This window comes from Macrotis lagotis, chromosome 4 (assembly GCF_037893015.1).
Source record: "Macrotis lagotis isolate mMagLag1 chromosome 4, bilby.v1.9.chrom.fasta, whole genome shotgun sequence".
NCBI classification, from domain to species: Eukaryota; Metazoa; Chordata; class Mammalia; order Peramelemorphia; family Peramelidae; genus Macrotis; species Macrotis lagotis.
In genome coordinates, this window is record NC_133661.1 from 227,988,948 (window position 1) to 229,142,380 (window position 1,153,433).

General features: G+C 36.4%; 3 protein-coding genes, 2 long non-coding RNA genes and 2 pseudogenes across 33 annotated transcripts in view; 4 read left to right on the plus strand and 3 right to left on the minus strand.

Annotated features, from left to right (window-relative positions):
• Positions 1-218,813: 218,813 nt before the first annotated feature.
• On the plus strand, positions 218,814-706,220 carry FOXN3 (forkhead box N3). 10 transcript variants are annotated; one of them, XM_074235538.1, is made up of 9 exons: positions 218,815-218,990; positions 359,599-359,684; positions 401,925-401,966; positions 427,011-427,567; positions 487,968-488,104; positions 561,827-561,891; positions 669,121-669,186; positions 682,538-682,643; positions 698,530-706,220. In XM_074235538.1, the coding sequence occupies exons 4-9, from the start codon at positions 427,025-427,027 to the stop codon at positions 699,068-699,070; spliced, it is 1,458 nt and encodes a 485-aa protein (XP_074091639.1). In that variant the 5' UTR covers positions 218,815-218,990; positions 359,599-359,684; positions 401,925-401,966; positions 427,011-427,024; the 3' UTR covers positions 699,071-706,220. The 10 variants fall into 10 exon arrangements, with proteins under 10 accessions (XP_074091645.1, XP_074091639.1, XP_074091637.1 ...); XM_074235539.1 differs by lacking the exon at positions 218,815-218,990 and adding an exon at positions 345,697-347,384; XM_074235544.1 differs by lacking the exon at positions 359,599-359,684 and having other exon boundaries at positions 218,814-218,990; positions 669,121-669,183.
• Positions 402,579-488,531, minus strand: LOC141522260 (uncharacterized). Of its 2 annotated transcripts, XR_012478173.1 has the most exons (4): positions 488,272-488,531; positions 473,323-473,401; positions 425,055-425,132; positions 402,579-405,731 (listed from the first exon to the last, which is right to left on the minus strand). It is a non-coding gene; the product is annotated as an uncharacterized LOC141522260 (long non-coding RNA). The 2 variants fall into 2 exon arrangements; XR_012478172.1 differs by lacking the exon at positions 402,579-405,731 and having other exon boundaries at positions 423,632-425,132; positions 488,272-488,527.
• Positions 706,221-878,314: 172,094 nt separating the features above from the next.
• On the plus strand, positions 878,315-878,777 carry LOC141520327 (putative E3 SUMO-protein ligase RNF212; annotated as a pseudogene).
• A 19,293-nt stretch (positions 878,778-898,070) lies between these two features.
• LOC141520328 (solute carrier family 2, facilitated glucose transporter member 3 pseudogene) lies at positions 898,071-899,618 on the minus strand (annotated as a pseudogene).
• A 139,371-nt stretch (positions 899,619-1,038,989) lies between these two features.
• On the minus strand, positions 1,038,990-1,083,938 carry TTC8 (tetratricopeptide repeat domain 8). 5 transcript variants are annotated; one of them, XM_074235546.1, is made up of 15 exons: positions 1,083,766-1,083,938; positions 1,075,172-1,075,201; positions 1,070,771-1,070,891; positions 1,070,092-1,070,155; positions 1,069,841-1,070,000; positions 1,069,550-1,069,639; positions 1,064,139-1,064,183; positions 1,058,880-1,058,965; positions 1,056,254-1,056,341; positions 1,054,663-1,054,773; positions 1,051,728-1,051,867; positions 1,049,934-1,050,108; positions 1,048,960-1,049,082; positions 1,042,644-1,042,727; positions 1,039,008-1,040,746 (listed from the first exon to the last, which is right to left on the minus strand). In XM_074235546.1, the coding sequence occupies exons 1-15, from the start codon at positions 1,083,880-1,083,882 to the stop codon at positions 1,040,630-1,040,632; spliced, it is 1,551 nt and encodes a 516-aa protein (XP_074091647.1). In that variant the 5' UTR covers positions 1,083,883-1,083,938; the 3' UTR covers positions 1,039,008-1,040,629. The 5 variants fall into 5 exon arrangements, with proteins under 5 accessions (XP_074091652.1, XP_074091650.1, XP_074091647.1 ...); XM_074235549.1 differs by lacking the exon at positions 1,064,139-1,064,183 and having other exon boundaries at positions 1,038,998-1,040,746; positions 1,083,766-1,083,937; XM_074235550.1 differs by lacking the exon at positions 1,075,172-1,075,201 and having other exon boundaries at positions 1,070,771-1,070,887; positions 1,083,766-1,083,846.
• LOC141522262 (uncharacterized) lies at positions 1,044,358-1,081,208 on the plus strand. Its single transcript, XR_012478174.1, has 4 exons — positions 1,044,358-1,044,504; positions 1,047,957-1,048,063; positions 1,052,220-1,052,386; positions 1,081,068-1,081,208. It is a non-coding gene; the product is annotated as an uncharacterized LOC141522262 (long non-coding RNA).
• A 53,582-nt stretch (positions 1,083,939-1,137,520) lies between the features above and the next one.
• The window catches only part of EML5 (EMAP like 5), a 244,705-nt gene continuing 228,792 nt past the window's right edge, over positions 1,137,521-1,153,433 (plus strand). For 5 of the 15 annotated variants that reach the window (XM_074235560.1, XM_074235563.1, XM_074235559.1 and 2 more), the window contains exon 1: positions 1,137,524-1,137,750. In XM_074235560.1, coding sequence (XP_074091661.1) covers positions 1,137,554-1,137,750 — 197 coding nt within the window. In that variant the 5' untranslated portion in view covers positions 1,137,524-1,137,553. Of the gene's footprint in view, positions 1,137,751-1,146,172; positions 1,150,844-1,150,971; positions 1,151,117-1,153,433 lie in introns of those variants that run through there. The other 10 variants (XR_012478175.1, XM_074235566.1, XM_074235565.1 and 7 more) reach the window with 6 other exon arrangements.

The window sequence follows — 1,153,433 nt, forward strand, 5'->3', positions numbered from 1 at the left end:
TTAGGAATACTTGAGTTCAAATTCTGCCTCAGAAATTAGTTGTGTGATGTTAGGCAAAACACATTTCTTCATCTGTAAAATGAGGAGGTTGGACTTAATGCCCTCCAAGTTCCTTTCTAGCTCAAAATTTAGATAGAATTTGATCATGATAGGAGTTGATCGATGAAGTAGAACATCAAAAAAGAAAGAAGAGCAAAAAGAAGAAACATTTTCAAAGGATTTTTGATTGGAATAGCTGTGGAAAAGGAGGGTGTTGGAGGTGGTTATAACACCCATACTCTCAGTTCAGATTTAGTTCAATAATGGAATGAAATAAAGCATTCACAAGTCATTGAATAGTTAACAAAAGGAGGTTTACTTTGCCCTGACACAGCAAGAATATGCCACAAAGAAACAATGCCACAACTTCTCTCTTGTCTCTATATGAAAACATGTCTGGTTATCAGGGCAGTATATGGAGAAGGACATGGTACCCAGAATCCACCAAGTCAAAGACTGGGCCCTCCACATGCCTGAAAACTTTTTAATGCCCTTTGATGGCCAGTAACCTATATGAGCAAAATAGGGGCCAATCAAGTCCTAGGATAACTTTGTGTCCTTTCAGAGAAAATTAATTCCTATTGCAGAAGAGATGGAGTGGTAAATTCAATCCATGTCACAGGGAAACTCTGATAGATTCTAATCTTATCAGTGAGAATTAAATAAAATAATATTATGTCTACACAAGCCATAGCAGAACTCTCCTGCCATGCTTCTGACAATGATTGTCTGGTGGAACTTACTGAGTACCACCTTTCACTGTTAGTGTCATCACGTTGAATTATGGTGACTGGACAATCCAACTGAAAGTTATCATGATTTTTCTGGAAAGTTTTGATTTCTTTCACCATAGACAAAACTAAGGTTGTTAACTTTTGTGTTCCCAAGGGATTACTATATTAGGGCCTCTTCCTACCCTGGGCATCTGCCTGCTAATCTCACATATGGAAGACATCCCAATATGTAAAGTACTAAACAAAATGTCCTGAGTGCATATTAACCTATGGACTGCACCTATGGCAGACTCTAGAGGGTAGAATGGGTTAAAACTTAAATCTGAAATGAGGTCATGAGCAATATTTGACACCTTTTTCCTTTATACAAGCTTGTGAGCACCTATGTTCCATAGTCCAATTGAAGTCATGGGGGGGGGGAACCTATCTCATTTCTATGTGAAAATAAGAGTAACATAAGTGATGGGATGCATCACTTATTCTCTCCATATTTCTCATTCTCCTTTCTTTACTCCTTCAAACTATCTCCCATCTCAAAGATCCCAAAGTGTGACTCTAGAGGCAGAGACAAGATGAAACCATGATTATCTACCAGTCACTACCACACCTCCCAAAAAAAAGAAGCAACTCTAACACATGTAAAAAAGTAGAATTTTTTCTATACAAAAAGGAAAAACTAAGAAGCCATCTTAGATGCTACTAAATGATTACTCCAATATTGTGTAAAATTGGGAGATGACAGCACCCTTCCTATCTGTCTCCAACTTTACCATATGAGATTTCTTTTTTTTCCTCTCAATAGTACACTGATTTACCCCATATATAATCAGTGGGTTTGAAGAGGCTTTTGCCATGAATTGTAAGAACTGACACAGAGGACTGGGAATGAGAGTGGGGTGAGAAAGATTAATCAAGGCTCCTTCTCATCATAAAACTCCTAGAACTACAACCCTCATTCAAATTTCTACAGAGTGACCCTAATTCAAGTACCCATTATTAGTGATACTTGTCCATCAAATTAGGAGAAAAAAATGTCCTACATCATTTTGACAACTCTGACTGTTTTTTCCAATGTCAAAGCAATAACTCAGACTATTTTTATCCTAGTCCTATGAGATTATTTGCCTCAGTAATCCAAGAAGTTTTTCCTTCAAACTAGTTAACATGAATTTTATGCTTACTCATTGTGTCACATGCTCCACTTCAATTTATTTTAAAGCAGATTCTTAGGAGGGAAATTGTAAAACTAATTTGAATTGATTCTTTAGAGACTCAGCTTTAAATGAAGTGCTATAAAATTGGCAGGCAAAGTGAAAAGTGAGATTGAATGAATTGCATTCTTCAACTATCCATTGGATCCTGAAATCTTTTTTTACAATGACCAGGGTTTTGATATGACATGATTTATGCAATTTTCATAATGTTTGTCCTAAACATGGTTGCATTTAAGTCTTGGTTATTTGATCATTTCAGTATCTTTAAAAAAAACCAGTCAGTTCCATAACCAGGAAAAGTATTGTCTGAAAAAGTCAAGGAGAAGTAATCTGGCCTTTGATGCAAACCTACACCCAGTTCTACTCCCAACCTAAAATGACCTCCTCATTCAGAAGCAGATGTTTTCATTTTGGAGAGTGAACATTTGTGGGCAAACCCTGGGATGGGGAAAAAACCCACCTCCTCCTCCTTCCACCCACTTTATACAATTTATACACCTTTTTCATATTTGATAGATTTACAGCTTGGAGAAAGTACAGCAATAATAGTTGGGAAGCCTGGTGGCTCAATTTCCTGTCAGACTCGGCACCAGAGAGGTGTTCATTATTCCATCAGCCCAGGATGTTTCAACCTTAATCAGAAACAGCAGTTAATATATTGAGAAAGGTGCCTCATTCATTGAGAAAGGACTTCATTCTTATTGATTTAATTTTGATCAATTGCAATGTGACAAAATACATGGAAAACACATGTCTACTTCCAAGCTTGAACCCTCCTCCTTCCAACCCCCACCTCTCCCAACTAGATTCCTTTGATGTCTGATAAAAGGAGGCTTTATTTTGTGTTACCTTTGCCCCCTAGGGACTGCTAAATAGTGACATCTACCCCCTGCTGATTTAGTATATTAGTGATTACTGGAGATTAGAGTCTTTTCATAGCATCAGTCATAGAATCACAAATTTAGAGCTAGAAAGGTCCTTAGAGGTCAACCCCATCTTTTTTATATGAGGAACTAAAAATGAGATGATAAGAGGAGACTTACTCAAAGTCACACTTGTAAGTGGTTGTTGTTTAGTCATTTTTCAGTCATATCTGACTCTTCATGACCCTAGTTGAGATTTTCTTGGCAAAGATCCTAGTGTGGTTTGCCATTTTCTTCTCCACTCATTTTACAGTTGATGGTTAAGTGACTTACCCAAGGTTACACAGCTAGTAAGTGTCTGAGGTCAGATTTGAACTTGAGGTGATGAATCTTCCAGACTCCAGGCCTAGCAATCTAATCACTAAGCCACCTAACAGCAAAAAGGTCCTTAGAAGTCATCCAGTCATGGCCCAAGAAGAGACTCGTCCAAGGTCACACTGGTAAGAGGTAGATCTAGAAATAATGTTTATAGATCGCCTTTAAGGTTTGTAAGGTAATTTAGATATGTTATTTATTGTATGAATTAATTAATAATTTGAACACCTACTATGTGCAAAGTTCTCTGCACTGGAGATGGAAAGATAAAACCAAAGAGAGTATCTGCCCTTAGAGAGTAGAAAGTATCACTCTCAACCCTCTCACAGCATGGAATTTCTACACTTTCCTAACACTATCTGACATGGACCAAAATTGAGCATAACTGTCAATTCATATATTAAATATTAATAAAGATAAACTTTATTAATATTTTAAAGATATCTTTTTAAATATAAAAATGAATAGAAATAAGGATTCTAACATTTCCTTACCACACCCCTGTCGTATTGTCCAGGGCATCCTATAGAGCACACATGCCACACTTTGAGAACCACTGGACTGGACAATAGCAAAGTATGTGGAGTTGGAACTGACTGAATGATGAAATCCAAAGAGCCGTAATTAGTGGTTCCGTGCCAACTTGGAAGAAGTGTGGTGCCCCAGGGTTCTATAGTTGGCTGGATACAGTCTTACACTTTTTATCAATGATTTGAATAAAGACAAGCATTATTGTCAAATTTGCAAGATGACCCAAAGGTAGGAGGGTATAACTAACCTGTTAGATGATAGAATTAGGCTCCAAAAAGGATCTTGATATCTTGACAAGATCTTGACAAGACAGCTCTGTGACACAATGGAGAGAATGTTGAGTCTAGAGTTAGGAAAAACTGAGTTCAAATTCAACCTCAGACATTTACTAGTCATGTGACCCTGGGTAAGTCACTTTACTGCAAGTCAATTTCAGAAGTACAAGATGGGAAGATGAAATTTTATCTGAAAACTATCTGGGGGTTTCAGCAGACTAAAGCTCCAGTATGAGTTAAGGATGCTATATGGAAGCCAAAAGAGATAACGTAGTATTGCCAAGATCATAATTCTGCCAGACTTTGCTATTGTCAGTATACTTTATCAGATATTTAGAATATTTTCTTTGCTATCTATTATGTATATGTTCATTGTAGCAGCTAGAATAGATAGAGCACTGACAATGACATCAGAAAGACCTTTATGAGTCCAATAGTCTCCAACACTTACTAGATGTGTGACCCTGGGCAAGTCACTTAATCCTGTTTGCTTCAGGTTCCTCATTATAAATTGAGATGGAGAAAGAAATGGCATATCACTCTGGTCTCTTTCCCAAGAAAGAGTTTTGTGAAGAGTCTGACATAACTGAAATGATTGAATGCCCCACTGCCTTTCCCTCCTCCTCTCCAGCTCCCCATTAGATCACAAGCTCCTTGAGGGCAGGGATTATCTTTTTAAAAAAAAATTAATTGTATTCCCAACATTTAGCACATAAATGTTTATTGGATTGAATTGGGAAGGGAGTCAAACTTTGGACATAAAACTTGGAATCCTCCTTTCCCCTTTAAGAAACAATGATCAAGGGGTGGCTAGGTGGGGTAGTGGATAAAGCACCAGCCTTGGAGTCAGTAGTACCTGGGTTCAAATCCAGTCTCAGACACTTAATAATTACCTAGCTGTGTGGCCTTGGGCAAGCCACTTAACCTCATTGCCTTGCAAAAACCTAAAAAAACCCCAATGATCAGAGGTTTAGCTTCAATCTAAAAAGATACATCCTCCTAGACTAATAATAAACAAATGCAAAATAATCCTTAGTTTTATGTGGTCACCCTCTTCATCATGTCTGCCATCATGACAACATGATGATGGAATATCCCTATGATTCTGTGACTCTTTCCTCTCTTCAGTTAGTTTCTCTTGAAACCTCCATTTTGAAGAAATGTCCAGACTATCCTTATTTTACTCCTTTGCTAGCTCTGCTCCTGACTGTATTTTACTAAGAAGATTAAACTGCCTTCTCACACTAGAGGATCCATCTGCCACTATAGCTTTTCCTACCATTGATCAGTTTTCCTCTTGGAACTTCCATTTCGAGGAAGGCAAATCATTCTTCACTCCTCTCCCAATTCCACTCCTAACTCTCCAGGTTCTTTCTCCCCTTCCTTCCTCACCCCACACCCAGTCCTTTTTCACTTGTATTTGTATTTCCAGTGCTTTTTACAGTGCCTGTTATAATAAATGCTTTTTGACTCAAAAAAGGGGCAGAAAGTACTATGAATCACACAGTTTTTAAAATTATCTATAGGTATTTACCTATAGTCATGAGTCCAATACAGTCTCCCATACTTACTAGTTTTATGACCCTGGCAAGTCACCTAATCCTCTTTGCCTCAGGTTCCTCATTATAAATTGAGTTGAAGAAGGAAATGGCAAACCACTCTGGTCTCTTTCCCAAGAAAGAGCCTGTGAAGAGTCTGATGCAAGTGAAATAATCGAATGCCCCACTCCCTTTCCTTCCTCGTTTGGTGTGTTTTCTCTCCACCTCCCCATTAGATCACAAGCTCCTTCAGGGCAGGGATTATCTGTATTTTTTTTCTAAAATTGTTTTTTACCTATAGTTCTCTAAATATTTTAAGAAAGAAAGCCCTTTTTCGTGGAACCTTTCTTCACATCACAAGAAACAACACAGCTTCTTCAAATATAATTTTGGAAACACTGGCCTAAAATGTGAAGAGAGATTGAAAGAAAGCTCAGTAGAATCATGTTTAAATGACTATTTACAGGTTTCCTATCCTTTGTTCTTTGTCTCTTAAAGTATGCCAGTGTTAAATTGGAGTAAAACAGTCAAGAGAAATTTAAAATCTAGACAATGATCTTTGGAAAGGGACCAATATGGATATTTTGACATGTAATGCAAAAGCAAAGAAAATCTCTTGCAAACAATAAATATATGTATTGCAAACATATGTACATACATGTGTATGAATTTTATATAATGTTTGATGTGAAGAGAGACCAGAAAGTATAACTGGAATACCCTTTAAACAATTCTAAAAAGTACACAGCATAAATAAATGATTTAAATATCAAGAAACTTTGTTCAGGAAACATGAATTTCATCTTTATTCTATGTCATTCTAATGTATAGTTTCTGTGTCATTTCTAATGAATAGTTTGAGCTAAGTAAAAACTAATTTTAATGTATTATATGTATTTAATATATTATATATTAATATATAAGTGGGAAAACATATATTTGATGAATACATATAATTTGATGAATATATAATTAAATTAATATTATGATGAATATATTGTAATATGTAATATATAATTTACTATGTAATATGTACTTGGCTAATTCTCAAAATAACTCTTACCTTAAATAGCACTGCTGTCCATACATAACATGCAGCTCCTCTACAAAAAAAAAGTCACTGTGAACAACTGTAAAGCCATAGAGAGGTCTCCACAATAGAAATGACCCATTCATTTGAACTGACTGGCTGGTTGACTGAGCTGACCATTTTAGTCAAAAGAGCCAGATCAGTTGTGCATGTAGGCATAGATGAAGAACAAGATCAAACACAAATGATGAAAAGTAGCCGAAAAAAAAAGTAAGAATGAACCAAAGAGAAATCAGTCAGCAGAAAATTTTAGATTTTAATACAAATTGAAAGGGTCCTCTAGTGCAGATTGAGATGTATTCTGACTTGCTTGATTATGCTTGGTTTTTTACAAGTTTTTTTCTGTTTTATTTTAATATGGGAAGAAGTTGAAAGAAGTAAGAAGATAGTGATGATAATGATACCCCAAAAAAGAAAGATCATTGTAGCATTTTTTTAAAATGAACAAAGAGGAGGTTTAGAAGTCATAGACAAATAGGACAAATAACTTCAAAATTAATATGTTCAATTTATAATATATTTAGAAAAGAAATGAATGTTATGGGTGGAGATATGGGATTTCAAATGCAATATATTTCTGTTCTTTGTAGACTAGAAATACATGTTAATGAACATGTTCATGTTCATGTTCATTAACAGCAATGGCAACAAAATTAAAACTACACTTTTTAGAAGAGTGGTCATGTGGTTATATGTGGTTACTGAGAATTATCTAAAAGTGAACTGAAAGGTAAACAGATAGTAAATAATGGAGCCAGGAAGACCTGGGTTCAAGTCTTGCTTCTGGCATATGTTCCCTGTGTGATCATAGCTCTCAGTACCTCCCAGGCAGTTCCCTAATGAATTAAGTAATGGTGAGTTCCCAGAAATACATCTGTGGCAAAAACTTAGAGACCGGGGCATCATAGAATGATTTTCAGTAATGAGATCACAAGTGTAGAGTGGACAATCCAAGAGTAAAAATTGGTTGTCTTAAGAAGTAGTAGTTCCTTCCTGGAGCAGAAAGTTAGCTGGTCATTTGTTAGGGGTGTTATGGAAACATAGCTTATTCAGTAAAGGATGGGATTAGATTGGCCTCTGAGATTCCTTCCAATGGAGCTGTTATTATCCTGGGATCACTAGAATCAGATTTACCCTCACTATAACAAGAATTGTAGGTCAGATTGATGAGTATTTTGTAAACTGAATAAAGATTTCTGAATTGATAAGTTTAAAAAAAAAGAATTCAGTACCATTAGAGTGGACAAGAGACTGGACTTGAATAAGCACCTTAATGGAATAGCATATGATAAGTGTACAAAAAATATTTATTAACTGAGCAAAACCTCCTTTAGATGAAAGAGAACAAGGAATAAGAGATAGAAAGTCAGACTTAGAGTAAGACCTAGATTAAGTCTTGCTTCTGTGTGAATCACTTAACTTCTCAGTATCTCAGACAACTCTTTAGGAATGTAAATGTGGCCCAAGTTGAGTTTTCCACATGCCCTTTCTCCCACCTCCCACCTCTGAAAATGGTACATGGATTCTTTTTTTGAGGGGGAGGGTTTTTTTTTCTTTTGTTTGTTTGTTTGTTTGTTTGTTTTTTGCAAGGCAAATGGGGTTAAGTGGCTTGCCCAAGGCCACACAGCTAGGCAGTTATTAAGTGTCTGAGGCCAGATTTGAGCTCAGGTACTCCTGACTCCAGGGCCGGTGCTCTATCCACTTTGCCAACTAGCCGCCCCCATGGATTCTTAAAGACCTTTTAGTTCCATGATTTTATTCCACAGTAAAAAACCAAAAATATTCAAGAGTGCAAAGATCCTGAAGGGAAGTTAGGAATGAGACTGAAAAATTCCAAATCCTTGATTGAAACTCTATTATTCAGAATCCTAGCTTTACCTTTCAACTCATGCTCTGTAAAATGGAATTTATGCTATTAGTTGGACTTCTATGCCAAACAGTATGAAATATTGCTCTTCTGAATTAATAGGAGCTTAATAAAATCACTTTAAGCTAATGGCAACAAATGCTTTCACCAATTTGATTACACAGTAATATGCTGTAATTACTACTATTATTTCCGTTCAGGTAGGCAACAATTACTTAGGTCTCTAGGTAAATTTACAGTAGAAGGAAAAATTGAATTTAGAAACTTAGCACCATTTCTCAAAAGTAAATTCAAAATCAAACAATAATACTCATCACAATTAGCTATCCCTTCAGTTTACTACATGTTTTGTTTTGTGTCTGAAATTATAGGATCATGGGGATTGAAGTTTTAGACCTGGCAAGGACCTTGGAAATCATCTAATCCAATCCCTCTGTTTTACAAGTATGAAAATTGCAGTTCATTCAGTTTAAGTGACATAATCAAGCTCACCCTTGAACTAAGTACCAGACAGAGAATTTAACCCTAGATCCTTTCATTACAAATCAATCAATCAAAATACCAATCAACAAACACCTTCAAAGTTTCTGAGACTAGAGACACACAGACAAAAAACAAATCAATGTACTCAAGATGTTTGCTTTCTATCAGAGGAAACAACATGTAAACAAAGATCTAAATACCAAACCCGTAGAAATCAAATACTAAATAAGGGGATAGAGGCACTAGCACTTGGCCAAGGAAGGGAAATCAGAAAAAGATTCATGTAATGACTGAAGAGGAAGAAGTAGCACTATGCTCATTGTCCTAGAGCATTCTAGAAGAGGGTGGGGAGTGTGATACTCTGGTCAAAGGGGAAAATAAATTCAATGATTTGTATCATTCAACCCCAAGATTAGTAGTCTAGCTTAAATGCCTATTGAGATGAAAGTGAGGTTTTTTACCTGGGCAGCAGGTACCTAAAGGTCTGAGGATCTGGATTATGTTATGTTATGTTACATCACTATATGACCTTGAATATGTCTTATTTTAGGAAAAACATTAATAAGTTAAAGCAAGTCCCAAAAAATGGTGAAAAAAACTAGAGACTGTCCTACAAAGATAATTTGAAAGGACTAGGGATGTTTAGCCCAGAAAAGGGAAGATTATGGAAAACATAGCACAGCTGTCTTTCAGTGTCTAAAGAGGAGTTAGGCTTGTGTTCTGCTAAACCCTAGAAGACAGAACTAAGAACAGTAAGATATAAAGAAACAGGATGATGTAAAGAAAAACTTAACAGCTATAGCTGTCCAAAAGTGAAATGAGGGGTGGCTAGGTGGCACAGTGGATAAAGCACCGGCCCTGGAGTCAGGAGTACTTGGGTTCAAATTCGGTCTCAGACATTTAATAATTACCTAGCCGTGTGGCCTTGGGCAAGCCACTTAACCCCATTTGCCTTGCAAAAACCTAAAAAAAAAAAAAGTGAAATGGGCTACTTCAAGGGGGTAATGTATTGGAGCAGCTAGGTGGTACAGTGAATAGAGCCCTGAAGTCAGGAGGACCTGAGTTCATATTTGATCTCAGACATTTAATAATTACTTAGCTGTGTTACCTTGGGCAAGTCACTTAACCCCATTTCCTTGTATATAAAAAAAGAGGTAATGGATTTTTCTCTCATCTAGAAGTCATAGAGTTCAGATGACCATTTGCTAGGGACTTATAAAGAAAATTTTTCAACAAGTATTGATTAGCGATGGATGACCAACTGACATTCTTTGATTAATTTCCCTCCATTGGCTATATTTTTCCCATATCTAAAATTTTGAATTAATAATCCTTAAGATGCATTCAACTCAAAAATTCTTTGAAATTCAGGAGAAAATTTCCCTGCTAATGGAGATCTGATCAATGGCTGAGATTGGACTATTATTATAATTAAATTAGAAAGACTCAATTGAATAAATGGACCTTGTGTTAATGATGACCAGATTTTTTGCAACTTGGATAGAAACCATGTATGGTATTACAGATCCAACTTTTTCAATTTTGGGACTGCCCCCCAAGGTTCTTATCATGTTCAGTGAATGACTCATGTATGATCCACTATATCAGACTGACTACTCTACCCATGCTTCATTTTACTCTCCTTCTATCTTCTCAACAACCACCTTGTCATCCATATCCAACCCTTGCCCCCAGTACCTTTCTGCTTTCCAGCACTGGAACTGTAATCAGATCAATACTACCTCTCCCTAAATCTTCTCAAGCCAAAATATTCTTGACCATTACTCCCCTATTTGTGTTTTATGTCCTCCTATTAAAATGTAAGCTCTTTGAGAGTTGGAACTGTCTTCATTTCTGTTATTGTATCTCTAGTGCCTGGTATATAGAAATTGATTATTATTAAGTGTTTTTTATTCATTCATTCATTAGTTTTAATGAATGAATTAGTTTTAACTCAATTAGTCCTGATTTTCTCTTTAAAGATTTTTTGATATGGTACTTCTTTTCACCAAAGGAGATAAGCACTTAGTCTGCAACTTAGCTGTCTGAGACACTAAGGTCAAAAGGCTTGATCCTGGCCCCTTACTTAGTAGATACCTGAAACTTTGATCTTCTTGAATCCAAAGCCAATCCTACCCACACATTAATATGTGCTTTGCCTCATATATTAGTTAGATGTGGTGGAGTGTAAGCAGGGCTCAGAGTCAGGAAAAACCTGAATTTGAATCCTACCTCAGATATTTTTCAGTTGTGTGGTCTTGGGTAAGTTACTTAACCTCTCTGTTTCTCATCTGTAAAATGAAGAATTTGGACTCTACAGCCTCTAAGAACCCTTCCTGATCTAAATCTTTGATTCTATGAAGGACTAATTTGTGGGTCTTTCAAAATCCAAATCAAATGACAGACTTATACCTGGGATGAAGATCTGGGGGTAAGGTTCTCTCCTTTAGTCAGCTTCAAGATGTTCCACTGATTGGCCTCCTGGTCATTCAAGGACATGTAAGTGGTACTATTCCTATGAGTCTGAGGTCATTCATATGAAAACAAATTCTTCCCTCTTTTTGATTCTCTCTCCAAGTCAAATGCCACCCCCATGACTTGGCCCACTGTTGTTCTTCATTTTTATTTACTTTCTCTCTTGGCTCTTATTGATTCACACAGCTTTAATTATCACTTATACACAGATGATATTCAAATTTGCACTTCATTTCCAACCATTTCAGATGATGTCACCCTTTGCATCTCCCCAAATTTGGCTCATATCTCATCTTGGAAGAGCCACAATTTTCTCTGATTGAATATGGATGAGATTGAAGCTTTGCAGTTTAGTTGTAAATAAACCCTGAATGTATTGGAGTTAATTTATCTCATTGATATCCTGCCCCTCCAGTTAAGAGTATGGGTGTTCTTTGACTCCAAATTATCCCTTTCCATTCACTAGGAGTCTGTCACTGCCAAATGATTAATCTCTACAAAATATCCAAAGATATTTGACAGTTTCCATCATCCTCAATCTTGGCCTGGATCCTGGTTATCGCACAGCTGGAATTCTGCCACCATCCTTTGGAAAAGCCTTCTCTAAGCCTCTTGTTTACAGCCTGATCAGAGTATTTGCTGCACTTTGGACCAGGTCTGTACATCACAATGCCCAAGACACTCTTTCCTTTAGGCAGCCCAGCTAGTTCCATGTGTGCTGAATAAAATGTAAATTATTAGAACTGTAGTCAAATCCTACACATTCATGCAAAAACTTCTGATGATAGGCTCTAAACTAATTACCTGTGAGTGAGTCCTGTGTGCTTTCTTTTTTCACTCTCTTATTATTCTTTCAGAATTCCTTTCTCCTTTTTTCCTTTTCTCTCTCTCCTTTGTCCTTTTCTCTCACTGTTTTTTCAGCTCTCTATTTTCTTTTTTCTCCCTTTCTTCCTCCTTTCTTTTTCTCTTCCTCCTCCTCCTCCCCCTCTTCTTCCTCCTCCTCCTCCTTCTCTGTCTCTGTCTCTGTCTCTCTCTGTCTCTGTTTCTCTCTGTCTCTGTCTCTGTCTCTGTCTCTCTCTCTCTCTCTCTCTCTCTCTCTCTCTCTCTCTGTCTGTCTGTCTCTCTAGTTTTGGGCTATTGTTTCATTTTATTCTTTTTTTATTTTATTCTTAAGAAAGTTCCTTGCACCCAAATTAACTACAAATGACATATGGAGAAAGATATTCTCTACATTCAAAGAAAGAACAGATGAATAAAATTATGTATAGAATAATTTAACATTATATGTGAATATATATATATATATAAATAATCAACAAATCAGTCAATTTTCATGCCTATTTTTCTTTAATGGTGCCATCTCTAGGAATGAGGGAGGGGAAGAAAGAAAAAAAGAAATTTACATGATAATTTTGTTGCATATTTAAGAGGAAGAGCAAGTTGTATATATATAGTAGATTTGCAATTTCATGTACAATCATCTTTTTTATTATACTATATTCTGGAAATATTTTATTCCATAAATTAAAAATAAAATATTTTTTAAAAAGGAAAGAACCTTGTCCCAGGTACTTGCCCCAATACTCGCCTTTAAAATTAGAATTCATTTTTATATGAAAGTATCAAGAATATATAAGTACATAAATTTCAAATATTAGAACTTAGACTTTTCCTTTGTAATCTTCTGCTTTTTTTTTTTGATCTACACTGGATGTTTTACAGAACTCAGTGAAATTATTATTTCAACTGGACTAAACTGGAAATCTCTAATCACATACACCAATGAGTACAAAAGAGCATGTTTAGAGTTGTCAATTAGCTGATTTGTCTTCCTTACTTCAGTTGGAGCTAATGGTTCATTCAACACATTTTAATTAAAAGCAAATACTTGGAGGCCTGCTGAACATTCTGGTGTCTGGTAGTTTAGCTTAAAGAGGAATAGCAAATATTTCTATCAGTGACCATATTAGTTTTTCTGTTTCTCATAGCAATAACCACTAATCTTATTATTTTCAAGATGACAGCTACATTGGGTTAGTCTGCTTTTAAAGTGTATTTTGGTACCCTATGGATTCATAACAATTTTTTTTGCAGTGTCCCTTGAGCTTCTGAAAAGGAACTATTGCCAGTAATGCCAGTTCTTTGGATGAAATCCCATCATCATCAAGACTTACAGACCAGTTGTTTTCAGTGATGAAGGTTCATGTCAGTATAACAAGGAACTGATCTCCTGTGTGTTACTCTCTGTCTATAACTTAGTAGATCAGTCTTAGAAAGTTGCCTGAGGCACTGAGATGTTGAGTGACATGGTCAAAGAGTAAGAGGAAGGATTTGATTTTAGGTTTTCTTTTCTCTAAGACAAGTACTATATTATACCCCATTGGGTTTGGGGAGTACTAGTTATTCTTTCTAGCCTATATATCTTGTCACATATCCAATGGAATGCCAAGGAAGTCTATGTCCTGTTGACAAGGATTTTTCTCTGTAAAAAATATACATATATGTGTGCATGTGTATGTATGTACAAAATGTATTATATATGTATATCATTGTATACAAATACAATATGCAAATATTTACATCAAAAAATAAACCATTTGTAACCATTATATTGATGAGGTCCTTTATACTTGAACTCATATTGAATATATGACAGTAATCAAATAAATCCACAAGCACTTACTGATGACATATTATATGCAGTAGATTCTGTGAAATTCTAAGGCAACTACACAGGTTAATAAGAAATACTTCCAGCCCTCAAGGTTTTTAGAGTATATTGGGGGAGGTAAGAGATAAAGACATGGAATGTAAATGGTCATATTATTGTTCATCTTTCATTTTTTAAGAGGATTAATGATATCACTGAGTGATGTCTTGAGTTGCTTGTGAATCTGATTTAAGTGAGGCAGAGTTGCACAAAGCCATCAGTCTCACTTTCTCCCAGAGTCATAGAAGTTCAGTGGCAAGACAAAAGTCAAGATGACTGCTGATAGCCGGGGTAGAAGTGGATGACCTTGGCATCTTCAATGTCTAATAAAACTCCACAATCCCTGTTTCAGCTGTTTTCATGGCTGCTGGAATAAATTATTTTTGTTTGCCCATTCCACTGGTCAAGGAATCTTCAATACTTGGGATAGATACCTCCAACATGGTTTAGCCCATATGTTGAGATAATTTTACCAGGATGTGGCCACTGCCCATGCTTCAGATTCTTGGAGAGAGTTGGATGACAGGTGGACACCAAAGGAGGAAGGGCAGCCCTGAAAAGGGCTCAGGCAGCCCTCACACCAGAGCTTCTAGTCCTCTCTAAATAAAGTTTGAAAAGTATATGAGTAATTGTCATTGGTATAAAGAGCTAACTCTGCATGTTTAGAGAGGGAGAAATCACTAGAATTTTTCAAGGACAAAGTGCAAACTTTATCTGACATTCAAGGCTCACAGTCTTAAACCTACCTATCTCTCCAATCCTATATTTCTATTCCTTGGATTCATGTTCTATTCAAACCAAATTGGTCTATTCCTTGTCCCCCAAATAATTTATTAGTATTCTTACCCCTAAAACTTTTCTCATGCTATTCTCTTCACCTTTAATTCTCTGTCATCTCCATGTGTTAAAGTTCTACTCTCCCTTAAAAATCAAGTTCAAGTGTCACTATCTCAAAGAAGTCTTCCATGACTACCCCAATCCATAATAATAATTTTTTTCCTTCTGAAACCCATAGACTCTTGGAGTGTATTATATACTGCCCTATATTGTTAATTATCTTTTTTGTACATATGTGTAGATTGTGTCCCCTATAGGTGTTCATATAGTTTATGTATTCCCACATGAGTAATCTAAATGAGGATAGCAGAGAAGCATGAATATATGTTTCTGGAATTCCAACTACTCTCTCCATGAGAAACTTTGATTCACATCTAACAGGTAGCAGGAAATTAGGGTCATGATCTGGTTCCCCCCCCCCAAAAAAAGTACAAGACTAGAAGTATATCTATCTTCCCCCCCAAATATTATTAGTCTAGAAAAAGTCATTTCCTTCTTAGACTCAACTTGCTTTCCTGGTCACTATGTCTAAAAGGGACAAGTACCCTCAAGTTTATATTCAAAGTTTTCCAATAAAATGTTAGTTACACAAAAGACTATTACAAATAATGAAGAGCAGAAACAGAAATCAGAGAAGTTATACAGGTTAGAACATACCAGATAATATAAGAGTGAATGAGTTCTTTCTTCCATTGGAAGCAAGATATGGTAGAGAGAGACAGACAGAAAGACAGGGACAGACATAGAGAAGGCAAAAACAAAGAGAGGCAGACAGAAGACAGAAAATGAGACAGAAAGACAGACATTAAGACAGAGAAACTGAAACAGAAAGTGATAGAGAGGAGGAGAAAAAGACAAAGAGAGTTTCCAATCTCAGCCAAGGGGAAATTCCTCAAAGTTTTAGTAGAAGCAAGATGCAAATTAGAAATAAAGGGGCAAAGGGATTTCCCCTATATGTCAGTCACTTTCCAGGTCCTTTTCTTTTTTTCTTCAGTATTAGGTCTAGAATCACCTCTGTCTTCTCTCAAAGCAGAAAAAGTCACTCTTCATTGAGGATTTCAAGCTATTTCTGCCACTCATGTAAGCACACAGTATCAAATAACAATGCTCTCCTCTAATAGAGAGTCTTATGTAATTATACCAGACTCGAACATCCCTAGGTCCAATATTCTCAAGTTCTTGGAGAGAACAAATCCTATCTTATGCCTCTTTGTATCCCTCTTACTGCCTAACACAATTCCTTCCTATACAAAATAAGTGTTCAGTGTTTACTGACAATGATAGTAATGATGATGATGATGATAATGATAATGTTGATGAAGGGGAAGGTAGGTGTTACTTGGCAGGGGAAACAGAGTCACGAAAGATTCAGAATTTTCCACTAAAAATAGGAATATTTGTTATAGGAAGGAACATTGGGGTAAAATGTCAGGTAAACATATATCTTTTGCCTATTTTTGCCCTTTGGACACTTGGAGGTCCATTGCCTTTAATCTTTAGGAAAGGTTAAAAAATAAGAAAAGAATGAAGTGTTACAATCTGACAGAGTGCCATTTTAGGATAAAAGGAAATTTTATACAGAGGGATAACTCTTAATGTATTGCTTTTGATCTATGAATCTTGGAAGTTGTGAGTCTGTTTTTCAAAATTCAAAACTTAGATTTACAAGAATGAGAAAAATGCTTCATATGTTGCAATTTTGATTAGATTCCCTCTCAGGCAGATTAGTATGTGTGCACCAAGATTAAGTCAATATGTAGACCAATGGATAAGAATAATGATATGTGAATTGGGTATCTCTTCCTAGTTTGATATAGGTAAAATTTATCACTGTGCTTCAAAAGGAAGAAAAAAGTTAATCAATAACCATTATTTTCCCTTATGAGAGTCTAGATTCCAGTTAAAGCTACCATGATTCTTTTCCATCATTTCCTCTCAAAATGAGTCTGTCATTGGAAAGAACTTCAGCTGGAAGGTGACAGATAACAGTGGTGCCACAAGGTTCTTGATCCCTGCTGTCCCTACTTGGGGACTCACTGTCTACTCATCTGGAAGGTATTCTCTAGCAATTTCCACTTAGTCCAAGAAAGTTCCTTCTAAATCCAAATGTCAGACTTTGCTATGGATTTCTCTTTTTTTAATTGAATCAATAAATGAACTGATCAGCATAGTTCTGAGAATTAACTTCAGAGTGGGAAAATCATCTACTCCAGGAATTCTTAGACTTCTTTGAATCATAGAAACTTTTTGGCAGTCTGGTGAAGCCTATGAACCCCTTCTCAGAATAAAAAATGCATTAATAATCATTTCTATTATTATTATTATTAAAATAATAATAATCATAAAATAATAACAACTCATTTGATCCTCACAACAACCCTGGGAAGTAGGTACTCTTAGTAACCCTGTTTTACAGTTCAGAAAACTGATAAAAGTAGAGATGAATTTTCTTGCCCAGGGTCACATCACTAGGTTAAATGTAATTCTTCCTGACTCCAAGTTCAGTTCTCTGTCCATTGTACCATCATCTAGCTGTCTGCTATAAAATTAAATATGCACGATTACAAAGGAAAATAACATAGTAGAGTTGAAGTACATATGTTTTTTAAAAGTTTACAGATTCCAAGTGAAGAATGACTCATCTAGTCCAATCCTCTGGCCCAAGATAGGAATCCCTTTTATAACATTTTAGAGAAGTGATCATCCAACTTCCTTTCAAACATTGCCAATGACTGGGAATTTCCTCTCTCCAAATAATAAAAAGAGCTCATATTTCCATAGGTGGGGGTAGGAGTGGGGAAGCATTTATTAAATGTTTACTATGATTTTATCATCACAATATCCCTGTGAGGGAGATGTTATTATCACCATTTTATAGATAAGGAAACTTGGACAGACAGAGCCTAAACTCCTTGATCAGGTATAGGCTAGATTTAAACTGAGGTCTTCCTGAGATCAGATCCAGCTCCATCCACTATTCCATCTAACTGCTTCTAGGTAGGGTTTACAAAGCACTTTCCTTCATGATGCAGTATTGTTATTCCCAAGGTAGCTTCTTCCATTTTTGTGAAGTTCTAATATTATTAGGAAGTTCTAAATCATACTAACCTGAAATCTGACACACTGCAACTTTATGCATTGCTCCTGGTTTTCCTCTTTGGAGTCAAGAATAAGTTCTTCTTCCAAGTAATAGCTATTAAATTATTTGAAGGTAATGCTAGGCCCTGATTAGTGTGAATAATGAAACCCCAGGAAATGGTCATATTATTCATATTCATTCAGCATAGTTCCATTGGATTAGAACAAATTATCATATTTTACATAATTATAACTTCAAATAGTGCAAATGTGAATACATGTATGTGCTTCAGGGGATTCATTATTCATACTACTTAGGATCCAGCCAGAATCATCTTCTTTCCAGTCTTTGATTTTCCTTCAACTGATCCTTGGATGGCATGATTCCAAGGTTGCTCATCATCCTCACCATTACTGTTTGGGACCTCCAGCTCTTCACTGTCCTTCCACAAATGTAGCAACCAAAACTAAATGCAATACTCCAGATGTAAACTGAGCTTTCTTTCTTCCTCTTTCTTTCTTTCTTTCTTTCTTTCTTTCTTTCTTTCTTTCTTTCTTTCTTTCTTCCTACTTCCTTCCTTTCTTGTTCCTTCCTTCTTTCCTCCCTCCCTCCTTCCCTCCCTCCCTCCCTCCCTTCCTTCCTTCCTTCCTCTCTCTCTCTCTCTCTCTTTCTTTCTTTCTTTCCTTCTTTCTTTCTTCTCCTTCTTTCCTTTCTTTCTTGAATACCTGATATTTATTTTCTTAAGGATTTAAATAATGTTATTTTCCTCAATTACTTGTAAAAACAACTTTTGACATGGATTTCTATAAAGCTTTAATTCTTCCTAATTTTCTTCCTCCCTCTTCTTTCCCCATCTCTGAAACAATAAGCAATTTGATATAGCTTATATGTGTGAAATCATTCAGGCAGTGTTTCCTAAATAGAACACTAGAACAGGAAGAGATCTTAAAGACTGTCATAATTCAAATGCCATTTTACAGATCAAAAAACTGAGGTCCAGTGAGGCAGAGGGACTCGGACATTATCAATCAAATGGTTCATTAGCAGCATAGTTAGGATTGGAACACAGATCTTTTCCTTCTAAATCGACCATTCTCTCCCTTACACCCCTGGAGAGTGTTGGCAGGCTGCATTCTAAGTAGAGAACACTTCTTAGATTGATGACTAAGTTTGAAGCTGATGACAGCTTCTGTCTTTGCGTGGGTTGCTGCATAGTATCACTGGACTTTTTTGGGGGGGATACACATACTCTGAATTCATAAAACCCACCTAGACTAAACAAATTGTGCCAACATCATAATGGCTTCTTTTCTACACAATCTGCATTTCTGGAACACTACCATGTTTTGAATATTATTTTGCCATTTTGAACATATTATATTGTGCAGGCAGCATGTGTGAAACTTCTTTATAATAATATCATGTTTTCTTACAGTATCTTAACACAATGTCATTGCTAATTGTAAAATAAATAGCTGTTAGTTAATTGATTACAGGCAGTGAGGCAAGTGGAAAGTACTGAGATCAAGGCTCAAGTTCTAGTCTCTGCTCTATCTTTATTACTTACTGGGATCTTGGACACACCTCTTCACTTCTCTGACCTTCAATTTCCTTCCTCATCTTTTGTATTTATATTTGTTGTTGTTTAATTGTTTTCAATCATGTCCTAAGATAATGGAGTGGTTTACCATTTTCCTTCTCCAGATCATTTTTCAGATGAGGAAACTGAGGCAAACAAGGTTCAGTGACTTGCCCAGTGTCAAATACCAAGTCAGTGTCTGAGGTCAGATTAGGTTTCCAAGTTCAAGGTACAGCATCTTATTTTATATATACATACATATATATATATATACACTTTATCATCTACCTACCCTCATCCATACTTATAGTGTGAGATAAGTTGGAATATTGTATAAAGAGCAGGCCTCAGAATCAGGAAGCCCTGGTTTCAAGTCCAGTCCCTAACAAATACTGGCTTTATGATCATGGAAAATCCTCTCTGTGCCCCAGTCCCTATCTAAGTCTATACGTTGTAGAGCAGGTTCCTATCTTCACGGGCAGAGCAAGTTTCCTTACTGACTATTCTCTAAAACCATGAAATCACAGGTACTGTCAAAAAAAGAACCACTATCTTCCTTATGAAATAACAATGAGATGTTAAATGATAAAATTTATGAAGCAGGAGTCCTAATTTATCTAAACTTGTATTTCCTACAACAATGAAGACACCATTCTACCTATTAAATTAGAGATATCTACTTCCCCAAATGTTCATATGGATTATTTGTGCCTAACTGTGGTAAAAACCTTCCAAGCTTGCATTAGTCTGATCAGCCATAGTAGGACACACATTATCTTGACCCTAGTGCAATGATGTCAGTAAACACTTTTTTTGAATGAAAGAAAACTATTATTATAATGTCTCAGAATCCTAGCCAATCATAATTTTTTACTCTTTTATTGCTTCCAGAATTTTGATTCACTTAAATTCTTAAGCATTGCTCCATAAACAATATCATTGTCCCTTTCACATTTTGATTTTCCCCATCTCAGATTTGATATATAGAGATTCAACATAAGTAATTGAATTGGAATTTAGGGGAAGTTTTGCAGAAGTCATAGATAACACATTAAAAAGTTTAGAAACTCAGAAATGCATAAAATATATATGTATTGTATAATATTACATATTCTGTCTTTTCAGATCATAATAATTAAAATGTCTTCTGTGGTGTGGAGAGCCAAAAAATTTTGCTCAGATCACAGGGACCCCTAAATCCCTAAGATGTGGAAGTGATAACTAAATTAAAAGATTCTAGTATCAGTCAGTTAGTCAACTAGGGTTTTTTCTTTTTTTTTTCTTTTTTTTCAACTAGGATTTTTAAAGTTCCTATTATGTGGCACTATGCTAAGCCTGGGAAAGATGCAAAGAAAGTAAAAAAATAAACTTTCAAAGAACTCACAGTCTGGTGAGAGATTTAAATAATGCTGTTCCTTAAGAAAGGTGCCCAGTCTTTGGGGTAGAAATAGAAATCTTTACTTTAGGAATTCTACATCTTTGTTTCACTTCTTTTGTATGCTCTTGGATGATTTGCAAACACATAGGGTTGGTTGGTCCCCCACAATGGTCTTGCTTCACATTTCTCCCCTCCCATCCTTTCAACACTCTTGGTCTGGGCTTTACTCCAAACTCAAGACTTTCCTCTTTAATCTTCTTATTGGGTTAAATTATTTCTATTAAGGTGCCCAGAATATTTTAAGCATCCTTACCTTCTGAATATAATCTTCTTTGTTGTTCTTTTTTCCCCTGACTGTTCCAAATATATCATACTGATAATGAAACCAGAAAGGCATTTACGCTCAATATGATTTTACAAAAATAAATAGCTCAGAGCTGCCATTTAGGAGCTCTGTTATTAGGTTCATATTGATGTCAATTTCAACATGCCTGTTAGGATTCTAGTAATTTCTATGGAAGTGTCTGTGTCTGTGTTTATATGATGTTCAAAGTTCCTAATATAGTTATCATATTGCAATATTGTATTGCAAAGTTCCTAGCATGGTGAAAATATATGCAATAACTGCATATTTTATTTATAAGCTTCTGCAAAGAATTCAAAGTATTTAGTGGGCTATTTCTTCATGATCATGGGAGCCAGGAATATTCTTAAAGCTGATATAAAACAAAGTATAATGATTTTTCCATATTCACTACAAGGAATGCCCTGCCCAGGGTTTTTTGTTTGTGGTTCTGGTTTTCATTGATCTTGATCTTTTCTGCCCCCATTTAAAGAAAAGGAGTCTCTGTCAATCAAAGGATTCTTTTCAAGATGAGCCCTTTTTAAAATAAGCTTGACATTTTATGACTAAGGAAGAGATTGAGAACATCACTAAAAACGAACTAGATAATTTTGATTACATTAAATTAAAAAGCTTTTGCACAGACAAAACCACTGAAACTAAGATCAAAAGAAATGTAGTCATCTGGGAAACAATTTTTACAAATAATGTTTCTGACAGAGGACTCATTTCTAAAATATATAGAAAACTGAGTCAAATTTTTTTAAAAATTGGCCATTCCCCAATTGACAAATGGCCAAAGGATATGCAAAGGCAATTTACAGATGAGGAGATCAAAGCAATCCACAGTCATATGAAAAATTGCTCTAAATCATTACTTATTAGAGAAATGCAAATTAAAGCTTCTCTGAGATACAACTTCACACCTCTCAGACTGTCCAGTATGACCAGAAAGGATAACAATCATTGTTGGAAGGGTTGTGGGAAATCTGGGACACTATTACATTGTTGGTGGAGCTGTGAACTCATTCAATCTTTTTGTAGAGAAACTTGGAACTATGCCCAAAGGGCAACAAAAATGTGCATACCCTTTGATCCAGCAATAACACTACTGGGTCTATATCCAGAAAAGATAATGAAAAAGAGTAAAAACATCACTTGTACAAAAAATATTCATAGCAGCCCTGTTTGTGGTGGCAAAGTTGGAAATCAAGTAAATGTCCTTCAATTGGGGAATGGCTTAGCAAACTGTGGTATATGTATGTCATAGAACACTATTGTTCTATTAGAAACCAGGAGGGATGGAAATTCGGGGAATCCTGGAGGGATTTGCATGAGCTGATGCTGAGTGAGATAAGCAGAACCAGAAAAACACTGTACACCCTAACAGCAACATGGGGGTGATACTCAACCTTGATGGACTTGCTCATTCCATCAGTGCAACAATCAGGGACAATTCGGGGCTGTCTGCAATGGAGAATACCATCTGCATCCAGAGAAAGAAGTGTGGAGTTTGAACAAAGACCAAGGACTATTAACTTTAATTTAGAGGGGGGGAAAAACTCTGATATCTTATTGTCTGATCTTGCTATCTTTTATACTTTATGTTTCTTCCTTAAAGGATATGATTTCTCTTTCATCACATTCAATTTAGATCAATGTATACCATGGAAACAATGTAAAGACTGGCAGATTGCCTTCTCGGGGGGAGTAAGATTAGGGGAAAAATTGTAAAACTCAAAATAAATAAAATCTTCAAAAGTAAAATAAGCTTGAAGGGAAATTTACATTATTATATATTATTACATAATCCCTTATTACAATTTTACATATTATAAATGCAACATATAAATATCATTGTTGTTGTTCTCCATTTTCCAAAAGGACTAATAACGTCAAGAGGGTAAAGTTTTGATTTGCACATGAACTGGATATGAGTAGAATAAAGCTGTGCAAAGTCATCCTCATTCTCTCCTTCAGAGTTATCAAAGTTTCAAAGGACAGGGGTCAAGATGACAGCTGATGACCCAGAAAATTTCATTAAAATGAAATTCTAGGACTACAGGATGCAAAAGGGAATTTTGTTGTTCAGCTGTTGAACCCTTCATGAACTCTTTGGGGCTTTCTTCATAAAAATACTAGAGTTAGTTTGCCATTTACTTCTCTAGCTCATTTTTTTTGAATGAGGAAACTAAGGCAAACAGGTTAAGTGACTTAGCCAGGGTCACACAACTAATAAACCTCTGAGGCCAGATTTGAACTCAGGAAGTTGAGTTTTTCTGACTCCATGACCAATACTATATCCACTGCACCATCTACCTTCCTAGGGAAGGAAATACACTCTACTGTTTTTACAGGATCAAACATTGGAAGGATTTTTATTTTCTTTTATTTGCAAAAAAATTAGTTTTGAGAAAGGACGTATGGTATAAAAAGTGATTTTTCCTTTTCAAAATTAGTGTCTCCTAAAAGGTAAATATTCCTTTCAATTCAATTGAACATTTCTTATGTATCCACTAAATTTAAGGCAATAGGTTTGGTCCTGAGGATGCAAAAATAAAAAAACAAAAAGATGGTACCTGATCTCAAGAATCTTGCAATTTTACTGGGCTGACAGGAAGAGGAAGTGCATTATGTATGTGTGCCAATTTCTATGTCTGGAGGGAAGATGTGCTGAAATAACCATAATATATTTTTACATATTATAAACCATAATACATTACATTGTTGGTAGAGTATGTGATAAGGGCAAAAGTGAAGTCCAAAAAACTTGTTAAAAGAAGTTTGAGAAGTGAAATTTCACTTTCAAATGAAGCTATCAGGAAAAAATTCCTGAAGACAGTGGCATCTGATTTGGATTTTGAAAGACTTCCTACTTTAATGGTAATTGAACAAAAGGCTACAGAGTTTGTTAGGATGATATATTTGTCAAAATGTTTAGTTGGAATGAGAAATTCTGGCCAAAATGACAGAGAGAAGCCATGCATTGTCCTAAGATCTCTTAGCTTTCCTCACAAATAATATGAATCAAGGCTCTTAACAAAATTTTGAAAAAGAAAGCTAGGAAAAGGAAAGCTAGAAAAAGAAGCTAGGAAAAGAACATCTATCACCAAGGTCTGTCTCAAGGGAGTGTGGGTGATCCAGGGACAGAGAGTAGAGAGTCAGTGCAGGGGTGCTGGGGGGAGGCTTAGTTCCCCAGCCTCCCAAGGCTGGGGAACTAACCCAAGAACAGCAGTGCAAGCTTTAGCTGTGTGAATGGCCAATAGGAGAGCTCCAGTAGGGCTGGAGGGAGAGATCTAGCACAGAAGCTAGACATCAGTCTGCTCAGCTTGGCTGGTCTGTAACACCAGGGCCAGGAACCCCGTATTTTCAGTGGAGTCTCCTTGTTTCCAGTTTAGCTCCCCCCCCATCCCTGGGGCAGAAAATGACTCTTCCCAGAACAAACACTGTAACAGCTTCCCCACCACCTCCCCCCTCCCACCCCAGGCTCAGTTGTGGGCAACAGATCTCTTTTTAATAGAATAAGAAGATTAACTATATAGCCCAAGGGCACAGCCCACATTGTTCAAGGATAACCAGGATCCTACTGCCCCCCCCCCCAGTCCCACAGGCCTAGGGAGTGGTCCACAAAACAAGATCACAGACACTCCAGAGAAAGTGTCTAGCACCCCCTACAGGCAAGCCCACTTGGAGTTACTAAACCCAGTGAGAAAAGCCTCTGGGGATTTCAACACCAAATGTCTGTGAACCAGCCCCACCCCCATTACAAGATCCTAGGAAAATTAAAAAAAGGCAGTGGAAAGGGGGGTCCATAGAAAACTACTGCAAAGATAAAGACCCTAACTCAGTGAGAGCTAGAACTTCTGAGGAGAATATGAATTGGTCTCCAGCCCAGAAAGACTTCTTAGAGGATATCAGGAAGGAGTTTGAAAATCAATTGGGAAAACTGGGAAAAGAAGCTCAAGAGAAAATTAACACCTTGCATCAAGAAAACAAATCCATGGAAAATACAATTGAGCAAAACCACTATCTAGAGAACAGATCTGGGAGAGACAATTTAAGAATCACTAGGCTTCCTGAAAACATTGAAGATTAAAAAAAAAATGCCTGGACTCAATATTTCAGGATTTGGAGATGGAAAATTGCCCTGATATCATGGAACCAGAGGGCAAAATAATTATTGAAAGTATACATCAATTCCCTCCTGAAAGTTATACCAAATTGAGAACACCAAGGAATATTGTGGCCAAATTACAGAACTATCAGATAAAAGAGAAAATCCTGAAAGAAAGAAAGAATTTAGATACCAAGGAACCACGGTAAAGATTACACAAGACCCGGTTGCATCATCATTAAGAGATTGAAGGGGGGCGGCTAGGTGGCGTAGTGGATAAAGCACCAGCCTTGGAGTCAGGAGTACCTGGGTTCAAATCCTGTCTCAGACACTTAATAATTACCTAGCTGTGTGGCCTTGGGCAAGCCATTTAACCCCATTTGCCTTGCAAAAAAAGAAAAAGAGAGAAAGATTGAAGGGCCTGGAATGCAATATCCCAAAGAGCAAGGGAGCTTGGAATACATAAAAGAATTCACTTTCCACAGGCAGCTAGGTGGCGTGGTGGATAGAGCATGGGGCCTGGAGTCAGGAGTACCTGAGTTCAAATCCGACCTTATACACTTAATAATTACCTAGCTGTGTGGCCTTGGGCAAGCCACTTAACCCCCATTGCCTTGCAAAAAACTAAAAAAAACCCCTAAAAACAAACAAACAGAATTCACTTTCCAGAAAACCTAAGTCTTCTCTTCTGGGGGAAAAGATAGGCATTTAATGAAATAGGAGACTTCCAATGTTTCCTGATGAAAAGACCAGAGCTAAATACAAAATTTGAACTTTAAACAGAAGACTCAAGAGACACATGAAAAGGTAAAAAAGGGAAAAGAAAAGAAAAAAACTGCTATCCAATAAGATGAAACTGGCTATATCCCCACCTGGGAGAAAGATTCTAATAACTCTTGAGAATTGTAAATCTATTAGAGAGAATATACTTAGCCAGGGATGGATGCTCATGATTTGTCCGTGACTCCAATATAATCATTTAAAAATAATGCTGAGTGAGATGAGCAGAACAAGAAGAACACTGTACATCCTAACAACAACATGGGGGTGATGATCAAACTTAAGGGACTTGCTCATTCCATCAGTGCAATAATCTAGCACAATTTGGGGGTATCTGCAATAGAGAATACCATCTGTATCTACAGGAAGAATTGTGGAGTTTGAACAAAGATCAAAGACTATTACCTTTAATTTAAAAAAAAATAATGTTATCTTATATAATTTTGCTGTCTCTTATACTTTATTTTTCTTCCTTAAGGATATGATTTCTCTCTCATAATATTCAACTTAGATCAATGTATACCATGTAAACAATGTAAAGACTAACAGACTGCCTTCTGTGAGGGGTGGGGGGAGGGAAGTGAGATTGGGGGAAAATAGTAAAATTCAAAATAAATAAATAAATTTAAAAGTAAAAAAATCTTAAAAGGTGTGGAAGTGATGATGGAGGAGACTGAATGGGATAAATCCCATTACATGAAGAGGTACAAATGACCTATTGCAATAGAGGGGAAGAAGGGAGGAGATGAGAACAGCCTGAATCTTACTCTCACCAGATTTGGCTCAAAGAAGGACAAAGCAATTGCAAAAATAGATCTCATTAAAAGAGATAAGGAAGAGGCAGCAAGTTGGTGCAGTGGATAGAGCACCAGCCCTGGAATCAGGAGGACCTGAGTTCATATCTGGCCTCAGAGACTTAATAATTACTTAGCTATGTGACCTTGGGCAAGTCTCTTAACCCCACTGCCTTAAAAAAGCCAGAGAGAGAGAGAGAGAGAGAGAGATAAGGAAGGAAACTATATCTTCCTATAAGGTACCATAGACAATGAACCAATTTCAATACTAAATATGTATGCACCAAGTGGTCTGGCATCCAGATTCTTAGAGGAGAAGCTAAATGAGTTATAGGAAGAACATAGACAGCAAAACTTTACTGTCAGATTTAAATAAATCTAACAATAAAATAAACAAGAAGGAAATTAAGGAGGTGAATGGAATGTTAGAAAACCTAGAGATCATAATCCTTTGGAGAAAACTGAATGGGGATAGAAAGAAATATATGTTTTTTCTGTAGTACATGGCACTTACACAAAAATTGACTATATGCTAGGGCATAAAAACCTTATAATCAATACAGAAAGGTAGAAATAGTGAATACTTCTTTCTCAGATCAAAATGCAATAAAAATCATGTGCAATAATGAGCCATAACTTAAAATAATCTAAAATTAATTGGAAACTAAATAACCTCATTTTAAAGAATAAGTGGATCAAACACAATTTAAAGATAGAATTAATGATTTCATTCTAGATAATGACAATAATGAGACAACATACCAAAACTTGGGATACAGCCAAGGCAGTTATTAGGAGATATATTATATATTTATATTTATTATTATATATTTAAATGTTTATATGAATTATATTTAAATGTTTACATGAATAAACAGGAAATCAATGACCTAAGCATGCAACTAAAAAATTAGATAAAGAACAAATTAAAAAAAACCCCAATTAAATACCAAATTAGAAATTCTAAAAATTAAAGAAATAAATAAAATTGAAAGCAAGAAGACTATTGAACTAATAAATAAAGCCAAGAGTTGGTTTTATGAAAAAAAAGTAAAATTGATGATCCTTTGGTAAATTTGCTTTAAAAAAAGGAAGAAAACCAAATTTTTAGTATCATAAATGAAAAATAACTCACCACCAATAAGGAAGAAATTAAAGTAATAATTTGGAACTATTTTGCCTAACTGTATGTCAATAAATTTGATAATCTATGTAAAATGGATGAATATTTACAAAAATATGTTGCCCAGGTTAAATGAAGAGGAAATTGAATACCTAAATAACCCTGTCTAAGAAAAAAAAATCAGCAAGTTATTATTGAAATCCCTAAGAAAAAATTTCTAGGGCCAGATGAATTCACAAGTGAATTCTATCAAACATTTAAGGAACAATTGGTTCCAATTCTATATAAACTCTTTGGAAAAATAGGTGAAGATGGAACTCTGACTAATTCCTTCTATGATACCAATATAGTAGTGATACCTAAACCAGGAAGAGTCAAAACAGAGAAAGAAAATTATAGACCAATTTCCCTAATGAATATAGATGCAAAAATCTTAAATAAAATCTTAGCAAAGCAATTACTGTAACTTATCACTAGGATAATACACCATAACCAAGCAGGATTTATCCCAGGAATGCAGGGTTGGTTCAATATTAGAAAAACTTAATAAAAATTGACTATATCAATAACAAACCTAACAGAAATCATAAGATTATCTCGAGATGCTGAAAAATCCTTCGACAAAAATACAACACCCATTCCTACTAAAAACACTAGAGAGTATAGCAATAAATGGATTGTTTCTTAGAATCAACAAGCATTATATGCAAAGGGGATAAGCTAGAGGCATTCCCAGTAAGATCAGGGGTGAAACAAAGATGCCCATTCTCATCACTACTCCTCAATATTGTTTAAGAAATGTTAGCTTCAGTAAAAAGAGAAGATAAAGAAAATGAAGGGATTAGTATTGGGAAGGAAGAAATAGAACTCTCACTCTTTGCAGATGACCTGATGGTATACCTAGAGAATCCTAAAAAAATCATCTAAAAAAACTACTAGAAACAATTAACAACTTTAACAAAGTTGCAGGATATAAAATAAATCCTCATAAATCCTCAGCATATGGATATACCTATAGATAGGTAGATAGATAGGTAGATAGATGATAGATAGATAGATAGATAGATAGATAGATAGATAGACATATATATATATATATACATACATACATATATATATATATATATATATATATGTTACTAGCAAGATATAGCAGCAAGAACTAGGAAGAGAAATCCCATTTAAAGTAACTTCACACAATATAAAATACTTGGGAGTCTACCTACCAAGGCAGACCCAAAAAATCTATTAAACTCAAATTCCAACTTCTGGGATAAGAACTCTTTCTTCATAGGGAAAATTGGAAGTTTAGTATGGCAGAAACTTGCATTAGACCAGTATCTCACACTCTATACCAGCCTAAGATCAAAATGGGTACAGGATTTAGACATGAAAGACAATATTATGAACAAACTAGGAGATCAAGGAATAGTTTACTGTCAGATCTATGGAAAGGGAAGTAGTTAATGATGAAGAAAGAGATGGAGAACATCATTAAAAACAAACTAGATAATTTTGATTATATTAAATTAAAAAGATTTTGCACAAACAAAATAACTGTAACCAAGATCCAAATAAATGTAATAAATTGGGAAACAATTTTTACAAATAGTATTTCTGACAAAGGATTCATTTCTAAAATACATAGAGAACTGAGTCAAATTTATAAAAAAACAAGCCATTTCCCCAATTGATAAATGGTCAAAGAATATACAAAGGCAATTCTCAGATGAGGAAATCAAAGCTATCCATAGTCATATGAAAAAATTGCTCTAAATCATTATTGATTAGAGAAATGCAAATTAAAGCATTTCCCAGGTACTACTTTCACACATCTCAGATTGGCCAATATGAGCAGAAAGGACACTGATCAATGTTGGAAGGGATGTGGGAAATCTGGGATACTAATACATTACTGGTGGAGCTGTGAATTCATCCAGCCTTTCTGGAGAGAAATTACACCCAAAGGGCAATAAAAATGTGCATACCCTTTGATCCAGCTATACCATTACTGGGTCTTTACCCTGAAGAGATCATGAAAAAGGGTAAAAACATCACTTGTACAAAAATATTCATAGCATCTCTGTGGTAGCAAAGAATTGGAAATTAAGTGAATGTCCATCAATTGGGGAATGGCTGAACAAATTGTGGTATATTTACATTATGGAACACTATTGTTCTATTAGAAACCAGGAGAGGTGGGAATTCTGGAAAGACTTGAATGAACTGATGCTGAGTGAGATGAGCAGAACTAGAAGAACACTGTACACCCTAATAGCAACATGTGGCTGATGATCAATTTTAATGGATTTACTCATTTCATCAGTATAATAATCAGAGACTATTTGGGGATATCTATGATAGAGAATATTATCTGTACCCAAAGAAAGAACTGTGGAGTTTAAACAAGATCAAAGACTATTACTTTCAATTTAAAAAAAAAGTTGTCTTATGTACTACGTAATTTTGCTAACTTGTATTTTATTTTTTTCCCTCAAGAATATGATTTCTCTCTCAACACATTCAATTTTGATCAATGTATAGCATGGAAACAATATAAAGATTATCAGACTGCCTTCTATGGAGGGGGGAAAGGGAGGGAGGTTGGGGGGGGGAAATTGTAAAATTCAAAAATTACAAAAAAAGACAGGTAGAAACTGCTATTATATATAATTGAAAACAAAATATTTATATTAAAATGTTTAGTTGGCAGAATTTTCAGTTTTATTACTAAGTTATTAAATCTAGATTATCATTCTATTCCATCAAGGTCTGGCTAGATCATGACAGAAGTTAACTGATATATTGACTTCCCCTCACAATTCTGTCATCTGTCCTCTCAATAAAATATAAGTCCCTTGAGAAAAGATTTTTTTTGTCTTCAAATCCTCATCACATGGCAAAGTATCTTATGTATGGCAAGCATTTCATAAATGTTTATTGAAATGATGGAATCTACAGATTTCTACCTATGTCTTCCTCCTAATAATTGACAAAAATTTTGAAAATTTCCAGACTAAGGATAGCACACTGTGGCATTTGATCTCATTATGGATCTTACTCCAGGATGACATCATATAATTCATTTCCAGTTTTTTCTGGTACAGTCATTTAATTAAGTTCAAAGTCTTCTAACCCAGTCCACATCTCTACATCCTTTCCATAAAAATATCTTAAGACACTTTAACAAATACCTAGTTAAAACCTATGTATACCATGCCTATCACATGTTTCTGATCTGGTCATCCCAACAAAAAGGAAGTGAGATTAGTCCAGCATTTCTCTTTTTTAACAAAACCACGATGACTTATAGGAATCATTTTCTGCAAATGCTCACAAATTGTTCCTTTAACAAAAGCATTCTAGAATTTTGCCAGGAATTAAAGTCAAACTCATTGGTCATAGTCAGAAGATGTGCTGGATTGAGCTCATACCCACTTTCAAGAGTCCATTGTTAAATTTTAATTGTGAGCATTTATACCTCAGTATCATCAGTGGCTAAAAATCAAAGATTGATTTATTGTTTTTTATTTCCTAGCTTTGAGAAAGTTTGAAAATTCAGTTTAAACTTGAAAATGTATGTTTTTGCATTTTTCCAAACTCATTGATAAACTTTTACAAGTATACCACTATGCATTATTTCCAGAATCTGCCACCTTCTCGTTTATAAAAAATTAGGACAATATTTTGTCCATCTCTTGTTCTTCATCTTTTACTACTGTTCTCCATGACTTTTCAAGAACATCAGTATTAGAGCAATCATATTTAAAAATTTCCCTCATTATAATTCATCTGTTCCTACCTTGAACTCATTGGTAGTTGCTTTCTTAGCATGTCTGCAATTATCTTAGATTTCAAATTTCTATTAACTATTATTTGGTTCTCTTCTTCCTAGTCTAATAGTCATTCTCAGTAGAGAAATCAGAAACAAAATAGTTGAATAGTTTTGCTTTGTCATTATCATTCCATCTACCCCAAGCATCACCAGAATGGAGTAAGAATAAAGGACATCACATGAACCATATAAATGTTGTACTGCTACTCAGGAAATGTAAAGCAGAGTGCTTAATCTTTTTGTGCCATGGAGTCCTTTAACAATCAGGTGAAGTCCCACATTACGCTGTCAGCTCCTTGACCTTTCTTCCTATTCCCAGTGTTTAATCCAGTCCGTGGAATATTGTAGGAGCTTAATTAATGCTTGTTGTTACTTTTGAAGCCCATGTTCCACTATCTTGTATTGATTTTAAATCCATAAAATGAAACACACTGGAAATATAATTATTCAAAAAAGTAAATTCACAGACTCCAGGCTTAAAAGACTAAAGACTTTTAAGACAGACTCCCTCTGACTTAAAAGAAGGTCTCTAATACAATGGGAAGATTCTCTATGGACTGTCTATTACCTATTATAGATAGGAATCTTAAGGGAGAAATAGATGGATCTTAACCTGCCTTGGTAAAGAAAACCCATCTGTAACCTTCTGGCTGGACCTTAATAAAATACTGGTTAAATATTTCATAAATTTCAATGTGACTTTTTCCCAAAAAATTTCTCCATCTTCCAGTAACACAATATTAGATTTTAAATTCCATTTTTATGATTGGGGCAATGGTAAACTTACAAGAAAATAGGTGAGTCAGATAAATGATGTGTTGAAATTCATCTGGAGACATTGAAAAGAACATTAAATTATATAGTAACACTTTCTTCTTCTCTCCATCTGTCTCTCTTTGAATGGCTATCCAGGTGAAATGAATTGGCATTGTAGGAATGCAAAATCCACAATAGACTCCTTGGCAGAAAGCTCTAATATGAATGTAATGTTTCTATGGGTAAGGCATGTCATAGATATTTATCTAAAACTATATTTTCCTCAGTGGAATTGGCAAAGCAAAATGCCATTCCCCAAAACATTTTCAGTCACTTTGGTTGTCTGGTTGTACATGGCAGATATTTAATAAAATCTTTATTGAATTATGGGATCATAGATCTAGAACTGGAAGGAATTCTAAAAATTATCTAGTCCAGGTTCTTTTTTTGCCAACAAAGTCTGGAGGGTAAGTGAATTGTCCAAGGTCACATAAATATTGAGTGGAAGAACTGAAATCCAACTTAGCACTCAAACTGTAATATGCTGCCTTTCTGATTAATAATAATAACAATGATAACTGACATTTACATGTTGCTGCTCCCTTGGAATGTAATCTCCTAGAGAACAGGGATTGATTTTTGCATGGCACATGATAGCAAGTGCTTTGTAAATACTTGTTGACAAACTGATGTTAATATGGTACATTAAAGATTGAAATGCAATTTATATAGAGAATGTCATTTAGCTTTCACATCAATCCTCTACAATACATACTACAGGTATCATTATGCCCATTTCAAAATGGGAAACTGAGACTAGGAGAAATTAAGTGTCAGTAGCAACTCTGCACTTAGTTCATATTGATTGAAGGTCCAGTATTCTGTCCACTTTGCCTAACTGCTTCTCTAATGTTAGAAAGAAAGAAAGAGGCAGCAAGAGATGGGAGCAGGGACAAGGAAAGAAGGAAGGAAGGAAGAACAGAGGGAAAGAGAGAGGGAAGAAAAGAGGAAGGGAGGAAGGAGAAAGAAAGGAAAGTAAAAAGAGAACACTTAGTACTGAGACTATCTATGCAGCTGCTAGCTTCTCAGAGAAAAAACATTTCATCAATTCCTATGGGCTTAACCCCATGTCTTGAATTCACAACTTCATTTGTTGGGCTTCATAGTGAAGGGAAAAGGGGACAGAACCATTTCATCACCATTTCAGCCCCTGTAACCGAATGGCTGCATGAAATTTCAACTGTATCCCTAGCAAAGCATTCATCTGAAAACCAGAGATGACCTTCTCAGTAATGGCCCCAGGACACTGGGTATGATTTTCCTCTGGCTGCACAGCAACAAATCTCCATATGGCAATTCTCTAAGACTATAAGATCTTAAAGAATATTTGCCTGATCTGAACTGGTAGGGGAATTTTTCCCTCCTAGAAACTCAACACAGAAAATCCCAGATCCTACCCTTTGCACCCATCAAAATGTGCCAGGCACTATTCTAGTCTCTGGGAATATAACCAAAATTAAAATATCACTTACACTCAAATAGTTATGCAAGTGGAGGGGTGGAACAGAAAAATATATGAGTGTTAATTGACTTGGGCATCCAGAAAATCATTATATGGACAGTTATCCTTGAGGTGACTCTTGAATGAACCTAGAGGTTCAAGAGGAGGAAGTGCAAAGAAAAAGCATTCCATTCCTGGCAAAGGCAAGGGGATGGGAGATACAATATCAGGAATTGGATCAAATTGAATTAAAGTACTGGTGTTGTTGGGAAAGGCTGAAGGTAAAAAGGAAAAGGGAATGGCATAGAAGGAAATGATAGTGCCACAGAAACAAAGAACATGAACTTCCAAAGACAGTGAAGTATAGAAGAGCCTGGCATACAAAGGTTTATAGGATTACAAAGAGTTGGACACAACTGAATGGCTGAACAATACTAAAGACTTGGTTCTATGGATAAATGTAGAGTTTGGAATCATGAAAGATTATAAAGGATAAGAAATCATGAAAGACTTTTGACAAGACTTAACTAGGTACTAATAACTACATATATGCAGAATACTATTTTAGAGTTTACCAAGAGCCCACTACTCCATGGATTCATTTGCTATTCTTAATAATACTCTGAGTTAGTTAGACAAGAGTTCAGCCAGAAGCAAAATATCATACCAAACCAACATATCTGAGAAGTAACAATCTTGGTTACTACTTAAACATTCCCAGTGGAGTGCAATCCTCCAAAAGTGCCCATTGTAGTTTTTATTCACCCTAATTGTTAGGAAATTTTTCCTTATAATCAGTCTAAATATTCTACTTTACCACTTCCATTTTTTACTGATAGTTCTCTATGGTCAAACAAAACAAGTCTAATTCCTTCTCCTAAGAAGCAGACTTTCCAATAATTGAACTTCCAGGCAGCTAAATGGCTCAGTGGATAGAGTGCCAGACCTGGAATCAGGAAGACGAATTTCAAATCTGGCCTTGGACACTTACCAGCTGTGTGATCCTGGGCAAGTCATTTAATCTTTGCCTTAGTCCATTGCAAAAGGAAAAGACAAATCACTCCAGTATCTCTGCCAAGAAAACCCTATAAGGGATCACAAAGATTCAGACATGACTGCATGACTATGAATACTCATATCCCCCAAAGATTTTCTCTCCTTCAGGTAAAAATCTCTAGTTCCTTCAATTAACCTTCCTATTAAGGATGCCCAGGGCCCTTTGCTATTCTGATTCCCCTTCTCTAAATATTCAATAGCCTAACAATATCTTCCTGAAATTTAGTGTCCAGAACTAAATGCAATATAGTAGATGTGGTCTCACCAGAACAAAATACCAAGACACTATCACCTCCCTAGCCCTAGATACTGTGCATCTCCATATACAGAAGGAAATAAGCATTTCTTAAGAAGCAAGCCAGACACTGTGCTATGCCCTTTACAAATACTATCTCCTTTAATGCTCACAATAATGCTGGCAATTTGGTGCTAGAATTACCTACATTTTACAATTGAGGAAACTGAGGCAAAGATAGTTTTTTACTCAAGGCACACAGCTGGTGAGTGTTTGAGACTAGATTTGAACTCACATCTTCCTAATTGCAGGCCCAGCTCCCTATCTGCTACATAACCTTGCTACACCAAGATTTAAGTGACTTTTTGATTGCCATATCAACAACTCTGAATTATGGAGTTTGCAGTTCACTGAAACCCTAGATCTGCTTGTCTTGTACTTTTGAAGTACAAGTACACTTTAACCCAAGTGCAAGGCTTCATACTTCCAATGAATTAGCATATGTAAAGCACTGTAAAGCACTTAACAAGTGCTACAAATAAACATATATATCATAATATAAATATAATAAATATTTAAATTACCCCACCCTTATTGCATGTCACCTCTTTAGATATGGTCCTATAGTTTATCCTTTCAATATCATTTTTATTGGACTCTCATTCAGGGCTATCTCGCCCATATTTGTGCCACCTGCAGATTTAGTAAATATAATAGCTCCATTTTACAGATGAAATAATATAAATATCATGAATACATAAATTACCCACCCTTAGTGCAGTTTCCTGCTTTAGATATAGTCTTATAGCTTATTCTTTCAATATCATTTTATTGGACTATTATTCAGAGCTGCCTCTCCCATAATGTCCCTTGCAAATTTAAATATAACAGTTCCATTTCACAGATGAGGAAACTCAAAAAGGCTAAATAATATAATCAAGATCTATAAATACTAAGTGGCAAAGTCAGAATAGAATTCAGCCCTTTTGTCTGCTAGTTCAGTGCTGTTGTTGAGTTTTTCCATTATATTATAGAGTGGAGGGAGAAAATGATATGATGAAAGAACCAATAGACGAATGCCACAGAGATGAGAATGGACATGGTATGTTTTTGGGATGATAAGGAGACTAGCCCATCTAAAGAGGAAGCTATATGTTTGTGAATTAGAAGTAAAGGAAACAAGGTAAACTGAGTTCAGGGTCTCCAAATCTGTAATATCCCTAGTATCTTTTGCTTTAATCTCCTCTGGTCATTTGTCCCCTTTGATTCTCTGCCCAACTCGTGCTTTCCTTCCAGCTGCCTCTTATTTCTGGAACATTTTCCTAATTGATACATGCCAGGTCCCATGAGCTGACAAGCTTTCAATCCACAGAAATACATGATACAAGCTTGGATGAAAAGCCAAACCAAAATATAGTAAGGGGGATGTTTTAAGTGAGTAGCATTAGAAGCAGGCAAATTTCAGGGGTGTTTTTAGAAGAAGGAACCTGGCATATATCAGCTCCTGGGGTATCTCAGTAATAGGACAGTTTGGTGTTAGGTATTAAATGAAACAAAAGCGGGGAGTGAGGTGAGGAGGAAGAGGAAAGCTCCAGCTCGGTGGTAAATAGAGTGTATAGCAAATAGAGGAGAGAGTTCATCACTCTCTGTCATCTTTTGTATATCTATAGACTGTTCTGTCCTTAGGGCAGGAGACCTTGTCTTTTGTGTTTTGTAAAACATTATTGTATAAAGGGCCATGGGCACAAATAATAATACGGTCACTGCACTTAGGACTCAAGCCATCAGAAAATATGTGGTGCTTCAGAAGCCCCAGCCAGCCGTAGATTTTGGCTTAACAAGAGGCCAATCCATCCAGGGGAAATGTCAGCTGCTGCACAAGGCCAAAATATGGATGCACAAAGGAGAAACCCCACAGAAAGGAGGGAGAACACAGGAAATGTGTCTGCATGGAGCAAGCTGAAGGGAGGCAGACAGAAATGAAAAGCAAGGGAATGTGAATGTAAAAATGCATACTGCAAGTTATATGTGTGGGAGTGGGGGGGGTAGAGAAAGTGATAATATAAATTTTCCATCCCTGTCAATGGAAAATTCCCTGGGTGCTGGCAATGGATTGGGAGCAATAAGCAGGAAAACAGGGCCTCACCTGCCCCTTAGCTGCTTTGAATATTGTTCATAAGAAAGCTGTCTCTCTCCTCCTAACCTGTTCTTACTCAGGGGAAAGAGTAGCCTAAACATAGATTGAATGGGAGAAGGCAAAGTGTCGGTAGAAACAAGTCTAGATTCAGAATCAGGAGACTTGACTTCTTATCCTAGATCTGTCAATGTGTCAGTCAACAAACATTTATTTATTTATAAAGTACTTACTATGTGTGAGACTCATGGGACCTTGAACAAGTTATTTTCCCTTATTTTCTGGTACTCAGTGGCTTCACCTTTAAAATGAAGGAATTTGTGTAGATAGTTTAAGGTCCTTTTCAAGTAATTCAATTCTAAGGCTATGAAGGGGGAAAAATTAACTCCTAAAACTGACCCACAGATATGTGACAGATGGTGCAGTGGATGGAGTATCAGGTTTGTTGTCAAGAAAGAATATTCTCAAATGCTATATTAGTTCCTCACTAGCCATGTGATTGAGCAAGTCACTTTAATATCTTTGTGTCTACTCACCTATAAAATGAGAGTTGGGATGGGGAGGGGACCCAGTGACCTCTCCAACTTCTCATTCAGCTCTACATTTATGATTGTGAATATTGCCAACTCTTTTCTAGCTTGCTCTTCAATAGTGGATATCTCCAAAAAGGTTGGTATATGTCCTAAGATCACTGGATTTTTACATGGCTTTTACAAGGATTAAATGTGTCCAGTATTTTGCAAATAAAGCACAATAACAGTCAGTTATAATTATTATCATTATTTAGACCAATCTCCAACTGAATTATATATTGTCTTTTCACTAATACTATACATCTAATAACAAATAGATGATCAATCAATAAGCTTTTATTCAGCACCTACTATGTATAAGCAATATGATAAATTATTTAATCAATAAGGATGAACTTAGGAGGAAGATTCCTCCTCCATGAGAAGAATAACCTGACAAAGTTTGATTTAAGCAATTTAATTAATAAGGATGACCTTGGGAAAATTCTTCCTCCCTATATCACTTCCTTAGACTTCAGTATGACCATATAACTCTAATATTCCTTAAAATTCTAAAACCCTAGTTCCAAAGAGGATTGAGAGACCAGACCTACAGCTTCTATTGTTCTGGTGTTCTGTTATTAACTATTAGCTAAATATAAAAAGCAAAGCACCACCAATATTGGAAAAAAAGTACTAGACAAGGAATGGAGGCAGGCAGTGGAGTTATGAACCCAGTTCTTTGTGACCATGAAACTAAGGAATTATATGATCAGAGGTGATTCAATGATTATTAAGCACCTACTGTGTGCTGGTTTCAAGGATACAAAAATGAAAAAGCAACACATTTCCTGTCCTTCAGGTAATATGGCGTGTACATAAATAGAGGCAGCATAGTAGAGTAGATAAAGAACTGGCATTGAAGCTAGGAAATCTGAGTTCCAGTTTCCCTTCTTACACATTCAGGCTATTTAAGACTGAAAGTCACTTATTATCTCAGTACTATAGGCAACTCTTTTTCTGAGCCTATAATTTTCAGACAAGGAATCAACCTGGATTGGTAAAAGGATTCCTCATCTAAGAAGTCCCTATATCAATTAAATATTAGGTCCAAACTCTAATCCTATTTCATTAATAAATAGGACACCAGGTAGAAAAGTCCTGTAAGAAATTTAAGGAAGGATACATCACTTCCAGCAGAGGGGATCAAATCCATGTTTCCTAGAAGAGGTTAAACCTGAAATGAGCCATAAAGGATTTCAACATGCACCTAGCAAAAAAGAAAGTCCAAGGGAATATGCAGAGGCAGGGAAAAGGAAAAATAAGATCAGGCAATAGCTAACGTTATAGTTTTTTGGAATGTATATAAAATGTCTCTAAATGTAAATTAAAACTACATTGTGGAAGATCTCAAATGCCAATTAAGAAGTTTGTAATTTATTTATTGGGCAATGGCAAATAAGGTGATCCAGTTGATAGTGCTGAGCTTGAAGATAAGAATGCCTGAGTTCAAATCCAGTCTCACACACTTATTAGCTGGGTGACCTTAGATGAGTCACTTAACTTCTGTTTGCTTCAGTTATAATTCAATTTTGTTGTTGTTTTTCTTTTTTACAACTGAAGAATTGCCTCACAGAGTTGTGGTAAGACTCAAATGAGATAATATTTGTGCTTAGTACACATAGTAGGTACTATATAAATGTTTATTCCCTTCTTCCTGGGAGCAACTGAAAGTTTCTGAGCAAAAAAAAAAGTACTTAGGAAGAACAGTACATTGAGAAGATTATTTCTGGCAAATGTATGAAGGATGGATTGGACAGACAAGAAAATGGAATTTGGGGAAACCAATTAGAAAGCTATTCTGTACCAGGAAAAAGGGTAATAAGCAACACAGATGGAGGCCATTTGAATAAAGAAGATGGATGATATCACTAAGGTATCAACAATAAGATTTGACAGGTAATTGAAAGTGGTATATGAAAGAGAAGAATGTAAAAGATTCCAAAGAATCTTTACAAAGAATATAAAAATTCCAAAACCTAGGATTAGGACAATAGTGGTTCTATCTATAGAAATAGGAAAGTTAGCCCAGATATGGGGAAGATAATGATATTCAGTTGTAGACAAGAGGTACCAATGGAACAACTATTTGGAAATACCTAGAAGGTATTTGAGAAAGCAGTTGAGAGTGTAAGTCGTCATTCTTGTGGATGAGTTTATAGATTTTGTGTTCATCTTCATAGATGAAGTCATGGAATTGATGTTATGAAGAAAAGGAGTGCCATTAGAGAAGAGATGAAAACCAATTATAAAACCTTGGGGGTCAGTCACACTTAGGGAGGAGGAAGGAAAGAAAATCAATCAGTGAATAAGAAAGTTCAGAATGACAGAGATCTAGGAAAACAATGCCACCAATAATATAAAAAAGATGTCCAACAGTGTTGAGTGCTTAATAAAGGTCCAGAAATATGAGAACTAAGAGAAGACCAATGAATTTTACAATTAAGAGGTAAGCAGAAAAAGAAATTTCAGTAGAATATTTAGGTTGGAAACCAAATCTCAAGAGGTTAAGGAGTGAGTAGGTGGTGCAGAGGAGGAAAAATGGAGGATGACATTTTGAGTGAATAATATAGTCTAATGAAGATTTTCTCAATATAACAGAGACCTAGACATGTTTATAAGCAAAGAAGGAACCAGAAGAAAGGTAATAGTTTGAAGCAGAAAGGTTGGGAGGGAAGAATTGATGGAAAGGAGAAAACAGGGAGGAAGACTATCAATAAATGATAAGTTTAGTTTGGGAATGACTAAAGAAGTTGGCAAATCAGTTCATGCCTTAATAACTCAGATTTCTTATCTGTAAAGGGTTTAATTTATCTTGAAAACTGGATAATAATACTTATACTACCAATCTCATAGGGATAATATAAGGATCAAATGATCAAATATTAACATTTCTCTGTGGATCCTTCAAAACTTCTCCAAACTATATTGTACATAACTACCCTTCAGATTAATCTTTGCATAGATTGTCACCTATCTGCTCCCAATCCATGTCTTTTCCTGGTTTGTCCCATATACCTGGAACACCTTTTCGCCTTGCCTCTACCTCTTAGAATCCCTTGTTTCTTTCAAAACTCAGAAATAAGGGTCCTTTGCAAGGGTTATTCTAGTAAATCTTTAACAACCACCTGTTGGGGAGTTGTAGAGATATACTTTTAAATTTAATCACCAGCGTTAACATTATCTAGACAAATTTCTTTCTTTAAATTTATTTAATTAATATTTTATTTTTCCCTGGTTACTTATAAAAAAATTAACATTAATTTTTTGTTTTTGCAAGGCAATGGGGTTAAGTGACTTGCCCAAGGTCACACAGCTAGGTAATTATTAAGTGTGAGGTCTGATTTGAATTCAGGTCTTCTTGACTCCAGGGCCAGTGCTCTCTCCATCGCACCACCTAGCTGCCCCCAACATTTATTTTAAAGCGTTTGAATTTCAAATTCTCTCCCTTCCTCCTGCCTCACCCACCCTCATTGAGAAAGCAAGCAATTTGATATAGGTTATAAATGTGCAGTCATGCAAAACATTTCCATAATAGTCATGTTATAACAGAAAACCAAAACAAAATCTCAAGAAAAAAACATTTTTAAGTATTCTTCATTCTGTATTCAAACACCATAAACTCTTTCCCTGGGGATGGATAACCTTCTTTATCATAAGTTCAGAGTTGTCTTGGGTCACAATATTAATGATGATCATACTACAATATTGATGTTTACTTTGTATAAGGTAAATTTCACTTTGCATCAGATCATGTTAAGTCTTTCCAGGGTTTTTCTGAAATCTGCTTGCTCATAATTTCTTATAGGATAATAGTATTCCATTACATTCATATACCACAACTTGTTTAGTCATTTCTCACTTGATGGGCATTCCCTCAATTTCCAATTCCTTGCCACAAGAAAAGAACTTCTATAAATATTCTTGTATATATAGATCCTCTTTCTTTTAGTTTTTCATCTCTTTTGGAATGCAGACCTAGTAATGGTATTGATAGGTCAAAAGGTAGGCATGGTTTTACAGCCCTTTGGACATGTCCAAATTGTTCTACAGAATGATCGAATTACTTCACAACTCTGCCAACTGTCTGCAACACTTTCATAAATCTAGACAATGGGAGTAGCTAGGTGGTGCAGGGGATAGAGCACTGACTCTGTAGTCAGATAGACCTGAGTTCAAATCTGGCCTCAGACGTTTTGCCTAGCTGTGAGAACTTGGGCAAGTCACTTAACTCCATTGCCTTAAATAAATAAATCTTTAAAAAAAAATATTCAATGAATGAAACAATAAATCAAAAAGGGAAAAAGACCTCCATGTATAAAATTATTTATAGTCACTTTTTATCATGGCAAGGAATTGGAAATTGAGTGAATGCCCATCAAGTGAGAAATGACTGAACAAGCTGTGGTACATGAATGTAATGGAATACTATTGTGCTCTAAGAAATGATCAAGCAAATTTCAGAAAAACCTGCAAAGACTTACATGAATTGATGCTGAGTGAAGTAAATAGAACCAGGAGAACATTGTACTCAGTAATAGCAACTTTGTACAATAATAAACCATGATTGTTAGTTCTTCAATTGTCTTGATCCAAGACAATTCCAAAAATGCTAACCACATTTAGAGAATTAACTATGTAGCCTCATAGAGTCCCACTTCTGGACTCCCTCAATCTTTCTAGGGAAGCATTGGAGGGACAGCAGACAAGGATGACAACAGAGACAAGTACTCCATCAAGATCTCCAAGTACTCCCTTTATTCACCAGAATTCAAGTGCTTAAATATCCTTCCCATACCCTAATCCACTCCCACTCCTGTGGCACTTAGTAAAATAAGGCTCTGATGCTCAAGGACACCAGGTGATGATAGTTTACAATGCTCCCATACACAACAGTCCCTAACATAGCCTGAATGCAGATAAAAGCACACAATTTTCTCTTTTCTTGTTTTTCATAGATTTTCCATTTTATTCTGTTTCTTCTTTCACAACATGACTAATGTGGAAATATGTTTAACATGATTACACATATATAACCTATATCAGATTGCTTTCCATTTTAGGGAGGAGGGATGAAAGAAAGGAAGGGAGAAAAATTTGGAACTCAAAATTTTTTAAAATAAATATTGAAAACTATCTTTACATATAATCAGAAAAAATAAAATTCTACTTACTAAATTAAAAAAGAAAAAGAAAAACAATAAATCAATCTTTGGCTTGTGATGTTTGCCAATTTCTGAGGTATAAATGCTCACAGTGAAAAATTAAACAGTTTGTCCATCTGGTAGGAGCTGGTTACAGACCCCAGTGACTGTCCACATCCATCATCAATATTTACATTCTCCATCACTGCCATATGCTTCTCCCTCCCAATTTTAGATCCTGGAGATCAATTAAGCCTCTGGGTTAATGAACACCTTTCCAATTCTTTTGTTAGACCCATAGCCCCATCCTGAGAACAGACAAAGATACTGATTCATCAGTCTCAACTAAATATTACCTCCACCTGAGTTTGGATGAAAACCTTCATTTACTTTTTTCCTTGGCTCAAGCTACAAATTGTATGGACAGCTAGGTGATGAAGTGGTTAGAAAGCTGGTCTATAGTCAGGAAGACTCATTAATCTTCCTGAGTTCAAATCCAATCTCAGGCACTTACTAGCTATATTACCCGATCAATTCACTTACCTTTGCTTGCCTCAGTTTCTTCATCTGTAAAATTAACTGGAGAAAGAAATGGAAAGCCATTCCAGTATCTCTACCAAGAAATCCCAAAATAGGGTAACAAAGAGTTGACTAAGCAATAACAGATAGTGTTCATCCCAATGTGTCTACACCTCTCAAAAAGTCTCTCTGAGACTGAGGATAAACACTCACACTTCTCTCTACTTACCTTTCAAACTCCATTCTTTTAGGTTTTTTCAAGGCAAATGGGGTTAAGTAGCTTGCCCAAGGCCACACAGCTAGGAAATTATTAAGTGACTGAGACCCAATTTGAACCCAGGTACTACTGACTCCAGGGCCAGTGCTTTATCCACTGTGCCACCTAGCCACCCCTCAAACTCTAGTCCTACAGAATTCTTCTTGTCCTCTATTCAGACTCTGAGAAGTTTCTTGAAAGAAGTTAGAAATGTCTGCAAAGGCAAAATTGACCCCTGTCCACTCTGCTACAATGATGATGGTGATTATGATGATGATGATGATGATGATGATGATGATGATAGCTAGCATTTATAATGTATTTTAAGGTTTGTGAAGTATTGTGAAATATTAACTCATTTGGTCCTCACAACAACAGGTAAGATGAGTGTTATTATTATCCCTGCTTTACAGATGAGGAAAATGAAATATAAAGGGCTTAAATGACTTAACCAGGGACATTTATCTGACATCAAATTTGTACTCAGGTCTTTCTGACAATGCTGGTCTAATCCAAGTTTCTGCCACACTATCTTCCAGTTTTCCCTACAGGTTTTATTGAAGAATGGGTTCTTATCCCAGAACTACATTCTTTGGGTTTATCAAACAGGAGATTACTATGATCATTTCATGTTGTCTGTTTTTCACCTAGTCTATTCCACTGATCCACCAATACTAGACAATTTTGATGACTAATACTTTATAATATAATTTTAGAGCTGGTAAGGCTAAGCCACCTTCTTTTCCATTTTTTTCCCATTAAATTCCTTGATATTGGGGTAACTAGTTGGAGCCCCACTCTATACCAAAGATAAGATCAAAATCAAACTAAGAGAACAGGGAATAGTTTACTTGCCAGGTCTATGGAAAGGGGAGCAGTTTATGACCAAGGAAAAGATAGAGAACATCATCAAAAAAACTGAATAATTTTGTTTACATTAAAAAAGCTTTTGCACAAACAAAGCCACTCTAACCAAGATCAAAAGTAATGTAGTAAATTGGGAAACAATTTTTACAGCTAGTGGATAGAGCACTGGCCCTGGAGTCAGGAGGACCTGAGTTCAAATCTGGTCTCAGACACTTAATAATTACCTAGCTGTGTGGCCTTGGGCAAGCCACTTAACCCCATTGCCTTGCAAAAACCTAAAAAAAATTCCTTGATATTCTTGACTTTTTGTTTCTCCATATGAATTGAGTTACAATTTTCGCTAGCTCACTAAAGTAATATTTTGGAAGTTTCATTGGTATGGTATTAAAAAAGTACTTTAGATAGAATCATCATTTTTATTTTATTAGCTCAGCCTATCCATGAGTAGTTGATATTTGCTCAGTTATTTAGATCTGATTTTATTTGTATGAAAAGTGTTTTATAGTTGTTTTCATAGAGTTCCTGAGTCTGCCTTGGCAGGTAGACTTCCAAGTATTTTATATTGTCTGAAGTTATTTTAAATGGAATTTTTCTTTCTAATTCTTGATGCTGTATCTTGATAGTAATATATAGAAATGCTGAGGATTTATGTGGGTTTATTTTATATCCTGCAACTTTGCTAAAGTTGCTAATTGCTTCCAGTATTTTTAAGATGATTTTTAGAGTTCTCTAATTATACTATCATTTTATCTGCAAAGAGTGAGAGTTTTGTTTCATTCCAAGTCTAATTCCTTCAATTTCTATTTCTTCTCTTGTTGCTGAAGCTAACATTTCTAATACAATATAGAATAATGGTGATAATAAGCATCCCTGTTTCACCCCTGATCTTATTGGGAATGCCTCTAATTTATCCCATTGCGTATAATGTTTGTTGATGGTTCCAGGTAGATACTACTTATGATTCTATGGAACAATCCATTTATTCCCATGCTCTCTAGTGTTTTTAAGTGCTGTATTCTGTCAAAAGTTTTTTGAGCACCTATTGAGATAATCATATGACTTCTGTTAGGTTTGTTATTGATATAGTCAATTATACTGACAGTTTTCCTAATATTGAACCCAATCCTGCATTCCTGGGATAAATCCTGTTTGGTCATAGTGATTTATCCTAGTGATAACTTGCTGTAATCACTTTGCCAAGATTTTATTTAAGATTTTTGTATCCATAATCATTAGGGAAATTAGTCTAAAATTTTCTTTCTCTGTTTTGACTCTTTCTGGTTTGGGGGCAGCACCATATTGGTGTCATAGAATGAATTAGGCAGAGTTCCATCTTCACCTATTTTTCCATAGAATTGGAACCAATAGTTCCTTAAATGTTTGATAGAATTCATTTGTGAATTCATCTGGCACTGAAGATTTTTTCTTAGAGATTTTGATAATAGCTTGTTGAATTTCTTTTTTCTTAGATAGGGTTATTTAGGTATTTAATTTCCTCTTCAATTAACCTGGACAACTTATATTTTTGTAACTATTCCTCCATTTCACTTAGATTCTCAAATTTATTGGCAAACAGTTGGGCAAAATAATTCCAAATTATTACTTTAATTTCCTCCTCATTGGTGATGAGTTGACCTTTTTCACTTTTGATACTAGTGATTTGGTTTTCTTCTTTTTCTTTAATCAACTTAATCAAAATTTTATCTATTTAATTTTTTTATAAAACCAACTCTTGGTTTTATTTATTAGTTCAATAGTTTTCTTACTTTTAATTTTATTAATTTCTCCTTTAACTTTTAGAATTTCTAATTTGATATTTAATAGGGGGGTTTTAGTTTGTTCTTTCTCTAATTTTTTTAGTTGAATGCTTAGTTCATTGATTTCCTCTTTCTCTATTTTGTTCATGTAAGCATTTAGAGATATAATATATCCCCTAATAACTACTTTAGCTGTATCCCATAAGTTTTGATATGTTGTCTTGTTATTGTTGTTGTCTGGAATGAAATCATTAATTCTATCAATAATTTGTTGTTTGACCTATTCATTCTTTTTTTTTTAATTTTATTTATTTAAGACAATGGGGTTAAGTAATTTGCCCAAGGTTACACAGCTAGGCAATTATTAAGTGTCTGAGACCAGATTTGAACTCGGGTCCTCCTGACTCTGGGGACTAGTTCTCTTACCACTGCACCACCTAGCTGCCCTCATTCATTCTTTAAACTGAGATTATTTAGTTTCCAATTAGTTTTAGGTCTGTCTCTCCATAGCTCATCATTGCATGTGATTTTTATTGCATTTTATTGCATTATTGCATTTTATTGCATTATTGCATTATGATCCTATTTCTGTCTCTCTGCATTTGGTTATGAGGTTTTTATGCCCTAATACATGGTCAGTTTTTGTGTAGGTGCCATGTACTTCAGAGAAAATAAGCATATATTCCTTTCCATCCCCATTAAATTTTCTCCGAAGGTTTATCATGTCCAGGTTTTCTGTAATTCTATTTACCTCCTTAACTTCCTTCTTGTTTATTTTACAGTTAGATATATCTAATTCTGAGAGAGGAAGGTTGAGATCTCCCACCAATCAAGCTTTTTCTCTAAGAATTTGTAAGTTAGATCACTTGGTGCATACATATTTAGTCCTGAAATTGCTTCATTAACTATGGTACCCTTTAGGAGGATATATTTTCCTTCCTTATCTCTTTTTAATGAGATCTATTTTTGCAGCTGCTTTGTCTAAGATATGTATTCCTAGCCTTGCTTTTTTCACTTCAGCTGAAGCATAATATATTCTGCTCCAGCCTTTTACCATTATTCTGTATGTATCTCTCTGCTTCAAATGAGTTTGTTTATAAGCAGTATATTATAGAATTCTGTTTTTTAATCCACTCTGCTATCCACTTGCATTTTATGGGAGAGTTCATCCCATTCACATTCAAATTTATGACTAACGCTTTATTGCCCTCCATGCTATCTTCCCTCTGTTTGTATTTTTCCCCTTTTTCACCATATCCCTATTTTCCAGTATTTTGCTTCTGAATATCATTTCCTTCAGTGTGGATCCCTAGAGGCTTTCCTCCCTATGCTTCAGTGTGTTTGCCCCCTTATATCCAACTTCTCTCCCCTTTCTTTCCCCTTTTCCTTTGCTCTTTCTTCCTTCCTTCCCCTTGCTTCTTTCAGCTCCTCTTCTCCTCCCCCCCATCCCTCTTAATACTTGAAAGATAAGATAAGTTTCTAAACTCAACTGAGTGTGGGTATGTTAATCCTTCTTTGAGCCAAATTTGATGAGAGTAAGATTCGGGTCATTTTCATCTCCTCCCTTCTTCATTGCAATAGGTCCTTTGTACAACTTCTTGTGATGTAATTTACCCCCAATGAATCTCCTCTATCCTCCCATCTCTTTACTGTCCCCCTTTTCTAAAAAGATATTATTTTTAAATCATTCTATCAGAGTCACAGACAAGTCATGAGTGTCCATTACTTCTGGCAAAGTATATGTTCTCTAATGGAGTTACAATTCTCGAGAGTTATGAGAATCTTTCTCCTGGGAGGAATATAGCCAGTTTCATCTTATTGGATAACAGTTTTTTCTTTTCTTCTTTTTTTAATTTTTATTAAAGATATTATTTGAGTTTTACAGTTTTCCCCCAATCTTGCTTCCCTCCCCCCACCCCTACCCCACAGATAGCACTCCGTCAGTCTTTACTTTGTTTCCATGTTGTACCTCGATCTAAATTGGGTGTGATGAGAGAGAAATCACATCCTTAAAGAGAACAGAATTCTCAGAGGTAACCAGATCAAACCATAAGACATCTGTGTTTTTTTTGCCGAATTAAAGGAAATAGTCCTTGTACTTTGTTCATACTCCACAGTTCCTTATCTGGATACAGATGGTACTCTCCTTTGCAGACAGCCAAAAATTGTTCCCAATTGTTGCGCTGATGGAATGAGCAAGTCCTTCGAGGTTGAACATCACTCCCATGTTGCTGTTAGGGTGTACAGTGTTTTTCTGGTTCTGCTCATCTCACTCAGCATCAGTTCATGCAAATCCCTCCAGGTTTCCCTGAAATCCCATCCCTCCTGGTTTCTAATAGAACAATAGTGTTCCATGACATACATATACCACAGTTTGCTAAACCATTCCCCAATTGAAGGACATTTACTGGATTTCCAATTCTTTGCCACCACAAACAGGGCTGCTATAAATATTTTTGTACAAGTAATGTTTTTACCCTTTTTCCTGATCTCTTCAGGGTATAGACCCAGTAGTGGTATTGCTGGGTCAAACTTTTTACCCTTTTCATGCATCTCATAAATCTCCTATTTGAAGTCCAATTTTTCTATCTAGCTCTTGTCTTTTCATCAAGAAAAGTCGAAAGTTTCCTATTTTGTTAAATGTCCATCTTTTCCCCCGAAAGAGAAGGCTCGGTGTTTCTGGAGAATGAATTCTTGGCTGTATTCCAAGATCCTTTGCTCTTTGGAATATCATATTCCAGGCCCATCAATCCCTTAATGTTGATACAGGCAGGTCCCTTAACGTTGATACAGCCAGGTCTTACTGTGGCTCCTTGGTATTTAAATTGTTTCTTTTTTATTTATTTAAGGAAATGGGGTTATGTGACTTGCCTAAGATCACACAGTTAGGGAATTATTAAGTGTCTAAGGCCGCATTTGAACTCAGGTCCTCCTTACTCCAGGGCCTGTGCTCTATCCACTGTGCCACTTAACTGCCCTAAATTGCTTTTTCTGGCTGCTTGCAGGATTTTCTCTTTTGTCTAATAGTTCTGGAGTTTGGCCACAACATTCTTTGGTGTTTTCATCTTGGGATCCCTTTCAATAACTATTTTTCCCTGAGGCAATAATCCTTCACTATAACCTGAAGTATGGAGTCCAGGCTTTTTTCTCCTCAAAGTTTTCAGGAAGCACAATGAGTCTTATTTGTCTCTCTGGATCTATTCTCCAGGTCAGTTGTTTTGTCATTAAGGTATTTTACATTTTCTTCTATTTTTCCTATGTTTTTTGGTTTTGTTTAACAGATTTTTGTTGTCTCATGAAGTCATTAGTTTCCACAAATCCCAATCTTTCTTCATTTACCTTTTTCAACTTCTTTTCCAATTGGTCAATTCTATTTTTAAAGGAATTTTCTACTTGCCCAATTGTGGTTTTGAGAGAATGATTTCCTTTATACACTTGTCCAATTGTATTTTTGAAAAATTTGTTTTCTTGTTGCAAGATGTTAATGTTCTCTTACTAAGTGTTAATTTTTCCTCTTGTGTTTCTTTTCCCAATGGAAAGCCATTTGATTCTTCAACTCCTTCCTAAACTCTTCTAAGTATTCTTTCTGGCCTGGAGACCAATTCATATTTTCTGAAACTCTAGTCCTCTCTGTGTTAGGATCCTTGTCTTCAAGGTAACATTCAAAGGACGCTTTCTGCTGGCCTTTCTTCATTTTCCTAGGGTTTTGTGTTGGGATTGGGACTGGTTCACAAACCTTTGGTGTTGAGATCCCTAGAGGCTTTCCTCCCTTAGAAGCTTAGGAACTCTAAGTGGACCAGCTAGTAGGGGATACCAGACTCTTTCTCTGGAATATCTGTGACCTTGATTAGTGGCCCACTCCCTAGACCTTGGGGTGTGAGTGTGGGTCAGCAGGATCTGGGTTATCCTCAATGTGGACTGTGCCCTCAGTCTATATGGTTAATCTACTTAATCCCCAATAAGCACTGGGGGAGATCTGCCACCCACACCTGAGCCTGGGGGTTGGGTGGGGGAGCTGTTACTGTGTTTGTTTGGGGAAAGTCATTTTCTCCCACAGGAATGGTGGGGGGACTCAACTAGAAACATGGGGACATCATTGTAAACACAGGGCTCATGGACTTGGTTTTCCAGACCAGTCAAGTTGACTAGATAGATGTCTAGCCGCTGCACTGGAGGCACACAGCCAAAGCTTTCGCCACTGTTCTCAGGTTATTCACCCAGCTGCTTTTGTGCACTCTCTGCTCTCTGCTCCTGGCTCACCCACACACTCCTGAGACAGAATTTGTGCAATGTTCTCCTAGATTCTTCTCTGGGTTCTATGGATCCAAATTCGGTTAAGAGGCTTGGTTCATATTAGTTCTAGGGGAAAAGTCAGGAGAGCTTAAGACAGTGCCTGACTTCTCTCTGCCATCTTGGCCAGACATCTCTGTTTAGTCTTTGTCTTTAGTTCCTGTTTTTTCCTAGCATCTTCCTTAATCACACCTTTGATCATCTTCTCTCTGAGTTTCTGTGAAATTGCTCTCTCTTTTCTGGTTCTGCTGCCAATTTGACTGTTCCTTCTTAGTCTCATTACTAGGATATCCATATTCCTACTATGATATATTCCACAGTCCCTCTGAAACCTTCTTCTCTTATTTCTAAATATAAATCTCAGTGACTTCATCAGGTCCCATGAATTCAATAAGAAGATCTATGAAAATAATTCTCAGGACACTGCTTTCTCCTGAGAACAAGACTCATATTACTAACTGCCTACTGGTTATTTTGTCCAGCATGTCCTATCCCCATCTTAAATTCAGTGTGTCTACAAACCAGCTCTTTATCTTTGTCCCTGAACCTACCTTTCTTCCAAATTTCTCTATATCTGTCAAGGTTACCACAATTCTTTTAAACATCTGGGTTTTCAACATCAAAATCATTCTTAGCTTCTTACTTCCCTTTGCCCCTTTGATTTTGCCAAATCTTCTCCATTTAACCTCTATAGCCTCCTCACTTTCATGTGATTCTCTATACCTTTAACTCTTCTTGCCTCAAATTTCTATTTTCCCTGGTTTTTTTTTCAGAATTCAACTCAAATTTCATCATCTTCAAAGGACCCTTCCAATCCTTCCCCTCCCATGACACATCCAGTGCTTTCCCTCTGAGATTATCTTTCATTTATATATTTTATTATATATACAATTTTGTGCATGTAATCCCCCCCATTAAAAGATGAGTTCTGGGGGCAGCTAGGTAGTGCAGTGAATAGAGCAATGGCCTTGGAGTCAGGAGCACCTGGGTTCAAATCTGACCTCAGACACTTAATAATTACTTAGCTGTGTGGCCTTGGGCAAGCCACTTAACCCTATTGCCTTGAAAAACCTAAAAAAAAAAAGATGAGTTCTGTAAGAACAAGGTTACTGATTTTGTTGTTCTTTGTTTCTCCAATGCTTAGATTAGAATTTGGGATATAGTAAGGGCCTAATAAATTTTTGTTGATGAGTTGACTATAGCTATTTAAGTTTTCTGAGAACAGTAATATTAATGCTTCTTCCTCTTCCTTTCTCTTCTCCCTCTCAGGGAGAGTGAATTCCCATTCTAAAGCTTATCTTTATTCTTTAAAGTTGCATTTATGTTTCTGTTTTAATTAGTTTTGAATATTGATTTAGATAAAGGTTAGATCTGTCATAGCTACTTCTGCTACAGTGAATCTAGGGATTTGGAAGATAAAGGAGCAGGGAGAAAGAGAGAAAAAGGGACATTGAATAGAAAGACCTTCTTTCTCCCCATTATTCCACAGGATTTTCAAGTAGTCATACTGACTGGGAGCCCTAAAGGTATGTAATAGAGACTATGATTTCATATTATATATGAATATATGATTTCCTATTTAATAAAATATAACTTCCCAAAGTGAGTTTGGAACTGGTTCTTTTGCCCTTGGTTAAAACTTGAATTTAATATAGGAATGCCTGTCAAATAGGGCATGGGCTGCTGTTGTGCTCATAAAGTCTTTTTCTCCCATTGCTATACTCCACACAAGCTTTAAAAAAATCCCTCTCTGGGGATGAGTCAATGGTAATGATTTTAAAAGCAAGACATTTTAGGGAGAAAAAGAATGTCTATAGAAGAATGACAATGGGGTGGGTAGTTGGTGTAGTGGATAAAGCACAGGCCCTGGAGTCAGGAGCACCTGGGTTCAAATCCAGTCTCAGACGCTAAAATAATTACCTAGCTGTGTGGCCTTGGCCAAGCCACTTAACCCCGTTTGCCTTGCAAAAACCTAAAAAAAAAAACAAAACAAAGAATGACAATGTCCACATTTCATGGTGAGGACCACAGAAAAGGCAGTAAGATTTCTGTAGTGGGTCAGCTGGCAAACTTTTCCATTTCATAGAAACAACATCTCAATAGTTTGTTATATTACTAATATTATTGTGAAACAATTAATAAATCAGCACTTATTAATCCCTTACTATATACCAAACTGTAATAAGAGTTGATAATACAAAAAAAAAGGTCAAAAACATACCCTGCCCTCAAGGATTTTGCAATCCACTGGGGAGGTAACATGCAAATAAATATATCCAAAGCAAACTATATACAGAATTAATGGGAAATAACATAAAATATTAGAATTTACACTGTCAAAATAGCAAAGATCCCAATCTACTTCCTGGGAAGGATAGATGAGAAGGAAATATCATTCAGACATAGGTATAGGAATCACCCAAGAATGCCAAAATATGAGGAAGCTTTTTTCAGTTAAGCTCTTTAAATATTCATCATGTGCCTGGCTACTATTTTTTTTTCTGCCTTTCTGATTTGCTCATCTGAATCTCTATATGTCTGGTCATTAACATGCATTCAATAAGCATTTATTGACCACCTAACATGTAATTTCCTATCATTGGAAGAAATATAAAGATTATAAGATAATTGATTAGAGTTGCCAGTACTAGGAAATAAGGCCTGAATTACTTCACTTTCCTGAACAAGAAATCTATTGCATGTTTTTCTTGAGCAGAAATTAAACCTGTTATTCTAAAAGCAAATTGAATCCACTATCTTTAGGGATCCAAACTGATCAGGGCAAAATGCAAACAAACCAAAGTAAAATGTAAGCAAAGGCAGTAAATGGAAACATAAGAAAAGGGTAGAAAAATAAAGTTCAGCTTTAAGTGACTACTATAAAGGGACTGATTAGAAAGGTTGTAGTAGTATAGATATGAAACCATTACTTCAAGTTGCTCAAAGTATCATTTCCAAAGGTTATTCTTAGTATGTCTATCTTCTATATAGATCATTTATTATCAATTAATAAGTATTATTTGTCTATATTTTCTTATCTAGGTTGCTTCATGATATAATAAAAGAATAAAAGGTTCTGGGCTGAAATTTGGGGTAGGCCACTCAGCCCACATAGGATCTCAGACTGAACACCTCCAACCTTCAGTTTCCTCATCTGTCAAAAAGATCAAATAACAATGTATAGTAAACTATTCATGAAAACTGCAAGGCACTGTACAAATTGGACTAAAAAAATACAACACTAATTAGTTCATCTACTAGTAATTTGAACAGTAAGGTTTTCATTTACAAGATTCCAAGAGGTTATCATAAATAAATTTCATTTGGTTCAAATTACTATATTTTAAAAATAATTTCTTGACTTGTAGACTGTAGTATCATCCCTCAATCATGCCATCTAGTCATGTCACAGAATCACAGAATCTCTAAGTCAAAAGGGTCCCCAGAGGTCATCAAGTCCAAGTCCTCTGCAAAGATTCCTTCTTCAACTTGATAGGAATATTACACATTACTATCCAAAGATAGGAAATTACATGCTAGGTATTTAATAAAGGTTTTTGAATGCAAGTTGATGACAAGACATTTAGAGCTCCAGAAGAGCTACTTGGAAAGACAGGAAAAAATAATAGCCAGGCATATGATGGATATATAAAGGATTTAACTGAGAAAAACTTCCACATATTTTGGTATTCTTAGGTGGTTCCTGATCTGCATCTGCATTCTGTATCCTCCTCATCTATCCTTCTCAGACAGTAGACTGTGATATTTGCTATTTTGACAGTATTAATTCTAGAATCTTCTGTTAGTTCCCCATCTAGCTAGCTAGCTAGCTAGATTTGTTTATAGCTTGCTTTGTATATATATTTATTTGCATGTTGCCTCCCCATTAGACAGTAAAGTCCTTGAGAGCAGGTTTGTCTTTGATTTTTTTGTATCTTCAGTTCTTTGTATCTTTTGTATCTTCAGTTCTTTTTACACTATGGCATATAGATAGGTTTCTTGAAGATCTCTAGAAAAGAGATATAATAATAATAACCAACCTTTGGAGAGTGTCAAAAATTAGAGATTTTTTCTTTCTTTAAGCTGAAATTTGGCTTTCTATAATTTCTATCTCATTCTTCATATCCCTCCACTTCGTATTATACTTTCCAAGAAAAAGTAAAGAGGAAAAGTGTTGAAATAGGAGTCAATATAGTATTTATTCAAATCTAATGAGGGCAGAAAGTGATATTTCCACAATCTCACTTTCTGCCCTCATTACGAAAAGACAATTAAGAACTTGATTTTTAAAAAGGCATAAAAAAAAACACTGAAGAAGATAACATCTTAAAAAAATAGTTCAAATGGAAAAATGGGAACAAAAATTCACTGATGAAAACAATTCCTTAAAACGCAGAACTGACCAAATGGGGGAAAAAAGGTATTAGAGCTCACTGAAGAAAATAATTCCCAAGAATTTAGAATTAAGCAAGTGGGAGCTAATACCTCCATGAGACATCAAGAAACAATAAAACAGTCAACCAAAAAAATAGAAGAAAATGTGAAGTATCTCATTGGAAAAACAACTGACGTGGAAAATAGATCAAGGAGAAATGATTTAAGAATTATTGGGTTATTTCCGGAGAGCAATCTGGAACTATGCCCAAAAAACTGACAGACAGTTTGACCCAGCAATACCAATAGTAGGTCTATATCCAAAAGAAAACATAAAAAAATGGAAAAGTTCCATATGTTCAAAAATATTTATATCAGCTCCTTTTGTAGTGAAAAAGAATTTGAAATTGAGAGAATGTCTATCAGTTGGGGAATGGCTGAACAAGTTATAGTATGTGAATGTTATGGAGTACTATTGTTCTATAAGAAACCACAAGTGGTCAGACCTTAGATAAGCATGCAATGAATTACATGTACTGATTCTCAGTGAAGGGAACAGACCAAAAGAACATTGTGCACATTAGTAAGTATATGGTGAGTTGATCAACTATGATGGATACAGCCCCTCTCAATAGTTCAAGATCAGGGACAACCCTGGGAGACCTGTTATGGACAATGCTATCCTTATCCAAAGGGAAAAAACATAGAATCTGAATATATACTATGTACACTTTTAAAAAATTCTCCTATATTTTTCCTTCCTATATCATGGTTTTTTTTTTCTTTCCTCTTAGGCCTAATTCCTTTTACATAAAATTATTAATATGTAAATATGTTAAATACAAATGGACACATACAACTTTTATCAGACTGTTCATTGTCATGGGGAGGAGGAAGGGAAGGAAGGATGGCAGAAAAATGTGGAACTCATAAATTTGCAAATGGATAAATGTTGAAAAACTGCCATTACATATAATTCAAAAAATAAAATAAAATTTTAATTAAAAAAAGAATTATTGGGTTACCTGAAAACTATGATTGATGAAAGGATATAGACTTAATATTTAAAGAAATTACAAGGAAAACTGCCCCAATATCTAGAACCAGAGGGTAAAATGGAAATTGAAAAAATCCAGCAATCACTACCTAAAACTCATCCAAAAATGAAAACTTCCAGGAATATTATAATCAAATTCCAGAGCTCAAAAAGAAAATATTTCAAGCAGGGAAAAAAAAACTATTCAAAAGCCACAGTCAAAATCATAAAAGATTTAGCAACTACCACATTAAAGGAGCAGGGGGCTTGAAATATGATATTCTAGAAAGCAAAAGAGTTGAGATTACAATCAAGAATTACCTTCAGGCAGCTAGGTGGCACAGTGAATAGAGCACTGACCCTGGAGTCAGGAGTTCAAATTCGGCCTCAGACACTTCATAATTACCTAGCTGTGTGGCCTTGGACAAGCCACTTAACCCCATTGCCTTGCAAAAAAAAAAAAAAAGAATTATCTTCTCAGCAAAACCAAGTTTAATCCTTCAGAGAGAAAAATATATATTCAATGAAATAAAGAACTTTCAAATATTCCTGATGAAAAGACCAAAGCTGAATAGAAAATTTGACTTTTGAATAAATGACTCAAGAGAATTATAAAGAGATAAATATAAAAGAGAAATCACAAGAGACTCAAAAAAATTAAACTGAGGATACATGCAACTTCTAAGAACTTTATCATTATGAGGTCAATTGGATGGATACTACATAAAATGATTGAATAGGAATGAGTTGATTTTGCTGAGATGATATTTTAAAATAGCTGAGTGAAAGGAATGATCAAGGGAAAGGGGGAAAGGGAGGGGAAAATGGTAGAAATTACCTCACCTAAAAGAGACGCTCAAGAAAATACTTTTATAATAGATAAAGAAATGGGAGGGGACAATCACTGAAAATATTTCTCATCTAAATTGTTTCCAGAAAAAAAGAAACAGATATATACATATTCTTTTTTTTTTTTTTTTTTTTTTTAGTTTTTGCAAGGCAATAGGGTTAAGTGGTTTACCCAAGGCCCCACAGCTAGGTAATTATTAAGTGTCTGAGCCACTCCAATATATACATATTCAATGGGTAATAGAAATTTATCTTAGCCAACAGTGAAGTAAGAGAGGAAGGAGATTAGAGAAAAAGAGGTATATGATAAAAAGGGAGGGCAGATAAAAGAAGGCAGCGGTCAGAAACAAAACAGAGTTAAAGATAAACAGAAGAAAATAGAATTGATGCTGAGTAATCATAACTTGAATGTGATTGGGATAAACTCATTTATAAATTTAAAAAGATAGTAAAATGAATTAAAAATCACAATCAAGGGACAGCTAGGTGGCACAGTAGATGGAGCAGCTAGGTGATGCAGTGGATACAGCATGGCGCTGAAGTCAGGAGTACCTGAGACATCAGACACTTAATAATTGCTTAGCTGTGTGACCTTGGGCAAGCCACTTAACCCCATTGCCTTAAATAAATAAAATTTTTAAAAAATCAGAATCTAGCAATATGTTATTTACAAGAAAAAAATAGACTCACACTTGAAACAAAGAAATCTATGCAGAGTAAAAATAAGGGACTGGAGCAAAATCAATTATATTTCAGCTGAAGTAAAAAAGGGAGAAGTAGCAATCATGATTTTAGAGAAAGCAAAAGTGAGAGTTGACCCAACTGAAGGGGATAAACAAAAAAAAACTCTTTCTTTTATTTATTTATTTAGTTAGTTAGTTTTTGCAAGGCAATGGGGTTAAGTGACTTGCCCAAGGTCACAAAGCTAGATAATTATTAAGTGTCTGGGGCTGGATTTGAACTCAGGTCCTCCCTACTCTGGGGTCATTTGCTCTATCCACTGTTCCATCTAGTGGACCCCCCCAAAAAACTATTTCTTACTAAAAGGAAACATAAACAATGAAGTAAAATTAATACTAAACATATATACAGCAAATGGAATAGCATTCAAATTCTTTTTATATAAATAGTTTATTTTTTCCAATTATAATAATAGTAGTTTTTACCAATCATTTTTTAAAGGTTTTGAATTTTACAATTTCCCCCTCTCTCCCTTCTCTCTCTCCTCCCCAAAAAGAAGGCAATTTTTAGTCTTTACATTTGTTTCCCTGATTTGCATAGATCAAAATGAATGTGTTGAGAGGAAAAACCCATATCCTTACAGAAGAAAGAAAATATTAGAGATAGTAAGGGTTTTTCCTCTAAGATAACTTTCTGATATTTGAAGATAATAATCTTAGGTCTTTGTTTAAAGTCCACAATTCTTTCTCACAATACAGATGGTATTCTCTATCACAGATCCCCTAAAATTGTCCCTGATTATTGCACTGATGGAGTGAGCAAGTCCATCAAGGTTGATTAGCACTTCATGCTGTTGCTAAGGTGTGCATTGTTGTTCTGGTTCTGCTCATCTCATTCAGCATCATTCATGCAAGTTTTTCCAGTTTCTCTAAGATCCAAATTCTTTTTTTTTAAGATTTTATTTCTTTTGAGTTTTACAATTTTCCCCCTAATCTTACCTCCCCCCACCCTCAACAGAAGGCAATTTGCCAGTCTTTACATTGTTTCCATGGTATACATTGATCCAAATTGAATGTGATGAGAGAGAAATCATATCCTTAGGGAAGAAAAATAAAGTACAAGAGACATCAAGATCAAACAACATCAGTTTTTCCCCCTAAATTAAAGTTAATAACCCTTGGTCTTTGTTCAAACTCCACAATTGTTTCTCTGGATACAGATGGTATTCTCCATTACAGACAGCCCCAAGTTGTCCCTGATTGTTGCACTGATGGAATGAGCAAGTCCATCAAGGTTGATCATTGCCCCCATCTTGGCCTTAGGGTGTACAGTGTTTTTCTGGTTCTGCTCAGCTCACACAGCATCAGTTCATGCAAATCCCTCCAGGATTCCCTGAATTACCATCCCTCCTAGTTTCTAATAGAACAATAGTGTTCCATGACATCCATATACCAGTTTGCTAAGCCATTCCCCAATTGAAGGACATTTACTTGATTTTCAATTCTTTGCCACCACAAACAGGACTGCTATGAATATTTTTGTACAAGTGATGTTTTTACCCTTTTTCATTATCTTTTCTGGGTATAGACCCAGTAGTGTTATTGCTGGATCAAAGGGTATGCACATTTTTGTTGTCCTTTGGGCGTAATTCCAAATTTCTCTGCAGAAAGGTTGGATGAGTTTGCAGCTCCACCAACAGTGTAATAGTGTCCCAGATTTCCCACAATCCTTCCAACAATGATAAGATCCAAATTCTTTTTTTTTTTAGACTTTTGCAAGGCAAATGTGGTTAAGTGGCTTGCCCAAGGCCACACAGCTAGGTTATTATTAAGTGTCTGAGACTGGATTTGAACCCAGGTACTCCTGACTCCAGGGCCAGTGCTTTATCCAACTGTGCCACCTAGCTGCCTCAAGATCCAAATTCTTAAAGAAAAAAGTAAAATGAATTACAGGGGTGGGATAGAGCCAGAGTGAATTACAGGGAAAAAATAGTAAAACTATACTAGTGGGGTGCCTCAACTTTTCCTTCTCAGAGCTAGATAAATCTAACCATAAAATAAATATAGAAGTCAAAAAGATGAACAAGATCTTAGAAAAATTACATATGATAGACCTCTGTATAAAACTGACTGGCAAGAGAAAAGATTATACCTTTTTTCTCAGCTCAATTGACCTTGTATTAGAGTATAAAATTCTCACAATCAAATGAAGAAAACCAGAAATACTAAATGCTTCCTTTTCAAAACATGATGCAAAAAAATTACATTTAATAAAGGTCCATGGAAAGATAAATTTTAAATTAATTAGAAACTAAATAATCTAATCCTAAAGAATAAGTGGGTCACAGAATAAATCACAGAAACAGTAAATAATTTCATTAAAGAGAATGACCACAAAGAAATGATATTCCAAAATTTGTGGGATGCAGTCAAACCAGTACTTATGGAAATTTTTGCTTTTCTAAAGGCATATATCCATAAAAGAAAGAAAGAGAGATCAATGCATAGAGCATACAACTAAAAAAAAGTATTTATTTTGTTCTATTTAGTTTTTTAATAAAATATTTACAAAATGTTAACAGAAGAGGAAATAAAGTACACGAATAATTCCATCTTAGAAAAATAAGTTGAACAAGTCATCAATAAATTCCTTAAGGAAAAATCCCCAAGGCCAGATGGATTCAAAAGTGAATTCTACCCAATATTTAAGGAACAATTAATCCCAATACTATATAAACTAATTTTTTAATTGATAAAGGAGTCCTACCAAATTCCTTTTGTTACACAAATATGCTTTTGAAACATGAACTAAGGAGAACAAAAACAAAGGAGGAAATTTATAGACCAATTTCTTTAATGAATATTGCTGCAAAAAGCTTAAATACCAGGAAGGAGATCACAACAATATATCACAAAGATGATACACTATGTATGATAAGGGGGAATTTTTAATCAGGAATGCAGGACTGCTATCAGCAAAATTAACTATACACATTACAATAGCAAAAAAATCACATTATTTTGATTCACAGATGCAGACAAAACTTTTGACAAAAAATCAACATCCATTTCTGTTAAAAACAATGGAAAGCATGGGGATCAATGGATCCTTCTCAGAATAAGTAGTATCTATCTAAAACCAAGAATGAGCATTATATTTAATGGGGATAAACTTGAAGTCTTCCCAATAAGAGCAGGAGTGAAGCAAGGACCCTTATCATCACTTTTATTTGATATTGTACTAGAAATGCTAGCTATAGCAATAAGAAAATAAAAAAGAAATTGAAGGAATAAAAATGGAGAATGAGTAAATAAAGGTATTACTCCTTACAGGTAAAATGATAGTATATTTAAATAATTCTTAAAGAACTTATAGACAGGTCCACAATAGACAGTCTTGAAGGTTTTGTTTTTTATGACAATCATGTGAAGTAGATCGTCAAATACTATATTTGTTAATATGTTTCTATTTGTTATAATTTATATTTTTATATTTATTCATGTTATGCCCATTCTACAGATAATGATAATAATCAATTTGTTGTTTCCAGTCATGTCTGTTTCTTCATGACCCCATTTGGAGTTTTCTTGGCAAAGATAATGGAGTGATTCATCATTTCCTTCTCTAAGTCATTTTACAGATGAACTGAGACAAATAGGATTAAGTGAGTTGCTCGAGGTCACACAGCTAGTAAATATATGAGACCAGTTTTGAACTCATGAAGATAAGTCTTCCTGACTCATCTATTGTTTTCCTAACTGCTCTGCCACTTGAGCTCAAGTGATCCTAATAACAGTAATAATAGACATGCCTAGATTGCTCCACTGTCCTTATCTGTAGAATGGGCATAGTATTAAGAAATATAATAAATATAAACATACTAATAAACATATTTGTACTACTTACTTCACATGATTGTTATAAAAATGGAAACCTGCAATATTGTATAAAAATGTTAGCTATTTTTTACTTACATTAAATTAAGTTTTTGCTAACCTCAACTGATTCATTTATTCTTCATCCAACAATATTTATTGAAGTATACTCATTTTAGCTGACACTTACAAATAATAATTTAGAATTTCTTAAGAGTAAAAAAATTAAAATTAAAATAGGTAATAAAAGGATAAATAAACTTGCAGAGTAATGAAAAGTAGAAAAGCAGAAGAAAGACAGTTTGGGAGAAAAACAAAAATAGAAAGGAAAAGGTAGGAAAATAAAGTATACTAGAAGCCACTAGTCTCTCTAGGGACAGAACAGAATTGAAAGGCAAACTCTGTTCAGCTAGACATCCAGCCCTATACACAGATAAATATCATACTGTGTCAGTCTGTTACAAACTAAAATTGATTTTTATTTTGTGTATGGATTTGTAGCCTAAAAACAGTAAGTACTTTGGAGTGGATAGATGGAAGCTGAATGGTACCAGGGGTCAGAGAGAACACCCAATACTGTCTGAAGAATACTATCTCTTTTCCATTAAAGAAATGACTCTGAGGGAAACTTCTATCATTAATGGAAGTGTCCCTCACACATTTTGTCCAGTTAAGAAAACAAAGAAAATTAAACAGCAAACAACATTCAAAAACAAAACAAAACAAAGTCAAAAATAATTTAGATCCTGACTAGAAGTACCTAAAAACAATGAATTTAAGAGAGAAGACATCAAGTCCCTCCAGTAGATAATTAGTGACTAATGTCTGAGTTATTAAAAAGAAACTCTTTTTTAGTTCTTATACAGCTAACTTGGGGAGCTGCAGTTCCAACATTCCTAACAGAATTCCTTTAGTTCAATGTGGTTAGGCAACTTGTTATTTTAAGCAATTTATGCAGTTATTTACATATACTAGCAAGCTTATTTTTGAGTCAATCCATTCTGTAACCTCTCTTAGCCCTGCAGGTAGTAAACAATAAATACCAGCATTAAATATTACCCCAGGTTTTGTATATGTGTATACCAATAAAATCATGTACTTATTAGGGACAATAATTACCTTTCATCATGATTACTCTGTACAAATGATGTATGCACTCAACCCCCAATCAAGAAAATATCCTATTCCCTGCCTCAATTCCATTCACATGAGAATTTGAAAAGGTAATTCTCTATAGTTAAAAAAAAAACTGTAACATAGCAAGATGCATTTTACTACAGAATACAGTAAATGGAGATGGAACTGAAAATCAGGAGTTTTCTGTGAATCTTACCCTCACTCTTTCTCTCCCCCATCCCCCAATCTATTCTATCAATCTAAGAGTTGAAATTCTTCCTGAAGCACCTGAAAAGATTTATAAGGAACAGCTCTGTTTGTTGCATACTGATAGCTATCCCTAATCTATTCTGAGAAGGTCAAGTTTTCCATAGTTAAGGCCTGTTTGTTATTTAGGCTTGGAAGAAGTTAGAGATATTTTCTTTTAGAAAATAGAATTTAGATTGAGCATTTGATTTCAGAGTGTCATATACCTTACCTACACAGAATAGGTTAGATGTTGCAAGGATAACTTCTCAATAGAAGTTGACAGGTTATGTTTTCCCTTGTTAGTGACCTATGACATCTGCTATCTTCACTACTTCAGAAACCCGCCACACTTGAGATTTCATGGGACACACAAAAAGATTGGCTCTTCTGAATCAGAGCTAGAATCAGAGGAATAGGAAGGAGCTGAAATCGACTGAAGATGATTTAAGAAATACATATCCAGTGTGGTAGAGTAATAGCAGTGGGAAGAGTGAGGGAGATGAAGAAGAGAAAGGAAATCCTCTGAGAATCTGCCTCATTCAGAAAATCATTTAAAATCTTACCTTTTCCTGTTTCTCAAAGGTGTTCCCCAAGTCTGCACTCATCTGCTCTGGACCCTTTCTATCTTCTTAAGGTATGGCTCACCTTTTAGATTCTTCGTAATGTAATTTCTCTAATCTCTCCTTTCTCAATGCTACTTTTTCTGTACTATTATTAAAAGTATTAGTCTGTTATCATACCATTTAGAGCTTGATTAAAGACTGTACTTTGTTGTTCTTTGTTTCAGATATGTCAATTTTTCATCCCCCAAAGAAATCATAATGTCCTCGAGGGCCTGGACTTTCTTCCCCATGACCAGATACTGTGTTTCCATATTCTACAATCAATATTTGATGAATTTAATTTATATATGTTTATAGCCACTTGTCTTGTACTCTAGTGCCTAGGACAGAGATCAAAGCCTTCAATAAGTGTTTGGATGACTGATGAGTAAGGAATGAGTGAAGTTCACTTGATAGTATAAAATTTGCTCCTAATCCTAGGCGATTGAATCTGTTTGTTAAATTTTCAATGTGAATATTTACAACTCAGAAATCTACAGACATTACAAATCAGGACTAGATTTATTTTGTGATTGTCTAAACTTAGTAATGAAAAAATATTAATAATTCAGATTAAACAAATAAGTATTCCAAGCCTACTTCACTCCTTCCTCCAAAAAGTTAGTTGTTAAAATATTTCACAGAAGCCATTTCCTAAGAAAACTTCATTTGGTGGATTATACTATAGGTTTTCCAGAGAGGTATAGGAAGAAAAGAAAACAAGTTGTTGGTAAAGGCTAAATAAGAACAGAGACTCAGGATCATAGATTTTAGAACTTTTTCTTCTCTTTTTCCCTCTATCAAAAGCACTGGGCCCAAAAAGGTGTTTTACTCAAGGTCACAAAACTTTAAATGGCACAATTAGGATTTGAACACAAGACCTCTGACGTGAAATCCAGTTGCTTTTTCTTCTCATTACACCACACAATTTTAGAGGTTTTTTTCAGTTCTTGTATGTAATGAGTAGAAATAAGCTACTTAATTTTCTTGGGCCTCAGTTCCCTCATCTGCAAAGTTGAAGCAGTTGAAATAGATGACCTCTGAATTCCCTTCTATCTCTTGAGCTATGATATTATGAGAAAATTCTCATTGTACTCAACTCATCTGAGCAAGGAAGTTTAGGCATATAAATGTATCATTAAAATGTATTTAAATTTAAATTGTATACTTAAATTTATTCAAGTATACATTTAAAATGTATGCTTCAAAAAAAGGTGTAGAGTACAATGAATTTGGAGTCAGATTTGTAATTTGCTTTTGTTGCTTACTAACTATATGTATAACTTTAAGTCTGTTTTCTCAGTTGTAACAAAGTAGTGGATTGGAATAATTGAATTTACTCCCACTTTTACAAGCAAAATTATGATTCTGAGTCAAATGCTAAAGCTTCCCTGAGCAGAAAAAAAAATGATCTATTAAGAAAAACTGAGAACAATTCTTTCCTTCAAGAATGAAAGATCTTTGAGGACTGAGATTGCATTATACTTCATTTTTTCTTCTTTTTTTAATAAAATTTTTTCTCAATTACATGTAAACAATTTTTTTATTTTTGTTTTCACATTACTACAATAGTCATGCTGTAAAAGTAAACATAAACTCTCCCCTCCCCCCAAGAAGAAACTACAAGAAAAATAAAGTGGCGGGGGGAAGTGTGTGCTTCAGTCTGTATTCAGATACCATCAGCTCTGTCTTTTGGATGGATAGTATTTTTTATCATAAGTCCATCAGAGAAACTGCTTCTATATTTTTCCCCACAACTGCTGTTGCTAGCTTTATTTCCCTCCATCCTGTTCTTCCCCACTCCCATTTATTCTATTCCCTCCTCAGAAGTGTCTTGTATCTGATTACAATGCTCTTTCCTCTTTTCTATCCCTTACACCTCTCTTCCTATCCCTATCTTCTTTCTCCCATTTGTTTCCTCTCCTATTTTCCTCTAGAGGAAGATATATTTCTATACCCAATTGAGTGTGTGTTATTTCCTCTCTGAACCACTTAAGATGAGAATAAAGGCTCACTCACTTCCCCTCACCTTCCCTCCTTCTACTCCATTGCAAAAACTTTTTCTTGCTTCTTTTATGTGAAATAACTTAGCCCGTTCTATTTCTCTTTTCCTTTCTCCCAGTAAATTCCTTCCTTGCCCATTAATTCCATCTTCATAATATATTGGACCTTCATATTCAGCTCCCTCCTGTGCCTTGTACTATATATGCTCCTTCTAACTGCCCTAATAAATGAGAAGGTTCATATGAGTTATCAGTATCTTCTTCCCATGCAGGAATACAACATAATTAAATCCCTCCAAATTTGCCCTTCTCATAAACCTTTTTTTTTCCTGTTTTTTTTAGGTTTTTGCAAGGCAAACAGGGTTAAGTGGCTTGCCCAAGGCCACACAGCTAAGTAATTATTAAGTGTCTGAGACCGCATTTGAACCCAGGTACTCCTGACTCCAGGTTCAGTGCCTTATCCACTATGCCACCTAGTTGCCCCCTCATACACCTTCTTATGCTTCACCTGAGTCCTGTACTTGAAGATCAAACTTTTCTGTTCAGCTCTGATCATCTCAACAAGAAAGTCTGAAAGTTCCCTATTTCATTGAATGTCCATCTTTTTCCCAGAAAGAGGATGTTCAGTTTTGCTGGGAAGTTGATTCTTCATATTCCAAGTCCTTAATGTAGAAGCTGCTAAATCTTGTGCTATCCTGTGTATAGCTCCACAATATTTGAATTGTTTCTTTCTGGTTGCTTGTAATATTTTCTCCTTGACTTGGGAATTCTGTTATTTTGGCCATAATATTCCTGGGAGTTTTCATTTTGGGATCCCTTTCAGAAGGTGAGCAGTAGATTCCCTCAATTTCTATTTTACACTCTGCTTCTAGGATATCAGGGCAGTTTTGTTGAATTTTTTTTTTTTTTTGAAAAATGAAGTCTAGGCATTTTTCCTGGTCATGACTTCCAGGTAGCTCAATAATTTTAAAATCCTATCTTCTGGATCTGTTTTCCAGATCAGTTGTTTTTCCTATGAGATATTTCACATTTTCTTCTAGTTTTTCAATCTTTTGGGTTTTTTATTGTTTCTTGATTTCTCACAAATTACTTTAGCTCCTTTCTACATTTGAAGGAATTATTTTTATTATCTCCTTTTCCATCTGATCAATTCTGCTTTTTAAGGCATTCTTCTCCTCATTGGTCTTTTTGGACTGCTTTTTCCATTTGACCTAACTGGTTTAGAAGATGTTATTTTCTTCAGTAATTTTTGGTATCTCCTTTACCAAGCTGCTGACTCAGTTTTCATGATTTTTCTACATTGTTTTCTCTTTCTGATTTTTCCTCTTCCTCCCTTATTTAATATTCAAAAAAAAATTTTGAGTTCTTATATAGCCTTAGACAATTCATATTTTTCTTGGAGGCTTGGGATATAGAAGCTTTGACTTTGTTATCTTCTTCAAGGTCTTATGAGAGATTCTGACTGCTCTCGTGGCCTGTGCTCTGGTGTGTGGATGACCACAAGCATTCCTTTCTGCCCTGGAATTGTGAGGGGAGTCTCTGCTCCATCATGACAGCAAAGCTCCTTTTCCTGAGACTAGGGTCCCAGACTGCGATCTGGATCTGAGTATGGGGAAAGTGACAGAGTCTTGTCTCAGAGATAGTAAAGATTCCTTTGCAATCTCCACCCCCCCAACCCCCTTAGCATATGTGGGCTGAGCACTCTGGAAGCAGCTTCTGCGTGGTTCCCTGCCAGGTGTCTCCCAGACCTACTCCTGCTCCCCAGGGACTGAGTCTGTGCTAAGGTCTGCACTGGACTGGGCTCCCCTCTCACTCTGGTGCGGCAGAATTTCCCACTGAGCTTCCAAGTTGTCCATGGCAATCTCTTGGTTTAGAGGTCTGGAAACGATGCCAAGGACTCAGGCACCCCCAGAGACCTAGGTGGCCCATGGGCTGTTCCAGGATGACAGGAGCTCATTTGCTCCTAGTATGACTCAGATTGTGCTGCAGCCCTTTCTAACCCTAGTGTAATAGACCTTTTTTGTGGATCTTCCAAATTATCTTGGACTGGGAGTCATTCATTCTTTCTGTGAGTTCTGACACTCTAGAATTTGGTTACAGATATTATTTAAAGGTTTTTGGAGTGGTCTGGAGGGGCCCTTCTGGGATTTTCTGCCTTCACTCCACCATCTTGGCTCCACCCCTGTTTTATTTAATTTTTTGCTCCTCAGAGGAGCCTAGAACAATACCTTGCACATAGTGTGCACTTGATAATTGTATTGAATTAAAATGAATTTAATTCCAAGATATTAAAGATGAAGAGATAAGGGAAGAAAGTGCTTTCTTTAAGTGAAATAATTTATAAAGTGCTTTCCAAACTTTAAAGTGTGATATATATATATATATATATATATATATATATATGCGCTATTGTCATTATTATTTAAATTTGTAGGGTTCCATTGCATATATGGTCAGATTTTTTATGTGTTGATTAGTTTTACTTTAAAATATTTATTTTATTTTATTCTTACAAAAATTCTTGATTAAAAAGGTAGGAAAGGGGAATATCCATGTTCAATTCCTAAATTTTTTTGACAACTGTATTTCAATATATTGGTTTCCATTATAATCTCTGTATTTTAAGCATTTAAAAACTTTTTTTGAGAAGGGATCAATGGCTTAGGCAGACTGTCAAAGAGGTTCAGGACCATGAAAATAGATAAGAACTCTTGGTATATGGTGGTGCTATTTGTCCTTTGTTATCCAAGAAGACCATGACATCAGGGAGGTGTTGCAAGTGAACTGGATTTAAATGATGGGGCTGTTTAAAGTCTCCAGCCTCATTTTCTCCTCCAGAGTCATCTGAGTCCAGTGGTCGGATATAGATCAAGACAGCTAGAACTGGCTCCGGATGCAGTGGGAGACTTTAGCATTTTTAAGCTAAGGTCTTTAATACTTTGACTGAGGCAATACCCATTCAATGATTCAAACTAGGCAAGAAATAAGATAAAGAATAAAGAATGCCCTCTTTTATATTTAGTTATTTAAAAAAATCATCTTGGGAGGAAAAGAACCTCAGAATTACAGAAACAATTACTGCTTATATTCACTCAGTGTCCAACCAGGACCCAAACAATGACCAAGTGAGGCTTGGGTTAAGATCTAATGTAAATCAAAGAGAGGCAGAGTGATTTGAATTTAAGGTATGATCTTTTAAGAAAGCAGTCTAGACTGTAAACCCCAAGATAACTTTCATGCTTTTGGTGATCAAAATTTAAATTCCTTTGACCTGAAATATGGTTATATGGTATGGTTCTCTGGAAAGGGGAGAGAAAGGAATAAGAAAGAAATCTCCTATCTGACTGCTCCTTCTCAGTCTACTCTTCTGGATCTTCATCTAACTCACACTCAGACAGGTGTCCCTAGGTGTCTTTCAGGATCTCTTCTCCTTTGATACTATTTCACTATTGGTGGCCTTATCAATTCTTATGGATTTAAATGCTGACAATTCTCAGATCTATTTAATGCAGCTCTGACCGCTCTAACTTCCATGATTACATCTCAAATTGCCAAATGAACACCTAGAACCTGATATCCCATTGACGTTTTAAACTTCACTTGTATAACTTCACTAGTCATTATCTAATCAATTGTTACTGTGAGTCACACACTAAGCCATGTAAAAGCATTTCATAGAATCATAAAATTGTTGATCTAGATCTAGAAAACATTTCAATATTGATCAAGACCATATCTCCCATTTTTCAAAAGAGGAAACTGAGGACCAGGAAACTGGAATGATTTCCCTCAGGTCACTCAAGTAGTATACATCAAAAATGGAATCTGAACCTGATTCCTGACTATAAAGCCAGCGCTCTTTGATACTACCCCGGTCCTGTTAATCCACTAAGGTCAAGCAGCAGAATTCCACACTTGGAAACTTGACTAGCTCCACCTTAAACTCTATTTGCCCAGGTAAGGAAGTTGAGACCTAGAAAGGGGATCAAATTCGTGAATCCTGAATTCTTAGACAAAAGACTTTTGGGATTGCTTACAGATAGGAATCCCCTTCTAAGTTACTCTTCCATGGCAATACTCTCTTCCCATTACAATGTCACCTCTGAATTTTACTTATACATCAGCAATACTGAAAAGTTGAACTATCTAAAAATGTCAGCTTATTTTAATATGTGCCTTTTGAAAATGTAACCTTTTATCTGGGTATTTGTTTAGAAGTTTTTAAAAATGAAAATAAATGTATTCATGTGGTTTTTTGCTTAAATTCAGAAATAATCAGAATATCATCCTCTTCTCCTTAATTATCTCTTTTCTCCAGGTTTTTGTGACACAGATTTCTTAGTTCTGCAATCATTCCTTCTCAGTCTTCTTTACTAGATCTTCATCCATAAATTCCCTCAAATTATACAAGTACTACAAGGCTTTTTCTATCTATACTATTTGTATAGCGTTGTTATTAAGTCACTGTTTATGTCCAACTATTTGTGACCCCATCTGAAGTTTTGTTGGTGTGTCATTTCCTCCTCCAGTCCAGTACTTTATGCACAGGACCACCTAGCTATCCCCAATTTTATATAGTCTAGGGATTCAATTGCCTTCACTATGCTAATAATTTGCAGACCTATTTATCCAGTCCTAATCTCTCTTTTGACCTCCAGTCAATGAGACTCCAGATGCCTAATGAATATCTCAAACGGGATACCCAGTAGACAACTTAAACTCAACATGTTGAAAACTGAACTAATTATCTTCTCTCCCTTAACATTTTCCTATTACTGTCAGGATTCCATGATTCTAGTTAACCAGGTGTCATTCCACTCCTCACTTTCTCATACCACCTCTCCGTGTCTATCTGTTCTCAAAAACCTATCTTTCTATCTTTGCTTACAACATCTTTTCTGAACTTCCCTTCTTTCCTCTGACAGTGCCACCACCTTTGTGAAGGTCCTTATCACCTCAGGCCTGGACTGCTATAATTGTCTGCTGATGGGTCTCTCTGCCTCAAGGCATTCCAGTCACCTGTCAAAGTGATTTTCTTTTTTTTTTTTAATGTGTACAATCCTGTTATACATATTTCCATATTAGTCACAGTGAAAAAAGAATAAGAACAAAATGGGAAAAACCACAAGAAAAGAAAAACAAAAGATAAAATTGAAAAGGTGAAGATAGTATGCTTTGATCTGCATTCAGTTTCCATAATTCTTTCTCTGGATGTGGATGGCATTTTCCATTTCAGGTCTTTTAGAATTGCCTTTGATAACTATATTGCTGAGAAGAGCTAAGTCCATCACAGTTGATCATTGTACAATGTTTCTGTTAAGGTGTAACAATGCTCTCCTCTCTTCTCACAAAGTGATTTTCAGACCAATTCACCTCCCTACTCAATAAACTCCAGTGTCACCTTATCACCTCCAGCATCTAATTTAACTTCTTAAAATTTAAAATTTAAAATAAGAGCCTTTTATAACCCCAACCTTTCCACTCTTCTTACATCTCTTTTCCCAACTGCTCAATCCAGGGACATTGGCTTCCTTACTGTCCCTGGAAAGAGATGTTAAATCTCTGGCATTCTTTCTGGTCATCCCCCATACCTAGAATACTCTCCCTGCTCATCTCTACCTCCAGCCTTCCCTGACTCCTTTCAGGGCCCAGCTAGAATTCTACCTTTTTCTGTTCCTTTAATTCCAAGGCCTTCCCTCTGTGATTATCTCCAATTTGTGCTTCATAAATCTTGTCTTTGTTATGTTTGCACATTATTTCTCCTATTAGCCTGAGTACTCAAAAGAAGAATTTTCTTTTGTCTCCCAAATAGAGCACAGTGACTGGGACTAATAGATGATTAATAAAATGTTTATTGAATGGTTAAAAAAATAGATCAATAAATTTAAAAAATAGTAGGGGAAAATAAAACATTTTAAAAGAGAAAATTTTAGCACAGTGCCTGGGACTGATAGATGATTAATAAATCTTTATTGAATGACTTAAAAAACAAAAGAGATCAATTTAAAAAATATTAGGGAAAGTAACCTTTTAAAAGAGAAAAATGTAGCACAGTGCTTGAGACTGATAGTTGAATAATAAATGTTTATTGAATGAATTAAAAAGGACTTTAAAAACAAAAGAGATCAATAAATTAAAAAATACAAGGGGAAATAAAACTTCTTCAAAGAGAAAATTTCAGGGGCAGCTAGGCGGCACAGTGGATAGAGCACTGGCTCTGGAGTCAGGAGTACCTGAGTTCAAATCCGACCTCAGGCACTTAATAATTACCTAGCTGTGTGGTCTTGGGCAAGCCACTTAACCCTATTGCCTTGCAAAAACCTAAAAACAAATTTTAGCACAGTGCCTAGGACTGATAGATGATTAATAAATATTTATTGAATGACTAAAAATGTTTTAAAAACAAAAGAGATCAACTTAAAAATACTAGGGGAAATAAAACTTTTTAAAAGAGAAAAATTTCAGGGATGTTTTTTGTTCCCCAGACTGAGGACACAAAATAACTGTAGAGGTCCAGTGAAGTGGCAGGGGTCACTTTGATCCGTGAATGTGGGGAAGACAAAATGGGGATGAGGGACTGGGAGAGGGCAGGGACTGGAGACATCCTGGCCCCGATCCGCCTCCAGGGTCACCTCTTGAGAGAAATAGAAGGCATCTCCCCACGCGCGTGCGTCTGTGTTATGGCCAGGAAAAATCCTAGCCCGAGACCACAGAAACACCAAGAGGGAAAAACAGATGCCAAGATGCTGTTTCCTGGGCAACGAGACTCCGCCCCAAGCTGCTGTTTCCTAGGCGACGGCACTCCTCCTCCTCCTCCCTCTTCCTTCTGAAGCTGGGTCAGGATTGGGGAGAAGAGAGAGAATGAGGAGAAAGTAGGTGGGGTCATTGGTTGCCATGGTCCCGAGACCACTTTTGTCCAATCCCTGGTTAACCGGAGAGATGGAGAGTCTCCTTCTCTGGAAGGGTAAATGAGCTTGAGGACTGGATGCCTGCGATTGTGCCCACTTATGTCGACCCGCTAGGCCAGTTGTAGGCGCTTAATAATTGCTTGCTAACTGACTGAGCCAGATAAGCATCCTCACTTCACTTCTGGTCTCACATGTATGTGTTTACATATATACACATATTTGCATCCATATATAAACATTCCAAGGTTTTTTTTTATTAATAACCATCTAGATGAAAAACCTCCACTAAGGATAAGGAAAGATGAGTTGTCTTAGTTTCTAGGATATTTGCAATTTAGTTTATAAACTAAAGAGCTGCTTTAGTTTCCTAGTATGTTAGAAGGGAAGGACATCTAAACCCAAGCCTCTTATTGAAGAAAACACTGAATACCAGGGAGGAGATGTAAAAAAAATAGGAACAGGACTAAAAATAAAGAAGTATCTTTATATTTTTGCATATATATATATATATATATATATATATATTTAGAGGTTGGAAATGAATTTTGAAACCTTTGGCTTGTAGCTTCAAGTAGGAATTGAGTTTTCAAGGACTATCTTGAAATCACTAACCCAAACTCTGAAGAAAAAGCAAATGAAGCTTGGACATACTTTATTGACTGCAGTAAGAAATTCAACTGATGATTTTTTATGGAGATAATAAAATGTTTTATGTGCAAAAACCAAACAATCTGTCATGTTTTTATTTTGTAGAAGAAAACCGATCCTATAGGATTTCAATGGATAATTTCAGAGTCTGAATTTTAGAATACGAACCAAGCATCAGGAATAGCATCATTAGCTCCAAAAAAATTGCTTAATTTTTAATTTTCTCACAATCAAAATAGATTCTAGAAATCTTTCATATTCCACAAAAATGAATCAGATAATTCATCTTTTACAACCACAGAATAAGGTGTAAATTTGCTTGAAAGAGAGCATGAGCTCTTGTAACTACAGCAAAGTGTTAATAGAACTAACATATTTGTCCCAAAAAGATCTATTAGTATACTTCAAAAATGAATCCTGTGTCTCAAAAAAAAGGATTTCTGTAGAGGAGCCTCTTTCTCAATTATTGAGAATACTTTCTAAAAGTTATCATTTGCTTTTTAAGTATTTGGTAGAATTGCAAAAACATTTAGACCTTTTTTTCAACATTTCAGTTATTGGTCAATTTTTCTTTTAAAGATTAGATTCCTTAAGATCTCTTATTTTGGGGGGCTTTTTTATTTTTGTGAGTAATCATTCACTTCTTTTAAATTATCAATTTTTCTGGCATATTGATAATTGTTGTTCAGTCATTCAGTCCTGTGTGACTATTCCTAATACCATAAACCTCAGCACTTCACATCCTTCCAACATAAGGAGTTCATCTTCCAATGTCATATCTTTAAGCATTTTAATACTGTTCATGGGGTTTTCTTGAAAAAAGATATTGGAGTGATTTGCTATGTCCTTCTCCAGAGGATCATCTTTTGTTAGAGTTTTCCACTGTGATCTGTCCATGTTTGATGACCCTACTTGGCAAGGCTAACAATTTCATAGCATTACATAAGCCTACATCTTTTTAAATTTTCTGTCAATTACTTGTAAATTTGCCTGGTTCATTTTAATTCTGGCAATTAGATTTTTTTGTCAAATTGGCTAATGACATCAGTTTTGTTATTCTTTAAAAACAGTTGTTTTTTCTATCATTTTGATAGTGGGTTTGCTTTCCATTTTACCTATTCATTCTCTTATTTTAAAGATTATATCTTCTGTAATTATCTAGGTGTATTAATTTATTGAATTTTTGAAAATTATATGCACAATTTATTAAACTTTTATTATTTTGTTATACAGTTTTAGAGCTATAATTTTTCCTCTGAGGACTGTTTTAACTGCATCCCTAAATTTTTGGTAGATGGTCCTGGATGTCAGGCAGTCAGGGTTAAGTGACTTGCCCAAGGTCATAACAGCTAGTAAGTGGCAAGTGTCTGATTCAAACTCCCCTCCTTCTGATTCCAAGGCCAGTGCTCTATCCACTACACCATCCAGATACGAGTCACTTGCTCTTTTCCACCTGGTGGTATTTGTGTAAGGAGTGAATGATTAATAACCCTCTAATTAGGGAGAGAGAGAACACTTGACTGCCTGATAATGTGAAGTTATGAACATATACCTCAGTGTAACTTTTCTTCCCGTTGTATCTAATCTTCTTGCCTTAGATAAGCGAATATTAGAAATGAAATGGACTAACCTATGTCTTTCTAGGTTTTGGAAGATCAGAAGAGTGAACTATCAGGTTTCCAGTGATAACAATCCAGGTCAAAGTTTGTCAGACTGTAAACCCAATGGGAAAAAAGTTATAAGATACTGATTTGATCCAGACAGTAATGAGTCAAAGCAAACCAAGAGGGATTGATTGGCTTGTCCATTGGATATAATACATTCAGAAGTGAACAGGAGGTGGGGAGGGGTGGCTAAGTGGCACAGTGGATAGAGCACCAGCCCTGGAGTCAGGAGGACCTGAGTTCAAATCCGGCCTCAGACACTTAATAATGACCTAGCTGTGTGGCCTTGGGCAAACCACTTAACCCCATTGCCTTGAAAAATCTAAAAAAAAAAAAAAAAAGAAGTGAATGGGATTATTACTTTAACCTACTATCCTTAGGTATCAAGATTACATAGGAGAAAGTATTGGAGGAAATGCTTTATAGGTCTTCCTATATATATATATATATATATATATATATATATATACATATATATATATATATATATATGTTCTCAGCAAATATGCCTTTGCAAAAGCTAATAGATGTTAATTGTTTAAATGATACTGATAGTGCTAATTAATGTTTTGCTCAAAGAGTCAAAGGAAATACTGACTCAGCATATCAGAATCAGAGTTTGTTCTTATAGCGTTAAAGAAGAATCCCATAAGTCCTTAGCCTTATCCCTTAGAACCCTGAGGGGATTTTGAGACCTTGCTTTAAGGACCTGACAGTTAAATATACGATATAGGATGAGAAGCCCCCTGCACTAGCTGAGGGACTTGACTTGACATTGAATGAGAATAGGGATAATAATAACCATAGGAATATAGATAATCTAGCTCTGGGACCTAATTTTCCCTTGAGAGTGGAAGCTGGGTTAGGATCCCCAGATTAAACAGGTTATGTTCCATTTCATCAGTTTGTTTTCATTATCATTCTTTCTCTTTTAAGTAAGCACTCCATCACTATGATTAGTTTTGCTAACACCAATTTGATCCTAGTCTTTTCCCACAGGATCTCTCACCCCCTTCCAGTTCCATGCTCTCTCCAAGTTTCTTGATTTTATTTAAAATTTTATTCTTGGGTCGGCTAGGTGGCGTAGTGGATAAAGCACCGGCCTTGGAGTCAGGAGTACCTGGGTTCAAATCCGGTCTCAGACACTTAATAATTACCTAGCTGTGTGGCCTTGGGCAAGCCACTTAACCCCGTTTGCCTTGCAAAAACCTAAAAACCAAAACATATTATTCTTGCTTTATTCCTTTTTATTCATTTATGTATTTTTTTATTATTTGCCTCTTTCCTCTCCCAATCCAGATAAAAATATCTCAGAATTCTTCCTTTCTTCATCCCATTCATCTTAACTTTAGTACTATTATCTGTGGCACACTTTTCCAGAAAATGTCCATTTGCTTCTCTTTCCTTCTTTTTTTCCTTTCTCTTCAGAAATCTAGTCTCTCGAGGGACACTTGTACATTTTTTTCTTTCCATGTGGTTGTTCTTTGTTCCTTTATTGTTTTGTCCTTCATTCTCAGAAAAGGAGGATGTCATTAAGAAGGTGATATCATGACTTGCAAGTGAATTGGATTTAGGTGATGGAAGGTTGTGCAAAGTCATCAGCCTCACTGACTCCTCTGGAATCATCTGGATTCAGTATCAAGAAATAGATGAAGATGAATGGAGATGGCCCTGGATGTAGTGGGAAACCTAGGCCTTTTTAAGCTAAGGTGTTTCCCAGGTCTCTGATTAAGACAAGACCCTCAGGGTTTCTGGCCAAAACAGAAACAATTTACTATTTAACTTACTCTGACATATCAGAGTCCAAACAATAATCAAATGAGACTTGGGCCTATTATTAACCAATCAACAAAAGTCAGAGTGATTTGAGTTTAAGGCATAGTTCTTAAAAAAAGAAATCTGTAAACCCCAGGATATCTTGCCAAGTTTCAGTGATCAAAATTTATAATCCTTTGGGCAAAGCATCTGTAGGTAAGGGTATGATTTCCTATGTGGACAGGAAGAGAGGAGAGAGAGAGACAGAAGAGGGAAAAAAGGAAGGATGAAGGAAGAAGGGGGGAAGTTTGAAGGAAGGAGGAAAGGAGGAAAGAAGAAAGGAAAGGAAAGGAAAGGAAAGGAAAGGAAAGGAAAGGAAAGGAAAGGAAAAGGAAAGGAAAGAAAGGAAAGGAAAGGAAAGGAAAGGAAAGGAAAGGAAAGGAAAGGAAAGGAAAGGAAAGGAAAGGAAAGGAAAGGAAAGGAAAGGAAAGGAAAGGAAAGGAAAGGAAAGGAAAGGAAAGGAAAGGAAAGGAAAGGAAAGGAAAGGAAAGGAAAGGAAGGAAAGGAAAGGAAGGAAGGAAGGAAGGAAGGAAGGAAGGAAGGAAGGAAGGAAGGAAGGAAGGAAGGAAGGGAGGGAGGGGAGGGAGGAAGGGAGGAAGGGAGGGAGGGAGGAAGGAAAGAAAGAACTGGGTTGGCCAATTGGAATTGACCAGATCCCCAATGAGGCCACTATTACTATTCACAGATCTTTGTTTGTGCTTTGTTCTGGAAGAGGATCAAGAAAGACTTCAGGAAGGTAATTTCATGATTTGCAAGTGAATTGGATTTAAGAAAGGGAGACAACAACCCTCTTTCCATGTGCTTCACACAGGGTAGCTCTCTTGGGGGTCAAAAACTTTGTTATATCCTTTGTCATATTTATCTATTAGTTTGATCATTTATTCCATTATCTTCTTTTCCCTAAACTTTTGTTGTTTGATTAGTTTTATTTGCTTTTTGAAAGACTTTTTTTGATGAGTCACTCCTTGAAATACTAATTCATAAAGGGGATACTGTGTTATGATAAAATACAGTTTATGCCTGTTATATTTGTACATGTTGTGTGTGATCTTCCAGTAATGCTGTCCTTTAATTCTCTTTTGTCAAATTTTCCTATACATCTATATTTTTATGTTCCAGAGCTGTCATTCTGTTTCTCATTGAAGCTACTCTCTTTCAGATAGACTCTATCATGAGTTCTCAATTATCATTTGTTTCATTTATTCTTTTTTTGAGAGTTTTGATTTCCACTTTAATTTCAGTCCAATTTTTCATCCTTATTTCACTTAAAAATTTTTCTCTTTTGGACTTTTATAGGCTATCTTGATTTTATTCCATTATTTCTGGGAATCAACCTTATTTTCTTTTGCATTGGACTTAGTCTCATTGCTTCTGGAGAAGCATAATATTTTTCATTGTGTTGTGATTTTGCTTGATTCTGTACTCATTTTTTCTTCTTTCTTTGAGTTTTTTGGCTGAATTTTTCACATAGGTGTATAGCCTATCCCAATCTTTCTTGTCTTTCTTCTTGCTCTTGCCCCTTAAATTTTTGCTAATGGAGTTTTGAATTAGACCTCTGCACTATTGTACATCTTCCTAGTAACTGTTATGATATTTTTTTTTCTAATTATTAGCACAGGACAATTTCAGATCCTGACTTGAAAACTATGGATGGCTGACATGTAGAAACTCAAGGATGGAAGGAGGAAAGGCAAGAAGAGGATGACTGCACCCAAATTTATATGGAACTTCCCTTTTCTTTCACATCCATTACAGCCTTCACACACACACTCCACTGTTTTTCATTCTTTCTGGAAAGGGAGTGGACATTGGAGGGTCAGCCTGAGTCATTTACAAGAAGAGAGTGATAGAAATCATCCCAAACAAAGTCTGAAACAGGGATGGGAGCAGAGAGCAGATTCTTTACTCAACCTTCAGTGGTTATCTCAGCAGGCAAAAGAATTTTTAGGAGTTATAGATGCTAGGCAACTGAGACTGGTTTGGCTTTTTTTCCTTATCAGCTATAACTTCTCTGAAGGGATTAAAGTAATAAAATCAATCAGTTCAACTACTGCCTCACACAAATTAAGATAAACTACTGCCATGAAATTAGGTTAACTAAGTGGGACCCAACCTGCTGACTTCTTCAAAGTTTCTAGTAATATTATGAGGCTATAGTACCATCATTTTTTGCTTCTAGAAGATCTATTACAACTTCAGAAACTTCCCATTGTACAAGAACTAAACCCAAAATATCATCTCTCTTACATACCAGACACCCCAAAGGCAGAAAATGTAGGGCTATATCTTCCACTTATCTTCCCATCCCCCTACCCCCTTGGACCCTTATTCAAAAGTTGCCCTTGGACCCTTATTCAAAAGTTGCAAAGTGGGTAGCTAGGTGGCACATAGAGCACCAGTCCTGGAGTCAGGAGTACCTGAGTTCAAATCCAACCTCAGGCACTTAATAATTACCCAGCTGTGTGGTTTTGGGCAAGCCACTAAACCCCATTGCCTTGCAAAAAAAATAAAGTTTCCAAAATATTGTTTAGTCTTCTCACTTTATCCCTAATCATGTCATTAGTAAGGGATAAAAATAATTTTGGTAGAGATTAGGTAGGAAATTTAACCTTTTTTTTTAATTTAGGGACTATCTTCACATAGATTTGTACTTAGGTTTTTTTTAGGGAAAGGCTGAAGATTTTAATTTTCATATTAGTGGTTAAAATCATGACTATTTTAAAATAGTTAAGCATGAGAAAAACACACCGTTTAATTTTCTTCAGTGAAATTTGAATACTGCATGCACTGTTGACAAATAACTGAAAAGTGTTCATCAATGCATAGTCTGAAAAACTAACACAAATTAATAGTCCTTCACTAAATCCATTCAATAAAAATACTGCATGAAACCCAATATTTGTACACACTTTAATAAGATAAAAAATTCCATTTCTATAGTGAAGCGTTCTATTTTTGTTGCTGTTCAAAACTCCTCAAGATTTGGGGTTTTCTTGGCAGAAATACTAGATCGGTTTGCCATTTCCTTCTACGACTCATGTTACAAATGAGAAACTGGGGCAAACAAAATTAAGTGACTGGCCCAGGGTCTCACACACCTGGTAAGTGTCTAAAACTGGATTTGAACTCACTAAGATGAGGGTTTCTGACTTCAGGCCCAGAGTTCTATCCACTGATCACCTAACTGCTGCAATATTCTTATAACCCAAATATTCCCTTAACAGAATTTTTGAAAACTGAGTACAATATCCCTCTCAGAAAAAAAAAATGCCTTTGATCAGAGCTATAACTGCTCCTGGAACTAGGAGTTTGTCTTCAGTTCAGCTTGATAATTCATGATGTGTAAATGATACAGAAAGAAATCGAGAGAAATTCCTTTGAGCTGGGGGGGGGGGGGCGGAGAGATTTATTTATTATAATAGCCTACAGATGGGATTTATTTATAATGGTTAACTGGGTGTTAAATTCAGTTGTTCCCACAATGATGAATAAATTCATAAGTTACACTTTTTTTGCTCTCTAAATTTCAGCACACTAGGGATAAGTCCTGGTGATCTACTCTAATTACACTCTGACACTTGCCATACAATCAGTATCTAGAATCCTATTTCCATTTTAAGTAGGATTTCTTAATCTGGGGTCTATGAACATATTTCAAAAGATATTTTGATAATGGTATTTCATTATAATTGGTTTCCTTGTAATCCTATGTATTTTATTTTGTGCATTTAAAAACATTATTCTGAAAAAGGATCCTTAAGTTTCAGTGAATTGCCAAAGGGATCTATGACACAGAAAAACTAAGAACCCTTATTCTAAACCAAATGCATTAAGAATTAATCCCCTGGGGCAGCTAGGTGGTATAGTGGATAGAGCACTGGTCCTGGAGTCAGGAGTACCTGAGTTCAAATCCAGCCTCAGACACTTAATAATTACCTAGCTGTGTGGCCTTGGGCAAGCCACTTAACCCCACTGCCTTGCAAAAGAAAAAAAAACTAAAAAAAAAGAATTAACCCCCTCTTTATGCTATCACTGAGACTCACATTCTTCTTTTAAACATGACTAATATGGAAATATGTTAAACATGATGTACATGTATGACCTATATCAGATTACTACTCACTGTCATGGGGAGAGGGAAGGGAGAAAGGTAGGCAAATGTGGAACTCAAAATCTTACAAAAAGATGAATGTTGAAAATTTTTTTGCATGTAATTGAAAAAGTAAAGTAGCATTCAGGGGAAAAACAGGCTCAAAATTTGTCTTGCTATGTTATTTAGTGTCTTATAAAATCAGTTTTGAATGTTTTATTTGGAAAACTGATCCATAAGAGTATAAAATCTTATATAGACATTGCAGGTAAAGAGCTGGATACAATCAGGAAGAAGAAGGTACACTGAATTATATATGGAGATTCCTAAAAAAAATGAAATTACATTTTTAGAAATATTATTTTCTAAGTATATAATACAAATCATGAAATAGTCAAATCTATAAAATTGTGGGCACAAGGCAATGGCAAGACTCAAAATGGACATAAGTAGGATATAGCATATTACCAATGAAAAACTGAGTAAAACAAATTATGTAAAATATATTTTAATATAACTTTTTTGTTATTCTAAACTTGATAAACTTCAACAAAGATGAATATTTCCATATTTCATGTACATAGAATAGAAAAAAAGAGAATTGCTTATGAAAACACAAATCTCCTTCATGTTAACTTTCCAAAATCATATAACAATTTCAGCATATTGGTTTCAAAGTCACACAAAAGATATTATCAAAGAGATGTATAATAACAAAAGATATCGTGTCAGAGAAACTTAGGATGATTTGCATGACTTGACACAAAGCAAAGTGAGCAGAACAAGGAAAACAATTTCTACAATAACAACATTGTAAAAATAAACAACTCTGAAAAAACTTAAGAACTCTGATTAATACAATGACCTATTATGATTCCAGAGGTCTAATGGTGAAGAATGCTATTCACTTCTCGACCGAGAGATATAGAACTCAAGATACAGAATGAGACATGCATTTCTGGACATGACCAATATGGGGAATTTGTTTTGTTTGATCATGCATACTTATTAAAAGGGTTTTATTTTTCTTTTGTTTCTCATGGGGATGGAAGGGGAACTGTTGGAAGATAAATGCTTGCTAATTTTTAAAATTTTTCATTTAAAAATGAATCTTAAGGCAGAAATTCTGAAATTACAACTGCAGTAAAAGACATAGTTTGACAATGAAAGGCATAGTAGGAAAAAGCACTGTATTGCAGTCAGGTGACTGAACTGAATTCTGGCTCTGTCCTCTGGGGCAAATCATTTAATCTCACTGGGTCTCAGTTTCTTCATCTGTAAAATGAAGAGAGTAAGCTAGATGTTTACTACAGACCTGTTCAGGTCTACATTTATGGTGCTATGATCCAAAAATATATTATAATTGGAATTTAGTAAGAATAGATGTTAAATTAAGAAGTGTAAAAGGTGCACATGTACCTAATATTTTTGATGAATGAATCCTTCCCTCATTGCCCAATCTTCTTTGCTTTTTAAGATAAATTTTTATTGATGTTTTTTGTTACTCTGAGATAGTGATTTCTGGACAAACCAATGTTCTTTTGAAATAGCTTGAATAAAAAAAGTTTGAGATCAAATGAAAACTTAGAAGGAAAGACAGAAAACTGGGTAGCTTCAAAAAACAGCTGAAGTACTTATTATATAGTTTATTTAAAAAGGTAGTCTAAAAAAGAAATTTATGGTTTTATATTGAATCTTTTTTATATTCTGTTGTATACGTGGAAATGTTCTTTTTTCTAGTTTTATATTTAAATTTTAAAATGAATAAAAACATGTTTAAACAGAAAAATAAAATAGCTTTAATTAAACAAATGAATAAATGAATGCTAAAATGAAATTTTGAATATCAACATGCAATCAAACCCCTTTGGTAGAAGTCAATTTTTACTCTGTAAAATCAACTCTAATTGGAGCAAACTGATCATAGTGAATGTAGCTGATATCACTATATAATTGGTTTTTAGTCCTTTGTCAATTCAGGATTTGCTACACATCTGATTTAACACAACTTTCACTCCATATAATTTACTGGCCACTTTGAAGTCAGTGCAGAATAGTTAAAGAGGCTAGATAGAAAATGAATGAATTTATTGCCATGCCTTATTTTATTACTGACACTGGAATGCTTGCAACTATTTATAATAGCAATCATCCTAATTGTTAACATTTGTATATTGCTTACTTATATATTACCAGACTCTTTATGTATTATGTATTATCTATCATCTCTCTCTCTCTTTATATGTATATATATTTATATATATATATATATTATGCATTTATATATATAAAATATATTGCTAAACATTTCACAATTATTATCTCATTTGATTTTCACAGTAACCCCAGGAGGTAGGTGTGATTTTATTTCAATTTTACAGATGAAGAAACTAAGACAAACAGAAGTTAAGTGACTTATCCATGATCACACAGCTAGTGTGTGAGAAACTCTGAGAGTTTTCCTCACCCACATTGATAGTTTTCCAATACATTAAACTAAGCCATCTTTGTCTCAATTCATTCTTTGCCCTTAGTCATTATATAGTTTCTCAAAAAAAAAAAAGGTAAATAGTCTGAAAGGGCATTGGTGGGACAGCTAGGTGGTGCAGTAAATAGAGCACTAGCCCTGGAGTCAGGAGGACCTGAGTTCAAATCCAAACTCAGACACTTGATACTTACTAGTTGTGTGAATTTAGGCAAGTCACTTAACCCCATTGTCTTGCAAAAGGAAAGAGAGAGAGAGAGAGAGAGAGAGAGAGAGAGAGAGAGAGAGAGAGAGAGAGAGAGTCATTGCCTCAGACCTGGGAAAGACTTTATGTTAAAAAGGCCACTGCATCCTGGGCCAGTGATTTAATTTTTGTCTTGCCACTGGACTTCGATGACTCTAGAGGAAAGAGTACTATTGATGACTGGACCACTCTGTCTCATTTAAATCCAGTTCACTGACAAATCAATACATTACCCTTGTGATGTCATTAGTTCACTTTGACAACAAAGGATGAACAACAAACAAATGTGTGAAAATGGATTTGAACTCAGTTCTTCCTGATTCCAGGCCAGAACCCTGTTCACTGCAACACATGGTTACCAAATGGGGAAAGGAAATAATCAGTCTGCTTCAGTTCCAGTTAATCCTTAGGAATTGTAAGACTTTTCCACTTTATTATTCATGATTATATTTTCAGGTACTCTGTGTTTATCAAACATGAAATCCATTTTTGCAGACTTACCTTTTCCTATTTTCCAAATAATCACTGACCTTAAGCTTTAAGCATCTTATCGTTATTACAAACTACCAAGCTCTCACCTAATCTAGTATTAAACTCTTGATTTACTGACTTACCTATGCTACTTCAGCCTCTTAGAGATTTAATATAATATGTACTCTAATGAAACATTTTATCATAAGAATAAAAGTCTTTCTCTTACAGCTTTTTTTCCAAGCTCTTCATTTGCTGACACATTTTCATCTTCTCTATTCACATTATAGAAACATATTAAAAACCTCATTTTTTTGTAAAACTGAAAATATTAAGAAATAATATTTTCCTCTAAAGCCCTTTTCATAGTCCTAGGAAATGCCTCCTGGAAATGTATGTGATAAGTGAGAAGACAAAAAGGCTTTTCTTAGGGAAATGGATTAAGGATGATGGCTTAACTTTTGTCTAGTATAAATCTTAGCCTCTCAACCATCCAAAGATATTGGTGCTGGAACCCACTGTTCTCACTTGGGAAAGGACTGATGGAAGAAAAGAGGTCCTTCTGTTGTTCCAAGAGTGAGAAGGGAATGTTAAATTCAAATTTCATCTTAAGATATCATTTCCTTATTCACAATTTCTATAAATGCTACCTGAAATCTTCTTGAGGTAGCAAGTCATGTTGGAGGGTGTATATACTAGTTTAGACATCTCTCTCTTTAAGTTAGAAATGGTTTGAATATATATTGTTGTTGGTTAGTCATTTTTTCAGTTGTGTCTGATTTTCCATACCTTCATTTGGAATTTCCTTGACAAAGGAAATAGAGTGATTTGCCATTTATTTCTCCATTTCATTTGATGAATGATAAAACTGAGGCAGATAGAGTTAAGTGACTTGCCAGGGTCACACAGCTGGAGTCTGAAGCTAAATTTGAATTCAGGAAGAGGAATCTTCCTGGCTCCAGATCTGGTGCTCTGTAGACTCTGTCCATTCATTGTTCTACCTAACTGCCCCTTGAACATACACGCATGTATGTATGGATATGAATGCATATATTGGCTATATATGTGCATAAGTTTGCTATGTCTATAGGTATATTATTACATATATGTTTATATGTGTTAAATTAAATAAAAATAGTTTCTGGCACACTTGAGCCTAAATCACAGAGTACAATATTAGTAGCAATAATTTTTCAACACTTTTGTTTGCTTTTTTTCCACAATGAAGTAAAACAAAAGTCAGCTTATCTTGTATTACAAGAATGATTTCTTTGCTATAGAATGTGATAGTCTTACTTCTACAGCTGTAATTTTATCAGATGTAGCACTTTCTGAATTGATAAAGGACCAAACACCATTTATGCAAATAATAACAATAGCTAATACTGATATAAAACTTTAAGGTACATTGAGTGTTTTTCATTTGTTATCTTATTTGATATTCACAAAATCCTTATTAAATAAACTCTACAGGTATGAGCTTCCCTATTCAGATGAGTAAACTGAGATTCATAGAGGTTATAAACTTGATCATGGTCCCACAACTAGTAGGTGTCAGACAAATTTGAACCCCTACATTGTCTCTTTAATTGATCTCACTTAAAAACATTTCTCACCATTGTCTCTCTGTTTCAAAAGAATTCTCCCACTAATTGACCCAAATGCCCTAAAATACTACTTAGTTATTTCTTTGACTTAAGAAGTCAATGGCTTCTCATTGCCTCTAAGAAGAATTCTTCTTAAGCTGAGATCTAAGAAGTTGTGTATGTGTGTATGTTTTCTATATTTTGATATATTGGTTTCCTTTGTAATCAAACATATTTCCTTTTTTTGCATTTAAAGGCATGATTCTGAGAACTTCATCAGATTGCCAAAGAAGAGCTCCTTTATTAGAAAATATAAACTCTTCTGTATAGTTTTTAAGGCCCTACAAAAGCAACCCCAATCTAGTTTTCCAGCCTCTCTAGAAATTGTCTCTCTTCCACTCTAGGATCCAATCAGATTCTTTCTGCTTCACACAGGACATTCCACCTTTCATTTCCCTCCCTTTACACCTGAATTTCTCCATACCTGGAATGTTCCTGCCTTACTTCAACCCAAAGCATCACTTTCTATCCTCAAAACGTAACTTAGACACAATCTCCTGCATGAAAACTTTCCTGATCACCCAACTACTCATAATTTCCCACTCAACTACCTTGCATTCATATATATATATATATATATATATATATATATATATATATATATATATATATATATACACATATATATATATATATATATACATATATGGGTATGTATATGTATGACCATATATTGTTGTTTTGTTGTTTCTAACTCTTTGTGACCCTATTTGACATACATTTTCTTGGGCAAAGATACTGGAATGAATTGCCATTCTTTCTCCAGTTCTCTCTCTCTCTCTCTTTCTCTCTCTCTCTCTCTCTTTCTGGTTTTTGCAAAGCAATGGGGTTAAGTGGCTTACCCAAGGTCACACAGCTAGGCAATTATTAAGTGTCTGAGGTCAGATTTGAATTCAGGTCCTTCTGACTTCAGGGTCGGTGCTCTATCCACTAGGTCACCCAGCTACCCTCAGTTCCTCTTCTTGAAAAAGAAACTGAGATGAGAGAACAGACTTCAGGAAGTGACTTGCCCAGTGTCCCACAGCTAATAAGAGTCTGAAACTGGATTTTAACTCAGGTCTTCATAACTCAAGGCCTCAAATTTGATCTACTATACCACCTAGCTTTGAATTTTTATTTATTACCTTTCTTTTATGTTGAATATATTTTATATACATTTGTCTCTCATTATAATGTCAATTCACTGAAAGAAAAGAACAAGCCCTAATGAATTAATTAATTTTAATGAATCAGGCACTGTGTTGAGCACTTTTTAAATATATCTCATGTGATCAACACAACAACCTGGGTGCTAGGTAACTATTATAATTATTGTATTATTGGAGAAATTGAGACAGATGAAACTTGTTACTTGCCTGGAGTCACAAAAGTGGCCCATCTAAGTCTATATTTGAACTTCAGTCCACTAGTCTCCAGGTCCAGTGCTCCAGCCACTGAATTACTTTGCTGTACTTCCATCCCCATCACTTAGCTCATTGTAGATACTTAATATTTGTTGACTGTTGATTAATGCCTCCTCTTTATGAGGCCAGAGCCTTACAACATACCTTTCTAGATTATATTGTATTGATTTATATATGTATAATTTATTATGTTAGATATGCATGATATATCTATATTATAATATATATTAGAAAGGCATCATCCACTGTGGCTTAGATTAGCAGATTAGTTGGTGACAGAATAATGAAAATTAAGCGAAGGAAAAGAGTGGGCAAAAAGGACATGGGGCATGATCAAATGAGGACAGGCCTGTGAGGTATCATGAAGAAGTTTGAGTAGTCAAGGGAATAGCATTAGGAAATGGAGAGAAGGGATTATAGAAAGCATGGAAGGTGGGAGAATCACTGAAGATGAACTTTCTCACTTTATAATTTTTCTTGGGCCTTACTCTATCTAGCAGGACCATTATCATCTTCTGGTGTCACTATTCCAGTGAACTGGAATAAAATAGTAATTTATTAAAGTATTCTCTAGTGTCTTGAAAAGGCTAATGCTCTCTTAATGGGGTCTAAACTTACAGCTAACAGATACCCGACTCATGTGGCCATATTTCTAGGTGACAATTTTAATAACATAAGTCAGTCAACAATACATAATGACTGTCCATTTTGCAACATAGTCTACAAGATGCCTCCTATTACACAAAAGTAATAGGATGCTAGATCCTTTCTCACTCTAAATTTATGATCCAGTGACTGAACATAAACACATGAAAAGGACTTAACAGTTGCAAAAAAATTATGCCAATAAGGGGCAGTTTTTGATGGCACAGATAAATATTCAAGGTGAAAGAACAGAATGGGTAAACTCAGAGTTTGTTATTTTTGTTCAGTCAAGTCTAATTTTTCATTATCCTATTTGAGGTTTTCTTAGCAAAGATATTGGTGCTTACTGACTAGATGATAAATTGCAAATACAGTTAAATACCATAAGAATTTAGGTTGCTTAAAACTGCATTAAGCTTATTGAGTTTATATATATATATATATATATATATATATACATACAATTGCATACACATACACACATATAGATATGTATATAGTAATATATATGCACATATATAGGTATTGTACACACATATTTGTGTTGTTCAATCATTTCATCATCAGACTCTCCATAACCCACTTTAGTATCTGGTTCTTTGTAACCACTTACAGTTTTCTTGGTAAAGATATAGGAGTGATTTGCCATTTCCTTCTTTGGTTCATTTTACAGATGACAAAACTTGAAGCATAAAAGTTAAGTGATTTGCCTAGGGTAACACAGCTAGGAAGTTTCTGAGACCAATTTTAACTCAGAAAAATATATAAAGCATATGCACATACACAGAGAGTGAATTCCAAATGTCTTAATGCAATTATAACTAGCACATACATTTAAATAACTGTATTTATTCATTTTTGTGTGTACATATATGCATTCACAACTATATATAAATTCACAAATGTATATACAGGGTGACCTAAAAATAATAGGGCCATTTGGGACAATTCTGTATATCTCCTGTTCAATCTACTTGAACAGAATTAATAAATAGTACTGTCCTCTAGTTAATGAAGATATGTAATTTTGATCTACAAACACACAACATGTAGAAAAAATCATCATTATTTTCATTTATTTTTCTGAATTTTCACTCATTTATTCTAATTCTTCTTTTTTCCCAGTTTCCTAGCATATTTTGAACAAAAGAAAATCATAAACAAAGTATGACATTCTCTTTCTGTCTGTTTCCACAGTAGTTTTGCCCATTTGGTTTATGACTTTCTTTTATTCAGATTAATCATCTCTCTGTTAGAAACACCACTGGGAAAGATTGTCTAAGGTGCGTGTTGTCATGTTGGCATTGAAGAACATTAATGGAAGTTAAATGCAGAAATTCTAGCATGCTGAGATAAGAGCTTACAAAAGTAAAACCTTGTTAATTTACTCCTCAGTCTTTTCAAAACTGGAAGATTGAGGATGGCTCATTAATCTCTAATATTTATGTGGTTTTGATATTATCAGGCAATGGAACTTCCCCTCCCCACTCCCATTCTTTATTTTATCCTTGTCTTCTTTCAGCTTGCCTGATGATTCATTTAATTGGATTTTTCCTACATTAAGGAGGTGGATAGATCCACAAAGACATGCACTGATTTGACCAGCCTTATAGTCTCCCATCTAGTCTCTCAACCCAAACATCATTTTTGACCTTAAAGTATGTGTATAGTTCCCCAATGTGCTTAATTCAGAGGAAAAATTTAAGGCAGAGACAGGACCAGTCAGCACTTAAGGCCTGCCTCATGACCACGTTTAAAGCTCACCCTTGCAAGCAAAATATGCACACTGGGAAAGCTCTAATAGTGATTGTAAAAAACTAGTTGAAGAGAATGATGTCCAAAGGTAACTAGTTCCTTTTCCTTTTCACCAAATAATGGAGATTAGTCATCTCCATCCCCTTGTTTGCTTCCTCCCGTGTAATCAAACATTCCTAGAGCATGAAGGATAATCCCCTATCTCTGTCATTCAAGCATTTTCTTCAGTTTTGTCTGACCCTGGAGTCATTTGCCATTCTCTTCCTGACTCTAGACCTGGTTTTCTATCCATTTCACCATCTATGGGATACAAGACACCAGTAGTAAAGCTAGTGATAACTAAAGTAATTTTTCTTCCTTAGGGTTCAGTTTACATATAATTCCAAAGGAATCAATCCTTGTTTGATCAACCCAGGTTAATCAGGTAACTGCTGGGTGCCCCTAGTAGAAGCAGAAAAATATAGGCAGAGGCAAGTATTTTTCTGACAAGTAAGTCCTTAACAAAGAGGACAACCTAGCAGATCATTCTCAAGGTGAACAAAGTACAGAATGAAATAAAAAGGACCGAGTTAAGATTTTGGTCAATATTTGACTCTGGGCTAGAGTCAAGAAAATTCATCTTCCTCAGGTCAAATCTAACCTCAGATACTTACTAGCTACAGTGACCCTCGGTAAGTCATTTAATCCTGTTTGTCTCAGTTTTCTCATATGTAAAATGAACTAGAGAAGGAGATGGCAAATGATTCCAGGATCCAATCTCTGTAGACTTCCATGTATGGTATGGTCCTGCTTTACAATAACTGAAGTATGGACTTTACTTTGATTTATAGCTATTGTCTTTAATTTGAGCTCAACTATTTTTGGTATTGTTTTAACTTACATTTTTGTAGTCATAGTATATATTTTTCTGCTTTTTTCACTTTGTATAAGTACATACTAAGTCATTCTAATGGAAAGAGTTTTGGACCTGGAATCAGGAAGAAATAAGTATGAATTCAACCTCAACTTATTTAACCATGTGAACCTGGCCAAGTCACTTCCCCAAGTCTGTTTCCTCACCTGTTAAATGGCATTAAACACCACTTTACAGCATTGCTGTACAGCATCAAATGAAATAAAACTTGAAAAGCGTTTTGTAAACTCTAAAGCCCATATAAATGCTAGCTGTTTTTTTTTAATATCTTCGAAGGGATGGCTTTCCTACTTGACAGCTAAGAAAGTGAAGCTATTCAAAATAGAATAGAGGTCAACGAGAAGATTCAGAAGGGGGAAGGAGAGAGTACCCAACACAGACTTCACTGCCTCCTCCATTCTTCCTGACTGTGTAAACTTCTCTTACTGCATCCCAAAACTGTGTTCCTATTTCTCTAGTCTTCTCCTTACACACTAAGAGCCACATCAGACATTCTCACAGATTCAAGTACCATCTGAATTACAAACAACACAGGATTCTACCTCTCTATTAAGTTTTTGATTCAGTTGCACATCACAGTTAAATTGCAGGACATCTCAAACTATCACTAGTGGCAATAATAATTCATACAGAGCTCTTGGAATTATGAAATCTAGTTTTAAATCTATAACAACTTCTATCTGTGCAAATACAGTTTACTATTCAAAATTTCTTCCTTTGGAAAAAGAAAATATGTTGCGTTATTATTACAGGGTTATTCTGAGAAAGCTTTTCATGATATATGTGCTGTAATAGGCCTGCAATCAGAAGATCTGGGTTCAGATTCAGTCCCCTCTACTTACTATCTCTGACCTTGGACAAGTGTGTATTAGTCTCACTATAAATGAATGAATGAACAAAAAAGCTTTTATTAAGCACTTACTATGTGAAATTATAAAATGGAGAGAGGGGGTATTGGATTGGATGTTCCCTTAGTTACCTTTCAACTCTAAATCATTATAAATATGAACTATTTATATAGTGCTTTAAAATTTAAAAAGTAATTTCCTCACAATAACTCTGAGAGATAAGTAGTCCTAAGTATGAGTATAATACAATTATTTTTATCATTATTATTAAGCATGTTTTTTTGCAAAATAAAAAAAGAAAAATAGCTTCCTTCCCTGTGATCTTAACTTGAAAACAAAGAAATAAAGGGGAGGAGGAGGGAAGAAGAGGATGAAAGGCAAGATTTTCCAAAGATGGAAGGAATTTGAGGCAAAAATTGTGTGGTAATAGGGATGCCTGAAGACTTATTGCAAGTTGAGAAGTCTTTAGGAGAGGAAAAACAATCAATACAGTTTATGAATCTTTTAGTATGGTCTGATGGTAAAAAGTATCTTAATGTTGTTTTTTTTTTTTAGATTTAAAAATAATTGCCCATGTACATTAGCTTGTGTTTATTTTTTTTAAAGAAGTTTAGACAGGTAAGGAGAGCAGATGAAAGAAAAAGAAAACAAAATAATAAAAAAGCACTTTGAAAAAGATTTTAAAATATTAGACTTGCTGCACATGTTCAAAAAATGAATAATAAACCCCTAAGTGATGACTGGTATATGAGCTGCAAATGCAATGTTCTCATTGGAATCACTTCTGCTATGTGGTAGCAGTTATTGACAATGCCATCAAAATAACAATTATACTTTTTTTCTTCCAGACAATAATCTTTTCTCTATTCCATTCAAGGCTGAATTCCTAGAAGTAAATTCTAGAAATGTGATAATACTTGAGATCAGCCCTGGAAGGTTATAATCATCCTTCTTTTAGAGTTGCTTCCCTTTCTTCCCTTGCTTCTTTTATATCAGCTAGTCTACACTGTAAGCAAGCAGACACCATAATGAATTCTAGAAAGATGCAATCTCTGCCATTCAATTGTTTATAATGTGAGTCAGTCCACATAGCATATTTTTTGTTTTGGCTTGGGTTTTTTTGCATTTGGAAATTACATTCCATTATAAACATTCTTCTTTTGCTATTTTGATTTTTCCTTTTGGGAAATGATGGCAGGGAGAATGAAAAGGTTAAAAAAGATTGAAAAGAGCAAGAAGAATAAGGATTAGTTCATTCATTCAATATGTTGAAAGTATAGATCTATGAAGCACCATAATCAAAAATCCCATGGCTACCTCATCTCCATAACTTTCATCTTTATCTAAGTGAGTAAGTCATTTGTCTCTTCCTATTGAGTTTTTTATCTCCTAGTCATTCTCAGAATGTGGAAACTTTTTGCTTCTACAGTAAATATGGAAAAACCAAAGGAAAAAAGACAGGTGATGCTAAAAGTAAAAGTTAATTCATTAACTGTTAGTGTAATAACTGTAATTCTCAGCATTATATATCTTTTTCAAAAAGTCTAATAACTGTTAGTTTAATAACTGTTACTTCCAGCATCACCTGCCTTTTTTTTCCTTTGGCCCTATAATAAAGGACTGGAGATTGAGGTTAGTTGTACTATAATTAGTAAAAGGAAGTTCTAGTTGAGGAAATTCAATCTGCCAATGTAGACCTGTACCTTCTCTACAACTTTCAGAGTAGCCTAGAACAATGAGTCAACTGAGAAGATGGTTAAGTGACTTGCCCAGGGTCACGTAGTTGATATGTTAGAGATGGGACATGTACCCAGGTCTTCCCAATTACAAGATCAGTTTTCTATCAACTATTCCACATAATAAATTTAAAAATTGGTCCTCTAAATGTGAGATCTTTAATTGAAGGACCTAAGAGTTGACTTATCACAGAAGATACTGAATGACATCAGTATTGATATTTTAGTTATAAATGAAATCTAAGAATCCAAATTGTTGTAGCTAAATGGAAGCCTGGCATACAGGTTCTTCTAGAAGAGACAAAGGAATTGTGTCTACAAATAAGAAGAAATACAATTTCATGTAGAGCTTAGTCATGTCACTTATGCAGCCAAAAAACTACCTCAAATATAATTGCTGTTTATATGACAACATCTATTGCACAGGATTAAAATGTAGAAAAATTATTTAAAGAACACAATAAAATTACATTCACTTAAATCCTGTTGGTTGATAATATCATGTTGCTTGTTTTAAGTCCTATAACATTGCAAATCCTCCTACATGAGGCACATAACCACTTAAAAGAGTTCGATTTTGCTATCTGTATAGAAAAAAAATCCAAGTGAATGAAGAATGCTTATTGTCCAGATTACACCATATAGTTATAAGAACAACCTATATAACTATCCATATATATAATATATATTATATATAATTATATATATAATAATATATAATATATAATATATAATTATATATACATATAATCCAAGAATCTAAAAAGTTGTAGCTAAATAGAAGCCTGATTCACAGGTTCTCCACTAGCTACATATCTACATACATAATACACATCTTGGACAGAACAAATCATGCCTATAATAAAGAGAAGAAGGAGAGAAGTCCTAGCTTTCAGAAAACTGCAAAAGTCCTTGAATGACTCCCTAACTTGTCCAAGCTAAATGGCTATTGATGTTGTTGTTGCTGTGCATCCCTCATTCTTGAAGAGGACTAATGGTAACTTGACAGTGATCTCTTGACTTGCCAGGGAACTGAGTTTAAGTGAGCTAGAGGTGGGCAAAGTCATCAGTCTTACTCTGTCCTCCAGAGTCATCAAAACCAATGGCAAAACTAGGCTCAAGACCCCTGACAATGGCCCAGGATGCAATGGGTTTACCTGACCTTTTTTAAATGAAGATCTTTCACAGATCTCAGTTTGTTTAAGGCAACATCCATTCAATGACTAAGGGTTGAGTGAGAACTGAGACAAATGATGACTTAGTTTTGCAAAAAGTATCAAACTGGGAGGGGAAGACTATTCCAGAGTTTCTGGCTAGAACTGAAAACAATTGCTATCTGCACTCACTCTAAGTGGATAGATGCCTGAAGACATTCTTTCTGAGTTCAGATCTGGTTTCAGACACTTATTAGCTGTGTAATCCTGGGCAAGTCACTTAACCCTGTTTCCTCATCTGTAAAATGACCTGAAGAAGGACATGGCAAACCACGCCAGTATCTTTGCCAAGAAAAACTCCAATGGGGTCACAAAAAATATGACATGACTGAAACAATTGAATAACAATAAAACTTGTCCAAGAAACAAAGTTTAATACCAGTATTTTACCAGTCTTGTTGTATGGCTATGCATCATAGAACACTAAAGCATATCTCTCAGAGGGCAATGGAATGGTACATTGAGTCAAGCAGCCTGCAAAGATATGGCAAATATGGAAAACTGAAGAAGAATGGGAGGAAAGAATGTCATCAAGAAAATGCATAATTACAAAAAGAAGACAGGCTAGTCATGGGATGAGAGCCAGGGAGAACTGATGGAGATTGCTAATGCTCCACATCCAGATTCATTATTCTTACTATTTTTAATGTATAATTAATGAGAGTCTTTTCTTTATTGCATTTTGCTATTTGACCTGCCAGGGAACTCAGTTTAAGTGAGCTAGAGCTGGGCAAAGTCATCAGTCTTACTCTCTCCTCCAGAGTCATCAGAACGAGTAGCAAGTCTAGAGTCAAGAAGTTGGAATTAATACTCTTTTTTTGTGACTTTTCCAAGGTCATATAGTTATTAAGTTTCTGAGACTGAATTTGAACTCAGGACCTCTTGACTCCAGAGCTTGTGCTCTATCTAGGAAATGAGGAAGGCTACAATGTCTTTGATCAATAGGAGAATATGATAGAGAATTGTTCAGGAGCAGCAGATCTGGGATCTAGGTGTTTATTATCCACAAACCGGGAAGGGATATCAGCATTATTAAGATTGCAGATATATTTCATAATGCTTTAATAGTCATTGACTTTAATACATATAGGTAGCTATAGCAGATAAAAGATAGGAACTGGGGTCTAGAAAATTTTGTTGATATTAGAAACTCTCAGGTAAGAAGATTCTCTCTACCAATGCAAATTGGTACTTTCTCTGAAACTTATAATAGGAAATTAGTGCCACACTTAAAGCAGTGATATCAAGCTCAAAAATAAAAGTGATATTTTTTGGTAATTCAGAATTGGAAATTGAGATGATGCCTATCAACTGATGATTGGTTCAACAAGCAGTAATATAGAAGATGATGGCACAAAGCTAACTTGCTCCCAGAGCCTTTACCTTCCAAAGATAAATAAAGCCTCTACTTTGACATTCACACTATAGATCCCACCAAGAAAAAGAGAAGATTCAAAGAAGTTTTCAACTGCAGAATCCTGGAGGATCTTCAGTTAAGGGCTTTATCTTTGAGGGAAAAGTGGAAATAAAGTCCATGAGGTGGTAGAGAAGAGAAAGCCAGCAGGAGGCTTTTAGCCACAATGCAATCTAGATCCTGACAGCTTAATAATAACAGAGGTCCCAGTAGCTAGCTAGCAAGTCAGCAGGGATGATCCCAACCCCAAACAAAGTCTGAACCCTGAGAGCACCAGGATAAAAGACAAGACTGGGTTGGGAACAATCCTGTGTTAAATCAAAACCTGGACATAAAGGAAGAAACATACCTCTGCAAAGGCAAGGCCTGGATTGCATAGGCAACATCTTGGCCAACAACAAGCCAGTGATCATACCCCAGCCCCAGAAAAATAACAGCTTGGATCTATACTCCATATATCCCTGGAGCAGAATCACAACAACAAAAACAAGCAAAAAAGGTAAAAGAGCTCTCATTATAGAAAAATACTTCACAGACAAAGATGACAGCAATGCCATGTCTGAAGAAGAAAGCAGCAAGAAATTACTCACAGGAGAAGTATCAAAATAGTTTATAAATTGGACTCAAATACCAAAGCTCATTAAAGAATTTAAAAACCAAAGAGAGGAAGAATAAAAATGGAAAAAAATTAGTCATACAGGAAAATTGTGACATGTTGACCAAAGAAATCAACTCCATTAAAAATAAAAGTAACTATCTGGAAAAGGAAACACTGAAGATAATTGAATAAAACAAAATCCTAAAAATTAGAATTGAACAATTAGAAACTAATGAATCTATAAGACTAGAAAATTCCATCAAACAGAATAAAAGGGCTGAAAAAACTGAAGAAAATGTAAAGTACCTTCTAGGGAAAATGAATGACCTGGAAAACAGATCCAGAAGAAACAATCTACAAATCACTAGCCTACTAGAAAGCATGGACCAACAAAAGAATCTGGAAAGCAGCATGCAGGAGATTATAAGGGAAAACTGCCCTAATCTATTAGAATGGGATAACTATATAACAATTGAAAGAGTCCACAGAACCCCTCATGAAAGAGACCCCCAGGATAAAAACTCCAAGGGCTTTAACAGCCAAATTCCAGAACCCTCAAGTAAAAGAGCGAATATTGCAATCAGCAAAAAAGAAAACAATTCAAATACAAAGGAAACACAATCAGACTTAACACAGGACCTTATCAGCCTCAACACTGAAGGATCAGAAGACCTGGAATAAGATATTTTGGAGAGCTAAGGACCTGGGACAACCTAGAATGTACTACCCAGCAAAATTCAGCATATACTGTCAGGGGAAAAGATGGATGTTCAAGGAAATAAAGAACTTCCAGAACTTACTGACACAAAGACCAGAACTGAACAGAGAATTCAATTGCCAAATATATGACAGAAGAGTAACATAAAAAAGGTACATGAAAAAGGGGACTGAAAAAACAAAATTGTTTCAAACAAATTTTGGTCCCTAAAAGAGAATATATAACACTTCTAATTCTTTATAACTTTACTTCTCTAAAGAAAATTAGAAGTTAGAATATAATTGAAGAGAATGAACCTAAAGGATATGGGTATAATGGGATCTTGTCTCGAATTTGAAGAGGCCTAAGATCACACACATCACTTATGTTTAAGACAAAAAGCCCTGGAAAAAAAAAGCAGGAGTGTTAACTTCAATTTAAGTGTCTCATTATGCTATACTCACTATACTATACACATTATACTATGGCTCACTTTAATCACAAGGTGCTAAGTACTTTGTCTAATGAGGGCATTATAATCTGCCAGGACCTGAGGCAGTGTCTCTGTGATTTACAATCATTTGAAAGGTTCACAGGTGAGACCTCCAGAGCCCCCCAGTACTTAGAGTTCTTCAAGATACAGTTAATTAGATCAGTATCCTGTGCTTCACTTAACAAGGGGTAAAGTATCCTGGGTGGGGAGGGGTGGGTAAAGGGGGAGAGACAATAGGCCTGGGGGGAGGGGCACAAATAGTTCAAGAAATGACTTTGGATGCTACTTTGGCTCATGAAGAGTACTGGTGTACTTCAAAGATACTTGAAAAGGGGGCAAAGTATAAAATAATTATAATAATAGTTGGATGCAATTTGAGTCAATGCTGCTTATCAAGCAATCAAGTAAACGATCTGTAATGATATCTTGATAACAATAGGAGCTTATCAAGAAATAAAATAATCAAATTGTGATTGATGATACCTGATTAATAATATTAGACAACCAAGGGAAGAGGCACAAAGATTTATAATTTTAGAGGGGAAAGAAGGGAGAATGTGAATGCTGAGTAAATTCTATTCAATAGATTTAGCCCAGTAAGGAAATAAGATACGTTCCTACTTGTTTTTTTTTCTTTTGCAAGGTGATGCGGTTAAGTGGCTTGCCCAAGGCCACACAGCTAGGTAATTTTTAAGTGTCTAAGACTGGATCTGAACTCAGATACTCTTGACTACAGGGCCAGTGCTCTATCCACTGTGCCACCTAGCCACCCCCAACTTGGTTTTAAAAATATTACTTAATCTACAGAGAAGGGGGGGCAGGGAACAGGGAAAAAGGGGGAAGAAGGGACTGATAAAAGTGAAGGAAAGGTATAAGTGAAAATAAACTGAAAGTTAAATTCCCAAAAGAAAAGTCAAAGGGGAAAGGTGTAAAATTTTGGTGAGGAGGAATAAGAGAAAAGAAAAGAAAAGGGATAAATATAAATGGAGAAAGATAGCATGGAGGGAAATACAAAATTAGTAATCTTAACTGTAAATGTGAATGGGATGAACTGTTCCATAAAATGGAAGCAGATAGCAGAATGGATTAAAAACCAGAATCCTACAATATGTTGTTTACAAGAAACACATTTGAAGCAGAGACATACACACAGGGTAAAGGTAAAAGGTTGAAAGTGAAGTATAAAAATCTGGGGTAGTGATCCTAATCTCAGACAAAGTAAAAGCAAAAAAAAATCAATCTCATTAACAGGGATAAGGAAGGAAATTACATCTTCTTAAAAAGCACCATTGGTAATGAAGCTATATCAATACTAAACATGTATGCCCCTAGTGGTATAGCATCTGGATTCCTAGAGGAAAAGCTGAGTGAAATAATGGAGAAATAGAAAGCAAAACTTTAAAAATGGAAGACCTCAATCTCCCTCTCTCTGTAGGAAGTTAAGAAGGTAAATGAAATCTTAGAAAACTTAGATACGATAGACCTCTGGAGAAAACTTAATGGGGATAGAAAAGAATATACCTTTTTCTCAGGAGTGCATGGCATCTTCACCAAAAGTGACCAAGTACTAGGGCACAAAAACCTTAAAATCAAATGCAGAAAGGCAGAAATAATAAATACACACTTCTCAAACCACGATGCAATAAAAATTACATGTAATAAAGGGTCAGGGAAAGATAAACCAAGAACTAATTGGAAATTAAATAATTTTATCTTAATTAATGGGTGAATCAAATAGCAAATAATAGAAATAATCAATAATTATATCCAAGAAAATTATAATAATGAGACATTATACCAAAAATTTATGGGATGCAGTCAAGGCAATTTTGAGGGGAAACTTTATATCTCTAAATGCTTATATTAATAAAAGAGAGAAAGGGGAGATCAATGAATTGGGTATGGAAATAAAAAAACTAGGAAAAAAAGAACAAATTAAACAACCCCAATTAAATACCAAATTAGAAATTCTGAAAATCAAGGGAAAGATGAATAAAATGGAAAGCAAGAAAACCATTGATCCCATAAATAAAACTAAGAGTTTGTTTTATGTAAAAGTCAATAAAATAGGCAAATTTCTGGTTAACCTGATTTTAAAAAATAAGAAGATAACCAAATTAAGGATGAACCAACCACCAATGAGGAGGAAATTAAAGAGATAATTTGGAGCTATTTTTCCAAACTATGTGCCAATAAATTTGACAACTTGAGTGAAGTTGATGAATGTTTACAAAAATATAAACTGCCCAGATTAACAGAAGAGAAAATAAATTACTTAAATAACCCCATTTCAGAAAAAGAAATTGAAGAAACCATTAATAAACTCCCTAAGAAAAAGTCTCCAGGACTGGATGGATTTACAAGCGAATTCTACTAAACATTTAAGGAACAATTCATTCATATTCTGCATAAACCATTTTTAAAAATAGGAGAGGAAGGAGTTCTGCCAAACTCCTTTTATAACACCAACATGGTGCTAGTACCTAAACCAGGAAGAACCAAAACAGACAAAGAAAATTATAGATCAATCTCCCTAAGGAATATTGATGCAAAAATCTTAAATGAAATTTTAGCCATGAGACTACAGCAAGTTATTACCAGGATAATACACCATGATCAGGTTGGATTTATACCAGGCAGGCAGGGATGGTTCAACATTAGGCAAACACTCAACATAATTAAACATATCAATAGTAAAACCAACAGAAACCATATTATTCTCTCAATAGAGGCTGAAAAAGCCTTTGATAAAATATATATCCATTCCTACTAAAAACACTAGAAAGTTTAGAAATAAATGGAGTATTCCTTAAAATAATAAATAGCATCTATCTAAAACCATCAACAAATGTTATATTTAATGGGATTAAATAGAACATTTCCAATAAATTCAGGAGCCCATTACTATTCAATATATAATTGGAAAGGCTAGCAGTAGCAAAAAGAGAAGAAAAAGAAATTGAAGGAATCAGAATTGGCAAGAGGAAGCAAAAACTTTCACTCTTTGCAGATGTTATGATAGTATACCTAGAGAATCCAAGAAAATCATCTAAAAAAACTCTTTGGAACAATTATAAAATTCAGCAAAGTAGCAGGATATAAAATAAACCCACATAAATCATCAGCATTTCTATATATGAACAACAAAGCCCAAGAACAAGATATAGAAAGAGAGATTCTATTTAAAAGAACTGTAGACAACATTAAATACTTGGGAATCTACCTCCCAAGAAAAATCCAGGGCAGCTAAGTGGCATAGTGGATAAAGCACCAGCCTTGGAGTCAGGAGTACCTGGGCTCAAATCCAGTCTCAGACACTTAATAATTACCTAGCTGTGTGGCCTTGGGCAAGCCACTTGACCCCATTTGCCTTGCAAAAAAAAAAAGTGAAAAATCCAGAAACTGTTATGAACACAATTATAAAGCTCTCCTTAACCAAATAAAGTAAGATCTAAATAACTGGAAAAATATCAAATGTTCATGGTTAGGTCAAGCTAATATAATAAAAATGACAATTCTACCCAAATTAAATTACTTCAGTGCCATACCAATCAAACTACCAAATAACTACTCTACTGAGCTAGGAAAAAACTAACAAAATTCATCTGGAGCAACAAAAGGGCAAGAATAGCAAGAGAACTGATGAAACAAAATATAAAAGCTCTACCTAGCTCTACCAGATCTCAAACTATACTATAAAGCAGCAGTCATAAAAACTGCCTGGTACTGGTTAAGGAATAGAGTAATGGATCAGTGGATAAGGATAGGTTCAAAAGAAATTGCAGTATATGGCTATAGCAATCTACTATTTCACAAACCCAAAGACATCAGCCTCTGGGATAAGAACTCACTATTTGACAAAAATTGTTGGGAAAACTGGAAAATAGTATGGCAAAAATTAGGCATAGATCCACATCTCACACCCTATACCAAAATAAGGTCAAAATAAGTACAGGAATTAGACATAAAGAGCAATATCATAGATACATTAATAGACAAAAGAATACTCATCTGATCTATGGAAAAGGGATAAATTTATGACTAAACATGAATTAGAGCACATCATAAACTAAAAAATGAATGATTTTAACTATATTAAGTTAAAAGGTTTTGCAATAATAAAATCAATTCTGCCAAAATTAGAAGAAATGCAGAAATCTGAGAAACAATCTTCACAACCAGGAGTTCTGATAAAGATCTCATTTCTACACTATATAGAGAATTACATCAAATTTATAAGGTCACAGGTTATTCTTCAACTGATAAATGGTCAAAAGATATGAACAGACAATTTTCAAATGAAGCAATTAAAACTATATATATATATATAATCATATAAAAAATGCTCCAAATCACTATTGATTAAAGAAATGCAAATTAAAACAACAATGAAGTATCCTTTCATACCTATTAGATTAACCCAGATGAGAAAAAGGGAAGATGATCAATTTTTAGAGAAGTTATGGGAGGATTGGGACATTGATGGTGGAATTGTGAATGAATCCAGCCTTTCTGGAGATCAGTATGGAACTATGCCCAAAGAGCAATAAAACTGTTCGTACCCTTTGACTCAGAAATTCCAATTCTAGGACTATATCCAGAAGAAATTGTAAAAAATGGGAAAAGTCCTACATGTTCCAAAATATTCATAGCAACTCTTTTTGTAGTGGCAAAGAACTGGAAATTGAGGGGATGCCTATCAGTTGGGGAATGGCTAAACAAGTTATGATACATGAATACTATGGAATATTAGTGTTCTATAAGAAACTATTAATGGTTGAACTCTAAAGAAGCATGGAATGACCTACGGGATCTGATGCTGAGAAAAGGGAGTAGAGTCAAGGAAACAATGTACACATCAACAACATTATGAGATGAACAACCTTGATGGATGCAATTCCTCTTGACAGTCCAGAGAGCTAGGACAACTGTATTAGACTGTCTATGTACTATACTATCACCACAAAGGAAGAAAAACTAAACAAAACAAAACACACACACACACGAAGAAAAACACACCCCTACCAAATCTGATGAACATGTTATGAAAAGTGTCTCTGATGTCTCTCTTTCCCCTAATCCTAATTCCTCATGCCAAATATTACTAATTTTAAATGTGTTTAACAAAATATGGATGTAAAATGTGAACCTGAGTATGCCCTACTGAGGAAGGGAGGTGGATAGGAAGGATGGAGGGAAATTTTGTAACTTGGAAGCATGTATATACAAATGGATGAAAACAAAAAAATATAAATAAAAGTTATTAGCTTAAAAAAAAGACATAATCAAGGTAGGCTTTGGGGGTTGTTTCAATTCCCAAAGTTATACTCCTCCTCCAAGAGATGAATTGAAGCAATGTATATAAAAGTACTTTCTCAAAAAACTTATAATAAATATGACTTTCCACATATTTTGTGAGAAAAGCCCATTGGAAATCCCCAAAACAGGAAAGTCCCTATCTGGTATCCACAATCCTGGGAAATAAATTCAGCCTTGGGGAAAGAGGTCTACACACACACACACACACAAACACACACACACACACACACACGGGAAGGAAGAAGAAGAATGAGAGGGAGTGGGAGAGAATATGATCAAATCAAAGAAACTGATCATTCTGTAAAGTAAATTTTAGGATTATAGATGTTGAATGCATTTCTTGATTTTTAATTGTAAATTGCAGGTGGAAAACAATTAAAAATAAATTTAAAAAATTAAAAAAACACACAGTGATATAGGATTATAATGGAATATAATCATGACAAGCAGAATGATTTTAGAAAAACTGGAAAGACTTTTATGAATTGCTACAAAGTGAAGTGAGCAGAACCAGGAGACCATTGTACACAGTAACAGCAACGTTATACAATGAAGAACTATGCATGATTTGACTATTTTCAACTATCCAATGGACTAAGACAGCTCTGAAGGACAGATACTGAAAATTGTTATTCATCCTCAGAGAAAGTGATGGAATCTGAATACAAACTGAAGCATCCCATCTTTCATTTTCTTTATTTTTTATGAGAATCTTCTTATATAAAATGATTAATATGGAAATGTTTTACATGATGGAACATGTATAAACTAGATTGGTTTGCTCATGGAGAGGAGAAGAGAGGACAGGGAGGAAGGGAAGGATAGAATTTGGAACTTAAAACTTTTTTAAAATTGTTTTCAACATGTAATTGTAGGGGAAAAAATAAAATACCAAAAAATAGAAAGGTGATTACTAGATCATACATAGGGATCCCTGTGGATGCATAATGAATTAGAAATTTACATATTAACATTATTTTTGTCACATTGTATTTTTATTTTTTTAATATTTCCAAATTACAATTTAATCGGGTTCTTGGAGAATAATATGGGGAACATGAGGCAATACCTCTGATCTATAGTACTGAGAAGTTATATTATTTGTACAGGTTCACACAGGCAATATATATGAGAGGGGTAACTCTAATAAGGTCTTCCTCACTTTGAGACTCCCTCTATCCACTATGCCATGCTGCCTCTATGAACACAGAGGAGGACAGTAAAAAAAAAAACACATTTGGAAGATACAACAGGATCAAATAATGAAAAAGGACAAAATAAAAAAAAAACCTCACACCAATATTTCATAAATACCTTCTTGAGTATTTTTATTATTTTTTAATCATAATAATTTCCTTATATAATCTTTGTATTTTGTTTACCAATGGAAACAGTAATTAAGAAAAGGAAGCCAGGAAGAAAAGATAGCCCAGAACAATTATATACAGAAGCAATCTGTGGTAGAGATGACATGTATTTGAAAGTGTTGTGGGATCAATTCTCAAGATATTAGAAAAAATGAAAGATACTGGACAGTTGAAAAAAATGACAGATGACATTATACTGAAAATATGTGTTGAGCAGATTTTGTCAAGATATAGTCCACAAAATTGGAAGTTAGTACTGAAGAAACTTAGATTAGACCAACGCCTCACACCCTATTCCAAGATAAGATCCAAATGGATATAGGATTTAGACATAAAAAAACAATACTATAAGCAAATTAGAAGATCAAGGACTAGTTTACCTGTCAGATCTATGGAAAGGGGAGCAGTTTATGACTAAGGAAGAGTTGGAGAACATCACTAAAAACAAACTAGATGATTTTGATTACATTAAATTAAAAATCTTTTGCACGGATAAAACCACTGCAACCAAGATCAAAAGAAATGTAGTAAACTGGGAAACAATCTTTACAATTGATGTTTTTGACAAAGGACTCATTTCTAAAATATACAGAGAACTGAGTCAATTTAAAAAAAAAAAGCTATTCCCCAATTGACAAATGGTCAAAGGATATACAAAGGCAATTTACAGATAAGGAAACCAAAGCAATCTATAGTCATATGAAAAATTGCTCTAAATCATTACTTATTAGAGAAATGCAAATTAAACCTTCTCTGAGGTACCACCTCACACTTCTCAGACTGGCCAATATGACCAGAAAGGATAACGACCATTGTTGGAAGGGTTGTGGAAATCTAGGACACTATTGCATTGTTGGTGGAGCTGTGAACTCTTCCAAACTTTCTGGAGAGAAATTTGGAATTATGCCCAAAGGGCAACAAAAATGTGCATACTCTTTGATCCAGCAATACCACTACTGGGTCTATAGCCTGAAGAGATGATGAAAAAGGGTAAAAACATCACTTGTACAAATATATTCATAGCAGCCCTGTTTGTGGTGGCAAAGAATTGGAAATCAAGTAAATGTCCTTCAATTGGGAAATGGCTTAGCAAACTGTGGTATAGGTATGTCATGGAACACTATTGTTCTATTAGAAACCAGGAGGGATGGGATTTCAGGGAAGCCTGGAGGGATTTGTATGAACTGATGCTGAGTGAGATGAGCAGAACCAGAAAAACAATGTGCACTCTAACAGCAACATGGGAGTGATGATCTACCTTGAAGGACTTGCTCATTCCATCAGTGCAACAATCAGGGACAATGTGGGGCTGTCTGCAATGGAGAATACCATCTGTATCCAGATAAAGAACCGCGGAGTTTGAACAAAGTTCAAGGACTGTTCCCTTTCATTTAGAAGAAAAAAAAACTGTTATCTTATTTTCTGATCTGGTTATCTCTTATACTTTATGTTTCTTCTTTAAGGATATGATTTCTCTATCATCACACTCAGTTTGGATCAATGTACAACATGGAAACAATTGTAAAGACTGACAAATTGCTTTCTGTGGGGGTGGGGAGGGAAGGAGGTAAGATTGGGGGAAAAATTGTAAAACTTAAAATAAAATCTTCAATTAAAAAAAAAATATAGGGGCAGCTAGGTGGCTCAGTGGATAGAACACTGGCCCTGGAGTCAGGAGTACCTGAGTTCAAATATAGCCTCAGACACTTAATAATTACTGAGCTGTGTGGCCTTGGGCAAGCCACTTAACTCCATTTGCCTTGCAAAAAAAAAAAAGATATAGTCCACAAACCAGATCCAACAACCCACAAACTGTTTTTGTACAATCCACGAGCTAATAATGGTTGTTACATTTTTTGTTACATTTTTTTTTTTAGGTTTTTGCAAGGCAAATGGGATTAAGTGGCTTGCCCCAGGTCACACAGCTCAGTAATTATTAAATTTCTGAGGCAGGATTTGAACTCAGGTACTCCTGCCTCCAGGGCTGGTGCTCTATCCACTGTACCACCTAGCCGCCCCCTTTGTTACATTTTTTAAGAAAGATTTTATTTATTTTGAGTTTTACAATTTTTCTCTCATTCTTGCTTCCCTTCCCCCCACCCCCACAAAAGGCATTCTGCTAGTCTTTACATTGGTTCCCTGTTATCCATTGATCTCAGTTGAATGTGATAACAGAGAAATCATATCCTTAAGGAAGAAAAATAAAGTATGACATAGTAAAATTACATAATAATATAACGTGTTTTTTTTTTCCTAATTTGGCAGTAATGCCTGGTCTTTGTTCAAAGTCCATAATTCTTTCTCTGGATACAGATAGTATTCTCCATTGCAGACAGCCCCAAATTGTCCCTAGTTGTTGCACTGATGGAATGAGCAAGTCCATCAAGGTTGATCATCACCCCCATGTTGTCATTAGGGTGTACAATGTTTTTCTGGTTCTGCTCATCTCGCTCAGCATCAGTTCATGCGAATCCCTCCAGGCTTCCTTGAATTCCCATCCCTCCTGGTTTCTAATAGAACAATAATGTTCCATGACATACATAATTTGTTACATACATACATACAGACATACATACATACACAGTTTGTTAAGCCATTCCCCAATTGAAGGACATTCACTTAATTTCCAATTTTTTTGCCACCACTATCAGGGCTATTATAAATATTTTTGTACAAGTGATGTTTTTACCCTTTTTCATCATCTCTTCAGGGTATAGACCAGCTGGGTCAAAGGGTATACACATTTTTGTTGTCCAATAATTTTTAAATTATCTCTCCTGGATCTGTTTTTGAGGTTGATTGTCTTTCCAGTGAGTTATTTCATATTTTCTTCTATTTTTTTTGGAATAGTTTTATTTCTTCCTGAGTTCTCGCAAAGTCCCATTCTGCATTTGAAGGCGTTATTTTCTTCAGAGAGCCTTTATATCTCCTTTTCCAGCTGGCCAATTCTGCTTTTTAAGGCATTCTTTTCCTCATTTGCTTTTTTTGGGTTTTTTTTTTCATTTGGCCTAAACTGGTTTTTAACATATTATTTTCTTCGACATTTTTTGTATTTCTTTCACCAAGCTGCTGATTTGATTTTCATGATTTATCTGCATTGCTCTCATTTCTCCTTCCAATTTTTCCTCTGCCTCCCTTAATTGCTTTTCAAAGTCTTTTTTGAGCTCATCCACATCCTGAGTCCATTTTCTATTTTTCTTGGAGGTTTTGGATATAGAACCTTCAATTTTGTTGTCTTTAATTTTCTATGGTCAGATTCTTCCTTTTCTTTTGTTTGCTCATTTCCTCAGCCTATGACTGATTTACAGTACTTCCAGGGCTTTGGGGATTTTTTTTGGGTCAACCCACTGGGACTTTAATTCCTCCAAGTAGTCTTAAGAGAGGCTCTGACTGCTCTCTTGCCTGTGCTTTGATATGTGGATGACCACAGTTGCTCCCCTCTGCCCTGGAGCTATGAGGATAGTCCCTGCTCAGCTATGGTAATATGGAAGCTCAAACTGCAACCTGGATCTGAGTGTGTGCAAACAGTAGAGTCCTGCCCCAGGGAGAGCAAAGAGTCCTCTGCAGTCTCCCCTGACCCCCCTTACCATCTGTGGGCTGTTTTCTGGAGGTACAGGTTGGCTTCCTTGATTCCTGCGGCATATTCTCACCACCTGGCTGCTCTGAGGCCAGTGTTTGCTCCATACTTACTCTGGTACATCAGAGTTCTCTCACCACCCCTTCAAGCTGTTCCCAGTGATCCCTAGGCCAGGAAGTCTGGAAACTGCCCCTTCTGCCACAGACCTAAGTGCCCCTAGGGATCTAGGCACCCTGCCCAGTTGCACTGTTCTGCGATTACACCTTTTTTTCCAACCCCCAGTCCCAGTGAAACAGACCTTTCCTGTGGAACTTCTAAGTTGTGCTGGACTGGGAAATTGTATCACTCAGTCTTTCTGTGGTTCTACCCTGCTAAATTTTGTCTAGTCATAATTTGACGGCTTTTGGAGTTTTGGGGGGAATGAGTTTCAGAGAATTCCTGCTTCCACGCTGCCATTTTGGTTCTGCCCCAGCACTGATATCTTTTAAAATTGATGTTTAACACTGATGCATTTTGGTAGTTATCAAGAGACACCACAATCTTCAATGAATCAAAATTGTGGATCTCAAAGACAAGGGAACAAAGCACGATATATATATGTTATATAGTATACAACATAAAAATTTGCAGTCAAGAAGTGATGCTAATTTATCATCCAAGAAATGTAAAGAGGTGCAAATATATCATTGGAGAAAAGGAGTTGTCCTAGTAATATAGGAAGAGTGGTATAGTGGATGGAATCCTGGACTTGGAATAATAAAGACCTGAGTTCAAATTTTGCTTTGTTTTTGTTTGATTATCCTTCATTTTTGTTTGTTTTTGCAAGGCAATGTGGTAAGTGGCTTGTCTAAGGTCACACAACTAGTAAATATCAAGTGTCTGAGATCAGATTTGAATTCCTATCCTCATGACTCCAGGGCAGGTGTTCTATCCACTATGCTATCTAGCTGTCCCTGCTGCTATTCAATTTTGAAAAGAACCAATGACATCATGGCACAATGATTTGTATATGTATTGAATTAAAGTGAAGCAATGTTGCACAAAACTGTCTGTCTCACTCTTTCTTCCATGGTCATCAAAGTCCAGTAGCAGGACAAAAGTCAGAAAAACTGTTGATGGCCCAGGATGCAGTGAATGACTTTGGCATTTTTGATATCTGACCAAGCTCTAAGCACTCCACAGAGCCTGCTTCAGTCATCTTCAGGGCCATTGGAACAAACTGTTCCCATCTGCCCAGTCTGCTTGAACAAGTCTTCACATGCTTGGGGTCACTGAAGAATTTGAATCCTGTTGGTTACCCTTAACCTGGTTTAACTTGTCTATCAAGACACTTTCTAGATATTTGATAATTTAGCCTTAGTTTCCTTTTCTAATAAATAAAATAAAATGGGGATACTAGCACCAACTATTTTCCAAAGGTTGTGTGAATCAAATGAAAAGCACTTCATAAAATTTAAAGTGCTATATAAATGTTTGCTATCATTTTATTTTTTAAATAGACATTCTGGGTGCTATTAAAAGATCTAGAAATGGTAGCAAGCTTGATAGGCAGACAAACTGTGTAAGTTTTATGGGAAGATATGGACAATTACAAAAGATGAAATATCATGATTGAGTCTGTCCTGTTGGATATTGTAACTACAATGATGGTATAAATTGAACACAGTTCAATTGAAGGATTAAATTCAGCCATTTGTGTGCCTTTGGAATCCAATCTATAACATGAAAGAATTAGAGAAAAGGAGGAAATGTGTTAGAGAAGATACATTTTCTGGAAAAAGGAAGAAATGGAAGAGATCAAATGAACAAAGAGGCAAAAGACAGTCTCAACCTTCAAGGAGCTTACAATCCAATGGGTGAGACAACGCAAAAAGAAATTAAATAAATAAATAAATAAATATATATATATATATATATATATAATGTATGTGTATTATATATATAATATATATGCACACAAAGCAAGAAGCTATATACAGATTAAGTAGGAGATAATTAAAAGAGGACAGATATTAGAATTAAAAGAGATTGGGAAAGGCTTCCTATGGAAGGTGGGATTTAAAGTAAGTCAAGGTGGTCAGTAGTTGGTGCAGAGGACAGACAGGTGGAGAGAAAAGAACATGGAGGTAGAAATAGTATCCAAAGCTGAGATAGATTGTCTTGTTTATGGAACAAGCAGGGTGTCTATTACAAGACTGTATGACAGGAAGTTAGGTATAAGAAGTCTGAAAAGGTGGGAGGGAGTTAGATTACAAAAGGCTTTGAATGCCAAACACAGAATTTTGTGTTTGATCCTTGAGGCAATACGGAGCCTCTGGAGTTTATTGGGGGGGGGGGGGGTGATATGATCAGACCTACATTTTCAGAAAATCACTTTCATGGTTGAATAGATTAGAGTGGGAAGAAACTGTAGGCAGGCAGATCCACCAACAGGCTACTATTATAATCCAGGCCTGTACTAAAGTGTCAGAGGAGAGAAAGAGAAAATCTGAGAGATGTAATGGTGAATTTGACAAGCCTGAGCAACAGCTTGAATATGAGGAGTGAGAGATAATGAGGAATGGGAGAAGTTTGGTGACTCAGTGGATAAAGTGCCAGACCTAAATTTAGAGAGACACTCATCTTTTTTGTTCTGACATCAGACACTGACTAGTTATGTGACCCTGGACAAGTCCCTTAACTCTTATTTGCCTCAGGTTCCTCATCTGTCAAATCAGCTGGAGAAGGAAATGAAAAACCACCCCAGTATTTCTGTCAAAAAAAACCCGAAGTGGCGTCAAGAAAAGTCAGAAATGATTGAAACAACTGAATAGCAATCTTTATTAGAGTAATCCAGGCATTTGGTCTTAGCCCTATTACCAGCCTTGGTAACAGACTGGCTGGCTGGTAAAGAGTCAAGATGATCCTGTGATTATGATCCTGAGGGACTGGGAGAATGATGTTGCCCTTTACAGTAATAGGGAAAGTAAGGGAGGGAGGGTTCAGAAAGAAAAATAATGAGTTCTATTTTGGATATGTTGACTTTAAGATATCTACTGGCTCTGAATAGCATTTGGGGATACAAGATTGCAAGTCAGCAAAGATATTTGGGCAAGAAAAGTAGATTTGAGAATCATCAGAATAGAGATGTTAATTAAGTCCATGGATGCCAATGAGATAACCAAGTGAAGTAGTTGAGAGGGAGAAGAAAAAAAGGGCTCAGGACATGTAGCGGGCATGATCCGGAGGAGACAAAGCAAAGGAGACAAAGAAAGAAGAGTCAAACAGATAGGAAGGAAGAAACCAAGAGAGAGTGGTGTCCCAAAAACCTAGATAGAAGAGAGTATTAAGGAGGAGATAATGATCAACAGTATCAGAGATTGCAGAGAATTCAAGATTAAAGATTAATTAGAAGATATATATATATATATATATATATATATATATATATATATATATATATATATATATATATATATCTGTTCCAACCAAATTAAATTGTTGGTTGGGAATTGGGAATTCCTGGATGCTAGAACACTATATCTGATTAAGTAGTCAGATCCACCTGATCTAAATGCTGTGTTATCCAAAACTTTATCAACAGAAAAGCTATAAAAAAATTACATATCTGAAATCTCCTGATATGGAGATTGCTGGGGCTAACTAAACTAGAATAGCAGTAGCTAGGTATTGCAGTGGATGAATAGCTGGACCTGGAGTTAGAAAGAGGAGTTCAAATCCAATCTTAGATATTAGTTGTATGACCCCGGGCAGGTCATTTGAACCCTGCTTCAAGTTCCTCATCTTTAAAATGGAGATGAAACTAGTACCTACCTTCCAGAGTTGTTGTGAAGATAAAATATGATAATATTTGTAAAGCTCTCTGCATACCTTAAAATACTGTATGTCAGGAGGACCTGAGTTCAAATTGGACGTCAGACACTTAACAGTTGTGTGACCTTGGTTAAGTCACTTAACCCTGATTGTCTCACATCCAGGGCCATTTTCAGTCATTCTGATTCATATCTGGGCACTGGACCCAGATGGCTCCAGAGGAGAAAGTGAGGCTGATGACTTAGCACAACACTCCCTTCAGTCAGATTCAATTCACTTGCTTGTCGTGGCATCACCTCCCTGATGTCATGGTCCTCTTTAAGAATTAAGGGTAGGGGGCGGCTAGGTGGTGCAGTGGATAAAGCACCGGCCCTGGAGTCAGGAGTACCTGGGTTCAAATCTGGTCTCAGACACTTAATAATTACCTAGCTGTGGCCTTGGGCAACCCCACTTGCCTTACAAAAAAAAAAGAATTAAGGGTAGAGGGGCAACTAGGTGGCTCAGTGGATAGAGCACTGGCTCTGGAGTCGGGAGTACCTGAGCTGTGTGGCCTTGGGCAAGCCACTTAACCCCGTTTGCCTTGCAAAAACCTAAAAAAAAAAAAAGAATTAAGGATAGAACCATGGAAACAATGTAAAGATTAACAGACTGCCTTCTGGGGGGGGGGGGGGGAAGAGAAGCAAGAATAGGGAGAAAATTGTAAAACTCAAAATAAATAAAATCTTTTTTAAAAATGAAAAATAAGGGGAGGCTAGGTGGTGCAGTGGATAGAGCACTGGCCCTGGAGTCAGGAGTACCTGAATTCAAATCCAAGTTCAGACACTTCAAATCCAGTCTCAAACACATAATAATTACCTAGTTGTGTAATGTTGAGCAAGTCATTTAACCCCCTTGCCTTAAAATTAAAAAAAAGAATCAAGGATAGACAATTATAATTAACATAATCATCATATCCCCTCCAGAATAAGCTCATCACCTGAAATTTCATCATCATCTCAGCTTCCTCTGACCTCTTCCCTCTGAATAGCAGCGAACTCAGAATTTTCCAGTTAGACTCTTCATTCTCCATCAGCTGCTCTGTGTGATTTTGACCCTACAAACATAAACCCTACTCCCACTCTTTTCCGTTTCCTTTTGTATACTGCTTTCCCCCATTAGATTGAAAGCTTCTTGAGGGCAGAGACTAGCCTGCTTTTTTCTTATTTGCATCCACAGCATCACATCAGTCAGTCAAGAAACATTAATTAGGTTCTTACTATGTACCAGCATGCTTCCTTCTGTTTCTTGACTGACTGATGGACCACAAATCATCATCAATACAGATAGCTAGTAGTAGAGTGGGAACCAAAACCGAGTTCTAGTACTCTCTATGATCATAAACTCCTGTCCATTCTCTTCCTCTGCCTAACTTCCCTGAAATTTGTTCATCCTCCCCATGGTGCCTTCCAGTCTCGTCATTCCTCTCCCTTCTCCCAGTATGTTATCCCTGACCAGGTCTAACTTCTCTCTTCCCAGTCTTGCCCTTACAGATAAACAGTTCCACTCTGCACTGTCCTCTAGCTTTGATTTCCTTGTCCCTTGGTTCTTCTCCCAGTCACACATTCCTAATTTTCAATTATGAGTCACCACACCATCTGTCTTCTTTGTTCTTACCCCCATGCATATGAGTGAAGTGTTGGACCCCAGACTCAGGAAGACATGAGTCTAAGTCCTGCCTGAGACATATACTAACTTTGTGATCATGGGATGTTCAGTTTCTTCATCTCCAAAAATGTGATAATACCTATTTTTAAGTGTTGTCTTGAAGCTCAAATTAGAAAATATATGTAGAGTGCTTTATAAATTTCAAAGTATTATGCATTACTGATGATACTGATGACAGTATTATTGAATGGAACCATGCTGATTGGATCCACTACAAAATCAGGTCATTTAATATTACCTATGGATAATTAATAGCAATAGTTTATCATACTTTCTAAGGGTAATTTGTATCTATTCTGTTTTTATCTTATCCTTAAGTATGTGAAGTGGCCCTATTCTTTACCACCTCTATTGCCAAATAGAATTTTGGATCCTTGAAGGCAAATTTTGTTTTTTTTCTTTGAAGCCACAATATCTAGCATAGTGCCTAGCCTCTAGTCAGTGTTTAACAAATGCTTACTGATTGACTGCTTAGAAATACATTTATTCTTCTTAGATTAACTCTTTCATTGTCCATTCAATGTTATCCAAAACTTTTCTTCTCAAGGCCACTAAGTTACCTCATATTCCTCCTCTCCCAGTAAATGATCTTACCTTCCATTTGCCCAAGAATATCAGAATATTTATCTTGAGCTCCTTTACTTCCCATATTCCACACCTCAAAAATTCTTTACTCCTCTTAACTAGCCTTCATTCCTAGTTCTTGCTGAGACTAATCCCTCTACTTGTAACTATTTCCTTGTATCCCCCCTCTACTTACTAAGGGTAGATTTCCACCTCACAGGTCATTTGCAAAGAACATGTAAAAACTACTAAAATTGGTACCATTTCCTTTGTAGGTCTTGAAGGAGCAAAAAAAACCTCTTGGTTCAACTCTTTAACCGAATTTTTGACTAATTCAACATAACAACTCTATTGCTCTTATATGCTAAATGCTAAGCACTCACTGGATGAATGCAGTCATGTATTTTTTTTTTACTAGAGCTGAATATTTTCCAAGAGATAAATTTGTCTAGAATGTTGGCTGAGTTGTATTCAGTTTTATGTTTGCATGCATAGTATTGCTGTTTCAGTAGACACAGTTTACTCCCAATCTGCAATAAGTCTTTCACTTCTTCAGAAATACATATTCTATTTTTATAGCTCCCACTCTGTGGAGCTTGCTATGCTAAAGTCCCAGAGGAAGTCTGCTGTGTTTGAGGTCCCAGAGAAATCCTGAATACATTTCCCTACTAAACTACAACTTAGCTGTTTTCAGTATCCTTCCATCTTCATGGTTTTGCAGCAGAAAAGGTTTCCGAGAACTTAATTTATACCTGATATATGATTTCCACTTTGAAACTGTTTATATCACTAACCCAAAGAAATACTATGAAAGTAGGTCACAGAAAAACTTAAAAGCACTGAATTTCTACACAGTAGTAAGAAGGAATTTTTTTTAACAAATGTTGAAATCAAACACTAGTTTCCAATGTGCTGAAATTGTTGTTCTTTCTGTGAAGCAACAACTAACAAATCCAGTAAGCAATCCAGCCTCTGAAATATGAGCCAGAAAAATATAAAGTGATTTTAAGTTAACAAGTATTACTTGCTGCCCATATCTTTTATAATGGAGAAGAAAATGAAGACTGAGTTTCATGGAACTCTTAACTCTGTCACTGAATAACATGGAGGCTCAGACTTTAAACTAAGTCTGACATTTCTCCATTGGAAAATGAGGCAAATAAAAAATAAATGATTGGTCTGACAAATTTTCAAGTACATTAAATTTCTTCTCATAAGCATGTAAGTAGGAGCAGGGAGGTCAAATGCTACAAATCACACAGGATTGGGAGCTGGTCAGTGGAAGAACAAAGAGAAAAGGAACTCAAATGCCTCCCTCTGTTACATTTAAGTTCCTATATTCAGGATTCTTAAGTTTTTGGATGTCATATAGATTCTTTTGGCAGTCTGGTGAAATGTAATTGATTCCTTAAAATAAGGAATGATTGTAATGCATAAAATGCATAAGATTACAAAGAAACCAACTAATTTATTGAAATAGCTATTGAAATATCTTTTAAAATTCGAATTCATGAAATCCATGAGCTCCTTTTTCTAGGGATGGGGATGAGGGAAATACATGGACCCATAGGCCAAGAACTCCCACTCTATCCCATTTTCATTCACCATCAAATCCACTGTTATTGCTCAGTTGTTTTTAGTTTTGTCAGACTCTTCATGGCCTCTTATAGAGTTTTCTTGGCAATGATCTTGAAATTGCCATTTCCTTCTCCATCTTATTTTACAGATGAGGAAACTGAGGCAAACAGGTTGAGTGACTTGTCCTAGATGATATAACTAATAAATAAGTTCAAATCTGAGGTCAGGTTTGAACTTAGGAACATAGGTAGATGAGTCCTCCTGATTCCAAGTCTAGTACTCTATCCATTGCAACACAGAAGTGGCTATTTTTTGTCTGGAACTTCCCCTAACAACCAGAATTAGTCATTAAACACCAAAAGAAAGTTAAATGTTATTTACTTAAAAGAGAATCCAATGTAACTAGCAAGGAATTAAAACAAAAAAAAACAGATTCTTTACCAGCTACTTCCCCAAATTACTTCTTCCCATCTGTCTGGTCCTTCATGCATTCAATTGTACCCATTTTTGTTCCTGAGATGTCTTATTAGCCCAGGGTTGCCAAATAACAAAAAACAAGCAAAAATGAAAAAGTTACAATGACAGTCTAATAGATGAACAGGAGTCTCCAGATCTGATAGCATAGTGTCTTGGCACAAAGTAAGCACTTAATCAATATGTGTCGACTTGATAGGGCTTTAGACTCAATGTCCACAAACTTTAGATTGGCCCAAATGTAGGGCAGATCACCTGTTCATAATAATGGAGTTATTAAAAACAAATAGCAGAGTTAATAATCACAGAGTTAAATCCACTGCAGGACATGGCTCTGGGTCTCTTCCCTTTACTTTTCCTTCCTCTCCAATTCTCTTTTCTGTCTCTGTTGTTCAACTTTCTTTTGGGCAAGATTCCATGCCTAGCTAACATACTAAAAAAAAAAGAACAGATTATAGAGTACAGTGGGTGATTCCCGTCTCTTATTATGTCCGTTACAGGTAAAAAGGTCAGGTCAATCTTCACCTTCTCTCTTTTCTCTTGCCTCCCATTACACTTTCTTTTGAAGGTAGAAATGTGATATACATATACATATATATATATATATGCATATATATATATATATATATATATATATAATGGAATTTAGAATATAGACCCTTTATTTCTCTAAATTCTTTAAGGTCTCTCTACCCAGGCATAGTGATTCACAATTATAACCCCAGTCTCTTCACATTATGGTATTGTTGACCTTTAACAAGTCCCTCCAACCCCCTGCACCTCAGTTTCTTCATCTATAAACAGTTTTATAAACCAATGAAAACTTATCGGTTTTGTATCTTAAAACTTCCCCACTTCCCTTTAACCAAAATCAACTATCTGTTTCAGCTTCTGAGTGTTTAAAAAGTCCTTGAAGGCAAGTTTTTTACAGGGCATTTGGAATTTTGTTTGAGTTGTTTTTGGGGGGTTGGTTATATTTTATTTTCACTGGACCTCAGATTTCACGAGGCAGAATACTCCCCATCATGGAACTGGCTCTACCAAAAAAAAGAGTTTTAGAGATACTAAGGACCGAACATATGGGACTAAAAAGTTAAGTGATTCACCTGTTATCTTAAAGTCAGTATATATCAGAGGATTCCTCTCCTAGACAGATATCTTTGTGATGGCAAATTAGGCCATCTTTTGTCTCAATTCTTACCCACTCTTTAGTCATTTGAAGGGAAAATTCTCAGACAAACTGAGGGCTAGGAAAGACCTTAATTTAAGAAAGTCCAATGCCATCTACTGCATCCTGGGCCTTTGCAGGTCATCTTGACTTTTGTCTTGCCATTGAATTTTGATGATTCTGGATGACATCTGAGGCTGATGACTGCATAACTCTGACTCACTTAAATACAATTCACAAGCAAGTCAAGACATTACTCTTGTGTTGTCATTGGCCCTCATCAAGAATGAATAACAATAGCAACAACTATGTGCCAGAAATAGGACTTGAACCCAGGTCTTCCTTATTCCAGGAAGAGGTGTACTGGAGCTAGCTCACAATCAATTACTAAATTTTCTGATGAGAATTCAGCAAACTATATATCTTGAATGTGAGACCTTTAATGTTCTGTTGATTGTCCAGACTTAAGAAAGTGATAGATAAAAATGTTAACAATACAAATTAAACTTAAAAATATATCCTGAACATTATATTCTGCCTCCAGTAATTTTAAACATCTTAAACCTTTACCAGCTCATTTCTGCTCCAAGATGAGTTCTCTAATTATACCACAATACCTCTCAAAGGTTATCTTTTCAGAGGTAGGTAGTCACATGTTAACTTTTCCTCCCAAAGAATCTTAGAACTAATTTCCCTTAGCAACTAAATATTTTCTATTTTCCTTTTGAAATTATTTTTTCTTTTATTAATTAGTCACTCCCACTTATTTACCCCATTAAGCAAATTTTTTTAAATAAAAAAGGAAACCCTCAATACATAAATGCACAGTCTAGGAAAATAAATTCCTATATTGGACATTTCCAGAAATATATGTCTCTACATTGTAAGTTTTTTGCCTCTGGGGAGTGACATATTTCATCTTCATCCTCTTAAGCTTAGGATTTGGAATTTGTGGATACTGGATTTGAGTTGGTCAGAGTTATAAAGGCTTTCAAAGTTGTTTTACATCTAGCTCTACTCACTTCACTCTTCTAGTGTTCATAGAGTTCTTCCAAGTTCCCTCTGGATCTGTTTGTTCCATCACTTCTTATGATATAATGTTATTCTATCACATTCATATGCTATCATTTATTTAACCATTCCTCAATAGGCCACCCCAAGTTTCCAGCTTCTGACCACCACAAAAGATTTGCTGAAAGTATTTTCATATATATATATATATATATATATATATATATATATAGAGAGAGAGAGAGATACATATATATGTATATGTATATGTATATGTATATGTATATGTATATGTATATGTATATGTATATGTATATGTATATGTATATATGTATATGACCCTTACCTTTTTTACCAATTTCAGTGGGGTAATGGGGTGCCCTAGACCTAATAGCTGGATTAAATGGTATGGATCCTTTGTAATTTGGGGGGAATAGTTCCAAATTTCTTTTCAAAATAGCTGAACCAATTCATAGTTCCACCAATAGTTCAGTAATATACCACTTATTCTATGTACCCTATAACATTTGCCAATTTCTTCATCAGTCTTTGTCAAACTAAATGATATGTAGCAGAACTTCAAAGTTGCTCTAATTTGTATTTCTGTAATTATTACCAATTTAGGGGTTTTTTAAATATGACTGCTGATAGCTTGTATTGCTACCCTTGATAATTATGTTTATATTCATTGACCATTTATCTACTGGAGAGTGGCTCAGACATAAATTTGAATGAGTTCTTTATATATCTCGAATGTGAGACCTTTATCAAAGAATCTTGTTCTAAAATATTTTCCCCCAGTTATTTGTTTCCCTTCTAATTTTAATTACCTTAGATTTGTTTGTGCAAAAGTGTTAAATATGATCAAAATTGTTTTTCAAGCAATTTTTGACCAAAGGTAAGTACTTCCCCCAACAAAATCTTTGGACTTATCAAACACTATGCTAGTGATAGTTTGCTTCTGTATGTTGTATACCTAATTTGCTCTCTTAAGCAGTACCAAATCATTTTAATAATTGCTGTTTTGTTGTACAGTTAGACATCTGCTACTTGGTGGACCCCTTTCTCATTTTTTCATTATTTCTAGATCTTTTGTTCTTCCATATGAATTTTGTTATTATTTTTTCTAACTTTATAAAATATTCCATTTATAAAATATTCCATAGTTTGACAAAGGCATTGAATGAGTAAATTAATTTAGGTGATGTTGACATTTTTTTCATATTGGATCAACTTACCCATGAGTAATTAATGTTTCCCCACTTATTTAGGTTCGTCTTTATTTTAACAAGTAATTATTTTATAGTTGGATTCATATAGTTCACCCAGGATTCACCCAGTATATAAACTCCCAAAGATTTTATAGCTTCCACAGTTACTTTTTGAAATTTTCCTTTCTAGCTCACTTTAAAATTACATATATATATATATATATATATATATATATATATATATATATATACACACATACATATACATATATATAAAATGTATGTGTACATATGTATATATGATGTTATATATCATGTATATAAACATATGTGTGTATATATATACATATGTATATATAAATAGACCTATATGCATTAGTGGACAAGAATTCCAAAAGACTCCTCTACTGAGTCCATAGAAGAATTAACCTCTTCCATTTCTCCATGAGGAGGAAGAAGAAAAGCTACTAAAGAACAATGTGGATCCAAAGATGTGTAAAAGCATCCTGGGGTTGAAGAAAAGCCAGGGCCTCTCACCTCCATTGATGCCATGTTCTCCCAGGACTGGTGATCATGAGAATGAAAGATAAAAGCTGCACACTTTAGGAGCCCTCAGAACAAGTTGGAAAAGGTGAAAAACTCAGACTCCAAGAAAAAGGCAATCCCCAATCCATATGGAAACCATATGGAATGGATACAAAATGTTCATGCTACAGAGAATAGTATGGGACAATCTACCATTTTTTCATTTACTTCACTCCCATTCTTACTCTTTCGCAAGAAAGAAATGTTTTATTTTATTCTCAATACTTTATCTTATTATTTCTCTAAGATAAAATGCTTGACAATTGTATCACTAGAGATATATCACTGAGTAACTCAGAACATGAGTCAGTTTAAAGGACTGCTAATTTGGCACTTTAATTTACCCAGCACTATTGATTTCCCTTAAAGTTTACATTCTTTAATTCAAGTCAGGGGAGCTTGGGTTCCTTTTCATGTTGGTAGTTTTCTTTTCTGATAGAGGAACTGCTCTTGAGAACAATCAGTCCAACCACTGAACATGGGGCTTCCGAGCCTTTCCAATTTAAAAGATCAGCTCCCATCTTGGATATAATTTGTTCTCTGATTATCATCCCCATCCCCTCCTCAGTGAGAACTTGGATTCTGCTCCTGGAACCATTCTTGCCTTTCGATAAATGAGATCTCACCTTAATTTGTTCCTGGAACTATCCTAGACTCTGATAAAATAATATCTCTACATTATCCCCAACCCTTCTTCCTTACTTTTCACCTCTATTTTATATGTTATCTTCTCCTATTGTAATCTTATTGAATTCAAAGATTGTCTTGCATTCCTTTGAGCTCTGGAACTTGACACAGTGTCTAGTAAATAAAAAGCATTTTAATATTCTATCCAACTTCTTAACTTTTTATATATCTATCCATTCATCTATCTATTTGTCTATCTATCTATATACCTATCTAGAACAATGACCAATTACATACTCAAGAAAGAAAACATAGCTCCTTCTAAGGGCAGAGACCAGATGGCAGAGTAGAGAAAAACCTTAGCAGAGCTCTCCCACTATTCACCTCCAAACAACTTTAAAAGAATTCCTCAAATTGAGTTCTGGAGTAACAGTGCCAACAAAAGGTCAGAGTGAAACATTCTTCCAGACTTGGGCTGTACAATCTTAGTTTTAAAAGTTTTTATTGAAACAATAGACAATATATTTTGATTTGCCTTTTAGTGAGAACTCTGCAGTAGCTTGGTTTTGTTTACTAAAGCATTTAGTAAACCCACAGATAGGCCACATAAAATCACCCTGTTGGCTGGCCACATGTGACCTATGGGCTGCATTTTGGACAACCCTGTTCTAGACCAAGACAACACAAAAGATTAGAAATAGAGATCTGTATGATAGGAGTGGAGGTTAGGTCAGACATGAAAGTTCCAAATCCATGGGGTAGAAAAATAAGGAAACAACAATAATAAACTGACCAAAAAACCTAAAGTAAGAGGGAAGATCAAGATAAAAACTCAGAAGAAGGCAATGAGGATATAATAACTACAAGCAAAGGATCAAAGAAAAAAATGTGAATTGGACAGAAGTCCAACAAGAATTCATATAAGATTTTTAAATGATTTTTAAAATCAAATAAGAATGAGAGGAAAAAATAGATAAAGAAATGAAAACAAAGGAAGAAAATTATGAAAAGACAATTAAGAACTTAGTAAAAGAGGAAAAAGCCTGAAGAAAATAAGTAGAATGGGTCAAATAAAAAAGAGGTATAAAAATTCACTAATAAAAACATCTTCTTAAGAAGCAGAATTATCCAAAAAGAAAAAGAAATAAAAAGTTCACTGAATAAACTAATTCCTGAAAAATTAGGATGGGGTAAGTGGAAACTAATACTTCTCCATGAGACATCAAGAAAACACAAAGACAAAAGAATTTAAAAAGAGAAGAAAAGTGAAAACAACCAACTTGGGAAATAGATCAAAGAGAAGTAATTTAAAAATTATTAGATTACCTGAAAGCCATGATCAAAAAAAGAGCCTAGACACCACATTTCAAGAAATTATTAAGGAAAACTGTTTGATAGTCTAGAACCAGGAGTGAAATAAAAATGTAAAGAATTGACCAAATACCATCTAAAGGGGATGCCAAAATGAAAACTCCAGGAATATCATAGTCAAATTCCAGAGCTCCTGGTCAAAGAGAAAATATTTCAAGCAGCAAAAAAAAAGCAAACCAAAAACCAAAAACATTCAAATACCATGTAGCCACAATCAGTATCACATAAGATTTGGCAGCTACCAAATTAAGAATGAAGAGTTTGGAATGTGATAATATAGAATGCAAAGGAGCTGGGATTACACCAAGAATGACCTACTAAGTAAAAGTGAGTATAATCCTACAAAGGAAAAAATGGATAGTTAATGGAATAGAGGGCTTTGAAGCATTCCTAATGAAAAAGAGTTAAATAGAAAATTCTACTTTCAAATATAAGACTCAAGAGAAACATAAAAAGGCAAATATAAAAGAGGTAAATATAAAGGACTCAATAAGGTTTTTATGTAGGAAGAAAATACATGTTTTTTAAAGAACTTTATCATTAAAAGGATTCTGCACAGAAAGAGGGTGCAGTAGTGAGTTGAATATGTTGGCTTCCTATGAAAAATGGATAGGTGAGAAAAAGGAATGCTCAAGGGAAAGGGAGAAGGGATAAGAAGAATGGGGAAAGTCAGCTGAAATAAAAGAGGAATGCAAGGAAGAGTTTTATGGCGGAGAAAAAAATGAGGGTAATGGCAACATTTGAACCTCACACACATTTACTTGTTCCAGGAATCATCCCCAGACTCTGATAAATTGGTTCAAAGAGGGAAAATATACATATTTAATTAGTAATATAAATATATTATACCCAAATGGGAAATAGGAAAGGAAAGGGAAATAAGAAAGGGGATGGGGGTATGATAAAAGAGAGGGCAGATAAAAGAAGACAGTAGTCAAAAGCAAAATAGACTTCAGAGGAGGGATAGGACAAAGAGAGGGACAATGAAAAAGAGAAGAAAATAGGATGGAGAGAAATGCACACATAGTAATAATAATGTGAATGTGAATGGAAAACTCTCACCCATAAAAAAGAAGCAGATATCAGAATGGTTTTGAATCCTGAACCCAACAAGATATTTTTTATCTAGAATTGCACTTAAAACAGAGACACATAAAGTTAAAATAAGGGATAGGCAGGGGAATCATGATCTCAGACAAAGCAAAATCAAAAGTAGACCTAATTGAAGGAGATAAACAAAAAAAATCTTGCTAAAAGGAACTATGAGCAATGAAACAATATCACTATCAAACATATGGACCAAGTCGCATAGCAATCAAATTCTTGAAGAAAATATTAAATGAATTACAGCAGAAAATGGAAAGAAAAATACACTCATTGGGAACCTCAACTTAATTTCTCAGAGCTAGATAAATCTAATCATAAAATATATCAATAAAAGAGTGAACAAGCAAAATAATGAATTGGGGATGCAAAACATAACCAAGCAAACAAACAAATCTAGAAAAATAACAAACTAAAAATTCCCAAGTAAATACCTAAATGAATTTCCTGAAAAATCAAAGGATAGATATATAAAATTGAAATTTAAAAAATTGAACTGATAAAACTAGGAACTCATATTATTTTTAAAAAAATGAATAATTGGTTAATTTAATCTAATTTGATTTAAAAAAGACAAGAACAAAGTACTGGTATCAAAAACGAAAAGTATGAAGGCACACCAATGAAGATGAAATTAAAGCAATTATTAGGAGTTATTTTGCTCAATTATATGCCAATGTAATTGACAGTCTAAGTGAACTGAGTTAATATTTGTTGTTCAGTAGTTTCCATCATGTTTGAGTCTTCAGGATCTCATTTGGGGTTTTCCTGGAAAAGGTACTGAAGTGTTTTGTCATTTGCTTCTCTAGCTCATTTTACAGATGAGGCCAGATTTGAACTCAAGAAGCTGAGTTTTCCTGTCTTCAGTCCTGGCAGTTTATCCACTGTTTCTCCTAGCTGCCCAGGACAAATATCTACAAAAATAAATTGCCTAGGTTAACAGAAGAGGAAATATAATATTTAAATAAACTTATCTTTTTTGTTTGTTTTTAATTTAGAGTTTTACAATTTTTCCCCAATCTTCCTTTCCTCCCCCCCACAGAAGGCAGACTGTTAGTCTTTACAATGTTTCCATGTTATCCATTGATCTAAGTTGAATGTGATGAGAGAACTCATATTATTAAGGATGAAAAATAAAGTATAAGAGATAGCAGAATTACATAGTAGGATAACAGGGTTTTTCCCCTAAATTAAAGGTAATAGTCTTTGGTCAAACTTCACAATTCTTTCTCTGGATATAAATGGCATTCTCCATCACAAATACCCCAAAATTGTCCCCGATTGTTGCACTGATGGAATGAGCAAGTCCATCAAGATTGGTCATCACCCCCATGTTGCTGTTAGTGTGTGCAATGTTCTTCTAGTTCTACTCATCTCACTCAGCATCAGTTCATGAAATTCTTCCATGCTTCCCTGAATTCCCATCCCTCCTGGTTTCTAATAGAACAGTAGTGTTCCACCACATTCATATACCACAATTTGTTAACACATTCCCCAATTGAAAGACATTTACTTAATTTCCAATTCTTTGTCACCACAAACAGGGCCGCTATGAATATTTTTTGTACAAGTGATATTTTTACCCTTTTTCATCATCTCTTCAGAGTATAGACCCAGTAGTAGTATTGCTGGATCAAAGGGTATGCACATTTTTGTTGTCCTTTGAGTGTAATTCTAAATTTCTCTCCAGAAAGGTTGGAAGAGTTCACAACTCCACCAACAATGCATTAGTGTCCCAGATTTCCCATATCCCTTCCAACATTGATCATTGTCCTTTCTAGTCATATTGGCCAGTCTGAGAGGTGTGAGGTGGTATCTCAGCAATGCTTTAATTTGCATTTCTCTAATAAGTAATGATTTAGAGCAATTTTTCATATGACTATGGATTGCTTTGATTTTTTCATCTGTAAATTGCCTTTGCATATCCTTTGGCCATTTTCCAATTGGGGAATGGCTTTTTTTAAAATTTGACTCAGTTCTCTGTATATTGTAGAAATGAGTCCTTTGTCAGAAATACTAGTTGTGGGGGAGGCTAGGTGGCACAGTGGATAGAGCACCATCCCTGGAGTCAGGAGTACCTGAGTTCAAATCTGGCCTCAGACACTTAATAATTACCTAGCTGTGTGGCCTTGGGCAAGCCACTTAACCCCATTTGCTTTGCAAAAACCTAAAAAAAAAATACTAGTTGTAAAAATTGTAGTAAAAATTTACTGCATTTTTTTATCTTGGTTATAGTAGTTTTATCTGTGCAAAAGCTTTTTAATTTAATGTAATCAAAATTATCTAGTCTATTCTTAATGATGTACTCCATCTCTTCCTTGGTCATAAACTGCTTCCCTTTCCATAGATCTGACAGGTAAACTGCTCCTTGATCTTCAAGTTTGCTTATAATATTGTTTTTTATATCTAAAACCTATAACCATTTTGATCTTATCTTGGTATAGGGTGTGAGATGTTGGTCTAATCTAAGTTTCTTCCATACTAACTTCCAATTTTCCCAACAGTTTTTATCAAAGAGAGATTTTTTTATCCCAATAGCTGGACTCTTTGGGTTTATCAAATAGCAGATTACTATGATCATTTCCTGCTATTGCATCTAATCTATTCCAATGATCCACCACTCTATTTCTTAGCCAATACCAATATACTTTGATGATTGATGCTTTATAATATAATTTTAGATCTGGTAAGGCTAAGCCACCTTCATTTGCAATTTTTTTTCATTGAATCCCTGGAAATTCTTGATGTTTTATTTCTCCACATGAATTTACTTACAACCTTTTTCTACCTCATTAAAGTATGTTTTTGGAATTTTGATTGGGAGGGCACTAAACAGGTAATTTAGTTTTGATAGAATTGTCATTTTTATTATATTAATTTGGTCTATCCATGAGCAGTTGATGTTTGCCCAGTTTAAATAAACTCATTTTAGTAAAAGAAATTGAACAAGTCATCAATGAGCTCCCTAAAAATAAATCACCAGGACCAACTGGATTCACAAGTTAATTCTATCAAATATTTTAGGAATAATGAACCCAAAACTATATAATAAATTCTTTGGGGAAAATGGTAAAAAAAAGAGTCCTACCAATTCTTTTTATAACTCAAATATGATATTGTTTTCTAAATTGGGGAGAGGCAAAAACAAAAAAGAAAACAATAGAACAATTTACTTAATGAATATTGATGCAAAAACTTTAAATAAAATACTAGCAAGTATATCCCAATAAATCACAAATATTATACACTATGATCAGGTAGAATTTATACCAGGAATACAGGGTGGTTAAGTATTGGGGAAACTATCAACATAATTTCCCATGACAATAACAAGAAAAATAAAAATCATATTATTTTTATCTACAGATAAAAAGTTTTGACAAAATGCTGTACCTGTTCCTATTAAAAAATGCAAGAAAGGGAGGGCAGCTAGGTGATGCAGTGAATAGAACACTGGAGTCAAGAGGACCTGAGATCAAATCAGCCTCAGACAGCCTTAGCTGTATGATGTTGGACAAGTCACTTAACCCCATTCCTTGAAAATATAAAAAAAAATTAGAAATCATAGGAATCAATGGTGCCTTTCTTAAGATAATAAGTAGTATGTATATAAAACCAAGAGCATTATATTTAAAGGGAAAAATCTTGAAGCCTTCCCAATAAGGTCAGAAGTGAAGCAAGGATATCCATTATCATCACTATTTTTCAATATTATACTAGAAATGCTACCTATAACAATAAGACTATAAAAGGAAATTGGAGGGATAAAAATGGAAAAATGAGAAAACTATCACTCTTTGAAGAGGATATGATAGTACACTTAAAGAACCTTCAAAAATTAACTAAAGATGGGGCAGCTAGGTGGGGTAGTGGATAAAGCACTGGCCCTGGAGTCAGGATTACCTGGGTTCAAATCCTGTCTCAGACACTTAATAATTACCTAGCTGTGTGGCCTTGGGCAAGTCACTTAACCCCCTTTGCCTTGCAAAAAAAAACCCTAAAAAAATTAGCTAAAGAACTTGTTAAAACAATTAACAACTTCAGCAAAGTTACAGGATATGAAATAATGCTAAATATCCTCAGAGAGCAAGTCTGAAGATAGGATAAAGTCTACTTTTTCATTATCATATCACTGAAGTTCAAGTCTTGTCTCTGATGGTTATTTCTCCTGGGCAAGTCACTTACCCTCTTAATTCTGCATTTTTATTTGTAAGGTGAAAGGATTGGGTTATATTATATTTGAATTCCCTTCCAGTTCTAGATTTGATTCTATAATCCATGTTTTGATGAGGCAGCTAGATAAAGCAGTGGGTAGAGCACTGTTTGTGTGTGTGTGTGTGTGTGTGTGTGTGTGTGTGTGTGTGTGTGTGTGTAGAGTCAAGAGGACCTAAATTCAAATCTAGTTTCAGATTTATTTACTAGCTGTATGATCTTGGATAAATAAATTAATGAACTAAGATCATGTCAGTTTACTTGACTGTAAAATATAGGTAAGGAGTAGCTAGGTGGTTTAGTGCATAGAGTGCTGGTCTTGGAATAAGAAAGACTTATCTTCTTGAGTTCAAATCTGCCTCACACATTTACTAGGTATGTGACAATAAGAATGTTTGTCCTTACACTATTGTTCTATTAGAAACCAGGAGGGACGGGATTTCAGGGAAACCTGGAGGGATTTGCATGAATTGATGCTGAGCAGAACCAGAAAAACACTATACACCCTAACAGCAACATGGAGGTGATGTTCAACCTTGAAGGATTCACTCATTCCATCAGTGCAACAATCAGGAACAATTTTGGGCTGTCTGCAAAGGAGAGTACCATCTGTATCCAGATAAGGAGCTGTGGAGTTTGAACAAAGTGCAAGGACTATTCCCTTTAATTTGGAAAAAAAACAGATATCTTATTGTCTGATCTTGTTACCTCTTAGAATTCTCTTCTCTTTAAAGATATGATTTCTCTCTCATCACACCCAATTTGGATCAAGGTACAACATGGAAACAAAGTAAAGACTGACAGAGTGCTGTCTGTGGGGGGGGAAGCAAGATTGGGGGAAAATTGTAAAACTCAAATAATATCTTTAATAAAAATGAATTTTAAAAAAAAAGAATGTTTGTCCTTCCTTTTCAAAGAAGATCAAAACATCAGGGAGGTGATGCCATGGCAAACACATGAACTGGACTTGAGTGAGGTGGGGAGGGGCTGCGCTAAGTCACTAGCCTCACTCTCTCTCCTCCACAGCCATCTTGGTTCAGTGGCCAGATATGAATCCTGAATGAGTCGCTTCACCCTGTCTGCCTCAGTTTCCTCATCTGTAAAATGAGTTGGAAAAGGAAATGGCAAACCACTCCAATATCTTCGCCAAGAAAATCCCAAATGAGTCACAAAGAGTTGGACATAACTGAAAACAATTGACCAGCAACAAAATAGAGGCAATAGCACCTATCTTGCACGGTTGTGAGGATCAAATGAAATTCTGTTTGTTTAAAAAAAGCGCATAATTTGGAATTATGCCCAAAGGGCAATAAAAATGTGCATAAGCTTTGATCCATCAATAACATTGAAGGATCTATACCCTGAAGAGATCATGAAAAAGGGTAAAAACATCACTTGTACAAAAATATTCATAGCAGCCCTGTTTGTGGTGGCAAAGAATTGGAAATTGAGTTAATATCCATCAACTGGACAATGGCTGAACAAATTGTGGTATATGTATGTTATGGAACACTATTCTATATTCTATTAGAAACCAGGATGGGAGGAGCTAAGATGGCAACATGAAGGCAGGAATTCCCAGAAACTCATCTCCCCCAAAATTCCAAAACTAGTTAAATTATGACTCTAACCAAAATCTAGAGGGGCAGAAGAACCCACAGGGATACAATTTCCCAGTCCAAGACAATTTAGATCTCCAGGACAGGTCTGCTCCACCAGGACTGGGGGCTGGAAAAAGCCACAGCACAGCTACAGCCACAGCCCCAATGCTGCCAGGTCAGGTGCCTGGATTCGTGCCAGAGGTGGGGCAGTTTAATCATCAGGAATATCTGGAAGGGGTGATGAGAGAATTCTGCTGCACCAGAGTGAGTGTAGAGTGGAGCTCCAGCCTTAAAGCAGCTCTGTGGTGAGAACTTGCAGTGGGAGTCAGTAGAGCTACCCAGCACATCCGGAGATGATAAGGGCATAGGGGAGACTGCAGAAGTCCCTCTGCTCTCCCTGGGGCAGAACTCAGCTGTTTTTCCACACTCAGAACCAGGTTGTACTTTGGGTTTCCATACTACCATAGCACAGCAAGGACCATCCTCACAGCTCCAGGGCAGAGGGGGGGAGCCTGCAAACATCCACATATCAAAGCACAGGCAATAGAGCAATCAGAGCCTCTCATAAGACCTTGGAGGACTTAAAGTCCCAGTGGTTGTTCCCAAAAAAACCCAAAACCCTGGAAGTGCAGTAAATCAGTCATAGGTTGAGGAAATGAGCAAAAAATAGAAAAAGAAGAATTTGACCAAATTTGACCAAAATTACTTTGGTCCCATGGAGGACCAAAATACGTACTCAGATGATGACAAAATTGAAGCTTCTCTATCTAAAACCTCCAAGAGAAATAGAAAATGGGCTCCAGGCTATGGATGAGTTCAAAAAAGACTTTGAAAAGCAGTTAAGGGAGGTAGAGGAAAAATTGCAAGGAGAAATGAGTGAAATGGTGAAAGAAATACAAAAAAAATACTGAAGAAAATAAAGTTAAAAACCAGTTTAGGCCAAATGGGAAAAAGCAACACAAAAGGCAAATGAGGAGAAGAATGCCTTAAAAAGCAGAATTGGCCAGCTGGAGAATTGGAGCTGGTCAGCTCCTTCAAATGCAAAATGGAACTAAAGGAAGCTGATGACTTTGGGAGATCAGGAAGAAACAAAACTGTACCAAAAAAAAAATCAGGAGAAAATGTGAAATATGTCATTGGAAAAACAACTGACTTTGAAAACAGATCCAGAAGAGATAATTAAAAAATTATTAGGCTACCTGAAAATGACCAAGAAAAGACCTAGATTTCATTTTTCAAGAAAATAATACAGCAAAATTGCCCTGAGATACTAGGAGCAGAGTGTAAAATAGAAATTGATGGAATTTACAAGTCACTTCCTGAAAGAAAAAAAGAAAAACTTCCAGAAATATAGTCAAACTCTAAAACTCCCAAGTCAACGAGAAAATACTAAAAGCTGCCAGAAACAAACAATTCAACTACTGTAACTCTCTGGTCAGGATTACATAGCATCTGGCAGCATCTACATTAAGGGCTCTTGGGCTTGGAATATGATATTTCAGAAGACAAAAGGTCGTGTTTACAACCAAGATCAACTACCCACAAAGCTGAACATCCTCTTTCAGGGGAAAAGATGGACTTTCAATGAAACAGGGGACTTTCAGACTTTGCTATTGAAACAACCAGAGCTGAAAAGAAAGTTTGATCTCCAAGTACAGGACTTGGGTGAACCATAGAAGGATTGGAGGAGAAGGACTAATTATGAGGCATTTAATGATGTTGAACTGTTTGTATTCCTGCATAGGAAGAAGATACTGATAACTCATATGAAGTTTCTCTTATATAAGAGCAGTTAGAAGGAGCATATATATAGACAAGGCCCAGGAAGGAGTGGAATATAATGGTATGATATAGTAAAAAGATGGAGTCAATGGGTGATAAAAGAAAGTGCTGGGAGAAAGACAAAGGAGAGGAAGAAGGAGCTAATATATTTCACATAAGAGTTAAGAAAAGGTTTTTACAATGGAGTGGAATGGGAGAAGGTGAGGGGGAATGAGTGAGCCTTCATTCTCATCAGAAATGGCTCATAGAGGAAATACCATACACACTTAATAGGGTATAGAAATTTATCTTACCCTAGAGAAAAATGAGAGGAAAGGGATGGGATAAGGGGGAATGGGGGGGGGAGGGAAGGGGGGAAATAGATGATAGAAGAGAGGGAAGATTGTGGGAGTGGGTATTCAGATACAATATACTTCTGAACAGGGACAGGATGAAAAGAGAGAGAGAGAGAGAGAGAGAGAGAGAGAGAGTGGAATGGATGTGGATGAGAGGGGAAGGAATAGAGTGGAAAGAAATACAGCTAATGATAGGAACTGTGGGAAAAATATTGAAACAACTTCTGTGGTGGCTATGATGGGGAAGGCAACACATCCTAGAGACAGAGCCATTGGAATATGATCACAGAATCAAGTATACTTTTTTTCTCTCTTACTATTCTTGAGGTTTCTTATCTTTTTTGGGGGGGAGGGGGGTTTATGATTACTCTCACAACAAGATTATTGTAATAATATAAAATAAATAAACAAGTTTAAGAAAGAAACCAAGAGGGATGGGAATTCAGAGAATCCTGGAAGGATTCGCATGCACTGATGCTGAGTGAGATGAAAAAAACAGAAGAACATTGTACGCCCTAACAGCAACATGGGGGTGATGCTCAATCTTTATGGACTTGCTCATTTCATCAGTGCAACAATCAAGGACAATTTTAGGGTGTCTGAAATGGAGAATATCATCTGTTTACAAAGAAAGAGTTGTGGAGTTTAAACAAAGACCAAAGACTATTACCTTTAATTTTAAAAGAAAGTTATCTTATTTTATATTTTTTGTATATATTTTGTATTGTATATTTTTTGTAAATAATTTTGTATTTGTAATTTTCTATCTTTCATATTTTATTTTTCCTTAAGGATACGATTTCTCTCTCAACACATTCAATTTTGATCAATATATGAGATGGAAACAATGTAAAGACTGCCTTCTGATGGGGAGGGAAGCAAGATTGGGAGAAAAATTGTAAAATGCAAAAAAAATTGCTTAAAATGCCGGGCAGATGGTAGGCACCATATAAATGCTTCTATTCTCCTTCCCAAACGCCCCTAGTCAGTTTGTTCCTTCACATTTGAAACTCATTACAAATATAAAAATTATTTTGTATACCATGATTTAAAGTGATTAACTGATTAGGTTAGAAGCTTTTTCTCCATATTCCAATCCTCATCATTAAAAGTCTTTGCATTCCACCCCCACCCCGTCACCTTTCGCAAGAATAGAGTGTAACCCAACTCCTCATTTCTCTTACAGGAAAACAAGGGTATCCTGTATTCTCAATATATACTTGGTAGGTAATAGTTGGTTAAAAGGCATAATTTATATCTGCCTGAAGGGTTCCAAGAACTGTTGTAGCAAAAGGAAGATCAGGAAACTTTAAAATTTTTGATGGCTGCTTCTCCCACAAACACCCACATGCACAAAACATGGCTGTAACTAATATAACTGTTTAGATCCAGCTAAAATTGCTGTCAGTCTTCATTAGAATTCTCTTACTTTGGGTCAGATGCTATATAGCAACTGTCCAATCTGCCATATAGAGAATTCATCAAAAGGAAGGCAGCCTGGAATAAACCTCTAGCTTGAGAATTGGCTTGCATGCTTTATGCATACTAACTTCCAGAGAAGGCTCAAATCTAATTTAAACAGGGACTGCATGGTTTTTTGATGTAGAATGAATGGGCTGCAGCATGGCCAATCTGATATTGGGTTATTGTAATGCACTCTGATGATTCCATGATGTTTTAGGTGAAATGGTCATTAGTAATCATGAAAATGGCTGAAATGAGATCGGCTATGATGTGGTCCAGGCCTATCTAACAATAATGTGTGTTTATGCAAAAACCTAAGGTATTTGTATATCTATGTGTATTTGATATTTGTGTGTGAGAGGGGATAGAAACAAGCTAGCAACTGTGGTAATTGCTTTATAATTATTATTTCATTTAACCCTCATAACAACTCTGGGAGATAGCATCCTCATTCTATAGTTGAGGAAACTGAGGCAAGCAAGTAAAGTGACTTGTCCAGGATCACAGAGTGAGTAACTATCTGGGGCTAGATTTGAACTAGACCCAGTCTCTGTCCACTATGCCACCTTGCTTCATCTTGGGGAGCCTGGTCGATATACAGAGTGCTTCATTATACTCAACAAATTTCCCACAGAGCAGTTGTTGGACTGCCTACTTCCAGAAGAACTGGATGATGTGTAATGGAAGTGCCTTAAGAGACATTCTGCAACTGGCTCTGCTCTGCTGACTATGCTGTGAATAGCAGCATCTTTGATTGGATGCACAGTTTGACCTGGAGATACCTTCACAAAGACATTAGCTTCCTGAGATTTACCTATTTTGCTCTTTGCTTATGATCTAGAGGCTTGACTCCTTCACTGCCAGTGTCTGGTGGCCTAAGGAGTAGGTCTTGGTCAATCCTCATGCCTACCCTTCAAGACATAAGATAAGGCTTCTAGAAAATGAGCCTCATCCCCCCACCCCACCCCAGCCTCCATATCCTGAGAATCAGAGCCCTTTGCCCAGTTTTGTGGCCAACACAATATGAATACCCTGAAAAGGAATGAGTTACCTTTGAGAGTGACCTTTGCTCAGCTAGTGACAGGAAAGAAATATATGGAGAGATCCTGTCCTCAAGGAGCTTACATTCTAAATGATAAAGAAAACCCAAACAGAAACTGAAGGGGTGGACACCGAGAAGGGAATGGGGGTGGAAGATAGGGTTGAAAGAATTTGGATTTCAGCCTAGTGAGAAATGAAGAAATGATTGGCCTGGGTGCAACCCTTAAATGAAAATTCTGGAAGAAGTCATTCAGTCAAAGGTAGGGATTGAACAGACTGAGGATATTTCTGAGTGTGAAGTCCAGGAATAAAGTGATGGAGAAATCCAGAGTGCAACCTGGTGTGAAATGAAGAGGATCCCAATCCAACAGAAGCTGAGACAAAGATTCAATGGGAAAAAATCCTACCTTTGTATGTGGGAACAATAACTGTTAAGCCACCTGCTCAATCCTCCCAGAGACCAAAATAGGATTAAGGCAAGAGTATGTTCTAAGGTGTTGGGAAAGATATATTTGTACTTTCATTCTAATTTATACCTTTGAAATAAATATCCCTTTATAAAAGTTAATTGATGTTAAATGGTTAAGTAAAGGTTAATTGATGTTAAATGGTTGAAGAGTACTAAGACATCAATCACTGGTGTTTAAGAGAGGAGAAAAACACTACTAGGTCAGTGGGAGCTTGAGCTAATAATAGCTTTAGACAATCTCCCAATCCCTTAGGGGATCCCTAGAAACCTTTAAGGGGGCAGCTAAGCCTTAGAGTGGATAGGATGCTGGGCCTGGAGACAGGAAGACCTGAGTTCAAATTTGACCCTAGATACTTTACTTGCACCCTGTTTGCCTCAGTTTACTCATGTATCAAATGAGCTGGAGGAAGAAATGGAAAACCACACCAGGAACTTTGCCAAGAAATGGCATGGAATCATGTAGAGACAGACATGACTGAAAAATAACTGAACACAAAGGAAACCTGAGGGGCATTATATAACTAACCTTTGCAAGACTCATGCTAGGAGAGTGATGCCAGAGCATCATCACTACAGATATACACTACATATATATGTGAAATATATATATTTAAATGTATATAATATTTATATATTATATATGTAGAAAGAGAGTGGAATTCAGAATATATATATATATATATCACTATTTGTCATCAAAGTATGTTTAAGATATCATGGATTATAATTATAATTCCACTATTTAGTATAAGAAATTGCTCTATCATGCATGGCTATTGATAGATAATTATTCAATTGTCTATTTTAATCTATTATGAAAACTAAAGATTTATTTCCACAGGAGAAAGGGAAAACATTCTTTTGCTAAAATAAAAGCTGCCTTTTCTTGGATTAGAAGTCAGGGGATACTTGGGTAAATCTTTTGATTTCTTTTTCTACCAAAAAAAAAAAAGCAGATGGGCTAAGCTAACAACAGTAACACAAGCAAAAAAGGAAGAAGATTGGCAGAAAGAAGTCATATTTGGTAATTAACTCTATTGTTATATCTTATATTACTTAATGAGATATTCATAAACTTAGTTTGCAAGATAATGTGGCTCATGGTCTCTGATTTATCCCAATATAATTTTCAGCCCCTGATTCATTTTTTTTCCTCCCAGAGATAATTAAGTAACTAGACGATAATAAAGTCAGTCTTTTTTATTAGAAACTGAACATTCTATGCCCACAAAGAGCACTTTTAGTAAAATCTCATGTATTCATTTAAATATTTATACATTCAAATCTGATACTCCAATTTATATGCACTTCTGTAGAAGGATTTGCAATGTGAATCTAAGTAATTACTAAGAATGCACAACCTATATTTTTTCCAGAAAGATCTGAGTTTTAGAATAAGTATGAAGAATAAATATTCTGCATGTTTGCAAAATGGATATAAAGTATAGAGCAGGAATGATTATCCAAATCATTCAAAATTTTAAAAACCGCTTTTGAAGAAAAAAGAAGCTATTTTTATCTTGCCTATCCAGATGATTTATCCACATATCTCACATTCAATGGATAATTATTCAAACTCTCACCTAAAATCCAAGAATATTAGGAATTAAAGATAGCTTCATTTTATAGGCGATAAAACTGACAACTCATAATTCTTAAAATTTTAATAATATACAGCCACTGTGTCAACCTAGGAAGATGCAATTCAATATTGATCTTAAAAATATTGGCCAGTATGGATATAGGTTAAAAATTAATCTAGTTTGTGCTTTCAATATGCTTATATTTTACTGGACTGGAGGTTATACTTTTGAGACTAAACATTCTAAATAGATGATTCACAGTTTCTGTCTCAATGACTTCTAGTGTGAACCAGCTTGGACTTCCTTAGATCACCTGTATTGATCAGAGTAGCAAAGTCTATCACAATTGATCATCATTACAATATAGTTGTCACTATGCACAGTTATCTCCCAGTTCTTCTCACTCCACTTTGCATCAGTTAATATAGGTCTTGTTGTGATTTTCTGAAATCATACCCCCATCATTTTCTTATAACAGAACAGTATGTTATTGAAATCATATGCTGCAACTTGTTTAGCTATTCATCAACTGAATGCATGAAGCATTCTGTCTGGAGGAGGAAGCAATGAGTTCAAATCTGGCTTATGATACTTTTAAAAGTAGAGTGCTCCCCCAAAAGGAAAACAATAGTTCAACAGTTTAGTGCTACATTATAAAAGAATGATTAACAAATTGGAGCAAGTCAGGAAAAATGCAATCGGAAAAGGAAGTTTGAAATAATGACATGTGCAGACAAATGAAAGGATGTTTATCCCAGGAAGAAAAGACTTAAGGAAGAACTGATGGTCATATTCAGATATTTTAAAAAATTGTCATATGGAGTAGAGTTAAACTCATAGATGTTGTTAGGTTCAAATGAGATGGAATTTGTTGTTGAATCAGTTGCATCCAACTCTTTGTGACCCAAATTTGTTTTTGTTTTGTTTGGAGGGTTTTTTTTGCAAAATTATTGGAGTCTTTTTCCATTTCCATTTCCAGCTCATTTTATAGAAAAGGAAACTGAGTCAAGCAGGGTTAAGTGACTTGTCCAAGGTTGCACAGCTAATAAGTGTCAGGGGTCATATTTGAACTCTGTAAGGTAAGTCGAACTCCAGACCCAGGGCCCTATTCACTCTTCCTTCCAAGCCCTTTGCAAATCTTAAACATTATATAAATGCTAGTTCTTATATTATTATTATCCTAAAGTTACCAGACATGCAGTCTAGTGACGACTTCATTCCCTGAACCTTTTAGAGTACTCCTATGGAGTTCAAGAAATGTTTATTAAACAATACAGGGGTGTTCCAGTAAATGTTTAACAAACCAGGTAAATGGGGACAAGGAGACAGGCATGGAAATGTCTATATCTACCACAGACACTTTTATATTTAATATGCATTATTTATAATAATATATTAAATCAAAGCAATCAACAAAACAATAAATCAAACCCTGGCTTATAACCACTGCTGATTCCTGAGATGTAAATGCTCAAACTGAAATTTTAATAATGAGTTTTCAAAAGAAGGTAGGAACACTCCCCTGGTTAAACTTGTTCTGCTTAGCTCTTGAAGTAATGATGAAAGGCAGAACTAAGACCAAAAGATGTTGTTCTAATATAAGAAAGTTCTTTCTAATAATTAAAGCTCTTCAAACTCTGAACAGATTCCTTTGAGAAATAATGAGTTCTCTCACTGAAGGTGTTTAAGTAGAAGTTATGTTTCCTTTTTTGTAGATGTTTTACAATAGACAGGGTACTGAACTAGAATGGATTCTTTGACTTTTGAGATTCCTTGATTATATAATGGTACACATGCAAGGGGCTCAAAGTTCATGATTTCATCCTGTTTCTGACATTATGAAATGATCCATTTTGAAAAGGATGAAACTTGAAAGGCAAGATAACAGGAAAGTCCTCCAAGATATCAGCTGGGATTTTGAATGGTGCTTTGGGTCTGGATCTAGGTCAGTGATCAACAGAACTAATGGTAAAATGAAGTCCATAAAGAATCATAGGCAAAGGAACATGCCATTCAAGCTAGAACCTGAAGAACTGGAAAAATTTTCAACAGACAGTTATTGAAGGAGGAAAAAAGAAATTCCAGGTGTGGAAAATGCCATAAGGAAAAACTGAGAGGAACGTTTGGATATTCAGCATCCTCAACATATGTGTAAATTATTCTCTTTGTGGATTCTTTAAAGATGAGAAAGCAGATGTCAACACAAATTAATTATCACCATTTCCTACGGAAGTTTAACCAATGTAGATGAATTGCCACAGCAAGGAGTCCAAAATAGCCTGGAAACCTCAGCCAACAAATGCTTCCTCTCCTTCCCAGATAGAGAGAGATAACAGCTAAGGGCAGCATCCTTAGAATATAAAATATTTTTAATACCACTGAAAAGAATGGTACAAGGTTTTAAATGATATAGATTATAAAATAATAAGCAGTCAAAGGAGGAAAAAACAAGTTGACAGAAAACTTGTAAAGATACCTAATTAAATCAAATCTTATCAAGGGTATGAAAATGGAAGAAGGAAAATAGAAGGAAAATGAAAAATATTTATGAATATTTCTAAAATAATTTTTTCTCCTCCAGTGAAGATGGAGTGACCATAAACCAACTCTAACATCACTTTCATCAGTGTTGTACATTTGGAAGTAGATATGCCATTAAGGAAAAAATTAACAACAACAGTAATAATAATATTACATAGTATTTATATAGTACCTACTATGTTCTAGGCAGTATACTAAATGTTTTACAAATATTATCTCAGTGGATCATCACAACAATCCTGGAAGGTAGGTGTAGAGTCCCTTTTCAGATTCTTATGTTGAGTCCCACTTCTGGACTCCCTCGATCTCCCCAGGTGAGTGGAAGACAAGGATGACAAAGGAGACAAGTACTCCATCAAGAGCTCCAAGTGCTCTGTTTATTTACCAAAACACCAGTGCTTAAATACCTTTCCATTCTCTCATCCACTCCCACTCCCATGGCAGTTAGTAAAACAAGGTTCTGATGCTCAAAGGCACCAGGTGTTGATCAGGTGTATATTCCCACACACAACAGTCCCCAACAGGTAAGCACTATTATAATAGAAATTTTATATTTCAAGAAACTGAGATAAACTGAGGATCAGTTACTTGCCCTAGGTCGCAAAACTAATAAGAACAGTTATACTAGATCAAGTATACTTAGAAGATGTCCTTGCAGAGAGTCATGTAATTTTGAGGACTCTAAGGAATTGTTCCTCAAGCTATCTTAGAGAGATTTATAAGAGATACCAAAAGTTTGGTAATAACTACCTTATTATTACCCAAAAAGGGTGAATAGAAAAATATCAACTAGTAACCTATATATGCCTACTTTTCCATTTTTCCAAAAATCTTTTTGAGAATAATATATTCACATATCATAAGTGCTTTTGCTGAAGGAATGAGAAAGGAAGAGATAGACTTGTCCAAACAATAGTCTATAGTAGACTATATATTTACATTCATTCAGTTGGCTTTAAAGTGCTGATCTTATTGTTTACTGACTATATTTTTAAAACATTTTACTTGGTAGAACAAAATTCTACCTTACAGTCTCTCATCCAAAAAGGCATCTCCAATGGACATTTAAAAATCATACAAGACTCCCCTTGGCAAGCTCCAGGCTCATGGTTTTATGTCTCACTCGATATTAATAATCAGACAGTCCTCAAACAAAATTATTCCTGTTGTTACATCTTTCCCAAAGAGGAGGAGAGTGGGCAGGATTGCCTTTGGGAAATTTTATAATACATGTAATAATCCCAAGCTTTTCCCTGAAACAAAGGGGCTATCTTTTCACATCAATAGTACCACAGCAATGCTATAGGGTTTTGAGTGATAGAATAATGCTTATTTTGTTTAGTGTTTATTAAGTTCAAAGTTTAAAAAGAAAATAAAACAAATTAATAATCTCCAAAGAACTATTATGATTGGTCACACACAAGGCAATGGAGATGTATGTGGTAAGAGTAATTAGGCTATAATATTTAGCCAAAATAACTATGCAGGAGAAGCAGTTAAGAAAACAGCAAAGATATCAGCAAAGAAATGTATGACTGGGAAAGCGGGTGAATTAGTTATGTAGCAAAATTGAGGAATAACCAACAGAATGAATCCTTCACAGGCATGAAATGTCAGAAGAACAAAAGAAAGGCTCCAGAACTTTGGGTGGATCTCCTACTGAGAATTTATAGGAAGACATGAAAATAAGATGATGTAGGTAGGTTATGATCTGTACTGTTGAAGAGAATACCTACATCAATAATATCTGAAAAGAAATTTGAGGTCAGAAAGATGTCTTCCTGACTCCAGGTTTGTTCCTTTGTCCATTATGCCACCTAGATGTCCTCTGGCAATAGTAGCCACTTAATAAATGATAGTTGACTGACTGACTGGTAATTATTATTATTATCTTGTTGATTGGAGATAGCAATAACATCCATTTCCCAAATACTTGGTTATCTTCCCCTTTTTCCTGCTCTCTTGAGACTCAATCGCATATCATCCTCAAAATTATGTCAGCTCTAGCATATCCCACTTGTACATTCAGTGTAATCTAGTTATTCTTCCCCCTTGTCTTTTTAGTACATTTTAACCTTCTCATAAAAAGGATAGAATCTAAATATAGGGAATCCATTGTTCCTGATGGAAAAAATAATTTATCATAGAAATTTGAACAGATTTTCCCCATTTTTTGTGTTTGTTGTCCTCCTTCCAATTTCATCCTTAAATACTCTCAAAATGGTCTGATTTATTGGATCTCATGCCAAGCTTCCTACAAAGTGGTTTTTCTCTCCATCATTTTTCAGTCATATATGAGATGATACTGCCAATAATCTTCCACCATCCTCCTCTGTAAAATTTTATAAAGAGTTTATATTCTGAACAACTTTGACTGCCACATGTCTCCACTTGGCCAAAAGATGGAGTAACCCTATCAACTAAGGGGGTATTTTGAGTCTTTGAGACTTCTCATCATGACCATTGATTTACAATTTCTTTAGGAAATTATCTATGACAGATAGTCATAGTCCTGGAGCATAAAAAAAAACAAGTTCAAACCAGCCTCAATTACTCCCTAATTGTGTGATCTTTGTGGCAAACCATTTAATCTTTATCTTTCTCAGTTTCCTCATTTGAAAAATAATAGTACCTATCTCTAAAAGTTGTTATGAGAATTGAGAGAGATAAAAATTTGTAATGTACTTTGCAAATCTAAAAGTAGTGAATACAAATGTAATTTGTAAATATAAATATATATAAATATAAATGTGATCCATTGGTGTTATGAATAATAATAGCTCACATTTATATAGCATTTATAAGCACTTCACAATTACCTCATTTGATGCTCATAACAACCCTCTGAGATAGATGCTATTATTATCTCCATTTTAAAAGTGGAAAACTGAGGCAAAAGAGGTTAGGTGACTTGCCCAGTATCATATAGTTAGTAAATGTCTGAGAGATTTGAATTCAGATCTTCCTTATTCCAAACTCTGCACTCTATTGTCATGATGGATAGAGCACTGACCCTGGAGTTTGGGAGTTCTAATCCAGCCTCAGACACTTGATATTTACTAGCTGTGTGACCTTGAGCAAGTCACTTAACTCTGATTTCCTCACATCTAGGGCTATCTCCAGTCATCCTGATTAATGTCTGGTAACTAGACCCATATGATCCAGAGGAGAGAGTGGAGCTGGTGACTTAGCACAGTACCCCCTCACTCAAATCCAATTCATGTGTTTGTAATGGCATCACCTCCCTGATCTCATGATCTTCAAGATCAAAGGACAAACACCACCACCACCACCACCATCATCGTCATCATCATTGGAATTATCTAAATTACATAATCTGTAGATCTATGATTTCTTTAGGGAATCCCTAGGGAGCTGGGGTGGGGTGGGGCACCAAGCAGGGAACTCACTTACCAATACAAATAACTTAGTAGACAAGACCTAAGGTACATAGGATGCTAAGTGACTTGTCAAAGATTCCCCAGCTAAGACAATTCATAAATAATTGGAATTCAAGTCTTTCTGACTCCCCAGTTCTCCATTCATGTGTTCATAGGTTTAAAGCTAGAAGGCATCTCAGAAGCTATCTAGTTCAAACTCCTAATTTTATAAATCAGGAAGGTGAGATCCAAAGAATTAAGAATCTTGCCCACTGATAAACAAGTCATGAGCAACATAGGCTGACTTTGAACCCTAGACTTCTGCCTTTTTCCCTCTGTGCTACAGTGAATTTGTTGTCTATATAGTCATGTTGGAGCTGTTTTGATTGCAAACCATATCCTCTCATATTTATTCTTTTTTTTTAACTTAGTGTTGGTGTTAATTATTGCACTAACAAACCCATAGTCTGACTGTACACAGACTGCTGATACAGAAATGGCTCCCACTGCAGTAACTAGTCATTTTCTGTCTGCTAAGATAGAGCCAATTTCATTTTTTATGATGTTATTAAGGGAAGACACTACTGTGTAGTCTATAAGGCACAAATTTTTTTTTCTAAATTCATCATCATATCTTCGAACATATTTTCACCATCTACTCCATGTGTACTTTTCCATTAGAGTCACTGAACATCAACATATATGTTGCTAATTAAATCCCAGTTAAAGAGAGTATTAGTTCAGTTCTTTCTTAGAATTCTTCTCCCTTTCCAAACTCTGCAAAATATGTTGTACATGTCATTGAGTTGTTTCAGTTAAGTCCAACCTTTCATGATTCTATTTAGATGAGATACTGGAGTGGTTTGCTATTTTCTTCTGTAGTTCATTTTACAGATGAAGAACTGGGGTAAACAGGTTTAAGTGGCTTGCCCAGGATCATAGAGCTAGTTAAGTGTCTGATGACAGATATGAACTCATAAATATATCTTCTTTAGTCCAAGGCCAGTGTCTGCTGTGCCATCTACCTATCCCATGTTGGGACCTAATCTCCAGTTATTTATCTTCATGATGGCTCATTTATGCTCATCACAAGCACTAAAAATAAGAATAATCAAGTTTTCTATGAATGATGTTTCTTACTACCTTAAAATGAAACCAATTCTACCTTTTCCTTTATTGGCCTCTCCTGTAGATCTCGTGATAGCATTCTAATTAAGTTGCAACTTCTTAAGTCTTCAATTTTTATTTATAGTGATATAATAGTAGGAAAGACTGCATGTGAAATTTAGGGTATATTTCAATAGCAGTAGCCTTCTATAATAGCTCATACACTGCCTTCTATAGGCCTATAGGATTGTGGTATGTCATTGAATTAATTACCCAGAAAAGGAGTAAAATTCCTGATTTGTCCAAAAGGTGACTATCTACCTAAGTCAGAGTTTTTCTGATGAGCCTTTGTGAGTCTTTCTGATGTTCATGCATGAATTCATTTCTACGAAGATACCACTGGGTTGTAGATTCAGAAACCCACAAGTTTCTGAATCTAAATTAAGGCATGATAAATCAAAATGCTGGATGCTGTGCTAAACTATGTGTAAACAAAGAAACACAAAAATATGGAACTTACCTTTAAAGAGATCCAATTCTATTGGGAGAGACAACATGCAAAAAAATTATACATACAAAACATATGCAGTGCAAATGAAAAGTAATACCAGAGGAAGGCAGTGGGGTGTGAAGTGACTGGAAAGGTCCTATTTCAGAAGGTGAGTATTAAACGAATATTTGAAGGAATACCCAAAAGCCCGGAGACAAAGATGAGGAGACAAAACATTCCAGGTATGAGTTCAGACTTAGGGAATGGAGAAACAAGTGCTAGGAATAGCAAGATTATACTGAATTATACTGATTATTATACTGGATTATACTGAAATCTACTGGATAAACTAAGAATTATACTTCCTCATTAATATAACACCATTCTGTAGTTTCAGAAGGCAGTACAAGAACTGTGATGGGATAGTATTCCAAATACAGAGTACATTAAGGAAAGTAATGAGCAAGAAGACTAGAAAAATAGGAAGAACTAGGTTATAAAGGACTTAAAAAGGTAAGTAGAGGATTTTATATTTGACCCTAGAGCCTATCAAGCCACTAGAGTCTAGTGAATTAGGCAGTAACACAATCAGAACTTTGTAACAGCTTAGTAGAAGATCAATTAGTCAATATGGTTTGGAATTATTGGAAAATTATTTTAAAATGCCCTTAGCATACATCTCAAATTTTCCCTTTTAGAACAACACCCATAATCATATAGGCTCCAATAATTTGATTTACAATGTCTATGTGGTTTATTAAATATAGCAAAAAAAATGTTTAGAAGAGTGTGATTTAAAACAATGAGAACGTTTATAATCTCTGGATAGAAAAATATCATTATTCTTTTTTCTTTAGAGTTAAATGCTGCCAATTTCATTTTCTTAATTAACAGAATTCCCATATACACACACATATAAGCATGAATATATACACATATAAATTACATACTGTTTCTCATTTCATCTTATATATTAAAACACATAGACATTTCTATTTTATTCCCAAAGTTGCCTACTGTGAACATTTTTACAAATAAAGCTTTGCCTTCCTGAGACAAAAATTCAGATAGCAGGAGAATGTCAGTGTAGGAAAGTATCCATATGTTTTTCCCAAGAGTGTGTGAAACTGACTGATATCCTCTCTCTTTGGAAGACAAAGCAAGAATCCCCAATCTCAATTTTTAGTCAAATTTCTCATTTGGGTAACTTTACCCTTGTAATAAATAGGTATAATTGTGCAGTGAATCCACAGAGAAACCATATACAAAAATGTATATCTCTTTCTGAAAATGTTTCCATTATTCCTCTTTCAGAAACTGGAAGAATGAATAAATAAAAAGAACTTCCTGGATAAAAATTATTGTGGTTCTGGGGAGTCCCAAAACACAAACCCAGAAGCAAATAATTCCAAAAGTTAGCAAGCAAAAACTAAAAGAGGAATAGCTTGGTCACAAGATAAACTAGAATTCCTTGAAGATATAGAGCAAGAGTTTTGTTGTTTTCTTAAGAACCAAAAAAATAATATTATAAATGAAATGAGAACCTTAGAAGAAAGAATTAGGGGAAAAATGAACTCTTTAGAAGGAAAATTATCAAGTACCTTATCCAAGTGACAGACCAAAAAGAAATGTCTTCATGAGACAATAAAACATATTAAAGCAAATTCAAAGGACTAACAAAATAGAAAGTTATCTCATATAAAAACAACCTACCTGGAAAACAAATTTAGGAGAAATAATTTCACAATAATTGGACTACCAAAAATCCATGCTCAGGAAGAATTTAAGAGATCTGGGCATGTTTGTAGGCAGGATGGAAAAAGCCGGTGGTATCAAAGGTACAAATAGGATAGTTCATTTTTGCAAGAATGGTCACCTTTTTCTCAAACTAGAGTAATTCCATTACAACTAGCATATATATTAATAGGTTTGGGGGTGCAAAGATAAAAATGAAGATAACTCCTCAAGAAGTTGACTTTGGAAGTAAAGGGATACAATCTTTGAGAAATCAAAGACTAACATGGTCCTTCAGAGTCATGGGTTCACAAAGATATAAAGAAAATTGTGCTGCAATTTTTTTTATGAATGTGGCAGCTCCCTCTCCATCAGTCTAGCACTTTTCACAGTCTTAAGTTAATATGAAGGAAGAGAAAAGTCTTTTTCTAATAACCACCTGTATTATTCCAGGCTGTGGAGATTCCCTGCTGCTTAGAGTCCCTTTCAACTTATCTCCCTTGGAACATTTCCCAGGACAAGTTGTCTTTAAATAATAAAGTTCTTTTTCTTCCTGATGGGCAAATGCTTGTAATGACTTCCATGAAACATTTGGGTCATTCGTAGCCTTGTGGCATTTATGTGATTCTCATCATTACAAAATACGTCCCATTAAGATGATGCATAAGCCAAAGAGAAGTTAATGAACCTGCACCCTGGCTGGATAATTCAAACTTTAAGGGTGATATTAACTAAAATGAAATAAGAACAAGAAGAAAATTCAGGTTCATTGTACACCAGAGAGCATGGGCTTTATCCTCTTGGTTCATAAAGCCAAATCTACTACTCAAGAGCCTCTCACAGTGTTATTAGAGGAGCCGAAGAACACATCTATGTACATAATTAAGTACTCCCTTGGGGACCTTTAAAGGACTGGCCCTGGCTCCACAGGGAAACATGTGTGATGCTTGATTCACAAGCCAAAGAGAGAACAGCATTACCTTTAACCTCGGAGTAATACAGAAATGGAAGATGCTGCATATGCCTATATGCCACCAGAAAGAAAACATTTACTCAGCACCTGCTAGCAACACACACAATTGTAAAGGGAGCTGAGATTATATTGGATCTGACCAGTCTTTAACTTAGGATTTAATGTGTGTACTAAAATGGTTAAAGTATAAGACCTATATTTGACCAGCTTGATAAACATAAGGAAAAAAATCTAGGGTAGATTATTTTGAAGAAGCAGAAAGGAGGGAAGGTATTGTTTTAAAGGTAGCAGTGTCAAAAAAGAAAAAAAAATCACTGCATTCTGAGCCCAAGGACCCGGGTTTGGGTTTGGTTCTGCTGCTCAAATCCTACATGAACTTGAGAGAGCTGCTTCACCAATATGGGCCTCACTTTGCTCATCTGTAATTTATTTATTTACTTTTGTATTGGATAATCTCTCTAAGATCTTTTTTTCAGATCTAAAGCTATATGATCTACTAATTTCTTTTTTGGCTGTCAAGAATGGAATTTACAGAGCAAATAGCCACCAATAGATTTGCAAAACCTACTGAAACATAAGGCCTTGTATTCCCCTCAAGACTCTCTAGCAGCTGTGAACTATCAAATACTATTTCCAGGAGTGTGCTGATATCAGTTGATGATTGTACACCAAGCTGATTTGTCATGGCACACTGTGCACATTGAGGTTGTGAAAATGGAAGAGTTAAAAAGAGTTAGAGTTAAATCTATTTATGATATTGGAACAACATACATGTTTGCCAAAGCAACACTTTCCTTTTCCAGTCAGCAAGAACCATTTCCTAACCTCTAAAAAGGCTTTACAGACTGAGGAGATCAGAAAAAAAATTCTTTATAGTAAAACAAAGTGGTGAAATCCTTTAAAAAATATGAAATCAGGGTAGCTAGGTGGCGCAGTGGATGGAGCACTGGCCCTGGAGTCAGGAGTACCTGGGTTCAAATTCGGTCTCAGACACTTAATAATTACCTAGCTGTGTGGCCTTGGGCAAGCCACTTAACCCCTTTTGCCTTGCAAAAACAAAAAAACAAAAACAAAAACCCCCAAAAAAATATGAAATGTAATTCAAAACTGATTTTAAAGACTAATTTTTGTCTAGGTCCCTTCTTTTTTTAAAAAAAGCTTTATAATTATTGTTTGTTTTAATATAACAGTAATTCCCAGATTTACAACCTCTTTCCTGTTCCTACAATATGTCTCTTTGTGTTGTTGGAGGTTTTTTGGTTAATGTTGCCATTGTTTGTTTGTTTTTAAAATTGGATGTCTTTATCTCACCTAAACTGGAAATGCATCAGCCACTCACAAGTCCATTGTAGCAATAGATGGGAACCTTAACCTGATTCACCTATAAATAGGACCAATTTTCCTCTCCTAGGCAGCCTGGTTTCCACCCATGCTTCCTTCACCCCTCCCCCCGCTTCCAGGGGCTCACTATATTGGTGTCGCATTTTTTTGAGGACACCTGATTGGTTTCCCACATTGTAGCTTAGAACTCTCAAGCTTAAGTGATTTACTGATGTCAGCCTCCCCCAGGAGCATGAAATAAATGCAGACTCAAGAATGTGAGTTTCTACAACATAACTATCACATATTTATTAGGCTCATACAATAATTCTTTTTTTTTAAGTTTTTTGCAAGGTAAATGGGGTTAAAGTAGCTTGCCCAAGGCCACACAGCTAAGCAATCATTAAGTGTCTGAGGCCGGATTTGAACTCAGGGACTCCTGACTTCAGGACCAATTCTCTATCCTCTGCGCCACCTAGCTGCCCCAATAATTCTTGATAGATTTAATAATCAAAATACCTTTGCTCAATGATACTCTGTCATTGAGGCATGAAACACCAATAGATTTTTGCCAAAATATTTTGTCATTGTTAGCAAAGATCATCCCTAGACCAGAATCCAGATGGAAAGAGGAGATATAGATATCTTTCAGATACCTCTTTTTTGCAGATGGTATTATGCTGTTTGCATTAAATCCTGAAATAGTTGAAAATTTCCCTACTGAGTGCCATCACCATTCAAAAGAAAATTTACTCTAGCCATACACACAAGAAAAACCAGTAGAAGAAGAATGCCTATTTTCTGTATTATACTTTGCAGTTGGACTGATAGCCCATCCATTTAGTCCATTACTAGATATACTTTTGACAGACACTGTAAATGAACAGGCTGGGTTCAGGATTGAAGAGGAGGAAGACAGAAGGTGAGATTTTTAGGAAGTTGTGCAACACTTTCAACTGAACCAGGTGTCTGGGACTTAGAGTTTGGAGAAGGGAAAGACCTCTGAAGATTGAAGGGAAAGATTGTTTGCATTCATCTCTTGGTGACTGTAGACTTTCTTATACCTATAATGCAATCCCTTCTCACTCCACCTCTTAGGGTCATCAGTTTCCTTCAAGGCTCAACTTGCAATAATCTCTTCTAGAAAGCCTTTTCAGATCCAACTAGTTGCTAATTTTCTCTTCTTTCTCAAATTTTCATCTATTTGCCTATGTGGTTATATATATTGTATTCCTGAATAGACTGGAAGATCCTTGAGGGTAGGGATTATTTTTTATTTTGTATTTGTATCTCTAGCATCTGAAACCAAGTCTTATACATAATAGCTATTTAATAAATTCCTGTTGAAGTACATCATATTGAATGATCTCAAGCTATTCCCTGAAACAAAACTTTATTTTTACAAAAACAATATTTTCCTAGTAATGTCAAAAAACTATGAATCATAGCACACCACAGTCTCTGAAGAATCAAAATTGCAGGGTATCTCATAGGCCAGCTGATGAGCACATATGGGCTGTGGCACACTATAAATTATGGCTTGTGTACACAAGGAGTGGTTTAAGAGAAATTATTCAGAAGATATGTATCATGAAGAGGACATAGGACAGTTATGCTGCAAAAATGATGGATGACTGAAAGTCCAAATCCTGCACTGCTACCCAAAGAATGGTAAAAGATCTAGAGGAAGATTTTTAGAACACTGAATTTCTGGATCTCTTTTTCTTGTGAAAGATTTAAGGAAGAATATAATCAAGAATCATCCAGAAGGGGGTAGTATGGAGAAGTTACAATCTATACCATTTGAAGAGGTGATCACATCAATAAACTTACAGATAGATTAAAGTAATGAAGTAGTCTCTCTTTGAAACTCTAAGTACAAACTCATGAAGTAACACTCTGAACAATCAAAATTGCAGGAAATTAAAAGCACAATGAAGAAAGGTGTAGAGCCTTAAAAAGGCTACAACATAATCAGTCATAGATGGGGGAAAACAAAACGATATAGTGGAAAAACCATTGATTCTAGAGTCAGAGAAGCTGAGTTCCAGTTCTACATTTACTGTTTGCTACAACCACCTCTCAGGGAAGTGATTTAACCTCACTAGACATCAGTTTCCTTCCTCTTTGGTAAAATGAGATGATCTCTGAAGTCTCAGTTTTTGGTCCTTGATCTACATAACAATTCCTTATTGTGTATTTGTAACTGAATATATCTAACTTAGGTAGTCATCTAACATAGAAGATTGGTGTCGTAGTGGAACTGAGTAATGGAGTGGTGGTGGCAGGCAGTCAGACATGGAGGGCTGAAGTCCAACAACTTGAACCTGGGCCATAGGAACAAAATGGGATTTCTCTTGTAGAGATTTATTTAAATATATAAGATCTAGGAATTGGCAAACTGTCTCCAGGGAGACCTCTATTGCTACCTTTCTGGGAGTAGGAAGGTCTTGCATCAACATTCACTCCTTCACTCTTATAACTCCAAAAAGGTTGTTGTTGTAGAATTTGATTTATTACATATTAGATATTCTCAGTCTAAGAGTTCAATGCTCTTTTTTGATAAAAGATAAAAATAATTTTCCCTGGTCAATTCAAAGGGAAGGGAATAGTTAGCTTGAGTTTCCATCCACCAAATGCTAATTACACAAGAACTAATTAATCTAAAACAATCAGCATTATGGCCTACTAAACATCTCTAATTTGAAATTTAATAAACTCCCAAAAATATCCATAAAACTCAGCATATCCAAAGCAGAATTTTTATTTTTCTTTCCCCTCAAACTCACCATTCCTCCTTTTTCCTTGTTCTCTCAATGGCACCACAATTCTTCTAGTTAGGCAACACTAGAATCATCCTTAATTGTTCTCTCTCTCTCTCATCCCTCATTTCCAATCAGTTACCAATTCTTAGAGATTTTACCTGCATAGCAACTTCTTGCATATAAATCATTCTCTATACTAATACCACATCCACCTTAGTTCAGGTTCTCAACAGCTCTCATGCGCTCTATTGCAATTACCTACTAATTGCTTTTCCAATCTCTAATCTTTCTCCTCTTTATTCTATCCTATCCACAGCTGTCAGATCTTAAGATGTTAGCCAGAGATTGAATAAGTATGGATTGTCTTATATTTAGCACTGGCTTTAGAATTTATGGTTGATTGAGTAACACAATTCTACTTTCAAACTTCATGGATCTATTATTTCATTCTCATAGGCACTCCCTTCACCTATGTAGGTCTTGGTTAAAAGATTCATCACTTGATACTTCTCCTGGTGATGGATATCCTCAAACTTAGCTATGCTTGGATGATCTTGGAGGCCATTCATGGAAGCATCTTCCCCAGCTTGTATTCCACAAGCATACTTCAGAAACCCAGAAGTCACTGGGGTAAAACATCAAAGGAGGATTTCAATGGGAGAAAAAACTTGAACCAAACAATTTAATTAATAATCTTTTATCAAACCCCTATGTACAAACAATCAACTTTCATTCATCAAGCAAGCAAGGCACTATATTAAATGTTAAGTTAGTGCCTACCTTCAAGGAGCTTATAATCAAGGGGTTTTACATATGTGATATACAAAACCAAACCCACAGACTGCAAAACTGAGAATTGGAAGAATTTCTTGTATTAGCATGAGTTGATTCATTGGTTCTGCCATCTAGTGGCCAGATTTACATCCTCAGCAAGATGCTGAGAAGCACTAGCTAAGTATGTTCAGAGGGTCATAGATTTAGCATTTAAAATCAAGTCAACAAGATTATATTAAGCACTTATTATCTTCCATGGACAATGCTAAGAGTTGGGAATATAAAAAGGAAAAAAATAGTCCATACTCTCAAGGAGCTCACAATTTAATGTGGCATGTTAGATATCTAATCACCTCAAAGGATCATGGATGTAAAACTGTAAGAGATTTTAAGGGATAAGAGAAAACTAAGATCCAGAGAGAGTCGACAATTTACCCTTGGTCATACTGGTGCTAAGGACCAGAAAAGTCAGCATTCTAACTATAAATTCCAAGTCAAAGATTATTTCCATTATACTATACTTCTTCCACCAAATAGAAAACTAATACCTAATTAAAAATTCAGTTTTAATCAGAAGTGACTCACCATTTTTCCCCACCAAATCCCCCCAAAGCAAACTATATAAGACAGCACCATGAGAACACATGTATTTTTTAAAAATCATATTTATATCATTGCACTATAAGTCAGGATTATACCAGACTTATACATCTATATTAAGCATCTACATTAAGGGCTCATAGAGTTTGGAATATGACATTCTGGAAGGCAAAAGAGCTAAGATTATAACTGAGAATCAACAACCCAGCAAAACTGAACATCCTCTTTCAGGGGAAAAGATGAACATTCAATGAAATAGGGGAATTTCAAACTTTCCTGTTGAAATGACCAGAGCTGAACAGAAAGTTTGATCTTCAAGTACAGGATGCAGATGAACTTAGAGAGGGTGGAGAGAAAGAGCAAATTCTGAGAGATTTAATTATGTTGAACTGTTTGCATTCCTTCATGGGAAGATGATACTGAGAACCCTTATGAACCTTCTCATTTATTAGCGCAGATAAAAGGAGAATATAAAGACAAGGCACAGGAGGGAGCTGAATATGAAGGTATATGAAGGTATAATATAAAGATGGAGTTAATAAGCGAAAAAAGGAGAGGAAGAAGATGGGAGAAAGGAGACAGAAAGAGGGAAGGGGGCTGTAGGTGATAAAAGTGAGGGAAGATTGTGGGAGAGGGTGATCAGATATAGTACTTTTTTTTCAGGGTGGTGTGGTACGGTGGTTTGCCTGGGGTGACAGGACTGGGTGATTGTTGGGTGTCTAAGGCCAGATTTTGTCTTGGGTCCTTTGGGCTTAAGGGCTGGTGCTCTGTCTACTGCACCACCTGGTTACACCACAACACAATTTTGAGGAAGGGCAAAGTGAAAGAAGAGAGAGAATAGAATGAATGGGAGGGAGGAGGAATAGATGGAGGGGAAATACAGTTAGCAATAGCAACTGTGGGGGAAAAAAATATTAAGTCAACTTCTCTGTTGGACTTAGGATAAAGAATGCAATCTATCCCAAGGACAAAAGTGATGGTATCCGAACACAAACTGAAGTATATTTTTTCTTTTTTTTTTCTCACTTTATTTTTCATGATGTTTCTTTATCTTTGTGAGGGGAGGGAATTATGTTTACTTTTACAACAAGACTATTGTAGTAATGTGAAACTAAAAAAATATTTTTTAAAAAAGAACTAAAAGTCTCAGACACCTAGTAATTACCTAGCTGTGTGGCCTTGGGCAAGCCACTTAATCCCATTTGTCTTGCAAAAACCTAAAAAGAAAAAAAAAGAACTAAAAAGGGGTGGCTAGGTGGTGCAGTGGATAGAGCACTGTCCCTGGAGTCAGGAGTACCTGAGTTCAAATCCGGCCTCAGACACTTAATAATTACCTAGCTGTGTGGCCTTGGGCAAGCCACTTAACCCCATTGCCTTGCAAAAAGCTAAAAAAATGAACTAAAAAGGAAAAAAGTCATATTTGCAACCTAAATTCCTACTAAAATATTTTATAAGAAAGAATATTTGAAATTAGGTATCCTCTTCTACTATTCTGCTATCACAGTTTCTTTGGGGTAGCTCTTTTTAAAAATTTATTTTCTGTCCCAGATTCTGTCCTCACCATCTACCCCACCATTCCTACTGACAAAGCAAGGGAAACAAAATCCATTACAAATATATAGAGTATAACAAATTTCCACCATAGCCATGAAAAAAGAAAGGAAGTAAGAAGAGAAGGAAGGAAGGAAAAAAGGAAAGAAAAAGAGAAAGAAGGAAAGAAAGTGCAAGAGCAAGAGAGAAAGAAAGAAAAAGAGAGAATGAAGGGAAAAGAAAGGGAGGGAGGGAGGGAGGAAGGAAGGAAGGAAGGAAGGGAGGGAGGGAGGGAGGGAGGAAGGGAGGAAGAGAGGAAGGGAGGTAGGGAGAAAGAAAAAACTTTGATCTTTACTCCCAGTTCATCATTTCTCTATCTTGAGGTAGATATTATGTTTCAGTTTTAGTCCTTTGGATGTTATAGACCATTGTATTGATCAGCTACTAAGTTTTTCAAAGTTAATTAACTTTACTAGATTGCTTTTATTTTGTATATTGTTCTGGTTCTGATCACTTAGTATCAGTTTATATAAATTTTTCCAGGTTTTCTGAAACCATCTCCTTCATCCTCTCTATGGCATAGTAGTATTCTGTCACATTCACACAACTTATTTAGCTACTTCCCAATTGGTGGGCATACCCTGTTTGTAATTCCTTGCTAATATATACATACACACACACACACACACACACACACACACGCTCACACACACTAAATGTTGATATAAATACTTTTGTGTATTTTTACCCTTTGCCTCTTTTTTTCCATCTCTTTGGAGTGTAAAATATATATTACTGAGTCAAAGAGTATGACTAGTTTTACAGCTTTGGGGGCTTAGTGCCAAATTACTTTCGAAATGGTTAGGCTGCCTAACAATTCTACCAACAGTGCGTTAATATGCCCATTTTCTTTTTTTTAATTTATTTTTATTAAAGATATTATTTGAGTTTTACATTTTTCCCCCCAATCTTACTTCCCTCTCCCTCCCCCCACGGAAAGCAATCTGTCAGTCTTTACTTTGTTTCCATGTTATACCTTGATCCAAACTGGGTGTGATGAGAGAGAAATCATATCCTTAAAGAAGAGACAAGAAGTCTAAGAGGTAACAAGATCAGACAATATATCTGTTTTTTTCCTAAATTAAAGGGAATAGTCCTTGCACTTTGTTCAAACTCCACAGCTCCTTATCTGGATACAGATGGTATTCTCCATTGCAGACAGCCCAAAATTGTTCCCAATTGTTGTACTGATGGAATGAGTGAGTCCTTCAAGGTTGATCATCACCCCCATGTTGCTGTTAGGGTGTACAGTGTTTCTCTGGTTCTGCTCATCTCACTCAGCATCAGTTCATGCAAATCCCTCCAGGCTTCCCTGAATTCCCATCCCTCCTGGTTTCTAATAGAAAAATAGTGTTCCATGATATACATATACCACAGTTTGCTAAGCCATTCCCCAATTGAAGGACTTATACTTGATTTCCAATTCTTTGCCACCACAAACAGGGCTGCTATAAATATTTTCATACAAGTAATATTTTTACACTTTTTCTTCATCTCTTCAGGATATAGACCCAGTAGTGGTATTGCTGGGTCAAAGGGTATGCACATTTTTGTTGCCCTTTGGGCATAGTTCCAAATAGCTCTCCAGAAGTGTTGGATGAGTTCACAGCTCCACCAACAATGTAATAGTGTCCCAGATTTCCCACAACCCTTCCAACAATGATCATTATCCTTTCTGGTCATATTGTAATATGCCCATTTTCACACATTCTCTACAGTATTTGTCATTTTCCTTTTGTGACCATCTTAGTCAATTTGATGGGTATGAAGTTACATCTCAGAATTATTTTAATTTGTATTTCTCTAATTATTAGTGATTTAGAGCATTTTTTCCACATAACTATTGAGAGGCTGAATTTCTTCTTCTAAAAACTGTCTATATCCTTTCACCATTTATTAATTGGGTCCTGACTCTTGCTCTTATAAATTTGATTTAACTGACAGCATATATTTAGAAATGAGATCTTTACCAGAGAAACTTGCTGCAAAGATTTTCTGCTTTCCTACTTTTCTTCTCATTTTAGCTGCCTTGGTTTTGTTTGTGCAAAAACTTCTTAACTTTAATCTAACTATTCATTTTACCTCCTGTGAATCTTTCTATCTCTTGTTTGGTCATTATTTCTTACTGCATCCATAGATAACATAGATAATTTCTTCTATATTCTGTTAATTTACTTATGGTCTCATCCTTTATGACTAAATCATGAACCCACTTGGGATTCATTGTGGTAAAACTTTATTGCATTTGAACTCAGCCCTGCATGGATGGGAAGCCATACCTATAGCTTAGAAACCATATTTATTTAATGATGAACTCAGGACCCAGTTTTTGTGAGCCCAGAAACTTTCTAGGGGAGTTACATCCAAAGATTAACATAAAGAATTTTTTCCCTCTATACATCCCAAGCAATCCAAGTGCCTTATCTGGAAACTGCCTCTGAGTTAGCCAATCAGCAACTGCTTCCTTGTTTCTTTGTTTATATCCTATATTATATAAGCTACAGACACTTGAGAGGAAGGGATCACTTTTTTTTATTTTTTCCCTCTATCAGATGACTTAATTAAAAAACTTCTGTCTAAATTATTTTAGTTCTGGTTTTTTCTTGGCACATTACCACCCTGTTATGTGGTGTGAATTTGTTCTCTATGTCTCATTTCTGCCAGACTACTTTCCAGTTTTCCCAAATAGTTTTTGTTCTTTCCCAGCAGTTAGGATCTTTGGGTTTATCAAACACTAGGTTACTATGTTCATTTGCTTTTGTATATTATGTATATTCTCTATCTGTTCCATTGATGAAGTTTTTGATGATTGTAGTTTTGTAGTAGAGTTTGATATCTGGTCCTTTCTTCTCATTTTTCTTTTTATCAGTTCCCTTGATATTCTTTTGTTCTTCCAGATGAAGAGGGACAGTGAAACAGAGAGAGAGAAATGGGGAGGGGGGAGAGAGAGAGAGAGAGAGAGAGAGATACTTCCTCCTTTGAATAGGATGGAGCTATAGGCTTAGACAGAACAGATGAGTAAGGCCTCTATAGAAAAACTTTTATATATGGGATTGTGAGAATATAATCCCTAAGAATTTATAAATATCTTTAAGATAAATAGTTGCTTAATCAAGAATTTGTTTTGTTTCCACTTTTTAATAAAACTTCTTTCTGTAATAGTGTGAATTATACACCTACAAGTGGGTAATTATCCTCAGGATTATGGGACATTCCATAAATATGCTATCAATGGAGTTTGGGGCATTTGGGGGAGAAGAGTTGGAGGCAAAGGTACAAGGAGACCACAGGTATAACTAAAATAGAATGCCTGGGGTTTTATCCCAAAGCAAAAATTTAGAGGGTGCTAACAGACTTAGAGGGAAGTCACTCCTTCCTCTACCTGCCCCTACCCTTACTTCTATGAGGTACAATCCCTCTCCCCTTCAGCAGCTTCTAAACTTGGTGTCATGGGGTGGATTCTCTTTCTCTGATAGCTTCTTCCCTATACAAGGAATGCCTACCACTTTCATTCACCTTTACTAGGCTATTTAGCCCAAGGTGCAGAACCTGCTATTTATGACTCTACTATAAAAATAATGGTATCAACAACAATAATAATTTATATAGCTTTTTAAGATTTTTGAAATACTTTCTAAATTATATAATATGTTGTGTGTGTATAAATTCACTTGATGTTCACAAGAACTCTTTGAGGGAAATGCTATCATTATTCCTATTTTATGAACAAAGAAACTGAGAAAGAGATCAGAAGAAAACTTCCAAAGCATAACTGGGCCATTTCTGCCATAACAGGATGTCTGACAATGATTACTTATAGTATCAGTCATTTCTATCATGCAACCTCAAACCTATATTCTCCTCTATCACTGAGATTGTTCTGAAAGTTCCAAAGAATCAGAGAAGGAAGAAATGATAGATTGAAGATGACCCCTGTAGAGCCAAGTGTGTTAAAATCGATGGGATCACAAAGAGTGAATAACAATGAACCCTTTGGGATCCAGTAAGCCTATGGAACACAAAAAGGGTGTCACTGGGTGAGCATCCCAGAAAGTCTGGCATTAAATGGGTATTGGTATATGTTCTGCTAGTGTACAATATCCTGGGAAAGCAGCCCCGGGTTGGGTCTCACCCTCAAGTAGGTGACTAATTCCCTGGGGAGTGCAAGTCTGTGATGATTCAATAACTCAAACACAGCCCAAGGAACATATTTGCAAAGGTAATTAATTCAAGACTACCCCATTCCCCTAGGGACATGGTTGAGAGCCCCAGATGTTACACTGATAACTAACTGGCATGATCAGCCAGTTGCCAAGTCCTAAGACATCTTTCAGATCAATTTCCATTCATTCACTTTAAGCCATTCCCAGCACTGGAAGGCTCTCACAGCCTTACCTATGAGAATCCTGCCGCCCTTCAAGCTCAGGTAACTACATCTCCCATGAAACCTGCCCTCCTAGCCTAATCTACTCATACTGCCCCCAATTATAGAGCACATATTGAATTCTCCCAGAAGAATGGTAGGGAAGAAATTTGTCTTTGTGTTCATTTATTTAACCTCTCTGGTCCTTGGTTTCCTCATCTATAAATATATTTTGTTGTTCAGTTGTTTTTCATTTATGTCCAACTCTCTATGAGCCCATTTGGGGTTTTCTTGGCAAAGATACTGGAGTGATTTTCCATTCATTGTCTTCTCCAGCTGATGCAAACAGGGTTAAGTGACTTATCCAGGGTCACATGGGTAATAAGTGTCCAAAGTCAGACACTTTGACTTTGTGTCAAACACTTCGAGTTCCCTTCCAGTTTTAAAGCCTATTGAATGTAATCTTAGCCTTTGTTTTATTTTAGAGCAATTAAAGATTAGTACTGAATATCTATAAAAGACAGACCTAAAGGAAGAGTTTTCAGAACAATCACAGGGATAGAGCAGAATATAGTTTACAACATGGGTAATATAAATGAGTGTGTGATGATGAGGATGATCATTTAATTAGTAACTAGTCATGATAATTGCTAATTACTACATTAGCAATTATGATTAATACTACTAACGTTAGCTTGTATTTTTATAGCTCTTTAAGCTTGCAAGTTCTGTAAAGATTATCACATTTGATCTTCACAACAACCATGGAATAGGTACTATTAATATTCTACATTTTACAAATGAGGAAACTGAGATTGAGAAAATTATGTGATCTTCTAGGGTCACAGATCTAGGAAGCATCTGAGGAGGAATATGAACTCAGATCTCTCTAATTCCAAGTCCAAGACTCCATCTGATGAGTCATCTTGAATTAAATCATATAATATAGGGTCTAACATCATGAAAGGTTAGAAGAGAGACAATTAAGGATATCAGGTAACATTTATAGAACATGCAGCCAGATGATGTAATAGAACTTAGGATAGCCTAGAGTCAGGAAGACTCATTTCCCTGAATTCAAATCTGTCTAGATGCTACTAGCTGTGTGATCCTGGGCAAGTCATTTAACCCTCTTTGCCTCAGCTTCTTCTGTAAAATGAACTGGGAAAGGAAATCTTTGCCAAGAAAACCCCAAGTCAGGTCATAATGAGTCAACTGAAAACCTACTGAATAAATTATTATTTAATCAATCTCAATCAACAAGCTTTTGCTTATCATTGATTTGGGAATACAAAGATAAAAGCAAGGCAGTCCCTTTTATAGGCAATGACACTAAAAATGAGAATTGAAAGAAACTAGGGTTTCCAGGAGGAAGAGTTGTGGAAGGAGAGCATTCCAGACATAGTGGACTGTCATAGCAATGACATGGAGATGGGAGATAAAGACTGATGTGTGGAAAACACTCAATAAGCCAGTATGGCAGTATTGTAGAAGGCTCAAGATGGGAAAGATGTGCAAGAAGACTGCAAAGTAATCATGGGGTCAAGATGAGAAGAATTTTAAATATGAAATAGAGGAGTTTATATAGAAAGGAGAGATTTGATTCTATGCATACTAGGAAAGCTTCATGAAGGAGGTGACCCTTAACCTGGATCTTGAAAGACCAGTAAAATTTAAAGAAGCAAACAGTGGGGAAGGGGAGGAAGGAATTTTATTCTTTTTTTCTGATCTTGTACATATATACACATAAAATGTCTATATATGCATGCAGGCATTTATCTAAATATACATGTATATTTGTATATTATACATAGAGAGGGAAGAGGAGAGAAAGGCCTTAGTGGAACAGTAAATAGGCCTTGAGATCAAGAGAAAGACCTGAGTTTGAATCTTGCCTCAGATACTTACCAATTAAATAACCCTGGACAAGTCTTTCAATTTCAGCTTCTTCATCTCTCAAATGGGGATAACAACAGAACTTCCCTTAAAGGTTGTTATAAAGATCAAATGCGTAAATGTGTATAATACTTTAAAAATCATAAAACTCTATATAAATTATATTTTTATAAGTAATTAGTACCCACTAAAATTTATTGAATGGGAGGGAAAAGGGAGCAGGGCAACATGAGTTTTGGGAAAATAATTTTGGTGGTTATGTGGTGTATAGAATGAAATGGGGGGAGATTTACTAATTTATTAAAGGCAGGAAGACCAAATAGGAGGCTAATTCAATGTAGCCAAGAGAGAGGTGAATGAAGTGTCTGTATAAGTGGAGAGGAGGATGAATATCTGAGAGGTATTATAGGAAGGCTGCATATTGGATATGTGAAGTAGGTAAAAAATGAAATCTGGGATGCCATTGAGGTTGTGAGCCCTGGATGACTGGAAGGATGATGGTCCCCTCAATAAGTGTAGGGAAGTTGGGAAGATGGGTGGGTTTATGGGGAGAGTGAGTTTCTTCTTTGCCTGAGCTTAGCTTGGTTGCTTACATCCTGTTTAAAATGTCTAATAGTCAGTTATATGTAAAACACTTTACATAATTTCATTCAATGTTCACAACAGCCTAGGGAGGGAGGGAGGTCAAGTGTTTTTATTCCATTTTATAGCTGAGAAATGGAGTGTCAGAGGAATGAGAGCAACATGAGGCTAAGTAGTCTAGGAAGTTTTCATGAAGGATATGGCACTTAACCCGGGCCTCTAAATATGAAAAGGATTGAATAAGTCAGCAGTGGAAGGAGGAAGAGGAGGAGAGGGAGAGAAGGAGAAAGAAAGAAAGGAGAGAGGAGAAAAGGAGGAGAAGGAAGAGGGGAGAGGAAGAAGGGAGGGGAGAAAGGAGGGAGAAAGAGGAGAAAGATGAGGAAAGGGAGATGGGGGAACAGAACAAAGTAGAGGAGAACAAAGGAGGAGGAGGAAGGAGGAAGGAGGAAAAGAGAAAGGAAGAAGAGGAGGAGAGAGAGAGAGAGAGAGAGAGAGACAGAGACAGAGACAGAGACAGAGAGAGACAGAGAGACAGAGAGACAGAGAGACAGAGAGACAGAGAGAGGAGTTTTATTCCTTTTTCTGATATTAGCAAATCATTGCATTTAGGCTTGATGCCAGGAAAAACTTCTCAATAATTAAAGTTTTCTGAAAGGAAGAGGTGGTAGGGTCCCCTGCATATAAGTCTTGAAGCAGAATTTTTTTAAAACATACCTTTAGTGTATGTATTGGACTAGGTAGATGTTGAGCTCCCTTCCAACTCTAAAATTCTATCATTTTATTCCTTTGTGAAGGTTGTAGACACTTGGGATACCTAAATTTGGAAGCAGAGGATTCAAATTCAAACCCCAGCTCTTCCAATTTTTTTTTACCTTTGTGCCTTGGGTAAGTTACTCAGCCCCTCTAGCGCACATTTTCATCTTTCGTAAAATGAGGGGATTGGACTAGATAGCTACTAAGGTCCCTTTAGGGCAAAGACTGTTTTGGGGATTTTTATTCATATCTTTGGAATTTAACAAAGTGCCTAGAACATAATAAATGCTCATTGATTAATCTATGACCCAAAAGAGGCAGCATAAGATTTAGAGGTGCAAATAATCTTTTTTATTGCTATTAAATAAATGGGGTTGTTCTTAAAAGAAAGGGGGGGGAGGAAGAAAGAACTCCCTACAATTGCTAAAATGACCATATATCAAGGAATTCAAATTCTAACCTTATCTCAGTTTTGACTTGGGTAGTTGTTAGTTTGTTTTTAACTCCCTAGACCTCAGTTTTCTCATCGATGAAATGAGAATTTTTGGATTTCTCATCCCTAATGAATTTTGCAGTCGAATTGTTCTATGCTATTTAGCCATGAGGCAGGGGAAAGGTGGGGGGGAGGAAAGGAAATAAAATAATGAAATTAAGCTTTCATTTTAAAAATTAAAAGAAGAAAAAGGGAAAAGAAAAAGGGAAGAAGAAAACAGAATAAAGGTCATGATAGTTCACATATACAAGAATCTAAATATGCAAATACTTGGGATATTTTAAGATTTTTTTCTTTTCCATTCTGCAAGCTAAAAGTTTTATCTGCAGCTTACTTTTAGAAATTGCTTCCCTGCTAAGAAACTACATGACTTTCTATGTGCAATTATACCTATTCTACTTATTGGAGGTTCTCTTCTATTTCTCCTTTTCCATTAATGAGCCATTGATGACTCATGAATAAATTTTGAGAACTTCTTTAGAGACTCTTCTGTTCTCATGAAAATTCTTTCCTATTTGTACCCTTCCAGGTGTTCTATTTGTGGTTCCCTTGATTGGTTATATTGGTGGCATATTCAACTAATTACAAAAGATTCCTTTCAATGGTATCAGCTTCCTCATCAGTAAAATAGAGGGTGGAAGACTTCTGGCAAAGGGGATGATGATATTTAAGTTCCTTTGTAACCCACCTCTCCTGAGACATACTACAACAAGGAGCAAAGGATAAAACAATGTTTCAATAAAACTAAAGAGATTGGAGATCTCTTGCCTAAGGTCTAAGACTGCAAGATGATAATCTAAAACCTGCAAATGCTCCCAGAGAATGATGACCTACAAATGGGAGCAGAAGTAAATATAAGATCCGAACTTGCCTAAGCCAAATCAGAAAACGAAGCCTTGTGAGTAGGCAAAATATATAGAGGGACCATGCAAAGGTCAGCAAGAAACAAAACCAGCTCCCAACAGATAACCACGCAAGAAGACTGAGATGGGGCAGAAGCCAGAACAAAACCTTTGCACCAGCAGAAGATAGAGGGAGAGAGCAAGGATTATATAGAAGTCAAAGCCAAATCCAAGTTGCAGAAAATATAAAAGCTTTTGAAAAAATACAACATCCATTTCTGTTTTAAAAAATGGGAATAAATGGATCTTTCTTAAATATGGCAAACAGAATCTTTCTAAAAATAGCTAGCATTATTGATAATGAAGAAACATTAGAGGTCTTTCCATTAAGATCAAGGGTAAAGCAAAGATGTCCACGGTCATCATTTTTACTTGGTATAGTTTCAAAAATGATTGACTAGGGGGCGGCTAGGTGGCGGCTAGGTGGTGTAGTGGATAAAGCACCAGCCTTGGAGTCAGGAGTACCTGGGTTCAAATCTGGTCTCAGACACTTAATAATTACCTAGCTGTGTGGCCTTGGGCAAGCCACTTTAACCCCATTTGCCTTGCAAAAATCTAAAAAAAAAATAACTATTGCAATAAGACAAGATAAAGAAGTATTTTTTATAACAATTTATAGCAATTACAAAATCTGAAAGGAAATTATAGAAAAGGAAGTTCCACTTAAAATACCTAAAAAATGCATAAAATATCTGGGGCTTCATCCACCAAAGCACACATTAAATAGGGAGTTTTTCCCCAAGGTAGTTTACATTTTTCAGGGTTTTCTTTATCAAACTCTACATTATTAAGGACAATTATTTCTATTTTTTCTTTATCTAGTCTATTTTATCTACTTTTCTATTTTCTAACTAGAATCAAATAGTTTTGATGACCACTGCTTAATAATATAGCTTGTGTCAGGGAGCATCTGGCCCACTAGCCATATAATGTCCTGGGTCTGGTGCTGTCAAGACAACAGCAGATGGGACTCAAAATTCAATAAATCTAGTAGTTCTTTATAGATGAATTAATTAAAAGTTTGACCAGATATAGCAGGCTAATTTTTAAGTAGAGAAAATTCCATTTAGGTCTAAGTACTGGAAATGTGACTTCTTCATTACTATGTTTTTTTCATTATTTCCCTTGATTTTCAAATTCTTTTTCCTTCCCTGAAAATAAATTTTTTTTATCAGTTTAATTGATATAGCACTAAACCCATAAATTGATTTTTGATATCATCATATACCAAATGAACAATGAATATCTCTCTAATTATTTGTTTTTCTTTATTTCTTGAATGATCACAAGTTCAAGAATTAAAAGGGGAAGAGGAAAAACAAAATAGGAATGAAAGGGGCTTAGACCTACCATATCCCAAACTTTCCTATGATGGAATATAAATTTGTCTGTTTTTCTCTCTAAAAACAAATCCCTTCCTCCCCCCATAGTATCAACAGTCACAGTATGGCACCGATATTCTGGAAGAGGTGGAAGATTCCCATGCTTTATTGAAATAAGTAACATAGTTGATAAAGAATAGTTATCTGAGTCAGCAGGGGGCACTCCTCCTCCCCTATTGTAATTTCTAGGTTCTGACAATGAAGCAGATATCCTGAATCAGGGAAGGAAACTATAATGTATGCTGTGACAATTTATGATAGAATACTGTATCTCATTGGATCCTGCCTTTAATTTTATGGAAGCAAGCAGATGGTGCAGAGGATAGAGCACTGGCTTTGGAATCAGGACGGTGGGAGTTCGAATCCAACCTCAGACACCTGACACTTAATAGCTCTGTGACCTTGAGAAAATCACTTAATTCTAATTGCCTCACATCCGGGGCCATCTCCGGTTGTTCTGACTCATATCTAGCCACTGGACCCAGATGGCTCCAGAGGAGAAAGTGAGACTTAGCAATTTTATAGCAATTACAAAATCTGAAAGGAAATGATAGAAAAGGAAGTTCCACTTAAAATACCTTTAGAAAAGCATAAAATGTCTGGGCATTCATCTCAAATCCAATTCTTGTTCATGTTTTGGTATCACTTCCTGGATGTCACGGTGTTCTTCAAGAATGAAGGACCAACATCATCATCGTAAATTTTTGTCTAGTTCTTATAAATATGCGACCCAAAATCTCATTGTAGGGCCTGGTTCCTAGCTGGAACCCCATGCATGCATAATCTCAAGCTAAGAGATAAATGGACATATATGTTAATTTAACTGTTTTTTCTTTCTTAAGACCAAACTCTGGAGGCTAACAACTGATTCCATTTCTTCCTTATTAGGGCAAAGTCTGGAGGTTAGCACCTGTTAGTATAATCCTTTTTAAGATCCAAACTCTGAAAGGTTGTCATCCATAAGTCAGAAGACTCCAAAGTAAAGGTAATGTCATAATCTCAAAAAAACCCACATGACTCAAGAAGTATATGATCAGACAACATGTGAATAAATGCATCATATCCCACCCTAGCTATATGGGTAAATGCTTAATTATCAGTTCTCAGGGGGAAATGTATATGAAGTACATTTTAAAATTTAATCTGTATTAACATTTTTTATCACTTTCTTAAACTCTGACAATCAGCAAAACTATAAATCAAACCTTAATTTGTAGCGCTTACCAATTTCCAAGGTGCAAATGCTCTGACTAAAAATTTAATAACCCACCAGAAAGAGCCAGCTGCAGTTTGCTCTTGTATCCTAACTTCCCTACAATAGTCAACTGTGGACCTTATCTCCAACATCTACACCTACTCTTTATAGTATAACACACTTCCAGTGCACCCTGATCCCTTTTTATTTTTTTCCAAGCTTCCAATTTCCCCTTGTAAGCTGGGCATCCATCTTCAGAACAGGAAAGATATAATTCCTACTATTTCACTCACAGCAGCTATACATTGAGAAAAGGTCATTATCACAAGCAAATTGGAAGAAAAAGGAAATATCTTTCACACTATGATAAAGAGGAATTTTTAACTAAAACAAGATGTTTTACCATAAAAGATAAAAAGAATAATTTTGATTACATAAAATTGAAGAGTTTTCCAGGGGGGAAAAAAGCATGCTATTAAAATTAGGGGAGAAATAGGGGAGAAACTGGGGGAAATTTGCATAGCAATTTTTCTGATAAATATGTAATTTCCAAAACATATAGAAAATTGATATTAACATATAAAAGCAAATCATTTCCCAATAATTAAATTGACAAAGAATATAAGCAGCAGTTTTCAAAAGAAAAAATGCTATGACCAAACAAGAGATAGAAAGCATTATGAGATGTGAAATATGTAACTGAGTATATTAAATGTAAATGCTTTTTTCATAAATAAAACAAAAGTAATCAAGATTAGAAGCAAAGCAGAAGACTGGAGAAAATTTTTACATCAAATATCTCTGATAAAGGTGTCATTTCTCAAATATATAGAGAGAACTGAGTCAAATTTGTAAAGAGTCTTTTCCAGTTGATAAGTGGTCAAAGAATATGAATAGGCAGTTTTCAGACAAGAAATGCATATTAAAACAACTCTGAGATACCACCTCATACCTGTGAGATTAGCTAACATAATAGAAAAGAGAAATTATCAATTTGGAGGGGGTGTGGGAACATCAGACACTAATGCATTGCGTATAGAATTGTGAACCAATCTAACCCTTTGGAACAATATGGAACTATGCTAAAAGGACTACAAAATTGTACACACCTGTTGATTCAGCACTATCACTTAGTCTGTATCTTTTTTTCTTTTTCTTTTTTGTTTTTAGTTTTTTGAAAGGCAATGGGGTTAAGTGGCTTGCCCAAGGCCACATAGCTAGGTAATTACTAAATGTCTGAGGCCGGATTTGAACCCAGGTACTCCTGACTCCAGGGCCGGTGCTCTATCCACTGTGCCACCTAGCTGCCCCATTAGTCTGTATCTTAAGGAAATTTTTTAAGAGGTGGGAAGGACCTATGTACAAAAATATTTATAGCAGCTCCTTCTGTGGTGACAAAGAATTGAAAACTGAGGAGATAAATGAATAAGTTCTGGTATATCATTCCATATATGACTCCATTGCATATATATATTCCATATATTATTCCAGTTCTACTGTGCAATAAGAAATGATAAGTTGAATCATTTCAGAAAAACCTGGAAATATTTACCTGAACTGGTGCAAAGTGAAATAAGCAGAACCAGAACAGTAATAGCAATAATATATGATCATCAGTAGTATATAACTTAGTTGATCCACACAATTACAAAGGACTCAAGATGAAAAATTATATCTACCTTCAGAGAAAGAATTGATGGATTCTAAATTTAAATCAAAACCTACTATTTTTCACTTTCTTTAATTTTTGTATGTATTTTGTCTGTATTTTCTTTCATAAAATGACTAATATGGAAATATATTTTGTATGATTGCACATGCATAACCTATATCAGATTGTCTCCAGGAGAGGGGAAGGGAAGTAGGGAGGGAAAGATTTTGAACTAAAATATTTTTTAAAATGTATTTTAAGGGGCGGCTAGGTGGCACAGTGGATAGAGCACCGGCCCTGGAGTCAGGAGTACCTGGGTTCAAATCCGGTCTCAGACACTTAATAATTACCTAGCTGTTGTGGCCTTGGGCAGGCCACTTAACCCCATTTGCCTTGCAAAAAAAATTAAATAAATAATAATTAAAAAATAAAATGTATATTAAAAATTGTTTTTACATGTAATTGGAAAAACAAAATATTATTTAAAAAAAGTTCAATCTAACAATAACTAAATGAAAAATGCTACAAATCATTAATAAGAAATATGTAAGTTTTTTAAGAATGCCAACTTCTGGAGTTTTTAACTCATAGATTGGCTAAGAAATTGGACATATCCAGAGTCATACAGACTAGTGGACCCCAAAGACTGTATTCAATCTTTGTCTTCCTGCCTCTTAGCTCAGTCTTTTATTCACTTTAATTGGGCTGCAGTTGTTTTATTTACTAAATTGAAAAGTCAATAAGTAGGCTGTGACCTTGAGCTCAGCAGATCTAGGTCATGGGTCATAGATTTAGGCAATCTAGTATACCTTCACTTTAGTTTATTATTTAAAATCAATTTCTTCTTTTTTATGAACATAACATACATGATTGGTTCAATATACAAAAAGGACAGAAAATTATACATGAAACTATGACTTTCCTTTGTGTACAGTATCTTTAAAAATGGTGTATATTAAATTAAACATGGTAGCGACAAGTTTGCCCTGCATACTTATGTTCTAAACTTCCTTCTGTTCTCTTCTGTGTATATGTTAATGTTTCACTGACAATATTTTCTTTTGTTTCTTTTTTGTATATTATTGTTACTACCCATCAACTGTCCTCCTATGAAAAAGAAGCTCTTCCTTATTAAAAACAAGTTTAGTAAAGTAAGTCAGAACAAAACATTGGTAATAACTAAAAATGTTTAGCTCATTTTGTACCTCTAGGATTTTTTATCTACTATGCCAATTTAAATCAAAAAGAAATAGTCTTCTTTTAATAATATCTCACTAATAAAAAGTCATTTATCTCAATGCAGTTGTGAACATATAGGAAATAGATAAAAAAAAGACTTCCATAGAAGGTAAAATAGATATTGCTAAAATTTTATCCTTCCTCAATCAATTACTCAAAAAGCAGACACATTTAAAAATCACAAACAGAAATTCAAAAGCACAGTACTCTGGGGCTATTTAGTATGAAGGGGAAAAAAACGTATTTAAATTGTTCTTAAGGATATCACTATATTACAGTATAATACAATATTTTTTCTCTCTTAATAATGAACTTAAAACATGAAGGAAAAAAATTAAATTTTGACTAGTTTACTTATTCTTTATCCACTGTGCAACCTATGTTTTGGTGGTTGAAAGTTGAAATGGCAGAAGAAACAAAGGTTTGGGTTTCTGAGCATATCCATTTAATAAGCTAAGCAAGTCAATTTTCCAACCAATTGGGACCAGTTGCCTTCCTCAGCTTTGGTACTGGTCTCTGAATACAAGGAGAGATGGATATTTTTGGTATTTAAAAACAATCAAATAAAGTCAATTAATTGAATGAAAACAATTTACCAGGATACAAAATTAGGTAGTCTGCTATCTAACTGGAGGAAAGATTAGGGACTTGCCAAGTTGGAAGGAGAGTGAAAAGGTCTAGTTTCCTGAAATCAGAAAAGGAGGTGTTCCACTCCCCACCCAAGTATCTGTGAGCAATCAAAGGAATATGTAAACAATGACTGATTGATCATACAAGGTCACTTTTCAGATAAGACATATGAGTTGCTTGGGATGAACAATTGTACAAAAACTCCTTGCATCAATCTTTGGGTCTGACTAGATTTCTGGTTAGTATAACTTATAGGTCCTTAGTTAAGGATCTCTAAGCATCGGGTAGATGAGATTCCCAGTTTCCCAGTCTTGCAAAGCTAAATTCAAATGATACATTAATATTTTCCTTCAATTTCCACAACTGAATAAAGTTTTCTCACAGGACAGAAATTGGACAAGATCGGTAACTGAGTAAAAAGGAAACTGGGCTAGCTCCAGAACTGAGTCACAAGATGGAGTCAATATGATTCATTCAGTTCCCAGCACCAGTTACATCTCTAATTCTAATTTGCTCACTGCCCCCAGTTGATTGAGAACTGACTTAAAAAAAAAACTGAGAAGGCACAAGGTGTCTGAGCAAATCATTTAAATTCTCAGTTCTTTAAGACTAAATTTGCAGAGAAGGTATAGACCAACATTGAAAGAGGAAGCTTAGGGGTGGCTATGTGGTGCAGCGGATAGAGCACTGATCCTGGAGTCAGGAGTACCTGAGTTCAAATCTGACCTCAGACACTTAATAATTACCTAGCTGTATGGCCTTGGACAAACCACTTAACCCCATTGCCTTGCAAAAGAAAAAGAAAGAAAGAGGAAGCTTATTCACTAGGAGTTCCCTATATCAATGCAATTATTAGTCTAGCTTGTTGAAAACTCTAAGGATGGAGTTCTTCCTCATTTCAGGTCCAGTGAACAAGCACCACCCATTTGATAGTCCTATAAGCTTCCTCGGAGCTGGAACAATCTCATTTTTTCATTTGTACTTCAGTGTTTACAATGCAGCCTAGGACAAAAATATTTAATAATTTTTTTATTGATTCATATTTAGAAGTCAGGGACAGAAGTCAAGTTAGCATAGTAAAGGCTGGGTCTAACCTAAGGTCTCCCCAAAACCCTACAAATACCTTTAAATAATGACTCTAAACAAATTTTAGAGTGGTAGAACCCACAAAAAGATGGAGTAAAACAATTTTCCAGTCCAAGATAACTTGGAAGATCATCAGGAAAGGTCTGTTGAACCCAGGTGAGAGAGGAGTATAGTATAATACAAGTTAAACCTGCTCTGAAAACAGCTGCAAAAAACTCCAAAAGCTTTGGATGGTATACTTCAGCTTCAACTTGGAAGCAGAAGTCTACCTTAATAGAGTTCATGTCATAGGCTGGGAAAATGAGTAAACAACAAAAGAATAAATTTCCATAGAAAGTTACTTTGGTGATAAGAAAGACCAAAATACATACTCAGAGGAAGATAAAGTCAAAGCTCCTATATTCAAAGCGTCCCAAAAAATAATTTATAACTCTTTTTGAGATGGCAAAAAATTGGAATCTGAGAAGGTGTCCATATATTGGGGAAGATCTAGAAAAGTTATAGCATATAAATATGATATGATATTGTTTTTTTAATATGACTTTTTCTTTATTTTTTTAAGATTTTGAGTTTCACATTTTTTCCTTCCTCCTCCCTCTGCTTGATAGCAATTAATTGAGCATAGATGATGCATATTCAATTATGTTAAATATATTTCCATGTTAGTCATATTGTGAAAGAAGAATCAGAACATGATTTTATACCATGAAAGGTATAAAAACATAAAACAAATTTTAAAAATTGAAAATAGTATGCTTTGATCTGCATTCAAACTCCAAAGTTCATTTTCTGGATATGGATGGTATTTCCCATTTCAATTCTTCTATAATTGTTTTTGCAGTGTACTGCTAAAAAGAACTAGTTGTTCATCATGCTCTTAAAGGGTGCAATGTACTGGTTGTGCTCAGTTCACTCAGCATCAGTTCACACAAGTCTTTTACTCCTGCTCATGATTTCTTTTAGAACAACAGTTCTCCATTACTTTCATATACCACAATTTGTTCAGTCATTCCAATGAAATATTATTCAACAAAAATTATGAAGAATATGGTTTCAGAGAAATCTAGGAAGATGAACTGATGCAATGTGAAATGTACAGAACCAGGAGAACAATTTTTTCCATAATAAAATATGTCAATAACAAATGATTCTGAAAGAATTAGGGACTTTGATCAGTGTAATGATCAACCATGATTCCAGGAAAATGATGATGAAGCAAGCTACCTATTTCCTGATAGAGCTGTGATGAACTTAGTCTGCCCAATGAGTCATTTTTTTTTGGACATGGCCAATAAGGAATTTTCTTTTTTTGCCTGATGATACATATTTGTAATAATTATTTCATTTTTCTTTCATTCTCAATTGGAGAGAGAGAGAGAGAGAGAGAGAGAGAGCATTTCCATAGATAGAGAGGCAGACAGACAGACAGACATATAGATATAATTTTAAAATGCAATAAATATTTATTAAATTTTTTAAATATAGTTTTTGTCATCTTAATTACAAAGTCTCTAACATACAGGAAATAGAATCAAGATCTGAGTTCAGAATTTTTCAGGATACAAAAGTTTACATCTAAAAATGATTCCCCAAAAAAAGTTGCCTAAAGAAAATTTCAGTTAGGAAGAAAATTCATTGATTGAAATTTTTTCTTCCACAAGGCTAGATAAATGAGATAATACTAAAACAGCACATGTATCAATACTTTAAAAGGTATATAATTTTGTCTTTGTAGGCTCTCCCTCCACTGAAGAGGGTCATGTTTCCTTCAATCTGAGATTTCCTGAGACTGAAAAATCCTTCACCCTCTGGTCTTCCTGGTGATGACCTCTCCAAACATAGCAGGACTGATTCTTAGACAGTTGATGTCCAGATCACGACCAGTGCCAGTCCCAGTTTGGCAGGACTTATTATATTTATAGAGCCTTCAAGAACCTAAGATTCTTTCCTTTCCTTGCTGCTATTATATCCTCTCAAGACACGAATAGACCATTTAAACAAAAATATCAAAGCAGTGCTTCCAACTGTGTAAAATCCCACAGAAAATGCTGTGGCACAGCTGCCATTCCACAAGGACCCTGGGAGATGTGGCAGCTGGCCTGTTGTAATGAGCATTTGCCAAGTTTGGGTTGACATCAGCTTGGGTCAACATCACAGCAACTGCAGAGGGAATCATTGTTGGCAGAAGTTGGGTCAGCTTTGCAAAGCAGGACTTCAGACAAACAGAGCAAGTCAGACATGGAATGGTTAATCAGTATTCATCCTCAGCTCTCCCTCAGGTTCCCTAGAACTTGTAGGTTTTTTTCTTATTTTTATGAATACATTTCTTCTTTTTTATATTTGTTCAGTCATTTCAGATATCTTCCACTCTTCGTGACTGCATTTAGAATTTTCTTGACAGATACTGAAGTGATTTGTTGTTTCCTTCTACTGTCAAGAAACAGGGTTAAGTTACTTGCCTAGGGTCACACAGAAAATAAGTTGAGACTTTCTGACTCCTGATCTGGAACTCTATCCCAATATATCTTTCCTTTCCCTACAATCATCCCTTGCAACAAAGATATCCGCCATAAATAAATAAATAGACAAATACATAGATAGATAGATGGATAGCTAGATAAATAAATAAATAAACAAACGAATGAATGAATGAATGAATGAACGAATGAATGAATGGATAAATAAATAAATAAATAAATGAGCAAATAAATAAATAAAGGCAGTTCAACAAAAACAACCAACTACCCAACCACCTGCTAACAAAAGCAAAACTGTCTACCTATTGTCTCTCCACTTCCGCAAAGAAGGAAAAGACATACATACATTCTATGTCTCTTTGGGGGGGGGGGTCAAGATTTCATTCAATATTTAGGGATTAAAATGCAATCTACATATTTTTTCCTAAATGGATTTCTTTTTAAATCTTTGTTATAAAGGATGGGAGCAATGGAAGGAGAAAAGGGAATTATATATACGTATATATATATATATATATATATATATATATATATATATATATATATATATATATATAGTCACTGAGGTGCTAGCTATTATTGTTATACATATAACAATAATAGTATGCATATAATATGTATATAATAGTATTAATAATATGTATATAAAACAATAATAGCTAGCACCTCAATAATAAAATGGATAGAGTGTTGGGTCTAGAATCAGTAAACCCTAAATTCAAATCTGCCACCAGGAGGGGCCTAGAAGCACCTCCAGGGTACGGTCTGGATGGCAGACCAAAAGAACAATGACCATATCTCTCCCAGGATCACAGCACCTTGCAAACACTAAAAACTTGCTGATTCCAGAACTAGATTTGAAAACAGCAGCACCAAAAAAAAAAAAAAAACCATGAAGCTTCAGATAGTGCCTGCCCACTCCAAATTGAACAGAATTCAACTTTAACATAAAGTTTAAAGTCAAAAAATAGGCTAGAAAAATGAGCAAACAACTATAAAAAGTTATGATGGTGGCATGTAAACCCAGAAGAAGACAATTATGTGGAAACACCTACCCAAAAAAGTCTTAAGGAAAGATGTTAAATTGAACACAAACCCAAAAAGAATTTCTGGAAGAATTAAAGAAAAAATAAGAATGACAGAGGAAAAATTGGGGAAAAAAATGAGAGTAATACAAGAAAATTATGAAATGCACATTAAGAGCTTGGTAAAAAGAGGCACAAAAAATACTGAAGAAAATTACATCTTAAAAAACAGAATTGGCCTAGTAGTAAAAGAGTAGCAAAAATTTACTAAAGAAAATAATTCTTAAAAATCAAAATAGGTCAAAAGGAAAAGGAAATACAAAAATTCACTCAAGAAAATAACTCCTTAAAACTAGATTTTAGAAAAATAGAAAATAGAAGTAGAAAATATTTCAAATAGAAATAGAAAAATAGGATATAAAATTTCACTAAAGAAAATAATTCTAGAAACAGTAAAACAAAGTCAAAGGAATGGAAATATAATCTCACTGGAAAAACAATTGACCGAGAAAATAGATCAAAGAGAGATAATTTTAAAATTATTGGACTACCTGAAAGTCATGATCAACGAAATAGCCTGGACATCCTATTCAAGAAATATGATTTCAAGGAAAACTTCCCTATTATCTTATAGCCATATGGTTAAATAGAAATTGAAAGAAGCTACTGATAATCTCCTGAAATAGATCCCAAAATGAAAACTTCCTGGAATATTATAGCCAAATTTCAGACTTCTCAGGTAAAAGGAAAAATAATTCAAATAGCCAGAAAGAAACAATTCAAATATTGTAGAGCTACAGGATGGCTTTCATATTAAAAGAGCAGAAGGACTTGAAATACCATATTCAACATGTCAAAGGAACTAGGATCACAACCAAGTATAACCTACCCAGCAAAACAGAGTATAATCCTTCAGTTGGAAAAACAGAAATTTAATGAAGTATGAGACTTTCAAACATTTCTGATAAAATAAGCAGAGCTAAATAGAAAATTTCACAATCAAGACTCAAGATAAGCATTAAAAGGTAAACATGAATGAGTAACCGTAAGGATCTCAATGAAGTTGTTTACATTCCTATATGTAAAGATGATACATATAACTCCTAAGAATTTTATCATCATTATTAAAAGAAGTTTACATAGAGAGAACGCAGAGATGTGAGTCAATTATGTTGGAATGATCTCCATAAAAATGAATGAGTGAAAAAGAAGAAGAGAGAAGGGGTAAGGGGGAAGAAGTACATTGTGGAAGTTTTTCTCACATAAAAGAGGCATGTAAGGAAGAGCTTTTGCTGTGGAGAAAAAGTGGGGTGGTAGTGGAAAATGCTTGAACCTCATTCTTATTGGGATTGGTTCAAAGAGGCAAGAATATATGTGTGTGTATATGTATATACATACACACACACACACACACACACACACACACACAACTATATGATCATGATGATGATTTTTGTCCTTCATTCTCAAAGAAGACCACAACATCAGGGAGATGATGTCATGATATGCATATATGAATTTGAGGAAGAGGGTGCTATGCCAAATCACTAGCCTCACTTTCTCCTCTGAAGCCATTAGGCCAAATGGCCAGATATGAATTAGAATTACTGAAGACAGCCCTGAATGCAAGGCAGTCAGTGTAAAGTGATTTGCCCAATGTTACCCAGCAAGTAAGTGTATCTGAGACCAGTTTTGGACTCAGATTCTCCTGTTTCTAGGACTGGTTCTCTACCCACTGCTCCAACTAGTACTCTTATAAATGAATACATATGTGAAAATATATACATGTGCATACATATACATATATACATATAATAAACACTCAGTTGTGCATAGAAATATAACTTAATAAGGAAATAAAACAGGAAGGGGATAAGAAAAAGGAGGGAAACAACTTCTAGGGCAGAGATAAAATGAAGATATGAAACTAGCATGCTCCCAAAACTTTTCCCTACACAACATTAAATGAAGCCTCTACACAGACATTAAAGCTATAGATTTCACCAAAAAAAAAACCAGATCAAAACAAACTTTCAACCCTAGATATAGTGGAGGATCTTCAGTGAAGGTCTGACTTCAGAGGAAAGGTGGGAGAACAGGAAAGTCAGAGGGAGGCTCCCAGCCACCATGAATCCCAGGTTCCTGCAACTAGATAGGAGGCCAGCAAGGAAGGTCTCTCCCCCCAAAAGGTCTGAATTCTAGGAACAGTGGAGCAGCAAACAGGACTTGATTGGGAACAAACCATTATATAAGCAGAGCTTGGACATAAAGGTTTCAGAAACAAACCTCTGCATAGGCAGCACCTGGGTTCTATAGGCAACATCTTAGCAAATGATAAGTCAAGGATCAGACCCCTTGCCAGCACAAATAGCTGAGGACTATTATACTCCATATATCCTAGGAGCAGAGATCAACAATCAAAATGAGTCCCCAAAAGCAAAAAGAGTGCTAACGACAGTAATGATAAAAATATCATCTCAGAAGAAAAAAGCAATGACAAAGTACCTACATGGGAAGTCTCAAAGGAGTTTGTGAATTGGACTCAAATCCAGAACTTTGTAGAAGAGCTTTAAAAAGATTTTAAAAACAAAAGAAGAGAGGACGAAGAAAAATGGGAAAAAAAGAGAACATGTAGGAAAATTATGAAAAATTGACCAAAGATATCAATTTCTGGGGCAACTAGGTGGCACAGTGGATAAAGCACCAGCCATGGAGTCAGGTGGACCTGAGTTCAAATCCAACCTCAGAAACTTAATAATTCTCTAGCTGTGTGACCTTGGGCAAGTCATAATCCCATTATCTTAAATAAATAAATTTTTTTTAAAAAAAGTTAAAGAAAGGTGACAAGAATCGATCGTGTCTTAGGCGCTCTCTCATAAAACTTATAAGCTAAGGACTCTAACTAAATTTTCAAGACGCAGAACCCACAGAGGGACCCAATGAGGCAGTTCTCCTACTCAAGGTAACCTGGAAAAGAGCAGAAAGGCTCTGCTCCACGGGGTTGGAGGGACAGCCACCGGAGGGGTGACCAGCCAGAGCGAAAGAACTTCAGCCTCCCAGAGGCAGCCCCAGGGCACTGGGAGCTGCAGCTCACAGCAGTGGGGGAGTTTCCTGAGTTACACCCCAGGGAGCACCAAGCACAAATTGGGGGAACAGGAGGGGGGTGCTCTGCCAGAGCGAGCATATGGAGCCCAGCCCTCAGGGCACACAGCTAGCAGGAGGCCAGCACAGCCCAACCACAGCCTAGTTCCAGGAAACAGAAGCAGGAGGGAACCAGTAAGCAGGAGCCCCCAGGGCATGAGCCCATTAAACCTAGGGAGGGGAGTGAAGAGAGAGAAAGAGACTGCTGAGCTCTGTCCCTGGAACAGGTCTCTCAGGCTCTGAACACATTCAGATCCTGATCGCAGTCTAGGTCCCCCCATAGAACAGCAGGGCCTCCCTCCACCTCAGCCCCGTGGCAGAAGGGGGTACTTATGGTCATTCACAGACCAGGAGAGAGGACAGAGCCTCACACACTGAGACCCTTGTGGGAGTGTCCCAAAAGCTCAAGAAGCACCCCAAAACCAGGCTCAGGCTGGGAAAATGAGCAAGCAGAGAAACAAGAGGAAGACCATTGAGAAATATTTTGCATATGAGCCCAAGAAGGATCAAAATACTCAGTCTAAACATGAGGAAGCACAAGCTCCTGCATCTAAAGACTCCAAGAAAAACAAATTGGGCTCAGGCTATGACAGAGATAAAAAAAAAGACTTTGAAAATCAAATGAGGAAGTTAGAAGAAAAACTGGGAAAAGAAATGAGACAGATGCAGGAAAAACATGAAAATGAAATCAGCAGCCTAGTCAAGGAAATCCAAAAACAATGTTGAAGAAAATAGCATGCTACAAACCAGCTTAGGTCAAATGGATAAAACAGTTCAAAAAGTTATTGAGGAGAAGAATGCTTTAAAAAGCAAAATTGGCCAGATGGAAAAAGAGATAAGAAAACTCTCTGAGGAGAACAAATCCTTCAGACAAAGAATAGAACTTGATGAATTTACTAGAAATCAGGACTCAATACTTCAAAACCAAAATAATGAAAAATTAGAAGAAAATGTGAAACATCAAAGCTTAGCAAACTGTGGTATATGTATGCCATGGAACACTATTGTTCTATTAGAAACCAGGAGGGACAGGATTTCAGGGAAGCTTGGAGGGATTTGCATGAACTGATGCTGAGTGAGATGAGCAGAACTAGAAAAACACTGTACACCCTAACAGCAACATGGGAGTGATGTTCAACCTTGAAGGACTTGCTCATTCCATCAGTGCAACAATCAGGAACAATTTTGGGCTGTCTGCAAAGGAGAGTGCCATCTGTATCCAGATAAGGAGCTGTGGAGTTTGAACAAAGTTCAAGGACTATTCCCTTTAATTTAGAAAAAAACACATATCTTATTGTCTGATCTTGTCACCTCTTAGACTTCTCTTCTTTAAGGATATGATTTCTCTCTCATCACACCCAATTTGGATCAAGGCACAACATGGAAACAAAGTAAAGACTGACAGAGTGCTTTCTGTGGGGGGGGAGCAAGATAGGGCGGAAATTGTAAAACTCAAATAATATCTTTAATAAAAATTAATTTAAAAAAAAGAAAATGTGAAACATCTCATTGAAAAAAACAACTGATATGGAAAACAGACTTAGGAAAGATAAGTTAAAAATTATTGGAATACCTGAAATTCATAATCATGAAAAGAGCCTTGACATCATTTTCAAAGAATTACTACAGGAAAATTGCCCTGATATCCTAGAAGCAGAGGGCAAAATAGAAATGGAGAGAATCCACCAATCCCCCAGAGAAAGAGATCCCAAAAAACCAACCCCTAGGAATATTATAGCCAAATTCTAGAACTCCCAAGTCAAAGAGAAAATATTACATACAAGCAGCCAGAAGGACACAGTTCAAATATCGTGGAGCTGCAGTCAGGATCACACAAGACTTAGCAGCAACTACATTGGAAGATCGTGGGGCTTGGAATATAATATACCAGAAGGCAAAAGAGCTCAGAATGCAGTCAAGAATGAACTACCCAGCAAGGCTGAATGTCCTCTTCCAGGGAAAAAGATGAACTTTCAGTGAACCAGGGGAATTTCAAATGTTCCTGTTGGAATGGCCAGAGCTGAACAGAAGGTTTGATCTTCAGATACAGGACTCAGGTGAAGTATAAAGAGTAGAGGAGAGGGGGAAAATATGAGGGACTTGATGATGAACTGCATGTATTCCTGCATAGAAAAATGACACTGATAATACTCATATGAACCTTCTCAGTTAATAGAGCAGGTAGAGGGAGCTTTTATAGTTGAAGCACAGGAAAAAGCTGAATTTGAAGATAAAATATGGTGTAAAAATGGAGTCAATAGTAAAAAGGGAAATGTAATGGGAGAAAGAAAAAAAGGAGAGGGGGAATAGGCCAAGATATTTCATATAATAAGATTTTTCTTTATTACAATGAGCTATTGCAATGATATGGAAGGGGGAAGGCAAAGGGGAATGAAGGAATCTTCACTCTCATTAGAGGTGGCTAGGAGAGGAAACAGCATATAATTTGGTGCTATTTTGTCCAAATGTGTGTCAATAAATTTATTAACCTGAATGAAATATTTGGATGCATATTTACAAAAATACAAACTATCCAGATTAACAGAAAAAGGAAAGAAAATACTTAACTCCATTTCAGAAAAATAAATTAAAGAAATCATCAATAAACTCCCAAAGAAAAGTCTTCAGGTCTAGACAGAGTTACAAGTGAATTCTACCAAACATTTAAGGAAAAATTAATTTCAATTCTGCATAAAAGAGTTCTACCAAATTCCTTTTATGACACAAATATGTTGCTGATACCTAAACCAGGAAAAGTCAAAATAGACAAAGAAAATTATAGATCAATCTTCCTAATGAACACTGATTAAAAAAAATCTTAAATAAAATTTTATCAAAGAGTTTATGGAAAGTTATTACTAGGATAATACACCATGATCAGGTATGATTTATACCAGGTAGGCAGGAATGGTTCAATATTAGGGAAAAAAAACACTCAACATAATCAAACATATCAATAACAAAACCAAGAGAAATCATATGATTATCTCAATAGATGCTGAAAAAGCCTTTGACAAAATATATCTATTCCTATTAAAAACACTAAAGAGAATAGGAAAAATGGGATTTTCCTTAAAATAATAAGTAGTATCTTTCTAAAATCATCAACAAATATGATATGTAATGGGAAGAAATTTATGACCAGAAAAGAAATAGAATATATTATAACTTGCAAAATGGACGATTTTGACTATATTAAATTAAAAAGGTTTTGCACTAATAAAAATCAATGCTGCATAGATTAGAAGGAAAACAGAAATCTGGGAAACAATTTTCACACCTAGGGGTTCTGAAAGAGGTCTCATTTCTAAAATATATAGAGAACTGAATCAAATTTATAAGGTTACAAACCACTCCCCAATTGATAAAGAAATTAATGCTATATATAATCATATAAAGAAGAAATTAAAGCTATATATAAAATCATATAAAATGCTCCAAATCATTACTGATTAGAGAAATGCAAAGTAAAACCACTATGAGGTATCACCTCACACCTATCAAATTGGCTAAGTTGAAAAAAATAGAACAAGATCAATACTGGAGAGATTGTGGGAGAATTGGGACATTAATGTACTGTTTGTAGAGTTGTGAACTAATCCAACTATTCAGTATGGCTCTATGCCTAAAGAGCAATAAAACTGATCATACCCTTTGACCCAGCATTATCAATACTAGGCCTACATCCAGAAAAAATCATTAAAAATAGGTAAAATCCCATATGTTCCAATATATTTGTAATAGCTCTTTTTTGTAGTGTCAAAGAACTTGAAATTGAGGGGATGCCCATCAATTGGAGAATGGCTGAACAAGTTATGATATATAAATGAAATACTATTATCCTATAAGAAATCACAAATGGTTGGACTTTAGAGAAGCTTGGAAACAATTATGTGAACTGATGCTGAGCAAAGGGAGCAGAACCAAGAGAACAATGTACATATTAACAAGAACTTTGTGAGTTGATCATTCTTGATGGATGTAGCGACTCTTAGCAGTTCAGAGACCCAGGACAACCCTGGGAGACCTGTAATGGACAATGACATTCACATCCAGAAGGAAAAAACAAAGCACAGAATCTGAATAAACATTATGTTCACCTTTAAAAAAAATTTTCTCTTAAGTTTTTCCTCCCTATTCCATGATTTTCTTTCTTTTCACTTAGTCCTAATTCCTCATGCACAAAATGACTAATATGTAAACATGTTAAACACAAATGTACATGTACAATATTCACTAGGCTGTTTGCTGCTGAGGGGAAGGGAGTGGGATGAGAAGGTGATAGAAAATTGTGTAATTTATAAATACTCAAGTAAATGAATGTTGAAAAACTTTCACAATATAGAATTGGAAAATTTTTTTAAAATATCAATCAAAAAAGAGGGGAAGGGAAAAATAAAAGGTAGGACATATTAAGGGAGGCAATGGTTAGAAGTAAAATAAACTTTTGAGGAGGGAAAGGATTAAAAGGGACAAAGAAGAAGAAACAGAAGAAAATGGGATAGAGGGTAAAACAGTAATTATAAATGTGAATGTGAATAGAATAAGCTTACTCATAAAACAGAAGCAGATAGTGGAATGGATTGAAAACCAGAATCCAACAATATACTGAAACAGAAAGATATACATGCAAAGTTAAAATAAAGGACTGGATTAGAATTTAATATGCTTCAGCTGAACTAAAAAAAAGGCAGAGCTATATTCATTATCACAGACAACTCAAAAGCAAAACTATACCCATTTAAAAGAGATAATCAGGGAAGCTACATTTTTGCTAAAAGTTACAATACACAATGTAGTAACATCAAAATTTTTACACCAAGTTTCTCTGATAAAGTTCTTATTTCTATATATAGAGAACTGATAAGAGCTATTTCTCACTTGATAAAGTCAAAGAACATAAGCAGTTTCAAGAGAAGAAATCAAAATTATCTATAGTCATATAAAATGCTCTAAATTATTGTTGATTAGATAAGTATATATTAAAATAACTCTTGAGTATCACCTCATGCCTATCAGAAATGACAAGTGTGGGAGAGAAAGAAGGAAAAATAGGTATACTCATGAACTGTTTGCTGGTGGACCTATGAACTAGTCCAACCTTTCTAGAGAACAATTTGGAACTAGCCCAGTGAATAATAAAACTGTGTACTCTTTGACCTAACAAAATCACTATTGGATCTGTATCCTAAAGAGATCAAAGAAAAAGGAAAAAGAATCATATGCACAAAAAACATTTTTAACTTATCTTTTTGAAGTGTCAAAGAATTAGAAATGGAGAAGTTCCTCATAAATTTGGGAATAGCTGAACAAGTATGTTATAACATCATTGTGATAGAATACTTATTGGCTGTGATAAATGATGAAGGGGATGATTTCAGAAAAACGTTACAAGATTTAAATGAACTGATGCAAAATGAAATGAGAAGACCATTGTACACAGTGACATCATGTTGTTACGATGTTCAACTGTGAAAGACTTGTCTAATCTGATCAATACAATAATCCAAGACAATTCCAAAAGTACAAATTAAAATATAATTTTCTCATTTTTTAGTTTTCTTGCTTTTTAAAAAGTTAATATTGTTAATATTGAAATATATTTTGCATTATTTTACACATATAATCAATTTCAAGGTGCTTATCTTCTCAGTGACTAGAGAAGAAAAAAAAAGTAGGTCAGCAAATCAAACCAACTACCTGAACTTTCTGATGATATGTATGACAATCTATACCTATAGCTTCTTCTTAGTTCTGAAAATTCTAGGGTTTAGGATTTTCTTTTTCTTGATTTGCCTTTATATCACTCTCTTCGGGGGGTGGTTAGGTGGAGCAGTGGACAGAGCACCAGCCCTGGAGTCAGGAGTACCTGAGTTCAAATCTGGCCTTAGACACATGATAATTACCTAGCTGTGTGGCCTTGGGCAAGCCACTTAACCCCAATGCAAAAGAAACTAATATATATATCACTCTCTTCATCATTTCTCATAGCATAATAGTATTGCTTTAATTCTTGTCAAAAGGGTGGACCACTGAGAAGGTGTGAAAGTATGGGAGAGGTGGGATATATCTAGAAAAGAATGTAATATAAGGACAAAAGAACATTTTTTTAAAAAAATCTTTTTTAAGTTGTTGCAAAAAGATAGTAGGTAATTTGAGAAAGCTCTTTACTGTCATTTTGTCTATTCCTGTTGTATTTTTACTGGGTCTGTTGATTGTTTCAAAAGATCCCCTTAAGGGTGGCTAGGTGGCGCAGCGGATTGAGCACTGGCCCTGGAGTCAGGAGTACCTGAGTTCAAATCCGGCCTCATACACTTAATAAATACCCAACTATGTGACCTTGGGCAAACCACTTAACCCCATCACATTGCAAAAAAAGAACCCCTTAGAGAATTTGAGGAAAATAGGAGGAGATGCAGTCTCAGACATCAGTTTGACCTTTCCTTCCTCCATATGATTCAGTGTGACTCCATTAAATGCATGGATATTGTCACACCTGAATCTTACAGGTTACTTTTTTGTACCACTTTACTTTCACAACACGTTAAGTACTGATTACTTGTTTAATAAAAATATGCCTCTGTGTGTATGTGTGTGTGCATTTTTGTGTATCAACGAGCCCAGTGGTCTGCAACATTTTACTGCATAGTTTAATGGCTCACTAAACAAGGTTTTACATTAAAAGTTTTTTCCCTCCCCATATAATGAAGGAATTAACCATCAGTTTTGAATATAAGGGCTTTTCAAGGGACATGTATCTGCTGCACACTTGTGCAGCTCAAATAAATTCTGGAAGGAAATTTTTTTTGCTAATTCCTTTTTCAATGAACCAAGTGTTTTGCCCACTGAGCTGCTTCTTTAGTTTAATGCAAAATTCTGATCAAATTAACTAAAGTGATGATTTTTCCCATGATAAATCTTTATTCTTTTTGACCCCTTCAAATCTAATTTGACTATAGTAAGGTCTAGTCTATAAACTAATCTTGGCTGCAAGACTAGGTTTCTTTCCAATCTATTTATTGTCTGCCATGTGCACATTTGAGGCACCCCTTCCCGCACACATACATATACTCTTAGTCATTGGGAATACAAAGACAAGAAAAATGAGACAGGAGTTAGCATTTTTCCCCCAGATATTTATCATACTTTACACCTATAACTCAAATTGTAGAAGGTGTGACACAGTAGCAACCAATGAGTTTAATTGCTTAATCATTTTTCAGTTGTGTCTGGATCTTTGTGACCCAGTTTGGGGTTTGTTTTTAATTGGCAAAGATATTGAAGTGGTTTGCCCTTTCCTTCTCATTTGATAATTAAGGAAACTGAGATAAACAGTTAAGTGATTTGTCCAGGGTCACATAGCTAGTAAGTGTCAGGAGTCAGGTTTGAACTCAGAGGAGGAGTCTTCCTGATTCCAATCCAGTGATCTATCTACTGCCCCATCCAACTGATCCCCTCCTCATCTCATCTAGGCTAAAAATACAGTTTAATGACCAGTACTGATTAGCAAGAAAGCTTTAACTTGCTGTTTTTTTTCACTCTGTTCTCCTCTCTTTAGGGAGCTTGGTGGCCCCACCAACTCTAGCGGGGGGGGGGGGGGGGGGGCGGGGGGCAAGTTGCCATATTGGTATTGGATTTAATTCAGATACCCTAAATCTTCCTGAAGGACAAGACCGTGTCTTGTTTGACCATATCCCTACTTGCCAGGGTCACATAATCAATAAGTATGTGAGACTGTATATTAATCCAGGTCTTCCTGATTCCAGGTCCGGTACTCTATGAACTGCATCACCTAGTAGCACCCCTGAAAGGGATCAGTGTTAGAGTTGAGACTACCCCCATTTCTTTTATAGGTAAGAAAACTGAGACCCAGGAATATTCAATGCTTGCACTACATCAGAAGTGGGAAGTTGTTTTTTTTTTTTAATTATATTGAGTCAGGGTGGCTAGGTGACGCAGTGGATAAAGCGCCAGCCCTGGAGTCAGGAGTACCTGGGTTCAAATCCGGTCTCAAACACCTAATAATTACCTAGCTGTGTGGCCTTGGGCAAGCCACTTAACCCCATTTGCCTTGCAAAAACCTAAAAACAAAAAACAAATTATATTGAGTCAAAAATCCTATAGCTTCTATTGACTTGAATTATTTCTTTCTTCTGGTGCCCAGCAGAAGATTAATCTTTCCTTCACTTGATAGCCTTTCAAATACTACAAAGCAGTATGACTTTCCCTTCCCCCACTTTGTGAGTCATCTCTTTTCCAAAATAAACATCCCTATTTCCTTCAGACTGTCCTAGATTGGCATAGTTTCCAGTTCTCTCATCATCCTGGTCCCTTCATTCAGATGTGTTACAGTTTCTTATTGTCTTTTCTAAAATACATTTACATTCATTCATTTGTTCAATACACATTTATTAAGCTTCCACTATGGTTAATTCATTGTGTTCTATGTGCTAGAAGTGACATAGAAAGGGAGAATTTTGGAACTAGATATAATTCAGTGTTAGTATAATCCAATTTCTTCATTCTACATTTAAGGACATTTTGGCTTATTGGAGTGAAATGACTTTTTTTTAAAAACCTCATAGCTAGGAAACATAAAGGTAAAATGTGACTTCAGTCTCTTCCCTCTCATTGTTTGACTTCTACAACTTGGCCTAGCAATGGCCCTTTAATAGGTCCCTGTACCTCTGCCCTATCCCTCAATAATACATTAGCACCATTTGTAAATCTAAAGATCTTTGGTAAATATGAATTATAGCTTTATTTTTCCATTTGTTCAGATTTATATACTTGAATGCATATTCCTATAGACAGTTGTTAAAATAACATGTTGAAAAATACATGTTTGATTAAAACATTCATAATAATAATAAACATTTACATGAGAGATGAAGGGAATGAGCATTTATGCAGTATTTACTTTGTACCAGACAATATCATCTCATTTGATCCTTACAACAAGACTGAAAGGTAAGATGAACGTCTTCACTGAGATAGAAGTTGAGTGATTTTCCCAAAGTCACACAGCTAAGTCTAAATTGAAACTCAATTCTTCCTCATTCCAGACCCAGAACTCTACCATCTAGCTATATTTATATGGTACTTTAAGGATTGCAAAGAGCTTTACAAATACCTTATCCTTACAATAACCCTATGAGGTAGGTGTTATTATTATTCTCATTGTACAGATGAGGAAACTGAGACTTCAGAAGGTTAATTACCCCTGCCCAGCATTACAGCTATTGAGTCTAAGAAGATGCATTTGATCTCAGGTCTTCCTGATTTCAGATCTAAGCCTGTAACTACTGCACCACTTAGGTGCCACTGGACAAACGATCCATTTGTCTATTCAATAAATAATCAGCTTGCAAATGATAATGGAATTACATAATATGACTAAAATGGAGAACAAAAATAAATGTGGAAAGAGGTATATATAAAACAGCACGAAAGAGTCTTCTTCCCTCTCTATTCCAATCAAACATATATTGTCAAAATGTTGTATCTCCTGGTTTAAATTCAAGCCCTAGAGGGCAATGATCACCTTTTGTCTTATCTTTTCATTTCAGTACCTGATATAATGCCTCCCACTTAGGAGACACTTAATACTTGTTCTGGATTTTTGAAAAGCAGAACCAAAAGTTCTGTACCAAATGGCTGTGTAAAAAAAGGAAAATAACTCCATGGAGAGATGAATGGAGTGGGGTGGGGGGGGGGAGATTAAAAAGGATAATAGAGGAAGAAGAGATTGACAAGTTACCATGGACATTCCAACTTTATATTACTTTTTAGGTTTTTTCCAAGCAAATGGGGTTAAGTGGCTTGCCCAAGGCCACACAGCTGGGTCAATATTAAATGTCTGAGACCAGATTTGAATCCAGGTACTCCTGACTCCAGGGCTGGTGCTTTATCCACTGCGCCACCTAGCTGCCCCTACCACGGACATTCCAAAAGCTGAAAATTCTGTAATCAAAAGTAGGTGGTTGTAAACATGCTTAATTGGTTTTTGTTGCCATTTGAAGTTGTTAATAAATCATGAATGAAGAAGAAAAAATAAGCATCATCTATTATTGTTCTTAATGGTTGATAGTAATCATTATTTAAGTCAATAGTGGACAGCCTGGCCTCCTCACTTGGTATTGGCAGTTTTAGTTTTGAAAATTCAGCACAGTGCTTTGCATATATTTTTTGGTTCAATAATATGTAGTTGAATGGAGTTAAAAAACCACCTACAACCTGCCAATCAGAAGACATTCTGCAGCTCAGATTTCTCCTTAAAGCCTAATTTTTCTGAGACCTAAAAGAAAACTCAGTCCCAAGGGCCTGAGTATTCTCTCTTCTAGAGGTCCTCTCAGCACCATTGCTATCAGTTCAAGGTTTAGACTTGGGGGAATCTTGCAAGATCATAAGCTTAAGGATCTTTAAAATCCTCAAGTCCAGTTTTCTTACTTTACATACAAGAAAGCTGAAAGCCAGAAAGGTTAAATGATTTTTTCCAAGGAAACATAGTGTATGCATTTGTCACTCCTGTCCATGTCCCATTATGGGTTTTTTGGTAGACTATTCCTTCTCCTTCTTAAATTGATCTTCTAAAAGCATAGGTCTGACTATGTCAATCCCATAATCAATAAACTCCAATTCCTATTCTCTACAAAATCAAATATAAAATCTTCTATTTGGCTTTTAAATCCTTCATTATCTGACCCCTTCCTACCATTTCAGTCTAATTTGCTCTTCTCCATATACATTATGATACAGTGTCATTGGTCTTCTTGCTGTTCCTAGACTGTCACGCTCCATCTCTACCAACTGGGATGCAGGGAATTTCCACCAGGGCCCCTTCCCAGTGGGGAATTCTCTTCCTCCTGTCCAGGTCTCCTATCTTCTGATGTCTTAGCTAACTACATATCCCCTTTCCAACAAAGCTTTTCCATAGTTCCCTTAAGTTTAGTTACTTCTTTTAGAGATTAAGTTCAATTTTTCTTTTTTTATATTGTTCGCACCTAGTTGTTTGCCTGTTATCTCCCCTTTTAGACTGTTTTTGAGAACAGGGACTATTTTTTGCCTTTCTTCATATACACAGCACTTAAGACCATATTTAGCACATTCAGTTGTTCAATCATTTTTCAGTCAAGTCCAACTCTTCATGACTCCATTTTCTATGGAAAAGATATTGAAGTGATTTGCCATTTCCTTCTCCAGCTCATTTTACAGATGAGGAAACTGAGACAAACAAGGTTGCCAAGGGTCACACAGCTAGCAAGAGTCTATGGTCATATTTGGACTCAGGAAGATGTCTCCTTATGGGCCCAGGTACATAGTAATAATGTTTGTTGACTTGTTGATTTGATATAGTGACCAACATCTGAGCACTGGATCTGAATGAAGAGTAATGGATAAAAAGAGAGAGAGAGAGAGAGAGAGAGAGAGAAAATGGATTTAGCATCCTGGTTATGCTAGTTATTTCATTTGCTGTCCTGAGCAAGTCATTCCAAAGCCTAAATTGTTGTTTGTCCTTTGTTTTCAAAAAGTACCAATGACATCACAAGTGATGACTAGACTTGCTCCTGAATTGGATTTAAGTAAGGCAGAGTTGTTCAAAATCATCACCCTCACTCTCTCCCTGAGTCATTGAAGTTCAGTGGCAAGACAAGTCAAGATGACCTCATTAATAAAGTGAGAGGTTGTCCCAGAATCAATCAATAAATCATTATTTATTAAGTACCTACTATGTACCAGATACAATAAGTGTTGGAAATACAAAAGGAGGCAAAGGATAGTCCCTTTCCTCAAGGTGCTCAATGGGAAAATGGGAAAACCTCTAAAATCCCCAGCAGATACTCCAATGCCTTCCTGAAGAAGATTCACTTGTAGAAGGGACAAATTCAAAATCATTCTATCTTGTCTTTAGCCACAGGATCACAGAGATAAAAGAGATCATCTAATCCAACCCCTCCATTTGACAAGTGAGGAACCTGAGATCTCCAAGATCATACAGGTAACAAGAAGAAGAACTGGTATACAAACCCAGGTCATCTGTCTCCAAACCCAGCACTCTTTCCATTGCACAATGCTGAATCAATTCATATTACCTATCCACCCCAGGTCTACTATGCTGTTGGATCATACTAAACTATGAAGGCATAGTCTAGGGAGTTTTTGCTATTGTTCAGTTGTGTCCAACTCTTCATGATCCCCATTTGGGGTTTTCTTGGTAAAGAGATGGGAGTAGTTTATCATTTCCTTTTCCAACTGGTTATATAGATAAGGAAACTGAGGCAAACAGTTTGCCCAAACTTGCCCAAGATCATATGGATAGTAAATGTCTGAGATCACATTTGAACTCAGATCTTCCTTGACTCCAGGTATAGCACTGAGATACCTAGTTGCCCGCTCCACTTTGCTATCCTAAACAGGTATCAGGACATCAATGCTTATTCCAACTTTTTCATTAACTAATTGTAAAGTCTTGGGCAAGTCAACTTCATGGAGATCTTACAGGTCATCTCATCCAAGACGAGTCAGAAGAAGAAATTGAAACTCAAGGAAGTTCAGTGACTGAACCAAGATCACACAAGTAGTTTAAGGCAGAGATGGGACTTGAATCTGGTCCCTCTGATGCCAAATGTAATGCTCCCTTCCCCTATCCCCAATATATCAACTTGCCTCTCTGGACTTGATTTTTCCTACATAGAAAATGAGAAAGTTGGATCAGATCATTTCTAGGACTCCTACCCTTAATGTTTTTTGCATCGGATGTCTTTGCATCCTCTCACATCTCATGAAAGCCCATATGGAAAGCACTGGCTTGAGTGATAAGCTTTAACAAAATGTTTACTGGAGAGAGAGATTTGATCTTGTTTTTAAGGGCACTACCCTCCCAGGACCATTTGCACCAACTAATTCCTTTTCAAAACATTGTTTTAACATCATGTTGACACAGTCTTTGTGTTTCCTGTGGAGGCATAGTTTGAGTCCTGCTCATCCCAAGGACATAGTGCTCTCCTTTCTTTTCTGGCCTCGGGATTCTCTGCAACCTTCTCCTTGTCTCTTCTATCCCTTAGCTTCAATATCAGGCCAGTCTCCTTGGATAGTCAAATTACATTTACTAACATTGTTGAAGTTTTAGAGGATACATACCTTACAGAATCAACATAATTAATATTGAGCACCTTCTTGTGGGTAAACCTTGTAAAACAACATTGCTTCATCTACAAAATGAAGGAGCTTGAATAAGGGATGAGTGAGCTCCCCAATAACCCTCATTTTATTTCTTTTACTGTCTAGCCTTTCTAGAACTAAAACTCCCTCTTTTTTGTTCCCAGCTGTCCTCTGGCTGCTCTTTGAATATTTGGGCTTTCATGTTATCCCTTGTTCTTTCAGAGCTAGTTATTAGCAGCACCAGATGGCGGCTATGAGGCTCAAGGGATAGTGCTGGACCTGGAGTCAGGAAGACCTGAATTCAAATCCTACTTCAGTCACTTACTAGCTATATGATCTTGGGCAAGTCACTTAACTTCTGTTTGCCTCTATTTCCTGAACTGTAAAATGAGGGAAAATAGCAACACCTACCTCACAGGAACATTATAAGGACCAAATGAGATAATATTTGTAAAGAGCTTAGCAGAGTGCTTGGCATCTAATAACCCCATATAAATGCTAACTATTAATATTGTTGTTGTTATTATTACTATTATTATCCTGAAGGAGCTAAAGAAATAGTTTGTCTATTGATCAGACATATTTGTGCTCAACATATTTCAGCCTAATTATACCAAAAAAGATGCTTATACTCAAGAGGGCAGCAGGGGAAGTGATTTCCCATTTGTCTCCATTTTATTAGTCTACCATAAGAACTAAATGGAAAAAGATCTAATGTATCTGATGTCTTTTTTTAATCCCACTATGTTTTTTTCATGAGCTCTCCCATAATTTTATTTAGGCCTATATTTAATTTCACGGCTACTTAAAGTCAATGTCATCAAAATTCTTGGTTGCATTTTCTTAAGAATTTTAGGGATATGGGAAGCTAGGTGGCACAATGGATAAAGCACTGGCCCTGGAGTCAGGAGTACCTGAGTTCAAATCTGACCTCAGACACTTAATAATTACCTAGCTGTGTGACCTCGGGCAAGCCACTTACCCTATTGCCTTGCAAAAAAAATCTAAAAAAAAAAAGAATTATAGGGATAACTTTTGTTTTTATGTAAGTCATTTGTGAATATGTGAATATAATTTTACCTTAGATAATTCTAAACCCATGATATGGACTGTGCCCCCTCAATGATAGTCTGAAGTATGTACCAAAGGATATTCCAGTCTAGTATGGATACAATTACATAACACTCCTAAAAGAAACAAGAATTGCTGAAATAACTGGAGGGATATTCAGTGATCATGGGTAGGACAGGTCAATATGATTTTTTAAAAAGCTGATATTACTTAAATTCTTAAATTCTTTTATAGGCTCTGTGCTATAACAATCTTGTGATCAAAATATACTTTATAGAGCTAGACAAAATAATAACAAGATTCATTTGGAGGAATAAGAGGTCTAGAAATAATGATAAAAATAGAAATGTAGGGGGAATAGCACTCTTAAACCTTAAATTATACCATAAAGTAGCAATCATCAAAACTCTTTGATAATAACTTTAAAAAAAATAGAAAGTAGATTAGCAGAACAGATGAGGTGAAGAATCAGAAACAATTGACCTCAGTAATACAGCATTGACAAACCTTAAAAAATATATTACTTGAAGAACTCCTTATTTGACAATAACTGCTGGGAAAACTGGAAAGCAGTCTGGCAGAAACCAGAGGTAGATCAATACTTTATACCATATGCCGCAATAAGCTCAAAATGAATTTGTGACTTGAATAGTTGAGGTCATAGCATAAAAAAATTAGGAGATATATTAGTAGTTCAGGTACCTTTCAAAGAAAGCACAGACCGGTCAAGAATTAGTTTTGTTTTTTAAAAAGACCAAGTCTCCTCTTGCCTAGACTGGAAGTATAGGGCTATTCATGGGCAGATCCCCTCTGATTAAAACAGGAGCTTTGACCAGATCCATTTTTTTTCCAGTATGGAAACATTCACCCTTCTTTAGACAAACTAAGACTCACTATATTCATGATGAACTTAAGTGTGAGATATATAATTTTCTTAGGCCTCTGCAGCTAAAGAGATCTGCCAGTCTTAAACTCTTTGGTATAAAAGATTACAGGTATTCACCACCATATTCAGTGAACAAAAATCCTTAACTAAAAAAGAAATAAAAATCATCACAAATATAAAATAGACAACTTTGAGTTCATGATACTGAAAAACTTTTGCAAGAATAAAATCAATACAGTTCCAATAGCTATATTGATAACATATAGATAGATAGATAGATAGATAGATAGATAGATAGATAGATAGATAGATGATAGATAGATAGATATAGATATATAAAACTGTATTTTCTTCAATGGAGGAAAAAGTTATATGAACTATCTCTAAAAAGGGTCTGGCAGTCAAGATATATAAGGAACTAATAAATAGATGAAACCAAGAGACATTCCCTGATGGATAAATGATTAAAGAATGTAAACAGCATTTCTCAAAAGGAGAATTACAAACATGAAAATCACACATATGGAGGATTGCTACAAATTATTAACAAATAACTTTTCATTCCCCTATCTTTGTACTTTTGCCCTGGTTGACCCTAATAGTTAGAAGGCTCTCTCTCCTCACTTCTTGCTCTTAGAATTCTTGATTTTCTTCAAGATTCAGCTCAAGTACTTTTGTAGGAAGCCTTTCTGAGTCCCTCCAGTTTCTAGTACCTGGCCCAATAAGGCTACCTTCTAGATGCATGGAACACAATTTGTTGTTATTCAATTATTTAGTCCCATTCAACTCTTTGAGACTCTATATAGGGTTTTCTTGGCAACGAAACTGGAATGCTTTGCCATTTCCTTCTCCAGCTCATTTTACAGATGAAGAAACCGAGGCCAACAGGCAAACAGAGGTTAAGTGACTTGCCCAGGATCCCACAGCTAGGAAGAACATGAAGCTATAGTTGAACTTCTGAGTCTGGGTCCAACATGGATCCATTGCACTGTCTAGTCATCTATATGGGTATACATGTATAGAGGTGCTTATGGGACATTGAAAGACTTAAATGAGCACTTTTAGATCATTGGGTAGATGTTCTAAGGAAGATATGAATAAAAAGTATATAGATAAGAAAGTTTGAATAAAAATATACACACAATCCATTGAAACAACTATTGTTACCTTTCAAGATTGTACTTTGATTGTTATATCATTGTTGTTCAATCATTTCTGTTATGTCCAAACCCATTTGGGGTTTTCTTGGTAGAGATCCTGGAGAAGTTTGCCATTTTCTTCTCCAGCTCATTTTACAGATGAAGCAACTGAGGCCCATAGGCTTAAGTTACTTGCCCAGGGTCACACAATTACTAAGTGACATATTTTGAACTCATGAAGATAAGTTTTCTTGATTCCAAGCTCAATGCACTGAATCACCTAATGGTGGATTATTTTTCTATAATAGTTACATTTTTTTAACAGAGATGCCATGTTACCCTTTCAGGGACATATTTGAAAACTCAAGATCTAGCAAAGGCTAGGGGTCTTCTCTGAGGTCAACAACTGTTTTATTTCATCTTTGAATCCCCATAGAAACCTTCACATAGTGGGTTCAAAATATATGTTTGCTGAATCTAATCAGAGCCCTTTCTATTTCCACTCTTTCTCTAGTTCCATATTCAAAAATTTGTGTAAATAAACCATAACAATATGAACATATTTGTGCTGTAAATATGAAAAATATGAAATAATGTGATGTTATTGTTTAAGGTTTGATATTCTCAAGCATACTAAGTCAATAGTCAGGAGATCTGAGTTCCAGCAGATATAATTCTGTCATTTACTATTAACCATTTGGTCTTGGTCAAGTGATTTATCATCTCTGTTCTTTTGTTTCCTCAACTTGAGAATGGAAAGAATAAACCCTGACCTCTCTATCTCATAGATTGTTTGGGAAGATTATAGGATTATAATTTAAAAACTGGAAGAGACTTTAGACATCAAGTGTAAATGCTCCCTTTATAGATGAAGAAACTGAGGCACAAAGAGATTAATGACTTCCCAGGGTCATGAATAGTAAAGTACCTTTAGCAGGATTTATACTCAGGACCTCCTGACCCAAGTTTAACAATAACCTTTACACAACCTGCAGCCATAATGGGATGATAGGAATTTTTTTGAGAACTCTTTGGATCATACAATCTAGATTCCTCTGGGGTCCTTAAGCTGGAGTCTGTGAACTTTTTCATTTGCATTTTGATAAGTCTATTCCAATAAAATTGATCTCCTTTGGAACCATATGTATTTAATTTTATGCATTTTAAAACATTTTTCAGGAAAGGGGTCTGTAGCCTTCATCAGAATGCTAATGAGGTGCACACATTAAAAAAAAAAGCCAAGAATATTTGATAGTGTCATTTTACAGTTGAGAATGCTGAGGTCCAAACCTCACAAGTGATTTGCCTTGCCAACCTAGGCCCTGGCAAAGATATGTATTTTACAAATGTCTGTTGATTGATTGCCCAATGTGACTTTGGAAATGACAGAGATGGGTTTCAAACCCAGATCCTCTGACTCCATCACCAGTGCTCTGTCTCTGATTCTTTTTCTTCTGGATGATCATACTTCTTTTTTTTCCTGCAAGAGAAATTATCTCTACAAAATGGATATGACACTTTTAGACTAAAATCAGAGGTTTGATTCGTAGGCTACTGGACCTATCTAAAAACTGAATTAAACCTAGGGTGGTCTCTATCTCAGAAATAGCTATACTGTAATGAAACTTAGTAGGGAAAAACAAAACAAACAAAAAACAAAACAGAGTGTGCACTTTGCCTCTTTTCCGGGAGTATTTCAAGGCTTAATTAACATGTGTAAAGTGATCTGAAAGGCTGGGATGGGAAGAGCCAGAGAATTGCAAAGTGTCATTATTACCACCTGAGGCTAGAGAGCTGGGGAAAAAAGGGAGAAGAGGAGGGAAAGGAAGCAAAGCCTGAAGAGGAAGTCGGCCTCCCTTGGCTTGTGCAGCCAGCTCTTTGGCGCATAGCCAAATTGGACTCCTCTCCTGGCAGCAGGCTTTGGCTAAAGCTGTTTTCTCAAGGCCTACATCCCAACTCTGCTCCTGATTCAGCCCTCTGGATCGAGAGTTCTTAAATGGAAGGAGGCAGCTAGAGGATGAGGGATGGGGCAAATCTTGGCTTTCAGCCTGAACTGGGTTAACTCATAGTGGTGAAAGGGCATCTTTAGAAAGCAGAGTCAAAAGGAGAGCAGAGATAATGGGACAGCATAGAAGGTAAGAGATGAAAAGGATTCTAGAAGTCAGCAGATTGACTTCTTTTGTTTTACAGATAAGCAAGCTGAGATTAAGTGACTTGTCCAAGGCTATACATAGTCATAAAATTTAAGAATTGGGGGGGCCACAGTGACCCATATACCAAAGGAATCTTCCCTAAAAGTACCCAACAGGAATGCAGTGGATATTCCCTATAGTCAGGAGGGCTTGAGTTCAAATGTGACCTTAAATAATTAATAGCTGTGTGACCCTGGGTGAGTCACTTTACCCAATTTCTAAAATAAATAAATAAATACATACATAAGGTTCATCCATCCACTGAAGACATCCAAGGAGGGGGGAACCTACCATCTCTCAAGGGAGTCCATTCCACTTTGGATGGTTCTATTAGACATTTTTTCCCTGATAATACTCTTAAATTGTCCCCTTTGAGAATGTCCACCCACTATATTTGGTTCTGTCCATTGAAACCCAAGAAAACTATCTAATCCTCCATGACAGCCCTTCAAACACTTAAAGTTATAATAAATATCCAGGATAGGATTCAAACTCTGGTCTCCTGGCTTTGTCAGTCTCTGTTATTTACATCCTCAAATCTGGAACCTCAGAAATCTCCAATAATGCCAGGGTAATCCTCATTCCCCCAAGTCCCCAGAAAATTCCTGGATTTTTCTCAATTAGAGGATAATTTTTACAAAAATACAATATAGTGAATAAGCCACAGAGAGTGTTTTATTCATTCATTCTGACAAGCCCAGTTTTGTTGTAATAATTTAGGGCTGTCACCCACAGTAGGCTAATAAATGCCCTGCAATATGAAGGGTGAAAGTAATGGAGTCCAAAACACAAGCTTTAAATCTTCATTAGTAACACTGAAGCTGGTGGGTTCACAGATAATTTTGAGGCTTGCAAAGATGAGCAATATGAGGATGAAATAGGGCTCGAGTAAATCAGAGAATCCCAAACTGTAGTGGGGAAAGGGACATCAAAACTCATCTAGTCCAACCCTTCTCCAAAGTCCAGTCCTCTTTGTGACATTTCTTATAAGTGGTCAAATATATCCAAATGTGAAAAAGTCCTTACCTCACAGGAGGTAGTTAATTCCATTATTAAAAACTCTTAAAATTGTTAGGAAGAATTCCCTTTTTTTTTTTATTGAAATATACCTCCACCTAAATAGAGAAGTATGGGTATGGGGGAAGGATACCGAAGTTAGATTCAGGAAATTTATTGACATTTGTTGGTGTGTCTGACCCCTTTTTAGCAAGGATACTGCAGTGGTTTGCCTTTCTTTTTTCCAGATTATTTCCAGATCATTCCAGGCAAACAGGGTTGAGTGACTTGACCAGGGTCACATAGCTACTAAATATGTGAAGTCATATTTGAAGTGGAGTTCTTCCTGATTCCAGGTCCTGCACTCTATTACTCTACCTAGCTATCCCTAGAGTCAGGAAATACATGAGTTTAAAGCCTGCCTCTGGTATTTTCTAGCTATGTGACCACAGGAAAGTCGTTTGACCTCTCTGGAACTCAGGGTATTCATCTACAAACTAAAGATAGTAATTTCTAGAGTACATACCTCACAGGATTATTGACAAGATGCTAACAGGTTAAATGATTTGCCTAAAATCATACTATCAGGATGTGTCAGAGACACAATTAGAACCCAGGTGTGGTTATAATATATAGATCAAATAGTATATTTATATATAAGTGTACATACACTCAGATGCTAATCCCACTTACTGCCAAGGCAAACTTTCAGAAGTTTCAGGACACATCAATGTTACTTTAAGGGCCAAGACCAAGAGGGAATATTTAAACTTCTAATGAAACTTTGTTGTTTCCCAATAGTGTTTCTTCCAGCTACTGATATTCTGAAGGGACAAATCCCAAATGGTTAACAAACTCCTTTTGCTTCTTAATCTCTCCATCCCACTAATATGTAACCCTCACCTGTAAAGAATCCTCCCTAACTTTTCCTGTTTGCTTCCTCATTCCCCTCCTTTTCAACTACTCCAATTTTACATTCCAGTTCTCCCTTACCCTTTATTGTGTCTCAATTAAGAAACTTCCTTTCATAGTAGACTTGTTTCTCTGTTGTTCCTTCTAGTTTTAGGCACTTATTAATCTAGTTTTAGGCACTACATCCTTGGCCATACTTTCTTGTATTTGTTTCATTTTCTTTTATATGGTGCCCCCCCCACCCCACTCATTGTTTCTGGTAGGGGAGGAGAAATACTCCTTGCTCCCCAGTGCTTCTTCCAGACTCTACCGCTACCACTCTTCTTCTTGGAAGTTCATGCTTATCTAAATGTATCACCTGTTCCAAATCCTTGTGCCTGTTCTCTACTGACTTCCAGACATTTTCTTTTCTTTTTTAACCAGCTGTTGTTTTCTTGTTTCATTGTTTCAGTCTGAATCTTCTTCACGCCATTTGGAGTTTTCTTCGCAAAGATATTGGAATAGTATGCCATTTTCTTCATCAGTTTATTTTACAGATGGGTTGGGTGATTTGCCTAGGGTCACATCTGTATCTGAGGTCAGATTTATACTCAGATCTTGCTGAATCCAAATCCAATACTACACTATTTGAGCTAGTATTCATTGAAAGCTAGTGCTTCTCCTATGAGCTAGAAGCTTATAGTCTCTCTCTATACACCATCTCCTGTCCTACTAGGCCACTTCAACTTAAATGTTGATGTCACCTTAGATGTCCTAATTTCCATGTTCTTCAATCTACTCAACTCCCATGACCTATTCATTCAACTATAGATATATTCAACTATAGCCATATCCTTTGTGTTGCCCTCATTCACAAGAGTTCTACTTTCATTATTTCCATCTTGAAAATGACATAATTTTCAAGAACTCCACAATTCTATTATCTAATCGCAAATGTTATTCCAACTCTCCTTACTTTTTATCTTCACTGTGACCCCCAATCTCTCCATCTCTCAATACTTCCTCAGGTCATCTTGCCTACTTTGGTTTCACTCTTCTTCCTTCCTAAATGCCATCCCTTAATGAAACAATTCAACATTACACTATGATCCTTCACTCCTTTATTTTATTAATGCTTATGCTGGATTATTTACATCATCCATCTCCTTTGCTCTTATTCATGAGCTTCTAAGTAGAGTTGGAGAGAAGTCATGTGAGTCCTCTACAAATTTGTTACCTAATTCTCAACTGGGCCCTCACTGCAGCAAAGCAACTATCCTACTCATTCCTGATGAATTTTCTCCACTTGTCACAGCAGTTTTTGAAATACTCCCATACTCAAATCCTAATATTTGTTGCCTCATTCCCAGCTCTGCCTCCCCAAGGACTAAAATCAACAATGCATCTTATAATTTCCAATAAAAGGAAAGTTTCAGGTAGAGGTTACCTCTACCACAAACACTCAGGAAAAAATAGTGAAGGGTTCAGAAAGTATTGTAAAGAATGTCATTGTCAACTATGGCCAATCTTATGAAAAAGAGCCATTACTACCTAGTCTTTATGTTTTCTGTATCCTGGGTCTCAAAAAGGTCATAGAAGAATAAAGCATGGTTTAATCAAGTTCACTTAGATGCTGTGACTAAATTGGATCCTCTGGATTGCTTATCTTGTTTTAAGAAATTCTCTGTCATATAGAAATCTGAAATTAAAGAGCATGTTATTTGATACCTGCATTTTTAAAGATGTTTCCTCATTTTACAGAATAATTAGTAAGTTGGAAGATCTAATATTTATAATAATAGTATAGTAACAGTTTAAGAGATGTTATTGAATTATATGAGAGACTAGAGGAACTTAGAAATAACAGTTGAAAATCCATCAGAAAAGAAAATAAAGGACAAACTTCAATGCTCAGCGCATGGGGGAAAGGGAATAGGCATTTATCATGCATCTACTATGTCACAGTCTATGTTGAGCTCTTTACAAATATGATTTCATTTGATCCTCACAACTGTCATGGGAATTAGGTGCTACATTATCCCCATTTTATAACTGAGGAAAGTGAGACAGAGATTAAGTGACTTACCCAGGGTCACACAATCATTAATTGTCTGAGATGGTATTTGAACTGTGGTCTTCCTGACTCTAGAACCATTGCATGGTGCAAAGTAGTTAGATAGTTTGTATAGAGCCTAATGGGGCCATAACAATTTCACATATAAGGTACACTAAGCTCTTTTGGAGTATGTCATATTAACTTTCTATTAGCCACATTACTAAGAATAGTTCCTTATACAAAGTAAATGCCAAAAAGAACCTATTTTTCTTAAACTGAGTTGAATTGGATTTTTTTTTAGATTTTTCAAGGCAATGGTGTTAAGAGGCTTGCCCAAGGCCACACAGCTAGGTAATTATTAAGTGTATGAGGCCAGATTTGAACTCAGGTACTCCTGACTCCAGGGCCGGTACTCTATCCACTGCATCACCTAGCTGCTCCTGAATTGGATTTTTGAAGGTATATACTTTCCCCTCCTATCCCAAAAGCTTCTTCAACCTATTGAATAAAATATTAACATTTTTAGTTTTATTCCATTGGCCTAAGACTTTGATCCCTTCTAGGGGCTGCTAGGTGGTGCAGAGGATAAAGCAACAGGTCTGAAGTCAGGAAAATACATCTTCCTAATTTCAAATCTGATCTCATACACTTACTTGCAGTGTGGCCCTGGGTAAGTCATCTGGAAAATGAGCAAGAGAAGAAAATGGCAAGCCATTCCATCTTTGCAAGAAAACCTCAAATGGGGTCACTAAGAGTCAGACATGACTGAACAAACTGATCCCTACAAAAATACCATTGCAGGAAGTGATATTTTAAGCCAGTGTTCTCTAGATTTTTTGAGAGTGCATAGCGATCAGAAAAAAGAAAAAAAAATGAGCATTCATCCTCAATATATATTTATTTACTTAGTTTTAGGCAATGTGTATATAGAGAACTGTTCTTGGGATGGAGAAGACCTGGGTTCAAGTTCCACCTTTGTCCATGGTTGGCTATGTGACCAAAGGTCGAAGAACTGTTAAATTCTCTAGTCTTTAGGTAATTCTTTCTAAGACTATAAGTTAGAGAAAATCCTGACTTTTAATAGCAGGAATTTCCTCCTCAGAGAGTTCCCTATATTAATAAAATCATAGGTTCAGTCCTTATCCTCTATAAATAATTGATACATTCTACTGTACTTGTAATTGTGTACAATATAAGACTTAAACAAAACCAGAAATTTTAAAAGGTGAGGGAAAGGGTTAAATAATACGAAATCCTGAATGTCAATAGTAAACTATAGGAGTTTGCTGTGTAGGGGAGTAACACAGACTTACATTTTAAGAATATCATTTTGGCAACAACATAGAGGATGGATTGGAGAGGGCAAAGACTTAAGGTAGAGAAACCAATTTGGTTTCTAATTACCAATTTAATGGTAATAGTCCAAGTGAAAGGTTATAAGAACTTGAATTAGTGTGGTGGATGTGTGAGTAGAAAGAAGGCAGATAGGTGAGAGAAATATTATAGGAGAAAAGATGAGAATTGGCAACTGATTAGATATGTATGATAAGGCAGAATTAGGTACTGAAAAATGATATTGAGCTTGTGAATCTGGATGACTAGAAGGACAATGGTGTCCTAGATAGTGATAGAAAAGTTTGAAAGAGGGGTGGGTTTTGGGGGAAAAAGATAATGAAATGAGATCTATGATGCAGGTCACAACCCACACATTCCTGCTCATCCTGTATGACTCACTCTGAGGTACCAAAATAGAAAGGAAAGAGATGGAACTCTTACTCATAGGTCACTGCCCTGAACTTCAGAGCTCAACCTCTGAGAAGCACCTGCCACAGTCACAAGGTGATATTGGGGGTCTGGGGTGGGGAAGGGCAGTGGTGGGATGTGCTGGGGACCTCTTGAAAGGAATGTAGCTACAAGGATTTTCCCAATGACAACCAAATCAGTGGTTGCTGTCAATGTCTGGTAGGCTATAACTGCCCTTAGAAGATTTTTGACCTCAGAAAGAGGGATCTAGGAGCCTGTATATTGGAGAAAGAAGTTAGTTTGAAGGAGCATTAAGGACTAAAGACAGGTATGTTTGTGTTGAAGATAGATCTCAGGATTGGGGGGGGTAGAATGGGATAAGACTCATCTTCCCATCTTCTGATTGGTTGGTCACAGTCAAGTGATGACCAGACTTGGTGTTTTTTTTCTGCTGTTTTATTCATTTTTAAAAAAATTCTACACTTAATAAAAGAAGACCATTTTCGTATAGAAATACAAAAAAGATGATTGCAAATGAAACTGTGATTCTATACTATATGTAGCTTGTCTTTTTAAAAGAGTGAATAATAAATTCAACCTGCTACCTTCAAAGTTTTATTTGTTTATTTGTGCCTTCATTTCACCTTCCTTCAGTTTCCTTTTATACACTTCAAAGATTAAGGCTTAAATCCAATTCACTTGCAAGTCATGACATCTTCCCCCATATCATGGTCCTCTTCAAGAATGAAGGATAAACAACAATATACTTCAATGACATTTTCTTTCTTTTCTCTCCCTTTTACTTGGCAAATCTATGACTGCCTCTACTCCCATTCATTCTCTCAATTAAAAAGAAACAAAAAAGGGGCAGCTAGGTGGTACAGTGGATAGAGTACCAGCCCTGGAGTCAAGAGTACTAGGCTCAGACACTTAATAATTACCTAGCTGTGTAGCCTTGGGCAAGCCACTTAACCCCATTGCCTTGCAAAAAAAAATAATTAAAAAAAAGAAACAAAAATAAATTCTTGTTCACAAATAGGAAAAATCAAGCAAAAAACTCCACAAAAAAACAAGTACAAAAATATATCTCTAACTCAAAATCTTGAATCCATCAGATCTCTTGGTTCCCTCATGGTATTGTTGGTTATGGCATTAATTAGAATTCTTGTCTTTCAAAAAATATTTTATTTCACAATATTGATATTGCATAGATTATTCTCATTGTGCTCAATTAATCTGTATCTGTGCATACAACTCTTCTCAAGTTTCTCTGAATTTCATTTCTTATGATGCAATATTATTCTATTACAAATACATAACATGATGCCCAAATGATATGCATTTCTGTTGTTTCTAGTTCTTTACTACAATAAAAAGAACATTTATAAATATTTTCCTTTACTTTTTTCTTTGCTCTCTTTAGAGTATAAGTCTATATTATGGTAGGGTCAAAACGGAATGATCAGCTGAGGGACTTTTGAGGCATAGTTTCAAATAGCTTTCTATAAATGACCAAATTCATAACTCCACCAACCATGTATAAGTGTACTTGTTTTTCCCAGTCCTTCCAACAATTAATTTTCTTTTTTTGTCATCTTTGCTGATCTGATGGGTTCAAGATAGGGGATCAGAATTGTTTTATTTTGTAGTTCTCTAATTTTTAGGCTTTGAGGGGCATTTTAGGGCTCTTGGTAGCCTTGATTTTTTTTTTCTTTCGAGAGTCACCTATTGGGGAATGACTTTTCATTTTTATATATTTGAATCAGTTATTTATATATTTGAATGTAAAATCTTTATCAGAAATAACTTGCTTTAGTGGCTGCCTTTGGTCCCTAGGATAAACTCTAACAGCTTTAGTGGCTGCTTTTGGTCCCTAAGATAAACTATAAACTTCTCTCTTTGTTTTTTCAAGCCCTTCACACTTTGACTTCAACTTCTTTTTCTTTCCTTTTCCTCTTTCCTTCATTTCACGATCCATGGCAAACTACTCTTCTCTGTTCTTTCTATTTGCTATCTCATCTCTGTGTTTTTGAACTGGCCTCTTTCCTGCATAGCCTAAAATGCATTCCCTCATCATCTCCATTTCTAAGAATCCTTCTCTTCCTTTAATATGCAGAACAAGCACCACCTTCTATATTGTTATTGTTGTTCCAGTCATATCTGACTCTCTATGACCTCATTGGGGCATCCATAGCAAATATACTGGAGTAAGTTTACCATTCTCCCCCCCCCCCCACCCCAGTTCATTTTACAGATGAGGAAAGTTTCCCCCCAAAGTAATGAATTACTAATATTAGCTCCTTAATTTTGTTTGTGCAAAAATGTTTTTAATTTATGTAATAAAATTTATCCATGTTATCTTCTGTGATCTTCTCCCTTGTTATATAGTGAGCTTTCTCTGTCTTCATAATGATGAAAGCTGTCACCTTCCTTGTTCTTGCTTATGATCTGACCTCTTCTATCTAGTCCCTGTTTCCTTTTAGAGCTTATCTTGGTATATGTTGTGAGATGCTAGTCTAAAACTAATCTCTTCCAAAATGCTTTCTATTGTTTCCAGAAGTTTTTGTTAAATAATTAATCCTAACCAGTAATTAGGATTATTGAGTAAATCAGATTCTCAGTTACTATGTTCATTTTGTTTTTGCTTAGAAGGCTTCTATGAATTAGGTCTTCTGGCTGGAATATTTCTCTAGTGTCCATATGTTTCTGGCTCTCTCTTTGTAAGGATCTAGGCTAGAAAAATGTACTTGCTGTAGTTTCTCCTTAAATTTATTGATCACTTGGGGCTGAGTGGCCTGCCTGGGGCCACCATAGCAGGGTGATCTTTGGGTGTCTGAGGCCGGATTTGGACCCAGGTGCTCCTGGCTGAAGGGCCAATGCTCTGTCCGCCACCCAGCCACCCCTACTATTATTACTATTTTATTTTATTTTGGGTCTTTTTTTTTCCCTTCTTTTTGGTTTTTGCAGAGCAGTGGGGATCAGGTGGCTTGCATGTCACATGACTAGGTAATTGTTGGGTCTACGGGGCTGGATGTGGGCTCCGGTGCTCGTGGCTCCCGGAATGGTGCTTCGTCCATTGGGGCACCTGGCCATACCTACAATTATTACTATTTTTTTTATTTTTTAATTTTTTGAGCACTTTATTGCTCAAGCAGGTCTATATTCATGGGGGGAGGGGGTAATTTGTTTACTCTTAAACAAGAATATTTTATTAATGTAAAAAAACATTTGTACAAAATGAGAATAAAAAAATAAAATTAAAAAAATAAAATAAATTTATTGATCACTGCTCAGGTTAGTGTTCTTTTATTCATCTTGTTGGGGGGGGGGTTATAGGATAATTGTTCTGCTCCCCATCACTCCCACCTCAGTTAGAAGTATATCATTCCCGGGGCAGCTAGGTGGTGCAGTGAATAGAGCACTGGCACTGGAGTCAGGAGGTCCTGAGTTCAACTCCTGCCTCAGAAACTGAGTGATTGTCTAGATGTGTGACCTTGGATGAGTCACTTAACCCCATTGCCCCTTAAAAAAAGAAGTAGGTGGCTAGGTGGTGCAATGGATAGAGCACTGGCCCTGGAGTCAGGAGGACCTGAGTTCAAATCCGGCCTTGACACTTAATAATTACCTAGCTGTGTGGCGGCCTTGGGCAAGCCACTTAACCCCATTGCCTTGCAAAAAAAAAAAAAAAGAAGAAGTAAATTCCCATCTTGGAGACCATAGCTTAAATTATTATTGGTGAATAACATCATGATATTGTAACAAGAAAACTAGATTAGAAGTCAGGGCACCCAGATCATATTTATAAGTTATGTGGCCCTAAGACCGACAATAGGCCTGGTAGAATGACAACTATTCTCATGGGTTCTTCTAAGTACCTGATCACTGTTCCAGCAGATGACTATAAGTGCCAGATAGGTGGAGATTCCTGCAGGAAAGTATTGAGGGGGGAAGATGGATGAGGTCAACCCTACTTCAGGATGCTGAAGGCAAAGACTCTGGGAAGAAGCTGACATGAGAAGAAGAGGCAGTCTCCCTCATGTCCCTATCCCCAATTACATAAGAGGTCTCAGGGAACTTCCCCTTGTGTGAGATCTGGGACTAATCTTCTTTGAATTGAGTTGCCTCTCTTGCTTTAGGAGAGCTGTTTCATTCTGTATTGACTAGTTTATATTCTCCTATGTATACTTTCTCTGATTTCTGTTTTGCTACAGATTTAGATAAATGGGTTTTGGTGAGGTGTTTTTCTTTTTTTGTAATTGCTGTGCATATTCATTGTAGAAATGGTATTTGGTGGGAAATATAGAATATATTTGAAAATACAGGAGCCTCATGCTTACTCCAATAATGAACAACAATCACAAGTTAGCTTGAACCTAACAACCTCATCCCCTAAACTAATAATATTTAGATATGATTTCAGTTTCTCTCTGAAGAGAAGAGAATGGTCTCTGATCCCAACTCCTGCTTCTCCTTCTGCCAGGAATGAAAGTCTCACTTGGAGAAGGGTTGGAGAAGATGAAGCTAGAGATTTCTATTCTGACTCCTTTTTCATCACACAATACCCACATGCCACATATGGGATGGGATAGCCCTTGCTCCATTGGCATGATGTTACAATTCAGCACGAGATTTAAGGAAATGGTATAAATATCCAACTCCCAGCATGGGTTTGGGACTCTTCTACTACTTTAGTCTTTCTATTGACCAACAATTCTATCTGCCTGTCTTCCAAGTGATCATCCAAATGCACAGTCATAGAAATTAATTCAATTCACACCAGGAATTGTACAAGGTATTGGAGATATGGAAATGAAAAAAGAAAAAGGCCTTGCTTACAACAAACTTACATCCTAAAGATAGAAACATCATGTATTAGAAAAATTAAATACTTTCTCCTTTCTCTCTCCTTCCTTCTCTGTCTCTCTCTCTATATATATATATAAACATATATGCATACACATATATGTATGTATACAGGTGAATGTAAAATCTTTAACAGAAAAACTTGCTTGTGTTTCTGTGTAGCTGTGTTTGTATAACTGCACATACCACAAAGTAAATATGCAAAATACTTTTACTGAGTAAAAGTACTAACAACTGGGAGATCAGGAAAGATCTTAAATGGGCAATGGTATTGAACTGAAAATTGAAGAAAGTTGAAGGTGAGAAAGGTAGAAAATTCCAGTTATAAGGACAGTTTATATAAAGGCACAGAGCTGGGGGATGGAATGTTCCATACAGGAAGCATCAAGTTAGAATATAGAGAACTTCAAAGTGTATAATATGAAATCACTCTAGAAAAATAAGTTGAGGACAGCTAATTGACATAGTGGCTAGAGCACTCATCTTTCTGAGTTCAAATCCAACCTCAGATACTTACTAGCTATGTGACCCTAGGCAAGTCACTTAACCCTGCTTGTTTTACTTTCCTCATCTATAAAATGAACTGGGGTGGCGGGGGGAGAATGGTAAACTTACTCCAGTATATTTGCTATGGATGCCCCAATGAGGTCATAGAGAGTCAGATATGACTGGAACAACAATAACAATATAGAAGGTGGTGCTTGTTCTGCATATTAAAGGAAGAGAAGGATTCTTAGAAATGGAGATGATGAGGGAATGCATTTTAGGCTATGCAGGAAAGAGGCCAGTTCAAAAACACAGAGATGAGATAGCAAATAGAAAGAACAGAGAAGACTAGTTTGCCATGGATCGTGAAATGAAGGAAGGAGGAAAAGGAAAGAAAAAGAAGTTGAAGTCAAAGTGTGAAGGGCTTGAAAAAACAAAGAGAGAAGTTTATAGTTTATCCTAGGGACCAAAGGAAGCCAGTAAAGCTTCTTGAGCAGGTGAATAATATCAAACCTGTCAAACCTGTGTTTTGGGAATATCAGTTTGGCAGTTGTGGAGAGAATGGATGGGAGTGGGGAGAGACTGGAGATAGGGAAATTATTTAGGAGACTATTGCATTAATCCAGACAAAAAAGTGACGAGCTTAAATTTACAAGAAATTCTAGGAAGGGTAAATCAACATTTTTTTTTTTTTGGAAACTGATCAGATATTAAGGCCTGCAGATTCCAGTTTATGAGATGCCCTATCAATCTTTCCTTCATATTCTTATTTAAATGTATTTCAAAAACATACATCAGCCTTTTTCTGAGCCACAGATAAAAAAATATAAATTAAATATGTTATCAAAGACAATTCTCCCTTTCAAAGGAAGTGGAAAAGTAGAGATTATCTGAAGACAGAGGAAATAGGTTCAAGTTTCAGCTCTTAGACACATCACTTAACCTCTCTGGGTTGTAAAATCTCGTCTTTAAAATTAGAAAGTTGGATCATATGGCTTCTAAGGTCCTTTTCTACTCTAAATTTAATTCATCAAGAATCTATTAAGCACGGGCAGCTGGGTGATGAAGTGGATACAGCACCAGCCCTGGAGTCGGGAGCACCTGAGTTCAAATCCAGCCTCAGACACTTAATAATTACCTAGCTGTGTGACTTTGGGCAAGTCACTTAATCCTATTGCCTTGCAAAAACCTTAAAAAAAAAAGAATCTATTAAATATCAGCTATGGAGTGGGCTATGGGTTAAGTATAGGAATACAAAGTTGAGAATGAAACAGTTCCTGTCCCCAAAGGAATTTATCTTCTACCAGGGGAAAACAACATTTACTCAGATAAATAAATGCAAACTCTACATAAAATTAATACAAGGTAATTTTGATGTGTGTGAGGGGGACACTAACTATTGGGGGAAATAAGGAGGCTTCTTGTAGAACATATGACTTGAGGGGTGGCTAGGTGGCGCAGTGGATAGAGCACTGGCCTTGGAATCAGGAGTACCTGAGTTCAAATCCGACCTCAGACACTTAATAATTACCTCGCCGTGTGGCCTTGGGCAAGCCACTTAACCCCATTGCCTTGCCAAAAAAAAAAAAAAACCCTAAAAAAAAAAGAATATATCACTTGAGGTGAGCCTTGAAAGGAGCCAGGGAGATTATAGGAGAGTGAGATGAGAAAGAAGAGTTCAAATGACAGGGAGAACAGCCTATACCAAAGGTATAGAGGTGGCAGATAAAATGTCACATATGAGGGGCACCCAGTGGGATAAATTCAGTTAGAATGTGGAATGCATAATTGTTCCTGCTCTGCCATACACTAGCTAAGTGACCTTGGGTAAATCATTTCCTTTTTCGGACCTCAGTTTCTTCCATTGCCAAATGAGAGAATTGGATTAGATAAACTCTAAAGTCTCTTCCAGCTCTGATAGTCCATGATTCTAACTTTTTGACATCTGGGATTACCCATTTGATGTTTTCCCACATGCCACCATTTAGGGATCTTCTTGGTAGAAAAGAAAGACTGGAAATTTTCATAGTGCTGAAGCCACAAAAGGCAATCTATATGAACTATATATTTTTTTGTCATAAAGATACCAAGCAATTTAAGGAATGTAAACTTCTTTCCTTAGTGACTCATTTCCATACTTTTGTGTCTTCTCATTTGAAATATCTTGTGGTCTGAAAAATATGGTAAAACAAATAAACAAATTTAAAAACCGCATATTCCTCAGGCTCCAAAGTCAACAAAGCTGTTCTAGACATTTCATCATTTGTCAGAAGAAACTTTTATTTTGATTTTTTTTTTGCCTGAAATCCTACTCAAAATTTTGGGTCCAAGGAAAGAAGTTTCTCCATATCTCTTTGAAATCATCTATTTCCTCATTTCTTATAGCATAATAGTATGTATAATGGGGGGCAATGAGCAACCTTGATGGACTCTCTCATTCCATCAATGCAACAATCAGGGTCAATTTGGGACTCTCTGCAGTGGAGAATACCATCTGTATCCAGAGAAACAACTGTGGAGTTTGAACAAAGACCAAGGACTATTACCTTAAATTTAGAAAAAAAACCTGATACCTTATTGTCTGATCTTGCTATCTCTTATACTTTATGTTTCTTCCTTAACGATATGGTTTCTCTCTCATCACACTCAATTTGAATCAATGTATACCATGGAAACAACATAAAGACTGGCAAATTGCCTTCTGTGGGAGGTGGGGGAGGGAAGTAAAATTAGGGGGAAAATTGTAAAACTCAAAATAAGTAAAATCTATAATAAACTGGGCAAAAAAAAATATGTATAGGTAACTTCAAAGAGACATGGAAAGTCTTGTGTGATCTGATGAAGAGTGAAAGAGTAGTCAAAAGAGCAATTTATACTATAACATCAACTTTATAAAAGCCAAAAATTTTAGAGTTGTAGAAACTGAAGAATGAAATGAGCAGAGTCAAGACAATCGTTTAAAAAAAATACACACTATAAAGACAAACAACTTTGAAAGCTGTTGGGATTCTGATCAACCATGGTTCCATAGGACTGATGAGGGCTGGGACATTACAGATTCAGGATACAGAATGAAACTTCTTAAAAATATGGCTAATGAGGGAACTGATTTCCTGGATTTTATATATTTGTTATAGGAAATTTGTTTCTATGTTATTTTTTCATTGGGGTAGAGAAGAGGAAGGATAAATAGAGTTCTGTTCACTAAAAATATAAAATTTAATTTAAAAAAGATTCTACCATCAAACTCCTAGTTTACTCTCCTCTACCACCAGATACTACCACGGAATAGAACATACAATTCCAGTTTCTAGCTAAAATTAGTGTCAAGTGATCCTAATGCTAAAGTGATAAAAGGTTCCAGCATAGCAACAATCTCATCCAGATTGTGAGGAGAGTACTCCTCAAATATCTTTACAAAAGATACTGTCCGACTCAGGTCAGCTACCCCCATTCTCATCATGAAAAGAGTTGACTGGATCATAAAATCATAACTCTCTGGCTAGAAGGTACCTTAGAGGCAATTTAGTTTAACAGATATTTTACACATGAAAAAAAAATTGAGACATAGGGAGATTAAATGCCAAAGATAGAGTCTGAAACCAGGTTTTATTACTTTTTTTATAACTCAATTCCTACTAACCTAGGTAAGCTATTCCAATACAACGTTGATCCCAATAAGAATGTTAGCAACAGGTTTGGTGACTATGACCAAAGGAACACTTTTGTGAAGCAATTCTATTCTGCTACTAACTGAACAATCATTCCCCTTTTGATCAATCATTCATCTAAATTGGAGGTGTATTATATTGTTTTTGTAGCTCAGTTGTTTTCAGTTGTGTCCAACTTTGTGACTCCATTAGGGGGTTTTCTTAGCAAATATACTAGAATGATTTGCCATTTCCTTCTCTAGTTCACTTTACAGATGAGGAAATTGAAGCAAAGAGGGGCAAATGACTTGCCCAAGGTCATACAGCTAAGTGAGACAGATTTGAACTCAGGATGATGGGTCTTCTTAACTCAGGTCTGGCACTTTAATCCATTGAGTCACCTAGTTGTCCCTATACATTATCTTTATTGGAAACTCTAGGTCATAGTAGTTGGGAAGGGAGTAATCTCTTTGCTATGCTAGTGTTAATGAATGCCAGAATTTTTTGTAAATTTCCTATAGTCTTTTTACAAAGGCATACTCAAGGTATAAGGGAGGACTTTGAAATTATTGCCAAGGATGTAGCTGTTATTAGCTTGGTGAGTAATTATTCTTAGCTCATAAGGCTGTGTCTATGACTTCTGGTAACCAAGAATTTAGTCTGGTTTATATGACTTCCTTAGGGAAATACACAACTCTTGAGAAATGCAGATAGATATACAAAAGGAAAGCCATTCTGGAACACTGCAATTCCAGATCTCTACTACTCTTTCATAAAGATATCTCACCTTGTTTTCTTTTTATCTGCTCATCCTTCCTGCCTCAGGGATCAATTGCTCTGCCTCCCCAATTATGATATTAATATTATTTAAGATTAATAAATGGAAGAGAGCAATGCTTTATGAACAATTTAGAATCCCCAAGTGTGAATATTATTAATATTTTCTTCCAGAAAAGAGTTGGAAGACACTGAACAAGACAAGTATTGAATAACATTATGAAAAACAAAATTGACTGTATCTTAACAGACAGGAAAAACTAGTTATGGATAGTCCTTTCAGAATCAGCTGTCTGTGCACAGAGTGCTTAGAGCAAAGGTCAAACTAAATTCTTGCTAAAGAGGAAATGTCAAAATACTAGAAAGGATAAAGATGAGATGACATTGCATATAATTACAATTACTGCTGCAACACAACCTGTGTACAAAAATTATTGACTGAAAAAATGTTGTAACCAGGCTTTGCCTATGTCCAGATCACCTAAGATGAAGGCACTCATGTGGGAAACAGCAGTCACTTGCTTCTGGAAGAAGACATTCTGTTGGAGAAGGTGAAACCCAATTTCCCTACCACATAGATAAGAATAACCTCTTTCTATTGGTTTTGTGGATGGAACAGGCTTCATTTATAATCAGTCTAACTGAAGCTGTCTATCTCTGTCTCACTCTTCTTTTTCTTTTTCTGTCTCCTCAATTTCTTCCAAAAGTGAAAGTATTGCTCACTCATACCTTGGGCACCAAATACTAAACTGGGTGAAGTAGAAGGTCCACCTTTCCCTTTCCCTTTAGGGTCTTTACAGTCCCCGCCCCCAATGACTTTGAGTTTTAATCTCTTTTGTTTATTCCTTACAGATCAACCTCAGACAAGGAAATTCAAGTCCTGGTAACTAGGATTTCAATTTAGGTGTTGTTACCAGCCTATTTAGGGAATCCTGAAAAACCAAAGTCTATGGATATAAATCCAAAATAGGTTTTGGACTTGGAACTTGGCCAAATGGAAGGAGTTGCAGAATTTCACATATAATTTTCCTTCATGTCATCATGATCCTCTAGAATTTAACGCCTTAATTTCTTCCACATGGAGATTCTGTTGGGGACTTCACATGCATTAAACTTCCATTACTTGTAGATATAGGTTTTGGGCAGGCATTATGGGTGAACAACAGTCTGGGTCTAGAATTCAATTGAAAGATAATAGAGAATGAATGATGAATGAAAGAAAACAAGCATTTTTTTTGTTTGTCATGAGCCAAGCATGGGAATACAAATAGAAAAGTAAAATAGTTCCTTCTATCAAGGAGATTTTACTCTTTTGGAGGAAATGGCACTAGTTTGGGTGGGGTCAGTGAGGCACAGGAATCCTTAGTGCCAGAAGGGTGGATGGCAATTCCCAGGAGGGAGGCAGCAATAAGGTAGGGATCGGGGGTGGGGGTGGGGGGGGGGGTGGGGGGGGGAGTCCTCTCTCTTACTGTAAGGATTATACTTGGTTGTCAACTTTCTACTCATTGAAGTTGTCATTGGTTCTCAAAAAAAAAATCATATCCACTTAAGAAGGTGTAAGTTTTGTCACTATTGGGGGTTAGATTCTAAAAAAAGTCAATCAGTCAACCAACATTTATTAAGGACTTACCATGTGCAAAGCAATGGGATATAAAGAAAGGCAAAAAATGGTCCCACTTTCAAGAAGCTTACAGTATAATGAGAGCAGTAATATACAAATGAGAGATAGACAGAAGATGGATGGGTAGGCAGTTTTATATATATACATGTATATATATATGTATGTATATATATATACTTATATATTTGTACACATATGAGTACATATACATACATATAAATATATGTAATAAATTACATACAATAATCTTAGAGGGAGAGTACAAAGATTAAGAAGGACTGGGAAAGTCTTCTTGGAGAAGGTGAAACCCAAGAAATGGTCATCCAGGCTCTACTTGAATACTTCCAAGAAGGAAGACTCCTTTTCAAGCATTTTTGACCAGCTATTAATTGCTAAGAATTTCTTCCTGATATCAAGTCTAAATTGCTCTCTTTATTCCTGATATTTATTCAGTTCTCTCATACCAAACAGAACAAATTTAATCCTTCTTTCACCTGGAATTCTTTCAAAGACATGAGGACTGATATCATGCTCCCTCAGAGTCTTCTCTAGGTCAGACACATCCAATTCCTTTGAACTATCCTCATGTATCATTGGACACAACAGTCTGAAGCCCATAGTCTGAAGTCAAAACCAAAGGAGTACCAGGAATATTCTGAATAATATCCACTTCATCATTTTAATTCATAGAAAGGAAGAAGACTTTTAATAGTAGCCTACCTCTGAGACTTGTTGTGAGAATCAAATGAGATAATTGTAAATATTTAGCACAGTGATTGACATATAAGAGGTTCTATATAAATGTGAGCTATAATAATTATTATGGTTGCTAATGTTATATTAATAGCAATAAATATAGTGTTTGAGAATTTAATAATATTAATAAATGGATAGCAGTAAATTTATTATATTCAACAAGGCAAAATGCCACTGTTTAAAAGCAGAATGAATAGTTGACACTATGATGTTGCTTGGTTCATACTTGCCTGTCAACCTTCTGAAATTTCGACTATGTCATTCACTCATCTCACAATTTTTATTTAATCTACCCAATAGCATATTTATTTATAAATATTTGTTACTGAGTAAGTATTCAATAAATGCTACCTAATAGGAGGATATACGATGGCCTTTTAACACCATATCACTAGTTAACTTATCAGTTCTCAAGGCTCAGCTATTTATTACCTTTATGCATTCAATATCTTAGATGCATGTAACCAATTCCAGTCTCTCAACTCTAGTGCCAAATCATCTGGCTATTGGACATCACCAAATGAATCTTGGGCATTTCAAGTATCCAAAATAGAATTCATTATCTTTCCCCATAAATCCTTCCCTTTCCTAAAATTCTCTGTTTCTGTAGGGGGCACCAATATCCTTCCAGTCACAAAGGTTTGCAACTTTGGAGTCTTCCTCAACTTCCTTACCCCTGACATCCAATCAAGCTGCTGTTTTATTTTTTTCCTCCTCTGTATCTCACAACTTTCTTTCCTTTCTATCCATTCATCTAAACAGTCTAATTCAAACCATTATATTATCTCTTAACTGGATAATTACAATAGTCTCCTAATTGGTCTTCTCTCCTTTATCTTCTACATGGCTGCCAAATGAGAATTCCTAAAACCTGAAATATACTACTTCCTTGCCTCCACTTAACTTCCTTTTAGCTCAGCTTAAAGTACTACCCCCTGCAGAAAGTCCATCTAGATCTCTTCAGTGGCTAGTATTTTCAGAATTACTTGTAAACTATTCAATTTTCTATTGATATTTTTGCTCAATGAAATATAAGTGCCTTGAAGTCAGACTTTTATTTTTACTTAGTACAGTGCCTGGCTATTCTGTGCAGATGTTTGCCAAATTATCAAACTTTTTTTGTTTGTTTCTTTGGAAGTCACCATAGAAACTATCTAGTTCAGTCATTCATTTTAAAGGTGGGGAAAACTGAGGGCTAGAGGGATGAAGAGACTTGCCCAATTCTCTATCAATTAACAACAGAATTCCTACCTTTTGGTCACCATACCACATTTCAGATCAGAGAGAATGCCACAGAAAAAGTTAGTGTAGTGTCAAGCTATCAGGAGACACATGTTTGCTTGTAAGTTGTTTGCCTCCCTTTGAAATTAAACTTCTGATTCCTCATATTCCTGTCTTTAGTCTGCACTGGCCATTCACAAACTAGAGGTCAGCTCCACCCCAATGACAGGCGATGCCACCAGAAGAAGGGATAAGAGAAAAAAAATAAAGATCACAGGCAGATTTGTGAAAACTACAGACATTTATGATACTTAATGTTTAAATAGGACTGACTGGTGAAGCTAGGAGTGGCAGTTGGGTGGGATACGGAAGGGAGAGTCGATAGTTAGAAGTCCTCTCACTGTTATTTACATTTTTATATGCCTCATAATTAATTCTGGGATACCAAATTCCTTCACACAGCCCTAGAGCAGTAGTCAGCTTGCAAAGACTTAAATGAAGAAGATTTAGGGAGAATTCTCCCTTGGGCACAAACCTTAATTATTTCCTGAGGTTAGGAGTTGAATAGTGAGAACCTGCATAGTAAAGGAAAAAGTATTGTTCTTGCAGTCAGAGATACCCGAGTTCAATAATTGTGAAGAAAAAAGGAGCATAGTTGAAGGAATACTGACCAGTTATAAAGGAACCTGAATTTGAACTTGGCAGCCCCTGTGGATCCTGGGTGAGGCATTGCCTTCCTGGGCTCCTCTTCTCATCCAAATGTGAGGACTGATCTAAATGACTTTCTAAGGTGTCTCTATACCTATGATTCTATGATCCAAAGTCCTACCTCTGACATACACTAGTTATGAGAACCCTTAACTGCTTTGTGTCACAATCAACAATCTTTGTTATTGAGGTGTCTCTGATCTACATCAGTGGAGGCAGTTTCGACACTGAGATTTCCACCCAAGTCAAATTCACAAGTTCAAACCTAAAAAAAAAAATTACAGTATTTTTCATAGTGTAAGAACTTAATAAATTCTTCATTGATTCAAAAAGAAAAAAGAATTTTAAAAACTATCAATATTCTCTTTTTTTCTTCTCCCTTACCAATTAAAACCATCACTGATGTTGATTGACAGTTCATCTATCCAGTGACACTAGGGAATAGGGAAAAGGATGTGTTTCCTCCCACTCTACTTTGATGTGCCCTACAGCTATGTCTGGGGCCCCTTTGGTCCTACATTCCTTTATGTGGCTCAGGTGTCACAGTTCTAACTTTTCAAGAAAATGCAAGGCTAACTCTGTGGCTTTTCCATTAGCTGCAGTTAAGTTAATTCATCTGAATACTTTTTTTTGCAGAGGAGGGAGAAAGCAGTTGGGTGGGGGGGATGACTGTTGGGACTCTATCAGTCTCTCAGCATTTCCTTTATGGTGCAGGGGAGGAGGAAGTGGACTACCACAAACAGAATTCATTGGTGATTTTCCCATGGGGTCTACCCAGTATGAGATGTGCAGTCTAACTTGCATTCCCTCGAGGCATTCAGAAATGTGATCTCTAGAAGCCCTTGTTACACACCAAGCTTGGGTAGTGAAGCACTGTACTATCCATGTCAGGAGCTGCCTAGTTGGTCAACTTGTGTCAGGAAGCCTTGTGGTTTCATTATTTGTCAAACCTTAGGAGAGTCTGTAGCCGCCTTGTAGCCAACATCATCTTCCTGTAGAAAAGGTCACCCCTGGGGTTTGTAAAGTAAAGGCCAGTTCTTGGCCTTTGATAAAGAGGAAAAAGCCAAATGCTGACAGGGAAAGCCTCTCTCCTCCAGCAGAGATTTCCTGATTTCTATTACTAGGCTGGGGGGTAAATTTGGACATCTTCCCTGTGTAGGTCTCACAAACTCAAGGCATCTTTCTCATTAAGCAATTTGAGAAAAAAGGCAAGAGGGGATATTGATTTAAAACAACAATAATAACAACCAACAACTGTTACATATATATCCATTCTGGCAAAAGACTTCAAAAATCTGTAGGCAATGATTATCATAGTTGTGGAAACGTACTCTGAGATTTAGTATCTGAGATTCATATTTTCACTTTGTAAAGTAGGACCATAGATTTTTAGAAATTCCTAGAAAGGATCTTAGCTAAACCCTTTACATAGGAAAAACTGAGGCCCATAGAAGTTAAATGATTTACTCCAGGTCACACAGGAAATACACATGAAAGTCAGGATAATCTCTCAGAAGACAGAATTATCTCTTTACTGCACACAAGGCAATGGTGTCTTTTTTTTTGATAGTCAATAACACCTAATTTGTCAAACAGTTAACAGTTTACAAAGTTTTGTCACATATATTTTCTTAGAATAACATAATCAAGTAGGTAGGTCAACATTCTCTCCTTTTTACAGATGAGTAAATAGGCTCAGAGCAGTGGGAGTGACTTATTCAAACTAGGATTATTTAGGAAAAGATAAAGCTAGCAACAGGGAAGGACTTGGTGGGTTAGTAATAAGTTGGAAAGATCTGAGTTCAAATTTTGATTCATATACTTACTACCATAGCTAAGCCACTTGGGCAAGTCATTTAACCTCTCTTGGCCTTAATTCTCTAGAGAAGAAATGGCAAACCACTATGGTATCTTTGCCAAGAAAGGCCCAAATAAGGTTCTGAAGAGTTGGATATGACTGAACAGCAACTTAAGGGCCAGCATTACAATTCAGTTCTTCAGATTTTTTTTTTGGTGCCTAATAGATAGTATACTCTTAATTACATTTATTTAGATGTAGTTATGAGAGAGTATATTATTTTTCAAATATATTTGACTACAGAAGTATAGCAATATGCTATGATCTGGCACAGTTCCTTTTTACAATAATGATTTTTAGGCTCTCTTTAGAACATGAAGAAAGGACTTGATGTTTACTATGCATATGACTGTGGCCAATTTCTAAAGTATAATTTTCCTCATAGGTTTAAAAAAAAAGAGTTGGGAATAGATGAGATGCCCTGTGAAATCTCTGTCAGATTTTAAGTTCTTATGTTCTTTTAAACTAATAACACTGAACTTGATTTTAAAGTCCAGTAGAATTATTCAAGGGTTCTTAACTTCTTTCTTTGGCAGTAAGATAAAGCCAAATTCTACTATAGTTTGTTGCCTATATTCATAATTCAAGGAGATACTAAATTTCAGTTCAAAATATCTCAGAGATATATAACATGTGTGAACTGACATAACATATATGTATATATACATATGCAGGAATACATTTTTTCTTACCCAAATCCAAATTCATATACCCCTAGAAACCAATTAACGGACACCATCAGGTTAAGAACTTCTTGTTTATAGAGTCACTATCAGCTGTGGTATCACGTGGGAATGGAAAGTTTACATTTCTTATGGCCTGCAATGACTAAATATGTTGACCCAAGGGTCATAAGATATAGATTTAGGGTTATCTTAGTACCACAGACTAAGAATTGTAAGGATAGATTCATCACTGCATTTCATAGTTGAGGAAACTAGACCACAAGTTTAAGTTACTTGCCCAAGATCACAAGGGTGATAAAGTATATCTTAATTATGGTTCTCCTCTTCTGACCCTTTTCCATACCTCGAAGACATTCCCCCCAACTTTATAATTCTCCCCGTGGAAATTAGCAAATCTGCCTCAGGTGTTATCTCTTTAATCAAGTTTTGCCTCAGCTGAAAATGATTTTACTTTCATTTTTTTTCTTTAGACAAAAGTCTGGATCTCTCTTTTGCCCTTATCACATTCTATATCATAGTATATTTATTTTGATAGATGTCATTTCTCCTAATAAACTGAAAGTTCCTTTAAGAGTGCCAAAAATAATCAGCTAGCTCTGGCTAGCTAATAGTTATATTTTCAGTTGTGAGCAAATACAGAAATCTGAAAACGCTACAAATTGGGGCTGGCAAGACTTTTTTTTGTTGTTGATTGTGATCCTAGACTTAAGTGCTAATAAAGTTGAGTAAACTTAAAAGTGTGTCTTGCCTTCCCCACCCCCCCACTATTGTTAAACATTTACCAGCACACTCTTGATAATAGTTTACACTTATGGAATGCTTCAAGATTTGCAAAGTGTTTTACATGCATTATCTCATGTGGGGAGTCTTTTAAAAAAATATGTTCCCAGGGCTTTGCACAAAGCAGGTGCTTTATAAGTCTCTGCTGAATTAAATGAACCCAAATTGAATAGAATATTTGAACTTCCAGGTTAATTTGAAGATCTAGATCAACTCCTTCATTGCACATTTGAGGAAACTGAGGCAGCTAGGGGAGGTGACTTGCTCAAGGATGAGTAATTCCAATTTGTTGAACTAATAAGTTCTCACAAATGTTTTAAATATTAATTAGATCTTATTTCTGAGGTAATTTATAACACTAATCTCATTTTTATTTTTTCCTGATATTTATATATGTGAATGGTTTGATGTGATTTTTGAGGTTTTATGAAAATAAAAAAAATACATGTTTGAATATGCAGCTTTTCTAACTTTGCAGCCCAAATGAGTTCTCCCTCTTTTGAACCTCCCACCTTTTAAACTACTTCTACCACACTCATTCCAATGTGTATTGTAATTATTTAAGTGCATGTCTTATTCCTCCCATTTATTTATAAACACCTGTAGAATAGGATGGTCATGATGTCCTCCGCAGAACATTACATGAGTACTCAGGAAATGGAGCTTGTTTTTAAAATAAAATATTTAGAGCTAGTATATCTTCTCGTCCAAATGCTTCGTTTTTAACAGTTAAAGAAACTGAGTCCCAAAGAAATCAAATGATTTGTCCAAGATCACACAGTGATGAAATTTGAACACATTCTCCATTTCCAAAAGGCATTGCTGATTTTTTTCCTGTGATTTTTAAGTGCAGGGCAGTCTCTAATAAAACTCTTTCCACCAGGGCAGATTAGCAACTCATTTGTAATTTATAATGTCAGAGAGCTGCACAGGGCTCTGAGACGTGAAGCAGCTTGGTAATGGTCCAAGGCTGAAGTTAAATCCAAGTTTTTCGGTATTTCATTCCCTGCTAATCCTTATCATATCTTAGATGCTGGAAAGAGATGCAAAAGAGATCGAGGGGGATGGTGGGAGGAATTAGTTGGAGAACTTGAAAAGGTTGGTTTAAAAAAAAAAGAACCTCGCCATTCTGGTATACTTTAAAAAAAACCCCACATTTTCCTTATGTCTTCTATGATTTACTGTACTTTATGCACGCGAATGCATAATATGCATCTTGGGGACCACAAACCTTGTTTATTCCCGTTATTGCCGGGCCCTGGAGGTTCCTGAGAATTGAAGATATTAAACGTCTACTTTCTCAAATGTGCAGTTGCATTTCACCTTTTTTTTTTTTTCCCCCCGTCTTTGCCCCGGACCCCTCTCCCCGCCCCCTCCCACTATTCACGGGTCGGAGACTCGGAGTCCCCAGTCGTGGACACAAGGCCGTTTTCCACTGGAAAACAACAACAGAACAAACCAGACCAGGGCCGGCTGGTCCAGCTGCGCGTCCACCAGCGCCCAGTGTGGAGCTGGGCAGCGGCCACCTCCTCGGCTGGGGAGAGGGCGTGATGAGCACTAGGACCCAGCAGGAGTTTGGGTAGTTCTCGGGGTTTCAGCAGTCCCTCTGACACCACCATAGCCCCGGGAGCATGGAGCCTGGGCTCCGGCCGCGGTCCGCTCGCCGCCAGCCTTCCCAAGCCTGAGCCGAACCAGAATGAGAGCACTGAGCGGGAGACTCTAGCCCAAGGGGAACGCCAGCCCGGGCCGAGGGGCGCCCCGGCGGGGGGGGACCGAAGAGAAAAGGTAACTAAAATGGTTTCCATTTCCTGCCTCTTAATCTCCAGCTCGGGGTTTAGCATTGTCATTAGGAGCCTATAAAATGCGGAGGCAACCGCATTAAAAAAAAATAGTAATAATAATAACAATATTGCAAAACAAAATATCCCACAAACTTTAATTTTTTTTTTTTAAAAAGGGAGTTTTTTCCCCCCCTTTAAAAAAATTTCCACCTGGTTTTCGCATTGATTTACAACATGCAGTGAAAATAGGAAAGACCCAGACAGGATCAAGGTAACTTTAAAAAAAATAGTTTTATTTTAAAACTTAAGTTCACTTGTTTTTTTTTCTTTTTTTAAAAAAAAAGCCCCCCCCCCCAGCTTTTGTAAAGGGTCAGCGGCGTAATTTTGATTTTGTTCATCCCGTTTCCGTGGCGTCCGCCGGGAGAGACGAATGTTCAAGTGACTCAGTGAAATCCTCGAGGTGGGGATGCCCGATGCCTCGGTGGACGCGGGGATGTTCTCCAGATGTTACTTTTATGGCCGTGGAACTCACATGTGAAATGTGCAGTTCGGCGGAGTTGACGGGGCTGCGCTGCCAGCTGCTTTATTGTTGTGATGCACGGTGTCAGATCGGGGGCCGGGGCTCGGCTAGACCTGGATAGGACGTGCCCGGAGGAGACTTTAGACGAGAAAGGGGAATAAAAACAATTTTTTTTTTCCCCTGCGACGCACATTGTATCGAGGCGAAAACCATTAGGGTTATTGGAAGCTGAGAAACATGTTTTGCTTCATGCTTCGAAATGACATTCTAAGAAGGGAAGCCTGGTTCTTAGCAGATTTAAATGGTGGGTTTCTTTTCTTTTCTTTTCTTTTTTCCTCCCATCTTAGCCGTTTCAATAGAGGTTGTGCTTTGGAAACACTCAAAAGGGCAGGTTGAGGGGGTTTGGAGGGGGGGCGTAAGGAGCATTGGAAAGCAGTGGGGTTGGGAGATTATAATAATGTAAAAATGTATCTAATCTGAAAGGGCTGGTTTGTTGGAAGCCCCCATGTGGAGCCTGTCATATCCAGTGTGCTTCCAATTGGTGGACGAGGAAAAATAATCATTTTCCTAAGCTTGGGCAGACATCCTGTTGTATTCCTTTTGTTCCCATCTTCTTCATTGATCGGCAGCTTTGCCTCACTGCGGACCCCAGCCCAGAGAATGCATATGGGGAAAGTCTGACCCAAGGGCTGAAACCTACTTTTTTCCTTAGAAACTGACTGGTCAGGTGCATGAAGTCGGACCCTTGTGAAACCTGTCAGAGTATTTATACTTAAAAAAACAAAAACAAAACCTTTCTCTAATTTCAGTTACTTTTTGCATTTGATTTTTGAAATTAGGTGTAAATTGTCTGAGACTTTAAAAAATTTTTTTTTAATCTACATTTTTTTCCAGGCCGTTCTAGAGGCAAATACTATTCCAATATTATCCTATTGGCTGATCCTTATAAACACTCTAAACTAAGTAATTCGCACTTTTTTCTTCCTTACTGTAAGTTGTAAATTGTAGAAGATTTTAGCCCATCTTTTCTATCCCTCTCCCTATCTTTAAAAACAAAAAGCTAAGCATGTATTGACATCAGCAGATGTATGTTGATTTGATAGTTCCTGGTGGTTTGAGCACCACAATGTTTCATGCACCAAATTTAAGATTGTTAGTTAAAAAAAAAAAGTAAAAGCAAACAATGACAATTAGATTGCTCTCCATTAAAGGAATTGTAGCATCTGGCATGATAATGGACAGAATAGATTTCAGAGTTAAAAAAAAAAGGTTTCCTTCACAGTGACTCATGTAGACTAGTAAATATTGTGAAACATTCTCCTTCACTTTTTAAACGACAAGTTATAAGACCCTTGGAAATTTGCATCCAAGTCTCCGGTGCCTTTAAAAGCACCTCGGTTATTAAAGAGGCACTATCCTGTAAGTTGTGTTAAATGTATAAACACTTTTCTGATTGGCTTAAAAATTTAGAGACAGGAAGTGGATGGTATCTAATAACCGAAGAGTGGAGACGGGGTTGCCATGGAAACTGAGAAGACTAACCATCTCGTCTTCTCCACACCACCTCCCCCCACCCCCCCACCAATTAAAAAAAAAAACCCTGCATGTCATCACAAATGCCTGCAGAACATGTTGGCTTCTGTGAGATTCCCACAGCATCTGTTGAAACCTGAGAACGTGCCTGTCAAATCAAGGTCATTTTTCAACAAAACTCTTAGTCTCCTGTATTTCATAACCATATTTTTTTTTTAATTGGGAGAATATGCAAAAAGAAAAGACTTAAGAAAACTAATGTGCTTACTTTGCATTTTCTAGCTCAAAAAAGAAAGGCTCAAAAGAAAAGGCTATGGAGACTTAGTGTAATTGAGATGCTTCTTGTACTTAGCTCCAAAGACCAGTACTTCTCTTAGAAAAGCTTTTCAAGCAGTCAAGGTTGGGCCTTTTACCTGTGGGGAGAATATATCTTAATGAACTTTTACTATTATATCAGCATGTGTTCAAAGTTAAGCTAAAGCATTTGAAGTGGGGAAAAAATGAGCTGTGGGTATTTAGGAATTTTGCTTGAAAGCAGCCTGGGAAGAAGGACTTGCTGTGCCTAGAGCTCTCTAAGAGAAGTTTCAGAGGTAGCAGTGTTTAGCAGCAACTTGCTGTAGAGTCAAAGAACTGAGGAAAATTATATTTCAGCAAACCCTGCCCAGATCATTTGTCTCAGTGTGCATATCTATCTATTTATTGGGTTCACTTTGGAAAAGTTCCTCCCTCTTCCCAGCCTTTGTGAGTAAGGAAGGGTGATTTATCCTTTGGGAGAAATGCAGTGTTCCCACAGATTTCAGAATAAAAATGACAGCCAAGCTATACTAGCTGGAAAGGACCCCTCTTAACTGGACAGCTGTTGACTTGGTATTTGGCAGAGGGTAAAGGGTTCTTTTAAAAAAATGACTTTGGTTTCTCAAGTTTTAAACTTCTGAATTTGATCAGACCAGATTGCTTCATCCCTTATGGCTCTAGTTAACGTTTTAAGTATATGTTTTCTTTGGAAGTCTTTAATTTCTTTATATTCCCTTAGAAGTATTTCCCATCCAAACAATGTATTATATGGGCTTTTAATGTTCTCTCTTAATCATACATACTCAGTTTGACATCTCTCTCAAATCACCACTTGTCTTCACTGGCAAATGCCCTTTGTTTTAATCACTTAATTATATTTGTAGTTAAAAAAAAAAACCAAAATAAATGTTTACTAGGTTTGCCTAATATTCTGTAGCTATTTAACATATAAGAGAACTTTTAAATACTTGGCAGTTCTGGTAAGTCACATTTTAACTGATTTGGAATTTAGTGAAGAACTCAGACTTTAAAATGGCCCAAGTGTTCTCCTCTAGTAAAGGATTTCCTGTTGGGAGACTTCTTATCTGAAAGTGTGTTCATTGGCAGGAAATATGTCAGTTGCTTGTTTTTACAAACTGAAGGAAATGAACTGGATTCATTGGTTTCTAGAGTCTACCTAAATTCTCCCTTGTTCCTATTCCTTTTTTTTTTCCTCTACAGTTCTTTCTAAAGTTGTTATTGCAGTAGTCACTTTGGGGGAAATGGCCTACCCACAAAAGAAAAATTAAATTATATCACCATTTGTTCTTTTGAATTTAGCACTTATTATTATTGACTTGGTAGTAAAAAATAAATTCTGATGTTACCTTGTTCAATTTGTTTCCCATATATCTCCTGCCTTCATGCCTTTGAACACTACTAGGCCCCTGCTCTCCTATTGGTAGGTTCTCCTTTCTCAACTCTGCCTCTTGGGACACCTGGTTTCCTTTAAGTCTCAGTTCATGTGCTTCCTCTTACAAAAGACTCTTTCTGATTCCTTCCCCGCCTCTTTGATTTCATTCTCCCATTATTTTGTTTTTATTATGCATATCTTTTATCTTTACTTATAAGTATACCTTTTAATCTTCTTCCCCCTTTCCTCTCCCCCTCCCCCCCCAGGAAGTAAGCTTCTTGAGGGCTGAGACTAATTTTTTTGTCTGTATCCTCTTGTTCTTGCACTTTATTGATTTAGCAGGTGTTTACAAATGCTTGTTGAATCGAGCTTAATTTATTTTTTGAATACAAGTAAACTAATAATAAGATGTCGAGAAAAATACAAATTAGTCTTATTTGTCAATTAACTGTATTTACCCATTAAGGCTTAATTGCATTTTCTTTTTTAGAAAAGAAATATGCCTCAGTTTGAATAAAAAGGATGCTGTTGAAATTCTGCATTACATAGGCTTGGTCATTAGATTATTCTGAAGTAGAGAAGTCAATTACTCAGTTTAGAAATGTAGCCAAAGAAGGATATATTGTGAATAAAGATGAGATAAATTCCCAACTTTACTGTTGTCAGGAAGCAAAGATGAATTTATGCTTTTGGCCTCCATCTTGGCCCTGCTTGCCTGTATAGCTCCTCTGACCCCTTTTCACCCCTGTTTTTGAAAATAAGCTCCCTGAGGGCAAAGACTTTCTTTCTTGGCTGTGTATGTATCTCTGTTTCACAGCAGAAGCCTGTTAGTTAGCACCCCAATAAATGCTCTATCTGTCTTTGTGATGCATGAATAATAACTCATATATAGGTTGTTTGGGGTATGGTTGTTTGTATGTAGTCTTAAATTCAATTGTGAGTCTCTTGAGATTAGGGACTATCTTTTGCTTTTCTTTGAATAGTCAGTGTTTAGCAAAGTGTCTGAAACATCTTAGGTGCTTACTAAATGTTTATTGATTGATTATTGACTGATAGAAATGAATTTTGCCAGGAAGAGAAGAAAGAATCTTTTTTGGGGTGTGTGATACTTGTTTAAGCTAACATTTTGTTTTGTTCCTTTACAAAATCAGGTTAAAGGAGCATTCTTGAGTAAGGCAATTATGAACAGCTAGAGAAGACATCCCTTTACAAGGGAGTATGCTTAACAAAGGAAACTAACAGTTTATGTTTGGAAAGACCTAATGTTTCCTATTGTTAAGTAATTTTTCAGTTGTGTCTGACTCTTTGTGACCCGGTTTGGGGTTTTCTTGACACAGATCCTGGAGTGGTTTGCCGGTTCCTTCTCCAGCTCATTTTACAGATGAAGAAACTAAGTGACTTGCCCAGGGTCACAAGCTAGTTGGTCTTGAGGTCTGACTTGAACTGGGGTCTCCCTGACTCCAAGTCCTGCATTCTAAGCATCATCTAGCTTCCCACAAGCAAATGTTTACAATTAGAGCATAAAGGGAATACTTGTACTTGGCCTTTTATTTTTAAATATTTGCCCCTCGTGGTGTGATCCATGCTTTACAAGTAAGTTCATAAATTCTCTTCAAGTTTGCTATTTTACAAGAAATTCTGAGACTCGGTGAAATAATTAACACACAGGGACTTAGCTGATCTGGAACAAGAATCTGTCTCCTGATTTCTAGTTCATTCTAGTCCTACTATATCATTCTTTTAAAAAAAAAAGAGGAAATTTATGGAATTTGAGGGAATGACCATCAGTTGGGGAATGGCTTGAATAAGCTATGGAATATACGAATGTTATGGAATTCTGTGAGAAATCAAGAGTGACCTGACTTCAGAAGAGCATAGAAGGACGTTCATGAACTAATGCTGAGTGAGCAGACCAGGAGAATATTGTAACCTCAACTTGTGAGATGGTCAACTATGATGGATACAAACTCCTCTCAGCAGTTTAGTGATCAAGGACAATCGTGAGAGAACGGTTAAGGAAAATATTATCCACATCCAGAGAAAAATCTATGGATTCTGAATGCAGAGTAAAGCATACCTTGTTCACTTTTTCAAACTTCTTTTATGTTTTACTTTTTTTAGGTTTTTGCAAGGCAAATGGGATTAAGTGGCTTGCCTAAGACCACACAGCTAGGTAATTATTGTCTGAGGCCGGATTTGAACTCGGGTACTCCTGACTCCAGGGCTGGTGCCACCTAGCTGCCCCTTTGTTTTCTTTCTTAAGGGTTTTTTTCCCTTAGTTCTATTTCTTCTTTCATGGCAGGACTAATATGGAAACCTGCTAAAGGCTATACATGTACAACCTATATCAAATTGCTTGCTATTTGGGGGAGAGTTGAGAGAAGGGAAGGTGGTAGAAAAATGTGGAACTTAAAAACTTATAAGAGAATGAAGGTTGAAAACTATCTTCGTATGTAATTGGAAAATAAAAAAGGAGGGGAAAAGCAGGGAATTTAAAACATCCATACCAAATGATGCATATCATTGCTTAAATAAGTATTTATAGTTTTTATTTTATAAAAAAAAAATTAGAAGTGGCATTTGAAACTGAGATACTTGCTTGATGATTGGCAGAAATGAGTCCAACCACTGTGACTAGAAATAGCATGATGTACACCAGTGGTGTCAAATTCAAATAGAAAGGTAATCCATAGAAGGATCACTGTGGGCCACATAGTCTTAGAAAATCATGTATTAATACTATCAATTTTGCATTGTATTTTTATTTATTTTGTTAAATATTTCCCAATTTCATTTTAAGCGGATTCCTTTAGCACTGGTAGGAGTGTTGTGGACAGAGGTCTTCATCCTAGTGTATGTTTCACACTTCTAGTGTGGATAGACTTGGTATAATGTGTGAAACATTGAACTTGGAGTAACCCTTACTAGCTCTGTGATCTTGTAAAGCAAGTTGTTAATCTCTAGCCTCAGTTATACACAAATGTGAAATAGGTATAATAATACTTTCTCCGTTTTCTAAATTCAGTTTTTGTTTTCAATTCCAAATGTTTTTCCTCCCCTTTCCTCACCCATTGAGAAGGCAAGAAAAATAACTCATTATAAATATGAATTTTTAAGCAAAACAAATTCGTGTATTAGTCACATTGTCAATCTGCCCTCTTGACTCCATCAACTTTCTGGAGGAGGAAAGCATATTCCATCATTCCTTTGGAATTGTGATTATTTATCATATTGATCAGAGTTCTTGAATCCCGCTGTTTATCTTTATAACATTCAAAGTTGCTTATCTTTATAGCATTCTTATTATCGATTAAATTATTCTCTTGGTTCTACTTACTTTACAAAGTTTCCAGAGTCATTATAATACTTATATACTTGCTGACTTGTTGTGAGGGTCAAATAAAAATCATTTTAAGTGTAAAGTGCCACCAAAATGTGAGCTATTACTGTTATTAGAATTGGAATGAGAAGTCCAGTCTCCGTTATCTAACTTGGCTATATAACAACAGGTAGCTCATTTAATCTCTCTGAGGTTTCAATTCTTCATTTGTAAAATAGGAATAATGCATACTACTGGTTCTAGATACCTAAATAGGATTCAACAACCAATTATTAAGAACCTTTTCCATGGAAGGAGTTGTGTGTTAAATGCTGAGGATCTGGAGACAAAACACAAAAATGCCGTTTGATTTTAACAGCTTCCATTTTATTTGGTGGATCCACGTGCATAGTATATACAAATATATAATATTTATTTTATTATATATTCCCAATCTTAGCTATTAGTGTTCTCTCTTGAAATTATAATATATTATGTACACTATTATTTAGAAATAAAATATTATATAGATTATAGAATTCATTTCATAACATCTATTACACATAAGTTATAAATACCGTGCATATGTTATAAATAACATGTAATCTACATTTTATATACACATATAAAAACAGCATGATTTAAAGAGAAAAACAAGTCACTAACAGCTGGGAGCAGGAAAGATTTTTCATCAAGAGTCTTAATTGTGCTTTGACAGAAGCTGTGGAGTCTGAAGCAGGAAGAATGAGGAAGAAATATGCTTTGGATAAGGGAGATGACCCTGGGCAAAGACAAGAGGGAATGAAGGATTTTGTGAGGAAGTATTTTATAAAACCTAGTGTTAGAGGAATTTAAGTCTGTGTATCATGATGACCATCTGGTGTCAGGTGCTGGAGGCTTAAAAATATCAAGGAGAAATGAAAAAAGATTTCTTTTACCCTTGCCCGGAAACCCTCAATTGACCAATGGAATCCAAAGGACCTGAACATTTTCTCCTGGTGTTGATTCTTTAATGCTGAAATTAGAGGAGTATAACAATGATATTCACTTTTATCCAACACTGCAAAATGATTTCCCCATAGTAACCTTTTGTGGTAAGTAGAAAAGCCATATTAAAGAGAGAGAGGCCCTGTGATTGCCCACTGATTAACCAGGAAGTGATGAAATCATTTATACTTGAACTCAGATCTATATATGACTTACTCCATCCCTCCCAATCTATTGTTGGATGAAAACAGGAATACAACTCTCATTTTATGATTTGTAAAATGAGAGTTTATATTCCTGTCTAGAAAACCTTAGTAACAATTAAGATACTTATTGATGGCATGTAAATATCATCAATTTCTTTTTTTTTTTTTACGTTTTTTGCAAGGCAAATGGGGTTAAGTGGCTTGCCCAAGGCCACTTAGCTAGGTAGGTAATTATTAAGTGTCTGAGGCCAGATTTGAACTCCTGACTCCAGGGCTGGTGCTCTATCCACTGCGGCACCTAGCTGCCCCAATATGATCAATTTCTATACATGCCTGATATGATTATGGGACCCTGTACAAATGGTAGTATCATGGGTCTCAGTCTTTTACCCAGTGTGGTATGTTAGAAAGATCACAAGATTTTATCCCAGAAACCCTGGATTAGAATCCTTACCCCCCTGGCTCTCCAACTAACTAGATCTGTGAACCTGGGTAAGTTATTTCATCTATCTGAAACTGTTTCCAGTTTAAAGAGTCAATATGCTAATTTTTAGTGTAACCTTGGACAAATCACAATTTCCTCAATCTCAGTTTCCTCATCACTAAAATGATGAGATTTGGACTAGATGAGCTCTGAGATCAGTTCTAGTTTTAAATTGAAAATCCCATGACCTTAAATTGCTAAATAAATTTCAGTTTTTATTATTATTATTATTATTCATGTTTGGAAGAAAGGGAGAAGATAGGAAGAAAGAACCTCACCTTCTTCCTTTACATCCTTTGAGGTAGTTGCCTTGCTCTTATCCACCCTGGAAAAGAGAATGGTAGCTTCTCAATAAGGGTAAACTGAAAAAAAATTTTTTTTAAATAAATGTTTTATTTATTTTTCAATTATATACAATAGTAGTTTCTACCTATCATTTTTCTGTATGGTTTTGAATTTTACCATTTTTACCTCCCCCTCCCTCCCCTCCCCCCATAGAAGGCAGTCTGATAATGTTTACATTGTTTCCATGCTATACATTGATCAAAATTGAATGTATTGAGAGAAAAATCATATCCTTAAGGAAAAACTAAATTAGAGATAGCAAAATTATGTAGTACATAAGTAAACTTTTTTAAAATTGAAAGTAATAGTCTTTGGTCTTTGTTTAAACTCCACAGCTCTTTCTCTGGATACAGATGGTATTCTCCAAAGCAGATTCCCTAAAATTGTATGGGAAAATCTTTTGAAGTATTTTTCCCTAAGCATAGAAAGCCTGGCTCAGGGAAATGGCAGATTCCTAGAACGTTTTTATTTTGTAATTTATTATTTTGAAATTTTGTGTTTATACCAAAAGAAAAAAAATGACCATTTTCATGAATACAGAGGAACCCCCAAAATGGGATTGTATCTAAGTCCATGGATCTATTAATGTAGTTTTAAAGGTATGTAATAAATCCAATCTTTTATTTTCATCTTCCTCCTTCTTGTCTGTTTCCTTTGGAATTCCATCTGTTCTTTCTCTTCATTTTTCTCCTATATACTTTAGTGATCCTCTTTTCTTTCTTTTTTGGGGGATAGTGGGAACATCATTTGTAGCCCCTTCCTTTCCTCCAACTTTCCTTCCTCCCCCAAACATTTCAAAAAGAAAACCTGTGTAAAAGAAAAGCATATTTAGGCAAAAAATAATTCACACCATTGGCCACATCTCTCTGGCAGGGGATAGGTATAATTTTGGGGGTGGGTCAAGACAGTGGGGTTAAAGTGACTTGGCCAAGGTCACACAGCTAAGTAAGTATTAAATATCTGAGGTCACATTTGAATTCAGGTCCATCTGACTCCAGGGCTGGTGCTCTAACCACTGTGCCACCAAGCAGCCCCTATATAATTCTTTATCATCAATCTTTGAAGTTAATGTCATTCTCTAACTTTATCAATGGCATACTTACTTTTTGAACTGTTTGCAAATGGCAGAACCTTCACTATGAGGTAAGAGGTGATTCCCCATTCTCTACCATCCCCTGAGGTATATCTTGGAAGTAACTTTCTTACTTCAAGATACTTGGTAATTAAGGTAATGAATGTTCTGTGAAACCATAGACCCCCTAACAACTAATCTTAGAAATATTTTTCAGATAATCCCTCTAAAAAAGATATCAGTGAAGAGTTTATGGTTGACATTGAGAGTGGTTATAAAAGTTGCCAACTCTTATTTTATGTGAAGCATGTTTCACAGACACAGAACATTAGAGCTAGGCAGAAACTTAGACACACTTAGAGGCTTAGGGCCTTCTAAAAGATAAGGGCAAGAAAGGGCTTTAAAGTCAGTTTGAGAGCTGCAGGGGAGAGTAGGCATCTATAATTTCTTACAAGTTCTGCCTAGGAATAAAAAGCAGGCCAAATAACAAACATGGTGTCTTATTTTCCTTGACTGTACTAGATGATGCTTGAACTAAAAGTTCCTTTTAATGCTAAACCTATGAATCCATGACTAGATAAGTGCTGAGATGCTCTCATCATGAGTTGGGTACAGGATGAATTGGGTTCTATCTAGGTAGAAGGGCTCATCATAGACCCAGTAATAGTGTAGTGATGGGTCTTACTCTAGAGCTAAACCTAGGAGCCAATGACCAACCTAACTAAATTGTGTGAAGCTCAACACAATAAATGGGATACCAGTTTTGTGGAGTTATTCTAGCTTATTGCTAAGGCATAAATGGGATGTAGCTTATATTTGTGGAGGGAAGAAGTGCTTGGATTCACAGATCTTTCAATTAGTGAAATGAGTTATTTGTCGCATATGAACTATATTGAATCAAAGTTGTAGCCCCTACATGTTCATCATAGGAGGTAGGCTATAGACTAGCAATCAGTATAGGTGCTCTCTATGCAAATTTCATTATGTACATTGGTATTGGTCTTTGAGAATTGTAACTACATATGTAATATATATCCATCTATCATCTGTCTGTCTATCTCCTTTTAATGACCCTCCAGGAATTTAGAATCACTGGGTTTAGCCTTAAAACCTTTCTAACTTGGTAACCTCTTCCAGGATTAGTCCTCCATTAGCATAGATGTTGAGAATCTTGAATCCTTTCCACTTCGTAGTAGAAATCAGAAGATGACTTTTTATAGAGGAATTATGGAATGCTATCAAAATTAAGGTATTGTGAAAATTTTTGGTACTGTTTCAGCATTTAGATTAAAAAATAAACTTAAATAGTGGCGAAAAAGACTATGGAGATGAGGAGACAAATTTTCAGAAATGGTTTTAGGTGGGGGAGGGTTTGGAAAACTTGAACTGATCTGTTAATTTCAGTAAGTCTTGTTTGTAATATTTTAATTGGCCAAATTCTACTTTGGAGTAAATTACTAGGAGTTAGATAATCTGATTTTAGTCCCAGTTCTGCCAAAAAACAACTATCATTCACCTTGGTCAACTCTCTTCAATTTTCTGGGAGTCAGGTGCTCTTTTCTATTAAAAAGAGGGTTGTATTTGATGATTTCTTATACCCCCCTCTCAGACATTATAAATTTTGGAGCTTACTTCCTCTCCTTCCTTCAAATTCAGCACATCCTGCCTTCTTGGGACTCAGATTCCTAGGGTTCCATGCATTTCCAGAGGACTGGTTAGTAAAGGTTGTACTAACAAGCTAATATGTCCTACAGAGACCTTAGCCAGTCTAACTTTCACCCTATGAAAAGAAGTATTCTCTTGAAGGTGAGTGGGAGCTTGCCCACTGTAAGCTGCTAGGGGGTACAAAAGAGACATCTTCTGCAAAATGAGGCTATTGGACTAAATATAATGTCCTTTTCAACTCTAAAAATTCTATACTTTTCTTTGTGTGTCTGAGATATGTAAGATAGGGAAGGTTTAACTTTCTGGCTGTATACAGCTCTATCCCATCCAGACCTAGTTGCCAGCATCAGCACCACCTAGCTTTACTTAGGGAAGTGTCATACTCAAAGGGACCAACTGTTAGTCTTTTACTCAGTCACGGAACTGGAAGGCTTATCCAATTGCCTCCTTTTTTCAGATACGGAAACAGATCCAGGGAGGAGACATGACTTATTCAGGGTCATGAAACCATTTAACAAAAAGCCTAGAATTAAAATCCAGAATTCCCAAGCCTAAATTTATATTCAAGTCTTATATTTATTCCTGTTTCTTTCATTCATTCAGTGGATAGTTATTGCTCCAGTATTCTGCTTATCATTTCTGGTCTGACTTCTTCCTCTGCTTCATTGGAAACTAGATTTTCCTTCTTCCTTCAGTCCTGGGGAAAACACTACCATCCTGGCATAGAAGACAGGAAAGAGGTCTTATCCCTTGGCATGACCATGAAGCTATGTCTAGACATGAAGGCTGATGATAGGAGGTACTTATAGTTAATAGGATGCATCAGTGTTTTCTCACAGGCATTCTCTGCCTTGTTGACATGCTTTTTACCATGTAGGTTTCCTCTTCATTATAGAAAAGCATTACATTATAATGAAAAGGCAGGATTATAGTAGATAGACTGGGTGTGGGAAACTTGGGTTCTAGTGCAAACTTTGGCTGGTCACTAGGATCTTAGACCTTTTTAAGTCATTTCCAGTTCTTTTTGTGTGATCTTCCTCCTTGAAGAGGAGATCATCTTGATTATTTGATGATACTCTGAACCTGATTTACATTTAAATAAATGCTCTCTCTACCCATTTGGTCTCTCAGGTCTTAGATTCCCCATGTATAAAAACAAATAGAGTAAAACCAGGTGATCTTGAGATGCAACCTTGATCCTAGCATTTAATTGTATCCTAGTTAAGTTGCTTTCCCTTCTCAGAGCTTTAGTAATTTCCTTATCTGTAAATGGTGATGAGGAGAATTCTTGATGTAGGAAATTTATAATTAGAAACAAATTCTGTAATCTTTTATGCTACTAAATTTTGTTAACTGTGGAAGGCTGTTTGCTCTTGAGATATAAACTGACCCCTAGTGTTTATACACTGTCTCCCCATTCCCCCATTCCCAGTTACCTATTGACACTGACAGGAAATGACATGTTGAACTTAGAGGTCCTGCACCTAGGTACAGAAGAACCAAACTTGCCATTGGAAGATGCCTGGCCCCAAGCGCCAAACCACTACAGAAGTGTATTTAAGAAGAGCTGCGGCCTTTTGCTCTTGCTTGACTCTTCCACCCTGCAGGATGACTTTCTCTCATTCTCTCTCTCTTTTTTCCTAGGTTTTGGCTGGGCATTGGGATTAAGTGGCTTGCCCAAGGCCACACAGCTAGGTAATTATTAAGTGTCTGAGACAGGATTTGAACCCAGGCACTCCTGACTCCAGGGCTGGTGCTTTATCCACTGCGCCACCTAGCCACCCCCCTACCCTGAGTCTCTTAGGGCATGTACTCCCAAACTCTTAGGCCTTCTGGAGCACCATGCCATGTGGCCGGACTAAGCCAGCCCTCAAGGCTGCTTGGCACCTGCCACTCCCCCTCTCTCCCACTTTACCTAGCCTGTCTTCAAAGTGCTTACTGCTTTTCAAGGATTTTTAACCTGTATACTCTGCAATAATTTATAATAAATACTGAGCAGTTTTAAAATCCCAAGGAGCATGCAGTTCCTTCATTTTTCAGTAACCCTCAATCTCCATCTTTATTCCGTTACCCTAAATCTCATCGGTGACAATGGAACATAATAATACTACTATATCACAGGGTTATTGTGAGGTCATTTAAGAAAGATATGATATTATTATTTTCTCTTAGACTCTTCAGTACACGATTTAGTGAGCCTGTTAGAAGTTATACAAGCACAATGATAGAACAACTGGCTCAAAAAAAAATTCTATGTTGGTTCTTTGGCATAACTGGCAAAAATTTAGACCTTTTGATTTATTTCCTTAATCATAAAATTGCTACTATTTTGCAAAGAGAAATACCACCTGAGGATCATTTTTATGACTCTGCCCTAAGGAAATGACTTTGGTTATAAAGTCCCTTTTAAAATGGACTTCTCTGAGATAGCTAGAAGTCACATCCCTTAGGGCAGGTGGCTTCAACCTAAGATGGAGGGTCTGCCCTTGGCTTCTGCACTGGCCCTCTGAGGCCCATTCTTGCTGCCCTGGGGTTACATTTGTTGTTGAGCTCAGTTGGCTCTGTGAGTTGCATTGTATTCATGAATAGGTATTGAGTTTTCTGTGCAGCCCTTGGGGGTTTTTGTTGGCTATTGCTGCCCAAAAGAGCTAAAAGGTTGGTCACCCCTTCCCTAAAGGATAAGTTGCAATGCTTCCCTTCCTATGGGAGAGATTGTGTGTTGGCTACCCCAAGATTGAGCTTTTTATTGCTAAAACTGAGGGTTGGAGTGTTTCCTTTATGGTGTCTGACCCCAGCGGTAACCACATTTTCGAACTTGGAGTAAAAGACATAAATATATCCTTAGATTTGCTCCTGGACTAGGGAGGAGCTCACCTGCAGTACAGCAGCCAGGATAAGGAAACAGACCATCTGGTAGATTCCTCTAATATCTAATTATTCTTGCCAACTAGGTACTAAGCTCAGTTGTTGCTATGCTACTGAAAGATGGCAAATGCTGTCAACTCCCTCCAAATTTCATCACTCTGGAGGAAATCCCAGTTGTGTTACCCTAGTTATGGCACTGTGTTGGGTAAAAAAGGGATTAGAGTAGAGTGGGGAATAGCAGGAGTAGATTTTGTTTATCTGCCTAGATTTCTGTATTTTGTGTAGAAGAGATGGAATTGCAGCGGCCCTGTTCTGGTGCCGTTAGCTGATCAGTACAAAAACTTTAACTTTGTCCAATTTTCCCAACCTGGGCAGCCTGGAAGTCTTTGATATGGAGCTTGGAATGGGAGCCAATTATATAAATGCTAGTCTTAGTATGCAAAGCCAATTGCCTTTAGCTTTACTCAGCACTGCTGAATTTAAGTTTCACTTTTCTCCATGTAGTAAAAATTAAATGCTTGCTTCTTTCTACTTAGTGACTAGGAAGATATGGGTAAAGCTAGGCTTTACCAGATCCACATCCAGCCTTTACATTATACTTCACCACTTCCCAATAAAATGGCAGGTCAATTAGGCAACAATGAGTTTACACTTAGATTTATGTGCAATCACTTCCCCATGTATTCAGTAAAAGATTGTCCTCAGAATCCCAGATATTAGACCTAGGCTGACTGCTACTTCAAACATTAATCTCCTCTAAAGTGCCACTGACAACTGGTCATTCACCCTTTACTTAAATACTTTTACTGACCAGGAGCTGTGCTGTCTCTAAAAATGGCTTATTCCATTTTTGGATAGCTATAATTACAAGGAAATTATTTCCTATTTTGAAGTGAAATCTGCCTCTCTGTAGCTTTTACCCAATAGTCATAGGTTTTTATGGCAGCTAGGTAGTACTAGTAGATAAAGCATTAGATTTTGAATCTGGAAGATTCATCTTCATGATTTCAAATCTGGCCTCAGTTTCTTACTAGATGTGTGACCTTAGGCAAGTCATTTAACCCTGTGTGCCTTAGTTTACTCATCTATAAAAAAAGAGCTAAGGAGAAAAAATAGAAACCTGCTCTTATTATCTTTGCCAAGAAAACCCAAATAGGATCATGAAGAGTTGAATACAACTGAAATGACTCAACAACAACAAAAGTAATAATTTTACAATAGTCTTTTATCCAGAAACCCTTTAGGACCAAGAAGGATTAAACTTAATAAGGATTAAACTGAATCCTTCTTTCACAGAATAATCTTTTAAATATTTAGGTACAATGCAACTGCCCTTCTTAAATAATTTCTTCTCTAGGACGGTTATCCCCACATATGATTGTTTTGAGCTCCCTCCTTTATCAAGCCCACCCCAACTACTCCAGTCCTCATCAGTCTCTCCTTTATTGGCATAGTGAATAGAATACTCTGACCTTGGAATCAGGAGGGCATGAGTTCAAAACCAGCCTCAGACACTTGCCACTTAGTTGTTCTGTGACTTTGGGCTTGTCACTTAACCTTGATTGTCTCACATCAGGATCATCTCCAGTTGTCCCGATATGGGCCACTAGACCCAGATGGTTCTGGAGGAGAAAGTGAGGCTGGTGACTTCACCCAGCTCCCCCCACTCAAATCCAATTCATGTGCTACTCATGGCATAACCTCCCTGATATAGTGGGTCTTCTTTGAAAATGAAGGACAGACATTATTATTATTATGATTAGTATTACATGAATTTCCTTTTTTAAAGCACTTGTCTTGCATTTGTTTTATTGGTGCACATAGGATTTAGAACTGGAAGAAACCTAAATTTCATCCTTCAGATGTTTCTTTTTTCTGAAGAAGTTGTAGAAGAAGCTGAGGTATTGAGAATAATTTATTTATTACTCATGGAAAGAAGAAGCAAATCTTGTATTGGAATCTCCCTCTAAATGTCTCCTTTCTTTAAGGTCCTTTTGTTCTGTGGGTAGAAGTTATTTCTTGATCTTGATACATGATTGATCCACTTCTCCAAGTTTCTGTGGTATAGCTCGTGGTCTTCAAGTCCTTTCAAAAATTCTAACACTGCATTAGTCAAAGGTTTTTTTTTTAGATTTTTTTGCAAGGCATATGGAGTTAAGTGGCTTGCCCAAGGCCACACAGCTAGGAAATTGTTAAGTGTTTGAGACTGGATTTGAGCCCAGGTACTCCTGACTCCAGGGCCAGGGCTTTATCCACTGTGCCACCTAGTCACCCCTAGTCAAGGATTTTAATACACTACAATGCAGATCATCTGGATATGATAACTTGAAATAACAGTTCAGATACAGGCTGATTTTCCATCTCATCTCCCTTTGGATTTTGCTTTTTCGTTAGGAAAAAATAGAATAATAAGAATTGAGTAGTTCATCCTTCTCATTGTTGTCTGGTTTTATCATTTCACCCACACATTGAAGTAAGTCTTATTCCTTCTTTGATCCTCTTCTTTCCTCCACTGTGGAATAAAAATAAAACAATAAAAGGTCCTCTTGCCAACCTTAATCCATTCTGGGCGGTTTGCTTCCTATGATTCTTTTAGAGAGCTAATGCTTTTTTATTCATCCTCAGTTACATGCCTTGCTGCTGTTGAATGTTTTTTTAAAAATGTGAGTTGCCGATGAATTCCCTATACTTTAATATTTTTTTTTAGGTTTTTGCAAGGCATATAGAGTTAAGTGGCTTTCCTAAAGCCACACAGCTAGGTAATTATTAAGTGTCTGAGACCTGATTTGAACCCAGGTACTCCTGACTCCACGGCAGGTGCTTTATCCACTATGCCACCTAGCCGCCCCTTTAATATTTTTAAAAATCAATTCCTCCTCTTCATCATTATCAAAATAATCTCTCCCTAGATCTTGAGAATTTCACTTTAGATAAGCTTTTATCCCATTTGGGCCAACTTCCCTTGAAGAATATTAGGACAGTGGATCCCATCTATTCTTTTTCTAAACCTTTTGACAACTGCTCTCCCATTCTGGATTGTATATCAATCTATGATGAGCTTTCTTTTCCTTCTCTACTTTTGAAAGACCTCAGAAAGTCCTTCTGGTTCTAACCTATCCTTCAGTCTCATTATTTATTATTTTCTTTTCCAAATTCAGCTTCCCTTCCTATGCTCTGTGCTTCAGCCAAATGGTCTTCTCTTCATTCCTTACATGTAACTTTTTATCTCCAGTATCTATGCCTTTGCCAGTCCTCCTACCTTGAATGCCATCCTCACCTTTGACTGCCAGAATTTTTCTCCTCTTTAAGATGTACCTTAAGCCCTTCTACCAGAAGCCTTTTCCTGATCTCCTTTCTCTTTCTCCCTAATTATCTTGTATTTTTTATTTTGTATATATTTAAATATTTGTAGTCTCCTTGAGACAAAGGATTTCATTTAATTTTTTGTAATTAAGTCCCTAGCACCTGACTCAATCCCTAGCATATTGTTTGTACTAATAAATGCTTGTTAATTGGTCAGTCATGAACTCTGATAAAGGAATCACTTGCTCCCAAAGTTCTCTTCATTTTTATTACAGCTTCCAATTCCTTTTTATTGTTTAGAATTGTCTAAAATACCAGCTTTTCTTTGACACTGCTTTCACCTTCTAAAGGCTGAAACTATCATTAAACCGAATCACAACTGTTGTTGTTGGGGTTGGGGGGCCATAGAGAGAGTTTTTTAATCAGATGTCTGATTAATTGAAGCTCCCCATGAATACAGTATCTCACTTCTGACAGAAGTCTTAGTCAAGACATGATAGCTGTCACTAAATATCTGAAGACCTGTGATTAAAAAAGAAGAAAAAAGATAGAGGCTCATTCTGCTTTACCCTAGAAGAGAGGATGAGAACCAACTGTTAGAAATTGCAAGTAGATTCATTGCCAATTTGGAAATCTGTTTCCTGAGCTCTTCATACAATTCCTCCCTTCTGTCCTGGATGGTCTGTTGTAAACCCTTATGACTGAATAACTTGTGTTTCTTCCTCTATTGATCGTTACCCAAATGTTCTTCATTCTCAGGTTCCTGGATTTCCTTACATGAGTTAATTTTCTCAATATGCAATCCTATTCCATGGTTCCTTTTGGAGCTATTCTACCTCCTTTTGAATAAGGGATTCCCTTCCTGAGCTGTATTCCAGGCTTGGGTCTCATGCCACCAAGTCTCAGTGATAATGTGGAAAGATCTGACTTCCAGTCCTGGCTCTGACACTTGTTACCTCTGAGCTTCAGGATCCTTCTCTGTAAAACTAAGGGATTAGGGACAAGATGACTTCTAAAGTCCCTCTTCCAATTCTCTATCTAGGATCTTTATGCATTCATATTTTCTTTTTTTTTCTTTGGGATCTTTCCTTCACCCTTTCACTTCTATTTTGGGGTATGGATTTTTAATAAAGCTGTGGGGTTTATTGTTGACTCTTTAGATATTTTCTTTCCTGTGAGTTACTAATTTTTCTCCCCATGTTGCATCTCTTCTCCGTATATTAGATCCCAATTCCTCCATTTTTTTAGTTTAAAATTCCTTTGATCAGAGGTTCATCATCACTGAAATGAATTAGTTAGTAGTATGTGGGGGTTCTTAACTTTTTTGTCATGGATCCTTTTCAGAATATTTTTAAATGTATGAAATAAAATACATGGGACTATAGAGAAAATCAATTGTATTGAAATACAATTATCAAAACATTTTGTACCTGGGATAGCATAGTATACTGGCACATGTTGATGTACAGTCATTTCAGCCATGTCCAACTTTTTGTTTGGAGTTCTTTTGGTAAAGACACACTGAATTGGTTTGCCATTTCCTTCTCCAAATCATTTTACAGATGAGGAAAGTGAGGCAAATTGGGGGTATGAGATGAGATTTGAACTCAGGAAAATGAATCTTCCTAACTGCAGGTCCCATGCTCAATCCATTACCCTGGTACATAGCAGAAGCTTAATAAATGCTTATTGATTGATATTCACCCTTCACATGATTGCTACCCTAATTAAGACCTTCGTTATTTCTCACCTGAACAATTGCAGTACTCTCTTAATTGAATTCAAATGCTTTTACTCTTTGCCCTCTCTAATCAGTTTTTCCATTTAACTGCTAAATTGATATTTCTAAAGCACAAATCTGACCCATGGCATCCCCTGTTAAAGAAGTAGTAGTAGAGGACAGTGGAGTCATGATGGCAGAGTGACAATATTTATACTAGCTCTCTCAACTTATCTTTTCCATAGCAATCTAGAAAATGTGCCAGACTGAATTTTGATTGAGAAATGTCAAGGAAAAAGTCACAGTGAGTCATTTTCCCTGTCTACAGCAGCTTAATAAGACAAGTCTGTGGACACAAGTCATGGACTGATCAGGAATATAAGTAGGATGGTAGCAGCAGCAGGACTGGGAGCATTCTAGTGTCTGGGAACAGAAAGGGAATTGAGAGATCATCAGAGCAGGAAACATTGGGACAGAAAGAAATCCTAGTGACTCTTGAACTAGTGCTAGGTGAATGGGTGCCATCTGGAATTTCTGTCACCAGCTACCCAATTCTAGGTCAGAGAAAATAAATGGGCCTTGGTTCTAGGCTGCCTTATTGAGTACCTAGCACAAAACTAATTGTAGAGTGTTAATTATCCATGGGTCTCCCAGCACAGGAGTACAATGGTCACACTGCTATCATTCTGAATATTCTGCTATCATTCCATCACAAAAACCTTCAGTGAAAAAATCAGGACTGGAGACCAAGACCAAAAAGGAGGTAGCAGTTCATTCTCTATGAACCAAAAGAACCTCCTAGAGAGTGAGCAGTGACTGAGTCTATTCAACTATGTACAAGTCAAAGTATATTGTTGAGGAACTTGCAGGCCTAAGACCAGGAGGACATTATACATGCTTCTCTGAATCTCATCACTTTTGGAAGCAGCAAAAAGTTATAGGCCCCCAGATTGAGTTGTGAAAGCAGTAGAAGGAAGCTCAAACCAGATACCCATTTCCCCATGTGAGTAGAGCCCAACAGTAACATAAAGTCATCAAGAAGACTGAAAGAATAAGTAGACAAAAAAGAATGTAACCATAAAATCTATTATGATGACAGGGAAGTTCAAGACACAAGCATAGAAGATAATGACTTGGAAACATCTACAAGCAAAGCCTCGAGGAAAAATGCAAATTGGAAAAAAGCTCAGAAAACTCCCTGAAGAATTAAAACAAGAGCTAAAGAGATGAAGAAAAAAAAGAGCAGAAAAAAAGATTTTAAAATCCAATAAGAATTAATGAAGAAAGTTATGAAAGGAGAATTAATAATTTAGACCCAGAGGTATAAAACCTCATAGAAGCTCATTAAAATTAAAATTAGTCAAATAGAAACTTGAGGCAACATGAAATAATAAAATAAAATAAAAATACTGACAAAATAGAAGAAATTATGAATTGTTTTGACAGGAAAAACAATTGACCTGGAAAATAGATCTGAGAGAAGATAATTTAAGAACATTGGTCTAAAAAAAGAAGAATCATTGGTCTGAATGCTATGAACAAAAAAGAGCATAAACCTCATATTTCAGGAGATTATAAAGGAAAACTGCCAAAATATCTTAGAACCAGGGGGCAAAGTAGAAATTGAAAGCATCCACTGTTCAACTCCTGAAAAAAAATCTTAAAATGAAAACTCCCAGGAATATTGTAGCCAAAATCCACAAATCCCAGGTCAAGGAGGAAAAAAACTGTAAACAATTAGGATCACACAAGAGCAGCCACCATAATATAGAATTGGAGAGTTTGGAATATGATATTCTGAATAGCAAAGGAACTAGGATTACAATCAATGATATTACAACCCAGCAAAACTGAATATCCAGCTACAGGGAAGAAAATGGACATTTAGTGAAATATCTTCCTAATAAGAAGACCAAGAGCTCAGTAGAAAATGTGACAGTAAAACACAGGACTCAAGCATAAAGAGGAGGGAAAGAGAGTAAGAGTATGGGAGTAGAGAAGAAAAATAGATTAATGAAAGGAGTTGTCAGGTACAAAACAGACTTAGGAGGTGATAAGGTTAAAAAAAAAAGAGAAGAATAATTAGAATAGAATAGGAGTAAAACAGAACGCTGTAACCATTGAACTAATGAAACTTGGAACTTTAAAAAAACCCAATAAAAACCACTGACTTATTTGATTTACAAAAGAAATTACCAGTATTTGATTTACAAAACAAGTTACCAATATAAATTAAAAATATGAATTCAGAATTAATGAAGATGAAATAAAAACACTTATTCTTTGCTCAACTATATGCCAATAAAACTTAACAATCAAAATTAAATAGATCAATATTACCAAAAATATAAATTGCTCAGATTATAGAACAGGAAGCAAAAATACTAAAATAAAAAGCCATAAAGGAACTCCCTAAGGAAAAAATAAAACCAGGACCAGATGGATGTATACACGAATTCTTTCAAATATTTAAAGAACAATTCCAATATTATATAAATTACTGAGTCAGAATGAGACAAAAGAGAACCCCCTATCCTCAAGGAGCTTACAATCTAAAGAGGGAGTCAACATGCAAATGTATTTGTATACACATAAACACTCATGCTATACATATAGGATAAATGATAGAGGAAAAACACTAGAATTATGAGGGGTTGGAAAGCTATCCTGGAGAAGTGAAATTTTATATGGAACTTAAAGGAAGCCAGTAGGCAGAGTTGAAGAAAAAACAGTCATGAAAGACAGAGAAAAAATGCCTGGAAGTGAGAGATGGATTATTTATTCATGGAACAGGAAGGAGGTCAATGTTTCTAGATTGAAGAGTATATGTGGGGATATAAGGTATAAGGTAACTGGCAAGGTGGGAAGGGGGCAGGTTATAGAGAGCTTTGAAGATGAAAGTGTTTTGTATTTTATCCTGGAGGTGAGAAGTGACCACTGGAGTTTACTGAATAGGGAAATGACATGGTCAGGCTTTTATGAAAATCACTTTAATGACTGAATGAAGGATGGATTGAAGCGGGAGAGACTTGAGGAAGGCAAAGCATCAACAGACTTTTGGAATTATCCAGTCATGAAGTGAAGAGGACCTGCCCATGAGTGTTGGCAGTGTCAGTGGGAGTTCTTGTAGAGGTAAAATGAACAGATGTTGGAAGCATATTTGATATAGGGGACAAGAGAGTTAGAAATCTAGGGTGATTTCCTAGTTGTGAACCTGAAGAACTGGGAGGGGGGGTAGTGTTACCTTCTCCAGTAATAGGCAAAGTAGGAGGCAAGGAGGGTTTAGAGAGAAAGATTCTGGTTTGGACAAGTTTAATTTTGAAAAAGGGCGGCTAGGTGGATAACACCTGATCTGGAGTCAGGAAGACCTGAGTTCAAATTTGGCCTCAGAAACTTTTTAGCTATTTGACTTTGGGTAAGTCACCTTAAATGCTTGCCCCTTTTTTCTTCTGTAAAATAGAATCGTTGTGAAGATCAAATGAGATGATAATTTTAAAAGATTTGGCACAGTTCCACAGCTAAATAAATGTTGTTGTTATTGTTATTATTATTACTATGTTCTTATCAATTTTAGTGACCTATCTGATTAAATTTAAATATTACACATGGCAAGTTATTTGATACCCTAATTGAGGCTTGTGTTTCAAAAAAATGCTAAGATATTTGTATCCAAAACACTTAAATCCTGCTAACCAAAACAAGCCCATTGAGAATAGGAAGTGGTATCCTGAATAGCATCATCAAAATTCCAGGAAGGGTCAGGCTGTAAGCTACAGGATGAGGGAAGGCTATAATTAAGGGTCAGCTTCAGTTAATTTTGATTAAGTCCCTCGTTGTGCTTGGCTCAGACAGGATGCTGAAACACATCACTGAAGACAGATCTCTAACCTGAATTCAGTGTATGGGAAAGGCAGGAGACAAAAGTAGGAAGACAGTGGAGATGAGGGAGGAGACAACAGAAAGATGATAAACCAAGGAAAGACCTGAGTGAAGATAGCACTTTTGAAAGCTGCCAGTCAGTTCAGAAGAAAACTTTAATTTGTTTTACTTAAGGGCTGTCTCTGTGTCCCCACCCCCCAAAATTCACCTCCAAACTGGGGTCAGGCTGTGGTCAAACAGTAGTTTAATGGGTCTTGGGAACTGCCTCCTCCTGGTTCTTACCTCACTTCCTTTCTCTTACTAAGAAACTCAGGGGGTCCCTAAGTCCAAGGAAACTGGAGAGAAGAGAAGAATCAGAGTCCATCAGTAGGAGAAGGACTGTATAAAAGATTGAATGGATTTAGCTCTCTGTTAAGACCTATTTTTAAGCTTTTATTGTCTAAATTTTGAATGACCAGGAATATAGCTCCCTTTTATCACATTGTTCCATAGGAGCTGATTCTCCCGCCTAGAGCCAATTAATGAGGTTTGTCAGGATAGTTCAAGGCAAAGAGAGACGAGATGTCACAAGACAGTATATGATTAATTACTAAATGAATGGTATGGACAGTAATTGCTGTAAGAGCAATGAAACTTTAGGGCAGGAAAAGACCTTGGAGATTATCTAGTTCAGTCCACATTTTCCAAATAAGGAAACTGAGGCATAGACAAATGATATAGAGGATCATAGACTTAGAGCTGCAAGGAACCCTAGGGGCCAATGAATCCAATTTTTTGATGTGACAGATGATAAAACCCAGAGAGGTGCCCAAGGTGGAATTTCCTGGGCCACTTCCTGATCTCAGTCACCTGCCAAGATCATACATCTAGTTAGTCATAGGACAGGACTGTGTGGTATTTCCCCAACCAACCAAAGTCTAGCTTAAATGGCATTCATTGTCTCCTTATAGCCTCCTTTGAACCCCTGCTTGAAAGCAAGTTCTCTTTCATATGATCTCATACTACTTAATGTTCTTCAAATGCACTTGAAACATCTGTGTATTTATCTTATTCCCCCCAACTCCTCTAGAGTATAAGCTTATTAAGGACAGTCTTACATTTCTGTTGTACTCCCCAAGCAAGTGCAATTTATTGCATGTTGGTGAATGAATGAATGAATGAATGAATGAATCATTTGAAGACAGGGAAAATGACATATTTTTGTTTGTCTCCCACAATTTCCCTTAGTCTAGACCTATGATTTTTGTTAGTGTAGGGGATTCCCTACCCTACCCACTCCCGCCTGAGCAGATCAGTACCATTTCTATAAAATTCAATCATTTGCCCAAAGTCCCACAGTATATCAGGAAGTGGCACTTGAATCCCAGTCTTTCCGACCTCTTAGAATAAATCTCTATCCACTACATCAGACTTGGGATGTATTAAGTTTATTAATACAAAATTGTAACCCTCTCTTCCTTGGCCTTGAACTACTCTGCGCATTCCTCCTTCCTATTGTCTCAGCTCTCTGCGCTCAACACTGTTTCCTTTGCAGATGGACAGCCTCATGGGCAGTGCTCACATGGTGGGGTGGGATGGAAGTGGGGGTGGGGGTGACTAGGAAACTTTGTCCTAGCTCTCGGCAGGCCCCTCCTCCCTTCTCCTGCTTGGGTGTACAGGCAAACCTTTCCCTGATCCTGCCAGCCATCAACCCACCACCTGTCCCTGGAGCTTTTGCCTCCCTTGGCCAAGTTGTCTGCTTTCCAAGTCTTTAAGGGCGCCAGTTCTCCCGGTTGCTTGGTGGTTCAGAGTTTCTCTTCCTCCTGGAAGCAGAAGGACTCTCTTAAAATAGCCCATGGAGTTTGGTGATGTAAATACAGCCACAGAGACCTTCTCAGAGTTGGTCAATTGTTGAAAATAAAAATCACTAGGTAGACATAAACCTTCAATTCGTTCTTATGACCAGGTTTTGAAATGTAGCATCATCTTCTACTGTTGCTAAGTAGTTTCAGGTTAGAGTGCAGCCGACTTCAATGTCTAGGGGATGGCTTTAACAGCATCTCTAATTTATGCTGCTTGGTGCTACTGTGATGATTCCGATGTAGATCTCAGTTGGATGTTTTTTCCTCTCCCTCCTCCCCTCTTGAAATGGAAGCTCTGAATGCTGACTGTTCATAAGACCTATGTGAACCTTAGAATTTTCAAAGTGAGGGATGCAGATTATGCTAAATAATTTTTAATAACATTCTCCCTTCTCCCCCCCACCTCCCCCTCAACCTTTCTCTGTCCTTCTCTCCATGACTGGAAAATTGCTTTCAGCATAGACTCCTCTCATGAGATTTTAAATGGGCATCATTTGGCTTTTATTTAGTCATTTGTTTCTGTGGAAATGATGGATGGGATCTGATGACCCAACTCTGTTCTGAAATGTCCTGGGCTACAGGCAAACTCATAGTATTGGCTTTGTTCAATTCAGAATATTTAGTGAGTACTTTTTTTTTTTTTTGATCAGGCCCTGAGCTAGGTGCAGAGGCTGCAAAAATGAAATAATGTTTTCCTTCCCTGTTTCCCTCTAGGAGGTTATAATCCAGGGGCTGAGAGAAAATATATACAAATAGCTTTAATTAAAAAAGATATGGTTAAGTGTCCATGTATATTTATGTATATATCATATATGATTTGTGCATGCATTTTATGTATATATATATATTTGTATGTATAAAAGTATATGTATGTATGGAGAGAAATTATAAATAGTGAAGAGATTTAGAGAATTCTGAGATATTTGACATAACCTGACATAATAGAAATAACACTGAATATCAAATCTGAAAGTCTGAAGATCTGAGTTCAAGTCCCAGCTCTTGCTTAATCAGCAGCATGATCTTAGACTGGCCACTTCACTTCTTAGGACTGGGGAAAGGAAGGTCAGGGAACTTAACTTCCTTCATCTAAATTAGAAGATTGACTCAAATGCTCCCTGAAGTATATACTTCCAGCTTTCATATCCTATGATTGGGTATATGTGAGTAGTTATGTATATTTGTGTGGAAGGGAGGGAGGGAGGGGGAGAGAGAGAGAGAGAGAGAGAGAGAGAGAGAGAGAGAGAGAGAGAGATTGAGATTTCTATTTTAGAGGACCAGAGATGGTTTCCTGGAGGAGGTAGCCTTTGAGCCTTTAAAGAAGAGGAAGGATTTCAGTAAGTCAGTTGAATGGTGGTTCTGAGACTATAACTTGTCTTTTCACTTATTATCAGGCCTTTACATGCTTTTTGCACCCTTACATGGGACAGTGGTGAATAAGTAGGTGGAGAAGGGAGTAAGAATTTATATTATGCCCATTACTTGTCAGACACTACACTAAATACTCTACAAATCTGATTTCCTTTGAGTCGTAGGAACCCTGATGGGATGCTATAGCCTCATTTTAAGTTAAGGGAAACTGAGGCATATAGACATTAAGTGATTTTATTATAGTCCCACAGCTAGTAAGTTTCTGAGGCTGGATTTGAACTTGGGTCTTCCTGATTCCAGGGTCAATGTTGTTGAGACTGAGGTGCCTAGAACATAGGTTCATGAATCAAAAGCATTTCTTCAGTTCCTCTTTCAGGTTCTCAAGCATGTTGTAAGAGACTCATAGGAATGAACACATTTTTAGGGTAGGATGGTTAACACTCCCTTAGTTAACAATGTCATCAAATCCTAGAATTTAAAGAACTGATACTGGATGGAGATGATTTAAACCAGATGCCTCATTTGACAGAAAAAGAAACTGAGACTTGGAGAAGTATATTAAATTAGTGCTAGAAGTGGAACTCGAACTCAGGCCTCCTAAGTGCTTGGTACCTTATGCCTCTCAATTGACCCATGATCTCTTTCATAGACCTTGGAACACAGTCATCTGTGTTACTTCTAACTGATAATATTGATGTGAGGAATCACTATCCTTGTTCTCCTGAGGTATACATATAATTGGGAAGTAAGAATTTCTCAAGGTCAGGAACCTACAGACTCCTTTTGTGTTCATTGGATGACTGCCCTATAGAAAACACTTTAATTGACTAATATTCTTCTTTTTTCCCACCATTGCTTGACTCCCGACAACTTGCTTCTTTTGAACTGTAATTATTATCTCTGTAGTGCCCATGTGTGCTCACAGTTTTCTTCTCCTTCTACTTTGCTGCTTTTTTTTTTATCATCCCTAAACCTCTTTTACAGCATTTTTCCCCTCTACCAACCTTGAAGCTTTCCTTTTCTATCTTCTGGGAAGTTTAATGATTGGAATTTACTCTCTCCATTCTCTGTAATCTCTGCCTTGCTTTTCCTCTTCTCAAGTGTGTCCTTTATTCAATAGAGCCTCCTTCTGAGGAGTTCTGTTTTATACAGCTCATGTTGTTGCATCTGGTCATTGCCTTTTTGGGGGGACAGTTGGGGTTAAATGACTTGCCCAAGGTCACATGGCTAGTAAGTGTCTGAGACTGGATTTGAACTCAAGTTCTCCTGACTCCAGGACCAGTACTCTATCTTTGTGCTATTTATCCACCCCCATTGCCTTCTTTTAGATGGGAGACAAGACTGGAAGAATTGTGAAGTGGGGATAGAAGATAAATGATGGAGAAATGTTTGTGGGTGTATTAGAATATTCAAGCAAATCCAAAGTATTTAGAATTTCTGAATTTTAGAACTGAAAGAAACAGAACTATTTCCCTTAAAATAACCCATAAAGTAGCTATTATTAGTATTATTCTCTCCATTTTTTGGAGAAAGAAACAGTTAAGGAGGTCATATAATGTGCTCCAGCTCCTAAACATTGTCAGAGCAAGAATTCAAACTTGAATTTTCTGACTGTTAAGTCTACATTCTAATAGGGTCTTTCAGCTACTGTTTGCTGCCATGCTGTTTCTGTTTCTAGTGATTCATATTATTCCATATAGACCTTCTCGACCCTTACTTGGGTTGTCTCTGTGTCCTTTGGAGAATTATCTCCCTTTGAGCCTCATGGTGGGTGGGACTGAGAGTGATTACACCCTGTTGGGGAGGGGTCATTAAAAGTCATAGAATTATAGATTTAGAATCCAAAGGGAACTGATTATTATTTTTCAGTTGCATACAGATCTCTGTAACCCTATTTGGGGTTTTTCTTGGCAAAGCTACTGGAACGGTTTGTCATTGCCTTCTTCAACTCATTTTATAGATGAGGAAACTAAGGTAAACAAGGTTAAGTGACTTACCCAGGGTGACACAGCTAAGACATGGCTGAGGCTGGAACTGGAATTGGAATCTTAGAGACCATCTAATCCATCCCTCTATGTATACCATTCCAGGAAACCCAAATTCAATTTTTTTTATTTTTTCAGGAAGACAGTTCTACGTGTGGTGCCATTACATGGCCCATAAGTCTTTACTGTATTCTTATGATCTTCCAGTTTAAGTGAAAACCCTAAGCTGTTGTTTTCCTCACACCGCTAATGAATTTTCAGTTAAAGCTTCTCAGGGTTTCATGCTCTGCAAATCAAGCCCCCTGACAGAGTGCAGAGTTTTTCTGCAACCCAAAGGGGGCTAATTCTTCACAAGGTCCTTGTGACATAAGTTGGTTTTTGGAAGAGAAAAATCAGAGCTTAGTGAGAAATGAGTGCTATTCTCTCAAAACCCCAGGAATTGAGTTCCTCATCCTGGGCTTCATTCCCAGCTGTAACTTTTCTGTGGCTACTTTCTGATTCATGTAGGAGAGAAGACAAAAGGAGTTCAGGGTGAAGGTCAGTCTGTAATACTGCTGTCTCCTTCCCAGTAGATGTGAAATTTACTTACTCAAGAATTGGAGAAAAATCTTACTGCTAGAAGGGATTGAAGAGATCATCTAATCGAGGGGTTCTTAAACTGTTACTGTGTATAGGATCTCTAAGGAACCTCCCCCACCCTAAAAAAATTGAAGGAAAAGAAATGCTAAATTTCAGATAGAGGTTAGTAAAATAAAGATCTAATTCTTCACCACCACTACCCCCATCCAGGTTTACCTATCCTCTGAAATCTTGATCTAAATCTGCACCCTGCTCCTATTTTATAAAAAGGAAAACTGAGATCTAGAGAAAAGAAGTATTTTGTCCATGATCCTCAGGGTATGAGATAAAGAGGCCTTAGTCTTATTTAGCTCTCCCCTCCCTTCTCTTTTACCATAAGGTGGATTCATGAATAGGGAGGGGGGATTTATCCAATGTCATAATTTTCAGATAAAGAATCTTTGTTCTAATTCAATGCTTTTTCCCATTTTTACAGAGAGAGAAACTGAGGTCTAGAGAGAAGTGACTTGTCCAAGTTCACACAGTTGGAGCCACAACTGGAACTATCTCTTGTGATTCCCAGTTCATTTTTCTTTCTTTTACACTAAAGTGGCTGATTTTAGTGTGAACTTTTACATAGACTCATGTCTCAAATCCTAAGGAATATTTCCTATCATTTTAAATAGGAGAACACTGACACCCATTGAAATGAAATGACTTTTCCCAGATTACTCAAGATGTCCCTTTGATTCCTGTGCTGATTGTCAAAATGGAACTGAAAATATATCTGTCAGAGAGGTCATCTTAAAGAATACAACTCTGTACTTGCAACTTTTGTTGTTATTCATTTCTTTCAGTTGTGACCAACTCTTCATGACCCTATTTCTGGTGTTCTTGGCAAAGAGACTGTTTTCTTCTCTATTTTACAGATGCAGAAACTGTGGCAAACAGGGTCAAACAACTTGCCAGGGTCACACAACTAGTAAGTGTCTGAGACTGAATTTGAACTCTGGTCTTCTTGATTGTTTAGGAAGACCAAAGTTTGAATCCCTCTTTTGACACAAGCTGTAGGACTCAGAGCAAATTACTTAGAACTTCTCTTGAATTTGTATCTTCATCTACAAAATGAAGATAATTAATCTCATCTCTTGGCAGCTTCACCCATTTCTACTAGTTTTGTCCTTTGGGGTCAAGCAGAATGAGTGTTACTTGTCTCCTACTTAGTAGCTAATGGAGAATTTAGAATTTGGGTTCTTGCCTTCTGCAGGTATCTCCAGCTTCTTTCAGCTATCTTGGTATGGTAGACCTCTCACCACTACCTCCCTGTATCATTCCATCCTTATGCTGTCCTTTTCTCTGAATCTGTTACAGTTTATTCTTGTCTGATCTTGTCATATCCCCATTTAAGCAAAACATTCCAGATGTGATCTGACCACAGGACCAGTCTACTGTGGAATTGACTCCTTAGTTATGGACGCTCGAGTTGTTTTAGGTCACCCAAAGGACTGCCCTGGGGTTTACTAGCTAGATTTCCTTAAAAAAAGGACCATGCCTTATACTCACATCAGTCTGGTTCTCATTGATCATTTGATCATTATTTGGACTTGGTTGCTTCAGAGTAAGTGTGAATAGCAATTGTTTTTGTTTGGGCCAGTAACCCTGATTTCTTCCTCTCCCAGATTGATTTTTTTTTTTGGATTAGAGAAGAGAGGGAAGGAACGGCCTCTTTTCCTTTTCCTTCCCTCTTTTCTTACCTAGACTTAATCACTAATTGGCATTGCTTCAGACAAATCAAGACCTGGGAAAGATCATAACTTAGGTCAAAATCTCCCCACTGCTTCCAGGACCATCTCCAGTCATCCTGACTTATAGCTAGCCACTGGTCCTAGATAGTTTCAGAGGAGAAAGTGAGGTTCCTGATATTGCACATACCTACCTCACTTAAATCCAATTCACTTGTAAGTCATGACATCACCTTCCTGGTGTCACTTCATGGTCCCTCTTTGAGAATGAAAATCAAACAATAACAGCAAAGTCACCCAAAGGGCATATTATTTCTGCTGACACCATAACTACAATTAGAAATGGCATTTCCCACCCCCACTCCCCTTCTACAGTTGCTTCACTACTCAATGGTGCTTGAAAGATTGTTATAATCTTCCAAGGGTGATGGGTTGACCATCTCTGATTTATACATTCTACTCTCTTTGGATTAAGGAGCTGATCTGACTTAAGGATTAGTCTTGCCTTGTGTCTTCTCTTTCCTTAAATTCTTAGAGTTCATTTGATTCAATTTGCCTAAGTTTGCATATTGTTCTGACATTTAATGGGGTAATTAGTGCTTTAGGTTTTGAGGAACTGTTTTGGGGTTTTTATTAATCACCCTTGTGGTTGCATTGAGGAATTATGATGTGGTTATTTTGATAGTTTGATTCCATCTCCCTTCCCAACACTCCCCTACCCCCAATAATTTCCATATTTGTTGATTCTAACTTTCTAATAGCCTGAAGAAGACAAAAACAGAAGGTTTCATCTGTCCCCCAGCAGGCATTTCCAATTACCCAGACTCAGAGATTAACTCACAGCAAATAGGACAGAGTTTGAGCTGTTTGAAGTTATTGGTAGTAAGACATTTTCTCTTCCCCTTACTGTAAACTAATTTGAGATGCTTTGTGACTGGTCCAACAGCCTTCGCTTTGTGAACTGATCAGACTCCTCCCTGAGAACATGAGAGGGCTTGGGGTGAGGGGAGGGATTTGCTTGGTTGGCTGAAGTAGTCACTGCTGAGGCAGGGGCCTGTTCAGCATGTTGAGCTTATGGGTTTTCTCCAGGAGGGCTGGTTATCAAGGTACATGGGAAAGGGGAAAAAAAAAAAAGATGCTTATCTATATAATCCACTTCCTTAGGACAAGCACGGCATAATTTGTGCCTGGATTTTTTAATTAAGTGTTTTAAGAATGACTTGTGAAAAGAAATGTGAATGTTCCTGATGTCTATTGATGCTCAGGATTAAACACACAGTGATGAGCAATGAGGGGTTGATGGCTTGGCTCTCCTAAGATCTCCTCACTGCTCCCTCCTAGGTGCACCCAGAGACTGATGTGGGGTTCCCACCTATTCCCTGCTTTCTTCCTGTTGTGAGATAAGTTGTGATCACTTCGTGTTTACTGTCAATGGTGCCCTCTGCTTTGACTCTGACAGGAATAGAGAAACTTCTTGGTGCTGAGCAGGTTTCTCTTCGATGATTAGAGTGATTTTCCCTGATTCTACCATCCTTGGAACAGATTTCTGAGGCTACAAATAAAAAAGAAAGCAGCGATATCATTCTACCACTTTACTGGCATCCTGTGCTCTGACAATATAGTGAGTGAAAATACCTGTTATTGCTGTAACTGCCATTTTTGCTTTTCCTAGGGTTGTGACTGTTTTGTGGTTGAAGGTGGAGACGGGCTGTGGATGCTGAGGTATGGGTGGGGGTGGGGGTGTGATGAGAGTAGTAGAGGGGAGAAGAAGAAGAAGAATCCATTTGGAAGGTTAATAGCAGAAGGATTCAGGTGGAATGGTAGACATCTGATCCGAATTTCTTAGAGATAAGGAAGAGATCCAATACCCAGCAGGTGAGCTACCTTTCTAATTCCATACTAGCTTGCTGTGACAGGCATTATTCACCTTTACTTTGATGGTATTTTAATCTTTATTTGCTTAAAAACTCACTTTGTGGAGGTAGTTGGAGATGACACAGTTTGTTAAGGAAGAAAAAGAAAGGAAACAAGCATTAATGGAACTTTTATTAAGGTCTAAGCTCTTTGCAATTATTATCTCATTTTGATCCTCACAACAACCCTGGAAAGGTAGGTTCTATTACTGTCTCTATTTTACAGTTGAGGAAATTGAGGTAAATAGAGGTTAAGTGACTTGCCCAGGGTCAGTCAGTTTTTAAGTGTCTGAGGCTGCATTTGAGCTTAGGTTTTAACTTCAGGCTCAGCATTCTATCAATTCTACCATTGAGCTACCTTTAAAAATCTTAACTTTTAAAAAAGCATTATCCTTTTAATACATGTAGGATGGGGAAGGCAGTTATGTGATGCAGTGGATAGAGCACCAGGCTTGCAGTTAGGAGGACCTGAGTCTGCCATCATATACTTAATAGCTGTGAGACTCTAGACAAGTCACTTAATCTTGTTTCCTCATCTGTAAAATGAGCTGGTGAAGAAAATGGCAAACTTTTCTAATATCTTTGTCAAGAAGACCTCAAATGGGGTTACCAGGAAGCAGACATGACTGAAACAACTGAACAACAACTATAAAAATATATAGTATGGATAAAAGTATATACATATATACATAAACCGTATAAATAGACTCAGAAAAGATATTTAAGGTTATTTATGCCAACCCTCTCATTTTGCACATAGGGTTAACTGGAAAAGGTAAGCCTGGAAAGGTTAAGGGACCTGTCCAAGGGAAAAATATATAACTGTATAAAGGAATCTCAGAATCAAAAATGTAGATTTTTTTTTTGGGGGGGGAAGAAGCTCCTTAAAGGTCCTGTACAAATGTAACAACTTAAAGATGAGGAAACTGAAGACAAACAGGTTAATAACAGACCTTCCTACCCAGTTTTATTATATGCTTTACATGAATACATCCATATATACATACATGATACATATATGCATATACATCATTTACTATATAGAATACCTATATTTTCCCCTAGTGATCCATATAACTCTCATGATTGAAACATTAGGAATAAATTGGAACTCTTCCTGAGGTTCTAAGATGTTTGTACAAAAGCAGAAATTTTTGAAATTTATACCAATATTATATTTTTATCCAAAGAAGAAAGAAATTATATGAACATATATTTAAAACTTAAAGATCTTTACTTTAGCAATCAAAAACATCTAGTTAAGGCTAATTAAAGCCAAAGTTCCTGAACTAATAGTAAGTGGAAACTGTGAAGTTTCCATGAACTCCCAATGCTCCAGTTTGTGGCTGTTTTAATATTTATATAATTTTCCCCCCTAGGGTTCCCACTACTTACTAAAATGGGTGTCACTTAGGGGCCATTAAGGACTGAGGGAAAAAATGGTTGAAAAATAAGTAGACTATAGTGTCAGACTGAATTTTTTTTCTAGGTGATTATCTTGTGCCAGTAGTCAAAGATAGAGTTCTCTCCTCTCCTACCTTAAGAGAATGGGCTTATCACTAAAGCACTTAAGCCTCTAGGTCCCTATGAATGAAGTTTCCTAGCTTCTTTGTAGAGATGGGAGGATATGTACAAATGCTATGCCAAGTCTTATGAGAGAACACGTCTCTGACACACGTGTTCACCAGAAGAGGGGAAACCCCAACGGCACAACGTGAGTTTACTAACCTTAAAACTCTAAATAACCCTTTTCATGAAAACATAAAGACCCAGAAGTTCTCTAATTTAGGGGTAAATTTATTTACTGTTGGTTGATGTGGTAAGGAGTAAAATAAGATGTTCAAAGCACCATTATAGCAGATTGGGAGGTTTTGAAGAGAGAAGTTATGTATTATCTAGGACACTTTAGTGGGTAAGAGATTAGAATCTGGAGACAGAGAAGATTCCATGTGCAAATTTTTCTTCAGATTTAGACTCTTAAAAGCTTCAATTTCCTCATCTGTAAAGTGGAAATAATACCTACTAGTCATTATTGCTGTAAAGATTAAATGAAGTGATGTATGTAAAATTACTTTTCAAGTCTTATATAAAATGTTATGTAAATACTAATTATTATTATTATCATCATCATCATCATCATTAGGGCAACTAAGTGGTATAGTAGATAGAACACTAGGCTTGGAATCAAGAAGACTCATCTTTCATGAGTTCAAATCTGACTTCAGATACTTATTGGTTGTATGACCCCGGGCAAGTCACTTTACCCAATTTGTCTCAGTTTCCTAAAATGAACTGGAGAAGGAAATGGCACATCATTATCTTTGCCAAGAAAACCCCCAATGGGGTCAGACACAATTGAATTGAAACTATTATTATCTTTGTAATGGGTGAATGAATATAGTAATATCCAACAGTTAAAAAATCTTCAATTTCTGATGGTTTTAAAAGAGGGAAGGAAAGAAATACTATATAGTTCCTACTATGTACTGGACACCACATTAAGTGCTTTTTACAAATATTATTTCATTTGATCCTCACAACCCTATGAGGTAGGTCCTATAATTACCCCCTTTCACAGTTGAGGAAACTGGGGCAAATGGAGATTAAGTAACTTTCTCAAGGTTGCACAGTTACCAGAGGGTGGATTTTAACTTAGGTCTTCCTGATCTCAGATCCAGCATTCTGTTGGCCTAAATATATATCTTAGAGAGTTGTCCAAGGGCATCAAGAAGTTAAATGACTTCCCTTTGGGATCAAATAGTCAATTGAGCCTCAAATGGAACTCAGTTCTTCATGACCCTTAAGCAAACCCTCTGTCTTCTACTCCATCTGCTGCTTATGTAAGAAAGCTCATGTAAGAGAAATTAGCTTGTTTTACAAATTCCTAAGCTAGTGGGAAGTATTCTTTAAATGTGGAGTTCCCTTCTGGGGGAATCACAGAACCACAAAATGACTGAATCTTAGAGCAGATCTAAATCAACCATACTTTGTAATATCCTTGTAAAGTGGTCATCTAGAGTGGGAGGTGTTAGATTATAACCCATAGCACTCCTAAGTGTACCTGAGCCAGATTAAAATGTAATGAGGAATTTTTTAATAAGATAAATGAAAATGCATTAAAACATAGATAATATTAATGTGTCAACATGTGGTTTTCTATGTCAATATGTGGCCTGCAGTTTTTATTTCAGTTTGGCACATCTGATCTAATTTGGTCTTGATGACTTCCAGTGATGGAGACTCCTACCTCTTTAGATGGGCAGTAGGGAAAGAGGATATCAGAATTTATTGTTAATTCTTTCTAAACCTGGAGTCTTCGTCAAGGACTCTTGAAATTGAGAGGGCTGTTCTTGGTAAAGTTTTTGGAAGCTAGACGTCAGCAGTTGGAAAGAGGGAACTAAAAAGAGATTCATCCCAGTTTGGCAAAGCATAGGCTATCATGCTCAAAGACCTGGGTCTTCTATGACATAAGGAAAATCTTGGTGGCCTTCCTTTGGTGAAAACTGCACTTAGGGAGATTTGCTTGACAAAAAGAGACCTGGAGTCTCTATGAACTCTGGGGATAATATTGTTCAATAAAAGTTTGTTTTTCTAAGGATTCTATTTTGGATTGTATCTTTTCAAGATACTTAAGCAAAAAATGGCCATTAATTTTGTAAGCTATCTGGTTGCTTGGGCAAGGGGATCAGACAGTGATTCTCTAAGCTTTTGTAGGGCAAGAGCTATAACCAGAGAAGTAGAAATTTCCCAAGTGAAATAAAGACCTTTGTGATTAACACAAGGGTTACTGGAAAATAGGGAGTTTTGGTTAAAGTTTTATGAACCAATAAGGGGAAGTAGTTATAAGTCCTAGACTTACCCTTATTTGCATAAAACTGTGGCTCTTCAGTCAAAAATTTGACATGTGACTCCTTTGGAAAATTGAACTGTCTCTACTGATATTAGCCCTCTGATTCTTCTGTACTATCCTCTTCTTCTGAAGAGTTACACAGTTATCTGCTTTGTTATTGAATTCATGGAGGTCCAGGACACCTTGTAGTCCCACATTTAGACCATAAGCCCTTTGAGAGCAGAGACTTAAATTTTTTATTTTTTAATCCCTAGATCCTAATATTTGCTTGTGAGATTAAACAGGTCATATTGGAGATAGTTGGTGGCCTATTTACTCACTGGCATGGTTAAAAACAAACAACAAAAAAGCCAAGTGGCTCAGTGAATGGAGCCTGGAGTCAGGAAGACTTATTTTGGTGAATTCGAATCCAGTTCTGAAACTTCCTAGCTGTGTGACTGTGAACAAGTCACTTAAGCTGGTTTGCCTCAGTTCCTCATGTGTAAAATGATTTGGAGAAGAAAAAGAAAAGCAAACCACTCCAGTATCTTTGTCAAGAAAATCCTCAAAGGGGTTGTATAGAGTTGGGTATAACTGAAACGGGACTAAATAACAACAAAAATACTGACTAGGTTTCTGAATTCCCCCCCCTCCCCCCCGCATTTTCCAGGACACCAAGAAGACTAAATGTGTTTATTGTTCCTGGAACATTTTGGTCAAAAAGGAGAAAAGGGTGAGGCAAATATGTTTAGGGCATATTTGACCAGACCTGTGATTTCATTCATGGAGGAAGTTCCCTTTACCCTTCAGAGACTCTGCAACTTTATAACCTTAGAAAGTTTCCAGAAGTTCAGGGAAGTATAACAATTTGCTCAAGATCACAGTCAAAGTGTATCAAAGGTGCCACTCGAACCCAGATCTTTTTACCTTGAGGCTAGCTTTCTGTCCACTAACCCAGACTTCCTTTCTCTTTAGATTATATGCGCATATATATATATATATATATATTTATCATATATTATCACATTTATTTAATGTATTTATATGCTGTACTTATATTTTATATATTTATAAATATTAAATAAATATATTTAATGTGCTCTATTTATGTATATTTTATTAAGCTATATATTCCTCATTTGCACAAATCAGTAAGTATGTTTTAAAACTAAATATTTGCCAAGTGTAAGTTTTCTTCATGTTAAATTATGGATGACAAACTTGACAGCATTCTATTGGATTTGAGGATATTTCATTTTTGAGTGACCTGCCATTTATTAGACTTTATTTGCTCGTGAAATCCATTTCCAATTCAGACTGTATCTACTTTGGGATCGCTCACCAGAAATCTATTCCCAAGTTTCTTCTTATTTTAGCTAAATATCTGTAGCTCAGCACCTTTCCCATGGTAGCTGATCTAATCATTACCCTATCACTTATCATTCTTCATTTCCTTTGCTGTCGCTGTCGAACTGAATGACTGGCACATGGGTTGACATTCAGAAGTATTGGGTAAATCCCCTCACCCCAATCACCTTTTCTTTTCACCCTGGAAAAAAGAGTATTTCATAAATTCTATGGTTTTTGCTGATCACAGCTAGGGTTTAGAGCCATCCTAGTGGTCATTCTGCCTTCTCTCATGTGCCAGGCTGGCAGCACAGGTCTACTCAATAGTAATAATTGTAAACATCTTATAAAGTCACAGTCCAGAGCAATTACACTTATTGCATGGTTATAGATGGCCTGCCAAACCCAGTATGCTTTTGTCCCCTCACTGGGGTGCCTTCCTGATATTAGAAGCTTGATTTTTGGTTTTGCCTGGGGCCAGCTGGCAAGAAGACTCCAACTTGTCATCACAGAAATAAAATTTGTCACCTCTGTGTTCCTAACCCCTGTTCTCTCATGTTTAACCAGCACTTTGAATTGATATAAACATGTCAGGTTTCTATTTTTATTTCCTAATTAATTCTAAAAAAAGAACAGAAGATGAGCCTAATGATATAAAAGGGATAGGGCTAGGTAGAGCCAAAAGACACATTTTTATCTTTGCTTTAAAAAGCATTTAATTGAATGAAGCTTGAAAGTGTGTTAACCAATTTCAAAAATACCTTAGAGTGTTGGTAATTTTCATTCTTAGAACTTCCCTTAAGAATGACCTGGATTTTTGGCCATGTCTGCTCTTAACAAATATGAAGACATCAGCAGTTTAACCCTTTATTAAAATAAGGGATTGAGTAATTCAATACATGGTTTTGGTGAAAAGCAAGTACTGGAGTAGAAAGAGTCCTGGATGTGGGGATCCTAGATTCAAAGATGACATTGCTATTTAATAATGTTTGTGACTTTGGTCAGTCACTTCATTTTTCTGAATCTCTTCCCTCATCTGTCAAGTGAAGGGTCAAGCCATCTAAATGTCTTAGTCTTGGAGGATGGGCCAAGGAGACAATCCTGCCTCATACTCTTTATTGGCTGTGTAACCTTGGTTTGTGTAAACCACTTAACCTCCCTAAGCATTGGTTTCTTCATCTGTAAAATGGGAATGTCAATGGCCCCCAAATTCATAGAGAATAATAAAAGCACAATCTAAATAAATGTAAAATGTAAGTCTGTAAAATGAGGATAATAATATCTCTCTAAAATGGTTGTTGGGAGGATCAAATGAAATAATGTATAGCAAGCATTTTGAAAACTTTAAGATGCTGTATAGATATTATTATTAATTATGAGGTGATTCCTAAAGTCCTTTCTGGGTCTACGTTGTATACTTTTATGCATTTTTTCCAAATTAATAAAATTTCCCTTTTTCAGCACTAAAACTATTTTTATATGAACTATTTTGGGTGAAAAATCTTCCTAAAATAGATAACACAGAAATGGTACAAAAACAACTTGGAATTATGCAAGAAAGTAACTAGGATTTATTTAATACTTTAAAGTTCTAAAAGTGCTTAAAATATTACTTCATTTAATCATCATAACAGCCATTTAAAATAGGTACTATTTGTTTAGTTGTATCAATTGTGTCTCACTCTGTGACCTTGTTTCAGGTTTTCTTAGCAAAGATATTGGAGTGGGTTTCCATTTCCTTATCCAGTTCATTTTACAGATGAGAAAAATGAGAAAAACAAAGATAAAGTGACCTATAGGGTCACACAGCTAGAAAGTGACTGAGGCTAGATTTGAACTTGGGAAAATGAATTTTCTTAACTCTAGGTCCAGTACTCAATCCACAATGCCAACTAGCTACCCTGAAGCTATGTTGTATACCTTTTATATATACCTATCTTGTTTGCTAATTACTTGCTTTCTGTTGTCTTTCATTCTCTAAGAAGACTAAAATGATATCACTGTGTTGGAGTCGGTGTGCAGTGGGTCCAGCTGTGATTGATCCAACCATTATGAGCTTGGAAGACTCTGCCACAGTCTAACACAGTCTTTCTGTATATTGTCTCTCTTGTTAGAATGTAAGCTTCTTGAAGATAAAGACTTGTACTTTGGCCTTCAAGTCCCTGGTCCCTAAGCATAGTATCTGGTATTCAGTAGGCACTTAGGAAATGCTTGTAGGTTGGTTGATCATAAGAATTCTGAGAAGCTCACAGACACTTGTATGATGCAAGATGAAGAAAGGAGAACTAGAAAATCAAATAACACTACAACATCAGTCATCAGATTAAAGAAAATGACTAATCTTAGAGAATCAAAAGGAGATTGTGGGCTTGGATGAGGGATCAGAATATTGAATAAATTGTTATGTACATTTTTTTGACTCTACCTATTTGATCAGTAAGCATTTATTAAATGTCTACCATATTCATATAGCTAGTAGGTGGTGCAGTGGATAGAGCATAGGGCCTTGATGTCAGGAAGACCTGAATTAAAACCCAACCTCAGAGGCTTATTAGCTAGCTGTGTGATTCTGATAGACCATTTAACACTGCCTCAGTTTCCTCATCTGTAAAATGAATTGGAAACAGAAATGGCAAACCACTCTAGCATCTTTAATAAGACCCTATACTGAAACAACTTTACAATAATGTTCTAGACACTATGCTACTAGTAAGCACTTGGGATACAAAAAAGCCAGTCCCTACCTTTAAATTTTCAGTGTGAGCATTGCCCTCTCTGAAATTAAGCAGCTACAAATTAAGATTGTCAAATCAAGATTTGATTTGATTGTCTAAAAACTTAAAAGTGATAAAAAATATTAATGATGCAATTAGATTAAAAGTATGTGTAATTGGGGCAGCTAGGTGGCGAAGTAGATAGAGCACCAGCCCTGGAATCAGGAGTACCTGAGTTCAAATCTGGTCTGGGTCATTTAATAATTACTTAGCTGTGTGGCCTTGGGCGAACCACTTAACCCCATTGCCTTGCAAAAAAACTAAAAAAAAAAGTGTGCGATTGCACACATACAACTTCTATGAGATTGTTGGTTGGTGAGGAGGGGCATGGGAAGGAAGGGTGGTAGAAAAATATGAAGCTCAAAAGCTTGTAAAAAGATGAATGTTGAAAAGTATTTTTGCATGTAATCAGAAAAAATAAATAAAAGAGATAAACATTTTAAAGTGTGTTGTGGACATATTCCTCAGGATATATTTGGTTATTATAAGAATGTGAATTCTTTGGGGAATTAGAGGGAAGGGGAAATTATTGAGAAATAAATGTAGAAAAAAAGCAAGCATAAAACATTATAAAAACCCCAAATAATTAGATGCTTCCCTGACCCCTTAAACTGACTAATATATCATGTATGCTGAACACAGGGTAACATTTTTTTTGATGACTTAATTATGTATCTGGTCAAAAAAGCAGTGATGTCCTCAGGCAATTGAAGTCTCATCATTCAACAAGACAGTTCCCCTCTGTGACTCAGTTTCCCTCATTTGTAAAAACAAGGTAATAAAATCTGTACCACCTACCTCATAAGGTTATTGCACAGGAAACAAATTGTAAATTTTTAAAACACTTTAGCAGTGTGGTATTTTATTGAAATAGTGTAGTTTTATGATGACAATTCACTTTTTGTTATCAATGAGTTATCAACCATGTGCCCCAAGTGTTCCTGGATGGTCCTGCTTGCTAATAATCTGTATGGTCCCTATAAACTGTTGAAGTTGACAAAATTCTCACAAATAGTGACTGAGTAAAGAGAGATCAGTAAACAGCAGCATGCAAATACAGTGTGAAGGATTGAAAGTCACAAAAGACAAAGAATCACTGACTAAAAGAAATATTGTGAAGTACTCATGAAAATGTGCACATATCCCTATTTTGCATACATAGTACCAGATATGGCTCTAGATGCTGATGGTAGATGAAGTACTGCCATCAGCTGCAAAAGTTTCTAGTTGTCAAACTAAGGCAGCATAAGATATAAATCATAAGAAAGGGTGACAGGGGAGAAGGATTTTGTTTTGGAAATTCAGGACACCATAACAGAGTTGGAAGAGACATCAGGGTTTGCTATGTACAACCTATTGCAGAATCCCTTCTAGTTGTATTCTAAGAAGAGGGAACCTACTACCTTATACCCAGACTACATTTGTCTTTTTTGCATATAGGATCATTGATGCCAAACTAGAAGGGCCCTCAATGATCATCTCATCCAACCCCTTATTTTTTATAGATGAGGAAAAAAGCCAGAGAGGTTGTGACTTGACCAAGATCACATGAGTAGCAAATCTAATTTGAGTCCAAGTCCTTGGACTTTGGATTCATTTCTCTTGCCATTGTATCATGTTGTCCCCCTAGAGTTACCAGGTGGTGAGAGGAGTAGCTATGTCTATGAATAAACTCTGTTAATGGTTCTTGACTATATTCTTCTATCTCTGAGATCATAAGATTTGTTGTTCTTATTTAAGTCATTTCAGTTGTGTACAACTCCTTGTGATCCCATTTGGATTATTCTTGGCAGAGATATGGAAGTGGTTTGCTATTTCATCTTCCAGGTCATTTTACAGATGAGGAAACTGAAACAGGTTAAGTGACTTGCCCAGGGTCCCACAGTTAGTAAGTGTCTGAGACTGGATTTGAACTCAGGAAGATGACTTCTTGATTCCAAGCTCAATGCCTTATTGAAGGATCACCTCACTACCTGATCACCAAATAAGTTAGTCTTTAACTGTAGTTTGAAATCACATGCTTTGATTTTAATGGACAAGAGGGTGAATTTGGATCCAATTTCCAACTCTTTCTCATGAGTCTTTTGGGTGGCATAGCTGTCTTGATCAGTCTAGTATAATAATTGGGGGAGGGGGTGCCTTTCAAACTGTAGACACAGAATGTAAGTCCTTAAACTAGACCTCTGAAGTGGATTAGATGTGTTAACTGTGTCTAGGCCCTAGTCTAGACCTCTCTGGGAGTCATAAATTTAAACCTATTTGTTGCATAATGTTCAATCTGAAAGTGCAGCTGCAGAAATGAGGAAGCAGTCCTATTGGTTGCCAGGAGTAGAAAAGCAGACAACAGCTGCGGCAGCGAGGCAGACGGGAAATCTTTGTGGAAAGACATAAGCTAGTTAGTTGACTGTTCTCTGTGGGTTTTTGGTAACTCTAGTTCTATGCTCCTTTCTCCCCAGGCTAAGTCTTCTTCCCCTTACACCTCCCCCACCCCCACCCTCTGGCTCTCTTCATTACTCTCTGCTCTAAATGTCTGCTATTAGGAAACTAGGTCACTTTTCTTGGGAGCATGAGAAAATTTAGAGAAGAGAGAAATCAAGAAATGGCAACCTTTAGGGACGATATGCATCTTTCCTTGTTGGTTACCTAAGAGTAGCCTACAGCCATCTATGAGGCCAAACCCTTTTTTGTAAATACAACTGTGGATTCCCTACCTGTTTCATCCACTTGATCATGACCTTTGGGAAGAATGTAGTGAAAACCAGTGATGAGTTATAACTGTCACATCCACTTCTGATCTCTTCATGGCTAAAGATATGACCCCTGGGGCCCCTGTACACAGATAATTTGCTGTATAAAGGAGTCATGTTCTGCTCCTATAGTTATGCAGGGAGGATGCTGCCTCTCCAGAAGCAACAGTTATAAAATCTGTCCCAGAATACCTTGTGCATCCTGGCTATTTTTTAGCTGAGATGGTTACTCCAAGAGAGTGACCCTCGGGCAAGGACTTATAAGGTCTGTGAACTTACATAAATAAAACCAATTCTATAACCAATTTGGGTTATCAATTGGTTTTTAAAATCAATACAATTGGTTTCCTTTGTAATTGCCATGTGTTTAATTTTTTATTTAAAAACATTAATTTTAGGGGCGGCTAGGTAGCACAGTGGATAAAGCACCGGCCCTGGAGTCAGGAGTACCTGGGTTCAAATCCAGCCTCAGACACTTAATAATGACCTAGCTGTGTGGCCTTGGGCAAGCCACTTAACCCCATTGCCTTGCAAAAAAAATAAAAAAATAAAAAAAATAAAAACATTAATTTTTGAAGTGTGCTAGGTATATCAACAGATTTTCAAAGATTTGGGCTCAGAGGACGTTTTCATAGAATAAAAGTTTTTAAGATGTCTTAAGAATTCCTGGCCCAAGGAAAACTGTTAGGCTACATTCTGTCATGGAACTCAGTACTTAGAGCATCTGGTGGCCAGGCCTTCTTTTCCCTGTGTGAGAGTCTTTGTGTTTCTTTTGGGGTTGTACTGGGTAGCAATTTAAAAGAAATCGGTATTGTATTTGATATTAACAGGGGGCCATATTTTCTTACAGGTCCATATTCATTGGAACCAGGAATATCTGAATGTTGGTCTTGAGCTAAGATGGAAGTCATAGAGTGAGTGGGGGAAGGATTGACCAATGATGAAAATTGACCTAAGATTAATCATATTTTAGATGCTTGAGAATCTTTAAAAAAGATGTATCTGGTGCAGGGGTGGGGATGGGTGGGCAAAGGATGAACTGATGACATCCATGAAGGATACAGTATTTCTGACTGCTGTTTTAGCATTGATTAGATGAATGTAACTAGTATACTAGAGCCAGGGCCTAGAGTTGGAAAACCTGAATTCAGATATGACCTCACTTACTTACTGAATGTGAGACCCTGGGCAAATTGTTTAACTTGCCTTTCTCGGTTCCCTCCTCTGTAAAATAGAGATAATAGGAGCACTTACTTTGCTAAGGTTTTTGTGAGAATCAAATGAGATAATAAAAGCACATTAGTACAGCGGATGCATACAGTAGGTGCTTAAAATACACTTGTTCTTTCCTCCTTCTTCCTAAGTTGGTATATACTAAGTGTACAATATAGCAGCTGCCATGTTGGTTGTTGGGGATACAAGTCCAAATGAGAACCTATTATATATTACTGTGTATGACTAGATGTCTTTTTATGCCTATTTCCTGTGGCAAATACCTTGCTTGGTTCATTTTTCTATCCCTGGCATCTAGCCCATAATGCTCAATAAGTATTTGCTAGTGTGAATGTATGCACAATTGACAAACTCAAGGAATTTGAGTCTAAAGAGAAGTAATGTTAGTTTCAGATGAACTAGAATTTTGATTTTAATTTGGTTTTGGGTTGTGTTAGGGTTTGAGTTTTGCATTTGGTTTTGTGTTTTGAGACTAGCTAGATTTGTGCTAGAGTTGTATGGGGTTGATGAGGGAAAAGGTAGAAGAGAAAAATGAAAACTGATCTCAATTCAACATTCAGAAGGATTCCCTTCTTCCCGCCTTCCTTTCTTCCTTTGGCATTTATGTATTATCATTTGGCAGTGTTTTGCTGTAAAGACCTGCTCTATCTCTTTTGCTTCCCTTGTCAAATATTCTGTCCCTGGGCTTTCATTCCAGGTGATGAAGGATTGGGAATAACTCAGCTGCTTCGGTTTAGAGAGGCAAGCCCTCTGTTGGATACATCCTTTCATCATCCCTTAATGTCTAACATTTTGGGGCATTCCAATATATGTGGTTCTGGAGCAGTGTGAGTTATGACCTCAGGCACAGACTCCTATGAGTACTCCCCATTTCAACTGATCCCTTTCTCAGCCCTTACCCCACTGTCTTTCATGATTAAATTCAAGATACACCAGCACCTTCTAAGTCACCTCTGGTCCACTTACACAAGTCCTGGGGCAGTTAGCTGTTAGATTCAGGTATTTGGATCCTATAGCTTTGGTGCTAGGTAATGTGGCAGGAGACTGATATGTGCCCCACAAGATGATAGATGCTTTCTTTTATAAATCCCCTTCTTTTTTTTTACTATACAGACATCTCTAGTCTTCCTTTCCCTCCAAAAAAAATGGGAAAAACAAATGTGGGGAGAACAAAACAATTTTCTCCCTCTCCCATTATATTTAGTGGACTTTTGATTCCTTTGGAATGTAGGTACTCTGAGGCCAGGTACTCTCTGGGGTCATTGCTAAACATAAACATGAATGAAGGATTCAATGAAGTAAGAATTAAGATAATAAACAATCCTGTAACAGTCTATAGTTTGAAGATTCTAATGATGGATGCCATTGATACTGCTACCTCTTATTAACTTAGAAGAGCATTTTCATGACACAAACGGTGTCCTGAACTGGTAATTTTTGACAAAGCAAAATAATGAGGGCAGTGTCTTGTGATTTTAAAAGCTAAGCAGTCAGTACATTTTTAAAAAAAATTTAGCTATTTCTTCCCTGTAGGAAAGTAAAGAAATCTGCGATAAAATAATAATTAAATGCTGACAGTGCTAAATTTCCACCCAGTGTGAGCTGGCAGCAGTTTCATACCAAAACATTAGGTCACTTGAAGAAAAAAAAAGTCTGATTAAATCCCTCTGTAGGCCCTTCTGATTAGCTTTTCTGAAAAGAGCTGGGGACAGTAATGAGAGGGTACATCTGACAGTTGCAATTTGCCTTTAGAAAAAAGGTAAAAGAATAAAGTGTGAATGTGTGTGGAGTTTTTGAAGGAATTACTTGTTGGTCTTTGCTGATGGGATTTGTTTTTACTAATCATCAGTTTCTAGCAGCCTTGAAGATTTCCATCAGTAAGGAATCTGTGAACTCACAATTACCTTGTGTTACCAGGGTACAAAAATAAAAAGTTAACAGTTTAAATGCCTAATGTTTCTCAGTTCCTTGCCAGTCACCCTACTTCCTTGTCTTCCACACCAGACAGCTGTTCTCATATTTCCAGGTTTGATGACCTGGGCCTATGGTGCTCCAATGAGTGTCTTCATCTATTTACTCCCAGACCAAGGAATTTAAGTCAGACTTGAGGGATTACTGGGGGGGGGGGGGGGGGGGGGGGGGGAATAGAATGATCCAGTAGATCTAAGTATGGGGTACTTGAGTCAACCAGTAATTTCCACTGGCTTTCATCAAACCACCTTCTGTCCATCATATTTTCCTCATGAGACAATGCACCAATCAATTTCTCCTTACATTGAGATGGAGCCTTCTGGAATGTTCAAGTAAGGAATCACCTTTGAAATGATATTTTGCAGAGAAGAAAGTTGCAGTGCAGAGAAGGGAGGTTTACCCAAGGAAACACTGTCAGCAGCAGAACCAGGACAAGATTCCTGATCACAATCCATTGCAAAACCCTTTACTGTTCTACTTTGTTTCTATATGGTGGTGAACCTGATTTTGTTAGTAGTAGGATGACAAAGAATCATGGAAAGAGTCAGCTGTATTCTTAGTGCTTATTTTTCCCCAAATGTAGTAATCGGTTTACTTATTATTAGTGATATCATAGATTTCTTTTTTTTTTTTTTTTGACTTGGATAAAGCAGATGAGTCAATAGAAGTAATGAGCATGGAAAGGGCCGGGTTGGGTGGTAGGATCTGAGTTAAGGCAATTATTTGCAGAGTATCTTGTAGTTACAAAACTGTAGCCTAAGTTGCTGTGTACTCAGGCCCTTTTTTTTTTAAGGTTTTTGCAAGGCAAATGGTGTTAAGTGGCTTGCCCAAGGCCACACAGCTAGGTAATTATTAAGTGTCTGAAACCGGATTTGAACCCAGGTACTCCTGACTCCAGGGCCAGTGCTTTATCCTATGGCCACCTAGCTGCCCCTACTCAGGCCCTTTTGAATAATTTTATGAAGGCATTCTTCTTGTTTGGAGACTTGCTTCTGTGTGGGAAATCACCTTTATATCCCTAATTTTCCTCTGGTTTCTATCCTGGCTTCCTGTCCCGACTATCTAGCTGGTGTTTCTAAAGTCAGATTTCTGGTGGTTTGTGTAACCATGAGGCTTGACAATGAAACCCTTCCTCTAGAAAGAGAATGCCTTAAGTTGTGATCCATAAGGATTAGCTTTTTGATATTACTAATTTTTGTATGAACTTAGAATAAGATTAATTCTCTCAGTTTTTTAGGAAGGTTTCTTGTTCTTTGTATCTTTTTTCTTACCTGATAATATAAATCTAATAATAATAATGATGATTTATATAATGCTTTAAGATTTGCAAAGCAAATTATCTCATTTTTATATGCTCACAATAATCCTCAGAAATGGATGCCATTATTATCCCCATTTTACAGATGAGGAAACCAAGGTAGCCAGAGGTTAACCGCCTTGTTCAAGGTCACATAGCTAAGTAAATGTCTAAAGTTGGATTTGAATTCATGTCTTTCTGATTGTACATAGGCACTCCACCCACTGTACCATCTAGCTGCCTAGGTTAAATGACTTATTCATTATTATGCATCTAGTGTCAAAGAAATAATTTGAATCTAGATCCTTCTGATTGTACCTCTGATTGTATCTCCTTTGCTTGCACATTAAATTTGACAAATATTTATTGGTTGTATAGTTGATTTTCAGTTATTTTACTGAGTATAGTATTTCACTAGTCTTCTAGGATAAATTACTGGTATCTAGATGTCCTTAAGAAAGTCATGTAGCCTTGCCTAGAATAGGAAGGTCAGTGGCCACAGAAGGAACAGGTAGGTGTGAATACTGACATACTGTTAGCAATATTTAAAAGATCATGGAGAAAGAGGGAAGAGTCATATAATTGATAAAGAGCAAATGTTATCCTCATGTCAAAAAAGAGAAGGGAAAAGAGTCTGTTCACTAAATGCTACTGTGCTTGACTTAACATTCTGTGAAAATTCCATATCCAATACTCTTCCAAAAATAATATCTAATACAATGCTACCTTTTTCTGGTATAAAGGACCTGAATCATAGTAATAGATAAATAATATGATACAGATTAAAAATCTAAGAAATGGAATCTCTGTGTAAGTAGTATATTTCTGGGCTAACAATAAACTCCATAATCTCCTTATATGCTCCAATGATATGCAAATCTTATGCAAGTATATCTACTTGTGATATTTCTCTGCATATGCTTGGATATAGTTTTTTGCCTACAGATTAGCCCCAGGATATCAGTCCTAAGCAGAAACTCCATTAGTACGGTGAACAAGTCTATACTCTCCTCAATTTTTGTCCAGGGATAAAGTTAGAATAGCCTCAGAAATTAGTATTGCTGTCTTATCTCTAATATCATCCTCCTCTCCCCTCCTATGTGGGTGTGGCCCCCCTCCCTCTAACTAGTATAGGATCATATAAACAGTAGGTACTAGATAAATGTTTTCCTATAATAAGTATCTTTGAGATGTGCCTTCTTAATGCATCCTACCAGTTTTTCTACATCTGTCATTCTTGATGGACTTCTCTATAATTACAAAGGAAAAGTATATTGTCATTTAGTTCCTCATCTGTAAAATGAGATGAAGAAGGAAATGACAAACCACTTCAGTTTCTTTGCCAAGAAAACCTCAAAAAGGGTTCATGAAGAGTCGGACATGAGTGAAATGACTGAACATACTATAACAATATGCCCTGTAAACCTTATATGCCTATTTCTTACTGGACAAATCTAGATGTTCACAAGGAGCTGGCGATTAGAAATGAAGTATTGGAGTGGTTAAACCTCTCTAAAGGGACATTTTAAAATAGTGGATTGGGCAATACAACTTCTTTGGAGTTGAACTATTACCTTACTATTGAAAGAGTTAGTCCAGTTAGGAATCTCACTCACTGATGAATGGAACTAAATCAATGTTTAAGCCATGAATGAAAAATGTCAAAAATTTGATGAGTTATCTTTAGTTTTGAGGAGAGACAGCAACAAAACCAGAATGAAGAGGGCTTCAGAAATGATTCCTTAAGCTGGCAATTGTATGTTTTTATGACACACAGGCAAAATGAACTTAGCTATTGATTCAAAATGAACAAATGCATATAAACATAAATTGACCATTTAAAAGGGACCAGTAATTTCCTTTGTAGCCTTTTCTGTATTTGTATAGGCATTTATGGGATAGTGTAAGATAATTTCAGCTAGAAGTCTTGGAGTTCTTAACTCTTGTTTTCTAGCTATGTGTGTTTGGATTAATCATTTGCTCTCTCCAGAATGTTTCTTCGTTTTTATTTGTTTATTTAGATAAATAACTGACACAGTGGATATAGTAGAGGGCTGGAAGTCAGGAAGACCTGAATTCAAATATGGATTTAGAAACTTGCTAGTCATGTGACTTTGAGCAAATCATTTAACCATGGTTTTGCCTCAGTTTTTTCAATTGTAAAATAGAGATGATAATAGCCTGGACATCCTATGGTTGTTATGATGATTAAATGATAATTAAATGATGCTATTTTAAAAGAGCTTAATATAATGCCTGCAACATATTTGGTTTTGTGTCAATGCTAGCTATTATTATTGCTATCATCATCATGACGTTTTAATTTTGGTATGGATTTACATTGTGTTGTTTTATGCTATGATAGATTTTTATTGTTATTTTGCTGAAAGATAACACAATTTTCTCAGATTTGGAAGATATTTGAGATGTCACTCAATCAACCTCCTTCTGTAATATCTCTGCTTCAGTTTCTCTGTCTCAAAAATGAAGGTAGGGGCAGCTAGGTGGTGCAGTGGATAGAGCATCTGCCCTGGAGTCAGGAGTACCTGAGTTCAAATTCGGCCTCAGACACCTAATAATTACATAGCTGTGTGGCCTTGGGCAAGCCACTTAACCCCATTGCCTTGCAAAAAAAAAAAAAAAATGAAGGGAGTTGAACTAGGTGGTAAAGATTTCACTCCCTCAGAAATTGGCCCATTTTATTCTGGGGGATAGCTCCAATGATTAGGAAGTTATTTCTTATAAATGAACCAAAATCTGGTTTTATATCTTCTATTCCTGCTCCTGAACTTACTATGTAGGACCAATTACTTCAATATTTTAATGAAGAAAAATAAATAGCATTCTAAATCTTACAGGCTCACTATGCTATATCTTTTATCTTCTGGTTCATTGTCTTGCTTTACTCAAACATAAAAAAGGTTTAAAGATTTTTTTGTTCTTTTTTTAAAAAGCAAAGTTAGAATAAAGTATTTTCTTTTTGCTGAATGGGCTGGGAATCTAGTTTGGTTGGATCTTGTAAGGATGAAAGGGGAGAACTAACTTGAGTTGACTTCTTACAAGTGCAAAAAATGATGTTATTTTCCCAGTTCTAATGAACTGAGTGACTGTGTCTGTACTTCTTCCTTGATGTGTCAATCTTTATTTCTGGGATCTGAGTCGTAAACCTTGAAAAAGTTGTGAGTATCAAAACCTAACCCAGTTATTCACCGCTTCTGAATCTGACCAAATTAACAGAGGCGTTAGCCCTATAGGTCTCTTGGTGCCTTCTGCAGGTGGAATTAATCTCTAGGGTCATTAGTCTCAGGTTGGTAACTGTTCAGGTTGCCTTGGGACCTAATTGGTGTATTGAGTCTTTGGAGAAATGACTATTAGCACTACCCTCCTGCTGTATTTGAAACTAAAAGTTTTACTTTCCAGGGTTGACTGCTTGCAGAATTTTGTTCAACCTTTTATTGCTTCTTTTTCTTTCATATTCAATTAAATTCAACAGGCATTTTGAAAGCACCTGAATGCCAGCCATTGTGCATGCAAAGATAAAAAATGACAAGTCCTTACCCTCAAGGAATTTACAATCCAACATAATATCATAATAAAATTAGCACATATTTATATATAACACTTTACAGTTTACAGAGCCTATTTCTTATTACATCAGAATGTGATCTCCTTGATGGGTAGGAGCATGTTTTTGCTTTTCTTTGTATTCTAAGTACTTAGCACAGTGCCTCCTAGCTCTTAGTAAGTTCTTGATAAATGTTTATTCATTTATTAGTGGTAAGCTAATTAAAGTAGGTATTTTTATCTTCACTTAATTCTTGTGGCTCTTAGTTTTCTCATCTGTTACGTGGTAGAGCCAGGATTAAATTGAAGTTTTCTGTTTTGAAGTCTACTGTTTTTTCCATTCTACAAAACTGCCTCTCTCTTACTAAGATTCTAAGAGTTAGTGCTGGAAAGGATCTTAGATAACCATCTCATTGCCCACACCATAGATGATTACCAGAGGAATTAATGTTTTGGTACCCCACTTTTCTGACCAATGACTACTTTCCAAATTGTTTTTCATACTTCATTTTCTAAGAGGGCTAGTGGCATCACAGTCTTGACTTGCAAATAAATTGGAGTGAGGCATTTAACAAATTGATAGCCTCTATCTTCCCGAGTCATCAGAATTCAGTGACAAGACCAAAAAGTTCAATGACTGGGATACTGTAGATGAACATTTTTAATGTCTGACCAAACTCTAAGCTTTCCACAGCTGCCTTCATGGCAGTTGGAACAAATTTCTCTCATCCATTCATTCTACTTACTTTACATGTTTAGGGTAGATATCATCCTAATTTATCAACCTATATATTATCCTATATATTATCAACCTGATTTAACCTGTCTTCCAAGATGGTTTTACCAGGTTGTGGTCATATTACACCCTTGGAGTCACTGGTAAGAGTTGGGTGAGAGGTGGACATCATAGACAATGAGCAGCTCAGAAAAGGACTTGGCAAGCCCTCTCACCAAAGATGCTATTTCTATCTGAACCCCTCCCTCCTCCACCAAATACTGTTTCAGGAAAGCCCAATCATAGTTCATGAATGGCCACCTTTCCTTTCCTCCCTTTCCTCCCTTCATCTCTGGAGCCATAAACCAAGATCAAAATCAGTCCTGCCATTTTTCATGGTTGTGGCATGCCGAGCTCCCTTTTAGTTCTTCTCACCATCTTAGTGATCTTCTAACCCAAAGTGCCCTTTCATGGCCACTTTGCTTCTCCCATTAGATTTCAAGTTCCTTCATATCAGGGATTGTTATTTTTTGCTTCAGTATTTGTATCCTCATCACTTAACATAATGCTTGGAGCATAGTAAGCTCTTAATAAATGCTTTTTTATTTACTCCTCTTGTACAAATAGGCCACTTAGGTGGTACGGTGAGGTCAATGAGTTCAAATAAGACTTCTGACATATCCTAGGTGTGTATCCCTGGGCATGTCTCTTAACCGCTACCTGCCTTAGTTTTCTCATCAGAAAAATTGGGATGATTTTAGCACCTACCTCCCAGGAGGTAAGGATTAAATATTATATCATTAAAGCACTTTGCAAACCATAAAAAATTACATCCTTGGTCTTATTTTATTACAATTCAGTTTATAGAAGAGGAAACTGGAGTCCAGAGAGATAAAAAATTGTATGCCCTATGTAGGAACTAAGTAGTAAAGCTGTGTTTTCAGATCATTGCATCTCTGAATCCCATTATGTGAATAATCCTAAGCCAAGAGTTTATTATTTCCATCTATGAAGGTAAACTGCTTTTACCTAATTAGTCCACTTAAAGTACTTATAAAAATTTCATTTTAGAATTTTCCCTCTGACTTAATAAAGAATAGAATCATAAAATTCTTTTTATTTTTTTTATTTTTTATTGTTTTGGTTTTTGCAAGGCAATGGGGTTGACATGTCTAAGGTCATACAGCTAGGTAACTATTAAGTGTCTGAAGCAGGATTTAAACTCAGATCCTCCTGACTCTAGGGCCTGTGTTCTATCCACTGTGCCACCTAATTGCCCCAGAATCACAAAATTATAAAGGCAGAAGAAATTTTTGAGAGCATTTATCTGACTCCTTTATAAGTCCAGAAAAGTTAATGAGAGTCAGCATGGTGAATTGGATAGAGAGTTGAAATGGGGACAGGATGACATGGATTCAAATTCTATCTCAGAAACTGAAAAACTCTGCAATTCTGGGCTTGTCACTTATTATTTCTTAGCCTAAGTTTTTTTTAATCTGTAAAATGAGGGGACTAGGCATGATGGACCAATAAAGTTCCTTCAAGTTCTAAATCTGTGATGCTATGATTTTGTGGCCATGATTTCTCTTCTTTCCCTTCTCATAAAAGTGGAAAGTATCATTTAGGTTGACTTTACTCATTGTAGATCTTCAGAACCATTCTAAAATGGTAGTAGGCACATCTCTTGGGTTAACTTACACCACAAATTTCCAGAGTACAAGGAATGTCTACTTTAATCTTTCTTTCTCTCCTAGTTCCCAGAAGTATTTATATATATATATATATATATATATATATATATATATATATATACACAGAGAGAGAGAGAGAGAGAGAGAGAGAGAGAGATTAACTAATTATTTGTTGGATGGGTTAACTTCCAGGGAGAAAGATGATTCCATCTATGAGCAAATAAAATACATTTAGAATCTAACCTCTGTAGGGTTGTCTGATAAGACTGCTTTATGTTTACTTGTCACGATTATAAATTTGAAGACTCCATCTTGTAGAAAAGATGAAGCATTCACAAGGCTATTATATTATACCTATGTACAGACTAAAGGCTGAATTTGGTCTTTAAATTCCAAAGATTAACAAATTCATTCATGAAAAGCTATGTTTAGACTGCTGTTGTCAAGTCTAATCACTTGTTTGTTTGAAAGGAGGCCCTCTTAGTTTGTTAATTCATTAAGATTAGTCAGTCAAAGAGATACCTGAATTTCACAAATATATTTGAATTGCACACTTGCTTTTGTTTGCTGGGACGACAGCCAATTTGCTCTGTGACAGTTCTCAATAAGGCACGAGTTCTTTCTTAAGCTAATAAATGATTATCCTTTCATACACCAAGAACAAACAGACATGGTTTTAATGAGCTCTCCAGGAAAAGTGACCCAGGTTCTCTCCTGACATAACAAGCACTGCAGGAACCTACAGGAAGTTCCCAATTGAAGGAGAAAGATGCATTTTAGGCTTACAGATTTTCCCCATTGTCTTCTCAGAATGAAGAATGAATGACATCTGTAACTAGATACCTTTTTATTTTTTTTTGAATGCCATTAAAATATTGTAAAGAAGTCAGCTAGTACAATCAGATTTACTTAAGTGATTGTCACTTTGAAAATAACCATTTTATTTTTTTTTTACCTTGGGTTTAAGTTGTCATATCTCTAAAACTCTTGGTAGGAATGGAGACTTCAAATTTAAACCTCTGCTATAGCCTATAAACCAGAGGATGTTATTGTATCCTACTTCAAAGGCCGGTGGGATTTTTAAAGATCCCTGAACCCTGGAAAGATCTGCTTTCTTTTTAAGCATAGTCAGGCACATTTATGGACAAGTTCCACTATTAGGCAGAGAGACCTTTGAAATGATGAAGATCTGGCCTTGAGTTTCCAGTATTGTGTGATGTCGCTTTGTGTTTTGCTAGCCTAAAAATCATTCCATCTCCCCTACCATGATTGCTTTGTGTCCTGATGATAGATGTCCACCACAGGCATGTATTAAAAACTTTACCTTTTCTGTCAGAATTTGAGTAAGAAAAGCTGGTATGTTACATGGTAGTTTCACTCCCTGGTTGCCTTTAGATGAAGCGCTCACCCAAGGATTCTTGGTTGCCTTAGTGTATGAGGATTATAGCCGTCTCGATGAGGACTGTTGCTGTAACTTCCTTGCTAGCTCTGATCAAGGATTGTCTGAAGCCTGTTGGTGACAAGTTACCCAGGTGTAGCCTGGAGTCTGCTGCTTGTCAAGGACACTCTGCTCTTTTTATCCCCTTCTTCTTCTTTACCCTTGGGCTACACCAAATGTTCTGGGTTTTTCTTTGCTGTCACCAGCAGACAGATTGGTGGAGCAGACACCCTTAACATGTGCAAGGATGGATGGAAGATTTTCATTTAATTGTCTGGGAATGAGGGAATTCTTGCTGGTGCTGCTGTAAATGTTTGCCGCTAATGGCTCATTGCTTTATACAGGGCGTTCTCCAACTGGATGAGGTCACTGGAAGTTCTGGTTTTTAAAATGGAGGCACAGCTGTAGAGGAACCCTAGAGCTATCTAGTCCAACCCTCTCACATTACAGAAGAGCAAAAATCAGAAACAGCATGTTACAATGCATAGAACTGTATTTTTAAGCAGAGGTTAAATCCTGCCTTGTATATTTATTAACTAGAATGACCCTAGATAGTTCCTTTGTCTTTCTCAGCCTCATTTTCCTTATCTGCAAAATGAAAGGGGTTTGTTTCAGTGACATCAAAGGGTCCTTCAGACTTTATATATCTTTGAATATATGAGACCTAGGAAGAAGTGACTAATCTAAGACCACAGAGATAGCGGTAAATTCTGAACCATAATCTAGTTCTTCTGCAAATGGACAGTGGATTCTCCTTTTCATTATTGATACCTTTACAATTTTATTTTATCTTAAATTAACAAGCATTTAATTTCTCTTCCTCCCACTTCTGATGATACAGTGGATGGATATAGACCTGAAGTTAGGAAGACCCAAGTTCAAATCAATCCTCAGACTTTTCCATCTGTGTGACCCTGGGCAAATCACTTAACCTTTGGTTTGTCCATTTTCCTCAGTGTTAAAATAAAGATGATGATAATAGCACCTACCTCCAGGATTGGTGTGAAACTCAAATGAAATAATATTTATAAAAAGGACTTATTATTATTCATAGTACAAAGTAGTCTCTATGGAAATACTTAATCACTTTTCCTTTCTCCAATTTAAGAAAAAAAATAAAGGAAGAAAGGACAGACAGACTTAACCCTTAACAAATATGTGTAGACAATTTGAATAAATTCCTTTGTTAGTCAAGACAAAAAAAAAAAGTCTGCCTCTTTTTGTTTCTTGTGTCCATCACCTTTTTATAAGGAGGTGAATGGCATTCATCCTCCCCTTTTAGAATCGTGGTTGATCAGAATTCTTAAGTCTTTCAGAATTGTCTTTATGAAGCTGTTGTAGTTTATAGAATTTGTTGTTCGGCTCAGTTGTTTGTATCAGTTAATAAAGGTCTTCCTAATTTCCTCTGAAAATTACCATTTCAAATTTTCTTATAGCACAATAATATTTTATTATATTTGTATACCATAGCATGTATAACAGTTCCTCAGAGGGTTACTACCTTATTTGTCTTTCCTTCTCTAGCTCTTTTTACAGATGAGGAAACTGAGGCAAAAAGGCTTAAGTTACTTGTCCAGAGTTACATAGCTAGTAAGTACCTGAGGCCAGATTTGAACTTGCTAATTCCAGACCTGGCACTCTAGCTTCCCCAGAAACAGATTTACAAAGCCTTTTCCTCACAGTGATTCTGTGAGGTAGGTGTTATAGTTATTTTTTGTGTCTGTTCTACACAAGAAATTTCTGCACACCATGGTTACACTGCTATTAAGCATCAGATCAGGAATTTAGACCCAAGTCCAAACTCTTTCTACTCTGTATGTCTAATACTTAATGACTCTTTTAATGTGATCTATGACGTTTACATCTGCCTCCAATTCTTTTTGTGCTTTGGTCTCATTCCTGGTCCTTAAATGTGAAATAATGAAGCCTCAGATCATAGAGCCCTTCTGAACAGGCAGGTAGGCATCAGCTTTCTCCTGTGAAGGTCCCATTAGCCAGATGGCAATGAAATGAAAGTTGGAAGGAAATGAAGATGCAGACCCCTTCCAGTCAGAAACTTCCATCCTCCAGTACCAGACTGATACCCTCAGGCAACATGGAGACAGCTAAATGAAGCATTTTTTGTTACAGTGTGCTTCTACAGAGATTAAACTGCAGAGTCTGCATACCTGCTTGTGCCACAGTGAAAGGTTTTTAACTTGAAAGTCTGAGTCTGCCTGGCTTGAACCTGCCAAGTGGGAGGAAAGTGCCCATAAATCAGAGAAGGGAATTCCATTTAAGTCATGGATATTTGGATTCTCAGATGGGTACTTTGAAATTTCTCTGACCATATTAAATTTGATTCTGTGTTTCCCTTTTGGAAGAGACTAAAATTTATTTTTTTCTTCAGTGGTGGGGTTTATTGTTTTTGTTTCTTGTTTGTTGTTTTGTCAGAAAGTTGTCTAGACACACAAAAATCTTAAGTAGAGGGGCAGCTAGGTGGTGCCATTAATGGATAGAGCACTGGCCTTGGAGTTAGGAGTACCTGGGTTCAAATCCGACCTCAGACACTTAGTAATTACCTAGCCATGTGGCCTTGGGCAAGCCGCTTAACCCCATTGCTTTGAAAAATCTAAAAAAAAAAATCTTAAGTAGAATCCCACTGTCTGGAATTAAAGAATTAAATTTAACTTTTTCTGTCTTTTTATAAAGTTTTTAGATTTCAATGTTGGTATATGAGGGAGACAGGATGTTACAATGAAAAATGTATTGACTCCAGTCAGTGACTGCATTCTAATCCTGTTTCTCTGACACAATCTGTGATTTTGGGGCAAGTCGATTATCCTCCCTGTGCTTCAATTTGGGTTAATTGACTTATGAGTTCTCTGCTAGCTCTATGAATCTATGAGACTGGAGAGTCTTAGTGGGAAACGATGTTAGAATGATCATTGCTGAACTGGGATTCTTCTTTTTCCAGGAGAAGAACAATGGAGAAAGACTGTGAGTTGTTGAGAGGACAAGAAAGTATATCATACAAGTAGTGTTTGAAGGAATTGAATGTGATTAGCCTGGAAAAGAAAAGTCAGAAGGAATATAATCACTGTCTTCAGGTGTCTAGAGGTATTGTCATGTGGAAGAGGGATCAGACTTGTCCTTTCTGGTTTTAGAGGACAAAACTGGTAACAAATGGTAGAAATTATAGAAAGGCAGATTTTAAACCACTTCCAGGATCAGTGAGGGTCTTTGGGAGAGAAGTTTTAGATAAGAGTCATGGTAGGCATCAGAGATGAGGCTAAAATGAACTCTAAATTCCCTCCTAAAGGTCTATGGTTCATGTTCTCAATAGAGTTAAAAGACATCTAGTAGTGCAGGACAAGTGGGACTTTTCCCCAAAGCACTAAATTTAGAGGGTGCTTGCAGTCCTTCAGCTGCATAGTAACAAAATTTGACAAGAAGAATTAGTTAAAATGGGAACCAATAAACCAGATAGATGACATATTCCCTCTCCTTCTCAGTCCTAGTATCCCATCCTACCAGGAGTGGTGTTTTAATGGTATATTCTTTCCATAGGGACCAGTGTCCCAGATTAAAAAGTTAATTTTGGGTCATGTTTTGCTGGGCTTTTGGCAGATGTGATTTGTCCTAGGTTGCCTGAGGTATCAAAATTGCTAGTTACGGCTCTGGAGAAATCTATAAAGTTATGATAGATTTTTATACCCCATGGGTAGGACCTGAGGGTTTATTCCTAAATTCTGTTTTTTTACTTTCTTTCCCCAGGCAGTGTTGGAAAAAGGAAATTTTGTTGCCTAGAATCATCACTTAGGCAGATATCAGTTTGATTTCTCATATAGAAATTTGATAGACTGTGAAAGAATGTTTTCTCTACTGAGTCCTTCCCCTTGTCATAAAGGTTTTGTGTGTTATAAATAGTTAATCTACTGGAACTTATTAGGTACCTACTATGTGAAGAAATATATGTGTGCGGAAGTCAGGAGGTCTGGATTTTGGTCCCAGGTTTACAGGCGACTCATGATTTTAAAATTTTCCCTTTCCATATAAAGACAGGAAAGGGTGATATTAACATCTGACATAAAGTACTGAATGTCTGCTGCCTGTTCGTTAGTTGATAGATAATCACTCAGATCCATTCCAGTTTCTAGCTTTCTGTTATTCTGTTCTAATAGGTTTCCAAATAGCCCCCTTCCACCATTAGATACTATGTGTTCACAAAAATGTAAAATTAGCATAGCATTAGCCCAAGTTAAACAAAATCAGGAAGGCAAGCTGACAGTTAACACCTAAGTCATATTCCAAAGCCAAATAAATGACTTTTGGATCATCTATTCATTTTTTCTATCTGTTTTTTGGTATCCTCATAGGTAGTCAAGAAAAGAATGTGATTATGGTACCATGATCTTTATATAAACTTAATTGAATTCTTAGATCAGTCGTTTTTCAGTTGTCTGATTCTTCATGCCCCATTTTGGGTTTTCGTGGCAGAGATGCTTAAGTGTTTTGCCTTTTCCTTTTCCAATTCATTTTACAGTTGAGAAACTGAGGTAAACGGGGTTAAGTGACTCGGCCAGTGTCACACAGCTAGTAATTATCAGAGATCAGATTTGAACTTAGGAAGAGTTCTGGATTCTTTCTGATTCCAAGTCCAGTCCTTTCTCCATTGTGCCTCCTAGCTGCCCTACTTTTAGTCAGAGTGATAACTAAAGTGATAGAAATGAAGTGGCAGAGATACGAGAAGTAAACTTTTAAATGAGAAAAAAATTTTTTAAACCCCCACAAGCTCTTTTGATGCAAACATTTTTAATAAATTTGAATACTCTAGCCCCCTTGACTTTCTCGATTTATTTATTTATTTGTTTGTTTGTTTATTTATTTATTTGGGTTTTTCCAAGGCAAATGGGGTTATGTGACTTGCCCAAGGCCACACAGCTAGGTAATTATTAAGTGCCTGAGACCATTTTGAACCTAGGTACTCCTGACTGACTCCAGGGCTGGTGCTTTATCCACTACACCACCTAGCCACCCCCTTTCTTGATTTATTTCAAGTCTCAGCTAAAATTCCACTTTATTCAAGAAGCCTTTCTAGTACCTCTTTGTTGATTATTTTCTATTCATTCTGTGTATGATTTTAATATTGTCTTCTCTTAAAAGCAAGGATTGTCTTTTATAATCCTTGCATCCCCAGCACTTTCTGCATTGTATTTAGGACTTAGTGCTTTAATAGATATATGTTTATTGACTAACTGTGATAGAGGAGTATAGGCTTTAGCAGTTCCTACCAAGTTGGAAAAATTTGGCTTACAGACCTGACAATGAACTTGTTGAGTTGATTCTCATGCCATCAGACACAAGGTTAGGAGTTGATTGTATCACAAAAAAGGTAGGATACTAAATTATGATTTTTTTTTTTTTGCTACAGCAGATCAGAGAGCCCATCTACCAGACATAGGGAATGTTTTTGGGAGAGGACCCAAACCAGTAAGATCTCCAGTCTTTTGAAATATGAATATTTTGAGGTTTTGAATTTCTCCTTCGTTGGCTTTTTTTTTTTTTTTTAGGTTTTTGCAAGGCAAACAGGGTTAAGTGGCTTGCCTAAGGCCACACAGCTAGGTAATTATTAAGTGTCTGAGACCAGATTTGAACCCAGGTACTCCTGACTCCAGGGTCGGTGCTTTATCCACTATGCCACCTAGCTGCCACCTAGCTACCCCCTTTGTTGTCTTCTAATGAGGGGTCCTGGATCAAGTTTACAAGGATTTATTAAAATTATTATATGTACCTAGCACCATGCTAAGTGCTAGTAAAAAAAAAAAGCCAGTAACAGTCTGTCCTCAAGAAGGTCAAAGCAAGGGGATGGCCCCTGTTTAGAACAATTTGGAATACTTTAACCCAAAAATAACAAAGCATTTACATGAATGTTTGTGTGTGTGTGTGTGTGTGTGTGTGTGTAGAGAGAATACTATATGGTGAGAGATCCTTATATATGAATTATGTAATGTAATAATAATCGCTAACTTTTTATAGCCTTCAAGATTTACAAAACACTTTACTTGTGTCATCTCATTTTATCCTACAGCAACCCTGTGAAGTAGATGTGATTTTTTTTATCCCCTTTTTACAGATGAGGGAACTGAGGTTGAGAATTGAAGAGACAATTAAAACTAAAATGACTCAGCAACAGTAATTTTAAAAAAAAGGATCATAGAGGTAATAGTAGGTTTCTGAGGGAGGATTTGAACTCTGGTCTTCCTGATGCCAAACCTAAACTCTCTTGTTTATACTATGTAGCTAACTCTAGTGTCAAAAATCAGGTTTGTTTGCTTTTTCTTTTCAGTAATAAGGGAGAATAGAATTTTGGCTAATCCAACTCTTGAAAATTTGAAAATAATTTCTGTTTAGCTTGAGAATATGTTTTTGTACTTTAACATCTGATTATGGGTGTGTCTGATGTTCTGAGTATTTATTAAAAACAAGATAATGATCTTACCCTCTTGCTCAAGTCCTGTTAATATCTTATCTGTGCCAGAAATCATTAGATGATCTTCTCAACAGTCCAGCTAGTTTTGGTTCTTCTAAACCTGCCTAGGAAAGAAGAGAGGTGCATTAAATGTAGGAATTTCAAAGGCTTCTCTGTTACAAAATCACTGGAGGCAATTGAGAAGTCCTAAACGTAATTAAACAAATTGAATGCCAAATTTGCAGCAGCAAGCCTGCAGTGCCAGAGACATCAACTAGTCAAGGGTTTGCCTAGAATGGGTTGGTCAATTTTTAAAAATATTTTATTTGTTTTCCAATTACCTATCTACCTATCATTTTTGTAACCTTTTGAATTTTACGATTTTTCCCCTACCTTCCCCCCCCACACAGAAGGCAATCTGATAATCTCTACATTGTTTCATGCTACGCATTGATCAAAATTAAATGTGTTGAGAAAAAAAATTATCATTGAGGAAGAAGTAAAATATTCGAGGTACATAAGATGACTTTTAAAAAAATTGAAGGTAATAATCTTTTGGTCCACAGTTCTTTCTTTGGATATCAAATTTGCCCCTGATTATTGCACTGATGGAATGAGCAAATCCATTAAGATTGAGCATTGTCCCCATGTTGCTGTTAGGGTGTACAATGTTCTTCTGGTTCTGCTCATCTCACTCAGCGTCTATTCATGCAGGTCTTTCCATGCTTCTTTGAAATCCCATCCCTCCTGATTTCTACTAGAACAATAGTGTTCTATAACATACATATAATGCAATTTGTTTAGCAATTCCCCAATTGATGAACATCCCATCAGTTTCCAATTCTTTGCCGCTGGTTGGTCAATTCGAAAAAAAATATTTGCAGCAGGCATTTGGATAATTTAGTAAGTTGGTGGTCATGAGGTGACTTCAGATTTTCCTTCTGTGAATTTGCAGAAAATATGCTTGCTTATTAAATCAATTTTAAAAAGCGAGGGCATTCATAGATAGGATGACTATGAGAGATTGAGAATTGGCCATTTATTGCCAATTTTTTCTCTCTCCTCCCTATTATAACTTTTCTTACTGTCTGGCAGCCTGGAAATTGAGAAGAGAGTAGGATTCAATGCAAAAGCTTCAGTCTTGAAATCGGAAAAACTGGATTAAGACATTGACTCTGCTTTTTGCTATCTGTATGATATTTGGCAAATCTCATCCCCTCTGTAAGCCTCAATTCTTATTTAAAATAGGAAAACTTGAGACTTGCACAATTTAGCTTGGGGCAATAATAATAGCTAATATTTTATAAAGCATTGACTGTTTCAGGAACAATTAATACAATTATTATCTCAGCTGATCCTCATGACAACCCTGTAGGTGCTTTAACAGTCTCCATTTTAAAGATAAGGAAACTGAAGCAGCCAGGTTAAGTGACTTGTCCAGGGTCACACAGCTAGGAAGTATCTGAAGCTTAATTTGAACTCAGGAAGATGAGTTTTCCTGATTCCATGCCCAGAGCTCTATTCACTATACCACTTAGGTGTGTTCCACAGGTTATTATGAGGGAGGCATTTTGAAAATCCTAAATCACTTTATACTCATGAATTATTATCAGAGTAGAAGCTTGCTGTTAAACTAATGATAAATTTTGTTATTTTATATTATCCATGGAATTTGACTTTTCTTCATTTTCCTTAAGATCAGATTAAAATGTTACTTTAAAAAAATCTTTTCTAGAGGACAGCTAGGTAGTTTAGTGGATAAGAGTACTGCCCTAGAGTTCAAATCTGATCTCAGTGTGTAAGCCTGGGTGAGTCATTTAACTATCTGACCTTGAGGAAGTTATTTAACCCCATTGCCTTGCAAAAATCAAAACAAATAAACAAAAAAATCTCTTGCAATCAAGAGACTAAAATACTTAGGGTCAAAGGATGTAGAACTGGAGGGGGATTTTAAAGTTCACCAATTTCCACATTTACAAATACAAAAAATGAAGCCCAGAGAGATAAACTGACTTGTTTAGGTCATATAAGTAATAAAGAATGAAATTCAGACTTGAACACAGGTCCCCTGACTCTAAATGCAAAGCTCTTCATACTTACTGGGCCACCATTTGCTAGCTGGAAGATATGCCGCTTATAGCTCCTTTGAACATTGAAGTCTTACTTACTCCTTGTGTCTTGAGGGCATATGGCTTGTTAGGGAGTAATCATGATGTATAAATTTCCATCAAACTGCTTTTTATCATCATTCTGGTTACAGAGTACTCTGTTTTTAGCTACTGCTATGCATTTTAATGTGTTGTGAGAAACAGGGAAATGCTTCTCAAGTCATAATGGATCCATAATGGATCTGTGGAACTGGCCGAGTCCTGGGAGCAAGTATGAGGGTCCTGGAGCACTGAAGTGATTTGTATAAAATCCTCTACATTAGACTACATTAGGAAGAGACAATGGGCAGGATTTGGCATCATCTGCTCCTTCTAGATGTGGAAGCAAAATTGCCCATTCAAATTGGCTTTGTAGACTGTTGGTCCTCAATCATTTTCATGGAAATTCTGTACCAGATCATAATAATGGGTCATGGATTATACAGTCAGAGAAGGAAGAGCATTCTATGAGATGAGTGGAAGCAGATTTTGCTTCTGGTTAAGTCATTGCTGCAAACTATTGGCACTAAAGAAATGAATTCGAACATTTACATGGAAATGATATAATGGTTTTTTCAAACCAAGGAAAAAAGGAAAGAGAGAGGGACCAGAAATTAAGTTTGAGTGTATAATTTTATTGTTCTTTGGAATAAGGCTACCTCTGAGCCCAACTCAACAAATTAAAGACAGAAATTGGATTTGAACCACCCTGAATCCTTTTGGGAGTCTGGTCAGGCCAGGAAAGACATGTGATGGTGAGAGTGGTGTCATGGATGAACCAAATAAATGCCAAATTAAGTATCACTCATTATAGTGGTTGAAAAATAGGAAGTATCAGGGGCGGCCAGGTAGCACAATGGATAGAGCACCAGCCCTGAAGTCAGGAGTACCTGGGTTCAAATCCGACCTCAGACACTTAATAATTACCTAGTTGTGTGGCCTTGGGCACACTTAACCCCATTGCCTTGCAAAAAAAAAAAAGAAACCTTAAAAAAAAGAAGAAAATAGGAAGCATCCTTACCAGCTTCCCAGTAGCAGATGTAGGCCTACTGGGAGAGTTTTAGAATCATTGAATATCAAAGCTGGAAGGGACCCAACACTTAGCTGTTCCATTCCTTTCATTTTACAAAGAAGGATACAGAAACCCAGGATGTCAGGACCTTACTCATACAGGTAGCTGGTGGCAGAGTCTGTACTCCTTCAGGAAATGACAGAATGAGGACAAACTATATCATAGTTCTTTATCTCCTCCCTTCTGCCTCTCTGCCTCTCTGCCTCTCTCCTCTCTGCCCTCCCAACTGCCTACTTCAGGGTCAGCCACATAATTAGTGCTTATTTGTCCACATGCTGCATTTGGGAATACTTATTCACCCTAAATGCTGGCATAAGAAATTTGTAAAGCAGTCTTTTACTGAAATACTTTAGCTAAGAACTGCAAATAAAATAGAACCAGTCATAAAGATGATGACAAAAACAACACTAATATAATACAGTTAATAACTTGACATTACTAAAATGCTTAAAGGTTTACAGAGCACTTATTTCAAACATCCTGTAAGGTATTTAGTTCAAGTATTTATTAATTTGGGATGGGAGGGGGGATCATATGTTTTTGAATTAAAAAATTATTTATCAACCTAATATTGTATATCAGCAAAACTAACGTGCTTTGAAGCTATTTTATATTTAAACTAGATTCAATACATAAAGAATCATAACTTTTCATTCATTCCTTCCAAAATCTCTAGCTATGAGGATGCTTTGGTCTATTCATTCTTATTAACTTTTTCTCTCATCATTATAGTTGGAATGCTCTTTGTACTTGTAGTTCTGTTTATTATACTTCGCAATATTTTATAAAATGCCTCTCTAGATTTCTTCTATTCCTTTTACTTATCAGCTTTAACCTTATAGTGTTCCAGTACATCAATGTATTCTTTAATTATAATTTTTTCTTGGTTGGTTGATTTGTCGTGTCTGATTCTTCATGAACCCAACTGGGGTTTTCTTGGCAGAGATACTGGAGAGGTTTGCCATTTTACAGATGAGGAAACTGAAGCTAACAGGATTAAGTGACCTGTCCCAGGGTCACACAGTTAATAAGTGTCTGAGACTGGCTTTGAACTTAGGTTCTCGGGATGGCTAGGTGTCATAGTGGATAAAGCACCGGCCTTGGAGTCAGGAGTACCTGGGTTCAAATCTGGTCTTAGACACTTAATAATTACCTAGCTGTGTGGCCTTGGGCAAGTCATTTAATCCCATTTGCCTTGCAAAAAAAAAAGAACTTAGGTTCTCCTCACTCCAACGCCCTACCCATCATACCACCTAACTGCCCAGTTAATATATATTAATAATAATAATAATAATAATAATAATAATAATAATAATAACAACTAATTTTATTTAACATGATGTGTCAGGCTTTTGTTGCTGTTTGTCCTTTGTTCTTGAAGAAGACCTTGACATCAAGAAGGTGATGTTATGACTTGCATGTGAATTGGATTTAAGTGTGGAAAGGCTTTTCAAAGTCCTCTGGAGCCATCTGGGTTCAGTGGCAAGATATAGCTGAGAATGACTGGAGATGGCTTCAGATGTAGCAATAAGCACTTTAAAATTATCTCATTTGATCTTCATGACTATCTGTGTGTGTGTGTGTGTGTGTGTGTGTGTGTAGTGTAATTATTATCCCCACTTTACATATGAGGAAACTGAGGAAAATAAAGACTGTTACATGCCTTGGGATCACACAGCTAGTGTCTGAGGTCAGATTTGAACTTGGACTTTCCTGACTTCAAGCCTTGAGCTCTTTTCACTGTACCCACCAAGCTATTTTCCTGTTGTTGGACATTTAGATTGCCTACTTTTTCCCCCAGTCATATATAAAAATAATCTTTGAACTGATAGTTGTTATTTTTTATAATCCTTTTTTATGGAATATCCCCAACAATGCAATTTTTGGATCAAAAGATCTGATTATGTTTGTGCTACTTCAAACTTTATTATCACCCTGTTAGGAAAAAAATAAAGGGAGATTAAATGAATGAAGTATCAAAGCTGGCATTTGAAGCTGCTCTGTTGAGTTCACGTTGACCCTTCTTTCCAGTATAATATATTGACTCTCTGATTTACTGTGATCTTTGAAACCTGTGGAGGGCCTGGGTTCAAAATGGTGGGAACACCAAAACAGTGATAACCACAACAAGGTAGCAGAACTTTTATTGAAGATCATCAATTCACATTTCCAGTAGCATGAAGATGTTTTCCTACTCTGCTAGCTGACCTATCTATATGGGGTGCCTCCCAGAATCACTGCTCCATCCATTTGGTACAGGTGTGCTTCATCTTTTTTATGTCCTGTGAACTCCTTTGGCAGTATACCCCTTCGGGGATTAATATTTTAAATATTAAAAAATGGAATAGTTTTCAATATTGTAGATTTTTAAAAGATTGTTAAATCTTGACTCCTGGCCGAAAACCTTGAATTCTGGAGATTTCAAGGAGCCATTTTAGGATAGACCTTTTTATTCAGATTATGCCCCCTCCCCTTCATATGAGACAGTCAAGTAAGTCTCTAGACAGATATATATAAGGGTGTTCACCCGACCAGTTTCAGAATGCTCCCTGACTGTAAAGTTTGCTGGTGATTCCTCTAGGCTTGCTCAGGTAGTGGTCTTTCATCCAGTCTTTCTATATAAAGTCTTCTTGTAAATTCTCTGCCAACTACAAACACCAAACTTAGTGTGTTGTTCTTATTAAAGTTCTGTCTTTATATAACATTTGATCTTTAAAAAATTTAAAAAGCAAACAAAACCTCCATGCTCCCCAGAATCAGTTCTGTGTATGAGCTGAATTATCTCAGTGCCCTAGAAAGGATTTGAGATAGGAAATAGGAGAAAGAGAGAACTTCCTAAAGATTTTCTGAACTATAAGGTAAAAGGGATAATCTATCCATGAGTATTAATTGGGCCTTCCTAATGACTCCCATAATATAGTTCTTAACTGCCCTTGATGTTCTTTTCCATTCTCTCTCTCTCTCTCAGAACTTTGAATTTGGAAATAAGGGAAAATGGCATATTTTGATTCTGTTTCAATCTATCAAAATCAAGTTTAGTTCTAAGTGATGGAAGACTTTACTGTGTATAGTTGTTGCTGCCTGGAGACATCATCCAAACGCCAAAAGCTTGCTTGTTGCCTAGTAACCTTTGCTGAAGGAAGATAGATTTTTCTGCCATTGGCTCTTTTTTTTTTTTTGGCTGAGGTGGAATCTATTAAAATCGCTGTTCCGACACACGGAATCAGAGCAGTAGCTTTTTAGTTTAGCTTCCGAGAATGGTTGGGTTTTGTTCTTGGTAGCTCAGCCCTGTGCTAGGATTGGTGGAGGATTTTTTTTTTTTTTGGCTTCTGGTCTCTGCTACTAATTTCATTGACTTCTTTATAAAGACTTCAAGCCCATTCATTGTTACTCAACTTTGCCAGAGCTAAAGAGTTTCCCCTAGTTCCAGCCTCACCTTTAACCTGAAAGCTCATTGGTTAATTTTCCATGAAACGGGCTTCTTAAATCATTTCCTAGGGAATCTGAATTGTAGGATTCTATAAAATGGCAAAGACTGTAACCATTTAAATTAGGATTTCTTACATGGGGTTCTAAGGAGTTTTAAACTGGAGTTCATGGGGTCCATGAATTTTAATAGGTAACCACCCTCCCCCTTGACTACCTCCTTATTCATTAGCCTCTAATGGAAAATTAATATTTCCTTCAGTTGTGAATTTTAAAAACAAACCAAAAAGCCCTTTGTTAGTATGAGTAGCCCAGGGGCTTCACCAGACTGCCAAAAGGATCTCTCTCTCTCTCTCTCTCTCTCTCTCTCTCTCTCTCTCTCTCTCTCTATATATATATATATATATATATATATATATGTACATGTACACATATATCTGTCTGTCTCTCTTCTCTCTTCTCTCACTCATTAAGAATACCTGATCTAAACATAGGAAGACTGTGAGCATTGAAGTTGAATGTGAAATAAAGCAAATAATAATTGTATCAGTTAACATTTATTTAATTAACACAATCATAAAGCAGTTTTCTCCCAACCATTGTGTGATGGAGATACTTTCTTATTATATAGATGGAGAAACTGAGATCTACAATAGAGAAGGCTTACCTGGAGTCATGTGACTTTTACTGCAGTACTACCTGGTCTCAAGCTTAGGTCTTCTATCTGTTAGTCCAAGCTGCTCTATCATGCTTTCATCTACCCTTCAGGTCAGAAAAAGGATGATTTTTCTACTTTTTTTTTTTTAGTTAAATGATTCAACTGCAGGATTGATTGCTTCCATCAGACAGAGAGCAGCGTATGCTCTGCTGCCTGGGCTCCTGTTTTACTCGTACTATTTATGTAATAAGTGTGTGTGTGTGTGTGTGTGTATGTGGAAAGAGACATTTGTTTTCCAAGTCCAAAGTCAAGTGGCTGGTGTTATCAGCCTTCTGAAGAATCAAGGAAGATCTCTATGCATTAACCCCTCGGTAGTAAAAGGAATGAAAATCCCCAAGAATGCCATCTAATTAAACTACACTTGCATCTCAAATTAGAATCCTGTTAACAGATCTCAGAGAATCCCTCGGGAGGAGGGGGGGAGTGGTGGACTTTTTTTATGAATAAACATTGGCACCTCATCCTTCTCATTCACTCTGTAAGATTCAGACACCACCAGTGAGCATCGTTTTTTTTTTTTTTGTGAATTGGCACAAATGTGAACTTGATAAAACCACAAGCTGTTGCATTATGGGATGAATGCGCTCTGCTTGTTTGTTCTGACCAATCTGCAGTGTTGTTGTGGTGATGGGACAGGCTCTCATCTCTATTTGATAAAGCTTTAAATGCTGTTTGAGCTGAAGGAAACTGTCAGATTATCTAATCCAACACCTTGTTTTATGGATGAGGAAAAAAAGAGACCAAATAGGTTAGCTGACATTGCCAAGGTCACACAAAGTCAATGATACAACTGAAACTAGGTGTTTTATTTTTCACTTTGGGGCAGCTAGGTGGCACAGTGGACAGAGTTGAGTTAGGAATATTCATCTTTCTGAGTTCAGCTCAGGTCTCAAATACTTCCTAGCTGAGTGACCCTGGACAAGTCACTTGACCTAGTTTGCTTCAGTTTCCTCATCTGTCAAATGAACTGGAGAAGAAAATGGCAAACCACTCTGGTACCTCTGCTAAGAAAACCTCAAATAGGGTCACAAAAGGTCCACCTTGACTGAGCAGCATTTTCCCCTTTAAACATTTTAAAATTTATTCCTTTTAAAAAAAAATGAGGATTTACCTCTAGTGCCACTTCTACTTCCACTGAGATCTCTTTTGTAATTAGGAAAAACAGTTAGACAAAACAATAGATTGCATCAAGAACTATAACCTTCAGGAATAAGGAGATGGCATTTCTATATTGTATTCTAATCAGATCCCGACTTGAGTATTATATGTCCTGAGTTACTGGTAGAAAGGGTATAAAGCCATCATGTAGAGGACAATAGGATTGTTGAATGGTCTTGAATCTTTCTTATGAGAAGATGGATTAAAGGAATCAGAGATGTTTAATGTGGGGAAGAGAAGACTCGATGCACATATGGCTATGTTCAAATATTTGAAGGGAGGGATTAAACTAGCTTTATTTAACCCCAGAGGACAAAATCAGGAATGATGAGTGGGAGTTTCAAAGAAGCAACCGTAGGCTAATTGTCAACCAACATGGAAGGCAAAATTGGAGAGTCTCAGGCAGAGATTGGATAATTTCTTGTCAAGTATGTTATGTTAAGGATTCCTTTTCAGCTATGAAATCTATCCATAATTTTCAGGCTTCATTTCTCTTGGTTTTAATAATAATTAATTTCATTTCCATGTCAGAATTTGTCCATCATTCCTCCCCTGATGGATGCCCACTTTGTTTCTGTTTTTGTTTTTAGATTTTTTTTGCTTACTTTCTAGTATTACTTTCAGAAATGAAATGACTCTTCCTATTCCCCACCCCTTAAAAATAAAGCCCAGTAGGAAAAAAAAAAAAACATAACTTGCTATTAATTCCTAGCTAGGACATAAAATAAATAAGAGTTTTGAGTGAGAAGGATTGGGATTTAGATTTGACAGGGTGATAACTATTGACCACATACTATGTTTTTGTAATTAACTTTGTAGGAACAGGTGCATTTCTTCTTTTTTCCTATCCTCACCTCTTACGGAAATCTCATTTTAGTAATAAACAAGTTTTGTGAAGGCCTCAGGTAGACATTCTCAATTAGACATCAAACTCTATTTCAACAGTTATTACAATGGTCAATGACAGAATATTTCTAAGCCTCAGCCCATGATTCTCTTATTTCAAGTAATATTTCATTCTAGCAAATTCCTGTACAGCAAAGCAATTTGGACAGTCTCTTGGAGTTTGTTGGAATAAGATTTGACCTCGAGGTCATCGCTTATACGTATTTTATTAAGTTTTCTCTCAGACTGGTTACTTTGGGACTCCAGACAACTTTAAGTGAAAGTTTATTTCATGTGCTCTAAGAACTTCCAATTCCTTGAGATCTGGAATCACCAGAGCCTATTATCGAGGCCAAGGTGAAGGGACTTTTTCTCTGCCAGGAAAATAAGAATATGTTTGCAATTTAACCAAACACCAAGTTTTTTCTATCCAGTATGAAGTCTGCTTTTCAACTCTCTCTCTCAAGGTACAGAGAGAAATATCCACAGGTTAAGTGGGGTGAGTAACTAGTTGATTTGAAGGGAAAGAATAAGGAAACATTGAAAATGTTTATTCTGATGTTTTCTGCCATTTTAAAAAATTCCAGATATAATAAGATAATTAGCTATCAAACCAAAATTAATTTTTAAAAAAGTTAAACTAAAAGCACGATCTTCACATTTAGTACAATGAATATATATGTATATATGTGTGTGTGTATTTGTGTGTGTATGTACACATATATGTGTGTATATGTGTATATGCATGTATCACAGACACATAACACAAATATACACATAGAGGATCCCAAAAAGTCTTAGAGCAATTTCAGGCTATTAAAGTTTAATACAAACATATGTCTTTTTTTATATAGTTGTGTTAAATGTGTATATAGTTCTTTCAATTATGCTTTTCAAGAAACCTAATAAAGCTTAAAACTGTGCTAAAACTTTGGTAGATAAAAAAATTTTGTAGTTAATACACATGTAAATGGAAAAATAAAGCAATCAGAAGATTTAGGGTAGGCATAAGCTCGAATGAGGAAAAAAATTGTGTCTGATTTTTATTTCTAACTAAACTTTGACATTTCCTTCAGTTATGAATGTAGGCACCAAAGAGTATTCTGAGTGGAGTTCTATTGGTCTTTCCAAACTGCCAGAAGGAAGAAAAAAGTTAAGAAGCCATGATTTAGGAGTTATTGATACCTATTGCTACTTATTTTTTTAAATATGTAAAAAAAATACACACACACACATATGTAATTTAAATAGTCTTGAAAGTCACTTTCTCCCATATATACCCTGTGAGTAGGTAATACTAGTAGGATTATCTTTAATTTTACAAATGAGAATATTGAGTCTAATGAACTGTTGGACTTAGCCAGTCTTCCAAGTATTTCATAACCTTCTATTAATTTTCATCTTCATGCCTTATAAACATGGAGAGGGCAGGGTGGAATAGCAGTAGAATACTGAACTTGGAGTTAGGTACTAATGTGGGCAACATGGCACACTGGATTGAGAGTCAAATTTGAAGTCAGGAAATCAGGAAAATCTGGGTTCAAGTCTAGCCCCTTTACAAACACTATATGTTTGATTTGGGGGAAAATCACCTTACTTTTGATTAGTTGTATTCAACTCTTTGTGACCCCTTTTGAGATTTCCTTGGAGAAGATACTGAAGTGGTTTGTCATTTCCTTCTCCAGCTTGTTTGATGAATGAGGAAACTGAGTAAAACAGGATTAAGTGACTTGCCCACAGTCACCCAGATAATAAGTGTATGAGGCAGGATTTGAACTTCCTAAATCCAAGCCTGGTGCTCTGTCCATTGTGTTACCTCACTGCCTAAGTACCTACTGAATGAATGTATGACTTAGTAGAGGTCATCTAGTAAACCTCTACCCCCATCCCACTTTATGGAGGAGGAAACCCAGAGAGGTGAACTGATTGTGTGAGGCCATGTAACTGATGGAAAGCACAGCCAGAATTCTAACTCAGACCCTCTGACTCCAAATCTATTTTTTTTTATCTCATCAGGCTACATTTTCTCAATTTCCACAATTATCTTTATCTCCTTTTGTAGGTGAGAAAACTAAGTCTCTAGAATATTCAGTTGCTAAAGATTGCATAAGTTTCAAATGTCTGGGTCAAGACTTTAGATTCAGGGGCCAGGGCTGGGTCCATGACTCCACATTTATGAAATTAGAGAATATTATATCATAGGTTACAAGCTGAAGGGGACCCTAGAGACCATCAAATTCAAACCTCCCATTTTATACCCGAGGAAATTGAGGCACAGGGAAGTTAATGACTTTCTGAGGATCACACAGCTAGTACAGATGTGAGACAAACCCAACTGTTCCTGACTGCCAATCCAGTGCTCCAAATATTGTACCACACTGCCTTCTCCCTCTGTGTCTTCATTACTACTTACTTTTTCTTATGCAAGGCCTACAGTGAAATATAACACGATTTGTGAATCATTTCTAGGAGGAAAATCAGGAGTGGATTGGTTTATTTCAGATTTGATGTGACGGGGGAAAGAATGGAATAATTTTAGGGCTCTAACAATTTGAGTTTTCTAAAAGTGAAATGGTAGGCATAATGAGTTCCAATGGGGAGTAGATAGAATGCTAGACCTGGAGTTAGGAAACGTCTTCTTGAGTTAAAATCTAGCCTTAGGGGAGGCTAGGTGGCGCAGTGGATAAAGCACTGGCCTTGGAGTCAGGAGTACCTGGGTTCAAATCTGGTCTCAGACACTTAATAATTACCTAGCTGTGTGGCCTTGGGCAAGCCACTTAACTCCATTTGCCTTGCAAAAAACCTAAAAAAAATAAATATAGCCTTACACATTAGCTATGTAACTCTGGGGAGTCATTTAACCCTGTTTGCCTCAGTTTCCATATCTGTCCAATGAACTAGAAGAGGAAATGGCAAACCATTGCAATAGCTCTATCAAGAAAACTCCAAATGCAATCACATTATTGGACAGAACTGAAAAATGACAACAAAAAATGGGAAGTCTTTAAGCAAAAGCTAGATAACGGGCTGCTGTAGAGAGTGATTCATATTGTGGATAGCAATTGGACTAGATGAGTCATGTCCTTTACAATTCTTTGATCCTATCATGACATCCTACTTTATCCTGTAACTCTCCAAGGAAATCTTTTTTGTTCATTTTAGCTTTTTTCCCTCCTCAAAGTACTGGAGTTAAGTGATTTGCCCAAGGTCAAACAGTTAGTAAGTATCAAGTGTCTGAGGCTGAATGTGGACTCAAGCCCTCCTGACTCCAGGGTCAGTAATCTACCCACTAGGCCACCTAGCTGCTCCCTTTTTGTTCATCTTAAATATGGTTGCATTTATTTTCATTGACTATAGTCAAATGAGTAAAACTGTTTTTCTGAGTAAGATATTCTTGGCTATCCCAGAGGATTGTGAAGCACTGTATTAATTTGTGGGTCTTTCTGTTTTCTTCTTAGCTTTTGCCTCACACCAAGAGATGGATCTTTCCTTTCCAAGGCAAACCCTCTCTGCACACATAGGATTCCATTCCATCCATCTCCAGTAGATTACTCCCTCAGTCATCCCTGCTCTTTTACTTATCTTCATTCTTTCCCTGTTCCTTCTCTATTGCCTGCACACTTGCCCATATCCTTAAAAAAAACTCATCTGATCTGTCCATCTTTTGCCAGTTATCATCTAAACTCCTTTAGAAGACAATTGGTTCCTCCACTTTCTTTCATTTTGATCTCTTTTTTAACTCTACTCATTTTGTTTTCTGACCTCATCCTCTAATTAAAACATTTGTTCAAAGCTACCAATAATTTAATTACCAAATCTAATGGCCTTTTCAATCTTCCTTTTTCTTGAATTCTAGCCTTTGACACTATTGGTCATTCTCTTTATTATTCTCTTCTCTTCTCTCCAGGTTTTCATGACTCTTGAGCTCTCCTTATTCTTTTCCTACTTGTCTTACTATGTCTTTTCTGTTTCCTTTGCTGAATCTTCATCCAGGTCATTCCTACTAACCATGAGTGCTCCACCCCCCCCCCAAGACTGGGCCCTCTTCTTTTCTTCCTTTAAACTATTTCTCTTATTGATTTCATCAGGTCCCATGGATTCAATCATTATCTTTATATAAATGATTCTTAGATCTGTTTGTCCTTACCTCTTTCCTAATCTCCATTCTTGTACCTCTAATTACCTATTAGATATATCTGGAACCAGTATCCTATAGACATCTTAAATTTAGTATGTCCAAAATTGAAGTTGTCTACTCTACCCCTCCCAACCCCACTCCAAATCCTCACCTCTTCCTAATTTCACTTTTGAGGATGAGGATGCTACCATCCTTCCATTTACTCAAACTCACAACCTAGATATCACCTCTCTCATCTCCCCATTCAGGCCATCATCCTGGTGTAGGCCTTCATCAACTCATGCCTGTATTATTGCAGTAGCCTGCTGGTGGGCCTCTCTGCCTTGAGTTTCTCTACATTCCAATCCATCAATTATCAAAGTGATCTTCGAAAGTAGAGGTCTGTCTGCCCATTATTCAATCAACTCTAATAGCTCCCCTTTACCTCTGATAGCAAATATAAATCCTTTGTCTGATTTTTAAAGTTCTTTATAACCTGGTTCCTTCTTATTTTTCAGACTACTTAAACTTTACACTGTTCCACACTCTGAGATCAAATGATTCTGGCCTCCCCGCTGTTTCTTGTATAAAACATTTCACCTTATTATTATGGCATTTTAAATTTAAAGAACAACCTGATAATGTTATGCTCTTTAAAATTTCCAGAGTGTTCTACATATATTATTGTATTTGTTCCTCACAATATCCCTGGGAGGGAAGTTAAATTATTATATTCATTTTGAAAAATTATAGAAGTTTCAGAGAGGTTAAATACATTAACCAGTATCACACAGTAAGCAAATATCTGAGGCAGGATTCAAACCCAGTTCTTCCTTACTGAAAATCTTGGATTATGTACATGTTTTTGTAGCACTTGGAAGCATACCATTTTCTTTCTAAGAAGCCTGAGGGATGGGTAGTGCCAGAATGATTGGTCCCCCTTTACAGATGAGAAAACTGAGGCTAATGCTCTGTTATATTTACCCTTCTGTCCAAATATTTTGCACATTTTTAATAACTTATTATTTGTCTTTACAAATATAGAGAGGACACAGTGTATAGTGGTAGAATGATAGACTTGAAGTTAAGTATGAACCGAGTGCTCTGACCCTGGATATGTCACCTAATCTTTTTTTAGTTGGTTTCCTCATCTTCAAAATGGGGATAATCTGCATTACTATAGAGGGGTGAGGTGAGACTTAAATAAGATGATGTAAGTAAAGAGATGTGCAGATCTTAAAATGCTATATAAATGTCAGTTGTCGTTACAGTATTAGAAAAATTGATGAAGACTGATGTGCCTTTCCCGGGATTCTGCAGTGACTCAGCCCCAAGGACCTTGAGTGGGAGAATCACAAGTCGTACCTTCTGGTTGAAGTACTGCCCCAAACAGAGAGGGTTTTATTTGCCAGCTCTACTCCCTATTATTTGAATATTGACTCAAGAGCTGTGTGTGTGTGTGTGTGTGTGTGTGTGTGTGTGTGTGTGTGTGTGTGTGTGTTAAAGCCAATTCTCTTTTGGGGCTAGGTTCTCCGGTATGTGTTTTGGAAAAAGTGATGTGCATGCTCAAAGCTTATTTTGGGGAGATTTCCTAAATATACTGATGTGGTTCAAATGATTCTTCTCCTGGGAAAAGGCTTCTGGAGATGGCTTCTGATTAGGCAAAATAATGGTGAAGTCTGCACTGCTTTAGGGGTTGAGATACTCGGAATTTCTCTCTCTCTTGCTGCCATGTCCCTCCTCTGCTGAAGAGAGGGCAACTTCTTTCTTTGACTTTCTCTTTCTGTCTGTTTTTCTCTTCCTCTATTTCTGTCTTTTTGCTTTCTCTACCTCTGCCTCCTTTCTGTTTCTCTTTTCCTTTTTTTTCTTTTTGACTTTCTGAATCTTCGGTAGCCTGAAAAGCATTCTGTGTGTGTCTCTCTCTGTTTCCCTCTTCCCTTTTCTCTGTATATATGCATATGCATATGTATAAATAATTTGTATATTTATGTATCTGTCTATATGTATGTATACCTAGATATGTATATATCTATATACAGATGCATATTTTCCTCTTTGCTTCTTTTTTCTTTTTCCTTCCTCCTCTTTCTTTTCTTTTTCCTTCCTCCCTCTTCCCTCCTCTTCCTTCCTTCTTACCTTTCTTGCTTCTTTTTTCTCCTTCCCTTCATCCTTCATTCTTTCCCTTCTTTCTCTTCTTGTAGTAAGTGAGAGGCTACTTAAAAGAGGCTATCACCAATTTTTTAATGTGGCAATTTTGTAGTGAAAAAATTAAACTTGCATTTCAAAAGTAAGTGAATATAGTATTTTAAAATATGGTAGGTTTATGTTTGTGTGTGTGTGTGTGTGTGTGTTTTCAGAATCACAGAATTTTTCAGAATTGTTGCAATGTTTTCCATTTATATTTTGGAAGTGGTAGTAAACTTACCTAGGCACCAGGTAATATGTTTGATCAATTGCATAATGAAATGAATAATCTGATGGAGATGGGAGTGGACAGGGAGAACAAATGACTTGAGGTACCTCTTGAAGAAAAGATATTTTTTTCAGTATCAAAGGAAAAGAGCATTGTTGGAAATGTTGGTTTTTACTAAAAGTATTATTGATTAAGCTTAATTGGAAGATTTCAAGTAGAAGGTAGATAGGATAAGTTCCAGTTTAGATTCCTGCTCAGGCATGGCTTAATCTAAATGATCATTTCTGTGATTCAAATATGGTTCAAAATTCTACATTTCAGGTTAGAAACTTGATCGTGGTAATGATCAATGGATAGGATTATGCTGATAAATATTTAAGGACTGATTCTGGAAGAAAAATGGGAGCAGGACCCACTTTAAAATTTAATCTGTATTTATCAACATTTTCTCCATTACTTTTTTAAGTATAGATAATCAACAAAACAAAAATCAATTCTTGATTTGCAGAGTTTGCTGATTTCCAAAGTATAAATTCTCAAATTGACAATTTAACAGGAGGGGAAGCCCATAAAATCTTGTTGGAACATACCATTGGGTCTGTAACTTCTAGATTAATAATTGTAATAATAATAACTACTAATAGCTATCATTTATAATAGGATTTCCTATAGTCCAGACACTGTGCTAAGCTCTTTATAAGTATTATCTCATTTGATCCTTACAACAACCCTGAGAAGTAGACGCTATTATAAATTCCATTTTTGACACATTTGAAGAAACTGAGGCAAATAAGGGCCAAGTGACTTGCCAAGGACCATAGCATAAAGTGTCTAAGCCTGGATTTGAACTTGTGTTCTTTACTCTAGGCCCAGCCATTTATCTGTCTCCTGAGCTGCCAGCTGCCCTGAGTCTAAGCCACTGAGAGGTTAAGCCACTTGTTCACAGAAATAGTATCAGTGGCTGTGCTTGATTCCAGGTCTTCTCATCTCTTGGACTTTCCAGCCATCAGATCATATTGTTCTATAAATTTACAGTTTAGTGCAACAGGTTTTATTAAATGTAATAAATTCATGGCCCTGTGCTAGAAGTGGATAAAGGAAGATGGTTAGTGCTAGACAGTAGGTGAATTTGTTGGTTTATACAATTATGTATCCAATATTTCTGCTAAACATAGAAATTTTTGTAAACAAAAAATCAAAGCAAAACATTATTTTATTCCTTAGGCTTAAAAAATTATAAACAGTTACTCTTTCCAATTAGTATTGGGTCTAAGTTAATTGTTAGGACATATATAGTTGGAAGGGACCCTAGAGTTCATTTACTATCTCTAGATACTAAATTAAAATTTGTCTCATTTTATAGATGAGAATACTGAGACTTAGAGAGATGGAGTATCTTGCTTGAAGATCTCTTAGGTAGTATGCAACAGAACAGTCATTCAAATTCAGGTTCTCCTTTAGAGTCGAAACTGATTTTCAGAAAAGGAACTGCCCCCTCACTCATTTCTACTTCATTTTTAATTATTCAGACTTACCATTCAGCAATTTATCATGGGAGAGACAAATTAATTTTTACTATACATCTCATCAAAATATAGTTTGCACAGAGACCTTGGAATTACATCGACTTTGACATTTTCAAACACTAGCAAGGCACCAAATTAAATTTTTTTCTGTAATTAATCCATTTTGAATTTGCTTTTAAACTGTGATCCATTGGTTTTACTTCAGTTACTAAGTTAGAGGATAAAATCTGCTTCTATCATACAATAGACTTGGACTCCAAGAGGTTAAATTTTCCTTCTAGCACTAATGTGAAATCAATCTACAGCTTCTAATCCATCTCTTTTGGTACTTCCTTTGAAGATTCTTATTAAGAAGGCATTGTGAAAAATAAGTAAAAGCACAGTTGAAAAGAAAAATCAGTTAAGGAAGAAAGTCCCCTGATGTGTTGTAAAGAGCATTAGAACTGGACTTTGAGGACCTGAGTTCCAGTCTAGACTCTGACCTGCATTTCCTCTGTGACCCTCCACAAATCTCTTTCACTCCTTACACCTCCAAGGAGCACTTAAAGGAATTTCCTTTTTTCATTTATGAAATAAGATTTTGGGAGCTCATATAGTAGAAAGATATCTGGATTTAGAATCAGTGTTTCAGATTCAAATTCTGCCTCTGTCATGTCCTTATTCCTCTCCTTGATCAGTTTGTTTCCTCATCCAAAAATTATGATTTAGCATGGAAAGATATACATGAACTGATACAAAGTGAGGTGAGCAGAACCAGGAGAATATTATATACAGTAACAATAATTTTATACTGTGAACAAATGTGAATGATGTTGTTCTTCTCAGTAATGCAGTGATTCAAGAGAAAAGGACTCATAATGAAAAACACCTCTGGAGAAAGAACTGATGTTGTCTGAAAACAAATTGAAACATACTATTTCCTTCTTTCCTTCCTTTCCCTCCTTCCCTCTCTTCCTTCCATTTACTCTTTCCCTCCCTTCTTTCCTCCCTTCCTCCCTCCTTCCCTTTCTCTCTTTCTGCCTTCTATAAAATGATGAATATATTAATGTTTTGCATAATTGCACATGTATAACCTTCATGAAATTGCTTACTGTTGGGGGGGGCAGGGCTGAAGAGAAGAAGAGACAGAATTTAGAATTTAAGACTTAAATGAAAATATAAATCCAACAAATGTTAATAATTATTTTTACATGTAATTGAAGGAAAAATAAAATATTAATTTTAGAAAAACATGACTTAGGCTAGATGGTTTCTGAGGTCCCTTCTAGTTCTGTCTATAATTTTTTGATTTCTGATGATCTTTCTAGTTTTAACAGGTTGAAATTCTGAAGAAGCAGATGTGAGGAAGAAAAGTTGCCCAAATGCTGAATGAGCAGGCTAGACCAATGTAGGGAAGTAGATATAGTTGTTGAAAAGATAGCCTGGAAAATACCATAGATGCTTTACCCACAGACAGTCACAATCCAAGGATAAGTTCACATTGCCTTATTGGTGAAATAGTTTATACACTATATTCTCTCCCCACTAGGTCACTGGGGCTGTGGGGGGAGAGTGAGGATGGCTTTATCTGTAGAACCATGAATGAATGTCTTTAACTAAAGAGACTTGATGATAACTGCTTGATGATTCAGGGGGGTGCATGAAAAATAATTAAAGCCACTATTCTATGCCTAGACCTGTGTTTTATCTCAGAAAAGCACTTGGAAAAATGCTCAGGTTGCACATTTTGTGGCATGAGAGGGAGGTTTTGATCAGCCTACGAATGCTCATGAAAAATAAATACTGGCTTGTTCTTATATGGACTGTTCCTTCAAGATCTCTCAGAGTAGGTTTCCAGCTGAAATTTCACCTCAACTAAAAGAAAACAGCTAGATCTTGTTTAAGACATTAGACATGAGTTTCCAGAGAAAAATGAATGTGGAATCATAAAAGGGAAATGCTCTGTTGAGACAAAACAGCTGTCCTTTGCATTCAATGCTCAAGTAATTCATCTACTTTTTTTATAGCTTCTTCTTTAGCTGGTAAAAGATACTAAGGAGAGGGGGTATGGAGTGTTTATTGAATCTTGAGGGGAAGTTACTGTAGCCCCTCCCTGTTCCATGGCAGATGAAACCTGACAGGGTCTGGAACTTCGGGCAGAATCCTTGAAAATCCTGACTTCTGGCAAGGATGAAAGAGAGGATGAAATGGATAAGAAAATTGGTATGCCTTTAACCTGGTCACTTTTCTTGCTTCAAATCCAATTTTCATAGCTAAGTGCTGTTGGGAAATCATTCCACAGAAGATGGACTTATTTCTCCCTCTTTGTAGGGTTTCAGCACTTAGACAAACTTAAAAAGGTCATTGTCCCAGCCTGTCAACTCCAAATTGTTCTGCTATCTTAAGACCTTCAGACATCCCCCCTCAAGGAAGTGGGACCAGCTTTGGTATATCACTGGCATGACCTTTTCAATCAAAGAAGTCTTTTGATATACATAGTATACATATTGCATACATAATATATATGTAGCATATTATGTGCATTATATAGGATATTAAGTATATATGTTGTTGTTGTTAAGTTGTTTCAGTCATGCCTGACTCTTCATGACACCATTTAGGTTTTCTTATTGGAGTTATTTGCTATTTCCTTCTCCGCTAAATTTTACAAATAAGAAAACTGAGGTAAACAGGGTTGAGTGAATTGCCCAGGGTCAAACAGCTAGTAGGTGTCTGAGACCAGATTTGAACTCTAATCCTCTAGGGCTCCAGACTAGCCATTCTATCCACTGTGCCACCTAGCTGCCCCCTTATATAATTTTTTCTTTTAGGTTTTTACAAGGCAAATGGGGTTAAGTGGCTTGCCCAAGGCCACATAGCTCGGTAATTATTAAGTGTCTGAGACTGGATTTGAACCCAGGTACTCCTGACTCCAGGGCCAGTGCTTTATCCACTGCGCCACCTAGCTGCCCCCCCCTTATATAATTTTTAAAAAAGAAAGTGATACCTTGAAGTGAGTTAGAAAGGTTTACAAATGGGACAATTATATTTTTATTGAATCCTTGGTAAAATAATCACATGTCTTAGTTGCTTGGTAAGGAAATACAAAACAAGGAACTCTTTGCTTAGGCAAATTTTGAGAAGTTTATATTTGTCATAAAATAGTACCCTATTTCTTAGATTCTGGATCAGAACTGCTCTATAATGTAACTTCAGAGGAAGGTTTTTTTTGCTTCTTTGTTTTTTAAAATTACTGACTTTAGATTACCAAAATTACAGACTTTAGATTACCAGAGGATTCAAGGCAATAGTAAGAAGGGAAGAAGGCTGATCTAAGAATCAGAGGACCCTGGGCTCAGTACTCAGTTGATGAAATCTTTTGACCTGCACAGATCCCTTCAACTTCATAAACTTCCCTCTCCTTCCTATATAACATGGGGAAGGTGGTCCTTTCTTTGCCTTCCTCACTGAGACATAGGGAAAACAAATCAAATGAGATGAAGCTTGTGAAGCTACTCAAATGCTTTCTCCATCATGAAGCCTTCCCTGATTTTCCTTGTTAGTCAATAACCTTTCCCACCTTAAGGTTTGCCTAACCCTTTAAAGCAAGCCTGATAATTAGGTCTTGGAGTGAACTGAGAGTATTTGGACCTGGAATCAGGAAATTTGTTGTTGTTGTTCAGACATATTTTCAGTCATATCTGAACCTTTGTGACTCCATTAGGGGGTTTTCTTAGCAGAAATACTGAAGTGGTTTGACATTTCCTTCTCCTGGTCGTTTTAGAGAATAGAAAATTGAAGAAAACAGAGTTAAGTGACTTGTTCAGGGCCATACAGCTAATAAGTGTCTGAGGCTGGATTTGAACTCTTCCTGATTCCAGGCTTAGCATTGTACTTCTCAGCTGTCCCAGAATCAGGAATACCTGACTTTAGATTTGACCTCTGACATTTACTAGCTGTGACTCCTGGCAAATCACCTATTCTTTCTTAACTGCAGTTTATTTAACTATAAAATGAGGATTATAATCACACCTTCCAGTCAGGATTGTTGTGAGGATAAAATGAAATCATATGTGAAGCTATTTGCAAATCTTAAAGCACTACATAAATGTTGACCAATACTATTTTATTATTATTATTATTAATGCACTTTTTTTTGGTAACTCAACCTCTAATTTTTTAAAAAATGCATGTGGATGAAACAATGTAAAGACTAACAGACTGCCTTCTGTGGGGGGGGGGGGGGGGGAAGCAAGAGTAGGGGAAAAATTGTAAAACTGTAAATAAAATCTTTTATTTAAAAAATGCATGTAGAAGAACTTTCGGATCTGCAACATAGACTTACATAATTGCCCAGGTTTTTCAGAAGTAGAGTGACCTGTCTAATATCACATAATCTTTTTTATGTCAGACTGAGTTTGATCCTTGGTGGTCTTGGTTCTAAGATACTTTCTATCCATGAACTCTTGTGTCTTTTTCCTTTTTTAAAAAATATTTTATTTATTTGTTTTTCCAACCACTAGCAATAGTAGTTTTTACCAATCATTTTTTTTGCAAGGTTTTGAATTTTACATTTTTCTCCTTCCTTCCCTCCCTGTCTCCTAACAGAAAGTACTCTACATTTATAACCATGCTAAACAATAGATCTATATTGATCATATTATGGGAAAAGAATCAAATCCAGATGGAAGAAAGAAAACATAAGAAAGGAAAAAATGGTATAATACATAAGACATCTTTTTAAAAATTGAAAATAATAAGCTTTAGTCTTCATTTAAACTCCACACTTCCTTCTCTAGATATGGTCATATTTTCCATCATAAAGCTTTTAAAATTGTCTTGGATTATTGTGCTGCTGAAACAAACAGGTTCATCATAATTGATTATCACCCCATGTTGTAGTTAGTAGTATAATGTTCTTCTGGTTCTGCTCATTTCACTCAGGTTAAATTAATGCAGGTCTTTCCAGGCTTTTCTGAAATGCCGTCCCTCATGATTTCTTATAGAATAGTAGTGTTTCATCACATACATATGCTACAATTTGTTCAGTCATTCCTCAATTAATGGGCATCCTCTCAATTTCCAATTCTTTGCCACTATAAAAAAAGAGTTATGAATATTTTTGCACATGTACATATTTGCAAGTCTTAAAGCATTATATAAATGTTGGCCAGTATGGTATTGCTGGATCAAAGCATATGCATATTTTTATTTCCTTCCATTAAGTTGAATCAGTTCACAACTCCACCAACAATGCATTAGTTTTCCCACATCTCCACCCCTTTATGTCCTTTTCAAGTCTAACTCAAATATTTGATTCCTAAAAATGTGCTATACTACTAACCCTTTTCTTATGTTACAGGAGTAGGAATATGGGGGGGGGGGAGAAAGAAATCTTTTTTTGGATATTGATTCATCTGGTCTCTTGCCACATGGAATAATCTGCGTTTTTCATATTCACAACTACTTCTTTAATAGGTACTAATTATATATAATTCTTCATTGATTATTTAAACTTCAGAAAAGTTTGACAATATATCTTTCCTTAGCCATATTTTCCATTTTGTTTCAGCTTGAGACTTTTCATTAAACCCGGGAAGGAGTCACCCCATTTCCCCTAACATATACACATTTCCTCTTATAATTTGTCAAATGCTCATCTAAACAGATTTACTTCTTTATTCTTTGTTTTTATTCTGCTGTCATACTACCATAGGTAGAACAAATAAAACATGGGATGTTGGAGCTGGAAGAGATCTTAGGAGTTATTTTGTTTTTTTGTTTTTTAGCAAGGCAAATGGGGTTAAGTGGCTTGCCCAAGGCCACACAGCTAGGCAATTACTAAGTGTCTGAGGCCGGATTTGAACTCAGGTACTCCTGACTCCAGGGCTGGTGCTCTATTCACTGTGCCACCTAGCCACCCCTGATCTTAGGAGTTATTAAGTTCAGCCTTCAGTTTAAAAAGTGAAGAAATTGAAGCCCGGGGGGGGGGGGGGGGATGAGTTGTATAAGGTCACACAGTATGGTAGTGTTCTCCTGACCCTTGGTTTAGTGCCTTCCTTCACTTTAAATCAGCTGCCTCCAATGATGAGTTTTTATAATTATTTCATCTTTCATAGGCTATTTAAATCCTAGGATTTATAGCTGAAATAGATGTTAGATATCATTTAGTAACATACCTGCATTTTACTGATGAGTAAACTGAGTCTCAAGGGTCACAAAGAGGTAGGTAGATAGTAGATACTGTGCTTAGAATCAGGAAAACCCAAGTTCAAATTTGACCTCAGACTGTAACTGTATGACTCTGGACAAGTCATTTAATCCTATTTGCCTCAGTTTCCTCATCTGTAAAATTAGAAGACTGGGGAAGGAAATGGCAAAACCACTTCCATGTCTTTGCCAGGAAACCCTCAAACAGAGTCACAAAGAGTCACACATGACTGAAACAAGTGAAGAATATATCAGAGCTCTATCTTTAACAATACTACTCTGCTGATAGTGGCAGAATTGTTTTAAATAATTACCTGTTTGTCCCAGTCTTACCAGGGACAGCTTTGCAGATGTTGATTAAAAAATGGGATAAAATCCTGCTTGCTGACATCCTTGTAAACTGGAGCCTGCAATTATGCTATTTACCCAACTACAGAATTGTTTTATTCCTGAGAAATGAGCTGAGGGTGGGGGCTACATTGTGTTGGTCCTGATCACTTGTAACTTTTTTTTGTATATTACTTGAGGTTTGAAAAGTTTAAGAATAGATGCAGTTTTATATGTACTAATTTAAACATAGGGTTAGAAGAGAGAAGTGGGTTTTAAAAACATCGTTGTGACATATTTATTGTAAACACAGTAAAAAATGGAGCCTAAAATTATGCTGCTGAAATATATGCTACCTTGTCAACAGGAAAGCATTTACATTGGGTATTTTGTCATGGAGTTTTCTCAGTATATTTAAAATTAAAATTAAAAAAACAAAACATAAATAAACCTAGACTAGTGATCCTGCCTATAATATTTCATCAGATTTTGACTAGGACAGAGCTGGACTTCCTCTTGTTTCATACATTTCTTTCTTTTTCAAATCCAAATAATTTGTAGGTGATACAGAGCTTTGGGCTTTTATTGGCCCCAGCTCTTCCTCCCTACTCTAAATCATAATCATCTTACTTTCAGCATTGCAAATTTTCTGATTCTAACATTCTGATGTCACAAGTTTGGGCTTATGTGCAGGGATATGAAGGTCTCCAGGCAAACTGAACTCCTAAATCCAGATTTAGCCTTTCTTAGCATGAAAACATCTTTAGAAACAAGCTTGGGACCTTCTTATTATGTTTGAATTTCATCAAATAAGTTCAGTTAAATAATACCCCAAAAAATCGATTAAAGAGTTGTAATTTTTATTTTTGAAATGAAAGAAAATGTTTGTTTAGGTAAAATGTTTTATTATTTAAAAAAAAAGAAACTAAATGTACATTAGGTCCATTTAATCATAAATCATCCAGAAGCAGCCTTCTTGCTGTTTTCTAAATCAGTATTTTCCATTTTCTATCCCTGTACAGTCTATATAGTCAGTTGCTGGAATACATTGTCTCCCTGTCTCTACTCCTTAGAATCCTCCCTTTGTTGTTGTTGATGTTCTTCAATCATTTTTTTCGGTTATGTTTGACTCTTCATGACCTCATTTAAGGTCTTCTTGACAAAAACACTGCAGTGATTTGCTATTTCCTTCTCCAGCTCCTTTGACAGATAAGGAAACTGAGGTACATGGGGTCACATGGGTAGTGGTTGAGATCGAATTTGAACTCAGGAAGATAAGTCTTTCTGACTCCAGGGATGGCACTCTCTATCTATTCTGCCACCTAGCTGCTCTTTAGAATCCTTACCTTCCGAGCTTCCTTCAAGATTCTTGGAGCATTACTTTCAGGAAGATTTTCCTCATAGATCCCCAGGCCATCCCATCTTGATATTATCTTGTATTTATTCTTCTATTCTACACACCCCTCCTCCTCCAGAGGAATGTAATGTCTCAGGATCCCAGATTTAGAAGGGGAAGGGAACTAAGAAATCATCTAGTCCAACCCTCCTCATTTACAGATGAGGAAACTGAGTTTAGGGAAGTAGTAATCTTTTTGAGGACTGAGATGGTTTGGTATTTTATCTTTGAATTCTCTGTACCTTATACAGTCCTTGAATATAGGAGGCACGTAACCCATAAACCCCAGAATTAAAAGAAACACAATGTATCCCCAAACTGGAATTCACGAATAATCAGATTTTTCTTGCATATTTTGCCTCCTCCCTTTTATAACAAAAACCAGTTAGCACTAGAGGTTTATTTTTAAAAACAAAATGAAGCAGAACAAGAATTATGATCTAGGGAAAATCATAAATATTTGCTAAATATTTAGTAGGGTGAAATTAAAATGGCTACAATTTTAAGTGTGCCAGAATATTTTATTAAAGTATGCATTCATGGAATTTAATTTTATTTTTTAAAAAAGCAAACTGATTACTCAGTTATAAACAATATTATTTTTATTTCTCAAATTTTAACTAAAACTTAATTTTAAAATTTGAACAGTCATTAAAAATGCATTTATTAAGTGCTATTACATTGTTTGTCCTTTGTTCTTTTTTTTTCATGGGTGGATCTCATTCTTTATGATAAGTCCATCACAAAAGTTATTTCCATATTTTTCCACCGTTGCCATTGCTGATCGCAACTCCCTCCTTTCTTATTTCTCCACTACCATGTACTCTATTTTCTCTCTCCTCTCACTATGACTCTGCTGTAGAGTCGCTGAGTGGCACAGCAGACAGATCACTGGTCCTGGGGCCAAGAAGCCCTGAGCCCCCATACCACCCCTTAGGCCCAGAATCCACCTGACCCTGTGGTCCTGGGCAGGCCTTCCATTCCCAGCCCCTTGCAAGAAGTAAGAAAGAAAATGTGTTATATTTGGCCACTCTCCCCCCATGGTCCATCCTCTCCTCCTTTATTCACATCCCCATCCCTTCCCCCTGCTCCCCCCTCCTTCTTACTCCAGATGTCTATACCCCATTGAGTATATTTGCTGTTTCCTCTTCTAGCCATCTCTGATGAGAGCAAAGTTTCCCTCATTCCCCCTTGCCTCCCCCTCTTCCATATCTTATGTGAAATATCTTGGACTGTTCCCCCTCTCCTTTTTCTTTCTCCCATTCCATTTCCCTTTTTTTCTATTGACTCCATTTTTACACCATATTTTATCTTCGAATTCAGCTTTCTCCTGTGCTTCAACTATAAAAGCTCTCTCTACCTGCTCTATTAACTGAGAAGGTTGATATGAGTATTATCAGTGTCATTTTTCTATGCAGGAATACATGCAGTTCATCCTCATTAAGTCCCTCATATTTCCCCCCTGTCCTCCAATCTCCATGCTTCACCTGAGTCCTGTATCTGAAGATCAAACCTTCTGTTCAGCTCTGGCCATTCCAGAAGGAACATTTGAAATTCCCCTGCTTCATTGAAAGTCCATATTTTTCCCTGGAAGAGGACATTTCAGCCTTGCTGGGTAGTTCATTCTTGGCTGCATTCTAAGCTCTCTTGCCTTCCAGTATATTGTATTCCAAGCCCTACGAGCTTCCAATGTAGCTGCTGCTAAGTCCTGTGTGATCCTGACTGCACCTCCACAATATTTGAACTGTGTCCTCCTGGCTGCTTGTAATATTTTATCTTTGACTTGGGAGTTCTGGAACTTGGCTGTAATATTCCTAGGGGTTGGTTTTTTGGGATCTCTTTCTCTGGGGGATTGGTGGATTCTCTCCATTTCTATTTTGCCCTCTGCTTCTAGAATATCAGGGCAATTTTCCTGTAGTAATTCTTTGAAAATGATGTCAAGGCTCTTTTCCTGATCATGACTTTCAGGTATTCCAATAATTTTTAAATTATCTTTCCTAAGTCTGTTTTCCATATCAGTTGTTTTTTCAATGAGATATTTCACATTTTCTTCTAATTTTTCATTTTTTTGGTTTTGAAGTATTGATTCCTGATTTCTGGTAAATTCATCAATCTCCCTGAATTCTATTCTTTGTCTGAAGGATTTGTTCTCCTCAGAGGGTTTTCTTATCTCTTTTTCCATCTGCCCAATTTTGCTTTTTAAAGCATTCTTCTCCTCAATAACTTTTTGAACTGTTTTATCCCTTTGACCTAAGCTGGTTTTTAGCATGCTATTTTCTTCAGCATTTTTTTGGATTTCCTTGACTAAGCTGCTGACTTCATTTTCATGTTTTACCTGCATCTCTATCCTTTCTTTTCCCAGTTTTTCTTCCAATTCCCTCATTTGATTTTCAAAGTCTTTTTTGAGCTCTATCATAACCTGAGCCCAATTTCTGTTTTTCTTGGAGTCTTTAGATGCAGGAGCTTGTGCTTCCTCATCTTCAGACTGAGTATTTTGGTCCTTCTTGGGCTCATTTGCAAAATATTTCTCAATAGTCTTCTTTTTGTTTCTCTGCTTGCTCATTTTCCCAGCCTGGGCCTGGTTTGGGGTGTCTCTTGAGCTTTTGGGACACTCCCACAAGGGTCTCAGTGTGTGCGGCTGTGTCCTCCCTCCTGGTCTGTGAATGACCATAAGCACCCCCCCTCTGCCAAGGGGCGGGGGGGGGGGGGCTGCTGTTCTATGGGGGGGCCTAGACTGGGATCAGGATCTGAATGTGGTCAGAGCCCCAGAGTCCTGTTCCAGGGGCAGAGGACAGAGCTCACAGTCTCTCTCTTCACTCCCCTCCCTCAACTCAATGGGCTCATGCCCTGGGGGCTCCTGCTTACCAGCTCTGCCTGTTTCTGTTTCCTGGATCAGGACTGGGGAAAGAAGATGCTGCTTGCTGTGTGCCCTGAGGGCTGGGCTCCACGTGCTCGCTCTGGCAGAGGTCCCCCGCTGTTCCCCCACTTTGTGCCCGGTGCTCCTCGGGGTACAGCTCAGGAGACTCCCTCGCTGCTGTGAGCTGAGACTCCCAGCGCCCTGGGGCTGCCTCCGGGAGGCTGAGGTTCTTTGGCTCTGGCGGGCCACCTCTCCAATCCCGGGGAGCAGAGCCTTTCTGCTATTTTCCCGGTTACCTTGAGTAGGAGATCTGCCTCACTGGGTCCCTTTGTGGGTTCTTTCTCTTGAAAGTTTAGTTAGAGTCCTTAGCTGATGAATTTTATCAGAGAGCTCCTAAGACTCTATCCCTTCATGTCGCCATCTTGGCTCCACCCCTCTCTCTCTGTCCTTTGTTCTTGAAGAGGATCATGACCTCAGGTTTACCTTGCCAAGACAAACAAGAGAGAGAGAGAGAGAGAGAGAGAGAGAGAAAGGTAGTTGTAACTGCAGAGAAAGACCTGGTTTAACTTGGGATATGGAGAAATTGTCTTGAATTGAGTTATTTGCCAGAAATGATGTCAAATTAAAATTCTGTGCTGGTTTTGATATACTTACTGAACATATTTTTGTATAAATATCATTTGCTTAAATTTTTGCATAAACTTGTGGAAAAAACTGGGTGTTCAGTGGGTGAAGAGTAGTAGTAGCTTATTGTGGCAGAGTAGATGGAGAGTTTGTCATTTATAGAGATACCTGGGTACAAATCTTGCCTCTCACATACACTCGATTCTGGTTAGTCCCTTGACCTCTCAGTGACCCAGACTGGGAAACCCTCAGCAACTATAGATTAAAGAAGAGGGAATTTCCTATTCCAAGGAAATCTATAAATTCAACCCCTGTCCTCATCTCCTATGTTCTCTTTCAGTTAAACAACAAACTTTTATTCTGTGGCAGGCTCCTCTATGCTAAGCATTGAGGTTCCTAGTATGAAGAATGAAATAATTCTTACTTTCCAGGAATTTACATTTAATGATATGGATTATTTTAAGATGGACAATGCATGGAATTAATTCATCCATATCTCTGCATTAGACATATCTCTGCAAATAGGCAGTGAGTTAGGCTTTGTCATTAAACAGGAAGGGAAGAACAACCTGGATTGTTTTTTTCTCAAATGATAAGAGTCTTTTACTCATGTCTAATTTTTTCCTGAAATTTAAGACCCTTTTAAAATTCTAGTTTGCTTACCAAGTTGTCCACTTGCCTTCTAAGGTGACCTTCCATCTATTCTGTTATGTATCTTTTACATATCCATGTTTTTGCATATTGTCTCTCCCATTAGACTGGGAGCTCCTTGGGGACAGAGCCTTTGTTTGTTTATTTTTGCTCTTTTAATTTCCCTTATATTTAACATAGTATCTAGCAAATAGTAGATTCTTAATAAATGCTTGTTGATCAGTTGGTTAAACTGGAACCCATTATTCCAGAAGGCATTGGATGGGATACTAATTAAAGGATGGGAATTGGATTAGTGGAGTTGGAGTTGTTGGTAAGACACCAAGGTGAAGACATTTAGTAGGTGGTCGACTGCCTCCAAGCCTTTGCTATAAACATTGAAGATTCTTCAGAAAAAATAGTTGAATGAGAGGCAGTTAGGTGGCACAGCGGATAGAGTGCCGGCCCTGGAGTCAGGAGTACCTGAGTTCAAATCCAGCCTCAGACACTCAATAATTACGTAGCTGTGTGGCCTTGGGCAAGCCACTTAACCCCATTTGCCTTGCAAAAAAAAAAAGAATAGTTGAATGAACAGTGGAATGCCTTCCCTCTTCATTTCTGATAATTAGAACTCTTAGATCTATTCAAGGCTCAGTTCAGGTGCCTTTTCTTTGAAGAGGTCTTCTTCACTTTGTGCCCTGCCCACAAGTCTCTTGGCATTTATTTGCATATATTTTTTTTAATTTCATGAATATACAACAATTCCTAGGATTTATACAGTGTTTGAAGGCTTGAAAGGTGCTTTACAAATTTTTTTTATAACCACCACAACTCTGGGAAGTAAGTGCTATTATTATCACGTGCATTTTTAGAGGTTACTTGACTTTCCCAGAGTCATCTAGCTAAGAAGGGTCTGAGGTCTGGTCAAAACTAGGGTCTTCCTGAAGTCAGATCTAGAACTTTATCTGCATAATTAAAGCTTCCAATACAATGTTAAGTTCCTTGAGGGCAGAGATTCTTCCCATACTTCTATATTTGTATTTCCATTGCCAGAAACACCATCTGGTATACAGTAGAATCTTGAATGATTCTTGGTTGGATGAATAAGTCATTCAGCTGCTTTACCTGGTCTACAGATGTTCCCATGTCATAAGTACATCATGACTGCCATGGTTCTTTATGCAGTGGAATAGCAAGTTGCTACTCTGGTATCTCTGTATCAATAACTGGTCTCTTTGCATACTATTCCTTATTATCTTATAACCAGAATGGAAAATGTCCATTTTGAAATGACAGCAGATTGAGTTATGTTTAGATTCAAGAATATCACTGTCAACCACTGTAACCAAGATCAAAAGAAATGCAGTAAACTGGGAAACAATCTTTACAACTAATGTTTCTGACAAAGGACTCATTTCTAAGATATATATAGAGAACTGAGTCAAATTTAAAAAAAAAAGCCATTCCCCAATTGACAAATGATCAAAGAATATACAAAGGCAATTCACAGATGAGGAGATTAAAGTAATCCATAGTCATATGAAAAATTGCTCTAAATCATTACTTATTAGAGAAATGCAGGTTAAAGCTTCTCTGAGGTACCACCTCACACCTCTCAGACTGGCCAACATGACCACAAAGTATAATGATCATTGTTGGAAGGTTGTGGGAAATCTGGGACACTATTACATAATTGGTGGAGCTGCGAACTCATCCAACTTTTCTGTAGAGAGATTTGGAACTATGCCCAAAGGGTAACAAAAATGTGCATACCCTTTGATCCAGCAATGCCACTACTGGTCTATACCCTGAAGAGATGATGGAAAAGGGTAAAAGTATCACTTGTACAAAAATATTCATAGCAGCCCTATTTGTGGTGGCAAAGAACTGGAAATCAAATAAATGTCCTTCAATTGGGGAATGGCTTAACAAACTGTGGTATATGTATGTCATAGAACACTGTTGTTCTATTAGAAACCAGGAGGGATGGGATTTCAGGGAAGCCTGGAGGGATTTGCATAAACTGATGCTGAGTGAGATGAGCAGAACCAGAAAAACACTGTATACCCTAACAGCAACATGGGAGCAATGATCAACCTTGATGGACTTGCTCATTCCATCAGTGCAACAATCAGGGACTATTTGAGCCTCTCTGCAATGGAGAATACCATCTGTATCCAGAGAAAGAACTGTGGAGTTTGAACAAAGTCCAATGACTATTACCTTTAATTTAGAAAAAAAACCTGATATCTTATTGTCTGATATTGCTATCTCTTTTACTTTATGTTCCTTCCTTAAGGATATGATTTTTCTCTCATCATACACAATTTGGATCAGTGTATACCATGGAAACAATGTAAAGACTGACAAATTGCCTTCTGTGGGGGGTGGGGGGGAGGGAGGTAAGATTGGGGGAAAATTGTAAAAATCAAAATAAATAAAATCTTTAAAAAAAAAGAATATCACTGTCAGTTATCAATCTAGTAAACCTTTCCTTTCAAAGAAGAGTAACTGAGGCCAAGAGAAGAAAAGAGACTTTCAGTTGGGTGAGAATCCAGCCACTTTGTTATTGTTGGGGTTAAGTCATTTCAGTTATGTCCAACTTTTTGTGACCCTATTTGGAATTTTCTTGGCAAAATACTAGGTTTTGGCATTTGACAGATGAGGAAACTGAGGCAAATAGGGTTAAAGTGACTTGCCACATTTTTTATAGGTGTCTGAGACCAGATTTGAACTCAGAAAGATGAGTCTTCCTGAATCCAAGTCTGGTACTCTGTTGGCTGCGCCACCTAGCTGCTAACCATTTTACCTGCATTATGTGATGAAAGATCAAACAGATAAGACAAAAGAAAAGAAACTGATCTTAGTGCATTTGGGAAAGGTCCAGATTCCCTAAAGTACAAATCGCCTGTCTACTTAGTATCAGTGCAGGATGGGCCTCACAAAGAACTCCAGGTCCCCATAGTCCTTTCCATTGCATGTGGGTGAAAATGTACTATTTTTCTTTTGCAATTTGGAGCATTTAATTGCTCATTTTAAAAAATCCCCTTGGCATTTTGAAAATGCTAGAGCCTTTTTTGAGTTGATTTGCTTTGACTTAGATGATGAGCACACCTGCTCCAGAGTCCCAATGGCAATTGGGTTGTAACAATTATGGTCCTTTAAACATACTTAAGGTACAAAAAGCAGTTGGAACAGACCACACAATAGCCGGGGACCCTCCACATTTATGATTTAGAAATCCCAAAGCTGAATATTTCCCCCCCTTTTAATTATTTGTGTTATTTTAACAAATTTGAATGTTTGAATGTATTCTGACTTATTTGGTGTTTCATTAAATGGCTTTACCTGTAATGAAAGCATTTGGGGCAGTAAAATTACCCATTTTGTGTAATTGTCCCCTGGGTTAGAGTAAGACTGGCAAGATGTCACTGCTGCAGGGAACCCCAAGATTATCTAGTTTACTCTGCTTTTTACAAATGAGGAAACTGAGGTACAGAGAAGGAAAGGGAATTCATGATAATGCCTGGCATTTAAAAGACACTTAGTAAATGTTGACTGACATGACCAGTTAGTTGCTGAACTTGGACTTGAACTCAGTTCTCTTCTTTGCAGGTCTGTGTTATTTGTCATCATAGTGCTTAGCATATATAATAAGCTTTTTTTTTTAGATTTTGCAAGGCAATGGGGTTAAGTGGCTTTCTCAAGGCCACATGGCTAGGTAATTATTAAGTGTCTGAGGTCGGATTTTAACCCAGGTACTCCTGACTCTAGGGCCGGTGCTCTGTCCACTGTGCCGCCTAGCCACCCCTAAAATAATCTTTTCATGATTGTGGGTTTGCTTGACAGAATGTGATTGGTATAACCTGCAATGAAACAGAAAATTTGGAAAAACTTATTTTTTCTCTTATTGCCTTTGCCCAGAGTTAGGTCTTCTCAAGTTCAAATCTGGCCTCAAACACTTCCTTGCCTAGTAACCCTAGACAAGTCACTTAACTCTGTGTGCCTCAGTTTCCTCATCAGTAAAATGAGAAAGCTGGAGAAGGAAATGGCAAATCACTGTATTATCTGTGTAAGAAACCCTGGATGGGGTCACACAGAGTTGGACACAACTGAAAAACGACTAAACTAAGAGCTAGTTGTCTTGGAATTGGCCTCTTAAATTAAAAATGGTTTTTTTGCTGGCTCAGATGTTACCTTCATCCTTACGTTGTCAAAAATGACAAATAGAAGAAGATGAATTTAGGCTCTTGGATTTTCTCTGTGTTTCTTAACAAGGTTGATACAGATACATGTGTAGTGCAGTAGGGAATGGAGATAGAATGGTGAGATGCACAGATGGAATGGAGACTATAAAATTCCTTGAAAGCACAGGCTGAATGTGTGATGAACTAAAATTAAACTTTCATGTGAGAGGCAGTGGGATGTTGTGGGGAAAGACAGGATTGAACAAGGAACCGGGAAGCCTGGGTTCCAGCCTGGGCTTAGACCACCACCTAACTGTAAGATTCTGGACAAGTGGTCTCCCCTTTTTGAGAGTTCAGTTCCCTCATCTGTCAGATGGAGGGGTGCAGACAAGATGATCTCTGAAGTCTCTTGTGTTCTACGAAGTGAATCATTTCTTGGTAGTTTTAAGTGAATGTTAATGAGGTACTGCTGTTGTTTAAGAAATAGAATTGAAGAAAGCTGCATCATGTCTGCTACAGATTAATTGTAATGACCAATCGTGGGAGTACAGCTATGATATGCATCTTCTTCTCCAAATAAAGAATTAGGGCACTTGGGGTCAGGATCATTGGGCAGCTGGGTGGAGCGGTGGATAGAGTCAGGGGATTCATTTTCCTCACTACTTCCTTGCTCAGACACTTCCTAGCTGCTTGACTCTGGACAAGTCACTTAAACATATTGGTCTCAGTTTCCTCAGCTGTAAAATGAGAAGACTGGAGGAGGATATGCCAAAGCACTCCAGTTTCTCTGGCAAGAAAATTGCAAATGGGGTCACAAAGAGTTAAAAATAACTGAAAAATGTCTGACCTGAACTGAGGTTAGCATCATTGCCTACATTACAACTTGATGGTTTAGTAAATAGAGTTCTGGACCAGGAAGAATCAGGAAATCTTGAATATAAATTTACCTTTAGACATTTATTAGCTGTGTGATCTGGGGCAAATGAACTGCTGACTTGATTTCCTAAACCATAAGATGGCTATCATAAGATACAGGGTTGTTGGGAGTATCTAATGAGGGTATTTTCAAAGCACTCTAGAAGATTGTGCAGATAGATACTTAATACATCTTTATTTCCCTACATTGTTAGACATGGTCATAGTATCCATGGTTGTTTTGCTTTATTGTTTTCCTTTGCTGCAAGTAATAACCTAGGGTTACATTGCTGAGCACTGGCAAGATCTTGAAGGGGTATTCTCAAGGGGAATGATTGGGAATATGCAGAAATCACTCTGATACAGAAAAGGATAGTCATCAGGGTGGTGGTGAGATCATGAACTTTTGGCCCCAGACAAATCAAACCAATCCTGGAACCAATGGTGGTGAGTCAGTTTATTGTAGTCAAAAGACTGAACTTAGTGGGGAAAATGGACCCAGGGCACTGTGAGTGGCAGAGGCTGAAGGGCTGTTTTGACTACTCCTATGCTGTGTCTCTTTCTAATTCTTATAGACCCCCTCCTTCCCCTTTTCTCCCCAGACATTTTCTCTGCTTCCTCATCCATTGTGTCCCTTTTTCCATTTTTGTCTCTCATTTTCAGTTGGTTCTTCCCTAGTCCTTTCTCATAGTAGCTGCCTCCTCTCTCCTGAAAGAAATAAAGGGAAAAAGTTCCAGAATCTTCCAATTCTCCTTAACACTGTAGAGACTGTCAACTTTATGCTCCCCAAACTTTAAATGAGGCTAATAACAGCACCTACCTCACAGGAGTATCTGTGAGTATCAAAACGAGATAATAGTTATAAAAACACTTAGCATAATTCCCTGGCAAATAGTAGGATCTATATAAATGCTTATCTCTCGCCTTCCTTTGTATGCTTGTGAGTCTTCATGGGTGTGTATGTATATGAGTGGAAAGTAAGGGGGGGGAATCTCAGGAAGAAAACCTTTTTTATTTCACTTTATTTTGAGCATGTATCTTCTGACTTCCAGATATTAGATTATATTTTATAACATATTAAAATATATTTATATTTTGGTTTTGGTCTGAACCTGTGATTTCCTCAGTGTATATCTCAGAGGGTGGGTTTGGATGTAATTTTTGCTATTTACAGTGCTAATTCCTTTTTCAACTTGCCTCTCCTTCTAAATATACTTTAGTTCATTTGTTCCTCTCAATAATCTTGTGAGGTAAGGAGAGCAGAAAATGTGATTCCCATTTGATGGATAAGGAAACAGAGACTTAGTGACGTGAAGTGGTTTCTTTGCTCAAAGACACACAATTTGAACCTCGACTGAGGCTTAGTCATCTTTTCTTTCTACCCTTTACCATTTATTATTATATAATAAATAAAATAATATTATTGTTATCCCCTGTCTTAGCTTTGTAACTAGGCCTTGTCAGAACTGCATTGGGGATGCATATTTTAGGAAAACTGTCTTTTAGAAGGGACTTCTAAAAGTTGATGCTTGGCATTATTAAGCATTATTAAGTGCTCACATTATGAAGTACTGGAAATAGATACAAAGAAAGCCAAAGATAGCCCCTTCTCTCAAGATCCTACATTCTAATGGAGGAGTTAACACATGAAAACCCACTTATGCACAGAGTTCATACAGAGTAGCTTGAAGTTGATCTCAAAGGGTAGGACTTTAGCAGCTGTGGGCTAATGAGAGGCCTTTCTGAAGGTATGATTTGAGACTTGAAAGAAGGAAAGGAAACTGAGAAGCAGAGAGAAGTGATGGGGCAGAGTGTACCAGGTGTGGGGAACAACCAGTATAAAAACACAGAGACAAGAGAGACTCTTATGTGTAGGGAGCTACTCATTAAACTGAATATGCTCTCTAAACTGCATTAACTACTGAACCCACCCCCAGCTTCCATTACTTTCCAATTGGAGAGGTAATACAATAGAGCAGAATGAACCATGGCCTAGAAGTCAGAGAAGCTGGGTTTCAGTTGTGGCTGTATCATTTATTTAACTGAGGGATTTGGGGCAAGTCACTTAAATTTCTGACTGTCAGTTTCCTCAGTTGTAAAAGGAGGAGGTGACTTCCACGGTGCTATTTGGATCTAAATCTGAGGATTCTGGTACTGTGGAGAGAGATAGAAGCAGATCAGTTTATAAAATACTGTGACTATCAATTCTCTTGCAGGCAGAGTGGTTTCATCCATTGAAGAAATCCCTAGATTAAAAAAAAAATCCCTTGAGAATTTGAGCTGGCCACTCTCAACCTTAGGCTTCAGGATAGCTTAAGGATCTGTTCAGAGGTCCAGTTAGATTATTATTTTGTGTGTGTGTGTGTGTGTGTGTGTGTGTGTGTGTGTGTGTAAGCAATCAGGATTAGTGACTTACCCAGGGTCAAGCAGGTAGTAAGTGATTTGAGGCTGGGGTCCAATTCTATCTTCACTGCCAATATTATGAGGTCAGTGCTACAGTATATAGACCAAGAAACAATGTCTTTGAGAGGGTTTAACTAATCATAATAATACCAACAGAGTGGCTAGGTGGCCTAGTGGATAAAGCATTGGTCCTGGAGTCAGGAGTACCTAAGTTCAAATCTGGCCTCAGACACTTAATAATTACCTAGCTGTGTGGCCTTGGGCAAGTCACTTAACCCCATTGCTTTGCAAAAACTCCCCCCAAAACCTAAAATGAAATAATAGCAACAACGATATTTAGCATTTACTATGTACTATTTACTATAATTATTATCTCATTTGATCCTCATAACAACCCTGGGAGGTAAGTGTTATTAACTCCATTTTACAGATGACGAATATGAGGAAATCAAGGTTTGTCGGTTGTTCAGTCTTACACAGTTAGTGTCTGTGGTTGGATTTGAACTTAAGCCTTTATGACTCCATACCCAACACTATCCACTGCTCCAGCTAGCTTGCTGCCTGTCCTTGATCCTACATATATTGTCAAAGATGGTATATGGACTCAGATATGTCTGAGTTTAACCAAGGCAGGCATTCTTTCCCTTGTATCACATTACCTCTTTCTGGATTTGTGATTCTTAATCCTCTCTGCTCTCCACTTATACTATACCATAAATCCCCAGGCTTGCCTTTCCTTCAGTCTGCTCTCCTGAGATCCTCTGAGCAGGGAAGAGTGCAAGTTAAGGTGACCTCCTTTGGGTATGCTTCAGGGCAAAATGAACCCCGCAGGCCTGCCATAGCCTGCATTTGTATCACTGGTGAGGAAGAAGAAGTGGTGATGCCTTTGGGAATGAGGTGAAGCAAAGTGAGCTTAGTGAGTCACCTTCCAGTGAAAGAGTAGTCCTGAGTCCCTGGGCTATAATAATACCTCTCATTCATATAGTTGTTTAAGGTTTACAAATGTGTTCCTCAGGACAACTCAGTATGGCAGGTAGAGGAGGGATCATGGTCTTTATCTTAGAGATGAGTTTGAGGCTAAGAGAAACTCAAAGACTTGCAGCTGACAGTCATTGTAAAGAGGGTAGAGTGTAAAGAACACTAGTTCAAATCCATCTTTGATGCTTGACATCTTTTTGTTGCAAGGGACTTTATAAACCATGAGTGCTGCACAAATCACTTCAACTTCCTTATTCTCAGTTTCCATGACTGTAAAATATTGGGGTTTGGACTAGAGGGCTTTCTAAACCTATGATCCTATGTTGGTCATTTAGTGAGCCTTTATTTACCATTTAAGATTGTCCAGAGGGCAGTTAGGTGGTGCAGTGGATAGAGCACTGGCCTTGAGTCAGGAGGATGTGAATTCAAATGTGACCTCAGACTCTTGACTCTTTTTAGCTTTGTGATGTTGGACAAGTCACTTAATCATGATTGCCTCTAATGCAAGGCCATTTCTAGTTGTCTCTATTCATATCTAGCCACTGGACCCAGATAACTCTGAAGGAGAAAGTGAGGCTGGTGTCACAACCCCCCTCACTCAAATCCAATTCACATGCTTGTTATGGTATCAATTCCCTGATGTTGTAGTCTTCTTCAAAAATGAAGGACAAATGATTTTCCAGGTACTGATCAGACTAGACTAGAACCATGTTTCTCTTAGTTCCAAAAGTTATACTCCCGACTCTTCAAGCACCAAGTATTGATTATGTTCTTACTGTGTGCTGGGGACCTGAGTTAGGTGCTAAGGCAGAAACGAAACAGTCCCTCACCTCAGTAAATTTTCATTCTTAGTAACATGGATTTACATAGATTTATGCAAGAGAGATCCATGGAATCTCAGGAAACCAGGAAAAAGCCCAGTTAAGTGTGTAGGAGGGGAGGGAGGAAGAGAGAGAGGATATTCCTGTGAGGTTCCCTTTTCCCCCAGTTTAGGTAAGTAGAGAACTGAATCATCTGTGCCTTCCAACCTCTCACCTGGTCTCCCTTGTAATCTTTTTTAATATGTGAATGTTCAGGAATGGACGGCCACAATTCAGACTCTGGAACAGAACAGAATGAAATGTGCTAATCTTTTGTGAAGATAGAAGCATGCTCTCTAAAGAGCTAGCATTTTCAGAGTGTGGGGGTAGACCAACAGGAAACTTGTAGCTTTTTATTCTATCAAAGTGAGTTTGTAGCATTCTTGATCTGGGAATTGAGAAAGTTGGGTTCAAATGGAGATCTTGTCATTAACTCATTCTGGGTCCTTGGACCACCAGTCTTTTACTCTATCTGGGTCAAAATTTTCTTATATAAACAATGAAGGAAAATTTTTCTGGAGATAGTCTAGTGTAGCAGATAGGATCCTAGGTTTTAAGAATCAAGAAGATTTCACTTTAAATTCTGCCCCCCAAATACCAGAGTTTATGTCTTAAATCATAGATGAGTCGCAGTCTACAATGGTGGAAAAGGAAAAGGGAAATCCCACACAGAAACCATGGATCCTTTATGTACTTGTACATTGAGTATTAAATGATCTCTGAGATTCATTAAAAAATTATTAAGGGTCTCCCTTTCCAGCTAGAGGTAATTAGGTGACACAGTGGATAGAGGACTAGACCTAAAGACAGGAAAACTTGAGTTTAAGTCCTGCTTCCAAGACTTACTAATTTTGTGACCTGTTGTAAATTATATGAGACCTTTGTGCCTCCATTTCTTCATCTGTAAAGTGGAGATAATAAAAGTACCTGCCTCCTAAGGCATTGAAAAGATACAATGAAGTAATATTTGTAAAGTGCTTTGCAAACCTTTTTTCAGTCATATTATTGTTGAGTTTAGTCAATTCACTTGTGTGTCTAACTCTTCATAACCCCATTTGGGTTTTGTTTTTTTTGTTTTGTTTTGTTTTTTGACAAAGATACTGGAGTGGTTTGTCATTTCCTTTTCTAAACGCCACATAGCTATTAGTATTATTAGCTCTCTGATCCTAAGACTCATACCACCATAAAGCCCACCTCCAAGATTATTTTTTTCAAACAGGAATTCCCCCTTTTTTGCTTTCAAGCTTGTCCCCAAGGCATGCACATTTGTATGCAGGAATAAGAGGGAGCTCTCCTCTGGGAGGTCTGACTGCCAGGTCTGATCTACTTCATGAGCTCTGGGCTCAGAAGGAGGATGGAGCCTGTCAAATTGAACTGGTGAGTGAATAAGACCTACTACACAGGGGGAATTCCTTTCTCCACAAGAACACACGCTCAAGTTTCCGGATGGAGATGTGTCTCACCATACTAAGTAACTAATGCTTTTGAAGCAAGGAAGAAATTATTTTGTCATTTTAAAAATAAGGGTCATTATCAACAGAGCTAAGCTGTGATCCCTTTGGGCCATTCAGGTAATAGCTAAATTACTGATTAGCCTTCACAAATGAACTCTTATTAATAAGAGATTATAATTAATTGCATACAGTAGTAGATAGAACACCTGTTTAGAAGTCAGAAGGAATGAGTTTGAATCTCATTTCTCAGTTTTATTAGTTATTGTGAATGTAGGCAAATTACTCTCATACCCATCTATAAAACACAGGTTATAATACTTACTCTTACCTATACTTTAAACCCATTTCTCTCACTTAATCAACTGTAAAATGAAGGTTACAATAGTTTCCCTATATACCTCAAAGAGTTTATGTGGTCAAAGATTTAATACTGAAAGGGATCACAGAACATATTTAGTCCAATCCCCCTCTCATTTTATAGATGAGGAAACTGATGCCCAAGCATGGTTAAGTGACTTCCCCAAAGTTTCACAAGGTAGTAAATATCAGGGATGGGATTTGAACCCAGAACTGACTCCAGAACAAGGTGATTTGTGAGACAAGTGTTTTGTAAGTCTCAAGCAATATAGAAATGTGAGCTGGTATATCATTAATTAAAAAAAGTAAAGAAGCAGAAAAATTTTCTTCTCTTTGATTGTAGAGTTAACGACACATTGTTGAAGAACATAATTATATAAACGTGATATTGCAGAGTAATATAGAAGAATGAGTGCTGACTTTAGAATACATAGAGCATCCAGACAAAATTTCTAGTCCTAGATCTGCCAGTTTTTTGAACCTCAGTTTTCTCATCTCTAAAATGGAATTATATGAGATAATTCTAAGATCTCTTTCAGGTCTACTATTTTATTTTCTAAAGTCCTTGTCAGTTCTGAATTCCTGTATTCCAATACTACGCTCAAAATAACTGAAATTCTATATTTCAGCCACCATCATGGTATGAGGCATGATAGAGTTCTGTAGAATATGAAAGGATATCAAAGAGAACTTGCAACCCAAGTTATAAAATGTACAGGACTGTATTTTCTTATTGATTATTGGAAGATGGAGTTTTTCTCTTGTGATGGTGCTCACAGATTGAATTTGGGTGGTTGGGAGGAAGCTGATAACATTTATCTATGAACCATTCTGGTGGCAAAAAGGAGGTAAGCCAACCTGTCTGTTTTATAGATCTTACCCTTTACCTTCATCTCACTAATACAGTGTGTGAGCCATCTAAATTCCATTCAACAGACATTTATTAAACATCTAGTGTGTGTGTGTGTGTGTGTGTGTGTGTGTATATGTGTAAAGTTCTGGGCTAGCCAAGAGGGATTCAGAGACCAAAATGAACTAGTCCCTGATTTAGAGATACATGGTCTATACATACTATCTGCCACATATAAAAAAAGTCTTCATAGGCTTGATGGAATGAGCAGATGAGAACAGTTTGTTCCAATGACCATGAAGCACCTGAAGCAGGCACTTGTGGAGTTCTTAGAGAGCTTGGTCAGTCACTGAAGACACCCAGGTTATCATTGCATCCCAGACCATTGCTCCTTGGCTTGCCAGTTGAATCGAGTGACTCTAGAAAAGAGAATGGGACTAAAGATTTAGTGCAACTCAGTCTCATTTAAATCCAATTCATGTGTAAGTCAAAACTTCACCCTGCTTTGTCATTTGTTCTCTTTGAAAATTTAAGATGGACCACAGTGACATACAAAGAACAGGGGCAATATGGTCTATGTGTAGGAATGGAGATCTCTTCAACTTTATAAACAATGTCCGTGTTATTTTGCCTGTTGAAGTATGGGGAGGGCAACATTTTTAATTCTCAAATATGGATATTGACTATTAATTGATAAAATTTTAGAACTATTATTAAATGCTTGATTTTCATCCAAGTCACTCCACGCTGGCCTAGGTAATATAGGAGTAAAAAACATTGGAATTGGATTCAGATGACCTGAATTCAATATTAACCCTTTCAAAGTTTGATTTGTGCTTCAGCAAATCGCTTGACTTTACTGTGTCTTGGATGATTCATATCTGTTGAATGAAGCAGGGGAGGGATTAATTAAATGTCTCCTATGCATAGTATCTTACCCTTATTACTTAGGATATAAATCTGAAAAATGGCACTCTTTTTACCCTCAAGATCAAGAATTTTATAATATAATTGGAAGGAAATGTCGTAGAAACATGGGATGCTAGCTCTAGACTTAGAAGGAACTTCAGATACTATCCAGTTCAACTTCATTTTTTCCAATGAGGAATCTGAGACTCCTCCCCCTCTTCCTTTCCCTTCCCCTCTCCCCCCTTTCTCTCCCCCCCCTTTGCCTTCCTCTTCTCTCTTATTTTGCTTAGAAACATATTAATTGCATATATGCTGCATTTGCATTAGATACATGCATCTAAGAACACATATTTATTCAAAGTTAAATGCCTTTCCCAGCAAGGTACTTCTGAGAGTTGTTTCCTGTTTTTAACTCTCATCTATGGTATTATTAAATGTTAACTGCTATATGCAATCAAGTTCTCAAATTTCTTAAGTGTTTTGTGGCTACCCAAGCTTTTTTGCTAAAAGCAACCTTTATTTTAAAAAAATATCGGGGGGTTTTTAATCCCTCCTTTCCCTTGCAACCTTAGTAACACCTCTGGCAAAAAAAAAAAAGTCTGTACAGAGAGGGAAAAATGCAGGTCAGCAAAACTAACCAACATGTCAACAGAGTCTGGATGTGCAATGTTATATGCCAAAGTCATTCACCTCTGGAAAGATGGGAAGGCCAGGTATTTTCTCATCTCTTCTTGGGGATTTATCTTGGTCATTTTAATTTAAAAGTTCTCAGTTTTATTGTTGCTCTTTCTATTTACAATGTTGTCATCTCAGTGTATGTGTTCCTGGTTTTGTTTACTTCACTTTTTTTCGAAGACTGGGTTTCTTTTATCTCACCTTGGCTGGAAATGCATAGATTTTTCTTGGGCCCAGTCTCACTATTGATCATCACAGAAGCTTTGATCTGTTCAGTTTCCAGTATGGTCTCATTCATCCATCCTTAGGCATCCTAATCACTCCCCCCAAGTCACAGCTTCCATTCCTTCCCAGAAGTTCACCATATTGCCTCCAGACTTAGTAAAGAGACCACCTCATTGACTTTAATCCTACTTTATTTTAGAACTTGAACTCAAAAGGTCCACTAGCCACAACTTCCTCAATAGCAGAGATTTTCAGGTATGTATGTGCTGCCAACATTTGGCTTTAATTCACTTTGCATCAACTCATATGAGTCTCTGCTTCTCTACATTATTTATATTTATTGTTTCTTATTATTATTGTATTACATTCTTGTACTACAGTTTGTTGATCCAGTTTCCAATTAATAGACTTCTATTTTGCTTCTTCTATTTGCTGCTGCAAAAGTCTTCATTTTTATGGTTCTCTTCATTGTGGGTACAGCTAGGCCGTACAGGGCATGAATTCAGGTATTATTTTGATCGTGTTTGTCACCTTGAAGTCCTTTCTTGAAACTAAACTACCAAGCATTCAACTCTACTGCAGAAAACGTAACTCAATGGACTGGGCATGTTGTTTGAATGCCAAATATATGCTTGCCAAAAAAGACCATTTTATGAAGAACTCACACAGGGCAAGCACTCACATGGTGAGGAGAGAAAAAGAGACATGGACACACTTATTATGGCTTCTCTTAAGAATTTTGGAGTTGTGTGACATGGGAAACAGTGCCATAGGATCGTCCATCGGTCAGACCTTCTCTTATCAGAGAAAGTGCTGTACTCCATGAGCAAAGCAGAAATGTGGTAGCTAAAAAGAAACATGAGATGGACAAGTTCAGAGAATTCATCCCAGTATTCACGTAGCCTATTTGTGTCCAACTTCTGGTAGAGCATTCCTCTCTCATACTGGTCTGATCAGCCAGAGCTGGGTACACTGTAACTTAGGTCTAAGGTAGTGAAGTCTCCTTAGTCCTCTTAGAGAACAAAAGAGGACAACCAACTAGTAGATTGTTTGGCCAAGTAGTAGTAGGCCCTGGGCAAGTTGCTCAACTCTGCTTCAGTTTCTTTATCTATAAAATGAACTGGAGAAGGAAATGGCAAAAACACTTCAGTAATTTTACCATGAAAACCTCAAATGAAGTCATAAATAATTGAACATGATGACAACTACACGGACAGGTCATCATCCTGATGGATTTTTATGCTATGGAGATAGAGATTCTCCTTCAAGAATTTAGCCTGGAGATCATCACTTAGAGTCACAGACTTAATCTACATACTTTTTTTTCCTTAGCCTAGTACTATTCAGCCTTGTATTACTAGTTTTCCACTTAGCAAGTCATGTCATTTCCCTTGGCCTCAGTTTCCTCAAATATAAAATGAGGGGTTTGGATTTGGGGTTGTAAAGTTCCTTATATACCTCTAAGTCTATGATTCTGTGAAAGCATCATTTATAGCTTAGGAGGTTGATTACAGGAGTTCTCTGATCAATTTAGCATATAGTTTAATACATCTGACTTTGAAGGTTGTGGACACCTCCTAGAAGATTGGTATCCCATGTCTATGGAGATCTGGAGATGTTTCTCAGAGTAAATTCGAGGTGGGAGCACAAAGGGGAGGGAGAGAGAGAAAGGAAGTGAGAAGAAGAGAGGGGACTAGAGTAGAATAAAGGAATTTTAATACATTTCTACAAATTTGGAGAGCCAACTAGTTCTTAGTCTTAAGGGAAAGGAGTTTTGTGGGAGAAACCACTCTGTTTTGGGCTTCTAAAATAGTAAGTTATTTTCAGAGTACTATAGAATTACAAGCATACAACTGGGATTCAGTCTGAAGGGGCCTACCTATTTAACGAGTCCAAAGTGTAGAGAATTATATTAATTCTTTGTGAGCCATCATGACTTCTTACATTTTCTCTATTGTTTATTGGCTCCTGTGAGTCCTTTGTAATTTTTCGGTGGATGAAATGAAAGTATATTTATTTATATAGCATATGCATAGTTACCTTGAGTGCTTGTATGGGATCTAGAATATTTTATCTCTTGGAGATGTTTCTTAGAGTAAACTCAAGGTGGGAGCATAAAGGAGAGGGAGTATGGAGAAAGGACATGAGAAGAAAAGAGGGGTTGAGAAGAGAATGAGAATTTTTGATACAGTTCCCAAAATTGTTTCCAGTCTATATAAGATCAGGGTTTATACTGGACTTTGGGTTTTTCCTATGTGTGTTAATACACACACACACACACACACACACACATATATATGCATATAGATAAAGGTTTATACATATGAGTTTGTGTATATATGTTGTTGTTTAGATGCTTTCAGTTGTATCCAATTCTTTTTTTTTTTTTAGTTTTTTTGCAAGGCAAATGGGATTAAGTGGCTTGCCCAAGGCCACACAGCTAGGTCTGAGACCAGATTTGAACCCAGGTACTCCTGACTCCAGGGCTGGTGCTTTATCCACTGTGCCACCTAGCCGCCCCGAGTTGTATCCAATTCTTAAGGATCCTCTTTGGGGTTTTCTTGGCAAAGATACTGGAGTGGTTTGCTATTTCCTTCTCCAGCTCATTTGACAGATAAAGAAACAAGGTCACTTGACTTTTCATAGCTAGTCTGATGACAATTTCAATCTGGGGTCTTCTTGACTCCAAGCCTGGCACTCTATCCATTGTGCCACCTAACTACATTTTTGTTTATATATCTACATGTTTAAATATGGGGAGAGAGAGTTTTGTGAATGTGAGAGATTTGTGAGTTTGGGGGGCAGGAGAGGTAATCACACACTTGAACACATAAACAACCTTAACCCTTATGGGTGATGAATGAGCTAACCTCCTAGATTGGCTAATGGGAATCCAAGACTTAGTAGCTACCAGATAATATGATCAAGCCATAATTTTCTGAAGAAGTTTTGCCTAATGAATAGTGGATATATGGTGTTGGGTGGCCAATACTGAAGACCTTTCATAGATGAAGGCTTTCCTGTACAAGAAAAGATGTTTCATTCCCAGGAAAACTGGCTTTGTTTATGGATATGAGATGGATTGGGTAATAGGGTTTTTTGGAACTAGTCTTAGTTGTTCACAAGAACCCTCCTCACTTGTTAAGTGGTGACCATTTTCTGTTATTATTAATAGTAACTCTAAATCACAACCCTCTGGAGCAGCTAATGTATGTATTTTTATTAAAAGACCTACTTTCGGGGTGACTAGGTGGCACAGTGAATAGAGTACCTGAGTTCAAATCCTGCCTCAGACACATAATAATTAATTACCTAGCTGTGTGGCCTTGGGCAAGCCACTTAACCCCATTGCCTTGCAAAGAACTAAAAAAAAAAAAAAAAAAGACCTACTTTGAATTTAGACCCTTCTATTTAATTTACCTAAGTGACCTTGGCCAGGTCCTCTGGCTTCTTGGCTTATCTTTCCTCATCTTTAAAGAGAGGGTAGAATTAAATACCCTCTGAGGTTCCTCCTCATTTTACAAAGGTGAAAGTGATATGGTCACATTTACAAATAGCAACTCCTGATTTTCATCCTATATCTCTTGGTGTTGGGTTGACAGCACTTTCAGGTATTCTGTGCTTTCTGTGTGATCTGAAAGTTAAAAGTCTATCCTATATGAATTTAATTCTGTTAAATTATCTTAAAAATAGAAGCAGGAAAAAATATTATCACATCCATATTGTACTCTCAGAATGTCTTCTTTTCCTTAGTTGAGACCTTCAACCTCTCTTGCCTAGACTCTTATAGCCTTGAACTAGTTTCTCTTTGTTTGTAGTCTCTTCCTTTTCCTCATCAATCTTTGCAAAACTGCCTAATAAAGTCTTTACCCTGGCATTTTAGGCTGCAATCTGGCTTCATCCTACTGTTTTGATCCATTTTACAATGTAAAATTTTATACTTTAGGGCAGTTAGGTGGCACAGTAGATAACTTTGGAGTCAGGTGGACCTGAGTTCAAATTTGTTTCAGAAACTTACTAGTTGTGTGACTCTGGACTGGTCATTTAACCTCTCTGTGGAGGTTTGTACTTGATGGTCTTTGAGGGTCCTCCCAAGCTATAATTTTACTGTCCTTGCATTGTATATGAGACTACTGTTTCACAAAACTCAACCTATTGTCTTTTACCTTTGGGGGCAGACCATTGTCCCCATTCTTGAAAAACATTCCATCTTCAACTTCCTTGGTTAAAATTTTTCTCTGCCTTCAAGATTCAGGTTCAGTTGATACTTCTTCTAAGAGATTTTTTTCAACATCTTCTTGAAAGTGCTTTCATCTTCAAATTTTCTTAGGTTTTTGTTTGAATCATTGCCTTGGAGTTAGAAAGAGCCAAGTTCAAATTCTATTTCAATAATTTTCTAGCTGTGTGATCCTGGACAAGGTAATTGCCCTATCTCAGCCTCAGTTTCCTTGTAGGTAAAATGAGTTTAATAATTACAGTAACTTCAGAGGTTTATTGTGAGATAAAAGAAGACAAATAAGTAAGGTAATTTGCACACCTTAAAAATTGCTTTACAAATGCTAGCTATTATGTTATTTTTATGCTTTATGTATAGGCTATATTGCTTCATGGGGCTATAAGTCCATTGGAGGGCAGGAATTGTGGTGTTTTTCATCCTTGTATCCCTAGCACTTAGTGCAAAGGTTCTAACATAATTCATGTTTGATAAATATTGTTGAATTATTAAAATATTCAAGAGATTGCCAATTAATTTTTCTTCAACTTCAACTTCCCCAAAATCCCAGATTCCTGAAGAACAAAAAATCTAAGCATGGGTTCCCATAAAAGCATTTCAATTTTCTTCTATGTATTGTAGTTTTGAGTCTGCATTTTTGAACTGTGACTTGGAGACTGAGCTTTCCTAAACCCACAGCTGGTAGTCCTTAGTCAGTTTATGGAAGGATGGGGACATGGTCTCCCCTCACCTCACATGAGTGCCCTGGCATTATACACAGGGTGGTTGTTAAGACTAGATCAGCTAATGTATGTGAAAGTGCTTTTTAAATTGGAGAGCCTGGTATGAACTGATGCAGAACGAAGTAATCAGAACCAAGAGAACAATTTACACAATGATCATAGCAATGAAAGAGAAAGACAGAAAAAGATGACAAGTATGATTGATGCAATCAATTCTGTGGGACTGATGAGAATTTTTCTCCTCTTGGTAGCAAGCAAGGTGGGAGACAGGGGGCGACAGCAGTAGAGGAAGAGGTGGTTATAGGTAAGGAATGGGACTTTTGTTGTCAGGTGTGACCAATGTCTTCATTACTTGATTTTGCTTAATTGTACTTTTTTTTATTACAAATGAGGGATCTATTTGGGACTATTGTAATTGGGAAGTAACAGTAATTTTTTAATTGAAAGTTTCAAAATTTTCTTTCAGGAATTTAAAAACAAATAAATTAATGAATTGGGAAGTGCTGCACATGTGTCAGGAAAAGGAGAGTGGTTTTGAAATTTTTCTGTGATACTATTGTTCATACTTTTGTATTTGTGTGTACATGCAAACATTCATGTACACACAAGTACAAGAATTATCTATCTTTGTTCCCTAGATCAACGCAGTCCTGTAAGCAGGGCATCTGAATTTAAATCCCATCTCTGATATTACCTATGCCTCCATTTCCAAATCTGTAGAATGAGGGAGTTGCATTAGATGGACTCTCACGTTTTCTCTGAGTTCTAGAGCTTTGAGAGCCAAATGGAGAGCCTGGCTTAGAATTGCATGAAAGAAAGGTCAGTGTGCACATGGACAGAAGTTGAGTCTCCAAAGGGTGCCCTTGCATCTCTGCTTCCATACTTTTTAGGAGATGCAAACAAGCGTTAGAGTCAGAGAAGAGACTCCTTGCTGTATTATTTGGCTCCAGGCATTTCCTTGCTTGCTGTGTAGATAAATGAAAAAGAACAGGGAAAAATGTAATGGGCCTCATACTTCCTGGTGGTAAGAAAATGCTCTCTTTTGGAAATAAAAATAACTCATATTTATATAGTGCTTTGCTTTAAGGTGTGTAAAGCACATTGTTCACAATAACCTTGTGAGGTAGGTTGTACAAATATCATTATTCCCAGGGATATTTAAATTAAATTTTATTTTTTGAGCAGGCAGGAGAGTTGAACCAATGATTAAATGATCTAAGGAACTCCTTGAATGGAAACTCTTCACTAACACATAACAGAAACTCCTCTGTACCTTAGTTTTAGATACAAGAGTTTCCTGAAACACCTGAGAGATGAGTATTTTGCCCACACTTATATTGCCAGAATGTCAAAGGTAGGACTTGAAATCAGTCCATTTTCCAGATTGCAGGGATAATTCTTTTCTTGCTTCTTTATCAAGGTATCTTTCATCTTTAGTTTATAGATGAGAACACTAAGAGTCTCAGAGGTTGTGACTAGTCCATGATTATAGCTCCATTTATTATTTCAGACAGGATTGAACCCAAAGTCTCTGACACTAAGCCAAGGATTTTATGACCTAATGCCTTGCAATCTCTTATGCATAAATGGGCCCAGGAGTCTTCCAGTGGTGTTCATTGTAAATGGAGTTCTGTCTCTCTCCAATTTCTAACCACATTTCAAGATCTCAGTATCAATAGGTTGTATTTGTTTAACGTTCACAAAGGTCTTTTCATACATTTTGGCTTTTGATCCTTACAATGACTCTGTGACATAAATGAGGGTTATTATTATGTCAGTATTGCAGATAGACAAATTATAACCCAGAGATATTGTTCAGTTGTTTCAGTCGTGTCCAACTTTTCTTGGCAAAGATACTAGAGTGGTTTACCACTTCTTCACAGTTGAGCAAACTGAGGCAAATAGGGTGAAGTAACTTTTCCAGTATCACACTGTTAGGAAGTCTATGAAACCAGATTTGAAATTGGAAAGATGAGTCTTCCTGACTCCAGACCTGGAGTTCCATCCCCTGCACCAACTTGTTGCTATGACTTACTTGGTATTGCCCCTAGTGAGTAGGGTAGCTGGCAACAGAACTCTAGTCTTTTCTAAGCCACTTGGAATCTTAAATAGATGATCTAATACGTGACTGCTTGAAGTCACTGCTGAAAAAAAGGTCAGAAAAAGTCATTATGTCATAACTTTTCCAATATTCAGATACAACTATTATTAGTATATGATTAGAATTTTGTTTTTCTCCCAGATGTGAATCTCAGTGAATTTTAAATTCACATCAAGTTTAAAGAATGCGAACAACAACTTTATGTTAATCAAACATAAAAAAGGAAAGTAAAATTTATAGTCCTACCAACCAACTCCTATCAGAAATTACATTGCAGTTTTTAAATAACCCTCCAATATCATTGAAGACTTTATATTATAGTTATATGTGTTTAGGTCTAATTTGCCTAATAAACTGTAAGCTCCCTAAGTAAGCACTCTTTCTTGTCTGAGCACTATGCTATGCTTATTGGAGTTCCTTAATAGGTTGCTTTTGAATGAATGAAGGAATGAACCTATTTGTTATGTCTTTGCTGCATTTAAGCCTATTGACCATCTACTTTTTTTTCTAATCTCTTCTGAGTTTGACTTTCATGATTGTGTTCTCATTCTCCTCCTCTGACTACACCTTAATCTCCTTTTTTGGGTCATTATCCAGGATACACACCATTTTTCTGTCCAAAGACTCTATAACTGTTATCTGCCAGTGATTTCAGTTTCTCTGGATTAGTCTATCATCTCAGTATAAGATACCACCCAGATCTTCATATCCTGTTTTACTACTTGAATTCTAGTCCCGTTCCATTGATATCTCAAACTCAGTTGTCTGAAATAGAACTTAAATTCTTTCCTTCCCAGTTGCTCCGCTCTTTCTAATTTTTTCTAATTCTATTAAGTGTATTGCTATTCTAGTCAGCTGGATTTGCAACCTGTCTCCCTCATTTCTCATAGACAATGAGATGCTAACTCTTTTTTGATTCTTTTTTCCATACTATCATTTATATGATTAAACCATCCTAGTTTAGGCCTTAATCATCTTGTGTACCTAGATGGTAACGATAGTCTCCTAATTGGTTTTTCTCTTTTAAGTCTTGCCACCTCTGGATAACTTATCAAGATGATATTGGTAAAATATATGCTTCACCATATCATTCTCTGATCAAGAAAATCCACATGGCTCCCTGTTGTCTACAAGGTAAAATACAAATTCTTCTGGTTTTTAAAACCTCTTCACTCTGTTTCAACCTATCTTCTCAGGTTTAAACATATGTAATGCTCCTTCATAAGTTCTATGTTTTGTTCAAACTGGTCTTCCATGTCCCTTCTCTATCTAAGATGTTCATGGAATGCTTTCCTTCCTCACCACTACTTTGTAGAATCCCTCGCTTCCTTCAAAGCTTAACTCAAAAGCCAAATCTTTTAGGGAGTCCATCTCAGTCCTTTAAATTTATGTTTCTCTGACTCCTCCCTCAAATTATTTTTCTATTTTGTACATATTTTATATTCAATTTTCTGTGTACTTATTGATTCCTCAGATAGAATACAAAATCTTTGAGGGCATTGTTGTTTGGATTTTTGTCTTTTTATTCCCAAAATGTAACATACAGATATTTTAATGCATTGTGGGCACTTTATAAATACTTTTGGGGCAGGTAGGTGGTGAAGTGGATAGAGCACTGGCCCTGGAGTCAGGAAGACCTGAGTTTGAATCCCACCTCAAAAACTTAATAATTACCTAGCTGTGTGGCCTTGGGCAAGTCACTTAACTCCATTGCCTTAAATAAATGAAAAATACTTTTGAAGGAAATCATTGATTACAGACTGGTAGATAATTTGTGTTTTCTTAAGCCATTTGTGGCTTCATAGATTATTATATTTTAAAAAACCATTTATGAAAAAAAGAATAAAAATTTAAAAAATAAAAAACATTTCTGTCTTTAGAAAAAAATGCAACCAACATGTCCCTGGATAATTTTTACAAAATCTTTTGTGCTTTAAGATCCAAGTCAAATATACATATGCTAAAAGTGTCAGACTTGCAATCCATAATACTCTGGAGTGTGTTCCAAACCAGATTGAAATATATCTCCTATTGGATTTTAATGTGTTGATTATTAATAAAAATACATAAACATGTATAGTTTTCCAAGTCATATGATTTGCACGGATCCTTGTGAATAATTTCATGACCCCCACTTCTGTTGCATTTTGACAACACTGGCATATTCCCATTTCCCAGGAGGAATGACTGACATGTATATACGAGCTAGTCTACCTCCCTATTGCAGTATTGATCCATTCTTGTTTAATTCATTGCTGATTGAGCAGATTGTTGTCAGACAAGGTCTGCTGTTCTGCAGTGTGCTTCATTTGTTTATTCACAAACTTTCCATTCTTAACTAATCTTTTTTTCCTTTGCTTTTTGACTGATCTTTTTTTGGTTTATTAGGTGCATTTAGTGGTCTCATCTTAGAACAGGTAACCCCTGGGCATTGTAAAAATTAACGTGCTCTAGTGGGTAAGTATCAGTAAATATCACCGGGAAGCCAGGCCAAACTTACTTTTTCCATCTTTTTTCCTAATTTTATTTTCATTATTAACTTGAAATACATTTACAAACATAAAATTTCCATATACAGAGAGAAAAGAAAAAGGATTGTTTATGAAATTACAAATCTCTATTACCTAAAGTTTTCTTTTTAAAATTGTATATTAAATTTAACACTGCAGTTCTTGCATGTGTCCCCTTTTGTGAAGTTCTGATCTTTTCCATTTATATTAAAATTGTTTCATTGGCACACATTTCTTCCTTTTCACTTTTTTTCACATTGCTGTTACTCCTCTAGTTATTCCTCCCCCCTTGCCCTCCCTTATAACAGGTATAGTCAAGCAAAACATATTCACATATTAACCATGTCTAAAGCCATGTATTTTGTTCTACAGATAAAAGCCTTCTTTTTTTCCTGGAGTTATGATTGGCCATTGCATTGATCTCTTAAGTCTTTTCAAAGTTGTTTTCCTTTATAATGTTTCTTGTGATGTTGCTCGTTGCACTCTGAATCAGTTCATAGAAACCTTCTCAGGTTTCTTTGAGTAATCCATCCCTTTCATCATAATTGATGGCTCATTCCATCATATTCATGTACCATAATTTGTTCAGTTGTTCCCTCATTTGTTGAGTTCCCTCTTTATTTGGTATTTGACAAAAAAAAAAAAGAGGTATTATAAATATTTCTGTAGGAGTCCTTTTTCTCTTTCTTTAATAGTAGTGGTCTGAATTCATTTTCTCTGATTTGTGATAGATGTAGTTTAGGATAAAGTCATTGAAATAATGATGGAAGAGACCCTTAGAGACCATTGAATCTAGTCTCATTGTATAGATGAGAAAACTGAGACATAAGGAATTTAAGTCACCTCCCCAGGGTCACATAACTCAAGCTTTTGATGGTCAAATTTGAACTCAGAGCTTTCTGACTAAAAATCCAGTGATCTATCATTTCAACATGCTATCTCTCAAGTATGATGGAAGTGGGGTTTGTTTTGGAATCAGGAAGCCAAGGTTCTGTTCTTAATCTTGACACCATTTTGTGATTTGGGGAGCATTATCTCACTTGCTTGTGTACGGATTTCTTCATTGTTAAGTTTAGCAAGATGACAAGTCCCTTGTCTGAAAAAATGTTAGGGCCACAAAGATATGATACAACACAGATCTTGTCCCCATAAAACTTACTTTCTAATGGGAAAGGACAGAATGTCTAGATGTAATTACAATACTGTATAAGGGAAGATAAGATAAATGGAAGTGGAGAAAAATATGGCTTTATGTGAAGAACTTGGACCTGGGCTTGAGTCCTACCTTTTAAATTCTCAGTTTATCTACTTCAAAATGAGAGTATTTGACTAGATGATTTCTAACATCTACAGTTCTATGGCACTCTGTAGGCAATGTTCCCTGGATCTTGCTTAGGAAATAGGACAACTCACCACCCACCAATGAGTGGGGGGAAGAACTGCATGATATTATAGTCATATAAAGTCTGGTCTGCCATACACAGAATCATGGAACCTTAGAGTTTGAGTAGAAGATCTCTCAGAGATCATTTTTTCCCAATCTTTACCTGAACCAGGAGCCTCTTCTACAATACTTATGACAGGTAGGCATCCGGTGTCCACTTGAAGACTTTCATTGATAGGAATTCAGTTCGTTGTAAGTAGTAGATATTTAGCAAGATTTTTTGGAATTGAATCTTGAATTTTCAGCTTAGTGTGGCATTTCTATGGATTTTCAATCAGGAAGGCTTAATTATCTCCTAAGTGTAAGCAATTATACTTAACATGCAAAACCCTTAAAACATCAATAGGTTAGGTATGCAGAGCAAAGAATTGTTTGCTGAATGCTAGCTTCTTGTTTGAGTTCTAAGATGAAAAAAAAAACATACAGAGACTGAGTGATGCAATGTCTAAACAAAACAGATAACCTGTGAGTATCTGAGTGCTTTCAAGTTAGCATGACAAGGTGTGAGTTCTTTAGGCAGACATGTTTCTTTGGTCGTCTGCAGATCCTCCATACCTCAAGGGCACACTCATAGACCTGATGAACTACTTGGTCTCAGCTGTAGACGATCTCTGAGGTTCTTTCCAGCTTGAAAATTCTGTGATTTAAAAAAAAAATTTAGCAACTCCACCCGGAGCTATAAATAACAGTTCTGATGCCTGGGGCAAGCACTACAAGATGTACCCTGGGAAAATCCTCAAATGAATGTGTCCTCAAATCCACTTTTTAAACAGATTTGACTGGGTTAGGAAAAAGAAAGACCTCAAAACTAGGCTATAAGGGTCCACAGGACAATATTGGCAGCTCACTTGAAGGCATGTGAGAGTGGGATTAAAGGAATAGTCCAGGAATGAGTTCACTGGAGTGGGGGTGTAATCTTCTGCCTGATAACTTCCTCTTTGACCCTAGGTGTTAAGCTTATTAGTTTCTAACAGCTGATATAAAATGTTATTTTCCCTCCTCATTTTAGTATTCCTAGGACAAAGGTCATATCATACCAGTTATAGCTCTGATTTTGCCTCCATCACCATCTTTTAAATGACCTCAGGAATAACCTTAGAATCTTAGCATGGCATGTTAAGATTTTAAAATACAATATTAAAAATCCTTTTAAACATATAGTATAAATGAAAGACAGACTAGATGATCTCCAAAGTCCCTTCCAGCTCTAAAAGATTTTATATAATAATTCTATGAAATTACCTCCATCCAGTGTCTCTTATAATTGCTCTTATACCTCTCTCAGCTTTTAACTTTTATTTTTATATATAAATAAAATATTTGTATACACCTTCATTGAGAAGTTTTCATATTTCTACTTCATTCGACTGGTTTAACACCTCAGACACTGTGATAATCACTGGGGATATAAAGAAAGGGGGAGACAAAAAGTAGTCCATGTTCTCAAAGAGATCATAATTTAATGATGGATTATATTGAAAGAGAGATGGAAAATGAGAAGAAAAAAATTAAATCAGAGGCAAGTTCGTTGGAGAGGAGGAGTGACTCCATCACATCTTGGGCAGGATGCATGACTGAGAGTGAACCATCTGAACTAAGTAACTGTCTTCTTATCTGTGAGTAGGAAAATAAATGATTGTGCCATACATTTCATTGAGTTGTGAGGAGTGGGCTATACATCTATGAATTGCCATTATTACATCTTTGCTATTACAGCCTGGTGGAGTCTTCTCATGGGCAAAAATCTCTTATAAAAATAAAAGGCTTATGTTTTTTGAAGAAGGAGAATTTATTAAGGACTCACTATACGCAAAGTACTGTGCTGTATTAGAGATAGAAAAAGAAAAGTAAGACTTTGTTCATAAGAAGCTCATATTTTAATCATACATGAAAGGTTTAGCTGCAAGTTAAGTGGAAAAGCCCCATGGTCCTTAGAGTATGATGACAAAGGAGATGCTAATACCTCTCTTTTGATGTCATTTCTGCTGATAAAATCATGAGTTTTTGATTACTGAAAGTTACTAAAAATTTAGCATCTACTAAATATCTAGAAAGATATGATCAAGTCATCATAATTAGATACCTCAAGTTCTCTGTACTTTTTATCTGCATCTCAATATATCAGTCCCTTAATTGGGGAATGGCTGATCAAGTTGTAGTATAGGATCCTGGTGGAATACTATTATGCTATAAGAACTGATGAGCAGATAATTTTTTTTTTTTTTGGTTTTTGAAGGCAAATGGGGTTAAATGGCTTGTCCAAGGCCACATAGCTAGGTAATTATTAAATATATGAAACCAGATTTGAACTCAGGTACTCCCGACTCCAGGGCTGGTGCTTTATCCACTGTGCCACCTAGCTGCCCCAGCATGATGATTTTAGAATCCAGTAACAATAATATATTTTTGAGAATAACCTTGAATAAGTTATTTTCACTATAATAAATACCCAAATTAACCTCAAAATACGAATGAAGGTAGACAGAATCTGCATGCAGAGAAAGAATTGATAAAAAAAAAGCATAGAATTATTTTATATGTTTACATATTTGTGTGTAATAGTAGTAGCCCCCTCCAGTGATGAGGGGAAGGGACAAAAATTACATGAAAACTTTATTATCTATTTAAAAGGAATCACAAGTTGTACCTAATAGCTTTACAGTTTCATGTACAATCATTCCTTTTCTTTTAGAAATTCTATTATGTTATGGAAATGCTTGATTCATTTCAAAAATTTAAAAAATGAAATTTCTAAAAATATCACGTGGATATAACATTGACCTACAAAACCTTGAGAATGGCATTTTTTTTTTTTGCAAGGCAATGGGGTTAAGTAGCTTGCCCAAGACCATATGGCTGGGTAATTATTAAGTGTCTGAGGTCGGATTTGAACTCAAATACCGCTGACTGCAAGGCCAGTGCTCTGGCCAGTGCTCTATCCATTGCGCCACCTAGCTGCCCCGAGAGTGATATTTTTAAGTAGATTTCCATTCTGAATACTCATGACACCTAAACTACATGGAGAAAAACTTTAAAAATATAAAGACAGAAGAAAAGAAGTCAAAACTATTAGCAAACAGGAGGGAATCATGTATCTTTCCTGCTACTGAGTAGTCTTTTGTGGGCCTAGAGAAGGTGAAGTTGCACCATTTGGTAACTCAGATCAATTGTTTTATCCACTGGAGCAATAGTCTGAATGAACATTAAACAAAAAAGAATTTAAGAAAGTCATATTTGTCCAAGGAGCCCTAATATCTGAGCTCCATCATACATAAAGAGCAAAATATTAATAATTAACATCATAAAGCACCTTAAAAAGTTCTCACACTGCAGCTTTCCATACATTTTCTTCCTAAGAATTACAGAAGTTATCCCCATTTTGCAGATGAGGAAGCCAACTCAGGGAGAAGGGACTTGTTTTACATTACATGACTAGCAAAGGAATGATTTAAGAGCTAGAGAGAACACAGTATCTTGCCTCCTAGACCTGTACTTTTAAAGGCAGGTGAATTATCCTCCCTGGAAGAATCATTTTAAAGCTGACTTCCCATCTTCATGATGCTAATCTGAGAACAAAGGCGATGTGGTCGGAAATGGAAAAAAGAGAAATGAATTCCTTCCTTAACTGCGTCTGTGCAGTAGAGCAGGAAGGGCATGACAGACACTTCCCTTGATGCTTCCCTTTTTCTAGCAGCTGGCAGGGGCCTGGGGCTCAGACCCATAACTCTTTGCACCTGCAAACTGGTAGCAAAGATGCTGCTCTGGCAGGGTAGGGAGGAGCATTTCTAGAAATCTTGGGGTAATTCCTGAATTTGATTTTAATACTTGCTCTAAAGTGGGGTTAAACATGAAGCTCTAGAATCAAGGTTAAATGAGAAGATCTATAGAGATCCTTCTGAAAACTTTAAACACAGAGATCGCAGAAAAAGCTCAGACTTGGAACTTGAATCCTGATTCAGTTATCTGCATGCGTTGTAATTTATTATATTTTTATGCTATTTAACCCTGAAACTCTAGTAAATATAAATGACAGGGATGGAGTTCATGAACACTAAGGTCCCTTCTAGCTGTCAGACCTAAGATTTAGTTTCTCTTATAGTATCCATATGGTTGTGGGGGCTACCACCAACCAATAGATGGTCTGGGCAGCCAATGTTTTTTCTCTCAGTCCATTATCGTCTCGCTAGAATACCCTCCAGCTGGCCCAGCTTCTCTGTGACTCAGCTTAGATTTTGGCCTCGGTAGAAAAATGGGAAAGCAAAGACAGAGCTGGTCTTTTGTTTCTTTGTTGATATTGAGGAAAACATGCTTTCTCTTTAAAGGACTTGCTGCAACAACAATACTTTGGTTGTGTCTTGACAAAACTCAGCTCATTCGGTTATCAATCTTGTTTGACATCCTTAGATCTTGAACATTTTCTTTATCTGGCAGTAGATTTTTGATTAGGGATTTTAAGAAAGGATTTCATTGCATGGTTGATTTAACTGTGACCAAACCTAGGTTCAGAGCTCTGTATTAGACAGTCACTGTAATAGACAGGGGTTACAAAAATGGAAAAATGACATTTTCTTTACCCTCCAGGAGCTTACGATCTAGAAGGAGATGAGGCATTTCACAGCTAATTGTATAAAGTAAGTTGGAAAATGTTAAAAACAAAGAAGTCAGAGAAAGATGAGATTTTCATAAAGGAAAAAGGCACTTCTGACAGGGAGTTTGCAATGACTTTCTGGAGGAAGCAACTGAGTTGGATTTTGAACTCTTTACCCAGTTTCTATGAAGTTAAAAATAAATAACACCCACAACCCAACATTGAATCCATATGGAATAAGTTGAAGGGCTGATTCTGTTTTGTATGAGAATCCAGGAAAGCAGCATCAGGTGATTTGTACCAATAAATTAAATTCATTCCAGTAACAATACATTGACACCTGTCTTTCATTATTCCCAAATAATCCATTATACCACAGAGGAGCTAGGATAGAAGAAAAAAAATTCACTGAATAATCAGAACAAGAAAATTCAATCTACGCCTTCCTTCTTCAATCTATTCATGACTGGTGCCCAATGTATATATCTTTGTTTTTAAAAATAAATTTATTGGTGCTTTTTTATACATCACTGTCACTTCAAATATTCTCCCTATTAGAAACCCTTCTATCAGAGAAGAAATCAAACAAATGGTACCAAGTCTGACAAGATATGCCTTATTCCAAATCCACAGGGGTTCTGTCCTCTTTATACTGTGAGGGGGGGGAGAGGTCCATTTTATCATCACTTCTCTGAAATTCACTTCTCGTTGCATTGATCTGAATCTTGATGTCTTTACTTGTTGTTTTCTATTGTGACCTTTATGTAAGTGGTTCCCTTGCTTTCTTGTAGCAATTTTAAAAGCCTCTGAATTCCCTTGCCTTTTTTGGCTCAATAATATTCTGTTATATCCATATACTACAATTTGTTTTGTCTTTCCCCAGTCAATGTGCTCCCACATTGTTTCCAGTGTTTTACTGTCACAAAAATAGCTTCTCCCTAAGTGTTTTGGTGTGTATAGGATCTTCTTATGTCTTAGATGCCATTGGGATATATGCCTAGTAATGATATTTCATTGAGATATATGCCTAGTAATGATATTTCTGGATCATAGGATATAAAGAATTTAGACACTTTTCTAGTATTTTTCAAATTGTTGTCAGTTCTACTGACAATGTATTTGTGCCTATCTCTCCACAACCTTTCTAATAGTTTCCATAATTAAAAAAAATTGACCTGTTTGTACAGCAAATAGCAAAACCTTAGAACTATTTTATCTACATTTCTCTTATTAATGATTTGAAGCATTTTCTAAAAAAAATTCTAAGTTATAGTTTACACTTCTTTTGAAAACTATTCCTTTCCTTTAGCCATTCATTGGGAAATGACTCTTGATTTCATTTATTTATTTATTTTTAGAAAGAAAATAGAAATTTATTAAAGGAAGTTACAGCATATTAAGAAAGGGATAGGGGAGGCTAGGTGGCACAGTGGATAGAGCTCCGGCCCGGCCCTGGAGTCAGGAGTCCCTGCATTCAAATCCAGCCTCAGATATTTAATAATTACCTAGCTATGTGGCCTTCTGTAAGCCATTTAACCCCATTTGCCTTGCAAAAAACTTAAAAAAAAAAAGGGATAGAAAAGTTAGAAAGAGTTTAAAGAGAAGACCATGTAGATTGCTAACTGGCCAGCATTCAACAGGAGAGACGCCTTTTGATTTTAAATATTATATTAATTCCTTTTTTATTTTAGTTATTTTTGTCAAAGATATTTGATATGAATATTTTTACTATTTGTCCATTCCTATCCTAGCTAAATTGATTTTGTTGATTAAAAAGCTTTTATATAATAAAAATGATATAATCTGTCTCCTTTTTTTGTTCATTAATTTTTTCAAAACCATAGTTATGAAACAGCTACTCCTTCCATTTTTACCAGATTTTCTTTTGATCTTTTGATCTTTTTCGTTTATGTCCTCATTTACCATTTTCCTCTGCTTGATGACCTTTGGTAGTTCTCCTTTGTCTATAGGGATAAAATCCAAACTTCTTGATCTGACATTCATCCTCTTGGTACCGCATACCTTTTCAGTCTGATTTCATAGTATTTCTTTAAGATTCTCTACATCCCAGATAATCTAGACTTAAGAACTCTTTCCTGTTCTTCTCTTGTGTATTTGTGTGTACTACCTCCTCTGCCTGAATAGGCATTTTTCTGATTTCAGATTTCTATTCCTTCAAGACCTTTCTCAGGACATCATTTCAATCTTCCAACTATATGAGAATTTACCCTTCTCAGTTTGACTTTTTCTGTGCAAATCACACATTGTTTCTTGCATCATACAGTTATTTTTTGGGCATATGTCTTGATACTCCTCTACCCTCATTTGATCACAAGTTCCTTGAGGATAGCAACAATGGGGTTTTACATCTTTGTAATTCCAGCACTTCTCACTGCATCCTGTACATCAAAGAAGTTTACTACATGTTTGACTTTGTATTATTAAAGTGATTATATGTACAATTAAACAACAAGTGTGAGGGGAAAAAATAGAATACAGTTTCTGCCTTCAAGGAGTCTCACTCTAGTTGTGGAAAGGTAGTTCATTCAAAATGCTATAAGAATTATTAGGCAGAAGAGAGCCCTCTTAGCTGAGTAGAACAAAATTTAAAATTCATACGGACCTTAGAGATTATTTTTTTTCTTTCTGATTTTGTAGGGGAGGAAACTGAGACCTTGAGAGTTTAAGTGACTCTTTCCCACGGTCACAAACAATAAAAAGTGTCACATAGTGAAATTCAAGTATCTACTCATAGAAAATCTTCTCAGGGTCCTTGCTCAGAGCCTAGTTACTTTTATTTTACACATAATTTTAACCATGATATATTACTGAGAAAATTATAGATCCTTGAAGTACTGGAATATCTAACCAGTTGTAGAATCCCATAGTATATTAGAATGGGGAAGGAACTGCTAGATTCAGGCAAATCCATAGCAATAAAAAGTGATCCATAAGGAAAGATAAAATAAATTATAAAGATAATTATGAAGATATAGAACTTAAAAAATCAAACACAAGAATTTTTAAAAGCCCTACCAGACAATATTCATTTAGTGTGGGGGGAAAGTAGACTCCAGGGTCGTCAAATTTTATAATATATTTGGTTGACGTTTGATCAAGACAAGACTAACAAAGAGGACAAAGGATTGAGTGTATTTCAAAAAGATTTCTATGCCAAAAGGAATCTAAAAAAAAAAGAAAAAGGGTATATTGGGAAATGAACTTCACATATCTAGACAATTCACTTCTGGAAAAGATATCTTAATTTTAAAATTTTTATTTTTTAACATTCATTTTAAAATTTTGATTTCCATGTTCCCACATCTCTCCCTCATCCATTGAAAAGATAAGCAGTGTAATATCTGTTACACATATCATCATGCAAGACATATTTACATATTAGCTATGTTTAAAAAAACAAGAAAAATAAAGTGCAAAAAAAATATGCTTCGGTCATCACTTAAGAGTTCATCAGTTTTCTTTCTAAAGGTAGATAACATTTTTCCATCATGACTTTTTTGGATTTTTCATGTACTGTTATATTGATCAGAGACTTTCACAGTTGATCATCATTATAATATTGCCATTATAGTGAACTTCATTCTCCTGTTTCTGCTCATTTCACTTTTAATCAGTTCATATGTTTCCTCAAATTTTTCTTTCTTTTTCCCTTTTGTCATTTTTATAGCACAATAGTAGAATCTTGTTTTGTTGATATTGAGTAAATGAGACATTGATAAAAAAAAAAGAGCTTATACTTTTCTAATAGAGACTATATTCTTAGAATTATTATTAATGTAGGAAACTACCCCCCTCCCCAATCTGGAGGCATTTCCTCATTTTGGAACTTTTTGACTACCTTGGCTTCTTTTAAATCTTAACTGAAATGCCTCCCTTCCCCTTTCCCTCTCCCTTCTTCCCCGAAATGAAGCTTTTCCTGGTTCTGCTAAATCTTCCCTCTGAGATTATTTCCATTTTATCCTCTATTATTTATGGTTGTTGGTATTTTATCTTTCCCATAAGCATCTTGAGGACCAGGACTGTTTTCGCCTTTCTTTGTAGATAAACACATTTCCTGGTATAGAGTAGGAACTTAATAAAGTGGTTGTTTACTTGACTTTCTTTTAGACTGGTTGATAGTGTAATTTTCTGGTTATTCTGGGAACACCAAAGACTTGATTTAGGTAGCTGATAGCACAGTGTGTTTTTTTTAAAGAGTGTGATACCACTCATCTCCATTGAGATGCAATTTTTAGCTTTGCTAACCCTGGTTGAGGAAGGCTATAATAGAAACAATCTGTTTAGGGAAATACTTTCAATGCTTTGATAGAACTGTGAGCTTATCAGTGAGATATGACTAACTTCAAACTTTCAGATCTTCCAGTGACTTTGTAAAGATCTTTCTAGGATGCTAGTTTTTTAAAGGAATCTCATTATGTCCATTCTTTTCCATATGAGCCTCCCCAGCTTTACACTGGTCCTTAGGAGACAGACACCATCTATTTGCCAGCATTGTATTTGAAATTTGCAATTCATTGGGACCATAGTTTCTGCTGTTGTTGTTTATTCTGTTCTCCAAGAGAACCATGAGATCAGGGAGGTGATGCCATGATATGTGAGTTGGATTTAAGTGAGGGAGGACTATACAAAGTCACCAGTCTCACTTTCTTCTCCAGAGCCATCTGGTCCACTGATCAGATATGGATTAGAATCGCTGGAAATGGCCTTTGGCTTGGATATAGTGCAAGATCTTGACCTTTTTAAGCTAATGTTTTTAACAGGTTTCAGTTTGACTGAGATAATGTCAATTCAAGTTTGCTGGTATAACCTCCAAGAACCTTACCACTGAAGTGAGGCATCAGAATGAGACTTCAATGGGAGTTAAGGAAGAAGACATTCTCTGGCATTGCTCTCTCTACATAGACTTCTAGGTTTGGGGTAACAGAAGAGAGAACCCTATCAGACTTTCATTTGAATACTTTATTGAGCCTGTAGGCTAAATGTTAGGCTATAATATAATATTATAATTATAATATCATAAGGGATAGAGCTTTGTTGAATATGCATGGATTGAGTTCTACTCACTCTCCAGATATAGAACCTTTATTGTCCTTTTAGTCTCATCCTTCATCTCTGTCCCATGGAAACAGCAGGCCCCCATGTTTCCCTTTCTCTGGAGGCACTGGAGGGTTGATTTTTTTTTCATTAGCCATAGAAAAGTGCTAAATTTGAAATTTCCTTATATTTTGTGTGGACCAAAATAAGTCTTTCCTATCTTCCCCAGCAGCATGGAGGTTCCTTCTAGTAAATAAAGGTCATATAATTCTTGGTCTTGTACCTTATAAATACTTAATAAGTGTTTAATAGACTCAGATCTAGGTTCAAATTTTGCCTCTGACCTGTATTATTTTTATGAACCTAAACAAGTCACTTAATTTCTCCCAGATTATTTCCTCATCTGCAAAATGGTGATACCTTCACGGAATTATCAGTTAGTGAGTAATCCTTTATTAAATGTTTACTTAACAAAAATTAAATCAAGAAAAAAACTGCTTAAGGAGCTCCCAAAATGAGGGAGGAAATCTGAAAACAACTCTGTAGAAACAAGACATAAATTGGGTCTAATCTCAGAGGGAAGGCAAAAAGGATTGGAAAGGGCTTGTTGAAAGAACTGGAACTTGAAGTCTGGTAAGTGAGGAGGTGAAGAGGGGTAAGTGTTCTGGGCATGGGGGGGGTGGGGGTGGGGGGGAAACTAGTGAAAAGAAAGCTGAAAATGTGTGAGGAACAGCAGGCTCAAACTAGTAAAAATTATGAAAAGCACTTTGCTTACTTTACAAAGCTGTATAAATGTAGTAATTGCCGGCATCCTCAGTCATTGCCATTGTCCTCAGCAGCAGCAGCAGTATTACCATTATCACCACCCTCCTCTACTTATTCCAGCTTCTTTTCTCACCATCTACCTACATATCTTCTATGACCATTATTGCCTCTTGTTCCACTAGCATCCTCAAAGAGACCTCAGAGGCCTTATTCACTTCTACTTAATATTTGATTTTGATAACTAGTTTTTTCAAGCATGGGAGTGTTAATTTTCAAGAATCTACATTTATAAAATGAAAAGCTGATTGTTTTGACAGGAGAATGTGTTTAATTCAAGTTGTGCATTAGGCTGCATCTTAAATGTAACCATTTTCACCTAGATTGAATATTATTAACTAGCTCAAGGGGCTAGGAAGTAATTAAACATTTGAACAGGTTGCTTTAATCAATGGCAATAAATAACTTCAAATACTTAAAATGACTTTTTGAGTCTTAAAATGCACAACTATTTTGGCAGACAATAGCTAATGAGTTGGATTGTTTGTTTTTTGTTTTGGTTCTCTGCATTTGGTTTACAATTTTTAAGGAGAGTTTACTGTCTCTCCCTAAATCTAAATGAAAGCTGTTTTGCAAAGGCCAAGATTTGGACTCAGAGGAAATAAAGGAATTTCATAGCTTGGGGAAAATTATATTAATTCTGTTGGATTTCCTTCTCATTTCTCAATTATTCATTATTTCTGATTCTTGATGTGGACAAAGGCAAGGACGAGGGTTGATGTACCCTCCTTCTTGATTAAAATACAAGCTCCCTTGGAATGCAGTAAGGAAACTCTTTTCAAGGATTCACTTCGGAAAGTTTGCAGGGCCTGTCAGTCTGCCTTTCATTGAACAGAACTGATTTAAAAAGAAAAAAACAACTGTCTGGAGATAACTTCTCTCCCCTGAAGGCAGTTTCTCCAAAAAGGTTTTGTTAAAACAGGAAATGATGGTTACTTCTCTGACCTTCCCAAAACCATTAGAGAAGGAAAGTTGGTCTCCCCAATTTCACCATGGGAATTGGAGAGAAATCTCAGTCTAGCTGTACCATCTTGCGCAGGCACCCAGCAGGTTAGGTTGGTGCCACAAGTTTCCGCCATCAGAATTTTTCAGGTGTGTCATATGTATTTAGTACATCATTTGATAATGTGGGGAAAAAGAAATATTAAAGCAGCAAGGGACTAAAGGAGAATGAAGATGAATGTTAGCGTTCCCCTGGGGTTCATGGGTGAAGGAATTAACACAGCTTGGCACTCTACCCTAGCTGTGTTTGTTTCCATGGCAACAGCTACGTACATGTTTCAGACTATCTACAGTGACACAGTTGCAGAAATAGTAGCTTGCAGGTTTCTGATATCGCATCAGTGGACAGGCAGCACGCACTATATTAAGTAAGTGTAAAAGAATTTAAAATATAGCTCTGGATTCAGATGTATGCCAGTTGGGTTGAGCAATGTACCAAGTGTTGCTGCATCCCTCCTCCCAGCTGTAGAATCATCTGGGCAAAGTTGGAAGTTGCAGGATACGGTGCAAACAATTGTCCTTGTTTGGGGAAATAGCATCAAATGTAGCCCATGTGTGTGAGTTGCAAAGGTAAGAAAATGGTCTTTCCGGATAAGATCCTTGAAGAAGAATTTTGTTCCTGGGGTTTGCAGGGGCAGCGAAGGGGAGGAGGGAGGTGACGGCGCGCCGTGGGGAGAGTTGGCTGCCACTGGTGGGGTGGGGGAGTCAGGTCTGGTAGGCTTGGTAGAAAATAGCTGTGCCTTTACAGCAAATCTCATTTGCGGCTGAATCTTTTAACTGCCGCAGAGTTTAGGGAAACTAATGGCTTTTTTTTTTTAAGGAATTATTTTCAATCTTTAAAAAAAAGGCAGAAACAAAACACTAGGATGAGGTGGAGAGTGGTGAGTCTGGAGATTTGTTTGTGATGCAATTAATGCCAAATTGGGATTCCATTGTCTTTTCTGAAGGCTTATGTAAATCTCTCTCCAGTCTCCTAGATGACCCTGGTTTGTCTTTGACATTAAGTACTTTTTAGTAGCATCTCTGTTTATATTGTTCTGCCTTAGCACAGACTGATTTTTCCCTTAGTGTTGCTTAGAGGGCACCCGAGTAGATAAGACTTTGCAAGCCTGTGACTTTGCAGTCCTAACGCACAATAATTTGGGGTAAGAAATGTACAAATGAGTATTTATTTAAGAGCTTGCCAGCCCTCTGCATTTGAATGGCAGTCTAGGTATTAGGTTAATGGGTTTCAACTTCTACATTGTGATTGTGAGGGCTTTCAAGGCTATAGTAGTTCAATTTATATTGAGTTTCTATGTCACAATATTTCTGTTTATGTCCATTATCCCATTTAAGAAATGCATTTACCTTATAGTTTTATTATTCATGTATCAGCCGAAGCAAATGGGATGGTAATTTAAGCTAATCTATTCATTTGAGGAGGATTATCTGCCCAGAAGTGGACTTCTGTGGAAAGTAGCATACCACATGTACCTCTTTTCATGTCTAGGAGACTTTTATGTCTGAGAGACTTTTATGAGAAGGTGCTATCCCTAGCACCTGCAAACCAGCATGGTCCTCTTTCTGACAATGGTTAGGCTAGAAAGGGAAGGATTCGGTTCCTTTCCTTGTAAAATGACAGGTATGGATGAGATAGAGAATCATATCTCTATGATTTGATACTATGACTTCTGGGGAGATGGGATTCAGGGACAATTTGAATGTCACCTGGGAAGGGTTGGGAGGATTGATCCAGTTAGAGGGTCATTTGACCAATTGAATCATGGGTTTCCCAGCTTTGCCAATGGGTGTAGCTCACCTTGTCTCAAGAAGGTGAAACCAAAATTAGATTCTTCTGGAGCCTCCCATTTATGCTGATCTGCATTCTGGGCAATCCAGGAAGAAATGACAAAGCTTATGTCTTCTTCAAGGGGGGAAATAGAAAGGCAATTCAAGTTCTCTAGCAAGCTTCTTTCTTCTTAAATAAAAATACCTCCCCCCAACTCCACCACCCTCAACTCCGCCAACCCTGCACTGGCTCTCAGAAAAAGGTGACCATACTTTAAAAAAACCAATCTTCAGAGATCCTGGTCCTGTCTGCGCCCCCCCCCCCATGCCTTCTCTTTGCCTGTTGTGTAGTTTACACATCCCTGTGAGCTCCTTGGTCCTGTAACAGCTGCTCCACAGTAATACTTGCTTTGCCCTGGAGGCAGTTTATTGGTGGGTAGGAAGCACTCTACATATGTACTGCACATCATTGGTTAGTTGGAGTTTGCATAATGTTGGTTCTTGCATCTGAAGCGCCATGGGCAGGCAAAGTCATTAACCTTGAGTTCTGAAACAGGAAATCAGCAATGATAAAATTAACCATTGTGACTGACAAATTCTGCTCCTGTCAGGGCAAGAGGGATAGTTTAAATAGATATAGAAAATGTGAAAATAATATAACTTTTTCATGATCTAGAGTTCTGGAAACATTAGTGTATTGTGTGTGTGTATATATATACATATATATATATATATATGTATATATACACACATACATAAACATATAATATATGTATATACATGTATGTGTCTTTTGATGGTCTGTCTTCACATACACAGGGGTCTATCTTACATTCAAGGAAAGAGTTAAATATATATAGTTTCCCCCTTATTTTTTTAACTCTTTCTTTGAACAGAATTAAAGCTCTTTCATATGGATATGAGTACATACAGGCATATGTAGTCTGTTTTTAACTCTAGTTGCATGTATGTTCATACAGATAAAGTGTCTATATACATAATAGCCTTTAAAACATATGTGTATATGTATGTATCTGGATACACACATGTAACCTATTATTGTTATTTTATTTTTTAGCTCTTTAGTAGCTCAGAAGCCCTACTCATGGGTACCAAAAAATCAATTCAGATACCTGAGGTTATTTGATGTTTTTTAGACTTCTAATATCTAATGTAATTGTAAAAACAAAAACAAAAAACCCCTTAGATTGACTAGATATGTAGTCAGAAAAGAAAAACAAGCTTGAGGAATTTCTCAGCAGCAACAGCATGGGACAAATGAGAGCTAAATGGTATTTGACTGATCCTTTTACTAAATCTGAAATTGTAACAAAGCAGCCTTCTTAGAATCTATTATGGTCTAGTGAGAGTAACAGCAGCAGTAGAAGAATTGACTTTTAGCTACCCCTGTTGCATGTAATTCATATTTATGGAATGCTCTCATTTGATCCTCCAAATAACCCTAGGCTACTGGCATTATTACCCCCCATTTAACAGATCTGGACACTGAGGCTCAGAGGGGACTTACTCATCTAGCCTAAAGGCAACCTCCTCTCCTCTCATTGAATCCTCTCAATAATCCTGGTAGACTGGGTAGAATAACCATTATTACCTCCAATTTATAGATCAAGAGACTAAATGACTAGCCCAGTGTCACCTAGCTTCAGGTCTTCTGACTCTGAAATCCATCAATCCTCCTCTCTTTTCTGCCCACCACTCTGCCAGGGTCTAATCAATAGTCTAGTCAGACATTTATGTTCTTTGTCTGCATCAAAACAAATGCTCTTGGATACTGAGATGCTTAAGATCGTGTCTACAATGTTAGGTATCCGTATGAATTCAGTTAATCATTGGTTGTTTCCAGGTTTCCCAGCATTTGGCACCATGTACTTCACTGGAAGGTACCTAAGAGGTCATCTAGTTAAGAATCTATCCCATTATCTCCTGCTTTCTCATTATTTTATAGATGAGGGAGCTTGTATAATACAGGAGAAAGACTATTGAATACAGATTTAGATGCTAGCTTTCCCACGTTCCTATCCTTGTGACCTTGGGCAAGTCACCTTAACTTTCTTGCCTTGGGGTTTGACTAGTACTATGAGGTCCTTTCTTAAACTCAGATTGTGATCTTAAGAACCTTTCCCAAGGTTACATAAATCAAGTGTGACTGAGCCAGAACTCACAACCAGTCAAATTGTTTATATACTTCCTAGTCATGCTGGAGTTGCATAACTGTTCGCCAAAGGTAACTTTGCACAGATCCTCTTTGTCTATATTCTATTTATTACATCTTTGAGAGACTTATGCTTATTCATTTATCCAGATAGACTGGAAAGTGAGCATTTCGTGTAAATCATTATGCTCATCCCTAGTATGGTAGCACATAATTAAAACCCAAAGTGGACCTACCCTGGGAAGGACCAGGAGCAATGCCGACAATTTGTTAATAAGCCTATCACCAGAAACACTGAAGCTGCTCACCATTGTCAAGTTCAAACCCTTAAATTCCTGTTGAGGGAGAAGGGGCATGAGGGGTGGGGAAGGGAGGAAAGAACACCGTCCTTTGCTGAGGAATGCTCAGGCAAGCTGCAGATTGGCTGCTGTATCAAGATGTCAATAAGATCTCTTCGGTTTCAGAAACCCTAGACCCCCAACCTTGAAGTACAAAGTGAGAGGAATGTGACATTCAGCCTTGATATGACTCAAATACTGAGAAAAATTTGCCCTCACTTCTGCTTAGTAAACTTACTCACATATCCTGGGACTGTGATCAGCTCTGGGGATGCAAAGAAAGGCAAAAGACAGTCCCTTCCCTAGACAAGGTCACAGTCTAAAAGTCCTGAGCTTTTCATGTAATCTAAGAGAGCCTGGCCTCAATCTCACCTTGACCGCCTAGTGTCTCTAGGACCATGGTTAATGGCAAGGTCACTTAACTCATTCAATAATACCCTCACCTACAAAAGTGGAAGGTGGGGATTGGACTATCTTTATTGATTTTTAGTTGTGTCTGACTCTGTGACCTCATGTCCACAGCACACCGCAATCTCCCAAATTCTGGCCAAGCTAACATTCATTATTTCCATGACACCAACCATCCATCTCATCTTCTGCCATCTCCTTTTCCTTTTGCTTTCATTCTTTTCTAATATCAGGGTATTTTTCCAGAGTCCTGCCTTCTCATTTTATGTGGACAAAATATTTAAGCTTCAGCTTCTGTATGTGACCTTCCAGTAAATAAGCCTAAATTAATTTCTTTTAAGTATTGACTGATTTGATCCTTGCTGTCTGAGGGACTCTCAGAAAATTCCACCATCACAATTTAAAAACCACTAAGTTGGCTTCTAGTTTTAAATCTATTATCTTAAGCTGAAATGAGTAGAGAGCTAACTAATGAAAGATAATAAGACTAACTGGCATTTATATAATATTTTGTACTGTGAAGATGACTATATAAATATTATCTCATTTGATCCTGATCACAACCTTTCGTGGTTTGTGATGAGAATGGAGTTATCCCCATTTAAGGATGGGGAATTTGAGGGGAAATGGCTTGCATAAAGTCACAAAGCTTAGGTAAAGAGGCTGAATTCCAAATATAATCTTCCTCATTTTACAGATGAGGAACTTGAGGTTTCAAGACATGAAATAATCTAGGGTCACAAAACTCCCAAGTGGTTTGCAGAGTACTTGGAGTTGGTTGAATCCTGACTGCTATTTACTACCTCTGTAACTGTGAACAAATTCTTTTCCTTTCTTGGCCTGTTTTCTCATATGTAAAATGACAAGATTGGATTAGCCATTTGTAAAGATCTACATCCTATGTTTCTCAGTCTCTGAGGTTGACAGAGGGCTTTTGGTTATTGTGTTTGTTTCTTAAAAACCAAACACATGTATTTCTCTGAAAATGTATGCTTTCTCTTACCCAGGGTTAGCTTATTAGGGAAATAAAACACAATTCAGGTTTTAGAGTTGGAAATCTGATTAATCTGTCTGCCAGGTCCATATGGAAATAAATTGGTAAATGGTCCACTTGGGACTAAACAACTGCTGAGATGATGAATTGATCCCCTCTTATGGATCTGCATTGTTAGAAACTGAGTTGTGTTCACTCCTCTTTACTGAGAGGGTATCTGGGTGCACTGAGTCAAGGTCAGAAAAAATGCATTATGTGTAAAATTTAAGCTACGATTTTCTTGGGAAATTTAACAATAGCAATTATAATAACTCGCATTTCTTTAACACTTTAAAACTTACAAAAATACTTTAGAAGTTATTTTAAAAAACACTTAAAAATATGATCTGCTTTTTTTTTCCCCCTTGGAGGCAGTCAGTATTAAGGGATTTGGTCAGGGTCTCATAGCTTGTAAATATCTGAGGCTGATTTTCATCTGATCCTCTTAATAATTCTGGGAAGGAAGGTGCTATTATTAATCCCATGTTATGGATGAAGAAAACTGAGACTTAAGTGGTTAAGTGACTTAAGAGGTTAAAGTGACTTGCTCAGGGTCACACAATAAGGATGTGAAACTGAATTTGAACCTTGGTCTTCTTGGACTTCCAGCTCTAGTGATCCAGCCACTGTACCACATAAGCTTTTATTTTAAATTCAAATTTACATCTCACACTATAAATTTTTTTAGAGGATTGATTTTAGGATCATATATTTAGAGATAGAAAGGACCTTCATGGTTATCTAATCCAACCCTTCATTTTCCAGAGGAGCAAAGTTGCAGGTAGAGGAAGGGGTTTAGTATTAAAGAAATTGAGCCATGTAATCTAGCCTAATGTATTCATTTTATAAATGGGGAAACTGAGACCTAAGGAGGTGGAGGGACTTTGCTGAGATTAGATAGGTAGCAGGTTGCAGAGGCAAGATTTCACCTATGTCCTCTGACTCCAAATTCAACATTGTTCCCACGGTGCCATCTTGAAAACATTGTGGAAAGACAGTGGAACAAACGTTGGACTTTAACAAAAAAAAAATGAGGTTCGAGTTTCAGCTCTGCCACTTATCAACTTGACACAGGGAAATGATGCAGAAAATTATGAATGTGGCCTTAATGCTGTTAAAATCTTGTAGAGAGCTGTTTGCCCCTGAGATGTAAACTGACCTTGATTGTTGACTGACTCCTGTCATCCCTTGACCCTGTTGTTTTGCACCTTTTCTCCCCAATTTCCCCTTCACTTAACCTTGGCCTAGATGCTGGCACAACAGGAAATGACATGTTGAACTTGGGGGCTTTAGCACCTTGGGACAGGAAGGACCAGTATGTAGTTTGCCATTGGAAGATACCTGGCCCCGAGGTGTAAGACCATTCCCTAAGCACCACCCTCTGTCCAACCTATAGAAGGGTATTTAACAGGAAGCACCTCCTTAGAGTTCTCTTGCTTCTTCTGGTCTACCATACAGAAGGATGGGACTTTGTCAGGCTATTCCTTAACACCCCCTCCCACCGTGGGCTTCACCATGTGACCTGGTTAAGATGGACCTCATGGTTGCCTGCCCTTCTCTCTGTCTTCTCACTAATTTTGACCAATATACTTTGTACCAATATTTTGCCTTAATAAAATACTGAACAGTTTTAGCATCCCAGAGAGCTATGAGTTCCTTCACTTTTTCAATGACCTTAAGTCTTCTATCTTCAATCTCTAATTATTAAAATTGTGTGATCTTGAGTAAGTCACTCTTAGTCTTTCAGAAAAATTCTAGAAAAGTGTTAATTATGCTGACATTTCAGATGGAGGAAGTTTCCATACTCATGAAATCCTAAGTCTGGACAAAAAAAAGAGAGAACAGGCTAATTTAAGGCTTTAAAACTACTTTTCTCATATTAGCGCCTTGTACTATAAAGGGAATATATATTTTCATCCTTTTGAGGATAAGGAAACAGGTTCAAAATATTTAATTAACTCACAAAGGGCCACTAACTCATAAGGGATAGAGTTAAGAACTTAAACTCAGATTTTCTAATTCCAGGTTCAGTTTTCTTTATATACCATAGTATGGACTCTTAATAATTTAATTTTTTAAATGATTATTCAGGGTCATTAGTACACATATCAATAATACAATTGGGGCTATTGAGATGTAAGTTAATTATTTGTCCCAGTTTGGAATGGCCTGAGATTTCTATGAATTTCTAGTTCTTCTGTCTGTTTCATACTCTTTTCATATCTTCTTTTATTGGTCTTAACAACTTTTTCTCATTACAATAGCTGTATCTAGGAGTCCACTCTCTTTTTAATTTCTGGAATTTAACCTCCTTTGTGCTGAGAAACCAGAGATCCAAGCTTGTTAGAATTATGTGCAAAAGAAAAGTCAGAAGTCTCTAGGTATGATCCTTGATATCTCTTCATTGGACTGTATGATACCTTTTTTCTGCTGCTCAAAAGCTTTTTAAAAATCACTTTGAATATTGTGGCTTTGTTCCAAGAGGGCTGAGGTTGTCAGAATAAATGGTTGTTGAATGAACAAATGAATGAATATTAGATAAGTGGCTTCCTTTTCTGTGTTAAACACATAATTATGCAAGGTACTATACAAAAAGTGCAAGGCCTATTATTATTGATTTAAAACATAAGGAAAGGGAGGGCTGAATCATTGAAAATTGGGATTAGAGACTTGATACCTTTGAACCCCAAACTGTTAAAAAAATGCAGATGGTAAATTAGGAATAAATTCCTAACTTGAGTAGAATGTACATAGAGAATATTTCTATAAAAGGATGTGACAGCTTCTGTATTTTGTATCTGTGTTTCTGGAAAGTATAAATCATTAAATATTTGAAGCATCCACGGGAGCACTTAGGAAAATGATTCCCCCCCCCAACTTTTCATTAAAGACTTTTCATTTTCCTTTGAGGCTCAGAAATCTTCCACTGAAAATCATAATGCAATCTGATATACCAGTTTTTCTGTTTTGCAGAATTCCTTGAGATGACCCTGGTCAAGTGACTTGTAGTTCTGTTTCTGAATTGATTTACCAAGGTTGACCTTGAGCTTGGGGTCATCTTCTTCCCCAAGGGTAGTACAGATATCATTTTCTTTTTTACACTTCTTCAATATTTCAGAAAAACTGTGTTTTCATTATGGGGGAGAGAGGGAGTGTAGTTATGTAGATTTTAGCTCTTTATTGTCCCAGTATGTGGTTTCATTAGATTCTGTGCCCCAGCCCCCAAATCTATTATGTTTCAGATGAACCCTTCAGTATTTAACTAGTTGACTTCAGAGGATAAGATGTTTAACCTACCCTCTACCTTGACCAGTGCTTTTTCCAGTGGAGAGCCCCTCCCTCAACATTGGTTAATTGTTGGTTTGGTGGTCAGCTTCTTAGATCATATCCCTGCCAATGCTCATCCACATGGTTGAGCTTTGCAGATTTTTGTAAGTTGAATTGGCACACCCATTTTTCTCTGAGAAAGATAATAAATATATCAATGAAGATAGTCCAGGACTATCCTTTGAAAGTTATAGGTTTTCAAGGAAAATTTATCTCTGAGGATACCCAAAGAAGACAAGATAAGTACCAACTGAGACAAAGGGGACCAGAGCAGCTGGGGAGAACAACTCTGAGCTGAAGGACCCCCCAAAGTAGGACATTTCCATGAGAGTGGGGATGAGATAGGTTAATGGACTAGTGTGATTCTATAGCTCCAGATTATATTACCTGAAGAAGGGTGGGCCCTGAACAAGGGCTATGGGCTGCTTGTGGACAGGGTTCTAGGGTATAGGTCACTGTGGGGAATCAGCCAAGCTAAGCCTGTTTCAGGGTACATGGTATTCAAATTACTGTGTCTCTCTAGGGACCCTGACTACGGGAAGAAGCAGAGACCAAACTTGGGAAATTCGGTGGTGAGGGAGAAGTTGTCTCAGTGACTTGTCATTCACCACTACATGTATTTTCCATAACAGTGAAATACAGTTTTCACCACTCTGAAAGGATTACAGAAAATCAGCCAATGAAAAGCAAAGAGGACAAATAATGAAGTATGGTTTGTTTTAGTCTGCTTATAGGTTACAACGGGGCCTATTTATTTTAAGGGTTTGGTCCTAAAATGAAACAGTTGTTAACAAAAATAATAATAACACTTTATAGTTGCTTTCAAGATTTACAAGGAACTTTATAAGTATTATTTCATTGGATACTACTAATAACCCTGAGGGGTAGGTATGAGTATATATATTCTCCCTTCTTCCCCCCCACCTTTACAGTGGAGAAAGCTGAAGGTAAGAGGAGTTGACTTGCTCCTTAATTAGTTAGTAGTCCATAAATATAAACACCTACTATGTGTCCTAAGAGATAAAGTTTTTTGGAGTCAGGAGTACCTGGGTTCAAATTCAGTCTCAGACACTTAATAATTATCTAGCTGTGTGGCCTTGGGCAAACTGCTTAACCCCATTTGCCTTGCAAAAAACCTTAAAAAAAAAAAAGAAAGAGATAAAGTTTTCCTAAAAACCTGTAGCTTGCCCAAGTGACAATGACGTAGCACTGTAAGGGGCAGCTAGGTGGCCCTGTGGATAATCAGAAGGAACAGAGTTCAAATTTGACCTCAGATGCTTACTGTGTGACCTTGGGCAAGTCATTTGATCCCAGTTGCCCCCCCCCAAAAAAAAAACAGAGAGAGAGAGAGAGAGAGAGATACAGTCTCTACCTTTTAGGAGTTCATAGTTGAATGAGACAGGCAACAATTATGAAATCAATAAATTGTAGATAGGATAAATTATTTGAGCCAGGATTCAAATTCTAGTTTAGTTATAGTCTGTATGTTAGAAAGGGGAATCAGATGACTTGTTAGTTTTATAATTTTAGAGCTTCCAGCAGTCCCCTGTTTCCCTCCTCAATCTGGAATAATGACATATTTGTAGGATGCTTTACAGTTACAAAGTGCTTTGCTGTTTTTCCTTGCTCAAACCCTCTGATTGTAGTGGAACGAGTATCATTCTCTTCATTTTATAAATTTTTAAAGAGCCTAAGGGAGGTGAAGGGACCGGCCCAAGGTTGCAAAAGTGAGTTGAAACTTGAGCCTAAGTCATCTTCAAGCAAGCCCAGAGCTACTTTCTGTTATTGCATGCTGTCTTTGGTGACCTTTTCATCCTTCAGCATCAGCTCGGTGAAAGTCTCTCATCTTTTCTGAAGTCTTCCCTGAAACCTGTTCACTTAAGGAACTTCTCTGTCCTTTGAATCATTTCACATCAGTAGCATTCCTGAGACACTTAACCATAGCCTGTAGGGTTAGTTAAATTTCCATGGGTTGTTGTTTTTGTACAGTCATACTTGTTACTTCATGATCCCATTTGGGGGTGTTTTTGACAAAGATCAACTATTCCTTTTCCAGTTCATTTTATAGATGAGGAAACTGAGGCAAACATGGTTTAGTGACTTGCCCAGGGTCACACAATTACTGTGTCTGAGGCCTGATTTGATCTTGGGAAAAGAAGTCTTCCTGACTCCAGGTCCAGGATGCACCACTTAGCTTCTCTCCCTTGGCAGTGGAGTGTAATGGATAGAGAGATAGCCTCCTAGTCTGGCAGATTTGGGGTGTCTTTGTTACCCTGAGCATGTCTATCCCCTCAGGCACTACTTTCAGACTGTAATTGCAGAACAGGTGCTTGTCTGCATTGGTAATAGGGATTTTCCTCTCTGGGTGTTCCCTGTACCAGTATTGTCAAAATTCAAATAGAAACAGATCTTTGAAACCACAATTTGATAGTATTTATGTTGTATTATATTTTTATTTGTTTTGCCAATTTCGCAATAATATTTTAATTTATTTTGTTAAAAGATTACAAAAACAAAAGCCAAGACTGCTCCTACCCTTGAGGTCCTTCCTTATCTAGTAAACTGAAGAAAAGTCTGATATTAGGGAATGGTGGCTTGATAAAGGGGCATTTTGAAAGGAAAATGGTTCCATAATGGTTGACATAGCCCATCCAGGAACAAAGACTCACTTGATTTAGTTATGGTCTTTCAATTCAATTCAGTAAACATTTATTATGTACCTTTTCTGAGCCAGTTATTGTCTAAAGTATTTTTAAGCTCTAGAACTGGAGAGTTAGAGGGGAAGAAAGGTAAGAATCCTGAAAAGAAAAGATTATAGAAAGGAGGTTATAGAACAACTAGCCAGAGAAGGAGGGAGAGGAGTGAAAACGTGGTTAGAGGTTTCTGATGGAGAGGTAAATCAAGTCCCTTTCCTTCTCCAAGACTCAAATTGTTCAATTGTAAAATGAAGGTTTTGAACTAAACGACCCTTTTGGCTGCATACCTATGATCCTAAGGCATTTAAAGTCTTTGAATTTTGCATTGGAGGACAAAATTGTGGTTGGGAGGAAAGCCTTGTAGAAAAACCACATGAGCTTGTCACTTCTCTGCTGCCACAATTCTAGGAGGCTAGAATCCCAAACTGGAAACACATAACTACAAATAACTAATAGAGAGAGAAGCTTAATAGAAATCAAGTTTACTTGCAAATGTTGTTCAACACACGGTTGGTTTGGCAAAAAACGATAATGTCAGGCAGAAGAGTCAGGCAGCCCAGTGGATTGTATTGTCATTTCCCCATGTCCCTGGCCTCTTCTAATCAGTGTTCTAAACAGAACGTACAGAGAGTGTGGAGCGGAATCTGAGCTGATGAATGAACAGAATGTGGCATAGTAATCTATTCTGTGACTTGCTTCAAGGAAACCCCTTGAAAATTATCCATGTCTTTTTTTTAATGTACAAAGAAAACTAAAGAAATTACATTATGAATGAAAAATGAGATGGAAATTTCTAATCCCGTCTCAAACAGTATAGGGCTAACTTTAAAATATTCTGCTTTAAGCAAGCATTTAATTTGTGCTCTGGGAACTAAATAATGTTGCTAAGATAAAACATTCTAATAATGATTTATGTAAATTTATTTGTACAAAGTAATGGTGTCTTTGCCTATAGCAAATTGCCTAGAATATGAAATGACACTTATGAGCTGACTTTCTCTCTCTTTCCCTTCTTCCTCTTGTATGAATACAATGGAAGAAATGAAAGATTTCTGGGAAGAAAAAATTCCACATTCAAAATGGAGTCTGAGGCAATGTTCTGTGAGGTTAAAGCCAATGTATGCGGTATGTATATTAAAGAAAACTGAAAATGCTCAGTGTATTTTGATCCAAGATTTCCATTGTTTAAACTGATTTCAAAGAGAAATATTCTTATCTCAGATGGCAAGAGACACATCTTTTGTAGGTTCTGGATGGTATTTTTAGGTCAGTGATCACAGGAACATAGATCTAGAAGTGGGAGGGATCTCAGAGGCTATTTAGTCCTATCGGGTCATTTTACCAATAAGGAAACTGAAGCTTAAGGATGCTTGACCAACACCATCTGGAATAATATCACAGAATGCTGTAGCTCGAAAGAACTTTAGAACATAGATTGTCAGAGCTGTAAAAGACCTTTAGACAAAGATTGTAGATCTGAGGAATTTGAAAACATAAACTGCTAAAGGTAGGAAAGAATTGGGAAAATGGATGGATAAGAACTTTATGACATTGAAGGTTTAGAGCTGGGAGGGCTACCAAAGGATAGGTTGTTAGAACTCAGAGGGACCCCCAAGAGCATTGGATGTTAGAGCTCAGAGGGACCCCTGAACATAGAATATTAGCTTCTTTTCAATTATAAGCCTTTTTTTTTAAAAAATCCAAACTCCTCTCTATTTACAGAGGAAATTGAAGCCCAAAGATAAATGACTTGTCCAAAATCACACAATCAAAATCCTTCTAGTCTTTCTCCTGCTGCCTGTAATAGGTAAAAATATGACTTTCCACATATCCTTAGCAAAGTGATTTCACTTAAAATCATAGAATCACATAGCATTAAAACTGGAAGAGCCCTTAGTGACTGAGTCTAAAACAGAGAGAGACCTGAAATTTTGTCAGTTTTAAACTATTTTGGAGTTACTGTATTAGTTGAGAGGAAAAGATTTCCTGTCCTCATTGGGGAGAGCAGCAGAGGCTAGAATGTGTCCAGGGGCCATGGGTTTTAGCTAGAATTCCTGAGGGAAAGGAAAGAATGAGCAGGACTTTTTAAACAAAATACAAAATAAAATTGACCAAGTTTTCAGCAGCACCAGCGGAAAGGCAGAAGAAACAAAACCAACCTATAGAGCTGTTGGCTATTGCTGAGGTTGTCCTTAAAAGTTCTAATAACAAATCTTCAGATGTGATCTTACAAGATCCACTGAATGTCCCTGGGAGATAAGATTGTAAACCTGATTAAAACTGACTCTCCATTTAGATGTGAATTCACGCAGCAGGCTTCTAGATAATTTATTTTCACATGTCTAATGTGTATGGCAAGATATATGTGAACATTCATTCAGCAAATAAAGTACATCCACTTTAATGCATTATCTCTGCTCTCATGAAGCAAAGGGACAATTGTAATCGTACAGCATATTTTATGCCCCCTGACCCCAAACCAAACCTCCCAATTTGTAACTCCTACATCAAGACTGACATTTCAAGAAAGGTCAATGCCATTCTTCACCTCACTCAGACCTTAACTCAATTTCTAGATTTCTCCTTTTCTTTAGCTTCATTGTTTTTGTCTCCCCTTCTACCTTGCAAGTTTCTTCACTTGTGGTGTTTTCTTCTATTAGAATGGAAGCTCCTTGAGGGTAAGGATTATCTTGTTTGCTTGTATCTGTTATATCCTCAGACCTTAGCATAGTAGCTAATATATAGCAAGTTAGACTTGCTCTCATTCTTCCTATACTCTCTCTATTCTTTCTCTCTCTTCTTCTTTCTTATCCCTTCTCTTTCCTCTCTCATGAAATGTGAGTAGAAAAATAAGAGAATGGGACAGTCTCTACTCTCTTCCTTTTTCTTTATTCTTTCTCTTCTCTTTTCCCTTCCATTTCTCTCCTCTCTTCTCTTTTCTTATCTTTCTTTCTGTCTTGAATCTTTAATCTCCAGCACCATTATCAGAAAGAATTGACCAAATGCATATTTATCCCTTACACCATGAAAGCACTGGATTGTAACAGACACAATCCCTGTCCACTAGGAGTTTAGTCAAAAAATAACTCTCATTATTATTTGCTACTGAAAATCCCAGTCAAGAAAATCTAACTAAAAGTTGGAAAAGCAGTTCATTTTTTAGACTTGTGTTGCTAGTGCTTAAGTTTCTATTTGAGCCATGACAAATGATTAAGAACCCTATACTCGTTCTTTCCCTCTTTTTCTTCTGTGTGGGAAAGAAAAGTAACTATTCTTTAAAACTTTAATACAGGTCATTTTAGGTGAGTCTTTGGAGGGCAAAAACAAATCCATTTTCTTTTGTTAAATTAATGTAACATAAGAAGCATATGTAGAGGAATCTTCCATGAAGAGGGGTTTGAAATGAATCTTCTGTAGAGAGAGGTGTTGAATGTTCTTTTAAAGTAATTTAATATTGTTATTTTATGAGAAAAATTCCTGTACCCTCAATCCCTTCTTCACTGGTTACCATAGTCCAGGATAGACTTTCTTTGTTCAAATTATTAGCAAGTGCTAAAGCTATCTTTGGATTTAATTGAAGCATTCTCACTGATTTATACTCTGAAGAGTTGAAAGAGCACTGAAAAGGGGAGAACTTTGGAGAGAAAGTGGACAGCAGTGAAGCATTTTTGTTGGAAAAAAAATACTATGGATTTGTCTTTTTTTGTAGAAATCTCTTGAATTTGTTCTCTACAGTCAGAAAAGGGTATTTTGAATTAGAGAAACATTGGACTTTGAACTTGAAGGGACCAGAAGAGAAAATCTAGAACAACTCTTTCACTTTACAATAAAAAGAACAGCTCCCATATATAGAAACTGCATGGTATAGTTGAAAGAGAATTGATCTCAAAACCAGGGAGATCTGGGTTCAAATCCTGCCTCTGATACATGCTGTCTTTATCACCCTGGAGAAGTCACTTAACCTTTTAGTGTGCCTAGCAGCCCCTTTCAACTGTTCAATTGCAGAGAAGATGTTGATCTAATTTGATAGAGGGAATTTGCATATTCAGGGTTAGTTATATAATTGAAATAAGTCCAGTCACTGTCCTTTGTTTATAAAGCATTTTGTAAGGTGCTTACCCTGTAAGGTAAGTAGTGTAATTATTCCTTTTATACTGTTGAAAAAAATGAGAGAGTAAGTAATTTGCCTCAAGTCCCAGAGTCAAGGGATAGCAGAAAGGGAAGGTCCTCAATTCCAAATTCAGGACTCAAACCAAGGAATATCATGCTTCTTGTTCTGTTACCTTTCCTGTGGAAGATGTTATATTTCACTCGATTATATATGAATTTTGAATTTTCTTCCTGTATGTTTCTGTAATAGAACTATCCCTTCTGCGTCTTGAGGATTAGGGATACAGTGATATCCCTCTATCCCCCAGCAATCTGGAAAATATATGTAAAAATTTTTGGCCCTCCTTTCATATTAGAGAAGTCTGAATTTTTTTTTCTTTTTCTTTTATGGAGTGTACCTCATTGTAAAATTTGGGTTAAATATTTGGTCATAGGCTCTATCATCTGCTCAAATTTGCATACCTTTTCTGACTTCCACAAAACTCCCCCCAAATTCTTTTAATTTCTTTTGCCAGCCTGAGAGATATCAAAATTGTGATGTGGAAAGTTGTAATGTGGAAGGGATAACAATATTTTATTTATTTTGTTCTTATTTTGGGGTGAGTATTAAGTGAAAAATGGAATCCAGAATTCGGATTCATCCTCTTGGCTATCTCATGACAGTGTTAGTTCAGGGTCTAATCAGGGGTGGGACTTAAGGGTCCTGGCATAAGTTTCCCAGTTTTAATAGGACATCATTTTGCTCAGAAGAATAATAGATACTCAGAGCAGAGCCTTCTAAAAGTTGGAAATCTCAGGAAGGGCAGAACATTTTATAACTGATACATCTTCATGAATGCATTCCATACACATTCCAAACTAGTTGAGGGAATAGAGTTTTCATTAGTAATGAAGAGGAAGAGAGAGCCTTTGTCAAAGACCTTCAGTCTCTCACCCCTAAGTCTTAGTCGGGGGCATGTGATTCTGCTTGGTATTTAACACTTGGTAGAAGAGACACTTGCTTTTGAGATAAATACATCTGGCAGCCCCCACCTTCTTTGTCCCAAATGTTACATCTGCTGAGAGCTGAGGAGATTGAACTGCCTTTGATTTTTACTGATACCAAAAGATACTGATGACCAGACAGTGATGCATATTTTCCAGGTGAAAAAAAAAAAAAAGCTAGGAAATTGGTTTTCGGCAGCCACCAGGAGGACTGAATTACTTGCCAATTAGAGCCTAATAGACTCTCCTTGTGATTAGTTTGATGTGGTAAACGTGCACCCTGACTCTTCAATCACAATCTTTTGTGGGCCAGCAAAAAGACAGGAAACGCTAAATTCCATTGGCGGACCAAATGATTTTTCAAGTACCCCATCAAGAGCCTCCAAATGTAAATGAAGAAATGGTTGAGTAACCACTCTTGTGCTCATCAATGTCTGTGATGACATTGCAGGGCACTGGTGGATGCTTGAGCAATGTCCCCTCCCCCTCCTTTGGTGTTTTTTTGTTTGGGGGGTTTTTTTGGTGGGAGAAGGGGTAGAATGCTGTGGGAGGTCTGCAATCTCATCACTTGGATTCTCCCTCTGCCAGCTCAAATAGCAATTCAGTCTCTAGGAGATGGGATACATAAATTATGGAACCTTTCTGATTCTGAATGTCTTGGACATGCATTCGATCTGCTGACCTGTTTTCAAAGCCTGCTAGAACTTCAACTCTTCTGACACCAGCCCTTCCCCCTTTTGGGGGCTTAGTTTTCTCTTCTGTCAAGTGGGTTGGAACAGGGGAAAACTCTGGAGGTCTCTTCCAGTTCTTTGATTAACTATATCGCTAATCTGATTATTCTTTAATCTGAAAGTGTTGTAACTGGTGAAAATTCCAATGTCTAGTCCAGGTCTTTGATTCCCTGTGGCTCTAATCTGATTATTCTAATGACCAAAGGATCTAGATCTTGAGAATTCTGAGCCACCTCCTTTGCTGAAGAATTGGCTAGTCAGATAAATATAATTTTTTATGAAATGTGAATAGAAAAATGAGAGAAAACAATCTATTCTCAAGGAGTTTACATCCTAATATGGGAAGATAAGCAGCTGATGGGGAGGGGGATATAGAGCACAGGTGAAACTGAGGTCAGAGTGAAGTGGGCAGTAGTGTGACAGGGGCTTCTCAAAATAGGGTGACCCAAGGGAGGGATTCGCCATTCATCAAGCTAACCTTAGGGTGCAGTCATGGTTTTGTGGACAAGGCAGTGGCTAGTAAAGAAGCTGAAGACCAGAAAATGATTTGGAAGTGAAGTGGTATGGAGGACTTTGAGAGTATTTGGTGATAATCTTTATTTATATAACCGTTAATAGTAGATCCATTTAAATTTTGTTTTTGTTTTTCTGTTTCAATTGGGTATAGCATGTAGTATAACAGTAGTGTTGTTGATGAATGTATATCTATGTGAATATACAAATAGGCTTTGATTTCTTCAGTTCTTGGCGTGGAAATGGCCCCAACCAATATTTATGACCAGTAGATTCAGTTTGATTTAACATTTAATAAGTGCCTACTAAGTCTCTGTCTCACTCTGTTTCTCTCCCTCTGATTGGAAAGGGTGGAGAGTAGATACTGGAGAGTTCTTCCTAAATCCTCCATTTAGTTTTCATAGTAATATCATCATCATCATCATCATTATCATCATCATCACTGACCCAGACTCAGTCAGGACTTTATCATGGTCTCCTTGCTTCCACCTTTAAATTTTATGTATTATCTTCCCTCCTTAGATGACGTGGCTGGCACTTAGGAGGGTAGTTAATAAATATTGTTATTTGTTCTTCCTTCTTAAAGAGGACCTTGACTTCAGAAAGGTAATGTCATGACTTGCAAGTAAATTGGATTTAAGTGAGGGAAGTCACTAGACTCCAAATATTTGTTACTTGAATGAATGTCTATGGGGTTAACCTGGAAGCTTGCCCACAGTCTCATAGCTTTAGAGATGGGATTTTTTTTATTTTATTCTTTTTATATGTTGTGTTCCAAAAGTCTTAGTGCATTTTGAAGTTTTTAACAGCTTAAAGGTATGTTGCACCTGAGTACACACCCATACGTATGTGTGAATGTAAATGGAAATATACGTATGTTATATATGTATGTGCATATGCACCTTTGTGCATATGTGCACACATATAGACATTGGAGTTTTCCCCTGATTTGTTTCCCCCATTAGAAGGTAAGTTCCTTATTTGTAGGAATTGTTTCATTTTTGTCCTGTGTCCCTACTCCCCCAGCAAATACTTAATATTTGAATTATTTAGAGTCCAATCTCCCCAGCTCCATACCTCTATATACTATGTAATGCTGCCTTTTATGTGTGTGTGTGTGACTATACATATCATGTGTATGTATGTGTGTGTATAGATATAGATATATATTTGTGTAGGTATGTGTATGTATATCTATAGCTATATCTGTTTAATTTAGCACACAGGTATTAATCACTTGTGTGTAGAACACTAAATGCTCTTGATTTTGTTAACAGATTACCAAAAGTCTTAGCTTCTGAATAATTATTCTTGCATAATTAACCCCCCTCTCAGTTCCTTAAGATGTATAAACACTCTGGTTGCCATGATAACTAGCTTTACCCTTAAATCTTCATGTTCATTTTCCTTCCTCTCCTAGAACCACAAGCAAATCATTTCCTTGTGTCTCAATAATTTTGCCAATGAAGCATAATGCTGCATTAAGATGTTCCTATGGACAGTTGGTCTGTTAATCTGTACATGTCTCATAGTTCTGTCCCAGTTATTCTTATCTTTTCATTTTTGTTACTTAGTATCATCATTATTTGCAAAAGTCGTTCATGATTCAAAGCACTTGCTCTTTCATTCCTAGCAAGCAAGCAACAAAAACATGAATTTTTGTTGAATCTCTTGAACTGAAGAAGTAGTAAATACTATGGGGAAAAAAAGTCCTAGAGATTGGCATCTGGGTCAATCCCTTGAGATCCAGAGTTGGAAGCATCAACTCTCCAACAACCTGCTTCAGTATTGGTTGAGTATACTGTTTGCCAGGTCACCTTTGTGATGATCGCTTATGGAAACCATCAAGAAACCTAGTTTCTGATCGTATCTTTGCTACTGGTTCTCTGGGTGATCAAGACCAAATTCCTTCCCCTTTCTGGACCTCTGTTTCTCTGTAAAATGAGAGTGGAATTAGACCCATAAGGTCTTTTCCATTGTTAATGTTCTTTGATTACCTATGGCTCCAATCTGATTATTCTAATGGCTTAAGGAACTGGACCATAGAACTAATATTATAGTCTTTTACATTGCCAGAATTGGCAGGGCTCCATTGATTGGGATAGTGATGACAATTTCAACAACCAATTTGGTCAGAAAATGTTTGAATCAATGGCCTCATGGAGACACAGCTTGTGTCTATTGATCCTGGTTTGCAGATGTGAATGTTTAGTAAATACTTGGATGATGATGAAGAAGATGATGATATCATCAGCCCCAGATTCCAACTCCTTGGGTCTATCAATCTATTGCAACTATAGAAAACATAGATGTGTTTGTCCTTGACAGAAATAACCTGCCAGCAGTCTAGCTTGGAAATTTTAAAGTGTGTCACAGATAACAAGATTTACCTAAAATTCATTTAGGGAATAAAAAAATGACTGATGCTTTTTTAAAAAGAGTATTAATATTATTTCCCAATGATAACACCTCTTTCTCCATAAAAGAACATTTCCTTAGGACAATGAGATACAATTAAGCAAAACAAAATGAATATTATGATAGAAGCAATACTTTATTTCTACTCCTATTGTCCCCCATCTTGATGCCAAAAAAAGAGACTTCTGAAGGAATATTCTAGGCAGTGTTCTGAAGGTCAAGCTTGGTCTCTGCCTCCTCCATGTTTCATATCATGTGAAGGGACATTTAGAAACTTACTTCAAAAGAGATGAGAAAATGGCTTGTGCTTTGAATTACACATCAGCCCAGAGCACAGCTTCAAGATCCATGTTTGTAAACTTTGGATTTAAAATGGAAAGTCAGGCAAGAGTAATCATTTCTATTTGGCAGGTTCTTTATGACCCTAGAATACTTTTATGAGAACTAATGTAGTTTATTGGTCAAGAGTCTCATTCATTGTAGAGAAACATTCCAGTGCACAGAGTAAATCTTTATTGTCAGAAATTATAGTGTTTCCTGAAATGATTGCTTTTTTCCTCGATTCCTAGTGCATTAAGGGCAACTTCTAAATGCTTGGCTTTAGCACTTGAGAATCTGTGTGCTAGTGCTTGGTGAATTGATGGGAGGTAAATTAACTTCCTGGAGTGGCTGTGGGAACTGTTGGTTGGTTGGAGTTTGAGAATTTACATGGTATGTGGCACTTTGGTCTCCAGTCTATAAAAATGGTGTGTGAAGACATAAATAAACAATGGCACCATAAATAAACAATAGATTGAATTGAATAATTGAAAGTAAATCCCAAATCTGGGAGCAGTGGGCATGGTTGTTAAACTGTACATAGTTCTTGAGAATTCCGGAAGAAACTACAGTAACCTAATTCACTTGGAAACAAATCAATGAGTTTCCCTAGTTTCTTTGCTAGATAGATCATGAAGTTGTAGATTTAAAGTTAGAAGAGAACATCTAACAACAGAGAGGAGCTTTTACTGAAGGTAATATGTGGCAAATCTTGAATCTGAATCCTGGTCTTGAGTCCACACTGGGAGGAGGCAACTAGAATTATTAGAACTGGAGACCTGGGTTCTAGTGTTGCTTCTGATAATCAGGTAAGCTAAATTATGTGACCTTGGCCAAGTCATCTCTCTGGGGCTTCTGTTTGCTAAGTCTCTAAAATTAGGGTCTCGATGTTCCCCAAAGGTGCAAATCTGTTCAGAGATCTATTGTATGTTACATAGCATTCTGCCCCATAATTGGTGCTTGATAAATATTTATTGAATTGAATTCAGGAAAGAAAATATAGACAATAATCCCAGGAGATACAATCTGGAAAGACTACCTTAGTGAACAAAGTAAGTTGGACTGATAGAAATAAGAGGAGAGAGACGAGGGCACATAGCTGATTGTTTAAAGCTCTTAGAGATCCCAGATGTAGATCTGGAGAGGACCTGGCCAAATTGTCCAGTCTTTGTTTTTACAGATGAAGAGGGTGAGGCTCAGAGAAGTTAGAAGGTTTACCCCAGATTACAAAGGTAATAGGTAGCAGATTTCAAATCTGAATCATATCTCAGAGTCTAGATCCAGTGACTCTCTAATGAAGGAGATTTAGATTGTTCTGCTTACCTTAGAGCATGTTTTTTGTGTGTATCTTCTGTTAATCTAAGCTCTTTGAGGGCTGGGACCATAGTTGGGTTTTTTTTATTTTTTTTTTAGGTTTTTTTTTTGCAAGGCAGATGGGGTTAAGTTTTTTTTTAATTTTTGCCCCCCCACCCAGTGCTGAGAGCCACACCTTGCTATGTCCTCTATAAATGGAACTTAAATAAGTACTTAATAAATGGAAAAAAGACACAAGGGTATAATGATTGTTGTCCCTTTGTAGCAACTAGGTGGCACAGTGAATACAACACTGGGCTTAGAGTCAGGAAGACCTGAGTTCAAATTTGACTTCAGACACTAGATACTTACTAGCTGTGTAATCTTGGGCAAGTCATTTAACCCTTGCAAAAAACAAAACGAAAACCAATCATTTTCCTCAAGAAGGAAGATCCTAGTTGGGAATGGGATGAAGAATGGGAGGTGGGAATAAGATTAAAACTGCTGAAGCAATTACAGAATAGTGAACAATAAAATGGTAAATACTCCATTCCAGAATTCTCTCCATGCTTGTAGCTATGATTCTCTCTCCTTTAGCTATGATTGTTTTGGATTTCATTGACCACCCAGAGAGTAAAGTATCATTTAATAATATTAATACAAATAACAAAATTGCTAACATTTACATAGCAGGGTGCTAAGTGTTTAACAAATATTAACTCATGTGAACCTCAAAACAACCCTGGGTGGTACCTGCTATTATTATTCCCATTTTCCAGGTAAGGAAGTTGAGGTAAATAGAGGTTAAGGTAATACAGCCAGTGTTGTCTGAATTTGAACTCTGGTCCTCCTAATTTCAGGCCCACTGTTCTAGCCACTGTATCACCTAGTTGCCATCTGCAAAAGGAAGGAAGGATAGCTGGATGATATGAATCTCTGTAGAGTACTAAAAAATGCCATGCCAGTTGTTTTGTTTTGTTTTTTTGCAAGGCAATGGGGTTAAGTGGCTTGCCCAAGGCCGCACAGCTAGGTAATTATTAAGTGTCTGAAGCCGGATTTGAACTCAGGTACTCCTGACTCCAGGGCTGGTGCTCTATGCACTGCGCCACCTAGCCACCCCTCACTGCACCACCTAGCCGCCCCTGCCATGCCAGTTTTGATGATGTTTTTGTCCTTCTTTCTCAAAGAAGATCATGATATCAGGCAGGTGATGCCATGATGATCACGTGAGCTGGATTTGAGTGAGTGGGGAGGAGGAGCTGTGCCAAATCTGGAGGTGGTCTGGATAAGAGGTAGACTTTCCCAAGGTCATACAGTTAAGTAAGTATCAAGTGTCTAAGAGACTGAATTTGAACTCCTGTCCAGGAGTCCAAGCTGCCCTCCATTGCCAGGTTAAAGTTTAGGAGGAAAGGAACATTAAGTGAAAGAATGGTTCAGGAGTATCTGAAGGTCTCCTGCTTCCAAAAAAAAAAAATCTCTCTATCTGCCAGATCGAGATTAATTTCAGCTAACAAGTTTTTCTTGGAGGGTACACATATTTATTACCTGGGAAGGATTTCTATTAATCATTCACCCCTTATTGAAGATTCCATGTAATGTTATTCTCTTAAAGGAAGAGAGGCAATGGGAAAAGGGGGAGGATGAGTCAATAAGCAAGAATTTATTACTCCCTGCTTTGTCCCAAGCTCTGTGTTAGGTGTTGGAACTGCAAAGAGAAAAGAGAAAATAGTCCTTGCCTTCAGGGAGTTTCAGTTTTAAGTGGGGAGACAGCATGCAAACATGTTGTTTAGTCATTTTTCATTTGTGTTTGATTCCATTCCAATCTCTATGATTTCATTTTATGGTTTGCTTGGCAAAGATGCTGAAGTGGTTTATCATTTCCTTCTCTTGCTCATTTTATAGATGAGAAAACTGGGACAAACAGGGTTAAATGACTTACCCAGGGTCACATAACTAGTAAGTGTCTGAAGCCAGATTTGAACTCAGCGAGATGAACTTTCCTGACTCTAGGTCTAGCACTGTATCCACCAGGACAACTAGCTGCCTGTGCAAATCTGCCTATGCAGATATATAAAAATACATATAAAAAAAGATAAGGGTAACTTTGGAAGGTGACCAACAATTAGGAGGACCAGAAAAGGTTTCATGCATAAATTTGTTGGGGTGCGTGCATGCTGATGAGTCTTGGTGGAAGTTATGAGGGAAGTGAGCCCTGAGTGACCCAGGTGATAGAGCATTTTGTATGTGAGGAATAGTAAGAGTGGTTAAACTGTACTTTAATGGGGTAAGGAAGTGAGCTATAAATAATAAGGTTAAAAATGTAACATGGGTCCATTTTGTGAAAAATTTTAAATGTCCAGTAGAAGAGTTAATGCTTGATCTAGGTTGGCTAGGGAGTCACTGGAGTTTTTGAATAGAGTAATGACCCAACTAGGACTATGTTTTTTTGGGAAATGGCTTTGATGACTGGGTCAATCAGTCAATAAGTATTTATTCAGCATTTTGCTAGTCACTGGAAATATAAATACAGTCAAGATGCAAGATAGTTCCTGCCCTCATGGACCTTAAGTTCTCATTGGAGAAAATAGCATATACAATGGAAATGAAAATGTGGGACATGGAGAAAAGTATCCACAGTGGAGATGGTGGTAAAGTCTGGAGAGTAAGAAGTAGAGCTATGGGAAGAGTGAATAGATGACCTAGACTTTTCCTCAAAATGGAAGTTCCCAATGAAAGGAGGGGGCTTTTGGGGTAGACAGATTTTCAGGTAAAAAAGGCAGCAAGGTCATGCTGTAGAAGTCCAGAGAAGCTTGTGTGGAAGATGGATTGCAGTAGGGAGGAATTTGAGACAGGGAGACATTTAGGAGATGATGACAGTGGTCTAGGGGAAAGGTAGTGAGCTCTGGATCCAAAATGGTAGCTATGAGAGTGGAGATAAGGGAATCCATGTGAGAGAAGACATTGAGGTTAAGAACAACAAAGACAAAAGAGGACTGACCCAGTTAATCATTGATGAAATTGGCTAAACTGTTAACCTAACAATTATTGGTGAACATTTTTCTCCAGGGAGACTAAGACCCAGAGAGTTGAAATCAGTTGCCCACAGGCATACAAATATTACATTAAAGAGCCTAGATTTAAATTCAGATCTTCTAGCTTCAACACTAGTACTTCATACCCTTTGCCATATTGGATCTGATGACCTCTGAGTTCTTTGTCAACTCTGAAGATCTGTGATTTTATGAATGAGGCACTAATAGAATGAAATCTTTCTTTTATAATGCTCTATTTCCTCATAGATCTCCTTCTCCTTCCACTAAACAAAAGCAAAGAATCAAACAAAAAATCCTCTTCCTTTTCCATCTCTACTATTAGTATTTGGGGATTGCCATTATAAGAATCTTCATGAAACTACCTTTCAGGTATCTTGAACATTCCCTCCTTAAGACTAAATGCTAAAAAAGTGTTTTCTTAAAGCACATCTGTGAAAATTAGAATAATCTGAGAAAACTTCCTGGAGGAAGCAGGAAGCTAGATTATTCCTTCTCTGCCCATGTTTTTTTTTTTTTTTCCTATGACTCATTTGGGTTCAGGATGGCTGAGGCTTTTGAGTTTGGTGCATAATTTATAAATGTAAATAAAACTAATAGGATGGAATTGTGGGAGGAGCAGAAAAATCTAATGACTAATCCCCTGATAACAAAAACACACTCTGCAACAACTAAAGGGCTGTAGTAAGCATTTAAAATTTGTTTCAAAAACATGATCCAGAGAAATGATCAGCGCAACCAACATTACGAATAGGACTTGGGTCCAAATGGATTTTTTACTTCGATACAAGGATTACAATGGTGACAATAGCAAAATCCTACTGTGTGGAGGGTAACATGGTCTCATCATGGTAAATATTAAACCCTTGGCTTATAAGATAGTAAAGCCTAGAAGGAACATTACCATCTAGTTCAACCCTTTCATTTTACAGATAAAGAAACGAGGTCCTGGGAGATTAAAGGACTTGCCCAAAATCACACAATAGTATTCGTATGCCCAAAGTTACATAAATAGTTTGAGATGAAATCTAAATCTAGTTCCTGTGATTCCAGAGAGGAATTAAGATGGAGGAGATAGTCTATCTCATTTGTCAAAATTTCAAGTACAAAAAAAGGGACAGAAGAAAATCCTGTCCCTTCACCATTATCCAGACCAGAAAGCCTTAGAAAAGCTGCTCCCAGACATATCTAATGGCCCAAGAGAGGGGAAAGCATCTTCCAGTGTGGGTCACTCCTCAATGAAAGAGCCTAAGAATGTCAGTTGCTATGGGTGGCCTAACCTGTGAAGGGATGGTTTCTTAATGGAAACTGGCTTGGCGAGGACATATGGAAAAGAAGTTTGATACTATGGCCAAGTGTACATGACACCAGGATTGCCTTTCATCAAGCATCAGGTCATCTTTGACCATCAAGTACCTAAGGGAAGTAAGTTCTTTTTAGCCACTGGCCAGCTGAACATTCAGCAGCCACAGAAGACCATTCAACTCCAGACCTATTCAGGAGCAGACCCTACTTTACATAGCTAGGAGTTTTCAAATAGAGGGTTAGATGACCACTTATGAGGAATCTTCTAGGTCAGTTGTGTCAAACTCAAATAGCAGTGGGACCACAAAACCACGGTAGAATCCCTGAAAGTATATATTGACTTAGAGAGTCATAAATAAATACTATTTATGTTTTTTATATTTTTATATAATTTTCAACTGTTTTCCAATTACATTTTAATCTGATCGGGCCTCACCCAGAATGTTGTGAATCAGCTGTTAATGGATTTGGGGTCAAAGACACCTAGGTTCATACCTCACAAACTTAATAACTGTGTGACCCTGGACAAGTCATTTAATCTGTCACAGTTTCCATCTGTGAAATGGGGGGTAATAAAAGATACTAACTCAAGGTAGTTGCCAAGATAAATGGAGATGCAAGCCCTATATAAATGTGAAAAACTATCAATCAATCAATCAGAACTACTATATAATGTACTATATTAAGCCCTGGAGATACAAAAAGAGGTAAAAAAACCATCCCTGTCCTTAAGGAGTTTATAGTCTAATGGCAAATATACGAAACAGTCTACATACAGGATAAGTAGAAAATAATCAATAGAGGGAAAGCACTAGAATTAAGAGAAATGGGAAAGAGCTTCGTGTAAAATATGGAATTTTAGTTGAGATTTAAAGCAAATCAGGGAAATAAGGGTATAAAGTCTTCCAGAGAAGGGAAATAGTCAGGAAAAAAATGTCAGTTTTAGAACAATAATTGGTGGGGTCAGGAGAGCAGTGTCAGTTATAACACTAAATAAATATAAACCTTATATAGCCCCATAAAAAAGACCCACATAAATACTAGCAGACTTTCTATCCCAGTTTTATAAGTGAGGAAAACTGACATTCTGAGAAACGAAATCCATTGGTCATGATTGTATTGTTAGCCAGGGAAGGAAAATAGACTTCATCTAGCATTTTTCCCTGTAGTGCAGCTAGGTGGTGCAATGAATACAAGGCCAGGCTCGGAGTGAGGAAAACTCATCTTTTTGAGTTCAAATGCAACCTCAGATATTTACAACTGTGTGACCCCGGACAAATCACTTAACCCTATTTCCCTCAATTTCTTCATCAGAAAAATGAGTTGGAGAATGAAATGTGAAACCAAATCCCAAAAGGGGTCATGAAGAGTCAGAGGGGACTAAATAACAAAAAAATTTTTCCCATGGCACCAATAATGTTTCCTTGTTGGTTAAAAAAGTCTGTTTGGCTTTTCTCTTTGTATCCCCTGAATTTAACTTAGTTCTTGATATAGCCTAAGGGTTTAATAAATACTTGTTGAGTGAATATTGAGTATACATGATTTGAGAGAGAGAGATAGCAGCTCCAAACAAGGCTATCAATATTATATCTCAGATTGGGGTTGAGAGTTTATTGTGAAGATGACAGACAGAGGGAGGGAAGCAAATCTTCTTTTCCTTACATCTCTCTACTCTGATAAGATAAAATGCTTCATTGCTGAATGTGCTGTACGCAAATATCACTGACATTTATTAAACACGGAGAAACCTTGTACCTGCTGCTATTTAGATATTTCCTCCAAGTCCCCCTTATTAGGGAGAACAATCCCTGTCTACTCCGTAGCATATGCTGATTAAAAAGGAACACATTACCAGAAGAATCCAAGTTCGAACTGGGGGCTTCCCTGTTCTCTCATTTTCATGGCAGCAACTGCAGAATCAGGTTTTGGTCATGACCTTTTAAGACTGTTGCTTCCCAAGAGCAAACCTGTTATACACAGCTGATGACCCTCTTGCTAGAATTATAAAAAGGAAGAACCACTAATGTTGCTGTTTTCTCAGTCTAAGGCGGAAGAAAAAGGAGGTCATTTTTTTTTTCCATTGAAACAGACTGGATTTCTAGAGGAAAGGGAAGTGATTTGATTCTGGATAAGTATAACATTTTATACACCTTCACATCTCTCGGAGGGACTTCTGAAAGAGACTTGGCATGACGTTGGTGCATTATCTCGGTGTTCTCGTGCAGCTGTCCAGGAGAGTTTCCACTATCCTTCTCTCTCCCCTCTTATATTTTTTGACAGTTTTGAGCCAGATGTCAGCTCCTACAGATGTGCTACTCATTCACTCTTCATCAGACATTCTTCCTCGGTGTTGGACCTCATACGCCAAGAGCTAGAAAACCCTCTCTTTATTCTCTGTGACTGAAAGAAGAGTCACCAGCCAGAGGAACTATTTTATTAGTCAAAGTTTCTGGGTTTCATGATTCATAAGGGAGGTACTACTTTTCCTAAGTCTATGCAACTCTTGGGAAGTGGAGAGAGGGAGAATTTATAGTGTTATATAGTATTAATAGTATCAAAATGTGACATCGTTCACTCACATGTCTGAACTGATAGTTTGCCTCTCAGTCAGTAAAGATTGATAGACGGCCAAGTCAGTAAGAGGCATAATTGAGAAGTGTTATACTTTTTGATGCCAAAACAGCCTTGTACTAGTTACCTGGGACATGTTTGGATAAGAAGTTAGTCTCTACTGCTCCAGTATAAATGGGAGGGCTGTTACTTATGGGGAACAAAAACATATTCTCTCTTCTTTGCAAATTGAGGAACTCCTGGAAGACAGCCAGCATTGGAGAGTGTAGTACAGTAGAACTATCAGGGAGCTTGGAATAAGGAGAACTAATTTAGATCTTGGTTTCTATTCTATCACAGTAAAGTCTTTTAAATACTCTGAGCCTCAGTTTCCCCATATGTCAAATGGGAGTTATTTAAAAAAAAGATGTGCAAGTAAAGAATGTACTTTGTGAATATTGTGAAACAGTTCATCCATAAAGGACTGGACCTAGAGTCATGCAAGGCTTGAACCATGGCTACCTATGTGATACCTGTTCAGGTATCCTCATATCTTAAGTCACTAAGTTGGGAGGAAGTTATAGAAATATAAGGACAAAAAAAAACTCCAAAATAACCTCTGCCCTTTTGGAGCTTTTATTGTTCACTCAGCAGTAGGAATAGTGGTGGGGGATAAGGAAATGGAGGTCACATGAACCAGGGTCAGTAAATTCAAAGTTGTAGAAGTTGTAGAAGCACAAGACCTTTCAGTTTGCTGTAAAATGATTATCAAGGTCCTTTTTCAGTTCTGATATTTGGATTCAGAAATGAAAGGCCAAGTGGGGAGAAGGCAGTGGCATATGACTCCAGACTGGATAAAGAAAAACAAATACATAGTTTTCCCAACTTCTTAATCTTCAATTCATCCTATAGTATAGAGAATAACCTTTTATCTTTTCCCTCTCAATTTAAATAAGTTTTCAAAACATTAATTAGCCCCAAAGAGCAGTACCATCAAGAAGAGAACTATTCCTAGGATCTAGAATATGTTATTATTACTTCTCAACTCTTCCCTCTCCAATACATCCTCCACATAGCTGCTGATTCATTTTACTAAGATCATAGATCTGCCCAAGAAACTTTAATGCCCTCCTGTTGACTTTATGATAGAATAGGATTTCAAGCTAGAAAGGGCATTATAGATCATCTCGTTCAAGCCTTTCATTTAACAAATGAGAAAACTGAGTTCCTGAGAAAAAAATCCAAACTACTACATTTATGACTCAAAGCCTATTTTGCAAGCTGGGTCCAATTTTAGTTTTCCAGATTGACTTCATGTGATTTTTGCATATACTCTTGAACCAGACATTCTTCCCTGTGTATGAAATTCTACCTTTTACTTTGCTGCCTGTCTGTTTCCCATCTCTAGGAGCTTTAGCTTTTACCCCTGCCTCTTGAAAGTACCATTAGCTCCTTTTCAATCTCAGTTTTAGAACCATTTCCCATAAAAGAGCTTTCCCAGGGGTCAGTTAAGTGGTACAGTAGATAAAGCATCAACCCTAGAGTCAGGAGGACTGAGTTCAAATCCAGCCTCAGATACTTAATAATTACTAGCTCTGTGACCTTGGGCAAGTCACTTAACCCCATTGCCTTACCAAAAACAAAAAAGAGAGAGAGATCTTTCCTGATTATCCATTTATTAGTACTCACAACTTCACTGAAAGCACTCTATTAATTTTGAATTTACCGACCCTGGTTCACATGACTTGCACTTCCTCACCTCCCCCTCCACCCCTATCCCACTGCCTAGTGGACAGTGATAATAACTGTGTGACATGTGGGCAGACTATTTTTTTTTTGATCCTTGTGTCTCTAAAACTTCCTGGCACATAGTAGGGGCTTACCCTGGATTTTTTTTTTGTGAATTATACTAGATTTAAAAAAAAAAGGATTTTTTACCCTCCTTTTTGTGGCAAAGGCAGCAGTCCAATGGGAGTGCTTTGTAAGGCAGGGATTCCCTTAAAGCCTGACCATTAGTTAAGTCTGTTTCCTAGATGAGGCAGGACCATGTAAGGGAAAAGGGAATTGGGGATTCCTTGCTACTCTCCTCTCCTTACTCCTACCCCCTTCTGTTTGGAGAGCTTACAAACAAAATTTGTTTCCTTTTGTCCTTTTCCACTCTGCAAATATCGACTTTGCCCCCCTTGGCCCTGAATGGAACTGAAATGAGCTTGGCTAATCTTTGTTTAAAGGCTTTATCGCCAATCAGTCAAAACAACTCAGGGGGAGTGGGGGGGGCGGGGAGTGGTGGACTGGGACCCATCCAGAATCGTGGCCAGTCTGACTGCTCCCTGCACCTGAGCCAGTGGAGAGGGGCTCCCTGCCACTGTGTGGGTCTTAAGTGCCAGGCTACATTGATCCGGCAGCTAAGTCACTTTTTTTATTATTATTTATTTTAAGATACGTCTAGGCTACTCTTGAAAACCAAGTGATCCTGAGCGATAATAACACAGCTGACAGTTAACACTGAACCACCCTGCTGAGGCCAGAGGAACAGGGTAATTTTCCTGAGAGCTGCATTAGAAAGCATTTGGTAAAATGGTGTAATCGAGGCAGTTGGCATCCACGGCTAATTCTGCCTGCTGGGTTTTCCATGGAAATGATACTGAGTAATCCTATCAAGTGTAGATTTGCTGTCTGTCCCTCAGCATCCAGCTTCTGGGCCATATTACACAGGAAAAGAAGGCTGACTGTTGAAAGCTCCCTGCCTTTTGTATACTTCTCTCATACCTGTGGTAAAAGCAAGCCTGTCAGCCCCAGAGAGCCCCTGTCATTGCAGAGGGAAATCAGATGGGGAGGGAGGTGAAGAAAGTAAATGATGGATTAAAAGTGAATACTGAACCTGGATTTTGAAAGGGATAGAAACATGGCAACTACAGCCATCTTCCTCATCTGCCACTTTGACCATACCTCCTTCCTTCCACCACAGCTTCCTAATATCCTCTCTATCAGAGTTAAGCTCCTGACTCTTGGCTTCCTGTACCTCTATCAGCCCATCCAAATCGACCTAATCTCTGTTATTCTGTCTTCCTACTTGCTGACTCTATTTCGAGTTCCCCTCCACTTCTAAATTTGACCTCTTTGTATAGTTCTTGTCTTATAAGCCTATCTTCTCTTGCATTCTTCTTTCTAGACCACCTTCTTCTCATGGAAATCATTAATTCTTAGCTGAAGTTTCTTCAAAAGTCCTTACTGTGCATTTTGTCCAAGAGTTTTTACTCTGAACGACCTTTAATTGGAACCCTTAATTGAAGTATAACAATACTTTTAGTTATGATTTTTTAAAATTTTTTAAATTTTTTAAATTCTAAAATTTTTAAATTCTAAATTCTAAATCTTTAGGATTTTTTTTTTAAATCTAAGAAGGGTTCCATAGACATCACCATCCTGCCAAAGGGATCAGCTATCAGGAAAAAAAAAAGATTAAGAATCCCTTATCTGCCACAGGCCCTAGAGTCAGGAGGATCTGAATTCAACCTGAATTGAAATTTGACCTCAAGACACATTTATTAGCTGTGTGACCCTAGGCAATTCATTTAACGGGATTGCCTCTCCTCCCCCCCACCCACCCTTGAAACAACAACAAAGACAAACCCTGATTTAATCCAATAGTTTTATTTTACTGGCAGAAACAAAATTTAGAGAGCCTGAAGGATTAACTAAGCCAACCAGAGAGGTAAGACTAAAATTTAGGTCATAAGATCACCAGTTTTTAGTAGCTTCAGAGTTTCACCAAGTGGATGGATAAGTGTTAGATGTGTGATCCTGGACAAGTCACTTCAGTCCTCTCAGGCTCAGTTTTCTCTTCTGTGAAAGGGAGGTAATAAAAGGGAATCTTCTTTACACAGTGATATATTGTTTAGTTTTATAGGACTTTTTTTTTCCTCAGTTGATATATTGCTTAGTTTTATGGAATTACTCTTTTCTTTTTTTTATGTTATAAGAGATGAGTCTCTAGATAGGGATATATTTGAAAATTAAGATGATATGAAAGCAAAAGCTATCATCAGAAATTTAAAAAGTGAATGCCAGAATCAAAAGTTAAAATCTTAGGGTTTTTGTTAGGATAAAATGAGACAATATCAAAAGGACTTTGCAAACCTTGTGTAGTGTGTCTGACTCCATGACCCCATTTGGGTTGATTTTTTTTTTATTTGCAAATACTGGGGTGGTTTTCCACTTCCTTCTCCAGCTCAACTTACAGAAGAGTAAACTAAGGCAAACAAAGTTAAGCCACTTGCCCAAAGACTCACAGCTTGTGTCTGAGTCTGGATTTGAACTCATGAAGAAGAGTTCACCTAATGTCAGTCCTGGGTTCTGGGGCAGCCACCTAGTTCCCTGTTCCAAACTTATATAAATATTATTACCTCTGAAGAACCTGAGCTCGAGACTGGTGCTATATATATATAAGCACTGTATAAATGTTGACTTATTATTAGAAACTTTGGAGATCCTGAGGTCCTCCATTCCCATTTCTTTCTCTAGAGGAGAATCCTGAAGCCTGAACAATGACTTATCAAGGGTCACACAGTTAAATCAGAGAATCATAGTACCTTAGAGATGAAAGGGTCCGCACTATACATATTCCTCTATTTACAAATAAGGAAACCATTTCAGAGAAATTAAAAGTTCCTTTGCTGTACCATTCTAGAAGGGAAGCATTTGGAAATTATTCTAAGAATGTAGCTAAATTGTCCTTAACTCTTTAATCCAGAAATGCCAGTGTACTTTCTCTCTCTCTCTCTCTCTCTCATATATGTGTGTGTGTGTGTGTGTGTGTGTGTGTGTGTGTGTAATATATATACATATATGTGTAAAAAAGTGAGATAAGGGATTTTATAGACATCCAAATATAAACAGCAAAACATTCTGTAGGAGCTGAGAACCTGGAAATGAAGTAGCTGCCCATCCACTGGAGAATGTCTAAACATGTGAATATAATGAAATATTATCGCACCATAAGAAACTGCAAATAAGAATACAGAGACTCGGGAAGACTTATGGGAACTGATACGTAGTGAAACCAGCAGAGCTAGGAAAATAACATAAAGAATGACGACAACATCATAAATGGAAATAGCACAAGGAGGATCTGAATGAATGAATCGATTTCTAATTAAAATAGCTTGTTGAAGACATAAGACCCTGAAGAAGTAAGAAAATATTAACTCCCTCTCTTCATTGTAGAGGTGAGGGATTATGGGTATGGAATATTCTTTTTTAAAAAATAAATTTATTTTTCCAACTGCATGCAAAGTGAAATATTCTTTTCTGTGATATATTGCTTGATTTGTATGGGAATCTTTTGTCAATTGATACATTGCTTTAGTTTTGTTGAACCATCTTTTTCTCTTTATTTGTTATAAGATATGACTCTGAATTGTATATTTGGAAATTAAAATGACATATAAGAAAAAGAGATCAACAAAAATTTTAAATGAATTAAAAGCCTTAGGAATTTTCTTTCAGGAATGACCTTGTAACCGATAAGCCATTTACCCTTGAAAGGATAGATTAAGTTTAAAAGCAAACCTATTCATAATTTACTAGTTGGTAAGCTCCCTGAGGGTGATGATTGTGTCATTTTCCATTTTTTTTGCTTCACTTCCAGCCTTAGTCAATATTCATTGAATTACAACAAGGTGGCAAAACACAGAAATTTATATGCCTGGAATGTCTTCTCTTGTGTGGGTGTCCAGGTCTCTTCAGGTGGGTGGGCCAGTCCATTTTTGTAATTACCCACGAGGCTGCTGTAAATATTGGCCTCTCCGAGAAGTGTCTGCCATGTGAACAGCAGGCTGGCGTCTCCAGAGAATACCACACAGCTGACTGCACAGCTGAGAACTATTGCTCCTTTAAGTGAATTTGCCCGACTTCTTAAAGTGTAGTCGAACAGTCACCAGGCTTTCTCTCTAGCAGGCTAGGAGACCTCCTCTGGCAATCAACGTTTTTCACATGATTTAATTGTTTGATTTTCCCAATTGAGCATGATCAGGTCTCATTAACCTGATCCAGAACCTGATCCAGGATGGAACCGATTTAGCTGGAGCCTGACCGTGATGGGCACAACCAAAGGCTGTCTGCCCTAACTGATGGATGGGTCATTATGAAAGGATGGGAGATTTGGAATTGGGGAATCTGGGTTGGAATCCCAGTTTTTCCACTTACTCCCTGGGTGAATCAGGACCAGTAGAGTTACCTCACTGAGGCTCAGTTTTCTCTCTAAAATGAACCTTTTGGAATTAATAAACTATGAAGTCCCTTCCAAATCTTGAGGTGTGCTTTGTAGTCCTCATCCCCAGGAACTGTTCTCAAGGATCTCTAAAGTGTGGTACTATGAAAAACATATTTGCCCTTCAGTGAGAGGATTGCAATGCAGTCTTGGACAAGCTTAGTTTTATCTGTAAAATAGAAATGGGTTGGACTAGAATGACTCCAGAGTTCCCTGAAATAATGTCTATGATCTTATAATTGTACTCAAAATGATGTTGATTATTATGTGTATCATCTCCTAAAAACTGTCCTGAAGGTTTGACACTTGAGAGAACAAAGAGGCAATTTAATGGTGTGACAGATGGAGCACCAGATTTGGAGATAGGAAAATCTGAGTTCTAATCCTACCTCTGACATTTATTAGCTGCGTGACCAGGGCAAGTCACTTAACCTCTCTCTCGGCCTCAGTTTTCTCATCTCTTTAAAGGATATAATAATAATAATAATAATAATAATAATAATAATAACTACTTCACAAGGTTTTTGTAAGGATAAAAGAAGTTAGTAAGTACATGTATCTTATAGTGCTATATCAAATCTTAGTTATTATCACTCACCACTATTGCTAATGTTCAAAGAAGAGGCTATTCATATGTTTGGTTTTTGAACAGTGGTTTTCAAAAGACTTGTTGTGAAGTTTGTGACCACTGAGAGGTCAAGCTGAGTGAATCTTTGATTAAAGGACTGATCTTGAAGTCAGGAAAGACTTGGGTTTAAATCCTGGCCTTGTCAATCACTCTGTGATGGTTACTGGCTAAGTCACTTTCCTGCTCATCCTGTTTACTAATCTGTAAAATAATAGGGAATAATAATATCATTTGTTTAATAATAATAATAAAAGCACTTTTGTAAAGAATGATTGTATTTTTCAAACTTTTTTTTTAAGTTGGGCTAGAAAATGAAGGATCTAGGAATGTGATATCATAGGGAAATTTGGGTGAGGATAAGCCCTCCACCAATGCAGATGAAGTGACTTGTGCCATTTACATTCCTAGAAAGTTTCACTTAGCTCTTATTATGTCAGAAGTGGACCTTTGACCCAGGTCTTTCTGACTCTGAGGTCAGCTTTCCTATCTATTATGACTTGCTCTAAGCAAGTCTTATTGTCAGTCAAGAAATGTAGGATCTACACATTGATAGAATCTTGAGAGTAGAATAAATCCCTACTAAAACACTTTCTGGCATTGGAACCACTTCAAGGACCTCAGATATTTATGACCTATATGACCTTGGGCAAAGCACATAACCTCCTTTTCTGTGAGTTTCCATTGTCTTTTAAATGAAGGGTTTGTACTTGATGACCTCTCCCTCATCATCTGTGATCCAATAAATCTCTGCTTGGAGAGATTCCTCATTTACCCACCCCCTCAAACCATCCTCCCATCCATGATTCTGAGGTTACCCATTTCATTTTCAAAATTCCCATTACTGGGAAGTTTTTTCCTTAGGGAGGGCCAAAATCTACCTCTCTCTGTTTCATTCAGTACAACAAATGGTTATCAGTTGCCTACTCTGTATTGTGCTAACCATTTGTCCTTGCCCTCAGAGAACTTAAAATCTTGTAGGGGCCTGAAAACACCAATCCAGATAATTGCAAGAAAAACTCAAGATGTAAAAGTGCATTAAAGATCAAAGTATTTATGAAATCTGAGAGAGAAGGTTGCTAAAAGCTATGTAATGAATTATCTTCACAGCACTGTGACTCGAAGTGTGGACTAGTTAATAATAGGTTAGAACCATAATTTTACTAATAGTGCTCTAGAAATAATTATAGAAACATGAAAATATAACTGGGTGGAGAAAAATAAGCATTCATCTGGAGAAGGGAAGAAAATAAGGATTAATATATAGTTCCTATTATGTCCCAACCATTGTGCTTTTTACAGGTACTGTCTCAGTTGAGCCTTGGACTGGCCTTGTGAGGCAAGTATTATTATTATTATTATTATTATTATTATTATTATTATTATTATTATCTCTAGTTTGCAGTTCACAAAACTTAGGGAACAGGTTAAATGATTGGCTCAGAGGTATAGTTTAAAATGCCCTGTCTATATATGATTTCATATCAGATATTTTTGTAGGGCCTGAAACAAAGACACAGCCATAATGTGATTAAGACCTAACCCTAAAACTTTTATCAGTAAGCTTTGAAACTACTTTCAGGCAAGTAAGAGATTTTATTATTTATCCGTTGGTTCTTTAAAGCATTTGTCATAGTGAAAGTTCTGAAATCTACAGTCCTTGGGCTGTATAATTTAAAAACTTTTGAGTTTTGTAGATTTGGGATTAAAGGTTACAGATTGGGATCTGAACATAGGGGTTTTCATGTATCTTTCTCACCAATGTTATTCCCCCCCCCCCATTCCTCCCCCTTCTCAGTGGCTGTCATTGCTTTATAAAGGGCTTTCATATATTTTATTTCATTAGAATGCTGTCAAATGGTAGGTGTTCCCTACAGAAGATAATGAAAACCAGACAAAGAGTTTAAACAACTTGTCTAATTAATCAATCAGTTATTTTATTAAGCATTCATTTGAGGAAGATGAATATAAAGAATGAAACAAATTCCTTTACAATGCTTATAAATCTTACTGGAGGTTATCCTAAATACATATGAAATATAGACATCATAAATATGAACAAAAATATAAATACATACAAAGTAGTTAAGTAGGTCACTCTTTCTCCTTGATACCCTCATCTCTAGATTTATAAAACCCTGTTCTCTCTTGTTCTCATACCTGACTGATCATTCCTTCTTAGTTACCATTTGTTGTCTTTGGCCCTCTTTTAGGTAATTATTTATATCTATGCAGATGATTCTCAAATTTATATGTCCAGCCCTAGTCTCTCTCCTGACCACTAGTTTGTAATTCTAACTGCCTATTGGATATCTCAAACTGGATGTCCTATTGACATCTTAAATTCCACGTGTCCCAAATTGAACTAATTTTTCTAACTGCCAAAAATTCTTCTTTCTCTCTCTTATTACTTATTACTTTGGAGAATATCATGATCCTTCCAGTCAGTCATTTGGGCTTGAAATGGAGATGTCATCCTCACCCATTCACCCTCCCCTTTGCCCCCATCCAAATTGATTACAAGTCTTGTTGATTCTATTTATTAAAATAATTTTTGTAAAACAAACAAAGCCCTTAACATAATGCCCCACATGGAGTAGGTACTTTATAAATGCTTATTCTCTTTCTGCATCCCTATAACACACAGAAAACCCACAGTTGTGGAGGCAGTGATATGGTATTCAGCAAAGAATGCTAGAGACTATACAACCAGGATTCAAATCCCAGCTCTTCTGCTATTTGAGAATCTGTGTAACCTTGGGTCCATTTCTTAGCCAACCTCCTGGCCTCCTGTTTCCTCTTTTGTTAAATAAGAGAGAGAGAGACAGAGATTGGAATGAGTTATTTTTTAAGTTCCCTTCTGCTCTCTAGGCTATGATCTTTCTGCCAGTCCTAGATCTCAATGTTCTTGGGGTGTCAGGTGTCAGGACTTTGGGGAGCAGGATGGAGAACCAGAGTGTGGTGATTAGAGAAGTAACAAGGACCATGGATCCCGTGGTGCAAGATGAATGTGTTGACTTCTTTTTCCTTTTGTATGGAATAATGTACTTTCCTTATACTAAAGGGTTAAAAGCAAAGCCAGTGCATTTTAGATAAGTATTTCTTAATAGGTTTTTATCTCAGCTTTTGGAAACCTGAAACTCAAGTCTGGGCCTTTCCCAATAATTTTTTTCTCCAGCATTACATGTTCATGCTGATTGGTTTACTGGAGAGTTGCCCATAAGCTCTGGACTGCTGATTCATTTGATCTTTACAGGCCAAATGAATCGAAAGACATTTTTGAAGCCCCCAGATGCTCATGGGTTGGTAGGAGGGGATGGGGTAGTGGAAGGGCTGAGGTAGCATATTCTAAGTCCCTTTCTACTGTAGCTTAAATGTAAGTTTCTAGTTTGGCAAAGTTTCTTTAGCAGTATTTAGACTTTGCTTCCATACCCAGATAGCTACCTGACCAAAGAGAATGAAGGCATCGTCTTCACTGGCTTCTTACTGCTGCCCCCACCCCCACCCCGTTCCTTCTGACAGTTCTCACTGTGACAGTTCTTATAATCTTGACCTTGGAAGTTGAACTCTTAAGATAAAATAATTCTTTATTCATTTATTTTGCAAGGCACTGGGGTTAAGTGACTTGTCCCAACTAGGTTAATGATTAAGTGTCTGAGGTCAATTTTGAACCCAGGTCCTCCTGACTCCATGGTTGGTACTCTATCCATTGCACCAGGTGGCTGCCCCTAAAATAGTTCTTGGTAGGGTGAGGAGAGTTTCCTCAAAGGGCACTAGGCCACAGTGAATGAAGATGTGATTTTAAAAATGAAAGGCAGTGAACATATCTGGATCTCCATCTTCATTTGACAGGAAAGGAAACTGAGACCCTTAAAGTGGTTATTTGCTGAATTAAGGAGGAACCATAGCTGGGGATTAACTTTCCAGTTTTCAGGTCTTTCTTGTGAAAAATGAAGTCAATATGCCTTTTTTCCCCTAGCTACAACTTGCCCTTTTGGGAACTTTTGTACAAGAACCAAATTTTCCAACTGCCTTTTCTTTGAATATCATTATTGCTTAATCTTCAGGCTGTTTCTTTGAAAATGACATTCAGAATGATACTTGGGGTGGCTAGTTGGCAGAGTGGATAGAGTACAGGCCCTGGAGTCAGGAGTACCTGAGTTCAAATCTGGCCTCAGACACTTAATAATTACCTAGCTGTGTGGCCTTGGGCAAGGCACTTAACCCCATTTGCCTTGCAAAATACCTAAAAAAAAAAAAAAAGCAGACTGATACTTGGAAACCTTTGCATTCAGCTTATGAAGAAGGAAGAAAGGAAATAGATATTTATTAAATAATTATAATATTCTAGACATTATCCAGTTATTATCTTGTTTCATCTTGTCAACAATCTGAAGAAACTGAGACAGAGATTAAGTGATTTGCCCAGGTGTCTTATTCAGTTGTTTCAGTCCTGTCTGACTGTGACCCCATTGGGGTTTTCTTGGCAAAGTCCTAGGAGTAGTTTGTCATTTACTCATTTTACAAATGAAGAAACTGAGGCAAATAGCGTTAAGTAATTTGGCTAGAGTCACACAGTTAATAAGTGTCTGATGTCAGATTTGAACTTGAGTCTTCCTGATTCCAGGCTTATCCCTTTACATTCTATACCACTTAAGTTTCCTTTTGAGAATATATTCAGAGAAGAAAACATAGAATTACAGATTGAGAACTTTGAATGCTTTAGATGTCAGAAAATCCATCTCTCTTTGAGAAATGGAGAAATCTGAAGACCATGTAGTAGTAGTTGGCAGAACAAAGATCCAAATTTGGTGTCCTCCATCTCCAAATTCTGTATTCTTTTTTATATATATAGATATTTTATTTATTTTCCAATTATATACAATAATAGTTTCTACTTATTTTTTGGTAAGGTATTGAATTTTACAAGTCCCCCCTTCCTTTCCCCCACCTTCCCACGGAAGGCAGTCTAATAATGTTTACATTGTTTCCATGCTGTACATTGATCAAAATTGAATGTGTTGAGAGAAAAATCATATCCTTGAGGAAAAAATAAAATATTAGAGATAGCAAAATTATGTAATACATAAGAGAACTTTTTTTTTAATTGAAAGTAATAGTCTTTGGTCTTTGTTTTAACTCCCCTGTTCTTTCTCTGGATACAGATGGTATTCTCCGTCAAACATACCCTAAAATTGTCCCTAATTGTTGCACTGATAGAATGAGCAAGTCCATTAAGATTGATTATCACCCCTTTGTTACTGTTAGGGTGTATAATGTTCTTCTGGTTCTGCTCATCTAGTTCAGCATCAGTTGCTGGTGTCTAATAGAACAATAGTTCCATAATGTACATATACCATTATTTGTTCAGCCATTCTCCAATTGATGGTCATTCACTGGCTTTGCATTTCTTTTCCACAATAAACAAAAAATACTATGAATATTTTCAAAGGAGTGATATTTTTAACCTTTTTCATAATCTCTTCAGGGTATAGACCCAGTAGAGGTATTGTTGGATCAAAGGGTATGCACGTTTTTATTGCCCTTTTGGAGTGCAAATCATATATATACACACACACACACACACACACACACATATATGTATATATATATATTTTTTTGCAAGGCAGTGGGGTTAAGTGACTTGCCCAAGGTCACACAGCTAAGTAATCATTAAGTGTCTGAGGCTGGCTTTGAACTCAGGTCCTCCTGACTCCAGGGCCAGTACTCTATCTACTGTGCCCCTTGCTGTCCCAATCCTATATTCTTTATATTACTCTGGATTACACTTTGTTTTCCTGTGTCTCAGTTTCCTCCTCTGTAATTTGTATAACAGCTAGCTAACATTTATAAGTGCTAATCACTTTACAAATAGCATCTCTACACAATAGTGATCATCACAACAACTCTGGGAAGTAGGTACTGAAGTTATATTTATTTCATAATTGATAAAATTGAAGCACACAGAGATTAAATGACTTGCTCAGGGTCATACAACTAGTGAGTGTCTGAAGCTGGATTTGATCTTAGGTCTTTTTTGAGTACAGACCCTAGGCTAGCATCTAATCACAGTGCCACTTAGCTGCCATAATGAAGGAACTGAACTTGATTTCCAAAGGACTTTGTAATTTAACATTGTGACTCAGAGCAAGTCAGTTCCTTTCCCTAGACGTCACTTTTCTCCTTTGTAAAATGGCGATAATTGTGTTTATATTTCCTTCTTTATAGTGAATATATATGTATATATGTGTGGGAGAGACAAAGAGAAAGAGAAGTGTAAACTCTAAAATAGGAGTTTGTTATACTTCCCCATGAACCTTACTTGCTTTCTAATTATAGTCCGTCCTCCATAATTCTGAACATAGGAGATATCTGCTGTAGCTACCAATTTGGTTGGCTTGATTATGAGAGTTTAGTGTGGTGGATATGACAACTCTTCCATTGCTTCAATTTAAGCTGTAGAGCATCCCTTAAAAGATGCCCTTCTCTCTCCCCCACCTCTAGTTGGATGGATTCCAAATGTCAGCTTTGCATTTTGGCATTTCAGGTTTAACTGAATTCTGTTTTGTTCAAATTGTAGTAAAACCAGGACATGGTTTTTTTGAACACCTATATTCTCTTCAGCTTTCAACTGCTGTGGAAAATGTTTAGTGACAGGTTACACAGTGAAATTACTTGATGGTAGACAGTGAGGCTTGATTAATATTTTCTCAATTTGTGGTCCACAAAATGCTGGGGGTTTTTTTAATGTGACTGTTAGTCTAAGAAAAAGTTTGGATGTTAACATGAATTTTTCCTTTAAAAACTATTAAATATGAAATTATATGTATATCAAAAAGACATAGAATGATTTTCTTCTTCCTCCATTTTTTTGCCCAAAAGGTTCATAGAAGAGTCCTTAGTGATCATTTCTTCCAGTCTTTTCACTTTTAAGCTGAGCAACCTGAGACGCAGAATGGTTACATGACTTGGTCCTTGTTGTACTGGTAGTGAAGTGAAGAACCAGAATGTGAACCAAAGTTTTGTGATGTTAAATCTGATATTCCTTCCACTACACCAAAACATGAAAATTATTAGTTAGAGTTCTGCACTAGGAAGAAGAGGAAAGACTTCCATTTAAGAGAAAGTAGAAGGGAGTTATATAGCATGAGTTAATCTATAGGAAATAGAGAATTTGATCCCAGTTTTCTGAACTCATTGTTGGAGAAGGGAGAAATCTCTTTGTTCCCCCAACTTCTGTTCTCTTTCTCTTTTCTTTCTCCCTGTTTCCTCAAAGAAACTGAAGAATTCTCTCTTAAGTCAATTTTTTTTTGGTCAAAGGCAGATGATGGAGAGAGCAAGGGAAAGGGAAGAGAGAAGTAATGGTCTCTAGAATGGTCAGGAGAGAATGAAAGAGTAAGGGTGATTAAATATGGGTTTCAATACCAGGAATTTCTCTGTAGGTGGCACCTTCCATCAGCGTACTGCCTCAGAGAGATTAAAGAAAAGAGAAGGCATAGACTTGAAAATTTCTGACTATGGAAAAGATTCTGATTTCATAATGAAGGCTAGCAGTTCAGGGTCTAGGCCAGAGTATGGAAAGAGCTTAAGAGCTATTTGAACAAATGACTTCCTAAAGCCTTCCAAGAAGACCAAGATGTGGTGATGGTGGGCTATTGATTGGAAAGCTTTGGGATATACAGATTCATTTAGATTTTATTTTAGTCATTTTAAGTGGGTAGAAAAGGGATAAAATAATTGGGGGTGGTACATTTTTAATTATTTAGGTTTTATTATTTATCTTTTTTTTTATTTAAGGTAATAGGGTTGAGTAACTTGCACAAGGTCACACAGCTAGGCAATTATTAAGTGTCTGAGGCTGGATTTGAACTCAGGTACTTTTGACTCCTGGGCTGGTGCTCTATCCACTGTGCCACCTAACTGCTCTATTATTTATCTTAAAGATGTTATATTTAATTATATTAAGTTTTGTTAATAATTTTACTTTAATTTTTCTTCTCTTCTTCCTCCTTTTCCTCTATTTCCTCAACTTTTTTTCTACCTTGAAATAATTTGTCAGTTATAAATTTAATAGCCATCAACAAAAATTAGCAGCCAGATAAATAGTGAGTGAAATCCATAAAGATAAACAATTTTGAAAAACTTAGGAACTCTAATCAATACAACGACCACATGTGATACCAGAGAATTCCTGATAACTGGCTATTTCTGTCCTACTCAGAATAAAGATTGAGATTCATTTCTTTATTTTGTTATAGCTAATTTCAGGAATTTGTTTTGCTTGACTGTACATATTTGTAAAAGAGGTTTTGCTTTTCTTTCTTTCTCAATAAAGAGTAGATGGGAGGAAGGTAGGAGAGAGAGCCAGGGAATTTTTCTTGATTAAAAAAAATTTTTAAATTTAAGAAATGTATAAACTTTAAAAAACCTCCATAAATCCTCAGGTGAATTATAAACAATAACTAGTAAACAAAAAATGAATAAATCCCCCCCCATGTTCCCTTCTAGGAGTGTCTGAAGTTCTTTGCCTCCTGGTTTTGTTGTCTTCTTTCCTTCTTTCCAGCTGTGACGTACACTGTTCTTGTTCTGCTGATTTGGCCATTCAGTTTTAATTGCAGATATTTATAGAAAAGGTGAATAAGGCATAGATGATGCCAGCATGCTCCATACAGATCTCTGTGGGGATGCTATTTATCCAGAAGGGTTTGGCATTCTGAGGGAATATCCAGAAGAATCTACTGGGTTTGCGAGTGTGCAAATTTCTTTGGCATGCTACTTAGCTTATAGGAATCAGATGTTTTTCCAATCACATAGGGTGAGGTTTTACTTCATACTTTTATTGACTGGCAAAGAGAATTAAAGCAGAAATAGTGTTGGAGAGTCTGCGAGAAGATAGGTATTACACTTTTGGTGAAACTGAATTATTTTGATTAATCTGGAAAGCCATTTGGCATGATATAAGAGAAATTGCTAGATAATTTGTAACCTTTGACCCAGCAATCCAAAAAAAATGTTAATGACCAAAATTTTTAAAGTATTTAATATATAAGTTAAATAATTTTTTGTTTATTAAAATTAAAAATAAATTTTTAAATGAATAAAAAATTAAATAAAATGTTTAATATTTAAAGCCATTCTTGTAGAAGTTAAAAACTGGAAGTAAAATATGATCTCATTGATTGGAAGAACAGCCAAAAAATGTTGCATATGAATGCAATGGAATATTATTGGCTATGAATATGAGGATTTCAGAGAAACATGAAAAAATTTGCAGAGGTGATTCTTGCTAAAGAAAGAAGAAATAAGGTAACAGCATACAATATTAGAATTCTGCTTGAATGCAATCTTGGTTCCAAAAGATCAATGATGAGAAAAAGAAAAAACAACTATAGAGGGACTTAGTGGTTCCATATTTCAGAAATCATTTCAGCAGACATCAGAGAAGAGAATTGAGGAGCAGGAAGAATTTGAGAAACTGATGTTTGAGATTGAGGGCCAGAAAGCCCCAAAACTCAAGGAAGCCAGACAGTAAAGGGAATAGATAGGGTGGTAGCACAATGGTTCTATGGGGAAAGGATGAAGAATTGATTAATGAGAGCTGATGAAAGAGGAGAATCCCATTTGCAAATATCAGTTCAAAGAATGTTGATTTGGACTTGAGCTAATTTTTTTCACTTTATTGTTATCCAATTTGTTTCCCCTACTGAGCTGGGAGAGGTGTCTCTAGCCTTATTATGTCATGTTTCATCTTCTACACAAAACTCACTTATTCCTTTAGATGCTAGTCCAGACTCCTTCCTCACCAAATTATCTTGTTTACTAAGATGTTCATATGTTGTATACTCACAGTAGAATGTAAATTTCTTGAGGGTAAGACCCATTTTTCATTTTTTTCCTCATGAACTAAAGTGGTTTGTTGTTTCTTTTCCTACTCTTTTACAGATGAGTAGCTGAGACATACAGGGTTAAGTGACTTGCCCAGGGTCACACAGTTGTACTTCATTGTTATGAAGGGGAAATAAATTCCAAATTTTAAAGTGTTGTAGAAGTTTGTGCTATCATTTATGACAATATTTACCTTATTGTTACATGTTTCAGAATGTTATTATCTTATACAGAGTATTTACTAGAATCACATAGGATTGTAGCTCTAGAATTGGAATAGAGTTTAGAGGTCATCCAGTAGAATGCTCTTCTCATTTTACAAAATAAACCAAGAGGCTTACAATAATAGATTCCCTAGCTCTTCTGTTTAATACATCTGAATGAAAACCTGAAGAAAATTTTACTAGAGATATTTCAGTATTATGGAAGTTACCTCATCTGGCTTCTGATACTTACTAGCTATGTGACCCTGGGTGAGACACTTATTTCTGTTTGCCTCAGTTTCCTCATCTATAATATGATCAGGAGAAGGAAATGGCACATCACTCTAGTATGTTTGCCAAAAGAAATCTCAAGTGGGGTCCTGAAAAATTGTCTACAATTGGAACAAGTGAATTACAAAATTCCCTATATATCTGTTCTCCTTTGCAATAATCTGTTATTGGAAAAGCTCACCAATGATGAGAAGCTCACCTCCATTAACACTGAGGTAACTTTCATATTGTTGAAAGTGGTGCTAGGGATGGCATGTATCCTTCCCCTGAAAGGAAAAGGTAGGTTTAAAAATAAAATGTTTTAAAAAGCTAATTGCCAATGTGTTTAGTGTATCCTACCTGACACCTATCCAGGAATGAATATTTTTACAAGGACAACTTCCAAGGCACTATTGACTGAACCATTCATTATGAGATGTTTGTCATTTACTTTAAGAAAATGTATTCCTTAAAAAAAACAAAAAAACAAAACCCTACTATTTAGATCTTTTAAGTTTCCATTCTAAACTTACAAAACACCAACACAAACATCAAATGAATCCATATGTTAAACCCTAAAAGTTGAAAAAATAGTTTAAGATAGAGGAGGCTAGATGGCGCAGTGGGTAGAGTACTGGCCCTGGAGTCAGGAGGTACCTGATTTCAAATCTGGCCTCAGACACTTAATAATTACCTAGCTGTGTGGCCTTGGGCAAGCCATTTAACCCCATTGCCTTGCAAAACAAAACAAAACTAAATAAAAAACAAAAAAAAATAGTTTAAGATAAAAATGAGAACAATGTATGAACAATATCATCAACAAAAATAGTGACAACTGGCATTTGTTTTGCTTTTCATAAAACATAATACAAACTGCCTAATTGGAGTCTCTCATAAATAAAATAATAATAAAAATCAGTCAAAAAAAGCCAACAATAATCTTACTTTCTTCTGTGCTGCCTTCTGATCTTTTTAAAAAAATGTCATTCAAAATTCTGTGGTTCTAAACCAAGTTTTTATCATTTAAAAAAGCAAACCAAACCAAATCAAACAAACCAAAAAATCCTAACCAGTAACAGAACGGGGAATAGAATTTTTTTTTTATTTTGTCCATACTTTGGTAGCACGGGTAGTAAATGGAGTTTTTCACATTAGAATGACAACAGCTGCCAGGGAAGACTTAGGGGAAGAATGACTTGGAGGGAGAGAATAAGAATTATTTATGCAGTGGGTCCTGAGAGGTAGAGCTTGTAATTATCTCCATTTTACAGTTGAGAAAACAGGCAAACAGGTTAAATGACTTATCTAGGGTAACACAAATCAGAAGGTATCTGAGACTTGAATTGAGCTCAGAGCTTCCTATTTCCAGGTGCTCTATCCATTGTACACTTGACTTCCATTCCCAGACAAAATATCTTTCAGGGATCCTGAGAAAATTATGGAAAATATAGGTATTTATTAGAGGAGAATTTTCTTTGATTTTTTTTTTTTACAAAGTTAAAATGTAAAGGAATGAAGGAACAGCTCTAGGGGAATAAGAACTAGGAAAGTTGAATGAGGGGTTTGGGAGGGAAAGCTTTAAAAATGAGACCTCTAATTTTGCTCTATTGTTCTTTTTTATAGTGTAGGTATTTCAGCTGGTTTGGGGGGGAATTAAATTATTTTAATATGTTAGTTATTAGGAAGTTTAGACCATAAAATGTCTATTTAATTTGGATAGGAGCTAGACTGTGTTAAAGACAGTGTTAAGTACTCCAGGGTGCTAAATAAATGTTACTGATTAGGAGTAAGATTTAGAAGATAGAGGACCAAAGTATTCACAATAGTTTCAGTGATATATATATATATATATATATATATATATATATATATATATATATATATATCTTAGTGCTTTGTGGTTTAGACTTATTTCTGTTCTATCTTTTGAACTTTATAATAATTCTTTAGGCAATGCAATTATTATTTTATTTTATTTCACATATGAGGCAGTTAAAGCCAGGTAAGGTTACATGTTAGAGGTTAGGTAACATTGTTAGTAAAACTTGGTTAGTAAGAGTATTTGAACAAAGATCTTTTGTCTCTTGAGTGCCATTATTTTTTATCCCCCTCTATGATGCCTTTTCAGAGTACTATGTCTTCCTAGTTTCTTGGCATGCCAAGATGTATTTCCCGACCCCTAAGTGTTCTTGGAGAGAATGCAAGGCAACTGTGATTTCCGTGGCAAGGGGAAGTCCTGGTGTGGTGGTGTAGAAACTCCCTTCTCTTCCTGTGGGAATTCCCTCCACCAGATAGGCTCTGGGATACTTAGAGATTAAACAACTTGGTCCCACACTTGTCAAAGGTGGTGATTTTGAAGCAAGATCTTCCTGATTACAAGCCTAGCATCTCTTCTAATAAGTTGGCCATGCCTTAGTGTAAATTTTTCAGTGAATATTTACTAATGAACATTTAGCATGTTCAAAGCCCTGTGCTGTATAGTGTTGCAAAAACAAGAAGGGGAAAATTCTCTCCTTATTTAAAAAGTATTACTAGAACAATTTAAACCAATACAATAATCATTAAAGGAATAATTTTTTTTAATAAAAAAACTTTTAAAAGAAATAAAAGGAGGAATAATTTGGTACCTTTCCACTATTCCATTCATTAATTTGTTCTTACTCTTTAAGAACTGAACTTTGGTTTTTGTATAGATCTTAATAAATTATCTTAATTAAATGAACTTTAAATCTAATAAAATAAAAACTTAAGGGTAGTGAGTTTTATTTTTACCTTTGTATCTCCATGTATTATTATTGTTGTTGTTGTTGTTATTACACAAGGTTTTAAACTTTAATAGTTTAAGCTCTAAATCACCTTAAACTGCACCAAGACTTTTTGGGACAGTGTGTGACTATGTGCATTGTATATAGAGTTAGATATACACAAAAATATTATATATATATATATATATATATATATATATATACACACACACATATATATATACATACATACATACACACACATATATATACACACACACATATCTGTATGTGTGTGTGTGTGTGTGTGTGTGTGTGTGTGTGTGTGTGTGTTAAGCTGCTCAGACTATAAAATTTCCTTTGTTTTCACCAAAATCTCTCTCTTGGCTTTGTATTTAAAGGTCACTTGGTTTTTTTTTCCTTTCCATCTAATATTTGACTTCTTTAGTTGGAGACAGAGGTCATGAAATCAACACACAGTACTTACTTATTTGAAATCTTGTTGATTCTCTTAGTAATTTGAGGGAATAAATTAGGCCCTGGAATTAGCCATTTTTTGTTTCATGGATCTGTTTTTTGGTAGTTGGATACAATTCATGAACCCCTTCTAAGAATAGTTTTAAAATTGTACTTTTTTAAAGAAACAAATATTTTTGTTCTATTTTAGAAAGAAAATCAAAATCTTTGTAATAAATAGTCATAGTCTAGCAAAACAAATTACAATGTAGTCTGTGTCCCAAAATTATGCCTTTGTCTATACCCTGATTCCATTACCTCTCTTTTAAGAGTTGAAGAACTTATTTCATTATCCTGACTGGTCATTGAATTGAGCAGAATTCTCAAGTCTTTCAAAGTTGTCTGTCTTTACAATGTTGTTAATGTAAAATTGTCCTTTGGTTCTCCTCATCTCATTCTGAATCATAATTCTCAGGTTTCTCTGAAAGCATTTAAAATTTTTGATGTGGCACAATAGTTAGGATGTTTTTACGTGATTGAAGGAATTGCTGAAATTCAGTTACAAATGAGTGAAAATAAAAATGTAATTTTTTCCTAAGTTTATAGACCCCTCCACTGAAATCTATCCCTCCCCAGACTACTTCGGTGAGCCCCATATTAAATCTCCTGCTTTTAAAGATTTTTTTTGTGTTGTTTTTAAAGCACCTTCTTTTCTTACATTGAGCCAAGTCAGAACTAGCCCTCTGCCCAGAATCTGAAACTGGTTTTATCTAGTATATATTGTATTGGGTTCTGTCCAGTGCTCATGTGTGACCCTTCTTGACCTTATTTGGGATTTTGTTGGAAAAGTTACTGTAGTAGGTTGCCATTTCCTTCTCTAGCTCATTTTACAGATGAGGAAACTGAGGCAGACAGGTTCACTGACTTGCCTGGAATCACACAGATAGTGAGTGTCTGAAGCTAGAATTCAAACCAGGTCTTCCTGACTCCAGGCCCAACATTCTATCACTGTTCCCCCCTAGCTAACTTAAACAGCATTATGGCAGCAGTAACTCTTTTTTTGGTTCCCCCCCCCCCCCAATAATTTGTATCATCAGTATTTTTCTGTGCTTGCCACACAGGACTGTTGTCTTGATGATTGATGGTAGCCAGGTGGCAAAGTGGAATGTGCCAGAAAGACCAGAGTTCAAATCTGGACTAGTCACTTGCTAGTTCTGTGATGCTGGACAAGTCCCTTAACCTCTGTTTGCCTCAATTTCTTCCTCTGAAAAATAATGAGATATTAGTACTTGACTTCCTGGAATTCTTATGAAGATTAAAGTGGTTACTATTTGTAAGGTACTTAGCACAATACCTAGAACACAGCAAATTCTACATAAATGTTAGCTATTACAGCTATTAAAAGGGAAACTAGGAGGTACGGTGTAGAGAGTGCAGGCCCTGGAGTCAGGAATCCCTGATCTGGCCTCAGACACTTTCTAGCTGTATGACCCTGGTCAAATCACTTAATCATTGTTTGCCTCAATTTCCTCCTCTGTAAAATGAATAGGAGAAGGAAATGGCAAACCACTCTCTGTGTGACCCTGAATAGGAATCATTTAATCCAGATTATTTCATTTTCCTCCTCTGTAAAATCAGCTGAAGATGGAAATGGCTAAACTACTCCCCAAATGGAGTTACTATTGAATAATTATCCTAGGATATAGGTGCTGGTATTATTTATTCCCATTTTATAGTTGAGGAAACCTAGGCAGCCAGAGGTTAAACGACTTACCTCAGGGTTTGTATGTGTCTTACTGAAGCTAGAAGTATCTTAAGGCTGAATTTGAACTCATGTCTTCTTTATTTTAACCCCAGTCCTCTGGTCACTCTGCTACTGAGCTGCTCCCAAAAGAAATTCAAAAAACAGGAAGGTGTAAGAAAAAAAAATCTTATTGCAGTTTTAAGCCACTAAAATGGAAGACTCCGCTTTAGTAGCTTAAAACTGGGATAAGACCTTTGTGATACCCTATGTTGATCTGAGGTTAGGTAACTAGGTTTCTGGTACTAATCCTGCATCTAATTATGTAGCTTTGAGTAAATTCCTTAATCTCTTTGGGCCTCTATTTTCTTGCCTGTAAATGAAATCTGAACCAGATGACTTTTAAGTTCCTTTCCAGGGCTTAAATTCATGATTGTGTGAGTAGTTTCATGGAAGGGGTGGGAAATGAGTTAGGCTGTGAATAATACCTACTGTTTATATAAATGGAAAGTGGAACTGTAACAGAAGGAGTAAAATGACAATATGACTCATAGGATCATAGATTTTGAACTGGAGGGGTCACTGAGTTTATGTATTCTAGTCTTCAAATTTGAAAAAATCAGAAACTGAGGCTAAATTAAGTGATTTGCCCAGGGTCACATGTACAGTAAGAATGTGTAAGAAGTTGGATTTGAATTTACATTATCTAACTGCCAACCAGCTATTGCTGTGTATCCAGGGTCATCTCCAGTCCACCTGATTCATATCTGGCCATTGGACCCAGATGGCACTGGAAGAGAAAGTGAGGTTGGTGACTTAGCACAGCCCCTTCCTCTCACTCAAATCCAATTCATGTGCTTGTCATGGCATCACCTCCCTGATGTCATGGTCTTTTTTCAAGAAGAAAAGACAAACATCAACTAACTTTGGCATACTTCTCCACTATTACAGCCCAATTTTATTAAGAAGTAATGTGAGGGGGTGGCTAGGTGGCGCAGTGGATAAAGCACCAGCCCTGGAGTCAAGAGTACCTGCTTTCAAATTCAGTCTCAGATACTTAACAATTACCCAGCTGTGTGGTCTTGGGCAAGCCACTTAACCCCATTTGCCTTGCAAAAACCTAAAAAAAAAAAAAAAAAAAAGTAATGTGAGGGTAGGGTGGTTGGATGGTACAGTGAACAGAGCACTGGCCCTGGAGTCAGGAGGGCCTGAGTTCAAATTCAGCCTCAGAAACTTAAAAATCACCTAGCTGTGTGACTTTGGGCAAGCCACTTAACTCCATTGCCTTGCAAAAAAAAAACCCACACAACAAAAAAGAAGTAATGGGAGATGTAGTTGGCCTGTCCTAAATTTAGACTAACAACCAGGATGAAGATCTATGTTGGAAATTTGGGAAACTCTTCATGTGAGCTCTTGCTAGATTAATTTAGTCTTGTATAAGGAGGAAAGAAGGACAGTGTGGGAAGAGAAGCTATCAAGTGAATGGCAGCAGCCTGGATGCATGCCAGAGTATTAATATAATCCCAGAGCTGCCATAGGAATCCTTTGCCAATCACTTTGCTTTTTTTCTCAGACTCATCTTCTCATTTTGCATATTTGATTTTACATATTTTTTGGGGGGGGGTTAGTTGAGTTGGTTAGTGTAACCAAGGAGCTGTCCCTGGTAGGTATTAAACATTGAACTGTAGTTAGTCCTTCCTATTCAGATTAAATTGTGAACCAATGTTGACCCTTTTTCATAAGTCATTTATTCAATACTCATTTATTTATTAAGTTCCTGTTATTTTCCAGATTCTGTTCTGGTCCCTGGGAATCCAAAAACAATAATTAAATAGTCCCTGCTCTCAAGCAGTTTACTGAGAGATGGCATAATAGTTAACATTTATAAAGCAGAGAGAAATGGAATATTATGTACTGGAAATGGCAAGTAGTCCCATTGGGTTTGAAAGGGAAGTGAGTGAAAGGGAAGGATTTGGGGGGGGGGGAGTTTTATAGTAAAATTCTTGAGATGAGCCCTAGAAAATAAATGGAATTATCATTTTTTTTAAAGCAATGGACCGTTTTCCAGTCTAAATAAGAGGTAGCTAGGTGGTGCAGAGAGTGTTTAGCCTGGATTTAGGAGAACCTGGGTTCAAATAAGATTTCAGATATTTTCTTGCTTTGTGACCTGGACCAGTTGCTTACTCTCTGTCTCAGCTTCCTCAACTGTAATATAAGATGTATCATATACTTTATGAATCAAATAACATATCATTTGCAATGTTTAGCACAGTTTTGGACACATATTAGTGATTAATTATTGCCTAGTCCTTTCTCTCCTCCCCCCAAAGCCCATCTTTATTTTTCATCCATAGTGGGAAGGCTTGTTTTTCCTAGGGTACCAGAACAAGATGAAATTCTGCCCTGATGCAACTGTCATTTGGAGGGAGAAAATGGTTTAATATGACTGGATGCTACTGGTCTTAACACAGACTAAAGATTTACTCCATAATGGGTATAGAATAAGGTCCTTGTGAATGGCTGAGGGTTTTCTCAACAACAGCCAAAAAAACCCAAACCAAACCAAACTAAAAATATAGACCTGAACTTTTTTTTAATCTACTTCCTTTATAATTCACGGTGTGAATTAGGATGCCAAAATCAGTGCCATTCCTGATTCAGAAAATTTTTTCCTATGATTGTGGATGGGTTGGATTTCTTCCCTGAGTTCATATCCTTTAATCACTTGTTAGGAAAATGACTACTGTTTTTTATAATTGTAATAGTTCCTATGTATATTGGATATCAGACTTTTAACAAAGAAATTTGCTACAAATATTTTTTCCCAGATTTTGACCTCCTTTTATTTATGTCACAACTTTTCAATTTTTTTGTAAGGAAAATTGTCGATTTTTTTTCTTCTCTTGTCAGTATTCTTTTCTATAGTCTATCTTGATTAGTCAAGAATTCTCTCATCCATAGTATTAAGAGGTATCTTTGTTTCCTCTAGTTCATTTATAAAATGACCTTTTATATCTTGATCCTGTATCCATTTGGAGCTTTTTGTGATCTGTGATCTGTGATGTGAGAATTAGTTTATACTTAATTTCTAACAGACTGTTTTCCAATTTTCCCTGATGTATTTGTCAAATAGTAAGGTATTCCTATAGGATGTCTTTATTTGTGTGTGTGTGTGTGTGTGTGTGTGTGTGTGTGTGTGTGAGAGAGAGAGAGAGAGACAGAGACAGAGACAGAGACAGAGACAGAGAGATTGCTCCTGGGTCTTAAGTATCTAATTTGTTCTATTGATCAACTTTTATTTTTTCAACAAGTAGCAAATAATTTGTATGATTATTGCTTTGTTATATAGATTGGTACATTTAGGCTTTCTTCCTTCCTACATTTTTTTCATTTTTGCTTTGAGATTCTTGAGCTTTTATTTCTCCAAATGAATTTTGTTATTTTTCTAATTCTTTAAAGTAATGCTCAGGGGCGGCTAGGTGGCACAGCGGATAGAGCACCAGCCCTGGAGTCAGGAATACCTGAGTTCAAATCCGGCCTCAGACACTTAATATTTACCTAGCTATGTGGCCTTGGACAAACCACTTAACCCCATTGCCTTGCAAAAAAAAAAATTAAAAAAACAAACAAACTAAAGTAATGTTCAGGTAGTTTTAGTTGGTATAGAAGTGAATCTGTAAATTAATTTAGGTAGTACTGACTTTATAATATTGGCATGACATAGCAATGAGCAATTCATGTAACTCCAATTATTTGTCTTAATTCTGAGAAGTGTTTTTTATTTTTATTTATAGATTCCTTATTTATGTCTTGATAGATGGGTTCCCATGTATTTTTTTTTTTTTTACATTTGCTGGTTATTTTGTAGGTAACTTCTTTTTCTGTCTCTCCCTACTAGGTTTGGTTGCTGTTACACAAAAAAGGCTGATGAGTTTCATGGGTATGTTATATAATTTTATTCCTTTATTGAAATTATTAGTTAAATTTGTAATGGAAATTTTAGAATTCTTTAAATGAGGAATATTAAGCTAAAATAGATATTTAAATCATATAAAAGGATCCCTACCTGTGTGTATTGGCTGTATAAACCTCATGAATTAACATTATCAATATTCTATTGAATATTTTATTTATTTTGTAAATATTTTCCAATATTTTAGACTTGTTAACAAAGTTGGCAAAGGTTGATTTTTAGGTGGAATAGTGCTATTTGAGCATGGTTCTCAAATAATATCTCAGATATTTGCACCATGACTCTGGGTAGGTCACTTCTTAATTGATCTTCCTCGGTTTTCTGAGGAAAACACTGAACATCAAAGCTCCATTAAATACTATTTTTCTTTTGCAAGGCAATGGAGTTAAGTAGCTTGCCCAAGGCCATACTGCTATGTAACTATTAAGTGTCTGAATCCAGATTTGAACTCAGGTACTCCTGACTCCAGGGCTGGTGCTGTATTCACTGTGACACCTAGCCACCCCTCTAATGGACTTTTGAACAAGTTAATTTAACAAAAACTTTTTTTTAGAAAAATTTTATTTATTTTGAGTTTCATAATTTCTCCCCTCATTCTTGGCTTCCCTCCGCCCAACCCCCCATAGAAGGCATTCTGTTAGTTTTTACATTGTTTCCATGGTATACATTGATCTCAGTTGAATGTGATGAGAGAGAAATCATATCCTTGAGGAAGAAACATAAAATATAAGAGATAGGAAGATCAGACAATAAGATATCAGTTTTTTTTCCCTAAATTAAAGGTAATAGTCCTTGGTCTTTGTTCAAACTCCACAGTTCTTTCTCTGGATAGCCCAAAATTGTCCCTCGGTTGTTGCACTGATGGAATGAGCAAATCCATCAAGGTTGATCATCACCCTCATGTTGCTGTTAGGGTGTACAGTGTTTTTCTGGTTGTTCTTATCTCACTCAGTATCAGTATCGTGCAAAATCCTTTCAGGCCTGAATTCCCATCCCTCCTGGTTTCTAATAGAACAATAATGTTCTATGACATACATATACCACAGTTTGTTAAGCCATTCCCCAATTGAATGACATTCACTTAATTTCCAATTCTTTGCCACCACAAACAGAGCTGCTATGAATATTTTTGTCCAAGTGATGTTAACAAAAACTTATTAAACATGTACTTTGTGCTTGGTTTTGGATGTAGGAGGATTGATTTGACCCCAGACCCTCTCTTAAAGGGCATATATTCTACTTAGAGAAAAGATTTAGACCTGGGAGTGGCACTGTGAGAAGTTAAGAGGACCAAGAGACACTTCTCACTGTGAATTTGGGAGGGAGGAATTAGGGACAGTTTCTTGGGAAAGCCAGAGAATTGAGTTAGAATTTGAGAAAGGGAGTTATTGCAGTAGGGGAACATGAAGAGGGAACCTATTCCCAGAATGAATCATAAGCTATGGCATTGACTATAATACATTTTCACCCTGTTTCCTTCAAAACAGTCTTCAAGATAGAACACCTTCAATATGTGCCTTTTCCTCTCCTATTGTTAGTTACCCTCCCACCCATTTATCTTGTTTTAAGTTTTGTCTTTAATTATTTATGCACATGTTTTCACTCCCAGTTAATGTAAGTTTCTTAAGGGATGAGAGATCTATCAAATCTATGGACCTGTGATCTGATGCAGATTACCACCCAACCTTAATTGCCCACAATGGCCTTCTAAAACTTATTCATCTTAGCTGTAGTCCATGTCTTTCTACTACTTTGCTACTCAAAGTGCTGATACTTGAGGCATCTCAGTGGTACAGTGGATAGAGTATTGAACCTGAAGTCTGGGCAGAATTACATTCAAAACTGGCCTTAGTGACTTGGGCAAGTTGCTTATCCTTTGCCTTGGTTTCTTTGTTAATAAAATGAGGACAAATTAAAAAAAAACACTACCTTCCAGAGTTGCCATGAAGATGAAATGAGGTGTCTGTGAGATGTGCAATGTTTTAAGTGCTATATGAAGGTTAGATATCATTGTTATTATTATTATTATTATTATTAGTAGTAGTAGTAGTAGTAGTAGTAGTAGTAATAGTAGCTTATTATTATTGCTTTCTTCTGACATTGAACAAGTATCAGTGATGTTCTTGCTATTCATCTTGTTTTGACAAATCAAATGAGATAATATTTGATTATATGTTGTGGCTTCTCACATTCATCACATCTATCCATTGCCCTATGTTATGATAATCATTTTTTTAGTCCTTTGGAGGCAGTGATATTTAGTCTTGTTGCTGTATAGCAATGTGAATAGAATGTTAGTATTAAAAAAAGATAGGCCTTTGCTTTCATAGGAAACTTAGGTCATTAGAGTAGCTTTGCAATTTCCCAGAGGCAATTCAGTCTGTTCTTCCCCTTCTTTTCCATTTTGGGCCTAACTCATCATCCATCCCAGATCTACAAAGGAATATAATGTGGGGTATTTGCCTTGTGGAATTTAAAGTTTCTCATACATATACACACAACTACACAAGCACATCTATGTATACATATATGTATAGGCATGTATATGTATATAGGTATTTATATGTGTAAATATGGGGAGGCTTGTAGGACCTACAAATATTTATAATGTTAAATTGAATATAAGTGTATAAATGTATATTTGAATCCTGAGGAAAGGAAAAGATCAGTTTCATCTGGTGAGGAGTATTGGTGGGGAGATAACAGAAGACTTCCTAGAGGATATAGCTTAAGTTTCATAGGACTTAAAGCTGGGTAAAACCTTAAAGATTATCTCATCCAACTTTGTTATGTTACAAATGAGGAAACTGAGACCTAGGGAGATTAAGTAACTTGTCCAAGGTCCCTGTAACAAGAAACAGGAAAAAACAGAATTTAAACCCAGCCTCTCCAAATCCATATCTAGTGTTCTTTTCCCTGGACCATAATCCTTTCCCCCTCCCTTTTTAAATTTAAGGCAGTGGGTTAAGTGACTTCCCCAGGGTCACACAGCTAGGCAGTTATTAAGTGTCTGAGGCTGGATTTTAACTCAGGTCCTCCTGACTCCAGGGCTGGTGCTCTATCCACTGCACCACCTAGCTACCCCCCACCTTTTTCTTGATAATCCATCATAGATCTGTTGCCCAGAATCTTTCGTCAAACTGTTTGTATTTCCAGTTTTATTTCCCTCTGTTCCAGGAAAGCGCATCATATGGTCATTTCCTTTCTTATTTTTATTTTTATAATTTTTATTTATTATTTTAACTTTTGCACAGTGCCTTTTGTAGAGTGTGTTTAATATATGCTAGTTTACTGCTTTTTTATAAGGTATGATGTTTTATCTTCAGAATCACACCCTGTCACTACTAGAAAGGACCTCAACTCACAGATTGTTACAAGATCATTGTTGGATCTCATAAGACCTCAGAACCTAGAATGTTAGAGCTAGTTGGGACATTTAGAGCATAAAGTATAAGTCATCAAATTCAGAAAGGGTGTTGAAACTTGAGATGTAATATATCTGAACTGGAAGAGTCCTTTTAGTTCATTTGGTTCTATTCCACCATTTTACAGAAGGGGAAATTGAGACCCAAAGAGCTACATTTAAGTTGGATCTTTAAAGAGAGGGACACACTTTCAAAAAGACAGAGGTAGAGAGGAGGAGAAGCATGATGGAATATCTTTTCTTTGTGACTCAACAGCATTTTGTTCCAACTGAAAGAAGAATGCTGGTGTCATTCAGCACCCCAGGCCCTGGAAATGAAGATTGGAATGCAATTTAGAGATAAAACAAATATATATCGACCCTGGAATTTTTCTCTACTGTCACCAACCCTTAAAAACACTGTGCCATTTGACTCAGGAGGATCCCCCTGGTGTGCAACTAAGATAATTGCTTCACTGCCACTTATGTGTGTGTATGTTTGCACTTTGAATGTTTATGGATTTAACTAATGGCTATGGATTTCCACATTTGCATAAGGAGTTAATCTAGTGAATAGATAAGCAACTCTTAGCTTTTTCTGAAGATATGCTGCTGATGTACAAGCTAGACACATTTTGTAATAGTATGAGCAACAGGTCTGTTTCATAAACCTTGACTGTACAACAGAACACTGGATTGAAAATTTGGCCAAGGATTAATTGCATGACATAAGCATCTATATATCAAGCACCAATATATCAGGTATGTAAGTGGAAAGATGAAAAACACAGTCCCTACTCTTGAGGAACTTACAACCTTCTAGGGGAGATTTAATTTCTATGGTAATAATTTTAGCAACAAGAACTCAAGTTTGTACAAGGTATTTGAAAAGTCTTAGAGCATTTTAAAACTTTAATGGCTAAAAACTAATAAATAGTAAGACTTTTGGGACACTCTACAAACCACACATTGGAGCACTCAGTATAAATTGACAGTGAGCATTACATACATTACCTAATATGTATTGTACAAGGTAGAAGGTAATAGGAAGAAAACATATTGCTTAATAGATAAGAGTGTTGGGGTGGGTTAGGTGGCAGGAATACAAATCTGGCCTCAGACACTTAATAATTACCTAGCTGTGTGGCCTTGGACAAGCCACTTAACCCCATTGCCTTGCAAAAAAAACTAAAAAAAAATAGATGAGTGCTGAACTGGGTTTAATAAGGCTTCTCTTGCCATCTCTGTGAACCCCAATTTCTTCTTCTGTAAAGTGATATTACTAATATCTGTAGCATTTTTCTTAAAGGGTTATTGTAAAGAAGGCTCAAATGAAATAATATATGTGGGACCTTTTTGCTTTGTTTTGTTTTTGCAAGGCTATGGGGTTAAGTGACTTGTTTAAGGTCTCACAGCTAGGTAATTAATGTGTCTGAGGCTGGATATGAACTCAGATCCTCCTGATTCCGGGGCTGGTGCTCTATCCACTTTGCCACCTAGCCACCCTATTTTTAAAAAATTTATTTAAGGCAATAGGGTTAAGTGACTTGCCCAAGGTCATACAGCTAGGCAATTAAGTGTCTGAAATCCAGGGCCAGTGCCCTATCCACCAAGCCACCTAGCTGTGCCTTGTGTGGGACCTTTTTAAACCACTATTTTATATGTCTTCCTCTTCTCCCTCCTCCAAAGGAAAAGACAGAAAATCCCAAGAAAATCTGAGGTCAGATCACTTACCTCTCTGGTCTTTACATTTCTCATCTGTAATTTGAGGATGTTGGACTGTGAAATGAGCAATAATGGTTCTTCTAGTTCAGAATCAAAACTATACAAGTCTCTAGATTTTGAATCTTAAGTCATTTCTCTGTTTTGCCTCTAAAGGTTCAGATGCCATCAGTTTCCCCTGTGGCAAATCTGACATCACTTTGGGTCCTCCTAGGGAAAATCAGGAGCTGGGTGTGGAGCTGGGCCAGCAGGAAGCTCTGTGGTTTCCCACCAATGAACTGTGAGGTGAACTCACTCGTTAGACAGGTTATTGGGGCAGGACATGTGACTGCCTTTTCAAAGCCATATTTTGCCAACACCCCTTAGCTATGAGAGTACAGGAATCTAGTCTGGTGGAGAGATTCTGAGAAGTTGAGACTTGTATGTGAGGTGGTTTCAGACTTTTCCATTACTTTGGGTTTTTAAAAAAAAAAGTTACTTGCCAACTAGCCAAAAGGGTCCTGAAACTACACAAACGACGGAAAGAAAAAAGTGACTTCCTACTAGATTGAGGAACTTGGAAGGAAAAAAATAGTCTAAGAACATGAAGGCAAACCAGATTGCTGTCGGTAGGTGGCAAAGTACTTTACTATAAATATTGCAAGAGGCTTCTTTCCTGTTTTTTTTTTTAATCACTTTGCATTTCAGATGACTGAAATGACTAGAGAAGCTTCCACTTCATGTGCTACAAATTTGAAAACAAAGTGGAAGGGGTATCCTTACATGAAGAAAAAAAATTGGCTCTATATCAGATTTAAAGTGAAAGTCTCAATTTTTGGCTTGATTCATTTGTTTAGTATTATTTCTTACATGTTATATAAGGTCTTGGAGACCATTCAATTTGCCTGATACAGTGCAGAGGGTGTTGGATTTGACATCAGAGAATTTACCTTCAGATCCCAGCTGGGTCACTCATGACCCATGTGACCCTGGGGCAAGTCATTTCACTTCTGGGGTCTTAGTTTCCTTATCAGAAAAATTAGGGGATTTAGAAATTAAATCATTATTGTGATGGGGGGTTTCTAAAACCTACCTAAGTATCCCCCCACCTCTCATATTGACAACCTTAAAATGTAATATTTTAATTTATTTTTTTACTTATTCCCAAATTACATTTTAATCTGGTTTGGGCCCACACTTTGGAGTTTTGTAGACTCCATATGGGTCAGTGCATGTTTGACATCTCTGAACTAGATGACCAGTAGTGAATTTGTGATAATGGTATCGTGTTTACTGTAGTTTGAAGAGGTATGTATGAAGCAAATTTATTTTCATTCCTTTACTTTTTTTTTTGATTATTCAAATGTTATCCTTTATATTACTCTGTGATTGCATTATGTGATTTTGGGGATTGTTCTTTGCAATATATCCCTTTAATTCTCCTGACCTCAATGTTGTCACTTGTAAAATGAGAAGGATAGTAGAGATGATTTCTAATGTCCTTTCTAACTTCAAATCTATGAACTTGTAGCTTTAAGAGGGAAGAGGCAGGGTTTTACAACTCCTGAATTTTACTGAGACCTTGATAGGTTAAGTGATTTGCTGAGGTCACATAGCTAGCATGTTTGGTGGACACAGCATTTAAAAAAAAAACCCTAAAAAAAAGAAGCAACAATTTATGCAATGAATAGACCAAACATGTTACAATCACATGTGACCTGACCATGTGGTTGATGCTGGATAGGGTGGTTGGTGGTGGTGATGGTGATGATGATATTTCTTTTACCTGTGTTCTAACTTTTTTCTAGCCTGGAAGTAAATAACAAGATTTAAAAATTATCTTAGGATTTTAAAAACATGGACTGCTTACACAAACAATTATTCTGCTTTTAGTAACAACACATCAGTAGCAACCATTATGGTTTATAGAAACAGAAGAGTTTAAAGTATCTATTTAATATCAAACAGGAAATGGAAAGTTATCTCCAGCCATGTGTCCGGGCTACTTTTTTTTCCCCCTCTCAACAAACCTGAGGTACTGTTTATCAGTGCCCTTCAAGTCTAAGAAAAGCATTCCTTTTTGATTTGGTTTGCAGATTGTAAGTTTTCTTGGCAGTCTTAACTGCAGTATGACCCATGTCGGCAGGTTAGAAAGGGGTGTTTTGCAGCAAACAGTTAATTGCTGGAGCTTAATCTACTTCATAAATGGTTGAGAATGATTTGCTGTGTTTCACACCCTCCCCCCGCCCTTTTGTGTCAATGGTGCCAGTCACCCACCACATGCACATGAATATTCTTTCTGAAGACCTAGGATTCATTTTAAGGTCAGCCTTCAATTTTCAAAGAATATAATTTACTGCTATATATAGAGCTTCATGATTGCTTCTAATAACTAATGGGAGGGGTAAAGGGGGGACTCAACAGAGAAATAAATGCCCAACAGCTGTGTCTGTTTAAACTTGATTAAAGGCGGTTTAAAAAAAGTAAACAAGTACAGAGGAAACAATGGGAATAGAGAAAGACAAGTATCTCTTATTGTGAAAAGTTTTACAGACAGAACTTGCTCTACTTAGGAGGCCTGAGATGTCTGTGTTTAAAGTTTACTTTGCTGTTTGTCTTGAGTGGGATCAGTGTTGTAGTGAATAATTTATAGCCAGCATGAATGAGCTCATTAGTCACCTTTTCAGACTTTAACTGAGTTTCGTCGTTGTCATTACACCAGCCTTCTGTTCAGCCACTGAGCAAAATGACAGTTTGGCAGTTGGCTGCCTGTCCTAGGGCAGGCTGCCTCCTTTCAGGTCTGCCTTGTCTTTTGTGTGCTATTGAAACCTTCCTCTCGTGACCCTGGGTTGGTCCAATAAGTCTCAGTAACTTGAAGCTACTTCAAGTTCAGATAACATTTTTGATGAAAATCTTTAAAATACTCTCTCCTTGTTAGGCAAGATGAAGTGGAATGAGATGAGCAGCAACTCCATTCTTCCCTAGAATATGGAATATAGGTTCCCTTTGGACTGGGTTGGCTATTATGACCTTAGGTCACTTGAAAACACCAAAACTACGTAGCAGTTCTACCTCATAGGTGATGTATCTTTTTGGCAGGTAAAAGAACATGACAGTCATGAATATGTTTGATTCAAACCAGGTTAAAATTCTGAAAATTGGTACAATTTTGGATTAGCACTTTACAGCAAATTAATCAATTTGGACCATCCCAATTCAGAACAAAATCGGAAATATGGGGTGGACCAAGGACCTGCTTGATCCTAGCTAGCATTTAGAAATTATTTTCAACCCTCCATTTTATCTCTGGACCCTGCTCCCCCAAGTTAGCAAGAAAAAGCTAGTAGTACAATAAATTCCCCAGCTTTTTGAATTTAGAGTCTAGTGTAAGAGACTGGCAATCCTAGAATCTAGAACTGGGCATGTTGGAGGCAGATGGCAGTTGTATGGAGGGAATTGCCAATATGGTAAATGCCTCATACCTTTTGAACCTGGTCATGGAGGCCTTTAGATAGGTATGATAAAAAACTAGCCTAGAACAACAATAGAAGACTAAAATGCCCTTAGTAAACCTAATGTCATGTGGTATATCCACCATTGGCCAGGAACCAGACCCCAGGGGACCAACAGTGTTCAACCTGGAAGGAGTTGTGCCCCCAATTTTGATCCAACCTGGATAATGATATCTTTTTTTTTTTAGGTTTTTTGCAAGGCAAATGGGGTTAAGTGGCTTGCCCAAGGCCACACAGCTAGGTAGTAGTTATTAAGTGTCTGAGACCGGATTTGAACCCAGGTACTCCTGACTCCAGGGCCGGTGCTTTATCCACTATGCCACCTAGCCGCCCAGACCGTTTGGTTTTTTTAAACTTTTGCATCCCCAGAGTTAGCACAGTGCTTGGCCCGTAGTCCTTCATAAATGTTTATTGAATGAATGTCTGACAGAGAATTTGCAATTCTATTAGATACTTCCTCTAGAAATATGTTAGTTAACATTTCTGTGCTGCTTAAGGACCAACAAGCCTCTCTCTTGGAGGTAGATAATGAAAGTATTATTAGCCTCCTTTGACAGAGGAGGAAACTTTGGCACACAGGAGCAAATTGCCCTGTGCTGCTTTGTAATACAGTAATACAGCTAGATAGTGTTGGAGGCAGAACTGTAACCCAGAAGCTTGGGCCTTCCTCAGTAACTTGAATCTTACACCACAATCAAGTGACCAGTCATCTGCAACCACACTCTGATGCTTATGGGTCTATAGGATTTGCACCTGAGCTTCAGTATTCTTTATGAAGTGGGGGTGGGGAGAGAAATCTTGGGGCGGGGTTTCCCCTGAAATGTTTATCATGTAAGAGAATTTCAGTCTGAAGAAAAGTCTTGGTGAACTTTCACCAGTCTGGAAGAGGACAGTTAGTTTTCCTTTAATTTTTCTGCGTTAGGGCCTATCACTTCTCTTGTAATTCATCACAAGTTACTGATGGAATGATTTAGGTGGATATTCGTTATGCCTTTCAGCCCAGCAGGGAATAATACAGACCAAATGAACTCAAAATTTGTTACTGTTTTCCAAAAAGTTCATCAGAGTTAGAGCTTTTACTTTGCTCCAGAGGGAAGTTTTTGCTTGTAAGGTTTGACTATTTTCTCTTACTCCCCTAAAAAGAAAATAAAGTGAGAGAAGTTTGTTTTTTGGCATTGTTAACACTTTGGCAGGCTCGCTTACAGAGGAGACCCAGGAGACTCGGGGACTTGGTGTACTTACTGAAAAAGGCAATAAAACCTCTTGAAAACTTGGAAAAGGGAAAAAAGATGTTTGATTTCTTTCCCTATGACAGGCTATGAATTTACATAGATTAAAAAGGTTTTGAAGGAAGACTTTCCAAAAGGGTTATAATTTTTGTTGGATGAAGCAGTCAGTCAACAAATATTTCTTGATGGGCCTCTTTGCATAAGGCAAAGATTGAGAACAAGAGAAGTATATATGTCAAAGTCTCTGCCCTCAAGGAAATAAAGATTGGCACTTGGAATCTAATTTTCCCCCTTTTTATTTTTGTTGTTCTTATAAGAATTATTTATTGTTTATTTTATTTTTAACATCACTTAACTTTTGTATGTATCCTTCTGCTCTTTCCATTGTTTTGATTACAGTGAAGACAACCTACCTTATTAAACAGAAGATGAACTAAAAATACTGAATTGGAAGAAAAAAAATTCTGATATTTCTTTTCAAGTAACTAATTTACTTTAGGTTCACAGATTTAAATCTGTCCTGGGCCCTTCTCCATTCCTTCTTTACTTTGCTTGGAGAAGCAAGCCCTGATTATGGACTCCAGAAATTGATTTACAGTTCTGTAGCTGTGGGCTGCAGGGCAAGGAAGGTATTTAACCATTCTGCCTCTCAGTTTCTTTACCTGTAAATCAGTAGTTCAACTAGATGACTACTAAGTACTCTTCAAGTTCTAGAGATCTGATTATCTGATGCCTCTTTCTTTCTCTTAGTGATCTTATCAACTCCTGTGGGTTCAAAGGTTCTTTCTGTGTAGATGACTCTCAGATTTTCATATCAAGCCCTCATTTTTTTTTAGAGCTTCAGTTCTGCATTTCCAATCACCTACTAGATGTATTCACCAGAATAACCCATGTCATTGCTGTTCAGTATTTGTTTGTTTCTGGCTCATTTTGACCCCATTTAGGTTTTTCTTGGCAAAAATACCGGAATGGTATTTTTTCTCCAGGTCATTTTACAGATCAGGAAACTGAGGCAAAGGTCACACAATTAGTAAATGAACTTTACCACAACCTCAAACTCTGCATGGGTCAAATTGAAGTACTGCCTTTTCTTAGATACCCTCTCACTTCTGGTTACCCAGTTCTCAAACAGTCACTTTTGACTCTTCACTCTCATTCATCCTATATATTCAGTCCCTTCACAAGTCTCATCAGTGTTTTCCTCCTCAGAATCTTCCAAGTTCATGGCATTTGCCCTGGTTAATTCCATCATCACCTTTTCTGCCCCACCCCCAGTTTACTCAGCCCCTCCTCAATCCATTTTCTATATAGCTCCTAAGTTGATATTTTTAAAACATAGGTCTGACCATGTTATTTCATTGCCTACAAAACCTCAGTAACTTTCCAATACCTCTGAGATAACAAGTTTCCATTTTTGATATTTAAAACGCTTTATAATCTGACCATAGTTTTTCTACTATTTCAGCCTTTTACTCCCCTGCATGTGCCCTTTAAGGTCCATCTATATTATCAGTGACTTAACTGAGACTTAGTGTCCTTTTTTGGGAAATGGAGATGTTTCTACCACCTATTGAGATTAGGTAGCTAGGTGGATCAGTGAGTGAGTAGAGTGCTAGTCTTGCCAGGAAGACCTGAGCCAAATCTGAACTCAATTACTTATTTAAGTAACTTAAATGGGCAAATCACTTTAGCTTTGTTTTCATCAGTTTCCTCAGTTCTAAAATGGGGATAACAGTTCGTATTTCCTAAATTGTTATGAGGATCAAATGAGATGTTTGTAAAGTGATTAGCATGTTATAATAGCTGACATGGGGTTATCACCATCTAAATATTATCATATATGACTTAATACATAAGGATGTTGCAAAGAAGGCTTTTGTAAACCATAAGCCTTTATAGAAATAGGAGGAGCTCTCAGTTATTGAAATGTCTGCTGTTATTCTAGTAGGTTCTTCCTGTTTTCAACTTGCAGGTCAGTATAACCAGGAGGGTAGGCAGGTATAGAGAACAACATTATACACATAGAATCTTAGCCTGACAGAATTGGTTGGTTGTAGTCCTTCTTTCCTGAAGAGGACCAAAATGACATCACTACGTTAGAGACAAAATACACTGGATCCAACCCTGTCTGATCAGACAATACAACCTCAGAATACTCTCCCACAAATCAGGTACAAAGAGTCCATGTGATCATTTGGGATGAATTCTCTGAAAATGAGTATCAAATTTGCATGACAGAATAATTCCATTATGTTTGGGTGTGAGGGAAACCAGATATGTATAGACTAGCATGGAGATAGAAGGCTCACATTTAAAAAAAAAACACCACAAAATAGTTAAAATAATTTAATTCAAGGAGGATTCACCTTATATTTGGACTCATGGGAATTTATGGAAAATTTGGTATTAATATCATAAATACTGTAAGCCTGTTCATATCAGTACAATAGAATCCCTAATGGGAAATACAGTGTTTATTATACTAAACAGCTCTCCAGTTTACTCAAAACACCAACACTTTGAGAAAGGTGTAATTTTGTCCCCACTGATTGATAAGGATTTTTTTAAGCCTTTTGTAAAAAGCTCTGCAAGAATACTTATTTTCCCATAAGCTGTCTGCACTGATTCTGTGGAATTTTTGCAAATTGTTTCATGAGTACAGTACCTGAGAATATGAGGAATGCTTAAAATGAACCAGTAAGCTTCCCTTAAGAAGACCTGAAATTCAAGTGTAAGTCTGCCATTTTTAAGATGGAATAGAACTGTAATGTAGCCTGAACTGATTCATTCATTTAATTCAACAAACTTTAATGAAGTACTTACTGTACTAAGTACTCAGGAAAATAAAGATAAAAGTAAAAACAGTTCTTGCTCACAGTGATCATTCTTGCTCACAGTGATCAGACAGTTCTATTGCATAATATTCACCAATATTTCTGGCAATTCTCTTCCTTTCCATTTAGCCAGGGAAGCCATATCTGACTTCTCTGAATCCATCATGATTTTCTACCATCTTTATAACAGCACTTAGACTCTGTGAGTCCACAGTAGATATTCATTAATTACTTATTGATAAAATGGTATTCCTGCATCTGGAATCTGGATTTAATCTACCAATCAACAGAGAATTAAGGCTCACTGTGTACTCCAGATCAAGGGATACAAAAACAAGATGATCTGTGTTCTTGAGGAGCTCACTTTTTAATGAAGGAGATAACCTGCCAATAAATGAATTGGCACACTCATAGTGCAAAAGAAAAAGAAAAATTTAATAAATTGGAGATAATCTAATAGGGAAAGGAAGGAGGAGGGAAATAACTAGAATAGAAAGACATTTTGCCTAAGTTTTGAAGGAAGTTATGAGAACCTGGAGACACTTGTCAAGAGGAGAGCGTTCTAGACAAGTTATATAGTTGGTAAAAAGATATGGAGTTTTGTGTTTGAAGAGTAGCAAGTAGGCCAAGGGGCAGCTAGGTGACACAATGGATAGAGCACTGGGGTTTGGTGGCAAGAAGATTCATCTTCATGAGTTCTGGCTCTCAGACACTTACTAGCTGTGTGATACTGGGTAAGTCACTTAATATAAATTGCCTCAATTCTACATCTATAAAACAGAGAAGGAAATGTTATACTACTACAGTAACTTTGCCAAGAAAACCCCAAATGGGGTCACATAGAGTCAGACATGACTGAAACAAGTGAACAACAATAGAACAAAGGTAGGTCTATGTCACTGGATCATTGAGTATAAGGAAAAGAAGTCAAAAATCTACACTCTTCTCTTTATGTTTTAAAAAAAAGAGTTTGTAAGTTCAGTGTTTTCATTTTGCCTCCAGCAAGAATTCTTGATACAGTTTGGTCTTAGTTATTTCATTTTACCTAATGAAGGAAAATGTATCATCTCTTTTTCACACTTCACTAGTCACGACCCTATTTTTCTCATATATAATTTGTATGTGGCTTCTGTTCCATCTAGGGAACTTGTCATTTCACAAGGACTTCCCATTGCCTACCCTCTTGATTATGCAAATTATGCACCAGAATGAAAAATCTGGAGAACTAAGAAAGTACCAAAATTTCTCTAGTATATCTAGAATGATTATTGTTTAAATATAATTATTATAACAGATGTCCAGTGAGATTAAATTTTACTAATTATACAGTATTACACTGTTTTCTTTACTCTTTCCATACTACACACAACAAAGAAAGCAAACTTTGGTTTCCTAACTCCAGCAGGCATTGATAATCTCTCAATCTTGACTTTTTGATGTGATCCTTAAATTGGTTTCTTTCATTAACACTCCCAGTGCTCCCATCTAATTCAAGCTTTCATTATGTCCAAATGGGTCTTTCTACCTCTAATGTCTTCAGATCTTTCAGTTCATCCCTTGATAGATTAATCTTCCTAATGAAAAAGCCCTGAGTATGCCACTTACCTGCTCAAAAACACTCAATAGCTCCCTGTTGTTTATGGAAGATATTTCTGGTTCTTCTAGCAGTTATGTTTACACTTTACTCCTAGATTTTTCTGTATTTATTTATCTGTGTCCATAATACTTTTCCCCAGTAGAATGTAAATTCTTTGAGAGGAGGGATACTCTCATTTTTGATTTTATATCCTCCATCATCTATGATTGTAGATAAACCCTTGTTAAACAGGTATTATTCATCTCTGTTTCCCCAACAGAATCTGCAATGTCTTCTTCAGATAGGGACAAGGAAAAGGAATAAGCATTTTTCTAGTGCCCACTGTAAACTTGGCACTATGGTAAATATTTTGTAAATTTATCTCAATCTTAACCCTGAGATAAGTGCTATTATTACACAGTTAAGGAAACTGAGGCAAAGTTTAAGTGACTTGCCCAGGGTCACACACAGCTAGTTAATACTTTTGGCCTAGTGTTCTTTCTACTGTGCTATATAACTGCTGTGGAGCTAGACCTGTGATATTATTGATCATCATGAACTATATGAGGAAATTTCTTTTGCTTAAGCAAGTCAGCATCTTCTCTGCGACTTACAGTCTAGGAGAATTATCCAGCAGGCCTTCAATAAATGATGAATGAGCAAATAAAAAGAGAAGTAAGATAGGGAATGGAGAATTAAAATATCACAAAGCAAAATTATGATGTGAGAAATGGCAATTTGAGTTAGAAGTGACTATCCTCCATGCCTAGAATGTCCTTTCTCCTCATTTCTGTCAGTATTAATTCTCTCTGAAGTTCTATTTGAGGGCTACCTCCTCTAAGAAGTGTTTGCTGATTTCATTCCTCTCCATCCCACCAATCTGTTAGTGTTCTTTTTCTTCCTTAAATTACCTTACTTATGAACACACATTTCATCTTAGTAGAAGGGTTCTTGTGGTCAGGGACTGTCAGTTTTTGTTCTCTACTTTTTCCAGCCTGGCACAATGTCTTACAATTAATGGATTTTGATCTATCAACAAGGATTTATTAAGAGTGTACTGTGTGCTAGACCCTAGCTAGGTGTTAGAAACGTAAATGAAAAAGTGACAAGTTCTCAGCTAAGAGATTGCAGTATGGCAAAAGGAGAAATCAATGGAGGTAACATGTACATACATGTATATGAAAGAGCTTCAATGAAGAATGGTACTAAGAATGATACTGATAATAGAAAAATCAGGAAAGACTCTTTATAGAAGAAGTGGAGTCCAGGCATGGGGGATTGCTAGTGCTTAGACCTCGAGTGTTATGCTGAAACAGAGAAGTGAGAAGATAATTAACGTGTCATAAGATTTGAAAAGTCAGTTGGAACAAAGTTTTTGAAGTTCTTTAAATATCAAACAGGAGTTTAATTCTCAAGGTAAAAGGGAAGCACTAGAGTTTACTGAGTTAGAAGGGTAACATGGGTGGACATGCTTAAGGAAAATAACTAATAAATATATTCATTGAGTCAGAGAAATTCCATGGGGCTATTTCAGGCTCTAATAAACTCTTTAAAAAATATATTTATGGTTTTTGCAAGGCAGTAGGGCTAAGTGATTTGCAAAAAGGTCACACAGGTAGATAATTATTAAGTGTCGGAGCTCTGATTTGAACTCAGGTCCTCCTGATTCCAGGGCTGGTGCTCTATTCACTGAAGCACCTAGCTTCCCCTCTAATAAACTCTGTACCCAAGAAATTATTTTTAAACTTTTCAAGTAACAAGCATTTATTTTGTGTGTGTGTATATACACACATAAACACATTCTTTATTGATCATGTCTAAATTCTCATTCTGTATATAGAGTCTTTTATTGGTCAACAGGTAGGTAGCCAACTTTATCATTATTGGCCTTCTGGAACTGTGCTTGGTCATTGTACTTATCTGAGTTCTTAAGTCTAAAAATTGTTGTCTTTAAGGTGTGGTCCCTGTATAACGTGTTCGTCTGATTCTACTCACTTTACTCTGCATCAGTACATACAAACCTTTCTAGATTTCTTTGTATGTGCTCTTATCACCATTTCTTAAAATAAGATTCTCTTGAGTTTATTAAATCATAATTTGTTCAAACATTTCAAGTGTCTCCCCCCAGTTTCTAGTTCATTGCTATCACTCAAAAAATAGAGCCCTGGTTTTTTTTGTGTGTGTATATACACACACACAAATACACATTTTATATATATATATATATATATTAGTCCTTTTGTATATATTGGTCCTTTCCTTTTCTCTTTGAATTCATTGGAGTTTAGGACTAATTATTACTAGGTCAAAGGGAATGAACCAGTTAGAGACTTTTGGGACATAATATAACATTGCTTTCCAGGACTAGACTGATTCCCAACTCCAACATGCTTTAATAAATTTGTTTTCTCTCAACCTCTAACATTTGTTATTTTCCTTTTTTAAAATCATTTTTACTAGCATAATGGTGATGGTTAGAATCTCAAGAGCTGCTTTAAATGTACCTTTCTCTGATTATTAGTGATTTGGAGAACTTTTTATTCCAGGTTTGATAGCTTGGATTTCATTTGAAAACTCATACCCTTTGTTCAGTTATCAGTCAGACAGTGACTCTTAGAAATTTAAATCAGTTCCTTATAATGCTTTAGAAGGGAGACCATTATCAGAGAAACTTGATGAAGAAAAGTTCCCGCCCAAGGTAACTTTCCTTTCTTATTTTAGCTCTGGAAACTCTTAATGTCTAGACAGATCTAGAAAGGGCAGTGGAAGCAACCAGAAGTCAGCCAAAGGAAATCTTATGTGATGTGTTTCTACCTTAAAGGTAAATAAATGAAGAAGGGGCAGTGGGATTTTAACTAAGGGCAGAAGATAGTTGATATAAGGTGCTTAAAGATTCATAAATATTTTGCTTGTTATTTCATTTGTGAAGTACGTAATACAGATATTTTTATCTCTATGGATGATGGAACAGAGGTTGTTCCTAACTTGTCCATATTCAGTTTTCCTGCAGTATCTTATATTTCTTTGTACATCTCTTTTAAATTTACAATCGATAACAGTTTAAAGGATAATTAACATTTTTATAATGCTTTACAATCAGTCAACAAACATATACTGACTCTGTACTTTTGGCCCTGCTCTGTGTTAAGAGCTGAGAAAAAGCTTCCAGGTGGTATTATCATTCCCATTTTAAAGTTAAGTAAACTGAGGTTTAAAAAAGCAAACTTTCCCAAAGCCTTACAGTTAGTGTTAGAAGCATGGTTTCAAAGTAAAGTCTTTCTTGACTGTCTGCCCAAAGCTTATTCTGCTCCATTATTCTTCCTCTTATATTCCTAAGAATATAGGAAGAAGTAGGTATAAAGTAATGTATTGTATTTCAATGGTGACTTAAAGAGATGTTCTATTCCCATCCTAGTCTGAGGCGTCACTGTAGATGATGGTGATCTGTGGTTCTCTATGGCTACTGTCCTTTAGAATGCACTATCTTTGAGTGAAGAGATTGTCTTTTTTACTTGGAATCCTCAGACATGGTAGGTGCTTAATGTTTGTTGAATGGAATTTAACCGAATGCCAGTAGAACATAAGCTCTGGCAGGCCCTCCCAAGTTGGTGAGTTCTAAAGTGTGGGCCAGTGATTACCCTAACCAACTACTGAGAGGCTTATCATGAAAAGAATAACCACACACATCAATTCATAAAGACTTTCATGGGGTTATGATCTGTCTCTGTGGAGGGAATACCCACATTGATGAAATCACTGATCTTTTGAATTATTAAAAAGGATGTGAAACTCTGGTTTGAGTGAGCCAGTCAATAGCTTGGGGGGGGGTGTTCAGGAGTATGGAAAGGAAGGGTTGCTGATATACTCCTGGTCTATAACAGTAGCAGCACTTAAGGAACTCCTGAAGAGACTTGTAAGGCAATGACAAAGGAATAGGATACATTTGTTTTCTTTCTTTGGTAGTCTTATTGTTCTCTAGGTCCCAGGAAAACCCAGATTTTTATATTGCACTTGAGATCCATATCAAAATCTCCTCCCTTTCCCCCTCCCTAGCCGGTGGTGGTGTTTTTGTCTTCTCTGAACAAAACCTGAGTTGTTTGGATGTACCTCACCTTCCTTTTGGTATCTGTTCCCCTTGGGTTTCCATTGAGGGTGAGGACTTCTTATTGAAGTTACCCCTCGTGAGACTGATGGATGGGAGAGGATTCTGTTTTCCCTAGTGAGTCGTAGCTGGCCTTGTACAGAATGATTTCCAAGGCTGGTTTTCTTCTTTTCAGGAATGAGAAAAATTTAAAAGCAAAGAAGGTCATATCCCTTCTACTTCATCCAACTTGGCAAAATGTTGCTCCGAAACAGAACACATAGAAACAGGCTCAACATTCTCTTAGGGTCCACGAGAGTCGGGAGTTTTAAAAATGGTTCAATTGAATCTTCCATTTCACAGAGGAGGAAACTGAGACCTAGAAAGGTCTTGCCCTGGGTCACAAGGCGAAGGTCTCAGGATCCCCCTGGGCTCTTTCTACCACACTCTTCTAATTTCTTGTCCCCTTTAGTCATAGATTTTCCTCCCCAGTCTGCCCTTTGGTGGACTGGCCAGTCTATGAGCAGTTAGTAAGAGCTTTCCTCGATTCCAGTACTGCGCATTGTTTTGTCTGGTCCTTCAAAAACTTGTGCGGGTTCACCGGGGCGGGGAGCAGAACCGAAGCCTTGCGATCCACCGCCGGTCAGTGAAATGGCCGGGCTGCCCCCTCCCTGCACTAGGGGTCCTGTGGACCGGAGCTAGCACCCTGTGAAGAGATGGGGCGGCCGTGGTCCCCCGCAGCCGTGTGGGCGGGACGGCGCCGGGAGATAAGGCTTGTTTTCGCGCCTGGCCTAGAAGTCTGCGGGAGCGAGCGGCCGGCTAGCGGCTCCCCAGACCCCCGAGTCCCGTCCCGGGCCGGGCCGGGCCGGGCTGCCTCCCTGCCGTCTGCTCGAGCGGCGGCACCAAGCGGTGTAATTTTAGCCCAGGCTCTTCCTCCTGGGTGGGGGGCCGGGAGTTAGGAGAGGAATCTGAGGTTGGGGCGGAGCGGGATACTTGTCCCTGCACCCCAGCCTGGACCGCATCGCCACTCCGCTTTTCATTCCTTCTTTGCACCATGTATGGAAGCAGGACTGGGTAGGACCCGCCTGACCCGCCGGAGCCCGAGCCCGAGCCCGGCGGTGCCGTCCCGATCCGAGGGGCACTGCCTGCCCCCCGCGGCTCTGCGCTGAGGGGCCGGCGGGCAAACTTGTGCCGCGCCTGAGACCCCCGGCCCGGCGGCGGAGGCTCGTTTCTCCGTGGCTCTCCCAGGCCTCCCCCCCGAAGCAGAAAGTGTGCTCCGGCCCCCGCCCCGGCCCCCAGCCCCGCCGGCCCGGGCCAGCGAGGCCGGAGCCCGCTGCGGAGGGCCGGCGTGCGCGGTCCCAGAGCGGAGCGGGGCTGGGATCCGGAGCCGAGGCGGCCCCGGCCCCCTCCTCCGCCCAGGCGGCCCCGGCCCCCTCCTCCGCCCAGGCGGCCCCGGCCCCGGCCCCGGCCCCGGCCCCGGGCCGGACGCTGCGCCGGTGCCCGCTCGGCCTCACTGCGGCTCTGGCCGCTGCCTGCCCGCTGCCGCCGGCGGCCCAGCCCACGTTTTCCCTCTCTCCGGCTCCCTCCCCCTCCCGCTTTCCCCTCCCCTCCCCTCTTCCCCCTCCTCTTTCCTGGTCATGTGTCGCCTTTTTTTGTTTGCAGTGGAAACAATTTATCGCTCTCGGGCGAGCCCCGGCCCCCAAGCGCCGCTGCTCTCGAGTGGGGAGGTCGGCCGGGCCGGGGAGGGGGCGGGGGGCAGGGAAGAAAGGAGGCCGACTGCAGCAGGTCCCATGCCGCGCTCTCCCCCTGCTCTCCCCTTCCTCCTCCTCCTCCTCCTCCTCTTCCCGCTTCTGCTCCCCACGACCACCCCCTCCGCCGCCGCCGCCTGCTGCACATTGTTAGCCCGGGGAGGCAGCGATGTTCACTTCCATCAGATGAAAGTTTGTAACCTCACGCCCAAGGGCAGTTGTGGAATCTAATCCCACCCTCCACCCCCTTCCCCTTCCCCACCCCGCCCTTACCCCACCCCCAGCCGGATCCAGGTAAGTTTATTTCGAGCCTTGGAGGGCGTCCAGGGTGGGAGGTAGATCTGGGGAGGTGTGTGGTGGTGGGGGGGAGGCTGGGGCCCAGCGGGATGGGCTGGAGATAGTGGTTCTCGCCCCTCCGCAACTGGGCATCGAGGCGGGGTGGGAAAGGATGTTTGCTCTGGGGTTCCGATTGGGGCCGGCTCGGCCCGAGTAGGTAAAGGAAGAGAACCCCAGCCGAGCCAAGTTGGTTGGTCTAGAGAGTTTCCTGACCCGACGTACAGGATGTTTTCCTATTGCTTCGATTTCCGAAAGAAAAAAAAAAAGAAAGAAAGAAAGAAAGAGAAAGAAAAGAAAAAGAACGAAATCCCTTCAAAAAGAGACGAGAGTTGGCATTGTGTGAAGAGGACCGGGGTCTCGGTCATTCACACTCGAATCTTGGAGGGGGCAGGGGGCACAGGAGACGGACCCTAAGATAACGAGATGTGCCTAACAAAGATTTTTGCTTTCTTTCTTTTCTTTTTAAAAACTGTCCAGCCTTGGCATGGGGTAGGGGGAGTGAGTCTCCTGAAACGTTCCCTAGCCACCCAGACCCACGGACCCTCTTGACTATCAGGGTTCCTCGGGTGCATGATAAGTTGGGGGCTGTATTAATTTTTATGACATGCAACCCATAAGGCCAATAAAACGTTTATGACATCTGACCAGCAGTGAAGGTATGTGAGCTCGCAACTGCCCTGTGTGTGGGGAATAAGAGCAGTTTTTCGGTCTCCTAGCAACACGCCTGATTGACTCTAAGTTCAGCCAATCACTGCCTTCACTGTTCCCCTTCAAATGTTTTTGACAAGTACAGTAGAAGGCAGCCAGAGTGCGCGCGCAGGAGCTGGGGGGGGGGGTGGAATTGCTCCTGGCCCCACAAACTCTGGGACTTTTTTAGCTTTGCTATTGAAATATATATCATTATTCCCAACTCATCTTTTTAAAACCCACAGTGAACACCTGTTGAGGATTTCCAATTTGTATTGTATCTGCCGGTTATTGTGAAAAATTTTTAGAAGTGGCCAAGAAACAAGCTCTTCTAAAGCAGTTTGTCTCTTTTTTTTTTTTAAAAAGAAAGGTATAAAAAACAAAGGGAGGTATAATATAATTCCAAAAAGAAAAGTTTTAAGGGTCACCACTGAATAACTATTGACTTATCTTGTAGAACAGCCTAATTGGCAGCGGATTAAAAAATATTTGCTTAACTGCATACTCTTCTCCCTCTCCCCACCCACCCCCACCCCCCAATAGGGAGAGGAAAAAGATTTGGCTAGTGTTGCAGTTAGAATAGAATAATGGAAAAATCCTCAGCTGTGGTTTTTGGAAAATGTGTTTTAAACCAAACTTAGAGGTCAAGAGCTCTGCACACTGTTGCTATAAAATGCATGATTTGTAGGTATGTAGTTGGGGTGGGTGGTTGGGAGAAGCTAAAAGGAAAGCTGTCGGAATATAGACAAAGCAAAGAAATACAAGGTTATTGGAGTCTGTCCCCTTTTTATTTTTCTAAACTTATTTTTGAAGTATCGTTTAAAGAAAGAAACTATTATTGCTGGCCTCTGAAAATGTTTGTTTAAAACAAAAGAAAACATGGAGAATAGCTTGTTCATTCCTTTGGGAAGCTACTGACAAATAAGCAAATTAAACAGAAAGAGAGCAGCATGTTGTCATAGCAACAGTGCAATTAAATTACTTTACTGTCAGCCATGATATAATTTTCCTGTTTAGAAGCTCATGAGATATAAAACTTTCATTTGAAACTCAAGTTGACTTGAACTTGAATAGTTGGTCTAGCTTGTTCCCCTTTGAAGAGTGGGAAGTTAAAGTAGAAATTCAGATATTTGATAGGAACTTAGGACCTTTGAGAAAGAAGCCCAGATTTGATCCAATTATAAAAAAAAATTCAGGTTATAGTACAGCTCCTCTCCCTTGGCCACTGTAGTTGCTTCTGTTTGGCAGGAATAAAATATACCTTTGTATATCTCATGTTTTCTGTTTTGGAGAGGAAAGTCACAGCTTTTGAAGTTGCAAAAGGGACACAGGTCATTTCAGTTTCCACCTTCTAATTTTTAATTTTACAGATGAGGAAACTGAGAGCCAAAGAAGTGAAGGAACTTGCCCAAAATCACAGATTGCTCTATTTTTTTTGGAGTAGAAAAAGTACTCTTCAAGCTACCTTTTTTTTTCATTCATTCAAAATAGTGGCTACTAAACCCCCTACTCTTTATGGAATCATCTAGATTGAGCAGTGGATGGAATAGAGCTGTGTATCCTCAGACAGTAACTAGCCTTGTGATCCTGTGTGCCTCAGTTTTTTCAACTGTAAAAAGTTCTAATCATGACACTTACCCCTCAGAGGTGTGTGTGTGTGTGTGTGTGTGTGTGTGTGTGTGCGTGCGCACATGTGCGCGTGTGTGCATGCACATGCACGCATGTGTATATTTATGTGTGTACTCATGCATGTTTGGTGGAGGCAGCAGGTTGGCGGGCAATGAGAGCAGGACTTGAAGGTAGAAAGAGGTCTGTCAGTCAGTAAACATTTATTTAGCATTTACTGTGTGCTTCACTTTGGGGTCGAGTACAGCCTTTGAGTTGTGACTGAAATGCTTACTGCTTTAGGCAGCTCTGGGACTAGTAGTAGAAAAAGCTGTGAACCTACTTTGGTGGAAGGAGTTTCCTCATTCAGGGTGTTCCCCTCCAGTGTAGCCAGTAGTACAGGCCCAGGGTATGTAATGTGCTGGAAGAGAAACAAATATAAATAAGACAAGGCCCTTATCCTCTTTTCTACAGATAAGTTCTAATACAACTTAAACTCTAATAAGCCCATAGGAGGGAATCCAAGGGTTAAGAGATGAGGAGGAGATCCCTTCTGGCTTTGGAAAAAATCAGCAAGGACTTGATAGATACATATTGCCACAGTGGAGGAATCCTTAGGTCAAGATTGAGTCAGAAGAACTAGATTTGTATCCTAACTCTGCTATTTACTTGCTTGTGAGTATGTACTCAAATAAGTCACTTCCCCCTCTCAGGTTTCTTCATTTATAAATGAGGAGGCTGAGTTCTGTGACTGCTAAGGTCTCTCCAGATTCAAATTCTATTGTCCTTTGAGTGGCAAGACTCTTAGAGACAATTTTACTGTTCTTTTGATGGACCTTGGCATTTTGTGGGTCTTAGCTCCTTGCAAAAATGTATGGTTTGAGTCTCCCCCCGCTTTCCCCCTTGTAAGGAACCACATCCACAGAGCATCCAACTGCTCTTTTGCATAATTTCTGCTGTGTTTCAAAACTCATGTAGGTTTTTGAAAGTTAACTAAACTTTCTATGGGTATAGGTCATTCCATTGGCTACTGTTTGCCACTCCCTCATGTATTTTTTTAGTTGCCATTTTATCATATGCTTCTTGTTCTAGGTCACTGATAAAAGTAGGGAAATATAATTGTGTAGCAATACATGTATTGGTATTCCTTCTATCTTCAACCTATGGGTTCTGATTGCCTTTCATACATTCCTGAAGTTACTTGCCTCCCCCCCCCCCCAATTTCTTGCTCCTATACAGCTATTGTTAAAATTACAGATTTTGTTACTTATGAATAGGAGATGTGCTGGGGAAAGAGGGAGAGAAACTCTAGAAAGCACTTAAATTGATGTGCCTTTCTGGCAATGTAGTTTAATCACAAATTAGTCCTGATGCATTCAAAATGGGAACAGCTGAACTTAATCTGAAACAACTGACCTTAAGTTTTATTCCACATGTACATACCCATAAATATGGATAGGAATATATGTATTTTTACATATATGTACATGTAAATATAGGAACACATATTTGAAAGCAGAGTGATGTATGTATACAATATGATGCATATAACTGTTAAATAATAATTTGCTTTCCCCCAAAAGTATTTGTTGTGGGATTTGGGGGATGATAGTCACAAAGAAATATTGATATCAAAGACACATAGGAGATCATCATTATTGAATTGTCTTTGACTTAGTTTCAGGACTTGTAGATTTCTGCCCCAGTCACTTATTATCGTGGATGTCTGGCAAATCGTTTTCAATTCAGTTTTTTCATTCGGAAAAAAATACTTTACTTCCTACTTCATAGGATCATGAGAAAATACATTGTAAATTCTATGGCTCCAGAGAAATATTAGTTGTTCTTTCTATCTCCTGGAGATGGTAAAAACTTGGCAGTAAAAATAATAATTTCAAGGTGGAGGGCAGGGGAGGTCACTTTTGGTTTCATTAGAGAACTAGGAACAGTGTTAGAATTCTTCTTTGATTTGAGCAAAATTTAAAATTTTTAATTGTGTTTGTACCTCATCATTAATAGTTCATTTGTGTGACTGTAATAACACAAGTATTCTACTATTTCCCATGTCATTGTCATTGTTACTATCCTATTTAAGATCTGTGCCTTCTCTGAATTGCTAAGGATTCCATTTGTAGCTTTCCTAAGTGTAGATTAGTGAGAGCAAAGAAGGAAAGAGATAGCCATTTAGGGGAGAATTGGGTGGAGGTCCGGGGAAAAGGGAGGGAAGGAAGGAAGCTTGTTTTGTACATTTTCTTAAGTTTACCAGCTAATCTTTTCTTTCTCAAATTTACTTTGCTAGGAGCCTCCACCTAAATGGGTCCAGTCATGCCTCCCAGTAAGAAGCCAGAGGGCTCAGGAATTAGTGTTTCCAGTGGCCTGAGTCAGTGTTACAGAAATAGCGATTTGTCCAAATCCCTTCACGATGAAGATGACCTCGACTTTGCCTTGCCTGCCATCCGATTAGAAAAAGGGGCAATGGAAGATGAAGAGCTCACTAACTTGAACTGGTTGCATGAGAGTAAGAACTTGCTGAAAAGCTTTGGGGATTCAGTCCTGAGGAGTGTCAGCCCTGTTCAGGACATCGACGATGATACACCCCCATCTCCTGCTCACTCTGACATGCCCTATGATGCCAGGCAGAACCCCAACTGTAAACCTCCTTATTCTTTTAGCTGCCTCATATTTATGGCCATTGAAGACTCTCCAACTAAGCGACTACCAGTAAAGGATATATACAACTGGATCTTAGAACACTTTCCATATTTTGCAAATGCACCCACAGGGTGGAAAAACTCAGTGAGACATAATTTGTCATTGAATAAGTGTTTTAAGAAAGTGGATAAAGACCGAAGCCAGGTAAGTCTTTCAGGGTCTGGAAATGATGCCTATAATTCTATTGCTGCCTTTGCTAATTTTCTTTTAACCTTCTCTGCTAAAGGGGGGAAAAAAAGAACATCCTTTTGAAGATTTCCTTTTAAGGGAGTGCAAGTTCATCATGCCAAAAAAAAAAAGTAGTCTTTAGGATGGCCGATTATGACTTTAACACATTGTGTAGACATCCAGAAGAATTCTTCCTCCCTTGCCCTCTAAAATTGGAATCCTTATGCATATTTAGTCTAACATGGATTTTAGATATCATTACTGAGACTACTGGTTGTGGTTGTACTTCTACACCACCATTATATGAATGACATGCATGCTATTATTTTCAGTCTTGACCTTTCCCCTAAAGTTTTGGTATAGGTTAGAGATGCTTGGGTTTTAGAGAGATGAGGGAAGATTTCATGTGTACTCACTAAGCATATGAAGTTTGCTTTGCAAGCTAGTTAATCAATGAAGAGTGCATACAGAGAGCTTTGTAGATTCTCTGCATTGTTAAACTAGAGAAAGGGGGAGCCACTTTAATATTGTAGTAAAAATGGGTATTGAACTTTGGTTGGATATTTTGGAGTGCCCCTCTAATATAAAACCAAAAATTGTACATAGATTACTTTCTGTAACTACTTGTGTAATAAGTGGTTGGCAACTTGTGGCTACTTTGTGTGAAACTACTGGTGGAATTGTATTCTGGGATTACTCATGAGGGTTTTTTTTTAAGTTATATAAAGAAGAGTTACTTGTTTTTTCATCATTTATGTGATCTCTCAAGGATAATAGGTATAATACTTGCAATATCAATATTGACATGAAAAACTGAATGGGGATCTGACATTGATGTCATTGCTGTTTACAGTCAATTGCTCCTCCCTCCCTCCCTGCCTCAACCCCAATCCCCTTTTGAAATTTCAGTTTAGTTTCAATGATAGCTATTGTATGGGGGTCAGCTGCTATGTAGAATTTGGGCCTTAGCTTCTATCTGGGAGAGTGTTCTTCTATTTAAAATAGAATCAGGAAGCTGAGGAAACTACTCATGCCCTGAGTGGAATAAAACTTCATGGGGAAATGGAAGGAGCAATGGTTTTCCATCTGTTTCTTAGATTTATAAAACCCAGCTCACTTGGAGTTCATGTTCAAGATTTTTTTTTTTTAGTTTTTGCTAGACAATGGGGTTAAGTGGCTTGCCCAAGGCCACACATAGCTAGGTAATTATTAAGTGTCTGAGGTCGGATTTGAACTTAGGTACTCCTGACTCCAGGGCCAGTGCTCTAGCCACTGGGCCACCTAGACGCCCCTGATGTTCAAGATTTTAAAAAGCTGAACAGAGGAGAGACAGAGCAGGATTTGGGCATTGAGGGACTAAACCTTTGATCTCTGTGGCAGAAGAAATTTGTCTAAAGTGTGACCCCCATTTGCAGATTTCTTGGCAAAGGAGCAGTTTGCGATTTCTTTCTCCAGGTCATTTAACAGATGAGGAAACTGAGGCAAATACAGTTAAGTGACTTGCCTAGGGTCACAAAGCTGGTGTAAATGTCTGAAATCAGATTCACCTCAGTTCTTCCTGACTCCAGGCCTCCACTACCTCCCACCCCTCTTTTAATTAATTCTCTGCTTCAATGTAGACCTAAGGACTAGATTTGCACAAAGTGATAGAGAATCAGGACCCTTATTCCAGTTGCCCTCAGGTTTTGAGGACTGTACTTTGGCTTGGTTGGCTTGCTATACTAGGTCAGTCTCATACTGGCCTGAGACATTGTGGCATTTGAAAGTCTGGAGACTTGGGCAGTTGTTGACTTTAGCAAGTGCACTGTGATTGAAGTATGGACTTCATTAGTAAAAAAAAAAACAAAAAAAAACTTACCCATTATAAGCCCCAGCACTCCAATCTTGGGATTGTTTAAAGCAGGCAGAAAGTGAAAAAGGTCATGTAATATCCTTCTAAAAGCAGAACCACTAAGAAGAATGTTCTCCTCACCCCTACCCTCCCACCCCTACCTCATTCAAAAACAGTGCATCTCATCATTAATTAAGTAACTTTCAGCAAGCTTTTCAGCCTGTTGGGAAATGTCTTGCAAGTTGCCACATGTATGTGTCTGTATGTTTGACATCTTGTACATGAACATAAAAGTAACCCAGCAAGTGGCCTGTTCTGAAACTTAAATTTCTAAAGCATGAGAGAGAAGGTTTTGGAGAATTATTTATTATCTTTGCAAATTGAAGGCAACTGTTTATTGGTGTTATGTCCATATATACAAATAACACTGAGAGAAGCTAAACTCTGCCTCCCCCCTCCCCAGTTTCTCAGTCAGGTTTACCTTGGTGCCCTTTTCAGAACAAGTTCAGATACCAACCGGTGAATAAGTGTTTATTTTAAAGACTTGAAAACATTAATCCTTCACTGTCTTGGTTTTTACCTTTTTATCTATTTTGTCCTTGTATTGACATGTTTTTTGATAGGCTTCCAGGTAGCTTTGTAGTTTAGGTGTCTATGGCCAACATGTGTGATGCCATGAGAAGAAAGCAAAGACTTTTGGAGACTTTAACCCTTTTTATTTACTTTTTTTCTCTCTTGATTATCCTGGGATTTACTAGGGGCCACTTTCGGATGCATAGGATTTCAACCAGAAATTAGTACAGAAAAAGCAGAATGTTGACCCATAGTTCTTTCGTTACAATTTTTGTTTGTTTTTTTTTTCAGGGCAGTGGGGTTAAGTGACTTGCCCAAGGTCACACAGCTAGGCAATTATTAAATGTTTGAGATCAGATTTGAACTCAGGTACTTCTGACTCCAGGGCCAGTGCTCTATCCACTGCGACACCTAGCCACGCAGACCATAGTTCTTTTTCTTGTTAAAAGATTCGTGCTCTTCACATAAACTCATTTTTTATATCCAAAGAATTTTACTTCACACATAGAACTAAAATTGCACATTGGAATGGTATCTTTATATTTGCCTTGTACTTTGAATGAAGCCTTGAATGCTGCTTCAAACACTGCCTAGCTATTTCTGTCCCCCTTTTTTTAATTTGTCTAAAGGAAAATTTGCAGCTAGGTTTAAAGTGAAATTTAGGACTTTGTAGCCTGGGTACATAAGAATCTCTCCTGATTTCCTTTTCTTCCTTGTTGCCAATGCCTTCTCATCAAAATTACCTTGTATATATTTTGAAAATAGTTAGCTACATAAGCTCCTTGAGAGCCAAAACACTTATTTGCTGTTTTCTCTCTCTGTCTCTCTCTCTCTCTCATTTTGCTGGGTCTAGAGTCAAGAAGATCTTAGTTCAAATCCAGAACTAACTTCATGCTGGCTGGGTGACCCTGGAAAAGTCACTTAATCTATTTTTACTTTAGTTTCCGTCTCTGTAAAATGGAGGTAATAATAATAATGCTTACTCTCCCAGTGTTGTGAGAATTGAATAAAATAATATTTGAAAAACATGTAACCCAGTTCCTAGCTTATTTCCTTTTTCTGTAAGTGTAATTGCTTGTTGATTGAGGGATCTATCTCATTCTATATAAATTTAGTTCCATGCATTTATTAGTCTGAGAGGTATGGAAACTTTTTTAAAAAGTTATTTTTGAGACAAAACAATTAAAATTTTGGCATTGCATCATAAGAATGGCCCCATAGCTTCACTGGAATGATGCTGTACTGGGAGCTAGGAGATATGGATTCTAACCTCATCCCTATTACTAGCTGTGTACTCTTAGCAAAGGGGGTTATTTGGACTAAATGATCTTTCTAAGCCATCTTTCTAGCTCACACATCTTATGAATCTGTTAGCACCTTGAAAAGAGAAAGAAAAGTCAGTTTTGCCTTTAGAGCCCATGTCATAAAGAATTGAGCATACACATTCATTCTCCTCTTCATCATCTAACCCTGATACTTTGAAACAGAATGCTATTCAAAATGCATGTTGTTTATAAACAGTAAGTCTGTCTAATGGACTATTGAGACCCTGATCAAAAAACTGTATCTTTTGAGAGTTTGAAAGGCATTTATTTCTTTAGGGCTACCATAGAATTATCCTTAAAAGGCTCTGTGGATAGATTTAAGGGGATTTTTGAACTTGTATGGGGGGGGATCCTTTATTTCAATATATATTTGATTTCCTTTGTAATGTGTTTTATTTTATGCATTTAAAATATTACTTTTAGAAGATGTCCACAGAATGCGTATGAGGACCATGACACAAAAAAATTTAAGGACTTATGCATTTTGGGGTGTGAAGGAAATGTTGAAGTCAGCAGTCTGAGAGTTAATAGATATGAGATTTAGTCTTCCCATTGCCACTGATTATCTGTTGACCCTATGCAAGTTATTTCAATGTCTTCTTGTTTGTTGAAATAAAAGTGATTAGATAGAATGATCTCTTCTTCTAGTCCTGAAAAACTTATGAAAACTTTTTGTGGCAGAAATGCATCCTTTAGAGAGAGTGGTATATCCAGGTGTTTGGAGCTCTTTAGATGTGGCAAAATCCTGTTGTTTATATATAGTAAAGTCATTCTGTTTGCATTAATTTGGCCCAGATGGTTTACCGTTGCTATGCTTTGCACTTAACCTGGTTCCCAAGTCTTTCCCCTCATGTTTCTCCTGATTTAATGGGGCAAAAGTTCTCCCCAAACTCTACCCCCCTGAAAGTTACTTTCAGAGTCTCATTTCCCTACTTCTGTGGGCAGTTACCTTTTTTTCCCCCTTTCAGAATGGTTTGGCAAATGAGTTTGTCTCTTATGTGATAGCACCCCCATATGCTCAAAAAATATGATATGATAATAGCTTTTAATCTCTGCCACTTGATAAAATGAAACATCATGGCCTCTGAAGCTTCTTTTTCCCACTCAATTAGCCCCAGATTCATTGGTGTGATTTTTTTGGGGGAGTGGAGGAGAGAAAGATTAATTTTAGTGGGAAAATACTCTATGAATCAGTGTCCTCTGGATCTAGAAACTAAAAATCCCTCTAAGACTAAATGATTGCAAATTGGATGAAGTTTTGACAAAGTCCATAGAGTTTCTCTGTGGCCTGACAAGAAGGGTTTCAGGTCTTAGTGTCAACCTTGCCTTGGAATTTCTGCCAAACCCCTTAGCAGCTATGATTTGATTGAGTCTAAACCTCTCTTGAGGTTTTATTTCCTCTTCTATAAAATGGGAATAATTTTACAGATGTCACTTGAAGGTGAAACATTAAGTTAGTAGAATGTTATTTCCCCACCTTCCTTGTCATGTTTACTTTGCTGATCTCACAGGATTTTTTGAGTATCAAGGGAGATAATATTTTGTTATATCCCAATAAATGTGAGCTCTTTGTGAGGATCTTAATTAGGTAGAGTTCATTTAATGTGGTGTCAGAAAACTGCCCCTGTCAGAAAATAGTTTGTGTCTCACTTGCATTTTTTTTATTCAGAGAGGTATTTTTAAGTTATCTCCTGTAAGACTTCCTTCAGGGATAGGACCACTTGGGATTTGTTTTGACCAAGATATGGAGAAATAAGGCAGGGGAGACTGAGGCATTAGGCAGCTCTCTATCAGGGCTTTCTCCTTGCTGTGGATGGTTCTTAAGGCTCTCCTGTTTGCTGGTTGTTTGCCAGGCCCTTTAATCAGCTCCCTTGTTACATTTCTTCAGCTCCTTTAGATCTGGTTTTTTGTTCGTTTGAGTGGACTTTGGTTGTCCCGCCTACTCTACCTTCTGGTATCTATGCCCTCTGATTTGTTTGCTTACCTAGTTTCTAACCTGATGGTTGTTCTGATTTCTGCTCTGGTAGCTTCTCACACCTTTATGTTTCATTTGTTGTCCTTTTCCTGTTCTTACTCTTCACCCCATTTCCTCAACCCAACAAGATATATATACAACTATTGAGAGATGATGATCCCAGAGGATGGGGGAGGGGGAAGTTACAGAGAGACAGGTTTCAAACAATAAGTACAGTCCATAAATGAAAGGGGTCAATTCATGAGTTAGTGAGCTCCTCATTACAGGGTCTTTCCAGGCAGAGATATATCTTGGATAGTATTCAACTAGATACTTTCTTTCCTTTTATACCATATAAGATTGGTCAGGATATTTAGCTTCAGTTTTTTGAGAAGCCTTCTTTAGAAGGTTCAGCTAAATATGGCTCTGCATCCAGAGGTGGTGTTATGATCCTAGGATATTTTCCTAGTTTCATCTGGTATCTTTTTAGGAAGGTGATCTTTTCTCTCTTTGGCTGATATTAGTGATGTCTGACAGTGTCCAGGAGTATCTTCAAGTAAATTCTGTGTTTGTCAGATTAGAATTTAGGCATAGCAGGATAGTTTAGTGACCTTCTTTCTCACTTTTAGAAGGGTACAGTCAATCTGACATTAGTGAATTATGCCCTTCATGCTTAGTTTTTTCCCCCCAGTGGTAATGAGATGAGTTGGTCAGTCAGTCAACTTTCCCAGCACACTCCTTGTCTTTCATAAATGAGTTATTCCATGGATTCAGCTATGGTGTAATGGTATACTCTGGAGAGAATCAGAAAAGTTTTTAATCCTAAGTATTAGGGGCTAGGGGATAGACCATTTTAGGTGATATATCTTATTTAATGTAATCTTGTAGCCCAGATAGTCAAAAAGCTTAATAGTATCAGCCTTAATGACCTTGATTTTCAAGTTTTCTTGGATAAATTACCAAGTCCTCACTTCTAAAGCCTTTCTGTTGCCTGATTCGAAAGTCTTTCATTGTTTTCAGGTGGCGGGAATTCAAGAGTGTTCTGCAATCTATGTAAAGTGGGGCAGCTAGGTGAAGAAGGGGATAGAATGCCAGACCTAGAGTCAGGAAGACTCATGTTTGTGAGTTAAAATCAGGCCTCAGACACTAAAGGTGAGGGGAGCAACCACAGCAGAAATAGCTGTGTGATCCTGGGCAAGTCACTCAATCCTGTTTGCCTCAGTTTCCTCATCAGTAAAATGACTGGAGGAGGAAATGGCAAACCACTCAAGTATTCTTGCCAAGAAAACCTCAAATGGATAAAACATAATTTATAACATCAAAAAATATATGTAAAACAACAGGATGGCTCAGTGAATAGAATGTCAGGCTTGGAGTCAGGAAGATCTAAGTTTAATCTGGACTCAGAGGCTTATTAGGTATATGACCTTGGGCAGGTTACTTTGCCAAATCTTTGCCTCAGTTTCCTCTTATGTAAAATGAGGGTAATAATAGTACCTCTTAGGATCAAATAAGTCAATACTTGTAAAGTGCTTACCTGGCAAATGATAAGTGTTTTATATATATGTTAACTTTAGCTATTAATATTAAAGCATATTTTTTTGTATTTTTATTTTTTAAGTAAGTTTTTTGTTGAATATTTTTAAAAAATTGTCATTTCTGCTACTATCTCTGCTTTTCCCTTGTTCCTAGAGAGTTATTCTATATGGTAAACAATATTCTTTAAAGCCATAGAGAAAAAAGAATAGTCAATATAACTGATTTAAAAAAAAAAGACTGAAAAGCTGTAGTATTCAACACTTGTATACTTGTCACTCCTGCAAAGGAGTGAGGAATGGTAGTGTTTCATATATTTTCTTCTGAGGCAGACTTATTTTTTATAATTTTGCAACATTCATTTTTTATTTTTTTAACTGTGTGTTGTATGTATAGGGGTTGTTTTTATATTGTTATCATCATTGTATGTATTGTTTTCTTGGCTCTGCTTACTTCACTCTGAAACAATTGATAAGATTATTTCATGCTTGTTTGTATCCATTCTCTGTATCACAATCATTTTTTTGCATCATAATAATATTCCATTAGATTCATGTATCACAGTTTGTTTAGTCATTTCCTATTTGCTGGGCATCTACATTGTTTTCAGTTTTTGTTTTTTTTTTTTTGCTGTCTCAAAAAGTGCTGCTATAAATATGTTGCTATATATGGGGACTTTCCTCATCAATGACCTCCTTAGGGTATAAACCTACTACTAATGGAATCTCTAGGTTAAAGAGTTTTAGTTATTTTATTTGCATGATTCCAAATTACTTTCCAAAATGGTTGTACTGTTTCATAGCTCCACTGAAAAGCATCTTTTTTTTATGAATATTCCCCAGGTTCTATATTTATAGGGTTCTTGATCATTTAATGAGCAAGTATTAAAAATGAACAGGTAGTCTAGGAGGTAGAACACCAAACTTGATGTCAGGACATTTGAGTTCAAATCTTGGTTTTAAAACTATAATCCTTTTTGCAGTTTTAGAGCATACAAAAGAATTAGAATTTGGTTCTTTAGGGACCAAAACTCTGGTTGGAAAGATAACATAGTTAAACAACAAACAAATGAAAGACTGGCAATTTTTAAAATATAATTTGACTTTTTATAAATACTGACATAATATAAAATGAGGAAGTGACCTGTTTGTATGAATTAAGTTTAATAATAATCTATTTTTTCCTATATTTTCATCTATATGTTTGCATGTATCAATAATATCTGTTATTTCATTCATGTGGTAAAATCTCAGTAAGAAACTTTTTTCTTTTTTAGATTTTTTCAAGGCAGTGGGGTTAAGTGGCTTGCCCAAGGCCACATGGCTAGGTAATTATTAAGTGTCTAAGGTCGGATTTGAACCCAGGTACTCCTGACTCCAAGGCCGGTGCTCTATCCACTGCGCCACCTAGCCACCCCAAGAAACTCCTTTTAACAATGGAAATTGGCACCATTTGGTATGAATTTTTAATCTTAAAGAATTTCCTGTTGGTGAGAAGTTAAGTGATTTGCTCAGGGACACACAGTTAATATGAGAGACAGAACTTGGACCCATTTCTTTTTTAAGGACTCTGAAGTGTTCTGAGTTTGTCTTAATTCTATCCACCATACTATGCTGCCTCCCAAATATGTAATCTTTTTATAGTTTTGCAAAGCCCTTTACTCACAAATAACCATGTGAGGGTAGAGATCACAAATATTAACTCTTTCCCTACCCTAGATGTAGATCTGAAGTGAAGCTATTTGCCCAAGCTCATAATGACCAATAAATCTCAGAGCCTGTTCTTGAACTCTGTCTTTTGACTCAAAGTCTAGCCTTCATACTATACTCTTCTGAACTAGAATCTTGGAAGAGATTTTCTTTTTTTTAAAAATATATTTAAATATATATACTTTAAAAATATATTTATTTTTTCCAATTACATATAAAGACCAATTTCAACATTCATTAATAAAATTTTTGAGTTCCAGATTTTTTCTATTCTTATCCCCTATCCCCTCCCTCAAATGGTAAGCTATCTGATATAGGTTATGTATATACAATTATGGAAACTATATTAGAAAATATAGTTCCTATGAAAGAAAAAACAGGTCAAAAGAAAAGAATCATATTAAAAATAAAGAGAAAACAGTATGTTTCAATCTGTATTCAAACTCCATCAGTTTTTTTTCTGGACATGGATAGCATTTTTCATCATGAGTCCTTAGAAACTGTTTTTGATCATTGTATGACTGAGAAGAATTAAGTCAGTTATAGTTCATCTTCAAACAATGTTTTCCTGTTTCTGCTCACCTTACTTTTTACATCAGTTCATGTAAGTTTTTTCAGGTTTTCTGAAATCTGCTTGCTCATTATTTCTTATAGAACAATAGTATTTCATTACATTCATATACCGCAGTTGTTTAGTCATTCCTCAGTTGATAGACATCCCCTGGGTTTCCAATTCTTTATCACTACAAAAAGAACTAATGTTTTTGTACATGTAGGTTGTTTTTCCCTTTTTTTTTTATGATCTCTTTGAGATGCAGACCTAGTAGTCTATATTGTTGGATCAAAGGATATACACAGTTTGATTGTTCCTTAGAATAGTTCCAAATTACTGTGAATTATTATTATTATTTTTTAGTTTTTGCAAGTCAGTGGGGTTAAGTGTCTTGTCCAAGGCCACACAGCTAGGTAATTATTAAGTGTCTGAGGCCGGATTTGAACTCAGGTACTCCTGACTCCGAGGCCAGTGCTCTATCCACTGCGCCACCTAGCCGCCCCTGTGAATTATTTCTTAAGGAACCTGAATTTAATGGAAAGATCCATGTGTCCAATTATCAGTTCTGCGACCTCTTCACTATATTTATCTCACTTCATTGAACTCTGGTATGCCCTTATATAAAATGAAGGATTTGGATTAAGTGACTTTTGAGATCCTTTCAGCTCTAAAAACCATATAATAAAACCAAAACTAGGTTTGCTGACATACATAGGCATGGGAAATGAGAAAAAGGTGAGTCTTAGGAGATAGTAAAGGGGAATTCCCTTGGCTAGAATGGTAATGATGCAATGTGATACAGGTACAATGAGAGACAAGGCTGAAAGAGAATGTAAGAGTGCAGGTATTCCCAAGAATAGTAAAAGCTTTTGCATTTTTCTTATTACACGCACCTGTTATTCTGTGATAGCTCCATGAATACACACTCTACTTCATTCACAAATGTGGATAAAACTCCCTGACTATGTTCTCATTTTCCTCCTTTTGTACACTGGAAGAGTATGCCCTAATAACTCTAGGGTTTCACAGACCCCTCTGAGTCAAGTCTTGCATGTTCTTCCATTTAACTGAAGTCTATGGGATGCTCTAACAATTACTTTGATTGTCCTGCCCTCAAGTGGGAACCATAAAAAGGGAAAAAAAATATAATTTAATAATGTTACTCTTTAGGAACTTGAGCAATCAGATTTTTTCTGTAATTTCTAGTTAGAGTAGAAATTTGAAAATCAAAAAAATCCCCCAAACTTAGTCACATCAGAGATTCAGTAAAATAGAACAGAATCAGACTTCTGGCCCTACTGCTTTTTATACTAGTCATAGAGTTCCTCCATTTTTTTCTGTCCACATTGCTATTGTTCTTGAGATTTAGTATTCTGGAGAACCTAGATCTGAAGACATTGTTTAATTTGGTGATGCAATGCAAGGAGCATTAGATTTGGTGTTAGAATACTAGATTTTTAAGCCCTATTTCTGCCCCTTATTGCTTGATCTGGGGCAAGTGAAACCTAGGCTGTTACAAGGCTGTTATCAGCTTTCTTTCTGAGCTGTAAACTTCAACTGAAGTGTTCCCTGATGTGGGAATGTAGCCCAATTTGCTTTAGCATAGGTTAATATAAAAAGGTTTTATAGGTTTGACTTCAGTTAACCAAAAACCTTTGTTTTGGTTAATCGAGAGTTTGCTGGAATTTATGTTTCTGACAATGTAAGAAAAAGTGAACGATGTAACTGGTGCTGAGTGTTAGAATAAAGAAGAGTGATGAGGAGTGTGCAGTAAGAGATTTTGACTGAATTGTTGTTTCAAGGATAACTGAATATTTGGCAGTATAGGATTTCAGAGAATCCCACAACGAAGTGGGAACTTTTGCTTCTTGTTAGGGAAGTTAAACCTGTAAGTGTGGTCAAGGGCTCAGTCTCCTTGCTGATGGGGAAATAGAAATGTACTACAGTGAACATCTCATTTAGTAGAACCTCCTCCTCCCTCCTCCCTCCCTGCCCCCCCCCCCCCCCCCCCCCCCCCCCCCTTAGCCCATGACTTTCCCGAGTTAGCTGCCATCTGGTCCCTGGCTGGAGAGAAGAATTTTTCTTGTATATGTGTCTCCATGGAAACCAGTTTGCGGTTGATATGGAAAGTAAGCAGTTGCCGTAGCAACAGAGTTACTGATGTGGCGGCTTTCCTGCTTGCAGGGAAAGGGATAAACTGACCAAACTAGTTTAAATGCATTATGTAGGATTCTTGTAATGATAGTCAGAGCTGCTAGTTTTGCTTGTGTTAAAATCAGTCCTTTCCCCTTTCGAAGGGAGTATTAGAGGATTTCATAAATCAGACAGAAGTAGTTGCTCTCAGGAAAAGCAGATCATGAGACTCTGTGGAATTGCTTTTTTTCCTCCCCTTACATTAAAGAAACCTTTCTAGGAAACTTATTAAAATCCCAGTGGTTCCTCAGCAATAATACTTATTGTTTATAATGTAGACTTTATGCTAAGCATTGTTTTCTTCTCTACAGCTGTCATTATATTGTATTCCCTCAGGATGGAATCATAGGATCAGAAATTTAAGAGCTAGAAGAGATCTTAGAAGTCATTGAACTCAATCCCCTTATTTTACACAAAAGGATGTTGTAGCCTGGAGGTTTAAGTGACTTGTTCTGGATCACAGGGCTAGTAAGTGTCTGAGTCAGGATTTCAACTTGAATCTTCCTTACTTTCCATCCAGTGCTCAGATCATTATGCCACATTGTCCTTGTTGCCCTTTCCCTGAAGGGCATAGGCATTGAACAAATAAATCCAACAGATATTCATTGCAGCCAGTATTTTATCATGGTGGGGTAGGAACTTTGAAATGATAACTTATCTATTATATTACTCTGACCCTTAATTTGGTTACGCCCTTGTTTCTAAGTTGTAATCTTTGTGTGCACACCCTCTCCCCTCAATTTGTTGCCATATTGTGTTACTTGGAAGAAAGTTCCTTCCCGCTCCACCTCCCTTCAGGGTTTCATACTATTTCATTGCCTTTCTGTTGTCTTTATCTCCATGGAGTTTGTTGATTGTTGCCAAGCTAGTGAAGCTGTTCATCAGTGATAACCTATTCTGCCAGTGAACATCAAACTGTGTGCAGTCCCAGGACTGGAATGACCTTTCAAGGTCATTAGGTCCAGTTTCTACTCTTCATAAAGAACTAAATACAAGATGATACAATGTATATTATATATATATATATATATATATATTATATATATGTCTGCTCCAATTTTAAAAATTTCTAGGTATGTTAATTTTGCAGCCCACATTGTTATAGATACTGATCTTGTAATTATTATCAAAACATTTACATGGAACATCATCTTCTATAAGGGACCATGCTAGATACCAGGTATATAGTTCTTATTCTCAAGGTGCTCCTTCTATCAGTTAGAGAGTCAGAAAATATACTTTTTAAAATAGGTTATAACCCAAGGTAGCATTTACTGAATAACACAGGACGAATAAATTCAGCAAGAGTTTAGGAGAAGGTATTTATTAGGATTATAGAGATTAGGGAGAATCCATATAGGAGGTAAATATATTTTGAAGAAAGAATAAGACCTTTTGAGGCTTGGAAGGAGAAAGGAATTTTAGATGGATTGATTTAATGGAAGATGGGAATGAGCGTGATGTGTCTTGGGGCCCGTTTTGACAGTAGCAAAAAAAATTCATGTAGGATAGCAATGAGAAATGAGGTTGGCAAAATTAATGCCAGATAGTGGAGGACCTTGAACATCAGTCTAAGGTTTTTGTCTTATAAATTGGTAATTCTGGAAAGGTTTTTTTTAAGTAGGAGCTAAATGTGTACAGAAGGATATTAAGAGATCCTTTCCTAAATTTATCTTAGACTTTTTTGGTAGTTTTATTGCATTTTTAGGTAGGTTGGACCAATATTCTCTTTCATTTATAAGAGAAATCAAAAATTATGCTCTAGTTCATTTTAATTGTACTTTCCCTTCCTTCTGAATAAAGTCAAAGGACTTGGAGTTGGAAAGGATTTTAGACATCATCTAGGCCAAACCTTTTCTTTAACAGAAGCTCAGAGAGAAATGATATTGTACTAAATAATACTCAAAGTTACTGGTAGAGTTGGAATTCCAGAACCTTGGTCTCCTGGGTCCCAGTCTGGTGGTTATTCCATTTCACTTTCTTTCTGATTTAAACTTTTGTTTTTATATCATTGGATTTTTTCAGTGTAGCTCTCAATTCATCTCTCAGAGAACAGTCCCTTATAACAAAGATTAAAAAGAAAGAGGGGGGCGTGGCTAGGTGTTGCAGTGGATAGAGTACCCGGCCCTCAAGTCAGGAGTAACTGACTTCAAATCCAGACTCAGACAATTAAACCCTTTGATTAACAATACCACTTCTAGATCTGTATCCCAAAGAGATCATATAAGTAGGAAAAGAACCCACATCTACAAAAATATTCATAGCAACTCTTTTTTGTGGTGGCAAAGAATTGGAAACTGAGTGGATGCCATCATTGGGCAGTGACTGAATAAGTTCTGATGATGGAATACTATTGTTCTGTTAAAAACTCTTGTGCAGGTGGATTTGGAAAGACTTACATGAACTGATGCTAAGAAAAGTAAGCAGAGTCAGGAGAACATGGTAAATGTTTAGCAACATTATCAGATGATCAGCGTATGATTCTTTTGGTTCTTCTCAGCAATATAGTAATCAAAGACAATTCTAAGTCTTGTGATAGAAAAAGCAATCCACAACCAGAGAAAGAATTAAGGAGTTTGAATGCAGAGCGAAGCATACTATTTTCACCTTTTTAAATGGTTTCTCATTTTGCTTTTTTCTTTCTCATGATTTTCTCTTTATGTTCTGATTGTACTTTCACAGCATGGATAACATGAAGATTTATTTGATTTGATTGTACTCATAATATCAGGTTAGGGAAGGAGTAGAAAGGGAAGGAGAGAGGAAAATTTGGAATTCAAAAATCTTATTAAAAATGTATGTTGGGGGGCAGCTAGGTGGCGCAGTGGATAAAGCCCCGGCCCTGTAGTCAGGAGTACCTGGGTTCAAATCCGGTCTCAGACACTTAATAATTACCTAGCTGTGTGGCCTTGGGCAAGCCACTTAACCCCATTTGCCTTGCAAAAAAAACCTAAAAAAAATGAATGTTGGGGGGCCTCTAGGTGGTGCAGTGGATAGAGCACTGGCTCTGGAGTTAGGAGCACCTGAGTTCAAATCCGGCCTCAGACAATTAATAATTACCTAGCTGTGTGGCCTTGGGCAAGCCACTTTAACCCCATTTGCCTTGCAAAAACTTAAAAATGAATGTTGGTTCAGTGGTTCAGTGCATAGAACATTGGCCCTGGAGTCAGAAGGAGCTGAGTTTAAATCCAGATTAGACACTTGATACTAATTGTGTGACCTTAACCTCATTGCCTAACAAAAAAATAAACAAAAAACCAAAATAAAACAAAGGAATAATGAATGTTGAAATCTTTTTTTTGTAATTGGAAAAAATGCAAATGTGACAGTTCCAATAACTATGCATAAAAGTGCCTGTCTTTCCAAACCCTTTCACTTCTCCCAACTTTTGTCACTTTTATTTTGTTTTCTGAGTGGAAATGATTGGTTGTTCTCTTATTATTAACGATTTGGAGCATTTTTTTCCCATGGCTGTTAATAGTTTCCTTTTTTCTTAAGAAGTGTTTTTTTTTTCAGATACTACTGGGGCATATTAAGGTGCAGAAGATATCTTGCTGACCTTTAAAGTTGGGAGAGCCTAGGCACAAGTCTTCTTTTTCTTATGTAATAGCTGTGTCATCATACACAAGTCACTTAACATCTCATTCATCTATAAATGATCTAAGATGCTTTAAGTTAAGTTACTGATTGGTGGAGGAAGTTCATAGGATGGTTGATAGAGAGATGGAAAACCCTATAAAGGTCACTTTATAGAGGGGGAAACTGAGATCCAGCAATTAAGATTAAGGTTGCATAGGTAAGTGTCTGAGGTACATCTGTCCATTGACTCTGGTCATTGGATTTTCCTCCTCATTTCATTCTATCAAAAGTTCCCAGGGTGGCTAGGTGGCACAGTGGATAGAGCACCTGCTTTGGAGTCAGGAGTACCTGAGTTCAACTCCGGCCTCAGACACTTAATAATTACCTAGCTGTGTGGCCTTGGGTAAGCCACTTAATCCCATTTGCCTTGCAAAATCCTTTAAAAAAAAGTTCCCCTCATTATTCAAATCATTGATCTAGATAAAAAATACAAGTCTATTTAGTGTTAATTCAGTTATTTTGTAATTAGTAAAGTAGTCTTCTCCTATAGTATAGATGTTATAGTGGTTAATATTGGTTTTAAATGATGATTAGAGTTTTTATCTAATTATCATTCCTTGTTATTTCTTGTTCATATCTTTTCCATAATTTCTCCATAGAAAGTCTTGCTAAAAGCCTATGGTCCTTTTTCTGGATCTTTTTATATTTTGTGATTAGTTTGGACTATATTAGTCTTTTAAAGTAACTGATAAGTCCTAAGAGTACCTGATGCTGGTTTTTCTGTTGACAAGCCACATGCTTAACTTTTTTTTACCTCTGACAAGGATCTTGTCCTTTGGATTACCCTTGATTTGAACTAATCTGAACTTGCAGTGTTCTATGATTTTCAGGGATGCTGTATTGCCAGGAGAATATTGGAATTAAAAGAATGGGCTTTGTGTTTACTGGACTCAGGTTGCAGAATGAAACAGTTTTAGACTGATCAGTTAGACAGCTTGTTTTATTTAACCATGTATATTTGTTTCAATAATTTTATTTTTGCTTCTTTTTTTTTAATTGGGGAGTAGAATGGAGAGAAAATAGATTTTTGTTCACAAAAATATTTAAATTCAAAAACACAGAATAGGAAAAAAGATGGGCTTTTGAGATAGCATGTAACTTTAGGTCATTTAAAGCTGTAGTTTAATTCATTTCAGTTCAGTTTATTTTGCTGATTCATTTCTGGATCCATCAGCAGCTTCTGTCATAGACATGAATTTTGGTGGATTAAATCATTGCACAATAATTATTGTAATGACCTTGGCAATATAGATCAATAAATGAGCAATAAGAGTTGTTTGTTTGTTTTTGAATATTTATTGTTAGGATCCAGACTTGGGAAGTCCTAGATGAGGAAATCCCCTCTCTGATTTCAGGTAGACACCATTTTTGCAAAACTTTGTCTTAGAATTGCCTAGAACACTGAACTATTAGGGGCCTTCCCCAAGATCTCTGCAACTATTTCAGAAGTGGGACTTATAGCCGGATGGGGCCAGCATTCCATTCCTATGTAACACTGTCAGGTATTTTCTTTTGAATGACTGCATTTCATTGAGGAGGTTTCATGATGTTTTGGAAATTTAATATAGCTAGTAAAATGAATATAAATATGTGAACACAAACATACCAACCCCCTTGACAAAAACAATCGCTGATTTTTCTCCCTATAATTTCTATGGTGTTTAACACTTCTAAACTACTTGTCAAAAGTCAGCCAAGGATGGGATAAAAAAAAATCTGGCTATTGTAGTACAACAAAGGCATTTTCATGACATGCTGAACAAACTGTCTTGACCTTTTAGATGGTGATGTTTTTAAAATAAATAATAATAAAAATTCAGGAGTTTGTGCTTTCATAGATTTTATCATTTATTAATGAGCAATAATTTATTAAGCATTTGCTATGGACCAGACACTTTTTTTACCTAGGGGTAAAAAGTAAAAAAATGAAAACCCTTGCCCTCCAAGAACTCACATTCTCTTGGGAGAGACAACATGTTAAGATAAAAATTAGTAAGGAAGTTGTACAAAGTGAATCCAAGTTATTTTGGGGATGACATGCAGAAGCAGGTGAGAAAGGAAGGAAACAAATATTTATCAGATTCCTACTATGGTTCAGATACAGCTTAAGTACTTTGTCTCATGTGATCCTCACAACAACCCTGTTAGGTAGGTGTTATTATTATCTACATTTTACAATGTGGGAAACTGAGGCAGATAGAGGTTAAATGATTTACCTGGACTACATAACTAGAAAACATCTGAGGACAGATTTGAATTTTCTGTCTCTAATTCCAGTCTTGTTTCCAATGTGCCATTGGGGAAAGTCAGGTAATATTTCCTCAAGGAGAAAGTACTTGAACTGAGCTTAGAAAGAAGTTAGGGATCCTAAGAGATGCTAGGAGAGAAAAGGGGGTATTTCAGGGAAGAGAGAAAACCTCTTTTCTATGCTTTATCACAGGCTTGGAATGTTGTGTATGAGAAAAGGCAAGTATGATAAGATGTCTGGAAGGTAGAATTATGTGAAGGGAATTAATGTACAAGAAATCTGTAAAGAGAAACTGCAGCCAGATTGTAAAGTGTTTTTAATGCCAAACAGAGGAATTTGTATTTCAGTCTTATGGGATGAGTCAATACAACTTTTTAAGCAAGGGGGTGACATGGTTAGACTTTTGTTTCAAGAATTTTCACTTTGGAAGCTATCAGGAGGCAGATTGGAAAGACCTGAGGTAGAAGACCAATTAGAAGACAGAGGTTATGAAGGTCTGAAAAAGAGTGCTGACCATGTGAATAGAGAGGAAAAAAAAAAAACTTGAGTGACTGGAAGGTTAGTGATGCCCTTGACAGAAATAGGAAACATAGGAAGAAGAGTGGGTTTGGGGGGAGAAAGATAATGAGCTCTGTTTTGGATGTGTTGAGTCTGAGATATCTGTAGGATATATAAGTAGAAATGCTAAGCAGGAAATTTGAGATAGAGGATCAGACACTAGGGCAGATCATAGAAAAAGTAAAACGGTCTTAGAACAGTCTTGAGAGTATACAACTACAGTTAGAAGGCAGACTATGGATGAGGTCCAGATCCCATTTTTCAAATTGGTCTATGTTCTTTGCTTAGTGAATATTATTATGGTATGTCATTCTAATTACAGAATTGATTTAACCACTTAGAAATAATTATTTTTTCAGTACCTTACTATTGGTATCTTTTGTCTTTTGCCATAAGGAAATATTTTCACAGAATCAAGGACAGTTAGATATGGAATCAGTTGCCTGAAATTTAGTCCTTCCTTCCCCCACATCCCCAGCATTTTACAAAAGAGGAAACAGATCATTATGAAGTAAAATCTTTGCTCAACTATTTGATGGTGATCTGTAAGTGGGGTTAGAAATGTAACCCCTCTCTAACTCCTGGTCAGTTGTTCATTGTAGCATCACACTGTCCCCTTCATTCAGCCTTTGGCTCTCTCATGGGCCTAGGTTAGTTTTGAGTAGTTTATGAAGACTTTTCTGTTAGTATTTTTATTCCTCTTCTTTAAATCATTGATTGTTATTGACTTTTTGTTAATGAATCATGCAGTGTGTGAAAAACCTTTAACAATTTGTTATTTTTGAAAACATGACAGATCCATCAAATTTATTTGTTAGGTTATTCACCTTTTAAGATGCCTGTACTGTTACTTAGTTTTCTAAGTTGGTAGGTACTATTATGTATCAACAAATTGGGAGTTCAGTCCTTTCATGACCCTAAAAGAGGAGCTGAGCTGATTCTGCTTCTTGGTAGAGATGGGATATGGAGAAAGCATAATGTCTCCCAGAAGCAGAAATAAGTGTATCTTGAGGACACTTATAGGATTTTTTACTTAACTAAGTGCCTACCCTGATTAACTCTAGATTAATTATCATTGGTTAGTAAGCTTGTTTTGAAGGTGTTTTTTTCTGCCTTCCAAATTGTGGGTTCAATCTGGGAAGTTTTTGTTTTCTTGAATAATGATATTATTCTATAGCATTATTTACTTTCTCAGAGTACTTTTCCATCAGTTGGTTTTATTTTTAAGTGGTCATATCTCTTTTGGAATGTTGAATAAAGATCCTGAAGAAGTTCATTCTAAAACAGTGAGGGTGTTCTAGGAAGGCCATTGAAGTAGCTCACAAGAGTGTAGAATTCTAGTTTTGTCTCTCAAACTTGACCTGGGAGCTTGACTTCTTGACCTTAAAGTAACCCTAGGGAAGAGCAACAGAAATAGAGCATTTAGGTCTTGTGGGCCTAGGGAAAGGAAGGGAGCCTTACCATTCCATGTGTGAAGGAAAGGAGCCAGAGAGGCTCAAGGATCAAAGAGCTTCATTTAGGCATAACTTTCTAATCTAGAGGAAACATGGTAGAGCTGTCTTGAGAGAGGATGTAAGTGCTTTGGTTTTGCTAAGAGAGGAAAAAAGAATCAGGCTCTCAGATAGGTTCCTATCTTAACTAATTATCATCAACTATGTACTAAACTGTCTGTAATTTCTAAATTTTAGTTCAAACTCCAGAGATCAATTGCTCCCCGAGTATCCCCTCCTGCACGGGTAAAAATGAGAGGCTAAGACTAGGTCAACTCTAGAGTTCCTCAGTGATTCAGAGGGCTTTGCTGGAAGGCTAGAGGCCCTCTGGAGTTTCCATCATATCATGCAGCCTCTGAATCAATAGGTCAAGATAAATAAGATTTAGAGCTGGAGGCGTAAGTGAAAAAAAATCTCTCTTCCTTTCCCACAGATATATACATGGAGGAAAAATAATTTGGAGGAGGATAGAGAAACAAACGGGAATATTTGGTTATTTTTGTTTATGCAAATTGACTTTTTAACATTGTAAATAACTTGGAGTTATGGTTTCATATAGTTAAAATATTCTTTATGTTGATAACTATTAAACATGAGATTTAAAAAAAACTCTTAAGTTTCTTGCTTAATTAGTGGATTTTTAGGAATACATATAACAGATTTTATTTTCTGCATGATAACAACTATCCAGGATAGTTGAGGGTACGAGTCATCATTCTGGAATTGTCTCCTTTGAAATTTTCAGGGTACAAGTCTTTTTTTTTTTTTTAATAGGTTTTTGCAAAGTAAATGGGGTTAAGTGGCTGTGCCCAAGGCTACACAGCTAGGCAATTATTAATTGTCTGAGGCCAGATTTGAATTCAGGTACTCCTGACAACAGGGCCTGTATTCTGTCCACTGCGCCACCTAGCCACCTGTTATAGCAGTCTTAATGATGTATTTACCATAGGTCTATGTACTGTACATTTTACTTAAACTGTCTTCTTTATTAGAATATAAGCAATAAACAACCAGCTATGTTTCAAGAGTATGCTTGTTTGTTGTTGTTGAGTCATTTTAGTCACATCTGACTCTCTGTGATCCCAATTAGGGATTTTCTTGGCAAAGATACTGGAGTGGCTTGCTATTTCCTTCTGCAACTCATTTTACAGATGAAGAAACTGAGGTAAACGGGTTTAAGTGATTTGCTCACTTACATACTAATGACTATCTAAGGTCAAATTCAAACTCGGGTCTTATTCCAGTGCTGTGGGACTCTACCCTCTGTGCTCACAGCATCTTTGTGTCACTCACCTGTGCTAACTCTTCATTTCTCTTCTTTCCTGCTCAGTTGTCCACATTTATTTAAAATAGCCCTCTATCCCAATATTTTCTCTCTCTTTTTTCAATTTTGCCTAGATATTGCCTGTTTATTCTCATATGATGTTAATGTTTCCTACAGTGTTCAGTTCACTAGACTATTGCTTTTTTACCTGTGTTCGAAAGAGTAGAATCCTTCTTGTGCTGTCTCACCCAAGAAATCAGATGATTGAAGTAAGAAAAGGAGCTTGTTGAAAGGCAGTTTTCCTTAAAAATGATTTGTGTTCTATGCCTTTAAAGAATGGGCTTGTATGGCCAGATCCTTATTGGTAGCAACAATGACAACCGTGTTATTAGCAGAAATTTGTCTATCACTTTATGCTTTATAAGCATTGTATAAGTGAACTCCTTTGAACTTCACAATAACCTTTTGAGGCAGTTAGATATAGTGATGCTGTAGAAGACCCAGATTTAATTCCCAGTTCTTTTACTTGCTGCCTTCTTGAACTTATTAAAATCACTTGATTTTGGGTCTTAGTTCTTCCTCTTTAAAATGTGGAGTTGAACAAGAGCAGGGGTTCTTTTTAGAATGTTGTTTATTTATTTTTAGTGCAGGGTTCTTAATCTGGGGTCCATGCCTTCTAGGAAGTCTATAAACCTAATTGAGAGTCTATAAACCTCATTTATATCAGTATAATTAGTTTCCTTTGTAATTTTAATCTGTTTTACTTTAGACATTAAAAAGTTTTATTCCAGTATGTTCATAGCCTTCACCAGATTCTAATGAGGGGTCCATGATACACAACAGATTAAAAACCCTTGAACTGGACAATTTTTAAAAATCTCCCTTTCAGATCTAAATACCAAAGTCTCCATTTTAGAAACAAGGAAATTTGTTCTCACAGTACTGAAATGACTTGCCCGAGATCACACATTTTTAAAATAACTCAAGAACTCAAACCCAGATCATCCAACTGCCAAGTCTTTGCCACAGCCTGTGCTTTGCCTATTAAATGTTTTGTTGAAATGGAATCATATAATCACAGAATGTTGGAGATAGAAGTTACTATATGCCTGATATCATGTAAAGAAGATAATAGTTATTCTTTGTTAGATTTAACCTCTTGACTTCTTTTTTAGTTTTTAAAAAAAGGATTTAAATGTTTTGATGAACAGCTTTAGAGTATAGTTTTGCTCTTTTGGGAAATGATTGCTCTGAAATTACTGTATTAATGGTGGACAAGGATAATGTCATGTAATTCCAGAAAATGTGTTTCTCAATTTATGACAAGTTTTTCTTGCAGCTCTTGGGATAGGCCATAGATATTATGATTAGATACTTTTGTTCTTTGAACTTCTAGCTGCTGTTTTGTATAGAAGAGGAAAGAATTTTAGCACAGAGAAGTCCAATTATATATTCAGACCAATAGAGGGTGGTTTTGAATCCTCTTTTCAAAAGGTTAGTTTTACTTATTTTTTAAAAATTAATTTTTGCTGATGCCTTTTTAAAAATATCACCATAATTTTCCCCAGTATCCTTCTACTTTCCAGAGAATCATCCTATAAAACAAATACTGTATTTTTAAAAAGATAAAGAAGGAAGCATAACTGATCAATGCATTGAAAAAGTCTGAAAATATGAATAATGTACAAAACTTATGAACCTCCTATCTCTCTCATGGGACAGGGTTAGTAGAGTCGAGGTTAGGGGTGGGTGGTCTTCTCATTTCCATTCTTTTGTATCATGATTTTTCTTTATAGTTTTGCAGGATTCATTTTTAAAATTTTTTTAACTGATTCTTTCTATGTTGTTGTAGTCATGTATGTTATCTTAAAAATAAGTTTTTGTTAACTACCGAGTAGTATTTTAACATCAAAGAAATACACTTCATTCTATTTCCTGGCCATAGCAGCTTTTTAATATAGAGATATTCTGTGGAAAAATATAACAGTTCAGAAGCAGAAACTTGTATGTTCTTAATGTGCACAGATTGTGATTTCATGTTGTACACATGCTGTACGTTTTGCTTTCCAAACAGAAAGGAATGGGAATGAATTTTGTCCGTCTTGAAAATTTAGTCATTGAAGTGATTTTTAGTTTCTTTAAATCATAGTTTAGTTTCTTTAAATCATCATTCATATCTCAGAAAGTCTTAGAGAAGGCACCTAAGAAGTCATTCATCTCTTTATTCTGCAAAAATGAGTGAAACCTGAGCCCCATAAAGGAGTGAGTTAAGATGCTTAATGACTCTATTGGGAAGGAAGCCCAGGTTTCTTGATTTCAAGAATTCTTGCCACCATATTGAATTAACTTGACTTTTATGAAGTCAAAGCTGAACTCAGTCAAATTGGTAAGGATGCCTAATTTCCTAGCACTAATCCTTTTACTATACATGCAAAGTAAATTGTACTACTTTACAAATATTACTTGTGGCTTATAAATACTATTGTGGCTTCAGAATGGTAAACCTGAAATAGACTGAACCTCTTCTCTACTCCTACCCTCATATCCCTAACATGTCTAACCTAACCCTAACAGTTAATTGAACCACATGTGCATATAATATCAATGCCTCAATTTAGGAATATAAAGTATGTATTTTTAGTTTTTTTTTACTCTTTATGATCTGATCAATGAATTTGCATTTACTGAGCACAGTACTAAGTGCTAGGAAGAAAGGTGGTATCTTCTACCTTCTAGGGATCTACATTCTAATAGAGAAGACAGCCTGCAACTATGTATATACATTATATAAAAATTGTAAATGAGAGGTAATCCACAAGTGAAGAAAATAGAAGAGGAAAAGGATGCAGGAAAAGCCCCCCTAAAGAAGGTAGCATATTATTTGAGTCTTGGGGGGGGAAGGGGATCTAGGAGGCCAAGGTAAAGAGGGAGAGTCTTCCAGGCATAATGGTCCCTGAGGCCTGTAAATGTAAATGATTTTGCCAAAATTATACAAAGTCATCATCAAAGGTTCCCTGTAATGTAATTCTAAAATGGACTAGAATCCGCAGAATTGGAAGATTGCATGTTGGTGTCCAGTGTCACTAGGTGATTGAACATGAGTAAAGGAGCAAAATGTAAGAAGCCTAGAAAGGTAGGAAGGACCCAGATTATGAAAGACTTTAAGAGATGGAGGAAGTTATATTTGATTCTAGAGATAATAGGGAGCCACTGGAGCTTATTGAATAGGGAAGTGACACGCTCAGACCTGTGCTTGAGGAAGGTGATCTTGGCAATTGCATGCGATCTTTGCTACACTAGTAGCAATCTGACTGCAGTGGCATGAATCAACTGGTCTAAATTCTGGGACTGTTGATGTTTGGAATGGATTTAAACTTTTCCCTTTATTAGAAATCAGTTGTTCTAAGAGCTAGGATTGATGTTTTCTTCATATTTTTCTTCCATTCTTTGTCTCCCCTAAATTCACAAGTAAAACCCTTGTGATATGTTTAAAAGAAAAATAGAGAATTTTATTTTGGACTTAATAGGGAGTCTCTAGAATTTATTGAGGAGGGTTGTAACATGGTTAGACTTTCATTTTAGGAGGTTGTTTAGAATGTTCTTATTGTCTCTATTGTTTATCTTCTTTTTCCATAGTTAATAAAAATAAATTAATCCAAAACCATTTTTCCCATTATTTAATTGAAAAATTAGAATAGTCATCCCAACTAGCTTGCTGGTTATTTAAATGTTTTACTTAGGAAATGTAGTCTGTGAATTAAATGAATGAGGTTGTGCTTGCAACATGGAAGTTATTATTTTTATTTTAAAAATATTTTTAGATTAAATCTTATTTTTTCTCTGTCATATTTATAATTTATTACTTTTCTCTGGTTGACGATGTGCTTCCAATTTTTATGTACCACTTGCTTAGATTTTGAACTTATGAAGGAGTAATTGGCATAGGAGTAAAACATAGGTTTTATGAATTGGAATGTTATCTCAGCATTTAGGTATAGGTGATGACCTTGAATTTCTGGAAAGTGTTTGCAATATGGTGACCTACCTGCAGCAGCTTTGAGGAGCAAGGAGGGAAAATAATATTGTTGCCATGTAAGTCATGAACCATAAAGGGAGAAAGATGGGTATTCAGACATGGCTCCAGCTTGATACAGGTGCCACCTCTTATGAGAAACTTTTCTTTATAGCTATGTAAAGTAAAAAAAAAGAGCTGTTTCAAAGGTTCTAGGGAACCTTTGATGTTGATTTTGTAGAATTTTGGTAAATTTGTAGAAATTTGGTAAATTTGGTAAATTTTGGTAAAATCATTTACCCTGGTTGGATTTTTTAAGTGAAGGAGTTTTACCAAAAGGCTGCTAAGATCTTTGATTCTGTATGGATATAACTGTAATTACTCTCATGAGATTATACATATATTCCTACACATGTACATACATAAATACATGTATGTGTATGTATATAAATCTATAGATATATACATAATATGCAATTTTTCATTTTGTTCTACTCCCAGTGTCTTTGTGTGTGTGTGTTTTGTGCATAGTAGGTACTTACTAAATGCATTTGCAATGAAATTAAAAACCAAACAACAAAAGGAGCAAGAAGATTTAAGTACCTTTGTAGAACCAACCCCTAATTATTCTCTTCTCTCTTCTCAACCCCATCCCTAGTCATCAAAATAGGTATTATTCTTTTCTGCCACCTATGCTAGGAGCACTATCTTGACTGCACCCCCCTCCCCATCCCCCAACACACTCCATTTTGCAAGTTAAGCTAGTTTTCCTTAAAAGGTATTGATTTTGTTTTTGAGGTTTGATTAACTCAAGGACCTAAGACTTGGGCCATTGTTCTAGCTTCCTGATCATTTGAGTACAAAATAAATAGGACAGGACAAGACAGGACAAAAAAACCTCCTTCATGAGGTTTCATTTTGTAGACTAGCAGCATGAACTCTGGAAAGCTGTGTTCAACTGAATTATGGTTTATCCTAGTTGGACCCTGAACATTCTTACCCTATTCTGGCTAGTTAAGCTTCTTTTTTGTTAACTAATAGTTGGGTTACAGGTGTCTCATTTTATTCCAATATTGTACCTAAATTGTTGAGGTCTCACCTGAGTCAGGTTCAGCATATTTGAATTCCCCAAATGACTTTCCCCTTCTCACTTATAATGATTACTTATGATGTTCATTTTAACTTGTGTAAGTTTTATAAAAAATTAATGAGGGCTATCTTCTACAACATATGTAATTTTGCCTCAATTCTAGACAACTTCCCCTTCTTTTATTCTTCCATTCTCTACACCCCCCATCTGTGACATTAATTGTATCATGTCATAAATTGGACAAAGATTACTCCCCACATTTGACTGGTTGAACAAAGTGATTGTGGCTAACATACACTTCATAGGAAAAATACTTGATTAAAAGGTTCAGTAATGAGATGTAGCTGTCCTTGGTGCTGACCCTTGAGGCACTTTTATTAAGATTATTCCTTCAACTTGCACATTTGGAGGCAGCTCTGGTGTAATAGAAATATCATTGGATTTGGTGTCATAAGATAGGAGTTCAAATCTTGGCTCTGCTATTTACTAATCTGGGCAGACCATTTAGCAGCTCTGTGAAATCAGTATATTACTTAACAGTGTGATTGTGAGGAAACATCTTTGTAAACCCTAGAAATGTGAATTGTTTTTAGGGTAAGGCTTGTCATAAATGGCCATGGAGCCCTTTTGAGAACTGGCTATTAGGCTGTAAAATCTCACATTTATTATTCTGAAAAAGAAATGCAACTTTCAATCTAGATTGATTTTTTTTTTTTGGCAAGGCAATGGGATTAAGCAACTTCCCCAAGACCACACAGCTAGGTAATTAGGAAACTAGGTAAGTGTCTGAGGCCGGATTTGAATTCAGATACTCCTGACTCCAGCGCTGGTGCTCTATCCACTGCACCACCTAGCTGCCCCTAGATTGACTTGAAGAATGATTTGGATAATGGGCATCCAGAGTATGCAGGGATATTGTTAAGTTAGTGGAAAGGTCTCAGGAGACTCTGCCTCCTCTCCCTCCCCACACCCTCCCTAAAAAGAAAGTTCCTTCCTATAACCTTTTCTAAAATATAAGGTAGCTAATATTAGCTTCAAAACTGCCTTCATTCATGAACATGCCTATCCTTTTAAAATGTACTGGAAAGACAATGACCTTCTTTTTCTAAATGTGGTGGGAGGGAACTTGGAAAAGAAACAATTGACTAATTGACTAATATTTATGCTTTCTGTGAGAAAGACAGTGGAAGGGGCAAAAGTACATGAACAGGTTCTTAATGGTCCCCTGTCTTGTATGTCATGAGAGGCCTTTCCTATGTTAGAAGTGGAATTGAGAGTCACTTGGAAGATTTTTCTGATGGTTTAATTGTAAAACTGGTTTGAATTGTTTACTGTGAAATTTCTTAATAGATTATATGATAGTATTCACAATTCAGCAAGTTACACTGCTAATTTTCTCCCCCCCTCCCTTCTTTCCAAACTAAAGGCATACTCAATAAATACAATTCTCTAGTATCCAATGTAAACTGATACTGCTTGTCGGTTTGGGGAGAAAACAAATTGCTTGCTCTGTGAATTGGGATTTCCTCTCTTTAAAATCAGCTTAGAGCAAATCCCTAGACATAACATCCTGATTGAAAAATGCATTAGAGGATCCCATTGCTATGTTATTTTCTTAAAGGTACAGCTTTTCTTTTCATAAGAGTTGATTATAGCTAGAATGTATGTTATATTAAATATTACACTTGTGATTTTTTTGAAACATTGCCACTCTGCATAACTCAAAATGATTTTTACAGTGTATCAGTTATCACAGATTCCTAGAGTTAGAAAGTACCTTAGAGATTATATTTCCAGCCTTCCACCCAAATTGGGAATCTTCTTATAATATCCGTGACAGTTGGTCATTCAGCATCTACTGAATATTTCCAGTAATGGACACTACCATATAAGGCAGTCCATTACCAACCTTAATTCAAATCTATTTTTATTGAGAAAAGTCCTGCTTCTCTATACATTCTTCATATTGGTCCTGGTTCTTTTCTTTGATGTTTCATTAATTCCCACAGTCAACTATTATAAATTTCTCTCTTTATAATGTGTTGTATTTAAGTGCTTCAAACCACTGGTCCTTTACTAGTAAAAGGATATAAGATAGTATTCAAATAACTCATTTACCCCAAAATATCAAGTACCTGAAGATTCCTAGGAGAGAGAGAGATCTGATTGGGAGAATGAGAGGAGACTTATTTTGTGCTGGGACCCAAAGGATGTTTAGACTGTGAGAAATAAAGATGACGTATGGGAGTAGGATGTTTGAAGTGAAAAGGACCATATTAATATTGTTAGGGAAATTCTAGTAGTAATTGTTACTTTCCCTTGACATCCTTTTACCCTCAACAAAACACTGCCTCATCACAAGAAATTCTTAAGAGTTTAAGCAAAACCATCTAAAATATTGACTCTGCTTGGGGTCTATGGAATCCATCATTTTTTCCCAAAGGGGAATAATATCTGTAGTACTTGTATCAAGTTAGTCACCAAGTTCCGTGTTGACTTGTATCTTTTAATTTCCATGTAAGTCTAAGGTAGAAAAATCTCTTCCATCAGGGTGATAGTTAAGTTTTCCTGCCCTCCATTCCTACTTTCCCAGTTTGGATCCCCATAGCAGTTATCTCAGTTGTAGTTTTCTTATTTTCAGATAAAGTAAACCTTTGGTTTTGCTTAGGCAGTGGTTTTATGTTTGCTGGATATTAAAACCATCTCTCCAAAGCAATAAAGTTGGTTTCAGCTCTTTGTTTGGCATCCTTAAGTGGGAGAGGCATTTCTTGTGATACACTGATATGTGCATGGGTTATGTAAGTAGCATTTACCTTATTCCTTGCTCGTTTTCTGGGAGCAGATTTTAAGAGACCAGTTTATTAGCATTGACCAGCCCTTCTTCATAGCTGCCTCAGGCATTCACTGTGAAATGGTTTTCACCCTCTTCAGATCTCAAGCTTCCATGATAGTGATTAATTAACCCCTTTCCTCTTGAAAATTTCTGTGTGTCCTTTTGAGTTTGAGCTGTTTCAAAGAGATTAGCTATCTTGATTCTAATTTTATTTTATTTTATTTATTTATTTTAGTTTTTGCAGAGCATTGGGGTTAAGTGATTTGCCCAAGATCACTTAAAGTCAAAAGACCTGGATTCCAGTTATTACCCCTCTTACTAACTGATATGGTTTTTTTTTAGTTTTTGGTTTTTAGGGTTTTTTTGCAAGGCAAATGGGGTTAAGTGGCTTGCCCAAGGCCACACAGCTAGGTAATTATTAATTGTCTGAGACTGGATTTGAACCCAGGTGCTCCTGACTCCAGGGCCGGTGCTTTATCCACTGGGCCACCTAGCCACACCTAACTGATATTTGTTAACTAGGTTCCTGATTGAAAGCAGTTTGCTTCCCTTCTCTTCATTTCATTTTCTTCATTTGTGAAATGAGGAAATTCAACTAGATCATCTCTTGAATCTTATATCGATAATAAACTTATTGATCTAGAGTAAGGAGGGAGCTCTAGGAGCTCTAGGAGTATCTATTCATTTTATAGTCAAGAAAACTAAGGGCTAAGAGAATTAAGGGGGTTGTCTAGGGTCAGACACATAGTAATCATCAGAGGTAGGATCAGAGCCTTGGTCCTCTTGACTGTTGATCCAACTCTTTCCACTGATATTCATGCCCATTAGTATCTGAAATCATATGAAGACTTCCTATTCACTCTTTTTAAGCCCACTTTTTTCTTGATCTACCATTTCCCTCCTCCCATTATGCCCCTATGTCTAGCCAGACATCTGACATGTCTGATGACTTCATTTTAGTATATTGTGTAAGAAGCATATGAATTTCAGAGCTGAGAGGTTCTTTAGAGGTTGTCTCCTTTAAGTGTCTCATTTTATAGATAAGGAAATTCAGACTCCAACAGAGGAGAAAGTTATTTGACCAAGGTCAGATGGCTAGTAAGTGGGAGAATCAGGAATAGAATCCGATTTCCTGGCTCCCAATGCAATCTGCTCTCTGAGCATTGTCATTTAATCAGCTATAAACCTACTTACCTAGCTTCCATTGATTTCTCCTATCTGAAGGTAGATCATGAGAAGGTTTGTCAGATGCTTTGCAATGTAATATTTCTCTGATTTATTACTCTAATAACCTGATGAAAATTATATATGAAATGAGTATAGGAGGCCACCCAGTTTAAGTTTCAGCTTTGTGACTTAATAATCTTTTGACCTTTGAAAAAATCCCTTTAACTCCTTGATCCTCAGTTTCTTCATTTGAAAAGGAGAGATTTCAGCTAGATGATTTTTTCAGGTCCTTTCACACTCTAAAACTTGTTTTTTTAGTTTGTTTGTTTGTTTTTTTGCAAGGCAATGGGGTTAAGTGGCTTGCCCAAGGCCACACAGCTAGGTAATTATTAAGTGTCTGAGGCTGGATTAGAATTCAGGTACTCCTGACTCCAGAACTGGTGCTCTATCCACTGTGCCACCTAGCTGCCCCCACACATTCTAAAAGTCTTACAAAAATTTCTATTTATGTATGTTCATAAAAATTTTTTTTGTATCTCCCATCAGTGCTTAGCACTCTCTGCCTCTTGGAACTGTTTATTAAGAATGTTGAAATTGATAATTTTTTTTTTAGTTTAATCTGTGTTAACTCCTAGGGTTTCAATCTGTACAATAATTTGTTTGAGAATTTTGTGGGAGATGAACATCAAGCTCATTGGTCTTGGTTTTCCAGAACCTACTTCTAGTTTTCTGAGTGGTTAGAGTACTCTGATTTAATTCAAGAAGACTCAAGTTTAGATCTGATCCGTGTGATCTTAGACAAGTCACTTAATATCTTGTCTTTTAGTTTCCTCCCATGTAAAATGGGGATTATAATAGTTCTTGCATCCCAGGGTTATTATGATGATCAAATAAAATAACATTTGTAAAGTATCTTATAAATCTCAAAGAATTTTATAAATGCTTGCTTACTGTTATTATTATCATCATTATCATTTTTCCATGATATCTCACAGATTATGGATAATGGCTTATAAAACATGTGCAAACTATTTCCATATTTTGATTTAAAATGCATTTGAGCCAGGCGATCTGAACTCATTTAAAGCAGTTGAATACATTCTTATTATCTCATTACTTGTCTTCTTCATCATTTGTTTCCTCTTTGACCACATTTGTTCTTCCATTTCCAGTTTAAAGATCATTTTCTCTGTTTGAGGAAAGAGACAGAAGCAATGTAGGAGTTGAACAGTACAACTTTCTCTTTAATGCTACTCCAATTGCAGGCATTTAGTTTATTTGATTTTATTTCTATTTTCCTTTTATTGGACAATAGAGGGCAAAATTCAGGGGACATGATGCCGTCTGTGTGGATATTTCAACCACTGATGAAGGTTACAACCCCTATGTTTTAGTAGACTGCCTTCATGAATAGCTGACTAAGTAATTTATTGCACTAAGACCATTCCAGTGATGAACTTGTCTGGACTTATGTAGACTGGGCCTCCCTCAGATGGCACACATCATGTCTATTAGTCAGGCACATATTTGAAGCCTTTCCATATTGGTGCAGGACCTTTCCTGGCATAAAACTTAGGAACCAAGATTAACTCCATGCCACAAAAGGCAAAAGATCTGCTTCCTTACTTCCCTGCTTTTTTTTTTTGTTTATGCTTAGCATTTTTTTTTTACAAACTTAAACATATTTTAGAATTTAACTTTCTTAGAGATCTTTCTTACTTCTTTTATATTCATGCCAGCTATAAGCTATTCTGTCTTTTGGATTTTTATTTTTTAAATCCAAATTTGTATTAAAAACTAACTGAGTAGCAAACTCATTTAGATAACTTCTCCTTTTCTTGGTCATCAGAATTATTCAGGGACTTTTACTGTTAGTATATTATTTTTTTGAGACTTTCCTATATCTCTTCACTTTCTTCAGTTTTAGACTTTTCAGTCACATGATTGTACCTGGTTTTTTTTTTTCCTGAACTTTTTGAAAGCTTCTTTCCTACAAGTCTCAAGTGGATCAGACTATTCCTACTTGGCTATCATGAATTGTAAGATGGCAGTCACTTTATCCCTGGTTACTTGCTTTCTTCACACTTTTCTAATTGTTTAGGCAGCTGTAAATGTATTTTTTTGAACTACCTCAACTTGCATCTATATACCTGAGATGGCAGAAGAGAGCGTATCATAATCTTTTTCCAATTTATAGACATAAGCCCATAAATTAATGGTGTTTGTGTGTAAACATTTGCTTAGGTATTAATAAATACATGTTGAGGATTGATAGATTTTCCTTTTCTACTTAACTTGTTGTACAGGCTGCTATTAAAATGTGTTTATGATTCCTCAGGAATCACTTTTCATGATACTTTACAGATTATGGATATTTGTTTGCTAGAAGTTTCAGTACTCTGTTCTACAATTCCCTAATCTGACTGACCTGTTATTTATAAGGTACAGTGTAAGATGGGTAGAGAGATTCAAAGAAATGGGCAGAGAAATTCCTGTCCCAGCATATTATAGTCCCATGGGTGAGACAAGACACATGCATGTCAGAATAACTCACAATACAAGGCAGTCATTTCAGATGAAGAGAGTGTTCATCAAGGAGAGATGAACTCAGGAGTATTCTGGACATTGGAAGTAAGTTAGCCTTCAAATAAATACTAGTCTTTGATCATCCACATCCAAGATAATAGAGTATAATAAAGTATCCTATCTGAGAAATCAGAAGATCAATGATCTCTTTGGGTTTTTCAATTCTGGTCTTTGGGTGAGTGATTTTCCATCTCACGGTCTCAGTTGCCTCTGAAGTAAGCCAGGAGGATATAATAAAATCTATATCTTGTGTAAAATTCCCAGAATTGTATCAAGTGCTGTTATTCCCTTCCCTTCCTTTTCTTTATTCTTTTCTTTTTGAATTTTTTTTTTTTGCAAGGAATGGGTTTAAGTGACTTGCCCAGTGTCACACAGCTAAGTAAGTTTTTAGTGTCTGAGGCAAGATTTGAACTCAGTTCTTCCTTACTCCAGGACTGGTACCTATCCACTTAGCTGCCCTTATTCCTTTCCCTTTCACACTGATCTACAGAGACAGTCTGAGAGTTGGGAACACTCAAGGTTCAAGTACTCCCTCTAACACAAAATGGTGATCTGACCTTGGGCAAGTCACCTACTCTCTCATCTTCACAGGTAACTCTGGAATCTTGAATTGCAAAAGAATTGTTGATTGGCAGTGGCTGGATGAAGAAGTCAACTTCATGAAGGCAGTTGTAGTCTGAGAGCAGTTGTCATAGTAATGTCATCCAATGTTGGGGGCGGGAGAACAGCAAAACGACCTCAACATCCTAAATCTGTGTTGTGTTTTTAGGACTATTCAGGTAGAGTACAAACTAGTTGGGATTTGTTTTGGTAACACTCATGATCATAGTCTCAGGTATGGAAAATAATTAATCCCCTTTGAGTTTGGGTTTGTTTTTACATCTTAAAAAAGTTTTGGGTATTTCAAAGGTTATACTTATCAAGTATAATGGTTGACATGGGCCAGTGGATACATTTGAAGTTGAGAAGGTGAATCTTCTTGACACAACCTAGCTCTCTACTGATCTGAGGATCATATATCATTTGATTTTAATTACATCTTTGTAAAATTTCTCATTTTGTTTTACAATGTAGATAATTATTGGTATAGTATCTGGCTAGCCAGATGTTATTGTTGACAGATTGGTGGACTTGGAATTGGGAAATTAGTTCAATTCCAACCTCAAAATTTACTTGCTATGTGACCCTTTTCAAGATACCTAATCTTGAAACTCTCAACCTCAATTTTCACATCTGTAAAATGGAAAATAACGACACTTCCATAGGATTTTTGAGGATCAAAGTGTATGTGTCTGTATAAAGCACTTTCCAAACCATAAAAATTATTGTTTCTAAATATTTTAAAGTAACCATTGGTGGTGAATGCTCAGTGTTTTTGTGTGGTTTTGTTGGATTTTTTTTATTGCTAGGAATATGTTATTGAAAAAGTATCGTGGAGCCTATTATTCAAGACTATATAATCTCACCTTCCTTTTCAAGAGACAAGTGATACAACATGACTTTATGGAAATATGGATTAATATGGAAATATTGTACAGAAATAACTTCTGTTAGAATACTTGCTATTTTGGGTTGGGAGGGAAAAAGACGGGGGAGGGGTGTGGAATTCAAAAACTTAGAAAATTGAATGTTGAAAATTATCTTCCCATGTAATTGGAAAAACATAAACTATTATTACCTGACAAAAAAGAGGTAAGTGATAATGCCCCATATTAATTTCTCATAGAGGTGTTACACTTCTTTTAGAAGGTCAAGTTGACCAGTCTTTCAGGCATAATCTTGCAGAGGAAGTAGTGGTTTGCCATTTTTTCCCTTTTAGGAAACTGAAGCAAGCAGGGTCAGGTGACTTGTCACAATTATTGTCTTGAGGCTGTCTTTGAACTCTGAATCTAGACCTGGCACTCTTTCAGACATTGTGCCACTTACCTGCTCCTCCTAGCCTCTGGCACATATTAGACACTTAATAAATCTTCATTGATTTGTTGCATGTTATTTTTTCTCTGTCATGTCAAACCTCTAACACAAAGAAATTGAGCTTTTAAAGCCTCTGGTATGAATTAAAAGTCTTTAGGAGTTATCGAGAAAAAGATTGTCAGAAAGAAAGGGAGAAAATATATAATGGTCTTCAACTAGCAGTAAAATAATATGGATGGTTAGTTTTCTTAAGTTAAATTTGGAGTTCAGCTCAACAAATTATTAAGCCCCTCTTGTGTATTGTGTACTCTGCCATAGAAAAAAATACAGCATTTGTGTAAGTTAAGGTTCCTACCTTCTTGGAGTTTACATTCTAGTTGGGGAATGCCACAAGCTCAAAAATACATAATGAGTCTTAGAGAAGTCAGTGTTTTAGTCTGAGTTTAGTTTATTCTTTGACTTTGGGAAAGCCGGTTAACCTCTTCTGGGCTTAGAAATTAAGGGGATAGATCTATAAGTTTTCTTTTAAATAACATTAATTAAATTGTATCTATTTTTACCTCTCATTCTAGGAATGACAATTTCAAACCATCTCAAATAAATGGGAAAGCATTTTATTGTTTTTTTATACTAGCAGGTCCCTGGAAAACTGCCTCACTCTGGTTCTAAAAAATCCCAGAAATTTGAACAGCGTTTGATAAATATGGAAGCATTTAAAAAAAAAAAAGAATTGAACTGTATAATTGTTAATAAGTACACTGATTTGTTTTAAGAATTGAAATACTTAAAAAAATACTTAATGTGTTCCTATGGGTGAAGAAAATGTGTCTTGCCCTATCTGTATTCACTTGCAACTGATAAACATTTGAGTTTTTAATGCTATTTTCCAAGATGCCACCATTATTGTGAATTACCTATACATTTCTGCCCAGAGATGAGGAATTCTGATTGGATTGGCAGCTTCGATTCCAAGCTGTCTGGGTATTCCCCAGCGGATACTTTAACCATTAAGTCACTGCTGTTATCTCAGTTCCACACCCACCCCCATCCCCCCACCCCCCAAAAAAGCCTTTCAATTTAATCTAAAAGTTGGAAATGATCGGACCAACTGCAGGGATCTCTCCTTAGAATTAAGAATTTAATATGTAGGAAATTCCTAATCTACCTTGCCCAGCAAAAAGGTTCTTAGACATAGATAACCAAAGACTCTTCACCTTATTGGTTGAGGAACAAAGCTCTTGCCTTCCTTAAGGGAGAACCTGTTATAAGAAAATGTTGGGGAGTGGGGAGGAATTAGTACCCTTCCCCCACTCTCAATCTACTTGCTTGAAAGAGAACACTAACATAATCTCCTTTCCCTTTTAAATCTGAGTCTTGGATTTGGCTTCAGTGAAAGTATGCTAACCCTTCTGGCTCATGTCCATTTTCAAATTTCCTATTAAGGATGTGGTTTAGGTAAATTGGTACACAAAATAATGACTCACAATTATTTGATCTGTATTTATTAATAGCTTCCCAAAGGGAAAAAAAGGCCTTCTTCATACTTTGTTTTTGCCCTAACACTTGATGCACACCTTTCAGAAGGGTTTATACCCTTTAAAAACAACCCCAAACCTCCCCTTACTTCCCAACCATCTATTTCTCCTGTTAAACTTCCCTTGAATCTGCAGTAAATATTTTTTTTTGTTTTGTTTTTGCAAGGCAATGGGATTAAGTGACTTGCCCAAGGTCAGCTAGGTAATTATTAAGTGTCTGAGGCCGTATTTGAACTCAGGTCCTCCTGACTCTAGGACCAGTGCTCTATCCACTGTGCCACCTAGTTGTCCCAGTTAAATCTTTATTAAATCTGCACTCTGACTTTAGGTTTAAGATTAAGGTTTGTTGAGATATTTCTTAAGGAATTTGATTGAAGGTTACTTGGGGTGCTGGACTTGGAGTCAAGAAGACCCGATTTTGAATCTTACCTCACTGCTCTGTGGACCTGGGTAATTCACTTAAACTTCTTTCAACTTCAGTTTCCTTTTCTGTAAAATCTGGGATATTGTTAGCACCTACTTCAGTGGGTTGAATATCGAATGAGATATCATAGATGCTCTTTGTAAAGCTTAAAAGCTCTTTGTAATGTTGCCTGTTATTATTTGACGAATAAAGACTTGGTAATCCAAGGTTCTCATTTAACCTGTTAGAATAAAATTCCACAAATGCCTCACTTATGTTATAGGTAAAGCGAAGAGCTACCTATAATCATAGCTTTAGAGCCGAAAGTAACCTCAGAGACTATTTAGTCCTATCACCTTTTTACACATAAAGAAACAGAGGCATAGAGAGACATCAAATCATAAGCCCAGGGTCACTAAGTGGCAGAGCAGGTATTGGAGTCCTGGTTCTCTACTGTAAATACACCACTCTCTCCAACTTTATACTCTTTCACTTTTAGAATTTTCTGAACCCCAAACATGATTGTTGACCCTGAAGAAGAGAAATAAAAAATCAACAATATGAATTCTTTCCCACTCTCCCCCTTGGGTTTATCTTAAAATATCAATTATTTTTTTTTGATCCAGACCTATGATTAAATAATATGAATAACCCCTGGTATGGATATTCCATGTAACAATGCACATACAGTAGTTCTATAACTAAGACTGGTCAAGGTCATTGAGATGAAGAGCCTTGCCCATAATTACCACAATAGATGCATAACTTGAATCCAAGTCTTCCTAATTCAGGACCCAGCTCTTTGTTCTTTCTTTCATACTGCCTCTTTTTTTAAAAGTCTTTGCATTTGAGTTTTTAAAAAATTCTCATTTTAATTTTTGGATTTAGTTGTTGAAGAGAACTTTTTCCTTGTGGAACATTGAAAAGTTTTTAGACTTTTAACTTTCTGTTCTAGTTTCCTTTAGATTTCTCTGACTTGGAACAAAATGCCATAGCAAATAATGTTTCTCAGGATGGGAGTGGCTTGAATTCATGAAATTTTATTTATGATGTTAAGGACATTATAGCTGAATTTTTAATCCATCATTATCATTTAACTATATGTGGAAGTGTTTTCAATAAGGCATAAAGTTTCATTTCATGATGTTGAAAACTTTTTAGAAATTTGGAAGCCCTTCATTGAAATTACTGAATGCTACTTGCAATCTTCATAAGTTGGTTCATTGGTTTTAAGAAAGGGGTCTTAAAATCATAATTATTGGCATTGTATTCACAGAGTTGTACACAAGAGAAGTAACAAGTCTCCTCATTATTATACAGGGGGTCCAGATGCCCTAGGTCCTAGTCATGGCTCTGTCACTAGTTCATAGTGTGATCTTGAGCAAGTTATTTCCTCCCTCTGGGCATTCCCCATTTGTAAAATTTCAGGGTTGGACTGAGTGATTTTTGAGGGGTTCTTTCAAGACCCCAATAGTCAGGCTTTTTCTAATTCAGTATTCTGAATTTCACAAGCATTTTAGGTGCTTCCTTCAAGCCTACTCCGTTATATTTTATAAGACATCTTCCTTTTCACATAAATTTTTCTTTTTCAAGGCATGTAGCCATACTATTGTGACATTGTTTTTCTTTCCAACCCAAGCATCTCTCCTTAACCCCCTGCCCCACATCTATCCCTTTTTTTGTTGTACTGTAATTGTAGAGACATTGGTTTGCCTAAGTTCTCTGGCTACTATGGACCAAACCAATGAAATTCTCAGGATAATCAACTCAGTTTCTTTGCACAGTTCAGAATGCAAAAACTTTTGCAATGGTTGCCACATACTTTGAAGATTTAGTTGGAGGAACTTTTATATTTTGGCCTATGCCCATAACTGGAGCATTACTGAGTAGTAAACCTGAGAAGTTGGGAGTCTTCCTCCCTCCTTTTTAAAAAGAGGAGTATTTTAAGTCAAGAAAAAAAAGAAAAAAAATCCAACCAAACTCAATAATCATGCAAAGCTTTCTTCATTACCAAGCTTTTTACAACTGCTTTCCCATTAGTGGTGGATGGTGGATGGTGCATAGGCAGAGAGAAAGAGAAAGTGCTTTCCAAAGGGAAAGTGAGTCTTTCTTTGCTGTGCTATCTTTGAGAATGAATAGAACAGAGCTTGCCTTTCAGAGCAGTGTTCATCATAGTACAAGTCTTCTTTGTATCTCTAAAAAGCTCCCTGCCCTTGGTGACCCCTGGGTGCTGCACTGCTGAGTCAACAAGACTCCAATGGTCACTGTGCACTTGGGTTTCTTTTCTTCTTTCTTGCTTTTTTTTTTTTTTCCTTTTGGTTTTGGACACTATGACTGAGCCACTTGCCTCCACTATCATCCAGGATGGAGTATGTAAGCTACCAAAAAGGGCTAACACTCAGGGAAGAAAATGGAACTTTTATTATAGAGGCATTGTTTGTGAAACAGTTGTAAAGTTGGCCTTCTGGACCTACTGGAGGGAGACTCTGGTGTCATATGGGACTGAAAATAGGGTCTGTTACTGGTTAGAAAGGAGAACACTACAAGCTACAAGACCTTTCCCCCAATAATTATTATCGTGATCCCAGGGGAGACCTCAGTCCAAAGAGTAGGACTGTGTACGTTTCTTAAGTTACCATAGAATCAGTTGAAACTACTTCACCTTTTTTAGAGGATGTATTAACTCCTGTTGGAAAAACAACTTTTCTAACGCAGAAACTTCTATTTCCTTACTCCTTTTCAAAATTATTTTGGTTTTGTTTCTAAATCGGAAGAAGGAATAAAATTTTATTATTCACCTGTCATGTGTCAGGCATTGGGATAAGCAGTTTACAAATGTCTTCTTAGATTCTTTCTGTAACTCTGGGAAGTATGTGTTGTTATTTCCCTTATTTTTACAAATGCAGAAACTCAAGCAGATGGTTTGGTTTTTTTTTTTTTAAGTGACTTGTCTAGGGTCACAGAGCTAGAAAATGCCTGAGGCCATATTTGAATTCTGGTCTTTCTAACTCCAGGCTCTGTGTGCTATGCAGTGTTCCACTTCACTTAAATGGGGGGGGGGGGTAGATATTTATTGACTGATTGGATAAAGAAGCACTGGAGGAGGAATTCTCTGGAAAGGACATACACAGGTTGTCTCTAGACTCTAGCTATTTTTGTTCATCACTTTTGACAGATGTCTGAGCCATCTAGATGTGGATATCTTTTATGGATAGGGTTGAAGTCTGAGCAATCCAAATATACATACCATTGTTGCCAATATGATATAAATAAGTTTTTTTTAAGTGAAAGGTTTCTACCTGGTCAAGATTTTCTCCAGAAAAAATATTTAACTCAGATTTTATATTTGAAAAATTAAGGGTTTTGTTTTTTTTAATGGTCAACTCTCTGTCCTTCACCTAGGAGAGCCAATATCAGAGTCCATCTGATAATAATTTAAATTTGGCTGGGGAATCTATTATTTTTTTTCTAAAAGCTTTAGCTTTCCAATTATGTTTAGATTAGATTTATTCATAGAGTTAGGTAAACTGAACATCTGAAGGTGGAGTTGGAGAGGCACTAGATTATAGGAGTTGATGACTGAGGAATATATTGAACAATGGGAAAAAGCCAATCAAAGAACAAAAATTTGCTGTGGGTAAATCTGTCCACGGATAATCAAGAATTTAGAGTGTTTGGGAAACAAAAGAGAGAAATGCCCCTGAATCACTGGGTGATCTTGGGCAACTCATTTAATTCTCTTTGCCATGTTTCCTCTGGTAGAGAAATGGGGATACTATTGGCTGCCTGTTTCCTTTCTGGGGATGTAGTTGAGGATTAATGAGATGGTATTTATAAAGTGCTTTCAGACTGTCAAATGAAATGGGCTGTGTAAAGTGTTAGTTAATCCAGGGATTTCTTTTCTATGCATTATAATAAGATAACTCTTAACCCTTGGCAGAGTGCTTCCTGGGCAGCTCTCTTTCATTCATTAGTATAGGCTCTATCTGCCTGCTAGTTATTAATCAAGTTTGAGTAAACTTGATTGATCCTCTTTGAATTGTGAAAGACAAGCCTTTTTTTTTTGCCTTTTGCTTCCTCTTAGTTATCACCTAAATGCAGATAAACTGAGAAGCATCCAGGATCCCTAAGTGGGCTTTCAGTGTGTGGTTTCTTATTCATTTAAAAATAAAAAAAAAAAGCAAAGCAAACAACAAACTTTAGATCTCTTTATATGATCTTGTGTTATCCAGGCCCAGTGACTAATTTTCCCCCTTTCATATTTCCATCCTGAAATCATGAGTATTTTGATGGTAGAAAGTCTGGAGAGAAAGGTGCTTTCTCCTAACTCCTAACTCTAGAAATACCAGGCTTCATCTTTGGAACATTTTTCTGAAATTCTTCCTCCTAGTGAAATGATCTGCACAACAACCATTCAGAACTTGAAAGCTAATAAATTTTCTTCCCTTCCCTCCCTCCTACACCCCCCCCCCCCCCATACATGTGGCTTCTGATGGGAAAAAAATGTAGAAAGGGGATAATTTATCTTGATTTCTTATTCAGAAGAGAAGCTGTATCTAAACTTGGAAAGAGTCTTCTGATACTGGCCAAGAGAGTGTATGGAGAGTTGGTATTGGAGTCAGGAAGACCTGATTTTAAATCTCCTTTCTGATAAACCTTGAATTTCTCCCTTCCTGCAATCTCATCCTTCAATGGTTCAGGAATAGGTCTGGTAGTGGACTGAGGTAATAGGTACATATCTGATCATGAGGAACTGATCCCTCCTTCTAAGGAGAATGCACACTTTGTGTTAGTAACATCATCTTTATACAAGAAGGAACATGAAGTGTTAAGCTTTCAAACTTAGAGCATAGGTCACAGATTAAATTTGTTTAAAGACTCAGATATCTGTTTCTGTATGCCTTTATGAATTTGTGACATAGTTTTATCACATCAAAATCAAATTTATCAAATTTATCAAAGGTGTAGGATTAGGATCATTTCAGACCATTTGAAAATAATTTATAACTTGTAGAATAGAAAATTTTATCAGTTATAATAAGCCAGTCAAGTGATGAAGTGGTTGTATTTTCATCTATCATATATATATATATATATATATATATATATATATATACACATTCAATGAATATATATATGTAATATTCATTGAATGTGTATATGTATGTTCCTATAGAGATATTTCTATATATATAGTATATGCTTGGTTGATTAGTTGTGTCTAAATCTGTGTGATCCCATTTGGAGATTCATTTCTTCAAAAGCCATGTTATAAAGTGCCTACTGTGCACTGTTCCTGATCTCATCCTTTTAATGATTTGAACTCAGTCAGGTCTAATGATTTCAGGTTTTTACTATCTTTCTGTTGCGTGATTTTTGCTCTGAAAACCTTTTTGTAATTCAGAATTTTTTAACCAGAAGTCACTTGTGTTGTCAGCATAATAGAAACAATCTAACATTTTCCTGGAGATGAGCAGTGCATTTCCCCCTTAAATTGTTTGCCATTAAATGGTAAGGATTGTAGAATATATAGTTTACCTTCTTAATGGGAGAAGAAAAGTTAATATGAAATAAGGCAGAGAGACTGGACCTGTTATCTCACAGGCTTCGGGAGCTTTAATAAGGAAACCCTTGCAACCCTGCAAACCAGTGCAGATCTGACCCTTCTGCAATTTGATTTGCCCAAGGTCAGTTATAGTATATGATGAGCTTCTATGAATCTAGAACTTCTGTCTCTAAGACCAGTTCTCTATTTACTGGGCTTTGCAGTTGTAGTATGCTATAATATTCCTATATAAGATCTTCTTGGAGTTCTTATGCATGGGGGAATGGCAGAAAAAATTGTACAGATGACATTTTAAAACAGATTTTATCCAAGTTTAGCAGAACTGAATTACACCATTGCTTTGAGTGTTATTTCAGATTTTGTGACTAGAAAAACTTTAAAACTATTCAAGTTGGTTAAAAGTATAAAATCATACAAGGGCTATTGGAAGATACATAATGATTAGATAGCACAATTACTTGCCTTTTTTTTTTTTTGGACTCAAAATAGTCCATGACTTTGTAGAAGTCTAGCACAACTTTTATTTAGTTTTTATAGTGTTATTGCTACTATGTGAATTGTTTTCCAGGTTGGACTCACTTCATTCTATATCATTTCATAGAAATCTTTCCACATCATTTTCTTATATCGTAGTAGTATTTTCCTGCATTCATATACCATCCTTTACTTATTGTTTGACTGTTCTCCAGTTAACAGAAATCTCAGTTATGAATTCTTTACCACCATAAAAAAGATCTGGTATGCACTTTATTGAATATCTAAAACTTTTTTCCCCCTCTTTGATTTCTTTGGAATATAGGCCTAGTAGTGGTATCACTTGTGTCAAAGGGTAAGTACAGTTCATTGATTTTGGGGACATAGTTCTAATCGCTTTTGACAATGACTGGACCAATTCATGTACCTCCACCAACAGGGCATTATTGGGTCAGTTTTCTTTTTTCTTTGTTTTTTGCAAGGCAAAAGGGTTGAGTGACTTGCCCAAGGTCACATAGCTAAGTAAGCATTAAATGTCTGAGGTTGTATTTGAACTCGGGTTCTTTTGATTCCAAGGCTAGTACTCTGTCTACCTAGTTGCCCCTGTGTGCTAGTTTTTTTTGTGCCCAACATTCTTCATTTTACTTTTTGTCAACTTTGTCAATTGAAATGAATGAAGTTGAATTACTTTAATTTTCATTTCTCTATTGTTAGTAATTTGGAGCAGTTTTATATGGTTCTTGATAGTTTGGATTTCTTCTGTTGAGACCTGCCTGTTCATAGTCTTAGATTATTTACCAGTTGAGAAACGGCTTTTATACTTATAAAATGGCTTTTATGCTTATGCTTTGCATGACTTTTGCCATATATATATATATATATCTTGACAGTGACCCCTTTGTCAGAGAAAAGATTCCTTACTCCCTAATTAATTGTTTCCTTTGTGATCTCAGCTGCATTGGTTTTGTTTGTTCAAATCATTCTAAATGTTTTTGTAATCAGAAGTGTTTATCTTGTCTTCTATAATCCTCTCTTTCCAATCTATATATTTGAAAGGTAGTTGACTTATTTGCCTCTCTTATTTATAATTGAGCTTTTTTATAGTGAAGTCATGTATCCATTTGTTAGTAGATGGTATGGAGGAGGTGATCTAAATCTGGTTTCTGCTAGATTGTTTTTCAATTTTCTTAGAATTTTTAACAATCAAATAGTACATCCTTGTCCAAGTAGTTGAGGCATTTGATGCTCTTGCAATTTGAACATTTGAGAATTCATCTTTATTTTTTTTTGGTGAGGCAATGGGATTAAGTGACTTGCCCAAGGTCACACAGCTAGGTAATTACTAAGTGTCTGAGGTTGGATTTGAACTCAAGTCCTCCTGATTCCAGGGCTGGTGCTCTATCCACTGTACCACCTAGCCACCCCAATTCATCCTTTAAAGTATATAAAGTGATTATCCTTTTTTTGCTTCTAACAAGACTCTTTGATAGGTCTTTTTCATAGCTTTGATATATCCATACAATTCGTCATTCTTCTCAGATTGCCACTGGCCCTTGATGAGGTTTTTGATGAATATAGAACTAGTTACATTTCTATATACTTTACTGGGAAGAAGTTAGAATATGGAGGCCTAATAAAAGCAGAGTCTTAAAACAAACTGTGGACTGACTCAGGAACCCAGTGAGTAAAAGTTGTGTTTAAAAAGTCCTTCTGAATTTCACCTTAAAACATTCTGTGTGTGTGTGTGTGTGTGTGTGTGTGTGTGTGCACATCTAAGTCAGTATAAGTGTAATTTTACTGTTATTAAATTATGATTTTTCTTCCAAAGTTTGGAAAAGTTAATACAGGTAGTTCAATCAATAAGTGCTAGGAATACAAAAAGAGTTAAAAGACAGTCCCTGCCCTTAGGGAGGTTACTATCTAATGAATAACTCACCCAAAGTTCCAGCTTCTGCAAACTGTTTCCTGGATATACTAGCCTTCAACAAAATTGACAAGTTTAAGATTCACCAGCCTTTTCCTTTTTTTTCCTTTCTTGTTTCTTCCTCTTTTGGAGGTGCCAGAAAAGAAGTAAGACCTCTAAGGGGGTAGACAACTAAAGAAAAGGAAGAGACTAAGGAGTCAGGATTATTTACAGCCTATTCACCAGGAAATTGAGTAATAGAAAGGGGATTCCTTCTTAAGGGACAGTTTAGGATGGTAGGAATAGCACTGTTAAGAGAATTAAAAGACCTGGGTTTCTGCCTCAAGTTTGAGGCCTGGGTCAAATGCTTACTAGCTCAGTGTTGCTGAATATGCTCGTTAACTTCTCTAAGAGTCAGTTTTCTTGGGTTGTTTTTTTTTTTTTTGCACTAAGGATAAGAGTTAGTCTGCTCCTGAAGATGTTCTGTAAAATTTAAAAACAGTATCATGGGACCAGCAAGATGGTGGAATAATTGCTTTCCACAAACCATTCCCACTCCCAAACCTCAAAAGAAGGGAATTATATACCAGATATATATTAATTTCAATGATAAGGTCTCCAGTAGATTGTAAGCTCCTTGACAGGAGGTATTGTTGCTTGTCTTTGTATCCCTAGCACTTAAAACAGTCCCTGGTGCTTAGAAGGATCTCGGCAGAATTTTATTGATCAATTGAAAATAAGACAATCCCCTCATAAGGTAAAATCTCATGAATTAAAATTGGAGAACTTGAACTGTCACTCATTATCCTCTGCCCACCTAGCTCTCTGCACATACCACAATAAGTACAAGACAACCTGGAGGTCCATGTCTTAGGATCTCCTATAAACCTGAACCATACTGACCCCCCCCCATAAGAGGGGGCAGGCACTTCTTTTCCCCAGTCTTTGGAAGGAAAAGAGGAATTGTTAGAAATGTGGAGGAGGAGTTGAAGACACAGACAGGATGGAAAATGCACAGGTGGCTTTCTTACTAACTCCCCAGAAAGGAATGAGCATTTGGGTCCTGAGAAAAGGGTTCTAGAAACCCAGATCGGGTCAGTCTTCTGTCTCTGGAGATAACTTTTCCTTCCAAAGTCTGCCAAATCAGAAGGCAGAAGTTGTCCAGTACTCCAATCTCAGATATTTTTGTAGCAGTGGAATGGAAAAGAGATCCAAGAATGTAAAGGATTGATATCTAGACCTTGAATAAAAACCTACCTCACAAGAAGATAAATCAACAGAGATGATCATAAAAGCAGAATGAAGAATGAACAAACACTTTAAAAAGAAAACATTTTGAATAAATATAATATTAAGGAAACAAAATTTATATTACCATGTGAGAGGAAATCTGATGAAGTCTCCAGGTATCATGGAATGTCAGCAGGAACTTGAAGAATAATTAAAAAGAAAAACTGGAAAAAAAATAGGAATGAATATAGGTTAGAACTAGAGCTCTAAATGCAGTATTAAAAAGAACTTAATAAAGAGTAAAAAAAAAAAACCTGAATGACAACAAAGAGTACAAGCTCTCATGAAATAATGGATTTAGATACTAAAAATATAGTGGTGAAGAAACTTTTGTCAGAAAAAAAGAAAAATTCAATAATGAGTGACTTAACCATGAAGAAACAGTGTTCAGAGATAATCTCTCAGAAGAATATGACAAATTCAAAGACTCTAAATTCTTACTTTAGTGATCTAGGACTTTTGAGTTAGACAACACAAATTGAGAAAATCTAAAGATAAGTGTTCCATGCTTCAAATTCAAGGGAGAAGAGCAAAGTGATTAAATTACATAGGCAGCTGGGAAACATAATAAAGTGCTGGATCTGGAGTCAGGAAGATCTGAATTCAAAACCAGACCTCAGGTATTTACTAGTTGTTTAACCATGGTCTGGTTTCTTAACCTTTATTTCAGTTTCTTTATAAAATGAGGATAATAAGCACACTAGGGTTGTTATGAGGCTAAAATGAGATAATATTTGTAAAGTACTTGGTAAACCTCAAATAATTTTAAAACTAGTATTATTGTATCTATGAGAGAGAGAATATGATTAAAAACAATGTAGGGGAAAGTCTGAAATGGAACGATTAGAAAGTTGAAAGATGTTTTGCTTTATAAGGAAAGGAGAAAAGACAGGATACCATTAAGGAACCATTCCTTTATGATAAAAAATATCATACAGAGTATGCTGTATTAGATAGAGACTTTATAATGGACTTCATCTGAGTAGAATTTTCACACTCTTTGATGATGATGTTGATGTTTGTCCTTGGTCCTCAAAGAAGATCATGACATCAGGGAGGTGATGCCATGACAAACACATGAACTGGATTTGGGTGAGGGGGTGCTGTGCCTCACTTTCTCTTCTAGAACTATCAGGATCCAGTGAGCAGACATGATTTAGAATGAAACAAGATAGCTCTGAATGTGAGGCAGTCAGGCTTAAGTGACTTACCCAAGATCACGCATCTAGTTAGATTCAAGGGTCTAAGGCAGGACTCAGACTTCTGTCTTTCTGACTCTAAGACCAGTGATCTAACCTACACTACCTAGCTACCCCTGACTTTTACCTCCCTAAATAGCATCCTACAGTAAAGAAAGGATATGCATCAATACTCAAGGGCAGTGAGCACCTTTAATATTGTAGAGTGGCATAATAACAAAGGTAGAATAACATGACTTTAGAATTGAAAATTGAGCATGTTAAGAGCAGAGGGTTGGTATTATATGGTAGGACTAATACACTTACTCCTACCCTATTATAGGACTTTCTGAATGGCTTCTCTTACAAATGGATTTTTCCAAGATTAAGGCTCAGCAGCCCCTTACATTGCTCCCTCCACTTCCAAAAGGAGATTGTATCTAGTGACTGAAGAAAAAACTCAAACTCCCTCCTTTAGAAGATTGTCCCCATGAAAGATGCAGAGAAAATTCAGGAAAAGTAAGTCTAGGTGGTATTCTGTGAATCAGGAACTAAAATTTGAATTAGACTGAGAGGGAAGATTGATAATTAGAAAGCAAAGAAAAATTTCTTGGAGATAGAGTAGAGCAAAAGAAAAATTGCTTAAAGCAAGAGGTTGGAGATATTTTTGGATCACATCTTTTAACCTGGATAGAGAAATAGAAGAGAGAAAGAACATGAAAACATTGATTTAAATAAATTTTAAGAAATTAGTATAGAGCAGGCAAATGAGTGTGGGAGGGAAGGAAAGCCTGTGGTTAAGAGGTATTAGGCAAGAGCTGCTATCCTAAGAAAGAAAAAAGGAAGACAATGATAAAAAATTAAGATTCCATAAAACAAAAATGTGTTTGTTTATGCGCATGCTTCTGCTTCTCAAAAATAGTTTAGAAATGTGAGTTGTTTTTGGTGCTTGTTATCAGAGGCCTTTTGATTTTAGTTTGTATTTTAAGACTATAGCCCCAAGGTAGAATGGTTTGTATGGACAAATAATATGATTCTCTCTTAAGTGGAGATTGGAGGGGATTTCTGTTTAAGTATGGATCTTAAGGGATGATTTCAGAAGGCCCTTTCCATTGCTAAGATTCTGTGATTTTTTGTTGTTGATAAGAAAAAAATGATGATTGCCCCACAAAGGTTGTAATATGAATTATCATGATATTAGATATAAGTGTTTCAGGAAACTACCAAAAGGTCCAAAAGCTTTTGGTAGTAGCTGGAAAACTATGCCCTCTCTTCTTAATGAGTTCCTTAGAAACTTGGAAAATGTTAGGAAAAAGTATATGAAAGTGTCATAAATACCAATTGTTGCACAGTGTACATTCAGAGTCTTATTAATGATTTCTGCCTTTAAGGATCATGATAGATATTAGATCTATGATTTTACTGATATGCGGAAGTCCCCAGTGAGAAAATGCCTGTACCTTGTAGAATCTTCTGTGTAATTTATAGCTCTTGTGAGATGATTAGAAAAGATGTGTTAAAACCATTTGACTGGAACCAGATTAAAATTTAATTAGGAAATGTTAATTAAAATAAATAAAATACAATACAACACAGATAATGTTAATTTGTGGTTTTTCCTAAATCAACATGTGGTCATTAAGAGTCTTCATATGTTGAATTATATATCACTATTTAGAACATTGAGAGATGAAGTCATTTGTCTTCATAGCCCATATGGCCAGAGGTAGCATGTCTGTCTTTATAGCTATTTAAACAATAATTACTTTCTTTAAAATGCTTCTATAAAATAATGTGTATTATGAAAGTTGAGATTTCTAAATCTGACATTTGGAGGATACCTTATTAATGAGTAAGGAATACTCCTTAACTTATTGGAGCTTTTTTCCCCTTTTGGTCCAGAGCATCTTGGGACAGATACCTTGAAAAGAAACTATTAAAGCTTAAAACTGCACTAAGAATTTAGAGACACCCTATATAAGTTCTTACCACTCCAATACAGCTCCTGTTGCCTAGGAGACCAGTCCCACAGGACACCCAATGAAATCCAAGTAGAGCATTTCCCCTCCTCCATTTTAAAATTTTTATTGATTATTTACTTTTTACATTACAGTTAGTGATTATGCTCCTGCTATGAGAGATCTTTTGTAACAAAGAAAAACAATTAAATAAATCTATCAATAAAACTCTTTATCTGAAGGCAGTGGAATGCAGTGCAGTGGTCCAGATGTATACACTCCCCAATCTTTTGGGGTTTTTAAAAATTTTAATTAATTTATTTTGGAATTGTACAATTTTCCCTCAATCTCTCTTCCCTCACCTCCACCCATAGAAGGAAGTCTCTTGGTTTTTACATTGTTTCCATGCTATACATTGATTGAAATTGAATGTGTTGAGAGAGAAATCATGTCCTTAAGGAAAAAAATTAAAATGTAAAAGATAGCAAAATTACATATTAAGATAACATTTTTTTTTAAATTAGAGGCAATAGTCTTTGATCTTTATTCAAACTCCCCAATTCTTTCTCTGGATACAGATAGTATTCTCCAATGCAGATACCCCAAAATTGTCCATGATGGTTACACTGATGGAATGAGCAAGTCAGTTAAGATTGATCTGATCATCAACCCCATGCTGCTATTATGGTGTACAATTTTCTTCTAGTTCCCTAATCTCTTATTTAAAAAATATTATAGAAATCTAAATTTTTCCTCTCTCCTATCCTCTCATTAAAAAAATTAAATTCCTTATAACAAATATGCATAGCCAAGCAAAATAAATTCCCTCCTAGACTGTACACAAAAAATATTTGTTTTCATTTTATTGCCAAAAGTCCATCACCTTACTCATAGATAGCATATTCCATCCTTGATAATGTAGATTCATGAATGCTTACTATATTGATCATAATTTTTTGCTCTTGCTGTATTCTTAAGGGTCTCCTGGTTCTGCTCATTTCATTCTTCCTCAGGTTAAAAAAAAACCTTTAAAATTGCTCATTTTTATAATATTGATCTTATTGTATTTGATTGGTGATGATGTCAACCAGTGTATGGAAAGAATATATGGAGACTTTAATACATCACCATAGGAAATAAAAATTCCTAACTAAGCAGGGAAGCAATTCTTTTTTTAAAAAAAAATTCTCCCTACCTTGGGGAGTCTGCACTTAGCATAAACTAGAACATTTTGAATACTGGGAATAGTCAGGAAGAACAATTTTAGATGTTTTTATTGGATGCTCACAAATCCTTTCCTTCACACTCTCTTCTTTTGTTTTGGAGTAATTGTCAGTTATCTTATGGAAAGTGAAAAAAGGGAATTTTGGAAAACAAAATTCTTTTATAATCACTCATTGAGCCTTTGTTTTACAAGTCCTTTTTTTTCTCTTTACCCCTCTCATCCCTTCTTCCTTCGTAAACCTGGGAATTCCTAAAATAAATCTTCTTTCTTCCACGCTTCTGTGATTTTCTTTGATTTCATCAGCAGAGTACAATTTAATGACACAGTGGGTTTGAAGTGAAAAGCTCTTCATTCAAATCTAGACTAGATAGGTATTGAAACTCTCAGCATCAGTTTCCTCATCTGTAAAAATCTATGATCTTTTAAGTAATGAAGTGCAAGTTGTCCCAACAGTTTGAAACTGTACTGAACTTTGAAACAATTTCTAATTGTATTAAGATTTTTTGGAACACTATTCTTTTATTTTTATTATTTTTTAAAGATTTATTTATTTTTATGAAAGATTTATTTTGAATTTTACAATTTCCCCCTTAATCTTGCTCCCCCCCCCCCCCCCATAGAAGGCAATCTGTTAGTCTTTACATTGTTTCCATGGTATGCATTGATCTAAGTTGAATGTGATGAGAGAGAAATCATATCCTTTAGGAAGAAACATAAAGTATAAGAGATAGCAAAATTATATAATAAGGTAACAGGGTTGTTTTTTTTAAATTAAAGGTAGTAGCCCTTGGTCTTTGTTCAAACTCCACAGTTCTTTCTCTGGATACAGATGGTATTCTCCATTGCAGATACCCCCAAATTGTCCCTGATTGTTGCACTGATGCAATGAGCGAGCCCATCAAGGTTGATCATTGCCCACATGTTGCTGGTAGGGTATACAGTGTTTTTCTGGTTCTGCTCATCTCACTCAGTATCAGTTCATGCAAATCCCTCCAGGTTTCCCTGAATTCCCATCCCTCCTGGTTTCTAATAGAACAATAGTGTTCCATCACATACATATACTGCAGTTTGTTAAGCCATTCCCCAATTGAAGGACATTCACTTAATTTCTAATTCTTTGCTACCACAAACAGGGCTACTATGAATATTTTTGTGCAAGTGATATTTTTACTCTTTTTCATAATGTCTTCAGAGTATAGACCCTGGATCAAAGGGGTATGCTCATTTTTTTTTTGCCCTCTGGGGGGTGTAGTTCCAAATTGTTCTCCAGAAAGATTGGATGAGTTCACAGCTCCACCAACAATATATTAGTGTCCCAGATTAACCACATCCTTTCCAACATTGATCACTGTCCTTTCTAATCATAATAGCCAGTCTGAGAGGTTCGAAGTGATACCTCAGAGATGCTTTAATTTGTATTTCTCTAATAAGTAGTGGTTTAGAGCAATTTTTCATATAACTATGTATCACTTTGATTTCCTCATCTGTGAATTGCCTTTGCATATTCTTTGACCATTTGTCAGTTGGGGAATGGCTTGGCTTGTCTTTTTAAAAATTTGACTCAGGTGTGGCTAGGTGGTGCAGTGGATAAAGCACTGGTCCTGGAGTCAGGAGTCCCTGAGCTCAAATCTGGCCTCAGACACTTAATAATTACCTAGCTGTGTGGCCTTGGGCAAGCCACTTAACCCCATTTGCCTTGCAAAAATCCTAAAAAAAAAAAATTGACTCAGTTCTCTATATATTTTAGAAATGAGTCCTCTGTCAGAAATACTAGTTGTAAAGATTGTTTTCCAGTTTACTAAATTTCTTTTGATCTTGGTTACAGTGGTTTTTCCTATACAAAAGCTTTTAAATTTAATGTAGTCAGAATTGTTTAGATTATTTTTAATGATGTTCTCCATCTCTTCCTTGGTCATAAACTGCTTTCCTTTCCATAGATTTGACAGGTAAACTATTCCTTGATCTCCTAGTTTGCTTATAATGTGTTTTTTTTAATGTTAAATCCTGTAACCATTGTGATCTTGGTCACTATTTCTTTATTAAAAGAATCAAGGAAGACCTTTGGTTCATTGGATGGTTGCTCCATGAATATATAAACACATTAACAAGAATCATATATGATGGAAAGATGTAGGATCATAGATTGAGAGCTAGAAGGGACCTTAGAGTCCAATTAATCCAACCCCTTCTTGTTACAGATGAAATGAAATAACTCGTCCCAGATCACACATATAGCAAGTAAGGAGAGCTGAAGAATTCAATCATGCATGGTTCACCTATTTTCATTGGTTCATTCATGAATGTAGACCAATAGAGATATGTAGTAATGTTCCGGTGTTCATAACTATAATGTGTCCTTAGCTCAACTCCCTAATTATTAGTCCCAGTGGAACCAATTTGTCTCTGCTCTGACTTTTCAACCCCAAATTCCTTCTTATTCATTGCTTTCTAAGCTGTGATAACATTCAGATCAGTTCCCAGTATTACTTCAGAACCTCAGACCAATTAATGGTTCCCACAGCCGCTCAGTCTTGGAGCCTGGCTCTAAGTCTTTAGATGCATTAAGAATACAGTTCTAGCTCTTGGGAACTAGAACCCCAGACCATGGTTTGGGTTCCCTGAATCATTTTTTCTAATCTTGTTCAACTTTTGAGGTTGTAGTTAATGAGCTCATGTCGTGCAGAAAGTTTATGTCCATTGGGTTTTTTGAGGTACCTCTGTCACTTCTTTCTCTGAGACTCTGTGTGTGTGTGTGTGTGTGTGTGTGTGTGTGTGTGTGTCTGTGTCTAAAAAGCCTTCCTCATTTTATAAGGTTTTCTTTTTTGTTTGTTTTTTTCCTTCCCTTTAGTGTTTTGATACTTTCCTAGTTAAGGAACTGTATTTTGGCTTCATGTCTATCTTGACCATGATGTGTGACTTGGGCAAATCACTTCCTCTTTCTGTGTCACACTTTGTTCATCTGGAAAATAAGATTATAAGATTATTGGATTAAATGTTCTTGGAAGACTTTGTTAACTCTAGCATTTTATGAGTCGTGAAAAAATGTCCCTGTTTTTTATATATACGTGTATATATAGTGTGTGTATATGTAAAATATATAGATGTGTGTTATAGATGGTGTATATATAAAGAGATTTGCATTGATATCTTTTTACATATATGCACATGCACATTTTAATGTGTATATGTATGTATGTCCTTATTCATGTCTTACTTCCCAAAGAGTTTTTAAAATTTCTCCTTTTAGAATCCTGCCAACTTTTGATATCTAGTTTCATGTATAATAGTCTGTCTCCCTATGATTTTGTAGCTCTTTAAAATTTGATGTTGCTTGGTTGAAATCCAAGTATCCACATTATAATCTTTGGGGGAGGTGCTTATATTACTGTAAAAGCTCTGATCCCCCAACTCATGGCAAAATTAAAATCAGATTAGGCTTCCCCTGATGTTCATTTTAGGTGCATTAAATGTAATTTTTCCTGACCTAAGATACTTGAGCTTTCCATCCTCCTGTATATTTCTGTGTTAAAAGTTTCCAAAGTCAGCTTTGCTGCTCTGAACTGATACATGAAACCAAATATAATATTGTAGATGGGATTGCAAATATCAGCAATTTCTATATTCCTTTCAATCACCTCATAGAATTCCCCCTTACACACTCGTTGGAATAATGGATAACGTCAGTATTTTCCCTTTTGGAATCCCAGTAATTTGAAGTGTGAAATGTTTTGAGGGTAGTGTCTGTTTGCTAAACCACTTAGCTATTATAGACAGCTCTCATTGTAAGTTAAAATAACATGCAGTTTCAAGCAAGCTGAATTGATAAACTGAAGATTTAGGGTTTTGTTTTGTTGTTTTTTTTTCTTGAAGCCTTCAAATTAAGAAATTTTTAGACTGGAGTACATTATCAAGCACTTACTAGTGAAGTGTGATTATAATAAATCACATTTCTATGACACTTTAAGATTTCCAAAGTAGTTTCCTTATGACAACCTTGCCATTTGTAATTCAAGTATCCTCATTTTACAGGTGGGGAAACTGAGATACAAAAGTTGCACAATTTGCTTTCATTAAGTCTTTTTTTTTTAAGGTTTTTGCAAGGCAATGGGGTTAAGTGGCTTGCCCAAGGCTACATGGCTAGGTAATTATTAAGTGTCTGAGACTGGATTTGAACCCAGGTACTCCTGACTCCAGGGGCCAGTGCTTTATCCACTATGCCACCTAGTCCCCTCTCATTAAGTCTTAAGTGGCTTCCCTTCCCCCACCTGAAAATATTCTTCCCTCTTGTACTTCTAATTATCCCAGACCACATTCCATTCCTTCTATTATTCCTTTGCTCCATCACTCACCACATTACACTGTTCTTATCTGTTCATATTATAAAATTCATTCCCCTCCTCCCTTTTGCCCCTGCAAGAAAGTAATATTTTTAAATGTAAGAATAACATTTTTCTTTTTCTTACTTTATCCCCAGTGCTTCATACAAAATAGGCACTTTATACAGACACAGACACACACACACACACACACACACACACACACACACACATATTTAATAAGCATTTATTACACATAAGAAAATTTTTCTAGGACCTAGGAAACATGAAGAGTTTAATTAAAATGTGGTCCTTTGCCTCATGGGTCATGTGGACTAGAATTAAGATTGAGAGGTCCATATTTTCTCTTTTTTTTAGCTTTTTTTGGTTTTTTTGTAAGGCAATAAATAGGGTTAAGTGACTTGCCCAAGGTCACACAGCTAGTTAGAATCAGGTATTTGAGGTTAGATTTGAACTCCTTTCCTTCTGATTCTAGGACTGGTGCTGTATCCCCTGCACGACCTAACTGCCCTTCCATATTCAATAATGACTGTTTGAATGACAGGATTTGAATGACTAAAAGCCATTTTATAGTTTACTTTTTATCATTGCCTCTACCCTGTTAAGAGTTCTTCACTTGTTTAAGATTGAGAGGCAATTTACTTAGTAATGGGAACATGTCATATTTGTAGGATTCTTTTTTTCAACATTTTAATATTTTATTTCTTTTCCAATTATATACAATAGTAATATGTATCCATCATTTTTTTTGCAAGGCTCTGAATTCTACAATTTTCCCCCCATGTTGCATTCTTTAAGTGGTTTTTTTTTTTTACTTATTGTTTGGACTAGACTTAAGTTTCACCTATTACAAATAGAAACCTCTCTTTTTGGTTTTTGCATCTCTTAGTAATTTTCAGCCTTTGTATTCCCAGGGGCAATGAGACAATGAAAGTGACTTGCCTTATCTGAATCACTCCAAAGCTAAACTTCTCTCCACTGCTTCTCTGTATAATTTACATTGTCATATACCCTAATATCTCTGTCATATAATTGAAGTGCATTTCATACCATATTGATCAGGCCATGTTCTCTTTCTTTTACTTGTTTTTGAGTCATTTTAGTCATTTCTGACTCTTTGTGACCCCATTTGGGATTTTCTTGGTAAAAATACTGGACAGGGTTAAATTAAGACTTGCCCAGGAACACAGAATTAGTAAGCTGGATTTGAATTTAGTGCTTTCTGACTCCAGGCTTGTTCCCTCTATCTTCTATACCACCTAGCTCACCTCTTCACCTATTTATTGGATGTCATTCTTTACTCTGATTGCTCTTCAGAGTTTCTTTTTGTGATAGTCCCATCATGTGATACACCCATGTTGTTCCTCACTTTTGCTCGACAGATGATATTTGTCCATTCTCAAAGAAGACCATTTCATCAGGAAGGTGATTCCATGACAAGCACCTGAATTGTATTTGAGTGAAGGGGATGATGCTGTGCTAAGTCATCAGCCTCACTTTCTCCTCCAGAGCCACCTGAGTCCAGTGATCCAGATAGGAATCAGCATTACTGGAGATGGCCCTGGATGTGAGACAATCAGGTTTAAGTGATTTGTCCAAAGTCACACAGCTAGTAAGGGTAAAGTGTCTGAGGCTTGATTAGAATTCTCCAGGTGATAGCTATTGTCATCACCACCACTTAATTATTTGGGATTCTAATGTATAGTAATACATAATTGTTAAAGATACTTGTTGATTGAATGATTAAGCTGCTTTAATTCCACTTAGCTTTGTTTTCTGTGTAGTGGGCTCTATCCTTGCTAGATAATGTGACTTTGACCAAGCTTAAGTTATGGTAATTTGCATGTTCTCTACCTTCATGTGATACTACAGTTCATTGTTGCTTGTGTTCCATTGCATTTACTTCTCTCCTTTGGTGGCCTCATGGATTTAATTATCATCTCCTGGATCTATATATCTAACCCCATCCTTTCTCCAGAAACCCAGTCCTTAATACTTTGAATTGTGTATTTCTTAAACAGCTCATTCAATATATTAAAAACCTCATTCTCCTTAACCCTAAACCTCACCCCCTTTTGAACTTCCCTGTATATATCAAGGACATTTCTATCATAACCATCCAGGCTTTGAACTTCAGATCATCTTTGACTCCTCATTTTTTGTATATAAGCACCTGCTGTCTACTAGAGATTATGCTAAATTCTGGAGGATACAAATAAAGTCAATTCAGTCCTTGCCCTCAAGGAGCTTACAGTCTAATTGGGGCAAGGCTATGTTCAAAAGTTGAGATAAGAGGAGAGAGAAGCTTTGTACCTCCTTCCACAGTGTCTTTCCCTTTGCCTTTACTACTCATACAACCACTAGCTTTACTTCAGGTCAGTATTCCTCTGGCCTGGACAATTGCAAAAGTCTCCTTAGTAGTCTCTCTTCCCTCCAGTTGCTAGTTATTTTTGTAAAGCACAAGTTTGATCTTAGCATCCCCTTTATCTAATAAACTAGAGTAGCTCCTTATTATCTTTAGGGTTATATAAAAACCTTTCTGCTTGACATTTAGGACTAAATAAAAACTTAGCCCCAACCCACCCTTCTATCTTTATCAGTCTTTATACTCTTCCCTCCCCCCATGCTTGTCTTTTTACTCTTCCTGCATTCCTAGATTCTTTTATCTCCCACCTTTCTCTTTCTATTGTTTGTCTCCAGTCTGGAATTTCCTTTCTTCCTATCTCTTGATTTCCCACTAAGTCCAGTTAGATTTACTGTTTTCCACCTGAGTGTTCTGCATCCTCTTTCCACTGTCCCACCCCATCCTCAGCTGCTAGTATCTTAATCTTACCAGGTTATTGCCTATCTATTTTATTTGTGTTTTCTGTTTATCTGTCTATAAGTGCCCTTGTCTATTAGAATGGAAGCTCCTTTGGGGGAAGGACTGAAGTGACTGAAATCTAGGGAGTTAATGCTTGCAGAATCTTTCATCCATTGATATGCGTATGTCAGAGAATTGAGGTGTTGGCCTGGTGGCTAGACTCTTAGAATACAGTTCTCAGAAAGGCAAATTATGCCTCAGTAGACATGAATTAGTGGGATCAAAAAACCAACATGTTAGTTTCTGACTAATATTCTTATGATGCAGTTACCCAAACTTAACTAGGATGGTCCTTGAATAACAGGTAATCTGTCTCTTAACAGGTGTTTATTTAAAAGCTTTTCAACTTAGTGGGACCAAAAAAAAACCCTGGGTTCTATTAAAGAGAAAACGCAGTATCACCTTCATGTCTCAGGCATTAGAAGAGGACTTTAACATTAATTTTATAAATATATATGATCTAATGCCAGAAAAATTCCCTTCCCTGTTGAGTAGGATTTACTTTGTTGTGCAGTGGTTAGTGTTGGACATAGAATCAAAAAGATCTGAATTCAAATGGAATTTCTGGTACTTGCTAGGCATATAACTGAACAAGTCACTTAACCTCTGCCTGCCTCAGTTCCTTCATCTGTAAGATAAGTATAATAGCATCTGCCTCTCAGGTTTGTTTTGGATACAAATGAAATAATATTTGTAAAATGTTTTGAAAATCGTAAAATGCTACATTATTATAAATCAAATTGTGCTTGAATGTTCAAATCCTGTGGTGAACAAAAATGCATGATGTGAAGGGAGAAATGGGTAATCAGATGAAATTTTCAAACTTTCCTCATTTGCATAAATGTTGCCTTTTCGTATTTTGGGTGATAATTCTATCGCCTTTGGTAATTGGTACTTTTTTGGGTTTAATTTGTTAAAATGTCTTTTTGTTTAAGAAGATCTTTAATACTCACTCTGACTTTTTTATGAGAGAAGGCTGGTAATTTTAGTATGTTATTTGCCTGTGGTTCATCCTAGTAGTTGGAAAGTGTGATCATATTTCCCTCAACTATTTGGATTTTGAAAATTAAAGCATGAATTGAAATTTTTGAAACAGATAAGGCCCAAACATGTGAAACTGAAGTCTGTTGTGTTTTTAAACAAAATAAATAAAAAAGAACTCAGTCAATTAAGGTGCGAAATTTGATGTCTAAAGTAGAAACAACAACCTTTATTGTTGCTTGTTTTGGGGTAACAAATGTCTCCCATAATCACTAATTTGACCCTCTGAGGCCATACTGAATGGGTTAAACAGTTCTAGGGATAGTGATGAGAATGATGATGTGACAATGAGAATGATATTGTGACAAATTACATTTCTAGTTCTCTACTGTTTTGTTTACAACTCAGTGAAATGGGTAATTGTTGTTTTTGAGGCATCTAGGTGGTGCAGTAGCTAGTCCTGGGTATGTCTTGGTGAAAGCCTAAGTTCAGTTCTAGTGCCAGACACTTAACCTTTGTCTGACTCAGTCTCCTCAACTGTAGAATGGAGTGTTGTGAGGATTAAGTAAGTCAATATTTATAAAGCTCTTTGCAAACCTTGAAGCTCTTCATAAATATTAACTATGATCATTATTTTCATCATTATTATTCTCATCTTAGAGAAGAGGAAACTATAGACTCAGAAAGGTAGGGATTATTCTAGATCATGGGTAGATAAGTAACTGGATGTCCAGCTCAGATTTGCTGCTTCCTAAGTCCATTTTTCTTTCCATTAACCCTATTACTTTGATCATCCCATATTCAATATCACTAATGTCTTAGTGCAGTTATTAAACTATAGAAGATTAAATACTGTACTAAGACTTTGGGGACACCCTTTATTTAATCAAAAAGGTTCATCAAAAAAAATTTAATCCTACTCTTGTAAAGTAGTTCATGCTACTCATTAAGAAACAATTTTTATATCTTTTTTGTGTATGTCTGAAGTTCTGTGATATCATGTGACAAGCACAAATTTTAAGGATCAAAATGATAAAAGTTAGAGATAAACATGATGATAAAGTTTTAAAAACATCATGATACATTAAAGCTTCCCTAGGTTTGGTTTCTTCCCATCCCTATCCAACCTACTTAATTTTCTTTGTAACAGCTTTTGTTTTCTTTACAAGTATTCTAAGACCAATGTTAATCTTACTGCAATAGTTTTTAAAATGGAGTGAATTCTCTGGCTTAAAGTACTTGGGGAAGAGCAAAGGTTATGTAATTTAACTTTTTTTTCTTCACTAAATCAGTAAATATTTACAAATGACCTTTTCTGAATACCATGGGTACATTGGGTCACTTGGAAGCATGCAGTTAATGCAGTGACCACCCGGCTGAGCTGCTGCCAGGTTTCCTGTGTGTCTAAGAACTGGGGGGTGGGGGGGGGAATACTTTTTCAAATTGCTCACACAAATTTCTCAGTCAGTAATTGATGTTGAACTTGAAAGCAAATCGCTGAACTCTGATAGAACAGTTGAGAAAAATCTACATTTTTAGATTTGCCTCTGAAGATGCAGTTCATAGGGGCACATTACTGTGCACTAAAGATTAAATATTGAATTTTGACTTGGTTTTAGACAGACTGCCTCTGTTCTTGTATTTGTTAGGAAAGGGTAGTTCTAGAAATAGTTGGTTAAGGAATCAGAATTGTACTCTAAGCTGAAACTTTTGTTCTATTATGAAAAACTGAAGAAAACAGACTGATTAATTTTCTTTTGTACTGAAATGGTACCAATGTCATGTGGTTGAAAGACTAAATCTTTTATTTTAAAAGGAAAAAAGCAGTTGCTACGATGTTCACTTCTATTTCTTTTTCTTGTTTTCTTTTCCTTTTTGTGGATCTACATCACATTTAACTTATTTTCAGAGAGGTTGATTGGTCTTCAGAATTGACAGTGAAATATAGAGAAGGCCCTTGATATTTTCTTTTGGTGGATGAGGTATAAGGATTACAATAATATTATTCTAACAATATAATGGGGTAACAATAGCTATTCAGTTTCCAGTCAATTTTAAATAACAAGATTGAACTGAATTCCAATAGAGTAATGCTGTCAAATAGTCAACAAATAAAAAGCTAATGCCTTTTAAAAATAAATGGTGCTCTTCAGCCAATTTACCTTTTCTCTTTCAATTCTATTTGCAGAGTATTGGAAAAGGGTCCTTGTGGTGTATAGACCCAGAATATAGACAAAATCTCATACAGGCCTTGAAGAAAACACCCTATCACCCATATTCACATGTGTTTAATACACCTCCCACATCTCCTCAGGCATATCAAAGGTAAGAAAAACAAACCTTTTTTTTTTATTTTGCAGTTTGCTTTCTATTGTTTTTTGCTTTTTCTTTTTTATTTAAAAGCTATTATAATCATTTAAATATTGTGAAGCTTTAAAGCATTATTATAGATGAGGAAAACAGTTAATAGAAGTTCATTAAATAAATCTTACCCCTTCCATCTCTTCTGGGGTGGAGGCAGGTATTCACATAGCAGCCATATAATTATTGAAGAAATTCTTTCCCTATAGTAAAAGTTACTTGAAAAGAAATATCTTACAAGACTGATTTGTCAGATTTTGTTAGGTTGAAAGAGCAGGACTGAGAGAAGGTGAATCCAGCTTAATTTTACCCAGCTGTAGTTTTCTCAGTTATGAACTGCAAGACTTCATGTTATTGTCCTTAAAACCCGTCTCCATGTTAACTGTAGTCTTGAGAGATAATTTTGTTGTGGTTACTCAGTATATGTGTTTGTCTCTTCAAGATGAAAGGTGGAGAACAGTAAATACTTTTATTTTCTTTCTCACATACCTATTTGTTATGAGATCAAGGAAGTCATTTTTTAAAAAGATACAGTTTGACGGGAGAAGCACTCTGACTTTTTAAAGTACTGAATTAACAGGTTTGAAAAAGAATGCAATAAAAAATTGTAAAAATGGTCTTTGAATTTGAAATGCCTTTTTGTCTCTTGTGCCTACTGAAATGTTTGTAACAAAGCTATACTTTAAAGAAATGATCTTTTTGATGGCTACTTTTTGTCAGTCATGGACTGTGCAGATTAATGGCAGTTTCAGTAGTTGATTTTTTATTTTTACAGTGTACTGATTTGCTAAAATCCTTTCACTAGTGTAATATTCTGTAAGAAGGGAGCACAAAGTGAGCTTTTCAAAAAAGCATTAATGAAGTTCTTGGGCATTTCAGTTGAGAAGCATTCCATCACATGCCTAGACAATCAATCTTTAGCAAGAGACTGGGAAGAACAGCTGGGCTTTCGGGGAAGACTGCTGTACGTCTGCCCTTGCTAGACGATTAGCGTGATGGTAACCATAGTAACTAGAGCATCTCCATAGCAACACATAGCTGAGACAGGTGCAGTTGCATCACAAGACTGTTTGTTGCCTGGCAAAAGGACAGGCCATTAGTACTCAGATATACGCTGTTGCCTTGGTAACAAATAACCCTACATAGCAACTACAGTTGGCTTAAAGGGTAAAAAAAATGTTGTACCTGCTTTTGTCTGTTTTCATAAAATCAGTCAAAGCACACCTTATAGGAAATGACAAGTTAAGGTTATTGGAATCTTTTGGTTGACTCTGGATTATCAGTGTGTATCTTTCCTCTGCTTACCACTCTAGGTATCCCCCCAAACCCCAGTTTCTTTCCCCAGTTTACCCCTGAGAGGTGGTTACCATTCTATCTGCTCCTAGAAAGTTATTAGGAACATAAGAATTGCCACACAGGGTTAGATCCATGGTCCATTTAGCCCAGAATTCTGTTGCCAACAGCGGCCCCAAGGGGAACTCAGTAATTATTCAATAAATTGAAAGATTATGGTGCAGCTCTGGGATTGCAGAAGCAGAGCAGATATTTAGATGAGTCTCTCTCTAAGCTGGTTTAAGCCTAATGGCTTTATTTGATCATTAATGTACTTGTAAACTATGGAAATAGCACATAATGGGCTAAATTTTTTTTAGGGAGTCATTGTTATACTGGGCATAATATGAGCATAAATATTTGGATAAAGGAAGTTTGTGTAATAAAAAAAATAAATTTTGAGAGATAATTTCTTAGTTACTTCTAACTTGGGCTAGTTGATGGGATTCTTTCTCTTTCTTTTCTACCCCATTCCATCTTGGGAAAAAAAAAAAGAACAAGAAGCATCCAGATGTGACCGCTTAAGAGGATGCCTGTGTAAGGATCATGTGATAGAAGAAAGAGTAGTAGAGTTAGAATCAAAAGAACTGCATTCAAGTTTCAACTTTGGGAGTTACCAACTTTATAATAGTGGTGGGTGATATAGCTTCTCTGTTCTTTAGTTTGTTCTGCTCTAAAATGGGGGTTATAAGAGATTGCTTGCCTCCCAGAACTATTAAGAAAGCACTTTGTGAAGTGTGAAATGCTGTAAATTATTTTATAAAACTGTATTGTATCATTGGTGGAAAGTGTGTTAGATTTGGTGACAGAATCTTGGCCCAAATGCTGCTTCTGATACCTTCTGTCCATGTGATGTCCTTGAACAAGTTTTATTGTCTTTGACCCTCATTTTCTCATATTTTAAAAGGAAGTGTTAGGATTAATTGACTTCTAAGGTCCCTTCATTACTAAAATTATGACAGTTATTTTTGCAAACCATAAAGCACTATATAATGTCAATAATAATAATTTTTATCTTTATTATTGTCAGGCTTTCATGGTGTATATAGCAAATAGAGAGTTGTCCATGAGCTGGGAAGATGCTGGTTCATATCTTGCCTATGAAATATTCTGTCTGAGTCACTTAACCTTTTAGTTTCCTACTCTGGAGAATTCTTTTAGTCTATAAATTACAACAAAAGTATTAACCTGCATTATAGTTCGTTTTCTCATTCTATCCTTAATATCATTGAGATCAAAGGTCCAATCCCTATCCACCATCACCATCAAGCTCCACTACCATCCATTACCACTTATACTAACATGAACCTTTAGATTCTAGGCTTAATTCTCCAATTCCCTTTTTTTGGAGAGGCAGAAAAATGGTCTCTTTTCCTTTAATCTCAACTTTGAAAACCAGGAATCCTCTCCTCTTCCTTCACTTCAGTATTTTAGTTTCTGCCCATTGTGGTATATAGAATGTAGAGGATTTGAGAAAGACAAAAATAATGGCTTAAAATTTTATAAACTTGAGTTGTAAGGTTTAGAGCTCGTTTCTAAACTTCTGGTTTGTGTTGAGAGAGAGAGAGAGAGGGGGGGGGGTGCTATGTGCATCAAATGGGTTATTCATTAAGCAGGGATGGAAAAGATCCTGCCAGGTGATAATTATTTGATGGAACACTAGAATGATTTCCTTAACTAACTTTACTCATACCTCTCCTGCTATTGTGAGGATCTAGGCAAATAATTTGTGTTGCTTGAGGAAGCATTATTAAAAACTTTCCTAGAATCTGGTCTGGTCTGCCATCTCCTGTTATCTCTTTTAATTCTCATTGACACGAGATACATTCCTTTTCATGTCTACCTCCTGAAAACCCAGACTTCAAAATTAAACCAAGCCTGAGTTTTCAAGAGATTCATATAGTACCATCTCCTCCAAAAAGCCGTCCATGAGTCCCTTAGTTGTTAATGTTGTGTCCAACCTCCGTTTTCTTTATAATGCACCAAGGGTTCTTAAATTTTTCTTGTGTCCTAGACTTCTTCAACAATCTGTTGAAGTCTACTGAGCCTTTGTCAGAATGATGTTTTCAAGTGCACAAAATAAAACACCTACAATCACCAAGGGAAATGATCATATTGAAAAAGTTATTAGAATATTAAAGGTAAGCTCACAAAAACCAGGTTAAGAACATCTTTATTTGAACATATATTACCATCCACCCCGTGGAATGTAAGTTACTTGAGGACAGGGACTGCTAAATTTATGTTTTATATGTACTTAATAAATTTTTTTTTAATTTTTAGGTCAGAGGATGTTGCTAAAAATATGACCACATTTTTCTTCATTTCTGTTCTGTTCTTGCTAATTTTGATAAAATACATGCTAATTTTTAAAAATGAAAATGTCATCCTAAATGACATTAAAACCTTTTCTCAAATGAGGCATTTTACTGTTAAAAATATGAGTAATTATTCTTAGAAAGTCAAGCAGACAGATTTTTTGAAAATCTTACACACTAAAATAATTAATGGTTAATTGAAGACAAAATTACTATATCTTGTTGCCAGAGCTTGTCTTGTCTTAATATCTGTCTCTGTAGTTGTGAAATACATTTTGAGAAAATGATTACCTCAGTGGGACTTACTCAGTTACTTTCTAATCACTGCTAAAAATAAATTTAGGAGGGGGTAGGGTAGAGGTTATTAGCTACATCTTGTTTTAATTTCAAAACCATTAGTCTTGAGATTGCCTTTATTTAATTTTTTAAATAATGTTGAAGATCATGTTGCAGGCTCCCAGTGACCTGATCTCCCAATTCCAGCAGGTTAAGCCTAGTCATGTTGCCTAAAGGAGCATGAACCTCTGCCAGGAAGAGAATTGGGACTATGAAGTGATAGAATCAATCTGAAAAAGATCTAGAGAAACAAATGGTGTGCTGTAGTATCTGATCTATCCAGAGTCCAAAGTTCTCCTTCCTTGAAAAGATCTTATTTCCATTATTTTGTAGGCAATTTCATTGTCAGTTGTTTTAAAATTAGCAGTTGTTTTTTTCCATCTCTAAGCATTTAGTGATAGCTTTAGGTCTCTTTAAAGTTATATTTTTGCCTTTGCCTTTTTTGATTTTCTATGTACATGGCATCATTGCACTAGTTTGTAATTTTCCCCACAATAGAAGCGTGTGTGTGTGTGTGTGTGTGTGTGTGTGTGTGTGTGTGTGTGTGTGTTTATCGATGCTAGTCCTTTGGATTTCCAGTCTTATGAGCTGAGTAAATCCAGATGGTTAGAGAAGTTTAAGAATTGAGCATTATAACACTGGTAAAGTTGTTCTGTCTTAAACTTATAGTTGAACTCCTGCATGATCATTTACATCTGGAAGGAATATCATGTTTGCAGACCTTCTGTGACCTGTTTTATGGGAGGGGATGAAAGTCGAGAGTGGAATGTGCTCTTACCCGAGGCCTCCAAATGAATTTCACAGAGTGGGTTTGCCAGTCTTGAGTTATTTCAAGGATCATTCTTTATCACCAAATTCCTTGCAATATTCTCAATTTTATTTCATGTTATAGTCAGTGTAGTATGATGAAAAAAGACTTGAAAGACTTGATAGTCAGAAAACCTAGTTCCAGCTCACTTAATCATTTTCCTTGTTGCATGATTTAGCCTCAATTTTCTCCTCTGTAAAATGAGACTAATAAAGTTGTACTACCTGACTTACATGGGTGTGGTAATTAAGGATTAAATGTGATCATGTATGCAAGTGTCTAAAAATAAGGCATTTTCAGACATTGTTGTTTTTAAGTTTCAGTAACAATAGAGAATCATTGTTTGGAGCAGAAAGATGTGGAATCCTGTTGCCTTTGATGAATTTTGTCTGTGTGAACTTGGTCCAATCACTCAACCTTTCTTTGATCTAAGCCAACAGTTTTCAAATTTTTAATCTCAGAATCCCTTTACATTCTTAAAAATTATTGACTACTACAAACAATTTTTGCTAGGAATATCTATTAAGTCATTTAAAATAATAATAAATCCATTATTTTAACATAACACTTTAATGAAAATTAACTATATTTTCCAAAACAAAAACTGACCATTTTTATGTTTTTATAAATCTCTCTCTCTCTTTTTTTTTTAAGGTTTTTGCAAGGCAAATGGGGTTAAGTGGCTTGCCCAAGGCCACACAGCTACGTAATTATTAAGTGTCTGAGACCAGATTTGAACCCAGGTACTCCTGACTCCAGGGCCGGTGCTTTATCCACTGTGCCACCTAGCCACCCCTATAAATCTCTTTAATGTATGGTTTAATAGAAGACATCTGGATTTTCTTATCTGCTTCTGCATTTGACCCATTGCACTAGGCTATTTTGCAGTATATGAAGAAAGTCTGGGCTCACATAGTTTCACTGTTGGAAGAGGGAAGAATATTTTGATAGGAAAATCATATCTTAATATTATTATGAAAATCATATCTTAACATTATTATGAAAATAATTTTGATCCCTTGAAAGGGATTTGGGTGCCCATAGGGGTTATCAGACCCCAGTCTTTGAGAATTCTTGCTCTAAGTTTGTACATTATAGACAAGATATCAGTTTGCATTGGCAGGGGGAGTTTCCTCTTCTGGAAGTAATATGCCAAGAATCTGGTCTATTTCCTACCCATACCCTCTCCTAATGCCAAGGAAGTACATAATAACATTATAGATTCATAGCTGTGAAGTTGAAAGCATCCTCAAAGGTCATACAATTGAACTCCCTTATTTTTAAAATGGAGAAACTAAGACCCATTGAAGAATAAGAGACCACAATTGCACAGGTTCATAGGTAGCAGAATTAGACTATAAATTCTAGTCCTCTGATTCCAATTTAGTGCTCCTTCAGCTATACAACACCTCGTCCTTTTGGATGATTTGAAGAGCAAGTTATTTGTTAGAATAGGGAAGAAAAATTGATCTTAGAGCATTTTGAGCATTCAGAACCCTAAAAATCTGTAAACAAATCATAAAACAAACCTCATTTTTTTTTGGTAGGTGACTTTAGAAAGAATAAGTAAGCTTAATTCAACTGAGATCAATGTATAGCATGGAACCAATGTAAAGACTAACAATGCCTTCTGTGGGGGGTGGGGGGAGGGAAGCAAAAATGGGGGAAAAATTGTAAAACCCAAAATAAATAAAATCTTTCTTAAAAAAAAAGGAATAAGTAAGCCTAGATGGTTTGGGGAGTTAAAAGGTTCAATAGACTCATACCAGGAACCAGTGTATCATGGAGACTCCTTCACTTCAAAAGAGGATCATGTGGATTTCTAGTGAAATGAATGGATTTAATACTATAGAACATTGATGTTTAGAGTCAGCTAAGCAAGGGGTTGTAGAACTGGCATTGGGAAAAACTGATTTCAAGTCCTATCTTACTAACAGTAATAGCCCTGGGAAATTCAGATAACTTCTTCCTTAGTTTCTCTTCTGTAAAGCTGAAAAGTAATAGCACCTGTCTTCCGGGGTTGTCATGAGGATCAAATGAGATGTTTCTAAAATGCTCTGCAAATCTTAAAGTAATGTATAATTATGTTTTTATTAATTGGAGTAGAAGTGGTAATGGTGTTGGTAGTGGGGCTAATGGTCTAGTGGTAGTTGTGGTGGTGGTAGGAGTTGCAATGATACTGGTAGTTGTACTAGTAGGAATTAGTAGACTAGGGTAATTGACCTAGAAACATGAAGACCTGAAGATGGAATGGTTATTCATAATACACGGGCTAATCTCAGAATTTTTACAGCAGTTGCAAATTGGATGCACATTGGAGAATGTAGCCCTTTTTTCCTCACTTTGAATTTTTAATTACTAAAGTATCACGTTAGACCTACAATATGCATTAATAGTACACAAATAGTACATGAATGAAATTATGATAAGAAAAATGGAAACCTGTTTATGAGAGAAGATTGATGTTCTTTTTTTTTTCCCCCTGAGTCTAGGCAGTGTAACATTTTTAGAAATAATCATTTCCTGATTCCTCATATAGCTCAATATTCTGAAGCAGGCTCTATTTAAAGTGCTTTCTGTAGGATCCCCAGGACTAAGAAAAGACTTGGTACTGAGTCTTTTTTTACTTGTGGCTGTATCTATTAACTAAAGGGATGCATTGGCTTATTTAACTTAGACTTGGAGTTTTCATGATTCAGTGAAAAGAGCACTGGGTTTGGAGTTGGGGACCTGAATTTGAATCTCTTCTCTGCCACTTATTATTTGAATGATGTTAGATCAAATCATTTACTTTACCTCTCTTGGGTCTCGCTTTCCTCATCTGTAAAAATGAAGGGATTGGACTGGATAATGTCTTGCAAATTGTGCTCCTATGATTCTCATAACACATCAGATATGACTGAATAACAACAAATTGCAATTTGGGGGAGTTACTATTATTTAGACTTTAAGATCTGTTTCACAAAGGTTGCTCTGTGGATCATTTTTTTAAAAGTTAAAAGTTCTTTTTAACTGTACTTTTTAAAAAGTTGTGGTTGCCTGTGCAGTAATATTGTTGTAAATAATTTTTTATGACTCATAGAACCCTCAGAGGATGAAAATTATTTAATAAGAAATTATTAAGTATGGTCCAGGCACAGTACTGAAGAACTGGAGATACAAATATGAAACCAAAGATAGTTATAAATATTTATATACATGTAAATATTTGTATGTATCTATGTATATAGATACATGTCTACATATGTAGATGTGAGTGTGGATATGTACATTATGAGCATATACAAATCCAATAATGATGTCTTTGCAGTAAAATGCTTATACCTACTGTATCTTTCCATTGCCATTTTAACAAATAGTGGTACATGAATTTGAATTTTTGTTTTTTATAAAAAACAACATGGTAAATACTATGGGAAGAATTAAATGAACTGATACAAAGTAAAGGAAACAGAAGCAGAAAAAATATGTACACAGTAAATGGAAAGAGCATCAGTAATACAACAATGAAAACAGAATACTGTGAAATTATAATGACCAAGCTTTTCTGCATAGAAGAGATGTGAGATAAGACTTCCTTCCCCATTTCTTTGCAGGTGTTGGTGACAAATGGTGTGGAATATTGCAAATATTGTCAGATTTTAATTAAATAGGATAGTTATGTTAATCATTTCTTCTTTTTATTCTTTGGCTAGTGGGTTTGCTCTGAAAAATGTTTGTGTTGTAAAAATAAAAAAAGTACTAATATAATGTTATTTAAAAAGAAAATCAGTGATATCCCTGTCATTAGATGTATTTTAATAGATTCTGAATGACTACTTACCAGCTGTATTTGTAGAAAAAAATAGATTGGGTGGGGCAGCTAGGTGGCACGTTGGATAGAGCACTGGCCCTGGAATCAGGAAGACCTGAGTTCAAATGTGACCTCAGACATTTAATAATTACCTAGCTGTGTGATCTTGGGCAAGTCACACAACTCCATTGCCTTGTTAAAAAAAAACAAAAATAAAAAAAATAAAAGATAGATTGATGTGTTTAGGAATGGGATGCAGAAGCAGATACTTTCCAAGTTCTTTTTTAACTTTAAAAGTCTGTGATTTCAATTTGAATTACTACTTTACTTTTTTATTTTGATACTAAATTGTGCAGATTCAGCAGCATTATGATATAATTGGTAAACTTTTCATTTCAACCTTTTGTCTCACTCTCAGGAGAGTAATTTGTTGTTCTTGTTCAGTAATTTCAGTTTCTTTCAAGTCTTCTTAACCTCATTTGGCATTTTCTTGGCAAAGATACTGGAGTGATTTGTCATTTCCTTCTCATCTCCTTTTCAGTTGAGGAGACTGAGACAAAAAGAATTAAATCTTTTACCCAGGGTCATACTGCTAATAAATGTCTCTGGCAAGATTTGAACTCAGGAAACTGTCTTCCTGACTCCAGGTCCTGAACTGTAGTCACTGCTCCACCTGATTTTCTGAAGGGTAATAGGGAATGATAATTAGAACTATTATGTAGGGGAAAAAAGGACCAATGGATAGAATTTATAAGGAAGCCAATTTTGACTCAACCTTGACAAGAAGTTACCAAGACTCCTAGGCTGCCCTTTAAGGGCATAATAGACTGCCTCCATAGTTATTGAAGGCTTCATTACTGATCATCTTCAAGCAGAGTCTGGATTACTATTCCACAGGCACTTTGTAGAGATTAGTATTTCATGTAGAGATTGGTTGGGATGACCACTAAAATCTTTTACAAGCCTGGAATTTTGCTCAAGTTAATGCCGGTTTTGGTTCTGTCCACTTAATGGGTGCCCAACAAATGAAGTTACTGCTACCATGTTTGCCTGCAAATCAGCTGGATGAATTAACCTGCAAATAACAATAGTAATGATCCTTTGTTGGGGAGTTGGGGTTTCTATGGTGATGGAAACAGTATCATGTTGAAAGGGAAAGTTTATCCAGAATACATTTTCATTTTCTGTACAACAGTACTTGGCACCTAATAGATATTTAATAAATTCTCTTTGATTATGTGCTCTGTGATAAGGTTAAGAATTTGTGTGGAATGATATTTGTCATTTTGCCGAGTAGATTCTTTCTCTGTCTCTCTCCCTCCCTCCCTCCCTCTTCTCTGTCTCTGTGTCTCTGTCTCAGTCTCTGTCTGTCTGTCTCTCTCTCATACACATACACATATACATTCTTTCATGTGTGCAATGAAATATCCATAGATGAACATCTGAAGAGAAATATGGAAATTTAAAAAATGTACATGCACACAAAACTTAATGCTATATACTATTATGATATTTATGCAGCAAAGAGGGAACCATATGGAAAATTTTAGCTGATGTGAATCATACCTACAAAATAACCTTCATGAAATGCATGAATTCATTCATTAAACACTAATTAAGCACCTACTATAAGCCAGGCAAGCAATGTGCTAAAAAGAGTACATTACTCTTTTCTTCTATCATGTGAGTTAATCAGTAAGCATTTATCAATTGCATATGATTGCCATACACTGAACTAGGCATCAGGGATATAGAATTAAAACATAAAGCTGTTTTGTGCTTAGTTAGACAACAGGTTATTATTATTATTGTCTTTCATACTGGAAGAGAACCAAAATGAAAGACATCCCTGTGTTGGGGTCAATGTACAGTGTGTCTAGCTGTGGTGGAACAGACCAGTGTGAACTCAGAACACTCTGCCCTAAGTCGGGTACAAGTAGTCTGTATGAACATTTGCAGTGGAGATCTTTCTAAATTTTTACATCTCACATTTTGAGCTATTATAGTTCTACCTTGCTTGTAGAGCACAGTGCCTTCTTTGATGCAGGCATATCATGCTGAGTGATCCTGTCCCAATGGCTCCCATTTCTCACAGTCCATTCCAAAATTCTTCTTAACTCCATGTGAACACTTGCCTTGTGTAAGTTCTCCATAAAATATTCTTAGGCAAATGTACATTTGGGATTTAAACAGCATGGCCATCCCATTGGATTTGTGCTCTTTGCAGTTGAGTTTGAGTACTTAGCAGTACTGTAGAAAAAAATAGATTGGGTGGGGCAGCTAGGTGGCATGTTGGATAGAGCACTGGCCCTGGAATCAGGAAGACCTGAGTTCAAATGTGACCTCAGACATTTAATAATTACCTAGCTTGAGAAGGGACCTCAAAGTCTGGTACTTTATCTTGCTAGGTGATCTTCAGAACATACACAAAACAAATACAAGATTGTTGGAGAGAGAAAAGCATCATGTTGGAGGGTGATTGGTGCTTGAACTGATGTCTTGAAGGGAGCAAGGGATACTGTGAAAAGGAGAATATGGGAAATGAAGTCTCCCGTGTTAGAGACTGAAAAGTCTTAATTTGGTTGGACTGTAGAATGTGTGAAAGATCATCTTGTATGCTGGAAAGATAGGTGGCAACCATGTTTTAAAAGCTATATTAAGGATCTATCTTGTCTCTCCTCCCCTCCCCTCCCCTCCTCTTTTCTTTTCAGAATTCCACAACCTAGTCTTTGGTCTCTGTTCAAACTCCACATTTCTTCATATATTGCTAAAATACTCTTGTTTAAGAGCAAACATAATACCCCCTCCCCCACAAAAATATAGAACTTCATGAGAAATAAAGTAAAAGAAAGAGAAAAAATGTGTTTCAGTTTGTGTTCTGATAACATTACCTCTGTCTCAGGTGTATTGCATTCTTCATTATAAGTCCACCACAGAAGCCACCTCCATACTTTTCCACAGTTACCACCTCTGACTGTAGCTCCCTCCATCCATTCCTCTCTACTACCATATACTATTTTCTCTCTTTCCCTTCACCCTGTCCCTCTTCCAAGATGTGCTGTAGGGCAGCTGAGTGGTGCAGCAGACAAAGCACCAGCCCTTGGGCCACGAGGCTCCCAAGCCCACATACTACACCAGAGACCCAGCAAGCACCTGACCCCATGGTCCAGGACAGGTCACCCAATCCCAGCACCTTGCAGAAAGTAAGAAAGATAATGTGTTATATCTGACTATTCTCTCCCATGATTTACCCTCTCCTCTATCATCCACATCCCCCTCTTCCTTCTGTCCCCCTTCTCTCCTTACTCCAAATGTCTATACCCTATTGAGGGTGTATGTTTTTTCCTCTTTGAGCTATTTCTGATAAGAGTGAAGGTTCCTTCATTCCCTTTCACCTTTCCCCCCTTCCATATCATTGCAAAAGCTCGTGGCAAAAAAAAAAAATGTCTTTTATATCAAGTATCTTAGCCTATTCCACCTCTCCTTTCTCTTACTCTCAGTACATTTCCCTTTTAGCCATTGAGTCCATTTTTACAATATATCTTCAAATTCAGCTCTCTCCTCTGTTTCATCTATAAAAACTTCTACCTGTTCTACCAAATGAGGAGGCTCATATGAGCATTATCAGCATCATTTTTCTATGCAGGAATACACATAGTTCATCATCATTAAGTCCCTCATAATTTACCCTTCTCTTCTGCTCTCTATGCTCCACCAGAGTCCTGTATTTGAAGATAAAACTTTCTGTTCAGCTCTGGTCATTTCAACAGGAACATTGGAAATTCTCCTTTTTTGTTGAAAGTCCATCTTTTCCCCTGGAAGATAATTGCTAGGTAGTTGATTCTCAGTTACATTCCATGTTCTTTTTGCCTTCTGGAATATTATATTCAAGCCCTATGTGCCCTTAATGTAGTTGCTGCTAAAATCCTTTGTGATCCTGACTGCAGCTCCATGATATTTGAATTGTGTCCTTCTGGCTGCTTATAATATTTTCTGTTTGACTTGGGAGTTCTGGAATTTGGTTATAATACTCTTGGGAGGGTTTTTTGTTTTGTTTTGTTTTTGTTTTTTTTTGGGGGGGGTTTGGATCTCATTCCTGGCAAGATCAGGGGATTTTGCTATCTGCTTCTAAGATATCAGGGTAATTTTCCTGTAGGAATTCTTTCTTTCTTTCTTTCTTTCTTTCTTTATTTTTTTTAGGTTTTCGCAAGGCAAATGGGGTTAAGTGGCTTGCCGAAGGCCACATAGCTAGGTAATTATTAAGTGTCTGAGACTGGGTTTGAACCCAGGTACTCCTGACTCCAAGGCTGGTGCTTTATCCACTACATCACCTAGCTGCCCCAGGAATTCTTTAAAAATGAGGTCAATGTTCTTTTCCAGATCAATTGTTTTTTTTTCAATGAGATGTTTTACATTTTCTTCTAATTTTTCATTCTTTTGGTGTTGAAATATTGTGTCTTGATTTCTTGTAAAGTCATCAGCTTCCTTTAGCTCCATTCTACATCTGAAGGATTTGTTTTCCTCAAAGAAATTTCTTATCTCCTTTTCTGTCTGGCCAATTCTGATTTTAAAGCATTCTTCTCGGTAAGTTTTCAACTTTTATTTATTTGACCTAAACTGGTTTTTAACATGTTATTTTCTTCAGCATTTTTTTGGATGACTGGTTGACTAAGCTGCTGACTTTGTTTTCATGTTTTTCCTGTATCTCTTTCATTTCTTTCCCCCTTTTTCTTCTGTCTCCCTTACTTGATTTTATTTTTAGGTTTTTTTGTAAGGCAGATGGGGTTAAGTGACTTGCCCAAGGCTACACAGTTAGGTAATTATTAAGTGTTTGAGACCAGATTTGAACCCAGGTACTCCTGACTCCAGGACCGGTGTTTTATCCACTGCGCCACCTAGCCGTCCCTATCTTACTTGATTTTCAAAATCTTTTTTTGAGCTCTGTCATAACCTGAGCCCAACTTCTATATTTCTTGGAGTCTTTAGATGCAGAAGCTTGTACTTCCTCTTCTTCAGATTGAGTATTTTGATCCTCCTTGGGATCATAGACAAAGTATTTGTCAGTGGTCTGGTTCTTCTTTTTTTCTCTGATTATTCATTTCCCCAGCCTGTGCCTGGTTTGGAGGATGTTTTCTGAGCTTTTGAGTATTACTGGGACATCCCCCCGCCCACCATAAGGACCTCAGTGTGTGAGATTCTGACTGCTCCCCTGGTCTGTGAATGACCATAAGCACACCCCTCTGCCATGGGGCTGAGGTGGGGGGGGGTCCCTGTTCTATGGGGGGCCCTAGACTGCAACCAGGATCTGAATGTGGTCAGAGCCCCAGATTCCTGTTCCAGGGACAGAACATAGACCTCATTAATCTCCCTCCCCTACCTTCAGTGGGTTGAGCACTCAGGGTATAGTTGCCTGAAGACTCCTGCTTCTGTTTCCTGGATCTGGGCATGCTGACTGCTACAACTGCCCTGAAGGCCTGGGCTTCGGGCTCACTCTGGCAGAGGTTTCCCCGCTGATCCTCCAAGTTGTGCTTGGTGCTCCCCCGGGGTGCAGGTCAGGAAGCTGTTTCTGCTGCCAAAAACAGCAGCTTCCAGTCGCTCTGGGGCTGTTCCCAGGAGGCTGAAGTTTCTTTACTCTGGCGGACCACCCCTCTAACCCCATGGAATGGAGTTTTTCCACTATTTCCTAGGTTACCTTGGGCTGGAGAATTGCCTCACTGGATCTTTCTGTGGGTTCTGTCTCTCAAAAATTTAGTTAGTCATAGTTTTAAAATTTTTGAAATATTTTGGAGAGAGCACCTAGGAGAGGCTCTTCTCTTGCCGCCATTTTGGCTCTGACCCCCATATGAATGATTTTATATTTTATCTTAGAGGTACAGAAAAGCCATTGCATTTGGAACAGGGAACTGAAGTGGTCTAATCTGAAGGAGAGCCATGTGAACCTAAAGTACCAATTTTGAAGGAAATAGTATATGATCAAAATATATGCTTAACATTATACTTTTGTTTATAGGAAATCCTTCATAAATGTTTGTTTAATTGAAGAATTCCAAATCTATTCCATCATTTTATGGAGGAAAGTATATAGTAGGGCTTTCAGGGGACAGCTAGATGGCACAGTGGATGGAGCATTTGGCCTGAGACTGAGGCAGTTTGAATTTCTTGAGATCAAATCTGCCCTCACACGCTTCCTAGCTGTTTGACCCTAGGTGAATCACTTAACCCCATTTGTCCTCGTTTTTCTCATCTGTAAAATGAGCTGGACTAGCAGAAAATGGCAAAACACTAAAGCATTTTTACCATAACAAACAAAAATCCAAATAGTCACAGAAGAATTTCATGACTTAAAACCATTGAGCACCAGTAGTTAGTGCCAGGTACTATTTGCCTTGCAGTAGTTGTGTGGCTGCAGCCACTTCCCTGTCCCAGTGTCAGTTTCCACATTTGTAAAAGGTGGGTGTAATTGGTTCTTTATGATCCTTTAGCTCTAAAATTATAAGTAAACTTGAACATGACATAATATGGAAAAAAATAGGACTTCTATTCAGAGGCTCTGGTTTTGAGTCTTAGTTCTGTAAAGTCATGGTAAAATTTATACTACCTTCCCCGTGGAGTTGGGAAAACATGTCTCTTGGACTCTACCTTATGTGACTCTCAGATTACTCATCTGTTAAAATGGGGATTGTGGTGTTTATCCTATTGACTTCATAGGACTTTCTCAAGAAAATCATTGTAAAGTATAAAGTTTTGTATAAATGTGAACTAGTGATTTGTAGCTATACCCAAAGGCCTATCAAACTATGCATACCCTTTGATCCAGCAATACCACTATTAGGTCTATATCCCAAATATGTCATAAGAAAGAGAAAAGAGAGGGGCAGCTAGGTGGCGCAGTGAATAGAGCACTAGCCCTGAGTTCAAATTTGGCCTCAGACACTTAATATTTACTTAGCTGTGTGGCCTTGGGCAAGCCACTTAACCCCATTGCCTTGCAAAAACCTTAAAAAAAATGAGAGAAAAGAACCCATTTTTACAAAACTATTTATAGCCACTCTTTTTGAGGTGTCAAAGAATTGGAAATTGAGGGAATGCCCATCATTTGGGGAATGTCTGAGTAAGTTTTGGTATATGAATTTAATGGAATGTTATTATGCTATAATAAAAACAGGGAAATTTCAGAAACTTGAAAAGACTTACATGAACTGATGCTGAATGAAGTAGCAGAACCAGTAGAACATTGTACACATTAATACCAATATTGTATGATGATCCATTATGATATACTTAGTTCTTCTCAGCAATACAGTAATCTAAGACACTTTAAAAAGACTTAAGATGAAAAATACTATCCATATCCAAAGACAGAATTATGGAATCTGATTGTATATCAATGCAGGCTATATTCACTTTTTCTTTTTTTAAAAACCTTTTTCATGGTTTTCCTTTTTTGTTCTGATTCTTCTATCATAACATGACTTTTGTGGAAATATGTTTAACAGGATTGCACATGTATAACATATTAGTTTGCTTGTTGTCTTGGGAAGGGAAGCATGGAGGAAAGGAGGGAGAACAATTTGGAACTCAAAACTTTATAAAATGTTTATGTAAATGTTTTTTAAAAAAGTAAATGTTTAACGCTACCTTTACATGAAATTAGAAAAAATACATAATGTATTTATAATGAATATTTCTGAACAATATCTTTTAAGACTCTGACTTAACAGGGGAAAAACAGAACTGTTTTGCTTGTGAATTGAATTGGCTCAGTCAGTCAAAGAACAACTGGAATGGTAGGTAGCCAAAGGTCTTGAATGCTTTAATTGTATTTTGTCTTGAATATACTTTTTGCTTTCTGTAAAGTGCTGTTTGCATCTGCAGTTCTAGGAAGAAAACATGAGACTTTATTGCTGATGTTTTTCCAAGGAGTAGTACTTAAGATTTTTTTTCCTCTTCAACAAATGAATTTGGTCAAAGCTTGTACATTCAGAAAATTTAATGGGAAAAATCAAATTTCTTGCTCTTCCTGAAAAAAAAAAGGAAACCTCATCACTTTAGCTTATCATTTATCACTCTTTGGTTTTTATTTGATTCTCTTGAGCAATTTAATGAGCCGCTAAAAATATATAATAGTTCCTCCAGTTATTTGGGGCTTTCAGATATTGATGATCTTTTTGAAAATGGCTTATTTTTATGCAAATTCAGCAAATACTTTTATTTCAGCCTGTCAGCTGTCATGCACATGTGCACTAAACTCTCTAATTTTTTCCAATGTCTATGTGGAGGGAAGGTCATCCTTCTAAAGAACTTGGAAATCTGAGGAAGTCCAAGTTCCAGTCCATGGTAGAGTCTAGAAAGCATATGTTGACATTTGATTTTGTCTTTGAGTCATCACTTTGCCAAATGCCTAGCTTTCTTGGGGACCAAGAGATTTAATTTATGCTGCTCTGTCAGCCTTAAGATTTGTTTAATTTTTGTTATCATTACTTTTGTAATCTCATTCTTTCTCTCCCTCTCCTCCCCTTCCTTTATCATTATCTTTCTCCCTTTCTCCCTCCTCTAGCTTACGGATTAGTTATAGTATGTTAATGTTCCAGAAAATTAGCTCTTCTTCCCCCTCCACATACAGATAAGGGAACCTAGACCCCACAAAGATCAAAGAGGCTTGCCCTAAGGTTTCATAGCTTGTAAGAGACAGACTAGAACTTAAACAAGTCTATTGATTTTTCATAGATTTTTTCTTTTGTTATGTGTCAACAATATCTAGGTTCACTATGTGCCCATTCTCTCATAATTTTGCAGTAATAGTCTGCAACAATAACATATCAAAAACAAATCCTCCAATAATGTTTTGAAATTCTGCTCTGTTTTTTTTTTTTTGCGCCACTTGCCCAAGACGTGTGTTAATCAATTGAAACTAGTGGAAAACTTCCTTTTATAAAGTTATCTGTTTTCCCTAGCCTTGAATCATACCTTGGTATTGTCAAGTGGATCCCTGTCACAAATCTGTCATGTACCTGCCCTGTCCTGCCCTGGATTTTAGCATCCTGGCTAACTTCCCCTTTTGCAGAGTACCTTGTAATAACTCCTTCTCTGGCCTCTTTTCTTTAAAGCAATACAGAGCTGATAGGCTTAGCTGTTCCTTCTTGTTTGACTCCAGGCACAGGTATCACTTTCTTGAAAAGTCCAAAGCAAAGGGAAGAGACCTTTTCCCCACAAATCAGCCACCTCATTACTTTCCCTTTTTCTCATCACATTGGTCTTTTGTTGCTCTTTTAAGGGTAAATACAGCAACCCCATGGCTCTTCTCCTTACCCTCTTTTGTTCCATCTTTCCCTGATCTCAACTTAGTATTTTGATTATTTATTATAGTCAAATATCTCTGTAAAGTTCATTTAAAGCTTTTATAGAGTGATCTTTGGTTGTCTGAGAATTCATCTACCATTTATAACATGGTTTCTGTGGAACTAACAGCCCTCTGGAATATTGTTTTACTTAAGGGGATGGGTTCATTTAACCAAAATGGAGATAACAGTAGAAAAAAAGCCTTAGATAACTTGATTTCTGAAACCCGTTTTACTAGTATCTAAGATTTTGGGGTCATAGATCTAGAGTTATCAGGGATCTTGGCAACATCCAATGTCCTCATGTTATAGTTGAGAACTGAGACACAAGAGGGTAGGTCACTAACTAGTAAGAATCTGAAGTAGGATTTAACTGATGCCCCATCCACTTTACCTTGTTGCTTCCATAAGATGTGTCACTTTGAGCAAATCACTTAACTTCTTGTTTCTTGAACTTGGATCAGTTAAGCATTTAGCTATACATTCTGATCCTACGCATTAGTGCACATTGCAAGTATTGAGCACCACCAGTGGGTACTCAGGTACTCAACACTTCAGAAACTCAACAGGTCACTCATTTACTTAGTCTAATTTGAGTATTAGGTATTCAACTTGTTCTGACCTTATACCATGTGAAATTTAGACAAGTGAGTGTCTCCCCCTCTACAGACCTCAGTTTCTTCTTCTGCAAAATGGGATTAGTGGTTATTAAGACATTTTGTTTCTGAGAAAAGCCTTAGACATTGCTTGTAGACCCATTTTTCTTTAAAAAAAAAAAAAGGTGAATAACACAGCCCTACCAAAGAAAAAAGCACAATTAATGTACTTAAATCTTCATGATGTTTACCAAACAATGCTATTTAGCTGATGTTAATTGAGCAACCTTTCTGTAGGAGAACTGCACCACTTACCACTGCCCTCTATTCCCCATCCAAAAACTTATGGCCCAGTGTACTAATATAGATGGTTGTTCTGCATCAGTGTGAATGTATTCTCTTCATTTCCAATCACCAGGTGTAGTGCTAGGCTTAGAGAATATATAGACAGAAAAGAAAACAATTCCTATTCTTTTCCCCAAATGGTGAAGATCACACTTTCTGTTGTAAAACTATCCCTAGACCTACTTTGGATTTCTTCAGTACTAACAAAACTTCATTCCTCCATAGTGACTTAAGAATCTTTCATTGCCATAGCCCTCTGAGATCCATAACCAGTTATTCTCCCCATTTTACAGATGAAAAAACTGAGGCCAAGATAATACTACATTGAAATTGAACCCCTACTATTAGGTAGGAGCTCAAATTAGGCCCCTTGGGAGGTCACTCATTTAGTTAGTCTAATTAGGGTATTTAGGTAGTCCATTGGAGCAGTAATTCACCAAATGTTGAGCCAATTAACACCGAATGACTTCATACATTTGTAAAAGTGCTGAATTGACATCAGCAAATAATTGACTCTCTACTAGGATGGGCCCTGATAATTTAAATGTATAAAACATATTTCATTCTAGTTACTCAAGTACTCTGCATTTTACAGCAGTCCAAGTACTGTGGAGCCACAATAAAATCAGTTTGCCTTGAAGTGGTTTAATTGTTTGATTTTGCACATCATTGCAGGAGCTTCATTGCAGTCAGGCAAGGAGAGTGAGCCAGGATCCAGGCTCAATGAATCATTATCATATTTCCTGGTACCTGCTTGTTAGTAAAGATTTTAATGGAAAGCATAAGTAGTTTTCAGTAAATGCTCCCTCTCATTTAAACATAGATATTAGTTATACTTTTTAATAGGGCAAGGTACAGCCGTGGTTTGTGTGTGTGTGTGTGTGTGTGTGTGATTAGGCACAAAATATGCATTTTTGCCAGGCATGATTTTACAAGGGGCATTAAAATAGCTTCATCAAATATGAAGCTTTCCCTGTAGGAGACTGTGCTAAATGCATGCAAATGAAATGGATTTATGGTTAAATTACTAGGGTGTTTTTTTTTTACATAGAATTACCTCAAATATGAATTTTATTTTGATAAAATATTTGGACTTTAAAAATCTATACATTCTCTCAGGGAAAAATATTATCTTCATTTTGCAGATTAAGAAATTTAAGCACTGCTCTGTTGAGCTAAGGATTTAGGGAATTACTGAATTTAAATAATATCTTTCCTCTGGAGGTGGTCTGATGAAGTAGGAGTATTAGATTTTATGCTAGGGGACCTGCATTCAAATCTTGACTCTTTCCTACTTGTATGATCTGTCTCTGGAACTCATTTTTTTCCTTTATAAAATGGAGTTAGATTTGGTAACCTCTTAGATCACATCCAATTTTAGTCTATGAATTACTTATTTACACACACACACACACACACACACACACACACACACACACACTTTCCTATTTTCTAGGTAAATTGATTTTTTTTTGTATCTACTAGAGAAGAAAGTGAAAGCCATCAGACTATTTAGATTTGACCTAAATAACATTCCTTTTAAATATGAAGTGGAAGTAATAAATAGATTTTAGTGATTAGATCTGGTAGATAGAGTGCCTGAAGAACTTTGGACAGACGTTCACATTATTGTTCAGGAGGTAGCAACAGAGAAACATACCAAGGAAAAAATAGAGCAGAAAAGCAAAATGACTATCCGATGAGGCTTTACAAATAGCTGAGAACAGAACAAGAACCAAAAGTAAAAGAGAAAGGGAAAGATATACCCAAATGACCACAGAAGTTTTCTTAAATGATGCATATGCAAAGAAATAGAAGAAAACAATAGAATAGGAAAGACAATAGATCTCTTCAAGAAAATCAGAGATATAAAGGGAATATTTTATATAATAATGGGCATCATAAAAGACACAAATAGTATAAACAAGAAAAATAGAAGAGATTAAGAGGAGGTGGCAGGAATATACAAAATAACTATTCAAGAAAGATCTTAATATCACTGAAAACCACAATGGTGTCATGACTATTCTAGAGCTAGACATCCTGGAGAATGAGTTCAAGGAAGCATTGCTAAGTATAAAGCTAGTAGGAGATAGTGGAATTACAACTAAACTATTTGAAATCCTAAAAGATGGTGTTGTTCAGGTGCTCAGTATGCCAGCAAATTTGGAAAACTCAGAAGTGACCATTGGATTGGAAAAATCAGTTAACATCTGAATTCTAAGGAAGGGCAGTGCCAAAGAATATTCAAATTACCACATAATTGTGCTCATTTCACACACCAGTCTGGTTAATCTTTCAATTCCATAAACTAGTCTTTAGCAGTATGTGAACCAAGACTTAGTAGAAGAGCTGTCTGTTTTTGAAGAAGCAGAGAACTAAAGACCATATTGCCAACCTTTGATGCATTTATGGAGGTAGCAAGGGAGTTCCAGAAAAAAGCATCTACTTCTGCTTCATTGACTAAAACCATTGACTGTGTGGATCACCAAAAATGTGGCAAGTCTTCAAAGAGATGGTAATATCAGGTCATCTTGTCTCCTGAGGAACCTGTCTTTGAGCCAAGAAGCAGCAGTTAAAACTGAACATAGAACAACTGATTAGCTTAAGATTGGAAAAGGAGTACAACTAGACTATATATTGTCACATTATTTAGTTTACATATAGAGTATATCATGTGAGATGCCAGGCCAGACAAATCAAAAGCTGGAATTAAGATTCCTGGGAGAAATACCAACAGTCGTGATTATGCAAACAACACTATTCTTATGACAGAAAATGAAGAAGAATTAAGAAACTTCTTGATGAAGACTGACTTTAAGCTTAACATTAAAAGAAGCCTATTATCTTGGCAGCTGGTTCCTTGGAAGCAGTGTCAAATTTTAGACAGCAATTGCACCCATGAAATGAAGAGATGCTTGCTCCTTAGAAGGAAAGTCATGGCAAATCTGGATGGCATGCTTAAAAGCAGAGATATTACCTTGCTGATAAAGGTCCATATAGTCAAGTTATGGTTTTTGCAGTAGTAATGTATGTCTGTGAGAATTGAACTATAAGGAAAGCTTAGCATTGTAGAATCAACATTTTCAAATTGTGGTACTGGAGAAGAATTTTGAGAGTTCCTTGGCCAGCATTTGGTCACATTGGTTAATACTTAGGGAAATTAATTCAGTGGAAGGTCAAATACTGGAACTAAAGCTTAAATACATTGATCACCTAATGAGATGGTGCTTATTGATGAAGACCCTGATATTGGGAAAGATTGAAGGCAAGAGGAAATGGGGATGTTAGAAGGTGAAATGGATAGAGTTATTGAAACAATGAACAGTAACATTAACACAATGAGTTCTTAAACAGGTTGACTTTGAAATCTTTTTAAAATATCTTGAAATGACCAGTAGGCAGTTCATGTTAGTTAAAGTTCAAGGATGAGATATATTGATTTGTGAATCCTTAGCTTAGAGGTGAGAATTAAATTCACATGAACTAATAAAGTCACTGAGAGAGAGAAGAGAGAAAAAGAAAAGTCAAGGTCTTAGGAATAAATACTTTGAGAGATAGTAGAGAGTAGATCTGGCCCATGGGGTCTTGAAGATTTGGACACAACTGAATGACAACAGAAGGTCAGGATACAGTCTTGATCTCAATTAGTCCTTGTTTTTCTTATAAATTAAGCAGGGCAGCTTGGCAAATTCAGGAGTATTTAAGATATCTTCCAATGATCCTGTAAGTGCCAAGAAAGGATGTCATAGAATGGAGTGATCCACCCAGAAAATCCATATTAATTAACAAATTTGACAGTGAATCATCTGGAGGTGTTTTCCAAGAGTCCCTTTTAGGTTTCTTTTTGCCCTAATCTATTGAGATATCTAAATCAACATAGGCAAGTTCTGTCTTGACTATTGTGTAATGGAAAGTTTTTATCTTTTGTCAAGTGGTGATTTGCTATCTATATAAGCTCTCCTACTCCCTTTGACTTAAAAAAATTGTTTTGGTCACCTCTTCTCATTTAGGTGGACATGTTATATCCAGTAATCTTCTTCAAGTAGAGATGGGGAAGGAGAGAGGAACCCAAGATTTTAGTTCCTTGGTATTACTAATAGGTAGACTTTTCTCATTCAAAAGATACCTAGCATTTCATACAGTTATTACTTAATGAATGATGATACTCACTATCATTATAATCAAAGGTTTTTAATTTTAGAAAGAAGATACTAAATAGACTATATAGTCATGTTTTATGTAGTTAGATGGTAGCACATTTTTTGGGTCAATATGAAATGCTTTTGATGTCTGAAACTAAACTCATTATTTCCCTGACTCCCATCTTCCTTTGACTTTCAGGAGACTCTAATCTCATATTTCATTTTCCCTTCTGACTCCACTTTTCTGTTTGCTGTATATGTCCTTTATTCTCCTCCTGCCTTCCTACATATATGTATTAGCCCCTTTCTTTCACTCTTTTTACACTTTCTCATTTGGTTAAAAAAAAAGCATCCATTTTCATTGCTTCCCTCATCACATTTTTGCAGATAGCTTCCAGATATCTCTTACATTCCTAATTTCCTTCCAGAGCTTCCAGATATCTATATTTATATATTTATCTATGTCTGTCTATGTCTATATCTGTATCTATCTATCTATATCTATATCTATATCTATCTATCTATCTATCTATCTATCTATCTTCCTTGTACTCAACAAAGTATCTTGCTCATAGTATAAACTTAATAAATATCGCTTGAATCTATGAATGAATCATCTGCTTGCTTTTCTTTCTCTCTAAATGCTACTCATTCATGGCCTGGTACCCTGGTTCTTACTTCCTTCTCTGATATTATGTAGTCTTCAGTAAAACAGTTGGTCCCTTTATCATCTGTAGAAATGAGTGACTTGGTCTCTTTCAGGTATGAAACTCTTTGATTTCTATGAACTCTTTTAGGATTCATTATTTATAAACTCACATATTTTCAGCTTGCTATGTAGTACCTGTCAAAACTTGCTTTCCTTGGCATGACCTTCAGGAACCCAGACTTTTACTTCCATGGAATGATGATTCATTGGAGTGGAACTTTGGTAGGGAAGATTTTATTTCATAGAAGTGTGTGTGTGTGTGTGTGTGTGTGTGTGTGTGTGTGTGTGTGTATGTGTGTGTGCTTGTATGCATTCTATGCATGTATGTATGTTATGATGTGTAGGTTGTCCATTCTCAAAGTCAAAGATACCATAACAAGTGAGTGAATTGGATTTGAGTGAGGGACTGCTTTGCTAGGTGACCAACCTTACTTTCTCTTCCAAAGCCATCTGAGTCCAGTGACCAGATATGATTTTTATATCTCCGTGTGTGTGTGTGTGTGTGTGTGTGTGTGTGTGTGTGTGTACATCCACACTGGGGGTGGCTGGGTAGTGTACTATGCCTCCAGACAGGAAGACTCCTCTTTCCTGAGTTCAGTTCCAGCCCTAAACATTTATTAGTTGTTTGACACTGGGTTTCCTCAGTATCCTAATCTGTAAAATGAACTGGAGAAAGAAATGGCAAATCATTCCACTATCTTTGCGAAGAAAACCCCAAATTGGGTCATGAAGAGTCTGACATGACTGAAACAACTGAATACTAACAATAGAAGTATACATTCTGTGTGTGTGTCTTTTTGCCTATGTGTCCTTTTACCATCATAATTAGATTGTAAGCTTCTTGAGGGTAACAATTTTGTTTTTTATGCCTTTTGCTAATTCCCATAGCATCTATCATAGTACTTTGGGAGCACTCAAAACATTTTAATGATTTTTAAAAAAGAAAGTTTTCACTTATTAAAGGTCTTCTATTACCAGCTGCTATATCCTAGATAATGGGAAGTTCAACAAATGAAATGATTCCTACTGACAAGGAGCTTCCCTGCAAATCAGGGAACATTAGTTAGAATAAAATAATAAATTTAATGTAGGCAAAAACAACACAGTTTGATGGGGAAGGTGGTGACCAGTGAGGAGATTGGGAAAGACTTCATAAGCCTTGAGCTTGAGCTGGGTCTTTGAGGAAGAGAAGCATTTTGTAAGGCTGTACATTCAAGGTATTGAGCACTACCAGTACAAAAGCATAAGATGAGAAATGGAATATCTTCTTTGAAGAGTAAACAAGTTTGACTGAATGGAAAGTGCTAGGAAAGAGGTATTGTCCATTAAGACTAGAAAGATATCTTTGAGCCAAATTGCATAGGACTTTAAAAAGCTAAATAGAGTTATATTTTATCTCAGAAGGTGCTCATGGGGTTTGAATAGAGTGACATAGTTCAGATTTGTGCTTAAAGGAAAATCATTTGAGTAGCTGCGTGTGGGATGTGACTGGAATGGGGAAGAGAGGAGCCAAGGAGATCAATTAGGAGGTCATTATAGTAATGTTAGGTGAGAGGTGTTAGGGGCCCTGAACTAATGTGGCAACCGTTTTGAGTGGATATAAAGGATGGGGGTGGAAGTGATGTAGAGATAGAAATTCCAGGGACTGACAACTAATTGACGATGTGGAATAAAGAAGGATGAAGAGAGACACCAAGTTTCAAACCTGGGACACTGGAAAATGATGTTGCCTTCAACTGAAATAAAGACATTTGGAAGGTGGTGAGTTGAAAGCGAAAGATAATGTGTTCTTAGACATGTTGACTTTGAGATCTTTTTAAAATATCTTTGAAATGACCTAGGCAGTTCAGGATACTAGTTAAATTTCAAGGATGAGATAAATAGATTTGTGAATCATTAGCATAGAGGTGAGAATTAAACACATGTGAACTGATAAAGTCACTGAGTGAGAAGAGAAAGAAAGAAAAGTCAAGGTCCTAGGAATGAGCCTTGGGGAACACTCATAGCTAGAAAAAGTCACATATGATGAACCAGACAAATAAGGTAGAAAGTATCTAGGAGGGAGAAGGGTGGCCACTACTCTGAAATAACATCAGAGACATAAAGAAAAGAACTGAGGAAAGAGCATATTATTTGGTAGTTAAGAAATCAATAATAACTTTTGAGAGCACAGTTTCGATCTGAAATAAGGACTAAGAAGTGAGTGAAAGAAGAGAATGTAGGCAGGTAATGTACACAACTTTTTCTTAGGGTTTGGGAAAGGGAACAGTGATGAATAGGCTATAGTGAAGGTTTTTTAAAGAATGAAGAAGACTTGAGTAAGGTTGAAAGCAGTAGGGACAGCACAGGTATATAAAAGAATTTGAAGATTAGAAAGAGAAAGGATGATTGAAATTGCAGTCTTTTGGAGGAATATAGGAAGGATAGGATTAAGCACATATGCAAAAGGATTGGCTTTGGTAGTCCTTGAAAGCATTTATTGTGAAAAAAGAAAATAGTTCAAGTTAACCTTCCTAGTTAAGAGTGACTTGGGTGATAGACTTTTTTTCTGCTTGCAATCACCAGGAAGGAATGTTTAATAGGTGAGAGGAGTAAATATCGTTTCACTTGGACAAGGTAATTTAAAAGTAATGCTTTATCATTATCATGGCCCCATTCCTTCTTTACTATCTGTCTTCTATAGTATAGATATACTTCTGAGTATTCCTGTGGTCTGACATTTTAGACTTAATCTATCCTGTGAGCTTTGGAGTCCCATCAAGCTATTCCATGATGGAAAGGTGATAAATTCCAGGCAATTGACTATGATACAAAATAATTTCAGTGTACTAAGCATTGTAGAACTACCATAGAAATTACAAGTTCTTTGTAAGTTGGTATAGGTCAGTAATTACTCCAGCATTGTTTCTTTGAAAAGGAGCCTTTCCTTTTTCTCTTCTGTGTACTCAAGTGTAGAATACAGAACTTGAAAGGTAGGTAGGTAAGGTGGGGGGCACAGCTTTTCTAATCATAATGGGAAAAGATTGACCAAAGCATTCTATTATGTTTTTCCTCAAGCAGATACATAATCCCCTGGCAATAACTCATTAGTTTTTCCTACCATCTTTTTTTGATGAGAACAAAGCCAGTCTCCCCTCCCTGCTCCAGATCTTCTTTCTCAAAGGAAATCTGTTCCTCTTTCAACCCTGAAAAAGAAAGTCACCCAGGTTTTTACCCTTTCTTACCTTTGAATAAATAGGGGACTTTTAGAGTAGCTACATTTTGAAATTTGTATTGAGAATTTGCAAGTAAATGCCTTGTAGTGGGTTCATAATGTTGCTCTAAGAATATTACTTCATCAGCCCTCCCCCTACTTCTCCATTACTTCCATTACCTCTTTAATAAACTTCCTTTTATCCTAGAAGAGTTTATCATAAGATTATTCCATGAAATTTTCTTCATTTTTCTTTAAGGGGATCATTTTATTTTTCAATTCAATTTCAACATTTCCTTGACATGAGGGATGTTGGAGTCCAAACTTTACTAAAAAACCAAGCCAAACTCTCTGTAATATGACACTTTAATCAAGGTTAGAAACAAAACAAAACAATTCTTTGTTTGCATATCTAGTATACTAAACTTGTTGAGGATAGGGATAGGAACTTGACCTGTGATGATATTATCATTATTACAGAGAAATTTCAGATAAGGAAACTACATCTTCTAATGTCGATTAGCCCCTTCACTGTATCTTAGTCTTATGGAGCTGTTTAGAACACTGAGAAATTAAGCATATTCTCCAGGGTCACATGATTAGTTTGTATCACAGACAGAACTTGAATCCAGATCTCGTGGCTTTAAAGATAGCTTTCTATCTTTTATACATTCTGCCTCACTTTTACAAGTGAACTATTAAACTGTTAACATCATCTAAGTGCAAAGGGTTTTGAGAGTTTAAGTAACCCTAACCCTAACCTTGTTTACTCTTGGTTTGGAATACTCACTCTTCCAAGGGCATATAGGCACTAAGAAACCTCCATGTACCTTTTTTTTTTTGGTTCTTTAGAGTTAGCTAAATGACCAGTTATTTTATTAATTATTCACCAACCATAATTAATAAATTAATTGCCCCGTAATTATGTCTCTTGAACTTTTTATAAGTCATATAACTAGTAAGTGACAGGGCTAATTAGGATTTGAATAGAACTCTTCAAATTTTGTTGCCAGTTTGTTGTTCCAGTGCAAGTTTGTTGCTGTAGGAACCATATGAGTATTGTTGTTGTTTAGCATTAAAGGGCATTTTCAAGAGGTTTCAAGTAATCTCTAAATGATTTTCTCTGAAAGGAGATAACCTAACATTTGAGTTGACCTTGCATCAGAGAATCAAATCTTGTCTGGCCTTGATCATATAATTTTTAGTAAATGAAAGTTTGTTTGCTTAAGAGAAATATAAGCATTTCTCAGCAGGAAGCCTTTGCTTAGCAAATATACTTTCATATGCTAAATAGCTTTGATTAAAATGGGGCCTTTTCTTAAACTAACAAATAATTAGCCTTCTGAAGGCTAAACAGAAACATATCTTATTGCTCCTTTAGTTTCTTAAATTTCTACTATGACATAATATGATTCAGTCCTATCTTCTGCTGCCCTTTATCTATTAAGAAGAGCTGGGAGTTCCATCTGCCCATTCTAGAAAGGTGAATGTGCCAGTATAAGCAAGTTTCTCATATTGAAATCACACTTCTGTTTCCTCTGCATATCATGAGCTCAGAATTCCCAGCTGGGGATAAAAGGAGTTGGCTGAAGTAGCATTAGAAGAGTAGAGGAATTGATATTATGGAAGCATGGGTTTCCTATATAGAGTCCCAAGTGTTGGTTCCTCAGAGCTGATAACTCATAGAGAAATCTCTGCCTGGAAAAAGTAGAGGCAGATAACATACTAGTAGGCACTGATCAAGGTTGACCTTGGTGACACCTCATTGCCAAATGATTACCCTTTTCTTCCGTCTCATCCCTTCATATTGACAGACTGTACTGTTGCTGCTTGGGGCCATTACTTGCCAGACTATTCATAGCCAGCTATTGGCATTGGTGACAGAGTGAATTGTTTCCTTGATATTGTCTGTTTTAAGTGGTTTTGGACTTGGTGGGTGCTTATTAAGGAGTAGGGAAGCTACTTTTAAGAGACTTTTTTTTAGGGTTGGTTTTTTTTTTTGCTAGGCAAATGGGGTTAAGTGGTTTGCCCAAGGCCACACAGCTAGGTAATTATTTAGTGTCTAAGGTCAAATTTGAACTCAGGTACTCCTGATTCCAGGGCTGGTGGTCTATTCACTACATCACCTAGCCGCCAAAGAATTAATTTTTTAAACTAATTACAAAGAGGAGAATGACAATAATCCATTAAATGACTTATAAGTTGTTCTTTGAATCCTATTAATGAATCATAATAGAATGGTTACCGTCAAAGGAGAACTGGATTTGGAGTCAGGGGACTTGGTTTTCAATATTGCTCATATTTTCATATTGCTCCTTACTATGTAAACAATTAGTCCACAGTTATTTGTTTGTTTTGTACCAAGCACCATGCCAGGCATTGGATATAGAAACAAAGAATAAAATATAAATGTTGATAGTATTTTAGACATTTGAGAAGTCACTTTCTTTAGACCTCAGTTTATTTGTAAAACAAGGGGATTCAACTAAATTTTGACAGTTCCTTCCATCTTGCCTTTCTTTTTAGGAAGAGAATTTTAAGACTAAACTTTTTTTTTTTTAGTCCAGGTCATGGAAATGGTACACTTCAATAAAGATGACAATTAGTATGATAGAGAGGAGACCAATTTTGAATCAACAGGTCTAGGCTGAAGTTCTGGTGCTTGATTAACCATGTGCCCATTTTAGGCATGTTGTTTAACCTTTCTAAATTTGATTTTCCTTTTCTGCAGAAAAAGGAGGAAAAAAAGGAAACCCTTCTTAGAATAGTGCCTAGCATGTAATAGTCACTTATTAATGCTTGATGGACTCATACTTGTCCTGGCTGTTTAAACAGAGGCATTATGAGTAAAGAGTTGGGGTTTTTTTTTTAATCAAAAGCTGCCTACATTTATCTCAAATCTTTTTTGCTAGATTTATACTCCTAGGAGGTCAATGATAAAAGGAAAACAAGTATCAAAGCATTTGTAGCAATCTTTTTTTTTTTTTGCAGCAACAAAGAATTTGAGACAAAGTAAATGCTTGGAAGTTGAGGAATGGCTAAACAAGTTGTGGCATATGAATGTAATAGAAAATTTCTCCCTTATAGTAAATAACAATAACAACAATTAATACGATGAATACAAAGAAATTTGGGAAAATGTTTGTGAATTGATTTAAAATTAAATGAATAGAACCAGCAGAATAATATAAAGAACAATATAAAACAGAAAGAAGCACCACAGAAACACAATTGAAACCAATTTTTGTGAAATTATAATGACCAATTTTGGCTCCAAAGAATTAATTTGAGAAAGTACCTCCATTTTATCTTTGTTGTAGAAGTGAAGGACTATGGATATGAAGCACTGCATATTAGGCTTATGTTTATTGATTAATTTTCCTGAATTGTTTTTCCTTCTTTTATCCTTTGTTAGAAACGATGTCTCTGGGATGTATTAGAAGATGGCATAGGAAATGTAGGTGATTAAAGAACCAAGATTTCCATAAAAAATGTTTGTTAAAAACATTTTATATATGTGAGTTGCTTCCTATGTTTCTTCTAGATGCTGTGGGAAATTGAACAATTATTGTCATGCTCCAACCCTATGTTAGCTTTGACTAGTGGTTTTTGCCCAAATCAGTCATTTTGACTAGGAATGATCTGATGCTTTTTAGAAGAACAGTGTCAGAGGCTGGGATCTGCATTCATGTTATAATACAACTAAGAATATGGAGGTTCCAGAATGGAAGTGAAAAGTATGAGTTTTAAATGTAAACTTCTTTTAAAAGGGAAAATTTCCCATCTCTGCTTGTTTTAAAGCATTTCCTTGTATTTAAGCTTCAGAGATATTGAGTTGTGACTTTGTCTGATTCTTTATTTTAAAAAAAAATGTATGCCATGTTATAATGAGTTTCTTGCCTGAGATGAATTATATCCAATTGTAGAATAATATTTCATCCTTCATGGTAAAAGTACAGAGTTGACATTAACAGGATAGATTTAGATGTGTGAAAACTATTAATTCATAATAGCATAGTTTGTAGAATTTTCTTCTTGACTTCAACAGTTATTTGATTGACTGGCATTGATGAGTTTAATTCAAGCCCTTTCTTCGAGTGTGTTTCCTAATCTACTAAAAGGAAGACTCTTACCCTCTCATCTCATTAAATTATGAAGGTCAGCTGTTGTAGTTTATGTAGGTAAAATACCGACTCATCACCTCACCATGTACAGAAGATTCAACTATTTTAGATCATGGGATTCTTTGTTAAAACTCTTCCGTAACTACCTGGGGGGGAGAATTCCAGCATGCAAAATGACCCATTTACCAGTTTCTAATTAGCATGACCAGAACTAGTATTTGCCTGCTCATTTTAGTTCTTAAGAAGGCAACTCCACAAATACAGCAGCATAGTGACGCTCTTTTTCAATATGATTGAAGGCCACATGGTAATATTTTTCAAAGAATGGTGCCAAAGATTCCTAGGTATCTCTGAGATCCTTGAAGTGGATTCATGAGATCAAAACTATTTTCAAAACAATGATGACATTTTAATTTCTAATTCTTATTATACATAAAGGATATAAACCACATAAATAAAGACTCTTTGGGGGGTTCACAATAATTTTTAAGAGTAATAAGGGAATTTTGAGATCAAATATAAAATATGCATTTTAATAATGTTAACTAATATATATATTTCACAGAAAATTTCATATACTGTGAAATTATATTTAACTTTGAATGATATTATTATATATTATTGTAATATCAATAGATTTTACCCACATAAAGTAAAACTCTTTGGGGGAACCCTCAGTAATTTTTAAGAGTTTAAGAGGGTCCTGAAATCTAATATAAAATATATATCATTATATTACATTTAATATTACAATCTCAATAGATATAATCCACAAAAGAGTAAAAATGTCTTTCCCCAATTGTTTTTAAGAGTATAAAGGGGCTGAGATCAAAACATTTGATCTCAGTTGAATGGGAGTTATGGGTGTACATGTTCTTAATTAGTCTGAAATCTTAGAGCATAGGGACCATCTTTCCCTGGAGGCATTTTTTGTTCTCAGTGACAGAGGCTGGTACAATAGACTTGTAGGGAAGTTGCCTGCACAAATACTTATTGAAATCAAAAGGATCAAATTAAATAATATTGCCTCATCTTTTGGAAAGATTTTCCCACTTTGTGATGGTTTACTAGAGGTTCTTAAGACTTGTCTGTACACTAGAGCCTTCTAAGTCATATTACATTGCTTATCTAGATAGCCACAAAGCTTTTATGTGCTCTGTAGCCTAGTGTCTCTCCCTCTCTTACAGCAATGTTTACTATTTCTGGCCATTATGTGATCTAATATAAAAATTTAATTAGACTCTCCCTTATTCAGTTACTGATTACAGCTCTCTGTTTGCTCTATCAACATAACCTACATAATGAGAATAAGAAAGATCAATTTTGTCATATAATTCATTACTTTTGACTAAAAACTGGTGGTGACCTAGAGAGAGCACAGACCTTAGTGTCTGAAGTCCTGGGTTCTAGTTCTGACCTTTCTGCTTCCTTGGAGTGTTATGTCAAGTTACATTATTTTCCTGAGTCTATTTTTCTTTCTTTATGAAAGGAAAGCTTTGGACTAGATTAAAAACTCCTTTCCACTCTGATTTAAATATGCAGGGATTCATTATTTCAAGTTTCTTTTTCAATGGTTGGGTTATTTTGGAATGAACCTTTGATAGATATTCTGTCAGTCTCAAGGGATGGTTCATGCTTTGTTTTTTAAAAGCATTCATTGAAATTTGGGTGCCCTGGGAACTTGATCTGACAGTAGGGGAAACTTTGAAGAATTAAGTTGTATGTTTGTGTTGGTTCAAAGATTGGCTGAAAAGTATGCATGTAATCTTTATTCATCATTATTCAGAATCTTTAAGCCTCCAGAGAATTCAGAAACTGCACACAACATGTTTGTTCCTCTATGGAGGTTACTTTTCTTTAAAAGCAACTAATTTTAGATGAGTAGATCATTAGGAGGTAAATATGATAGAAACAACTTCTTTCTGAGAAGATATGATTTTTGGTGTATATGAATTTGTGTAATGAAATATCTTGTTATTATGGCATTCCATCAGAAGATGAAATAATTTATAGTTTTTAAAAGTCATCATTAAAGGATAATTTTGCATAAAGAATCTAAAAGAGAACTGAGTCAAATTTGTAAGAATACAAATCATTCCCCAATTGATAAAAGGTCAAAGGATATGAACAGGCACTTTTCAAATGAAGAAATTAAAGCTATCTCTGGTCATATTAAAAAGATACTCTAAATCATTATTGATTAGAGAAATGCAAATTAAAACTGAGGTGCTACCTCACATCTATCAGATTGGGTAATATGACAAAAAAGGAAAATGATCAAGGTTGGAGGGGATGTTGGAAAACTGGTACATTAAATGCATTGTTGGTAGAGTTTTGAATTGATCCAACCTTTTTTGGAGAGTAATTTGGAACTATGCTCTAAAAGGTTTTAAGACTGCAGTTTGATCCTGCAATACCACCACTAGGTTTGTATCCTAAAGAGGTCATAAAAAATGGGAGCCACATATGCAATAATATTTGTAGCAGTTCTTTTTTGTAATGACCAAGACTTGGAAATTGAGGCAATGCCCATTAATTGGCGAGTAGTTGAACAAATTCTGGTAAATATTATAGAATACTATTGTTTTGTAAGAAATCATGAGGAAGTGGATTTCAGAATAACCTGGAAAGACTTCATGGACTGATTTTGAGTAAAATGAGAAGAACCAGGAGAACATTTTATACATTAACAGCAAGATTGTGTTGAACAACTGTGATAGACTTAGTTCTTCTCAGTAGTACGTACAACAAGCAAAGACAATTCTGAAAGACTTGTGATGCAAATGCCATCCATATTCAAAGAAAAAAAAACTATGGAATCTGAATGCAGACCAAAGCATGCTATTTTCAATTTTTAGAATTTATTTAATTTTTTTATTCTATAGGATCTTTTCCCTATTGCTTTGATTCTTCTTTTACAACATGACTATATGGAAATGTGTTAAACATGATTGTTACACATCTGACCTATATCAGATTACTCTCTATCATGGGGAGGGGAGAGGGAATGGAGAGAAGCAGAAAAATGTGGAACTCCAAACCTTACCAAAAATAAATGTTGTAAACTATCTTTACATGTAATTGGAACATACATTTATACAAAAATCCAAAAGAAAATGTTTTGTGTAACCAGATCTTTGAGGGTTCATGCTCTAGGTATGGTTAGCTGTTGTTTGGAAGAAATATTGGTTTCATGATCATCATCAGATATGTCAGAATCTTTAGTCTGGGAGTACAGAGTTGAAGAGGAAAAGAGTTAGCCCTAGGAGTCCTTTACTGAATGGATCCTGCTATGTAATTTTCATTCAGCTTTCTAGAGATAGAAATGAAGAGCAATATGAGAATGCCCAGTGATGACCAGGAGCCCTTTGTGCATTTTACATAACCTTTTTGATTTCCAGAAAAGTCATCAAGCCTTAGATTACCATGGGTTCTTCCAATGACATGCTTTGAGCTTTCCCCGTTCAAGTTCCATTTACAATCTCACCTTCTACAAGAAGCTTTTCATAATTTCACTCAAAGCTAGTGTCTTCCCTTTCTGTTCTTATCTCCAGTTTATCCTATCTGTATCTTACTTGTATATAGTTGCTTTCATGCTTCATTAGATTGTGAGCTTCATGAAAGTAGAAACTGTCAGTCGCCAGCATTTAACATCATTTCTGGCCCATAATAGGCACTTGTTGTTTGTCTTTCATTTTATTTCTTTTCTTATTTTTTTGCTTTTGCAAGGCAATTATTTGCCCAGGTCACACTGCTAAGTAAGTATGTAGTATCTGAGGCTTAATGTGTCTGCCCTCTCTGGGTGTGGCCAGTGTGCATATTACAGCTTTTTGGAATGATAGGATAGGTGACAATTGGTGGACACCAAAGACAGATGAGCAGCCCTGAAAAGAGCTCCAGAAGCCTTCACATCAGAGTTGTAGTCCTCTGAACCCCCCCCCCCCCCAAGGAGAGATATAAAATGATTGTTTAAGAGTTTGAAAGGGCCTACTAAGGGTGGTCTTATTGACATATCCTTCATCTTAAAGGTATTAACTTTCCCACTTTAGATATGCTTGCAGTAAACATACAGAGCTGTTTATGTACTCTTTTAGTGATCATTTTACCAGCATAGAAAGATAAGCTTCCCGTTAAACCTTTCCAAGAAACAGAGTTTTATATAAAGATAATATTTCTCCACATTGTAAATTTTATCAGTTGTTGGTCCTTAATGATTTTAAATTTAGTTATAGCCATGTATCTGTTAATACATATTTTCTCCCAAGATTATGAACATTTTTAGTCAAATTATTCTGAACAATGTGAATATTAGCTTGTATGATGTTGACATTAGACAAAGTATGGATTTTAGTATTTCAGTGTAGACTTCTTGTTCTCCTTATTTCTGTCTAGACTTTCTTCAGGCCAAAAATGAATAGTGAGGGGTAGATGGGTGGCACTGGTCCTGAAGTCAGGAGGACCTGAGTTCAAATGTGACTTCTGACACTTAATACTTACTTAACTATGTGACCTTGTGCAATTCGCTTAACCCCATTGCCATGGTTTTGAAAAAAAAATCAGAAAAAAAAGTGAATAGTGGGGCTTACTGTAACTGAAATAAAACATGATGTTTCTATATGATATCATATAAAACTTAAACAGTTTCTTTCAGAATTGCAAGGATTTCTGAAAGGCAGCTTAGTTCTGTGAATTGTACATGGAGACCAAAATTGGGAGGGGGGAAAATGTTTTTTGAAAATCTCCCTACTTTGGACTTAAAGTGTTTCTCTGGCTGTACAAAAATCTTAACTGTTCACGCTGTGAGACTTAAAGACAAAATGCTTCCTGCTAATTATTAACAGTTACCCTGTAAGAACAGAGCCATTATAGGGGCAGTGAACTTTGGCATGCTGCCCCCTTTCACCACCCAAACAATGCAAAATGTGTGTGTTGGGGGGGTGTGACTGATGGTGGCAAGGGATACCAGAGTGTTGGCACCAATTAGTCCTGAGATTACTAAAAGAGGATTGCAATTTCAAGGCCAAAAAAAGAGTAGGGAGTGAGTAAAAGGATTTGAAATGAGATTATGAGACCTAAATGCTCCTTGCTTTTGTTCAGGAAATAATTCCACAATTTTGCTCAAGCCAGTGAGACAATCCAGTTTAGGATCTGAAGTGGTGGATCGATGTCCTGGGGCTTCTTAAATGCTTAAAAATAAGTTGATCTCTTGTCCTACTTGTCAAGCTACTCACTCTGACAGAAACAAAAACCCAAAGTACTCTAAACAAACAAACAGGGAGAAAAGCTGCCAGAGCATCAGAAGTGTTGAGTTCTTTTCAGAGGAAATTTTGCATGTAGACTGTCTTCAAGAAGGCTTTACAACAGTTGGTAGATGTTTCCTAGCCTAGCATTCATTTTCATTTTGAAACAGAAGTGGAAGATCAACTTTTTCTTCACTCCAACTCAGTTCATACAAATGTGTTCATCAAAGCTCACCTTTAGATAACCCTTAAAGCTTTACAAAATGTGTTTACTTAGGAGGAAGCTGGGGTGCTCAATCTAAGTCAATAGAGCACCAGGATTGGAAACAGGAAAGTGCCAATTCAGATCTAGAATTCTGATTACACAGTAGGTGTATCCTTGGGCCTCAGTTTGCTCAAAAACAAAAAAAAAAAAGGTTAATGATGGCATTGTCAGTCAACCTGTAAATATTTATTAAACATCTGTTGTATGCCAGACACTATCTGTAGTGCTTGGGGATGCAAAGAAACTACTCTCCAGTGCTTATAATCAAACAGGGAAGAAAAGGTGCAAGCAAGTACAGGCCAGTCCCCAAATTTGTGTATTTGAATTTCTCAAAGGTTCTTGTGATTTTGTTAATAACCTCCTTTTCACTTTCACGTTGACTACCAAGCACATTCATGACTATTCCTTTCACAATAGGGGAAAAAAATCAGAGTGGGGCTAGAAGTAGCAGGACTGACTCAAGATGGGTATTTCAGGCTTAGAATGGGTACTCAGACCCAGACATCTGCTTTTCATCAGGCAGCTATTCAGGGGAATCCAGAGCTTGTTTCCCATTTTCACCTTGGAGTTTTTCTGACATAGCTGTTGCCTCTTGTCCCTCCCTATCCCATCCTGCATGGCCTCTCCTCTTCCTTGCATTTTATGGGTTATTTCATGGTTACTGTGTTAGGAAAAGTGCATATTATCAGAATTAATATTTTACTATAGAGATTTGTATGCAAAAAAGTGTATTCTTAGCAATCTCTAGAGAAAGATTACAATCTTTGGTGATTGTGGAAACCTAACCCTCTCATAGGTTCAATGTATCAACATTATCATTTTTAACTTTTGCCCCATTTTCTAGCAACACTACGCTTGTGAAAGTTGAGGATTGATTATATGTATTAAAAAGCTACATCCATTATAATAATCAACACAGGAAACCCCACTAGAATTAAGGGGATTGCTTGTGGTCCAAGCCTCTTTCATAAATGTACTTGTATTTTCTACCTAGGTAGAGAGTATACTTAATGACTTTCTGTCTTTAGTGATAAGGGTCTTTCTGAGACATGCTGATCCTTCTGTGTGTGCAACAAGAGTAAAAGTTCCCATTTATTGGGATAATTGTGATATCTCCAACTTCTATAGGGCATATAAATTATTTTCCTTATAATAACTCTCTCAAGTAGTGTATTATTAATTCCATTTTATAGATTTCTGTACTAAGTGCCCTAGGTGAATATCATTACTCTTTCAATCTCCCCTATTTTTTTGGTCCTGCTTGTTTTTGTATTCTCAGTTTCCTGACCTGACTCAACTTGATAGCTGCGGCTCAGAAAGTTTGCCTGTGGCCATAGTGCTAGTTAGCAGCAGATTCAGGAATTTGAACCCAAGTATCTATTCTAAGTCTAACCTTATTTCCACTATAAAATACATTGCCTCTCTAATGCCTTACATGATATTCTAATTTCAGCCCCCTTTGTGAGCTAAAAGTTGCAAGTATTTATTCATCCTCATTTGATAGATAAGGAAACTGAGGCTGGGAAGAGTAAAATGACTTCTTCAAAGTTATATTGCCTGTAAATGGCAGTTATAATCAAAACTCAGGCCTAGAATTCGTATCTCTTGCATTGTAGCATGAAGCATTCCTCCTTATACAGCATCACAGGTAAAGAAGGAATATATTTCTCAAGACATCATTTGAAAATTATTTTGTGCAAATCCTTCACTTGTATGTGTTTTCTTATAATTAACAATTTCTCTTAAATGCTGTAAACAAAAGCAAAAGCATTTCATCCAAGACAGAGGTTGCTTGGGCTCCAGTTAATTGAAGCTTTAATTGCATTTGACTCCATAATACACAACATGGCTCTCTTTGCAGCAGACTTACCTTCCTAATTATGTTTACTTATGTTAATAATAAAATGAGTTTGTATTCCCTGTGCATACTCTGGCTTGGCAGCCTGAGGAGGTAGCCTAGAAACATTCTGGACACTGGAATAAAAAGACAGCCTGAACTAAATTACTCTTTAGATTTTTATTCAGATTTTATCATTAATGTTATAAAATTGGTAAGAAAATGTTTGCTTTACAAGTTCTATAATCCAAATATATAGTGAATGGTCCCATAAATCTATTTGATAATTTATTAGGTATGGTATTATTCTAAATACAGGTAGCTCTTTCCCTTCTGAAATTTGATTTGTTTAAAATAACTTCTTTAAAATATTCTCTAGGAACTAGCCTTCTTGCCTCCCAAGTTCTTTACAAATAGGCATTTTGCTCCAAAGTCTATTGACCCTTTCTCTCAGGTGGGGGAAACTAGGGCTGAGTAGCAGAAGAATCTTATTCCCCAAAAGTTTCCTTAGTTTATTTCCACATAAATGACCCAAGGCTGCTGTTCATAGAAGCTTACAGGGAGCCCAAGGTCATAGAGCAGACATGTAGCTAAGAAGGGAAAGCCCCGGTGGTGGTATATCCCTTGGAGGGCTCAAGTTTCTCAGCATTGCAACTTCTAGGGTCTCCCAAATGTCAGATAGTGAGAAGAAGTAATTACTTTCCAGTGTATCTTTAAGGACAAGATAGTATGTTAACTAATACAGTGTGAAAAGTTGATGACTCTCTACAAAGGAGCTGGGGGTATATAGGAGAGATAATAAAGGAGTGTAAGATTCAATACCAGCCTTAGTTGGGAGACAGGACATTTGAAAAATAGTACAAGATAATATGTGCTTTGTACCTATGTGACTGGTCATGGACAAGGGGAAGGATCAGTGGAGTAGAATAAGGAAACAGAATTCTAACAAGACATTTGACAAAATCACAATATGCTTTTACAAGATAGTGTGATGTGGCCTAACTGGGTGGTTAGGTGAATTTGGAACTAGAAAGATCAAATATAAAGAGGAAGGGAGCTAAGTGTATGACCTCATTCTGTTTGATATTTTCATCCATAACTTGAATGAAGATAATGTCACTGACCAATTTGATAAGCAAATTGCAAGAAAGAATATGGATTCAAAAAGATTGCCCTGATGGGCTTTATTTATTTATTATGTAAAAAAAATACTAAATCTAAGATGCAAGATTCTGACTGGAAAATCCCAGCTATGAAAATTCAGAATGGGGGGAATGTAAACTTTTAGTGGACTGTGATTTCAGGATGAATAAACAGTATAATGTGAAAGACCAAGAAACTAATGCAATCTTAAGCTGCATTAATAAGAATGTGGTGTTCAGAGCAAAGCCCTATTTAGATGGTATTTGGAACATTGTTCTCAGTTTTCTGGGGCACGTTTTGGGAGAAACTTTGGCGAGCCAGAGATTTTCCAAAGGAAGTAAAGGGGAATGATGTAAGGACTCCAAAGGCAGATCATTTGAAGGAACTAGAGAAGGCAGGGTTGGGTTTAGTGTGATATTACTTTTATCTGTCTTCAAAGATTTAAAAGGGTTAGGTAGACAAGAGATTAGGTTTACTCTGATTGACTCAAGAGCACACGACTGAGAGAGGGTTCATGGGAGCAGTTTTCCTCTAAATCTAAGAGCCCCTGCAATGAGACTGATCACAAGGTGATAGATATTTCAGTCACAGCAAGTTTTTTAATTTTTTGTATTGTTTTCAGTTCTAAATTTTCTTTTGTCCTTCCTCTCCCTTTCTCACTCATTGAGAAGACAAGAAAAGGGCATTAGATAAAGTACATTACAATTTGTAGTTATGCATAATAAATTTCTGCATTACCATGCTTCTCTCCCCAGAGAGAAAAAAAAAGAAAAAAATGCTGCATCTATCACTTCTCTTTTCTGAAGATGGATAGATTGTTTTATCATGAGTTCTTTGCAGTTGTGGTTGGTTGTTGTGTTGATCAAAGTTGCTAATTCTTTAGAATTGATTTTCCTTATAATATTGCTGTAATGTTTAACTTATCCTGGTTCTGCATCAGTTCATGCTCAGGTTTTTTCGAAACCATCCCCTTCATCATTTCTTTTGAGCACAGTAAATATTCCATCACATTCATATGCCGTAACTTGTTTGGCCATTCCCCAGTTGAATGGCATACTTTTAATTTCCCATTCTTTACTATTACAATTTGAGCTTCCATAAATTTTTTGTGCATATGAGTTCTTTTCCTCATTCTTTGATCTTTCCGAAGATACCTAGTAGAGATATCATTGAATTAAAGGGTATAAACAATTTTTTAAAAGGGTTGGACCAATTCCTAGCGCTACCAGCAGTTGATTAGTGTATGTATTTTACCACTGCCCCTTCAGCATATGTCTTTTTTTATTTAGCTAATTTCATTGGCTATAAAGGTGGTACCTTCAAGTTGTTTCAAAGTGCATTTCTCTAATTATTTGTTAGTAGAGCATTCTTTCAAATGAAATTTCAGAGCTTGGATTTCTTCCCCTGAAAACTACCTTTTCAAAAACTTTTGACTGTTTATCAATTGGGGAATTGTTCTTATACTTAGAAATTTGACTAAGTTTTCTTTATATTTTAGAAATAAGTCTTTTATCAGAGATATATATTGCAAATTTTTTTTCTGTTTCCTACTTTTCTAATTTTAGCTGTATTGGTTTTGTTTATGCAAAACCTTTTAATTTTTATGTTGCCAAAATTATCCATTTTGTCTCCTGTGAAACTTTCTCTTGTCTGTAAGATGGTATAATGGATAGAGCTAGACTTAAAGTTAGGCAACCTAAGTTCAAATCCTACCTCTAATAAAAGCAGACTTAGTTTACTTATTTGTCAAATAAAAATGTTGAGCTAGCTATCCTCTAAGATTAGATGGCTTCTACCTCTAAATATATGTTTCCAAGATTATTCATTCAAATCACTATTATACCTTTGGAACCTCTGAAGCACACTTAAAGACTTGGATAGTTAGTGAGATTTTGAAATTTCATTTCATAGTATCTCTGTCTGCATACTTGTCTTAAGTCTCCTATTATATCAATTTCCCTGAGTTTGAGACTTTATATTCATTTCCATCCTAGCTCTTTCTACCTAGGAGGTCTCTGGGTCTTACAAGAAAATATAAATGGGTTATACCTGCCATAATTTCTCCCCCCCCCCCCACCATGTTTCTATTGAAGTCCTGCTCTGCAAGTCTTAACCCAGATATTTTTTTTTTTTCCCATGAAGCCAGTGGTTTCTTTCTACCTACGTTTCATAGTTCTTTATCTGGACCTATCTTTTGCAATTATTTCATTCTCTCTAGTATTAAAATTATATCCGTCTTTTCCTTTATCATTCAACACAATGCACAGTGCTTAATACTTAGGCACTTAGCTTGAATCTAGGAAAAACTCATTGTGACATGTAGGCCTATTGTAAACTCCAATTTGTTTCCTAAATATCCCACTGTGCTATGACTTTTCTCTGGACTTGAATGTTTCTGCCAGTATTCTTGCAAAATAAGAGATGATTAAATTTCGTGGCTCTAATTTTGTGATAGACACAAGGCAAGCCCATGTTAGAGTGGTTGTCATGTTAGGCAATGTGATTTAGCAAAGAGGGTACTTTATTTAAAATTAGGACTTGATGATTCTAGACCTGATCCTTCCCATCTTGGGCCAGTCACACTAACTCTCTGACCCCCAGTTTACTGTTATAGAGGTTAGCCTAGGTGATCTCAGATCTGTTCTTTAGTATTCCATGATTTTTTTTTGGCACAGTGGCTCATTGATGATGGACTGCATCTTACAGTGTAATGGATGTGCTGCTAACCTATGGAAGACTGTCTTCATCAGAGAAGTCACATAGAGATTTAACAGAGTCATAGATTTAGTACTGGAAGGAGTCTTGGAGACCAACTAATTCAATCCCCTCTTTTTGCTTATGAGAAACAGAGATCCCCAAAAATGCAAGTGTTTTGGCCTGAATCAAAATACAGACTATTTTTTTTAAAAGTAACATTAAAACCCAGACCCTCTGAAGGTAAATCCCAGTCATTTTTCACTAACTGCTGACCCCACACAAGTAGAAATCTCTAGTGACTCTTCTAGGATTGCCATTGCCAATTAATTTCATTATTATAACTTTGCATTAATTTGGATGAGGTATAAGAAAAGTGTTTTGAGATCAGATAGATTTTAGGATGCCCACGGGCAGAAGGGAATGCTAAAGAAGGGGAGAGATAGACTGCCATCCTCTCATTTTAACCAGCATTGATCACAAAAAGTAAATTCTCCAAATAGAGAAGGGATGATTTAGAGTTGTTAGAAATCACATCCAGCATCTGGATTACTTGCAGCAGTAACAGGTAGGAGCCATACTTAACATCAAATAGCTAGACAACCAGTATAGGGGGTCCTGCAGTGCAGTTGAGCCTTAGGCATCATAGGCAGACTCATTACAAGTGAAGCTGTCTTACTCAGACAGGTGAGGATGATGGATGAGGACAGGATAGCTGAGCAGCTGCTTTAGCCTGGCGAGACAAGTTGGGTGGAGGGGAATGTGTTTGAAGAATAGCGCCAAAGTTAATGACATGGAACCACACTGCATAAATCTTCTTTGTTACTAGATTGTAAGTTCTTTGAGGACGAGGAGAATGTCTTCTAAACTTTATATTTTTCCTTTAAATTGGCTTATATTTTTAGCCAGCATATGATTGATAAATAGAGGGGATTCAATTTGAGTCATTTGGACTGTGTGGCACTATCTTCAGGAACTTAGGGAGACACAAGTTATGATCCTTATGGAGAAAATCATAGACTCCTTTTTCCTATATGTCAGTAACAGGGTAGATAGTAGCAGAATCTTTGCAAATGAAGGGATATCTCTGAAATGTATATGCATCCTCAATAAATTTCACATTGTCTGCCATACTAAGCACTTAGTGAATCCTTGCTGACTTGATTTTATACAACTGTGGAACAAGACTTGAGTGGTGTAGGAATATAAAAAATTGAAAAATTAATACCCTATATGTATCAAAACTTGAAAAAGAAGAAACCATCATGACTACACGAGTACTAGAGGTTTGATCAGGAAAGTTGGCAAGAAAATCAAAGGCCCTGGAGCATATAAAGGGAAGGACAAGAAATATGAACCTAAAATGAAGCTGTAGAAGCTATATTATTACTTGTCTAAAGTTCCTCAGTCCCAGATGGCTGAAGCTACTGCTTTTTTTTCAGGATAGAATAATAAAAGTGTTGTGGTGTCTAACATAGGAAATCTTAAACCCAGGGTCTATGAACTTAGGAAAAAATGCTTTAGATAATTTTATTTCAGTGTTACTTTTCCTTTGTCATCTTGGTTGCTTTTAAATTTTATGTACTTAAAGGCATTGCTTTGAGAAAGGTCCAGCGCCTTACCCCAAAATACTAAAAGGGGCCCTTGACCCAGAAAAGGTTAAGAATTTGTGGCTTGGAGTCAGGAGTACCTGAGTTCAAATATGACCTCAGACACTTAATGATTACCTAGCTATGTGGCCTTGGGCAAGCCACTCAACCCCATTTGCCTTGCAAAAAACCTAAAAAAAAAAATTTTGTGGCCTGGTCATTTAATAAATTCATTAATAAGAGTGAGTTTATTAATATAAATCCCAATTGGAATTGATTGTGGAAGATGTAAGTCAAAGAATGGACAAATTCTGAGTTGTAACACATTTAAAAGTTACAAATTTTATTAAATTTATAGTAAGTAAGGGGCAGCTAGGTGGCGCAGTGGATAGAGCACTAGAGTCAGGAGTACCTGAGTTCAAATCCGGTTTCAGACACTTAATAATTACCTAGCTGTGTGGCCTTGGGCAAGCCACTTAACTTCTTTGCCTTGCAAAAACCTAAAAAAAAAATAATTATAGTATGTATGGTTTTTTCCTTCCCTCCTTCCTTCCTTTTTCCAAACTGGTAGCTTAGGTTTTATTGTAGATAGAATCCTAATAAGGCCTTTCATAAACTATCAGGTGAGATAATACTTATGAAGCATTTATAGTAGTTGCTTAGATCTTCTTCCATTCCATATATCAAACTCTTCTAATGTTGGAAAAGTTGTGGTCTAGACACCCAATGCTACAATTAATTAAATGGATTCAGACCTGGTTGGATGGCCAAGCTTAACAAAAAAATGGTCATCATGGAAAATAGTCTCCAGTAGAGTACTCCGGGGATCTCCATTTGGTCTTGCTCAGTTTAATGTTTTTAATCAATGACTTGTTAAGGGCACAGATGGCATGCTTACCAGATTTGCAGATGACATTAAGCTAGGAAGGATAGCTACACATTGGAGGGTAGTCAGAATCCAAAAAGATCTTGGCAGACTCGAGCACTAGACTAAATCTAATAAGATGAAATTCAGTGGGTATACATGTAATGTCTTACACGAAATAAAAAAATCTATTTCAGAAGTATGTGGTGGAGAAGTAAGGCTTCACTTTGGAAAAGATTCAGCGATTTTTAGTAGACTGCAAGTATAATATGTGTCAAGAATGTGATATAACAGAGAAAAACAGATAATACTTTCATGAGCAGCATTGAGCAGTATGGCTTCCAGGACTAAGGAGGTGATAGTTCTCCTGGAGTCAGCCCTTGTTAAACCTAATGTGAGGTATTGTATTCAATCCTGAACATCACATTTTAAGAAGGAAATGGATAAATAAGAGAGTGAGGAGAGGAGGTAATGTGGATGGTGAAGAACCTTGGGTTTATATCATAAGATTAGTTGATGGTTCTAGGACTGTTTACTTTGTGAGGAGAAGACTGGAGAAACATAATACCTGTAAGGACACTTATATGGAGGGATTAGTCTTTTTCTTCAAAGTGTCAATTTAGACTTGATGTTGGGTGAGACTTCCCAATACAGGGGTTCAAAAGTGGAATGGGCTGCCTAAAGTGATACTGGTTTCCTCCCCTTGGATATATATATGTTGACCTATATGGACTATCAAGCCTCCTTCCAAACTGATGAATTTTTTTTTTTAGGGTGTGATTTGAACTGAATGGTCACTAAGACTCTTTGCTATTTGAAAAATTATGTGATTCTGTGTACTTTTCATATTGATTCTTAGTTTTTTAACTTGTGAAATGAGGGAAGTACATTAAATGATTTCTTAGAATCTTTCCAACTCCAAAGTTCTATGATTCATGCTGACAAATTTTCCCAAGATCTCCTAGCTAAGTGTTAGTTGAAACAGCTGCTGCTGAAACCAAGGTATATTTGCTAGAAGCATCATTTTGAAATTTGTATGAAAAGAATTAAGCTTTTTGTTGTAGTAGGGGAGAGGGAGATAAAAGTAGATGAAGGATATAAGGTTTCCTTCCAGTGTATTATACTACCTTCCATAAGTCTACTATTCTTTTGATTTTATGATTCACTTTATAGTAACTCACATTTATATGGTACCTTAAGAGTTTAGGTCTTCAGGTGACATGATTTTTCTTTCTCTGAGATTTTTTGCTTTTCTCTGAATGTGGCTATGTAGAAGGACATTTCCATTATGCTTATAAATCTTACTTGAGCAAGTATGTTTAGGTAAACTATTTTTTTTTTTGCAAGGCAATGGGGTTAAGTGGCTTGCCCAAGGCCACACAGCTAGGTAATTATTAAGTGTCTGAGACCGGATTTGAACCCAGGTACTCCTGACTCCAGGGCCAGTACTCTATCCACTGCGCCATCTAGCCACCCCCAAAACCCTTACTTCTAAAAACATCAAGTAAAGATGATAGAAAGAGTACTCTAAGGGGAGCAAGCCCAGAAAATGATCCGGGAACCTGAAATTATCTTATGGACTTAGGCAGATTTTTGCATATTTGGGAAAACAAATACCACTCTCCTCCCCCACCCATAATTAATAGTGAATTTGCTCTCATGAGTTAATATTTATGTACCTAGCACAGTTCCTGGAACTATGTTTATTTTTTCCTCCTTTCATCTCTCTGGAAGAATTACAGGGTCTGAAATGAAGCACAAAGATTTTCCTTTTAATACTTCAATCCAGTGAAGTTTTTGCCTAATGGAAATAGAACTGAGTGTTTTGACAGTTGTCAATGAGTGAGAATGAAAGGCTTAACAAGTGGCCATCTTTTTTGCCTGGTTAAGGGATAGATTGGGAAATAAAGGATTGGCTGCCCTTAGATCTTAACTTACTGGTTCTATGGTTATGCAATACCCCAACTGTAACCTGATACAAAACATGTGTCTTCCAAAGTGTCAACAGAGGTTCTCTGCCAATGGGCTTCAAAGAAGTCCAGTGGAAATGATAAACTGAGAACCCCTAGGATATTATCATAGAAGCAAAAAGTTCTTTTTTGGACCACGTTCAGAATTGAAACTTAGGCAAAATCTTTCCTATATTCTCATGAGACTTTGTAGTTTTCCTATGAAGTTCACCAGTCATAGGAGAGTTACATTCATGTAAACCCTGCCTTGTTGCTGGTTTAAACATGAAAAGCAGTTGGTGCCACATACTTTGGTCCTGACAGCTAGTCCTGTTAATTCCAATAATAATTTTCATCACTTTCCTTGAAACATAAATACAGTTAAGCAAAACAGATCAACTTGTATTGGTAACATTTGAAATTGGATGCCTCATTACACCTCTGAGTCCACTACCTTTCTGCCAACTATGAGTCCTCTCAAATCATTGCTGCATTCATTAGTACTGAAGCCTTCAGTGTTTTTTTGGTTATGTTTTTATAGTTATTATGTAATTTTTCTCTGTTCTATTTACTTTCCATCCTTTCATGCAAGGTTTTCAAGTTTTTTAATTCTTATTTATCCTTTCTTTGTGTAATGATATTGTTTCTTTTCATAGCTTTCCTTTATATAAAGCTTTATGTTTTCCAAATAACTTTATAGATTTTATATCATTTAAAATAGTAATAATGATAAGTAATATTTATAGAGTGCTTACTACACATCAGACTTACCCTAAGCACTTTATTATTTCACTTCATCCTCCCAACAGCTCTGTGAAATGATGCTATTATCCCCACTTTACAGAGAGAAAAAACATATTCAGAGGTTCAGATTCTTGCCTAGGGTCACTCAGCTAGTAGGTGTCTAAGGTAGGAATTTAATACATGGTTTTCCCAACCTCAGGTCCACCACTCTCTATACTGCTGCAGCACCTTACCTGCCTCTTATTACTGTCTTTAACCTTTCGCAGTCCATTGTGTAGTCATTTTATTTCCAGTTATTTGATACTGCAAAAATTAAGCAGAACTGGTATACTGCTAAAATGAGGGAAGGAGATATTTCTCCATACATATCTTTATGTGTATATCTATAAATATATGTTTGTATATCTATAACCAGCTTTGTTTCTTCTTTTCTTCTCTCCCTGCTTTCCTTAGGAGGTTTTATGTCTAAAACAGGTATTGCTGGTTTGAAGGTTCTGTACAATTGAGTAACTTTTTAGCATTGTTCTTTCAGAAGAGTTGAACTAATCAGGGCTCTGCCAACAGTGCATTTTTAGTGAGTCTGTCTTTCCACAGGCCCTCCAGCATTTATCATATTGTTTCTTGACAACTCTTATTTCATGCCAGGGAAACACTGTTCTTTCACCCCCTCTTCATTCCATCAGCAAGGGTCTATTGAAACAATCCCTACCTATAAGGTACTTACATTCTATGAGACAGCAAGGATATATAAAAATATATACAACATAAATTTGAAATGAATAAATATACATGCAGAGTAGTTTGGAAAAGAGAGTATAAGCAAATGAAGATCAAGGAGGGCTTCATGAAGAAAGATGATGCTTAAGGTTTGTCTTAAGAAAGAGACTCTGAGAAGGATTTAAGCAGGGAGAGCATTCCAAGGAAGGGGGGGGAAGGGGTCTCTGAGAAGGAAGTAAATAAGATAAATACATTCCAGGAACAAGTGATGTCCTGTGTAAAAGCAAGGGGTAGGAAATAGGGTATCTTATGTGAAGGACAGAAAAAAGACCCATTTGACTGTGGAGTCTTAGAGGAGAGTAGTGTCTGATAAAGCTCAGTTTTTTTGTATCTGAGAAATGAGGACAACGATGTATGCACCATTGTGTCCTAGATTGTTTTGTATGAAGCTCTTTACGAGTCTGAATTATTCATATGTTAAAATTTTGTCTTTTCTTTGAAGGAAGAGGAAGAATATTGTTCTTAGAAAGTGAAATCAACCTAGTTTTCTTTCTTAGGAATAAGAACTGGATCTGTGATTTCACAGGTACAGTGACTCCTGGGTAACGAAATGTCATCTATCAATGCAGTATGGCACCTTCTCTTCAACTTTTCTTTTCTGTTTTCCTTCCTTCCTTCCTTCCTTCCTTCCTTCCTTCCTTCCTTCCTTCCTTCCTTCCTTCCTTCCTTCCATCCATCCATCCATCCATCCATCCATCCAAGTTCAGTGATTTGCCCAGGATCTCATAGTTAGTAAATGTCTGAGACTGAATTTGAACCTGGGTCCTCCTGATTTCCAGAGCAGGTTCTCTGTCTGTTGTGCCACCTAGCTGCCCCTGTCTGCAGACTTTCATCTTAAATAAATTTCTGGGTCATAAAAGTTAAGTGACTTGCTCAGGATTACCCACCAGTGTGTTTCATAGAGAACCTGTTTCTTTGATTTCTCATCTAGCTCTCTGTCCCTCAAATTGTATTCTCTATCTAGATCTGCTTTATTTTGTTTTCAGCTGAAACAGAGACTTTTACAGTTAAAGACATGGCAGGCACCCTGACTACAGACTTTTTGTTTCCTTTGCAGCAGTAACCTGTTTAAGGAAGGGGTTCATGTGGCCTCTGTAGAAACTGGGGAATAGCTCTCAGTGGAGAAGACCATGAAGGGAAATTCTGAGAATTAAACAATCCCCTCAGTAAAGTGGAAGGGAAGAGGCAGGGGAAGTGAAGCTTTAGGTCTAGTACTTTGGATGGGTTGCATGGGTTTCCATTGATGGTATTTTCCTTCCAACTATGTATGGGGTTTGTTTGAGTTCAGCCTAACTCTCTGTGGAAGGTAAAAGACACCATCCTATTCATAGTACTAAACAGAACCAAAGAGTTTACATCATTCAGGAAGTTCATGTCACAGCCTGAAATTAGAGTGATTGTTAAAGCCTCTCATTTCCCCAAAGTAATTGATCTTTTGCATCGCAATAAAAGCAAAGATAAAAATATGTGATTTGCATTTAATTTGAAATCTATTTAGAACATTACTATTTAGTCAGAATGGAGAGGCTTAATACACACATACATGTATATGTGCATGTATACATGTATGTATACATGCATGCATATACATACAAATCTTCCAAATATTTGTTCCATTTTTATAATTAGTACTGATTTAGCAATGGCTTTTCCTGATTTGGGAGGAAGCATGCTTGACTGTTACTAGGCAACACTCAATTGTGATATTAACTGCCAGCAAGCTGTTGGCAGTAACTGTAAATTCTTTTGTCATGTTAACAAAAATGTGTGTTAAAGGTATAACAGTATATAAAGTCTGAAATGTTCAAAAAAATATAACTTGGGTGATAAATTCTCCTATTAATATAACCTTGATGTACTGCTGAATTTATAGAATATTTAGATAATCTGTTTGAATTTAGTTTTTTTTTTGTTCTTAGTTCAGGGTTTAATAATGGCAGTGACAAAAATCCTCAGAAGGAAGTGGTATTGTAACAGAGAGGTTATTTTCCCAAGATTCTTCCAAAAACAATCTGAAACTTTTTTTAGTTAAATTATGAATTGAGAAGTTAGGAGAGTGGGGTAGGATGTGCATTTCTATATATGTGTATCTTGAAGACCTGAAATAAAAGACAAATATCCCCAAAGATGAATGGTTCAGAAACACATATTCTCAGTCACAAATGTCATTTTCTGTCCCTCAGTGTCAAATCATTAATAAAAATCCAAATATGCATAGCCCTCTTGTTAGACTCCTGCTAGAGTGAAAATAGCTGCCATTTACCCAGTGCTTCAAGGTTGACACAACCTTTTACTGTCCTCCACCCCGTGAGATAGTCGACCAGGGTCTGCCTCACTTTGGTTGTCTCAGTGAAACTATTTCGTTTTCTAGACATGAAAGCAATTCTCATTTCACAAGGGGACTTACTGTGACTCATGCTGTGGAAACATGAAATTAGGAAAGAGGAAAAAAACCCAGTTTGTTTGGTCAGTGAGATTTTTACTTGATTGAACCAGGTCCCTGACTTGCCCCTAAATCGTTTCAATATGGAACTAGCAAGAATTTGTTGGTCTGAGAACTTTGTGTCTTTCAAATAATATATTTCTCAAAGAAGAAACCACAGCAGCCTTCATTGGGCACAGTTTTCACAAGCCATCTAACTAAACCAAACTACATACCCAAAGGGGGACATACCCGAGGTATTAGATAAAAACAAAAAGATTGTTAAATGCCTTTACTCCTCACTTCCCTCCTTTTTTAAAAATGGTAAATATAATTTTAGATTTTCCCTTTGTAAATAATCATTTGTAGCTAGCTCTCTCCTCTTCTCCCTTACTCTTGCTCTGCAGAAAATCATGAGCTCACAGATTTACAAATGAAAGAGCCCCTCATATTGATGGGAAGCCTTTGGAGGGTAACCCACACATGAAGGGTGGTGATGAATGTTAGGAGAACTTGATCTTCAGTAAAATTTGTTAGCTGTTTTTGTGCTTGGTCCCCTTTAACAGCCCAGTCTTGCCTTCTAAAAATAATGTTTTTAAATGTTTAAGATAAAATTCATTTTGAAAGAGACCACGTGCATGTACATATGAATACATATATACATACATATTATATATATACACACATATACATATCTCTGTGTGTATATATATATGCATTCACATGCACATAATACATACATTCATTCATTTATTCATAAAAAATCACAGGTTAAAAACTGATTTACAGGTGAATTATTTGCCTTGGAATCCTTGCTCTGATCCTTTTCACCTCTGACCTTAGATATCACTTTCCCCTCATGGACTTCTTTTGGTTGATCCAGATGATCTCAATACCAAGAATCCCTCAGAATTTCTTCTAAGTGTAGTGATTGTGTTTGTGCTCTGCCTGCAAAGGCTGCTGGGTATTAGCATGAATGGAGCAATCAGGAGGAATTGAGTTTAAATATGTTCTTAAACATTGAGTAGCCATGTGAATCCTGACAAGTCATTTAAGCTCTGTCTGCCTCAGTTTCCTCAGTTGTAAAAATGGAAAATAATAATAGCATCTAGTTTATAGAGTATTGTTGTGAGGAACCAATGAAAAAGATTTGTAAAGCACATTTCCTTTCTTCCAAACTGTTGAAAATTAGTTCTGGATTACTAATTTTTTAAAAATAAATACTAGTAATCCATCTTATTCCTTCCCAATTCAGCAGAAAGATATTCTTTTGTTATATGCTGCCAAATGAAAACACAATTGGTCATAGCATGTCATCAGTAAGAGTGCTCCCAGGATTGACCACACCAGTCATATATGGGATATTTGGTTAGTCCTGCTACAAACCAGTTTCTGACCCTTTTGGGGTGGAATTTCCACAACTGGAGAGACTTTAACAAGATATAAACATAGTCTAGTATGGGAGCAGCTGCCTGTCTTTTAAGGTTGAACTAGCCTGGACTCGAGTGGAACTGCTTTCAGGTTCAGCCCGGGTTTGGATCTGACAGCATCGGCTATTTTTAGCTGGGGAGGGATCACCAGGAAAGGCTCAGAAGTATGCTTTCAGCAGCAAAGCCGAGGGAAGAAAGGATCGTTTATGCACCGCTGCTACTCCTAAGTCCATTTTTATGAGAGACAAAAGGCCTGTGTAAATCTCCCCTTCAAAGTTATGCAGGCAACTTGTCCCTTTTCAGAGCCCCATCACCTCTTTGGAGTCAAAGTGATGTTAATTTAGCGCTTGGATGCCCCTGGGACCCCAGGCTCTGAGATGCCAGGATGGAATGGAATTTAGAATTGATCTCTCTTCTCCAGGATCCTCATTCTAAAATGGAGACTATGTAGAGACCCCAACCAATTTATTCATCTTTAAAATGATTTATTTCCTGGGATTTTATTTTCAGCTCTTCTAGGCCAGGGATGCAGAACAAGGAAGGGAAGGAAGAATAATAGTATGTAAGGGATTCCTAAGGATAAGTTAAGTCTATCAAAACATCCTTCTGATGAACCTGTTAGGGTGGTTGAAGTTGAGGTAGTTCTAGACTAAATACCTCTTCAGAGAGGACAAATATGTCTTATTTGGGGGGAGGGGACTGGATTTGAAAGTTAAAAACTTGGTTCCATCTAGGATTATAAATCCTATGCTGGCAGGAACTAGGATTACATCATCCAAATTCTTCATTTTATAGCTAAACATTGTTAAGTGACTTATTCAAGGTCACTTACAAGATAGGATCGGAAACGGGTTGTAAAACTATAGTACAGGGGTGGCTAGAGCACCGGCCCTGGAGTCAGGAGTACCTGAGTTCAAATCCGACCTCAGACACTTAATAATTACCTAGCTGTGTGGCCTAGGGCAAGCCACATACCCCCACTGCCTTGCAAAAACCTAAAAAAAAAACCCAACTATGGTACTCTTTCTTATTGTGCTGTATTGACTCCTTATTCCGAATTATCTTTGTGAGCTTGAGAAAGTCTCTCCCCCTTCTTGGACCTCAGTTTCAGAGTCCTTGTCCCCTCTATTACTGAACAGGTTAGTGGCAGAAATGGGGCTGTTGAAATTAGCCTGTAGGATTGATGGTTGCAGTGAGCACAGATTAGGATAAAGAACTGGGACAAGGGCTAAAAGCAGAGGTCAATAGAATGACGTGGCTTTGATGAAGATTGACTCAGGCCTGAAAAAACTGATGAAGGTTCTGTGGAGAGACAGACACACAGAGTCATCAATGATAGAATGATAAATTGATTCAACCATTTTGAAAAACAATTTGTAAAATATTCAATAAAGGTTGCTAAATTGCTCATGATCTTTGAGCCACTTAGAGATTCCACTACTGACTGATATTTTACCAAGATTATAACAGGGAAAATAAATGTATAATAATGCACATAGCAACATTACTTAGGATAATAAAAAATTGAAAACAAAACATGTCCCCCTCAATTGGAGAAGAGGAATGGTTGAACAAATTATGATCTCTGAATGTAATGAGATATTGTGGTGATATAAGGCTATGACAAACATGAATAATTCATAGAAAAAAATGGGAAACCTTGTATAAAATAATACATCCTGAAAGTTAGAACATAGTGACGGAAGCAATGTGAGTTCAAGGTGCAGAGGTAGCTAAACTGGTCAACTGCAATGAGCAATGTCAATATACAGTACTCTAAATGGAATGAGGAAGGATCCATTGCAGAATATTAATTTAAGGACTTGTATTAGTTGAAATTTAATTTTTGGAGGATCACTTGGAGCCAACCAACTTGAGGATTATTGTAAACTAGAAAAAGACACTAGTTTAAAACAGAAATCTTATTTAATACTGAACAGTAGCTTGAAAGCTTGGGTCCAGGGCTTTTAAGTCATCATTTAGAGAATAATACAGCTGTACAGCATCATGTATTTTACAAAGTTAGTCATAATTCTTTGATATGCTGATAGTGGCTACAACTACATAACTGGACTTTTGCCCTAACAATATATAATTGTGTATTTCATTGTGATTCCTGCTGTTTCCTTAGTTCAAGGAGATGAAATTCTCTTTAAGGCAATAAAATTATCCTTTGTCTGACAAGTTCTCTCAACTATATAGACACTTTCTTCCCTTGATGCCTTTGCTCCTGCTAATATCATCTTCTCCACTTGCCTCTCTACCTTTTAAAGGTCCTTTTTCAATCTTCAAGCCAGTTCCAGTGCTTTGCTGTTGTTATGTAGTCATTTTTCAATTGTGGCCTGACTCTGTGACCACATTTGGGGTTTTCTTGGCAAAGATACTAAAGTGATTTGCCATTTCTTTCTTCAACTCATTTTACAGATAAGGAAGCTAAGACAGAGTAAAGTGACTTGTCCAGGATCACACAGCTCATAAGGTCAGATTTGAACTCAGGAAGAGGAATTTTCCTAGCTCCAAGCCTGGCACTCTTATCTATTTTTGTCATCTAGCTACCTCTGTTTCAAAACTACTTCCTCCAAATAGTCCCTCTTATTTATCCTAGACCCTTTCCAGATCTCTTAAGTTAAGTCAAAAATCATCTTTACTTTCCACTATTTCACAGAAATCATCATTTTTATACCGAATCTACTTCACATACTACCAAAGACTTTTAATTCAGTTCTAGTCTTATTTTATTCTCTGTTATTATATATATAGCATATTTGACTATCTGTCATGGGCCTTTGCTCATTGTAAATAATTAAGACCAGTACAATATCTTAATTATTTTTATATCTCCTTTGTGACCTAATGCTTTATTTCCAGTAGGCACTTAATATACTTTGTTGAGTGAATCAATGAATAAATACAAGACACATAGTGAAAAGTGCAGGATTGGCTCAGACTAGATACATCAGTAAAAAGCTAAAATGAAATTATTCTAAAGACATGTCTGTGCTAATGAGATCTTAAAGGAGCTAGTATGTCAGTGCATAATGTTAATTATTGCCAAATTAGGGTAGTTTGCAGATGTCCTTCATAGCTCAACATTGTACGCTTGATGAGCCTTTCTTTCCTTATGTGTGGATAGGAGTCTTAAATCCCTTCCAAGTCTAATAATCTGTGGGTCGCTGAGCTGATGTGTAGCTACCCGCCCTTTCCAAACTGTGAATGAAGGCGGCCTCGCGATTCACAGAACCTGTCGTTTAGCTCAGCATGATGCTTTTTTTTTTCACCAAGAGTTCTTTTCTTGTAGAGTAATGTCTGTTTTTAAAACTAGACTGTCATTTGCTTCAAAGCTTCCCAACATGTCAGGTGGCTCTTGGAAGAATCTGATCCTCTCATGCCTCCCCGTCAAATAGAGGAGCTGATACCACCCCCACCAGTACTTCTGCCCTATCATGACAAGTTCTGAAGGAAGAGGAGGACAGGGAAAATTTTCCACATCAAAGATTCCTAATCTACAGATAAGGAATCACCTGCTAGATATAGAAACCCTATATAGTAGACATCTGCAGCTTTTACCTTCTTATTTCCCTAACTACCTTGGATATGTACCTAGGATAGATATGTATTTATTTGAATTTTTTTCCCCCATTCATCCTATCTCCCTTATCAAAACTTGTGTTCATCAAATTACAAACTTTTTTTTTCAAACTCTTGAAAAGCAGGACTTATTTAAGTCTTTGAATTTCTATTCCCAAATCTTGGCATAGATATCAGGCCATAGTTTGTTAATTGACTGTTAATTGATTAATCACTACCTCACTCCCATTCTCTGTAATAGACTCGGCTTTCAGGTAGAGAGCAGGACCTTTTGGCATAACCAACACTCCTAAGTGGTTTTCAGGAAAATAAGAAATAGCATTACTCCAAACTTTGAGGAATCTTAGTTTTACAGGAATTTGGACCAAACTATAGCTGCCAATGATCCTTCATTATCTGTGCCTATATGAGTAGTGTTGGTGAGATTGTTCATAGGTCCTAATGAGTCCACTTGCCCCAAGTATTCTTAATTAAACATACATAGCTCTTTTGAACCTCCTATGTATATCATTAAACATACCCCAAACTGATGTATTATCTATGAAGCACTTGGCACATCATACATTATTTCCATGCCACCTTTGATTATCATTTTTGTTGCTACTACAGTGACAAAAGAGTTGAATTGTATTGGGTGAAGTGTTTTTTGACCTAGCTTTAGAGCCATCTGGACCTGGGTTCAAGTCCCAACTCTGATACACACCTTATTTAGACAGTAGTCTAATTAGTCAATCAACCTACACTGAGGGAGAAGACGAGGGAGCAGTTCTTCAAAATTGAGTCCATTTCTAACTTTCCATTCTTCTTTTACCTTACACTCCTTCAAATGCTCTGCTGATTGATCCAGCTCTGTGGATATTGACTCTTTGCCATTTGTTCCTCATCAGGACATCCCAATTCAATTTCACTCATTTTCACTGGCTGTCCCCCTAATGCTTAAACTCCTTTCCTCTTCATCTCTACCTCCTGGCTTCCTTATTAGTCTCAGCTAATGTCCCACCATTTGTAAGAAGTCTTTCCAGACTATCCTGCCTTGAAAAACCAAAACCAAAACTTAATAGCTTTCTTCTGAGATGATTTCTAGTTTATTATAACTATTATCTTGCTTGTATGTAGTCTTCCCATCTGATTGTGATCTCCTGGAGATCAAGGACTCTTTGTTTTGTCCTTTTTTTTTTATATTTCTGGCTTATAGTGTAGTGTTTGGTACATATAGTAAGCACTTAATTAAGTTCTTTTTGACTTACCTTGTCATCAGAGTTCGTGTATTAATGAAATTTTGGTCCCTGTCCCTATATGGCTTTATATACTTGTTGGAGAAGATATGATTAATTCACATGAAGCAGTTATGAAATATATAAGCTAATAGGCTGTGTGGCTTGTTTTCCTCTTTTTTTTAAATTAGTGGGTTGGACAAGATTATCTCTAATATCTCTTTTTGATTTGGAATCAGATGACATTGAGAGTGTAGTAGAGAAAAAAAGAAAACCAGATTTGGATTCAGAAGACTTGGATTTGAGTTCCTCTCTGAAAATGACTCTGTGACTATATGTGAATCATTTAATTTTTCTCAGCCTCAGTTTCCTCATCAGAAAAATGAAGTTAGTACTTTGCATGACTGACTTTGCTGAGTTGATGTGAATAAAGTGCTTTGTAAAGTGGCATATAAATTTGAGTAGTAATTAAACTGATTAGAACAGATACATTTGAGCAGCCTCTGGTGGTATCAAGATATCGACTTGTCAGTACTAGTTTAGATAAGATTGATGTTCAGATATGCACTGGATTAAATAACCTCTGGGGACCCTTTCAACTATTTTAGATGCTATAAGAAGCATAGCTAACTAAATATGTATGACTCAGGTCAGTCAGGTAAAGCTTCAGGAAGCAGTTTCTAACTAGAAGATCGGATAGTCTTTGGATCAGCTCCTAATAGGCCTTTAGTTTCTAACCTGAAGGTTGCATAGATTTTGGTCAGTTCATAATAGGCATTGGATTATGAAAAACTGGAAGGTAGCCAAGGGCTTAGAGGTTCATAGATTGAGAGCTAACAAGCATCTTGGAGAGGCCATCTTACAGATGAGGAACCTGAAGACCAGAAAATTGACTAACTAGAGGTGACATAAGTAATAAAGCCAGGTTTTAAAACATACCTTTTGAAACCACATTCCAGTAGTGCATTTTTTTACTTTATATAGTCTTGCCCACTTTTTTTTTTTTTTACACTTTATATGAACCATCCTAATTTTATGGATGAAGAAAATTTGAGTCCTGGTAAAATTAAGTAGCTTCCTCTTACCAAATAAGTGATGTAACTTAGCAGAAATCATTTAAGGCCTGAATCAATCCATGACTCTCAGGGTACCTCTGATTTTATAATTGAATGTCCAGAACACCAGGGACAAAAACACTTAAAATAATACTTCCCACCACTCTCCACACCCCAAAGTCTTCACCATATTAACACCTCCCTCTCTGCTATGTTGGCTTCAGGCCTGGATGCTAGAAGCATGGACCAGGTCGGGTTGACATAAATAAATGGTCCCTACTCTCTGTTTCTGTTGGTACTCTCCATCCCTCCCTCCCTGAGAAGTTCTCTTCTTCCCACAGGCGGCTGGACAGATTCCCTCTGGGAGTAGTTACAGGCTGCTCTAAAGTTCAGCTGGATATGAACTGGCCCCAGAAGGGCAGCTCTTGGAACATCTGTTCTGCCTTCTTAGGCCCTGCCATTTTAATTGTGATTAGTAAATTCATTTACATTTGAAAAGGGTAGTTTTCTTATCAGCGCCATTGAGTTTGGTGCCAGGGTGCTCAATTTATATAGAGTGGCCCATTTAAAATAGGTCCTATTAAAGGGGGAGGAGAGGAGGGGGGGGAAGTGGATGTGGGTGTTTTACAAATGCAAATATATCATGCAAATAATGTATTTTATGCTGAATGATGCCATGGTTTTCATATGTAAAGTTAGAAACTGCTGCACAAAGATGATGATAAACACCTTTGCATCTGTTCATGAGATACATCACCAAGAAGCAGTAGGCATCTAAATTGTAGCAGTGATTTTTAAGTGGAGTTGCTTCAGTATACCCAAACCCACATCTTAAAGTGTGTGTATGGGGGAGGTACATATGTACTTATCTAGTTATTTATATATTCTCAAGTAATCAGGAAATCACTGAAAAGAGGAGTCCAAATTGCCTTAGCCTATTTCTTGCCATCAGTGATGCAATTTAGACTTTTTTTTTCCTTTTCATTTTAAAATTTTTGGATTTGCATGAAATTGTCAAAGAAAGATAGAAGAAATAATGTGATTGGGGGGATGAATTTGTGATATTCTTTCCCTGTAGGATTAGATCAATTCTGGCCTATTTATATTCTTCCTCCTTTTTTTGGCATTTTGATCTAATCTGGTATTATTTGGAGCATTAAGGATAGCAACCCTACAATAACAGGTAGTTCTTTATTTTTCAGTTATAAACTTTTTGAACAGTATTCAGAGTACTGCATTACTATTGCTGGCTTATATTTTATGACATTTTGTAATGCAAAGTATTTAATTGGGTTGTTTCATTTGGTCCTCAAAGTTCCAAAGATATTAGGATCCAAAGATTTCCAAAAAAGTTCCTTCCTTCTAAGTGTTTGTAGTTTGGTTGGGAAGGTAACTATAACATTGAGTTGCATTGGGAAACAACAGTATGGGAAATAAATATCTCTAGAAAGTCATGTGTGTTACAATCCTAAATGAATAACTATGAAGAGAAAGAAGGAGAACTCCACATGGTGGGGCAGGAATTTTCATTGGGGGAAGGGGAAGACCTAGACTTCATTTCAACACTAGAAAATGGCCAGCATGGAAATGCCTTATATACAGATTAGCGATTTATCTATAATTTGTAACATTAGAGATTTGCTTTGGGAGCAATGGGAGATTAAGCAATTTGCCCATGATTATATGACAACACCTATCAGAAGCAAGACTTGAACCCAACACCTTTATAGTTCCTAGATTGGCTCTATCCACTATTCCCATACTTCCTTAAGTCTGGGAATAGCAGATGGATCCATTTTGCAAGATAGATACTTTTTGAACAGGTAGGAAGAAAGGTAGATGACCTGAAAGTATTAAGTATTGCCTCTATTTTTTTTAAATAATAGTATTTTAATTTTTCCAACTACATGTAACAATAATTTTTAATATTAATTTTTCTTTAAAATTTTGAGTTCCAAATTTTCTCCCTCCTTTTACTCCCCCCTTCCTAATATAAAGGTTTTGTTAAATATGTGCTGTCACATACATTTCCATATTAAGCTTGTTGTGAAAGAAGAAACATAACAAAAGGAAAGACATATGAGCTAATTCTTTGGGCAATCTAAGAAGCAGAGGACAGGATGTATATGTTCCTAGTATTTGGTACTGTGGGAAGCCTGTGTAAAGATATAGAGTTGGGAGGTAGAATATTGAATATTAAAATTTTTCTAGAAATTAGAGTGTATAGAGGGAAGTAATAAGCAATAAACTTAGAAAGATAGCCTAAAGCAGGTTGTGAAGAACCTTAAATTTAGCTGAGGAGTTTGCATTTTATCCTGGAGCCAATAAGGATTCAATGGAGTTTCTACTTGTGCTTTAGAAAGATGATTTTGACATCTGTATGTAGGATAGGTTGGAGTGGAGAGAGACTAGAATTTAGGAATCCAAATTGAAGACTTTTGTAATACAAGGAGCAAGATGTAAGGAAGACTTGGACAAGGGTGGTGACTGTGTCATGATAAGGGTTGTTGTTAGAGAAGTAAAATCAACAAAACTTTTAAACTTGCTGGACAAAACAGGTGAGGAAAAAAACCAAATATCTGGAATAATAGTGGGTCTTAATTTCCTGACCTCTTAAATAAAGTGGTTAGAATTGAACTCTTAAGAACTTTTGTGACTCTGACATTCTGTAATTCTTACAAGTTTTGTTAGTTGTAAGAATGCTCCAGGTTGAAATATGAGCTAACCTCTTGTCTTGAAATGAAGCAAACTATCTGCTAGATGTAAAGTTAACCGCAGAAGCCTGCTCTATCTACTGGACTATACTTGTGGCCATAAAAATTTATTTTCCAAGAAATTAGATGTTTTTTTAATACAAGAGGTCCATGTTGACGTGAAGCACAGAGAATGTTTGCCTTCCAATTATTTTCTGATGTTTCAGTAGTGGTTAAGAAAAAAAAATACAAGGTAATTGCATGTAATGGGGTTTTTTTTAAGCATCCTGCTTTGACTCTGTTTTATCGCCATGAAACGCAAGTTAGCCATTGAGGAAGTACCCCCCCAGATTTCACTTCCCAGTTCTAAGCAGATTACAAGAATTTACTTCTGCATTGACTTCAGGGCAGAGAGGACACACAGTCCTTTTCTCGGATCCCTGAGATTAGATCAGGATGGTGTTATACTCCACCCTCCACCCCTCTACCCCTCTACCCCAGTTCATAGTAACCTTTTTTCTTTCAAAAAAAAATTTTTTTAAGGTGCAGCTAGGTGGCATAGTGGATAAAGCACCGGCCCTGGAGTCAGGAGTACCTGAGTTCAAATCCGGTTTCAGACACTTAATAATTACCTAGCTGTGTGGCCTTGGGCAAGCCACTTAACCCCATTTGCCTTGCAAAAACCTAAAAAAAAATTGATTGTTCCATACTTTCACTTCCAAAATAACATATATTTTTTTTGATTGTTATATATTTTCATTTCCAAAATCTCTCTACCCTACTGCCTTCCCAAAAGAGCTGTCTCTTTTAATAAAAGTATTTAAAGAAAGGGGTGTAGTGAGAAGTGGTTCACAACCAACATAGTCTGATGGTAATAATGGTAGTCTAATAACTAGTATTCATTAAAGTACTTTTTAAGTTTTCAGAAGCAAACATTTGTTATTTCAATACCCCCATCTCCCCAACCCCCTCATGCTCTTTACTATTCATTTAAGTCTTTTTAATACAGTGGTTAGAACAAGGACCTAGACCAGGAAGCTCTGAGTTCAAGCCCCATTCATGTGACTCTGGGTAAGTCACTTAACTCAGTTTGCCTCAGTTTCCCCGTTTATAAAATTAGAGTAGTAGCACCTACCTTTCAGGGTTGTCATGAGGATCAAATGAATCAGTAATAAAAGTGCTTTACATAGTAACTGGTCTCATGTAAGCTCTATATAAATGTTAGTTGCTGTTGTTGACAGAATTGGGCTCTTATCTTCACAAATAATGTTGCAAAGTGCAAAGGAAATCCAGAGGTATAAGCAGAGGTACGCTGATAAATGTTTACTAATCAGCTTTCTGAAAAAAAAAAAACATCACTGATACTCTTTTGAATTCAGCCTGCATTATTAATATTTTTCCATTGGTTTCTTAAATCTACTCAATTAACAAAACAATAAATCAAGCTCTTATTTGTAGCATTTTCCTATTCCTGAGGTATAAATGGTCACTCTGAAAATTTAACATTTGACTTCATTTGAGCTCACTCTGGCATAACAGATTATGTAAGAGATGTAATTGTTGATCCTAGTTAATAACAAACACCTTAGTCATTCCAGTCACTTTTTCTTTATTCCTATTCCACTAATTAGATGCCACCTGTACATCTATTACTGATAAGATGATATCATGGTTCCAAGGGAGGCAAAAGGTCTCAGATCATTTTGGTTTAGTAGGCCAGAAGACACCCAGGTATCCCCAGCTCTTAGCACAATGGGTCTTATACTTAGTAGAGCCAGAATAAATGGCAGTTGATTACCTAGGTGATTTTTTCTTTTATTTTTAAAATTTTTTTAAATTTAAGGCAGTGGGCTTAAGTGATTTGCCCAAGGTCACACAGCTAGGCAATTATTAAGTGTCTGAGGCTGGATTTGAACTCAGGTCTCCCTAGGTGATTTTAAGATTCCTTCTGATGCTAAATTGATGATCCTATTCATATAGAAAATGCATTAGAAATAATGTGTCCGGTGCTGGTCCATGGGGTTCTCTTGTATATTTGACATGATGCTCATTTGAAAGGAAAGGTATGATGGAATCATTTAAGACACAAAATCTGTCTTGGAAATAGAGCTTGTTGTTCAAGTTTGTGTCCCAGGTCCCCTTGGGTCTTGCTGGCTTACACTGACTCTTAATGATCAACCAAATCAATATACTGAAATACCAGTTCTCATTGCCCTTCTGGTAGTTAAGGACTTCTTAACCTATGAGTTTCCTTTTTTAAAAAAGAGCAAAGGGGTATCATCCTGCTAAAGGGCACATCATCTTGTTAGAATATCAAAAAAATAAAGTATTTGATATATTTGCTCCACCAATATGGTATTGTTTCTACTAATATGTGCTTTCTAATCTGTCTCTTGCATATGGCAAGTTTGATAGCTTTTTCTATCCTGGGACTTTGCCTTTCTTGGATAGTTTCCTAGCCAGATATATCATCTCCAGCTTTCATAAGTATGTAGATAGTTCAGGATCCAGAGACTTGGAAGAGTATAAAAGGCAAATCTGAAAGATTAGAAATTAAATTGGGAGTTATTAATTTATTCAGGTAGGGTGATTTTATTCCAATTCAGATGTTTTTGCCTACAGTTTCAAACTAGTACACATCACATGGCTTGCTACCCCTCTGCTTCATCCAGTTGCACTGCTTTGTGTGATGAGTATGCAATTTTGCTTTGGTGGGACTTTAGTTTCTCATTTACAGAATGAATAGGGTGGATTAGGTAACTTGCACTCCAACATCCTTTCCTCTTCGAAACAGTGCTTCTGTGACAAAGCCTCTTGTCTTGTTGAACTACTTTACTTGAAATATTATTGAAGCATAAGAAATTTTCACTCATTTCTTTTCATGAATTATCAGTGTATTAATTTTTTTTTGTAGATTGTCAGTTTATTCATCACTCTTCCTCCCCCACCTCCCTCACCACCCTTTGAGTGACAAAGATTAAGATAAAAGTTAGGTCTATACATAAAAAAAGTGATAGCAACATCCCCTTAATTTTTGTGAATAGTGATTTTTAGTAGCATTTACAGGAATAATATTAGGATGGGTAATGGCCACCCTTTTCACATCTCACATGGAACAGACCTTTGAAATAGTCTAGTTCATATGCCCAAAGGGCAACAAAAATGTGCATACCCTTTGATCCAGCAATACCACTACTGGGTCTATATCCTGAAGAGATGATGAAAAAGGGTAAAAACATTACTTGTACAAAAATATTTATAGCAGCCCTATTTGTGGTGGCAAAGAATTGGAAATCAAGTAAATGTCCTTCAATTGGGGAATGGCTTAGCAAACTGTGGTATATGTTTGTCATGGAACACTATTGTTCTATTAGAAACCAGGAGGGATGGGATTTCAGGGAAGCCTGGAGGGATTTGCATGAACTGATGCTGAGTGAGATGAGCAGAAGCAGAAAAACACTGTATACTCTAACAGCAACATGGGGGTGATGTTCAACCTTGAAGGACTTGCTCATTCCATCAGTGCAACAATTGGGAGCAATTTTGGGCTGTCTGCAAAGGAGAGTGCCAGCTGTATCCAGATAAGGAGATGTGGAGTTTGAACAAAGTTCAAGGACTATTCCCTTTAATTTAGAAAAAAAAAAACAAAACAGATATCTTATTGTCTGATCTTGTTACCTCTTAGATTTCTTGTCTCTTCCTTAAGGATATGATTTCTCTCTCATCACACCCAATTTGGATCAAGGTACAACATGGAAACAAAGTAAAGACTGACAGATTGCTTTCCGTGGCGGGGTGGGGGAGGGAAGTAAGATGGGGGAAAAATTGTAAAACTCAAATAATATCTTTAATAAAAATTAATTTAAAGAAAAGAAATAGTCTAGTTCATCTCTCTCATTTTTCTGATGAAGAAACTGAGACCTCCCTGAGGTCACAAAGATATAGTTGTTAAACAAACAGGATTTAAGTCGGTCCTTTGCTGCTAACTCCAGTGATTTTTCTATCATGTTTTCTAGATTGGTTTCTTATTTTATATCTTTCATGTGCATTTATTTTATAATATTACACATGAAAATTAGAATCATCTATGTTGATGTCTCCCTGCTAGATTGTAAGGGCCCCATCAGGGTCAGGGTTGTGATTTATGAAGGCCTAATATTAGATCCTGTTACCAAGTACAGTGTTCTTCACACAGTGGACAGTTAAGAAATACTTTTTCTTGGTATTTTCTTAATGTATTGAAATCAGTCTTACAATAAATCCTTTTATGTTTGCATTGATTTACTCTGACATAATCATGGTAGATTTCTATGTAGTAGTTACTTTGGAAGACTATTTTAAATATAAAAGGACGTTTCCTCTTTCCTCTTGTGAGGTTTCAGTAAAACCAAGTGAAAGTATGTATTTTAACTTAGGAGCACTCTCTTAAATTATATTCCTTTAGGAATGTCAGTTTCTACAGATTATTTCTGAGTGTTTTTTGGATTTTTTTTTCAGTTCTGCTGTACTTGAAAATCACTATAACTGTCTAAATCCCCATCTCCATATTCACTTTTTTAGGGAAGTTTTACCTTGTTATTCAGACAAATTCTTATCACTTTACTTTGAGTGTAAGTTTTAATAGCATAAAATTGCAATAAGACATTTGGGATACTTTATATTTGAGGGAAATCAGGATATTAGAAACACTTAATCAAAGGATGTGAGTCGAGAATAATACAGTACCTGGTAGTAGGAAGGGATAAGGAAACAAAACTGGGGACAGGGATTTGAAATCTCCCCCTGTGTTTGAAGAGGTGATCATAATCCATTGCTTCAGTTCTGGTTTTCTGTTCCAGAATGCCCCAAAGGCCCACCTTGATCCTTCTACAGCTTAGATCTCTTCATTTTCTCCTGTTGTCCCAAGGATTTTTTTTTTTTGCTTAAGTTCTGGGTGGGGCCGAGAATCTGTGGCACCTTAAAATTTGCAAAATACTTAGATAATTCTTGTGTTTTATACATGTGTACATAGTCACATAAAAGAGTGTGGGTGTGTGTGGGGACATAGGATGGAGTAAAGAGGGAGAGATCCTTGAGAGCGGGGACTGTCTTTTGCCTCTTTTCGCATATACCCATGCTAAGCACAGTGACTGGCACATATAATCAAGGTTTATTGACTGGGGTGTGTGTATGTATTTGTGTGCATGCACGTATGTGTGTGTATGCATGTATATGCATGTATTCATGTGTGGACTCTTTCTGTCTCTGTCTCTCTCAAAACTTCACAAAAGTCTTTCTTACAGCTCAAAGATTGTGACAGACCAAGATCACTTTGAAGCCTGAGAGGATGATTATCTCTCTAAACTACAAATCTCATGATGCCAGTGAAGTCCTGTATGATATGATAACCAGAAGTGCTTGTGCCATCTTCTTCTTGTTATGGCAAAGATGCTAAGTAGTTTGCCATTTCCTTCTCCAACTCAATTTACTTGTGAAGAAACTGAGGCAAGCTGTATCACACAGACCATTTCTAGAATATTAAGTTCAGTTTTTTAAGTGCTGAATTGTAGGAAAGGCATTGATTAGTTGGATAAAGTCCAAAAGAAAATTATCAGGAAAAGTTCAAGGACCTTAAGGTCATCAAAGAAACTGGGAATTGAAAGAGAGAAAATTGAGGTATTCAGGTATTTTGTGGAAGAAGGGATTAGAACTATTCTGTTTGGCTTTAGAGAGTCAATAAACATTTTTCAAGTACTTCTTGTGTTGCAGGCTCTGTATTAAGCATTGGGGGGATAAAAAGAAAGGTAAAAAACAGCTCTTAAACCTGCTCTTAAACAGCTCAAAGCCTAATGAGTGACAGTATGCAAACAACTATGTGGAGACAAGATCTATACAGGATAAATTGGAAATAGTAAATAGAAGGAAGCCGCTGGGATTAAGAAGAATAAGGAGCTTCAGAGCAAAGGGTTATTAGCAAAGGGGAGAGTGGCAGATTGATTAATGGTAAAACATGGAACAGAGGCATGCTAATGGTGGAATGACCACATCATAAGATCATAAACTTACAGCTGGAAGAAACTTTTAGAGTCCTTTAATTCCAAACCCTTCATTTTCCCCTATATGGGAAAATGACTCACCCAGCTAGTATTATCTAAGGTAGGATTTGAACCCAGGTCTTGATTTCACCCCCTGCTGCTACTCACCACCCCCTACAGCATGATAACTATTGACTGTAGGTTCTTGTTAACAAATGTAGAAGGATTCTCATTTAAAGAATAGTTACAGAGCCTCCACTGTTCCTTCTGCGGACAGATCTAGCATCCCCTTGTTCTCTGTCTATTCTGTTTGTGCTCTGTGATCCTACACTTAACTGATAAGTTTCTTTTCAGGGATGGCTGTCTTTTCATGTGTGATGTGTGTTTTGTCTCCCAAACTAGGTGCAACTTTGGTTCCTCCCTGCCAGTGATATGGTGGGAGTGAATTTCCTTCTCTACTTTTTCAGTGCCAACAGCCATCTGAAATTTGGGAGAGAAGAGTAACAGGAGCTTCTTCCCTCTCCCTCTCCCTTCTCATAGGTTTTTATTCCTCTCCCTTCTCATAGGTTTTTATAATCTCCTCTTTTGAGTGTGTTTGGTGAGAAGCATTAGCCACAAATAGCTATGAACCCTGGAAATTCTGGTGTTTTGGATACATGTAGTTCATCTCATACTCAGAATATTAAAAAAAAAAGATCAAAATCTGACTCTAGGTCTTTTCACTCTTCTCGGAGGAAGGAAGAAGAGTGAGGTAGAAAAAAGGCACTCGATACTCCATCTGAATTCTGAATTGTATATTTCTGGAATGTTAGATATTATCTTGTCATAAATTAATCATCTAATTTTATAGAAAAGTAAACTGAGGTCCAGAGAAGGAAAGCAACTTGCCCAAGTTCACACAACTAGTTTGTAACGGAACCAATCCTTTGATTCCATGCTATCTCTTTTCCAAGTTGGCTACTTTTGCCTGGGTATAGTCATCCAGTTTTGACATTTCTGAGTTATTATTTTCAGGGTCTCTTGTCAAAGAAAAGTATAATATTGTGGGTAATGATCTCATTTGTCAGAGCAGGCTTGAAAGCCAAGTGAGCTTTGTTCTTTTCTTAGATTATATAAGCTGTAGACCCTTCACCCCAAACACTTCTCATGGGAATGCTTACCATTGTTTATAAAGATATATTCAAAGAATGTGGATGGCTCCTTACTCAGGCTTATTGTTCTCTATCTCTTCCTTTCCACTCCTACAGAGGGCTGTACACCATGTTAAGTGTATGCTTCAGATAAACCCCTCAAGTGAAACTACTCTTGACTGCTAAATTTACATTATATATGAAAAATGCTTTGTAAACCTGAAAGCTCACTTCAGATGTTGACTGCTATTATTGTTGAAATTCTGTGACCTCTTTTTAGTCCTTACTCTGACTTTTCTTGTCCTTTTGGCATGGTAATCATTCATTTCTCTTAGAGAGAAAGCCTCCTCCCTTGGCCTCTGTGATATTATCCTCTCTTAGTTCTTCTGTCTAATAATTTTCCATCTCTTTTGCTCAGTCATTTCTTTATTCCCACTTAGTAAATGTGGGCATCCCCCAAGACTCTTATCCTAGACTTCTTTCTATTCTTTTAATGATCTTTTCATTTGCTTTCAGTTTAATTGTCATCTCATTTCAGATGATACCCACATCTATAGTTATCCCTTCCACATGTTTGTGGGGGGGGGGGCGGGGGGAGATTGTTAGAGGTAGTGCATGGGATATTCACATAAAATTTTTTGGCCTTCCTCTCGTACCAGAAAAGAAGTATGAACTATTAAGGTATTAAAATATAAAATGTTGCTAATATATAATACTGTACATATTTTTAATGCATTTCTGAGTTTCTAAACTTTTTTCCTGGGTTATCTGCTGGTCTTTGACTTCTGAAAAACTTACCCAGAATTTCCATTTAATTTCTTATGCCAACCTGTGATATATTGAAACTGCAGTTGGGAAAGCTGTGATGTGAAGGGCATAAATGTAGAGATTTAAAGCCCTAATTTCTCTCCTAATTTCCAGTCTGATATAACCATTTGCATGTTAGACATCTCTGGATATTCCATAGACTCCATAAACTTAACTTGTCCAATATTAACTCAAAAATTTCCCAACAAAACATTCATCCTCTAAACTTCCCTATTTCTGCTGAGAGATCCATCATACATTTAATTACTCAGGTTATACCTTTAGAATACCTTGATCTTGCCTTCCACTCTTTTGTTAAATCAGTGGCCAAATCTTGTCATTTTTACCTCCACAATGTTTCATCCATTTATCTCCTTATCTCCATTCATACAACCTTCATTATATATCAGGCTATTACCACCTATTTCCTAGAATACTGCAATAGGCTCCCAATAGATGTACTGACCTCCAGTCCTTTCCATTTCTAATCCATTTTCAATTCATATCAGACCATTTTACCCCAGTTCAAATCTCCAATAATTCCCTGTTTTCTTTATAATATAAGATGAAATCCTCTACTTGGAGGTGAAGTAGTGCAGTTTGAGTTTATCCACCTGTGGATTTTCCAAGAGTCCCATACTCACTTCATTTCTATGCTTTTCATATAGTCTTCATTCCATTCAAACTGACGTTAGTTTCCTTTAGTGCTCAGTTTATATATCTCCTTTGTGAACCCTGTTCTGAATCCTGAAACCCCAGTTTTTAGCTCCCTCTCCTTAAAGTTCCTTTGAAAAGACAATATTATTTGTTTACATCCTTGTTTGTTTACTTAGTTGAATGTAAGTTATTTGAGGTCAGAGACTAGTTTTGTTGTTATTTTGATTTTCCCTTAGTACCTTCTGCCATCTGGTTAAAAAAAAAACATAAATGCTTATGATTGAATTGAATTGACATTTCTGGACAAATTAATCTCCTTGAGGTAAAATAGACTGAGATATTTCTCATAAGAGAGTCAAGAAAAAGCTTTTGTAACAGAGTGGAAGCAGGGAAGGTGAAGGGGGAATAATTGAGCCTCTGATGACTCAGAGAGGAAACAACATGCATATATACATACATACATACATACACACATACACATACACATACATATACATATATAGTGAGGGGAGGAGGGGTATAGGCAATAGAGGAGAGGGAAAGTGGAGGGGTAGTCACAACACTTTTTTTTTTTTTTGCAAGATAGTGGGGTTGGATGACCTACCCAGGACCACAAGACTGGGTAGTTATTGGGTGTTTGCAGTGGGACATGGGCTTGGGTCCTCCTGGTCCTGGTGCCAGTGCTCTATCCTCTGAGCCACTTGGCTGCCCCATAACACACTTTTGAGGAGGGAGGAATAAAGTAAAAAGAAAGAGAGAATAGTATAAATGGGAGTGAGGAGGAATGGATGGAGGGAAATACGATTAGCAGTAACAATGCTGGGGAAAAAATATGGAAGCAGCTTCTTTGATGGAGTTATGATAAAAAAAAATGCAATCCCTCCCAGAGATAACTGATGGAATTATTGAATTTCTTTTTCTCTCGCTTTAAAAAAAGAGAGAAAAAATTATCTCTCTAATTGGTGAAGTAGCTTAAATAAATTGTGTACCTGATAGGTTATCTATCCATCTATCTATCTAAAGAGGTAGAGGCCTCAAAATATCAGAATTGTTGGAATTACCAGAAATTACTAGAATTATTTTTTTAAAAATTACAGAAAAATGACTTAAAAAAAAGACTTGGCCTCTATCTTAAGCTTAGAAGTTTAGTGGCCAATTCCAGTACCGACATGTACTGAAGCTTCAACCTGCTCTGCTTTTCTAATATGAGCTGCTTCACCTTGCTCCTTCATTTGTAGCCTTTGCTCCCCTGGGTTTACATACTGTACCAGACTTTGTATTGATATCCAGTTGATATTAGCCTGTCTCAGAACTCAGAAATTCAACTATCATTCTCCACTTCAGCCTCTACTAAGTATATATATGCTGCAGTGTTTGGCATCTTTGCAGCTATATCTGTCTCAGCAGTTACTTCTAAATGAATGTTGGCATCCTTAAGTAATTTCTACTGCATTTGGTCTTAAATATTTGAATTATTCAGGAATCATATTGGTGTTTACAAATTGAGAAAAATCTAAAACAAAAATTTATTGATTACATAGACTAGGTTTTAGTTGTCATTTTTTCTTCTCCAAAACTTCGGCAAAATTCTGCATACAGTAGGGACTTCCTACCTCATCTCTGCTTACTTAGTAATGTCTTGAACAAAGGAATGAACAAAATTTTTTCTACCTTCTGTCTACTCCACCTTTTCTATCCCTCTGGTGTCACTTCCTCTTTGGAAAAGTCAGAATAGGCAACATTCTGAATGGTCCCTATTTATTCTGAGATAATGTAAGATGACTTCAATTAATAAATCCTTGGGGATAGCAATATTTAAAGAAACACGTGCAATCCAAATGATAAACAACTTCATAAGTCAAGGGAAACAATATTGGTAGTAGTTTACTATTTTCTAATAAGAAATAGATTATAAGGGGCGGCTAGGTGGCACAGTGTATAAAGCACCGGCCCTGGAGTCAGGAGTACCTGGGTTCAAATCCGCTCTCAGACACTTAATAATTACCTAGCTGTGTGGCCTTGGGCAAGCCACTTAACCCCATTGCCTTGCAAAATCTTTAAAAAAAAAAGAATTCACTAAGCTCCTGCCTAGTGCCAGGAATACAAAGAAATGCCAAAACCAGTCCCTTGCTCTCTAGGACTTCACAGTCCAAAGGGGGAGACAACATGCAAACAATGCTATATATACAAGATTTAGACAGCATATATTGGGGATAGTCTCCATGGGGAAGGCACTTAATTTAAGAATGAACTGGTAAAAACTTCTTTGCAGAAGGATAAGTCTTTGGCTGAGATAATTTAAATAATCTAAAGCAGTTTTACATCTTTTATTTATTTATTTATTTATTTATTTTGGTTTGAGAATGCTTGGAGACCTGGAGTTAGGTAGAAGAGAAATATGTTTACTGATTCCCAGCCCATAGCTATAAGAACCACAGTAGGTCCATCTGTTGTCAGTGCAAACATTGGCCCCCTTCTTTGGCTTGCAGGCCTATTTATGGAGAGAAGGAAGCAGTAAAGGCAGAGCACAGTATATCCATGTGTTTTTATCTGCACTGCAGTGTACTGGTAATGGAAACAATGCTTCATTGAAAGTCAGATCACCTGGTTCCAGCACTTACTACTTTTGTGTGGTTGGGCAAGTTACTTTGCCCACTCTTTCCCCATCCTCTATAGGAATCTTTTCAGAATCCCTGTTAATTGAAGTGCCTTCCCGCTCATTTCCTTCCTATTTATCCTCTTTCTCTCTTGTTTGTACATATTTGTAGCTTATTGTCTCCTCAGGTAGATTGTGACCTCATTGAGGACAGGCACTGTCTTTTTGCCTTTCTTTGTACCTTGACTCTGTTTTCATTTCATATATTTTTTAAATAATATGTTCACTTTTTAGGACACATTTTGTTTCTTAGAATGTTTTATATAATTTTAACACTTGAGGATCTTTTTTTGCATATGAAGTACTGCTTTAACTCTAAGGAAAAGCTACATGGCCTTGAAGGCCTTATTATAGGAAAGTTAAATGGAAGCATCCTGTGAGATGATATCAGCCAAAACACATAAGGAAAACTAGGACCATGTCCAAAGTCTGTCACATAGTAAGTAGCAAGGGCTGCTAGATGGCGCAGTGGGTAGAGCACCTGCCCTCGAGTCAGGAAGACTCAAATCCAGCCTCAGATACTTAATAATTACTTAGCTGTGTGAACTTCAGCAAGTCACTTAACCCCATTGCCTGCAAAAACAAAAACCAAACACATAGTAAGTAGAGATTTGAATTCAGGTCTTCTGATTTCCAGACCAACATTCTATATAACATTCCATGTTACCCTATCAGTTCACCATCTGCCCACTCTTTTTGGTGTTCAAAAATAGAGGAAATGTACTATAAATTGATTTACTACAAATCTGTTTATTTTTTAGATGTCTTCTTATTCCTGATATTGCTAATCTCTTATTCCATACAATATATGTTTGTAAACACACTCACAGACATATACATACACATATATTTTAGATTCTTATATTTGTATAGAAAGATATGTCCAGAAAGATTGACAGCCTTCTATCACTTAACATATTACTCTAATTTTCATGGTATTTTAGATTTAGGAAAGCACTGTTTTTAGTTTAGTGCTTTCTGATACTGACCTAAATCATTCCTTTATTCTAAAGATTTTTCATTCCCAATTTAAGTCTTAGTATTTATCAAGACCATCTTGGTATAATTTTAGTTTTTTTTTCTTATTTGAACTTGTGAATTCATTAAGTTAGGAAGTTCTCTGTGAGGAAATTTCTTTTATCAGTATAGATCACGTACTGTCCTGTGCCTTATAAGTGATTTAAGCCAAGATTATTTATGGAGTACAGATGGGACTCAGATACCCCCAATTCACTCTAGTGCACTGCATCTCATTATTTATTTAAAAACAGTAACTTTACAACTATTAAAAGCAACTGGAGTTTCTGTGAAATCTCTTTATTTTTCTCTCTTCCCCCCCATCTCCTTCTGAAACTATGGTTGTGTGCACATCTTTTAAATCTTGTAGAGGAGATAGCTGCAGCACTTTAATGTAAGAAATGCATAAGACAGGTTGGTAATAAAAAGTCTTGGATATATTACTAATAATATTGTTAAATAGTATAAAACTGCTATTAAAGATTGGGGATGCACTAAGATTTATGGGACAGTCCATAAAAGTGGCTGGGAACTAAATCCATGCAACCAAAAAAAATTCAATAATTGACATAAATAGAAAATTAGGTTTAAAGAAAATAATATAAGTCCCCATGAGCATAAACTATTGTTATTCAGAGAAAGAGACACAAGCATAAATCTGAAATAAGTATAAAAAAAAGGCAAAATGAGAGTTTTTTGAGTTTTAATGAGAGATGGGTATACTGACCTAGGGTAATAAGAAATGCAGAATTCAGAAAGATTTCTTGTGGCTTTTTTAGGATTTTTGTGAGCAAGTAATAGTGCTGCTAAGTAACTGAATGCAAATAGAATGAACCTGACCCTCATTTCTTATTCTATTTTAGCACATCAGGTCCACCCATCTGGCCGGGAAGTACCTTTTTCAAGAGAAATGGAGCCCTTCTACAAGGTAGGTCCCCAGCTATCATTTGTTTTTTTCCCACCACCGTTCGGTAATTGTAGCAAAGATGAGTTGTTCTCACAGTTCACAGTGAATGTCCTCATTCTGGAAAATGAGGAATTCTGTGGGTTGAATTGGTTTATTTCCTTCTATTTGTTTTTTCCTCCAGGCTCTTGGAAATGGTGAATTACTAGTTTGAGATGATAGAAATATATGTCTCCATTTTGTCGTTTCTTGGGATGTTGCCTTGCTGGCTATAAGTACCAGCTGTGTTTGGCTCTCTTGGTGTAATTGGGATTGTGTGGTTTTCATGGTATGATAGCAGCAGAAATGAGATCAATAAAGTCAACTGCTTTTTGAAACTTCATTATTTTGTATGTCTGTACCACATAGAAAGCTTTAATGACATTCAGGGACCTCTTTGTATATCATAAGTTTTTTAATTGTCAGATTTGGCAAAGTTAGTTTTTCCAAAGGTGAATTATTTGCTTTGTTTGTTTCTTCCTCCTCCTCCCCTCCCCCATTCTTTCCCAGAATTTGTAACCTCATTCTTCAGCTTCATCCAGAGTCTTGCTCACATCCTCAGAGAACATAAAATGCCCTTTACTATCTGCTTAAGGAAAACTAAGTTGTATGGGCAAATATTCACCTAATTTCCAAATGAAAAAAGTTTTTGGAAATGACTCAATATTTAGGGCCATTTGTTCATATGTGGATGGTTGGAAGTTGGCAGTGTACTAAGAATCAGTTTAGTCTTCTCTCTAATATCCCTTCATTAGCTGAAGAATTGTGGTATCCATCAAGAATGGGTGCCTTTTCTTCCACAAAATTTTTTATAGATAACTCTTTTAGGTCAAAGGTGAAGAGTTTGAGCTGGTCATCATGCTTTAAATCATTTTCCCCTAAAGTGTGCTAGCCTAATACTAGCCTTCTATGTAGGAGGTTTAATAAAACTTCCTGAAATACATTTTACCTTAAGATTGTAGAAACAATAAGCATGGTGTATGCAATTGAATGACCTGGTTGTTGTGCTATATGCTGAATAATTTGGTGTCTGCATTATCAGGAGGCTATGAAATCAGTGAATTTTGGAGTTCCTTTGCTTTTCTTCTCTATACCAGCTGGCTTTTGGCAGGTAGGTTCCATTAACACTAATCTTAATTACCATATTATGTCTCCAAAATGTTGGCAGGAGAATGAAAGCCTCTGTTTATAGCTTATGGGTAGAAATCTATCTGTAATCAGTGAACACAGTTTTTTAAGGTTCCATTTTTTTTTTTTTTATGTAGCCAATCTAAAAAGAAAGCAGTTAGGAATTAAGCTTTGGTCTCTTGCTAATTTCAAGTGATTATTAAATATTTTCCTCCAATATTTGAATCTTCTGATGAAAGTAATTTTCACAGAATTTGTAGAGTGGTCAATCCTCAGATCATTTTGTCTGTATCTAGAGGATGAATTAGTTCTTATTAATTCTAATTAATTCACTAACAGGCTAGACTAGCAGAATAGATAGGAGCCTGAGTTTGGAAGTTCTGAGTTCAAATGACACCTGATAGCTACCATGTGTGGGCAAATGACTTAACCTCTCAATACCAATATTGAGATATGCAGTGGTATCTACAGTTCCATACGTGAAAAAAAATCATAAATATACTTAGCATTTTTTTGTTAGATGTGAATGCTCTAAACATCCTGAAATTTTCTTTTGATTCTTATCCAGGCTGTTGACTTTCACTTGAAGGTCTGTTCTGTGAAATCTTGTCATCATGATAATATAGTTTTCTCCCTAAATCCCCTCTTCCCTGTTTTTCTCCTGTTCCACACTCTTAACCATAAATCCTGAGAACTAAACCTCTTTAGCTACTCATTGAATTCAAAGTCATTAAATAAAAGCAGTGTGGTATAAACCTTAGTTTGGCAGCAGAAGACCTGAGTTCAAATACTTTCTGTGCCACTTCCAACCATAATGGTTTCCTTATCTATAAAATGAGGAAGATAAGATAGATGACTAAAAGATCAGAGAGGTAGAGTTGGAAGGAACCTCAGAAGCCTTTTTATCCAATACCCTCATTTAACCAAGAAGGAAGGAGAATCCCAGGTAGGTTAATTGAAATAATGATTATGCAGGGAGTAAGCATCAGAATCCCTGGATATGAACCAAGTTCTCTGACTCTAGGCCAGTTTCCTTTCAGCCCTAAAGCATCTATTTTTTTTTTTTTGGTAACATTAAAATTGAACAGATTTGAGTGAAAGGGATGGGGTTGGTAGATACAAAGCAAGGGAATACTTGTTGACTTTCATTTTTCATTATAGATTTCCTTTACTTTCTTTAAAAAATTTTTTTCCCATAGTGGATATTTTTAGTTGAGTAATCTTTTTTGTTGAGTTCTTTAATAATTTTATTGTGGTGGCAGCTAGGTGGCCGAGTGGATAGAGCACTGACCTTGGAGTCAGGAGGACCTGAGTTCAAATATGACCTCAAACATTTAATACATACTTAGCTGTGTGGCCTTGGGCAAGTTACATAACCTCATTGCCTTGCAAAACTCCAAAAGGGAAAAAACCCAACTCAAACAAATAATTCTATTTTGACTAGGTTTTAGGGTATGTGATACATTCCAATTTATAGTTTCAAATATTTTTCTCTTTAGAAAATTCCAAAACACATTTATGGTGTTAAAGTTGATAATAGTGTATTATTTATAATTTATGTCATGCTCATTATGCACATTGTTTTCACCTCACAGTAATCTTATGATCTCTGCCCTTATAGTACAAATGAAGACCTGGAGATATGGAAATGCAGATGAATATTTGAATTATGCCAGTAGCAAATTGAGGAAATGGGAAAATTTAGAATCTTCCCACAAAGAAGTTTCCTGACATATTCAGTGCAATATTTACAGTATTTTTTTAATCAAGTGAACTCAAGTTGAATTCAAGTGTTAGAATCTAATAAGAGATTGAACCAAAGTGTAGTAGTTATTTTATTTTAAAATAATAAAGATCTCTGGTAGTAGCAAAATTATGACTAGAGTTCAGATATTTTCCATCTGTCCTGTGAAGACAAGTGAAGGGAAGGATGTTTTAGATCTGTATGTAGCCTGAGAGATTTAAGTTAGACATAAGGAAGAAATATATGATTGCTATTATACATCTGGAATTGTTTCTTGAATGACATGAAGAATCTTCTTATTGAAGGAATAAATGTCTTAAGAACAAGATAGATTCTTATTTATTCATGAATTAATGAATGAAAAAAACTAAAGGCTTTCTTTTTGCACAGAAAGCACTGTGTGAAGTTTTTGAGGATACAAATAGAAAAACAAGGCAGGCATAGCTCTCAAGGAAATCACATTCCAATAGAGGGAGCCAACTTGTGAGTCAAAGAGGGTTCAGGTCCAGGGCATATGGAAAGGTCCAATTGTACATAGGATGCTATAGAAGGGCAAATGGTAAAGCCCAGTGGTTCAGGCAACAAATTTGACTGGAATGTAGTAAGGAAAAAAGCCTAGTGTTCAGTCATGATTTATTCTTTGTCATGAGCCATAAAACCGTGTCCAGTTTTTAGGTTAAGCCATTTGGCAGTACCCTGGGGCCTCCTGGAGAGAGTTTTCTTTTCTGATTCTGCTACATATAGCTGACTAGGAGATGGCCGAAAGATTTTGAAGTGGTGCACTGTCAGCTGTGTCTCCATTGGGTTTGCTCCTCTGAGCAATAAGAGATGGAATTGAGGGAGAAATAAAGAGACAGATAGGGTGGAGGCAGGACTAATGGCCTTGGGGGCCTGCTGTTGTATGGGGCTCTTGTGCACCGATTCTCCACTGGTGATGGCCTCTATTCGAGCTACTGAAGGAGGGAGGCTAGTAATGGTCTTTTCCTCCACGTTCATGCTACTTCTATCCTTACTTATGGTTCATTGATAGTGCATTTGCTAAATGAATGTTATACCTTGCTAGGTGCTGTGGGTAAAAAGATTGGATATCTTGGGCTTTATTTATTCAAGCCCACCTCCTTTATTTTGTGTAGACATTTTGTGTAGACATTTTTTCCCCCCACAGTGGGGTAAGTGTGAAAGGTTAAGGGTAAAAGGAAAGACAGGCAGACAGTAAGGGAGGGAAAGAGAGAAAAGGTGGGAGAGGTTCATTTAGCATCTTCATTTCATGAAGTAGGTGATGAACCAGTTTCCAGTGAAAATTGATGCTAGGACAATGCCCCTAATGTACTTGGGATGAAGAGTCATCAAAGAAAGTTTGAAGATATGTTCCACATGTGGTACCTACCAAAGCAGCAAATGGTATTATGATTTAAGTATTAACTCTCAGTGAACCAGAGTACCACTTGCCCCAAATATTTTGGTCAATCTAGGTTTTATTGTAATCCAAAAGAGAGCATATTGAGGAGAATAACAGACCCTTTTATTTTTATTTATTTATTTGTTTGTTTTTAGGTTTTTGCAAGGCAAACAGGGTTAAGTGGCTTGCCCAAGGCCACACAGCTAGGTAATTATTAAGTTTCTGAGACCGGATTTGAACCCAGGTACTCCTGACTCCAAGGCCGGTGCTTTATCCACTACGCCACCTAGCCACCCCAACAGACCTTTTTAACAAAAATAAAGTAAAGGGTATGTTTTGTAGATTCTTGCTTTTTTTGTCTAATTTTATTTTGGTAAATAAAGCATTAAATTTTCCTTATGCAAAAGTGATTACATATTTTTATTAACTCTACAGAGTAATGAAAACAGGGGAAACAGTTTATACTTTATACAATATAAACAACTTTAGAAGACTTAATAATAATGATCAATACAGTGACCAATTACAATTCCATAGAATGATAAGAAATCATCTTAGCTCATATTTTGAGAAAGATGATAGGTACATGATATAAAATAAGGCATTCATTTTTGAGCATAGCTTATGTTCAAATTTGTTTTACTTGACTATACATATTGTAACAATTTTTTTTCCAGTATAGCAGGTGTGAGGGAATAGGGATGAGAGAGAGAGAGAGACGGACAGGCGGACAGACAGACAGATGGACAGTCCATTGAGAATCTTTAAAAAAAATTCATAGAAAAGAACAGAAGGTAGGCCAGAAAGAATCACAGACAAGCAGAATAATTTTCAATGTTTGCATGTTAGACTTTAAAAGAAAATGAAATAGGGGCGGCTAGGTGGCGTAGTGGATAAAGCACCGGCCTTGGAGTCAGGAGTACCTGGGTTCAAATCCGGTCTCAGACACTTAATAATTACCTAGCTGTGGGGCCTTGGGCAAGCTACTTAACCCCATTTGCCTTGTAAAAAAAACCAACCTAAAAAAAGAAAATGAAATTATTCATCCTAGAGATCTGCAGTTTCATGTACATCTTTTCCTTCTGTTAAAAAGTATACATGACAATGCCTATTTTAGGTTGGGGGGAGAAGGAAATTAGCATTTATATGGTACGTAATATGTGCCATTCATTGTCCTAGTTTTATAGATATTTTTTCATTTAATTCTCACAACAATCCAGTGAGGTAGTTACTAGTTTTGTCCTCATTTTACAAAAGAAGAAGCTGAGGCAAAAAAAAAAAAGTCAAACCAACCAAGATTAATTGACTTGCCCAGCGTCACATAGCTAGTGACTGAGGAGGGTATAATTTGAACTTATTTCTTCATAATTCCACAGCCAGTGGTCTATTTTCTGAGCCTTCTAAGCTGCTTTTACTTAATTATTTAATCTAAAAATTACAAAAAATCTTCAGTAATAGAAGATAGTAAGAAGATACTTGGTTCAGATTAAACAGAAATGGAATGTTATCATTATTGGGAATTCCCAGAGTGAAGAATTTCACTGATGTTGAAAAGTTGCCTATGACTGAACCAAAGTCACACTGCTACTGTGTAGTTCTTTTCTGTCTACTTTGTTCCTCTCTTATATAAACACATTTATTTATGTATTGTCTCTACCACTAGGGCAGCTTAGGTGACAGCAGATAAACTCAGAACCAGGAGGACCTGAGTTCAAATTCATTCTCAAACACTTACTTTCGTTTGCCTAAGTTTCAGCCTCTGTAAAATGAGCGGGAGAAGGAAATCTGCCTAGAAAATCCCAAACAAGCTCATAAAGAATTGTTCACTGCTAATTAACCAAATAATACCAACTCTACCATTGGAATACAAGGTCTTAGAGAACAGGAACTGGTTCTGCTCTTTTTTTTTGTACTTTCAGAGCTTAGCACAAGACTGGGCACATGGTAAGTGTTTAATAAATACTTGTTGCTTAGTTCCAGACTCTAAGACCAACCCTCTGGCTACTGCACTGACTTTCAAGGCATAGATGATTGACAGAATTAGCAAATTAGCCAATTAAAGTATTTATAATTCCACTTAAGCTTCTTATTAAAGTCAGCCAACAATACATTTACTACAAAAATACTTGCAAGCCAACAAAATAAAGTGAGCTGAAGGAATAAGCCTTTGTATATAGTAACTACTACATACAGCCAGTTGGCAAGCCTGGAGTCAAGAAGATTCATTTTTCTGAGTTCAAATCTAGCTTCAGGCACTTATTCACTGTGTGTGATCCTGACAAGTCACTTAACCCTGTTTGCCTCAGTTTCCTCATCTGAAAAATGAACTGGAGAAGAAAAAGGCAAACCACTTCAGTATCTTTCCCAAGGAAACCCCAACTGGATCATGAAGAGTCAGTTGAAAAACAACTGAGCAACAGTTGGAAGAAGGGACTGCTCCCTTTCTTCCAGTAGAAAGGAAGCTTCTTGAGGGCAGGATCTGTTTTTATCTCTTTTTTCCTCTTTATCTACAGTTCCTAGCATGTTCTTTGTTTTAGGGATCTGGTAAATTTCTGTGAGCAATACTTTTTTTTCTTTTTTTTTTTTTTAAGGTTTTTGCAAGGTAAATGGAGTTTAAATGGCTTGCCCAAGGCCACAATTATTAAGTGTCTGAGGCCGGATTTCAAATACTCCTGACTCCAGGACAGGTGCTCTATCCACTGTGACACCTAGCCACCCCAGCAATACATTTTTAGATGTATTGGAACAGTGTGAATTGGTTCTCTTCCTGTTTGGGGATGTTAATATGGCATCTTCACTGAATAGTGAGAAGATCAAAACTGACTTTTAATATTTTCTCTGTTCAATAATGGTATGTTTGGTCTTCAGCATATCAGTTGACCTTTCAGTTTCCATCCTGGACTTGGACTCTTCCTTCTCTGAAAAGTTAGATTCTCTACTTTTAAAATTGCTTTATGTAACAAAGTTGTATTCTATTCTTTTTGCTCAAGTAGGAGCTACACTTCCATGTCAGAAATTATTTCTTTAACACATTCACTAATCTACATATGCCAGTGCCTCTTACAATGAACATAATAGTGACCCAGTAAATGTGACGTAATGATTTAAATACCACCTGAATAAACAGGAGTTGGCTGTACCAACTCTACCAAAATTGCTAAGTTGGGTCTCATGATTGAACCAATAGACAACAGAGTCAGGATTTAAACTGATGTCTACAGGTTAAAATGATGGACTTAATCTCACATAGCAGGAATTAATGTAAAGTCCTGTGCTTAGGCTCAAAAAATTAATGGTGCTAATACAGAATGAGAAAGGCCTGGTTTAGCAGTAAGCAGTCTGGAGTTTTAAGTGAGTCAGTTTACCAAAGTGACTAAAAATGTCATTTTTAATTTTTAGGTGATAATAGAAATATGATGATCATAGAAATCATTTCAAGTTCGGTAGTCATCCCTGGTCAGAAAGTTTAATGAAAAGAATATTAATTGGTGATGAGTCTAAAAACATTGAGGATCTGGGCTGACATCCCAGAAGATCAGAGAAAGGGTGACATGATCAGATTTCCATTTTAGTAAGATCACTTTGACAACTGGATAAAAGATAGAGAGGAGAGCAACTTGTGGCAGAACAACCAACAGGCTATTGGAAGTGTTCAGGTGTCTTTTTTCCTAGTCCTAAGGATCTGGGGGTGCCAGGCTATTTTACTTTTGAACATATCTGCCAAAAACAGAATTCTCAGACACTCTACCCTGTCTTTGAACCCAACAATTCCAAAATACATTTATTTACACAGGGCCTATTTGCATACACCACACCCTATTTGGTCACAAGTTTAGGTAGGCCTTTAAGAATCCTTCCTGTTAGGAACAAGTCTCCCTCTTTGTCTCCTTAGTCATTTGTAAGGAAGAGACATTTGTAAGGAAGTATAAGTAATTCCAACAAAAATAACAACTCATTCATCTTGTTGAACTTGAAATAAATTGAAAGGGGGTATTCTCCCTACAGCTTGATCCATTAAAGTTTCATGCAATCATTGAATGACTTTTGTGAATTCATTTAATAGCAAGCAAATAAATGCAATAAAGAAATGTATTTACTTTTGAACAGAAAGCTAGAAAGGTATGGAAGGAGGGAACTTTCAGTTCTATTCCTTGCTCTTTAACTAGTTGGGAGTCTGACATTTGCCAGATCACTGTGTACTTCTGCTTCCTGCCTCCAAAGGAATAGGACAAGTTCATCAGAAGACAAGTTCAGCACAAACCTGTTCTTGTGAACATAGACTCTTGATCATTGACTTAACTCAGATACACAGTTATGGTTCTTCATCTTGTTTTCCAACTACTCAGGAGACCAATAAGGTAGATCTTTGGCAAGAAGGTTGAGGTGGTGTTAACTCTTGATCAATTTAAAGTCAATTAAACCTTTCATTAATTAGTTAATACATTTTTATTGATTATCTGCTGTCTTAAAGATATTATGAAGGATATAAAGGTGTAAGGATCCCCAGATCCTTGCCATCCTCCTTGCTGCTACTTAGTCAGGACTACTAGAGATTTTCCTGGATCTTAGATGAATTTCTTTTATGTCTTGTCTACCTCACTTACAGTGTGAACTCCTTGAAAGCAGGTATTAACTTAATTTTTTATATTGAATCCCTACTTCTTGGCACATAGTGTTTATTAAATACACCTACCTTCCTTCCTTCCTTCCTTCCTTCCTTCCTTCCTTCCTTCATAATCTCAGGAATCCAAAGTCTAATTGGGAAAATATGTAAGTACAAGGTAATATTTAATCATGCTATTTTAATTTTAAAGTTAGTATGTAGGAATTCAGCAAAGAGCTCTTGCATAGCTCTGGGGAAGACCACATGTTATTGAAAGAGTATCCTGTGTGCTCTTGGGGAAGTCACTTAATTTAGCCTAAGTTTCTACATCTGAAATATAAAGGGAGTAGACTAAATAATCTTTAAAACACTTCCCATTCATGAGATTGATAGACCATGACCTTGAAGGTAAAACTTATTTTGGAGGGGATGATTGTGATTTTGACTTGTCTTTTGTTTCATATGCTATTAGTTGAAAAATGTTATATTTCAGTTGACAGTTTGATTCAGATTGTGGCCTATCCATGCAAAACTTCTTGTCCTATGGGAGTCTTGTCCATGTCTTTCTGTAGTACAGTGATTCCCATAAAGCACTTAGTAGATGTCAATTGAATTTTGGCTATAACTCAACCAGTCTTCTTAAAATGAGCAATTAGTTTCAAATATCTTAATTCAGGGCAGGATGGGGAGAAATGGTGTTGTAAAGGACTGTAGATATGAAAATTCCCTTCTCCAATGTAAATTGGCAACTTATAATATAGAATCTTAGAAAATTGCTTGTGAAGTTGGATGACTTTTGCCCACTGTCTTTTAACTATCAGAGAGGAGACTTGAGCACAGATTTTCCTGATTCTAATGCTGACTTTCTGTACACTAGAGCTGAAAATTATAGAAAGCCTTGAAATTTGTAACGTACTTTACATGTGTTATCTCATTGAATTATATATACCTCATTTTTTGTAATAAAAAAACAGCATTTAGAATCTTCCTTTTTTTTTAAAATCTTCCTTCTTTTGATAATTAAGGATACTTTCCCCTCCTTTTTTCTCTTATGTTTTTGATGGAAATGAAATTAAAAGACTTTTTAATAGATAAGTTTAAGATCTTTAAAAGGCTGTAAAGATATCAGGGAGGAAATTCTAAGATTCTCATAAAAAATTAGTAAAATCATGGATTCCCACTTCTCAACAAAGTATAATACCTAACATCCTAAGCAATTCTTTTAAAACTATCATAACACAGTATGATTAAATAACAAACAGGCAGGCTGGTTTAGGCTTATGATGTTAAATTCAAGTAGAAAATGGGTCACTGTACCCATGCACAAGGATTGACTTTGAAAACCATGTCTTAATATTATCAATGTTCTAGTGCATTTTTATTTATTTTGTTAAATATTTCTCAGTTGCATTTTAATCTGTCTCATGCAATTCTAGGGCAGGCTACCTTTTTTGATGCCTTTGGTGTGAATGTATAGAGAGCTTACCTTGGAGCCAGGAAGACCTAGTACCTGACTATACAGGTTGTGTTTTAAACTGATCTCTACTGGTACCCTAGCACTCTCTTTAAGATGATAAGTTGCAAAGAAAAGTGCTGACCTGTGTGGTAGAGGGAGTTTCTTTGCCTACTTTATCTTTATTCTTTATATTGATTTTTAAAAATCCAATTTAAATTACCCAGAAGAATGTATATTTATAATTTAACTCTTATTTCAGGTTTTCCTTGTTTATGAAACAAGAATCCTGGTTTTGCAAAGTATATATAATTTTTCAAATGCAAGAGGAATAATTTGAATTTTGAGGGGGATGAAAGGGTGTCTGTCAGTGAGTAAAGTGATATTTTTATGTAATTTTAAAGAAAGCTATGAGACTTAATAGGAAGAGAAAGCATTTTAGAAGACTTTTTAAGTGAGTTGTTCACACTGAAGTGTTATAGGCAGGCATTTCAGTAGCTACCTGTAAAAGACTCTGGGTAAAGTTTACTGTGATTGTTTAGTTACCTAGACAACTGAAAGGTGTGGCTGAGTACTTCATGATAGGTCATGTTATAATACAAATGGAGGGGCGTGTGCTATGATTTTGCTTGCTCTTTATTTGACTCTTATTTCTTTGGAGTTAGAAAATTTGGATTTTGAGATCAAATTTCTATCTTTTACTTTGGGCAAGTCACTTAATATTTCTTTTTAATGTTTCTTATAGAAACTTCTCTGTTTCTTTATCTATAGCAAGGGAGATGCTGCCAGGTGTGGTAGAATATATTTATAATCCCATCTTCCAGGAAGGTTGAGGCTGATAGATCTCTTGAGCTTAGAGTTGTTAGTTGCAATGGGTAATATCAATTTCTTGTAAATTCAGCATTAATATAGTAAACTCCTGAGAGGGAATGAGAAAAGGGGGGTGCTACCAGGTTACCTAACAAGGGAGAAATTTGACGCAGCCTCAAAATGAAGCAGATCCAAGTTCTTATGTGATTTCAATAGGATCTATCAGTCCGTGTCCCTGCATATCCAGTCTGGGCAAGCTAAGAAGACCCAGCCTAGAAAAAAGGAGGTGAGACATAATAACAGCAACTTTCTCAAAGGCTTATTATGAGAGTTGAAAGGAAAATTGCATGTAAAGTTTGTTCGTAACCTTCAGATGATTTGTTATTGCTGGTGCTGGTGCTGGTGCTCATGCTGGGTGTATACACACTTCAAGGATTGACTTTCACTCAAGTGGTAACTGCTTCCATCCTTCAGAGTTCAGCTCCTTTGTCTTAAATAGGTTGTCTTGAATTATGACTGGAAAATCAGCTCATCACTTAGTAGCCATGCAGCATGTGGTAGTGAGTCTGGTCTTCCAGGGACTGACTGATCCTTCTCACTCAACCAGAGCATCAAATGAGGGACATATTTCTGTGGGAAGTATGTACAGCTTGACCAGGACCTGCCAGAACTTCAAATAGCTATCTGTACCTCTCTCCGTGCTACCAAGAGGCATTGTATTTACAACTTAGCAGAAATAAAAGTACTCTTATCACCACAATTACTGTTAGCACTACTTGGACTTCTATAACAACTACTGGCATTTACATAGGACTTTAAGGCTTGAAAAACTCTTTTTATATATATTATCTCCTTTCAGTCTCACAATAACCTTGTGAAGTGTATTATTTTTCTTATTTTATAGATCTGGAAACTGAGGTAGACAGAGATTAGATGACCTGCCCAAGGTCATAAAACTAGTAAGAATTTGAGGTAGAATTTAGACTGAGATCCGACTAACTCTTAATTCTAGCCCTTTATGTACTGCACCACCTAGCTGACTTAAAACAATTGGAAGGTTTAATTACAAGTCCCTGCTCCCTGTGGGATTGGGATTACCTTCCATCAACAGGGTGTATTCTACACTTACCTAGTTATTTAGATATTTGTTTCATTAAAATTTGATCTCTCTGGGGGCAGAGATGGTGTCTTTTGCCTTTCCTGGTTATCACCAGTACTTGGTGCAGTGCCGAGTGAGCTCTTAATAAATGTTTGATGTCTGACTACACAAATAAGATGCAGTCAGTCTTTCTCTGGGAACTGATTTTATTATAGGGTGTTAACATGATAATCTTGTTCTATTTACTTGATACAAATTGTGACTGAAAGCTAGAGGCATGCATTGTTTTGCAGTCCTATCTGATGGTAAAGGTAGACCACTCTAGGAGTTTGGTAGAATAGCTCATTTCATAAGGTCATAGATCTAGAACTAGAAAGGACCTCAGAATTCATCCAGTCCAGTCAGTTACAGCAAGCATTTATTAAATACTAATATGTAGGGAGCAACTTGATTGTGCAAAAAGATAGAGCACTGGCCCTGGAGTCAGGAGGATCTGAGTTCAAATGTGGCCTCAGACACTTAATAATTAGCTAGCTGTGTGACCTTGGGCAAGTCACTTAACCCCATTACCTTGCCAAAAAACATACAAACAAAATATTACTAAGGACCAGATACTGTGTTAAGTACTAAATATTCCAAAGAAAGGACAAAGAATTTTTTCACTGAAGAAACTCACTGGCTAATGAGGGAAACAATATGCAAACAACCAAATACAAATAAGATATATAGGGACAGCCAGGTGTCACAGTGAATAGAGTGAGGGACCTGCTGTGTGGAAGATTCTTCTTTCTGAGTTCAAATCTGGCTTAGGAACTTAGTAATTGGATGACCCCAGCAAGCTACTTAACCCTGTTTGCATCAGTTTCCTCATCTGTAAAATGAGGTAGCAAAGGAAATTGTAAACCACTCCAGTATCTTTTGCCAAGCAAACCTCAAATGGGGTCATTAAGAGTTAGACATGCCTAAACTGACTGAACAAAAAACAAGACACACATTCATGTATATATGCACACACAGCACAAACAAGAAAACTAGAGATAATCAAAGATGGAAGGCATTAGACTTTTTTAAAATTTATTTAAGGCAGTGAGTGGGGTTAAATGACTTGTCCAAGGTCACACAGCTAGGCAAATATTAAGTATCTGAGGCCGGATTTGAACTCAGGTGCTCCTTACTCTGGGGCCGGTGCTCTATCCACTGCACCACCTAGCTGCCCCAAGACATTAGAATCAAGAAGAATAGGAAAAGACTTCTTACAGAATGTGAAATTTTAGCTGTGACTTGATGGGAAGCTAGGTTGGCAGAGAAGAAAAGGGGAAGATTCCAGGCATGAGGGGACAGTAACTGGAAATGCCAGAGCTGCAAGATAGAGTGCTTTGTATTAGAAACTTCATGTTAAGAAGACTTGGAAAATTTGGAGGCCTGATTATGGAGAGCTTTGAACAGCAATTAGAGGATTTTTGATTCTGGTAGGTTATAAGGAACCAGTGGATTTTAGGGAATGGGAAGGAGTGAAGATAATAGCCTTATGATTTAGGAAGATCCCTTTGACAGCTGAATTGAGAGAATGGACTAGAATTGAGAGGAACTTGAAGTTGGTTCCACCTAGTTAATACACTTTCAGAAATCGAATTTGTACCTAATTCCTTCATTCTTTGTAGATTGTTTCTCTGATTTCAGGCGCAGAAAGCATTTTTCTGACAAGGTCAAAGAATTGTTTAATCTGATTCAAAGTGCTAGGAGTTTGAGGTTTGTTTGCCAAATTTCTCAGATTACTAAATACATCAAACTATAACACACATCAAAATTTGGAGATGAAACGTTGAGAAAAGAAATATTTATTTCCAGAAACAATTCCTATCTTTTTAATCTTAAAAAAATTGCAGTTCAGGTCCATAGAAGTAACAAGATTTGCAACCTTGGTAGGTAGCTATTATTATTATTATTATTATTATTATTATTATTATTATTATTATTATTATCCCTAAATGAGGAAACTGTGGCAAACAAAAATTAAATGACTTGCCTCAGGTAACCTAGCTTATTAAGTATCTGAGGTCATACTTGTATTTAGGTCCTTCTAACTCCAGATCCAGCACCTTATCCATGGGGCTACCTGATTGCCTAGGTGAATTGTCTTCTGTTTGCTCAGTGTTGTCAAAGTTCCAATTTCTCTGTTATGCCAAGATCTTTCAGTAATTTGACAGGGATGTGGGAAAGCATAAGGGTGGGGCCCCAGGGATAGAGTTGAAATCATAGGCAGTCAAAGCTAGAAGTAACATTAGAGCTCATCTTGTTCAACCTTCTCATTTTTACATTGGAGAAAACTAAGATTCAGAAACTGGAGTGATTTGTCAAGGATCAGACAATTGCAGAGCTGGGACTGGAACTCAGACCCCCTATCTTATTAGTTCTTTGTGTACAATTTTCCAAATTTCACTCCAACTCATCTTTTTTTTATCAGATTAACCAGCATTGTGGGTCTCCTCTCATAGGTGACTTGATTTCCCTTTAAACATGCAAAACTTAAAAGGTATCAGTCAAAATTGTAAGAGAGATGACTATACTATTTATAAGTCATAGTTTAATATAGTTAATGTTTAATATGTCTTAATATTAATAGCTCTGATAGCTTAATACATGTATATGTTTATGCATATATATTCATGCGTGTATATGGTAAATGTGTTCTGAATTCGCTTGTTTCAGTTTGTCACTCTAAATATGAAAATTTCTAAGATTTTTTATATTTTGTATTCAATGTGAATATTTTAAGATTTTTGTAGATAGTTGTTTTTTAGTCTCATTAGTCATGTTAATTTTAAAAATTAAGTTGTGATCCTAGGAGTGAGATTAAATCTGAAATTGATGCATCTTTGGTTCTGAATTGGATTTCCATTACTCAATTACTCTGCAATTTACATCAATTTAAGATTTGATTATTTTTCCCCTACATAGATTAGGTAATGAGAAAAATAAAAAAGCAACACAGTCTAATGATAATTTGTGGGCCAAGTGACCTATAATATTTCTCTTTTATTTGCTCCTTTTCTTCTTCCCTAACAATAGGACCAGTTATACTCCTTCCCCACCCCCAATCATTATAATCTATTTGCTCTTTCCTCTGCATCTTCAAAGGCATACATATCCCATCATTATTTGAGATAGGTGCAACACTAGTTTCTTACCAATTTTTTTTTGCTTTGACCATATCACATAACTCCCAAACAGCCTGTAGCATGACTTTCTATATTCTTATAGAGCAGGTGTAGGATTCCTGCTCTCTGCTCTAAGCCCCTTTCAACATACTGATCTCATTCCGTCATTCAACAGAGATTTTTTAAAGCAGCTGCTCTGTCCAGAGTGCTGTACTAGGTGATGAGGGGAAGATTATAACTTATACACAAACTATTTTCACATTTCATTTGGTCCCCCTAACAGGGGTGGCATGATCTCCAGATGTAGAAAAGGAGTCCTGGGTTAGTTGTGGCTTCAAATCATAGGATTTAAAACTATGAGGGATGTTAACATACATCTTATGCAAGGATTTTAAACTTTTTTTTTTTTGCGTGATATGAACCCCTCTGACCATCTAAGGAAGCCTAAAGATCTCTTCTCAGAACTGTTTATTGTCTAAAATTATAATTGAAAAAAGTGATACTAAATCTTAAAAATTAGTGTAAATAAAGTTGTCACTTTTTTCTCTTCCAAATTCCTGAACCTTTTGAATTCTATCCAGGGTTAAGTACCCTTGATCTTGTCCAAACTTCTTAGTTTTACTCTTTGGAGAATCATACAAAGTCATCCAAAGCCACATAATTTGTGAGGAAAAGTACTAGCATGAAAATCTCAAGTAGAACCCAGTAACTCCAAATGCCGTGCATGCCCTTTCAGCTTCACCAGACTGACTTGCCCAGGGTCATAAAATGAGTAGTAAAGCCAAAGACAGAGTCATATAGTGATTAACCTTTGGCTTTGAGGATTGGGTAAAAATCATGCTTCTGCCATTTTGTGACTTCAGTGGCCTTAGGTCAGTCACAGCCTCCTTGGGCTTCAGTTCCTTTTGCTACTAAAATGAAGGGATGGCTACAAGTAGCCTCTGAAGTCCCAGTTCTGTATCCACTCCCCTATGATTCAAACCATCTTCTGCCTTTAGAATCAAACCTTTTTTTTTTTGACAGATTATTTACTATATTATCCCCAACCAGAGGAAGGAAAACAAAACACACAGAAAAAAAAACTACCAAATCCAATGAACACTTTATAAAAAATATCTCCTATGTATCTCTTTCCCTTATCCTAATTCCTCATGCCAAAAATTACTATTTTGTAAATATGTTTAACAAAATATGTATTTAAAATGCTAACCTGACTGTTCCCAACTGAGGGGAGGATGGAGGGAAACTTTGTAACTTGGAAATATATATGTACTAATGGATGAAAATAAAGAATAAATTTAAAAAAAAAGAATCAAACACCCCCCCCCCCATCTTAGTTTCTCTGACTACCTTTGAGCTTGAATCCCACCTTTCCAGGAATCTTCTCCCATCGCTCTTAAGTGCTAATGTTTTCCTGCTGTCGATTCTCAACAGTTTATATTGTATATGACTTGTTTATCCGTGGTTGTTTACAGATGGTCTTCCACATTTGACTGTGAACTCCTTGAGAACAGGAAATTTTTATCTTGTTTGTGTTTGTCAGCCTATCTCTGTATTCTCAGTGTTTAACATAGTGCATGCCACGTATTTAGACCTTAAATGTTTATTGATTGACTCTAGTTCTGACTTGCTCAATTTAGTAGTGTCTTATCTTCCCCAAAATGAAAACTACTCATTTGTAATTTTTGTCATTATGAGCAGGGCAATGGCAGAAAGCCCTGGGCTAGAATATTAACTGTCACTTATTAAAGAATCTGGGCAAGTCATTTGACCTCCACTTGCCTCAATTTTTTCTTATATTAATTAGTGAGAATAACAATAGCCCATATTTCTCAGGATAAAACAAGGTAGTATTTATTTGTTAAACATTTGCCAGAACCTTAAATCTTTATATAAATAGCTATGATCTGCCCAAACCACAGTCTCATGACACTTATTAAAAAAATATACCTGCCTCAATTTCTTCTATTAGATGAGGACAACAATATTCTCATATTCTCCCAGTTGTTATTAGGATAAAATGAGGCAGTATTTGTTAAGCCTTAAATCTGTAGATAAACATTAGCTATGATTTGCTAAAACCATAGTTCCCAGCTTTTTCCACTTTTAGTGCCCTTTACTCCTCTCTTGGTTTGCCCCCTTCCTTGGATTCAAGGAGGTCAGACATTCCAACCTCCTCTAGAGCTCCTAGGTGGACTGGAAGAGCGATAACAATTTTTCTCCTTCTAAATCCTAAACAAGTAGATCTCACATGTCTGACTTTGCTTTCTATTTGTGGTCCCACTTACCTGTTAAACATTTTGTTTATATATCTATTCAGTGTTTGTATAGTCTCATGTGCACCTGCTTTTCAGTCTAGATATTTTAGCTAGATAGAGTTGCAGAGAACCTGGTAATTACCAGTTTTGTTTTGAGGACTGAAACCATAGCGTGGTTTGGGGAGTTCATGTCTGACTGGTGGAATCTGTACCACGCGCAATCTCAAGGCATAGGTAGAAGTGGCAAAAAGTCAAGGCCTGGGTTCAAATCTCACTTCTGGGGCTACTTACCTGTGTAATGCTAGGCAAGTCACAAAGACTCCTTGAGCCTCAGTTTCCCAATCTGTAATAATGAAGAGATCATTCCATGAGGTCTTTTCCAGGTCTATATTTCAATGAAGTACTCAGTCCACCTTCTCCCAGACTTCTTGACCAACATTATTCTGACTTGATAGATACCAGACAACCAACTGATCCTGAGTAGATGGTTTAGGAATATCTGTTTGATAATACATATAATACATATAGGAAAAAGCATACCAGGGAGCCTTTTATTGTTTTTCCCTAACACAATAATGGTATACCTGAAAAGAGTCTTGAGATTATGGATTTACTTCTGAAGAAATCCTAATAATCTCCTTGGGTGAAGTCCATCAATAAACATTTGTTAAGTGCTTATGATATACCAGACATTTTGTTAAATGCTGGAGAGTCAAAAGAAAGAACCCCCACCCCACCAAAGTTTTGCAGCCAGGTCCAAATAGCTTCTGTAAATTTTTATTGTGAGCATTTAATTGAGCACCCATTTATTATACAACTATTTGCAAAGTATAGTGGTATGGCAGGCAAGGAGGATAGGAAATGTAGGTAAGAGAAGACTCCTGCCCTCATTCCAGGAGGATAAGATACAATAACAGACAAATAATCATAGGCAGTATTACAGAAGTACATTTAGTAAGATTTAAAGCTAAGTATGATGTAAGATCTGAGTAGAAGGAATGGTCTCCAGCCAGTTGTCATGCCTCCACCAAGTTTCAAATATAATTGTATAAACATCGTATGTTGTAGCCTTTAATGACTGATTTCAGGAACATTAAAAAGCAAATGAATCACTAACCCCATTTGGAAGAGGACTCAGTCGAATACAAATATTGAGATACTCCTGGCCCAAGCTAAACAAATCAAATCAAACCAAACACAAACCTATTACAAAGTATTTGTGACATTGGGAAGCTCCATGAACCTTGATTAACTAATTAAAGAACTTGGGAGTATATATATTGCTTAGAATAGAGTTAATATCCTTGATAGTTTTGAATGACCTTGAGGGGTTCTCCCAATTTATTTTTCCAATGAATATTTTTTTCTTAATCCTCATGTTCCTCGACTATAATAGCATTTGACATTGTTGACTGTCTTCTGTTAAAGTTTTCTCCTCTTGGTTTCTTTTGCCTCACATTTGACTGTTCCTCTTCTCTTTTAACAGTATGTTTTCTAATGGCTTCATTTGACTTCTCATTTTGCAATACTTATCCCACATTGTCACCTAAAGTCTCGCTCTTGACCCTCATCTTTTCTTTCTCTAGGAAATTCATTTTCCCTTGGAAGGAAAGCTAGGCCAAGATGGAACCAAACACAAGATAGAAAAGTCAGATTCAGCTTCCAAATATAATAGTTTTAAGAGAAATGGTAACATTAATCATCTTCCTCTTCCCTAGTCCCCCACCCTGAGAATTTCAGTGCATTGTCCTGATAGAGTAGGACTGCTCTTGATGTTACTGTGGTTCTAAATCAAATGAAGAATATGGAAAAAATGTGTTCAGTGCATAGGATTTAATGTGGCTGTTTTTTGTGCTTTTAAATCATTGTGTTATTAAGATGCATATTCTGTGCAATAATATAAGGAAATTCATTTGCATTTTAAGTTGTCATCCCCAAATGGATCATTACCAGGTCTGTCTGTTGAGCTCTAACCCTGAACCATCTTTATAAGATTCATACTCACATTTTCATTTTGGTGACCTACTGGAAAGAGCATAAGGGACACCTGGGTTTAAATCCTAATTCTGAAGCTCAATAGCTGTTTTATTATCTGGGGAAGATAGTGCCTTAGGCACCTAGGTATTTTGTGAATAAAGCTCTGACTTGTATTCAGGAAGACCTGAATTCAAATCTCTCTCTTAATTGTTATGAAGATCAAATGATTTAACATATGTAAAGCACTTTGCAAACCTCAGCAACTACACTGTATAAGTACTATCCATTGTCACATCCAATATTGGTTCTATGTATAAACTTATTCAAATTCCAAAGGAATGACTTAACATGGGAACTTTTGAAATACAACCCCCTTGACTCTGTATATATATTTAGACAGTAAGCTCTCAACAGATTAAATTATTCTATTTCACATTGTACTATGCTCTGAGAGTTATTGAAAAATGCTTTTTAAAAAAATACTGAACAGGTGGCAATCATTCAAACCAGGAGGTAGTGCAAATTAGCATAGCCTTGGTTGATCTTTGCAAAGCAATACTTGTCCTTAGCATTAGGCTATGGAGATTTACATACCTACAACAGTAGAAGCAGTAATTTAAGGAAAGAAAGGAACAAAGTTATATGTCAATACAGATAGTTGATGAGAAATGTATGTTGTCTTTATGTTATAGAATACAACATACATTTCTCATCAACTATCTGTATCATTATGTAAGGAAAGAATATTGTTATAAATCTTGTGAAATTAGTGTTGCTATTTCTAGGTCAATTAAAGAAATACCATAATAACAATTTCAATCATGAGTTAAATATATTTTACTGAGACTCTTAAACCTGATTACTATATAGTATTGATGGTATTAAGGGTTATAGACTATTTGAACAAAAGGGAAATTGGAGATCATCTAATATTACCCTCTGTTTTACAAATGAAGAAACTAAGGTACAGAAAAAAAGTTAAAATGACTTGCTTAATGTCACATGACAAGTAAACAACAGAGTCCAGATTGAAACTGGTATTCTGACTCCCAAGTCTACAACTTTCTTCACTAAATCAGAACTTTTTTATTTTGTATCATTATTGGGATGTCACTCACTGCGAGTATCTGTATTTTAATAAAATTCCTTCTTAACCAAGTTTTACTTATAAATGTAGGTGAAAGTGAAACTATATGGCTAGTAAAAATCACAAGATCTATGTATAATATATTTTGAAGAAGTAGACACTGGTTTGAATTTTGTGTTCATACCAATATAACTTCTTATTTCTTAAGTTTCCATTCACAGATGTGGTTTAAGTTATGCATTGATCTGCATCATTAAAACCCTGAAAGTTTAATTTTGGACTGATATTTTTGTTCACTTAACATTTAGCAGATATTAATTTACCATCAATTGATGCAGCTTCTTTTTCTAGGTATTCTTAATTTACTGTCTTTCTAGTATTAAGTGTGTCGTATGAAGTCCTGTGCTGAGTGCACTGGGAAGTAGTGTACTCTTCTTCCTGTCCTCATGTACCTCCTCTTCCCTCACCCTGGACCCAGGATGCTATGGGAATTAGTCATATTCATAGATATGACATATTGATGCATGTTACAGTTTAAATTCATTAGAGGAGTTCACAAAAAAGTTCTGTGGGAGGTACAGTAAAAAAATATGGTAAGGAATGCTTATAAGTATGGTAAGGAATCATTTTAACAACCCCTAAGATTTAGTAACATGTCTGTCATTCTTTTTATGTGTTATCACTTCTGTATTTTTAGTTTGGTTATTATTTTAAATAACTAGCCTCTTTTTTTTCCAACTGAAAGCACTTTCCATTTTAATTTAGCCATGCTTTAAATAGTATTAGGAAAATACTTTGTTCCCCTGCAGACTTTTGTGAGATGATTAAAATGTTCAATAAAATTTGTCAGATCACACTGAGTCTGTCATTATACTTAAATGAACCATAGGTCTTCACATTCACCCTTTTTCCTAAAATGCTAAGACTGGAATAAATTAGCGGTCATAGAAAATAACTTTTTGCCTCATTTAAGTCTATGTCATCTTTAGATTAGTAGTAGAACTTCAAAATAGCTTAATATATAAACATTGTGCTTCTGTATAGCATGACTTTTTATGACTCTCAAACAGGGAGCGCTTCAATTTTTGGGGTCCATTTCAATTTATTTTCTTTAAAATATTGAGAACTAAAGGAGCTACATGAATAAGAAATGATTCCTGTCCTCAAGAAGCTTATAAACTTAAAAAAGAAAATAGATGGAAAGGAAGACAACTATCACATAAAATAGAATGTTCTAAGGATATATAATAAGAAGGGTGTAAAGTCCCACATATACTTAGTGAATAGAAAAAAAAAACTATGGTGATTTCTAGGCAGATTGATAGAAGATGGAGCATATTCCTGAAAGTAGGCTCAATGACTGGAAACAAAAAGAGGAGATGGTCCAGGGAGAATTAGTTCACATTGATGAGAATTAGTACACATTGATGAGAAAGGGGCCAGTAGTTTAGTTTGACTGGGATGTAGGGTGTATGTGATGGTAAGAAATACAAAGTAAGGCTTTAGAGTACTCCCTGGAAGTCTTCCACCACTTGCTGGAGATGTGCTAAATTGAACTAGAGAACCCTGAAGTTCCATTAGTTTCTATGATTCTTTGTTTGTAGATAGGCCTTGAACTTTTTTTGAATGTAAAAATGACATGATCTGACCTCTGCATTATAAAGATAAATAAATGTTCCTTGTTCTCGAGTTTTAAACATACTGAGAACTGTATTCTGGTTTTAGAGACTGTTTGACTCAAAGTAGCTGACTGCCATACTGGAGTTAACAATCATCTGGTACCTGAATTAAAAATCTAAACTTAAACACTGGCTTTGTGAACCTGGGCAAGTCACTTAACCCTGTTTACTTCGTTTTCCTCATTTGTGTCATAAGCTAAAGAAGGAAATGGTAAACCGCTTCAGGATCTTTCCCAAGAAAACCCCAAATGGGTCATGGAAATTGAACACTACTAAAATAGCCGATCAGTAGTGACTTTACATTTCCATGACAACTCATGGGTTGCCCAACCTTTAATAACTTAGTAGTGATTTGGCAAAGTTGCTTTGGCAGAAAAACCTAAAACCATGTGACCAATCTTGTATTAAGAATGCATAGGGCGGGCGGTTAGGTGGCATAGTGGATAAAGCACTGGCCCTGGAGTCAGGAGTTACCTGGGTTTGAGTTCGGTCTTGGACACTTAATAATTACCTAGCTGTGTGGCCTTCTGGCAAGCCACTTAACCCCGTTTGCCTTACAAAAAAAAAAACCTAAAAAAAAAAAGAAAGCATAAGGGCGGCTAGGTGGGGTAGTGGATAAAGCACCGGCCCTGGAGTCAGGAGTAGAGTACCTGGGTTCAAATCCGGTCTCAGACACTTAATAATTACCTAGCTGTGTGGCCTTGGGCAAGCCACTTAACCCCATTGCTTTGCAAAAACCAAAAAAGAAAAAAAAAGTGAAAGGAACAAAAAAAGAATGCGTAGTTCTTAGCCAACTGATATACAGCCCTGGACTTGAAACAAGAAAGCCTACTTGCCAAGACCCTCAATAATCTGCAAGCTGCAAGTAATGGCTTCAGTGATCCACAGTCACTCCTATACCATGATGAGACATGAGAGTGAGGCTTTACAAGAAGGGTGATGTTAAGTGTTAATGAATTGAAGATTTAAAACCTCTCTCTTCAAGCAAATAAGCTTTATAGATATCAAATATCAAAAAACTTTAAATAAGCTATTTAAATACTTAGGGGTCAACATTTTAAAATTTCATGGAATCTAGTGTATCTCCAAGAATATTTACCTTTTATATAATCCTATCAAGTTGTTAGATGCAAGATTCTAAAATAAGTGAAAAATGATGTAATTCCATATGTAATTCCATAAGTCTTGGTAGAATCTTGCCAATTTACTTAGTATGAGAAAAACATGTTATTTTATTTTGACTTTTTTTAATGAGCATATATGACACATAAACTTTTATAGTATTAGTAGGCATTTGCCAAGTATCTCTTTTTTCTCCCTGTACTATGATCTGGGGACACAAATACAAAGAATGAGAACTTCTCTACTCCCAAGAGACTTGCATCTTATTGAAGGGGATGAGTACATGCAGAAATTTATAGAAAATAAATTTCTGTCTTTATGGATATATGAAGTACAGATTTGGATTTTAAGGATATGATACTTGATGATATGTGATAGATTCACTTTATGCCTCTACACATCATATTTCAGTGGACCCATAATGCCCCATGAATGTCTCTCCTCTATTGGCATAATCATACAGTGTCATCTTATGCAGGTTTTGTCCTCGTCTCTTTTGTGAAGCTGTCCCTGGCAAATACAATTAGTGTGCTACTGGACATTTTCCTGTTCTCTGCATATTTTGTAGGTTGCACATTTTAGCACTTGGGCTATACTGTCCTTCTGTTTTCCCTTTCTCTTGCCTGCAGGAAACGTCTGTCTTTTTCAGTCATTCATACATTTCATAATACCTTCTAATATGCATATTATTAGTGTTTCATATATATATATATATATATATATGTATACACAGTGACTACATCTAATAAGTACTTGATTCCTTCTTTTTATATAAATAAATATTATATTTGCTTATTTTAAAACTTATAATTAATAATATCACCCATTTCACAGAGATCTTATGAAATTAAAATGAGATAATATTTATAAAGACTTTACAGGTCTTAAAGCACTTTATATACTGTAATTATTGTTATTATGATTGTTATATTGTTATTGTTAATACTGTTGTTATTATTATTATTATTTTATTTTATTATAGCTATGTATACATAGATGCATACATATACGGCTTTGGAGGATCTCCCTAGAGTCAGAAGTAAAGCAAGAACCAGATACATCAGATATTAGCAACAGATATGAGGAGCATTTTGATTAAAGATAAAGATCACTTTGATCATATTTGGGAACAGGTAGTGAATTAAGAAATTTCTGTTTCTAAAGATAAATGGGTGTTATGAAAGAGTTTAAATTACTCAGTCTTGTGAGATTTTGTGGTTTATTTGTTTGTTTTAAATAATCTGTGGAATGGTATCCAAGACGATCTTTTTGCACTTTAACAAGGAAATTTGCTATTTTATATAATGTTGTTGCTGTGTCATGTGGAAATCTTCATGATCTTGTGAGATCATACTGTCCTAGGGGATTTTCTTGGCACAGATAGTAAGAATGGTTTGCTCTTTCCTTCTCTAGTGGATTAAAGCAAATAAAAGATGTCAATTCCCCAGAGTCTTATAGACTAAATGTCTAAGCCAAATTTGAACTCAGGTCTCTTGTTATATATTACATAAATGTAATTCCATATATCATAATACTGAATTTTCTCAAAGTCAAGTCAAGGAATCTGTGTGTGTGTGTGTGTGTGTGTGTGTGTGAGAGAGAGAGAGAGAGACAGACAGACAGACAGACAGACAGACAGAGACAGAGATCAGGTCATCAATTTTATCAGACATCCTGAATTTAACTATGTTTATGACCCTCTATTCAGAATAAAATTTTATAATCTTAAAATTTCTTTTTTTTAAATTTTGTTTACACATGTTTATAAAGAACTGAATCCTTGAAAAGGGAATTAAATCTGATGATGAATTAATAGTTTCTATCATCCTTTTCTATCAATTTTGCTTTTGTTCTGTTATGCTAGGCTATGCCTCAATGTCTTTGAAATGCTACTTGTACTGTTCTTCAACACTTTCCTATAGTCTCTTCCTGGCCTATGGTCAGAGAGAAAATTTCAGAGACTGCAGTCAAACTGAGACATCTGAACCCACATTCAGTCTTTTAGAGGTACATGATATTATTCTTTCTGAGAGATTATGATACCACTAGTATTGTTTCCAACAATTGAACACATCATTATGTGATTTCTCTAATCTTCTGTTTTCTCCCTTGATTGTGAGTGGAATAGTTCTTTATAATCTGTCAGATGGTATTAGTAGCTAACTTTTCACTTCTAATGTGTAGTCAGTTGGTTTGACACTGTTTCTATGTTTGATATTCTGTTGTCCCCATTATATCAACATGATTACATCTGTGTCTTTTCACCATAAAGCCAGGTAAAGGTAACTTTTTTGAGTCTCTTTTCTAGGAACCCACTCAATATTTTTTCATGGACTCCACTCCTCTCTACATATTAAGGAAAATGATTTAGTAGTGGCTACAGGTTGGAGTGAAGCTGTGGTTGGACTTGTAAGGAGATAGTGACACAAGTCTGTACAGGAGATTATCATGACTTGGATAACATTATAGTTATGAGGATGAAAATGAAGAAAGACTTGGCAAGTCTCGGTGACAGATTAGATAAAGAGGGCAAAGAAGGCAAAAGTTTTTCAGCCTGGAGGTTTAGGAGAAATATGATGTTTCCAATGGCCTTTCTAGGTCAGAGAGAGGAACTTAGAGGGTCTTCATGCTGGAAACCATGGCTTTCAGGTTTTGATTGGCCATCCAAGGACATTTGTCCTCAATGCAATGAGAAACTCAAAACTAGAGATGATAAGAACTAGAAATTGAGAATTGTCTGCTTACAGATGGCAATAAATACCATGGGAATCAATAAAATTCCCAAAAGAGTAAAATAAATGCCAATTTAGAAATGCATAGGTCCTAAAGTGATAAATACCTGAGGTGTATGGGGAGGGATTATGACAAATAATCATATTTGCCTGTGGTTAGAGATAAGGAAATGCACACGCTGATTATCAGATAATTCTGTTTAATAGAAAGAACCTAATATATTAGAAAGAACCATTTAGAGTCATATAGTTCTCAGCACAAGTCTTTTCCTCTTGAGTTGTCTCATCCATAAAGTTAATCACTTACCTCTCTGAACCTCAATCTCTTTATCTGTAAAGTGAGAGTAATAATACCTGAATCACAATGACCAACATCACCACTAACATTTATATAATGCTTTAAAGTTTGCAATACCCTTTGCCAGAGAGAGAGAGAGAGAGAGAGAGAGAGAGAGAGAGATGAAGAATCAGAAATAGATACAAGATTGGGCAGATGTAATGCCTGAACTCATTGAAGTAATCCTAGAAAAGACTTTATAGGTCATCTGGTCCAACTCCTTCATTTCAGGTCCAGAGTGGTTAATTGATAGAATTCTGCATTTGTTTGTTTGTTTTTTTAACCTCATCTTCCATCTTCTCTCATATACTGTTAAGAAAGGACAGTGGCATTTTGGGGAACATGGGAGAACATGTAGAGATTGTTTTATAAATGTATTGCAGTGGGGCGGCTAGGTGGTGCAGTGGATAGAGCACCTGCCCTGGAGTCAGGAGTACTTGAGTTCAAATCTGGCCTCAGACACTTAAAATTCAGTTCAATTCAGTTCAATTCAATTGAATTCAAATACTTGCAAAAAAGAAAAAAAAATGTATTGCAGATAAAATATTGTATGTATCACCTGAATTAACTTAGCTCAAAATATTAGCTTGGGTTATTTATGGAACACAGCAGCTTTTTAAATTAGGAAAATATGTTTAGACAGAAATTGAGAGCTTAAACTTAAAACAACACTCCAGTGGCATTGCCCACGGCATCACATGTCAGCAGACCATTACAGTTCAGATGGAGTCATTTCGTGGAATTAAATAGTACAATACCTCTGAGTAACATTAGCCCTGGCACTCATCTGGAGGGTGTGTGTGTGTGTGTGTGTGTGTGTGTGTGTGTGTGTTATAAAAACCATCAATAAAGAAGAGTTCTAGAAATGCTACAATCTTAGCAAAGACTTGGTTCAAAGTCACGGCTGCTTTTTTGACCATACTATAAGTTTGATAATGATAGAGAGTGCTCAAGTAGGGAAACCAATTCCTGTGCTCTCCTTAAATCATCAGTGACAATTTTAATAATGGTGATGGTGATAACAACAATAAAACAACTAGCATTATTATCTTATTTAATCCTCTGACAACCCTAAGAGATAGGTTGCTAGCATTATCTCCATTTTAGAGAAGAAGAAAATGAGGTTGAAAAAAAGAGATTAAGTGATTTATTTAGATTCATTCAACTGGGTTGTAAAAAAAAAAAGGTAGGATTCAAGCTCAAGTCTTTCTTACTTCCAGTTCTGGCACTTGATTCACAATGCCATCCTGTGCTTAAATCTAGGGACCCTCTTGTTCCCAGGACCACACATGGAATATGGAGCATATCTCCTTTAATCAACGTTGGGGTTTTTTTTTTTTTTTTTTGGCTGTTCTCAAAGCCCTATGACATTAATATCAGCCTCTGCTGTTCTGATAAAAGATGATACTCTTGACCTATCTAAGGTGTGTGTGTGTGTGTGTGTGTTTTCTGGGTTGTTCCTACAGTTTAAAAAATTACTTTGACCTATCCTATGTACAATCCTTTTCTGGAGTGTACGTTTGTAAGATTACTACCCAAAGTCAAGGATTCAGTTTTTCTCTGGACAAACCTGTGACCCTGAATTCATCAGTACTTTGTTTCAACTAACTGAACATACTAGAATCCATTCACACACATACACATTCTTGTTAAGTATGACTGTAGAATGCGCTTCATTATTATTGATTGAGCTGTCCTGGGTTCTGGTTGTCATAATGCTGTACTGTGGTCAAATGAACATTTTTGTTGCTTTTGTTGTTGTTGTTGCTTTTATCAAATAAATCCGTTTTCAAATATGGAAAAAGAGAAATTAGGAAACTTGAATTTCACTTGAACTTAGGGAGAAGGAACTTTGTATGCTAAATCATTGCCAAATCCTGTGGGTTCTATCTCCAAAATATCTCATATATCCATGTAACTCTTTACATTGCCTGTTCCTAGGCTCTCATCACTTGAACTCTAGAATAATGTAGCAGCTCCAAGTTACTCTTCCTGATATTAAACTCTTAACTGTCTAGTCCACCCTTCACACTTCTTCCCTCCTGTTGTCTCTCATTTGTACCACAGGGTCTCTAAAAGCCCTTTCTTCTACCAAGTTTTACAAAATTTGGATCTAAATTTGGTGTGGTATGACTTTTGGGACTCAGGATTTTGGTGGCATGGGTCTCTTTTTTACTCTTATCTCTGCTCATTCATATTACAACCTTTATATTAGATGGTCTTGGTCAGTTGTTGTGGCCAAAAAAATGTCCCTTAGTGATCAACATTTTGATTGTTGAACCTCTCTACACTTAGCCATACTAGGTTTTGGACAATAGATAGCTTGGCAGTAGATCTTTTTAGGTTGGTGTAAAGAGTACCAACATTTCTGTGCAAGGTTGAAGCAAAGGATGTAAAATTAGTAGAGGCACTTGTGGCACAGGGAGAACAACAAATCTCTTTCCTTAGGGAACTTAGAGAAAAAAGCTAAAGTAGATTTGCTTATGCTCCTACCAAGTGATGAAAGTGTGGTGCCATTATACAAATGAATAGCAAAGCATATGCAGCTTATATAAATCATATATGAGTTCATTTAGATGCATTTGAGGACTGAGGAGGCAAGGTGAAGTTCATGTATTCTTGGTTAGGAACTCTTGAGAGAATAGTTGTGGGAATTCTTATATTTGAAGGAAAGAAAGAAATTGCTCAAAACCTTCAGATGCTGCTTAAAGGGTCTTATGGAAGCAAGTCAGATAAAATCCAAGCAATTGAAATTTAACTTTTTTAATTAAAAAGACTTTTGAGGTGAATAAGATGAGCCCATTGAATGGAGCATAAAATCTCTGTACTAAGATAAAGGCAGAAAGAGCTTGGTATATGAAAAAAGGAAGAAGGGAAAGTCTTATACTCAATCAAAAAGATAAGGAAAAACATTCCAGAACTTTGTGGATGGGTAGGAGGAATATCATCATGGTCAAAACAAATTGCTGACTGGCAAAAATGATCAACATTGGTCAAGGTCAAGGAGTGTAACATTGGTCACTGCATATGTTTATTTTTGAAACATGTTTATATTTTGTGATAATTTGTCTTTGATTTGCCCTTGTTTCTTTTTTGGGTTTTTTTAGGGTTTTTTTTTTTTTTTTGCAAGGCAAATGGGGTTAAGTGACTTGCCCAAGGCCATGCAGCTAAGCAATTATTAAGTGTCTGAGACCGGATTTGAACCCAGGTACTCTTGACTCCAGAGCCGGTGCTTTATCCACTATGCCACCTAGCCGCCCTGTGCCACCTAGCCGCCCCTGCCCTTGTTCTTAAATAAAATTATTTAGTGATTCTGACTTATGGTTAGTTGTCCAAGAGGATCACGCCAACCAAGTGATTGGTGGCATGACTTGTATAATTATATTTATTATTAAGAGGGTTATACTGTGCTATTCTTCTCACTTGCCTTTTTCCATTCTACCTGACAACCTGATTTGATGAGAAACAGAACTATTGGTAATGCTCTGGAGACTGGGCAATCACCAGCATGTGATTTCTGGTGACAGAATGCAGCAACCTATAGCCAAATCTATCTCTGGATGGACTAATTAATCATCAATATAGCCTTCCCTCTTAAACCTTCCACAAGAAACTTAAAATTACTGAATTACTAGTTGACATTGTTTATGGTTGGAACTACAATATCTAATCGTCTTCGAACCTACAACTTCCGTTCTTGATTAATGAAAACATATTTGGTAAATGCTTTTGCTCTGATCCATCTGAGAAATACCTACCCCATTCAAGGAAGGCAGCAGGCATGCAAATTACCCACTCCTGACCTAGGTAGGTAGTGATGAAAAATAACAATACAGGACTCTTTAGAATACCTGTAATTAGAATGAGTACACTTTAAATCCTTTAATAAGGATCCATTGGAGGGCAAGTCTGGTGTCAGCAAAGTGAAGTACTTCCAGCTCCAATAGCATATATTAAAGTTTCTGCAGTAAAAAACTTGAAGTTGGATCTTGGTAATCAAGATGGTGGTCCAGCAGGAGGCAAGCCACTGCCTATCCCAGCTCCTGCTTCTCAGGATATTTTTAGTTGGATGCCTATAACTGAGGGGTACATGGGGCCAGAGTCATTTGTTTTGAGAAAAAAAAAGATAGAGCATTCAAAGCCTGTATGCTCCATCTAGGAAAAATGAAATAGGACTCCAGTTCTATTTGTTGGTTTTCAGAACTGTGGCCATGATTAAGAGGGACTGCTGGGCGCATTCATATTGTGCCACTAGAGGTGAAAATCTTGGACCGACACAAACAGACCAGAGTAAGAGCGTTTGCCAAGATTCTGAAAAATTCTAGAAATCATTTGTCATTCAACACACACACACATACAAATATATGTGTATAAGAGTATGTATATATGTATGTATGTATGTGTATATATATATATATATATATATATACATACACATATATGTGATATTGTATGTGTCTGTGTATGTTCCATTTCTGACCAAGTTCTCAACATTCCACAGCTGCCTTTTAGGGCTGTTGGAATGAATTATTCTCATCCACTCATTTCACCAAGGAAAATCTTCACATTCTTGGGCTAGACATTCCTAACTCATGGACAGGTTGGACTCCTGTTGTTAACCTTCACTCTTGTGCCTTCAGCGTAGATGGTTTGCCAGGGTGTGACCATTGCATATGCTACAGCTTCTTTGAGTGATAGTTGGGTAATATGTGGTCACTGATAAAGGACAAGCAGCCCTGAAAATTGGTAAGCCTTCAGGCCAGAGATGTTATGTCCTCCCTTCTCACCCCCATACATAAGATCATAATAGGAACACAAAGCACTACCAAATCATGTGAGAGAGACAGAGAGGGCCTCAAGGGTGTATAAATAATAGCATATCTGGGAATTGAGCAGTATGGATTTTTGTACAGGTTCATAGACATATATCCTGCTAGAATTATAAGAAGATAAACGGACTTGATGGTACTTACAAACAATCATTTTCTATTTGTCTCTTCTCTACTCAGTTTCTTGCCACACCAGCCTGTTTTATAGGGATGTGTTCCATGATTTTCCCTTTGTTGAACTTGTAGAGTATATGTTCAGAGAGGGAGAGGAGTTGAAAAATAACATCTTGGGGGGGGTAAGGACTTAATAAAAATCTCAAATTCGTTGTCATGTTACCCTCTATGCCTTCTATTATGCCCTCTTAGTAGAGTTCATATTTAGGGCTCTAGATCTTTAGGACCGTGGTACCCAAGCCTATGCCATGGACAAGGGTCCCAACATTACTACAAGGAGTCTCTGAATGTATATACATGCTGCATATTGCTGTTTTTATTTAGCTCCCAACAAAATAAGTGACATAAATGACCAGTTTTAAGCTTGCTGTCACTACTTTATTTGTGCTGATAAAAAGTATTTTTCCTGGATGTTTAGAATGACTTACATTGATGAGATAGCTTTTCCTGAACAGACCATCTGCCTTTTTTAATCTAAAGTATCAAATGTGCTTTCTCATAGATAGCATTATTTGGTTTTGACTTGATATTTGGAGTTTCCAATACTGTGTGATAAAATTTCAAAGTACCTGAAAAAGAATCTGATGACTTTCCTATAAGATGTTTCTGTGACCAAGAGGCTGTATAGGAAAGAAGCTTGTCTAAGAGCCAGAAAGACCTATGTTCAAGTATTGCTTCTGATTGTTATTTGTCCTTTGTACTTGAAGAGGACCATGACACTGATGCCATGACATGCGAATAAATTGGATTAAGTAAGAGAGGGCTGTGCAAAGTCACCAACCTAAATTTCTCCAGAGCTATCTGGGTCTAGTGGCAAGATAATGATCAGGATGACTAGAGATAGCCCTGGATGCAGTGACCTTTTTCAGTTAAAATTTTTCCCATATGTTTGACTGAGCTGATACCCATTCAGTGATTAAAGAGAGGTAAGAAATGTGGCACAGAATGTCCCCTTTTGCCTAGTCAAAAAAACCCAAAACAATCCAGGGAGGGGTGGGGGGGGCACATAGGAGCAAGACCAGCAGGGCTGCTTCTGATGCCTACAAGTTGAACTTTAGATTTAAATATGTTTGTGTGTGTGTGTGTGTGTGTGTATCTATATATAGAAATATATATATATCCTCCCACTCTCATATTCACTCTCTCCACTCAAATGATCTGTGTTCTCTTTGATTTTTGATCAGTGATATAGCTTACTAACAATCCCTGCCTCCTCAGCTCCATGCAACTCATATCCATTTTCTCTGTTGTTTGCCACCCAATGGAAGCCTCCCTTTCCTTTGACATTGTGAAGATACTGGTAGAGGAGTGGGATTGTCCACACAAATTTGTCTTTTGTCATATGACTAAATTATCTTTTCTTTTCTACATTTCCCTGATGATTTCCTTTACTTCTTTTGCTCTGAAGGTTCTTCTTTGTAGCTTTCCATTGCTCTCTGGTTGACTCATTTTCATTTCTTCAGTGACTTTAGTGACAATGTTTTGTGGTACACATGATATGACAAGATTTATAGAATATTGCTATAAAAAAAGATGAGTCTTTGTTTTAGAGAGAAGTTTGGGAATGTTAAGAAGAGCCTTGCAATTTACTAAAGTAAATCCAATTCTCCTCTTCTTGTTTTACTCTGGTACCTGTATGTTTATATGTGTGTTGTGGGGGGCGGGGGGGGGGGGAAGGGAGATAGATAGACAGAAATAGCTAGATAGGTCTTTCTACCTATCCTACCTACCTGACTGTATTAATATACACACCCAAACAATCTATATAGATTGCTCATCCAACTTCATGTTTTTTGTTTGTTTACAAAGTGCAGTGGAGTTTAGTGACTTGCCTAATATCACACAGCTAGGTAATTATGAAGTTCTAAGGTCAGATTTGAACTCAGGTCCTCCTGTCTCCAGGGCTGGTGCTCTATCCATTTTGTCCCCTAGCTGCCCCCATCCAACTTCATCTTAACCTAGGAAATAAATAATTTTTATATATTTAATTTTTCTTGTGTGAATGATTAGGCCAAACTTTTTTGAGGATGTGCACCCCTGCTATAAAGATTTTCAATTGTTCCACAGCTCAAGTCAACCACAATGTCTCCCATAAATAAGTGTGTAAGGGGACTCCACAGTTCTCAAACAATCCTTCTTCAATTTGAACTCTGCACTGGATTCCCATGACATTGGCAAGCCCATTCTCTATTTTATTTCTGATGTTTATGGTCAGAGGGACCTTGAACAAAGCAATTTCTGTTTTTTTAAAGAATCTTTAAGTCTTTTTCTTGTGTGTATGGTTTCTATTCTCAGAATAGAGTCTTCAAGGCAACTTTTTTACTTTTATTAAATCAAATGTCTTTTTAGTAATTAAATTAAAAATCTCATAGGATCTGGTATTTTCTATATCTTTTAGTCAGTTGTATAATAATAAATATGTGATCCATTATAGAAGACTAGTTTTGAAAATCTGTCTCTTCCTTATTAATACCTTCATCAAGGATATCCATGATGTGTGTGTAGAAGTACTTTTCACAAAAGTTTTATATAATTGGGAAAGTAGACATAAGTTCTTTTTGATGTTTTTCCTGATTACCCTTTTGGAGATTTGTTAAGGTTCAAGGTTTTTCCCATATCCTTGACATCTTCCCCCCCTTCAAATGTCCTGTGAATTTTATCATAGAATATATTCAAAGTGATGTTGCCTCCATCATAGACCTTTTCTGTGAATACTTGATCTAATCCCTTTTCCTGCCAATATTCTCTTGAATGTCATTGCTGTCTCCTAAATAAGCTAATCTTAAATTATGATATTAGACTTCCGAGTGTGGTGACTCTGTTGTCCTTGATAAAACTGAAGATGAAAAATATTTGTTATCTACTTCTTTGCCTATCTTTCCCATTTTTCTTCTGTTGCCTTCCTTCATTTTCATCCTGAAATGCTCTTTTGATAATTTGGCTAATATAGATTCTCTTGCCAAGTATAAAAATTGATTTTGCCCTCTGTGCTTTTCCAGTGATATATTATTGCTCATTCTCTTTAGTTGTTCTCTGTAGGATTTTACACGTTTGTTTTGTAAGCTAAGATGCTTTTTTTAAGCTTTTTGTTTTCTTCCTGTTATGGAAATTATTGAGTTCAAGTGTAGCCTCAGTAGACATGTGACCCTGAGCAAGTCTCTTAACCCTTTTTGCCTCACTTTCCTTATCTACAAAATGAACTGGAGAATGAAATGGCTAACCATTCCAGTGTTTCTACCAAGAAAATCTGACATGGAGGTAATAAAGATTTGGTTACAAATGAAAACAATTCAACATTATGGAAATTGCTATGTCAGTATCTTCTATTTTCTAATAATCACTTTTCATTACCAGTAATTTGATAGAAAAGATTAGGATTGAGCTACTTAAATTGCATATTATGTTTTTATTTCATTAGCCTTCTTTTTTCTTGCATTAATTTTGAACTTTGCTTTAGCAAGTCATTGATTTCACTAGACACAGATAGCTATTTCAGGAAATGCTGCCACATCAGGAATAAATATTTTCCTATCCCTTACAATATAATCATTTTCCTTTGGAATGAAGGAGTTTTATTTTCCCCATGATTAGCACCTAAAAATTATTTTCTTGAAGAAAGTATTTACAGAGGAGAAGTGCTTGGTCATAGGAGTGAACTTAAGCCTCTCTCTCTCCCCTCTCATTTCCTTGTTCTTACCCATGATTTCCAATGTTTATCACTATCCTAACCAATTCTCATCTTTGCAGTGAAGTCTCCAAATATCATAGTATGGTTTTTTTTTTAATCTGAAGTTTTTTTCAGGTTCTTAGAACATCTCTAACTCTTCATCCTCTGTAACTGATGTTGGAACATAAATTGTATATATTTTAGTGGAGATCTTTTGCAAAAAGTTAACGTAAGCACTGTAATTCCAGATGATCAGACTAGGAAGTAATGATAACTTATTCCCTTTGGGCACACAATAAAGCTATTCAACAGTTCTTCCTCTTAATTCCCCCCCTCCTCTTTCACAGAAAGGCCATCCTTCCATTTTACTATCCCCTTTTTTCTTCTTAATTTATCTCAAGAAGGTTAAGATTGCTGTGATTCATTTCCTTCAGTGATATGTCCATTCATTGGTTATTGTTTGACGGATTGCACATTTAGCCTGCCAACAACAGACGGTCTAATAATTGAGTGATTCAGATCACCTCTATCTTCTTTTCTACTATTCTCCTGTCATCATTGCAAAAATTGGAAAAGGGCTTTACAGGACTGAGGGTCATTTTGGTTTTTTCCCTGTTGTATGACTAAAGAAATTCATCACCAAGTGACCAGTCTAATGAAGGTGAGATTCTACTCAGCTATGCTGGTTCTAAGAAAATAAACTCATTCTCTTATCATTACCATATCCTAAACCTTTCCAGCATGGTCCAGCTTATCAGAGTGATCCTTGACATAGCCTCTAAGAACCAGGATCACTTCCAAGTCACAGTAGGATCGTGTGTGAAAGCAACTCTCTATGATTATAAATTGCAGATGTAATTGCAGCTCTACACCGGGACTTCTCCACACCAATAATGACATGGACCCAGATCACAATCAAACCAAATCAAACCAAACAAAAAACAAAGCTACATCATCTGGACTTGTTGCATTGAACACTAAATACTGAAGCAAACTGTGTATAACAGAAGATCTAATTTTGAAACTGTCATCACTTCAACCAGACATCATCTCTAAAAACTGCAAAACACCAGCAACCACTCTCTCATTAAAAAAGTTCATATAAATAAATGAGCAAACATATCATCTGTAGGTTGAATAAAATTTTAATCAGCCCTACCCATATGTGTTACTATGTGATAAAAATATATAAATTTTGTCATAATTAATATAAATACACATTTATTTCATAGCATTACTGAATTCAAGGTAGTTTTTTGTCATTATGTACAACACCTAGTGTTTGTGAATTTTTTTATGTTAGACATAATACTTCCTACCAGGAAATAAAGGAACCCCTTGTCTTAGATAAATCAATCCACCGGTCAATCAACAATTAATAGGTCAGCTAGATGACTCAGTGGATAGAGCACTGGCCTTGGAGTTTGGAGAATGGGGAGTTCAAATCCAGCCTCAGATACTTGTCACTTCACCCTGATTGCCATCTCTAGTCGACCTGATTCATTTCTGGCCACTGGATCCAGATTACTCTGGAGGAGAAAATGAGGCTGATGACTTAGCACAGCATCTCTCACTCAAATCCAGATCATGGTCTTCTTTGACTATGAAGGGCAAACAATGAATGAAATAATTATTAAGCACCTACAATCCAGGCACTGTGTGAGAGAAAATGCTAACTTCTAGGCTTAATGGACTCCCAGAATCTCAGTGAGTCTTCACTATCCTGGGAATATGAGATGGCATCTTGACATATATCAGTACAACATTGCCTAATGTGCCCCAGACCCACATCAATTCAACATTAAATTTGACTTGAGCTCACACCCTAGGAACATATATGACTCATAACTCAACTAGAGAATCAGAAGACTGATTCAGTAGTTTCAATTCAGTGAACATTTATTAAGCACCTACACGGTGTGGAAGAAACCAGAGACCCTTGGCCCATACATGTGTCATTCTTATATTTCACAACATCAAAGTTAACTAAGACCAGTATGGTTCTTTTTTGACAGGCTTGTATGGAAAAATACAGCCAGCATTGAACAGACTGGCCCTCAGCTACCTCTAAAAGCTTACCTCCTACCACCCACTAGCTTTGAACCAGTTTTCTCTATCTTCCCCTCCTCTTCTCTGTTCACATCCTTCACAGTCTTCAAGTCTACCCTGAGTCCTACCATTTCATCTCACTTTCTGTTTGTCCCCCTAGTACTTCCTGGGTAATGTGGCTTATTTAACTCTTGATTTAACTTTTCATCTGAGTATGTTTCATCTTCCCAGTAATAGATGCCCTTCTGTGGGCAGTGGCCAGAGTTGTAGGTGCCACAGCACTTCTCACTTACTAGATCCTAATAAAGTTCTACTAAATTTTAATTTAAATCAATTGTACCACCATATTCTTGGCTCCTTCAAATGGCACCACTCATTGTTTCTTCAAACATTTCCCAGATAAAAATATTTATTTTAATAATTGAATCAAAGCAGATGTTTTGGGCCTGGAATGACAGAGAAGTACTTTGGCAGATTCTTTCTTTCTTTATCTTTGCCAGTCAAAATCTTCGAGCAGAATGTCAGGGACAAACTTAAAACAAGAAGAAAAACCAGTATATAGTAAACATAATAGTAGTGCTTTCTAAAATTTCCATGAGTAATTTTGAAATGGTTTCCTAACCCCCATGATGCAGCATCTGCTTATATAGTTATATCATCAAAGGCACCTATTAGCATCTTGATTTCTCAATGACTGATTTACCCCATGGCTCCATCTGAAAGCAGAAGCTTTTAAAATTTCTCTTCCTGCCAGCCACTATTCTTTAGAGTTACCTAGTTGAAGAGGCACCAACCTGAGTGTTGATAGTTGAAGAATATGCCAGAGCAAAAGGGAATAGGCTTTGAAAAATCAAATGAGGAAGGGACAGGTAAGACAGCAAGAGAGCCCTTTTCATCATAAAGGTGTTATATAACTAGATGAAGATACATAAGAGATCTGAGTAATTTTGTATTCATTACTAACAAGTTTTTCTAACTGCATAATACCTGCTGTGTTGTTTCTAAAGGGATTTGTTTAACAAACTCAGAACATGCCTTGTCTTCTCTTGCTTTCCCCCTCCCCACAATTGATTTTAATTTCAATTAGTATAATTTCAAGTGGGAATAATGTTCAGAATTCAAATAATGTGTGCCTGTATCTCACCCCCTCCTGCCATGATAGAAATAGAAACCCTAAGTAGCTCTAACTAGAGAGGGTAGTCAAAGATGGTAAATATTAATACCTCTTTGTGCATAGAAGAAATCATAAGCATTTACTTGTGTATTCTTCTCTCAATTTTGAGCGTTTGAATTACAGAGCTCTCAAATTAAGCCGTTGAATTCCTGGCATTTTTAAAGTGTGGCACTTGAATAAGCTCTTTAAACTATTAGAATGATTTTTAAAAATTTTACCCATTTCTTCAATAGCTTGCTCTTGGGAATTATTTAATTGAAGATTTTTATAAACTCCCCACTCTTCTTTTTAACTTCAAATCAAAAATTATTTTTATAGCTAAGGAAGTTTTCATTTTCATTCCTAGGAATGAATTTGATTTCCTGTCTTTTTTGTTTATTCTTATACCATATATGAGAAGTGTGCAGCCTTTCCCTTTACATTTCCTCTTGTCTTCTTCCTACCTTCTTTTCTTACGCTGGGTATCCATTATCTCATCTCCTCTCTCTTTATATTATATTCCCCATCCCCTCTCCTTTTCTCTCACCTCCCCAACTTTATATTCTTTATCTTTTTAAGTGCGTTTGGTTTTTTAAACCACTATCACCATGAATATAGAATGCCCTCAAGTCTTTGTCTTTTTCTCATATCACTACCTCCCCCCACCCCAGTATCTTGGAGGTCACACCTGGAGACAGCTAAAGGCTATAGTGAATAGAGCACTGAGTTTAGAGTCAGGAGGTCCTGAGTTCAAATGTGATCTCAGACATTAACTAGCTGTATGACCCTAGGCCAGTCATTTAACCTGTTCCCCCCCCCTCAATTTGCTCATCTGTAAAATGGGGGTAATAACAACACCTACCTCAAAGAATTGTTATGAGGATCAAATGAGATAATATTAGTAAAGCGCTTAATACAGTGCCTACCAAATTATAGATTGTATATAAAATTTATCTCCATCCCCTTTCCATTAGATAGTTATTATTCAAAGGGATCTAGATTAGAAGGTACCTTAGATCTGAGCCCTCTCATTTTACAGTGGATGTAACTGCAGCCCCAGAAAAGTTAATGATTTGTCCATGATCACCCAACAAGTATATATGGCAAGATTTGAACCTAGACCCTTCCGACTCCAAGTCTACTTCCTCATTCATCCCATTGTGCTTTTTCTCTTCAGTAATTAAAAACTGACTAATGGGAATGAGGTCAGGCATCTAGTTGACCTTCAGTAACTAAAATTCACCAAGTCCAATAGAACAGAATTGTTGAGTCAAGACACGATTTTGGTGTCACTGTTGTGTTCCCAGCAGATGGTTGGCAGCCCAATATAAAATAATGAACTTGACTGAATCTTTGTAGCCTGAATGTCCAGGCAGATTTAAACTATAAAAGTCAGTGACTTAACAATAATGTATGCTTTGCCTATGATACTAATTAAAGTCTTGATGTTTGCTCTACTGAACCCCTTGCATTTTTGAATTTTGGACCTTGGAGGGAAGAGCAATGCTAGTAGAGTGATACTGTGATAAAGACCCTATAAATTAATGTAATGTAATCCTGGAGCTGGAAGAAACTTCATAGAAAAGTTAACATAAGTAAGTTAGTTTACAGATGAGAAAATTGCCTTTGCTCAAGCTATTGTGAAAATATGGAAAACTCTAAAATCCTAGGGTAGAGAGAGATTCTGAGGATTATGTTACATATAAAAGATTTCATTTAGAAGAACCCAGACCATGGGTTCCTTTGTTTCAAGATAATGATAGTTTTATTACTTTGTTTCCCCCATCCTATATTCGAGTGATAATTCTTTTAAATATATATGAGACTTTATATTTATCCCATTAAATTATATTTTATTAGATTTATCTTATTATCTTTGGTTTGTTTAAAAGATCCTAACTAAATGTTACTCACTATTTTAACTCTATTCCATTTTGTTGTTGTTTTTGAGTAATTTTTCAGTCATATTTGACTCTTTATGACCCCATTTTAGGTTTTCTTGGCAAAGATAGTAGAGTGGTTTGCCACTTCCTTTTTCAATTCATTTTACAGATGAAGAGAGAGTGCAAACAAGTTAAGTGACTTAATCAGGTTCACACAACTAGTAAGTGTCTGAGGTCAGATTTGAACTCAAGTTTTGCTTTCTCCAGATCTACTACTCTGTCCATTGTATCACCTATTTGCCCTTATTCCAACTCGTGCCATTTATGAATTTGATGATTGTGTTTTCTGTTTATCCAAATCTTTGATAGATGAATAGAACATGACCCAGGATTCTATCAGAGACATCCATCTAGAGAATGCTCCAAGTCTTTTCTTTTTCTCTGGACTAAGTTTCTCTGGTTCCTTGTAAAGTTTATCTGATCTCTAGGTCTTTTACCAACTGGGAAACTAAGTTGAAGGTAATAATTCAAAACTGAGCAATATCTCCTACTTTGGTCTAAGCCTTGCTATATTGTATTGATAATTGCAATGGATCTAATCCATTTTAATTCTTACTTGTGTTTTCTACCTAGGTGTACTAACTTTGTATTAACATTTCCAAATCTTGGCTGAATTTGAAACATAATCCTTTTTGACTTGGTTCTTTTGTGAAGTTGTATAACTAGACACTAAATGGGGAGGAAAACATAACACCTACTTAATGGGAAAGCTTCATTCAGAGAAATAGAAACTAGAGAAAGCAAACCCTCCTGTTACTTTTTTTCCTCTAGCTCTTTTGAAGTGCTAAAAGGCCAAGAAAATTCAAGATGAGAAACCTACAGAGAAATGTAGTCTCTCACTTTCGACCAAAGAAAACATTTCTTGCCCTTTTAAATTGCATGTCTTTTGTGCTCAGAAACACTTTCTTGACATGTTTCAGACTTCAGAGTGAGCATTTCCAGCCGTTGGTCAATGGATCAATGAAATGTGGGAAGTTAAAAGAAAAATAGAGCCAATTTCACACTACGTGTTTCTTTGTACTTAAATAAGTTTGGCTGATTACATGATATTTTCCTTAGCATAAAATGTTTGTGTTGACTACAGAATTTTATTCTTTGATAAGCTACAATTTCTTTGATTGGTTATAAATTTCTATGATATGAATTATAATAGTGAATGATGGTTTGGGATTAAGAATATTTGATTTTTTTAATTTAAAATTTTTTTATAGTGCTCTTACTTTTTTTTTTGCAAAGGGCAATTAAGTAGAGTTCTGGGTTTGCAATCAGGGAGATTCATCTTCCTCAGTTCAAATCTGACACTTATTAACTCCGTGATCCTGGACAAGTCATTTGGCAAACTGTTCAAGGATCTTTGCCAAGAAAACCTCCAATGGCATCATGGAGAGTTAGACAAGACTGAAATTTCTAAACAGAAGCAACAACATGCTTTCTTTATGCCTATGCCATCCTGTAAATATGAGATGAATGTTTCCCTTTTTTAAATAAAAAGTACTTTGCCTAGATAAAGTTCAGATCTATGTCAGGAACTTAAACTGCAAATTTCTGTGTTGGGGGAAAAAAAAGTTTTTCTTAAATTGTATGAGATTTAGTGAGAACAATACCAAAAATACAATAATATCTAAATAAGCACCCTTTGTGACCTGAAAACAAACTGAGGAAGTAGATGAACAAATTGGTAAATAAATATAATGAAATATAATAAATAAATAAATATAATAATAAATAAATAAATATAATGAAATACTGCTTTGGCACAAAAACCAACACTATAAATGGAAATTAAAGAAACATGGAAAGCTTTTTAGAGTCGTTGCAGACAGAAGTAAGCAGGGTCAGGAGATCAGAATGCACAGTGACTACAGTAAAAGCTATGAAATCCACATTGGAAGCCATTTAGTTACAGATTAATTCACAGACCTGTCCTCCTTTCTTCTTGGTAAAAAAAGGGTGTAAAGTGTGGGGTCAGACACTGTGAGCATAATGTTGCAGAGATGCTCTGATGAGGTGGTTTGGTTGGATTTGCTTAACTTTTTTTCTTTGTTGCTGAACTGAGGCCTGAGGCAGAATAATCAAAATTGAGATCTACTTTGGGGGGCTTCATGGAAAGGGGAGAAGAAGAATCCAAGTTAAATCACAAAACCAGGAAAGAAGTGTGGTATGGTTAGTGGATCAAGCATTAGAAGAACATGGCAAGAAATCCCAGCAATGGAAGTCACTTAGCTTTATTAGATCTCAGTTTCAGTGTGATTTATTATTTTAAGAAATATTTGAGTGCCTACTACTGTTTATGGCATTGTGCAAAATAAAGGGCTCAAACTACAAAATTTCTAAGGTCCCTCCCATCTTTAAAATCCACTGATTTTCATGACAGGAATTCTTTGGAAATTTGTATTTTAATGATCACTTCTCTGAAGTATTTTGACATTCCTTGATTTTTAACAGTTCCCTTTTTTTAATGTTAGAGAAAAACAAAATCTAAGGTATCCTCACTATTGTGTGTATATGTATCAGACTCCTGGTACACCTTCTGCCTATTCCCCTGCTTTTTAAAGCATATAGTTCTAACTGCAAGAAGGTTCCCAGGTACACCAATCCTTCTTTAATCCTTTTTTTATGACCTGCAGGAGCATGTTGTAGGGGAGACTTATGGAGATGATCAGGCAAATTACTCCAAGTGAGTGGAGTACTTGACAGATTTCCTTGCAGTTTTGCTATGTTTAATAAACCGTGTGGCCACAGGAAAGTTGATTGTCTGTGTAATATCAACATAGAGAGTTGAAAGAGCTCAGAAATTTCTCACATGGCAGGGATGGTGACTTTAGTTTAGAATTTTTTTAAATGGTCTTTTTTTTTTAAAAATAATCCCAAAGCAAAAATTTGTTTTTATGCCCTAGATTCCTGAAGAGCCTAAATCAGTAAAGTCTTTGCTTTCAGATCCTTTTTCAAGTCAAGACTTTTCAGGATTGGTTGCACAGGCTAGTTGATTCTCTTTGGCACTATTAGATTGTAAACTTCTCAAGATCAGAGTTTTTATCTTTGACTTTTTTGGGAACATAGGAGGCAATCAATAAAGGCTGGGTTTTGATCAGTCCATCTGACTGTGAACTGGAGCAGAACAACATCTGATTGGTTGGGCAAAATTGCAGATGGAACTTCCTCAATGTTAAGTGACACCCTTCTATAAGCCTTCAAAGAGAAAAGAAGGACATGAGTACTATACTTAAACCAGTACACTTATCTCAGGAGTGATCTGAAACACTCTACAAGTTCATATGTAGCCCACAACACAAAGGAGATAAAAACAATTTTGTTTTATAGCATTATAACCTATAGTCAATAAAAACTTTCTCAGATACCTCATCAAGATGACCATGGGTTCTGGGGCCAACTTCTCTGTGACCCTGTGTAAGTCGTTTCACCTCTCCTGTCTTTTATATCAGATACATGTTAACTGTGTGACCTTGGACAAGTCATGATACTCTTTGCCTCAGTTTCCTCATCTGTAGTATGAGCTTAAAAAGCCTTTGCCAGAAAAACTCCAGATGGGGTCACAAAGAATTTGGCTCCACTGAATGACAGCAACATCAAATCCTTAGCATAATCATCTCTAAAATGAGGGGATTGGGCTAGAGGACCCTGAGGTGCCTTTTAGTTCTGGATCTGTCATCTTGCTAGAAGTCACTTAATCGTGGTTAACCCAATTGTTGGATTTATGATTTCAACCCAATTGTTGGATTTATGATTTCAACCCAAAGTGTCTTCTTAGTCTAAGCCTAGAACTCATTCCATTGCCAGTAATTATGTGCCTGGATCAGTGGACTTGCCACAAAAAGTTCAGAGGGTTTTATTGTTACCAGATTGTTTGCAAAGTGATGAAGTTGTAATTATGATAGTTGTCAGACATTGTTTACTTAGGTGTAAAAGACATGTGATCTATATCACGTGAACCCCTATCTATTATGGAATTATAGATATTGGATGAATTTGAAGATCAGCTCATATTATCAGGCAAGCTGACTTGATGGAGTGCTGGGCCTGGAGTCTGGAAGACCTGGGTTCAAATCCTACCTCAGACACTCAGCTATCTAAAGGTGCAAAACCCTTCTAACTTGACCTTACCTTAAAATTTTCAAGGCTTTTCATGGAATATCTGGGCAGATTACCCAATGCAAGATGTTTTAGCTATCCTTATTGAAGTTAGGCATTAACAGCATAGTTGAGATTAAGGGTGACCTTCATCAGTGAATTGAACTGGTGCAAATATTGGTGGATCTTTAGAAGCAGTATGTTTAAGGGGAGAAGGCAGGAAATCTATGCATCCACTATGCACAATGTCAAGGCCATACATATGTGAGTATATGTCCAAAATAAATATAAAGAGAATAAATAAATAAAAATTAATACCAAGTTATTCATTTTTTTTGCCACCAGCCTGCTGTATTGGACTTAGCCATTCTCTCCAGAGAATCATCTTTCTGAAAGATCAAATGGACTCTAAAGCTCCCAGCTCCTCTGTAATTCCAGTCCCTTGGGCCCTTCCCTCCTTCTTATTAGAGAGGAGAGAGGTTTTATATCAAGAGAGCTACTCCCACATTCTCTTTTTAAGGAATTGGACCCAGAATTTCCCTCCTGACTTCAGAACTTAACTTCTCTCCTTTTCCATATATATTGTGTTGCTATCTTTTTCCATTAGATTGTAAGTACCTTGAGGTGACTTGTCTAGAGTCATACAGCTACTAAGTCTCTAAATAGAATTTGGATTTGAATCTTTCTGGCTCCAAGCCCAGCAATCTATCCACTATGCTCTTAGCAGTTGGGAGGGAATCAAGGAAAACTTGTTATACCTTGAAGAAGTGGATTTTGTAAAGTGTAAATGAAGAATATAGTCCAGATAAAGGGGGGAACAATTAATGACCAAAATAAAAAAAAAATGTTTTTTGTAAAATTCACTGATTAAGTGGGGGAGAGAGCCATTGCTTAAAATCCTGCATTTAAAAACACTGTTCAGGATAGAAAGAAGACATCTTTTTGATGGTGTAGCTATCACATGTTGAGAAAAAAAGTAGAAAGCAGAAAGGGCCACAGCTGTAGCTATTTCCATCAAACACAAACCACGTTTCTATAACCTTCAACCAATAAGAAAATCCACTTTATAACACATGCATAGTGACCTTGCAATACCTTACAATTAGTGGGTCACTAAAGTCTATTTTAAAGGGAAGGTCTCTTGAATTCCCCATTCTCTGTGTTTTTAGCATTAAGGACTGTCTGCAAAAGCATGTCCCAAGATGCAAAGGTCAGAGACAGGAGATTAGTGTTCCCTTTGTGAGGAACAGAGAGAACAGTTTGGTTGTATCACAGAGGATAGATGTCTGGTACAATGAGGCTGGAATGCAAGGGAATTTTCTACATGATTTCATATTCTCATAGAATTAAAATTTTGCTATTGTTTGTGTGCATATGTGAGTCTATGTAATATAGGAACTTATGTGGGGGCAGGTAAGTTAACTCAAGTCATTTATATCTTAGAGAATGTGAAACTTTGTGTCTTTTGAAGTCTCATTTGTTTCAATATGTCACTGAGACATTGTTAAAAAAAAGATTCTTGGACATTTTTTATAGTTAGATTCACTGAATATTGTAACCTGTTGACAAAAGAATTTAAAAGGGGAAGAAAAAAGCATCAGAACAATTTCCTTGAGCATCTCTACCAGGAAATAGTGTCTCTCTCATGTTGGAAGAGCTGAATATAGCTTCTAATTGTTTTCATTCGCCTGCATAATGTAGCTTAGGGGAGTCCTTATATGAACTCATGCATCACAATGAAAATGGTCATGTGATAAGATTCCATTTAGCATGCAAGCAAGTCCTCGTTGCTATGTTTAGATTCTTCTATCAGATTTGTTCCGTGGCAAAGGCACCATTGGTAGCTCTTTCACTTTACCTCCATAGGTCATGGAAAGCATTAATAATAGAAGTTTTTAGATAAAATTTAGAGAGCCCTGTGGGTGACATCACTCATTTAGGGCTGCAGTGGTTTTTTTTGTGTGTGTGATGTCACATTTGCAATATTTACCTGCTTAGTCTATGCCCAAGTGTAAGGATTAAAAGGGGAAATAAATGTACTCTAGGGGTGGTGAAATGGGGCCAGCATTGGGTTATGAAATCAGAAGAAAACCTCATTGCCTATCATTTCAGCCATTTAGGATAATGTGTCCTTTACAATATAAGGCAGATGCTTTAAATATTACAAAAGGACACTTGTCAAAGCCAAGTCCAGGTTTTGAAAATCACGCCACATTCTTTTTCCAATTTGTAACAGGTCATTGATAATCCACTGCACATATCTGTTTAACTTGTATTTCTTTGTGGCTTGCCACTGAGGAATTGGGTATTTGTAAACTATGGTGAAAAATAAACCCATGATGTTTAAAAAACAAAAATAATAGCCTATCTGAACTAGATTTAGCCTTCAAAGGGAGGATATTTATATGTTTTTAGATAGAGACTTCTCTTCTGACAAACACTCTTTGGGGTCTGGGTTAGTTTGACCAGGCATTTGTGATGTATATTTAAAAAACAAGCCCCCAAATGCCCTTATTCTCATGGAATGGGGAGGGTAGGGGAGGATGGTTCCTATTGTATAGGCAAACTGCCTTGACGATTCTTTTTTAAGTTTTTGCTACCCCTGTCCCTTTGAGGTTTTAAAAGCACCCACATTCCAAATTTCTGTATTCTTAAGGGGAATCCAGGCTTGGAAAAGAAGTTATGCCTTAGTCATTGAGACTCTTCCCCCCATAGTACTACAGTAATGGGAAATGTGGTTGGGTGAGGAGACTCCCTAGTAAAGCAACCTGGTTATTAACTATATCCCTATAATAGTTTTAGTAGGTTTTTTAAAATAGCCCTCTTTTCCTGAAGTGTTTTTTTGGGGGGGGTGGTATGTTTACTTGATTTCTATTTATTTTTAAGTATTGTGGGATTAAAAGGGAAAATGTAGTATCACAATAGTGTAAGGAATTTAATGTCAGATAGAATTTTCTCTCTATCTCTTTAGATTGATTCCACCACTCAAACCCCCAATTACTTTAACATTAAGTCATTAGAGTTTTCATAGTGTTCCTGTTGATTAAGTGGTGCATATATCGTTATGATTATGTGAAAATTACTGTATTCAGCTTTAATCTTGCAAGTATCAAACCTCAAATATTTTACCTTTAGGCGATATTTTTCCTCCATAGGAGCATTTACCAGTTTGATTAATGTAATCAGGTAGAATATAATGGAATAATAATCCAAATTCAGCATTTTTTATGGCATTCCTTTGTCTCAGTGTGAAAAATGCAGTCTTCACATGTGATTCCCTCAGCATGCTATTCTCTCATCTGCCCAGGGTGACTTACAAAGATAGGATTGGGAACTACTTAGATACACCATGGCAAAAGAGCTGATGCCTGCCTCTATCCTATAGCTTGACTTTTATTGATCTCTTCACATTTTCTTCCAGAAGTCAAAAATAGAACATGCCAAGACAAAGGAAAATTTTAATGTTTTCAAATTGACAAAGGAGATTTCAAAAAAACACCCACAGTCCTCTTATTCATCTAATGAAAGAGAAGAGTAACATAGATAACTACAGATCATTTTGTTTTGCAGTTACGATTTCCTTTGCAGGAGATTTACCTTCCTCATGCTTTTTTTTTTCACTGATATTAAAGTTGATTTGCATTTTAAGGAGCACCTATTCTTCAACTCCCTGTGAGGAATAAGAGTTGGGGGTTGGGGGAGAGAAATTCATCCTGCAGGGAAAATTGTCATGGATTAAATCTACAAACTTAGAAGACTGTTGTTCAGTTGTATCCAATTTATTGTGACCCCATTTAAGGTTTTTTCAGCAAAGGTACAAGAGGGATTTACAATTTCCTTCTTCAACTCATTTTATAGATAAAGAAATTTAGGAAAACTGTCTCACAGAGCTAGTAAATGTCTAAGACTGGATTTGAACTCAGGAAAAGGTATCTTCTTGATTTCAAGCCCAGTGCTCTATCCTCTGTGTCACCTAGCTGCCCACAAGTTTTTAATTAGGGTATAATTATAAGTAAACTACCTAATCTCCTTTAACATGAACTTTGTACATGGAAAGAGTACTTAATCATTTTGTTGTTTAGTTATTTCAGTTGTATTTGATCCAAATGGAGTTTCTGTGGCAAAGATATTAGAGTGATTTACGATTTGCTTCTATTGCTTGTTTCACCTGGGAGGAAACTTAGATGAGTAGGGTAAGGTGACTTTCCCAGAGTCACACAGTTAATGAGTGTTCAAGGCCAAATTTGAATTCAGAAAGTTGAATCTTCCTGATTATAGAGTCAGTGGTCTACTTTACCACCTAGCTGGTTACAGTCCAAAGACTTGGCTTCAAAACTCCACCCTTTACCAGCTATGGCAGTATGTCATGGTCATTTATTTTCAGCTTCCTTACCTGTAAAATGTTTTTTGTAGGTTTTTGCAAGGCAAATGGAGTTAAGTGGCTTGCCCAAGGCCACACAGCTAGGTAATTATTAAGTGTCTGAGACTGGATTTGAACCTAGGTACTCCTGACTCCAGGACCGGTGCTTTATCCACTGCACCACCTAGCCATCCCCCTTACCTGTAAAATGTTGATAATAATGCTAGCATGTCTTGTTTCAGTGAGTAGTTGCAAAAGTAACCTTATAAATCTAAAGTGCTTGAAGAGTGAATTTTCCATGTGATACCCCAAAAAATTGGAGATGATAAAGCTCACTCAAGTTGGGGCATTGAATGCTTCCCTGCTCAATATACTTCACAAAGAGAAGAAAGAATGTCTTTGAACTAGAAATTTTGCCAGATTTCCTTGACGGCACTTTCAGGGAATACGAAGGCACTGAGATAGTAATGTGGTGTTAACTTTAAAGTTGTTAGTTACCAAGTCAGGAAGAATTATCAGAATTACAGAGTGTAAGAAATAATTCTTTTTTCTCCTAAAGTATGTTGGTTGTGGACCACAAAACATTGACTAATGGAGAAAAGCCTAGGAAGTAATAGTCAAGTTATATTAAGGAAAATCAGCCTTCTTTGTAGTAAGAAACTTCATTAAATTCTAAAATAATTGTGGGACCAAATTTAACTGTCCTGAAATAGTTAAAGAACACTGTCCTTGGACCCCAAAAAAAGACCCAGGTTCAAATTCTATCTCAAATATTTATTAGCTATATTACTCTTCAGTTATTTGACCCCTCTGAGCCTCAGTTTCCTTGTCTATAAAACGGAGATGAAGATGATGAAACCTGTTATCTTTCTCAGAGGGTGAAGCAGTGTGGTGGCTTAATGGATATAGTGCTAGGTCTGAAGTCAGAAAGACGCATCTTCCTGAATTTAAATCTAGCCTCAGTCATAATCTGTGTGATCCTGGGCTAGTCGTTTAACCCTGTTTTCCTCAGTTTCCTTATTTCTAAAATGAGCTGAAGAAGGAAACAGCAAACCATTCCAGTATCTTTGCTAAACAAATTCCAAATGGAGTATTGGAGAGTTGGATAGAACTGAAATGACTGCACTAGAACCTCAACCATCTCAAAGATTTGTTCTTGAATTTCAAACGTGATAAGTATTTAAAGCAAATTGCAAACTGCTATAGAAACATAGATGTCAACTTTCCACAACCTTGCTTTCCCTGCACCCAGATAGTATCCTTAACAACTAGAGAATTGCATGCATGGGGAGCTTTAAGAAATACACTGCTAGTGCCCTATGTTAGCTATTTGATAGTTATTTAAATAATATGCCTTTTCCACAATGGTGTAGGGGGATTACTGATATTTCCATTGCAACCTAACCATGCTATAGCAGACAGTTATTACATTGGGTTTGTAAATTTTCAGGTGCTGTGATTTGACCCATGTTTTATCTGAAGTTGTGAATAATAAATTGTTTTTAATGGGACTCTGCTATACTGTATTTATTGGCCTGGAGGTTTTTTTTCCTTTTCTAAAGATACAGTTGCATTTTCTTTAAGATTTGTGCCCCTATCGCCAAATATAGTACATAATTCTTACCCCACTTTCTCTTCTTGAAAAGGGAGAGTGACTTGGAAGTACTCTCCTTGAATTCTAAGTGAAAGAATCTGAAATTTACCAATAAGTACTGAAGAAGGGAAAAATAGATCCTTCTCTCCAGATTCTTTGGCTTAGCCCTTGAAGTCAATGAAAGAAGATGGATGTACCGGAATAAGACTTCTGGAGAAAAGAAAGGGGAACCTAATTGATTCCCACAAAGCCGCTGGTTATTTACAACTAGAAAGATTGCTTGCTTGGAGATACCAATTCTGTCCTCTGGTTCCGCTTGTTTGACAAGATACATTCCATTGCCCTTTGCTGGGAAAGCTCTTAGTGAGGCTGAAAGAGGACAGAATTATATCTGACTAACAACAATTCTCATTCATGGATTTGTGCTTCTCTTTCCCCATCCCCTATCCTGCTTGATTATTCCATAACTCATATAGTATCTAATTGTTCATATTAAATTTTCAGGTTTGCTACAATGAATGTCTGTTAACTGCAGAATGTAATTAAGGTGTCTTTGGTTTATATATAGGTGAATGTGGACTGGATTGTGTGTGGGTAATACTGGATGACCTCTTCTTACCCCATCCCTTATCCTCTTCCCAAATTGTAAATAGATCTATTTCATTCACAGTTGACTATGGACTTACAGTAGAACTAGCAAGGAGAGAGGGTTTTTTTTTTTTTTGAGAATATTAGATTGGGAGTATGTTTTCAGGCCAAACACATGAAGCTGTGGAGGAAAGGCTGAGATATTTTGAAAGAAGCTAATCAGTATAACGGTGTCTGAGTCATGTCCCTGATTCTCCCAAAATCAAATCTGCCCTAAAAATATATTCACTACCTATGATTCTCAAAAAATCTTTCTCCTTGGCTAGTAGAGTTCATCAAAACACATAGCAGACTGGATGTTCAATCTTGTTTCAATTGTATCTGTCTCTTCATGACACTATTTAGAGTTTTCTTAGCAAAAATGCTGGAGTGGTTTGCTATTTTCCTCTTCCAGCCCTTTTTTCAGATGAGGAAACTGAGGCAAATAGGGTAAAGTAATGTCCAGGGTCACAAAGCTAGTAAATGTTTGGGGCCAGAATTTGAACTCAGGAGGATAAGTTTTCAGGCGCAGAATTCATATCCACTGTGACACCTAGCTGCCCTGATCATTTGGTCTTTAATTCAAAGAATATGAAAATGTGGTCTGGGGATCACTGGGTGTCCTCCACACCCTTTCAAGGGACAGAGTCCTCATGAGGTCTAAACTATTTTCTTAATACTAAGATATTTTAGTTTCTAGTATAATAATATCCCAGGTTTTCCCAGCATAGTTTTGTGTGTGTGTGTGTGTGTGTGTGTGTGTGTGTGTGTGTTGCGACATGCAAAAAGATCATGAAGATCCTTCACATTTGGTTTGTAGTACATGCCAGAAATGGTTAGAACTTGAGAGAGTCAATATGAACTAGGTTTCCCAATATATCACTTTATAATTCTAATTGTTTTTTTGTTAGAATTTTTTTGTTGTTGTTTTTGTTTTTGTTTTATCATGGTAAGTTTGGGTTTCTGTCATGTAAGAAATAGGATAACTGCCAGAGTATGGCAGTCTCTGTCTTGAAGTGCCTTTTGGGAGTAATATGGACATCAGTTCAGTTCTTATATTTTCCTTAAGAGACAGGAATCAAGATCTATTCAGCACTATAAGAGTCCTTTTTAGAGCCTTTCATGATAAAGATGAAATATAGAATCAAAGATCTAGGGACCCCACAGACCTTCTAGTTCAACCCATACAAACAAAATTAGAGTTACATTCTTATAAAAACCTTACAAGTCCTATGATATTGAGACCTGTTTTTTCCTTATCTGGATTTAGATATATCGAAATGGATTAAAAAATTGCAATAGATCATAATCTCTTCTTAAATGTTAGGCAGTAATTTATGAGAAAAATGAGACCTAGGAAAATTAAGTGACTTGCCAAATGAAGGTCACCTAAATGTTACCCCAAGACTGTAAAAGCCAATTCTTTGAAGGACAAATAAGACCCAAAATATTTTAGTGGTTAAGAAAAAAATTAAAAGGTTATGAACTGCCAGTGCTAATGCAACCACCTGATCCCCAGGGGAAATTCAGGAACTTAATTGATATTTGATTTCTTAGATATCACATAAAGATGTGATTTTGCCTGTAGCTGGTGGGATACTTCCAGAAGTTTGCTGAGTAGCTTCAGGCCACAGATTTCTCAGAAGGAGAGGAGATAAACAGCAATCTGTCAAGGCAAAAAATCCACCTGTACCCTGACTCTTAATAACTAGAGTGCAGATACAGACTCCGTTGCTGTTGACTCCTCACTAATCTGAATTTGAGTACTTGATTCATTTCATAATAATTTCATTAAATATTTAGTAAATATAAGCATCTATGGTATCCTAGGCACTATAGTCTATAAATACACAAAAAAGGAAACAACTCCTAACATCATGGAGTCTCACATTCTGCTTCTGTTCCCTGTGCCTTGGTTACCCCTTCTTAAAGATGGGGAGACTGAGCTTGATGCTATTTAATAACCCTTCTAACAACTGCTTATGATTCTATGAATGCCTCTGCTTCCTTTGGCAACTTTTCCTTCAGAACTTGGCTATTTAACTTACTGACACTAGATTTTCACTGCACAGAAAGAAGACCAGGTAGATTTAAACATTATTTTGACTTTCAGGAAAAGGATTTTAACGAATGATTAAGTGTAAGTGGCAAGTTAAAAAAATACTATGAAAGTACAGTAATACAGTGTGTCATTGCTAAAAATACTAAAAGCCTATAAATTTTAGGCTCATTGCAGACATCGGTTTGACTATGGTACCTTGATATTGTAAGTTTTTAGAAACCTTAAAATCAAAAGTTGCTCTGATTCCTCTGGGCACAACAGAACAGTGTTTTGTAGCCTGCCTTGCTTTGACTCGCCTGTCCTTCTGCAGGTTGAAGTGGAGGAACTAATGTCATTTCAATAGATTTCAGCTTTTTGGACCTGTTTTAAATCATGAATGTGGAATGCTGGGTAGGCTGGGTTGTGGCAAAAGTGATGCACATAGGACAGCCTTGCAGCCTTAAATCAATATCTCTCTCAAATGTTTCTATGGAATGTCATATAAAAGGCACATTGCCTGCCAAGAGCATCTTTTGTGCTAGATGCCCCTCTAATGTAATATCCATCAGCAAGTGAAAAAAAGAAAACATGGACTTGGGATTGTTTTTTTATTTGTTTTTTTTATTTTTGGGGGGGTTGGTTTGTTTGTTTGACAGTACACAGTGAAAGGAAAAGGATTTTTATTGTTGTTGTTAGCCTTTTAAAAAATCATCATCATCTTTATTATTATTTCTTAGCTCCCTCAACACAAAGAAATGCTGTATGGCTTTCAAAAATCTCTTAGTGAAAATGCCTCCTGTCACAAGTGATCAGTGTTCTGCCATCTTGAAATGACAGAAGTGGCTACAGCAGCATTTTAAAATTATCATCCCATGCTTGAAGCTAGAGACCAGGCTCTCAGAGAAATTGTAGCTGTTGTTTTCAATCTCCACATATGTCTTGTAATTGCTGACGTACTGTCACTTTAACAAACAGTCTCCCTGAGTTGGAACTGTTTCTTGGGATAAAGTGAAAAATGAGGTTAGACGAACAGAAGACTTCTATAGATTGGCAAGCAATTGGGATTTGTTTGCTTGGGTTTTTTTTTTTTTTTTACAGTTTTGAAAAAAATGATTTAAATGATTCTTTCATAGTTTGTATCTCATATATAAAGGCCATGCCAAAGAAGCCTTTCTAGTGTATCTTTCACTGGCAGTGAAACAGTTAAAGTTCAGAACCAGTTATAGTTTATAAAAAAGCCTTACAGGTTCTATGATGTAAAGTCCTGTTTCCCTTTTCTGGATTTAAGTCTGTTGAAATTTGATGAAAGATAGCAGTAGATCATAATCTTTCAAATGTCAGGCAGTAATTATTGATTGAATCAAATAGGGCAAATTGATAATATGCCTTGTATTAGTTAAATTTATTGAAAATGTATATTTTGAGGATGAAAGAGGAAAGGAAGAGTTTCAGAAACACAAACTGTTATGACATTTGAAAGAATTGAACTTCACATTGTCATGTAAGAGTATCTTCTGATTTTTGCCCCGTATTTCCTTAAGTCAAGGGCTCTTAGCCTAGGGTCAATGGACTTTTTTATTTTTAATATGGTATTTCAAAATTGGTTTCCTTTGTAATCCTAAATACAGTTATCCCTTCCACATCAACATTCCCCCACCATCTCAGTTTTGATTTATTGCTATTTAGCACAAGACATTAAATGGGAATTTGGGAGGAGTTATGTGGAAGCCACAGACAACCCAGAAAAAGGTTAGAAACTCAGAAATGCATAAAATATATGTATAATACTTATAATGATACTGTATAATAATAATAATATTGATGTGTAACATCAGTGTATTTTGCCTTCCAATAACATAATAATTCAGATTTTTTTTCTGTTTTAAAAGGAAGGATCAAAAAATTTATGCAGATGTTCTAGATTGCTGGGGGGGGCACTCCTAACCCCCAAGATATGGAAGAGATAACTATTTTATTTTAGGCATTTGATAGCATGATTCAGAAAAGGGGTTCCTAGACTTTACCCAGATTGTATCTACTGTGTATTGATGTGATTTAAAACAAAAACAATATTAATTAAGCTTCTGACACAATGACTGTAGCACTCAGTGTTCTCAAGTCAGGAAGAGCTGACTTCAAGTTCAGTTACTGGCATCTAATGACTATACAGTCTTGAGAAATTTACTTCTTAGCACCCTTAGTTTTCTAAGGCTCTAAATTTATTTTTTTTAACTTTTAAATGTATTTGTTTATTTGTTTATTTATTTTGAATTTTACAATTTTTCTCCTAATCTTGCTTCCCTCCCCATCCCCCACAGAAGGCATCTATTTAAGGCTCTAAACTTCAAAGAAAGTGCTGATCTGAACTGATAGAGAACTTTCAGTGAGAAACTCCCTGCATATATAAAATAACAGATCTGGTAAAAAACAAACGACTATGCACCATTCAGTAGGCATTTCTGGGGATACAAAGACAGCCACAGTCCAGGTCCTCATATCAAGGGGATTACAAACCTAATTTATATCCATAAATGACTTGAATAAAAGGGAGATTAGGATAAATGGTAGGAGAAGTATAAAAGACAGAATTCTAGGCCAACGTAGTGACAAATTTGAGGGAAAAAAGGAAGATCAGAAACAGAATTATTCAGAGAAGTGTACCAAAGTTGAGATTTATAGAAAAAGATAGATGGATGGGAAAATTGGGGTGGGGATCAGGAAGAATGTGGGAAAATCAAAGAGGAAGAAATCTTTTCAGACATGGGAGATGTTAAGAGCAAAGTTACAACGATGGTAGCTCATGAAAAGGTTGAAGTGGAATGATAGCAAGAGAAAGCTGGAGAGTATTGTAACTTGTCTAGAAGGTAGCCATTGAATAATAAATGACAGGAATATAGTGTTTTGAAGTTTGCAAGTATACACAACAATCTGGAGGGTTATATAATTTCCATTTTTATAGATGAAGAAACTGAGGCTGAGTACTTAAATGAGATGCACGTGCAAAAGGCAGGGTTTGAACTTCTATCTTGCTGACTCCAAGTCCATTGATTTATCCACCCTGTTACCTATCTGCTCAAAGAGAAAAAAGCATAAGAAGACTAGAAAGCCAAGTTGGAGACAGACAACAAAAGCTTTGAATTCTGGATCAAGAATTTTATCATATCTGTGGTAGAATGCTGCTATAAGTTTTTGAATAGAATGGTGATGTGAAGAGAGTTATATATTTGGAAGATTTGGTAGAGGTATAAAGGATAAATTAGTAAAAGACAAGCAGTAGTTGAGACCATTTAACAGTTTTTCAGTAGTCTTTTCAGAGGGAAATGAGGACCTATGCTTAAAGAAGTAAAGATATGAATGGGGAGAAAGGAATTGGATGCAAATTATGTGGAAGTAGAAATCTAAAAGACTTGTGAACTAATTTGATACAAGAGATAAGCAGAGGAAATCATCACAGGTGACTCTGAGGTTAGCAACTGGGATACCTCTGAAGGTGGTGGTACTAGTAGTAGAAGTGAGGAAGTTGGGAAGAATTGGTTATAAGATCTTTTTTACACATGTTGGTTGAAGATATTGAGCAGCTATCTCCATAGAGATATTCAGCAGATAATTGTAAAACAAAGGGACCAAGATAAGAGAAAGTTGAGGGATGAATTGTTTGGGATTCATTTGCACGGAGATGAGCCTTGAAGTTGTGGGGGTAGATGTTATTTCCATTGGAAAGAATATTTTCAGAGAGAAGAGAAGGGAAGAGAAGAGAGCCATTATAGAACTTCGGAAGGATAATCATATCTTGGATGAGAAGGCCAATAGAAAATGAGATAAAACTGGAACTATCATAGAACATTTCTATAGAACTTCCATGGGCATGACACTACGCTTTATAGCTATTATCCCATAATATCCCTACAAGATAGGGAGGTATTATTATCCTCATTTAGAGTTGAGGAGACTGAGGCAAGCAAAGGTTAAGTGAATTGGCCAGATCACACAGATATTAAGTGTTTGAAACTGAATTTGCTCTCCTGTCGTTCTGACTCCAGGACTTGTGCTCTATTCATTGTGTGCTTCATGAGTATATAGTAATATCATTGCCCAGTAAGAAAACAGTGTGGAGGAGGAAGGGATAGTCAGTAGTATGAATGCTGTAGGGAGGCTCTAGGAGGTAAAAGACCAGAAACATGGGGTATGAGAGTGGAGTGGATGGGTTTTGATGATAATGAAATCATTAACAACTTAGAAGAGAATTTTTCAATAATAACAATAACCAGCTATTTATAAAGCACTTCGCAAATATCATCTCATTTAATCCTTATGACCACTCTGGAAAGTAGTTGCTTTTCTTATTCCCATTTTATAGATGAGGAAACTGGAAAACTGGGGTTATATAATGAGATCAAAGTCACATAACTAAGCTGAATTTGAACTCTGGTCTTCCTAACCCTCAACCTCAGCACTTTATCCACTGTACCACCTAGCCAGGGAAGGAAACAACAGTTATAACAATATAATAAGGTAGATTAGTTTTCTTTGTTAGTATCCTTATCAAAGCCAGTCCTTATCCAAACTCTGAAAAAACCCAAACTCTGAAATCTAGAGGCAAAGGGATCATAAGAGGTGATTTAAAAGTTGTTGTAACTTATTGAAATACTAAGCATATCACTTAGTTTCTTTCAATTTAATATTAAAAAATGTATATTTTGTAAAAACTTAGTTAATGCAGTAAGCTTTTATGAATGCCAGCTATTACACAGGGTGATATGCTAGTACATTGGCTTGCAAAGACAAAAACAAAACAGACCCTGCCTTTGGGTTATTGAAAGGATAAAATATTTCCCAAAGTAAGCTATTGCCAAATAAAACAAAAACAATATTTTAAAAATCTAAACAGGCTCATCCTCATTGTCAAAAGCTGAATGGATTTTCACAAGGGGACAGTGCATGTGAGAGTATTTTAATTTCTTTTTTTTTTAATTCAACAAATATTTATTAAGTGTTTACTATGTGCTAGATGCATTGAGTTAGAGACTGAGGGACCAAGAAGGAAGAATAAGACATTGTTACCTGTCCTCATGGAATTTCTAGTCCTGTTTAGAACCAATCAGTCAGGAATATAAATAACAATAATTTGCATAGTATAATTACTATCAAAACGCTCTGAATTCACTATGCAATAATCTACAAAAGGTAATTGTCATTAGAACACTCTGAATTCACATAAGGGAGAAATCAGAACCATTTGTATGTAAGTGAGTGCAAATCCAAGAAGGTTACCTTGAGGCAGTAATATTTGAAATGGAGCTTGAAGGATGACTAGGGTTTCAATAAGGAGACATTTGACCAAAAGAAATCATGGTACATATTTTGGGGAAGTAGGTATAAATATGTTTGGCTGGGATAATGAACACCAACTTGGATGATGAGTAATTTGTTCACACATACCCATTCATAGATGATGATGGTGATGATGATGGTGATGGTGATGGTGATGATGATGGTGATGACAATGACAATGACGACTATGTCAAATAGCCAGCATTTATATAGCTCTTTAAAGTTGTTTACAAAGTACCTTACAAATTTTATTTTATTTGGTTCTAACAACAATCCTAGGAATTAGCTACTCTTATCCCCATTTTTACAGATAAGCAAACTGGGACAGAGAAAGGTTAACTGGCTTGCCCAGGTTCACACTTCTAAGAAATCTCTAAAGCCAAGCTTGAACTAAGAGCTTCCTAACTCCAAGTCTAATGCTTTATCAACTGCACCACCTCTCAGATCCTCGATAATAATTTACATTTGTCATACTTTCTACACAACATATGATATAAATATACAAATAAAATAATCCCAGTTTGAAGTCTAAGCACATTGAAAATTAGGGAGTTTATGCATACATTTAAATTGTTGTTGTTTAAGTTACTTATTGATGTCCAATTCTTCATGACCCAATGGACAGCATTTCTAACCTCCAATATCTCTTGAAGTCTGTCCAAGTTCATGTTCATTGTTTCCATGATAGTATTAATCCATCTCATCTTCTGCTGTCCCTTTTCCTTGTCTTTCCCAACATCAAGGTCTTTTCCAATGAATACTCTTTTCATTATGTTACCAAAGTATTTAAGCTTCATTTTCATTATTTGACATTCCTGTGAATTAATTTATTTTAGTATTGACTGATTTGATCTCCTTATTGTTCAGGGACTCTCATACACTTAAATACTTTCATAAATCTGCTAACCCACTCATGTAAGAGGCAACATGGTCAGTGGAAGGAGCCCTCATGTACACATTCCAGTTTATCCACTTATAGCCATGTCTTCTTAGAACCATTTAACCCTACTGAACTTCAGTTTCTTTAACTGTATAATGAGTGAATTGGACAAGGTGACCCAACTGTAGATCTAAAATCTTTTTGCTACTCGTAACCAAGGTTATGAGGGTGAAATGAGAAAAGAGATGTGAAGTTAGAAGTTGTTGTTGCCAATAAGAGTGGAGTCTTTACAGTCTAGGAATGGCATGTTGAAAACCTGTTCAATTAAGTCATTTTTTCCAGGCATGTTTGAGTCTTTGTCATCTCATATGGGATCTCATTTTCTTGGTGAAAATGCTAGAGTGATATGCCATTTCCTCTCCAACTCCTCTTACAAATTTTTCAATTGAGAAAACTGAGGCAAATGGGCCTGAATGAATTGTCTGAGATCTGATTGAACTCAGTTCTTCCTGACTCTAAGTCCAGTGCTCTATCCACTGACTACTTAACTGCTCCTGAAAAACTGTAAATATGAATGAAAGAATATAAAAGTGACATTCCTAAAATAAGAGGCAGTGTGGTAGAACATCTAGAGAACTGGCAACCAGATTTAAAGAAACTTGATGCAGATCCTACCACTCTTAAATACCAGACTTGCCGCTCTAATATACATTGCCCAAAGGGGACTGAAGGAATGGTGATATTCTGCTTTGTTAAAGGAAACTCTTGCCCAAGAATTCTATATATCTATGAAGTTTAAAGTTGACATGGGGGAGGAATTTTATTATGGCATAGGTCCTACCTGGTCATTCCCTGTGAATAAACATTTAGTGGCTCTCTATTGCCTCCAAGAGAAATATATGCAAGTGAATTAGAGAAGGAAATAGCAAGCTGCCTCAATTATCTTTGCCAAGAAAATCCCAAATGGGACCATGAAGAATCAGACACAACTGAAAAATGATTGAAAACACCCCCCCACACACACACAAAGCTGTCTTTAGTATTTAAATCCCTTATAATCTGGCTCCTATCTATGCAGTACCCATTCTAAGGTGCAGCCAGATGGATTTATTTACTATACCTCTTATACAACAATCTATCTCTTTTCACCTTGTCTATTCCCAGGTGTAGAATGTTCTCTTTCTGTTCACCTGTATCTTTTAGTATTCCCTAAGTTCTTTCAAAGCTCTTCTGGGGTACCATAACCTGCAGTAGTCATCATATGCACATCCTTTTTTTCTACCCATTCTCTTATATTTAATTGGTTATTTTTACTCAAGTTCTTACAGTTGCTTAAGAACTTCAATATAATTGCCTTAAGGAGTTGGTCTTTTTCCCCCCTACCCCCACCCTCTATCATTGATCCTCAGTACTTAACATATAGTAAACTTAAATAAATACTTGATTGATCAAGTTGACTTGGAATTCTTTGGTCTATTCAATAGAATGACTAACTTTATGTTTATCTAATTTTTTTTTTTACCATTTGTTTCCTTTCTCTTTTAAATGTCTTGCTTTGGGGGACTTTCCAAGGATTGATGACCTCTGTCCCTAAGGATTTTGATATAATATCAATCACCTTCTCAAGAGATTGCTTCTAGAATAAAGAGGTCCATTTCATCATTAGTTCATTTGTTTAAAGCATAGGTTTAATGAAACTAAGGTCATAATCTTTAGTTCTGTATGACGCAGTTAACTTCATATGGTAAAGAACTCTATTCTTGGTCCAAACCTTACAAATTTGTATAAATTTTATAAATGTGGATCTCACAAAGAGAGGGTGAAGAAAAAGAGTGGAGCTGGATCAGTTCAAACACATGACTTTGGTAGGGGAAAGAACTTAAAATCTCTTTCCTATTAATGATGAGTCAATAACATTTACCTCCTGTCTTAAAGAAAGAAGCAGATTTATTCCTTCAATTCATTTTCCTTATAAAATTTAATATGCCATTGGTGATATTCATGTAGCTAATAGTGAATCCAGAAACTCTTATAGAGTAGGCCTATGAACATGTTTGTTTTTAAAATTTTTGATAGCAACATTTCAGTCGAGTCAGTTTCCTTTGTAATCTTACATATATTTTTAATAAATTTAATCAATATTTATTCTTAATAGGAATCCACAGATTTCACTAGCTTCCCTAAGGAGTGCATGACATAAGAATGCTATAATTTTTTCTTCTTCATGATTAACTAAGTTGCTATTAGAATTGAATGGCATTTTTTCTTGTAAGTTAGGCTGATTATATCCAGGTGTTAGAACTTGGAGGCTTCAAGTCTCATGATAAATAGCCATGTAGTTCCTAGGGCATTGCTGTTTATTTTTATTTGGTTCTAAGATTTTTGTTTCCTTACTTATCCATTCCAGCACCAAGTAACTCTGAATTATCTTCCATGCCATTTAGGTTTAAACTGAATAATACAATCTCAAGATAAATCAGACACCTGTTTTATTTCCTTCTTGAATTGTGAGTGAACAGATTCTTGTTGTCTGTGTTTTCTTAACAAAAGTGAAAATAGGTGCAATAGTATTATTTTTTAACGTTTTATCATATTCTTTATCATCCCCTCTTTTGGAATTGGGATGGGGGGATGGAAAATTTTTTTCATATTTGAAAAAGAGCTAGTCTTTTATCCCACATCTAATTTTTTTACTTTGTGCCTGTCATCCTGGTTAAAGAAACAAATAAGTCATTTTTTCCTTGTGAATTTAGATATTTATTTCCTACATTTACTTTATATTTTTCTATCTATTCTACACTGGTAGGTAAGAATACTCTTAAAATAGAAAGTTTTGTTGTTTTTGAGCTCTAGAGTAAATCAGCTGGAATTATCTTAATTAGGAGTTGTTGAGTTGTTTTAGTGGTGTACAACTCTACATTACCCCATTTGGAATTTTCTCGTCATAAATGCATAAATGGTTTTCCATTTCCTTCTTTTAGCTCATTGTATAGATGAATAACTGAGGCAAACAAGATTAAGTGAGTTGTCCAGTGTTACACAGCTAGTTAGTGCTTGAAGCCAGATTTGAACTCATGAAGATAAGTGTTCTTGATGTCAGACCTGGCATAATATCCACTGTGCCACCTAGCTGGCTTTTTATTTTTTAAGATGATTAAATAGCCATTAAAATGTTGTACTCATCCTATTTATTACATCCTATAATCTTTTCAATTTTCTAAAATATAACAATTTAAGCTGTGAATGTCATCTTTAAAAACTTTTTAAATGGCTTGTTGGCATGTGTAAAACATTTTAATTTATTCATTCTTCATACATTTATTGTCTGCAAAGAACTTGTCAGATGCTGCTGGGCAGAGACTATCATAAGGCAGGCAAAGTTTAGAAGGGACACAGGTCTTGCTCCTTCTGTAGATGACAGCCTAATAAGTAAATAGATTGTGGACACTTTATATCAGAATCAATGCATCAGAGAGAGTGTAAAACCAAAGTGCTAGATAAAGGGATGCAGAGGGAGTCCTGTCAGGGGCTTCAGAATGGATTCAGTGAGAAGGTAACATTCCACAGGTGGAGGGATAACATTCCTGGCACAGGGAATAGCTTAATTGAAAGGCATGGGTATAGGAAGATAAATAGAAGTTAGAAAATAATCCTACTATGCTTGTTCAAGGAAGGAATAAAATAATAAATAATAATAATAATTAATAATAATAATTCCTAGGAACTATTTGCTTTGATTTGGTTTAAGATTCTTCTTTTCTTATCCACTAGCATCACTGAGTAAGTTTTGAATTATTTTCAATATCACCTAAATTTAACAGAAGGCAAGAAAACTGGGATGACAAGATTTTATAGATGTTAGGGTATGAGGTAGAAGGAATTAAACTTTCTACAAGATGCAGTAGGAGGCCGCTGGAAACATTTTTAGCAGAGGAATAACCAAATTGTGGACAAGACCCTTAAACCTCAGTTTGCCTTGGTTTCCTCATCTGTAACATGATTGTTAGTGGAACAAATAAGATAATTATATAACAGAGCTTAGGACAATGTTTGGGACTTGACTGCCATTTGGACAATTCTGTAGCACAGTGGCTAAAGTTCAAACTTGGAGTCAGGAGGATTTGAGTTCAAATCCAACCTCAGATTCTTTCTAGCTGTGTGAACCTGGCCAAGTCATTTAACCCTATTTGCTGCAGGTTCCTCAGCTGTCAAGTGGACTGAAGGGTTAACTGGCAAACCACTCTGATATCTTTTCAAGAAAATCTCAAATGCAGAAATGCAAATTAAAACAACAATGAGGATCCTCTCACACTTATTAGATTGGCCAAGAAGAGAAAAGGGAAATGATCGATGTTGGAGAGGTTGTGGGAGGATTGGGACATTGATGCATTGCTGGTGGAGTCGTGAATGTATCCAATCTTTCCGGAGAGCAATATGGAGCTATGCCCAAAGAACAAGAAAACTGTTCATATCCTTTGATTCAGAAATTCCAATTCTAGGTCTATATCCAGAAGAAATCATAAAAAAGGGGAAAATCCTACATATTCCAAAATATTCATAGCATTTCTTTTTGTAGTGGCAAAGAATTAGAAATTGAGGGGATGCCCATCATTTGGGGAATGGCTAAAATAGTTATGGTACATGAATATTATGGAATACTATAAGAAATTCTATAAGAAACCGTAAGTGGTTGAACTCTAGAGAAGCATGGAATGACTTATGGGATCTGATGCTGAGCAAAGGGAGCAGAACCAAGAGAACAATGTTCACATCAACAACAACATTGTGAGATGAACAACCTTGATAGAAGCAGCTCCTCTCAGCAGTCCAGAAAGCTAGGACAACTATATTTGACTAGCTGTGGACTATATTATCCCCATCCATAGGAAGAAAAACAAAACAAAACCCCAAAAACCCAACCCTTCTGAATCTGATGAACACTTTATAAAAATTATCTCTTATGTATCTCTTTTCCTTAATCCTAATTCCTCATACCAAAAAAATGCGTCTGTAAGCATATTCATCAAAAATATGTATGTATGGGGCAACTAGGTGGTGCAGTGGATAGAGCACCAGCCCTGGAGTCAGGAGTACCTGAGTTCAAATATGGCCTCAGACATTTAATAATTACCTAGCTGTGTGGTGTGGCCTTGGGCAAGCTACTTAACCCCATTAGCCTTGCAAAAACTTTAAAAATATATATATGTATACTACCAACCTGACTGCTCACTGCTGAGGGGAGGGCAGTGGGAAGGGAGGGTAGAAGGAAATTTTGTAACTTAAAAATATACATGTGTTGGAGCAGCTAGGTAGCACAGTGGGTAGAGTACCAGCCCTGGAGTCAGGAGTACTTGAGTTCAAATCCGGCCTCAGACACTTAATAATTACCTAGCTGTGTGGCCTTGGGCAAGCTGCCAATTTCATTGTCATCATCATCATCATCAACATCATTATTGTTACTATATAAATGTGAAACTAGTGTTATTTTTCTTGAGTAGAAAAGTTCTATCACAACTTAAAGGTAGGAAATTTCATTTCAAATCCCAAGTCTTATACAGACTTAATTTTGCCAAGCTTCAGTTTGTTCATCTATAAATTAGAAATACCTATCCTATATAACCCTCAGAATTGTTGTGAGAAGGTTTTATAAGATTTAAATCACTTTATGCGAGCAGGTTATCTTTTTTCCTTTTCTCCAACACTAAATATCTCCTAACAGTGTCTGCTTATATTATGTGCTTAATAAGCATTTGTTGAATGAGAAAACAACAAAGTGTGTGTGTAAGTGTAATTTTTTTTCCTCCAAAATTACCCCTGGTTTTCTTTTTTTTTTTTTTAAAGAAACAAAATCAAGAAAAAACATTAAAAATCCTGAAAGGTCTTCTAACTGATCAGGTCTGTAGCTGTCTGTTAGAGATTGATTGTACCTGACTTTAATTCAAAATCCAACTTTTCTAGTTGATGGATGTTGATGTAGTTGATGTATGATGAACTTCACTTAGCGAGATCCTGTAATTGCTAGGCTACTCATGAGAATACGATGCTATATCAGGGGAGAACCTGAACAGAGCAAGGATTGTATCACTGAAAAATCATTGCCTATGAAAGTTTCTTCCATGGGAATCAACTCAAAAATTTTTGCTCCCTTGAGACTACACCAGCCTTTACTCTCTATTGCTTTAAAAAAAATCATCCCTGCTTTCCTTCAATGGTATGTAACATGATGTTATTTAAAACATTTTATATGAAAATATTAATAACCCTTTTTGATCTCTAAACATAAAAACTTAAGTGATTTTTCCATAGGCAATCAGGTGTCACAATAGCTAGATCTCTGCCTGGAGTCAGGAAGATTTGAGTTGAACTCTCCTCTTTAGGCAGGAACTAGGTGATCCTGGGCATGTCACTCAACTTCAATTTGCTTCCCTTTCTGAAGCTGTAGAATTAGGGATAATAATAGAATACACCTTCCAGGATTGTTATGAAGAACAAATGAGATAACATTAGATCCTGGAACTTAGTAGGCACCATATAAATGCTAAATATTTTTGTTATGAGGTACATTGCTACTTGGGAGTGAATTTTTGCAGATGCAGATAAGAAATAGAGTTAAGGACCCCTTTCTCCTGTCAGACAGTTGATAAAAAAAGATTTTATTCTTGTTTTGAAAACCAGTCTTGTCTTATTTTGTTTGATATAGATTTTTTGAAAGGGTGAAGACTTTTGCTACCCTTTGATTTCTACATCATAAAGCTTTCTGTACCCAAAGGTTAGAATATGATATTCTGAATAATGCACTGAGTGGTAAAAGATTATAAAAAAAAAAGGTGGCTTTTAAGTATAGTATGGCATTTCCTTTTCTGCCATAGTGATACATGATATACTACTCTGTGGTATGCGAAATGTTACTGGTTGCCTTGGCAACCGAAAGGGAGCACAAGACTAAGGAAGGAAATGTGCATCAAGATGCCTTTGCTAGAATAGAGCCACAGTTATAAGAAAACGATGATCATTAGGACTTGATTTGTGGTAGGAAATTCAAGCTGCATTTTTATTGATGAAAACATTGAAGTGCATGGATTTTTTTTTGTTCCACCATAGGTATGATCCTTTTAAATTTCAAAATTTTGTGCATCTTGCCTTGGCTTCAGTGACTTCTCAGAATACAAATAGCTTTCTTTAGGAGAAAACAAAATGTACCTCTTAACTAACTTTTCAGTTACCTTGTCCAACTCTATAAGTTTAAAGATTTGGACCGAAATGGCACATAATTCCATAATAGATCTTGCTGCTGCTTTTTTTTTAACTGTCAAGTTAAGCCTCTACTCACTTTTGAGAGGTGTTAATAAAATGTTTAGACTTTTAAAGCATAGTACTTCTAATAGAATAGCCTATATCGTACCTTGTCTTTTGTTCCTAATCGTTCCCATGATATTTCTTGTCATCCAATAAAATCCCCCAACTCACTCTATCTTTTCATAATGTATGTTCTGATCTGATAGCAAATGATGGTTTCTATTGACTAATTTATTTCCTTATATATTGACTGTTACTGAGGCCTTTTTGTGAATTCAGAATCTTTTCAAGGACACTCTTTATATTGTGTATTTCACTCTAAATTTTGACACCCCCCTTTAAAAATTTCATTTATTTATTTTTGAATTTTACAATTTTCCCCCTAATCTTGCCTACCTCACTTCACCTCCCACAGAAAACAGTCTGTTAGTCTTTACATTGTATCTATGCTTTACATTGATCAAAATTGAATGTGTTGTGAGAGAAATCATATCCTTAAGGAAAAAAAGATAAGCAAAATTACATAATAAGATAATGTTGTTTTTTTTTTAATTAAAGGAAATAGTCTTTAGTCTTTGTTCAAACTCCACAATTCTTTCTCTGGATGCAGATGGTATTCTCCATCGCATATACCCCCCAAATTGTCCCTGATTGTTGCACTGATGGAATGAACACATTCATTAAGATTGATCATCACCCACATGTTGCTGTTAGGGTGTACAGTGTTTTTCTGGTTCTGCTCATCTCACTCAGCATCAGTTCATGAAAATTCTTTCAGGCTTCTCTGAATTCCCATCCCTCCTGGTTTCTAATAGAACAAGAGTGTCCCATAATGTACATATACCACAATTTGTTTAGCCATTCCCCAATTGATGGACATTCACTCAATCTCCAATTCTTTGTCACCATAAACAAAGCTGCTATGAATATTTTTGTACAAGTGATGTTTTTACCCTTTTTCATCATCTCTTCAGGGTATAAACCCAGTAATGGTATTGCTGGATCAAAGGGTATGCACATTTTTGTTGCTCTTTGGGTGTAATTCCAATTCTCCAGAAAGGCAGGATGAGTTCACAACTCCACCAATAATGTATCAGTGTCCCAGATTTCCCACATCCTTTCCAACATTGGTCATTGCCCTTTCTGATCATATTAGCCATTGATCTACCTTTTGACTGTTCCAGATTTTTATCATAAGGGGGACCAGGTTAAGGTCTTTGAATGGTTGATGCATGATCCTATACACAGACAGTCTTGGGAACCAAATTTAGAGGATACTTTTAAGTATTTGGGGGTTCTTGAACAATCTAGCAACACTAGAGCTTAGCACCTAGTGAGCAAGAATAATTAACCATTACAAGAAACCTATCCAATGGCCTACTGGAGCGAATCCAATGCAACTCAAATCTTCATTTAACCAGGCACTGTTTGTAACCTTTCCTTGCAGGGAAAAAAAATTAGACATGCTCCTGCATCCTTGATATGTCATCTTATGTTATTCTTTCTTATTATCATGAATATGTCTAGTCAGCTAAAATTTATTAAGTATCTACTATGTGTCATACACTTTTTAAAATTATTTTTTTAATTGATTTTTATTAAAGATATTATTTGAGTTTTACAATTTTCCCCCAATCTTGCTTCCCTCCCCCCACCCCACCGAAAGCACTCTGTCAGTCTTTACTTTGTTTCCATGTTGTACCTTGATCCAAATTGGGTGTGATGAGAGAGAAATCATATCCTTAAAGAAGAGAAGAGAAATCTAAGAGGTAACAAGTTCAGACAATAAGATATCTGTTTTTTTCTAAATTAAAGGGAATAGTCCTTGCACTTTGTTCAAACTCCACAGCTCTTTATCTGGATACAGATGGCACTCTCCTTTGCAGACAGCCCAAAATTGTTCCCAATTGTTGCACTGATGGAATGAGCAAGTCCTTCAAAGTTGAACATCACCCCCCATGTTGCTGTTAGGATGTACAGTGTTTTTCTGGTTCTTCTCATCTCACTCAGCATCAGTTCATGCAGATCCCTCCAGGCTTCCCTGAAATCCTGTCCCTCCTGGTTTCTAATAGAACAATAGTGTTCCATGACAAACATATACCACAGTTTGCTAAGCCATTCCCCAATTGAAGGGCATTTACTTGATTTCCAATTCTTTGCCACCACAAACAGGGATGCTATAAATATTTTTGTTCAAGTAATGTTTTTACCCTTTTTCATCATCTCTTCAGGGTATAGACCCAGTAGTGGTATTGCTGGGTCAAAGGGTATGCATATTTTTGTTGCCCTTTGGGCATAGTTCCAGATAGCTCTCCAGAAGGGTTGGATGAGTTCACAGCTCCACCAACAGTGTAATAGTGTCCCAGATTTCCCACAACCCTTCCAACAATGATCATTATCCTTCCTGGTCATATTGGCCAATCTGAGAGGTGAGGTGGTACCTCAGAGAAGCTTTAATTTGCATTTCTCTAATAATTAATGATTTAGAGTATTTTTTCATGGCTATGGATTACTTTGATGTCCTCATCTGTAAATTGCCTTTGCATATCCTTTGACCATTTGTCAATTGGGGAATAGCTTTTTGTTTTAAACATATGACTCAGTTCTCTGTATATTTTAGAAATGAGTCCTTTGTCAGAATCATTAGTTGTAAAGATTGTTTCCCAATTTACTACATTTCTTTTGATCTTGGTTACATTGGTTTTATCTGTGCAAAAGCTTTTTAATTTAATGTAATCATAATCATCTAATTGGTTTTTGGTGATGTTCTCCAACTCTTCCTTAGTCATAAACTGCTCCCCTTTCCATAGATCTGACAGGTAGACTAGTCCTTGATCTTCTAATTTGCTTATAGTATTGTTTTTTTATGTCTATGTCCTGTAACCATTTGGATCTTATCTTGGTAAAGTGTGTGAGATGTTGGTCTAATCTAAGTTTCTTCCAACTAACTTCCAATTTTCCCAGCAATTTTTATCCAAGAGGGAGTTTTTATCCCAATGGCCGGACTCTTTGGGTTTATCAAACAGCAGATTATTATAATCCTCTTCTGCTTTTACACCTAGTCTATTCCACTGGTCCACCACTCTATTTCTTAGCCAATACCAAACAGTTTTCATGACTGATGCTTTATAATATAATTTTAGATCAGGTAGGGCTAAGCCACCTTCTTTTGCACTTTTTTCAATTAAGCTCCTGGCAATTCTTGACTTTTTATTTCTCCATATGAATTTACTTACAATTTTTTTCTAACTTGTTAAAGTAATTTTTTTGGAATTTTGATTGGTAGGGCACTAAACAGATAGTTTAGTTTTGGTAGAATTGTCATTTTTATTATATTAGCTCTACCTATCCATGAGCAGTTGATATTTGCCCAGTTATTTAAATCTAATTTAATTTGTGTGAGAAGTTTTTTATAATTGGTTTCAAAAAGATTCTGAGTCTGTCTTGGCAAATAGACTCCCAAATATTTTATATTGTCTGTGGTTACTTTGAATGGGATTTAACTTTCTAGCTCTTCCTGCTGTTTCTTGCTAGACATATATAGAAAAGTTGAGGATTTATAAGGGTTCGTTTTGTAACCTGCAAGTTTGCTAAAATTGCTAATAGTTTCCAGTAGTTTTTTAGATGATTTCTTCAGATTCTCTAGGTAGACCAACATGTCGTCTGCAAAGAGTGATAGTTTTGTCTCTTCCTTCCCAATTCTAATTCCTTCAATTTCTTTTTCTTCTCTATTTGCTGATGCTAACATTTCTAATACAATATTGAATAGTAGTGGTGATAATGGGCACCCTTGTTTCATCCCTGATCTTATTGGGTATGCCTCTAGCCTCTCCCCATTGAATATAATGCTTGTTGATGGTTTCAGATAGATACTGCTAATTATTTTAAAGAACAGTCCATTTATTCCTACATTCTCTATTGTTTTTAATAAGAATGGATGCTGTATTTTGTCAAAAGCTTTTTCAGCATCTATTGATATGATCATATGATTTCTGATAGGTTTGTTGTTGATATAATTGAGTATACTAACAGTTTTCCTAATATTGAACCAACCCTGCATTCCTGGAATAAATCCTACATGATCATAATGTATTATCCTAGTGATGACTTGTTATAATCATTTTGCTAACATTTTATTTAGGATTTTTGCATCTATATTCATCAGGGAGATAGGTCTATAATTTTCTTTCTCTGTTTTAACTCTTCCTGGTTTAGGTAACAGTACCATATTGGTTTCATAGAAAGAGTTAGGCAGAGTTCCATCTTTCCCTATTTTTCCAAAGAATTTATATAGGATTGGAACCAATTGTTCCTTAAATGTTTGGTAGAATTCATTTGTGAATCCATGAGGCCCTGGAGATTTTTTTTTAGGGAGTTCAATAATGGCTTGTTGAATTTCTTTTTCTGAGATAGGGTTGTCATACACTGTTTTAAATACAGAGGATATGAAGAAAGGAGAATAAAACAGTCCCTGTTGTCAAGGAACTAATGAAGTCTTATGGGAAAGAAAGCATGCAAATAGCTATGTACAAACAAGATGAAGAAGATAAATTGGGGATGATGACAGAGGGAGATTGTATGCTATAGAGAAGATCATTCCAGAGTCCTGGAAGCTTTCCTCTGACTGTTTTAATGTTTTATGAGTACAGCATTTGAGCTCTCCTATTTTTTCTCCCTTTCAATACATGACCAGTCTGCCTTCTTATTCAGTGACATTTGCATTGTATAAGTTATCATTGATAATACCCAATGGTCATTTTTTTCCTTACTGTTTGTATCATTTAGCACCAATGGTGGCACTAGTATTGATGATAGAAATGACTTAAAACAACAAATTCTTCAAAACAGAGTTAACGGGAGGCTAGGTGGCGTAGTGGATAAAGCAACAGCCTTGGAGTCAGAAGTACCTGGGTTCAAATCCAGTCTCAGACACTTAATAATTACCTAGCTGTGTAGCCTTGGGCAAGCCACTTAACCCTGTTTGCCCTGCAAAAAAAAAAAAACAACCTAAAAAAAAAACCCAGAGGTATCAAGCAGCTACAATTCTTCTAAGTATGGCGAGAACCAGATGAAAATGTAATTGGAAAATACTTAATAAAATACTTAAAAGCACAATAGAACTTGTATAGTATTCATAAATGGTTTTCCAAGCCAACATGTGACCTATAGAGATCCTAATGTTTGATTCAGTGTTCCTTCCTTTTCTATTTGAATTTGACACAACTGCTCTAAAGATGGTTACATAACAGAATTTTCCCCAAAGGGCCAACATGTTAATTTTCATCATTTATCAATGACTTTCTTCTTAAGAATCTGAAAATTGCCAAATTAGAGGTACCTAAAACTGTCTTTTTATGAGAATGTGATTTTTCAAAAGAAATAGTATATATGTATGTATGTATATATGTATGTATGTATATACTGAGTCCCTACTGTAGATTACTAAAAAATGTGAAAGCCTACAATGATCAAAAAGAAAAAAAATAGAGTAGGAACAGAAGAGTATTTTTCTTAGTGGAGAGCAAGGGGACAGTTTTTGAAGATATCTTAGTTAAATAAGAAGTAGAAGCAATCTTTTCCATGAATAAAATCAATGAACGCAAAACTAGAAGAGAAATTGTAGACATCAAATGTCACCAGTAAAATCTGATATCCACAATAACATAGGAATTGACACTAATATGTAACATCAACGATCATTCCCCGGTACATAAATTGCCAAAGTGCATGAATTTTTCAAAAGCACATCTGAAACTGTAAATGACTATATTAAATTATTCACCAAATCACTAATAGTAAAAGCATTGCAAAGTCATTAAATATTTCATTTATTTATTTATTTTTCCCGCTACATGTAATGGTAGTTTTCAGGGTTTTTTTTGCAAGGTTTTAAGTTTTACATTTTTTTCTCCCTTCCCTCCTCCCTCTTTCTGACAGAAAGTAATAATATAAGCTATACATTTATAACCATGCTAAACACAGAACCATATTAATTATTTGTGAAATAAAAATCAAATACAAATTAAAAATAGGAAAAAAAAGACAATACATAAAATTGAAGATAGCAAGCTTTGGTCTCCCTTTAAAGTTCACCCGTCTCTCTATATGGTATTTTCTGTCACAAGCCTTTTAGAATTGTCTGATTATTATACTTCTGAAATGTACAAGTATATCGTAGTTGATCATCACCTAAAGTTACTCTTAGTGTGTGTAATGTACTTCTGGTTCTACTTACTTCACTCTGCATCAATTTATGCAAGTCTCTCCAGGCTCATAATTTTTTATATAGTAAATTTTTATAGTGTATGTCCATCACATTCATATACCCCAATTAACCACTGCAAATTTACAAAACTCAAAAGATTTCATGTCAAATCATGAGAATTAGCAAAATACCAAAAAAAGGGGAATTATGAGAGGAACTGTTGGAAAATAGACCCAATAATATGCTGTTGATAGAAAGGATATGTCCTGTCTCGAACATAAATTTTTACTTATGTGAGAAAAGTGACTAAACTGCTCTTATCATTTTATCCAGTAGTCTCTATACTCTAAAAAACAAAACAAAACAAACAAGGGTCTACTATATACCAATATTTTCATAGTAGCAAAGAATTGAAAATGTAGATGCTTAAAAGACTTAAAAGTCATGTAAGTACTGAATTTTATCTGGCACTATGGTGCTAGTGATACAAATAATAAAAGAGACAGATAGAAACAGACCTTGTTCTGAGGGAGCTTATATTCTAATATAGAACAAAATCATGTATAGGAATGAAGCTTTATTTTGGGCAAATGGGAGCTCAGGAGTAGTTATGAGCTCCAGGCCAAGCAGATGGAGAGAGGCCAGGACTGGATGACTGGATGAGTTGTAAAGTTTCTAAGACAGGTTAATTTCCTCTTTTTCCTAGATTCAAGAAATCCTAAGAAGGGAAGTCCAATTAGGTATTAACTGGGTTAAAAAGAAATATTTTGTGATCAAATATTATTTTCTAGTAAGAAATGAGAATTTGAAAGAAACATGGGAAGATCTAATTGAATCAATCTGGGAAAATAAATACAACTAAGAGAACAATACACAATCACTGCAACAATATATAAATGAAAAAAGATCACTAAAAGAGTTAAAATCTAAATACAATATTTTTAAATCCTTCAATTACAAAATGTTATTTTTTAGTTTATTCTCAAGCTTCATATTGACTAGTGATATTCAGTGTGAGATTTGCAGTTTACTTATTGGTTCATGAAACAAGATTAGACTAACACAGATGAAACAGTTAGGAAACAATTAGCATAATGAGCACTAGACTAGATGATCTCCAAGGTCCTTTCCAGCTCTGACAATCTGGAACCTTATAGTCCTAATATGATTTAGTTCAATAGACTTTTATTAAGTGACTTATTATATGGAAGGCTTTATGCTTGGACTGGTGGTAATAGTTACTTTGAACTACTCTCCACAAGCTTACATCTAAGGTGGGAGTGGAGGGAAGCAACACCATAACCAGTAACAAGAAAGGATGCCCTAAAAGCAAAGAAGAGGTGGAGACAAAATAAAAATTGAGGAGGAATATTCAAATTACTTTAACAGGCAAACAACACAGAGAAGATCCTGGATTATACACTACTTGAATTTGAAATATGAAAAAGGGGGTTTCAGTGGCCAGAACTATCAGAATGGGAATGAAGATGAGCTGACTGCCATTCCAGATATGGATGATAACTTGAGAAGCTTGCATTTTAATGGAAGAGAACAAAGAATTTTCTAGTGTAACTGTACCCCCCCCAAAAAAGATTAAGGAAATAAATAGGCGTTTTTTTATATATGCATTATGTGTAATGGGGCAACTGGGCAGCACAGTGGTTAGATTGTCAATTAGAAGTTCACATCCTTACCTTTCCATCATAAGATTTCCCTTCACCATAAAGAAATTAATGGGGAAAAACTGGAATGGAGGATCGTAAAATTAGTATAGGTAGAATAGCTATTTTAAAAAGATAAGAAAACTCATATATGAGGAGACTTTTGTCTCTCATTTTATAGATAAAAGGATCTAAGGTCTAGAGATGTGATGTTTAGTCTGTTTAGAGCAAAACCAGGACATGAACCTAGGATTTCTTAATTCCTCTTCCATTAACATTTCTATAACACTGCATTGCCTCTCAAATATTATGCACAAATTTAAAGTTCTAGGAAATAAAACGATTTCTTATCTTACTTATGGTACCCAGATATTTCAGTAAAAAGAGAAATGTTCACCAGCTAAATAGGGTCTTAGAAAGTATGTGTGAGCTTAGAGAAGCCAAGAACCAACTGAAAAACTAATTGAGACAATTAACAACTTCATCAAAGTTGTGAGATATAAAATAAACTCATATAATCATCAACATTTCTGTATATTGCCAACAAAATATACCTAGAAGAGCTAGGACAAAATTCCATTTAAAATAATTACAGAAAGTATAACATCTTTGGACATCTTCTGCCAAGTTACACATAGAAACTATGTGGACATAAAAAAAAAAACCACATTTTACACAAGGCAGCTTTAAATAATTAAAGAAACATTACTTATTTATGTTAGGTTTATATAATAAAAATGACAGTTACTACCAAAATTAATTTATTCAGTGCCATACCAATCAAGTTATGAAAGATTATTTTTAGAGATAAAATTATAACAGAATTCATATAGAGAAACAACTATCTCAAGAGAAATAATGTAAAAATTGGAAGGAAACTACTACTATAGAATTTGAGAGGAATCATCAAAGCAGGAATCATAAAACAATATGGAACTAGATAAGCAATATACTGAATCAGGACAGATCAGGTACACAGTGCCATAGAAGCAAAAAGCTTGATAACCTGGTATTTAATAAAACTCAAGATTTCACATATTATAGCAAGAGCTTGCTATTGGCAGAAATTGTTGGGAAAACTAAAAAGCAGTCTGGTAGAAGCTAGGGGAAGACCGACATTACATACCATATACCAAGATTATCTCCATATGGTCTCATGACTCAGATATAAAAGGTTGAATAAAAATTTGAGAAGCAAAGAAAAAATTAACTGTCAAACCTATAGATAAGGAAAGAAAACATGGGAAAACAGGAAGGAGAATAACAAGGGGGATAAAATGGACAATTTTAGTTACATAAACTAGGAAAAGTTTTTCACACGCAAAACCACAGCAGGTAAATGGGGGAAAAAATCTTTGAATCAAGTTTGTCTGGTAAGTCTCATTTCTAAGATATATAAAGAACTGAGTCAGATTTATAAGAATAAAAGATATTCTCTAATTGATAAACGGTTAAAGGATATGAATAGGTTATTTTAGGAGGAAGAAATCTAAGTTCTCAATAGCCTTATGAGAAAATGCTCTAAATTACTAATAATTAGAGAAATGCAAACTAAAAAAAACTAAGATTCCATCTTACAGTCATCATATTGGCAAAGTTGACAGAAAGGCAAGATGATAAATGATAAATAAAAACAGGTGCATCAGTGTACTGTTACTGGATCTGTAAATTACTCCAGTCATTCTGGAGAGCAATTAGAACTAAATCCTGAAAGATATATTTTTGAACCTGTGATATCACTACTGGGTCAATTCCCCAAAGAGATCAAAGGAAAAGGAACTCTAGATTAAAATAAAATAGTTTATGGAAACACTTTTTATGATGGCAAAGAAGCAGGGAGTCCATGTAATAGTTTTTCTGAAGGAAAGATAATCAGACTCATTATTACATATATATTGTGAAGGGGAACTCCTATGATGGAAAGGTAAGAATGAGACCTTCTAATCAATAGTCTAGCCACTGTGCCACTCATTTGCTCCATTATACATAATGGCCTGCCAATTTGTAAATAACTAAATAAAATATGGTATACAATTATGATATAATATTGTGCTTTTGATTTTATATACTCGTGTTTTGAGAAATAATGAAGGTGGGTGTCTAGGTGGCATAGTGGATAAAGCACTGGCCCTGGAGTCAGGAATACCTGGATTTAAATCTGGTCTCAAACATTTAATAATTACCTAGCTGTGTGGCCTTGGGCAAGCCACTTAACCCCGTTTGCCTTGCAAAAAAAACCTAAAAAAAAAAATAATGAAGGTAATGATTTCAGAGAGACCCAGGAAGATTCTTATGAACTGATGCAAAGTGAAGTCATCCGGTAACAGCAATATTAGAAAGATAAACAACTTTGAAAGACTTGATAACAGTGATCAAACAATAGTGACCAAGCATAATTCTAGAAGTCTTATTATGAAAAATGTTGCCCATTTTCTGATACTGCACATTGAGACTTTTTTTTTTGACAGAGCATATGTGGGAATTTGCCTTGTTTGACTATATATATAATTAGGGGTTTTATTTTTCTTACTCGATGGAGAGGTGAGAAAGTGAGAAGGCAAACTTTGCTTATAAGAATAAAATTTAATTTGAAAAGAAAAAATATGAAGGAGATTTTTTTTTTTAGTAAAGAAAAAAAGCCCTAAAACTTTTAATGACATTAGTATTCCAAGCAGCTAAATCCCAGGCAGGAGAATTGTAGAAATGATGATTGCTCATTAGCAATTAGAATACAGATGTTATGTTCATTTTGCCTGAGTGCTTCACATAAACACCTTGGGGAGTAACTGGCACCAAGTACTGAACTCAATAGCATTTCACTTTGGGGTTGGCAGCATAAGTTCAGTGCAGTTTTGGAAATGGATAAAATAGACATGCATTTCCAGGTTCTCAGGTGGTTGGGTAATAAGAAATTTGTTCGCCAATTTTTTTTTTTATTTGGTCTGAAGGAAGGTAGGAAGAGGAATTATCATGGCAAGAATTTTGATATTATGTGGTGATAATTAGCATTTATTTTCCTAACATCAGATTTTGGTTGGTTGAGGAAATTTGGAGGAAAGAGAATCAAATATAAGATTCCAGCATAGTAGATGGCAGATGCTAGGCTTTTAATAAATAAATGTTTGCTGAATCAGCTCAGGGACAGGTGCTTTATCTTATTTGATCATTAAGAATATCCTGAACTAAGAACCAGAAGGTCTGCTTTATTCTTGACTTTGCCCCTAACCAGCTATATGAACTTGTACAAGTTAATTTCTCCATCTTTAAAATGAAGGGAAGAATCAAGAAAAGTACAATTTAGTCAGCACCTGTTGTATGCCTGACTTTATGCACAGTGCTTATAAATATTAACTCTTTTAGTGAGATAAGCTTAGTTGAATTCTAATGTCACTTTCAGCCCTAATGATCAGGTTTCTGAAACAACACTTTGCACCTAGTAGGCTCTTAATAAATGTTGGAATCTATGGAATCTGTGTGTGTTATGTATAATTAGTACAATTATGTTATCCCCATCTAACAAATAAAGAAAACTTAAGAAATGTTCAGTTTGCCCTGAATCAGCAAACTGTTACCAAGTCCTATCAATTTTACCTTAGTAACTTCTCTTAGATAGATGTCCCTTTCTCTGCTTGACACTACCATCACCCTAGTACAGCTTCTCACCTCACCACCTGGACTATTAATAACCTTCTGATTTGTCTTTCTACTTGAAGAGTCTTCCTATTTCAGTTTATCCTCAATCAATAAATATACTTTTATTAAGTATTTACTACATGCCAGCACTTACTATTATGGATACAAAAAGGGGCAAGGCATCTCCAGTCAAAAGTCAACTCGATCTTCCTGAAGTGCAGGTATGACCATGTCAACCTGCTTCCCCATTCAATAAATTCCAGTGGCTCCCTAGTTCAGGTACGTATTTATCGGGGGTGGAGGGAGGCAATGAAAGCTATTTGTAATTTATGTTCTTACTCTAGCTACCAACAAGTGGAACTTAATGTAGGTGATAAAGGCATAAGTGACATAGGTCACACACACCCCTCAACTCCAGTGACTCCCCATTGTCTCAAGGATCAAATATGAAGTCAATTTTTTTATAAAGTCTTTTATGTTTTTAAGGTCATTAGTAATCTGACCCTTTACTACCTTTTCATTCTTCACATTCCTTACTTGTCCTACCACACCTCAGTAATTCTTAATCCAGAGACACTGGCCTCCTCACTTTTACTCTGTATCCCAAGACACTCCATAACCACAGTCTGAACATGTGGATGTGTAGTCTACTTTGCCTGCAATTCTCCTATCTTCTGGGCTCTACTCTTGATTTCTTTCTATAAATCTTTCCCGGTCTCCATAATTTCTAGTGCCTTCTGAGATTACTTATAATTTATCTCATGTATATTTTTTTATGTAGGCATGTTTCATACTCCATTAGATATTGATCTCCTGGAGAGCCAGGACTATCTTTTGCCTTTCTTTGTATTCCCAGAGCCTAGCAATGTGCCTGGATATAGTAGGCACTTAATAAATACCTGTTGACTTGAAAACAGGAACTCAAACCTGGGTTTTCTGACTCCAAACCCAATGTTCTTTCTGTTGTATTTTCTGCAAAACTTTCCTTGGCTTAAGATACTATTCTTGACCTCCAGAAGTTGAAGTTAAGTAACAGTTCAAAATTGCATATAGTAAAAGAAATGTCAAGTATTTTGCTATTATAGCAGTAAATTCCGAAGAAGAAGAGAACAATAGCTTGGCAAGGTTTTATAAACCATATGAGATCTATGACTTAGGTGGTGAAGGATGACGGCAATGCCAACAGATAGAATGGAATTGGAAACCCAAGGCACACTGAACAGAACCTCTGAAAGAAAGTTTAGGAGGATGATTAAAAAAGAAGTTGGATATCTGTGTTCCCTGGGGAAAATAAACCCATTCCCTACTTTTTTCCCTTGAGTTATCCTGACCTTCCTACTAAATAAAACCCCTTGTTTTTCACCTCTCTAATAGAATTGTCCTGTGTTAATCTCATCTCTTTTCCAGATAGGCAAATTCTAGGAAGGTGAGAACACTAGGTTTTCTCTAAACTGTGTATCTCATCCAGCAAACTCCCACCTCCTTTTAATTCTCATGCCTTCCCTCTGTTAATTATTTCCCTTTCATTCTGTATGTAGCAAAGAGATTGAGTGACTTGCTCAAAGAGTGGGATTCCAAACTTTAAGCTCTATCAAATAAAGTGTTTGTAAAATATTTAGCACAGTGCCAGAACACAGAATATTGAGTTTTTTTCAGTCATGTCCATGGGGTTTTCTTGGAAAAGATAACTGCAGTGGTTTACCATTGCTTTCTGGAGCTCATTTTACAGATGAGGAAACTAAGGCGAGTAAAGTGAAGTAACTCATCCAGGGTCACATCGTTAGTAAGTGTCTGAGGTCAGATTTGAACACAGGAAGAGAAGTCTTCCTGACTCCAGGCCCAGTGTTCTATCTTTTGAGCCAGGAGGTGACATGTAAATGTTTATAACCTTCCCTTCAAATTCTCAAGTCCAATTCTATATCTACTATGCCACATAATTTTTCTCTACACATAGCATGCCTTTAGACAATGTATGTAAAGTGCTTTGTTCCATATACATGCCAACCACTGGTGGTGTGGTGCTGTTAATAAATACTATTTAGATCAGACTATAGAAGGCATCAAAAGCTGATTTAAGACATCTTGACTGAAGCTTTTGGAGTAAAGAGCAGGTCTTTCATCAGTATATGGAATGGATTAGAGCAACCCAGGCCAGTTGAAGCCATTGGGATGACCAAGAATGATTTCTGAACCATGTTGGTAACCATGCCTAAAAAAATAAAACAAACCCAAAAATTTCAACAAGCAACAGCAACAGAAACTAGTAGTAAAGAATTTATTTGCAAACTGCTTTTCAAGAACATCTTTCCTGGGTGAAGCACAATCCACTTGTCTATCAGTCATGCTGCAAATAGGTTTGCATGCTATTCTCATGGCAATTTATGTGTTCTCATTGTATCTCTCCTACCAGATTGTGAGCTCACTCCTTGAGGGCAGTGGTCACAGCCTTTTATTTTATATGTCTGTCTCCCTTCTTCCTCCTAAAGTGTCATATGGTGCTCTATACAGTCAGCACTTGCTATCTAACTAGATGTTGCATGAACAAAATGAATTGGCCACTAAGCCATCCTTGGACTTTTTTCTAATGGATTTTTTCAAGCCTGTGCCTGGTGGTTGGCCAACTTTCAGATCCTCAGGAGAAATGTCGTGCTTTTGAAATTGTCCAGAGAGAACTGGTGGATGGATGGACCTCAGGAGAGACTGTGCAGTACCACGTAAACTATGCTATGCTGCAGACTACATGAATTTGGGGAGATTTGTTCTCCCCTCTTCCCCCAAGACTCTGGCCAAGTAATTTGCCTTATTTTTTAAGTGATGCACTATATTCTGTCAGCAACTACTTCCTTCCTTACCTCTTCCCCTCCTAGGATACCCCCAAGTACCTTGACCACCACATCTGCAATTGGCTTTTTAAAATCTGAACAGATTCCCTGATGGCTGCACTCCCACTGCAGAAGGAGGAGCAATGTAGAGAAGCCATACGTGCATGCCTTAAAACATCTCCAAGCTTTCTTCCTCATTCAGGTTGTGGAGTTAAATAATCATGGGACACTGAGTAAAAATAAAAACACTGCTGATAGAAATTAGCTGACATAGGACCCATAAGTTTTGCCTACTCTTTTTACTAAGTAATCCAAGAGTTGTCTCCAATCCCCAAATCCTCTTTCACTCCCCTCTCCCTCCTTTTTTAATAGCATCACTGAATGTGGTGCTCTGGAGAGGTTGTAAAATTAATTTATGAACAACATTTTAAAATAGTGGAAGTATTTTCTTTTATGATGCAAAATTGTTCTGGTTTTGAAAATCAAAATCAAACTTGTAGCAGTGTGTGTTTTTGTCAAGAAGTCAGATGTCTTGCTGGGTTATTACTTTGGCCTTTTGCCAAAGGGGAAAAAAATCTGGATTTTTTTTTCCTCCTGGGTGGTAAGAAATAAAAATAAAGGCATGTTTGGGGAGAGAAGAGTTGATTTTTCTGGTTTTTAAAAGTCAGATTTACAAACATATTGTATATATTGTCATGCATATATGTTGCATGTTATATACTGTATGTGCACACATATACATATTGTGGATATATTATATATATGGCATATTACATGTTATATATGAAATACATAAGAATATATTGTAGGGGTTTGTGTGAATGAATGAATGAATGAATGAATGAATGAATGAAAAGACACTGTTGAAGATTTGTGTGACAACCTCAAATGGAATCTTCAGATTGTGCCTATTCAAACTGGAATTGCTGGTTTTGATTTTTCAAAGAATAGACCCCAGTCAGGTGCTGACTGCAGTTTAATTGCAATATAAACATAGCAATTGTGATTCTTATCTGGTACATATACACCTTGCAAAATTATTTTCCATATAATACTAACTACATTCAGGATACATTAAGCATTCTCCTTCTTTGTTTTTTGTTAATTGTTTGACAGGGATATTTGTGGATTGGGTTGTTTGTTAATTTTTTTTTTAATCTGCCCCCCTTTGAAGAAGGCTGACTTTGTCTCACCTTGCCAGACAACACTTTGCAAGTCAGCAGCAGGCACCAGCCCCTTGATCTGAATCAGATAATGGAGATGAACTCTCTGGGAACTGGTTTTACAGTCTATGTTTTTCTTTCTTTTTTTTAAGTAAATACTTTGCTTAGGCAGAAGGAGTTAACATTACTTTGTCCCTGCTGAGTTGAAAACTATCTCTGCAATTGCAGAAAAACATGGCTTAACTTACATCAAAGTGAAACCATTTCTAGGGGCAGAATTAAATTAAAGTCAAGTGAAACAAGTTGGATCCAAATGAAGTGACTGATCTATAAAGAGTATTTTGCATCACTATATCTTTTCACAACCACAGTTGAGAGAAGAATATTACTAACTTCACTAACTAACCAAAGCTGCCGATGGCCACCTCCTTTTTGCCCTAAAGCAAATAAAATAGGCAGGTTCCCAATTTGGAGACTGTTGAATGAAACCACAGCTCTTGTTTGTAGTTTAGTTGTCTTGGTAGCAAGGCAAATAGATGTAGAAAGATTAGCTTGACAAAAAATCTTCACCCACTCCCTGTTGTCCAGCCTTGGAAACAGGCAATTCAGTTCAGCTGGTATTTCCCACATGCCTACTATGTGTAAGGGAAGAGACCAGCTTTTTGTTTGAGGTTTATTTTTTTTTCCTTCAGAAGGGAGAAGGGACCCAATCCCTGCCCAGTCTTTTTTTATTTTTTTAAGTTTTTTTTTTTTCAAGGTAATGGGGTTAAGTGTCTTGCCAAGGTCACACAGCTAGGTAATTATTAAGTGTCTGAGGCAAGATTTGAATTTAGGTACTCCTGACTCCAGGGCCGGTGCTCTATTTACTTCACCACCTAGCCACCCCCTACCCATAGTCTTAAAGGAGGTTTGCCATCTGTATAGATAAGTATATTAAAAAGTAAAAAAGGAGGTGTGCAAAAAGTCCAGAGAACCAAGAATTCTGCAGGAAAAGAAATTTTGAGACCATAAATCCTTAGTAGTTCACCAGGCAGATGTCACCTGTGTTTCAAAAATTTGACCAAAGAAATTAATCCCATAATCCATAGGATTTGGAGGGTTCAGGAAATGTTAAAAAATAGTTGAATAAACTCTTTGAAAATAGAGCTTTTTTGTTCTTTGTTTTTGCATCTCAATCAATCAGTAAATATTTATTAAAGCCCTGCTGTATTCCAGGCATTATCCTAAGCCCTAGGGATACAAAAAGAAGCAAAAGATAACCCCTGCCCTCAAGAAGCTTAAAGTCTAATTTGGGAGACACCATACAAAAAATATATATACAAAGCAAGCTAGGTACAGAATAAACAGGAAATAATTTAAAAAAGGGAAAGCAACTATCACTCAGCTTAGTGCCCTTCATAAATAATTTTGTTGATTGACCTTGTAATATATGAAGATCTAATAAGAGTTTATGGGAGGTCTTAGACAAAACCCAACAAGATCTAGGAGGGCATGAGTGAATTGAAATTTCTACTGATAAGATGTGCCTATTACATTTCTGTCAGATCAAGCAACAACAATAAGAAAATTTATGGGACTTAATTTTAAGCTATAATGGATGCAGATTAAGCAAATTCGAGAAATAAATGGAAAGAATCTCAAAGGAGTTAAGAAATTTAGGCTTTAATCCTGGCTCTGTCATTTACTGGCTATTTGACCTTGGTGGGAGCAGTTACACCTAACTGAGTTCAAAGACCTGAGTTCAAATGTGACCTCAGATACTTGGCACTAGCTATGTGACCTAAAGTAAGTCACTTAACCTTGATTGCTGCCTCTTATCCAGGACCATCTCCAGTTGCCCTGATTCATATCTGGCCACTGGACCCAGATGGCTCTGGAGGAGAAAGAGCAACTGGTTTGTTATGGCATCATGTCGCTCTTTACATGATCTTCAAAAATAAAGGACAAACATCACCATGAACTTGATGAAATCACTTAGTCTGCTAGTTCCACATTTGTAAAATGAAGGAGTACTCAGTGATTTCCAATTCCAACCTTCTAGAATTTTCTGATTCCTTCAGATATGAGCATCAGCTCACCTCAAGTGCCTCTTCCTATATGAAGCAGAAGCAGTGGACTATAGTTGAAGGAGTACTAGAATCAGGATAAATCAGAGTTTGAATGCAGCCTTTTATACTCATGTGTGTGTCCATGTAAAAGTTATTTAACCTCTTTAATTTTGAAGTTTTTTTATCTGTAAACTAAATAAAGTGGTGATAAAAATAGCACCATGGTTGTGATGATGAAATGAGATAATATTTGTAAATCACTCTGAAAACTTTAAAAATGCTATTTAAATTCTAGTTATTTATTTTCACAGATGAGGAAACTGAGTTTGAGGGATGTCATATGATTTATCCGTAGCTACATAGTGTCAAATCAGTCCTCAAATTTAGGGTTACAAAAATCAAAACAAAAATAATTGGCCATAATCTGGCACAATAGAGTAAAAGTAAGCATCATTAGTTCCCTGTGGAACAGATAGGGAAAACTTTTTGCCGTTCAGTTGTTTCAGTTGTGTCTAACTCTCCATGACATTATTTCGTGTTTTATTGGCAAAGATACTGGAGGAGTTCGCCGTTTCCTTCTCCAACTCATTTTACAGATGAGGAAATTTAGGCAAACAGTAAAGTGACTTGTCCAAGGTCACATAACAAGTTAAGTGTACCAGGCCAGATTCAAACTCAAGAATAGGAAGCTTCCTGACTCCAGGACCAAGTGCTCTAAAGACTGTTTAGATCCTCCTCCCACCCTTCCCCCAAAGGTGGTATGAACAAATTGGGTGACTAAAATTCTGGACAGACTGTTTAAACACTGACTGTTTTAGCAATGCTTACTTGAATCCAACTCAGTTGTCTTTCCTCATTCAAAGACAGCTGCTGACTCACTTATCATCACATATCTCTGGTGCTTTTGTGTAACATTGTTTATTATGATCATTTGTAAAAATTAATTCATCTCATGCAACTTCTGAGGGGAAAAAGGTCTAAATATTGTAAATATAAAGCGATGGCTTATGTTCTCCATAATTACCAAGAGCTTAAAAACTGATGAAGTCCGAGTGAAATCCGTGATCATCATTTATTTTTAGTTCAGATCTATAGTTTCACTAGTGCAGCAAACTCCTGATGAGTAAACAACTTCTTCTCATGGAGAACTTTTTTTTTCTGTTAGCTTTATTGTCTTGGAGTCACCTGGGAAATTGAGACAATAAGGGACTAGCCCAGGTCACAGGACCAGTTTGTATATAGGGTAGGGACCAAACCCAGGCTCTGACCTGGCCTCTTTATCCCATGCTGTCTCTCTCATTTTTACCATTTCTATTGTTTTTCTTCAGTACTTTAGAAAGTATAAGTTAATCATTATTTCTCTTGAGGATGACACAGAATAGAGAACAGGCTTTTTGAATTCAATATGATCTTGTCTTTTTTGAAATGCAGTTGTTAAATCTACTTTAGACTTTAGATCTACTCCTTTGTATCATTTCTGATCACAGAGAAAAGGTTCCATGTATATAGTGATGTGAACAGTTCACGCTTTGTTAAAGAAAAGTGACTGATAGAGAAATGCAACATCCAAATATTTAAGACCATATTAGTAATTAATTCCCTTGAAAATTTTTTAACAGAATTGATTTGCAGGGTAGATACTAGGAAATTGATTTTGTTTCTCTTAGCAACATGGTTGTCAAAATCTTAAAAGAAAATTTTCTATGAAGTGTTATATTATTTTAATTTAGAGGCTATTCACACAGTGACTGGACTTTGAGTCAGTAATTATCTGCATTCAAATCCAGTCTTCAGCACTAATTAGCTGTATGACTACAGGAAAATAAATAGGTAGTACAGTGGATAAAATGTCTAGCTTGGAGACATGAAAACAAGCTCAAATTCGGCCTCAATTGTGTGACCCTGGGTAAGTCACTTAACCCTGTTTGTCTCACTTTTCCCATCTTTAAAATGAAATGGGAAACCTCTGTAGTTTGTGTGAACCTGAGTAAGTCACTTAACCCTGTTTATCTCACTTTTCTCATCTTTAAAATGAAATGGGAAATCTCTCTACTTTCTTTGCCAAGAAAATGCCAAGTGAGGTCACAAGAGTTGGACACAACTAAAACATCTGAAAAACAATGATCATGGGGTTATTGTTAGGGTCACATGAAATAATGCCCATATTTTTTAAGTCTTTACATTTGCTTTTATTATCCTAAAAAATCATTTTGTTAATTTCAAAGAATTAAAATTTCTTTCATTTTGCTTACTATTAATTTTTATTTGTTTGATTCAAATATACTATTTTATTAAAATTCTTAAAGTTGTATTTTTACTCAAGAGACAAAAAAGTGTAACTCTCTGCTCTAAGTCAAGAAGACCTGAGTTCAATTATTAATTTATACACTTAGACACTGATTCTAGGCATGTTTCTTAGCTTTTCTATGCCAGTTTTATGAAAGTCAAGAGAGCTGGCCTCTAAAATTCCTTCCAATTCTAAATCCATGGTTTCTGTGAATTAATGTCTTGAAGCTACTCTTACCTCAGATGTCCTTTGGATCAAGATCCACCCCTCTTTGTGATCTCTTCCCTACTTTGTTGCCATAAACTGTATGTTAATCTGCCCTAACGAGAAATGTACAAGTATAATGGGGGTTCATCAAAATTGTCTCTCTCTCTCTCCTTATTGTCCATAAATCTTGAAAATCATAACTTTCTAATCAGGCTCTCAGCCTCTTCAGAATGTGTTTGTAGTCGTGCAGTTTTGGCATCTGTAACAGTACCTTAATACATTTAGTAATTGTTGAGGGATCTCCCCCTATCCATGCATTTCAAAAACTGTGCAAGTTAGAGTCCTAGCTAAAAGGGGCTTGCCTAGGATCACATAGAGATTTGTATTCGAGAAGGAACCAAACTTTAAGACTAGTTGTGTATGTACTCTACCATTCTGGTGCCTCTGTGTCTTGCACATAGTAGACTCTTATGAAATGTTTCCTTGAATTAAGTATTCAAATAATCTTATTTTTTCTAGCTTGCCACCTTTCCTCCTCACCCTCAAAATTTTCTGCTCTAACACATGCTGATAAGCTTTTGAGAGCCAGGAAGGGAATGTGTATAACTTGGTACAAAAAAGCCATTGTTTCTGAACCAGGAAAGGACCTAAGTGTCTCTAGACTCCTAGTAAAGTGAAGAACAGGTGATTCACAGAAAAAATATCTTCATTTTAGCACTATGATGGGATAAAATAAAGCCAATCTTTTAATTATGTGACCTGTGGAGCATATCTAGGTCCTCAGCCATTGCACTGAAGAGAGAATCAGGCAGAATATCTTGGAAGTATTTTATTTAGAACTGTGAATATAGTGTATTTGAATTTGCTTGTTTTAAAAGAAAGGAAAAGAAGGAGGTGGGGGGGAAGCACACAGAGAGGAAGGAAAGGAGGGGAAAAAAAGGAAGAGCGGGTGGGAGAAAGATGGAGAGACAGGCAGAGGAATCAGAGAGAGTGAAGGAGACAGAGATGGACCCCCAACCCCAAAGTCTTGTAGCTCAGCAGACAGATTGAGGTCTTTGGAAAGAATAGAATGTGCAGTTCCTGTCTCATTAGAATACAGTGATTAGTTGAAAGTTTATAAAGCATTGAAAGATGAATATCCTGGAGCTAAAGACAAAGCTCATATTAATTGATTTCAGGGAGGAACTGATGACCCAGGAAACTGATACTAATCTTATTCTTCTCAGGCATCATGTTCTAATCAGTAAAGCCAACTAGACCCAGTTCAGCTATAGCCAAGAGGTTCTCTTTCAGTTTCCTCAGTGACCATTTTGGCAGCACTGAGTTCTGATTTTTGATAATACAAAGCCTTGATCATATAACATATCTTTCATAGCAATGGAGACTTTCTGGTAGAAGATCCTTAATTTTTCCTATCAGCAAGGAAAGAAGCAGCTCTTAAAGTAAGAATCCAGCTCTTGGCACTTTTTTTGGTAGAACTCTGATTTCCTTTTCAATCAATTATTTACCTCTAAAAACTCCTCTTTGTATGGGTGGTTGTCTAGGAAGCAATTGTACAGCAAGTCTGGTCTTATACCATTAATCTGGGCCTACCCATGCTAGGTAGATTCTAGAATGGCTAGAGACCTGCCTTGCCCCACTATTCCCCAGAGATAACTGAGAATTGGAATTGATCTGTGCTGCTGCATACATTGGTGGCTATGATCAGAATCTTTCTTTATTGCCTTTAGTTTTTGGTCATGACTAATGTAGATTAATCATTTTTTTGTAGCATAGGGCATGGTGATAAAATGAGTTACATGGATAGTTTAATCTCCATAATGACTTTGCATTTGGACTAGCATACCACTAACTCAGCCACTTGGGATCTGGGAAGATAGAGAGTCTGATCTAATGGCATGTACTAGCTTAGTACAGTGCTGAGTGTTTGGGATAAGAGGTATTAAAATGAAAAGAACTGGATAAAATAACATTTCCAGTGCAAATGGGAATTATACTAATATTAAATTTACTTTGAAGCTAATGGTGATTCTGCTTCTTCCTTCTATCCCTCCCCAGTGATGAAGCAGGGAAACCAGGTAGCTAAAGGACATCAAGCCAAGGAAAAGGAATTGTGCAGACAAAAGTATAGTTTCTTCAGGGAATAAACTAAAGCAACAGTGAGTGAGCTTGATTTGCTGTACAGCAGATGCCAGGATTATATGATGTGGAAGGAATTTTTTATGTTTCAATCCTTTCAAGTCAATGAAATGCAAAAAAAAAAAAAATCGGCTGACCTAACAATGCCCTTGTTTTTAACCCCTCTCAGTCCCATGTCAGGAGAATGGCTAGTTCATGCAGACACAACTCATTTGTCTAGCTATGCTTTGGTGAACACATAATTAAATGAAGTGTGCAGTTCAGAATCCAAATTTAATTGAAATAGAAAATGATGGTGTTTAATTTGTGGCTTGTTTGTGTAAATTAATGCACCACACAGGAGTGATGGGCCAATGTGTGCAAGGCAGATTCAGGATTCACGGTGCCATAGGACAAAGCTCTGAGAATCTAGTTTTTATTTTAATAGTAGACTTGACTGCCAATCGTAGTTGAGGTGCCCTACTGAACACATAGACCACAGTACTACTGAACCTGGGAAGTTTTGAGCAACCTTTCTCAAAATAACTAGATGGATGGCTGAATTTACAGCACATATATTCCCATGCAAGCCAAAATACAAACTACAAACTAACAAATTATCCCTAGGATGACAGATCTAATACTGTAATAGCATGAACTTTTATCAATTCATTTACATTGGTATATCATGCACCAGTTACATTGAGATGCAAATGAACTGGTCCCTATTGAATACCTTTGTTGTGATCTATTGAGGCGGGTTTCTTTGACTTGTATGACTGAACCAAAAAGAAAATAGTATAAAATAGCCTACTTTCTTAATAGTAAAGTAAAGGGCCTATAAGAACAATGGAGCAGTGGTTCTTTTATTGAAATTGTTGTTTTGAATACCTCGTAATAATAAAGTTTTTGTTTCTGAGTAAGGAGGCTTTTCTATTTTCAGAGACCACATCATTCATTCTATGAGTGTTCTCTTCCAGAAAACTTAGTGCATATTGATAAAACTGTATTTCCCAGGGCTATTTAATCTAAGCCTTTGCTTTGTAGCTGAAATCAACATGCAGCTCTGTGAATGTTTTGAATTCATATCGGCCATTGTCCATTTGAAACTATTTTTGTCCGTCTTTGGTGTTTTCAGACCTCTTTACAAGTGGGAGGAGATTGCCTGATGCTGAAATTTCTCTGTCTTGTTCTTTAGCTCTGTTTTTTCAAGTGTTGGGGGAAGATTTAGGATACTTAACTTGAGGAGAAGTTGACTTTTTGTTCAGATTATTTAATGACTGTGTAGGGAAAGATAGCAGGAGTAGGTCCTACCATAGAATAAACTGAGAGAAATAGAGAAGCAAAAAAGAGTTAGAAATAAGTACTCAGATGGAATGAGTTGATCACTAAATAAAGTCATAGCCACAGTGTGTTTATAAAGTACCCCCTCCTTTTTTTTAGCTTGTCATTATATTTGCCCTTTCTCTAAAACAGTTCTGATTCTACTTGTTCCAGTCTTTGACCCTTGACTTTACTCATATAGTTTTACTAATACCTAACATGTAACACTTTGTAATATACAGGTTCCTTAAGTGATGCTTTTTTCCTAAAAATATTTTATAGCACATTAGAGAGTAGACTTAGTTGGTTTTGGTTTTGTTTTTGTTTTTTATAACCTCTTGGTACAGAAGTCATTATATTTTATAGTAACTGTAACCATAATGATCCAATCAGATTATTGGAAGTATTGGAATCAGGGAAATCTGGGTTCAAATTCTATCCCTGGAATTTAATAGCTGTGTGACCTCAGGCAAATTTTTTAACTCTCTGAACCTCACTTTCTTTTTCTACAAAATCAGATCATAGCATTTATTATCTCAGAAGGTCACTTTGGGAGTCAAATGACATATACGTAAAGCATTTTGCAAATTGAAGAAATACCTAAATGTCAGCTATTATTGGTATTCTTACTATGTGTAGAGAAACCATATACTTTATATTTCTGTAAATGAATTGTTTCCTCCCTTGAAATGAGAGACTTTAGGTTTAGTCCTTATTTCCTCAGGACCTAACATAATTCATAGCAGGCTCTTAATGAATGTTTGTTGAATTTAATTGTGTACACTGTTAAAATATAAATGGTTACCTTTTAAAAATTCCTGTCCCTTTGGTCTTCTATGTATTGTCTGTAAACTCTCAAATGATTGTACAATTTAATCCCTTCTGATTCATGAGTTTCCCTTTTTGTGATTTTCATACATCCTGGATTGGCAAAAGAATTCAAATGGGAATTTTTGGAGAGTTTTGCAGAAGTAACAGGTGACATGCAAAGGCTAACAGAACAGAAAAAGTTTAGAAAGTCATGAATTATATGTATTATATAGAATAAACATTTTATTGTAATGTTGTAGTTATTTCAGTAATTCAGACTTCTTTCTGGTACAAAGGGAGTGCCAAAAACTTTTACGTAGATTTTTTCGGATTGTGGGAGTTCTACAAAATTTCCCATCTTCCATTCTTTACCTTTGAAAAAATAGCCCAAAATGATCCACATGAGTTAATAAAGTGAAAGTCAGGGGTTTGGATTACTAGAAGTTACTGGATCAATAAGAAAATGTTCACATTTTAAAAGAATTAAGCCAATATATGTTATATCTTTATACTTTGTCAAGTAGTAAATAATTTATAAATTATGATTATTTATGGTTGTGGATTTCTCTTTTATAATTTCCCCCCCTGCTTTAAAGTATTAACAACTTAAAGTCACTCCTAGGAGAATTAAGTAGCTACTCAAGATAAAAATGGTCTCACAGAGGCTCAGAACAGCTAGCAGGACACTCAAGAGGGAAGAGATCTAGAAATTGTATGTCTTTCATCATCACCACTATTAAACTGATGTATAGGACCTGAATTGTCTCCTTTATGCTGTTTCACAGCATGGAGGCAACATTGCCACGGGAGGTCAGTTTGGATACTATGGCTGCATTTTTAAAAAGAGGACTATAATTATGACTTCTAATTATGTACAGTAATGCCTGCTGAGATAAAGATAATGACACCTCCTGCTTGGGAGTATAAGTTAATTGCTTTCAAGGGTCAGAAATGTACTCCATCCCACCCCCAGCCATGCAGAACCCCATCAGATTGACTAAACTGGGCTTGCAGTGACTCGTCTTGCTGGGAAGCACCAGGTATTGACCACTGCTTAACACTTATTACTGCCGAAAGGTCAGATGTTCATGGGGAAAAGCTTTAGTGACTTGCTAAACTCCTACTGTCTTTCCTGTTGGCCTTAAAACCACAAGGAGCAGCTGGGCCCTTTTGGTGGTGAAGTAGGTCTTAACTCTAGAAGAAAATTTGTCTGCTCTTCCTAGACTACTTCTTTTTCTGAAGACACTGGTGTCCAGAGCCACAAGGCGATTTTATTTTACAGAGACTCGAGAGAATGAAGACTAGGGACTGGAAAAATTAAGCACAACCTAGTCTCCCAAATGCCTCTGCTTGTTCTGGGTAGCCTCTTGTGGTTGGATTGTCTTTGAAGTGACCAGGAGGATCTCAGAATTAGAACAAAAAGAAGTCCTACAATAAACCTATTTTCTTGCCTATATAAAACTTCAACATATTCATGGTTTCCATCTTTACAGGGTGGCCCCTCTAAATATCACTTCAAGTACAAGGAGATCCTTGCCTTTTTGATCCCCTTTTATTTGTGATAATCTACCCTCACCCATAGTTTCTACATTCACTTCTATTATATCTTGAATAAGACTATGGATAGGTTTCTCATAATCAAAACTGCTCCCAATCAAGTTCTTCTCATTTTGTTGGCTAAATATTACCTATACCCAATAAATATTTTGAAAATGATGTATAAGGCTGTGTGGCATAAGTAGCAAATAGATTTTCTCAGATTCTGAAGGAAAGATTTTTGGTAAGGAAAAAAGGATTGAATTTATTCATTCAGCAGATGTTTATTAAACTACTTTACTTTCAGACACTGTGATAGGAAGTAGGGGATATAAAATTTAGACAAGACCGGTCCCTACCCTCCTGGAGCTTAAAAGTCTCCATGCTTAACCATACAGTTTTCATCATTCCAACAATAGAATCTCTAGCATCTGTATTGTGATTAGATCTGGAAGTTGGAAAATTCATGAAGTTCTTCAATTTATTCTTTTTTAAAAATTTTATTTATTTAAGACAATGGGGTTAAGAATAACTTGCCCAAGGTCACACAGCTAGGCAACTATTAAGTGTCTGAGACTGGATTTGAACTCAGGACCTCCTGACTCCAGGGCCAGTGCTCTATCCAGCTTATTCTTTTGACCTCTTCTTTATTCCCACCCTGGCCCCATGGCAGAAATGATTTAGTTGCTAAATTAGACACACAGATAAACTGTAACATTGCAATAATTACAAGACATGTACATCAGGGAGGTGTAGAGCAGGTGTTGGGTGAGGTCCTTAGGGAAGAGAATGAGAATTGGAGAGATTCATACAGGAAAAGTAGGAGGTGTCATTTCAGTCCTTTGCAAGATGAATGGAAATTCGTGAGGTGAAAGGAGTACAACTGGGTCAGGACAGGAATTGGTAACAACTCTCAGAACTGTTTGTCTCAGTACTCCAGAGTGACACAACATCCCTGAGGCAGGCAGCACCTGGAGAGGGTTTTCTTCACCATGATGGCACCTGATGATCCCTATAGCTTCCCTCAGAGAACTATTCTTGGCTCCATGAGAAGAATGAGATCACCCTGGGGCACTTTTTGGGACAAGTCTGTTTGCTTTCCTGTATGTCCAATATTTTGCAAAGTGATTTCTAGAGAACATTATTTTGAAATGTGGGAATCAGGATTAACGCATTTTATTTTGTTGTTGGTTTTGTCAGTTTTGAGAGTTCAAAAAAAGTTATTTTAGTTGGTGAAATTAATTTTTATATACTTAAAAAATACAACCTGTGATTTCATTCCACTAGGGAACTCCTGAGAAGGACCTTCCTCTACCCACACTGATCTATACATTTTCTGAAAATTATCATTTTAGAGCTTGATGTGGAACAGTGAGGGGTTAAGGTAGCATGGCCAGGATTAAAGAGCCACTGCGAGTCAGTGGTAGACCTGGAATCTAGACCATTCTAACCATCTATCCATAACCATATGCAGTTATAGTAATTTTGATTTATCTTTCTAAAACAATTGTGCCAGGAGCATTTTAAAGAATAAAGTATTATTTCCTTTATGAATCCTTATCTGATTATCTCAGTGATATCATAGTAATAGGAATAGGAGGTTCATCAGATGATATGTAAAGTATGGGGATATAGGAGATTTGTAAGGGGTATAGTACGTAGTCCAAGATGAATATATCACTATACTGTACCAAGGAGGGTCCTCAGGAAATTAAAGAACATGAATTTTTTGAAGGACCTGTTCAGTACAGTTTCATGTTTTTCTGTCATAGGTCTTGGGAGTAGGAATGGAGAAAGGGAATGATCAAGGCCTTATCTAGAATTGTTGATTACATCAGAGAACTTCCACTGGGTTAATGAAATGAAAGAAAATTGAAGGATCAAGGGTTTGAAAATGTTTGGTGAGAATCATGAATAGGTTTTAGAGAGGCATGAAATAGAGAAAACTAAAACTAAAAGTTGTGATCAAAAGAGTAGGGTTAGTGTTTTAATAAGGCACTTTTTTTTTTTAGGTTTTTGCAAGGCAAATGGGGTTAAGTGGCTTGCCCAAGACCACACAGCTAGGTAATTATTAAGTGTATGAGACCGGATTTGAACCCAGGTACTCCTGACTCCAAGGCCGGTGCTTTATCCACTACACCACCTAGCTGCCCCCCCCCCTTTTTTTTAATAAGGCACTTTAAAGAGTTGTGTGGCCAGTCATTTAATGAAACTATTTCCTTACCTGTAAAATTGGGATAATAGCCCTAATATTATCTGACTCACAAGCTTTTATGAGAAAAGAACCTTGTAAATGTATAAGTATACTATAACTGTTATTGATATTACTATAGGATTGATACTATTATTAATAACCAGGGAAAGACAAAACATTGTTTTTCATGGATTTTAAATTCTGCTTTCCCAGTTCTTCCCCAAGGCCCTTACCATAGAAGAAAGAAGAATCCCTTTGCTAGCCTTTACCTGAAACATTATTCTGTGTTTTTTGACTCAGGCTGTTATAGATTTCATTGATTTAAAAAATAGACAAAGAGCCTTTAATAATCTATTTTGGTAGAAGGCAAGTCACAGGTGCTGAGCTGTCAAACCTTACTTTCCTGTTCTCCCCTTTCTCTTCTGATCCCATGTGTGACTCATTTTCTTCTACTTTAAAAAAATGAAATATGGCTTTCCTGTTAAGACTGAACACAGTTACTCTTGTAACATAACCTGATTTTCCACTTTGAATGCTATCTCCAGCTGTTGCCACTATTGTGGTAACAGATGGAAACTAGGTCTTTCTCCACCTTAGTCCTCTTATGCAGATTAGCGGGTTTTTTGGGGATTAGTTAAATGTGAATATCATCTGGAAATTGGGTAGTTTTTTCACATTTTTCTTGAAAAACCCTCACACAAATTTCTGTTTATGATTATATAAGCACCAGGGACAGTAGATGGAAAGCAATGTCAAAATATTAGAGCCAAAGGGGACCTTAGGAATGGGATCAGGTAGGCCATCCTATGGTTTATTAATGTAATTTTTTAATAAGATATTTTAAGTATAGCTAGTTTCTGTTGTAATCCTATATATTTTTAAATTTTATACAACTAAGTCAAAGTGGAAAGAACACCAAAATTGGAGTTAATAAGACCTCAGTTAAAAAAGGAAATACTAGTTATGTGACTAGGCAATTCACTTAAACTCTCTTTGACTCAGTTTCCTTATCTACATTCAGTCATTTTAGGTCTGTCTGACTCTTCATGAACCCATTTGGGGTTTTCTTGACAAAAGTACTGGAGTAGTTTGCCATTTCCTTCTCCAGCTCATTTTGCATATGAGGAAACTGAGGTAGACAGGGTTAAGTGACCTGCCCTGGGTCACACAGCTAGTGTCTGAGACTGGATTTAAATTTAGGTTTACCTGACTCCAAGACTGGCACTCTGCCTTCTGTGCCACCTAGCTAATAAATGTTTAATTGAACTGACTTGGATTATTCACCAGACTGGTCTTAGACTGACTTTTACCTGTTTCTATACATCAGAGCATACTCAGTGAATAAAGATATAGATCATTTTGAATAAATCATGAATCACCACCATTTTCTCAGAATTGCAGGCAATTGTTATCTATAGGTTATGGCTAAAGTTCACTTTCTTTTACCGATGATGACAGGTATTATCTCACTTATCATCAAGGATGTTATGACTTATCAAAACAAAACAAAATAGCTTGGCCAATGAGAATACTGATTATGATCTGGGCTCTAAGTGATCATCTTATATAGAAGAAAAAGAAATTCAACTTGGACTCAGAAGGTAAAACCAAGAGCAGATGTGGGAAGTTGCAGATAGGTGCATTCTTGTTCAATTTAAAGAAAACTTACCTCACAGAGCTACCCAGAATTGGAATGGGCTTTCTCCAGCGATTCTCTGTCATTAGAAATCTTCCAAGACTAGATGGCCACTTGTTCATAGAATCATAGATTCAGAACCTCAGGTATGGATTTGTCTAGATGGCTTCTGTGATTCTGTGAAATGCTTTATTGGAGTCTTGTTTTCTTTTTTGTTCCAAACCCACCAACTGACAAAGTGCCAGAAGTGTTTTTGAATAAACATGATGCTGCAGTGTGATTCTACTAGCTAAAAAAGAAATACCGGTCTTTCTTTTATCTTCTTCTTTTTCCATATCAAAGATTTGGGAGAAAGGATTAGCCCAGAAAGAGGAAAAAAGGTTAAGCATTAAAACCTGGTCCCAGACAGAGTTCTGTTAGACAGCGATACTGTTGCTAGGAATGGCAGCCCTGGGCCTTGAAGCTGCTTCAGAAGAATAGAAAGGAATCTCCTCCCAGCAGCATTCAACATTACTCCCTGTGGAGAGTATTCAACAGTTGTCCCGAGAGCAATGTAAGGGCTTTAATTCTACTCTCTGTGTGTCTGTGTGTGTGTGTGTGTGTGTTTTCAAATGTTCTAGCGGGAAATGAGCTGTAATTTCTTTTGGTTCCTTTTCTGAGAACTCAGTATCTGATCCTCTGGGCTCTAAGGGAAATGGGAATAATGTACTTTTTCTAAGTATATCCTAGAGAAGGAAGAGCTTTAATGTCTTGGGAGGGGGGGCACCTATTGTTACCTTTTCTCCTCAACCCTTCATTTAGATGGTTGGTTTTTTTCTAAGAGACCCCAAGTAATATTTAAATCATTGAGGAGCACTAAATTCTTGCAGTCTTTTGTATTTTTTTAAATCTTCTTAACCAGGAACTAGGGCAGGGGAGGAGCATGCACATTTGATTCTGTTTGAGTACTGGACAATGATTTTTCTTTAGAGTGTGTGGTATGTTTGCCCTAAAGACAGGTATTTTAAATATGTTTTCCTTTTGTGGAGACCAAGGTTCATGAAGCTGAGATCTGTGAAATAGTTTGAAAAATTCTTTTTTGATAATTAAATTTCAATAGAACTGGTTTCTTTGTAATCTTATGTCTTTTATTTTCTGCATTTAAAAACATTACATTGAAAAGATATCGATAGGCTTCACCAGAGGGGTCCATGAAATAGCAAGTGTGTATATATACTCATTCTGGAAAAAGAATGCCAGGCAGTATTTCAACTAGAAAAAGATGTCTGACCTTAGAATAAAAGTATAAGCCCTTTCCTAGAACAAAGTGACCAAAATTCTTAAGAGCCATATCTCCTCTCCATCTTTCCACAATCCTCTTCATTCTCCAAAGGCCCATTTCAAAGCTTTCAAAGCCTTTGTTGACTCTCTATCCATTGTTCCCTTCCCTGACTCCATTTTCACTTATTATCTATACTGCACATTTAACATCTTATTATACATTGTCTTGTTCGTGATTTATAGTCCTGTATTCTTGTCTTCTCTGCCAACTATGTTGTAAGCCCTGGGGGTTCTGCCACTGTCCTATCTGTTTTTCTGCTTCATAGAAGCTCATAGTCCAGAGCTGGGCAGGGAGGAGGTACCCTACAAATGCTTGCTTGTATAATACAGTCCTGTCTCCTTTGCATAGAAAGTATAAAGAAAGTATAAAGTCAGGCAATATATAGATGGGGGGGGCAAAGGTAGGTGGTGTGCTCTAACAAGATGGGGGGAGGGGGAGCTATTAAAACCTGTTTTTCAGTTACTGGAGAAGTTTTCTTGCACTGTCATGGACTCCCTTCTGAACCCAGACCAAGACCAATAGGACATTGCCACTATTTCCCACACTTCCTCCCCTAAAGAGTTGTTTTTCACCTTAAAATTCAGCCTTACTGTTCTTTGTTTTTTCTGTTGTGTCTCAAAGTCTACTTGATTCCAACACTAGGGTTGAGCATCATTGTGATGTAAAGTAAATTTTCTGTTTATATTTATTCTTTTTCAACTTCTAGTTTTAAAAACTAGGTTAAGAAATGAGAAAAGCATTGAGATTCAATTGGCGGGGGGCCGGTATGTCAAGAAACCTTTTTTGTGTCATGGATCCACTGGCAGTTCAGATTCCTCAACCAATTAATTAATCAAGAAACATTTATTAGGCTGCTACTACTATGGGCCAGGTAATCTGTTAAGCACTGAGGACACAAAAAAAGGTCAAAGAGCTCCCTCAAGAAGCTCAGTCTAATGGAGGAAGCATCATATAAACAAGTATATATATATATGAAGCAAGTGATATACATGTTTTAATTCTCAAAATATATGTAGGATTCAAAGGAAATTAATTTTTATTAAAATACTATCAAAAACTTAAAATATGTTCACAGAAAAGTTAATAATTAATAAGCCCTGTGTTTAATGACATCTTAGCATTTGAAGTTGGAAGTTGTCTTAAACATCTCTTCTTTCCCTTTCTCCCATTCTTTGAGCATTGAATAAGCCAAGCAGTGATGCTCTTAGCTGATTTTTGAATTAAGAATTAGATCAATAATATTAGTAACTTCAGCAGTGTGCATAATATAAAATTCAGAACCCAATTTTCAAACTCAATTTTAGAATCACAGCACTTTATTGTTAAAAAAAAAGTTGTTGCAATCCCCCCCCCCCAATTCGTTGGCAGATTTTCTAGCAAACTTAAAAAAAAGCCATCCCATTAATTTTTTTGTTGTTGTTTTTTCCCCATTCTATCAGTTTTGACATAGGAAAAGGTTTTTTGGGGTTTTTTTTTTTTTGGACAACCAAGGTAATTTTGAGTAGGGACAATCTGATTTTTTTCTACGTGTATTCTTTGCACCTAGCTTAAGTGCCTCCCACATAGACACTTAATAAGAACTTGTTGGTTGATTAATTAATAATTGTGGATGCCTTTTGTTCTTACATAATGACTAGAATGATTCCTTAGCACATCTGCATCATAAGTTTTTTGATGTTTGCAAAGGCTTTCTGTTAGAAGAGCAACTATATGATGGAGAAAGAAGGCTGAACTTTTAGGAAACAAGATGAAAGTTCAAATTTGCTCTCTACCATTTATTAGCATCATCAACTCAGTCTGTCTTTCTGAGGCAGTATCCTCATCTGTTAACTAGAGATAACAATATTTGCTGAACCTACCTTACAGAGTTATTGTGTGATGATCAGTCAGTGAGTCAACAAGTATTTATCAGGGGCCTCCCATATGCCAGGCACTGTAAGATGGGTTCAGAAAATGAAAGAAAAAATGAAACAATCCCTGTTATCAAGAAGCTTCAAATTCTGACATGCATATATGTTTATTTATATAAATATGCAATATACATCTAAAATTAATTCAGGTTAGTTTTGAGAAGGGAAAGCATTATCAGGAAAAACTTCATAGAGAAGGCGGTATTTGAGGCAAATTATGAAGGAAACTGGAATTCCATGAGTACTAGGTAGGGTCCAGTCAGCCCAGATCAAATGAGAACCATGTAAGTTCAACTGAAGAACCATTGAAGTACCTACCTTGAAGAAGACACTGTACTAGAGATGCCTCTTGCACAAACCCTGCCCTTGAATTGCACAGATAAACTTTTTATTGCACTGGCCTTTAAGGAGTTAATGATCTCGTGGAGAGGGAAGGGATATGTGCAAAAAGTTAAATCATAACACAAGTGTTCAATGTATTAAGATGAAAATAAGGTCAATCAAGTTATCTTTTTTTTTAGGTCAATCAAGTTATCTTGAAAGATTTGAGGAGAAAGTTATATTTCTCCTGGGTATAATCAGAAACAAGAAAGAGATGAGGATGGTGAACCACTGGAAATCCAGTTTAGCTAAAAGGACCATGCAAGATGCTTAGCAAGATGAAATCTGGAGAGGATGTTTAGGGACCTGTGAAGAGACTTGATTGCCAATGTAAGGAGTTGATGAGAAACACCTGAAAGTTTTTGAGCAGTGACTGGTGCATTAGAAAGATCATTTTGATGGGATTTCTGTAGGGTTGTCTAAAGTAAAGGTGAGAGGAATACTGAGATGCCATTTAGCTGAGAGAGGATGAGTGTGTCTTTGAACTAGGTTGATCATAATAAAAAATGAAAAGGAAGATACGGATACAAGAGATTTTGCAGAAGTAGAATCAACAGGATTTGACAACAAATAATGTCAATTGATAAAGAATGGAAGTTTGAACCATCAACAGAAATAGTAAAGGCAGAATTGTCAGAATTACTTTTTAATAAGTGTTTTATTGTTTCCACATTGATCTTTACGCTGTTAGTATGGTGAAACATGAAATACCTAGACCTTAGAAGTTCTCAGTGTTATTTGTGTAAGAAAACAATTTTTTAAAGAGTCATGAAGTAGATTTATTGAAGTCTCAAAAGTTGAACCTGAATCCACATGTTTGGGGGCTAGAGTTATTTTGGAAAATGGGTTACAATTAAATGCATATGAAACAAATTTGTGAGCAAGGCAGCATGGCATAGTAGAAAGAATGCTAAATTTATGGAGTCAGAAGAACTAGATTAAAATCCCAGTTCTTCCACTTACTAATTATGAAACTTTGAGCAAGCAATTTTAACTCTTCTAGACCTCAGTTTCTATTTCTGGTAAATTAAGGATAGAATTACTTTGAAACCATAAAATAAACAGTCACCCTGAATCAGTTTGACAAGACCTTGGGAATCATGTATTTCATCCGCTTTACAGGTGAGGAAACAGAAGTCAAAAAAAGGGGAAATGACTTGCCCAGGATCATAGAATTAAGTGGCAGAGGTGAGAAAAATCTTTTGACTCCCAAATTCAGTGTTCCTTACATTTTTGTCATGCTTACCATATCAAAGTAAGCTATTATTATCATACATTGTTTTTATCATGTAGTAGCACAATAGAATCTTGGGGGGTTTAAAAAATAGTGTTATGGTTCCTTGGGAATAAGTACAATTAAGAGTAAAAAAACTTTTTGGGACAAAGTAAAATGAGGTCTCTGAGCTATATCCTTCAAGATATTCATCCCTCAAATGGGGCAAGGGGAGGGGGTGGAAATTGTCCCTAGCAAATGATTGATTCAGGTCCTAGGACATTTAACTTGGTATTCCATTCTGGCTAGCACTCAGATAGTTGTCTTTTTCAATTTGATTGGGAGCATGCAGCTGTTTAATGGACTTTGTGTGTGTGTGTGTGTACATATACATACATATAAATATATATGGATGATGTTTTGTAAATGTTATTAGTATGATAATGTATGCTATATGTTATATATTACATTATTATCACATTAAAAATAATGATAATAAGTTTACATTTCTATTTATTTTAAATATAAGGTAATGGAGTTAAGTGACTTATCAAAGGTCACACAGCTAGGTAATTATTAAGTGTTTGAGGTCACATTTGAACTCAGGTCCTTCTGACTCCAGGGCCAATGCTGTATCCATTGTATCACCTAGTTACCTCCACATTTCTTCATGACTATAGTTATATATTGCCCCAAATACATTCATTCATTTCATCCCCTCCACTTTGGAGGAAAGCAGTTTACATATTATTCTCATTCTGCATAGGAGTTAGTTGAGACCTAGAGAACTTTAAAAATGACTTGTCCATATCTTATGATTAGCCTTCCACTCAAGCTCTACCCTGAATTTTTCCTGATGCTTGTGAGATATCTTTTACTAGGGTCTATCTCATATACCACTTCCATTGGTACCCACAATTGAAGAGACATCTAAAATTTACTTTGTTCCCCAAATATTTTATTAAGTGTTTTGTCAACTTTAAGACTTGTTCTTTTTACAATTTCATTTTATATTTCAATTATAATAGGCATTTATTCTCTCTTCCTCTCTCCTATACATCCTTCCCTGATAGTTTAAAAAACAAAGATGGCATAGACAAGCAAAACAGATTTCTACATGTCCAAATTTATGTCACATTCTGTATTCTTGAATCTGTCATTGTGCAGCTCTACCTGTCATCTAGTCCAACCTCTATATTTACAGATGCAGGGGGGAAATGGCCTAGGAAGATAAAGCATAACAACAATAGTAGTTAGCATTTAAAGTTTGCATATTCCTTTATATATGTTGTCTCATTTGATCTTCCTAATAACCCTGTAAAGACTGTTATGGACCCCATTTTTACACATGCAGAAACTTAAGCCAGGAGAAGCTAATTCGTCCAGATATCTACAAAAATAGTAGATATCTGAAGCAGGATTTAAACATAGGTCGTTATCACTCCAAATCCAGAATTCAGTTCTCTTATACCAACTTCCTGAGATGTGAAACTTCTTAATGGAGGAGCTGAGTCTAGAAACCAGATCCACTGACACCTACTTCCCAAGTGTTTGCTACTATTCCACATTATCTTCAATCTTGGAGGTGTCCCTTCCCCCATGAAGTAGAAAGAATTAGACTTTTCAGACATAAAGGAAAACAGAATTCATAGGAAATTGCTTTCCCATGAAACTTCTTAGCTGATAGGAATACTTGCTACTTGCCAAGGTGATGATGTAAATATGTCCCAGACTTTGGAAATTAACACTGCAATGAAGAACTGTTTTGCTTTTTTTGAAACTTCATTTAGAGTCTTCCATCACCACCTTACACTGAGAGAGAATCTCTGGTTATGTATAAAAGACATAATATTACATAAAAGAAAAGTCCAAGTTAGCTTATTATCTCATTTTGCTGGACAAAATATTTGTTTCAGTTTGCTCACTTTCATCAGAGCAGATAGCTTTTTAGATTGGGGAAGGAAGCTGTGTATTTTTTAAAGATTAAAGGTCACTTTGTTAAAGCACCTCCACTGTCTTAGATCTCCCTATATCCATATAACCTTTATAATAGATCTTTTTATTTCACAAATTAGAGTCCAATTTATGATTTCCTTTCACTTCTTTAATAACATCATTTATGATCATAGCATAGTACTTGACCACTAACCTCAACAGGGTCACTTTCTCTCTAGTCTCCAGGGATGGGAACATCTCCAGTTTTTACCATATAAAGGATAACATCATCTCCTGTGGTGAATCCCATCTCCCATTTCCTACCTCATTCCCTCTGCTAATCCTCTCTGCTATCTCTCTTTTCTCTTTTAATGAACTGTCAACTAACAATGAAAGGGAGAAAATAGAACTCAAGGAAAGTGGTTTGTCATTTGAGCTTAACCTATCCCTTTGTCTTTCTTGTCAATTTAAGGATCCATCTCTGACTGTTTCAGACTTGCTGGTTTGGACTAATGTCAAAAGTAATGTCACCTGAAGTCAGAACCTTTACTCTGATACCTACCAATTGTGTGACCAGTGGCAAATCATTAAACTTTGAGCCTCACAATTTTTCATCTGTTATATGGGAGTAGTTACCATAGAGGAGTGTTAAATCTTTCGTAAAATCCAAATATCCAATAGATGTGAGTCAAGTTGTTATATACTAATAACTAAATGATGACAAAGGACAAGTGACCTGAGTGGTACAGCTGAGAAGGTGCAGCTGAGTTCAGAAAATGCAAAGAATTTTGTGGGCTACCAAGCCAAGGCAGGTTTCATTCAGAAGGTGGTTCCCACAATGCACCTTGAAGGATGCAAAGATGCACCTTGAAGAGATCCAGATAGGGAGAGAAAAGTGAGAAGGATACTTATTCAGTTGCTTATACATATACTATGTTCTGTGGTAGGGACTGTGATAGAAGACTTATTTGGACAAAGAAAAATTGGAAAGTATAAGGGAAAAAAATTTGTTTCTGCCTTCTAGGAACTGAAACAAGGAAGGAACAATAGCAAATATGCAAGGATTGTTTTAGTGAACTGCAGGTAGATGTTTTGCTAACCAGGGCCAAAGCTAGCTAACACAATTTGTTTCTTTTAAAGCTTTGTAAGAAATAAAAGGAATTTGAAGAGATAGGATTTAAGCAAGGTGGGCAGAATATCAAAAAGTAACTAATAAGGTAAGTATGTTAGAAAGTCTAAGTGATACAATATAGGTGTCTGGTGCTAAAATGTGTTTGTCATTATGGTGGTGGTGACAAGTGGTGATGGCTACCATTAATATACACTAAAGGTTTACAAAGTGCTTTACAACTATCTCATTTTATTCTCACACAACCAACCCTGAGACAAGCTGTTACTATTCCCATTTTATAGACCATGACTTCAGAAAGTAAGTAAATATGTTACTGCATAGCAACTTTTAACATTAGATTTAGAAAATTCTTTGGTTCATGACTTTAAATTTCTCTTTCCTGTCTTTTCTTAAGTCTAGGAAAGGTCTCATTATAATCATTGTACTAATCAATTAGAAAAAAAGTTAAGACACCACTGCCCTCACCTCAGAAAAACATTGTCACTTATATTTACTTCTCTGTGTGAATTGACTTAATATGGTAATATGTATATGTGTGTGTGTGTGTCTGTGTATATACACAGTTCAGTTCTCTGATTTCAAGACTCAAGTGCATCACCTCCAAAGCCAAACAGAGCAAAATCCTGCATCATTTCCACCATTGTTGTTAAGACTCCTGAATTTCTTCACCTCATAAAACTTTAAAGGGATTGATCCTCTAGGTTTGTGCTGCCCCAGCTTTCATTTCATAGAGGGTAGAGAAATGGGACTTACTGGAAATCATGTGAATGGAATAATGGTTATCTATACTCAGACTAGAAATTGAAGGGATTGTGTTTCATTTGTTGTGAGTTCTTTTAGTGTGGATGATTATTCTTTTTTCATATTAAAATATCTACCTTTCCCAGTGCTCTCCAATGTGAAAATATAATTTTTCTTCTGAAGGAAAAGAGAAATCTTTCACCCATTTTCCTGGAAACTGCATTAAAAAAAAGTCTCTAGTCACTTTCTTGGATTCCATTTATTCTGCTTTCTGCAATTCTTCTTGTAATGACTCTCAAAGTTAGGCAACTAATTTGAAACCACCTGGCTGGGCAACCATGAATTTACTTTATCCTTTAACCATTCTCTAGTGATAACACAGGAACTTAATGAGAAGAGAAAAGAACTCTTTTTAGTAGCTACTACTACAAAAAGGGATAAGCAGGGAAAAGCAATCTTAGGCTATTTTTTATGTGAGAAGAAGAAAAATTAAAAAAAAAACCTTCTTGCTAATGCCATCCGTAACCTATGGATCATTCTTTACCTCTCCCAAAACTGCCAGTTTGCACTTGAGTTTACAAAATCCTACATCTTTAGAAGTGCTCTAGCAAATCTTGACACCAAGACTATGGGAAAATCTGCAGCTCAGCACCTGTGGTTCTCTATTATGTACACCTGTGTGTGCAAGTAGGAGCCATGTTAGTAATAGCAAGGGTCCTGGGATGGGTATGAAAGATCAATTTTTAGTTAATCAGTCAAGTATTATTCATTGAGGATCTACCAGATTCTTAGCACCAGGAGATGACTGTTTCAGGAATTCAATATTATAGGTTGTAGAACAAGTTGTTTTACCTTTTTCTTGTAGGATGTATTCATTAAAGTAAGCCCTCACTCCATTAGGGATTGTGTGCAGTTGGCCTCCCATTGGCAAGAAGTACTTCAAAGTACAGTTAGTTTACCTTGGGGGGAAGGGAACTAGTATGAGGACAATGTCCTTTATAGCCAGTGTTATACACATTATTAATAGCTTGTGGGGTTTTCTACTGGATCACATTATTACCCTGGAAATTAAGCGGCACATCTAAAGCATAAAAAAATGTACTTTTTTTTTAACACAGTAAAAAAGTAATTTTCCAACATAATACCCCGAATAAAGTTCCATAGTGCTATTCACAGTAAATTGAATTTTTTGGTATGTAATCTAGTACAAAAACTGACAAATAACAACCCCCCCACCCCCCAAATCATTAGTCATTCAGTTTGGAGGCACAGAGGCGGTAATCTGCAAGGGCAGGCATTTTGATGTCGGCTTCAATTGCACACTTCATTTATTTGGACAGGGTACAGGCGGCAGCTCCTGTCACGGGGCATCACTGCACTATTAGCAAGTTTCGCCCCAGGGCAGCTGGGACACTGTGCTGGGGCAGATGTTCTTTTCAGTGTATTCAGTGGCCATTCTTGAGGGTTGTTTACTGTTGCCATGGTGACCTTTATTTCCATAGCAGCGGCCTCTGCTGCTTCTCAGAGGAAAGTGAATTTAGTTATAAAAGGATAATATTTTTCTCTGTCTCTATAACCTGCCATCTGTCAACTGGCGGATCAGTATGGATTCAGAAACCTATTAAGAATAACGGCAGTGATGTGATGATTTCTTTTTTCCCCCTCTCTCTCTTATTAAAGAACAGCAATAGATTTTGAAGCAAGCGATGGTGCCCTCAAGAAGGGTACTTTATATTTCCCCAAAATATTTAGAAGCTCTGCTACCACAATGCACACACAGTTTCAGAAATGACCATTTAAATTCTGCTGATGAATATAAATGACCAAATGTCACGTTCGAATCTCCCCAGATGGAGGTGTGTTTAATTTTTTTTTCCTTGAGCTACAAAAAGGTGGCTAGACCTTTTCTGGCTTTTGTTTTTGTGTTGTTGTTATTATTATTATTATTATTGTTTTTCCAGGGGAGAAGGGGGTGCCAGGCAAGTGGCACAGATTACTTCTCAGGAAAATACAATGCAAGCTATGAAATGAATGCAGTCAAAAAAGGAGACCTCTGCCAAAGCAGAGGTCTCATTTTTTTAATGACTTTTTAATTGAAGCCTAGGGACATGTCCTTTGAAATCACACTCAAGAATAGTCTTTTTCTATCCCCAGATGCAAAAAAAAAAAAGGGGGGGGAAGAGGACACCCTTGGGACATCTCCTCTATTTCCTAGTTCTTTTCACTGTTGCATTCAGTAAACAATAACTTACTGGGGGAAAAACACACACACAAATTGGCCCCGTTGTAAATAATGTATTTATTGGTTGATTTTTCCAGATCCTGACATTGATGCTGCCACTGCCATGATGCTTTTGAATACTCCCCCTGAGATACAAGCAGGTTGTGAGTAGATATTTCTATAGCATACAGCACCATAGACTTGTCAACTTAACCTTCTCATTTATATGCCAGTCCCTAGGAGAAACTAATGATTAAAAAACAAAACAAAAACTTCCCGTGAAGACTTCTTGCTTTCTAAAATGCCTAGGCATATGTACTTGCTCTCATGTACATGTATGTGTGCATACATCTGTATGTGTTAAGGCTTAAGGAAGAATGCGATATTTACCGGTCAGTGTGGGGGAAAGTAAGCTAGACCATCCTATGAACTACTTACTATAAGCACTTCTTTCTGCTGCTGAAGGGAAAAACCCAATGAATATGGGGGTTCTAATCAGAGAGACTACTTGGGGTTAGATGAGCAATAATAGACATGAGCTTTAGGCAATGCTTGTTCTCGGAAGTCTCTCTCTCACCAGGTCCTACATGGCCTTCACTCTCTTCCAGCAGCAGATTTTTGAGGCTGAACTAAAGAGCATTCCAGGGAAGAATGCAACCACAGGTGTTGATAAGGAATCTCAAAATAGACACCCTAAAATACCCTTCCTACGCTTAGGGGTTGTTGAGTGCATCTCCTCTTCATCCCTTCTCAATTATGAGAAATTGGGACATTGGAGACATCTGCCAGAAACACTACTTTGTTCAGCTCCTGTTCACTCTAGAAGTACCAGGTCTTGGGGGAAGCTCCTTTCTTTCTAATGAAAATTTCTTCCTATTACCCTTTCCCAGTTTCTCTGGCTCTATCCAATGGGGCTAGAATAGATCTTGCTCATCAGACATCAGGAAATTTGTGGTCCTCAGGAAAATCTTCTGGCCTCTGAGTGAAGAATTGTGCTAATTTAAACAAAGGTTCATTGGATCCTGGAAAAGTCATCCTTCATGAGGCTGGTTCCTCTCTGCCTGCTCTCCAAACTAAGAACTTGGGATAGGTGACTAGCCACTTTCTTCTTAACCCAGGCTCAGCAGGAACAATACAATACAATAAAATATAAAACCTCATTAAAAAAAATTAAAAACTTGAAGCCCCATTTAAAGAAAAAAGATCACAGATTCAAAACTAGGAGCTCTGTGGATCTTCAGCAAAGTACCTTTGGTACAACTGGCTAACCAGGAGCTCTTCTTCTGGAATTACTGGCTTTTGTCAGACTACAATGACCAACCTGTCCTCCTGTACAACTCACTAGGAGAAAGAAGGTCTTGAAAGTTTCCATGACCCATAAGCCTGAAGAATGTGGACACTTATGGTTGCAAACAAATCTTCATCTTTTCAAACACCCATATGGAGGTGTGCTTTGTTTACAACTTTCCCCTTCTCGGTAGTCTCTCTTAGAAGTCATCCCCTTTGCAAACTTAGGAAACTTGACCCAATCATTTTTCTCCATTGCTTTTGAAATGAATGTAGGAATTCCAGAGTTTACCCAGGAAGTGTTCTCATGTCTTAGAGTTAAAATTGTTCTTATTTTGTTAACTTCTCTTAAAGATACTCCCAGTTTTTCTTCTCCATTTGAATTGTAGTGGCATTAAAAATGTATCCAATTGTCCACAATATATAAACACATCCAGTAAACAGACTAGTTAGCAAATAGACATTTCAACCTGTCCTTGAAATTATAGAGATGTGGAAATTCTCCATCCATCCAAAGATTATGGTTCAAGAAAAGTAAATCTTAGGGTTGCAATTCCAAGTTTTAGATACCATAGTGGCTTATAAATCTAGTTGCTTAACTTTTCACATGGTAACCAGAAGGACTTGATCACTGTAACATAAAAAAAAGACCTTCTCCATGACTTGTCTTTGCTTCCTTGTGATCACAACAGGCTAAATTTCTTTTGAGAATCAAACTGTTAAGGAATAGTTTAAAGAAAGAAAAGGTTGACCCTAGAGGTGTGAGTGGGTTATTGATCTATAACCATGAACCCTAGTGACGTGCATCAGCAAAAACTAGAGAGAGGGGTCTTGATTTGTGGAGGATGACAACCATGTGACTTGTCAGTTGTTTCAAACATCTACATCCTAATAATAAGATTCAATTCTCCTGACTATTGGCTCTTCTGTTATAATACTATTTCCCAGAAAGCTATGGACTGTGGGAAAAATGCTTTTACATTGTCTCCTTGGCCATGTTTGTTGCAAAAGTGCAAGTATTTAAAACAACAAAACCTTATGTTTCTTTTTGAAACTACAGTGACACTAACTACTTGCTGTTCAGCTCCTCGTTACTGCTGTTCATTTAGTCTTCAGCTCCTTTTAAGACCCATGCTTCCTGTATGATGGAAGGCTGGAGAAAGAACTGAGCCATTATCTGGAAGGATGGAAATAGAGATATCTTAGTAGCGAATTAGATCTTCCTAGGGTGAGTCCTAGGAGAGGACCTTGGGCAAGAAAAGACTGATAAGCAGAGAGACAATATAGTTTAGTGAATTATATTGATGATGATAACCAGTATTTATACAGTGCCTACTACCTGCCCAACTTTACAAATTTTTTTTATTTGATCCTCAAAACAACCCTAGTAAGTAAGTACTATTCTTATTCCCATTTAACAATTGATGAAACTGAGACAGAGTTTAGATGACTTAACAAGGGTCACACAGCTAATAGATAGCTTCTAGATTTGAATTCATATCTTTCTGACTCCAGAACATCTCTCTATCCATTGCTACACTGACCTGCTTAGAGGAAAGAATGCTAGACCAAGGGTTAATTAGGAAGACTGCTAATTCATTACAGAGGTATCTCCATTTCCATCGTTCCAGATGAGTTAGTTCTCTCCCCCTTCTTGCCATCATACAGGAACAAGAGTTAGGAGAGTCTTGCTTCTATGTGACCATGACAAGTCACCTAATCTCTCTAGATCTCAACTTTCCTTATCAATAGAATGGTGATAATAGTAAGACCTACCTCACATGATTATCGTAAGAATCAAATAGAAATGTTCTTTGAAAAAAAGTTTAGGGTTAGGGTTAGCACCTATTATAGGCTACAGCAAAGGTTAGTTAGTCAACCTTTATCAATTGTATTTCCTTCCTCCCTTCCCAAGTAATATTCCTAAGGCTGAAAATAGGAATAGCCCAAACTTCAGATTGTAAGCAACCCAACACTTCAGGAGCAATTCAGCCATTAGATCATTTGTCACTAATCTTTAGCCAAACAGGAGGGGGCCCCAACAGAGGTTAGGGGTGAAAATTGGCCTTAATTAGTTGTTGATTACTCCTCCCTTTGCTTTCACACTGCCTTCCCTGCCATTTTAAATATCATAGCATTCATTGTTGTAAGACCCTGAATCAGTTTGCAGAAGCATTAGAGCAATGTGGTTGGTAAATAATAACAACACAGACTGACTAATCTGGCATTGACATATATCAGCCAGTCCACAAGTATTTATGTATGCAGGGTGTTACAGCCGGAAGATAGAAGTAGAAATAGTGCATACTTACTGTTCTCAAGGAGCAAGTCTAGTAGGCAAAATGGCAACTAGATAAATTACAAAAGAGAATAAGATTAATAGAAGTAGTACAAGCAAGGTGTTAGAAGAGTTCCAAGGAGAAAAGATCATTTTCCTTTGAAGGACAGAGTTTCATGTAGGAAATGGCATTTGAAGTAGACCTTGAGAGATAGATAGGATTTCAAGTAGAAGACCAATTAAGGGGAAGGAGAGTAGATTTCAGATGAAGAAACTTGATGTGAGCAAACGTAGAGAGGCAGGAAACCTTCAGGTGCTTTCTTTGAACAGCGAATCTCTTGGAAGAAGATGGGAGAGGCTAAGGTGAGAATTTTTTTTAATGTGCTTCTCCTCGGAAGCCACTATAGAAGCATAGAGGTGTTATTTTCAGTTCTCACAAAATTTAATTATATAAAATCATTCCATTCTCTTTAGAGATGTGATCTGTGAAACAAAATTGTAATGTCCCAAGTAATAGCTCACTACTTTTCAACCTTTGATTTTTCCCAACCAGGTGTTTTGTGTGTGTGTGTGTGTGTGTGTGTTTACACAGTAGTTTTCCCTCCATTTTCCCCCTGCAGAACCAATTGGAAGATAATGCCTTGTAACTGATTGATCCACGTAACAGCTACATAGTGGGAAAAGCAATCTGTGACCATAGATATGGGTGTGTGTATTAAGCAGGTGTGTGGGAATGTTTCTCCAAAGACAGATGCACTTTATTGTTGGAAGACCTTGCTTCTCACGGATGGTGCTATTCTTGTGAGTTGTGTGAGGCTAAAAAAAAAAAAAACACAAACCAAAACAAAATAAAAAACCAAAGCCAGAAGCTCTTGACATGTGGAGGAAGCCTAGCCCTGCATCCTCTCCGCCAGTTCACAGCTGTGGCCAGACTACTGTTTACAAGGCCTCTTTTGGTGTAGTGTGCAACTGCTTTCTTGAACTTGCCTTTCTCAAATCACTGCCCCCTAACCTGATCTGCCTCCCACCTCTGCCTCTGTTTCCTAGCAATTAATGACTGCCTGAAAGGCCTCCCTTTTGTGGGCCATTCTTGCCAGTCACCCCACTTGAGCTCTCCCATCCTGCAGCTCCTTAGATCTCTTCCCATCATCCACACCTGCCATGTAACTCGGCTCCATTGAGCTGGCTGTCACAAGCAAAGCTTCAGTGGCATTGAACTTGGCAGAGCTCCAGGCTCTGTCAGGGAACTAGTCTTAAACATTTGAAGTTGTGTAGACCCCAAGAAGGGGCTATTAACCCAGCTCCTCGAAGCTAGGTAGGAAGTCTGTATGTTACCCAGGCAAGGGGCAAGGCGCAAGGCTATTTTGGAGGTTAGAGGTTGCTGCTGTTTTATGGGATAACATTAATCTGGAAATCTTCCTATATGGTTAGATGATGGTTTTTGTTAGGTTCCCCCCCCCCCAAGTGGTATTCTTGTTTCTTTGCCAGCTGGTGCTTTGTTAGTGGGCTGCTGCTTGAGTAACTGAAGAGTTACTGACCATTTTTCATCAAAGTACCTTTGTGATTATCCCAATCCTTCCAGGGAGGCAGGTTGTGACCCATCCTCTGCATCTCTTGACCCTCTTCTCCCATTAAACTCACCATAAGGGGTCTATCTCACATGCCAGCATTGTATATATAATGGAAATCCAAACCTGTGCAGCAAACAGTTCTCCAGGTGCATAGTTAGTTTATTAGTGACCTCGGGGGTTTGTTGGTTTAAAGACGACAGTTCAATCTCTAATGTTTTGAGGATCTCTTTGAGTACAAATGTACTTTTAAAGAGAGTACCAGCCTGACTAAATTCTAGAACTTGTGGTTAAGGTTGTAGAGTTCCCCAGACCCTGTTCAACTAGAACCTAGTACAATACCATGAGTTGTATAAATGAAGATTCTTTGAGAGAACTTTAAGTTTATTGATGTTTCCCATTCCATCATATTAAATTTATGTGCATAAGAAAAATGCATAGATATCTGCATCTGTCTTTCAGCATGAAATTATATTCAATATCCCACCTTTTGCTCCCCAATGTTCCTGATCTGAACGTTAATAGAATCATAAGACTTTAGAATTGTGAGGAATTTCAGCTGTCATCTGGTCTCACTCTGTCCTGTTAGAAATGAGGAAACTGATGCCCATTTGCAAGGAAAGTAATTTGCCTAGAATTAGTAAGAACTTGAGCTCTGGACTAACTCTTCCTAGGACAATCACTTAGTTTTGATTTTTTTTCACCTCCACATTGTATTTCCCTATTCTATCCAGGAGGAGATATTACAAGTTTCCAGACTGCTCCAGTCCTTCAATTAAGGGTTCTGCTATTATATTTCAAGCCCTGTGCTATCCTATGGCCAAATTAGTTTGAGAAATGCTGAGGCAGAATAATTTTTCAAAAGATTAGAGGTGCCATCTTCAAGGTTTGATCTCTGCTGTGCTTTTTTGGCAGGCTGTGAATTATCCTTAACCCCAACTGAAATATAGGGAGTCAGGAGAGACCAAATCACCATTACTCATTTATATCACCTGTAAAGTCTTATCATGTATTAATTATAGTTCACATCTCTGTGGCATTTTAAGGCTGATAAAGTGCTTACTGAGCCTCACAACAACACCCTAGGGGAAGGTTTTGTAGATCCATCATCCCCCACTTTTACAAGTGAGGAAACTGAGCCTTAAAAAGGAGAAATAATATTCCCCCAAGTCACAAAATTTCCTTGTTTTAGAGTAAGGTTTTTGAATTCAGCTCTTTTAAACTCCAGGTTCAATGCTCCTTTTCATCTACCAAAAATCCTCTGTTTACCCTTGCACATTGGAAGTGGCTAAATACAAGCCCAACTGAGAGAAAGAAGCAAGTTACCCAGAGTCACCTAAATGGGGTCATTGTGCCTGCAAATGAAATCAGAAACCCCAAGCAGAAAGGAAGATGACAAGGTCAGAAATAGCAGACCTCCCCAGCAACACGGAGGCTTTTCTGCCTGGAACTCAGGATCTCCATCGTCTGTGCCAGCAGGAGAAGAAGGAAAGGCCTCCTGGAAACAGTGTGTTCTCTCTCCCTTTCCCCACTACTTCCAAAGAAGCAGGTGGGAGAACCAACTTCAGGAAAAGGAAGGATTAGCAGAGTCACCTGCTGCTCAGCTTATGGCTTCTATTAGTGTTAGCCAGGGCTCCCCTCCAAAGGCCCCACTGGGAGCTCTGAACTGTATTTAGTAGCTGTGGTAATCAAGGCCGTTCAGCACTAGAGGTAGGTAGTGGCAGGTCTTACAATTCTAAAATCTCTTCTTTCTTTTAAAATGTATTCCAGCATGCTAATCCTTTGGGTTTGTTTTTTTTTTTAAACTAATCACAGGTTTTGTTTTTGAATAGTGACCTTAAATTACTGAGTTTGTGTTTCTCTTGAGTTTTTACCCTAGTGAAATAAAGATATCTTATATAGCTCTATCTTTAGGATATGGTGGACAGGCAGGGGGAGGAGGAGAAGAATATGTTGATGCCCTTGGCATTTTTTCATCCTGATATGAAACTCAGGAGCCTTAATATCATGACCTTCTCAACCATAGACATCAACGTTTCCTAAGACATAAAAAGAAAATGTGTGAATTTGGGCTACTTGCTATGTGGTTCAATAGATAAAGTAATGGACCTCGATTCTGGAAGACCTGAGTTCAAATTCTTCATAACTTTGTGACCCTGAGCAAGTCACTTAAACTCTACTGCATCAGTGTCTTCAACTGTAAAATGGAAATAATAAAATCACCTACCTCTCTACCCCTGGGTTGATATTTGTAAAACACTTAATCCAATGTTTAGTACAGAGCAAACTCTTAATAAATACTAGTTTCCTTCCATCCTAGTTTCCAATGAATAAGACCTGCTAATCCATAATGAAAAATTCTCAGCTTTGAACCAGTAGTTTCTCTGCTGTAACAACTCACATGTTTCTGTACCTATAAGCTCACCAAAACATTTCCTCACTACAACTTCCATGAAGTAGGTAGTGCCAGCAATATATCCATTTTATGGATGAGAAAAATAAGACTCAGAGGTTGTTGTCAGCATCTTAACACATTCACCTTCCCTGGCTCCCTGTCCAGGGCATGTCTACTCAACCATAATATTGTCTTGTAACTGACTCAAACCTGGAATCTTATCTCTATTCTCTTTATCATCTTCCCTTCAACAAAATAGGAAGATTGCTTTGGGAAAATGTTAGATTTCTGTGGCACAAGGGGCAAATGAAAACAAGGTAGAGCTTATGGTAGGAAAAATACCAGTGACATGATACCAGAAATTTACCTAAACAGACCTGAAAAGAAAAGCTTGTTATCAAAAGAAGTAATGGAACCCAAGTCCACTTTGGGACAATGTGTATTTCAGAAGCTTAGTTCATAGCAATGAAAAAAAGAAAAGGGGGGGGGAATAGAAAGAAAAAGAAGCAATTAAGTATCACATTATTGACTGGGAGCAAGCAGCGAATGACCCTAGACATACTTATTTTCTAACTGCATATGAATGACTTTAAAATTGAAAAATCTTGGTAAATACCAAAGTTGTAAGAAATTAGGGGCTGTAGTTGCATTTCATCTGTTGTTGTTTCTTCATTTTTCATTTGAATCTGATTTTCTATGACCTCACTTTGAGGTTTTCTTGGGGAAAATACTGGTTCATTATTTTCTTTTCCAGTTCATTTTACAGATGAGGAAACTGAGGCAAACTGGGTTAAGCGACTTATTCAAGGTCATACAGCTAGTAAATGTTTGAGATTGGATTTAACCTCCTGTAAAGTGAGCTGCAATTCATTTAAGAATGTTCTAAAGGATTTGATGGGATGAGCCCAGGTCAGAGAGTCAAAAGGACTAGGAAATGTAAAGAATTACTTAGGAAAAAACCTAATTTAGGGACATAGCTTTAGCTGTTGATGATTCCTTTGAAGTGAATACATTTCATCTATCAAGATGATGTTTTCATGGGTTAATTTTATGTTGCAGATGATGACCATTACTCTCCCCCCTCAAAGAAAAAAGAATAAAAAACAAAAAACAACCTGATAAAGGAATGTTTCCCCAAAACCTTCCACCCTACCCTTACCTGGCCTAATTGCTATCTGACTTAAAGTAAAATAAATAAAGTCATTATTCTTTTCTCCTACTTTGTCACTGTGGATGCAGAAACATGTAATTTTCTGAAAAACTGTCACACTATGTAAAATCACTTTTCTTGGAAATGAGATGGAGTTGGATTGATTATGAGTGATTTATTAGGCTGTGTAAAATAAAGGCTTTAGGAGCTTAGAAAACTATATAAAATTTGTTGCTATACATTTCCTTCTCGTGGCCCATGGTGCAGTGCATTGAATGATGAGCCTGGAATCAGGAAGACCTAAGTTCAAATCCAACCTCAAACACTTTCTAACTGAATTTCCTTGGGCAAATTATTTCTCACTGCATGGTTCCTCAATTGTAAAATGAGGATAACAGCAGCACCTACCTCCCGTGGTTTTGTGAGGATCAAATGAGATAATATTAGTAAAGTGCCCAACTATATAAGTACTTATTACTTTTTTTCCCCTTCCTTCATAAAGGAAGGATATTCAGGTAGTCTCACTTTGATGAGATTTGAGGGATGTACATGGAATTGATGACTATTAGAGATGAACTGTTCAATTTAATTTTATTGAGCAGCTGCCAATATGCCTCTCCCTCCACGGAAATAAGCATAGGATATAGTCCTTGCCCTCATGGAACTCCCAATTTTGTTCAGGAGATTGCTATCTCGTGAAAAGATTCTATTGCTATTACAAAATAAAATCAGATATGATCAGGGCCCATCTCCATGGCACCAAAAGTGTTGGAGAAGAAGATAACCCAATGAGAATCTGACCTGCCTTTGGACCATCTTGTCACTGACTTTCCCTTCTTTTGATGGCTTTGATTCAGGTGAACTATGTGAGATGCTTTTACTGGATCCTAATGATAATTCTTTGATTAGTTTTTCAGGTATTTTCGAGTGTTTCAAATTAACAAGACTAGTATAAAAACCCTCCAGAGATGAATACTTTGACCATCACCATTGGAGTGATGGTGTGTTCTAGCATGACTTTTGTAATCAGGGTACCATGTGTCCCACAGAATTGCTGAATCTTTCTAGAATTTTCCATTTGGTTCTATTTTAACTGCTGATGTTTTTCTGTGCTGACAGGCAGAAGTTGAAATGTTCTTCAACACTGTGTTTTTCCAGCTTCTAGGATGATTCATATGTCTGTATCTATGACTTCTGGTCTGTCTACATATTTGTTTGTTGCTGATCAAAGGGATTTTGTGTCTTCCTAACTTTTCTGCTGCAGGAGACCTGCTTGCTTTGTGGTAGGACTGTGCAACTGAGTTCAGTTGTCTTTTTTTGTGTTGTTTTCTGCAAGGCAGTGAGGCTAAGTGATTTTCCCAAGGTCTCACAGCTAAGAAAGTATTAAGTGTCTGAGGCTGGATTTTAACTCCGGTCCTTCTGACTCCAGGGCTGGTGCTCTAACTACTGAGTCACCTAGTTGCCTCTCCAATTGTCGTCTTACCAAATGTTCTCCTTCTACCCCAGCTTACCCCTTGTCTGTCACACAAATTATGATATTGGGGCAGTTGCAAGATTCTTCTGAGCTAAGAATCATGACCTCTGGAGAGTTGTTAAATATATAGTTTATTAGGTCAGATTCATTTGCTGCTTGGTCTGAGAAAGACCATTGGTAGGACAAAGAAGTCTTTTCCATGACTGCATTAAGAGTAACTTAGAATTAACTTAGAACTAGATGCCAATTAGAACGCTTTGAGCATTGTTATATGACTTGTTTAAATTTAATTCAATTCAGCACACTTAATCAAATTCCTTATATGTTCAAGGCAGTGTTCTAGGTCCTTAGAGATGCCAAAAGAAAATGAAAGATAGCTTCTTCCTCCAAAGCTTACATATCCTACTGAGTAGATACAACAAATAACTGTTCAATTCGAGTTAATCGAGCAGCTGCCAATATGCCTCTCCCTCCACGGAAAGAAGCATAGGATATAGTCCTTACCCTCATAGAACTCCTAGTTTTGTTCAACAGATTTCTATCTCATATGAAAAGATGCCTTCCATTAGCTATATATATAAGGGCAAAAAAAAAAAAAAAAAAAAGACAAAGCAAGAGATAGTACAAGCACATTGTAATAACTGACCAGGATAAGAAAAGGCCCTCTGTAGGAGGAGATGCCAGGACAAGGCTTTCAAGGAAGCTAGGGTTTCTACAAGACAGAGACAGATAAGAACTACATTTCTTACTGGGGAAACTCAATGAACAACAGTGAGAAGTGCAGAGGTGAGACATTGTACATTGGAAACGGATAGCTGGTCAGTTTGACAAGACCAGAAAGCATAAAAAGAGGGAGTCAGATTATGGAGGGCTTTGAGTACCAGGATAAGAATTGAAAATTTTATCCTCAAGAAAGTAGGGCAGAAGTTTGGGGGAGGGGGTTGGTGTGACATAATCAGACCTCTCCTCTTTTGAAATATTTCAGTTTTATGATTCTCTAGAGTTAAATTAGATGAAACCTAGAGTAAGGAAAATTAATTCCAAGGCTTTAAATGTAGAAAAAATAATTGACCAAGAGCTATCTTTTTTTTACACAGTATTCAAACTTTAAATACACTCTTACATGTGTCTAATATATTGCATGTGTCACTTTTGTTCTTAGAAAATTTCTATCTAATGATTAATTATAGACTGCCTACCTCAGAAGTTAACAGGGAATTTGTATTTTTAAAATAAATAAATATATATGTGACCTGTGTCATTTAAGTGAGATGTCTCATAGTATGCCAGAATACGTTGTTATTAAATCAGTTTCTTGATCTTGATACCTTGGCTGTCTGTTGTCCTGAGTCAAGCTGATGGAAGAGACTTTAAAGGGACTTCTGAAATCATGCAGCCATCTCTCAATTGTAATAGAAAATAGGTACAGTCTGATTCACTGAAATCCACAGATAGTCATAAATCCATGTTTTAGCCAGCAGCTTCAATCTCATCTAAGCCATTTGTCTGAGTTGGTGAGAAGGAACCAGATTCATTTTTTTTTTCTTTATCACCTAGCAAGGAGTGAAGTGGCTATAAGGCAGGCATCACAGAGGACTAAAAAAGGAATGATTATGCCATTCATTTATAAAGCACTTTACTCCAACAACCCTGTAAAGTAGGGAGTACAAATATTCTTTCTTCTTCTTCTTCATGATGAAGATGAAGAAATCAAGGTCCAAAATGGTTAAGCTACCTGGCCTGATCCCTCCCCAACTAGCAAACTATTGGGTCAGCACTCAAACTGGGTCTTATAACTACTCCCCCTAGCTCATGCTGTTCCAGAGAGCCGTGTAGAAATAATGAAACTAGATCATTTTCTAAATAATTGAGATTTGACCTTCACAGAATTCCCTTCAGTTTTGTTTGACTTGGAATATTTATTATAGAAGAGTGTTTCACACAGAAGTGTGTTATAGGTATTTCTTGACCTTTTCACTCTGAGAATTTTATGTAGAGACCATACTGTTTGAGGCTGGATTAGAAGTACTTATTCATCCTTTTTAAATGATGGTGACAGCTATCTTCCAAACTTTAATACCTCTAGTAGTTTCCAATTTTGACCTGAAATTCCTTAAATTCTTCTATCTACATATGGACCATGCTCTCAGGGTTAATCTTCCTTCCACTAGCTATATAAGTCATTTACTCTTCTTCAGTTTTCTTTTTTGTAAAATGAGGGGAGTTGGACTCAGTGATGGCTTAAGTTCCCTATTTGTATTTCAGTGCTGTGCCAGAAACTTGAATGGTAACTAGGTAACTAACTATCCTTGCTCTCTTAAATCGTTGAACCTGAATGTGAGACATTAGAGACCATCTCTTTGAACCCCTTTGATTAAGTAGAACAGGAAACAGTCCCAGGAAGGGAAATGATTTGGCTATCGTACAGCAGATAGCATAGTTGGACTAGAACTTAGCTCTTCCAACACAAAGATGAGTTTACTGTCTTAGATGGGCAGTATGTTGTCTTGAAAAGAGCATACTAATTAATTGTTTTTTATTTTTTTAATTGTTGACTGTGCTCGGGGAAAGGTATGTCATGGTGTTTTTCTCCTTGAAGATGGTGTCATCCTAAGGAAATAAAAATATCTCTTCCATATTGTTTTTGGAAGATTGGGTGGATCATGTTACTTAGGGAAAAGTTGACAAGTTGAGCATTCCAGGTCTAATGTATCTTTTGGGAGAGGCATGTTGAAGAAATTTGAGGGCAAGGCAGTTAGCTGTCCAAAGCAGCCCCCTGAGTGGTTTGAAAGCAGTCTTAAAAACTTCTTGGTCTTAATCCTTAATCTTTTAAAGTTTTTGAAGAGGAAAAGAATTTGTTGTGGGTAAGTCTCAAACAATATCATTTTAGTCATTAAGGTGCCATAACACTCATAGAACCAGGTTTGGGTGTTTCTTCTATTGGCTGTTTTAGTTTAAAATGGGAAAAATGACGCCTGTTACTGACCAAGGCCAGAGGACTCTATTTTAGAATAAGGAAATGTTCACTTTTCACTAATAGTGGTTTCTGAGTGTATCAAACATAAAGATAGTAAGTTTTGTTTCTTGACTGATGTTTACCCAAAGATGAACATCTGTTCAGCAAATTCCAATCACTAAAAGAAAAGCAAAATCTCTTGTCTCTCACCTTTATACATACTTTTTGACCTAGGCTTTTTTACTTTGGCTCAAGTTATCAGTCTGACCTGGGTCAGAGCTATCAACATTTTATTAATGCCTTTGAACTAAAATCTTTGCGCTTAATTTCCTGCATTGTTTTAAAAAATAATGGTACCATTATACAAATATGTATATATATACATATATATTTTTTTTCTTTTTCAGTCCCTCCAGGAGTAATACAGAATGGAGCCCGGGTTCTGAGTCGAGGTATGTTCCCTGGAGTTAGACCACTGCCAATCCACCCCATCGGAATGGCGGCTGCTGTGAGGTAAGTGATGGTGATGTTGGTAATGATAACCTGTAAAGTAAGCCTGCAACACAGACTTGATTGTGTATTTTCCTCAGTAGAAATCCAGTTGCATAGGAATAGAACAACCACCAAGTGAGTTTAACAAATCTAGCTATGTTTTCCTAAGGGGTTAAAATAATTCTCAATATTTAGAATGAAAATATATTTTATATGGGGAAGGTTTATCCAGTGCATTTTTTAGGCAATCAGATACTTAAACATCTAATCTTTTCAATTGAAGAAACTAAAATATGGGGAGGTTAAACAAATCATACATGCTTACTCTGAGAATATTTCAAAGTAGAGATTAATGAAGAGTATGGGAAGTCCTCTGGTAAGAACTCTTCTATTCTAGTACTTATACAGGTTAAATAATATCTTATTCCAACTATTCTTGTCACAGCTATATTCCCTTCCGCATTAGTAGTATGTGTTTATTCTCATAGAGATTCTTTGGACCCACTGGGAAAAAACCCTTCTTGAAACTGAAGAGCACAGTTACTTTTGTGTGTATCCTGATATTTAAGATTTCCATGCAACTCAGAATACTTTTGAAGTCTTCTGAAACCCATTGTTATACCAGGTCTTGCCATGATGTATAGAATCACAGAGAGAAAACTTGGTGTAATGGGTGGAGAGAGGTTTTTTAAAGTTCTTGAGTTCGGGAAGTATGCCAGTCTGCATTAGTAAAAGGAGTCTGTTCACCTAAGAGGTTCCCATGCCAGTGAAATCACAAGACTATCCCTGCAAATAATAACATGATTTTTGAGGAGAAGGAAAAGAGTGGAATGGGAAAAAGAAAGAGGGTAATGGAGAAGAGGGAGAAGGAAGATTGGAAAGAAGCCTGTGTTATGTCTACTAATAATGCTGAATTGTTTTAAAAATAAATATGGTTCAGACAGACCTTTTCTTCTCATTGTCTTATTAATAGGTCACATTTACCCTTAGATTAATGATCTTAATCCTACTTTATTAAGTAGGGTTACTGATGTTCATGCCTCAGGTTATGAATGACCTTTGATTTCTTGTTCATTTGTTATAAATACTTTTTCAAGCCGCCCCCCCCCCCCCATTTTCTTTTCTCTTTCCTACTTTGGGCTATTTTAATAACATCTATCCATTTTCATTAACAAAACCTAAACACAGATTTCTGCTACAATATTGGAATCCAGGATAGCATTCTTATTACTAAGAAGATTGAAAAGAACATGAAGGAAATACATAGACAAGAAATTGCCTTCCCCAAAATGTAGAAAAGAAGGTGACCTCTAGCAGGAGCTGAATTAGACCCTGCTGGTTTTAATTGTTACCTTCACAACCTGTCTCCTTGAAAATTTTAATAATCAGTGTCTGTAGTCCCATTTGCTTTGGCATAGTGAGAATATTCAGGTTGAAAGGTGGCAGAGTTCGAAAGTGTTGACACAAATTATTACGAAGCTCCTCATTGTTAATAAATGCCAGGAAATCTTAAATGAAACAAAAGAAATAGTGTTTCCAATTTGCGCTGAACATGACTTGACTATTTGGAAGCATGTTGATCAAAGAAGATTTAACCTGACTTGTGGCAGACCTTATTTATTAGGAATTAAATTGTTCAAGATAACCTGTACCTTGAGTTTCAGAATCCGAGTCCGATCTACCATGTCTTGGAGTAGAGTTTTTAATGGTTGAAACTCTGCCTTGGTAAAAGTGCATTTGGAATTGCTTGTCAGGTATCCTAATTTACCTCTTTTATACTAAATATAATTGAATGTCCATTATTTTATTTTATTTCTCTTTTTTAAAATTTTGTTTATTTTTACAGTGTGTCAGATATGCCTCAAGTCTAGCTAAAACTAAAAGAAAATTAAAATATAGGGTGGAAGATGAGGGTTGAGGGGATAAAGAATAGGAAAAGGAGATGGAGTCAATAAATGGTCAGAATATACCTCCAATAAAGCCACCTGGAAGCAACCAGGGGCTCTTGAGGTTGTAAACAATTTGTTCAGCAAGTAGAGGGGGAAAGGGTTTATGAAGACTCATTAATGAGCTATTTCCTGCTCTGTTTTTCATGATGAAATGTGTCTCTGTATGTATGTGTATTTGTGTAGATGGCCTTTTCTTAGGTGAAAGAATTTTCTTTGTGGAAGGGCTTTTCTCCCTCTGCTTAATGTCATGGGCCATATTTGTTTACCTTAACTCTGAAGCTGCTATTGATATAGATGAAGTGTTATTTTATTAGCTGATCATTACCCAGCTTGTGTTTGCTGGATTCTTCTGCATATGATTATGATGTGAAATCTCCTTATTAAGAGTATCTGTCAATAGCTAATTGACTTCATTATGTTTACTTTTTATACAATAATTCTGGATAGTGGCCCATCATAATACAAGTGAAACCTGTCTATTTTTAATTTGCCTGGAAGTATATTCCCCCATAACACATTATGCTCAAAATAACAACTCACATCTTTCAGTCTTAAATTTTCTGAGTCCTCTGCAGCTTTCTCAATTGACTGTGCAGTAGCAGTTATATTGGACAAAGCTGAGACTACTGCACAACTGGAGAGGAAGTGTATGTCATTTTGAGAGATGACGATGTTCTAAATCTTTTAAAATTATCACTGGAGAGTTGTGTTTTCAGGAGTTTCATTGATACCTCCAGGTCAGAAGTAGTTGATTTCTAGTCTTCATCCAACTTATTTTTAACCCAGGAGACTCTGGAGTCACGTTACTTGAGACCTAGAGGTGGACAGTCACTTTGTGGAGATTAACTGGTGGGATAATGGGTGATTCAAGAGCTGGTCCTTCGTTTGGAAAAAGCAAGCTGGAGTTTTTTTTTATTGGTTTTTTTTTTTTGCAAGGCAAATGGGGTTAAGTGGCTTGCCCAAGGCCACACAGCTAGGTAATTATTAAGTGTCTGAGACCAGATTTGAACCCAGGTACTCCTGACTACAGGGCGGTGCTTTATCTACTGCGCCACCTAGCCGCCCCCAAGCTGGAGTTTTAAAGATATTTTAGAGGGTCTAGGCAGTTGAATAGAAAACAATTATAACTTCATGGTAATTATTAAATCATTATAGACTTCATTAGACTGAAAAGGAGATCTGTGATACAAAAAAGGTTAATGCCCCTTAGTATAAGACTAACTTATTAGTTGGTATTGCTCCCCATCTACAAAGCTAGCCTCAGTAGAGTACTTAAGTTCTAGCAAATTTTAAGAAAATGAAGTCTTAAATTATTGTCCCCCTTGGTTGCTACCCAGAACTTAAGTGGAAAATACTCTACATCTCTTTATGCTCTTGGCAGTGGGAAGGGCATTAGTTTAGGATTGAGTTACTTTAGACTGGTCTAGTTACATTCCATACTACACTATAAAATTAAAACAAAATAACTCTTTACAGTCAGTCTCTTTTGAGGCTGCATATAGTTTGAATGAGTGATATACAATATTTTTCTCCATTGGGTTCAAAGAAAATATTTTGACTATATAAACTCCAGGTATATCAGCCACGATCCCAAGCCAGACCCTCCTTGTAATCGCTAAAACTAGTTTATAAAGTCATTGTCAAAAGGGTTCAGCCAGAAAAGTTGGTCTCCCATTCTAAGACCTGTCTCATTAATTTTTTTTTGGTTTTCCATTCATAAATATCTCCTATTTGTTTCTAGAATAAGGTGTTAGTTCAATTTCCTTATCCCGCTAGGTCTTTGATTCAGTAGTGGAATGATTTTTTGTGTGTGTGTGTGTGTGTGTGTGTGATGGATGGATCCTTTGGGTAGTCTGATGAAATCTGTGAATTCCTTCAAGCCATGTGAACCCTATAATATATAGAATTGCCAAGGAAACCAATTGTGTTTGAATATAGTTATCAAATTAAAAAAAAAATTCCTGACAAGAATAACTGAAGGGAAAGTCCTAGATTAGTAAAGAAGGCCCATTTTTTAAACTGTAATCTCCTTGGTCTCCTTGATTCTTTCTTCAAGAAGACAAATGACAAATCAGGGCATAATTGGACTTTTCAATGGGGTAGGAAGAGAAATTAAACATAACAAAAAATGAACAGAGGACATTAGACAATTTTTTAAATCAAATAATGGTGTCCTTTTAATAGTGATATAAGAACTCCTCTTTGCTTCTAGTAGACCAGAGACGAAGTGAATAGAGCTTTTGGATTTGGAGTCAAGAAGACCAGAGTTCAAATTTTGTTGCAAATGCTAAACCTGGTCCATTCACTTATCTGCTGTAGTTTTCCTTATCTGCAAAATAGTGATAGTAGCACTTCTTGCAGAGCTCTGAGAACTTATGGGCAGGTCTTTGTAAACCTTAAAATGCCATATCAATGTTAGCAATTATTATAATCACAAGAAATAGTAATTTTTACAAGGCCTGGGGTGAGATAGAAGAAGCAGTAAGCAGAGGTAGAAGAAAAGTTTGTGGGGTTAGGTTCCCACTACTTCTACTCAGCATAATTAATGTTTAATATAACCAGCATTCATTATGTTTGGTGTTTCTCATCATTCTGAATTGTAAGCCATTACCAAAATTTTTCATATGTAAAATATGATCTATTATAATGTTATGTCTCATTTTCCAAATATGTGCCCACAACCAGTCCTTGTGTAATCCCTCTATATTCTCATTTTGTTTTGCTTTGTTTTGTTTTAAGTTTAGCCAGAATGCTTCTTCTCAAGATAACAACTGATGAAGAACAAAAATATTATTTCTCCTTTTTTGTCTATGATTTTTTGATCCAATTTTTTTTGTTTTGTTTTGTTGTTATTTTAGATATCATTGTAGAATTTTGGAGGAGGGACATGTCTCCAAGAAAGAACAGTAGAGTTGGCGCATTTTGAAAGTACCTTGGCAAATCCTTCATGCTTTTGAAAGTCCATTAAAGGTTCAGCTTCTGTCTTAGCCTAGCCTGTCTTCTTGAATGTGATTTACCACCTATAGCTTTATTTCTGTGCATTCAGAGAACCCATATTTAGAAGGGGCCTTTAAGGATCACTTAAAACAACCTCCTCATTTTCTAGACATGGAAGCTTTATAAATCTAAACTAAGATTGTACAATTTGAAGTTGCTCAAAAGGACCACAGACCAACCAATTGAAAAGAACCTATTCCCTCTAATACTTTTTAGAATTCTAAAACTGCTATGGGGTAGGTCATTGGCAAAGGCAAGCCCTGGAGTTTGGGGGGCCTGAGATCAATTTTGAACTCGGACATCGAATAACTGTAGGCAAGTCACTTAACTCTTTGGCCTCAGTTTCTCAGCACTAAAATGAGCTGGAGAAGGAAATGGCAAATCACTCCAGAATCTGTGCTAAGAAAAAAATTGGACAAGACTGAAATGACTCATCAAGAACTGAACCTTTTTTTTTTTTGCAAGGCAATGGGTTTAAGTGACTTGCCCAGGGCCACGCAGCTAGGTAATTATTAAGTGTCTGAGGTCAGATTTGAACTCAGGTCCTCCTGACTCCAGGGCCAGTGCTTTATCAACTGCACCACCTAAGCTGCTCCCTAGTACTAATTCTTAATAGACACTTATTCATTGAGAGGCAAACCTTCCTTCAGACTGTTGCTTTAATAATCCTTTGATTTTCATCCATTTGCTTAAGGCTTGCTATTGGACCCTCAAAAGTAAAATTCTTTCAGAAGGTGACTTTGCTCTAAACAGTGAAAGGAAAGTTCAAAGATAGTAACTCCTGTATGCTTACTTTATAGAAGTAATAACTTACCTGCTTCTAGACCCATGTAGGTTACAAACCACCAAGTCAGCCAGCATTTATTTTGTACCAGGAGTTACTGTCCTAATTGCCAGAGATACACAGACCCTTAGATTAAAGGGGTCCATAATCTAATGAGGAAGATACACGGAAACAGCTACCTATAAATAAGATACACACAAAATTACAACTCTTTTCTCGTATCCATCATCAGCTCATCATAAATAATTCTGCTATATCTCATAATATATGTTTCTTCCTTAAGGGTATGATTTTTCTCTCATCACATTCAACTTAGATCAATCCATACTATGGGAATGATGTAAAGACTAGCAAACTGCCTTCTGTGGGAGGTGGGGGGAGGGAAGTGAGATTGGGGGGGGAAATGTAAAACTCAAAATTAATAAAACCTTTCTAAAATTTAAAAAAATGATACATAGGATTTAGAGATTTACTTATAAATCAATCTTGCAGATAATTAACTAGTGGAGAAGATTCATTTATTCATGAGCATTCAACATATAATTCTATCTATTTCTTATTTACTTTTCTATGTCCTTACTGATACTTCCCCTTCCCCACTAGGTTGTAGACTTCTTGATGGCAAGACCTGTTTGTTTTTGTCTTATTGTCAGCTTTCCTGGCAAAATGTCTGGCATATGATAGGTGTATAGTAAAGGCTTATTGTATTGAACTTTAATGTCAGTGCTGTGACAAGACACTTGTGAGAATATACACACACACAAGACACAGTGCCTGCCCCTGAGCATATAGTCTAAGGATCTATTACTTATAAAAATATGGTAACAACCTAACTTCCCTCCCATACACATAAAACCTCCTACTTAAAATTATTAAAAATATTGATTTTTCTTGGACTGAATATTTTACTATGTATTTTAGTTATACCTGACAAGAGAATTAATACCAGATTTTTTTGAAGATTAGTAGCATATGGTTTTGTTGAACCATATTGCTTAAAACTATTAGAAGCTTAGTAAAATCAAGCAACTTTAATTCATGCTAATGTATGATAATTTTGAGCATCTTTACATGTAAATTTAGCTAAAACAAAAAAAAATGCAGCCTTTTAAAATGCATCCCTTGTTTCACTTTAATGAATGATTTTGAGGCCATAGTTATAAATTCAGCTTACAACTAGTTTGGGATGGCTGATTTCTCCTTTTGAGCATTTGGTATCCTGTAATGACAACCCCTGCAGTGGTGAGCCATCTCCAAGTAAATGCAGCTGGCTTGCACAATCATGAATGACTTTGCACTGAGTTATTAATAATTGAAGGAGCTTGTCTCTTCCTGCTGTGTTCCATATGTAATTTATGGCTTATAAACCCATGCTAAAATCTAGAGAAAAGTCAGTACTATTAAGTAGGAGAAAGTAGACTTTTATATCTTATTTCCTTTTGCTGAAGTTGTATCATTGCAAGCACATTTTTTTTTGAAGCTTGAAATATTGTTACTAGAAACGATGAGTTCCTACTTTGGTAATAGCAATAATCCTCCTTCCCAAGCAGGTGATATCTAAAGGCCTTGGCCTCAACTTGAGTTTCCTCTTGACCTGTCCTTGAACAGCAGAAACCAGTTATTTCTCCGCCTTTTGCCTTCAGTTTCTTCATCTATAAATTGAGAAAATTAGATCCAATAAATGACTTCCTAGGTCTCTTTCAGAAACAACATTCTCCAGTACTGTTCTGTACTTTTTTAAATTTAAAACAAACAAAACCCCCAAACCACTTTAATGCATTCACATGCAAAGTAGATACTTGTTCCTGGCTGCTCAGTCTAGGGAGGATCTGGTCTTACTACTCTGCAGAAATAGACCCTTGGAAGTCATCTACTTGAACCTTGACCCCAAAACATGAATGAAAATTCTGAGGGACATATGAAGCTTCTTAAAAAACCATGTCTAGCTTAACTCTCTCAAGTAGTGAGAGTATTTTTGTGTTGTTTTGAAGGGAACTGTTTTGCAGAAGCTGCAGACTACAAGCAAGGACCAGCAGATGACACAGAAAAAATGTAGGAATTCAGCAGTGTGAGAGTGTGTGTGTGTGTGTATATACATACATAAAATAGCAACATACTTTATCTTTTAATGTCATAAATGTCCCCAGATTTTACAACAAGTTATTGTAAAAACCCTATAAAAAAATAAAAATTTCTTCTCTTTACAAAGAAAGGGCAAACATTTTTACATGGATTTTCCAGAGCACAGGGCCACTATTCCCTTTACCACCAGAATGTGGAAGGGATGACTGTACCTATCTATTATGGATCAGGCACAATACTAAAGATGCAGATATCAAAAAGGAAACTTCCTATTCTCAAGAACCTTCACTTCTAACAGAGGAGAAGATGACTATGAGAACCTTCCATTTTCATTCACCATCAGTAAACCTACTATAGTTATGTAATTACCAGAGCTTGTCGATCTCACAGTCTCTTTGCAGGTCACTCACCCGATTTAGGCTACCCTGATACACAGCCAGGAACCATGAAGAAACCCCCCTTTACTACCCCCGTAAAAAAGAAAGGGGGGGCAGAGGGAAGGAAGGGATGAGGCTCCAAAGAACTCTCTCAAAGTCTGTGTACTAAAGCCCACGTATGTGACTCATTAGGGTGAGCCCTAGAGGCCCTCACAAAATATGAACCTATTTATTCTTTACACCCAGTTCTAACAAGCCTGATTATCAGGTTTCTCAGCCCTCAGCAGATTAGAAATAGGGTGGGAGCTGCTGGAGGCGCCCTCAGGGGAGAACAGCAAGAAGTGACTTCAGAAGAGATTTCATATGCAATCATCTTTTTTATTGTACTATGTTATGGAAATTCTTGTTTTATTACATAAATAATTTTTTTTTAATTTAAGGCTGCCCTTTTAGGGAAGAGAGAAAAAGTTGTCAGTAGATGCAAGAACTTTTTTATTTAAATCACATTCTGGAACCACTTAATACACCATCAAAAGACTTAACAGTTCCGTGAGATCACCACCATGACATTTCTGTGATAGCATGATCCAGGCCTGTTATTTCATTGGCATTAATATTTAGCAGTGAAGGATCTCCCTTTAATCATATCAGCAGCTGTGTTCAAAGTTACAGTCTCAGACAGTGACCAGAGCCACCAAAAGGTTTGGTGAATTGTCCAGGCTCAAAATATTGTCTCAGAGGCAGTATCTGAAGTCAGGAGCTTCCTGATTCTGTGGCTAGCATTCCATCTGCTCTCTCATTCTGGTTCTTGGTGAAAACATATTGTGATAATTTGTACTTATAATGATGACCTGGAGATAAAGTATATTTGTTTATTTGTGGTAGCTCAGTGTCTTTTTAATTGGCCTGGATTTTAGCACAAGTTTATATATGTATGTGTGTGTGTGTGTGTGTGTGTGTATATATATATATATACACACACACACACACACACACACATACATATATACACATAAAAAATTGTAGGAAGAGGGAAAGAGATTCCTTAAGGGAAGAGTATTGATTTTTGAATCAGGTCGACCTGGGTTCAGCTTGAACTCAAATGTTTTTATGAGCTCTTTGTGGGCAGATAACACCTTTTGCTTCTTTTTGTATCCCCCAGGTCTTATCAGAGTGGCTCGCACATAGTAGGCTTTTGTGTTTTTTTTTTAATTTTTAAAAAAAATTTTAAATTTTGGAATGAAATAAAAAAGATGATTACAGATGAAACTGCAAATCCACTCTGTATAACTTGCTATTCCTTTAAATACTCCTCAAAGTTATGTAACTTTCCCTTTTTTCCTCTCCTCCTCCATTAGATGGTTACCATTAGACATATATCAGGATATGTATGTGTGTGTTTGTTTCTATACGCGCACACACACACACACACACACACACACACACACACACACACATATATATATATACATACATATACCTAACTTTTCCATTGCGTGTATATAGATATGTGTGTATTTTGTGTGTGTGTATATATATATGTGTATGTGTGTGTGTGTGTGTGTGTGTGTGTGTGTGTATATATATATATATACAAAACATTATATATTTATTTAACTTTTATTTAACTAAGTCAATATGCAATCCTTAGGGATTCTTATATAAAATTATTCTGTACATACTGATACTTATCAGTTACTTCTCTGGAGGCGGATAGTATCTTTCTTATATTCATTATAGTTAATATGGGTATTTATCATAGTCATAATTATTGTTCTAAGTCATTCTTAAAACAGTATTACTTTTTACAATGTTCTCTTGGTTATTCTCTTGGTCACTTGGACAAGTAACTTTAAAATCCTTAGTCCCTGGTTTTCTTAACTTTTAAAAAATAGGGCTACTAACTAAAAAAAAAAATAATAAAATAAAATAGGGCTACTGACTAGATGTCCTTTGAGGTCCTATCTGGTTTGAAATCTCTGCTTCTGTAAGCTCTGTACTTCAATCTCCTCATCAAGAACATAAGACTTGATGACTTTTAATGCCCTTCTAGCTCTAAATCTGTGATCCTTTCTCTTGCTGTTCCTCCTAGGTTATGTTACTTCCTTTCCCTATTCATTTCTATCTTTCTTAAACTTGACCAATAGGCCTAGCAGGAGAGAGGGATGGGGAGGTAGCCCACCTTTGGAGTTAAAGAGAATCAAACTCCCTATCTCCAAGGTCAGAAATATACTAGTAGAAAATACAGAGGTGCCTCTCTGTTCATGACGAAAATCAAGAATCTAATAAATTCTGATCAGATACTTAGATTAGAAATGACCTTTAAGGTCAGCTAGTTCAATGATATCAAACACAAATAGAACTAAGGCCTTCCCATCCATCTCAACATAAGGATTCCTAAGGGCTGTATATTGACTTCGTTTCAAAATGTATTGTTGTCTGTATTTTTATTATATTTTTATTTTGTTAAAAAGTTCCCAGCTATGTTTTAATCTTGTTTGACCATGCTCCCACAGTGTTTGACATCCCTCATCTAGGTTAGCCCCTTCATTTTAAAGTTGAGAAAATTGAAGTTTTTTATATTCATTAGTAAAAGCACTGGGACTTCAACTCAGTTTCTTTAGCACTAGATGTAATACTTTTTTCCTTCTTCCACATAGAAGCTGCCATTGCTCAGTAGAAAGTATCTGTGATTTGTCTCAAGATCCAGAATTAGAATTATTTTTAAGCTTCTTTGCCAGCCAAAATGCAGCCTTAAAGTACTGAACCAAGTAATAATTGAGAACTATTATGAACAGCCAAGGACTACACATTCAATGTGCAGAATGGAAAAAAAAGGCAAATTCCTGTAGAAACCTTAGAGCAACTTAGGTGGTACAGTGAGTAGGTTGAATAATTGGTATAGGAAGACTTATCCTGAGCTCAAATCTGGCTTCAGACACTAGCTATATGACCTCGGGCAAATCATTAACACTGTTTGTCTCAGTTTCCTCATCTATAAAATGAGCTGGAGAAGAAAATGGCGAATTATTCCAATATGTTTGCCAAGAAAAACCCAAATGGGGTCAGAAAAAGTCAGACATGCCTTAAATACTCAACATCAACAACCAATATAAGCACTGATATGTAGGAAAACTGGAAAAGGACAGAAAAATAGATCACTAGGAGTTATCAATGAAAATTTGATGTCAAAACAAAATGTATGATGCATGTTAGACTTTTAGTTAAAGCAGCTTTAAAATTTGTTTTAATGTTGTAGTACCTAAATGATTAATCTCAGCTTTCCAAAAACTGTGACCCTCTATACCATAATGATAATAATTTCTCTTTTAAGTATTCTCTTAAAACAAGGTGGCTAGGTGGCGCAGTGGATAAAGCACCGGCCTTGGAGTCAGGAGTACCTGGGTTCAAATCCGGTCTCAGACACTTAATAATTACCTAGCTGTGTGGCCTTGGGCAAGTCACTTAACCCCATTTGCCTTGCAAAAAACCTTTAAAAAAAAGTATTCTCTTAAAACAACTGAAGAATTTATCTATCTTCATTGTATATATAAGAAAATTGAGACTCAGATTATTTTTATGCCTCTTCATGGAAAGCATCCCACTACCTCCGAGTTTCTCATTCCAAATTAGTCATTCAATTTAGTATGTTTTCTTAAATGTAAAATGGGAGTAACTGTTGTATGTACTGTCCAGGGTAATTGTGAGGATTAAATCTTTTTATAAATCACTATATGAATGCTAACTACTGCTGCTATTAGTACTACTACTGCTCCTATCATTATCATTATTGTTATTATTATTATTCCTCAAGGTTACATAATTATTAAGTATTAGAAGTCCTGATGCTCTGTCTCCCTTTCCTGTTTCTCTGTCTCTTTTGCCCTCTGTCTTCCCCTTCTTCCTCTCTTCCCTTTGTCTGTCTCTCCCTTATCTCTCTGCTTATCTCTTCCTCATCTCTGTCTGTCACTCTCTGTCTCTCTGTTGTCCCCCCATGTCTTTCTCTGACCCTGCCTTCCCTTCTCTTTTTCTGTCTCCCTGGTTTGTATTTCCCCATTCATCTCTCTGTCTTTTCCTCCCTCCTCTCTCCATTTTTCTCTACCACCTCTTTTCTTCCTCCCTCCTTTCCCTCAGTTCTCATCCCTCAATGAATCTACATGACTGAGATTTTGCCATTTAGTTTTAGAAGATGGGAGAAGGGATTATATATTATAGCAGACTTTCCATCCTCAAACTTTTAGAAGTTCTGGAATTTTAAGCAAGGAGTTCTCAACTCCATTTATCTCAGAAATTTAGTTCCAAAGAGCATATCTCTTCAATGATTTAAGGTTAAAAATCCACACGTTTGCAGCTTCTTTCTTATACTCAAAAGTCTTTGGGATCATCACAAGTTTGGGAAGGGAAGTACATTCTCTTATCTAAGCCACTTATGAAGTCAATATTGACTAGGGTCAATGAACCAGGAGCATGCAGGATACATCTGCTTTTTGCTCAAGTTTATACAGTATGTTCCTTTTTATCCAGCATCCAAATATCCCCAAAGCTCAAGTAGCTAGAATTTTTCCCATAGGACTATGGAGTGATAATTAACATTCATCATGATGACCCTGAGGCAAGATCCTGACGTCCCTTCTGAATATTTGAAGATTAAATTACATTTGTTAGAATTTCATGTTAATTATACTCTAATTTGTTGGAAGTTGGTTATATGGGTACAGTAATGCCCACTTAACCAAAAATAGTTACTTAACTAGGATGCCTTTTTTCTCAGCCATTCTGACTAAAATAATTTTATCCTATGATCATACCACAAGGGTTGACTAATGGAAGTGTCTACTGTTGAAAGATGATGATGGAGCAATCCCCTTTTTCATAGTACTTCATGAAAGAATTACTTACTACCAGGATTCCCTCCAGAGTCAATCATTCAGTAAAGTGTCAAGAGTCTCCTGGGTTCTAGGCCCTCTGCTTAAACTGGCCATAAGAAGAAGGAAATGAAATGGCCTATAGTCTCTCTGGGGAAAACAACATATATATTGCAAAATGGGGAAGGAAAAAGAACAAGCATTTATTTAGTACCAACTATTAATGTGTCAGACACTATACTAATCATTTAAAAAATATCAACTTATTTGATCCTTACAACAGTCCTGTAGGTAGATACTTGAGGGTATGTTAAAGGGAAATAATGTGTAATCATCCTGGAAAAGTGGAGGAGCAGCTAGATGGTGCAGTTGAAAGAATGCTCTGCCCTGTGTGACTCTGGGCGAGTCACTGATGGTGGTGGGGGGGGGGTATTTGAAGCTATCTTTCAAAACCTTTTAGCACAAAACAGAGAAACCTATATTTTATCCCAGATAAGGAACCACTTTTTTAAATCACATCAGTCATGTGATCATAGTTTCAGAATTTCACTTTAGTAACTTAGTAGAGGATGGGTTATAGAGAGGAGAGAATTGAGTTTTATTCATCAATTCAATTGTTAAATCTACTTCTATAACATCTCTAGCATCTATCCCTTCTTTCTAATTACACAGTTAACTTCCTGATTCAGATTCTCATCCCTTTTCTATTAAGATAATGACTTCCTAATTGGTCTCCTTTCTCCAAGTCTTTACCCCCTTTCCAATCTGTCCTTCACAAAGTTGCCAAAGTAATTTCCTTAACATGCAATCAAACAGTGCCACTTTTCATTGCACTTTCCACTCATTCCATTTCAGTGGTTCCATATAACCCCCAGGACCAATGATAAACTTTGCTATTTAAAGCTCTTCACAACCTTGTCCCAAACTACCTTTCCATTTGCCTTATATATTATTCCCATACACACACACACCACAGTGCAACCAGACTGTTCTTCCTGTTTCTCACGGAGAACATTCTCCCACCTCTTTGCTTTTGTTTTGGCTATCTCCTCAAGCACTCACTTCTCATGTTTAACCCTCAGGATGCCTTGTACCACATGAAAGCTGCCATTGCTTAGTAGAAATTTCTGATGTTCTTTCCTGATTCCCAGCAATTGTTTTGTATATGTGTTTTTTCTATATCTCAGTATATAAATATGTTGTCTTTCCTGGTTTGGCTCAAGATGCTTGAAGACAGATAATGTTTTGATTTTAGTCTTTTTGTTTTATTTTGTTTTGCTTTTTGCAAGGCAATGGGGTTAAGTGACTTGCCCCAGGTCACACAGCTAGGTATCATGTGACTGAAGCCAAATTTGAACTCAGGTCCTCCTAACTCCAGGGCCTGTGCTCTATCCACTAGCCACCTACCTGCCTCTACTTTAGTCTTTTCAATCTCATGGTAATCCTTTTGAAAATGCATTCTTGTTATTTGATTGATTAATAAAAACTATAGCAGAGATAGATGGTGAAAAGCCTGACCTGTGGATGTTGTCATGTTAGTTGAGAGAAAGGAAATAGATATCAGAATGCTTTGGAGTCTTAACTGATAAAGCTTGGCAGTCTGTTGGAAATAGAGAAAGACGGCTAGTCAGGAACAGTGAAAAATTAAAGATGACTCTAAAAGTTGTGGAATCAGCAGAAGTAGGGATACTAGGAAGAAAGTGATATGTTTTAGGGGAAAAGATAAACATGGTTGAGTTTGAGATGAATTTGGGATATTCACTGAGAAATGTCCATTAGGCAATTGGGGAATTTAGGATTGGAACTCTTGAGAAAGAATAGGGCTGGTTATATGGAGTGCCATAGAGATAGATTATTAGAATTAGGAAGTTTCCTTAATTATGAATTGTATAGGGTCAGTAAACTACAGTCTAGAAGAAGCATTGAGCCTGCCACTTGTTTTTATATAGTCCATGAGTTAAGAATGGTTTCTAAGATCCTGAACTATTTTAACTACTGCCCCTTTTTATAGATGAGGAAAATGTTCCCTAAATCATTGAGAACTCCTAAGTATCAGGTAAGTGAGAAGTCCACCACCCTCCACTAATGAGCATCCTACCAATTCAACTATCCATTCCTGACCTTATGTTAACTCTCCTAGAGCAGAAAGCAAAGCAAACAAACAAACAAAAAACAACAAAACTATTATTCTTTTATCTGTGGGTAATTGCCCTGAGAAAAGGGTTTGCTTCCTCATTCACCCTCAAGTATCTATCCATGTCAACATGAGATGCTTTCTGATTCCATACTCTGCTGATTCAAGGAATGGAACAACCACAGGCTGATTTTTCAAAACTTATTTAAGATAATAAATTAAGTTTCTTTATATTTTTTTTTTTAGGTTTTTTGCAAGGCAAATGGGGTTAAGTGGCTTGCCCAAGGCCACACAGCTAGGTCATTATTAAGAGTCTGAGACCGGATTTGAACCCAGGTACTCCTGACTCCAGGGCTGGTGCTTTATCCACAGCGCCACCTACCTGCCCCATAAATTAAGTTTCTACCACTGTCAGAGAAAAATTGTTTTGACTCCTTGGTTATCCACACCAAATAAAAATATCATTGATGGAAGATGAATATGGGTTATTGAGGCATTGATATTGGTGTCCATTTCTTTACAGCAGCTCTACTTCTCTTATAGGAGGTCTCATGTTCTTTCAGATATAGCACTGCTAAATTACCAGGCTCAATCCTGAATGTCTTGATCACAATTTAATGTTTCTGAGGTGAAATAGTTTTTCTGTGGTTAGAAGCAAAATATTTGATTTTTTTCCCCTGCCTGTTTTGATGCCATACCTTCTCTCTTTTTTTTTTCAGGAATGGCATGACCAGTTGTCGGATGCGGACAGAAAGCGAGCAGTCTTGTGGTTCTCCAGTAGTTAGCGGCGACCCAAAGGAAGATCATAATTATAGTAGTGCCAAATCTTCCAACCCAAGGAGCACCTCCCCAGCCAGTGACTCCATTTCTTCTTCCTCTGCCGATGACCATTACGAGTTTGCCACAAAGGGCAGCCGCGAGGGCAGTGAGATTAGCTTCCAGAGCCACGAGAGCCATAGTGAAACCGAAGAGGAAGACAGGAAGCATAACAGAAAGGAGACCAAGGATTCTTTAGCTGACAGTGGGTATGCATCCCAGCACAAGAAAAGGCAGCATTTATCCAAGGTGAGGAAGGTCCCTAGTGATACGCTGCCCCTTAAAAAGCGTCGCACGGAGAAGCCCCCTGAGAGTGATGATGAGGAGATGAAGGAAGCAGCTGGGTCTCTCTTACACTTAGCAGGAATCCGATCCTGCTTGAACAACATCACCAATCGGACGGCAAAGGGGCAGAAAGAGCAAAAGGAAACCACAAAAAATTAAAACAAATCAATGATTTGTTTTGAACTTAACTAAAAAAAATTGTTTCAGCACGTCAGGAGAATTCTAATGATTTGTGGCAATATCAGCAATTTTTTTTCCCTTTTGGTTTGGTTTAATTTTTTTTGAACCCTTAAGATTTTTTATTTTTAAAGGAGATTGAAGCCATAGAACTCATACTGACACTCAGCTGTTTTACAAAAGCTTTTCATTATCTGAAGACAAAACCATTAAAGCCAAAATTTACATTGCTTTCTCCAGCTTGTCAGAAATATATGGTTGAATATGCTGTGACACCAGCTTTAATACAATGGGAATAGAATTTGGCAACTAGAGGAGATGTGCACAAAATAGTCATTGGTCAGGCCCAGCCCCAGTCCCTAGGATTAAGAAATTAAAATGATCACATGATTGGATTAATGAGTTGAATGTGAATTAAGGAGATTTGGGGAAAGCAGAAAGCCCTTCCATCTTGACAGAACCAGGAACCAGCCAGTGGTGCCATTGAAAGTCTGGAGTCCTTTCCTGCTTTTACAATACCCCATGGCTTGGAAATGTAAAGACTGATGCCTTTATAAGTGGTGGAAACTGAACTGTGTATGTGATGGGTTTCAGTGAATGATGAGAAGAAATAGGGCAAATTGTTAGAGATCTCACTAATCATTGAATTATATCTTCTATAGTAGATTCTGAAGCCATAAACCCGAAGATTGGCACTCCGTATAAAAAATAACAGTAATACAGAGAACAAGCTATGTCTTCTTAACTGCCTGAGTGAAAAGCAATCACATCTAAGAAATTACAGTAGATATTAAGGAAAGAAATAATGATACAAATTTTTTTCTGTGGATCAAAAATATTTGATCTAGTTTTTAAAAAAAATTTAGAAGCTACAAAACCTGCCATTAGTATTATGATGTGTTTAAAAAAATTTTTTCAAGGCATATTGGTGGACAAGAAAATAAAATCTACCAAAAAGAGCTCCTAAGCTGCCCTCAAAATGGAGTTTGCAGTTAATGTCAGTCAGGATTCATCTGTGCAAAAATCATTGATTTCCAGATTCACCCAGTGTAGCCAGCAAGAATATATGATCCACAGTGCATGGATTCCTTTGAGGAAAATAAAGTAAGAAATCACAAAAAAAACAAAAACAAAAAAACAACAAAAAAACTTTTTTTATTCAAAGATAACAAAGTTCTTGTAAGGTAAATAATGTATTTAGCATGAAGCATGAATTATTTTCATATAAATAGAGAAAAATAGAGAAAAGGCTATGCCTCTAATTTTTAAGCCTTTAGGCTTAGAAGTTTTTTTGTTTTTTGTTCCGGTTGGGTTTTATTTTTTTGTTTGTTTTGTTTTGTTTTATTTTTGGTTTTTTGAAGCAGGTGTTTAAGGTTTAACCTTCTTCAGGGACAAACACTGACTGTTGGGGAATTTACTCTGCAATATATATAAATATATAAATATATATAAATAAACTCCACGCTCTGGTAGGGCTTGGATGGTTGAACTATACTGCCTTGTCTGAACATTCAGCCCCCTTTTCCCCCCACCCTGACTTCTCTGTTTAAAAAAGTGTGTCCTTTGTCTGTACATGTCTAACATGACGCAATAATTTGAGGGCAAATTTAGTAGTGAGTGTGTGTGTTAGAATCAAGAGAATAATGGGAAGCTGAAACTGAGAAAATCATGATGATTTGGTTCTAGGATAGATGGCAGTGAATAATTATGCAAATTTGCCCCTAAGGAGGAAGAAGAAATTGCTAACAGGCCTTATCTGATGATGGTGTGAAATACGGTACAATGTTCAGGAGACAGTGACACAGGTGGTCAAAATGTAACTCCCAGGACATTATATGGGAACAATAGAATTTAAAAGGAGACGAGAGTAAGCCTCTGAATTATGAGGATACAGTATAACAGGACAACCTAGTGGAAAGTAGAAACTCCTCTTATTTTTTCATTTATTTAAAAAAAATGCAAATGCCCATAAGAGCTTGGATTTTTTTCCTTTTCAAAAATCTGAAAAGCTAACAACAGAAAAACCTTACATCTTTTCCCCACCTCTCTAGTGAATTGAAATTAAAACAACTGGTCACCACTTAATATAGAATTATGTCATGGGTAATTTTGATTAAGAAATGGAAGTCTCGTGCAGGGGGTTCAAATCTATTGTGCCTATTGGTTAGGGAAAATAGACCTTTAACTCAAGGAAAGAAGACTGATTAGCCCATACCCACAAAAGAGTTGTTTTCTTCTTTTTCATAAAGAGGGGAACTCTTTGTTTTATAAATATATCACAAGTAAAACAGTTAATTGAGCCTGAATTACTCTTTTGCTGATTCAGCAGCATCACTCCAGCAAAATTATGTCATTGAAGCAAGAGTACTGTTTTGTCTAGATTGAATGGAGACAGAAGTGCAGGAAGCAATCTAAGATCCCTTGTACCGTGAAGGAGGTTACTCAAAGATAGAATGAATCTGAATTCTCTTAACAACTATCTTGTCATTGTTTCCTACCCTACAATCCCTGTAGATTAATAGAAAAACTTCCTCATCCTCATCTTTCTCCCTGTAAATCATTTAATCCATATTCTACATATTACATTCAGGCCTTATTCTGGCAAGGTGTTTTCCTTTCAGTAAGTACCTGTAAACAGTTCTGATCATTTCACTTTTAAAGGAGCAAAGAAATCATTAAATGTATCCTGTAATTTCTTGGTTTCATCCCTTTGAGAAACAGTTCTTATTAAGGGTTGTTCTTTACTCTTGAACCACTCTTTTGCTTAAATACCTCAATCAGCAATTTTCCAAGTATCATTTTTCCCAAGTCTCACTTTGTTGGGGCAGCTTTAGTAGGGGCTCTTACTTTTTTGTTTTTATTTTTGAAACTTACACATTGTGCATAACTAAAACAATGTGTCTATACAGAATCACTGGATCTGACTTGGAAGGGGCCTCTGAGACCATCCTATCCAGTCTATGCCAGGCCATGAATCTCCTCTTAACATATCTGAAACTAGATCATGCAGCTTTTCCATGAAGACCACTATGGTGGAACTCACTGTCTTGAAGAAGTCCTTTCAGCAGTAGCTGTAATTATAAGGAAAGATTTTCCTTCCAACATACCCAAAATATGTCTCTCCTAGTTCCCTTTGCCCCCGTTCTACTTTCTGTGACCAAGTTAAATCTCTTCTCCACCTGTCTCCCTCTGGTTCTCTTTTCCTAGTTCTATCCCAATAATCCTTGTCCTATATAAACATGACCCTTCTAAATGTAGCATATGATGTCAGATTTTTTTTTCTTTTGGTTTGTAATATCCTTCTCATTCATGGAGCTTACCATCTCTTTGAAACCATAAATATCTTTTCAGTTTTACTGTTGTCTGTCTCATTTTGAACTTGGGAAGTTTATTTTTTGAAGCCATCATAAGATTTTTTTTTTATATTCCCCTAATAAATTTCATCTCATTAATTTTTACTTCTATGCCCTAGCCTTTTAGGTTCTCTTGGGCTCTTGATTTTGCCATCTGATGTCTGGTGGCCAGCCCTTTGAACTCCATGTGATCTGCAAGTTGGTCAGTATTGTTTCTAAACCTCTTATCTTAGGCATTGGGGTGAACTGATTCCTAAGGCTCTCTAATAGACACCTCCTCCTTACAAATTGGCATCCAGTCATTGGACTTAACCTGTTTCAGTATGCCTGACTTTACCGTGGTTTAGACAGCAAATGTCCATCTTTTCCACATTATTAGAATGAGAGACATTGTTGAAAATCTCATTGACATCAATCTCATCTACCATTTTCCCATTTTCTCCCAACAAGTATTTAAAAGATAAGCATGAAACACTTTGCTGATAGATCACTGTAAAATTCACTTTGCATCCAGGCTTTCTCATTCTTATTAGTAACTCTTAGGGCCAACTCCCCTGAAAAGCAAATACATTAACATTTTAAAAGACATTTTTCATCAATGAATCTGGGGGGAGGAAAATACAAGAGGTAGGGACTGCTATTTATAATGTACCTAGTAGAAGGACAGGATGGCCCTTTGAAGGCAAAAGGGCAAGAGACATTCAGTTCAGTAAAAATTTAAGCAAAATCCTATCTGTCAAAGAATATTTTGTATAAACTTAATCCACTTTAAACCTAAAATTCCCTTCCAAACTTTTGATCATTCAACTTCCAATACCCATTTATTTATTAGTTTGTCTTAATAAACTTAACTATTTACCATTAGGGAGTGTTTTTCATTCTGTTATCATAATTGAACTTTTGGGCTGTGGTGGCTCCAGTGGTTAAGTTATATTTCAGCAGCATTTAAAGCTACCTTAAGTGACCTAGAACATATTTATACTCTGTAACCTAGAATTACATATTATTGGCTCTGACACATTTAGGAGAATCTCTTTAGATTTTTTCTTAAATGATGTACATGTAGACAATTTTTTTATTCTATTAAATGTCATTTAATCTTATCTCAATGCTCAGAAAGGGGATTATATTCTTGATTCCCCTTCCTACCCTATCCATAGTGTTCCATAACCTCTCCCTCCCCACCCCAACAAATCTTTAACTTTCTGGGAGTTTCTTGGGATACAGTTACTTATGCAGAAAGTTATCAAATTTTTGTTGCAGTGGTGCCCTCCCCCCCACCCCCAAGAAACCTATGAAAAATTTTTGACCTGATTGAATTATGGCAATTGTTTTAAGGTATTTGGAAAGCTACATAACTTTACATGAAAGAGATCTGTAACAGGCCTGGACTGAAAATCCTTTACCTTTTTTTACACAAAGTATTTGGGGCTTAGTTGTTACTGATTTTCTGGTGAAAAGTCAGGAATGCTTGGAATGGGATTTGGAAACAGAACTATAAATGACTGGAGCTTCTAGAGAGGAAATCCTTTTTGATGATCCTCCTACTCCATGCCCTCTTCTCCTTTCCCCGTCCCCCAAGTTCTGCTATACACAAGGACTAACCATTGTCCCAGTCAGATGTCAAATATATACCTGAGAAATGAAGCATATGTTATTCCCGCACTGTGTTCATGGGCCTTCAGCCACTCACTGAATGGACTGAATGCAAGGGTAACCAGAAGTTACTCACAAAATGACCTGATAAGAATTTAGGATAAGGGATTGGATTAAAAATGTGTTATTTTGGTTTGTTTATGTTTGGGTGTTTTTTTTTTTAATCCACCTCACCTCATTCATAATGGGAATGGTTTCTTTGTGGTGGATCACAGCTGCCCGGATATTTTTGGTAGATAAGCAACTTGTTTAATTTTCTAGATTTTGTCACCAAAAGACCCTTTGGACCATGTGCATCCTCCTCTTGACCATACCCGCATTATCAGTGTTGACTGTTAAATCCCCAGTTTCATAGTTCACAGCCCTCCAGTTATCTATCAAACACTGTTATGCACATAATCCAGCACTGTGATCTAATTTAAATAATACTTTTTTATTATTTATACTACTATAGATGATAGACATCAACACTTTTTTGCTATATAACCTAAGTGATAACCCTCTCTTAGTTACCTGCCAAACTTTGAAATTGTTTGGTTTCTATCGCAGTTAGCACAGCTACAACAATGTCGTAACAATGTCTTTCTTTCCTTCGTAACATGTAAATCAAAAGTATATACATTATGTGTGTGGTTTCTGTTTCAAGCTGGAGTTTTGCAAGGATTTACACATAACATTTGGTGTTCTGTATACTTTGGTGAATCCATCTGTTAATCCCCTCTTCCTTGGAGCAAGCACCCACCAAGGCTGGTGGTGGTTTTCCTTTTTTTCTTTCTATTCTTCCCTCATACTGGGTTTAATTCTTGAATTAAGCACAGCCTTGTCAACTGGGTTGCTTTATCATCAATAGAATACTCAACTTTGCAATTCTTCGATATTTTGACAAATAAGTGCTAATTTCACTGACCAAAAATTAAGGGAAGGATAAGGAAAACAAAATAAAGAAAAACAAAACTCTTAAAAGTCCAAACCTATTGTGTCTATGGTGCTGCATCATTATTGTTGCACATTTGAAAATCAGAGATGCTACGATCACTTCTGACTTACTGTGCTAACAAGTAGCTTTCCTCTTTGTTGTTGTTGTTGTCTTTGTGATCATTGAAACCAAGAATATTTATTTGAAAAGATATGAACAGTGTTGTATTTTTCCCCACTGTATTGCATTTGCAACAGGTGCAGAATGGTCTTCTTTACCTTTTGCAAAGTAATTGATATTCCATATTGGATTCACAAAGACTTCGATATGGTTGAGCTATCAAACCTAGCAATCATATTTCATCCTTTTTTATTACTGTGGCCTGAAATCCCCAATCCTTTCTTATGGATTGAAACTGAACTCACTTTCAGTTATTTAAACCTAGAACACTTCTCGAGTATATATGTGAAAGCCATTCATTTAAGGTCATGTTGTCTGGTATTCAGTAACCAATTTCACATCTGTGTCATTCACACTCACTACTTTAACTGCCATGTTAAAAATATCGAAGGGAAAAAGTATTTGTGGTTACTTTTTTCTACTTTGATTCTGTAACACTTCTGAGTTTAGTTTTTTGTTTTGTTTAACAAAGAGGAAAAAAAGTGATAAAGCAATCAAAAGACTGAGAGGTTAAGGATTGATGCTTAGGGTCAGTGAATCTTCACTGGCCAAATAACTGTACCTGGCCAAATTAATTTTAGTTGAGAACTAACTTTTCAAAAGCCAATTTTTTTCCTTGTATTTGCTGTTTGAAACTGCCAATATCATGAATAGAAAATGAGAATGACAATGAAGGAAGAAAAAGTAATGTTAAATTGTATTTTTGTGTTACCTAAGTGAGCAGTCCGAAGACAAGAGCAAGCAGCTGATCTTTAGGGAATGAGATGATGTTGATTTAGAGGCATACATACCTGCATTTACATTTTCTTGATGTGTAATCATATTGCCAAAGACAAACTATTTCATCAATTATTGTAAATAACACTTTTCCCCAAACCTACCATAAAGTTTCTGTGATGTATTGTCTTCCAGTTGCAATAAAAATTACTGAGTTGCATCAATTGAAGAAAAAAAATAGTAGTATTGTGTGTACTGATTCTCAATATGTAAATGTTGAGCAGTAAAATAATTTATATTTCTTACCTGCTCTAGGGCGTCTGCTTGTTTTTGTAGTTCAGCTTTAGCGCCTAAATCATACATAAGATACCCAATCCACAGCATGCCTATCCTGATCTGATCTGATGGAACTTTGCTCTCAAAAAGCCTTCTATTTACTCTTCAGAAAAACTAACCCCCAGCCCAAGGACCAAAAGAGTGTAAGAATAAAGGGAGTGCATTGGAAAGAATGGTTGCTTCTCTTCCCCTCCAGTTTTCTTTAAATACCCCATGTATATCAGTATCTTCAAATTCAAGATATTATAAAGCAATACAATTGATTTCATCCCAGATGCCAGAATTTATATATCTACCTTATAATATCATTCCTCACCCCAGATTTGTCATCTGGGAAAATCATCTATATCTTCCTGCCACACTATGTTTCAGGATACATAAAGTTGTTGGAGATACCCTTTTGGGTATTTGCCTGCAGTATATTCTTTCAGATGTCTTCATGATGGCCAATTTTGACTTTTTGGTGATAGGATTGGATTTGGGGGGAACAATCCAAGATCATTCAAAGGTAACTGATGAATAAGTAATTGAATACACACACACACACACACACACATATAGTATATGTAAATCCTCACTCAATCCTTGCCTTTTCATTTTATTTATAAAGTAACATCAAACAAATGCACTCACTGAACTCTTTAGAATGAGTGGAGTATAGAGGATATAGGGGGACATCCCCCTAGATCAGGGCTTCTTAATCTAGGGTCTGTAAATTTGTTTATAATTTTGATAATTATATGTTGTTATGATTGGCTTTCTTTGCCATCTTATAAATTTAAAACATTCTGATAACGCATCAAGAGGCTTCACCTGACTTTTAAAGGAATCCATGACACAAAAAGGACTAAAGAACTCCTTGCCCTGGCTTTAAGGCCTTTATTCACAGGACAAACAATCTATGAAAACATGAAGTTAAATAACAGTGAAAGATTTTTTTTAACATTCCAAAACAATGGGATAAGAGTTCCTGATGAATTGCCAGATTAATCATGCAGAGTAGTAATGAGGCCATTTTCTTGTGAGACTCATGAGGGGCTCTGATAATGGTTCCAAAGAGATCTTCAGAAAATGCTCTGAACAACTATTGGAATAAATATGTCACCATCCAAGGCAGTTACTTTGGAGGATGACATGCATTTGAATGGTAAAATTGTAGTGTATTTAAAAATCCAATTTTGGATGGATGCCCAGTTTGAGTATTTGAAGCAATTTACAAATTTTCTTCCTTTTGGATAATCTAGACATGAGGTTTCCCCATTCCTAGCTTCATGGTCATTGTGTTTTTGTGTGTGTGTGTGTGTGTGTGTGTGTGTGTCTCACCTGCTTTCTGAGGTCTTCTGGCCCTCTATAAATTGCTTCTCTCCAAGAAGTAACATCTGTATCCCCACCACCCCTAGCCCAGAAGGGGAAAAAAGGAAACAAACTATGGGAAATCAAATACTAAATTGGTGATTTCTTCAATGTGTTCTCTCTAATAATGCACATCACATGCAATGCCAGCACATCCTTGCCACTGTGCCAGAGGGAACCCACTTAGTGGATACCAGTGAATCTCAAAGGCTTTTTTTCTTTTTTGGATGGAGGGTTGAGTGACTTGCCCAGAAACAACACATCTGGGTCTGAAGCTGCATTTGAACTCAAGTCTTCCTGACACCGGGGCTGGTGCTCTATCCACTGTGCCACCTAGCTGTCCCCTACATAGGCTTTTAATAAAAAGGAAAGAAAGTTTTCATATTGACCAGTTTTATATTTAACCCCTCTTGTTCAATAGGATGACGTTGTAAGAGAGAAAATTGTTACAGGGAAAATTAGGTGATGTCAAAAAAGATGTCAATAAAAATTTATTTTAAAAAATGACAAGAAATGAATATAGTAATACTAAAAAAGGAATTCATTTTCATAAAGGGAGAGGCTGACTTTTTAATTGGTACAATTTGGAAGGGGGGTTTTGAATGCAGTAAAATTTCTGTAACAGAAAATGACATGGATGCTTGCTTCTGGGTGTCCTCTGAACTAATTATGGGGTATCAACCCTAAGTGTCTGAGGCCGGATTTGAACTCAGGAACTCCTGACTCCAGGGCCACTGGGACACCTAACTGCCCCGGGATTGAACCCTTTTTGCATGTCATGGGCCTACTTGACAGTCTGGTGAAGTCTATGGACTTCTCAGAATTAATGAAACAATTGAAGGATTTATTAAATTTCAGTGAAGTTGTAAAAGTAAAGATGTAATTAGTTTTATCCCCCCCTTGACTCCATGGACCCCCTAAATCTATTCATGACCCCTTGATGGTCCATAGACCCCAGGTTAAGAAGCTTGTTTTACAGGATTCTGATCTCCGACTTGAAACATTGAAATGAAATTATTTCTTGGATGAATACCCAGTTTATGTTTTAAACCAATTTATGAAGTTTCTTCTAGTTTTTTTGGATAATCCAAAGCAGCACTGACCCTATTTCCCTCTCCCTATGAATGAATAAGAATAAGCACTATTCTGAAAAGCTTCAATGGGATTTTCTTAAAAACTCTTATCCTGAAGTAATAATATTATCCATTGTCTCCCTGGATGCCAGAGCTTAGGAATAATTCCTTTTCTTGCATCTTTTTTTGAAACAGTGGAGAGGTCAAAAGAGAAAAGTGTATGTGGGTGGAATTACTGCCTCTCCTACCATAGAAGAGGAAATCATTCTAATACATTGAAAAGTATCACTGAATAATATACTCCTGAATATGCTATATTTGGATCATTTTAAAGGGCCAAAAGAATGAATTCCAGTATCCATAGAAATAGTGTCCAGAATGAGGGAGATTTATCCATACATTTACTCTAAAGACTGTACTGTGTAAGGAGCCTGCTATTCACTGCATTGATTGTGTCTGGAATCCATCTGGAGTACTGGGTTCAATTCAGTTCTATCAGTAGATAGAATATTCCAGAGGGTGTCATATAAAGAACAAAAAAGGAACAAGGATTATCGATCCCAAAGAAGAGATGTCTTATGGAGAACAGGAGAACCATCTCTAAGGAGAAGAAATAAGACCAAATGAATAGAGATTATAGGAATTATTTTAATTAATTGTTTGCAAAAAAAAGATTAAAAAAACGATGAATTGGAGATCCATGCACTTCATTTCCTAGCTCTCCAATAAATTAATATGGATTAACATATACCTTCACTTCCACAAGCATTTATTAAGTGCCTATTATTATTATCCTAGACCCTGTGCCAAACACTGAGGAAAACTAAGACCCCCCCCAAAAAAAGAAACAATTGTTGCTCTCAAGAATCTTATGGTCTTCTAAGCAATTAATAGATTAATAAACAAAATAAATACAAAGTCATTCTGGAGTTAAATAGCACTAACTGGGGGTAGATGGTTAAGGAATGGCTCAGAGATGTATCCTAAAAAGTAAGAAATGAAGAAGGGGTACATGCTAGGAATAGGAGCCAGTCTGGCATAAGAAGTAGAGTTGGGAGGGAAAAGGAATGAGTTCTAGAAACAGCAGCTTGAAGTTAAATTTGGATGCAATGCAATGCAATGCATGCAGGGGAATAATATGGAAAGATAAGTTGCAGTCAGATTCTGCTTGGCTTTAATTTATAGTTGAAAAGTTTATACTTTATCCTATTGACAATTAGGATTCCCTAAAGATTTTTTGAATTTTTTGAATGACCTGTTCTTTAAAGAGGTTATTGTGGCAGCTTTGGGTGTAGTATGGACTCGAAGAAAGACAAAGCAGAGAGACCAATTAAAAGGCTATTATAATGTTTTTGTTATAAGGGATGGCCCTCTGAAGTGGGAAAAGGTATAGATATTGGAGAAATTTCAAGTGAAATGATAAAAGACAAAATTTTTTAAGTCTATTAGCAATAGCCCAGATAAAAGGTGATGAATATGAGAACTAAGCCATGTGAATAGAGAGAAAGGAATACCTTCAAGAGGTACAGTGATGGGGCAGCTAGGTGGTGTAGTGGATAAAGGACCGGCCCTGGAGTCAGGAGGACCTGGGTTCAAATCCAGTCTCAGACACTTAATAATTACCTAGCTGTGTGGCCTTGGGCAAGCCACTTAACCCCATTTGCCTTGCAAAAACCTAAAAAAAAAGGTAGTTGGTAGATGAAATGAGAACACTGATTGAATATGAGGGCTGAGTCAAGATAATAAGACTGTAAAATCTGGTTTTTAGGAGAATAACAGTACCTTCATCAGAAATAGAGATAGGGAAAGAAGAGGTTTAGGAGTGGGAGATGATGAGCTCCATTTTGAGCGTGTATTTGAAATGCCAAGGAATATTCAGTTAAAGATATCTGGCAGGTAATTAATACAGAATTAACATTCTAAGGCTAACTGACTGTGATTTTCATCATTTACAGACTCTAGTTCTCTCTATATCATAAAGTAGACTAGATAGAGCAGTGGATAGAGCCTTGGCCCTGGAGTTGAGGACCTGAGATCAAACGCAGCCTCAGACGCTTATTGGCTGTATGATCCTGGGCAAGTCATTTTATCCTCTTTACCTCAATTTTTCATCTGTAAAATGAACTGGAGAAGGAAATGGCAAACAACTCCAGTATCTTTGCCAAGAATCCCCCAAGTGGGCTCATGGAGAGTCAGACTTGACTGAAATGACTCACCAATAATTCTATGATGTAGTTTTAGTTGGCAACAAAGTGAATTATGAGTACTTTAAAGACCCTCCCTACTAAAGAAGCCAATGTGAGAAGATCTTGAACCATTATTTATTCTCTATTCTTTAATAATATACTTTATAGTTTTTCTCATTTTAATAACATACTTTTTACTTTTATTACTTTTATAATATGCTTCTCCTGCCCCAGAAGTCTCCACAGAATTTCCACAACTTGGTCTTTAGATGAAGAATGGAAAAAAGATCTTAGAGAGCTACCTCTTCCTTTTTTATAAATGAAGATAATGAGGACTTATAGGGGATAAACAGCTTGTTCAAGGTCACACAGGGACCATTGCTCCAAAGTTTTGCTCCATGAGGTCAAACAGATCAAGTCTAATAATAATAGTTAGCATTTATGTGGTATTTGAAGGTTAACAAAGTACTTTACAAATATTATCTCAATTTATCTTCACAACAACCCAGGGAGAAAGTTATTATTATCCCCATTTTTCAGATGAGAAAAATGAGGCAGACAGTGGTTGAATGACTTGCCCAGGGTCACACAGCTGGCAAGAGTCTGACATCAAATTTGAACTTGGATTTTCCTGACTCCCAGGCCCATGCTCTATCCACAACACCATCTAGCAACACCATCTAGCAACTAATTCAGCTTTCATATGTCAACTTTTAAATTTTGGAAGACAGTTATGATTTATTTGGTCATGTCTTCTTTTTTTTTTTAGATTTTTTTTTTCAAGGCAATGGGGTTAAGTGGCTTGCCCAAGGCCACACAGCTAGGTAATTATTAAGTGTCTGAGACCAGATTTGAACCCAGGTACTCCTGACTCCAAGGCCAGTGCTCCATCCACTGCGCCACCTAGCCGCCCTGGTCATGTCTTCTTGACTTTAAACTAAAATACTCTATTTCCTTCCATCAATCCCCCAATTTCTTTTTTTTAAATAATAATTTTATTTTCTTCAATTATATGTTAAAACAATTTTTATCACTTTTTAAAAACTTGAGTATCCATTTTTTCCTTCCTTCCCTACCCCACCCAGAGAAAGTAAGCATATATAGATTATACATGTGCAATCATGTAAAACATTTCCATATTATTTATTTCTTAATTTCTTACTTTCCAGTATCCTCACATCCAGTATCATGAGGCAGCCGGTGACTCAGTGGGTTGCAGACTAGGACTGCAGTCAGAACAATTAATCTTACTGAGTTCAAGTGTAGCCTCAGATGCTTCCTATCCAGGGACTCTGAACATGTCACTTAAGCCTGTTTGCCTTGGTTTTATGTGTAAAATGAGCTGAAGAAGGAAATGATGAACCACTCCAGTATTTTTGCCAAGTAAACCCCATGAACAGCTATAGTCCATGGGGTCATGAAGAGTTGGACCCAACTGAACAACACAATCCTTTCTGTCATGATCACCTTTCTCTGGACACCTTCTGACTTTTATAATCCTTCTTGAGACCTGATACCTTATATTGAACACACTACCTGACACGTGGACAAGATCAGGGCAAACCATAATGGACCTACCACTTCCCTCCTTTTAAGTCCTTCAGTGCAGCCAGCTTCAGATTGCCTTAGCTATGAGCTTTTTTAAAGCTGTCAGCTCATTTGTTGTCTCCTAAGATTTACAATTAACTAAACACTTTCCTTTTATGTAAACTGTCATTTAGCCATATCTTTTTCATCCTATACTCACAAAGCTGATTCCTTCAGCTTAAAGGTAAGACTTGAGACAGACAGGCAAGCATAGGAATTGTGTTAAAGTTCAGTGAGTCCTACCTCTAAGTTACAGAACCTGGCTTCAAATTCAACCTCGGTTACTTCCTAACTGTGTGACCTTGGCCATGACAGTCTCCACCTTGGGTCTCATTTCCCTCATTTGTAAAAAGAAGACATTGGACTAACTGGCCTCTAAGGTCGTTTTGAGCTCTCAATTTATACTCTTCTGACTTTATACTTATTAACTTCAATCATATTGAATTCAGTGTTTCTAGCCAGAGTGGTAGAACTATATTATATTAATAATAAGGGTTAGCATTTATGTAGGGTTTTCAAACTGGCAAAGTGTTTTGCATAGTATGACATATAAAAAGTCTGAAAGACATAATTTATGGGTAATTAATCATTCTATTAATTATGGCTAGCAAATTATTAATAAAAGAATGATCATTTGACTTTCTCCTATAAATCAAAGAACTCTCATGAAGGTTTCAATGCTTATATCCCTTGGAAAAGTAGGTGTTCTCCATAGGTGGCAATCAAGTCTTATTGGTTAACAATTAATGAGAGAATGAATATAATAATAATTACAATATATTGTAATGAAGAATTGAGTTTGTGACTGATCACATTATTCATGGACAAAGACTCATCTCAAGCTAGACTACTCTTGCCTCAGCAATGTATACAAAATCTTTAAAAATCTTTACAATCAACATAAATGTACACACAAATCTATCCCCCACTCAGCAAGCAATGAACAATCTTGGGGTAAGAATTTTAGCTAAATTAGAATCTCCTTGTATGGTCTTCTAGTCCTTTCTAAATGGAAAAGCATGTACCCCAAGAATTTTGGATCCCATCTATCATCAATGATGCTGACTGAATAACCTACAAGGGGCTGATTTCTGAATGAGGATATTGGAAGGAAAATCTTAATCTCAATGGATAACTGATTATTAATATGAGGGAGAAATAATCATTTTTTCCAATATATTCTTTAATTGAACCTCACAACAACCCTGTGAGGGAGGTACTATTGTCTCATCTTATAGATAAAGAAACTGAGGCAGAGAGTGGTTAAAGTGGTCACACAGCTCAGCTAGTAAGCATCAGAGGCAGAATCAAATTTCAGGTTTCTCTGATTCCAAATTTAATACTGCCTTTGTAATAGAGAGTATTGGATTTGGAATCAGAGACTGAGTTTGAATCCTGCCTCTCTCCCTCATGAGGTAAGTAACTGCTTCCCCATCAGTAGAGTGAAAGTGTTAGATTTGATTTCCAAAGTTCTTTTGAGCTCTAAATCTATAATTATCCATCCCAATTCATATCACTCACAGTTCTGGAAATAAAGAAAAGAATAAGGGTTTTCTTTACTAAAGAAACAAGACCATCTCTGTCTACTGATGTAACCATCTGCTGCACCAATAAATCTAAGGATTTCTAGGCCTTTCAATCTACTCTCATTTGTGTGTTGGCAGTAGATCTGTAGTCTAGGAGAATAATGGAAAAGATGGCACCAGTATGTAGAATGGGGCCTTGGTTCATAAGGACATGAAAGTGGAGTATTGAATGAGCTCTAGAAGAATATTTGAGAAGATAAATATAGATTAAATAATTAGTAAGGAAGGAAGGAAGGAGGAATAGGAAAAGAAAGGAGGAAGGAAGGGAATGAAGAAAAAATGGGAAGAAAGAAAGGAGAGAGGGAAGGAAGGACAAGAAAGAAGGAGAAAAAGAAGGAGAGAAGGAAGAAGGGAGAGAGGGAAAGAAAGAAGCAAGAGGAAAAAGGAAGGAAAGGTAGAAAGAAGGGAAGGGGAGGGAGTAGAAAGGAAGAAAGGAAAAGAAGAGAAAGGAGGGAGTGTGGGAATAAAGAAGGAAGGAGGAAAAAGGGAAAAGGGCAGAAAGATGGCAGGAAAGGAGGGGAAATAAGAAAGGAAGGAGGAAAAGAGATGAAGAAAGGAGGAGAGAAGGAAAGGGAAGAAAAGAATGAAGGATGAAAGAAGAAGGAAAGAAGGAAGAAAAAAGGAATAGAAAGAAGAAGGGGAGGGTCTGGTAATTGGCAGAGTCAGAATTATAGCCTCATTAATGTAGGAATAAAAGGGACCTCAGGTCATCTAGTCTAACTCCTTTATTTTCTAGATGAAAAAAATCAAGGACCAGAGAGGTTAAGCTACTTTCCCCAGTTCACATGGATAGAGTCTAGTAGTCATAAGATTTAGATTTGGACAGTACCTAAGAGTCTGTCTAATCTTACTATTCAAATGAGGAAACTGGGGCCCAGGGAGGTTAACTGAGTTACCCTAGGCCACTTATTCAAGATCTCACATCTTCTCACTCCAGATCAGTTTCTTTGCCTCTACAGCCTGATCCTGTCTATTAGTCAAATAGCCACATCCCATACCTAGTGAATAAAAAATGTGGGATCAGGCTGGAGCTCCATGCCAATCTTTTGCAATTGCATCAATATGCCTCCATTCTTGTTGCAGCTCTTCCACTTGCCATTTATGAGACCTTGGTGAGTCAATTCCTCCCTTTGGATTAGACTGATGTCCCTTCTAGCCTTGAGGCGTGGTGACTGCATTAGCAGGCTTTTTGTGTCCCCTTGATGCAAGGGATTTTATCTTATACTTGTATTTCCAGGTCATGAAAAACAAATACCTTTGATCTACAAAGTATTCTGAAATGGTAAGGGGAAAGTCAGTCACCGTGTTAGGCATTATGCAGAGTGCTGATCATAGAAAATAAAGCGAAAGATAGTCCCTGTTCTTGAGGAGCCCTCAATCTAGTGGAGGAAGACAACACATAAAAAAACAGAATGGGGGAACAGGGTCAAAAGCACCAAATTTTGGACATAGTGGCTGAACTATATGGGACTGACAGGGCTGGCTACCCTCAGGACAAAGGAGGATTCCCTTTGAGACAGAAGAGCCATGAAGGCATGAATTGGGACTTATTACTCACTACATCACCCACAGAGCCTTAGAATCTCCATTTTATAGGTGAGGAAATGGGAGTCCAAAGAGGTTGAAAGAAAAAATTAAGCTTCTGACTTCAAATACGTAACTCTTTCTACTATACCATAGTTAGGTCAATAGGCATTCAACAAATATTTTATGTGAATGAATGAATGAATGAATGAATGAATGACTAATGGGAAATTTAGAGATTATTCTTTAGATTCAGAAGTGGAGACCCAGCCATAACCAGAACACAGGTCTCCTTATGCTCAGTGACAGATGTCTCCATATCACCCAGCTGTTTCTGATGGGCCAGTGTCCAGAGTTACCCTGAATCCCCTGCAAGTCCTTGGCTCCACTTCTTGTTTTCAACTTGATCAGGGATTCAGGAACTTGTTTTCAAGTAGGAAATCAAATAATGTGAAGGTGGCAATGCAGGCAATGTTTCAGGCAAAGAATTCTCCACCTTCTCTGACAGAGACAATCAATGTTCTCACCCGGGTTTTAATGCCAATCAATTCCCTCTCCAGGTCTTTAGTAAATAAATGTCATCAGGAACAATTGCATTTTGTAAAAACTGGTTGCTATCCCTGAGTTTGCAGCTTCCTCCAGCTGATGAAAGACATAACATCTTGTTAGCTCTCTGTTTTCAGTCAATTAGACAATATGCACAGATGTACAAGGAATATTCTTCCTGGGCTAGTTATTCAGCTAGGGTGGCAGCTCCACTAATCAAAACAGGAAAGCAAGGTCCATGTGCTTGCTTTTCTGAGAAGCGAAATCAAAGACTGGAACTGCTTGAATGGGAACTGTATTTACTACAGCCCACCCTGTGCTGTATAGGATGCATACAAGAAGAACTATATGGTAGATTCATTCATTCATTTGATAAGATTCAATAAACATTCATCACTTCCTATGTGTATAGAATCCTAGCAGTCACTAAGAGCAACAAAATTTTATCACTGAAAACACAAAATAGGAAAATGTTTAAAAGGTCACCTGAGTACACAATTAAAAATCCCAGAGAATCAACAAATCAACAATCCAAAAAAGAGTTCAAGAGAAGAATCTTGAAAATTAGAGTAGATAAAAGAGAAAACAAAAATGCTAGCAAAATTATAAACAAAATGAGAAAGCTAGCAAACTTAATAAACCTTTAACCTAGTCATAAAAGAAACCAAATGATCAAAATAAAACTTAAATAAATTGAGTTCATATTAGAGAGTAAATACAAAGAGTCATCAGAACCTGGTGTACATAATTATGTACCAACTAAACAAAGAACTTCATGGAAACAGTGATTATCTACAAAAACATAAAGTACCTACAACAACAACCAAACCAAAAATAGAAATCTTACACAACCAAATCTCAGAAAGTGAAATTGAAAAAGTAAAAAGGAAATTGTCAAAATGGTAGAAAAATCCTGGCCCAAATGGATTTACATGGGAATTCTAAAAAATATAGAGGTGAACAGGATTAAGTGACTTGCCCAGGGTCACACTTCTTGTAAGTGTCTTAGGTCAGATTTGAACCCAGGAAAATAAGTCTTCACTGGGATAAGCTACAGCTATCAAAAACACTATTTTTTAAAATTTACTTTGAAAATGTGAGATTTATACTAGGGATAAAGAGATAATTCAACATTAGGAAAACTTTAATAGTATTAATCCACAAAAACTACATTATTATATCAATAGACCATGAAATTTTCTTTTTTTTTTTTACAAAACTATTGTTGTGTCCTTCTCTTTATGATCCCATTTAATGTTTTATTGGCACAGATAGTGGAATACTTTATCATTTCCTTTTCTAGATCATTTTACAAATGAGGAGACAGGCAAAAAGGGTGAAATGATTTGATTAGAAGCACACAACTAGTAAAAATTTCAGAGACCAGATTTGAATTTAGGAAGATGAGTCTTTCTGACTCCAGGCCCTGCACCCTATCTACTGCATCAACTACCTGCCCAATTGTAGTTTACGAAATACATTAGTATAAATGAGCCTCTGAATTATTTATATGGAAAAACTAAAAAAAAAAAAATCCTAAGTCAGAAAGAAAATAAAGCCCGGAAAGATTTACATGGATGCTGAGTGAAATGAGCAGAATCAGAGGACCACTGTGCACCCTAGGCAGCAACATGAAGGTGATGACCAAACTTGATGGACTTGCTCATTCCATTAGTGCAACAATCAGACACAATACTTTATTTTTCTTCCTTAAGGATGTGATTTCTCTCTCATCACATTCAACTTAGATCAATGTATACCATAGAAAAAATGCAAAGACTAACAGACTGCCTTCTGTGGGGCATGGGGGGAAGGCAGCAAGATTAGGGGGAAAATTGTAAAAAGATTCAAAATAAAATAAATTTTAAAAAAAAGAAAGAAAAGAAAAAGTAAAAACAATAACTGTCCCCTAAAGAAATAGATGAAAGTGGGACAACAAATACCAGAAATCCCAGACTTTGCCTTGGTACTTCAGAAAGAATGTAAACAAGCACTTCTTAAATTCCTACTGTGACCCAGATACTTTGTTAATATTTATAACTGCTTTCTTATTTGATCCTCATAACCACTCTAGAAGATAGGTGCCATAATTGGAAGCATCTAGGTGGTCCAGTGGATAGAGGACTGGTCCTGAGTTCAAATCCAGCCTCAGATGTAATTAATCCTAGGCAAGTCACTCAACCTCTGTTTGCCTCAATCCACTGGAGAAGGAAAGGGCAAACTATTCCAATTTCTTGGCCAAGAAGCCCTATGGACATTATTGGCACATTGTGGTCTACAGGGTCAAGAAGAGCCAGATGTGACTGAACACAACAAGGGGTTATAATTATTCCCAGTTTAGAGTTAGAAAACTGAGGGAGTCTGAGTTTAAATGATTTGCCCAGGGTCACATAGTAAATAAATGCCTCAGTCCTTATTTGAGTTTAGGTTTTCCTAACTCCAGGTCCAGAACTACATTTGTTGTGTCATCTGCCTTCCTCTAGAGATCAAGTCCCATATATCAAAATGATCAGGGCCATGGGGTGGATGGTACCAAATTTTTGAAATTTACAGTGGATTTCCCAGTGTTAAAAAAAAATGCTAATGAGCCAGGGCAACCAGAAATGGGCTACTGTGAATTTGATAGGATATTACTACATAGTCATCTATAATAATAATAATAATAATACAGGTTCATCTGTAACAAGGTATTTAAGAGATCACTGATGCTATTTGTCCTTCATTCTGAAAGGCCACAACATCAGGTAGGTAATGCCATGACAAGAAAGTGAATTGGATTTGAATGAGGGGTGCTGGGCCAAGTCACCAGCCTCACTTTCTCCTCCAGAGTCATCTAGGTCCAGTGGTCAGATAAGAATCAGAATGACTAGAGATGGCCCTGGATGCAAGGCAGTCAGGGTTAAATGAATTGTCCAAAGTCACACAGCCAATAAGATTCAAGTGTCTGAGGCCAGATTTGAACTCAGTTTCTCCCGTTAGGCTTTAGCTTACCCCAATGAAGACTCATTTTCCTGGGTTCAAATTTGACCTAAGACACTTAAAAAAAAGTGTGACCCTGGGCAAGTCATTTAATCTTGTTCACCTCAGTTTCCTTAGCTATAAAATGAGGAGAAAAAAATGGAAAACTACTCCAGAATCTCTGCCAAGAAAAACCCAAGTGGGGTCATGAAGAATCAAACACATCTGAATCTACCAAACAACAAAAACAAGTGCAGAAATCAATACAATGAATAGCTCCATGCTGATCACTGTGCCCTGGTTCCTCCAACCAGGAGTTCTTGAATGAGAACCTAATAAAGAGTGGGGTAGGGGGAAGACTGGGGAAAGAATATCAAATCTTTATCCCTTTGGAGGTCTCTGGGGCCTCTTCTGCTCCTCTTCTGTCAGAACTTGGAAAGCAAGTTACATCCCAACAAAGTCACCCCTTAGTTCACCTAGGAAATTGTTGGATGACCACTGTGGAAGGACTCCCTCAATTCCAAAGTTAAAATCCTTCCTGCTGTCCATTCTAGTGCCCACTCTATGATGGCCCATGTGACTTACTATACTATTATTGCTGGGTTCCACTACATAGTTTTTTTCTCTCCTGTTTGCTACTGGGACCTCTTCCACATTCCAATGGGCCCAAGAGCTGCTCCTCTTTGGTAGTTTAGGAATGTCCCTGTGGATCCAAGACCTGAGCCCAGCTGCAGGGACTGCCATTGACTATCCCACTGCCATCTACAATCCCACCTATGAGCGAAGAGTTTTGCTTCAGGTGCTACCATCTCTGGCCCTAAGGAATTGGATTTCCAGAATCCATGCTCCTAGACTGATATTTTGCTCATCTCAGGAGCTTTTGTCTTCCCTCTTGCTCTGGCCTGTCAGTACAGTCATGATTTCTTAAAAGGGGTGTATTTAATCCATCACTGTGTATCAACTTTCCATTTCTGTGATCCCTAGACCCTAAATCTGGTTCCCTTACCACCGTTTCCTCAAATTCCTCCTCCATTAGAGTAGAAGTTCCTGGAATGTAGAGAGTGTCTAAAGCCCCAGAATTTAAAACAGAGCCTAAGCAAACCCTTAATAAAAGTCTCTCTTCATTCTTTCCCAATCTTAAATTGCTATATAAATGTCAGCTAATTCCAAGGAACTGAGAACTGAGCTGGATGGGTCCTTAAACACGGACTGTTAGAACAGAGAATATTCAAATTTGGAGTGCCTTTAAAATGGAGGGTATTCAGTCATAAAATGTCACATTTGAAAGAGGTCTTAGAGATAATCTAATGAATCCAACTTCCTCACTTTATACATAGATAAACTGAGGCCTAGATCCATGCCCAACATTAGGCAAGAATTGTTGGCAGAGCCAGGATTAGAGTACCCGCATTGAAGTCTTCTTTTATTTCTCACCATGTGATATAAGCTTAAAAAGTCTTTCAGCGAATAAAGAAACGGTGGGGTACCATTACATTAACACTTAGAGAATATTATCATATCGATGAGCAGAAACCCCTGCTTCTTCTTCATGCCTGTTTTTTTTTTAATCTTAATAGCTACAAAATATAGAACCAGACAGTTTTGTAGGGATCCACTTTAATCATCTCCTTACATAATTTCTTCCTGTATTTGTAGTAAATATCGATGCTGCTCAGTGGTTTAAAAATAGATCCATTCTGCTATTAGCATACTAATTAACACATTTACTTCTCCCTGCCTGACTCATTCATAGTTTCATGTGAGAGGAGCTGGGTTATCCTAGTTGTCATTAGGAGAGGCTGGTCATCTTTACTGTGAATTCTGTCAATCAGAGAATTGATAGGGAGAAATTGTTGGGGTTCATATGCTGCTCCTAGACTTCCCCCTTAATTCCTCCCATCATAACGTTAAAAGGAGCAATCCCTAAACTAAACAAGAAGCAGTAGACAAATGCAGAATGAATTTTAAAAAACAAAACATAATTTAAAATGTACAGCCATTCTGGAAAACAACTTAATACTATATCCCTACAGTCATCAAATTATATACCCTTTCATCCAAAGATATAACTACTAGACTTATATCCCAAAAAGATTAAAGAAAGGGAAAAAGTGCCACAGGTACAAAAATATTTATAGTAAACTTTGTGTGTGCATGTGTGTGTGTGTGTGTGTGTGTGTGTGTGTGTGTGTGGTGACAAGCAATTATGTAGAAACCAGAGGATACCCATCAATTGTAATGGTTCCATAAATTATGGTATAGAATATTATTGTGCTATAAGAGATAACAAAAAGTGATAATGAAAAAGATTTCAGAAAAATCTGGGAAGACTTGTTTGAACAAAGCAAAGCAAAGTGAGCAACACCAGGAAAATAACTCATACAACAAAAATGACATTGTAAAGACAAACAACTTTGAAAGACTTGAGAACTCTAATCAAGGCAATGAATGGCTATGGTTCCCAGGGACTAATGATGAAGCATGCTACCTGTATCTTGACAGAAAGTTGATAGACTTCAAGTAAAAGTGAGACATAAATTTTCAAACATAGAAAATGTGGGAATTTGCTCTGTTTGACTGTTTATTTTTTTCCAGGAATAAAACCTTTGTTAGACTTTAAAAAACAAAATAACTTATAAGAAAGTGAAAATCCCCTAAAATAAATTAAAAAGAAGTAAACAGCTTTATTATTTACATTAGAGAGCACCAAAGAATTTCAGGGTTTTTCTTTTCTTTTTTTTGTAATATAGTAATATATATATAATATATGTATATTATATATATAGGCTTTTAATGCTCAGAGAAGTTATCTGAACTAAAGTGTTGAGTCTCTTTCCTGGACTCACTTATCCTTTCCCCAGGCAAGCATTGGAGTGGTGGGAGACAAGGAAGACAAGTTTCTCCCTATACACCAAGATCTCCAAGGTCTGCATTTATTGAACCAAATACCAGTGCTTAAATACCCTTCCCAGTACCTAATCAACTCCCACTCCCATTGCACTTAGTAAAACAAGACTCTGGTGCTCAAGGACACTAGGTAATTATGGTTTATAGTGCTCCCACAAAAAAAAAACCAGTCCCTAATACTAAAGAATTTCCATTATCAAATCCTAAATCAACAGTGTAATTTTTCATTTTATAGATTTTTATTGACTATGCTTATTTAATACAGGAGGTTTTGTTTTGGTGGGGGGTTTTTGTTTGTTTTGTTTTGTTTTTGATATAGAGGAGAATTTGGAGGAAATTGGAGCCAGGAATAGGCTTGTCAAAAAAAGAAAGAAAAGGGAGTCATTAAAGTTTTTTATTAAGTGCACAGAAAAGAATAGAAGGAAATACAACAAGCAGGACAGCTTTGAAAGTTATATATTGAATTTATTGTATTCTTAAAAGAAAAAGCAAGTTGTGTGAAATAGAAATTTACAGTTTCATGTATCATCCTCTTTTTTGTTATTACTTTGTATTATAGAAATGATTATTTAATTTGGTGCTTATTAAATCCAGAAGAAAAATAGATAAAAATTTAAAAATACTGTGAACCATTTATGCAGTCATTTTCTACATTCATACTCACCCTTCTTGAGAAGTCTCTGACTGGTAAAATGAAGTGAAGCACAACTGAAAAAGAAGTCATTATCAATAGAGAGGGTTTTGAGGTGGGAAAGGCATCTGTAGGGGAAATCCTGTAATCATAGGTTCTAAGAGTCAAAGGCATGACGACCTTTCTTCTGTCTTCTGTTGCTCAGTGAAAAAGTGTGTGACTATGAATTGGCATGACTATTCTGGAAAGCAATTTGGAATTATATGAAAGATATGACTAGAATGCCCATTCCTCTTTAACCAACAAATAATCTCTACTATGAAGAAGGTTAAAGTTCCTGGAACTTTAGAAATTAAGGTTGCATTTACCTCAAAATATTCATAGTGATACTTTGGTCCTGTTGATTGGGGAATTGAAGCACATTAATATAATAGAATGTAAGAAATACTGAATAAAAAAGAATATAAGAAACATGGGGAGACATGTGAATTGATGCTGAGTGAAGTAAGCAAAGAAATGACTACCAAAAACAAAAACAGAATAGTATAATTAAAATGGCCAAGGTTGGCCCTGGAGAAAATTGCAAAAATGAAGACATGAGAGATCACAGATAGAGAATGCTATATATACTGTCAAATATGGTCAATGTATTGGTGATCTTTATTTTTTTAATCTTCATTATAAGATATGATTCTCTGGTAGGGATATAATTAGAAATAAATGTGATATAAAAACAAAGTAATCAATACCTTATAAAAATTCAGATGATTTAAAAACATTTTTATTTATTTTGTTTTTTAATTCATAAAATAAAACAAGATTTCCTTAATATAGTATAATAAAAAAGATGACCACACATAAAACTGTCAATGTACTATGAACAACTTGCTATTCCTTTTAAATATATAATAGTTATGATACAAATTTTTTTCCATCCCTCCCTCCCCACACACTTACCCTAGAAATATTAGAAATGGGTATATGTGTGTGTGTATTCATATATATGTGTGTGTGTATGCAAAATCATTTTATAAATGCTTCTATTTATCAGTTCTTTCCCCTGGATGCAGAAAGTGCCTTTTTCATATATCTTTTACAGTTAATATAAGCATTTATAATAATCATTATGTCTTATTTGCTCAAAGTTATTATTAAAAAATTTCTGTCACTGTAATCAAGGTTCTCTCAGTTCTGCTCATTCACCATCCATTATTTTTAAAGAATATATTTATACAGGGTACTCAGGATAAGGGCAAAATACCAGGGATGCTGAATTCAGAACCAAAGATGTTTCTGAAGGATGGGGGTGCAACTCTGTTGGATCTAGAAGACCAAGCAACAAGACTGAGGGGGTCAGGGTTAGAGTCAATCACCATATATTTCACAATGATTTGCTATGCATCAGTCACTGCATTATGCACTGGAAATAAAAATAAAGGTTAAAAAATGATCCCTGTTTTTAAGGAGATCACAGTTTAAGGGAAGAGATAACAGACAAATAATTATGTAAAAAATAAAAAGAAGGTGCTAAGATTAAGATATATCCAGAAAGGCTTCCTATAGAAGTGAGACTTGAGCTAAGACTTGGAGGAAGCCAGGAGGCAGAGATGAAGAGGGAGAGAGTTCCAGGAATGAAGGACAGCCAATGAAAACACTGAGAGTTGGGAGATGGAGTTTCATGTGAAAGGAACATTCAGAAAGCCAGTGATCTGAAAAGTATTTGTTTCAGGGAGAAGGAGGAAAGGGTAGTAAAAGATATAAAAAGACCAGAAATGTAGATGAGAGCCAGGTTTTGGAGAGCTTTAAAAGCCAACAGAAAGATGCAATAGAGAACCAGGGGAGCTTATTGAGGAGAATGGCTGTAGACATGTAGCCCTCTATCCCTTATACTAAGCTCCACTCTTAGCAAAAGAGACAGGAATTTGTACACAAATTTAAAATACCTGTCATTCTCTCTCCTCCCTGACCCTCCCCTCCACAAAAATAGTTCTTTTCCCTTCGATTCCTTCCCTTCACCTCTTTTCCCTTCCCTTCTCTTATTTTGAACCAAGTCAATCTTGTTAGAAAGTGATAAACTTTGGGGCCCAAGGGAATCTTTGAGATCATCTACTCTAGTTCCCTCATTTTGTTGTAATATGTCCTTTGTTTTCAAAGAACATCAATAACAACACAGAATGATATCTTGACTTGTGAGTGAACCGAATTTAAGTGAGCCAAAGTTGCACAAAGTTATCAGCCTGTCTTTTCCAGATCATCTTGGCAAGACAAAAGACAACATCATTGGTCAGGATGTGGTGGATAACCTTGACTTCAATGTCTGACCAAGTTTTTTTTTAGTTTGTTTGTTTTTTTGCAAGGCAATGGGGTTAAGTGGCTTGCCCAAGGCCATACAGCTAGGTAATTATTAAGTGTCTGAAGACAGATTTGAACTCAGCTACTCCTGACTCCAGGGCTGGTGCTCTATCCACTGAGCCACCTAGGGGTCCCCACTGGCCAAGTTTTAAGTCCACTTATTTTACATAGGAGGAAACTGAAGCTTGGGGAAGTTAATGAACTCATAGGTTTAGAGAGGAAAGGGACCTTAGAGATCATCAAATGCAATGCCTCATTTTACACATGAGGAAACAAAGGCAGAGAGTAACTTGCCAAGGATCACACTAAGTGTATAAAGCAGGATTTGAATGCAAGTCTTCCTGATTCTAAGCTCTGCTGAGTGACCTGCTCTGGGTCACCTTCTCTCTCTCACCCCACCCCAAAACCAGCAGAGGGAGGATTCAAACCCATCTTTAAATTAAGGATTCCCTCTCCCCTGAGAGACAAACCTTAGCATCTTCCTGAGTTCAAATATGCCTCAGACACTTCCTAGCTGTGTGACTTTGGAAAGTCCTTTAACCCTATTTGTCTTAGTTTCTTCATCTGTAAAATAAATTGGAGAAAGAAATGCCAAACCAATCCAGTACCCTTACCAAGAAATCCCAATTGGGTCACTAAAAGTCAGACAGAACTGAAATGATTCAACAACAACACTATGCTTACCGTTTTCTTCATAAAACGCTTCCAAAACTCTCCATTAGAACAGGCTTCTCCACCCTACTGGACTTGTGACTTGTCAACTGCTTCTCCTTGCCTTGTGCACTGTGCCTTTGATTTCTGACTTCAGGGCAATGTCCAGTCAGCTTCTGCCTCTGTTTGCCTTGGTAAACTGGAAGAATTAAATAGATATTAAGGGCTTGTGGTTGTGCTGAAATCTGTTTGGCCAAGGGACTAATGACAGAGTATTGAGCCCTCCTAGCTCTCAGGAGCTCATTGCTTGCCCTTTTCTTTTCCTCACTCTCCACAAATATAGTGTAGAGTTGTGGGAAAATGAATGCTCTGTGACTGTGCCCCCTAACTACTCATTAATCATTGGCTTCTGACAGGCAGGTGATCTCACTAACACCAATTTGTGTAAACTGTAACAGGGCCAGAGTGCAGGGGCCACAGGTCCCCATTCTCAATGATGACTTGATGTCCTGGCAATAAAGTCTTGGTGTGGGTTCATCTTCTCTCAGATAAAAGGGAATGAGGACGGGGTGACCTCACTCTGGGGTCAAGTAGTAGAAATTAGGATAAATTATTCAGATGGAAGGTGTTTTTCTGATGTTTCTCAAACCTCAAAGCTTGAAAGCAAGAGTTTCCATTTAGTTAGGGCTTGGTGGGATGAAGCCACCTGCTTCCACGTTATTTTAGCATAGTAGTGAAGATTGTAGCCTGAAGATGTTTTCCTGAAGCATAGGATCATAACATTTTTAGAGATGAAAGGGATCTTTGAAATCCTCTAGTTTAACCATTTCATTTTTCAGATGAGGAAAGTCTGACTCAAAGAAATGTCATAGTATTTTGGATTTTAGAGCTGAAAGCAGAGGTTTCTTGGTAAATGTTTAATAATCAGATCTCTGAAAAAAGGGGCAGCTAAGTGGTGCTGTGGACCTGAAGTCAGAAAGGCTCCTTCCTCTTCATAAGTTCAAATCTGGCTCAATACCCTTACTAGTTATGTGACTCTAAGCAGTCATTTAACCCACCTTGTCTCAGTTTCCGCATCTGTAAAATGAGATGAAGAAAGAAATGGCAAACTCCTCCAATAACTTTGCAAAGAAAATCTTCATGGGGTCATGAAAAGTCAGATACAACTAAAATAATGACAGAACAATAATTTTTTAAAAAGGTATCATGATACATTTTAAGTGTAATCTGCATTATTAACATTTTCCCATCACCTTTTTCTTTTTTCTTGTTTTTAAAGAAAGATTTTATTTATTTACAATTTTATTTATTTACAATTTTCCCTCATTCTTTCTTCCCTTCCCCCACCCCCACAGAAGGCGTTCTGTTAGTGTTTACATTGGTTCCATGTTATACGTTGATCTCAGTTGAATATGATGACAGAGAAATCATATCCTTAAGGAAGAAATATAAAGTATGAGATAGTAAAATTATATTATAATATAATGCTTTATTTTTTCTAATTTGACAGTAATATTCTTTGGTCTTCATTCAAAGTCCATAATTCTTTCTCTGGATACAGATGGTATTCTCCATTGCAGACAGCTCAAAATTGTTCCTGATTGTTGCACTGAAGGAATGAGCAAGTCCATCAGGGTTGATCATCACCCCATATTGCTGTTAGGGTGTATAATGTTTTTCTGGTTCTGTTCATCTCGATCAGCATCAGTTCATGCAAATCTCTCCAGGCTTCCCTGAATTCCCATCCCTCCTGGTTTCTAATAGAACAATAGTGTTCCATGACATACATATGCCACAGTTTGTTAAGGATGAAAATTTTGAAGAGGTAGAAATGGCATTAATTAATTGTACATATGGAGTAAGTGAGAATGAATAGTCTAGATTGACCAAGATTGTGAATCTGGGTGACTGAAAGGATGGTGGTGCATGCCATAGAAACTGAGTAGTAAGTAAATACTGGCAGGAAATCATATAGGGCTACTTAGGATGAAGGGGTGGGGAATTCAAACCAGGTCTGTTGATTTCAAAAACCAGGTTCCTTGCCAGTATTCAATACTTCTGGAGAGACTATGACAATTTAATGCCTTTACTTCTTCAAAGTACATTAATATCTATTGCTTCATTTTATCTTCCCAATTACCCTAAGAGATAGATGATCTTAAAAGAAAATGACCAGAGTTCAGAAAAGAGATTAGGGCTGAATATTCAGATTTGGGAGACATTTGCATAGAAGTATTTATTGAAACCATGGGGAGCAGATGAGACCCTCAGTGGGGTTAATATAAGAAAGAAAACAGACAGTGCACAAGCATTTATTAAGAGTTTACTATATAGCCCAAGTGCTATGCTAAACAAAAGGGATGTAAAGAAAGACAAGCCCTAACTCTGTCTTCAAGGAAGCTCTCTTTCTAGTTTGAAGAATAAAATGCAAAAAAAATTGTACTTGCAAGATACATCCAGAGTAAATCCAGAGTCCTTAACATTTTTATTTTCATTCGTTTCAAGGATTCTTTTTCCAATCCAGGAAAACTTCTTGAAATAATAGGTTGTTTTTTTTTTAACCTAGATTCATAATTGAAGTATAGGTTTTGTTGTTGTTCAGTTGTGTCCAGGTCTTCATGACCTCATGGGTGTTAGCATATCAATTCTGTCCAAGGGGTTTTTGTGGCAAAGATATTGGAGTAACAGAGGTTAAGTGACTTTGCACAAGGTTACACAGATAGTGTCTGAAGCAAGATTTGAATTCAGTCCATTGACCTACCCATTTGCTTCCTATTAGAGATTAGTGAAAATAAAAATGTAATTTTTTTCCCCCATCAAAACATCCCTGAAATCTTTGTATAGAATCCCTGGGTGGAGTGGGTGAGGGATTCCATGAATCCCAAAGTAAGAAACTCTGTTCTAAAGAGATTTCATGACTTTCTTTAGCCTTCCCTTTGGCAAAGGGGAAGCTGACTACTCTTAAGGGTAGTCAAAAAGCAAACAGAAGACAGTTACCAGAGTAGACTAGAAATGACTGTTCAGCAATGAATTCTTCTTTTATAGTCTGAGATGGGAGATTAAGGGGATATCTGGCAGCTGTTCAGTATTCTATCCCAGAAGTGAGTGGAACTTCTGCCTCACTCAACCCAGGACTCTGGTGTTTGATTACAGGACTCATGGCTTCCTCAGCAAGTTGAAGGCTACATGCATTTAAAAGAGGATCTATCCTTGGAGTGGGGAGGTACTTTTAAGGAGTGGGCAATAAGGAATAAATGGACCTATTTAGAAACAAAGTCTCCCTATCCCAAAGCCTTTGAGTATCACGGACTTTTAGAGTGGGACAGACCTTCAGAGAGCAGGATTTAATTTAACCTCACTGGGTCATCTTAAATTATAATTAGAAATTTTCAGAAACCCCTGTTTAGTCTCCTATCAGCTGAAGTCTGAGCTCTGATTGTTTCTGCACATTAGGGATCCTTGGCTTTAAGAAGCCTACATCTGTTTGTGCTTGAATAAAAATAAAGTCATCTTTATGGTTGGGCTCCTTCTCCAACCTTGATTAAAGCTGTGGACTACTCCTTGTTAGCTAGTTAGCTAGCATTTATATATCCCTCTTTGCAAAGCCTTGCACATGAGCTATTTCAATTGATTGTTATAACAACCCCAGGAGTTAGGTGGTATTATGAGGCACAGATCCTGTTTTAAGGTCACACATACAAGTAAATGTCTGAGGCAGAGATGTCACCAGTCATTTCAGGTTTCTATTCACAGTGATACCTAAGAATTCATTGCTAAACAGTCATTTCTAGTCTACTCTGGCAACTGTCTCCTGTTTGCTTGTTGACTATTCTTAAGATCCTTGCCAAAGGGAAGGCCAAAGAAAGTCATAAAATCTCCTTAGAACAGAGGTTCTTAATTTGGGATTAATAGAATCCCTCACCCGCTCTATCCAGGGATTCTGTACAAAGATTTCAAGGGGGTTTTGATGGGGGAAAAATGATATCTTTATTTCCACTAACTGTGGGTAGTTTTTCATAAAAAAAAAGTCCTAAAAATACACCCAAGGAATTTCAGTATCAAAAAGTCCCCCAAAGGGAGGATTCTTTACCTGGGGTCTATGAACTTGTTTGTTTTTGGTTTTAAACCCAACTTTTTTTTCTGTTTCATTTGTAATCCTAAGTATTTTATTTTAATTCATTTTAAAACATTATTCTGAGAAGGTGTTCATAGGCTTCACCAGGCTGCCAAAGGGATCTATGACACCCAAAAGGATTAAGGACCCCTGTAAAGGTAAAGGGTCATCCAGTCTCTCCAGAAGAACTCAATTTGTTACCTCTCAGGATAGCCAATTTAATACACTTTTTGACATCTCTGATAACTCTAATAGTGTAGAGAATAGAGGGGTGCCTCAAGTTAAGAAAACCTGGGATTGTAAAAGAGTCCCCCAAAATGAGAAAAGTCCTTACTGAGTTTTGTTCTGTTGAAAATAAATATTTGTTAACCTTCCCAGACTAATCAGAGACAAATATTACCAGAGTTTTGGCCTTAAGAAAGAACAAAACAGAATCAGGTTGACATGCACATTTGTTAAAATTTCTGTAAGTCACAGATTATATAGGCATGCATGTGGGGAAGAGGTTTAGTTAGAGAGTCAAACTCCCTAAAGTGGAGGCCTACACTGGGGTTTATATAGACTTGACTATTAGAAGGTATGATCTGAAACATCACCCCTGACTTGTTCAATCAAAGAAGGGTACAGCCCCCCCCCCCACCCAAGATGAGGTGGGGCGAGAGCTACTTAGGATGAAGTGGAGATGCAGCCTGAGCAGCTAGAGTGAGGAAATCTGAGAGACATAACTGTGGCTTGTTTTGGGTGATGAAATCACCAGACTCTGACCCAGTAGGATAAGAAAAGCCATAGATTTTAACTCCCAGGTTGCCTAGGTTATTACAAAAAGTTCATAAATTAATGCAAAAAGTTTACAAGTTAGTTTCTTTGCAGAAGTGGCAAGATAGTGAGTTTCAGCACTGCTGTGTGCTAAAGGGAAAAAGAAACTAAAGGGCAGGCTGTGATTAATAGAGGATGAGGGAAAGAAAGGTTAAAGTGAAGGCAGGAAATCATTGATCCCTAATGAGAAAAAGAGTAGCCATGTAGGGGATTGTGCTTTGGTTCTTTAACAAGGTAAAGAAGGTGAATGTCTAAGAAGATTGTAGGATTAAGCAAAAAGAAACAGTTACAAGCTGAGCTATGTTCTTTAAGAAGGTAAAGAGGGTGAGTTTCTAAGAAGATAGTAAGGTTAAGCAAAAAGAGACAAAGGGAAAAAGGAAAACAGTCACAAGATGGAGGCTGGGCTTAGATCAGCATGGATCCAGTCAAGTGGAGCTGGGTTCATATGGATTCAGCATGGAGAAAGGAAGGGGAAAGTAAATTGGAAAGCCTGCTACTGAGTCACATAGAAAAAGGAGGGTAGGGGCAGCTAGGTGGTACAGTGGATACAGCACCATCCCTGGAGTCAGGAGTAGCTGAGTTCAAATCTGTCTTCAGACACTTAATTGTTACCTAGCTGTGTGGCCTTGGGCAAGCCACCTAACCCCATTGCCTTGCAAAAACCTAAAAAAAGAAAAAAAGAAAAAAAAAAAGGAAGGTGACTCAAGTCAAGCACATGGCCTCCTATTGTTAAGTACAAAGGCTTTAGAATTAAAAAAACCACTGAGATACCTAAAGGGTGGCTGTGGACCAGGCTTACTACTAATTGGGGTTTATAACAACAAATCCAGAATCAAGAACACGTAACAGGACAAAAAAAATTACAAGTTTTGCTTCCAAAACAAAAAGATTACAATATTTCTTGTGCCCATAGTTCCCTTGTTTCAGGGGGAGCTGACATCAGACATTCTAGTAAAAGAAGTGCTCCATCCTAAAAGACTTTCAAAGTATGGAGATAATTGTAGGATGCTATCATGATGGAATTAAGAAGGCAAGCTTTTATTCTGTTTACATGTGTGGTTTTCTCAAAGTCCCCTTTAAAATCACTAAATTGATCTGATTATCAGGATGCTTTTTTTAGTGAAAGGTGATGTCACATACTAACTCTGCTCTTAAAAGACTCAGAAAAATAATTCAAATATAAATATATACACATAAATATAAACACATACAAATTTATACATACATCTTTAACGGCATACATAACTATATTTACAAATATACACATGCATATATATAAATGTATAAATATGTACCCACATACCTATAAATATATACATATAAAATTACATAGACACACACACACACACACATATATACTTATATATATATAAAACATCCACATATATAAATGCATACATATAGATAGATATAAAAGGAAAAAGTCATTGTTCACAGGGTTTAAGAGCCTCCTCTGATCCATATCTCTGTTTGGCCCCCATTACCATACTGCCTCTTTCATTTCTGCATTGATGGTGAATGGAAGAATTTAGAGATCAACTCATCAAGAAAGTAGTTTTCTTGCCATCTGTAAACAGTAAATTAATTCTTGGCACATTTCAAGTCAATTAGTCAATAAGCATTCATTGAGTGCCTTCTCTGTGATAGTACTAAGTACAAAATGAGGGAAAAGATAGTCTCTGCTCTCAAGAAGATCACAATCTATGGTGTTTAAAATATTCAATAGTCATAATTTCTGGGTGATTAAGCATTTTATTAATAAAAGGAATGGTCATTTGATCATATCTTTCATTGGACCAAAGACAATCATGACAGCAGGGTCACTAGTAAAATTGGGTATTTCAGAGGGTGGCAATTAACTCTGATTGGTTAAAAATAATGAAAGGAAGACCTACATCCAGTAAGGGACTGGGAGAATGACATCAGGTCACTCTTGCTTAGAGAGACTGCTCTACATCCAGACAATTCACAGTCTTAGGCAACCTAGTAGAGGATCCACCACTGTCCACATTTGCTTGAGTGAACATAATGGATAGAAATTCATTTTAGATTTGAAGTCTGATCTAGTTGGGTGGAGTTGTTTGTCCTTCCTTCTCAAGGAGGATCTTAACATCAGGAAGGCGATGCCCTGACTTGCAAATAAATTGGATTTTAGTGAGAGGAGGCTGTGCTAAGTCACCAGTCTCACTTTCTCATCTGAAGTCTTCTGGGTGGCCAGATATAGATTAGCATGACTGGAGATGGTTCTGGATGCAATGGGAGACCTTAACCTTTTTAAGCTAAGGTTTTTAACAGGTTTCAGTTAGACTGAGGCAATATCCCTTCAATGATTAAAACTAAGTAAGAAATCAGGCAAGAAATGACCTCTTTTACCTAGAAAAAAATCAATCTAGGAGGGGAACACCCTCAGAGTTTCTAGCCAAAACAGAAACAATTGCTTTTTTACATTCACTCTGAGTCAATCAGGGCCCCCAAAACGACCAATTTATTGTTGGCTAACAATGACAGCCAGAGTGATTTAAGGCATTTAATTTAATTTACTTCTTTCTTTGTTTCTGTGTTTCTTTGGTAGAAAATCCTACCAAAGTGTCTTAAACTAGACAAATTTGAGGCATTATTTTGAATTATTTGTGGGGTAATTTGGGAGAACCTAGTAATTTCTTGCCTTATTCTATTATCTTCCCAGAATCCATCATTCATCTGACATTTTCTCAGCAAAAATGTTGAAGTGGTTTTCCATCTTCCACTCCATCTCATTTTTACGGATGAGGAAACTGAGGCAAACTGGGTGAAATGATTTGTCCAGGATCACATAGTAAATAAGTATCTGAGGCTAAATTTGAACTCAGGAAGATGAATCTTCCTGATTCCAGACCTGATCCTCTATGTACTAGAGATGTCACCTAACTACTCAATGCAATAAATAAAAATGAAAGCTAATAAAGTTAACATTTATAGAGTATTTACTATGCCAGGCACTATGCTAAGCACTTTACAATTAGTATTATTATCTCATCTGATCCTCATGACAACCTGGATAGAAGGGTGCTGTGATTAGCCCATTTTACAGATCAAGAATTGGATACTCAGTGAGGTTAAATGATTTTCCCAGGGTCACAAATCTATATCTGAAGTTGTAATTGAACCCAGGGCATTCTGATCCAAGATCCAGTACTCTGCCACCTAACTAAAGTATGATAAGCTAGAACAGATAGCAGAACTAAGTAAATATTCTTTTCTTTCCCTTTTTTCTTTTTTTTTTTTCTTTTTTTATAGTAAGGAAATTGAGGGTAGGCTTGTAGACACTGGGAATGGAAACTATAGAAAAGAAAGGGCTGAAGATGGAAGACATAAACATAAAAAATAGGATTGCAAATAAAACCAAATATGTTGAAATAGTTATTTTTTAAAAGATTTTTTAAAACCAAGTTCCCAGACCCCAGGTGAAGAACCCTTGCTTTTAAAGGATGTTATAGCCAGGTAAAGGCATATATATGAAGATGGAAGAGGGAAGGGAGATTAGAATTAAAGGGAGGGATGAGAATAAGAACAGGAGAAGAGGGAATGACCATGGTAGAGAGTGAAATTCTTTTTAACCAAAGAGAGGAACACAAGTGGTTCTTCCTTCATTCTTGAAGAGGAACAGTAATATCACAAGGATGATGTCTTGATTTGCATGTGAATTTGATTTAAGTGAGGTGAAGTTGCACAAAATCATCAACTTCATTCTATCCTCCAAAGGAAAGTCCAGAGTCCAGAGACAAGACAAAAAAATCAAGACTACTGGCAATAGCCTAGGATGCATAAAACTTGACTGAATTACAAAAAATATGATTGATTGCCATAATCACATGGAGGGTGACTACTAGGATGGAAAATCATTTCAAGAGCAAGGTTAAAAACCCTTAGGAAACTGGAAGATGATATTTCAGACTAGGATTTGGAAAATAATTGTGTAGATTCTGAACAGCAACAGAAAGACTTTGCTGTGTCTTCAAAAGATGGGAACAAAGGAGAGGATGGTGGAAGATATTGAGGGGTTTTGAGGTGTGGATTCTAGGCAAGTAAGTGGTTCATGGCAGATGGCCTCAATTTTCTTAATAAAGTCAGAGACAACATTATCTCCTGGTGGAGAAGAGGGCTAGGGAAGCACTAGGGGCTTACAGAGAGAATAGATGGTTTGGAACAATTACACCAAGGAGTGTGATAGAGTCAATCAAGGAAGAATAAATGTACTGCTGTGCTATCATGAGGGCCCATTTGAAATGAGATAATGTCTTTTTTGTATGAGTCTCAGTTGGCAACTTCCTCTAGTGACATTCAGCTTCATGGGAGGCTAGGCAGAAGAAGAGAATGAAAACACAGATAACCAGAACATATGATTTTATTTAATTATTTGTCAACTCATCAGTCACTGGACAAGGAACTCACTCTTCTCTGTAGTGCCTTCCCTATGTTAATTACTTTCTATTTATCCTGTATATAATTTTCTTTGCATTTTTTGCTTATTGCCTCCCCTATGAAATTTAAGAGGAATCATTATTTCTCTTTCTTATTGAGAGTCAATGAAAATTGGGGTGACCCAAGCTTTTTCCCCCTCTCCTATTTCCTAGTCCAAAGCCCTATCTCTCAATGACAGGACTGATGGAAGATAAGATTAATATTTTCCTCATTCTGGGTATTACTGTTCTTCCCAACTTAAGAAAGAAATTTAGCTGGTAAATATCAAGATATCCTGCAAGGTTTCAGCAATCAAAGTTTACATTACTTTGGGCTGAACACCTGTAGACAAGTATATGATACCCTATGTGGACTGAGGGAAGGAAAAGGAAGGGAAGAGAAGGAAAAAAAGAATAGGAAAGGAAGGAAAAAGGAACCAGGGTGGTGGTCTGACCTGATTGAAGACAAATGAACAAATACCAAATACTGGGGCAATGCATCAGTAGCAGCCTTAGCTTCAGGATGACTGCCACATGATCAGTGTGGGGATTAGACAACTGATTGGGGGAAAATTATAGGGTCTGCTGATTCCTATTGGATACAGGACTCAGGTGTGCTGACCAGATATGATTTAGGTTGTGGCAATGGGCAAGAAGGATCACAAACACTTAGGTAAGTATAGTTGTGGGTGGGGGGGTGAAAAGGTTTATTGCCTCATAATCACTTTTTTTTTGGAGGCAATTGGTGTTAAGTGACTTACCCAGGGTCACACAACTCGTAACTATCTGAGGTCAGATTTGAACTCAGGTCTCTCTTGATGCCAGGGCTGGTGCTGTATGGTCAGCCCTAATTACCTAACTGCCCCTCCTGTGGTCACTCTCAGGAAAGTTTGAGTTCCTGGTTTCAATTCAAAGGCAAAGGGGTAGACTGAAGTTTCCAGCAACTGGAGGGAACTTAGGGAGTAAGAGAGTTTGCAGGGGCAGTTTGTTGGGGTTCCTAGTCATCCCTCAGGGATGGAGAGGAGTACCTGACATCAAGCCCAGAGAGAGCTCAGAAAACAACAGCACAAAACCCTGAAGCCTGGGACATCATCTCTCACACCTCCAGACTAGAGCACAAATCTACAATGAAATAAGTCACTTGAAAAATGAGTAAGCAAAAGAGAAAGAACTGTACCACTGAAAGCCAATATGGTGATAGAGAAGATCAGGGTTCAAACTGAGAAGATAATAAAGTTAACACAACTACTTCTAAAGAAAACATAAGACCCCAAAAAGGTTCTTGGAAGAGTTTAAAAAGAACTTTAAAAATAAGAGTGGTTGAGGAAAAATTAGGAAAAAATAAGAGAAATGCAAGAAAATCAAAAAAAATTATGAAAACAATGACAACTAAATGGAGAAAGAGATCCAAAAATTTTGGGAAAAGAGTAGTTCCGTAAAAATTAGAATTGGTCAATGGAAAGCTAATGATTTCATAAGACACCAAAAAATAATAAAACAAAAGTAAAAGAATGAAAAAATCAAAATGAATGTGAAGTATCTCTTTACAAAAGCAACCAACCTGGAAAACATTTTGAGAAGAGATGATATAAGAATTGTTGGACTACCTGAAAAGTTCTGATTTTTAAAAAAAAAGTCTAGAGACTATCCTTCAAAAGATTGCTAAAGAAAATTTCCCTGAAATTTTAGAACTAAACAGTAATACACAAAGTGAAAAAAAAATTCATCTGAAAGAGATCTTAAGATGAAAACTTATTTGAACATTACAGTTAAGTTTCAAAGTTCCCAGGTCAAGGAGAAAAATACTATAAGCAACTAGAATGAAACAATTTATATAGTGTGATACTCTAGTGAGGGCAACACAAGATTTAGCAGCTCCTGCAATAAAAGACCAAAGGACATGAAGCATGATATTTTGAAGAGCAAAGGAGCTAGGTATACAACCAAGAATAACTTACTCAGTAAAGCTGAGTATAATCCAGCAAGAGGAAAAAAATAATATTTAATGAATTAAAGGACGTTTAGGTTTCTGTGAGGAGATCAGAACAGAATAGAAAATTTGAACTATAAGAATCGGGAGAAATATAAAAAAGTAAACACGAAAGGACAATTATAAGGAATTTAATAAGATCAGATTATTTATTTCTTATAAAAGAAAACTATCTGTAAATCGTAACAATGTACTAGAGTAGTTTGAAAGAACATACATAGATAGAAGACTTAAGTGGGATTGAGTTGATTATAATGGAATGATCCTAAAAAATTTGGGTAGGAAGAAATAAAATGGAACAATTATCTCATATAAATAAAGCATGAATGGAAGAACTATTATAGTAGAGAGCAGTATGGGGTGAAGGGTTGGCAGTGCTAGAAGCTTCTTTGCATCAAACCTAGATTAAAAAGAGAATAACAGACACATAGGTTTCATCATGAAAACACAGATGAAAAAGGAATTGGAGACTAAATAACCTAATTTTAAAGACCAAGTCATAGAAACATAGAAACACTAAATAAAATTATTTATTTTTCATTTATTACCATAAGAGAATGGTAATAGTGAGACAACATACCAAAACCATGGGATTCAGCAAAAGTATTAATCAGAAAAAAATTTTTATCTCTAAATAGAGATAAAATAAGGAATAAATTAATAGATTAGGTATGCAAAACTAGGAAAAACAAACACCAATTTGAAAAACCTAAAATTAAAAGATAAGAATAATAAAACTGAATGTAAGAACACTATGAAATTAATTTTTATGAAAAAACAACAAAATAGATAAACCATTGGTTAATATGATTTTAAAAGGGAGAGAAGAAAACCAAATCACTAGTATCAAAAATGAAAGGCAGGAAGATATTACTAAGGAAGAGACATCAAAGCAATTATTAAGAGTTATTGTGCCCAATTATATGTCAACAAGCAATTTAATTGAAATGGATGAATACTTAGAAAAACATAAACTGCCTAGATTAAAAAAGTAGATGTAATATCTAAATAAACCTATTTTTTAAAAAATAAATTGAACAGACCCTAAATGAGTTTCCTAAGAAAAAAATATTGGGACCACATGTGAATTCTACCAAACATTTAAAGATCAACTATTTCCAAATAGTTCTTCCAAATAGTTCCCAATAGTTAAATAAATTATTTGGTGATCAAACTTCTTTCATGAAACAAGCCTAGTTCTGATATCTAAAACAGCAAGAATAAAATTATAGACCAATTTCACTAAAGAATAATGTATGCAAAAATCTAAATAAATTTCTGATTAGGAGACAACAATATATCACAAATATGTATTATAACCAAGTGGGATTATTATCAGGACTACGCTGGTTTAATATAAGGAAAACTATTAACAAAATTGATTGTCTCAATAACAGATAATCTTCCCAATAAGATCAGGAGTGAAAAAAGGATACTTATTGTCACCAATTTTATTCTGAATTATATTGGAAATGCTAGCAATAGCAATTTATGAAGAAAATAATAAGAGAAAAAAGAATTTGAATGGGCAATGAGATAATAAAATGTTCTTTTTTGCAGATGATATGATGATATACTTGGAAAAAATCTTAGAGATTCAACTAAAAAGTTATTTGGAGCAATTAATGATTTTAACAAAATAGCAGGATATAAAATAAGTTCACACAAATCATCACATTTTTATATATCACCAATAAAACCCTGCAAGAAAAGATGGTAAGAGATACTCCATTTAAAATAACTATAGAGAGCATAAAATAACTGAAAATATACCTGCTAAGACAAACTCAAGAACTACATGAAAATGAGTATTATGCATCAAATATAGTCAGATTTAAATAATTGGGGAATATTCATTGTTCATCAGTGGTCAGAGTCAATGTAATAAAAATGATTCTTCTTCCTAAACTAATGTTCTTATTTAATACCAGTCCAGCTAAATTATAAAAATAAATTATTTTATTGAGTTTAAAAAATTAATTTGGAAGAACAAAAGGATAAGTATCAAAGGAATTCATTAAAAATGTAAAAAATGAGCAGTACTAGCAGTACTAAATCTTAAACTGTATTTTTAGGTGGTAATTATCAAAACTCTCTGTTTCTAATTAAGAAATAGAAAAGTGAATCAGTGGAACAGAGTAGATATGCAATATAAAGTACCAGATGTTTGACAAATGTAAAGATTTAGGCTTTTAGCATATTTGGTAAAAATTATTGGGAAAAATAGGGCTCGATCAATAAATATCTTAGTCCATTTATCAAAATAATGTCAAAATGACTACATGATCTAGATACAAAGGGAAGTATTATAAACAAAATTAGAAGAATATGGAACATATTACCTATGAGACTTAGGAGAAGAACTTATGAATGAATAAGTGATAAAAAGCATTATGAGATATAAAATGGATAATTTTGGTTACTTTGAATTAAAAGTTTTTGTACTCATAAAATCAATGTAGCCAAGAATACAAGGAAAACAAAAAGCTTTGGGGAAGTTTTTATAGATAGTTTCTCACATCAAAAATTAGAGAGAACTTTGTTGATGTTTATAAGACTAGAAGTCATTCCCCAATTGATAAATTGTCAAAGAATATAAACAGGAAGTTCTGGATTAGGAACAAAGCTATACATACATACATACATACATACATACATACATACATACATATACATACATATAATCTTATAAAAATGCAAATTAAAGTAATTTTGAGTTGTCACCTCACACTTATCAGATTGGCTAAAATGATCAAAGGAGAAAATAACTATTCATGGAAGGAATTTGGGAGAATTCAGACTCATACACTGTTGGTGGAACTCTTAATTGATCCAACCACTTTGGAGAGCAATCTGGAATCATATATAAAACCATATATACCCTTTGATCCAGAAATGTTACTATCATCAGATACGTTTCCCAAAATGTTTAGGAAAAAGAAAAAAACCTGTATGCTAAAATATTAATAGCAGATCTCTTTGTGACAAAGAACTAGAAAGTGATGGATGCCCATTGTAGGAAATGGATAAAAAAGTTGATTGTAATGGAATACCACTGTGCTTTAATAAATAAGTAGGCTGATTTTAGAAAAACATGGAAAGACTTGCATGAAATAATAAAGCATGAAATGAGCAGAACCAGGAGAACCTTGGATACAGTGCCACAAATGTTGTTTGAAGAACAATGGTGAACAATTAAGCTATTTTGAGTAAATATTCCAATCAGCTATAAAAGACCTTTGAAGGAAGATGCTGTCTACTTCCATGGAAAGAACTGACAAATAGAAATATGCATAGTATGGTTTTATATACATACATATATAAATACATACATAGCTTATGTGCATGCATACATCTGTGTCAGTTGGTGGCAGGGTGGGAAGGGAAGGAAGGAGATAGCTTAGAATTTGAAATATGACAAAGATTAATTAAATTTAAAAAAAAAATGAAAACCTGAAATGGGTTCACAAGGAGTTGAACATACTTAAAAACAACTCAACAACAATAACAAATGAATCCTAGAACCATCTCCCTTTACTACTTTTACTTCCTATTCATTTTTCAAAGCAATACCCATTTTTTTTGGTACTTACTACCTGGGTGACAGCTGACAAAACTAAAAACTGTCCCTACTCATAAGAAACTTAAATTTTTATAGTGGTGAAACAATTTGTACATAAATAAATAATTACAAATTGCCTGTGAAGTTATATAAAATCATTTCAGGTTTGAGAAGAATACCAATAGGTCTTGCATAAGGTCTGACACCTGAGCAGAACTGAAACTGGATATGCAAGTGTGCGCATTTTCTTTGTAGCCATGAAAATTGAACATGTGGAAACAGATGTGATTTCACATGGAACAAAACTATAAAGGACTTACATTAATAAGTGCTTATTGAATTAAATTAAACTGAATAGACTCTCAGTCCAGTGAGAGTAAGAATCATGTTTTAACTTAAATTTATATCTCTACCAGAAATATATAGTATTCTGTACACAGAAAATATGAGTATTTGTTGATTAATTGCAAAGTAAGGAAGATAGGACACAGCTTAAATGGTACAGTGGATAGAATGCTGCACACGGAGTAAGGAAGATTCTTCCTGAGTTCAAATCTGACCTCCAGCATTTACTAGCTGTGTGATCCTGGGCAAGTCACTTAACCCTGTTTACCTCAGGTTCTTTCTCTGTAAAAACAAACTGGAGAAGGAAATTGCAAGCCCCTGCAGTATCTTTGCCAAGAAAACCCCAAGTAAGATCAGTCAGACACAACTGAAACAACTTAATAACAAAAAGGGTTTGATGTAGAAAACTATATATCAAGTTGTTTATCAAGTAACTTAGTGTGATAAGAGTGGAAAGAACATTAATTTTGGTGTCAGAGAATATGATTTGAAACTCTAGATCTGTTTTTTTTAAGCTGTGTGACCTTGGGTCAATTTTTATGCTCCTCTCTGGACCTTAGTTTCCACCCCAGTGAAATGATAGGTCTGTCTCAGACCATCTCTAAAATTATTTCTGAAAAATCTAAATCTAATAAACACCTCAAACTGAGGCCTTTCACATCCTTTTTATCATTTTATAGAGTTGTGCCTTCTGTTCTTTATCTGGGTGACCTACCTAAATTGGGCAGAAATGTATACTGCTTGCAAGGGAGAATTGATAGAAGGAGGAACTATGGGCACAGAATATTGCCCATACTGTTAGAATCCAACTTGTCATACTGGCAGTGGTATTGACTGACTGGCTCGATGGGTGATGGATAGGGAAGAATGAAAGGATATATTTGGAAATGAAACTGATTTAAGAACAAAAGAGATCAAAAACATTTTTAGAAGAATATATGAATTGTGGTTCTCTCTCTGGGCATTGTTCCCATGATGACTGGCAGTCTCTCTTTAGCAGGTTTCTAATCCAAAATGGCGATATGGGAGCCATGGATGAAAGAAAGGAGAATTAAAATAGATTCTAGAGAGATCAATGGTGCCAAAAGAAGCAATAGTTATGCTTTTAAAATGCTTGTTTTTCCTTTGCATTGTTCATTGGCAAGAAGGAGAAGTAAAGGGGTACTCTGGAGAACTAAGCTTCTTTTGGATGTAAAAAATAAGAAGGGGCAGGTTCCTGAGAAGGATATGGTAGAAAGAGCATTGGTCTTGGAGTTTGAGTTTGAGTCCCAGCTTTGTCATGAACTGCTGTCTGATTAGTTCATTCTATTTCCCTTTCTGGTCCTCAATTTCCTCCTCTGTAAAAATGAGAGAGTTGAGTTAGAAGATCCCTAAGGCTAGTATGATTGAATAAGGTAATGCAGAGTTTACAAAGTAGATAATGAATTTGCTGCCTGGAAGAGGAAAGCAGGATGGGGACAGGTGATTGTTTAGGGAATGACACCTGGAAGAGTTTTGACAAGAAGGGAGTGTTGGGAGATGTGGAGGTGACATTTATTTGTCAGGATAAAGAAGGGCTAAGACTCAGGAGAGTCATGGGTTTAGTTGGCAGTTCTGCCACTAAATAAGTCATGTGTCACAGAAAATGTCAGTTCAGATTCTGAACCCAGAAAATGGTGGCAATATTTCCTTACCTCACAATGATGATGTTGATGTTACCATGGCAATATCTATAAGATGCTTAGTTGTTGTCTGCATCCAGGAAAAGTGGCTTTGTTAGGATTCTTATTTTCACCTCTCCTATGAACACCACTTTTCTGCACTCTAATGCTGTGGTGTCAAATTCAAATAGAAATGAGACCATGAAACCATACAAAAGGATTCCTAAATTGACTTAGAAAACTACATACTGACATTATCTATATTTTATTGTATTTACATTTATTTTGTGAAATATTTTTCTATTAAATTTTTTATTTGGTTCTGCCTCACATGCACAAAAGTATTTCAGGGTGTTTGACACCTTCACTCTAAAGGTCCCTGCTCACCAAAGACTATGGAGTGATCCCATAAGTCTATCCAGAAGGGGACATTTTGTGGCTGTGATTTTTCACTTCTGGAATATATTTTCCTGGTAGTAAATAAATTGAGATTACTAGAATTAAATTTTGAGGTATTAAGTATTTAAAGTCTTTAGATATAAGAAATACTACACTGGGTCTCAGTCATGGAGCATCTATTTTAATATTTTGCTTCCTGCAGTGTTACCAAGGAATACAGTTTAGGGGACAGCACTGCCCAATTCCCTCATTCCCCAAGATGTTTTGTGTCCCTTCTTCTGTTCTTTTTCTACCTAAATGAGAACTGTGAGGGAAAAAAGTTGAATTTCTTGCTATCACCTCCTGAACATACCCCATGATTTCCCTTTACTCAAAGTCTTCCTCACCATTTAGTTGTTGTTCATCCTCTATTCTCAAAGAGGACCAATAGCATCACCATTTAGAATGACTAAATTGTTCTATTTCCTTTCTACTAGTGAACAAATATTCACATTCAAAGATGAATTCAAATGCCACTTCCTCCATGAAATGTTCTGTGATCTTTCCAATTGGATGAGATTTTTCTCTTTTACCTATTTCCATAGCTCTTTAGTTACTTATCTACTCTTGTTTTAATTTACAGTGTATTTATCTGTGTATCAGTCTTAACTAGCTTCAAGGACGTAAAGAACATACCTTAGCATAATGGTAGTCTGCACAGAAGTACTTGATAAATACAGATGAAAAAACTGGAGTTAAAGGATTTGCCCTAAGACCTACAAGTAATAAGGGGTGGAAACTAGTTTTGAATTCTAACTCTGACTCCAGATCCAAGACCTTGTGACTTAGTTCCAGTTTAGCCACAAACACATGGATTGCCTCGGGCAAGTTTCTTTTTTTGAGGTTTAGTTAGTATAATATCCTATGGAATGAAGACCATAAAAATATTTTCTTTCATTTCTGATCTCATAGCACTTTCCATTCCTCCTATTATCTTATGTTCTAATTGATTTCCTATTTATTTATGTTCATGTCTTGTTTTTTCCTATTACAGTTTAAGTTCCTTGGGTTATTCTCATTAATTAATCAATTAATTATTAAGTAATTAATTGTTATTTCACTTATTCAATATCCAACAACTATTTATTAATTAGCTTCTGGGAAGAAGACTATCAATGAAGCGAAGTGTTGCAGCAGGTAGAGCTCCAGGCCTGAATTCAGGAAGACTTCTTTTTTCTGAGTTTAAATCTGGTCTCAGATAGTTATTATCTGTTTGACCCTGAACAAATCACTTAACCCATTGGTTTTAATTTCCTCATCTGCAAAATGAGCTAGAGACAGATTTGACAAAGCAATTCAATATATTTGCCAAGATAATCTCAAATGGGGTCCTGAAGTATGTGAAAAACAACTGAAGTGCAAATAGATATATTTTTTAAGGAACAAGCCCATGTAGAGATTTGGGTTTTGGCTTAAATATGTCTGTTTCTTATGAAAACTTGTTTTTCTTTTTTTCATTTTTGGACAGGATGAAAGGGAGAGGTGACTGGAGATAGGGTAGTCCAAAAAAGGGGAGGAAGAACAAAAGGAAAGAAAAAAAGTCATGGAAGCATTTTTAAATGGAAGGCAAAAAAATAGAAGGAAGAACAGAAGAATAATAGACAAGCAATCTAGCTTTGAAAGTTACATGCAGTGACATGAATAAATGTTTAACAACTGGAGTTGGGGAAGAGAGAGGGAAATGTACTCAGGACACACTTTTATGTTTAATCTACATTTTCTTCATCACTTTCTTAAGTCTCAACAATCAGCAAAATAATAAATCAAGCGCTGTTGTAGCAGTTGACAATTTCTGAGGAATAAATGCTTACATTGAAATTTTAAAAATCAGCTCCCCCCTTAGCTGATAAGAGCTAGCTTCAGCATATTCCTGGTTATATGCTGAATTTATTATATATTTAGAAATAAAAGCAAGCTGTGCATAATGAAGACCCACAGTTAAATTTTCTTACCTTTTCTTTTTTTTCTTTTCAGCTAAGGTATAGGGCCTGAAGTCAGGAAAAATTTAGCTCAAATCCAGTCTCAGATACTTACTAGCTGTGTGACCTTGGACAAGTCATTTAACCACTACCTACTTCCATCTCCTCATCTGTAATATGAGTCCCTGGTATTCTTAGCTTCCTCAGTTTTAAAATGGGGATGATAACAACCCCTACCTTCCAGGATTGTTGAGAAAATCAAATGAGATAATAATTGGATACCCAAAGCACAGTGCTTAGCCCATAGTAAATACTATATAGATGTTAGCTTTCTTTATTATTACTTTGTGTATGAAAAATGCCTATTTAATTTTGATTATTAATTTCAGAATAAAAATAAATTTCAGAATTAAAAATTAAGCTTCTGTTGTGTTCAAACTGTGTCTTATTTATTGCTGTGCAATGATAGTGTCAGAAACTCCCACAGTAGAAAGATATATTGCAGTAAGGGGCTTGAGGCAAGGCTGCATAAACCCTTTCCAGGTATCAGAAACTGCCTAAATCTGAAGAATACAGGCACAAATACAGACCTTCTGTTCTCTTTCTTCCTAAATGAGAACTGTGAGGGGAAAAAAGTTGAATTTCTTGTTATCATCTCCTGAACATGCCCCATGCTTTCCCTTTACTCAAGGGGTATATCCCTCTGTTCTCATGAGGGAAGATAACATATAAAATAAAAGTTGCATGTGTATGGTGAGAGGCAGGAGCATAGAAGGTGCTAGTGGGACTGAGTCAGAACTCAGAAGTTCCAGAGCAGAACTGGGGGACAGATGAAAATTGGTCCACCAGGAACTTATCAATAAGAGAAGGGGGCCAGCACAATGGAGGGATGCATCAGAGTGAGAAGACCCCAAGCAATGAGGGAATTCAAAATAAGACAGTAGGAAAGCCACAGTAACAAAGTCTGGAAAGTCAAGAACAGGATTAAGAGGGAATTTTAGAAACATTCTCTCTACTTTCGGCTTATATAACTCCTCATAGAAAACTTGGAAATATCCTTACCTGGTTCCATCTAATATGCTGGCACCAACTCTTGACTTGCAAGCTCAGACTTCACAATATTACAGAAATGTTTGTTGGGCTTTTTTTTAAACAAGGCAATAGGGTTAAGTGACATGCCCAAGGTCACACAGCTAGGCAATTATTAAGGTCACATTTGAACTCATGTCCTCCTGATTCCAGGTCTGGTGCTCTATCCACTGCACCATCTGTCTGCCTCTTTAACTTTTGAAAGCATGGAAAATGAAATAGAAACCCTTGGAAGTGTTCCAATTATTCTCAGAGATTGCAGAGTGTGAATCTCTGGGTCACTCATAATTCCAGGTTCCTCTAGTTCAGGCTTCTCACAAGTCTGGTTTCTGTGTGCTGATTCTACCTATCTTCCTGAGGTCTGGTTTGCTCTCTGAAGATTACAGCTGACCTCCTTTAGTATCTCAACTGGCTTGTTCAGTTTGGTATTGTTTCTCTAAAAAGAGTAAAAGATGAAGGGTCTGTCCTTTGGTAAAATCTCATCAGTGGAAGCCTAGATCATTAGAGTTTGAAAGGACCTCCTAAGATATCTTGCCCAGTTACTACCAGAAGTAAGAATCCCCCTACATCATAACAAACAAATGGTCATCAATCTTCCACTTCAAGTCCTCCAGGGATAGGTATCTTATCACCTACTAATTTGAGCCACTTCTCTTAAAGACAGCTCTAACTGTTCTTTAATTTCCCCCTCTATTGAGTTGAAATTTATCCATCTTCCCCATTGATTTTATCTATTAATCTTAGGTCTGCCCTCCAAAACTAAGCAAAGTATGTTTAATCCCTTTTCCACATGATTGCCAATCACATATTTGAAAATTTTCCTAAGATATATCTGGTTTCTTCAAATGATCCACTCATCCTTTCATCCATCCATCCATTCCTCCCTTCCTCCCTTCATTCAATTGATCTTTATATGGTATCTTTTTTGAGTCCTTTCTCCATCCTGGTGATCCTTTTAAGAATATGGTTTAGCTAATCCTCTGGTGAGACCCCTTTTCTTTTTCCTTTTGGAAGGTTAGTGCTCAGTTGTCTAAATGACCAGTGTATTGCCTTTGCCTATCCTAAAATTTAGCATACAAAAATAAGTATAAAAGGAAGATTGATCAAGGGAATTCCTGATCAATTTGATGAATTACCCCAATCAAGATGATGAAATTTTGTCACTGGACCTTTTACTGGAAGTCTCCTTCCATGTGGCTAGACTTATAGCATTAGGGTCTTTCTGAAAGGATATAGAGAACTCCTTGGATTTGTTCTGGAGCTTCTTCCAGGATGATTGACAGTTGAGAATCATATGGGATGAACTCATGTTTCAAGAGTAACCCTATCCCTTTGTCAACCTGAAGAAGAAACATGTAGTGAATGGTCCAAGATTGTATTTGAGGAGAGACATCATGGACCTGGGTTTCTGGCTACTTTTTTTCTACCTTTCTCTTTTCTGAACACAGGTTACAGAGTTCCTGAGAAGGCCTTGGCCATTGACTATAGTCAATACTGAATTACTGGGTATGAGAACTGAACACTTCCCACCAGATGATAGCTCAGGCATGACAGAGGGAAAGATCTGAACCTTACCGACTTTGCTGTTGCCTTGAATTGTTTGTTCAGATGGTATGGGTTCAAAGTAAATGAGAAGTATTTGTTCATCAGTGTCTTTCTCTTGTGTAGGAGAGACTAATGACCTTTTTTGAATGCTTTATAATTTCTGTATTTGATCATGGGTTTCTAAGAATCTTTTTTTGCCTTGTGTAGTTTCTATGGGAAAATAAAAGGTGTGCTTTACACAATCCCCATATCATACACTGAATACCTATGAGGGAGTTGGGGATTTAGTTACTCACTGTGGGGAAAGACAAAAACCATGTAAAGCTTATTTTATATTTTTATTTTTTATATTTATTTATTTTTATTATATAATTTTAAAAAGGTAATATATATATATATATATATATATATATGTATATATAAAATTTATAACCTAGGTTAATGCCAGATAGGGATAAAAGAGCTAATGGCACCTTTGTAGGGGGATCATGGAGCCAGCTACTATAGACTAAGGAGAGTTTATTGTTAAATTTCAAGGTGAGCTTTTACTACCCTAGCACCGGCAAATGTTACAAATCAGAGTTTGATTTCTTGTTTTGTTGATTGACTAAACAAAGTCTAGATGATGGAGAAAATGTTAATCACGTAAATATAAAAGTATATCACATACATTTTTACTTCATAGAGTTGGCTGTTAAACATTTACCGACACATTCCTGCCCCTTGAATCAGCTTCCATCACCAAATTTGGTCCACAATATTCTAGCTGTAGTCTGAGCATTTCAGAGTAGAGCAACACTATCTCCTCCTATCCTCTGGACACTATTTCTATTGCTCTATTATAATAGATGACATAAGTTTATAAATCTTATTCATTTACCTGGAAAAACTCCAAAAACTCATGAATATGACCAAGGGTGTTTCAATTAAACATATTTCCTGAGCTCTTGATTCCTCAGAGAGAATTCACAGTCATTGCACTTATTGACGGCTTTGCAATAAACACCAGTGAATCATCAGCATATGGTGCTGTGTCATGTTTTTGCAACATAAATAAAAATGTTTAAAGTGAAAAAGTAGTGGGATGGAGGCTCCTGGATCCCACGCACTGTATCAACTGCAAGAAACTGTGAAGAAACTAATGTGTTCTGTGCCACAAGACTCATTGTGGTGGCACTCATTCCTGAAAGTGTTGGCACTCTGTGGCTGCCTGTGCCCAGTTTGTGCTTCCCCTTCTTGTAGCAGGTGGGCCAGATTTGTAGGAGGAGAATGTTTTTTGGATAATCTGATTCCTTACTGAGGAGCTTGGATTTTATGAGTTGCCTGGGGAGAAGGAAAAGAGCGTGGCTGAAGAGGACCAATTGTTGTATGTGCTGCCTTCCCACAGAACTGAATGTCTTCCAGGCACAGGTGGCATCTCTATGCCTGGGCAGTGTGCCTGTGGGCTGACCGACTGTCAAGCTTCCTCCTTTTCAACATTGTAAAGAGAATTGGCTGCCTGCATAGGGGAAAGTAGGCCAGTTACTACTCTTTTTTTTTTTAAAGTCCAGCTAATAGCAAACATTTCTATAGGTTTACCAAGGACTTTCTTTTCAATTACCTGACCAGGCAGATTATGCAAGTATTATTAACTCCATTTTACCACTGAGGAAACAAAGACACACAGAGGCTTAAAACCTTGCTTAGAGTCACACAACTAGTAATTTTTTGATATAAACTTGAACTCAGATATTCTCAGACTATAACTGGTGCTCTATTCATTGAATATTACTATGTTAAATTCCTATATCATCACTGATATCTAGTCTTATTTGTATAGTGTTTAATATTCCTAAAAATGCCTCAGCATATAACATATCATTTAGTCTCTGCCACACCAAGGGTAGAATGGAGCCAGTTCTCATCAGAGAGTCCATTATGAATTTTTCAGAGGGAGCTGCTGGTATAACAAATAGAGCTTTGGACCTAAAAATCAAGAAGACCTGAATTCAGAAACAACATCAAATATTTATTAGCTGTGTGACCCTGAGCTAATCACTCTGATTGCCTCAGTTTCCTCCACTATGAAATGGAGATAGTAATAGTACCTGCCTCCCAAGGTTATTGTGAAGCTCAAAAAATATTTGTACTACATGTCTGGTGATAATGATGATATTTGTCCTTCGTTCTCAAAGAACACCATGACATCAGGGAGGTGATACCATGACAAGCAAGTGAATTGGATTTGAGTGAGAGGAGCTGTGCTAAATCACCACCCTCACTTTCTCCTTCAGAGTCATCTGGGTCCAGTGGCCAGATAAGGATCAGGATGACTGGAGATGGCCTTGAATGTGAAGCAATCAGGTTTAAGTGACTTGCCCAAGAGGCACAGCTACTAAGTGTCAAGTGTCTGAGGATGAATTCAAACTCCGATCCTCTTGATTCTAAGACCAGTGTTCTATCCACTTCACCACCTAAATGCCCTTTCAAGTGTGTGGTACAGAGTCAGCAGAATATAAATGTGCTTATTTCCTACTTTCCTCCCTCCTTTTTAGGGAGTATTTTCACCTCAAAAACTTGCATTTTCTATATAACATAATACTGCTTTTTGTTGATTATTTAGACCTTAAAAGTGTATGTGCAAACTTTTTTTTTTTGGTGGAGAGTCTGGGTGTGAAATAGTTACTAGCACATCTCTGTATCGTTCTATAAATATTGCTTTAACTCAGTATCAGTTAAAGGCTCAGGGTGAAGTCATCACCAATCCAGAGGTCTAGGCAATGGAGACTAATAATAATAAATTATTATATAATAGAAAATATAAAATAATTACATAATGATGATTCTTACTATAACTGGCATTTAAGATTTTTAAAGTGCTTTACTATACAACATCTAATTCTAACATCCCAACCCTTCTGGCCATGAATCTCCTTTAAAGTCCAAATCATATGTTAGTTTTTCCAGGAAACATTTCCTGATTTTCTTGGTTGGTAACTACCTTACCTGCTTGGACCTTACATGGCACTTTGTTTACAACTATTATTATTATTATTATTATTATTATTATTATTATTTATAATTTTGCATGATAGCTATAATTAATCCCCTTTATGAGACATTAAACTCCATGAGGGCAGAGTTGTGTTTTATGTAAACTTTGTCTTAGCTCAGTCCTAAGATATGTTGAATTACTTGACAATAAAAACACACAGCTATTAGTATCAAAAGTTGGATTTCAGCCCTAATAGATGGCTCAGTAGATGGAGTTGTGGGTTTGGAATCAGGACGACCTGAGTACAAATCTGGCCTCTGACATTTACTAGATATGTAACTCTGGATAAGTTGTTTGATCCTATTTGTCTCAGTTTCGGTAAAATGAGCTAGAGAAGGAAATGACAAACTACTTCAATATCTCTGACAAGAAAACCCCAAATAGAGCCACAAAGAGAAGGACACAACTGAAAATGACTGAACAACTGAGAAGTCAAATGACTTGACCAGGGTCACGCAAACTTGTGCCAGAGGCAAGACTTTACTTGAATCTGAGCAAGTACTCATCTACATTGGTAGAGGGAATTCCCAGAAGTAATTGTTTCAATTACACACAAATATTTACATTCAGTGTATCTTTTGTGAGTCATCATTATTGGAAAATTATTGGAAAAGCCCCTGCTCCCTACCTTTACCTCCTGGACTTACAAATTATTTGGATATATGTCATTTCATTTTCTTTTTCTAAAACACTCAGGGAAGGATAACACATGGATTCAGTTAAATCTGCTTCTATATCAATGCAGCTCTTAAGCAAAATATATTGATCAGTGAAGCTTTGGACCCACTTTAATCAAGTAATCTAAACAGGGCTTAAGCTTCAAAAGCCTAGTGATGCTCCTAGCTTCAAAGCTCCCTCTTACACTGAATTAATTTATCCTGGATGTTCTAATGCTTCCAGCAACCCTGCGGATTAGAATGTTAGAGGTTGCAATCATGCCTCTGATAATATTCCCAAAGCCCAGACGCCATTGATTGTAATGTAAAAAGGCACAAAGAAGGGTGGGAGGGGAAACAAAAGGACTTGGTTTTATTGAACCAAGCAGAATCTTCCCTTACATTTCTGCTCTGGGGCCCTCCTGTGGAGTGTAAAGACTAAGTCAGTTTTCCATTTTGAGGGGGTGGAGTAGGTTGCTGGGCCATGGTGATGGCACTGGTAGTAGAGAGGCCACAGATGCATGGGTAGATTTGCCATGAGAAAGGGTACCCTGGGTACAAGCCATAGTCCAGCCTCTCCATGACTCTGACAAAAACACCAAGGGAAGGAATGAGGCTTCTTTGATACTATCTTCTGTGGTTAAGAATATTTATTAAACCTCTTCAAGTAGTGGGGTGTCATGGAAAGAACAATAGTCTGAGTACTATTATTTAATTCCTCCGTGTCTGTTTCCTTGGAAATAAAACAATGAATCAATAAGTATTTAAGTATCCATTGGGGTATATGGGGATTTTTCAGGGAGAACTAGCACCTCTGGTGTGAGGGCTTGTTGAGTTCTTTTGAGGGATGGTCACCCATCTTTGGTTTCCACCTTTTACCCAACTCTCACTCATGGCTCCAAGAAACCATAGCACATACCTTGGTCATATCCCAGTAAACGAACCCAGCAGATAGGGTAACTAAAGAGCCTCAGACCCATTGGTGAGTTAGGGGAATGTCTACCCTAAGCATGTGGAGACTCCCCCCCCCCCCCATGGAATGGGCAGATGAAAGCAATTTATTCCAACATCCATGAAGGTAACTGAAGCAGAAGCAGTGGAGCTATTAGACCTTGGTCAGACATCAAAGACATCAAGGTCATCCACTGCATCCCAAGCCATTGTCAGTCATTCTGACTTTTGTCTTGCCACTGGAACTCAATGACTTTGGAAGCAAGAGTAAGGCTGGTGACTAGGTGCAACTTGGCCTCACTTAAAATCCTATTCACACCCAAGTCATCACCCATGATGTCAATGTCCTCTTTGAAAATGAAGAACAGGGGCAGCTAGGTGGCGCAGTGGATAGAGCACGGGCCCTGGAGTCAGGAGTACCTGAGTTCAAATCCAACTCCAGACACTTAATAATTACCTAGCTGTGTGGCCTTGGGCAAGCCACTTAACCCCATCGCCTTGCAAAAAAAAAAAAAATGAAGAACAAACAAGAAGTATCCACTGTATATTAGGACCTTTCCTGGGTGTTGTAACATGAAAACAAAAGTTGAATCAAGTCTATCCTGGTCTTAACTGAACTTATATTTTACTAGGATAGCAGTTCTCAAACTTTTGCATCTCATGACCTGCTTATATCCTTAAAAATTATTGAATTCCCCCCCCCAAAGTTTTGTTTATATTTTTTATTACCATTTACCAAATTAAAACATATAGATCATAGGAAAAGTTTTGGCCTTGTAGATCCCCTGAAAGAAGATTTCCATGAATCCATGGAATATACTTTGACAAGTGATACAGCATATCTACAAAGAAGTAAAAGCAGAATATATAGATATATATGCAAAAATACATATATATTATATCTATATTTTTATATTTATACAATGATGGAAGGGGCACAAAAATTAGGGAAATTATCTCTTGAAGTAGGTAATACTTGAACTAAGTCTTGAAGGTAGCTTTTGGCTCCAAGAGACAGAGGTGAGGAGGGAGAACATGTAAGGAATGATTTTTTGCAAAGACATAGCAATAGAAAATGGAATCAAGTGGTAGGGGTTGAGAAGGTAGTGGGAACTAAATGATGAGGTAGATAAGCACTGGACCTGAAGTCAGGAAGACTCATCTTCCTGAATTCTTTGTTGTTGTTGCTGCTTTTTTGGAAGACAATGGGGTTAAGTGACTTGCCCATCATCACACAGCTAGGTAATTTTTAAATTTCTGAGGTTGGATTTGAACTCAGGTCCTCCTGACTTTGGGGCCGGTGCTCTATCCACTGTGCCACCTAACTGCCCCTTCATCTTCCTGAATACTTATTCAACCTACTATCTATGTGACCCTGGGCAAATCACTTAACACTATTTCCCTCAGTTTCCTCACCTGTTAATGAGCTGGAAAAGGACATAGCAAACCACTCCTATATCTTTGCCAAGAAAGGCCCCCAAATGGGGACAGAGAGTCAGACATGACTGAACAACAACAAAAAGGGGTGAAACAGCAAATAGGCCAGTTGAGGTGGCACACATTGGAATGGTAGTTTTAAAGAAAAAAATGGGGCAACTAGGTGGCACAATGGATAGAGGACCAACCCTGGAGTCAGGAGGACCTGGGTTCAAATGTGACCTCAAACACTTAAATACTTACTTAGCTGTATGACCTTGGGCAAGTCACTTAACCCCATTGCTATGAAAAAAATTTAAAAAATTGATTTTTCTGTTAAGGGCAATGAAGAACCATTTGAACTTCTTGAAGAGAGAAGTGATATGGTACATGTGTTTTAGAAATATCCGTTTAATAGCTATAGGAGAAGAGAGACTGGAGTCAGGGCAAACAACTGGAATACTACTGCAGTAGTGTGATAGAGAGGTGGTGTAGTTCTAGTTTACAGAAGTGGGTAAATTAACTGGCAGAAAGAAAATTAATTAAATGCCTTGACATCTACAATAATCATTATAACTTTTCAACTCTTTAAAAAGTTTAATGTGTAATATAGCCTTAACTTGCTGCAGCAATCAGTTGTTTTGTGTGATTTGCCATTGAGTTCACTAGGCACAAGTGTTGGGAGTTATTCATAAACCATTCTCCTGACTCTAAATCCTAATTTTTTTTGCTACCTTACATTGTTTCACAATAGTAAGCAAGGAGACTTAGTGGATGGCATGGATACAATGCTGGATCTAGAATCTGGATTACCTGAGTTCAAATGTGACCTTGGTAGCCTTGTAATCCTAGCAAGTCACTTAACCTCTTGCCTTGGTTTGCCTTGGTTTTCACAACATTAAAAGGGATTCAATAATAGCACCCCTCCCCCCACACAACATAGGGTTGTCACGAGGATTAAAAGGGATAATGTCTATAAAGTGCTTAGGGTAGTTCTTGGAAAATAGTAGATGTTTTATAAATGCTATTATTACCATTTTTGCTGTTATTAGAAAGCTTTATATGATGGAAAGGACCCTAGACTTGGTATCCAAAGATCTATTTTCCATCTGACTAATAATAATAAAAATTAACATTTATAGAGACCTTTAAGATTTTTCAAGGTAGGGGTGGCTAGGTGGTACAGGGGATGGCTAGGTGGTGCAGTGGGTAGAGCACCGGACCTGGAGTTCAAATCCGGAGTACCTGAGTTCAAATCCAGCCTCAGACACTTAATTACCTAGCTATGTGGCCTGGGCAAACCACTTAACCCCATTGCCTTGCAAAAACTAAAAAAAAAAAAAAACTAACTAAAAAAAGATTTTCAAGGTACTTTCACATATTATCTCAGTCAATCTTCAACAACTCTGTGAAGCATACACTCGTTTTCCCCATTTTTACAGATGGGGAAACTGAGACCAAAAGGTAACATGACTTGCCAATTAGTCACACAGCTAGGAAGTATTTGAGGTTGAATTTGAACTTGGCCTTTCCTGATTCCAAGTCTAGAGCTCTAGCCACCTAGATGTCAGAGATTGCTGGGTCATTTTGTGACCCTTGTCAAGTCACTTCATAGATGAGAAAATTGAAGTCCAATGAGAAGATGTAAAGAGATTGAACTTGATCACATTCCATTCTGACACTCTGACCTTTAATCTCTTTTTTGTTGGCTGTAGGTCTGGTCTCTCACAATCTATTCAGCTGTTGCTTATTGCTTGATATCCTTGCTCAAGAAACTACCATCTGGACATAACTAACCTAAGAATTGTATAAAATTGTTGGGCAGTTGGGATGTTCCCCCCACTGTTTTAATAGAGGATTAGTTGTTGCTGGTAGACAGATATAACTCAGTGTAATGTCCCTAGCCTGGAGAGGGAGGCATAACCCTATTGAAAGGATTTCACACAGAGAGCCCTGATTGCTCCGGCAATAATTTCTTTCAACAGCCATTAAAATACTTTTGAGTGATTTAAAAAGAAGAGGGGAAAAAAGAACAGTTCCTAAGCTTTTTCCATTTTGCAGCAAATATCAGTGTTCACAGTGTGAACTTTAACTAATCAGATGAAATTTTCATATCTTCATGTTTACAGTTATTAGTGCCTTGTCAGTTTCAGGCTTTTATCCTTACAATTGATGTCATTTTGGAGATGGGGGATTGTGGACAACTAGTATATTAAGCAAGTTGCCATTGAAGATTCCCTAGATAAGGGGAGACACTGGAGAGTCCAATCTTCTCAGCTTGTTCTTCAAATAAATTTTAAAGGTCTTTTATTTTTATTTCAGTTGTTTTCCCCTAACTCTCTCCCCCTGCCCCCTGCCATAAACCTTTCTTTGAAAAAAAGGGAAAAAATTAAGCAAAAGCTGTTAATCCAGCAACATATCTAGGTCTTACAGAATACACCACATTTCATATCTCTAGTCTTCACCATTTACTTAGGAAATGAAGGCACTAATGCAGCAATTCTCTAGGTCTGAGCCCATTCATTATAATTCATCAGAGATCACCTGCTTTGTTGTTATTATCATTTACATAATTGTAATTCTGTATTTTATTCTCTTGGTTCTGCTGTCTTCACTCTGCATCATTCAAATCTTTCTATGTTTCTTTTAATTTTTCATATTTCCATTCTTCATTTTTATCATTTCTTACAGAACAATAATATCCAATTACATTCATGGAACGTCTCTCAATGGAAGGACTCTTTGTTCCAGTTTTGTGTTGGACTTGGTTTGGTTTTTGCTATCAGAAAGAGCTACTATGAATGCCTTCTTTTCTTTCATTTGTTATATAGACAGTTGTGAGAGATCCGAGTAAAGTGGATGGGAACAGTTTAATGACTTTTCTTGGATAATTCCTGGAGGTACATACATTTTGCTTATCCTTCATTTTCTTTCTTTCTTTCTTTCTTTCTTTCTTTCTTTCTTTCTTTCTTTCTTTCTTTCTTTCTTTCTTTCTTTCTTTCTTTCTTTCTTTCTTTCTTTCTTTCTTTCTTTCTTTCTTTCTTTCTTTCTTTCTTTCTTTCTTTCTAAGGCAATGGGGTTAAGTGGCTTGCCCAAGGCTACACAGCTAGGTAATTATTAAGTGTCTTGAGGTGGGATTTGAACTCAGGTACTCCTGATTCCAGGGTTAGGCTCTATCCACTGTACCACCTAGCCACCCCATATCCTTCATTTTTAAAAGAGGACCAGAGTAGTCCAATGGCAAGATAAAGTCAAGATGACTGGCAATGACTCGGGATGCAACAAACTTGACCAAAACCACTTGATTGTCATAAACACAAGAAAGTGACTCCTAGGATGGAAAATCATTTCAAGATAAAGTTTAAAATCCTTGGGAAATTGGGAAAGTAAATATTTCAGACAAGAATTTGATAAATAATTATGTAGATTCTGTATAGTAGCATAAATACTTTGCTGTGTCTTTAAAAGATGAAAGAAAAGGAAAGGATGGAGGAAGATATTGGGGAGGTTTGAAGTATGGAGTCTGGGCAAGGATGATCAATAACCTCAATTTTCCCAGTAAACTCGGAGGCAGCATTATCTTCTGGTAGAAGGAGGGCTAGGGAAATACTGGGGGCTTACAGAGAGAACAGATGGTTTAGGACAATTGTGGCAAGGGCTGGAAGAGAGTCAGAGAAGAATACTGGGCTGTTATGAGACCCTTTCATACCAACATTGTATCATTGTATCCCATAACACTTCCAAAATGGATCATTTCTATCTTTAACTTTTTTTTTTGTAATTTATTTTTAAGGCAATGGAGTTAAGTGATTTGCCCAGGATCACACAGCCAGGCAATTATTAAGTATCTGAGGTTGGATTTGAACCTGAGTCCTTCTGACTCCAGGGTTGGTGCACTATCCACTACACCACCTAGCTGTTGATTTTAAAGATAAGCAATTAGGTCACCAAGGTAAAATGACTTCCCAAGGTTATGTAGCTAGGAAATAGGGGAGCTAATCCTTGAGTCCAGGTCTCTAGAATTTCAAGTTTAGTGCTCCTTCTCAATCCTCTCCACCATTTCCACTTCTCCATTAGTAAAGTATAGGAGATATGATACTTCTTTTCCTTTTACTAGGCTGCCTTCTTGTGATTCTGCTTCAGACCTTCCTTGGATATTCTTTCTTATTTAAAGTTTTTTTAGCATCTTTTTCTCTGTGTAATTTTTAATTAATTAGCATTCTTTTTAATTGGAGTGGCTAGGTGGCCCAATGGATAGCATGCCAGGCCTGGAATCAGTAAAACTCATCTTCCTGAGTTCAAATCTGACCTCAAAAACTTATTAGCTGTGTGACCTTGGACAAGTCACTTAACTCAGTTTATTCACCTGTAAAGTAAGCTGGAGAAGAAAATGGAGAAGAAAAAGGTACTTCAGTACCTTTGTCAAGAAAACCCCAAATGGGATCAAGAAGGGTCTGATACAACTGAAAAAAATAATTGACTGATTCTTTGTAATTAGCAAACTTTTATTTTCTCTTCTTCAACTCTGCCTCCTCTGTTGGAAAAAACAACAGAAAACACTTCTAACAAATACACATAAACAAAACAAATCTCCACATTAGCCTTTGTCCAAAAATATATGTCTCACATTGAATATCTAGTTCATCACTGATCCATTGGGAAGTGACAGTAGCTTTAATCATCAGGCCTCTGGAATCATGGTTCATCTCTGAATTGATCAGAGTTCTTAGTCTTTCAAAATTGTCGGTTTGATAATGTTGTTACAGTATTGGTTCTGTTCACTTCATGCTACATCAGTTAATGTAAGTCTTCCCAGGTTTCCCTGACTCCAGAGGTTCCTCTGGCTTCCTGAGGTCTTATCTACCCAAACCATTAACTTCTCATTTTGTGTATGGTTTAGCTTGCTATGTTGCCAAGGCAAATTAAATAGAGGAGGCAGAGAACTAGTTTTATGATTTCAAGGATGCCAGAAGATTACCTCTTTAAAAACTAAAATTCCTCTGGGAAGATGAAGCTCTGTCAGTCATTTATACCTTAATGTAAATTATTGCAAAAAAGATTGCTTTGATGTTAATGGTCCAATAACATTCACTAAAAGTATAAGAATTTTGACTGAGACCAGGTAGGATATGTTTTGAAGAATAATTTTGAAACAAGTAGGCATTTGGAGTGGTAAGGAGTCTGAGGAGAAAAGGGCTATTTAGGTAAGTAGAATGGTTAGATACTTCTAGAGGAAAGCATAAGAACTCTGGATATTTGGAAGGTTGAAGAGAAGAAAACTTGGGAAGTAGGAAAAATGGTAATTTAATTGTTTTTGGTAAACTATATATACATATATATATATATATAATAATTTTTGACACTTGTTTTAAAATTTTAATTCTAAATTCTCTCCATTTTTCTCTCCCCACCCCCTTGAGAAATCGAGCAATTTGGTATAAATTATACATGTGCAGTCATACAAAAGATATTTTCATATTAGAATGGTGATGATTTAAAACAACTACTTTGAAATTTCACCTTAATTGACTTCTTTCTATTGTATGGCTAGCGAGTGAATCCTGAACTCCATTCAAAAGTTTTGCAAGAGCACCCTCTGGAGGCAACTAGGTTGCACAGTGGATAGAGCACCAGACCTGGAGTCAGGAACATCTGAGTTCAAATCCAGGCTCAGACATCCAATAAACAGGTGATCCTAGCAAATCACTTAACCTCTTTGCCTCAGTTTCCTCATCTATAAAGTAGAGATATTAAAGATAACCCTTCACCCAAGGTTGTTGAGAAAATCAAATCAAATATTTATAAAGTGCTTGGCAGAGTCTCTGGCATAAACACCTGTTAATTGATCATTTTATGTTGATGAGATTAAATGTAAGGTCTCACCTAAGAATTCAAAATACAACTTCATAAATGGGGAAAGTATGGCCCCACTCTCATTAGTTTCTCTTAAAAAAAGATCAGTGGGTTTTAATGACTAAAATTCACCCTGAATCAATGCTGTGACATGTCAACCAAAAGAGCTAGTGCCATTTTAATTTGGATTAAGAGAGACATAGTAAGTAGTTCCCCAGGAAGTTCCACTATATTCTTCCTTGGACTGATCAGAATTGGAGAATTAGGTTCAATTTTGAGTTCTGCATTTTGGGAAGCCCATTGAAAAACTGGAGAGTATAAAGAAAAGATGGTGGTCCTTGAGTTCATGGCATATAAGGATTATTTAAAGGAATTGAGAGTGCTCAGCTTGGAAAAGAGAAGACTTAAGGGTATAGTAGAACTGAGTTTAAATATCTGAAATTCTATTACTCAGAAGAGGGATTATCTTTGTTCTACTTGATATCACAGCATAAAAGGAGGAGCCACTTATGAAAGTCACAACATTGTAGGCTTTTAGGATTCATGTAGCATAATGCCTCCCGACATTTAGAGTAAAGTGAAATGGGCTGCTTCTTGAAGTAGTGAACAATCCTAAAGTTGACTAAGTAACTCTTGAAGCTCATTCTATCTTGAAAAATCTTTGATACTGTGAACCAATCTTTGGTTGAAGTTCATTTTAACTCAAGATACAAGGAGGACCCAAATTTTAAATAGTTATATCTGTCCCACAAAGGCTTCACCATCTGAAAGTCTGTTGTTTGTCCTTTGTTTCAAAGAAGACCAGTGAAATCCAATTCATGTGTTTGTCATGGTATCACCTCCCTGATGTCAAGGTTTTCAAAAATGAAGGACAAACATTAACGATATCACAGGGTGACTTTGTGATTCATTTGAGAATTAGATTTAAGGGAGGCAAAGTGGTCAGTCTTTTGAAATAGCTTTCCACTAGCAAGGAGAAGTTCGTGTTGATCTACATTTTCTTGCCTGGTCCATCTTATGACAAGCTGGAGTGAATTCAAAGAAAGGTAACCAGAATGGTGAGGGACCTGGAAATCCTTCCATCTAAGAATTAGATAGAGGAATTTCTGATACTTAGCTATGTGATGATTGAAATTCAGAGCCATTTAAATCCAGTGACAAAACAAAGCTCAGATGACTGGTAGTTACCTAGGATGCAGTGAACAACTTTGATATCTTTGATAACTGTCCAAGCTCTAAGTACTTTAGCTGACCTTTGAAACGAATTGTTCTCATCTGTCCATTCTGTCTTTGCTGTTGTTATTCAGTTGTTTTTTAGTTGTGCCCAACACTTTGTGGCCCCATTTGGGGTTTTCTTGACAAAAATATGGCAGTAGTTTGTCATTTCTTTCCCTAGCTCATTTTACAGACAAGAAAACTGAGGCAAATAGAGTCACACAGCTAGTAAAATGTCTGAGGTAAGATTTCAACTCACAAAAATAAGTCTTTCTGACTCCAGGTCTGGCATTCTATCCATTGTGCCTTTTTAAAATACAGACTATGTGAACACTTAAAGGTCATGAAATTCATAAGCTGGGTTCAACTAGTTCTAAAGTTCCTTCTAACAATGATTCTATGAGATTTGTAGATCAAATCTAATCATTAGCATCTATATTGAGCTTTAAAATTTACAAAGAATTTTATACATATCACTTCATTTGATCCTTACAACAACCCTGTGATGTGGGTTCTATTATCTCATTTTTTTTTACAGATAAGGAAACTGAGGTTGAAAAAAGTTACTTGCTCAAGGTCACTCAGCTAATGAGTATCATTAATAGGATTTGAACAGGTCTTTCTGCTTCTAAATCTGACTATCTATTGTGCCACCTTGCTGACCTTTATGGTAACTATACAGACATTTAATGAGATGTCTCTCCTAATCAACACATAGTTAAACACCACAAATTCCTTTATCTATTACTTAGATGGAAGGGTTTCCAGGTCTCTTAACCTTCTGGTTACCTTTCTTTGGACTTACTCCAGCTTGTCATAAGGTGGACCAGGCAAGAGAATGTAGATCAGCACGAAACTCTCCTTACTAATGGAAAGATATTTCAAAGGGCATGCCCTCCTGATAGAGGGTTTAAGAACACCATCTGCCTATAGGCAGGAGAGTAAATGCCTGGGATCAAAGTGATCCCAACTAATATGGAGACACTCACAGATGGGAGAATCACACTGGCAAGGATGAAAGCTTACAGAGCTTGGTGAAATAAGGTCACAGGACTCAATGGGAAGAATCAATAAGAGAACTCAATAGCAATTCAAAATTGTTTCAGTTTGTGGATAGTTTATTAATTATATTTGACAGACTCCGGATACCCAGTACATGTGGGATATTTTCATTGTTAAAATAAAATTGCTTCATCTCACTGGCATATTTTATTTAAATGCAACAGTTATGTTGGGGTTTCTTTTTGCAATATATTTATTATAAACTCCTATTATATCAGAGTTGGAAGAGACCTTAGAGTTTATGTAGTTCTATATGCAGTTAGGTGGTACAAGACAACTAGGCGATGATGGATAGAATATGGTTTTGAAGTCAGGGAGACCCAAGTTCAAATGAAGCCTCAGACATTTATTAGTTTTGTGACCCTGGACAAGTCACTTAAAAAGAAAAAAAAAAATTACTATCTGCCTCAGTTTCCCCATTTGTAAAGTGAATCCCCTGTAGTCTCTTCTTTTGATTGGAAGGTTCCTCCCAGAATCCCAATTTAAGGATAAACCAGTCATGTCTCCTTCCAGTGTAGACTGCACTCCAAATTTTCTCTACCTTGCCCTCAGGTTAGGGCAGGTTACCTTTGTCTCCTTATCTGTTTCTCTACTTTTTTCTATAGTGTGCTCTCCCTTTCAGAGATAAGTTCCTTGAAGGCAGGGACTTTCTACTTGTACTCATATTCCTAGAACTAGGTCCTGGCAAGCACTCAAAAGGAGTTCAGAAGAAGAAATATGGGAACACCCTGAAGATCTCTCTTAAGATCTTTAGAATTGATTGTGCAGGGGTGGCTAGGTAGCTTAGTGGATAAAGCACAGGCCCAGGAGTCAAGAGTACCTGGGTTCAAATCTGGTCTCACACACTTAATAATTACCTAGCTGTAGGGGTGACTAGGTGGCACAGTGGATAAAGCACCAGCCCTGGAGTCAGGAGTACCTGGGTTCAAATCTGGTCTCAGACACTTAATAATTACCTAGCTGTGTGGCCTTGGGCAAGCCACTTTACCCCGTTTGCCTTGCAAAAACCTAAAAAAAAAATAAACAAAAAGAATTGATTGTGCAGCATGGGAGTCACTGGCACAGGACAACTCAGCATGATGTGCCATCATTGGAGAGAGTGCTGTGTTCTGTGAGCAAGGCAGAATTGAAGCAGTTCAAAGGAAATGTGAGATACATAAATTTAGAGTTACCAACCCAGGTGTTTACATGGACTATTGGTAGAGCATTCTAAGCTTTTATTGGTTTGATGAGCCACATTTGAACACACTGCAATTTGTCTAACTTAGTGATGTCATTTTGGTTTTCTTTGATAGCAGAGGACTAGAACCAACCAACCAAGAACTGACACACTTAATAACTGACTGATTAAATGGAGAAAAGAATATTATCAAACTCATAGAGATGTGAGAATGAAATAATATGTAGAAATTGCAAATCTTAAATTATAAAATGTTAGCTTTTGTTATTTTAAATTGAGGTCCAGAGAAAGAATATTATTTGTCCAAGGCACCACAGAAAGTTAGCAACAATTTGTTGGGGCATAACATACTGAGTTTGGAGACAGAGGACCAGGGTTCACATATGAATCAGGCACTACTCTTGTATGAGCTTGTCATATAATGTCACATAATGTATGAATGTCATACAATGAAGATTTGTGCTTTTTATCTTCCCTTTCTATAAAATGAATTTGAACTAGTACAGGGATTCTTAACCTTATTTGTGTTAAGGACCCTTTTGGCAGCCTAGAAAAGTCAATGGACTTCTCAGAATGCTTTTAAATGAATACAATAAAACACATAGCATTACAAAAGAAATCAATTATTTTGAAATACATTTATCAGTCTCAGGTGAAGAACCCCTAGACAAGATTGATCTCAAAAGTCATCCCAGTATGATCTGTGGTTTAATGACTAGAACTGGATCACTTCCAGGGCAGAGCCAAGATGGCAGAGGGAAGCTAGCATACTCCCAGAGCTTTTCCCTTCACAACATTAAATGAACCCTCTGCATAGACATTAAAACAACAGATCCTACCCCCCCCAAAAAAGACAAGATCCAAAGAAGTTTTCAACTATAGACATCATGGAGAATCTTCAGGGGAAAGTCTATCTCTATGGGAGAAAAGGGGAAATAAAGCCCAGCTAGGCAGGAGAGTTATGCTGTTGTGAAGCTGCTGGGACCTGGACTGCACTGTGGCCACAGCATACATCCCAGCAGCTATGCAGCAAGCCAACAGGGAGGGTTCCAACCCCAAAGTCTGAATCCTGGGAACATTGGGGCAACTGGGAACCCTGGGAACACTGGGTTGGGATCAACCACTGAATAGACAGAACTTGGACATAAAGGAGGAAACAAACCTCTGCAAAGGCAATACCCAGCATAAAAAAACTGGGTCTATACTCCCCATACCCCAGGAGCAGAGCTCAAACAAGCAAAATGAGCAAAAAAGCTAATAAAGCATTCACTATAGAAAGCCACTATGCAGGCAAAAATGATAACAGTGCTACCTCAGAAGAAGAAAGCAGTAAAAAATTACTTACAAGGGAAGTCTCAGTAGAATCTATGAATTGGACTCAAATTCAAAAACTCATAGAAGAGCTTAAAAAAGAATTTAAAAACCAAAGAAGAGAGGAAGAAGCAAAATGGAAAAAAGAAATGAGGGTCATTAGGAAAATTATGAAAAATTGACCAAAGAGATCAACTCCTTTAAAAGTAAAAATAACCAACTGGAAAAGGAATAAAACTCATCTAAAACTCAAACTGAACTACTGAAAAAGGAAAAAGAAAAACAAACTGAAGAATATAAAATCCTAAAAGTTAGAATAGGACAAATAGAAACCAATGACTCTAAGAGACTAAAGTAAAGGAGAAAATACCACAAGCAGCAAAAAAGAAACACTACAAAGGAAACACAAGAAGACTTACACAGGGCTTAATTTCAACACTGAAGGATCAGAGGACTTGGAATACCATATTTCAGAGGGCAAAGGACCTTAGATTACAACCAAGAATTTAGTACTCTGAAAAATTCAGCATATTCTATCAGGGGAAAAGATGAATGTTCAATGAAACAGACAACTTCCAAAATTTCCTGATAAAAAGACCAGAACTGAACAGAGAATCCAAAAACAAGACACAAGAAATGGATAAAAAGGTAAATGAAAAGGGGGAAAAAAACAAAAAAAAAATGTTAGTCAAGAGCAGTGAGTTGTATACAACTTTATAAGTGAAGATATAACACTTGTAACTCTTGAATCCCTAAGTGATAAATAACACCAACAGAGATTTATAATTTTAGACAGAAAGGAGGGAATGTGTGAACACTAAGCGAATTCTATTCAATAGATTTGACCCAGAATGGAAATAAGATACATTCCCACTTGGGTTTAGAAATCTGTCTTATTCTACAGGGAAGTATAGGGAGTAGGGGAGGAAAGGGAATAAAAAGGGAAGAAGGGACTGATAAAAGAGAAGGCAAAGGTATAAGTGAAAATAAACTGAAAGTTAAAGTTTAAAAGAAAAGTTAAAGGAAAAAGGTGAGGAGTAATAAGAGAAAAGGAAAGAAAAATATAAATGAGAAAAGATACCAAGGAGGGAAATAAAGAATTAGTAATATTTTTGAATTTTATTTTTTATGTATGTCTTACTTTTCCAAATATATATTATGAAAGATTTTTTAAAATATTCATCCATATGTCTATGCATATTTCTAAGTTACAAAATTTCCTTCTACCCTCCCCTCCCATCCCTCTCCCCTCAGGGGCAAGCAGTCAGGTTAATATTGTATTTACACATTTGTATTAAGCATGTTTACAGGTTAGCCATTTTTTTGTATGAGAAATTAGTACTAAGGTAAAGAAATACATAAGAGATGTTTTTTGAAAAATTGAATGTAGTGTTCCTCAGATTCTGAAAGATTTTTTGGTTTTGTTTTATTTTGTTTTTCTTCCTCTGGATAGGGATAGCATTGTTCATAGCCAGTCTAATAGTGTTGTCCTAGCTCTCTGAACTGCTGAGAGCAGCTGCATCCATCAGGGTTGATCATCTCACAATCATCTCTTGGTTCTGCTTCCTTCACTCAGCATCAGATCCTATTTCTTCCATGCTTCTCTAGATTCTGACCATTTGTGGTTTCTTATAGAACAATAGTATTCTATTATATTCATGTATCATAACTTGTTTAACCATTCCCCAATTGATTAGCATCCCCTCAATTTCCAATTCTTTGCCACTACAAACAGAGCTACTATAAGTATTTTGGAACATGTTGGACTTTTCCCATTTTTTTTTTTATGATTTCTTCTGGGTATAGGTATAGAATTGGAATTGTTGGGTCAAAGGGTATGAAAATTTTATTGCTCTCTGGGTATAGTTCCATAGTCCTCTCCAGAATGGTTGGATCATTTCACAATTCCACAAGCAATTCATTAATGTCCCAATCCTCCGCCAACCTCTCCAACATTTATCATTTCCCCTTTTTGTCACCTTAGTCAATCAGATAGGTGTGAGATGATACCTCAGAGTTGTTTTAATTTTCATTTCTCTATTCAATAATGATTTAAAGCATTTTTCATATGATTATATATATATACATAATAGCTTTAATTTTTTCATTTGTAAACTATCTATTCATATCCTTTGACCATTTATCAATTGGGGAATGAATTGCAACCTTATAAATTTGATGCAGTTCTCTATATATTTTAGAAATGAGACCTTTTATCAGAACTCCCCATTATGAAGATTATTTCCCAGTTTTCTGTTTTCCCTCTAATTTTGGCAGCATTGATTTTATTAGTGCAACCCCTTTTTAATTTAATATAATTAAAATCATTCATTTTGCAGATTATAATGTACTCTATTTCTTGTTGTTCATAAATTTTTTGCCTTTCCATAGATCTGATAGATAATTTCTTGTCCTATTAGTTTATCTATGGTGTCACCCTTTATGTCTAAATCTTGTACCCATTATGACCTTATTTTAGTATAGGGTGTGAGATATGGGTCTCTGTCTAGTTTTTGCCATACTGTTTTCCAGTTTTCCCAACAATTTTTGTCAAATAGTGAGTTCTTGTCCCAGAAGCTAATGTCTTTTGGTTTTTCAACAGGAGATTACTGTAGTTACTTGCTACTGTTTTTTTTTGAACCTATTCTAATCCATTGATCCATTTCTTAACCAATACCAGACAGTTTTGATGACTGCTGTTTAAAAGTATAGTTTTAGATCTGGTAGATCTAGGCCACCTTCCTTGACACTGACTTTCCTGCACTCCTGCCTCTTGGGCTTTACTTCCTGTTTTCCCCCAAGGAGACAGACCTTCACTGAAGATTCTCCACAGTAACTACCACTGAAAACTTCTTTGGATCTTCTCTTTTTTCTTGGTGGAATCTATAGCTTGAATGTCAGTTCAGAGGCTTCATTTATCTTTGGTAGGGAAAAGCTCCAGGAACATATTAGCTTCATGCTGCCATCTTGGCTCTGCCCCAGAAATTCAGAATTAGTAATCTTAACTGTAAATGTGAATGGGACAAACTCTCCCATAAAACAGAAGCAGATTAGCAGAATGGGTTAAAAAAATAGAATCCTTCCATATGTTTGTTACAAGAAACATATTTGAAGCAGAGAGATACACATAAAATAAAAGTAAAAGGCTGGAGTAAAATATAATATGCTCCAGTTGAAGTAAAAAAAAAATCAAGGATAGCCATCCTAACCTCAGATAAAGCAAAAGAAAAAATCAATCTTATTAAAAGGGATACCTCTTCTTAAAGGGCACCATAGGCAATGAAGCTATATCATTATTAAACATGTATGCACCTAGTGGTATAGCATCCAAATTCCTTGAGGAGAAGCTGATTGAATTACAAGGAGACCTAGGTACCAAAACTTTAAATATGGGGGACCTCTATTATAAAGCATCATTCATCAAAACTGTTCGGTACTGGCTAAGAAATAGAGTGGTGGATCAGTGGAATAGACAGTGCAATAGCAGGAAATGATTATAGTAATCTGCTGTTTGATAAACTCAAAGAGTCTAGCTATTAGGATAAAAACACTCTCTTTGATAAAAACTGTTAAGAAAATCAGAAGTTAATATGGCAGAAACTTAGATTAGACCAACACCTCATACCCTATATACCAAGATAGGATCAAAATGGATACAGGATTTAGACATAAAAACCAATATTATAAGCAAACTAGGGGATCGAGGAATAGTTTACCTGTCAGACCTATGGAAAGGGAAGCAGTTTATGACCAAGGAAGAGATGGAGAACATCATTAAAAACAAACTAGACAATTTTGATTACATTAAATGAAAAAGCTTTTGCACAGACAAAACCACTGTAACCAAGATCAAAAGAAATATAGTAATTGGGAAACAATTTTTACAACTAGTATTTCTGACAAAGGACTTATTTCTAAAATATACAGAGAACTGAGTAAAATTTTTTTTAAAAAGCCATTACCCCAATTGTCAAATGGTCAAAGGATATGCAAAGGTAATTTACAGATAAGGAAATCAAAGCAAAGGAAATCAAAGCAAAAGGACCTCAACCCCCTCTCTTAGAACTAGATAAATCTAATTATAAAATAAACAAGAAGGAAGTTAACAAGGTGAATGAATGGGGACAGAAAATAATATATCTTTTTCTCTTCAGTACATGTTACCTGCACCAAAATTGACCATGTACTAGAGCATAATAACCATACAATAAATGCAGAAAGGCAGAAATAATAAATGCATACTTTCCAGAAGGGTTGGTTTTTTGGGGTTTTGTTTTGTTTTTCTTCCTATGGATGGGGATAATATAGTCCACAGCTAGTCAAATATAGTTGTCCTAGCTTTCTGGACTGCTGAGAGGAGCTGCTTCTATCAAGGTTGTTCATCCCACAATGAACAACAAAGCCCAAGAACAAGAGAAAGAAAGAGGGATTCCATTTAAAGTAAGTATAGACAATATTAAATACTTGGTAATCTACCTCCCAAGAAAAACCCAGAAACTGTAACACAATTATAAAGTACTTCTCACCCAAATAAAGTCAGATCTAAATAATTGAAAAAATGCCAATTGCTCATGGTTAGATCGAACTAATAAAATACAAATGACAATTCCACCCAAATTAAATTATTTAGTGCTATACCAATCAAATTACTAAATAACTGTTTTACTTAGCTAGAAAAAATAGTTACAAAATTCATCTGGAACAATAAAAGGTCAAGAATATCAAGGGAATTGATGAAAAAAAATGTCAAAGAAGGTAGCCTAGATCTACCAGAGCTAAAACTATACTTTAAAGTGGCAGTCATCAAAACTGCTTGGTACTGGTTAATAAATAGAGTAATGGATCAGTGGATTAGGATAAGTTAAAAAAAAGTAGTAGTAAATGACTACAGTAATCTCCTGTTTAACAAACCCAAAGACATTAGCTTCTGGGATAAAAAGTCATTATTTGACAAAAATTGGAAAATTGAATATCAAAAACTGGGCAAAGACCTACATTTCACACCCCATACCAAAATGAAGTCAAAATGAGTACAGGATTTAGACACAAAGTGCAACACCATAGACCAATTGATGAATGATGTTTGTCCTTCATTTTTGAAGAAGACCAGGACATCAGGGAGGTGATGCCATGACAAGTACAATACTCTATCAGATGTATGGAAGGGGAAGAAATTTATGATCAAGCAAGAAATAGAGTAAATAATAAATTGAAAAATGGATGATTTTGACTACATTAAATTAAAAAGTTTTGCACTAATAAAACCAATGTTGCCAAAATTGGAAGGAAAAACAGAAAGCTGGAAAACAATTTTCACAGCTAGGGGTTTTGATAAGGTCTCATTTCTAAAACTATATAGGGAATTGCATCAAATTTACAAGGTTACAAATCATTCCTCAATTGATAAATGGTCAAAGGATATGAAGAGTTTTAAAACCAAAAAAATTAAAGCTATATATATATATATATATATATAATCATATGAAAAAATGCTCCAAATCATTAGTGATTAGAGAAATGCAAATGAAAACAACTATGAGCTTCTACCTCACATTTATCAGATCAGCTAAGATGACAAAAAGGAAAACGACCAATGTGGAGAGGTTGTGGGAAGATTGGGACATTAATGCATTGTTGGTGGAGTTGCAAACTGATCAAACCCTTCTGAAGAGCAATATGGAACTATCCAGCAAAACCAATAATTAGACCTATATTCAGAAGAAATTATAAAAAAATGGGAAAAGTCCCACATGTTCCAAAATATTCATACCAGTTCTTTTTTGTAGTGGCAAAGAATTGGAAATTGAGGGTATCTCCATCAATTGGAGAATGACTGAACAAGTTATGATATATGAATGTTATGGAATACTATTATTCTATAAGATACCAGGAATGGTTGTACTCTAGAGAAGTATGGAATGAATTACAGGAACTATTGTTAAGCAAAGGAAGTAGAACCAAAACAACATTGTATTCATTAACAACAACATTGTGAGTTGATCAGCCTTGATAAATGCAGCTCCTTTCAGCTGTTCAGAGACTAGGACAACCCTGGGAGACCACCCATGGACAATACTATTCCCATCCAGAGGAAGAAAAGCAAAACAAAACAGAACAAAACCCCAAAACCCCTACAGAATCTGAATGAACACTACATTCACTTTTTAAAAATCTCTCTTATGTATTTCTTTCCTATCTCATGGTTTTCTTTCTTTTTTCTTAATCCTAATTCCTCATACCAAAAATGATTAATTTGTAAACGTGTTAAACATAAATGTGTATGTACAATATTCACCTAACTGTTCACTGCTAAGGGAAGGGAGGTGGGAAGGGAGGATAGAAGAAAATTATGTAACTTAAAAATGTGCATAGCATATGTATGAATGTTGAAAACCTTTCATAACATGTAATTGGTAAAATAAAATGAAATATCAATGTTATTGATATTAAAATATTAACATTGATATTGAAAATTTGATGTTTATTGATATTGAAATAAACAAACAAATGACTAGAGCTTAGGTATCCTGAATTCCATTCCAGTGTTCTCTGTCCTTTACTATTTTTGTTGTTCAGTCATGTCCTTCTCTTTGAGACCCTATTTGGAGTTTTTTTGGTAGAGATACTGGAGTGGTTTGCCATTTCCTTCTCTGGGCCATTTAACAGATGAAGAATTGAAGCAAACCAAGTTAAGTGACTTGCCCAGGGTCACAAAACTAGTAAGAGATTGAATTGGAAATTGGGAAGATGAGTTTTCTTGACTCCAGGCACAGCACTCTATCTCCTGTGCCACCCAACTGCCCAACCTATTTTATGCTCTTTCCTCTATTCCAATTTCCTATTCTCATCAACCTGAGGGGCAAGTTGATAGTTACCTAAAAGACTAAATCAATACACTAGTATCCTTTCAGAGTTCTGTCTAACCACATATTGTCTCTGTCCTAGTAGTGGTGATGGTAGTAGTTAGTAGTAAGAATTGTTCTTGTCCTTCATAATAGAAGAAGACCATGGCATCTTCTCTATGATGGCATAACTTGCACATTATGTTTATTATAGTAAGGGGAATGTTGTGCAAAGATAGCCTTCTCACTACCTTTTCTAGAACCATCTCAGCCCATGGCCTGATTTGATAGGAAACTGAACTGCTGGTGATGGCCTATATGCTGTGTGAGTCCTTGGCCTTTGAATGTGGTTTCCCCTCCCCTATCATGAAGTCACCACAACACTTCAACAATGCTGGGCTATGACAACAGGGTACATCCAAGCCCAACTCTGGATGGTCTAATCATTAGTATGGCCTTCTCTTCTAAGGCCTTCAATCATACTCCCCCTCCAGAACCAAAAGACTTTGGTTTCCTGAAAGCTGTTCAGAGGGTCATGGGAATAATGCCACCAGATCACTAGTCAGCATCTTTTATGGTTGGAACTACAATAGTATCTGGTCATCTTCAAATTTTTGACTTTAGTTCTTGATTAATGAAAACATTCTTGTCAAATGCTTTTACTCTGGTCCATCTTGCTCTGGTATAAGAATTTCTCTAGTGGCATAATACAATTATGCCTCTTAATCTGAAAATCTGCAAAATAGAATCAGGGTCCTATTCCATTATTCTTAGTTGGGGTATCCTTGTCTCTAATGGTAGATTGAACCCTCCCCCAAAACATCAAAATATAATTAAATGGAACATCAGAATATAATTAAATGACATATAACTTCTGGCAATAATAGCAACAATAAAATTGCACTTATATTTTATGCCTGTTCCCTCATTTTTATCTTCACAGCAATTCTGGAAAATCATTATTCCCATTTTTCAGATAAGAAAACTGAGGCAAACAGGGTTAAGCCAATTTACCTGGAATTAAACAGCTAGTAAGTCTCTGAAGCTGGATTTGAACTCAGGTCTTCCTGAATTCAGAGCCAGAGCTAGTGCCCTATATACTGTGACTGTACCACTCAACTGCTTTAGAAGCAGTGTGAGGAGGTAGAAAGAGTATTATTGGACTAGGTATGAGGAGATCTGGGTTCTATTCCTCAGTTAGCCTTTAATCTGTGACCATGGGCAAGTCACTTCACTTCTGGGACTCTGTTTTCTTCCTGATAAAATGAGGGCAGGGAAGGGAGAGGGTTGATTTTCTAACTCTTTTAGCTATTAACTATTACCCTGTTTCTTCTTCCTTTTTTTTTTTTGGTTATTTGTGGCATTTTCCTTCCTACACACCCCACCACCACCAACCCCTGCAAATACAAGGTTGTTGGGTTTTTTCCATGCCTCTTACAGAGAAGAGAAATGATTGTTAATGAATAGTAAGCATGGGGTATGGGAAGATCAGTTAACTTGGCCAAATGTTCAGTGATGCAAACATATTAAGATGATCAAGGCATGAATAGAAATTCACCCAAGGAGCAGGTTCCACAGAGACATCCAGCATGTAAATTACTATGGCTTGATGAAATCTTTGGTGTCATCGCACAGCAGAGACCCCGACACATCCTACAGAATGCGAAAATAGACTTTTTTCCTTGAAAAGAATCTTGAAAAATGTCACTTTTACATCGTTCTCAAAATACAAACAAAGGGACTTATTACAGAAGTTTTTTAGCAGTTGACAAAATCCCAAGTGTATTTGGGAGCTAACTGGTGCTCCATTTATACATTTTTCCAGGATGCCTAAGTCTCTTCCCATTGCAGCCCCAAGAGTCAAGAGCTGCAAAGGCAAAGTTAAAGGGACACTCCAGTCAAGAGGAAAAGGCTCTATTTTGGAGTCAGGACATTTGGGTTAAGTCTCATTTCTGCCCCTAAATACTGTGTAACTTTGAGCATTGTATAATTCACCTGCCTCAGTTTCCACACTTAGAAAATAAAGGGGTTGAATTAGTTGATCTGTAAAGTTCTAACTCTGAAATTTTGTGAATTTGTGGATGTGACTTTTTTCAAAAGAATTCTAGTATTTTCCTATTATGTCCTAATTTTAAAAAGTTTTTTAAGTAAGTTTTTAATCTATCTTTCTCACTACTCCTCCTGTTAAACAAAATAAGAAAAAATAGCACCATCAAAACAAGTCCCTGTGTGTGTGTGTGTGTGTGTGTGTGTGTGTGTGTGTGTGTGTGTGTGTGTGTGTGTATCTAGATCTACATCTATTTTCATATATTTATATTCACAGCCTGGTAAAGAAATTTCCCACATTTGTTGTTGCCTGGTCGTATCTGATTCTTCAGGACCCCAATTAGGGTTTTATTGGCAAAGACACAGGAGTGGTTTCCTATTTTCTTCTCTAGCTCAGCTTACAGATGAGGAAACTGAGACAGACAAGGTTAAATGACTTTCCCAGGATCGCACAGTTAGTTCGTAGTCTGAGGTCAGTTTTGTACTCAGGAAGATGAGTTTTCTGACTCCAGACCCTACACTCTATCTATAGGGCCACCTAGCTACTCAATTTCCACATTAACCATGCCTGAAAACAAATACCTTTTTCTGAATTTGTATTTTTTTAACTTCTCTTTCAGGACTTATCCCTATCATTTCCTGATTACCAGCTTCAAACATGTTGCCTTCATTCTGAATATATCATACACATTTTTCTTCAAAGGAAGCTTGAACTCTTCCCTAGTATCTCCCTGGGTTCTAGTAGGTGAGCTTTGTCCTCACCTTGTCCTTTTACCCCATTTCCCAACTACCAGCCCCAAACAACACTGCCTAGTCCATTCATCATACACTTGCCCTTTCCAATTTCTCATTGTGTGTGATCTTCATCCTTAATGCCAGGGGCCATTTTCTTTTTTCATTTGTATGGTCAGTTTTGATATTTTTAAAGCACTAGTAAATTAATAAATGTTCTTTCTTTCTTTCCATGAATCTTTCTATCCATATCTATCTTTCTTTATCTAAATATCTCTCTATCCATTCATCTCTCTATCCATTCATTCCTATCCACCTCTCTTTCTCTATGTATGTACCTATCTTCTGCAGTGTTATTTCCTAGGAAAATACAGGACAGAGAAGATTTGAGATTTGTTTGTGTGAAACTACAGGGAGTGGAAATGACCCAGTGGGAAGGCATGAAATCACTGCCACTAATGAGGATGGTAGATTCCTTCACTGGAAAGAATGGGGTCAATAGACTTCAGGCTCACAAATCATAGCATCTGGAGCTAGCAAAGCTTTAGGAGACTGGTGATATGATATGATGTAAGTTAAAAACAATAATTCTGCAGTGGAAGGATTTAGGTTTACCATCCCACCCCTGATTCTTACTGTTACCTTGGTCAAGTTTCAGCTTCTTTATATGTAAAATGATTAAGTCTTTCTGGCTCAAAATCTATTATCTTTTCCAGTTCTGAACTTATGATTCTAGCATTCTGAGGTTGTGGTGAAATTCCAGATCACCTGAAATGGAGGCATCCATATAGGAAATGTCAGGGGCCTGCTTTTGGGAGACTTGGTGTGCCTGTCTACCACATTTTGTGGAGCAGCCTCTTTCCATTGGCTGCCAACTGGAATTGGTTGTATCTTTAAAACTACTAGACTGGAACAGCCTCCGTCTCTTTTTTCTAGTGGCATCCAAGGATGAAGATCATTCTTTCACAGCAGGGGCATCATGAAGTAAACTGGGTGGGAAAAGAGACAACTTTCCTTTCCACTTTTAGTCCCTAAAGTCCTGAGTAATGGATTTGGGGTTTTGGTCTTTTTTTTATTTGTCTTTTTTTTTTCAGTTCTAGGTGTAGGGAGCAGAATTTAGTCAGGAGCTCACATTCAGGATTCTAGGCTGCATATTACTGTCAGCCTGACAGGGATGCCTAGATGAAATTCCTATGCAGGAATTGAGTTAATCTGCAAAATAAATCCCCCTCCCCTCCCTAGAAATCATGGTAGTGAAGGAAAGATTATGACCCAGAGGTGTTTGGGGAGATGCCTATACACTTGTTCTTGCTATACCTTCGAAGTAAATAGGGCTCTGTAACTTCAAATCTGACTATTAGGTGGTTAAATAGAACAAGAATATTTGGACCCCTAAAGGCAGAATACAATTGGTGAGGTAAGGACATAGGTGAGAGACTTTCTCCTGATACTTTAAGGGCACTGGGGAAACTGGTGAGGGATGAAATGTAAGATTCCTGAACATGGCCAGAATACAACTGCTACACTAGACCAATCCCCTCATTTTATAGAAAAGAAAATTGAAGATTAAAGAGTTTAAATGACTTGTAAAAAAGTTGAGTCAGGATTTGAACTCTAGCATAACCAGAGTTCAGGCAAATTGTTACTAAAAAAATCAGACAGATAGGTTATTTTCTCCCTCTTATTGGTCTACCATTTTGTCAGTCAATATTTACAGAAGGAATAACTCACACTGACATGAGGTCTAAGAGGGGAGGTTCACATTATCCTTTCTGACCCCCTCTTGAACTAATAGTCTTTATTCAAAGCTTCTGGCAATTGTGGGAATTTTTAGCTACCAATTACTTGCCTTCATTTCTTTCTTCCTTTGTATATGACTGTAGTCCTATTAATTTTTTTGCAAGAATGAAAGAAAAGAAAAAATAACATAAGAAGAAGTTAGCATGTTTGTTTTCTTAAATATCGTGTGTGATACAAGGAAAACAGTAATATAAGACTTGAAGGAATCTGACAAAACCTCCTCAATTGCCCTGTGGAATAGAAAACTGATGAGAGACATAACACATGTCTCTATCATCCTCATTTTCTCATTCACACTAAATTTGAGTCTAAGTGTCATCAATATAGACTACTCTAATTGGCTTCCATCTTTACTTAGTAAGTTAAAATTAAGGATGTCAATTTACATTAGGATAGGCTAGCATTCAAATGTGTTGCAAATTCCATTGAAAAGTATAACCAACTCAACAAGTAGAAATCAAGGAAGAAGGCAGTTTGTTTGAAAGAGTGTTGAAGGATTTTAGTGGACCAAAATCTCAATTTGAGTCAATACTGTGATAATAATAATAAATATACCTAGTATTTATGAAACACTTTAAAGTTTACAAAGCATTTTGCAAATATTATCTCATACGATCCCCACAACAATTCTTGTTTAGTCATTTCCATCATGTCCAACTCTTTGTTACATACCCTTTGTATTTTTTTTTTTTTTTGGCAAAGATACTGGAGTGGTTTGCCATTTCCTTCTCCAGTTCATTTTTACAGGTGAGAAAACTGAAGCAAATAGGATAATTGATTTGTCCAGGATCACACAGCTAGTAGGTGTATGAACCTGGATTTGGATTCAGGATGATGAATCTTCTTTGACTCCAACTTGGCAGTGTATCTGTTCTACCATCTAGCTGTCTTAGAGTTTATTATTATTTCCACTTTCCAGATGTGAAACTGAGGCAGATGATGGTTGAATGAATTATCAAAGATCACAGTTAATAAAATGGTTGAGGCTAGTTTTGAATTCAGGTCTCCTTGACTCCAGATACAGCCCTCTATCTATTGCATTAATTAATTGAATCATTATGATATTATTACAGGCAAGAAAAGTATTTCATTTGGGGCTTTATTGATGGGTATAGGGTCCAGGACTAGGAAGATGATATAGACCTCCTCTATACTCCCCTGGTCAGACCACATCTAAAGTATTTTGGATGACACATCCAGGAAAGGTATAATGAGCATCCAGAAGTTGGTTCACTAGGATAGTGAAGAGTGATGGGATCATATTGGTTTCCATATTGGTTGAAGGTATTAAGGCTGATTAACTTGGATAAGTAAAGACTTAGGGACATAGCCTTCTAATAGCTGAAGGACTATTGAGTAGAAAAGTAAGTGACTTGTTCTCCTTGGCACCAGGAGCAGAACTAAGAGCAATGATTGAATGAAAAAAAATTTGAATATATTAAAAATTATTTTTGAATATTTGGAATATTTTGAAAAGGAAATGTGATCACTAAGAACCAAAATTATTTCTTCAAGAACATGTCATGCCAGGATAATATTATTTCATTTTTAACAGGCTTATTAAACTGGCAGTAAAGGGGAATATTGAAGATATAGACAATGTTGTACTGGTAAATATTTAACAAATGATTCTCTGGGGGGAAATTTACATTTGGCATACTTGTAAATTTATTGTGCATTATTAACATTTTCTTTATCATTTTCTTAAACCTTGATAAGAGAAAAAAATAAATCAAGTTCTGATTTGTATTTGCTTATTTCCAAGGTATAAATGAAATTTAACAATTTAACAATTAGATGTGGTTTCATAGAGTTTATCAAGCATACTATGCTTTTTTTTTCAACTACATACAAAGGTGTTTTTACCAATCAAGGTTTTGAGATTTACATTTTTCCTCCTTCCTTCCCTTCCCTCCTCTCTCCCCCTGACACAAGGCAATCTGACATAGACTCTATATTTTTAACCATACTAAGCATAGATTCATATTGATTATGCTGTGAGGGATCAGATCCAAACAGAAGAAAATATTAGAGAGAAAAAATGACATAATACATAAGACGACTTTTAAAAATTAGAGACAATAAGCTTTTGTCTTCATTTATTTATTTTTTTAGAAAGATTTTATTTATTTTGAATTTTACAATTTCCCCCCTAATCTTGCTTCCCTCCCCCCACCCCACACAGAAGGCAGTCTTTTAGTCTTTACATTGTTTCCATGGTATGCATTGCTCTAAGTTGAATGTGATGAGAGAGAAATTATATCCTTAAGGAAGAAACATAAAGTATAAGAGATAGCAAAATTATGTAACAAGCTAACATGTTTTTATTAATTAAAGGTAATAGTCTTTGGTCTTTATTCAAACTCCACAATTCTTTCTCTGGATACAGATAGTATTCTCCATCATAGACAGCCCAAAATTGTGCCTGATTGTTGCACTGATGGAATGAGCAAGTCCATTAAAGTTGTTTGGTCTTCATTTAAACTCCATTTAAACTGGATATGGATGGTATCAACCAAGCCTTAGAATTGTCTTTGATTATTGTACTTGTTGATGTGTTGATGTGTTGATCATCACCCCCTGTGGCTACCAGGGTATATAATGTTCTTCTGTCCTGCTCATTTCACTCTGCATCAATTCATGCAAGTCTTTTCAAGCTTTTCCAGGATTTTCTGAAATTCTGTCTCTCATGATTTCTTATAGAGCAATAGTGTTCCACCACATACATATATCAGACTTTGTTTAACCATTCCCCCTCAATTTCCAATTTTTTGCCACTGCAAAAAAAAGAGTTGCTCTGAATATTTTTGCATTTGAGGGATTTTTACTCTTTTTCATGATCTCTTCAGGATACAGACCCAGTAGTGGTATTGCTGGATCAAAGGGTATGCACAGTTTTATTTCTTTTTGGCCTTAATTCAGAAAAGCTGGATAAGTTCACAGCTCCACCAAAAAGTGCATTATTTCCCCAGTTTTCCCACATCCTCTCCAACATTGATCATTTTCCTTTTTAGTCATATTGGTCAATCTGATAGGTTTGAGGTGGTACCTCAGAGATGTTTTAATTTGCAATTCTCTAATCAATAGTGATTTAGAACATTTTTTCATGTGACTATAGATAGTTTTGATTTCTTCATCTGAGAATTGCCTTTCCATATCCTTTGATCATTTATCAGTTGGGGAATGACTTGGGTTTTTTTAACTAAATTTGACTCAGTTCTCTATATATTTTAGAAAAGAGTTCTTTGACAGACACATTAGTTGTAAAAACTGTTTTCCAACTTACCTCATTCCTTTTAATTTTAATTGCAGTGGTTTTGTTTGAGTCACATACATTCTTACAGAAAAGATGGAATGATCTAGATGATAATATAATTAGGGGGATTCAGACCTGTTGAATGATAGATTTCAAGGAATAGATATAAATGGTCCAATGTTAACTTAAAAGGAAATTTCCAGTGGAGTTGCCTCAGAGAACTGTGCTCTGCCCAGTGCTTTTGAAAATTCTTATCAGTGACTTAGAGTACAGCATAGATGTCAACCTTATCAAAAATGTCTATGACAAAACATGTAGGGAGGTTCTGCAGTCCAGATGAGAGAATCAAAATTCAAAAAGATCTTGACAGTTTAGAACCTTGGACCAAATTCACAGGGACAAATGTAAAGTGTTATCTTTGAGTTAAAAAAACCAATTTCAGAAGTACAAAATGATGCAGAATAGTGGTAGGTTTTTTTTTTTTTTAGATTTTTTTTTTGCAAGGCAAATGGGGTTAAGTGGCTTGCCCAAGGCCACACAGCTAGGTAATTATTAAGTGTCTGAGACTGTATTTGAACCCAGGTACTCCTGACTCCAAGGCTGGTGCTTTATCCACTATGCCACCTAGCCGCCCCAGTGGTAGGTTTTAGTTCCTCTAGATATCTGGAAGTTTTAGTGAACTACAAACTCAAGATGAGTTAATAGTACAATAGCAAGACAAGCTACTTTGAACTTAGATTGCTCTAAGAGAGACAAGTAGATAACACAGTGAATAGATTGCAGCACCTGGAATCAGGAAGACCTGAGTTCAAATCCAGCTAAGACATTTTTAACAAATTATATGATGTTGAACAAGTCACTTAACTTCTGTCTTTTGACAGATCACACTTGGAGTATTGCTTTCAGTCCTGGGCAACACATTTTAGAATGGATATTGATAAGCTGGCAGTAAATAGACTGCTGAACCTGAAGACAGGAAAACTCATCTCAAGCCATATGACATAAAGAACTGGAAACATTTAATTTGGGAAGGATAATATGTGGTGAGGTTATGGGTGAAGTTTTATTCTTCAGGGCCCCATAGGGTAGAACTAGCAATGGGGAGAAGTTGTAAAAGTGACAAGTTTAGGTTTGACACAAAGAAAAACTAATAATTTGAGTTGTCATAAAGTAGAATGGATTGCTTAGGGAGATGGTAGGTTTTCCCTCATTTGAAGTCTTTAAACAAAGTCTGGATGGTTTCTTAGCAGTTATATTGTAGAGAAAGTGTGTTTGTTGTTTTTTCCAACTAAAGGAAGGACAAAGCTTCTGAAATCCTTTCCAGGTCTGAAATTTGGTGATCCTTTGATTCACTGAGTTTACAGAATGGTAGCCAAAATGCCATTCTCCATATATCCCATTTCATTTTCCTGTGCTCTTGCCCTGGAATGTTCTCTCTCCTTACTTCTGCCTCCCTTTCTTCAAGGATATTCTCAAATGCCAAATTCTATGGAAAAGCTATTATGATCCCCTTAATTGTTAATATTCTCACTTCTCTCCTGAAAATAATTTGAATTTGTTTATATGTGTCTATGTGATTTTCCTCCTGTAAAATATAAACTTCAAGAGGGTAGGGACTGATTCATTTCTTCACTGTTTCACTAGAGCCTAGTATAGTGAGTGACACATAGTTAACTCTTTTTTTTTTAGGTTTTTTTTTTGCAAGGCAATGGGGTTAAGTGGCTTGCCCAAGGCCACACAGCTAGGTAATTATTAAGTGTCTGAGGCCGGATTTGAACTCAGGTACTCCTGACTCCAGGGCCAGTGCTCTATTCACTTCGCCACCTAGCCGTCCCGAGCTAACTCTTAATAAATGTTTGTTGAGTGAGTGAGTGAATGAATGAATGAATAAATGGAATGGGCTCCTTCGAGGGGTTGTAGATTCCTCCTCAGCACAGGTCTTCCAAAAAGCTGAATGACAACTTGTTAAATATATTGTAGAGAGTATTCATATTCAGGTGTGGGATGGAATAGATGGCCTCCGAGGTATCTTCCAATTCTAAGATCCGGTGATTGTTTATTTTATCATCTGTGCAGAGGAGAAATGAGTCATTTTAGAAGAATGTGAGGAAAAGAATCCAAAGGAAGATGATGACCTGCTAAAACATAATTTCCTATTACATTACAACAGTATATTTAGACAGTGAGGAAAACTTTTTTCCCAGGAAATTCTTTAAAAATTAGAAAAAAAATTTTCCCCATCAAATGGTTTGAGTATGATAATACTTCAGATACTGAGAAGGGCTAGAAAAGTTGTGCTAGTCCCTGAAATTCTATTATTCTTCAACAGGCTAAAAGAACAAACAGTGTTTATATTGTGTCTACTTTGGGCAGCTAGGTGGAACAGTGAACAGAACACCATCTCTGGAGTCAGGGGGACCTAAATTTAAATTTGATCTTAGAAACTTGACACTTTTTGGTTGTGTGACCTTGGTCAAGTTCCTTAACCCTGATTGCATCCCATCCAGGACCATTTCCAATTATTCTGATTCTTATCTGGTCTCTGGACCCAGATGATTCTGGAGAAGAATGTGAGACTGGTGGTTTAGCACAGCATCTCCTCACTCAAATCCAATTCACGTGTTTGTCATGGCATCATCTCCCTAATGTTGTGGACTTCTATGAGACTGAGCTGGGTCTTGGGGGAAATAGAAAATTTATGTAAAACTGTAGTATTCCCCAGTCTCCTAGATAGTCAAGTGATAGGAATGGCCATGGTGGTATTAATGTTAACACAAAAAATATAAATACATTAGAGCTAGAAAATAGTGTTCTACATTCATTTTTACATCATATTCATTTCCATATATGTCCCTTTCCTCATCTACCGAAGCTTTCATTGTAACAAATTAAAATTAGACCCAAACCAACCATGTCTGATAACTATGCAACATTCTATATATTTTAAGTAGAGGAGGGAGATCCATTTTGTCATTTTTTTCTAGGGTCAGTTTCTTGATCATTATAATTATAGTTTCATTTTGTCATTCTTTCTTATTATTCATTCTTGTTATAATTATTGTGTATGTTTTTTGTTGGTTTTATTTACTTCATTTGGCAACAGATTATATGTCTTTCTAAATGTCTTGAATTCTTCATGTTTCTTTGGTTCTTATGATTCAATTAGATTCTTGTAATATAAAGAGAGAATGCATAGTGTACTGGATATAGAGTTGTCCTTAACACCAGGAAGACTTGTCTCCTAGTCTTACTTCTGACACAAATTGACTGTGTGATCCTGGGCAAATGCTTTGACCTCTTAAATGTTCAAGACAATTATTTAAGTCTCTCCTTTAGTAGACCTTTAAGACGGGGTGGCTCAGTGGATAAAGCACCGGCCCTGGAGTCAGGAGTACCTGGGTTCAAATCCGGTCTCAGACACTTAATAATAATTACCTAGTTGTGTGGCCTTGGGCAAGCCACTTAACCCCACTGCCTTGCAAAAAACCTAAAGAAAAAGACCTTTAAAAGGTGACTGGTAGGGGAGTTCTTCTCCCAGTGAAATCACAGGTATGGTTCCTATTCCCCTATTTTTATAATCCTGTACCACAGTTTGATTAGCCATTTACATCTGATGGACACCTACATTGATTCTAGTTTCTTGCAATAAGTATTTTGGCATATACAGGACCTTTCTTCCTGTCTTTGTCTAAGGCATAAGTCTTGGTGTGAAATTTGTCTTCTGGATTAAAGGATATGAACATTTAATATTTGGGGGTGCATAATTCCAGAAAATTCATTTACCTTTAGAGGAAAATTTCACAGAATTGATTTTAATCTCTACTAAAGTCCTGTTCCACTGCCTAATTAATGACTTGCAGATGACTCTAACTTATTCTCTGTGACTCTGAATTCTGGGAGGCAATACTAGAAGAGCAGAAGCTCTGGTAGGCTCGTTCAAGATGGAAAGTCTTGGAGTGTGGACCCTTTGATGGAGAGTCTAGATTCATTGATGGACTGCATATCTCTTGTCTGAAGCTTAGTTATTTCCAGAGTCTGATCACTTTATAGGTTAGAAAGTAATTCATTCTTTTAACTGTTTTTGTTGTTTATTCATTTCAGTTATGTCTGTTTTTTATGACCCCAAAGTTACTAAAGTGGTTTGTCCCATTTTCTTCTCCAGATTACTTTATAGATGAGGAAACTGAAGCAAACAGGGTTAAGTGCCTTGCTCAGGGTCAGCTAGTAAGTGTCTAAGGTCAGATTTGAACTCAGGATGGTGAATCTTTCTGATTCTAGGCTTGGCCCTTTATCCACTATACCATCTAATTGCCCTACTCTTTTGACTATAACAACTTTCAAAGACTGCACGACTCCCCCTCCCCTCCAATCAGTAAAGATGGAATTTTTGACTTCTGTTAGTGTCCAAGATGCCCACACCAGCAAAACCACAGGTTCTGGAAGTATTGATGAATGGTCAGGACTTATTATATCAGGTAAGCTGTAAAGAGCAGAAATCACTGATCTTCAGTTTTAGCCAAGAACCAGAGCCACAGTATTATGTAGGTAGTTAGAAGTCTCAGGAAGTCTGTCTCATTTCCTTCTTTCCTGAAGAGCTCTTTGTCCTGGACTTAAAAGATTTAGGTTTAAGGGAAGGGTTTGGGTGATATACATATTCTTTATAGGCTAGCCTGGGAACCCAGTTCACTTAAAAACCTCAGACTTAGCAGAATCAGTTGTCTTGCTGTATACCTATTTCTTGGCTCTCACAGATATACACATAGACCTTTTAATTGGGCAGAATTTCCATTTTATGTGGATGTGGCCTTTGGGCTTTGCACTATTTCTTCCCTCCCTCTTTGTCTCAGTAATCTGTAGGCACTGCATGTCATGTCAGATCGGTGAATACAGTACAATCGCCTGTTTTTATACGTTATTAATTTTGCTTGGCTCTCCACTCACGTAAATCCTACTGGGTAGTGTTGGCATTTTCCGGGTGAAGGATGTTTCACACAAATCAGAGGTGCTCAGTTGGAAAATGAAACAGATTGCTTTGAAAGGAATACCATATTTACTCACATAAATCTGGAGAGCCTGTTTATGGAGGGCCTTGAATGCCAGACAGAGGAATTTGAACTTGATGTGGTAGGCAATGGGGAGCCATCATAGGTCCTTGGGTAGGGGAGTCTCGCAAACAAAGGAATCTTTAGGAAGATTAATCTGGCAACATCATATAGGATGGGGTGGGGTGGGGAGAGAACGATAGGAACCTGTTGCTATAATATTGGTAAGAGGGAAGAAAAGCCCGGACCAGGGAGCTTACTGCTTGGGTGAATGGAGAGAGGGGATAAATACAGGAATCTCTATTCAATTTTGTGCCTGCTATAATGATGCAATTATGGAATACAAAAATAAAAACAACACAATCTCACTTCTCTCCAGAAGCTTAATATGGAAGATAAAAGTGACAATGGAGAGGAGAGGGAGAAAAATAAAATTTATTAAATTCTTGTTAATTGCCAGGAGGTGGTACAATAGATAGAGCACTGAACCTGTATTCAATGGAGAGGAGAGGGAGGAAAAAAATAATATTTATTAAGTTCCTGTTAGCTGCTGTGGGATGGTGCAGTGGAAAGCACACTGGGCCTGAGTTCAAATCCAACCTTAGACACTTACTCGCTGTGTGACCTTGAGTAAGTCACTTCACCCTGTTTGCCTCGATTTCCTCATCTGTAAAATGAGCAGGAAATGGCAAACCACTCAAGTATCTTTGTCAAGAAAACTCCAAAATGGGTCAGGAAGAGTCAGACAAGACTGACCCAAAAGAACCACAAAAATTATCTGCCAGGCATTCTGCTGAGCACTTTACAAATATTATTTCATTTTATCCTCACAACAACCTTGGGGTTAGGTTCTGAGACAGCTGGAGGTTAAATGACTTGCTCAGCATCTGAAGATGTATTTGAACTGAGTTCTTCCTGATTCCAACCCTGTGTTCTACCCATTGAAAGAGAATGTACTAAGAAGTAGGGAGATCGGGAAAGATTTCATGAAGAAGTTGAAGGGGGTAAACTATAAGCATTTTGGAAAGATAGTTATAAGAATTAACAATAATAATAAAAAAAAACATGGTGTGGCATGTTTTGGAACCAGGAAAATTCTGCGTTGTGTAACCTTGGGCAAGTCATTTAACTTCCCAGTAGTTCAGAAAACTCTCCAGTCCATCAAGAAACATTTATTAAGTGTCTATTAAATGTCAGACATTCTGTATAAGAAGATAAAAAAAGGGACAGTACCTAGCCTTAAGGGGTTTACATATATAAAAATAAATGCCAGGTATTTTTAGAACTGAAGAAACTAGAAATTAGGGTGACATCAGGAAAGATTTCATGTAGAAGGTGGCACTTGAGATTGGTCTTTTTTTGTGAAAAATTCTTGTTTATTTATTTTATATTATTACAATAATCTTATTGCGAAAGTAATCATAACCAGCCCCTCCAAAAAAGATGAGAAATCTCAAGAATAGTGAGAGAGAGGAAAAAAAGTGTACTTCAGTCTGTGTTCAAATTCCAACAGTTCTGTCTCTGGAGTGAGTTGATTTTCCCATCATAGCCACCAGAGAAGTTGCTCCAACATTTTTCCCACAGTTGCTATTACTAGCTGTATTTCCCTCCACTCCATTCCTCCCCACTCTCATTTATTCTATTCTCTCTCTCCTTTTATCCTATCCCTGTTCAAAAGTGTGTTGTATCTGAGTACCCTCTCCCACAATCTTCCCCTTCTTCTATCACCTATACCCCCCTTCCCTTCCCCCCATCTCCCCTTATCCCATCCCTTTCCTCCCATTTTTCTCTAGGGTAAGATAGTTTTCTATACCCTATTAAGTGTTTGTGTTAATTCCTCTCTGAACCATTTCTCATGAGAATGAAGGCTCATTCACTCCCCCTTGTCTTCCCCCATTTTCGCTCCATTGTAAAAGCTTTTTTTTGACTCTTATGTGAAATATCTTAGTCCCCTTCTTCCTCTACTTTCTCTTCCTCCCAGTACTTTCCTTTATCACCCATTGACTCCATATTTTTAAGTATATTATACCATTATATTCCGCTCCTTCCTGTGCCTTGTCTATATATGCTCCTTCTAACTGCTCTTATAAATGAGAAGGCTCATATGAGTTATCAGTATCTTCTTCCCATGCGGGAATACAAGCAATTCAACATCATTAAGTTCCTCATAATTAGTTCTTCTTGTCCACTCCCCTATGGTTCCCACAAGTCTTGTACTTGGAGGTCAAACTTTCTGTTCAGCTATGGTTGATTCAATAAGAAAGTCCCCTGTTTTATTGAAAGTCTATCTTTTTTCCTGAAAGAGGATGTTCAGTTTTGTTGGGTAGTTGATTCTTGGTTGTAAACCAAAATTTTTTGCCTTCCAGAATATCATATTCCAAGCTCTATGAGCCCTTAATATAGATGCTACCAGATCCTATAGAGCCATGGTAGTTGAATTGCTTATTTCTGGCAACTTTTAGTATTTTCTCTTTGACTTGGGAGTTTTGAAGTTTGGCTATAATATTCCTGAAAGTTTTTCTTTTGGGATCTCTTTCAGGAGGTGATTGGTGAATTCCCTCAATTTCTATTTTATCCTCTGCTTCTAGGATCTCAGGGCAATTTCGCTGTATTATTTCTTGAAAAATGAAGTCTAGACTCTTTTTCTGGTCATGATGTTCAGGTAGCCCAATAATTTTAAAATTATCTCTCTTGAACCTGTTTTTAAGGTCAGTTTTTTTTCAGTGAAATATTTCACATTTTCTTCTAATTTTTGGTGTTTTTGGTATAGTTATATTTCTTCCTGATTTCTCACAAAGTCATCATCTTCCTTTAGTTCCATTCTGCATTTGAAGGAATTATTTTCTTCAGAGAGTTTTTTATCTGCTTTTCCAGCTGCTCAATTCTGCTTTTTAAGGCATTCTTCTCCTCATTTGCCTTTTGTGTTGCTTTTTCCACTTGGCCTAAACTAGTTTTTAAAATGCTATTTTCTTCAGTATTTTTTATATTTCTTTCACCAAGTTGCTGACTTGGTTTTCATGATTTACCTTCATCATTCTCATGTCTCCTCCAAATTTTTCCTCTACTTCCCTTAATTGCTTTTCAAAGTCTTTTTTGAGCTTATCCATAGCTTGAACCCATTTTCTATTTCTCTTGGAGGTTTTAGATATAGAAGCTTCAATTTTGTCCTCATCTAAGTATGTATTTTGGTCCCCTATAGACCAAATAGTCCATGGTCATATTCTTTTTTTTTTCTGTTGTTTGCTCATTTCCTCAGCCTAAGACTGATTTATCACACTTCCAAAGCTTTGGGGGGTTTGGGGGGCAACCCACAAGGGCCTTAATTCCTCCAAGGCCTTATGAGAGGCTCTGACTGCTTTCTTGCCTGTGTTCAGGCCCTCTCCTCTGGAGCTGTGAGGAGGATTCCTACTCAGCTATGGTAGTGTTATGGGGGCCGAGACTGCACCTGGATTTGAGGGTGAGAAAGCAGCTGAGTCCTGCCCCAGGGAGAGCAGAGAGATCTCTGCAGTCTCCCCTTACCACCTTACAGTCCATGGTCTGAGAGCTCTGGACATGCTGGGTGACTCTGCTGACTCCCACTGCAGGTTCTCACTGCAGGGCTACTCTGAGGCTGGTGCTCTGCTCCACACTCACTCTGGTGCGACATATTTCTCTCACCACTTCTTCTGGCTGTCACTGATGATCCCTGGGCCAAGTGGTCTGGAAACTGCACCCTCTGCCATAGATCCAGGTGTCTGGCCTGACTGGGCTGCACTGTGGCTTTTTTTCAACCCCTGATCCCAGTGGAACAGACCTTTCCTGTGGAACTTCTAAGTTGTCTTGGACTGGGAAATTGTATCACTCAGTCTTTCTGTGAGTTCTGCCACTCTAAATTTTGGCTAGAGTCATAATTTGATGGCTTTTGGAATTTTGGGGGTAATGAGTTTCCAGGAATTCCTGCCTTCACACCACCATCTTGGCTCCACCCCTCTTGAGCTTGGTTTTTAAGGAAATTGGGAATTCTATGAGGTGAAGATGAAAAAATTTGTTACAGGTATAGTCTGAGCAAAGGTGTACCAAATGGAGATGGAATATTATGAATAATAGTAGCAATAGTCAGTTTGAATTAGCTATATGAGAAGAGTAATATATAGTAAAGTTATTCATGTAGATTATGAAGGACTTTAAAGTTTAGAGGAATAAATTCTTTATCCTAGAGGCAAAAGGGAGTACGAGACTTTAATAAACAAGAGAGTTGTCACAGTAATATCTTTGTTTTTGGAAAATCACTTTGGCAGATATGGAGGACTGGAATTGGGAGAGACTTAGGCAGTTCATCAAGTGATGATGAAAACCTTGAACTAGAGTGGTGACTGAGTGAATGAAGGGAAAATGAGATTGAAAGTGAGAGATAGTATGTAGGTAGAAATGGTAATATTTAAATGACTATATGAGGAAGTGAGAAACCAAGTATGTCAGACTCCAGAGCTGGAAGGTTGACTGTACCCTTGAGAGAAATAGGAAAAGTTTGGAAGAGGTGGGTTAAAAAGAAAATATGATGAGATCTATTTTAGAAATGTTGAATATGAGATGCCTATAGGACATCAGTTCAAAACATCTAAAAGACAGCTTGTGATATATAACTGGAGTTCAAAAGAGAGACTAGGGAAGTGTCTGAATAAAAATGATAATTAAACCTAATTAAACTTTAAGACTAAGGGGTTCTCTATACTGTACCAAAGAAATCACAAGGCAGGCCCAAGAAGAATATATTTTGATAATACTGCCTAGTTTAAATACTTTCATACATATCATCTTATTTGATCCTGATAATCCTACGAGGTAACTAGTGAAAACATTATCTATCTCATTTTACCAATGATGAAACTGAAGTTCACAAGCATTTATTGACAGGATCCAAAGTCATACTAATTAAGTAGAGAAGTTTGGGACTCAGACTCAGGCTTTTTGACTTCAAATTCAGTTTGGTTCCACAACATCACAAATTTTATTGATAGCATTTTTCAGAGTCATTACTAGGTGGGGAAGAGCAGAGCTTTGCCCTAAGGTTTCAAAATTTAGGCAACCCTGGCAAGGTAAGAAACAACTGAGTTTAGCATCTAGTTGGCAAAAATAATTAAATAAAAGAGGAAGTTGGGTTGAATTCAAATCCAGATTTTTTTGCTCAATCCGACATGCTGGACACTTTGCTTCACTGTCTCCTTTCTGTGGTCTCTAAGAGTAAGTGACAAAATTTTTAGCCTCTATTATTTGTTAACTTCTCATTCCCACATCAAATAGTTTGCTCAAGTTAAACCAATTATCTCTGTACCTGAATATGTGTTCTAGTGATGGTAGCTTTCTCTGCCTTTGTGTCTAATATTTCTTAGGCACATTTACAAAAAAGTAGAATCATAGAATTACAATCATAGAATAAAAAAAAGAAACATAGGAAGGGACTTAAAATCATTTGATCTAAGACCCTAATTTTATTTTTTTTAATTTGTATTAATACTTTTAGAAAATACATATTTTAGTATACTTCATGTCTTCTTTCCTTAATAACAACAGCAACAACAATGATAATGATTGTCAACATTTATACAGCACTTAATATGTTATCAGGTACTATGTTAAGCACTTAACAATTATTATTTCACTTGATCTTCATAACAACCCTGAGAGGAAGGAAGACACTATTATTAAGTCCTTTTTACAGATGAGAAAACCAAGGCAGCCAGCCATTAAAAAACTTGCCCAAGGTCACACATTCTTATAGTAATTGTATATATTGTTCTATTTTTTTTGCTCTGCATCAGTTAATCTATGTTGTCCAAACTTCCTCTGACTTACCCTTTTCTCACATCAAAATCATGCTTCATTTTTATTCCTATGCCACAATTAGTTCAACCATTTGCCAGTCAGTGGTTATTCACCTTGCTTTTAATTTTTCAAGTCCTTCATTTTACAGTTGAGGAAACTGTGGACCTCAGAAGTCAAGTGACTTGTCCAGGGTCACTGAGCTAATTAGTGAGAAAAATGTGAACTAGAATCTTAGTCTCCTGACCTTTAGTCAGCTGCTCTTTTTAATATATGGGGAGAGCTTATAGTTCATGACATATAGCTACTAGAACAATTTAGGTTTCTAGTTTTCTGGTAGAAAGCTTTTCATTTTTTACTTCAGGGAAAATCATGTGAGGTGAAGGTTTTAAAGGGCAATACAGCTCTTGAAGAATGAGACAGCAACTTGTCTCATTTAAAATTTCATCTGAAACATGCAGAAGACCTTTCCTACTCATGTTGGAAGCAAATAAATCTAGAGGATCAATGAAAAAATATGATTGCTTAGTGTTGTCTGGTTAGGATCCAATTATATACAGTGTATTTATTTTAAATTTAGATGATGCACACAAGAGATTTCCAGGAACAAAATGAAAAGAAATTGGCAGTATAGTGAATGGAAAAATTAATGACGTGAATTACATAGCATGTGAATCGAAGATGACAGAAATAGGATGGGGAAGAGAGGATGAGAACTCATTTATTTATGCTGTACTACACTGATCCTATGGAGCAGAGGTTGAAATGTTGTCCTTCTCCCTGTGCCTCTATTATGCTCCTGCATCTTTACTGTGATTCCAGCATCTACATATATATATATATATATATATATATATATATATATATCACACCAAAGTGTCCCTCCTTAGAGGACCCCCAAGCAATGCTTCTACACATAAAGGATCTGCAGTTATAAGGAAATTTAGTTCAATTCCTTTCCCTGCCCCCCTTCATTTTATAAACAAGAAAATGGAGCCCCAAAGAGGTGAGGTGATGAGCAAAATTGTACAGATAGTGAAAGACTGAGATATGAATTACTGTTTTCAGCCTCCAAGGAAAGCACTTTTTCTTTCTTCTTTTTTCTGCAGGAAACTTCAGATCAAAATGTCAGGTTAATCAGGGAGGAAGACTGAAAGACAAATAGAGAGACAAGAGCCAGTGAGACAGAGATTGATATACTGTCATACAGGCAGAGACACAAAGAGATAGAAGGGAAAGAAATGGGCAGAAAGAGACAGAAAAGAGAGAGACAGAAAAAGGGTAGGGGAAACAGAATAAGAAAGAAAGAGGTAAGGGAGGAGAGAGAGAGAGAGAGAGAGAGAGAGAGAGAGAGAGAGAGAGAGAGAGAGACAGGGGTGGGATGGGAAGGAAGGAAAGGAGAGACAGAAACAAAGATAGACACAAAGAGACAAAGAGAGAGACAGAGAGAAAGAGAAGGAGGAAGGGGGAAGAGAAAGTATACTAAAGATAGAAGCAGTATATGCATAACCTTGAGCTGGAAGGAACCCCAGAGAGCATCTAATCTAAACCTCTCATTTTACATATGAAAGATCAAAACAGGGGCGGCTAGGTGTCACAGTGGATAGAGTACCTGAGTTCAAATCCGGCCTTAGATGCTTAATTATCTAGCTGTGTGGCCTTGGACAAGCCACTTAACCCCATCGCCTTGCAACCCCCCCCCAAAAAAAAATTAAAATTAAAATAAAAAAGACTTGTCAGACAATCAAAAATTGTTTGAGGTGAGATTTTAAACTCAGGCTTCCTGACTCTAGAAACAGGGCCCTTCCCTGTTCAGTGCATGGGGCATAGCTTATTAACTCAGAGACAGCACTTAAGCTTTGTCCTAACCATTTTGTTTTTGTTTTTTGCAGGGCAAAGTGTTTGAGGTCAAAATTTGAATTCAGGTCTTCCTGACTCTAGGGCTGCCATAAGCCTCTAAAGCTAGAAGGGAGCTTAGAGATCGTCAAATAATCTTCCCTCCTCTCCCTCCATTTCTCAGATAAGGAAACTAAAATGCAGAAAAGGAAAATGATTTGCCCACAGCCATAACTAGTTAATGGCAGAATCAGGAATAAGAGCCAGGGTCTCATTCTGTGCTCCATCTATGACATTCTAATTCCTTTTCATCCCCTTAAAATTCAGTTTTTCTTGGACTGCCATCTTACTGAATCCTGAAAAGGAAGAAAAGAGAAATTAGGGAAGGGATAAGTGTTTTTAAACTTGAAAAGGATAGAATTATGTTCAGCCTAGAATAATTTGCATATTTAGTAACCAGGATCACCATATTCTCAGAGTCTAATTATTATGTATAGAATGGAATGGGAACAAAGAAGAATCTAGAATTGTCCACCATCCCTTATGGGGTTAGGGATCAAACCAAGGGGCCATTAGAAAACTAGTGTATCACAAGATAGAGATTTTATTTTTTGAGATGTGTTCAATTTCTTAATTTTTAAATCCATTTTAAAATAGCATCCAAAGTCACTGATAGAAAGACTAAAGACCGTGGGAATTTGAGAAAGTATAATAGCATCTTAATGTTACCTGCTGACTACCCAGAATATATAGCTGTCACTAGCCTCAGGTTAAAATGGTGCTTTGGCCATGGGTGCTGACATCAGGTATGAGGGTAGATATTTCTTCTAAAGTGTATCAGTGTTTCCATATTTCTTCTCTCCTTCTACTGTGAGTTCATGTAGCCTTCACTCCCAGAGACCTAGCTCCATGAACACCTCACACCCAAGCCAACTTGCTCTTCAACCCCTGTAGGAAGGAGTAGAGGCTGAATCACTCTTCTCTATCACTACCAAATCAAAAGTGTAACTGTATTCTCACCTTCTTCTCTTCCTTTCCCCATTCTGTCCATAAACTGAACACTCTAGCCTAGCATTTCTTAAACTACAGTTTGTGAACTTAGTTTTTAAAAAGATAGTTCAATAACTTTTTTATATAGTTGTTTTCTTTGTAATTCTATGAATTTTATGTTATACATTTTAAAACATGATTCTGAGAAGGAATCCATAAGTTTGACCAAATTCCCATGACACAAAGATGGTTAAAAATCTTCCTCTAATATTAAGAATTCTATTACTCTCCCAGTTCTTTCTCTTCTTTCTCCATGACTGAAAGTTCTCTAGTTTTTACCTTTTTTTTCCTCTGCTTGCTAAATGACTGACTTATTAATAAGATAAATTATTTCATTACAATGTCTTCATGGCTTCCATTGGATTCAGAGCTAGAAGGGATCCTTACAGATCTTTGATTCCATTCCCTTCTTATCTTACAGAAACTGAGGAAACTGAATTCCTGAGAAGAAAAGCATTTACCTAAGCTCACAACAGAGTTGAGATTTGCATTTATGTCTTCCAAATCCCTATCTCTTGTTCCTACTACTTCACTAGGTATTTAACTTTGTGTTCAAGGACCTCTACCTTTTGACTTCAGGCTCCTTTATTTATCTCTCATTAATTCCCCTTTATTTAGTTGAATTAACAGTGCTCATTCTTTTCTTCTTTTTTTCCCCCAAGGCAATGGGGTTAAGTGATTGGCCCAGCTAAGTAATTATTAAGTCTGAGGTCATATTTGAATTCAGGTCCTCCTGACTCCAGAGCTGGTGCTCTATCCACTGTGCCCCTAGCTGCCCACATTCTTTCCTATTTTATTTTCCCCCATATTTTATATTTTACATTTATATGTAAAAATAAATTTCAGCATTCATTAAAAAAAATTTTTGTGTTCCAGTTTTTTTCTCCCTTCCTCACTTTTCTCTGGGATTCTGTGGCAATGCCCTTATGTGTAGTCTTGGGTTGGAGTCCCAGAATGAGAAGGAACACTAACACACCAGAACTTGCAGCTGCTGGGGAGTTGGGATGATGGTCACAGTTCCAGGGTAGAAAGGAGTATTTTGGTTGCTCACAGAATAGAGCACAGAAAAAAACAGGATAGGTCAAATGGTAAAAGGGTCACAAAAATATAATGAAGAGATGAAAGCTCTTTAAAAAAAGTAGAATTTGCCAAATGGAAAAAGAAGTGCAAAAATTCTCTGAAGGAAAAAAACTCCTTAAAAAGTAGCTTTGACTAAATGAAGAAGGAGGTACAAAAGTTCACTGAAGAAAATAATTCCTTAAAAATTAGAATTGGGAAAGCTGTAGCTAATGACTTCATGAGACATCAAAAAATGATAAAGACAAAATCAAAAGAATTAAAAAATAGAAGACAATGGGAAAAAAACAACTGACCTGGAAAATAAATTGAGAAGAGCTAATTCATAAATTATCTGAAAAGCCATGATCAAATAAAAGTCTAGATATCATCTTTCAAAAAATTTTCAAGGAAAACTGCCCTGATATTCTAGAACCAGAGGGTAAAGTAGAATTGGAAAGAATTCATCAATCACCTCCCAAAAGAGATCCCAAAATGAAAACTTCCAGGAATATTATAGTCAATTCCAGATCTTCCATGTAAAAGAGAAAATATTGCAAGTAGCCAGAAAGAACATAGTCAAGATAACCTAAGATTTAGCAGCTTCTACATGGAAAAAAAAAATCAGGGGACTTGGAATATAATGTTTCTAAGAGGAAAAAGAGCTAAAATTGCAACCAGTTGTCATCTACCCAGAAAAACAGAGTATAATCTTGTAGGGGGGGAAATATTCAATAAAATAGAGAATTTTCAAACATACCTAATGAAAAGATCAGAACTGGATAGAAAATTTGACTATTAAATACAAGACTCAAAAAAAGCATAAAAAAAGTAATCAAAAAAGAGAAATCATAAAGGATTCAATGAGGTTAAAATGTTTACATTCCTATAAGAGAAAATAATAATTGTAACTCCTAAGAACTTTCTCACTGTTGGGGCAGTTAGAAGGAGAATACATAGGCAGAGAACACAGGAATGAGTTAAATTTAATATATTTGTATGATTATCTAAAAAAAATAAAATTAAAGGGGTAGGAAAGAGGAATTCACTGGCAGAAGGGGAAATAAAGGGGTAGAATGGGATAAATTATCTCACATAAAAGAGGTATGAAAGAACTTTTCCAGTGAAATAGAAGAGGAATAACATTCAGCTAGGTATAGAATTCTATCTTACCCTATAGGAAAGTAAGAAGGGAAGGGGATAAAAGAAGGGAATAGAAGGAAAAGAGGATTGAAGGAGATGGTAGTCAGAAGCAAAATACTTTTGAGAATGGACAAAGTGAAAGGAGAGAGAGAGTAGAATAAAAGGGTGCAGAGAAAAGGATTGAGGAAAATACAGTTAGTAATCATAACTGTGGAAAAAATTTATATGTTTCTCTGATAAAGGCCTCATTTCTCAAATATATGAAGAACTGAGTCAAATTTATAAAAGTAAGAACCATTTTCCAATTGATAAATGATCCATGGATATGAAGAGGCAGTTTTCAAATAAAGAAATCAAAGCTATCTATGGTCATATAAAAAAATGCTCTAAATGACTATGGATTAGAAAAATGCAAATTAAAACAACTGTGAGGTACTATCCTGTACCTATGAGACTGGCTAATATGACAGAAAAGGAAACTGCCAAATGTTAGAGGAACTGTGGGAAAATTGAGACACTAATGCATTATTGTTGTGAACTGTGAACATGTGAAGTTGTGAACAGATCCAACCCTTCTGTAGGACAATTTGAAACTGAGCTGAAAGAGTTTTAAAGTCATACATAAAATCTTTGGCTTAGCAATACCATTATACTATGTCTATATCCCAAAGAGATAAAAAAAAAACAAAAAAGAAAAAGATCTATATGTACAAAAATATTTATGAGTTCTTTTTGTGATGGCAAAAAATTAAAAATTGAGATGTCCTTCAATTGTGTAATGGATGAACAAGTAATGATATATAATTATGATGAAACATAATTATTCTATAAGAAATGATGAGCAGGATGGTCTCAAAAAAACCTGGACAGACTTACATGAACTGATGTAAAGTGAAATGAACAGAACCAAGAAACTGGCAGAATGGTCTACCACAACAGCAATATTTTATGATAATCAACTTTGACTGACTTTGCTGTTCTCAGCAATACAATTATCCAAGACAATTCCATCTGCAGTGAAAGAGTTGATGGAGTTTGAATGTAGACTAAAGCATACTCTCTTCAAACTTTCTTATTTTTCAAGTTTTATTTTGTTTTTTAATCTATGTCTTCTTTCCCAGCATGATTAAAATGGAAATATGTTTTGCAAGACTACATATATATATATATATATATGTATATATATATATATATAACCTATATCAAATGAAATAGAGGACTTTCAAGCATGAAAAGATCAGACTGAAAGGAAAATTTGAATGTTAAATACAAGACTCAAGAGAAGCATAAAAAAGTAAACAAGAAAGAGAAATCATAAGGGATTCAATAAGCTTAAAATGTTTACATTCCTATAAGGGAATTGCTGCCTTCTCAAAGAGGAGAGAGCACAGGAGAGAGAGAATTTGGAACTCAATTTTTTTTGTTCTTTGCAAGTTAAGCGACTTGCCCAAGGTCACACAGCTAGGTAATTATTAAATGTCTGAGGCCGGATTTGAACTCAGGTTCTCCTGACTCTAGAGCTGGTGCTCTATCCACTGCATCATATAGCTGTCCTCAATTGTTTTTAAAGACAAATGTTAAAAGTTGTTTTAATATGTGATTGGTGAAAAATAAAATATTTTTTAAAAAAGAAAAAAAGAAACAGTAGTAAGAGATCACTTTTTATTAGGGAAGTGTTAGAGACTTTCAGTGTGTCTGATTGTGGCTAAATAGATCAAGATTAGCTCAGAATGGTCTACCACAAATGATCCTTGTGGACACCTAGGGTGGATATTCTAAACTTGTGCATTTTACAATTCCTTTGAGCTACTTCAATTCTGCTTTGCTCATGGAGCACCCTCTCTGATAAGGGCACACTATGTTGGGCAGTCCTGTGTCTGTGTCTCCAATGCTGCCTAATCAATTCCATAATTCTTAAGAGAGACCTTGAGGGTGTCCTTGAATTGCTTCTTAGACCCCCTGTGAGCTCTTAGCATGTGTGTGTTCTCCATAAAATTGAACACAGAATGCGTGAAGGAGAGTATATAAGCTAGGACAAGAAAGGAATGATTGAGTCAAATTGTGGTCATTCATAAATGCTCAGTGAGGAAATTATATTTTATCCTAATGACAAAAGAGAGTCACTGAATGTTCTGAGTTAATGTTTATTTAGTGCTTTAAGGTTTGCAAATCATTACTATCTCATTTTATCCTCACAACTTACCTTGGAAAGTAGGTGCTATTATTATCCTCATTGTACAGAAACTGAGGGAGACAGAGGTCAAATGACTAACCCAGGATCACATAGCTGGTTAAATGTCTGAGGCAGTATTTGAATTAAGGTTTTCATGACTTCAAGTCCCAAATTCTATCCATGCCTAACTGCCTAGGTAACAATATGATCAAACCCTTGAGATGGTTTTGGCAGCTGTATGAAAGATGGATTGAAGAGAGAAATTGGAGGGGGAATTTGGAGGAGGGGTGTCTGGAGAAGGCACTACTACATAGATAAGATAGGCAGGAGGTGATGAGGGGCAGAAGAATGGTAGTGGCTATGTGATTGGATGATAAGGAATAGAAGCAAGAGATATTGTAGACAATAAATTTATTAATTACTTTATGAGAAAATATAATACTGGAGTATGATTTGATTTGCTATATGTGTATGGTATATAAGAAATAGTATTTTTGACCCTAAAAATGGTGAATGGAATAATAATGACATTAGAAATATATGAAACATGAATACTTTCTAGAAAATAAGATGCGTTAAATACTGTGGATGGTCACAGCAGACCAGACTCTAACCAAAGTGGAAGAAGGGATCACTTAAGATGTATGATGAGCAAGAGACAATTGTAGAATAAGTAAATCTCCATAACTGTTTGTCTAAAGGAAAAGGAAAAAATTCAAAGTTGGTCGAAATTTGGAGCCTGGAGGGGCAGCTAGGTCATGCAGTGGTTAGAGCACTGGCCTAGGAAGACCTGAGTTCAAATCTGACCTCAGACACTTTAATAATTACCTAGCTGTGTGACCTTGGGCACTTCACTTAACCCCATTGCCTTACAAAAAATATTTGGAACCTGGATGACTAAGAAGATGGTAATGTTTTCCTTCCTTTGAAAACTCATAATACCTGGCTTGTAGATGTATCTTATGTACTTACTATGTTCTATGTCTGTGTGTATTCATGTTTTATCTTCTCTCTCAAATTGTTAAGATTTTTGTAAATAGAGAATGTGAACAAGTCACCTGGTCCATAATGTTTAGTTTCATAAATGTTCTGAATGAATGATTAATAGGAGACTCTGTCACAGAATGTAGAGCTGGAAAGAACCTTAAAAGTCATCCATCTCAATCCATACTTGCTGCAACATCTCTATACTAGGGAATACAAGTGGTTATCTAGCCTCTGAGGCTGTGGTGGCAAAATAGAAGGTTGGGACTGTAGTCAAGAGAAATCCAGTCTCAGAAACTTCCAAGCAGTGACCCTGAGCAAGTCACTCAATTTCTCATTGCCTACAGGCAACTCCTTAAACTTTAGAAATCATTTATCTTTTTGTTGGCAGCATTTTTAATTACAACTCTAGACTTGCATATGTATGTGTGTATATATATATGTATATATATATATACATATACATATAAGTGTGTATTCATTTCAGAAGTGACTGGGATTCTAGGAGATTCAATAACTTTCTTCTCTAGGCCACATACCTAATAAGAAATGGACATGGAGGGGAAGACAAAATCAACTCCTTTCTACTATTGCAGTGTTTTTTACTATTTGCAGGATGTCTCTCCTTAGTCAGATCCTTTATTTTTATAAAGAGTCAGTAAAATAGAAGGAAATCCTCAGGACACAAAAAGCTATGATACCTCACAGAATTTGGAATGGCTTCCCAGGCTTCCTTCAAGTCCCAGTTAAAAATCTCATCTTCTGCAGGAAGCCTTTCCTGGTCCCCCCTTTAATTCTAAGTCCTCTCTTTTGATGATTTACAATTTGTCTTCTATAACTTATTGTCTCCTCCCTCCCCCCTCCTCTTCTCTCCCCCCCTTAATTAAACTGTAAGCTTCTAAGAACAGAGACTATCTTATTTCTTTCTTCTTATCTCCATTGCTTAGTACAATACCTGCTCTGAAAACTGCCAAATAAATTCTGGTCCAAAGAAGGACCTTCTTAGCCTGAGACCTGTTGAGTTCGTAATTAAGGAAGGATAAAGGGAGGGCAGAGGGCTGACTCTTGGAGGACCCAGTTTTAAACTCTTACTACCAGCTCAGTCTGTTTAGTCTGGAAACCTACTACATAAACTCCCAAATGATCTTTTCTTCCTGGAGACTTTTCTTCCTGCTGAGATTTTTATGTCTTTGGTTATCTCTCTGGAGTCAAAGCTGGGTCTTTATAGAGGGGTGGGCAGTGGCCAGAAGCCATCTTCCTTCCCTCAGAGTGATTCCTTGGGGGCCAGGCAACCCAGGAAAGGAAAGTTTGGTTTTGCTTCCTAAGGAAAAAGAGCCAGCTGTTGGATTATGTTTATTCAGTCTTGCTTATATAGCATTTTTTGGATGAGATATTTTTTGTTTAATGTAAGCACAGCAAATCTATCTGTAGAAAATCAGAGAAAATAACTTGTTGATGTGTAAACCAGGATGTCACAAATAACCCTGTTTGTTTAATTATAGCCCTATGTTGCTCTACTAACTAACATTAGTGGGGGTGATGAAGGATCGTGGTGTGGTGGATGCTGGGAAGAGGATGAGTTCAGGATACTTCATCCTGCTTTAAAGGACTGAAAATAAGGCCTGGAGGAAAATTTTAGGGCCTTCAAACTCAATAGATAAACCCAGAGACTGAGTAACAGTAATTCAGGTTAAATTAAGAAGATAGACAGACTATGACACTAATTGAAGCATACTATAGAGTTGTTAGACAGAAAAATCAAATTATATGTGATATAAAAGATATGTAGAAATAATAAGGTTCTGATCATGGGAAACTTCAACTAGAGAGTTTAATAATTATTTTATGAGAAAATATGATACTAGAGCATAATCAGATTTATTACATGTGGATGGTATATGAGAAATGCTTTTTGTGGCCCTAAAAATGGTGAATGAGACAATAAGGACACGAGCACTTTCTAGAAACTAAGATGAGTTAAATACTACAGATTGTCACAGCAGACCAGGCTCTTACCAAAGTAGAAGAAAGGATTACCTGAGTTGTGTGATATAAAGAGCATAAAACATTTCTTTCAAATTAGATCTCCTCCCCCACACCCCCACCTAGGTGCCTAAGAATGTGTCTTCAATATTGGTTTTTGAAGTCACTTCCAAGCAAAGAGAGTTATACAAAAGTGAAAATAAGACTGCCCAAAAAGGGCACAGAGTCACAGATTTTGAGCTAGAAGGGACCTTCATATCTTTTTTGTTGATGTTTTTGAGGCAATTGGGGTTAAGTGACTTGCATAGAATCACTAGCTACAATAACTAATAAGTGTTGAGGTCAGATTTGAACTCAATGTTCCTAACTACAGGGGAAGTACGTTATCCTTTATCCTCTATCCTGCCACCTACCTTCCCTGAAATACTATTTATTCCAAGACCTTCATGTTACAGATGAAGAAACTGAAGATCAAAGATTTGCTTAACAGCAAGTAGTAGCAGTTAGGCTTTGAACCCAGGTCCTTTAAATCCAAATCCAATACTTAGGTCATAGGCTCCCCATCATTGGAGGTCTTTAAGAAGAGGATGTACAGCACTTGTTGGGTATGTTGTGGGGTGATTTTTTTTTTGTAGCTAGGTGGCTGAGTTAGAGTCAAGAAGACAGTGAGTTCAAATCCAACCTCAGACATTATTAATCCCCTCCTACGGTTGTTGTGAGAATCAAAAGGAGACACATGTCACAGAGTTTTTTGAACCTTAAAACACTCTACAAATGCTAGCTATCATTACTTTTCAGGTATGAATTAGAATAGAAAACTGTTGGAGTCCCTTTTAGCTCTGAGATTCTGTATATTCTTCCACAAAATTCTTTCTTAGATCCCTATTATGGTAGGGAGGTGATCTTGGGCTCTCAGTAATTGTGTCAGAGGTGTGAGTTCAAAACTGGATGGGTCATATAGATTTGGAAAGGCATTGACTACAGGTCTAGAAATAGACTGTGGGCTTATTGTTCCATTATCAGACTAATCAATCAATAATCAATCAATCAATAATATGATTTTTTAAAGAACCTACTCTATATGAGGTACTATGAAGGTGCTGGAGATACAGAGACAAAAAAATGAAATAGTCCCTGTCCTTTAAGTACAACACTTATATTCTATAGAGGGAAAAACATGTAAGTCTATAAGGATATACAAATTGCTTTTAAAAATCAAGAGAATTTCTTGGTGGAAGAAGAATAGGGTCCATGTAAAAAGTGGTGAGCTGTCTTGAAGGAAGAGTTGAAAGTGAGGATGAAGAGTACTCTAGGCACAAGGGGACCACCTGTGTAAAGTTTAAGTTTGGAGAGATTTATAATCACAGAGACTCATGAAACTAAGATGGGTATGAGTTGTGAGTAGCATCTTATCTGTTTAACTCATTCTGTGCCATTACCAGGATCCAAAATAAGAACCCTGAAAAAATGGGACCAGATAAAGAATGTAATTTTTTATTTTTTAGAAGATAAAATTTTTAGGGAATAAAATTATGTTCAAGATATCGGAAGGTTGAATGTGAGGTTAATGTGAGGAAAGAAGGAAGGAAGGATAGATGAAAAAGAAGACAGGAGTAAGGAAGAAAGGGAGAGAAAGAAGGAAGGAGGGAATAAAGAAAGGAAGAAATGAGGAAAGGAAATAAAAATAAAAAAGAAGGTGGGAGGGAAGAAAATGAGGAAAAGAAAGAAGGAGGGAAGGAGGAGAGAAGGAAGGAAGAAGGAAAGGAAGGAAGGAAAGAAAGAAAGGAGGGAGGGAAAGAAAGAAGGAGAGTCAATGTCAGGCTTTAAGAACCCTGATCATGTTAGGGGGAAGGGCTGACTGCCAAACAAGGAATGTACTTTAGACTTGAGCATGTCAAGTCCTGGCTTTGTAATTTAGAACTGTGTGATCCTGGACAAACCACTTAATCTCTACAAGCCTTAATTTTCTTATCTGTAAAATGAGAATTATAATACTTGCTGTGATATATAAATGCTTCCTTTTTTGTTATGTGCAGAACTTTGTGAGCAGAGCATTCTGCCAGGATATAGGGATATAAGACAAAAATGAAGCAACCGCTGCCCTCACAGAGCTTATAGGTTCCCTTAAAGCTATATGGTGATGTGATTCATTATTGAATAGTTTTTGCGCTGACATAAGATCCTGAAATTCTGGTCTTGGAACAGTCCAGTGATCAGATCTGATTCCAAAGATTATTATTTCTCCCCTCCCCTTCCTTCCCCTCTCCTCCCCTCCCCTTTCCTCTCATCCCCTCTCCTGCCCTCTCTCCCCTCCCCTCCCTTCACCTCCCCTCTCCCTCTCTCCTCCCTTCCATTCCTCTCCTCCCCCTCTTCCTCTCTCCTTCCCTCTCCTCCTGCTCCTCCTTCCTCCTCCTCCCCATCTCCTCCTCCTCCTCCTCCTACTCCTCCTCCTCTTCTTCTTCTTCTTCTTCTTCTTCTTCTTCTTCTTCTTCTTCTTCTCTCTCTCTCTCTCTCTCTCTCATATGCTCATATCTCATATGCTAGAAATATACAGTTCTATGCAAGAACTCATGGTAACCAAAAGCTTTTATTTCATTTTCCACCGCCCCCCTTCACAAAATGTAGACAACCTGAAGAAATTCATAAACAAATACAGAAAGTACATATAACTTATGCATTCCCATTCATAGAAACTGAACTCAGAATTGCCAACAAGACTACACTCAGATATTACAGATCAACTTTAGCTTTTCCAAGAATCTTAGACAAATCCTTTCAGACTTGTAGTGAGTGCCTCCTGTGGTTTGATGTTCCCCTGGAGGGTAAATTCACTTTGGGACTTCTGTAAGATGCCCCTATTTCTATCAGACCGTACTATCTATTGTCTAACATAACTATATATTATCCATTGTAACAGAAGGGAGAAAAATACAAATCTGTTTTCCTTTCTCATGGTTTTAATTCCCTCACTGCTACTACTCTGAAGGTGGGTGCTGTAAAAGAAGTTCTTCTTTTCCCACATGATTCTAGTGAGCAGGAAATTCTCCTTTTCTCTCCAGAAAGGCTAATTCTCAAACTCTTTAACTTGATGTTATTCTTGTAGCATTCTTGATTTAGGTCTCCTTCCTACTCTCTCTACTAGCTTAGACCAGAGGAGGACTTTGCAAATTTTGAAGGGTCTGGAGAATTTTGGACTTTTCATTTTCCCATCAGCATCTTTGCATCCCTAGATCAACTGATAGTACTCCTCGAGTATCTCCAACGCCATCTGTGAACCCCACAAATGGGAGAAAAGAACTTTCAGCAGCCAAGATTTGTGAGTTACTCTTTTCCACATGTGTTCTCTAAGCTTGAGCCCACTTTCCTCAGAATTCTGTTTGTTCTTGTGGGGAAATTTGTCATGTACTATTTTTTTAGAGGTGAGGGATGATATTGTTCCTATTATACCTGATTAAATATCACATTTTTTTTTAGGGTTTTGCGAGGCAAATGGGGTTAAGTGGCTTGCCCAAGGCCACACAGCTAGGTAGTTATTAAGTGTCTGAGGCTGGATTTGAACTCAGGTACGCCTGACTCCAGGGCTGGTGCTCTATCCACTGCACCACCTAGCCACCCCAAATATTGCATTTCTAAAAAGGATTGATTAAAATGATTCTCAACTGATAATCTTGGAGGAAGTCCACTGGTGAGACTCACATTCATGGCATTAGAGAAACACTCTTGACCTCTCTAGGGTAACTTAGAGCCTTAAGGCAAGAGATATAGCTAACCTTTGAGAACTTGAATCTCTTTCATCAGTGAAAGTGGGATACAGATCCTTAGAGATCATCCAAGCTACAATAATTTGAATTGGCATTTACATGCCATCCTGATCTAGATCTGGCCACTGAATCTAGATGGCTCTGAAGGAGAAAGTGAGGCTGGTGACTTAGCACAGCACCCCTTCACTCAAATCCAATTCCTGTGCTTGTCATGGCAATAACAATAGCTTTTTATAAGGTACTTTTGCATATATTCTCGTTTCATCATCACAGTAACCATGTAAGATAGGTGGCACAAGCTTCATTGTTCTCATTTCATGGATGAACTACCATCCTTTAGTAATTGTCAGAGGTAGCACTCAAATCCATATCTTCTGCTTCCAAGTTTGGTTATCTTTTTAATTACATTCTAATGTGCTACCTGTAGTTGCTCAGAAGAATTTATAATCCGAGGCACTCAATTATCTCAATTGTCTAATTATCTCAGTGTCCAATCAAGAGGTGTGAAAAATAGAAAAAAAATTCCAACAATTCATGTTAGGCTGATCCTTTGGAGTAATTTGAGACCTGGGTGAAGGGAAGAAAAACTAGCAGGGTATCTGAGTAAGGAAAGACTGCTTAATAAATGTCTTTTCCTTCATGTATGCACTCATAAATATAAATGACATCTGTGTATTACTTTGTGGATAGAAAACACTTTCCTAAACATATGCTCATTTGACTCTCATAACCACCCTGTGAGAAAGTTGGGGCAAATATTAACATTATCATTTTTATTTACAGATTAGTGAACCTAAGCTCTGAGATATTTAGTGATTTGCCTGAGATAACAGAACCAAGATTTCAAATCCAAGGGTCTTTCTACCACACAATCACTTGATTCCTAATTCTTTCTATTAATACCCACCCATAAAATGATAACAACAAAAGCCCCCAAGGGGCAACTAGGTGGAGCACTGGTCCTGGAGTCAGAAGGACCTGAGTTCAAATTCGGCTTCAGATGCTTGACACTGTGTAACCTTGGGCAAGTCACTTAACACCACTGCTTTATAAAAACAATCCAAAAATACTCTTGCAAACTGTGAGGATCCCTAGGACTTTGGTCATATCCATATTCAAAACATATCCAAAAGATCAATTTGAATGATTTCCCTATCATTAGGGTCATTTCATCTCTTTATATATGCAAGTAATTAAGGGTAATTGTTCAAACAGAGGTCTTTCTGCTAGTATTATAGACAGAGTTTCTCTTTGGTGGGATGATTCCTCCAGGGATAGAGAGATCCCTGGGTATCAGTAAGATTTTGGAGTAAATCCTCCCAGAGATGTATCCAAGTGAATAATTTATGGATAAAAATAAGATTGTTTCATGATGTTGGAAACATGGCAATGATGTGCATTATTTAAACCCTTTTGAATATCTAAAGGAAAGACATATACACAAAATTTTATTTAATTAGTTTGTTAAGTTAAAATTGGATATTCATTTAGCTCTATTGGTATGTAGGTGAACAATGAAAAGGAAGGAAACAAACATCGATTAGCTGCCAGGCTGTGGGACAGGCATTTTACAAATATTAGTAATAACTAACATTTATATAGGGCTTACTATGTACCAGCCACTGTAAGTACTTAACCATTATTATCTCATCTTATCCTCCCAACAGTCCTGGGATGAAGGTGCTGTTATCTCGTTTGTATGGTTAAGGAAAGTGAAAGGGTCATACAGCTAGTTAAGTGTCTGAGGCTGGATTTGAACTCAAGTCCAACATTCTATCCACTAGACCACTTACCTTCCTTTAAGAGGCAAAGAAGAGACAAAATGCGGGCTTGCTAGAAAGCATGCTAAATCATGATATTCGTTTCTACCAGAAAGAAATGGGGCTGTTGGACTAAATGTTGTATGCTTGGAGAAGGAAAAGAATCTCTATTAGAGGTACACCTTGCAGCTCAAAGATTTAAGCCATGCCATCTCGGAAGGTCGAGTAATGGTAAAGAAGAAATCTGAACCTTGCCAATTTTGTTATTACCGTTAGCTGTGTATATGGTACAAGTCTTAGGTAAATGGGGAGTATTTTGTTCAGCAATTTCCCAAAATATCTTTATCTTATATAGGGTGTTTGTCTAATGGGTGCTTTATGTTCATGGAATCCTATAGATCTTTTTCAACTTATGCATATCTTTTTAAAAAATTTTATTTATTTAAAGCAATGGGGTTTTTAGGTGACTTGTCCAAGGTCACACAGCTAGGTAATTATTAAGTGTTTGAGATTGCATTTGAACTCAAGTCCTCCTAACTCCAGGGCTGGTCCTCTATCCATCGTACCACCTAACTGCCCCCAATTTATGCATACCTTGTGAGAGGGGAAATAAAGACTGTTCCATACATAATATTCATATTCTACATTAAATTTCTTATGGAATTTGGGGTCTGTGTTACTCATATTTGGGGAGAACTAGAAATGAGCAATATCTAAGTTCTAGTCAGAAGATGTTCTCCATAATTTTGGGGATGGGGCAAAGAATCCCTTTTGGTTCAGGTTCCCAGGGTCAATCCTGGTCTATGAAAGTCCAGAGTTCTTCAAGGGTCAAGAGTCACATCTCATATCCAACTTTCTATCTCACCTACATGCCTTTGTAGAAGCTGTCTCGTACTCCTGGAATATTTATACCCTCCTCATAGACCCTATCTTCCTTAAAAATTTAGTTTAGCTTCTATAAGAGCCCTCTCTTAATCCCAGATGCTTATAATGAATTGCCTTGTATTGACTTTGCATATATTTTAATATACTTAAACAGATACATTCTATTAGCCCCCAGATTGCCTTGTTTTTGTATTCCCTAGCTCCTAGAGTGGTTCCTGACATATAATGAGAACTTATTACATGCTTGTTGCTTGATTAGTTGATTTTTTGGTTTGGTTTTGTTTTTAGGTTTTTTGCAAGGCAAATGGGGTTAAGTGGCTTGCCCAAGGCCACACAGCTAGGTAATTATTAACTGTCTGAGGACAGCTTTGAACTCAAATACTCCTGACTCCAGGGCAGGTGTTCTATCCACTTTGTCACCTAACCACCCCTATCTTTCATCATTTCTAAAAGCATGATGGTATTCCATTGCATTTATATAACGTGATTTGTTTAGTCCTTCCCCTATTGATGGGCACTCTACTTTTCTGACTTGATTTAATTCACCTTTTTCCTTAGGCAGCCAAGTATTCTTCTGTCCCCAATACTGGTGATTTATTGCTTTTGCCCTACCACTGCTAAGAAATCCTAAACCTAAGCAATCCACCAACCTCAGTTTCCTCAGTAGCAGGAACTTTAAGCATGTGCCATCACAACCAGCGCCTTTATAAACTTAAAGAAGAACCAACAACTTTGTAAAAAATAAGAATTCAAGCAAAATAAATTCACACATTAGCTATGTCTGAAAATGTATGTCTCATTCTGGAATGTACCTGGAGGAACACCTCTCTGTTAGGACATTAGTAGCATGTTTTATCATGGTTGGTCATTAGAGTTCTTACATCTTTCAAAACTGTTTTTTTTTAACATTATTTTCTTCTTTTAAATTATTGGTAGTTACTATATAATTTGTTGGTTGTTTCAGTATAAATTGTTTTCCTGGTTCTGCTCAATTCATTCATTATCAGTTCATATAAGTTTTCTCAGGTTTCTCTGATTCTATTCCTTTTGTCATTTCTTAAGGTGCAATAATATTCATAATGTGTCCAGCTATTCCTCAAGATGAGCATTTCCTTAGTTTCTAGTTTTTTTGCTATAATAAAAGTGCTGCTATAAATATTTTTGTAAAAGCCTTTTTCTTCTTTCTTTGATATATTTGTGGCAAATACCTAAAAGTTTTATTACTAAGTCAAAGGATATAAACAGTTTATCAACTTTGTATATTGTTCCAGATTGCTTTCCAGAATGACTAGATCAATTTACAACTTCGCCAACAGCACATTAATGGATTTGTCCTTCCATGAGCCCTACCATAATTTTCATTTTTCTTTTTTTTTTTACATCTTTGCCATTCTAGTGGGTATGACGTGGAAGCTCTCAGACTTATTTTAATTTGAATTTCTCATTATTCATGATCTGGAAGAGTTTTTCATATGGATAATGATTGATTAGATTTCTTTCTCTGAGAACTGTCCTTAAAATTTGAATATTTCTCCATTGGGTAATGACTCTTATTCTTATATATTTAAATCCATTTCCTGAACAGTGGTATAAGCTTTAATAGATTAAAATACACTAAGTCTTTTGGGACACCCTGTATATCTTGGGTATCAGTCATGTTTTAGAGAAATTTAATGGGACAATTTTTCAGTTAATTGTTTTCCTTCAATTCATCTTTTATTGGTTTTGTTTGTACAGAAGCCTTTAAATGGGTAAAAACATCACTTGTACAAAAATATTCATAGCAGCCTTGTTTGTGGTGGCAAAGAATTGGAAATCAAGTAAATGTCCTTCAATTGGGGAATGGCTTAGCAAACTGTGGTATATGTATGTCATGGAACACTATTGTTCTATTAGAAACCAGGAGGGATGGGAATTCAGGGAAGCCTGGAGGGATTTGCATGAACTGATGCTGAATTAGATGAGCAGAACCAGAAAAAACATTGTACACCCTAATAGCAACATGGGGGTGATGAGCAACCTTGATGGACTTGCTTATCCCAATAGTGCAACAACAGGGACAATTTTGGGCTATCTTCAATGGAGAATCCCATCTGTATCCAGAGAAAAAATTATGGACTTTGAACAAAGACCAAAAACTATTAACTTTAATTTAGGGGAAAACAACCCTGATATCTTATTGTCTGATTTTGCTATCTCTTATACTTTATGTTTCTTCCTTAAGGATATGATTTCTCTCTCATCACATTCAATTTGGATCAATGTATACCATGGAAACAATGTAAAGACTAGCAAATTGCCTTCTGTCGGGGGTGGGAAGAGGGAAGTAAGATTAGGGGAAAAATTGTAAAACTCAAAATAAATGAAATCTTCAAAAGGAAAAAAAGAGAAGCCTTTAAATTTTATACAATAAAATTGTCCATTTTGTCTCCTTTGATTCTATCTTTTGTTTGTCAAGAATTGTTCCCCTTTCTATAGTTATGAAAGGTATATCTGTCAATGTGTTTCTAATTTGTTTATGATATGATCTTTTATATCTAAGACACATCTATTTGGAGCTTTTTTATGGAATGTGATATGATTTTTGGTTTAAACACGTTGATACCAGGCTAAAATGAATATTCAGGACAGCTTTATAGGGAGACAAATTTAAAATTGGTAGGGACCTTAGAAGACATATTATTAATTTTATAGATGAGAAAACTTAAGTCAAAGAGATGAGGAGACTTTCCCCAGGTCACATAAGTTATAAATAATAAGAGCAGGGTTTTGAACACCAACTCTTTGACTATGAATCCAGTACTTTTCCCAGAATCTCAGTTGACTTTGATGTAGATGGAAGAGAGAAGATGACATAAAAGAGGCAATAAGTCATCTGTAGATTCCTTAGAGAGAAAGGTTTATTACCAGGCAACCAGCCCTAGTTCTGCCCTTGCTTTTATATAAACATATTGGGTGGTTTATGGACTGGTGGTATATATACTAATATTGAAGATATTATTTTGGTATCAGCTATTATTGGTGACTTCCTGTACTGATTTCCAAGTTACTAAAGCCAAGACACAAAGAAAGGTCTCTATTAGAATAGAAGGCTAGAGCTTGTGGCATGATGTCTCTATTCAAATATTTGAAGGGTTGTCATGGGAAGAGGAATTATATTTGTCTGTTTGGCTTCAGAGGACAAGGCAAATAGCCAGATTTCAGCTGAGTATAAATGAAGGGAGACAGGGAAATTTTTACTTCTAGCCATTGCCTCCTTTGTCTACCCTCCCTCCAATTACCACCATCTTATTTCCTTTCCCTCACACTTTTCTATTGGGTGAGATGAATCTCTAAACCCAAATATGTGTGCATATATTGCTTCCTTCCTTGAATCAGTTCAAATGAGAGTTAGATTGCCTGCTTCCCTATCCCATTTTCTTCTCCTTTTTCCTTTTGTGACTCTTTTATGTGAGATAATTTCCCCCATTTTTTCTCTCCCAGTGCAAGTTTCTTTCTCACTTATAGTTTTCTTTCAAGAAATTCCAACATAATAAACACACACCCATGCCTCTAAGAAGACTCCTTCTAACTATCTTAATGATGATAGAGTTCTTATAGATTACATGTATCATCTCAAATAGGAATATTAATAATTTAATTTTATGAAGTATCTTACAATTTCTTAATCATGTTTGCCTATTTATGCTTCTCTTGAGTCTTGTGTTTGAATATAAAATTTCCTGTTCAGCCCCAGTTTTTTTATATGTGCATTTTTTCCCTGTAGAATTATATTGAGTCTGTTTTTTTTTTTGACTGGGGAGGTTATTTCTGGTTGTAATCCTAGCTCCTTTGCCTTCCAGAATATCATATTCCAAGTCCTCCACTCCTGTAATGTGTTAGCTACTAAATCTTGTGTGATCCAGATTGTGACTCCACAATATTTGAATGGTTTCTTTCTTGTTTCTTTTAGTAGTTTCTCCTTGACCCTGAAACTCTGGGATTTAGTTACAATAATCTGGGGTCTAAAAACTGGGAGTATCTTGTACAGTGGTTGTAGATTTTTCTACTTGCATTTTCCACTTTTTCATGCTTGTTGTCTTTGCGATCATTGTTTCACATGTTACCTGTACATTAGGTTATGTTTTATCATGTTCTGCCCAGAAATGACTGAGAAAAGATTTTTTGAACAGAATTGAATTCAAGTTCAAAGTGATTCAGTTTGTAAAAGTGAATGGAAATTGTGCTGTTGAACTTACGTTTGGTCCTCCTCTAATTGAGAAAACAATCCAAGACTAGCTACAGGATGAAGAAACCCTCCTGAAAACACAATGGCAGAAGATCATGAGAAGCAAGTCAGCCAAATTATTTGATCTGGAGAGGGAATAAGACAGCGATCCATCATCAAATACAGATGAGGATGAGCTAATGGATGGGAGTTTTTGACAGTGATGAGGAGTTGTGCAAATTTCATGATGAATAAAACTTAAGCTCAATAACTTTATGTAATACATAAAGCTCATGGTTTAGGTAGGTGATAGACTCAATGATCTCTAAGGTCACTTCCTACTCAAATTCTATAATAAGCCTGAAGATCTTCCTTGATTAAAAAAAAGGTATCTTTTCTCCAGGGATAAAATTCATGGAATAAAAAATACACATGATGATTCTTTTTTCTCATATATGTGAATATGAGGCAAAGGTTAAAAATGTGTACACTTGTTTGCTTTCCCTAAATGACAGTTTTGTATCAGCTAAAGCTCAAACTTTATCAACACTGGAAAAAATCAAGTGGAAGGTCAGCTAGAGAGAAAAAAAGAGATTCCCCCCCCTCCCCACTGCAACCTCTCCAGTGCCCAGAACCCAAATAACTCACTTTGCTGCCAATTGCCCTCTCAAATCAAGGAAAAATAAACTAATTTCATACCTATTCAGTCCAATAATAAGCATTGTTCTAACTATACTTCTAGTGATAAGAGACAGGAACAGTTCATTTTCTATCACTAAGCAACCACTAAAACAGTGTGCAGAATCTTAGCCAGGACTCAGACTGATAGAGATCAGTAGCTAAAGTTCTTATTTGCATTCTAAAGTCAACAATAATTGTGGTTCTCTATTAGTGTTCATTAAGATGGTTTATGGCTGGACTAACTCCAGTCGTCATCCGGCTTTAATGACATTTTGAATGTGTTGTTCTCCAAGGAAAAAGAAATATTTAGCCATAAAAACTCTTGGCTGATTTATTCAGCTTGGTTCCTGTGGCAAACTGGGAAAGAGCCACCCAACATTGCCAGTATTCTGGAGTCAGAGTATAAGACTGTGTTAAATGGTTCTTCAAGAGGTGGTTCTTGGGTTGCTGCCCTCTTTCCATTTCATGCTGAAAAAATAGGCCAGGAGAGTAAGAATCAAATTCCTGTTATTCACTGGGCCAGAGTGAGTCCATTCTTGCTGCTCATCTTCTCTTCCTACATTGTCTCCCCTCTCAGTCCTATTTCTAAAGTCTGGAAATAGCTTTTTTTGCAGCTCTCTTCAGAGATTAAGATCCTACTCAACCTTTCCACTCTGTGGAAGAAGGTGATTAATACCTGGGTCTCCCTAATTTGGGAATGGATCAAATGATGGCCTCTATGTGAGTGCAGAAAGCTATGACCCTTCCTGAAAGAAACTTCTGGAACATCCAGTCTCCCTGTGTGTTGACTCAACCCCCAAAAAGCTGATGGCTTGCCAGCCCTGACATAGGAGGCAGGTCTTAGTGGCCTTATGTAACCTTCCCCCTTATCTCCAGGACATGTGTTTCAGGTCAGCTACCAAAATAAAACTGGAAAACAACTTAAAGCAATTCATAAAAATGTTGCTCCCCTTTATTAGACCTGATACTAAAAGACCCTTCTACTCTTAACACTTTCAGTTGTGGCCCTGAGGCACTTTTCTTTCTCCCTCCCTTCCCCCCCAAACATCTTGAATGGGACAATAAATAAGCCCGCTTACACCCCCTAGTGGATTCATGGGGCCATTGCTGAGTAAAGTTTCCTCTGGTTAATGCCCCAGTTTGCCTTGTTAAGATCAGTTTTGAAAGATTTTCCATACGAAAATCACCAGGCCTTTATAGAATTTTGAGATGATAGGGTTCTTTTTGGTCGTCTCACCAAATTCCTTCACTTTATAAAGGAGGATATTGAGGTTTAGGGAAATAATGTGATTTGCCAAGGTAAAAACAGGGAGTTCAATAGCAGAGCTAGAATTCAAACACAGGTCTTTTGACTTCAGACCCATTATTTTTTATCAAACACACACACACACACACACACACACACACACATTAGGCAGAAACCTGACCTTTTGCACACAGGTGTCTCAAATCAGAGGAAACTTCACCTAGATTATACTTGGAGTCAGGTTGACCCAAAGTCAGACTCTGCTTAAGACACTTACTAGCCATGGGACCCTAGGAAAGTCTCTTAAACAATCTATACTTCAGTTTTTTTTCATATGAAAAGTGGGCATAAAAATAGCACCTATCTTCCAAGAGTTGTTGTGAGGATGAAATGAAATGAACATATGTAGTAGACATTAAAGTGTTGATGTAAATGTTAATTATTCCTGTTAAAAGTTATGCCTCTAAAGTGTTAAGGCTAAAGAAAGCTTGGCCTCCCATAGTCTGCCTCTGCTTGGAATGCACTCCCTCTTTGCCTGTGTTTCTTAGAATCACTGGATTTCTTCAAGTTTCAGCTTTTATTCAGCAGGAATCCTTTATAGGTCCCTCCACTTAATGTTTTCTTCTACCTAAAAATAACCATTTCTATCCTTGACTGTTTATATGTTGGACCCTGCCAGCAGGATGAAAATTCCTTAAAGGCTGAGACTGATTTTTGTTTTACTGTTGTATCTATGGTGCTTAGCACAGTACTTTGTATATTAGTCTATTTGCCCCTTGAGCAGAAGCATAGCATGATGCCTCATACAAACCAAGTGACCCATAAATAACTTTAAAGCACAAATGTGTTGGGATCACTGAAGCATCCTCTCTCTCCTTATTGTGGGATGGAAACTCTCAGCCAATGGCAGCAGCAAGGGGAGGCAGCACAGGAGACATGCAACTTCCCCCTGAGGACTTGGGGAAGAGTGGAGAGGGCAGACTGGGGCATCTAGTGGCTGCCAGTGAGGCCCCCCCCCCCCATCAAACTAACCAGGTGAAGCTAACCACACTGCTAAGTGGTCCTGAGGAGGAGGAGGAGGAGATCTGGCTGCTGATTGAAGGGGCTGCAGAGCAAGTCTACATTGTAATTCTGCCCATTCCCCCCAAACCGATTAGGCCATGGGTGGAAAAATGAAATTGACTGTTCTGCTTAGTCTGTGGAGCCCAGTGGGGAGCAGCAAGTGAAGTGAACACCCCAGAGATGCTGCCTTTTCATCAGAACCTTTTGAGTAGACTGTGATTAAATGCCAGCTGTGAGTTTTCAGAAGTTTCAAAGCTGTAAGAACCTCAGTGGGAGAATACATTCACTGGAAAGGGGTTGGGGTGGATTGCATTTCTTTTTACCCCCCCCCCCCCCACTATCTGTCTTACTTATATGAATAAACCTATTCTATGTTAAATATTTGTGAATTCCAGGGCTTGCATGGGTCACAGACTCATAGAAAGACTTGAACCAAATTCAGATATTCCTAGGAGCTAGGAACTAAGTTATTGTTGAGAGGCTGATATAGTTTGATCCCAGACCATATAGACACTAGCATAAAGTTTCCTGTTGTTCAGTTGTATACAACTTTCTGTGATCCCATTTTGGGGGTTTTCTTGGCAAAGATACTGGAGTGGTTTGCCATTTCCTTCTCCAGCTCATTTTACTGATGAAAAAATAGAGGCAAACAGGATTAAGTGGTTTATTTGCCCAAGGTCACACAGCTAGTAAGATCTGACACCAGATTTGAATACAGGGAAAGGAGTCTAACTCCAGGCCCTGTGCTCTATCTACTGTGCCACTTAGCCATTCTAAGGCATATATTTCTGTTTATTCATGTACTATCACCTTAGTTGAAGAGGGAATATAAATAGATAACTACTTCATTATTATTTCCACTGATTCTCAATCATCAAATCTATTAAGAGGCTAATAAACTCAGGCTTGGGGAAAAAAACCTTAAGCTTGGTAATGATAATAAATTTATTTCCTCTATCTATCAATTCAAATATTTCTTTTTCCTTTCTTTAAGTTTAAGAGGAACATGTTTTTAAATTGACTATGACTGTCAATTTAACACTGGGTGAGCTACTGAACCAGCCTGTAAAATCTCCATCCTTAAGAATCTTCAAGAAGAGGAAAGACAACCATTTGTCCCAGATAGCTCTGACAGGAGCTTGCCAAATGACTGGGAGGTAAATCATATGACTTCCCAAGGTCTCTCCTTGATCTCTTATTTCAAAATTCTTTGCTTTTTTCATGCATGACAAATGTTCTTTGTGGAAAGGAACATAGGGATTTGTTATGAGTTACCAGAATCATCCATCTTTTTCATTATTGTTTTCTTATATTTGAAGATGCTATTGATGGTTCTACTTTCCAGCTTGACATTGTTCAATAGTAGTTACTCTCTTTTACAAGTCCTATGTTCCTGCCAAACTAGCTGACTTGCTGTTCCTCATATACAACATTCCACCTCTTTTCTCTGTGCATATATAGAGTATCTGCAATTCCTGAAATTTGTTCCCTCCTTAGTTTCACTGTGTAGAAGGTCCAACTTCTTTCTAACTTCACTTTGAGTGCTATTATCTGTGGGGAAACCTATCCTGATATCCTGAATTGTTATTGTCCTTTCCCCAGAAAGTGTGTATATTTTATATTTATTTTCTGAGTTTATGTTACTTTTTTCTTATAGAATGTAAATACCTTGAAGGCAGAACTGTTTCATTTTTGTCTTAGTATTCCTAGCAACTAGTGTGGGCACTCACTCAATGCTGATTGAATAAATGAACGAACGAATGAATGAATGAATGAATTGAATGAATATTGACTTGCATCATATTATCAATAAATATTGTCTGAGGGCCTACTAGTGTACAGTGCTAAGTGATATAAAGGATACAAGACAAAATGTATATAGCAATAATACAGCCCTAGTTGGGGTGATAAAACAAATTAACAAGAAATCAACACGAGCCATTTTAATGTAGGCAGTGAAAAATGGAAAATACTGCAGTAGTTCTCACAGTATGGTCTAAGGGGTCCCCAAGATTCTTTTAAGAGGTCCAGGAGGTCAAAACTAATTTTATAATAATACTAAGTTTTATATTTCTAATACAATAAAAGGCAATATAACTTTTATAAAGAAAGCTTTCAGGGGGAGGGGGTGAATTCAAACATTGTTAGGAATGTAAAGGGTCATGAGATCAAAAAATTTGAGAACCACTATTATAATTGAGCATTATCATTGACCTTGTACATACATACATTACAAGAATATGCAAACCAAAACAAGGAGTCAAAGGTGTATTGATAAATGTTTAATATGACTCTAAAAATGAGTGTACCATTACATGCTTTTATGTCTAATATTCATTATTAATATTTTCTCCATCACTATGATAAATCTAGACAATCAACAAAAAATAAATCAAACCCTGGTTTAAGTTTGCTTGTTTTCAAGGTGTAAATGTTCACACTGAAAATTTAACAATCAACCCATTTTAACTATCCAACTGGTTACATCATGCCCCTGAAGACAGGAGTGGTATAATGGAAATATTTTTTAGAATTGGAAGATAAGATTCAAATTCTGATTCTGGCACTAGATTATTATGTGATCTTAACCCAGTCAGTTTTCATTGGGTCTCAATTTCTTGCCATGAAATAAAAGAGTTGGATTATATGATTTCTTATATCTCTTCTAAACTGTGACATTTTCAAATTCTGACAAGTTAGGGTAGTTCAGATTCTTTTTCTACATATCATTGATTTTTATAAATGCTTCTTGATCTTTATTATTATCATCTGGGAGAGGGAGATCTAGTCTACTATGCCCTGAAGTCAATGGGATGTGATGATAAAGGGGAATGAGACAGAAGCTTCAAGTCTCAGCCCATCATTTTCAGCCCTAGCATTATTCTCTTTGAAAATTTTTGGAATCCCAAAATCAAAAGGCATCCTGGAGTTGGAAGGATATCATAGATTCCCTGGATCATCTACAATATCCCAAAGTAGTTGCCCAGTCTTTTCTTAAAATCTTCAGTGACAGTCATCTCATGATGGCAGTCTATACATGAGGCAGTCTATACCACTTTCTGTCTCTGAATATAGCGTGTTAGTCAAAGAAAAGTCATGTGAATTTTATATTTCTAATTAGTCATCAGGAGTTACAAAATGGCCATTTATCATTAAAAATAAAGCATGATAATATATTTTATTTATATAAACTTTACAGTTGACAACTCACTTAATATTAATTGATCTCATTTGATCCTCCCAACAACCTATGAAGTAACTTGTATGAATATTTTTCTCTCCATGTTCTATAGTTGAGGACACTGAGGCTTTGAGAGGTTAGCTGACTTACTTAAGGTCATGATGATATCAAGATGATAAATAGCTAAGCCAAGATCTGAATCCAGGTCGTTTAATTACAAATGTAGTTCTCTTTCTACTCTACTATGCTGTCTAGAATAGTGTTCTCTAAATATCTTTAATCATGGTCATATATCCCTAGGAACAAACCTTTTTGTACATACTCCAAATATGTATATTTTTACTCATATAAAAATTACATAATGTAATACCAAGCCTAATAATAATTTCCTTAGAAGATGTAGACAAAAACAGAATTTAGAAAGGATGAGATGAAAATGAAATAAAATTTGATCCTAGAGTCAATAAGGAGTTAAGTGACTTCCTCAAGGTGATGTACTGGCAGCTAGAACTAGAACCCAAGCCCCTAATTTCTAGACCAGTTTCATTTCAACTCTGCCAAATTGTATTTCTATGACATTTCCCGATCACAAAAGCCATCGCCTGATGGAAGTACTTATTCTGTCTGGTCGCTTATCTTCACTGCTGGGAATAGTGCTAACTCTTTGGATACTTGTAACTGACTTTGCCTTTTGCTTCTTATGGATCATAGATAAAGATTTTAAAAGTCTATGGACTTGATATCAATAGAAAAAAGGATTTCTACTAGTTCATAGTTAGACTCTGGATAGAGAGGAACTCCTCTATGAGAATCTGCTCTGTTTTTAAATTTTAAATTTTAAATTTTAAAGAAAGTTTTTACACCAATCATTTAACCTTAATTATCGCCCCCCAATTTAGCCAGCTTTTTGTAACAGGAAAAAACATATAAGCAAAGTTAGATAACTCTCTGGTGGTGTACACCTCATTACACATCTGTAGTTCCCACCTCTCTACTTAGGGGAAGAAGGTATATTTCTCTATCATTTATGAGCTCTACTTTTCCAAGGCAGAACTTTTATGGAGGATGAAGCTAAGATACCAGAACTCCATCTTCAAATTTGTTATATTCATTTTTGTCAAAAGATTGTTGCAAGAGGGGATATTGTAAACTTTAAAGGTAATAGAAATGTAAATGAGTATTACTGTTATTTTTAATTATTTTTGGTCATTTTAAATGACCAACTTAAGTACAAAATGAGAAAAAAGACCATTTCCAGGCACAAAAAAGAATATAAGGAGAGGATTCAATATGAAATCATAAATTTCCATTTCAGACTGTTTCCTTTTTTTAAAAAAAGTAATAATTACTACACATAGTTTTCAAAGAACTCAGCTTTTCTGTGCTTCGTTCTAAGCTTTCTTTTATACTTTGCTGTGAAATTTTTTCTCCCTCCTTCCCCAACCCATCCTAAAGAAGGCTACAATTAAGCATATACATAAACATATACCACATATAAAAATATTTGTAAGACCATACTATACATATTTCTATATGTCAGTTCTTTCTCTGGAGGTAGATAGCATCTTCTTTCACAGGTCTAATTATTTCCATGTTTTTTTCTAAAATCAACCAGCTCCTCATTTCTTTTATTGAAGTTAGATTTCTTGACAATCATATTGTATATCACAAATTATTCCCCAATTGAAGGGCATCTATCATTATAGTCAACTGGATAGTTGTAAGATGATTTCTCAAAGTTATAATTTGGAACTCTCTAAGCAATATTACCATGATTTTTTAAAAAGGAATATCCAATCTTGAACTTAATGTACAGGAGGAAAGTAAATCAGACTGAGTGTGATAAGGACCTGGGTGTGTTCTCTGAATAGTCTAAAAATAGCCTACATTTCTACATATTTGAAGCAACATTGGAGGAGACTCTGAAGCTTGACTGCCTATAGAACCATGTCCTATTTACTCAACAGTGTGTCTGGGACCACTAAGCTCCCTGTAATCTAATAAAGAGCACAGAGAGATTTTGAAACTGTATGCTGTTTACAAGACAGACCCTAAAGGCTTGATATGACCCATTAGTCAGCTGTGTAAATTAATACCTGATGTATCTGTTAAAACCTAAAAGAAATTCCTTGTAGGAACTTTTCCTTTAGGGTTTAGAACTTTTGTCATGGTGCATTTCTTTTCTCTTGGCATCTCCAGTTCAGTTCCAGTGAAGCTATTGAATGGGGGAGAAGATTCTGGTTGTTTGGACATGATCACTATTGGAAAATTTGGGCCTTGTTTCAGTAGGTTACTGCATATTTGTTTTTAATTTTCTCAGGGGGTTGGGAGGTAAGAAATGAAAGGGGGCATTATAATGTCAACTCCATATATTAATAATTTGTATGGGCTGAAGCAATTTGGAAAACAAATGACTTAGATAAGGAGGTGACAGTTGTATTTGAAAGTCCCTCATATGTGTAACATAGGGCATGACAGCTGGTCAGACCCCCACATCTCTTCTTTAGACTCCCTTTCTGGGTTGATTGGTTTACCCAACCTGTATTCTTTCTCATGGGCTGGGAGTTCCAAAAGGAATGGCTATACTGCTACAACTTACTGTCTCAGAGTATTAGGGGTAACCTGGAGAAATATACTTCTACTGTTATATACAATAATCTGTTGAGAGCAACTAGGTAACACAATGGATAGAGTGTTAGACCTGGAGTCAGAAAGACTCATCTTCTTGAGTTCAAATCTGACTTTAGACACTAGTTGTATGACCCTAGGAAGTTATTTAACCCAGTTTGCCTCAGTTTCCTTATCTATAAAATGACCTGGAGAAGGAAATGGTAAACATTTCATCATCTTCACCAAAAAACTCAAATGAAGTAATGAAGAATTAGACACACACACACACACACACACACACACACACACACACACACACACACACACCTTCTGAGCTCCCACTAGTATACTTCTTATTTAATATATCAGTCAAGATATCATTAATTCTTTATCAGAACTATTTATTAAACCTAAGACAAAGCAGGAGAAATCAAAACCTCATCCATAAACAGGGGACCCACTCTCTCACCAATGCATGCAGCATCTGCTAGGTAGAGTGAATTCAAATTCATAAAGTCATAGAATAGAAGCAAATGAATAGGGGACCCGTGAGCTTGGAGCAGTTCATAACATTGATGGTTATGAGTCTCTTGCAGGAACAGTCTGAATTACAAGTCACTGATGGGAATGGCTACTAAACTTGGACCATGCCTCTTCTTGTGTCTTTTCTCCTGTTAATGACTCTTACACTGATGTCATTCTTCTGGGCTGCCTAGGCAAGTATTAAGCTTGTTCTGCATAAAAAGCAATCTGAAACTTGGGAATTGAAGTTTTCCTAAGTTCCCTTAGTTAGGTTTTGAGGCAGCATTACATTCTTTCTATAAAAACATCTGGGATTTGCACAGTTCTTCCAGAATTGTTCTGTTGGCTGGGTTCTAAGGAGTTTCTAATTCTTAGGTAATATTTAGCAGAGCAGGGAAAGATAAAGGTAGAACCTTTCCTTTCCAGTAGACTTTTTTAAGTAGCAAGTTTGTTTTTTCCTCCAAGCAGCAAACTTTCCTTTAATTAACTTTTCTAAGCATCCAAATTTTAAATTCTCTATAGCTCTTCTCTATAGCTGGTGATAGTGCAGACTCTGAGATCTTCCTGTGATCCACTTCTGAAGACTCTTCTAAGATTCACTTGGACATTTTACTTTGACCAATTATTTTTCCAAGGCAGTTCTCTTACATGAAATGACTCATCTATAATTTATGGTGAGAAACCAGAATCCATATTTCTTTCAGTCAAGTAAAAATAGACACTATACAGTTGTTCCATAGTCTACAAATAGATTTAGACATCACAGTTTCTGAGTTTTCAGCTTTAAACTTCTCATGCCAGTCACATTCACAATTGCTTTGAGCTTCCAGTTAGAAAAATTCTTAACATTTAGATTGAAGTTGGACTCTCTACCTAAATTTACATTTATTTCTATAAATTTCTATTTATATCTATATCTATGACATTATGTACATTTTTATCTTTAAATTCTGGCCTCTTTGTGCTTGAGGGAAAAATTCATGTTGCTAGAAATTGGGTAATGAAACACTAGATAGGCACCTGGAAGGAAAGTTGGTGAGCAAGCAGATCTTTTCTTGGGACTTACTTTTATTTTATGTTGGTGGCATCAGCCTCAGTCTTCTATTCTGAAATACCTAATGGAACCATTATCCTCTTCAATATCTCCTCTGCCACAGCTCAATTCCACCTTCTCCTCCACTCACTGGCTGTCCTGAGGCTGCTGATTCTTGACTCAGCTACCAAATAAAATATTTTCTTTTTTTCCTGCTCCTAATCCTTGTAAATTTTCCTCTGGTTTGGAGATAACCCCTCCCTTTCATATAAATTTCTTAGGATCCGAGTAAGCCTCTTATACATGGCTTTGGTTTGATTCAAGGAGGTATATAGATCCTTTTCACATAATTCTTATTGACTGATTCAACCAAGAAGCTTTCTTATCTAACTAAAGTAATTACTTTTAAGTGGATGGGATAATTAATGGATCCCTACAATACATTGGGAAAATAAACTCTGGCTACCTTTACTCTAGGTAAAGGTATCTATCTTTACTCTGTAGGGTTGCTTTTTCAGTGTTTCTCAATCATTTGTCTTTGTTTTTGAACCTGGAGGGAGTTAGATGGCACATTGTTCCTTGAGAGGCATAAAAAGAATTCAAGATGCTGCTTTTTTATTGTTCATTGGTTACTCATCCCTTCTACCCCAAAGCAATTTGAGTTTTAGTAGAGCTAAATATAGATATAAAATCATTCCCTCCTATAATAAGGTATCTCCCATGGACACATGAAGAATGTTCATGATTCTTTGATACTGATATAAATAAGCCCACAGAAAATTTAATAATTGGTTTTCCCAAGTTGGTTAGAGATGGTTTCAGCACACCCCTGACTATATAGCTCATCTCAACCCAGGTATCCCACGGCATTGAACTTTCACTTATAACAAAGAAAAAACAGAAAGAATGAATATGATGTCTGAGTCTGACAGTTGGAGCAACAGTTAACATCCCCCAATTCTCTGCTGAGAGGAAGCAGGCATTTTTTAAAGTATCTTATTTTCCTCCAGATACATATATAAATAATTTAAAAATTCATTTTTAAAACTTTGTGTTCCAAATTCTCTCCCTTTTCTCCCTCTGATCTTCCCCTTCATTAAGAAGACAAGAAATTTGATATAAGTTATACTTTTTTAGTCATGCAAAACATTTCTATAACAGTCATGTTGTGAAAGAAAATATAGACAAAAACCCTCAAGAAAAATAATGAAATTTTTTTAAAAAAATGCTTCAATTGGTATTCAGAGAACATCAGTCCTTTCTCTGGGGATGGATAGTACTGTTCATCATATGTCCTTCAGAATTGTCTTGGATCATTGTATTGTTGAGAATAGCTAAGTCATTCACAGCTGACCATCTTAAACTATTGCTATTACTTTGTACACAGTACATTTCACTTTGCATCATGGAGATATCTCTGGGTTTTTCTGAGGGCATCTTAGAAGCAGGTATTTTTAAAACTGCTCTCTGGGACTAAGATTGGATATTATATTTCCTTCATGTTCCATTTAGTGTTATTTCCACTAAACAAAATTTCAGTCCCTAGCTATAATGTCCTACTAGTTTAGCTGATTTTATTTTGCATCTAGTCACGCAAAACTTCCTATATTTCTCTGAATTTCTCATACACATGATTTGTTACAGTAAACTATTTTCCTATCATATCTACTGTTTAGCCATTCCCAATCAAGGGGAACCCATTTTTGTTTCAATTTCTTCTCTCTCTCTCTCTCTCTCTCTCTCTCTCTCTCTCTCTCTCTTGACTGGTATAGATATTTTAGTAAATGCACTGTGGTTTGTTTTATGTGTGTCTATGTGTGTGTCTATGTATTTTGTATCATTGATCTCCTTGTGTTTTATGAACAATAATGAGATCTCTGTATCAGAGAGTTTAAACAGCATAGACACTTTTGGCATGATTATAAATTAAAGCTCAATTTTTAAGCATAAATATTTCCCCAGTGATATTATATGATTTCAAATCATACCATCAAATTCAAATTATACAATTTACAATCCCTGAATAATTAAATCTGTAGGTACACCTTAGAAATTAATCTCCAAGATTTCCATGTATTTTATTGCCCCATTTTACAGATAAGAAAACTGAGATATAGAGTGTTTGGATTTGACTAAGGTCGTTGAGCTGTTAGTGATACAGCAGGATCCAGAACATCTCTTCACAACCAACCTCAAACTCTTTCTTCATTGAACACCAAAAATCATGAAATTGGAATGAATGATGGATCATGGAGTTAAATGAAGGTAAATAAGGTAAATAAGGAATATATAGACTTTCAAGCAGAGAATTTTCTGTTTGAGTCAAGACATAACAGGAAGCCACTAGAGTTTATCGGATGGGGGAGGGGAGAGTAAGAATGGCATTTTCAGATCTATGCTTTAAAAATTTGTATCTGTGTGTGTGTGTGTGTGTGTGTGTGTGTGTGTGTGTTTGTGACTTAGTAATTAATTGGAAGAGACATATAGAGTAAAGATTATGGGAAGCTGGTAGCAAGCTAGGAAGCAGAGAATGTTAACCACCTTGAAAATACTCCACCATGAGTCAATGAGCCAGAAAGGAATGTACTAGGAGAAAGGGAAAGGAGAGGTAGAATGGGCTAAGATATTTTATGTAAAAGAGGCAAGAAAATGTTTTTACAATGGAGTGGAAGTATGGTCCGGAGGTGAAGGGGAATGAATGAGCCAGAAATTCTCATTGGAAGTAGCTCAGAGAGGAAATAACATACATGCTCAATAGGGTATGGAAATCTATTTTACCCAAGAGGAAAAAGGAGAAGAAAGGGATGGGAAAAAGAAGACAGGGGGAGGGGAAGGTAGGGTGTAGGTGATAGAAGAGAGGGAAGATCAAAGGAGAGGTTAGTCAGATACAACATACTTTTGAGAAGAGACGGGGTAAAAGGAGAGAGAGAATAGAATAAATGGGAGTGAATAAGATGAAGGAAAATACAATTAGCAATAGCAACTGTGTGGAAAATTATTCAACAACTTCTCTGATAGACTTATGATAAAGAATGTGATTCATGCCAAAGAAAGGTAACTGAAAATAGACTGAAGGACACTTTATTTTGCTTGAAGTTTTTCAGTCTTTGTAGGGGGAAAGAGGGATTATATTTACTTTTTCAACAAGACTATTATAGTAATGTGAAAATAAAAAAATAAATAATATCTTAAAAAAATAAAAGAAACTACTCCAACATGGGTTAGAAATGACCCATTATGATAAGAGACAAAAAGAGTCACCTCTAAATTCCCCGACTTCTTCTAAGAATTCACAGAGAGAGCCCTGAAGTTCTGAGGAGATTCTGGGATGAAATTAGTGAAGTTGGATTTAGAAACAGAAAGCCTGGGTTTAGGTTCCGCAATTTTTAAATTTAGAACTTTGGGTAAATTAATTATCTTCTATAATTCTCAGTTTCCTAACACATAAAATGGGAAGAATGATAATACATATTTCTTATTTCTAGCAAGACCTCTAAGCATCAAGATCCTATGACCTCTGCCACCTTTGCCATATGTAAAGCAGAGAAAATAGCTCAGGAGCTACCGTCAAGAATGCAGTTCTTCTTATCCTCTGATACAATCAACTTCTGCCAAATATTTTGTTCTCTGTGTCCCTATATCTTGGGAAACTTGGTAGCATCATTGGCAACTACTTCCTCCCTAATGCCCCCTCCTGATTCTGCACCAACCTCTTCCCTATTGCCTAATACTTTCCTCAAAGGGTGGTTGTGAGGAAGGGACTTAAGAAACTATAAGAGGATTGTATAAATATGGACTATTATTATTATTATTATTATATCTAAATCAAAGACTAAATGATTCTTGAGTTCTGTTTGAAAAGTATATATGACTACACTTCATTATATACATACACAAATTAAAGCAATAAAAATTATTTTAAAAAGAAATTATATTACATGTAATGTAATATAAATAATATATAAGATATATATTATGTGATTTAAAATATATCATGTATAATATTTTTATAAGTTCATAAATAAAGCCTTAGTTACAATGGAATATAATATTAAAATATTCAGTATTCATAAAGCCATCAATAAAACAAACCATAGGATTGTAAATTTAAGGCTTTGAGGGAGCTCTGGGGAGAATCATCTAGTTCTAATGTGACCCCTTCTTTTTTTCAGATGAAGAAAATGAGACTCAGGTTGGTTAAGTGATTTGCCTAAGGTCATACAGATGGTAAATAGTAGAGGTGAGATTTAATCCTGTATCTCATGATTTTTAAATCATTTGGGATGCTGAGGTTAGGTTTTTTTTCTTTAGGTTTTTGCAAGGCAAATGGGGTTAAGTGGCTTGCCCAAGGCTACACAGCTAGGTCATTTTAAGTGACTGAGGTCACATTTGAACTCAGGTACTCCTGATTCTGGGGCCAGTGCTCTATCCACTGCACCACCTAGCTGGCCCCAAGGTTAGCTTATTTAACAAACTCACATCAACAATCTTTAGTGACTGTCATCTACTGAACAAAGTCCAAATTCCTTCATGAGGCATTTAAAGTCCTCCATAATCTGTCCCAGTATTGCCATACCTTGAGTTTTTTTTCTCTTTTATATCTGTCCCCAAATGTGCTTTGAGTATTTACTATGTATCAGGTACTATGATAAGTGCTAGGGCTACAAATAGACACAGAAAGAAAAATATAGACTCCATGAGTTTACATTTTAATAGTTGAAGACAGCATAGAAGGGAGAAAAAAGGAAGTCTTATGGAGAGATGCCAACAATGCCTCCTGCAGAAGGATAAAGACATCTTTGGACTATGCCTCCTTCAACTGGAGGATCCAGGGAAGCAGAAGCTGAGGCAGGGGCAGGGGGTAGAGTGTACTTCCAGTATGAAATAGTGCAGTGATGGAGAAAGCTTCCAGAATGAAGGGGTTTTTATAACTAGGAGAATGTATATGAGCTATAATCCAGTCAATCTAGACTTGTTGTGATATGACCCCATTTGGAGTTTTCTTGGCAATGATACTGAAGTAGTTTGCCATTTCCTTCCACAGCTCATTTTACAGATGAGGCAACTGAGGAAAGCAGGGCTAAGTGACTTGCCCATGTTCACATGGTTTGTAAGTGTTTGAGATCAGTTTTGAACTCAAGAAGATGAGTCTTTCTGATTCCAAATCCAATGCTTTATATCCCCAGTTGCTGCCTAGCTATCTTCAAACTAAACTGCTGATTCCTCACACATGGATTGAGTTTTTTTGTCTCCATTTATACTTTTGTTTACATCATTTTCTGTGACTAGAATGTCCAGTCCCTTTCCCCAGTCAAGCTTGTGTTAGTGAAAACAAAACACAGAAATGGGGAATCCTGGTGTATGGTATGAGTCAACACTGATTTAATGCAATATCTCAAACCTGGAGCAATTGGTGGTAGTAGGATGGAGGTTTATGCTTACATATGTTTCAAGTATACACTAAAGTCTATATGTTTGAAAGCTCTTTTGGTTTTCAGAAAGTAGGAAAAATCTCAAACCCTTACTATTTGATATCCCTGCTCTTATGCAATAAAAATCATCTTTTGAACAACTAGGTACTGTTGTTACCATTGTCTGGCAGATTTCCTCTACTTTAGCTTGACAATTTAAAAGCAACAACAAGATAACAACACTGTGTCAGGGAGAATCACCTTGTGACCCCGGGGATACAAAGATATTGGTACTAACTGAATGACTTATGAAACAGTATGGAAAGCATTGTTTAAATGGCCTTGTCCCATTGGGAGCTCACTTGCTATTAGTTGCCCCATAAAGGAGCAATGGTTCTGAAATTCTTCATTTCATAGAAGGCTTTTTTTGTATACACCAAGTGATTATCTGCTGAGCATGACTGCTGGGTGAGTTCCTGACTGAAAACGTAAATCAATAATGGTAAAGAGCATAGTAACAAGTGGGAGAAAGAAATATGAAAGGGGACCACTTATTGTCCTTCGAGAAAAGCACCATGCTGCCCTGTTGGCTTTTGAAATCCCTGATTTTGACCTGGATATGTTCTACTAAAGGGAAATCTCTTTCCCATCTTGCCCTGGGGAAGAATAGAGGTGATACCTCCCAGGGAAACTGTGTGTGAAGGATCTGACATATAAGAGAGAAGGCAAAAAGACTTTGCTTAAAGGGAATCATATGGAACCACAGACTGGCAGCTTTGTAACACTTGTTAGGACATGAACATTCTTCAGCTTGGCACTCATAGAGTCAGAATTCCAGAATCTCTGACTTGGAAGGAAACTTAGAAATCATTTTGTCTGGTCTGTACCTGAATAGGAATTTCTTCTACAAAGTTCATGAGAATCTAATACCACTGGATTGTAAGATCTTTGAAGGCAAGAGCTGTCTTTTGTCTTTTGGAGCCTAGCCCCAGTAGTATAGTACTTAGAACACAGTAGACATTAAATAAATATTTATTAACTAATTAAGCATTCATCCAGCTGTCAGTGATGAGGGGATCTATCATTTCCCAGGGGTTCTATTCAGAGAGAGAGGATGTGTGTGTGTGATGAACCCCCACTTTGGATCCATTCTCAGAATAATGTTCTAAGGGCATAAAATAAACTATCTAGAATTACGAAGAAACCCAAAGGTTGGTTAAAATAAAGATGATTTTTTTTCTCTACAGAGTTCACTCACCTTCTAAAATCTCTCCAGATTAAGAGCCCCTACTCCAGAGACTGAAGCTATAATAACAAAATGAAAATAATAATTTGAATTTTCATAGAACTTTAAGCTTTACAAAACAGCCTATATTAAAAACCATTTTATGATTGAGATGTGCTATAATAGACAGACTGTTGGGCTTGGAGTTACAAACAACTGGTAGCAAGACTTGTCTTTGATACTTACTGCTATGATTCCTTACTCACACTGTGTGATCCCAGATGAATCACCTAACATCTCTGTTCCTCAGGCAACTTGGTTATAGATGAGTTGCAAAATTGATTGATGAGGCAATTCCTCTGCTGATCAAATCCCTTATTCTTGTTTATGAATGGGAAAATTGAGGTTTAAAAAGGTCAAATAACTTGCACAAGTTCCACTAACTAGCAAGTGTTGAACCCAGGGATCAACATTGGAATGCAGACTCAAGGCTGCTGAATCCAAAAACAGCTGATATTCATACAGGGCAGATTTTCAAAAATTACTTTATCCATGTTATCTCCTTTGATTCTTAAATCACCTTTAAAGGTAGGTGCTGTTTTGATCCTCATTTAACAGATGAGGAAACTGAGTCGAAGAAAGGTAAAGTCATTTGGACTCACACAGCTGGTAGATATCAGCTTTGGGAGCTGAGTTAGGCTTTTTCTGAATCTAGCAGTCTTTGTACCATAGCCAGGTGTGTTACTCTATGCATTGCAGTGTTTCCAGAAATTTTGTAGCTACAAGAATTCCCCTCTCCATTATTCAGGGTCTGATGATGTTTATGCATGATTCTGGTTGCTTGCTTCTTCTTTTCTTCTTTCTTGTCTGCTATGCTTTGGCAATTCATTTTTTACTGAAGCCTTTGATAGAAGGCAAGAAGAAAAGAGAAAGACTGAAACCAACTGGTTGGTTTTGCTGATGGTGAGTAAATATGATAAATTATTTGCTAGAGCAGAAACTCTGGACTAATATGAGATTTTAGAACTTTACATATCCTACCCAACCTAATTTTCAGCTTTATCTGCCTCTTCTCCCCAATACATACATACATATATATATATATATCGATTATTATTATCATTAGTAATAACAGTAATAACTACTGTTATTAGACATAATAGCATTTATGTAGCCAGGCAGCTCAGACCTTTAGAGTCTGAGCAAGCCATTTAATTTCTCTCTGCCTCAGTTTGCTTAACTGTAAATTGTGAGGTGATAATAATAGCACCTACCTCCTAGAGTTGCTGTGGAGATAATATTTGTAAAGCAAACAGCACAATGCTGGGCACACAGCACACTTCATATAAATATTAGTACTTTAAATTATGGAAAGTCCACCCCCCCATCGCTGCAGAACTCACAGGTACAGCTCAATAGATTAAAATTTAATGGGGGATATCTGTAACAAATGAAAATACAATACAACATAGATAATGTTAAGTCAATAGACAGCCTCAAGGGTCTGGTTTCTATTTAATATTGACACTATTGATCTAAACAACACTGTGAGATAGGTATTATTATATTCAGTTTATTAATATATCTAATATATTATTATATCCAATATATTATTACATATTATTATATGTAGAGGCCAAGAATGACTTGGTTAGTTTTTCTCAGTTAGTAAATATTGAATGGTAAATTAAAATGATGGTCTTCCTGACCACCTGTGTGCACTACCTAGTTGTCAAACTTAACCATTCCCCTGTGTCCTGAATGTACCCAGCATCTCCTTGCCTTTTCACACAGACATATTTATACCACACCTCCCTTTCCTCTTGCTTAAGACTATTGGAATGCTGTTCCTTCTGTAAAGTCTAGCTCTTTCTTCTCCAAGAAGTCTTCCCTTAACAAAAACATGATGGAATAGAAAAAGAGATAAATTAGGATTTAGAGGATCTAGGTTCAAATGCTCAGGCATGCCCCATGGGAAATGTCAGCATGTTGGATAAACTGGGCATGCTCTAAAAGACCCTTCCACTACCTTTGGGTAAATTATTTAAACTTTCTGAGTTTCATTTTCCTCATCTGTAAACTGGAGGGCTGGGGGACTTTATAGATCATACATACTCCTAGGTCTCTTCTAGTTTTAAATCCATAATTCTACTCTGGCCTTCATTGATCTCCTTTTCTTTTGAACTCCCACTTCATTTGTACTTTTTTATGGCAATGGGCCACTCTTATATTCTGTGGTATATTATTTCTGTGTACATATTTGATTTATCTCTTTCAAACTAGAGAATCTGTCATATTCCATTCTACTCCCTCCCAGAATCTTGTACATGGTTTTTGTTTTCTGCAGTTGTTTTTCAGTCATGTCCAACTCTTCATAACACCATTTGGGGTTTTCTCAGGGAAAAGATGCTGGAGAGACTTGCTATTTCCTTCTCCAATGTATATATTAAGTGTACATTAAATATCTTTTAAAAATAAGTTCTTTGAGGAAAGGAATTGTTTTTTATGACTTTGTATCCCCAGTGTCTAGCATAGCTTGGGCACAGGGTAGTTACTTAATTTATATGACCAGGCATGTTTCACTCTTTTGATTTTCCCATCATGCTTTAATTGATTTCTCCTTCCATCCCTAAGGCTTCTTTCTTCCACTGATGAATGCCTCCAGGAACCTCCATTTTGAAAAATGAACCAGACAAACCCCATTCTTCATAGTAGAAGAAATGTCCAGATAAACCAAACTTCATTCTTCCAGCTTTATCCCCATTTCTCTGTGTAAGTATCTTTCTTCCTCCCTTTTAACTTTTGTATTTTGTTCCCCTACAAGAATTTTAAAGGTAGCTAGGTCACATAGAGATAGAATACCTGGCCTGAAGACATTAAGACTCATCTTCCTGTTTAAATCTGCCCTCAGACAAGTACTGGTTGTGTGACCCTGGGCAAATCACTTAACCTCTTTTCCTCAGTTTTCTCATCTGTAAAATGAGTTGGAAAAAGAAATAGCTAAACCATTTCAGTATCATTCCCAAGAAAATCCCAAATGAGGTCACAAAGAGACAGGCATGGCTAAAAATTGAACTAAACTGAAATTAGAATGTAAGCTTATTGAGGTCAGGGATTATTCCTTTCTCTTTTTCCTTGTATTTGTAACTGTAGCACTTAACATAGTGACTGGCACACAGTAAGCACTTGATAAATACTTGTTAATTTGATATAATTTATTGATTAATTGATTAAACTCTTTTATAGTAAAATTCAATGGTGATAAATTTCTCACATCATGGTTCATAACATATACTAGACTCTTAATAATAAATTTAGGGGGTCCCCAGCCTTGGGAGATTTTGGCCACTACTTGGTTATACTAAGGATTCTTTAGGAACAATCAATGAATCAACAGATAGTCATTGAAAGTCTACTATGTACAACTATACCTAGTGTTGAGATTATAAAATAAACCCCCCAAAAGTCTTGTCCTCTTGGAACCTACAATATAATGAGTGAGATGATTTATATATTTAAATAGATACATACGTACCTGGCTCAATCTAGCTTACTTTTCCAGAGTGAGACTACAATTGGTTCTCATCAAATAAGAGTGTATAGAAGGCTCAGTACAGATAACTTGGGAATACACCCATAAGTAGGTGGGTATAACATGGACGAAATCCATAGGAGAAAGTGAGGAGACAGGTAAGAGGAAAACCAAGAAAGATCAATATCATGAAAAACCAAAGAAAAGATTATCCAGGAGAAAATAATCAGTATGCCTAATATTTCAGAAAGATCTAGAAGTATTTTTTGTTGTACATGTTGGACTCTCCACAATCTCATATGGGATTTTCTTGGTGAAGATGACAGAATGAGTTTCCATTTCCTTCTCCAGCTCATTTTACAGATGAGGAAACTAAGGCAAACAGGGTTAAGTGTCTTGCTCAGGTTAATAATTGAGAAAAAGATCATTCAATCTCCTCATGAGTTGCTCCATATGATGTTCTTACTTGATCTGGAGAAATCCACAAAGTCATATCCCTACCAAGGATATAGATACCTGAAAAGGCATCAAGTATTATCTTATTAAAGAAATAACTGTGTTCTCTTCCATTTTGTCAGTAGTAGGGTTAGCAATATGTCCAAGGCTAAGCAGCGTGACTGAAAGTGTGCTGCACTTTTACTGAACATGCTCAAAAATGCAAAGTAATGCAGAATTTAAAAGTTTAGATAAAGACTATATCATCACTGAGTATATCCAGGTCAATATGACATCCTAAAAATAGCCAGATTGAATTCCCTTTTCTGTATTGAAGATGGTACTTAGTAAACAGGAATAAATTGGTTCTAAACAAAAAGAAGTTCCTCAAAAGAAATAAATATTCCAAAAGAAACTGACAAAATAAAAAGTGATAGCTTGGGAGTAAATGTGACATCAATGTGCAATTAAAATAAATATGTACTGTAACAAAGGTAAAAACTAAATCTTTTTAAAAAAATCTTTAGTCTTCTCAATTAAAAAAATCATTGGTCACTTTGTAAGGAGGTTTTTAAGTTGAATGATACAAGAATTGAAGCCAGATAACAGAGGATTTAGAAGAGAGTGAGGAAGAGAAGAGAAGCCATATGGTGTAGAGGACTTTTTCAAGATTGGTTGAGAAGTAGAGGTGAGCTATAGGCAATAACTGGTGAGGGCTAATAAGTTATTATGGAGGGTTTAAATTTTTTTTTAAAAAAGAATGGGGAAGATTCATGAAATAATGAAAAGTGAAATGAGCAAAATGAAATGTTGTACATAGTCACAGAAATTTTTTTCTAAGAACAACTTTGATTGATTTATTCTTAAGTATCATAAATTCACAAAGTAACTATATAAAGGACCTATGAAGGAAAATGCTATCCACCTTCAAAGAAAGAATTGATAGACAGAAGTTTGTTTTATAAACACACACACACACACACACACACACACACACACTCACACACACACACATATATATACTTGTATATACATATATATATATGCACATGTGCATGTGTAATTGTAGCTTTTTGTAGTGTGGGGTAGGGATGGAGAGAGAAAAAATTAAAATTGCACAGCAGAGAACAAAAGAAAATTTCAGAAAGAGGCATAGAAAAGCAGGGTATCTTTGAAAACATTGTATAGAATTTGCTATATAGTTTTTCCAAAAAAAGAATAGTCAGGTGGAAATTGATGATTATTTATTGAAACTTCTTTTATGTTTTGCTGTGTACATGTAAATATTCTTTTTTGTCTATTGGTATTTAAATTCAAAATAAATGAAAACCTATAAAAAGTGAAAGAAAGGGGAGAAATGAGTGTGTTTATATACAGTAGAAAAAGAAATAGTACATAAAGAGGGACTAAGAGTTACAGAGAAAGTAAAGGTGACAGTAGGGTCAATCTTTTAGAAAAGATGGAATAGAATGCACAGAGAGTGATTGGTCTTTGTGAAACTGCTTATAGCCCTCTGATATCATCCCCTATTATAATCTACCTTCACTCCAATTTCTGATGATAGGATGATATTAGGAGGATAAAAGATGCAGCAAAGGAAAGACAATGAAGATCTCATCAAATGGCTTTAATTTTTTTCTGTGAGGTAGGAACTTAAGTCCTCAACTGAAAAGGTGGAGAAAGTTGAGAAATTTTGGAAGAAATACAATATATTGAGTGGAAAAAGTGAATCAGGGGCATGTAAAAGGATTAGCTTTCCTTAGAGAGGGTCCAGTTGAGATTAGGTCTCATAAATTTATAGTGGATGTAGTCAATATCCTTTTATTTTAAATTTTTTTCCTAGCTTCATTCAATAATACATACATAGAAACAAAGGAAGTGAGTATTGGAAGTAATATGGGGTTTCAATTTGACAAAATATCATCAGTGTTAGGACAAGGGGTCTAGAGTTTCAAGAATAGAGGAGAAAGGAAAGTTTAAGAAGTAGACAAGATTGAGAAGGGAGGTGGGTGTAACCAGTACAGAGGTGTTGGTCTGGGAAAGTAAGGGGTAGAAAAACTCGGGGGGTTACTCTGAAGATGAAGAATAGCATCAAGAATTATGAGCACTGGAAGAGGTATAAAACATAAGGATATGAGTTAGAGGGATCAGAGATCAAGAGAATTTTGGAGTTCATGAATATGGAGATGGAATACTTATGGGTAATGGCAAACAAGTATGTGACTACATCTAGGTATAGCTGAAGTGGAGCAGAGGAATGGGTCATGAAAACTGAAGACATTGAGGACCTGGGAATTTAAGCATTTGAGGGAATGCCAAGCATATATGTTGGAAGTTCCTAATAAGAGGTCAGAAATGGGAGTAGAGGAGATTTACCAGGCATTAAATTGCCAGGCATTAAATTCACTGAAGAGTAAGTGAGGATATTCTAGAGGTTGGTAGACAATGGCTAACCAACTCTGAATTAGAAAATAAATTTGGGTAGTATGAATTTCAAAGGAGAAGAGGTGTGCTGAGCCATAGTTTTGGAGAGACCAGAAGTGGCAGAAGGAAATAAGGAATATTGTGACTTTTTGACAGAGAATGGGGCGGGGTTGAGAGTCAAGGGTGAAGAGTATGAGAGGAAGAAGAATCAGTATTAGGAAGGGTGGCCAGGGGTGCAGTGTTGTCTGGTGGGAGTCAAATTTTACTGAGTTTCAGAAGATGAAAGGAGAGATAAAGGAAGCATAAAGAAGCAGAAACTGTAAAGGAGAGAATAGAAAGCATACAAATCTTGAGTAGGACAATGGGAGATTTAGGAAAAAGGAAATCTGAAGATTTTATATGAAAGACATTGTCAATAAAAGGGTTTCTCTTAGTTTCCAGTTATAGTAGTGATCCATTTCTGATCCTAGAAAGCAGAATTATATGCAAGCCCTATTTAGTTAGGCAGTGGTTTGAAATTGTTTCTGGGAACTCCCTATTCTGCAACTGCCTAGAAAGTCACTTGACTTATATTTTGTATATCCAGGGTGGTCTCCATATAATAAAAGGTTCTTTGAAACATATATCCAGATTGAGCCAGTGATTCTATAATGACAAGGTTTCTGATGGGTCTCTGTTGCTAGAAATGTGAGTTTATCCAAATCCATTAAAAATTGGTTGGTTTTTACTTTTCTGTTTTTAGGGGGAGTTGTTTCCTAGGTTATGGTTTTTGCTGTCCTGTTCCCCTGCAGACCTTCTGTGGTTAACACAATGACAAGATCCCATGTCCCCAGGATGAAGCCATGCTATTGAACAAAAATAAAGGAAAATGAGTCTCTATATAGTAACAGAGGGAAGTGTTATCAAGAAACCATTTAGTTATGGTAGCTTTGTGGTATTTTGTATTCATGGGTAGTTGCTGTGGACTCCATGGGCCACCACATCTGCTCCCTGATTAAAGGGAACTATTAACTTCTAGGTAAGAGTAGAGTGTAGAATCAGTCAGGAAAAAAAGTGTGGCAAAACTGAAGATGAAGGGGGGTCTAAGATTCAAAATCAGGTCCTCTTCAAGGAAGTAAGGTTGAAGTAGATGGAAATGAAGATAAAGATAGGTGGTTAGATGTTTTCTTTTCTTCAGAAGTTAGGTTTGCTCTCACTGGAATAAAGAGGGAGTAGAAATAGGATAACTCCCCATCACTGATTGAGATGAAGATAAGCAGGTGATTAACAAGTACAAGATTGCCTTTGAGGCCTTCCCAGTCTTATGGCAGAGAATATTGCTGTTATTTTGGGAGATCTTGGGAAACCTTTCTCAGAGAAGTCATGGACAGAAGGTAGTAATGTCCTAGAGTGTCCAGGAGCTGGGTCAGGAGAAAAGAGGAAGAGTAGCCTAGGATCCCATCTCACTACAAACAGGAACTTAGTATATATTTTGTCCAGAGTCCCCAGAAGCCTTGACCTGTTTAACAATGACAACAACTAGCATTTATAAAGTGCTGTAAGGTTTGCCAAGGGCTTGACATGATATCTCATTAGATCCTTACAACCACCAGGTGAGATAGGTGCTGTTAACCCCATTTTGCAGGTGAGAAAACAGGTTTGAGAGGTTAAATGATCTGCCCAGGAGCACACAACGATTGTTTCTATGGACAGAATTTGAACTGTCTTCTTAACAGTTCTGCCCCTCTAGTGGTGCTCCTAGGCAGGAGGTGACATTTCTAAGAACCTGTCTCTACTGTGCATAGAATTTAATGGTTTTATGGGGCCTCCAAGATACCATCTGGGACTCAAGATCATAATAGAAACAACTTTTAGACTCACAAAAGCCAAGAAAAGGCAGAGGTATGGCCCACAGAAATCCAACCAGAAAGTATTAGTGCCAGGCTGAAGAAATTAGGAGATTGTTGTTTGTAGCTGGGTAATCCGAGAGTTCATGGTTAGCATGACATTGACATGGATTCTAAAATCCTCTCTTTTAGTCAAAAACAGAAACAGTCCAGAGAGGTTTGGTAAGGTTTATCTTTTTAAATTTTAAATTAGAGAAGAGAGTTTAAAAAGTATCTAGTTAAACCCCCTTATTTTAAAGATGAGGAAATTGCTTTCAAAGAGGTACTTAACAGAACCAATATTTGAACCCAAGTCTTTTCCCACTATACTGTGCTGCTTATGACTACTTTGTCTACAGTCATGTCCTTCCATATATTCACCCAGACCAATTACTGCCCTGGTTCTGGGGAGGTTAACTTGAAAGTAGAGGTGACTTTTGGCCTAGAAAAATGGGTACTAATAGTTAGTTCTCTGCTTCTTGTGCACAAGGTTAGCCATCATGCCCTAACCAAAATAAATACCTCTAAGTTTCCAGTGGCAATATACCATATAGAAAGGTTATTAAAAATACATTTGGGTGACCTGGCCCTGTCAATACTAATGCACTCAGGAAACTGAAGGCAGCTCCCAGGATAGTCATGTCAGGTTTAGAATTCAAATACTTAGTGGCTGAGTAATTACTGTAATAATTAATTTCCATTGGTCAATTCAGCAATCAGACATGTCACTTTACACATGGGGAAAGTTTCTCCCTGTAGGGTTTATATATATATATATATATATATATATATATATATATATATATATATATGTACATTTTTAAGAAATAGGGCAGAGAGATCAATATTTACTTAAGATTTGGACACCAGTTTGTGGAATGAATGAAATGCTTTTACCTTGCCTGGATTATGGCTTCAGGTTACATTGGAGCGGGGCAAAATAACCTTTAGCTTAAAACTTTCCAGAGGATGCTTATAATTCTTTTTATTTTCTCCCAGAGTACATAAAGTACAGTATAACCAGATGTTATAATTGCTGTATTTGAAACAGCAGCAGCAAAGTCTGGACCCTTAAATACAATGTGCCTGCATCTCTGTGGGAACTTGGACAGATTTACTTTCATTCTCTTTTTACTAGAGGCCAAAGCTTCTAGCCTGAGGCAATACGGTTGACTGGAAAGTGGACTGGCCTCAAGGGCAGGGGCCTGGATTGCAATCTGGGTTCTGCCAGGAGCTTTAGAGTTCCAATATCTCTGTGTTTTGGGGGACTTAGAGCTTTATACGAAAGAGGCAGATCAGCCAGCAAGGTTGACAGGCTAGTGATGCTAAATGCAAAGGGGCCTTTTTTTTTTTTTTAATACATTTCAACTAATACAGAGGAAGGCTTGGGACTTAACTTGAGATACCAAAGGGCATGAGGAAAGGAACTCAGAAAGAAGGAAAATGGGTTCATCTGAATCAGAGTCATCAAAAAGATAAGGATACAGGCTGATTTCTAAATGGAAGAGGATACATTTATGATTTAACCAGTGGAGGGAAAGCTGGTCCTAGTTTCAGATTCTCCCTCCTTCATTCACACTATCCAACTCTATCTCTCAATTTGAACCCTGGTGGTCATTACTGAGGCAAAGGGGTTAAATGACTTACCTCAGGTCACACAGCTACTAAGTATTCCAGGTTGGATTTGAACTCAGGTCTCCTGACTCCAGAGCAGATTTTTTTTATCCACTGTGCCACCTAACTGTCCCTGTAGTCATTTTCATTAAACCCTCAGGTCATTCTCCTTCCTTCATTATGAGTTTAGTGCCTGAATTACCATATTTCTCTTCACCCCAACTTCTGCCCTTACACTAGGGCAAGGGTGAGGAACATCTGGCTCACAGGCCACATAATGTCCATGGTCTTGATACAGAGAATCATGGGCATAGGGAATACTGAAATTAATTGGAAACAAATTTTGTAAATCTTTTGTTTGCGCTATTAAAAAGCTTCACTCTTCCTCTATCACTCTTTAAAACACTCCATCTGGACCTCCAGTCTGGCCTTGGTCATATTCTCATTGCTAATGCAAACTCTCCAATGTGGGACCTGGGCAACTCCCATGTCATTACCTCTTCCCATGGACCCAGAGGGAGGAATTTAGGGAGATTCTGGTTGAGGCTGTCTTTTTTTTTTTTTTTACTTTCAGACTTCTGTTTAATCTTACAGCTGTACTGTCAGGATTAATTAACATTCCACCAGATTTTCTTTAATCTCTTTTTAACTTTTCTATCATTTTCTTTGTGTTCTAACTACTTCTCAATAAATCTCTATTTTCTTTTTTTACACCTGCATTCCTGTGTCAAGTTCATTCTTCAGAGGAAAACACTGAATCACTGCAACAGTCTGGCATTACCTTGGCAATCACAGTGGGGGGGGGGGGCAGAGTTTCGAAATTCAACAAATCTAGGAGCATTTTAGAGGTGAATTAATTAAATGTTTGACCAAATCTAGCAGGCAGATGATGTCATAACTATCCAAATGACCCTTAGCAGAAACAAAGTTTCCCACCCCTACTGTAGGGCTATTAACATATATATCTATGTCCCTCATCTATCCTAACTTCCCAATTTCTAAATCTACCCAATTCCCTGGTCTACTCTTCTACTCCACCTACAAAGATGATCATACCCTTGATCTTGTCATTACCTACTAGTATTCTACTTCCATGTTTATTAACTCTAAATTTCTTTTAGCCGATTCTTATATTTTATTGGTCTGTCTCTCCTAGGGTTTTGTTGTTCATTCTGACCCCCTTTGGAATTTTCTTTGTAAAGATACTGGAGTGATTTCCAGTTTCCTTCTCCAACTCATTTTACAGATGAGGAACCTGAGGCAAACAGGGTTAACACAGCACTTAAGTATCTGAGGCCAGATTTGAACTCAAGTAGGTAAGTCTAATGTATTCAGAAAACTGAAGGCAGCTGCCAGGATAGCTATGGAAAGTCTAGAATTCAAATATTTAGTGGCTGAGTAATTACTTGATGCAGGGAATTATGAATGGAGAAAATTTGTAATCAGAAACAAATTCTATAATCTTTTATGCTCTTAAATTTTGTTAATTGTAAAAGGCTGTTTGTTCCTGAGGTGTAAACTGACCCCTGTTGATTGTATCCTGTCTCCTGTTGACCCCAGTTGTTTGTATCCTATCTCCCCATTCCTCCTTTTACCCAGATTTTGGTTCTCAACTACTTGACCTTGCCCACTGATGCTGGGATGACAGGAAATGACAGAGATCATGCACCTTAGGACAGGAAGGACTAGTATGTAACTTGCCTATTGGAAAATACCTGAGCAAGGTGCTAGAGCCCTCCCCAAGCACCAGCCCTTGTCCAACCAACTACAGAAACGTATTTACGAGGAAGCTTCGCCTCTTGCTTCTTCTTGACTCTGCCTTCCACCTTGCAGGATGTCTGCATCTCTCTTCCCTTCCTAGGTCATGCACTCTCCTATGCCAGGCCCTGGTGGTTCACTATGGGCCCTATGTCTTATGGTTGGGGTGTTTCTCTCTCTCTCTCTCTCTCTCTCTCTCTCTCTCTCTCTCTCTCTCTCTCTCTCTCTCTCTCTCTCTCTCTCTCTCTCTCTCTCTCTCTCTCTCTCTTTCACTCTTATTTAAAATTCACCTAGCCAATCTTCAAAATGCTTACTGCTTTTCTAGAAGTTTTAATATGTTTACTTTGTAATAATTATTTTTTTAGGTTTTTGCTAGGCAATGGGGTTAAGTGGCTTGCCCAAGGCCACACACAGCTAGGCAATTATTGTCTGAGATGGGATTTGAACCCAGATACTCCTGACTCTGAACCCAGGTACTCCTGACTCCAGGGCTGGTGCTTTATCCACTGCACCACCTAGCTGCCCATACTTTGTAATAATTTGTAAGAAAATCCAGAGCAGTTTTTAAATCCTAGGAAGCATTTGAATTTCTTCATCTTTCAGTAACCCTCAATTTCTATCTTTAATTGGTGAACCCAAATCCCATTACCAACAGACTGAAATAATTAATTTCCATTTCTCAATTCAGCCTTTCAGGCTTGGTTGGCACTAGCTATCCCTCATCCTAGGGTATAGAAACCCTAATCTAACCTATCATTTATTTTTTGTTTTTGTGGGACAATGGGGTTAAGTGACTTGCCCAAAGTCACACACCTATTAAGTATCAAGTGCCTAAGTTTGGATTTGAACTCAGATCCTCCTGATTTCAGGGCAGGTTGGTGCTCTATCCACTATGCCCCCCTAACCTATCACTTTCCTTTTTTTAAATTTTTGAACCATATTGAAGTTTATTAAAATTTAATAGAAATTTGCCAATTTAAAGGGATATGCTTTCATAAATACCAATGCTGGATGGTTTGAGTATTATAAAATCTGGCAGGAGGACTTCAATTTGAAATGTTAATCTTTTTTTTAATATTTATTTATCTATTTTTCCAACTACATACAATGGTAATTTTCAGCAATCTATTTTTGGCAAGGTTTTGAATTTTACATTTTTCTCCCTCCTCTCTCCCTTCCTTCATGTCCCCCCTCCCCCACCTTCCTGAACAAGAGCAATCGGATGTAGGCTCTACAAGCATATCTGTGTTAAACATAGATCCATATTAATTATGTTGAGAAAGAAGAATCAAATCCAAATGGAAGAAAAAATTAGAAAGAAAAAACAACATAAGGCATGACAACTTTTAAAAAATTGAAGATAGTAATCTTTGTTCTGTATTTAAACTCCACAGTTCCTTCTCTAGATTTGGAAAGTATTTTCTTTCCCAAGTCTTTTAGAATTGTCTTTGATTTTTGTACAGCTGAAAAGAACAAGTTCATCATAGTTGATCATCACTCTATCTAGCCTATCACTTTCTTTTATTTATTTATTTTTTTAGTTGGCTTTTTTTTTTTTGGAAGGCAATGGTGTTATGTGACTTGCCCAAGGCCACACAGCTAGGTAATTATTAAGTATCTGAGGCCAGATTTGAACTGAGGTACTCCTGACTCCAGGGCAGGTGCTCTATCCACTGCGCCACCTAGCTGCTCCTAGCCTATCACTTTCAATTCAACACCTTTCATTTCTTTACCAGTCTATCATTCATGCACTGGATATACTTTTCTCCTTTCCCTATCTCCAGCTCTGAGCAAATCAGTTCAATTCTACACTGTTCTCTACTTTTAAATCTCTTGCTCTCCCCCATGTCCATTGCCAATCCCACCTTGCTAAACCCCAGACTTAAATTTTTCTCATTCCTCCCTCCTATATGCATGCTATTCAATAGAACTGAAGAAAATCACAGAATGTGTTGATTGGGTCCAATCTACAAATTTTTCTACTCATACCTATTCAAACAATTTGATATTTCACTTACCACAGAGGTTTTTCCAAATATTTTCATCCTTTCTCAAACAACTCTTGCTTCTTCTTGACTCTGCCTTCCCATATTTTTAGTTGAGAACCTTGTTTCAAGCTTCACTGAAAAAAGATTGAAGCTATTCACTTAGAGCTCCCTCTTTCCCCCTTATCATCTCACATCATTCAGGTATCTTTCCTCACAATATCTGATACTTCTGTCTAAAATTCAGAAGTAGTCCTTTTTCTTTCTTTCTTTTTCTTTCTTTCTTTCTTTCTTTCTTTCTTTCTTTCTTTCTTTCTTTCTTTTTTGTAAGGCAATGGAGTTAAGTGACTTGCTCAAGGTCACCCAGCTAAGTAATTATTGTCTGAGGCTGGATTTGAACTTGGGTCCTCCTGATTTCAGGTCTGGTGCTAACCATTCTTATTTCCAAGGCAAATCTTTCTCCAGGTATCCATCCAGTTCCTCTTGTCTTCTCCAGCATATTGTCTTCCATTTTATCCCTCTCTTTAATTTAAATTCAAAAAATTCTTCAAATCTTCTTATCTCTTGACTTCTCTGATGCCCACAAAAAGCCTGTAAGGGATTGTTGAGTGTGGGAGTACTGGCCTGAGGAAGTAAACGTGTATCACCTGGTGTCCTCAAGCACCAGAGTATTGTTTTACTGGTTGATTGGAGAGTGCCATGCGAGTGGGAGTGGACCAGTGACTGGGGAGGATATTTAAGCACTTGTATTTGGTTTAATAAGTGGAGAACTTTCCATCTTTATCTCCTGCCTCTTCAACGTTTGTCTGAGTAAAGGATAAGCTAGCCCAGTGGAACACAACATATGGCGCCCAACATGGGGCATGAAGGCAAGGAAAAAAACATTTTGAGGCACAGTCTGTAGACAGTGTGAAGCAGGTAGTGGCCCCCAGTGCACCAGGATGTGGGGGCCCAAGTCCTTCTGATCGAGGGATAAGGACCAAGCAGAGCCACACATCAAAGGAGCAAGGTAAAAAGCTTCCAGGTGACATCCTGGAGAAAAAAGACTTTGGAGAGGTAACAATTTAATTGTTACTATGGGGCATATATTAAGGATATTTCAAAGGAAGTTGGAACGAGGAGGTATGAAGGAAATCGAAGGTAAAGGGAAAGTGTATTTGCCTCCATGGCCTGAGGCAGAAGAAACAAATAAGTATTATCAAGAAAAGCCTTGGATTAATCCTACAGCACCTTGTGAAGAAACTTCAGCTTTACAAAAAAGCCATTGAAAGAGCAAAGAATGAGGGAGAAAGTTTGGGGGATTTAGGAGCTGAGTTTCAGTCATATCCTGTTATTGAGGAGCCAGATCCTTTTAATCCAGGAAACCTTAGGAAAAGACATGAGCCAGTAAATATAAAAGCAGTCAGAGATTTAAAGAAGGCTATAGAAGAATACAGGGCAAGATCACATTTTATCCAGTTACAATTGGATACTCTTGCATACTCCATATTAAGACTGAATGATTGGAAGCAGATAGGGCATGTTTTTCACTGGGACAATCTGTCTTTCAGATGACAGAGTTTGTAGAACAGTGAAGACAGATGACTTTGAGGCGGGCACAAGGTCCCAATTCCACCACATTTTATGAACAATTAAGTGGCGCAGGTCAATTAAGGGTTAGAAACATATGAAAGAATTGCTGCCTGTGGAAAGAATGCTTGGGGATGTATTCCAATACAAAATAAAAAGAAAGAACCATTTGTACTTATCAAAGAAATAAGGCATTTGTAGATTTCTTTGCCTGATTGCAGGAGGCAGTGGGAAGAACTTTAGGAGATGAAGCAGGAATAGATGTATTAATAAAACAATTAGCATGGGCTAATACAAATGCTGATTGTCAGAAAGCAATGATTGGCTTAAGAAAGGATGACCCCATTGAGGAAATGATTCAAAGATGCGACAGAATAGGTCTCAGATGTATCATGCAGAATTAATGGCAGAAGCATTTGTTAATATGCACATGGGAAATAAAGAGAAACGGACTTGCTTTGTTTGTGGAAAGCCTGGACATTTAAAGAAAAATTGTTGGAATGCCCAAGGAGCTAAACCCAGAAAGGTCAGGGCACATTGTCCTAAAATGCCCAAGGAGCTAAACCCACTAAAAACTGTAAAAGCATCAAATTTGATTGCTTTGGGCATCAGAATGTAGAAAAGGAAAGGGACCCTCTCCCAGGGGCCCCTCAAAGGCAATCATGGAGTATGACAGGACCAGCAGGGGATGGAATGGAAAAACCAGTATGCAGCTTTGGCAGCAAGCTGACCCATACAAAACTATTGATGATTAAAAGTGCTGGGAAATTTAGGGTACCTACACATGCTTTTATTGAAGTGCCTATTCACTCTTTACCATTAAAGGATAAGGAGTTTGCAATCATTTTGGCTCCACCAAATACAGAATACATTCACATCATACCTTTAGCAAAGCACATGAGTGGAGAAATTTTCTCTGTTGCAATAGTGAATACTAATGATGATGATAGCTACATAAATGAGAACCAATGCATAGCTCAGTTCTGTGTTTTCTCAGGATCTGGTATAAATTGGGAGGAAAAGGAGCTGATAAGGGGGCCAAAACTGAGAAACAACAATGAAATTATGTTTACTATTACAATTTCTTCAGGAAAAACCTCTTTGTGTTATCCAAGTAAAAGGAATTGCTTTCTTAGGCTTGATTGACACTGGGGCAGATTGCACTGTGTTCCCCATACAAATCTGTCCACTAGCTTGGCCTAAACAAGCTGCCTATATTAACCTAGTAGACCTTGGAGGCCAAGAGGAAACAGAAATTACTTGTCAACCTTTGAAATCACTCCTTTCATAGTTGAAGGACTCCCTACAATATTCTGGGGAAGAGATATATTGCATCAATTAGGGGCAAAAATTAGCATGGATTTTTTGATTGGGGCTGCTGTTGAGTTGGAAAGTAAAGTCTCTGAGGGGGATGGGGCTTCTTCTTCAGTGGCAGTTGGTCACCCAAACACCAGTGCCATGAACAGGATGCAAGGGACCTTCTGGCCACTCCTCTTGGCTGTCACTGCCTGCCTGGCTGTGCTATGTATGCTAAGCATGACCCAAACCCCTAACCTATGGCCAACTTCAGAGACTCCTCATTGGTTACACTGACCCTGGCATCCACTCTAGTGCCCACGATGAATTCTACTCCCAAAGCCACAATGAATTCTGCTCTCCAGCCCACAACCAAACACCCCACAACCCTTGCTCTGGCAATTACTCAAGTAATTGTTTAGTGGAACCTACTACCAATCCATCTCCAACTAATTCTATAGCTAAACCTTTACCTTCAGTCTCAGTGATCCCAGTTGTCACCACAGTTGTCACAACTGGTGCACCAGACACTACTGTGATTCCCACCCCTTCTATGAGAAAATCTTTTGATGAAGTTAGTTTCATTGAAGAAATTGTTGTCATGAAAACCTTTGGGTGGAACTCTTTTTCTCTCTTACTCTTTCAATTGCTCTCTCTCTCTCATTCTCTTTTGCCCCCACCCTCTGCAGAGGTGGGGGGGGGGAAGAAGGGAAATCTTACTTTTTAAAACTTCTAAACTCAAATTTGTCTCAGAAGGTATGCAGGAAGGGTAAGATGCCCCCAAAACTTGTTTTAAAAATCAAGGGACCCCCATGCCCTCTTCCTGGTTTGGGGAGGGGGGGTTGGGCAATAACCATGTTTCTCTTAGGTTTTTGATTGGGAAGTTTCGTGGTCAATTAGTTAAGGAAAAAGGAGAAGAAGACTTTTTTCTGGGACTGGGAAATTCAGATTTCATCTTTTTCAATGAAGCCTATGCTTATGGATAATATCTCTGTAATAGAGTAGCTAATTTTTGTTAATTTTGTGAAGTTGTTTAAGAATGCATTCAATTTTTTTGATTGGCTATATCAAGATTTTCATGAATATATATGAGGTTCCTCAAGAAATCCTGATTGATTCCAAATATTTTTTTCTTTACATGTCTTAATTGGTGCATTCAAAATATAAAAATATGTGTGTATATGTGTGTATGCATATTTAAACATCAATAGGACATTTTACATCCCTCCACTGGCCTGGAGAGGTGGAAAAATGTTTCTGTATTCTGAGATCTGGTACTGGTCAGGGTATCAATCTCAGCTTGGTAAATGTGATACAAAAGAATTATTTCTGTGTTTGTGTTACTGTCTAAATTCCTGTGTGTGTGTGTGTGTGTGTGTGTGTGTGTGTGTGTGTGTGTGTGAAATAGTTACAATTACCTGAGTTAAATGTTACTCCTTTTAGTTTGGGTTTTGAATTTGATTGCTTTGAAAGGTCTTTTGTTGGCAAAAGAAAAAAGTTTGTAATCTTTCTCTCATCCATCATCACACATTTATGGAAGGGAATATATTTACGTCATGTGATATTCTTTTCTAACTGCAAAGGAATTATATTAACAATGTTTGGTTCTCTTGTGAATATGTAAGCTATTTGAATACTGTAATGTTAAAGCGTGGAATTAACCTGTGATTGTTTTGAAGGGGTGGGTGGTAAGGGAAATATCACAAATCATGACCCCCTTTTGGCATAAATCTGTGGATTCATGCATAATGTAATGACAGAAATATTATTTTGTAAAATTTAATATCTCATGTTAATCTACTTGGATGCTTAGTTGTTTTTACTCTTGTTTAATTGACATTTATTTATACTATTTTTGAAGTTTTGTTTACAACTTATATGTCATCTATCATGTAACTGAATTAAGGAAATTCACCTCAAAAACAAAAAGGGGGATTTGTAAGTGACTGTTGTATGTGAGGAAGTAAACCTTTATCACCTGGTGTCCTCGAGCACCAAAGTGTTGTTTTTACTGGTTGATTGGAGAGTGCCATGTGAGTGGGAGTGGACCAGGGACTGGGGAGGATATTTAAGCACTTGTATTTGGTTTAATAAATGGAGAACTTTCCATCTTTGTCTCCCCCCTCTTCAACATTCATCTGAGTAAAGGATAAGGTAGCCCAGCAGAACTCAAAAAAATCCATGTCTCTCCCATCATTAAAAATATCCTTACTTGATCCTACCATCCCTGATAGTTATATAGCTTGTATATCTCCTTCCATTCTCACTCAAATCCTGCAGAAAGCTGTTCACAAATAGGTGTTTCTACTATTTTCTTACTCTTTCAAACCTTCTACAATTTTGTCTTCTGCAAAATCTCAATTCTCATCCTTCTTGACCTCTCTGTGGCCCTTGACACTATTAATCATTCTTTTCTCTGCATTTCTCTTTTCTCTCCAAGACACTGCTGTGTCCTGTTCTCCTATCTAACTGGTCCTTCACAGTCTCTTTTGTTGGGACTTTGTCCAAGCCAAACCAACTATCTATTTTAGGCCCTTTTCTCTTTTCTTTTCATGATATTTCGCTTAGTGTTCTTACTAGAGAGCCATGGCTTCAACTCTCATCTCTATGCTGATGATTCTTATATGTATCCAGTTCTTATCTCTCTTCTGAGCTTCACTCACAGGGGTCCAACTGCCTCTTGGATCTCTTAAATGTCTCACAGTCACCTCAAATTCAATATGTATAAAACAGAACTCATCTTTCTTTTCAAATTTCCCTTTACTGTTAAGAATCCTATATCCTCCCAATCACCAGTGCTCACATTTGTCACTCTTAACTACTCTTCATTCACTCCTCATGTCCATGCAGTCATTAGATCTTCTGTGAGTGTATATATGTGGTATGTGTGTTTGAATTTCCCAACATATCCTGAATACATTCTTTCTATTCCCCCAAATACCACTCTGATTCAGGTCCTCATTGGATCTATTGGACTATTGCAAGTCTTTTTTTTTTAAGTAATTATTTTTCTTGAGAAGGCAAATACTTTAATGTAGATTTCACATATGAAGTCATGCAAAAGATACAGCCATATTAGCCATGTTGCAAAAGAGCATGCAGATTTTAAAAAAACAAGAAAATAAAGTAAAAAAAGTATGCTTCAATCTGCATTCAGACTCTCATTAGTTTTTTCTAGAAGTAGATAGGAATTTTCATTATAAGACCTTTGGAATTATTTTGTATCATCTAATAGTCTTCTAATTGGTTTTCCTGCCTCATGTCTCTCCTCCCTCCAATCTATATTCTTCTCAACTGCCAAAATGATTTTCCTAAAGCAAAATCTGACCATGTGAGCTTCTCTTTGTCTAAATAAACTCCAGAAGCTCTCTATTATCTCTCTGATCAAATATAAACTCCTCTGTTTGATATTTGAAATCCCTTCAAAACATTACCCCTTTATACTGACCTACCCCCCACCCCCACCCTGGGACCTGATGCTATCCGGAACCAAAGAAGAAAAAGAAGAAAATGTGTGGTGTTCAGCTGAAGGTTATATATATATATATATATATATAGAGAGAGAGAGAGAGAGAGAGAGAGAGGCAGTGAGTCAACTAGCATTTATTGGTTGATTATTGTCCTTAATTCTCAAAGAGGACCAAAATGACATCACTATGTTGAAATCAAGGTACAGTGTGTTCAGCTGTGGCTGAATAGGCCAAAATGAACTTGGGATGCTCAGAGGTTGGGCACAAATTGTCTATATGAACTAGTATTTATTATTAGTGTTTATTGAGGGACAGCTAGGTGGTATGGTGGCTAAAGTGAGGGACCTAGAGTAAGGAAGACTCAACTTGCCAAATTCAAATCTGGCCTTAAACATTTAGCAATGTGACCATGGGCAAGTTACTTAATTCTATTTTGCCTCAGTTTCTTCATCTACAAAATGAGTTGAAGAAGGAAATCTCAAACTACTTAAGTATTTTTGCAAAAAAAAATCAATGGGGTCATGAAGAATCAGATATTGAACAATTAACTTTAAGATAAAACAAAAAACTCCTTTAGTATTCCAAGCTCATCAAGTTCTGATTCTAGTCAGTCTTTCCAAATTTATTTTACCTCACTCTCCAGTCACACTGACTTAACTATAGTATATCACCAATCTCTGACTTTGCAAGGCTATCCCTCTTGACACTTTTGCCACTTGGAATACTAAACTCCCTCCAAGGTTTAGCTCAGTTCTGCCTTTTACTTGGGGTCATTACCGATTTCTTCCATTTATTAGCACCTCCATCCATTTCTTCTGATTATCTAATATTTATACTGAATATATTTTATATTTGCCTATCTGTATTGCTTCTGTCTTGTAGAGTATAAGCTACTTGAGGGCAGGAAATGATTTCATTTTGCCTTTATATCTCTAATACCTACCACATAGTAGGGACATAAATTTTTGCTGAATTCAACTGAATCTAATGGCACTAGAGAGCTGCCTGCGGCCTCCACCTTTAGCACTGAGGTCCATCAGTGGAAGAACATATGTGGAGGAAAACAGAGGAGAGATCATAATGGGACTTCAGCCTTGGAGTCAAATCTGGTCTCAGGCATTTACTAGCTATGTGACTTTGGACAAATCACTTAACTTGTTTGGTGTCTGTTTCTTCAAATAAAAACACCTCTCAAAGATCAAATGAGATATTTATAAAGCACTTTGCAGCACTTAAGGCTCGATGTAATCGCAAGCTATCATTTAAGCCACAATATCCCACATTTGTTTCTATATTTCCAATGTCTAACACACACAGTGTGTTTTGAATCAAGAGCGCTAGAGTCCCACCGGTGGACTCAGTAGAATTGCCCTCTACCCCTGCTTTGGTGCTAAACAATGCCCAGTACAGAGCTGGAACCCCAGGGCATAGATAAGTAGGGGCAGAGCCGGGCTTTGAGTCATGCCTCTGATACTTGCTACTTGTGTGACCATGCAAGTCCCTTAACCTCGCCTTTTGTTGGTGTTTTCTAGTTTGTTTTTTCCACTCTATCCTCACTTTCCTCATCAGTAAAATAAGAGAGTTGAATTAAAGTTCTCTCTTGAAACAAAGGCGGCTGTGGTCCCCTGAAGCCCGGCAGGTCTCTGGCGGGGAGGGCGGGAGTTCTTCTCTGTCCCAGGGGCTTCCCAAGGACAGAGGGCACAGGTGACCCGGCCCAGGACCAGAGAAAAGGGAATCGGGACTGCCCGGCTGGACCACCTGCAGCAGTAGCGGGCGAGGGCGGTGCTGCAGCGCCACCGTGTGCCCACCCACGGCCCCGCCAAGTCTCCCGAGCGCATCCTCCCTCGGGACGGGGAGGATGCGGCCGAGAAGGGTCCCCACGGAGGAAGGCGCGCTCAGCGCCCCTCCGAGCCGCTGTTGTCAGGGAGACAGGGCCTCCCCGCGTGCTCGCGACGACCTAGCCACAGCTTTTCCCGGTTGGACCCCCGTGAAATAAGGGCGGCGCTGGACACCGCGGCGGACACGTACGCGTCCCGAGCAGCGGGCTCCGTGCCGCCGCGGTGGCTCGGGAGATAGCGCTGTGGCCCTTGCATCCAGGGGGCCCGAGTGGCAATCTCTTGCTCGACTTTACCAGGTTCTTCGAGCATTTTCATTTTGATGTTGTTTTCTAGTTTGGTTGTTTTTTTTCCATTCTATCCCTTCCATTGGGCATCCCTGTCTGACCTGAGCAGAAAGGGGAGGAGAGAAAGGGACTAAAATAGAAAGAGGATCATGGGGTTCCCGGAGTGGGGGTGGCCTTAGACTGTAGGTTGTTGGGGCATGGACCATGGAATGTGGCAGCTGGAAGGGACTTCCGAGGCCAGCAGCCAATCAATGCAGGGAAGGTGTGGATGCAATGACCTCACGGGACCTTTTCTGCTTGAAAGCGGAGTCAGATGGAATAGACAGGTTCAAATCTATCATCAGCTTTTGGTGAGCCTGATCAAGGCTCTTTTGATGGGAACAGCGACTGCACCTTGCTTCCCAGGATTGTAAGAATGAAGGAAGAGAGGTGAAAGCGGTATAGAAATGTTAGCCCTGGTGTGGCAGCCATTCATTTAGTTGCTTCCAACTCTTAAAATTCGGTAAACAAGTATTTCTTAAGGATCCCCTATGTGCTAAGCACAGGGTACACAAATTTTAAAAAATGAAACAAATCCTACTTGCAAAGTCCTTACCCCCTGAAGGGGGAGACAAGAACATATAAAATATAAGCAGAATATATACAGAATATAAAAACATATACAGACTAAATAGTAAAGACATACACACAAAGTTAAATAGAAGGGAGGGTAATAACTGTTGTTCAGTTGGGTCTGACTCTGAGACCCTATGGACTGTCTGTGGAGTTTTCTTAGCAAAGATGTTGGAGCCATTTGCCATTTCTTTCTACAATTTTATTCAGGCAAGGCTTAAGAGATTTGCTTAATTGAAGTCACACAACTAGTAAGTTAGAACTATGATCTTTCTGGTTCCATTGTACCACCTCACTGCCCTAATAATGAGAATAGCTAGCATTTGGGGCAGTTGGGTGGTACAGGGGATAGAGCACCGACCTTGGGAGTCAGGAAGATGGGAGTTCAATCCAGTCTCAGACATTTATTAGCTGTGTGCTCTTGAGCAAGCCACTTGACTTTGACTGCCTCTCATTCCAGGTCATCACAAGGCATCCTGATTCATATCTGGCCACTGGACCCAGGTGACTCTGGAGAAGAAAGTGAGGCTGGGGATTTAGCACAGTCCCTTCTCACTTAAATTCAATTCTCTGCTTGTCATGTCATTACCTCCCTGTTGTCATGGTCTTCAAAAACCAAGGACAAACACCATCATCATCAATAGCTAGCACTTAAATAATGCTTTAACGTTTGCTGAGCAGTTTACATGCTATCTCACTTTGAACTACTCAACAACCCTATGAAACAGGTAGATCTTTTTATTCCCACTCCACAGATAAGGAAACTGAAGGCAAGAGACATTCAGTAACTTGCCCAGGATCACACAATTTACTAAGCCTCAATTGGCAAGTCAATATACATTTATTAAGCTCCCCAGTTAATGTGCTAACTCTGGGTATACAATTAAAGGCAAAGACAAATGCCTGCTTTCAAATGTCTAAGGAAGGATTCAAACTCAAGTCTGACTCCAGATCCTACCCTATCCACTCTGCCACCTCTCTGCCTGTAGTGCAGTCAATCCCTTCATTTTATAGGTGAGGAAAATGAAAATGAACATGCTGAGGTCACAGTGCTAGCAAGTGGCAGGCTGGGGACTAGAATCTAATTCAGTTGAAGTCAATAAGAAATGATCAATGTCCTCTTGGACCTCATGGTTTGGTAGGGAGAATACCATCATTGTGTTTGTTATCCAACAAACATTTATTAAATACCTATGATATTAAGGGTACAATCTTAGACATTTAACCAATAAGAAATGACCAATGTTCTCAAGAAACTTAGGGTCTGGTAGGGAAAATGCTATTGTTGGTGGTGGTGGTGCTGATGCTGGTGCAGGTGCTGGTGCTACTGCTGCTATATAGAATGCTGAGCCTCTGGATAGAGTCATAAAGATCTGAGTTCAAATCTAGCTTCAAGTATTTATGAGTTGTGTGACCTTGGGCAAGTCATTTACCCTCTATTTGCCTTAATCCACTTGAGAAGGAAATGGCAAAAAAAGTACAGTCTCAGACATTAGGACAGAACTAAATTGAATAAGAAATGAACTCAAGAGCTTGTGGTCTAAGAGGGGAAATACTACATGTTGTAAATCACATAGCTATTATAAAATGGTACGAGGTAAATATATATATAGGCAAGATACAAAGGAAGTTCTAAGATAGCTAATACACTAGCATTTTTAATTTAAATTTTATTTTTTTTCCAATTACATGTAAAGATAGTTTTCAACATTCATTTTCTGTAAGATTTTGAGTTCCACATTTTTCTTGCCCAGGATCACACAATTAGTAAACATCAGTCAGTCAATCAGCATTAATAAAGGTCCTACCATATATATCAAGTACTGTGCTAAGCTCTGGGTATACAAAGAAAAGCAAAAACCAAGTACCTGATTCTACCTCTCTCCCTTCCCTCTCTCCTCCACATGACATGAATAATCCGATATAGGTTATACATGTACAATCATGTTTAAAATATCTCCTCATTAGTCATGTTGTAAAAGAAGAATCAGAATTAAAGGGGGGGGAAATAGAACATAAAAAAAATCAAACAATTTTTATGAAGTAGAATAGTATGTTTTTGGTCTGCTTTCAGACTCCATGGTTTTTCCTCTGGATGTGGATAGCATTTTCCAACATATTCAGCTAACATTTATTATACACTTATAATGTGCCAAGCATATTGGCAGTTTCTGGGAATTCAAAGAGCAAAATGAAACTCCTTACAACTACAGGTGAAAGGACAACATATGCAAAATTCTAAATATATGCAAACACACACAATAGAATTTAGGACTAAACATCAACATCAGTAAAGAGTTAAGGAGGAAGAAAAATTAAATCTTTGGGAGTACCAAAGAAGGCTTCATAGAAGAAGAGGCATTTGAGCTGGGTTTTGGAGAAATTTTATAGGCAGAGCTGGGAACAAGGGTAAAATTTGGGAACCCCTAGAAGTAGGGGATAAACAATTTACCTAAGGAGGGGAGAACCAGTTCAAGTCAATCAATGGTCAGCTAAACTGAAAACTCTGCACAACCTTTCATATAATGAGAAAAGATGAGGAAGAGAGGATGTCACAGCATTTGTCAGAGAGCTAGTGGAATTTAACTATGTCTAACTGCATTCATTTTCCCCAAGAAACTTGGTAACTTTTCCTCTTTATTTCCCACACAAGGAACCCATGTGCTTCTAGTCTGTGTAGAATAGGAAGGTATAATCTTTAAAGTAGCAAAAAAGAAAATGGATGTTGCAAAACTACTTTAAAAAAAGATAAGTTTGGCTCCTAAGAAGAAATGTGAGAATACACCTCTCCCTACTTCCTTACAGAGGTGAGATAAGGAAGGGGATGGTTTATGGGTGTGGAATACCATATGTTATGTCAGATGTTTTTCAAACTATTGACAAGTTTTCTGAAATTTTTTCTTTTCTTTTTAATTTTTCTTAATTTTGTTGTTGTTGTAAGAAATGACTCTCTGGGAAAGGGGGGGGTGAATACCAGGGAAAATTGAAGCTATATTAAAAACAAAAATATATAAATAAATCTATTTTTAAAATATTTAATGAAAAAAGAACTTTTGCCCAGGGCAGCAGAGCTTCCATTCCCCATTAACTTACAGAAGGCCAATGTCTCCTGAGTTAGGAGCAGGGAAATGAGGAGGGAAAGTTACCAAGATACTTAAGGAAAATGAATGCAGTTTCCACCAAAGAACATGATAAATAGTGAATAAGGAGTAAACTTATTTCTTCAAGTAAACAGCAAACAGAAATTGGAAAATTATACAGATTAGAATATGCCAGAAAATATATATGAATATGATGAGTATAAGGTAAGCTTGTGTAGGAGCCAGGTTATACATTCATTCCTCCAGTAAAATGGAAGTTGCTGTAAGGCAGGGACTGTTTGCTTTGTGTCTTTATATTCTTAGCACCTAGGACAGCACCTTTCACACTGTGGGAACTTAATAAATGAGTGTTTATTGTGGAATGAGTGGATTGAACTGTGAGTGGAAGTAATAAAAGTTCTCACAACATGACATTGTGGGAAGAACATTGAATTGGGAATCAGAAGACTTGAATTCCAATCTTAGCTCTTACGCTTACTTGTTGCATGACCTGGAGCAAGTCACAGAATCTCTTTCCATTCTGTTTCATCATAGGTTAAATGGCAACAGTGAGAGCAATATTAGGAGTGTCACTGCAGATATTTGATTCAATAATTCAATTCAGCAAACATTTATAAAGCATTTAATCTAAGTATACGACATTGTGGGAAGCCTTGGGTTCATAGAGATAGGTAAGACATAAGAGTTTACAACTTACTATGATCTATGCTCTATAATCTATCTCACTAGGTTCTTATAGGTATTTAATGAGATAATGCAGAGGAAACACTTTGTAAACTATGAATCACTTATAAATATAAGCTATGGTTATATATGTGCTAAAGCTCATTAGAATCATTTTTCTGCATGAGGTTTGAGTCACATGGAGAAAATTTCCTTATTTGTAACAGTGAACAAAATCTCTGGCAAATTTCCATCAATTAAAAATTTTTCCAATTTAAAAAACAGTACAGTCATAGTAATTATCTTCCTTGACCTCATAAAGAATCTCTCTTCCATTTGAATTTTGTGTGGGGTATATAGCATGGAGTGTTATTTTTTTTAATCTTTGGCTTTTTATTTGGAAAATGTAGCATAAAAAACATTAACTACAACTACAGACAAACTTACCCAGATGGAGGGTGGTATGCAGAGTTCCTCTTCTGGCAACATATGAACCCTTAGGTCCCTTGCATCTGCTTATGGGGTGAGAAGACACTAAAGAATGGTGGAAGCTGAGGGCCAGATACCTGGGTCCTAGTTTGTATGATATAGGGTGTGTAGTTTAGCTAGGGCCCTCAGGAACCCAGGCATCCTGGCATCCTACTTCAATAGCTATAATGCATTTGAAAAAGGAAAGGAAATATGACAATAGATTAAGTGTTATGAGATTGGGAAGAGAGGAGAATATGATTCAGAGTAGGATAGATGAGGGTTAAGGCCCAGGCTTTGATACACACACTCATGTGTGCCAACTCCACACTGAAAGCCAGTGTCTTCCAGAATCAGTTGTTAAGCACATTTCCATGATGGAAATATAGAGATATATAGAGAAATATACAGTCTGATAGAGTACGAAGTTCAGTGAGAAGGTGATTTCAGTGCCAAAGATCTCCCACACTTACTCTTCCTATAGGACTAGAAGCAACTCTTGAATGTTCTCCTTCCAATGTTCTCCTTCCAATGTTCTACCCACAACTCATCTCAGATCTGGGTGTCCAGGTCCAGCAGGCCCTGCTGAAGAGACTTTGCCCAGGGACACCAGCTTCCAGAGTAAGTATCCTTTCTCCTGGTGTGCCTCTCTGGTCTTCTGGCCTTGTTCAGCAAACCACATTAAGAATCAGTTGGCATGGATGACATCCAAGATCCCAAAAATTATTACAGTATCAACTAAGAAAAGCAATAGAGGAAACACCATATGGTAGGATCCTGTTGAGAAATCCAGTTCTCAGATGCTCAGGTCCCAAGTAGTTGTGAAGTCTGAATTAAGTTTCTGAATTGGGTTTCTTTCGGTCTCCGAGAGGGACTCAGGAAAAGGGAAAGTGGTTGTCTACCCTGGTGGACAGTGGAAAGAATTTTGATGTTTGCCATTTCTGAAATAAATGTGCTGTGTCTTTTTTATTATTATAGTTTACCTTAAAATGTGTGTTCTTGGAGCAGCTAGGTGGCGCAGTGGTTAGAGTAGCAGCCCTGAAGTCAGGAGTATCTGAGTTCAAATCCAACCTCAGATACTTAATAATTACCTAACTGTGTGGTCTTGGGAAAGCCACTTAACACCATTACCTCGCAAAAACCTTTAAAAAAAAAGTAAAATCTGTGTTCTCACTCCTATGAAAAGGGGGTATGAGAATTAGGAATAGCAAATACAGAAAAGATTGGATAAAGTCATTTCATATGTAGATCAAGGAGATAAATTCACATCAAACTCTTAAGTCTAAGTTGCAGCTGCATGATACTTTCCACAAAGAGGTAGAACTAGGGAGAGAGGCAGTCAGCTCCTGGAGAACACAAATGAGCTTGTTACTTCTCCCTAGCATGGCTTTCCCTGAGTCCTTCTCAAGAGACTGAAAGAAGGTAGGCATTAATGGGGCAGAGGACCTGCCCTGGAGTCAGGCAGACCTGAGTTCAAGTCCAGTCTTAGACACTTGATACTTACTAGCTGTTAAACCTTAGGCAAGTCACTTAATACCACTGCCTCACAAACGCAAATAAATAAAAAAAAGAAGGTAGGCCTGAATATTTGACTGACAGGACCTGGATCTTACTACTAGATGGATTCAATCTTTGGTGGCTGCATGCATGCAGATTATTCTTTTAAAGATTTTGTAAAGATGAAAAAGAGTTCCAGAGGATGGAAAGGTATGGCTAGGTTACACCATTAGAAGCAGTGACTTCTTTGCCAAAGCATAAATCTAATTGAAGTCTTAAGCCATGTACTTTTTTGGTATGGTATTTGACTTTCAGAGAAATAAATCAACAAGTATTTATTTACTAAGTGCCTACCATGTGTCAGATGGAGTCAAGAAAACTCATATACTTGAGTTTAAATCTTATCATACACTTATTAGCTGTGTGACCCCGGGCAAGTCACCTAACTCTGTTTATCCTAGTTTCCTCACCTGCAAAATGAGCTGGAGAAAGAAATGGCAGACTACTCTAGTATCTTTGCCAAGAAAACCCCAAATTGGGTCACAAAAAGTTGGACATGACTGAAAATGAATGAAAAATAACAAAAACGTATTAAGTACTAAACGAGGTTCTGATGATACATGGATAAAGAATGAAACAATGTCTATTCACAGTAAATTTAGAGTCCAATGGCCAGACTTATCAGAAAAATTCTGGTTTTGCCATTATATAACTTTTTGATAACAATATACATATATGTATAAACACATATATACATACATACATACATACACACAAATCTTTAGTTCAGATCTATAATTTTATTTACATGGAGCCCTTCTGGTGTGGAAAATCAAGTGACATTGTTCAGCAACATGAACTCCAATTCCTCAATAATTGTCTTTCTATGTTTCTTGGCTTAATAAAGATGTAACAAGAGCCTCTGTGTATAGTGCTGGATTGATTTTTTTACAGCCATATGATCTATGTTTGAATAAATTACTTTTCTCAGCAAGCAACATGTTTCTCTTTCTACTTTGTTATGCCTGCAAATCATTTTTTTGGAGGGGAAGTGGGGAGATTTTGATGTCTCAACTGAAAATTTTTTGACTCATCCTTTAGTGATTAAAGACAACTCATGGAAATATAATTTATAAATGACAAGGGTGTTACTGGATTCAGGATGTCATGAAGCTAGCAAGCAGCATCTTTAGACAATAGACTTCAGGATTATACTAATCTTGCTAATATTTTGGGGTTGTCTTCAGGCAAGAGATAAAAGAAGAAAGGATCAGACCTTCTGGGATAATGGCAGAGCTGATTGTCTCAGAAAGAGAGAGAGCACCAGATGAGACCACCTTTTATTAGAAGGTACATCCCTGAGGGGCTGCTGTTTCTGGGTGGCTTCTCTCTATTGTCTTGTGTTCGCCTGTGTTGTATGTCCCCTGGGGAAGTCCTATGTACTGAACCATACTGTCAAATACCTCAAGTTTTGAGCACAGTGAACATCAAAGGATTTAAGGAAAATGACTTCACATCACAAGTTCAAAAATAACTGCTTCCTTGACAAGCCTTTCTGTATTCTCTCAGGCCTACCCACATAGAAATTGAGGAATCATAACAATCCATAATATGGGGTAGGGGCAGCATCAATTCCTTGCATACCTAGAGGTTTTGTTAATGTCATCAAGATGGGTTTGTCAGCATCTTTTTACCAAGTTACTTGGAGAATGACAAGTGATAGTGCTTGAAATGATTTGAGTTTTGACATGATTTCTTTAAAAAAAAAACCTATTTTTTAATGGGTCTGTCTCCTTTTTGAATGTGTGGTAGGTACTCTATATTTCCTTGATGATGACAACTCCCTGAATTCAACCCTCCTATCTTGTCACACCTAGTAGGCCCAGGCTCTAGAAAGGAGCATTAATCCATAAGGATTTCTTGAGTACCTACTATGTGCTCAATCCTTTATAAGGTCCATCATGGGATAAAAATCTTGTATTAGAAAATACCCTGGGCTGAGAGTCAGCAGAACTAGAATCAAGGCCTGGTGTGTCATATATTACCTATGTAAGCTTGGGCAAGTCACTTACAAGTAAACTGTACTCCTTACATAAATAATTTTCAAAGTGTGGTCTATAGACTCCTGGAGAGTCCCTGTTACTCTTTCTTTCTTTCTTTCTTTTTTTTTTTTTGCAAGGCAAACAAGGTTAAGTGGCTTGCCCAAGGCCACACAGCTAGGTAATTATTAAGTGTCTGAGACCAGGTACTCCTGACTCCAGGGCCAGTGCTTTATCCACTACACCACCTAGCCCTGCCCCCGTTACTCTTTCATGGGATCCCTGAGATCAAATATAATTTCCTTTGAACCTCACAATAATACTGAAAGATGTTATTGTTATCCCCATGTTTCAGATGAGGAAACTTAGGCAAATAAAAGTGAAGTGACTTGTTCAAGGTCACATAACAAGTAAGTGTCTGAGGATGGATTTGAACATAGATTTTCCTGACTCTAAGCCTGATGCTCTTTCTATCCACTATGTCACTTTGCTGCCACCAGCATATCAAAACAGATTGAATGCAGGAGCAGGTAGAAGAATTCAGCTTCCTTCTATTAAACTAGACATTAAAGAGATTTGAAAAAAATATATAAAACAATACCATTCTCATTATTTTTTGATTTGGAAAATATAGTAATTTTTCATAAAATATGTTATTTATCTTAATATACACAATGGTTCTTTAAAACTTTAAATTAAATTTTAATTTTTAATTTAAAGTTTAAATAATTTAAAATTAAATTTAAAATTAAATTAAATTAACTTTTGAAAATCTATTTTAATTTCTGATATGGTAAATATTAATTTCTTTAACCCACATAAAAGCTCTTTGTGGTCTTCAATAATTTTGAAGAGTGTAAGGCAGCTAAGTGATAAAATAGATAGAGCACTAACCCTGGAGTCAGGAGGACCTCAGTTCAAATCCAGCCTCTGATACTTACTAGCTATATGACATGGGGTAAGACATTTAACCCTTATTACCTTAAAAAAAAACCAAAATATGCAAGCAAACAAACAAAAAATTGGAAAATAATATGTGAACAGCAGTAGTTCAAGGATTTAATGAGATAAAGATGTGAAAAATTTGGTGATAAAGAGTGTGATATAAATGTGAACTGTTTGACCTGGTCACCCTCCTGCTCAATAAACTAAAGTGGCTCCTTCTTTCACCTTTGGGATCAAATATAAAATGATATGTTTGGAATTCAAACCTTCATAACCTAGATTACTCTCACTTTTCTAGTCTTCTTGACCCTTAACACACTCCTCTCACCTACATAATCTTTTCTCCTGTGACACTGGTCACTTGTTGGTCCTGGCACAAGACATTCCATTTTGGGGCATTTTCATGGGCTATTATTCCCCCACACCTGGAAAAACTTTTCTCCTTCTTTACAACCACCTGGCTTTTTCAAATTCCAGCTAAAATTTCACCTTCTCCACTTAGTTTTTCACATTCTCCCTTGATGCTAGTGCTTTTCCTCTGAGTTTATCTCCAAAATACTCCATCCATATTTTGGCTGAACATAGTTATTTGCATGTTGTCTCTACTATTTGAAAGTGAGTCCTCAAAAAGCAGGCTCAGTTTTTTCTTCTTTCCTTTCTTTCTTTCTTTCTTTCTTTCTTTCTTTCTTTCTTTCTGTCTGTCTTTCTTTCTTTCTTTCTTTCTTTCTTTCTTTCTTTCTTTCTTTCTTTCTTTCTTTCTTTCTTTCTTTCATCTCCCAGGATGAAGTATAATACCTGGGTACTAAATTTGATTAAATTAACTATTGATACCCATGATGGAGATATCTAGGTTAGGGGAAGGAGGAGACATTTATAAAGAACCATCCCCAAGGAGCAAAGATTCATTCAAAGGAGAAAATTTTGAAACTTGAGAAACAGAAAGCAGGGCAAGGGCTCAGCAGTGTCCAAGTATTTCTTATACCTGTGCTCAAACTCTCTGGAATAGAAAATTGAATGAAAGTGATCCTTAAAGAGAAGAGGAAAGAGCTTTTTCATCACCTTAGTCTCTCAATGATTTATGATAATAAGAAGGAGGAGGAATCACTGAAACATACAAAGAGTTCACAAATCTCATTTGAACTTTCCCTCATTTTTCTCCCATGATAGAAGAAGGATAATAATGGGAATTTGGTAGCTTTAAGTTTTACTTTGGTTCATTTAAAAATATTATCTTGTTTTCTCCTCAAAACAATCTTGCAAGAAAGGTGGTGTTATTATTCTCATCTTATAGTTGAGGAGACTGAGGCAAACAGAAGTTAAGTGACTTACACAGAGTCATACAGCTAATGAGTGTCTAAGGTTAGATTTGAACTCAGGTCTTCCTGACTCCAAGGTCAACACTACCTACTTTGCCATTTAACTGTCTCTAATCGACTCAAACAACCCTTAACCTTACATAGGTAATAAAGGGAACAGCATCCTGGTGTCCTTTATAAGAAAATGGACCTTGGAGTCAGGAAGATCTGTGTTCAAGTCCCACCTCTGATGCTTTTGGGGGAAATAGAAAGGAAATTGGAAGTGTAGAACTAAATATAGATTAATGCACCCAACTGCATTCCTGATCAGCACAGGAACTTTAACCTGTTCTGTTTCTGATGTGGCTTGATTTGTCTTTCTTAGACAACTTTCTGGACACCCCACTTTCAGGGGTTCAACATACTGGTGCTAAACTTTGAATATTTGATTGTCTTCATTCCTGTTCTAACCTGAATCCAAAGTGATCCATCAACTTCAAACCCCACAGGAGGGGGATTATTGATGCTTCCCAACCATTCCTGGCCTCTGACACATACTGATGGTGTGGCCTTGGGCAAGTCATCTAACTTCTTAGTACCACTGGCTACTCACTAAAACTTTAATTTGCAGAGAAGAAGCTGATTTGCATAGGTAGAGAAAGTTTTCTTACTGGAAACAAATGAAAAAAAGATAATGAAATTGAGACCTGAAAAAGTCATCATTTGCCTAAGTTCACAAAGTTAGCTGATTGTACAGTATAGGTCCTTTAATTGTAAATGGAATACTTTCCCAAGGTCATGTTGGACTAGAGTTGATCTGTAAAGTTTGGAATTAGAATCTTGCATTGGGGCCCTTAGGGAGCAAGGGGAATGCTAGAAGCATAGGTTTAGCACTGGAGAGACTCTTTAGAGATCATGTCCTCCAAGTTCATCATTTCAGGGATGAAAAAACAGAGGTTGTAGAAAACTGAGTTATCCAAGATTACATCCAGTTTCTTCTGGCCCAATATCCTCATTTTTACAGGTGAGGAATTTAAACTGAAGCCCAAGGAAATAATTACTTACCCACAGTCACATTGGTAGCAATAATAATGGCTCATGTTTTTATATAGCTATTTATGTCTAATAAAGTGATTTTCTTATAAACCTAGAAGGTAAGCATTAAAAATATTATTCTCATTTTACAATGAGATAACTGGGACCCAGAAAAAGTAAAGAATTTGTTCAGGGTAATATGGTTAAGTAAGTGTTGGACCACTGTCCCTATACTAATAAAATCCCACATCCTTATTCCCTTCCCCTTAAAAATGTGCCTGATACTTCTACATTATTTTTCTGTTCATATTGCTATTTGTGATACATTTAATTCCTTTTTATTATATATTTTATTTATTTTCCAATTATATGCAATAGTAGTTTTTACCTATCATTTTACACATTTCCCCTTACCCTCCCTTTCCTCATCCTTCTCCCCCCACACACAGAAGATTGTTTAATAATCTTTACATTGTTTCCATGCTATACATCGATCAAAATTGAATGTGTTGAGAGAAAAATCATATCCTTGAGTAAAAAATAAAATATTAAAGATAGCAAAATTATATAAGACAACTTTTTTTAAATTGAAGGTAATAAATTTTGATTTCTGTTTAAACTCCACAGTTCTTTCTCTGGATACAGATGGTATTCAATATCCTAAATGGACTGATGGAATGAGCAAGTCTATTAAGGTTGATCATCACCTCCATGTTGCTGTTAGGGTGTACAATGTTCTTCTGTTTCTGCTCATCTCGTCTAGCATCATTTCATGCAAGTCTTTCCAGGCTTCTCTGAATTCCCGGTCCTCCTGGTTTCTAATAGAACAATAGTGTTCTATAATGTACATATACTGCAATTTGTTCAGTGATTCCCCAATTGATAGACATTCATTCGATTTCCAATTCTTTGCTACCACAAACAGCAGCTATGAATATTTTTGTACAAGTAATGTTTTTGCCCTTTTTCATGATCTCTTTAGGGTAGTTATCCAGTTAGCCTATAGCTTTCTAATAATTTTTAAGATGATTCAACATGTTTTGATTATAGTTAGGCTCAGTAAAATCCATGTTATCCTTGCTAAAAATATTATATAGATACTTCAAACATCTGTGATTTCTTCAATGTAGGAATTCCCTTCAGTGAGGCAAACCCATTTATAATTTAGTTAATATATATTTTAGAACTTTGCCTGAGATTCAGAGAGTTTAACTGATTTGACTCAAAGGCATATAACTAGCAAGTGTCAGAAAGAGGATTTGAACCCAGATTTCTTTCTAAATTCTATACAGTATCAATATCTATGCTATTTATCATTAATGACAACCTTGGCTTATCATTCTATTGCATTTTATATAACACTTTCCTTGTAACAGCCCCATGTGGTAAACAAGCTCAATTTTATTATCCCCATTTTATCAGTAAGGAATCTGAAGTCGAGGGGGGATGAAGAGATAGATAGAGAGAGAGAGAGAGAGAGAGAGAGAGAGAGAGAGAGAGAGAGAGAGAGAGAGAGACAGAGAGAGACAGAGACAGAGAGACAGAGAGAGACAGAGAGACAGTGAAAGCTATGACTTGTCTCTACCATTAATAGAAGATCTGGCACTCAAACCTTGATCATCAGACTCCAAGTCCAGTGGCCTTTTCCCACTATACCATGTCTCTGTATCTTGTGTCATGCATTTTCTGTTCTCTAGGCTAGGAAATAGAAATTGAAGATTTATTCAAAGTATTTAAAAGTGCTATATATTCCTAAGATCTCACCTCTTAAGTCAATTGTTATCAAATATACTACTGCCCCTCCACACCCTCCTTCACTGCTTCTCTCTTTTCCTGTCTTAGAAATCTGACTTATTCATAAAATCAAATCTAAAGGGATATGAAACCCAGAGAAAATAAATCTGGGCGTTTCCTGTTTCTATTTCCACATTTGCATTCAGTAAAATTAGGTTCAAGTGTCCAAGAATAACTTTGATTATAAAATTGCAACATTAAGACAATACTAAATATGTGAAAGTTACCTCCTAGTCCTCACATTATTGGGCAAATCTCTTGTCCCCTTCCAATATCAGTTTCATTTTCTAGATTTAATGGAATTGCAATGCCTTTTATCAGGGATTCAAAGAGATCCTGAGGATGGGCAAAGGGTGAAGCTGAGTCAGTAATTCTTAGAGAGAATAACCTTGCAATAGGACTGTTAGGTTATTTGCTGGGGTCAAGAGTAAAGCTGTGAAAGAGGTCAAGGCGTGGGCAAGATTGATTATGCCAGGGGCACAAGTTGACCCCTTTTTTCCTGTGCCTTTTTATTTCCTGAGGATTTCATCTGACATTCAGTTTGGTTGGGTCAGAGAAAGGTTAACAGTGTAAAGAAGGAACAGGCAGAGACTATGGTGAAAGTACAGGAAAGAAGGGGGTGACTTCTTATGATAGGGAAAGATGAAGCTTGCATCCCATCACATAATAGAGGACTTTGGGACCAAGAATCAACTTCCTAGGTGGCACAGTCTGAGCTTCTACTCTGGATTGGGAAAGTATATGGGGGAGAGCTAAATAGGATAGATAACTCTACCTGAAGTGGAGAGAAAACTACAAGCAGAGATTTTGTATGGTGTCACAGCTGGGATGAGGACCAAGGGCTGATAGCAGTGTGCAACATGGAGAATGCATAGCAGAGCCATAGAAAGATGAACCTTTTCTTCTTTCCATCCTTTCCTTTCTATTTATGTTCTGAAATACTAGAGATAAGACACTCAGACCATTTCTAACCCTGGAAAGTTGGGAGGATTTGGTGGAAAGAGATTCCATTTGGGATAAGATTGGGGAAAATATTACACAAGATAGAAACATCTGACAGTTTCTGTGCAATTTTATAGTGTTTAGTAAACCATGTGGCTACTATGAACATTTTTTGTTCAAATATAATAAATTTGGTCATAGGTCAATAGATGGCAAGAAATTTCCTGATAAAGAAAAGGGATAAGCTACAGAGATTTCCTATTTAATTACTCCTGAAATGTATTTAATGTCATACTCTGAGTTCATTCTTACTCATGTTATAGAGAGCTTCTCTTTATCTAGTTTTTAAAAACCACATGGTTCAACAAATTTGGCTTGCTCTCTAAGGCTCATGAATCAAGGAAGGCCTTGATAGGACCTGAGATCTGGAGTGTAGTTGTAGAATAAAATTATTAACATTCCCTTGCTATATAGAATATTGACTGAATTTAGAGACAAATCCAGTAGACAAATTTTCAAATCTGTTATAACCTGTGTGACTTTAGATAATTCACTTAACTGGCTGGGCCTCAGTTTCTTTATCAATAAAAGGAGGGGGGGTTAAACTAGACAGCCCCTTCCATCTCTAGTCTTCCTCAGTTTTCCTGTTGCCTTCAAGCTGTTCCCTTCTTCTATCTGAGAGAATTGATGGCATTAGGACAGCAAATGGTTAATCGTGGGAACTGAGTGAACCACACTGACTCTATCTTGTGATTCAGTTCTGGAGTTAACTCAGTACCCTTTCTATTCAATTATGAGTCTATTCAAATTTTTTTGTGAGAAAACTTCATTTAAAACTTCATTGTTTGAACCTAGTCCTATGTGACTTGGAAAATTGGACTACCTCTTTTTGCTTTTTAAGACACTTAACTCAGGACCTAGGTTACACAGACTAGAAAGCCCTTTGGATCCAAAGACTGATGCAGGGAGTTTTCTCACAATAGTACATCTCAAGCAACCCATAAGTCTTAACTGAAAACTGACCCCAAATAGATCAATCAGTTGCTATTCTCTCCATGTTCCTTTGATTGTGTGCAGACCTTTTGGAGTAGGATACCTCCTTTTCTGATTTTGGGGAATTGTATCTGTTCTCTACCCCACCCCCAATTTAGAAAGTCTCTAATCTTTCAACCAATTAAAAATTAGATTACCTATTGCTGAATTTTTTTCTTTTAATTAATAGACCTTATTTGATTATTTTTTTAATGTATAAAAATCTGTCTCTCCCCCTATATTTGAGGTCTAGCCCTAAACTGAGGAAGGGAACTGGTCCTGCTTTGTTAGGCAGTTGGCAGTCATTGCTCAATAAATTGATATGCTCAGAAAATCAAACCTTGTTTCCTCAATCATTTCATCTTTCACCTGTCACATATCTGTCAAATTTTGTGTACTATGCTTACTAGTTCCCTTGGCACATCAACCCTTCTACATAGTGTTTTTTCAGTAATCAAGCATTTACTATTAAATAACAAGAATTATTTTCTCTCCGTCTTTCTCTTCCAAAAACTTTTTGTCAATGTCATGTGGAACCAACTATGGTTTCAGAGGTCTGATGATAAAGAGTGTTGAGAGAGAGGGGATGGATTAAATATTCAGAGAGATACAAACATTTTCATACAGGACCACTGTGGGAATTTGTTTTACTTGACTATACTCATTTATTTTAGAATTTTGCTTTTTCAGTGGGCAAATATTTATTAAATACCTACTGTTCACCAAGCACTGTGAAAGATGCCATGGATAATGGTTTTTTTTGTCCTCCATTTTTGAAGCAGACCACAACATCAGGGAAATGATGCCGTGATAAGCACATGAATTGGATTGAGTAGTAGGTGCTGTGCTAAATCACCAGCCTCACTTACTCCTCCAGAACCATCTGGGTCCAGTGGCCAGATATGAATCAGGATGAGTGGAGATGCAAGGCAATCAGGGTTAAGTGACTTGCCCAAGGTCACACAGTTAGTGAATATCAAGACTGAGACTGGATTCAAACTCCTGCCCTCCTGACTCCAAGGCTAATTTTCTGTCCACTGAGTCATCTAGCAGTCCAAATTCCATGGATACAAAATAATGGATGAGACAGTCCTTATTTGAGAAGATCTTACACTCTAATGAGGGGAGATGACAAGAGAGTTTATAAGCATATACAGAATCAATATAAAGAGAACCAAAACAAAGTACTTCCATCTAAGCTAGTTTGAGAGGGAAGATGAAGGGGATCAGGCAAGTTTTCCCATAGAAGAAGATGGTGCTTGAGTTGTATCTTAAAGGAAGGAAGGAATTTTATGGAGCAGAGATAAGGAAGGAAGGAATGCCAGGACTGAAGGACAATCAGTGCACAAGTATGGAGATGGTAGATGGAATGTTGTGTGTGAGATGCAGAAAGAAGGCTAGTTTGACTAAATCACAAAGAATGGGAACATCATGTAGGGTATAATTAGCTTGGAAAGAGAAATGGGACAGTTAAAAATTTAGTTAAAAACTAAACCGAGTCTATATTTTATTGTAGAGGAAATAGGGAGCTGCTAGAGTTTATTGGATAGAAGAGTGTCTTGGTCAAATCTACTCTAAAGGAAAATTACTTTTGCAGCAGATTGGAAGATTAAAGTGGGGAGAGACCTGAGGCTCATGGAATGCTTTTCTCCTGAGTAAGATAAGTAATTTATAAGTTTTTGCAGATGAAGACACCCAGACCAGAGAAATAAGCAATTTACCCATGATCACATGGATGATGCAGAAATGGGGTCTTCAGGTTGTAAGACTTTTGATCTGCATCCATACCCTGACTCACAGGAAATGTCTTAGGGGTTGATGGTCTCAGTTATGTCTGGGTGACATGAATATACATTATATATACATATATATATACATATATGTATGTACATATATGTATATATACAAACATATATAAAATACATGTGTATGACATTTGCATGTATCAGTTATTGATCTAAAGAGAGCAAGAGAATTCCTACTCTGTGCCAATCACTGTACGAAGGGATGGAGATACAAAGAAAAGGAAAAATTATTTAGTGCTTTCAAGGAGTTCACATTCTAATGGGGAAGACAACATGCAAATAACTATGTACCAACAAGCTATAGACAGGGAAAACTGGGAATAATCACAAAGGAAGGCACTCAAATTAAGGAGGACTGAAAAAGGCTTCTTCTGTACATGTGTGTATTGGGGTGAGTTCTGTGTGGGTGTCTTATCCTGAGCCAAAGGGAAGTCTGTGAGACCCTGAAAATAGGATCTTGAAGTCTAGCAAGTAAGATCATCATTCCCAGAAGCAATTGCTCCAGATGGAGACAGATCAAACAGAGCAAGATTCTGTGAAACTCTTGGTGATTAAACCTGTTAAGCCTTCCCTAGGATGCTTAATCAGACTGGGGAGATCAAAGAGAGTCAAGAAAACAAGTGAATGATATCTTAGGTGAGCAATCATTGATCCAAGTTTGAAGAAGTCATTGAGTTGAGTCCTGCCACCCCCTCATCCTCAACCTGGTCACCATTTCTGAGGTTCAGAAAGGTTAAGGGATTTAGGTCACACAGATGGTAACCCAAACATAAAGAGTTCCACAGCCAGGCAGAGTCCAAGTTTAGCAAGGAGAGCTAAGCAAAATGGGTAGGAAATGATAGTGTGTGAATTCCAGAATTAGAATGGTACTTTGACAGACCCTCTGCCATCAAAAATGGTCATTTACGCTAGAGGAGATACCAGTTTACAAAAACAGTTTTTCTTAGTATCTTATGTAATTACTTGCCAGAAATCTAGAGATCATTGTTCATTATTATCAAATAAGTCATTATCTTTCTGCTAGGCAGTCCAGAAGTTGGAGTCCTGGCTCTGGAGTCAGGAAGCCTAAGGTCAAATCTTTCCTCAGATACTTAATAGATGTGACCCCTAGGCAAGTTACTTCACCTTTATCTCAGTTGCCTCAATTGTAAAATAATGATAATAATAATAATAATATTGATGATAATATATGTGTAAACACATACATATATACATATACACATACATTATATATAATGTGTATATATATATGTATATATATGTACATATATATGTATATATGTATAGATATAAAACACCTACCTTTTGAGGTGGTTGTGATTGTTATATAAATATAAAGAGTTCAATAAGTTTTGTTTCCTTCCTTTCTTCCATGCAGATGCTCATACATTTATATAGACCTAAGAAGCAATTAAAAGGCAACTCTTTGGTCTCCATACATGTAGACAAGGAATTCCTCCTCTCTCCCTGTTGAAAACTCTCTCTCTTTCATTAAGACCCGGTGGAGAGGCCACCTCTTTCAAGAAACCTTCTCTGATTTTTCCAGTCAAAAAGGACTTCTTCCTTCTGAAATTCCCTTTGTTTGGATCTCCTATGTTTCCCAAATACATTCTGCTGAAAATACTATTTGTGTTTGTATCCTATCTTCCCTGTTTACACCTTGAAGGCAAAGGTTGTACCTTACATAGCTTTGTTTGTTTGTATTTCCAGGGTTTAATACATAGTAGATATGGAATACATGCTTATTGAAATGATTTTAAATTTAATTAATTCAGCCTCTGTCAAATAACAATGATAATAATAAATTGACTTAATAATGTTCTTGTTCAGCCATTTTAGTCATGACATCCAAAAAACTATTACTAGTAAGATATTGCTCAGTAATTGGGTTTTTTCCCAGTCCTGTCCAATTCTTTGAAAAGAGATTTCTTGGCAAAGATATTAGAATGCTTTGTCATATCCCTCTCCAGCTTATTTTAGAGACAAGGAAACTAAGTCAAATAGGGTCAAGGGACTTGCCCAGTATCACATAGCTGGTAAGGATTTGAGGCCAGATTTGAACCCAGAAAGATAAGTCTTCCTGACTTGAACCTCTTCACTCTATCCACTGTGCCACCTAACTGTCCTTAACTTTACATAGTACTTTACAATGTCATACAGTGTCTCCATGCAGTTTTAACTTAGCAAAGTTTTAATTACTTAAAACTGAATTAAAAGTTTTGGAAATCCTGTATTATCTCATTTGATCCTCACAACAACCCTCTGAGGTAGATCCTATGATCATTTATTTCCATTTTACAGATGAGGAAACTGAGAGGCTGAGAGGGGCTAAATGTTCAGGGTCACCAAGCCAAAGACTGAGAGATTATTTCAAACCTAGGTCTTTCTTGAGTGCTGGTTCTAATCTCTAACCATTGTGAAAACCTGCCAAATTTACAGAATTTTTTCTCTTGTAAAATAAAAAGGAAAATCAGACAAGTTTTCTTACCCATGTTTTTTTTAGAAAAAGTTTTATTGCAGATTCATTGCAGGTTAGCTCTTTCTGTAAGAAAATAAAATAATTAAGGAGAATTAATAAGAGAGTGACCTCATCTGGAAATGCTGACATTTCACAAATGTAGCATAACTCTACCTCTATTTCTTCTTAATTTAATTTAATTTTATTTTATTGGTGCTCTAGTCTGTATTCAGATACCATCAGCTCTGTCCTTGGGATGGATAGCATTCTTTATTGAAAGTCCATCAGAGAAATTGGTTCAATATTTTTTCCCACAGTTGCTATTCTTAACTTTATTTCCCTCTATCCTCTTCCTCCCTACTCCCATTTATTCTATTCTCTCTCTCCTTTCATCCTGTCCCTCCTCAAAAATGTCTTGTATCTGACCAACTTCACCCATGATCTTCCCTCTCTTCTGTCCCTTATACCCCTCTCCTCCCCATCCCCTTTCTCCCATTCCTTTCCTTTCCTATTTTCCTCTAAGTAAGATAGATTTTTATACCCAATTGAGAGTGTATGCTATTTCCTCTCTGAGTCATTTCTGATGAAATGAAGACTCACTCATTCCCCCTCATCTTCCCCCTTTCCATTCCATTGCAGAAGTTTTTTTCTTTCCTTCTTCTGTATGAAATAACTTGGCCCATTCTACCTCTTCTTTCCCTTTCTCTCAGTACATTCCTTTCATGCCCATTAACTCCATCTTTAAAATATATTATACCTTCATATTTGGCTCCCTCCTGTGCCTTGTCTATATATGCTCCTTCTAACTGTTCTATTAAATGAGAAAATTCATAGAGGTTTTCAGTAACATCTTCCCACGCAGGAATATATACACAGTTCAACATCATTAAGTTCCTCATAATTAGTCCTTTTCATCTACCCTCTCTGTGCTTCAACTATGTCCTGTACTTGAAGATCAAACTTTCTGTTCATTTCTGGTTGTTTCACAACAGGAAAATTTGAAAGTTGCCTATTTCATTGAATACCCATCTTTTCCCCTGAAAGAGTATGTTGATTTTTGCTGGGTTGTTGATTCTCAGTTGTAATCCAAGCTCTTTTACCTTTTGGAATATCATATTCCAAACCTTAAGAACCCTTAATGTAAAACTCCTAAATCTGGTGTTATACTGATTCTAGCTCCATGATATTTGAATTGTTTCATTCTGGCTACTTGTAATATTTTCTCCTTGCCTTAGGAGTTCTGGAATTTGGCTATAATATTCCTGGTTATTTTTTTCATTTTGGTATCTCTTTCAGGAGGTGATCAGTGGATTCCCTCAATTTCCATTTACCTCTGCTTCTAGGATATCAGGACCATTTTGCTGGATTATTTCTTGAGAAATAAAGTCTAGGCTCTTTTCCTGGTCATGAGTTTCAAGTAGCCCAATAATTTTTAAATTATCTCTCCAGGTCAGTTGTTTTACCAATGAGATATTTCACATTTTCTTCTAGTTTTTCATTATTTTGGTTTTCTTTTATTGTTTTTTGATTTTTCATAAAGTCATCAGCCTACCTTAGTTCCATTCTACATTTGAAGGAATCATTTCCTTCAAAGAGCTTTTGTATCTCTTTTCTATCTGATTAAATGTGCTTTTTGAGGCATTCTTTTCAACATTGACTTTCAGGACTGCTTTTTCAATTTGACCTAAACTGGCTTTTAAGATGGGTTTTTTTTTTTAGTATTTTTTGTATGTTCCTCACCAGGCTTCTGACTTAGTTTTCATAATTTTCCTTCACCATTCTCATTTCCCTTTTCAATTTTTCCTCTACTGCCCTTACTTGATTTTCAACATCTTTTTTTGAGCTCTATCTTAGCTCGAGGCTAATTATATTTTTTGTGGAAGCTTTAAATACAAAAGATTCGATTTGTTATCTACTGAGTATGTAATTTTGATTCTCCATGGGGACAAAGTAATTGATTATGGTTGGATTTTTTTCTTCTGTTGTTTGCTCATCTCCCCAACCTATGACTTGATTTTTAAGTCTTTGTTAAGGTGGGTCTCTGCTTCTAGGGTGGAGGATGCTCTTTCCCAATTTTTTTCTTTCCCAAACTTTTGAGGGTTTTTTGCAATTATCTTTAGAGACACTCCTGCTCTCCTGGCCTGTGCTCTGATCTATGGATAACCACAAGTACTCCTTTCTGCCCTGGAGCTTTGAGGAGGGTTCCCACTCTACTGTGGCAGTAAAGCTTCCTTTCTTGTGTCTGGGGCACAGACTGCGACCTGAATCTGAACATAGACAAAACCACAGAATCCTGTCTCAGGGATTGATGGCAAAGAGGGACCTCTTCAATCTCTCCCGACTCCTTTACTCTCAGTAGATTGAGTGCTCTGGAAGCAGCTGCCCAATGGTTCCCTGCCTGGTAGTTCCCCAGGCTTGCCTGGGGGCTGAGTCTGAGGCTGTGCTATACTGGGCTTCACTCTCACTCTGGTGCTACAGAGTTATCCTGTTGAGCTTCCTAGTCGTCCTTGGCGATCTGGGCTGAGAGGTTTGGAAACCCCCACTGCTGCCTTGGACCCAGACTTGTTCCTAGATGGCTGGAGCTGGTGTGCTCAGGTGCAGCTGGCACCACCTGGGCTGCCCTGCAGCCCTTTCTAATTCTGATTTAATAGACCTTTCCTGAGGATCTTCCAAGTTGTCTTAGGCTGGGAAATTGTTTCTCTCAGTCTTTCCGTAGGTTCCACCACTCTAGAATTTGGTTACAGTCATTTAAAATTATTTGGAGTGGTCTGGGGAAATTTCCTGCCTTCACTCCACCATTTTGACTCTGACCCCCCCATTTCTTTTAAAAAAAATAAATGGAAATATATTTTCTTCTCCCCCTGCCCTTTCATTCCATTGGGAAAAAAAAGGTAAAAGAAAAACACATTCCTTTAGCAACTACACATAGTCAAGCAAAACAAATTCACTCATTGACTGTACTCAAAAATATCCATCTCCTTCTGTACTCTGTAACCATCATTTCTCTGTAATGCAAGCATGTTTCACCATTGGTCCCCCAGAATTGTAAGTTGTCTTTGTACTTACAACTTCAAAGGTGTTAATTTTTATTGTGTTGTTATTATCATATAAATTCTCCCCCTGGTTCTGCTCATTTTATTGCTCAATAGTTTATAGAAGTAATTAATTGTTCTTCCAATTTTTGCTAGAATTAACTTGTGAATCCATATGGTCCTGAAGGGGTTTTTTAAAATTTGGAAGTTTATTAATGACCTATTGAATTTGTTCTGAAATTGGGTTGTATAAATTTCCTTTTTAATTCCTATACCTAGCAACAATTATGTCTTCCTCTGAGTCATTTTGTGGTAAATCTAAATTCACTTTTTTTGTTGTTGTTTTTTGCAAGGCAGTGAGGTTAAGTGAATTGCCCCAGGTCACATAGCTAGGTAATTCATTAGGTGTCTGAGATTGGATTTGAACTCAGGTCCTCTTGACCCCAGAATCAGTGCTCTATCCACTGTGCTACCTTGCTGCTCCAGCATTTGTGTTTTTAAAAAAGAAAAGAAGAAAGCCCATATACTAAACTTGTGAATTCAAATGAGACTAATTGAAGGAAATTTTTTAACAGCTATAAGAGACCTCTGGCTGACTAGACAGAGGATGCTACAAAAAGTTTTCATGTGATTGACTGTGGGGTGGAGTAAGAAGAGGGGAGGAAATGGTTTTCGAGCTTTCTTTTTTGGTATAGGAAATATCCCATCTTAGACCAGGCTCATTTTATCAGATGAGTTTGCTTCCTAAGAGTTGTAGGGAAGTAATTGGTGGAGAAGCAGATACTTGTTTCCATTTCCAAATTTATGTTTTGGGATCTTTGGTTATTTTAATCAGTTGAAAAGACAAAGGTTGGGGAAAAGGCAACCAGATGGTACAGAAGATAGAAGATTGGACCTAGTGTCAAGAAGACATGAATTCAAGTATTGCCTTAGAAATCTATTAACTGTGTGATCCTGAGAGTCACCTAACCCTATTTATCTGTTTCCTTATCTATAAAATGAAGATAATAATAGTCTCTACCTCCTAGATGAGGATAAAATAAAATAATATATTAAAAATGCTTTCTAAACTTTAAAATACTATTAAAAGCTAGTTATTTATTTTTAAAAGGACAGAGCCTGATTCACCCCAATAAATAACTCAATAACGTTAGCTATTCTCAATGAAATAGGGGTTTCCTCCTATGGCCTTCATTGGGTTTTCAGAGTCCAGGGGCCCCTCCTCTATATCTGCAGTCATGGGTTCATAGAGGTTAAATGGTAACTGTAAGAACTACATATGAGTGTACTTGGCCTGGATTTCTGCTTTAAGTCTTAATTCTGCTCAACCATTCTCCAATCTCTAAAGCAGAGATTCTTGACCTTTTCTCATATCCTGGATTTCTTTGGCAACCTAACAAAGTCTTTGAATACTTCTCAGTACAATATTTTTAAATAATTGATAGAAATACTAAATTTCAGGTAGAAGTAAGAAAAAAATAAAGATATAATTTTTTTTCTTTCTCATGCAAGTTTACACTTATCAGACATCTTTTCATGGAACCTAGGTTAAGAAAGCCTGCTCTAAAGTAAGTTCTAAATGCAGTGAATAGATTATGATTCAGGGATTTTTGTTATGTTTCATACATGTTCATATGACTTACATCTATGAGGTAAGCCAGAAGGCAATTAGCAGGGTTTAGATTAAACCCCAGTGTGTCCTTCCCTGTTAGCTTTTGAGGCTCAGTGACTGTTTGGGTAAGGGTTCATATCTTAGCTGTTTTATCTTCATCTCATACATGAGAGAGCTAAATCCTTGGGTCAAGAGCTATACAAAAATAAGGATCTGTGATTGCAAACCAAAAAGTCCTTGTTAACAGGAGACTAGTTCTATCTGTGATAGGAATGAAAAGATCAGAGTTCTTCCTCTATGTACATTAAGAGCAGGTAGTTGGCACAGTTGGGCTTGGAGCCAAGAAAACTGATCTTTCTGGGTTCAAATTTGGCCTCAGATACTTACTAGCTGGGTTATCCTGGACAAGTCACTTAACCCTGTTTGCCTCAGTTTCTTCCTCTGTAAAATGATCTGGAGAAGGAAATGGCAAATAACTCTAGTATCTTTGCCGAGATAAGTCCAAATAGAGTCATGAAGAATTAGACTAGATTGAAAATGACTTGACAGGAACAAATGCCTATTAGGTAAGTTCTTTCCCTAAAAGGCAAGGACGTTGTCTATCTTGGCTTAGGTTTAAGACAAGTAGCTTTTTGGTGGCCTGAGGTGGCATAACCATTTGTGGTCATCTGAGGACATAAAAAGTCCTTTCCCATATCCCCCACAGGGAATAGGGACCTTTCATACTTGCTATATCCCAAAACTACTTTCTGATTCAAAATTAAGTTCATTTGTTAAAAATTGAATAACTTATTTTGTTCCAGTTCTGGACCTAAACCACTAGAGGACTCATCTGAGTCAGGACCAGCCCATGACACAATCTCTTACAGTCATAATTAGATTTTTTCCCTCCAATGGTGTAAAAATAACCATTGAGGAGAGGTATAGAGGTTGTGCAGGGGACTGTCCAACTGCAGGTGTTATCTTGATGGAAAAGGGGACTATCTGGCTCTCTTGTCTACTGGAGAAGGTGGCTCGCACAGGATTGAGGAAGTGGTGGATATGCCACAAGACAGGGATAAGTACTAAGAGGTGAGACATGTAATAGAGAGGAAGTTAGTATGCCTGAATATAGGTGTCCTGAAGCAAAACCCTGCTTATACCTCCTAATTATATCTTCTTCCTGATCTCAGCTATCAGGAAAGTATATGTAACTCAATTTCCTAGTTCTAGATGATTATTTTCAGCTATAAAGGTGATAGCTAACAGAGGCTAGATACATGTGCAATGCTTTTAATTTGCCATGGAATTATTTCATTTTTCTCCTTGCTATATGAGGTGATACTGCTAGGTGACAGTATAATTATTCAAATGATTGGGAAATTCTTTTGGGTGGGGTTTTGATCTGCCTTGGCAGTCTGGAAGTTTGTCACTTTTAGGTCTCTTAATTGGCTGCAAGATTGACATAAGTGTGTGGGTTTAGAGATTTTATTTTAAGAATTGAGGAAAGCCTATGCCTCATTGCTAGCTGCATACAGAATTAGCTCAATTGTATGATTATTGAGACCTAGTTTGTACTAAGCATGGAGTACTTTGATCTTTGAAAGTTACTCTGTTCCTCAAATCTCTGGCAAAAATTAAAGAAATAACTTTCTATTTTGGTATAAATTGCAAAGATTTCATCCAAGTTGTTTATAAGCCCACAAATGTCCCCTCTATTGACAACCTCAAGGTTCAGTTCAAACACCATCTCTTTTAAAGCACCTCCATTATTTATCCCAGCTGTATACTACACAATCAGGAAGTTAGGGCAATTGATCCAAGGAGTAGTTATTACCCAAGTATATTGCTATAATATATATTATTATATATAACACACTTATGTATGTATGAGTATATATATATGTATATATATATATATATATGTTTGTTGTTGTTATTCAGTCATTAAGTCCTGTCTACTCTCCTGACCTCGTTTGACCTCCCAAATCTACTCTTTAATCACCGAATCAGCATTGCTTCAGACAACCTGAAACTTGGGAAAACCTTAGCTTAAAAAAGTTGCCCTGACCTATGTCTTGCGTCTGGACTCTGATAAAAAGAGGGAGACTGATATTTTTGCAAAGCTCTGCCTCACCTGAATCTAATTCTCTTGTAAATCAAGGCATTACCCTCTTGATGTCATTGATCCTCTTCAAGAATGAAGGACCAACAGGAGTAACTGAGTAGCTGTAAGGATATCAGCCTCTCTCCTTCTCTGAAGTTGCTTATAGAATCAGCTCCCTATGAAAAGAAGGCAAGCCTAGACCCCTAGACCTCAAATTATATCTCAGTGGCAGAGCTGCATATAGTAGAAGGAGGGAAAGCAAGAGAGCATATACCACATCACAGGTAAACTGTTATTGGACAAATTTTCTGGTACATTTTTGTTTCCTATATTTATATGTGTCTCTAGGGAAGGCTTGTATTCTCTCTGGGCAGTCTTACACTTTGCCTTAAGTCTTCTGTACAGAAAACACAAGGGATTTGGGTGATAATAGCTACATCTTTGATTATATTTTCCCCTCCCTTTCTTACTGGAACTCACTGCATTTTGAAGTTTTTCAACTTTTTCTCTGGGGATAAATATGGTTTAATGAAAATAACACTATACTTGAAGTCCAAAGAATCTGAACCAAATCCTAATTACAGAACTTACTGACTTACTGTCTTAAGTCAATGATTGGAGCCTCTGCTGGCCTCAGTTTTCCTCAATGCAACATAAGGGGGCTAATGTTTATACTACATGCCTCACAGTGTTGTGAGAAAAATTCTGTCAAACAAGTCCCTAATATGGGGATTTATCAAATATACAGAATGATCACTCTATACAAAGGATTATGGGGATCACTAGTTCTGTAAAGGTAGCCATACTTCTCTTAAATCTCTAATTTTTTAAAATCCAAACTCCTCCAAAAAGCCATCTGCCCTTTTTTTCCTCCATTTTTCTTTTTCATTTTTTTTCTATACCCTTTCCTTCTGGATTATGACCTCATCCCTTGTTAAAAGCTTCTCTCCTCCAATTGACCAATTGGCAGATATAACAGCTTTTTATCTGTTTTTATCTTTTTTCAATTTCTCTGAAGCATTTGATTCTGTGGCCCCCTTCCTTCTACAGACATATTGCAGGTTTGGCTCCAGACCACCATAATAAAGCAAATATCACAATAAAATGAATCTCATAAATATTTTAGGTTTCTTGAGGCATATGAAAGGGTAAGACAACTGTAATCTATTAAGTATGAAATAGTATTATGTCTAAAAAATGTTCATGCCTCAATTAAAAAACACTTTAGTGCTAAAAAATGCAAGTCATCATTTGAACTTTGAGCAAGTCAAAATCTTTTTGCTGGTGTTGTATCTTTTCTTGATGGTGATGACTGCCAACTGATCAGAATGGTGGTTACTGAAGATTGGGTGTCTGATAATTTCTTAAAGTAAGACAACAATGAAGTTTGCCACATTGATTGTCTCTTCCTTTCACTTGAACTCTTAAAGGTTTTGTAGTTACTATTTGACTTAATTTCAATGTTGTGTATCTCAAGAAATAGACTTGAGAGGAGAAAGAGAGAAAGAGAGACAGAGAGAGAGAGAGACAGAGAGACAGAGAGACAGAGAGACAGAGAGATGAGGGAACTGCCTGTTGATGGAGCAGTGAGAATATACCCAACATTTACCGATATATGAGTGAGGGTCATGGCACTTCAAAACAATTAAAATAATAACATCATAGAACACTAATTATAGATCACTATGGAGTCAAGAAGACCTGAGTTCAAATTCAGCCTCAGACATTTAGTAGCTGTCTGACCCTTGGCAAGTCATCTCACTTTTGCTTGCCTCTTCAATAGTAAAATGGGAATAATAATAGCAACCACTCCCCAGGGTTTATGTGAAGATCAAATGAGATAATATTTGTTAAGTACCTAATGCATAAGTAGGTATTTAATAAATACTTATTTCCTTTCTTCTTTCCTTCATTCTTTAAAGAAGATAGTTAAAAAAAAGCCTCATGTTTATTTTGTGGTCCCCCACTTTTCTATATATCTGTCTGTTTTCTGTTATTGTTATAATTTACTTACTAGTAGTCCATGTATATATTCATATTTTTGTTTTCATATATCTTCTCATATTTTTTGTATTCTTCGTATTCATTATTTGTAACAATAATATTCCATTATATTACATAGGCTCTTTCCAATTTTTAATATTGCAAACAGCTGCTTGCAATATCTGTATACAGAAAAGTGTTTTTTCTTATCAGTATTTCCTTAGAATATGGTCCTATGGATTCACTAAATCAAAATAATCTAAATAACTTTCTGTTTTTAAAAACTAATTCCCAGCCATTAGCAGCAGTGTTGTTGCCAAAACCTCATACTGAGACCTCCAGGCATGGCTATTCAGATGTTCTGTGACTACTGCTTTCGGCTTCCTAGAAGGTCCTCCTCACACTTTAGTGTAACAAGTTGTGGGTACATGTTCTTCCAGCAAGGTAAAAAGGAAGAATGTTTGATTTGTAGCATTCCTTGCCACATAATTTTACTTTCAAAACAAAATGATTTTAATATTCAGACATTCTTTATGGGAATAGATGGATTTTGTAAGAAATATTCAAAAGAAACATCTCAGTAATATCTCACTTATCCAGAGGTCATTTGTCTTACTATTGCCCCATTCAAGAAGCTAACAGAAACAAAAACAGAAAAACCTCCTTCAATAGATTTTAGAATTTCAAGAAAAACACAGGAGGAGGTTGTTAACATTCTATAGAGAAAAGATTTCAAAATTAGAACACTCTCTTTAAACCTTAACACAATAGATCCAGCAGATTCAAAGTAAAAGATCATCTCAATAAACTAAAACTTCAGTTTCAGCTCCTTCAGCAAAACCAGTTGGATATTCATCATATTCATTCTTGCCAGCTTACTCACTGGCCTCCCAAATAGTGGAGTCCATGATCATTGATCTTTTGCCTTCCCCAGGGAGAAAAGAAGTGTTTCTTATAGAAGGCCCCAGCTATCTGGGCTTACCTCAAGTCAGAATAGCAGCATATCAAGGATCTACTCTTCTCAGAAGAAACACACTAGGAAGATGACTGTGGATTTTTGTGATGATTGCTTTCCATTAATTTTCAGGTGAATCCCTCTATCAACATTTATTTATTAACTATTGAATGTTCTGTTCATTTTTCTTGATGCTACAATTGAGTGGATATCATTGAATAAAGAATATTTTTCTTAAAATACCTAATTCCCACTTGCATGGAAGCTTTTTTTAAAGGACTGTTGAACCTAATACAAGTAATTTACCTGATTATTAGCCCTTTTTGTTAATAAAAGTTTTGAATAACATACATATGGTAAGGATAAGACAACTAAATTATATTTCCAAGGATAGTTTATCAAAGAAAAATAGTATAAGAAATATTCTAGAGGGCATGCACATTCAGAAAAGGGGGGCCTGAATCCCCCAAGATGGTGGAGAGAAGCCAGGCACTGTGCTAAGGTCTCCTCATCTTCCCTCATATATAATATGAAAAAACCTCTTAACAGAAATTCGATCTACAAAACCCAGAAAAAGAAGCTAGGAGAAGAACATCTACCTCAAGGTTTGTTTTTGTGGATCATGGGTGAGCCAGGGACAGAGAGCAGAGAGCCAGCAGAGGTGGGTTGAGGGCCAGACTAGCCTAGGATTGGCCACAGAGGTGTTGACTGTGGGACTAATGGTCTAGGTCACCCTGGCATGACTGGAGGGCAAGTTTCAGCTCTGAGAGTTGTGGAGTGCGACTGGACATCAATCCACTGGGCTTGGCTGGCCTGGAGAACTGTGGACTCCATATTTTCATTTCATCAGACCCCTCTTCCCAGAACACAGTAACAGCACCTCCCCCTTCACCCCGGGCTCAGGTGTGGGCCCCAGAACTCCCTCAGCTGAATAGGGAGATTACCATTCTTGCCCCAGGGCCCAGCCCACATTATTGAAGGATAAAACTATCCAGCAGTGCCACCCACCCCCTCCAGGTCTAGGGAAAGGGCCTCAGATCAAGGTCACAGACACTCCAGAAAAAGCAACCAGCACCCCTACTGAGCTGGCTCACTTGGAGTTATTGAAAATTAAAGCATCTCTGAGATACCACCTCACATCTCTCAGACTGGCCACTATGACCAGAAAGGAAAATGATCAATGTTGGAAGGGATGTGGGAAATCTGGGACACTAATACATTATTGGTGGATCTGTGAACTCATCCAACCTTTCTGGAGAGCAATTTGGAATTGTACCCAAAGGGCAACAAAAGTGTGCGTACCTTTTGATCCAGCAATACCACTACTGGGTCTATACTCTGAAGAGATGAAGAAAAAAGGTAAAAACATCACTTGTACAAAAATATTCATAGCAGCCCTGTTTGTGATAGCAAAAAATTGGAAATTAAGTGAATGTCCTTCAATTGGAGAATGGCTTAACAAACTGTAGATGGGAATTCAGGGAACCCTGGAAGGATTTACATGAACTGATGCTGAGTGAGATGAGCAGACCCAGAAAAGCATTATACATCCTAACAGCAATATGGGAGTGATGATCCACTTTAATGGACTTGCTCATTCCATCAGTGTAATAATCAGGGACAATTTGGGCTACCTGTGATAGAGAATACCAGCTGTATCCAGAGAAAGAATTGTGGAGTTTTAACAAAGAACAAAGACTATTACTGTTATTTTTTTAAAAAACCATAATCTTATTATATAATTTTGCTATCTCTTATCTTTTATTTTTTCCTTAAGGACATGATTTCTCTCTCAACATATTCAATTTAGATCAATGTATAGCATGGAAACAATGTAAAGTCTATCAGACTACCTTCTGTGGGAGGTGGGGGAGGGAAGTGAGACTGGGGAAAAGGTTGTACAATTCAAAAATTAAATAAATAATAAATTAACAGAAACGAAGGGCCTCTAGTGAAAATAAGAAAAAAATATGGATACTCTGAGTTATACTTGAGCATCCCCGAGACTTTAAAAGAACAAGAAAAATATGTTGGGTGAATCCTGTAGGATGAGACAAGTATTGAGTACTACCTTAAGGGGGAGGGAGTTCTCTACACATGGAACCACATTTATAGCAAAGTTAGGTCCTCTGTTTTTTCCTATTGGGAAGTCATTTTAGGATAGAAGATTGCTAGACTTTGGCTAGACTTGGGTCACAATGCCAGCTCTGACATCAGCTACCTATGTAATTTTAAGCAAGTCAATTAGTTTCTATAATATCAGTGTCTTCATCTATAAAATAAGTATAATGAAATATTTTGACCTAGTCAACATGTCTAAATTGTTTAGACATGAACTGCTGACCACTGCAATCCATTGCTGTGATAGGAATGCTGATGGTACTTGAAAGAGAATAACATGTTAGGAAGAATTACTATGGCTTGGTAAATAGACTGAGTTTAAAGGGGAAAGATAAATATGTTTCTCTGACATTTATAACTACATTCATCATTCCTGTTTTGGTATCTCCCTAAAATACTTTGAAAAGTGATGAAGGGTACAGCTAGTATCTAAATTGTTCTGTATACCTTAAATCATTATATAAACATTTTTCCATCATCATTTATTATCATCAATTATCATCATTATTATTATTATTATTATTAATTTCTTCTTCACTTGTTGGTTTAATCAGGCCTGTTATTAAATGTGACATTCAGACTGGTAAATTCCTCTTTTGTCCAGTGGTTGATAGAAGGCATGGTTCCAATAGCTCTTCCCTTCTTTTCCCAACACTGAGCCTGCATGGCTGGGCAAAGGAAATCAATAACTCTGCATTGAAGCATTGAGATATCAATCATAGGAAATCAATCCTTGTTTCTCCCTGAGCATTAGAAATGCCCAGGGGCTTCTCCCTGGGAAGAGAATAATAAACACATCTAGGAGTTGTCAGCCCAGATCAAGCAAGTCTAATTTCCTGTAAACTTGGCTGTCAGACCTTGTCTTTACATTTTTCCATCTCTGGCAATTTGGCTTTAGCTATAGCTGCAATTATTAGGCATCCTCTCCCCTGCTCTCACCTTGGTTTTTTTTTTTTTTTCATGACCTGATATGAGTTTTAAAAGGCCTCTTTGTTCGTTTGGATTCATATATTCTCTCTCTCTCTCTCTCTCTCTCTCTCTCTCTCTCTCTCTCTCTCTCTCTCTGTCTCTCTTTCTCTGTCTCTCTGTCTCTGTCTCTCTTTCTCTGTCTCTGTCTCTCTCTCTGTGTCTCTGTCTCTGTCTCTCTCTCTCTCTCTGTGTGTCTCTCTCTCTGTCTTTCTGTGTCTCTGTGTCTCTGTCTCTCCCCCCGGCCCCGACCCCAATCCAGAGTACTTAATGCCAATAACTCACTAGGCAACTTGAATCACTTTCTCCATTTTTTTTTATCTTTAAAGAAGGGAGGGGGGAGCAGAGAGCAGGACACACTAGATAATCCTATGACCCTTTCTCATTGTAATAGTCTAAATTCCTTCTGTAACTGGATTGCTTTGGTCTGGGGAGAGAAGTCAGAACAATCTGTTGTTGTTTAGTGATTTTTCCAGTCATGTGTGATTCTTCAAAGCCCTTTTTTTTGTTCTTTCTGGGCAAATATACTGGAGTAGTTTGCCATTTCCTTCTCCAACTCATTTTTTTTTTTTTTGCAATTCCAACATGTATATATTTATTTACAAATTATGGGCATATCTACTTGCTCTAATACAGTATATATATATATATATAAATAATATATACAAACACACATGTATAATGAAGCACATATAGAATTGCCTCATCAACTTTCCACCATCCTTGCTGTTGGCTCTGACAGTAGGGGATGGAGGAAAGGGAGGAGAAAGAGTATTTCTTTTTTTCCCTTATCATAATTTTATTTCATTTTATTTTTTATTGATATTTTATTTTTCCAAATTCATGTTATGAAAGTTTTTCAACATTCATCCATATGTACATGTATATTTTTAAATTACAAAATTTCCTTCTACCTTCTCTTCCCACCCCCTCCCCTCAACAGGTTAATACTGTACATACACATCTGTGTTAAACATGTTTACAGATTAGTCATTTTTGGTATGAAGAATTAGGATTAAGGGAAAGAAACACATAGATATTTTTTTAAAAAGTGAATGTAGTGTTCATCAGATTCTGAAGGTTTCTTGTTTTGTTTTATTTTTCTTCCTCTGGATGAGGATTATATTGTGCATGTGTCTAGCTCTCTGAACTGCTGAGAGCAACTGCATTCATCAAAGTTGATCAACTCACAATGTTGTGATTAATGTGTATTTGGTTCTCTTGGTTCTACTCTCTTCACTCAGCATCTGATCCCGTAACTAATTCCATACTTCTCTAGAGTCCAACCATTTATAGTTTCTTATAGAACAATACTATTCCATAATATTCATATCCCATAACTTGTTTAGCCATTCCCCAATTGATGAGTATTCCCCTCAATGTCCAATTCTTTTCTACTACAAAAAGAGCTGCTATGAATGGGACTTTTCCCAATTTTTATGATCTATTCTGGATATAGGCCTAGAATTGGAATTCCTGGGTCAAAGGATTTGAACAGTTTTATTGCTCTCTGGGCATAGTTCCATATTGCTCTCCAGAATGGTTGAATAGGTTCACAACTCCACCAGCAATGCATCAATGTCCCAATCCTCCCACAATCTCTCCAACATTGATCATTATCCCTTTTTTGTCGTCTTAGCCAATCTTATAAGTGTAAGGTACTATCTCATAGTTGTTTTAATTTGCATTTCTCTAATCAATAATGATGTGGAGCATTTTTCATATGATTATAAATAAATTTAATTTCTTCATTTGAAAACTGTCTATTGATATCCTTTGACTATCATTTGGGGAATGACTTGGAAACTTATAAATTTGATGCAATTCTTTATTTATTTTAGAAATAAGATCTTTATCAGACCTCCTAGTTGTGAAGATTGTTTCCTATCTTTCTCCTTTCCTTCTAATTTTGACAGCATTGATTTTACTAGTGTAAAACCTTTTTGATTTAATAATAGTTAAAATCATTGATTTTGCAGTTTATAATATACTCTATTTCTTGTTTGATCATAAATTTGTCCCCTTTCCATAGATATGATAGAATATTTCTTAGTCTAGAAGTTTATCTATGGTATTGCCCTTTATGTCGAAATCCTGTGCCCATTTTGACCTTATTTTGATAGAGTATGAGATGTGGGTCTTTGCCTAGTTTTTGCCATATTATTTTCCAGTTTACTTCTGTTTTTTTTACTACTGTTTCTTTTTATCCTATCCTAATCCACTGATCCATTTATCTATTTCTTAACTAGTACAAGCAATTTTGATGACTGCCACTTTATAGTATAGTTTTAGATCTGGTAGAGTTAGGTCATCTTCCTTGACATTTTCTTTTCACCAGCATTCTTGCTGTTCTTCACCTTTTGTTGCTCCAGTTGAATTTTGTCATTTTTTTCTTAGCTAGGCAAAATAATTATTTGGTGGTTTAATTAGTATGGCACTGAATAAGTAATTTAATTTGGGTAGAATTGTCATTTTTATCATATTAGCTCAACCTAACCATGAGCAAATGATATTTTTCCAATTATTTAGATTTGACTTTATTTGAGTGAGATGTGCTTTATAATTATGTTCATATGGTTTTGGGGTTTATCTTGGGAGGTAGATTCCTAAGTATTTAATGTTTTCTAGTTACTATAAATGGAATTTCTCTTTCTATCTCTTGCTCTTGGCTTTGTTGCTCACATATAGGAATGCTGATGGTTTATGTGGGTTTTTTATATCCTGTTGAATTTGTTAATTGTTTCAAGGAGATTTTTAGATGATTTACTCAAGTTCTCTAAGTATTCTATCATACCATCTACAAAGAGTGAAAGCTTTGCTTCCTCACTGCCAATTCTGCTCCTTCATTTTTTTTTCTTCTCTTATTGCCATGGTTAACATTTCTAAAACTATATTGAATAGTAATGGTAATAATGGGTATCCTTGTTTCACCTCTGATCTTATTAGAAATACTCCAAGTTTATCCCCATTACAAATATTTGTTGATAGTTTTAGATACTGCTTATTATTTTAAGGAAAACTCCATTTATTCTTCTATGTTCCAGTGTTTTTAATAGGAATGAATGTTTTAATTTGTCAAAGGCTTTTTCAGCATCTATTGAGATAATCATATGATTTCTGTTGATTTTGCTATTGATATGTTCAATTATTTTGAGTGTTTTCCTAATATTGAACCATCCTTGCCTACCTGATATAAATCCTACCTGATGATGATGATTATGATTATTATTATTACTAGTATTGTCCTAGTAATAACTTGCTGCAGTCTCATTGCTAAAACTTTATTTAAGATTTTTGTATCAATGTTCACTAGGGAGACTGATCTACAATTTTCTTTAACTGTTTTGGTTCTTCTTGGTTTAGGTATCATGTTGGTGTGTCATAAAAGGAATTTGGCAGAACTTTTTTTTGAATGTTTATGAAGAATAGGAATTAATTGTTCCTTAAAGGTTTGGTAGAATTCACTTTTAAATCCATCTGGACCTGGAGACATTTTCTTACAGAGTATATTGATAGTTTCTTCAATTTCTTTTTCTGAAATTATCTTCTGTTAATCTTGGCAGTTTATATTTTTGTAAATCCTCATCCATTTCATTCAAGATATCAAATTTATTGGCATACAGTTTGGCAAGTAGCTCCAAATTATCTTTTTAATTTCCTCCTCATTGGCTGTTAGTTCACCCTTTTCATTTTTAATACTAGTAATTTGGCTATCTTCTTTCTTTTTTTAAATCAGATTAACCAACAACCACCCAATTTATGATGCCCTCATCAGAGAAAATGCTAAGCTTTGTGAGCACAGCAGAATTAAAGTAGGTCAAAAGAAATTAAGACACTTAAGTTTAGTGTCAACACCCCTCCTTTTCATCAGGGCTTTTTGTCTCAAACATCTTGGATGTCATCCTGGACCTCTTCAATGGAGAGACAAGACCCAACCATACCTATATCCTCTAAGTCCAATCTCTTCAATTATATTTGAATTATCCTAAGAGAAGTACAATTCTCAAGAGTTATGTGTTATATCTTCCCTTTTAGGGTTGTATACAATTTGATGGTCTTGACTAATATTTGTTTTGATTTGTTTTGTTTTTTCCTTACCCTTTTCATTTACCTTTTTAAAGCATAACTTGAGTTGCCTATTTGATGATTGAATTCTCTGTTCAGTTCTGGTCTTTTTGTCAGGAAATTTTAGAAGTCCACTATTTTGTTGAACATCCATATTTCCCCTGACAATATATGCTGAATTTTGCAAGGTAGTAAATTCTTGGTTGTAATCCCAGATCTTTGCCCTCCAATATATGATATTCCTTCAATGTTGAGGCTGATAGGTCCTGTGTGTGTCTGATTGTGTTTCATTTGTATTTAAATTTCCTTTTTCCTCTTGTAGCATTTTCTCCATTACTTGAGAGCTCTGGAATTTGGCTAAAATATCCCTTGGAATTTTTATTCTGGGGTCTATTTCTGGAGTAGTTCCATGCATTCTTTCAATGATTATATTATCTTCTTGTTCTAGCAGATTTGGACAGTTGTCCCTGATAATTTCCTGCATGATATTTTCCAGGTTCTTTTTTTGATCTAGGCTTTAGTCTCCTGATTCATAAATTATCTCTCCTGGATCTATTTTCCAAGTTGTTTGTTTTTCCTAAAAGGTACTTTACATTTTCTTCAATTTTTTCAACCTTTTTATTTTGTTTGATGGCATCTCGTAGTCTAGTAGATTCATTGGTTCCTATGCAAATCTAATTTTTAGGGTTTTATTTTCTTCAATTAACTTTTCTGTTTCCTTTTCCAGTTGGTCAATTTTATTTTTTGAAGAGTTACATTCTTTTTCCAGTTGATTATTTTTGCTTTTAAAGGAGTTGATTTCTTTGGTCAATTTTTCATAATTTTCCTGCATGATTCTCATTTCTTTTTTTCCATTTTTATTCTTACTCTCTTCCTTGGTTTTTAAATTCTTTTTAAAGATCTTTTGACAGCTTTTGGATTTGAACTCAATTCATAGACTCTTTGAGACTTCCCCTGTAATTTTTCACTGATTTCTTCTTCCAACACCTTTGCTACCACCTTTATCCACAAAATAGTTTTCTATACTGAGCACTCTTTTAGCTTTTTTTTGCTTATCTTTATTTTTTGAGCTTTACTCCTGGGGTATAGGGAGCATAGATCCAAGCTTTTTATGCTGAATCTGGGGTCTGATTCCCTGCCTTGTCATTGGCCAAGATGTTGCCTATGCAGGCCAGGCTTTGCCTTTGCAGGGGTCTATTTCCTCCTTTGTGTCCAGGTTCTGATTATGCAGTGTTTTGTTCCCAACCCAATCCTATCTTTTGCCCAGGTGTTCCCAGTGTTCAAATTTCGTTGAGACCCTCCCTGCTGCCTTGATATCTAGCTGCCAGGACCTATGTTGTTGTCAAGCTTTCAGGACCTGGACTGCACTGTGGCTAAAAGCATCCCGCTGCCTCTTCCATTCTCCCATGTTGCTGGGCTTTACTTCTCCTTTCCCCCAAAGAGCCAGACCTTCTTTGAAGATAATGTCTACCATTGAAAACTTCTTTGGATCTTCTCTTTTTCTTGGTGGGATTTATAACTTTAAAGTCAGTGTAGAGGCTTCATTTATCTTTGGTAGGGAAAAGCTCTAAGAGCATGTTAGCTTCACATAGCAATCTTGATCCCACCCTGGAAGTCTCTCCAGCTCATTTTGAAGAAACTAAGTAATAAGTCTCTGTGATCAAATTTGAATTCTGGTCTTTCTGACTTCAGGTCCAGGATTTTATCCATTCAGCCACCTAGCTATGTCTAGACATTTCATCTAATCATTGATTCTTAGAAAAAGGGTCCTCAGAGGTCATCTAATCTGATTTTTACATAGAGTCATTAGATCAGAGTTGAAAGGAATTTTATAGATCATTTATTCCAATCCCCTTGAAAGAAGAACTTTGAAATTCTTAATTTTTAAAATAGTCAAAAATGATCCTTTTGATTTAAGGAATATTCCATCTGAGTCTATCACTATAGGTTATAAATAAAAAAAGACCTGTTTTCTTTTGAATCTGAGCATTTCTTTAACATTTAGCATTATACTAATTATTTAACATTAATTACTAAATATTTTAAGTTAATTATTCAACATTTAGCATTGTGCTTCTCTCACTAATAATTAACAGGAATTTATGAAGCATCCACTATATGAAAGACAATGTGTTAAGTGCTGGGAAAAAAATGAAATACTCCCTGTCCTGGAGGACCTAGTGAGGGAGACCCAAATATATAGTCATATGCAGAGTGTCCTGAAAGTTTAAGTGAGGCTCTTAGCTTTAATAGCTTAAATTATTAATATTTATTAAATATATATTTGCCCTCTGATTAATTAAATAATTTTTAAAATTGTAATTACAATAATTATTTAAAATTAATAAATTTTAATAGCTTAAAGCTGTCCTAAGACTTTGAGGATATTCATATAGAAGGTATACAAAATGAATGCAAAGTAGTTTTGGGAGTGCAAGTAGATAATCATTTGTATCTCTCAGCAGTTTTTAGAAACCACATGTGTTAGAGGATACTGGTCCTTCAGTTTACCTTTATGGCCTAAAATTGAGAAATGCTTTCTTACATACAACCTCATAACATCTTCAGAAGAAATAGGGATAAAAGTTAATCTGAATCTTAGATGGGCAAACTGAAGCATACTCTCTCAATCTCATTAACAGCAGCAGAGCTGAGATAAATCACCAGACCTTGAGAGTCTTTATTTGTACTCTGCTGGAGTTGGATTGAGCAACTATGTAGTACAGTGGATAGATCCTGGGACTTAGAGTTAGGAAAGTCTGAGTTCAAATGTGACCTCAGACATTTCCTAGCTGTGTGACTAGCTAGTCACTAAATTCTGTTTACTGGAGAAGAAAATGGCAAACCATTACAGTATCTTTACCAAGAAAACTCCTTGGATAAAGGTCCACAGGGTTGTGCAGAGTCAGATATGGCTGAAATGACTAAAAATAAAAAATATAGAGCGGCTAGGTGGCGTAGTGGATAAAGCACCGGCCCTGGAGTCAGGAGTACCTGGGTTCAAATCCGGTCTCAGACACTTAATAATTACCTAGCTGTGTGGCCTTGGGTTAGCCACTTAACCCCATTTGCCTTTCAAAAAAAAAAAACCTAAAAAAAATAAAAAATATTCTGTCCAGTTCTAAGTCATACATCAAAGACAAAGAATTGGAAAGAACCTTAAAGGTCATCAAACCCAAGTCCTTCACTTTACATTATTTTTCTTCTATTTTTAGAAATACTGATAGGCTCCAGAAACTTTATATCTAGAATCTGATGTCTAAGTAATTAATTAGCATCCTGGGTTGATGGTACACACCTTTTGTGCTTAAAATAAGATTGACAAAATTTAAGGTGGAACCAGAAATAACTGGTTATGGAGACCCAGAGGGTAATCACATGCATCCAGAGTTGAGTTTTGCATTCATTCTGAAACAAAAATCAATTGGGGGAAGAGATGTTAAACACCTATGGGTGCCAGACAATTGTGCTTTATAAATATTATGCAAAATATAAGTATTATAGAATATTTATAAATCATTGTTATTAAATAATTATTTCACATTTATCATATGTTCAAAAACATATTAGAGGCCATCCTCAGTTTAGGGGCAAGGAAACAGAGATATAGTGATTGCTGAAGATCACAGAAGGTAATAAGGAACTCACGATATTTATCAACTTCAATTGATACTCATTTGCAGATCACATAGGTAGAAAGAAAACTTCAAAAGTCAAATCAATACATTATTTTGTGAATGTTCTAAGTATTACATCATGACTACTAACTCTGAAGAATCTATCCCTAGTCATGCTGAATTTCCAAAATTTGGGATCCTTGCTTGGCTAATCATTTTTTGCCCTTGCTTTGTTCCTTTTTCTCACACTGAGAGGCAGGTCTGGATATACCATGTTGTCTCCAAAACTGTGAGACAGGTTAGTTAGCTTTACCTAATTGGTGAAAGACTATTGCCATGAAACTACTGTATTGATGATTTGTTGTCACAAATTCACCACTGGAAACCGCAAACTGGCATTTTGTCTGGTGTTGGTACTTTGCTGATATGGGAGGAAAATCATATCCTTAAGACCAAGGACTCCTGTAGCATCCAGACCTTCAGCAGAAGTCCTGTTTCTTGTCAATCAGATTATGAAGTAGAGTGGTTCTGGAAAAGGTAGGTGAGAAAGATGTCTTTGTATAACACTCCCCTCATTATAATATACATCAATGGGCAGTGTCAGGTATATGATGCCATGGTTCTCTTTGATTATGAAGGATGAACATCATCATCATTCTTCTCACATGCTACCTCCCTAAAATTTTATGAACTGATATCCTGATTGAAGATGATGATTTATATTTGGCAAGTGTTCCTACTGTGATGTTTTCTTTCTTCAATTCTTAAAGGGATGACATGTGAAAGATCTAATATGCTTGAAGAATTAATACAGGAAGTTATAGAGAAAGAAATTTAGACTTAGTATAAAGAAAACAATGAGAACTTAATAATTGGAGCTTTCTGTTACTTGAAAGCAATACAGAAAAATATAGTGTTAAATCACAGAACAATTAAGCTTAAATATATCTATTGCTTGAAACAAATTGAGGGGTTTTTTTTAGGCTTCAGGAAAAGACTTTAAGAGACCTTCCTTAGGCAAGTCACTTGAGCAATCAACAAGCATTTATTATGTGCCTACTATTTACCAGATATTATACCAGTTCTAGAAATAGAAAGACAAAAGTAGAAGAACCCCTGAGGAAGGTTCTCTCTAACTTTGGGAGACAGTATGTACATATAGTTTGGGAAGCTAGGAATCAGTGGAAAAAGTGCCAGGTCTGTAGTCAGGAATATTGAGTTTGAATCTGACCTCAGATACTTACTAGTTGTGTGAGCCTGAGAAAGTTTGCCTCTATTTCCCTATCTGTCAAGAGTTAGAGAAGGAAATGGCAAACCACTCCAATATTTTTGCCAAGAAAAAACCAAATGAGTCATGAAGAGTTGATATGGCTGAAAAATAACTGAGCAACAACATGGACATATATTGACATAGTCAAAATAGTTATACTATTACTTTGGAAGAAATATGCGTGGGAGAATTAGGAAGGACTTCAGGTAGAAGATGACACTTGAACTGAGCCTTGAAAGAAGCTAGGGATTTTAAAAGGAAGAGGGGAAGGAATCTAGGAAGAGTTACTCATTCTAGGCATAAGGAACAGCCAGTGAAAAGGCACAGAGACAGAGTGAAATGGACTGTTTGGTGTGACAAACAGTAAGAAAATCATTTTGACTAAACCTAAGAATGTGAGAAAGGGAATTATGAATAATAATTCATCCAGGATATATTGGAACCAAGTTAAGAAAAGCTTTAAATGCCAAAGAATTGATATTTGCTCCTAGAAGTAATAGGAAGCCAATGGACTTTATTGAGTAGAAGAGTGACATGATCAAATCAACACTTGAGAAAAATCACTGTGGCATCTATGTCAAGGACTGCTTAGAGTGGAGGAGACCAATTAGGAGGCCATTGCAATAGTCCAAACAAGAAGTGATAAGGTTCTCAAGTAGGATAGTGACTATTTAAATTGAGAGAAGAAAACAGATTTGAGAGATGTTGTGGAAATAGAAATGGCAAGGTTTGGAAACTTGATCCGATATTTGAGTTGAGAGCCAGTAAAGAATACAGGAAGGTACCAGTGTTGTGAACCTGAAAGATTAGAAGTATGGTGGTGAACTTGAGAGAAATAGAAAGTTTGGAAAAGGAATAGAATTTTTGGGAGAAATAATGAGTTTTGTATTGGACATGTTGAGTTTGAGATTCCTATGGAACATGCAATATGAAATGTTTGATAGGCAGCTGGTGATGTGAGATTGCAGAATATAAACTATAGGTCTGAGAGTCATCAGTCTAGGGTTGAAAATTTATTCCATGTGAACTGGTGAGATCACAAATGAGATAGGGCATAAAGAAGAAAGGTCTGGAGTACACAATCAGAAGGTTAAATTGGATGATGATTCAACAAAAGTGACTAAGGAATTGTCAGATAGGTAGGATGAGACTCAAGAGAAAGCAGTGCCAAACAGTGACAAGTTTAAAAATGGAAGCAGGTCTCTCAGATACCTTCTAGTTCTCAATTTATTGTTGCCAGTAAAATTCTGGTTCAGGTATGGGTTGAATTAAATGACCCCTGGGGTACCTTCTATGATCTCGAATTAATTTTCTCAAGGTTCCCCCACTTCCACCATCATTGACTCATTCTTTGGCCAACAGTTGAACTCAGAACTCTGGATAGCTTGTCCTAACTACCACTCAATGACAGCAGTCAAACTGAAGGCCACAAAAGTGTGGACAACTAATAAGAAAAATCACTTTGATGAAAATAATTCCTTACAAATCAACCATCTTATGGCTAGAGTCAGATCTGAATTTCTGAATTTTAGTCAAGCAAATGAATGTAAAGGTTTGAGCACTAGTTTCTCAATGGGCCTGATATTCCAACCTTCTTTCCCCTTCCCCAAATTTAACATCTATATACTTAGCCCAGAAAAGATGTCTCATTTAATTGGCCTATAGAATATAGAATTCTTGTTCTTTTTGGAAAGGAATGAGAGATTTTTCTTGCTGTCTGAAGATATGATTGTTTAACTTGACAGGATTTGAGAGAAGGTTTCTGACCTTTGAGGGAGTAGACAGGGAGGTTTATTTCATTCTCCCCTCCTCATTTATTCAGATACATTCTGAACCTGTTCTTCAACTCAACTGGTTATCTATCTATCTATCTATCTATCTATCTATCTATCTATCTATCTATCTATCTATATTGATAGCAACAGAGAAAGAATGTAACCTTGAGAATTGCTTTTTTTTTCTGATTTCTGGATCAATGGAAAATTACAGATGGTCTCTTAAAACCAAAGCTTGCTTTCATCAACTACAGAATAATGTTCACAAAAACTAATAAGGCTCAAGGCCTACAGAGACCGCTCCTTAGAGCAGCTTATGAGCTCTTCACTACTTGGAAGGCTTTCTTACCCTTTTCCTTCATGTGCTGTGAGTCTGAGCCCTAAAGATACCTGAGGTTGTGACTCTAATTTGAACATTATGCACCTGAGGTCAAAAAGAATTTTTTTTTGCATCATAATTTAAGAATTTCACTGGCTTTTCAATTTCTCCAGAACTAGTGGGTACAGAGTAGTACTTCATTACCCTTAGGGTCTGAATGTCATCTTGGTTAACTAAGATTCCTCATCATTCAGACATGCTCTTACTTAGAAGGATTTATAGAAATCATAGAGATAGAACAGACCTCAGAACCACTTGCATCCAAAAAAACATCCCCTTTAAATGGTCTTCCATTCCACTACCCTGTCCCCACTGAGTCTTCTCCTCTCTATACTAAACATTCACATTTCTTTAATTGATCCTCTTTTCTCAGACATCTCACTATCATTCCTACTATCATGCTCTAGTTTGATCATATCTTTCTTAAAATGTGATTTCCATAATGAAATACAGACTCTCTCTCTCTCTCTCTCTCTCTCTCTCTCTCTCTATATATATATATATATATATATATATATATATATATATATATGTATGTATACACACACACACACACACACACACACACACACACACCACACAGATATATTCAATAAGGAATTATAATCATAAAACATTAGGGGCCTCAAACTCATTTGAACAGGAATCAGTTCTAACACCAACCTCAATAAATGGAAAGTCAGCTTTTGCTTGAAGATCTCCTGAGAGTCTATTATATACTGTGTACCACCTATTCTCATATTAATAATCAATTATTGAATTACGATCATGCTTTTTTCAGTCTCTCAAGGACTTTGCTGATAATGAAATTAAATTAATTTTCTCTTCAATCTTGTTCAGACCCCATCCAGGTCAGGAAGCTCATTGTGTTTGGGTGGGGATAAATTCTTTGATAGATTGCCCAAGACTGGGAAATTTATAGTAAATGACATAATCTAAATTATATCCCCCCACCCCGTTCCTAATAGGAATAGGTCTACTTCTCATTGTAATATTCATTTTCTCATTAATTGTTAAACAATCAGAGTTGATTGCCATCCTCAGGAACATCTATTCTTTCAAGGGCATATAAACTTTGAAACATCACAATGACTGGGTTTTGATATTCAAGTGTCATTGGTCAATTTATTAGTAATAAGCTAATATTATTATTTTTTTAGGTTTTTGCAAGGCAAATGGGATTAAGTGGCTTGCCCAAGGCCACACAGCTAGGTAATTATTAAGTGTCTGAGGCTGGATTTGAACTCAGGTACTCCTGACTCCAGGGCTGGTGCTCTATCCACTACGCCACCTAGCCACCCCAATAAGCTAATATTATTAAAAAATTATTAATTACCAAGAAATTCTCTCTCTCTCAAACTTTTTGAATCCCTATCCTCTTCCAAAGAACCAAAACTAAATTAAAAAAATGAAGTGAAAAATTTAGCAAACCTGTTTGCAATATCTATCTATCTATCTATCTATCTATCTATCTATCTATCTATCTATCTATCATCTATTTATCTATTTGCAGTATTCCACACCAGTGGTCACCCCAATAGCCCCAATCTCTGCAAAGGAGTAGGGAAAAATTGTCTTCATATTTCTTAGGGTTGTACTTATTCTTTGCAATTTTGCATCATTGACTTTTTCTTCTTTTTTCTTCTTAATTTAAGGCAATGGGGTTTAGTGACTTTCCCAGGTTCACACAGCTAGGCAATTATTAAGTATATCTGAGGCCAGATTTGAACCTGACTCCAGGACTGGTGCACTATCCCTGGCACCACCTAGCTGTCCCCATCATTGACTTTTGATTACTCGATGATGATTGTTCTTTATGTTTACACAATTAATCATTATATATTGTCTTGGTGCTACTTACTTCACTTCACATCAGTTCATGGAAGGCTTTCCATACTTCTTTGGATTCCTCATATTCATTATATACAAATGTAATGTCCTTTTACTTTTGTATACTCCAGTTTGTTTAGCTCTTCCTCACTTGTTGAGCAAGTCCACTTTGTTTCTAATTCTTTGCTAACTTTTGGACTATTTTAATGATAAAGGAGTCTTTCAAAGCCAAACTTCCATTCCTTATCCTAATTGTACATTTTTGGGCTAAAAATTTATATAATTTTTTTTGGTTTGAGAGATTACATATATTATCTAGCTAGCCTTCATAAGAACCCTGGGAGGTTGATACTCTTATTATAATACTCATTTCATGAATACCCCTTCTGAAGTAGAGAGGTTAAATGACTTGTCCAGATACCCGTAACATAGCAAGTGTCTGAGGCAGGATTTGAATTCAGGTTTTTCTCATTCCAAGTTCATCACTCAATTCACTGTACTACTTAGCTGCAGCATAGCCTTTCAGATACTTAAAGAGAGCTATTATGTTTACCATGAATATCCCTTTCTCTACATTTACCACTCCACAGTTCATTTAACCAACTTCTATATGGCACAAATAATCTCTATAAGGCACAAAAGTCTTTCACCATGTTGTTTGCTTTCTAACTTATCAATGACCTTTCTAAAACTTGATATTCAGAACTGGTCACAATACTCCAAATTTGATTTGAGCAGGTCAGAGTACAATGGGACCCAGCTTGTGGAGAGTAAAGATTATTCCATTATTTGTATTTGAATTCCCAGTGCCTAGCACAGAGCTTTGTGTTGACAGATTTATTGAACATCACTTCCTTATTCCTGAAAGATATGTCTTTCTTTTTTTATAATAAAAATTTTATTTAAAAACAGAACCACAGTAACAGTAATAAGCATAGAAAATACATTTGGAAATATTTACAATGTGACTGTGGAGAAAAGGGAGGGAGAAACTATTAAACTACCATTGCCATTTCCTGGACCCTAGTTCTACCTGGGGATCTTGGATGATACTGGATAGAATCAGAGATCAAGGACATTTTTTTTCTTCCATAAACTACATATATACATATATATGTATATCCATATATATCTAGCTTCCCCCCACCCAAGCCCCCAGAAGAAAAGGTGAAAATTGAGAACTAAATACTGTCCACAGACAAGGTGGGTCAGGAAGGTAAGCACCAAGGGCAATCCTTCAAAGTCTTTACTAAAACAAAACCCATAAGATTTAGAAAGATACTCAACTTCCATCAGCAGTGATCTTGTTATTAGCTAATTCCTAATCTTACAGTCCCTTCCATACACTTTTTGCCTAGATGGTCAGGCCTTTTCTGTCCTGAACCTCATCTTTTCCTTTCCATTCCACCTATTCCAACATTTCACCAGTTGGTGAAACTCACTAAAGACTGTTTCATCATCAATAGAATATATAATTTAGCCAGCATGGAGGGAGGTGGAGGTGATGTATGGGTGTGTATGTCTGCCTGGGGCAACTTAAGATTTAAGGGGTAGTAACAGGGAGGCTGGCTAAATCCCATTTAGCCAAGGCAAGAGTTTGTTTATACACGAAGGGAATTAGAATTAGTAGCAACCAGAGTAGTTACACAGAAATGATAACAGCATTAATATTCACGAATCAGTTGTTACTTTCTAAATTAAATGTGACTATGAGTGGGGCTTTTTATACCTCACCCAAGTATTCTCCAGTTGAGTGATGCAAACACATATTTACAAGAAGTCATAACCATTTCTTTACCTGAATAAGGAGGCAAAAGTAAAAATCCCCTAGAACTTCTATAAACCACTTAGCCCCATAATTTCCATACCAATTTCTAGTCCTCTGTAAATGACCCCCAAATACTGTCCTCAAATGCCTTTTGGGATCTGGGACTTGGGGAAAAACCAATGACACCCAAAACCTAAGAAAATCTCAAAGAACAAAAACAAGGAAAATTTTCCCTTTCTGTATATTTTTCTATCCGGAGGGGGGGATAGAAGGGAATTTTCAATGAAATATCTAGAAAATCCATCTTTCTTCATAGGTAGACCCCATCAACTGCATTCAACTTCACTGCCTATGGTGTCAACAATATTGCAGTTTCCGAGTAATTATAGTTTTTTTTTTGTTTTGTTTTGTTTTTAGTTTTTGCAAGGCAATGGGGTTAAGTGGCTTGCCCAAGGCCACATGGCTAGGTAATTATTAAGTGTCTGAGGCTGGATTTGAACTCAGGTACTCCTGACTCCAAGGCCAGTGCTCTATCCACTACTCCACCTAGCCACCCCCTAATTATAGTTTTTTAAAAAAAGGAAAAAATCCAGAAGGAAACCAATAGCTTTTGTAGGCATCACAAACACTATCAAGTTCATTATCATTTTCATGGAGTATCAAAATTGCTAAAGGTCATGTGAAAATCTCCATCTCTCCCTTATGTCTTCCATCCTTATTCTCCCCCCAGTCCATTATTTAAATTTATACCCCCTTCTCCCTTCACTCTGCCCTTAACAGTTCATTATTTTATGCAATTATTTCTTTTTTACACTTAAAAAAATAAATATTTATGAAATAAAACCTGGCAGATAAAATAAATAAAAATTCAATGCACTCTGTAGAGTTGTTTAAAAAAAAAGTGAGGAAGATGCTCTCTCTTATTTGGTCCCCAACCTTTCTCCTATCCCTAACTCCTACATACTAGTGAAATAACTCTTGTAGATACTGGAAGTTTTTACATCCACTGATTCCTAGGTATCTCAGTGTATCATCATTAGAACCCAAGAAAATGAAGGTGACAAAGGTTGGCATGTGACAAAGGAATCAATTCCTCCAGAAATGAGGGACAAGTTCACCTGATCTCTTTAGCAGAGTTAAATTGTCCAAGACATTAAATGTTTAAAAAGCCGGTGAAGCCAGGTTAACCCCAGCACTAAATTTATCTTCGGGCTCATGAAGTAAGGTGAAAAAGAAACAGTAGCAGCAATCAGAAACAATCCTGGGTTACAGATATCCTGATGAGGGTCCCACATCAGGGAGCTATTTTTCTACGTTGGGAGACTGGAAGAGGAGGGGTAGAAGGGTGTGGGATTCTAGAGGGCTGAGGAGGATGTGTCCTTGACTGGATCAATGTTACTCATATCCACAATGGAGTCTTTCTCTGTCAATAAGCTGGGGCTGATGGTACCTTGACTCTTGTTCTCAAAGACCTGTGTAATATTCTCAAAAGTTCTGCCCTTGGTCTCAGGGACTTTGAATAAGGTGAACAAAAAGAAGATGATGAGGAAGAAAATAAAGATAATAAAGATGTAGGATCCCAAATATTTCGCAGCTGTAGGGAAGAACAAACCCACAAGGAAGTTAGAGGTCCATTTGGAGCAACCGGCTACAGCCATAGCTGCTGGGCAGGGGCCTTGACTGAAGAGCTAAGCAACAATGATTCCTAGGTATCTCAGTGTATCATCATTAGAACCCAAGGAAATGAAGGTGACAAAGGTTGGTCCAATTTCAAAGAAGGCCACAAAGCCAAAATAGCCACGATACAGACATAGCTCATCCACAGATTAGAAGCCTTGAGAGATATGGTAATAACCATAAGAAGAGAACAGAAGAACATGACACTCAATCCCACCAGATGAAGGGTTCTCCTTCCTGCTCGCTCCACTAGAAAGAGCAAAACTACAGTAAATTCCACATTAACCACACCAGCACCAATAGTAGCATATACTGGCTCTTTAACACAAGCATCATTGAAGATTCCTGTAGAATAGTAGAAAACAGCATTGATTCCAGAGAGCTGTTGAGAGAGCTGGAGCATAATGGCAATGATAATGGGCTGTCAATAATTTGGTACCCTAAAGAGATCTAACACAGTTGGTTTCTTTTCTTGTGACATTTTAGCACTTTCATTCTTCATCTCCTGGATATCCTGGTTTACCTCTTGAATGCCCCATAACTTCACAAGAATCTTTTGGGCCTGCTCCTCTTCCATCTTATTGATAAATAGGAATCTGGGGCTTTCGGGGCACATTGGAAGGGCTATAGATTGCAGAATAGCAGGGATGGCAGTAAAACCTAATAACATTGGCCAGAAATCCTCAGTTCCCATTATGTTTTCTAGTCTAAAGATCAGGGCAGTGAGGATCCCCACAACAATACCCAGCTGGTTTAGGGTGCCAAAGTCTCCATGAAGGTTAGTTGGGGAGACCTTTCCAATATATATGGGCACAAGGCCAGTGCAAAGTCCACAGAATAAGCCAATTATGAGCCGACCTAGGATCAGCATTTCCACTGACTTGGAAAACTTTTCGAAGCCCAAGAGAGCACCTCCCACAAGTGCTAGTGTGTTGATGATGAGCATGGAGTTGCACCTGCCAAATCGGTTGACAAGTAGTCCCACAGATAAAGAACCAATCATGCCACCTATGGAGAAGATGTCCACAGCCAAAGACCAAAGTGAGGTGAGCAGAAACTCAGAAGTTGGCTGACCAGTTCTTTCTTGTAAAGTGAAATTGAGAAAGTCCTTGATGATCTGCTCTGGGGCATTTATGACACCAGTATTGTAGCCAAATTGAAAAGAGCTTATAGCAGATGCTCCAATGGAGAAAAGGAGGGAGCAGGTGACCTTGGCTGCCGCCATGGCTCCAGCCGAGTCCCTTCCCAGTGGCTGGCGAGGTGGCAGGGGCATTGGGCAGGATCTGCCCTCCCGTAGGCATATACTGCCATATCATACCATTGCCTTATATGGAATCTGCAGTCCATTAAAAACCCCTATATCTATTTCACATGAACTAATAGTAAGCCATGCCTCTCTTGAACTTGTACATGTGAAGTCAATTTTTTGAATCCAAGTGCAATGCTTTATACTTATCCCCATTCAATTTTATGCTATTAGATTCAGCTTAATTTTCTGTACTTTCAAGATGCCAAAAGCTCTACCTGATCCACCAAAATAATATCTGTTGCTCCAAGAAGATTTAGCATGCATGGTGGCCATACCCCTGTAAACTGTTTCAGCAAACAGGCTAAAGGTTGAGAGTAAGCAAGGTGTCTCAAACCCATTGATGAGTTAGTGGTGTGTTTACCCCAAGCATATTAAGATTTCTTTGGCAAAATGGGCTGATAAGAACAATTTATTCCAGTGGCCATGAAGGCAGATGAGACAGGCATTGTGGAGCACTGAGAGCATGGTTAGATACTGAAGACACCAAGGTCATCCACTGCATCTACAAACAACACCAGGTGTCTTTACTGTTTTGCCACTGGACTGTGATGACTTTGGAAGAGAGAGTGAGGCTGAGGATTTTGTGTAACTCTGCCTCATTTAAATCTAATTAAGTGCAAATCAAAAGACATCACCATAGCATTTTACCATTCTTAACTAAGTTCTATGCAAACAGGAAAGTGATAAAGCAGCAGGTGCAAATACACTGGGAGTTAAACCCAACCCAGCATACAGGTGGCCCAGACCATGGGGTCTCTCCTCACTGGAAGCAGCAGTAGAATTCAACAGACCCCTGGTGTCTAAGTAGCAGCCTTTTAAGGATCACACTGCTCACCTTCCATCAAAAATAAAGTACAATGAAGTTTAGAGAGATGCAGGATTCTTGTTCAGTGAGAAGACAAATGAAATTCAGTTTTATGCTGATACTAACAATCCAAAGCACTTTTATGATACCCTGAAGATTGTTTATGGGCCAATGACCTATGGTGCATCTCAACTACTCAGTGCTGATGGAACCACATTGATTAATGATAAAGACATGATCCTGGAGAGATGCACTGAACACTTTCATAGTGTTCTTAATAGATCATCAATGATCATTATGGAAGTCATTGACCATTTACCTCAAGTTGAAGTCAATCTCCAGCCAAATTTCCAACTGAAGAAGAGATTTTGAATGCCATTTGACTCTTCTCATGTGGCAAAATACCTGGTGCTGATTCTATTCCAACTGAAATTTCTCTGTCGGGGATCCATTGCTTATATAAAAGTTGACTAAATTTTTTCAGGTTATATGGCAGGAGGAGATTATCCCCCAGAAATTCAAGGATACTCCATTGTCCATCTCTATAAAAGTAAAAGTAATACTAATAGATTCTGTAACAGTCACAGGGATGTTTCTACCTTACTCATTGTTAATAAGATTCTTACCAGAGTCCTCTTCAATAGACTGATCCTTTACCTGGAGATGATCATCTGCCTGAGAACTTTTGTGGTTTCAGAAAGTCTTTGCGATTCTGAAGGAAAATGTAGACAAGAGGAGGAGTAAGATTCACTACTAAACTGAAGGTCTACAGAGCTATTGTGCTGACCTCATTATTATTATATTCCTGTGAAATCTAGATAATCTACCAGTGCCAAGCCAGGAAACTGAATCACCTCTATTTAAATTGTCTTGGGAAAATTCTGAAGTAAAAGAAAACCAGACACTTAGGTCCTTTCTGGAGCCAAACTGCCAAGTATTCCTTATTAACAAGGAATAACTGATATGGTGTTTACTGTCCAGGAGAAATGCCAGGAGCAGAATAGAGGTCTGCATAATGTTTGTAAATATTATCAAGTCTCTTGATAATGTCAGGCTTGAGGGCTTACGGAAAATTACATCCAAATTTGGGTGTGCAGAGAAGTTCAATCAGTATTATACATCAATTTCATGATAGCATGTTTACTCAGATTCTGGATAATGGACAATGCTCTCAATGCTTTCCCAGTCATAGTGGAATGAAGCAAGGTCGTGTCCTTGTTCTAACATTTTCTAACATGATGTTTTCATTGATGTTGCCAGATTCCTTCAATGAGGATAAACATGACATCAAACTCAGCTACTGTCCTGATTATAAATTATTTAGCTTGAAAAGACTAAAAGCCAAGAGCAAAGTGAAGGGAGTGCTGATGTATGATCTACTGTTTGTAGATGATTGTGCACTCAAAGAAACCTCTGAAGCTAAGATGCATCAAAGGATGGATTGATTTTCTGCTGCTTGTGCTAATTTTGTTCTAACAATGAATACCAAGAAAACACAGATGCTCCATCAGCCAGCACCACACCATCCATATGTGCAACCATCAGTTACAACAAATGGAGACGTTTTGAGTGATGTAAATAAGTTCATGTACCTTGGAAGTATACTTTCCAGGGATGTACACATTAATATTGAGGTTGATACATACATTACCAGAGCTAGCTCAGTGTTTGGGAGGCTCTGAAGGAAAATATAGAAGAGAGGAGGTGTAAGATTGACTACCAAACTGAAGGTCTACAGAGCCATTGTGCTGATTTCATTATTGTATTCTCATGAAACCTGGATAATCTACCTCTACCATGCCAGGTAACTGAATCACCTCCATTTAAATTGTGTTTGGAAAATTCTGATGGAAAAGATAACCAGACATTGAAGTCCTTTCTGGAGCCAAATTGCCAAGCGTTCAAATGTTACTACAGATGGACTTGCCATGTTAGAATGCCAAACACATGCTTGCCAAAAAGGCTATTTTATGATGAACTCACACAGGGTAAGTGCTCACAGTGGGATCAGAAGAAGCAATACAAGAGCACACTCAAGATTTCTCTTAAGAACTTTGGAATCAGGGCAATAATTACCTAGCTGTGTGGTCTTGGGCAAGCCACTTAACCCCATTTGCCCTGCAAAAACCTAAAAAAAAAAAACTTTGGAATCGATTGTGCAACATGGGAGACACTGACACATGCCTACCTTCTTCTTTTTGTTTGTTTTTGTGAGGCTGTGGTGTTGTGACTTGTCCAAGGTCACACAGCTAGTATGTATCAAGTGTCTGAGGTCATATTTGAAGTCAGGTCCTCCTGACTTCAGGGCTAATGCTTTATTTACTGACAATGTATTCTTTTTTTTTTTGTTTTTTTTTTTTTTTTTTTGCAAGGCAAATGGGGTTAAGTGCCTTGCCCAAGGCCACACAGCTAGGTAATTATTAAGTGTCTGAGGTCAGATTTGAACTCAGGTACTCCTGACTCCAGGACTGGTGCTCTATCCACTGTGCCACCTAGCTGCCCAACTGACAATGTATTCTTATTGTTTTCTTAGGGTTTTTTTGCAAGGCAAATGGGGTTAAGTGGCTTGCCCAAGGCCACACAGCTAGGTAATTATTAAGTGTCTGTGACCAGATTTGAACCCAGGTATTCCTGACTCCAGGGACAGTGGTTTATCCACTGCGCCACCTAGCCACCCCCGACAATGTATTCTTAAAGAAGCTATGCTGGTCTTTGTAATCCCTGCTTACAGTGAACTGAAAGTCCATTAATATATTTCTTTAATACGTTTTAAAATTTTAAAAATAATATTACAATCAAATTCACTAGCTTTTAGATTCATTTCTCTTTCCTTCCCCCATTTAAAAATCAGGATTTAGCTCTATGGTACCTCTCCTATACACCACCATTCTTTGGAATAGTACTGATGGTGCTTGAGCAATCAAAGCTGCCAATTTTTTTCATATTTAGCCAGGTGACTTAAATTCATCAAGGGCAATGCAGTCTTACCATTTCCTTGCTTATTTTGGGTAGCAAACTCCCTATGAATCATTCTTGTTCCATATTTTCCAGTTCAGAGCTGTAAAATGAGAGTGAAATAATTTTTTTCTTTCTCTTGTCAGTTTTCATCCAGTATATCCCCAAGCAGTGGTTCTATTTCATATATGATCCTCCTCTTTTCACCAATAGACTTTCAAACAAACAAATGATAATAATAATATAAATAAATAAATAAATAGACCCTTTCTGTTGTCCTTTGATTTTCTCACTAGCCTAAGTTCATTCTGACGTCTAGAACTTCTTATACTAATCTTTTTTAACATAATATTTCATTTTTTCCAGTTACATGTAAACTTTAACATTCATTAAAATAGCATTTATTTTCCACTTACAATTTCCAATTACAAAAATGAATTAACATTCATTTAAAAAAATTTTTGAGTTTCAAATTTTTTCTCTCCCTTGCCCACCTACCTCTCTTTGAGACAATAAGCAATTTGATATAGGTTATACATCTTCAATTAAGCAAAACATATTATCTGGTATTATTCTTATGGGATCTTGCCACAATTTTCTATGCATCCTGTCACCTGCCTTTGCTCCCATTTTCTGAACAAATTCTAATAAAATTTGAATTGTCTGGTGAGAACTGTGGATATTCACATCAGTTTTTTCAGATAACCATTTTTCTTCCATGCTCTTTTTTGGTCGTCACGAATTTTAGACCTGAGATTTTCTTATCTCTCTTCAAATGACTTTCCCAGTCCATGGAATACTACTGTTCTTCTTTAGAACCCTTTGATATCTTTTCCCAAATATAGGATGCAAGTCAAATTATGCCCAATGCCCCCCTTTTTCCTATCAGAAATTCTATATGGAAGCAATTATTTCCCCTTAGTTTCCCATTATTTCTAGTGTCCCTGTTGGTTAAGAATGTAATCCATAATAGATTCTCCCCTACCCATTTCTCCCATTGGTTACTCTATCTTTTAAAGAGTGAAATTGTCATTAAGACAAGTAAAGAATTGTCTATATAAACTGAAAATTTCCATTGCTAGTATAGTGTGCCTCTTTTCTCTTACTTTGTCTATGCTTCAGTTTCTTCATCTGTCAAATGCAGAGGTTGGACTAGATTGTCTCTGATGTCCCTGAGTTGAATCCTATGATACTGTAAAACAGATGGGGGTGGATAGGAAGTAACAGTGGGAGAGTGCCAAATGAGATGATCAGAAGTCATGGAGAAGTCAGCAGCCAATACAAGACAGGAAGGATCCATTAGCGTTCAATGGGTGGAAGACTGTCCACCATTTTGCCATAAGCAACCTGCTTTAAAATGTAGCCCACCTACGCAACATGTGCTTGAATGATGAGCCATATGGTGGCAACTGCCTGAAACACCTACCACTTTCCTACCCAATTATAGAATTTCTCAAAAAAGCATCCTGCAATTTATCTCCGTTTGTTCACCTTTAACTAGGGGCAGCTAGGTGATATAGGAGAGAGGGTGCTGGACCTGGCATTGGGAAAACAAGTTCAGATTTTGCCTCATATCTTAATGACTATGTGACTTAACAATACATTTAACTGCTGCCTGATTCAGTTTTCCCATCTGTAAAATGGAGGTAATGAGAACATGTACTTCCCAGGACTCTTGTGAGAATAAAATGAGATATTTATAAAGTGCTTTGCAAACCTAATGATTTATAGAGATGCTAGCAAAAAAAAAATCAAACAACTATGAGGAAGAATTCAATGACTTTTCTGTGCAATACTTCACCAAATTATGTGTAAATATATTTGACTCAGTGTTTAAAAATATTTATTGAATTGAGAATGGGAGAATGAATGCCACTGTGAATCTGAGTGACTTGGAAGATGGCAGTGCCCTCAAGAGAAGTAGAAGTGTTGGGGGGAAGGATTATAAGTTTTGTGTTGAACATAACAGAAAGATGGTACAGTAGATAGAGCACTGGTCTTGGAGTCAAGAGGCCCTCAGTTCAAATGTGACTTAAGATACTTGATACTTAATAGCTGTGTGACCTTGAGAGATAACATTCTATTGAGGGTGGTAAATAGGCAAAAGTTAATCAGAAGTACAGTATTTGCTGTCAGAAAAGACAATTCTAAAGACTTGTGATGGAAAAATGCTATCTGCATCCAGGAAAAAATAAAAAAAAACTATTGAGTTTGAATACAGACCAAAGCATACTATTTTCACTTTTTAAAATTTGCTTTATGGTTGTTTTTTCTTCCTCTTTTTTCCCCTTTTATTCTGATTCTTCTTTCACAATATGTCTAAAAATGTTAACCATGATTTCCCATGTATAATCTATATCAAATTTCTCACTGTTATAGAGAGGAAGGAGGCAGAAAAATGTGAAACTCTTAATGTGGCGTAGTGGATAAAGCACCGGCCTTGGAGGTCAGGAGTACCTGGGTTCAAATCCAGTCTCAGACACTTAATAATTACCTAGCTGTGTGGCCTTGGGCAAGCCACTTAACCCCATTTGCCTTGCAAAAACCTAAAAAAATGAATATTGAAAACTATCTTTATCCATGTAATTGGAAAAAATTTAAGTTTTTTAAAAATTGAAAAAGAATTTGCTGGCAGCAATGAAAAATAAAAGAAAAGTGACAGAAGTATTTCACCAAATATTTTTGCTTTTGCCTTCAAATGCATGGTAAACAAAGAGGTTCTTAGGAAAAAGAGAGACAATCTCCTGAACAAATATTCTTCATGTCTTCTGTGATTATCTGATTTTTTCCAAATCTTTCTGAGAATCCTATATCAGTATACATAATAATGATGATGATGATAATAATAATAATGAACAATTGTTGTTCAGTTGTTTCTTGCTAAAATACTAGAGTCTTTTGCCATTTTCTTCTGCAGCTTTTTATAGATGAGGAAACTGAGTCACACAGGGTCACACAGGGTCATACACACCCAGGGCCACACAATTAGTCTGAGGTCAGATTTTTACTCACAAAGGTAAGTCTTTGGGATTCTAGACCCAGGGCTCTCTCCACTGAGCCACTCAAATGCCTTTATGTCAGTCTAGTTAATAATAGTAGTAGTAATAATAATAATTATAATAATAACAACAACTAGCATTTACATAGCACTGTGATAAACGCTCTACTATTTATTCTCTCATTTGGTCCTCACAACATCCCTGTCAGATAAACACTATTATTATTCACATTTTACAGATGAGGAAACCAAAGAAAACAGAGGTAAGTGACTTGTCCAGGGTCACACATCTAGTAAGTGTCTGAAGCTCTATTTGAAGTAGATTCTTTTTGACAACAGACCACTCTGTGCCAACATCTCCTTCACATATTGGAGATCTGCTACTTCTTTGAACAGTTCCTTGATCTGCATGCAGCATTTAGTTATCCATCTGTTATCCTACAGCATCAGTTTTTTTGTTTGTTATTAAATCAAAGACAATAAATTAATTTTAATACATTCTGCCCAGAACAGTGATTCAATACAAGGGGCCCTTGAGTGTTTTACTAAATTCTATAGAATACAGAGAATGTCTGGCCTGAAATAACAGCCACTCCTTCTATACTTACTCCAGTGTGGTTTCTATGTGCATAATTAGCTTGCATTATATTAATTTACACTTACTTGATTTCCACAGTGTTTTGCCCAATTTTATTTTCATTACCAAGATACATAGTGGGTGTAAGCAGGCTTCAGCATGTTACCAAGGATGACTTAAGACATCATTGAGGACAAGTTTGACTCAGAAAAAATCAGTCTCCAGAGTCCTCTTCTTCCTCCCTCCTACCTGTGTCACTGAAAAGTCCTAGAGCATCCCCTACCATGCCACACTCACATCAAGGCTCTCTGTGGGCCATTACTTGCTCATGAATCCCCACCACTTTGTTCACTTATATCAATTAGCCAATTGTAAAGAAAAGACATTTAGTTGAACAAAACAACAAAAAAAGTGACAAAAAGTCACTCTGCTGTGATTCTTCCATGCACATTTTCAGATTACCACTTCATTAGGCAAAGTGACAGAGGCAGAGAACATATGACCAAAGGGTACATATGAAGCACCATTGCTTTTCACATGGTTAAAGCAGTGTACATCTCCCATGATGCAGGGCTGCCATTATCCTCTGGGGATAGATATTATCATACTGCTTTCTTGTTGAGCTTCACATCTTTATGCTGCTGGTTGTCCTATTATCATCTGTATTGTTGTATGATTACCAGACTGTCCTTTGTTCCCACCTGATTGCTTTGTATCTTCATCTATTGAAATCTTTTTTCTCTTATGCTTAGGTGCAATGGTCAGAAACTATAACCAGCAGCCTGTGAACTACAAATGTTTCTTTTACATTTTTTCCAAATACAATGGAACTTTATTTTAAATGTAAAACAAGATTTGATCCACTGACAGAAGTTTATTGATCCTTTTTTTAGTGCGAAGCCTGAAGTGTAGCAGAGTCAGATTTGAACATAATTGAGAAATGTTTAACAATACAATTTAACATGGATATGTCAATTTGTGGTTTTCCAAGTCAATATGCCCTGGTAGGGATCATTTTCTTTTTGAGTTTGATACCATTGGCTTAGGCTATAAATCCAATGTTTATAAGAAAGAAATTAGACAGCTAAGAAAAGCCTTCAGAATGTCCTCAGGCTAAGATTCTGGCAATTCCTGATATAACATTTTGTCTGGTGTTGATTCCTGGATTAGTTCTTAGACAACTATCTGATTTAGGATTGAGAATTTTTTTGTAATCCTTGTCATACTCCTAATTGAAATTATTTGTTTCCAAAAACCTAATTCTGGGACATTACCTAAATCCCCTTCCCTCTATCCTTACCTCCCCCAACTATGTGGATACTAGGGTTCCCAAGATCTTTTTTGATTGACATGCAAATAAAGTTAAGAAAAAAAGATCAGATGAAACATCAAGAACATATATATATATATATATATATATATATATATATACATCCACATGCATATATGTACATGTATATGTGTGTATGTATGTACATATATATATATCCTTTCCTTTATTTTATGTCTCACACAGCAAAAATCAACAGCTACTGCTCTTCTTATGTCGGCCCACTACATAGAATATCCATTATACCATTTTGTCATATGCAATATAACATACCTAATTTGTAGCATTCTAGAGCCTTACTTAGAACATACAGTTTGTCTCTTTGGTTCATCTGCAAGCATTAATTCTATTAAACTTAGGGTGTTCAAAGTTCCAGTCAGAAAACATTACTCAGAGAATCCTGGTGTTACAAAAAAGATGATTTTTGTGAAACAAGGATCATTGAAAGAGTTATATACTTTTCCATTTGTGATAGTATTCCAATTATATACTTTTCTAGTTCCAATCCAATCCAGTCTTCTCCTCCTACTCAATTCTGGAATCAGCTCATTTTTGTAAGACTGAAAAAGTTCTAAGAGATAGAGTTTTGGGGTAAATTAAAATTACTTTTATTGACTACATCTATCTAGAAAGCAGTAAACAAAAACAGGTTCATCGTCCCCTCAGTGCCAAGATTGAACTGTAAATATTTATAGTTTTGAAAAAGGGGTGTACCTGATGGAGAAAATAACTCTAATTTGTGAACAAGTAATAAGAAAAAATGAATATTATAATGGCAGGTGGGCTATATTACAGTGAAGGTCTTGGGAGAACATGACTTTGACCCAAGCCTAGGTCAGTTTCCATATTGCCTTTCTCACATTTTCCCAGACTTATTTGAGTAAATAGTAAAAAAGAGTAAAAAATGAGCAGGAATCCACCCATTAGCCTAAACTTAGAATTCCTTCCCCTTTGTAAGTCTTAGAGAAAGATTCCTACACTGGTTGATGTCTGTATGGGGAAGGAGAAAAGGAAAAAAAAAAACACCTTGGTCCTGATTCCCTAATTAGCTATTAATATAGGAGAGAAGTAATCACTTCTCTTGAATGTATAATTTCACTTAATGAGTACTCCAAAATTGTATTCAATTCAATTTGATTAACATTTATTAAATTCCTACTATTTGCTAGGTAAAGTGGTAGGTATTCAAAAACAAGCAAAACCGTGACTGTCCTCAAGGAACTCACATTTGGAGTCTGGGTATGTATGTAGGTAGTATAAGTAAATAAAAATTCAAATGCAGAAAAAATCAAATTAATTTCAGTTTGGAGTGGGAAGAGGTCAGAAAAGAGCTCATTTAGAAGGTGAAACAGGTTAAACTTAAAAAAAAAAAGGTAGAAATTCTAAGGGACAGAGAAAGAAAATGTCCCAGGTATGGTGCATATACAATGGTAGGAAATGGAATGCCATGGAGAGGTGAACTCTATTTGGTCAATTTGACTGGAAAATAATGTAGGGTATCTGAGGAGGAATAATGTGAAGTTCATCTAAAACAGGCTGCCAAAGACCCTGGAAATCAATTGATCTGGTGCTGCCATGGCAAATGCAGGCATGAATTTGAAATTCATTAAATGTAGAAGATTTTTAGGAATCAATTAATTAAATATTTGACCAAATATAGTAGGTTAATTTTTGAGCTGATAACTTTTTATGACCCTCAAATGATGTTATAAATATCTAAATGATTACTGGCAGAAAAATTTCCCCACCCTGATCTAGAATAGGGTTACAGGCAGATTGGGAGGGGGTTTTAAATACCAAAGAAAGGAACTTGTATGTCTTGATAAAACAACATTTATGTTTATATTCTCATTATTTCACTTTGGTTTTCCAGATCTATCTTTTTTCAGTGACCTTGGGTCTCATTGAGAAGTAAATGTTCTGCAGTGCTCACACTAAAATAAATTCAACCTCATCTGCCCTCATTTTCACCATGAGCAAATTCTGGCTTTTAAAATTTGTCTAAGTAAGAGAGAATGGTCCTAACAGTCCTTTGAAACCAGATGACCCTCAGTGCCAAGATCTACTTGGTGGAGGTGAAATAAGAAAGTGAGTGACCGCTTTCTTAATTGAACCAATAATAGATGTCTGTGCCATGGCTTTAAATATTAAACAGCAGGGGCTCATCTGCGCTTCTGATTTTGTTGTCTTCCTGTTCTGCCAGAGGTAAATGAATCAGGTTCTTAATCTCTCTGGAGAAGCTCCTGATTTAAAATTTAAGTATTCAGTGGGAAAAGTACAGGGATCACTAAATGCAACTCAAAAGAAAATGTTTATTTAGCAACTACAAGGAGCTGAGGAGATCAAGGACAAAAAAAAAAAAAAAAAACCCAGAAAACTCAGGGGCTGCAAGATGGTAAGGAGGAGATTTCCTGGGGAGGGTGAGATTTCCAATCTGGATGGGGAAGTTCCTTTTCTCTTTCTCAGGTTTGTCTCTGGAAACTGAATCTGAATTTGTATTTCACACACATAACTTCTTGTGAAGACAATTTTTTTATTATAATAGAGACATGAAGGATTTCTTAATATCATTTAGTTTAGAGATAGAGGTGGCTTAGTGAATAGAGTTTTTGTACTCAGGAAGAACTGAATTCAAATCTTGTTTCAGGTACCTACTAACTAGCTCTGCTGACCTGGGCAAGTCACTTAAATGGCCTCTGTAAAATGATGAAAATTTAATTAGTATACCACACAGACTTGTAGTGAGGATCAAATAAAAAAAATTTGTAAAATGCTTTGTAAACCTTAAAATGTTATATTAAGGCAAATTTTTAATTATTTACCTAAACACTTCCTTTTGTCCTTAAAAGTCTTTCAGAACTTGATCCCAAAAAATATTTATATCTTTATTTCAATAACTACCCTTCACATACTCTGCTAGTTTAGTAAAACTGACTTTCTTAGTATTCTTCACACATTCTATTTCCAACAGAATCTGTGACTTTGCCTTGGCTGCTCTCTATGGTTGGAATGCACTCCCTCCTCACCATTGCTGCTGAGAATTTCTAGTCTCCTTCAACACTCACCTTCTGTCACCTTCTACATAATACCTTTCCTCATTCCCCCAAAGGAGTTGCTGCTCTTTTAACCTCAAATCACCTATGTCAATCAATAAATATCTATTAGCTGCCTAATGTGTGCCAAAGCTCTGCTACACATCAGAGATACAAAAAGAGACAACAAGGCAGACCCTGCCCTCAAAAAATTTTCATTCTAAAGGGGGGAAAGAACATGTAAATAAATGCAAAGTAAGCTATGTATAAGAGAAGAAAAAATTAAGAAGGAGTTCAGAGGAACTGGAGAAGTTTTCTTGTAGAAGCTAGGACTTTAGTTGGAACTTAAAGGAAGCTAGGAAGGTGACTGTGATCTAATGAAAAGAATTGACTTCAAAACCAGGGGGACCTGGATTCAATTCTTTTTTCTGACATATGCTGACTGTGTGTTCCTAATATAAACCTTGAAAATATAGGACTAAAATAAAATAACAGAAAAATACAGGTTAGACATGAAATTTGATTCTTTTTTTTAATTTACCATAAACCTAAAGATGGTGGCCATCTGTCCAAGATGACTCTATCAAAAGAATGGGGACAGCTAGGTGGTGCAGTGACTTGGGTTAAGTCACTTAACCCCATTGCCTTAAATAAAAATTAAAAAAAAAACAACAACAAAGAATGGGAGAAATCATTAATCTCCTTGGAGGCATGTCTATGAAGATCATACAATATTAAGTTGCTCAACTGCTCATTATTCTTATACAATATTGATGAATTATTATCTCTTCCTAAACTTAAAGCATCATGAGGGAAGGACAAGTTTTCCAGTTTCCTGATCATTTGTCTTCCTGACTTTATAATTAACATAGGAGGAATAACCATGGATTTTGACTTCTTAACCTAGTGGTAAAGGTGATTGAGACATGAATGCTGAGAATTGTCATAAAAAGAAATCAGCCTTTTTACTAGAAATATAGTTTAAGAAACTTATACTTTGGCACGATGTACTGGTGTTCTGGGCAAGAATCTAAGTCTCTTAAGTTGCAGAGGAATTCATATCCTGCATTGATAGCAAAAGTTTCTTCTCTAAGGAACTTTCCTAAACTTAACAATGAAATTGTAGTTCTAATTTCTCCATCCCCATCTATTCACTATCTCTCTCTGTCTCTCTTTATGTCTGTGTGTATACCCCTACACATACTCATATGCTTATACATGTGCTTATATAAATATATAAACTCATCTCACATGGGATTTGGGAATGAAATTGTGAATGACTTAGTGGGGAAATGCTAATTGTCTTCAAGTTTTTGAAAGACATTAGATTTTTTTGTTTGACTCTAGAAAACAGGACAAGATATGGTAGATGGAAATTCCAGAAAGATAAATTTAAGTTCTACATAAGGAAAAGTTTCCTGACATTTAAAACTAAAAGCTAAATGGGATTGGCATTAAATTATTGAATTTTCTTTGATAGGAGTCTTTAAGAAAAATCTGGGTGACTACCTAGTGTAGTAGAATTCTTGTTAAGTGGAAGTTAGTTGAGTTGACTTCAACCTCTATTCTGTGATCTGTTCCCATAAATTTAGGAAAAATTTAGAAACATTGTGGGTATCACTTAAATTAGCCACCATAGTTGAAGAAGAAAGCTCCTGTTTAAAAGAGTTTTCATTTGTAAATACACACATTTATCATATCATTTCACCTTTCAAATGACCAAGTCTACCTTCTCCTCCTTGGTTCTTGACTTTCAGTTTTTCTTCAGAGGTCATTCCTAAACAATAGAGCATCTTGTCTTGGGCAGGAATTCCTAGGAATTAGTTATCTTACAGGAAAGCAAGCGTGAATTGATGGGGATTTGGTCCATCTCCCCAAAATCTCTGAAAGTAGTAGTGGAGACACAGCAGGACTTCCAGAGTCTAAGTTCTACCAGGAAAGCAAAAATAAGTGGGGGAAGAAGAGGTTGATAAGCAGGGGGAGAAAAAACAAGCATATGTTGGGAATTGGCAGAGTGCCACCAGCAATTGCCTAAGATCCTGGGAGGTCAACTAGAGATGCTCCAGTTTACCCTAGATGATGATGATGATGATGATGCTAATAACTACCTAATATAACAGACAGAGTTTCTAGGTGCTTCAAATTATAGAGTGCTTTACTTCTATGAAGCTCTAAGGATTCATCTCTCAGATAGGTAATGAAATTTATAGATAAGGATACCAAGATGTAGCGAAGTAATCTGCTTGTGGTATATAACGATTATTTTATTTTTTAGGTTTTTGCAAGGCAATGGGGTTAAGTGGCTTGCCCAAGGCTACACAGCTAGGTAATAATTATTAAGTGTCTGAGGCCAAATTTGAACTCAGGTACTCCTGACCCCAGGGCCAGTGCTCCATCCACTGTGCCACCTATCCACCCCATATATAATAATTATAATGATAATGATTAGAATTTACATAGTTATTTCAGGTTTTCAAAGCACTTTGCAAATTTCATGTCATTTTATATTTACAACAATCCTAGGAAATAAGTGCAATTGTTATCCTTATTATATGATAAACTAAATTAATTATAATATATATATAATTCTCTATACTATTTGTTAGACACTAACATACAATATAATACTAATATTTAACTATAATAATTATTTTATTTTATTATATATATATAGGAGTACCTAGGTGGTGCAGTAAAAAGTGTTGGACTGAGATCAAATCTGACTTCATACACTTAGTAGTCATGAGAACTTGGGCAAGTCACTGTACCCTGTTTGCCTCATTTTCCTCTCCTGTAAAATAAGTTGGATAAGAAAATGACAAACCACTCCAGCAACTTTTTCAAGAAAACCCCAAACAAGATTATGAAGAGTCAGACACAATTGAAAAACAGCTGAACATTAAAAACAATCTTCTAGTTTGTACGAACAGATTTAAAGGATTTCATTGGCTGACTGGTTGAGTGTGACTAGTTAACGCTTATGTCACAAAAGAGTCAAAGATGCCCATGATGCTTCCAAGGACTGACTGATTTATCTGTGGTTAAAGAGACTGTATATTAGGGGAAGATAAGCAGATGATATTAAAGAGTAGTAACAATAGTCAAGATGCCCAGGAGAGAGCAGCAGATTAAGCTGGGTGGAACCTCTCTGTAGTGAACAATAAAGTAGAAAGAACATGGGCTCTCAGCTCAGGAGAAAGTAGCTTACCCAAGATACCACCAAAATATTTTAGTGGAGCTGCCATAACCTTAGTTTCTGAGGTAAGAATTACCCTGGTCACATGTGTTTTCTGATTTTGTGTCTTGCTTGATTCCTAATCACATACTTTCTGCATATGTTCCCATCCAGTGGATATGGGAACCTCTGGAAAAAGCTTACCTTTATGTGTGGGAGGAAATCTTTCTTGTCACTTTTCTTATTACACAGTTTAATTTAAATGACTTTTACCTTGGAGGTATTTTAGTACATTGAAAAGAACACTGTTGAGTTAAAAGGATGTAAGTTCAAATCTCAACTCTGATGAGTATAGCTTATGTGACCTTGCATGAGAAATTTAATCTCATTTGTCTTCCTCATCTTTAAAATGGGGAGTTTGGATTTATCCTTTCCAGTTCTAAATCTGACTCCATGCTTGACCTAATGTGTTAAAGAACCACATTAATGGGGCCTTGTGAATTTTTCTTTTGAATTTATGCTGATTTATGCCTATAAAATGTTTCAAAACTAAGTCAGAATTCAGAAGGCTTACACATTGGAAAGACCAGACCCTGTATTCCACATCAAAATATAAGTTCATGTGAAGAATATAAAGTGTTATGAGATCAGATGAGGGAAAAATACTTCACCAATGTACACCTTTGCTTAGTATCTTACTCTCCTATCTGATAGTGTTTTAAGATGTTAAGAGAAAGGAATAATGTAATAGGGACAGTTAAGTGGTTCGGTAGATCCTGGGTCTGAAGTCAGAAAAGCTCATCATTAAAAAACAAAATCTGTGAGTCTCTGAAGTCATTTAACCCTTTTTGACTCAGTTTCCTCATCTGTAAATGAGTTGAAGAAGGAAATAGCAAGCCACTCTAGTAGCTTTGCCAATAAAACTCCAAATAGGGTCTGGAAAAGTTAGACCAAACAATAATAAATGTATCAGGAACTGGGAGATAACTAGGCTCATTAAAAGATAACCTTTAATATTTTATATAGCAATACGTTTTATATAATTGACTGGATCCTGTTCTGTTGTTCATATCTAAGGAAAATCCCATTGATGATATCTCAAAATACCACTTATCATTTAGTGGAAGCTATCTTAATTGTATGTAGAATGCCACAAAGGACCTAATTATTCTCATTCTAACTGTGATCACCCAAACATTTAGAGAAAGAAGACCTATACTGAACTTAAATGATTACTTTTAACACCCTCTTCAAAGGACTCTCTACCTCACCACCAACCTTTCCCAAAGAGGGACAAAACACTGAATTCCTAAATATAGTAGACTTTTGTCATCAAAATTAACAGATACTTTTAGTCCAAGTTTCAAATAGAAAGGCTTCATACATACCAACTTTCTACTTAGGAGTTTACTGGGACAAAAATTTACTGACAACAAAAGAGGTTTCATTTTTAGCCCTATTTTCATAGACCAAGGAGCAAGTTTGTTCTGCCAGATGTTTCCTAGATCCAGCTGACATTTTACAGGCACTGGGAGGAAAGGGAGGGAAAAAAGGAAGATGTCAAAATTTTTTCTAAGAGTATTTGGGAGTATGATCTCGATAAGAATACTCTGGTTAGAAGAATAAGTAAAGAATGTAATTAAATTGGATTACAGGAGGTTAAACTCAAACAAGAACAAAATAATTGCAACTTGCAAGGTAGTAATTAAAGCTTTAAAATAGAGAGAATCAACATCACCTAAACTGTTTTTTCCTTGAGGCTGATACCAAATATTAGAGTAAAAGCTTTTTAGGAAATAGTTCTCTCAATAATTAGTGCTGCACACTCCAAGATCAATAGAGCTTTAGGTCTGCAACAGTAAGCTCCATGCATATTAAAAAGAGTTGAGATAATAACAAGCAGGCCACATAAAGCAGGCTTGCACACTACATCTTTCAATTAAATTAGTGCTTATTAAAAGATAAATAAAGGGCTGTGTCTACTCATTAAAGCATCATAATACAGTGAAAAGAGCACAGAATCTAAGTTGGAAAGACTTGGGATTTCTGGTCTTGGCTTTGCCATTAACTCATTAGCTCTCTGATGTCGGGCTGTTTGGGGACTCAGTTTCCTCAGTTTAAGGAATGTGGATAATAATACTTCAACTAGGATTTCAAAGGACATTTAGTCAACAAGAATATGTTAACTACCTAATATAACAGACAGAGTTGCTAGGTGGTTCAAATTGTAGAGTGCTGAGCTTGGAATCAGGAAGACACATATTCCTTAGATCAAATTTGACCTCAATCAGCTCTGGGATCCTGGGAGAGTCACTTAGCCCTGTTTGCCTAAGTTTCCTAATCTATAAAAGGAACTGGAGAAGGAAATGGCAAACCACTCCAGTATTTCTCTGGGGAAAACCCTAAATGGGATCACAAAGAGTTGGACATGACTGAACAACAAAATGCTCAAAGCACTGTCCTAAGTACTAGAAGCACTTTACATATGTAGTTACCCAATAAATTGACAACTAATCACAGAGTAACTCAAATGTCTTAGTGAAGTTTTAAATTTAAAACATCCTAAGACTTTTAGGATATCCTGTTGAGCACATGAAGCTATAAACATCAGCAATTGTTAAATCTCAAAGACACTGTAAGGACAATGAAAGATTTTAGAAAATTTTCTTTAAGCCATTTTTATTTTTTAAACTTAAAGAGAAGGTAGATTGGAAATCCTTTATGGAATAAAATTTGAGTTAAAGGTCATCCTACTTAAAACTAGTAGTAGTATGTAAGTACATACTAACTTACTAACATATTACTTACTCACTGGTGAACCTAACTTGATCCTATGGTGTATCTGAACTCAATCCAATGACCATGTATTAATTGCCTATTATGTACAAGTTCAGAGAGTAAGCAAAGAATCTTTCAGGTTCTGTCTCTAACATATAGGTTGGGTGATTCCAGATAAGTCTTAATATCCTAGACTGGTAGCTTCAAATTCACATGGAAATGGGGGTTGATATATCCAGAAAGTTCATCATGTAGTCAGTATCATAGGTACCATAAACACTATCATACACTAATGTATTCTGTCCTTCACTAAAACAGAAGAGATAACCAGAGAGGTCTCTAGTATGTTGGGTGGATCTTGTATGGAGGATGTATGGAATAACACATACAATGCTTTGTTACCCTCCTCCAGCCTATCTTTCTAGACTTATTCCATTCACACAATGCAAGTAAACTATCCTTCCTGCTCTTTCTTACTTGAGACATTCTTTCTTCCCTCTATGGTTTTTCAAAAGCTAATTTTCCTGCCCAGAATTCATTTTTTTTCACCTCCCCAAAATTCTTTCAAAAGGCAATTCAAGTACTTCTAAATGAGAACCTCCCTGATCTCATCAGTTGCTACTGCCTACTCTCCAAAATTACTTTGTATTTATTATGTATATATCTATATGTATATCTATATTCTGTATATATTTGAATGTATAAATTCCTTAAGGGGAGGGATTAATTTTTGTGTTGGTATCCCCAGTTCAGAGCACAAAAACAGCTCTCTATGTTTGGTACTCTTTCCACTGTATTATGATGCTTTAATGAGTAATCACAACCCTTTGTTTGTCATTTAATAAGCACTAATTTAATTGAAAGGTGTTATTACCAAGACTTTTTTAATACACACAAGACTCACTGCTACACACTAGGCACATAGTAGGTACTTACTAAATGCTTTTTGTTGATAATACTATACATATTAACTTGGGGAGGTTACAACCTCTGAACCTCCTGTTACCTCATCTGAAAAATGGGTTTTGATGATTTCCTAAGGAACTTTTTCAACTCTCATTATATGATCCTATGCTGTCCCAACAATGAATGATCTAAGAAGACAATAAAAGATAAGTCTCATTGATTTCAGAACTTTCTTTAGTGTCTTTAATGAATAATATTTTTTTTAAATCCAAAACATCCACCTGGGTTCAGCTCTAGAACTTAAAAATCAAGAGCATCTCTTATTCCATCTGACAATATAACTCCCTAGGAGGACTAACAAGGACCTTTGTGGCTACTTGGAGGATCTAAAATTGATTATGACTTATGACCCAGAGCTATGTGCATTTATAGGATCACAAATCTAGGACTTGAAAAGACTTCACAAGTAATCTAGTCCAACCCTCTCATTTTACACATGAAAAAACCAGAGAGAGAGTGAAGGACCTTCTAAATGTCACACAATTAGGCAGGATTTGAATTTAAATTCTATGACAAGAGCCTGTTGTGACACAATGATTTGGGAACTATGAAAAGTGCCTAAACTGTAGGAGGAAGCAAAGCACAAAGAGATTGAAGGATGGTTTTGTGAGCCTTTGGAGGAGACAAAGAACACGCCATCTTGCTCCAGCATGAGCTCATAAAAACAGGCTACTTTGTGAAAACAGGCTCTGTTAAGCCTGCCTGTTCTTAAAAACTAGCAGCAGATTTTCTTGCTTCCAGTCTGCCCACCCGAAAAGGAAAATACCCATGGGATGTCTCATTGAGCTTGTACCAACATAAGGTTATAAATATTCCCATTTCCCTGGAACTATAATAAGCATTGATGAGATAATCCTTGTTCAGTGCATCAGAAAGTTAGGGTTCCATAATGGGGAAAGAAGTTTTGTTTCACAAATAGAATAACAATAATAAAAACTAACATTTATAGCAAAAACTTTCTCTGTGCTAGACACTGTACTAAACACTTTACAGTTATTGCTTCATTTGATTCTCACAACAGCCCTGGTAGGAAAATCCAGTAAGTGAGGAAACTGAGGAAAATAAGGGTTAAGTGATTTACCCAGGATCCCAAAGTCTTTCTGACTCCAGGTCTAGTGCACTAGCCATTGTGTCATCTAGCTGCCTGCAGGATAATGTCAGGGTCCAAGATTTATTGCTGAGAAGCAGCAGGGTATACAGAATCATAGATGTGGACCTGCTCACCTCATCTTATAGATAAGGAAACTGAGTTTCAAAGGAAAAGTGATTTGACTAAGGTCACATAAGTAGATGGCAGAAGAACTGGAATTCAGACCCAAATTCTCTAACCCCAGTTCTAGCATTATTTCCATACATCAAGATTTGGGCTCAGAACAAAGGTTTGAATCTCATTTCTGCCTGCTCTTTATTTCTTGAGTAACACTGAAAATGTTCACCACTCTGGACTACTCTTTCCTCATTTGTAAAGTGAAGGAGATGAACTTGAGGCTCTTTAAGAGCCATTTCTACATATTATAAAAATCCAGGAACCAAAGGAGCAAGTATACTGAGTCTGGGGAACTAGTGAGCTGATCATGCCATCTCAACTTGTACACTCAAAGACATCTGTAGTCTCATAGATTTGGATGTTCCCTCCAGGGTGCAGGTCATGTTTAACTATTCTCGGCAATTCTTTCAATCCCCTCCCATAATCTTGCCACAAGAGGCTGACCCAATGTACGGTGGACCATCCTTGTTTCTCAAGTGACAAGTCAGTCAACAAGTATTAAGCAACTTCCTAAGTGCAGGGGAAACAAAAAAAGGGCAAAAACCATTGTTTTTGCTCTCAAAGATCTCACAACCCTATATATTTTATTCACTACCTATATACAAGATATTTTTCAGTGTCGGTGGATAATTGTCCTATTATTCCTCATTCATTCATTGGCTGTATTGCAACTCAACTTTTGCTCATTCATATCTCATATTCATGGATTTTTTAAAGTTCCTTATTTGCCATATGCTATATCCTGCTCATGCTTCCCTTACCCTCTTCACCATCCTCTGCATGATATCCATTTGTAATTCTTTGGAGATTGCGGTACCATGTCTCTTGGCCATAAATTGACACCAGCAGGTTTGTTTTAAAGATGTAAATCTATGCTTCTATGATATGTTTGAGTCATTAAAGGAAATTTACAGTTTCTTAAAGGTAATCCAACCTGCTTTCTTTTCCTGTTTAATTCCACTGCCCAACTACTTGCCCATTTTTTCAGTCTGTCCTAGATATTTATATTGATGGACAAATTCTAGAGGTTGTCAATCTAATTGTAGGTCTTTATCTAGGCAATAGATGGTCTTCATGCATTTGGTTTTCCCTGAATGGGTGGTTAGGTTAATTTCTTTTGAATGATTATAGATTTCTTCTAGGAATTTTTGCAACATTTCAAACTTGATGCAACTAGCATAACAGGAACATCTGGAGGGTCCTACCTTTTGGTACAACTCTGCTTATTCCTTCATTTGTTTCTCCAAAGAGTACCACTATGTCAATCTTTAATTTTAATGCAATCTTCTTTTTATTACTTTAAGTTTTGTTTATAGTGACAATGGCAAGATCAAGAGGGCTCAGGGGGGAGGCTTGGGGTTTCAGTGGATAGAGCACTGGCTCTGGAGTCAGGAATAACTGAGTTCAAATTTGACCTCAGACTCTTAATAGTTACCTAGCTGTGTGGCCTTGGGCAAGCCACTTAACCCCACTGCCTTGCAAAAAAACCTAAAAAAAAAAAAGAACAAGAAGGCTTAGTTCCTCCATTATTCTGTCTACCTACTGACCACTAGATAATATTCCCAATTTATAGTCTTTACACAAAGTCTAAATACTATGATTCTTAGCACCCTTTGCCCCCCCTTTCTACCACTTGGCTGCTGTTGTTGGGGGAAGGGATCCAGAAAGGTTCTAGAGACCCCAACCTGATTCTTAGACTAATGTGAGAGAACTCATTAGATAGGAGCCTGTTTCAGCCAACCCTTATTTTGTGTAAGCTCATAGTCAAGAAAAGAAGGGATTTAAGATTGTTGACTAACTATGGGAGAAAGGGAATTGCTTATAAAGAAAGATTTTGGACCTTAGTCAGGTATCCATAGGTTAGGGAATTTTCCATTTTCATAGTTCTCAAGAATTAAGTATGTGAAGGGAGGGGTGAGCAAGGAGACCTTAGAGATAATGGTACAAGGTTATAGACTGTCTGAGAAAACAGTCTCCCATACTGAGGTCAATTTACAAAAACTTGCTTATGTCAATAATTCTTTCTTTGGAACCACTTTGCACATAAAATTTGGTGTAATGATATCACAGTTAGCCCTTTCATTTCAATCCAAGTTAAGCACTTCAGTTAACCCCATAACTATCATTACAGAATCATTTGGGGGGAGTGTGGGAAGAAATTAGGATTAAGTGACTAACCTAGAATGATACAGCTAGAATTTATCTGAGTCCAGAGTTGAACTCAGTTCTTCCTGACTCCAGGCTACTGCTCCTTCTACCAGATTGCCTAGCTGCCCCATTACAGAGTTACTTTGTATTTTTCTTTAAAGTTCCCTGGTTTTCCATGGTCAAAGAATTCCTCACCAGGGGCCAGTTTATGGATGATTGGCTTCTAGCTGGTCCCACGAAAAGCAAACTATTCATTTTCAGGATTGGGCCCAAAGACAAGTTAGGGTAGGACCTAACATAATTTGTATTCTTCTAACATAACCTTAGAAGAGCTTTCATCTGAATCAGGATTTGAATTATGTTCTTGGACAATAATGAAGCAGCAGAGTCCTTTATGAAGAGCTCATGAAATCACACAAAGAGATTTGAACACAAGTATGATTGAATATCTCTAGGCTGCCAGAACTGGAAGAATCCCTAGAGACATCAAACACCAAAGCAAGAGCATCATGATCTGGAAAAGAAACTGAAAACCAATCTAAGAGAGCATAAGTACTAGGAAGCTAATGTGCAGAAGACTAGAGGAAGATGAGCAAAGAGGAAAGTGAGAGTCCCAAGACAAAGAAAGACCAGTGGGTGCTACCCAGAAATAGCACACATAAAATTCATGATGCAATTTCCTATCCTAGTTCAAGCTCTACAGGAGAAAAGAAGCAATTTGTTGGCAATTGGAAGACACAGGGCACAGGATTAGTGGTGGCTCCTAAGAAACAAATGAAGTTGATCATCTCTATCCTGATCCAGAGACCATGATGTCACACACATGCCTATCCCCATTCCCAGAATGCTGGGTCCTGGGCTCAAAGGCACTGCCATTGTATGACCTTGGACAAATTGTTTCACTTCTCTGTGCCTCAGTTTTTTGATTTGTGAGATGAAAAGATTGAATTGGATAATCTCTAAGTCCCTTCCAGGTCTTGTGAAATCTATGACTCTATAATTCACTATGTCCCCTTCTGTGCTTAGCACAAATCTGGTTCATAGTTGGCATTTTAATGAATTTTTATTTCAGGTCATCCTTTCCCCTTCTAGATCTCGTCACTTATAAGGGAGCTTTGTTTCTAGTAGCATCAGGAGACAGCTCTACCAAACTATAATATTTGTTGTAAAGGCATTCTTCATTTTTTCTTCCCTTAAATTGAAACCCTATCATTATGGGACTTCAGTAAAGTACTTTCATAGCTTGCTTTGATTTATATTCCATTCATATCATTTGGAACAAGAGAAAGAGTTGAGAATATTTCCTCCTACCTCCACTAAGTGGCTGTAATTTCACAAGATTCTTTTTCATGTGCATATGAAAGGCATTTGCCTGAAATTTGAAGACAGAAGGGTATCAGACATAAAGAAAGACCATGTCTCTGTCTGTCATTAGAGAAGCATATCAAGATAGATACACTTACCTATACTTTGTAAGGTAAAATCTTCAGGAACAAAAATACAGGATTCTTCCATCAATGGGAATAAAGAATTTCTTTAACATATCTGTTAACTCAGTATGGTTTGTGTTCTTCCTCTATTTATGAAAGTATCTGTGTTACTAGGCAGCTCACAAAGTCTGATGAAAAAAAATTGCCCCAAAGAAATTAGAACTTAAAACAGATGTTTAAACCTCTTCTTTCTCCTCTTTCCCCTTCTCTTCCTCTTTCTCCAGTTTCCTCCTCCTCTTTCTCTACTTTCCCCTCCCCCTTCTCCTCTTTCTCCAACCCCCTCTGCTTCTTCCCCCCATTTTCCTCCTCTTCCATTTTCTCCTCTTCAATTCCCCTTCTCCTCCTCTTCTGCCTCTTCTTTTCCTCCTCCTCTTCATTTTTCTCCTTATCTTCCATTTCTACTCCTCTTCCTCCTCCTCCTTCACTTCCTCTCATAACTTTTGTTCTCTCAGAGGGAAGAAGTCACAGCTGACATTTATGATGTAATTGGCACCTTCAGAAATTAACCTGCAAAGGTCATCTTGAGAACGACTTGGTGCCAGTCACCGTGGGTCATGGCTCTGTCTAGAACAGAGGGCAGCTGGCATCACCTCAGCAAAAGAGATGATTTCATTTTGACAGTAATGTCAACCTGAGCTTGAATAAGACAAACATCCTGCTTATGAAACAAAGAAATTCATAAGATGCTGAAAATGTGAGATGACAACAGAAGTCTCCAATGTAATAAGAAAGGTGCAACCTTGTTCAGTCTACTGATAATTATGATGAATTTGCTGTTGTTTAGTCATTTCAGTTGTATCGGACTCTTTGTGATCCTTTTGGGTTTTTCTGAGCAAAGATACTGGAATAATTTATCATTTTCTTCTCCAGCTCATTTTACAAGTAAGGAAACTGAAGCAAACAGAATTATGTGACTTGTCCAGAGTCAACAGTTCAGCTAGGAAGTGTCTGAGCCTGGATTTGAACTCAGGTCCTCCTGACTACAGAGTCAGTGCTCTATCCACTGTGCTACCTAGACAACATTTATATTGTACATTAAGGTTTGCAAAATACTTTACAAATCGTATCTCATTTTATCCTCACAATACTGGGAATTTGGTGCTATATTATCCCTATTTTATAGACAAAGAAACTGAAACATAAAGTTTTAAGTGATTTGCCCAGGGTCATATAGTTAGTAACTATCTGAGCCTGCTTTTGAACTCAGGTTTTCCTGAGTTCTCCATTATACCACCTTGCTGTCTGAATAACAACAATGATAAAAAATAAAATAGTAATACCTCTATGACCTTAGGCAAAGCACTTCATTTCTTTGAGTCTCAGGTCCTTTACATATAAAGAAAAACTTGGACTAGATTACTTCTAAGGTCACTTCAAGCTCTATCTATGAACCCATGAGTCAATAATATGAATAAAACAATAGAGACAATTATAGTTCATATTTAAAGTTTTAAAGTGAACAAAGAGAATGTGATTAAGCAAACACCAACTACATGTGAGTGTGCGTGTGTGTGTATGTGTGAGTATGTATGTGTATGTATTCTAAGCATCTTTGTAGTCATTACTTTATAGTGAACCTACATCTCAGTTCTTGGGGCAGAGTTGCCCCTTTCTTTTTCTGAGTTACAAGTGTTAGTGTTTCTAGCAGTCATTGGCTCCATTCCTCCCCACCCCGTTCCCATTATGGAGCTCTTCCTAGATGTAGCACAGGGTAATTTGTATGATATAGCACAGATGTCCCAGAGGGAGAATGAGAACTGGAGAGATAAATGAAGAGAGTGGGAGTGCCCCCTCTGAACCCCAAGACTCAGTGGGAGGTGCTGATGCAATTGAAAGGCACACCACCCAGGCACTGGAAGAGGGAGGAGACAACTAGGACTGACTCACCATGAACTAACCTAGAGTGAAAAACAAAGACACAATACATTTCTTAACCTAGAATGACTTTTGTTCTTTCTAAAGTGGTAAAGAGATTTTTCCTTTCCACTATTTCTGTACTGCAGCTGAATCTTAGAAAAAAAATTTTCAAAGGAGATACTACTTTGATCAGATTATAGGAAGAGAAAAAATTGCTGTAATGGGATTCAAAAGATCTGAATTCAAATTTCAGCTCCGTTACCTTCTCTCAGGGAAACGGGTTTCTCATTAAAAAAAAAAAATGAAAGATATGGACTCCATAATTTATGAGGTCCTTTTATACTCTAAATCTATGGTGCTGGGGACAGAGCCAAGATGGCAGAGTAAAGACAGGGACTCTTCTGCATTGTTCCCCAAAACCACTCCAAACACCTTTAAATAATGACTCTTTAAAAAATGACTCTTTCTAGAGAGAAGCAGAACTCACAAAAAGACAGAGTGAAGCAGTTTTCCAGCCTAAGGCAAGTTGGAAGATCTGCAGAAAGGGTCAGTGACACCAGGATGAGAGATGAGTGCTGGACAGGAGGGTCAAACCAGAGTCAACCAGCCCCAGCATTTTGATTGGCTCAGTAGTAGCTGTGAAAATTTCCAGACTTCTCAACCCAGAGACTGCCAAGGACAATTTGGAAGATCAGCACGAAAACTCTGCCACACCAAAACTGTAGCATAGTCTAGTACAGACCTCAGCAGCTCAGACCCAACCAGACCTCCAGAGCCACTGAAATAGCAATGGCTCCTTCCATAGCTCTCAGCCCAAGGACAGTTAGGGGGTCAGAGGAGATTACAGGGTCTCTCTGTTATTACTAATGCAGGACTCTATTGCTTTACCCCATACTAAGATCTGGGTCACAGTCTTGGATACCAGTTCCAGGAAAGGATCAGAAGCACAACAGAGTTTACTGCCTCAGTAGAGCAGGGACTCTCCTCATGGTTCCAGGGCAGAAAGAAGTTCTTGTGTTCACCTACAGACCAGTGCACGGACCAGGGGAATAGTTACACCCCTCCTAAGATCATAGACCTTGGAAGAACTGAAAACTTGCAGACTCTAGAAGTATCTCTGAAAACAATTGCAAAAACCCTCAAAAGCTTAGAACAATGCGTCATCCACCCTGGAAGCAGAGACTAACCTTAACAAAGAGTTAAAATCTAATAATAGGCTGGGAAAATAAGCAAACAACAAAAGAAAAAAAATGGGAATAAGGAAGATCAAAATCTTCAGGAGAAGATAAAGTCAAAGTTCTACATCCAAAACCTCCAAGAGAAATAGAAATTTGTCTCAGGCCATGGAAAAACTCAAAAAGGATTTTGAAAATCAAGTAAGGGAGGCAGAGAAAAAATTCTGAAGAGAAATGAGAGGGATGCAGAAAAATCATGGAAACTAAAGCAGCAGCAGAAGATTACAAAAAAATACTGAAGAAAATAACGTCTTAAAAACCTGGGAGTCAAATGGAAAAAGGGGTCCAAAAAGCCTTAAAAAGAAGAAATGATTTTGAGGGGCTGCTAGGTGGTGCAGTGGATAAAGCACTGGCCCTGGAGTCAGGAGTACCTGGGTTCAAATCCGGTCTCAGACACTTAACACTTACCTAGCTGTGTGGCCTTGATCAAGCCACTTAACCCCATTGACTTGCAAAAAAAACCCTAAAAATAAATAAAAATAAAAAAGAAGAATTGGCCAAATGGAAAAAGAGATTTAAAAAAAAGCTCACTGAAGAAAATAATTCCTTAAAATATAGACTGGAGCAAACTGATGACTTTGTGAAAAATCAAGAAACAATATAACAAAAAAAAGAATGAAAACTAGGAGAAAATATGAAATATCTCATTGGAAAACTGAACTGGAAAGATGACCTGTTCCAGGAGAGATAATTTAAAAACTATAGGACTACCTAAAAGCCAGGATCAAAAAAAAAAAAAAGAGCCTAGATGTCATTTTTCAAGAAATTATCAAGGAAAACTGCACTATATTCTAGAAGCAGAGAGTAAAAAAAGAAATAGGAAGAATCCACCAATCATCTTCTGAAAGAGATCCCAAAATAAAAAATTGCCAGGAATATTATAGCCAAATTTCAAAGCTTCCAGGTCAAGGAGAAAATATTGCAAGTAGCCAGAAAGAAGCAATTCAAATATTATGGAGCAACAGACAGGATAATATAAGATTTAGCAGCTTCTACATAAAGGGATTTTGGACTTGGAATATGATGTTCCAGAAGGCAAAAGACCTTAAATTACAACAAAGAATAAATCCAGCAAAACTGAACACACTCCTTTAGGGGAAAATGTAGATATTCAATGAAACAACCAGAGCAGAACAGAAAATTTGATCCACAAATATGAGACTCAAGTAAAGCATGAAAAGGTAAACAGAAAAAGTAAATCATAAGGGAATTAATTCTATTGGACTGCTTATATTTAGCATGGAAGAGATACTGATAATTCATATGACCTTCCTCAGTTAGAGGGAGTGTATATATATATATACATATATACACACACACACATATATATATGTGTGTGTGTGTGTGTGTGTGTGTGTGTGTGTGTATCGCAGGTGGGAGTTGAATATGAAGGGATTATATTAAAAAGATGGAGTTAAAGGTGAGAGATGAATGTGAGAAAGGGAAAAGGGGAGATAGAATGGGGTAAGATATTTTACATAAGAGGCAAGAAGAAGCTTTTGCAGTAGAGTGGAAGGGGAGATGAGGGAGAGTAAGTGAGCCTTACTCTCAGCAAAATTGGCTCAGAGAAGAAATAATACACACACTCAATTGGGTATAAAAATCTATCTTGGCCTGGAGGAAAATAGGAGGAAAAAGGAATGGAAAAAAAGGAAGGAGAGGGGTGATGGAAGGAAAAATTGTGTGGTCAGATGCAAAAGTGAGAAGGGACAGGGTGAAAGGAGAGAGAAAGAATAGAATAAATGGGAATGTGAGGATTAGGATGGAGGGGAACACAGTTAGCAACAGTACCCATGAGGGAAAAATATTGAAACAAGATTCTCTGATAAAGATCTCATTTCTCAAACATAGAGAACTGAGACAAATTTCTAAAAAAAAAAAAAAGCCATTCTCCAATTGACAGGATAAATGATAAAAAAAAAATGAACAGTTTTCAGATGACATTATCAATGCGATTTAAATCATTTTTTAAGTGTCATAACTCACTACTGATGGGAGAAATGTGCGTTGGAACAATTTTGAGGTACTACTTTATACCTTTTGAATTTTCTAATAGGACAGCAAGAGAAAATGACAAATGTTGGAGGAGTTGTGAAATGATTCAACAATTTTGTAGAACGATTTGGAACTATGCCCAAGAGGTTATAAAACCAAATCTACCCCTTGACCTAGCAGTACAACTACTAGGTCTACATTCTAGAATAGATTAAAAACAGGAAGAAAAAGGATCTAAATATATAAGAATATTTATAGCAGTTTTTGTCTGGTGGCAAGGAACTGGAGAATGAGGGGATAACTGAACAAATTTCAGTATGTGATTATGATGGAATGCTATTCTAAGCAATGATGAACAGGATGCTCTCAGTAAAAATTTACATGAGCAGATGCAATGGGAAAAATTCCATATACAAAGTAACAATGATGGTTGTAGGATGATCTGCTGTGAATGACTTACCTTTTCTCAGTAATGCTGTGATCCAAGACAACTCTGAAGGACTTACGATATGTCCCAAAGATAGAACTGTTGTTGTCTGAATACATATTGAAACATACTTTTTTACTGTATTTTTCTTGAGGTTTCTCTTTTCTTGGGGGGCAGAGTTTACATATACTTTTACAATAAATATTGTGGTAATTCATGACAACACATTTTGGGGGGGGGGATTGTTACAAGGCAATGGGGTTAAGTAACTTGCCTAAGGTCACATAGCTAGGTAATTATTGTTTGAGATTGGATTTGAACTCAACTCCTTCTGACTCCAGGGCTAATGCTCTATCCACTGTACCACCTAGCTGCCCCAATGACTGCACATTTCTAACCTTTATCAAATAACTTGCTTTCTCAATGAGGGGGAGTGGAATGGAAGGGAGAGGAATTCAGAACTCAAGGTTTTAAAAGTGAATGTTGAAATTCATTTTTGCTTGTAACAGGCAAAAATGAGATAAAATTAAGAGAAAAATAAATCTATGGTCTTATGATCCAAAACTTTTCTTCATTCAAACAGTCTAAGAATGAGGTATTGTGTCTTCTAATCTTCTAAAGAAGCCCTTGCTGTAAAGGGTTTAATCTCTACTAGTCATTTGGTAAGGAGGTGACAAATAGTGACTCATAGAGGAGAGATGAATTGTAGAAAGCAGCCTCATAGAACTGAGTGAAATCAGAAAGAGAAAACCTGGAGTGAGCAGAGAACCAAAAGGTCTATAGCTGGATGGAAGAGATTTAAAAGTCATTTTGTCCAACGCGCTGAGATATTCTCACTTTTAAAAATCTTTGTAGTCCTATAGCCTAGTGCAATGCCTAGTACATGGGAGGTGATTTAATAAATGATTATTGATTCATTGGTGAACTGTTTACCTTCTAGGAATTTACAGTCTAGCTGGGAAGATAAGATATAGATATATAAATGGCATCAAGGTAAGTTACTGCACTGATTATAAATTATTTATCTTGAAAAAACTACAAGCCAAGACAAAAGTGGAGGAAGAGTTGCCACATGATTTTTTGCTTGCAGATAATTGTGCAATTAATGCAGCTTCTGAGATTGAAATGCAACAAAGTATAGATTGATTCTCCGCTATTTGGTCTTAATTTTGGCCTAACAATTTACACCAAGAGAACACATCAACACAACGTCCATATGGAACCATTGGTTATAGCAAATGGAGAAGTTTTAAATACTGTGGTTAAGTTCACTTGACAACATACTTTCCAGGGACGTACGCATAGATGATAAGGTTGCAGCACACATTGCCAGGGTTAGCTCAGTTTTGAGGAGGCTCCAAAGGCAAGTGTGGGAGAGAAGAGGAATTAGACTACCTGTCAGACTGATGGACTATGGAGTTGGGCAAACCTCATTGTTGTATGCCTGTGACATACAACTTGGACAGTCTACCAGCACCATGCCAGGAACATGAATCATTTTCACTTGAATTGTCTTAGGAAGATTCTGAAGATTACCTGACAGGATAAAGTATCAGACACTAAGGTCTTTTCTTGTGCTAACCTGCCAAGCATTCAAACTGTATTGCAGAAAGTGCAACTTCAATGGGCTGGTCACATTGTTTGAATGAAAAACATATACTTACCTAAAAGAGAATTCATGCAAGAAAGGCATTCACATACATGGGGGTCAGAAAAAGCAATTCAAAGAAATTCTCAAAGTCTCTCTGAAGAACTTTGGAATTGATTGCGTGACCTGGCAGATGGTGGCAAAAGATCACTCAGCAAGGGATACCTGTATCAAAGAAGGTACTGTGCTACATGAGTAAAGCAGAATTGCACAGATCAAAAGGAAAGTGAGAGAATGCACCCTATATGTTCATATGGACTATTTGTGCTGCACCTTTTGTAGAGCATTCCGAACTCATATTGTCTTATCAGCCACAGTCATACACACTATCCCTTGATTCCAACATAATGATTTCATTTTGGTCTTCTTGAAACACAAACCAACCAATTAACCTACCAAACAATATGATTGTAAGGAAAGCAATTTATAAAGCATAAATTGTTGTATATAAACAAAAGCTATTATCTTGAGGAAATTTTGCTTTTGAATTTTGTCAAAGTTTTATTGGGATCTGGACAACTGATTCTTTATTACTCTATCAGGCACCCTTTACTCCAGTTGACTTCTTAGCACTTATACTATGTATTTATATTCTATATTATACTAAGATTTATATTCTTATCTGGGAACTGATCAACAAAAGTTTTTTACCATGACCATCTCGATATTTGAAATAGAATATATGTGTTGGCACATGTATTTTCACTATCCTCTAACTGAAATTTAGCATTTCTCTTAATTATTTAAAAACATTACTCGGAGAACAGATTACTGAGAGACGCAAAAATGTGAGGAGTTCCTGTTCTAGAATACCTTAAGTTTACTTAGCATCATTGGATTTAGAGGCAGGGGCAGTTAATTAACTAGAGTTAATCTAGTCAACTAAAAGGAAACAGTGATCCAGAAAGGAGAAGTCACTTGCAGGAGATTACATAGGAAGTAGGAAAAATATAAAAATTGTAAAGCATCTTCCTAGCTCTCAATGAAGTTACAGTCTATGAATAATTCAGATTCAAGTCCTGATTCAGATTCCCTAATTTTTCCATTATCCCTTATATTAGAGTCAGGGAACGGCCAGCCTGAAAATCATTTGGTCTGATCCTATAAAGCAACCACAGGCAGGACTGGAAATTCAATAAATCTAGGAACTTTTTAGGGGTGAATTAATTAAATGTTTGATCAAATACAGCATGTTAATTTTTAAGCTGATAAATATCCAAATGTCCCTTGGCAGAAAAAAGTTTCCCCACTCCTGCCTTAATGAAATATAGCAGTGATTGGGAGTAGGTGATTAAGTAAGGCAAATCTTAGCAGACAGGAGAACTGTCTTAGGAAATTCTTGAAGGGACAAGGGAAACTTTGGGGTTATTACTACCACCCAGATGATGACTTACTCAGATCTCTGCTCTGTAAGAACAACAAAGAGGTAGAAGTCAGGGAAGAGTTTCTAATTTGCCCCCTCTACCTTCCCAGCCCTAGTATTTGACATTATACTACTTGTTAAGAAAACAGAAATGCTGAATTCATTTTTGATCTAGTACAGAAAGATAATTGTCACTTCAAGGGGACCCTGGCACCTGCCTAGGGTGGGTCCTGGCCTATCTACCATTTCTGTGAAGTCTTCATACAGCTTAGCATGCCAATATTTCCTTCCTCTTGCTGCTAAGGAAAACCAGATATTTTTTAGACAGGGCAGTCAGAAAACAAGCATTATGCCCAAGTGAAGCATAATTAAATAATAAAATTAAGGCAGGCTGTGGAACAGAGGCTTCTGAAACAGATGCCATGTTTGGTTAGCATTTAGATAAAGAAAACAGAGACTTCTGCTTTATCACAAGGCTGGTTTTATTTATGAATGTCATTTAGTATGACAATAGTAATATCATCGAAGGAGTTCTCACCAAATTTGGAATTGGAAGATGTGGGTCAAAAAAATATCTTTTTTTCTAGTTGTCATTTATGAGACTTGGATCCTATCACCTGATTCATCTAGTTTTCAGCTTCCTCATTTGAAAAAGTGGAAAGAAATTGACTAGAAAATCTCTAATGTCGCAATTTAATGAGACCACCGTCCTTGCCTTCCTGAAAGTACCTCATTCATTCTTGCCAAATTACATTTCTTTCATGTGTTACTTATGGATGTCAATTAAATAGGAAAACCTGGGAAAGTTTATACTAGCCAGAAGTGCCCTTGTCTAAAGTAGAAGAGGATAGTTGTATCACACAATATATTCATCTTCATATCTAATCAAGTTAGGAGGGCCTGCTGTGCATGTTGTACAAGCAAGGGGAGCTAGTGCCAGCTCAAGTCAGCTAAGAAAGCTTATTGTTCAGTTTTCTGTGTAAGCATTGAACACCTTAAAAATCGACAAAGGCTACAACTTTCCCTTCACAGAAGCAAGTTTTAGAGCATTGCACTGTGGACCAGGCACATTGGATCCTAGGTAAAGTTTAACCATTTTCCCTCTAAAGAGCTTATAGTTTATAGAAACGACCCCTAAATCAAGAAGCTTCATCTTCCTTCAATACTTGATCAAGTATTGCCTCCTCCATGAAGCCTTCCCTGATCTTGCTGTTCATTTCCATATGTATTTATTAAGATCTCCTACCAACAGTCATTGACCCAGGCTAGGGGGGGTGGGATGTACAAAAGCAAAAAATGAAAGTAATTCCAGCCTTTTAAGAGTTGATATTCTACCATGGAGATGAGGAGTTGTATTTATATACAATATGTATGCAAATGTAAAATGTATACAACACAAATACAAAGTAGTTGTGCTGGGGAATGGTAAGTATTGGGACAGATAGGAAGGTGGATCAGAAAAGGCTGCTTTGGACTGCGTTTTGCCTTTTATGGAACTAAGTATTTCAAGAGTAGTAATTTCCTCCAGTTGTCAGTTCTAACTCTCTCCTCAATGATCTTCTAGAGTGTATAAATTATTTCCTTCAGCTTCTTGAAGTCAGGGGACTATTTCCTTTTCACAGTGCTTGAGGTCAAATTTGAACTCAGATTCTCTCCCAACTCATCTTCCTGAGTTCAAATACAACCTTTACTAGCTGTGGGACCCTGAGTACCTGTTTCCCCTCAGGTCATCATCTGTAAAAGAAGCTGGAGAAGGAAATGACAAACCACTCCGTTATCTTTGCCAAGAAAACCCCAAAATGGGGTCATAAAGAGTCAGGCATGACTAAAACAACGGTATTTTTTTGTTGTTGTTTTTACAAGGCAGTGGGGTTAAGTCACTTGGCCAAAGTCATACAGCTAAGTAAAAAGTGTCTGAGAGCAAATGTGAACTCAGGTCCTCCTGCCTCAGAGGCAGTGCGGTAGCGATTGTGCCACCTAGCTGCACTGGCCCTCCCCCTTTTTCTTCAGTTTATTTGCAGCACAACAACAACAAATAGGAGACTGAGAGTCGCACTTGGATTTGGGAAGACCTGGTTTAAGTCCTGTCTCTGATGTACACTGATTGGGTGACCCTGGGTTAGACATTTAACTGACTCAGTGTCCCAAGCAAGTAGACTATAATTTGAACAACTTTATTGGTTTACATTGGTAGATCACCCATGAAATCACTTAGCTAGACCAAAAGAAAAGAAAAGATAAAAAACGAGGACAGACTAGACTCTGAAAGATTAAAAAAGATCAGACTAGACTCTAAATGATGGAAAAAAGAGATTATTTCATGCAAATGCTTTTTATCTCGGTGCAATGTGAAGAGAACTAACTGAATTTGTAGGCAAAGGACCTGGGTTCAAATCCCTCCTTTGTCACTTACTACTGGTATGACCAATGAAGAGTTGGGGGTAGATTAGAGGGACACTAAGCTTCCTTCCAGTTCTAAAGCAGGGATGTTTGCTGCAGGTCTCCTCTCCCTCTCCCACCTTCACCCATCCTCATCTGCTGTAGACATTCAATAAAATTCTTTTCAATTGCAATAGTTCTTGTTTTCCTCTCCCTCTCCCTTTCCCTCCCCTTCTCCTTTTACCTCTCGCCCTCCTCTCCCTTGCCTTCCCCTTCTCCCTCCCTCTTCCTCAATGGAGGTTTAGACAAATAGCAACAGTATAGTCCTTCTGAACAGTGGAAACATAAATAAAAAACCAGCAACAGAAGTCTATTAAGAAGAATTGCTGCTTAGGTATGTGTGCTTTCTTGAGATTTTATGTAAGGAAAGAGTGTATGATTTCCTTCTGTGTTTATCACACTGACTAGCAAAGTCTATTAGCAGGAGGGCTGACCAGGTTTGTTTTAAGTGGTTTGGCCATGCTATTAATTGGAACTGCTGCTTTATCAGGACACCTCCCCAGGGGAATTACTTTAGCCTAATGATAGTGCCTGTTGCTGCTATTTAATTAGGTCACTATTAGAAGTGATACAAATTGGAACTCATTCATGATAGGCTGAAAGAAGGAAGCTGGATGACTTCATATGGGGAAAAATTTTATTCATTGTTTCTGCTATTGTATTAAAGTATGAAACCAGAAGTATTTTAATCAATGCTGTGCTTCAGTATTTCATTTGGGTAAACTCTGTATGAAATAAAGATGGTGCAGAACACTCACAGTGATTTGTACTTCCAGAAAACATGAGGACTCCAAGCCCGAAAAGGTTTGTGGTTGACTACATATACATAATAAACGAAAGAATTTGAAACAAAAGATGGCAGGGTGGGAGGTACCAGCAAAGGTACCTTGGAGCTTAGTATTCAGTGTCTTTTTCTCTTCCTGTTCTTTTGCTAGAGAGACTAAAAAATGATTTTAGTTTGAGAAAATTGTGAAATATGAGCCATGATGGCATGTAGGAAGAGTAGGTTCTAAAGATAATGCCAGAAGGATGCAATTTTATGAGGAATTTCTGATCCTAAGTCAGTTAGAGACTTAGGACAGATAAACTGATCTCTCTAAGTAAGAAGCAAAAGTTAAAAGATAGAATTAAAATATAAGACGAAAGGGGAAGAAAAGTACCTCCAAGCGGACCTATATGGGGGTAAAGCTGGAAAGAATCTTAGTGGTCCTACTTTGCACCCTTTCTAATCTGTGTTCTAAAGAATTTGACTTCTCAAGCTGTCTTTTGTTTATAGGTAAGGCTTTAAGAATAGACTCTCCTCCTAGGGGAAAAGAGCCACTAAGGGTTTCCCTCTTCTGACTATGTGTGGGGGCCACCCCTTCTAAAATAGATGTCATTTAAGTGTTGCTTCAGACAAAAATAAACCCTGGGAAAGGCCTTAATTTAGAAAAACCAAGGTCATCCACTACATTCTGGGCCATTTGCCAATCTTTTTGACTTGTATCTTGCTATTGGACTTCTATGATTCTGGAGGAGAGAATGAATCTGACAACTTTGCACAACTCTACCTTATTTGCATCCAATTCATGTGCAAATCAATCACCCTTGTGATATCATTGGTCTTTTTTGAGAACAAAGGATGAATAACAATAACAAGCATCTAGGATTTAAACTAAAAAAAAGAAGGCAAAGTTTATTCTCCCTTTTAAAAGGAAGAGTTATGGTTCCTCTGCTGATGACTCCAGCTAAAGCCAAGAGTTGGAAGCTATACACCCTCCAGTTCCTTGGTGACCTCTTTAGTAGCAATCAGCAGGGACTACAGGGTCAGACATTGAGACTATCAAGTAGTAACACACAGCAGAGACTACAAGCATGTCCACATAACCAATAAAAATTATGTGCTTGGAAGAGAAACTACAAAGCACAAGAGATGGTGTAGCAAGGTTGGAAGTGGCAGGATGACACTGGAAGTTATCAGTGGTATAAATTGTGCCTCTATAAATGTGCTCTAGTTATGTGCATAGATAGATAGATAGAAAGATAAATAGATAGAGATCTCTCTCTCTCTCTCTCTATATATATATATATATATATATATGTATATATATATATATATACATATATATATATATATATTCCCTAGGTATGTCTATTCTTCCTTTGTTGTTTTTTTCAGTCATGTCTGTCTCTTGGTGACTCTATTTGGGGTTTTCTGGGCAAAGATACTTGAGTGGTTTATCATTTCCTTCTCCAACTCATTTTTCAGAAAAGGAAAATGGGGCAAATAGGGTTAAGTGACTTGCCCAGGGTCACAAAGCTAATAAGTCTCTGAGGCTGGAATTGAACTCAGGAAGATGAGTGTACCTACTATGGACTGTACCATGTAGCTGCCCCTCTGTTCTTCCTATTGTGGATATATAAATATATGCATATATGTGTGTGTGTGTGTGTAAAATCTATGGGAAAGCCTGCCCTAGACTTACAGGGAGAATATTCTGTTGCTGTTTATCTTCTGTATGATTTCATTTAATGCCTTTGCTTTGAATTAATCACCTCCTGACTGTGAATCCTTGCTTTATCACTTAAATCCTTTGCTACGTGGACAATAAAACTATATTGGTGGGAACTTGTGCAGTGTGGTTTTGAATAGAATATGGCCTATGGCACCTCAAAGAGCTTAAACCTGAGTTAGTAACTTCACCTTGGGAAAGACCCATGTACTAGCCAGAGGATTGGGGTGAATTCCAGGTTCTATGCTCACAAAAACCCCATAAAATAAGTAATAGACATATTATTATCCTCACTTTAGTGAATTGAAGTTATTTCCCTCCCTGGGCCCCTCATCTTTAAATGGGTTGGATTAGATTATCTGCAAAGTCCTCTCTGACCCTAATAATCTATAACCTTGAGAATGTCTGAGCTCTGCTACTTCTTGCCTGTGGAAACTTTGAAAAATTACGTAACTTATTTGGGTTTCAGCTTTCCCCAATTGTAAAATGAGCTAGATAACCTTTAAGGTAGAAGTTCTTAACTTTTGCAGGGTTTGAACCCCTCTGGCATTCTGGTGAAATCTATGGACCCCTTTTCAGAATAATATTTTAAAATGCATAAAACAAAATATAGTTATGAGAGTTAAGAGTATGGTACCGTAAAGCCATGTAAAATTTTTGCCCCTCCTTTTGTTCTAGAAAAGAAGTTTGAATTATTATAGTATTAAAAGATAAAATATGTGATATTATACAATATTATACATATATTTTATGCAATTCTAAGTTACTAAAGTTTTCCTATGTCATCTGATGGTCTTCATGTATCATCTGTGACTTCCACAAAACTCCCTTAAAATTCCCATTTAATTTCTTATGCCAACTTGTGATATATCTAAACCAGGATGGGGAAAGTCACAGTGTGGGATGGAAACTAATTATATTGAAAAAACAGGCATCAAAATATTTTAAGACATTAATGAATACCTCAAAATTTATCCCCAGATCCCCGTTAGGGGACTATGGGTCCCAAGTTAAGAACTTTTACTCTGAGGCTTCTTGAATCTTAAACTGTAGAAAGCCCTGTCATTAAATTCCTAGATGAATTGGAGCTGTCCCCAAGGAAGCCCATACCTCTGTTGAGGATCAGCTTTCATCATATCTGTTCCCTTTGTATTGAGCTTTCTCTTCCAGGCTTATGTTCAGCGAAAGGTTAATCACTGCCCTGAATTATCCAACATGGCCCTCCCTCAGTTGTCCTTAGCAACCTTCCCTACTTACCACCCCCCAATCATTTACAGAGATAAAGTAAATGAAAAAAACCTTGTAAAACCTGGTGAAAGCATTTTTGGGGGGTAATGATTATTCTATTCATGAACCCATATCTTCTGAGCTATATTCATGTGGAAATGATCAGGATAATGTTGCTTCATCAACTAGAGCTAAGCCATAGATCTTTTTGGTGTAGAATTATGCATGGGGGGGGGCTGTTTGTGTTTGTCAATGTGCTAACCTAAAAATGTAGTGTATCTGTAGGGACAGCTGATTAAACACCTTTAAATCTCTGTCAGTAGAAACCTAAAAATCATTAATTTGTCCTATAAAAAGAAAAGCTGGTTAAGTGTGACTTAGAATTCTGTCATCTTATTTCTTGAAGTCGAAATAAATATCCTGCACTGTTGGGATTTTTTTAAAGGACTGTAAAAAAGCTATCCTAATGTGTTGAGGTGTTCCCCTGCTCCCACCTACCTTCAGAGTAGTATTAATGCTATGACTTCAAAGGTAGCAACAATATTCAGAGTTTTAAAATGGACAATTTAGTCTTGAAAATCAGGAGCTGAATATGCAAGGTTTGGATAGTTTGCATAACTTTCTTCCCCTCTTTCTGCAGGGATCTATCTTTACCTTTATTCCAGATCATCGTCCCCTCCTCTTGTCTGTACCATTTTGAAATAATGTATCTTGGCAATATGTCAGTGAGGGTGCATCAGATACCAGGATTGCTATATGCCATGTTTGGGAGTTATGAATTTGATGAGTGTGTTTTGATGGGAGGGTTTTGGAAAAGAAACAAACTAGTGACACTTTTGAAAAACCAGCCAACTTTAAGATTTATCCTCATTTAAAGATTTGCAGAATTAGAAAATATGCTTATAGCAATAGCTGACACATACAGCATTTTAAGGCTTGGAAAGTGCTTTATACACACAAACACACACACATATGTATATACATATATATAGATAGATAGATCACATTTACATTTTTGTCTATATTTTGTCTACATTTATATTACATGTCTATATTTGTATATTATGAACATCTCATTTATTACACGTACATTTATCTCATTTGATCTTCTGGACAGCTGGATAGTGCAATGGATAGAATGCTGAACTCAGAATCAGGAACACCTGAGTTCAAATCAAGTCTTAGTTATTTAATAACTCTATGACCTTGGGTAAGTCACTTCACCTTCTTTGACTCAATTTCCTTAACTGTAAAAGAGCTGGAAAAGGAAATGGCAAACCAATCCAGTATCTTTACTAAGAAAATCTCAAATGGGGGTTACAAAAAAATCAGACATGACTGAAAGAACTGAACAATAACATTTGATTTTCATGAGATCATTTGAGGAAAAAACAGACTAACAATTTGGGAAGTAGCCTTCAGAAGATAAATAAAAGGCTTTGTGTAGGAGGGGGCACTTTAACTGAGATCAGAAGATAGATTTTTCTTTTTTTTTTCTTAAAAACATGTAAACAAAATTTTTTTAAACTTATTTTCCTAAATTTTGGGTTTCAAATTGTCTCTTTTTTTCCCTCCCCTTCCTTGAGATGACAAACAATTCAATAGATTATACACATGCAGTCATAAATATTTCCATATTAATCATGTTGCAGAAGAAAAGACAGGACAAAAAGAAATATCCAAGAAAAATAAAGGCAAATAAGTATGCTTCAATCTGCCTTCAGACTTCATCAGTTCTTTCTCTGAAGGTGAATAGCATTTTTCATCATAAATCTAGATGATAGATTCTAAAAGTCATAAGGAGGAAAGAAGTACCTTTTGGATATCAACTTACGCAAAATTTAGAGTTAAGAGACTGAGTTTGGGGAATAGTTTGTCTGGAATGTAGTGTGTTAAGAGGAATGTTCTAAATGAAGAGAAGAAATAATGAAGGAATACTGGGAAATGTCTGGGAAAGTTAAAAGAAAGCTTACTCTATGCAAAACTCTCTGATGAGCCCTGGGGATTTGAAGAAAAGGAAAGCATAAACTTTCCTCTTAAAGATTTCCCATTCTATCCAGCCTCAGACACTTAATAATTACCTAACTCTGTGACCTTGGGCATGTCCCTTAACCCCAATGCCTTGCAAAAAAATAAAAGCTCACCCATTCTAATATAGAGAGATAGCTCATATGGGGATTTGAAGTAGTTCTTGGAATTCGATGGCAAAGACTATGGAAAAGCAACTTTGCTAATGCCATTTCCATTGACAAAACCATATCTACTTCAGATGTTGAACTAGATGTGGCAAAACAAAGATGGAGAAAAAACATAACTATTCTGTTTACAAATTTGTTACATAATTTCAATTAGACAAGCCTTCTACACCACTCTTATCAACTTACTAACCCAGTCTTAACTTTTATTTCTCTTCAAAACTTCTAAAACTACCCTTCCCCCCTCAACTCTGTCATTTGAGATCCTTGCTTCATATTTTGTAGAAAAAAATTTGAGGCCCTATAAATTCCCTCTTCTCCCCTCTTCTTCATCTCCTATCATTCAACTCCTTATTTCTTCATTACTTTTTCATATAAAAAACTAGCCTTAATCCTTACCAAAGCTAATCCTGCTACCTACTCGAGCAGTCCCATTTCTTCCTGTTTCCACCAATAAATTTCCCTCTCATCTTCATTCTCTCACTTATTTTCAATTTTTCCTGTCTACAGGCTGCTTCCCACTGTCTACAAACATGCTCTTGTCTCTCTCTTTTCCATCTGCCAAAAACTCTCACTTGATCTTTCTATTACTTTAAACAATCCTTCCCTTCTGCCCTTTGTGGGGAAAACTCCTTGAAAAGGCTCTTTATAATAAGTTCTTCTCCTCTTACTCTCAACACTTCTTACAATCTATCTTCCAACTATATCATCCCTCTGATTGTTTTCTCCAAATTTACTATAATGATTTCTTAGTTTCCAAATCCAACAGCCTTTTCTCAATCCTCATCCTGCTGGATCGACATTTTTGCTCACCATCTCCTCCTTGATATTCTGTTCTGAGCATCAAGCTGAGATGCAACAACATATGGATCAATTCTCTGCAGATTGTGCTAATTTTGGTCTAACAACACCAAGAACACACAGGTGCTCTGTCAGCCAGCCCCACACCATGCTATGTGGTACCATCAATTACAGCAAATGGAAAAGTTTTGAGTACTGTGGACAAGTTCACTTACCTTGGCAGTGTCTTTCCAAAGAGGTTCACATTGACAATGAAGTTGACACTCACATTGCCAGAGAAAGTTCAGTATTGGGCAAGCTCCAAAAGAAAATGTGGGAGAGAGTATTAGACCGACTGTCAGACTAAAGGTCTAAGAGCTGTTGTGCTGACCTCATTGCTATATGCCTGTGAAACCTGGACAGTCTACCAGTACCATGTCAGGAAACTGAATCACTTCCATTTAAATTGTCTTAAAAAGATTCTGAAGATCACCTGGCAGAAGAAGATACCAGACACTGAGGTCCTTTTCTCTACCTAAATTACCTAATATTCCAACATTACTGCAGAGTGCAACTGCAATGGTCTGGACATGTTAGACTATCAGACATACGCTTGCCCAAAAACTATTTTATGGAGAACTCACATAGAGAAGGCACTCACAAGGGGATCAGAAGAAGGAATAACCTGAAGGACCACCAAGCATGGCATGCCCTCATCAGTGAGGGGGCTGCTCTTTAAGAGGAAGGCAGAAATGAAGCACTCAAAGGAAATGTGACATCTGTATATTTAGAATACCCAACTCAGGAATTCACATGGACTATTTGTGCCCAACCTATAGTAAAGCATTCCAAGTTTGTACAGTCAGAGAAACTGTAATTTGTTTCAAACATAGTGATGTCATTTTGGTCTTCTTCCATAACAAAGGACAAGAACCAGCCAATCAAATCTCTCTAGGTCTTGGGGATACATTCTCTTCTAATTCTCCTCCTAAATCATGCTCTCTCACCATAGGTGTCCCAACAAAATTTTGTCCTGGTTCTCTTCTCCTTTTCCTCCTCTGTATTTCTCCATGTATAAGACTCACCCTTTTAAAAAAATTAGGGTCTAAAAACTGGGAGCATCTTATACAGATGATTTTTTTTATTAGCATTTCCCACTTTTTTTCACACTTGCTGTCTTTGCACTTGTTGTTTCACATTTGTTACCTTTATATTAGGTTATATTTTGCCATATTTTGCCCAGAAATGGCTCAGAAAAGATTTTCTTACAGTGCTGAATTCAAGTTAAAGGTAATCCAGTTTGTAAAAGTGAATGGAGTGGGGCAGCTAGGTGGCAAAGTGGATAGAGCACTGGCCCTGGAGTCAGGAGTACCTGAGTTCAAATCTGGCCTCAGACACTTAATAATTACCTAGCTGTGTGGCCTTGGGCAAGTCACTAAACCCCATTGCCTTGCAAAAACTAAAAAAAAAAAAAAGGTGAATGGAAATTGTGCTGCTGAATGTCAGTTTTGTCCTTCTCCAACTGAGAAAACAACTTAAGACTGGCTACAGGAAGAAGAAACCCTAATGAAAATGCCATGGCAGAAGAATACCATGAGAGGCAAGTCAGTCAAATGGCCTGAGTTAGAGAGGGAATTGAAGAGATGGATTGAAGAGCAAAGGGCAAAGGGAAATTCCTGTGTCCACAAACATGGTTCAGCAGGAGGTAAGAAGAATTGCTGATGAAAAAGAAATGACTGATTTCAAAGGAGGACACAAGTAGTGCTTCAGGTTCACAAAACAGAATGAACTGAGCATGCATCCAAGCACAAGACTTACCCAGGGAGGGCTTGTGTCAACCCCAGACCAGAGCACAGACAGGAGAACAGTCAGAACCTATCCTAAGACAGTGATTTGTCATCAAACATGGGTGAGGATGAGCTAATGGATGGGAGTTCTGACAGTGATGAGGAGTTGTAAGAATTTTATGATGAATAAAATGAGTTCAATGACTATGTAATACTTTTTTTTTCAAATTTCAGGCCCCAAATTAAGGTGGGTCTTATACATGGGAGTATCTTATACATGGGGAAATATGGTTCTTCAGTCTGTGATCTCATCAGCTCTGATGAGTTTAATTACTATCTTTATCATTCTTTGCCCAAGCACTATTATTATAATCAACTATATATATAAATCTATGTTAATTTGAAATGTCCTTAGCTTTTGAACCTGGTGGGACAAGAGAGAAAGGGAGATAAGAATTGTTATTTGAAAATCTCCACAAATTAAACCTGATATTGAAAAGTCCAAAATTGGTAGAACTCATATATTACATATTGAGTTAAAATATTTGTGAAGTTTTCCTAAGCTATCATTCTCTTTACTCTCCTAGGGATTTCAGTGACTAATTTATCACTGATACCTTTCTCTCTGAATTGCTTGGTTTTCTGGAAACAGAATCGTTGTTTAGTTATTAAAGTAAGTTCTACCCATTGGGGTAAAGCTCGACTACTGCTCCTACAGATTGGTATCTGGACTTTATACTTCTCTAGAGCCTCATGGCCATAAAATCTAATCAATTATTATAGAACCTATACTCCTCACACAATCTTCAGCAGATTGAAATCCATCCCTTCATCTTCAAAGATTCTGCCCATCATTTGAGCTTTCATTAATTTTCGATTTCCACAATGCTTCTGATTCCCAGGTGGTTGATAAAACTGAAACAGAACTCTGAGAATTCAGAAAAATCTGAATCCAAATCCTTCCTCTGATACTTACTAATTATGTGATACTGGATAAGTTTATTTAGCTTCTCTGCAATTTAGGGGATTGGACTTGATAACCTCTAAGGTCTCTTCCAGCTCAATATCTATGATCCTGACAGGAAAAAAATTGTGCCTAAGGAAATTAATAGGAGTCAAGTACTCCTATTAAAAAAGGGCAGTGTCATGTTATCTCATAGTCACCATATATACAGAAAATATTTCCTTAATATTTAATAAGGAAAAGCAATCTGAATCTGAACTTAACATGAGTGATAAATTAGCCTAAAACATCTACTGTGAATTTATACATTTATGCAAGTACGAATCAAAAGATCAACACTTATAGAAAAGCAGAAGAAGATAATGAAAATGATAATAAAACCCTTTTGGGAGATTGGAAGCTTAGGTTGACAACCACAAACATTTTAATACAAACACACATTATCCAGCTATTTCAGAAGAAAAACTAATGTCAGGATTTGTCTCTAAAACTCAGGCAAATGAACCAAATCTTTTCTTGCTGATTAAATACTCCCCCATCCCTTCCCAGACCAGGTAACAGAAGGAGTCTTATAAGTCATCTTATAAATTCTAAAGGGGCTTGCAGAGAGACAAGGAAAAAGGAAGTTATTTAGAGTAAAGCCAAATTGCATCCATCGGCCGTGCAGATGGTTTATGAAAATTCATAGATTTTATTTAAAAATTTCTGTACCAAAATTTACAAGCAACAAATGTCTGAACGCCTACTGTGTGTGATACACTATGAAAATATGAAGAAGTATAAAAGATTTGAACTGGATGGGATCCTTGGTATTACCTACCCCAGTTCCCTCATAATACAAGTTCTTGAAACTTAATAATGATCCACCCAGGATCACACAGCTAGAGAGCGGCACAGCTAGAACTAGAAATTGATCCTCTTAAACAAAGCCCATTTTACTCCCCACTATGCTATGTTTTTTTTTTATCCAATCTAATAGAGGAAGCATTTATTAAGCACCTACTTTATACTAACCACTATACTCCATGCCATAAAGAAGTTTTTAGTTTATATCCAACAGTGGTGAATAATAATCATTTGGGAAAGGGGGGGGGGGCAGTTATATAGTACAATGGATAGAGCACCAGGTCAGAAACCAGGAAGATTCATCTTTCTGAGTTCAAATCTCAGACACTTAGTAGTTATGTGACCCTGGGCAAGTCATTTAATCCTGTTTTTCTCCTGTTTATTGTACTTCCTTGTCCTTCTGCCTGGCCTCAAATAGTCAACTTAATTTCTCTAGCCAAATAAAAGTATTTATTGACTTTTTTCTTTTTGCAATGCAATGGGGTTAAGTGATTTGCTGACAAACACATAGCTAGGTAATTATTAAGTGTATGAGGCTACATTTGAACTCAGGTCCTCCTGACTCCAGGGTAGTGTTCTATCCACTGTGCTACCTAGCTGCCCCTGTTTATTGACTTTTATAATCAATTTGAATAAGTCATCTTTAAAATGATAGAGCTTAGACTCAATGACCTTTAAAATCTCTCTTTCAGCTATAAAACTGATAAGCTCGAGGCCATGGTACATTGGGAAGAACCCTGGCTTTGGAGTCATGGAACCTAGATTCAAATCCTACTTTTGAACCTTATGAACAATGTGATCTTGAGGAAGTCTTTTAACCTCCCTGGGTCTCAATTTCCTTATCTGTAAAGGAAGAAGATTGAATTAGGTGACTCTCAGTACTATTTAAGGTCTAAATGCTAAATCAGTAGCAATTTTATACAGGTCTTAAAACTATACCAACAAAACTAAGGGAGATTACTGTTCAGATTTTGTGCAGCTAAGTGACACAGTGGATGGAACACTGGGCTTGGAATCAGGAAAACTTGTCTTCATGAGTTCAATGATCTGAACACATCACATAACTGTTTCCCTTGGTTTCCTCATTTGTAAAATGAATTGGTGAAGGAAATGACAAACCACCAGTCTCTTTACCAAGAAAATCCCAAATAAGGTCATGAAGAGTCAGACTGAAACAACTCAACAACAGCTGTTTATGTTTTTAGGTTGGATTAGATCATTTCTGATGTCCCTTCCAAATCTAAATTTTTATGAAATTAATTGGGTCAAAAAATTCAGCTAAAAGGGAAAATGTAAATGAGTGAAATGTGTCAAGACATGAAAAATTTTTGTAGTGCCTTATAATCTATCAATGTTTATTGTGTTCTTTCTATGCACGAGTCATCAGGGAGAGAAAAGTATAATTTAAGACCTATGGATCTATTTATAATCTATAACTAGCTCAGATATGCTTAACGAGGAGATTTGAGCTGAAATGAGTTTGGCTGAATGTATAACACATTTCCTATGGGAGAACAAAGAGAGAAAATAACTCTCAGTATGTGGAAGGAAGGAAGGAAGTATATTTCCTTTCAGGTAACCATTCATAGTTGACTAAGCATAATTAGACATTGTGCTTTCTTTTTTAGAATTGGAAGGCACAATATGGGGAGAGGAATTACAGGCAATGAGGTGACAGGTTTCATTTTGGATCTGATGACATTTCTGGAGATAGGAAAAATCCCATTCCAGGTTTTCACACTTGGCTGCTCCATAAATTACTTTCTCTTTTACACCACTAAAGGATATTGCTCAAAATTCACATGACAGTTATCTTACTTGTGTCCCACTTGCTTAACCTTGAAGCAAATAATGTTAAACACAGATACATATGAAGCCTTGGAGCAGTAGCCCTCCTTGGAGAGCATGTACCAATCCTCTGGGGAACCAACCCCCTCATTAATTGTTTCCAGTCCCTACAAAGACATGGAGATGTGAATTTATTAGAGAAATCCATTCTCCCATGATAACAAAAGACTTGTAATCTCCTGCAGGCAGCGGGACAAACTAATAAAGAAGAGAATGTAAAAACTCTAGCCACAGATAGAGTAGAATTAGGTTTCCCTGATTGTACATTTCCAAGATGTTCTTGCCTACGGAGTCACTACTTAAATGAAAAAAAAAATGTTCTAAGTAAGAGTTATTTACTACTGTTATAACCAGTGAGGTTTTTGTTGGTCCATAAGCATTGAAAGACATTTGAGAAATTGTATACATGAGATCCTCCCAGATTGCTAACTCCACTTGCAAACATAGAGCTTGCAATATTACAGAAGAAAATTATATTAAATGGAGAAAAGTAAATCAAGAATCATTAAATTAGTAGTTATTAGTCTCAAAGATGTATACCTGACATTTCTGTGAGCTGCTACCATTCATCTTATTGAGTATTCAATTTAGTACTTCCCTTCTCTCTCTGTTTTGTTTTTGCAAGTTGCCTCCAAATTCAAGCTATTTTACAAAAAAAAAAAAATAAGTTAAAATCTAGGGGAAAAAAGGAAAATCCACAACAAAAATTCCAAATTAGTTGTAAAAAAAAAGATACACCCACACACACACACACACAGATACACACACAAACATACAGACAACCCTCCCCACCACACACACACACACACACACACACACACACACACACACACACACACACACACACAGAGGGTCATAGTCCCAAACAAGAAAGTTTCTTGAGCTCCACTTTATAGAGGTAAAGATTGAAGCATTGAACTTTGGTTCAAACAAATCTTCAGATCTTACCCCTAGAGAAGCTTCTTAAAACTACTTTAAATGACCCTATTACTACAACCAATCCTTATACTGACAACATAAAAAACAGTATAATTACATCTTTTTAGCAGTCTTTGAATCTGTGAATATTTCTAGAAGATTGAAATTGTGTTTTATTGCATCAAGGTCACCTGTCCTAAATGAAAGAATATCTTTCTTACTTGCTACTGGAAAGAGTAAGCAAAGAGAATCCTTTTGAATCCCCAAACAATCTCATTGACCTGACCTCTATATGCCTTTCAATGTATGTTTGTAAAATGAACTTAACTATTCATGTATTAATTAATATTTTTATCCTGGGATCTCTTTGCTATTCCAGCACCTGGTCATTCAGTATAAACTTCAAAAAGGTTGGTTCCTGGTTTGAGTTACTGTTTGAAGACAACATTAATTTGGGTGTTAAAGGGTTCAATGGGCACAGAAGAAATAACAAAGCTCTCTTATCCATTTCACCTAACATTTAGCAGCAAAGTATTCTGTGGAGTCAATCTATAAGGATTTTACCTTCTCAGGGTTTTCTCTTCTTTCCCTATGAATTCAATGGTAGTTGCCCTATCTCTAACACATGATTTCTCTTTTGGGAAAAGAAATAGATATGGAGATTTCAAGAATTAATAGGGTTTGGAGAAAGTATCTAATCCACTATATTATTGGTCCTGTGACTCAGAAGTTCAATGCAATCACTCTCTAATTCTACTTAATGTAATTCCATGTAAAGCAAAAGAGAAACAGATATATAAGAAAATTTCTATATGTAGTTTAGCAATTTCAAACTCAACAGGTTTTGGTCAGAAAGCAGGCTTTTCTACACATCCAGAAGAATGTGTGTGTGTGTGTGTGTGTGTGTGTGTGTGTATGTGAGAGAGAGAGAGAGAGAGAGAGAGAGAGAGAGAGAGATGCCAGAAACAAAAAAACTTTTAAGCAAAAAAATTGAATGTTTAAACAAAGCAAATTAAGGCTGTGGTAACATAGAAGATTGTTATGTCATTATATGCTAAGTACAGATATTAAAAACACACATATACAGTATACAAATATATACTTTTTCTATCTAATACAGATGTCCTCTGTCTTACTTTTGGAAAAATGGTTTTGTAAAATTTTGTTCCTTGCTAGTGTAGGAAGATACTTTTAAAAAAAATAAGTCCTCAGAAGGGAAGGAAAGATTGGTGAGAGATAGGGACTTTAATAATTTATAAGATCAGAGGTTTAAATCTAAAAAGGGTCAGAGTGGCTAACTCCCTCCTTTTATAGGTAGAGAAACTAAGGACCAAATAAATTAAACAATTTGCCATGGATCCCAAGGCTATGATGAGGATGATGATGGTGATACCATGATAAGCACATGAATTGGATTTGAGTGAGAGAGGGCTTTGCTAAGTCATCAGTCTCACTTTCTCCTCCAGAGCCATCTGGATCCAGTGACCAGATATGAATCAGTACGACTGGAGATGACCCTAGATGCAAGGCAATCAGGGTTAAGTGATTTGCCCAAAGTCACACAGCTAGTAAGTGTCAAGTGTCTGAGGCAGGATTTGAACTCCTATCCTCCTGACTCCAAGGCCAATTCTCTATACACTGCGCCACCTAACTGCCCTCCCATAGCTAATATCTTAGTTAGGAATTACACAGATCTTTCTGACTTCAGATCCAGTGTTTTATTCACTATATCATGCTTCCTTTCAAGATTGCCTCTAAAAGATTTGTTTTCTTCTGGTTAAAATGCTTATTTTCTCACTAAAAAAGTTATAATAGTTTTACTTATATACTTATATTACAACAATATAGCTACTTTTATGGACAGTGCCTCATATTTTGAACAGTACAAGATAGTAGAACTCTTTTTTTCTCACTTATTTATATAAGATCAATGATGCAGTTGCATAAGCAGAAGCTTCTTCAAAGAAGGACAAGATAGAGGAAAATTAATAATATAATTGACATAACAACATAGCTTTTCTTTATGTAATGGTATGTGTGAGTGTTGGGCTGCACAAGAATATATTCTTTTTGTTGGCACTTAAAGTTAGGAAGGCAGGGCAGGTATGTTATTAACTGGAAATGCTCATTTTCTTATACAAAATAGAAAAAAAAACAGCAATTTGTGTGTCTACTATTGGGATAGGGATAGAATGACTATTTAGAATAATATCTTTTGAACAAAGTCACCAGAAAGCACTTTGAGTTTGAGCTGCATCACCTCCATGGGCTCATGCCCAAAGAATACTTAACTATTCTCTTCTATACATCCTTCCATTCCCTCTAAGCATGCTCATATAGGATTTGCCTCAATTCTGTGGCTTTCAGGACCTCAATCTAGGTTTTTGTTTAATCTGAAAATTCCTAACAAAAAATAATAATCAGTCAAAATGGTTCCTTTCTCACCCCATTTGAGATCTTCATCTCTTTCCCAATAAGATAATGGCATAGTGAATCAGAATCTTGGAGTCAGAAAGACTTAGGCTTAAATCCTATTTTAGATATTTATTAGACATGTGACATTGGGTCAAGTCTTTGAATTCTCTGAATTTCACCAGTTAATTGAAGGGCTGTACTTCAAGATCACCAATTTTTTTTCACCTTTCTAAATCTCCAATCTATGATTCATGGGATGCAAAAGAACTGTTCATACTCATAGAGAAAACAGAGTACATTTTACTGAATGAAATCAAAAGTAAATGGAGCAACACTAGAGATTCCAAGTGACTAACAGCCTGCTACTCCCATGAAAGCCTGAAATCTCAATGTCCCCCAATGCTCTTCTGCCTCTTAAAACTACTTTTAGCCTCATTTTTGTAAGAAAGGAAAAATAATGGACAAAAGGCTTTTGTGCTTAGCATGCTTGGTCTCAGAGTCACAAAGGGAGTTGGAAAGGGACTGTAGCCTCACTAAGAGGCTATGGGACAACAGTCATTTCCTGGTCAGACAAATCAGAAGACGAACATGTCAACAGTAGTCATTAGAAATTCTATGGTCAAATACTGTCTTCTCTCTCTGAGTCTGCAGTTCTCACTGACCTAAATCCCTTCTTCTTCATGTATCATTTAGCACATGTGACTATCTTTGTTTTTAAATGAATCCCTGTTGGGAGGAGAATATTAGAAAGAATGCAGGTAAGGCTTTGAATATTAAATGCCCAAGGTAAGTAACAGAAGGAAAATGCAGAGGAAAAAAAACCCAGTCAGTGAAGGGTTATACTTATACTAAGAAGGGGTCTCCCATTGTGGAGTTTACCTGAAAGGTTCACCTTGCATTTCTTTTTAAAAATACATTTATTATTTATTATTTATTCTTAACATTCTTTTAAAAAAAAAACGAGTTCCAAATTCTTTCTCCATCCTGTCCCTCACTCACTCATTTAGAAGTAAGTAATGCAATATAAATTCTACATATGGAATTATGCAAAACTTAATTCCATATTGTGTTGCAAAAAGAAAACTAAAGAGAGTGAAAAAATTATGCTTTAATCTTTACTCAGACTTAATCAGCATTTTCTATCAAAAGTTCTTAAGTCTTAGATCATTGTATTGATCAGATAATCAGCCAATCATTATTAGAACATTGCTATTACTGTGTATAATGTTATCTTGGTTTTTCTCACTTCACTTTGCATCAATTCATATAAATCTTGAAGGTTTTTCTGGCACAATAGAATTCCATCACATTCATATACCACAATTTGTTCAGTCAGTCCTCTTTGGATGATCAACCCCTCATTTTCTAATTCTTTGCCCCCATTGCTATAGGTATTTTTGGACCTATAGGTCCTTTTTTTCCCCCTCTAATCTCTTTGAGATACAGATCTAGTAGTGATATTCTTAGTCAAAGGGTATGCATAGTTTTATCACCTTTTGGGCATAGTTCCAAATTCTTCTCCAGAATGATTGGATTAGTTCACATCAGTTCATATGTCTTAATGAGGGAATAGGGATTAATATTTACAGGAGTAGGTACCTGATAAATGTTTAGTGATAATGGTGATAAAGTTCATCTTGTACGCTTATTCTTCTTGTTCTCCTCCTCCTCTTCTTTCTTGACTAGGATTCTTTTAGCACCTGAATTCTTCCATTGATTTTGGTGAAGTACATCAACTTGGGCTGACATATGGGCAGTTTATGTCTGTTGAGACAGACTCTGAAGCTCCTTTTAGTTCTGAGTATAGGATATGTTGCCAATGTAAACTGTATGTCCACATTGTTTAAATATATAAACATGTTTTAGAGTGGCATTGATATGTATATATATATATATATATATATATATATATATATATATATATATATAGTAGTTATCCCTGGAATTTGGCCCATCATTTTTCAAGGGAAACATTTCCACCTTAAGGGGAATAAGAGAAAGACCAAGGCCAACTATTTGTCTCTTCCTTATCAATCTCCAAGATAGGATATTGGGCTAGATTATACCTGTTCTCTAAAATATTGGTGGTCTAGAAATCTGATTTTTGTGAGTATAGAACAAAAACTGCTTCCTTGGTCACTAACTTTTATCTGATAAGCCAAATACTGAGTAATGAGTAAGCCTTTTTATCCAAGCAAAACAGAAACAGAACTCTGGGTTCTGTGTGTTGGAATATACAAGAAAACACACAAGAATCAATGGTTTCTTTTACTGGGAGAGAAATAAGATTTTACCTCAATCTAAGAGAGCTCAATCTAAGAGAGCTCCTCATCTAAAAAGAAATTGTTTCTCTGAATTCTACTAGGAAGTAAGTTGGAAATCAGAGACATGTGTAGGAGTTAAGCAAGGAGTCCCCTTTTTTATCTGCAACCTCCAAAATTTTTCTCACTTCCCTGTGTTCTCTGGCACTGCATATCTGCATATGTCTGTCTCTCTCTCTTTCTCTCTCTCTCTCTCTCTCTCTCTCTCTCTCTCTCTCTCTCTCTCTCTCTCCCAAAAACCATGGGCACCAGCTGTGCCCCTTCTACAGGTATACAATATCACCCCAGTATTAGGAGTTTCATCTTCCTTCATTCTCAGCATAGAGGCTTCTTCCCCTTTCCAGTCCAACTCCCCCTCTTAATAAAGAAACTCTTATTCTATCAGTGCATATCAGCAAATATCCTGGAAAATATAGTCTAAAAGAGAGTTGCTTGGGGCAGCAGCTTTAGATCATACAGCCAAGATGTATCAAGGACAGTCTGCTTGACTGATAGACCAACTCTATCAATACCATACTGCCTCTCTTAAAGCAATTAGATAATATATTTAAAAAATTATTGAGTCATGTATATTTATCAATCGGCTTGGAACAGGGAAAGAGATTAAAACTGGAATAGCAAAGACCTCATTTGGTCAGCCCAATATTTGTCCTTTCTCTTCCAATTCCCACCAAATCAATACATGCTATTGGCTAGCTGCATTATCCCCCACCCCACCCTTCAATGTAAATAGGTTTGGTTTTGTGAATTTACATAACTCTTAGAATCTGAAGGGCCTCAGCTGTCATTCTCCTACAGCATTTAATTCCTTCCACTATTCTGAGTTAAGCAGGCTTATGAGATTTTCAGATCACTCCTTTAAAGCAGAGGTTCATCATTTCCAGGACAGATTAGTGGTTAAGGGAGAATTATTCTAATGGACCCATTTAGAGTTCCAACTCAGGGCTGCTGAGTGAGCTTCCAGTGAGAAGAATGGAGAAGGGAGCACAGGAGACATCAGCCCACAGAGTTGGAGATGGAGCTTAGATTCTAGGTTGAATGGTGATAGAGTGTATAGGCAGATGCAGATGTCCTAGGGATTCCCCAAAGGGATGGAACTAATAGGATCTATGCCTTCATCAGAAATTGAGTTAATTTTGAAAGGGAAAGATCCCCCCAGCCAGCTTATTTTCTTTTCTCTCTCTCTCTCTCTCTCTCTCTCTCTCTCTCTCTCTCTCTCTCTCTCCCCTTCCATTACAGAAAAATGTCATATAACCCAGCATCATCCATTGATTTGAAAGTAGTTTGTATATGTATATATGTATATATATAATATATTATATATATATATATATATATATATATATATATAAATCATAGAAGGCTAAACTTCTATTAGTCAGTGGCTAAAAACAGAACTCATCAAACTGTAGATCTGTCACACAGACAATTCCTGAAGATCCCAGAGCTTATTCCACAGGGAATGGCTTGAAAACCGTTTTTAGGGCTTAAACTCAGGATTTTAATCTGTTTTCTATTTTTAACCGTTGTGAAGAAAGATGAGCTTTTGGAAACCAGAAGCAGCCATTAAAACCTGTTAACTCATGTGAGCTCAGGGAGAGAGCGCTTAATTTAGCTTTCAGGGGTTTGACTTCTCCTATATCTGCCTGGGGTGCCCTCTACAATGGAATGGGGTGAATGATTGAAATTAGATGACTTGAACTGATCTTCTCTTTTTGATGCCATTCCTCCCCAACTCCTTTTCCCCATGTAAAGTCAAGATCCTTAGTTTGAATATAGGCTGGAAAGTAGGTCTAGGTATGTATGTGGTCCTCTCCTTTTAGATCAGGCATGATCATAGTCCACTTGAAGAATCATGGTTTCAGGTGTCTTCCTTTCCAAATGAGCATCTTAACATGGGGTTTTCTATTGGCTGTAGCTAGAAGCCCAGTTTACAAATAGAAAATTGATCGCTATAGGTCATAGTCAGGAGAAAAATATTTATTGCAGTCATAGATTGTGGGACCAAGGAATGTCTGTAGGAGTTAAGTAGTTCAAACCCTTCACTTTGTAAAGGAGTAAAATAAGGCCTAGAGATGGGACTTGGTTTACTCATGGTCCCACATGATGCAAGACTAATAATCTAGGTCTTCTGATACCTATATTTGTGCCTTTTCTACTTTGTCGCAATGTATCTGAAGAATAGCTTTGGGGGGGGGGTAAAGGAAAAGAGTTGATTTTTTTTTAAATGTTATATTATTTTTTCAATTTCATACAAAGATAGTTTCAACATTCATCTTTTTATAAACTTTTGATTTCCATATTTTTCTATCTGCTTCTCTCCCCTCCCCACTCCTTAAAACAACTAGTAATATATATATATATATATATATACATATATATATATATATATGTATATATATATATATATATATATATATACACACACACAAAATCAACTTTAACATACTTCAATATTAATCATGTTATAAAAGAAGAATCATAACTAAAGGGAAAATGAGAAAAAAAGCAGAAAATTTTTAAAAAGTGAAAATAGTATGCTTTGGTCTACATTCAGTCTCCATAGTTTTGTTTTCCTCTGGAATCAAATGACATTTTCCATCACAAGTCTTTTAGTATTGTCCTTGGTCACTGAACTGTTGAGAGGAGCTAAGTCCATTGTAGTTGAACATCACACAACGCTGTTGTTAATGTGTACAGCGTTCTCCTGGTTCTGCTCACTTCACGCGGGATCAGTCTTTTTAAGACTTTCCAGTTTTTTGAAGTTCATGCACTAGGATTTCTTACAGGACAATAGTACTCCATCACAATCATATACCATTATTTGTTCAGCCATTCCCCAGTTGTGGTCATCCCCTCAATTTCCAATTCTCTGCCATAGAGTTAATTGTTTTGATGTGAAGCTTCTCTAAAAAAACCCTTGGATATCCAAATATCTAATACTCTCCACCAGAGGTGTGCAGGAGCCAAGTCCAATCACTTTTTGGTGTCAATTATTAAATTTTCAATATCAAGTAGAAAGAGCACTAAGACTAGAGGAGGAAGACTTGAATTCAAGTTCAGCCTCAGATACTTACTAGTTGTGTGACCCTGGATAAGTCACTTAACCCTGTTTGCCTAAGTTTCCTCACTCGTAAAATGAACTAGAGAAGGAAATGGTAAACCACTCCAGTATTTTTGCCAAGAAAACCCCAAATGGGGTCATGAAGAGTCAGACGTGACTGAAACAACTGAACAACAACCAAGCACTTATGGGTGTTGTGAGGATCAAATGAGATAATATTTCTAAAGCATTTGAAAAGCACCTGGTGCATAATAAACATTATATAAATGTTAACTTTGATGATGATGATGTTACAAATCAGGATTTGATCTTTTTTTTGTCAATTATCTAGACTTAAGAAAGTAAGGGAAATTAAAATTAAGATTTTATCCCACAGGAATGACTTGAAATCTTTTTTTAAAAATTTATTCTCAGAATTTTAATGGTTTCTGTTTTTAACCATGGAAAGATGAACTGTTGAAAACAGAAAGTACTATTATAGCCTTATTATATTATATATAACCAGTTAAATAACTTATGTATTATAACCTGCTATATAATATAATAAATATAGCATATCATATCATATAAACTATTTATTACCTCATGTGAGCATACTTTTTTCCCCTGGAGAGCCAGTTATTATGCATTTGCCAGCATACCCCCATTGTCAGCTAACATAAGTTAGTGTGATTAAGGCTGTATTGGGGAAAGGGTAAGGAAGAGGCATGAGGAGCATCAGGTTAAGTCAACCTGAATTCTTCAAATAATCAAATTTGTATCTTTCACTGTGGTCATTATAAACTTAGTCAGCTAGAGCATAAAGGTCTTATAACTAATAACATAACTAATCCAATAGCTAAATCCGAATCTTCTACCATCAACTCAGCCAATGACTGTATTATTTTGAGTAAGCCCCTTAACCTTTCTAGGTCTTAATTTCCTACCTATATGATAAGGAAATTGAACCCAGATGCTCTATAAGGTCTCTTCTAATCCCACATTTTATTATTCTATGAATTCTAACATTGAACCTAGTTATGCTAATGGAATAGTATTATTGTAGAAATAATCTCAAATATAGATAATCTAAAGATATTGCCTTCTGTTTTAGGCTTCTGTGAAATGATATATTTTTCTTTGATTAGAAGATTTATATCTCTGGATGGTTGGTTTAGGTTGATATTGAAGTGTAATTTTTCATTCTCTGAATATAGTGACAATAATGAATACTTAGAGTGCTTTAAAGATTTTAAACCTCCTAATAATGCTACTTATATTGTTATACTTCCTTACAGGTGGTGACTAAGGCTAAGGGGTTCCTCCCTGAGCCTCAGGTCCTCACCTATGATCATATAGCTATTAAGTGGTTCCCTAGTACCTCTAGGATAAAATAAAAAAAATCCTGTTTGTCTTTTAAAGCTCTTTATAATCTTGCCTCTTCCTACCTTTCCAATCTTCTTACATCTTATTCCCCTCCATGTACTCTGTGATCCAGTGACACTGACTCTTTTCTATTCCTTGCTCATGATTCTAAGCCGTTTTCACTGGCTGTCCCCCAATGTTTGAAATTCTTTTTTTTTTTTAAATCTCTGCTCCTTTTCTTTCCTGGCTTCCTTCAGGTCTCAGTTAAAGACAGCACCAACAAGAAACCTTTCCCAGTCCTCCTTAGTTTTAGTACTTATCCCCCTGATACTGCCCTCAATTTGACCTGTATAATCTTATTTGTACACAATTGCTTGCATGTTGCCCCTCCATTAGATTGTAAGCTTTTTTAGAAAATCAATGGTTTTTCTTTCGTTTTTAATGTTTTACCTTTCTTTATATTCCCATTGCTTGCATAGTGTTTGTTATACAGTAGAAACTTAATAAAAGCTAGTTGACTGATTAAACTGATGATGGCCAAAGTCAAGATTTAAACCTCTGTATCCTTAATACAGTCTAGCACTCTGTGATCCTGCCAAATAATAGTGGAAGAAGATGCCCTAGAGACAAGAATTCAGCTCAGGACTGCTGACATGATAGAACGTGGAATAAAAGGGAAATTGACACTTTTGCATTAATATTTATGATGATCTGCAATGTCACTGACAGAGTTACCTATGATTCCCATTCATCTGATGAGGATATGTACCTAATCTTTTTTTTCCAGGGATGTCACTGACCAAAAGATAGTATTAAATGGGTTATGCCTTATATAGATGTGACTGTCATATTTTCTCTAGACATCATGTCTAGAGAATGAAAAGTGCCAAATATCCCTCCTATGCCCCAACTTTCCATACACATCCTCTAAAATAAAATAGACTTTAAAATATTTTTAAAAACAATCAACAAGTATCTAAAGGAATTACTTTGTGTCTGACACTGTTCCAGGATCTAGGGATAAAATTATGAGGAATTAAATAATCCCTACTCTGGGATACAGAGACAAGATGCCATTTGAGTTCACTTAGATTTTTTTTTTTTAGTTTTTTTGCAAGGCAAATGGGGTTAAGTGGCTTGCCCAAAGCCACACAGCTAAGTAATTACTAAGTCTGAAACCGGATTTGAACCCAGGTACTCCTGACTCCAAGGCCGGTGCTTTATCCACTATGCCACCTAGCTGCCCAAGTTCACTTAGATTTAAAGGATCTTTCTCCTTAGATCTATTGTCACATCCAGTACTTTAAAAAAAAAAAACTTTAGATGCAGTGATGTCCTGTTTTCGTTTTGCTCATCCTGTTCCTACCTATCACTAAAGCTCCATCTTACAACTATCCTTTATGGATCTTTCCCTGACTATGGTAGCAGTCCTTTATCTTCCTCTGAATTTCTAGCACATTTAGATACAAGGAATACTAGAATCAAAGAACTCTTATTTTTGTCCTGTTTTGTGTTTACTGCTGTTTCTTGTGTTTTAGTCTTGAGTCTCCAATTTGATTATGAAGTCTTGGAGGGTAGAACGTTTATCTTCATAATAAACTGCATCTATGCAGTATTGTATATCTAGAAAGGACTTTCAAATCCATTTTATTATGTGTTTTTCATAGCAACTCTGTGAAGTAGATAATTTCTAATGATGATGGTAATTGTTAAGATTGACAAAAGTCTTCCTGCACTTAACACACACTATGCTCATTAACATACCCTTTCAAATCATCAGTGTTTCTCATATTTCTTCCTAACCAATTAAGGTAAGTGATCTATGATCTTCCTCTAAATACATATCTGAATTATCTTGCCTCTACTCTTATCCTTAACTTGGTATGCTGCTAAATGTTTAACAACTGACTCTCCAGAAAAAAAGATGCTTAACTGAGTCAAGTTTTAATGACTACTTCTAGTTTCCAGCTGTTTGTCTTTCTTTATAATAGTTAAAAATCCTGTCTATTAACCTCTTAGTTTCCCCAGGCAACTTTCTTGGACTATAAATTGCACAGCAGAGATTGATCTGTATTAAAAGAAGTTTCCTCATCAATTTCCTCAATCAATCCTCTACACCAATTAAATCACAGATCTGGAGTGGGAAAATGTATTTCCTAATGAAGAAACCAAGGTTAAGAGAAATTACAAGAACTTACCCTAAAATGTATAACTAGTAAATGGCAGTAAATGGTGCAATAGAACCCAGGTCTCTTAGCTTTTCATTCAAAGAACTATTTTTTTGTTGTTGTTGCTATTTCTCAAAGTAATGTGCATAGAACTGAGCCCAAACTCAAAAAATATTTGTCCTTTGATAAATAATTGAACTTTGAAGAGTTGGAAATGATTTAAGAGACTCTCATCAAAACATTTCTTAAAGTATGTATTTTCTGTAATTGTTCATCTATTTTATTTTTTAATGAAGAAGAGTTGTTGTGAAGAGAGGAGACAATTAACTGACATTAAGGATAGGGAAAAAAAACCTTGTAAATAGCCCTTTGAGGATTGCTGGCTGTAAGAAATTGTTTATCATTCCATTTCCTTGAAATTGTGAGTGAACTATTCTCTTCAGTAGCCTTAGTACTTGAGTAAGGTCATAGATTTTAGACTGATCTAGAATATCCTATATCTCTCTCTTTTAGAGTGCATTTTTCCCCACTTACATGTAAAGATAATTTTCAGCATTTATTTGTAAGATTTTTGAGTTCCATATTTTTCTCCTTCCCTCTCTTCTCTCCCCCTCCCTTTGACAGTGAGTAATCTGATATGGTTTACATACTACATTTGTCATTTTACAGACGAGTAAACTGAGACCCAGAGAAGTATATTAATTGATTTGTCCAAGGTCACATAGGTAACAAATGACAAAGTTGGGATTTATTCTTATTTGAGCCCTAAAGTCTCAAGATTGGATGTTTATAGTAGATGTGGACACAAACTTGGCTTATATTTTTAATCATAAGCTTCTGATCCATGTTTCTCCCCATAAAAGGATAAATTCAACAGGCTACCAGTAGAGCTGTTATGACTGTCACTTTAACCTTGGCAGAAAGGGCATCTATGCCTATGAATTCTAACTATCAGATAATCTGTATCCTTCTAACCTGCTTGCATATAGTGTCCAGCAATGAATCCCAGGATTTTTTTTTGCAATGATGGAAAAGATGGTGCATGATGGGAAACAAATGTCCCTTTCAGCAGCCACTCTGCCTAATGAATCAGCGATTATACAGATGGTGCGATTTATAAATTGAACACTAAAGAGTTTTGATTTTTTTAAGATTTGATAAGCAATTAGTACCAGAGCAGATTTTTTTCCCCCCATTTGAACCTGCTGAGCTGGGGCATGTGGCTTTCCATTTAAATGTAGGTCATTTAACATTCTGGTGGTGAACTGCAATGTCTCCGTTACTATGAGACCAGATTACCCATAGTAACTAGGAAAAATGATTTATAACCTGAGGATTGGAACAGAATAAGTTCTGCATTTTAACTGTCCCTCACTCATTGTCTTACTCTGAGATTCCACTATATGTATTTTATATCTCCATAGTTGTTTTCATGTTATCTTCCCGTTAGAATCTGAACTCCTTGGGGGCAAGGGACTAGTTTTTATCCTTTGTGTCTCCAGTATTTGTGTCTCCACTCCACTTAGTAGAGTGATATAGGAAGCACATAATAATGCTTGTTTGCTGACTAAGAGCTGGGGATACAAAGAAAAGCAAAAATATGGTCCCAGCTGTCTTTAGGAGCTCAAATTCTAATGGGGAAAACATGCAAATAACTATTGTGTACAAGATAGATATAGATACATATATTTTTATTTACATATGCATCTGTATATGTACACATGTATAAATATAGGTGTATGTGTATATGTGCATGTTAATATAGGTAAATATATGCACATATATGTAATTTTATGATGTAATTTTATGATAATTTAATAGTATTCTGTAAGCCCTTACAGCATAATATTACTCTGCAACCCATCCCATTTTTTATTTTGTCAAACCCCATTTCTCAGTCCAGCTCAAAAGACAATTTCTCCCAATCCAGGCATGGTTGAAATATGTGATTGCTACCGACCCCCAGGGCATTTGATTGCTAACCAGTTTTAATTGACCCTTGTTTCTATTTAGCCATAAACTGAAGAATCTGCTTGGGCTAGGATGTACCCCAGGGGGTAGCTCTCCTCATCAAAGTTAGGAATGATGTGGTCTCCATGGGAAATACTAAGGAAGAGTTATGATTTGGGTGGTTCTGTTTTTTCTAACCAAGATTATCAGAAAAAAAAAGAAAAAAAATTTTAAAAATTAAAAAAAAAGATTTGAGGCAGTAGCCTCAAAAAATAATTAGCAATCCCTAATTGTCACAGAGGGGGTGATCAGCCACACCTGAAGACTGTCCCACTTTCCCCAAATGCAGCTAATCATAAAGCTTTTCTACTACACAATATTCCCCTTCCTTTTGGGAATCTCTATAAATAAAGTATTTTTAGTTCCAAGATGGTCACTGACTTAACTCTAAGGGCCTAGTCCAACCCATTTTTTTTTAACAGCTATATGTCTCACTGTTAATAAACTTATTTTGCTTGGAAAACTTGCTTCAGTTTACCTTTATGCATTTTTCACTCAACACAATGTAAATATCAGAGAGAAGTCACTGGAATGGGAAAACCTTAGCCTCTTTGGTTTACTTTCATTTGAAAACTGGGAATGACACCTGACCTAGATTTCTTCTGAGGCTCCTTCCAGTTCTAGAACTGTGGTTTGTTGATCTCAGTGTTCTGGCTCTGTCACTTAAATTTAGGAATATCACTTCTTTGTTCCTCATTTATAAAATAAGCATGAAAATATTTCTTGTGAGGATTGAATAAAATGTTTTACATAAAGAACTTTATAAGCCACATCTTCCTCCCTCATTTTTTTTGGGGGGGGGGCGTCGAGCTGAGAATAGAGCAATGATTCCACCAATGAAGGAGATTACCAATCAGTCAGCAAGAATCTTTTTGTTTTATAAAAATGATTATTATACCAAGAACTTTCACAAATTCTAGGGATAAAAAAACCAAAATTATTAAATTTAATTAAATTTTAAGAGGCAAAAAGAAAGTCCTTGTCCTCGGGGATCTCACGTTCTTATAGAGGAGACAATATGAAAACAACTATGTACCTACACAATAAATGCAATGTAATTGGGAAGTATTCTCAGAGGGAATGAATTGAGGGGTAGGAGAGAGTTGGGAAGAGAAAGAAGACCAAGAAAGCCAAAAAAGTAGAATTTGTTCAGATTCTTGAAGGAAGCCAGAGAATCAAAGAAATGGAAATGAAAGAAGAGCACATTCTAGAGATGGTGAGTGAAAGATAAAAAGCCACTGGTATGAAAAATTGAGTGTACTGTGTATAGAACAACAAAAAGGTTAATGACCTAAGATTGGGGAGTTTGAAGAAGGGATTTAAGTATAAGAAGAACAGAAAGGTAGAAATTGGTTAGGTTGTGGGGGGTTTTAATAACCAAGTAGAGCATTTTACATTTAATACTTGAGGTAATAGGGAGCTTCTGGAATGTATTGGGTATAGCAAGGAGGTGGGGTGATATTATCAGACTGGGGCTCTAGGGAAAAACTCTTGGATAATTGAGTAGAGGATGAACCAAAGTGGGAGAAATAAGGCAAGGAAATTAAACAGCAGGTTATTATAATAATCTAAGCATAAGATGGGGCAGCTGGAGGCACCAGACCTAGAACTGGGAAGACATCTTTATGAGTTCAAATTCAACATCAGACACTTATTAACTGTGTGACCCTGGGCAAGTTACCTAACTCTGTCTCAGTCTCCTCATCTGTAAAATGAACTGGAGAAGGAAATGGTAAACTAATCCTGTGTCTGCCAAGAAATCATACATGGAGTCATGGAGTGTTAGACATGATTGAAAAATGACTAATCAACAAAGATATGAGATGATGAGGACTTACATAAGTGATGAGTGTTTGAGTAGAAGAGTGCTTATATGAGAAAGGTTGGGAAGTTAGAAGTGAAAAGAACTAACAACAGACTGGATGTGCAAAGTGAATCCTAATAAGGGAATGAGGTTGGATCCAATGTTACCAGTCCAAATGAGCAGGAGGATATTGATATACTTAACAGTAATAGGGAAGCTGGGAAGAGGGCAGGGTTTTGGAGGAAAGATAATGAGTTTTGTTTTGAATATGTTGAGTTTGCTATATTTATGGGAGATACATTTCAAGATGAACCAAAGCATTCAGAGATATAAGAATTGAGATCAGAAGAAAGGTTAAATCTAGAGTAATAAATCAGAATCACCACTACAGAGGTGATAATTGAATCCATAGGAGCTGAATTTACTAAATGGGATTCTACAGAAAGAGAAGAGAAGATGATCGAGGACAGACCTTTTAGAACTCTCAAGAAGTTCCCAATATAGAAACTCCTTCCATACATACACATATATATGCAATCATCTGTAAAAAAGCCTCGGATAGTTGCCCAGGTAATTTGAATAGTTTAATTCAATAAGCATTTATGAAGTGCTTACTATGTTCTAGGCTTATAGATTAAATGTTAACAATGCACAACATCTGGTAGCTTCCAGTTTTTAATGAATTATTCTTGCTTAATGCTGAACCCAATTGTTTCTATGCTACTGAAAGGCTACATATGCATAAACATGTAAATATGGCTAATTCTTTAAAAATCATTACCAATTAACAAACCCCTAATTATCTTGTTGTTGTTATTCTTGCTAATAGTAATGAGTGAACATTCTTACTTCACAAAATGTCTGTTGGGCATCTTGCAATGACAGTCTCAAATTTAAGTCCAAAAGGGAACTCATTATCTTTTCCCAAAAGCATAAATGTAATACCTTAAGGTTTGCAAATTTCTTTACAAATCTTGTTCATTTGTACTTGATTTCTCCACCTTAATATATGTGATAGACTTAGGGTCAGAAAAAATGGGTTCCAATCTTTTCTCAGACATTGACTAACTGTATGATCCTGAGCAAATCACTAATTTTTCTGTGCCTCAGTTTCTTTATCTGTAAAATGAGAACAGTGGACATGATGGCCTCTAGAGACCCATTCAAGTCTAAATCTGTCACCTTAAAACTGTAATTATGATTCTAAGTATAATATGTCTTTATGGAACTCACAATAATACTAGTGAATACAGTCACATTGAAAGGCCTGCTTCAAGATTTATAAAAATGTTTTCTTAACACCAACTTTGTATCTAAGTTACTATCCCCATTTTACAGATGGGGAAGATGAGACTCTGAAATGTTAAGTGACTTGCCATAATTGCTAAGCATTGGGTGAAATTTGGATCTAAATTCCCTGTTTATGGTTCCAACAGTGTTGAGATGTCTCACAAGCAAAATCTAGCATTGGGATGCAAGAGGGATTTGAGAAGATTAGAAAGGATTTGAGAGTAAAGAGTTTGACAGGCAGTGAGGGGATTGTTTAGGTATCAGGTAATTGATGCTGAACCAGAGCTGTTAGCACAGAATGTCCCAAAAGTCTTAATGCAGTATTAAAGTTTTAAGAGCTTGAAACTAAGCTATGACTTTTGGAACACCATGTATCTGGTTGATTGGGCAAGGAAAGAGGAGGTGGAAGGTGGGGAAGATGGTATAAGAGGGATAATCAAGGAAATATGGATTGGATTTGGTGATTGATTAGATTACAGTGGAGGCAATAGGAATAAGGGGAAGAAAAAGTCTCTTATCAGGTCTCCTCAGTCTTTAAAGATATTTCCTATTTAGATTCCAAGTCTACACTTTTTCTGGTAGAAAACAGCTTAGGTGTCCAGCATGTCTCCATCTTTGTCCTATATTATACCATCATATTCAGCGCCCTTTTGTGCCTTGTCTACATATGCTCCTTCTAACAGCTCTACTAATTGAGAAGGTTCATATGAGTATCTATCGGTATCATCTTCTCATGCAGGAATACATGCAGTTCATCATCATTAAATCCCTCATAATTTGCCCTTCTAATCCACCCTCTCTATGCTTCACCTGAGTACTGTACTTGAAGATCAAACTGACTGTTTCAACAGGAACATTTGAAATTCTCCTGTTTCATTGAAAGTGTATCTTTTCCCCTAGAAGAGGATGTTCAGTTTTTCTGGGTAGCTGATTCTCAGTTGCATTCTAAGCTCTTTTGCCTTCTGGAATATTATATTCCAAACCCTGCAAGCCCTTAACGTAGATGCTACTAAGTCCTGTGTGATCCTTACTGTAGTTCCATGATATTTTGAATTGTTTCTGGCTGTTTGTAATGTTTTCTCCTTGGCTTGGCAGTTCTGGAATTTGGCTATAATATTCCTGTGGGTTATTTTTTTTAATTTCTTTCAGGAGGAGATTGGTGGATTCTCTCAATTTTCCCCCTCCTTCTAAGATATCAAGACAATTTTCCTGTAGAAATGCTTTAAAAATATAATCAAGGTGCTTTTCTTGATCATGACTTTCAGGTAGCCCAATAATTTTTAAATTGTTTCTCCTGAGGGGCAGCTAGTTAGTGCAGTGAATAGAGCACCAGCCCTGGAGTCAGGAGGACCTGAGTTCAAATGTGACCTCAGACAGTTAATAATTGCCTAGTTGTGTATCCTTCAGCAAGTCACTTGACCCCATTGCTTTAAACAAATAAAATTAAAAAATAAATTGTCTATCCTTGATCTGTTTTCCAGGTAAGTTGTTTTTCTAATGAGATATTTCACATTTTCTTCTAGTTTTTCATTCTTTTGGTATTGCTTTATTGTTTCTTGATTTCTCACAAAGTAATCAGCTTCCTTTAGCTTCATTCTATATTTGAAGGGGTTGTTTCCTCAGAGAGCTTTCCTATCTCCTTTTCCATCTGGCCAACTCTGCTTTTTAAGGTATTCTTCTCCTCATTAACTTTTTGGACTATTTTTTTCCATTTGACCTAAACTTGTTTTTAATATATTGTTTTCCTTAGCATTTTTTTTTGCATTTCCTTGACCAAGCTGCTGACTTGGTTTTCATGTTTTTCCTGTATCTCTCTCATTCCTCTTCCCAATTTTTCCTCTCCCTCCCTTACTTGATTTTCAAAATCTTTTTTGAATTCTGCCATAACTTGAGTCCAACTCCTATTTTTCTTGGAAGCTTTGGATACAGAAGCTTGGACTTTGTCATCTTCTGGGTGTGTATTTTGATCCTCATGGGACCAAAGTACTTGTCTATGGTCAGGTTCCTTTTTTTCTGTTTACTCATTTCCCCAAGCTATGCCCTGGTTTTGGGGTGCTTCCCAAGCTTTTGAGTGTTATTGGAGCCCCCTGCAAGGACTTTAGTTCCTTCAAGGTCTTATGAGGGGGCTCTGACTGCTTTTCTGGGCCTGTGCTTCTTTAGGTAGTTGTTTTTTTTTTTCAAGGCAATGGGGTTAAGTGGCTTGCCCAAGGCCACACAGCTAGGTAATTATTAAGTATCTGAGACCGGATTTGAACCCAGGTACTCCTGACTCCAGGGCCAGTGCTTTATCCACTACGCCACCTAGCCGCCACCTAGCCGCCACCTAGCCGCCACCTAGCCATGCCCCTCACCCTGCTTCTTTAGAAGATCACAAGTATTCCTCTCTCCCTGAAGCTGTGAGGAGGGTCCCTGCTCTGCTATGGCAATGAGTCTCCCTGGACTGTGACCCAGGTCTAAATATGAATGAAGCAAAGGAGTCCTACCCCAGGGATAGCAGAGAGGCCTTAACAGTCTCCCTGACCCCCTTACCTTCCATGGACTGAGTGCTCTGGAAGCAGTTGCCAGGTGGCTCCCTGCTGGGTGACTCCTCAGGTCTGCTTCCATTTCCCAAACAGGGGCTGTGCTGAGGACCATGCTGATCTGGGCTCTGTGCTCACTCTGGGAAAGGTTTCCCCACTGATCTTCCAAATTATGCTTGGTAATCCCTGGTTTGGGAGGTCTGGATACCTCTTCTGCTGCCATGAGCCAGTGCCCCCAGTGACCCAGATGTGTCACAGGGTGTTCCTGGAAGACTGGAGCTCATTAACTCTGGCACAGCTTGATCCTGGCTTCGCTGCCTCCCTTCTGACCCTGGTAGAACAGAGCCTTTCCATGGATCTTCAGGTTACCAATTTTGGAGAATTGTTTCACTGGGTCTTTCTGTGGGTTCTGCCTCACTAAAATTTATTTAGAGCCATTATTTTAAGTTTTTGAAATATTTTGGAAGAGAGCTTCTAGGAAATCCTGCCCTCACACCACCATTTTAGTTCTGTTTCCCCCCCCCCCATCCCCCAGCATGTCTTGATATTTCTTTTAAGGGATCTGTTGAAGACCCTGGACAGCCAGCTAGGTGGAAAGACCATCAGACCTGGAGTCAGCCTTAAACATTTGCCACCTGGGCAAGTCACTTAATCATTTTTGCCTCAATTTCCTCGTCTGTAAAATGAGAAGAAGGAAATGGCAAACAACTCCAGTATCTCTGCCAAGGAAAACCCCAAATGGGGTTGCAAATAGTAGAACACAACAGAAAACTGACTATAGTGGCCCTGATACTATGCTCTGAACTTTGAATTCATCTTGAATTCCATTATGCTGTTCTTTCTGTTCTCCTTTTTTCTCCATTTTCTTGGATCCTCATTCTCCGGCAGTTGACATGGGCATACCAGCTCTGCTTTTTGGACATCATCCGCCTATGCTTGGACTAGATGATCCTTAGAAGAGCAGGGTTTTTAGAACCAGAAGGGATCTTAGACATCATATAATCCGACGACTGCATTTTAAAGATAAGTAAAATTTAGTACCCTTTAAAGAAGTTGAATGAGTATCTGTCTAGCAGCTACTTCTCATACTTAATTTAACTGAGAGCATAGAGAGCTTAAATAACTCCCTCAACACTGTCCTCACCACTGTTATAGACCAGGTAGTAGATAGCCTACTGCTATTATAACTAGACTGTTATCTGAAACCTGAAAATATTTTTCTGTGATTCAGTGATTCACGGGAGTATTAAAAAACAGCAACAACATAATCCAGAAACATGAAGGGAAACGCTTTACTCTAGGCAGAGTTGTTCCTGGAAAATAGGAAATATCTTTCTGGACAGAAAAGCTACTTATAGGGAGAAGGTAGATTCCAGAAGCTGGTCGCATATATTTTCTTTATAAAACTCTCAAAAGCTTATTATAGGGCAGTGTAGGACACAGCTCTAACCAGTTTGTGAGAATACTGTGAACATTTACTTCTTGTAAATCAGCAAGTGATCAGGACTTGATTTTGTTATTTTCATTAATTGTCTGGACAATAAATTGATAGTGAAAATTATAATAATGCAGATTAAACTTAAAAGTTTCAGGCATATTTTTTCCCAGAAACCAGTTGATAAAAATATTTTAGGATACCCTTAGTCACATCCATGGTCATTTTATGATAATTCAATCTCTCTTGGGATCCTAGAGATAGCTCTGATTTGGGAATGAAGGTAGGACACTTTATTATTCACCATCATCACTCCTAAGCACCACTGTATTTCTCTTGCACAGAATTAGTTATGACTAATTAGCTCATATACTGAAAGGATTTTCTATATCATAAGACAAAAGCAAAAATAATTTTAATATTCAACAGGAAACAAATGTCAGAAAAATCAAGCATCACAGTTACTCATTAAAATACAAAAGCAAAAATAATCAAAACATATAGTCTACCCATATACGTGGGTTATATTATTCCACAAATACATGTAGTGTCCAAGGGGGAGAAATGGTCAATGCAATTTGCCACTTTGAACTACAGGTTTTGATGAGTTTGGTACCCTTAGGGTCATCCATTCTACTTTTAGTTAGCTTTGCTTGTTAGGGAAGTTTTCTTTTCCTTGGATACTTAGATCGGCTGTGATTTAATTATTATAGGTACTCTATGCAGTTCATATTGCAACCCACCAATCTGTATATTATCCTTTACTTTTAATATGTGACTCCAAGCATAGATGTAAATTCAACAAGTAAAAATCAATAAGCATTTATTTGATAGCTGAATGGGGGAAGGACTGGAGACAGGAGAGACTTGATTCAAAGAAACCTACTAAAAGGCTATTACAGTAGTCCAGGCACGGTAATCCCCTTGACAGTAAAAAAGGAAATTAGGAAGAAGGAAAGGGTTTGTGGGAAAATAATGAGTTCAGTCTTGGACTTTTGAATTAAAGGTGTCTGAGATATTTTGTTTAAGATGTCCAATAGACAGTTGGAGATGCAAGACTTGAGGACAGAAGAGAGATTAGGTTTTGACATTTGTTTCCTATTGAAATTAGGTTGAAAGTCATCAATATAAAGATGCTAACTGACCTCATCCTCACTGATAAGATTAAGAAAGGAGAGAGAAGAGGGCACCAGGCAGAGCCTTGAAGGTCAACCGCCTTTAGAGAACATGATCTGAATTCAGATCCAATAAAAAAAAAGTCTGAAGGGCTATGAGACAGATAAGAGGAAAATTTGGGGGGAGGAGAGCCATGGAGAAAGGTCAAAAAGGATGAGGAGAGAGAAAAGACAATTAATTTTACAATTAAGAGATCATTGGTAACTTTGGAGAGGGCAACTTCAGGTGATAAAAATGAGATTGGAAGCTAGACTATAGAGAGTTAAGTAAAGGAGGTAGAAACTTTCATTCTAGACTTCCTTCTCAATGAGTTTAAATTTTGAGAAATGGAGATATATGAATACAGAATGAGACATTTTTAGGCATGGACTAATGTGTGGATTTAATTTGTTTGACTATGCTTTAGGTTACAAGTCAGGGATTTGGAGTGAGGTGGTGTTGGAGTCAATAAAATGGAACTGTTGCTAGTAAAGATACCAAAAAAAAAGAGAGAAAAATATCAATGAGGCAATTTGTTTTAAAATTTTAACAGAACACAGAAGGATGTTAAGATGCAGATATAGTCTAGAAGGACAGCTTTAGAACTAACTGGTTGATTCGAATTATATATTTTAAAAGTTGTACATAATAGAGATACAGTTTCACATAATATACTCTTCATTCTTTAAATTTGAAAATATTCATAGTGGTTGAAGATTGTCAAATTGTAACAATAGCAATTTTTTAAGAGGAAAAAGGTTGGAATTTAAGAACAAGACCAAACTCTTTCTTTGTTTGTTTTAGGTTTTTGCAAGGCAATGGGGTTAAGTGGCTTGCCCAAGGCCACACAACTAGGTAATTATCAAGTGTCTGAGACCAAATTGGAACCCAGGTATTCTTGACTCCAGGGCCTGTGCTTTATCCACTGTGCACCACCTAGCCGCCAACTCTTTGAAAAGGAAATCACTGCTCTTTGGAAATCAGGTGCCTGGGGGCAGCTAGGTGGTGCAGTGGATAGAGCACTGGCCCTGGAGTTAGGAGTACCTGAGTTCAAATCCAACCTCAGACACTTAATAATTACCTAGCTGTGTGGCCTTGGTCAAGCCACTTAACCCCATTACCTTGCAAAAGCTTAAAAAAAAAGAAAAAAAGAAAATCAGGTGCCTGGTTCCTTCTAATTCTGATTCTTTAACTGACTTGTGAGCTAACTGTGAGTTCCTTTGTTTGTTTACCCTACTGATAATTAATTGTGCTACTCAAGTTATGCCAAATGCAAAATTGTGATAAGGTCATAGCCCTTTATTCCAGAGAATTAGGCTGCATTAAGAAGAGTACTATGGTCAGATGATGTGGGAGGGAGGGTGACAGACAGTTCAGCTGATCTGATCCACATAATTGTGTACACAAATACTCTAATGAGTTATATACTAGTCCTTGAAAACAGTTATGATAGCCAGGGATGATGACCTACTATATAGGAGCAAGAACAGTAGCTATTGAGGAGGCTGAGACTGATGGGTCCCTTGAGTTTGGAAGTTTTGAGGTACAGTGGCACTGAAGCCAATCATGTGTCTGCACTGAATCTGGTGTCAGTATGATGAGCCTCTGGGAGCTAGGGATCCCTAACTGCCCAACGAGATCAGAAACAAAGCATATCAAAGCCTCCATGCTGATCAGAAGTCAAATCTAACACCTGAGTGGCCACTGCATTTCCAACTGTGGTTAAGATAGGGAAGCCCAGTCTCAAAACAAAAAGTGAACAAAGAGAAAACAAAAACCTTACATATTATGTATTCCATTCTAAGGATCACATTTCAGATTAAACCATTAAGAAGCAAGAATAAATACAGAGAAGGATAAACAGGCTGTCTAGGGATCTAGAGCAGAGATTCACATGCAATCTGTCACACAAGGTTTAAAAGTAATTGGGGAATATTTAACAAAATACATAAAAATACTACAATACATAGGTAATGATAATATGATTTTCTAAGTCAATATGTAGTCTCAGGAATTCTGAAGTACAGATTTGAATTTGACAACTCTAGTCTAGTAAATATGCCATACACAAGGATCAATTATGGAATGAGGGATAATTAGCTTCAAGAAGGAAAGATTTAGCTTGGAGTCATGATTATCTTCAAGAATTTAAAGAGCTGCCATGTGTCAGTATAGGATCAAGCGTCTTCTGTTTGTCTCCAGATAGAACTACCTACAGGCAATAGGTGAATGCTCTCTAAGGACAAAGTTTCTTAAAATGAGAGCTGCCGAAAAATTGAATGGGTTGCCTTAAGGAAGTAGTGAATTTTCTCTCACTTTAGTAAGGGTCTTAAAGAGAAGTCTTAAAGCAGAGGTATGGAAGGTTTCCAATCTAAGTATGGTTGTACTAGGTGTCCTCTGGGGTCTTTTTTAACTGAGGTACTGTGAATTATCCTCATTCTCAGTCATAGGAACAAAAAAAATCTAAGTAAATGTCAACATAAAAATTCTTGAGATCAGAAAGACTTGAGAAAATATTATATGCTAGCAGTTGGGGCCTTGACACTATCATCTGTTTGCTGATGAGGGAATGCCCTGAGCATGATGGGAGGTGGGTATTTTGAGATTTGAAAGTCTGTAATGGGATTACATTCTCATCTGAATGCACAAATTGCTATATGCTGTACACTCTGCAGATAGCCAAATAGAAAAAGCACGGAGGAATTGATTTTTCCTCCCTGGAGGAAAAATCTCTATGCATTAAAGAACCAAGTTCCCATATTCACTTTGTCCTGTAATTCTCTGCTGAAATAACCAAAATGCATTTTAGAAGGCCAGGCCTGATGTTATCTTCTAAATCCATTAAAACGCTAGTCATACATACAGCAAACTTGTTTACCCAGAGTCTGAACAGAAAGAAACCTCAAATAACCACTTTGGGGGAGGGAGGTGGAGCACACATTTCCTACTAGTTTTTATACTGAGAGACAAAGGACAGTAAACAAGTTGATATTCAGAGATTTATTTTAAAAATACAACTTCTTATATATGTCAGGCTTACTATAGATTTAGCTCAGTCTTCTACATTTATAATATATATGTGTATAGTTCCTTTCTTCCCAGTCTTTCCTGATTCCTCCCTCTCTTTCTCCTTCCCTTCAAGAGGAAATAATTTGATTTCCTTTCAGATCATTTTCTTGCTTGTGTTCTGAGCTTAACCCCCCAAAGTCAAATGATCACCTTAATGGATCTATAATTGGGAGGAGGGGAAGAGAGTGAATTCCATAAAGCTGGATTAAAGGATGGAGCATCTCCTTTAGCAAGGTTTATAAACTGGGTTTCATCATTCATTCTCTCACATCAAGCCTTGGCTTGCTATACTAGGGAGCATCTGTAAAAAAGATTTTTTCAAGTCAAGTCAATAAACATTCATTTAGCACTGTGCCAGGTCCCAGTGCTAAGCAATGGGGATGCAAAGAAAGGTAAAAAACAACAGCAACAAAAGTAGTCTCTGCTTTCAGAGAACTCAGATACTAATAGAGAAGACAACATAACAAACAACTCTCACATCTCTTTGTCTCTCTCCCTCTCTGTCTGTCCTCTGTCTATTTTTCTCTCTGTTTCTCTGGCTCTCTGGCTCTGGCTCTGCCTCACTGGCTCTGTTTCTCTTTCTGTCTCTGTCTCTGACTCTGTCTTTCTCTCTCTCTCTCTCCATATGATAAATTGGAGATAATTTCAAAGAGAGATCCTTAGGATTTAGGTGACTTTGTCAGCAAACCATTGACCAGTTCCATGGAAATAACATGCCCTCCCCTAGACTTCGTTTCTTCATCTGGAAAATGATAATAATACTATCTGTAGCACTCAATTTGTAGGGCTGTTAAACAATAATAATAAATAATAATAATAATAATAATAATAATACCAGTAGCACTTACTTCATAGGGTTGTAAGGATCAAAATATGTAAAGCACTTCATAAATTGAAATTATCAGGGGTGGCTAGGTGGCACAGTGGATAGAGTACCAGCCCTGAAGTCAGGAGTTCATGAGTTCAAATCTAACATCAGACATTTAATAATTACCTAGTTGTGTGGCCTTGGGCAAGCTACTTAATCCCACTGCCTTGCAAAATAAATAAATTTAAATTATATATATATATGTGTGTGTGTGTGTGTGTGTGTGTGTGTGTCTATGTGTGTGTATGTATATATATCATCCCCAAAGTCTTAAAGTAGGATATATATGATGCTATGTATGTAGGTCTATGCATATATATGTATGTCTTTGAACCATATTAAATTAAAAATAGATCCCTGAGCACCTTTCAAATTGTGTTCCAGTTTCATATTCTGTTTCCTATTTTCATATTCTTTAATACTATTGTCATTTCTTCCATCATACCTTAGGCAGTAAGTTGTCCTTGTTTGCAACTGTGTGAAGTTTTATTCTCTTTCTATGAATATTTATGTTTGTTCATACAAACAACATACATTCTTGTGTGATATTATTACATTGACAAAGTATAAAATATATACAGTTGTACAGTTTGTAATTTAAATCATAGCATGCTGACTACTAATCATTGGACTTGGAACCAGAAGATTTAAGTTTGAGCATCAACCCTAAGATTTAACTAAATGTATGATGTTGGATAAATCATTTTCTTCAGTTCCTCCTTGGTAAAACTGAATCAAATGAAGTTTTCTCTAATGCCCCCTCCAGCTCTAACATTCTGCAATTCTGTGAATGAACTAAGGACAAAGCATTTACTTCATCTGGTCTCCATTTCCCACATAAGCGCTGGGGGAAATTTGATCATCTTCAAGTTCTCTTTCACTGCTCATATTTTAGAACCAAAGCAGGAGCAAGAAGAGCACATGAATAATTGATCTGGATATAAGACGTAGGAACATATATTGAAGTTCTTTTTTCAGAAAACAGATGTGGGGACATCTATGGAGCAGCACTTATTGTGACTGGGGCTGTAAACAGTATTGAGTGTCTGGATAGAAAATAGTTGTTAGAAACTCTGATGACTTATTGTCTAATGTGTGATGGAAGAAACTGGCAACAGCACTAAAGAATACAAAAATGGGAAACAGAATCTGAAACTGGACTACTATGTAAAAGATTTTCAGAGATTTATTTTCAATTTTAAATGGTTCAACATGAATCCTTTGGGATTGTCTCAGAGAAAGAACTGACATTGTCTGAATACAGAATAAAGCATACTATTTTTCTCTTTCTTTCTTTCTTTCTTTCTTTCTTTCTTTCTTTCTTTCTTTCTTTCTCTCCTTTTCTCTTTTCCTTCCTTCCTTCCTTCCTTCCTTTCTCTTTCTTTCTTTCTTTCTCTTTCTTTCTTTCTTTCTCTTTCTTTCTTTCTTTCTTTCTCTTTCTTTCTTTCTTTCTTTCTTTCTTTCTTTCTTTCTTTCTTTCTTTCTTTCTTTCTTTCTTTCTTTCTTTCCCTTCCTTCCTTCCTTCCTTCCTTCTTTCCTTCCTCAAAACTTTTTTTAAATGTTAAAAAGTATTTTATTTAAAATGTTTAATATGGCTCAAAGATAGGATGATTCCAGAATAACAGAAAAGATACCTGATAGGGCTTTTGTTTCTTTAAGAAAAATAAGCTAAAACAAAAAACCCTTGAGAAAATGATAGGAACTTGTGATTCATTTACCTGCTTTTCCACTCCTAGAAAAATCTTTGGAAATGATCTCCATTTATTTTGAGGGTATCCTTTTTTTAAAAAAGAAAGAAGGGAAAAAAACTTTTGTAGTTGGTTTATAGATTAGATTGTATACTTAAAGTCATGTGACAGGTGAAATTATAGCATAAAACTATATTTATACTTTATGGAGAGGCGGTATTGTATTTTTTTTTAGTTTTGGTTTTTTTTGCAAGGCAAATGGGGTTAAGTGGTTTGCCCAAGGCCACACAGCTAGGTAATTATTAAGTGTCTGAGACCAGATTTGAACCCAGGTACTCCTGACTCCAGGGCTGGTGCTTTATCCACTATGCCATCTAGCCACCCAAGTGTTGCATTTTCAACAGAGAACTGTCCTCAGACCCAAGTCCAACCTCTGATATTCACTGATCATATGACCTTGGGGAAATCACATGACTTCTTTTGGCTAAGACAGCTCTCTAAGACTTTATTTTTTTTATTTTTAGGTTTTTTGTTGTTTTTTTTTTTGCAAGGCAAATGGGGTTAAGTGGCTTACCCAAGGCCACACAGCTAGGTAATTATTAAGTGTCTGAGACCGGATTTGAACCCAGGTACTCCTGACTCCAAGGCCAATGCTTTATCCACTACACCACCTAGCTGCCCCAGACTTTAAATTATAGCAAAGGAACTGGCTTGAATTAGAGTTGTAGTGAATGTTATATTGTCTAGACTATGACAAACAACTGAATATGGCTGGGTTCAGTTTATCAATGATATTGATATATTTCTTTTGGATGGTTATTACAGTTGGATTATTAATAGGAAGAAAAGACAGTTGAGTGATATTTGGACAATTAACAGAACTTTCAGTGAAATTATATCTCTCAAAGATCCACAAAATCTATATCTTTAATACAATTTTCTCTTTATGAAGTTACATGGCTATGAAGTACAGAACATTATGAATTTAGAAGAATTAAAAATCTGGTGAACATTGTAAAGATGTATAGTAGGTATAACTGACATGTTGCCAGTGATGCCTAGAACAAGAAGTTATATAAAAGAGAGTTGAGGTATCAAAGGAAAAGGAGATGGGCTATTCATGTAGAGGGAATGAAACACAACAGACCAAAACTACATTGGTAGTCCTGAGATCTTTAAAAGAACAAAAGGAATGCTTCCTGCCCTTTATATGGTCTTCCATGGAGAATTTATGGGAAAATATTAAAAGATTTACTCAAGGCTGAGAAGATCTGGAGGGATTATAATCATGTAAATATAAAAGATACTTACACTTATGAAATCATGGATTCAGGTAGGTACCTAATTGTGGAGGCAAGGCTCCACAAACAAACAAAGGTCTTAGCCTGTCCAGTCTTGGATTGGGATGCAATGAAATCTTCATGATCCATAAAATGTATTAGAAATAATGTTATCAAAAATAAAAGTTTAAAAGAATATAATTACCATCTAATAGATGCTGTTACCCTCCACACTCACATTTGTCATGGCAGTAATACTAAATCACAAGGCATCACGGACCACAGAACTACCAAATTTATAGAGCTAGGTTTCATGATATTTGGAATCAACCAAGTCCAGAGAACCCTCTCCTGACCCCCTTAAAGAGAAACTTAGGAAAACTCAAATAAAATAGATAACATTCCTCCCATAGTCATCAAGAATTGTGTATGATTATTAACTTGAGTTAAAAGATGGTTTGGAAATAAGCATTCAAGAAACTGCCTTGACCTTTGTTTTACAAGAGTAGTGTTACTGTAAAAAGATCAGGGTAACTAAGACTTTGCTCCAAAACTCCAAATTTAGAGTCTAAAGCCAATCCTTGCAACCCTTCAACAGAAGAGAAAACAATGCAGCTTTGTGCCTAATTAGTAAGAATAAGCAGATAAAGTTGGAAGTGTCCAACTGGCAGACTAGGATGAAGTTTTCCATTGCCCTGTCCTGTTCTCATAGAGGCAGTCTCATACTAATGATGCCTCTCCCTCCAGTTCAGTTGTGCTGCTGGCCCGAGATGAAGGTTTTGGTATTTGCTTCTGGCTCAATAATGTCTAGTTGGCTCTGGGACAAAGCACTGACCTTGAATACAAAGATAAAGTCTCAGCATTGATATTTTTTCAATATATTTTATTTATTTTGTTAAATATTTTTCTATCATGTACACATTTTTTAGCATTCACTTTTTAATTATGTTTCAAATTCACTCTCTCCCTTGCACCTCCACCCCCTCCTTGAGACAGAAGCAATTTAATATCCTTTATATATATGAAGTCATACAAAAACAGTTCCATTTTAGCCATGTTGCAAAAGAAGAGACAAAAAAAATCCTCAAGAAAAATAAAGTAAAAAAAAACATGCTTCAATCTACATTCAGAGTTCATAAGTTTTCTCTCTGGAAATGGAAAGCATTTTTCATCATAGATTCTTTGCAATTGTCTTGGATCATCATCTTGAATAGAGTAGCTAATAGTTTTTCACAGTTCATCATTCTTATAATATTACTGTTACAGTTTTGATTCTGCTCACTTCACTTTGCAAAAGTTCATATAAGATTGACATTTTCTACTTGTGTGTCTATGAAAAGTAAGTCCCTTTTCTCTGAGTCTCAATTTCCTCTTCTGTAAAATATTTGTACACCTATCCATAAGGTTCTTGTGAGAAAAGCATCTTCTAAATTGCAAAACATTATGTATCTGAGTCATAAGGTTAGAATTCATCCTATCATTTGGAGGTTTGTAATATTCCTACCAAGGATTCTCTGCTGTCAGAGACATGGTAAAGTCTGGTTTAAATGGAAAAATAGGTAAGTATTCTGCCTCATTGGAAATTTTGAGGGGAAGATTCATCTAGGATTTGCTAATTGAGCCAAGTCACATTTCACTGAAATGTCTCCAATTCGAATGTAACCTGTAAGATTCTTGAGAGAATGATCATGATGCCTTTGAAAAACCTTGGAGCTACCCCCAACATCTGCTTGCTCTGTGCCATTTTAGGTGACTGAAGTATGGTTTCATATGTGTTTTTATATGCCACAAGGACAATATATCTCAGTTTGATATTCTGAGTGGGAAATCTCTGGACCATTTCAATTGTTCTTGAGAAAATCTGCCTCTTTCAGGTTGGCAAAAAAATAAAAAAACAGAATTTATTTTTTGGCTTTTTTCACATTCCCCTTAAACCAAGGGATTAGATAAACTATGGAGTGGCATCATTTGTACTACATACATCAGATTTGGTAAGAGCACTTTGATTTAACCATAAATGATTTCTTTGGTCAGTACATATAAACCTTCATTTGTTTCTTTCAATTACTCATTATTATTATTTTCTAGTGGCAAAACATATTTTTGTATCACATACCAAAATTTGTTCTGCCATTTTCTGATTGGTGGGCACTCACTTTGCTTCTAGTTTATTTCTACCATAAAAGTATTATTATGTCTATTGGATTCTACAATTTTCCCTTAACTTATTGGATTGACTTCAGTCCAGGATTTTTCAGATATGGTTAATTTTGATTTCTGAGTTAGTCCTAAATCTTCTGGGTTTTTTATTTCATTGATGAAGAATCTATTGACTTCTTCCAAAGAATGTATTTGAAGAGTGATGACACTGATTTTGGCTACCCTGGCTTTGAACTTTTGCAGGACTGAGACTCATTAACTTTTTTTTTATTTCTGCAAGGAAATGGGGTCAAGTGACTTCCCCAAGGTCACACAGCTAGGTAATTATTGTCTGAGGTCAGATTTGAACTCACGTCCTCCTGACTTCAGGGTACTCTATCCACTGAACCACCTAGCTGCCTCTGCTCATTAACTTTCAAAACAATATTTTGATAACTATTTCAAAATAATTCATTTCCTATGTATTACTATATATAATGCATTCCTATGTATTTTATTTTATCCTTTTAAAGCCCTTCTGATAAGGATTTCTTAAGTTTTACCAGATTGCCAAAGGAGTCCAGAGAATAAAAGTGATTAAGAACCTTCATATATTGGAACTACTCCCAAAGGGCAACAAAAATGTGCATACGCTTTGATCTAGCAATACCACTCCTGGGTCTATACCATGAAGAGATGATGAAAAAGGGTAAAAACATCACTTGTACAAAAATATTCATAGCAGCCCTGTTTGTGGTAGCAAAGAATTGGAAATCAAGTAAATGTCCTTCAGTTGGGGAATGGTTTAGCAAACTGTGGTATATGTATGTCATGGAACACTGTTGTTCTATTAGAAACCAGGAGGGATGGGAATTCAGGGAAGCCTGGAGGAATTTGCATGAACTGATGCTGAGTGAGATGAGCAGAACCAGGAAAACACTGTACACTCTAACAGCAACGTGAGGGTGATGATCAACCTTGATGGACTCGCTCATTCCATCAGTGCAACAATCAGGGACAATTTGGGGCTGTCTGCAGTGGAGATCACCATTTATATCCAGAGAAAGAACTGTGGAGTTTGAACAAAGAACAAGGACTATTAACTTTAATTTAGGAAAAAACTGATATCTTGTCTGATCTTACTGTCTCTTATACTTTATGTTTCTTCCTTAAGGATATGATTTCTCTCTCATTACACTCAATTTGGATCAATGTATACCATGGAAATGATGTAAAGACTGACAGATTGCCTTCTGTGGGGAGTGGAAAAGAGGGCAAATAAGATTAGGGGGAAAAATGTAAAATTAAAAATAAATAAAATCTTTAATTACAAAAAGAACCTTCATATATTTTCCCCAATGGTAAATTTTGAAGACATTTAAGAGTTTGAATAAATTGGATTCCAAATATAGATTTAGATAGTGTTGATAATAATAACTCAGTTCTTTATCATATGCTTTCCTCACATAAGCAGTATAAGAACAGTTCCTCTTTTCCTTAGAAATGTTCTTTCATGATTTATTTTAAAATAACATCATTTGATGGCTAACCCTTTGATGACAAAATGTAAAGTCCTTGAGTGAGTGACTGATTTATTTTGGCCTTTGTATTCCCAGAGAATAGCACATTACATATATATGTAATGTGTTCATTGATTGATTTATTGTTTGACTAGTGATAAAACTCTTCAAACTTAGCCCCTCTGGTCCTCATTTCACAGACACATAATCCATTTCCAAGCCCATACTCAAAATCTTTCCAGTTCAGTAGACCATGTTAGGTTTTATGGTCTCCTGATCCTAAAGAGTCTAGAATCCTCTCCAAGCTGAGAAGTGGCATTGGGAACTTTATTGGAAGAAACATAATATAAATTAAATTATAATTTCATGGGAGAGAAATTGTTAAACCAGCCCCTAGAGATGACTTTTTGCCCAAAGGGTAATGCTCTTGGTTTCAGGGAAAAGTTTAGCTGCAGCTAAATAAGAGAGACTGGAAGGCAGCTGCAGCTGGACACCTGGTCCCTCAGTGACAAAGATGCTGAGGGCTCTCACTGTGCAGAGCCATAGCAAAATAAAAGCCTCTTTATTCTTGTGGTATCCTCCTAATCTCCAGATCAAATCATGTTGCTTGCTTTTCAATGTCAATTCACCTTGATGATAACTCAACCTCATGGGTTGGATCCCACCTTTTATTTCTGACCCCTCAGCTCAGCATCTGATATCTCTAGTCAGACTAGCAGTTTTGTATGACTCTTCTAGTGATTCTTGCTCCTTCCTGAGTCGAAGTCCTTTCTAGTTTCTTACTTCCAGAAATTGTAATCAGTCTCTATCAACTTAAATTCCTCGAAATGGCAAATTTCTGTCTCTCACTCCACCAAGAGAGACAGATCTGGAAGGAAAAATATAAAAATAAATTCACCTCTGACTTGGAAAATTATTTGAAATTGTACAAGAAAAATCCCTAGCCTCTGGTGTTTCTCCTTTACAGATAATGTTAACTCTCTATTTTAGATGGATACTATTTAACATAACAAGGAATGGTCTAATTATTCTTATGATTTTTACCATAAATATGTGATGTATTTCTTCATACATGAGGGGTTAATTCCTCCAAGATCATATCTGTCTTCTTCCACAAGACTAATTTTTTTGAGTATGACCTTCCCTCTAGTCCTTGCTTGACTACCTTTTACCCTTTCTTCTGTCTTTAGTTAAAACACTAAAAAATTATATTTTAAGTGGCCTAGACTGACTATAAAGAGATAACTCTCAGTTTTTAGCCTAAAGGAAAATGGCTCTCAGGTCCATATGAACTTTTCTGGTTTAGGAAATTTATTAAAAATAAGTTACTAGTAAACCATCATCATGTAGTTCTTGAGTGCCCTATTAGAGATAATTATGTAATGATTTTTACCATAGATGAAGATTTGAACCTGTTTAAATTCTGTGTAATTAAGCTAGCTATTCATTTCTACCATTTCACTCCCCAGGTGGAACCAATATTTAGTTTAAAATATTAGTGATCAAACATGAGTTTTTATGTGAAGATAAAAATCAGAATAGAGATGCATTTTAAAAAAGTTAGCAAGGAAAAAATATATATGCATGCAATCACAGGGAGAAACTTTATGGAAATAAAATTTCAATAGACAGAGATATAAAGGTAGAGGGAATAGTGTAAACAAAAGATAGATGTTAGAAAAAAATATGATGGGTCTAGGGCAAGGCAAATAGTACAAGTTAGGTCATAATATGAGATAAAGATGAATAGAAAAGAAAATTCTTAATTGTAAAAGGCCTTGGATGCTATGGAGTTTCAACTTTATCTTGTAAGGAGGCATTGCAGAATTTTGAGTATAGGCGATCTGATCAGATTTCTAGAGAAGAATGGCAAGAATAGAATGGTCACATGATATTGGCCACCTCAGAGGCATTTTAACATGACTGGTATATAGACAATCTTTCTCTTGCAAGGCATTAACTCAGAAGTTCAGAGCAAAAGGCCTCAGGACAAATTACATTTGAATCTTATAGTATCAAATATTTATTAAAAAACCATTTGAGATCCTAACTCAAGCATCTGGATTTCATTATCTCCAGATTTCCCAGTGTGATAACTTCTTGGCTATGCCTTCTCGTGCTGGAAGCTTGCCAAGGCCAGTTCCAAGTACCAGATCAGAGATCTTTGCCCAGAAACTTCTAATGCTATCCAAGGTGCTGCTTGGTTTATGGAAGCCTCTCTTGGATTGATATGTGTAATAGATAGCCTTTCAATCTGGCTGTGTTCAGGTCTGGCATAGCACAGAAAAATACTTTTAGGCCATGGAAATGATTTTCACAAATATAGCCCTTTTAGAACAATCTCGATAACAGAGGCATACTTGGCAGATAATTGTTATACCTACTATTTATGGAGAAATATTGAGGTTATTAAAAAAGATGGTAGAGAGGGAAGGAGTTTCAAGCCTCTAAAAATTGTGGGCATTAATCATAAGTGAAATTGCCTACTGGATACCAAACACACATACCTGCTTCCTTTCTCAGGCCACATGAAAATGAAGATTTCTGTAGCAATGGGTTTCAAGAACTGGATAGCAGTGATCCATGTTCATTCTTTTTTTAAAAAAATAATTTTAAAAAATATTGGGGCAACTAGGTGGCACAGTGAATAGAGCACTGACTCTGGAGTCAGGAGGGCTTGAGTTCCAATTAGGCATCAGACATGTAATAATTACCTAGCTGTGTGACTTTGGGCAAGTCATTTGACCCCATTTGCCTTAAATAAATAAAATTTTAAAAATAATATATTTTCATTAGCATAAACTACCAGCAGCTTTAGCAGACACAACAGCCAATATAAAAAAATAACAAATTCCTCTAGGTCCTAGAATCTAGGGTAATCTTTGGCTAAGGCAAAGGGAAAGGGAAGAAGAAATTGAGTGGTTTTTTTGTTTGTTTCTTTTTCTGAGACAATTGGAATCAAATGACTTACCCAGGGACCCAGCTAGTGTCTAATGATGGATTTGAACTCAGGTTCTCCTGTCAGGGCCTGTACTATATCTACTATATTCATCTAGCTGTCACAGAAAAAATATTTTGCTAAATCCCTTGGGACAGGAGTTCTTAATCTTTTTCTATCTGGCACAGTCTATGGACCTCTTCTCAGAATAATGTTTTGAAAAAATTATAGAAGATGCTAAATTTCAGTTAAAAATGAGTAAAAATAAGGATGTAATTTTTCCTATCCCCTAAAATTTATTCATGGGGTTTGTGAACCCAGATTAAGGGTTTGTTCTAATGAAACCAATTCAGAGAACATAGTTGGGTGCTGGTAAGACAAGAGGCTCATTTCTTTATAGATATATTTAGAAGCATAAGAAACAGTCTGTTCCATATGGATGCCAAGTAAAAATAAAAGAGAGTAGTGGGTAGAGTGCTGGACTTGGAGACAGGAAGGAAAGACCTGGTTTCTAATCTCACCCCTAATGTTTCCTAGCAAGTTCCTTCCCCTCTCTGAGCTTCTGTGTCTTTGTCTAATAGTGTCATACCTACCTCACAAAGTTGTTGAGGACCACAAAGAAGGTAAATTTTTGGTACTTGGTAAATGCTAGACATAGCGTAACAATGCTTGGCTAAAAGATGACTGGCTACAAATCCCCCCTCCCTCACCCTAACCCCAGAGATTTATAGTTCTACCCAGTTGGAAAGAGGGGAAACTAAAATGAAATCCACCCCTCAGTCAGTAAGGGCAAGGAGTGGTGATTTTTGACAACTTCAGTAGGAGTTTGGGGACTTTTGAGGAGGATAAGGAGAAAAGAAAGAAGTGACAGTCATCCCAGAGCAGGAGCTGGTGCCTACCAAATCTGAAGTTCCCTTCTATAAGACTTTAAAAGATGACCTCCACCTAAACAGAAAAGTTGGAAAGTTTTGTTTGTGTGTGTGTGTGTGTGTGTGTGTGTGTGTGTGTGTAAGAGAGAGAGAGAGAGAGAGAGAGAGAGAGAGAGAGAGAGAGAGAGAGAGAGAGAGAGAGAGAGATCATGTGTTTTATTATGATTTCTTGCCTAGGAGCAGGAGCTCAAAAAGAAACAAAACAAGGCAGCCAGTCAACCTTCTTCTTAAAATTTTGTTTGTTTGCCACATGAAGGAGCAATGGGGAGCCATGAAGAAAAGAGGGATCTTTCCTAGTACAAAACTGTAATCTCAAATCCCAGCTCAATGTTAGAGTTATATTCTCTAGTTAGGTACATAAGTATGATCTATTTAATCATTACCCTTCAAGGCATAGAATTTCTATCAATTCAGGCTCTAGTTTATAAATTTAGCTCATAAAGAAAAAGTCAAGGCTCCATTAGTGCTATCAATAAGGATGCTCCAAATAAAGACTAACTATATCCCTTGATTTGACCAATAATTTCCAAAGTGAAGTGAATAAGAGGAACTCTTGAAATATGGGGAAAACACACTAAAATTTCTGTTTCTACTTATTTCTCCTCCTTTGGGAGACCTGTAATCCTTAGGTTGTCTCCTTGTATTCTGTCTTGGAGATCAACAAATTTTGCTTGAATAGTGTGTTTTCTTTTAATGTTCTTATGGATTACTCTTTATGTCTATGTATTTGTTCAGTTATCCTTACTTTTATTTCTTTGGTAAAATTTGATCTCACATATTCAAATTTTTCTATTCTACCAATTATTTCTACTATGCAGGTCATAAATTCTGTTCTAACAATTCTCATTTCTCTTTAAATTACTCAGGAACATTGTCTGTTCTCCTGAAATCCACAAATCTTCTATATCATCATTTTGGATCATTTTCCTTTTGGGGAGGGCAATCTAGGTGCCTGAATTCATTTACTAGATCTGGGGGCGGGGGCATATTTCCTTCTGTTGATAATGTTTTCCCTATTAGTCTATCTGCTTAGGCTCAAGGTCTTTGAGTTTCCTTCCTCCTGTTATCTTTGGAAACTTTAATGATTAATTTTCCCTTTATTTTCCACTATTGCTCACTTTCTGATTTCCTCCCTTCTAGTGGTATTTTCCCTTAGGGTTGGATCTCAAAGTTTCTTCACCTATATAATTCGTAGTTTATTTGTTTAGGTCTCTGCTCAAAGTGACTTTTCTGGGCGCAAAACATCTCCCAGCTTGATGCTGGACTTTTCCCCTGAGATTTAGTCAGTTGCCTCACTGTATACTGTCCCATTTCCTCTGTTTCTCAATTTTCTGTCCAGCCAGTACAATGGGCTGCCAAGCTAATACTTTCACAGCTTGGGCTGATTTTTATCATTTAGAGTTTGGATCTCATGCACTAGGGAGGGGTGATGGGGCTTTGGGTTCTATTATAAGCCCATATACATGTTACCATGTCTCTCTTTGTTCCTTTACTCTCCTTTCTGCAGCCCCAAATATTGCCCTGGCACTATCTATTAAGACCTCCTAAAATTTTTGCATTTTGAAATTTGGAAAGAGGGAAGGGCTGCTGACATGGGGTATTTTATTTTTCTTCAATGTCTAATGAACCTTGATGTGAATGGTGCAGAAGACAATAGGAGAGTGGAGTGAATGTTATTGTTGACTTTGTTCAGTTGTTTCAGTTGTGAACTATTCCTTGTAACCCAATTTGAGGTTTTTCATGGCAAAAATCCTGGAGTGAGGAGGAAACTGGCAAACAGTGTTAATTGGACTGCCTATGGTCACACCACACTAGTAAGTGTCTGAGGCTAGATTTGAACTCTGGCCTTCCTAATTCTAACCTAGTGCTCTGTCCACTAGCTGGATCACTCAAAGGCTGACTGGGGTTGAATTTATCATTAGTTCATAGACTTTTTACCTTCTTTGGGGTCACTTCAAGACAAGTTGCTTTAACTTTAGACATAATTTATATTTTGGAGAGGTCTGAGAGGTCATGAGCATCAGAGAAAATTTTTACATCTTCTTGTTCATGTGACTTTTTTTCTCAAAAAAGGAAGAACAGAAAGAAAAAAGACATTGTTTTCTTAAATTTAAATTTATGGATTGACACTGGCATCCTCATTTCAATCTGTGTTTGATAGTCACAGGTGTATGTAAGATATACTAAAAAGAGACTTCAACAATGCAATGGATTTATTAGTGATGTCTCATAGAGTGCCTGTATTATTGAACATTTAATAAATCTTTGTTGAACAACTGGTTTGTTTTTAATGTTTTACAATTTATTATATATCCTTTTAAGTAGATTTACAGATTATGTTATCTATTTTTAATCAAAGTGTCATGTAAGATTTTTAACTTAGCTAAAATGCACTTTCTTTTCCCATCCTTCCCCTACTCTAAGATGTTACTATATATAGGTTTAGGGGGGCTAAAATATCCCAGGAAAGAATTCAGAGATTATAGATAGTACTAAGAAACATGAGGATGATTAACAAGAAAATAGCAAAGTTGAAACTTTCCTGAGTCACCTGTGAATTCTTTGCCTGCTACATTAGATTAAAAACAATGATCTAATTAGATCTGGCAAGCAGGCTAAAAAAGGTTATCAAAATTATTTGAAATGTGATTTATTATATGAAATATGAAAGGTAATTTTCTGTAATAAACTTCATCTTTAGTGTATTCTGAATCTTTAGGTAGTTAAATAGAAAAATGGATAGAGAATTAATGGATGGACAATGACCTGGAGTCAGAAAGTTCAAATGTGACCTCAGACACTAACTATATGATCTTGGACAAGTCACAACCTGTGCTTGCCCTAGTTTCCTCAACTTTAAGATGAGGATAATAAGAGCATCAAACTCACAGGGCTGTTGTGAGTATCAAATGAAACAATGTTTTTTAAAATGCTTGAAACAGAGCTTGGTATGTAATAGGAGTGATGTAAAAGATTATTCAATTTCCTATCAGATCAATGCAATCAATGATCTACAACAAACTCATGATGAAAAAAATGCTATCCAACTCCAGACAGAGAACTGATGAACTCCACAGACTGAACCACATTATTTTTACTTTTTTTTACTTTTACTTTTCTTACCTTTTTTTTTTGGCAATATGGCTTAATTGGGAAATATGTTTCACATTACTTCACATGTAAAATAGGTATTGCATCACTTACCTTCTCAGTGGTTATAAGGGGTTGTAAGGAGAAAAAGAATTTGATACTCAAATTTTTAAAAAAGTGTTAAAAATAAATAAATATTTTGAAAAATGAGTGATTTAATAAATATGGTCTTCTTCCTTGTAGCTTGGACCTATCTATATAGTATTGCAAGGTATCTTTTTAAAAAAATTTTTGACAACCATTAAAACAAAAGATTAAAATAAACTGAATTTAGGACTAGACCTTCATATTACTTTATCACAAAATGTTTAAGTAAGATTATTAAAATTAATGAATAGTAAATCACATTTCTTTCAAAAAATACTATTATCATTAATATATTGTGAGAGCAAAAAATCTTTCATATTGTTAATTGTTTAATTTTTATCTCATCCCTTAAAAATGTTCTGTTTAGCAGTGTTCATGATTTTCACATAGTAGTATATATGTTTGTAATTTGCTAGTATATAAATATGCATTTGTTACATATATCAAACCATGCAAAAGACTGATCTATAAGGGCCATTCCTTGCTCTATTATCCCCTCCCTGGTCCCATCTACCACACAGAAACTTGCTTTGAGCTTACTCCCAATTGGATATGACAGATTGGGAGTGATTTGCATTATGCAATGATAAGTCATTCCCTAACTGGCTGCTGCTAACTCAGTTCATGTACAAAAGGAGCAACCCAAACCTCTACTTTTTCAGGATACAAGTAAAAAAAGACTAATTTAAGGAGCAACCCTGAGCCGGATTTGAGGGGGTGGGCAGGGTGGTGGTGAGGAGGAAAGCAAGTAGTTTTTGCTTCAATATTTTTTAGGAATTCCAATTTTATAAGAATGTGTGACCCAAAAGTGTGAAGATTATTCGTTTAGCCTACTAACTTAATAGCCTAATAATTTAAAACTATTAAAGTACAATAAATAACACCAAACAGGGTTTGAAATTATGGTCATCTTAAAATTGAGCTAAATGTGAAAGCATTAACTAATAGAAAAAAAAAAAGCTGAGATTTGGAATCAGGAGACCTGAGTCTGAGTCCCAACTTTGATCAGAATGATTACTGACAGGGAAAGAAATATCTGAGAGATATTTGTCTCACTGTGATTTAGCTATTATTTGGAAACTAAATAGAGGAAAGAATTCTGGATATGGATTCAGAGCACCTGGATTCAAATTTCTATTGGATCTCTTCCTTCTTACCTATATAACCTTGAGAAAGTCACTTTATTGGACCTCAGTATCTTCATCTGTAAAATGAAGGGATTGGACTCAATGCCTTAAAGTCCCTTCATTTTAATAATCTATGCAATTGTGACTCACAATGCTGTTCTTTGGGGGAATCTTCTCCAGAAAAGAATTATTTTACTGGTTTCCCTTGAAAAAAATCCTTAAAAGTTTACAAAATCCATTCCATTTCATTATGAGTGATGAAAAATCATGCCCCAAGAAGCCTCAAGGTTGGTACTTTCATAATTAAATGCTCCTATTGAATGGAATGTTAGCAATGTAGAAGAGACTTTAATAGGACCAGAAGCATTTTCCATGCTTGCTATTACTATTCACAAAATATTGCAAGACCTACAAGATAACTCTCAGACCATTGGACATATCCTTTAGGGAGAATTTATGACAGGATATGGCCAATAATTTCGCACAATGGTTAAGTATTGTCTGCCCAAACCAATTAGATTATGACCATATCAATATTGATTTCTCTTCCTTTGTGCTCCTTATTTTACAATTTCTTGTTATCATATCCATTCTTTACTTCATACCAGTCTTCAGTGATGAGGTAGCTGTCTCCTTCCCAAGACTATTCCCTCTGTGTCTACATTTATGCCATCCTCTATCATCTTTTCCATCAGATTTCTCCCACAAGCATCCCCCTCTTCTCTAAACTTCAGGCTATTTTCAAGTAAGGTTCTTTCACTACTGCCTAAAAATATGAATACCCCGTAAATGAGTATGATATGGTTTCATAGTATTCTGGATAATAGAATTCCAGTATATCATTTACCACACCAAACTCGAAATGAATACATGACTTGAAAATCAAAGGAAAAAACATTTAAAAAATTAAGAAAACCAATACATACCTTTCACAATTATGGACTAAGGATGAATTATCTTTAACAAAGGATAGAGGATAAATGAAGAAAAGCAATTCCCTAGTAGCCCCAAACTATTTCCCTTTGTAAGGGGAATATAAATTTGAAAGACTATATAGTCACACAAGTGGTCAAAGCCAAATAGGAAGAAGTCATATTGACTGTGGGCTCAGTTATATGTCTTTTTGTGGATCCAGTTGGGTTAAATAAAACTTTACTATATTACTATATTATTATATTTTACTATAGTAAAAAATTACTATATTATTAATAGTATTTTTGTTAGCTTGAGTACTTAAGTTGTAGCTGAGAGATCTTTGTAGACATAAGTCAAATTCTGATGTTCCTTGAAAGAAACTCCATAAGTCATTAAGATTGTAGAGAAAAAATCCTTAAGATTGAACCTAGGTTGTATAAACAAATAACTGTGCTCTGATCCATAGACTGGTTATTATGGTGCCAAATGCTTCATGTTTCTACCCTTCCAACCTATCTTCTTAGGGTTAAACAAACACCCCCAGTTTGTTCTACTCATTTTCAGATCTGTTGAGCAATCAGTCTAGAACCCTTGTCTTCTGACTCTATGGACTTCTTTCCCCCTTATCCTGTTTCCTCTTAGTCCTGCCTCTTGCATTAAGTCTAGTTTTAAGGGTTATGACCCTGTTACCTTTCCTTCTGTGCATTACAAATATACAGATTCAAAAAATAAGAAAAAAATTCCAACTTTTCATATAACATGGATTTTGGGCCAACTCTTGCAATGGTTTTTTAAGTTAATACAAGGCTGTATTGTAAGTGGTCTTGGAAAATGATAGTGAAATGACAGTCTAACTTAATATTAGATATTATTTCTAGCCAGGCTTTTTATTACTTTCTGTTTTCCCCTCATTGAGTCGCAAGGGAAATCAGCGTTTTGTTCTCTCCATCACATTTTAAAAGGTAGGCCTATGGAATATATAGAGTGGTATGTTGTTGTCATGGAAACCATTACCTTTTTTCTTTTTCTTTCTTTTTTTTTGGCAATTCCTTCTATTTTCTAAAAATAATGTGCCCTTTCTTAAGGTATCTATATTGGTTTTTTCTTTGACTCTAAATTTCCATGGAGAATCTGACTCCCTTGGCCCAAGGGATATTCTTGTCTTGCTTGAAAAGGATTGATTATAAGAATAGTTCAGGACTGGTCATAAAACCAAATGCCAGCATTCCTTTCCCTCTAAATGAGAAAATTAATGAGTACATAGAGAGAGGAGACATGAAATAATGCTAGTAGTTTCACAAAAACAAGGGTATGATCCATGCCCCTATGCTAGATATATGCAACATCACTTTATTTTATTTTAAAACTGCAAAGCACTTTAAAATCACAGAATATCAAGGTTGTAATGGATTTCACGGGTACAATTTATATATCTAAACAAGAAGCCCTCCACAACATTCTGAAAAGTGGTAGCCTCTGCAAGCATCTCCAGCAATATAAGGAATTTACTTATCTCCTTTGGCAGTTTGCAATAGCTGAAGGCAACTCATTCCACTTTTAGGTAGGGTTTTAGGTTGTTACAGAAGGCAAGATGTGCGTGTGTGTGTCTCTTTGACTTCCACTTCTTCCTAGCACTGCTTGCAGGAAGCAGAATAAATCTAATCCCTATTTCACAAAGATTCAAATACTTGAATACAAATAGTAGGTCCCACTTGGCCTTATTTCATCTGCTGATCTCAAAGCATTTTGTTCAGTAAGTGGGTTTTTTTTTTCATCTGCCAATCTCATCTGCACTTGATTTCCATTTTATAAATGGATAAAATCAGAGTGTGTAAGAGACAGGGTTAAGCCCTGAAGCAAGGAGGAACTGGAATCTCAATTGTTTGGTCTCTAACCAGGCGATGGCCTTTCCCTGGTCACTTCATATTCTCGGAGTTTCTTTGACATCTAGAAAGCCCTTGATGATTCATAGGACAAAAGCATTTATTTCTAAGGTTTGACTGTACCCAGTGGAAAGGAAGCTTTGAGTCTACAGACTGAAACACCCACCTTCGCATACCAAAGATGAGTCTTGATCAGGATGTCCTCTAAAAGTTAATGTTTAGAATTTAGGAACTAAAAGGGAAATTTATTGGAAAGTGGTCATGCTATTATATTATGGAGGCTAGCTTTGGATAATGAACCACAGCTATTAGAATTTCTTGTATTTCTTAAATATATTGCAATTTGCTATATGTTACAATTATAAATCCCTTTTTTATTCATTATCATTTGATCTTCATGGTGGTGGTGGGTGGTGGTGGAGATGGAGGGGAAGGAGATAATAAGAGTCACAATAATTTCAAGACATCTTGACAAACCAATCTCTCAATGAGCTGGTGGCCTAACAGTGGAAATGCTCTATTATTAAGATAGGAATAAAATACAACAAACTATACAAGGACACATTAAAGTCTCTATCCTTCTCTCTTCTATAAAAAGTTCTAGTTCTCTAGCCTATTATTGGAATGCTGCTGATGAACTGCGTATTCTTAGTGAGTCTGAAAAGCTATTAAAAACTAAATCTGTACTCTAGAGGTTGAAGCTGTTATCAGCAAGAATAATCTTCCTTAGCCTGCCAATACATTTCTTTGCTTTCAATTTGGCCTCCTATCTTGGACCCACAGTCATAATACCACTGCTGACATGTCTTCTTAGAGGTCCCATTTCTCTTGGTCAAGAAAATTCTCCAGCATTACAAAGCACCCCTCAGGGATGTCAATGCAAGAATTATTATTTTCCTTTAACAGATAAAGAAGCTGAGCCTCAGAAAAGTAAAATGTCCAAAAGGGATTAGGGTGAGTGGTGGCACAAATGATAACCCTGAGTGACTATTAAATCAGTTGGTGGTTTTGATGATTATTTACAGGTAAATAAGTTATCTAAATCAATATCTATAGTTCTATTTCTATGTCTTTCTAACTACTTATCTGTACTTCTATGCGTATGTTTGTGGGACAACTAGGAAAACATCACAGAGACTGAATCCTACAAAAACTAAGATTCTGAAGCAAATCACCTAACATAATAGCCTCAGTCTCCTTATATTTTAGATCTAGAAATCCCTTGATTCATACCTCAAAGGGTTGTTGTCAAGCTCAAAAAAAAAAAACAGTGGATAATTTTTAAAAAGATAGAAAGACATGAATGTCCCTAAAAGTAGTTTCAAATAGACTTAGGAAGATAACTGCCAGGTGTTATTATATACTTATATATTTATATAACTGTATACATGTACAAAAGAAATATAATATAAAGTTCATATAAATAACAAACTAATTCTTTGACTGAATGAATAAATAATTTTCCCTAATTTAGAATGATTAGAGGAAGAATGATGGTGCAGAGAACTTTCTCAAAGCCAGGAAGGCACAGGTTCAAGGCCTATTCTGATTCATACTAAATTACCTTAGGCAAGTTACATAAATTGAAGTTGCATGGAAGTGGTGACCTGTATTGGTAGAGAGAATTTTCTCAAGAATTTTGAAGTCCAGTATCTATTTGACTTCACCATTCATCCTATAACTAGGGATCATGACAAGAAACTATTTTTTACCCTAGCCAACCTCACTCTAGTTCTGAAATAGAGCCTGTGACTGGCCTCATTAATAGTATTATTGGATAAATCTATAAAGCACTTCTCTTATGTGTAGGTAAAAGAGTAAGTGAATTTAATGGGAGAAAGTCATATGGGTTGCATGTCACAGATATGAGGGAGTCAGAGAGAAATCACCATCCCTCTGTCATCTGAGAAAAATAATTGTCCAAAATTATTTCCTAGTATGATTTTTTTCTCTTACTTGGACTTTGGTTTGGCAGAGCTAGGCAGAAACCTTATGCTGCTCTTTGAAGGGCCATTGCTGAATAGGAGCCACTGCACATGGCACTGATCACATGCTGGTTGGCCTGAGATGAAAGTTATGCTGGTCCCAGATTGATGAAAAGATTTCCTTCTGGGGAGCTCCAGGTAATTTAAAAAACTTATCTACTTTGAACTTTTTATAAGGCCCATGTGCCAAAAGCAGCATTTGAGAGCAGGGTCTCGAACTTACACATCCTTTTATATCCCCCACAGAGTTTAGTTAATATCTAGGACATAGGAGATCATTCATTCTTTCAACAAGCTTTTGTTCTGTTTTACTTTTTTAAAAAATACTTTTTATTTGTGAATTCAACAATCATCTATAATCACAGACATCTAAAACGAATAGGAAAGTGTACAACGTAAAAATAACTCAACTTTTACCACATAAAATGAATGTCTGTGCACTCATAAACAAACATACATAGCATGTTTTCACCTGTCTCTTCCTAGCATATATTAGTTGTTTAATAGAAGCTCATTGACTAATCTCACAAATATATGTTACCAATAATATACATACCCATTAGTATACATACACACTTAACATCCAATTACTCCCAAGTTCTGTCTGACATATAAAATAGGTCTTATAAAATACAAATGTGCATATAATTTGAAATGCAGAATCACTATGTCTGCTATGAGTATATATATGTTCCTAAGTATATATAAATATATATAAACATATACACATATTTACAAGTATTTTATAAGTATATTTATAGTGATTCTACCTTCAGAATTATCACTCATATGGCTCCCAATGTTCCTTCATGCCATAACAAAGGAACACCACTCAACACACAGATTGATTACTGATATCTATAGGAAATTATATTAAATTTGGCAAATGTATTCTTTAGCAGATTTTTTTTTTAACAATTAAGGAGACATAAGGTAGCAGTAAGGTAGGGACCTCCCATTCTTCTTGGTTGGTTTGTCTCTCCAGTGTTCTTGCTAAAAGGAGCACCAGGTTAAAAACATATCTTTTTTAGTTCACAAAGGTATCTTCTATCTCTCATACTCTTTTTTAAATTTTTTCTCTTACTCTTTTGAATTTTTTTAATTTAAATTTTTTATTTATTTACACATTACTAAAATAGTCTTGTTGTAAGAGTAAACATAATCTCCCCTCTCCCCCACGAAAATAAAAACATCAAGAAAAATAAAATAAAGAGAAAAAAATTGCACTTCACTCTGTGTTCAGATGCCATCAGCTCTGTCTCTGGGGTGGATTGCATTCATTATCATAAGCCCATCAGGGAAGTTACTTGCATATTTTTCCCACAGTTGCTATTGCTGATTATATTTCCCTCCATTTATTAATGAGAGGAAATCATATGGGTTGCATGTCACAGATAGGAGGGAGTCAGAAAGAAATCACCATCTCTCTGGCATCTCCCCACTCCCATTTATTTTATTTTCTCTCTCTCCTACTTTGTCCCTCCTCAAAAGTAAGCTATGGGGCAACCAAGTGGCATAGCAGACAGAGTACTGGTCCTGGGATCAGGAAGACCCAAGCCCACATCCCACCCCAAAAACTCAGCAATCACCCAGCTGTGTGGTCCCAGACAGACCATCCAATCCTACCACCCTGCAAAAAACAGAAGTATGTTGTATCTGACGACTGAGTGGAATATTCCTTCTTAAGAGTTAATATTCCTAGTGAAGTCCTCTCAGGGTTAAAAATCATTAAGACAAAGACAATTACTCTTAGACTATTCTTAGAAGAAAGAGGGAGAGAGACCTTGCATTCCAAGCCACTCTCCCGACTCTGTTGGGGGGGGGGGGGGGGGCATGGACTATTTCCAGAGAGACCTTGCATTTTTAGTTAGTCACCTATTTGATGATAAAACTATCTTAACTGGGAGAAGAGTAGACTTTTCCCATGAGAAAAACCTTGCATTCCAAGGAAGCTTAAAAGATTCCTCTTGTTTGATGATAAATAGATTGTTCCTAGACCTTGCATTCCAAGACAAGTTACATTACTTCAGTAAGATAGTTATTCTCACCATCTGGATGATAAGGTAGTATTTTATGGAAACCTTTCATTCTTTTCTCTGTAGCTGTGGTAGATTTTCACAAAAAGAATGTAATTCTGAAGACTAACCAATGAGTCAACAGAGAGGGACAATAGGGAGGAGAAGGGGATCACTTTAGGCCATATAATCTTGCTTGGCTGTCAGTTCAGGGTAGCTCCTTGATCTTCACTATCTTTGTGAGACTTGGAGTGTGGCCTTTTCTTGAGAAAAGCCAAAATAAACTTTTTTTTTTTGCTCAGAGTCTCTATATTTTTTAAGTGGATTTTTATCCCACACACTACCCTCTCCCAGGATCTACTCTCTCCTCTATCACCTACCTCCCCTCCCCCAGTCCCCTTTCTCCTATCCCTTTTCTCTCCTTTTTTCCTCAAGATTTCTATACCCTATTTAGTGTATATGTTATTTCCTCTCTGAGCCATTTCTAATGAGAATGAAGGTTCTCTCATTTCCCCTCACCTACCCCCTACTCCATTGCAAAAACCTTTTCTTGACTCTTTTACATAAAATATCTTATCCCATTCTAGCTCTCCTTTCCTTTTCTCCCAGTACATTTCTTTTTCACCCATTGACTCCATCTTTATGATTTATTATACCTTCATATTCAGCTCCCTCCTGTCTAAATATGCTCCTTTTTAACTGCTCTATTAATTGAGATGGTTCATATGAGTATTATCAGTATCATATTCCCATGCAGGAATACATGCAGTTCATCACCATTAAATCCCTCATAATTTAACCTTCCCATCTACCCTCTCTATGCTTCACCTAAGTCCTGTACATGAAGATCAAATTTTCTGTTCAGCTATTGTTCTATTACAAACCAGGAGGGATGGGAATTCAGGAAAGCCTGGAGGGATTTGCATGAACTGATGCTGAGTGAGATGAGCAGAACCAGAAAAACACTGTACACCCTAACAGCAACATGGGAGTGATGTTCAAGCTTGAAGGACTTGTTCATTCCATCAGTGCAACAATCAGGGACAATTTTGGGCTGTCTGCAATGGAGAATATCATCTGTATCCAGATAAGGAGCCTGTGGAGTTTGAACAAAGTGCAAGGACTATTCCCTGTAATTTAGGAAAAAAACATATTTTATTGTCTGATCTTGTTATCTCTTAGACTTTTTGTCTCTTCCTTAATGATATGATTTCTCTCTCATCGCACTCAATTTGGATCAATGTACAACATGGAAACAAAGTAAAGACTCACAGATTGATTTCTGGGGGGGAGGGAAGTAAGATTAGGGGAAAAACTGTAAAACTCAATATCTTTATTAAAAAAAAAAAGAAAAAATAATTTTCTGTTCAGCTCTGACTGTTCCAACTGGAACATTTGAGATTCCCGTTTCATTGAAAATCCATCTTTTCTCCTGAAAGGATGTTCAGTTTTGCTGAAGATGATTCTCAGTTGTAATACAAGCTCTTTTACCTTCTGGAATATTATATGCCAAGCCCTACAAGCCTTAATATAGATGTTGCCAAAACCTATGTAAACCTAACTGTAGTGCCATGGTATTTGAATTGTTTCTTTCTGATTCTTGTAATAGTTTCTCTTTGACTTGGGAGTTCTGTCATTTGACTATAATATTCCTAGTGGAGTGGGGAAATATCTCTTTCAAGAGGAGATGGGTGGATTCTCTCAATTTCTATTTTGCCCTCTGCTTCTAAGATATCAGAACAATTTTCCTGCTCTTTAAAAATGTAGTCAAGGCTCTTTTCCTGATCATGACTTTCAAAAATGTAGTCAAGGCTCTTTTCCTGATCATGACTTTCAAGTAGCCCAATAATTTTTAAATTGTCTCTTCTGGATATTTTTTCCAGGTCAGTTGTTTTTCCAGTGAGATATTTCATGGTTTTTTTTTTCTATTTTTCATTCTTTTGGTATTATATTATTGTTTCTTTGTTTCTTGCTAAGTCATCAGTTTCCCTTAGCTCCATTCTACATTTGAAGGAGCTGTTTTCTTCAGAGAGCTTTTTTATCCCCTTTTCCATCAGGCCAGTTCTGCTTTTTAAGGTATTATTCTCCTCATTAACTTTTTGGACTGCTTTTTCCATTTGACCTAAATTGGTTTTAACATGTTGTTTTCTTTGGCATTTTTTTTTTGCATCTCCTTGACCAAGCTACTGACTTGGTTTTCATGATTTTCCTACCTCATTCTCATTTCTCTTCCCAATTTTTCCTCTACCTCCCTTCTTGATTTTCAAATATTTATTGAGCTCTTCCATGGTCTGAATCCAATTCCTATGTTTCTTGGAGACTTTGGATACAGAAGACTAGACTTTGTCATCTTCTGAGTGTGTGTTTTGATTCTCTATGGAACCAAAGTAATTGTCAATGGTCAGATTTCTTTTTTTCTATTTACTCATTTCCCCAACCTATGACCTGGTTTTGAGGTACTTCCCAAACATTTGAGTGTTTTTAGAGCACCCCTGTAAGGACCTCAGTTCCCTCAGTGTCTTAGGAGAGGCTCTGACTGTTCTCCTGCCTGTTCTCTGGTCTGTGAATGATCACAAACATACGCCTTTGCCTTGGAACTATGAGGAGGGTTCCTGCTCTAAGGCAAAGGTGAGAGGATGGGGTAGACTGTGGCCAGAATCTGAATATGGACAAAGCACCGGCATCCTGTCCAAGGGACAAAGGAGAGGCCTTAACAGTCTCCCTGACTCCTTTACCTTCCATGAGCTGAGCACTCTGGAAGCAGCTTCCAGGGGGCTCCCTGCTGGGTGGCCCAGAAGGCCTGCATCTGTTTCCCATGGCTAGGGCTGCATTGAGGGCCATGATGTCCTTGGCTCTGCACTCACTCTGGAAGAGGTTTCCCCACTGACCTTTTAAATTGTTCTTGGTGATCCCTGGGTTGGGAAGTCTGGATACTGCTTCTGCTGCCATGAGCCAGCACCCCAAGTGACCCAGACACCACATGAGATGTTTCGGGAAGACTGGCACAGCTGATCCTGGCTGTGTTGCCACCCCCTCCAACCCCAGTGGAACAGAGCCTTGCCATGCTCTTCCAAGTTACCTTGGGTTGGAAAATTCCCATACTACTTCATTCTATGGATTCTGCCTCTCTAAAATTTAGTTAGAGACATAATTTTAAGATTTTTGAAATATTTTGGAAGAGTGTTTCTGGGAAATTCTGCCCTCATGCCACCATCTTGACTCTGCCTCCTCTCATACTCTTGAAGAAGAGAACTACAGACATGGCAGACACTGGATGGTAACACTACTCCGATGCTGTCATGAAGCACTACTTTGCGTTTTTGTTCTCCCAAGAGTCCCCAAACTCCCCTCATATTTAATATTAACAGAATTTTTGCTGAGCATGACAGAGCAGACCAAAGATAGAATGCCAGTAATCAAGTAGCAATTTAATTTATTATTTTCATTGCAAGAAACAGATTTGCCTATCTCAGGATTTCTCCTGATTGGAGTTCCTTCTTACTGTAGTGGAAGCAGATTTTTTTAAACACCCAATCATAAGTGGAAAGGTGGCTCATAAAACAATTGAATTTGAGGTTTAAGTGACCTTCCCAGGACAAGCCTACTAATGTGAGACAATCACAGCAAATCTTTGGAGTCTTGACCATCCTTGATATCAAGGTGTCCTTGAGTCCTATGGGAATGGTTAAATTGATTATATAGTCATGGGTGTACTTTCTTGAGGACAGAACAGATTATACCATTTTCTGATTCACTTCACTTTATAAAGGCAAATACAGGTCAGGGCTTTCCCTGATGCAGTCTTTTTGGTATTTAATAAATTACTTTAACTCCTATTCTTATCGATTTACAGGTCAGAGTCTACCTAGAAAAAGGATCACTAGAAAATAAATTATTATTATTATTATTATTATTATTATTATTATTATTAAAACATATATTGATCAATATTAAATATCATTAATTCCCTTTTGACACTGGCTAATGAAAAATCTTTGCCCTTCCATCTGAGAACTTATCTTAAGTTAATTTTCTTTCTTTCCAAACTGAAAATAACTTCAGATCCCAATGTTTCTTTGATCATGATGTATAGTGACTGTGCAAAATTATGGTTTTATAAAGGGGGGAAAAAAGAGGACTAATGAGATAGGATAGAACTTTACCTGTGTTAGGTGACACAGTAGATAGTACTGGGCCTAGAGTCAGGGAGATCTGATGATACTTTCTAGCTATATGAGTCTTAGCAAATCATTTTACCTTGTTCTGTATCTGTAAAATGAGGGTAATAATAACACCTTCCAGAGTTCTTGTGAAGATGTGCTTTAAGCACTTAAAAGCTTAAAGCCCTTTATCAATAAAGGCTGTTACCAACCCTCTGACTCCAACCTGGAGAGATGAGTTAGAATTGGGGTTCTTGAGAACTCTACAGAGGTCACCCAACCATCATGGTTCCAGTAGAACTTCCTGTGTACCAATAAATGCAGTGTGATTTAGTAGGGAAAACACCAGGTTTGAGGTAAGGAAGACCTAGGTTCAAATTTGTCCTCTAACATCTATTAGCTGTGTGATCATGAGCTAGTCAATTAGCTTCTCTGAGAAAAAAGGAAAATACTCTCTATTATCTGCCTCACAGGGCCTAAATTAGGATTAAATGTAAAACATTTTGCAGCCTAAATTTTTTAAGGGCTTAAGTATCTAAGCTTGAGACACTCTTCATTGTTCACTCTTTTGTATCCTGGTTGTTACCCAGGGCATTGAACTGAACCAGGTTCAGCCTTGGAAGAACTTGCTTCTAATTAAGAGTATTTCCTATTCTCACACTAATTGGGTAGCTAAGTCCTCCAACCTAATTCACTCAGAGAAATCTTTAGGAAACAGAGAATGGCTCATAAATCTAGAATTTCTCCAAAAAGGGAAGTAAAAGAGATAATAAATGCACAATACAAATGAAGTGTAGGACAGGTAGTTTATTCCTACATACACAAAGAAAACAATAATGTTTTGTGTTTATTAAGCAAATTCAGAATAGAACTCAATAACTTATAATAACTGCTGCAATCATTATGGGGACTAATATTTAACCTTTAGCAGAATACGAAGTTTTGCAAGATTGATAATCAATCATTTTACATTTCAACTCAGTTTGGCACTGCCTCTTCCCCTGCTGCCAACCAGTTCCAACTTGATGGTTGCCAAGAACTCTGGACCTTTCCAAGTCACAAGGTTAATTCCAAAATCCTTCTTAATAATCTTGGGAGAGCTCGTCTCTTAAAATCAGAAAAAAAAAAACAACAACAACAACAAAAAGGATCCAAAACAACTAGGAACAGAAGCAAAAGTTTGCCAAGGCAGGGTTGTGTTCATGGTAACTTAAGAACATCTTTATTGCTCTTAACAGAAAATCTACCAGTCAATTCAGTTTCTTGATTATGGGTTTTGCCATGATAGCTCTGGAAAACTGGAAAAAGAAACTGGTTAGCCATCTTGAAGGAAGGTACCATGTAGCTGGCTTTTTTAATCCAATCTTTACTTGCCTTATAACATACATGGGCACATTTTATCACCTCTTTGAGTCTCGGTTCCCTCATATGTAAAATGAGGATAATACTTGCACTACTTAGTTTATAGAGAAGTTTTGAGAAAAACATTGGGTAAGCTCTTAGACACTATAAAAATACAAGTCATCATTATGATATTTTTGCTAGTTGGAAAAGAAGGGAAATGTCTTTTTCTCCACCTAACTCTCAGGAAATAGCTCAAGGGATTTTTTACATAATTCTAATCCAGAAAAGAAGAAAAGTGGAGAAAGTGGGTTAATCCATTCATATATTTACCAAGTAAATCATCATTTCCTCTGGTTCAGAAACCAATCATTTCACAGAGTAATCAAAATTCCCCCAAAGTTGACTGGAAACAGGAAAGGAAATTCTGAATATGCTTTATGGATTTGCTCATTCACTCTGTGCTATATATAAAAAATATTTTTATAAATATATATTAATAGGTCCCATGACAAAGGTCTCCAGGGAAGGAATAAAAACATTGCTATCACAGAGTCTGTTCACTTTGGGGTAACCAGTGTCCTGTAAACCCCGGCCAAAACATCTTTACCTGAAATAAAACTGCCTGAAAAGCTTTGAATGAGGAAGGCTCTTTTCCTAGGAGATATCAGCAGTATTTCTTACCCTACTGTCACTTCTGATCTGATACTTAATCCTATTTGACTTCTTATTTGACTTCTCTTTTCCCAGTCCAATTCACTGACCACATCTCTGTCTGTTCCTCATATTGCCTAATCTTAATTTTTATTAGGAATGTCCCTCTGCCCTCCTATCCACTTCACTGAGAAATTCTCATCTTCTTTCTCATTCCATTTTGACTCCTGACTAGTTCTTGTGCTGCTTTTGCCTTCCTCCCCTCATTGCTCTCCAAGCAGCTGTCCAAGCCTTACACATTAATAATTGGTCAGTCACTTAAATAAGCCAGTATTGGCTTTAGTTTTGGCAAGCTGAATTATTTCTTTGTAAATGAGAGGTTGTATAGATGATGACCAAAAGTCCCTTCTGACCCTAGCATTCTATAATTTCCTCCTATAGCAGTTAAATCTTATGATCCTACACCTTCTTTGAGTTTCCACGTACCCATTATAGTATAACCTGTCAGATCAACTCTATCCTTTGACCCAGTGAGCAACTTGAAAAACCTGCCTAAGAAGTTCTAGGGGAAATCGGCTCATTTCAGACAGATAGAGTAGGGAAAAACCAGTACTCTGATCTCTGTCCTAATGTTCTACATACCATCCATCTTAGAATGAATGTCTATTGAATGTCAAATCTGTCCCCTCAGGAAAGATGTTTCAATACCTGTTCTTTTACCAATTGATCTCCTCCCCCTCTGTTTCCTGTCAGCATATTCCTCAGCATGGTAACTATCCTCCTATTCTGGTCTTTATAGTCTTGAAGACCTGGCTCCTGGCTGCTGTTAAAGATGGCTTTCAAGCTTCATTTTCTACTTAGTTGCCTAATTTAGAGTCCTTGTCAATTTGCATTACAGAGAAATAGCTCAGTAGACTTTAAAGCCACTGTAGTCGCTGCATAGCAGCCTCATCTTTCTGTCTCCCAAAGCAGGCAGGATTAATTGTAGATTTAAGGACACAGGATTTCTGTCAGACAGAAAGTAGTGGAGGGGAGATCAGATCCACTTAACCTATCCCTCACCCTTTTTTAGAGGTTGTAAGAGAAAATAAGACCAGAAACATGTACCCTTTGTTTGATACAGGGACATTCTATAATTCAGTTTCTTGGTTATGTAATTTAGTATAATCACCCTGGTAATAAAAATGCAAAAGGCAATTTTTAGCCATCTTAATGGAAGTTACAAGGGTTTCGTTTTTTTTGTTGTTGTTGTTGTTTTTGTTTCTTTGTTTCTTTGTTTCTTTGTTTTAAATGCAACCTATACTTGTCTAGTAACCATGGGCAAGTGGTTTCACCTTTTAAGCCTCCATTTCCTCTCTGAGCCTCAGTTTTTTCATCTGGAAAATGAGGATACTAATAGCCCTATTTTCTAATGCCAGTACAAGGATTCAATTTGTTTAAAGTACTTTGTCAAACTATAAGCATTATATAAATATGAACTATCTTATTATTGTTGGTGAGAAGTAGAATCACCATCATGAGTTTTTGCCTCTATTGAGGCAAGATTCTTCCACGGGCAAATAGTTTGAAGCAAACTCACAGTTAAGAGATGGGAATGAGATCATGAAACTGGATGGCATGGGGGGAATTCATTATTCTGGCTACCTAGGTACTGAATACTAATGTTTCTAAGCTACCCAAGGACTTCAAGTGCCCTCAGGATTCTCTCAGTTCAACATCTTCAAACTTCTTCTATGAATATGGGATTCCAAGATTCCATGACAACCAGTATTACATATAAATACCTGTTCTGATCTCAACTAGCTTCCCTAAATCCTTAGACTTTCAACCAACATTCCTTCTATTACCTCGATGTCACTGGATAGTAATTCTTTCCTAAGAATCTCATAGGCAACCTTAAAACCTTTCTAGTGGGGAAGAAAGGTCACTCTTCCCCTCTTTCTTTTATTCAGCATCCCATGCTCCTCCCTACCATTTCCAGACCTTTTATCTACCCCTTCCAAAAAAAAATCCTTTTCTCTTTTGAAATGCATATAGACTATTTCTGTCACCTTTTTCAGGTAGCATCCTAATTGTCATAAACTATCACCCTCCAGGTCATTTTCTCAGCTATCTCATTAACTTTTACTTGGTTTCCTTTTTAACCTCATGCCCAAAAACAATGCAGTCTTCAATATTGATATTGATGGTCTCTTTAAAATTCTGAATACAATTTCTTAACCCACCCCAACTCCAATGATCTATTTCTCTACCAGTGTTCTTTTATTATTTTGGTTCCATACTTGAATGAAGAATACTCAAAAGACAGAGTTGATAATGAAAAATCCAAGGATTAGGTATGATTTGGGATCTCTTGAAATAATAGAGGAGACAGGGAAATTTCTTACCTTTATGACTGTTCTACAGATAAATATAGTCACTTATGAGAAAAACTGAGTCTACTCGTTCATGAAAGATGGGACATTCTCTAATTACACCAATAATATCCTCATAAGATCTATTGACTTAAGTAAATTTTTAGCCTTTTTCTAACTCAGGTCAATTCTAGGATAGATATAGTGACATTGCTACTTTTCACCTCTGTTCTTCCTTTACTAATTTTGTAGTAAAGTTCATGACAGGTGTTCCCTCTGAGAAAATGTAAAATATATTTATTGTCCTGGTGAACAAAGATTATAGTGAGTAGGAAGTACACAGTGGTTTTGTCTAGTTTTCCTAGCAGCAAAGAAGTCTTGAATCCATCTGTCTACCCTGTCTTGCTCCCTGTCTCTCTTGACTCATGGCACATACCTGCAAGATGATTAGCTAGAGTAATGGTCTGCCTATGACTATTAAACATAAATTTGGCATGTTTTCTCCAGGAGACCCACTCACTGTCTTTGATCATCTATCAGTGCTTTGCAGATACATGCAAAGCTAATTAGTAACAATCAATCAGGATGACTGTTCAGTGATACTAGACACAAATGGCTACTCCTATCTTTTCTTTTCTTGAAAAAATAGCTTCATTGATGCTTTTAAAAGACATCATTGTCACTTTCCGCTCATCCATATCCCCAGTGTAACTCTCCCTTGTAATGGATAAGTGCTGTCAAGCGAAACAAATCACAGTGGTCATATCTGAAAATGTATAACTCATTTCATGCTATAGTCCATCACCTCTTTCCCAAGAGATCACTCCTGTATTTTCAAACTGATTGTCCTGTCAGGTTGCTGTCCAATATGAGGAAGAGTTCATCAATTATCTTCTTCCTTCTACTGTGAAAAATTAAGAAGCATCAGGAAGAATTTCAGGGGTGGGCATCAGAAAAAAAAAAGAATAAGAAGCAGTTTCCTGAGTCTGGCTGGCAGATAGCTTTCCTTTTTCCCCTATGCAAAACTAACTGGACCCACAACATGTATCAAATATATAGTTAACATTTAACATGATTGCACATGTATAACTTGTATCAGATTATTTGCCATCTTGGGTGGAGGGAAGGAAGAGGCAAAAATATGGAACTGAAAAATCTTATAAAAATGATTGTTAAAAACTATCTTTATATGTAATTGGAAAAAAAGACTAGTTATAAAAAGATTTTTTAAAAATACATATACCTATGCCTTCAGAAGTATACACTGAAGGACTGAGTTAATAAATTAAGCACTACCATAAGCACTTTCAAGGCCTGGTATATTCAGCCAGCCAATTGTTCTTTGCAAATAACTCTTTTACTTTATAATTGGAATCTTTTAGTAAAATAATGACTAGAGCACCAACTATGAGTTATGCATGCACATAAATAGTGAGAGTCATTTGGAATAGGGGAAAATAGAGGACAGAGTCAGATTTGGTTTTGAGCCCAGACTTCACCACTATAAGAGGCATAATGCTCTGGTAGAAAGAGCACTGGAATTGGAGTAAGAGTTCATTGATTGAAATCCTACCTCTTTCTCTTACTACCTATTATCTACTATCTCTTATACATGATCAAATGAGATAATATTTGTAAAGTGATTAGCACAATGCCTGGCTCATAAAATTTTAATTTTAAAAGCTTGTTCCTTTATCTCATTTGTGTGACCTTAGCTACATCTAGTATCCTCTTTAGACTTTCCTTATCTTTAAAAATAAGAAGGTTGGACCAGATGAGCATTTGCTTCAGCTCTATCACTTAGCACTGCTAAACTGGGAATATAAATAAAAAAAAAAATCCCTGCTCTCAAGTTGCTTACATTCTAATGTTGGGGGGGGAGACAATTCATAAAAAGAAGCTAAAAGAGAATGGGGAAGCGGGGAGATCAGACCTGTGTATGGTACGGGTATAATAGAGAAAGTCCATACAGGAGTACAACCTGTAGTGAAAGGAAAATATTGTGGGCTTGGTCATCCTTTTTAAAATGAGATTTTGGAGAGGAAGCAATCATTCAGAGAAAGAGGTTGCAAGTGTGGGGCTCTTCCAGTGCGAGAAATCCAAGACGTTCTGTCATATGGTGGTAAATTCTGTGTTCTAAGGTTTTATCTTATTTTTTCCATATTATTTTTTTCCAGTTACAAAGATTGTTTTCAACATTCCTCCTTTTGCAAGATTTTGGGATCCAGGTTTTTCTTCTCTCCCTTCCCTCACCCTCCCTTTGACAATGAGTAATCTGATATAGCTTATACATGTTTAACAGTTAAACATATTTCCATATTCGTCTTGTTGTGAAAGAAGAATCAGAACAAAAGAAAAAATGAGAGGGGGAAAAAGCATAAGCATAAAACAGATTTTAAAAATTGAAAATAGAATGCTTTGATCTGCATTCATAGTCTACAATTCTTTCTTTAGATGTGAATGGTTTTTTTTCCATCACAAGCCTTTTGGACATGTCCTTGATCACTGTATTGTTGAGAAGAACTAATTCTATCATAGTTCATCATTATACAATATTGCTCTTAGTGTGTATAATCTCCTGGTTCTGCTCACTTCATTCTGCATCAGTTCATGTAAGTCTTCTCAGGCTTTTCTGAAGTCTGCCCATTTCTTGAGAGCATCACTTTAATATACCACAATTAGGTCATCCATTTCCCACCTGATGGGCATCCCCCTTGTTTTCTAATTCCTTGCAACTTCAAAAAGAGCTGCTATAAATAATTTTGTATATATGGACTCCCCCCCGCCCTGTATTATCTCTTTGACATACAGACCTAGTAGTGGTATTACTGGATTAAATGTACACATAGGGGCAGCCAGGTGACACAGTGGATAGAGTACTGGCCCTGGAGTCAGGAGGACCCAAGATCATATTTGACCTCAGACATTTAATAATTGCTTAGCAAGTCACTTAACCCCATTGCCTTACAAAAACAAAACAAAAACAAAAAACAAACAAACAAAAAGATAAGAATAGGTTTGATTGCCCTTTGGACATAGTTCCAAATCCAATATGGTTGGCCCAGTTCACAACTCTACCAATAGTTTTCCCACATCCACTCCAACATTGATCATTTCTCTTTTCTGTCATATTAACCAAAAATATAGGTATGAGATGGTAGCTCAGAGTTGTTTTAATGTGCATTTCTCTTATCAATAATTTTTGGGGCATTTTTCATATGGCTATAGATAGCTTTAATTTCTTTATCTGAAAACTGCCTGTTCATATCCTTAGACCATTTATCAATTGGAGAATGATTTGTATTATTATAAATTTGATTCAGTTCTCTAATCTCTAATCTTATAAACCATTTTTGTGATCTCATTTCTCTGTGTTTCAGTTCCTTCTGTGTGTAATATTCATGTGCTTATTAACATATTACAATACCAAGCACATTATTTATCTCACAGGCGGTAGTGCAATATAATGTGTTACATAAATATAAGCTGATATAATTGCTCTCATAACTCAGAAAATTAGAATTGGAAATGCCATATTTTCAACTGATTCTTACTAGATCTTTGAAACAATTTACTGGCTACTTAAGTCTAGAACTACATCTAGATCTTCTCCTATTTACCTTTCATGCAGCTCTGCCTGAGGGACAGAATGGAAACAAATAGATGTAATCATCTCTGATTTTCTCATCCCATTCCCTCTCTAGCACCTCTGACTTTAGTTTCTTATATTTAAAAATCAGGAGGGTTGGGATTAATGATCTCAAATCACTCTTTCTGAATCTAACCTTTTCTAAATCTATTTATGTTTAGAATGATGTTTTGAGCAGGAATTTGTTTGGGATGTTATAGAAGGGATTCATGTTTAATAATAGTAGTTGGGCTAGAATCCTTTCTAACTCTAAGAAAATATTACTAATATTATTGAAGAAATCTTGCAAAGATTTCTACATATATTATCTCATTTGGTTCTCAGTAGAATAAATGGCAAGATAACCCAGGTGGGTGGGCATGTCTGGGGTCAACTAGACTTAGTGACCCATGTAAGTCTAGGCTTACATGCTCCCCTCAAAAAAAAAAGACCATACAAACCTTGGATTTGGAGTTCAAATCAGATCAGATTAAAGTCCCCAGGGCATGGTCCATGTGTACTTTTGGGGGACTTCTCACTTTTTTGACTCATAGCCTACATCAAAATAATTTTGAAATTTCAGTAACTAATGCCCCACAGCAAGACTTGCATCTCTGATGTGAGAGCTGTTCATCTACCTTTGATGCCCACCTGTAACCAACTCTCACCTATGGTGCCAAGAAGCTAAAACATATGTAATGATCATACTCTGGGGAAACCTGGGCCATATTGGTAGAAATATAGTTATGGCATTATAGATATTAGACTATGGAACAAAAAATCTGAGTTATAGGGGCATCTAGGTGGCACAGTGGATAGAGCACCGGCCCTGGAATCAGGAGGACCTGAGTTCAAATCCAACCTTAGACACTTAATAATTACCTAGCTGTGTGACCTTGGGCAAGTCACTTTAACCCCATTGCCTTGCCAAAAAATAACTGAGTTGTAGTTCTTCCATTAACTGACATTCTATTATATTGACTAAGTCCTGTTATACTTGGTCATTTTGTTGCTTCTTGGAAATAACAGTTCATCTATCATCACCACACCTCATTGTCTGTACCTTATGAATGGAATGCTTTCTCCTCATATCCACTCTCTGACTTTTCTGGCTTCCTTTAAATCCTATCTTCTGCTAAGACTTTTACAGGTCATTCCCTTTTTCTCCCTCTCCCCCCCAACTAATGTTTACTCTCTGAGATTTCCTCTAGTTTGGCCAATATATCACAATATGTACAAAATTGTTTGCATATTATCTCCCTACCCACTCTCCTGTCATTAGATTGGAAGTTCTATAGATCAGTAACTTTTTTTGCCTTTTTTGTAGCCACTGTACTTTATATAGTGTCAAATAGATGGTATATGATTAATAAATGCTGACAAGAAATCATATCTCTTTGAGGTTTAACTTCCCCAAATTTAATTTTTCAAAGTAAGAACCTGATCTTTCCCAGAGAAATAGTATCTGTAGTAGTCACTTTCTCTTATAAATGAGAAAATGAGACTTAAATTTAGGTACCCACCCCAATCTGGTGCTTTTCTTCATTGAGAGACTAGAGACTAGCAACATCAGATGTTGTAAGTGAGAAGCAACTGGCAGTCTAGATAGTCCTCAAATACTATAAAGGGAAAGAGTTTGAGAGTAGGAGAGACAGGTAGGAAATGCGCAGTACCCAGTTTAATCTACATTTTACCATCTGACAGATGAATTCAGGAAGTCTATAATGGACTCAGATTGGACATTAAGAAAGCCAATGCAATTCATAGACTCTCTGGACTTTCCCTCCATGATTGACCCCTTCAAGTACATTCTCCCATTCCCTCTCCCCTTTTATGTATTGTCTTCCGCAATTAAAATATAAGCTCCTAGTGGGCAAAGTCTGGCTTTCTTTTATTTGTATTTGTATCCTTATTGTAGGCCATAGTAAGGGCAGTTAGTTATTGTAGTTGTTAGAACAATAATCCTGAAGTCCAGAGGATCTACGTTCAAATTCAGCCTCAGATATTTAATAATTGCCTAGCTGTGTGACCTTGGGCAAATCACTCTCAACCCCATTGCCTTAAATAAATTAAAAAAAAAAAAATTTAACTTATAGGAGGAAGAAACTACTATTTCCAAAGGTGACTCTTGTGGATAGCTCTAATTGTTAGGACATTTTTCCTTATATTAAGCTTACACCTGTCTTCTGAATCCATGCCTTATAGGTATAAACAAGATGGGAAGAAGAAAGTTAATCCCTCTTCTGTATGGTAGCTTTCAAAATACTTAAAATCATTTATCATGTCCCTATTAAGTCTTTTCTCCTTCACACTAAACTTCCCCTGGTTCCTTTATCAAATCCTTGTGTGGTCTAGCTTATAGGCAACTAGTGGTACAAAACACAAAATATTGGACCTGGACTCCGGAAGATCTGACTTCTTAACTAACTCAGAATGTTACTAGTTCTGCAATCCTAGACAAGTTACTCCACCTGTCTCAGCCTTAGATTACTCATATAGAAAATGGGGATAAGAATAGATATTGTGGGGATCAAATCAGATAATATGTGTTCTGTAGCATCCAGTAAATATTTTTTTAAATGATATTATTGAGGTCTACTCCCAATCAGATCAATCTGAGTAGAACCTGGACTTAAATTCAAGGACTGACTCCAAGTCTGGTGTTCATTCGATCTTATTATGCTGGAGGCTGACATATGATCACAACTTTTGAACTGAAAAGAATCTTTAAGGTCATCTCTAGTCCAGACCCCTTTTAGAGACAAAAAATTGCGATCAAAATAGTTGTCGTATTTCCCCATGTTTAAGACGCACCTTTATTTGAAAAATTTGTGGTCTAAAAATTGGGAGCGTCTGATTTTTTTACTTGTATTTCCTGCTTTTTCATGCTTGGTTTTTTTTTACTCGTTGTAGATTTTTAACTTGCATTTCCTGCTTTTTCCCTTACATTTTTCGAGCTTGTTGTCTTTGCACTTATTGTTTTGCATATTACCTGTATTTTAGGTTATGTTTTGCCACATTCTGCCCAGAAATGCCTTAGAAAAGATTTTTGTACAGTGCTGAATTCAAGTTGAAAGTGATCCAGTTTGCAAAGTGAATGGAAATTGGAAATCGTGCTGCTGAACTTCAGTTCAGTCCTCCCCCAACTGAGAAAATAATCTGATATTGGCTATGAGAGAAGAAACCCTCCTGAAAAAAACATGGTAGAAGGAGGCCATGAGAGGCACATCAGCCAAATGGCCTGAGTTAGAGAGGGAATTGAAGAGATGGATTGAAGAGCAAAGGGCCGGTGGAATTCCTGTGTCCACAAAGATGATTCAGCAGGAGGCAAGAAGAATTGTAGATTTCAAAGGAGGATACAAGTGGTGCTTCAGGTTCATGAAATGGAATGGACTCAGCATGCATCCATGCACCAAACTTGCCTAAGATGCCTGAAAGCTAAGAGCAGAAGGTCCTTAAAATTCATGATAAATAAAACTTGAGTTCAATAACTTTAATACATGTTTTTTCAAATTTCAGGCTCAAAAATTAAAGTGCATCTTATACATGGGGAAATATGGTAAGCATTTGCCTTAGGTAACACAGGTAGCAGAGCTTAGAGGGTGGTATAGAACTTAGTGTCCATGGGGAGTTTGCTGACATCTTCCCCACCCCTAAAAACCTCTTAAAATCTTCCCCTCTGCAAGTATATACATATAAGTGCATATTATGTATATATGTTTATGTGCATTATATGTGTTTATCTACCTTTCATCCATCTTTATGTCTATCATCTCTTTCTTTCTTTCCTCCCTCCCTCTCTTCCTCCCTCCCACCTTCCTCCCTCCCTCCCTTCCTATCTATCTATCATCTATCTATCATCTATCTATCTATCTATCTATCTATCTATCTATCTATCTATCTACCTATCTGTCTATCTAGTATATACCTAGTTATTTGTTTTCTTCCCCTTTTAGAATGAATTCTTTGAAGGTAGAAACTGCGTTTGCCTTTCTCAGCATCCCTTTCATTTAATACTGATTGTATGGTTGATCTATGCTATCCAGATGGGGGTAGGAGGTAGGTAGCTGGTGACACTATGGAAGATAAGATCCTTACCTGCTTTCTTCAGTTATATTTCCCTTGGCTGGAAAGTGACAAGGAAGAAAGGATAGTTCTGTCTTCAGAGATGTTCCTGGTTGGCTGTAAGTACTGTGAATTAACCTTTCTCCCCCTTCTCTGCTCTACTTGCTTTCCATTATTCCTTTTGGAATAGTATTCCCCTTTCTCCCTAATTATAGTCTTTAAGAGCCAATTCTCCAAAGTTGGTGTAAAAAAATCTAATTTAAGCTCTTAACATTTGTATAGTAAGTTTGGATGTTATAACCTATTTTAATAAGATTCAAGTTGTGAGTAAGAAGGAGGTTTAAAGATGATCCAATACATCATAAAATAATAGTTGTAAGGCCACAGGGCAAAAAATTCCCTCCAAAATCTCCCTCTGAGAAGCAGCTGTCCAACAACAAAATAAAGTGCATGACTGAATTCATCAGTAGCAGACCCTAGTGAGAAATCAGCCTAGTCATGAAGTCACCCAATTTACCCAGCCCAGGAGTATATTGGCTCATCCAGCAAATACACTGTACTCAGAAGAAGCAAGCCTAGAGAAGCAAGCCTAGAGAAGCAAACCCAGAGAAGCTGCTGAGCCAAGTCCTGAGATGATGCTGTTTCCAACAAAGAGCCAGTCCTCCCTTCCTAAACTATTTTGCATCTAACTACCTTGTATTACTCTCTCAGATATTCCATATGTATTCCTTTATGTACTTGTTCCCTTGATAACTTATAAGATTCTGGAGAATAGGGATTGTTTCATTTTCTGGCTTTTAGCATAATGTCTAGCACATTGCAGCTTCTTAAAATGCTTGTTGATGTCATTAGACTCTGATTTCTATTCTATGTGAATAGAATTTCTTTCTTTCCTCCCTCCCTCTCTTCCTCCCTCCCACCTTCCTCCCTTCCCTTTCTGTCTGTTCCCAGTTTTTAACATCATGCCTAGCACACATTTGGTGTTTAATAAATACTAGTTGACTCACTGACAGACAGACTAATAAAAAAAGTGCTAGGTTTTATAGGGCAACTACAAATGTTTTAGGAGAATGGTATCTAGCTAATAGAAAGATCATTTGACTATGAGTCAGAAGCCCTCAATTGTAATCATATATATACGTTGTTATTCGGTTTGTAAGAGACCTCAGGATCCCTCTAACCTAGTCACAAACAACAAAGAATTACTTCAATAATATTTCAAACAAAATGATCTTCCAGTCTCTACTTGAAAATCTTCAATCAAAGAAATGTCACTATCTCCAGAAGTAGTCCATTAAACATTTAGGTAATTAAGAATTATTGGTGGGGGGGAGCCAAAATGGTGTGGTATGAAGGCAGGAATTCCTGGAAACTTATTCCCCAAAAAACTCCAAAAGCTGCCAAATTCTGACTCTAGTCAAAATTTAGAGGGGCAAACCCACAGAAAGACTGAGTGATACAATTTCCCAGTCCAAGAAAACTTAGAAGTTCTGCAGGAAAGGTCTGTTCCACTGGGACCAGCAGTTGGAAAAATCCACAGCACAGTCACAGCATGGCTGGGCCTGGTGCCTGGATCCATGGCAGAAGGGGAGGTTTCCAGACCTCTTGGCCCAGGGATCATCAGGGACAGCTGGAAGGGGTGGTGAGAGTACTCTGCCATACCAGATTGAGTGAGGATCCCAGCTCAGGCCGCAGAGCAGCCCTGTGGTGAGAAACTTCAGCAGAGTTGGCAGAGTCACCCAACACATCCAGAGCTCTCAGCCCATAGATGGTAAGGGGGGTCAAGGGAGATTGCAGTGGTTGCTCTCTCTGGGGCAGGATTCAGCTGTTTTCCCACACTCATATCCAAGTTGCAGTCTGGGTCTCCACAACACCACCATAGCAGAGCAGAGCAGGGTCCCTCCTCACAGCTCCAGGGAAGAAAGGAAGGCCTGAACACAGGCAAGAGAGCAGTCAGAACCTTTCATAAAACCTTGGAGGAATTGAAGTCCCAGTGGGAGTTTCCCAAAATTCCCCAAAAGCCTTGGAAGTATAGTTAATCAGTCACAGACTGAGGAAATGAACAAATGACAGAAAAAGAAGAATCTAACTATAGAAAATTACTTTGGTCCCATAGAGGAGCAAAAAACATACCCAGATGATAACAAAATCAAAGATTCTGTATCCAAAACTTCCAAGAGAAATAGAAAATGGGCTCAGGCTATAGATGAGCTCAAAAAAGACTTTGAAAAACAGTTAAGGAGGTAGAGGAAAAATTGGGAGGAGAAATGAGAGGGATGTACATAAATCATAAAAATCAAATCAGCAACTTGGTGAAAGAAATACAAAAAAATACTAAAGAAAATAATGTGTTAAAAACCAGTTTAGGCTAAATGGAAAAAAAGCAACACAAAAGGCAAATGAGGAGAAGAATGCCTTAAAAAGCAGAATTGGCCAGCTGGAAAAGGAGATTAAAAAAACTCCCCCAAAAAATAACTCTTTCAAATGCAGAATGGAACTAAAGGAAACCGATGACTTTGAAAGAATTCAGGAAAAAATGAAACCATACCAAAAAAACACAAAAATTAGAAGAAAATGTGAAATATCTCGTTGGAAAAACAACTGACCTTGAAAACAGATCCAGAAGTGATAATTTTAAAACTATTGGGCTACCTGAAAGTCATGACCAAGAAAAGAGCCTAAACTTCATTTTTCTTTTTTCTTTTTTTTTAGTTATTTTTTGCAAGGCAAACAGGGTTAAGTGACTTGCCCAAGGCCACACAACTAGGTAATTATTAAGTGTCTGAGACTGGATTTGAACCCAGGTACTCCTGACTCCAGGGCCAGTGCTTTATCCACTACATCACCTAGCCACCCCTTAGACTTCATTTTTCAAGAGATAATACAGCAAAATTGCACTGAGATTCTAGAAGTAGAGGGTAAAATAGAAATTGAGGGAATTCATCAATCACCTCCTGAAAGAGATCCCAAAAGAAAAATTTCCAGGAATATTATAGCCAAAATACAAAACTCCCAAATAAAAGATAAAATACTAAAAACTGCCAAAAACAAGCAATTCAACCTCTGTGACTCTATAGTCAGGATTACACAGGATCTGGCAATATCTACATTAAGGACTCTTAGGGCTTGGAATATGATATTCTGGAAGACAAAAGATATTGATTTATAACTGAGAATCTACTACCCAGCAAAACTGCTCTTCTTTCAGGGGAAAAGATGGATTTTCAATGAAATAGGGGACTTTCAAACTTTCCTATTGAAACAACCAGAACTGAAAAGAAAGTTTGATCTCCAAGTACAGGGCTCAGGGGGACCATAGAGGGGGTGAACAAGGACTAATTATGAGGAACTTAATGATGTTGATCTGCTTGTATTACTGCATGGGAAGAAGATACTGATAACTCGCATGAACCTTCTAATTTATCAGAGCAGTTAGAAGGAGTATAGACAAGGCACAGGAAGGAGCAGAATATAATGGTATAATATAGTAAAAAGATGGAGTCAGTGCGTGATAAAGGAAGGTACTGGGAGGAAGAGAAAGTAGAGGAAGAAGATATTTCACATAAGAGTCAAGAAAAAGCTTAGAGCAAAAGGGGGGAAGGTGAGGGGGGAATGAATGAGCCTTCATTCTCATCAGAATTGGCTCAGAGAAGAAATAACATACACACTTAATAAGGTATAGAAATCTATCTTTTACCCTAGAAAACAATGAGAGGAAAGGGATGGGATAAGGGTGAATGAAGGGGAGGGAAGGGAGGAATAGGTGAAGGAAGAGAGGGAAGATTGTGGGAGAGGGTACTCAGATACAACACACTTCTGAACAGGGACAGGGTGAAAGGAGAGAGAGTGGAATAGATGAGAGTGGGGAGCAATAGAGTGGAGGGAAATACAGCTAGTGATAGTAACTGTGGGAAAAATATTGAAGTAACTTCTCTGGTGGCTATGATGGGGATGGCAACTCATTCCAGAGACAGAGCCATTGGAATGTGAACACAGACTGAAGTACACTTTTTTTTCCTTTCACTCTGACTATTCTCTCTCACTCATCTTTTTTGGGGAGGAGGGAGGTTTATGATTACTCTTACAGTAAAATTATTGTAATAAAATAAAAAAAGAATTGTTAGTCTCCCAGAAATACACCATGATAATTTGGTATAAATATGAATTCTTCAGCAAATCATAGCAGAAAATTTCTCCCAGTAATTGGAAGCAAATATAAAATGCAGATTGAGAGACCTCTTGAATACCAACAGAAAGAAACCTAGGGAAGTTAAACCCTAATTTGTCCAGAAAAGTGTAGTCTAGCATAAGAATTACAATATTAAACAGCAAAATTTACAGATATGAAGGTAAAAAACCTTTTATATTTCAGGGTCATCCATCAGGATTTTCCATATTAATAAGAAATCAAAGGAAATATTGGAATATACCCTGAAAGGTAAAAATTGAGTGCTACTTTAAAAAGAGCATACCTTTTGTAATTGAACCTAAGTATAAAGAAAACACTTGGACATTATTAACTTAAAAATTAAAAGTAAACCAAAAGTAAATAATTTTTTCCATATTAATTTTAATGAAAACATTTTTGTTAATATATTAACACAAAATAAAAATAACAGATGCTTATAACATAAAATATCCATATTAATAACATCAACAGTTTCTCAAAATATGGTGGCTTAAATGACACAGTCATTTTTCAGCTTCTTTACTTTCTTTTTTTATGATCTGACTTTCTCACTACTCCCTTATTGAGTACATTAAACAAGAACTAAAAACATAAATATGTACATAGTCCAGTCAAATAAATTCTTACATTGGGTGTATCCAAGAATATATATCTATTTCTGCATCTTAAATTCATCCCCTCTCTTGCAAATGGTGAATAGTTTATTTCATCTTCATTATTTGGACTTATAGTTTGTAATTGCATTAATCAGTTTTGAAGTTTTTCAAATTTACTACTCATATTATATGTCATCATTGTGTACATTGTTCTCCTGATTCTGTTTACTTTACTCTGAATCACTTCATATTTTTCTCAGTTTCTTCTGAGACTATATTATCTTTTCTTATACCACAATAATATTCTATTATATTCATATAGAACAATTTGTTTAGTCATTCTCCAATAGGAGGAAATTCTTTTAGTTTCAATTTCTTGGCTACCATGAAAAAAAGCTGTTATAAAACATTTATTAAGTGCCCTCTAGGGGCAATACTAACCTCAGCTACCCCAGGCCTGTACCATAACTAACTTGCTTGTAATAGTGTGTCTGGTGTTATGGAAGTGGAAGGGAGAAAAAGAGAGAAAGTATTATCTCATAGAATTCCAGTTCCTGGTCTACAATATCATGTTACAAATAATCAGTTGTACCCAAAGGGATCAAAGGAAGAGGAAAAGGAATCATAATACAAAAATATAGTGGTTCAACTCTAAAAATAAAATTATTTTATCCAGGGCTATTGTGGTTCTGTGATCATGTCTGATTCTTTATTATCCCATTTAATGTTTTCTTGACCAAGATTCTAAAGTGGTTTGCCATTTCTTTCTCTAGCTCATTTCACAGATGAGGAAACTGAGGTAAGTGACTTACCCATTGTCACACAGCAAGTAAATGTCTGAGGTCAGATTTGAACTCAGGTCTTCCTAAATCTATACCCAACATTCTATATACTGTGCCACAATGGTATGTGTGAAATATGGAATTTGGAGCCCTTCCTTACTCCACAATCAATGAATCCTTGCTGCCCATGATACTTTGCTGCCTCAGGTAAGTGGCAGATTTTTAGGGATCGAAAGTCCTTAAGGGGCAGTATACCAATTCAAATGATTGCAGAAGCAAATTTAAGAATCCTGAAAGCTTATATCAAGTATCTGGCATGTGAAATGAAATAATAGCCCCCCTAAAAGCTCTAGAATGAAATGCAATTTAGATCATCTGATTCAAACTATGTGAAATCATTTGCAAAATCAACTTGCTAAACAATGCTTTAAAAGTAATCTAATTACCACAAAGTGCTAGAAGTATATTAAATGACAATATTTTATTATCCATCACCTAAAGGTGCTTGGCTTGCCCAGGAATGGGGACTGCTAAAAAATTCTGTTATGTATCTCATCTATGGAAATATTGATTTGTAATTTATTATATGCAATACTGGAAGAAATGAAAACTACTATGTACTACAAGAGTGCAAAAACAAATGAGAAGGAAGCAGGAAACATGTGGTATCTCAGATGAATTTTTACAGAATTCCCTGAATATATAAGGTAAAATAAAGATAAATAAAAAATAAGATAAACAAAATTCATTATTTTTCTGGTGATAATATACATTTATTATGTAATTTTTAAAATGTAAACACATATATGGCACTCAAGATGAGTGAAGTAGGGAGAAATAGACATAAATTAATAAATTCCTAAGGCAAATACAGAATTGTTTTCTGGGAAATTTGTTAAATTCCAGGTGGCTAGTAACTATTGAATAAGCTTATCAGTTAAATGAGAATGATTCTCTTCTTTTAGAACAGAAGTCAGCAAACTAAGACCCAAGGATCTGTTTTTGTTCATCCTGGGAGCTAGGAATGGCTTTTCCATTTGCAAATAAATAAAGTATTCTTTTTTAATGCCTATAGACCATAGTTTACAGATCCCTGTCATAAAAAAGGAGATGAGTAGTTTTAGTAAATGCAACTATTTGGAATGTTTCTCCTAAAACAAATGATTTGAGGGTTTATACTCTGTAATTATTACTGGGGGGGGGGGGGGGGGTTGCTTTTTGTAAGACAATGAGGTTAAGTGACTTGCCCAAAGCCACACAGCTAGGTAATTATTAAGTGTCTAAGTCAGGATTTGAACTCAGATCCTTCTGACTCCAGGGCCAGTGCTCTATCCATTCTGCCACCTAGCTGCCCTAATTATTATTGTTGTTCTATATACCATCCATATAGATATATAGATAGATAGAGATAGAGATAGATATTAGATAGAGATAGAGATAGGTATAGATATAGATATAAATATAGATATAAATATAGATATAGATGAGAAGTTAAGTAACTAGTTCATGGACTTAAATTCATACTCTTACAGTCCAATAACCAATTTGCTCTGTCTAGATTCATTTCCCTATATGTTAATTGGCCTAATAATGACACCTTGCCTACTTCACAGAGCTGTTTAAGAATAAAATATTGAATTGTACTTTATTAATAAAGCTCTATCCAAAGGAAAGACAGCATAACCAATATTAAAGTTGTCAAAACCATAACCTACCCATAAAACTCCTCAGTGAATACATGATCAGATTCAAATGTTATTGGAAAATATTCAACAAAGTAAGCTAAAATAAAATGCAACAGGGATAATGCTAATTTATGGTTTTCTAAGTCAATTTGCTACCACAAAGATCTGTTTCTCTTTGAATTGATACAACTGGCCTACATAATAAAGTTCCCCCCACAAATTGATCCCAGACTACTTTTGCAAATGCCTGGGACATGGTTCAAGTGTCAACCACCTTTATCATTGCTGGACTGGTCACTGAGGGCTAGGAAACCACTATTCCTTCCCTATCATCTTCTTGCTGCCCCCCCCCCCCCCATAGTTTTTGTTGTTTTCAAAGAGAAGTCATTAGGTTATATCCAACCCTCTTCATCAATTGTTCTGGTAGTTTCAAGGTCGAGGATAATGGATCACACAGAGCCTAAGGGTTCAAATAATTAATCTTTTTAATAAAAAAAAATATATACAAATTCTCCTAAGTAAAAGCAGTTCACAGAGTGACTGAAAAGTAGTTCACAGATATTAAAGCAAGTAAAAGCTGTTGGATGAGAAAACTAAAAACAGTAAGAAGGTCCCCTGGGGTCTCAGGAACTCCCTACCAAAAGATCTAAAAACTGCTTTCATATGCTCCTTGCCCAAAGGACCTACAGTTGGGTCTCAGATTAATCAGCATAGTAGCAAAATTAACCCAAACTGCCCCCAGGTCTGAAGCACAGTTTCTTTGTTTATAATGCAGGAGTCCTGGTTAAAGTTGTAGGAGTGTAAGGGTTTACCTCACACCTCTCCAGATTCACCAGTTTTTCTGGTCCACAGTCATAGATTGATTTTTAAATTTCTGTTTATTTTATTTTTAATTTATGGAATAAAAACAAATATCTCTCTAACATAGTATAATAAAAAAGATAATTATACCTGAAAGTATAAATCTATTATGCTATTCCTTTTAAATATATAATAGTTATCATGTAAATTTCTTTGTTCCTTTTTTCTTCTCTCCCCTCCTTCACCCTATCATTAAACACAAATTCATATATATATATATATATATATATATATATATATGTATGTATGTATACATACATATATATATATATAAAACATGTATTTGTATATATATATATATTTTTATGGCATGTATGTGCATTCATATATAGATATATACATGTAAACTCATTCCATACATACCTCTATTTATCATTTCTTTCTTTGGATCCAGATAGTCCATTGTATTTAATTTGTTATTTATAATTGTGAAAATGATTTATTCACTCAAAATTGTTTTTAAAACAATATTGCTGTTACCATATGCAACATTCTCTTGGTTCTGTTCATTTTGCTCTTCATTATTTTATGCAACTCCATCCATGTTTTTCTAGATCAATGAGCTCATCACTGTTTTTTTTTGTTTTTGTGAGGCATGGGCTTCAGTGACTTGTCCAAGGTCACACAGCTAAGCAATTATTAAGTGTCTGAGGTCAGATTTGAATTCAGGTCCTCCTGACTTCAGGGACAGAGCTCTATCCACTGTGTCACCCAGTTGCCCAAGCTCATCACTTCGTAAAGCACATTAGTATTCCATCACAATAATATAACACAACTGGTTCAGCCAAAATCCAATTGATGGACATTCTTGTTATATCCAGTTCTTTGCCACCACAAAGAGAACTATAACAAATATTTTAGTACTTATAAGTCCTTTTCTTTTTTCCCCTAATCATCTTTAGAAATAGGCCCAGTACCCTTTGAACCAGCAATACACCATAGATTTATCTCCACAATTTCTTTACACACTCTTAATAAAAGAAAATTAAGAAAAATCCTGTCTTTTTCTATCTTATCCTTTCTCCCAACCATTAAATTGCCCACAGTCACAGTCACTAAAAGTTAGCATTGGGACCAGAACTTGGGTTCCTTAAGAGCTAATGTAGTGTGCTGTCCACTACCCAATGCTCCTTTTGTTGGCTAACTCTTTGCTTATCAATGTCTTCCTACCATCTGGATTGTAATCTTCAAGAAGGCATCTGGAAGCAGTGAAGAGGGCACTGAATTGATTGTCACTGGACCTGAGTTCAAATCTAGACCACAATATTTAAAGAATTGTTTAACCTCCCAGGTCTCAATTTCACTATAAGTAAAAACACAGGATTAGATTGGATTACATCTAAATTCCATCCAATTCTAGATCTATGATTCTAAAAGATAAAATTGTTTTTACTTCTTTGTAGGAGCCACAGTACTTCACAATATTTAACAATCGATTGCCATTATTCAAATATCACATGATATAAAGGCTAAGGGGCTTAATAGGCCATAGAGCTGGAATAAGCTACAGAGAACTGAGCAAGAATCAGAATCAGTACAAACATATAAAGTATGACAACTTAGTTGATCACTTAAGGAAAGTTGTGAAAATTGTTCACCTGTTTTCTTTGCAACCCTACCTTGATAGTAATGTGATGACATTGTAGGGTTCACCATTAGGAATGGGAGGTATACCTGTAAATAACTGTGATATAAACCAAAAGTCATGAATTATGCTTTAAAAAAAAGGAAAGAAGAAAAAAAGGAGGGGAATGAAGGCCCTCTCCATCTGTGTTTCTACTCTCCTAGATTCAAAGTCCTTCTCATCCTTGAATATCTCTCAACAACGGAAGCCTTCTTATCCTCTCCAATTTTTGACCTTTCTTCCATTGTTGAATTCTTTCTAGGACTTCCATTTTGGGGACAAACCCTGGTCAGCTTTGCTTCATTCTCTATCTGATGATGTTTTGGATTCCTCTGGATTCAGCTGCTCTCTCATCCCACAATTTATCACTTGGAGCTTTCTCAACCTGAAATTTATTTCTTCTGTGCCATCCTCTTTCTCCCAGGGATGACTTCCTTCCATTTTTGAAGATTGGACATACTTCATTCTCCATCTAACTCTCCAAGATTTCACTACTATTCCACTTATCAGTGAGACTACTTATTAGATTGTGAGCTCCTTGAAATTATGACAACTGGAAGAGCTAGGTGGTACAGTTGATAGAGCACTGGCCCTGGAATCAGGAGGACCTGAATTCAAATCCAGCCTTGGATACTTAATACTTACTTAGCTGTGTGACCTTGGACAAGTCACTTAACTCCATTGTCTTACAAAAATCCCCCCAAAATGATGATAATATTGTGTTCTTTTTTCCTATTGATTAGCAAATAAGTGCTTAATAAATAAATTTTGAATGAATTCACAGTGAAAGGATAGAACCATTTCTAAATTGAATTTTAGCTGCTGACTTGAAGAGGGTAGAGATGCTTCTGAAGTGATAGTTTCATATAATAGAAATCCAACTCAGTGAATTCATCATTACTTAGATGAATCCATGATTTCTTAAGTTATTCCGTTAACCAGGAAAGACCACCACTCTGGCAGATATTCTTATGGTTAGATTTTGTCCCTTTGTAGCAGAAGTGCTCCATTGAGAATTCAATTAGTATTATGGAAACTGTTTTCTGATACTTTTTTCTCTTCTTTATTGTTTTTATTTACACATTACTAAAATATTCTTCTTTAAGAATAAATGTAACACCCCCTCCCCAACAAAAATATAAAACCTCATGAGAAATAAAGTAAAAGTAAGAGAAAAAAATATGCTTCAGTCTGTTCTGATACCTTCAGCTCTGTCTCAAGTGAATCACATTCTTTATCGTAAGTCCATCACAGAAGTTACTTCCATATTTTTCCACAATTGCTGTTGTTGATTGCAACTCCACCTCCCCACTACCATATACTATATTTTCTCTCTCCTTTCACTCTGTCCCTCTTCTAAAATGTGCTGTAGGGTAGCTGAATGTCAACAGCTGACAGAGCACTGGTCCTGGGGCCAAGAGGCCCCAAGCTCACATACCACCCCAGAGATCCAGCAACCACCCAGCCCCATGGTCCTGGACAAGCCACCCAAACCCAGTACCTTGAAAAAAAAGTAAAAAAGAAAATGTTATATCTGACTATTCTCTCCTATGATCTACCTTCTCCTCTATCACCTATATCCCCCCACTTCCCCCATCTCCCTTCTCTCCTTTTTTCTCTCTAGATATCTATACCCTAATTGAGGGCATATGTTGTTTCCTCTCTGAGCCATTTCTAATGAGAGTGAAGGTTCCCTCATTCCCCTTTCAGGGCCTTCCCCCCCTTCCATACTATTGCAAAAGCTCATTGCAAAAAAAAATATCTTTTATATGAAATATCTTAGCCTATTCCACCTTTCCTTTCTCTTACTCCCATTACATTTCCCTTTTAGCCATTGACTCCATTTTTTACCATATATTATGTCTTCAAATTCGGCTCTCTCCTGTGCTTCATCTATAAAAACTTGTTCTTCCTGCTCTATTAAATGAGAAAGTCCATATGAGTATTATCAGTATCATTTTTCCATGCAGTTTATCATCATTAATATATCCTTCTCCTTCACTCTCTATGCTTCACCTGAGTCCTGTCCTTAAAGGTCAAACTTCTTGTTCAGCTCCAGTCATTTCAACAGGAACATTTGAAATTCCCCTGTTTCACTGAAAGTCCATCTTTTCCCCCCTAGAAGAGGATGTTCAGTTTTGCTGGGCAGTTGATTCTTGGTTGCATTCCAAGCTCTTTTGCCTTCTGAAATATTATATTCCAAGCCCCATGGGCCCTTAATGTACTTGCTGCTATGTTCTGTGTGATCCTGACTGCAGCTCCACGATATTTGAATTGTGTCCTTCTGGCTGAACTTGGCTATAATATTCCTGGGGAGGGGTGGATTTGGATCTCTTTTTGGGGGAGATCAGAGGATTCTCTCAATTTCTATTTTACCCTCTGGTTCTAGGATATCAGGGCAATTTCCTATAGGAATTCTTTAAAAAATAAGGTCAAGGTTCTTTTCTTGATCATGACTTTCAGGTATTGCAATAATTTTTTAAGGTTTTATTTTTTGCAAGGCAAATGGGGTTAAGTGGCTTGCCCAAGGCCACACAGCTAGGTAATTGTTAAGTGTCTGAGGCTAGATTTGAACTTAGGTACTCCTGACTCCAGGGATGGTGCTCTATCCACTGTGCCACCTAGTCACTCCCTATCAGAATAATTTTTAAATTATCTTTCCTGAATCTGTTTTCCAGATCAGTTGTTTTTTCAAAGAGATATTTCACATTTTCTTTTAATTTTTCATTCTTTTGATGTTTAACTATTGTGTCTTGATTTCTCACAAAGTCATCAGTTTCCTTTAGCTCCATTCTACATCTAAAGAATTTGTTTTCCTCAGAGAGCTTTCTTATCTCCTTTTCCATCTGGCCAATTCTGCTTCTTTAAAGCATTCTTCTCCTCAATAACTTTTTGAACTGTTTTATCCATTTGACCTAAGCTGGTTTTTAACATATTATTTTCTTCAGCATTTTTTTGGATCTCCTTGACTAAGCTGCTGGCTTCGTTTTCATGTTTTTTTCTGCATCACTCTCATTTCTTTCCCCAATTTTTCTTCTATTTCCCTTACTTGATTTTCAAAATCTTTTTTGAGCTCTGTCATAGCCCAAGTCCAATTTCTATATTTCTTGGAGTTTTTAAATGAAGGAACTTAGACTTTCTCATCTTCAGATTGAGTACTTTGATCCTCCATGGGATCATAGACAAAGTAATTGTCAATGGTCTGGTTCCTTTTTTCTGTTTACTCATTTCCCCAGCATGTGCCTGGTTTTGGGGTTCTTCCTGAGCTTTTGAATTTTATTGGGACACTCCCACAAGGACCTCAATGTGTGAGGCTCTGACTGCTCTCCTGGTCTGTGAATGACCACAAGCTCACCCCTCTTCCACGGGACTGGGTGGGGGGATCCCTGCTCTATGTGGGGCCTAGACTGTGGCCAGGATCTGAATGTGGTCATAACCCTAGAGTCCTGTTTCAAGGACAGAGGACAGACCTTGGAAGTCTCACTCCACTCCCTGAGCACTCAGGGTGTAGCTGCCTGGAGACTCCTGCTGGGTGACATCACAGGCCAGCTTTTGTTTCCTGGATCTAGGCTGCCACAGCTGTGCTGAGTGCCACAGGGCTGAGTGAAGCAGCCTCACTGAGGGCCTGGGCTTTGCAGAGTGCCATGGCTTCATTGAGGGCCTGGCTTTTCACTTTCTCTGTCAGAGGTCCCCCTGCTGATCTTCCAAGTTGTGCTTGGCGCTCCCTGGGGTACAGATCAGGAAATTGCTTCTGTTGCTGGGGGGGTGCCCCCCAGGTGCCCTGCAGATGTTCCCAGGAGGCTGAAGTTCTTTCACTCTGGCAGGCTTCCCCTCTAACCCTGTGGAACAGTTTTTCCACTATTTTCCAGGTTACCTTGTGCTGGAGAATTGCCTCACTGGACTTTCTGTGGGTTTTGTCTCTCAAAAATTTAACTAGAATCATAATTTTAAGGTTTTTGAAATATTTTGGAGAGAGCACCTAAGAGAGGCTCTTCTCCTGCTGCCATCTTGGCTCCACCCCTCTGGTACTTTTAATAATGAGACATCCAAGTGGTGCAGTGAATAGATAAGAGCACTAGGCCTGAAGTCAATTAGACCAGAGTTCAAATCGGACTTCGGATATTCACTAGCTATATGATCCAGGGCTAGTTACTTAACCTCTGTTTGCCTTAGTTTCCTCAACTGAAAAATGACTCCTTAAACTTTAAAATTAGAAGAAAGTCCTAGGGCTATTGTGAAAATCAAGTGAGATAATAGTTGTAAAGTACTAGCACGGTACCTAGAAATTGTTCAGTTATGTCTGATTCTTTGTGACCCCATAGATCACACTGTTCATGGAATTTTCTTGGCAAAGATACTAAAATGATTTTCTACTTCCTTCCCTATTGGATTAAGACAAACAGACTCACCCAAGGTCATACAGCTAGTAAGTGTCTGAGACTGGATTTGAACTCGGGTCTTCCTGACTCCAGGTTCAGCTCTGTATTCAATGAGACATATCGCTACCTTTACCTGGTACATAGTAGTTTCTATATAAATTCTAATAATCATCCTCATAATCCTCCTCATCATTATCATTATTTCATGGATGCCAGTGCAGTTCTTGAACTATCTACCAGGACCAATAATCATGGGAAAGAAACTTAGGAAAAAAGACTGGATTGCCTTCTCACCTTAAAAATATAAATCTATGGATCGCCAGGGAAATAGATTGTTTAAATAGATACAAATAGACAAAACATCACCTTGTTTTCCCTCAATAATTTAGTAAATAAATAAACCTAACCTAAATGTCTATTCTTTGCCAGTAACTGGATCATATCAGAAGAATTTACATGAGTGTCCTTTGGCTGCTAGGGCAAAAGCATGTCAACATTGACAGCTCTAAACTCCCATAGAATAAAGAACCAAGGAAACAAATGAACACCCCCGCCAATCCTGCCAAAGAAAACCCTGAAGATGGAATTTGTAAGGCAGTTGTGTGGGCAGTACATAGATGTGTAAGCAAAACCAAACCCAAAGTGTCTCCAAGCATTTATTCATCCTCCCACTATCATGGAAAACACTCTGTCAAGTTGGAAGGTATAATTAACACCTTTACTGAGGTAAAGGATGGCTCTCCCTCCCTGGAAAATTAGTATTAACAGATTAGAAATGGGTTCAAATATAACTTCTGAGGGAACCAAATGGAACAAACTAAGGTCCACCATTTTGCTGGTATCTTAGAAAAGTAGTATAATGGAAAGAGTATTGAATTTGGAGTCTGGAGACTTGATTCAAATCCTAGCTCTGATACTGCCTGGCTGTGTGACCTTGGACAGTCATTTAATTTATCAGAGTCTTGGTCTTTCTGAAAAAATACACTTGCCCTACTACATCATAGGATTATTATAAGGAAAGTGCTTTCTAAATCTTAAAGTGTTGTACAAATTTGAATTACTTTTCTATTTCCTTAGGTATCTTTCCTTCTTATTGTCATTATAAAGTTAATCGCTCCAAGTCCACTGAAGTACTTACTCAGCAATATTGCAAGTAGATCCAAGTAGAGAGGATCACATTCCTTTCAGAGAGGTGACATGGAATAGTGGAATAAATACTTAGTATTAGGAGATCTGCTTAAGATTCTTGGCCTTACAATATACTAAAGTCTTATGGTCTTAGGAAAGTCAACCTGTAAGTATCAGTTCCTATTATCTGAAAAGTAGGGATAATAATACTTGGGAAGATCAAATGTGATAATATATGTGGAAGTATTCAGTGAAGACTAGTTCTTATAATAATAATAAATGGGTAATATTTACATAGTTCTTTGAAGTTTGCAAAATAATTTTCATATATGCAATAATATGCAGGTAAGTATTTAACAGCCAACTGGCTCTAGAAACAAGGTACACTCAATATGCTATTAAGTTTAATCTGTATAATTAATATTTTCTCCATCACTTTCTTAAATCAAGACAATCAACAAAAACAAAAACATCAGCTCTAATCTGTAACAACTAACAATGTCCACAGTTAAGTGCACACACTGAAAATTTAACAATTGATTCTAACGAAACCTTGTATTTATCTCATTTGATTATCATAACAATTCTTTGAGATAAAGTCATTTTATTTATTTTGAGTTTTAAAATTTTTCCCCCATTCTTACTTCCCTGCCCCCAACCCCCAAAGTAGGCAGTCTGTTAGTCTTTACAACATTACCTTGGTATAGACTGATCTAAGTTGAATGTGTTGAAAGAGAAATCATATCCTGAATATGTATATAAATAAAGTATAAGAGCAAAATTACATAATAACATAATGGTTTTTTTAATTAAAGGTAATAAATAGTCTTTGGTCTTTGTTCAAATTCCATAGTTCTTTCTCTGGATACAGATGGTATTCTCCATCATAGATAGCCCCAAATTGTGCCTGATTGTTATACTGATGGAATGAGGAAATCCATTAAGGTTGATCATCACTCTCATGTTGCTCTTAGGGTGTACAGTGTTTTTCTGGTTCTGCTCATCTTGCTCAGCATCAGTTCATGCAAGGCCTTTCAGGCTTCCCTGAATTCCCATCCCTCCTGGTTTCTAATAGAACAATAGTGTTCCAAGACAAATATATATACCACAGTTTGTTAAGCCATTCCCCAATTGAAACATTCATTTAATTTCCAATTCTTTGCCACCACAAACAAGGCAGCTATGAATATTTTTGTACAATAAGTGATGTTTTTACCCTTTTTCATAATCTCTTCAGGCTACAGACCCAGTAGTGGTATTGTTGGATCAAAGGGTATGCACATTTTTGCTGCCTTTTGGGCATAATTCCAAATTGCTCTCCAGAAAGGTTGGATGAGTTCACAGCTCCACCAACAATACATTGTGCCCTAGATTTCCGACATCACTTCCAACATTAATCATTGTCCTTTCTGGTCATAATGGCCAGTCTGAGAGGTATGAGGTGGTACCTCAGAGATGCTTTAATTTGCATTTCTCTAATAAGTAATGATTTAGAGAAATTTTTCATATGACTAAGGATCTCTTTGATTTCCTCAGCTGTAAATTGCCTTTGCATATCCTTTGACCATTTGTCAACTAGGGAATGGCTTGGTTTTTTGAAAATTTGACTCAGTTCTCTGTGTATTTTAGAAATGAATCCTTTGCCATAAATACTATTGTAAAAATTGTTTCCCAATTTGCTACATTTGTTTTGATCTTGGTTACAGTGCTTTTGTCTTTGAAAAAGGTTTTTTATTTAATGTAATCAAAGTTATCTAGTTTGTTTTTAATGATGTTCTCCATCTCTTCCTTGGTCATAAATTGCTTCCCGTTCCATAGATCTGACAGGTAAACTACTCCTTGATCTTCTATAATCTTGTTGTTTTTTTTGTCTAAATCCTGTATCCATTTTGATCTTCTTTTGGTATAAGGTAATGAGGTGTTGGTCTAATACATATTTCTTTCATACTAACGTCTAATTTTCCCAACAGTTTTTATCAAAGAGAGAGTTTTTATCCCAATAGCTGAACTCTTTGGGTTTATCAAACAGCGGATTACTATAATCATGTCCTGTTATTGCACCTAGTCTATTCCACTGATCCACCATTCTATTTCTTAGCCAGTACCAGACAATTTTGATGACTGATGTTTTATAATATAATTTTAGATCTGTTAAGGCTAAGCTACCTTCTTTTACACTTTTTTTTCATTGAATCCCTGGAAATTCTTGACTTTTTATTTCTCCATATGAATTTACTTACAATTTTTCCTAACTCATTGAAGTAATTTTTTGGAATTTTGATAAGTATGGCACTAAACAAGTAGTTTAATTTTGGTAGAATTGTCATTTTTATTATATTAGTTTGGCCTATACATGAGCACTTGATGTTTCCCCAATTATTTAAATCTGATTTTATTTGTGTAAGAAGTGTTTTGTAATTGTTTTCAAAACGTTATTGAGTCTTCCTTGGCAGGTAGACTCCCAGGTATTTTATTGATAGCTTCAGATAGATATTGCTTATTATTCTAGGGAACAATCCATTTGTTCCTATGCTCTCTAGGAACATAGGAACAAAAGCTTTTTCAGCATCTATTGATATAATCATATGATTTCTGATAGGTTTGTTATTGATAAATTAATTATACTAACAGTTTTCCTAATTTTGAACAACCCTGCATTCCTGGGATAAATCCTACTTGGTCATAATTTATTAAAGATTTTATTTAAGATTTGTATATCTATATTCATCAGGGAGATAGGTCTATAATTTTCTTTCTCTGTTTTAACTCTTCCTGGTTTAGATATCAGCACCATATTGGTATCATAGAAAGAGTTGACAGAGTTCCGTTTTCACCTATTTTTCCAAACAGTTTATATAGAATTGGAACCAATTGTTCCTTAAATGTTTGATAGAATTCACTTGTGAATCCATCTGGTCCTAGAGATTTTTTCTTAGGGAGTTCAATAATGGCTTGATGAATTTCTTTTTCTGAGATAAGATTATTTAGGTGTTTAATTTCTTCCTCATTTAACCTGGGAAATTTATATTTTTGTAAATATTTATCTATTTCACTTAGATTGTCAAACTTATTGACATAGAGTTGGGCAAAATAATTCTGAATTATTACTTTAATTTCCTCCTCATTGGTGGTGATTTTACCTTTTTCATTTCTTATACTAGCAATTTGGTTTTCTTCTTTCTTTTTTTTAAATCAAATTGACCTGAGTTTATCAATTTTATTTTTTTTTTCAAAAAAACAACTCAGTTTTATTTATTAGTTCAATAGTTTTCTTGCTTTTTTTTTATTAATTTCTCCTTTAATTTTTAGAATTTCTAATTTGGGGGTGGCTATGTGGCACAGTGGATAGAACACCGGCCCTGGAGTCAGGAGTATCTGAGTTCAAATCCAGCCTCAGACACTTAATAATTACCTAGCTGTGTGGTGAAGCCACTTAACCTCATTTGCCTTGCAAAAACTTTAAAAAAAGAGAATTTCTAATTTGATATTTAATTGGGGGCTTTTAATTTGTCTTCCTTTAATATTTTAGTTGCATATTTAATTCATTGATTTCCTCTTTCTCTAATATATTCATGTAAGCATTTAAAGATATAATATATCCTCTGATAGGCACCTTGAGTGAATCCCATAAGTTTTGGTATGTTGCTTCATTATTGTCACTATCTAGAATGAAATAATTAATTCTTTGTATAATTTGTTGTTTGATCCACTCATTCTTTAAAATGAGGTTATTTAGTTTCCAATTAGTTTTGGGTCTATATGTCCCTGGCCCAATATTTCATATGATTTTGATTGCATTATGATCTGAGAAAGATGTATTCACTATTCCTTTTCTGCAATTGATCATTAGGCTTTTATACCCTAGTACATGGTCAATTTTTGTGTAAGTGCCATGTATTGCAAGAAAAAAATATATTCCTTTCTATCCCCATTCAATTTCCTCCATATGTCTATCATATCTAGGTTTTCTAACTATCCATTTAGCTCCTTAACTTCTTTCTTGTTTATTTTATATTTATCTAAATCTGAGAGCAGGAGGTTGAGGTTTCCTACTAGTAGAGTTTTGCTGTCTATATCTTCCTGTAGTTCTTTCAACTTTTCCTCTAAGAATTTGGATGCTGTACCATTGGGTACATACATATTTAGTATTGAAATTACTTTATTGTATATGGTACCTTTTAGGAGGATAAAGTTTCCTTCCTCATCTCTTTTAATGCTATTTTTGCAGCTGCTTTGTCTGAGATAAGGATTGCTATCCCTGCTTTTTTCACTTCAGCTGATGTAAAATATATTTTGTTCCAACTTTTTTACCTTTATTCTGTATGTATCTCTCTGCTTCAAATGGGTTTCTTGTAAGCAGCATATTGTAGGATTCTGGTTTTTAATCCACTCTGCTATTCACTTATGTTTTAAGGGAGAGTTCATCCCATTCACATTCAAAGTTATAATTACTAACTCTTTATTGCCCTCCATTTTATCTTCCCACTGATTGTATTTTTCCCCTTTTTTCACTTTATCCATATTCCCCAGTATTTTGTTTCTGAATACTGCCACTTTCAATGTGTTTACCCTCCTATATCAACCCCCCTTCCCCTTTATTTCCCCTTTCCCTTTTCTCCTTCTTCCTTCCCTTCCTTCTGTTAGCTCCCCTTTTTCTCCCCCTCCCTGTCCCCCATCCCCTTTTCTCCTTTTAATACTTGAAAGGTAAGACAAGATTTTTAGCTTAACTGAAAGTGTGTAAATTAACTTTAAGCCAAGTCTGATTCAGGTGGTTCTCATCTCTTCCCTTCTTTTGCAATAGGTCTTTTGTACCTCTTAATGTAATGAGATTTATCCCATTCAATCTCTTTCATCCTCCCATATCCTTACTGTCCAACTTTGTAAAAAGTTATTATTTTTTTAAGTCATTCTGAGTCACAGGAAAGTCATGAGTGTCCTTCATTTCTGGCTAAGTAACTCTAATAGAGTTACAATTCTCGAGAGTTATTAGAGTCTTTCTCCCAGGTAGGGATATAGCTAGTTTCAACTTATTGGATAGCAGTCTCAAGGATAAATTATGAGTGTCCATCACTTCTGGCTAAGTATATTCTCTCTAATAGACTTACAGTTCTCAAGAGTTATGAGAATCTTTCTCCCAGGTGGGGATATAGCCAGTTTCATCTTATTGGATAACAATTTTTTTCTTTACCCTTTATTTTTTTTTATCTTTTCACGTGTCTCTTGAGCCTCCTGTTTGGTGTCCAAATTTTCTATTTAGCTCTGATCTTTTCATCAGGAAATGTTGGAAGTCTCCCATTTTGTTAAATGTTCTTTCCCCCCCCCCCCCCCCCCCCCCCCGGAAAACAAGGCTCAGCTTTGCTGGGTAGCAGATTCTTGGCTGCATTCCAAGATCCCTTGCTCTTCTGAATATCTTATTCCAGGCCCTTTGATACCTTAATGTTAATGCAGCCAGGTCCTGCATAACCCTTACTGTGGCTCCTTGGTATTTAAATTGTTTCTTTCTGGGTACTTGCAGGATTTTCCCTTTTATAATATAGTTCTGGAATTTGGCCACAACATTCCTTGGTGTTTTCATTTTAGAATCTCTTTCTGGAGGGGATCAATGTATTCTTTCAATAACTATTTTGCCCTCTGGTTCCATGATATCAGGGCAGTTTTTCATCACTAAATCTTGTAATGTTAAGTCCAGGTCTTTTTTCTCTTCAGTGTTTCAGGAAGACCTATAATTCTCAGGTTGTCCCTTCTTGATCTATTCTTGAGGTCAGTGGTTTTGCTGATGAGGTATTTTACAGTTTCTTCTATTTTTCTATTTTTTGGTTTTGTTTAACAGGCTCTTGCTGTCTCATGGAGTCAGTTTCCACAGACTCCATTCTTTTTTTTTTTAGAGAGGAGTTTTCTTCATTTACCTTTTGCAACTCCTTTTCCAGTTGGTCAATTGTATTTTTGAAAGAGCTTTCTAATTGACCAATTGAGGTTTTTAGAGAATTATTTTCTTTTTTGCATTTGTCCAATTGAGGATCTAAGAGTATTAGTCTCATTTTGTATTTGTCCAATTGTATTTTCCAATGATTTGTTTTCTTGTTGCAAGGTGTTAATCTTCTCTTGACTTTCTTTTCCCAAATTTTCCAATTGAATATTTCCTTATTTCTTCAAGGAAGTCTTTCTGTGCTAGAGACCAGATCATATTCTCCTCAAAGGTTCTAGGTCTCTCTGAGTTAGTCTTTTCCTTCCAAGAATTTTTCTATGGATCCAACTTTCCGCTGGCCTTTCATTTTGCTAAGACCTTGAGTTGGGGAGGGGCTGGTTCACAGAGGTTTGGTGTTGGGATCCCTAGAGGCTTTATTCACTGAGTGTAATATCTCCATCCAGCCAGTAGGGGATACTAGAGGATTGCTCACTGAGTGTACTATCTCTATTTAACCAGTAGGGGGTGCTGGTTGTTTTTTTTCTGGAGTGTCCGTGACCTTGATTGCCGCCCTCTCCCTTGGCCTGGAGGGAGTGATTGAAGCTGGTCTTACCAACTCTAACTCTAGCACTCTTAGTTACCTTAATTATGAAGGTGGAAGAAAGCACCAAATAATAATAGATTTGTGACTTCCCCTATGTAATATATAGTAAAATGTATTGGACAACTCCATTTGATTTTAATTTCTAATTTAATTTCTTTATTTTGGACAACTCTTTCAAAATAATATAAACTGTTTTGGGGTCACATAAAGATTTTTCAATGTCTGAATAAGAAGTTCCATCTATAAAATCCAGAATGTTTTTCATGAGAAGAATCTTGGAAATTTATATTAGACAGAATCTTGGGTTTAAGAAGACCTAAAATCAAAAATCTACTTCATTAGTTTTGTGATCCTGACTAGGCAAGACATTTCATGTCTTTAGGTCTCAGTTTCCTCATTTGTAAAAACTGAAGGGAAAAAAAGATCACTAAGGTAACATTCAACTCTAAATCTATGATTCTTATAACTTTAAAGTTAGATGACAATTTAGAGAGCAAACCTTTTGTCTTCCCCTCCTCAACCATTTTATTGAGGATACTTAAGTTCATTCATTTGTTCATCTGTTCAAAAAATATTTATTGCCCTGGTAAAGAATTTATATAGCATGGATGAATACTGGTTATAGCCAGTCAAAGGTGACATTTTCTATGTTATTATTTCCTTTTCCTCTGAGAAACCCTGTTGCTCATGTTTCTCTGGGAGAGGACCTGGTGAAAACAAAAAAAGCAAGGAATACTACAAACCACCAAGATAAAAAAAAAAGTCAAAATGTTAAAAACCTTTCACTGCAAATAGTAATTAATCAGAACTATATGTGGAATACTTTGTACTTTGCAAGAGCTGTGCCCAATTTCTGTCAGACAAAGGCATATTTTTTTTAATTCTTTGGGCCACAGAGAGAGCAGAGTAAAAGAAAATAACAGAGGGAAAAGTAGAAAATTTATGGTTAGGAATGTCTGAATAGCTGAAAATAATATGTTTACATTACAGGTATAAACATATTCATTTTTTCACAGACACACACACCGGGGCATTTTATTTAAAATTAGGTATAGATTTTTGTACTCTATAAAAATTCTGTTCAAAAACCTTATCATGCAACAGAACTGGTAAACTGAATTCTTATGTGACATTGCCAATCAAGGCACTCTACTCATTTGTTTTGGGGGATAGAATCTTACAGTAATTCTTCTTTTCTCAACCCTATCCACAATTTTTAATCCTTTTCCTTGCCCCTAATTTGTCTTAATCTGAGGAGTGGTCAAAGAGAGCTCATGTGATTCATAATTCTCCTCTTTCAGCCAAGGGATTGTGTACAGCTCAGTCAGGAGAGTGGAAGCAGAAAAGGGATGGGTGCCTCGGAAACACATAGCAAAGTTGGAGATTGGGACATCCAATCCAAAGAGGGAAAACAGTAAAAACCATGAAATCTTCACCAAATTCTGCATGAGGTGTATTGGGATGAATGCAGTACCACTAAAACTCCTCTTGGACAGCAGATGCACAATGGATGACTCCCACTTCCTCTCACTTCCTTTCTCTTCTTTGCCATGGAGATTTGTACATATTTCCCAAAACATTTCTCTTGATAGAAACTTCCCATTTACTTTATCTTTTTTTGTATCATAATTATGGCTATCAATTACTGATCTATGTATATTCTTGCTCAAATGCAGCAAAGAGAGATCAGAAGAGAGTACCCAGGACAGCATTCTGCAATTATCTTATTCTATTCTCTTTCATGGCAGAGTCATCCATAGTATAAAGAGGACAAGACCAAGCAGAGCTTACCCATACCTTCAAAGAGTAGGAAAGAATTAATGGAGTCTGGTCCTAGAACAAAGTCCTAATCCAGAAACTGAGGCTGGAGATATGACTAAAAAGAAGAAAATGCCTACTACATTGAAGAAATATTTATAGGTTAAGAGAAGTCCAAGAGTTCAACTCAGAAGAAAAGACTCAGTTATAAAGTACAAGCCTAAGTACTAAGTAAAAAATGATTTGAGCACAAGAACTTCAAGAATAACTGAAGAAACAAAGTAAGAATTTTAAAGATGAAACTAAAGTTCTTATGGGGAAAAATTGGAATAAACAGCTTACCACAGAAAATGGAAACGTTACTCAAATAGTGAATTCCATCAAAAAATAGATTGAAGCAATCAGAACCATGGAAAGAAATTCCATGAAACAATAGGAACTTTCTTTTGAGTCTTTTCAGAATTCATCTGGACTTTCTAGGTTCTTTTCATTTATTAGGATTTCTATGGGAAAGCTGTCTTCTTTTTGACTATTCACATTACTATCTTAATAAGCAGTTACCTGCTCCTAATGCTTTGGTGGAAAGAACATGAACTACTAATCAAAGAGATATAAAGATCTAATTTTGCTATTTGTAATGACCTATATTTCCTTGAGTAGCAAGCTTAACACTTCTAGGGCTCATTTCTCCATCTGTCAAGTGAGGAGTTTGGATTAAATGACCTTCAAATTCCCCTGCAGTGTTAAAATTCTAGGCATGGGCAAGAATGACAGAATACATAAAAGGAGTCAGTACACAAAGATGCTAAAGGTTGAGACATTCCCAAATTGTATATTTTGTAAAGTCTGTGTGAAAATTTATCTTGCTTTTCAAATTAGCTCTTAGCCACTACCTTTTCTTTTAATTCCTACAATCAGATTCTTTGCTCAGCCCTAAATGTCTCTTGGGTGGGCATCTCAAAGGTTTTTTTTTCCTCCTCTTTCCATCTCATCTTCAGCAACCCTTTTACAAAAATATTTTTTCTTCCCTTGCGTCAGCTGGATGACATTCTGGTCTGGTATTTTCTTTTGTACCTCAACAGATCTATAATTTCACTGGCGGTCATATTTTCCTCAACTAAGTCAAATTAAAGCCCCTTTAGCCTTATTAGATATTTTCATGAGTTGTTGAAATGAAAAAAAAAAAGTCCTCAGCTGTGATTTAATTTTCTGGTGAAGTTTCTCTGTACTTAGTTGAACTGGCTCTGGTCTAACAGTTTATCAACAGACCCATACCCACAAACTTTTACCATGGTGGTAGGACTGCCAGAGCTTATGGTTTCACTGTCATAGTTTTTGTGAATCAATCAATGAAGAAGCATAAATTACATACCTAATGCTAGGGATACAAAGAATCCTCAGTCTTATTAAGGGAGCAGTGAACTTCTCATCAAAGTCATGATAAGACTCAATATGAGAGAAGTAATTCTGCTTGTAGGCAATATTTCTACCTGAGGTGTGACAATTTCAACAATGTGGGGGAAACCTGTCATTTATTGATGTCTCATGAAGCATCTAGCTGAAGTATTTAATAAATAGTAAACAAATGAACAGACAATTTTTAAAAAATGAATCCTTTCATTTTGCTATTCAGGTGGAAGATTAATGGCTTCAGTTTAATTTTAGACAAATAATTTCTGATCAAAAATTGAAACACATGTATTGCTATAGCAATAAATAACTCATAAATACTGGTCTCCAGAAATGCTGCCACAGCATTGAAAGGTCACACAGTCCTAGAATAACTTTGTTACAAAGATGTATACAGCTTTTGATGCAGTGTTATATTATGTCACAATAAGTCAACTACAAAGTATTTTGCCCTTGGCCACTCTGACTCATCTCTGCAGTAGTGCTCATATTGAATTAACATAAAATCAAGATGAAACCTTTTTATATCGCTACTTGAGTGGACACTTTTTTTTTTTGGTGTTGTTACTGTTGTACTCTTGGCATGCCAAAAGTCTTAGTGCAGTTTTAAGCTTTAATGAACTTTTGGGATAATCCAATATAAAAAATGTTGATAACTTTAAAGATCTTGAAAAATACATGACAGTATTTACTGAAGGCAGAAATAAGGAACTTGTAGCCTAGTTTTACAATACCTGTCTATAAAAGCACAAACTAGGAAGTGACTTAGATAATGCAGTGAATTTAAGTATATTATTGAATAAAATGTTTCTGGTTTTCCTGAGATGTTATACACTATTTTCTTGTTTTTACAGCTTCACTGATTAAAACTGATCTCCCAACATGGAGGATCCCTGTTATTCATCAGCATTTCTCCATAACTGAAATTAAAATATTATTATATGTTAAAAAAGACAGATATATAACTTGCAAGACAAATTGATGGCAAAGGCTGTTCCCATGTTAGGAATTTAAATACCAACAAGCAAACATTAAAAAATAATTAAATTGTATATATTTTCATATATGTGTATATTATATACATATATATATTATATACACAAATTTGGTTTAAGTATTAAGGAATTCAACATATGGATGGGGTTTTTTTTGTGGATTCTTGTGTGTATGCATTTCACTGCAATAAGTTGTTTTATGGATTGTATGAAATTTCCAGATCCATTAAAATGTGCTTTGTTGGAATTGGAGATTTTTTTGAACACTGAGGGAAAAAAGTTTACTTGCTTTAATATTAGGTATAGGTGAGTTAGAATGGTACAATGGCACCACTAAGAAAAATAGGGAAACTGAGAAGAGATACAAGTTTTACAGGGGAAATCATAAGTTATTTTGGACATGCTGAGTTTGAAGTGTCTCTAATATGCCAGTGGTAATATCAAGCAGCAGCCTGAGGGACAAAATAGCGACTGTATATAGAGATGCTTTTAAAATGCAAAGAGGTAACTAAAATAATGGGAGTGGATGATATTACACCAAAGCAAAGAGAAGAAAGAAAATTCAACTCAATTCAGTAAACAATTTTGTTGACATTCTGGTCTGGTATTTTACAAAATATACACTGTAGGAATTAAAAGGAAAGGTAGTCCTAAGAGCTAATTTGAAAAGCAAGATAAATTTTCACACAGACTTTACAAAATACACATTGCAAGGCACTCAGGTTCTAAAAGACAAAATTGAGATAGTTCCTGCCTTCATGGAACTTCTAATTGGGAAGAAACAATTTATACACATATAAATAAATATATACAAAGTAAATTTATGGAGGGGTGGGAGGAGGGCATTAATCTCCTTGTTTTGTCTGTGTGTGTGTGTGTGTGTGTGCATGTGTGTGTGTGTGTATACACTGAATTCATATATGAAGCCAGGAAAGAGAAGAGCCTGGAAGCTAGGGCATTCTTTATAAGCTTATTGCAGTCACCCTTATGAGAGATGAGGGGCTATGATTATATGTGAAGAGTAGGAGTGGAGTGAAGAATGGAGAATTATTCTTAGGTTATAACCCCTACTGACTAAAGGGATAGTGATCCCCTTGAAAGAATTTGGGAAGTTAACAAGGAATTAGAGGGAAAAATTAATGAATTTGGTTTTGTACATGCTGAGTTTGAGATCCAAGATGAAGATGCAGGACTATAACTTGGGAGGGAGAAGAAGCGAAGATTATGGGAGTTGATAAGATCACTGAGAAAGCATTAAAAGAAGAGAGGTTGCTGAGATAAAGAGATCCATATACTGCAGGACAAAGATGATGATCCCACAAGGAAACTGAAAAAGGATTAGACAGATAAAAGAACTACCATAGAGCATTTTTTTTGCATAATTTTTTCCTACAAAATTGTAGGATAACACAATACAACCTCTTCACTTCACATTTGACTTTGGAGCATAAAAAGAGGGTAAATATTAAGAGTATGTGAGGCAGTATGGTTTAGTGGTGGGAAATCCAGCCACACAGGCAAGAGGTCCCTAGATGAAATTTCTGCCTCCAGTATATCACGGCCGTGTGACCCTGCACAAATCAGTTCAAGTTTCAAGTCACAGGCATTGAAATCCCTAAGATTATAGATGGCAAAACAGTTGTTGATTCAACATTAGTGAAGAAGGTTTCCTTTACCAATTAAATAACAAGTCTGGGCCAAAACAAAATGCAGCCAAACTTTGGGGTTTCAGATAATAAATATTTAGATAAATGAGAAGTTCCTACAGAACACACAGGCCTAATTCCCTAGAACCTTAAAGCTAGTTAGCTATTTATGTTTATTTATAGATAGCCTTCTAATAGGAAGAGAGCCCTTAACAAAGATACTTTATGATATTAAGTCACTGGGCTGACAGATATCAGATGTTCAGGGTAATTAAAAAAATAAGCAAAAAAGTAGCATATAATACTGGGGAAAAGTCAAATAATTCCATTCTTGGTCTTTTATTAAGAAGTATTAGTTGTAAAACACTGACAAAAATAAATAACGAATGCTTGTTTCAGTAAAAGTTAAAAGGTGCATTTATTGTGTATTAACCATTTTAATATAATCTCCTAAAGTCCAAATTGTAATATATGGGGATAATCAATCCTTTTCCTAGAATATATTTTCTTCAATAAAAATTTTAGGAACAACTCAAGTATGTTTTTTAAGAAGCAAGAAATATTGGATAGAATATAAATTTTGATAATCTCATTTTGACCTTAAATTTTATCATGTAAGTAAATTTATAATTGTTATAGTTATAATTTAATAACCTATAAACTAATGTTAAATTATTGATACTACTCCATCTTGATATAACTGATATAAGGTAATTATTTCATCAGCAGAATCAATGCTTTCTTAATGCTTTCAATTTAAAAATCCAAATAAAACAAAAGAATTGAACAAATCTGTGATACATTAAATATTTATTTTAAAACATAAGAAACCAGAAAATATAAAGTATTTTTAGAATAGTTTATAAGAAAAGTTTTCAATAGTTTTTTTTCTTTTAAGAAGCAACATCATGATGATTTCGATTACATTAAATTAAAAAGCTTTTGCATAGATAAAACCAATGTAATCAAGATCAAAAGAAAAGTAGTAAATTGGAAAACAATCTTTACAACTAATGATTCTGACAAAGGACTCATTTCTAAAATATACAGAGAACTGAGTCATATTTTTAAAACAAAAAGCCATTCCCCAATTGACAAATGGTCAAAGGATATGCAAAGGCAATTTACAGATGAGGAGATCAAAGCAATCCATAGCCATATGAAAAAATGCTCTAAATCATTAATTATTAGAGAAATGCAAATTAAAGCTTCTCTGAGGTACCACCTCACAGCTCTCAGATTGGCCAGTATGACCAGGAAAGATAATGATCATTGTTGGAAGGGATGTGGGAAATCTGGGACACTATTACACTGTTGGTGGAGCTGTGAACTCATCCAACCCTTCTGGAGAGCTATTTGGAACTATGCCCAAAGGGCAACAAAAATGTACATACCCTTTGACCCAGCAATACCACTACTGGGTCTATACCCTGAAGAGATGAGGAAAAAGGGTAAAAACATTACTTGTACAAAAATATTTATAGCAGCCCTGTTTGTGGTGGCAAAGAATTGGAAATCCAGTAAATGTCCTTCAATTGGGGAATGGCTTAGCAAACTGTGGTATATGTATGTCATGGAACACTATTGTTCTCTTAGAAACCAGGAGGGCTGGGATTTCAGGGAAAACTGGAGGGATTTGCATGAACTGATGCTGAGTGAGATGAGCAGAACCAGAAAAACACTGTACACCCTAACAGCAACATGGGAGTGATGTTCAACCTTGAAGGACTTGCTCATTCCATCAGTGCAACAATTGGGAACAATTTTGGGCTGTCTGCAAAGGAGAGTACCATCTGTATCCAGATAAGGAGCCTGTGGAGTTTGAACAAAGTACAAGGACTATTCCCTTTAATTTGGAAAAATAAAACAGATATCTTATTGTCTGATCTTGTTACCTCTGAGAATTCTGGTCTCTTTAAGGATATGATTTCTCTCTCATCACACCCAATTTGGATCAAGGTACAACATGGAAACAAAGTAAAGACTGACGTAGTGCTATCTGTGGGGTGGGGGTGGGGGGGAGGGAAGCAAGATTGGGGGAAAATTGTAAAACTCAAATAATATCTTTAATAAAAATAAAAAATAAAGAAGCAACATCACCACATCAAATAAATACACAAAATCAATAAAAATGAAGTTTGAAAAACAGATTTTAGACAGAACTCACTCATTAATACACCTAATGGCTTTTCTAAGAACATTAAATACCAATTACGGTTTTAAAAATTCTTTCAGACATTTTGTAAATATTACAGGGAAGCACCTACCATCTATCTACTAAGATCATGCCTTTCTCCAACAGTTCCTTCATGTATTTACAACAACATTTTATAAAAATTATGTATTAGAAAATTTTTATTATGTATTTTAAGATAAAATTTCCTAATCCTCCAATTCTCTTCCCATCAGTGCAGGGTATATTATTAAGCTTCATGTAACAAAATATCTGTACTAATATTATGATCTCTGCCTCTTCCTAAGAGCATATTTGGAGGAGGAGCAATCAAAGCATGGCAAAGTGCTGTTTTAACTGTTTAATTAAATGTTGTGTATCAATATGATCTGGAAATGCTGCTTCAGATTTCTGTGCAGCCACATAGCTTCTCTGCAAGTCTCCAATCTGTAAGAAATAAATGAGGCATTCAAGTACACATCAAAAATGTATCTATGGTAAATGTACATTGCATAGGCACAAGATCACAGAGTTTAGGACTGGAAAGCATCTAAGTCCAACCCCTCATTTTACAACTGAGGACACGAAAGCCAGAAAATTAAGTGACTTAGTCCTTATTATAAGAAACAGACAAGATGGAAATCTATGTCTATGGACACCAAATCCAGTGTTGTCACTATCCCAGAAATACTGGATCAACTGATTGTACCTATTTTGATTTTAATCTCAAAGAGTTTTATTTTTAATTATTTTTAAAGATTTTTCTTAATCAAAGTATTGTGTCAAGTTAAATATAAGAAGTCCAGTTAGAAATTAATAGATATGTGGGGGAGGGGGAGAACATGGGGAATGATAGGCCATACAATTATGAGCTGATTAGTATATGTAGAATAAGAGACATTAACAAAAACTCTAGTATACATCATACAAAGACATAATTTTGATTATGGACATGGAAATAAATGTAAAATAGATTGTTCAAAACTAATATATTTTATACCTTATTCACCTTCTTAAAGAAAATAATATTAAGATAAATATATAGTTTAAACTCTTAAAAATGAGGTTTTGAATTTTAATGTTTATAGAGAACAGATAATTTTTTTTTAGTCTGGTCCTTAAAGAGATAAAAGGGGAAAATTGAAAGGATCTGTATTTATCTATTTCTATAACAAAGAAAGCTGAGCACATTTTGTTGAGATTCAATCAGATTAAAGGATTTAATTATTAATTAAATTAATTACTAGTTTAATTATTTCAATTCTAGTAAATTTTCTCATTAGAATATTGCTTTTGCTTAGCAGCACACAGCATTTTGACATCAAAGATCTTTTATAGGCATGTACTGAATTGAAATGCAATAACATCCCTAAAAATCATAGCATATTTATGCCTCATAATCTTTTTGTTTTTTAATTAAGTTTTTATCGATTTTGTTTTTTACATCACTGTAGTTTCCCCCAATATCCTTCCCTTTCCCAGAAAGCCATCTCATATATATATATATATATATATATATATATATATATATATATATATATATATATATATTTTAAATTAAAGAGGTAAAACATTGTATTGAATAGAAAAATGTCTTCAGAGTAGGGAAGATCTAGTTCAAGTGCTAGCTCTGACACAGCCTGATTATGTGACCCTGCACATATCATTTAACTCCAAGGCAACTTCATGAGACTTTAACATTTAGAGTAGTTGATTGGGTTTTGCACCAGCAGGTCCCTATACTAATGAAATCATAGGCCCATAGCAATCTTATTGTTAAAAAACAGAATTATGAATAAGGATAGACAGCTTCTTCATGTTGACTGTTCTATTTTGAATATACTTTTCATAAAGAGTTAAAGTGATATATACACTTGATAGATTTTCCTCTAAAGTAAGGGGCACTAAATTTACTAAAGCCACACAGTAAGTACCGAAAGGGTCTGGATTTGAACTCAAGTTAACCTGACCCAAAAGTGGGCGCTCAATGCATTAATGCATATTGTCTCTCAACTAGATTCTTTACCCTATATATTGAGAAAAATGATCACATGCAGGCAGGCTAATGAGATTTTGGCTGGAAGAGATCTTAGAGATCATCCACATCTTTAATTTTACAGATAAGGGTTCAAAGAGGGTAGTGATTTGTCAGGTCAAATGGGCAATAAGTGGCAGGGACCAAGAGCTGAAGCAAGTTTACTGAATTCACAGTCAGTGTTCTAATATCTACTGTCCAGATAGAGCATTTATCAAGAAAATTAGAATTTCTTTATCCAGTTCTACTTTTAGTTTAACCAAAGAAGAAGAAAATAGAACTAATAAAAGATTACTATGGTTGCCATACCTTATCAGAGAGTGCTGCAAAATTAAAATGAGGCTCATACATATGGGGTGCTAATGTTGAAGCAGTTTGTAACAAGGCTCTTGCCTAGATTAAAAAAGAAACAAAAAAGTACAAAAGAGTTAATGAAGCATAAGCAAGGTACTCTGATGAATGTTCTGTAAGAAAATTAGAACTTTAAGCAAATTATATCATTAATAAAAGTCACTGGGGCAAAATACATTAAAATATTTCATAAGAACTAATGAAAAGAGTTTCTAGCATATTCAAAGACAGAATGACAATTTTTACTGTCTTGTATTTATAAATAATGCTATTATCTTAAGAATAAAAGTTTTATAAAAGGGGAAAAAATTCTTATATTTGGTTTTGCTGATGGTTTAAATTTAATTTTTTTTATCTATCTCTTCTTTAAGGTAAAAAAAATGGCTATAGTAATCATCAAAACCAAGTAGCAAGTAGATGCATGCTAGAATATTCATCCATCATGGTACTGATGTCTTCTTTGATGCTGCAGGCTATCCTTCTGAGGGAGAAAGGGATTGGAGCTGACAAGTTATCTGTTCTCTGAAATGCTCAAACAGCAAAATGTTCATCCCTTCCTGTCCCCTAGAGGTCCAAAGCAAATATACAATAGAAAGAACCAAGCTGTATGCACAAGCATCCTTCAGACCCCAAACACAGCAACCTGAAATGTTCAGGCTGACACTGAATCTGCTATACCACATATTTTGTCAGGGATGACAGAAGGAAAATAAATGCATAGATCAAAGAGTATTATTCCCTGACTCTAATTTACATAATGAGAAAAAAACCTGCTTATATCTGTATGATGTTTTCAGGCACTTTATCAATCAACTAATGACAAGCATTTATCAATCACCTATTATATATGCCAACCACTGTGCTAAGTACAGCACCTAGAGATACACAAAAAATGAAATAATTACTACAGTTATCCTTTCCATATTGTGATTTTTCCCATCGTGGTTTCCTATATAGCAGGTTGGCTACAGAAATTAAGTGGGAATTTTTTGAGGGAGATTTAAGGCAGCTACAGATGGCATGTGAAGGCCAGAAAAATGACACAGAGCCTATGACCAGACACTTAATTCAAATTTTACAATAAGATACTATAAATACCCCATAAGAAAAAAAAATTCAGATTTCTCTGGTATGAGGGGAGGGCAAAAAAACTTTGAGAATGTTCCAAATCATAAGGGTGCTACGTCCTCAACCTCAATGTGGAAAGTATAACTGTACTTTCAATAAACTTCCATTTTAATGGAGAGACAATAAGAAAGGTGTATATACATATTCGCATACATCCACATACACACTTATAAATTATACATATACATATATGTACATATGCAGAACAAATATAGAAAATTAAAAGGGGAGGGTGTTACTATTTGAAGGAAGTAAAAAAGGCCTCTTATAGAAGTAATGCTTGAGTTGTATCTTGAAGGAAAAACAGAAACTCTAGAAAGCTGAGGTAAGAAGAAAATGCATTCCAGACATGAAGGATACCCAGAGCAAGAGCACAGAGATGAGAGTTAGAGTTCTGTGTGTATGGAACAGAGAGATCAGAATGATTAAAATACATTGCACGGTAGAAGGGAGGAATATCCAAAGAGGCAGGAAAGATTGGGGCCGAGATGTAAAAGGCTTTCAAAGCTCAACATAAGAATATATATTTATATTTTATTCTAGGGAGTCACTAGAATTTATTGAGTAGGGACTGACGAAGCATGATCTGAGATGAAAAGGAAAATCACTTTGGCAGCAATATACATACAAGAAAGAATGGAATGGAGAGAAAATTGTGGAAGAGAACAATTAGAGGTTGTCAAAATTTAAGGTAAGAGAGAACTATGTGTGTAAACAGAAGAGATTTAATGTGAGATACTGTGAAAGCTGAAGGATCGATCACAATTTAAGCACTGACTGAATACATAAAAGGAGGAAGAATAGTCAAGTATAAACTAAGGTTACAAACCGGGGAGGTTGGAAAAATGATGGCACCTGCAACACAAACAGGAAAGTTTGGGAAAAGATTGGAATGAAGAGAGGTGGTAAATGAGTGTAAATGAGTTCTTTTTTATTTTTTATTATTATATTTGAGATATTTCTTTTGGACCACCATTTTAAAATATCCAATAGGTAAATGATAGTGCTAGACAAGTTCAGGGAAGGGACTGGGTCTAGATGTAGAGATCTGAATAATCTTCATAGAAATGATAATCAAACTCATAGTCACCTATAGTTATGGAGTATGATTATTGATGATAAGTCAGCAAAGGAGACCAAAAAGAAATGGTCAGTAGGGCAAGAAGAGAGCTGAGACAGTTCTATCCTGAAAATCTAGAGAGGAGGTAATATGGAGGAAGAGATGGTGGTCAACTATGTTAAATACAGCAGATAGATTGAGAAGTATAAGAACTAAGAAAAGAGTTTTTCTAAGAGTTCACTGGTGGAATACTATTCTTCTGTAAGAAATCATGAGTGGTTAGATTTCAGAAAAAAATGAAAAGACTTAAATGAACTGAGGCTGAGTGAAGTGAGTGGAACCAGAACGCTGTACAGAGCAACCACAATAATGATCAACTATGATAGACCTAGCTCTTCTCAACAGTTCAATGATCAAGAACTATCCTGAAAGATCTGTGATGGAAAATGCTGACAACATCCAGAGAAAAAACTATGGAGTTTGAAATGCAGAGCAAAGAAGTACTATGTACACTTGTTAAAACTTGTTTTTTTTTTATCCTTTTTCCCTTTTGTTCTGATTCTTATTTCACAATTTGACTAATATGAAAGTATGTTTAACATAATTGTATATAAATAACCTGTATCAGATTACTTGTTGTCTTCAGGGGGAGGGGATGAAGAGAAGGAGAAAAATTTGGACCTCAAAATCTTACAAAAAATGAATTCTGAAAACTATCTTTACACGGAATTGGAAAAAAATGAAAAAAATGAAAAAAAACACTTGTAATTTTTTTGTTTTTTTTTTTTTTTTTGCAAGGCAATGGGGTTAAGTGGCTTGCCTAAGGCCACACAGCTAGGTAATTATTAAGTGTCTGAGGTCACATTTGAACTCAGGTACTCCTGACTCCAGGGCCGGTGCTCTCTCTACTGCGCCACCTAGCTGCCCCACTTGTAATTTTTTAAAAAAAGAATTCACTGTTAACACTGAAAAAAAAGCAGTTTCAAGGCAAATGCCAAATAGAAAAGGACTGAGAAGTAAATGAGAGGAGAGGATGTATATCTGTATTGCTTGTTCTAGAAATCTGACAGATAAAGGAAGGAGAAACATAGCATAATAACTGGTATGATTTAGTAAAAGTTTTTACAGATTAGAGATACTCAGGCATGTGTGGAAGAAGCAGATGGGGAGAGGTTGAAGTTTAGGGGAAGGGTATGCCTCAGATTGCAAACCCCCAGCAAAAGCAAGAGAGAATCAGGAGCATAAAGAGGTTTTGGCAAGGAGAAGGGGCCTCTCACTGTCAAGAGACTGGGATAAAGCAGGTGAGAGTGGGACTAATATCAAGGAGTTCTACTATGAAGAAAAGGAGGGAAGGAGGACTCATATCCAAAAGCCTCGGGGGGGGGGGTCTTCAGCAGAGAAGGAGAAGATATGAGAGGCTAGATGAGGAGACAGACAGGAAATCAACAAGGCAGAATTAAAAGTTGCTTTATAGCAATAAGGGCCCTATTGAACTATGGTGCACCTGATAAGATTGGTTTTATATCATTCAGCAGCATGGTAAGTAATTATGGACCTGAAAATGGACCTTTGATGTCACTGATACAGAGAATTTCTCAAGAAGAAACTCCTACAAAGCAGCTGCTTATGAAGCTTTAGAGAACTGACACTGACACATTCAGTGACTTATTCAGGGTCACATACCCAGTCTATGACTGAGATGGGGCTGGAAACCACTCAGGTCTCTACCCACTGTGAGAGGCTTCTTCTGAGTATTCAATGGGGAAGGAATGAAACATTACATAAAGGTATGCAGAAGACAACTTTTTAAACTGGGTTGGCCTAATGTGCTTTATATATCTTATCTCCTTTGTTATAACAATACTCGTTTTATAGATGAAGAAAAAGAGTCTCAGAGAATTTGAGTTAATTGCCCCAATTCACACTTAAGTGGAAAAGGCAAGACTTGAATCCCTATCTTCTGATAGTGTTGTTGCTACTATACTAGGTGGCGCAGTGGACAGAGCACTGGTTTGGGAGTCAGAAGGATGGGAGTTCAAATTCAGTCTCAGATACTTGACACCAGCTGTATGACTTAACTCTGATTGCCTGGCATCCAGGGCCATCTCCAATCACCCTGATTCATACATATCTGGCCACTATATCTAAATGACTCCGGAGGAGAAAGTGAGACTAGTGACTTAGCACAGCACCCCCCTCACACAAATCCAATTCATGTGCTTGTCATGGCATCACTTTCCTGTTGTCCTGGTTGTTTTCTTTTAAGAATGAAAGATAAACATCATCATACTACACTGGGCTGCATGTTGCTGATGGAACCCTTTCACCAAAATATAAGATACAACCTGCTTGAGAAGGGACAAGAAAGCCTTTATCCTTTTAACATAATAAATACTTGCCTCATACTACATAAGATATCATTTTAGAACACTTTTCTGTTCCTAGCTTGCCACTGATTAGATGCAGAATGGAATGGTGAGTAAAGAATTAGTCTTGGAGTCCTTAAGACCAGTATCCAGGTCTTGCCTCTGACAGTAACTTGCTGTTTCCTAGGAAATTCACTTAAATGTCTCAGTTTCCCAGGCAACACCCACGGACTGTGAACTGTAAAACAGTTGCTTGTTGGTTTTGGCAGGAGCTTTCTCACAAGGAGTTCCCTATACCAATGAACTCAAAGCTTCAGCTCAAAAAAAGTTCAGTCAGTAAGAATCGATCTTATTAACTTTGGGGGACCATATCATTTTAAAAGGGGAAGACAACACATAAAAGGAAGTTGAAGGGGGATGGAAATGGAAGATTCCAGCCCAGAAACGTTGAGAGTAGGGAGTTAGGAATGGCATCTGGAGAGGAGAGAAGACATGACTGGCACTAAAGACAGAAAGTTTGTTGGCTATCATTTTTATTTTTTCCTCTTATTCATAGGCTTCTTCCAGAACCTCCTTTTAAGGGAAGTTTGCAGGTCAATACAATACTTTAGTCAGGGTTTGACAGTGATTATCCCACTCTACTTAAAAATAATTATCTTTACTAGGTAAGACTTGACTCAGTAAATCAGAATCAAGTGTGAATTATGGCTTCCACAGGTGAATATGGATTCCTTGGAGTTAGAAGCAGAGTAAGAAATTGGGTCATACAAAGCTAAGTCAAGAACCAACAACTTCACAGCAACGAGATAAAGGAGAAAGAGAAGGTAGGACCAAGTTGATCTAGCAGAGAAAAGAGAAATTAAGGAAGGTCATCAGCGCTACAGGTAAAAAAGACCCAGGCTCATGCCACCAGAAGTTCCATTTACTCAAGGATTGAGGGAAGTCTTGGAAAAAACATCTATTTCTTTCTCCAGTATACTAATAATAAACTGCTGCTTCATTACCCCAAAATTTCTCGTAACCTAAATTTTGCCTCAAATACAAAGAGGGAATGGGTTAACTAGCTGGATATAAATTTAGGCAGAGTCGAATTTCAGTCTAAATGTTAGCAATATATTTAATTGGAGACCCAAAGAGATTATTATGTAACTCATAACTGTGTATTTAAAATGAACTTCCTAAAGTCACTTAGGAGAAAATCATGTGGACCTTTGAGGCCATCATATTGTCCTTAGGCTTAAAATGAGTTAAGTATTATTATAATGTTACATTGCAAAATTAATACAGATAGAAGAAAAATTATTTTCTACAAAGTCATATTTAAACTAATTTTTCATAAAATTTAGTGGACATTATAGTAATTGTGCTTAACAATAAAAGAAATTTAAACAATATATGTCCTTCAACAAAATAATAATGAAGCATTACTTTCACCTTAAGGAAAAACATAAAATAAAAACAAATTAACAAACAGTTGAAAAGATTCTGGTATACAAAGTACAGATGAATACTAGATTTGATTTAAATGATTCCCCCAGTCAAGGCTGGCAAGTATTCAAGTTGACTGTTGAATGTTGTCATGACACTAGACTCATATGCTATTTCAAGCTATTTAGTTTCTGTTACTAACTTAATGATGGTTATATAGTTTAACTTTTTTGACAATACATGAAGTCATTTTAAAGATGATGCCATTTGCCATCTTTGTAAATGTACATACCTGTTCAACATGGCCCTTTCGCATCTCCAGCACAGCCAGGTTGTTGTAAGCTTCTGCATGGTTGTTATTGTTGACCAGGGCCAACCTAAAGCACTGATAGGCCAAATTCAGATCTCCTATTCCCTACAAAATAAAGTATCTTATTTTTCTTCAGTAATAAGAGAACTTTCCTCCTACTATCATTTTCTTTTTCATTCTCCTAAGAGTCTTAGAAAAAGTAGTAACAGGGGTGGCTAGATGGCACAGTGGAGGGGCGGTTAGATGGCGCAGTGGATAGAGCACTGGCCTTGGAGTCAGGAGTACATGAGTTCAAATCTGGCCTCAGACACTTAATAATTACCTAGCTGTGTGGCCTTGGGCAAGCCATTTAACCCCACTGCCTTGCAAAAACTAAAAAAAAAAAACTTTTAATAACAATTACATTTTAGGAGTCCCACAGGAACTTTTAAATTTGTAGTGGATAGAGAGCTGGAGGATCTGGGTTCAAATGTCACCCTACTATTTACTCTCTGTCCTTCAGGCTCTCCATTTCCTCAAATGTAAAGGTATTCAGGGATTTCTCACATCTCCTCTAACTCTAAGCCCTATGTTCTCAGATCCATCTTACTGCAAATGGATATGATCATTCCTTCTTCCATATTCCTATGTACACTGTTAATAACTCTTGCAATTTATCCCATTGTGCTTTGTGTGCATACCTGTCTATTGTACATACCTGTCTATTGACTGTACTAGATGTAAATTCCTAAAAAAGCAGGGGCTTTGTTTTTCTTATTTTTTGTACCCTCGTGAGTGTCTGGCAGAGTTCTTGTATATAGTAAGTTCTCATAAGAATATGCTAAATTGAGCTGTCATGACTGTTAGGAACCTCTAATTTTGCTGCCAGATACACAGATACTCAGGGTTTTATAACAGCTGGGGAGTATGTTCAGCTCAGAATTTTATGGTAAAATGGTCGTGTCTGAAAAACATACCACACCTATGTGTCCCAAGTTATACCAGACATCAGCTGCCTCCTCCTCATTTTCAGACAAAGAAAGGGCACGTTCAAATGAGGTCAGAGTCATATCATACTGCTGGGCATAGAAGCAACAGAGGCCCAGATTGTTAAAAAGCTGGCAATTATAAACACCCATCTGCAACAGTCGCCTGTGTGAAGAAACACAAATCTCAGAAGATGTCAGCTTGCTTTTAATCCAACATTAACTTTTAAAACTTAAAAATATATAAATGACTACATTATATGATTATTTTTCCAAAGAATATAAGAATATAGTATTTAATTTAATTCACTATAGTAAATTAAAACACACATACACAAAACACACAAAATATTTATTCTTTAAAATTCCAATTGTTATTCTTGAGAAATGTGTCTAAAAGTCAAATCAGGGGGAAAAACTTCATTTTTCTAGAAATTTTTTCCTTATATTAGCAAAATAAAAATATTAAAAAATCAAATATTCTTCACAGTCAAATACAGCCAATGAATATTACAGTATTGGTATATGATGAGAAATTTCAGCCCCCTTTTATTGATTCTTTTGGAACTATGTTCATATAATGGGTATGTATCCCCTGGTCCTGAGGCAACTTCCTTCCCTGCCCTTGCATAGGACAGATGAAACTTTAAGGGCAGAAGTACACACCCATCCACATGTACACCACCTCTTGGGCACAGGAAAAATTAAATAAGAGGATATGGAGAGGGATGATTGACCAGACCGCCATAGCTGGCCCTATGGGTACAGGTATGAGGCCAGGCTCAAACTGGAATGAGGGAGCTGGGCATGAATGCAAGAGCAAAACTGACCCAAGAGGCAGAGTGGCAGCACCACATGAGATGCTACACCAGTATCAGGACCTGTGATTCTGGTTAAGATTTTGAGGCCTCACTAACTGAACTATGAGTTTGCAGGAACTGTTGGCTAATCCTCCAAACCTTTAGCACACTGCTTAGTACACAGTGGATGTTTAATAAATACTTATTGACTTGACTTGATTCTGGATAAGGATGCAAATATTACTGCAAAGGGCTCTTTAAATTGCTGCTCTCTCTCTAAATTGATTTTCAAGAAGCTTTCTTTGCTCCTTACTGTCTTAAGTAAATTTGTTCTTATTTAATTAGCCTGAATGCTTGTAAAAATAATGAATGGTCCTTTGAAAAAGTCAAACCAGGGGTGGCTAGGTGGCACAGTGGATAAAGCACCGGCCCTGGAGTCAGGAGTACCTGGGTTCAAATCCAGTCTCAGACAATTAATTACCTAGTTGTGTGGCCTTGGGCAAGCCACTTAACCCCATTTGCCTTGCAAAAGCCTAAAAAAAAAACTCAAACCAGATTTTTATGTTCCTCAGAGAGATGCTGGATAGACACAAAAGCTATCAAGGGTATTATTAGAAAAAGGAACACAAGACTGAATCTAATCTCCTGAGTTAGAAGTTGGGATCCATCTGACATATGGATCAGATTCAAAATGTGCCTCTAAATATTGACTTGTATTATCTTTTTTTCTTATTTGTTTTACATTGGATGTCTATGACTGGCTAGTTCAGATCATTAGATCATGGTAATGTTGTATTAAAAGTTTGGTCCCTATTATTTAGTTAGCTTTTCTGTGTTCTAGCACCAAAAACTAATGCCATCTGGCAACTGCATGCCATGGATCTCAAGAGGAAATAGGTAAGAGGGTCTAAACAGAAAAGAAAAACCTTCACTGAAAAACATCCTACTAGAAAAATGTTTTGATCAAATATAATACAAAACAAACCTGTAAAATCGTAGAGCTATTTCCGGTTGATCAGAATAAAAATGGTTGCTCCCAATGCACGCAATAGCTTCCACATGGGTATTATCCTGCTTTAAAACTTCTTTGTAATATTCAGCAGCTGATGAAATATTATTCATTGCCTATTCTCCATCAAAACAAAAATCAACAACTTAATGAAACTTTTATTTTTACCTGATTTCACACATATGCATGCACGCAGAGTCATGGACTCCTAGGAAACTCTACTAATTTTGAACTATCAACAGTTTTGCAATTTATAATTTTTGAGTATCCTGGAGCAACTTGCCAGTGGTCAAAGACAGTATGTAACAGGAAGAATTGACATAAATATTACTGTTCCCTTAAATTCAAAAAAGTTTAACCAATGTAACATCTTATCTCCAAACACTGCTGACCACTCCTCCTAAATATCCTCTCCTCTTTGCATTTTCCTAACCCAGCTCTCTCCTGGTCTTTCCTCTGCCCATCTAGCCACTCCTGCTTACAATCCTCTGCTGATCTCCATCCTCGCCTTAATCTTCATGGGTAGAGCCACCATCTCTCTCACTGATCTCATCCATTTCCATGAGTTCAACTACCTCCTCTGTGTAGATGACTCCCAGAAAGCAGGAGGACAAGCAGAACTATAAGCAATCCAGGTAAGATGGTATGAGCAATTTAAAGGCAGAGTAAATCCTCCTAACATCCTTATGAAACCAGTTATTTTTCCTACTTCTGTTTAAAGTCAATACCAACTTTAAGCCTCACTTATAAGGTTCATCATAAAACCCAGAAGGAGAAACTCCAATTTCTTAAAGCTAGATTTAAATGATTTCCTTCTTCTACAGCACTCTTTAGCTTTCTGAATTTAGCTCTGATCTCCTCCATCTATCAGTATATTTATATTAAGTATATTTATGCTTAGTAGGACAAAGTTGCAATGTCATACTGTCAACCTGAAAACTGGTTTAAAAAAATCTTCAACTTCTGGAAAATTAATTTTACCATTTCTGTAAGTCTGAGAATCTAAAATTTCAAATAACTCATTTTATTGTATAGTTAAAGTTAGCTAGATATGAAATCTTTTGTGTGCAGATTTAATTTTCCCCCTCAAGTTTATAAACATTTGACTTAAAAAATTAATATCATCTAAGTGATTTTATTTAAGTCATTTAATAAATTATAATTCCAATTCAAATTTGTTGAAAATACTATGTAAATGGAAAGCAAACTACAAAAGAAATTGAAGAATACTTCTGACATATCCCTTTTGATTTAAAAAAGACAAATACCAGTTTTACATGGAAGAATACTTGCTTCAAGAAAAACAGTAACCACAAAAGAAGGCATTTAAGTAAATAAATAATTCCCAACATAACTGGTAGACAAAAGAAACAATAAAAAATATAGAATACTGAGATTTCATTTTCAAATAGTCAACAACAAATAATGGAAAGATAAATTTTAAAAAAAGGAATACAGGACTATAATGAAGAAATGTTAACGCCTCCAGAGAAAAAACCATCTTGTGATGTAGGAAAAAATCCCCAAAGACAAAATAAGTGGCATCCTCCAAGTAGCAAACTTTACTAATTAACTCTGTTTGTTATTCCATAATGAGGAAAGGTCTACATTAGAAACCTCATTTTTGTGGTATAGAACTACAAGTTAGGAGAAATATCACATTCAGTTTCTTTGTACTTGTCCTCATGCACACACCAAGTACATTCCAATTCCATCTTTGTGCTATGCTTCCTTCTCTTTATTTATTTATTGGAATCCTATCTATCCAATTGTTTATTCGATCCATCAATTAATCAATATAAGCTTAAGAACTTTCTTTGTGACATAGGACAGAATTATAGATTTAGAACTGAAAGGACCTCTGACACTTAATAATTACTTAGCTATGAGATCTTGGGCAAGTCACTTAATCCCACAGCTTTACAAACCCTCCCCTCAAAAATAATCAACCATAAATATAATCATTTTGGTATAAAATAGCATTTAACAACAATAATAATAGCTAGCATTTATTAGATGGAATACAAGAACAATGTGAAGAATCTGAAGAGGAAGTTTAAGATGGTGGCAATGCAAATGGAAAGGAAGCAAAGAGATGTAAAAGATATTATGGAAGGAGAACCAAGAGGAACTGGGTACTGGCTATGGAGGATGAGAATGAGGGTTAGAGTCAAAGATGGCTACAACATTTTAATTGGAAGAGTTGGTGACAAAAACAGAAATACCACAGCTGTAAAAACTGTCCAAAACTGTGCTCTGTAGTGATAAAAGAGAATCCAGGGCTGTCATCTGCACACCATAGAGAGAGGTTTTTCTTCCATCTCTTGTCTCAGTGGTTGCTCTCCATGCCTAGAATTCACTCCTTCCTCCACTATGCCTCATTGAATCTTTTATTTTCTTCAAAACTTAACCCAAGCATGGCTTTCTATCAGAAATCTTTACTGGTTGCCACAACTGTTTTGCCATCCTTCCCTATGCTACCTTGGACCTAGTTCATATGTACTTACATATACATACACACACACACATGCTGTCTCTTCTGATAGAATTCAAACTCTTTGGGAATAGGGCCATTTCATTTCATTTCTGCCTTTGAATCTCTAGTATAGTAAATATCACTTAATAGACACAAAAATAAATGCCTGTTGATTGTTGGAGCAGAGCTTTAGCAAAGAGGTAAGAATTAACTTAACCAAATAAGCACATACACACATTTCCCATCTTAGGAGGGGGCAGTTCTAAATTCCAGGTCTCTTGAAATTATATGAGTGTTATTCTCCTCCCCTCTACCATCAAACCCTCCCCTAATTTTCATACCCTCCCCCACCACCAGGAAACTTTAGAAGCCATGAGGACAATATTTTACATAAACAACCATTATTATAAAAGAACTGTTTCAAGAAATCTGTACCTCATATATCCTAGCAATTCCACAGAGAAGGGCCACTTCTCCTGGAAATTTATCTAAGCCTTGTTTGAAAAGATTTAAAGCTGTGACAGGCTGATCCAAGGAGATATAAACCTAAAAAACAAAAGATATATTCTAATAAATCACAAAACATTTATTCTCCTGCGTGTTGTTGCTAAAAAAAAAAGTCGAATTCTAGAATATGAGTGAAAAATTCTCAGAAATGCATTAGTGATACCTTTAATTAGAATCTGCAGTTTTAAGCCCTATATTTTCCACATCATAAAATCTGAATACCAAATCTCTTTAATTCTTCCATACTCTAAATTAACAACACAAAAAGCAGATAAATTAACTGTCACATACTTTTAATAGAACTTCTAAAAATGGAGAATATAATTTGTTATTTAGAATTTTAGAACTACAGTTTTCACTTTGTAATTTCAATGCTTAAAACATTATTTTTCAAACAACTGATTTCACTGCTAGGCATACTCCTTCTGCTGCTATACATCAAAGTCTTTTCATATCTTACAATGACCTTCAGAAAGTAATTGCAATTTAAAGCTGAAAGATTTTTTAAAGATCATCCTATTTTATATAAGGAAACTGAGGCCTCAAGAAAATCAGAGTATCACGAGAGCCGGAATATGAATCTAGGTCCTCACACTGAGAGAAAAGTGACTTGCTAAAAAAAAAAAAGAGTAAGGATGTGTCAGAAGAGGGATTTGAACCCAGGTCCCCCTGGCTCCAATATCTCACTATCCATGATGTGATGACTAGCTTTTCTGATACATAATTCACAAAGGAAACTTTATTTCATTTATTTCTTATATGGTACAATTTTCAAGAACTAATCATACATTCCTTTATATCATTTCCTTTTCAACTATAATATACTCTACATTAAAAAAAAACAAACAAAAAACTTTCCAAAGTTTAACAAAAAGAGATGATCGCCTTTATTTTATCCAATGTTTTTAATTCTCAGCAAAGTTAAGCATTAATTTTGCTTCAGTACTCAACACCCCAGAAGCCCCATCTCTTGTGGTTGTAGAAAGCAGTCGTAAGAAATGGGGAGCTTATGAGGTGACTAGGTGGCACAGTGGATAGAGCACTGGCCCTGGAGTCAGGAGTATCTGAGTTCAAATCCGGCATCAGACAATAATTACCTAGCTGTGTGGCCTTGGGCAAGCCACTTAACCCCATTTGCCTTGCAAAAAAAAAACAAAACCCTAAAAAAATAAAGAAATGGGGAGCTTAGTAAATGGATCTCCCTAGATTTTTAGCAAAGAAGGAAGCCACTTGTAGGGGGCGGGGGTAGAACACAAGTGGCCAACATTCTCTCATTCCCCTTAGATCACACCTTCAAACCTGTATGTACATTGGTTAATTATATTCATTTTTTGGAATTGAGTCTCTTTAAATACATATTCATTATCTTTTTTCCTTAGGGAAGATTAAAAAAAGGTCAGTTCTGAACTTGTGATGCCTTCCTTAAAAAGCTGGCAAATCTCTCCTTTGTAGAAGCCAGAATTCAAAGTTATTTTCAGATGACAGATTTCATTTGAATGAATTAGGGCTATTTACTCACCTTTGCCAAGTAGAGAAATGTATCCACCATCTCTTGCTGCTTCAGGGCTGACTTAAACTGTTTTTCTGCTTCACGGTACATTCCTAGCCTAATAGCAAACACAAGAAGGTTACAAATTCTATTCAAACATAAAAAGTACTACCCCAAACATAAAAAATACTACCCCAAAAGAATAGGGGGGGAAAAAGTAAACAATTACTATACATGAATTACTTTTATAGAATGTTATTAGTTTGCTACAGAAAGCATCCCAGGTTAAAGATACTCTTAGAGTAGCATCTACAGAAAACAAGGAGGGTTTGCATGTATTAGAGAAAAGCTGACTATTTGATAATCTATATTCACTGGCCATAGGTACCAAAAGATTGCTAAATAAAGTCACTTAGCCAGGTCAGTACATGTGATCAACTGGATACATAAGGATTCACCTAAATCAGGGTCTTTTTTTTTAATCTTCATCACTAAACAAAGTCATAATTTCTTTAAAATTATCCTTTGCTGGGAGTAGCTAGGGGACACAGTGGATAGAGCACCAGCCCTGGAGTCAGGAGTACAAATCCGGCCTCAGACACTTAATAATTACCTAGATGTATGGCTTTTTATTTTTGGATACCAACAAAATGCACTTCTTTGTTGGTCAACATTTCTTGCTGTTGTCTAATATTGTTGGATGTGTTTACTGCCTCAGTAGGTGTAAACAAGTTGTTATCCTGTTCTCAAAGACCTTGACAATAGGAAGGTGATGTCATTCCTTTCAAGTGAAATAGATTTAAGTGAGGGAGGGATGTAAGTGAGATCACCAGTCTCTGGTGCCTCTCTCTCCTCTGGAACCATCTGGGATCCAGTGGCAAGATTCACATCAGACTAGAGATAGCCCTGGATGCAGAGGGAGACTTTTCCTAGCAGCCCAGTCTTAAACACTACAAAGTTTTTGTTAATTAAGCTGCCCCTTATGGCAGGGGCTTATTCTTTTAGCTATTGGTTCCTCATTATTTAAAAGGCAATCCAAGTACTTAAACATTATGCTTTCATTTTCTAAATTCATGCTTTCCAAAAAGGAAATAAGAACATTGAACTCTCATTATCCTGTCCTATCTTTTTTTCCTATGATTTTGGGAGAGATTATCTGATTATAAAACATAAAAGTCTTCAGCTGATCTCAATCTTATTAATGAGACTAAAGGACTCAGAGAAGATGCAGAGGTAAAAGATCCGATTCCTGAGACAGGTCAAAAAGTTTCAAAAGAAGGGAACATCGATTTAAAGCTATAAGAGAGTTTAGGGAATCACCTAGTCCAAACCTTTCATTTTGCAGCTGAGGAAAGTGAGGTCCAGAGAGGCTGTGACCTTCCCAAGGTCAGAGACATGAAGTAGAAAAACCAAGATTTAATAAAACTTAGACCCTCTATTTTAATATCTAGCAATCTTTAAAACTGAACTATGCTTCATATTTACTCAAAGCTTCCTCACATTTCACAGGGATCCATAAAGGGTTATTAGAAAGATCTAAGTTTCTACAAAGGTATACAAATATAATTTTATATATATATATATATATATATATATATATATATGAATAAAACACTCACATCTATGTAATACACATACATACATATACACACACATTCAAATTTCAGGCTTTTATATCCTTGTTTTATGAATGTGTACAGATATATTTAAGAATATATACACAAACACACACATATATAAATATGCATACACATTCACATATTCACACATCCACATATAAACATACACACACACACACACACACCCCTTCAAACTTCAAGCCTTGATATCCTTGTTTTATGATTCTTTGAATTCCCCATGCCTTCTTCTCAGTGAATTATACTGACACCAAAGATATAGAAATTAAGGGGAAATAAAAGTAATCTAAGGACTCATCATATTCCTAAGTAAATAATAGGAAAAATCAACCTTGTCTCATTAATTCAAATGATCTTTAATCATGTCGTACTTATTACATAAACTAAAATGCTTTTCTATATACATTCTAATATTGAAGTACATTTTTAAAGATTTTTTAAATAAAATAATCACAAATACTACTTGCTAAACTTGTTTAAATATACAATCAATCAGGTGCAGCTAGGTTAGAGTCCTGGACTTAGAATCAGGAAGACTCAAGGTTCTGAGTTCAAATCTAGCCTCAGGATCTTCAGAGCTATATGACTCTGGTCAAGTCACATAACCCTATTTGCCTCAGTTTCCTCATCTGTAAAAGGAACTGTAGAAGAAAGCAGTAAGCCACACCAGTATTTCTGTGAAAAAAAAACCTCAAATGAAGTCACAAAGAGTCAAATACAATTGAAATGTGCCAGGCAATAAATATGCTAAGTGCTGGAGCATTGTACTCCTATAAATATTAAATGAAATTTATGCCAGAAATTTTTAAATACCAATGAAAATGTATTACTGGCATAAAAATTACTAAATTCTTCTGCCTCCATTTGGGTTTTAAATAAATATTTTCTCAAACCATCCAAAGATGCATTTGCCATTTCCTTAAGTCCATATCTATTGTACCAAAAGAAATTTATCAGATTTGGGACTCTGAGAAATTCTGTCCTATATAGATTTAAAAAATAATTATAAAGAGTTTTACCTGTAATAACATTTCCCAATCTGTACTTTCCACCACCAGTCCTTGTACTGAGAGTATTCTGTGGAAAGGGCGGCCAAATCCAAAGCCTTTAAAAACAATTCTTTTAGTTTGCTTTATTTTTTGCCTTTAGAAACAAAAATTAATACTACAATTGATAGGAACCAAAACATTCATCTGAAAATCAAATATGAAACCAAGTTTCTCATTACTTCCAGATGACTTTACTGGTTTTCTTTACAGAATTACTTCCAGACCGAAGAGCTGACAGCAGATGAGAAACAAAAAGCTGAATACAATCAAAGCTGATAGACTTTATGTCTGAATATTATCTCAATAAACATGGCAAAAAATAACATTTAACAAATACAAAAAATACTAATGAATAAACTGGGAGTCAGAGATGAGGTACAAGTATTTATTTACACACAGACCCTCTTCATGAAACTCCAGGAGGTCCAGGCAGTAACCTCTAGCATTGATTTCAAATTTTACTGTTTGGCATTTAAACCCTTCAGAAATTCACAAATAGTAAATAGGCTAGCCATCAAAACCCCACCCCCCAAAATACCCTTGACATAGTATCTTATTTAAATGTGCAAGAGAGGATCCAAACCAGGAAACTCCCCCCCCCCCATTTATAGTTTTACAGAGTCACCTAGGGCACTGAGAGGGCAAATGATTTCTTCAGGGACACACAATATGTGTCTCAGGCACAACTGGAACCTGGTTCTTCCTGATTCCAAGGCCAGTTCTCTATCCACCCTGTTATTCTATATCTCTTGTTTTATTTAATAATGATCATTTTAAAATGGCAAAGGCTATTCCAAAATATCAGTGCTAATAATACCAAACATTTCTGGGTCCAATACAAATTTACTTTTTAAAAAATTATTAGCTGTAACCTTTAGATTTTTTCCTATCACCTCATAAGCCATTTGAAATGTCAAGATGTACAAATCTTCCCATAATACTAATAACTTATAGCCAGACTATTTCTATTCCTTAGCTTCAGGTTTAGGATAGTTGTGACAGTTATGAAAAAAAGGCTTAACTACAACATGTTAAATTTTCAGGCCTGTTGTCCTTAAATTCCTCACATTAATTTGACTTCCTGAATTTGCCTTCTTCTGATGTGTCAGAGCTGCTTTCTGTGTCTCCTGGCAGACTTGGTATGGATGAAAACCGTTAAATTTCCACTGGATTTCTGTATCATCATTTGGTCTGATGTTATGTAATTTTTACCTCTTTTCTGGGATATAGGTAAAAGATTCATGAAGTTTCATATTAAGGCCTTATTAGCATTCTAAGATGCTTTCTTTAGAAAGCATATTATTTAAAAACATGATTAGAGAATATCTTTCAGATACAGTATTAAAGAATTTACTTCAAAAATATTAATCCATCTCTAGAATATTCAAATATAATTTTATTATTTATATAATGTTTACAATGAAAAAGTATTAGTTAACATTTGCATATCAGTTGAATGATTAAAAAGTATTTTCTTCATATGACTCTGTGAGATAATCATTTTATAGATAATGCCACCATTTTATAGATAAGGTTCAGAGAGGATCATAGAAGCAAAGGTTTAGAACAAGAAGGGACCTTAGAGATGTGGACTAATTGGGCTCAGTCGTCTCTGCATAGCCATATAGCTAGGACATGAAGAAACTGGATTCAAACCCAGGTTTTCAAATCTAAATCCAATGTTCCTTCTATTGTGGTATACCACTCATTCAAACAGACATTGATTAAGAGCCCACTATATGCAATCGGCAAGCTGGATACTAAAAGAGAGTTACAAAAGGAAATCAGATATGAAATAATGCACATGGCAGCTTTTGTTTCCCATGGAAATTTTTTTCTGTATCACCCTGGTGTCTGAAATATAGAGAAATCAGCAGCTTCTTGGTATGTGACATTCCTCATATGACTCTTTATTCAATTTTTAAATAGTAGTTTATTAGGAAATATATATAACTGATTTTCTTTTTCCCCAACTAACTACTTTCTTCAGTCTGGCTTCCCATTCAAAGTTCATACATTTCCTCACCTTCTTGCCCTACGAAAAGATTTCAGCTAGCACTAAGAATCCTAGCTGTAAAGCTCTTAATGTCTGAGCTCAAATGCCTCTACTTCTTCAATGAAAATTTGGAATTTAAAAACCCAATATTGACAAACAGGAAAAAGCAATTATAAGCTCATATATAAAATATATGAACACAAAGTCTAAAATTCATTAATACTACAAAGTGAGTGCTTTGGATCTTTAAAGTACATATATTCTTTGGAAGTACTCTATATATCTATATAGAGTACATATATATATGTATCTATATAGCTATATATATATATGTATGTGTGTGTTCATATAAAATATATGTACAGACACACACATATTCATTAATATATAAACATGTTCATTAATACAGCTGCTGCTTCTCAACAACTATGAATTCTATCCAAGATATCCAGAAATATCCTCATAACACAAACCATTAATTATTATTTTTTTTTAGGTTTTTGCAAGGCAAATGGGGTTAAGTGGCTTGCCCAAGGCCACACAGCTAGGTAAATATTAAGTGTCTGAGACCAGATTTGAACCCAGGTACTCCTGACTCCAAGGCCAGTGCTTTATCCATTACGCCACCTAGCCACCCCAAATCCATTAATTATTAAGGGACTGAGTACATTTTCAAAGAAATAACATTCCCTTATCATACTCAATCATTCTAACTTGAAAATCAGAAACTTGTCCTAATTTTTAAAATAGTTATATGTACTTTTTTTAAAATAAGTAATCAAATATATACAATGGAACTGAAAGCTTAATGATATTTCATTAATAATGATATTTCATTGATATGATTATATATGTAAGTAATTTTGCTTTATTCAGAAAAATGCATGGTTTCCTGGCTACTTCTCTCAGCCCTCTCTTCTCTCTTTGTTCACTTACCTCAATGATTTTATTCATTACTAAAGTTTTTTTTTCATTATTTTATCCATGTGGGATAACTCCCAAATCTACTTCTCTGAGTTTTTCTGTTTTTTAAAACATTGTATAGACAGACTATCACTAAGAAAATGAGGATGGCACTGATGCTGGCTGCCTAGCAACAAGGTTCTTCCTTTACCCCCCCCCCCATACAGCTAGCATCAGTGCCAGCTTTTCTGGCAGAAAGTAGCCCTTTTAGGTCAACTCTTCTCTATCCACTTCATTTCCCCTACAACACTTCTTAGGTATGGTAGTTCCTAATGTCTACACTCTTGACTATCAGTGATCAAGGCTGCCCTTGATGTGTGCTGGAAGAATGTGAAGGAATACATAGTATATATGATTTGTCTTAGTTCTCCCAAGCCCCAGAAATTGTCCTGGGGCTATCTTTTTTTTTTTTAAGGTTTTTGCAAGGCAAATGGAGTTAAGTGGCTTGCCCAAGGCCACACAGCTAGGTAATTATTAAGTGTCTGAGACCAGATTTGAACTCAGGTACTCCTGATTCCAAGGCCGGTGCTTTATCCACTATGCCACCTAGCAGCCCCCTGGGGCTATCTTTCTAAATAATTCTTTTTAAAATATTTTGCAATTCTTCAAATCAAAAGCCTACAGTAGTTCTCTACTAGCCTATTTTATCGTTTAGATGCTGCTCCCAACTTTCAAGGTCTTCTTCCATAATATGAGCCTACTCTATTTATCCAGATCTTAATTTAAATTTCTGTATTTTCCAGTACAAAGTCTCTGCCTAGCTTAGATCTAATCTCTTTACTGAATACACTGAACTAGTTATGGTAGAGTTAACAAATCACTGGATTTTGAATTTGAATCTAAGTTCAAATCCAGGTTTTGCCCCCTGTTGGCCATGATGACGCCAAAAGACTATCATTTTCCTCATCTGTAAAATGCTGATCTTGGAGTCATAAAGACCTGAGTTCAAGTCTTGCCATAGAAGACTGTGTGTCAATGCCTTTAGGAATCCTTTCAGACTGTAAGCTGCAGAGCAAGTACTAAATGCTGTACACTTATGAAATCACAGGTCTGGTTTAAAAAAAAAAAGCTCCGGATAATACTATCTGCACTATTCACCAGAGAAGGTTTGTATGAATCTCAAACGAGCTATACATACATACATATACACACACACACACACACACCACACACACACACACACGTGCTATATAGACAGAATTCCTAACTGCATCATATTATTTCTCTACCTAGAATGCTTTCATCTCTCATTTTAGAGAATAAACTTTTCCCTCTTTTCAATTCATTTCACGTACCAGCTCACAGTTCACTAGTCCAGCCACAGCAATGGCCTCTAAAATTCCCCCATGGTTGCTATACAATCACTACCATATGGTTTGCCAATTAATGTTTCCTACACATTTCATGCATGCCAGCTTTGATTCTATTTCTTACCTATAAGCTCCATAAAGACAGAGAATGTACCCTGTACTGACATTTATAGTCTCTCTGGTAGGTGCTTAGTTACCAAGTGCTGATAGATTCAGATATTCATTAATGTGTATGTGTGTGCATGTACACATATGCACATATTAATGTGAAATGTTTTTTTCTAATGAATGAGAAAATTAAACAAAAGCTGACATTTTGAGACACTGTGCAAAATTAGTTACATTTCATTTGATAGAGCTCATAAAGTTAAAATTTATTCTCTACTTTTGAATTTTAATTACTATATGCAAATTCAAAATGAGTTTTAATTAAGAGACAATGTGATCCAATAAGTCATATCCACACAACTGTAAATGTGCTAAGAAAATATTAAGAAATAAAGATAGGCAAGATAGCTATATTAAAATACAGACCAAATAAAATATGAATTAACATTTTCTTCTCATTGTCTCACTGCTTGTTAACTAAAAATAAATTCCCATCTTTCACTTTTGCTCTCACATACAGTCCATCCTTTATTACTTAAAATGAAAATATCTTCCAAATAAAAATCACATTGACAATAATCAGTACCTCTTGCGCATCTGTGAAGTTTTAAGAATTTTTACATGTATACTGTTTAGATACTAATGTTATATGCTAGGAATTTAAAAATACTAATACTACCATATTTATGTTGCATTTCTTATCTAAAGTTGTCAGTAGTTTTGAAAATATTTGCACCTGGTGAATTATTAACAACTTCCATCAATTGAGAAATATAATATTTAATAAATTTAAAATCCAATTAAAAATTGAAGAACTATAGTATAAGAAAATAGTAGAAATCAAAAACTTACATTCTTAACATCGTTTTCATGATGGAAGATGTATTCAAACAAAGCCTATTAAGAGAAAATATTAAATTCACTGTTGAATCTTCTTTTGTAACAAAAAGTTACTCTATTAAGATTCAAAAGCTACTCTGACAAGGCATGGATTGAACCAAAATAACAACATAGTCTTAACAATCTGATATTTATAGAAAGTTCTTCTCTTTCATAGTCACACATGGCTAAATATTTCTATTACGTAGCTAATTTTAATTTACCCAAAATCCAAACAATAAAGTTCAGTTGATTAAATTTCTGCCCCCCCCATGTTCTAGACTTTCATGAGCAAGAGACAAATGAGTTAGGAACACCACTACAGAGGCAGCAAACTCAAAGAGAAATGGGGTCACGAAACTTTTCATATTGACTTAGAAAACCACATACTGACATTATTTTATGCTCAATTTTATTTTTATTCATTTTACTAAATATATCTTAATTACATTTTAAGCTGGTTAGGCCATGGATGCTCTGTTTAATATTTTTGCTCTACAATTAATTGTTATGACTTCGACTCACTGCCAGGTATTTCAGTTCCTTATGAATCAAAGGAAGATGCTATTTTATTCAGAATAGTTGAAATATCTATTTGTATCTCCAGAGTCTTGCCAGTGCCTGACAAAAAGTAAGCATTTAATAAATGTATGTTGATTATTTGATGTATGTTGATTGATTGATATCTTTTTTACTGTATCCTTTGAAACTCAGTATGTGTATATAGGAGATTTAATAATAACTATAACCCAGAATAATCAATGGACCCCCCAACTTCCCTTAACCTATCCATTCTGAAAAAATGTTTAACTTAATTCAACAAATATTTACCAAGTGTTTCTTATTTACAACTAGATGAGATAGGGAAGACTTTGACTTTCCAAGAGAGGTAGACATGAGCAGTCGTAGAGGAAGATAAGGATTCCAAGAAGCAGAGGTGACAAGAGAAAGAATGAGAAATATTTTGAACAGTTTGTTCAAAAGCATGAAGGAAAGAAATGAAATAGAGAGTTTGACAAAGGAAGCTACTTTGTGATGGAATATAGCAATGTCTGTGGTTGAAATGTCTAGAGAGAGAGAGAGAGAGAGAGAGAGAGAAGCTAGAACCAGGATGTGGGGGGTCAAATCAAAGAATTTTATCTTATCCTAATCAGGACTTCTTAACTTGTGCTTTCTCATGGACACTTTTGGACATGGACACTATCACTATTTAGCACAACATCATCCTTTCAGCATAGCCTATGAACATGTTTTTAAAATACATAAAATACATAGGATTACAAAGGATTCAGTTATACCAAAACACAGTTATAATTTTTTTTTAGTTTGTGCAAGGCAATGGGACTGAGTGACTTGCCCAAGGTCACACAGCTAGGTAATTAAGTGTCTGAGGCCACATTTGAACTCAGGTCCTTCTGACTACAGGGCCAGTGCTCTATTCACTGCGCCACCTAGCTGCCCCCTAAATTTTTTTTTTTTAATTCAGATCTTGGGACAGCTAGGTGGTGCAGTGGATAGAGCACCGGCCCTGGAGTCAGGAGCACCTGAGTTCAAATCTAGCCTCAGCCACTTAATAATTACCCAGCTGTGTGGTCTTGGGCAAGCCACTCAACTCCACTGCCTTGCAAAAACCTAAAAAAAAAAAAAAAAAAAAGTTCAGATGCAAGATATGTGCTTCTCCTTTACCTGGGGGTAAAGGGAACAAGTAAAGATTACTGAGTAGAGCTGATTTGTGCTTTAAGACTATTTTGGGGGCAGCTAAGTGGCGCAGTGGATAAAACACTGGCCCTGGAGTCAGGAATACCTGGGTTCAAATCCAGTCTCAGACATTACCTAGCTGTGTGGCCTTGGGCAAGCCACTTAATCCCATTTGCCTTGCAAAAAAAAAATCTAAAAAAAAGACTATTTTGGCAAAAGTATGGAAGAAGGACTTGAGAAGGGAAAGACCAATTAAGTGGCTACTTCAGTAGTCCAGGAGTAAGGATGATGTTTGTCCTTCATTCTCAAAAAAATAAAAAATAAAAAAGACCATGAAATCAGGGAAATGATGCCATGACAAGCACATAAACTGGATTTGAGTGAAGATGGGCTGTACTAAGTCACCTTCTCCTCCAAAGCCATCTGGGTCCACTGGAAGGATATGAATCAGGACCACTGGAGATTACTCTGGATGGGAAGCAATCAGGGTTAAGTGACTTGACCAAAGTCACACAGCTAGTACATGACAAGTATCTGAGGCCAGATTCAAACTCCTGTCTTCCCGAATCCAAGGCCAGTGCTCTATCCACTGCTCCAACTAGCTGCCCTCAGAAGTGAGGAAATGAATACCTGAACTAGGGTAGCAGCCATATAGTAGTAGCCAGAGGGAACGGAACGGATTGGAGAGACACTGGAGAGGTAGACTGACAAGACTGGGCAACTGATTGGATGTAATGACTCCATCACAAAACTGGGTGACAATATGGAAGTTGATCATAACATTATTTTTTAATATTCCAAATAAATCTAGTGCCTCTATAAAGTTATTGTACTAATACGGAAACACATTTTTACAAAAGATCTATTGCACATTTTTAACTTCTTAGGAATATAATTACATTAGTAAATATTTGTTAACTCACCAAAAAAAGCAATAGGAATCAAATTATATGTATTATCTTAAGAAATCATCAGGAGGCTAGTGAGGTGGTGCAGTCAATAGAGCACTGGCCCAGGAGTCAGGAGGACCTGAGTTCAAATGTCACCTCAAACACATAATGATTACCTAGCTGTGTGACCTTGGGCAAGTCACCTAACCCCATTGCCTTGCCAAAAAAAAAGTCAATAGGAGTAACTTTTCATGAAAAATAGGGATGGCTGAAGAAGACTTTATAGTTCAGGTACAGTACTATCTGTCTTTATTTTTTTAAAATGCTATTAAGAAATTATTCAAAAATTTCATTCCCAACTCTTTAGTACAGAGAGGAGCTGCCCATTTGTCACTGAAAGCTTGACTTCATTAAATGTAGCTACCAAGTCAACCTGGCTAACTTATCTGAATGTCTCAAAGAGATGGGGGACCTATTCCTTCATATGATGGTTTTTTGGAACATTCTACTTCTATAAAGACACAAAGGCAAACAAAACCTCAATGATCTTATCTAGACAAAGCCAACTAATATGATGTTTAGATTAAAAATTCAAGGAAAATGACACCAATTTAATGTAATTGAAATGAACTCAGTTCCTTTCTACTAGGCTCTTATACTACCCTATTTTGAGTTTGCATTCCTCTGGGCAGAAGCTGCCTAGCTTATGTCCCACATAGTACTTCTCTGGCTACTGTGCTCAGCTCACACTAAATTCTAACAGAAATGAGCTCCTTCCACAGGGTTTAGTCAACTGATACCAGCCAACGAGTGGAACAAGGTTTTAATCTATTTCCCAAGTTATTTCTAGATCACTTCTCAAGCTTTTTGTTAAAGAAAAAGGTTATAGAGGTTGAGTTTTTTTTCTTAAAACATTTTTTTCCCAGTAATCTTCCTAACTTCCCTTTCACTATTTAGGGTGCATCATCCTTCCAAATCCCCAAGTTCATAATCTGAGTCAACCTTAACCTTCCTTTATCCTGAGTTTTCAATTACCAAACAAGACTTGCTTTTCTCCTCTGCAGCACTTCTTGTCTACATCCCCTTCTGTCCACTCCCAAAACACCTGCCTGGTGCAGGCCCTCATCATTTCTAGCTTTACCCTTCAGCATACTACAATAATCTCTACTTGGCGTCCTCTTCTGGGTCTCTTCCTATTCCAATTCATCTATGACACAATTTTTAATGTTTTATGATGTTCCTAAAGCATGTCATTCTCCTGTTAAGAAGTCCAACACTATGGCAAGCTGCCTTTCATTGTGTGTGTGTGTGTGTGTGTGTGTGTGTGTGTGTGTGTGTGTGTATGGAAATAGTTGTTTATAAATAGATTTTACTAGATATTAATGATAGAAAATACAGTCCAGAGTTAAGCTATTTTCAGAGATAATTAATTATTCATTGATTATTTTCAATAATGTAACAATGAACAGTAGGAAAAAACTGATCATGATATTACTTTGATCCTAACAACTAATGTTCATATACTTTCTTAAGAGCTTGTCAACTTGTAGGCACTTCTGACTGCTAACAGAAGAGAAAACCATGGCTTCAAGAAAAATACTTTCTAATTTAAGTTCCAATCCTAACTCACAATAATTGCATACAATCTAAGTATTACTGTCTTGAATGAAAGGGGCTAATAACTTGATGACAAGCATCTCCTGTAGGCAACAGCAGATGGTCAAGTCCTATGAAAAAAAAGAATTATTTTTTTCTTATTCCTTCTGAACTTATTTTAGTAATCTCCATAGTAGACAGGATCATTTTTGATTTCTTCATTCCTCCTCCCTATTCCCCAATCCTGGTTCAAAGTTTACTAGACTAGGGGGCGGCTAGGTGGTGCAGTGGATAGAGCACTGGCCCAGGAGTCAGGAGTACCTGAGTTCAAATCCAGCCTCAGACACTTAATAATTACCTAGCTGTGTGGCCTTGGGCAAGTTACTTAACCCCATCTGCCTTGCAAAAATCTAAAAAAAAAAAATCTAGTCACGTCAGGTTGATTCTTTACTCTTGTTGTTTCTAATCTGGAGTTCGAGGTATTATTATTTAGGGCTAAAGGTTTCTGAATTCATGTAATATTTGGAAAAATTCTTCCAATTTGGTCAGTTTTCCTGGATTTTCTTAATTTTACTGATTCAATTCTAAGTAAATTGAAAAAATCTAATTCTACAGGTAACTACAAATACAGATAAGAAGTGCCTTGTCTTCAAACTAAGTCCTTTATACCTTCATGCCATTGTAATAAGATTTATTTGTGACACTTTAAGAACAACTTGTCTTAAATGACATAAAGACTCTTAAGGACTGAGTAGTTTTTCCATAAAAATATATATATCGTATATATATATATATATATTGTATTTCTCAGAAAGAAGATAATAATAAACTGCTGTGGAAATTTGGATTATAAAGCTGTCATGGGATTTAAAAATCAAACTCAGATTAGAGTGTACATATAATGCTTCTTTGAGAGAATCAGACAAAGAAATTCTGAGAAAAGGGGGGGGGAAAAAAATGTGTTTTCTATTTAGAAGCTAAGATTCATTATTTAAAGAAAAATTAGTAATGAATTAAGTTGATAAGATCCAGAGTTTTGCATCTTATAGGTACCTACATTAGTCTGAAATCCCCTGGATTAATCTTTGGTCAAAATCATTACCTTTAAAATGCAATGTAGTGACTTTCAGCTTTAAACTAAAATCCTAACAGTGAGATTTAGAAAGGATGATGCAAAAAACAAAATAAAAATTCACATACCTTTGCGAATTTTGGTTTTTGAGCATATTTAGCTAAATTCAGTCTAGATAAATTTATAAAAGGTCCATCAGGATTTGTAAGCATTGATGCCTAAGAGAAAAGAATTCTAAAATAAGTAATCTGAAGCCTTTACTTCAAAAATACAACTGAATATAATTAAAGTAAAACTTTTAAAGCCAGAATAGGTAAGCAAAAATCACCTTCAGAAATCTAACAGTGACATAGAGTATATTAATCACATAAAAAGTTACTTTTATTTTGCAACACAGTGATAGTGGCAGAGTTATTTACCGTTCCCAGTCTGACATATCTTCCAGAAGAGCTCGTAATAGGGTGAGCAGTGTATCCAGTTCTAGGTGTCCTAATAGCTTGTTCCATAGTGCCAGGCCTTCCACTCTGTGTGCCAGGCCGGACAAAACCTGTAATCGGTCTTCCAGTTTGTGTAATCGGCCTGTGAGTATAGAAAATTGTTAGAGTAAGGAAAATCAGTGGACATAATTTTGAGAAAGATATCAGAAGATAATGAAAAATAAAAGATGTACCTGACAGCTGGACTAGGCCCTCCCATTGGACTGGCTCCAGTGAGCTTCAGAGATGTCCCAGGCCCTAATAGATAAGAAGTTTATAATTGAGAATCTAAAAATTTTCTAATATATTCCTTGCTAAGATATAAGCATATGACAGAAGAAACATGACATGACTAAAATATATTGTTCAATAACTGAGAAATTGTGAAATGGTTTTTATAATCATAGTTCAATTTATTTTAATAATTCAAGCTCCCTTCCTCAGAAAGTACAATTAAATAGTATACAATCTAGCAGGGAATGAATTCAATCATTGAATATTTATTAGGTGCCTACTATGTGCCAACCCAAACAAAAAAACTCAGACCCCACCCTCTGGAATACCATGCTAAATCTATCATCTACCTCAAATTATCTTCCTGAATAATGTGGAAAATACACATATCTAGACTCAGGCATAGTATAGATTTGTTTACAATTACATTATGCTTCACATTATGTTTTATTAAGCATGTAAGGAAGGTAGTTTAGAACTCCAGTCTCAAAGTCCAAAGGGATGGGTTTAGATTCTGAAATGAGGATTTACCTCACTGCAGCATGGATTACTAGGCAACTTAATCTCATTCTCTGAACCTTGGCTTCATTATCTGTAAAATAAAGGAGTTACAGTTCCAAAATCCTAACAATTACTTACGAGCAACTTGAGCAATGGCATTTTCATCAAGGACCATCTCTGCAATTCCTTCTTGATCTACATCAATTTCATCTATATACACCATTTCTGTTAGTGCTCTTGTTTTTAAAATCCAAGCTGCCTAAAAAAAATCATGGATTAAACAAAAACTTGTATATTAAATAGCACTGGCAAGCTAGAAGAGCTTATGAAACCTAGTCATTGAAAAGACTTTCATGTGTAACAACTCCTTATGTTTGGATTTCTTATCAAATTGATGGACACAGATATATAAGAACTGGTGAAAATTATATATCAAAATACAAAATAGAAATAGAAAATACAAAAAATTAAGGAAATTTTTGGTCACAGAAACAGTAAATAGAGTGATGCCCCAGGAATCAATAGAACAGAAATCACAGAGGCAATTTTCTTCTTTAGGTAGTTAAAAGAGGGAAAATATTTTTTTAGGTTGTTTTTTTTTTTTTGCAAGGCCAATGGGGTTAAGTGGCTTGCCCAGGGCCACACAGCTAGGTAATTATTAAGTATCTGAAGCCGCATTTGAACTCAGGTACCCCTGACTCCAGGGCCAGTGCTCTATCCACTGCCACCTAACCACCCCAAAAGAGAGGAAATTTTTGAAGAACAATCTAAAAGCAAATTAATTGAGGTGTGGATTATGTGCAGCACTTTAGGGCAATTCCTGAGCTTTCTCTTCTTTGGGGCACTGTTTTTCTCAATTTACTACCTTAGCTCCCAATCAAAACAAAATTAGTTGTTTTGGAATACAAATAGTTGAATTTTAAAATGGGAAAAACAATGAAGATTTTAACCTAGAGAATATCTTTACCACTTTATTTTGAGTGTTGGGTCCTGCTGACTATAAACCTTGACATTTTTTAGATTAAAGAGCCAACTACTTCTTTTTATAATTGAATAACCTCTAATATTGCTTTTCCACTGTGTCACTGATTATTGTGAGGCCTCATAGCAGGGAAAAGAAGAACCTGCCTCTTGTAGACAGACTGTAGAATGTCCTGCTAAGATAGAAAAGCTTCTCATGGGAGCCTGCTAACCAAAGACCACTTTGCTAAATTTAGAGAGGCTAGATAGCAAAGCATTCGTCAGCAAGTGATGGTTTTGGTTTTTATTTTTAACAACCATAACTTAAGACCAACTAAGAGTATCAGAAGATATAGGTTGTGATTCATATTGGTTAAGACTGACAATGGGGTTCAAAGTCTGCACAGGTGGCATTCACTTACAGAGGAACTAGTGATATCTTTGCTCTTCCTAAATTTTCTCACTGGATCCTTACATCAACCCTATGAAGGGGTTTATGAAGTACTAAGTGCAAATAATATTATCCCCATTTTATGGATGAGGAAATGGAAGCATTGAGAAGTGACTTCCCAAGGCAACTGCTAATTAGTGGCTAAAGTAATTCAGTTCTCTTTCCATTAAACAACAGATGCCCTCCTCTGTCCCCTTCCATAGTAGACCAAGAAAAAGCTCTTGGCAAATTTTAATTTTAATCTGATTTGTCCCTGTCTCCATATTCAAGTAACCTCCTACCACTACTATTGGGGTTTTTTGTTCAAAAGATTGCCATAATCTAATAATCCTAACATAATTTAAGCAGGAAAATCTACAAACTTGAATAAAAATATTAAGAAAAAACATAAATTACATTTGAATTCTTTACCCCATGACTTTTCTCTAATAGCATAATCAAGAATTCATTGAGGGCTTTCTTGTAATGTGCATAAATCTATGTTAGTTTTGATTTCAATATTATTCTTGCTACAAAGTCTTTTTCCTAAAAGGCAAAAATTTTATTTTTCATTTCAGAAGCTTATAGAACTATAATCTATTAAAACAACAAAATTCAATTCTTTAAATTTGTACTGGTGTTTTAGAAAAAAGAAAATACTTGCTTGTTTTCATCCTAACCAAAAATGACCTTGAAAATAACATGTCCTTGCTTGATTAAACATCAGCTTGCATTCAAAGAATTGCTTGTGGCAATGGTAACAATTCTTGGGATTTTAATCAAAATAGCAGATGGAAGACTGATTCTTGGCTTAAAAAAAAAATACAGCATTTTATGTCGGCAACAAACCAAATATTGTTTCATGGCTTCTAATATTCTTGTTTGCCGGTTTTAATGTTGAAGACAAGCCAGAAATTATTTCATAGCTTCTAAAACTTCAGCCTTTAAGCCAAGAGGTTCAATTATGATCATGATCAAAAACAAATATATCCATTGCAAAGAAGCATGAACATAAATGGCCTCAAATAGTCGCTAGCATTTAATAAAAATAAAAAGTGATAACATTAGCTTCTGAAAGAGTGGTCAATACAGTTATTAGAATAGGTTCTATGAAATATTGTGGCTACAAGTTACACAGGAAAACAGTTATCTGTCACTGTACATAATGATAACAATAACTTTTTTGAAGGAATGAGAAAAAAGTAAGTATTTTCTCCCATTTAAATGAGTAATCATTTTATCAATAATTTCCTTACCTAAGAAACAAGATACCATCACATTCACCTACTGATTGGTTTGAGAGCATACTACATTAACTAGCAATGCTATAGTTAAAAAATCTACTAATGAAATTCCAGAAAAATAATGACTAATTTTTTTTTACCTTTTGTGGTAATAAGATTCTTTGTGGTAAATATGCTTTTTAAACAAAGCATATGCTTCAAACAAAAATGGATCAAAGTAATAATTGCCTTATCTCGAAACTGTAAACCTCATAGAAAAGGAGATCACATATTTGTTATATGACATAAATAGGATGAATGCTTTTCTTAAATTAGTCTTACACATAAACCAATGATAAAGTATTTTATACAGGACATGGGCATAGATGGGATCATGTGACTAATTTAGGCCAGATTTTTAAAATGTCAATTGATAGATTCTTCTTCATGTAAAAAATATACTAGAAAAACTTTTGCATAGACACTAGTATTTATTCAGCTCTGATAGGTTCAAGAGAATTTTATAGTGAACTTGAAAAAAAATGTTTTTTAAAAAGTCTATCTTGAGCTACCTTCTAGGTTACTCACTCCAAGTATTCTATTAATAACGTAAAAAAAATTGTTTGACCAACTATTTAAAAGAATATAGGTTCTGATTTACCCATGATGAAGATAGGTAACAGTCAACACTGTTTCAAAGTTTAAACTTCAAACTCTGAGGAATTCTAAAGATACTTCAAGACATATTCAGGGTAAATAAGCTGGACTGCAAATCATCAGTTCCTTTGAACATATTTTTAAGTGCAGGGAGAAAAAACTTCAAGTGTATGATTAGCAATTCAACATTTATCAAATTCAGCAGCAAAATAAAAATAGATTCAATTTTGTTCCATTTCTTTTTTTTCATATCACTACTAATAGGTTTAGACTTATAGTAAAAGAACAAAATGTATCACCACAGACAGTGCCTTCGCAAACAAGTCTTTGTAAAGTTTTTGAGCTCTTAAATTTTCAAATGCTACTTATTATTTATCACAACTATAACTTGTTGACTAAATTCTGAAGTATAAAAGACCTTTGTGAAGACTGTATTAAATCTGTATTAAATTTTACAATGAAATAAACAATGTCATTTATACCCTAGAGACTTCTTAAAATAACTAGTATATTATAGGGTCCAAAAATACTAACACATTGTTTTTTTCCCATTCATTGATTAACATCAGTCAAAATTAAGGGTGGTCAGAAAATACATGTTATCCATCTAAGATAACATGCTTCATTTTATTCTGCTCCATAGCCCTCATAAAGATCATTATGGATACTACCTTAAAGATGGGCTAAACACATAAAAAGTTCACTCAGCCGATAATGAAAAAATTCTCTCAGAAGAAACATTTTACAACACCCAAGCTCATGATAGCGTCATTATCACCTAATTTACTAGTGACCTAATTTGGGAGCTTTCCTGATCAATACAGCTTTTGCTTAGCAGTAATATGAATAATCGTGCTTCCTTCTTTCTCAGCCTGAACTGGCTAGGTTGTTAATAGTTCTCTATCCACCAGTCCAGAATATGAGATCCTGCTGTACTACTCAAAGAAGATCCCTTGGTACCATGAAAGCACCAATTTTGGCACTGGTATTTCTTTTTTGGTTTTGAATGTCCTTTAAATGTTTCCCTCAGTCCTCCAAGATCAGATCTTAAAATTTAAATTATATTAAATAATTGATGATATTCATAAGCACAATTTTTCAATCTGATTCTTTTACTTATAAACATAAATAATGTTTCATAAGTTTAGCTAATATCAAAACACTCTATGTAGGCAAGCAACACATTGATCTAAACTACATCTATATCTAGAAAATTAGCAATAAGGTAGTCTCCAACTAAGAAAGCTTGCAACTATCAAAAACCTTTACCTGAGACACTGGCACATCAGAATCAGGTTCCTGGAAAGCATTAAAAAGGTAGTAAATAGTTTTAAGAAATAAACCTTCTTTCCCCTCAAAAAATAAAAAAATGCCAAAGTATTAATGGTAAAACAACAAAAGTGAAAACAATTTAAAATTGACAACTCAAAAATCCAAATACCTTTTCTCTATACTCTGCAGCTTCAAATAAAACTAATATCTGCTAAATTCTATCTATGGTTAGCAAATTATCACAGTCCTGAATCTAGGTTTTCACAGGATGTCCAAGAAGGTATATGCAACTTATTATTAAAGGAGACAGTACTATACAGAAAATTAAAAATAATTTTAAATATCTATGAGATAGTTATCTAAAGACATTGTTAATAGGAACTAAACATTCAGACTTGAGCTACTAAATAAATCTTAAAAATGATTAATCATTTTATTACAAATGGTATATTAGTCAATGATAAAGAAGTATGTCTTATAGTAAAAAGAAATGCATAATATTTTGTAATTTTGCTTTGGAAACCAAACTTGTTTACAAAAATTCTGCAATTATAACACTGTTCTATGAAACTTATATAAAGAGCATGTCATTGTTGGCTCTTCTGTATCTTGGTACTCTCAGATATTTATGTTTTTAATCATTTTGATTCAGTAGAAAGACGTTCACTTAAAAAAAACTTTCCATTCACATATCTGTAGTGATCGCTGCTTACTGAAAACTCAGTACAAAGGGTGGTATATTTTATTAGATGTTGTGGGGAATTACAGATAACTGGAAGAAATTATTTCTGTCTCCTAGAACCTAATAAGCTAAAGAAGAAAAAGTCACACACACACACACACACACACACACACACACACATATACATACATACATATAAACTAATTCCAATATGCGGTTAATTATATCTACAAAGGAAATGTGCAATTAATTCTTGTGTCTCCTTGCCAAAGTTGCTATTTACTAAATAAAACTAAGAAGGTATAGTAATTGAGGAAGGCAAAAAATAAAGACAGAATCTAAAAGGCAGAAGAAGTAATAGAAGTTAGAGGATATAACATATGTGGATGAGCTCTATCTTGAAAATGGAAGGGACCTTCATGGCAATCAAGTACCCAGGCCTGGATCCTCTCTTCAATATCCCTAGCTCTATTCTAGAGAATAAACAGGGAGGAATAGATAAGATGAAATAGAGGAGAACTTAAAGAGATGAGAAAACAGTAACAAAGTAAACAAGTCAGTAATAATAATAATAATATAATAATATTAATAGTAGTAGTCAATATTTATATAGCCCTTTCTATACCAGACACTCTTCTAAGAGCTCTGCAAACATTATCTCCTTTGATTCTCTTCACAATTTGGAGAGGTAGGTGTTATTATTATTATTATTATTATTATTATTATTATTATTATTATTATTATTATTATTCCCATTTTATAAATGGGAATCCTGAAGTAGAGGTTAAGTGACCTGCCCAGGATGACACATCTAGTAAGTATCTGAGGCTAGATTTGAATTCAGGCCTTCCTCAGGCCCAGCCCTCTATCCACTGAGCCACATGGTTGCCCAAACTAATCTAATGTTTATAAGGAAAGAAATAAAGACATGAAAAGTGAGCAAAAAAAGTCACGATCTGCTTACAAAAATGCATAAGCATGATGGGTGAAACATAGAAGAAGTAGTGAGGAAAATAGAGAGTAGGGATACAGGAAAGGCAGAACAGGGCATAATTCTGGAAATTCCAAAGTCCATTTCCATTGTCTGTTTGGTTTTTTCCTTAAGCCATTATTTCATTCTGGTCAGGATGAATCTTTCTCCAGTAGCTCACCAAGAAACCCACTGGTATTGAGTACTGTTTTTATGCTTAACAATGTCTTTAATCTATTGAGGCAGGTGAGAAGAGGGGTTGGGGGATGTCCAAAGAACTTTTCCTTTATGGTGGGTGGGGGAAGACTGGGTGGAGCTCAGTCAGTGAATTCTCTGGAGCCTGCTTGGCTCTTCATCATTGTTCAGCAGGGTCAGCAGTAGGATGCAGAACAAGAAGGCATGGTTGAGTTGGGGATTTAATATTTCAGTGTTTCAAATCTATATTCTTTTAAAATTTTGTTCTGCGAGAAAATCTATCAGTCTCCATAAAGAAATTCCCATGGAGTATGAGGCAATTTAATGGGAAATAATATAGGCATATTTGAAAAAAAAACACTAAACTAAACTAAAACATAAAACCGGGCCATCAAAAAAACCTGGGTTCTAGTCCTGACTGGATTTTCTAATGGTTTAACCTTGGGAAAATTCTTTTTTTACCTTCTTCCCACTCCCTGGCCTTGATAAATGGGGATAAGTTCCAATATTTTAGGTTTGACATAAGTTTTAAATGCAATGACGTATGTGAAAGTACTTTTAAAAAAACATAAAATCCAGTGCAAAGTTATAAAGTATTACTTCCATTTGAGAAGATGGTCTACCTACTACTGTGTTAATGCAGAATAACACCAAAATATATTAGATTCTTTTAAGAGAACTAAATGAGCTTCCATCTAAAATTAAAATTCCCCTATGAATCTTCTTCAAAGTAGGCAAACTGATAGTAAAAAAAAGCATAGCATTATTGCCTCAGAACCACTAATTATTCAACATCATCTTCCATTCAGATCAGTTAGCTTCTTCTCTCCCTGGATACACCTGGCTCTTAAATTATTGTGTATACCACTGAGAAGTGTCTCCTGGAAATTCTTAATTGCCATGAATACTTAGCCTGGTTCTAATGAGTTTGCCAAACTAACTGCTTATGCTACTGATCAGTTATTTCTGAATTCAGTTACAGAAATGCAAAGGAATACAGAAATCAGTTAACTGTCATAAAGTCAGAACAAAGAGAAACCAATTCAACAAATATTTGACAACTCTTGAGGTAGGCACTATAATTATCCTCATTCCAGTTCTTATTTCCTTTGACATTCAATATAAAAACTAATAGTAACAGTGCTAACATGAGATAATTACATAACAGTACAGTTAAAAAAAGATATACTATGTAAACAAAATGTGCACAAAATTAACGAGTTCTAAATTGTCACCACATCTATAATGCCTCAAAGAGTAAAAAAGGTTTTTGTTCCTCCCACTCTCCAACTGCTTTGTTTACAATTTGTATTTACAGAACTGTGAATGTGTCCTTTCTCCCAAGAGAAAGTAAGTTCCTTGAAGGCAAGAACTGTTGTTTTTGTCTTTGTGTTCCTAGGATTAGCACCATGCCAGTCTGGTATTTATGGTAGGACTATACCTAATAGATGTTTTATGACTCAATGAAATTTTACTTGAATGACTAGATATTTATCACTTCTATTGGAGAGAAATAGCCTTTGATAGTGGATTTTTCAAATAATTCCTCTTAAAAAAGTTGAAAAATTGTTAGAGGGTCTTCTGTAAAGTATTGTACTTTATGAAGAAAGAAGGATGCTGAAGATTCAGACCTCAGGCTAGGATCCACCCTCTTCCCCATCCCACACTCCCCATTTGCTACTCCTCTCTCCCTCTACGTTTTTCCAATTAAAGCACTTGCAAGAGGGTGTTTGGGTCAGTGTTGAACTACCTATTGGGGGTGGCAGGGAAGAGAATATATAGACAGCATATTTTTCTAGACAGTCAACAAAGCAATAAATAGAGTCAAGATTTGTAGCATTTCCAGGGTGTAAAAAGCTCACCCCTTCTTGATATAGATGTTGCATCTCCTCTTTAGCTCTAGGAGTCTTTTATTTTTGTCTGTAGTTCTTCAGAGGTTGGCACATAATAGGTGTTAAATAAATGTCTACTGAAATGAATTATAACACAGGAAAGGGCAAGTAAAGACAGCTGCAAAACAATACAGAGTACTTCAAGGTCAAAACAAAGAGATATCAAAGAAGTACATCCAGGTGAGTAACTGAAGAGTCATCAATATAAACCTGAAAGGAGAAAAAAGCCCAAACCCCTCATTTTATGAGGAAACGAAGTCCAGGGGATCTGAACCAATTTACCCAAGGTCATATTTGTAGTAAGTAATAAAGTTATGATATAAACCCAGGCTTTTAAAAATGATCTGATTTTTATTTAAAATCCAAAGCATCAAAATTTTTAGATTATCTAAGATAAATTATACCTAGTTTTACTTAATTACATTAGAACTAGAAAATCAGGACTGATTTTCAAGCCTTCTATATAACATATGGAACACAAAAAACAGTAATCAGATCAGACAACTAATCGGGATAATCAACATAAGCCTCAGCAGAGAGTGTTTTCTCTAGGTCATCTTCTTATTTAAAAGGTTTTTAAATTTCTTCCTTTGTGCATTTACATCAAACTACTTTTTCAGTTACATTTAAAATCATGGTAAATAAACATGATTTTAACCAAATAAAATAATAATGTGCACTGACTCAGTAATTAATAAAAAGCCATTAGGTAATAAGAACAATGAAATTTCAACCTTGAAACCTGATAGGCTTTGGTCTAAAGCTGTCATTATTCTCTCCCCATCTCTCCCCAACCCAAACTGGCACCACAGGGATATTCTACTTGGGTGTCCTCTCCTTGGTTTTGGTCCTCATTTGTCATTCAAGCATGTCTTCCTCCCCCTCCCCAATTCCACTCCCAACCCAGCCATACCCACCCACCAGTCTAACTAAAGCTATACTTCCTTTCTCCTCATTCTTTGCTCCCTCTTTTTCTATTTTCTATCCCTCTGATTTAGGCTCTCTCTGCTTTCCAAGGAACTATTAGTAAATCTGATAATTCATCATACATACTAAGGAGCCCAGATTTGAGGCTTTCTAGAATCAAAACAGAGTTTGAGTTTCAAGGGCCTTAAGATCACAGATTTAAAGCTGAGTTGGAACTTTAGAGGGCACTTCTTCGAGATCAAGTGACTTGACCAAGGTCATAGAGTCAGTCAATATGTATTTATTAACTACTCACCAAGTGCTAGAAATTGTGCTCAGAGCGATATAGAAACAAAGAAAGGTAAATACTTCTTGAAGGAGCTCACATTTCTAGTGGGGGAAATAACAAGAGAAGAAGAGAGTAAAAATGGAGAGAAGACAGGAACATGTACGAAGCTTAAAGAGGCAAGAAGGAAATGACATAGAGATAACATCATATTTGATCTTGCAAGTGAAAGGAAGTCACTTATTGAGAAGGGGAATGACAAATAAGACCCATGCTTTAGAAAAATCACCTTGACAGCTGAGTAGAAAGTGAAATGAAGATTCCTCAAACCAGCAGACCAACTGAAAAGAAGACTATTACAAAAATCTAGAGCCTGGATTCAAACTCAGGTTCTCTGACAACAAATCCAACATTCTTTTCAATAAAACCATGCAGCAAAGATATTATCTGCATGGATTGAACCAAAAGAGATTTCAACCCTTCTGCATACTGGTGGATAGTCATTTTATGAGTTCCAGTGGCTGAAAACTTTGGCTAACCTGATGAAGGAACACCCCTGACTTGAGCTAGGCTGGATCTCAGATGACAAGCATACAGTTCCTGGCCTGTACTCAAAGTTGATTAAATTTGTGCTCTAATTATATAGCTTTCAAGAATCCATGCTAACAAATTCCTGAAGATTCAAAAAAAATACACACACACACCCATATTTAATATGACTCAGAGATCCACGCATGCTATCTCCCCTGATAGAATCTATGCTCCTATAGCCTCAGGCCTTAGCAGTGTATGTACATTGTACTTAATGGTGGTTGACTTGACAGAGTTGACCTCTCTTTAACTTTATTTCCAAATCAAGGGGAGAAAAGGAGTTGTCACAAGAAACTACTATTATTAATAGTAAATATGGTATAACATCATCACCATCATCCCAAATACTTATATATTATCTTTCCTTCTAGGTGAATTTTTACTCATCATTCATTAATAAATCAACAAGTATTACTGAGCCACTACTAGGGATGAAGCACTGGAGGTAAAAGTATAAAGAATGAAATAATAACTACTTGAAAGCTTGAAGCCTGCCAAGAGAGAAAATAAGTACATGTAAAAATACATATTATATAAAGAGAAATAAATACAAAATAGCAAAAGACAAGATGGATTAGGAGGGAGGGAACCAGCAGTTGTGGATGAGGGTCAGGAAAAATTCCATGCAAAAGAAGATATTTGAGCTTTACCTTGAAAGGAGGAAGGAGCTGGAGGGAGTTTATTCCAAGCATAGGAAATGACTGGTGCCAAGAAAAGAAAACTGAGGAAGAACTGAGAGATGGCCAATCTGGTTGAATCTCAGAGGAAGAAGGAGTAATGTTCAATAAAGTTGCGAAGAGGTCACATATGTAAGAACTAAATATAAGAGTTTATATTTCCTACTAAGGATAAGTTTTTGAAATAATTGAGTAGGGAAGCCACATGTGTCAGATCAGTCAAACAAATGCATCTGCACCCCATCCTTCAAAGCTCTCTTACAGTTTGCACATCCCACTGGAAAGAACTGTCAGGGACTCCAGCCTGTAAGATGCTCCCCATTACTGAGGGGCCTATAACTTCTGAGGTCCAATGGAAGTATCAAAGCACTAAGAGAAATAAAAGGCAGTATGTGCCAGGCAAGTCAAACTACCACCATTCAGTCTCCAAAGGAGACAACCCAATGTAGCCTTGGGAACAACAGTGTTCTCCAAACCATCAGACCCGCTTCCAAGCCCAACCCCTGTAGCCCTCATTGTGAAGAAGGGAGCCCACTTTCCTCACTACTGCAAGCAACTATGTAGACAGATAAGCACAAGAACCTGGGAGTGACAATATCCCGAGGGCCATCTGTCTAGCTTCCAGTTGGGCCCCTACAGCCATCATTCAGAAAAAAAGCAAACTCTATGTTAAAGGGGTCAACTATCTCCCATCAATAGCCATGTGGCTGAAGTGGCAAGGCACCTTGACGGAGAAAAAGGAGGCTAGTTAAATCACCACTATCACCTTGACCACTATTTCTCCTCAGACCCAACTGGGGACTCTGAACCCAATAGCATAATTTCCAGCACAATATCTAGAGCCATCATCCTGGAATATACAGCCCCTAGAATATACAGCCTGGCAATTAAAACAGATTAAAGATGACCCCCCCCAAAAAAAAGGTCTTGACATCAAAGTCCTTGGCACTGTCAAAAATTCAACATCAGAAAATGATTTAATAGTATCAAAGAAAATCCCATCAAAAAAAGAAGCATGAGCATCTGCTTTGCAAGGGACTTTTTTCTACCTAACTTGCAGCTGAAACCTTCCAATTGTGCTGTCTTCCTCCATTACAATTTAAGTTGCTTGAGAGCAGGGACTGACTTTTCTGTTTGTAAACCCCCTCCCCTCCAACCTAGCACAGGGTTTTACACACATTAAGTATTCAATAAAGTCATTCATTCATTCAACTGCGGGTATCTTTTACTTTACCACAAATAACATTTATCAGCATCCAAAAATAAGGAGTTTCCATCCTTGGGATTCCCTTAACTATTTAAATCACTGGTCCAGATGAAAATTAAAAATCTCTGATGAATAATTCATTTGAAGGTAAACATTACACAAGGTCTATGGAGATACAGGTAGAGATACACATGTGTCTATACATGTGTATACAAAAAGTGTAAGTGTATTATATTACATTATACAAGTGGACAAAAGTAGAAATATGTAAATATCATATTATATTATATTACACAAGTGGGGAAAAGTAGATATATGTGAATATATTATATTGTATTGCATCGCATCATAGCATATCATATATCATATCACATTACAAGTGGAAAAAAGTAGAAATATGTGAATATTATATATTACATTATATTATGTTGTATTATATATTGTATATATTACATGTATTATATTATGCAAGTAGAAAAAAGTGATTATATTACATTGTATTATACTATATATATTGTATGTATTATATTTATTACATTATGCAAGTAGAAAAATGTAGAAATGTGATATATGATATTATTGTGTATTATATGTATTATATTTATTATATTATGCAAGTAGAAAAAAGTAGAAATATGTGACTTATATTATATTATAATATGTATTATATTATATTATGCAAGTAGAAAAAAGTAGAAATATGTGATGTTATATTATATATTATATTATTATATGTATCATATTTGTTATATTATGCAAGTAGAAAAAAGTAGAGATATGTGGTTTATATTATATTATGTTGTATTATATTGTATTCCATTTATTGTATTTATTACATTATATCCTACAAGTGGACAAAAGCAGAAACAGGTGACTATCAATGCGCGTGTCTCTACACTTCCAAAAGTCCCAGTGCCCTCTTACACCCTCCGTGCAAGTCCGCTGGGTTCTGAAGGGCACCGAGACTTCTGAAACTCTGCCTGTGCCCGCACGCCCGCCGCGGCGCACGGCGCGACACGTGGTCGCCGAGGAGGAAGTTCAAGGCCCGCCCCCGGCTCCCTCCCGGGCGCCGGTCCAGCCTCACGTGGCCCGGAGCGGCTGGGGCGGCGGGGGCGGCCCCTCCCTCCCCGCGACCCCCTCGCCCCGGGCCCCGGGCCCCGGATGCAGGTCAGGAGGCCGGCGTACCTGGTCGTAAGGAGCTTTGTCCAGCACCTGCGTGCACAGATCGGCGCACTGCTGGAACTTCCTGCGCCTGAAGCAACTCCAGGCCAGGAGCAGCGGCTCCATCTCCGAACTGCCCATGGCCGCCCCGGGAGCGTCCCACTCCTGCCGGGCAACGCCGGGCGGCGGGGGCCTCGGAGCGCGGGGCGACCCGTGCCGCGCCTGAAGGGAAAGAGAAAGGAGCAAGCCCCGCCGGTCTGATTGCAGCCTCACTTTATGTGACTTCGGGTAATAACGGAGGACATGGGCACGTGTAAGATCGCTTCTTGATATGTTTGGGAGGGTCTGAGATTGGAGTAAAACAGAAAGGCAGTAACTTAGACACCTCTGTTCTGGGTGTTCGGTTTGTTCGGTTGCCTAGCAACCCAAGGAACGCGCCTCGCTGCCTGGGGCTGCCGGGGTCCTCGCCGGGGGCATGCGCGCTGGGGCCACTCCGGACTTCTCCTCCCCTCCCGAGCCCTGCCAGCTGGGCCTCCTGCACCCCAGCCAAGCCTCCTCATTCTGGCGCCTTCCCACCAGTAAATCTGCACAAAACACACTAATGAATTATTCTAGAATTAGGACTCCATTACAACCCTGTGTAAGTGAGACGGCAGGACTTGATACCCAGGTCTAAGGGACTTGGAGCTCGGTGTACCACACATTGGATCTGATTTAGGCTCAAATTGTTAGAAAAAGGTATCTACATTACTAACACTTTCTTACCTCCTAATGGAAATCTCTCGGAATCTGGCTTCCATCTGTGTGGCATAAAAATCCACTTTTAAAAAATATAGAGACTCGGGGCGGCTAGGTGGGGGAGTGGATAGAGCACCAGCCTTGGAGTCAGGAGTACCTGGGTTCAAATCCGACCCCAGACACTTAATAATTACCTAGCTGTGTGGTCTTGGGCAAGCCACTTAACCCCATTGCCTTGAAAAGTCTAAAAACAAAAACAAAAAATATAGAGACTTCTCTGAGCAGAGGAAAAAAAGTTTATTTTGGCTTTTCTGGAGAAAAGGGAACACTCCAAGTCTCACAAAGGTAGTGAAGACCAAGGAGCTGCCCCCATTGATGTTCAAGCAAGATATGGCCTAACTCCCTATCGTCCCTCTCTCTCTCTCTCTGTCCACTCATTGGTTGGTCTTCAGAGTTACATTCTACTTGTGAAAATCTACCCCAGCAACAAAGAAATGAATGAAAGGTTTTCATAAATATTACCTTACCATCCAGATGGTGAGAACATCCAAAAGACTTTTAACGACCTTCCATGTCTATCTGAATGAAATAATGTCTGAGTATGCAAGTCTTCTACTATCCTCCTAGTCAGTAAAAATAGTCTTATCAGGGGCAGCAAGGTGGTGTAGTGGACAGAGCACCAGCCCTGAGTTCAAATCCTACCTCAGACGCTTAATAATTGCCTAGCTGTGTGACCTTGGGCAAGTCACTCAAACCCATTGCCTTACATGAAAAAAAAAAAACCTAGTCTTATCAAACAAGAGGCTTATGAGCTTCTTTGGAATGCAATGTTTTTCTCATGGGAAAAAGTCTAGTTATCCTTCTAGTAGTCTTTAAAAGTAATCTTATCAAAAGTTAGGCAAGTAAGCCACCTGTTTGGAAGACAAGGGACTTTCTTCTAGAACTAGTTTAAGAATAATAGTTTGTTCTTTCTTTATTATTTCTTAACCCTGAGAGAACTTCACTAGGAATATTAACCCTGAAATGGTTTTATTAGGAATATTCCACTGATATCCATGTGCCGAAATGAAAATGATATATATCTGAGAGCTGTTTCTTTATTGCTAAATCCAATAAACTTGTCAATTTTCACCTTTCTTGATGTTTTTGTAGCACCCTATTACTGAAATTTTCTCCTCCATGTGTTTTCATGATATTGTCCTCCCCTGGTTTTCTTCCTACCCATCAGACCAGTCCTGGGTAACCTTTATGGAAGTATCAACATATTCCCCTCTAAGTGTGTGAGTATATTCCAGAGTTCTCCCAGTTCTTCTCTTCTCTCTTTCCATCCTTTCTAGGTCCTGTGGATTCAATTATCATTGCGATGTGACCTTCATCTTTCTCTTGGGCACTATACCTGAATTTTCAAATACCTGCTGAACATCCCCACTTGGATTTCCTACTGGCATCTCAGATTCATGATCTACAAAAGAGCACTTGCCATTTCTTCTAAACCCACCTCTTTCAATATCATTATAGTTTATACTAATTCTTCTAGTCACCAGGATTCAGAATTTTGGAATCATCCTAAACTCTTCATACCAGCTGTTATTGATTCTACCTCCACAATATCCATCCCCTGGTCTCTATTCATCCTATACTCTCACTAGTTCAGTCCTGTTCCTGTTCCTCGGACTACCAGAATAGACTCCTAATTATTCTCCCTGTCTCAAGTCTCTCCCCTCTCCAATCCATTCTCCATGTAGCTGCCAATTTTATATTTTGTAGAGCAAAGGCCTAAAAATGACTTTCTCTGCTCAAGTCTCAGAAACTTCTCACTTCCTCCAAGATAAAATAAAAACAACTCTCTTTGGCATTTTAATCTTTTTTTTTTTCAAGATGGCTCCAGGCTATCTTTCCATGCTGCTGTGGTAGGAATAACATCCACAATACTTTATGTATTGTCTCCCTTTAAAAGCAAGAAAAACCGTCCTTGCAACACATTTTCCATCCAATAGTTCAAGGGGGGAAAGGCTCAAACTATTGACATAGCTTCCTAATCACACAAGACATAAAAAAATTCTCCACCGTACAAAAGTCAGGTCTTTCCCGACTTGCTAGGTATTCCATTGTGTGAATTAACATACGCTTCTGACACAGTGCATTCTTTGGATCAAACAGCTGATATACATATATATATATATATATATATATATATATATATATATATATATACATACACACACAGAGAGAGAGAGAGAGAGAGAGAGAGATGACTACAGCTGTATCTATATGAATCACTGCTATATCTTTGCTGAGTCAAGCAGTTGTTCAATAAATATTTATTAAGCATCTACAACGTACCATCCTCTAGGTCTACGATAACTGCTGAGGATACAAAAAAGGTAAAAAGACAATACCTGCTCTCAAGAAGATCCCAGTCTAATAGAAGAGGCAACATGTAAACAACTTTGTACAAATAAGCCCTATTCAAAATAAATTGGAGATAATCATCAGAGGAAAAGCATTAGAATTAGGAAGAAAAGAAAGGGCTTTTTGCAAAGGTAGAATTGTAGCTGGAACTTGAAGGTCCAATCTACAGTCAAGAAAATTTAATTAAATAGCAGATGGTCAAATTGTTTCATTTCATTCTAATCTTAGACATGAATCCAATCCTGATCTATGATAGCCAATTAAACATTTTACTCCTTACATTCTATATGCCAGCTAAGTTTCCCTATTTGCTTATTCCCTATACAATAAATACCATTACTTGACTCTACCATTGCCTCTTGAAATATCTAACTACTTTCAAGGCTCAGCTCAAATGTCAACTCTTTCAAAAAAGTTCTTCCTGATCATCCCTTTTGTGCAAATCACTGTGTATTAAGTTTACCTATCCCAACTTATTTATGAACATGCTATATCCAGCCAATAGAACATAAGCTTCTTGAAGGTAGGGCCTTTCTGTCTTTTGTATCTGTAGTCCCAGAGTCTAACCCAATACCTAGCATTTAGTAGGTTCTTAATAAATGCCTATTGATTGACTATAATTTCATTCTGCCTTTACAATTCTGTGTGAATAGGACACATAAATAACTTTTACATTCATGAGGTACATGACAAGGAGGTATCTCTTTTTGAAATGATGAACCAAAGGGTAAACTAAAAGTCCCATGAGCAGAGAAGCTTCAATATAAGGGAACTACTTGGAGAAAAAAAAATCAGCATACTGTAGTTATAAGATAAGTCTCTGATGTCATTGGGCACATAGAGAATTCGCAATAGGAAAGATATCAGCCAAGGCAGTAGATAAACTGTACATTCTAATTGTCTCCCATACCTGATTACAATTTGTCTTGTAGATCATAAATTGAAAAAAATTCAATGAGATTTATTCCAACCTTTAACTAATGATACTGTGATTTAGCTTGAATAGTAGACAATGTTCTGTACCTGCATTCAGGAAGATGTGAGTTCACATCCCATCTCAGTTATAGAACCTTGACCAAATCACTAAACCACTTTCAACCTCATCTATAAAAATGAGATAATAATATTATTTGTTCACCCTTCATTTTCAGAGGATCAATGAATCATGGGGTGATGTCCTGACTTGCACATGAATTGGATTTTAAGTGAAGTAGACTTTCACAAAGTCATCAGCTTCATTATCTCTTCCAAAGTCATTAAAGTCCAGGGACAAGACAAAAGTCAAAACAACTGACAATGGCTCAAGATGCAATAGATGACCTTGGCATCTTTGATGTCTGACCAAACTCTAGGTGTTCCATCACTGAGACTGCTTCAGCTACCTTCATGGTCATTGGAAGAAAATGATCTTATCTTCTCATTCCACCAGAGGAAATTTTCACATGCTTGAAGTAGACAGTCCTCTAACTCACTGACAGGTTTAAGTTACCTTCAACCTGGTTTATCCAAGACAATTTATCAGGATATGGCCACTGCTCATGATATAACTTCTTGGGGAGAGCTGGATGGCAAGTGGACACTAAAGGTGAATGAGCAGTCCTGAAAAGGACTCAGCAAGGTCTCACACCAGAAGTGCTAATCTTCCCTGAGAACAGGGTTATTTTGAGGATCAAATAAAAATATCTAAAGCATATGTTTTTATATGTAAAACATATGCAAACTTTTTTTGCAAACTTTAAAGCTCTATATACATGTAAGTTATTATCTCATATGAATATCATATGTTGATGGTATGTTAAGGAAATCTTTAAAAATGTATTTGAGAGGCAGCTAAGTGAGGCAGTGGATAGAGCACCGGCCCTGGAGTCAGGAGGACCTGAGTTCAAATCCAGCCTCAGACACTTAATAATTACCTAGCTATGTAACCTTTGGCAAATCACTTAACCCCATTGCCTTGCAAAAAGAAAACAAAAACAAAAAAAAATGGATTTGACCTTGAAGCTTTTATGAGCTTTTATCAATATAATAAAATTGACAATACCATCTGTTTATTTACAGACTTATTTTTATACCAATCAAACCAAAAATGATACTTCACAGGAGATAAAATAATCATGATAATAATAATAGTGATAATATTAATTTGGAGGAACAAAGGTCAAGAATATCAAGGGAAATCATAAAAAAGTAGGAATAAAGGATAAATAACACACTTCCATACCATAAGCTATATTATAATACAACAACCACCAAAAACATTTGGTATTTTTTTTTCAAATAGAAAACAACATCAATGGAGTAAATAAGATAAGGGAGAATCAGAGATAATGTAATTCAGTAACTCAGAGTGTGATAAACCTGAAAATAAATTGCTGGCAGCTAGGTGGTACAATGGATAGAGCACTGAGCTTGGAGTCAGGAGGATGGGAGTTCAATCCAGTCACAAACATTTGATACTTACTAGTTGTGTGACCTTGGGCAAGTCACTTAACTCCACTTGCCTTGCATCCAGGGCCATCTCCATAGAGTCATTCCCCAATTGATAGAGCCTCCATAGCTCTAGAGAAGAAAGTGAGACTGGTGACTTAGCACAGCACCCCTTACTCAAATCTAATTCATGTGCTTGTCATGGCATCACTTCTCCTGATGCCATGGTACCCTTCAAGAATGAAGAACAAAACATCATACCACTTATGAAAAAAAACCTCTCTTTTTGATAAAAATCTTCAGAGAAAGTAAAGCTTTGTCCAGTATCTTATATGATATTCAAAAATAAATTTAGAATGAATCCTTTACATGAATATTATTTCAAAAAAGGTTTGTATATAAAATATATAGACAACTAACATAAATATATAATGCCAGAGTAATTTCATAAAAAGTAAGTTGTTAAAGAAAATGAACAAATAGTTCTAAAAAGAATTTCTAACGACCTAAACCAACATTTCTAACCAGGCTAAGCCCCTGATATCCTGGTCTACTTCTCTCCCCTCTACTCTAGTAAGCACAGGAGATGCCTCTACCCCTGCAGCTTTCTCTTTCAATTGGATGAGTTCTACCTTGCAATCTCAAGGTACCAGTCATATTTCCACGTTCACGACTTACCAACATTCTAGATTACTTTTCCACCTTGTCCCCATGTGGAAGAACTTTCTCCTCTCACCCTTTCCAGATCCTTTTCATGTGTTGTCTTCCCCCCAAATGAAATAAAGACTAGGGCTATATTTTTGTTTTTAGGTGTTGGGGGGTTTGTTTTTGCAAGGCATTGGGGTTAAGTGACGTTCCCAAGGCCACACAGGTAACTATTAAGTGTCTGAGGTCGGATTTGAACTCAGGTCCTCCTGACCCAAGGCCAATGCTCTATTCACTGAGCCACCTAGCAGCCACCTAGCCACCACCTAGCAGCCACCTAGCCACCACCTAGCTGCCGTTTATGGCTATATTTTTTGCTGGTGCTTTTTATTCCCATTGCTTAGCAGAGTGCCTGGCTCATAATAAGTTCTTAAATTCTTTATCTAATCATATGAAATAATGATCCAAATCACTGTTAAAGAGAGAAAGGCACATCAAAACTTCACCTCACAACCAGAAAATTGGCAGAGGTAACCGAAAATGATAGTAATCAGTATTGCATTGTTTTGGAAAGATAATGTGCATTGTAGGAAAGCTGCTAATTAGTTGGGGGGGGGGGGTTAGGTTTTTGCAAGGCAATGGGGTTAAGTGGCTTGCCCAAGGCCATACAGCTAGGTAATTATTAAATGTCTGAGGCCGGATTTGAACTCAGGTACTCCTGACTCCAAGGCCGATGCTCTATGCACTGTGCCACCTAGCCGCCCCTGCTAATTAGTTTTTAAAAATTCTGGGAATTAATTTGGAATTAAACAAATACAGTGACTAAATTTTCCATAACTTTGACCTAGGGATTACATGCTAGGCATATGTCCCCAAAAGAACATTGACAGAAAGAGAAAACTACAAACCAAAATAGTTATAGCAACAATTTTTTTTAATAGCAAAGAACTAGAAATGAAGTAGATACTTATCAACAGAAGACTAATTGTGTTGTGTGGAGTTTAAAATTGTTCAAGAAATCAAGGCAGAACTCTGAACCAATGGCACTGGCTTCATCATCCCTTCTTTAACGCTATCTATTTTTGCTGCTGCTTTGTCTGAGATAAGGATTGCTACCCCTGCTTTTTTTTACTTCAGCTGAAGCAAAATATATTTTGCTCCAACCTTTCACCTTTACTCAATATGTATCTCTCTGCTTCAAATGAGTTTAAGCAGCATATTGTAGGATTCTGATTTTTAATAAACTCTGATTATTTGCTTATGTTTTAAGGGGGGGTTCATCCCATTAACATTCAAAGTTATGATTTCTAATTCTTTATTGCCCTCCCTGCTATCTTCCCTCTGTTTGTATTTTCCCCCTTCCCCCCCTTTTAGCCATATTCCCCAGTCTTTTGTTTCTGCAAACCACCCCCTTCAGTGTGTTTGCCCTCCTATTATCACACCCTCCCCTTTCTTTCCCCTTTCCCTTTTTCCCTTTTCCATTCCCTTCCTTTTATTTCCCCTTATTTCTCCCACTCCCCTTCCCTTTCTCCACCCCCCTCCCCTTTCCCCCTTTTAATACTTAAAAGGTTAGATGTTTTATAAGTTAATTGAGTATGTGTAGGTAGACTTTAAGCCAAGTCTGATGAGAAGAAGATTCAGGTGTTTCTCCTCAGCTCCCTTCTTCCCCACTATTACCATAGGTTTTTTGTACCTCTTAGTGTAATGAGATTTACCCCCATTCAATCCCCTCCCTCCTCCCTTCTCTTTCCTGTCCCCCTTTTTAGGGCAGTAGTGGGGTTTTTTTAGATCATTCTATCTAAGTCATAGAAAATTCTGAGTGTCTGTCCTTTCTAGTTCTGTATATTCTATGGAATAGAGTCAAAATTCCTGAGAGTTATTAGAGTCTTTCTCCAAAAAGCCAGTTACATCCCATTAGATAGTAGTCTCATGGCTAGGTCATGAATGTCCATCATTTCTGGCTAGGTGTATTCTCTCTGTTAGAGTTACATTTCTCAAGGTTTATGAGAATCTTTTTTTTTATACCCCCATGCTGGGATATAGCCAGTTTCAACTAACTTACTGGATTGCATTATTTTTGCCTTTTACTGCCCCCCCCCTTTTTTTTAACCTTTTCATTTGTCTCTTGAACCTCCTGTTTGATGTCCAAATTTTTTGTTTAGCTCTGGTCTTTTTCAACAGAAATATTTGGAATTCTTCCATTTCGTTAAATGTCCATCTTTTTCCCTGGAAGAGAAGACTCAGCTTTGCAGGAAAGTAGGTTCTTGGCTGCATTCCAAGCTCCCTTGCTCTTCAAAATAAATATCTCATTCCAGGCCCTTCGATTCCTTAATGTTGATGCAGCCAGGTCCTGCGTGATCCTTACTGTGGCTCCTTGATATTTAAATTTTTTCTTTCTGACTGCTTGCAGGATTTTCTCTTTTATCTGATAGTTCTGCAGCTTGGCCACAACATTCCTTGGTGTTTTCATTTTAGAATCTTTTTCTGGTGGGGATCAATATACTCTTTCAACCACTACTTTGCCCTCTGATTCCATGATATCAGGGCAGTTTTCCATCACTAGATCCTGTAATATTAAGTCCAGGCTTTTTTTCTCTTCAATGTTTTCAGGAAGTCCTATAATTTTCAGGTTGCCCCTCCTCGATCTATTCTCAAGGTCAGTGGTTTTGTTGATGAGGTATTTTACATTCCCTTCTATTTTTTCTAATTTTTGATTTTGATTAATTGACTCTTGCTGTCTCGTGGAGTCATTAGTTTCTGTAGACTCCATTATTTTTTGGGGGGAGGAGTTTTCTTCATAAACCTTTTGCAACTCCTTTTCCAATTGGTCAGTTCTCCTTTTGAAAGAGCTTTCCATTTGACTAATTGAGGTTTTGAGAGAATTAATTTCTTTTTTGCATTTGCTCATTTGAGGATCTGAGAGAATTATTCTCATTTTGTAATTGTCCAATTGATGATCTGAGAGATTTATTCTCCTTTTGTGTTTGTCCAATTGTACTTTCTAAGGTTTTGTTTTCTTGTTTCAAGGTGTTGTCTCTCCCAAATTTTTAAGCTCCTTCCTTATTTCTTCGAGGAAGTCTTTCTTTTCTGTGCTGGAGACCAGATTGTATTCTCCTCAGAGGTTCCAGGTCTCTCTGAGTTGGGGTCTTTCCCTTCCAGTAATTTTTCTATGGATCCACCTTTCCTCTGACCCTTCTTCATTATGCTAAGACCTGAGTTCCTGGGGCTGGTTCACCTGGGCTTGGGATCTCTAAAGGCTTTACTGAGTGCAGTTTCTCTGGCTGGCCAGTAGGAGGTGCTGGTTGCCCTCTCTGGAGTGTCTGTGACCTTGGTTGAGAGACCTTTGTTTGAGGGGAGGAGTTTGAGCTATTGAATTCTTTTGCCTTCAGTCAATGGTGGGCTTTATCCTGGCCTGAGGTCATTCCTCAGCTGGGCTGGTTCTTCTGCTCACTCACCTGGGCCTGAGGCAGAAGTAGTTTGTATTTGTTTGAGAGGAGGCCTCAGTGCAATGGAGGTATGGACTCAGGCTTTCTCCCACTGGAGGAGCCCAGGGATGGCATCAGTAGCTCTCCTGCACCAGACCTCTCCCTGCAGCCCCGTCCCCAAGCTCCAGGGGGACAGCACCAACACCAGAGCCTCTGCTTCCCCGCGCACCCAAGCCCCTTTTGTCCAGCCCCACCGCTGATCCAGCAGGTCCAGTTCTCGGGCCCTCAGACTCCCGGTTCCAATTCAGCTGTTAATCTGGCTGATCTTCCCTCGGAGCTCAGACTCACCTGCCCAAATTATACCAAAGCTGCAGCAGGAGACAAATCCTGAGGTAGATGTTCTTTCTCCTGACTTTTCTTTCTGGGTTTTTTTGAGTCGGATTTCTTTTAAGCGGTTTGTTTCATGTGATAGATGGGAAAGAGATCAGGAGACTTTAGAATTGTGCCTGTCTTCTCTCCACTATCTTGGCCAGAAGTCCTCACTCCATCACCCCTTCTAATGAAGTGGACCTCACATGTTCCTCAAAATCTGAGATGAAACCTTCCTCCAAGGCCTTCTATAATGTCTCCAGGGCCTTTTATAAGGCTGATACCCGAGTATCCTGATGAAGGATGGTAAACTATAGGATCACATTGATTTCTATACCTTGTGCACAAAAGCCAAAAATTAAGACAAAAGTAATCTCCAGTAACCAAATGATTATAAGATAGTCACCTCAAAGGACTCATTTCTAAAATATAGAGAAGTGAGTCAAATTTATTAAAAAAAAAAGTCATTCCCCAATTGATAAATGGTCAAAGGATATGGAAAGGCAATTGTCAGACAAAGATATCAAAGCTACCTATAGTCATTTGAAAAATTGCTCTAAGTCATTACTGATTAGAGAAATGCACATTAAAGCATCTCTGAGGTACCACTTCATACCTCTCAGATTGGCCAGTATGACCAGAAAGGACAGTGATCAATGTTGGAGGGGATGTGGGAAACCTAGGACCCTAATGCATTGTTAGTGGAGCTGTGAACTCATCCAACCTTTCTGGAGAGCAATTTGAAATTATGCCCAAAGGACAATAAAAATAGGCATACACTTTGATCCAGTAAAACTACTACTGGATCTGTATTCAGAAGAGATCATGAAAAAAAAAGGTAAAAATCTCATATGTACAAAAATATTCATAGCAGCTCTTTTTTTGTGGCAGCAAAGAAGTGGAAATTGAGGGAATGCACATCATTTGGGGAATGACTGAACAAACTGTAGTATATGTATGTGATGGAATACTATTTTTCTATAAGAAATCATGAGGGACAAGGATATGATTTTTCTTTCAATAAGTTCAATTTTGACCTATGTATAGCATGGAAACAATGTAAAGATTAACAGACTGTCTTCTATGGGGGTGGGGGGAGGGAAGGGAGGATGGGGGAAAATGAGCAAAATTCAAAACCTTACCAAAAAATGATAGGTAGAAACTACTATTGTATATAATTGGAAAACAAATAAAATACTTATATGAAAAATCATGAGAGATAGGATTTTAGAAAAGTCTGGAAAGACTTGCATAAATTCATGAGGAATGAAAATACAGAACTAGAAGAACATTGTATACAATTACAACATCAACATGGGTAATGAACCATGATGGGCTTGTTCATTTCGAGTATACAATAATCAAAGACAATTTTAAAAGACTTGTGATGGAAAATACCATCCGTATCCTGAGAAAGAATTGTGGAGTTTAAATGAAGACCAAAGCTTATTATCTTCAATTTTTAAAAGATGTCTTATATATTACGTATTATGTAATTTTGTTATCTCTAATGTTTTCTTTCTTCCATTTGGATCTGATTCTTCTCTCACAAAATATTCGATTTCAATCTATGTTTAGTAAGGTTAGAAATGTTAAGTCTATATTGGATTGCTTCCTGTGAGGAGCGGGGGGGGGGGGGGGGGGAGAGAAGGGAGGGAGGGAGAAAAATTGTAAAATAAGTTGGGGGACTTTCCAAAAAAAGGCATTCCAACTTTGGTCACAGAATTTGAATAAAACAGGATGAAAGTATCTTTGCCAACATTCTTGTGGTTGTACGAGTGAACTTCATAGCTAGTAAACATGACATTAAAGTTTGAGGCCTACTATAAAGACTTACTATAAGAATCTATCTTATCTAATTAGTCCTATATGATTTATTTGACTGTAAAGAAAGTATGTGAACTTCAGAAGCCTGAAATAAATGACAGGATGAAACTGAATATCAAGGGAGAAGCAAGGATGCAAAAAACATTTAGTGGGAAATGATATGTCAATGGAATTTGATGGTTTTGAAGTTTTCAAATTATGGGTCTTGATGTAGTGTTAGGAAAATTAAAGCCAATTGCAATTCTGGATTTTTAATATATTTCTTCTTTTAATAGAGACAAGAGGAAGTTAATGCTAGTGTTTCCCTCTGAGACTATCTTCAATTTAGCTAGTATATATATATATTTTGTTTCTATATAGTTACTTGTCAGCTATTGCTTTAGGATGTGAACTTCTTAATGACACTTTTTTTGTTTTGTTTTGTTTTTGTCTTTCTTTGTATTCTTAGACATTGGTACATATTAGGTGTTGACTGGGAGACAGATATTTTTAATGTTAATCAATTTTGTTGATTTTTAAATTTTTCTTTCTCTTTTTTCCTTTCTAATGTTTAAATCCTACCCTTACTTTCTTTGAACTCTCTTTGAGGAGAAGGGAAAGGATTAAAGGAAAGAAACTATATGATATAAGAAGAAAATATCAACAAAAATCTATTAAATAGATAGGTACGGTAGGAACAGCTAAGAGATGTTACTTTTCCTGTCTTTTTTCTTCTTTATAGTCTTAGGAGTAATGTAGTGAGACAGGAGAGAAAATGATCCAACTACTACAGAATTTAGCTTATCTGTTTTATTATATCTTAAATCAGTCCCTAACTGTTATTCATTCATTCATATGACATTCATTAAATACCTATAGTGCTTGTGGCATTGTGTCTGTCATGGTATGAGAAATAGGTATTTTTCATCCACTTTATTTTTTTCTGCTTGGATATGTAGATTGAACTCTTGAGAAATTATGGATCTAATTTAAGAATTTCCATAGTGAAATTAGAACAATATCATGCAAATACAAGCATACAGAGGCCATAGTAATGTTTAAGCCCCCCCCCCCCCTTCTTCCTTTTAGACTCTGTGCTGACGAGCCTTCATTATATTGGCAAACACCTTTGAGATACATACAGTTCTTTTTTTTTCTTTACTTAATAGTAATAACAATAATATTAAACAAATTTATCTGTTTCATTTTTTAAAAATCTAATTGATTTTGATATGTGCATGCCTTTAAAAATATACTGCTTTATTTTAAAAAGTGCTTTCTTATAGTGAAAAAAGCAGTAAGCATAAGGGGATCCTGTCTTCTCCATACATTTCAATCTTCTTTTTTTTTGTTTTAAAGTTTTGTTTTTTTTTGCAAGGCAAACGGTGTTAAGTGGCTTGCCCAAGGCCATACAGCTAGGTAATTATTAAGTGTCTGAGGCCGATTTGAACTCAGGTACTCCTGACTCCAGGGCCGGTGCTCTAGCCACTGCGCCACCTAGCTGCCCCCATACATTTCAATCTTAAGAATATAAGGATGCAGTCTGCTGTCAAATTTCCTTTATAAAAGCTTGATTGTTTCATTATACTTTTATCACAGGTGCACTTGATGTGTCTAAAGACTATTTTCATAAAGATTTTGTAGAGATAGGAAAATAGATAGTTAATAATTATTATTTTTTTTTAGGATTTTGTGAGGCAATGGGGTTAAGTGGCTTGCCCAAGGCCACACAGCTCGGTCATTATTAAGTGTCTGAGACCAGATTTGAACCCAGGTACTCCTGACTCCAAGACCAGTGCTTTATCCACTATGCCACCTAACCGCCCCTATATTTTATAAGTTTATTTCTTTTTTTTTTTTTAGCTTTTTTGCAAGGCAAATGGAGTTAAGTAGCTTGCCCAAGGCCACACAGCTAGGTAATTATTAAGTGTCTGAGACAGGATTTGAACCCAGGTATTCCTGACTCTAAGGCTGGTGCTTTATCCACTATGCCACCTAGCCTTCCCAGTTAATAATTATTGACAGTTTCTCAAAACCCTTTCTCAGTTATAAAGATGTTTGCTATTTTTCAAGTGTTTGGCATTTTCTCCTATTTCAGATATTTTTAATTGATCCCTCAATACTTTCAAAATTTTGCTGTCTTTGGCAGGGACTTTTCCATCTTATATACATACACTTATCTTTTTTTTTCCCTTTAGTGCCATTTATACTTCAAACAACATGTCTTAGATTATAACATTAGAGTTCAAATGTGATGGTTCTCTTAACTCTGGGAAAATGGTTTGTCATAGAAACCTTCCAAGATCTAGTTTTCATTTTCCTTCTGTTCATCATTCTTCCAGATTTATCCTTAAATTCCATTGCAATTATTTAACCTAATATGGTCTCTTATCAAACTTTCTGTAAACTTCCCTTCTTTGCTTCTCATTGTTCTATGAGATGATATTGCCCATTCTCTTTTGCTTTAAGGGGGCCTGAGTGCAAATAGTTTGAACATCAGAATAAGAACCAGTGAATCATGAGTATGCTAGTAAGAACTTATATGGAAAGTACTAAGTTCATGTTGCAAACAGCAAGGAGAGGCTCTGGTAAAGATTTTACAAAACATCTATTTCTTGTGTCACGAACTTACATTTGTTCAGTCAATGGGTATCCCTAGACAGTCAAAAAGGTTTCTAAATACTTGTTGCCAGTAAGGTAAGTGCACTGGTGCACCTGATTAAGCAAATGTTGCAAATAGGAGTTCCATTAGTTGGGTTCCACCCGTGTTCATTATTGAAGTTAAAACTGAGAGTTTTCAATTTGTCTTTCTGTATAAAGTCTTCCATAAATTCCTCATCTCCTACTCCTTACTCCTCCAGAAGATGTTACAAATTTATTATCAAATTCAATGTTGTCTTTGTTCCCCCAAGCCTCTCTATTTAGAAAAAGATCAAATGATTACTGTCTAAAGCAGCTTCTAGTCTCTTTTTAATATCCTTACTGTCATAATTGAATTATATCAATCAAATATTCTTAAGACACATTGATTATTTGTCAGGATAAATTTTTGCATCTATTTCCAATTTTTAAATATCAGTGTTTGGTATAAAGAAGTTATATTTGAATGTTGCATGTCATTTCTTTGCATTGCTATTCCACTAATTAGGTTCTGATTTTGATTTTTCCTCTAATATGTTATTTGTCAGACATAGAAAGGTACTACAGAAATTATTTTTACATAGGTAATCTATCATTTCCTGTCTACTAAGATATAGTCTGTTTCCTTTTTGTGATCTTTCCAATCTTCCCAATTATTTTCTTGAAGAAAGTCTTAATTAGATACAAATTCATTTATATATGTATACACACAATGTATATATATATATACATATATACACACACACATATACATACGCATACACACACACACACACACACACACACACACACACATATTCTTAGGATCATTGACTTAAAAATGTAAGGGGCCTAACAGGACATTTAGGCTAATCCCTTCATTTTGAAGATGAGGAAAATGAATCATAAAGATGTGAAATGCCTTTATGAAAATCACATGAGAAATAAATAGTAGAGCTGGGCCTTGAACCCAGTTTTCCTGTTCCAAATCTAAAGTTTGTTCCTCTGTACTACATTCATGAGACCCCTGTATAGTCTACATTCCCTTGATATCTCTAATAACTTAACCCTAAGTCCTATTTTCCTATATATTTTTACCATCTTCATCATAACCACCTTTATAATGAAGTCACTGAATAGTGAAATAAATGTTGATTTAATTTGGGGGAACATAAAATTTTTCCTAGGCTTTCTTTGCTCCTCATCATGGTTTTTTTTTAATGCTCTTCATAATCACAGCAGCATGAAATGACCAAGTATTCTATGGAATGATGTTTCTTATTACTTTAAAAAGTATAAGACCAACTCTTAAAACTTCTTTATTTGCCTTTATTTGCATTTAGCCTAAAGCCTGTGATGGAAATTGATAATTCTTCTCACCTTGTTATGGTACCAAGCCATCTTATTACTTACTTAAAATGGTTTGATTTTATTGGTTTACTCAGTCAAATCTTTTCTTCTATTTGTTTAATGAATTTCCATGGCAAATTCTCAACATATATCAGACAGCCAACTCATAATTAGCTTTTCCCTACTTAGCCAATCTTATCCTGATTACTAAGAAAGAATTTTGAAGCCTTTCCAATATGATACAATATATTGTGCTCGTCTGGCATAACCTTTGGGAATTCCACATCACCTCCAAACTTCATGAATCATCAGAGTAGCTTGTATGATGAGAAATAGGATATTTCAATTTTTTTTTAAATGTGATTTAAGTAATGGGATGACTTCTTCCTCCAATGGAGATAATAACCCCTATATATTAGTTTTTAGAATTGCAAGTCTTCTAGCAATAAACTCCTCCAAGCTTAGCTATATTGATCTTCATACAGGTGGTCAAAACTTTCCACCCAAGTAGATTCTATCAGAGTTTGTACCATATTGGGAGAGTCTTCAAGAACCCAGAGCCCATCACCTACATTCCTCAGTAAAGCATCCAAGAAAGTCATTAGTGGAGACGAGTATAATAAAAATTAAAACAGGATCCTTGCTTCAAGATGATGATGTTTGTCCTTCATTCTCTAAGAAGATCATGACATCAGGAAGATGATACCATGACTTACATTTGAATTTGGGTGAGAGGGTAGTATGCTAAGTGACCAGTCTTACTTTCTCCTCTAGAACCATCTGGGTTCAGAGACTGGATTTTGTTCATAAAAACTGAACTATCATATGGAACAAAGAAAATGTCACTTTCAGATGAAGATATCAAAAAAGTCTTTTTAATTTTTTTAAGGGTTTTGCAAGGCAAATGGGGTTAAGTGGCTTGCCCAAGGCCACACAGCTAGGTAATTATTAAGTGTCTGAGAGCAGATTTGCACCCAGGTACTCCTGACTCCAGGGCCGGTGCTTTATCCACTGCGCCACCTAGCCACCCCCAAGAAAGTCTTTTTAAAGCTGATAATATTTGAGCTGAACTGTGAAATATGATGGGGAATATCAGCTAGAGATTAGGGGGAGGATGAGTGGAGAGGGCATTTTAAAGTAGGAATACACTTTGTTATTTTATTGACAGTATAATTCTAAAAACCTCATAGTTCTTCCACTTTCCCATAAAATGTCCTTGGTGCTAATTATTGATCATATCAGAATATGGAACAGTGGATTTACATTTATTTAATGAGATATAGCTTGTTTGGATAGAGGAAATGATGAAGGTTTGTGTTGTGAATGGCTATTAGACCAAAATATACAAGGACAAAGTATAATTTTAGCTAAAGTTTCATCTCTCCATTCTTCTTGCCCCTCCTCAATATACCCAGCAGATTGTTTTGCCAAAAAACCAGACACTTAATAAATGTTTGTTTAATTAAATTTGAATAGAACTTTCACTTTCACCTTGCCAATCTTAGGCTTCCATCACTTTAGTCATGTTGATTAAATCTTACTAATCTGAAGGTTTTTGATGAAGGAATTGAAAAAAAAAATTGTAGGGGCATCGAGGTGGGGCAGTGAATAGAGTATCATCCATAATGACCTGAGTTCAAATCTAGCCTCAGACACTTGACATTATTGACTGTGTGACCTTGGGTAACTCACTTAATTACAGTGCCTCACAAAAACAAAACAAAACAAAAAGTAAATTAGAAATTGAGTAGTAGATTTTTTTGCACCATCAATTGAAAAATCTTCCTGGAGTCTTGCTAAATAGCTCTAGTTTGTATTACAAATTTCTCTACTAAATTTTTTTTAGATTCAAGCATAAGGAAGGGTGCTTAACCAAAAATGTTATTACTACTCAGAAAAATGTAATTTGCCCATATAAACTTTTAACTGTTTAATTTAATAGAGCCACTTCACCTGAAGAGTGCTCAAAAATAGCTTTCCCTAGCAGTGCCACCAAAATCTCCATCATTAAAATTAAAATTGTTCCTTTTGGATTAATTTATCTGATGGTAGCAGAAATCATTAGCCTGAGAGAATATGAACAGTTAACAATGAAGCTAGGGTGGAGCTAAAGGGAGTGAGGCAAAGTCTGAAAAATGGTTTATTTCCCTCTCAACAATGGGGAACCCTAAGTAACTCCCAGATAATAAAATAACTCTGGATGATGGTGGAGATGCTAGACAGGAAGAATAGTTGTTGAATGGAGAAGACTTTGGGCTCCAAGATAAGTAGAAAGAACTTCTCAATTTTGCTACAGTCACTTCTGCCTCTAGCAATAAATTGTCAGATTCTTCAAACACTGAAACCCCTGTTTTAGGAATTAATCTCCCGAGAAAATCCCCATTGCTTCTTTCAGCAATTATAATATTTTTTGATATAGACATTTATATCTTTCCAGGAAGAAGTTGTGTCCTAATTTTCTAAAATGCTAAGAAAAATATTATGGATTCTATTCTGCTTTTCTGTATATAGAATGTTTATAGAAAGCTACTAATAATCCCAAGAAATTATAGCATTTTTATAGCAGTACATTTCACTTGGGCTTCCCTAGAAATGTATCAAAGTAATAAAGATAGCATGAGATGCTACTGTAGTTGTCCATTACTATTTGCCTTAGGATTGGTAGGAGTATATGTTATTACCTTGGATGTTGGGCTCGGTTTTTCATAATAATTTTGTCTTTGTTTTAGGGAGTCTTAAGGTGGGGATTTATGAACTGATTTTAAGGGATTTGTGAAATTGTTTTAATTCTTGATATTTGTATTTCAATTTGTTTCCTTGCATAAATTTAAAAATATTATTTCTGAGAAAGAGTCTATGAGACTGTCAAAGAGGTCCACAGTATAAAAAATGTTAAGAATCCCTGCTTTAGGGGGAACTATGTGGTACAGTGGATTGACCATCAACCCTGAATCAGGAGGACCTGAATTCAAATAAGGCCTCAAACAATTATTACCTAGCTGTATGACCCTGGGCAAGTGACATAACTCTCTCACCTTGCAAACCCCCCCCCAAAAAAAAAGAATCCCTGCTTTAGGATTATGATTGAAGTGATTATCTATTAAGCCCTAAATGATTTCTTATGTGCGTGTGTGTGTTGAAATCACTATCAGTTTTTTAGAACAAAAAAGGAAAACAAAGCCCATTTTTTAAAATTTATTTAAAGCAAAGGGGTTAAGTGACTTGCCAAGGTCATACAGCTAGGCAATTATTAAGTGTTTGAGGTCAAATTTGAACTCAGGTCCCTTGACTACAGGGCTGGTGCTCTATCCACTGTGCCACCTAGCTGCTTCAAAGTGTATTTTTAAATGTTAAGAATATAAGAGACATTTTCTGGGCAGAGCCAAGATGGCAATGTGAAACTAACATACCCCTGGGGCTTTTCCCTACATAACATTAAATGAAGCCTCTACACAGACATTCCAGTTCAGATCCCACCAAAAAAAAAAATAGCAAAGCAAGTTCTCAACTGTAGACATTGTGGAGGATCTTCAGTGAAGGTCTGTCTCTTTGCAGGGGAAAGGGGAAATTGAGAACCCAGCTAGGCAGGAGAGTGTGAAAGCCAGCAAGAGGCTTCTAGCCACCATGAAGCTCAGGTCCTGGCAACTAGAAAGTAGACCAACAGGGAGGGTTCCAATCCCAGACAAAGTCTGGGTCCTGAGAACACTGGCTCAGAGCTCAACTATCAAAATGACCAAAAAAAAAAAAACAAAAACAAAGAACACTAACCATAGAAAGTTACTATTCAGATGGAGATGATAAAAAATGCCATCTCAAATCACCTATATGGGAAGTCTCAAAAGAGTTTATGAATTGAACTCAAATCCAAAATCCACGGAAGAGCTTAAAAAAAATTTTAAAAACCAAAGAAGACAGGAAGAAGAAAAATGGAAAAAAGAAATGAGAACCATACAGGAAAATTATGAAAAATTGACCAGAGAAATCCTCTCCTTTAAAAGTAAAAATAACCAATTGGAAAAAGAATATAACTCATCAAAAATAAAATTGGCCATCTGGAAAGGGAATACAATTTATCAAAAGGTAAAATTAAGCAACTAGAAAAGAAAAACAATTCATTTAAAAGGAAAATTAACCAACTCGAAAAGGAAAATTAAAAGCTAATTGAAGAAAATAGAACCTTACAAATTAAAACTGGACAGATAGAAACCAATGACTCTAGGAGACATTAAGATTCCAACAAACAAAATCAAAGGGATAAAAATATTTAAGAAAATGTAAAGTAGGGGTGGCTAGGTGGCACAGTGGATAAAGCACTGGTCCTGGAGTCAGGAGTACCTGGGTTTAAATCTGGTCTCAGACACTTAATAATTACCTAGCTGTGTGGCCTTGGGCAAGCCACTTAACCCCATTTGCCTTGCAAAAACCTAAAAAAAATGTAAAGTACCTTTTACGAATGAAAATGACCTGGAAACTAGATCCAGGAGAGGTAATTTACAAATTATTGGTCTACTAGAAAGCTTAGATCAAAATAAGAATTTGGAAAATGTCTTTAAGGAAATTGTCATCAAAAAACTGTCCTAATATACCACATCAAGAAGACAAAATTGTCCTTGAAAGAATGCACAGAACACCTCCAGAAGGAGACTCCAGAATAAAAATTTTAAGGACTATCATAGTGAAATTCCAGAATTCTCAAGTAAAGGAGAAAATACTACAAACAGTCCAAAAAAAAAGGAATTTAAATACAATGTAAGCACAAACAGAATTACACAGGTCTTATTAATGTCAACAATTAAAGATCCAAGGACTTGGAATATAATATTTTAGAGGGCAAAGGACCTTCTATTACAGCCAAAAATTAATTACCTCACAAAATTCAGCATAGTCTATAGAGGAAAAGATGAACTGCATAAAAAAGATAAATGGAAAGGGGAAGGAAAAAAATACCAGTCAAGAACATTAAACTGTATACATCCCTACAAGGGAAGATAACACTTGAGAGTCAAAGGGTTAATTATAGTTGAAAGGATTGTACTGAGAGGACATGGCATGGTTGGTTCTTGTTCTTCATTATCAAAGAGGAACAAAATTACATCACTAAGACAAATTGCAGTATGTACAATTGTGGCTGATCAGACCAATACGAGCTCAGGATGCTCTATCACAGGTCAGGCATAAATAGTCCAGGTGAACACTTGCAGTGTTTACTCTAAACATATATATATATATACATATATATGTATATATATATATATATATACATATATATATATATGTCACATTTCCTTTGGGCTACCTTACTTCTGTCTTACTCATAGAATTCAGTATTTTCTCTGATGAGGGCACCCTATTCTAGGTTAGTCCTGTGCCAGTGTCTCCCTTGCTTTAAAAACAATTCCAAAGTTCTTAAGAGAAAGTTCTTCAAGGCTCTATATAATTAAATAAGAGGTGACCTTATTTATTAGATACCTTAGTTAAGGAGGCATTGGGATATAATGAGACAGAAGATAGGAGTATATTTAGAAGGGTTGGACACAGATTAGGAAGAGATCTTGCCTTAATCCAAACTTTAGTTAATGATGCTTTTAGTGCCATATTTGGGGTGCTAAAGGGGCAGTGGGAGAGAATATACCCAATATTTGACTGGGGAAGGTTGTAGGGTTTATAGTTGAAGTACTACAGAGACACAGGGAGAGTGTATACTTAGGGGGATTGAAATTTAAAAAATCATGAAGAGATTTTGCTTTGCTTAACATTTTGGCTACAATTGGAGGAAGTGTGCTTAAGGGGCAGGGTATAAATAGTTCATGAAATGATCTGGCTTCACATCATGCTTTGGGGCGTGAGGAATGTGTCCATGGAAGGTACTTAAAAAAGAGGATATAGTATAAATTGACTATAAATTGATGTAATTTATTACTCTTGAGAAGTGTATTTCTAATGAGACAGAAGAGGGGAGAGTACTTAGTGACTATGAGGCAATGTTGCTTATCAAACAATCAATCAATCAGCCTTTGAGAATAGTACTTCCATCAGGACAGATAAAAGGAATATATTTGGACAAAGGGGTTGTAGGTACAAGACAGGGTTAAAACAATAAAAACATAAAAAGAAGTATTATACTAGGAGAAGGCTAGGCATTAGTGGATAAGTAACACCAGGTAAAGAGACATAAAGACTCATTATAGTAGAGGGAAAGAAGATAGGTTGTGAACACTGAGTAAATTCTACTTGATAGATTTGACCCAAAGAGGGAATAACATACATTCCCAACTAGGTTTAAAAATCTATCCTAGGTTGGGGGGGGGGGCGCAGAGAAGGGAGGAGGGAAAGAAACAGGAAGAAGGGATGAATAAAAGGGAAGCAAAGGTAAAAGTAAAGTTAAAGAGTTAAACATTTTAAAGAAAAATTAAAGGGGAAAAGGAGTAAAAATTTGGTGAAGAGGAATAAGAGGAAAGGAAAGAGGAAAGTGTAAGTGAGGAAAAATATAATAGAAAGAAATTTAATGTGAATGAGATGAGCTGTCTCATAAAACTGAAATGGATAGTAGAATGGATTAAAAACCAGAATCCTACAATATGTTGTTTACAAGAAACACAATTGAAACAGAGAGCAAAATATATTATGCTTCAGCAGAAGTAAAAAAAAAAATCTTGATCTCAGTCATGCAAAAACAAAAAATAGGTCTCATTAAAAAGGATAAGGAGGGAAATTACATCTTCTTAAAAGGCACCATAGGCAATGAAGTTATATCATAAGTAAAGATATCTGTACTTCCTTATCACATCTAAAATTATATCATAAAGCATCAGTCATCAGAACTCCCTGGTATTGGCTAAGAAATAGAGTGGTGGATCAGTGGAATAGACTAGGTACAAAAGCAGGAAATCATTATAGTAATCTGCTGTTTGATAAACCCAAAGAATCCAGCTATTGGGATAAAAACTCTCTCTTCAATAAAAACTGTTGGGAAAATTGGAAGTTAGTATGGCAGAAACTTGGATTAGGCCAACACTTCACACCCTATACCAAGATAAGATCAAAATGGATGCAGGATTTAGACATAAAAAAAAAATATTATAAGCAAACTAGGAGATCAAGGAATAGTTTACCTGTCAGATCTACGGAAGGGGAAGCAGTTTATGACCAAGGAAGAGATGGAGAACATCATTAAAAACAAACTAGATAATTTCAGTTACATTAAATTAAAAAGCTTTTTTGCAAAACCACTGTAACCAAGATCAAAAGAAATGTAGTAAATTGGGAAACAATTTTTACAACTAGTATTTCTGACAAAGGACTCATTTCTAAAATCTACAGAGAACTGAGTGAAATTAAAAAAAAAACAAGTCATTCCCCAATTGACAAACGGTCAAAGGATATGAAAAGGCAATTTACAGCTGAGGAAATCAAAGCGATCCATAGTCATATGAAAAATTTTCTAAATCATTAATTATTAGAAAAATGCAAATTAAAGCACCTCTGAGGTACCACCTCATACTTCTCAGACTGGCCAATATGACCAGAAAGGACAATCATCAGTGTTGGAAAGGATGTGGGAAATCTGGGACACTAATACATTGTTAGTAGAGCTGTGAACTCACCCAACCTTTATGGAGAGCAATTAGGAATTATGACCAAAAGGCAAAAGAAATGTGCATACCCATTGATACAACCATACCGCTACTGGGTCTTTTCCCAGAAGAGATCATGAAATAGGGTAAAAACATCACTTGTACAAAAATATTCATAGCAGCCGGTGGCAAAGAACTGGAAATCAAAGGGATGTCCATCAATTGGGGAATGGCTTAATAAACTGTGGTACATGCACCACATGGAACACTATTGTTCTATTAGAAACCAAGTGGGATGGGAATTCAGGGAAGCCTGGAAAGATTTGCATGAATGAGATGAGCAGAACCAAAAGAACATTGCACACCCTAACAGCAACATGGGGGTGATGGTCACCCTTAATGGACTTCCTCATTTCATCAGTGTAACAATCAGGCACAATTTTGAGGAATCTGCGATGGAGAATACCATCTGTATCCAGAGAAAGAATTACAGAGTTTGAACAAAGACCAAAGACTATTCCTTTAATTTAAAAAAAAAAAGTTATCTTATGTAATTTTGCTCTCTCTTATACTTTATTTTTTTTCCTTTAAGGACATGATTTCTTTCTTATCACATTCAGCTTATATCAATGTATAGCATGGAAACAATGTAAAGATTAACAGACTGCCTTCTGTGGGGTGAGAGAAGCAAGATTGGGGAAAAATTGTAAAATTCAAAATAAATAAATAAATAGCTAAAAAAAAACATATGCACCAAGTGGTATAGCATACAAATTCTTATAGAAGTTGAATGAATTGCAAGGACACATTGACAACAAGACTATAATAGGGGACCTCAACCTCCCTCTCTCAGAATTAGATAAATCTAACTACGAAATTAGCAAGAGGGAAGTTATGAAGGTGAATAAATTATTAGGAATCTTAGATTCATATTTAAGACCTCTGGAGATAAGAATGGGGATAGAAAAGAATATACCTTTTTCTTTTTTTTTAATTTTTATTAAAGATATTATTTGAGTTTTATAGTTTTCCCCCAATCTTGCTTCCCTCCCCCCATCCCCACCCCACAGATAGCACTCCATCAGTCTTTACTTTGTTTCCATGTTGTACCTCGATCCAAATTGGGTGTGATGAGAGAGAAATCATATCCTTAAAGAGAACAGAATTCTCAGAGGTAACCAGATCAAACCATAAGACATCTGGGGTTTTTTTCCGAATTAAAGGGAATAGTCCTTGTACTTTGTTCAAACTCCACAGCTCCTTATCTGGATACAGATGGTACTCTCCTTTGCAGACAGCCCAAAATTGTTCCCAATTGTTGCGCTGATGGAATGAGCAAGTCCTTCAAGGTTGAACATCACTCCCATGTTGCTGTTAGGGTGTACAGTGTTTTTCTGGTTCTGCTCATCTCACTCAGCATCAGTTCATGCAAATCCCTCCAGGTTTCCCTGAAATCCCATCCCTCCTGATTTCTAATAGAACAATAGTATTCCATGACATACATATACCACAGTTTGCTAAACCATTCCCCAATTGAAGGACATTTACTGGATTTCCAATTCTTTGCCACCACAAACAGGGCTGCTATAAATATTTTTGTACAAGTAATGTTTTTACCCTTTTTCCTCATCTCTTCAGGGTATAGACCCAGTAGTGGTATTGCTGGGTCAAAGGGTATGCACATTTTTGTTGCCCTTTGGGCATAGTTCCAAATAGCTCTCTAGAAGGGTTGGATGAGTTCACAGCTCCACCAACAGTGTAATAGTGTCCCAGATTTCTCACATCCCTTCCAACAATGATCATTATCTTTCCTGGTCATACTGGCCAATCTGAGAGGTGTGAGGTGGTACCTCAGGGAAGCTTTAATTTGCATTTCTCTAATAATTAATGATTTAGAGCATTTTTTCATGTGGCTATGGATTGCTTCGATCTCCTCATCTGTAAATTGCCTTTGCATATCCTTTGACCATTTGTCAATTGTGAATGGCTTTTTGTTTTAAACATATGACTCAGTTCTCTGTATATTTTAGAAATGAGTCCTTTGTCAGAATCATTAGTTGTAAAGATTGTTTCCCAATTTACTACTTTTCTTTTGATTTTGATTACATTGGTTTTACCTGTGAAAAACTTTTTAATTTAATGTAATCGAAATCATCTCATTGTTTTTTAGTGATGTTCTCCAACTCTTCCTTAGTCATAAACTGTTCCCCTTTCCATAGATCTGACAGGTAGACTAGTCCTTGATCTTCTAATTTGCTTATAGTATTGTTTTTTATGTCTATGTCCTGTAACCATTTGGATCTTATCTTGGTAAAGGGTGTGAGGTGTTGGTCTAATCTAAGTTTCTTCCATACTAACTTCCAATTATCCCAGCAGTTTTTATCAAAGAGGGAGTTTTTATCCTGGTGGCCTGACTCTTTGGGTTTATCAAACAGCAGATTACTATAATCCTCTCCTGCTTTTACACCTAGTCTATTCCGAATATACCTTTTTCTCTGCAGTTCATGGCATCTATACCAAAAATGATCTTGTCCTAGGTATAAAAACCTTACATCAAATGCAGAAAGGCAGAAATAATAAATGCATGCTTTTCAGATCATGATGCAACAAACTAATATATAGTAAAGGGCCATGGAAAGATAAATGAAAAATTAATTGGAAACTAAATGACCTAATTTTTAAAAGTGAATTGATCACACAGAAATTTATAGAAATAATCAATAACTTCATCCAAGAAAATGACAATGAAACATCATTCCAAAACTTATGAAATGCAGTCAAAGCAGTTTTAAGAGGAAATTTTATATCTTTAAATGCTTATATGAATAAAAAAGAGAAAGAGGAGATCAGTGAATTGGGCATACAACTAAATAAGCTAGAAAAAGAACAAATTAAAGATACTTAATTAAATACTAAATTAAAAATTCTGAAAATCAAAGGAGAGATTAATAAAATTGAAAGTAAAAACAATTGATCTAATAAATAAAACTGAAAGTTGATTTTATGAAAAAAAAACAATAAAATAGATAAACCTTTGGTAAATCTAATTAAAAAAGAAAGAATATCAAATTACCAGTATGAAAAATATAAAGTGTGAGCTCACTACCAATGAGAAGGAAATTAAAGAGATAATTCAGACTATTTTGCCCAGTTGTATGCTACTACTTTTGATAATCTGAGTGAAATGGATGAATATTTGCAAAATTTCAAACTACCCAGATTAACAGAAGAGGAAACAAAAATACCCTATTTCAGGGGATAAAAAGAATTTGAAGGAATTAAAATTAACAATGAAGAAGCAAAATTTTTGCTCTTTACAGATGATTTCATAGTATAGAACCCTAGAAAAATCAATTAAAAAACTATTTGAAGCAATTAACTTCAGCAGAATAACAGGATATAAAATAAATCCACATAAATCATCAGTATTTCTATATAAATGAACAACAAAGTCCAAGGGCAAGAGATTGAAAAGGGAATTCCATTTAAAGTAACTTTAAGAGCATCCAGGTGCCTCAGTGGATAGAGCACTGACCCAGGAATCTGGAGGACCTGAGTTCAAATGTGACCTCAAACACTTAATAATTACCTAGCTATGTGACCTTGGGCAAGTCACTTACAATATTGCCTTACAACACCCACCTAAAAACTACAAAAAAAAAATTGGCAAGCATTAAATTAAAGTACCTGTAGGCAGCATAAAATCCTTGGTAATCTACTTCCCAAGACAAACCCAGAAACTGAATAGGCACAATTACAAAGTACTTTTCACAAAAATAAATCAGATTTAAACAATTGAAAAAATGTCAGTTGCTCACAGGTAGAGCTAATAGAATAAAAATGACACTTCTACACAAATTAAATTACTTATTCAGTGCATACCAATCAATATTTTATAGAGCTAGAAAAAAGTAACAAAATTCATCTGGAGCTACAAAATGCCAAAAATGTCAATGAAATTGGTGAAAAAAAATGCAAAAGAAGATGGCCTAGTTGTACCAGATCTAAAATTATATTATAAAGCAGCAGTCATCAAAACTGCCTGGTACTAGTTAAGAAATAGAGTAGTGGACCAATGGATTACAATGGGTACAGAAGATAATAGCAGTAAGATACTATAGTAATCAATAGTTTGAAAAACTCAGAGACATTAGCTTCTGGGATAAGAACTCATTATTTGACAAAAATTCCTGGAAAAAATTGGAAAATATTATTGCAAAAACTATGCATAGACCCACATCTCATATCCTATACCAAAATAAGGTGAACATGGGTACAGAATTTAGACATAAAAGGTGGTACTGTAGATCATTTAACAGATCAAGAAATACTCTATCTGTTGAATCTATGGAAAGGGGAGAAATTTATGTCCAAATAAGAAATAGAGTACATTATAAAATGCAAAATGGATGATTTTTGACTATAATAAATTTAAAAGGTTTTGCTCTAATAAATTAATACAGCCAAGATGAAAAGGAAAACAGAAAGCTGAGAAACAATTTTCACAGGCAGGAGTTCTGACAAAGGTCTCTTCTAAATATATAAAGAACTGAATCAAATTTATGAAGGTTATAAGTCATTTCCCAAATGAAAAATGGTCAAAGGTTATGAATAGTCTGTTTTTAAATGAAGAAATTAAAACTACATATAATCGTATGAAAAAGTGCTCCAAATTATTATTGATTAGAGAAATGCAAATTAAAACATCTATGAGATACTACCTTACACTTATCAGATTGGCTAAGATGAATAAAAGGAAAAATGATCAATGTTGGAGAGGTTGTGGGAAGATTGGGACATTAATGCATTGCTGGTAGAGTTGTGAACTGATCCAACCATTCTATAAAGCAATATGGAATTATATCCAAAAAGCAATAAAACTGATTATACCCTTAGACCCAGAAATACCATTACTACTACTACTAATAATGTCTGTCCTTCATTTTTGAAGAAGACCACAACATCAGGGCGGTGATGCCATGACAAGCATGTAAACTGGATTTGAGTAAGGGAATGCTGTGCTAAGTCACCATCCTCACTTTCTCCTCTGGAGTCATCTGGGTCCAGGAACCAGAATGCAAGGCATTTAGGGTTAAGTGATTTGCCCAAGGTTACACAGCTAGTAAGGGTCAAGCATCTGAGATCAGATTCAAACTGCTGTACACCTTACTCCAAGGCTAGTCCTCTATCCACTGTGCCAAAATATCATTATTAGGCCTATATCCAAAAGAATTTTTTTTAAAAATGAGAAATGTTCACATGTTCAAAAATACTTATAGCATCTCTTTTTGTAGTGGCAAAGAATTGGAAATTGAGGGGATACCCATCAATTGAATAATGACTGAACAAGTTGTGCTATATGAATGTTAGGAGTACTGTTGCTCTATAAGAATGCATGGACAGTCAGAATTTAGAGAAGCATGGAAAGAATTTCAAGAACTGATGCCGACTGAAGGGAGCAGAACCAAGAGAACATTGTATACATTAAACAACATTGTGAATTGACCAACTATGATTGATACAACTCCTCTCAGAAGATCAGAGATCAAGGTCATCCCTAGGAGGCCAGGTATGGACAATTCTAACCCCATTCAGAGTAAAACAAAAACCAAACAAAGAAAAACCTCAGAAACTGAATGGATACTATGTTCACTTTTGAAAAAACTTCTTATGTTCTTTTCTTTCCTAACCCTTGGTTTTCTTTCTTTCCCTGAGTCCTAATTCCTCTTACTCAAAATGACTACAATGTAAACATGTTAAACACTAATATGAACATACAACTTTTATTATACTGTTCGATTCTAAGGGGAAGGTGGCGAAAAGAGAGGATTGTAGAAAAATGTGCAACTTATAAATATGACTAGATAATCTTAAGGTTCATTCTAGCCAGTCTCCATTTCTTTTTGAAAAAAATCAAACAAAGGTAATATTTTATTCAGTTATAATAAGCAGTGTAGCACTGGACAAAGATAAACACATATCCCATTAGTATAGTTCCATACATGTGAAAATCTCTAAAAGACTGGAAGCATTTATAAATAACTAGCCTTTACAAAGAGATTTTTTAAGATTTGCAAAATGTTATATACATGTTATCTCATTTGATCTTCAAAATAACACTGGGATGTGGATGTTATTACTATTTTCATTTTACAGATGAGGAAACTGAGACTGAGAAAGGTTGGGCAACTTGCCCAGGACCACCCAACTAGTAAGTGTCCAAGACAGCATTTGAACTCAGGACTTCCTTACTCCAAGTCTAGCATTCAATTTACTATACCCTTATAGCTATTGATAATATTTGCTAACTATTGATCTGTTATAAACATTATAGTGCTACTATATTTTGTAAATGAACAGATATTGCTGATATCATTTGGGTTATATTTTTGTAAGCAATTAGTAAATGACTGCAACTATTCTTATAACTAAGACATCCACTTGTTAGGCAGGCAAAGTTTTAATTAATTAATTAGTGCAAAAACTTCAAATAAAGGGCATAGGGAAGTATTTTTAGCTCTTTAAACATAATATGATTATTTAATTTGAACCAGATTTCCCATCATGGGAGGAAAGGGGAAGGGATAGGAGGAGAGGGGAAAGAAGAAAAAGAAGGGAAAGGAAGAAAGGGGATTGATCATATTCCCTACCTTTTTTATTTCTCATTGAATAGTGATCAAGAAATCAAATCTCTCTTTAATTAGATCAGTTCAAAACCTTACAGTACAAAATTTAGATTCTATGAGTGTGTAAAAATTATAAAATTTGTAAATATATAAGTCAGAAAATATTTTTAAATTTTATTATTGCAAGTTTGAATTGTTCATTTAACAAAAAGCTAAAGTATATGTTTAAATAGCCCACATAAACATGTAAAATCCTCATCCTTAACATAAGTTTCCCTTTGGAACAGTAAGGAGACATCATTCCTTTTTCTGCCTGAACACTCAGGCCCAGGGTGTCTCACACAAAGCACTGAGGTTAACATTAATCAAAACAGAGCCAAGAAATCAGCAGTGCATACAGTCAGTTTTCTTTTTGGTTTTCAGTCAGTAAACAACGTTTATTGCAAGAAACTATATGTGTGCAGGGTTCTTTACAGATCATTGAACAGTTACCAAAGAAATTGGAAAACTGTTCCTGTGTTTAAGAACCCATTAATCTGGTTGGGGAAATAGAACATTCACACTTGAAAAATGATTTTAAAACATTTTTAAAAAAAGCAAATTCAAATAAGTGCCAAGTAATATTACAGGCAGATGGCATTTTTGTTCTCCCCATATTACCTTGAAAACCACACAAGGTTGTCCATTTGCTGAATGTTTCAAAAGAAATTATTTTCCAAGAGAATGATTCTTCCTCAAACTAGGCAAAAGCTGCTTGACCTTAAGAGTAGGCGTGTGTGTCCTAGGCGTGTGTGTCCTCAAGCAATTCAAAAGTCATGTTTGTTCTTGGAAATAGTATAGATAAAATAATCCAGTTCATTCAATGACTTTGATATTTTTGAAAGGTTATTTTCATGTGTATTACAGCCTATAACTTTGCTCAGTTTTGAATTGATGATTATATATAATTAAAATTATTATTGGTAACATTTTTATAGCAATTAAAATAACTGGGTGGATTTTTTCCAAAGCCCAAAATACTCTCATTTTGGGAGATGTCCTCTTTGTCTTCCTATTGATTTTGTTTAAGGAAGGATAGAAGGATTCAATCCATTTATCTGTCATCCTTATAATTCACAGTAAAGACAATGTTTAAACAGCAAAAATTCATGAGTAAAAAAATATCTTACAAACAAAATGCATTTCAGTATGTAAATCTTTGTAGGAATTTATTCTTAGGAAACTATTTCTAGCTATGAAATAATTTTAATAAAATTACCCTTCTTTGCTCTCAATCTGAAAATATTTATATCTCAAATAGTTTAAAAATGTTTTTTTCAATGCACTGAATATTTTCTCCTAAAATTCTCCTACTGTTTCTACATTAAGACTGACAGAAAAAAAGAATGGGCTATTAACTAGGATTTAAAGGAAACTTGAAATGTGTCTGAATTCCTATGTGCTATATTAACTGTATACTTCAATTTATTGACCACCTGCCACCATTATCTATTTTATTTTGAAAGTCATCTAATGGCGGTTTTATCTATTAATTTGGTGAAGATGTTAAAAGTAATTCTACGAGAATACAATTGTGTCAAACATCCTTTTTGGATTCCAAATCAGCTTGCTTCAATTTGGATTTTATTGGTGATTACACATGTACTAAAGTAATCTGTCTAGGTGATCTTGGAAATATTTGTCAAGTGCCTCCACTTCACATTACATTTGACAGCCTAAACAACTTGAAATGAAGTACATAAGGAATGGCTGATTAAATTCAATTGCCTTTTCCATCAATATTCTTGCAATGAAAATCAGATTCTGAAGACTGAAAATGAGCTGATTTTTAACTGTCAACTGAACTAAATTTAGAACTCTATTCTAAATTCTATTATATATGAAAGCCACCTTTGGCTACATAATCTTTTGATGTGATTCAAAATGAATGAGGCAGTACCTTATTCACATTCAACACTAAGGGTTTATCGCTGCATTTATGACCTTCTTTCCAAACATGCCCATACGTATAAAATAAATAGACATAATAGTGACATTTTAGTAGAAATAAAAACTATATTTTGTTAAGATTAAAAGGAGAATCCCATGTGTACCACACATAGTGGTATGGGGGTTTAAACAATTTTAAATGAGAAATAGTGTGCTGATTTTAAAATATATATTCTCTCTATGTATATATGTATATGTACATGTACATGTGTATGTATATGTATATATATGACTTCTTTATGCTCTTGTCTGTCCCTACCTAAGGCATATGAGAAAGAATATAGCTTAGGAACATATTCATTATGTATATGTATGATCAAGATACATAAAAAGACTGCTGAAGTTGGATATATAAGTATAATGTCTAAGTTTAGTTTCTGTCAGGAAATGTCCACAGGGATCATTTCTAAATCTAATAAAATTCTTCCACTATGGACTCCTCATTGGTCATATTTTCTTGCTCTCAATAGGATAAAACCCTTTTGCTGAGACAATACTTAATAACAAAATCTTGCTTTCTCTTGATATCTTTAATTTATTCCCCAGACTATTCATTAGGCCCTTGACACCTTGTTGCTAAGTTTTCTCACCTATGTTCCTGATCTTCATTATTTGGGGCTTTGGCTCTCCAGTCTTATAAGGCCTGCAAAATCATTTGGTCTGGCACCACCAAGGCGGGTGGGACTCAAAATTCAATAAACCTAGGAACTTTTTAGCAAGCTAATTTTTAAGTTGATAATTTTGTATGACCCAAGATTAATGTTATAAATATTCAAATGACCCTTGGCCAAAAAAGTTTCCCCACCCCTGCCTTAATACCCAGTCTCTGTTCTGAGATTTCTCCTAATTCCTTTCCAGATTTTCTCACTATATCATGTACCTTTTTGATATCCTGGTCACACATCAATTTTGTGTTTGAAGACACAATTCAGAGCTACTGTCTTTAGTCCTGTAGCATACCTTTACTCTAGGTTGCACATTTGGTTTGAGAGTATTGACGCTGTCTTGATTACCCCTTGTAAGGACCTTCCCTTCCCCCTCCCCCTCCCACTTGCCATTATTTGATGTTCCAATCAATTGAGTACTGATCTCAATTCGGTAAATATTTACTGAATGGCAAACATTGTTCTAGGTTTAGAGAATACAAGATCAAAATGTGGTTCCTGTTCCCAGGGATTTTATGAATCAGGAGAGAAATTCAAATGCCTTTACTTAATCATCATTCTTTTTGACCTACCCTGATGCATTTGACAATGTTGACCACCTTTTCCTCCTGAATATGTTCTCTTCTCTTGGTATTCGTTACATTATTCCTTCTTTGTAATTATCCTATATGTCTGACCTCTCCTTTTCCAACTCATTTGCTGCCTCATCTTTCACATCTTGCCTCCTCTGATGTTCCCCAAGTTTTTATCCTTACTAATTTCTATGAGTTTGTATCTCTATGAAGATGATTCACAAATATCTGTGTGTTTATGTGTGTGTGTATGCATGCATCTGTGTATGTATGTATATCCCCAGTTTCTTCCTTAAACTACATCATAAATTTTAAACTTTATATCCCAGAGGCATCTAAATGTAAACATGTCCAAAACAAAAATCATTATCTTTCCCCTGTAACCCTTCCCTCTTCCAAACTATTTTTTTAATGCAATACTATCCTTCCTTTTTCCAATTTCTTAATTATCTTAGGCATTATTCTTGACCCCTTACTCCTATATTTCCAATCAGTTGCCAGATCTTGATACTCCTAACTTCACAATATCTCTTAAATCTGATCTTCTCTCTCTAATTATACATATAGTTCTCTTAATTATATTAGTCCAACAACCTAATTGATCTCTATTTCTCAAGTCTCCCCTGACCCCAGTCCATTGCTGCCAAAATAATTTTCCTTAGATGCCAATCTGACTATGTGATTCCTCTATTCAATTAACTCCAGTGGCTTTCAGCTGCACTTAGAATAAAATATAAACTCTTCTATTTAGCTTTTAAAATCTTATGCATCCAGGTTCCAACATATCTTTCCAACTTCAAAATATGTGATTTCTAACACCACTCTCCATACTCTGTTACCTAGTCAAAAAAAGGGGGGGGGCAGTCAGACAGGTAAAACGATTACAAAGAAAACCAAATTGACTTTCTCTATTTCTTCCATTACTCCTCTCAATTGCTGGCCACTGGCCATGCCCCATCTCTAGGATGCACAATGTCCTGACCTCAGTCTCAAAGAATCTTCTGGTTCAAGTACCATCTTCATTATGAAGACTTTCCTGATGTCTCCAATTTCTAGCACCTTCCTTGCCAAAATACATTATATTGAACTATTGAATATTTTTATATTTATTCACTTTATATTTATACTGTATAAATTTATATATTTATTTTTGTCTTCCCCAGTAGAATATACTCCCTGTCAGTAGGGATTGGTTGCCTTTTCTGATTTGTTTCTTTGCTTGATCTAGATGATCCAGCATCAAAATCATGATGGATATGTTCTGATTGGGAGGTGATGCTGTGAGTCTGAAAGGTCCAGGGATCCTAAATCCTCAAGTAGTACTGGATTTACTTTGGGATGAATCTCTAGCAACTACTTCAGTGCTTATTGGAGAAGATGACCAATAGCCTACATCCTAGTCTGGCTTGCCAAAGGTATGAATCTAGAGAGAGTTGTTTAGACAGCACAGAGCTGAGGTGAAATTTAAAAATGCCAATGCAGCAGTTTCCTCTTCATCTTCTAGGATTTATGATTCAACCTCCTGGCATAACAGTAGAATTATTGTTTTTTGTTAGGCTGTTTAATTTTTCTGTAATGTAAGTTGTGAAAGCCTTTTTGTGTTTTGCAATTCTTTTGTGGAGGGAAAAAAAAACACTTGACCTTAAATAACTTTTATATTGGATACTTTCCCACTACCCACTTTGAGAGAGCAAAACATAAGCTAAAATTTAAACTTAAAAAAAATTTTCTGGGGCAGCTAGGTGGCGCAGTGGATAGAGCACCAGCCCTGGAGACAGGAGTACCTGAGTTCAAAACCAGCCTCAGACACTTAATAATTTCCTAGCTGTGTGGCCTTGGGCAAGCCACTTAACCCCATTGCTTTCCAAAAAAAAAAAAAACCAAACCCTAAAAAAAAAATTTCCCCCAAAGTTCCAAAGTCAGATTATGACTAACCAAAATGTACAAGGAGGGCATTTTGACCCTTTATTTAGTCAGGAGTGGAGAACCTTTTTTTCTGCTAAGGGTCATTTGTATATTTACATCATTCACTTGTCAGCTTAAAAATTAGCCTGCTATTTTAGTCAAACAATAAATTAATTCACCCCTAAAAAGTTCCTAGGTTTATTGAATTTTGAGTCCTATCTGCCATGGAAGCACCAGCCCAAATGATTTCACAGGTCTTTTATGGCTCACAGACCAGACCCTGATTTAGGTGGTCAGTTTTCTCCATGTCCATGGGGATCCTTGTCCATACCACCTCAGTCCAGAACTGAGAGGAGAGGGTCTAGTGATCTAGGAGAGAGTATAATAATTAATTTTCCCTTAGAATTTCTTATTTCACTTTGGGCCATGGCCAACATCCAATATCATTTTCTAAGTCAGTTATCTACACTTATGTTACTCAGAACAAAACTACCACAAAGATTTGGGAGGCATAGGAAGAGGTAAACACCAAACAGTATCACACACACACACACACACACACACGAAACCAAAATTATTTTAACAGAAATGAACTCATTAGTTACAGACACAGCTATGATTTGGAATTATCTGGTAGGCAATCAGAACCTAATGAAAAGAAATAAATTACTTTGTGAACAGCTTCAGCTTAACCCATTTGAACAATCCCTCACTCTTCCTCTTCTCCCTCCATGTCATGAGAAATGAACAAATTAAAGATTCTAACTACTACAATTTCTTAGGGGAAAAAAGGGGTGAAAGAAACTACTTCAGGTCAATTGATATTTAATCTTATCAAGCAAGTAAGCATGGTAGCCAAGGGCCAGACTTATTTAGAGAATATGCTATTTGCAAAGCAAAATGATGGAACTTAACAATAAGATTGTTGACAACATTATAATACCATGAAAACAATTTGTGTCTTAATTTCCCTACTAGACCATATGTTTCACGAAGGCAAACAAAGCCTGAATTTAACAAATATTGAATGAATGGAATGTCTTCAAATCCATGAAGCTTTCTCCATAAAGGCTTCTCCTACTCTTTAAACTGTTATAGCAGAAATGGTCTGTACTGTATATTTTCTTCAATACTTCAAGGACTTAAAATCTTATGAATGTGGACACTCCTCCCATTGACATAGATCACAAACAGCACACCAACCAATTCTGATGGTAAATAGAGTTCTGCTCCTATAACCTCCCCCTCCCCCATCACCACTTTTGCAAAGAAGAGAGAATATATTTTCTTACTACTTATTTGGGATCTAGCTTGATTTTTGTTTATTAGTTTTTGTTTCTGTAAAGAATGGAACTCTCTATTTTACCTGTCTAATCTGGGAGTGCAGGAGCTATTCACAGAACAATCTTCCTACTTAAAGGCACAGAAGCTTCAACTTACTCTATTCTTAACCTAGACTGGTTTGCCCCTACTTAGGCAATAGAGTGCCCCATCTCCCTTATTCCAGTGCATCAGTATATTACTATCAAACTTAATGTGGATATCCAATCAGCTTAGCCCACTGTACCTCAGAATTTAAGAGTCATCATTCTCATCCTTCCTGAAAATTGAGATTACAGGTTTGTACAAGCAAACCTACTTTAACTTTTTTCATATAATTAAACAGTACTCAGTTTCATTTATTTTGTTTGTTACATTTATATTATTGTAGCATTGGTGTATATTGTTCTAGTTCTGCTTATTTCACTCTATCAATTCATATGCCTTCTTATGTTTCTCTAAATTTTTCACATTTATAATTTTTATAGCACAATAATATTTCATTACATTCAAATGCCACAATGTACCTAAATAGTTCTTAGAAAATCATGTATTGTAATGTCGCTAAAACTGTCTTCCAGGAGGTTGAGGAATTGATGAGGGAAACTTCTGTGTTAGCCTTGGTTTTGACTAAAATTGAGGAATTAGTTAGTTAGTAGACATGGGAAACATGGGAGAAGACTGTCATGTTTCCCATAAACTATTTTGAGTTTATGATATTCAATTCAATTCATTTCAACAAATAATTGACAAGCACCTTCTGTTCTAGAGGTTGGAGATAAAGGATCAATCACATAGTTTCTGCTTAAGGAGCTTACAATGTAATGGGCAGATACCAAGTAAAAGAAAGAATGTGATCATGGAAGAGACAGCTAAACAAATTGCTATAAGAAATTTGAAGAAAGAGTACTTTCACCTGAAAGGACTGTGGAAGACATCATTATAAAGATGGCATATGACCTGGACCTTAAAGGGAAAAAAGGAGTCAAGAAGTAGAGATGTAAAGAATTGTCATTCTGGGGATGGGAGATGTTCTAAGTTCATATATTGAACTCCTCAAGGAGTTTATATTTTCCAAGAGGTAGGAATATGGAATGTACATAAAGTAGAATGTAATCGGGCAAAAGAAAGAATATGATAAAATGATAAAGTACAATATGAGGAGGGAAAGAATTTTTGTTAGGGAAAATCAGAGAAGGCTTTCATAAAAGAAATAGCACCTAAATTGAACCTTGAAGGAACAACAAAAGAATTACAAGCTGTGATGAAAAGGAAATGCATTTCAGACACAGGGGTGGAAACAGTATGCACAAATGAACGAGGATGATATAAAGAAGGCTGAATTTTGGAAATAGCTAATAGATTTTCAGTTCATATGCCCAAAATGATAACAGACTAAGTAACAGATAGAGCACTGGGCCTGGAAGTCAGGAAGACTCATTTTCCTGAGTTCAAATCTGACCTCAAGCACTTACTGGCTATGTGATGCAGGGTAAATCACTTAACCCTGTTTGCCTCAATTTCCTTGTCTGTAAAAATGAGATCAAGAGAGAAATGGTAAATCAAATCCATGCTAAGAAAATGCAAATGTGAAATTGGACACAACTGAAGTGTCTGAACAACAATAAATTTTTTTAATATCCTACTCCAAAATAAAATTATATATGAGGTAAAATAATAAGAGCAGTTTCAGCAGGCTAGACCATGAAGAAATCTTATAAGATAAGAACTGATGAATTAATTAATCTCTAATCCCTAATTTACCTATCTAGCAATTGATCTGGTCTGTACATTCTGGCAGGACTGCAGAGTTGAGACAGAAGAGCTTAAGTTCTGGAGTTCATTCAACAATTTTCATGTTGTTATGGTAGTCTCTTCTAAGTCACCCTCTACCCCAACATTATTTGGGACAAGCAAGAGAATTCAACTCTGATCCTTTCCCTGGGGGGAGAAAATAGAGGTACCGAAAGCAGATGGTGCATTACCTGGAGAAGTGGTTCTCTAAAGAAGAGAAAAACCTGGAGCAAAGTGTGAGAGTACATGAGTGTTCCACTAGACCTGAGGGAAAGAGGACTATTATGCTGCTGGGCATAGTTTTGTTCTCATGGAAATTACTTGGAAAAGAACTAAGGTCAATGAGGGAGGAAACTAACCTAACTTTGAGGTCCAGTCCTCAGGAGAACCTGCTGTCAAAGGAGAAACAATCAAAAAGTGAGGGATAGACAGAATATAAGAAGAGACTGGAATTAACAAAGATAGCAGAAAGAAAAAAATTTATATAAAAATCTTGTGCTCAAGCAGTTAAAATTGTGAAGATATTAACAACATATGAGAAAATGATTTCCAGGACATCTAAATCTAAATATTTCTGAATAAATACTGAAATAGGGGCGGCTAGGTGGCACAGTGGAGAGAGCACCGGCCCTGGAGTCAGGAGTATCTGAGTTCAAATCTGACCTCAGACACTTAATAATTACCTAGCTGTGTGGCCTTAACCCCATTTGCCTTGCAAAAACTAAAAAAAAAATTAAAATAAATAATAAATACTGAAATATAAAGGAAAATGAATCAATACTTCATGAGACAGAGTTCTATGGATTCTCAAGGGAACTTGGACTCATAGCAGGATATTCCTGAATGCCTTGGGTGAAATAAGAATCATGAATTTATGGCTAGTACAGAAGAATAAAAACAAACAAACAAACAAGCAAAACATTTGAATCCACTGTGAAAAGTTTCTCCAAAGAAATAAAAGAACAACTGATTAGGAATACATATAAAACAAAAATGAAGGACAATCTTGAAAAAGAGAAGTAAATAGAAAGAACATTATAAAAAAAAGTGACTAAAATTTTCTAGGTTATATGACAAGAGGAAGTTATTCCTAAGAGTTCAAGGATACCTTTATTATCCATTTCTATAATGGTAAAGGGAAAAGATTGGTCCTGTGACAATCACAGGGGTACTTCTCTCATAATTATTGGCAAGATTCTTATCAGAGTCCTGTTTCATAGCATGATCCTTCACCTGGAAGATGATCATGTACCTGAGAGCCAGTGTAGCTTCAGAAAGGACTAAGTAAAGGTCTATATGATAGTTTGCTGCCCAACATCTTCAGAAGAAATGCTAGGAAAGAGTTCTGTGTACAGTGTTTGTAGATCCGACCAAGGTCTTGATACTGTCTGTTTTGAGGACTCTTGAAAAACTGTATCAAAGTTTGGTTGCCCAGAGAAGTTCATCACTATTGTATGCGAATTGCACGACTGCATGCTCCCCCAGATTATGGATGGTGGACAATGCTCCCAATTTCCCGGTCACCAGTGAAGTGAAAGAAGTCTGTGTCTTTGCTCCCATTCTTTTTAACATGATGTTTTCAACCATGTTATCAAATGCCTTCACTGAAAAGGAACACAGCATCAAGGTCAGCTACCACATTGCTGGTAAATTCTTCAACTTGAAAAGGCTAAAAGCCAAGACGAAAGTAGAAGGAGGGTTGGTGTCTGATTTTCTGCTTGCAGATGATTGTGCTCTTAATGCAGCCTCTGAAACTGAGATGCAATAAAGTATAGATCCATTCTCTGCTGCTTGTGCTAATTTTGGCCTTAACAAAGAAAACAAAGGTGCTCCATTAGGCAGCACCACACCATCCAGATATGGAACCATCACTTACAGCAAATGGAAAAGTTTTACTTGGCAGTATACTTTCCAGGGAGGTACATATTGATAATGTGGTTAACAAACACATTGCCAAAACTAGCTCAAGTGTTTGGGAGGATCTGAAAGAAAACATTGTAGAGAAAAGGTATTAGACTGACCACCTGCATTGACTGAAGTTCTACTGAGTCATTGTGCCAACCTTATTGCTATATGCCTGTGAAACTTGCACAGTCTACCAGAACCATGCCAGGAAACTGAATCACTTCCATTTAAATTGTCTTAGGAAGATTCTGAAGATCACCTGGCACTATAAAATACCAGACACTAAGGTCCTTTCTTGAACTAAATTTCCAAGCACTCAAATGTTACTATACAGAATGCAACCCCAATGGACTGGTCATGTTGTTCAAATATCAAGCATACACTTGCCAAAAAGCCTATTTTTTGGAGAACTCATAGAGGGCAAGTGCTCAGAGGGAGCTTAGAAAAAACAATACAAGGGTACTCTTAAGAACATTAGAATTGGGGCGGCTAGGTGGCATAGTGTATAAAAGCACCGGCCTTGGAGTCAGGAGTACCTGGGTTCAAATCTGGTCTCAGACACTTAATAATTACCTAGCTGTGTGGCCTTGGGCAAGTCACTTAACCCCATTTGCCTTGCAAAAACCTAAAAAAAAAAGAACATTAGAATTGATTGTGTAGCATGAGAGACATTGGCATAGGACCCAGCATGGTGTAAGCTCAACAAAAAGGGCTGTTTTCTATTAGCAAGGCAGTATTGAAATAGCTCAAAGGAAATGTACAAATTTAAAGAACCCGCTCCAGGTGTTCACATGAATTATTTGTGCTCTACCTGTGGTAGAACATTCCAAGCTCATATTGGTATGATTAGAAACACTGTAACTTGTCTCTAACATAGTGGTGACATTTTGGTCCCCTTTGATAAGGAAGGACAAGAACTAACCAACATTATCTTTATATAAGCAAAACATATTGATAAAAAGATAGGATACACAGAGACAACTTATGTATCATAGTTTCCCCAAAAGAACACAACAGGTCAAAAAACCTAATGTTATGAAAGAAAGAGAAAGAGAAAGAGAAAGAGAAAGGAAGGAAGGAAGGAAGGAAGAAAAAAGGAAGGAAGGAAGGAAGGAGAAAGGAAGGAAGGAAGGAGAAAGGAAGGAAGGAAGAAGGAAGGAAGGAAGAAGAAAGGAAGGAAGGAAAGAAGAAAGAAAGAAAGAAACCAAGTTATTTAGAATATTTGAACACACACAAAAAAAATAAATTGACATCCAAAGAATCCAGATCTACCCTAGGGGGAAAAAAACAACCCAATGCTGCAAACACAGTGGGAAAATTGAACAATTCCAATGACAAAAGGTCCAATTTGGTTGTAATGTAGTATGAATGAAGAGAAGAAATATGAAATAAAGTTGAGAAGGGAGTTTAAAGCTAGTGGAGGAACTTAAATCACAGAGTAAAGTATTTTTGTTATAGTAATAAAGTAAGTTGATTCTCAGTAAGTACAAAATGACTGGGCAAAGGTATAGGTGGGAAAACCTGAGTTAATTTTAATGGATTGCAAGCTCAATATGAATCAAAAGTGTGACATAGTCAAAAAAAGTTAATGAATTTTTCATTAATAGAAATATAGTGTCCAGAAAGAAAAAAATATATATCTAGAAAATTGAGTTCTACTGTACTCTCCCATAGAGTATATAGAATATGCCACACATAGACTATAGTAGTGTTCAGCTGAGTTCTGCCACACTTTAGGAAGGAAGGACAGTGACAAGGTGGAGTGTTTCCAGGATTATTAAGGGATATGTAAGCCGTGATCTCTGCCTTTAAATATTTGAAAGTTCACTTTGTGGAAGAGGGATCAGATATATCAATATGATAAAATTAAGATTTTATGGTCAGAAGTTAAAGGAAGGGAGGATTTACCTAGATATAAGAAAGGCGATTATAATGAATAGAATTATCCCCAAATGGAAATGATTTCCTTGGGTAGTTTCCCATTTTTAAAAGACATTCAAACAGCAGCTAAATCATCATTTATTAGCACTGTTCAGGGGAATTCACACTATATGTTGAACTGATGACCTCTTAAGGTTCCTTCTAATTGTGAAATTCTATAATTTGGGGCAGTACTTATTTCTCAAATGCTGAAATTAATCCTTCACTCATTTTCTTTCTCACCCTGAATTTCATCCTAAATGTTGAGCTAAAAATATATTTCATTCTTCTAAAATGCAATGAAAAAATCTTCAATGGAGAAAGTCTTCACCTGGATAGTCATGGCAAAATAAAACTTATATACATAAATACATATATATATATATATATATATGTATATATAATGACTATCAGCTTTGAATCTGATTTCCTGATTATTATTCCCTGATTTTTTCCTTCCCCTCTCCCCAATTTGGTTTTGCAGAATCATTTCCATTGTGGAAATGAATTCATCTTTCATTTTCATTGTGGTTCTTTTCTCTTTCTTTCCCCATTCTTATTATTCTGCATTAATTGGCATTTACTTTGATTACCAATGGTTGTATGTCTTAAAGATTTAAAAGCATCAACCTACTTTCTTTTCTCTCACCATTTTTTATCAGTTTAGAAAATATGTTTTTGTGCACTGGGTAGTGAAGCAGGGATTCCCCAGCTGCCTCATTGTAAACAGAAAAATTAGACATGTCAATTGAATCAATTATGAAACAGAATAATGTTTTTAATGTGCATACATGTCAGTTTATATTCCTATTCCTTTAAAAAGCTATGGACTAATTTAATTGGATGTGTAATTATGATTGTATAAGGGGATAAATCACAGGACATTTTTATTGTTCTGTAGTTTCAATTTTATCTGACTCTTTGTGATCCCATTTGGGGTTTGCTTGGTAAAAATACTGAAGTAGTTTGCCACTTCTCCAGCTAATTTTATAGATGTGAAAACTGAAGCAAACTGGGTTAATTGACTGGCCTTTAGTCATATAACAAGTATGTGTTTGAAGTCAGAACTGAACTCAGAAAAATGAGTTTTTCTGACACACACCTGGCACTCTATGCACTGTACTATCCAGTTACTCTACAGTATATAGAGATTAAGTATAAAAAGTCAGTCACATTCATTAAAAGAGGAATCCCAAGTTCAGAATTAGAGGGGAATGGGGAGAAGAGAAAATGGGAGAGATGAAAAAAAAAGAGAATTTCTTTCTCCTTCATGAGTGGTTCTAAATCTGGAACTGAAATCCTCAACTTCAGAACTTTATTGTGTTCATTGATTGATAGTTCCAATTCCTTCTCAATTAATTGATTTCCTTTATAATTGGTTTATAGATGTTATTAAATTATATAAACATACATGTATATATAATATGTAATCACATATATACACATTATATTACAAACATTACATTTGCTCTATATTTCCCTATTTGATCCCTTGATGGTATGTGCATCTGATGTCACTTGAAAATTCTTGCTTTTTATATTTTGAGAACAATATTTGTACTTTTATTCATCCTTTAACTATCAGAATGCATGTCATATTCTCTTATGCCTTACAAACTGCATTAGGAATCATTTCCCTTTAATTCATTTTAGTCCCTCCCTTCTCCAAACTCCACACATATAATCTCATTTCTATATTATGGAATATATCTCACTAGGTGAGTCAACTACCTCCCCCTTTTGAATATTACATTAATTCTCTTAAAATGATTATGCAGTGAATGATTTCTTTCTTTACTGCTATTTTAGCCTTTATATGTAATTTTGCTAGCTGCCATTCATTATTAGTCATTGTATAAAACATTTATATAATGCTTTATAATTCAATTCAAATATTATTAATAGTATCTCAATTTTTTCAGTTGTCAGTTAAGTACTCCTTGTACTTACTTAGATCTAGTCTTCTAACATTCTGAATTTTCCACAATTCTACTCTTAGGGGATAAGAGGAAATAACAAAGGTTAAAGAAAAATTCAGAAAATTAGTCCACTGTACCTTTTTATTCACTCTAGACTCCTATGAAAAAACCTTATGTAGTTTTAAAAAACTGGTGAAAAATTTTAAAAGATCTTCAATAAATATAATATTTTACTTGTAGTCTTGTCTCTCAATATTTTAAAAAATCATATAAGAAATAATGAAGTGAATGTGGTAGTACAATGATTCTTCAGGTATTAGTTTAGATTATGGAACACTAGCATCTAATGTATCTCTTTTAGATCTTTTGTTTAACAAATTGTCTTAAGAATATAATACATTAGTTGATTTTCCTTTGATCAGTATCACTTAATCAGAGTGAGAATTATATTAAGAGTATACACGTAAAATTTCTTAGAGTTTAATGATGATGTTGTCAAGATATTACAAAATACAGTTCTGTATTTTAATAAAATGTTAGGATTATGTGCAGTTCAGAGAAAAATTGTTCAAGATAATTTATTTCAAAATAAGTTTCAGAGGGATCTGAAGTTTTTCCTAAATAGGGCTCTTTTTCAGTCTCCTAGGTCAGCTCAGAATAGGGTTTACAGGTTTGCAAAACTTTCTTGGAGGAGTAGGGATATCTGGAAAGAGAGGATGGCTCCAGAACTATATTCTTCCCCCAAGAACAACAGCAACTTTGGAAGCATTGTTCTTATTTCCTCTGGTTGGTAAATATTAAAGAAATATTAGCTTCACAGAAGTGACTTGGGCAGCTTTGCTAGAAACTTGACTGTGATCACACAGTGAGAGGTAGGATTTGAACTGAGGATTCTTCTGAAAGTCCATTGTTCTTTTCTCTTGGATGAAGAAAAGCTGACTCTAAGACCAATCAGAAGGGCATCGGGGGACCATTTGTCCTTTGCCCCAAAGAGAACCTTATATTCAGCAGGTGAAAAACTCATTACTTTTCAATTACAGGACAAAAATGAATAATCTCCTAGATTTCATATCAACTGTGATATTGCACCAAACATGTGTTTCCCCCTCAGTTAATCCACTTACATATAAAGGGTCTATAATAATATTTGTTGACTTTTTTCAAAAATTAAATTCCTTTTTTTGCTGCCCAACTGAGCATGAGTTTTTGTTTGTATTTGTATATTTATATTTACAGAGAAATTTAAATGTATAGATAGATCTATATTTTTTCTATATATATAAATATATTTTACCTATGTATTTATATATTTATACAGATAGATATTTTATGTATTTGTATATAAAGTTTTAAAAATTATGACCATGGACTTCAGAATCTGAAGCTTCTGAATATTTCTAGGCTGTCAGGTAATGTAATAGAAGGAATATTTTTGAAGCACTTTCTAGGTACAGAAAACTATGCAGGGTGCTAGGAAAAGAGACAAACTTTAATTAAAACAAGGTCCTTGTCCTGAAGGAGTCTGACGTTTCCAGGGGTGTGATGCTTATATAGCTATAATATTCAATATTACAGGATAAGAACCTTACAGTGTTGCAAAGTACAATTTGGGGTCTGAAGTTATAGTTGAGTGGAGAAATAATTTGCCTGAGGGCACTTTTGAATTGGGCTCTTAAAGGATAGGTAGATTGGAGAGATTCAACACCAAGCTCTGTCAATTCTATTGGCACTAAACTTCTATCATTACTTCCCACATCATAATAGAGACCTTTGATACCATCTGCTAACGTGATGGAAATAGCTTCCTTGTAGGTCTTCTCACTTCTGTTCTCTTCCCCTTATGATGGATTCCATCTGATATAATGGTAAGAGTAATTTTTCTTATGTTATTATCTGGTCACCCTTTGAATATTTTCAATATCTGCTCATTGAGTATAAGGTAAGTCTTCAAATGCTTCTTCCTAATATTCAAGATCCTTTCCAATCAGATATAATCATAATCCCACCTTTCCAGTCTTTTCTTTCTGCCCCTAGAACTCAGAATCAAATATGTTTTGGACATATTTATTTATTTATATGAATACTTTCAGAATCTATGATTTCATAGATTGATGGAGACTGAAAAGCTTCATTAATAATTTCTTGAGGGGTCAAAAAGTCTATTATCTGGTAGACAATCTTTGTTAATTATGCTTTTCCTTTAACTGAAGTAATATAGTCATTTAATTAAAGCCTTTTAGGGGGTAAGGACTTATCAAAACTTATACTTCATGAACACTACCAAGAAACCACAGCCAGTTCCATATCAATTTTAATAGCTGTCATTTATATGGTCGCAGTTAGGTGGTATGCTGGATTGAGTGTAGTCATGAATCAAGTGAGATAACATGTAAAACTCTTTGCATATCCTAAAATTCCATATAAATTCTACCTCTTATTAGTATATGTCACTTTAAGAGTTAAAAAACACTTTATATGCATTATGTGCTCTTTTGAGTCTCACAATAATCATGCAAGTTAAGCACTGATGCTAATGTTATCCCCATTTCACACAACTAGCATCAGAGGAGAATCAGAGGATGACTCCATTTTTATCTTCATCATACCCCATCATTTCCCCCCTCCTTTTTTGTATTGCCTTCTCCCATTAGAAGCGGAACCTAGGTTTTCCTGATTGAGGATTTCCTGATTTCTACTGTACTGTCTCTTAGAATAGGTCTTCCTGTAGGTCTTCCCATTTACATTTTTTTTTATTTTTAGTTTTTTTTTAGTTTTTTCAAGGCAATGGGATTAAGTGGCTTGCCCAAGGCTACATGGTTAGGTAACTATTAAGTGTGTCTAAGGATGGATTTGAACTCAGGTACTCCCAACTGCAAGGCCAGTGCTCTCTCTACTGCACCACCAGCCGCCCCCCCCATTTCCATATTTCTATGTAAAGGTATGTGTTGCTGTTTTGTGTGTCTTGTCCATGTAGATTATGTGTGTCCATATAAGTCTGTCTAGATGCGATTTACAGGAAGAAAGGAAATATCTCTAGTCTTTCTTCCCTATACCCTTTTCCAAGAGAGAGATAATTCTTGTTACGAAGGGAAGCAGGAGAATGGAAATATCTGGCCACAATTATCTCTTTCTGCTCCCTTAAATATTATTAATCTAGGGAAAACCATTTTAGATTCAAGCTGAGTTCCTAATCACTGTTCCTTAAGAGGGGGATGAGTAGCCCAGTCTCCATTTCCAAGGCTTAATTTCTTTTCCACCAGCTGCCAGGTCCATAATAGCATATAGCAAATAAATCCATATATCCAAACAGGTAGTCAACAGATATTAAAGAATACATACTTATGAGTTATATTGCAGACAATATTAGGGTGAATTAACTCTCCCCCTGAGGGTAAAAAACCCAGCTAACCAAGGGAATCCTAAATCTCACCCAAAGAGAAATTCCCCTTTGTTTCTAGTTATATTGTGGATAAGGAGATGATCAAGGTTGTCTTCTCCTCTATGTTTCAGGTTCTTCCCAGAAACTTTCTTTCCCATTAGATCTAAAGAGAGTATGAAACTGCATATCTGCTCCCTGGAAGCTGGAAGCCAGAAGATCAGAATTTCTCTTCTTTCTGAAATTCTTCTATCTCCACCAATAAGGAGATTCTTATGCAAATGACCTTTGAGTTATGGGTTCTATAGAATTAAATAATATATTACATTATATTACAAATAATACATTAATGCTCTTTTCTCCTTCCTTTGAATTTAGGTATCATGAGAAGACTCTAGCTTGTTCTCAGCTGCTTCACCTCCATACAAGTCTGCTCTAACTCCACAATGATTATCTGGCCCCTGTGTGGGTACCCTCCTTCCAAATCTTCCCTTTATCTTTTGTCTTCCCTTATTAGAATATAAGCTCCATGAGAGTAGGGACTTTTGTTTTCCTGGTTTGAATCTCTAACAGTTTATTGTCTAGGCCAAGATAACTGGTTAAAAAAATTTATGTGTATACATATATTAATGTACGTATGTATTTTTGGAGTGGTTCCACCTGTCAGCCAATTCATCTAGGTCTCCAAGAATCTGTAGCATGCATAGTGGTCATACTTTGAAACTTCTCTGATGGATTTATGCTAAAGAATGCAGTCCATCTCAGAGACAGAGCTTATGATAACTGAACACAATGGAAGTACATTTTTTTTCTTTTTTTGTTCCTTTGTTTTTCATGAAGTTTCCTCTTTGTGGGGGACGGGGGATTACTTTTACAAGACAATGTATATATAAATATTTTTTAAAATTTGACTAATGGACTAAACAAGATTGAGGGTAACTGAGAGGCCTTATACTCATCAGTGAATTAGTGGGGCATCTACACCCAAATATGTGAAGACTTTTCATAAAGGAATAGGCAGATGAGAATAATTTGTTCCAATGACCTTGAAAGCAGCTGAAACAGGCACCATGGAGTACTTAGAGCTTGGTTTAATGTCAAAGGCATCGAAAGTCATCCACTGCATCCCTGGCCACCACCAATCATCTTGACTTTGTTCTTGTCACTGGATTTAGTTGACTTGAGGAGAGACTGAGTATAATGACTTTATGCAATTTTGCCTCACTATAATACAATTTATGCTTAAATCAAAAGACATCACCTGTACCATTCTTTTGAAGATCATGTCAAAATTTTGTTGTCCGGAGAAGTTCATCAGTATTGTGCATCAGTTTCATGATGGCTTGCTTGAAGAAGTTGCTCTTGCAAAATGCTCTTATGCTTTCCCAATAACTAATGGAGTGAAGAAGAGTTGTGTGCTTGTTCCCATGCCTTTTAGCACGATGGTTTTATTGATATTGCCAGATGTCTTCAATGAACATCAAGGTCAGCTATCACACTGATGGCAAATTATTTAACTTGAAAAGGCTAAGTCAAGACTCAAGTGGAGGGAGAATTGGTGTGTGACTTTTTGTTCACAGTTGATTGTGAACTCAATGCAGCCTCTGAAGAAAACAAATTCTCCACCAGCTGCACCACACCATGTGGAAAATCAGTTATAGAAAATGGAGACATTTTGAATGCTGTGGATATGTTACTTACCTTGGCAATATACTTTCCCAGGGATATACACATGGATAATGAGGTGAATACATGCATTACCAGAGCTAGCTAAGTGTTTGGGAAAGTAAAGTGTGGGAGAGAAGAGGTATTAGGCTGCTTATCAAACTGAAGGTCTACAGAGCCTTTGTGCTGACTTCATTGTTATATGTCTTTGAAACCTAGAAAATATACTTGAATTATGCTGGGAAACTGAATGACTTCCATTTTAATTAGAAAGATTCTGAAGATTACCAGGCACAGGACACTGAGGTCCTTTCTTGAATTGAGCTGTGAAGTATTCAAACTCTACTGAAGAAAACACAACTTTGATGAACTGACCACATTGTTTGATGTTACTGAGAACTCACACAAGGCAAATGCTCATATGGAGGTCAGAAGAAGTGGTACAAGGACATTCTCAAAGTTTCCCTAAAGAACTTTGGAATCTATTAGACATGGGAAACATGGGCATAGGACTGCCAAGAATGGTGTGCCCACATCAAAGAAGATGCTATTATGTTCTATGATAAAAGCAGAATCGTAGTAGCTCACAAGACTTGTGAAATACGCAGATTCAGAGACATCTCCATTACCAGGTTAAATGCCAGGTTAAAGTTGTTTTTACCTTGGATTGTTCAGTTTTGTGTGTCTGAGTTTTTTGTGACCCCACGTGGGGCTTTCTTGGCAAAGTTAATGGAGTGATTTGTCATTTCTTTCTTCAGCTCATTTTACAGATAAGGACTTGAAGCTAGCAGGTTAAATGACTTGCCCAGGGTCCAACAGCTAGTGTCTTAGACCAGATTTGGAACTCATGAAACTGAGACTTTCTGATTCCTAGTCCATATTCTTATCTATTATACAACCTAACTCCTCCCTCTCATTGATAAGTATTGTTTAATTTATGATGATTTAACAACACCAGTATTTAGATTTAGATTTTATCATTATGTAGTTGTGGTTTTTAAACGTAATCATTGTGTTTATAAATACTTAAGTCTTTAGCTTGTCTTGATTCTGTCTTGATAAATACAGATTAGGTCTTCTTTTTCTTGGTGACCTCTTCACAATATCTAGCTTACTAACACATATATAATGGATAAACAACTGATTGATCTTGACATAATATGATTAAGCAAAGAAATGCAGGTTTTAACAAATTCTCTCTTTATCCTAATATGAACATTAGAAATATCTAAACCCATGTTACATATACAATTAAGCATCATATTTTTAAAAATTGTCCTCCCAGATGGGTAGCTTTAATTCTGTGTGGTTAAGTGCTAAGACCATGTAGAGTATGTATTAACAAAGCACAAAGACCTGAGTTCAAGTTTGACCTCAGACACTTTAATAATTGCCTAGCTGTGTGACCTTGGGCAAGTCACTTAACCCCATTGCCTTTAGGGGCAGCTAGTTGACAGTGAATAGAACACCAGCCCTGGAGTCAGGAAAATTAACAAAGCAAAATGGTAATTCTTTTGAGGTTACACAAACTAGATTTTGCACAGAATTAATATTCATGATGAAATAAGTCTTTAATACATATTTATATTTACTTATTTCAACACATTATTGCCACATGCAAATTGATCTCCTTTTGTTTTTATCCCATTACAGATGAAGAAATTGAGACCAACAGAGGTTGTAATTTATCAGGGTCATATAGCAAGTAAGTATATGAGACAGGATTTGAAGACAGGATTTCCTGACTCTAGATCTAGCACTGAACTGCTAAGCATTTTTTTATATTCCTCACAATGCCTACCATTGTGCTGGTCATAATGCTATCATGAAAATATTCAATACATGGCTGAATATTGAGTTTTTTAAATGGGCTTGCATATCTGGGATAGATGGCACCCTACACTAGGAACTAAAGCTTCGAAAAACATGTTGAAATTTACTATTTGGCTCAAAAATATTTCCCTTTAAGTTCTGCTTTGAGAAATGATTTTTCCATACATCTTTTATTTGCATTATTCTTAAAGAACACAGATGGTGGAATAAAAGTTTGCTTAAAATGCCTATCATTAGTCATTGAAATAAATGTGCTTAAGTTGCTTGGTAATGACTTATTTTGTTTGTTGTTCCCTGTTAACTAGTCACAGATGGTTAATTTTCTAGCCACCATCTCTCTCTCTCCTCATCTCTCATGATCTTAAAAACTCTCAGAGTGAAGACAGTTTAATTATTGCTTTGTTCCACATTCCCTCCTTGGGTCTTTAAAATTGACCATGGAAAATTTGATAATGGAAAAATAAATGACTTAAAGGAGTTAACATGTATCATGGGACCCAAAAGATACTATGCAGAGAATTCTGAAACTTTATAACAAGATTTTTTTCTATAACACATTGAAAGAACATGTAATCAGATGCCATTTATTTCAAAAAATGTTAATTAACCTATTTTGAGTTCAATTCTTAAACCTAAAATAATGAACTAATAGAAATTTCTTCTCTTTTTCTATCCTCAACTGGGAGTTCAAGGAACTCATTAGAGTGTAAACAAACACACCCTTATTTTTTAAAACCTTCAGGAGTCTTTCCTATCAAGCTTCTCTCTTAAGAATTGATTCCCTAAGCTTCATATCCTATGGACAAACACAATTTTTAAATGTCATATTTTTTAGTTCAATTATTCTATCTTTTGTCAGATTTAAGAATGTCAGAATTTTAATCACATTATATCCCTAAATAATTTTTATTCCTTGTAAAGATTGATAAACTGCCAAATAACATGTTTCCTGTTTTAAAAAAAACTCTTTGTACTTAATAGGAATTGCCTTTAGAGATTTTAAATTATCTTTAAAAAGTATTGGTGATTACACTTAAGTAAATGTCATTATCTGATTACAGGTTATTTCAATGTATGCATTATAGAGTTATAAAGCTTCAGACTTGTTATAAAGTTGCATAGTATCTTTTGAGTCCCATGATACATGCTTCAAAAACTGCCATTCATATTTCCATAATCGAGTTTTCTATGGCCAATTTTAGCTAGACACATTTCTATAAGTTGGAAAACTTGGGAAAGTTAGAAAATAAAGTGAACTATTCAAAGATGCACTGAAAAACCAAAACATTTACTCCAAAGAGATCTTGCTTTTGAGTACAACCTTCAAGTTTTTACTGTGTTGCTACAAACTAGAAGATGCCTCCTACGACTTGAGAAAGATTTCAATCAAGTCTCAAATAGGAAGGATTTTTGTTTTGATGTGACAACAGCTTGTTTATGTAGAAATCGGATACAACATCATCGGATGGCCTAAATTCTAGTTTCAGCTCTGATGTCAGGCGTCAGTGAGAGCGGCAGGAAATCTGCTTCTCTAATCCGTAATTTAAGAGACCAGGCAATCAATTCTGTGTCAATCTCTGAAAAAAAAATGATGCATTCTCAACTACAGCTGAAAATAAGAAAAATGATAAACCCAAAGGGAGGTAGTGGTGGTTACTAAATATCTTTTTAAAAAAAAAAAAAAAAAAAGAGTTATCTACATTGAGGGGCGGCTAGGTGGCACCAGCCCTGGAGGCGGGAGTACCTGAGTTCAAAGGCGACCTCGGACACTTAATGGTGACCTAGCTGTGTGGCCTTGGGCAAGCCACTCAACCCCATTGCCTTGCAAAAAAACCCCAAAAAAACAAAAAAAGGAGGGAAAGGTATGTGCGTGTAGAAGGCGAGCTCTGCCTCAAGGAGAAGTGAAAGGCGAGGGTCGGGGAGCCGGACGGCCTCCCTCCCCTTCATGCCCGCGGGCGCTTCCATCTGGCAGCTCCGGAGGATCTCCGGGCCCGGCCCAGTGGGGTGTGAAGGGCTTTGTCCCTCCCTCGGGGCCCGGGCAGCAGGTGGCCGAGCACCCGAGGGCCGCGTCGGCGGGCAGCTCCCAGCCCGGTGCGGCCCGCGGGCCGGGGGAGGGCCGCCGGGGGAGGAGCGCCGGGGGAGGGCGGCGGGGGGGGGCCGGGGGAGGGCGGCGGGGAGGGCGGCGGGGGGGGGCCGGGGGAGGGCAGCCGGGGGAGGAGCGCCGGGGGAGGGCGGCGGGGGGGGGCCGGGGGAGGGCCGCCGGGGGAGGAGCGCCGGGGGAGGGCGGCGGGGGGGGGCCGGGGGAGGGCGGCGGGGAGGGCGGCGGGGGGGGGCCGGGGGAGGGCAGCCGGGGGAGGAGCGCCGGGGGAGGGCGGCGGGGGGGGGCCGGGGGAGGGCCGCCGGGGGAGGAGCGCCGGGGGAGGGCGGCGGGGGGGGGCCGGGGGAGGGCCGCCGGGGGAGGAGCGCCGGGGGAGGGCGGCGGGGGGGGGGGCCGGGGGAGGGCGGCGGGGGGGCCGCCGGGGGAGGGCGGCGGGGGGGGCCGCCGGGGGAGGAGCTCCGGGGGAGGGGCGGCCCGCCCGCCCGCGCCGCGTAGGCGGTGGGGGCGGGAAGGGGCGGAGCCGGGCGGCCCCCGGAGCAGCGCGCGGGGGCGGGGGCGGGGGCGCGCTGCGCCAGGCGCGGCCCCGCGGGGCGGTGACGCGGCGGAGGGGGCGGAGGCCGCCGCGGGGCACGAGCCGCGCCGCGGGTGACCCGGAGGCGGAGCGGCCGCGGAGCCGCCGCATTCTGGGCGCCCACCGCCGCGGGGGGGGGGAAGCCCGAAGAAGCCGGTCCGGGCCTCGGCCGCAGCGCGGGCCCGCGCCCCTGCTCCCCGGCATGAGCCCCTGAGCGCCCCGGAGGAGCGCGGCCGGACATGCCCTAGCCCGAGCCGGCGCGGGGGCCGCGGGGGGCGCGGGCCTGGAGATGGCGTCCCGCAGCGCCCCGAACTGCCACCTGCGGCTGGAGTGGGTGTACGGCTACCGCGGCCACCAGTGCCGCAACAACCTCTACTACACCGCCGCCAAGGAGATCGTGTACTTCGTGGCCGGGGTCGGCGTGGTGTACAGCCCCCGCGAGCACCGGCAGAAGTTCTACCGGGGCCACAGCGACGACATCATCAGGTACGGCCGCCCCCAGCCCGGCCCGGCCCCGCCGGAGTCGCGCCCCGGAGCCTGCACAAGTTTGGGCTCCGTGCGCGCGCGGAAGGGAACCGAATCCAATGACAGCACAAATAAACACATCTTAGCCCATGAGACTTTTGCTTTTTTTTCCCCCCTTCATTATTTTGACCGACGATAGACAATCCGAGAAAATGAGCCAAGTTCCTAGATCACCACAACCTAAGGATAATAATTTTTAAATACATAGACTATCAAGGACGCTTTGCAATATGTTGGGATAATCCTCCCTTTCCACTCTCAGCCAGGCTCTGGAACGAGCGCCTGTGACAGCTCGAGTCCCAGGTTGGCCTTTGCCTCCTGAAAAAGAGCCTTCCCCAGAAGAGCCTGGCTGCTCCGAGTAGCTTCAGCTCCGCTAACCTCTTCTTCCCCGCTTGCAGCCTTTCCTCTGAGTCGCACTGATCATCTACGAACTTGGTTCATTTTTCTCGGATTGTCTATATGAAGGGAAAAAAAAGGCAGAAGTCTTATTGGATAAATTTGTTGATGTATTATTTGATGAGATTTTATTCCATTCCATGAAAACACCCAGCTAATTCTAAGAATATTTATTTTAAATTAATATTTAGGGAACCAGAAAATTACATCACCTACTGGTAAATTAAAAAAGAAATAGAGGATCCTCTAGAAGTGGGAATGTTGTGTCACCATAGTGGCAGCGGGGAGGTCACTAATCATTTGGACATAGTTATTAGTTCAGGTTTCATTGTTGGCTGTTAACGAACATGGAAAAAAAAATCTTTAAATCCATTTGACTTAGAAATTTGCAATGATTGCTTGGGTCTGAATTCTGACCTGTAGGAAATCTTTTTTTTTTTTTTTTTTAATAAAGGATCTGTGTGGCCTTGGGCAAGCCACTTAACCCCATTTGCCTTGCAAAAAAAAAACCTAAAAAAATAAAATAAAATAAAGGATCCCCATAGATTGTCACTATATATATATATATTTTTTTGCTCTACTGCTATTAAAATCAATCTTCAGATTTTTTTCTTAATTTTATTAGCATCTCCTTTCATATCTTTCTTCTTCCTTGTCTAATGAAGTATCTCTCCTTAGTAAAATTCTTTAGTTTGTTCTTCTTTTGGATGGTTAGTATATCTTAAATATTGATACTTTTTCTTTATGTGACTAGATAAAGCCTCTAGATAATCTAAAGGTTTAACAGCAATACAAACTATAGTAGTAGGCTGTTGACAAAGCACTTAAGTATTTTATTTATTTTTTTCTTTTTATTAAAGATATTATTTGAGTTTTACAATTTTCACTGAAGTATTTTACAAGGGGGAATATATACACTTTTTAAAAGCATATTTGCTACTTTTGCACTATGGTAAAAGATTTGTGTGTTTGGAAAACCCTCTTTGCTTCTTTTTAATACAGAAGAGATAGGGAAAGGTATACTGATCTTTCATTTGAGCAAAGGATCTGCTGCTACAGATATTAAAGTCAACCAGTTGCCTTTCTATATATGAAAAAGAAAGAAGACATTAGTAGAAAATGCAGCACACGATTGAAAGGAGAAAAGACTGAGAATATCTTTTTTTGATAAAGAAAAAATTAGCCCAGTTAACATTTCCATTGTCCTTCCTCTCCCCTTTTTTTAAGGTTGCAGTGTAATTGTCTTTTTAGAAGAATGAAAAATCATGACATTTTTCTGAAAATAGTATAATCGTTATGGTGTTATTCAGTTTAACAAGTGTCCAAGCTGCTATTTAACTCAGTATATTAATTTAAATAGTATGCATAGAAAGTAGAGAATTTTGTGTATCATGCTTTTGTATTTTTCTTTGAACCTTGCTTCTTCTCTCCTCCTTTCTTGACTTTGATTCATGTAGCTCTAATTGAGGCATCATACCAGATGGATGTTTAATCTATTAACAAAATTCAGGTATGTGGGATGAGGGGGGGGGGATAAGCAGGGTTTTTTTTTTTTGTTTTTTTTTTTTTAGTAGCGAAGCCATATCTATAGTGGCTAACTATAAGCAAATGATTTCAAGGCCTGTGGAGGTGAAACTTGTTGGGAGAAGCAATTTACCTTTTTTTATGGAAATGATGATTATTGAGTCATTTGAATTTACTGGGACAATACATTTTGCTTTCTTTTAGAGGGAGAGGATTGCAAATATTGTCATAAAGTAAAACTTTTTAAGTCATAAAATTTTAAGTGATGAAATAAGCTTTTCTTTTTGCCATGTTATAATTAACTCAGATTTTATGCAATATACCTATCAAAAACATATCCAAGCAAAACAGAATATAGGATGTAAAAAATTAATAGTGAAATTTTAATCTTATGGAATCCTGAAATAGGTGGAATACTTTTCATTTAACGTTTACGCATTAAAAAAAAATAACCATGCATAGAAATTAGCCACAATGGTCTAGAAATTTCATGTGTACAAGAACTAGCAGAGATCAATGAAAACAATTAGGACATGTAAATAGGGCAAATATGCATAACTACATTTTGATTACTTTATATTTCCATTTAAATTTATAAGCTTCAGGATGTTGACATTTTGATAATTCTACAGAATAAGTTTTATTTTTTGTTGTAATTGTGAGGTACAGTAGAAAACAACTATTCAGTGCCAAAATTTGACCCAAAACAAGCATTCCCTCCTTGGTCTGTATGATAGTAATTGATTTTAGCTTTCTTCATATTTAGACATAGTTGTGGAAGAAATTTTGGAAATCTTGTAGTTCAGCTTCGATTTATAGAGGAAGAAATGGAGATATGGAGAAGTTGAGTGATTTGCCCAAGTTGTAGCTGTCAAAAACTTCTTAGGTCCTTTGATTTTCAGTCCAGCATTTTACTTCTTTCACTAATCTTGAGTGCAAAACTTGCATTGCTTTTTTTTTTTTTTTTTTTTTGGTCTAGTTGATCTTTAGTCCAGAGTGATTTCAAGGCATAATGTAGTGACAAGAATCTGGTTTTGGAATCAGAGGATCAGTATTCAAATCCCGTCTCTTATGTTTACTTCCTATGTAATCTTGAGTAAGACATTTAACTCTTCTAGGTCTGTTTCCACATCTGTAAAATGAGAATATTGGGTTAGATGACCTTTGAAGCTCTTTCAAAGTTCTTATATTCATGATCCTATATTCTAGTTCTCCTCTTTCCTGTCCTTTTTATTGAAGATCTCACTGTTAGAGAAAATATAAGGACCTAGGCATTATCTTTTGTTATTTGTATATTAAATTTATATGTAGTTTCCCCCTTATTTAATAGCTGGTGGTGCTACATTGCTTAAAGTTATGTTTCAGTGTTCTTAAGCTTGCCTTCGAAGTTCTTTTTAAGATTTTCCCCAGCTCCTAGCTTTTAGGAAATTGAAGTTGTACTAAGGATAGCTTTAATACTGCCTATACTCCATCTTCACAAGTGACCTTCCCCTTATCTTTCCTTAAATTATGTTGCATTAGTCTCATAGGGTATGCTAATAAAATGGCTAACAAGGTTAAATGTAGAACTTGAAGGTATATCACTACCAAATCTTCCTGCTAACTCCTAAAGGACAAACTAGATTTTTTTATTTATATCCATCAGGATATTATTCACACACTTTGCTTTTGAAGAAACTGAAACTGATAACAGGGTTTCTCCATTGAACAGTGCATTGGTCTGGTGAAATTGATTGTTATGCATCATGTTAAGTAGCTTCCTAGGGTGAACTGTGACCTGATTGATACGGAAATTTTAAAAATTCCTCTTTATATAGCATCTGGTATCTTTATTGTATATTGAGAAGCCACATTGAAAAATGTAATATTGAAAGGGCCCATCACAATTGATAGCCACCAGTGGAAGAATAATTTAAGAGTATATGTTATGGTGGATTGGAAGCTTTATATTTGTCAAGTTATTTTGTGTTTTTGGATTGATTGTAATCTTTTAATAAAGCACAGATGTTTTGCTATTGGTTTTTCAGAAACATCGTTTTCTTTGAACAGTATAATGTGAGGTAGTCAAAACATGTTGAATATCCTGCATCCTGACCTCTCATAAGTTTATGTAAACCTTGAATATTTGCAGTTTTAAAATATTTCCAGGTATTCAGAATGATATGGCAGAAGACCTTTTACTATAAAATGAGACATATGAATTAAATGACCTCCAATAGATCTTCTAGTTGTAAATCCTTCAATATTTAATTTCAGATTTTAACAAATTCAAAACTTTCTGTTAAAATAATATGCTATATAAAAAGAAATAGAAGACACAGGTATTACTCTTGAGAACTTTTTCAGATCAGCAGATTGTTATAGGATATCTAGTGCTTTGAGAGAGAATTCAGTTTTTCTTTTTTTGGTAACATTGAAGTATAACTTTTCATAATTGCTGTTTCTTCAAAAGTTTCTTGTAAATTGAATGATTATAAATCTAATAAAAATAATAATAATAATGATAATAACAATAATAATTTTTAAATATTGGTTAGATTAATGGGGGCAGTTTTGGAATTACAAGGCCTGGGTTTAAATTCTTACTCTACTACTTAGTATTTTTCTCAAGTCATTTCCCTGCTTTTGGAACTAAGTTGTCTTATCTGTAATGGAGAAGGAATATATTTGATGACATCTTATGCAACTCCAAATCTAGAATCTTATGTTCTTCTTCAGATTGAGGACAATAACTTTTCAGGATTTGAGATGAACTCCTTTAGATCTAGCGTGTTCTGCTTTGAAGTTCCAGGTGCACACTTGGCTATTGTCATCATTAGGCTCCTCCTCCTCTGTATATCTACAGATTCTTCCAGGTCTATTTAATTTGGGGATGGTCAGATTTCATACAATCTGCCTCCCAATTCCAGTACAATACTGGAATATGTACCCAGAAACCATATCACAGCAATCTCAGATTATATAGTTTTAATAACCCCCCCTTACTTAAGTATAATAGTTTTACTTGAGCTTAATAGTGTTTAATTATAACTCAATAACTTTGTAAGATTCATTTGATGTATCTTCAGAAACATGTCTCAGAAACATTTGATATATCTTTAGAAAAGGGTTGTTTGAGATTAGTTTTTTAAATTTTTCACTTGTAATAATACATTAACATGTACTTGATTGAATGCTTGAACAGAGGACCGTTAAAAAAATTTTTTGCAAGCAGTCCAGGAACATAATTGATATGCAGAAAGTAAGTACACAGTAAGAAAAAAAATCATACTCAGAATCAGTAATTTCAACATTTTTCTTCAAGCTTTGATTCAGTTTAGTGTTCCGCTTCAGAAGTAGAAAAATGTCATTTTCTAGGGTTATTAAACTTGATTGGTATATTTAGTTGATGTAATACTTCTTAATAAGGATGAAAAGTAGTATGGTCATATTCAATTATTATTCATAAACCTATATAGTTATATTCAATTATTGCATTACAATTTTCTTTTCTTACTAAAACTGCTTAGCAAATATGCTGAGCATTGTTATTTTTTTGGAAGCATTAACAAAGCAGTTAAATTTCTTTACTAAGGGGAGGATTTATTTGAAGAATCTAAGTAATTTATAAACTTAATAATCACTTTTCTAATAATCGAAGGTTGACTTCTAATTTTAAAGAATATGTAATTATAAAATTCACTTTTTAGCATAACATGATTAATAAAATGGCAGAGTAATTATTTTCTAAAAACTCTTTAAATTCCTGATCATCAAAAAAGGAATTATGCAAATGATCTAGAGGTACTAAAACCAAATCCAGAAAAGAAAACAAATACCACACTAAGGAAAAAATTCATGCATTTGGGGTGGAGTCAAGATGGCAAAGTGAAGGCAGGAATTCCCAGAAGCTCTCCCCTACACTATTCCAAATGCCTTAAAGTTATGACTCTAACTATAGTGGCAGAGCCCACAGAAAAAATGTGTGCAGTAGCATTAACAAATGAGACACTTAAAGACTCTGTCAAACATAATTAGCACAAGTACCTTCGAAGACTTGTGTTTCAGTTTTCAGTTGGATATCCTTTCCCAAAGTCCTTTCACAACAGTGATTGAGCATGAATATTCTCTTACCTAATAAGAATTAGAAGAGACTAATTTTACACAGCAACATGAAATAAGAAGAGAGTTGTGGGAGAGGAGAAGAAATATATATTATATATATATATATATATATATATATATATATATATATATATATATATAAAACAGTGTAGGGAACAGCACAGAATTTGCTATAGGGAAAAAATTTCCATCTTCTTTTTCTTTTAAAGATGTTTATATTTTTATTCTGGTATGACTTTTGGGGACATATGTGGGGGAAGACTACTTGTACTATATAAAAACAAAATCAATAAAATTTATTTTATTTTAGTTTAGTTTAGTTTTAGTTTTTTTGCAAGGCAATGGGGTTAAGTGGCTTGCCCAAGGTCACACAGCTAGGTAATTATTAAGTGTCTGAGGCCAGATTTGAAACCAGGTACTCCTGACTCCAGGGCCTGTGCTTTATCCACTGAACCACCTAGCCGCCCCTCGAGCCACCTAGCTACCCCTAATAAATTTATTTTAAAAAATAATTTCCATGTCTGAAGAAAGTTGGGTATTGTAAATCTTATTTGGTACCAGCATTCTTTCTCTTTCAATTCTCCACCCTCTCAGCTTTGCCACCAGATTTGCTCTGGGCAGGAACTAGGGCTAGGTTCTCCCACCAATTCAAGGTTGAAAATACATAGCCTTTTGGGATTGGGGAGGAAAGAATGAGTATAGGAAGAATGAGGAAGGAAACCAAAGACAATTAATTTGGAGTAAAAGAAAACTCCTGGAGGACCAAAATACCAAGGGACAAAGTCTGGATAAAAATGTAGTTCATTAGTAGGAATAATAGCAGAGTAATATAAAAACAGAAGGAAAAATGAGTAAAAATACAAAGAGATGCTAGAGGATAATGAACATGCATTATACAATGAAGAAAAAATACTCAGAATTCTTTGATGAAAAAGTCCCTAGAGATCATGGAATGATAGCAAGGAATTTTAGAATGGTTTAAAATAGAAATAAAATTTGTAAAAGAAGATTTCATTGAGCAGCATGATATGATGGTTATAGAACTGGACTTAAAGTCAGAAGAACATCGTTTCTTTTCCTGTTGCAGATTGAAGATTTGTGAGATTATGAGTAAATTATTTCATCCACCATTCTCCTCCCCTTCCTACCAGAACCTTTGATTAGTACCCTAAAAATGCCTTGGGCTGTGATGGGTGAGCTTTTTCTGTATTTTGCCTGGAACATTCTGATCAAAATTTCCAAATAATAATGGTGTGTAAATACCTATCTTCTCCCCATTATGTATTATCTTTTAGCTGCTTGAAAGCAAGGGCTGCCTTCTTTTTGTGTCATGTTCACTTACTGTGTTGCTGGCATTTGGTAAGCACTCATTTAAAAACTTTGAAATTCATCATCATTATCATTTGACTTGACTATACCTCAGTTTCCTCATGTACAAAATGAGGGTGCTTACATTTGATTATCTCTAAGGTCCTTTTTGGCTCTAAATCTATGCTCCTTTCATCTTTATTAGGAATAAAGTTAGATTAGAAATCAGATTTCAACAAAAAAGTGTAGGGACAAATTAGGGAAAAAATAGAAAATATGATGGAGAATTTCTTCAGATAAGCAGAAAAAACTCTTAAAGAGTTTTGATTTTAAAAATTTGAAGATGTGAAATAAAAAATGCAATCATAGAAGAAAACTCATCAAAAGGGAAATAAAAGACTATTTTTGAAAGACCATATGAATTCTTTATAAACCAAAGGAACTGATCTGAAAATAGGATGTACAAAGTTAATTTAATAGGTTGCCTAGAAGATCATGCTAATTTTTTTAAAATGCACATCATAATGAGGAAATAATACAAGAAAACTTACTGAAGTTTTGAAACAGAAATACAAAATGAATTCATTTATTAAAACTCCCAAGATGCTTAATGCTTTACACACAATTTTCATTTCGGGACAACAAAATTTGTAAGTAGTCAGGTAAAAACTTCAAATATGAATGAATGGCTACATTACTCCATGATTATACTAAAGTCATAAGAAATCAAGTAAGAGATTGTAAAATAGGATAATCATAATCATGATATGCTTATATAGATATCTCTTATTCTGTGCCAGGTGCTATGCTTAGTGTTTGTTAATTATTTTCTTATTTGGTCCTCACAACAACCCTGGGGAGTTAGAGGAAACTGACTTGCCCAGTGTCTCACAGTTTATATGTATCTGAGACTAGATTTGAACTGATATCTGTCTACCTAGTTGCCCGTACTATAACCTACCCTGTTAAGCTGAGTCTAATCATCATTGGGAAATTGAAGTTTCAATAAGGGGGGGGGAGGGAGAAAAGGAGGAAGAGAGGGAGAGAATGGTGACTACTTTTCTATCTTATATAATCTTGGCATCTTCTAAGCATCTAGAAAAATACATATAGGTAAGTAGAATATTCTGCTTGCACACATGACAAACCAAAAACACAAAATTAAATATCCTTTTTAAGAAAATACTGTATGAAATAAATTCTTGTGTTTGTAAGCTTTTGTATAAAACAAGAAAATAAATTGAACTAAAGCATAAAAGAAATAGAGGTAATTATTGAACAAGAAAAAAGATCCAAGAGGCTAAAATTTAAGGAAAACAGATAAATATGAGAACAGAAGGAAAAACTGAATTTAAATGCTGTGGAGTAAATCCTGTGATTTCCTATAAATGAATCATTTCTAGTGGGAAAAATTTAATAGTGGAAAATTGCTTGAATGGGGAGCTAGAAAGTAAGAGAGAGAGATTGGACCTAGAGATGTTTCATACACACACACACACACACACACACACCCTTGTCTAGTCCATAGGTATATAAAAAAGTTTGGTGTTTGTAATTTCAGTTAGAAAGTGGGCTATGGAAGATCAATGGATGGAGGGGACGTCTCATTTCAGAGAATTCCCATGGGTGTATGCGTGTGTGAATATAATTGCACATGCATTTAATTATTATTATTTATTGATATACAGACACACACACACACATATATATATATATATACACATAAGTATACTCTCCATATATTTATATATACATACAAGTGCATGCTTTATGCATGTATATGTGTATAGCTGTATATATGCACATATATACATATACACCCAAAGAGAAATACCTTAAAATAGGTTTTATTTTAGGAGATAACCTTTTTTTGAGAAATTGATGCACCTCCTAGGACTGTATTCCATCCAGTGAAAGTTTGCATATTGATAAGATATGTTAGCACACAGTGGTTGAAAGTGGAGTGGGGGTGGGACATAAAGAAGAAATAGGATAACCTCTGGATAAGAGTGGTGGATGATCATGTTGAGATCAGGACGATAGGACTATACCTTATGACTTGATACACACTAAATGATTCCCACCACATGACACTGCTTTCACTTGAGGCTGTTTGGTATTTTTAAGAATGAGACACAATAGAAAATAAGGGAGGGGAGAGAATAAGAGCTACTAATTCACTAAAATAGCAAAGATGATAGAGGGACTTTGAATTTGGAACTCCAAACACTTTAGCTTGTGAGCGATACAGAAAGAACTAAGAAACTGGTAAAGAAAGAAGTCAACCTATTAGCTAAAAAATTGAGCTGAGGATAGATTAAAAAGAAAAGAGAAATATGAATGGTTCAAATTGCTTAGAAAAAGATTGCCACAAAACTAAACTAAACTAAACTAAAAATTTTCTGGTAGGAAAAATTTTGTGCCATACACTTGGTGTATGAGGAAAGGAAAAACTCAAAAGTAGTAGGGTTAGAGGACAATGTAAAACTAAAAATAATTTAAATAAATTCAAAGGCAAGAGCAGCTGCATTAGAATAGGACATGTAAATTGAAGTGGGGTGGGAGAAGAGACTGAGAAGCTGGAATATATCTTTTATTAAATTATATTTTTGCAGTCAGTAAAAATCTGCCTTCCCTGCCTCTTACCTGACTCCTCTCAATTGAGAATGAAAGAAAAGTAAAGCCTTTGTTACAACATGTGTAGTCAAACAAAATAAATTTCCACCTTAGCCAGGTATAAAAATACTATCTTATTTTGCCAATTGAGTCTCTCTTGTCCATCAGGAAATGGGTTTCTGTTGATTATATTTGGCTGATCAGAGTTCCTGATTCTTTTTTTTTTGTTTGCTTTTGCAAGGCAGTAGGGTTAAGTGACTTGGCCAAGGTCACACAGTAAGGTAATTATTAAGTGTCTGAGGTCAGATTTGAATTCAGGTACTCCTGACTCCAGGGCTGGTGCTCTATCCACTACACCACCTAGCTGCCCCCTGATTCTTTCATATTTGTTCTCCAGGTTCTTCCCCCAGATTTCTCTGAAATCATCCCTTTCATCATTACTTATAGCTTAATAGTATTTATTTCTATTTCATTTATATAAACCATAGTTTGTTCAACCTTTCTCCAGTTGATGGGCATCCATCCTCTTATTCCCATTCTTTCTCACCTCAGTAAAAGATGTAAATATTTTTTGTATATCCTTTGTTTTGTTTAGGATTAATTCTTCCCTTAATTCCTTAATCTCACCTCTTAATTCCTCCTTCTCCCCTTTCCTACAGTTTCCTTATCGATTGAATTGTATTTCTGTACCCAGTTCTCTGTGTGTTTTCTTCCCTCCTTTGACCAAGTTCATATGAAAAGGGAGGTCCAAGTGTCAGCCATTCCCCACCTCCTCCTTGTTTGTATAAATGTCGATTTGTAAAAACCTAATTATGTGAAAGAATTTTTCCCTAACCTTCCTTTCCCTCATTCTCCGCCCACCCCCAATATATTCTTCCCCCTCTTTCCATTCTTCTCTTAAGATCCTCAACATATAATAGAACTATTCTCAGACCGATGATGATAAGAGTTCAAAAGGGAGACATGTTTATTATAACAGTTTATGATTGTTTATTTGTGCATACCTTTTTATATTTTTTCTCTTAACTCCTGTGTTTGAACCTCAAAGTTTTTCTACAGTTCTAGGAATGCTTGGAAGACCTTTATTTTATTATAATTCAGTTCTCCCCTGCCCCAGAGCATTCTACTCAGTTTTGCTGGGTAAACTGTTCTTGGTTGCAAACCTATATTTTTGTCGTTTGAAATATAAGCTCTCTACTCCTTTATAGTGATAGCTGCTAAATTGAGTGTTATCCTGACTGATTAACCACTTATTGTACTAAGTCCAAGTTATGTTACTACAATGGAAGATGGAGGTATCTTTCAACATTATAGGAAGATATGGAAATCCTCAATAAAGACTAAATAAGAACAGAGAAGATAGAAGAGATATTGGATTAGGTAAATTAATATTTCCAGCTGTGGAACTGTGACTCTTAAATGCAATTGGTAGTTATACCAAAAAAATGCTCAGAAAGTTCATATCTATTGACTCAGAGATTCCATTGCCATGTCTGTAGCCCAGCAGCAAAGATAGAATTAGAAGTTCCATACTAAAACTATTTATGGTAGCAAAGAATTGGAAACAAAGTACTTTTTGAATGGGAAATAACTAACCACATATTGGTGCTTGAATGTGATGTGAAATATTTTAAATATGAAAAATTCAGACACATGAGGATTATATGAACTGATAGAGAGTGAAGTCCTCATGGTTAGAGAAACAACATCCAGTTGATTAGAATAATGTAAATGGAAAGAACAATAAAGAAAAACTTACTAAGGTGAAATTATAATGAACAGTTGAGAAAATATACTTCCCTTTATTTCAAAGATGGGGGACTGTGGCTGTGAAATACTTATTACATTATCAGATGTCAATAGATTAGTCAAAAAACAGGAAGTCAGTAAACATTTATTAAATGCTTAATGTATCAGCTACTGTGCTAAAGACTGGGAATACAAAAAAGGCAAAAAATAGGCCCTGCTTTCAAGGAGCTCACATTCTATTGAAGTAGATAACAAGCAAATTGGCATATATAAACGAACTCCATACAGGATGAATAAGAAATAAAAGAAGATAGAGATTAGGATTAAAAGGGTTTGAGGAAGATTTACTATAGAAAATGGGATTTTAGTTGGGACTTAAGTTAAGGAAGCCAATAGAGGTGAGAAGCAAGAGCATTCCAGGCATGGCAGGGGGTGGGGCGATGCTCCAAGCTCTCTTGTTCTTGGAACAACCAGGAGGCCAGTGTCCCTGGTCAAAAAGGAATAAGGTATAAGAAAGGAAGAAAAGGACTAAGTTATAATATAAAGAGATTTAAATATCAAAGAATTATGGCTCTGTGATATTTGTGTGTGACAGAAAGAAAGGATTGGATCTGTGCTCTAGGAAAATCACTTTGGTGTTCAAATGGAAGATGGATTGGCGTAGGGAGAGACATCTTGAAGGTAGACAGATTCACCAGTAAGCTTTTGCAGTAGTCTGGGCATGAGGTGATGGGGACCTGTATTAGAGTAGTGGTAGTGACAGAGTACAGTATTTTTTTTAAAATTATAGTTGCAAGGGAATGTTTGTTCTTCTGTTAAGGTGTGGTACAGGTAAAACCTGTGTGAAGCCTTTTTTTTATTTCCAGTTGGTTAGTACCTTCTTTCCCAAACTAACTTGTCGCTAAGTCCTATTTGCATTTAAGTTTTGTAAAATTATATATGTTCTTATCTTCCCTTTTATAATGCAAGTTACTTATGAATAGAAATTGTTTTATAATTGTATTCTATCCCTTGTTCCTACCACTATGTTGGCACTTGGTAACTAATTATTGTTTGCATTATTGGTTGATTCTTCTTTGAAGTACCTTATTATAGCTTGCTCATTCCTACAACGTGCCTCTCTACTGCCCTCTCTGTGACACTCATTTTTCATTACTTAGAGGTTTTACTTACTTGTAATCTTACTGCAATAGTAGTAGGATATTAACATTAATAAGCTGAATCTATGTTTCTCTGTTAAAGGTGCTTTATAATTTCCCAAAGCCAGATCTACTTTTCACCACGCTTTCAATTTTGAAACCAGCTCATTGTCCAGATGTTCCAAATTTGTTCCAGTTAGATACATACAGATAAACAGGTGCTATAAAATTTTTAATTCTAACCGCTTGTTATAAGGTGGGAGGTAGATACTCTTCAACCATTGGTTTTTTTCCTGTATGGATAATTAGATCAATCATCTTTTAAGTAGTTTCATGTTTCTTCCAGAAGGATCTTCAGTGTTCTGGGGCTTAATGCAATTGGCGTGATGTCATCCACAAACAGGAGCATCTTGAAGGCCTTTTCAGCCATAAATCCTTTTTCAGCTTTGATCTGATCTACATCGTCTACATGACTGTGGTAAACAACTTTGGTGAGCATACTTCTCCCCATTTTATGCTTCTCTTGATATTTATGGTCAGAGGGTTATTTAACAACATTATCTCTTCTATATATTTCAGAGAATTTTGAATAGTTCTTCCTACTTTTATGGGAGCAATCTTATTGAAAGAGAGCCTTTAACATAATAGCTTGCTCTACCAAGTCAAATTTTTTTTTTATAATTAACAAATAAGATTGAACACAATGGCTTCTAAGATTTTCAATTTTAGATCTATAATACTATCATTTTTATTAGCACAATGAAATATGTTCTTTATATCTTTTTGTCATTCATGTGTTGGTAAATATGTGGTCTATTGTGGAATATCACTTGTAAAAGCCTACTTGTTTCCAATTAATACTTTATTTGAGGATGCTTTTCATTAAGTAATAAATAATTCATTAAAACTATATACAGATGGGAAAGTAGGAATTAAGTTTAATAATTATTGATATTTTCTTGATCACCTTTTTCAGTATTAATAATCTTTGAGATGTTCACATGTTGTTTGATTTCTTCCCTTATGGTACCTTATGAATTTACATCAGTTAAATGCTCACAATTATGCTGCCTAACACCCCCCCCCAGCTCTTTTTTATGTACACTTGGTCACATTCCCCTGGTTTTTGCTCTCTTTAGAGCCATTTCTACTTCCTCTATAAAGTTTATCCAGGACTCCAAGTGTGGTGGCTCTACTGTCCATGATATCCCTCCAAATTAAAACAATTATACTCTAATATTCAGTTACTTCATGTAAAGATGGGCATAGGGTAAGATAACAGAAAATGATTCAAAAATCATGTTTTCAGAGGAAGAGATGAGAAAGGTCAAATTCTTGTAGACTAACGCTGAACCTCGACACTTTTATAGTCATGAATATTTTTGAGAAAATATTTTGTTCTTTCTGAAGTAAGACTTAAGTGTAGTATAGTTTGGAATATGAGTATAATAGTAAGAGACACAAAATGTAACAATAGAAAATATCATCACAAAAATTGCTTATATTTTAGCAGGCAGTAAAATGACTAGTTGTTGAATTAGGAGTTATTTTTGAATTAGCAGATTCAAGTGTGTACCACTGACCTGTTGGAGAAAAAATCTCAATCAATACCACATTAGAAAAAGGATAAAAATTGGAAGATATCATGACCGGTTATGTTGAAATTGAAAAAAATGAGAAATGGATAAAAGAAAAGAAATTAATGCAATCCATTTTCTAAGAAAATTTAACTGATTTAACTAAGGACACCAAAAGTTTGAAAATCTATTACTGCAAGTCTTAAGGAGGAAGATGTTAGAATATTATGAACAAAATTTCATCAAAAAGAACCAAAAGAAAGCAAAAAAGCTTTACAGAAAACTTGTTAAAAATTCATTGAAAAATGACAATATAAAAGGTCACTAACATTTTCTAATAAACTCTTTTCTTCATCAGTGCTAGGGATGCCAATGTATATAACTCTGCATATTAGTTCTGCTGTTCTAAATAAAATAGAGTTGGCAGGAGCAGTTGGACAAAACAGCATTGAGTGAAAATGGTACCTATAGGAGGTGGCAAAATTTTGTCTACACTGAAGAGGTGAATTCTCAAGGTAACTGAAAATGGAAAGGATGCCATAGGCTTAGGGAAAAAAATGAACTTTATTATTACCAAAAAATGTGACTCAGAAAATATCAGTATCTGTAAGCCTATATGCTTATTTTCTTAGTCCATAAATTTTTCATGAGCATAGCTTCCCACTCTTTATTATAAATATTACGTGTGTGTGTGTGTGTGTGTATTATCTATCCATTTTTCAATGTTCAGTAAATTAGCAGGTATTTGTTTTAAGTGCTTATTCTAGGTGTCAAGTACTATATGCTAGGTGCTGGAGATAAAATGATGAAAATAAAACAGTTCTTGCCCTCAAGAAGTCTGTTCTATCAGAGGTGACAAAACACACGTAAATACACACACTTTCACAAGTTTTAACATATCTGTATTGAGGACATATTCCGTGGAAATGAGAAAGGAATAGCAGACCCTCACAAGTGATATTCTACAGCAGACTTCATTTTTTATAGTCATCCAAGTGACTGAATAAAGATTTCCACTGTGCTTATTAACTGAAAAAACAAAATTTGATTTGATAGAGCAAAATGCCACCTTGAAGCCACTCCTTCAACAAAGTGTGCCCTATACATATATCAAAGTTATCTAAGATTTCTTAAAAGAAGCAACATAGAGCTTTATTCAACTCTCTGACTATCAATATTAAGCATGGCATAAGACAGGTAGGTGTATGCTCACCAGAGATGTTTGCCAGTC

Coding starts and splice junctions, on each gene's coding strand:
- TTC8 (XM_074235546.1), bottom strand. CDS start 1,083,882: ATGGGCAGTTCGGAGATGGAGCCGCTGCTCCTGGCCTGGAGTTGCTTC. Junction 1,058,966..1,064,138: donor ATGAAAACGATGTTAAGAAT/GTAAGTTTTTGA, acceptor TTGTTTTTAAAG/GCTTTGGATTTGGCCGCCCT. Junction 1,049,083..1,049,933: donor ACTTGGGACACATAGGTGTG/GTATGTTTTTCA, acceptor TTTATTTTGTAG/GGAATAGGAGATCTGAATTT.
- FOXN3 (XM_074235538.1), top strand. CDS start 427,025: ATGGGTCCAGTCATGCCTCCCAGTAAGAAGCCAGAGGGCTCAGGAATT. Junction 488,105..561,826: donor TCTCCTCAGGCATATCAAAG/GTAAGAAAAACA, acceptor ATTCTATTTTAG/CACATCAGGTCCACCCATCT. Junction 669,187..682,537: donor CCCTGAGATACAAGCAGGTT/GTGAGTAGATAT, acceptor TTTCTTTTTCAG/TCCCTCCAGGAGTAATACAG.